The sequence below is a fragment of the Rhineura floridana genome, chromosome 6, assembly GCF_030035675.1.
Source record: "Rhineura floridana isolate rRhiFlo1 chromosome 6, rRhiFlo1.hap2, whole genome shotgun sequence".
NCBI classification, from domain to species: domain Eukaryota; kingdom Metazoa; phylum Chordata; class Lepidosauria; order Squamata; family Rhineuridae; genus Rhineura; species Rhineura floridana.
Genome location: NC_084485.1, coordinates 146,306,762 through 147,457,166, shown reverse-complemented (window position 1 = coordinate 147,457,166; position 1,150,405 = coordinate 146,306,762). Strand labels below are relative to the sequence as shown.

At 41.9% G+C, this 1,150,405-nt stretch overlaps 7 protein-coding genes, 2 long non-coding RNA genes and 2 pseudogenes across 23 annotated transcripts; 5 read left to right on the top strand and 6 right to left on the bottom strand.

Annotated features, from left to right (window-relative positions):
• Window positions 1–29,283: 29,283 nt before the first annotated feature.
• On the top strand, window positions 29,284–95,564 carry PRG4 (proteoglycan 4). 5 transcript variants are annotated; one of them, XM_061634016.1, is made up of 15 exons: window positions 29,284–29,391; window positions 52,183–52,277; window positions 56,498–56,620; window positions 58,137–58,217; window positions 59,400–59,519; window positions 64,996–65,232; window positions 66,944–67,084; window positions 68,109–74,879; window positions 75,021–75,323; window positions 83,270–83,356; window positions 83,895–84,034; window positions 89,800–89,956; window positions 90,531–90,740; window positions 91,005–91,130; window positions 94,094–95,564. In XM_061634016.1, the coding sequence occupies exons 1-15, from the start codon at window positions 29,378–29,380 to the stop codon at window positions 94,186–94,188; spliced, it is 8,700 nt and encodes a 2,899-aa protein (XP_061490000.1). In that variant the 5' UTR covers window positions 29,284–29,377; the 3' UTR covers window positions 94,189–95,564. The 5 variants fall into 5 exon arrangements, with proteins under 5 accessions (XP_061490000.1, XP_061490001.1, XP_061489999.1 ...); XM_061634017.1 differs by having other exon boundaries at window positions 52,179–52,277; XM_061634015.1 differs by lacking the exon at window positions 29,284–29,391 and adding an exon at window positions 34,261–34,303 and having other exon boundaries at window positions 52,179–52,277.
• Window positions 78,629–80,499, top strand: LOC133386474 (tigger transposable element-derived protein 1-like; annotated as a pseudogene).
• Window positions 94,220–169,895, bottom strand: TPR (translocated promoter region, nuclear basket protein). 4 transcript variants are annotated; one of them, XM_061634023.1, is made up of 50 exons: window positions 169,592–169,895; window positions 167,117–167,221; window positions 165,866–165,939; window positions 165,137–165,233; window positions 161,898–162,001; window positions 161,047–161,304; window positions 160,485–160,565; window positions 159,096–159,183; window positions 158,238–158,378; window positions 156,145–156,236; window positions 153,984–154,181; window positions 152,307–152,414; window positions 150,736–150,962; window positions 149,460–149,623; window positions 147,202–147,344; window positions 146,946–147,094; window positions 145,481–145,643; window positions 144,894–145,028; window positions 143,183–143,323; window positions 140,732–140,900; window positions 137,002–137,168; window positions 135,883–136,035; window positions 134,920–135,036; window positions 133,872–134,075; window positions 133,563–133,747; window positions 132,663–132,810; window positions 131,771–131,908; window positions 131,198–131,329; window positions 128,278–128,408; window positions 120,033–120,243; window positions 118,854–119,000; window positions 118,209–118,407; window positions 116,817–117,022; window positions 116,344–116,405; window positions 115,110–115,318; window positions 113,961–114,233; window positions 113,558–113,706; window positions 111,953–112,036; window positions 104,748–104,939; window positions 103,757–103,891; window positions 103,336–103,426; window positions 102,899–103,071; window positions 101,503–101,571; window positions 100,886–100,980; window positions 100,194–100,297; window positions 99,441–99,536; window positions 98,191–98,347; window positions 96,055–96,173; window positions 95,315–95,413; window positions 94,220–94,436 (listed from the first exon to the last, which is right to left on the bottom strand). In XM_061634023.1, the coding sequence occupies exons 1-50, from the start codon at window positions 169,740–169,742 to the stop codon at window positions 94,381–94,383; spliced, it is 7,089 nt and encodes a 2,362-aa protein (XP_061490007.1). In that variant the 5' UTR covers window positions 169,743–169,895; the 3' UTR covers window positions 94,220–94,380. The 4 variants fall into 4 exon arrangements, with proteins under 4 accessions (XP_061490007.1, XP_061490006.1, XP_061490005.1 ...); XM_061634022.1 differs by having other exon boundaries at window positions 102,899–103,077; window positions 165,137–165,227; XM_061634021.1 differs by having other exon boundaries at window positions 102,899–103,077; window positions 169,592–169,894.
• On the bottom strand, window positions 120,316–125,344 carry LOC133386473 (uncharacterized). The gene is made up of 4 exons (XM_061630132.1): window positions 124,184–125,344; window positions 123,805–123,904; window positions 121,131–123,045; window positions 120,316–121,031 (listed from the first exon to the last, which is right to left on the bottom strand). Exons 1-4 carry the CDS (start codon window positions 125,342–125,344, stop codon window positions 121,010–121,012), a joined length of 3,198 nt encoding a protein of 1,065 aa, XP_061486116.1. The 3' UTR covers window positions 120,316–121,009.
• Window positions 169,896–170,266: 371 nt separating the features above from the next.
• On the top strand, window positions 170,267–196,527 carry ODR4 (odr-4 GPCR localization factor homolog). 2 transcript variants are annotated; one of them, XM_061634025.1, is made up of 14 exons: window positions 170,268–170,705; window positions 171,166–171,285; window positions 172,292–172,423; window positions 174,346–174,441; window positions 176,636–176,742; window positions 178,140–178,176; window positions 178,605–178,745; window positions 180,411–180,506; window positions 182,368–182,436; window positions 183,454–183,582; window positions 186,950–187,040; window positions 188,612–188,797; window positions 193,144–193,236; window positions 196,156–196,527. In XM_061634025.1, the coding sequence occupies exons 2-14, from the start codon at window positions 171,187–171,189 to the stop codon at window positions 196,221–196,223; spliced, it is 1,344 nt and encodes a 447-aa protein (XP_061490009.1). In that variant the 5' UTR covers window positions 170,268–170,705; window positions 171,166–171,186; the 3' UTR covers window positions 196,224–196,527. The 2 variants fall into 2 exon arrangements, with proteins under 2 accessions (XP_061490010.1, XP_061490009.1); XM_061634026.1 differs by lacking the exons at window positions 193,144–193,236; window positions 196,156–196,527 and adding an exon at window positions 193,018–193,117 and having other exon boundaries at window positions 170,267–170,705.
• A 13,663-nt stretch (window positions 196,528–210,190) lies between these two features.
• On the bottom strand, window positions 210,191–215,692 carry PDC (phosducin). The gene is made up of 3 exons (XM_061630574.1): window positions 215,629–215,692; window positions 214,873–215,036; window positions 210,191–210,804 (listed from the first exon to the last, which is right to left on the bottom strand). Exons 1-3 carry the CDS (start codon window positions 215,690–215,692, stop codon window positions 210,277–210,279), a joined length of 756 nt encoding a protein of 251 aa, XP_061486558.1. The 3' UTR covers window positions 210,191–210,276.
• Window positions 215,693–306,859: 91,167 nt separating this feature from the next.
• LOC133386805 (uncharacterized) lies at window positions 306,860–310,021 on the bottom strand. The gene is made up of 2 exons (XR_009763301.1): window positions 309,900–310,021; window positions 306,860–307,233 (listed from the first exon to the last, which is right to left on the bottom strand). It is a non-coding gene; the product is annotated as an uncharacterized LOC133386805 (long non-coding RNA).
• Window positions 310,022–402,155: 92,134 nt separating this feature from the next.
• On the bottom strand, window positions 402,156–414,078 carry PTGS2 (prostaglandin-endoperoxide synthase 2). The gene is made up of 10 exons (XM_061634014.1): window positions 413,833–414,078; window positions 411,525–411,641; window positions 411,070–411,213; window positions 410,134–410,277; window positions 409,374–409,555; window positions 408,401–408,484; window positions 407,793–408,039; window positions 407,005–407,291; window positions 405,938–406,085; window positions 402,156–405,042 (listed from the first exon to the last, which is right to left on the bottom strand). Exons 1-10 carry the CDS (start codon window positions 413,882–413,884, stop codon window positions 404,639–404,641), a joined length of 1,809 nt encoding a protein of 602 aa, XP_061489998.1. The 5' UTR covers window positions 413,885–414,078; the 3' UTR covers window positions 402,156–404,638.
• Window positions 414,079–447,723: 33,645 nt separating this feature from the next.
• PLA2G4A (phospholipase A2 group IVA) lies at window positions 447,724–625,281 on the top strand. Of its 6 annotated transcripts, XM_061634011.1 has the most exons (20): window positions 465,348–465,500; window positions 469,374–469,423; window positions 471,789–471,886; window positions 509,429–509,576; window positions 529,490–529,571; window positions 558,268–558,416; window positions 562,938–563,051; window positions 572,561–572,598; window positions 578,742–578,871; window positions 582,698–582,834; window positions 585,437–585,659; window positions 590,415–590,529; window positions 594,877–595,014; window positions 595,769–595,861; window positions 602,753–602,833; window positions 604,497–604,739; window positions 610,392–610,576; window positions 613,095–613,290; window positions 614,580–614,737; window positions 621,943–625,281. In XM_061634011.1, exons 4-20 carry the CDS (start codon window positions 509,544–509,546, stop codon window positions 622,069–622,071), a joined length of 2,244 nt encoding a protein of 747 aa, XP_061489995.1. In that variant the 5' UTR covers window positions 465,348–465,500; window positions 469,374–469,423; window positions 471,789–471,886; window positions 509,429–509,543; the 3' UTR covers window positions 622,072–625,281. The 6 variants fall into 6 exon arrangements, with proteins under 6 accessions (XP_061489996.1, XP_061489995.1, XP_061489994.1 ...); XM_061634012.1 differs by lacking the exons at window positions 465,348–465,500; window positions 469,374–469,423; window positions 471,789–471,886 and adding exons at window positions 447,724–447,798; window positions 453,065–453,192; XM_061634010.1 differs by lacking the exon at window positions 471,789–471,886.
• Window positions 570,817–570,935, bottom strand: LOC133388106 (5S ribosomal RNA; annotated as a pseudogene).
• Window positions 625,282–632,609: 7,328 nt separating the features above from the next.
• LOC133386804 (uncharacterized) lies at window positions 632,610–964,395 on the top strand. Of its 2 annotated transcripts, none has more exons than XR_009763300.1 (4): window positions 632,610–632,734; window positions 746,607–746,702; window positions 790,483–790,536; window positions 963,892–964,395. It is a non-coding gene; the product is annotated as an uncharacterized LOC133386804 (long non-coding RNA). The 2 variants fall into 2 exon arrangements; XR_009763299.1 differs by lacking the exon at window positions 963,892–964,395 and adding an exon at window positions 953,253–953,442.
• The last annotated feature ends 186,010 nt before the right edge of the window (window positions 964,396–1,150,405 follow it).

Sequence of the window (1,150,405 nt, the reverse complement as noted above, 5' to 3'; positions counted from 1 at the left end):
TTGCCAGCGTGTGTATCTCCTTAAATATCAATAAAGGCAGAAAAGCATACATTCATTTAAGTGTAATATCGCAAATACAAAGAAGGCAGGCGTGAAACCGACCAGCAGCCTTTCCTTCCAAGGCGAAAACTCCTTTACAGCCATATTGTGCTTCGTTGCAAAGGGGGAGAGGAGCATACGTAATTTTTTGGCTGACCAATTGGTTGATAGGGGGAGGTTTTAGAGGCGGAGCTTGGAAAAAGCGAAAAGAATGTAGGGGTCTTACCGCTGCGCGTGCGGGTGCAAAAAAGCATTTTTTTTAATTGGGAAAGAGCAAAATAAAAGGCAAAGTGAGGACTATCAGATGACAAACCGAATATGGAAACCGTGGATTATCCCACTCCGTTTGGATAAGTCCTGAGAATGTATCCTTAGAATTAACAACCAGCTTTGGAAGCATCTGGGACCTGTGCAAGGGGAAGGAGGTTTTCAATAAAACAGGGTGGAGAGGTTGCTACCAGTGCACATTTTAACATCACAAATTATGGGCATCAATCCAACCATTTAGTGCACTAGTAGAGGAAAACTAGCAGAATATCTTATTGATACCACTGTATAATCATTTCCAGAGCAGTAGCCATGCTTGTTGATTTTGCTGAAAGAAAAACTAAGCATCTTGTTTCATGTAAAGCCAAACAAAGTGACTGTGATTTTAATGGACTAGAGCAATGGTTCCCAAACCTTTTCCCCCACAGACCACTTAAAAATTGTTGAGGGTCTTGGTGCACCACTTAATGTTTTTTCTGCCTGTCGTAGCAATTATGATGTGCTGTTCTAGGTGGTGTATGATTTTTAATTGTATTTTGATTGCTTCTTTTATTTCTTATATTGTATTTTATAGTATTACAATTTGTGTTCCATAGAAATCAAACTGTAATAAATAAAATATAATATAAGAAATAAAAGAAGCAATAAAATACAATTAAAAATTAACATCAATATTGTATGTGGAGACACCACAGACCACCTGAACGAAGTTCACGGGCCACTGATGGTCCATGGACCACAGTTTGGGAACCTCTGAACTTGAGTGAATCAGATGCATCATGTTCTCTTCAAAGTCCATGAAAGCTTATGTCACATAATAAATGAGTTAGCCTTTAAGGTGCTACAGGATTCTTTGTTATTTTTACTGTATAATCATGGGCATCTAATCATCATTCTTTCTACTAGTGAACTCAGGTGGTTGTGTACCAATAGGATTGGAGCCAAAATAGGCTCATGAAACACGGACCTACCTCACAGGGAGGTAGCAGAGTGCTTGGTGAGCTACAGAGTGCACAAAAGTACAAAGCATTAAACAAAATGAAATGAAAACTCTCCCCGTCCCAAAAAAGTTATTTAAGGAGTGAGCTTGCTTGGCGGCCTAAAGGAGCCACTGAATATTGAGACTACATTGGAAAAGAAAAAGAGAAAATTAGGGTATGGTGGTGGTGGTGAAATCACCTGCTTGAATCCTAGAAGAGGACATGGTTTGCTGACTTTAGAGTTGACAGATCAGAAGCATCCCAAACCCTGAGTTTTCAGGGGCAGGTCCTAGCGATGTCATTAAGCATGATACATTAAGCACTTCAGGTCCAGCTGAAGTGATGGGATCATTCCTTCTCATCTGCTTAGGGAGCCTGGGTAGGGAACATTTAATCTGGCCTACTTGCTTCTGGCAGGAAGGGTTTAACAGCCCTCACGGCAGGCCAGTCACTAGAAGGCCATTGTAGCAAGAAGGAATCCTAGTGTTGTGGAGATGTTAGGAATAAAGATGGATGCCCCTGAAGCAGCAATTCTGATCACACTTACTAAGGACCTCAACAAAACTTACTTCTGAGTAGATATGGTTAGGACTGTGCTGCTGATAAAGCTTGACTACAGATCCTCTGCAAATATATCCATATCCAAGCAGGGTTGGCAATCCCCTGCCTTGAATGCCCTGCCTGCCTTTTAACGTGGCTGCTCCAAATCTCTTTACAGACTTGACCATTCACTGCAGAGAGAGGTTTGAGAAATTAGTAAGAGTTAAGAAGATTCTCTACCCTTTCCTGCCTACCTGTGGGGTGCTATAAGCTCACTTTGACAGCCAACCCAATTCCAGTGAGTAATAATTGACAGAGAGAAAACACGCATGATTTGGTCTACCTTCACAGGCAGTAGCTTGGGGAAAAAAGGAATTGAAGCCACACTTCCCAGTATATGAATTCTCTTTTACCACTATTGGGCAAGAAACAAACCATCATGCAAATAACAAGGTGCATCATCAGTGGGTTCAAGGGGGTTGAGATGAGCACATGGAACCAATGCTGTTGCTTCTATGGATGTAAGGGGGTGAGGTCAAAAGTAAATGAAATGCCAAGAGAAGAAGAAAAAGAAAAGACAGTGATGATTTCCTAAATGCAATACTATACCAACCACAACAAGATTCCTATAAGTAAGGCAGAAAACTCAGAATCCCAAAAGCAGTGAGGGTTCCTAACCAAAACTAAAAAAATCCTAGCATCCAGTCAGCCAAAGCCACAGAAATCCCCATGCAGCACAACCTGACCCAGGGATTGCAGTTAGTGCAAAATGTTGTGGCATGATTGCAGACATGACATGAATGAGACCCTATCAGCACATAACACTTCTGCTCTGAAATCTGCACTGGTTGCCAATTAGCTACCAGGCCAAGTTCAAGGCGCTGGTGCGTCTTCAAAGCTGCGACCTGGAGTTTGTGATGTGGCTGGCATGGGTGACAATGAGCCATGGCTCCTCGCAGGACTGGGTGGACTTCAACATGGGCCACTCCAGCTTCATCTCGCACCGCCACCTGGAGCTCACCTTCTACTTCTACCTACGCTGCCTTGGCAAGAACGGCATCCTTGTCGACAGCGGCTTCCAGCGCAGGGGCGACCCGGGCCTCCAGCTGCCCCTGCATCCTTCTGTTTGTCATTTTTGGGATCCCCTGCGAAGCTTGTGAGACTTTGGTGGTGACGTGTGTGTGTTGGACCCTGGGTGAGAGCCAGGGTAGATGGGTGGAGTCCTGGGTAAGAGCCAGGAGGTTGAGAGATGTTGAGTGGAGAAGTGCAAGATAATTAATATTTGTTAATTTGTATAATGCATACATTTGTGGCTTTATTGTATATTTTTATAATATTTGCTGCTGTTCTATCTTATGTACACCGCTTAGAGACCTATATATATATATTAAGCGGTATAGAAATGGCTTAAATAAATAAATAAAGGTGTGCTTTCCATGTTACAGGTGCCACATAGTACTTGTTCTGTTCTTGTAAGAAATCGATCCTTGAGTGTGGCAGCACCTAACTTTGGAACTCCCTGCCTATTGACATTAGGCAGGTGCCTTCATTGTACTCTTTTCGGCACCTGCTAAAAACATTTTTATTTAGGCAAGCCTACCCAGGCTTGCAGACGCTATTACGATTTCTATCTGTTTTTAACTCAGTGTTGGTTTTATTTTTGAATGTTTTTAAATACCTGTCTTTAACTGTTTTTGCCAACAATCTTATTGTTTTAATTCCTGTGAACTGCTTTGAGGTTTTTTACAATATATAAATACAACATATAAATGTTGTAAATAAAAAATATAAATAAAGTTTGGAGTCACTGTGGCCCTGGGGTCTCTTTCCTCTTTTAGGAACAAAGGAATTTACCCTGTACTGAGTCAGGCCATTTGGGACCATCTAGCTCACTACTGATGACATGGACTAGCAATGGCTTTCCAGGATTCCAGGCTAGTCTTTCCCAGAGATTGGATTTTGGACTTTTGGATACAAAATATGTGCCCTATCGATGAGCTACAACCCTTCCCCTGTTTAAAAAAGTATATTTTTAAATTGTTCTTTTTCAATTCACTAATGAATGCACAGCATACCTGGGGCAGATCCACACCATTCATAAAGCACATTCAGCACACATTTGAAATACATGAATCCCACCACAGAACAACGGGAACTGCAGTTTGTTAAGGGTGGTGAGAACTGTAACTATGTGGGGAAAACTACACTTCCCAGGATTCTTTGGGGGAAGTTATGTGCTTAAATGTGAGTTGGATGTGCTCTAAATGTATTGTGTAGATCTACTCTGTAAACTTTGTCTGCATATAAACCATTTTAATTAATGTTTTAAAATAGAAATCAGCTACAAGGTTTCCTGACTGACCATGTGCTGTTCTCCATCTCTCAGCCTAATCTGTCCCTCAGAATGAAAACAACAGAGAGGGACCAGAGTCGGTCACTGCAGAACATTTTTTTAAAAAAAATCAGTATTCGTTTCCTACAAAATAAAAGCAGTGACACCTAAGTAAGCCCTAAGTAAGCCCAGAGCAGGAGCAGGGTGTGTAGTTATACTTCTACATTTCATTGTAGGTCCTGTTTGTAATATGTAATATAGAAAAAGAGAAATAATCCCTGACCCACTCCCCATTGGAAACAACATAAATGTCAGAAGGAAAATATCACAAAGAGAGATACTACAGCTAAATCAATTCTAAGGAGCACCTTACACAAATTTCCATGACCTTCCACCCTTTTTGAGGTGGAAAAATTGGACATACATGTATTGCTTGCTTGTTACCAAGGTGCTCTGCTTTGCCATCATCCTGAGCATACCCCTTAACTCCTTGAGCTCACTAAACTATGGCTTAGCATGACATGCACACATCTACAGATGCACTGGCTTTCTACAAGTAGAAACGAGACAGCAGAACACTGCTGCGGTGGCTTGCGACACCTGGCTCTGGGAGGGCAGAGCTAAGGAGGCCAATGGTGATGATATCATTATCAACAACATAACGGATGAATAATAATAACACATTTGTTCAATAACTCCTAATACATTACTGTACCATTACAATAAAGCAGTATACAACAAAGAGGACACTGCAGAGCTGAAAAAGAATCAGAAAAGGGCAACCACAATGATCAAGGGGATGGAGCGATGCCCCTATGAGGAAAGGTTGCAGCACTTGGGGCTCTTTAGCTTAGAGAAAAGGTGAGGTGACACGATAGAAGTGTATAAAATTATGCATGGCATGGCAAAAGTGGATAGAGAAAAGTTTTTCTACCTCTCTGTCATAACACTAGAATTTGTGGGCATCAAGTAGCTAAGGGGTGCTTAGGCGGATGTCACCAAAGCAGAGCACCTTGGTAACAATACATCCCCCCATTGGAAACAATATAAATATTCTCCATCTCCATCTATTTCTTTCTCTCTCCACAGAATGTGTACAGGCAGGACAATGCCTGTGAACTCTTTGCATGAATTATGCATGTATTAACTATTTTTATATTTTGTAACTACTCTTCTGTTTCTAATAAATGCTACCTCTACTTTCACTCAGGTTGGACTCTAGGATCCGTTGGTATTTCCCCCCATAATTGGTGAGGCAATGTTCTCATGGTGTGCCACAGCTCTAGGTCCAAGATCTTGACAATCATGCCTCCTTTAGTGACATATGTACACTTGCATGTTAATGTATGACATGTGATCAAGGTTGCTTGTACGCTTGGTAAGAGGATGCACATATGTCATCATCACCTATTAGCACCTATATCCAATGTGGGGCTCGCTATCCCAATACATGTACATACTACTGAGACTGCCTGAATCGGCTCATGACTCGTAAAAAAAAAAGAGAGACAAAGTTCATGTAATTTACAAAGTAAATGATCTCTTCCATTGCCAGATGCGCTCAGAGGAAGTTAATCAATGTGTTTCTTCCAAACTTGTTTGTGCAGCTTCTCCTAACAATTATACATTATTAGCCTTACTGGTCAGAGAAGTGTCAAAATGCCTCTACGGAGACATTTGGGGACTAAGTAGAAGTGTTTGGTTAAGTCATCTCACTCACTGATTTGGCCTGAACAGTGATTTTTAATGTACTACAAAATTTAATATTCCATTAAGAAAGGCATAAAGGCATTTATCATGAAAATATCTGGGGAAATCCACAAATGGACCCATATTTATGTTTCCTTTTAAGTAAGCTAGGCATTTCTGAAAAGGTTAGTGGAAAATGATTTTTGCAGGGTATTTTGACATTGATCCATATGCAGGGACTATTAAAAATGTAAATGTTTACTAAAAGGGAACAATTTTTTTCACATATAGATCTGAACTGATTATTCAGTACATAGTTACAGATAATGTGTGCATGTGCTACAGATTAAGTACAATTCTGGTACAAGCAAGTGAGCAAGCAAAAAACAAAAGAAAACAACTAGGAAAAAAAGACTCATGAAAGATATATCAATGCAAAATAAAACTGAATCCTATTTGACTTCATGTTTGCTTTACTTTAAAGAGAGCCAGTGTAGTTTAGTGGTCAGAGTGTCACACTAGGACCCAGGAAACCAGGGTTCAAGTGCTCACTTAACCATGGAGCTAAATCAGTCTCTCTCAGCCTACCCTACTGCACAGGACAGTTGTAAAGATTAAATGAAGAACTCCACCTTCAGCTTTTTGGAAGAAAGGTGGGATGTAAATGTAATTATATCACTGTGCATGGTAGGTCACTACTGGGGCCACTTCACAAGGCAAGAACAAAGAAAGAGATGCGGCTCTGTGCCACAATCACCACCACCACCACTACAACCCACCTTTCACCCTAAGGTCCCAGGATGGGTTACAAACAATGGCACAAATAATACAGTCTAAACGCAAATAAAACCAACATCCCATAGAAAAACAGACCTACATTAACAATTTTCAGGTAGATCACACGAGACCCTACAATGTGCTGTGGCAGATTCTGAGTGCTATTAATGTGGATTAATTAATGTGTTTTCTGTGAAAACAAGACCAGAAGCAGACTGAGCTACAGATCATGAACTGGTCGTATCGAAAATCAGAGTAAAGCTAAGGAAAAACAAAGCAATCATAATGCCAAAATACAATTTAAATAACATCCCAGAAGAATATAAAGATCAAATAAGGAACAAATTTGAGGCTTTAAACCTAGCTGATAGAGAACCAGAAGAACTGTGAAGTCAGAGACATGATCAGGGAAGAATGCAAAAAGACAATACCTCTAGTTAAAAAGAAAGAAAAACCTCAATGGATTGATGAAACTCTTAAAATGAAATAAGGAAAGCAAAAGCAAAAGGAGATAGAAACACAGTCAGAACCCTAAATGCAATGACTAGTACATAGGGACAAAGAAAACTACTACAATAATTATTGTACAGAAATAGAAGAGGACAACGAAAAGGGTAAAACAAGAGCCCTATTCCAAAATATTAGAGAAATTAAAGCGAAATTTAAACCAAGAGTAGGGATGTTGAATAATCAACAGGGGAACACACTGACTGACCGAGATGAAACAAAAGGAAGATGGAAGGAAGCAATACACTGAAGAACTATATATATATAAGAGAGCAAGGATGACAGATTCATTCATGGAGGAACCGTATGATGAAGATCCAGAAATTTTAGAATGTGAGGTGACCCACAGACTGGAAGCGTTCACTATATATCCCAATTCCAAAGAAAGGGGATCCCAGGGAATGCAGTAATTACCAAACTCTCTCTGTGTGTGTGTGTGTGTGTATATACCATACTACTAGCAGAAACCAGTAATGATTTGAAACGAATGCAATTGAAAGTTAAAGAGGAAAGCACAAAAGCAGGACTACAGGTGAACATCAAGAAGACTAAAGTAATAACAGAAGATTTATGTAACTTTAAAGTTGACAATGAGGACATTGAACTTGTCAAGGATTATCAATACCTTGGCACAGTCATTAACCAAAATGGAGACAATAGTGAAGAAATCAGAAGAAGGCTAGGACTGGGGAGGGCAGCTATGAGAGAACTAGAAAAGGTCCTCAAATGCAAAGATGTATCACTGAACACCAAAGTCAGGATCATTCAGACTATGGTATTCCCGATCTCTATGTATGGATGTGAAAGTTGGACAGTGAAAAAAGAGGATAAGAGAAGAATCAATTCATTTGAAATGTGGTGTTGGAGGAGAGCTTTGCAGATACCATGGACTGTGAAAAAGACAAATAGAACAAATTAAACCAGAACTATCATTAGAAGCTAAAATGATAAAACTGAGGTTGTCACACTTTGGACACATCATGAGAAGACATGGTTCACTAGAAAAGACTGGTGTTCTATTGATGTATTATTGATGTTTTATTGATGTATCTTTATATTTGTGCTCTTTTGTAAGCCACCTTGAGGGCCTTTTGGCTGAAAGGCGGGATAGGAATATTAAAATCAAATCAAATCAAATCAAAAGACAATAATGCTGGGATAAACAGAAGGGAGTAGAAAAATAGGAAGGCCAACAAGAGGTGGATTGATTCCATAAAGGAAGCCAGAGACCTGAACTTACAAGCTCTGAACAGGGTGGTTTATGCTGTTGGAGGTCACTGATTCATAGGGTCGCCATAAGTTGTAATCGACTTGCAGGCACATAACAACAATGTGGAAAATTGTCACTGCTTATCCCAATATTATTTATTTATTTATTTATTTATTTATTATATTTCTATACCGCCCCATAGCCGAAGCTCTCTGGGCGGTTCACAACATATAACATCCAATATACAATTTAAAACATATATTAAACTTAAAAATTATACCAAAAATACCTAAACATAATTAAACATATAAACAACTACAAAACTCAGTACTAAAATATTAAATGTAAAATGCATTAAATCGATTGAATATTAAGATGTTAAGATGTAAATATTAAATTGCTAAAATATTTAAAATTATATATATTAAAATGCCTGGGAGAACAGGAAGGTTTTTACCTGGTGCCGAAAAGATAACAATGTTGGCGCCAGGCGTACCTCATCAGGAAGAGAATTCCATAATTCGGGGGCCACCACAGAGAAAGCCTGTTTTCTTGTTGTCACCTTCCGGACTTCTCTCTGGGTAGGCCCCCGAAGGAGGGCCTTTGATGTTGAACACAGTGTACGGGTAGGTTCATATCGGGAGAGGCGTTCCATCAGGTATTGTGGTCCCAAGCCGTGTAAGGCTTTATAAGTCAAAACCAGCACCTTGAATTCAGAGCTTGGAAAAGTTACTTTTTTGAACTACAACTCCCATCAGCCCAATCCAGTGGCCATGCTGGCTGGGGCTGATGGGAGTTGTAGTTCAAAAAAGTAACTTTTCCAAGCTCTGCTTGAATTGAGCTCGGAAGCATATAGGCAGCCAGTGCAAGCAGGCCAGAATCGGTGTTATATGCTCGAATCTCCGAGTCCCTGTTAACAGTCTGGCCGCTGCATTTTGCACAAGCTGCAGCTTCCGAACCGTCTTCAAAGGCAGCCCCACGTAGAGTGCATTGCAGCAGTCCAATTTAGAGGTTACCAGTGCATGGACAACTGAAGCAAGGTTTTCCCTGTCCAGATAGGGGCGTAGTTGGGCCACCAACCGAAGTTGATAGAAAGCACTCCGTGCCACCGAGGCAACCTGTGCCTCCAGTGACAGGGATGGTTCTAAAAGAACTCCCAAACTACGAACCTGCTCCTTCAGGGGGAGTGCAACCCCATCCAGGACAGGTTCTCCCATCTGGTCAGGAGAACCACCCACTAACAGCATCTCAGTCTTATCTGGATTTATTCGCTCGCATCCAGTCCATTACCGCAGCCAGGCATCGGTTCAGCACCTTGACAGCCTCACCTGAAAAGGATGAACAGGAGAAGTAGAGCTGCGTGTCATCAGCATACTGGTGGCAACGCACTCCAAAACTCCTGATGACCGCACCCAGCGGCTTCATGTAGATGTTAAAAAGCATGGGGGATAGTACTGACCCCTGTGGAACTCTGTATTGGAGGACCCAGGGTGCCGAGCAAGACTTCCCAAGCACTACCTTCTGGAGACGACCCGCTAAATAGGAGCAGAACCACTGCCATACAGTACCTCCAACTCCCAAATCAGCGAGTCTCCCCAGAAGGATACCATGGTTGATGGTATCAAAAGCCGCTGAGAGATCAAGGAGAATCAACAGAGTTACATTCCCCCTGTCTTTCTCCCGACAGAGGTCATCATACAGGGCGACCAAGGCCGTCTCCGTGCCAAAACCGGGCCTGAAACCCAATTGAAATGGATCTAGATAATCGGTCTCATCCAAGAGTGCCTGGAGCTGGTCTGCAACCACTCTTTTTAGGACCTTGCCCAGGAATGGGTTAAAATGGTTAATCAGTAGGGTTAAATGGTTATTAGGGTTAAAATGGTTAATCAGTAGGGGGGAGTTTTAATATAGAATCATATTAATCAATGGCCTGAGTGCTTAAGGGGTTTTTTTAGGTTATTTTTTTCTAGTATGTTTCTGAAACAAAAAATGAAAAAGAAGGTATTAAAGATGGCATTTCTTACTAACAATTAATGGCAGCTTCCATGTATTAAATTATAAATTCCCCCATATATCCTTTATATCCATATATCCTCCCATGTATTGCCACCAATATTGGGGTTTTGATGTTATGCAGACTTATTTAAATTTAATTGTTTTCTCAATCAATTAATCAGCCTCAGAGAGATGTTTAATCACCTGAATTTGTCGTGTTCTGTTCTGTCTGGAACAGTTTTACTTGTTTTTATAAGTTGAACTGATTTATCTGTTTTTATAATTGTAAATTATGCTGTTGTAACATGCCTTGGGACCTGCGATGAAGGGTGGGTAAGAACTCTTATAAATATATAACATTTATAAATAAATAAATTACATAAAGAGAACAAATAAGTAGGGCCGTCCACTAAGGAAATATTTTTATTGTGGGAAGATGTTACTTGGGTTTAGCATCTCAGATGTCAAAATGGCATAGGCCAGTCCCTGCGTCAAATGCAAGTATCATCTTGAATTAAAGATCTGAACTCGAGTCTCACAGGGCAAAGTCCTATATTTGTTCCCCGCAGTGGACTCACTATTTAAACACCAATACTTGGAAACTGGGAAATGACTGTGTTGCCGACTCCCCATGCTAACTGTGTCATGGAAAAATAGTATTGACTGCCTGACAACAAGACTCCTCCACAGATGTGCATGATACTCATGATTTCATAAGCGAAAACAAATTATGGCCTGATCCATTTCTAATGAGGTAATGTCTCCCAAGCAGCTTGTCAGCACTCTACCTTCTTTCATTAACATTCTTGCAAAAACATGAAAGTTCAAAAGACAAGAGTTTTGTATTATCTTTCAAAAGAGATGGCAAGGACAGAAGAAGCCCAAGTTACTAATCTCCACTATTATTTTTCTTGCCATAATTACAGTATGACAATTCAGCTAACATAAGGGAATTTGATAACATGCCAGTAATAACAACTTCTGCACTCTTACTTTAAGAACTATCCAGCCGTATGTTTGGCACACAAGAAAAAAAGAGAACTCCAGAACTGCTGCCTCTGAATAAGAGTAATGTTGACCAGAACAGAATGGTTCCAGGCTGCCAGTTCACCTGCTCTGCATGAGTAGACAGCAGCAGCAGCAGAGAAAAAGAGGACCGGTTTCCACCAGCCTTGCCCTTTCCCATTGGGTAAGGCTGTGGAGTGGGCCCAGAGGGAGAGGGCAAACAAATGGGAAGATGACCATCTCAAGTGACCACCAAAACCTGGAGCTGGGACTGTACATAAATAGAGTGACTGGCTAAGGGCCAAACTAGATGCGATGTTAAAAGTATCTTTGTAATGCACAGTGCAGGGTAGGTGTGATGATTATTGGGGGTCATAGAGAGGGAATTTAATCTTTTCTTTCCCTGCTGTGATCCTGAGGAAAATCCCTTCTCTGAGGCTGGAATGTGAATTCCTCATTGAGACCAGTGGGAGAGTTCCTTCCAGTGCAAATAGCGTCTTCAGGGAGTACAACAGGGGAGGAAAGGGTGAAAAAGAAACCCTTTGCATTTGCTGCGATTGTGATAATTATCAGCACCCCCCCTCCACCTGATGCTATCTGCATTTTTCTTTTAAACCAGCACCTTAAATGTAAAGATACATTTAAGGACAAGTCTAGTTTGGACCTGAGACGGTACAGTAACTTCAGCCTTTAACTCAAGCACTTTATCATGACATTCAGAACCATGAATATTGTTCTTTCAGGCAAATTATGAGTGTCTCTGCCTGTAAGCCTCTCCCTTTATCAGATGAAATATGTTGAGCTTGTCTGGCATGGCTCTTTTCTTGTGGCTAGACTGGAATAAAATGTAAGAGTTTCAGAAAGGATGGGAGAGGTTTCTAAATAAATAATTATTCTAGCATTTACTCACTGTCTACAATCTTTGACTCATTCTAAAAAATCAAAATCAAAAGAAAGAAAGAAAAAGAAGCCAAATCCCTAAAAAGTATTTCCTCTAGAGACATTTCAATAAGGTAGAAACCTTGCAATTTTATTAGCAATAGCCAAACAAACTAAAAATACGCTTTTCAGTTGAAAGCCTCTGTGTAAATAATCTAAAGGACAGATCTCCACTACAGATCTCAACAGGAAGTAAGCATGCTTTGAGATGGGGGTGCAATTTGTTGAGATATTGTAAATTAGTAGTTAGCATCAGGAAAATGATGTCACATGCGTGAAAGGAATTATTGATCAATAACAAAAATACCAGTATGCATAATGGGAGAGGGAGTTCTTTCAAACCTCACACTCTGCTAATCAATAAGTGTACATAGTTTTTATAAGCGTTGATATGTCATACATACATTGCACCTTATGACCCCCTGGTGCCAATCCCTGCCCTGGTATCCTCCCCTGAGGGCAGGCTTTTGGCCTAGGCCTCAAAAACTGTTTTCGTCTGTTTTATAAAAAGAGGAAGGGCTTTTTTCCTTTCTGGCCCATGTTTTGACATCTCCTAAGGTACAGGACAAGACACTTAAAAACAGCTTGAGAAAAACATTTTTCAAAACCTCACTCAATATATAATCAGCATATGTAGCTTCTTCATAGAACACACTCTGGCATGTTAGGAATTCCTTTCACTATGTACACTTCTTGATTAGCAGAGTGTGAGGTTCGAAAGAACTCCCTCTCCCATTATGCATACTGGTATTTTTGTTATTGATCAATAAACCTCTGTCTTTTGGAACACAATCTTTGGTCTGGAAAGTTTTTCCTTCAACATATGGATACTCCAAAAAACTTGCATGCATGAGGAACACTGATCCCACATCGGGAAACAACCCAAGACTTTCATTTTGCTCCTTTGCAGGTATGTCATTTTTTAAATGTTTACAAACTTGGTTAGTTGAAGGATTCCCTTTTTTTTGGTATGAAATATGGCCAGTGTTAGAAGTTTCATGAACTCTAATGTTTGATGCTACCTTTTGTTTTTGAGTTGACATGCTACTCACCAATCACAGCTGCACTAAAACCCTGGATACCTGGATACCTCATTTTTTTGTTACCAGGAAAGGCTTAAAAACAAACTTTGTTTAAGAAATCATTTAGGAGATCTAGCCAAAAGAGATGGAAGGATCTGTCAATTTCAGTTCTCTCTGGTTATTTTTTCAGTTTTAAATGCAGTTCTTCACATTTCATAATGAAAATTCTAAAGCATTTTAGAGTTAATTTCTCCTGATAAACACATTCTGTATGCAGTTTTAACTAAGGCACACATTTTTGCAAGCAATTTCTCCTAGCATAATGCATTTGTGTATGTTGTTTTAACTAATATGTTCATTTGTATGCAGAATTTAATTTCCCCTAATATACACATTTTGGTAAAGAGTGGTTGGTTGGAGAACTGCATTGCAACATTTCAATTATCAAATTGTTTCAGAAGGTATAAATGTGAACTGAACTGAATTTATCCTCCATCCCTACTAGACATTTATTGGCTAAAAAGTATGACTCATCTGAGGGTGGCAACTGCCCTCCTTGAACCTCCTGCACATTTTCCTGCAAGCTTCTGAACTCCTTCCAGCTGTGCTAGAAGAGGAAAGGGAAGGGGAGGAATGTGCAAGTCTAAGGCTCATCTGTGCCTACTAACAGCACACTAAACTATGGCTTAGCATGACATGCACACATTCAATGAAATAAGAGAACACAAAAATAAGGAGCCAGAACATTAAGGCATTTTTAAGCAACTAAAAGAGAATTAATTAGGCCTAGCAATGGGGCCTAATTTGACCCACAAGGCCATTTTACCCAAACCATGTTCATCTGCCTCACTCTGATGTGACATCAGGAGTGAGACAGGTAAAGGCATGTCTGCCATCACTTTGAAGTATGTTTGCAAAGGGACTTCAAAGTGATATCTCTCCATGCCCATCAGCTGATCAATACAACTTAGAAATAGACTTCAGATGTGACTTCTCTCAGAACAGATCAGCTGATGGGGGCTGATAGACACCATGTCTGAAGTCTGTTTCTGAGCAGTTTCTGTACAAACAGCTTGGAAACATAAGTGATTGATGCAGATCATCCTTGATGTCCTTTTGAAAGTGGTTTCTCAGTGCCCGTCAGCTGATCAGCATCAAGAGACATCACTGTTCAAGTATGTTTCCAAGCAGCTTGTATTGAAACCACTGGTGAACAGACTTCAAAGGCAAGCCCTTTTCAAGTTGTGACCAGAGGTGTAGTGTCCAGGGTCATAGGGGGGTCACAGACTTGGGACTTTTTTGGGAGCAGAGTCCCAGCCAGGTCCCTGTATATGAGCCAATCAGCATGAAAAGGGAATATGTTTCTCAGCAGCTAACATACAGCCTCCCCTTTGTGCTGATCTTGCTCCTAGGGGCTTCTGTTGTAGTGGAGTGTGGACTTGCGATATGACAGGTAGCAGCTCTATCCAGCAGAGGGAACTGCAGGGAGACTGCCATGGAGATCTGGCGGCTGAGCTCTAGGGTAAAGGTCAGGTGGGAGGAGCCTGAGCAAGCACAGCAGATCTTGTAAGCATTCTCTTAATAAAGCGTTAGTTATAGCAAGCAGGTTTCTGTCCTCTCTCAGCAAAGAAAGCACTATTAAAACATGGTGTCAGAAGTGAATCTACTTTTCTGAAGAAAAGGAGGGCTCAAGCACAGAACTTAATATATGGATCTTCTTCATGCAAGTAGGCATTTGAGGAAAGCAATTATGCACAATCAATGTCAGGCACAACTTGGTGTTGTTTCTCTAATCCCTACTAACCTATGAAGACCTATGTAGAACAAAATAATGTGATGTAATGTTCTATATAAGTATCATGTTCTACATAGATATAGAAGACCTTGTTTGGAATGAAATAAAATTAGGAAGACACCATGAGCAAGACCTTTGCATCATGTTTCATCTTCATGTCAGGAACAATTGCATTGAAATTTTATTGATATAGAACAGGTGTGGGGAACCTTTGGCCCTCCAGATGTTGTTGAACCACAACTCCCAGCAGCCTCAGCAAGCATGGCCAATGGCTGAAATTCAGCAACATCTGGAGGGCCAAAGGTTCCCACACCTGATATAGAACATGATATCTATATAACATATCTACCTACCTATTATGTGTTCCAAGGGTTTTTGAAAACTTTCCAGGAGAAATCACAATTGTTTACTGGGATTAGTTTCTTGATCTTTTGGAGTTATAAAGAACCTGACTGCTTCAGACAGGGAAGATGATAGGGAAGGTCCCCTTCAGATAATGTGAGGTATTTGTTTAGTCTTGTGTGTATGCGACTTTCTGCTATAGGGCGGTCTAGAAATGTAATTAAATAAAATAAATAAAATAAATAAATAATCTACAGTATGTATACTGAGAAAATGTAGCAACATACAATTAATAATCCAGATATGTCTGAGAAGTTTCTAGCAGGTCATTTTGTTGTAAAGCAGTATCAAGGACTTTCAATGCAGCAACTCTTGACGTGAAGTTGGAACAAATGATACTGAGATCCTGCTCATGTACCCAATTTTAAGATAATTCAAAACCAGGTGTTCTATGTCGTCCAGGTGGAAATTGACATCAGTCATCACTTTACTGTGAAGGACAATTAAAGGGAGAGGACTATACTATACAACATAATCTCAGATTCAAATTATAGCTAGCTATTTTATCAGGCTTGATATTAAGTAAAACAAAGGGGAAGGAGAAAATCTGAGAACTGCATGTTTGTGTAAAGAATCATATGGTTATTTGGTTTCCTTGATAATCCAGCAGAGTGATACACTCAGCAGGAAGAATTAGGATTTAGAACATCCTGTGTGACCACACCCTTTTGAAGGTCAAAGATATGATTTACAGCCATTGACCACATGCTGTTGGAAAGTTATTATTATCTGTCTTTTTAGTTTAACAATCTTGAGCTTAGTTTCTTTTGCTTTTGGTTACAAAATACATGCCTGGAACCATAGGTGTGAATGGCAGCTAGGACCTTTCCAGAGTGTTTCTTTGTAGTTAAGAAATAACAGCACTTAACAAGCTACTCTACAGTTGAAATTCCACAGTCCTACAATGCGACTGATACAATTATATCATACATGATCATATTTTGCACCATTTGTCTGTAAAAGCAAACAAAAACCAGTATGCACTGCACTTTTAAAACATATTATCATTTCAAGTAACATCAAAAGTGAATTAAGCTAAAATAGAGAAAGATTTATTTTGAACACTTGTACTTTGAACAATATGATGACAATTCTTACAGTTAAATGGCAGAAAGTTAAGAGTGAGAAGACAAAGGGTTCTACCAGCTCTGATGCAAGAAATGAAGGGGCAAATTAAGTGTGGCAGTGGCAAACGCACATGTTTGAACCTAGATCTGCTCTAATGACAGAAAACAAACAACTAAAGTTACCTCATTTATGAAACAAAAGTTAATGTTAATATTAAAATGTTAGAGTCATTTTTTTCATAAAGCATTCCAGTAGCTTTGCATTCATTCTAGAACGCAAATCTAGAATTGGTAACTGTTCAAATGTAAAAGAGCAGAGAGGGAGCCTCACTGTGAAGGGGGGAAGCCTGTTTGCTCAGTGCTACTAAATCCTAATTGCAGCAACTTTACCTGGCCCCATAGAAGTCAATAGATTGCTGACATTAACTAGATCAGATAATACAGTGCCTCCAGTAGATTTTGCTCCTAATGGGAGCTTTGCACTATTTTGAATGAGGGATGGCATAGTAAGGTGATTAAAAGAAACTGCAGACAAGTCATACACATATCTCCAATATAATAATAATAATAATAATAATAATGGTGTGCTTTACAGCTGTTGTAAAGTGTACATGAAGCATTTTGAACACTATATAGTTGCTAAGTATATTAAATTTTATTTGACTTTGAAAACCCTATATGAACAGATATTCTTTTCTCAGATGTTTTGACTCAGCCCTACTCCAGTGCCAATATAAAACAAGACATCCGCTCTTTGGCTCCTGGCAAATCATGTCTGAGAAATACATTTGTCTTTTTTTTTTTAAGAGCATCACATTGCAATTCTTTTGGGGCTCTTCTGAGGAGCACAGATACTTTTTTTTAACCACCACATACCAGTTCACATACCAGTCCAGTAAATCAGTTCTTGACATCATCATGTGGAAGTTGCCTCACATCCAGTATAAGATTTTAAATAAAGACAAAGAGCATTACATCCCATACATATATGCTTTTGGTAATTTCCTCCCCACCCCCCACTAGAGTCCTGCCAAAAAAGGGGTGTTATTTTTCATAACCATTTCTGGAAATGCTTATTCATCTCAGTCAAAGTGGTGATGGTAGAACTACTACACCACATTAAAATGGAATAAGAAAAACCCTGTCACACATGCTTAACTTTTACTGAGCCTTCTTTACAATCATCGCAGTTTTGGTGCATTTTTTAAAAATATTCTGAGTGCAGGAGAAACCCCAGATGCTTCAAAGTCACATTTCCTTTTCCATGTACAGGTTGCTCTTGCTTAGAATGTACATGTCACAATTTAGAGATTTGCTCCTTTTCTTAGAAAGGGAGTTGCTCTATTCCTTAAAAAAAATAACAAAATGACAAGAGATGCAGGCATAGGGTTCAGATTGGGGGCAGCAGGTGAAGGGGGAGAGAGAGGAAATTCACAAACCCCTCTCCTGACCCCTGCCATCCAAAGTTTAAACAAATGATGGCTCTCCTGTCACCTAAAAAACAAAAAGTACCTCAGGGCACCAGAACCAAAGGTAGGAATGCTGGGCTCACTCTGTGTCTGTAATTCAAGTGCCATGTGGAAGCTTCATCTTCCCTCATCAGTTCCTTCCCTGATATTTTGCCGGCCCCCTCCTGCTTTGTGACATAGTGCAAGTCCTGCTTGCTACAATACCAACTGTAAAAATAAAATGCCAATATTCTGTTAAAGCAGCAATGTTGCAAATTTGACAAACTTAATGTGCTTATTATTGATAATCGATTCCAATGAGCATGGGTTTTCTTCTCACCTATTTTCCTTTTAAATACAGACTTCTTTCTCAGTCCTTGATTTTCTCCTTCCCCCTCTCATTATCTTGCTTAGGGTTAATCCATTGCCCCAGAGCCCCAAATCATATAGTGAGTCAGTGGCAGGAAAAGCAGATCAGACTCTACATTTCCAGCCTAAATCTAAACCATTTCTAACTCAATAACAGATGTGGGGAAAGTTATGGAAAAATGAACTTGTATGTCAGAAGACTATTCATCATCAAAAAAAAAAATGGCAAGGGCACATAAGTGCATTAGAGCTGGCTACAACAGCTAGCTCTTGAATCCCTTCTTTCTGAAAACAGGCCTCACAGACCCTGACAAGACTCCTTCAAACTATGGGACAGCTCCACCAATATTATATATGCATTATATGACAAGAAATTGTTTGCAAAAATGTGTACCTTAGCCAAAACTGCCTATCAAAATATGTTTTCTTTGGAGAAATTCACACTAAAATGCCGGAAAATTTTCATGAGAACTTAAAAAAACCTGCAAATTTATTTATTTATTTATTGTTTGTTTGATATCCCACCCTTCCTCCCAGCAGGAGCCCAGGGCGGCAAACAAAAGCGCTAAAAACACATCAAAACATCATAACAACAACAACAAATTTATTACCGTCATAGACCAAAAAAACAATGTTACATCTGTACAAACATCAGTTGTCGTTAGAAATCGACTTAAGATCCAAAGATTCTAAAAAATGCAAATTAAAAGAAATATCGCCAATTAAGATTAAAATAAGGCAAGATAAAACCTAAAAATTTCATTGTAAAATCTTCAGAAAATTTCAGCAAGTGTTAAAATTTATTATCAAACTAAAAAGACAAACAGGCAAGGCTGCTGAGCTAACAACAGAAAGTGTTGTACTGTATCCCTAAAATTGATATGAGAGTAGGTTTCTCCAACACCTTAGGGTATCTACACCCTATAAACACATGGATCTTATAAAAGTTGAGAAGCTTGTAGGGACTTCCTGCAACAAACAGCAGCAGCACAAAAGCAGGCTACCTTAGCTGATCCATAGGGGTTGCGGTCTGACAAAAGATAATCCACATAACAAATTTCATCTCTATTAGGGAATCTTTGGAGAATTGGGGTAATTGGGACAGTTCCTAAATTACAATAAAATAGACAGTGAAGTAAAACATGGTCAACCGTCTCCACTGTACTATTATCGCAAGGGCATACCCGTTTAGCATTTTCAAGTTTCTTATACCTGCCCTCCAAAAGTGCAGAGGGTAGTATATTAAATTTCGCAATGGTAAACGCCAATCTAAGTTTGGGGACCGTCAAATCAGCCAAATAGCGAGCAGGGGCAAATGGCCTTATATCTAAGTCCAGGGCTAGCTGTGGCACGTGTTAGATGGGATTGTAATTCGATATCATAAATTCTTTGGAAAATGTGAGATTTTGCTTTAGAATAACCCAACGATAAGACCATAGGGAGGGAAAACCCTATAGATTGTAATATAGATGTTAAAGACTTTTTCCATTTGGAACAGAAAACATCAGATAACGTTAGAGGGGCCAACCCCATCAGCATAAACAACAGTTTTAACCACAATTTAATTTTAAGCATCCATATGGGAGCTTTTATTGTAATAACCCCTGCTTCTAAATGAAGGATTGCATTGGGGACACAAGATGGAATGCCAAAAATCGATCTCAGAAATTTCGTCTGTACCGTTTCAAAAGGCGCATAGTTATCATGGGCACCAATTTGCACACCATAAAGTAACTGTGCGACTACTTTGGGCACAAAAATCTGGATAGCAGAGGGGATGTGTTGGCCTCCTTTATTATAATAGAAGGAGAGGAGTGCCCTTGCAGTTCTATGTGCATTGGCAGTAGCATTTTTTCTTTGGACTTGCCACGATACTGAGGAATGAAATATCATCCCAAGGTATCTATAGGTCGTGACCTGCTCTATTGGATAATCATTAATCTGCCATCGATGTTTTAGTCTCCTCCTGGTAAAAACCATGACTTTCGATTTGTCATGGTTAATTTCCAGGAGTTCCTTTTTGCAGTAATTAGCAAGGGCACTCAGCAATCGTTTCAGCCCAATAGGTGTTAAAGAAAGCAAAACCACATCGTCAGCATACATGAGAATCGATATAGGCCTATTACACAAACTAGGATAATGAGTTCCTATAGGTGAAAGAGTTTTGACCAGGGTGTTAATATATAGATTGAACAACAGGGGAGCCAAAACGCATCCCTGTTTGACACCCTTAAAAGTTGGAATTGACCTAGATAGATGTCCAGCTCCATTGTACCTAATACGTAGATGGGTAAATTCTTATAAACAACGTATTAGTGCAAGCAGGCGTCTATCTATATTAGTAGACTCCAATTTCTCCCAAAGTTTGTATCTAGGCACCGAATCGAAAACTGATTTAAAGTTGATAAATGCAGTTCCTCCAGTGGATAATGTATATTTTTCTATTAAGTGCTGTAGGACCAAACCATGGTCCATCGTAGAGCGGCCAGCTCTGAATCCCACCTGCTCTTCAGCCAGGATATTTTCCTGTTCCATCCAGGTTAAAAGCTTCTCACTTAAATGGGTGGCATAAATCTTGCTGATAATGTTTAGCAAACTGATAGGTCTATAGTTAGCCGGGTTCGATCTGATACCCATTTTAAAAATGGGGATGATTATTGCCAAGCCCCAGTCTTTTGGAATGGAAACGTCAGAATTTATACATGTAAATAAGGTAGCTAAAACTGGTGCCCACCAATCCATGTTGGTTTTAAATACCTCCGGTGGAATATTATCCGACCTGGGTGCTTTGCCTGATTTCAGTTTGGCAATTAGGCCGGTAATCCTTGGATCTAGATGCTTTCAGTAAGTTTTGCCAATCTTCTTTTTGAGCTAGAGACATTTTAGCTTTAATTAGATGTTTATAGCGTTTCTTCTCCTCCAACCAGTTTATTAGTAGTTGTGGGGAGTTATTATCCCTATACTCTCTGTACTTTATAATAAGAAGATTCTTCTGGGCTACGCATTCATGATGAAACCAGGGTTTCAATCGAGAAATAGGTCTGGAGGTCTTAATCGCGGGTTTAGAGAATAAGCTCTTTTGAAGAACCTGAATCAGTTGTTGGAGAGTATCAAGAGCGGAATCCGCAGAATTTACAGCAATTAGCGCTTTACGCAATAGAAGAAAGCTTTCAGAATTAAGCAAGTCTTTAAGGTCGGTTTCTAAATAAGCCCACCATCTGATACGTGTTGCTCGCCTTTCAATTTCCCCACCCAGAGTTAGTTCTTGCTCAACATATCTGATTCGGTTGCCACAAGATAAGGTGAGAGCTAGTGGTAAATGATCGCTTTCAGGGCGAATGTCTACTTGACAGAAGGACACACCATGTAGGAGCTCCCGAGAGACTACCAAAAAATCGATAGTGGAAGCTCTAGTACCGGATAGGTAGGTGAATTCTCCCTTAAAATCTCCTACTCGCCCATTTACCGATATCAAACTCAGATTGTTCAATATTTGCATCAGGTAGAGCCCGAGGTAATTGGTGCCTTGATCTTTTGAATGTCTAACTGGGATATCGAAAGTACCCTCAGTCGCTGGCAGAGGTTCTTTAAAATGTGAATAAAGGACTTCATCACTCGGACCTATCCTGGCATTGAAATCTCCCACTAGCATCACCACAGCAGCCGGAAATAAAGCTGTCAACTTGGCGATATACTCCTCAAGTCTCAACATCACAGCCTTCACTGATTTATTTTGTTGGCAGGGGGGTAGATAGACATTTATGAGCAGAATCCAAGCCCACTTGAAATTGATTACTATTGAAGTAGCCAACCCTGCCAGGGGGTCAAGATTGATAATTGATGCACATAATCTGGTAGTAATAAACAGGGTCAGTCCACCCTTGGGGTGTCCACCTTTAGTGCTTGGGGTTGCAGCCAGCACGTAAGACGCATAGCCATTCAGGTGGATTTCCTCACAGGCCCAAGTCTCCTGGAGAAGACAATATCGTATTTTTTAAGATAGCCCAGAAAGAACGGATCGGAAGATTTATTCTTCCAACCAGAAATGTTCCAAGACAGAATTACCAATTGTGTCGTAGGATGCTTGGATAAGTGTCAGGTTGTTACAAAATGAAGAGGTGGAGAGTTCTGCATTATCACTGAGGCAGATGGCAACTCCGTGAAGGGCTCAGTAGAGGTAATTTTCTCTAAGGTTGGGTCGATTATGCTGACATTAGATATTATTGGTTTTGAAGGTTTTAGCCAACAGTTCTTGAAACTGCCAATCTTCTGTGGAGACCCCTCCTCATTCTCATTAAGCCATCTCATATCCGTCCATTAGGGAGTTTCACAGAGAACTGCTCCTGGCTTGGAAGAGGGAAGCAGTTCCTGGTTGTTAAAGGACTGAGGCGTATTCGGAGCCATTAAGTTCATTTCTGCAGAAATCTGGTCAGGGTGGCTAGTTTTAGTGGGTTCGAATAATCCAATAGTGTCGTTCCATAGCTCTATATGGTGGTTAAGGTTCAAAATCTCAGGCTCTGCCCCTATGGTGCTTACTATCTCATTGCAATCCTCCTTCGCAGGAAAAATCTGTCTACTTTCTAAGAGGGTTCTTAACGTATTGAGCCTTGTAATAATTTCAGTTTAGGCTACTGGGGGTAGGAAGGAGAAAGAATTTAGTAGCATTTGCTCCTCTTCAGTGAGAGATAAATGACTCCTTTCGGTTCCCTGCCCCTGTTTGTGACACCAGGGGCTGTAAGTCGGGGGCTTTGGTAGAAGAACAGCAGTCCTCAATTTCAAGATCAATTAGATTTGTTGTCGGGATTTTGTCAATGTCAGTTTTTCCATCTCACCAATTGGAGCGTGAGATAATAACGCTTGAGTGGCGCAATGTTCACAAACATTCTAGATATAAATATACCCCTAGCATGTAGCACATCTCTATTGTCATAGAGTATCTTGGTTTTACACGGCTCGTTAAAAATCACCACCAACCGGGCGGTGACATAGTTGTAAAATAAATATTCAATTTGGAATATATCCTCACTGGTGATTGAAGCTGTGGTAATATCTTCAAGGACTGTTAAAAGATGGGCCTTGTGCTCTTTTTGGGACAACAAACCTATAGGTTTGGGGAAATTCGATAGAACCAATTTATGTTTATCAAGTACCAGGCACCACTTCCGTGTCTTCGGCATTATTCTCAGTTGCAGTCGAGGGGCGAAATAAGACACAGAGACATCAGCTTGGGTTGAACAAGGGCCACTTTATTAAATTACAGCAAACAAAACCCAATTTAAAGTGACCTGCAGAGGGAAACCTAGGTGCGGGAACTGTCTATAAGCAAGTAGCTTGCCACACAGCTCTTGGGCGACCAGCCCCTGCTGGGGCAAGGGCAAGCCCATCTGCTTACCCTTTACCTTGTAGGTGAGTAGGGGGGCCTTCCCACATCATCCCCACCCGGGGCCGTATAACCCCTGGGTAGATGAGGATAAGTTGGCCCCAGAAGCAGCCCATATCCTGCCCTTGAGCCGTAAAGCCCTGACAGACAGGCCTCTGGAACTGCCAATCACCTCCAAAGGTGCCTAAGGGGGCCACCTAGCTGTCCTTACCCATTTCCCTTCCCACACCTTCCCGCACCAGTGCAAGATGCATAGCCCAGTAGGGCACTGACCTGTCAAATACATTCAAGTTAGCCAAATAAGCCAAAACCACCTATTAAACACAACGCCCCCTAACCCAATTTTGTCCCACTCCCATGGTGTGGAGCAGGCAAAAAATCTGCCCGCCAACAAGGGTGGGCAGGATAAAAATTCCTACTCGGCCCCAAAGCAACCCCTAGGCACTGCATAAAAGAGGGAGGGCGGGGTGGGCATCACGCTAGCAAAGAGGAAGGTAGGAGGGGCGGCTGGACTTAAATAAGCCCAAAAGCCCCGCCCCTCCACACTGCACATCGCATGCACCCAATAGGTGCGACGTGCGATGTTGCCCCAAACAAAGATGGAGGCTGCAGCTTCGCCCCCATCTGCAACCATGCCCCGCTCGTCAGCTGCGCGGCGAGTGAGGCATCATTTGCAGTCGAGGGGCAAAATAAGACACAGAGACATCAGCTTGGGTTGAACAAGGACCACTTTATTAAATTACAGCAAACAAAACCCAATTTAAAGTGACCTGCAGAGGGAAACCTAGGTGCAGGAACTGTCTATAAGCAAGTAGCTTGCCACACAGCTCTTGGGCGACCAGCCCCTGCTGGGGCAAGGGCAAGCCCATGTTGCTTACCCCTTACCCCGGCCACACCTTGTAGGTGAGTAGGGGGGCCTTCCCACATCATCCCCACCCAGGGCCGTATAACCCCTGGGTAGATGAGGATAAGTTGGCCCCAGAAGCAGCCCATATCTTGCCCTCGAGCCGTAAAGCCCTGACAGACAGGCCTCCAGAACCGCCAATCACCTCCAAAGGTGCCTAAGGGGGCCACCTAGCTGTCCTTACCCATTTCCCTTCCCACACCTTCCCACCACAAAAGGGGGACAAATCTCTATTTAGTCCCCCTTTACCCCACTGCCGAGAAGCACCTCTCGCAGACACCTCTGCAGGTCTCCCAAATATGTTGTTACCTGCATCTGACAGGTGAACGCCATCGGCCCTATATCATTCACCCTTCTAATGCTGAATGTGGGGATGCGGAATGGCTAACCCCCCATGCCCAAGAAGAGCCAACCGAATCTGCCAGTTAGCCTTCGTTCGCCAAACCCGGCATGGGAGCATGCCCTTAAGTACCTGAGGCCGTTGTAGCCTCTCTGCTGCATGTCACACATGCTTGCCAACTGAGGGTCTTGCCCTGAGTAACCGAGGCCATCGTAGCCTCTCCGCTGCATGTCACACATGCCTGCCAACTGAGGGCCTTGCCCTGAGTAACTGAGGCCGTCATAGCCTTTCCGCTGCATGTCACACATGCCTGCCAACTGAGGGCCTTGCCCTGCGCAACTGAGGCTGTTGTAGCCTCTCCGCTGCATGTCACACATGCTTGCCAACTGAGGGACTTGGCTTTAAGTAACTGAGGCCATCGCAGCCTCTCCGCTGCATGTCACACATGCTTGCCAACTGAGGGACTTGGCTTTAAGTAACAGGCCGTCGCAGCCTCTCCGCTGCATGTCACACATGCTTGCCAACTGAGGGCCTTTCCCTTACGTAACCAAGGCCATCATAGCCTCTCAAGCTGCATGTTGTCCCATGCCTGCCAACTGAGGGACTTGCCCTTAAATAACAGAGGCTGTCATAGCCTCTCCAACTGCATGTCGTCACCTGCCAGCGATCTGTGGGTCTTGCCTCAAGCAACTGAGGTCATTCCTACCCGGGGGAAGGACCACCACTTGTGAAACTGTCTGTACTGAATTATGCTGGAACAAAGTGGGTAGGAGCCTATCGAAACGCATTCCTCTCCGGCCAAGCCACTGTATTGCAGCCCAACTGTGAGCCCATGCTTGATTTCGAGGCCCCCCTGGCTGCCCAGAAGACCATGCTGTGGCCGCCTATTAGGATGCGCGTCTGCTCCGTCCCCGTCCAGCAGCCTGTCAAAATAATTATAACTTGTTAGGCTTCTGAATTCCCAGGCCCTCTAACAGGGGTGAATATAGCCCTTATAAACCTGAGTACCAGCGTCCAACAGCCTGCACCTTTGCCTGGGAAAACCCAAGACCTGCTGCCGTAGAAGCAGCTGTAAAAGCCCACTTTGTGAGCACCCAAAAGTGGTATTTTGTGAGGGGGTCCTCGCTTGCATTGGGGAATAAATATCCTTCTCCAGATCCCCCTGGCCAATGTACGGTCTGCCCCATACATCTCTGGTCCGTCTGAGACCTTCCCAATTGTATATGGGCACAACCCCCCCATCCACGGAGACATCTGATAGCTGGAGGGCACGTCGAGACAGGTCTCACTTGGATCCAGCCATCACCTTACCTATCCTAAAAGCTCCAAAAAAGCCCAGCATAAGGGCTACTGCCTGGAAAGTCTGGCTTCATAGCCGGAGGAGCATACTGTATTCCCACTGGCTCACCATACCCAATAAAATGTCCAGTGAGAAAGGGCGACGGGGATAGGGAAAAAACCACCAGCCTAGCTATGAAGGAAAGTCCCACCAGCTTACCTTGAAGTGCTTGGACTTACAGGCCCCTACTCCTGCCATCCACTGGGAATTTTAGCAGGTGACACAACGGAAAAGGCCATTCTGGCACATAGCCCTTGCCGGCCCAGAATTCCTGAATCGCCCCACCTGCACTGTGGTAGCTGGCGAGCGTGCTGGGGGCAATGGAATCTACGGAAAGTCCAGCGCGTAGTTCACAAGAATAGGCCATCTTTGTACAGCCCCTACAGCATTCCGATAGCTGGTGATCACATTAGGGCAATGGATAGGCTTATGGCCATCTCCGATTGGGGCAGATCCTCCCTACTCCCAGCTGTCAAGGGAATCCCCAGGTACATAGCCATACTATAAGCTGTGACCTCAGGTGCTAACATGCATCCCAAAATCTGCCATAACCCTGAACAGCCAATCACACAGATAGTGCCCCACTACTTCTGGGCCCACATGTCTCCTGATTGCTTCCTCCCAGAAGAATCTGAAGCACTCCATGTAAGAAATATAGCAGTCCATAGGCAATGTTCTGCCGCATAAATGCATAAGGCACCTCTGCCACAAGCGCGCACCAGGTTAAATGAAGTGTAGCGCATGGTACCTAGACTATCAGGTATGAACCACTTACAGCCGAACCCCTTCAATAAGACTGGTGGTGAATCAAGTGTAATTTGCATCTTTACACTCTGTTCCTGGCAAATTACTGCCATAACGAAAACAGATCAAAGATTGTAGGCCATGAAGGCCAGCCTGGAGTTGGAGGCCATGAAGGCCTGCTGGGAGTTGGAGTATGGGACTAGGAAACCAAAAGGAAAACACCATAACACAGACAAACCTTCCCTTAAACCGGGTAGCCAGCAAGCAAAGTTCATAGTACCTTGAGTCTAACCAGGGAGGGACACATGTCCTTGAGCAGCTTATGCTGGGGGCTTCTTCTTACCCCTTTGAAGGGCTCTTGTTTCCTATCTCACTGTTGCATATATCCTTCTGCAAAAGGGAAGGAAATCATTTATGAGTAAGCACACTTTACCAACTACTAGTTCATTGCAGCTAACCCAGTTCCCTTAAAGCAGAGACTTCAGGTAATTGTTATCAAAAATCCCAACAAAATCTGTCTACTTTCTAAGAGGGTTCTTAACGTATTGAGCCTTGTAATAATTTCAGTTTGAGCTACTGGGGATAGGAAGGAGAAAGAATTTAGTAGCATTTGCTCCTCTTCAGTGAAAGATAAATGACTCCTTTCGGTTCCCTGCCCGTTTGTGACACCAGGGGCCGTAAGTCGGGGGCTTTGGTAGAAGAACAGCAGTCCTCAATTTCAAGATCAATTAGATTTGTTGTCGGGATTTTGTCAATGTCAGTTTTTCCATCTCACCAATTGGAGCGTGAGATAATAACGCTTGAGTGGCGCAATGTTCACAAACATTCTAGATATAAATATACCCCTAGCATGTAGCACATCTCTATTGTCATAGAGTATCTTGGTTTTACACGGCTCATTAAAAATCACCACCAACCGGGCGGTGACATAGTTGTAAAATAAATATTCAATTTGGAATATGTCCTCACTGGTGATTGAAGCTGTGGTAATATCTTCAAGGACTGTTAAAGATGGGCCTTGCGCTCTTTTTGGGACAACAAACCTATAGGTCTGGGGAAATTCGATAGAACCAATTTATGTTTATCAAGTACCAGGCGCCACTTCCGTGTCTTCGGCGTTATTCTCAGTTCCGGTGGTTGAAGATCTTGTTGAGCCACCTCGTGTACTGAAAGGTTGGAGCCTGTAATGGGGAGCAGCGCAGGGGTTATGCTGTCCTCGCAGCGTATAATATTAATTTCCCCCTTGCTTTGTTGAGGCTCAATTTGTTTAGATTTGGCTGTATTCTTGATGGCCTTCTTGGTGGACAGCATCACATCCCGCTTTATGGCAGTGTCCAGAAGTTTAAACAACTTTCGAAAGAAGAATTTGTTAGTATTATGCCGAATTTTCGGATGTCTAATGTTTTTACTGTTCTTTAAATGGTTCCTCCGGTTCATTACAGTTTTCCTCTTGGGCAGTTTAGTACCCCTCAGAGATGGATTTTTAATTTGTCCAGGATGTGAGGGGATAGCAGGTGAAAGTGCCTCTGTATTCACATCCTCTTGCATTAGCCCAAATTTTATATGTACTTCCGCCAAAAAAGTTAGTAGTTCATTAGTTTCTGCTAAGAACATTTTGATATGCTCTATGTCTCTGACCATCATACAAGCCCACGGATCAATTAGAGATGCAGTTCCTTTATGTAAAGCAATTGGGTTCTTAAGTACCTCATTATGAACAGACGGATTAGTACTTGATTTAATGTCCCTCCAAGTAAGTTCCGGGGCTTTTGGGGGAACATTGGAACTCAGGCCAGTTTCTTCAACTGCTTCAGTTGGTCCCTCATTCATAGGCAAGTTGACTAAACCTTGCTGATCCATGCATTCTGCTCTAGCTATTTCTTGAGCCAGATTTAAGGAAACCGAAGTGTGACCTTCAGTTTGCAAGCCCCTGAGGTTATCCAATGACCAATCCAGTATTGGGAGTGGATGTTGGGAGTCTTCCCCAGCTTGCTCTTTATCTTCCTTTCTTTCATGCATTCTTTCAATACTCTCCTTAGGAGAATAGAAATGAGTGATTTTTGTCTGCTTAGAGCGTCCCTTCCCAATGGTTAGTTCAAGTGAGGGGACAATCCCCAAGGTCCTACAAACATTTCTAGTAAGCACCATATTTCAGCGCTGTCCCCTTAAGAGTTACTTCAGAGACTAAATTAAAAGCCGTTTCTGCAGCAAACAGCGTAAAATAAAAATAAGTAACCTCTCGTGGATATCCTGCAGCAGCAGCTTGAAGGGTTTACCGACGTTACCGATGTCCAAAGAAAAGTAAGAAAAATTATTCTATTAACTTCCTTAGTGCAGCTTTGAGCATTATTAAGAGTGAAGAAAGCAGTCATCAGCAGGCATTAGCTAGCATAATGAGAGTAAACTCCCAAGGCCAGCAGATGCCTCAAATGAGCATAAAGATATCTCGGGAGTCTCCGGCAGAGATAAAAAAAGATAAAAAATAAATGCTTGGCCTAGAATAATGCTTTACGAGATGGAATGCAGAGCTCCAAACTAAGCGTTCTTCTGGGTCGCCATCTTGCCCCCATCATAAAAACAGACCTTAAAATACATTAAAACAAAACAACTTCAAAAACACTTTTTAAAAAAGCTTTAAAAACATCTTTTAAAAAGGGTTAAAAAACATATTGTTTAAAATAAAAAATATATATTAAAAGCAATTCCAACACAGACACAGACTGGGATAGGTCTCAACTTAAAAGGCTTGTTGAAAGAGAAAAGTGTTCAAAAGGCACCAAAAAGATAACAGAGATGGTGCCTGCCTAATATTTCAGGGGAGGGAATTCCACAGGGTAGGTGCCACCACACTAAAGGTCTGTTTCCTATGTTGTGCAGAATGGACCTCCATTCTGGAGCGCAGAGCACAGTGATCAACTGGGTATATAAGGGATAAGACAGTCTTTCAGGTATCCTGGTCCCAAGCCGTATAGGGCTTTGTACACCAAAACTAGAACCTTGAACTTGGCCCGGTAGCAAATGGGCAGCCAGTGCAATTCTTTCAGCAGCGGGGTGACATGTTGGTGATACCCTGCCCCAGTGAACAGTCCCGCCGCCGCATTTTTCACAAGCTGCCAGGTACTGAAGCCGCTGCCGCCATCTTAGTTGATGGCAGAGATGTGTGCGCGTAGCATGCACGTGTGCCATAAACAAAGATGGCGACGGAGGCTTCATTCCACTTAGGGAAACTGCGGCCGCCATCTTCATTAAGGGCAATGGTAAAGACTAGACAGGTAGGGGGGCCGTGGGAGGGCATGCGGGGGGCCGCACACACACACACACACACACCCCAACTGGGGGGCCAGGGCAAGCTGATGCCCAAGGGCCCCCGCATGCCTGGAGCCAGCCCTGGTCAATGGTATCAAAAGCCGCTGAGAGATCAAGTAAGAGTAACAGGGTTGCACTCCCCCTGTCCTTCTCCCAATAAAGGTCATCCATCAGGGCAACCAAGGCCGATTCAGTCCCATAACCAGGCCTGAACCCAGACTGGGATGGATCAAGATAATCTGTTTCATCCAAGTATACTTGCAACTGCTGTGCCACAACCCTCTCAATCACCTTCCCTAAAAAGGGGGTATTTGCAACAGGTTGGTAGTTGCCACAAACCAATGGGTCCAGGGTGGGCTTTTTCAGGAGCGGTTGGATCACTGCCTATTTCAAGGCGGCTGGGAGCACTCCCTCCAGCAATGATGCGTTGACCACACCCTGGAGCCACTCGGTCAAACCCCCTCAGCAAGCTTTAATAAGCCAAGAAGGGCAAGGGTCGGGAGGACATGTTGTTGGCCACATCATCGCAAGCACCTTGTCTACGTCATCAGGCCGCATCAACTGAAACCGTTCCCACGAAGTTGCAGCAGACTTTGCACTGGACACCTTATTGGGGACCACAGTAGATGTAGATGGGGCATCAAGAGTGCTACGGAGGTGAGCAACTTTACCCTCAAAGTGCCTTGCAAACAATTCACAATGGGCCTCCAAAGGGTCTAAAACTCCATTTTCTGGAGTTGATGTCAACAGACCCCTGACAATACGGAAAAAGCTCCACTGGACGGCTACATGAGGATGCGATGGAGGCAGAGAAGTGGGCCTTCTTTGCTGCCCTCACCACCACACAGTAGACATGGTTATGATGTTTTACGCGTGCCCAATCAGCCTCACAGCACGTCTTTCACCACTTGCGCTCTAGCTGTCATCCAGCCTGTTTCATTGCCCTTAGCTCACTGGTGTACCAAGGTGCAAACCGGGCTCCACAATGTCGGAGAGGGCGCTCAGGGGCAACCATGTTGAGAGCCTGATGCGTCTCACTGTTCCACAGCGTGACAATGTCTTCAACAGGGTCATCTGCTGTATCTACTGGAACTCCCCCAAGGTATTCAGGAATCCTGTGGATTCCATTAGGCTCCAGGAGTGGACCATCTTAATCTGTCCACCACCCCTGCATGGAAGGATCGGAACCATAAGTCTAAACTTCACCAGGAAGTGGTCTGACCATGACAATGGGGTGACATCCACAACCCCCCATCTCGAGACCACCCCTTCCTCCATCTGGAGCAAAAACCAAGTTGCCACTGACAACTTGAGACAACCTATGGTCATCATGGAGGCCATGAAGTCCCGAGCCAGAACACTAAAGGCAGCCTCCACATGGACATTGAAATCACCCAACACTATCGTTGTGGGCTCCTCCAACACCACAGCCCAGACGGCCTCCGCCAGCTCAGTCAGAGAAGCTGCCGGGCAGCAGGATGGACAGTACACCAGTAGCAACCCTAGTTTACTGTCTCCTCAGCCCCACACCAGGTGCAGGCTCTCACAGCCAGCTCCAAGACAGAGTGGTTTCCTGGTGACAGAGATGGAAGTTCTGTAGACCACAGCAACTCTTCCTCCCAGTCCTTGCAGCCTGTGCTGGAGTTGCACCGAGTTTCCAGGTGGGCAAAGTTGGGTCAGATCAACTCCTCCCAGCTCACCCACCCAGGTCTTGGTAACGCACACCAAATCGGCACCTTCATCCACAATCAAATCATGGATGAGAGTGGTCTTATTGTGTACCAATCTGGCGTTAAACAACAACACACACAGGCCAGTGGGCACAGCAGATGAGCAACAAGGAACCCATCCATGGGAGGAGTGGCAGCAAGGAACAAGGTGCAGATAGCCTTGCCCTAATCCTCTATGGCATTTCACCACCTCCCCATGGCTATATTTCCCTCTACCCGTCATCACTGAAATTGTTTCTCAGTACTAATTGCTGTAGAAATGTGGGGAACTGCATTTAAGACTGGAAAAATGAGAAACTGAGAGAACGGAAATTAACAGACCTTTCCATCCCTAGTTGGTGTAGCATTCGTTAGGAATTAAGTCCCTCATTCAAATTTCACCTCAGATATGAAGTTTCTGGCTAAACTAAGGAAACGTCAACCCAGGAGTGTAGTGATGGGGGGCAAATGAGGGCATTGCCCCCCAAAATGTATTCTGCCTCCCCAAATGAAATTTTCCTTCAGTCCCCAAATTTCTAGCATTGCAGTAACTTCACTTGAGCTTTTAGAAATACAGTTTAGGCATCCAAAGAGAGGGGTACGGCAAAGTTACCAAGGAAATACAAAGACAGTGTTGTATTCTGTTAATAAGTTTGAGTTTAGGAAGTTTGTTTTGAGCAGGGCCCAGTAGTTGAGGGGAGGCGCTGGAAGGAGAGGAAAAGGGGGCAAGAGGGATTAGGCCAAGAATGTGACTGGGTGTGATCAATAAAGTTCTCCTTGATAATCCACAGTATCTTTGTCTCGTGGATAAAAGGGGGTAGATTCCAAACACAGCAAATATAAGAGTTAAAAGTGTAAATGAAGTGAACACAAATCTTGATGGATGAGGGAGGGAGTTTGCAAACCTAAGGGTTGCATTTGGAGGAAGGCAAGCCGGGAAGGACAGTATTGTGATGCACTGCAGAGCATCTTTCCCATTGTTGCCAATTTAATAATTTTCCCACTAAAATCTAGTGTTTTTAGGAGCATTTCTGGTGGCAAATTTTACTGTCTAGTGGAAAATCTAGTGGATGTCAAGCATTTTATGGTCAGAATCTGGCAGTTTTTATAAATACTTCAATTTAATTCTCCCCCCTCTGCTATTATATTATATATTTCATGAAACTGTCTAGCCAAAATCTAGACTTTAAAAAAAAACAACACTTTTGGATATATTCTTGTATTTTTCATTGTTTGCATTTCTGTTCCTATTTACAGTCTCCAAAGTGCTACTTGACTATTGTTTCATTTTTGCTGTAAGCCATGGCTAGTTGGCTATCCCTTTGATTGAAAGGATACCAGAGTAATTTACCCAAAACAGCACAATGAGCCAGTTGACAAAGAGAATGATTTTTAGTCAAGTCTCCAGATCCTGTGGTGTGCTTATTTTTTAAAGGTATAAAGACAAGGAGGTTCTTGTCAATTGGCTTACTAAGAAGGAAAATGTGCAGGCAATATTCTACCCAATCAAAGTGCGATGCAGCCTGAGCACCACCAAATGCGACATGAAGATTAGGAACTACAAGCCTTAGAAATAAATGGCCTGAGCATGCACAGACTGCACCTGCCTCTCCAATGAGGAATCTCTTTGTATTTAAATAAGGTGATTCCACAATGTGTATCCTTTGTATAAACAGTACTTCTTATAATCATCACAGGAAGATCTTGCTGGATCAGGCAAAGGCCCATCTAGTCCAGCATTCTGTTCTCAAAGCAGCCAACCAAACACACATACACAGCATTCTTTAAATCTAAAAAGACCAGAAATGTAAAACCTCCACATTTCTCTCAGATCTAAAAGACACACGCATGTTTATATCCACAGTTCCAAACTTAAAAACAACACACCCTTGGTTGCTAGTACTTTTAAATTCTATTATTCACCTTGTTAAGCAATTTCTTGTAATAGCGTTTCACAATAACACAAAAATGTTATCAAACACTGGGTCTAGTGAGTCAAGGTCAGATTCTGGTGGATTTGGAGCGTGGGTCTGATGGGGAAAAAAATCTTATTGATAACAGTGATATCCCCCTCCCCTGTAGCAGCCTCTGTAAATGGTGGGTGCCATTAGTGCATCTGGTGGGTGTGCCTAGGCTTTGGGGCACAAACAGTGCAGCAGCCTAGCCTACTCCAGAGCAGAACATGAGAAGAAGCAGAGGTAAGTGAGCTTGCTCTCCAAAGCCCAGGAAGCCTAATGAGACCTTATTAACTAATATTGTGTGTGCGTGCGATAGAGTTAACAGGTCAGAAGCATCCCAAACCCTAAGATTTCAGGGGTGGGCCCTAGTGATGTTATTAAGCATGATATATTAAGGGTCAACCACAGTTGCTTGGAGCATACGATTCAAACAAAAACGTTTCTCTGATTGGAAATCAAGATAGAAATCTTAGCAAAAAATGGAGCCTTGGTAGGGAACATTTAATCTAGCCTACTTGCTAATATCCAGAAGGATTTAAGTGCCTTCAGGCCAGGCCAGTCACCAGAAGACCATTGCAGGAAGAAAGGAGTCTAGTGTTGTGGAGATGTTAGATGGGAGCACTTAGGTAGAAAGATGGATGCTCAAAGAGGAGTTAAGATGCACATATGAAGCACCAAATAAAATATAAACATTTAATGCACATATATAGTCAAATCAACATAAAATCACTGCTAGAATTCTGCATGTGGTATTGAATCAATATCCAAATCAGATAAAATACAAAAAACATTATATAAAAGCCATAAAATTCTGCAGCTGTAATAAATCAATGCTAATGCAAGATGAGATACAAAAACAAAGTACAGCCAGACACATTTTGACAAAGAGCCTTCTAACTTATTAGGCATACACTATAAAGGGCAAAAGATAAAAAATACGTTGAGATGTTAATTACCAATACTGAGTGTCTCTGGCTTTTTTAAGAAACCAAACAGCTGATTGTTGGAAGAGGATACCATAAACCCACTTACCTTTATACATTACGCTCATTGATAAGGGCTGATACATTGGCAGTTCAAAATGTTAAAATCTCTGCATAAAAAATAATTTAAAATTAGAATTTAAGAAAATGCAATAATAATAATAATAATTAATAAAGCAAAGATTTCAGCATTGGTACATACCATTTTCTCCTGTTGGTATATTTTTAAAAATAGTGACAAGGATTTTTACTAACATTATGCATCCATCCCACTATGGTTTCAGTGCCTTACCAGCCAAGTTATTATAGTCATTACTAGGCCTAAATATGCAGCACAGTTGTGAAATTTACCCCTCCAGCCACTAGGCACATGTCATGCCTCAGCTGGAGTTGCTCAACAATTTAAATTAACCCTTGATAATCCACCAGAGGCACTTCACCATAAAGAAGTTAATAGCATGACAATTAATAACACCTATGATCTAATTAAATATCTTAAGAAAAACAATTCAATGTACATACAAATCACAAAAATGAAACCTCATACTCTACAAAGAACAGATAAAATAATAACCAAAAACAATTATTGCAGCACAGGGGTCCAGTTCAAGCATTTAGTCCATTTGGCACCATTGTCTTCAAAGAAAATATCCAGAAAAATTCCCTTCTTTTCAGTCTTGCTTCAAGTTGTCTTCCTTCTCCTGTAACTTTCTCAAGGATCCAAAATCTTACATTCTTTTCAGTATGTCCACAACTTATATAATTTTTTACCATAAGGGCATGTAATCTATTTTTAATACAACTCTTTTTTCCACTAATTCTCATTTTGATTTTTCTAGTTGTCATTCCTACGTATATAAGATTACAAGGGCATTGTATAGCATATACAACCCCCTTGGTGTTCACTTGTAAAATCCTCTGAGGACATGCCTCTTATTATCCACCTGATTGGTAAACTCTTTAACACAATTAATACAGGTACCACATTGATTACAAAGGAAGTTCCCAGTGACTTTATTTGATGTAATAATTGCACACATTTTTATCCATCCTTTTTTTCATGTCACTATGGACTAAAAGATCTTTCAAGTTAAAAGCACATTTAAATAGAAATAAGGGTTTCTCTTTGCATCTAGGAATGTCAGACAGTAAATCCCAATATTTCAGTATAATTTGTTGGATTTGTCCATTGTACCCATCAAACGTTAAAGGTATTACCATCCTGGTTTCAATCCTATTGTTTTCCTTAGATTTCAACAGCTCCTTCCTTTCTATCTTCCTAGGTTTATATCTTGCTTGTTTCAGGATCTTTTTGGGATATCCCCTTTCTTGCAATTGCTTCATTACTATACTAGCTTGTTTTTCAATGTCTACCAAAGTACTGCAATTTCTTCATAGCCTTAGCATTTGTGAATATGGCAAATTTATTTTGATATATTCAGGGCAGAAACTATCAAACATCAAAAAGGAGTTTGCATCAGTTGGTTTCCTGAATGTATCTGTATATATTGATGTTTTGTTTTTTTATAACTGTTATATCCAGGAAATTTATCCTTGATGCATCATAGTTCAAGTCAAATTTAATGGAATGATGCTTATTGTTTATTTAATCTTTAAATTTCAAAAGGTTTTCCACTGATCCCTCCCAAATTTAAAAAAATCATCCAAATATCTTTCATATGTGCTTATATACTTCAAGAACTCATTATTCACATTCAAGATATATATTTGCCCAAACCAATCCAATCCATAAATAGGTTTGCCACTTTAGGGGCAAATTTACAACCCATAGCCGTTCCAGATACTTGCCAGTAGTATTGAGTTTGAAATAAAAATAATTTTTTCTTTAATGCCACTTCTGCTAAAGAGCAGATAAAACGAGTTGGTGGACTTCTACAATTCTCCCTCCTATTTAGAGTTGATTTAATTACTTCCATAGCTTGTTCCTGGGTATATATAGTGCTGCTACATCCATTGTGACAAGCAAAGTATCCTCCTTCTCCAAGCTGACTGTTTCCAAATATTTTAAAAAATCACCTGTGTCTTTTGTATAAGATTGTATTTGTGGAATGGTTTCAAAACATGGTCCACATATCCAGACATAGGTTCCAGATTTGATCCACATCCTGATATTTTAGGTCTACCTGGCACTGGGACTATCCTTGTATGTATCTTTAGTAGAAGGTAGAATACTGGTACTCTGCCTTCTGCTTCTAATAAAAAGCCATGAGGTTTTTTTTGTCAGTGTAGCCTTCCAATAGGCCCTCATCGACAAGACACTTTGTTGAAAAGCATTTGGCTGCACTTTGCTTTTGTATCTCATCTTGCGTTAGCACTGATTTATTACAGCTGCAGAATTTTATGGCTTTTATATACTATGTTTGGATTTTACCTTACATGGACATTGATTCAATATCACATGCAGAATTCTAGTAGTGAGTTTGTTGATTTAACTATATATGTGCATTAAATGTTTATATTGTATTTGGTGTTTCATATGTGCATTTAACTCATCTTTGAGCATTGTATGTTTTCTGGGCCTGGCAACCAAGAGGTCTTCTGTATCTTCAAAAGTTGGGTAGGGGGAAGGGAGAATTCCACCTTGTGGTTTTTTCCAATACAGTGTTGCAACAACACCTGCACTTGGCTGACTTTCTCTTCTCCTAACGATACAGGATCAGTCTCAGGCCCTGAGCCTGGCAACCCTAGTTCAGACTCACATGTTCAGACAATGGTTCAGATAAATGAGTGTCAATGTTCTGCTAGGGTCCTAAATTAACAATCATTAATTTGGAGAATTTTCCATTCCTGCACTATATTATGCCTCCCACTTCTTCTAGTTCTGCATTCTATTCAGTGAAGAGTTCAGAAATGCGCTTCAAATCTCTTGGAAGTTAGACTTTTTATGTAGTTTATAGGCCACCCCTTAAGAACAACCTAGCCAATGTCTTTTCCTTCCTAGACTTTTTTTTAAAAGGGAGGTGGATGTACGTTTGATGCACATATGTCCCCTACAATCCACCTAACAAGGCGTTCAGTCCATCTGCAGTAGCAAATGATATCATCATAGGATTTCATGTACCATCTCCTTTTTAAAAGGAGCAATTTGTTTTAGCTTGCTGTCACTGAGATGGGAGAATAGGAAGCTCTCATTATCCGTGCCCCTTTTCCTTCAAGTATTTACAGTAGAGATGGGGGACCTGTGGCCCTTCATTGGACTCCAGATTCCATCACCCCCAGCCAGCATGGCCAGGGAGGATGGGAGTTGTAGTTTAGCAACATCTGGAGGACCACAGGTTCACCATCCCTAATTTCCAGGAGGCCTATTGCTATCACAATGGAGGATTGCCCTGGACAGTTGCAAAACCCATTTGTATCAAGAGCAGCATGCTGTGTAAGCCAATATTAACCCTTCCATATTTCCAATATATTATTTTATAATCTACACATATGCACAGTCTTGCACACATACCACAAATTTTCTAGCCACATGTAGATCTATACAGGAAATGAATGGGGCTGCTGCTGCTGCTTTGCTGCTGCTAGGAAGCCATTACTTCCAGGATATTTTTACCCTGAATAAAAAGGAACACTTCTTCCAGTTCTTAGTAGGAAAATGAGGATTTGTTCGTTGTGAGAAGCCACTGGATACTTAAACAGCAAACAAACTTTGGGTGCCCTCTTTTCTGCTGTCTCTACAAGACTATACTAGCAATAATGACTGTGCTTTATGTATGTTTACTTTGTTCATTTCTGACTGCTTAGTTTGTCAATCCAGATTATTTTGTGCTTCCATTTTCCCTACAGTGAAGTAGCTGAGACATCCTATCATGTGCTCAGATGGTTACTGTGGGGTGACAGCCACCTACTTGGATGCAAACGTTAAAACTGAGAGTTACACTCAAATAGAATGGACTATAGAATATTGAATCAAAATGTTTAAGGTTGTTTCTAGACATGGGGGAGGGGGGAATTATTATCCTTTCCTCATTCACTTCTGCGAAGAATCTAAACAATGTCACTGCCAAATAGATATATTCCAGTCTTCTTTGTGTTGTCCTCAGTTATTTTACCCCAGACATGATTTGTGGCATTTCCCCCCCCCCCAATAAAGTGCAACTGCTTCCCCAGCTTGTCCAGTGTAAAAAAAAGTGCTATTGAGACTTTTATTGTGCCTTTAATTAAAAGCTACCTGTTTGCAGCTTCTGGCCCTTTTTATTTCTTCCAGTTCAGTGTCACTGGAGGTTGGTGATAGATTGTTCCTTAATTGCTTCTTAACAGGGTGCTTCTGTTTCCTGTGGTCTTTATTGCTTTTTTCTTTTCACTATAGCAAAAAAGCTTTTTGCAGGCCTAAAAGAGCCTTTCCCTTCAGCCTGTCAGTCACCCAGCAGAGTAAGAGTTTGCTCCCATGCTTTGCCGTCATTCTGCCATGATTGTACAGATTATTTTCCTGATTGCCATTCATGTACAGATTATTTTCTGCACGTGTGCAGATTACCTTGAGTATGCAAATTCTAATTCCCTCTTAATAAGAGAGGATACAGTTGTTCCAGTGGTGATATGCCTGCCCTGTATATGTATTAACATAATAAAATTCTTTGAGCATAAGAACATAAGGTCAGATCTGTTAGATCAGACCAAAGACATATCTAGTCTAGCATCAGTGCAATACCTCAGTGACTGGTATTCAAAGGCATGGTGCTTCTGATCTTAGAAGTAGTATGCAGCCATCATGACTCTTAGCCATTGATGACTCTTAGCCATTGATGAACTTACCATCTATTAATGTGACTAATACCCTTTGAAAGATCATCTAGGGTTGTAGTCAGTGTAGCACTAAGTCACTGGTTCCATCAGTGCAAGACTTTCTCTGTGCGCAACAGAATGTCCTCTACCTCTGCCCACCCTCAGCCACCCCTCAGATTTATCCTTGGGGTTCGTCAACCCTCCAGAGCAGATTTGGAGATGGTGCAGGCAGTGGCATCATGAGGGGTGTGTGGACCGCACCAGGTGACACCATCAGAGGGGGGTGATTCTCAACTTTAATTTTTTAAAAAAATTAAGTTTCTAGGTGGTCCGGTTCTCAAAATATACATAAAAACGTCAGCCGCCCCGTTAAATCTTTTTTTAAACTACTATATAGCACTTTGTAGCTTTAACCCCACCCATTCAGGATTGCAGCCAATCAGTGAAGTGTTTGTTTGACCTGTGGCAGTGTCTAGTAAACCTCATTGCAAGGCCAGAAAATGGTGGTTTACCCCTGTTTATCTGAACATCTCATAAATTGGGTAAGTATATACATTTCAGTTTTTTCCCCTCTTGTGTGTAGGAATCAGATCCTGGGCAGTGTTTTGCAAACCTTCCCAATACTTGCTTTTGTGGGGGTAAAAACATTGCTAATCCCATATCTCCAGAGTAAATCCCATTGAATTCAATAGGATAAGAAATAAAGCCATTTAAAATCCAATAACCATAAAGCAAGAATAAACAGTTGGAAAACAGCCTAAAGAGGCATGATTCTGACTTTTGGGTTGGGTGAATGAAGTTTATTTATTTATTATTTGGTTTATATCCCGCCCTTCCTCCCAGTAGGAGCCCAGGGCGGCAAACAAAAGCACTAAAAGCACTTTAAAACATCATAAAAACAGACTTTAAAATATATTAAAACATCTTTGAAAATATTTTTAAAAGCTTAAAAAAAACATTTTTTTAAAAAAAAGAAAAGGCTTAAAAACATATTAAAAAGCAATTTCAACACAGACTCAGACTTGGATAAGGTCTCAACTTAAAAGAACAAGTTGAAAGAACAAGTTCCTTATCAGTTGAGGCTGTAGTTCTCTGCACACTTCCCATTGAATACATTGGGACTTGCTTCTGAGTAAACAAACATCGGATTGCACTATAAATATATTTACAGATTGTGTAATTCATAAACATATCTGAGAGTCATGTTTATATAAATATTTCTTCATACTGTGTCCCAATAAGTATTTGATTTCACACTATGGTTGTAGATGATTTTTTCCTGTACATTTTAAGTGTGCCCTTCTTCCTGGGGGTGGTCATGGTTCTCCATTGTTTTCATCCTGAGGGGAGGATAGGCTGAGAGATGGTGAGTAGCACATTTAAGGTCTCTTCACCTCCCCCCCCCTTTTTAATTTGTATTTATTTTATATTTCTCCAATATCTTCCCTTGGCTGTTTTTATGTATTTTAAATATTTTTAGATTAAATAAATAGGAAATCATAATTGTGAACCTCCCTAAAAGCAATTGACCTATCCTTATGTTTTGGCAAAGTGATGGTGTGAAGGCATGCTGGTAGAACAAGAGACCATGTCTGAGGCATGTTATAAGGTGTTTGAGGACTTTGTCACACATTACTTTTTGAGACCTGTAGATTCATGTTGGAAAGAACACGTGCACGTTTTGAATGGTGGCTTGGGTGCTGTTTTTTCAGTCTACGCTGCATGCGTAGGGAAGGTGATACATCATCTGGCAGCTAGCTTCATAACGTGAGAATGAAAAACATTTGGATCACCATTCACTTGTTTACTTTTCTCACTATTGACACCACTTCATATATTACTTTTTCATACACAGAAATTTAATCTTTGTATAGGAAAAAGTATTTTGTAAAATGTGAAGGACAGTGGCTGCCCAGTCAGTATAACCACTGTACAAGATCTACTCAGCCACTGTAATTACCTTTTTGTTTTGAGTGCCCTTTTGTCTGGGTCTTGGTTCAGGTGTGTATCCAACTTTGATGTGCTTATGGAAGGGGTGTGCAAGTAGTGCCCCCCCAAGTGTGGAGGCTTGGACAAACATTGTGTTATGGAAAACCAAAGTCTGTGTGAAAGTACATATTTGGAAATGCCATCAGTGTAATCCTAAACACACTTAATAAATAATATTGAACTTGCACGTCACAAAATATATTACGGTCATGTCCATAAGCACCAGGAGGGTAGTCGCCCAGGGGATCTTAGTCCCTCTGCTGTTTGGGGGGCAGGGTCCCTATGTTTCCAAGCATCCTACAGTCAGCATGAAAAGGGAGTGTGTTAGTCACTGAGAAGAGTCTTCTAATAGGTTTCCTTGACTTTCCTGCTGATTGGAGCCACTCAGAGTGAAAGGAAGACTCTTCTCAATTGCTAACGCTCTCCACTTACATGCTGATTGGCTCCTAGAGATGTTTGTTGTTGTGAGAGAATGCATTAACTAAGATCTCATTCTTAATCCAGGAGTAAAAACGGGTGTATGTGGCTGCAACTATTATGAAGGGACTCTGCACTTCTGAATTTTCTACTAAACAACTGATAAATACCTATGTAACTTTGTGTCTGGAGACTTATTATTAAGAATCACTTTCCATAACTGTAATGTCCACACGCATGCATCCCAGACACCTAAATGAGGGGTGAGGGCAGCATAGGGACATAAGCAGATGTCTTATACCGGGGGTTCCCAAAGTTTTCTTCTACATAGACCACTGGAAAATTGCTGAGGGTCTGAAATTTACTATGGGCATATGCAAGATAATTAACTCCCATTAGTGATAAGAGCAAGAATTTGGGCTGTGCGTATGATATTGTAATTTAAAGGTGTAATTTTAATTTTGCTAGTTGTTTATGTCACTACTATTGCCATTACATTCAGTGATATACGGGAATTACTATTTACGAGTAACATTAGTACAAAAAACATTACTAAGGATTCTGTATGGTCTGGTACGGGAGGAGGTCCATGGGGGTGACACCATGAGTTACCGCACCAGGTGACGCCAACCCTAGTGACGCCACTGGGTGCAGGGGAGGAGAGGAATGAAAATAGCGTTGCACTGGCACTAATCCTTGCAGTAGCGCAATTATTTAACTGAATCCTGCCCCAGGTTAGTGGCCATCATCACACATTATGGCAGCAAATTCCCCGGTTTAACTATGCACCCTGTGAAGAACTTCCTTTTGTCTATCCTGAATCTCCCACCATTCAGCTTCATTGGATGACCCTGGGTTGTAGTATTATGGCAGAGGGAGAAAAAAAATGCAGAGCTTGGAAGATTACTTTTAAAAGTAATAAATTACCATTACAATTACATGGACCAAAAAAGTAGTAATGACCGTTACAATTACAATTGCTCTGAAAGTAACTGATTACTTTTTCTCAAAAATAATCACTACAATTACATTTCAGTTACTTTAAAAAAAACACCTACAAGGTGCTGGCCTTGGCTGCTGCACATCTAAGTAGGTTAAAAGAACATTAAAAATAAACACACATATAGAAAGGTAGTAGAATAATTATTTTTATCCATAAGATAGCAACGGTGGTCTCTCCACTGGTAAGGGTGGTGGTGATAGGAGGCAGAGGTCACTACTCAGATCTTTGCACATCAAACCAAGTGCACCCCCCCCACACACACACAGCCAGCAAGCACAATCTCTCTCACTTAACCACCCCCCAGACCCTGCCCTGCCACCAACTAAGGAACACTCACCCAAGCAAACATTTTCCCATGAGATGCAAAAAAGTTAAAATACTGCAAATGCAGCACAGTATCCAGAGAGGGTGGTGGAGGCCACTTTGTGTGCCAAGTCCAAACACAGCATGCATGCATTCTCTCTCTCTCTCTCTCTCTCTCTCTCACTCTCTCACACTCTCTCTCACATTCACACACACACTCTCTCTCACACACACACTCTCTCACACACACTCACACACTCACACACACTGTCTCTCTCACACACACTCACTCACACACACACACACACACAGTGTCATCTTTCACCTCCACAGTTCTTTATCTCCATTCTGTTGCTGCCTCCTTCTCTTCGTTTATCCATGTTCTTGACCTCCGGATCCTTTCCCCCTCCACTCCATTCTTCACCACCACCATCCATTTTTTTAAACAATTGTTTTCTCCACTCCATCCCATCTCACTCTCCACCTCCTCCCTCGTCATCTCCTACCCACCCACGGAGCATGAGGGAAGAGCGACGCTGCACAGAAGCCCAGTTTGAGGCACATGATTTTCATCCACAAATCAGAGGAGCAGAAGACTTTCTCTGTTCCCCCTACCAAGTAATGCCCAAACGTAATGCTGGAAACATTACAGTTACTCCACAAAAGTAATAAAATTACTCCTAGTTCGATTACAATCAAAATGTAAAGGAATTACCCACTCGTTCCTCAAAAAAGTAATGAATTACTTCCAAGCTCTGAAAAAATGTCTCTAGCCACTCTCTCTAAAATTCTCCAGAATTGCATATACTTCTATCAGGTCCCTGCCTTACTCATAGCAACATAGGAAGCTGCCTTATTGTCAGACCATTGGTCCATCTTGCTCAGTCTACACTGTCTACACCAGTGGTTCTTAACCTGTGGTCCATGGACCCATAGGGGGTCTGTGAACCAGGTGCAAAAAATAACAGCTTCCAATGCAATAAAATCATAGAATCATAGAGTTGGAAGGGGCCTTGGCCATCGAGTCCAACCCCCTGCTCACAGCAGGAAATCCACAGCTACAGCATCTCCCACAGATAGCTGTCCAGCCTCTGCTTGAAGACATCCAGCGAAGGGGATCCCACCACCTCCCTAGGCAGTCGGTTCCATTGCCGAACTGCCCTTACTGTCAAGAAGTTCCTTCTAATGTCCAATCTGAATCTACGCTCCTGCAACTTAAAACCATTAGACCTAGTCCTACCCTCTGGGGCAGCAGAGAACAAATCTGTACCCTCCTCTATGTGACAGCCCTTCAGGTACTTAAAGAGTGCAATCATGTCACCCCTCAGCCTTCTCTTCACCAGACTGAACATGCCAAGTTCCTTCAACCTTTCCTCATAAGACTTGTTCTCCATACCGGCTATCATCCTCATCGCCCTCTTCTGAACCCACTCTAACTAGTCTATATCTTTCTTAAAATGAGGCACCCAGAACTGAACGTAGTATTCCAGATGAGGCCTGACTAATGCAGAATATAGTGGGACTATTACTTCCCTCGACCTGGAAACTATAGCTCTGTTCATGCAGCCCAAAACCGTGTTTGCCTTTTTTGCCGCAGCATCACACTGCTGGGTCATGTTCAACTTGCGATCCACTACAATTCCAAGGTCCTTCTCACACGCACTACTGCTAAGCCGGGTATTTCCCATCCTGTACCCGTGCATTTTGTTTTTGTGGCCTAAATGCAGAATCTTGCATTTGTCTTTATTGAATGTCATTTTATTAATTTCAGCCCAATTTCCTAGTCTATCCAGGTCCCTTTGGATTTTATTCCTGTCTTCCATTGTGTTAGCTATCCCTCCCAGTTTCGTATCATCCGCAAGGCTTCCCTCCACCCCGTCATCTAAGTCATTGATAAAAATGTTGAAGAGTATCGGCCCCAGGACAGAGCCCTGTGGCATTCCACTCGAAACTTCCTTCCAGTCCGAAGCAGAGCCACTGATGACCACTCTTTGAGTACGGTTTTCCAACCAGTTGTGAATCCACCTGACAGTATTTCCATCTAGTCCACATTTGACCAGTTTGCTAATCAAAAGGTCGTGGGGGACTTTGTCAAACGCTTTGCTGAAATCTAGATAGATGACATCTACAGCATTTCCACCATCTACTAAGCTAGTGACCCGATCAAAAAAAGAGATGAGATTAGTTTGACAGGATTTTTTCTTGACAAACCCATGCTGGCTCCTACTAATCACAGCATTGTCATCTAGATAGTTGCCAATGGACTCTTTTATTATCTGTTCTAATATCTTTCCCAGTATTGAAGTCAGACTGACCGGCCTATAATTCCCCGGATCTTCTTTTTTTTACCCATTTTAAAGAGTGGGATGACGTTTGCCCATCTCCAATCCTCTGGCACCTCCAGGATTTCTCAAAGATGATGGCAAGAGGTTCTGAGAGTACATCAGCAAGTTCCTTCAATACTCTGGGATGCAGTTCATCAGGCCCTGGAGATTTGAACTCATTTAGGTTAACTACGTATTTCCTGACTATCTCCTTATCAATCTTGAACTGCAATCCCGACCCCTTACTGAGATTGCTACCGATGGAAGGTTGCACACTGTTCCCTTTTTGGGAGAAATACATTTTTTTATTTATCTGTGGGGGTCCATAGCTTTCACTTACCATGAAAACCCTATTCATAGGGTAGCCATAAGTCAGGATCGATTTGAAGGCAGTCCATTTCCATTTTTTAAGGTTAATTTATATTTCTAATTCCTCAAGCTTAAGTGTTATGTTCCAGGGCCAGCCCAAAACGTTTTGCTACCTGAGGTGGAGGACAAGATGGCACCCACTCCTATTCCACTCACAGAAGCTGGGTAAACTGGTAACTATTTCTTTTTTCAACACTGGTGGTGGAACAGCATCCGCCACAGGACGTGGGGGCAGCAGACTGGCTTAGGGGGTGCAAGGCAGGCTGTGTAGTGCACAGAGATCTCTCTTCCAACACCTCACCACTACTTTCTGCATCCTCAGCAACTGCTGCTTGAGGCAGCTTCCTCACTCTGCCTAATGGTAGGGCTGGTCTTGATGTTCCCATCTCTAAAATGGGCAGATGTTTTGTGGACAATTTTCTGCATACTTAATTCCTTGATGACATAATGTACATAATGTGACTTAGCTAACTTTCTTGAATTATCTGAATTATCTGCTCTACAGATCAGGCATTTTTCTGCTTTCCAGTTGTGGCACAGATTGTCTTGATCTGTGGTTGCTGGATATCTTGTGAGAATGGTATTGACCGGTGACAAAGGACTTGCCGCCCTGGGCTCCTGCTGGGAGGAAGGGTGGGATATAAATCAAATACATACATACATACATACATACATGCAATGGATGGAGAAGGAGAAGAGTGTATGTGTGTGTAAGAGAGAAGTCATGCTTAGTTTTAATTTAAATATTATATATGCAGCAAATCTTGACAACAGATTGGGGGGGTAGGGTCCAATCCACATACAAAATCCTGTTGGCACCTCAGAGTAAGCCCTGAGAGCAGGAGCTAGAGTTTGTTCCTTCCCCGAAAGTTTTTTTTAAATTGCATCTGTATTACAGATATAAATTACATATGCAAATTTGTACCATAGGTCGGTGTCCCAAGTTCTTTGAGTATCTAGCAATGCCCCTGGCAAAACAAATCTGAGCATTTGTCAAAACCAATACATCATTACTATAAGAGTGAATAAAATATGTGCAATAACAAGATTTTGTAAAAAGGATACATGTCCACCATGTAAAAAATGCCTTTCATTGCCTTGGAGCAATTGGGGGTATTTTGCCTAATTTTTCCTTGATCAGGAATTTCTATATACAGGTTTTTTTTAACATAGGTATTTCTAACATTTTATCCCCTCCCCCCAATTAAATAAATAAAGAGCTATTGTCCACCAATATTTTAAAATCATACTGTGGATATCATTATAAATGCCTTTTTGCCAGGGATATTTGCATGCTGTAATTCTGTTAGAACACAGTAAACAACAACAAAGAATATGTTATTACACACAGAATTTAGCTTCCTGACCATCTCGACTTTCATTTTAAAAAGCAAGCTGTTAGTCCTTATAGCTGTGAAAGTAGTGCCTGAAAGTAGACAAGCAATACCTTCTGAAATGTCAAAACCAGAGAGATAGTTAGTGTCACCCACTAACAAAAAACTCAATCAATGAGAAACAAAGGGAATCAATTACTAAAAGATCAAACCATAAAACCAAAGGCTATTCACTAATAGGCAAAAAACCTTGTGGTTTAAGAACGTACCTATTGCCTGCAGATATACAGCCATGTGGATTTTTCACATTCTGCAATGTTAGATTGAAAATACCCCCATGCCATCCTGATGCTTCCCATAAGCACATTTCAAAACAAAACTTTACAAAACTTATAGTCCTGAATTCAGAAAGGCTTGCTTAACAACCCTTTAAATGTTCATGGTGATACACAAAACAGTCAGAGAGAATTGAGAGTTCAAAGTGTAAAAAGAGAGAAAAACCAGACCCCTTTTGGACTTTTTTCTTTTGCTTCTGTTTCTGTGAATATGTGAAGTACAGCAACACTTTGCAACACTAAAAAAAAGCTCCAAAAACAATTGTGGAATAATGGCACTGACTGTTCTGCAGAAGAGTTTCCAATGGACATGAGGTGTGTCTCAAGTTTGCACAAGACAAAACAGGGGGAGGTGAAATATATTCTAGCAAAATTCTAGGTGTGGTCTATGATTTTAATTGACCATGCCCACTTTCCTTAAGTAGAGTAGTTTAAGCATAGGAGGCTGAAAACATGCATCTTGGGCAGGCCAAGTTTGTTTTTTCCAACAGCAACATATTGTAATGTCTGATTTTATATCAAATTGAAGTTTCAGATTTAACTGTTAATGTGCCCCAAATAGAAATAGAGCATAACCTCCAGTTTCAAACAAAAAAGGCTATCTTCACCATCATATGACATCGAACAATAAAAAGGCTTTGAAATTAATAAAAATAAATTTGACACAGATTGCTACAATGGATAATGAGAGAAATATAATTTTGTAGTTTAGATTCTCTATAGAAAACAGTAGTAACACAGAAAAGAAGCAAAATAAGAACACCAACAAACATACAAAAATGTAATTCTCCATTTTTGGAGATGGCAGGTGTTGCCACCACTCACCATCTGCTCAGAGGCACATGTTATCAAATTCTTCCAAGCTACATGGGAGGTGGATTGGACTGTGAAAAACTAACCCAAATTGTGAAAGACCAACCCCAAACTTCTTAAATTAATAAAAAATCAGCCAGGCAGTTTTTTAACTTTAAACTGTAGAAAGTGAAGGTCAGAGTATGAGGCAAGGTCAGTAACAAGATTACAGGTACTCAGTGAACATGGCTGATTTTTAATTAATTTCAACAAATTATGAGAACTCTGACAGAAAAAAGTCCAACAGGGGTCTGGTTTTTCCGCCTCTCTTTTTACACTTTGAACTCTCAATTCTCTCTGTTTTGTGTATCGCCATGAAAATTTAGAAGGTTGTTAAGCAGGCGTTTCTGAGTTCAGGACTATAAGTTTTGTAAGGTTTTGTTTTGAAATGAATTTATGGGAAGCATCAGAATGGCATGGGGGTATTTCAATTTAACAACGCAGAATGTGAAAAATCCACTCTGGCTGTATAATAACACCTAAGGGTAGAAACATACTCAACTGTTCTGCCGGTTCCCATGCATCTCCACCTCTCTTGTCTGAAAATGGGGGCAACAAACCCCGCCCTTTTTTACTGTAAAACCTGGTGGGATCAGCTTGAGTATGTTTTTTTTTTAAATCACTTCAAAGAGATTTTGCAACTGATCTGCAGATCAACCTGTTCCCCCTCCAGGTGTAGACAATGGAAATGCTTTGCTGTAGGTGACTAGTGTGCTTACAGTCTAAATATAGGATAGCAAACAGCAACAAAAGATTAAAAAAAATAACACTCATAGCATCATGAAAAGTTTTAAATACTGAATTCCAAGAAGGTCAACAGAAGGCTCATTAACAGATATTATCTTTAACATAATAATAAATGCCTGTAAAAATAAAAGGTTCCGAACGAGTTCAAAATGAAGAGTTCACCTGGTTCTGAAAACACCAAGTGTGCCTGGCAAGCCTGTCTGTGGAGTGCATAACTAGAGAACAGCTACTAAAAAGGACCTCTTCCTGGTGGTTGCCCATTGCATCTTGTTAGGCAGGGCTACCGAAGTCTGGGAGAAGGTGATCCTTTACATAAGGGATGGCAAATTAAGATTTCCCATGGCAGGAATTAGGCTTTAGGGCTCAAAGTAACATCTTTCCTTTCCCCCACAGCTTGCATAATCAGAATAAATTACGAGAATAAATAATCAGAACACATTTATCTAATTTGTACAAGTTGCGGAGATTAGTTTTGTGCGCCCAAAATTCTTGGTTGCCTACGTGTGGATTTTTAGTTTTAGTTTTAAATAGTGCTGAGTATGCACACTCCTGTTGTTAGTATAATTCCTTTAAGTCTGGATGGACAGTGTAAGAAAAACAGGACTTTGCCAAAGCCCAGCAAAATCAATAGGTTGAATTTGAGGAATAGCTTCCCATCCACCCCAGGCTATAGAAGGTAGTAGTCCCTAGTGACTTTAACAGGGGCACAGCACCCCACCAATCAGTGGTGCTCCTTCAGACTCTCCACCCAACGCTGTGATTTTGTGTGTTTCAACTCATATTTCACATTTTTAAAGATCCTCTTTTGTTTAATTTGACATCTTTGATCATAATGATCTGCTACTTCTATTAATGCTAATACCTGGCAGATACATCTCTTCTCTTAGGACAGTTTGTTCGCTTAACTAAAATATTAGAAATGTGTTGACTAATAAGTCTCTTTTTTATAGTTATTTTTCTTAATGGGAGTGTTTTCCAGCTGGTGCTGTCTAGTCTTCTGGGATGATTTCCAACAGATGTGGAAAATTTGCTGTCATGGGTTGTCACAGCTGGTTTTGTCTAACATGTTGCTTAACTAGTTCATCCCAATATATTCTCACCAATACATATATAAGCATGTGAAGAATCACTGCAAACAGACACAGCCATTGGAGGGTAAGTGGAACATCTATGTTCTGCGTGCAGAACTTTGTTCAAAGGGTTCATACCCTTTGAGAACATTCAGGACTAAAATGTTATGTGAGAGCGTAATTTATAAATATAGAATAAATAAGGGTGATATCTAAGTAATAATCAGAGTAGACCTATTGAAATCAATAGACTTAAATTCATTTATTTCAAAAGGGGCAATCTGAGTATGATTGACATTGGCTATCACACTTAACCTCTTTGTTATTATTTTAAAAATATTGGGACTGACAGATGGTTGTATGTGGATCTAGATAGATAGATAGATAGATAGATAGATAGATAGATAGATAGATAGATAGATAGATAGATAGATAGATAGATAGATAGATAGATGTGTGTATATTATTTGAAACAAAGAATGTTGCTGAAAATCCAGAGGACACTGTTGTTAAAAAGAGGGGGAAGAATTGATCTCATGAGTTTGAGACATTGTCCATTTTATAGAGCTGAGTGTGGTTAATGATATATACATAAATTATATATGTTTCATATATTTAAGCTTATATTTTCTGTTTTACTTGCCATCTTCAATCATAAATAATACTAATAATAAAACAGTAGATTTAATAATAATGTTATGTTTTTTAACCTCTTCTCACCCAGAATGTGGGTCCTGAGTTAGATTACATAGATTTAAAAATACACAGCATGCCTAAAACCATACAGAAATGTAAAACACAAAAACTACATAAACAAATCCATAGAATCCTTAAAATCCTTTAAAAATATAAGTATAATGGCATCAATGGTATAAATCATAATATGACATCTACATATATGTAGCACTTGAACAAATCATGTTATAGTCTATGATGTGTTTATCTTGTTCTATGTATTCTTCATGCTTTGCTGATATGAAATATATAATTTATAAGAAATATATCTTCACAGGTCAACATTAAGGTTGCAATCCTATACACACTTACCGGTGGAAAGATCTGTCAGTTTTGCTTCTCTCAGTTTCTTACTTTTCCAATCTTAAATCCAGCTCTCCACGTTACTATAACAATTTGCATTTTTTTTTTTAAAAAAGAAATCCTCATGAAAATTCTTCAGCAATTTAGTGCAAATTTCTCCTAATAAATACATTTGTGTAGGCAGTTTTGACTAATGCATACATTTTCATTTCTCATCATATAGTGAATTTGGCATGTTATTTCCACATATATTCATTTTTATGCACACTTTCCCCTGATATATGCATTTTTGTAAACATTATTTGGTTGGCAAACTGCATCACAAAATTTGAATAAGTGCGAATTTTGAAGGATGTCTGTTTCGGTTCTCATATTGTTTTGGAAAGTGAAATGTAAACTGAATCGAAATCCTTGCCCATCCCTTCCTGGGAGAAAGTCTCATTGAACTTGGTGTAGCTTACTTCAAAGTAGGCATTTATAGGATTGCACAGTGAGTTTATAAATAACATAAACATTGGATATAGTTTTGATGTTATATGCTTGGATGTTAGAATAATAATTGTATGGAGATGATAAAGAAATAAACAATATTTATTTATTTAAAGGCAGGATGCTATCCCTGAAAATTACCATGGCATGGAATATATATTGGATCTCCTTACTTCTGCTTTCAGTGTTTTTGGCACAGCAAGTTTCTGCGCAAGGTATTGTAACATGCCAAGCAAATGCAATGTTGTTTGAGTAGCATGAGATTACCTAGTTAAAGTATGAAGATTTAAAATGAATAAAAATATACCTAGGCAATCCTAATGGCTAGAGCTCATGTTTATGATTAGAAAAGAAATACCGTTCCTCATGGTGATGGATCTTCCTCCCCACTGTAATGTTTGGAAGCACTCACCATGATGTTCTAGAAAATCATTCTTATTTGTATTTATTTTTTACAAAAATTCTGCTGCTTTCCCTTCCATTAGTGCAGGTGTGGGGATCCTTTGGTTCTCCATATGTTGCTGAACTATAACTCCCATCATACCTGGCTACATCTGGAGGGCCAAAAGTTCCCCACACCTGCATTAGTGGGTGATTGGATCACCCTTTTTGTGAGCAGATGTATGCTCACAGAATCTTGGAGTTAAAATACAAAAACACATTTGACATCACATCTACTTTTTAAAAGGTGTTTAAAAATGCAAATAGCATCTTCCCTGGGGTGTGTGTGTGTGTGGTGCTGATCAGGACTGTAGCAAGCTTGAAGGGGGACTATGACTTTTTCATCTCCTCCTTTAGTCCTAAGGAAAATCCTTCTTATGACACTGGCATTTGCTTTGGAGAGAAATCTCACATTGGTACCATTAAGCCAACGAGTTGACTGTAATGTGAAAAAGCAGTATATATTTGCTGTAATTATAAATCAACACATTTTATTACTAGTTTCTGTGATAGTCATAATATATGCATAATACAGAAACTCAGGGTATGATGAAGTTAAAGTTGAGCACTTTTAAGTCCCATTAATGACAAAAATGAAGTATGAGCCTTAACAGTAACTTTGGCTAGATTATGTCTAGTCATCTGGGTAGATCAGTTTCCATTCACTACATTGTAACTATCTAAACTCTTTCTTCTTCTTTTGCCATATTTCATTCAAGTTGGGGAAGATGTGCTGCACGGGGAATTTGTGCATGAGGACAGAAATGAAAGATTGCATGTTATATTAATGTATGCCCAATCTTATGCTTTCAGTGAACTGTAAGAAGTCACTTATCTTTTATGCTTTAGTTATGCTCTCTGCAGGAACTAGAGCACATGTACTCAATGCTTTCACAAAACTGAAACTTTACAAAATAATTATCTGTTTCAAGTCTTGCTTTGAAATGTTATGGCCATATGTGTGACCAATCAGTGTTGTTTGGAAAAGTGTCACTATTGTCTCCCATATTGTAGTCATGTTGTTTCTTGTCTCTGGTTGCATCTAGAAATTCCAGCTCCTTGACTTGAGTAATTTCATTTGGCTTGTCCGTGAAATGTTTGGTCTACCTTCTTCAAAGGGAAGCATGCCTTGGTGCACTGAACAGCACTGAAGTTTAGTCCACTTTCCCACACATGCTCACTTCAGTTGGCTAGAATCACAGCCTCTATCTGATTCTGTACTAGCCCTGAATGTTTATTTCCCAAAACTGTTGTGATCCTAGTAGGATTTCATGCAGGGAGATTGAATATTAAATAGTTGCTCAATCTGGCAGAGGAAAAAAGGAAAATGAAAATATTTTGTCTGGATGGATTATACATGTTTTTTTTGCTCAGGATTGGCCCTGGGAATGGATGCTGGGCTCTTTGAGAGTTTAGTTCCTGGGAACATCTCCTAGCAAATTGTGGATGATCCTTCTTTTTTACAAGTATATTGTCTGTGGGAGTTATGCTGGAGGTGGCAAATGAGGTGCAACTATCCTTGAATTGACTTTAAATGGAAGCTGTATTCTTCCTTTTCATCCTTGTAGGTGCACCTCTAGGCCACTTTCAAATGATCGTAAAACCAGACCAACGTAGGAGCATAGAAATCTCTCTTATACTAAGTCAGAACCTTGGTCCATTTAGCTCCAAATTGGCCACACTGACTGGCAGTGACCTTCCAGGGATTCAGGCAGCTGCCCCCATCCCAACCTGGATATTTTGCATGCAAAGCACATGGTCTACTACTGAGCTGTGGCCTTAACTCCCTTTTTTTAGGGTAGAGGTTAACTAGCATTTTTGCTCCAACCAGAGCAGATGTTAGCTAGTATCATGAAGATAATATTACAGCATAAATGCAATCTACCTCTAGCATATCATAGGCACTGTATGGCAATTGGAATGAACCTACTTTACACAGGAGAACTGTTGTAAAAGTAGAGTGCGTGCCCAACGTTCTATGTGTGCTTGATTCTTTAAGAGCCGATGTGATATAGTAGCTATATCTATTATACAACACAAGCTTTTAAAGAATCAAGCACAGTGTTGGATTGCAGAGTGGAAGGGATGGCACTCATTGCCAGTGGTAGAGCACAGAAAATCCCTAGGTTCAATCACCAGCACCTCCAGGTAGGTCTGGGAAATATTCCTGTCTGAGACCTTAAGGAGCTCCTGCCAGTCAGTGTAGGCAGTACTGAGAAAGATGGGCCAATGGCCTGACTCAGTATAACACAGCTTCCTATGTTCAAGTTTTTGCTTAAGGCCTAACGGATGTGGTTGTTGTAAGGATAAAATCAGACAATCCTATGTATTGGACAATCCTTCCTTGGAGGAAGGGTGGCTGCCTGAAGGACTCAGAACTGTGACTCTACAAATACATGGAATAACGAGTACAGTAGTTACTCCATATATTTGTAGAGTCACAGTTCTGAGTCCTTTAGGTCCAATCAGATAGCAGGGTCATGTTAACCAACACTGAAATGTATTCAGGCACTATGAAGAATGACCATGCTACCACAGTTTTTAGCTGAAGGGTAGTTCACCTGGGCTAAAGTTTCACAAGGACAAAATGGCCTTATTGCCCAAGGAATTGCATGTGTTGTGCAAGCACCAGAGCCAGCTATAATATTCTTGTGGTAATCAAGCCTTTCTATGAGGTAAGCGTTGATCAGGTGCAACATGCAAAATCTACATGAGTCAAAAGAATATATTATTTTATTATATTATATAAAATGCGTGATGGGAGCAAACGTCTACCTTGTATTCTATTACTGAACCCTTCCCTGTTCTTAGTGTTTCAGCTGACTGTGAAGGAGATTTTTTTCAGTCAAGTTAAAGAAAAGAAAGAATCAATTCAATCTCACATCTCCTGAGATCAAATTGATTGGTTACTTGAGTAGAGTGTTTCCAGATAAAACAAAATATCTCCAACATCAGCTCAGTGGTAGAGCATTGGCCTTGCATGCAAAAGGTCCCAGGTTCAATCCCTGGCATCTCCAGGGAGGCCTGGGAGATACTCACTGTCTGAAATCTTGGACAGTCATTGTTAGTCAATGTAGACAATACTGAGCTAGATGGAGCAATGGTCTGGCTCCATATAAAGCAGGGTCCTGTCTTCTATCAGCATTTAACTACATTCAGTTCATCTAAGCTTGTAAGATATATGAAAGTATTCTCCTTTTTTACAAAAAAAGGAATAAATAATAGTATTCCTTTTTTTAAAAAATAGGAGTAAAAAAAAGAGATGAGATTCAAAGTGGCCTGTGTGCAAAGTCGCCCTGTGAGCACAGTAGGATTGCCAAGTTTCTCTTCCAGCTGCAGTCTTTTCATCGGACATTTTCTTCTGTTCTAGAAGTCCCCCCAGTCTTCAAGAGGCTTTTCAGGGGGCACAAGGGGCTTCAATGAAAAGGGGAACTTCTAAAAAAGAGACCTGTTATTCTGTACACAGCCTTCTTGATGGCAGCCTATATTCTTATGTTTTGATCATGCTAACATAATTTTGCCCACTACATGGCCTCATGCAACCATTTCACATCTTACAGAGTGCAATCCATTGATAACTGCTACTCAGTACTTCCGTTCCTGGCATGAGTGTTGCATGGGGTAATTTCCTGACAGAGTTTACTTATGATACTGGTGGGAAAGCTGTGGCCCTTCAGATGTTGTTGGATGACACCTCCCATCAACTCTGAGCATTTGCTATGCTGGCTGGGGCTGATAGGAGTTGGAGTCCAGTAACAATGGGAGGGCCACAGCTTTGCCACCCCTGCCCTTTGACAATGGAAATATCCCTAATGCTTGGAAGAACTCAGTGACTTTGACAGGCATTAGGTTGAAGCTATACAGTTCTACCGATTTTTTTAAAAGGTGAGGGTGAGCTACCACTACCCCCCTCTCCCCAATGCTTTGCCATTCGCTCTTTCCCAGCATATTGTTCTGCTTTGGCAATGTTTACAGAGGTATTGTGTGATTTTAGATCTTTCAAGCTGCACGGGGAGATGTGGGGAAGGGTATTCTAGGAAGCATGACTGCCAGTGTGATAGTAACTGCCATCTCTACATGGAGTGCTGCACAGATTACAAGACAGTCTGCATTGGAGGTAAGTCCTCAACTGCAGTCATTTTTTTTTAAGGCGATTAAGCACTGTTATGTTCCATTAAGACCGTGGTTTTCAAACTGTTTCTTTTGGGAAGCCTGTTGGGGTTTCTCAAGAAGATCCGAAATGGTAGACAAGCTGCCCTGCAAGCAGGGAGGGGTGAACCTGACAATCCTGTTTTTTCTCAGTTACCCGTTTTCCAGTCTGAAATGCAATTCTCCACATTTCCACATTTGTTTGCAAATTTTTTAAAAGTCTTCATGCAAATTCAGCAGCATTTTAGTGTGAATTTCTTCTAATATATACATTTGATGTAATTTTTACCTAATATACATATTTTGCAAGGAATCCTCCCCAACAGAATGCATTTTTATATGGTTTTTTCATTCATTTATGCATTTTTATGCATGCTTTTCCCTAGTAGATGCATTTTTGTACACACTACGTGGCTGGAGCACTGCATTGCAAATTCAGAGAAATGTGCATTTCAAAGGATGGCTGCGTTTTAGTTCATATAGTGGAAATTAGGGAGTTTCACCTTTAAATGTGAATTGAACCAAATCCTGCCCCCTGTCCCTATCTGCAAATCAGCCAGTCTGACCTTACTGATCTTCTCCTGCCATGTGGAGGTGCAGGGAAGTGTTGGGCGCATGTTAGGGGGTGCTATCAGTTTGCGTGTGTGCAAAAAGCAGGCCCAGCAGGCCTGGCCATCAGTCCACAGGAACAGATTGTGCATCCTACAAACCTATGCCAGGCAAACGAATTCCACAGCGAATATGCTGGGGGGCTCCTTACCAGACAAACAAGTTGATGAGGAAATGGGAAAGAATTCCATAATGGTAGAAAGCAGGACCAGCTCTATGATTGAAGGGGTAATGTTGATGGGCCTCCTCAGGCATACCTAGTAGTGTTGGCAGCGGCAGAAGCAGTGCTCTAATGGAGGCTAGGACCTGTCATTTTAGTTTCTCACAATGCCCAGATTGCCCAACATGGTATCACTCCAAAGCATTCTGGGAAATTTGAATGGTGGCTTGCAGACCCAGCCACCTGATGCGAGAGGAGGCCCAGTAGGAAGTTTGTATAGCCACTGCCTTAAGATCCTTCACTTTGATACCTGTTACTCTTGTCTCAGTGTTTTTGATGTTCTTTTTTCTGTCTCTTTCTGTCTGTCTGTCTTTAGTGAATATTGTATTGTGATTTGCAAACTTAGTGTCAGTTCTCCTGGCACAATTTTGAGACGTGCATGAGGTAATTCCTGTGGGTGTTGGTAGAAACATATGTCTTATGAATGACTTCTACATACAATTTGTTCCTGTTTAATACTCCTCAGTGAACCAACGTGCCATTAACTAAACATGATTCAAGTATATCCACTCATGGGAATAAGCTAATAGGAATTATTCAGTTTCTGAAAATCATGTTGTAAAAATTGAGCCTCTCACATTCAAAGAGCTTTAAGCATGACTTTTCAGGTGTCCTGTATTTTTTTAGTACATTATCTAAATTCTAATGCAAACAGGCACATTTGGCCGACTCTTCCCAGCGTTAAATCAACACAAGCAAGCTCTCCGGTTCGTTATATGGGAAGCAATCCAAACAAGTGAGTGTTCCAATATATGTCATATACTTTGTGACAGTGGGCTTTGAAGATGGCCTAATTCAGAATCTATACCCAGACCAGACCACAATGTCTTGTGTGTGTGTTTCACAAGTGCCTATCATTCAAATGGACAAAGAAGTATATAATGTGCCATATTTTACTTGCTGGTTTTTTGCAAACCTCCACCATAAAACCAAAGAATATAGAGATTTGGCATGTAAGTTCTTGCAGTTACATTTGATGGAAAGAAAAATGGAACAATACACTCTTCTCCTGCACGTGTGCACACACAGAAATATGTAAATAATGCACTATAGTATTAATTTTCAAGTGGCATTACATGATGAACAATGACATTCTTGTATTTGTAAGATTGTAGTAACACTGTAAAGTAAGTAAAATTTAATTTTTGTGTCGCCTATCTGGCCGAAGCCACTCTAGGTGACGTACATATTAAAATTAATAAAATACAATATTACTGGGGTAATGAAAATGAGTTCAAAGGGACCACAGCATCAATTCTAAATTATATCCAATGTGCCACAAATTAACATACAAATTTACAAACTTAAATTTTTTACCAACTTAGACAGAGGTCATAAATAAATTCAGAGGACTTTGATTTCTGATGATAGTGATCACTCAGTTTACATCAACATTTTCAGTCTTGAATCCAGTGGTGTCTCTTCAATGACAGAGCATTCTTTGGACTAATGCAGGCTTCCAGCAGTAGAACAGGAAGGGAGGCGATTTTTGCCAGCTGCCCCCCCCCGCAGCCCCTCACACCATCTCCCACACTGTTCTGAAGTGTCTGCCAACCCTCTGGAGCATGCTTAAGGAATCCTTAGCAGGAAGGGGGGAATCAGTAAAACTTCCCTAGGTCCTTCCTGTTCCTCTGATGAAAAACGCAACTGGGTCAAAGTGCCTTCCATAAATGGAGGGATACCTCTGGATACAACCCACCTCACTACATGATCCAGATCAGAGCTTGGAAAAGTTAATTTTTTGAACTACAACTCCCATCAACCCCAGCCAGCATGGCCACTAGATTGGGCTGATGGGAGTTGTAGTTCAAAAAAGTAACTTTTCCAAGCTCTGATCCAGATAGTATCTTAATTAAACTAGATTTCATTACTGAATGCAAAGAAGACAGTGCTAACCTCCTTTCATCATCCTATATAGAACTCTCCTGTCAAGGACGTTGCTCTGAAAGTTTTATAAGAGGGAGACCATGTGATTGTGATGCCAAATGTGAAAAATATGGCAAGTGTTGTTCAGACTACAAACAAGCATGTTTAGTAGGTGAGTGCCCTAACAACTTCAATGTCCTTCAGCTCTTTCCCCACAATTAGTATGTACTTTGAGCCAAGAGATCAACCTTGGGATCTATTTTCAGTGCCAAGATTTACTAGAACTAGAACTCCTATCTTTATCTATGTAATAGCTAGTGTCCAATTTTGGTTTAAAGACAAATAGAATGTGATAAAGAAACAGAAGCTGGAGAACTTTATTTGAGAATGAGCTGAATTCTTGCATTGAAAGGGGGAGCTAGAAACTGGCTGGGTCCTGACCAATGCCATCATATGAAAACAACAGAATTCACAACAGTGCTGAGTACATTATGGGACAGGCTTTATTCTCAATAGCTCCAATTATGGGACAAAGAAAATGGGCTTCATTAACACCCCATCTGAGTCACTGGTGTCAGAAACAGGGGTGTAGTTGTCCAGAGTCATGGGAGGTCATAGACCCCTTACTTTTTTGGGAGTAGGTAGCAGCAGGGTCCCTATGTACAAGCCAATCAGCATGAAATGTTAGCAGAGAAGAGTCTTTTCAATTGGCTAACAACATGCTTGCTTGTCATTTCATGCTGATTGGAGCTAATCAGAGGGAAAGTAGGTGAGTCAATCACTGAGAGGATTCTTCTCAGTAGCAAACACACACACCCCTTTCATGCTGATGGGCTGCTAGGGTAAGTGAGAAGTGAGCTTCATGGCAAAGTACTTTGGTCTCCCAAATCCTAGTCCCACACTTGGCTTCATTTCAGAATTCTTAAAATCAGAAGGTTTGTGGCAACATTTAGTCTCCAGAGAGAGAGAGAGATGGGGTGGGGAGCCTATGCACACAGGAGTTTTATTCTGGTTCTGTAATTGCAGAAGAGACATTGAATCCTGAAGTGGCTATCAGCAGGGCATGCACTTCTGAATTTGCCACTACGGTACTGGTCATAAAGAGCAGGGAGCTGGTTAAGCCTGGAACCCAATGCTATTCCCAAGTGCACCTCTTTGCTTTCGCCCATATAAGTGGCACATAGGAATCTGCCTTATACTGAATCACACAATTGGTCTATCTTGCTCAGTATTGTCTACAGCAGGGGTGACTACACCGTGGCTTTCCAGATGTTGTTAGATTCCAACTTGCACTGGCCCCAGCCAGCGTGGCCAATGGTCAGGGATGATGGGAGCTATAGTCCAACAGCATCTAGAGGGCCATTGGGCTACACTGACTGGCAGTGGCTTTCCAAGGTTTCAGACAGGAGTCTTTCCTAGCTGTACCTGGACATGCCAGGGACTGGACTTGGGATCTTCTGCATGCAAAGCGTGTGCACTGCCACTGAGCTATAACCCTAAAGATTGTCATTGCTTCTCCATCGGAGTAAGTTCAAGACATTGTTGCAGTGAGGACAAAGTGTACAGTCCCCTACTGGCACTGGGTAGTAGAACTATCCTCACTGTCATGGGGTGATGCAGGAAGATGCACCGTATCTCTAAGGGTGGAGACACACTTACTGTTGTGCCAGTTCCAGTGTGTCTCCACCTCTCTTTTCTGAAAATGGGGGCACAAGAATCTCGTCAAACTCCACCTCTTTTTACTCTAAAATCTGGTCAGATCAGCTTCAGCGTTTGTTTTTAATTCAGCTTCAGACAGATTTCACAACTGATTGGTAGATCAACCTGTTGCCCCTCCAGGTGTGGCCAATGAAAACGATTTGCTGTAGGCTCAGGCAGAGACAGTGATTGGCCTAACACTTTGCTGTGGGTGGTCCTGAAAGGTCTCAAGTCTGCAGTGGGGAAGGGAGGTTTGTCCAGCAGAGGGCAGAGTTGCTTCAAAACACACCCAGAAAAACTATTATCGCTGCTTTTGAAGCGACTAGTGTGCCCACAGCCTAAGAGTCTTTGCGATACAGTTTCCCCTCCACATGCATGTCTGCTCCACCCAGTAATGCTGAACATTCAGCAAGTTTTACTATAAAACAATAAAAATAAAACCCAGCAGAGAATCAAGTTTGTGGAGCTCCATTTATTTTAAATTATTTTTATCCTTTAGATGGATGCCTTTATATGGGCACCCAAACCCACATTTACTGCTTCTATGTAATTATACAGTCTGCATTTTCAGCAGACATAGCTCATTTGACTTCAGTAAATTATACCAGGGTAGAATCTGACCACAATACAGGGGTAACAGAGCTGACATGGCAGAATACTGTGGAAAATCTGCCTTATTTGCCCCTAAGGTAGTCTAAAGGGAACAAATGCTCCATGAGTTTCCATTCAACAACAACCAGAAATCTTTCTTTTGAATAAACTCCCATCCCTCTGCCCCCACAAAGGATAATATGGTGGCAGACCATACTCTCAGGACCTAGGCCTCTTGTTCAAACAAATGCAAAGCAGGGAGTTTGGGGGCAATTAGCACTAGAGAAGGCAGGGCCTGGGTGCTTCCCCCACGTGCAACTTTCTCTTGCAATCCCTTCTGCCTGAGCTGCTTTCCCTGCTGTAAAGTTACTGGATGTGGCCAGGGTCACAGAGAAAAAAATGAGTACAGCCCCTCTCAGTCACTCACCTATGTAAATTGCACACATGACGTCCGGGTAAGACGGTAGTAGGTTGCACACATGGCGTCCGGGTCAGTGGTAGTAGGGATGGATAGATCTGTCCAGTTTGGCTCTTTCTGTTTTTCATTTTTCCCATCTTAAATTCAGTTCTCCACATTTCTGCAGCAATTTGCATTTAAAAAAAATCCTCATGGAAATTCATCAGCTCTTTAGTGTGAATTTCTCCCAATAAACACATTTTTGTATACAGTTTTGATTAATGTACAAATTGTTGCAAGCAATTTCCCCTAAAATAATGTATGTTATTTTCATGAATATATTCATTTTTATGCTGACTGTCCCTTGGACTGCCTTCAAGTCGACTCTGACTTATGGCAACCCTATGAATAGGGTTTTCATGGTAAGCAGTATTCAGAGAGGGTTTACCATTGCCTCCCTCTGAGGCTGAGAGGCAGTGACTGGCCCAAGGTCCCCCAGTGAGCTTCATGGCTGTGTGGGGATTCGAACCCTGGGCTCCCAGGTCGTAGTCCAACACCTTTACCACTACTTAATATATGCATTTTTGTAAGTGTTGTTTGGTTAGAGAACTGCATCACAATATTCAGAGCAGTGCAAATGTCAAAGGATGGCTGTGTTTCAGTCCTCATATTGTTTCAGAAAGTGTGATTTAGATAGGTTTGCTTTTAAATGTGAATTGAAACAAATATCTCCCCTATCCTTAAGTGCTTTGCCTGCAAAACGTCCCAGATTCAATCACTAGCATCTCTGGGAAAGATTGGGAAAGACTCCTGCCTAAAACCCTGGAGAGCCACTGATGGTCAGTGTAAACCAGCTTTTATGAAACAAGTGCCCTCCAAGTGTTTGGGACTACAACTCCCATCAGCCCCTGCCAGCATGGTAGGCTCTAAGAGAATTACTACAATAAATGGGATAAGATTTTCTGCCTCCTGAAGATGATAATCTTCCATAACATACTGGGCATACTGCACTGTAAAATAAAAATCTTTTTACTTTTAGCATCTTTCTGAGACTTTGCCTCAATTCTTGGAGGTGCCCTCCTCATTTTTTCCCCTACTCATCTTTTCCCATGTCATAAACATTGTACCTTTTAACACCAACATAACATAGACAGAAATTTGTCTGGCAAATCTTAAAGGAACAGAGCCTTTGGCAGGAAAAAAGTGGCAACCCTAAAGCTGTAGTCTCTCCAAGACAACTTAGTTGGATGTGTCCTGCACAGTACAGCAAACTTGCACAGAGATATATTGGTAATGGCAGGACATTTGTCCAGTTTGGTTCATCATGCCGGAAGCTAGTATATGAATAAATTTGTATTCTCTGGGCACCTTGGACTCCTTTAGGCTAGGTAACTGGCATGTATGTGCTGAGCATGAGCACAATTTGGCTACTCACTAGCAGTGAGACCTGCCCTGGACCTATTGCACCAAGTAGGCATGTCTGTGAACTACCGTTCCAAATTTTCTACATTTTGCTCTGGAGTCCTGCTAAGCTGAGAACATAGTGGGGAATTTTAAAAGAAAGCTCATAGCTGCCTGCTCTTGCTACCAGATAAACCTGCTGTGGGGGCCCACGAGAGAAGGAGGGGCCCCACCAAAGGGCACTTTGCAGAGGTTTCTAAAGTCATAGGAAGGCAGGAGCCCACCCCCTTTATGACTTCTCTCTGGAGAGGGATTTATATTGTCCAGAGCAGAAGGAAATGGAGCATAGCTGTTTTGAATGTACCCTCTAAAATGTTTATTTTTATATAGTGTTGATCTTTTTCTCTTTTTAAAAAATAGTGTTGTTCATATAAGAGAAATTGCAGTTTGTAGCATTAGGGCTAGGATGAAAACATGTTAACACCAAACTGAAATAAACAGGAAACAACTGTTAAGGTCTAAACTAAAGCTGCCAATCATCTGTCTACTTCCTTAAAACCACTGACCAGCACCTAAGAAGATTTCTGCTTCCCACTGTTCTAGACATCCTGTGCCACTGTCTCTGTTCCAATACTGCTAAAACAATTTTTATTAAAAAGAAAACTTTGCTTATTAAAGAGAAATCAGGAGAAATGATTTAATAGCAAACTCCTTGGCTTAGGATCATTTATGGACTCAGATAACCCAAAAGTTGTTCACAGATTTGCAGTACAGTCAATGGCTGAGCCTATCAAAATTAGAATGTGAGTTTACCACTCCTTCTTCACAGTTCTTCTAATGGATGCCTTCCTCAAATATATATACAGTATATTATTATACCTAAATTAGTCTCGGCTAGAGATTAAATTACCCTGTTACGGATTGTATTATTTTAAATAATGGAACTTCTGTAATATTAATGAATTTTATTTGTAATGTTTTATTGTATGTATGGTGTTTTCTGCTTTTAATTTTTGTGAGCAGCTTAGGGATTTTTCTTTTAAAACATGATCTGGTATATCTAAATAAATAAGTAAATATTAAGTATCAAAATGAATATTAGGCCTGAGTCCAACCAGATGTTCCTGCTAGTCCCTGGTGTGCTGGTTCAAAACACCTCAGCTGGAGCCTCATGTCCACCCACTGCTGCTCTGATTGTACTGCATTTATTACCTGAAAGTGTATGATCTTGACACAGCAGTTAATAATAGCAGAGCAATATAAAGGAGTGGGGGTAGAGCTCACCTGCCAACTCAGTTTCAAAATACTGTATTGGGTCTCTGGGTGAGGTGGCAAGGCAGAATGTGGCAAATTAGGAGTAAAGCTGAGGTGAAGCCTAGAGGACTAAAAATGGAACATAAGGCATCTCAAAACTTATGGAAACTAGTTTTGGCAAAAGTAGCCATTTTTTAAAAGCGAGTCTGTTTAACAAACGTTTTGTTTAACATTGTAAACAACAACGCTAAGTTTGATATTAGAAGAGAAAGTTGAAATAAGACACGAGTTTTATGCCTGGTTGCAGTTCGAACTACTCCAGCACCTTTGATGACAAAGACCACCACAACTACTATTACCCCTCTTCCAAGGACCATCACAGCTAAACCATCAACCACAACACCAAAATCAAAGTCAACAACCAAACGTTCTCCCAAACTCAAACCTACATCTAAACTTAAACCTAAACTTAAACCTAACCCCAATCCAAACCCTTCAAAGAAGCAAAAGAAGCAAAAGAAAGTATCTCATGAAATTATGGAAGGTAAGAAAAAGCCTGCAAGATATGGATTTGTTGGAGTTGTGCGTAGATTCATATTTTTTTAATTTGTCACTTAGCTCTATTTATGGTTGTTATGTGAGTCTTGAGAGTGATGGCCACTCTCAAGGGGTGAGGGAGGTGCAGAAAAGAAAAGACAAAGGATGGAGGACAGGACTGTCACTTTTCAAACCTAAAGATATTGGTAGATCATTTTACTGATTTCCAGAGCCCCTTTTATGATCATCCTAACGGTACTACCAGGTGCGACCCCTGAGAAACTGATGCTAAAGTTTAGTTATCTAGAGCTTTATCTATGTAAAGGGTACTCCTCTCTGCCCTGGGTTTTTTTAAAGATTGCATGCAATTTAGAATAAAGAGGTGTGTGTTTGTGTGTTTTAATCATGACCTTTTATCGTTTTTCCATTACTTTACTATATAAAGAACTGGTCTTAATATTACTCTTAGCTTGAAAATAGAAATATTTCTTGCAGATTAGAATAAAGTAGTATAAAAGGAAATCTGGGATATTTATCATGCCAATTATATGTCAAGGCTTTCTGAGTGATTTGTGTGCCCCTACTTTCACATGGCCAGAAAAAAATAACAACAAAAACAATGTTAGGTGTATCCAAGAGATTGGGCATATCCAGTGGGCTTTTTCACTCTCTGAACATAAAACCTCCATATATCATAAATTGTTTCAGAAAGACGCTCAGTTTCAAAAATAGTTTGCCACGGCTGGGGGATATGGGAAGAACTACCATTTTAAGAGACCCAAGTCCAAAGTGTTCTGATATGTATACCACTCTGGGAATTTTTTTTTTAACTGAAGAGAGGATAGATAATTCTATCATAAATACATTTTATTTATATATTATTACTTTTATATTCCACCTTTTTCCTGTTATGGAACCCAAGGCACTGTACACATGGTTCCCAGGCAGTCATCCATCTAGGCACTGACCAGACCTAGACCTGCTTAGCTTCAGTAAAGTGGTGGCCTGAAGTGCCTTCAAATCATACTCTGGGATGAGTAACTAACTGTGTAATTCTTTGGATTCTGGACTATATTTTCACATATAGAGGAAAGTATAATTCCACCAGTGAATTTAATAGTGCAACAAGTGGCCAAGTTTGTGGGCTCACAAATCAACATCTAAGGCTTCTCCAGATTAGGGGCAGGCAACTTCTTCAAGGCCACTGGCCAAGATGAAAATACACCATGAATTTGAGGGCGACAGCTGATTTGCACATTAACATTTGCACTTCATTTTGCAAAATGCTCTAAATATTGTCAGGCTCCTTCAGCTCATAATTTGGACTTTAAAATAATATGGTTTGAAAAAGGCTGTCTCCTGTATTCCAGACATAGTGCACATGGCACAATTGCCCCAACAGAAATCCCTATAGCAAGAGTAGATAACCTTCTTTTTCTGTTGAGGGCTGCATTCCCTCAGAGATAATCTGTCGGGGCTGCATGCCTGTGGTTGGCGGGGCTAGAACCAAAAGTGTGTGTGTGTGTGTGTGTGTGGACTCCTTTTCTCCCCCTCTTTTTCCACCCCTTTCTCTTCATTTCCCATCTTCCTTGCCACACCTGTGTGAAATCAGGATGCCCACCATATGCCCTATAGGGACTGCATCCATGAAGAAATCAGGTCAGAACTGTGTTCTGTACAGTTTTCTCTTAATGCTGACGGTATGTGCTTGACTGTAGAGCATTCTGAAAAGTCCTCCTCATCTTCCTCATCCTCGTCAAAGATTTGGAGAACTATGGCTTCATCAATAAATCCTGGTGATAAGCGCAAGAAAAAGAAAAATGGTAAAAACAATGAGGAATTAGAAGAAGAACGGAAAGGTATGCTCTGTAATAATTTTTAAACATGCACAAAAAAGGGGATAAAAGTAGCAGAACAATGTATGTTATAGTAAAAAAGTAGTCTAATGAATATTTCTTCCTTCTTGAAAAGTAATTTTAAAATCATATACACTAATTCCAGTCTTCAAGAGAAGAGCGTCTCTGAATTCTGTTCAGTGAAATGCTACTCAGAGCAGTACACCCACTGAAATTAATGAATTGAAGTGAATCATGTCAATTAACTCCAGTGGGTCTACTCTGAGTACAACTAGAGCTGAATACCACTCATTGCTTATATACCCAAAACAGCATCACCCACAGAGGAGGTATCAGCAGGTTGGGAGGAACCTCAATGTTTTCAGAATTATAAAAAATATTTTGAGAAAACTCTAAAGAGGACAGCTCCACACCCCAAAACCATCCATTGAGGAATGAGCATGCTCAGTTGCCATGGAATCCTGGCAGGGTTTTTTTGTAGGGGGGCACAGGAAACTGGGGGAATGGAATGACATGGCTGAAACAGGAAACACTCCATACCACAGCATTTTGTTGCAGATCCCACTGTTTATCATAAATGTATATTTTTGTAAGGCACTATAAATAAATTTTATTTTTGTAAGGCAGCTAAGGCTGCAAACATTGATTTCAATGAGAGAGCTGAGCTCTTGTTCAAATCACACCTACTGAAGTTAATAGGACTTAAAAATTCCTTCACATAATGTGCAAAGTACATCACAGTCACCTTCAGAATAGCCCAATGAAGTTTATCATAGTTAGTGAACCTGCTTCTTCCATGTCATAATCCACACTGGCCACTGTCCTACATTGGCCTATACGTGAATGTAAGAAAGAAAGGAAAAGATAAACCTCTAGGCCCATAAGTAAGAGCTTAATTCAATAGCAGTCTGTAAAATCACCATTTAAGATCTATTGAGTCTGAGACAACCATGCTGAAAAGTTTCCAAAGCATGACAAAATGTTTTCACCCAACAGCCCAATATTTAACCTCCTTTTTTTGTTTTAGCCAGAGAATCATCAACGTCGTCATTAAAATCTTTCAAATCCAAAGCAGTGAGAGTGACTTCAGAGGAGGATGGCAGCGGGATAGACAGTGCAGTGACAACAGAAGCTACCACAACTACTACACCTACAGCCACAACAAGGCATCTTACTACCACAACAAAGCTGCCGCCTACCACAACCACAGCAAACCTGACCATGACCACAACGAAGCTGCCTACCACCACAACCACAACGAAGCAGCCTACCACCACGACAAAGCAGCCTACCACCACAACCACGACAAAGCCACCTACCACAACCACGACAAAGCCACCTACCACGACAAGCACGACAAAGCCGCCTACCACGACAACCACGACTAAACCACCTACCACGACAACCACGACAAAGCCACCTACCACAACCACGACAAAGCCGCCTACCACGACAAGCACGACAAAACCGCCTACCACGACAACCACGACAAAACCACCTACCACCACTACCACAACAAAGCCATCTACCACCACGACAAAGCCACCTACGACCACGACCACGGCAAAGCCACCTACGACCACAACAAAGCCACCTACCACCACGACCATAACGAAGTTGCCTTCTACGACTACAAAGCAACCTGACACAGAGACTACAACAGAAGAAAATAAAGGTATTGCAGCAACTCCTTTTTCTGAGGATCTTATTAGCCAAAGCCCATCTCCCCAACCCCCAAAAGTGACCACATCCTTCAGAATTACTACCACAAAACCATTAAGCTTGCCATCTAACACAACTTCTGGTATCAGTGAGGTACTGGTATTGTTTACTGTGTCTAGTGTTACTGTGAACAAAGATACAAGCTCTGCTGCTCTGAAAACCACAATTACTCCATCTAAAGGTATGACAACAATATCCAAAAGAGACACCACTACTGTAGCTATGGAAACAACATCAAGAGCTGATAGAGATTCAACTAATGTAGACAGCCAGGTTGCAACAACAATGGAAAACAATGAAGCAACAGATGAAACTAATAAAAGAGTTATAACTACTGCAAATAAAGAGACTGTAGTAAAAGACATGAATGACACAACTAGAAATGCAGAGACTCTAACAACTGATAAATTTAATGCAGTCAACACTAGCATAATAAACACAGTGACTGTAACAACCGCAGGTAATAAAGATACAACAACACCAGATGAGGCAGACACTGCTATTCCATCTGGAGAGATTGTAACAAGAAGAAAAACCAGGGGAAATTTTACAGGCAGTGAAACTGCAGTAACTACAACTACAAATACTCTGACACTGACAGCTGCAGATAAGGAAACAAAATCTGTGGAAGGAACAGAATCCACTACAATTAGTCAGGAGCCAACTTTAGAAGATAAAAAAGACAGTACTACTGTTGAAGCCAAAGATACTAGTACTTCTGACAGAAAAAAGGTAACTACACTTCTCACAGATGCAACTGCAGCTAATATAAAAGAAGCTAGTATAGGTGATAAAGAAACAACTACAGTCATAAAAGAGACAACTACAGAGAATAAGGCAACAACAACAAACTCAAAAGAGACATCTGTTACCAAAAAAGAGAGTTCTACTACTATCAAAGAAATACTTACTTCTGATGAAATGAAAACTTCAGAAAACAAAAAAGATTCCAGCACAACTGCTTTTTCTGAGAGGATGTCCACTACAGAGCTGGCAACCTTAGATGATGGCTCTGTTTCACCATCAGGTAGAACACCTAGAGATACAGATACACTAGAATTAGGAATTACGTCTTGGGCTGTCAAGGAATCTTATCCAACTCAGAAACCAATTTATGAGCCAGTTATATCAGATAGTCCTCTTGACAAACAAAAGGACCAGTTCTCAACTACTGCAACTTTGTTCACAAATACACCTCAGTTTGAGGGCAATTATAGAAGTGCCAGGACAGAAAAGAGTACTACAGTCACAGAGGCAATAACAACACAGACAGAGCCACCAAGTGACAATCTTGATCACGATGATAAAAATAACAAACCAGAAATTGGTATATCAGTCACAGATGCAGCAATAACACAGACTGATCCAACAAATTACACACCCACCCTTGAAGGAAATGATATAGTTGACAGACCAGAAGAGACAACTATCATGTCAGAAACAGTAATTCAGAGAGATACAAGTGGCACACCTATTCCCAATAGTGATATTAAGGAAGACAAACCAGAACAGACAACTGTTGTAGCTACATTAATAACACAGACTGATCTCTCTAGTGACACAGCAAGCCTTCAAGTTAATGATAAGAATGACAAAGTAGAAAGTAGCACTACAGTAACACAGACTGATCCAGGAGATGCAAATAATCCTGATGGTGTCACTGAGACGACAACAACACAGACTCATCCAGGTGACACAATCAATCTCGATGGTGTTGCTAGAGTCCCAGGGACATCAATAACACAGAGTAATCCAGGTGGTGCAACCAATCCTGATGGAGTTGATAAAAATGACAAACCAGAAGAGACTGTTCTAGTCACAGAGACAACAATAACAAAGACTGATCCAGGTGATGCCACCAAACCAGATGCTATTGATAGAAGCAACAAACCAGAATGGGCATCTACAGTCACAGAAATAACTATAACACAAACTGCTCCCGGTGACACAACCAGTCCTGATTATGTAGATAAAAATGACAAGCCAGAAGGTACTATTACAGATGCAGAGACAATAATAACACAGACTGACCCCCAAAGTGGTACACCCAGCCCTGTCAGTGATGATAAAAGTAACAGGCCAGAAGAGATAACTACAGTCACAGAGACAATAAAAACAGATACTAATCCCCGAAGAGGCACACCCAGCCCTGTCGAGGATGATAAAAGTGACAGGCCAAAAATTACTACTACAGTCACAGAGACAAAAACAATCCCCAAAGTGACCACTACAGTCACAGAGACAATAATAACAGATATTAATCCCCAAAGTGGCACACCGAGCCCTGTCAGTGATGATAAAAGTGACAGGCCAAAAATGACTACTACAGTCACAGAGGCAATAATAACAGATACTAATCCCCAAAGTGGCACACCCAGCCCTGTCAATGATGATAAAAGTGACAGGCCAAAAGTGACCACTACAGTTGCAGAGGCAGTAATAACAGAGACTAATCCCCAAAGTGGCACACCAAGCCCTGTCAGTGATGATAAAAGTGACAGGTCAAAAGTGACTACTACAGTCACAGAGACAAAAACAATCCACAAAGTGACCACTACAGTCACAGAGGCAACAATAACAGATACTAATCCCCAAAGTGGCACACCAAGCCCTGTCAATGATGATAAAAGTGACAGGCCAGAAGTGACCACTGCAGTCACAGAGACAATAATATTACAGACTGATCCCCGAAGTGGCACACTCAGCCCAATTGTTGTTGTCAAAAATGATGGACCTGAAAGAACTGCTACCATCACAGAGACAATGACAACTGATCCCTCAAATGATTCATCTATTCCTGATCATGATGATAAAAATAACAAACCAGAAAGGAGTGCTACAACCACAGAGACTGATCCAGCAAGTGGTACACCCAGCCCTTTCAGCGATGATAAAAGTGACAGGCCAAAAGCGACTACTACAGTCACAGAGACAATAATAACAGAGACTAATCCCCAAAGTGGCACACCCAGCCCTGTTAGAGGTGATAAAAGTGACAGGTCAAAAGTGACTACTACAGTCACAGAGATAAGAACAATCCCCACAGTGACCATTACAGTCACAGAGACAATAATAACAGATACTAATCCCCAAAGTGGCACACCCAGCCCTGTCTATGATTACAAAAGTGACAGACGCAAAGCGATGACTACAGTCCCAGAGACAATGTTAACAGAGACAAATCCCCGAAGTGGCACACCGAGCCCAATCAGCGATGATAAAAGTGACAGGCCAGAAGTGACCACTACAGTCACAGAAACAATAATAACAGATACTAATCCCCAAAGTGGCACACCCAGCCCTGTCAGTGATGATAAAAGTGACAGGCCAGAAGTGACCACTACTGTCACAGAGGCATTAATAACAGAGACTAATCCCCGAAGTGGCACACCAAGCCCCATCAATGATTATAAAAGTGACAGGCCAGAAGTGACCACTACTGTCACAGAGGCATTAATAACAGAGACTAATCCCCGAAGTGGCACACCAAGCCCCATCAATGATTATAAAAGTGACAGGCCAGAAGTGACCACTACAGTCACAGAGGCATTAATAACAGAGACTAATCCCCGAAGTGGCACACCAAGACCTGTCAATAATTATAAAAGTGACAGGCCAGAAGTTACCACTACATTCACAGAGACAATAATAACAGAGACTAACCCCCAAAGTGGCACACTGAGCCCTGTCAGTGACGATAAAAGTGACAGGCCAGAAGTGGCCACTACAGTCACAGAGGAATTGATAACAGAGACTAATCCCCAAAGTGGCGCACCGAGCCCAGTCGAGGATGATAAAACTGACAGGCCAAAAGCAACTACTACAGTTGCAGAGACGATAATAACAGAAACTAATCCCCAAAGTGGCACAACCAGCCCTGTCCATGATGATAAAAGTGACAAACCAGAAATGGTCACTACAGTCACAGAGGAATTAATAACAGATAATAATCCCCAAAGTGGCACACGAAGCCCCATCAATGATTATAAAAGTGACAGGCCAGAAGTGACCACTACAGTCACAGAAGCAATAATAACAGATACTAATCCCCAAAGAGGCACACCAAGCCCTGTCAGTGATGATAAAAGTGACAGGCTAGAGATAACCACTACAGTCACAGAAGCAATAATAACGGAGACTAATCCCCAAAGTGGCACACCGAGCCCAGTCGAGGATGATAACAGTGACAAGCCAAAAGCGACTACTACAGTCACAGAGACAAAAACAATCCACAAAGTGAACACTACAGTCACAGAGACAATAGTAATAGATACTAATCCCCAAAATGGCACAACCAACCCTGTCCATGAGGATAAAAGTGACAAACCAGAAGTGGTCACTACAATAATATCACAGACTGATCCCCCAAGTGGCACACTCAGCCCAATTGTTGTTGACAAAAATGACAGACCTGAAAGAACTACTACCATCCCAGAGATAATGACAACTGATCCCTCAAATGATTCATCTATTTCTGATCATGATGATAAAAATAACAAACCTGAAAAGAGTACTACAACCATAGAGACTGATCCAACAAGTGGTACACCCAGCCCTGTCAGCAATGACAAAAGTGACAGATCAGAAGTGACCACTACATTCACAGAGACAATAATAACAAATCCCCGAAGTGGCACACCCAGCCCTGTCGAGGATGATAAAAGTGACAGGCCAGAAGTGACCACTACAGGCACAGAGACAAAAACAACCCCCAAAGTGACCACTACAGTCACAAAGGCAATAATAACAGATACTAATCCCCAAAGTGGCACACCCAGCCCTGTCGATGATGATAAAAGTGACAGGCCAGAAGTGACCACTACAGTCACAGAGAGAATAATAACAGAGACTAATCCCCAAAGTGGCACACCCAGTTCTGTCGATGATGATAAAAGTGACAGGCCAAAAGCAACCACTACAGTCACAGAGACAATAATAACAGAGACAAATGCTCAAAGTGGCACACCCAGCCCTGTCAGCGATGATAAACGTGATGGGCCAGAAGTGACCACCACAGACACAGAGACAATCATTACAGATACTACTCTCCAAAGTGGCACACCCAACCCTGTCAGTGATGATAAAAGTGACAAACCAGAAGTGATCACCACAGCCACAGAGACAATATCACAGACTGATCCCCCAAGTGGCACACTCAGCCCTGTTGTTGACAAAAGAGATAGACCTGAAAGAACTACTATTGTCACAGAGACAATGACAACTGATCCCTCAAATGATTCATCTATTTCTGATCATGATGATAAAAATAACAAACCAGAAAAGAGTACTACAAACACAGAGACTGATCCTGCAAGTGCTATACCCAGCCCTGTCAGCAACAATAAAAGTGACAGGCCAGAAGTGATCACTACAGTCACAGAGACTAAAACAACAAAGACTAATCCCCAAAGTGGCACACCCAACCCTGTCAGTGATGATAAAAGTGACAAACCAGAAGTGACCACTACAGTCACAGAGACTGATCCAGCAAGTGGTACACCCAGCCCTGTTGCTGATGATAAAAATGACAGACCAGAAATTAGCAGTACAATCACAGAGACAGTAATTACAGAGACTAACCCCAAAAGTGGCACACCTACCTCTGATGTTGATGGTCAAAATTACAGGCCTGAAGTAACTACTACAGTGACAGAGACAATAATAACTGAGGCTAATCCAACTGGTCCTAGTGATGCTGATGAAAGCATTCCTTCAGCAAAGAGTCCAGAGATTCCAGGAAGAACAGCATCACAGCCCAAGGCACCGAATGATCAGCCGACTCCCAGTGGTGATGGGAATGGTAACAGAGCAGATGATACTACAAAAGTAATCAAGACAACATTAATTATACAACCCAGCTCACAAAATGAAACACCAAGTCCCAGCCAAAGTGACAAGCCAGACAAACCAGCTCAAGTCATACAGTCAGCTACCACCATCACAACAGAATCCAAACCACTGAGTGATTCCCCTAATCCTGATGAAAATGACAGGCCAGACAGCATCACTACAGTCACAGAAACAACTGCAACTACCACAACAGAATCACCTAACCCAGATGACAATGATAAAAATGGCAAGTCACAAGTCATCACTAAAATTACATGGATAATAACAACTACTACAACTGCAACCACCTCCCAGTCAAATACAACCAAACATCCAGAAACAACCACATGCGATGTTACAACTAATCAAAAAATTGATCTCGTTTCAGATAGAGAGCTCACCAAGGAAACTCCAACTACCAAGAATAGAAATACTACAATAACACAGATGACTACAACTTCCTTGATAACATCAAAACCTCCTGACATCCCATCCTCGACAGTAGACAAGGCTACACAGTATACCTCCATTTTGCCCACCACACTTACGCCTACGAAAAGAAGACAAGTGATCTATTATCCCACTACAACATACTCTACGATCTCTACAACTAGACTTCCTGAGTGGATTACCAACAAAACCACAGAGTATGTTCGCCCAGAAAATATAGGTACACCCCTATTGTACAAAGGTATATTTACTTTTTTACACTTCTTACTTTTTTATTAATTTTAATAGATTTTATACCATTTGATTTTAGGGTGGTTTCAATCACATTAAAATAGGACATATCAATAACTGACTAAATAATGATGAACATTGCTAGAACTAAGTATAATTATGTAGAGAGTGTAGGGGATGTGTATGGTGTGAGATAATGGGGAGGAAGGAGAGTATGCATAGTTTTCACACCAGGGTGAAGAACCTGTGGCTCTTCAGATGTTGTTTGAACTCCATCTCCCATCAGCTCCAGCCAGGCAGGCATGATGGAGGTTGCAGTCCAGCAAACTTCTGGAGGGCCACAGGTTCCCACCCCTGCTTTATAAATGTGACAAGAGTGTTATTTAGGGAGGATGATAGGAGACTGTGTTTTTCAGACAGCAGACGATTATCTTGAATATATCCAGCAGTAAAACTGTACCTACTGCAGACTTCTGGGTGGTTGGTTTCTCAGCTGTTTAGAAGGATGGTCCTGTGACACTTGTCACATACAACTAGACAAGCCTACGAATGTTGATTTTATTGATTTATTACATTTATATTACATTTATATCTACCTTCCTCCAAGGAGCTCAAGGTGGCATACATGGCTTTCTCTCCCACCCCCAATATTTTTAACCTTATAATTACCTTGTGAGGTAGATGAAGCTGCAAGATCATGACTGGCCTAAAGGTACTCAGTGAGTTTCATATGTGAGTGGATTTGACCCCCAATTTCTCCAGTCCTAGGCTGTGTACACACTGCCATCTTCTCTGCATCCAGTGCACTCCCATGACCTCCTTAATCGTAACTCTATCATGGCTGATGAGGTCTTCTCGCAAATTCCACAACAACAAACTAGAGACGAGCTTGCAGTATCCCCTAATTTGGATGAAGTCAGTAAAGCCATCAATCAAATGAAGAACAACAAAGCTAGTGGACCTGGGATTCCTGCTGAAGTCATTAAAGAAGGTGGGCCTGAATTTACACAACAATTTCATAAGCTCATTGAAAAAATCTGGATGAGGGAGGAGATCCCAGAAGACTTTAGGGACGCCATAATTATCACCCTTTTTAAGAAAAGTGATAGAACAGATTGCGGGAACTATCGAGATATCTCTCTTCTTGCTACCGCAGGTAAAATTCTTGCAAGGATCCTCACAAATCGCCTCCTGCCGATCTCAGAGGATGTCCTCCCTGAATCTCAAAATGGTTTCTTCCCTTCCAGGGGGACAGTGGACATGATCTTCACTGCACGACAGCTTCAAGAAAAATGCCGGGAGCAGAATTGAGCTTTATATATGCGTTTATTAATCTGACTAAGGTCTTTTGACACTGTGAATTGAACCACTCTCTGAACCATCCTTCTGAAACCGGATGCCCTGATAAATTTGTGACTATTTTGCGACTCCTTCATGACAACATGACAGCAACAATTTTGGACAACAATGGCTTTCAGTGCAATCCTTTCAGAGTTGGATCAGGCATAAAAGAGGGGTGTGGCATTGCTCCTACCTTATTTGCTATCTTTATTGCTATGATTCTACACCTTATGGAGAGGAAACTTCCTACTGGTGTGGAAATCATATATCGAACAGATGGAAAGCTTTTTAATCTCAGTGTTCTGAAAGCAAAAAGTAAGGTAATGTCAACCTCTGTTGTAGAACTTCAATATGCCGATGATAATGTAGTCTCCGCACATTCAGAGAAAGATCTTCAAACTATCCTAAATGTCTTTGCAGAAGCATATGGAAAGCTTGGGCTCTCACTTATTATTAAAAAAAACAAAGCGCTTCATCAACAGGTGCGAACTAGTCCCTCTGTAGCACCATAAATCCAGCTTAATGGTGTGATGTTGGAGAACGTTGATCACTTTTCCTATCTCGGCAGCCATCTCTCTGTGAAAGCTGACAGCGATGCTGAAATTCAACATCGTCTGAGCTCTGCGAGTGCTGCATTCTCTCGGATGAAGCGTAGAATGTGCGATCAGGATATTGGCAAGGAGACCAAAATGCTTATTTACAAAGCCACTGTACTACTGACCTTACTGTAAGCCTGTGAAACATGCCACTCCCAACTTCTTGAAAGATTCCAACGCTGCCTCCGGAAAATTCTGCAAATTACTCGGGAAGACAGACGGACTAATGTTAACGTTTTGGAAGAAGCAAAGACTACCAGTGTTGAAACAATGATCCTTCAAGATCAACTTCGCTGGACTGGCCATGTTGTTCGAATGCCTAATCACCGACTTCCAAAGCAGCTAGTTTACTCAACTTAAGGATGGAAAACCGAACATTGGTGGACAGCAAAAGAGGTTTAAAGATGTTCTTAAAGCAAATCTAAAAAAATGTAACATGAACATTGACAACTGGGAAGTCTTGGCCCATGAACGTCCCAAAATAGAGGTCAGCCATTATCAAAGATGCTGTGGACTTTGAAGAAGCACAAATACAGGGCGAACGCAACAAATAAGCTAAGCGGAAGGCACGTCAAACAAATCCTCATTGCGACCATCTTCCATCTGGAAACCTATGTCCTCACTGTGGGAGGCTGTGTGGATCCAGAATTGGCCTCCACAGTCACTTACGGACCCACTGTTAAATACCTTATCTTGGAAGACAATCTTACTCGGCCATGAGTGATCGCCAGTGATGATAATGATACACATGATGTTAGCCATGATCCATATCTAGCTGATATCATGTTATTTTTTTATGAAATACTGCATTTTGATGCACGTTCCCCCAAATCATCTTCAATCCAAATTTAGAAAAAGAACGACCTAGCTGCATTTTAAGTCAGTAATGTATACACAACCCTAGTCTGACACTAACTGCTACAACAGACTGGCTTGATGCCAAACAGTGCATGGCAAGATCAGCTGAAGAACATAGGATTAAATGTCCTATGTTTAAAGTTTTGATTTTATAAAAAGTGATCTAAAGACCTGGATGTTTAAATTTGCTTTTAACTGATTAATGTGAGGCTGATCTGAGCTTTTAAGTGTACAATAGGGCCCCGCTTTTCGGCATTCCGCTTCTCGGCATTCTGCTAATACAGCAGTTTTCAATTATATCCATGTTCATTATGTTTGGTGCTTGTTCTGTTTTTTCGGCGTTTTTTGGCATGACTCACTCAGCAGCTGAGTCCGAGAAGGGCGTCGGGCGCCATTTTATTGTCGGTGATTCAGTCTGTTTACAGCATTTGTGCGCTCTGCATCTCTCTGTATTCTGGCAATTTTCCAAACTTTTAAACTTTTAAAAGGTATTATATATAATATTTTTGAGTTAATTACAATGGCATCTAAGTGTACTACTAGTGATAAAAAAAGGAGTCGCAAGCATCTTACTTTAAATGCCAAGTTAGAAATGATTAAACTAAGTGAGCAAGGCATGTCTATGGCTGAGATAGGCCGTAAGCTAGGTTTGGCTCGCCAAACAGTTAGTACAATTGTGAATGCTAAGGAGAAAGTGTTGAAGGAAATGAAAAGTGCTACACCAGTGAACACTAAAGTTATAAGAAAACGTGATAGCCCTATTGCTGACATGGAAAAACTTTTACTGGTGTGGACTGAAGATCAAACCAGTCACAACGTGCCTTTAAGCCGAGCCATCATCCAGGACAAGGGAGGCCCTAAGTCTCTTCAATGCTATAAAGGCTGAGAGAGGCAAGGAAGCTACTGAGGATAAATTCGAAGCTAGCAGAGGCTGGTTTAATAGGTTTAAGGAAAGAAGGCATCTCCACAACATCAAAGTTCAGGGTGAAGCAGTTAGTGCTGATGCAGAAGCTGCAGAAAGTTATCGGCATGAGCTTTCTAAGATCATCAAAGATGATGGCTATACTAAGCAGCAGATTTTCAACGTGGACGAAACGGCCCTATATTGGAAGAAGATGCCGTCTAGGACTTTTATTGCTAAAGAGGAGAAGACAATGCCTGGCTTCAAAGCTGCAAAAGACAGGCTAACTCTCTTGTTAGGGCCTAATGCAGCTGGTGATTGCAAGTTAAAACCTATGATGATTTATCGAAAATCCTAGGGCCCTAAAGAACTATGCAAAAGCTAGCCTCCCTGTTTATTATAAATCCAATTCAAAAGCTTGGATGACTGGCGATCTTTTCTCAAAATGATTCACGGACTATTTTAATCCTACAGTTGAGGCTTACTGCAAGGAAAAGAAAATTCCTTTTAAGATTTTACTTCTTGCAGACAATGCCCATGGCCATCCTAGAGCTCTATTTGGTTTGTACAAGGCGATAAATGTTATTTTTCTACCTGCAAATACAACTTCATTGCTGCAGCCTATGGACCAAGGTGTAATTGCAGCGTTTAAATCCTATTACCTAAGAAGAACTTTTGCTAAGGTTATAAGTGCCTTAGACAGTGATACAGTACCTGGGCATAGACAAAATAAATGAAAAGCATTTTGGAAAGGCTTTGCGATTTTGGATGGTATAAAAACTATTAGAGATGCATGGGAGGAAGTTAAAGAAACAAGATTGAAAGGTGTTTGGAAGAAGCTAATTCCCACACTTGTGGATGATTGTGAAGGCTTTGAGAATTCAGTGGAGGAAGTCACTACAAATGTTGTGGAAATGGCAAGGGAATTAGAATTGGAAGTCAAGCCTGAGGATGTGGCAGAATTGCTCGTCTCTCATGATGAGACCCTAACAGATGAAAATCTTCTGATTGAAGAGCAAAGAAGGATGTTTCGCAAAGAGGAGTCCCATCCTGATGATAGTCCTGCTGTGCCTAGAGAAATGACAACCAAGGAATTGGAAGAAGCTATCAACTGTATAGAAACGGGGATGGCAGCTTTTGAGAGGATTGATCCAAATTTCGAAAGAAGTTCTAAAGTGAATGCAAGCCTTCTAAATGGTATTGCATGCTATAAAGAAATTCTAAGGGAAAGGAGACGGCCATTCATGAGGCAAAGTTCATTGCTTTCCTACTTTAAGAAAGTACCATCGCAACCTTCGACAGCAACAGCTAGCCTTGACCAATCTTCAACAGCAACAGCAACACAAACCCCTGCAAGAGCTTCATCCAAGTCTCCATCATCAAAACAAATAAGATTAGTTGATGAGTCAGATGATGAAAATGTGCCAGCTCCAGGGGCAACATCGAAGGTTTGCCATGCAATGGAGAGCCAGCTGGCCCCGCAGCCCTAAAGGCTGAAAGGCAATGGTGCCCCCCAGCTGCAACACCAGCTTCATGGAGCGGCTCCTGTCATGCACGCACCAGGCCCTTGGCACCTTGGTGGGTGCCCACCCGTGGCCCTTCCTGCTACTGCCCTTGGTACTCTCGGGCTTGCTGGCCGCTGGCTGCAGGTTGCTGTCCAAGCGCGACATCATTGATCCCTGTGAAGAGAGAGTGCCTTTTCATCCAGACACACTTCCTGACAGACGACGCCAAGCACTTCTCTGCCCAGAGGCTGATCACTGAAGGCTCCTTCGCCTCCTTCATACCCATCACCGGCGGAGTGACTCCCTCCTCACTCGGGCAGCCTTCCCCGAGTTGCTGGAGCTGGATGCAGCGGTGTTGAGAGTCACAGCCCAAGGAAGCTCCTTCGCTAACCTTTGTGCACACAGGAATAACACCTGCATCAGCCCCAACCCACTCCTCAGCGCCATGCAAGGAGACCCAGCAAGGATAGAAGCGCTGCAGCCAACACTCACTTTCCCGGTCTTCCAAGGCCGTATTTTCCTCGGCCCCTTCTTGGGTGGTGAGCGTTTGGGCCCTGGGCATAAATCGGAGCGCTTCTTATGTGCAACCAAAGCAATGCGCCTCACCTATTTCTTGCAGGATGATAATACTCATCGCTGATGCACTCCCTTATTGCTGACAACAAGGTACGGCATGTGTGTACAGTACTGTATATTCATTTTACTTTCTTATCATTTTTTTAGGCCTAGCTCTATTGCGCACTTAATATATGATAGTGTAAACATGTTATTAGGCTTTTGTATGCATTCGCAAGTGGGAAAAAAGGCTATGTTCCAATTTTCAGCAATTTTCACTTTTCGGCAGGGATCTGGAACCTAACCTGCTGTATGAGTGGGGCCCTACTGTAATTTATCTGCTGCTGCTATTTTTGTTTTCTGTTTTATTGTCTTACTATTTACTGCTGGTTTTAGAATGAATTATTATTGTTACTGTGAAATCTGTATTTTATTATTTTAATTTCTTTTAGTATGTGAACCACCTTAAGACAGAGGTATGACCCTGAAAAGTGGTATGCAAAGACACAAACAAGCAAACAAATACTCTGGGTGATATTGTCCTAGAGAATGCTCTGGAGGAATTCTGCACTGACATGACTGGCATGACATTGGTGTTTGCTCCCTGGTGTGGAGTTTTTAAGAGCTATATGGGTTTCTAGAAAAAGTCAATAGATCTTATATTCTAGAATATAGTAGCCCAGGAGTACATTTAGCAGTAATACAACATCAAAAAGCATCCCTATGACTACTTTTGAGTGTTGTGGGATCATTTCCCATGTAGTGTAATGGACTGAGATAGCAGGAGAGAGATAGGTTCAAGTCATTCTGTCTTAGCCTTACTTTACCTCAGAGGATTATTTATTATTTATTTATTTTATTACATTTTTAGACCGCCCTATAGCAATAAGCTCCCAGGGCGGTGTACAGCATAATAAAACAGGTTAAAATACAAGTGGATGTAAATACAATACACAATAAAACATAATTAAAAAATTTCAATTTTAAATTCAAATTTTTAAATTTTTAAAATGCCTGGGCGAAGAGGTAGGTCTTTACCTGGCGCCGAAAAGATAACAAAGAAGGCGCCAGGCGTATCTCATCAGGGAGGGCGTTCCATAGTTCGGGGGCCACCACTGAGAAGGCCCTAGCTCTAGTTATCGTTCTCCGTGCCTCCCTATGCGTTGGGACACGGAGAAGGGCCTTCGACGTCGAGGATTATTGTTGTGAGGATAGAAATGAGTGGGGGCATAGAACTTAGCTTGAGCTTCTTGGAGAAAGGGTGAAATAAAACTTTAATAAATTTGAATGTTACCAGAAATTATTCCTATAAGACCCTATATGCATGTACATATCTACCCCCAGTCCCCCCATCTGTAATATAATAATGGTGAACAATCTCATGCAGGTGAATGGTATAGGAATTTAGCATCATCTGCCAGTAGAATTATCAGTAGCGTAAACTGTATTTTTAAATGGAAAAAGCTTTGATTTTATGGAATATAGTGTACCAAATGATGTCCTTTTAGGTGATATAAATGTTAAGACTAAAGCTTTGAATATTATATATACGGTATCATAGAAGTATAGAACTGTTTTTCCCCGTCAACCATCTAGATTCTAGTCTCTTTCCTGCTCAGTGCAGGGAATGCAGGTAGATCATCCTCAGCAGATAGCTGTTCAGCCTCTTCTTGAAGACCTCCAGTGAAGAAGAGCCAACTACCCCACACCCAAGTAAATTGTTTCATTGTCAAGCTGTTCTTACTGTCAAGACATTTCTCCTAATGTTCAGCTGAAACCTATCTTCCTGTAACTTACGCCTGTTAGATGTAGTCTTGCTTTCTGTCCCTTGATCCTCTTCAGAATTATAAAAATGCCCAATTGCACCAATCTTTCTTCATAGGACTTGTTTCATATGTGTGTATGGTCTGACTGCAGAGCAAATCACTGGATCCTTGTAAACCTTCTAGAAATGGTCAGGGCAAATATTTAGGATAAGAGTGTTAGAAGCCAATTAGTAATGACTCCTTAACCCAAGATCTGGCAATGGCATGTATCTTTGTAAGAATTATGCCTGGAGACAAGTTAAGTTTTAATGCCCAATGAATTTTAGTATCATAAACTCAGCTATGTACCTTTGGTAAACATTGTTTAATAGAGAATCCTTCGCTATATAAAACTTGGATTTTTACCATTAAAATGGCTAATTATTTTGTACCAGATGTACCTCAAGAGATGAATTTATGCAATCGGAAGCCGGCAGAGGGGATTGTCCCTTTACAAAATGGATCATTAGCTGTATTCAGAGGTGAGTGTGCTAAGGAGCTTATGATTTTTGACAAAATATCACAAAATAAAAATACTGACCATGTTGTTAGCAAACAGATGATAAAACATATTTTAAAAAACCTTTTAAAATCTTTAAAAACAATGAATATGCGTGCAGCTACACACACACACACACAATAACTGATGGCTCTTGATGGGTGTGCAGCTATCTCCATCCTCATCCCCATCAAAAAGACACAGCCAGCCAGTACAATGGCACTTAAATGAGCACTGAAATGTATACCCAGCAAGCCTGCCTCCAGTGAGGAATCTTTCTTGCTGGACTGGGACCATTTTGTTTTGATGGCCAAGAAATAAAAATATTTGCTTCTTTGCAGAAAGCAGTCATTGCCACCATCAAATCACCAAAAAACAATTTGTGCAGAATTCCAAAAATCAATGCACCAGGCAACTTGTGGTGATCAGCCTTTCCCCTTCTAGTAAACACCCCTGTATTGGTAAGATTGAGTAATACATTCCTCTTTCTCCATACACCGAACCTCTACTTGATTTTGCAGGTCATTACTACTGGTTGCTGAACGGAACAAGTCCACCATCACCTTTCCCCCGTAAAATCACAGAGGTATGGGGTATCCCCTCTCCCATTGACTCCGTCTTCTCTAGATGTAACTGTGATGGCAAAACCTTCTTTTTTAAGGTGGGTCATTTGATTTCCTTAATGTGCATGCTGGTACATTGACAAGTTAATATTTGTAGATGCTGATTATAACACAGAGATCATCAACGTTGCACCAAAATTAAAACAAAAAACAGAACCTGAAGTTTGCAAACAAATATTTCAATTCTGCATTGCTTATCTTTGCTTATTATGCACCACGTAATTCAAATATTGCTGACCAAACAATTCCTTTTAGGGCTGGATATGTTTTGCAGAATTTGTAAAGTTTTGTTTCTGTGGATGTATTAGTCAGATACTAGAAAGAAGCCTACTTTTTCAATGAGGTGGTTAACTTGTATCTGCACTGTACTACTTCAGACTGTAGGCTGGAACTCATATGATCAAATGTTTCCCTATGCAAAAATAACATAAAATAATGAGTTTCCTTGTCACAGAAAACTAAAACTACCATGTCATGGAGCAAGGTTCTAACCTAACCTCCCCTCTGACATGCCTTCCCTCCAACATAATCTGATCACTGCAAGACAGCTGTCACTTTTGTCTCAAAGTGCTTTCTTAGCTATGCAGATGTCTAGATCTGTGTTCTAGGATACAATCCAAACAATCTGAGTGGATTTAAGAATGCCTAAGGCTGCAGTCCAGTACACACTTACCCAGGTAAGCCCAACTGAACGCAGAGGGACTTACTTCTGGTGAAACAGGCATGGGGCTGTGTTGCAAATGGGTTGGACTGGGACCACTGATACTAAGGCTGATTCCAGGTGACCAGTTTATTAAACATTCATCCTGACTTGTTTGCAGAGTTTGTAGGGAGGCTATACAATGTCAACTGTTTATTCAGCATTCATTCTGACTTGTTTGTGAGGAGGTTATACAACATCACATCAAGCAATTGTTATCCCACATTTTCTAGTGGATTTTCCTGTCACTTTCCTTATTGCAAGAACTGAGTTTTTAATTTTTTATTATAGGAAGTGGGTTTGTTGTGCAGGAGTGCCAAATTCACTTTAATTGTGAATTTGCCGGTGGTCAATTAAATCCTACCCATAAAATAGGAACAGTCTGGAAGCATCTTAGAAATCAGCAAAGGGATGCAACATTTCCTATGTTCACATTTAAATACAATGTGAAGTAAGAAAATTAATGAGCACAAGAAGAGCCACCACCCATTTAAAGACACCTTAATATTTTATTTTCAACCAATTACAGCTACATAAATTTAGATATAAAGTAATAGTTTCAAAGAAAACATATTTTCTTTGTTTTCAGCCTCAGATGATGCACATATATGTCACAGAATGTGCCATCTTAGAAGCAACATCTCCCTTTCTCTAATGCCTCTTCTAAGATGGTGCCCGCCATCTGCAGTTTTTATGAATATTTAAAAACTGCTTGACATTTTAAAAGTGATGCCTGATTAATTGGCAACACTGTTTTACTTAATCACCAGGTTTTCAATTGGCTGATCTACTCCATTTATCAACTAAGTACTGCACTCTTAAGCAAGCTTCATTTACAAACTAAACTCTCAGGCAGAAAGACAGAATGTTTTTGATGTGCACCATTAATATTTCTGAAGAAGAGAAACCACCACAGTGTTTAGGCACCTGGTAAAAACATCTCTCTTAAAAATTAATATGGAAACAGTTTGAAGAACCAGAGTAGTTTCCAAGAACTACCAGACCACTGCACCACACTTCATATTAAATATTTCCTACTGCTCAGCTGGAAGAGTGTTAAAAACAGAAGTGACCCCTGAAATTCCAGCAACTTGTGTTCATTATGCCAAGATTTAATGGTGAGGATTTTGGGGAATGGACAGGACTGGCCCAAGACACTTTGCTGTTACACGCAATCCAAGACATGCTTGCCAAGTTGCTGAGAAGAAACCTCAGGCTGTGTGTGGCTTTCTTGGTGATCCCCCCAAATTTGGCACACCAAGCAGCTCTTTGGGTGGCTTGGGCGATTGGGCACGTCCTGCTTAGAGAGATGGAACCAGGTTAACTTTAAGATTCCTCCATATTTAACTTCTACATGTGTAATTTAAGTATGATTTTTTTTGTTTTTGTTTAAGCCAAATGCGAGAGCCAGTTAGATGTAGCAGACAGTGCGATGTTTTGGACCCAGGTTCAAAACCTCACACAACCCAACCTACCTCACAGGGTGGATTGTGAGGGAATAAAGGAGCAGGGAGAGAACCATGTATATTTCCTTGAGCAATTTGAAGGGAAGGTGGGATGTACAGTAAATAAAAAATAAATGAAGTGCATATTGATATTACATGAGCATGTTCACTTTTGTCTGAAGAATTAACTGTGTTCCAGATAATACTTTTCACAAGATCTTCTGTTTCTTTCACCCTACCCTTATGTTTCCCATATATGTTGCCAGGATTTTAATTTTAATTTGTTGCGTTAAGAAAGAGCATACCCCCCCAATCTCATTAGTAAACCAAACCTGGTGGTTGCTTCAATAGGACAGATTTTGAGTGCCAAATCATAGATGTTTTATTGAAAATATCCTGGGCTTTTTTTAGTTAAGCTAATTCCTTCCCTCTAATCACATAAGCTCATGACCATTAGCATGGTCTGTAAAGGAATTGTCTTATTTATTTTTTAAGTGAAGTGTTAAAATAGGTTTTTATTAAAAAATTGGGTTATATCTCAGGAAAATTAACAAGGCTGCAAACAGGGTCAGCTCTACCATTAGATGGAGCTACTCCCAGATGGGGACTTAATTTGCAAATGGGTCATTGGCAACTTGTTGTATTTTATATATCAGATTTTCCTTGGAAAGGATAAAAATGGGTTAAATGGGGTAGGGTGGGGGAGTACTGGCTGGCATCTGGATGCCAACATCATGTGGATGCTGCAAAAAAAAAGTATGCATGAGGAGCATCCATTCCACATTCCATTCAAAATCAGTTGATTTTGGGTGTCATGAAAGTGCAGCAAATTGTGAAGTTATTTATTGCATTTTTATTGCCAGGGATGGGGGATGAGGAGAGGGAGAGAGAAAATTATAGCCCTCATGGTTTATGAATTTGCTTAAGAACCTATCCAAACCTTTCAAGTGACAGCAAAATGCTCTGAGACTAGAGCAGATCTGAGTTGAAGTTCCAGTTGCCAACAAAGGTACTTCTCTTGTGTGCCTCACATGAATTCCTTTGTCAGAAACCCATAAATCTTATTCCACTTCCTACTCTGCTGTGACATCACTTTGAGAGAAGTACCTAATGATGGTGGCATTACATCAAGAAATTATCATGAGTAGCGTTTCTAAAAACAAACCTGATGTCCATGTACTATACAGAGCATCAACTGATTAAATGTTAGTAAAGTGTTTACAATTTACATTAATTTATGAAGCTTGCTGAACTTACACATTTCAGCTTCCGCCTTCATCAGCTGCCAACATACAAATGCTGTTACCAAGGTGGCAGTATAGAGCTTTGAGGATGGAATGCTCAGAGGGGCTTCATTTGCAGAAGCTGAGTAGTGGTGGTACTGTCCTCCAGGTTCAGACCATGTGGTGCCAATGTAAATATATATCTTGCCCTTCCTCCCAAAAGCAGTCCAGGGCTGAGCCATTGCCTAGAGCTGGTTCAGGAAGATCCAAGATGGTTGGATCCTTTCCATACATATCCTGGAGCATGCAGGCATCCCCCCCTTCTGCTTATACACAAGGATGAAGTAAACTGGGCCTGTGTCTCCACATTACACACTGCCTCACATGCATGGTGAGGGCATCAACAATGTACCTATCTATCCCCAACCACACACAGTAAGTCCTTTGTCGGGTCAGTGATAGGGATAGAAAGATTTGTCAATTTTGGTTCTCAGTTTCTTATTTTTCCAATCTTAAATTCAGTTTTCCACATTTCTGCAGCAATTTCCATTAAAAAAAGTGTTAAGGGTGCAGAGTTGTTAGGAGACCCCTATTAACCTCACAGAGCTACAATTCCCAGTGAAGCAGGACTGTTAACGCATTCTGAGGTGTCCTAAAAATTCTCAGCACCCTTAACAAACTACAGTTCCAAGAATTCTTTGGGGGAAGCCATGACTGTTTAAAGTGGCATAATACTGCTTTAAATGTATAGTACAGATGGGGCCTTACTCTCAGGATGGGACATTCTGTGAGGCAGGGTGCATGTTCTTTTTGCTTGCCAGTTACTTGCTTCTTAAAACTCCTCCTCCTCCCCCCCCCAGGATTCTGGACTACTGAAAGTAAACATGGGTGCAGAATATTGGGTGGGAGAAAGTAGTGTGGGGATGGATTGAGAGGACGAGAGGGTGCCAGGAGAAGAGTTCCCACCTGCTCCTTCTGTATTGCAAAGCAAGATCTCCGGAGGGCACTTGGTAATGGAGAAGTATATGTGCACATACCTTCCCTGGGCTGTTACATAGCTAGAGAAAACTAACTCAGAAAATGGTATTTAAAGGGGCCAATTTCAGCAAGCATTTCCTCCAAGGTGGCATATATTCTTCCCTCTGCACTTTGATCAAGAGATACCACTACTTTTAGCTTCAGGAGGGATAAAAAAATACTTCTCACAACGCATAATAAGTAAGTTTAATGGTGTCCACAGGTCATAACACAAATATGCACAAGAACATTAATTCATCATACATCCAGTGAAATTTAAAATCATTAATACAGCGTACATCCAAAAATTAATAAAAAACCCTCTGGATTCAAAATGTCAAACAGTAGTTACAACACTAATAAAAACGGTCCATATTCTAGGGCAAGTCCTAAAACACACAGTGCATAGTTAAAGTATGGAATCCCCTCCCACAGATGCAGTGATGGCCAACACCTTGAATGGCTCTAAAAGAGTTAGACAAATTCATGGAGGAGTAAGGCTAACCATGGCTATGTTCTGCCTTCACTATCAAAGAAGCAGTATGTCTTTGAATACCAGTTGCTGGGGGACAACTATTGCACTCACGTCTTGCTTGTGGGCTCCTCTTAGGCATCTGGTTGGCCACTGTGAGCAGGATGCTGGATTGGATGGGCCTTTGGCCTGAGCCAGCATGGCCCTTCTTATGTTCTTAAGGCATGGAATGGTGGCCTCTATAGTGAGAAACAGCACAGGGAGTACCCTCTTGTGTACAAGTTTCCACAGACAGTAGTGGAGGCTGGTGTCCATTGGTGCCAGTGGGGCAGAGATCCCAATAGTGGATGGAACCGGAACTAATGAGAACGCTAACTAATGCTTGTTTTGCCCCTAGCCATCTCCCTGCTGAGTTCTACAAGAACAACTCTGAGACTAAGGAGGAGGAAGCTGACAGCCAGGGCCAACCCTTGGGTTACATATAAGTAAGAAGGCAGACAAACAGGGGCTGGCCAAGGTTGGTGGGGCAATGCCACTTCTGACAGCCAGTGAAGGCCTTGCAGTTTTTGACAGCTTTCTGAGCCTAGAGTCTTTAAAAGAAAGTTCTAGTTTTAATATAATTTGTTTTATTGCTGTTATTTCAAATAAATTTGTATGTGCTTTTGTGACTTTAGTCTTGCTCCAAGTCACAATCTGCAGTGGAAAGACAACTAATAAAAAACAAATAAATGTGGATTTTTGTGATGGAATCTACTGGAATGTTGTAAGACTAATTTGCATCTCACGATTTTTTCCTCATGTAGTTAGTTCAATCCCCCCTCCCAGAATTTCTCCAAATAAGAGGATTATTTTGACATTAGCCTGCTGTTATATTTCCACATGAATGGCATTATCACCCAATGAAATATACATTTTACGTTTGACATATTTTCATTCACTTTGTCAGGATTCTCAGTACTGGCGTTTCACCAATGATAAAATGGATATTGGCTATCCCAAGCTGATTATAAAAGGATTTGGAGGACTAAATGGGAAAATTATAGGGGCTCTCTCTGTGGCCAAACACAAGAACAGGCCAGAATCTGTATATTTCTTCAAAAAAGGTAGGATTTTTCTTTAGGGTACCTATCCGGTACATGACAAGCCCTATATACAAGGCAAATAAGGTCCTTGGATATTTTGGCTTGGGTGAATCAATACCGATGTTGAACATTCACAATGTAACTAAATGATAAATTTAATATGCATTGCAGGTCTTGGATTGATTGCTGGAGTTACATTATATCTAGCTTTGTTATCCATCGAAACGAAGAACATTTTTCTCAATTAAATCTACATAAATTTACAAGAGAAAAACAGTTTTGAAGGGGGGGATCATGTTTGGTCTACTTACATTAAAAAGGTAGTGAGTATTACTAACATTATATACAATCCAATGGATTTAAGCTGTAAAAAAAGTAGTATTTTACTGATTGAGTAAATTGCTACCCTAGTTAAGAGTTCAGTTGAGAATGAGACATACTAGTTGTGATGCCAGTGCGGATTTTACAAATTAGCTGTCAATACTTTATTATATACTAACATCACAGTTATTTTTATTTTTTGAAATAACAGTGGAATATATTTTGTTTCTGCCTTATGACCCCAAACAGATTTAATACAATGTTTTTGCTCTAGGTGGCAACGTCCAACAATATACCTACAAACAAGGGGGAGCAAAGAAGTGCAAGAAGAAAGTTGCGATTGTGAACTATCCAGCTTACAAACCAGAAGCTGTGATTAGCATGAGGCGGCGGCGCATTGAACGTTCAGTAAGACCTCATCAAATTTTCCGTACCATCAGAGTCCAACATTACCCAGTTGTTCGGATCAGCCCTCAGCCAACTGGTACGTTCACCACTTCTTACTGTTAATAGTGTACAATCCAGCAGTGAAGCTGCTTAAATAAAAAATTAAACTGTCTGTGTACATGATGGCAGCTCAGCTGTTTCAAAAGAATGGTCTATGGATGCGTTTCCTTCAGCTATGCTATTTCTTTGAATATATTTAAGCTACTTAAAACATTTGTTTCATGTGTTACATGCCCAACAAGATTATGACTTTTCACTTTTTATATCTTCCTAATTTCAAGAGATTATTTTGCTTTTGCAGGAGTCCTGCAGCAGGAAATCAAAGTTGCATCATACTGGAGAGGATTTCCCAAAGAAGTGAATTCTCTTATATCAGTACCAAATGATCAGAAGCAGGATGGTTATGATTACTATGCTTTTTCTAAAGGTAAGCTGCAGCAATATTATCACAACCACCGCTACTCAAATTGGCAAATATTTAAGGCGGCTTTTCACAATCAATTCTGTACTACATTATATGATTTTATTATTTTAAATTGTCCGCTGTTTTTAACCTGTATTTTATGGTTTTAATTTTTCTCATAGTTTAATTCTTTTTTAATAATATACTCTGTATGTTTTAATTGGTGTTGTTTTTAGTTGTAAGCCGCTCTGAGTCCTATTGGAAAAGGGGCGGGGTAGAAATAAAGTTTATTATTATTATTATTATTATTACTTCAGTTCAGATACAAAATGGACACATACTACTTGTTTTCCACTTTAAAATAACTGGAAATGCTAAACCGGACAGGATCAGTGCCCTGTAAAATAAAAAGGTTAAAAAAAAGCATGCACTGCATCTGGATATGAACTTCAAGCCAAAAATTACTTGCTAGAAGCGGTGCTTAAAGTACAATGCATAGCATTGGAAGGAAGCAAATCCCAAACAGCTTGGAGAAGTCTTCCTGAGATTTGGACTGAAGTATCATCAGTATGCAGACAACACTAAGATCCAAGTCTGTTTTCTATGGATTCATTGCAGTGGAACTGTGGAATTTGAAGCCATTTTGGATGGTTGGATGAGGGTGAATAAGCTGAAACTTAATCTAGATAAAACAGAGAGAGAATCCTAGATAGAGTTGTTCAATCTGTCCTCAATTGAATTATATTCCCTCTGAAAGTTCAGGGTTGCAGCTTGGGGGTGCTGTTGGACTCATCGCTGACTGGGGAAGCTCAGGCAGCAATGGTAGTCAGCAGTGCCTTTTACCAGGTTAAACTGGTACAGCAACTGTGACCCTATCCAGACAAGTCTGATCTTGCCTCAGTTGTCCATGCGCTTGTCACACATCCAGTCGGAATTGCTGTAATGCATTTTACATAGGGCTTTGCTTTAATGTTTTTAAAGATGTTTTATTTTAATATGTTTTAAAGTATTTTGTTTTTAAGATGTTTTAGAGTGTTTTAGAGTGTTTTTAGAGTTTTTTTGTTTGCTGCCCTGGGCTCCTTCGAGGAGGAAGGGCAGGCTATAAATTTAATAAATAAATAATAAATAAAGACTGTTCAGAAGCTTTAATTGATACAGAACACAGCCACCTGATTATTGGCAGGGGACAGTGAGCCAGAGCATGTTACCCTGATTTTGTTTCAGTAACACTAGTTATTAATGCCTTCTGGGCCCAATTCAGAGTGCTGGTTATTACCTTTAAATATCGCAAATATTAATGCTTAGTAAATAATTTGCACTTGGGGAAAGGTGGCAGTATAAACTTCCCAAGAAATTTATTAACAATGTTAAGACTATTAACATTACCTAAATTGAAGACTACATAAAAATAATTATCACCTAACTCAGAGCCTGGCAGTGTTATTGCATGTCCAATGATATGTTGAGCCTTTACTAGAATAGAAATTCCCTTTGAAGTCATTTTGATTATCAGTTGTTCTTCTGATACACTGTTGCAAGTCTTGTAATTTACTGAAGAACCACCCTATAATGTGCAGAACAAACCTCCTGATCAGATGGTATCTGCAGGAGGCCCTCACCTGCAGAGTGCAGTGATCAACTGGGTATATAAGGGAGAAGACGGTCTTTCAGGTATCCTGGTCCCAACCTGTATAGGGCTTTGTACACCAAAACTAGAACCTTGAACTCTCCCTGGTAGCAAATGGGAAGCCAGTGCAATTCTTTCAGCAGCAGGGTGACATGTTGGCAATACCCTGCCCCAGTGAGCAGTCTTGCTGCCGCATTTTGCACCAGCTGCAGCTTCCGGACCAATCTCAAGGGCAGCCCCACATAGAGAGCATTACAGTAGTCCAGAAACGGCCACAGCTGTCTTATCAGCTGAAGCTGGTAAAAGGCACTCCTAGCCACAGAGGTCATCTGGGCCTCTAGCAACAAAGATGGATCAAGGAGCACCCCCAGACTACGGACCTGCTCTTTCAGAGGCAGTATGACCCCATCCAAAGCAGGCAACTGACCAATTATCCGAACTCGGGAACCACCAATCCACAGCACCTCCGTCTTGCTAGGATTCAGACTCAGTTTATTGGCCCTCATCCAGCCCACCACCAAGTCCAGGCAGCAGTTCAGGGCTTGCACGGCCTCTCCTGATTCAGATGTTATGGAGAAATAGAGCTGGGTATCGTTAGCATACTGCTGACACCTGGCCCCAAAGCTCCTGATGACTGCTCCCAAGGGCTTCATATAGATGTTAAACAGCATGGGGGACAAGATGGTACCCTACGGCACCCCACAGCACAACTGCCAGGGGACCGAAAGACAGTCACCCAATGCTGTTCTCTGAGAGCGACCTTGGAGATAGGATCAGAACCACTGTAAAACAGTTCCTCCAATACCCATCTCACCAAGTCGGTTCAGAAGGATACCAAGGTCAATGGTATAAAAAGCCGCTGAGAGATCAAGTAAGAATAACAGGGTCGCACTCCCCCTGTCCTTCTCCCGATAAAGGTCATCCTTCAGGGCAGCCAAGGCCGATTCAGTCCCATAACCAGGCCTGAACCCAGACTGAGATGGGTCAAGATAACTTGTTTCATCCAAGAGTACTTGCAATTGCTGCACCACAACCCTCTCATTCACCTTCCCTAAAAAGGGGGTATTTGCAACCGGTCGGTAGTTGTCACAAACCAATGGGTCCAGGGTGGGCTTTTTCAGGAGTGTACCCAAAGAACCAAGAAGGCTGGTGCCACCTGATTTAAGGCTATAATACTAACCACACTTGAATTCAGTAGGACTGACTTCTGAGGAAATGTGCCACAGAATCAATCTGCGAGTCATTCTGAGGTCTTTGCAAAGGACACTGTAGGATAGTGGGCAATAGGGTTTCAGATAAGTCACGTTTTCCTACTTCTGGGACTTTATGAGATCATATCTACATTTTCTGTCTCTTTCAGATCAATACTACAATGTGGACATGGGCAGCAGAATAGCAAGACCAGTCACGCTGCAGACTGTGTCCAATGCATGGTACAAGTGCCCAGTAGACTGACTTGGAAACTCAAAGAGCTGAAAGAAATGTCAACTGTCAATTTCTCTAGTTTTTATTAATAAAAGACAATGAAATGTTCATACACCAATCCAAATTCAAAATTAAAAAACTGCTTTAAGCTTGGCAGCCATGACACTAATACAGGATAAGAGCAGACTAGACAGTACACACTGTTTAGCATTTGTACATAACTTAGTTAATATTGCCTCTGTTCAGGCCTCCTCTGCCACCCATGGCATGAGTTATACCTGTAAGGATAAAGAAGAGTGTTAATATATTTTTGCGCCAATTAACTACTATTAGCTGTTTGCTACATTACATATCACTGTTACAGAATTCATTGGAAGCCCCTACCACTACCAGCCTTTCGGGAGATTAATTCCACCATTTTATGCAGGATAGCATAGCCAGAAGCATTAATAGGACAGCATGCTTAATTTGGTATGCAGAGTTTCCTTTCCATTACACCCATTTTAACCAATTCAAAAACAGCAGGCTGTGCTGGAAATACCTTCTGGTTCATTTCAGTTATAATAACTAGACTGTCACGCAGCCCAGGTACACCCTGGCCCATGAGAGGAAGTGAGACTGGGTTGGAGTATAGCAGGGAAGAGCAAACTAGAGGGGGACCCTCTGTTTGGCCAGGTATCCCTTCTTCCCAAGAGCCATGGTGTAACTGGGCCTCATAACAATGAATTACTGGAAATTAATGCAATTCCAGAGATCAGTGCTTCTGACAAGATCTTTAATTCTTTTTTTCCAAGTATGAGCTTTGACATTAGGGTTTTTTTTAAAAAAGTTTTAAGTTCTGCTGATGAGTTACTTGTATTTATTTTTTGTTGGCTACTGCAACTCACATCACTTTATAACATCATCAGATCATCTTTAAATTACATTATTTTCTTTTTCAGCTGAACAAGAACATAGGCTGACATATATTATAAAGTCTTTGTAGTAAAGAGTCCTACATTATTCAGTGTCCCTAAGCCCCATGCATGCTTTGGTAGCTGCAATACTATTCAATACATACATACTTCATTTTTCTTAACGGCAAGTAAGGAAACTTATTTGGGATCATATAAAGTTTAACCCAGACTTGCTAGTGCTAGCACTAAAGGACACCTACCCCTCTGTCTGTTAAACTGACGACCACGAACTCCAGTTCTTAAGGTTGGTGGCTGAAGTCTAACTCGCCGGAAAGGCTTGGGATGATTACTGCTTGTGTCTGAAAAGGAAACAGCACGGGGGAAAAAAAAAGTATGGCCATGATTGTAGTTTGACTTGTGATGCTAGAAAGTATAGTCATGGCTGATCTTCAATATGCAAGCTGTTATTTTGATTTCTGTACTACAAACCTGTGAGGGCAAATAAAATCTCTAACTGGAAAAAATAATTGACTTCCAACCTTTTACATGCTGCTATCTAGTTAAAACCAAAATGTTAGTATCAAGTGGCAACACACACAGGTTCCTGTACTGAGAGGTTTGCTGAAAAGTCATGGAAAACAAAAAAACTCCTGTTGTTGCTCAATATGTTAAAATGTGTTATTTTGGTCAAACGTATGGAGGACTGAGAATCTAGGTCTTTCTACTCAGATATTTAGATCTTTTAAGCTGCAAGGATTTTTCGGGGACCCCTTTCTTTCTATCACTTAGACTTGATGAATGTCCTCCTTCCCAAAATTGAACATACCATAATCTCTCCTCCATGGATGCAGACAAAATGGTAATAGGGAAATATGAAGATCTTCTAACTGAAAAGAACAAACCTTGGAGCTTAATTATGTTAACTTGGCAGCCCCGGAGCAATGAAATGTCAACAGTACTTCAAATTTATTATCCACGGCACTGACAGAAGTAACTGTACCTGCAGATGAACTAGAAGGAGGATCTTGACTGGTAGAAGGGAGATCTGACTCATCAGGAGCTTGAGATGATTCTTCTTCTTGCTGGCTATCTATTTCTAGACCAACCTCTGAAGTAATTCTAAAGGATAGGGAAGACATACAGAACTATGGTGAAATGAATTTTTTAGGCAAAACATCAAAATGTCACAGGGATGCTAAGTTATCAAAGTTCACTGTTTACAGCAAGAGGTCATCCTCCTATCCCATCTACAAAATTCTTCCCATAGTTAAAGTTTAAACATGACTAAAAACAGAAGTGAACGCTGTTTCTATCTCTTAGTTATAAAAGATACTAACTGCGACTCTGAAAGCACTTGGTTAAATCCTTATGCTCCCACAATGGTATAAGATGCAAATGAAATCCACATCTTGAAATTCAGTATCTAAGTACTATTTACATGGGGGGGGGGGGATGCGAGAGCCAGACAGAGGACATGGGCACAAGACTGAGACAGACAGGGTGCAGGCGAGACAGAGACTGGATGTGTGCCAGAGCATGGGTGCACACTAGTGTGTGCATGCATGAAAGTTTGTGTGAGTACATTGTGAAGGGAGGACCTTAGGACACCATCTGCACAGGGGCTCATGACATTAAGAATCAAATCTATACAGCCTCACCCTTTCATTTTCATACCCAAATCCTGCTCATTCTAGAGTTTGACAGAATGTTGGGAACTGTGGCATTCCAGTTTTCAATGGGAAGAGTGAAGATTTCAGTGTGTGTGGCTGGAATCACAGCAGCAATTAAAGGCCTGCTCTTAGATATATTCAACTTTAAATCATGAAAACATTCTATTACTGCCTTTCTGCAGCCACATACGTGTTCAGTTACTTTGCTGGTCTTGGAGATATCTACGGTGTTCAAGACAGATTACACCCGAGCAAAACATAGCTATGTGTCACTCTAGAAAATATTTTTGTTTCCAAAGAAAAGCTCTATTAAATCCATCTGGGCATGAAAGCTTGGCAGTGAAATTATTAAGTGCACTGATCAACAGCAACACTGAAGACAAAACATTATCAATAAAGAAAGCAGCGTCTGCTGCCAACTATCAGCTATAGCCAATGTTAAAAGGAGTAACGTGATGTTTTGTAAAAGCACACTACCAACTGCTCACTATTACTGCTAAATAGTTTACTTGCACTTCTCAATTTGAGCCACTGATAAGTTTTGATACCTCCAACACCAAATGATATCCAAATCTAAGCTAGATCAGTTTGAAGGCCATTTCTGACTCCAAGTGGACTTCAACTTTTGAAAAAAAGATGTTTTTAAAAGATGTTTTGTTTTCATATGTTTTAAAGTCTATTTTTAAGATGCGTTAGAGTGTTTTTAGTGTGTGCGTTTGCTGCCCTGGGCTCCAGGATATAAATTTAATAAATAACAATAAAAAACCTTAAGAATCACACCCTGCAGCCATTAAGGAATATAAGACAGATGGGAACAAGTTTCTTTCTAGCCCTGGCAATTCCATTTAACAACTGCAGCCTGAAAGCAGATCAAATATGAAGGTAAAACATACTTTTTATGAACTGATCTTTCTGTTCCCTCATGGGAGGAAAAAGATAACACACTTTGCATATAGCACTTTTAGAGTGTTCAACATTTTTTACCCACATTATTTCAGGAACCCTTACAACAGCTAGTTGGGCTTTTAGCCCAGCTCTCCCAGGTCCTAATTTGACACTCCAGCCTAGTCAATAAACCACACTGCTCTCTAGGATACAGAGTATACCGATGTTAAGACTATATTGGAAACCTGGAGATATGGACTGTTATAATCTTTGTAACTTAGAAAGTAGGTATATTCTTGGGCTTAATTTCTTCCCTTCCTTTTCTTCCCCCATGTGTATTCCAAATCTGCTCAGGAGGGTTGGGGGAACCCCTAGAACAGAATCAAAGTGTGCGCGAGGGGAAGCGGGGGAGTCCCACTGGAAAACCTTGTGTCGATAGGACCCTGACTTAGTGCTATGTTGGATACAACCCTTTGAAAGACAACGGATGGATCTGAACAAAGCCATTTTAATAAGATTATATAAAAGCCAGACGTGACTATGCGGGGTCTAGTCTTAACTAATTGAATGGCTGAGCTTACCCTTCTGACTCTGCCTCTACAAAAACTTCATCACCATCATCACCTGTTCCAGATTCTGAAGTAGTTGATAAGTTACCAGTGGATGTTGTAACCATTGGGACTGACTGGGAAGCATGTTCTGAAGCATCAGCAGTGGAACTTTCCGTAAACACAGACACTTGAAACAAAGAATAGCAAAAGCAGAGAATAAGCTATAACCATGTAAGAATTCTATGATAACCCCCTAATGCCCACCCTACAAGCAGGAATCCCAAGATTTTGAACATGGGAAATAAACAGTTGCTTTGAAATGAATTAAATATGCATTTACACAGACGCATACATTAAATTACATGCTGTGTTTCAAAACTAGTACACTTCAGGTTTTTACAGGCCTGAACAACTTACAACAAAGCCTGCCAACAGTCTGTCATGCATGGACGCCTGCTGAGGGCCTGTTTTTACTGCCTTCTTGATGACTGAGAACATAGGGTGGCTGTGAAGCATCTGTTAAGCCACAGCACATGGCTGGAGGGCTGTTTGGTTTTGGGTGTTGCACATGTGGCTTCGCAGAACTTTATGCACTGGGGGGATTTATGGGATAATGTACAGAAACAAATAATATGAGAGAAAGATATCGGGAGGTGGGGAGAGACAAGAGTCTCAGAAAAGACTGGAGGTTTTGATCCTTGGAAATTTCTCAAGATGTTGTCCTTGCATCCAAGCATGTGGTCATAAACTGTCAGCACATTTCCAGATTCTTCTCAGTTACCACAAATTGTGTTTGTTTTCAAAAAAATTACCCTAGTGCTAAGGGGGTAAGGAAGGACTTCTCATTCAAGACTGTTTGACATACTTTACATCTGGTGTAGGCAATATGATGTTCTCCAGATGTACAATTCCCAAGATCCCTGACCACTGGGCATGCTAGTGGACACAAGTGAGAATCCAACACCTGGGGGGACATGACACTGGCTATCCCTGCTTTACATTGTGACTGCTGCAATATGAATTCTTTGCTTCTCTGCTTATAACTGATTTCTTGCTAAAGATTGCTGGCCCTGAGTACTGCATGTAAGTCACTCTTTGGAGAAGTTGCAAGAGTACCTATTTAGATTTCTCAAATAAACAGCTACAGTTTAATTTTTTTATCAGTTTTCCGATACAGATGCATTTCTGGGAACACATCTCAACAAGGGGGTACCCAGAGAAACAATTATTACAAGCTCAAACTATAAAACTGAGATATTAGGGGAATTTCCAAAACTCACCAGGTGCTGCAACCTGCAGTGGAGTTGTTGGGACACTACGACCTCCTGATTCTTCTTCGTGGGCAAGGAAAAGTGGTGTTTCATACATTCCTAACCCTACAAGCAATTTTGGGAGAAGTTAATTTGAGAGAGCTTCAGGAGCAGAATATCTAGCTGCCAAAGCAATGAATTCTCCAAACCAGTTTGATTTTTATATGGTACTGGCTAGGAACCTCACAACTAGTTCTTTGCACCTTCAGTACAGTTTCAAATACAACCCCTATGTAGGATGCCAAAAAATTACCTTTTATTCCTCAATATTTTTCTTAATGGTTATATAAAGGAATGTAGTAGTAAAATAGTCAAGAGTTACTTACAAAAGTTAAATTCTATCCTATCAGTACATTAATGGAAAGATTTATATGGCCCTTTAACTGAAACTGGATTTAAAAGAATAGGGAACGCAAGATGAAACTAATCTAACCTATTTGATTTTGCTAAGGGAAAAATCAGCAATATGGTAGACTGGTATCTCTTTAATGCATTCAGTCCAATATACTAATCAAAATACACCAAGTGAAGTAGCATTTTTGAAACTTTATAATTTTTATTTTATTTTTGATAAAAACAATCGTTTTGTTTTTAAGAGAGGCCAAACACTATTTTGCCTGGAACAGCATCAGGAAGTCATCCTATTTGAGCTGTTTCCAATTACTTTTGTTTTGAAAACCCCACTGAATATAAAAACAGAAAGACATGGCTGAGTATTTGTACCTCCTTGTGATGCAAGTTGGCCAAGATCTGACTGGCCGGAGGTTTGTGGCATATCTTCAGGAGGTCCAAACCGGAACCTAGGAACTCCAGCCACCTGAGGGGAGCTAGAAGAAGGGTTGTAGTCAGTTTATAAGTCACTAGTAATTTCTCATCAGTATGACAGCTGGGGAAGAAAATGAACAAACAATGTAGCTGCATACCAATGACTGGCTGGAACTAAAAGCCTATTGTATATGGATCCCCCCCATAGGGGAAGGTTAACATATGCTGACTGAAGAAACCAAGTCTGCATATTCTGCAAAAGAGAGGAGAGATGCCTAGAATTTTAAAATACTTGAAGGATATTTTTATCCACTGAGGTGAATTCATACAGCAGTTATTTCAAAACTGCACAGAGGTTAAATATTTGCTGTGAAAACAGTTTGCAAACGGAGGAAAGTTGCCTATGGATATTTTGAGGAAGAACGCTTTTGATACAAGATATTCTGTTGGAGAGAGAAAGACAGACTACCTGACCTCCTATAGGCTTCAGGCTCCTAGCCTTTTATTTTGAACTGTTTTAGTGACTTGTAAAAGATAGTTGGAGACTACAGTCTGGAAATTGTTGTTCTTTTAATTTCATTACATGGGCTTAGTATTGCTGCACCATTGAAGATGCAATCCTTCAGTGTCACAGCTCAAAATCTACTTACTGAATTGCTTCTGCAAAACCATCTGTACGATGAGGTACCACCAATGTTGGGGTGCTTGGAACAGTCCTGTCCTCATCATCAAAAAAGTGTTGCTGCTATAGAGAACATTAAAATGACAAATCAGCACGATGGCTATTCCAATTGTTACACATTTTAATAACAACTATCACCTATAGTAACTTGCTCAATGGAATAAAAATTATATTTATATATTTGCCCATTCCATATTTAGAGCTATATCAGAAACAAAGAACTTAGATGGAAAGCACTTTCAAGGACACTCTTCCCAAGGGAAGGCATAAGGCTTGGCTTACGTTTCTCTATTATCATCCTCTCTATTGTACAAACACACATCCCGTTTCCAGCATTTGCTTTGGGGCATTTGCTGAATTCCTCATTGATTTTTTTAGTCATACCAATACAAGGAAAAATGGGATTATTAATTTGAATAATGGGCACACCTGCTCTGTTCGGAATAAAAGGCTACAGAACAACTACACATTTCCCTCTACAATGCTCCTGGCAATAAAGCAAAGTGCCCACAACACAATCTTAATGCACTGAAGCGTCAACAGATTCACAACCAAAATAGAATGTTTAGAAACAGTACTGCTTACCATGCCACCTATGCCAGGGGTTAGCTGAAGTCCACGACCTACAGACTGCCTCCGTGTCATCTGGATTCTCTATATGTTAAAGACAATTTTAAATGCTTTAACACACATGTAAGTGGAGAAGCTCAGGCCAACTGATCAAATCCATCCCAAGTCCTTTCACAACTGGCTCCTTAAAAATCCTGTGACAACCCCCTTAAATTGAGCATACTGAAGGCACTATGTATATAAAAATAAACAGGAGTGGCAGAACAGAACTGTTTGTCACCATAGTCCATGGAAAGCGGCATGTTTTATTTTCCCTTTCATTCCTAAAGACCCTCTTTCTCCTAGAAATACAGATGCATTTGGAAGGAGAAACTGGGACTCCTGAGCATGTGACTACAACTGTGTGTGCAGATGAATTTTGGTACAGCCCACTGGGCTCTAGCCACGTAGTGTGGCTTCAGTTAGGGTGGGGCAGAGATACTCCCTCAATCTGAGCCAGCAATGGCAATATCTTCAGGGCTAAACTGCAGCAATAGCAGCAGAAGTTACCTGCTCTCCTTTTCCAACAAATGCTTTTATTAATAGCAACAATCCTGAACAGTTATGATTGTCCACTTAATATAACCAATTGTCTTGAACAAGTATTAACATCAATTTTAAAAATGCTAGTTAGAAATTTAGTACCACATGAGGTTTGCTCTTGCTACTTTGAAGAAGATGCTATGAGGTTTCTTGACTGTCTTGTTCTTACCTGCCACAGAAAGCATGTTTTATTGGGGGGGGGGGTCCCCCTACTTAACCACTTTCAATCTAGTTAAAGACCCAAAACACTGAAAGTTTCACAGATAAGGGAAACTGAATGAATGCAGGAGAAAGTTGTGTCCTTAACAGGGAGCAGAAAGAGCATCCTGGTAGAACCCTCTGCATAATCTCTTCAAAGAACCTGCCTCCTAGTGGACAGAATCACTGAATGGACTACTCTTCCACTCTTCCTCCCAAAGGAGTCAAGTTGGCAAACAAGGTGTCGAGCAGCAGCAAACCACAATTAAAAATAAATCTAAACCAGTGGTTACCAAACCTTTTCCCCCATGGACCACTTGAAAAATGTCAATGGTCTTGGTGAACTACTTAATGGTTTTTTTGCTTGCTGTAGCAACTGCAATGCGCTGTGCTAGGTGGTGTATATAATGTCAAAACACACACCTACCACTACATTCCTGAACACTTGCGGTGCTCTTCCTGTACAAAACTACCCACTGATTTAAGGACAAAACCAAACTTATCCAGGTATTGCAATTCAGAATTGCCACAGATACTTATATTCCAGTTGAAAAGGAGTCACCTAAGAGCAATTTAACAAATGCACAGGATTAAAAACTTTTAAAGGCCGCTTTCAAAGTGGTTTCCACACCTGTACTGGTGGTCCCAGCTCCTGTGGTGGAGCAGGAATAGCGTGAATAGTCAGTCGTGGAGGCAATGGGTGGGGCCGAGGTGGACGTGGCACCTGTCTCTCTGAAGCAGATGTTGGCTGCTGTTCCCTTGGGCTTTCCTGAGAGAATGTAGACTCTGCTGCACCTGTGCTCCCTTCACCTTACGATAAAGAAATCTACATTTAGACACGGCTATTTGTAACCCTAAAATCCAAAGCCAACAATTTCCAGCCCTGTTAATTCCTACTCATCAGTTCTCTGCAATGAACTTCATTTCAATACATTATCAGCAGAACAAAAACTGCGAAAAAGTTTTTTTTGGTCAGAGTAGAATTAAAACAGGACATATTGTTTCCTTTCCTCCTGCTCGCCCCCCCCCCAAAAAGAACATGTAGCAAAACTGCAAAATTAGCTATACCACAATTCTGAGAGTCAGCTGCTCTCTGGCTGCTTTCACCTCCAGCAACGCTCTCTTCAGTTTCTGTACTGGGATCCATTCCATCAGCCCCCTAAAACAGGCAAACAGAAGATCTGACAACTTTGTTATTATTTCTTCTAAGACTTTAAAATCCTTTTTAACCTCACAAACTATCTGCTGTGCTTTAAACCAACTGGCTAGATACAATCTACATTCCAGTTCACATGAATAACTCTAATCTTCCACTCACTTTGAGGAATATTTTCTCCTCGGGATCAAACCAGATGTACTTATCCACCAAGGAAGGCTTTATAATCATTTTTAGTTTTATACATTTTTAATTAAAAAACCCCAAACTGTCTTCATAACAGAAAACCAATAGATTCAGTTATCACCAAACATAACTTAAGTCTGTTTTTACCTCAGCATCATCTGCTTCGTATCCATCGTTACCATCAACACTCCCAGTGCCTTCATTGCTATCTTCACCTTCATCTCCCATTCCTGTGTCTTCATCATCATCGTCGTCGTCATCTTCCTCCTCATCTTCATATTCCTAAGAAACCATGATTATTTCAGAAAAGCATGGGGATCAGACAGACCAATTTTGATTTTGCTTAGAATCTTCTTTGAGATTTGTAAGATTTACTGCAAATAATAATAAAAACTGCAAAAATGGTTGCCTGGGTGAAACGATTATTATTATTATTAAATGTATATCGCACTCTTCCTCCCGAAGGAGTCCTAGGCAGCAAATAAAGCAATTTAACAACAACAAAATTGTAAAAACATTCTAAACAGTTGCATTAAAAAAAACATTCATTCATCCACTGATACCTGGATTGCCAATTTGCTTTTTGTGTGAAAAGTGGGAGGGGGCATGATGAATAAATATGATTGGGTGGTTGGGTATGTGTGTGTGTACAAAATCTTGAAGTGTCTCAGTCAAATTCACACATTTTAATTATGGCATCAACAATGCAGCAGCCATAACTCACTCAACCTACACAGCTGTAAAACTCTGACTCTTACGTACTGATATCAATCAAGATCTAAATTATTTCGAAACTATGTCCCAATCAGGTATTAAATGCTTAATACTTAGTAAAATGCTGAATATTATCTATAGATACACAACCATACTTTTCTTGGTGTGCATCATGAAAGCTAGGGTTGAAGATGAACTGTCTTAGTGGTCTCAGAAACGTAAAAGATTTGTTTGTTGATCTAAGATGAGCAAGACACTTAGAGAGTAAATGCAAAAAACCCACAACTAGTATTAAATGCTGAGTGCGTACAGATAAGAAAAGCCTCAGACTGTAAACCCAAGGAACCTATGTGCATTAAACAAGTAGTAACTTATTCAGTGTAGAAATGCCTTTTTTTGTTTTAGAAAAAACAAGTATACATACTTCTGCTTCCCCATCATTTTCCTCATCCTCATCCTCTTCATCATCACTGTCAATGACAATGACGTCATCTCTCTTGCCCTGGCCATCCTGGGATGATGCAGTATTCTGCTGATCTGATTGAAGATCTATAGGGAGGGACTGAGAGGTTTCCTCACTATCTTCCATGGGAGTATATTCCCCTTGCGTTACACCCTTTAAGTCAAGAGAAAGATAAAAACACTAATGGATTAAGCCAAGAAAACACCAACAGGTATTTTGGGTTGGTCTTACCGTGAAACGGTCCTCTGTGCATGTCAAAGATGATCTCAGGTGGGTAGCTAGTTCCATCTAGCAGTTGAAGGCAGAAAGAGCGCTGTTCAATTTTGCAGGGACTTCCTGATCTCCATGGCTACTTGCTACAGTTCTTTGATGACAAGCCAACAAGACAAGTAAATGACATAACAGCAACAACAAAGATCTGAAGGAAAACAGACAGCAATCACACATTCTCTGCTAAAGGGAAAACACTGAAGCAGTGATGGCAGACCAGCACCCCCCTAGGGAGTGGCCCTGAGATCATCTTTGACATGCACAGAGAAGACTGTTTCATGGTAAGACCAAATATCTCTTCTCTTGTGTGTGGAAAGATGATCTCAAGTGGGACATACCGAAGTTGACCCACTTAGGGTGGAAAATTAGCTGGGCTGTAGGACCTTAGTGTTCTGAGAGGCAGCCTCAGTGGATGCATAAGTATTTATTTTGTAATGCTTGATAAACGTGTTAGGACTAGCCCATGTAGCCACCCTGCAGATCTCCCGAAGAGAAGCACTGCAGGAAAATACGGCTGCTGTGGCTGCCACCCTGGTAGAATGGGCTATTATCTTGGCCAGTCAAACCAACCTCAGGAAAGTGTATGCCAAGGTGATACATGCTTTAATCCATCTGGCTAGCATTGAGGTGGAAACCTTCCCTAAAGAAGCTGGGTGAAAAGACACAAACAGGCTGTTTGGTAGAAACATTTTGTTTTGGAAATATATAGTTTTAGGGCTCTTCGCACATCCAGTGAGTGCCAAGCCTTCTCTGTGGGATGAACTGGGGAAGGACAGAAAGAAGGTTGCGCAAGCTCTTGCTGACTGTGAAAGTTAGACAACACTTTAGGACAAAATGAAGGGACAGTGCAGAGAACGACCCTATCCTTATGAAAAACACAGTAACGTTTATCGACGGACAAAGCATTCAACTCAGACACTCTTTGGGCTGAAGTAATGGCCACAAGGAACAAAACATTAAAGGACAATAGACAAAGAAAAACTTTACTAAGTGGTTTAAAAGGTGTTTTTTGAAGGGTAGTTAACACTTTGTGCAGGTCCCAAGTTGGATAGCAGTGCTGTGTAGGCAGTGCACATAGAAAATGCTTAATGAAGGGATAGGATCCCAGTGGATTCTCTGGGGATCTAGACAGAATTGCGGACAGAGCTGAAGCCTGATGCCTCAAGGTGTTAGGTCTGAGCCCCAAGGATAAACCATCTTGTAGGAAAGACACGGCTTCATTGATGCCCACCTTCCTAGGAAGTATCTTCTTCTGTGACCAAACAGATAAGGCCTTCCATGTACCCTTGTATATCTAAATGGTGGATGGACGTCGAGATGCCATCACGGTCTCCACCACTGGAGGCAGAATGCCCTTCCTTAGCAAACGTCGCCTCTCAACTTCCAAACTTGAAGAGCCGGCCACCCTGGATCTGGGTGGTATAGTTGCCCTTGCGATAGCACATCTTTCCTGAGGGGTATCTTCTAAGGAGGATCGACTGATAATTTGAGGAGTTCCATGAACCAGGGTCTCCTTGGCCAAAACAGGGCTACCAGTAGAACTGTTGCCCTCTCGGCTTGGATCTTCTGGATTAGCCTGGGGACGATTGTAACTGGAGGAAAGGCATACAACTGACCTGGAGGCCACGGGGACGTTAGAGCATCTGTTCCTTCCGCCATTGGAGTTGCATATCTGGTGAAGAATCTTTTCACCTGGCAACTGAGTTAAGTGGCGAACAGGTCCACTTTGACTGTCCCGAAGCAAGCCGAAATCTCCTGAAAAGCCATCAGGTGAAGCTTTCATTATCCTTGATGGACTTGCTCCTGACTCAACCAGTCTGCTGGTTCATTGCCCTCCCCTCTCAGGTACTCTGCCTGGAGTGAGTCCAGATGAATCTCCGCCAATTGGAACAGGTATGAGGCTTCCTGTTAGAACTGAACCGAGCATGTGCCACCCTGATGGTTCATGTGTGCTTTGGTGGTTACGTTGTCTGTTCTGATGAGCACCGCCTCCAACTGTCTTGATCCCACGAAATGCCTTAACACCAGAAGGATTGCACACAGCGTATCTTGTTTATTCTGTCCTATGCCAACACTGTAATTCCTCATTTCGAGTATATTGTGGCCCTGAGATGAATGATGCAATGGGACAGAAACAACTGACTCCTGGTGTGGTTGATTAGAAAGCCGTGGTCTTTCAGACAGGCTAGGGTGACATGCAGATCTTCCCAAGACTTCTGTAGCGATGGGGACCAAATTTAAAAACTCATCCAGATAGGAATACACATGAACCCCCTGCATCCTGAGGTGTGCCGCCAAGGCAACCACAATCTTTGTGAATACCCTGGGGGCAGAAGACAGCCTGAATGGCATGGCCCTGTACTGGAAGTTGTCTTTCTCCACCCACAAACCTGAGGTAGCGTCTGTGGGGCTGAAATATAGGTACATGTAGATAAGCCTCCTTTAAATCAATTGAGGCAAGGAAGTTTCTCTATCTCAGTGAGTCCATGATTGCCATCAAGTTGTCCATGCGAAATCTGCGGTGACATACTTGTTCAGAGTCTTCAGGTCAAATACCGCTCTGAACGAACCGTCTTTCTTTGTGACTGTAAAGAATAGTGAGTAGTTTCCCAAAAATCTGTCCCCTGGAGGAACTGGTTCTATAGCTGCAATTTGCAACAGGTGAGAGATTGCTTGTTGAATCCTTGCCCTTTTGTCTGGAGATGTCGATACGGGGGATGGTACAAACCTCAGAAGTGGTGGGGATGTGAATCCCAGATGAAGTCCATGCTGTATGATATGCAGGACCCATCGATCCAATATCTCCCTCCACTGATGAGCAAACCGCAGGAGGCAACCTCCCACCTAAGTGGTGCTGGTATCAGAACTGGTGTTTATTGCCTCCCGCCTGGGCTCCAAACCCAAACTTGTTAGAGAACTGCTGCTGGCCCCTGACCTGGTTGCGTTGTCTATTCCAGAAGGGATGGCCGGTGGCCATCATTTGCTCTCCCAGATTGTCTGGAGCTCCGAAAGGGTGAAAGGATCTCCAAAAGGATCCCCTCTTCTTGACTTCTTTTCTTTCGATTCCAGGACTCCTGCCAGGGCGGTGTCTCCAAACAGTTTACCCCCTACGTAGGATTCCAAGGCCAAATTAGAGTGAGCTATAGGGTCAGCCTCCCACTGGCGCAACCAAAGGGTCCTTCTGGTAAAATCATGAGCTGCCAAAGACCTTGCAGAGAACTGCATAGCATCCATAGATGCATCTGCCATGAAGATTAGCACCCAGGCAACTTTGAGTATCAACTCTCACTGGGTCCTGCTGCGGGCCATCCAGCAAGTCTTCCAAACAGAGAAGGGAAGCCCATGCCAACACCGAAGCAGCTGACACCACCGGGATTGATAATGCACTAGCCTCATGGATTCTTCTGAGGTCCTAATCCATTTTGCATTCCGTAGGGTCCTTAAGATGGGCATCCGAGTCCTTTGGGTTCAAGGACTGATTTAGTAAATTCACAATAGGGGCGTCTGCTAGAGGAACTTTTAGCTGATCCATGATCTGTTGCTCCAGCATGTAACATTTGTTAGCTGCAGGTCCCGACTTCTTAAGTTGCAAGGGAACATCAAACCTGGATTAGATCACCTTAGGCGGTAATGACGGAAGTTTAACTACCCTTGACTTGGGTTTTGGATCTGGACACACTGCTGATACTCTAGAATCTGAGGGAACTAGAAGATCCGAAGAATTCAAACTCAGTGCTTCCATCGCCTTGCACAAAAGGGGAAGAAAGTGAGCCTCTTGGAAAATTCAGTTGGTACTAATCTCTTCAGATTCCAAGTCTCCACTCCACCCCTCTTCATCCAGAATGATTAACTCACTGTCTGGATCTACCCCGATCTTCCAACGAATGAGCGGTCTACCATGAGCAGTGGGGTGGGTGATGTGCGGGTAGGTGGGGGTTGTGTGCTTGAAGATGAGCAAGATAGAGTGGAAGATTGAGTCTGTTGTGCCCTTAGGGGAGCTTGGGCAGATGCTCCTGCCACACCAGTGTCCTCTTGAAGATGTTGCGTGGGAACTGAAGAAGAGGAAGTCAGGTCTCTGGCTAGGTCTTCTAAAAGAGATTCCCTCAGTTGTTCTTTCAACTGTTATAGCATCTGAGCTGAAAACTGCAACTGCAGTGGCTGAGCATAACAAGAAGGCTGGTTTTGGGTAGCCCTCCCCGTGGGGGCTTCTTGAAATCCTGAAAAAAACCTATGGGGAAGATCCTGTGGAAAAAATACAATTTAAGGACATAGGTTGTCCCCCTTCCTCCTTAGGCAGAGGTTCCTGGTCTCTTTGTGATCTACAGATGGAGCTGCAAGAATCTTCCAATGCAGCCCCACCCTCATCGCCATCATCATCCAAACTGCTGCACTCCTGCCTATTCCTTGCTGAGGTTGAATCCTGTGAAGCCACCCTGCCCACTAATAAATGTGCCTCAGCAACCTTCTGCCTACTGGTGGAGGGGCGAGCTATCACTGCCTGTCACTGAATTCACCCTCATGGCTGCCTCTGCCGTTTCGCAGACTGGGGCAGGTGGTAGTGGTGCAGATGTTAGGATGGGCCTTGGCAGAAGCGGGAGCAGCTTGATTTTTCGGTTGCCTTTCCCATTGGAAACAACTGACGCTGCGGGGCTTACGGGGGCAGGCAGCAAAGATGGCGGATGGCAGTTCCAGACGGCTCTTCTGAGCTTGCTGGGATCAGCAGCTGCTGGTGGTAGGTGGTATGAGTGGCGGCGGGTGGGGGAAGGGGCTGCAGCGCCTGGCAGTGATGTGATGCTGAGGCCCTTAACACCAAGGCTACTGGGGCTTAATTTGAGGCTGCTGTACCTGGAGAAGCTGAAACAGTGAGCCAGCTAACGCTGAGGTCAGCGCAGTGCTGAGGACGCTAAAGCCACAGGGGCTTAATTGAGGCAGCTGAGTCTGGAGAGGCAGAAAAAGTGAGGCCGCTAACGCAGAGGTTGGTGAAGACTGGTGAGATACGAAAGGGCCCGAGGTAAGTAACATAGCTGCCCTTTGCAAGCAGCTGAAAATGCTGTGGTTTCCTCCTGGCGGGGGAGCGGGGGGAAACGGACTTTTTTTAAAAAAAACAAAACACCCCAACACAAACGGGAAAGAAAAACACTAGTGCCAGATAGGGAAAGAAACGAACATACTAGGAAGGGACACAATGAAGGAATACAGGCCTGAACCAAAGCCAAGCAGAGGGCAGAATCAACCATCTTTGGTGAAGGCAGAAAGAGAACTGCAGCAAGTAGCCACGGAAAGTAGGAAGTCCCTGCAAAATTGAACTGTACTCTTTCTGCCATCAGCCGCTAGGTGGATCTAGCTACTCACCTGAGATCATCTTCCCATGCACAGGAGAAAAACAATTATGTAGAAAAGTCTCCGATGATATATTCCTGTACAGGCAGCTGAAGCCCAGCAAACCTGAGATATACTGCAGCCAGGAATATGCAAGGTGCTATGGCTGTGTTCCGTCTGTTGCTGCAACTGGCTGGAGCAATTAAGGATGTCACAGGTCTGCACACCTTGTCAGGAACGATTGAAGCTCCAACAACGATTCTGGGGAAAGCACAGCAGCAGACTGTAGGTCCCCTGCTATGCCTAGGGTTTGCTGTAGCTCAGAGTGTGGGAGCAGTGAAGGACTATGAAATAGATTTATATCCATTTGCTGTATATTCATATAATGTTAAAAGCCTACGTGACCTCTTGATTCTGAACTAAAATTTCTAGTCTGCCAATCAGCAAGGCTTACAGGAGTTTGTCAGTACTCAGGATCCTTTCATCCTAATCAAAGTTCAGTTTAGCTGGGGATAAGAAGTTTTCTCTCTTGCCGTTTCTTGCAAAAGCAGCAAGAATACTTTACACTGATCAAAGATATATTTGGAGAAGCTGGGTCAGAAAATGCATTGTTCTAGCTTCTTGCTCAAGAGTGTGCTTACTTGTTATTTAGCTATGCTTGTTTCCTGAACTGTAAGAGCCTGTTTGAATTAGGTTAAAGGTTACCTCACCTTTAGGCATTTGAACACAGAGTATGCACTATTGGATGAAGCTCTCTGAATAAACTAACCAAGTATCTGTACCATCTTTAAGTCTGCCTGCACGCTTGCTTTTAAAACAAAACATACTCCTTTTCCAACAAACAGCACAGCAGGTCTGTGGATCCTACTAAGTTAAATGGAAATTATGCCGCATGTATTGTTACATGAAAACATTTATGGTTCAGAATGTGAAGCATTTCAATGACTTCTGCTATTACAGAAGTACAGCTAGATGTTACACATCATTTCAGAATGTCTGACATTGAATTTCTCTTGAGACAATACACAGTGAAGACAAAATAGAATTTTACTATGATGAGTAGCCTCAAGTTTCTTGGGTATTTTTATATCACAGGTGAAACTATGGGTCTGTTGGTTCAACCAATAATGGAAAAAGAATGTGGCACTGCAAATCTCCCCAAAATGAAAAGGACCGCACCCCACAATAATTAGGATTGGATAGGTAGGGACACATTACATTCACAATTAAGTTCTATGGAAACTTTCCTACTGAGTATCACTACGGCGGGGTGCATCTTCCATTAGAAAAACAGAAGTGCTCTCTACTGCTCAGAAATGACCTTTACTACTGAATATAAAAGGCACTGGATGGGCCTGAAGAAGTGTGTCCAACACACTTTTTTTTGCTATCCCTTCTGGCAGCAGATCACTCCAACACTGAAGGTCAGGGACCTTCTGGAGCAATGTCACAAAATGTAAAAGGAAGGGAAACTTGGTAATCCCACCCCAGTCCATGAACATCCCCTTGCTGAATCCTGCCATGACATATGCATGAGATGCAGAAGTGTTCCTCTGGTTAGAGGAAGACTTGCTTACTTCTCCAATGGAATCCTGTGAATCCTGATTGTAGGCTTGAGCTTCTATTTCTCCATCTGTGCTCTCTTCTGCAGTTACTTCCTCCTGAAATATTACGTTAATTCATTACACTAATTTAAGCGACAGATGATGGGGAAATGTTGAGGTCACCTACAATGTATGCCATGAGCATAATGCTCTATTTGGGTCTCTTCAGTATACAGGCAAAAAAATAGTTGCATATCTTGAGTAATTATTCTACAAGAACTAACTCATAATTATTCAGCCTTATCCTAAGATTCACTCTAAAGTCAACTTTTAATTTTATGTAACTATGAAGAGAACAGAAAAAACAATGTGTTGTTAAGAAGAGAAATTTTCACATCTTTTCGTCTACAGTTCATTATTGCACATATGTAACATGTTTCACATTTACACTAAGGCCTGGCTTGACAGGCATGTAGATTGCTCAACCTGCAACTGCTTGATTACCCCCAACATTTGATGTCTGGCCGCTGAATATCTGTCATAATTTAGTGAAAAAAATTACATTTGAGATGACACCAAGTATGACAGGTCTTTGATCTGTGGATCAAAGTAGATGTGAGTTCCACAAATGCAATTCACATACATGTTTTTTGTTATGTAAATAGCAGAGGTAGGAAAGGGCATTGAAGCTTCATGGCTGTGCGGGTAAAAAGGTAAAGGTGTCCCCGCACTTATAGTGCGAGTTGTTTCTGACTCTTAGGGTGACGTCTTGCGACGTTTACAAGGCAGACCGTATATATGGGGTGGGATTGCCAGTTCCTTCCCCGGTCTTTCTTTACTAAACCCCCAGCATATGCCGGGTACTCATTTTACCAACCAAGGATGGATGGAAGGCTGAGTGGACCGCGACCCCTTTTACCGGAGATTCAACTTCCGCCTTCCGTTGGAATTGAACTCCGGTTGTGAGCAGAGCTTCGGCTGCATTACCGCCGCTTACCACTCTGCGCCATGGAGGATGGCTGTGGAAGAGGAATTTAACTCTTCCTCACTGTCAAGATGCCGACCAAAAATCTTGTCTCTTAAGGTTTTATTAGGATTTCTAGTGAAGCCTTCACTGGTGGCAATACAAGTTTGTCTTGAAAAAGGAAACAGCAGCTTTGGAGAGGCAATTTTTGTCAAGCCCATGGCAGGGAGAAAGAGATAAAATTGCCCTTCTCCATCTCCCATTGTCTTTTTCTTCATTTGTTAAGGCTGCTCAGCCTTTCTTATGCATTTGCTATTTGCATAACAAAATGATATGCACAACATCACTTCTATTTCAGCCTGTAATGACTCATAAATATCACGCAAATATCATGGAAGTTTGCACACTAAAAACAAGAAGCCTGCTGTCAAATACCAGCAGAACAGTCCCTAACAAACACTGGCATTGTCGACTTGCATCACTGTGTGTACATCTAGACAACAGAACCTGCCATCAAATTTAACATAGGGCGATACTGCCGGCTTTACCTACCCTGCTCCCCAAATGCTTCAGAGCTTTCTGGGACAGTTTGTATCATCATCAAGTTAAGCCTAGCTGCGATAATCATGGTGGAACACAACTAAATTATTAGTATGATTCTCTTTCTTACAAACCTCTGGTCCAACTCTTTGAACACTTCTTATTTTCTTTGCAAGAGGCATATCAACCATTTCCTCAGGAATTTGTTCTGAGTTTTCAACTGTGCTATCATCTTCTTCCTCCCGTAAGCGTTTGGGTAAAGAAGAACTTGGTGTAGCTGAAACTAAAGGAGAAAATCTAATTAAATTCAAAACACATCTTGCTTAATAAACCAAGAAAGAAATTATTATGGATTTCTTTTACAAGGAGCACTTTGAAGACCACTGTTGGCACTTAAAAATTACTTCTTTTAATTCTAATTTGAAATTATATATTTAAATAAAAACTAACATGTATATAATCGTTTTCCTAGGTCTACAGAACTGTAACTGGCCAGATAATGCTCTTCAGTGTTTTAATTTAGGAAATTAAACCAACCTGTGCCAAATACTGCTGTTGATGTGGAAGGTCTTTCTATTTGTGAACTCTGTACCACCTCCAAAATTGTTGGGGAGGGATCTTGCGTGGCTGGTTCTACCTGAGGATGGCTCTGCTGAGTGGGCTGCACAAAAGCTGTAGCTTGAGTTTGCTGCTGAACTGTTAAGATGGGCTGAGAGAGAGATGTCTGGACATTGGGGCTTGTTGAGCGCACAGACCCACTTGTGCTTCCAAACACTGGAACGTGTTCAACTGGTCCTTCTGATTGCATAGCTGAAACAAAGTTGTTATAACAGCTAGTTCCATTCACATGATTAATGTTCAAGAGTTTTGAAAACGAGAAAGCTTTAGCTATGACCCAGAAAAAGGGCACTATGCATCTCTGAAAGATATTCCCCCTCACTCCCTTTACATAAAGTGTTGTGAACCCCCCCCACACAACAAGCGGTCCACTGTCCAAACAGCAGAGATATCTGTCTGTCTAATCAAGACAAACCCACTAAATATAACTCAAGAGTAGAAACTAACCCTTCCTTCTATCCCAGCCTTGAGCAATTTATCACAACTGCCCAACCAGCCAATCGTGCATATTTTACCTGCACTGAAGTTAATCTGCATACCGCTTAACAAACATGGCAATCCTATTACACTCCTACTCGAACATTATTATTTTCTAATTGTTCTGGCCAACTGCAGAAAAACAGACATAGGAATTTCGCCTTTTTCTTCCTGACTTTCTTATCCTTTCAAATCTTTAAAATTGCATTCAAACTGATTTTTGCAACTATACCTGAAGTTTTAGAAAGTGACAGAGATGCGAGTACCAAGGATAAACAAAATCCTTGATTTAAGGATATCCTGAGCACCAGGGATAGGTAACATGTGCAGCCCACACTAAGGCACTTGACATTCTTGTCTTCATGGTCTCAAATCCCAACCTCAAGTGTCATATAAGTTTCCCTACTTCTAAGAAATCAGTGGCCTCACTAATCATATGGTACAGTACAGGAGGGCAACAGGTGATCAACCAGTTTGGTTTTGATGCTGTGACATACATAGTCCGAGAAATTATCACTTATTCATTTTAAAATAAATATTTACTATTTGGCATTTGGACGTATGTGATGTGCCCTTTGATCAAAAACTTACCTTCCTGAGTTTCCACCTGTGTTGTTGGCATAACTGTGGCTGTTGGTGTAGTTGTAGGATTTGTTACCGTAGCAGGAGTAACCATTGGACGGATACTGGCCCTTGGAGTCGATTTGTTCCCAGCTATTGCAGCAGCTGTCACTTTGCTTGGAGTCGACACAACAGGAGTGGGTTTGATGTTGGCTGTTGGTGGATCTGAAGTACTAGCACTAGAAATAAGCCAAAATTGTATACGTTAGATATTATTTTAAGAATATAAAAATAACTATAATGCAACCAGTCTTTACTAGAGGGATGTCCAGAACAGAGGTGCCCTCAATGACATGAACATAAGAAGATTAAGACTGGGAAATAAAAAAAACCTGTAGTAAAGACAGGTAACACCTTCATTAAATATTTTTTAAAAGGAATCCAGGAAGATCTGGGAAATTACAGATCTGTCAGTCCAAATTCAGTCCCAGGGAAACTGGTGGAAAACCTTATTAAAGCTGGTATAGAAGAACAAGTTGAAGAGTAATCTGCACAGCTTAGGAAAAGGGACCACAGCCTTTTTGGAAATAAGTGTTTTTATGATGCGAGCCAAAATCCCCCTGAACTTTGGCTCAGCTTGTATCTACATTCAGTCCCAATTTGAGCTATCTCTGTTTACTTCATTCCAACTTCCCTTTTAGCAGGAAAGAGGTGGGCTGCTCTTCAGTCTCTTGATAAGCCTAAAACTTTACCAACCGGATGCTTTCAGAGCAAAAATCCCTGGGAACTGTAGTTTGTTAGGGTTTCTGTGCCACTACTTAGAGAATGAGGGCAAGCAGCTGCAGGGACAGCGGTGGAGGAGCAGAGTATAATTCAGAACAGGCTCATTCTCTGAGGTTTCAGAGAACTCTCAGAAAAACAACACAAGCCTTCTCTGTATATTCTTTGAAAAAGTTCAGAAAGAACAACCCCATTCTGAACTGAGATTGGGGGTTTCATTTGTCTTTAGTATATTTCCTTATGTTGGCTTCTTAGTACAAAGAGATGTCTTTAGATAAAAAAGAAATTGTAGACAACAGATTGGGCACACACACCGGGGGAGGGGTGTCAATTATTTTAGCTATGTGCCTTTACTTTGATGAGACAGTAATTACAAAATGGGGGCATTTTTTTTCTAAACTATGACAGAGTTTCTGCTCTGAACAAGGAAAAGGTTATAAAGTAAGGATCAACAGGCATACAAAGAAAGAAAACAAGAACTCACATTCCTCTGTCACCTGCAGCAGGGGTTGATTTAAGGGTAATCTGTCTCTGCTGCTCCGGAGCCTAATGGATAAAACACTTCAGTAAGCTGCAGAAGAAATTTCAGGACAAGTGTACGCACGAAATAGCATTTAGGTCTTGCATTCTACTGAATTATTATCAGGATATATGTGTCTGTGTTTTTATTACAGGTTTATCAGTGCAGGCAGGCAGGACAGCACTTTACTTGTTTATACATATCTTAATGCAGGATACAGCATGGGCTCAAGCCAGTTTTAGTCAATTCAAATTGAGAAGATGAATTCTGCCTTCTGAAACAATGCATGCATTCAATGAGAGGGGTATACAATGTCAGGAGGGTGAAAAAATACAACAGGATTTTCAGCAGTGACAACCAATCTAGTAGCAGCTTTAGCAGCTGGGAATTTGATATCCAACTACAAGGCTAAAGCTGCACACACTGTCTGCCTCTACCTTATTGGCAGATTCTGCTGGCTCGTCTCGCTGTTCATGATGCCTCTCTTGCTGCTCTCGTAGTTCTCTCTCTAGGCGGCAAATGCGGCCTTCATACTGCGATTTAAGTGCACTCATCCGCACTTCTAACTCCGTTTTCTGCTCTTCTAGCGTACTGGTCTTTTGCTTCCATTCTTCATTTTCTTTTGTCAACTGTTCTTTTACACCTGAATTAAATAACAGAAAGGCAAGTCTCATCACTGTGAACCTGCTTACCAAGGCACTCGACATTAAGTCTGGAAACAGATTTTTCAGGAAGAACTCCTCCCATGCACTCCAACCCTGTCCCATAATAACCAACACTTCTTTTTAACACATGCAAATACCCAAGGGCTACATTCTGAGGGGACTGGGATCAAACTGTACCCCCCCCCTTTCATCCAGTGTCCGTATCTTGGATATTGTATACGCACAGGGGCCTACACGTGCAGCTGCAAACCATGCAATCAGAACGCCACAGAAATCGGAGTACATAGCTTGCACGGCTCAGCCAACATGTGTTGAGCTCTATATATATACTTTTTTATTATTATATTTCCGTATGGTTTATGGATGCTTCGTATTTTTAAATCTATGTAATCCGCTTTGGGTCTGCATTCCGGGTGAGAGGCGGACAACCAGAATACATTTATTATTACTATATGTAGATGCCTATGTTAAAGGAATACTGGTACTTATCACAAGTGCTCCTGTAATGGGTTCCAGCCCTGAGGTGAGGGCCAACTCGAATCTTCAGTCTCTGGGACAAGAGTGCCTCCTAGTTCTGGTCCTGTCTCTACTAAGAGAGCAGAGCCTACAAATAGCTCTGGCCTACTGAGTAAACTGACACAGACTCTTTTATCTTCTCCTTCTTTCAGAACATAGTCTTCTGTCAGGCCTATTAGCCCTGCTGTGAGGATGGGATTTCAGTTCTCCTTCTACTGTGAAAGACTGCAGTGTCCAATGCACAGATATCAGATCGGCTTGTGTGCTGGCACAATTCCAGATCCCCTCACCACATGTAGCTCTTGAGCATCTGGATAAGGCTAAGCCATGTTTACAACAACCAAAAAGTGAGCTATGATTAGAGATGTGAAGGCCTGGAAAAAATTGCACACACACATGGTTTCCCCTTAAATTAATTTTTTTCTGGGCCTTCACATCCCTAGTTATAATGTTGCATGTGTGTGTCTGCACCCTACCCCTACCCCAATTTTCACAGTCAATTCATCAATCTGATGAAGTGGGCTCTTGCTTATGAAAGCCTGTGTGTTCATCAAGGAGTTGGAACCTCATGGCATCCTAAAAAACCTTGTGACTGTTAATAGACTAAACATGGCCACTCTTTCGGAACGTAATTGTGAGGCAAATCACCTGCTAATTGTGCAATCCTCTGTTTGGCAGCCAGAAGGGTCTTCTTAGTCTTCTCCTCCTTCTCAGCAACCTGTTGCCTGAGCTGCTCTTCCTGTGTTGTTTTTTCCTGTAAATCTTGAAGAAGGTGGGAAGCTTCGAACTGCAACTGGGTTACCTGTTCCTGAAGATTTTTCACTTCAATGTCCTTCTCACCTAGAGTCTACAGAAAGCAAGACATCGAATTTTTAAGTTTACAAAATTATTTTCAATAGCTGGGGTTTTAGTGCAATAGTATGAGTTTCTCACATGAAGAGACTAGACAATTCAAGGGTTGTAAGATATTTTTTTAAGATAAAATATTTTATCATTAATATTTTGTCAAGGTAGTTTCTTCCTGTGGTAAGATATATTCTAAGACATTTATAAACTAACTTCTAAGGCACCATTTCACCACTACTTACATTTATATCAAGCAGCTCAGGACAGCCTACCTGGGGATATCCTATTTTATCTTTGAGGCAGGTTAAGCTGAAAGAGCATGACTGGGCCAAATTTAGAGATTTGAACTTGTCCTCCCACTATACAAGCACAACATCCTGCTTCGTCATTCATTCAATTTTGGCATTGACTATAGGCATATATGGACCTCACAAAAGTCTCTCTTACCTTTTGTAAGTTTTCAATCTGCCCCTCCAAGGATTTTATCTTCGTTTCAGCTTGGCTTAGAGCCTCCTTCATCTCTTGAATTTCCTTGTCTGAAACATGTTGCTCTTGCTGTTCTACAAAAGACTGAGTTGATGCTTCTGCAATGACCTAAAATTTTGGACAGCAATGTAAACATTTGTGTTACAGAATGGTATCAGTATTATGCATGCTGTGGACCCCTTGTGGCACTCTTACAGTCTCCCACATTAAGGCTATGGAGGTGAACTGCAACACAACAGTCCAAAGCATAGTAAACGGAGTGTCTCTGCTCCTTTTAGAGGGGCATCAAGCATTACAAAGCCCTCCATCAGGGCTGGTTCTAAAGGGTGGCCAGGTGGGGCACTGGCCCGATGGCCCCTGGAGCTACAGGGCCCCTCAGCCGCCCTGGAGGTTTCCTTAAGATACTGAAGCCCCTGCCGCCATCTTAGTTGACGGCAGAGATGCGCACGCACAGCACACACGCGTGCCATCAACAAAGATGGCAGTGGAGACGTCATCCCCTTAAGGAAACCTCGGCCGCCATCTTCGTTAAGGGCAATGGTAAAAGACAGCAGACAGGTGGGGGGCATGGGGGGCATGTGCGTGCATGGGCATGCATGTGCACACACACACCGGGGGCCAGGGCAAGCTGATGCCCAAGAGCCCTGGCATTCCTGGAGCCGGCCCTGTCCTCCATGCAAACTAACTATTCAGAAGGATGAATATTCACTGGGGGGCAGGGAAGTGCTAGGCTATCTCTTGGCCTTAGGGAATCAGTACTATCAGGCCACTGTCAGTGAGCTGTGACCAGAAGGAGAAGAAGGGGAACACGTGCATAGTAGCAAAAGAAGATGGGGCCTCCGAGCAATAATCATCAGGCTGAAAGCTCTTAAAGGAGTCAGAAAGATGTTACCAACATGCAGCACTGTGAAACAATGCTTTAGTTTCCAAGTATTTATATAGGTTTTTTAGTAACTGAAAATTAAGCCAGACTGAATTTCAGTGTTTACTTTTTCTTATGCAGACATGAATATCAGACAGCATTGTTAAAATATGTACTCTTGTTAAGAGTAACTCTGTGTTTCAACTTGATAACTAGCAGTCTTAAAAAACTGATAAAGTAGTGCTGCTCAATTTTAAGTATCAGAAGTGAAAGCCTACCTTGTCATGTTGTGCTTTCAGCTCTTCATACTGAGTCTTGTATCTACGCCCAATTTTCTTGACCTGTGTTATTGTTTTAACTTTCTCTTGGATGTCAGCCACTTTCATTTCTAAATCCTTTTGAAGGGCTTCCTTTTCAGCTTTTGTTTTTGTCAAATCTTCTCGGAGGGTCTGGACCAGATTCTGACTTGTCATCAGTGATGCATTTGCCCTTAACACAATTTGAAATAACTTTCAACACAACAGAAACCATAGAAGCTATGTTCTGCATACTTCTGTCTTTTATTCTGGGGAAAATGGACCATTGGTCTCACCTGAAGGGTGATTTTCATATGAGTACGGCCATCACTGCGGGTTATAGCTCCACCTATTGTGCGAAGGCAAGAATGTTTTTGAAGTCAAGACTAGGGGCGTCAGGCCCCTCCCACTCTCCAGTTCATTCGCAGTGAGTCTAAAGAGAAATATATAAAAATACAAAAACAAGGCCAACAGGCCTGCCAGCAGTAAAATGACACAATAACATTCATAATAACGTGACTCCAATATAGCGAGAGAACAGAACTAGCAGTCTTGACTTCACTAGAAAATTTAAAAATATAATAGCGTAACAGTAATATATAACACATTAGAAAATGTCTAGTCATCCTCCAACTGGGAGGGTCATGATGGCCATACTCATATGAAAATCACCCTTCAGGTGAGACCAATGGTCCATTTTCCATATGAGTCCTGCCATCACTGCGGGATGTACCAAAGCAGCCCATACAGGGAGGGACCACCCACATGCTAATCCTCATTAAGAACCTGTTGCAACACTCATCTGCCAAAAGAGGAGTCAGCAGAGGCATAGCAATCTATTTTATAATGCCTTATAAATGAGTGTGGGGTAGACCAAACGGCAGCCCTGCAAATATCAGCAACAGGAGCGTTGGTAGCAAAAGCAGCCGTAGTAGCCACTGACCTGGTTGAATGAGCAGTTATGCTAGCTGGCACTGGAAGCTTAAGAGATTCGTAAGCTAAGGCAATACATGCCCGCAACCAGCGGGATAAGGTGGAATTAGCTACTTTACACCCCATAGACCTTGGATTAAAGGATACAAATAGAGACTCAGTTCGTCGTATATCCTGGGTCCGAGACAGGTAGGTCTTGAGAGCCCTCCGAACATCCAACGAATGCCAAGCCTCCTCGAGAGGATGGGAAGGATTCGGACAAAATGAAGGAAGAACAATGTCCTGGTTGCAGTGGAAAACTGAATCGACCTTGGGACGGAAGGCTCAGTCTTCAGTACAACAGAGTCCTTGTGGAAGACACAGAGATGGCGAGCAGAAGACAATGCGCCCAGTTCCGAAACTCTTCTCGCAGAGGTGACTGCGATCAGGAACAAGACCTTGAAGGACAGCAGACGTAGAGGCACAGTCCTGATAGGTTCAAACGGAGGACATTGCAAAGCCTGCAGAACCTTTGACAAACTCCATGAGGGAAACCGATGGACAACAGCCGGGGATCGTAGAGCAACACCCCTCAGAAAGCGTTTGATGAACAGATGTGAGGCAATAGTCGCACCAGAAGAAGACACTGAAAGAATAGACGACAAAGTCGAGGCATGTCGACGTAAGGTGTTAGGTCTAAGTCCCATCATAAAGCCACTATGGAGATATTGCAGCACCTGTTGCATGGTGGCCTGGGAAGGATCGTGGTGGTGGGACTGGCACCACTTGGAGAAAGCTACCCAAGTATGTTGATAAATACGAGTGGTAGATGGTCTTCTTGAGGCCAAGATAATATCAATAACAGCGTCAGACAGGCCAGCCAACCTCAAATGTCCCCGTTCAAAAGCCACGCTGTTAGATTGAGCCAAGTGGGGTCCTGATGCCATATTGGACCCTGGGATAGAAGGTCTGGCCTGACTGGTAGTGGCCAAGGATCCATCACTGACATTGTAAGAAGATCCGAGAACCACGGTCGGCGTGGCCAATATGGTGCTATCAGAACCAGCCGTGCCCTCTCGCTCCGCGCCTTCCTCAAGATTTTGGCTAACAGTGGTATTGGAGGGAAGGCGTACAAAAGACCGTCTGGCCATGGTATTGACAGAGCATCCACTGCTTCCGCTGTTGTGTCCAGGTATCAGGCAAAGTACCTGGGAAGCTGGCAATTGCGACTGGAAGCAAACAGGTCGATTGAGAAGGTGCCGAACCGACACTGAAGATGATGGAAAACGGTTGGATGAAGCTTCCATTCTCCCGGAAAAACCTGTTGTCTGCTGAGCCAGTCTGCTGTCACATTCCAAATCCCTCTGAGATGTTCTGCTTTCAGGGATTGTAGATGTTGTTCTGCCCAGACGAAGATGAGGAAGGCTAGGTCCTGCAGAGGGCGGGACCTGGTGCCCCCCTGTGTGTTCAAATGTGATTTTACACACGTGTTGTCCGTTCGAATGATAACATGGTCCAAAGGGAACAGAGACTGAAAATGAAGTAGAGCTAAGTGGACAGCCTTTAGCTCCAGCCAATTGATGCTCTGAGTCTGCTCTGCGGTGGACCAAACCCCCTGAACATACTGGGAGTTGCAGTGGGCTCCCCAGCCGATGAGACTGGCATCTGTGGTGACAACAGTTCTGCGGGGTTCTCTGAACGGAGTGCCCTTGGAAAGATGTTGGACCCTCGTCCACCAGCGGAATGAAAGGCGCAGTGCGGGGCTCAAGGGAACTTTGCGATGATTGGAGCTGGCAATGTCCTGTTGAAAAGGCAACAAAGCCCACTGAAGGTGACGAGTGTGGGCTCGAGCCCATGGCACAATATGGATGGTAGAGATGAACATTCCGAGTGCCCTGGCTAGAAGCATGACATCTGTGAATGTTTGTTGCATCAAGGACCTTGCGATGTTTGTGATGGCAGTGATGCGATCTGGAGACAGGAACACCATTGCCTGCAGGGTGTCCAACGTCGCCCCTAGATGTAGTAGGCATTGGGTTGGGTGAAGATGGCTTTTGTCGAAGTTGACAAGCCAGCCGTAGGCCTGCAAGACATTGAGGGTGAGCGTTATATGACGATGAGCCAGCTCCTCAGAACTTGCCCGTATTAACAGATCGTCCAGATATGGGTAGAGATGGACCCCCTGAATCCGGAGATAAGCCACTAAGATGAGTAGCACTTTGGTAAATACTCTCGGGGCAGAGGAGAGGCCGAACGGCATCGCTCTATATTGGAAGTGCTGGGGGCCAAAAGCAAACCAAAGGAATTTTCTGTGGGCTATGCAAATGGGCACATGGAGATACGCTTCCTTTAGGTCGATAGAAGCCAGGAAGTCTTCTTCGTGCAGGCTTTCCGTAATGGAGTGGAGGGATTCCATTTTGAACCTGCGATATGTTACAAAACGGTTGACGAACTTGAGGTCCAATACCGCCCTCCATGACAAATCTCATTTTGGCACAGCAAATAGGAGGGAGTACACCCCTTCCGACCTCTCTGTTGTAGGGACTGGCTCTATCACCACTATGTCCAAGAGGTGATGTATAGCTGTCTGCATGATGCCATGCCTGTCTGGCACCCTGGGACAGGGAGAGGGATGGAACTTGCCTGGTGGGATCGCCCAAAACTCTATTGCATAGCCGTAATAAAAAAGGTCCCTGATCCAGGCGACCTTAGTCAGACGCAGCCAATGGTCTCCAAACATAAGCAGTCTGCCCCCAACCGGTAGTACATTAGAACTGTTTGTTCTGGCGAGACCCTCCCGTATATGAGGACGATGAAGTACCTCTGCGCCCTTGGTACTGACCTCTGCCCTGGAAACGTCTGTTCCAGGCTCCCCGGAAGGGACGGGTGTTATAGGATCGGAAGTCGCGGTCTCGTCCTCCTGGCCGCGTTCCTCGAAAGGGCTGGTTCGTGCAGAAAGAGGGGAAGTGCCTGAAAGGCTGGTGCTCAACATTTTTGACAGTGTCCAAAACCGATTTTCGAGCGTCCTTCGGATCGACAAGCACTGCCTTTAGGGCATCGTCGCCGAAGAGTAAAGATCCAGAGTAAGGTGCCCTGGAGAGATTGACTCTGGCTGTGGAATCAGCTTGCCAGTGACGAAGCCAAAGGGTTCGCCGAGCGACTATCTGAGCCGTCATGGCTCGTGCTCCCAGTTGATTGGCGTCCAAGGTGGCATCAGCTACAAACGCCGCTGTCTCGCACAACTTTATTAGTGACCTTCTCATCGACGCAGGATCAGGATTAGGATCCTCTAGAAGATCATCCAGCCACATCATTGCTGCCCTGGAGAAAATAGAAGCCGATGCGGAGGCACGCATGGAGAAAGCGGTGGCCTCATGATTCTTGCGTAGAGCGAAGTCTAACCTCCGCTCAGTAGCATACTTTAGTTGGGATTCCCCTTCCCGTGGCAAAAGAGAGCGAGAAACAAGACTAGTAATAGGCTCGTCTATGCCGGGAACGGCCAGTTTGTTGGTAAAGTCAGGAGCCAGAGAGTAAAGCTTGTCCACAAGATTCTTGAAGCGGCGAGCTTGCAAGGGATGAGCCCATTCGTCGGCGGCCAGTTTTGCGATGGGATCTGGCACCGGGAGGTAATGTTCTACTGGTGCAGGTGATTTCAGAACCCTGGCCCCTTTAATAGCTGGAGTGGTAGTTGCAGGTGGAATAGCTTGGAGACCAAGCGTGCTAACTACCCTGCGAACAAGAGGCTGATAGTCGGAGGCATTGAACAAGCGGTACGAGGTATCCTCCTCATGTTCCGAATAATCACTCCATTCGTCACCTTCGTCTTGTTCAACGAAGGGTGACTCCGCCCCACACGAGAAGTCATCAATACCTCTGCCTCTGGCAGTATTATAAGGATTTGGGGAGCAAGATGAATTTGCCTCATTATATACATATTGGTTCGTACTGTGCTGAGGTATGGCAGGGACCTGTGGTGACTGCGTTTGTAAAAATGACAACATGCCTTGTAACTGTGAAAGGAACTCATGAGACAGCTGCAGCCCCGGTGCCGCAGATGGAGGCCCTTGAGTAGTTGGCGCCGTGGACTGTGACATCGGATAAGCCCTGGGCGGCAACATTGGAGGAGGCTGGCTAGTTGTTGGCTGTGCAGGAAAACCCGCAAATTCCTCTTCGTCAGAGGAAGCAGCAGGAGAATGAAATACGTCTGATAACTGTTCCTGGACTGCTCTAGTGTGGGTTGGAGCAGAGGCATAGCGTGGGCGTTTGGGTTTGCTGTGGCTGGGAAGGTGTTTAGTCTTGGCTGCAGCTTTGACATGCTTAGTCTTAGTTGTCTTAGATGGTTGTAGCTTGGCTGTCTGAGGCATCTCTGGCTGTTCCGCCATCTTATATTCTCTATGGGTTTCAGTACACGGCCACAGAGGGGGCAGAATGTACAGATCAAAGAACTCGTGCACAATCTCAGCAGTCTTGGTGCACGGACGGATGAATGTATAAATCAAAAAGTCTATTGCCCAGCCACAGCCTTGATAATCCGGACGCAAACGTGCAGCATCCGAGAGAAACAGGAGCAGTAGTTGTGGAGACTAGCGCATGTAGAACTGTGGATTCTTATCCGCAGCACACATACAGGGCTAGACTCACTTTTATTATTAGTACTGAGGTGAACAGAAAGAGCGGGAAAAAGTTGGTAAAAATGGCGCCCGCAATGAGCGGGTAAACAATGCAATCAAAAATGGCGGCTACAACGAAGGAGCAATGGTGGCTCTGAGGGTCTGAAAAGCGTGCTGCAGCCGCGAGGAAAAAAGAAGTCACGGCTGGAAAAGGCAGACAGGCAAGACTTGGTCAGGGAAGCAGAGCGGCCGGGGAAGGACCGTAGCGGCTGAGGGGGTAATAGGGAATAAGCTACAGCTGCTGACTGAAAACCCGTCGCGGCAAGGCTTTAAAGCCGCAGAGCGAGGCAGGGAGGTCGAGTAGCCCGGGGGGGGGGAGCCGCAGCTGCAGGCTCCCAGCCGAAAAGGGGCAGAGAGGGGAAAAAACCGCTGCCGATCGAGACGGGCAGCAACGCAGCCGGTCTGGGACTAAAGCAAAGATAGCCGCTAAGCAGGCTCCTGAGAGAAGGGCAGGGAGCTGCTGCCGCAAGCTCCCGCCTGAAAAAACGAAAGAGCCGCAGCCGCGGTCTTTACAGAGCCGAGTCAAGAATCTGGAAAAAATAACTTGTCCCGTACAAGGGAGAGAGCTGCAGCCGCAAGCTCTTGCCGGAAAAAGGTAAAAAACCGCAGCCGTGGTCTGTTAAAGAGCCATAAGGCTCCAACCTGGGGAAAAAGAAATTAGCCTGGGAAGGGAGAGCCCCCGCAAGGAAATCCCCCAGGGATAAGGACAAAGACAATGTTAAACACGAGACAGAGGGGAGGAAAGAACGTGGGAAACACACATAAACAGACCTCCACACCCTGTCAGACAATACACAGAAAAAGTACAAAAACTTAGCTAGAAGCTACGCTATCTGAATTTGAAACTTGTTCGTACGAAGGCAAGAATGAACTGGAGAGTGGGAGGGGCCTGACGCCCCTAGTCTTGACTTCAAAAACATTCTTGCCTTCGCACGATAGGTGGAGCTATAACCCGCAGTGATGGCCAGACTCATATGGAAAATGTGAACTGAACAGTTTAAAAGAAAGCTCTGAGAATAAATATTATTATTTATTAATATCATCAGTTTCACTGGTTAGTAGCTATGAATACACATATGAGTAAGTTATGTAAAATACTGATTGGTTCAAACTGCATCCTATAAAAGTTACAATTATAAAGATAATTTTCATGTTTTATGCTGGCAGTTCTCAAACTGGTCTCTAGCTTCAACCACAGGAGAGGTTACAGACTACACATGAAGACTACAGGTGCATTTCACATAAATCAAAGGAGCAAACCAATCTCTTAGTGGCTGCATATAACTGTTATGGCCATGTTTGTAAAATCCTGCATGTAAACTCCCTTACATAGTTAATGCATTGTTTGACTGGTAGCAGTCTCTAATACATTGGATATAAATCTGTCCAGACGTTTTTCCCAACTCTGCTATCCAAGTTCATTTAACAAGAAATGCTGGGGACTGAACTTGGGACCTTATGCACACAAAGCATGTGCTCTTCTTCACTAAGTTGCCTAAGTTTATTTATTTATTTTTATTTATTTATTACATTTATATACTGCCCCATAGCCGAAGCTCTCTGGGCAGTTTACAGCAATTAAAAACAAATATACAAATTTTAAAACACAAAAACAATTTAAAAACACAATTAATTTTTTTTTAAAAAACGATTTAAAAACACATGCTAAAATGCCTGGGAGAAGAAGAAAGTCTTGACCTGGCGCCAAAAAGATAACAGTGTTGGCACCAGGCACACCTCGTCACGGAGATCATTCCATAATTTGGGGGCCACAACTGAGAAGGACCTCTCCCTTGTTGCCACCCTCCCAGCTTCCCTCCAAGTAGGCACCTGGAGGAGGGCCTTAGATGTTGAGCATAGTGTACGGGTGGGTTCGTGTCAGGAGAGGCGTTCCATCAGGCATTGCGGTCCTAAGCCATGTAAGGCTTTATAGGTTAAAACCAGCACCTTGAATCAAGCTCGGAAAAATACAGGCAGCCAATGCAAGCGGGCCAGAATTGGTTTTATATGTTCGAACCGTCTGATCCCTGTTACCAATCTGGCTGCTGCATTTTGCACAAGCTGCAGTTTCCGAACTGTCTTCAAGGGCAGCCCCACGTACAGCGCATTGCAGTAATCTAACTCGGAGGTTACCAGAGCATGGACAACTGAAGCCAGGTTATCCCTGTCCAGATAGGGGCGTAGCTGGGCCACCAACCGAAGTTGGTAGAAGGCACTCCGTGCCACTGAGGCTACCTGAGCCTCAAGTGATAGTAAGTAGGCCAGGTATGTGCCATTTTCATCCCTTTCAAATATAACCTTGAATCACTAAGGTTTTCTAAAAAGCTGGAAATGCTGGGGATTGAATCTGAGACCTTAAACTTGGAAAATATATGTTCTACCATAGACAAAGGGCCCATGCTTATGGTGTGGCCATAGCTCTGTTTAGGCAAGGGCTACCAGGGGAACAGAATCCACAACCCCAGGGATAAAGGCAGAGCAAATTTACCAGGATTAAAGTTGTAAAGACACAAGGACAGGAGTCCACATTATCTGCTGAACAAGACTTGATATTTACATGAAGGGATAAAACATATTGCTTCTACCATCAAGCATACAACTGTCTTCAATGCTTCCCAGAATGTAAGACATTCTTTATAATTTACCTTGCGATTTCTGCTTTAAGCCTGCCTATTTCTTCACTCATCTGCTGTATGCGTTTGCTGTTCACCTCCTTCTCTGAAAGAAGCTTCCGATACTCTTCAACATCTGTATCTTTTTGTTGGCTCAATAAATGCTGGAAGAAGAAATTTACCCATCTTGATAATTACAATTTATGTATTTTGTTTATTTCATATATTTATATGCCACTTATACCAGAACAGTCTCTAAGTGGTTTATAAAAAAGAAAATACAATTTCTTGTTATATGCCTTCAAGTTGATTACAACTTATGGCGACTCTATGAATTAGCGACCTCCAATAGAATCTGTTATAAACCACCCTGTTCAGATCTTGTAAGTTCAGGTCTGTGGCTTCCTTTATGGAATCAATCCATCTTGTTTGGTCTTCCTCTTTTTCTACTCCCTTCTGTTTTTCCCAGCATTATCTCACTGGGTGACCTGGGGTCAGTCACTGCCTCTCAGCCTCAGAGGAAGCCAAAGGTAAACCCCCTTAGAATACTGCTTACCATGAAAACCCTATTCATAGGGTCGCCATAAGTTGGAATCGACTTGAAGGGAGTAGATTGTCTTTTCTAGCGTATCATGTCTTCTCATTATGTGTCCAAAGTAGGATAACCTCAGTTTCATCATTTTAGCTTCTAGTGATAGTTCTGGTTTAATTTGTTCTAACACCCAATTATTGGTTTTTTTCGCAGTCCATGGAATGCACAAAGCTCTCCTCCAACACCACATTTCAAATGAGTTGATTTTTCTCTTATCCACTTTTTTCACTATCCAACTTTCATATCCACACATAGAGATTGGGAATACCATGGTCTGAATGATCCTGACTTTAGTGTTCAGCGATGCATCTTTGCATTTGAAGACCTTTTCTAGTTCTCTCACAGCTGTCCTTCCCAGTCCTAGCCTTTTGACTTCTCGACTATTGTCTCCATTTTGGTTAATGACTGTGCCAGGGTATTGAAAATCCTTGACAAGTTCAATGTCGTTGTTGTCAACTTCTGTTGTAAATCTTCTGTTGTCATAATAATACAAACATACATATCTACACACACACACACACAATGAAACGAAAAGGTAACACCAAATTTTAAAAAAATCACAAAACAAAAAACCAGGAACACCTTCTGAAAACGTCTTAAGTTTCAGGACCACCTCCTAGCCATAACTTCCTGAACAGGAGCACGATCCCTTCCCTCTTCACCCTCCCTCCTGCCAAGGCTCACAATATGCAGCATTCCCCCAACTCATACATACCACACCCAATTCTGTCTCAAATCTACTCTCAATTTCCCTATTCAAAAGGTACCTACAGTAAGAAGGCTAAATTTCAATTGACAGCCCAAGTGTGTTTCTAACTGTTGCAGAACATAAAAGGTGCAATATCGGCAAAGCCAGCCCCCTTGCCAGTGATTGCACATGGTCGAGGGTTCCTGCTTTCTCCCTTCCTGTGTCTACATAGAGTCCTTGTATGTCAAATGTTAGTTCACCTAAGCTCACAGGTTATCAACAGCAGTCATCTAGTGCAGGCGGAGGAGACCCCACTCAAGAGCTCTTGAGACTTGGGAGGTACCAGAAATGTTGTATTTGGGAGTCAGACTTCAGACAGAAGAACAGTCTTTAACATATATGCTATTTATTCATATTTTGCACACTACAAGTAATAAAAATGCATTCTGGGTGGCCTTAGCCATCATTGCAGAAACTGAAAAATAGAAATCTGTATCAGCATGAAAGAAATTGCTTGATATCAATTTAACGTCAAAGTACAAGACTCTGAAGGCACATCTTAGTTAAAACAAGTTACAATAGATGAAGGACTGAGTTAAACTCTAAGTCATATCGCAGAGCCAAAGTTACAAAGTACACACGTCATGATACATCACCCATCAGATGTTATGAATGGAATAGATGGTTCTCTCCTGCTTTCTTCGATCCCCCACCTCAGCAGAGCTGAGGGGTCCTGAGTGCTATAAAACCTAGCTTTTTATATACTTCTTTATCTAATGGAAGGTGTGTTCCCTGGCCTTATCTGACTTTTTGCTACTTCTCATCAAGCTCTCATGAGGTCATTAACCAGACGCTCCTGGTGAGTCTAGTTAGCATCAACTAGTTAGCATAACTTCACCATAGAAAGATTTTCTCTTACATTATTTTGACAGTTAACATGACGCATTGGCTGTCTTCCAAGACATTTTATCTCTATGTCTGTTCCAGTTATTTTCATAGGGAAATTACAGCTTTAAGTCAGGAGACAGAGGAAAAAGGGGTGGTAGTTTTAAACTACTCCTTTTCATACTATTAAGCCCTTTGCATGAAGCAGACTTATAAGCTATTTCAGCAAATCTTAAGCATACATAAATGATTTCAGCACATTATATGCATATTTTAAGCCATTATCTGGGCTGTCCCATTACAGGTGATTCTAATCAAGTATTCACTGATTTAAACCATAACGTTTGAGCAATTTCAAAAGCTGTTTGCCTTGTAGCACAGGATGCTGCTCTTGAAAAACACAGGACAAGACTGCAGTTGAGTGCTACACAAAGGGACCCCATTCACACCAAGAAAAAAGGGAACACTCATGGCTACTGGCACATACCCCATGCTCATCTTTCTGTGAACACACACAATGTTTAACCTATTTCTGATTTCCCTCCTCAAGCCTTTCCTGTAAAGCCTTAAATGCTTTTCTTCCTAACTCTTACTCCTTAGTATCTAAGCAAATACACAATTGTATTTGATCAAAATCTTAGACCATAATTATAGCCTTATTCTGCTTTCCCCCCCTTTTCTTGTTCTTCTATAACATCTTTGGTTAGGGACCCCTTAATTTTACGCTGTAGAAATGTCATGTTGAGACACTGCAAAAGCAATAGTCCTAGAATCCAAGATGAGCTCACCTGGGTCCGGGCTTTCCAGCGTTTGACATCTTCTTCCAAAAGCTTCTTCTCTGCCTGGAGCATCCCACTCTTCTCGCTCAGCTCAGCATTAGACTCTTGCAAAGGCAAAATATCAGCTTCCAGCTTACGCACCTGAACCCATAATTGTTGAGAAGTTACTCTCAGTGACTTTGTTCCCCAGTATAGTCACAATCCTTATATGCAAACGTTAACATTTTGTCTTAGTGAACAAATAGCTCCTTGCTTTGGAACCTTCCAAAGTCTAAAATTATTCTAGTTTGTAAATTATGAGTTCCATGACACAGCAGCAGCTAGATGTATATTTTAACCAGTCTCTAATTTCCCATTTTGTTCAAGTATAACTTCCTTATGTCAGCCAACAACTGGATCTCATTAATTCCCAATATCTTGAAAGAACAAGCCTATCATTTTTATATGGTAAGAGAGCACCAATGTTTTAGAGCTCTGATATAAGTAATATCAATTTGTGATTTTCATTGTATCTGACAACATTGATATAAGTTTGGTTATTGTTTCAGGCTTCTGAAAGCTAGATTTAAAATGCATACTGACCTTTGCCTGCATTTGCTGAAGTTCCTGTTCCAGTCTCTCTTTCTCTTCCCTCAGCATCTTATTGGTTTCGATCAAAACATTCATGGTCTCAGTCTTCTTCATTAGTTCTTCATGCTGAGCAATTGTTTTTGCTGTCACCTAACGCAAAAGTAAAATCCAAATATTCATGAAAATATCTGTTTTCAGTAAGATGCAACCTGCATAGGGTGACATTCAACGAAATGCTTCTGCTAGTGCAAACACTGTAATGGAACTTCCCCTTTCTGTCCCTGTGCACCCACCTGTTCCCTCTCCAAATCTGCTCCAGAGGGTTGGGGAAAACTCAGAACAGATTTAGGAGGCCTGTGGGGAAGGGAGGGAGTTCATTCGCACAGCCCAAACTCCTTGTGCTAGTGAAGCACTTCATTAGATCCCACAGAACTCTTTCTGCTGCAGAACCCTTGTGCACTGTCAGATTCTGCTGCCTGTGATCTAGAGAGCACAGTCAGTTCACATGAAATTCACACGGAGCAGCAGCCAGGCCTATTGGGCTTTATTGTTGTCCCATATGAAGTGAGGGTGCGTGGCAGGAGAAGAGATGGGCAAGCTGTCTTCCAGGGAAGCTTGGTCACCCATTACCAATCTTCTCAGAGGAATCTCATTGTCCTCCAAAACAACTCAATCTAAGTGTTTATCTTCACTTAATTACAAACAGATGTTTTGCATTGGCACTCAACTCAAATTCTTTCTACTTAACAATAGTAATGTTTCTGAAAGCAAGCCAGTGATGTTGCCCAGATATTACCAATAATGTTAGCAGTATTCTCAATAAACTACTAATATGATGGAATGTTTCTAGGATGACTCTTAGAGTCTATACAAATGAAAACATGCCAGTTAACTGCATACATACCTGCACCTTCTCTCTCTCTGCATTCAGACTCTCCTGCAACTGCTGAAGCTCCCTTTCCAAATGTTCCACCCTCTGGCGGTAGCGTAAACACTCCACTTGAGCCACCTCAAACCTAGTTTCTGCAATCTCCTTTTCTCTGCGTATAAACCTGTAATGAAGCTTTACTTGAGATTAAATGCTTCAATAATTTTTTTTGTTAGTCCACAAAGCTAAAAATTGCTGAATAGTAAAATGAAGCTAGAAAACAGGACCCCTAGCTGATAGATATTAAGACTTGTTTTGGGCAAACGCAGACGTAATGTGGAATCATTGTTTACAAACTGGGAATAGGTTGTCTGATTGTGTTATCTGTCCTGGGTTACCAGCGCATGTATGCGATGCTAACCTTGGTTAAGGTTTAAACCAGGTTTCTGAATGGGAGTTTAGGAGCATCCTTCATCAACCAGCTATGGTCACACATAATACCCAAGCAAGGTAAAGGACACACAGGGTAGGGATCAGAGTATAAGAAAAAAACGAGCCTACAATCTTGCCACTCCTTCTTAATCCTTAGAATATGGTTTTCTTAACTGCTCTGGTCATAAGATGTTTTCATTTTGTTAAATCCATTCAAAATACTGAGCATGTCACACATCCCTTTGAAATTGAAACAATGTAGTTGCAAGTCCCATTAGAAATGATCCTGAAACAAGGTACATCAGAAATGGCTAATGTTGTATCCTCCAGATGTTGTGGACTATAGTTCCCATCATCCCTGACCACTGGCCTTGCTTTCTGGGGTGTTGCAGTCCATAATATCTGCAGGGCACCCTGTTGGCTATCCCTGGGGTACATTACCATACCATGCAAAATAAACTGAATATAAGAATACATCAGATCAATACACTAAATACAGCATACCTGAGAATTTCCACTATCTGCTCTTGAGATTTTCCTTCTTCACCGAGAGACACGTTTAATGCACCTGGCACGCCTTCCTTCACTGAAGACATCATCTTGTCGCTTAGAGTTTCCAGCTGTTCATGCAACAGTCTGTTTTGTTTTTCCAAGTCTTCGCAGCGAGACGAAAGCTGAGAAGCTTCGTCCTTTAAGAAAGTATCAAAGCTGGTCACCACAGCTTTTTGAAAAACAAACATAAAACTTTCACATTCGAGGACTACGCACATTTGTAAAACCTGGAATGGGTCACCGGAATCAGAAAAAAAATACCTTTAACATTCTCTCTTGCTCTTCCCATGAAGCTTTGCTCTCTCGCAATGCAGATTCTGCTTTCTGGACTACATCCTCCAGTTGCTGCTTTACGGTGGAATTCTTAGCAACTTGATCTTTGGCAGCCTGTAAAGCTTCAACATCAGACGCGTGAAGCATCAGCTCCCGTTCGTATTTATTTTGGGCTTCTGCGGCTATTTTGGCCTGTAAAACACACAGCTATCAATGGTTCTGAACCTTTAAGAAGCTCATATAGCTTTATTTCCTTCGAAAATTCCCCGCCCACCCTCAGAATTATAGGCTTATATTTGATGGCTAACAGTGCTGTTTAAAGAGGTGCCAGTACTTGTACCTTGGCACACGTGCTGTGGGTGCAAACAAAGAGGTGCCGGTCCATATCACTCACTCACACACACACACACACACACACACCCACACACACCACACACACCACACCACACACACCACACCCCCCCACACACACAGAGCCCTTGTGCCTCATTATGTGCAGAAGTATCAGTGGGAAAAACAAAACCCATACCATTTCCAATAGTCATGCTAGTTCCCCTAAAATTTAGGATAAGAGTGTTTTCCACCACTGGATTCTAGTTTAGACAGATTTATTTTTGTAACGGGATCCCACTTAAGTTTACATGCAAGTTCCCAAGCAATATAACATTACAGTGTCATTCTAACAGAAAGAAATACAATGCTGAGGGTTCCCATTTTTGATGATTATACACCAACATGACACAATAAAGCAAACATCCAATTAGGCTAGTACAAAAGCAGTGCTTCAGTGCACAAACATCACTTGGACATTTATGACAAACATTGCCATGCAAAAGCAATTGAATATAAAATGATTAATATCAACATCCTCCTCCTCATCTATTACCCACCCTTCACCCAAAGGTCCCAGGGCAGGTTAAAACAATTTTAGAACATGATATTAAAAACAATTTTAAAACAACCTAAAATCCCTAAACAAGGTGGGTCCTAAAAACAATCCTAGACCTTTGGCTAGATAGAACTTGCAAAAACGTACTTGTTCTTGGCAGTCCCGTTTAGCTTGTTGCTCATTGGTAAGTGCTGTACTTGCTCTCTGAAGAGCTTCCTGGACTTCAGACTTCAGACTGGAGAGGTTCTTCTTCAGCTCAGAAAGCTAGTCATGAAATATCAAGAATCAAACAATCGAGGCTGTTTGACGACCATTACGTTTTAAAGTTACACTTGATTGGTACGCTAAACAACCAAAGCTTAAATAATTATATATATCCTGGATTTGACTTAATTCAAGGCCACTATATCTGCAGGACTACAACTCTTCTCCAATTAAATAGCCTTAGGGTAGATTCTTATAATCATCCTTTTCATCTGAATGAAACAACCAACGTCCTAACTGACTGGGTGTTTTTCATCCAACAGTCTAGTTTTTTATTTCCAGGTCTGGATTCAGTACTAATCACTTAATTGTTTTACAGGAATTTTGTTGTAGTAAAATCTTGTTATAATATTGATATGTAACGGAAGCATTCTACAGAAAGCCCTCACACAATTTTCAGTGTTCTAATTCCATTAAAAACAGACAGTAAAGTGCCATGTACACCTTTTTAATTGCCACTGGCTCAGTAATTCTGGCTCTGCCAAAACGAGTTCAATGCAATATGCGTAGCAGACAATCAGAAGGTGAGCAACAAGCAGAAATCTCTAGGTCAGGCAACTAACTTTGTATGCCCAATAAGGTTTTGGTTTTGAGTGTTTAGAAAAGGAGCCCTGATACATGCCCTCTATGTCACATGGGAAGCAAATTTTGAAACGGAGAGGAGTTGCACAAGCAAATTTTAAAAGGCATGGAGGTCTGCTGTTCACAACGTTAAAAATGCAGACACACTAGACATACTCAAGCCCTTGCATGAATCTGAAGCAGCTCTTTGAAGCCTAACTATGTTCTTTCGCTAGCTAAAGTGAAAGGAAAAATGCATGGTGGTGAACATTCATGCTTCTATACCTGTTGTTCCATGTTCTCTATAGCTTTACGTTTCTCATCCTGAAGCTCCTGTTTTTCCTTCTCTGCTTCCATCAATTTCTTTTCTAGTTGGGACTGATACTCAGAGGACTCCTTTAAGCGGGCTTCCACAGCTGCACGAACTTCTTCGGTCACCTGCACAATCAACTCAACTTTAAATACAATATGCTTAAGCAGTGCAAAGCACAAAAGAGATCTGCTCATATTCCATCACTTTCCTTGAGAGTGGGAAGTATGCTTGAGCGGTGGTATCTGAAATACAAGCCAATGCACAAATTCTCCCAAATGACTCTAACTTTTCATTTTAAAGAGGAAAAATTATTCTAGTCTAACAGAATAAAGGACAAGTTATTATCTTGGGAAACTTACTCTAAGGATAAGGCATGTCTGAGATATTTTTGAGCCAGTTCTCTAAGAAATGACTATAAAACCAGGACGCTCAAGTTGGATGGGGGAAGCAACCTACACTATCATTTGATTGTACTGATTAAGGCAGAAGTGGGGTACTTTAGCCCCACAAGCCTAATTAAGTCAGGTAGTAGTCCTAATTTGGCCTGTGAGCATGGGCTTCCACAGGAATTTTTCAGGGGGAAGGAAGGCAACTTAAAACACTGAAAGTGGGGAGTAGAGTAGTTTCTCACACACAAAAAGTGCACGTAGATGTTGCCTCATTTCTCAGGTTCTACAAATGTTGGAAAACTACTTTTAAAAAGGAAAGCTGGGAATCTGAGGATTATAGGTCATCCAGGGGGGCAACTGAGCCCCTTGCTTCCTGCTGTGCATGCCTATAAGGCTGTTTTCCCCTAGCCGTGCCACATGCCCTACACCTGACATCATATACGATGGGGCCAGGTCTAATTTGTCTAGGAAGAGACTCAATTGGTGCACCAGCTGAAGAGTACATTGGTCAACACTGCCACCTGGGCATCCAGGAGCAGCCCTGGATCCAGAAGTACTCCCAAGTTGATACTCAAGGGTTGTTTTTTCCCCCTCCTGCCATAAGTTGTGATGAGAAAACTACAGGCATATTATGGGTTGTGTCATGAAAATACAGCTTCATGACTAAGTTATATATAGCAGGTGATATTAATAGTCTATTACCTGCTTCTCTTTGTTAAGGGATTCTTCAAGGTTTACAACCATAGCTCGATATTGTTCCACGTTACTTGTGGCAGTCTTCAGCCTTTCCTTCAAATCGTTAACTTGCTCCTCAGACTGCCTCAATCGACTTATGAGATCATCCACATTCTCACTTGTGCTTGGCTGGCCTAAAAATGTACATATAGTACCATTACATTAAATGAGGTTTTATGGAATACCACGTGCATGTTCTGTCTTCAGGTACATTCATTTGGGTACAGACGGACACAAAAAGCTTCAAATTTTTCACTCACCCCATCCAATCAAGGTAACCTATCCATTAGTAACTAAAAGGCAATGCCTACCAAAGGAGCATTAATATGTACTTCATAACTACATGCTTCTAGATGTACTAGCTATATATATTTGAAGCTCTACAGCAAAATCCTGCAGTCCCTCCAGGACACAGAATTTTTTTTTGACCACATTAGATGTAAAGGGGCTTTTTAAATTGTTCAGGAAGAATCAACTGAAGGGACTATACTATGAGAAGGCTGCTATTTTGAAGCACATATTATTTATAAAATTTCAATGTAAAATTCTCAAAACAAAGTTTAAAATATGTAGATTGTTGAATCTGTATCCTGAAGTAGATGGGGTTTTTTTGCACATTATTCTCACTGGGATGAATTTAGACTAGACCTCATATAAAACCAGTGTGAAAAGTTACTCTCATGACTAACAAGTCCTACTGAAATCAATGGGACCTAGTGCAGCTAACTTACAGAGCAATCCCAACCCAAGATCTGTCAGGATGAACAGAGTTTGGAACAGGTGGATCTCTGGCTAATGCCAGCTTAACTCTGGCAAGTCCCCCAAAGGAGTGTTCCGGGGGAGTGACAGGAGCAGGGTGGAGAAGGGGTAGGCTTACCTCATTCCAAACTTCATTTAGCTCAGTCACATGACCTAGCAATCCAGCAGAAAATTACACTGGCAAAACGGGTGATGTAAGTCAAATTCTATTTTGAAGGCTTGTTTTCTCTCTGCCCACTTGGGCTGGCTCCATAGCCCCACTTCTGAACAGAGTTTGATATGGGTAAGTTACACTGGCACAATTTACACTGGCTTCCTACAGTCTTGATTGCTCTGCCAGTCTGGGTCCAACCATGTTTTTGCTGCCATATATGTGCTTGTGTGTGTATTTTATATCACATACACCCTTAATAAATAAAAACAATCTAGTATCTCAAAGAAATAATTGGGCCAAGATATAATTAAATGAAATAAGATGTTATTCAAATTCATTCTTAATTTGTGGGCACATTGAATTCCACTATACTGATTTTAACAAAAAAAGAGGCTGTTTTCCATGTTTTATCATCATCATCTATTACCCTCCCTTCAGCAAAAGTACCAGGGCAGGTTACATCAATTTTAAAATACAACATTAAAAACAATTTAAAAACAGCCTAAAATCCCGAAGTAGGGAGAGTCCTAAAATTACATGCCTCAGATGTCAAATGCCAGGGTAAAGAGCTGTGTCTTCAGCATCCTCCTAAAACTTTACAGCAAAGTTGCCAGACATACTGCAGTGGGGAAGGAGTTCCATAGCTTAGGGGATGCCGCAGAGAATGCCCTCTCCTGAGCCACCCCTTCAAGCTTCCAAGGATGGTGGAACCACCCAAAGAGCCCCCTCTGGTGATCTCAACACCCAAGAGGGTCTATAGGGAAGGAGATGATCTTTCAGATATTTGGAACTTAAGTTGTTTAGGGCTGGAAACGCTAACGTGAGCACCTTGAGCTGTGCCCAGAGATGAACTGGCAACCAACACAGCTGTTTTAAAACAGAGGTTAGATGAGATCTAAAGAAACCCCAGCCAGTAATCTCGCTGCTGCATTTAGGCAAATTGAAGTTTCCAAGTTGTCTTCAAGGGCAGCCCAACATGCAGAGTATTGCAATAACTCAATCTAAAAGTTGCCAGAGCATGGAGTACTGTGGCCAATTCGTATGTGTCCCAAAGGGGCCAAAGCTGGCAAACCAGTCGGAGTCACCAAAGCTTCCGGTGACAAAGTTGGGTCCAGGAGTATCCTCAGGCTGTGAACCTATTCCTTTCAGGGGAGTGTAACCCCATCCAGAACAGGCTGTCTCCCTACCTCCCGGACATGAGAATTCTAGACACACAACACCTGTCTTTTCAAGATTCAGCCTCATTTTACTGGCCCACATCCAGCCTATCACCACCTCTAAGCACTGGTCCAGCACCTCAACTGCCTTTCTCAATTCAGATGACACAGAAAGACAGAACTGGGTGTCATCTACATATTGATGACACCTCACTTCAAATCTCCCGATGACAGCTCCCAGTGGCTCCATATTGATGTTAAACAGTGGTATGAGAGACAAGATGGAACCCTGCAGAACACCACAGGACAGCTCTCATGGCGCCAAACAGTAGCTTCCCATAACTACTTTTTTGAAATGGCCCTGGAGTAGGGTTGCCAGGCTCAGGGCCTGAGACTGATCCTGTATCTTTAGGAGAAGAGAAAGTCAGCCAAGTGCAGGTGTTCTTGCAACACTGTAATGGGAAAAACCACAACTTTTAAAGATACAGAAGACCTCTTGGTTGACAGGCCCGGCCTCCAAGAGGTCTTCTGTATCTTTAAAAGTTGTGCAGGGGGAAGGGAGAATTCCACCTTGTGGTTTTTCTCATTACAGTGTTGCAAGAACACCTGCACTTGGCTGACTTTCTCTTCTCCTAAAGATACAGGATCAGTCTCAGGCCCTGAACCTGGCAACCCTACCGGGGAGGTATGAGCAGAACCACTGAAGCACACTGCCCCCAACCTCCACCTCCCTGAGATGCTCTGGAAGGATACCGTGGTCAACAGTATCAAAAACTGCCCACAGATCAAGGAGAACGAGCAGGGTCACACTCACCCTATCTCTCTCCTGACAGATGTCATCAACATGATGGCTAAGGCAGTTTCAGTGCCATGGCCAGGTCTAAAGCTAGAATGGAATGGGTCCAAGCAATCAGTTTCCTCCAAACATGCTTGAAGCTGGATTGCAATCACCTTCTCGACCACTTTGCCCAAAAAGGGGATATTTGCTGCTGGGCAACAGCAATAGCTGTTGCTGTTAAGCAACTTTTAGGTCCAGGGAGGTCGTCTCAAGGAGGGGGCACACCATTGCCTCCTTCAGGCAGATGGTACCTCCCCTTTCTTCAGTGAAGCATTAATGACTCCCTGGACCCACACAGTCAACCCTCTATGACTAGCTTTAAGAAGCCAAGATGGTCAAGGGGGCAGGTGGTTGGCCACACCTCTTTAAGTAGCTTGTCCACATACTCAGGCTGCAATCATTTAAACTGATCCAGTACGGATGGAACAGAGTGCTCTGGACACCTCCATTGGACTTGCTCTAACTGTGGCAATCCAACTCTGTCTGAATATGATTGATTTTATCCCTAAAGTGCTTCCCAAAGTTATTGCAGCAGTCCTCCGAGGTTGTGAGAGCAATGCTATCTTGACCAGATGACGAAAAACCCCTGACCACTCAGAAAGCTCTGGTGGATGGCTACTTGCGGACGCAACAGTGGAAGAGAAGTAGGCTTTCTTCACTGCTACATGGTAGGTACAACAGCACAACCTTACCTGTGTTTGGTCCTATTCAGACCGAGATTTACGCCACTTGGATTTACATACACTGGATACAGGTTCAAACTGGCAAACGTTTATTTTTTTTTCTTACCTTGACCAGGAGCTCTTTGTGTTGACTGGGAAGCTAACTGGGCCTCCATATTGTGAAGCTGCTGTTTCATTGTTGCAATATCTTTTTGGGCGTTCTTCAGCAATTCCTTTGTACTAGCATGAAGATTCATTTCCGTCGCAAGTTGTCTTTTAGCATCCAGTAAATGAATCTGAAAAGGAACAGGGACACCTTACTTCAAAAGCCAAAGAAACTAAAACATAGCTCAACTGGAACCATAACGACCTTGGAACAGAACTGTTTACCTCAACCTTAATCAAGCCTGAAGTTTTTTTTTTTTAAAAAGCAACACCCATTTAATTGTAAAATATTTGTAAAAGTCTCGTTTTAATTGCTAAACATAAAACCTATGGAACAAATAAGAAAGCTTCACTTATCAAGCTTCCTGCTTAACTGCTGAAACCAACCATCCCGTCCTGCTTATGACATTTAGAAGACTAGACAGTGCTTGTGACAGAGCAGGGGTTGGGAGAATTTTTGGCTGAGCAGGCTAGACTTTTATCTCCCCATGCCTGGTCAGCAATAACAGGTGGGTGGGGGCTACCCACCTGTCAATCATCTGATGTTAGGTGACTGATAGGTGGGCAGTCCTGCCCACATGTCAAAGTTGACTCATGGGGGTGAGGGGAGGGGTCTGATTCACCAGCGCACTCCCCACAGGGAACATGCTGGTGAAGCAGCACCCAGCAGGATTGAACCCTCTGCTCTTCAGCTGATGAACAGGGAGTGCAATCCTGCTGGTTAAAGGGGTCCACATCTACTGTAGTCCCCAATGAGGTATCCAGTGCAACATCTGCTCCAGCTTCATGGGAATGGTTTCAGTTGATGCGGCCTGATGATGTTGACAAGGTGTTTGTGATGATGCAGCCAGCAACATGTCCTCTCGACCCTTCCCTTCTTGGCTTATTAAAGCTTGCGAAGGGGGTTTGGCCGAGTGGATTCAGGGTGTGGTCAATGCATCATTGTGGGAGGGAGTTGTTCCAGCCGCCCTAAAATAGGCGGTGATCCGACCGCTCCTGAAAAAGCCCCACCCTGGACCCATCGGTCTGCAACAATTACTGATCGGTTGCAAATACCCCCTTCTTAGGGACGGTGATTGAGAGGTTGTGGCACAGCAATTGCAAGCGCTCTCGGAAGAAACAGATTATCTTGACCCATCTCAGTCTGGGTTCAGGCCTGGTTATTGGAGTGAATTGGTCACCCTGATGGATGACCTTTATTGGGAGAAGGACAGGGGGAGTGCAACCCTGTTGCTCTTACTTGATCTCTCAGTGGCTTTTGATACCATTGACCATGGTATCCTTCTGGGCTGACTTGGTGAGATGGGATTGGAGGAACTGTTTTACAGTGGTTCTGATCCTATCTCCAAGGTCGTTTTCAGAGAATAGCATTGGGCGATTGTCTTTTGGCCCCCTGGCAGTTGTGCTGTGGGGTGCCGCAAGGTACCATCTTGTCCCCCATGCTGTTTAACATCTATATGAAGCCCTTGGGAGCTGTCATCAGGAGATTTAGGCGAGGTGTCAGCAGTATGCTGATGATACCCAGCTCTATTTCTCTGTAATATTTGAATCAGGAAAGGTCGTGGAAGCCCTGGCCTGGACTCAGTGGTGGGCTGGATGAGGGCCAATAAACTGAGACTGAATTCTAGCAAGATGGAGGCACTGTGGGTTGGTGGTTCCCAACTTCGGATAACTGGTCAGTTGCCTGCTTTGGATGGGGTTGTACTCCCTCTGAAAGAGCAGGTCCATAGTCTGGGGGTGCTCCTGGATCCAACTTTATCACTAGAGGCCCAGGTGACCTCTGTGGCTAGGAGTGCCTTTTACCAGCTTTGGCTGGTAAGACAGCTGTGGCCGTTTCTGGACTGGGATGGCCTGACCACTGTTGTCCACACACTGGTAACCTCCAGGCTCCATTACTGTAATGTGCTGTATGTGGGGCTGCCCTTGAGGTTGGTCCGGAAGTTACAGGTGGTGCAAAATGCAGCAGTGAGAGTGCTCACCAGGGCAGGGTATTGCCAACATGTCACCCTGCTGCTGAAAGAATTGCACTGCCTGCCCATTTGCTACCAGGCAAAGTTCAAGATTCTAATCTTGGTGTACAAAGCCCTATACAGGTTGGGACCAGGATACCTGAAAGATTGTCTTACTGCTTTTATACTCAATCGATCACTGCACTCTGCAGGTGAGGGCCTCCTGCAGATACCACCTTATCAACAGGTCTGTTCGGCACAAAATAGGAAACAGACCTTTAGTGTTGTGGCACCTACCCTGTGGAATTCCCTCCCCTTGAATATTAGGCAGGCACCATCTCTGTTATCTTTTTGGGGCCTGGAGTCAGAAATTAATCAAGACGGATTTGTTCATTTGTTCAAATGTCATCAATATAGCAGAAGTGTTAGATGAATGACTTGTTTCTTTCATTTCCAATACTTACATCTTGATTTTTGGTAAGTGCATGCCTTTGCTCCACCTCATTTTCTAGTTTTTTCTTCAGTTGGGATATTTCACGTTCTAACTTCTCTATCTGGTTATTAAGCCTCTGTTGAGTTTCTGTCTCAGCCCTTTCCAATATCACCTAGTAAGAACAAGAGATATTAACATGGAACATCTTTGCTGAATGATGCTGAACAGAAAGTTGGACTAACTGTGAAGTGTCCTTCTGGACAGTGGAGAGTGCAGCAGACAGGAACAGGTTAACTCCTCTTGGAGGCAGAGTCAGCTATATAATAAAAGTTTAGTTGGTGGCTGGATAGAAGAAGGAGACCTTCTCCCACTCTCCAGTTTGTGACACAGCCGTAAATAATCAAGTACTGAGCCATCGGCCACTCCACCTACGTGAACTTGAACTTGAACAGTGGACAGAATAAGAACAAACATTAACAAATCAGCAGACAGTGCCAGGAAGGGACGTAGGAAGCCCTTACTACTCTACCTAGAGGGTGAGCAACCAGTGGTTGCCTGAGGGTGTCCAGAGAGGTGCCTTCCCCACTCTAAAGCCTAGCTTTTGCTCCAGGATGGGGCTGTCTACTCCACTCTCCGCTGACCAGAAAGACACTTCACTGTAAGTCCAACTTTCCATTGTCAGTCAGTGCAGGAGTGGAGCAGACAGGAATGGGATGTACCTGAGCAGTGACACCCCCCCACATCCCTGGGTGGGAACAAACCTGGGCTACCACCCTCTGAAGAACCCTTCTGCCGAAAGCAGCTTTGGCAGAAGCAAACTTATCCACCTTGTAGTGCTTGATGAAGGTGGATGAGTGAGCCCAGGTTGCGGTGTTGCAGATTTCCTCCAGCGGGGCATTCTTGTGGAATGCTGCTGTGGTCGCAGCCTCTCTGAGTGCGCAGTGATCCCTGGAGGGGGGGGGCTCTCCTTTGTCCTGATAGGCCTTAACCACGCAATCCTTTACCCAGTGGCTGATGGTGGACCTGGATACCGTTAACCCCTGCACATCCTGTTTAAAAGACACGACTAGGACCTCAGACCACCTGAATGGTTCTGTACAGTCCAGGTAGATCCAAAGAGCCCACCTGACATCTCCTTACGACTGCAGAAGGGTGTTCCGATAAAGGACAGCAGGGGGAGGCACATCCTGGCCTCAGCTGCGCCCTGGTGCTTCCCTCGCCTCCTCAGAAAATAATCCCTCTCTTCCTCCCTCAAATCTGCCTATTCACTTAGGGCGGGAAGTGAAAGGAGACACAGAAGTCTATGTGCTGCAACAGCAGTTGACGAAGATAAACTCTCTGAAAAGAGCAGAGAAAAATAACTAAACTCTTCCTGAATTGCTTGTGAGGAGCCAGGAGGAATAGGTTGACTCTGTTGCCCACTGAAGGCAGAGTCCAGAGCGGGAGAAGGTTTCCTCTTACTTCCGGCTGGCCACCAACTAACCTTTTTTTAATACTGCTGACTCTGCCTCCAGGAGGAGTTAACCCATTCCTGTCTGCTCCACTCCTCCGCTGACCAAGAAAGGAAGTGAGCTCCAAAATATTTCTGCAAAGCCCTCAGAATCTGTTTATTTGCACAAAGTAATCATAAGTATTATGGATATATATACAAGAGGAACTTCTCATTGTCCCTGAACAGGTTTTCCTCCATTAACACCCTTTGTTGCGACTAAAAATCCACAGTAAAGAGGACACAAACATACCTGAATAGATTGCAGGTTAGTAAGCAGCAGATTTTGTCCCCTTTGTTCTGCTATTAAAGATTCTTTTTGCTGAGTCAGACGAACCTCTGCCATTTTCAAAATATCCTTTTCTTTTTTCAAATTCTCTGCTCTCACCTTTGAAAAGAGATTACATTTGATTATGTGGTAAATCAGTCCAGATACAATTAAGTGTTGAAATCTAAATTCACATTAGTTTTCAGTCAGTACATAAAACCAGAACAAACTAGATCACTTTTGCTTAGCTGGGCTCATGCTTTCCTGATAAACAAAAAATAAGTTAACACCCAGCTCTATGAAGGAAGACAAGCTTATGATTCTAGAATGTCAAAAGCTTCCCATTATTATAATCTTTTATGAGGTTATATTTCTTTCCCATTCCCGTTGTGTAGCCTACATATTGTGGAGCTCATGGCTGACTAGGGAATGAGGACGTGGGGTCTTCTAATTCAAAAATTCTGTGCACTACAGCAAACTGTCTCTCGTTAAACAAGAATGTACTGATTAGAAGTGTAATTATGAAATAAATTGGAATAATTCAATCATGCAGAATACAGTGTACTACTTACCTCAGCCACCACTAGTTTTTCATTAGCGCCTCTCAGCTCTTGAGTCATAGTGTTGATTATCTGTTCTTGTTTTTGAGTGGTTGCTGAAAGCTTCTGGATTCTCTCATGTAATGATGTTATCTCTCGCCGATATCCCTCCACATTATCCTGCAGCATCTCGTAACTTCACAAGGAATATAAGGAAGATTGTGTTTTAACCAAACTGGTATTACAAATTCAAGAGAGGAAAATCCTAACAAAAAACATTAACTAAAATCTATAGGAAATACATTGGAAAAATGTTGGACAGGCTTTGCTGTGGCTGATTTAGCATAACCTTACTGACTAGTCATTGCAAACCATGGATTTCATTTTTAAGCTTTTTAAAGCTTAAAATATTTATTATCTGTCTTCCAGATTGTGAAGAATATTTTTAAACTAACCATGGTTACGTAAAACAATAGTGCACAAGTACTGTCAACCATGATTACCTCAAAAAAGGGAGGAGGGCATGACCCTGTACAGTACTCCCATGCCCTAACCTTAGTTAGAGCATGCAACGTTAGGCCTGTGCTGTTCCTTGAAGTAATTTGTCCAATTTACTGCAAGAATTTACTTCACAGAACTTCAGGTTTCAGGGAACAGACTGCAACCCTCTTATTAGAAGTAACAGAGAAATATCAATAATTGAAGATATGCAGAAGATTACTACTAGCAGAAATCAGTAATGATTTGAAACAAATGCTGATGAAAATTAAAGAGGAAAGCACAAAAGCAGGACTACAGCTGAACATCAAAAGGACTAAATGACAACAGAAGATTTATATAACTTTAAAGTTGACAATGAGGACATTGAACTTGTCAAAGATTATCAATACCTTGGCACAGTCATTAACCAAAATGGAGACAATAGTCAAGAAATCAGAAGAAGGCTAGGACTGGGGAGGGCAGCTATGAGAGAACCAGAAAAGGTCCTCAAATGCAAAGATGTATCGCTGAATCATTCAGGATCATTCAGACCATGGTATTTCCGATCTCTATGTATGGATGTGAAAAGAAAGATCAACTCATTTGAAATGTGGTGTTGGAGGAGAGCTTTGCGCATACCATGGACTGCGAAAAAGACAAATAATTGGGTGTTAGAACAAATTAAACCAGAACTATCAGTAGAAGGTAAAATGATGAAACTGAGGTTATCATACTTTGGACACAATGAGAAGACATGGTTCATTAGAAAAGATAATAATGCTGGGAAAAATAGAAGGGAATAGAAAAAGGGGAGGGCCAAACAACGGATGGATTGATTCCACAAAGGAAGCCACAGAGCTGACCTTACAAGATCTGAACAGGGTGGTTTATGACAGAGGCTCTTGGAGGTCGCTGATTCATAGGGTCGCCCTAAGTCGCAGTCGACTTGGAGGCACATAACAACATGCTGCATGAATAGTACAGGAACCTTTTATTAGATTCATAAATATTGTCTCACCGCTTAGAAGCAAATTCAAGTTGGGTGGAAATCTTGGTATTCTGTGACCTCAAGTCTGTAACCCGTTCTTGAAGCTTCTCATTTTGTTCATTCAGCAGTTTGTCATTCTCTGCCTTTTCTTTCTTGTAGCTCTCAAAAAATTCCTGCAGCTGTGAGTGTTAGCAAATATGTATGAAGGTAAATACAAGGCTAAGTAGAAAAAGGTGTTCCTTTTGTAAGGGGGAGGAAAATGTGTTGGAGAAAGACCAGCTGGTACCTGCTTAAGGGCAGCCTTTGCTTCTGCTGCTTCAGTTGATTCTGTCACTGGTACAGGAGCTGGAGTTGACATGGCCTGAGGTGTTCCTGACAGACGCTTCGGTGTTACTGCCAGAGACATTTCTTCAGGCAAGATGCTTGGAGCTGTATACAACAGAAAAGCAACATTCCCAAATCAGAGAGAAGAAATCAAAGGAGCCATTATTTAATTCTTACCTTTCTGCAACTACCCTTCCTTTAAGGAGCTCAGGGCACTGCCTACTCCTCATTTTATGCTCACTACCCTGTGAAGTAAGTTTGGCTGAGAGTTGTGAGACTGGCTGAAGGTCACCCAGAGATCTTCATGGGTGGAGAGGGATTTGAACCTGGGTCTCCCTAGTTCTATTCAGACACTGAACCCAGTACACCATACTGGTTCTCATTCACATGCATGGGTTACACTTTTGTTAAGGATAAATTGAACTTTCATTTTGCAGTAAAACTATAGTTCACTTGTCCTATCTAAACCAGCTTGGGCTTTATGGGACATAGAACCAAAGTGGCCTTTATTTGACTTTTGATATAAAATGTCGGTTTATTTCCTGGTGACCTGACCCTTACCTATATTCCAGTGGCTCGCATAATAAAAGCCGGTTTAAGCTGGAAACTTCCCTACTATGCATTCCTTTAACACATTCATGCTGATGACCTCGCTTATTGTTACTAATGTACCTCGCATAGAAATGTCAAGTGCTGCTCCTATGCCCCTCCTATCCTTGACTTGTAATACTCCTTTGATATGTAAGCAGAATAATATCATGTCTGTCTCCAGTTTAGGGGGCGCCCGGTTGCAGCTGAGCCTCCCCTCAATAGTTGTCTTTGTCTGCTCCTGCATAGTGCTTATCTCAAGGACATGCGAAATATGCAGACATAGAGTCTAAGAGATAGTCTTGATGTTTCCACTTTGTCTTTTCCCCTGTACCCCTTTACCTCCTTACATATGCCCCAAAGCTATGATAGTTAGCAATTGCTTCTTTTGTATTTTATGACGTGAACCTGATACTGTAAACTTCGGGGTAAGCCTATATAAACTCTTGAACTCCAATAAACGAGGTTCCCATGCTGATCTGCTTCGGCTGTAAGTATTGGGTCCCCTTTGCAAAGGTTTTGTCTCGTGTTACTTGATCTCTGATAGTGGGTTTCATTTGCACTCAGCTCCGCACTCTTCCCGGGTGTAATAAGAGAGTTGGGGTGACAGGGCGGCTTGCGTGTTGGGTTTGGACCTAACACTTTCCTATAGTGACATTTTTGTGGGCTCTGGAATTCTGCTTTAGAAATCCCAACATCTATTATCAAAGTTCACATTTTTATTTACACTTATGTCTCACATTTTGATCCAACGACGTCCTAGACAGCTTACAGTATATTACAACCAACCACTTCTCCAGCTAACAGCAAAGGCTAATGTCTCCTCCCTCACTTCTGTTATGCCAGGGCACTTCCAATAACTGGAGCATATTTATTATGCAAATTGGACAAATCCGCATAAACATGCATGCTGTGTTCATTTGCACACAGCTGTCCAACTTACTTTGGGGAGTTTCCAGTTTTGTTTGTGAAGGGCCACAAAGGGAAGATTAGAAAGACAAGGAATGCGAGTCGCAGAGAGAGACTGTCAGTTCTGGTGAGGATTTCTAGCCAGAGAGCCCCTACTTCCTCTCTCCCTGCCGCAGATGACTCTGCTCCAAAAATCTAGCACAACCGAGGAAGAACGCAGCTGCCATCACTCCGGCTAATGTCCTTAAAAGTTGGCACTGCTTGAAGTATAGTTATAATCTTCTCAGCCTTACTGTCTTTTGCTCCTATTTTCAGTTGTGTTACACATCTGGGCCCAATTCTTGCAGTCTCTCAGAAAATGCTCAGCTAAAGCTTTCCACTATTTTTTTAAAAAAAGTCCTATGTACGAATGAATGCATGGATCAAAAGTAAACTTGTTTTCACAATGGGCTGAATTTAGGCTGTAGCTGAAAAGGCTAACGGTGTACATTTCAGAATATGTAATAAAAAAAGCTAAGATTGCACCTGTGCTGTTCCTCGACAGAACTTCAGCAATTTGCTCCAATCATAAAATGTTAGCCCAAAACATGGTTAAGGCAAACTTTTGGGACATTTGCCATACTACACCTCCATTTCTCACTGTACGCAACAACAGCAACAACAGCCTAAATCCTGCTTTCCTCACAGCATAGAGATACATTTGCATTATTGATCTGACCCTACCTTGCAATGGAATGGCAACTCCAGTGGTCTGTGACAGCAAGATACGATACATGTCACGCTGACGAACTATGGAGTCTACAAGCTGCATCTGGTGGTGCCGTGACTCACGCAACTTTTCCAGCTCATTGATAGCCTCACCAAGTTGACTCTGCAGCTCAGAAATCCTGCCATGGAGAGAAAACAATTTTTTAAAAAAGTAAAAACATTTAAGTAGCCAAAGAGGATTTTAAGAAGTCTTGTGAGGTCTGACAGACAGAATACTGAACAAGAGTCTTGAATTCCAAGAGCCAGTTATGAGCTAGTTCCCCTCTTTATTACAAATGTTCTTACGAAGATTGCCAAGCCACACAGAATACCCTTACAATTTTCATTAATATCCAGACTTCTAGCTTCTCTTGCATTCTTTTCTTGTTATGTTCCTGAGGAGTATCCTCAAGATTTCCTCAGATATTGCTTCAAATGAAATTCTGTGGCAACTCTAGGTATAAGGGAAGATGACACTGTCAGATTGAGGAGCTTTTAAGAACAAAAGCTCAAAGCTTAACGTAGATGCAGAAAATGGCAAGGAAGCAGCAGAAGGCCAAAAAATGGATGGTAAAGTTAGTGAAAAATCCAAATCACTAGTATCTGCTGAGTTGAAAGAACTACAGCATATGTTTTAAGTTAGGATGTAATAACATTTCAGAGAATATTTCAGATATATCTACTTCAGAGTAAGTTATAGAGAGCACAAAGATAAAAAGCAATTTGTTGTACATACATTCATATTTTGCCACTAAAATTAGACAGGATAATTCAAACCCTGGCAGAACCACCACTGCAGCTGCAGTCCTTTTGTTCATGTCAGCTGGAAGGCTTGGTGCTGGTGTGGAGCTTGTGCCCATATTGGGCCGATGCCTCACGGGATGGCAGTGGGGCCAGCTCAGGATCCAGCAGATCCTGGGCTGGCTCAGCCATTCCCTATCCCTGCAATGCCCCGCTTTGGGGGCTTTCCAGGGGCTACCACTGGCAGGAATCTCACCAATGGTATTTCTGCCCACCTGCACATTTGGCAGGGGGATGGGAAGCTCCACACCGGCTGAGTGATGCTGGTGTCATTCCGCAGGCAGAAGCTAGTAGGACTGACAGACAGACCTCCTCCCAATCCAAACGCCTCCCAGTCTGGCATAGAAGAGGTTTGGATTGCAGCCTTAAAACAAACATTTCTTATAATACTACTTTCTATTTACAACAAAACATGTGAACAGAATTTTATTTCTGTCAGAGGAGAACATACTTTGATGAAGTGGTTTCCTGTTCCTCTTTCTCTTTTGCTTCACCCAGCTCCCGAAGAGCCACTAAGAGGCGCTGATTTTGCTGTTGAAGTTCCTCAATGTTCCTGTAGGAGACCAGGTGCTGACTTATTACTTCAGAAGAGCTGCTGATGTCAGCAGAGCTCACTTCTTCATCACGGATAACATGATTGCCACGGGCTTCCTCAAGTTCCATCAAAAGCACTCTTATCTTTAAAAAGGAAAAGAGATGATTCATACACCAGAACTAAAACTTCCGCAACTACGCTGTAAGAACCTAGGTTCTTAAAACGGATGCATGCAAATACACCTAGGCCTTTCATTATTCCAATCCTGCAGGATATTATTAGCCTTTGATCACACAATTACAGAATCTCCAAATTTTATTCAAATTTCAGATGCATCAGTTTAGCACATTTGTGTTGTATATGCTTTTTGAAGATAATTTAAGGGACATTTCAATTCTGTTTTTAAATAGGTAAACTGTTTAGGCATGTATTCAGAGGTTACAGAAGAAAAGGCAAGAAAGATTCAGTGAGTTCTCCCCCTCAAAGGAGAGACATGCAACTATACAGTGAAGGATTCTGGGTGTTCCCTATCCTCAGCTTTGTATTCTATATTCCACTCTATAGCAAAAAGGAACAAAACAGTTTGTCCAACCATTACGGCAATGAGCATTTAATGGCAAGACAGCTTTTTATTTGTTTTGACCCTGTTTTACGCAAAGAAAAGACTTCTCAGGTAGATACTTTTAAAAAAAGATGTCAGATAAAATACTACTTTGTTGGCATGTCTCTTATTTAAGCTGCCCTTTTGATGCAATTCACCCTCCTCTCCTGCAGGAGGAGGCAGCACACAAGAAGGAACCTGCAGGGAAAAGCAAAGACAAACACTGCATTCCCCATCCCGCCCCTACCAGAGTGAAATGTTAAAAGGCTCTCATTTACTTTTATGCAAGAAGTCATAAAAGCAGTTATTCTGGTTTTATAATGCAATTTGGTTTTATAGGTGCATAGTTTTATTATGGGATAATACAGGTTATATATATTTTGAAATAAATTAGTACAGGGCTGCAAATGTCTTGATTGCCTAAACATTATATTAAAGCTGCAACCTTAAATGTGCATACTGAGAATTAATTCTGACTGAAATCATTAACACTTAATGCCAAACAAGACATTTGGCAGAGGTCAGGGTCTCTGTTGAAACATCTAAAATGTTACATGGAGGGCATGATTTGGAAATATTTGCCCATGTAGTGCTTGTTCCCTGCACTTCCCTCTTCCAGACAATTTCTTCAGTTGGTTATCCCAGACATTTATCTGCTGCAGCTGAGAGAAAAGCAGAAGGGGAATTAAGGAGACAAGCAGGAAAAGGCTAAGTACGCCATCCACCATTTCTTCCTTCCCTCCCCCTCCCCCTCCGAGATCCTGAGCTGAGGCTCAGAATCCCAAGACCCTGGCCTTTGACAAAATGTTTACTTTCACTCTTACTTCCACGCGAAACTGCTGATCAGGTTCAAGGCTTACACAATTAAGCTGTCCGAAAAGCTAACCTGTTGTGAAAGATCTTTGACTTGGATTTCAAGCCTCTGGTTCTCTCTTTCAAGCAAAGAAGCTCGCTTGTTCGCTTTATCAGCGTCTTCTTGCAAGCGCTGAATTTCCTGTAAGCCAAGTTCAACATACTTTTTAAATAGCAGGAATAATAAAAGGTCTAAAGAAAAACTTCAGAGAATGGAAATGCAAACGTATCGAACAGGCTTTCCCCAAGTTACACTAAAACTACTAAATCCTTATAGCTTTATTATTACAGTAGGTGAGTAAGTGTCGACTTAAAAAAATGTGAAACAGTTGAGGCTCAAAAGGCAGACATCCAGAATTTCAACTGTGGCTCAGGCAAGCCATACAAATTTGTATGACCGGTTGCATAGACAAAACAATCTCTGTCAGCTTTCTACAAATACAGTTGTACAACACATTCAACCAATGTGTATTAATTAGTGAAATCTGTAATTCTTATTTACCATTTGTAGATCACTTTTCACAAAATAAAATAAGTTTAAAACAATTCACAAAACCAATAAACTAACAACAGCTGACCAAACAAGGGAAAGAGCAACCAAAGGAACAATGAAAAGAAGCAGGCTATCCTCAATGCCAGAATGGAAAAAGCCCGACACAGCCCAGATAAAAAAGGTATTCTATAGTTCCAGGAAAACAGCCAGCATGCTCTGGAGGACAATCTGACTTACAAGTAACTGGGAACATGAAGTTGAATCTCCTCAGCTGATCATGGATAGTGCAGAGGCCCAAATGGGAACGGGTGCTCCCCAATACATTATTCCTCAATCCAAGCAAGCCAATACTGATATGGTCAATAAAGAAACCCTTCCCCCCATATCATCTCACTTGTGACAAATCAATGACCGATTTTGAAGGGTCCTACATCCAAACCAAAAGGAGTCGACCTGCACAATCAGCTAAATCATGTCATGAAGCTCTTGAAAGACTATACCACTACAGACTGCAGGTTACACGCTTCAGCGCTCCTTCATATAAAACTCACTGGGTTTTATGCTGCTCCAACAGAGTTCCACTAATGCAACAAGACTTTCATTTCCTCTCTCCCCCCCCCAATCCTTCCCCAAAATCTTCTCTGGAGGGTTCTCCAACCTTCCACAGCTGATTCTCAGGGAAAGGGGGAGAAGAGGAGGTTCCGTTGTGGGCACAAAGTCCCATGCACCAGCGCAGCTGCAGTGCTGACATGACTCACTGGTCATAGGAAACTAGCCTAGCAGGGAAAACAATAAGCGAGAACCCTGGCATGTTACTTTCAATGTGCATGAAGTTTAGAAATGTGTGTGTGTGTGTGCATATATGTGTGTGTGTATATAGGGGGAAAGTATTTAAATATGTAATCTTCACCTACAGTCAGTTCAAAAAGTGCACCATGAAATTTTGTTCTTGAAGCTCAGCTGTAGTATACACAACTGTAGTTCTCTGCTCCCATTTTATTGGTGAATTGTGGGGATAAACAGCAGTTTAATATTTATAAATTGTCCACTGAATTTAGATTTGAAACCAGAAGTTACTGATAAATTCTAAAACATTCTCCAGAGGGTAGTTGTGTGTGAAAGAAACCTCTTTAGTTAAAAAACTATCCAACATAATTTGATGCACTTATAAAGGACACTGTGTTTTGAATTTGAATTTCAATTCAGTTTTATACCAACCTTCATAGCTTGCTCAAGTTTAGCAGAAAGACTTGCTACAGCTTTTTGCGACCGTTCATATTCTTCACGTTGACGCTTCAAAATAGGTGCTTTGGCTTCTACTTCCTGAACTATTTCATCCAAGTACTTATTAATCCTCTTATTCTCTAATTTTTCCAGCAGCAGCTGATCCTGTGCTTCTACGTATGCATTGTAAAGCTGTGTTGAAAGACCAAACCACACAAACAAACCTATCAAACATCATATCTAAAAAACACAGAAAGCAATTTATCCACACACTTTCTAGACTCATAACCATTATGTATCCTGTTTCCAGTATGTGAATAATCTCCATTTTACCATGACATTTAAGGGATTTGCCTCGGAATCACCTCTAACAACGTCATCTTGTAAACTTGGCCTAGCAGGTCTCCCCATTTGATCCATGTTTTGATGAAGCTGCACCAACCCACTCTATACCTGACCATACTTGACATCAGGTGTGAGGAGGATAAGGACAAGGCTTCAAAGGAACAATTGGGATTTTAAAGTAAGCTCCCGATTTTTTCTTTCCTGAAGCAAACTGACCATCAGATTCAGTGGAAACTGCTTCTTCCTCTCAGCATTGTTCCTGAAATCTTCTATTTCACAGGTTTAAAGGAGCAGCAAGCAGCTGCTTTCAAAGGGCTTTGCAAGCTGCTACGTGCTGCACAGGGAGTTTTCCACTGAATGGAAACCACTTCCTACTCCTTGGGCAAGGCATGAAGCTGGTTCCAAAGGGCTTTCAAACAGCCCAACATTGTGCTTTGAAGTCCCAACAATTGGTGCTTCTAAGTTTGCCATCACCTGACATCAGGTGATTGACAGGGGGCAGCCCTGCCGACTTGTCATGTTTGGCCCAGTGATAGGCCAGAAACAAAGCAGAGAGGAATGGAGGCTGGAAGGTTTTCCTAGCATCGGTGAATCACTTGCCTATCAAAAGGAAAATATATCAGGGGTGTGTAGTGAACTGCACTGCAGAAAGCAGCTAAGTAGGAACTACAGCAGCAGCAGCCTAATAATGCATCTTTATAGATAGTACCAATACCTCTTGCTCAGGGAGAGGCAGAATCAGAGAAGTCAGACAGGAATGGCAAGATGCACAGAGGGCACAGCAAGAGTGAGAAGTCCCTTCACACTCTCAAGCAGCCCCCCCCCACAAGATAGTCTTCAACAGAGGCATTTTCAATGCCCTCTCCAGCATACTTCTCAAATCAAAACAGTTTGCTAGCTGCTGTGTGTGCAGTACCACTTATGGACACCTACCTAGTGCTAGTGAATCAACATCACATGGGGGAAAGTGGATCCCTTTCCGTCCCCCCTCCCCACCAAAAAATTAACAAAGGTGCTTAGCATAAAAAACCATGGGCCTATTAAGTCTGCAATTTGGCAGGCTTCTTACCTCCAGGACTTCTCTCATGTCTGCTCTCATGTCTGCTATTTTCAAACCAATTCCCCGCAAAACAGTAAGAGAAATGAAATTCTTCCTTTTTCCTTCAGCCTAAAACTGTAAAACCTTCCCCCTTGTGGGAAAACAACTACAGCCATCCTTCTGAAATTTGGCAGGATTCACACCCTCGGAAAGTCTACTATGCCTGCAAATTTCTTCAAACTGTGCCACAAAAAGTTATAGAAATCTTTAAAACATTAAACTTGCCTAGCCCAAAAACTCTCAGCCTGCTTGCCTGAAATTTGCCTGGCAATAGCTGATGTCTCAGTTCCAAATAGCAAATAGGGAGACAAGGGATAAAGCCTCCTATTTTCCAAAGCAGACTTGGACCCTGAGTCAAATAAGGCAGCCTCCAAAGCACTTCAGACCAAGAACTGAATCGGGATCCAAACTGAATCTTGTGGTCAGTGCACTCCCCTAAAACAACTCTGTGACAAAAGGGCAATTTTCACAGGAGTCCATGCCATTCACTTGCCATAAATTAAAATTTCCAGTGGGGAGTACTCACTGGAATATATGTTAGTAAATGCTACTGAAATCAAAATTTAAGTTTACCTTAAATACCAAATGGATGAACTTTGTGCAGCATGATATTCATTCAGTTTAAATTATCCCAGTGGATATGGCTACAGATAAACAATGATCCATGAACTAGTAAGCACTGTTGTACCACCTACATTAATTCATTCCTACCTCAGTTAATTTCATGCCAGGCTTTACCACCTTTGCTACTGCAGCAGCTGTAGGAGACATAGATGCCAGCTCCTCCTCTGAAAGGATGGCCCCTAGAAAAGAGAGCCAAAAACATGTCAAAATGTGTGGTTTTAAAAAATGAACAAATCAAACAAAGGCTTCCAACTACATGTACATATTTAAATTGATGGAGTTTAATTAAGTGCACTGACAAAACAGCTCAAGTATTCAAATACTTCCAATTTCTTAACTATGCGCTAGAGTTTTGTTTAGTCTGGTTTATTTATTTATTTTATTTATTTAATTTATATCCTGCCCTTTCTCCCAGTAGGAGCCCAGGGTGGCAACCAAAGCACTAAAAACACTTTGACACCTCATAAAAATAGACTTTAAAATATATTAAAACACAACCACCATTAAAAACATATTAGAACAAAACATCTATAAAAACATTTTTAAAAAAGCTTTAAAAACATCTATTTTTTAAAAAAGGTTTAAAAACATATTAAAAAGCAATTCCAACACAGACGCAGACTGGGATAGGCCCCAACATGAAAGGTTTGTTGCAAGAGGAAGGTCTTCAGTAGGCGACAAAAAGATAACAAAGATGACGCCTGTCTAATATTTAAGGGGAGAGAATTCCAAGGAGTAGGTGCCACTACACTGAAGGTCCGTTTCCTATGTTGTGCAGAACGGACCTCCTGATAAGATGGTATCTGCAGGAGGCCCTCACCTGCAAAGCACAGTGATCGACCGGGTGTATAAGGGAAAGATGGTCTGTCAGGTATCCTGGTCCCAAGCTGTATAGAGCTTTGTATACCAAAACTAGAACCTTGAACTTAGCCCAGTACCTAATAAGTAGCCAGTGCAGTTCTTTCAGTAGTGGGGTGACATGTTGGAGATACCCTGCCCCAGTGAGCAGTCTCACCGCCACATTTTGCACTAGCTGCAGCTTCCGGATCAACCTCAAGGGTAGCCCCACATACAGTGCATTACAGTAATCCAACTTGGAGGTTACCAGTGCATGGACAACAGTGGTCAGGCTATTCCGGTCCAGAAATGACTGCAGCTATCTTACCAGCCGATGCTGGACCTCTAGCAACAAAAATGGATCCAAAAGCACCCCCCAGGCTACGACCCCATCCAAAGCAGGCAATTGACCAATTATCCGAACTAGGGAACCACCAACCCACAGCGTCTCTGTCTTGCTAGGATTCAGACTCAGTTTATTGGCCCTCATCCAGCCCACCACCAAGTCCAGGCACTGGTCCAGGGCTTGCATGGCCTCTCCCGATTCAGATGTTACAGAGAAATAGAGCTGAGTATCATCAGCATACTCCTGACACCTCACCCCAAATCTCCTGATGACTGCTCCCAATGGCTTCATATAGATGTTAAACAGCATGGGGGACAAGACGGTACCCTGCGGCACCCCACAGCACAACTGCCAGGGGGCCAAAAGACAATCGCCCAATGCTATTCTCTGAGAGCGACCCTGGAGATAGGATTGGAACCACTGTAAAACAGTGCCTCCAATACCCATCTCACCAAGTCGGTCCAGAAGGATACCGTGGTCAATGGTATCAAAAGCCACTGAGAGATCAAGTAAGAGCAACAGGGTTGCACTCCCCCTGTCCTTCTCCTAATAAAGGTCATCCATCAGGGCGACCAAGGCCAATTCACTCCCATAACCAGGCCTGAACCCAGACTGGGATGGATCAAGACAATCTGTCTCCAAGAGTACTTGCAATTGGTGCGCCACAACCCTCTCAATCGCCTTCCCTAAGAAGGGAAGCCTTCTTAGGTTCTAAGCCTTTAAGGAAATTGCAAACTAAAGTGAATACAGAAAAACAAAAATAAAGCAAAGAAGGAAATTGCTCTAGAAAACCATAGCTATATCCTACAAGTGATATTTGAGGAGGTGGTAAAAATTATACTATTCTGTTTCATGCACTCAAGGGAACACAAAAATAACTGCTTTTCAGAGGAGTTATAGATAGGTTTTTGAAGTACGAGAACTGTACAAACTACTGTAGTGAGTTAATGCTGACATGCCACAGTTTACAAGGTCTACTCCCTAGGTATTACCAGACCTTTACGCTTGGTGGCTGAAACCAAATCGTTTGCATTGTCCAACTCTTTCTCCAGCTTGCTAATCTTTTCCTTCAGTTCTTTTTCTATTGCAGCCTTTGATTGCTCCATCTCAGCCAAACGATCCTGCGCTTCTTTGTTAGCTGAGAATGAGAGAGGGAAAAAAACACACACTGCTGAGAGCTGAAATACCCTCTTTAGTAATATAGCTTGCATAATCAGTGAGCTAGGAAGATTTGGAAGATCTAAGCCAGGATCCAAAGAACTAAAGGGATTTGCATTTCTTAAATAGCAGCCTTCACCCCTACCCCATCCAACCTCTTTTGAAGCTAAAGAAAAGTGTCAAAGGCAGGCACGTGGAATGGAGGTTAACGGATGAACTAGCTAATGTTTTTTTTATCTGCCAGATATATTTGTGTGTTATTTGCTGCTGGTGTGTTTTATTGGGTTTTTAAAAATACCATTTTATTACCGTTTTACATTAAGTTGTCAGCCAATCTGAAGACTGCATAGAGCGGGGGGGGGGGGACCTTTGGGCCTCCAGATGTTGCTGAACTACAACTCCCATCATCCTTGTTTGTTGGGACACTTGGGAGTTGTAGTTCAGCAACATCTGGAGGGAAAAGAGGCTCTCCCCACACACACCTGCTATAGAGATATTTTATGGTGGGATACAAATCTTAAAACGAAAAGGGTAAAGAATTCTACCAGGTATGCCTAAACCTTTCAGTACACCTAAAGCGCTCTTTGGATTCCAGTCCTAGCCTTGATTTTTTTTTCAAATGCTAATGCTGTACTAAACAAGATAAGAGACACAAGTAAGTTACTAAAAACATGGTTCTCAATAGTTTGTTCCTTACCTTCACCTGCCTCCTTCAGAAGTTTGTGCAGCTCCTCTACAGCTTGAGTCAACTCATTGCTTTTCGCTTCCAAGTCATCAGCAGCACTCTAAATGCAACATATTTTAATTGAAGGACAATGTAATCAAATCTAGCAGCAAAAATATGCAGTGCTTTTTAAAGCCTCAAGAAGTGGCGAGAGGGTGGGCTGGCTGTCATAAGAGTACTGTAGGTAACTGGAAGGGAGTGTTTAAAAGAGTGCAAAATCTTACCTTTAGCTACCAAAGCCTAACCTAGACTCCTCTGTTAAACATACTAAAAAAGAACAGGTATCATACATTTCAAGCTTCTGCCAACTATACTGCTGAAAGTACCAATTCTATGAAAGTGGTTAGACTAACTGGGTAATTTGTGATGTGGCCCAACAAATTTATCACCAAGCAGCATTCCCTTCCCCCCCAGATTAGAACATTTCAGGAAAATCAATGAATAACAGGTCACCTAAACTGGTAACCATTTCCTTCAACCTTCTCTCCCCCATGAGACTCTTACCTTTAATTCTGTGCTTTGTGTTGCATCTCATATGAGAACACACATTCTAACAGTTTAGAAAATATACTAAGTCTCCATTGTCCAGCTAGCTACAGGTATGGCTAACTGAATCATTTCAAAATCAAAATGAGATGAGGCCAGTGCCTATCCCAACATTTCCCAATCTCTCAACCATAGTTAAGGATTAGAAGCATCCTGTAGGTTCATGCAGTCCTGCCCAAATTTCTACCTCTTTTCAGCATTATCAAATTAACATCACATTGGTACAAAGCTAATACTAATCACAGTTAGCTTTACACCAGAATCTGAAACCAGATATTTGGTTTGCAGTGCTTAATATTATTAACAACATTTTTATGAAAGCACTGTGCAAAAATTATACTAAAAAGAACAAACTTGGCTTGCAGGTTTACAGCATCAAGCTTATGAAACTAACAATGGATAGTTAGTATTCCATGTGCACCAAGGTTAGTCATGGCTAATGTGGCAAAGGGAATGGAAGGGAAATTCACATAGAGAGAAGGGAGAGTGAGTTAGGGAGACATCAGCACCTCAACTCTGAAATGGTTCTGAATGCACACACTTTCTGGTAAAAAAAACAAGTGTTATTATCTTCATGATACTTTTGTCATCATCTTAGAACACAATTACCCATGCTCATGTTTTCATACGTAGTCACTAACCAAAAGGTTAATATCTAGAAGTTATATATTCAACAGCGCATTAATAGCTTTAGTCTTCACATGTCCTATGACAAGTTCACATTTAGCAATAATTACAAGCAGAGTATAAGGACTTACAAGTGCATATTTATAAGCCCAAAATCTAAACTTTCGAAGCTATTATTAAAAACCATACCTTGTACAAATTAGATAACTTGATGTGGGCATTTAGTTCATTGTGGAATCTCTCTTCCATACTAGCTTGCTGTTCTTTTGCCTGTTGAATTAATACATTTATATAGTTAACATACAAAAAAGTTTTAAGAATGAAACCCTCATTACAATGCAACTGTAGTTTGGTACTAAAAAGTCATCATGAAAAAATGATTACATTGACAGTGTAAAATCCTCACTTTTAGTATACCAAGTTGATTTCAAAACTGACTTTGAACCAGAACATTTAGTTCCATAATTATGCTACTGAGTGTTTCCCAAATGTTGAAGTATTTGGACTGAAATGCCGTGATTAATATTTTGGCCAGATTTCACTACATTTCTCTTAAGTAGCTATTCCAGCAAGATACTGAAAGGAATTCCCATTTGAGTATGCATGCGTGCTTCCCCAGATCTAAGTCTTACTAAAGTTTACAACCATATGGGAAGTCCTGCGCTTTACAGGATACAGGTAAGAATGAGAGGGAAGATATTGGCATGAGGCTGTCAACAATGGAAGCTAAAGCCAAGGAAATTGTATTTACCTCCTTCAGTTTCATTAAAAGATCTTCCACGTGTTTCTGTAGATTTTCATTAGATTGTTTTAGCCCACTGACTTGCTCTTCCAGTCTGGAAACTTCCTCTTTCTTGTTCTCCAAGCTACACTTAAGCTCCAAGATTTCACTTCCTTTTTCCCGAGCAAGAACCAGGAGTTCATCTGTTTTTGCTTTCAACTCTGTATTCAGCCAAGTGTTCTGATTCTGTAACAGTTCCTTTTCTTGCTCCCACCTTTGCTCACGATACTATGAAATAAGATGACATATTATATGACAATCCATTCAACTCACAGTTAAAGGAAAGGAGTGCCCTCCGGAGCACACACACTCTGTTTGACAACACAAGTTGTTAAGAAAAGCTCTTGGGCAATTCATACCAAACATGCATGTGTAAGAATTCCTGTCATATTGTTAACAAGGGGACGGAGGCTCAAAGTCAGCTGCACTAACCACCCAGTCCTACGCATGTTTGCTCAAAAGTAAGTCCCACTGCATTCAGCGAGACTTCCTCTGAAGTGCATATAGGATTGCAGTCTTAAGCTAAATAAACCACAACAAATCATGGTTTATCACCATTTCATTACTAATCCTGAACTATTTAGTTATCTGTCCACCATCTGTAGGTAAGCATCCCAGATTGCTTGAACCCTCATAAATAAGACCATATCATGTATATGAGAATACCTGAGTAGCTATTCCAAGAGATTACTGACAGCTTTTTATTGAGAGAGATAATACAAGGCCCTTGAAAATGGATAGTGAAAATTATAGGCAATATGTTATCTTATTTCTACAATTCTATAAAAGGTCTGGGCACTAGCAAGGCTTTCAGTACTCACCTTTACAGAAAGGGCTGATGTCTGAAGCTCATCCAGCTTCAACTGTAGCTCTACTTTTGCAGTATTTGCTCCTGTAAGTTTCTCATTCAGATGTTTAACATCCTCTAGAAAAACAAAAACAAAATGCAGAGACTATTTTAAAATTTTTGATGCCCATTATGACAGTGGACATTAAATCAAATTTACTGTAATAAGAACACACTTATCTTTTGCAATCTTTACGCGTTTTACTGTCCCCTGGTTGCAATTCTCAAGACACAACAAGTTCAGTATAGTACAAAAACATCCTAAAAATTGGGCGGTGGAGCCCTTCTCTGCTTCATGGCTAAGGTGGAGGTTCAATTGATGGGGACTTGAGAAAGGGCCTTCTCAGCGGTCTTACACAAGCTATGGAGTTCTTTTGTCCAATGAAGCTTTATTGGTCCCATCTCTTGCTGTGTATCACTGGATGGCAAAAACTTCTTTATTCCAGGTTTTTGTTATATCAAGTACATAGTTTTTATCTATTTTTTGTATATGCTGAATGTGTCTGCTCTATCATATTTGTTGTCTTTTCTAGGTGCTTGGACAGGTTCGTGCGACCACTTCGGTACTGGATCCTTGCCCCTCTTGGCTAATTAAAACTAGCAAGGAAGGAACAGTTGGCTGGGCCAAGGAAGTGATTAATGCCTCTTTACGAGAGAGAGTGGTCCCTGGCTGTCTGAAAGAGGCGGCAGTGAGACCACTCCTGAAAAAACCTTCCTTGGACCCAGAGGATGTCAGCAGCTACAGACCAGTAGCCAATGTTCCATTCCTGGGCAAGATCCTGGAACGTGTGGTTGCTGATCAGCTCCAGGCGCTATTGGATGAAACCGATTATCTAGATCCATTTCAATCGGGGTTCAGGCCTGGTTTTGGCACTGAGACTGCCTTGGTCGCCCTGTTTGATGACCTATGTCGGGAGAGAGACAGAGGGAGTGTAACTCTGTTGATTCTCCTTGACCTCTCAGCGGCTTTTGATACCATCGACCATGATATCCTTCTGGAAAGGCTTGCGGAGTTGGGAGTTGGAGGCACTGCTTGGCAGTGGTTCCGCTCCTACTTAGCGGGTCGTCTCCAGAAGATAGTGCTTGGGGAACATTGCTCGACACCGTGGGTTCTCCAATGTGGGGTCCCGCAGGGTTCGGTTCTGTCTCCCATGCTTTTTAACATTTATATGAAGCCGCTGGGGGCGGTCATCAGGAGTTTTGGAGTGCGTTGTCATCAGTATGCTGATGACACGCAGCTCTACTTCTCCTTTACATCTTCTTCAGGTGAGGCAGTTGACGTGCTGAACCGTTGCCTGGCTGCGACAATGGACTGGATGAGAACTAACAAACTGAGACTCAATCCTGACAAGACTGAGATGCTGTTGGTGGATGGTTTCTCTGATCGGATGGTGGATATATACCCTGTCCTGGATGGGGTTACACTCCCCCTAAAGGAACAGGTGCGTAGTCTGGGAGTCACTCTTCCCTCACACTTGAGGCTCATGTAGCCTCGGTGGCCCGGAATGCGTTCTACCAACTTCGGTTGGTAGCCCAGCTACGTCCCTATCTGAATAAGGAGGACCTCTCATCAGTGGTACATGCTATGGTAACCTCGCATCTGGACTACTGCAATGCGCTTTACGTAGGGCTACCTTTGAAGACGATTCGGAAGCTACAGCTAGTGCAAAATGCGGCGGCCAGACTGCTAACAAGAACTAAGCGGTCTGAGCATATAACACCTGTGCTAGCCCGTTTGCACTGGCTTCCAATATGCTTCCGGGCCAGATTCAAAGTGTTGGTACTTACCTATAAAGCCTTATACGGCATGGGACCACGATATCTGTCGGAACGCCTCTCCCGATATGAACCGGCCCGTACACTACGGTCTACTACGAAGGCCCTCCTCCGGGTTCCGACTCATAGGGAAGCCCGGAGAGTGGTGACAAGATCTAGGGCCTTCTCAGTGGTGGCCCCCGAACTATGGAATGGTCTTCCCGAGGAGGTGCGCCTGGCGCCGACACTATCATCTTTTCGGCGCCAGGTTAAAACCTTTCTCTTCTCTGAGGCATTTTAATTCCTGTTAATTCTAAATTATTATATTTTGATTTTAGACTGTACAGTTTTTTGTACAGTTTTGTATTGTGATATACTGTATTGTGTTATTTTTACTGTATTTTTAATGTTCATCGCCCAGAGAGCTGTTGCTAGTCAGGCGGTATATAAGCTTAATAAAATAAATAAATAAATAAATAAATTCTAGCTGTTTTAATTCTCTTTAAATGTTGCAAGCAGCCGCATACACTAGCAGGGCAGGGTATAAAGTTTCAAATAAATAAATGGATGATCCATTCTACCAGAGTCCCTAGCAAAATTCTCATTGACTACATCCCTGGGTGAGCAACCTCAGACTACTGATTCTTGAGAATTAAAGTGAGCCCGTGTGAGTATCACTTCGGTAGAACAAGCCAGCTGGTTGCTATATAACACAGAGGGAAGGTGTCTCCCTCACAAGCCTCATCTCATCACTGCGCACATGGAGATGTTTTCACCATGTCTGTGAGGCAACACAGGCTTGAAACACCTGATCTTGTCTCTGATCTATGCAGAAATCAGCTCAACAGATTAGTGCTCACAGGGAGGCACCATTTATGCATACCAGCATCTCTGAGCAGGTGATGTCAAAAAGGCTTCTGAGATTTCTATTATGGCCATGACACGCTCTCAAGCTGCTGCCCATAAAGAAGTCAGGGTAGACAAGTACACTAATAGCATCTCTAAATGAACCCCATCGGTGCTCAAGCTCATGTAGAAGTGCAGGTGATGTGTGTGTCCACCCTGACGTCTTTGATGACATTGCCTTGAAGGCTACCAAAAATCACTGCAGGAAACTCACCTAGTATCACTTTTTAACACAGAAAATTCAAATCAATAATTAACACCAAAAGAAAGCTGTGGTCCATAAGCAGTCAATGTTGCTAACTTTACTTGTAGAATTGGCTACTTTTGGGTGCAGCTTTAGGGTTTTTTTGTTAAGCACTGAAATTCAAATCAATACACAATTTGCCCTTCACATTCTGCGAGAATAAAACACCTTATTCACTGTTGCTTCATTTTTTAAAAAATTCCCACTGCTAGTTTCCCCTCTGTGCCATGAGATTCTTAACAGATGCCACTGAAGGATTGAGGGAGCCTATCAGCAAGGCCTTTTTGTCCATATCGTCAAATGTTTACCATTTAAGTGCTCCAGCTCCTGAGCTCTCCGTTCACTTGTTCGAACCAAATCTCGCTTTTCTGCTTCCAATTCTTCTTTTGCTCTAGTGAGCTGATTCTTACAACAAAACAAAAGGGGTACTTTAAAGTTACAGCAGTACACTAAAAATGTTGTATTAAGAGCTGGCAATTCAACTGATTTTAAGACACATTAATCAGCACGTCAAGTAATACGGAAACACAATTGTGGGAAAATCTTCACCGTGACTCTACACCCTCTGATTTTGTGTTATGTCATGCCCCCCATGGTAGCCATTTTGTTACTGGGCCCATATCACGTTCAAAATTTGAGATGTGTATATTGATCCAAAAAGGTTGGCGATCCCTGATGTAAAATGTCACCATCCCAATGTCAAGTGGCAAAAAATAACACAGAAAGCAAAAAGCTGCACTTTAACTTAGAAAACTGAACATGTTACCTTGGCCTTTCAGTGTTATTCTTTTGTTTTGTCTGGATACCAAATAAAAATATTTAATTTTATATGAAAAATAAAGCAAACTGATTGTTATAGTGATCAATTAAAACCAATGCTCTCAAAATTCACTAGCCTTGGCAATCAAGGCTTGTAAGAAAGAAAACCTTATTTTCACCAACAGCACGGCTCTCATAACGCCAATCTTTTTTTTAAATAACACTGACAATGAATTCTGAAAGCTTCCAATCATCTGCATCATTGATGGTGTCTGTACCTGTATAGCTGCACTGTGATCCTGAGCAGCTTCCAGTTCTCTGTTTCTCGCAGTCAGCAACTTCAACTGCTCATCTGGAGGGGGGGGGGCAAAATGAAGGAGATTTTCAATTTTATATTTACAGAAATTCATCTGTCAGAAATGCTAAATATCTTTTTTCTTCAATGAGAGAGTAAAATGATTTGGCCTCAGAAGCTTAACCCTGAGTGATGCTTGGGTCTAACACCGACCAGGACCAGCCACCTGACGTGTTTCTAGCACAGATAAGAAAGAATGTAGAATTCTCAGCAGGGTCACCTCCACTATGACATTCCCCTTGTAGGCTTGCTTAAGTGCAAGTCTTAGCACCATCTAGAAGCTACATTCCTGTATGCATTGACTTCCAGAGGTAGGCTTCAGGGTTGTGTGTGTATTGCTGGACACATTAACACCATCCTGAGTTTGTTCCTGTACAGTAGGGCCCCACTCATACGGCAGGTTAGGTTTCAGACCCCCGCCAGAAAGTGAAAACCACCGAAAACCGGATCAGCTGTAGCGCTGGGGTCTGGAACCTAACCCGCTGATCGCACCTGAGGAGGAGAAGATCAGATCTTCCCCTCCTCGGGCACAATCAGCTTGACAGGGAGTCTGATCGCGCCAGAAGAGGAGAACACTACAGCTGATCTTCCCCTCCTCCGGCGCGATCAGCTCAAGGGGGAGTCTGATTGCAACAGAAGAGATCGGCTGTAGCAAGCTACAGCTGATCTTCCCCTCCTCCAGAGCGATCAGCTGGAGTGCGCGAGTCTGACCACCCCCGAGGAGGAGAAGATCAGCTCAAGCGGGGGAGTCTGATTGCGCCAGAAGAGAAGATTAGCTGTAGCACGCTACAGCTGATCTTCCCCTCCTCCAGCCCGATCAGCTGGAGTGCGGGGAGCTCCAGTCCCCCCTCCAGCTGATTGCCCGCTGGCGCCGTATTAACGGAACGCTGAAAAGCGGGGTGCCGAGAAGCAGGGCACTACTGTACTTATTTTTAGAGTTTGGTTTTATGAGTCTGTCTTTTTAATTCTTAAGGAGACATATTCAAATGAATAAATAATATAATAATGTTTACCTTTAGAGTGAAAGACCATAAAAAAGATTAGTGTGAAACAAACCTATTTTTCACCGGAAAACTGAATAACCTTTACTTGTTCCAATATACATTTTAAAACATCATCAAATAAATACACCTAACAGTATTTAGCAACCAACTTAATATACAGCGATACTCACTGACTTTGTCGAGCTCCTGCCGAAGATTCTGATGTTCCTGCGTCTCATTCACAAGTCTTTCCTGACTCTGAGCCAATCGTTTCTCTACTTCAAAATACTGTTGCTCTGCAAAACACCCATTAACACTACTTCAAAGTTTGCCCTTTCGTGGAACTATACCAGTCAAGGTGTGCCACTCACAAAGAACTGTTTTGTGAACTGCAGAGAACCTCTTGAAAAACACATACATATCAGATATGAAATAATTTTATTTGTTAATTTACCCTATTAGTCCCCAAACAACTAGTTATTTGATCCAACCACTGGAGATTTTTGAAGCTTCATTGAAATGGTGCGGCGGCAGCAAAGAAAACCAGGTTTGCTAGAGAAAAGTTTCTGTAAGGGTTCACTCTTGACTACATCCTCTACCCTGCTGTCCAACCAAAGGCAACTACTATACTCCCTACATTATTATTATTTTTTTAAGCAAAATATACAAAACACCTGGCTCTAGAGTCTGAAATCATTCTCCCCCAATCTGGTGCCTTCCAGTTGTTTTGGACTACAATTCCCATCAGCCCCTAATCAGGACAGCCAATGGTTAGGAAAGATAGCAGTTAGGAAATGGGAAAACATCTGAAAGGCACCACGTTGTAGAAGACTGCTCTAAAATATTATCAGCTCACCTACAGTTCTTCCTTACATCTTCACATTAGGTAGGGACCACTTCAGGTAGGGAGAAAGTGATTGGTTAGGACTCTACTAACCTTGCAGAGCAATCCTTTGCATGCTTACTCAGAGGTTAGCCCCATTATGTTCAGTAAGTGTGCACAGAACTGCAGCCTAGATTGATTGCAATAAAATGTTAAAAGAGAAGCAAAGGTCATAGCAGCCTTTGTTTATATGAGCAGAAAAATGTGGCAACAAAATTCAAGTGTAACATTATTTTTAAAAAACCCACAAGAAAAAAATAATTATTTCAAATATGGGCAAGCATTCACTAAACTGATAATCTGTATGAGCCCTGAAATCTATATATCTGGACGTAAATGCAGTTGTATTAAAAGGAACAGCATTATCCCTATTATAACAAAGCAGTTTGTAAATTACGGTCAATAATGCCTGTTTCCCCAGAGTAGCCTATTTCTACATTACATCACCAAAGTTTCATAAAATATATCAAAGAACTGTAATGTTATCCCACTCTACATGTTTCTCTTAATTCTATAGACAATATCTAGCCATTAATATCTGAAATTCCACAGAAGTACATAATTACATATAGTATACAGCAATGTGTAAGGTGGAATAACATAGCAGCTTTACTTTCATATAAATCTTGTTCAGAAGTATCTTGAACTGTTCTACCTATACACAGCAGCTTAATACATCCATTTTGTGAATTACAAATAGTGGTTTTTGTTTTCTTTTAAAAAATGTATTTAGTGGTTTTGTTTTCTGAAGACAGGACTGCACGTCCAAATGAGCCTTTTCTTCAGTTTCATAAACAACTATTTAAAAAAAGATTAGGCTTTGAGAAGCAACAAGCAACAGTTAAGAAAAAGAACAGTAAGTTGTTTTATAGGAGGACACAACATCCAGGTGTTTTGTCGTATCTACTATGAAAATTAAAATGGATGTGTAAGACAATAAATAGATACAATGACCTTTAGGCACTTACAGTGCAATACTAACCATGCCTCCTCAGAAATAAGTCTTATAGAATTAATTGGACTTACTCCCAGGTAAGTGGGGTTACAACTACAGCACCAGTGACCCCTTTCTGCTAAATATGGTGTGACTAGATACTCGAAATAACAAATAGCAAAGTCTGTTGCAGCAAAAAAGAAAGTCTTGGGGCAAAAGCATATAGACAAACAAGCGTATGGCATCATAAGCTTTCAGTGTTGCCAATGAGGCATCAAACATCTTGATGCTCTACTCCGAGGGTTCCCAACCTGTGATCCACAGATCACTAGTAGTCCACAAACTTCATTAAGGTGGTCTTCATTAAGGGTGTCTGTGGATTTGAAGTTGAAGACAGGAGATGGCAGATCCGTTACATTAAATATTCATATTGATTTGTAATTACAAGACAATGAAATACAATATATAAGAAATAAAAAGCAATAAAAAGACGATTAAAATCATACAGCATCCACCACAGTACATTACGATTGCTACAACAGGAAGACAAATCATCAAGTGGTCCTCCAAATTTCAAGTGATCCGTGGTGGCAAAAAAGTCTGGGAACCACTGATCTACTCCTTTAGCCCCCACAAACTTCGACAAATGGCTGGAGCATCTACATATCCACCAAATTAAAACGTGTTCGTCTGAATCCATCCTAGCTCAGCGACCCTCCCGACTTTCACCCGCTCCACTCCTTTACATCTCTTTTTTTTTTAAATGACTGCCTCGCAAAAGATCCAACCAGGGTCCAACCCCGCCTTCATCAGTTCCCCACCACGGGAAGCCCACTTGACTTCACTCACCGCTGTCCACCTTGTAGCGCTCATGCTTGGTGCGAAGCCCCTCAATCTCGCTCTGCTGGTCGGCCAGGAACCGCTCCAGCTTCCCCAGCACGGCTTTCGGCAACTTGGCCACTTCGGCCCGTTCCAGGACCTGCTGCAGCACCGCCGCCATCTCGGGCAGGCTGCCGGAGGAGGAAAAACCCCGTGCGCCGCCACTTATCCCGCTTTAGGCCAGGGAAGGGCGGAAGGGAGGGAAAAGGAAACGGGAGATTGGATTGAATTGCAGAAATGCGTAAAAGGTAAATGCTGGAAAGCGCACGCGCAAAGCGGGAAGATGAGAAAACAACAAGCACCACTTCCGGAGTTCTTCAACTATAGAGATAAAAAGTTAAGACTTTCACGTTGCCGTTTGCTTTGCAATGCCTTGTGGCAAAGGTGGGCACGCTGCTGCCCAGGCAAAACCTGCTCCTACTGGGAGGAAGAGCGCCATATAAATCTAATCAATCAATAAATAAATGCCCACATTCCTTCCTAGGCGCAACTGTCACTTTCACCCCGCAAGAGAGAAAAAGGAAAGCATCAAAAGTAGCTATGAAGTTCTCACCCCAGGCAAGGGAATTGTCAGTCTATCTCTTTTTAATGCTTGTTTAAACACTAGCCGAAAGTTTTTTTATCTCTATGGTGGAAATGTTTTCCGCGCCATCAGGCGCTTCGGGTACTAGGTAGTGGGCGTCCTATTGAGTGTGGCATATTTTCTTTAACGTTTTCCTATGTGTCCGTTTTAGAAGGAGAAATGGAATGGAATTTTTTTTACCTGGGTGGTTTAAGGGGGCTTGCCTTCACAAGGTAAGGAACAGGAGCGGTAGAAAGGAATATAAAGGACAAAAAGGGGAAAGGTTGGTACTGTAGTTATATTTTGGCCACACTCAAGATGATGAATCTAAAATGCAGATTTTGCATTGTGTCGTTCTGTCTCGGATCTATATGCTTCGGTTACGTCATTGAAGTGTGCCCTATTTGGGAGGAGAGCTGCGGCGCTCAGAGATGACGTGTGTCGGGACACATCAGTCTGTGCAAAGCGAAGTTGCTGGCTGATGGGTTTGGCGGGGAGACACGGTAAAGCAGCCTTGAGGAGGTGAGAGTGACGGTGCTTCAAAGCGGGGGGAAACATTTGGGCTGTAGTTTTCTGTAAAAGAGGCTGTATTGGTTTGAATAAAAGTGGAAGGGTAACCTTACCAAGATATCACTTCGGAAAGAAACGTTGATGGGACTGAGGCGGCATCCCCACCAAGTTTGATGCTCTCCATATGTTTTGGACAGCAGTTCCAGTTAGTACAGGCAATAGTCAGGGGTTATGGCAATTGTAGTCTTAAGACATATAGAGGGCGCCAGGTTAGGGAAGATTGGCTGAGGTGGGAGGGAAAAGGCAAAGGGACTATGAGCCTGTATCCAGCTTGGTCTTTTCTAATGAAATGTGACCTATCGTAAGAGTGTGTGCTGTAGAATATGCGTGCTCAGCTTAGAAACTTACTTTCTGTTTGTTTGTTTGTTTGTTTTATTTCCAGTGTTCAGTATTTTGCCCTTTGTTTTTACAGGGCTATTAAATATTTGCAACAATGGGAAGAAGCTACTTTGTAGAAGAAGCTGTTGGACAATATCTATTGGACCTTGCCACCAAGTCAAAGACACTTATCACTGGCCTTTTGGTAGGGCAGGTAAGTGTCCTATTGTTTTTCAATGTACTAAGGGGCACCTCACCCACCCCACACAACTGTTTTCTCTATGATTGTAGGAGAAGACTCTTCTCTGACAATAAATACTCATGGAGTTTTAATAACACCTAAAGTTACTACTGAGCATTTCAGTTGGTCATTAATAATGCAGTCCGATGCAAATTTTCTCAGATGTAAGTTCCACCATGTTCAGTGGTAACTATAATTAAGATTGCATCCTAAAAGTTCAATAGAAGAGTCTCTCCTGTACGTGCCTCATGGAAATGAATGGACAACACAGGTGAATTTCCTGCTGGAACCTGCTGTTTAGGAGCTGTTCTACTGATTCATTTTGAGATTGCTTGTGTATTTAGAATGGGCTCTTCTTGCAATATCAGAGAGTAGTTGTTTTCTTACATGATAGTAATAGCTTAGATTATTTAATTTACTGCTTTATTATATTATTCTTGTATGTTAGTAGCAGTGTGTTGAAAAGGAAATGATTTGAAAACAAAGTCTGTTTTGGCTGTTTGGGTTTTATTAATCTTGTGAAACACTAATGCCTTTTAGTTGCTACTATGTTTCTCGGAGAGGGACACCAGACTGTGTGTACAATGATGGCTAAGTGTGAAGGGGTCAGTTAGGAAAACTACTTGCAGTTTGATCCTATGCAAAGACTGAATTAGGCATGCCTAAATCCATTGTTTTAACCTTCTAGCAATGCTACAGATCTATGAAGATAATTCAGATAACACTAATGTGCCAGTGAATAGTAGCCAGATTTGTAGATTGCAGGGCACAGCGATGGATTGCAATGGTTGGATGCAGTATTGAACTTCTGAAGAATGCTTGTTGTATTTTTTATTTTTAGCTTTCTGAGTTAGAAGAATAAATATCTTCAAAAAAATTTCCTCTGTTGTGGGTAAATGAGTTGTTTTAAAAGTGCTGAAGGTTGAATTTGGATTGTTTCTCTTTGTCTAGAGCTTCTTTCTTTCTTTCCTATGTCTAGTGCTCCCAGCAAAGAGACTACATTGTCCTAGCTATTCGAACACCTCCAAAAGAGGAAAGTAAAAGCAATACAATTCACCGATCAGATTTGTCTAATATTGATGAGGAATGGACAACAGCACACGCCAATCAGGTCATGCACATTCAGTTGTTGTAATTGCTTTGGCTTTGAAAAGTAATATTTTTCTAGTAATCCTGTTCCACTTTTATATAGATTACTGGTTTTTAAGCTACTGCACACTACTGTTTTTTGGTGGGGTTCTTTGGTAGTTCATTTGCTTAAACGGCAAATGTTCACAAAGGCTATAACATAATACATGACCGTGATAGCTGTACACTAAGCTGAATCCCCCTTTTCATCCTGACTTCTGATATTTCAGTTCCTGGCATCTTCCTCCACTTTCTCATGTCTGTATTAATGTAGGTGTGTAGCCATCTGAGAAGTGGCCACAGCAGTACAGTACCAAGAATGCTTTTGGCCCTAATTGTTAAACAGTCATAACAAATGCATTGGATAGGCAACTTGTTAATAATTATAGCTGAAATATTTCATAACTTGGAGGGCTATTGAAAAATGTTTTTACTTGCTTAACTATAAATTCCTGTTTTAAGGAAGGCATGAGGTATATGTGCTTGTTTCATTTGTAGCCTATCCTCTTGGATAGGTTAGGTGGAGAGACAGATGTGGCTGAGGCCATCCTGAGGAGCAATTTCAGACTGGATTTCCCTGTTTTATGCCCCGGATGCTGGCTGCTATGCCGCATTAGTATTTAATAGGTCCATAGTCTCGGGGTGCTCCTGGATCCATCTTTGTCACTAGAGGCCCAGGTGACCTCCGTGGCTAGGAGTGCGTTTTACTAGCTTCGGCTGGTAAGACAACTGCGGACTGGGATAGCCTGACCACTGTTGTCCACGCACTGGTAACCTCCAGGCTGGATTACTGTAATGTGCTTTATGTGGGACTGCCCTTGAGGTTGGTCTGGAAGCTGCAAAATGCAGCAGCGAGACTGCTCACTGGGGCAGGGTATCGCCAACATGTCACTCCGCTGCTGAAAGAATTGCACTGGCTGCCCATTTGCTACCAGGCCAAGTTCAAGGTTCTAGTTTTTGTGTACAAAGCCCTATACAGCTTGAGACCAGAATACCTGAAAGACCGTCTTCTCCCTTATATACCCAGTCAATCACTGCGCTCTGCAGGTGAGGGCCTCCTGCAGATACCATCTTATCAGGAGGTCCTTTCTGCACAACATAGGAAACGGACCTTTAGTGTGGCAGCACTACCTTGTGGAATTTGTTCCCCTTAAATATTAGGCAGGCGCCATCTTTGTTATCTTTTCAGCGCCTTTTGAAGACTTTCCTCTTTCAACAAGCCTTTTAAGTTGAAACCTATCCCAGCCTGCGTCTGTGTTGGAATTGCTTTTAATATATATTTTTTAAAACAATATGTTTTTAAACCCTTTTTAAAAGATGTTCTTAAAGCTTTTTTTATAAAAAAAATGTTTTTAAAGGTGTTTTGTTTTAATGTATTTTAAGGTCTGTTTTTATGATTTGATGTGTTTTTAGCGCTTTTGTTTGCTGCCCTGGGCTCCTACTGGGAGGGTGGGATATAAATCAAATAATAGATAAATAAATAAATAAAATAATATTTCCTTTATGATTGTGGAAGTGTGGCATAGCACTGTAAGTAATGAAGAGGGGGGAAAACATAATCTACAACTGAAGAAAGTCTCAGATATTGACAGGATCTCTATAGGCAGCAAAATCCTGCTTGAGTGGAGTCTTGCAGTTAGGGCCTGTCCTTGGCAGCTGCACAGATGAGAGGCAGTATTCCTTGAATAGCAAGAGAAAGTCACTATCCTCACCCAAAACGTCATGTTGATGTTCTCATGAGCTTGGTAGATGCTACAGAAATGTTGACTTTTATCTGCTACGTTTCTCTAAAATGGTTGCTGCCACATGTTGAACTCCCATCGTTCCTTGAAATGTTTTGTTATACGTGTTTAGAAACTGCAATTGAATAACAATGATGTTATTTGTGTTGGTTTTACTTGGTAGGTGTCAAGAATGCTTCCTGGAGGACTGCTAGTCCTTGGTGTTTTTACTGTTGCAGTCCCAGAGCTGTCAAAAGAAATCCAAAATACACTACGGAAGGTAAATGATACAAATAACCTTCCTAGTATCTCTCTAGAACAGGGGTGGGAAACATGTGGCCCTCCAGATAGTTGTTGCACTCCAACTCTTATCAACCTCAGCCAGCTGATGGTCAAGGATAATGGGAGCTGTGGTCCTGCAAAAGCTGGAAGTCTACCAATTCCTCATCTCTATCCAAGAGGATACTACTTGAGTAGCAGTTTGTGTTTGCAGCTTTTGTTGGTTTTATTTCTTTCTTAAACGTAGTGCCAAAGGTGATTAACAACAACATAAAAATATATCTAATCAAACTACAAAGTCACAATAGTAGTATAGAAACAATACAGCAAAGAAAATAGATAAAATCAGTTTGATAAAACAGTTTAGAAAAACAAAGCAGTAGCCAACAGGAAGAATTCAAAGCCTCACAACAGGATAAAAATGCTTGCCTTGGCAGGCAAAATGAAATTGCTTGTGTAATGAAGTCCCCAATGAAGGCACTAGATAGGCTTCTCCCAGGAAGAGAATTCCAGCTCCTGGTGCAATCACCAAAAATTCCCCTTATAGAAGCCTCTGCTACTAGCAAACAGAGAGAGAGGCCTCCCTTTACATATCTGCCTGGGCTTTAAGATTTTATCAGAGAAGGTGGTCCTTCATGTACCCTGGATCTAAGGTGATTAGGAGATAGAGAGAAAGGGGGTATTTATTTTCTTACTCTAATTCCAGTGGTTCTCCAAAATCCATTCTGCTACCACCATTCAATCGAAAGTATTCCCTCTGAACCCTTAACTTAACAATGACCCAGTAACTATGGAGTACAGGTGTGGTACAAAGCCAGTCAGGTACAGATATTATGTTTAACAAAGGTATTTACCTTTATTTGTTACAGGATTACTAAGTACACAAGCTGATTTGTTTACTTTAAATCTGTAAATGAGTATATGTTTCGATGATTTGTTGCTTTAAGTACCAACAGTTTATATTCAGCTATCAATGTTACACTAAGATAGCTTTAAGAAAGGGTTAGTTACCCTATCAAAACCCTTTAGCCATATTGCCATTTTATTCTGTCCACCCCAGTTAAGCCTCACCAACTCTGTCACTGAGGACTCTGCTAGAAGTCTTTTTCTAACGCTTTACTGTCCTGTTGAAGTGCAGATTTGGCTTGCTGTACTGCTCTGGAAATCTTCCCTCTGATACTCCTACCAGTCACTAGAGACCAGCATTCCAAGCTACTTCTCAGTTCTCCCAAGTGCTGGAGACATGTTCTTATCTTGTCTCTTCAGCCTAAGCCAAGTGATTCAGCTAACTCCACCCAGTCTTCAGCCACCAAGCCATGCCACTTGCCTCTCAGTTCTTCCTTCTTCTTTCCTGATTCTCTTCCTTTGCTGTCTTCTTCTTTTGGGTGACTGTGAACACCAAGCTCCAATTCTTCAATCAGCTCACCATTAATTCAACTTCCCCCTGCTGACCAGCACCCAGCCACTATGTACACTTGTTCTGGCCCCCGTAATCCAGCCCCAGCTAATCACACTGTCTAACTGGGAATTCTAAACCTGCACCTACGAACTGAAATATGTGTACCCTCTATTTTTCTTTTGAGTACTAAGAATTCTAACTCATAGGTGCTAGTTAAGGCCCACACAACAGTTAAGCTAACTTACGCTCCAGTGGGCACCAGGATACCCCCAAGTGGGCACATACATCACAATGTACATTCCAATAGAAATGTCAGAATATAGCGCACAATATGCATTAAAATGTAACTCAAACAAACGGGATTTCTTCAGTCTTCCCCAACCTGACACCCTTCAGATGTTGCTGGACTCCAACTCCCATTGTTGCTGGCCATGGTGGCTGGGGCCAATGGAAGTTGGAGTCCAGCAACATCTGAAGGGTACCAAGCTGAGGAAGGCTGCTGTACATGGTGACATTATTACACATGTTTATTTATTTATTTGATTTATGACCTGCCCTTCCTTCCAGCAGGAGCCCAGGGCAGCAGTAGGGGGCTCCTGAAAAGTAACGACAAAAATCTTAAACTCAGGAACATTAGTGCTTCCTGTACCCAAGCTTTCATTGAATTGCTTGCGATTAGAAACTTTCTGCCTTGGGAATGACATTCTGCTTTTGACTTTGGCAGTTATAGCTTGAGGTACCCCTATTTTTTATGGAAATCAACCTTAACTGTGTTCTTACTCTCTCCCATTCCAAGCTTGTTTTTTCAGTAGAAAAGTCTGTAGCTAGGAAGAGGTTGTGGAGCTTCTCGGAAGAAGATGTGCCAGACAGAGTGGCTCTTCATTTTTGTTCTGCTACAAAGAAGTATCCTTTTACAAAAAATGAGATTAAGGCCTCCAGTTTAATGTGTAAAAGAGGACTTGTCTATGCTGTCATGTGCCTTAATTAGATAACATGCTGCAATCTTGTGCGCACCTCCCTGCGAATAAGCCTCATTAAACATAGTTGATCTTGTAGTAAACCTGCATAGGTTTGCAGACGTGGTCTGTTTCTTATCCATGCTCAGTGGTAAAGCCAGCCCTGCTAATGAGTACGCATCAAAACCTGAACAGAAACCCAACATCAAGATTCACCAATTTGATTTCTAAAAATAAGTATTTGTACATTTATGGGTTTAGCTGGATGTTCAAGATGTGGACTGTAAAATATGGGAAGACTGAGCAGTTGGGCTGTAATCCAAATCTCTGTTCCCACCCACCTCCAGGCTGGTGCCACTGCCGCATCAGCACCAAACATGGCGGGGGAGGGGGTGGAAGGGGAGCAGGCAGGCCATTGCATCAGCCTGGAGCAGAAACAATTATTGGTCCCATATCAGGCCCCGTGCTGTTGTGTGACAGCACTGAAACCAGCTCAGGGTGCAATGGAACCTGGGCCAGCTCAGCCCCTTCCTTGGAATGTCTACGTCTGTGTTGGAATTGCTTTTTAATATGTTCTTAAACCTTTTAAAAATGTTTTTAATCATAGAAGATGTTTTGAAAGCTTTTTTAAGAAACGTTTTTAAATATGTTTTTGTTTTCATGTATTTTAAAGTTTGTTTTTATGATGTTTTTAGTGCTTTTGTTTGCCGCCCTAGGCTCCTGCCGGGAGGAAGGGCGGGATATAAATCAAATAATAAATAAATAAAATGTCCCATTCAGGGGCTTTCTTCTGGCTGTTACTAGTGGGGATCTTGACAGCAGCCCTCCCACTTGCACATTCAGCAGTTAGCAGGAGGATGACTTAGCTAGGAGAGTTGGGCAGGGGGACACCACTCTTTCCAACCCACCCACCTCTCAGCCTGGCATAGTGGTGGATGGGTGGGTTTGATGGCTGTGCGGGTATGGTTAAATAATTTGAGTCATTTGCTTTTAAAATTTATTTTGCATAGCTCTATCACGCTTTGCTGGGTTAGAGGGCCTGGGTGCTTTAAATCCACTAGGACCCTTCTCTGACCAATGTGGCATATTCCTCTAAAAAAAGTGTTTGGTTGATCATATAGAGATTGCAACATTTCCTGCTAATTCTAAGTTACATTCTAGGATACTTAGTCATTCTCCTGCTGGTGCTGCCACGGCAAAAGTTATGGGCATATATACTTGAGGGACAACTGGGAATATGGATACTGCCCTGTTAAAGGAACAGTTGGAAAATGATTTATTTTCACAAGTATGTCTTATAATATTCTTTAAGCACATTTAGTTATTATTTCTCAATTTAGAACGAACACTTTGTCGCACTTATGATGTACAAGATCCAAAGGTAAGTTGTGTGTTTGTAGGCGAGAAGAGAATGTTGTTAACTTTTGGTGGGGAACTTTTTTGCAAGCACCACTTCAGGTGGATGGAATATTCGCTAAAGCTGTTGCTGTATCCCTTAAGCAAACTCCCATGGACTTTAGGGGAGCTTGCTCAAGACAATTTGTTGGTAGAACTGGCCCTTTTCTCTCTCTCAGGTCTTAAAAACTTGTGCAAAATATTTAACCTCAGATGCAGCAATAAAGCTGCCTTAGACTGCAATCCTGTGTACATTGAAAGTTAGTCTTATTTGGACATACTTCTGGATAAACCTGTATAGATTGTTTCAACTCGGCAAGAAACTGTGAAGAAATGGCTTATCTTGTATTCTTTCTTTTTGTTACCTTAATAATTTAGTCTCTCCTTCTCTTCTCTCCACCACCCTCATTTAAGAGTGTTGCCAAGCCAGCAGACTGGAAATATCAGCATGGCCTCTCCACTTCATGGCTGTCTTTAGAATGCACAATTAATGCTAATATACACATCCCACTACCAGAGACCTTGGCCAGCCACGACCTAGAGAAAAATACAAGGGTAACTGAGGAATTGCTATGCATTCATTTCTGTCAACTTGTACTAATACTTATAAATTAAGCTTGTGTGTGTGTATTGGACAGAATGAAGTATATAGCTCTTTTGATTTCTACCTTTGCTCCATTAGCTTCCTGCTTCCTGAGCCTCTGCCCCTTAAGCCACTTTTCTCTATCTCCAGTAAACTTTCCCCCAAATCACCTTCTTTGTCGGAGCCAATTCCAAATTATCATAGTATTACCACTTTACTTTGATCTGTTGCCAGTACATCCTATCTGTCATTATCTTGGTCCTGTTTTGCTTCTTATGAGGGATCAACTTAATTTTCTGCTCTGTACAGTGCCCAAATTCTACTCTTGATTTGAGTTAGCAAAGTCAGGAATAGGAAGAAATAATATTTATTATCGAAGAGTAACCTCCTGGCATTTAAATCAAGGACTTTTAACCTGTTCAGCACTCTCTTTGCGGAGTATAAAATGAGAAGTGAGCATGGAAGCCATTCTATCTAATTTTGTTGTTTAACGCTATTCATGGTATCTATAGTGAATAGTGTCTATGTTCCATAGAGGTTTCAGTTGTTCTATGCCCTTGATGTTGACCATAATTCAGGTGTGAATCTCTCTTAGTGGCAAATAACTATGGTTTTAAATGCTGCAGTTTTGGAAAGTAGGATTGTTAAACTGTGAGTAATGGTCACATCAGTAGCGTGTTACTAGAAGCAATTGCTTTACTTACCCACTAATACATGGGTAGCCAATGTGGTGCTCTCCTGATGTTGCTGGAATACAATTCCCATCATCCCCCTCTACTAGCCATGTCGGCTGGGACTGATAGGAGTCGGAGTCCAACAACAACTGGAGGGCACCGTTTTGGCTACACCCGCACTAATACATAGAGAACACCATCAGTTTTGCTATACTTGGGCTATAACTTTAGAGCAGTGATGACTAACCTGAGTTTGGGAAGATAATCTGGCACCCAAAGTACATTTTTCTGCTTCATCAATTTTGGCAGCAGTAGCAGCAAAAGGAAAAAAAATAGACAAAAGCATTGGGGTGAGTGGAGCCTAGTGTCCTGATGGGGATGATAATCGTTCCCTCCTCAGTTACCAGTTCAATTCTTTTGAATAGAGAGGAGGTGACAACCCCCTTCCTCAGCTGATTTGTACAGATCAACTGCAGGGTATGTGTGTGTCTGGTTGTGAGAGAGTGTGAGGTGACCACACACGCTGCTGTCACGTGGCCCCCAGAGTGTTGGCTACAGTGAATATAGCCCTTGGGCCAAAAACGGTTGCGCCCCCCCTCCCCATTTTAAAGAGTATGTCAGGTGTTGATATAAGCATTCTGTAGATGTGTTTACATATGAGATTTTACTTATATTTTGGAATTTAGAATCAAGAAATGAGGAGTAATCCACCATTATGGGGCCTAATTTAAGCAGCCCTGAACTCCTTGGAGGAATGGCAGGATACAAATGTGATGATTAAATTTAGGGCTTCTGACAAACGAACAGTCCTCTATTGTTTTGGCTTCCACGATTGCTTAAATATATACTTCAGGGTTTAGCCTGCATTGAACAGAAAAGTTGTAGAATGTTCAGCAAGACCATTTCATTCAGCAAGCCTGCCTCGTTCAACATGCCTCCTTTTCTTTTGATTCTGCTTTAAAGAATGGATTAGCACGATGGGCCAAACAGATAGAGGAAGCTGTCTTTTTGATCAATGGTCAAGTTAAAGAAGAAGATGCTGACTTGTTGGAAGGGCAGGTAAGTGCTGAACAACATAGACTTAATGCTGGTGTAGATCACAATGTCTAGACAGGTATAGTGTCAGTGTGACACTGTTTTAAGTTTTTTATCTTTATGTTTTAAGTTCTTTTATTCTCACTTTCTTATATATGTATGCACATATATACCGTATATTCCGGCGTATAAGACGACTTTTTAACCCAGGAAAATCTTTTCAAAAGTCGGGGGTCGTCTTATACGCCAGGTGCTGAAAAAGAGCGGGAAAATTAAGTAAAAAAAAAAGCTGCAGCGGGAGTGGAAGCAGTTGCAGCCGCCGTCCAGAGAGACCGTCGCGGCGAGGAAGGCAACGCAGCGAGGCTCAAGAAGTTACTGCCGTGAGGAGGGAAGCCTCGGCAGAGCCTGAGATGAAATTGACTAGAAACGGAGTTACTGCCGTGAGGAGGGACGCCTCGGCAGAGCCTGAGACGAATTGACTCAAAACGGCCAGATACAGGAGGGAGAAGCCACAAAAGGCTCCTGGGGAGAACTTGGGCAAACTCTATATTTTAACTGGAAAAGTTGGGGGTCGTCTTATATGCCCAGTCGTCTTATACGCCGGAATATATGGTACATGTATATATGTTTCTGTGTGTATGCATAATGCATTTTATATATTTTAATTTTAATTTACTGTAATGTTTTGTGTTTTTATTGTGTATTTTATTATATATGTATGTGATTTTATTGTAGCCTCCCTGAGTGCCCTATTGTAGGGTAGAAGGGCGGGATAGAAATATTTTAAATAAATAAATATACGTTTTCACTGATCAGGTTTGTATAGCTTGAGTTGTTGCCTACAGCTTTATGTTGGAGATAATAATGCTGTTGCAGAAAAGATGGCCAGATGAGTCTTTAAATGCTGAAGCTATGTGCCTCCTCTGATCAAGCAATATCTTATCAGTGTAATTGTATTCACACTGTAGTTAGCTGGTCATCTATAATGTTTTGCCAGTTGGTGAGGAGAACTTTACATCATGTCTGCTCAGGAATTACCTGATCAAGAAATTTGGAAAAGAGCAAATAGCACATTTGTGTTCGCAGAATGTTACAGAAAACTGGCTTACCAAATATGCGCCGTGATAGATTACACTTGGTAATTTGTAATCTATGTTCAGCCATTGAAAGTGTTCATGTATCTCCAGGAGTTAAGAGCCATAGCTCAGTAGCAGATCTCATACTTTGTGTGCAGATGGTCCCAGGTTCAGTCCTTGGCATAGCTGACAGATGGGAGAGACCCCATCTGAAACCCTGGAGAGCCACTGCCAGTCAGTGTAGACAATACTGAGCTAAATAGACCAATGCTCTGAATAGGTCTGAAGTAGTGTCTTGTGGAGGGAAGGGAAATGTTCCACTAGGGCGACACGTTCGGAATTATATTGCATTATAAATGACTGGCCATTAAATTTTGTCTGTCTTTAAAACCCACTTCTCCACCAGATTCCTTTTTAAGCTATTCCATTTAGTGGTTATACTATCAAACATCATTTTGACAGGCCTAATTCTATGTGTTTCTTTTCTGAAACTCCACTGCTTATGCTTTGGGCGTTTACTTATTCATATGTATGTTAAGTAAGTCCCAAGTAGCCACCGTAGTCTTTAACTGCTTCAAACTTAGCCCAGGGGTAGAAATTGGGGTTTCGCTTACTTTTTCAAACCAATTGAAAATTGAAGGCTGTTAGGAGAAAACATGCAGCAATTTTACTTCTTTTTCAAAATATATCCCACATTTGTGTTGTAAAATCCACCACACAAAACTATCAAAATATACAAATTTTATTTTAGGATACAAAACAATGAATTCTCTTCTCAGCTATTTGCTATGCTTTAATTATTCCTACAGAAAAAGTTTACAAGAGGAAACATGCCATCAGCTACTCAGAGCCTTGATGTTAGAGTTTTAATGCAGTTGGTAAGTAAATTCATCAGCACAGTGGTAAAAAGAGTGATGTGTGAAGTCCCTTGTTCAGCTCTCACCTCCTCCTTGAATTCACGAGGTGACCTTAAGTAAGCTATTGTTTTTTGGCCTCAGTCCCTCTTCCATGGCAAAAACAGTAAAGCTCCAATACAGGACAGGTTGCTTCTTGGATACTGATTTCGCTATCTACAGGAAACTTATTTGAGCTTGATGTTTCAGAGCTTAGTGGGTAAGAGATGGAAGCTGGCAAATCCCCTAAATTGTGGAGTTTCTAATAGAGATATGGAATGTAGTACTTAACACTTATATAGCCACTGTCTCTCAGCATCAGCACTGAATGCTAAAAGAGCTATACAAGTGTTAGTATTACATTCTGCATCTCCCTTAGTAATACCACACTGTTAAGTTGTGAAACCTACACTAAAAGTTGCTATAGGTTGCCAGCCTCTAGCAAGTTGCAAGTCAAACCCATTAGGGTCCATGCAGCTGTTCCAAGAGACCAGATAGAAAAGTTGAGTGCCTTTTACTCACTGGCTTCAGTTTAATCCTCAAAAGATTAAGATGGCTGGGAAGCAGGGCATTTAATTTTGACAAGCTGTTTTTAACTGAGAATGAAACTGATTTTGTGAGTATTAAATTGCAATTCATACTACCAGTAAACATTTTAAGTATGTTGTGCATGTATGCTGGTCTCCTACTGAGTTTCCTTGCCAGTTCTTCCCCCAAATGCTAATCAATAGTACTTTCAGGATAACAGCAACATCTGTCACTCTTTGTACAGAGATGAAAGGGAAAAAACCAGCAATATGAACACTAGAAAACACAGTATTTTAATGTTGCAAAAGGACATATTAAATACATTTTGATGAGAGAAGATAATTGCTAGCAGCATGTAAGACAGCTTGAGAACTCTAAAATTGTAAACTCTGCTGGAAATGTAAAAATGACTCAGAATTGGCTGTGTAATAATGAAAGCTAGCGTGCTTGAGACTTCTTTGTGTTTTCTTTCAGTCACGAAATTCAAACTCCAGGTCCACAGCAACAGTCCAGATCTGCAGTGGTTCCATAAATCTTAAAGGTGCTTTAAAATGCAAAGCTTACGTCCATAATAACAAGCCCAGAATTAAAGATGCTGTTAAGGTACTTTTGCTGCCCATTAGTCTACTAATGGATTTGGACTTAATTCTTTACCCCCAGATATCTTAGCAAGCAAGCAAGCAGTATTGTGTTTTTAATAACCAGCCACCATAAAATTTCAGTGAGGAAGTCCTCTAACAATTTGGCTTCATGCTGAGCATTACTTCAGAATAAGATTACACACAATAAAAGAGTTATGAAAAGCAATACCATACAAATGAATACAATGGAACAGTCTAGATAATATGTGCTACTGTTACATACAGTGCAGAAGGAAAATTCCTATCTAGAAATTTCACAAGTATATCCTTTCCTAGATTTATTTACAGTTTAACAGCTTTTTCAAAACCATCACAACAGATTTTGCTGTTCTGGGTGTGACATATCTACTTTGATCAGATAGCTAATACAATAATTTCTCATAATTGGATTTCCTTCTGAATTTTAACAATAATGGTAAAATTGTGTTTAGGTCATAGTTCCATGTAGATTTTACGCTCCAGTAAAAGATTTGCAAGATCCTTCACAGCTAATGAATTGCACCTTAACACTCTAAGGGATGTTGCTTGACCATCCAGTGTGATCTGCCAGGAAAAGCACATTTAACCAAGGTTGTGAAAAGGCATCCCTTATCCCTTGGTGCTGAAAATATTGAGGGAGCCTGTACAGGAACAATCACAATGCTGAGGCAGATGGTGGTTAACATGCAGTTGATGTAAATATGTCACTTTTCCACACAGGCCTATAATTGTCAATGAAAAATGCTGCCAAATATCACCAAACATCTATATCTGTGGTTCTCAAACTTTGTTTCTCATGGACCCACTTGAAAATTGCTGAGGAACTTGACTAACCATTTAATTATACAGACACGAGAGTGGCTGTATATTATAGCCAGCGTGGATTTTTCACATACACAATCTTAAATTGAAAATACCCCCCATGCCATTCTGATACTTCCCATAAACTAATTTCAAAACAAAACGTTACAAAACGTATAGTCCTGAACTCAGAAACACTTGCTTAACAACCCTCTAGGTTTTAATGGTGATACACAAAACAGTCAGAGAGAATAGAGAGTTCAACGTCTAAAAAGAGAGAGAAAAAATCCAGAGCCCTTTTGGACTTTTTTCTGTCAGAGTTCTCATAATCTGTTGAAATTCATTAAAAATCAGCCATGTTCACAGAGGACCTGTAATTCTATTACTGACGTTGCCCCATACTCTGACCTTCATCTTCTGCGGTTTGAAAGCTAAAAAATGCCAGGCTGATTTTTAATTAAGAAATTTTGCATTGAACTGATGTTGGGCACGCTCTGTAAGAACCAAATGTCTGTGTTCTAAAGGCAGACTCACAGCTGCTCGGCTTGCCTAATCGGGGCCACACCCGACTTTGGTTTCACTTGAGACAGTCATGGCTTCCCCCAAAGAAAGCTGGGAAGTGTAGTTTGTGAAGGGTGCTGAGAGGTGATTCCTATTCCACTGACAGAGCTCCAGTGGCCAGAGTGGTTTAACAGTCAGCCACTCTCATTGAAGGTCCGTGAGGGGAACAGGGCATCTCCAAGCAACTCTAAGCACCCTTCACTAACTACACTTCCCAGGATTCTTTGAGAGAAGCAATGACTGTCCAAAGTGAACTAAACACCTGGTGTGGATGTGGCCAGGGACAGCTTCGGTTTAAATTTGGGTGGGAGGCTACATGTGCCTGCTGTAGAATAAAAAGGTGAGGGAAATGCTGAAATACTGTTCACAAAGTTTTCCTTTTGAAAAGGAAAGGGTTTTCCCCTCTGCCCAGTGCCCACCCACCCAATCTCCTTCCCACTACCTCCTACCCTCCCCGCCCCTCCCCTGGGTCAGTGTTGGACTATGTCCTGAGAGACCGGGGTTCGAATCCCCACACAACCATTAAGCTCACTGGGCGACCTTGGGCCAGTCACAGCCTCTCAGCCTCAGAGGAAGGCAATGGTAAACCACCTCTGAATACCGTTTACCATGAAAACCCTATTCATAGGGTTGTCATAAGTTGGGGTCGACTTGAAGGCAGTCCATTTCCATTTTCAAACATGATTGCACAGAAATAAATCCCATTGGACTCAAAAAGTATGCAAATGATCAAACCCATCCTCCCTCCTATCCCCTCCTTCTTGCCCCTTCCCTCCCCCTTCCTTTTCCCCTTCCTCCCAATCCCCTCCTTCCCCCTCCCTTTCCTCCTCCCCATGGTCTTAAGCATGATTGCACGGAAGTAAATGCCATTGAACTCTATAAGCATGCAAACGATCAAACCTGCCCTCCCCTCCCCCTTCCTTTGCCCCACTCCAATCAGCTCCTTTCCCTTCCCTCCATCTCCTCCCTTTGGTCAATTTTACCTATCCTAACCATGTTTGCATAGGAGTAAATCCAGTTGAACTCAGTAAGCCTGCAAATGATCAGACTTGCCTTTCCTTCCCCCCTCCTCTCCCTTCCTTCTCCCCTCCCCTCTTCCTTCTTCCTCCTCCCCGCCCACTCCAGCCCTCCCTCCCTCCCCCCCAGTCAGTATTACCTATCCTAAGCATGATTGCACGGGAGTAAATCCCACTGAACTCAGTAAACATGCAAATGATCAAACCTGTCCTTCTCCTCCCCATCCCCTGTGGTCAGTTTCACCTATCCTAAGCATGATTCCAGGGAAGTACATCCCACTGAACTCAATAAGCATGCAGATAATCTATTCTCAGCAAGCTTGCACAGGATCCCATTTCTTACCTCCCGGATTAAAAAGCAGAGAAATTCACTAATAGGCAAAAAACCTTGCAGTTTAAGAACGTAGCTATAGCCCACAGATATTTCTATCAAACTTTAAAAAGCAGGGAAATTGGGCGGCTATAGTGAATGCATCAGGGGAGCAGGAGACCTGACCTCCTCTCAGAGATATTGTACTGCCCTACAAATTTGTCAAAATGCAAACACCATTTGGGTTGGTCTTTCACAGTCCAATCCACTTGCTGTGTAGCTTCCTGCCTGTGTCTCCAGCCTCTGCAAGTGAGGGTCCTAAGGGTGGTTCACTTGCAATATTTGCATACTCTGTCGAGCAGCCACAATAATCCTCTGTTGAAGGGACTATAATCATGCAGCATTTGCAACATATTCACCAGCAGTCAGTCTCAATTCTGTGATTCTTTGGCTTTCTAAAAGATGCTCTGTCACAAGACTATATCATGCTTTCTTTGGTCCTCCACGCAGAGCTGAACTAGCAGATCAGCTCTGAAGGCAGGCTGAGCTTTCATGTATTGCGGGCTTAGACTTTATTAATTCCCTGAGTTGTTGCCAAGTGGAAGGAGGCTACTAGCTGCAAATGCTAGAATGTTTTTGTATCTTTGTTCTTGCCTTTGCAGGCCTTGAAGAGAGACATAATAAACACTCTCTCTCATCGTTGTGAAATATTATTTGAAGATCTGCTTATCAGTGAAACACCAGGAAAGAAAAGTAAGGGGGGGGGAGAGAAATCGTGCAACTATATCTTTTTTTTTTTAAAGTGTACTTTTGACTCTAAATTTGGACTTTCAAAATACTTCTGAGTGGAAGGATGTGTTCATTAATTAGTGAAAATAAGGCTGGAGTCATGTAAGTTCATGTGTTTGACTATTGCATGAGAAGATTATTACATGGGAGCTGCTGTCTATGTTGATCTAGTAATAGCCAATTTTCTTCAAGCAAATTATGCTGGCTAGTTTCTCACTATTTTGTGTATGTGTGTTTGCCTGAACTGAATGCAAACATAGACAACTGCTTGCAACTTAATCTAATGCATATGGCTTGGATGCCTCTGCCTCACAGAAATTGTAATATTAATTGCCTGCAATTTTTAGTTGCCTCTTTAGGTGGCATGGGTTGTCTACATATGTGCAATGTGCACATAATATGTGCCAACTAAGTTTGCCTTAGAATCAAAACAACTTGTTCAGGATCATTTCTTCTTCTAAATATTACATGCTCCTCAAGTTAGCTTTTTCATCATATTTTAGCAAATCCAAATTTTCCAAACTACAGTAACAGATAAGTGTAAATGTATTGCATTAAAAAACTCATTGCCTAGAAAAATGGGGGTGGGGGAGAGGTTATTTGGGGCAATGTTCTTTCCCCTTCTGTCCAGGAGGCTGTTTGAGGCCAACTTATACATCCTTGCTACATTTTTGGTGGCAGCTTCCCACTTCCCCCAGCAAGCTGCTCCTTCTCCTGAACATTACTTGGCCTTGGTATCAAAAGCAGGTGAGGGTATGTCATTGGGTTATATCCAGTGTTGGTCATACTCAGAGTAGGCTTACTGAAATCAGTGGACAGATCAATTAACTTCAGTGGGTGTATTCTGAGTAGAACTTGGTTGGATACAACACATTCTGTAAAAAAAATCTCTTCCCCACCCCAAAAATAAACCTAACTTGGAAGGCAAGGCAAATGAGTTCAGCAAGCTTACAGGCTAAAAGAATTTGTGCATCTTTACTGAGGAATGATATTTTCAGCCATTCTGAGTGATCAGTTTGTGTAGTGCAGGGTAAAAAACTTGAGAGCCCCTTGGTCCAACCGTACCACTGCTAGTCCTTATTACCAGACAATCCCTCAGGAGAGGGTTAGAACATATATACGCAATGTCAGCTCTACCTGCAGTGTTGGTGCCATCCTTGTATTGGACATTTCATTTCTCACATTTGATACTTCACCAAGTAATCCAAAGGCTTCTTGCAACATCTCTCGGTGCAGTTATAAAATATATGCAGTAAAATCAAAATACAATGATAAAATTGGATGCTGACATCTTGGGATTACATAATTAGGACGTGGGGCACACCTATACAAAGATAGTCCTGGTGCTGCATGAACATTGGTGCCATCTTTGTTTAGGGATTGTCCAGTGATAAGGAATCGGTATAATACCACTGATACCCTCCAAACACCATACATGTACACATGGTGGAGTGCATGCCGGTGATCCTAATGTCCCTTAATGGTACTTAATACAGGCTTTCCTTCTCCCCCACTCCTTTTATTTTTTGTTCTAGACTCTGAAAGGGAGTATCACGCCTTGCCTTGCAGAGTGTTTGCCCCCATTGCTGAGTCCAATGTGTTGCTGTGTGATTATAAGTTTGGTGATGAGACAGCTAGGGAAATCCAAGAGCATTTTCTTGAGATGCTGGATCAAGCTGTTCAAACAGAGGATATACAAACAGCTGAGGAAATGAATACAGGTAAATATAGCTACTGTTAAGAGCCAGATTGCACTCTACCAGGAATTACTGAAAAGCTGAACCTGTAGAACAAGCAGAGCTTAACTCCTGATTCATAAAATGTATAGTACGTCAGACTTGAAACTCGCTTGGACCTCAAGATGGTTTCAAACACACTGATACTTTCTGGATTCCCAGAGACTTTGAATACAAAGGAAATTACTGTGTTATGTTTAGGTATTGTATGTCCAGCTGTCATGTAAATATTCATTCTTCTTTAATCCAAAAAAAAAATGGAAGCCTCAGCAAGTGATGTTCAGAGAGAATTTCTAGTTTTCTGACTAAGTGCAGAGATTAAGAAACGTTACCAGGCACTTCTTTTTTAAAAAATAATGTAAACATAATAGAATACTTACGTTTAGAGTTTCGTTGTTTTGCATTGACCTATGACAGAACCACCCACATGGCCTGGCTGCCATGTTTCTAGCTACTGGGTTCTTTAGATCAATTTGGATGAGAGTGAAAAGCTTCAGCTAGACCTTCTCTCCCACTGTTATATCTAACTAAGGACCAAACTAGATGTAAAGATCTACATCTAGATCCACAGTGGAATCTTCCAACACCTATCTTTTGCAAAAAGAAATGTTGTGGGACCTCCAGTTTACATCCAGGCTGTAGTACAGGTAGAAGGGGGCTGCTGATCTCCCTCCCGTTATACACACACATTCGTGTTGCAGCTCCAATCAAAATTATACCTAAGTAGTATGTTTTCCCTTCTAATATCACTTTGGGGAGAATGATTTGGATTAGGACCACAGCACGGGGAAAGGGTTAGTATTACACTCCCCTCTCTCCTGGTGTCATGGCACCTGCCCAAATCAGGTTTCTATGGGGCTGTTTTCAGCAAAAAAAACATGTTCAAGATCCAGTTTTCTGTGAAAAGGAGATTCCCAACTGGATCTGTGAAAAGACTTGCTTTCTTTGTTTGAAATGCTGAAAAATGTGTGGCTATGATCTTGGCCTGAGAGCGAGCAGGTAAAAGGAAAGGAAGAAGGCGACACAACAGCTAAGCTGAATTTTAGGAACTCAGAGGATGGAATTGCCACATTTCAAACAACCTAATGTAGATTATGTTCTTAGCTAAATCCCAGCTTTTAGCATCAAATCTATTGAGTAGATAAACACAAATAAGATTTTAGTGAGGGTCATCTCCTGTACTTGTTTATTATCTAGGTGAAGATCTAATGAACTCAAGTGATGGGTGCTATAACCCTACAGAGTTGTGTAGCTGTGATTTACATTAGAGTAGCTTCTGTTACTACAGTTGAGATGCCATTCAAGCAAAGCAAGCAGGACTAGTCTATTCTGTAGTGCTGGGCAATTGCATCCCACAAAATTGGGATTTCTAAAAGAGTTTGGGGTGGAGGTAGATTCTCACAACACTTGTTTGCCAATTTGGAATTTCATTTTTTATATTAGCTGTTTGTTAGGGCATTAGAAATAAAAAGGTGTAAAGTATTGAGCAAGTTAAAATAATATCACATTAATATAGTGGGCTTAAAATGTATCAACAAAAAGAATTAGGATAACATGATTGTGTTTCAGCCAGATTTGAAAAGCAAAATTTGAAAATGTTCAAAATTTTAGAAGGATGAATTGTAAAACCTTACAGAATTCTGTAAGTGTCCTAATCTTTGTTTTGGGTCTGCTGGTTCGTATTGTATGTCAAATGCATACGATTGCATAAGGGACGCTTCCATGGTGACTAAAAGATTGTAAGAACAGTATGTAAGTAGGCCATGCTGTCTTTCCCCAACCTATTCCTAATATATCCTTTGCCCATCCACTTTTCTTCCCCAGAAACAGTTTGCTAAGTAACTGAGAAGTGTTTCCTAACCAGAGCTTGGAAAAGTTACTTTTTTGAACTACAACTCCCATCAGCCCCAGCAGGCTGGGGCTGATGGGAGTTGTAGTTCAAAAAGGTAACTTTTCCAAGCTCTGTTCCTAACACAGTAGTATTACTGGTGTAGCAGCATACTACGGTCCTTTTCAGCAGCCTGCAGTGCCAGAGCAGTGTCATAAATTATGATGCTGTGATGGTCCTGCAGCACTTCTTGACTTACTTTGATGTGTTTTTTTACTAATGCATTTATCCATAGCATTTTGGTCTTATTAGAAATATACTGCGGTGCATGTTTTAAACCAATAATAAAACATTAATTGGACTTTGATTTTCCAGGTGGAAAGCATGGTACCCCAGATTGAAGCATATAACAAATAAATTTTGGGTGCAGTAAACAGACTTTTCTTAGGAGGGGGGGAAGCCATTGGGTCTTCCTGTATTTTGTATACTCCCTTCACTGGGGGAATGTAAATGTTCTTGAAAAAAATATTTCTTTTACATTCTCTAAGAGAAGCTGTAATGTATAATGTGCACACTCTCCAAGGGGATGGTACCCGGAAGGCAAAAGATTACTTAGTGATATAAGAGGAGGAGGAAAATCCCACATTGTCATCTTCTACACGGAGATTCTTGTACTTCTTGCATATATATACTTTTAAAAGGCCTTTTTCCATGTAAAAACGTAAGGGAGACCTTGTCCCAAGAACATCACCTTAAATCTTAGCTTAAAAATAGTTGTTGGTATTTTAGTCCATAGAAATCCAAGAGAGCCCAGGTTGATCTTCCAATAGTCACAGTACTGTCAATGCATCTCTCTTCTGCGACTAAGCATTTTCCCCAGTTCTGACCAATTTTAGCCATGAAATGGTAACTTTTGTTAAGTAAAACTGACTTGTAAAATCTATTAATTAGGTTTTGCATTTGCAGAGTTATGGGCTGCTTAATTACAGAATTAGGGTCTGATGATCAAATTTGGCTACTATTTTGGGCAGAGGAGAATGTGGAGTTTTTACTGCTCACTTCTGAAGAACGTTGTGATAGTGGGCTGTATCCAACAAAGTTGTCCCATTAATGCAAAGACCTCCACTTGCACGACAGAACTTCTGTCCATCTCCTCACCCTGCATTCCCTCGCCCCAATCTGACCTAACTTCATTGGATACAACTCACTGTTTTGAACTTGGATATTCCAGGAGACTCTGCTTTAATGAACAAAAATGACACCACATCCGTTTCCTTGATTCATTATACATTGTAATGCAATTATTTTCACTGGTTGCTAAGGTGAAATGCCATCAGCTTTGTACCACATTCATTTGGTGTGAGGCAGCCAAAAGGAATCACATTATGGAATATTGTTTGAAGAGTTGACTTGCTTTTAATGACTCATTGGGGTGGGGGAGATTGAACTGTTTAATCTGACTATAAATACACAGTCATCACAAATGAATGGCATCGCTTGCCAGTTTGATCAGTCCACATCTCATTTGTATCTGCTCCTAGAACTGGTAGTAATATGGAGTACAATTACCACAAGAGTGTAACTACTGGAAGAGCAAGAGGGTCAGCATGCACTGTCCTGGTATGAAGCCCATTCCTGCAGTTGCTTGATAGGAAGGCTTGTTATGTGTGCCAGAGGCTAATTGCTTAAGTAAGAGCAACTGCTCAAACCTTTATTGGAAACCTGATTGTAGTTCTTAAACCCTTTTCGATATGCACCCGTGTTGATGTGGTTGCTACTGCCGCCTCCATTGTTTGGATCTATGTAAAAGCTTCTGCCCACGTGGTTGTTTGTTTATTAAATTAATATCCTGCCCTTCCTTCCAGTAGCAAAAGCACTAAAAACACTCTAAAGCATCATAGAAACAGACTTTAAAATATATAAAAACAAAACATCTTTAAAAACTTTTTTTTTAACTAAAAAAATTATCTGCATTAGTAAGCCACACAATGTGCCCTCCCCAAGGGCCAATGTGTTGCTTATGTGGTGTACTAAATGCCATCAAAATAACTGATTGGGTAGAAACGTTTACACAGCCTGAATTGGGAGGAGTCAAGGACATCTGCCTACATGTAAAGGGGGTTTACTAATCTGTGCATGTTTTGTCTGTTCTACATATTATACATTAATTCACTTCCAAATGATTCAACTTCTGGGAGCCCCAAGCATTTTTTATCTTTTATTATGCATTTTAATTATTGCAGTCGAGTTCACATTTGTGCCTTGAAGCCTCATTTCAGTGGCTGTGGTGTGTAAATAAGGCCTATGGCAGTATATATCCTGTATTCAGCCTACACTATGCAAATGAACTTTGCATGCATATCCTTGCTTTTTGCAGCTGAGTTTCTGATATGGAGGCTTATCAATGAATTTTGACACAGATGTGGGCAAGGAGAAAGAAACCTGAGTGAGAATGAAATTAGGGTAAATACAAAGACTTTTTGTATCTTCCTTATTAATCCAGTTGAAGTAACCCCACCAAAGGAATTCCAGGATGATGTGCAACAGAAGCGGTTGACAAAAGAAACACTTCTATTGAAATTTCATCAAAACATAGGTATGTAGGTTCCAGCAATTGCTCTTTCACTTTTGGAAGTAATAATTTCATTTATGGGTACGATCAACAACATTTTTTAAAAACTATCCCTCCTTTTGTAAGTCTTTCATTGGTAAAAGGTAAAGTGGGGGCAAGTAGAATAGGATCTCCAAGCTGAATTTGAGATTTCTAAGAGCAGAGGGATTGGGGTGATACAGTGGTGCCTTTCATGAAACCTTTGTTCTATAATCTTCCAGAATAGTGATTGAGGAAAAATCACCAGGTATTAGAAAAATAGATTGGGATCATCAGATTCATGCAAGCAAAGATGTGAAAGGAGAAATCTGTGCAGTTTATAGTACATCCTAAATGAGCATCTCTACAATGCATCTTGTTAATCTTTCAAATTAGGAAGATCATTTTGATGTCTAATTGGGAGTAAAGAACTGAAGAATGGGATGACAGGGCCCTTCTAGAGCAGAGATACAACCTGTTTTGCCAATGTCATTTGCATTTATTTTGCCATTACTTCAGTATACTGCATACCAGCCTAAAAGAATTTATAATTATTTGTTATATTAGCCAAATTCAAATGCTGCTTGTGTTAGCAGGAACATTTGTTTAATTATTACCTTTCCTTCAAAAGAAAAAACTTAGCCAAGACTGCAATCCTGTATCTATTTACTTGGGAGTAAGTTTCATGGAAATCAGTGGTACTTACTTCTGAGAAGATATGCTTGGGAATGTGCTGTAAAATTCCTAAAAAGCAATCCCATGATGAGCTAGTTTTTCCCCTAGTGTTGCACCATACGTTCCATTGCATTTTTGTGATGTTCTTCTGTTCTGTTCTGTTGTGCCTGCTGTCTTCTAAGAGACTCATGTTGGGTATAAGTGTTTCATCCACAAAAAGAAGGTGGGGGACTGTCTGCTATTGCCTCCCAGCCCAATGGTCTAGTTCTGCAAGCTGGGCATAAACACGGTGACTCATAGGCCACATTTGCACATAATGCTATGCTATAAAATGTGGTTTACTACACCATATTGTGCATGACCTGCATATTGGTGCATGCACTGAGCGCTCCCATTTCATTTTTCTTTTCATGAGAACAGGTAAATATACCGCAAAGAAGGCTTAGTGTCTTAACTCGGGGCAATGGTTTGTTTCACTCTTAAAAACCATTTTCACTAGCCAGCCTGAAACCATGTTTTGTTGTTGGCTTAGCTGTTGTGGACTGTTAGTCAAAACCAGCCACAATCCTGGGTTCAGGCATCATGCTAATCTAAACCTTTTATGGTTTGTTTACCTGTTCTAATGAAAGGAGTAGCAAAGTGGGAGTGCTCAGACTGTATGCTTCAGCACACAGCTCCTGTATAGCATGGCTTAATAAAATGTCTTTTAGAGCTTAGTGTTACATACAAATGTGGCAGTTGGATGTTGTCTAAAGGATCCCAGCACAAGGATATAGCTGAATTCCTTGTACTGATCCCTATCAGTCCATAGTCCAGCTCTGGTGCAGCAGTAGCTGCTTTTGCAGGATGCAGAAGGCCATGAGGTGACCTCAACTCCCCAGCAGAGCACTTCAGCTTTCTTGTTAATCTCTCAAAATGTTTTATTTGCTCCAGTTGCTAATGAAGGAAACTTCTTTATCTACACCAGTGCAAATTATGTTTTGTTGTGCTATAGTTAAAGAACAGCATTCTTATCCCAGGATGCAGAGTCACATGAGCAGTTTTCCAAAGATCAGTCTTCCCGTGATGCTTAGTCAGCCACTTTTGAAACTTTGGAGCCGCTTCAGATATGGAACAAGGGTGGGGTGGGGTGGGAGAACAAACTGCTAGACAATATCTTGATATAGCCCTTTGGATGCTGGCAGGGTTTAAATTAAGCTATGGACATGGGGGAGTGACTAGAGAAAACAAACGGTTAAAGCATAAATGAAGTGTAAATCTATAGACTTCCATCTTTCCCATTCTTTCTCATTTGCTGCCCCTTGTAATATTTGATGTCTGTGTGTGTTTAATAATGTGCGATGTCTGAAATATGATTAGCCACCCTGAGTCCAGAATGATAGAATGAGTTATCCAGGTAAATATTTTATAACAGTAAATATTTTATCTCAGAAGCCCAGGGTAGGAAAATGTTGGAGGGGAGATAGATGATTTGGGGAGGAGAGATTCCTAAGTGTACAAAAAGAAAGTGTTGTAGGCCTTGTCACACATCTGGTAAACTGTTCCCAACTAACAGTGAAGCAACAGGATTGCACTTGCCCTGCCCTTGGCCTGCCTTGCCTCATGTGTTGCATGCAATGTGTAAATGATGTGTATCAATTACAGTTGATGTCAACACCTTTTATAGTATCTATGAGTCAGCTCTAAAGGTCCTGGTTCTGCATTTTGTAGTAATTTTAATGGGTCTGAATCTGGAGTGGTTCCAACCCAGGTCCAGCCAATTCTCTCCTTTTCCTAGTCAGGAAAGATCTGGTGAGCCTCACTCTATATTTCTAGATTTTATTGAACAGTTCCAGTACGAACTGTCAGTTTGGATTACCTCTCTTGCTGCATATTCAACTATATTGTGTGGGACATACCACACGCTGTCTCTCCTTCCAGTCCTGCTAGGTGAGGTTTATGTATTTATCAGGCCCACACAAATTGGACTCTATGCCTTAACTGTCAGTTTACGTTGCATCCAACACACTCAAGCAAGGTGGGGCCTGGTGTTGATTGGTATGATTGTGCTTCATGTCGATTCTGCATGTTTTGTTGAATAAAATAGAAATAACTCTCTGAACCCCTTGTCATATATTTTGAGTGTTGTTGGTGAACTAGTATATTTTACTTCAAGGATTCTCATTGTTCATCTGTTTTCCATGCCTTGCTTTTTAGCAGTCGGGTTCTCCTTTTCACATACTGAATTTGTGTTTCCTTTCTCATTTTTAGGAGTGGTGATAGCAGTGGCTGTCGCAATATCTGCAGCAGCCTTCTCCTTTAACTACTTCAGTGACTAGTCTTCAAATATTAAAAACCATCCTGAAAACTCGAGCCACCACAGACATCCTCAAAAGAACTCCCAAAACTGACTGCTTTAACAACCTAATGTGTCACTCAGCAATACCAATTAGCTATTCTAAATAATGATCATTTCTGCATGCAGTAATGCAGGCGGAATCTTTTGTTTTAAGAGAAGGGAAAACAAACGCTGTCAATTGACAGACAATTTTTGTAATATAACAATACTTTTCCGAATTCAAGATGAATTTGTCAAATGTCTACTTAACTTTCCTCTTACTAATTAAAAGGACCATTGTTAAAGGTGTTACTTCTGTTTTTCAAAAAATGTTGAAGCTGTGTGAGATTATGTGAAGTTAGTTTCTTTAAATTACCTGATACTACAGATGTTTTCTTTACAAATAGCTGAACAGTCATTAGTTCTCTCCTTCCTGCTATTACAGTGAGCATCCCTAGAGGGTCTAGGGTCACATCCTTGCATGGGCAACCTTCTGGGGGACCTCATGGCAGTGGTGCGTTGGGACCAGATGCAAAAGCGGGCAGAAAAAATGATATGACTCTCGCCTGTATACAGTAGGCTGCATTCTAGCTATACATATTCCTGCTAGGTAAAAGTACTTGAGGAGAACATGGGGTAAGGCCTGGGGAGGGTCTAGACTCTACAGGGCCATCTATGAACCTTAGACCTCGTCTAAGGCATGTGTGACAGGTGGAAGGTCACATTCCCCATTTGCAATCTGGGAAGGGAGGTTGAAAGACCACCCCAAACATCTTGATAAAATAAACAGTGTTTATTAGAAATGGGAAAAGGAATACTTTTCTAGCATATAAATGCAATGGTGTACTCTTTTTTTGGAGCGATGAACCAGCACTGCAGTCACTTTTCTCTTACCAAGTCCCCACGCTGTTGCAGGCTGCTAGAGCCCTTGCTCCTTACAGCTGTTCTGTCCCATGTCACTGGTGAAGACAGACCACAGCCATTCCAAGAACGTGAGCACAGTCTCCCATTAGTAGGTGTTCACAAACACAGCAGTTTCTTTTCCCAAGATTTTCGCTCTCCCAAGATTCCAAATCCCTTAGCAATAGTTGCCAAGATTTGCCAAGAATCATCAGCCCTCACTTGTTGCAATTCTACTTATTCCCTGTTTTCCTGTGGCAAGTGGTCTTATGAAACCCATTAAACAACATAACATAAACAACGTAAACAGATATGCTATAGACGTAAACTGGTTTATTTGCTCTTCCCAGGGAATACTCCAGGTCTGTTAGGAAGAAAATTCTCAGCACCTTCATCAATTGCGGTTATCTGACATAAGAATGCTAAGTCATAGCAATTAAACTATTATAAAGCCAATTTATATTTGTAGAGTTAACTTATAATTGGCTTTATAAGTCTGTGGATTTGTAAACAGTATAATGATAGAAGTGGTCCAGTGGACATAGTGTTCTTGGACTTTCAAAAATCTCTACAAGGTACCTCACCAAAGACTCATGAGTAAGCTTAGCAGTCATGGAATAAGAGGAGAGGTCCTCTTGTGAACAGGAGCTGGCTAGGAAACAAAGTAGAGAGCAGGAATAACTGGACAGTTCTCCCAGTGGAGGGATGTAGAAAGTGGAGTCCTCCAAGGATCAGTACTTGGGTCTGTGCTTTTTAACTTGCTCAAATGATCTAGAGTTAGGGGTAAGCAGTAAGGTAGCCAAGTTTGCTGATAATACTGAATTATTCAGGGTTGTTAAAACAAAAAGGGATTGTGAAGAGCTCCAAAAGGACCTCTTCAGACTGTGTGACTGGGTGGTAAAATGGCAAATGCAATTCAATGTAAACAAGTGTAAAGTTATGCATATTGGAGCAAAAAATATTAATTTCATGTACAGTAGGGCCCCTCTTATACAGCGGGTTCCGTTCCGGACCCCCGCCATAAAGCAGAAACCGCCGTAAAGTGGAACCCCATTGACTTTAATGGGCCACGTTGCGCGAAAATGACACGAAAACGGCGCAAAACTTTGCAAAACCGCGCAAAAGAGAAAAAAATAGCTTTTAAATTAAAAACAAAAGTCGCTGCATCAGCGGAATGCCTTAAAGCGGAACGCCATAAAGCGGGACCCTACTGGCAGTGACTGACCAGGAATGAGACCGTGGACTTGAAGTGGATAGTTCAATGAAGATGTTGACCCAGTGTGCAGCAGCTATTAAAAAGGCAAATTCCATGCTAGGGATCGTTTGGAAAGGTACTGAAAATAAAAGTGCCAATATCATAATGCCGTTGTATAAATCTATGGTGCGGCCGCATTTGGAATAATGCGTACAGTTCTGGTTGCCTCACCTCAAAAAGGATATTGTAGAATTGGAAAAGGTTCAGAAAAGGACAACCAAAATCATGAAGAGAATGGAGCGACTCCCCTATGAAGAAAAGTTGCAGCATTTGGGACTTTTTAGTTTAGAGAAAAAGTGAGTCAGAGGTGATATAGAAATGCATAAAATTATGCATAGCATGGAGAAAGTGGCTAGAGAAAAGTTCTTCTGTCATAACACTAGAACTCATGGACATCCAATGAAGCTGAATGTTGGAAGATTCAGGACAGACAAAAGAAAGTATTTCACACAGTGCATAGTTGATCTATGGAATTCACTCCCACAAGAGGCAGTGATGACCATCAACTTTGATGGCTTTAAAAGAAGATTAGACAAATTCACGGAGGAAAGGCTGTCAGTGGCTACTAGCTGTGATTGCTATGGCTCTCCACAGTCGGAGGCAGTATGCTTCCAGTTGCTAGAAACTGCAGGAGAGGAGAGTGCTCTTCGCACTCAGGTCCTGCTTGCAGGTTTCCCATGGGCAACTGGTTGGCCACTGCTGGACTAGATGGGCCACTGGCCTGATCCAGCAAGCTGTTCTTATGTTCTTAGTATTTTGTATAAATTTCTCAGCATTTGAAAATGTCCAGTCCTGTCCCTAGGCAATTTGGCCCTTTTCCCCTTTACCTTTGATACGTAAACCTCATTACTCCCATATACACTGGGAGGAAAGCAAAACAATGTTGGGTGTTGTGTTGTCATTTAGTGATCCACATATCTAGGTCTGTTTTGTGAGTGAGAACTGCAATTGTCACTTGGCCCTCTGGCTTGTAGAAACGTCCATGGTACGATCACTCTTCTTCCAGCGTGCAGCAGAAAAATGTCTATAAGATATCATCTTCAAGGGATTCTGAATTTATAGGATGATAATGCATGTTAGGTGGGTGATATATGTGTGTGTTGACAGGAAGCCTCAGAAGTAATTATGTCTTACAATGCTATTTTAGGAAACTAGCAGTTAAAAGCAAACGGGGGAAAGCCCAAGAATGCAGTGGTTGAAGCCATCAAAGGCGTATTCATCAGGGGAGTGTCCTCTTGAGGGAAGGCTCAGTTTATAACACTGCCTCCACCCTTGAATTGTGTCTGCCAGGCTTCATATGTAATATTAAGTTAGGACTTGATTTGAATTTTATCCAGCTGTTTAATTCTCAGGCAATTAATGATCTCCTTCCCCCTCCATTCTCTCACATATAAAGCCCACCATGTGGGGTTGGCTGTATAAAGACCAATAGCATGAATAATATTGTGCCTAATAGGATTTATGGTAGCTCTTAGCACATGCACTTGGAAATGGACATTGAGAAAGTTAGATAAACCAGGTGTTTCACCCCAGGCTGCCATAACACATAACTGAAGTTTGGTGGAGTCCAGTTGACTTCCCCCTTCTTTTATTAATAAAGGGCAGGAAAGGCCTAGTCCTTCTTTCTGTGTATATATGCATGTGCGCTGTAGGGTAAAGTGAATAAGACACCTGTCAGAAGTGTGTCTTGAGGGAACCCCATGGAGAAGATGGGTGGGGTAGAAGAAAGAACAAGACCTTGCCTGACTCATCTGGGTAGACTTAATTGGGAAAGTGTTGCTATCAATGGTAGAGGAGGGGTTTCCCTACCTTACTTGACAATATAACTGCCCACTCAGCTGCTCAAGCAAGTTGCCACCCTTATGATTCAAAAGAAATGCAGACCTATTCAAATAATTTGCTAGGTTTGAAACTTATTCAGTTGTAGGCATTGGAACCAAAGCTCTTTAAAGCCCTGGGCTCCTATGGGGAGGAAAAAATGGAAATGGACTGCCTTCTAGTCGATCCCGACTTATGGCTACCCTATGAACAGGGTTTTCATGGTAAGGGGTATTCAGAGGGGGTTTACCATTGCCTCCCTGTGAGGCTAGTGCTGACCAGCTGGCTAGGGCCTGCTCAGCTTGCCACAGCTGCACAAGCCGGCCCCTTTCTTGTCCGCAACAGCCAGCTGGGGGGCAACTGGGCTCCTTGGGACTATGCAGCTTGCCCACAGCTGCACAGGGGGCAGGGCACGTAACCCTTGAGCCACTCACTATGGGGGTGATCTTTAGGTGGCCCTTGACACCCAGGAGACATGAGCAGGGATTTGAATTCACAGACTCTGGACTCCCAGCCAGGCTCTCCTCCCCACTGTGCTATACCAGCCACTATGGGGAGGAAGGGGGGTATAAATCCAATAAATAAATAAAGTTTTTGTTAAACTGCATGCAATTTAACTTCTGTTTGGGGGATGATTAGGATTAACAACCTTTTGGTTTTACAAATACTACCCCCTTCCCTAGCGATGCCACAGGGCAAGGGCAGAGTCCAGGTGAATTGTGGCAGATGGGGTGACACCTTGTGGCTGAGGGTGGAGCAGAGATGGAATACAACAAGGCTGCATTCAGATGGGTTTATTGCCTTATTTTTCATTATTATAATGCTGGTCCTTCTGTCTTGATTTCTAATGTTCCTTTCGCACTGTTTTAACATAACCTGTTGTGTTGTGGAACTGTTCCCCCCCATCAATATAGTATCATGTCATGCTAAATTACAGTGACACAAATGAGTGTGGTGTGACACAATAGCTGATGTCATCAGACATGTCTCCTTCCCACACTTTATGTGCATGTGTGCTTCTGTATGCTGGAATACTGCCCCAAATTGTGTTACATAAGCAATAGTGGTATAATCATGAGAAAAATAAAACGCCAAACTCACATGATTTTCTGGATTTATGGGGTGCAAATTGATTTTTTTCTGAAAGCAATTAACGTGGAAATGAGCACTAAACTTCCACTTGATTCCATTAACCAGAAGTGGCTTTCACATAAAATGTGAAAATGAACAGGTAAGGAAATGTCAGGAAAACAGAACAAGATCTGACTTCCGGGAAGGGTGACTTCGCTTGTGCCTGCTTTTGGGACGGGCTCCCGCCTCAAAAGAAGCTTATTCAGATATAAATCAGCCAGAACATTTTTTTTTTTTGACTGATGAAATTTCTCCCGGGCAGGGACAAACGTAGAGATCAACCTCAAAAGCCTGTTTTTGTTGGGAGGACTGGATTTCATTAATTTATGAGATAAGGTCCAGCCAACAATGCCGGACGGACTTTCTAACAAGCTCTATCTGTTTAAGCGATACGTTTATCTTTTCTTTAAAGAGAGAACGGACTAACAGGCAAGCACCCTTCTTTCTATTATTTTTTTTACTTGGTTTAAATTGTTACAGCAAAAGGAGATTTGTCAGATTGATCGGCTTTGGACAAATTCTGGGTGAGCTATAACTCTTCTCTGTTATTCACGAAATTAACAGCTTATCTCTGTTTCTGTCGCAAAAAGCTGTCCTGGAAGTGCATTCTAAAGATAATAAACAGAAGAGGGATTTCTATTCCTGATTTCTATTCCGAGGAATATTATATTGTCTGGGACTATTCTCTTTTTGGTCTATTTTATTTTGACGAATCTGCTTCTTCACGACGCCACTAACTGTTTTGATGCTGGGAACTAAATTTGTTTTGCATTCTTGAACATAGAGAGATAAGGCAGGTTGCTCTGTTTATACTGTGATGTCATCAAGCCTGGAATATTAACCCAATTGTTGCTGAAATAAGAAGTGGTTCTTCTTTATTTTTGTTTTGCTTTGTTTTCGTGGTTTTAAAAATGGCAATCAAGAAAGTGGCTGAGAATCTGGAAGTAACTATGTTTCAGAAAATAATGGATGAGATTGAGATAACGAAACAAACCCTGCGACAGGGTAGTAAGGAGCTGAAAATTGAACTGAGCAAAATGACGCAGGAGCTTAAAGAAATAGGGGATCCTGTGAGAGAGGAGAATGAGATCAGAGATGAGAAAAGAAAAAATAAAGGGAAGATACAAGCCCTGGAGATTGGAACAAATGTGGAATTGGAAAAAGATCTGGAGTTTATGGATTTTAGAAATAAAATCTACTGTTTGGAATTTAATGTTATCTCTGAAGAAATTAATGAAGATATTAGAGATAAAGTTATCAATGGCTTGGATAATCTTCTGGACTGGAATGATGTGATGGAGCTTGATATAGAGAAAATCTATGGAATTAACTGCAGCCATGTGACAATGGAAAAACTCTTAAGAGATGAGCCAGTGCATTTTGTAAAAAAGAAGAACACAGATATGACTTTACAACAGTATTTCAGCAACTTATTCAGAATGGATGGCAAGAAAATATTTGGGATAGAGGAAATTCCCATCAGACTCTTATTATATGACTATGGCTACAACAGCAAGATTATTATGGAATACTGATAATGGAAGATTGGACACTGAAATTACTGGACTTAACAGGACTATTGAAGATGGAAGATGGAATTAATAGGGATAATGGAATAATGGCTATTGAAATTATTGGACCTAACAGATTCTGATGAGATGGATTAATCGAAATGTTTATTTGGACTATGGTTATGACAATAAGATTATTATAATTATTAATGAGATGGATTAATTGACATGTTTATTTGGAGAAAAATTGATAGATATATTTCTTAAAGAATTGAAACCTCTCTTTGACTTTTTGTGGAAAGAATAAAGTAATGTTTATGAGATTTGATGATTAATTAAGATAACTACTGGAGGAAAGTGATTTTATAATATGATTTAAGAGACAGGATTGTTATATATTGTAGACCTATAACTGATTTGATCTGTGACAAATGGGAAGTCAACATTTTATTTTTTTTTGTTTAATCATTTTTGTTTTGTTTTTTGTCTTTGAATGTTTTATGATTTTGTTTTCTATGTTTTATGAAAATTTGAATAAAAATTATTGTAAAAAAAAAAAGGAAAACAGAACAAGATCTGTCACATTCTGGGTGGTCACAAGGTGGAACATGACAAGTGATGGAACTGAAATAAATTCACTAATAGGCAAAAAACCTTGCGGTTTAAGAACATACCTATAGCCCACAGATATTTCTCTCAAACCTTAAAAAGCAGGGAAATTGGGCAGCTGTAGCGAGTGCAATCTGCTCAGTTGGGGAGGCCCCCCCCAGAACCGGTGACGGGGGCACAGGACACATAGAGAGATTAGAGGGCAGAGGAAGCCCCATTGTGCAGGTGGAAGTCCCTGCACTAATGGGACAATATTGTTGAATATAACTCTGATGAGGTGTGCAAAGGCAAATTGGGGAGGTTGCTGAGTGGGTGAAATTGCCTGTTTTCCAGATGTCACCATCTATTAAAGGCTGCCCCTATTTGGCATTCAACAGATCCTTGTAGTGTAACCTTGTACATGTAATCCAGATGGTTAAAGGAATAGTAAAAAGGCGGGTTTTTCCATTTTTTCAGTACAGTACATGCTTATAGATGAAAAGGGGATTTTAGACTACATTACTGATGGTGCCCAGCAATCTAGGATGATATTTTATCTACATTAAGTAAGAGCAGCACAATAGTGTGATAGGTTTCTGAGGCTGAAACGGAAGATATAAGAAAACAATATACTGAAGAATTTTTTATTTTGTTGTGCTGCTCAGTTTATGATAAAATGAGGCAATTAATTTGGTTAGAACAGCAGAAAAACCAAACTCTTCAGACCTTCACATGCAAAATGCAAAGGACTGAGGCTGCAGCTGGCAGAGATGGGGGTATTGGGTGTGTGGCCTCCCTCCTTCCTCTGAGAACACATGGAGGGAATACCTGAACACATGGGCACAGTCCTTTCTAGATGTGCTTCATTGTGGGGGAGCAGGGATATACAGAATCTTACATGCAGGGATTTATAATAATGTCTTTAAATCCTTCTTAACTTTCCTGCAGAAATCCTGATTCATGCTTTGATCAAAGCTTTAATGTTGATCGGCTGCTACCTTGGAGAGTGGTAATATGTGGACATTTGGTTGGCGCCATGTGGGTGCTGCCTCCTGACCATTTTTAGTTTTCCCTGAGAAGTCATGCTTAAGCATGCTTGGCCTGCCATCTCAGTTCTTTTTTTTTTTGTATAACCAGGTATACTTGGATCTCCTGAAACTGCTTTTTTTTTTTTAGGGAAGGGTGGGATGGGCTTAAGTGATCTTTGTGTTTCATACCTCTTAACTTCCAAACCAGAGTCCCGCATCAATATAGCCCTTAACAGACACAGTTAACAACGCCAATCTAATCCTGCTCGCTGGGTGGTGTCTATAAAGTGTCTGTATGGGATTTTGTTTCTGTAGAGGTTCAGATGTACTCCTTGTATATGGGGTATGTTCTGGGACTCAAGTTCATACTGGTCCCCTTCTCATTAATACTCCAGGTATTGATCCTAACAAACCTCATAACTTGACTATTTCCATTTAACATATGGGAAACTGAGGCCAGGAGATAGTCAATCTAATAGTTCCATGTTTGATCTGGGAGATGAAGAACTCAGTAGATAATAATCTAAAGTGCAGAGCATTGTTCCATCAAAAAGGCAACAAATGGTGGTAATATCAATATCCATGATCAATGCTAAATGAATTAATGGCCAAAATGCCTATATCCTAACAGTTCAGTCACCTTTATCAACTCCAATACTGGTTGAAGGTCTGCAGCAGCAACAGCAGCAAATTACTACATTTTATTTCTAGTAGAACTAGCCTTCCAAAATGTTATGCTCATGCGTTATGACTAGCATAATGTATGGAAAACTTGCAGAATATTACTGCTTGCCTCTTGGTTAATACTGAGATGTGTGAACATATTGAACTAGTGCTGCAGTGAGCTGAGCCCAATGTTTTTAGCCTGTGATCTGCATGCACAAACCATCTCTTCTTATGCTGTTCACATTCAACATGCCTGACCTGAATGCTACACAACATCAGATGCAAGAAGCAGACTCTTTATTGTGACTACCAGACTTTCTTGCGAATACCCTGAGGCTGTGAGGTTACCTCTTTGGTGAAGTCCAGAGCTTCTCTTCTGTTTCTGCTTTCTATGTGGCATGTAAAATTTACCTAATGCAGAAAGTGGCTGCTATTTATTAGGTAGTTTATTGACAGTGTGTTTAATAGCCACTTGGAGTACTGGAAGAATGAGATATGCAAGTGGTGCATTTTTGAGATTACAGAACTGTGAGCCATAGTTTAAATTATGATCTGGAATTGATTCTATTAATTGGAGAGGACTTTGTTGTTTCTGCAGACAGAGAGATGAAAATGTCAGATGAAAGACCAGCCCTATCAGGCTCTTCCTGTCCCTCAGCTGTCATCTAGAAGCAGCCTTTTTCCTTCAGGCTACAGCAGAAAGCCTTTTTGAGCATACTCCCCACACAGATAAAAATTGTGTTGAGGGGGACAATGGGGACTAGCTGCTTCCAGGATCACTGCCAGATTTCAGTGGACCTTCAGCATAATGTTGCCAGAGCCCCTGGCCAGTACCATCCTGGACCTCTGCTGGGCACTACTGCAACCCTTTGCCCCCCCAGTACTGTTGCAGAAGGTGCAACCATCGCCAGCCATACTACTCCTCTCCCCGAGTCCAGTCATGTCTCCCTGATGGGTGCACAGCAGCGGCCCTTTGGAATTCTCTCCCCTTAAATATTAGACAGGCACTGTCTCCTTTGTCTTTTCAGTGCCTATCTACTTGAAAACCTTCCTCTTTCAACGGGCCTTTCAACAAGACGTCTTTATCCCAGTCTGCATCAGTATTGGAATTATTTTAAAGATGTTTTGTAAGTGTTTTGTTTTAAATATATATTTTAGGATGCTTTTATTGTTTTATCACTTGTTGTTTGCCACCTTAGGCTCCTTTTGAGATATAAATGTGAACAAGAAGATTTAAACTGATGCTTGGCTGATCCATGATGACTGCCTGCCTTCTTAGATTGCCCAAAATGCAACGATCAACACTGACATTCAGTATCGCATTTTGGGCAATGTAGATGACAGCCAGCCACTGCCAACCAAGAATTGGCTTGCCTCTCTTTTCAAAGCACTGCCACCAGTCAGGGAAATGTCCAAAGGGACAGGAGACACAAGTGACAGGTAGCAGTAGCACCAGCAGCATCAAGGGCCTGATGGAGGCAATGAGGGTGGCAGCAGCAATGCTAAACAGGAGCACTGGTGGGGGTGGCAATGGGCCCTTCTGAGCCCTGGGGCTGGCAGCAGGTGCCTCATTGTGCTGACCCCTGATGCCAGCCCTCCCGACTTGGCACCCCTGCACCCCTGCAAGCTCCACATGAGGGCAGTCATGTATGTAATGGGGAGCTGCATATAGGCATCTCCCTGTGGTATACAGCTTGGAACCCTCATTGTGCAGGAGGAGTCTATGCAGAGGAAATCAGGCTTCCTTCTACAGATGTGCCCCCAAATGCGGGGACGGGTTCAACAGGTGGGGTCCTGATTCATTCATTCATTCACTGGCGATCACTCATGGCTGAGTAAGATTGTCTTCCAGGGTAAGGTCTTTAACAGTAATTTGTAAGTGACTGTGGAGGCCAATTCTCGATCCACACAGCCTCCCACAGTGAGGACATAGGTTTCCAGATGGAAGATGGTCACGATGAGGATTTGTTTGACGTGCCTTCCGCTTAGCTCGTTTGTCCCTTTCGCCCTGTACTCGTGCTTCTTCAAAGTCCATAGCACCTTTGATAATGGCCGACCTCCAATTGGGACACTCATGGGCCAAGGCTTCCCAGTTCTCTATGCTTATGTTACATTTTTTTAGATTCGCTTTGAGAGCATCTTTAAACCTCTTTTGCTGTCCACCCATATTCCGTTTTCCATCCTTAAATTGGGAGTAAAGTAGCTGCTTTGGAAGATGGTGATCAGGCATTTGAACAACATGGCCGGTCCAGCGAAGTTGATGTTGGAGGATCATTGTTTCAACACTGATGGTCTTTGCTTCTTCCAATACGCTAACATTAGTCCGCCTATCTTCCCAAGCAATTTGCAAGTAATTTGCAAGTAATTGAGTAATCTCCCCCTCAACACAATTGTTAAACGCATGAAGGGAACACCCAAGCAGGTCTAGAGGGAGAGATGGGACTTAGGATGCACTCTATTGGTTCTGCTGTTGGCACCTCATTTCACTGAGTAGTTTCCATTCAGGTTGATTATCTTAAGAATGTTGTTGCTTTAAGAACTGTTGCCAGAACTTGCTAGCTTTTTTCTCTTCCTTCAACATCCTTTTTTTCTTTTGAGTTTTGGAGTGCCCTTCAGAAGTTGTTGGGCTCCAGCTCCCAAACTTCCTGACCTCTGGACACCTTGGCTGGGAATGATGGGAGCTGGAGTCCAACAACATATTGAGGGGATCATGTTGGCTAAATATAATGGGGTGGGGTTTCTAATTCTGACCAGTTTTCAATAAGTCATTTGTCATCTTGTTGACACACTATGGTATGAACTGGTGTTCTGTTACATCTGTTAAATCACAACAATATTTTGACTGCCCACAATAGCTCTTAAATAAATGCAACAAGCCTATTGTTTGCTTGTTCTTCAACAACGAAATGTTAAATCCTCCTGATGTGTTGTTTTAATAAGATATCCCCCCCTTTAAAAGGTGCTTTTTAGTATCCTTTATTAATTACGTAACCACAAAATATAAAGGGTCAATAATTTACACTGGTGAGCAAACACATTTTAATATAGCATGCAACATTACCCAATCATATTTAATAAAGAAATGTGTTAAAATATATTTGTAATTCTTTTTACCTTTTGTAGCAAACACCTGTTATAATTTCACAATTCTTAAAAGGTGAGCTAAAATATATTAGTTTTGTATGGTGTGCAAATATGATCTATTTGATTAGCAGTATTACATTATAATTTCCAACCAGCTCTAGCTCAATATGCAGTTCATATGGCTCTTCAGGCAAACTTTTCCTATTTAGAGTATTATCATGTGTGTGTGGGGGGGGTTGTATAGAGAATTGCTTTTAACTTATTTTATAGTTTTATTGTGGTTCAACTGGAAGTTACTTCAGGAACTTTGACTATAAATGGCATAAAATTATTTAAACAAACAAAACATTTAGACAAAGGACCAGTTTGGACATAGTTTCCCCCCCCCCAATTATTTTAGACTTTGGAAAATTAGACTTTGGAAAATTTGAATGCTCAGCTGGAGATATCTTGAAGCTTAATTTTCAGAGTCACCTGCCTATTATGTCTAGCAGAGTCCTGTCTCAATGTTTTTAGCTATCTTTCAGTTGTATGCTATTTAATGGTTGCAGTGCTTATGTTCTCTTGCTCTTTTGTGCATAATAGAGTGCCAATGCCTTTAGTTTGGAAGAATGTTTTTACAATCCCCCATGTGTTGGCACTCATCTGATGCAATTCATTATTATTCCCATTTTACAGATCTATTTCTGAAACTAGCAAGATAGGTCTATTTCAAATTTCCTTATCTCCAACTGCCAGTCTGCTGAATGTCTACATAAGTTGAATTTAGTGCCGCCCTGGATTTAAGACCAATTTTTACAATATCTTATATGAAAATTATGAATTAGTTAGATGAATAACTGAAATACCCGAAAATGCATCTCCACTTTACATTATTATGCCAACGTCATTCATTCACAAGAATGGACACTTAGATCAATGGAAGTAAACCAAGGGCATCCAGAGTTAGGCAGCAAGTGTCCATGTCCTGTTCTGATCCATAGCTAGTTGAGACTAAGTTGCCATAAATATGCAGTGATCACCAGGTAAGTCTTCCTCGTCCCTGCTGAATGCCTCACATCTCTAAAACAGCTCATTTAATCAAAACTTTCTCACTACTCTCCAGTTTGCTGATTGTTAGGGCATATCCAGCAGCTTTGCCCAAGTGCCTCTGTAGGCTTAGTCTGAGCCACTTCCATGTCCACTGGACCAGCTGCTCATTGTGAGACTTAAGCAATTCTGTCTTCTATACCCTCTCCCCCCACCATCCTGAAGATCATCATAACTACACAATCAAGAGCCAATCCACATTGCTCTCTGACAGCCTTCCACTCTGCAAATCTTCATTCTGCTGAAGGGAGTTCTACATCTGTTGACATTATATTCACTTTCTAAGAAGCTCTTCCTGTCCTAACCTGTTTGTTTTTCTCGAAATGAAAATAAAAGGAAAAACAAAACAAGAGATAGAACTGAGTCCTGAAGATTTAAAGGTTATAGTTGGAAACTCCTTGTAAAAATCAAGCTAAGCCCTGTGTGTGCATACATATACCTCTTATTAATTTTACAACTGTCTGCACTTTTCCTATAAGCAATTATGAATGGCAGCATCTGACGCCTCTGAAGCTGGAGATCGTGAGCAGGAAATGTTCTGCTTGTGGCCTTTACGAAGGGATCTGTTTGGCCACTGTGAGAACAGAATGCTATTCTGGGCTCCTACTGGGAGGAAGGGTGGGATATAAATCTAATGCATAAATAAATAAATACACAAATAAATAAATATTCTAGATGGGCCTTTAGTTCAATTGAGCAGGCCTTTTCTTATCTTCTTATTATGTATGTTATTTAGGCTGCAATCCCATATACATTTACCCAGGAGGAAATTCTATTGAACAATATGGCTTACTTCTGAGTAAACATTTATAGGATTGCATTGTCAGTTTCACACACTGCCAGTTAAATATGCATTCTGCTTGCATTCAGTGCATAAGGGCATATAACATCTGCTTAATGAACATGAGTCCAGCTGAGATCCAATTGCAATATGTACTGTCTGAAGAAGCATAGGAAATGCTGAAGTATTAGATTTCTTGTCAGCTATTCAACCTCTTGCTCATTCAAGCTGCCATTCTCATGTGCTGGAATCTCCTTCTCTGGTAGTAACCCATACTCATTTAGGAATGCCTCCACATCCACAGCAAAAAACTCTTCATTGAACTGTTCAGTTACACTAATGAAATTGCTTACAAGCTCCCCACCTTTGTACACAAGAAGTGTTGGGAGCACATCAGTGGAGAAACGGTCTTCAGCCCCGGTGTTTGCAGCCTTGATCTTGCAGAATTTCACTGTGGAGTATTCAGCAGCAAGACAAGTCAAGCTGCTGTTGAGTGCCTCACAGCCCTTGATGCCATCTTCATAGATGTGGACAATGACTGTGGTGGTTTTCCATTCCTTCTCAACAGCTTCCAGGAACTGTTCCCGGTTCTGCAGCTCTGAAAGATAACCATATTTAGGCCCAAAGCTTAGCCGCTGGTGCATGTCCTGCATACAGCGTTTGCGGTATTTCTGTAGACAGCTTTCATCTTCTTTCTCCTCATTAATTAGCTCATACTCCTGCACGCTCATCTGAAAACATGTGCAAGAATAAGTTGATTATTACCGAATATAGTGGATCAGTCAACAAGCACAACTGAAAGACTTCATGCAACCTCATGAAACATCGGGATTTTTTTAAAACTAAAGGATAAGAGAGGAGCATTTGGACTCCATGTCTTGAACCTTTAATGATATTTTCTTCAATGTGTATCTGTGATCGTCCAAATTTTTCTGAATGAATCAGACTATCTAGATCCTTTTCAATCAGGTAATGGGACAGAGACTGCCTTGGTCACCCTGCTTGATGACCTATGCCAGGCATCAGACAGGGGGAGTGCATCCCTGTTGGTGCTGCTGGACGTCTTGATGGCCTTTGATACCATCGCCCATGGTATTCTTCTGCGCCGTCTAGCTGGGATGGGATTGGGAGGCACTGTTTTACGGTGGCTCCGGTCCTGCCTCATGGGCAGGACCCAGAAAGTGGTGCTGGAAGACTACTGCTCAACCCCCTGGCCATTGGCCTATGGGGTACCCCAGGGTTCCATTCTGTCTCCCATGCTCTTTAACATTTATATGAAACTGCTGGGAGAGGTCATCAGGAGAATTGAATTACAATGTTGTCAATATGCTGATGACACTCAACTCTGTCTCTCCCTACTGCCTGATTGCAGGGAGGGAGTGTTCATCCTAAACTGGTGCCTGGAGGCTGTGAAGGGCTGGATGTGGGCTAACAAACTGACACTTAATCCAGACAAGATGGAAGTGTTGCTGGTCAAGGGGAAAACTGCACCAGGGATAGGGTTGCACTCCCCTTGAAGGAGCAGGTCCTCAGTTTGGGAGTCCTCTTGGATCCTGCCCTGCTGCTTGAACATCAGGTGACTGCGGTAGCCAGGAGTGCTTTTGGCCAACTCAAACTGGTTTACCAGCTGCACCCATTCCTGGAAGCAGTTGACTTGGCCACAGTGACACATGCATTGGTGACATTGAGGCTTGATTACTATAACACACTCTATGTGGGGCTGCCTTTGAAAATGGTTTGGAAATTACAATTGGTTCAAAATGCAGCAGCCAGAATGTTAACTGGAGCACGGTGCAAGGGAGCATATCACCCCTGTGCTTTATCGACTCCACTGGCTCCCAATTTGTTTCTGGGCCCAATTCAAAGTACTGGTTCTGACCTTTAAAGCCCTAAACGGCCTTGGACCAATATACCTGAGGGACCGCTTATCCCTATATGTACCTGCCCGGGATTTAAGATCATCTGCCTCTGGTCTCCTCTGCATACTTGGAATGAAAGATGTTAGACTGACAGGCACGCAAGAGAGAGCCTTTTCAGCTGTGGCCCCCAAGCTCCACTTACTTGGGAGTAAGCCCCATTGAATTCAATAGGAATTACGTCTAAGTAGCCTTGGTTAGGAATGTGCTGTAAATAAGCACATCAATAAAGAAAGCAGGGCAGGCAAATAAATACAGAAGCCTTAGGATACACAGATGGATTAATTGTCACAGTTTATGACTGTGGAGAGAAATGTTTGAAACCCTTGTCTTGTGGGAGTATGAATGCCCTTGAAGAAGCAGATTGTTTTCTCTTGAGTGATATTAATGTCTATATAACACACAAGTTGCTCTGTTTGCTCTAGTAGCGAGAACTGATTAGAAAAAGAAACTAGATCAGATTGCTGGAAACTGCTGTGGAGAGACAGTGATCTAATCTGAATTAAGATTTGCTTCTTATGTATCCCTGCTATGGTGCAGGGTTTGGGATTTTAAACATTTGCACTGCTGTTTTGATCTACTGCAGTATGCATTTGTCATGGTCTTTGCCTAAAACAATAAATTGGATTAAATTGGATAGATGAAGATGTCAGCGTGAGCCGGCTTTTTTTCAGCACAGTTTCGTTTTGTGAATGCTTTGACCTATGTCTAAATTGTTACTCACTGTGATGTTCCTGTAGGTTAAGCATCTGTAAATATGGTAAGTGCAGGTCTATTAGGTGATGTATGGTAATTGACTGAGAGAGAAAGGGGGAGTACATGGATGATGATTGGCTGAGTGGCTGGCTGGCTGAAGGTATAAATGGAGGTTTGTGAGTGACGAGGGGAGAGAAGTTGTTGAGTGGGTTGGAGTGAGGTCATTTGGTGAGGGTTGGTTGGCAGAGTTCTGAGGGAAGTTTGGATTGTATTTGGCTGATATTTAAAGAGTATATATATGAACAGAAACATAAAGAGTGACCATACATGAAACCATACGCTTGTGAAACATTCCTAAAGTAATCTTGTTATTTCCTGTTGTTAGTAAATAAATACTTATTTGGTTTACCAAAGGCCTGATCCTTGGCTGGGGGAATATACAGACCAGAAGGGGAGGGCAAGGTAATTACCAAGGCTGAACAGAAACTGTATCTAATGGTGGCAGCGGTGAAGGGAGATATTGTAACAAGTCAAGTATCCAGAGCAACCCAGAGTTGTATGCTTTATATATAAAGATACAAGGGGGTTGGGAACAGTATAGGCACACAGTCACAAAGTAACAAGCTATAGAGAGGCTTAGGCAAAGTCTCTGGGAGTATTGGTTACAGGAAGTGACTGGTGGTGCTGCCTAGCAGTGGGATCTAGTGAGATCTGTGCTAGAGTGGAGTGAGAAACCATATAAAGGACGGTCCTGACTGGTGGTGTCCCTGGTGGTGCCCAGTGAAAGGCAGTAGCCACAAGCAGGTGGGAACCTGACAGGGAGAACCAGGGAAGGACGTCACACTCACCAAGTCACCATAAAGGAAAAACAATCACAGATTAGTTACACCAGGACATATATTTATTTAGTCATTTATTTGTTCGTTAAAACATTTCTATACCATCTTCTATATCAAGCTTGAGGCAGTTTCAACACGGTAATGCTGTAACATTATAGGGTTGTTACCTTTTAGTATTTGACTTGATATTTATGTTCCTCCTCAGGGTCTCCAGGGCTAGGAGGGTGAAAAGCCAAAGAGGGAAAGGTATTTTTCACAGGGGCCATTCCCTACCTGATGCTAGGCGAATACAGACAACCACTTCCATGTGCGCAACAAAACTGGATGAGGGTCCCAAGGCTGTACAGGCTAACTTCAGCCCTCGTTGTGCCCAGCAGCAGCAGGTGTCGCCATGGCCTCCCACTGTCCATGCATTTGGAATGCATGAGAAGTGGCTCTAAATACATACTGACCCGCAACACAAGGGGATATACCAAAAGGGCCAAGATCCTCTCTTCCATGGAGGATCTTTATAATGGTTTGGCACGCACATGGAGTCTCTTCTCATGCACACTGAACATGCGGATGGTAGCAGCATGGCTGCTGTCATGAGTCCCTAGAACAGTCTTGGAGCAGTGAGGACGAAGAGGAGCAGACAGACTGGAACTTGGGGGGGGTAGTGACTTGCATTCAGAGGGGGTTGAGGTTGAAGGCTTCAGTGCTGCTGATAGTAACAGCTCCCGTCGCGTAGCTCCTATTACAACAGATGAGGCGCTGCGCAATCAGGAAGCTGCCTCTTCACCTTCCCTTCACCACACTTCCTCAGTCACCCTGCTGCTGCCGCCATGCACCTCTTCTCCTGAGGACCACCACCTTGCTGAAGTGGCTCTGCCATCCTCATCTCAGACATGCAGGCTACTGTGCTGGCAGGGTCAAAGGGTTCCCACTGGCCCACTGAGGGAGAGTGCTCATGTGAGTGCACGCTGCCATCTGTGACATCTTCCTCACACTAGAATGAGCCTGCCCACACTTAAGGGTTGAAAGGAGGCATGTCTAATTGCTACGACAATGTCTTAGCACTGTGTAGTCGTGCCTAGTTATGCCCTGTAGAGATGATGAATCCTGTGTAACCGTTAAGCTGGTTCATGCAGCGCTCTGAACTGAAGTTTTCCATTAAACCTATTAAAGAAAAGCATGTCCACATCTGACTTCGATGGGTTTGGGAAGGACAGCTGCTCAGTGCATTAAAGGCAGGAGGTGGGGCTAGCCTGCAACATCCCCATCCTCATGTATCCCATGAACATGTGGAGAGGTTTTCTGATCTCCCCAATGAATCACTCGAATCCTGTATCTCCCTGCCCCTTCATACCTTGCGACTGAATCGTTCTCTGGAGTCTTTAACGTCTCTACTATGAGGGCGATGGGGTGAAGACATTTGTCTGATGAGAATCTCTTTCTTGCTTAGAGGAAGGGCATCTCTGTCTTTACCTTCTAATTTAAACTTTCTCCAGTCATTGATCACCCCTTTAGGTCCTAGGAGAAGAAAAGGTTGTTACTTCATGTTCTTTGTTTGCCAAGTCTCTTGATGCTCAGGGCAGAGACTCAAGGGGTGGAGCCTACTGAAAGCAACAGTTCAAAGTACACAGCAATCAATATTTTATGCTGAAAAAGCAACACCCAGTATAAAAAACTGCATTTAGAAATACATTAAATATAGGTCGTAACATACACAGTCATATACAGCATAAAGGTAAAGGTAAAGGTGTCCCCGCACTTGTAGTGCGAGTCGTTTCCGACTCTTAGGGTGACGTCTTGCAACGTTTACTAGGCAGACCGTATATATGGGGTGGGATTGCCAGTTCCTTCCCCGGCCTTTCTTTACCCCCCAGCATACGCCGGGTACTCATTTTACCGACCAAGGATGGATGGAAGGCTGAGTGGACCTAGACCCCTTTTACCGGAGATTCGACTTCCTCCTTCCGTTGGAATCGAACTGCGGCCGTGACCAGAGCTTCGGCTGCATTACCGCCGCTTACCACTCTGCACCACAGAGGGTCTACTGCTACTGCTACTGTAGCTATGCATTATTAAGCAAGGGGTACATAACAGACTATGGCTTTCTTACCTGTACGTGTAGACTCTGGTGCTTCAAAATCATCTTCCAAACTGAGCCCTGTTTGCTCTTCCATTGCTGTGACTGGACTGGCAGACACTAGCAGGATCAAAGAAGAAAATGACAAATACATAGACAGATGAGCTGCAGGCTTCTAGAGTCCACTAATACAGCTTGTTAGCTAATTCTGCCCTTAAGCTTATGCAATTATAATGAATACAGGTTATATCCAGTGTCAGTTTGGTTCCTACTGGGGTCTGCTAGGCCTGCATATGGCAGTTATGGTAGGTGAATGTGCAGAATACAGCAGCCATGATGAATCAAAACGGGTAACACTTGTGCTTAGTCTGTGTCATTTCTGAGTGCAAACTGCTTGGATTTCTGAAAGCATTGTCACTGCTGCCAACCAGAAAAATGTGAAACTTTAGCAATCTGATAGGGCGTTTAAGTACACAGCTGGGTGAAGACAAAACAAAAGAGCAAGCATAACATATTTGTTTGCCAGGACAGTGTTGAACTGAGTCAAAGTTGCCTGCATGGAAAATGACTGATGCAGGGGTCTCAGTTGCTCCTCTTTGTCCCCTGCCCAGATGGATTATAGTCTATGTATGATTATGTCCGCCCACACTCACTGCAATTAATGTAAATTCATTGGATAATTCCTACCTCCTGATCCAGTTTGCTCATTGGTATAAAAACTGTATTTGAATTTTGAGTTAGTTAGATCTTCTTGGGGTGAAGGTGGGGAAGTGTCTGTGGATTACCTTTTCTTTTTTTTTTGCTGCTAAATGCTCTGCCCTCCTTTTGCATGCTTTGCATCCCACAACCAGTCAGGATTCATAATCAAAAAACAAAACTAAAAAAATTCTCACAGCCAGTCAGTTAATGCAGAATGCTGCAGCATGATTGCTGACATGAGTGAGATCCTAAAAGTAAATGTACTGCCTTCAAGTCGATTCCGACTTATGGTGACTCTATGAATAGGGTTTTCATGAGGGTGAGAAGCAGTGACTGGCCCAAGGTCACCCAGTGAGCTTCATGGCTATGTGGGGATTCGAACCCTGGTCTCCCAGGTCGTAGTCCAACACCTTAACCACTACACCACACTTTAATTGCTGCTGTTCCCAATCTAATGCCTGTGAAGGTAGACCAAACCATGTGTGTTTTCTCTCTATTACTTACTAGAATTGGGTTGGCTGTCAAAATGAGTTTATAGCAGCCCACAGAGCAGGCAGGAAAGAGTATAAAATCTTCTTAACTCTTACTCATTTCTCAAACTTCTCTCTGTAGTGAAGGGTTAAGTCTGTAAAGAGGTTTGGAGCAGCCACATTAAAAAGCTGGCAGGGCATTGCCAACCTGCTTTGATATGGATATCATTGCAAAGGATCCCTAGTTAAGCCTTATGAACAGCACAATCCTAACAATATCTGCTCAGAAATAAGTCCTGTTGAGTTCTATGGGGCTTAGTCCCTTAGTAAGCGTGTTTAGAACTGCAGCCTTCAGGGGCATCCATCTTTACTCCTGAGTGCTCCCACCTAACATCTCCACAACACTAGGCTTTTTTCCTACAATGGCCATCTGGTGACTGGCCTGGCCTGAGGGCACTTAAACCCTTCTTGCCAGAAGCAAGTAGGCTAGATCAGATGTTCTTTACTCAGACTCTAAGCAGGTGAGAAGGAATGATCCAGTCACTTCAGCTGGGAACACCCTCATTTAGCTAAGATTTCTATCTTAATTTCCAATCAGCGAATTTTTTTGTTTGAGTGGTGTGCTGCAAGCAACTGTGGTTGATGCTTAATGTATCATGCTTAATGACATCACTAGGGCCCAACCATGATACCACTAGGGCATGCCTCCATGATATCATTAGTGCCTATCCCCTATGACATCACTAGGGCATGCCCCTGAAATCTCAGGGTTTGGGATGTTTCTGTCCTGGCAACCCTACTTTTTATTCTTCATTCATTTCATTATCAATCATTAGCTGGCTTAAATATATATTTTTAAGTTTTTAAATTATTTTTTATTTCACATCATCTTTCCTATAACATCATTAAGTTTATGCAAGTATATATATCACGTTGCTTTAACATATTTCTTAAATTATGGGCACTGCTGTAGTTTCAAATATTATCTTTGTTTTATTTTCTGTCTCATAATACAACTAAGGTTTGTACATCAATAAATTGGTGTGTTCATTTTAGTTACAGTTTTGTGTTTTTTCTGTGGTCTTCCTTATTCCACTGGGTTGCTGCTAAGCAAACTGAAACAAGATTGAAAGTAGGATTGAATGATGCATAGACCAGAAATTTTGGGCTGATCTATATCCAGTGCAGCATTCCTGCTTGCGCAATGGGAGTTCTCCCCTCCTCCTCTGTGCCCCCTAAATGTGTTCTGGGTTTTCTCCATCCCTTCAGAACAAGTTTTGGGAGGATGAAAGGTACACACTGGGAGGGGGGGAAGTCACACTGAGCAATTGAAAATCTTTGCACTGGTGGGATGCTTACTTAGCTCACCTTTCCTATTAACACCTCATAAAGAAAAAAACAATATATCCAGTTTTTAAAAAAGATTATTAAAAGGAATCTAGCAAGAATCTTGCTATAGACTGTGTAGAATGTGATTAAAAGACACAGGGTCCAGACCCGGTGCAAATGGGTGGCCAGGTTGAGCATGGGCCCAATGGCTCCTGAGGCTCAAAAGGGCCCCTGCAGCTCAGAAAAAGGCCCTCCTAAATCAATAGGCTGGAGCTGGGAGGGTGGAGTTCCACAATCCGTGCCAGCACCAGGTTGTAGGGTGTGAGTTGCGGCCTGAGGTAAGAGGTTGGCACCTCCACCATCATCTTGGGTGATGGGAGGCATGCACACACAGTGCACTAGCATGCTGACAATGACACGGGAGGCAGGGCAGCTGGGCCTATTTAAGTCTGCACCGGGTGTTGGGGGGCATCAGATCCTGTGTCAAGGGCCCCCTGAAGTATGATGTACTAAGTACTAGACCATCATACACTTCATATATTCCATACTATTCTGATCTATGTTATATACACACAATCCTCTGCTTGCAGCCATCTATAGGTACAGGGAAGAGGGAGGTCAGTGCAATATCTGGTGCTTTCCCACCACTCTCCACAGCACTTAGTGGCATTTCATAAGTTACAGAAAAAACGGTCTCATGTATTTCAACCATGAGTTGACCTCATGTAGTGTATATGCCTCCAGGAGTCACAGTGTCCATGTTTTTCAGAAATGCGTGAACGTTCTACATACATTGTGTTCAGCCTGCAAAGTAGGAGCCTGTTCTTTCCTACAACATTGTATGATCCTTTGATTTGACATGCAGGTAGTACTGTGGTCCTAATTGATTGTATAGCTAGATTGTGGGCCAACCTAAGTCTTCAAAAATAAAGATAAAATGGAGGTTTTGGAAACAAGAATAGCACCTCCTAGGCAGACATGTGTTGGAGCATTCAAAATACTAATATACACAACCTGAATTTATTGAAATGTCCCTTTGAGTTCAAAAAGCATCTTATTACTGAAAAGTGTATTACCTTAAGCGGTCATAGTGAATGAACCACAAGCTGCTGATGCTGAGTGACTCTTTCTCTGCTCCATGACATAATTGGCTAAAACACAGAGCTCACAGCAGATTCAGGATCCCACCCTTGGCATTGTAGGAGGAGATGGAAGAGTCTGTTCACATTGGGAAGCTTCAGTGTCTTGCTTTTTTACTCCTTCCCATTCATTCTAGTTTAAAGGTGAAATGTGAAGCAAGCAAGTACTCAGGTGCTGTTTCAGATGGTGTACGTGTGCGGGGGGAGAGGGTTTCAGTAAGGGATTGAGGGGAGGAATACTATAGACACCCTACAAGAATTAATACTGTATTATCAAAATTGGAATGAATGGATGTCCTTGTTGAAGCACCCCTGCTTTTGTACCACTGAATAATAAACATGCCATTGTTATATAACCATAGTTCCTCAGGGGCCAACTAGACCTAACAAGCCCTCTCTCCCCTGCTGATGGCCATGTGTCCTAGTTTACAGAGGACATTCCTCTACTTGACCTCTTTGAAGGACTGTGTGGTCCAAGTCTGATTTAAAGATAAAGAACTGTAAGATGGGAGAACCATAGCCTTGAAGCTGCCCATCAACTCCAGATCATACCTGGATAGCAGACTAAGCAGGCACACAAATCCCCTGGACACACTATTCCCTGCTATGGGGAGATGTATTCGGTTTCTATTTAAATTATAGTAATTCTTTCTCAAATTGCATCCATAGGTATAAATCAGCATATGAAAATTTTATACAAATCTGTGCCCCCATTTTTGGTGATGTGAAAGTGACGTCCCTACTCCACTCCAACCTCAGGCCAGCTCATCACTGGTATTAGAGGTGGACTGAACAAAAATAATCTCTAGTGATCCTAAAACTGTTTGGGGGACTTCTTTGGTGCATGGATCTAAAAGTGGGGAGATACGGACACTCTTGCTATGTTTGAAAGATAAATTCTTTGATTCGGATTTTCCTCTGTTTGGCCTCCAGATGTATATAAAAATATTCCAAGGAAGCAAAATTGCCCAATTAAGTGATATTTTTAGCAGCAGCAGTGGCAAGTGTGAACAGGGAAAATTGGCTGCTATCAAAAGAGGCACATATCTTTCAGCTTTATATGACTGCACACCATAAGCAAAAGGTTTAACATTAATTACAGAAATGTATTTTATTATTTCCTGGAATATTTCAAGGCCTGGGGGACTATAGGGCAACCGGAGTAAGGAAAGGGGTATAGTTCAGTGGCAGAGCAGCTGCTTTGCATGCAGAAGGTCCCAGCTTTAATCCCTGGCATCTCCAGGTAGGGCTGAGAGAAACCCCTTGCCTGAAACCCTGGAGAGTGGCTGCCAGTCAGTGTGGATGTTACTGGGCTAAATGGGTCAGTGGTCGGACACAGGGCAAGGCAGCTTCTTATGTTGCTTGTATCTTTTTACCCTTTTCAAATATCTGGGCTTGTAAGATCACTAAGCAGAACAGAGGATTCAGAATTCTCTTCTACCTCCGCACAACATTTGAAAAGTAGGAAGATTGTGGTACTGTGTTTTAATAGAAATTCTATTCATTTATGTTGGTGGCTGGGTGTCATTTAGGGAAGGTAGATGCTCCATTGCACCCACTCCCATTTCAGACCACATATGATGTGATTCATTTCACAGGCACTTTTGTATACCTATAATGTATACACTGAGGCCCAAAGTAGACATCATGAGGTATAGATGGCTCCTACTGGTGCAGAATGCGGCGGCTCGGTTGCTTACAAACAGCCGCCGCCGTGATCACATCACGCCAGTATTATTTCACCTACATTGGCTGCCAGTTGTTTTCCGGGCCCAATTCAAGGTGTTGGTATTAACCTTTAAATCCCTATACGGTCTCGGCCCAGTTTATCTGAAGGAGCGCCTCCAGTACCACAAATTAAGCCGCCCGACCAGATCACCCACACAGGGCCTTCTCTCAGTCCCACCAACGAAAACAGCTAGGTTGGTAGGGACTAGAGAGAGGGCATTTTCAGTGGCGGCCCCCACTCTCTGGAACTCCCTCCCATTCGATCTTCGCCATGCCCCTTCCCTGGATATATTTCGCCGGGCATTAAAAACTTGGCTTTTTGGACAGGCCTTCAGGAATTCCGGGGAGGGCTAACTTTTTTGGGATATTTTATTATCTATTGATCGCCCTAACTGATTTTATGCTGCTGTGATTAATGATCGTTCTGATTTTATTGTATTTTATCTGTATTGTATTGTAATTTACTGAATTTTAGTTTGTACGTCGCCTACAGTGGCTTCGGCCAGATAGGCGACACAAAAATTAAATTTATTATTATTATTATTATTATTATTACAGATCTGACCAAGTCAGACCGAGTAACTTCTAGTAAAAAAAAAAGCTGATTGCGCTGTCTGCACTTCATTGATCTGCCAGGACAACGTAGCCTGATATATCACATCATATACAGTCTGTTACTTAAATGTTATTAGGGAAACAAAGGCTGCACAGACTCCATGTCTGCAACCTTTGGGCCCCACAGCAATTTACGGATGACACGGTGTGTTCATGCAAACAAGGTTTTTGCAGCATCCATAAAACATCATCCTCAGCATGTAATCCAGATTTACCATTTCTGTGGGGGATTTTACTTACCTGATTTTCTGTGGAAATGACAAATCAGGATTAAATGGGAAAATAATATCAGGCAGAATTTTGATGAGGACATTGTCTTATGGATGCTGTGAAAAACTTGCATGCACTGAGTACTCAATAAACTGCCTTGTAGAATTGCCCAAAGGTTAGAGACCTGGGTTACGTGAATGGCCATGCATTCCCCATAATGTCTGTCCTGGATCAATGCATACCCAAAGCACAAATCCTTTACTTTCAAAAAGCTATAAAAACAAAAACTTAAATCCTCTTAAAATTAAATGTATCCATATGAAGGCACACTAAGTGAAATCGGAAATGGTGTCCCTGATTAGTTTGTCATTTGATAATTCGGTAGTCTATGTTAACAGTTGGTTTTTGTCTCATGATCTAACTGTCACTGAGAACAGCAACCAGGGAGAGTGCATTACAGACCTTGTAGTGGTTAGTGGGCTTGCATGTTCCAATGAACCCTATGAGCGATGCCGTTGGGAGTCATGTACTCCCAGCAGGGTCACCCATGGTGGTAAGATCAAGTGAGAGGAACCAGACAAAGAATGATCCAAGAATGTCCTCAGTGGCAGAACAGATGGAGGATAACAATGTGTGTGTTACTACGGTGTGAAGGTGGATGAAGGCTGCAGCAGATAAAATACTTCCAATCATCATGGTATCCATGCCATTGGATCAAAGCCTTTTTCTGTCAAGATTGTGTGTTGATCATTGTGCACTGATCGCCTCACATAAAACAAATTCACTCACAGGCGTCTTTCAACCAAACCAAACCAAAAGTCCCATTGCGATTGGCAAATGGTGACGGGGCAGGACTGTGAAATCCGGAAGCCCCTAGTCATGGACCGGCACATGGGTGGTGGATACAGACTCAGTTGTCCTGGCTCAATGACCGAGGCAGTTGAATAGTTCAGCAGCTATATCCACGACTGAGCAGTCCTATTCAGGATCCACTTTACTCACCCCGTATGGGGAGGGGGCTAGAAAAGGTGCCCTAAACATAGTCTGCCTCCTCTCTCTCTCTGACTGGATTAGCGCATCCAGTGGAGTCACCACTCAGCGGTCTCAAAAGACAATTAAATTTTGGAACATGAAATATACGGACATTGCTGGACAATACAGACAGTGAACATCCTGAATGCAGGACTGCCACCATTGTGAGGGAGTTGAGATGTTTTAATAGTGACATAGCAGCACTCCAAGAAACTCGAAGAGCAGGAGAAGGACAATGGTAGTTGAGCTTAGCTGAACCAATAGGCTGAGCAAATGAAACACTGGTATGTGCCAGGTAGTCATGTGGAGGCAGCACATGTTACATCCTCCTGTGCTACTTGTCAACAGAAAGAGACCACCGTCCAGAACGCTCACAAGTGGTTTTATGGGCCTGTTCAAAACTGTATTCTGCAAATTTCTTTCAAATCTGCAAATTGATTGGTTCGTTACTAGTTCATAGATTGGTATCCCATGTAAGATAAATTCTGACAAAAGGGGGCACTACACAGAAAAATAATGTAGAAATTATGCGCAGCATTGCAATTTAAACCTGTGCAGACAAAAAGGAAAATTTTGGTTTCAAAAAACCTCAAGTTTTGCCTTTGGTGCTCATGCATATTAGAAAACTTGGATTAACTCCTCATTAAATAGTGCTTGGTAGATCATTAGGAATTGAGTCACCTCAGAAAGTCAAGACTTATGCACCTTCTGACAACTATGATGAACTAGTTATGTTACACATTTGTCCAAAACTACTGTCAGTCTTTCAGGTGCAGTTCTACAGGTGTACCCTGCCATTCTATCCAGTGCAGGTGGCAAGGAAAGAGCCTCATGGATACATGCAAACCACACCTGCAGAACAGTTGACCCAAGCAGCAGAGAGGTACCACCACCAATCTCCAAACCAGAGGAGATTGATTTGCGGCTGATGAAACAGCTGAGGACATGCCAGGACAACTGAGGAAAGCTTTGACTCAGGCTCAATTGCCCAGGTAAGGGCTGCAGGAGAGATCCCTGAGCATCGAGAGGACGACTCCAGCCCTGAAGAGCAGGCGTCAAGACTGGCCGATATTTTTGCAGCTGCACACCTTGGATGAGAGTTGTGAAAATAATAACTCTGTTTCCTCTTACCCACTTTTCTCCCGCACAACTTAAGGCCACGGAAAGAAAGATCAACTGAAGTGACAAAGGGGGGTAGTGGGTGAACTACCAAGCTGCTGGACTATTTGTAAAGCTGCGGAGACTGTGTTATTCCTATGACTTATTTTCCCTTCTCTAGTTCCTTTCTTTTCTTTCTTATAGACATTTAGAGTGCTCATACAGTGGCCGCCCTTCCTCCCAGAATTTCAAGAACGAGTGATAGCATTTTCCACCACTTGTATCTATAACTCATCCATTCATTGGCTATTACTCGTGGCCGAGTAAGATTGTCTTCCAAGATAATGTCTTTAACCGTGGGTCCGTAAGCGACTGTGGAGGCCAATTCTCGATCCATACAGCCTTCCACAGTGAGTACATAGATTTCCAGATGGAAGACAGTCGCGATGAGGATTTGCTTGACGTGCCTTCTGCTTAGCTCGTCTGTCCCTTTCACCCTGTACTCATGCTTCTTCAAAGTCCATAGCACCTTTGATAATAGCCAACCTCCAATTGGGACGCTCGTGGGCCAAAGCTTCCCAGGTCACAATGCTCATGTTACATTTTTGTAGATTAGCTTTAAGAACAACTTTAAACCTCTTTTGCTGTCCACCGATATTCCGTTTTCCATCCTTAAGTTGGGAGTAAAGTAGCTGCTTTGGAAGACGGTGATCAGGCATTCGAACAACATGGCCAGTCCAGCAAAGTCGATGTTGAAGGATCACTGGTAGTCTTTGCTTCTTCCAAAATGCTAACATTAGTCTGTCTGTCTTCCCAAGTAATTTTCCGGAGGCAGCGTTAGTGGAATCTTTCAAGAAGTTGGGAGTGGCGTTTATAAATGGTCCATGTTTCACAGGTGTACAGTAAGGTTGGTAGTACAATGGCTTTGTAAATAAGCATTTTGGTCTCCTTGTGAATATCCCGATCCTCCAACACTCTACGCAGCTTGATTCGGGAGAATGCAGCACTCACAGAGCTCAGATGATGAATTTCAGCTTTGATGTCAGGTTTTACAGAGAGATGGCTGCCAAGATAGGAAAAGTGATCAACGTTCTCCAACATCACACCATTAAGCTGGATTTATGGTGCTACAGAGGGACTAGTTTGTACCTGTTGATGAAGCACTTTTTTTTTAATATTAAGTGAGAGCCCAAGCTTTCCATATGCTTCTGCAAAGACATTTAGGATAGTTTGAAGAACTTTCTTGAATGTGCGGAGACTACATTAACACCAGCATATTGAAGTTCTATGACAGAGGTTGTAATTACCTTACTTTTTGCTTTCAGCCTATTGAGATTAAAAAAACTTTCCATCTGTTCGATATGTGATTTCCACATGAGTAGGAAGTTTCCCTTCAATAAGGTATAGAATCATAGCAATGAAGATACCAAATAAGGTTGGAGCAATGACATATCCCTGTTTTACACCTGATCCTACTCTGAATGAATCACTCTGAAAGCCATTGTTATCCAAAATTGTTGCTGTCATGTTGTCATGAAGGAGTTGGAAAATATTCACAAATTTATCAGGGCATCCACTTTTCAGAAGGATGGTCCAGAGAGCAGTTCGATTCACAGTATCAAAGGCCTTAGTCAGTTCAATAAAAGCCATATATAAAGGTTGATTCTGCTCCCGGCATTTTTCTTGAAGCTGTCGTGCAGTGAAGATCATGTCCACTGTCCCCCTGGAAGGGCAGAAACCATTTTGGGATTCAGGGAGGATATCTTCTGAGATAGGTAGGAGGCAATTTGCGAGGATCCTTGCAAGGATTTTACCTGCGGTAGCAAGAAGCTTCTGCTTGCAGCCTCAAGCCGGTACTGTTTTAAACTTTATGCTTTTCCTACACAGAAAGAAAACTGCTTTTCCTACACATGTCCCGTCCCCCTTCCCCAGAAAATCTCATGCAATTTATAGCAATTTATGGGGCATATGTATACTTGGTCAGAGTAATGGGCTGCATGCATATGCAGTGTATCACCAGGGCTTCTTGGTGAAAGAAAAGTGGGTTATAAAATAGATTAGACAGATAACTTCCTATAGAGACTGAAAACTTCAGACCGCTGCAGCAGTGCTGGCCATGGGTTGTGGACATTCTTCTCTTTTTCAATTATTTCCAGGTTTCTACCACAGGCACCTTTCTCTGCTGCCTCTCCTAGCTGATCATGGTAGGGATGGGTGAGAAAGTCGATTCAGTTCACATTTCAAGCCAAATGTATCAATTTCACACTTTCCAAAACAATATGAGAACTGAAACAGCCATCCTTTGAAATTGACACTTATTAGAATTTTGCAATGCAGTTCACCAACCAATGTTCACAAAAATGCATGTTAGGGGAAAGTGCATAAAAATGAATATATGAGTGAAAATAAATACAAAAATGCATTATATGACAAGAAATGGCTTGCAAAATGTGTACATTGGTCAAAACTGTCTACAAAAATGGGTTTATTAGGAGAAATTAGCACAAAAATGTTGGAGAATTTTCTTGAGGACTTTTTTAAAAAAAATCACATTGAGGACTTTTTTTAAAAAAAAATGAACTGTGGAAAACTGAATTTAGGTTTGGAAAAATGAGAAATTGAGAGAACCAAAAGTGACAAAACTTTCCACCCTTACCTTGCAGGTAGGATGGCCATGTGTCCTACTTTACAAAAGACAAGCCTCTGTTTGATGGGCTAGGAGGCTAGCAATGCAGAGGCCATGGAGGCAGCAGGGCCTGAAGGGAGTGTAGGTGTTATAACATTGTCTGCAGTGTAAACTAATAGCCAATAATTTTGTGCAATAATATTCCAAAACTCTGAGTCTGACTTGTTTGCCGCCTTATCCTAAGCCTGATTGTGAGTGAAGGAGAGAGAACTACCACCATGGGAAAGCTAGAAACATGTGGCTAAGTGCCAGTGTGAACACAAAGTAAAAGTGAATGAAGGGCCACCTGGCAGTCCTTAACCTTAGATGAAGCTTCTTTTTGTTGACCTTTCTCTAGTCGGCCATAGCAATACTCATGTAGCCCCTGGACTTAATGAGTCTGCCATCATTTACTTGCACTACCTCAACCTGATTGGCTAGCCTCACCTTTGCTTCATATACCAATGTTCTTTTCCTCCTCAAGGGAGTTGCTTCTCTGACTTTTGCTTTAGTTAGAATAGTAGAGTTGGAAGGGGCCTATAAGGCCTATAAAACCTTTGCATTTTCACTAGAGCTTGTATGCTCGCTGCTCGAGTTCTATGCACTTTGAAATAGCCTTAGTCACTTCTGCATCATCTTGACTTCTGCTGTTAGTTGCTCCTATCTTAACAGCATCAAGCCTCAGCTTGTCCCTGAGAACTATCCAGCACTCTTATTATATTATATATTATTATATTATATTATTGTCTGCCAGCTATCCTGGCTCTGAGCCATATTCCTGTTTTGACCATTGCAAGTCTCTTCTGTTCAAGGCCCTTGATTGTCATCTTGGAGATGTTACTAAACACCACAATGGATATGGTATGTGACACTGGTTTAGGTTTGTAACATTAATTACAAACATCTGTATTCTCAAGAGCCAGTGACCTGGGAACTTGAAGCATTTTTTGCTGCATAAATTGGTTCCCTCACATTTAGTCTCCTTCTCTGTGTCAAGGCTAGCTGCTGCCTCCCACCTGTCAATCAGCTGATGCAATTATGACATCACATAATTGAAAGGTGGGTTGTTTTGCCCATCTGTCAAAATCACTTGCACAAGGTTCCCCAAGCACCTGAGAGCCAGTTGGCTGGTGGGCACTTAGGAACCGCAGCGCAAGGGGTCCTGCTAGCCCTGTGCCCTCTTGGGAAGAGCAGATCCCAGGACTTCTTTCTCCCCTCCCTGGGGGAAAGAAACCTGCATTTTACAGGTTTTCTTTCACACCGTGCACTTGCTTCCTGAGCAGAATTTAACCCCTGCTTGACAGCTGATGAGTGGGGTTTAAATCCTGTTCAGGAAACAGGTGTGCAGAACCAAAGAAAGCCTAAAAATGCAGGCTTCTTTCTCCACTTTGCAAAGTGGCAGCAGCACAGTGACAGGGAAAGGGAACATTCATTCCCTGCTGCTGCTGCGGCAGCTGCTGTGGCTGCTGCAGCAGGAAGTGCAAGAAAGCTTGGAAAATGTAGACTTCTTTCTTTGGCTGTGCACACCTGTTCCCTGAGCATAATATAATCCATGCTCATCAGCTGACGGTTAGGGCTAAAATCATGATATGTTGGCTAGAGGTGTCTGTTCTCTCCTGGAAACAGATACTTCTAGCCAATGGGGAATCAAACCCCATCTTCCCACCAATCAGAGGATGTCACAAGTTATATCAGCTGATTGATGTGTTACTGCCTGGACAGTTGGCTGTGGTTTGGGGAAAATGTCCTCACAGGCCAAATTGGACCCCCTGGTGGGCCAAGATTGGCCTGGTGGCCAGAGGTTCCCAACCCCCTGGCCTAGGAAAATGGCCCCAAGCAAACACTCTAGAATACAGGATTCTACATGCCACCACCAAACGTCTTAATGTGAGTTAAGTAGCAAACTCTAAACTGCTTGTTTCTGTAGATGGTGAATGAATGATGCAGTTTGGTGATCTTAGTGATCTTAGTAAACCCAGCACCAAAGGCAACCATAGCAATCGCATATACAAAATCTTTCCCTTTTCTGAAAACTGCTTGCTATTCCATAGTGTCCTGTCATCTCTGAAAATGTTGCAAGATGTGATGGCATAAGAATCCATACCAGATTAAAGGAGGTCATGTCACAGAAAGAAGATAAATAACCCTGGGATGGCTGACATAGAATACTGTCAGCTTCACTTTAATTCACTTGGGTTAATAAGAGGGTTAGTGGATTTACTCAATTTATCCTCTTTAGTAGAATTAAGGTAGTTCTTTATTTGGAATGATAGCAACATTTTAAATAGGTGCAGGTCAAAATTTCTCAAGTCATTAAAAGTTATGTCAGGTTTGCCAACAATGTTGAAAGTGATTATTTTGGCATCAGATTAACAGCAACAGCAACAACACAGAAACTCCAGCTTCGGCAGCCTGGCAATATTAATTGGCTTATTATCCCAGTTAACTTTGTGTCTCTCCACCATTGTAACATGATATGCAAATAGATGCCTTGTTAATTAGTTCAGCGTTTTTCAAACTCAGTTCTCAGAACCCTGGGATTTCTTGGAAGCATGTCAGTGATTCCTTATGGATTGTATAAGAATCAAAACTTAATTTAAAAAACAAGAGCAGTAACATCAATGTGTAATGGTAATGTGTAATGGTGGCAACTCTTCCACTGACCTGCACATTTTCACTAGAATATTGGCACCATTCCTGAACACATAATGGCTAGATCCAAATAGTCTATGGGTGGTGTTCTTCCTCTTCCCTCTGCAGCCCCCTGCACCCAGAAAAATCTGCTCTGGAGAATTAGGGGACCTTCCAGAATAGTGTAGGAGATGGAATTCAGGGGGCAGCAGAGGAAAGGAAGATAGGGGACAATTGCCTGTCCTTCCCACAGAAGCTTCTGAATCAAAGGCCTTGCTGTGCACAGAAGGATACTGTTGGATCCAATCAATTGGCCTCATTCAGACTTATGACAAACCAAGATATAACATTATGAGAATGAGCCTAGCCCTGGATTCACCCCCTCCCTTCTGGCATGTCTGGGAGAAGGGATTTGAAGCTTTTGCTTCCACTTTAGATTAACCACAACTTGTTGCAATGTCTGAACCTGGATAAATTGTGGTTAGTCTTAATTATGGTTAGCTGTGAAATAAACCAACTCCAAGCCACAGATTATGAAGATGGTTTGATTTAAAGTAACCATTATTAAGATTAACCAAAGTCTAGGGTTTGTACATAATGCTAAACTGTGGTTAATTGAAATCACAATTGAACGCTTCTAATTTCTTACCTGTGGCCACAGCGGAGGAGGAGAAGGGAGGGGCAGTGGCACAAGAGCCGAATGTACATGTACATGACAATCAACCATATTTATCATTAGGTCTGCTACATATTCCAGTAAGGTTGAATTTTGACACAGTGCTACCAAATGTGAATTAAATTAGCATCATCAGACACCATTAGATCCCCAGGAAATAATTAGGAGACTTAATACATTTTACTTTCAAATTAAGACAGACTGAAGCATAATGCCCTGTTTGTGACTCACTCTGAGCAGAAAAATAGTATAGAAATGTTGAGATAAACAAATATGAAATATTTTCTCCTGGATTTACATCTATCAAAACTTATTTTAGATAACAACCTTTTGGTTTTTATTCTTTTAAAAACAGAGAGCACCCTGTTTCCACTTGGATTATACAAAATATTATAATTATAAGGGCTTTAGCTACAAACAACAAAGACACTTTTATTTCACTTTGAAATAACATTTTGAGATGAGATCACCACCTGTCCATGCACTCAGTCATGGAAGCTAAATAAGGCTTTTTTGGTCCAAAATCAAAAATCTATGTTACATATTACTGGACCATTTTTAAAATCAAATAATAACAAAGGCAATACTTTCTTATCAAAATGTGAGATCAAAAGGGAAAATATAATGTAAAAATGCAAAAAAAGAAAATAAGAATGAAAGAGAAGCATTTAAATAGATTTGATAAGGCATGTCAAATCATAAAAGGGTAATAACAAATCACAATAATTATTGGGCCTCAAAATCTATATTTTTTTTACACACACACACCCTTACTGTATGGTTCTATGGTTTTTAAATTCTGTTTTGATATTTCTTCTCTCTTCTTTTCCTTTTTTTTTTTTTTGCATTTTTCCCTTTGCCAAGCAATCCTATACTGTACTCACATTCCGCCAGGTCTGAAGAGATGCTGCTGCTATATACCAGCAGAATGGCCACTGAATCCAGTGAGTGCTCAGCCTGGGAGGGGAGACAAAGACACAACAAAAGCAATAATATAAAAATGGCTGAAAATCAACAGCTATAAACGCTCCCAGCACCTTGGAAACACCACTAGTGCCCACCAATCAGGGGTTGTGCTGGTGATGACTAACCATGCTACCCATATATAGAGGGAGCCAACGAACTCACAATGGTTGAGACATGTCTGTTGCACATCCTCACACATACCACGCAGGATGACACCACAATCCCCCCAGCACCATCATGCCTAGTGGCACAGCCAGAAACAGCCCCAGTATTGCCAGGATGCAGATGCCCCTAGAAGCAGGGGTTCACATCTCCTTGAGCTCTTCACCATTACTGCTTTAGAGCATAACACATGAAGGGAAGGAAGGAGAAGACAATACAGTACAGCACCCATATAGTTCCCTGGGCAGGGAGCCCTCCTGGGATAAGGGTTCAAGACCCACCTAGGGAGAGAGACCATTTTGCCAAGCAGCCAAGGGATGGGTCGGGACCCCCAACAAGGTTTGCCATAGACACATACTGACAGCAAAATTTTTCTGTGGTTCACTGCTGTGGTTTCAATCTGATTCCCCCTCCCCCAACTCAATGGCTATTCGCCCTTAAAATGTGCATTAAATGTAAAAATGAATTTAATGTCACGTCTGGTTTGGCCTTCATTCTCTTTCTTTTTGCCTGTTAGAAATGCCTAGTTAAAACTTTGATACTGTGTTTCTGGAGTTGCCATTCTTTAGGGTTTTGCTCCCTCCCCCAGATTCTAGCAGTTAAATGTCTATGTTGCTCCTTGTGTTCATCTTTTATTTAATTGATATGCATCTAAGTTCAGCACATGAACACTTCAGCATGCAGTGCACAGTCTGCCATTTCCAACAATACAGCTGCTGATATATTCCAGCAATTACATTTTTTCCCAAAAGAACAAATACTGCCCCGGCTTTTAAATCCGTGGAAGGCAGACTATTGCAGTATAGATGAATACAGAATAACAGAGTCTTCAGCAATGTATAATAACAATGGTTTGGGCAAGGGGATCTTTGATATAAAAAGGGGATATTACAAACAGTTCTTGTTTGCATCTGTGAAATGCTGAAGGGAAACCTTATGGCAAATGTAGTGGGGGCAGAAAAGAGGGGTTAGCTTGGGCCTTCTGACCTTCCTGCTGTCTCTGTGTTTGGGAAGGCCTTGGAGGGAAGAGAGTTGAAAAGGAGGAGGAGTAAGGAGTAGGCCAGCCAATAAACCTTTCCTTGATAAACCTGTCCTTGTTCCTTGCTTGCCACCTGGGCTGTTATCTACAAAGGAAGAACAGGGTTGTGCCCTTAGTGACCAACATAAACATTTGCTTTTTGGTTAAAAAAAAGTAGGTGCTAGTAGTCATAACTTATACCATAATAAAAGAGTTGTGGGTACTAGCGCAAGATGGCAGCCATGGGCAGCAAAAAAAGAAGTGCCAGTACTCTGTACTGGTGAACATTGTTTTAAAAAAGAGTACAATATATACATACATTGTGAGTCATATGGGATATTCTTAGGTTTGCCAGGTTCAATCCCTGAGACTGATCCTGTATCTTTAGGAGAAGAGAAAGTCAGCCAAGTGCAGGTGTTCTTGCAACAATGTAATGGGATAAACCACAAGGTGGAATTCTTCCTTCCCCCTGCACAATTTTTAAAGATACAAAAGACCTCTTGGAGGCTGGGCCTGGCAACCAAGAAGTCTTTTGTATCTTTAAAAGTTGTGCAGGGGGGAGGGAGAATTCCACCTTGTGGTTTATCCCATTACATTGTTGCAAGAACACCTGCACTTGGCTGACTTTCTCTTCTCCTAAAGATACAGGATCAGTCTGAGGGATTGAACCTGGCAAACCTAGATATTCTACTTGTATCAAAAGTTGGGGTTTCTGTGCACCCTCCACCCAGATTTATGTTTATTTTTAAACACTGAGAGTTAAAATGAATCGAAGACTGCATTGTGCTTACATTGAATGGAAAACTGCAGGACTTAAATTCTAGCTCAAGGACATATGTTTCCCTTTTAATTAATTCCAAAATTAATCTTGTTTTCTAAATTTAGTCATAAGAAAGACACAAGAATAGTCCCAGAGGGCATGGGTTAAATGAGGTCTTATAGAGTCAACTGATTACATAGTTTTGAACACCTTTGAGGGCAGGTAAAGAAGTAAGTTAAAGTTCCAAGATGTCTTTTTAAAAAAATGTTGGACAATTCTTTGACAAAAAGTAGGGCATCTAATTATCTTAAGTTGATAACTAGGGTATAGTGAATGCCATCTCAAATATTTTTCAGAATCGGAGTGTTTTAATAATGATTTTTATACACCACATTCAAACCTTGCGTTTATTTCAGGATCTGGAAATGTTGATCCCAAAGGCAATTTCTGGAAGCCAAACATTGTGTGTGTGGAGGTTTGAACATCTCCCTTCCTCTGCATCATAGACCAGATTTCAATAATGGAAGTTGTCATTCTTTATTTCTTATCAATTTTTCACAGTTATTCTGCAAAGAGATAGCTATTAGGTTCTCAAACATTAATCATGTCGTCTTTTCAGATGATGGTACTGCTCTTTGTTGCATTGTATTGGGTCACAAGCAGCAACAGTGATTCTTCTGGGGGTCATTTTCCTGAAGACAGATACAAATATTCCCAGAGACCTGAAAGTGGTCAGGGGAGGGGGTGATATCATTGTACATCCGCGCACACTCATCCCATTGTCATCTCTGTTCATTGGTTCTACAGGTTTTTGTGGTTGCTTCAAAAACCTACAAAACTAGTTTACACAGAGAAGGCAATAGAATAAAATAATGCATATGTACACATTCATACAATCTTATATGTTACAGTGAATAATGTTGTGTATTTTTAATGCTCTCACTTGGATGCTGTCAATACCCGATAAACTTTGGGACTGTCCAATAACAGAGATTTATTTTCCCAGTTTTTGACATATACCAGTGAATACTGTCAGAAATATTAAGGTGACTGCTAACATTCACCAAATTTGTCTGGGATTTTCAAAATTCACTTGTGGATTTAGATCTCCAGCAAATCTCAGACATTCACTGACATCTGTATACATATGGATACAAATTCCAAAATTTTAAATTGGAGATTAAAGGAGTTATAACTGGGAAGAAGCAAAGATATGAACCCAAAGCACTTAAATTCTAGGGTTAATCTGTCACTGACCTAACTGGAGCAGGATCAGATATTTCATCCGAGGCAAGTTCTTAATTACTGCATACAGTGGAGGACCATATGCTGCCTTTAATAGCTGTTACTGGTATTTTTGAACCGTTCAAGGTAACATTAGTAGCACTGTCATAACAAATATAAACTAGGCTACAGTAAGTCAGGTTTGTTATAAATATAAGACAAATAAAGGAAAAAACTTTTTATAATATCAAAATCATTTTATATCAATGGCTCACCAGGTCAAAAACTGTATTTTAAAATGGGATGGCATTTACAAGTGTGCTATGTCTGCAAAGTGAACAGTGCGTTAAATCCAAAGGTGCGTTGTGCAAGTAGAAAGGCACTTTGGCTGGTGCATGACCTCCCTGAATTCTGTCAAAAAAACCCCCGCTCCTGCTGCAGTTCTCTGTGTCTGATCCTGTCCCATTCTGAAGGATTTCCTTATCCTCAAGAGTAAACTTTCAGAAAGCATAAGGGACTGCAGTGAAGAGGAGGGGAGGGGGAAGCCCTATTGCATGTGCCATTTCACTCACATTTTTATGGACCCTACCCTGTTGGATTAGGACCTGGAAGACCAGGGTTCAAATCCCCACTCAGCCACAAACCTCACTGGATAACTTATGGGCTGTCATAGTCTCACAGCCTAACCTACTTCACTGGGTTATTGTGAGGATAAAATGGAGAAAGGAGAACCAGGTACACTACCTCAGTTTCTTGGAGGAAAGGTGAAATACAAATGTAATAGTAAATATATTTAATGATCTATTTTATACTAACTGGGTAGAGCCAGGGAAGAACTTACTAGAATGGGACATAAGGTTGTATTCAACTACATCCTCCTTAGAGTAGACCCATTGACATTAATGAACCTAAGTTAGTCATGTCTATTAACTTAAATAGGTCTACAATGGGTAGGATTAGCATTGAATACCACCCAGAAGCAGGATGGGAAATGGCAGAATAAAGGCTTGGGCAGAATTTTCTGGGTCAGGGTAAAACTAGGGTAGAGTCTAGGAACTTACACATATCCTAAATTTAAGGGGGGAAATAACTTAGTCTTTTTTAAAGCTAATAATTCCACCTTAATTTATAATGTATATCTTGTTACAGCCCATAATACACAAATATTTGAAAATATTTTCCAAAGATGTATTTAACTTGGTGGTAAGTAAGTATGATGTCATAAACAAGCTCTAGTATTGATGTTTCTAACACTTTAGCAACCTAAGATGCAATCCTAAACATGCTTAGGAACACAGGAAGTTGCTTTATCCCAAGCAGACCATTGGTCCATGTAGTTCAGTGCTGCCTATATCGATTGGCCTCTCCAGGATTTCAGAGAGGGAGTCTTTCCCAGCCCTACTTGGAGATGTCAGGGATTGAACCTGGGACCTTCTGCATGCAAAGCATATGCGCTCTCTCTGCCCTTCCCCAAAGGAAACTTACTTGAGCGAAAGCCCTGCTGAATACAGTGGGACTTACTTCCAAAGTTAACAAGCACAGGATTGCACTGCTGGTTCTTAACATATTGGTAAATTTGGCATCCTAAGCGCACCTACTGGGATGATACACTTACTAAGAAATTGCTTTCACTGAAAAATATGACTAGATGTGTTTTGTGAACACGGATGACAGGTTTGGTGTGGGTGTTTGTGGGTATGTGTGAAGTGGCACTTAAGCTTCCTTTAAGTGACTGGATTTTATGTCCATCATCTTTTATCCTATGCAAACACAATAAAAACAAGCAATAGCTTGCTCCTAGATTCAGTAAAAACAATTTAAAAAATTGTAAATACCTTAGGGTGGGGAAAAGCCTTTTTCTTCCTTGTTAAGAAACTCTATACAAATTATGTAGATTTAAAGTAGTGTACAAATAAATAAAAGCAACAATATAAAGAGAGCTACCTTGTAAGCTCAGGTGCTCAGTTCCATATTTGCTGGTGTAACTTGAGTGGTTGAAGCGGAGGCAAATGTGAGTTCCTGGCTGCCTTGCACTTCAGGATAGATAGATCTCAGGAGGAGATTTATGCTTCAGGATCATGATGACCCTAACAGAAATAGCACTGGACAGGTAAGAGGATTACTATAAAGGAATTAGTGGATTCTGTTAATTAGCCTGGACCAATGAAATGTCGGACTTCCCAAGGGTTTAAAGGATTTAATACGTAGATATAATTGGGAAAGGAAAAAAAGAGCTAGCCATAGTTCCAGATGACACCCCAGTATTGTGGTTAGTGCTTCCCTACACTGGAAAGGCCCCACTAGGAGGAAAAATTAGAGGGGGAAACCCCAGGTGTTTGGAGAAAGGTTTAAAACCAGCCCATCGCATTTCAGATTAATCCTTCTTTGGAGTCACATTTAAAGGAGCAATTCTCATTAAGTGCATGAGTTTGACTATAGTGATGTTTCTTCTTTTTTCCTACCCTAAACTGCCCAAAATAGTCATATGGACAACTGGCAGCAAATGAAGTGTTGTCCCCACTATTATCTCTAAGAAAAGGAGCTAAGCATATCTTCCCAATTGCACCAATATTTAGTTAGTTGAGCACTGTTTTCTCATTCAGAGTAAAAGTCACTGTCATGTGCTGCATTTGTACTTACTATTGCAGCTTAACATCAACTACACCAGGGTCTGGCACCAAAACTCTTTGTTTCTGTTTTGTCATATATATATATATAAACAAATATTTTGACTTTTTCTCCTTTAGTTAGCTTATGCTATGTGCAATCCTGCACTGTATATATTCCAGCTACAGGAAAGGTCAGCCATAAACATCACCTTTTGAACCAGGGGAGGACATGTCCTCATTACTGGTTTGCAAGATTTGTTTGCAGCATTATAATAAACTGCTGTAGAGAGTTGTTGCTCTTTTCAGCCATGTACAGATTTCATCTCATTTTTACCATAAGACCTCAATTCTTTTTATATAGTCACTGAAGATGATGCAGATTGGAGGAATATTGAGGTATCCTGTGTATGGAATTTTGGCAATAAAAGTTCCTGTTCAGTGTATTCCATGATATGCCACCAGCTACATGCTTGTTTTACAGCAAAATTTGTCTCCTGACCGCAGCCTGCAGTTTGTGGCAACCTGACTCTATTTGGTGAACTTTTGCTTTCATTTTGAATTTTTTACTGTGATCAGTTTGCTAGTAAAATGGTTCTGTGCAGGGATCTATCTATTAACAATTCAACTTGCTGCACATTTTACTGTGTATTCTTCCTAGTGAGCTGCATTGCTGTTTTCAGAGCTTAACCCAACTTTCTGAAACATGTAATTTAATCCAGGCAATGCTTATTATAAACAGTGTATATATTAAGTTAGCCCTTGAATGCATTCCTTTGGGCTCCTTGTGCTTTGTGATGGAAAAAATGAGTGGTACATTAATGTGAGATCAAAACCTGCCATGAGTTGCTAAAGGAAATATCTTGAGTTCTGCCTTGCCACCTTTGTGAATTTATCTATTCCAGAGTTGAATTCACAACCCAGTTCTTTAGAAATCCCATGGGATAAATGAAATATATTGCCTCATGATGTGGCAAATACAGTTGTGTGCATTTTCCTTTGTGCATAAAGACCATTATGTCTCCTAGATGGCATGCCTGCCAGCAGGGACTGCTCTTTTCCTTTGAGAAGCAATGTTCAGAGTAGATTATAAAAAATCACTTGACTTAGGGTCTCTTTGCGAGCCAGTGTGGTATAGTGGTTAAGGTGATGGACTACGACCTGGGAGACTAGGGTTTGAATCCCCACACAGCCATGAAGCTCACTGGGTGACCTTGGGCCAGTCACTGCCTCTCAGCCCCAGAGGAAGGCAATGGTAAACTACCTCTGAATACCGCTTACCATGAAAACCCTATTCATAGGGTTGCCATAAGTCGGAATCGACTTGATGGCGTCCACTTACTTACTTAAGGGTCTCTTCATATCCAATGCACTCTATGTGGGGCTGTCCTTGGCAGCCCTTGGAAGCCCTAGTGGGTACAAAATGAGGTGGCCAGATTGCTGATGGCAGCATATGGTCGACAACATGTGACACCACTTTTCAAACATCTGCACTGGATGCCCATCTGCTACCGAGCAAGGTTCCAGGTCCTTGTATTCATTTACAAAGCCCTAGACAACTTAGGTTCAAGATATATAAGGGACCACCTGAACCCTTATATACCTGTTCAATCACTGAGATCTTCTGTAGGAACAGCTTTGGTTGTTCCCTGAGTTGGGGAGGCTCATTTAACATTGACACAAAATCGAGCCTTCAGTGTTATCGGCCCTTTTCTGTGGAATGTTCTGCCAACAGAGATTCAGCAGGCACTTTCTGTTTTAACTTCTAAGCACCTGCTGAAAACCTTTGTTTTGCCAGGCTTCATTCATTGGCTATCACTCGTGGCCGAGTAAGATTGTCTTCCAGGGTAAGTTCTTTAACAGTGGGTCCGTAAGTGACTGTGGAGGCTGTGATGCCCCTGTATTTATAATACTGTAAATATGGTAAGTGTGGGTTTATTAGAGTATATATGGTAAGTAGACTGAGTGAGAGGGGGGAGTACATAGGCTGGAATGCTGGAGAATGTTGTATTATGATTGGCTGAGCGTTTGAGGGTCTGAAGGTATAAATGAGAGGATGACAGTTGAGAGAGGGGTGGTTGGTTTTAGAGTTGGAGAGAGTTCTGTTGGTGGGAGTTCTGAGGGAAGTTGGAGTTGGTTTTGTGGGTTGGATTGGATTAGGCTGGTAGTGAGGCAGATTATTGACAACTAGAAACGTAAAGAGAAACGCATCTGATGAAACCATATGCTTGTTAACTATACCTTTAAGTAATCTTGTTATTCCTGTGTATATAAATAAATATTTCTTGGTTTATCTAACACCTGATCCTTGGCTGGGTTTACACAGACCAGAAGGGTGGCAGGGTTTATACCAAGGTTGGGAAACAGTATCAATGGTGGCAGCGGTGAAGAGATAGTGTAACATCATCAGGTATCCAGAGCAACCCAGGGCTGTATTCTTTATAGGCACAAAGATACAGGGAGGTTGTGGCCTGCAAGTGCACCCAGACACAAAGTATCAATAGGCCAGGAGGAGACTAAGGCACAGTCTCAAGGCAATATGGAATTACAGGGAGTGACTGGTGCTGCTGCCTAGCAGTGGGATCTTGAGAGATCTTTGCTAGAGCCAGTGAGAACCATTTAAAGACCAGGATCCAGAGGTGGGACCGTGACAAGTCGGTGACCACAGGCGGGATCCTAGTAGGTGGCGCCTGAGGTGGGATCCTGCAGGAAGGGTCCTGACAGAGGCCAATTCTCGATCCACACAGCCTCCCACAGTGAGGACATAGATTTCCAGATGGAAGGTGATCACGATGAGGATTTGCTTGATGTGCCTTCCGCTTAGCTCGTCTGTCCCTTTTGCCTTGTACTCGTGCTTCTTCAAAGTCCATAGCACCTTTGATAATAGCCAACCTCCAATTGGGACGCTCATGGGCCAAGGCTTCCTAGTTCTCAATGCTCATGTTACATTTTTTTAGATTCGCTTTGAGAGCATCTTTAAACCTCTTTTGCTGTCCACCGATATTCCATTTTCCATCCTTAAGTTGGGAGTAAAGTAGCTGCTTTGGAAGACGGTGATCAGGCATTCGAACAACATGGCCAGTCCAGCGAAGTTGATGTTGGAGGATCATTGTTTCAACACTGGTGGTCTTTGCTTCTTCCAATATGCTAACATTAGTCTGTCTGTCTTCCCAAGTAATTTTCCGGAGGCAGCGTTTGTGGAATCTTTCAAGAAGTTGGGAGTGGTGTTTATAGATGGTCCATGTTTCACAGGCGTACAGTAAGGTCAGTAGTACAATGGCTTTGTATATAAGCATTTTGGTCTCCCTGCGAATATCCTGATCCTCGAACACTCTACGCTTCATTCGGGAGAATGCGGCACTCACAGAGCTCAGACGATGCTGAATTTCAGTGTTGATGTCAGCTTTTACAGAGAGATGGCTGCCAAGATAAGAAAAGTGATCGTCATTCTCCAGTGTTGCACCATTAAGCTGGATTGATGGCGTTATAGAGGGATTGGTTCGCACTTGCTGATGAAGCACTTTGGTTTTTTTGATGTTAAGTGAGAGCCCAAGCTTTCCATATGCTTCTGCAAAGACATTTAGGATAGTTTGAAGATACAGTCTGAATGTGCGGAGACTACATTATCATCGGCATATATATATATTTTTTCAATTAATTTTTATTCTAATTTTCAAAACCAAAATAATACAAAAAGAAAACAACACAAATCAATAACTAATACAATACAAAAAAAATACATATATATAAAAATATTGACTTCCGATTTGTCATAGTTCAGCTATAAATCTATAATATATAACAAACCTATCTCTTAATAGATTATAAAATCACCTTCCTCCAGCGGTTATCTTAGTTGGTTTCAAATCTCATTAACATCATATCATTTTAATATTCCACAAAAAGTCAAAGAGAAGTTTCCAATCCTTGAGATATATATCAATCAATTTTTTTCTAAATAAACATGCCAATTAATCCAGCTCATCAAATCTACTAAATCCAGTAATTTCAAAACACTATAATTCAACTATAAATCTATAATATGTAACAGACCTATCTCTTAATAGATTATAAAATCACCTTCCTCCAACAGTTATCTTAGTTGGTTTCAAATCTCATTAACATCATATCATTTTAATCTTCCACAAAAAGTCAAAGAGAAGTTTCCAATCCTTGAGATATATGTCAATCAATTTTTTTTTCTAAATAAACATGCCAATTAATCCAACTCATCAAATCTACTAAGTCCAGTGATTTTAAATCGCTCTTCTGTCATTATCCATATTGGGTCCATCTTCCATCTTCCATCTTTACGCACCCAAAAATCTTGCTGTCATAGTCATATAATAAAAGTCTGATAGGAATTTCCTCCATCACAGATATTTTCTTGCCATCAAATCCAAACGTATCACTGAAGTATTGTTGCAAAGCCGCATCTCTGTTCCTCTTTTCCACATGATACACTAGTACATCTCTTGAAGGTTTTTCCATTGACACAAGACAGGGATTAATTCTGTTAACTTTCTCCATTTCAAGTTCCATCAGATCCTTCCAGTCCAAGAATTTTTTTGAACCGATAATATCTTTATCTCCAATCTCTTCAATTCCTTCAGGGACAGCGCTGAATTCCAAACTGTAATATTTGTCTCCAGGATCCATCACAGCCAGGAAATCCAAATCTTTTTTCATGTCCATAATTAAGCCAGTCTCCATAGTTTGAACCTTGCCTTTAATTTCTCTTTCATCTTTTTTTTGTTTTCCAGATCTATCTTTATTCTCCTTTCTCATAGAATCCTGAGTTTCTTTCAGCTCCTGTCTCATTTCATAAAATTCAATTCTCCACGCTTGTCTATTATTTCTCAGTTCTTGTTTTATTGAGTTAATCCCATTCATTATTTTCTGAAACATGTCTAGAGATAAAGTCCCTTCTTGTACATCCATGGTCTTCTTAATTGTCATTCTTAAAGCCAAAGGAACAAAACTCCTTCAATTTTCAATGTCCCAAACAAAGAGCAGCTTATTTCTTTAACCAGTTACAAAGGAGTTAATTTTTCCAACAAACTAACGTCACACGCTAGACAGCCCTTATCTCTTATCTGCCTGAAAGTGTAAGAACAGCTTTAGTTCACAGCGTCGAAATAGCTAGTAGCAGAGAGAATGAGCAGATTCGTCAAAAAAAAAGTAGATCAGGAAAAATAGTCCCAGCCATAGATCAAAAAGATTTCTTATCTCCTCCAATCAGAAATCTCTCGCCCGTTGTAATCTTTAGAATGCCATTTTCCATGTCAGCTTTTTGCAATAATAAAAAAAAAAAGATAAGCTATTTATATTTTCTTCCCCCCTAGCTCCGCGAACAAAAAAAGGAAAGTCTTACCTCACCTAGGTTATCTCAATTGCTGTTACTTTGACAAATCTCTTTAGCTGTATAGATAAGAAAATGATGAATGTAGACAGGAGGATGTTTGCCTGTTAATCCGTATAAAAAAAAACGGGTCACTTATCCAGCTGAGCTAGCATAAAAATCCTCGCTCTGTCTGAGCTGCTGGAAGACAGACAATTCTGACGAATTCCAGACTCCAACAATCAAAACAAAGCTAATGTGGGAAATCTCACGTTTCTTCTTTAACCGGAAGAAATTATTCCCAGTCAGAAAAGAGCCTTCTGACTGAATTTAAACTGGATAAGTTTCATCCAAGACGGGAGCCCGTCTCAGAGGCTGCACAGGCGTAGGGATCCTCCTGGGAAGTCATCATCGGCATATTGAAGTTCTAAAACAGAGGTTGTAATTACCTTAGTTTTTGCTTTCAGCCTACTTACACGGGCAATTAAGAACATGCTCTTTTTTGCAAAAAGTGAGCTTTGTCTTTACTGTATTTTTAATGGGTTTTTTAATTCGATGGTTGTTGTTTTAAACATGTAAACCAGTTTGATGTTTTTAACAAAACGGCAGTATACAAATATTTTTATAAATAAATAAATAATATGGTATAGGTAGGAATGGGAGAATCTGTCAGTTTAGATTTCTCTCAGTTCCTCATTTTTCCAAACTTAAGTTTCCACACCAATTTGCAATTGAAAAAGAAGTCCTCATGGAAATTCACCAGCGTTTTAGTGCAAATGTCTCCCAATATACACATTTATCTATGCACTTTTGCCTGATATACACAATTTTTCAAAGCAATTTTCCTTAATATAAAGCATTTTGTATGTTATTTTCACAAATATATGCATTTTTATGCACTCGTTATTCCACTGTACACATTTTTGTACACGTTCCTTGGCTGGAGAACTGCATTGCAAAAATCAGACAGGTGCAAATTTCAAAGGATGGCTGTGTTTCAATTTGCGTATTGTTCCAGAAAGTGCAAATTAGGTTTGCCTTTAAATGAGGTCTGAATCAAATTTCTTCCCCATCCCTAGGCATAGGTAAAGACAGGTCCCTGTATGACAGCCAGTGGTGTAAGTAGGCTGGTCTGGACATGTCTTACACTCCATTAGCAAGCTTAGAATACCAATATAACATGCTATATGCTTTTATCAGTGGTGGTGACATTTGAAATGGAAATGCATATTTGGGAGACATGGCTGGCTAAAGCCATGGGAGATACATGTACACTTTCACATGTGTGAATGCTATGCAGTATGTGGAGTACTTTGAAAGTCTGGTAGTTCCGGCAAAATAGATCTAGAGGTGTTTTTTTTACATTTGCAATCTGCCACCACCAATCAAAGTATTAGCTCTGGCATGCACTTAACAATAATCATAATTTGTTCTGAATCAACTAAAAACCTTAAGAGAATTCTTAGACTGCCACAAGTGAATAAGTGCAAGGGAAATAGGTGGGCACATCTTGATAAAGCTGGTTATAGTACATGAGTAAAAGTACACAGCTTTATAAAATGTTACAGCAAAGATGTGTTTTGATGCTCACCCTGAATATTTTGCTCAAGCTTCTTCAGCTACAGGCAACTGAAATACATTCGAGCTGAAGGAATTTCACTAGATCACTGACTTGCAGCACACTGTACAAAGTTCTTTTGCAAAACGTCATGTTGAATAATAACATACTTTACTGCCTCAATGGGCTAGCCCTGCTTTCAGCATGTACAGTCAAAGTATCCCAAGAAGATCATGGTGTCAATTTGCCAATTAGTGACATTTTTATCAAGCTCTCAGCTTAGAAGTGGGTGCATGTATTTAAAAAAAGGAAAAAGAAAAAATAGTTGGGTGCAAGTATAATGGTCCTATCATTGGAAGATATATATATTTTAAAAAAATAATTATTGACATACTTTCACTTCCCCAGTTCTTTCTGTTTTGAAAACTGTATCCTTTTCTAATGACTATTGGTTGGATAACTTATAGATATCTTCTGAAAATCTGCGTTCAGCCAGCATTTATGGACAAAAGGGGGCACTCTTACACAAGTGAGCTCTTTATATATTCAAACAAGGGCTGTGCCAAAAGAACTCACTTTGTGTGAAATTTTCAGCCACATTCCATTTCAGTGATCTTTTTTTAATTATTGGCAGCAAACAGAATCAGGAAAAAAGACAAATACATACAGTTTACAGAATACAGAATACAATTAATTCCCACCCCCAGCCTGAAAAATATTTCTGCCCCCTCTCCCAAAACATGAGAGTTTCAAACTGAAAATTGAAACTAGAAAATACTTGGCTTAGCTCTAATTTAAAACATTTCTTGAGGTTATCTGGTATAGAGAGCAAACATCATTTGTAGCTGGTTTTAATTTGCAACTAAACTGGAACCAAGTAATTTCAGACAAGGTAGTAACTAGATGTTACTGTTGTTACCTGCTGTTGTGCACCTGTTAGGATTCCATACATCATTTGTTGCTTTTCATTAATGCATCTACAGCAGAAGTGAGATGTCAAATGGATAGAGCAGTGTGCTTGGAGTTCTGGATTCTAGATAGGGTCAGAATAGCCCTGCTGGATCAAGCCAAACGCCCATTTAGTTCAACATTAAGTTCTCACAGTAGCCAACCAGATGCCTATGGGAAGCCCATAAGCAGGGGGTTAGCATAACAGCACTCTCCCCACTTCTGATTCCCAGCAACTGGTATTCAGAGGCTGATAGCTTCCAATAGTGGAGGTAGAGCATAACCATCATGGCTAGTAGCCATTAAAAGTATGTGAAACCATTACAATGGCAATTCACAAAGCTGTATGGATGGTAAGCTTATTCACACATGTAGAGGAATAAAAATTGTTATCTCAGCTCAGGCGAGGAATAATAGAGTGAAACTTCTTCATAAATTGTCATTCAGTGGGTTCACACTGGAGTTTCCTTTTGAAGTTTTCTTGTTTAAGGATGGTCACATTAACTCCAGTGCCAAAGTATAGTGGGAGATTAAAAGGCTGAAATACAAGTAGGTCTGGGTGAATCATTTGGATTTTCTCAGGTTACCATTTTTCTCATCTTCCGTTCTCTACATTTCTACATCATTTTGCAGTTTTTTTAAAAAAATGTCCTCATGACTGTACCAACACGCACGCGCCAACAGAAATGTCATCAGAATTTTAGTGTGAATTTTTTACTATCTACATTTTTGTGTGTACTTTTGCCTAATATACATATTTTTGCAAAGCAGCTTTCCTTAATAAAGCATATTTGTACCCATTACTTGGCTGGAGAACTGCATTGCAAAATCCGGAGAAGTTCTAATTTCAAAGTATGGCTATGTTTTGGTTTGCTTATTGTTTTGGATTAGATAGGTTCACCTTTAAATGCAAACTGAATTGAATCCCCCCCGTCCCAATCACAACTGATCAAGAGGATACAGTGTGTAGGTTGTACTTAGTTCCTTCGAATTAAAAAGGTAAAGGTGTCCCCGCACTTGTAGTGCAAGTCGTTTCCGACTCTTGGGGTGATGTCTTGTGACATTTACTAGGCAGACCGTATATATGGGGTGGGATAGCCAGTTCCTTCCCCGGCCTTTCTTTACCCCCCAGCATATGCTGGGTACTCATTTTACCGACCACGGATGGATGGAAGGCTGAGTGGACCTTGACCCCTTTTACCGGAGATTCAACTTCTTCCGTTGGAATCGGACTCCGGCCGTGAGCAGAGCTTCAGCTGCGTTACTGCTGCTTACCACTCTGCGCCACGGAGGGTCTATTTCCTTCGAATTAGGTCATAAAAAATGTAGAATATCTTAGTGGCAGCCAATCTGTCTGACTGCCACAGAGAGAGAGGTGGGAAGTACCCACTCACCAAGAAACCAGCTCCATTTGGCTTCTCCATTCCCTCAGTCTATTTGCATTCAAGCTAGTCCTTATAAGAAGTTTGTAATGTTGAACTACACATTATGCTGAATAATGCCCATGGGAACCTCCCCAGTAACCCTCAAAGTCAGAGTACGTTCTTTGTCTCACCTCAGGGAAAACAGTTACATCTGTAAGATTAAAACTGGATCTTTTTACTTAAAATCAGCCATTACTAAGTACAGCAGACTCACAACTCTGGAAGGCCACTTAACTTCCTGGGCCTAGATATGTTAACTCTTTTGTGGCTTTCCCCCCCTCAATGCAGTGGTTACTAATTAAAAAGGTTGTTTACTCCAACAGGGATTTCACCCCGGTCACAGCTAGGAACCAAAGGAAATCCCTGTAATTAATTAAAGAAAAACATCACACATAGCTGCATACTATGCAGTCAGAGTAATGCATTTGGCTCAAAGTTTCCTCTTCATTCCTAATTTTTATCCATTTTCCTTTTCACATCACACCTTTTGGACTGTAAGTCTGAGGGTGCCACAGTCTTGCTTGTTATTGATCTCATCTAAGCCCCTCTCGGAGGCTTTTTGTCTGAAGAGCAGGGTACAAACATTTTTTAAAGGCACAAAATAAGGGTTGGAGCCCAGTCAGTTGGTCAGTTTCAAAAGATAAAAATACTTTGACTATTTGGTGCCTGGGATATTGGACTGAAAAACTAGGCAAGTTTCATGTGACAGGAATATTATTTAAACAGAAAACCAAAGTTAAAAATGTACCTAACTACAGACAAAATAATAAGCTGTGGGAAATGTGTGCAATGAGCAAAGCAGACATATAACAGGAGCTTTCCTTCCACGCCAGGAAGTGATTAAGATCCAAAGTCTTCAGGAGTGCATGTAACAGAAGTGGGGTGGGAGGAGGAATTAGCAATACACACAGGTATTTTAAACAGGATCATATGATTTCTTTAGGAACCGGGAAAGAATCTCCAGTCGCTTGCTAACATCTGTCTCACTTGCACCATGGAAGAATTTCTTTATCTCCACCCTTTCCCTCTTCAGCACCATAAACTGAGGCTACCTCTGTCCTTGAATGTCTCCAGTGTATATTAACTCTGAGTTAGCTGGCTCTGTACACACAGAATGGCCCCACCTGCATGATACATTTAAGATACATACTTAACCAGTCATGGCTTCCCCCAAAGAACCTTGTAGTTTGTTAAGGTTGTTGAAAGTTGTTGGGAGACTCCCATTCCCCTCACAGAGATACAATTTTCAAAGTAGTTTAACATCCAATCCCTCTTCCCAGGGAACTCTGGGAAATGAATACATTTCAATGTGTTATTTCCCAAGTATGTGAGATTATAGATACGCCAAGAAGCACTTAGTCTGCAAGAGGTGTACAGTCTCCCTCATGCTTAAACAACGTGTGGAACTAAACCGCCATCTCACATTATGAGATTCTCCAAGCCCTCTACAGGAAAAAAGTGAGAATGTGCAATGAAAGATAAGATGAAAACCCCTAAAAATGAGGAAAGGTCATTGAGTTTGAAACCAGACTTGAAAACTAAAACAAAGTTATGTGCAGTCAGTGACTCAACAGATGCTATGCCAGTCAAAATGAGGCTGTGATGACAAGTCTTTGATGATAAAATTGGCTGGGAATATCCACCCAACCATATTTTATGCTCAGACATCAAATTATTATACAGAGTGTCAGCATCATCTGATAACAAATAACATTGAGCATGAAAGCTATTTCATAACTTCCAACATTATGGAAGGAGGCTAAGCAAAAGGATTACTTTACTTGTTTTACAAGCTTTTATGAAAGGCAGAACATATGTTGCTCTTTGATGTTTATTGTGAACATACTTTGATTCAGATATTCCTTAGATCATTTTTCTGATTTTTTAAAATGAAAATAAAATGTGCTTCTAGTTTCAAACTCCCCCAAAATGGCTGATTCAATTTATTTAACTTCAAATACAGCCACTAAATATCTGTTTCATTTTGCTGCTATTTTATTTGTTTCATTTTTGCATTTTGGAGAGGTAGAGTATAAGTTGCTTAAAAGCAAATCGTGCTTCAATATATCTGGGACCATGCTTTGAGGAATGAAGCCCCCTCAGCACAATTCTAGCAATAAAGAAGCAACACACGTGTCACAGTTACAGCCTTTATTGAACATCAGGAATGCAGTATAAAAGAAACATGTCTGGGGTTGCCAACCAGTCATCCAAGCAGGGCTCCTGCGCCTTTGCTAGCTGAATGACAGCTGGTACCAGGTGTACTATTTATCTCTCATGGTCCCATTGTGCCTGTTGCACAATTATCTATCATGGAGATTGCAAAAGTATAGGAACCAGTCTGGAACATCTAGGCTGGCAACCCACAGGGGAACAGCAGCATGAGGGAAGGGGAGAGAAATTTGGCTTGGTTTGCATTTTAACACAGACCTACTTAATTCACATTTACTAAAACAAGAGGTGGACCAAATTGCAGCTATCTGTTAAAATCCACACTTCTCCAAATTTTGCCATGCAGTTCTCCAACCAAATACTGCGTAAAAAAATGTGTATATAAGGGGGAAGCGTGCGGAAAAATGCATATATTCATGGAAGTATCATACAAAGATGCATTATAATGGGAGAAACTTGCTATGTAGATATAGACACAGATATAGATATATTAGCAGAACTGCATACAAAATGTGTACTTCAGAAGAAATAAAAACTAAAATGCTGATGAATTTTTGTGAGGACTTTAAAAATAATAATCGCGAACTGCTATGGAAATGTGGAGAACTTAACTTTTTTTCATAAATATTTTAATTGATTTTACAAATGTAGAAATACATGATATAATACCCCAAACTCAAGAGATATACAGTACAGCTTTCCACTACTACAAGACTGAATTATATCCACTCATGAACTTAAGTTCATAACCATGAACACAACCCCCTCTAAGCCGCTCTCCCTCTAAGGCAATGGCAAAATCCAAAGACATACATCACTTATCGTAAACCAAAATAAAGGTCAAGGATATGTATAGATGTGGAATAGGAAAATGTAAAGCTTGCAACTGCAGTAGTACCATAAAAATCATATATATGACCCAAAACCAATTACCTTCATGCATTGCAAATCTGGGCATACTGGGGCAATGGATCCTAACCATCTTTTTTTTTTTATTAACATACACAGCAAAAGGATACCATATCTGAATAAATTTATACTTTTTAGCAATCCCTTGTGCCACCCTATGTTTTCCTGTAAGTTTCTCCATGAAGACAAGAAACCATACCTTCTGGTACCAGTAACGGAAAATTGCACCCTTAGGGTTTCTCCAGTATCTGGCTATCCACGAGCTAGAGGAAGCCCCAGCTGATGAAGCGTCAAGGCGAGTTAAGCAGCAGAGCGAGTTCGGCAGCAGGGCGAGTTCGGCAGCAGGGCGAGGAGGCCAGGGCCCCCCACTCTGCCCGTCTGTTCCCTGACCTCAACTAAACTGCAGTCTCCAACCCATTGATGTAATAAACCTTAAACAAAACTATGCAGGTAAGAAACCAGCAGGGGTGTGGGGGCTTTCCAGTGTTTTGCACTGCCTGCAGCATGTACGACTATCTGCCTGTTGGACAGAAGTCGTGGGTATGCTCTCGGTGCAATGAGCTCCTGGCTCTCCGGGAACGACTTAATTTCCTTGAGGCCAAGGTGGCGGACCTGGAAAAGCTGAGAGAGGCAGAGAGGTGTGTGGAGGAGGCCTTCAGGGACGTTATAGCTGTGTCCCACTCCAACGATGATAGCTCTCCTGCTATCATGGACAACGATGGTCTCGGGGAAGGAGAGCATCCAGCTGAGGAAGAGGGAAACGATCCCTTAGAAGGGACCCATTCCTTGGGGGATGAGCAGCTATCCTCTCGTGCCGAGGATATATCTCCAGGGGGTGGAGGGATCCTTGTAGTGGGTGATTCGATCATTAGGAACATAGACAGTGGGGTGTGTGATGGGCGTGTAGACCGCAAGGTGTTTTGCCTGCCTGGTGCGAAGGTTGCGGATATCGCCCGTCGTTTAGATAGTTTGGTAGACAGTGCTGGGAAGGAGTCAGTGGTCGTGGTGCACGTTGGCACCAACGACATGGGGAAATGCAGCCGTGAGGTCCTGGAAGCAAAATTTAGGTTGCTAGGTAGGATGCTGAAAGCCAGGACCTCCAAGGTGGCTTTCTCTGAAATGCTACCGGTTCCACGTGCAGGCCCAGCCAGACAGGCCCAGCTTCACAGTCTCAATGTGTGGATGAGACGATGGTGTCGGGTGGAAGGGTTTGGATTTGTTAGGCACTGGGGAACATTTTGGCACAAGCCGGGCCTGTACAAAAGGGACGGGCTCCACTTGAACCAGAATGGAACCAGACTGCTGGCACTTAAAATTAAAAAGGTGGCAGAGCAGCTTTTAAACTGACTGAGGGGGGAAACCCGACAGGAGCTGAGAAAGGTCCGGTTCGGAATAAACCTCCCCTCTGGGATAAAAACCAAAGAAATGATGAAATTTTAAAAGGGGTAGGCCTAGAAGTAGGCATTGTGAGAGCAGGGGCACAGGATATAAATTCAGAAGAGCAAAATTACCACAGGCCTAACCACAAGTGCCAAAGACACTCGAAGAGAGACACTGCTTACAAGTGCCTGTACGCTAATGCTAGGAGCCTCCGAACCAAGATGGGAGAACTGGAGTGCTTGGTCTTAGAGGAGAGCATTGATATAGTGAGCATAACGGAGACCTGGTGGAATGGAGAAAACCAGTGGGATATGGTTATCCCTGGATATAAACTATATCGGAAGGACAGGGAAGGACGTATTGGTGGCGGAGTCGCTCTATACGTGAAAGAAGGCATTGAATCCAGCAAGCTCGAAACCCCCAAAGAGGCAGACTCCTCCACAGAATCGTTGTGGGTGGTGATACCATGCCCCAGGAGGGACTTAATACTGGGAACGATCTATCGTCCCCCTGATCAAAATGCTCAGGGAGACCTTGAGATGAGATATGAAATTGAGGAAGCATCCAAACTAGGAAATGTGGTAGTAATGGGTGACTTCAACTACCCGGACATAGACTGGCTGCATATGTGTTCCAGTCATGACAAAGAAGCAAAGTTTCTAGATATTCTAAATGACTATTCCCTAGACCAGTTGGTCATGGAACCGACCAGAGGGACGGCAACCCTGGACTTAATCCTCAGTGGGGACCGGGACCTGGTGCGAGATGTAAGTGTTGTTGAACCGATTGGGAGCAGTGACCACAGTGCTATTAAATTAAACATACATGTAACTGGCCAATTGCCAAGAAAATCCAACACGGTCACATTTGACTTCAAAAGAGGAAACTTCACAAAAATGAGGGGATTGGTAAAAAGAAAGCTGAAAAACAAAGTCCAGAGGGTCACATCACTTGAAAATGCTTGGAAGTTGTTTAAAAACACTATATTAGAAGCTCAACTGGAGTGCATACCGCAGATCAGAAAAGGTACCGCCAGGGCCAAGAAGATGCCAGCATGGTTAACGAGCAAAGTCAAGGAAGCTCTTAGAGGCAAAAAGTCTTCCTTCAAAAAATGGAAGTCTTGTCCGAATGAAGAAAATAAAAAAGAACACAAACTCTGGCAAAAGAAATGCAAGAAGACAATAAGGGATGCTAAAAAAGAATTTGAGGAGCACATTGCTAAGAACATAAAAACCAACAACAAAAAATTCTATAAATACATTCAAAGCAGGAGACCATCTAGGGAGACGATTGGACCCTTGGATGATAAGGGAGTCAAAGGTGTCCTAAAGAACGATAAGGAGATTGCAGAGAAGCTAAATGAATTCTTTGCATCTGTCTTCACAGTGGAAGATATAGGGCAGATCCCTGAACCTGAACTAACATTTGCAGGAAGGGATTCTGAGGAACTGAGACAAATAGTGGTAACGAGAGAGGAAGTTCTAAGCTTAATGGACAATATAAAAACTGACAAATCACCGGGCCCGGATGGCATCCACCCAAGAGTTCTCAAAGAACTCAAATGTGAAATTGCTGATCTGCTAACTAAAATATGTAACTTGTCCCTCAGGTCCTCCTCCGTGCCTGAGGACTGGAAAGTGGCAAATGTAACGCCAATCTTCAAAAAGGGATCCAGAGGGGATCCCAGAAATTACAGGCCAGTTAGCTTAACTTCTGTCCCTGGAAAACTGGTAGAAAGTATGATTAAAGCTAGATTAACTAAGCACATAGAAGAACAAGCCTTGCTGAAGCAGAGCCAGCATGGCTTCTGCAAGGGAAAGTCCTGTCTCAGTAACCTATTAGAATTCTTTGAGAGTGTCAACAAGCATATAGATAGAGGTGATCCAGTGGACATAGTGTACTTAGACTTTCAAAAAGCATTTGACAAGGTACCTCACCAAAGGCTTCTGAGGAAGCTTAGCAGTCATGGAATAAGAGGAGAGGTCCTCTTGTGGATAAGAAATTGGTTAAGAAGCAGAAAGCAGAGAGTAGGAATAAACGGACAGTTCTCCCAATGGAGGGCTGTAGAAAGTGGAGTCCCTCAAGGATCGGTATTGGGACCTGTACTTTTCAACTTGTTCATTAATGACCTAGAATTAGGAGTGAGCAGTGAAGTGGCCAAGTTTGCTGACGACACTAAATTGTTCAGGGTTGTTAAAACAAAAAGGGATTGTGAAGAGCTCCAAAAAGACCTCTCCAAACTGAGTGAATGGGCGGAAAAATGGCAAATGCAATTCAATATAAACAAGTGTAAAATTATGCATATTGGAGCAAAAAATCTTAATTTCACATATACGCTCATGGGGTCTGAACTGGCGGTGACCGACCAGGAGAGAGACCTCGGGGTTGTAGTGGACAGCACGATGAAAATGTCGACCCAGTGTGCGGCAGCTGTGAAAAAGGCAAATTCCATGCTAGCGATAATTAGGAAAGGTATTGAAAATAAAACAGCCGATATCATAATGCCGTTGTATAAATCTATGGTGCGGCCCCATTTGGAATACTGTGTACAGTTCTGGTCGCCTCATCTCAAAAAGGATATTATAGAGTTGGAAAAGGTTCAGAAGAGGGCAACCAGAATGATCAAGGGGATGGAGCGACTCCCGTACGAGGAAAGGTTGCAGCATTTGGGGCTTTTTAGTTTAGAGAAAAGGCGGGTCAGAGGAGACATGATAGAAGTGTATAAAATTATGCATGGCATTGAGAAAGTGGATAGAGAAAAGTTCTTCTCCCTCTCTCATAATACTAGAACTCGTGGACATTCAAAGAAGCTGAATGTTGGAAGATTCAGGACAGACAAAAGGAAGTACTTCTTTACTCAGCGCATAGTTAAACTATGGAATTTGCTCCCACAAGATGCAGTAATGGCCACCAGCTTGGATGGCTTTAAAAGAAGATTAGACAAATTCATGGAGGACAGGGCTATCAATGGCTACTAGCCATGATGGCTGTGCTCTGCCACCCTAGTCAGAGGCAGCATGCTTCTGAAAACCAGTTGCCGGAAGCCTCAGGAGGGGAGAGTGTTCTTGCACTCGGGTCCTGCTTGCGGGCTTCCCCCAGGCACCTGGATGGCCACTGTGAGAACAGGATGCTGGACTAGATGGGCCACTGGCCTGATCCAGCAGGCTCTTCTTATGTTCTTATGTTCTTATGTAAGCCTTGTCACCATTAGGAGATGCCCTATCATTGGTTTATTAGTCAGATTTTCATTAGCATCTATAAAGCACTTAAGAATAGCTAGTTGTGGGGTCCTATCCAGCACTTTTGAAGTTATGAGTTGAATTTCATCAAAATTTAAATTCCAAAAGATTTGAACCTGAGCACAAGACCACCACATATGGCGGTAAGTGCCAGCTGTTGCACAACCCCTCAAGCATCTACGAGAAAGAGTATGACACATTCTGGATATGCACATCAGGTTGAGATGCCACCTGTGTGTAATTTTAAGTATCGTCTGCCTTATTTGATTAGATGATGTGGACACTAGTGATTTATTCCAAAATTTGATCTCGTCTTCCTCCTCTATTTCCACAGACCTTCCCATAATGGTTTGTCCCATCAATTTCCCCCCACCAGAATCTAATATATATAATTTTAAAATTATCCCCTTTTCCTTGTCCCTTGAAGCCAGAATTATTTTTTAAAATGTTAAGTTTGATGTGGCCTGACCTTCAATTTGCATGCCCATAAGGAAGTCACGAATTTTCCTCCATTGTAACCACTGCAATTTATGACCACCAAGAGCCAAGCAGAATTCCGTGCTGTTATTGGTTTGTTACTTAAATAGAAGTCTCTGTGGCAAAACAAACAAACCATCTTTTCTCTCATATTGCTTCCAAAGGAAGTACCTATTTTTGTTAAAGAACTGATGAAAGAATAATGGAGTGAGAGGACAGGGGCTGGTCAATTATTGGTGTCCCCATTTCTTTTGACACTTGAGCAATACACCTGTGAAAGGATTCTGCTCTATTTTCTTTATTATTTGTCTTGTGATATTCCTAAAAAACCATTTTTTAAAAAAAGAAAATGGGTAGAGGTTCTCAGCATGAGAACTGCAGATTCTAAGAGTACAAGTAGACTCATGATCCAAACTGGGTTGAGCCACCCTGATAGAATCGAGTGAGTCTGGTTTAGAATCCAAGTTCTGCAGATTTCCTCTCCTTTCCTACTTTCTGCACACACAAAACAAGCGTATCAAGGAGAAGGCTCACCACTACCGCTTCAAAACTATAAATCCTTTGTAGTTCTAATAAGCAATTTGCTTAAGCTCCAGCTGTGAAATTTTGTGGCATATCATATAAGAAAAAGGGAGTGGGGATTGCAAAGCATAGAGCACTTTCAGGGAGCAAGCCTACCTACTTGGGGGAGAAGGGATGGGGGCAGAGATCTGGGGCAAGTAGGGCAGGAAGTGGTGGGGTTGGTAGTTTATTCTCTTTTGTTTTGTTGTTTGTTTTTTTGCCCTTCCAATGGGAGGGAATTAACTTGCACCACTTCTAAGGAGCTTTTTGGAGGAGTGCCAGGGAAACAGGTAGCCATAGTGTCCTGCAGATCTACAACCTTGTGAGCTACTTTGAGGGCCTTTTGGCCAAAAGGCGGCATAGAAATAGAATTCATAAATAATAAATAAATAAATAATAAATAAGGCTCCAAGCAGGATGCTATTAATAGTGATGTTTTCCAACTGAACCCATCTGGAGAATTGAATTTAAGATTGGGAAAATAAGGAATTGAGATAAATTGAAATTGAAATATCGATCCCTAGCAAGCACGGCTGCTAGTCAGGTATTGAGCCTCCTTGGTCTGCTCCACATATCTAGGCTGTGATCCTGTAAGGCAAATGTGCTTTAAAGTAAGCTAGTGTAAAGTGATGTACAATGGGACAAATTTTCTTAATTTCACATATAGGCTCATGGGGTCTGAACTGGCAGTGACTGACCAGGAATGAGATCTTGGGGGCATAGTGGATAGCTTGATGAAGATGTCGTTCCAGTGCGTGGAGGCTGTGAAAAATGCAAATTCCATGCTAGGGATCATTAGGAAAGGGATTGACAATAAGACTAAAAATATCATGATGCCATTATACAAATCTAAGATCAGACCACACTTGGAATAACAGGTACATTTTTGGTTGCCACACATCAGAAAGGATATTATAGAGCTGGAAAAGGTTCAGGAAAGGGCAACCAAAACGATTACAAGGTTGGAGTGACTCTCCTAGGAAGAAAGGTTTGGGACTTTTTAGTTTAGAAAAAAGGTATGTAAAATTATGCATGGTGTGGAGAAAGTGGATAGGGGGAGGTTTTTTCCCTCCTGCTCTCATAATACTAGCTGAACGTTAGAAGATGCAGGACAGACAAAAGAAGTACTTCACACAGTGCATAGTTAAAGTGTAGAATTTGCTCACATAAGAATTAGTGATGGCCACCAACTTGAATTTCTTTAAAAGAGGATTAGACTTATTCATGGAGGATAAGGCTATCAATGGCTTCCTCCACTATGGAAGGCAGAATGCCTCTGAACGCTAGTTGCTGGAATTACAAGTGAGGAGAGGGCTACTGAAGTCCTGTTCTGTTTGTGGGCATCCCCATAGGCACTAGGTTGGTCATTATAAGAACAGGATTCAGGACTTAATGGGCCTTTGTCCTGATCCAGCAAGGCTCCTCTTATGTTCATATATGACAATTGCAATTAGCCACAGAATAATTCAGTATTTGATACAAAAAAGTTTTATTTTTGCTGCAGTTTGATCGCAAGCATGCACCCTAGAAATCCAGATATGTACCCTTGAACAAAGGTTATGTAGTAGAAGCAACATGAATAATAATCAATCCGCACCCAGGTAGATTTTCTTGTTTGAAATCATTTCATCCTTGTACAGGTGCCTTTGATAGTTCTACACAGTCCCTTACATACCAAAGTACACCACTTTTTCTCAATGGATTTAAAAGCTATTTACAGTTCAATATTATTTGCACATGACTCTGTAATCAGAATCCTTCCTTATTCTGTATGTGCTATTTGTCCCGTGCTGCTGAATGTATGTCTATATTCTATAACACAGGCAGGAAGGAGACCAAGCTGAAAAAAAGTGTGGGTGTGTATGTGTGTGTGTGACAGAGAGAGAGAGAGAATGTGGTGTGTGTGTGTGTGACAGAGAATAAGGTTTGTATGTATGTGAGAATCTAGTGCATGTGTGGTGGGTGTGAAATAGAAAGAATGTAGTGTGTGTGTGTGTGCATGAACGAATGGTTTGTATGTGTGTTTTGGTCCTAACTGCTTTGGGAATTCAAGCTTTGCAGGAAGAAAAGCACCCCCCCTCTTAGATGGTAAGTAGGGTTGCCAGGTCTCTGGTTTTCACCTGGAGAGTCCAGAGTTTTGTTGTCCTCTCCGGGTCTCCGGTTGACTCACCTCAATCTCGGGACTCTCAGCTTTCATATATATAAAAAATTAAGTCTCTAGGTGGTCTGGTTCAAGAGATATACACCAAAACATCAGCCACCTCCCTGCAAATTTCTGTTAAATGAGCTCATAGCTGGCTGCTCTAACCCTGCTCTTTCACGTATGTAGCCAGTAAGTGAAGTCAGGGTTGTGATTAACAAGGAATTTATTGACCTCCAGGCAATAGGTACAACCCATTGCAAGTTCAGAAAACTTGTTTTTTCCCTACTTGTCTGAAGATTTCATAAACTGAGTAAGCTAAAGCTCCTTTTTCTCTTGCATGCAGGAAATCTAAATGCCATTACAATGTCTCATGCTTTTCTAATTATGATGAGTCAATTAAGTTTACATTTTCCTGGGCTGTTGAAGAGGGCAGTTTATTTGTTGTAATTCGTAGCCTGTTTTGAAAACTGTCCCAGTACAAAGCTATAATCCTATACTCACTTTTCTGGCAGTAAACCTGCAATGTTAGTCACATATTGGAAGTAAAGCCCATTGAATTTAATAGGACTTACTTCTGAGTAGACATGGTTAGGATTGTGCTGTAAATCAATGGGACTTTTGAGTGAACATAGCAAAAGATTGTGTTTGTGTTGTAAATCTTTCTCTTCTCCTCCAGTGCTATTTTTAAAGCAATTGGGGAGGGCTTACCTAGGTGTCACTGCATTTATTTGGTAGCAAACTAATACTGATTTTATTTTTATTTTTTTAAAGTCTGCAATGGCCAACTGGTTTTGACAATAAACTATTATATAAGGTGTATGTATTTTACATCTCCAGTGTGTGTGTATATGGAGTCTTTCCAACATCTCTGTGTGGTAGGGTTGCCGACTGGAAACCAAGGCAGCTCACAAGAAGAAATAAATCGCCTTAAAAACCAATAACCATGAAAACAAGTATAAAACAGTTGCAAAACAGCTTAAAGTAGCATGATTCTGAATCTTGGCTTGGGTGAGTGAAGTTCCTTATCACTTGAGGCTGCAGTTCCCTGCACGCTTCCCTGTTTGAGTAAGCCATAATGAATACATTGGGACTTGCTTCTGAGTAAACATGCATAGGATTGCACTACAGTATACATATCTTTACAAGTTGTGTAAATAAACTTATTTGACAGTCATGCTTATATAAATATTTCTTCATACCATGTCCCGATAAGTATCTGATTTCACACAATGGTTGTACAGTATTACTTCTGCATTTTTAGTGTGCCCTTTTTCCTTGGGGTGTTAATGGTTGCACTCTGTTGTTTTCACCCTGAGGGGCAGATTAGGCTGAGAGATGGTGAGTAGCCCATGGTTACCCACTTCATAGCTCATTTCCATTTTAAAAAAATAATTAGAATGATTTACATGCAGGCAAAGCTTATTTAGTTTGTTGTTGTTGTTATGTTCCTTCAAGTCGATTACGACTTATGGCGACCCTATGAATCAGTGACCTCCAAGAGCATCTGTCATGAACCACCCTGTTCAGATCTTGTAATTTCAGGTCTGTGGCTTCCTTTATGGAATCAATCCATCTCTTATTTGGCCTTCCTCTTTTTCTACTACTTTCTGTTTTTCCCAGCATTATTGTCTTTTCTAGTGAATCAGGTCTTCTCGTTATGTGTCCAAAGTATGATATCCTCAGTTTCATCATTTTAGCTTCTAGTGACAGTTCTGGTTTAATTTGTTCTAACACTCAATTATTTGTCTTTTTCGCAGTCCATGGTTTGCACAAAGCTCTCCTCCAACACCACATTTCAAATGAGCTGATTTTTCTCTCATCTGCCCTTTTCACTGTTCAACTTTCACATCCATACATAGAGATCGGGAATACATCCATACATAGAGATCTGAATAATCCTGACTTTAGTGTTCAGTGAGACCTCTTTGCATTTGAGGACCTTTTATAGTTCTTTCATAGCTGCCCTCCCCAGTCCTAGTCTTCTGATTTCTTGACTATTGTCTCCATTTTGGTTAATGACTGTGCTGAAGTATTGATAATCCTTGACAAGTTCAAAGTCCTCATTGTCAACTTTAAAGTTACATAAATCTTCTGTTGTCATTACTTTTGTCTTTTTGACATTCAGCTGTAGTCCTGCTTTTGTGCTTTCCTCTTTAACTTTCATCAGCATTCATTTCAAATCATTACTGGCCTCTGCTAGTAGTATGGTATCGTCTGCATATCTTAAATTATTGATATTTCTCCCTCCAATTTTCACACCTTCATCTTGGTCCAATCCAGCTTTCTGTATGATATGTTCTGCGTATAGATTAAACAAATAGGGTGATAAAATACACCCCTGTCTCACATCCTTTCCGATTAGGAACCAATCGGTTTCTGCATATTCTGTCCTTACAGTAGCCTCTTGTCCAGAGTATAGGTTGCTCATCAGGACAATCAGATGCTGTGGAACCCTCATTCCTTTTAAAGCATTCCATAGTTTTTCAAGTTCTACATAGTCAAAGGCTTTACTGTAATCTATAAAGCACAGGGCGATTTCCTTCTGAAATTCCTTGGCCCGTTCCATTATCCAACGTATGCTTGTGATATGATCTCTGGTGCCTCTTCCCTTTCTAAATCCAGCTTGGACGTCTGGCATTGCTTGCTCCATATATGGTAAGAGCCTTTGTTGTAGAATCTTGAGCATTACTCTGCTTGCATGGGATATTAAGGCAATAGTTCGATAATTACTGCATTCCCTGGGATCCCCTTTCTTTGGAATTGGAATATATATTGAACGCTTCCAGTCTGTGGGCCATTGTTTAGTTTTCAATGTTTCTTGACAAATTTTTATCAAAATTTGGACTGATTCAATCTCCGTAGCTTGTAGCAACTCTATTGGTATGCCATCTGTTCCTGGTGATTTGTTTCTTCCAAGTATTTTAAGAGCAGCTTTCATCTCACATTCTAAAATTTCTGGTTCTTCACCATACAGTTCCTCCATGAATGAATCTGACATCCTGGCATCTCTTTTATAGAGTTCTTCAGTGTATTGCTTCCATCTTCCTTTTATTTCATCTCGGTCAGTCAGTGTGTTCCCCTGTTGATTATTCAGCATCCCTACTCTTGGTTTAAATTTCCCTTTAATTTCTCTAATCTTTTGGAATAGGGCTCTTGTTCTTCCCTTTTTGTTGTCCTATTTCTATACAATAACTATAGTTCTTTTTGTCCCTACATACTAGTTGCTGTATTGTTGCATTTAGGGTTCTGACTGTGTTTCTATCTCATTTTGCTTTTGCTTTTCTTCTCTCTTTTAACCATTTTAACAGTTTCTTCAGTCATCCATTGAGGTCTTTCTCTCTTGTTATGATCTCTTAGCTGCCTGCTCTAACCCAGCCCTTTCAGGTTTGTAGCCAATAAGTGAAGTCAGGGTTGTGATTGACAAGGGATTTATGGGCCTCCAGGCAGTACCTAGACTTCATTGCAAAAGTAGGAAAGTGTTGTTTTTTCCTGTTTATCTGAAAATCTCATAAATTGAGTAAGTATATACCTTTCAGCAGTACCAAAAGTCTTTATTTCTGTTGTATGTAGGAGTCCAACAAGTTTATATTTTCCTGGGCTGTTGAAGGTGGCACTGTTTTGAAAACTTTCCCACTATGAAGCTTTAGTCCAATACTTGCTCTTCTGGGAGTAAAGCCGCAATGTTAATCCCACATACCCAGAGTAAACCCCACTGAATTCAGTAGGACCTACTTTTGAGTAGACACGGTTAGGATTGTGCTGTAAATTAATGGGACTTTTGAGTGAGCATAGCGAAGGATTGTGCTTGTGTTGTAAATCTTTCTCTCCCCCTCGAGTCCTATTTTTAAAGTAATTAGGCAGGTCTTAAATAGGTATCACTGCTTTTATTATGCAGGAAACTAATACTGATGTGTTTTTTAAAATGTTCTGCAATGACCAACTCATTTTGACAATAAACTATTATATGGGGTCTATGTAATTTTACATCTCCAGTGTGTGTGTGTGTGTGTAGTCTTCCCAACAACCCTGTGAGGTAGGATTGCCAATTGGAAACCAAGGCAGCTCACAACAAGAAATAAATCCCTTTAAAATCCAGTAACCATAAAAAGTATAAACAGTTGCAAAACAGCTTAAAGTAGCATGATTCTGAATTTTGGGTTGGGTGAGTGTTCCTTATCACTTGAGGCTGCAGTTCAGTGCACACTTGCCTGTTTTAGTAAGTCCCATTGAATACATTGGGACTTGCTTCTGAGTAAACAATCAGGATTGCACTACAAATATCTTTACAGGTTGTGTAAATAATAAACATCTTTGACAGTCATGCTTATATAAATATTTCTTCATAGTATGTCCCAATAAGTATTTGATTTCACACAATGGTTGTAAATTATTACTTCCTCTACATTTTAAGTGTGCCTTCTTCCTTGGAGTGGTCATGGTTCCCCTCTGCTGTTTTCATCCTGAGGGGCAGATTAGGCTGAGAGGTGGTGAGTAGCCCATGGTCATCCACATCCAACTTGCATTGGCCTGCCCCTGTGACATCTGTACAACCTGCCCCCATGACATCACTGGGGCCCACCTCTGAAATCTCAGGGTTTGGGATGCTTTACTCACATGGTTGCCAGGTCAGAAACATCCCAGACCCTGAGATTTTGGGGATAGGCTCCAATGAGGGGTGGGGCCTGAGTGATGTCACAAGGATGGGCCCAAGTGATGTCATTAAGCATGATACCCTAAGCATCAACCACAGTTGCTTGGTGCATACAGTTCAACAAAAACATTTCTCTGACTGGAAATTAAGACTTGTCTCTCACCCAGGAAGATTCTCTTCCACTCCCCACTACAGGCTCTCACCCTGGTTGGGTCAAGTGGCTTTGTCCTGCACTCACCCTCTACTAGGTTTGCCAGTTCAGAAGCATCTCAAAACAAAAACATTTCTCTGATTGGAAAATAAGATAGAAATCTCAGCTAAATGATGAAGCCTGGGTAGGGAACATTTAATGTAGCCAACTTGCTTCTAGCAAGATGTCCTGCCCAGAGCCTGACACAGGAGATGGAGGCGAGACTGGCAATAATTCTTGCTTTATTAGAGTCATGGTTACATCAAAAGCAGTGCATTTCATAGACCTAACTAGGCTGATGCTAACTATGCTAACTAAGCATTCTCTGCAGTGTGTGGAGTAAATTGACTCAGCACCTCAACTAGGGGGGTGCTACCTTAAGTAGGGAAGTTCTTCGCTCATAATCTCCAACTCCTGCTTGGTTCCACCCTCTGACTGTCCCTCTTCTCGCATCGTCTCATGCGGGGCGAGGGGGGCAAGCCTCTGCCTGCTCATTGGACAGTAGGTGCTGGCTCGCCTTCAAGAGGCAGGCAGCAAGTTGGCGGGGAAACATTTGAAGGTCCAGGTGTGGAGTCCTGGGGGGGTTGGAGTTAGTGCACACATGAGATTGCTCCCCAATGGCTCTGGCAGAGTGCTTGCAGGTGGCAAGGCACCTTCAGGTGGAGCAGGGTCTAGATCACCCAGGAGATTGTCCAGGGAGACTGGAGGGCTGCTAACACTTCCCCCTTCCTCAAAGCTCTCAGAAGTCTCATCCTCTCCCACTCTCCCTCATGCACTTGGGGTAGCTGGGTCTCAACACAAGAAGAGTTTAAGTGTCCTCAGGCCAGGCTGGTCACCAGAAGGCCATTGTAGAAAGAAAGCAGCCTAGTATTGTGGAGATGTTAGATGGGAGCACTCAGGAGTAAAGATGGATGCCTCCAAAGGCTGCAATTCTAGACACACTTACTAAGGGACTAAGCCCCATAGAAATCCATAGGACTCACTTCTCAGTAGATACAGTTTGGATTGTGTTGTTGGTAAAGCTTGACCAGGGATCCTCTACAAAGATATCCATATCCAAGCAGGGTTGGCAAACTCCTGCCTGGAATGACCTGCCCCTTCATTTTAACATGGCTGTTCCAAACTTCTTTACAGATTTGACCCTTCACTTCAGAGAGAGGTCTGAGAAATGAGTAGGAGTAAGAAGATTCTCTACTCTTTTCTGTCTCACTGTGGGCTGCTATAAACTCACTTTGACAGCCAACACAATTCCAGTGAATAACAAGCAACAGAAAGAAAACACACATGGTTTGGTCTACCTTCATATGCAGCAGCTTGGGAACAACAACAATTGCAGCCACGCTGCCCAGTATGTGAATTCTCTTTTACCACTATTGGGCAAGAAACAAACCTGTTGCGCAGCGTTTGAATGCAGAAACAGTTGACCGATCACCACAGAGTCCAGACTGGTTTAGTAATGCTTTATTGCTCCAGAAGACAAACACATGTAGCACAATTCCATTCCTCTGTGCTATCCAACAACGTAACACCCCCCCCCCTCAACAGTTCTTTGCTTCTGGGTTATATGGCCTTGGGCTTTTAATCACCGGCTGATAGCCAGCAGCTGCTGCCTGCTGTAAGCTGCATACAATTAACCCCTCGATGTCTTTTAGGAAAACCCTGACCGGTAAATGCCAACAGTCCCCACCTATTCCTTAAAGACACATTTGTTTTTTGTTTGTTTTTTTATCAAGGTACGGATTATATACAGGTTCGTTTATGGCATATCAAGCATACCCAGCATAGTGACCATTCTGCTGTATTTTTCTTCACAGACTGGTTTGGTCATTATATCCGCCAACATGTCATTTGTGTTGCAGTATATCAATGTTATGAACCCTTGCTGTATGCACTCCCTGATATGATGGTATCTAACACTGATATGTTTTGTACACTTGGTATTTGCCTCTGACAGTGCTAGTCTTATCTTATTGAACACATGCAAGCAGCAACGTGTCCCCTTCAGTTCTCTCCGGATTCATTCCCTCTATCATTTGAAACCGAACAACAGACTCCTCTGGTGTCCATGTGTTTTCTTTTGTTTGCACGTTATTGCCAGAGCTTGGAAAGGTTACTTTTTTGAACTACAGCTCCCATCAGCCCAATCCAGTGGCTATGCTGGCTGGGGATGATGGGAGTTGTAGTTTAAAAAAGTAACTTTTCCAAGCTCTGGTTATTGCATACTTGGAATCTTTCAGGAGGTCTGCCCTTGTTTACCCTTTCAGACCTTCTGACTGTTACTTGGGGATTTTCTATTACTGGTTCACCTATGGGTTGCAAAGTAACCTCCTTTTCCTCTTGTTTTGTTTCTGGGGTCTGTCCTCCTATCCCCTCCATTCCTACACCAGTGTTTGTGTTTGTTTCATTTGCTTCATGTGCGTTTCCCAGTTCCACTTGTACACTGGTTTTCCAGTCTTGTTCCTGGGCTCTCACACTCCTGCTTAGACTCACTTTTCTTTGACCTGGTAGCCAGACGCGATAATATGCATGTTGGAACCCGAGCATGACTCCCTTTTGTGCCCTGGGAACCAGCTTTCCTGTTCGTTTTCCCTTTGGTACATGCACCCAACACTGAGCTCCAAACCGAAGAATGTGCTGTAGTCTGGGCTTCTCACCATGCAAATTTTCATAAGGTGACATGTGTATGGCTCTATGGTATAACCTATTTTGTATGTATGTAGCATACAGCATACATTCACCCCAAAAAGAGTGTGGCAAGTCTGTGTCGTTCAGCATAGCCCTGATGCCATCCTGCAACGCTCTATTTTTCCTTCCTGCAAAATCGTTTTGGTGAGGAGAAAATGGGGCCGTCAGTGCATGTTCTATTCCTTCTGTGCTTAAGTACCGCTCAAACGACTGGCTAGTGAACTTTCCCCCTTGATCAGAATGAATTTGTCGTATACATGTACTGTGTTGTCTTTCAACCCTGTTTATGAATTGTTTCAGCTTTCCTTCAGCTTCCTTCTTGGCTTTCAGTAAATACACGGTACAAAAACGAGTATGTTCATCTACTATGACCAGGACATAGCGGGCTCCACCCTGGGACCTTTGGAATGGGCCTGCGAGATCTACATGCACTATTTGATATGGCCTGGTGGTATGGCTCTCCACTTCCTTACTTATGGGAGCCACGGTAGCTTTGGTTTCTTTACAGATCTCACAGTCTACGTAATGTGTGCATTCTTTAAAGATTAGATCTTTACTGTTACTGGGTGTTTTCATCAGTGTGCTGAAACTAGCATGCCCTAGTTTCCTGTGCCATAAATGTATACATCCATCATGGGGCCTTTGATTGCCTATCATCTTTGCATGTTTGGTATGTCTTAGCAGTACATAAAAGAAAGAGTGCCTTAGCAACCCCTTAATGCATACCTTGTTCCTTTTGCTTATTTCACATTTCCCTTTGTCAAACGTTACAGTATATCCCATGGCATTCATCTGAGCTACAGATAGAATATTACTTCCCAATTGAGGGACAAACAGTACATTGGTTATAACAGTGTTCAACCTCACATATTTCCATTGTACCCCTTCCCATTACCTGCCTGTGTGTGCCATCAGCTAGCACCACCTCTTCTGTTGTGGAAAGTATAGTTTGGAACAAATGTTTACTGTTCACCATGCAATGCGTTGCACCTGAGTCAACTACAAAAGAAGTGCAATCTGTGTCCATTTCGCCTTCATCAGCTCGCACCACCTGCACGTGCGACTCTTTACTTCCTTGTTTCTTCATTACACAGTGCTTTTGTAGGTGTTGTCGCGAACCACAAATATAGCAGGCCTTTAGTCCAAAAACCCTTGTACTCACTTCCGTCTTCTCATATCTTCTTTCTCTCCTGCCTGTTGTTTCTGTTGCTTGCTCTCTCTCTTCTGCTTCCTTCCGTCTCTCCCATTCCTGTAGCAGCTTTCCTGATACATACTCGACCGTGAGGTTGTCATCTGGCATGGCTTCCAACGAACTGATCACCGGATCCCAGGAAGCATTCAATGAAGACAGAATAATATATACTTGTTGCAACTGCGTGTGAATCACATCCTGTTCTTGCAACTCTGCAAGGTGTTTTTTAATTGTTAGCAAATGTTCTGCCATTGTGTCAGCACCAGCCAGCCTCATTTGGTACAGCTTACGTGCTAGATGAATTTTACTGCTGGCTGTCTTTCTTACGTGCACCTCATTTAACGCGGTCCATATAAGCCTCGCTGTCGGCTTATCCCATATATGCAGTAACTGGGAATCACCTACAGCCAAAATGAGAAACGACCTTGCTCTTTCTTCCAATCGAAGCCATGGAGCCAGCAGTGGGTCGGATGGGGGGTCGTTCACCACCACCTGCCATAAATCCTCCTTCGTTAGAAAAGCCTGCATTCTCAATCACCAACTCGAGTAGTTAGTGTCTGTCAGGTGTTCAAGCGGCATTCCAGCCGAAAGCGAAACTGCCATCCTTAGCCTGTTTTCTCCTTGACTCCAACTAGCTTCTGCTGGATACCCGGTTTGCTTCGGCACTCTGGCAGTCTGGGCGATCTGGGCAAAAGTGTGGGAGGCACTGCTTGGCGGTGGCTCTGCTCCTATCTCGGGAATCGTCTCCAGAAGGTGATGCTGGGGGAACATTACTCGAGTCCCTGGGTACTCCAATATGGGGTCCCGCAGGGTTCAGTTCTGTCCCCCATGCTTTTTAATATCTATATGAAGCCGCTGGGTGAGGTCATCAGGAGTTTTGGAGTGCATTTCCAGCAATATGCTGATGATACGCAGCTCTACTACTCCTTTTCATCTTCATCAGGTGAGGCTGTTGATGTACTAGACCGCTGCCTGGCCGCGATAATGGGCTGGATGAGAGCTAATAAACTGAAACTCAATCCTAACAAGACTGAGATGCTGTTGGTGGGAGGGCCCTCTGCCCAGATGGTTGACGTTCGACCTGCCCTAGATGGGGTTACACTCCCCCTAAAGGAGCAGGTACGTAGTTTGGGGGTCTTATTAGATCCGCTCCTGTCACTTGAGGCTCAGGTAGCCTCGGTGGCACGGAATGCATTCTACCAGCTTCGGCTGGTAGCCCAACTATGACCCTATCTGGACAGGGAGAATCTCACCTCAGTTATCCATGCTATGGTAACCTCTAGATTGGACTACTGTAATGCACTCTACGTGGGGCTACCTGTGAAGACGGTTCGGAAACTTCAGCTAGTGCAAAATGCTGCGGCCAGAGTTCTCACTGGGACAAAGAAATTTGACCATATAACACCTGTCCTGGCGCAGCTGCACTGGCTACCGATATGTTTCCGGGCCAGATTCAAAGTGTCGGTTCTTACCTATAAAGCCCTAAACGGCATCGGACCGCAATACCTGGTGGAACGCCTCTCTCGCTATGTACCTACCCGTTCACTACGCTCGACGTCGAAGGCCCTTCTCCGGGTCCCAACTCATAAAGAGGCCCGGAGATCAACAACTAGATCCAGGGCCTTCTCAGTGGTGGCCCCCGAACTATGGAATGCCCTCCCAGATGAGATACGCCTGGCGCCTTCTCTGTTATCTTTTCGGCGCCAGGTAAAAACCTACCTTTTTGCGCAGGCATTTTAAACATTTTAAATTTAATATTTTAAACCTAATATGGATCTTAATTATAAACTCAGTGGCAACTCTATTTCAGATTTTTATCATGTTTAATGTTTTTATAATTGTACTATATTTTTCACACTTGCTCATATTTTAATTGTGATTTTATTTGTTGTACAGCGCCCTGAGAGCTTCCTGCTATAGGGCGGTCTAAAAATGTAATTAAATAAATAAATAAATAAATAAATCTGGGCAATCTGGGCCCATAACCCCTGTTGCGCAGCGTTTGAATGCAGAAACAGTTGACCGATCACCACAGAGTCCAGACTGGTTTAGTAATGCTTTATTGCTCCAGAAGACAAACATATGTAGCACAATTCCATTCCTCTGTGCTATCCAACAATGTAACACCCCCCACACTCAACAGTTCTTTGCTTCTGGGTTATATGGCCTTGGGCTGTTAATCACTGGCTGATAGCCAGCAGCTGCTGCCTGCTGTAAGCTGCATACAATTAACCCCTTGTTGTCTTTTAGGAAAACCCTGACCAACAAGGTGCATCATCAGTGGGTTTAAGGGAGTTGAGCGAAGCACATGTAATCACTGTTGTTGCTTCTATGGATGAAAGAGAGTGAGGATAAAGGTAAATGAAATGCAAATAGAAAAACAAAAACAAAACACAGTGATGACTTCCTAAATGCAATACAGTACGAACCACAACAAGATTCCTATTAGTAAGGCAGAAAACTCAGCATCCCACAACCAGTCAAGACACCTAACCAAAAATCCAAACTAAAACAATCCTGGCAGCCAGTTAGCCAAGGTCACAGAAAATCCCATGCAGCACAACCTACCAGGGGGCTGCAGTTAGTGCAGAATGCTGTGGCACAATTGCTGACATGAGTGAGACCCTATCAGCGCATAATACTTCTGCTCTGAAATCTGCACTGGTTGCTGATCTGCTACCAGGCCAAGTTCAAGGTGTGCTTTCCATGTTACGGGTTGCACATAGCACTTGTTCTGCTCTTGTCAGTCCTTTAGTCCTTAAGTCCTTAATCATTCCTTTAGTGTGGCAGCACCTATGCTTTGGAACTCCCTGCCTATTGACATTAGCAAGTGTCTTCATTGTACTCTTTTTGGCACCTGCTAAAAGCATTTTTGTTGAGGCAAGTCTACCCAGGCATGGAGAAGCTATTATGTTTTTATCTATTTTTAACTCATTGTTGGTTTTATTAATTTGAATATTTTTAAATACCTGTCTAAGTGTTTTTGCCAATTTTTTAAAAATTCTTTCTGTAATCTGAGATTTTTTGCAATAAAGTGGTATATAAATGTTGCAATACAATACATAAATAAATTTTGGAGTCACTGTGGCCCTTGGGTCTCTTTCCACTTTTAGGAACAAAGAGATCTGCCTTATACAGACTCACGTCATTTAGTACCATCTACCTCAGTACTGATGACATGGACTAGCATTGACTGTCCAGGATTCCAGGCAACAGTCTTTTCCAGAAACTGAATTTTGGACCTTGGCATGCAAAGCATATGCCCTACCACTGAGTTACAACCCTTCCCATTTAAAAATATATATTTTAGAATTGTTCTTTTCAATTCACTAATGAATGCACATCATACATAGTGCAGAGCCACCCCATTCATTTAAAGCATATTCAACACATATTTGAAGCACATGAATCACACCACAGAATCATGGGAACTGTAGTTTGTTAAGGGTGGTAGGAACAATAACTGTGAGTTGGAAACTACACTTCCAAGGATTCTTTAGGGGAAGTCATGTGCTTTAAATGCAAGTTGGATGTGCTTCAAACCTATTGTGTGGATCTACTTAATAAGCCCCCTCTAGGATGCACACCTTAACATGGTGATGGGGTTTGAGAGTGTTGAAGAGGCTGAGACCAATGCCATCAGGAGCCTAGACCAAGAGGCTAGACTCCTAGCAGGGGCACCCAAGGCAGAATGGTCAAAGCTGAGACACCAGACTAAGATGCATCCAAACTCAGAGGAAGGCAATGGTAAACCACCTCTGAATACCTCTTACCATGAAAAGCCTATGAACAGAGTATCCAAAATGCAACACGAGATAGTGCTGGAAGATGAGACCCCCAGGTCAGAAGGCACTCACTGAGCTACTGGGGAAGAACAAAGGACAACTACGAGTAGTGCAGTGACTAATGATGAAACTGGGTCAAAGTCGAAAGGAAGCCCAGAGGCTGATGTGCAAAGATGTGAAAGGAGAATCTGGAGTTGTACGACGCACACAATAGGACCATGGAACATGAGAAGCATGAACCAGGGAAAAGTTAGAAATTGTGAAGCAAGAAATGGAATGTATCAATATTACAATACTTGGTGTGAATGAATTAAAATGGACGGGAAGGGGACATTTTCAATCAGGCAACTACAAAATATTTTATGCAGGAAATGAGAAATTAAGAAGAAATGGGGTTGCTTTAATAGCGAGAAGTGATGTAGTAAAAGCAATTAAGAGCTACAACGCAAGGTCTGAGTGAAAGATATCAATGAGATTAAATGGGAAACCTATTAACATAACCATCATCCAAGTCTATGCTCCAATGGCAAATGCAGAAGAAGAGGAGTTGGAGAGATTTTACGCAGAAGTACAGGAGGAAATTGATCACACACCAAAACAAGATGTGCTGATAATCATGGGGGACTGGAATGCAAAAGTAGAGAACAGAGAAGAATTAGGAATTGTGGGGAAATGGGGCTTAGGAGACAGAAATGAAGCAGGAGAAAGACTTATTGAATTCTATGAAGCCAATAATTTATTTCTTGCGAACACATTTTTTGAGCAACCGAAAAGATGACTGTACACGTGGGCATCACCTAATGGTCAATATAGGAATCAAATTGATTATATAATTGGTAGCAGAAGATGGAGAAGTTCCATACTTTCTGCAAAAACAAGACCAGGAGCAGACTGCGGTACAGATCATGAACTGGTTGTATCGAAAATCAGAGTAAAGCTAAAGAAGAACAACAAAGCAATTATAATGCCAAAATACAATGTAAATAACATCCCAGAAGAATATAAAGATCAAATAAGGAACAGATTTGAGGCTTTAAACTTAGTTGACAGAGAACCAGAAGAACTATGGAGTGAAGTCAGAGACATGATCAGGGAAGAATGCAAAAAGCAATGCCTCTTTCCCTGCTTTTTCAAGTTTGATAGAAATATCTGTTGACTATAGGTGCATTCTTAAACCTCAAGGTTTTTTGCCTATTAGTGAATTAGCTTTGGAACATGTTGACCTATTTACTGAAGAATACAGGAGAAAGGAACCTAGGGAGGGGCAAATCTGATAATTTCAGTTTCTTATTTTTCCAGTCTGAGGATCAGTTCCCCTTTCCACATCAGTTTGAAACTTTTTTAAGTCCTCATGAAAATTCATCAGTATTTTAGTGTGAATGTTTCCTAATATACACATTTTTGTATTCTGTGTTGACTAATATATACATTTTACAAAGCATACTTCCCTAATACTTATATTTTCCTCAATATAGTGCATTTTTCACTAAAAATTTTTATGCATGCTTTACCTTAGAATCTGCATTTTCAACACATCACTCAGCTAGAGAAGTGCATTCCAAATCTGGAGAATGCGAATTTCAAAGGATGGGTGTTAGCATTTCAGAATGTGTGAATTAGGTAGATTCACCTTTATTTATTTATAAAATTATATCCTGCCTTTCCTCTGAAAGGACCTCAGTTTAATTGCTATCTGAATTGAATTCCTCTCCCATTCCTAGTATATTTGTTTTTAATGTTTTTAGTTACTGTAAACTGCTCAGAGAGCTTCGGCTATGGGACGGTATACAAATACAATAAATAAATAAATCTCTGCTGTTATAAATCTCCTTTCCTTTCCTTTTCCAGAGTTCATGCTTTCTTCAATTTCTTAACTTTTTAACAAACTCCATATTCTGTTGTTTATATCTTCAGCTGAAAGTGGGGATCTGAGAATTTTGAGTAAGTAGTTTGGGGACTGCAAGTTGCCAGCTGATTCCTGCAACAAATCCTGCAACGAATCCTGTATTGATGACTTTTAGATTGGCATGCACTAATAGAGGTACAGCATCCTGTGTGAGTAAAGAAGGGCAAGCCCATCTAGCTATCACCATGACACAAAGTGAGGCAGTTGCCCCAGACAGTAGATTTTGAGTGTGCCACTGGTGAGCAGGAAGATTTTTTAAGATTTTAATCTTAATTTTAATTTTTGCTGTATGTGTAATTTCTGCCACATTGTCAAAATGACTTGGGCCCTCCATGAGAGGACAAATACCATTCTCTCAACATGTTCAGCACTATATATTGGGCATTTAAGTCAGTTGTAGCAGAAATGCTTCTACAATGCTTCACAACTCACGAGTGACTCATTCTGAGCCCCACCCTTGTATCACCCATGCCATGCCTAGTGTTTGCCCAACATTATGCTATGTTTAGATCTGCACTGGCCTGCTATGTACACTGGATCTGTTAACAGCGTGGGTGCTGTGCCGTAGGCTATGCTGTCAAGATGAGACTTTGATCTTTGCATTCCATCCTGACCACTTTCTGGTTGATGCAACTATGATTTGGCTTTAAGCACTTGATGTATTATTTTATCATGACACCTCAAATACTTATAGAACTGTTCATAATTTCCTTTGTTCTTTAGAGCCCCGTAAAAATAATACAGACAAACCTCAGAAAACTAGTGCAGTTATTTTATTTCTCATGAGTCATGACTGATATATATATTTCACATTCATTAAATTGTGAAGATATTGTCAGATGTTAGCAAAATGGTCACACAAGGGAGAGTAGCTGCTGCCGTTTTAGACAGCCAGACTCTGCATCGACAGGACTATATAACTGTGCTACACGAACTGGAACTTTAAGAATTTGTGCTTGAGCTTGCTTCTTCTTCCTTCTCCCACCCATTTCTTTTTCTTCATGTGTCATGTCTCTTAAAATTGTGAGGCTGAGGGCAGGGACTGTCTTAGCACTGATATTTGTAACCCTTGTATGCAGCAGTGGCTGGTGGGGTGGAGCAAGTTTGCTTACTGGGCTTCCCAATGCAGAGGTCACTGCTGATAACCAAGAAGCAGAGGGGTGATCTGGCAGGGGGAGGCTAGCGTGCTGTGGACGTGACAGTGGGAATGTTGGGTTGACTCTGCTGCTGCCCTCCTAATGTGCCAACCTCCCTGCAACTTCACTCCTCCCTCCCCTCTCAGGTGAGCAGGTGAGCAACTCTGCTCCACCCTGCTCTGCCCTGCAGGCTGCTACTGTCTGTATGGAGATGCTCATGCAGTTGTCCACAGAACACACCACAGTTTACACCACAAATAGAAATGAGCAATTTATCTGCACAACCTGTGCAAACCTGTTCAATGAGCATTGTGTACCCTTGTGTTATCAAAGGGTGCTTCCAATTTAATGCTGAAGAGCTGAAAGAAGATGAGAAACTGCCCATTAGCCAGATAGATTAATAAAATAATAAAGGCGAGGCATCCTTCACTAATCCGTTATGATTTCTCAAACTAGGATGTTACTTTGGGGCATTGATTTTGTTTGTTTTATCTTTTTGCGTGCAGAAGAGACATTGTTCAAAACTCATCCTTCTAGGTCACCATTGACATCTTGTCAAAAACTGTTTGCTCATCCCAGTACCTCTGTCATCACTGTAACACAGACACATGTTATTCTGCACCTGTTGGTTTTTAACTCTAATCTGCTAATGCTAAAAGTCAAAGAGAATGTGTTGCATATAATGTTCAGATGAATAAGGGCACGGTGTTCAGGAGGAAGTATGTCATTACTGGGGCTATTCCACCATACATTTGAGGGTTGATATTAATTTTCATATGTCACATTGATGGGGAAAATACTTCCATTCAATATTTCTATATTGACTTTCAACTCAAAATTTTCAGGGGAGTTTATAATAACTATTAAAAGGGTAGTGCTAAGAATAATCACAGGAGGGGGAAATACGTCAATCGTTTAAAAAGTGGGAAAATAAAAGGGTCTTTGCCTGGCATCTAAAAGATATTAGTGAAGGCACCAGGTGAATCTACAGGGGAGATTCCCCCCCCCTAATAACAGATGTTAGTATGGTTCAGATATTGACAGATACAATAAAGGCCTACCCAGGAAGGAGTGATGCATAAACTCAGAATTGTGAGTTCCTTACATGTCAGAGATGGCTAAGCTGAAAGCCAGCTCTGTAATTAGGGTAGGACAAACGGGTCACCCCCTAGATGTTTCTTGCCCCTCATGATTTTTTTTGTTGAAAATTATTTTAATTTGTGACAAGACAGACAATGACAAACTCCATTTAAAGAATTATATCTTGTTTAAGGACAGGAGCGATTTAAGAATTGGACCCTCTGAAAAATTCAGTTAATAAGGTAGGGTAAATGCACATCAAAAGCCTTATCAGGAAGAGCTCCCAAAAGTCTGCTCACTTAAGACTTTCTTTGACTGAGGATGGATTTTTCTTGATCACAATCAACCTATAACTACTTAAATGATCCTGAAAAAACAGCCTATATAGTAACATGACCTTTGAAAAGTTAAATATTAGAACTTGGTATTATGGGCTAGAGTTAGACTCCACCTCCTGGACTTTCCTTTGCTCTGCTTTTCAGTTTCACTTGTGTTCTCTACCCAGTCAGCAATAAAGAAGCATGTTTATTTGCCTGTTGTAAAAAGTAAGAGTTTGTTTATTCTGCAGTTATTATGATGAGTAGAGCAGAATTGGGTGCTTATTGCTAAAGGGTGAAATAAAAAGATAACTTAAAGTGATCTGAAAAAAAAATCTACCCAAAGTTACTCTTTACTCTTTTAAAGCACTCACACTACTCACAATCATAGTGCCTATTTTTTCTTCTTGTTCTTGATGGCAAAGGATGAAAACAACCCTAGATAAATAGAAACACTGCTGTGCATACTACATTTAGCTAGATAGCTGGCTGGTGGCTGACCACCTAGACTGTAACTCAGGCCTAGTTTCTGATCTTCCCAATCTGTGAAGCTCAGCGTGAGGCCTTTTCAGAGTTTTTGGGTAGAAAAATCAGCCAAGCAACCAGAAATAAATAAATAAACCCAATTGCTTTCCACAGTTTCCAATCTCTTAGTTAGTCCTTTATATAGCAACCAATTAAAATGTTTCCCCTTGATTATCCAACAGGAAGGAAATGTAAAGGTCAGGAACAAGACTAGAAGGAGGGACCCTCAAGAAGGAGATAATACCTTTTAGTGCCACCATGTTCATTGTATCCTTAACATACTTTTTTTCTTACAAAACAAAAAATATGCCAGATTTAATTCCTGATGTCATACTAAATTTTCTGTTAACTTGACCTTTACATAGCCCATTATGTAAGTTAACACATTCTGCATGGAGGAAGAGTGAGGGGGAAGTTCACTGCCTTTCCCGTGTCCTGGCCTGGTCCTCAAATCCTCTCCACCAGTGAATGGGGAGAATGGCTGGTGCTATGCACCCCCCTAAATGCTCCACCTAGAAATGTGGCTGCCCCACCTAACAAGGGAGGTTGTCTACAGGGCTGCTCAAAGCTATTCTTCTGATGTATATGCTTGTTTTCAAGAGGGGGCAATTTCCAAGGCTGAATTCAAACAGTGAGCTGCTTTCTCTGTATTAATTAATTGCAAGCCATACCGATTTGCAATTGTTTTGGTGAATGTTTTCAATGCTGTCGAAAGTTACTTTACAGTTTCCAACAGATTTCCAGTAGCCCTATTGGCTGTTTGGTTGTGCTGCCCACACATACATTTACTCCGAATTAGCTTCACTTGCCTTCAGTAACTTCATCACATGGTCAAATCTGAGTGCCTGCATAGCACTGACATGAGCTAGTTCACTTGTGTGATTTCTAATTGTCTGTGATCACCCATATGACTTATTTAGCAAGGATTGCCCTGATGCTTTTAATTGCCCTTATTTGACTTTAGTGATGTCATCTCATGGCCCAAACTGAGTTGTTAGGTAGCACTGTGAAATCAGCCTGTTTACCATGTAAACCCTGACTGGCTGGAATCACTTCTGTGTTTAATCCAAGATGGAAAAAGAAGCATCCAAGATGGAAAAAGAAGCATCCAAGATGGAAAACATGCCTTTGAAGGGAATAGTAAAAAAAAAAAAAGGCGATATTCACATATCTAAAGGGAGGAGTGGAATTTCTGCCTCATTGAAGTTGCTATTTTAAATTCCAAAAGTGAGCTGGAAAGCGTGTGGTGAAGCTATCATTTTAAATGTTGGCTCAACTCTCAGTTGTTGAGCTTAGTGTAGGAAGTCAGGCTGCATTAGCATTGGGATGTTGCAGTGCCAGCTTGATTACCAATGTGGTTTGACAAGCTACCTGAACATTACCTTAAGGGTAGCTTTTTGTTGCTGCTAAGTTCTATGCTTCTTGTGCCCTTTCTTTGACCTCTCTAAAACTATTCCAGGACTTCATTCAAAACTGTAATAATAGCAAATCCCCATCCACCATAGCAGAATAAATAAACCATTAATATGTTTGAATGGAACATTTTTCAGCGGCCTTCTCTGGTTTCTTCTTGTTCTCTTGAGGAAGAGATTAAAAATGTCTATCATGTACAATTGCTAGGTTATAGTTTGTATACATGCATTTGTGCATGGTGATCTAATATAAATATATAAGGCTAGGTAAGCAAAGGTCAAAGTCAGAGCACAAAACTTCCTCCCCCCCCAAAGGAAACACTCTGTAGTTCACAGAAACCCTAATGAGAACTGGGCAGAGTTTTAGGTTCAAGCACAGTTTAAAAATATAAAATCTAATTACTAGATAAGTCACAAAATAGGCTGGATATCTCTTTATGTGCTGAGACTCACACCATAAGAAAGGCGTTGCTGGTGTTAGACCTCAAATGTGCTGACTGAAATAAAATCCAACAAACCGCACTTGGAACCTCAGCATTTATAATGTTTAATACCAAACATACTTTCCTATGGCTGTTGTCCACTCTACATTTGAGCAGAAAAAGCAATTACTTATATCACATATTTGTACAGTCATCTCTATGTGGTTTGTCTGCGCCAAAATGATGCATCATTTGGAAAGTCTGTTTTAGCCCTGGTCATTTGACCATTCAAACTGTATTTCGTCAAATATGGTTAACCATTAATTTAGTAGAACTGAAATTAGCATAAAAGACTTGTGCTAATTACAAATATGCAAGTCACTTAACTACTATGAAACAATTAAATTAAATGCAAAACTATTGTGGTCAATTAATATTATACATGGGATACCTAAAGGCCACATCCTGGTGGAAAAGAAGACTGCTGGTATACTAACTGTATGCCCTGTAGTAGGAAAAAGCAGTGCCTCCAGGCAGACTACAACTTTTGCCATCACCCAATAAGTGCTTGCCGATCATCAGCTAAGAGGTTCTGAAACAGGGAAGGGGCATTTACCATAACTCATCAATCTCTCAGGCTCCTCAATCCCACTGTTGACAGCTAAAACTATCAAGTGCCTTATTGCGAAACAAAGAACAGCATTCACCTGTGCACCTGTGCACAACCAGGCTTGCATCATGCTTTTAGTTTGCCTTTCTTGGTCCCAGAAGTGGCCTCTCTTTAAGAGAATTCTGCCACACTCATGTCCACAGCACTGGCCAAAGAGGCCACAGGAGTCTCCCCAGTTAACAGGGATTTCACAAGATTGGATTGGTTGAGGGTAACCAGGTCTGTACCCTGTTTTCCAAGTGTGCACCTCCCCTCAGCCACAACACTCCCAATTTTGTAGAAGAATGGGGAAGAGTGTAGCACCAGAAATGAGTTTAAATATGTTAGTCTATTTTCTTAGATTTTTGCATGGCAAAGGGTGAAAGTTCTAGAGACCTGAATATGACAGATATTAATATGTTCCTTTAATGTGTTGGGGGCTGGATCAAAAGAAAGGCAGTAACTGTTTCTTGTAAAACACTTAAGAGGGGTGTTTTTTACAATCAAGTGGAATATAAATTTTGTTAAATAAAATAAAATAAATAAAAGAATTATCCTCTCAGTTTACAATGCTACAAGAAACTCACCACAGAGACAAAGGGGAAGGACTCTTAAAGCAAGCTGGGTTTGGCCAGCATTACTGTTTGGAGCCAGATCCTCAAAGGTCAGTGGTGCTGCTATAATCTTTGCTGCATCGACCCATTTTCAATGCAAAAAGATAGTCAGGGATCCCCAAGGTAGGTGTTTCTCCTAGTTGGGCAATTAGACCCACAAGCTTAGACCTTTGCAGCAGCAAATGAAGGCCAGAAGGAATTTATGTTTATGTTTAAAATCATTTTTTAGAAACACAACAATCTGACCAACAGGGAAAGTCATACTGGGTGGAGATTTTAACTGGTTTCTGGGTGAAAACATAGACAAAAAAGTAATGAACTGCAAGGAAAAGAAGGAAGAGTGCAACCCTCAAAACAAGGGATATTCCCAGATTAGGAAATTTTGGGAGTCCAGACAACTAAAGGATGCTTGGAGAGTTCTTAATCCAAGGGAATGTAACTCCTCTTCCTATTCGCTAGGCATGCAGTACACACATCTACTGACTACTTCGTAGTATCTAGTAACTTCCTCCACTAGGTAATCAAAGTCAGGTAGTATTACAACATCAGACCATGCCCTTATTTCTCTTTCCTTTACACCCCCTAATTCACAGTCACATATGTGACTCTGGAGACTAGAGCCTTCCTGTTACAAAGGCATCACAGCTTGCAAACTATTCAGGAAGCCCTGTCAATCTATTTCAAGGAAAACCACCACAGGACTGATAAAAAAGGAAGCTATTATATGTTGGGTTTGTATAAAGGAAGCATTTGAAGGTAAAAGGAAATGAGAAACTCAACATAAAAACCTAAGAGAGGATTTTTTAAAAAAACCCTTAAAATTTCAGTTTAAAGAGAAGAGAATTGGCTATGCTAGAAATCAATAAAATTAGGGGGAAATTGCTTCAGCAAACATATTATACGCATTAAAATAAGTGTTCTAAATTCTTGGCAGCCAGGTTAAGAAGGAAAAGAGCCAAGAAGAAAATCATGGCTATGAAATCCATGACAGGAGACAAGCTCCATACAGCCCAAGAGATTAGCCAACAATGTGATTTTTTTTTACTAATATTTACAGCTCACAGAAGCTGTTTGAAGAGGCCACACAAAAATCATGTTATGATTAAGAAATCATAACATCCAGGCAAACGCAGAGGAACAGAGGCTTTTAAAAAATTAAGGAGCCAGTGTAGAGGAGCTCAAGAATGTCATTCAAAAATTCAGAAATTGTCAGTCTCCAGGCCTGGCCCCAGATGGGTGGAATCCAGTTTCTGTTGAGGAAGCCTTAGGGCTTATCCACATGGGAGCATAACTTTGTGCTAAAGATGCTGTTTTTATCTCCATTTTCTGTTTGCACCGTCTACAGTAAGGGATCAATGCCAGCTGCAAACATGGTGTTTTCTAGTCACACTAGAGGGGAAGCATCAATCACACAGTTTCCTAAAGACCACACCCTCTAATTTAACATTCCCACACGCTCTTGTTACCTGGCAACTGAGCATGCTCAGTCTGTTCTCCCAGTAAGTTTCATTAAAAACAATAACCCGGAAGTGTGATTATTTGTATTTTCACTAGTACAATACAGCTGAAATATTAATCTTTGTTTGAGCAGGATTATCCAAGGATTGTGTTAGTACAATATGTTTTTAACCCTTTTTATTTAACATGTTTTTAAAGCTTTTTTTAAATAATGTTTTTTTAAGTTGTTTTGTTTTAATGTAATTTAAGGTCTGTTGTTATGATGTTTTAAAGAGTTTTTACTGCTTTTGTTTGCCGCCCTGGGCTCCTGCTTGGAGGAAGGGCGGGATATAAATAAAATAAATAAATAAACTCAGATAACACTCCCCTAATCCAGATAACAACTCCATGGAGCAATTGTGAGGTTATTTTAGCATTATTGATACCTGCAGGTATATACTGATCCCCTTTGGTGTAGAAACAGTGTAATGTGGCAGAATGATTAACTTGAATTTTCTGGGAGGCAAAAGATCTAGGAGTAACCCCCAAAGTAGAATTCCAACACACAGACACAGACTGGGATAGGTCTTAACTTAAAAGGCTTGTTGAAAGAGAAAAGTCTTCAATAGGTGCTGAAAAGATAACAGAGATGGCGCCTGCCTAATATTTAAGGGGAGGGAATTCCACAGGGTAAGTGCCACAACACTAAAGGTCCGTTTCCTATGTTGTGCAGAAAGGACCTCCTGATAAGATGGTATCTGCAGGAAGCCCTCACTTGCAGAGCACAGTGATCGACTGGGTATATAAGGGTAAGACGGTCTTTCAGGTATCCTGGTCCCAAGCTGTATAGGGCTTTGTACACTAGAACTAGAACCTTAAACGTGGCCCGGTAGCAAATGGGTAGCCAGTGCAATTCTTTCAGCAGCGGGGTGACATGTTGGTGATACCCTGCCCCAGTGAGCAGTCTCGCCACCACATTTGCACCAGCTGCAACTTCCGGACCAACCTCAACCCCACATAGAGCACATTACAGTAATCCAGCCTGGAGGTTATCAGTGTGTGGACAACAGTAGTCAGGCTATCCTGGTCCAGAAACGGCCGCAGCTATCTTATCAGCCGAAGCTGGTAAAAGGCACTCATAGCCACTGAGGTCAACTGGGCCTCTAGCAACAAAGATGGATCCAGGAGCACCCCTAGACTACGAACCTGCTCTTTCAGACGGAGTACGACCCCATCCAAAGCAGACAACCGACCAATCACACACAGTTAAACAATGTTCAGGTCAAATTCTTACATGCTCTTCTCCGGATTCCAATATACATCCCCAATGCAGTTGTAGTACTGGAAACTGGAGAATGCCCACTTGCGATAAAAGCTTGGTTAGCAGCCTTAAAGTTTTGGCTCAAGAACTTTATTTTCAAAATGGGAACAGGGCTGCTAGTATTCTTATCAGGGGATACTTACCATAGTCACTGGACAAATTTGTTGCCCCAAAAGTTGCCTGTATTCAACTGTCACCCTCTTTTCTCCTTCAGCTGGGATATGATAATCCGTTTGCATCAATAAAACACAAAACCTGGGATATTGCCTTTCAAATTCTTCTAGCCTGCTCACATACAACCTGTTCATCTTGTGCTTTGGGTATTTTGTATTCTGATCCTTTTCATTTAGCTGCTTACTGTGAGAACCTGTATGTAACTAAATATTGCAGAGCTTCCACTCTGGCCAGATTTAATGTTCTTCCTTCTCACATGCTATGTGGCAGGTTTGCAGGCACCCCTGTTCCCTTAAGGTATGCCCCTGTAATCAGGATGTAGAATCCATTTAACATATCTTTCTGCTTTGTAGTTTTTATGCTGGGGTTTGGCAGCATACAGTCAGTCAGTTATTGGCCAATTTTACCTGGAAGGTCAGTTCAATTTTATGTTAGTTATTTAATGGAAAACAAAACATGAAGGGTATTATTGAGAGTTGCGTTGCTCAGTTTCTGTCAACAGCAGCAAGGACAAGACAACAGCTTACAACCTGAAATTGCAAGGATCACCTGTAAGGATTATTGTAGCTTATATAACTGCTATTGTCTTATTCATGTGAATGTTTGTGCTTTTATTGAGATTGTAAAGTACCATATGATTTTACTTAGTTAACAGACTGAAGGTACATATTCCACAGATCAGTCAGGTTTCCTACTAAGCAGATACCCATTCAGAAGACTCCTAAATATTATCCACCACTGCAAAGAAAATAAAGGCCCCCTTAGACTTTTAACTTTAGATGCCTTCAAGGCTTTTGATTGTGCAGAATGGGGGTTTCTCCCATATACTGTTGCCTGTCTTCCACCATGGAAGTCAAGAGACCATGTACAAATGGCTCCCAACCAATCACCAGTCCAGGCACTGACCAGAGCCAGACCTGCTTAGCTTCTGCAAGGTGGTGGCCTCATGTGTCTTTGGACCATACCCTGGGACTGCTGATGAACTTTCTAAAGTTAGGCTTATGTTTTGAAACGTTTTCCTTGATGTGGAGATATGTAGTATGTTGGAGAAAGGATGGCAGCCAACCCCTGATTGCTGTGTGACCCACTAACAACAACAGGCTTCCCAGAAAGAAAACATGAAAGATACATGAAAACATAGTTCCCATTGTATTACGTTTGTTGATGCTGATGAAACAAGGAGAAGTAAACCACATATATGGAATTTATTTAACTTCTGTTTACAAAGACCTAGAGAGCTAGTGTGGTGTAGTGGTTAAGGTGCTGGACTATGACCTGGGAGACCAGGGTTCAAATCCCCACACAGCCATGAAGCTCACTGGGTGACCTTGGGCTAGTCACTGCTTCTCAGCCTCAGAGGGAGGCAATGGTAAACCCCCTCTAAATATTGCTTACCATGAAAACCTTATTCATAGGGTAGCCATAAGTCAGAATCGGCTTGAAGGCAGTCCATTTCCAAAGATGACCTAGTGTTTAAAGTGATATTAGCCTCTTTTAAGCAAGAGTATGCCTTTCATGTTACAGTCGTTAATTCTGATTTCCCACCCATTGTTTCTTTTCTGTTTATAAATGAAATACAAGGAACAAAATATACAAAGAGAAAAGTAAAAATATAAATGGGTCCCATATTGCAGTTTGGACTTAAAGGTGGGTCTCTGGTCTGAGGAGAGATTGGGGATTCCAAACTTCATGTTAAAGAGAGAATTGGCCAGTGTGACTTCTCCCTAGTCTCCCTGTGCTGCATTGGTGGGGGCAGGTGTATCTGCTAATTTACTTTCCATTATGTCACTAAATAAGGACATACAAATCCACAAGGCTAAGTAGTAGCAGCTTAAGGAAACACATTTTTTCCTCTGGGCAGTAATTAGAAAGAAGGAGAATTGTTAAAGCTATCATTTCAGAAAGTCTGGCTGACTCCAGAACATTTCCAAAGCTTCTAAAAATGTCAGAGCTCATTTTAAGGGAAGAAAAGCTCTTCATGAGTTGCCTGACTAAAGTCTCGTACTAGTCAGCCGACACGTCATACATACAGTGTTTTATATCTTTATATTTATAGTGTCTTTAAATATATGTAATTCCCAAAGCAGTTAATCATAATCCACTGTAGTTTTTGTCTTCCATTTAACTGATTCATTCTTTTGGGAAGTATTTCCTTCTCAGTTTCTGGGGGGGGAAATATCAAAGGTCGTAAAAAATTTCCTCTCACCCCAGCTATTTGACTAAATTTTTCTTGGAATAAGTGGTTTCCTTTCCCAAATCTTGTAACTGGAAACAGTTATCGGTAGTCAAACGTTTAGAGTTCTTGTTTCTGTGCATCATACAAAGAGGCAGATTTATACAAATCACCTAAGCTACTGAACTGTGTTTTGTGTTTTTTTGTTCTCTAAGAAGTATTTATAACATACTTGGGAGAGCCAATTTTCCCATTTATCTTGGATAGCATTTTAAAGTAACAGTGCTTTCCCACTGCTCAGTTGAAATAATGGAGTACTACCCGTCATGAGACAATGTGAGTTGAAAAAGGAACACCAGTGAATAGGCAAAAAGGCCATGGCTCTAGAGTTGGGTGCAAGGTTTGGGTGGATGAACAACAGCAGAGTATTGTGATGGAAATATGGATACAGACTGGACTGCACTGATGAGGTAATATGGAAGTGAAAATTAGTAGGCAAGTATTAAGTGCTCACTTACTGTTCCTACAAACCATCCCATCCTTCATGACAATAGAGGGCCTAGCTCAGTGACAGAACCCAGGATATGCATGCAGATGGCCCTAGGTTCAGTCTTTAATATTTCTTGTTAAGAGCATCTTGGGCAGCTGGGCTGGACCCTCCTCCCTGCAATTCTGTCTCCACTTATCTGGGAATCAGCTCCATTGAACTGAATGAGAGTTTCATCTGATACACATACAGTATAGGCTTCCTCTGTTAGGCAGCGGTTGCCAGTTTGATAAGAATGGGCTAGAAGGTCTGACTCAGTACAAGGGAGCTCCAAAAGTTCATACATATTCACTATACAGTGGGGTTTCTTAACACGCAGAATGGATATTTCCTTCATTCTTTGCGGTATGAAGCAACAGAGGAGGCCAGGAATTCCAGCAGTAAGGGCCTGGCTGGTTTGCTTTGGGGAATAGAACAAGGAGGTGCAATCACCCTCAGGCAAGTCACTTTGCATTACAGGACCTAACTAGCTTCTTGAAGGACAAGCAGTTTTCACAAATTATAACCAAATCATAAACTAATCATTAAACACAGCTTCAATCTTAAGTACATTACTTGAACATTAACTCCACAGAACTCACTAGAATTTACTTCAATGGAAAAAGGGTTTTGATGGAACCATTAACGCGAAATAGATTGTTTCTTTTCCAGAAATATAACATGTAGAACAAAGCTCTCTCTGCCTCTGAAATATACTTTGCCCTCTTTGTGCTACACACACAAAGATATGCTCTGTCTGAAATTAAAGGGTTCTATGCACTTTTCTGGGTGGGGCTGTGAGACATTTTGACAACCTTCTCTATTAGATGTGTCCTTTGAACAATCCTTGGCTCTTAAACTTCCAATATTCCAAGAACCATGAAAAACATTCCTGGATTAGAACCTGTCTGATGTGATTCAGGCAGCACACAAGCATAGCAGCTAAGAATCAGAACAGAAGAACACCACACATAGCAAGGACAAAAAGTCATCTAATCACAGGAGCAACACACAAAAAATCAGAAACAGTTTGAGATCTAAACACAGACAGCCCTTGCTGGATAGCAGACCACCACAAATTAAGAAACTCAAGCAAAGATACTATGACAGCAACAGTCTGTGTCTGCAACTGAAGGTTTTTAAACCTGAGCCTTCAATGCCCCACCCAGAACACAGCTGCAAGCCATCAATGTTGTTTGCAGATTTGATCTACTTGTAAGGAGGAGCTTATTCATGAGTATACTCCTGAGAAGTCCTTATTCCTCAGGTGGGCACTTAGGTGTATTGTGGCCAGCTGAACCTGCAGCATTAGGTGCCTGCACTCCTTAAGAGCAGGTTCCTCTGATTCTGAGAAGCGACTACCTGTGTCTTGAGAGGAAGGTTGCATAGCCATTTCTCCTGAGAGCTCCAGATCCCCCTGGTCTGCCTGATAGTCCCTTGACACTGCTTCTCTGTGATGTATCACTCTGGAAGCTCTAAGTCATCTTCCAAAGAGGATTCTTCCAGCAAGGACATGACTCTGGGACCTACATATTAAGCATCTCATATCCAACTGTGGCCCCCTTTAAGGTGAACACCTTAACTTGGTGAGGGGCTTTGAGAGTGTTGAAGAAGCAGAGAGCAATGCTGTCTAGGGTTGCCAGGCTCAGGTCTGGCCTCCAAGAAGTCTTCTGTATCTTTAAAGGTTGTGCAGGGGGAAGGGAGAATTCCACCTTGTGATTTTTCCCATTACAGTGTTGCAAGAACACCTGCACTTGGCTGACTTTCTCTTCTTCTAAAGATACAGGATCAGTCTCTGGCCCTGAACCTGGCAACCCTAATGCCGTCAGGAGTCTAGACCAAGAGACTAGACTCCTAGCAGGTGCACCCAAGGTGTAATGGTCAAAGCTGAGACACCAGGCTAAGATGCATCCAGACTCAGAGGAAGGCACTAGTAAACCACCTCTGAATACCTCTTATAATGAAAACCCTATGAACAGAGCATCCAGAATGCAACGTGAGATGGTGCTGGAAGATGAGACCCCCAGGCTACTGGGGAAGAACAAAGGACGAGTAGCACTGTGACTAATGACACAGCTGGGTCAAAGCCGAAAGGAAGCCCAGAGGCTGATGCGCACAGATGCAAAAGAAGAGTCTGGAGTTGTACAAAGCACACAATAGGAACATGGAACATGAGAAGCATGAACCAGGAAAAGTTAGAAATTGTCAAGCAAGAAATGGAACATATCAACATTACAATACTTGGTGTGAGTGAATTAAAATGGATGGGAAGGGGACATTTTCAATCAGGCAACTACAAAATATTTTAAGCAGGGAATGAGAAATTAAGAAGAAATGGGGTTGTTTTAATAGCGATAAGTGATGTAGCAAAAGCAATTAGGAGCTACAATGCGAGGTCTGAGTGAATGATATCAATGAGATTAAATGGGAAACCTATTAACATAACCATCATCCAAGTCTATGCTCCAATGGCAAATGCAGAAGAAGAGGAATTGGAGAGATTTTACGCAGAAGTACAGGAGGAAATTGATCACACACCAAAACAAGATGTGCTGATAATCATGGGGGACTGGAATGCAATAGTAGAGAACAGAGAAGAATTAGGAATTGTGGGGAAATGGGGCTTAGGAGACAGAAATGAAGCAGGAGAAAGACTTATTGAATTCTGCGAAGCCAATAATTTATTTCTTGCGAGCACATTTTTTGAGAAACCGAAAAGACAACTGTACACGTAGACATCACCAGATGGTCAATATAGGAATCAAATTGATTATATAATTGGTAGCAGAAGATGGAGAAGTTCCATACTTTCTGCAAAAACAAGACCAGGAGCAGACTGTGGTACAGATCATGAACTGATAATATAAAAAATCAGAAAAACAAAGCCATTATAATGCCAAAATACAATGTAAATAACATCCCAGAAGAATATAAAGATCAAATAAGGAACAGATTTGAAGCTATACACTTAGTTGACAGAGAACCAGAAGAACTATGAAGTCAGAGACATTATCAGAGAAGAATGCAAAAGACAATACCTCTAGTTAAAAAGACTGAAGAAACTCTTAAAATGGTTAAAGAGAGAAGGAAAGCAAAAGCAAAAGGATATAGGAACACGGTTAGAACCCTAATGCAACAATACGACGACTAGTACGTAGGGACAAAGAGAACTATTACAAGAGTTAGTGTATACAAATAGAACAGGACAACAAAAAGGATAGAACCAGAGCCCTATTCCAAAAGATTAGAGAAATTAAAGGGAAATTTAAATCAAGAGTAGGGATGCTGAATAACCAACAGGGGAGCACACTGACTGACAGAGAAAAAATAAAAGGAAGATGGAAGCAATACACTGAAGAACTCTATAAAAGAAATGACAGGATAACAGATTCATTCATGGAGGAACTGTATGAGGAAGAACCAGAAGTTTTAGAATGTGAGGTGAAAGCTGCTCTTAAAATACTTGGAAGAAACAAATCACAATGAACAGATGGCATACCAACTGAGTTGCTACAAGCTACTGAGACTGAATCAGAAATATGGAAAATTAAACAATGGCCCACAGACTGAAAGCGTTCCATATATATCCCAATTGCAAAGAAAGGGGATCCCAGGGAATGCAGTAATTATCAAACTATTGCCTTAATATCCCATGCAAGTAAAGATTCTACAACAAAGGCTCTTACCATATATGGAGGGAGAAATGCTAGACATCCAAGCTGCATTTAGAAAGGGAAGAGGCACCAGAGATCATATTGCAAACATATGTTGGATAATGGAATGGACCAAGGAATTTCAGAAGAAAATCACCCTGTGCTTTATAGATTACAGCAAAGCCTTTGACTGTGTAGATCATGAAAAACTATGGAATGTTTTAAAAGAAATGGGGGTGCCACAGCATCTGATTGTCCTGATGCGCAGCCTATACTCTGGACAAGAGGCTACTGTAAGGACAGAATATGGAGAAACTGATTGGTTCCCCATTGGAAAGCGTGTGAGACGGGTGTATTTTATCACCCTATTTGTTTAATCTATACACAGAACATATATGGAAAGCTGGATTGGACCAAGATGAAGGAGGTGTGAAAATTGGAGGGAGAAATATCAATAAATTAAGATATGCAGATGATACCATACTACTAGCAGAAACCAGTAATGATGTGAAATGAATGCTGATGAAAGTTAAAGAGGAAAGCACAAAAGCAGGACTATAGCTGAACATCAAGAAAACTAAAGTAATGACAACAGAAGATTTATGTAACTTTAAAGTTGGCAATGAGGACTTTGAACTTGTCAAGGATTATCAGTACCTTGGCACGGTCATTAACCAAAATGGAGACAATACTCAAGAAATCAGAAGAAGGCTACGACTGGGGAGGGCAGCTATGAGAGAACTAGAAAAGGTCCTCAAATGCAAAGATGTATCATTGAACACTGAAGTCAGGATCATTCAGACCATGGTATTCCCAATCTCTTTGTGTGGATGTGAACGTTGAACAGTGAAAAAAGTGGGTAAGAGAAAAATCAGCTCATTTGAAATGTGGTGCTGGAGGAGAGCTTTGTGCATACCATGGACTGCGAAAAAGACAAATAATTGGGTGTCAGAACAAATTAAACCAGAACTATCACTAGAAGCTAAAATGATGAGGTTATCATACTTTGGACACATCATGAGAAGACACTAGAAAAGACGATAATGCTGGGAAAAACAGAAGGGAGTAGAAAAAGAGGAAGGCCAAACAAGAGATGGATTGATTCCATAAAGGAAGCCACAGACCTGAACTTACAAGATCTGAACAGGGTGGTTCATGACAGATGCTCTTGGAGGTCACTGATTCATAGGGTCGCCATAAGTTGTAATCGACTTGCAGGCACATAACAACAACGTTTGATTTATATCCTGCCCTTCCTCCCAGCAGGAGCCTAGGGTGGCAAACAAAAGCACTAAAAACACTTTAAAACATCATAAAAACAAATTTTAAAATACATTAAAACAATACATCTTTAAAACATTTTTTTTAAAAGCTTTCAAGACACCTTTAAAAAAAAGGTTAAAAACATATTGTTAAAAAAAAGAGTTTAAAAACATATTAAAAAGCAATTCCAACACAGATGCAGACTGGGACAAGGTCTCTACCTAAAAGGCTTATTGAAAGAGGAACTTGTTCAATAAGCACCGAAAAGATAACAGAGATGGCATCTGTCTAATATTTAGGGGTAGGAAGTTCCACAGGGTAGGTGAAACCACACTAATAGTCCATTTCCTATGTTGTACAGAACAGATCTCCTGATAAGATGGTATCTGTAGGAGGCCCTCACCTGCAGAGTGCAGTGATCGACTGGGCATATAAGGGATAAGACGGTCTTTCAGGTATCCTGGTCCCAAGCTGTGTAAGGCTTTGTACACAAAAACTAGAACCTTGAACTTGGCCTGGTAGCAAATGGGCAGCCAGTGCAATTCTTTCAGCAACGGGGTGACATGTTGGCGATACCCTGCCCCAGTGAGCACTCTCGCTGCCGCATTTTGCACCAGCTGCAGCTTCCAGACCAACCTCAAGGGCAGCCCCACATAGAGCGCATTACAGTAATCCAGCCTGGAGATTACCAGTGCGTAGACAACTGTGGTCAGGCTATCCCGGTCCAGAAACGGCCACAGCTATCGTACTAGCCGAAGCTGGTAAGAGGCACTCCTAGCCACTGAGGTCACTTGGGTCTCTAGTGAGAAAGATGGATCCAGGAGCACCCCCAGACTACAGACCTGCTATTTCAGAGGGAGTATGACCCCATCCAAAGCAGGGAACTGACCAATGATAAGAACATAAGAACAGTGGCCCATCTAGTCCAGCATCCTGTTCTCACAGTGGCCAACCAGGTGCCTGGGGGAAGCCCGCAAGCAGGACCCGAGTGCAAGAACACTCTCCCCTCCCAAGGCTTCCGGCAACTGGTTTTCAGAAGCATGCTGCCTCTGACTAGGGTGGCAGAGCACAGCCATTATGGCTAGTAGCCATTGATAGCCCTGTCCTCCATGAATTTGTCTAATCTTCTTTTAAAGCCATCCAAGCTGGTGGCCATTACTGCATCTTGTGGGAGCAAATTCCATAGTTTAACTATGCGCTGAGTAAAGAAGTACTTCCTTTTGTCTGTCATGAATCTTCCAACATTGAGCTTCTTTGAATGTCCACAAGTTCTAGTATTATGAAAGAGGGAGAAGAACTTTTCTCTATCCACTTTCTCAATGCCATGCATAATTTTATACACTTCTATCATGTCTCCTCTGACCCGCCTTTTCTCTAAACTAAAAAGCCCCAAATGCTGCAACCTTTCCTCATAAGGGAGTCGCTCCATCCCCTTGATCATTCTGGTTGCCCTCCTCTGAACCTTTTCCAACTCTATAATATCCTTTTTGAGATGAGGCGACCAGAACTGTACACAGTATTCCAACTGCGGCCGCACCATAGATTTATACAACGGCATTATGATATCGGCTGTTTTATTTTCAATACCTTTCCTAATTATCGCTAGCATGGAATTTGCCTTTTTCACAGCTGCCGCACACTGGGTCGACATTTTCATCGTGCTGTCCACTACAATCCCGAGGTCTCTCTCCTGGTCGGTCACCGCCAGTTCAGACCCCATGAGCGTATATGTGAAATTCAGATTTTTTGCTCCAATATGCATAATTTTACACTTGTTTATATTGAATTGCATTTGCCATTTTTCCGCCCATTCACTCAGTCTGGAGAGGTCTTTTTGGAGCTCTTCGCAATCCCTTTTTGTTTTAACAACCCTGAACAATTTAGTGTCGTCAGCAAACTTGGCCACTTCACTGCTCACTCCTAATTCTAGGTCATTAATGAACAAGTTGAAAAGTACAGGTCCCAATACCGATCCTTGAGGGACTCCACTTTCTACAGCCCTCCATTGGGAGAACTGTCCGTTTATTCCTACTCTCTGCTTTCTGTTTCTCAACCAATTCCTTATCCACAAGAGGACCTCTCCTCTTATTCCATGACTGCTAAGCTTCCTCAGAAGTCTTTGGTGAGGTACCTTGTCAAAAGCTTTTTGAAAGTCTAACTACACTATGTCCACTGGATCACCTCTATCTATATGCTTGTTGACACTCTCAAAGAATTCTAATAGGTTACTGAGACAGGACTTTCCCTTGCAGAAGCCATGCTGGCTCTGCTTCAGTAAAGCTTGTTCTTCTATGTGCTTAGTTAATCTAGCTTTAATAATACTTTCTACCAGTTTTCCAGGGACAGAAGTTAAGCTAACTGGCCTGTAATTTCTGGGATCCCCTCTGGATCCCTTTTTGAAGATTGGTGTTACATTTGCCACTTTCCAGTCCTCAGGCACGGAGGAGGACCCGAGGAACAAGTTACATATTTTAGTTAGCAGATCAGCAATTTCACATTTGAGTTCTTTGAGAACTCTTGGGTGGATGCCATCCGGGCCCGGTGATTTGTCAGTTTTTATATTATCCATTAAGCCTAGAACTTCCTCTCTCGTTACCACTATTTGCCTCAGTTCCTCAGAATCCCTTCCTGCAAATGTTAGTTCAGGTTCAGGGATCTGCCCTATATCTTCCACTGTGAAGACAGATGCAAAGAATTCATTTAGCTTCTCTGCAATCTCCTTATCGTTCTTTAGTACACCTTTGACTCCCTTATCATCCAAGGGTCCAATCGCCTCCCTAGATGGTCTCCTGCTTGGAATGTATTTATAGAATTTTTTGTTGTTGGTTTTTATGTTCTTAGCAATGTGCTCCTCAAATTCTTTTTTAGCATCCCTTATTGTCTTCTTGCATTTCTTTTGCCAGAGTTTGTGTTCTTTTTTATTTTCTTCATTTGGACAAGACTTCCATTTTCTGAAGGAAGACTTTTTGCCTCTAAGAGCTTCCTTGACTTTGCTTGTTAACCATGCTGGCATCTTCTTGGCCCTGGCGGTACCTTTTCTGATCTGCGGTATGCACTCCAGTTGAGCTTCTAATATAGTGTTTTTAAACAACTTCCAAGCATTTTCGAGTGATGTGACCTTGTGACCTTTGTTTTTCAGCTTTCTTTTTACCAATCCCCTCATTTTTGTGAAGTTTCCTCTTTTGAAGTCAAATGTGACCGTGTTGGATGTTCTAGGCAATTGGCCATTTACATGTATGTTTAATTTAATAGCACTGTGGCCACTGCTCCCAATCGGTTCAACAACACTTACATCTCGTACCAGGTCCCGGTCCCCACTGAGGATTAAGTCCAGGGTTGCCGTCCCTCTGGTCGGTTCCATGACCAACTGGTCTAGGGCATAGTCATTTAGAATATCTAGAAACTTTGCTTCTTTGTCATGACTGGAACACATATGCAGCCAGTCTATGTCCGGGTAGTTGAAGTCACCCATTACTACCACATTTCCTAGTTTGGATGCTTCCTCAATTTCATATCCAATTTCATATTGGCCATTTACATGTATGTTTAATATAATAGCACAATTATCTTTACTCAGGAACCACCAACCCATAGTGTCTTGCTAGGATTCAGAGTCAGTTTATTGGCCCTCATCCAGCCCACTACCGAGTCCAGGCAGCGGTCCAGGGCTTGCACAGACCCTCCGGATTCAGACGTTATGGAGAAATAGAGCTGGGTATTAGCATACTGCTGACACTTTGCCCCAAATCTCCTGATGACTGCTCCCAAGGGCTTCATATAGATGTTAAACAGCATGGGGGTCAAGATGGTACCCTGTGGCACCCCACAGCACAATTTGTTGGCAGAACGTTTATGGAGAGGCTATATGATATTATTAAGCATTCATTCTGAATTGTTTGTGGGTAGGTTATACAATTTGTATCAAGCAATTATTATCCCACACTTTCCAGTGCATTTTCCTGTGATTGTTCTTATTGCAAAAAGTCTGGGTTGTGTTTTTTTTTTGGAAACAGGTTTGTTGTGCAAGAGCACCAAATCCACTTGAATTGTGCAACCTGATTTTTCTGGTATGTGCTTGAATTGAATCCCACCTGCAAAATAGCAATAGTCTGGAAGAACCCACTGAGTTCAGATATATCAAGGATCTCTTGGTGAAATTAATCTTAATCTGAAGTGAAAGTTTCCAGTCTCCTCCTCTGCAGTGTGAGAGGAGAGGGGAACATGTGTATCTGAGGCTTGGTGTAGCTCATTCCCTGTTACATTAGAACCAAGCTTAAGTGTGTTGTGTCTCTATTTTCATCCAGTTCTTGAAAGATAGGATAGCCCTTAATGAAACCACAAGTCCCACCTTCTGGCTCCTTTAATTTTAGGTCAAATCAGTAGGTAAGGCAGGGCAAGGGTAACTAAACTTTGGCTCTCCAAATGCTGCTGTACTACACCTCCCATTATCCCAGACTATTGGCCATGCTGGAGTCCAAGAACACCTGGAGGATCACAGTCACCCCTGACCTAAGGGAACTGTCACAAAAGGTAAGGAGGCCAGGCCTGATGTAGCACCACTTTAAACATTTTTTCATCAGTAAAATATTGGAGGGTATGCTGTTCATTCTTCTGCCTTGTGGACTGGACCATCTTCCTTGGTTGTGGACCTTCCATTGCTTTTCTGAGTACACTTGTTCACCTAGCACAGCTCACTACCATGACTGACATCCTGCGTTCTCCCTTACATCTGACTCAAAATTATGCATGCCTTCTATGCTAGCCAAAAATCATGACATAAATCAAGCTTTTCAGACATCAAAGTTGTATTATGCAACCTGTAATTTCTCTAAATTGTTTTGCAGCCATGAATACTGGTAGGTAGATGTACTTTCTTATCCAACCTAATGCCCAATTTTGACTACGGTCTTTAATTACAGATTTACATGCACAGTGCATCAGTTAATTAATTCCTTTGGGGAATTCCAGCGAGGTGGTAGAAGCTACAAAACATTATAACTCCTCTTAAATACTTGGTTATGAAATATATAACAAGTGGGGCCCTGCAACAAAACGAAAAAGGGACATGGAGGAAATGATTAGACAAGATGTTCTTTTTGGAAACCTTGAACTTCCATTTCTAAAACTTTAATGTAGGTGCTTTCAGCTAATTTGCCCACATCCCAGACATATTTTATAAAATTAGCCAGAGGCTTTCTTTTATCAAATATTTATCTAGTTCTCATATTATAGCTAAGTAATCGGCATACCCCAGATAAGTCTGTCTCTGGTATTATTATTTTTTATTCTTTGCATTTATTTATCTTGTGTGCTCAGCACAGCAGGTTCTTTAACACTAGTCTTACCATAACACTGGATTTTGTACTGAGTACTTAGTACAAAACAAACTAAAAAATCATTGTACAATCTCATACAACATTTGCTTCAACAAGAGCAACTAGGAACACCTTTCAAAAACCAAATTTTGAAACTGCTCAGTGGAATAATGAGCAAATGCAGCATTTAATCACTCTATTCATGACACTGTTGATAGTGCAGAAGCAAATCTGAGAGGAAAAAGCCCATTTGGATTCTCATTCAAATATGAATTTGCTAGATTTCTGGAAGGAAAAAAAAATCCAAACCCTGAATTTTTAAGCTAGTTCCTATGTTTTATATATATATTTTCAGCTGTTATGGTAAATATCTGACACTGGTGAACTATATGTTAGCTTTCAAATTTGGGGCATTGGCATTTTTTTTAAATACTGATATACAATTAGCTAGACTTGTATGGCACCATTTGCCAAAAGCCAAAGGTAAGCACTGATTTTAAACTGGAGGCAGTTGTCCATGTTAAGGCTGCACTCTTGTACATACTTACCTAGGAGTAAGTCTCATTGAACATAATAGGACTTACTTCTGAGGAGACATGCATAGAATTGTGCTATGCATCTGTTCAACTAAATTCTTAGGGTTGAAATCAATGTAGCGCTAACTTGCTGGAGCCATTCTCCCCCTTTCCTGCCCCTGAATGCCCCCTAAATGTGTTCTGGATTCCCCCCCCCAAATCTCTGGAGCAGTTTGGGGATGGCACAGGGCACATGCAGGTGGAGGAAGGAGGCAGTCCTATTGTACTAACACAATTATTTAGTTGAATACCACCCATAGTTCTGAGTTATGCCAAAGAGTTTGTGAAATATATATAAAATTCCTGCTCCCAGGGTGTCTCGCATCTATTTTTATGTTTTTATTTTTAGCTCTGGTTCTATATCTGTTTCTGATACCATCAAACTCAGCTTAGCATTTCAGCAGTAAGAGGATTCAATATGAAAGAAAGGATTATTTTATCTCACAATGGTGGTCAGGACAAACGTTTGATACCTTTGTTATACTGAGAATGACTTGTAAATAACATACAGTCCAATTCTGTGATTTGTTTACTTGGAAGTCCCAATGAATTCAACAATGCTTATTTCCCAGTATGTAGTGCTAAGTTTGCGGGTATACATGTAACCCCACTTTCCCTATCAGCAATCCCATGCGGAAAGTACTATGGGATCTCAGTTCAAACACATGTAGCATGGATAAGGATGTGCTAGAACTCCTCCCAATTTGGATTTGGTATCACATTTCCCATTAAAACGTCACTTATTCTCTATCATTGCAGTTCAGATTTTTATACAGTGATTTTCTGCAGCTATTTTTGAACACTGCTTTTTTTTAAAAAAAATCTGCCTCTAAAATATCAATATTAAGAATGATAATTTTATCGATATTTCATTTGTCAACATTTCCTTTATAGATATTAATATTTTTGGGGAGGGAAAATGTATTGGTAAAAGCAGTAGAATGAACTCAAATCAATACCAGTCTGTTAGGCCAACAGGATGCTTTTGAAGTGGCACTAGCCAATAAATCTCATCCCTAAGCATGGATGAGAAGAATACCAGCCCCCCAACTTGTGTGCAGTTGGCCTCCAGCTAACCAGCTCCATTTTTCCTGAAAGGAGAAACAACCAGCAGGCAACCTGATAGGGGGGAAATGCTAGCATTTCTAATAGGAAAAGGGAAAGAGGAGAGGAAGCAGGAGGAACAACTTAGATGGGTATACAATTTAAAGTAAGTCTCTGAACAACAACATAGGAGGAGGTGGAGCCTAATAATTGAGTTAGACATGACCAATGAGCATTTCCTCAGACTTGTCACTGGCTACACAGTCCTGGGATGCAAGCATACACCTCAGGTTCTGTCACACACACTGATGCTGCTGCTGCTGCTTAAATACTGCTGTGTGAGAACAGAAAATTCTAGCTGCTAGCTCCGCCACAGTCTTTCCTGGGTGGTTCCTTTTTGCTCGCTCTCTCTGTATTCTCCACAGCCTCTCTTTCCTCTCCCCTGTCTTCATCTCCCCTCAGTCTCTCTTCCAATCTCTTCAGACCAAGCCCTTCAATCCCCCCCCACAGCTCCTAAGGGCTAAATATGGCTGTGTTTGGGACATTTCACAGGAGGCTACACTGCACAGCATTACATAGGTATAAATCAGGCCTTCACAACTTGTGGCCTACTAAGCCAGGGGTAGCCAACATGGTGCCCTCCAGATGTTGTTGTACTCCAACTCCCATCAGCCCTAGCCAGCATTAATGTAGGGATACCAGATCTCTGGCTTTCAGCTGGAGACACTGGCAACTGAGGGCCCTTTCCGGTCAAATCACCCCAAATACCTGGATCTCCGGCTTTCCAGACTCCCGCCCAGCCACGCATGTGTGCTTCATGCATACACCGAAAGCTCCAGCCGCCCCTTCCCAGGAGAGCCATCCCCACTCTCTACTTGCTGCGAAGGGGTCTGGGCAGGCCACTGCCTCCCTGCCTGCATGCTCACTCACTCAGCAACCAGCCGCTGCTGCCGCATCCCTCCCTTCCTGGTCCCGCCTCACCCTGCCCCCTCCTCCTGTTCGGCACCCAACACCAGACTTTAGCCTGGGACTCCCTTGCACAAGAAGCAGCGTGCAGCTGTGACAGCAGGCGGAGGATCGCCTGGGCAGTATGTGGGCAGGTGGGCGGCTGTGCCATGCAGGGCTCCCCCTGGGTGGCGGTGGTGGCAGCAGCAGCGGGCCTTGAAGCCAGGTGGCAGCGGTGGCTGGGCGGCTGACAGGATGCAGCCGGGGCTGGGTGCAGGCAGGTGGCATCCCCCCCACCTAAGGGCCACCCTGCCCGCAAGCTGCTCTGCATGTTCAGCCTCTTGCTTTGCCTCACCTACGTCTGCTACAGCCTTTCATACTGACACATCTGTTTAGAAGCAGCCACACTAGTAATGACAAAATCTGCAAAGATAGCATGGTAAAGTCCATACAGCACAATATAACTTTATATGAAACAAAATTTTAGGCTCAAATTGCTTTGCTGTCACAGGCCTATTAGTTCCAGTAAAATGTCAAGTGCATTTTAATAGATAGCACTTTTAGTTTACACATAGCATTATACTGAGCAAAGAACCAAAATTAAACCCCAAATAAGTTTTAGGCTAGGTTCTTATTGAATTATTTTTCCATACGCTTATTTAATTAATAAATAAATATGCAACTCATCCAGATCAAATTCCAGAAAATCAAGCTCATGTTGATTCCATTTTTAGATAACTACCTGTTAATACTAACTAGTAATTGTAATCAAGTAATAATGAGATGGTAGAGATTCCTCTACTAAATGTTTATTTTATCTATTTATTATTTGATTTATATCCCACCCTTCCTCCCAGCAGGAGCCCAGGGCGGCATGTTCATTTCAGGTTGGAGCTCTTTATTGTGTGCGGTTGTATATGTTTATGATACATCTTCGTGCTTGCTTCCCTCCTGATCCCCCTTCCAACCCATGGGACACTGGCAGTCATGCAAGGAAGTCCCTGGATTTTACTGTTCTGCTGATGAATGCAAGGTGAATGGCTAATAAAACCACTTTTATCCAGGATTTAATCCTGGATGAGTGTGCTGACATTGTGTGTATTACTTAAACCTGGCTAAATGACCAGGGTGGAGTGGGACTTTCCCAACTCTGCCCCCCAGGTTTTGTGGCATTGCAGCAGCCCAGATTCAGGGGATGGGGAGGTGGTATTGCAATTGTCTGTAGGGAATCTATCTCCCCTGTCAGGTATCCTGTCTCTAACTCCTCTGGCTTTGAGTGTGTGTGCCTGGCGTTGGCTCAGGGTGACAGATTTGGGACTCTGTTGGTGTACCGTCCACCCCGCTGCCCAACAGTCTCCCTCCCTGAGCTGGTGGAGCTGGTCTCGACGTTGGTGTTGCGGTTTCCCAGGCTGATAGTCCTGGGTGATTTCAACATACATGCTGAGGTTAATCTCATAGGGCGAGCTCAGGACTTCTTGGCTGCAATGACAACCATGGGGCTGTCCTTAATTTCTTCTGGACTAACTCATGTGGCAGGACACGCACTCGACCTTGTGTTCTGTTCGGGACAGGAAGCTGGGGATCTGAGGGTGGAGGGTTTCTCGGTGACTGTTGTCATGGTCAGATCACCATCTGATTAGGTTTAGGTTTAGACTTTGTGCCCTGGATAACCCTTGCAGGAGTGATGGGCCGATTAAGATGGTCCACCCCCGGAGACTTATGGATCCTGATGGTTTCCTGAGAGCTCTAGGAGATGTTCCCAGCATGGCTGGCACTACTGCCGAAGCCCTGGTGAACCTCTGGAATACAGAGGTGACCTGGGCGGTGGACACTGTAGCTCCAAAGTACCCTCTCCCACCAGGAAAGGCCCATAATACACCTTGGATACTCAAACATTGGGCCTGATGAAATGGCAGGGACGACGGCTAGAACGACAATGACCGAACACTGGTTAGAGCTCATTTTCGAGCCTACCATGTGGTAGTGCTGGTGGCGAAAAAAGCTTACTTCTCTGCCACCATTGCATCTGCCCAGTGCCGTCCAGTGATGCTTTTTTGGGTGGCCCGGGGTCTTTTGGGATCTGGCCCGACAGCAGACTCGGAACCTTCAGTTGCTGACTGTGAAATGTTTGCGAAGCACTTCGCAGATAAAATTGCTCGCATTTGGATTGACCTGGACTCCTCGTTAATTACAGTTGTGCCAGATGTCCCTGTTGCTCCCTCTGGTCATTTTTCTATGGATACTTTCCAGCTTGTAAAGCCTGAGGATGTGGACAGGATTCTGGGAGAAATGAGGGCCACTACCTGCTCACTTGATCCTTGCCCATCCTGGCTAATTAAATCCACCAGATAGGGAGTGGCTGGTTGGTTGACATATCTGATTAACCCCTCCCTAAGGGAAGGCTCTATGCCAACATTGTTGAAGGAGGCTGTGATTAGACCTTTGTTAAAAAAGCCTTCACTAGATCCTGAGGATCTTCATAACTTCCGGCCAGTCTCTAATCTCCCCTTTCTTGGCAAGGTGATTGAGAGGGTGGTGGCAGCTCAACTCCAAATTTTCCTGGATGAATCGGGTTATCTAGACCCTTTTCAATCAGGCTTCAGGCCGGGTCATGGGACAGAGACTGCCCTGGTTGCCCTGCTTGATGACCTACGCCTGGCATTGGACAGGGGTAGTGCATCCATGTCGGTGCTGCTGGACCTCTCCATCATGGTATCCTTCTGAGCTGTCTCGCTGGGATGGGCCTAGGAGGCACTGTTCTACAGTGGCTCCATTCCTACCTAATGGACAGGACCCAGAAAGTGGTGCTGGGAGACTACTGCTCAACCCCCTGGCCATTGGCCTACAGGGTACCTCAGGGTTCCTTTCTGTCTCCCATGCTCTTTAACATTTATATGAAACCACTGGGAGAAGTCATCCGGAGATTTGGAGTGCAATGTCATCAATATACTGATGACACTCAACTCTATCTCTCCCTTCCATCTGATGGCAAGGTGGGACTGCTCATCCTAAACCGGTGCCTGGAGGCTGTGAAGGGCTGGATGTGAACAGACAAACTGAAACTTAATCCAGACAAGACGGGAGTGTTGCTGGCCAAGGGAAAAACTGCCCCAGGAATAGGGTTGCAACCTGTTCTGGATGGGGTTGCACTCCCCTTGACAGAGCAGGTCCGCAGTCTGGGAGTTCTTCTGGATCCTGCCCTGCTGCTGGAATATCAGGTGGCTGCAGTAGCCAGGGGTGCTTTTGGTCATCTCAAAATGGTTTACCAGCTGCATCCGTTCCTGGAAGCAGCTGACTTGGCCACGGTGACATGTGCATTGGTGACATCGAGGCTTGATTACTGTAACACACCTTACATGGGGCTGCCCTTGAAAACGATTCAGAAACTACAGTTGGTCCAAAATGCAGCAGCCAGAATGTTAACTGGAGCACAGCGTAGGGAGCATATCACCCCTGTGCTTTATCGACTCCACTGGCTCCCAATTTGTTTCCGAGCCCAATTCAAAGTGCTGGTTTTGACCTTTAAAGCCCTAAATGGCCTTGGACCAGTATACTTAAGGGACCGCTTACGCCCATATCTTCCTAGCCTGGATTTAGGATCATCTACCTCTTGTCTCCTCTGCGTGCCTGGAATGAAAGAAGTTAGATTGTCAGGCACGCAGGAGAGAGCCTTTTCAATTGTGGCTCCCAGACTTTGGAATTCCCTGCCCCAAGAAGCCCATTTTGCTCCCTCCCTGATGGTCTTCCGGAAACTTGTAAAAATGATTTTGTTCCGGAGAGCCTTTGGTTGGGACTGATGTGTCAGCCTGACACTGTTTAAAGTTTTTTATCTTTTATTTTTATCTTTTAAGTTCTTTTATTCTCACCTTCTTATATGTGTATGCACATATATACGTTTTATGTTTGTATGTGTATGCATAATGCATTTTATTTATGTATGTGCATAATGCATTTTATGTATTTTAATAGTATTTTATACATTTTAATTTACTGTAATTTTTAATGTTTTATTGTCTATTTTATTATATATGTGTGCGATTTTATTGTAGCCGCCCTGAGTGCCCTATTGTAGGGTAGAAGGGCGGGATAGAAATATTTTAAACAAACAAATAAATAATTTTTATATAATATAAATAGGAGTGTCCAACTGACTTCAGTGGGACCTACTTCCGACTAATGATGCATAGGGTTGGGATATAACTATTCTGCTGCCCTGGGCTCCTACTGGGAGGAAGGGCTGGATATAAATAAATATTCTACAACAAGTACTATGCCTTTGTTGTTGTTATCATCACCATCATTTATTTATATAGTGCCATCAGATATAGCACTGAACATAAAATATAACAATAAAATCAAGTCCCTGCCCCAAAAGGCTTACAATCTAAATAAAATAGAATGTGGACAACAAAGGAAGAGGACAAAGCGAGGACTTCAAATACACACACAAATCACAGCAAATAAAAAACCTAAGTTGAAATTCCAAAGTCCCTTTGAAGTGGTGTTTTGTTTTTGTAACTTAATCCACTATATGTTTTACTTTTAAACTGCTTCTATTTTCAATATTTATTATGCAGGTAGTAAATCACACATTAGGACTCTTATGCTGAAAGGCCTGCGTCCATCCGGGTTGACAAGAAATGAGTTTACAGCTCTGCATTTAGCAGCTTACAAGGTAAGTTGGTTTCAAATTAAAAAATTGTATTAATCATCTCATTCTTTCTCTCCTCCTCTGCCTTCCTGTCTCTTTGGCAGTGCTATGGCAGCGAGCCAGGTGTCAGGAGCACTGGAAATTAAAGTTGTCTCAGTGCTGTGGGTGTTTGGCTTACTGCTGCAGCAGCTCTGGGGCAGCGGAAGGGAAACCTCCCTCTCTTCCTCCCTCTTGCTGTTTTTGAAGCAGAAATGGGAACGTAGAGTGACTGGGGTGGGGAGGGGTTGAGACAAGCATGTTCTACCTCCACTGCTGGATGCAGTATGCTTCTGAATGCCAGTTGCTGGAAACTGCAGGAGGAGAGAGTGCTATTGCACTGAGGACCTCATTGCGGACTTCCCACTGGCATCTGGTTGGCAACTGTGAGACCAGGATGCTAGGCTAGATGGACCATTGGTCTGATGATCCAGGAGGGTCTTCTTGTGGCCTTAAGGAGAGAGGAGTTGATTTCTTCTGTGTCTCAGACTACAGTCTGGACTAGAGAACGTGTGGGAGGGTTGTAATGCTTGTTTCATATTTATTTATTGCATTTGTATACCACCCCATAGCCGAAGCTCTCTGGGTGGTTTACAATAATTAAAAACATTAAAAACAAATATACAAATTTAAAAGCACATCTTTTAAAAAGCAATTTAAAAACACATGCTAAAATGCCTGGGAGAAGAGTGAAAGTCTTGACCTGGCACTGAAAATATAACAGTGTTGGCACCAGGTGCACCTCATCAGGAAGATCATTCCATAATTTGGGGTCCACCACTGAGAAGGCCCTCTCCCTCGTTGCCAGACTCCCAGCTTCCCTCCGAGTAGGCACCCGCAGGAGGGCCTTTGATGTGGAGCGTAGTGTATGGGTGGGTTCGTGTCGGGAGAGGCATTCCATCAGGTATTGTGGTCCCAAGCCATGTAAGGCTTTATAGGTTAAAACCAGCACCTTGAATCGAGCTCGGAAACATACAGGCAGCCAATGCAAGCGGGCCAGAATCAGTTTTATATGTTCAAACTGTCTGGTCCCTGTTACCAATCTGGCCGCTGCATTTTGCACAAGCTGCAGCTTCCAAACCATCTTCAAAGGCAGCCCCACGTAGAGTGCATTGCTGTAATCTAACTTGGAGGTTACCAGAGCATAGACAACTGAAGGCAGGTTATCCCTGTCCAGATAGGGGCGTAGCTGGGCCACCAATCGAAGTTATTAGAAGGCACTCCGTGCCACTGAGGCTACCTGAGCCTCAAGTGACAGAGATGGTTCTAGAAGAACCCCCAAGCTATGAATCTGCTCCTTCAGGAGGGGTGCAACCCCATCCCGGGCAGGTAGGACATCCACCATCCGGTCAGAAGAACCACCCACTAACAGCATCTCAGTCTTGTCTGAATTGAGCCTCAGTTTATTAGCTCTCATCCAGTCCATTGTCACAGCCAGGCACTGGTTCAGCACATTGACAGCCTCACCTGAAGAAGATGAAAAGGAGAAATAGAGCTGCATGTCATCAGCATACTGATGGCAATGCACTCCAAAGCTCCGGATGACAGAACCCAACAGTTTCATGTAGAAATGGTTGAACAGCATGGGGGACAGAACTGACCCCTGTGGAACCCCATACTGGAGAGTTCAGGGTGCCGAGCAATGTTCCCCAAGCACCACCTTCTGGAGCCGACCCACCAAGTAGGAGCAGAACCACTGCCATGCAGTCCCTCCCACTCCCAACTCAGTCAGTCTTCCCAGAAGGATACCATGGTCGATGGTATTGAAAGCTGCTGAGAGATCAAGGAGAATCAACAGAGTCACACTTCCCCTGTCTCTCTCCTGACAGAGGTCATCATACAGGGCAGCCAAGGCTGTTTCCGTGCCAAAACCAGGCCTGAAACCTGACTGAAATGGATCCAGATAATCAGTCTCATCCAAGAGTGTCTGGAGCTGGCCTGCCACCACCTTGCCCAGGAATGGAACATTTGCTACTGGCCTATAGTAATTAAGATTTTCTGGGTCCAGGGAGAGTCTCTTCAGGAGTGGTCTCACTACCGCCTCTTTCAGGCAGCCAGGGACCACCCCCTCTCGCAGAGAGGCATTAATCATTTCCCCGGCCCAGCCAGCTGTTCCATCCCTGCTAGCTTTTATTAGCCAAGAAGGGCAAGGATCCAGCACAGATGTGGTTGCACGAACCTGTCTAAGCACTTTGTCAACATCCTCAAGCTGTACCAACTGAAACTCATCCAAGAAATCGGGACAAGGCTGTGCTCTGGATACCTCGCTTGATTCACCTGCTAGAACACTGGAGTCTAAGTCTTGGCGGATGCTAAAGATTTTATCCTGGAAGTGCCTAGCATATTTGAAGCAAACATTATCAGCTGCCAGAATTTATAATGCAAGCCTGGAATGTAACAAACATTTTAACTTCTATTCATAACTGACACAATCAACACACATGTATTTTTAACCTAGGTATCTGTATTTGAGTCCAAAAAGTATTGGAAAAGTGGCCTTAATGAGCTATACATGACAAGCTCCTGGCCTTCCATTTTTCACTATTGGAAATGGATGTATCAGATAAATAGAAGATGTACAACATTTTTTTGCAATTATTTTCAATGTTGCAGCTATTTCATTCATTTATTTGTTTTTTGATCTCATGGCCCGGTTCTTGTCTACGTTTCGAGTTACGATCCAATCCACCCTGAAGCAAGTAGACAAAGAAAGGAAGGATAGCAACAGGGAGAAATCATGGGAACCAAGAGCCACAAGTACATCTGTTTCTCAAGCAGGAGTTTTAAAAGTAACCTGGAAGTATTTACTGGCAGCCAGGGTCAGTAGGGGACACTGAATAAAGATGGGGAAGGGACTCAATAAGAAGTACATAAGAGATATTTGACAGATTATTCTTTAAAATGATTATGTCAGTGTTTATACAGATTGGTCAATGTACCTTGTGTTTAAGAGTGCTTAGTAAATTTCAAGAGATGCTGTGGCACACCTCTGAGATCATGCAGCATGGAGCAGCAAAATGCCTCTCGCCTGCGCTGTCAAGGTACCATGTTTTGCCTTGACACCCAATGCTAGACAAATACAAAGCGCTGCTCGAAGAAAAGGAAAGAGCAATCTTGCCCCATCCGCTTTTTAAAAAAGTTGTACACTTTACAACTTAAAGTGTACAATAGGGTCCATTTCTGGATTCGCCAAATTTTGCTTCTGTTCCACCCTCAGACAAAATCCCACGGAGCACCATCCTTTGGATTTGCTGTGGGCAAGCAGCAGCAGCCACAAGGAAAAGCTCACCCGCGTTGCTTGATTTTTAGCTTTAAAAAAAAAAAGTTTTTACTCCTCTTACTTGTGAAGGTATAAAGAAAAACACACAGGAAATATTTTAACCAGTCATTTGCTAAACAATTTCTGAACAAAATTATTTCCAGTGTTCCAGTCAAGGAATATAAATGTGTTGGTTTTATTGACAAGCTCTAGGTTCTTAGGTTTTTTTAAATATATAAATGTGTTTATTCACATTAAATAACTTTACACAGATTAGACTGTTTTTAGGTTCTGGCCATTGAATGTTCTCCATTGATTCATTCTGGCACATACAGTATGTAACCTTAGGCCTTCTCTCTGTATATCTTCTGGATCTGGGCCTGGTCGAACCCTCAAATCACACCCAGCTATCAGAATTTTGACCAAGAGCTGGCAGCTATTCAATTGTGCCATCTTAAGTGACCAGCTGATTTCCTTGAATTAGTGTATCACTCCCATTAATACTACTCGTGGAATTGATCCAGAAGTATCATGAAGTTAGCCAACTTCCATTCTGTGTTAATGCCACATTTGATATGTACTGCGCCTCTTGTATGAAATCTTAATGTTAGTGTTATTGGAAGATGTCAATGGGGAACCCTTATTTACTTATTTAACTCCAGTAGATGGTGCTGACTGATCATAGCAGTTCATCTGGTTAAACATGGGATATGTAGAAAGAATATGAATTCCATGCAACATTTGAATTAACGGTTATATCTGACAAATAATGCTGTGTCCATGTGTCTTTTCGGCAAGTAGTAAAGACTTCCCTCTTTCAGGAAGCCTTCTAAGTGGAGATGTTAACTCAGTCAGTATCTGTACTGGATTTGAAATTGTTTTATATATTTATTCATATTATTTTATAAAAGTATTTATATACCATCAGTTCCTACAATATAACATAGTGGTTTACAGCAGCATATACATATATATGTATATGTTTTAACTGTTTTTCTATTTGCAATGTTTGTAAATATTTTTCTATATGCAATTGTTTTACATATGGTTTATTGTATTGTGAAATTGCTTCAAGATGCTTCATAGGAAGTGATTCATAAATGAAATAATAATTATTTAATTAATAATAGCTTTATTGAACCCTCACTTATGATTAGTGTGAAACTGAAAGTCAACATAAAAGACCAATGATAGACTGTTAGAGCTGCCACAAACACTGAATAAAAAAGTCTAACCATCTCTATAATGAACCACAATGAAGTCAAGTATTGTATTATTAGATGTCATGGGTCATATTTGTGTTGTTAACTTGCTGTGACAATGGGTTGTACTCAGAGTAGACCAACTGAAATTAATTGAGCTAAGTCCATTAATTTCAATGGGTCTACACTGAGTAGGACTAGCACTGGATACAACCTAATATTCTGTTATTTTACTATGTACTTTTTGCTTGGTGTCATCAGTTTGCTAGGAGCATTAGAAAATGCTTACCATCTAAGCAGAGTTAATGTTAACAATGAGAAATTTGAATGCCAATTATTTGCATTCATGTCGTCCTGACCCTCCTCAGAACATGGCCCCTGTTGCACTTTATTTGGCGGTTACAATCCAGGCAAGTTTTTGCTATGGTACTGAGTTAAATGAGAGATTTGAAAGCTTGACAACAGAAAGAAAGAGGCAGTTTGAGGTGTTAAAAGCTTGGTTTAGGACTTAAAGGTGGGAACACAACCAGCATGTCTCTGTCTCTGTGAATGGGAAACTATTGTTCACAAAGAAATGTGCCTTACAGAGCAATCCAACTCAGGAGAAGCTGGCATAAGTGGTGTTGGAGCAACAAAAGCTGGTGTAGAGTTCTGCCACATTCAGTTGCCATTCAGGAGCCTCTGGGATGGTTGTATGCTGGCTGAGCTGGAAGCTGTGTGCAGGGACCCGAAAGTAAAAGTCTGCTCCCCCAAATACCCCTACTGAGAAGTAAGTCCTCTCCATTGACTTCTATTGTAGTTATTTTCTTATACCAACCTTTTTCCTGGCATAAGCTTTGCCTGAATTGGGACCTGCAGGAGCGCTCCAAACACGAGTTGGATGGGGCCTAAGTCCTCTCACCTCAGCTACAGCCCCAGAATGCCCCTTTTGGGGGACTTATGCTGGTCTTGGCTGAGCCCGGCTGAGAGACCTACACTGGCATAGCCTGGCTGAGCTGGGACCCCGCCAGCTTAGCCAGAGATCTGCCACATCCAACTCCCCTCAGCCTGCATAAATATGAGTTGGATTGTGCCCTTAGGGAAGGCCTACCGCTGCTAGTTAGTGGGTCTGAATATCTTTATATTATTTACCAAGGCTTGAAACCCTGTCTTGTCACTAAGAAGACCAATTTCTGTGTGTTTTGTGTGATTTCAAACATTTCCTAGAACTTTTTAAAAATCAGACATCTCAGCTAGCATTTGGATGCTCAAAGAGCTACCTGTTTCAGGTTCAGGGTTAAATTAGCAAAGGATGGAAACATTTCAGTGATGTTTTAGGTTGATGACGTTTTTTTCTGCCACCTGTACCCAACTCATTAAGATGGTGGCAGGCTATACATCTAAATAAACAAGTGGGATTTCCAAAACATGTTGCAGTAGATGGTGCTCCTGTTCAGTTTTCCAGCCAGTCAGCATGCCTTGCCTTCTTTCAGGATACTCCGTTCCATTCCTGCCTGCCCCCAGTTTTCCCCAACATCCCCAACGTTCTGTCCTCACTCATACTCATTAGGTTGTTTCAGAGGGTACTGTCCTTTAGTCCCCCTTCAAAAAAAGGACTGTATGTCTGCAAACCTTGGGGTTCCCCAAATGAAACCAAATAAATTATTAATTGTCTTTAGTTGAAAGGGGTTACTCTATTTAAGACATAAAACTGGGGTCATGAAGAGTGAGGGTTTGACCTTAGCCTTGATTTTAGGTAGATTGTCTGATTGTTTTTGCTATGAGTGTTGTCCAGCCTGTGACAAACTGACTGGAAGCCTGCCCCTATCCCACGCATTTCCAGCAGACTCAGCTCTTCATCTCATGAGCACAGTTGAGCTGCTGAAGGTAAAAGTGGTGATGCAAAGGAAACAGATGAGACCAGTTTCCTCGTTTTCCTTTGTCAGCAACTGAACTCTTGATAGCACTCTTTTTTGAGGCTGTTTATTCAGAGATCTGATGTGTGTATTTGTTCATTCCTTAGGCCACTGGTGAAAGTCTTAACTCTTCCTCATGCTGAAGTCTGAAGGCAGTCAAACAGTGATTCCCAATTTGTGAGGGAGGCACATGAATATGCTGTCAGAGGGGTCGAAGCGAGCCTTTGACAATTAATGTCAAAATGAGTCTATGCCCCTTGAATTGAAGAGATGTTATGCAGCATCTGCTCGCTCTCTGACACTATATGAACAGACGTGACATGGTCCCTATGAAGACAATCTTGTTGCATCTTTACAACCTCCCTTGCTCAGAATTATGTCACTGTCCATATATTGTTGGAGGGAGGATCAACATTGCATGAGTCCTATGGAAAAAAGTAAAAGGGGATGGAGAAGAAATTCATTTTTTTCATATCTTAATGAGATACTAAACCAATATGTGAACCAAACCACAGCTATCGTTTGAAATTTTCACTTCCCCAAATTTTGCAATGCTGTTTTCCAAACAATGTGTACAAAAATGCATATATTAAATATGCATAAATGCATATATTACTGAAAATAATATACAAAATGTGTTATATTTGGGAAAATTACAAAAATGTGTATATTAGGAGAAATTTGCTGTAGACTGCTGACAAATTTTAATTGCTGTGGAAATGTGCAGAACTGAATTTAAGACTGGAAAAATGAGAAACTGAGAGAAACTAAATTTGATAGATTCATCCATCTCTAAAGTAGCCTGCTGTAGGGATGGGCTTCATTGTTTAGTTCCAATCCACTTGGATTCTGAGAGTTCAGCTGTTGTTCCCAATCCACCCTTTTTTTTGTTCCTGTTTGCTTTCGCAATTGCTGATCCACTGATTTCTTTAAATGAAAAAATATTTTTTAAATAAAAATGCTTATGATGTTCCACATGGTTTTCTTCCCTATTTACATTTCAGCAGATAATGGCCCACTGAGTCTGTCTCTTGCCTCAGGCTAACTTATGTGCTGGTAAATGATCCCCCCCTTTCACTATTCTTGTTGGCAGTACTTTTGATTTTTACTATTGAAAAGTCAACCAGCACTGCTTATTTTAACTTATTTTTTATTACTAAATTTTAATCTTAAAACAATTAAAGTAACAGATACCAATTTTACCAAAAATTGCAATTTATTTATTTTGTGCATTTATAGAATAGAAATAGCGAGGGCTATATGTTTTGAAAGCAGAAAGTAATATTGCTACTGCTATGATTTTGTCACTGTTATTTTATATTTGAAAATCACTTATTTCTTCTTTAATTAAAAGTGTGTATTTAAATAATAAATTTTAACCCTGCAAATGTTATGCTTGTATGATCTCTTGAATTCCTTTATCAGTAGCAGCAGCTCCACTACCTTGTATTTTTAAAAAATTCCTTACAAGATCCTAAAGAAATCTGAGAAGTAACAAAACAAAGAAAAAATTGGAGGGGGGTTAATGGGTGTAAATGGTGTTCGTTATCACCTAGACATCCATAAAGAATGCAACTTAGAGGACAGACAATTATGAAGATAATAACATAAAACTTTTTTTAAAAAAAAATCCATGCTGTTGACAGCCGCGACCTGCCACAAGAAACCAGTGCCAGTCCAAAAAGACAGCAGACTGTCAGATTAAGTTGAAATCCAGTACTAAGTCCAATTTAGCAGATCTCCCCCATCCCCAGCCTGCACTAAAATACAGGAGAATTTAGAAGCATTGCTATAATGGGCATCTGTAGGAATTTTGCCAGGGAGGGGCAAAGTAAAACACTGAAAGGGGAGAATAGGATAATTTCCCACCAAACAAATGTGAATAATTGTGCCAATACATTTTGCCTCATATCTCAGATTCTACAAATGCCCCTTTGCCTCCCTCCGCAGACACCCATGATCACCATTGCTCAGAAAGCACAGCTCTGCCATGATGGACTTAGCAAAGGTGAGGACAGGGTGCTGGGAGACAATATAGTTATGCATCAGATTTAGCATGGAGGGATTTATTAGTGCAGAGTGACATGTCCCTCCGATACAGGGCAAAAAATACTATTACTGGCTACTGTCAAAAGTTGGGGAAACACTGTGACAGATAAACAGCTTGTCATGAATGAGTAAACTAAAATCAGTAAGCTGTATGAGTCACACTACATGAGATGAAAAACTGTCCCAAATTTGTATTCAGGAAAAGACATTTCATTGAGTAAAATCTTGTGCCTCTTAACACAACTGCCTTGTTACATCCATGTGTTCCTTCCAAGTATTCTGACAGCCCACTTCCTGTTTTTCTAGCGATTCCACCAGGCACAGTCCCAGCTGGGATGGAGGCAAGTGGATAGAAAATAGCCTGCTGTGAATTAAAAGCCAACAAATGAAACAACCTGCCTCAAGCTGTTTTCCTACGCAGATCTTGCTACTTGCGCAGTGTACTCACATGAGCAATTGTACCTTCAAGTGAGTTGCTGCTGGACAGTCACTAAACTCATTCTAGATTGAGACACCAAGGGCACAATCCTCCTCTCAAGAACCACTGGCAGAAAAGCAATAGGATATGGAGGAAGGCTTGCTATGCCATTGCAACACCAGTTACATCACTACCATGAAATATATACTGTTGCGTTGACAGATATGTCAGTGCAGCTACCTTGATATGAGGGAATATCAGCTATGTAGTCTAAAATGCACTGGTGGAAAGGCCATAATGGGGCAAAGTTGTGGGTGGGATAGGGGAAGGACACACACCAAATTCGATATTCGCACCTTCATAGATACCACAGCTTTATTAAATGGAACTTACATCTGAGTAGACGTGTGCAGGATTGTAAATGCGGGCTGTGGCTTACATGTAATGATGACAATTATATATATAATAAATATTATTATTATCCTTAAAAATTTATATCTCACCCTTCCTCCCAAAGGAAACCCAGGGTAGCAAACAAATGATAAAGCTCTAAAAATATCTTAAAAAACAAAATATCTTTAAAAATATTTTCAGTACAGATGCAGATTGGGATAAGATACTTACTTAAAAGGCTTGTTGTGAAAGGAGGTCTTCGAGTAAGTGCCGGAAAGTCAATAGAAATGGAATGACTCACTCAAGGGCAAGAGTCAACATTACAGTGGAGATGCATTAAAAGATGTGTCTCTTAAAATGTTTTGCAACTAGCAGCTGCTGTGGAGAAAGATAATCATATTCCCCCAGCACCTGTTGGAAGAAGGGGGATTTCTCTTCCAGCTGCTGTTTCCAAAAAGTTTAAAGAGGCAGAGATACATTCACACATCATTGTTGATCTTTCTAATTTGACCCTAAGGGGTAGAGAAATAACATATTTTTCTAGCGTGGTAAATGTGCTATTAGAGGGAAACCATTGACTGTGGTGTTATATTCATTCCACTATCTATTGTCATTGAGGTAGAGAATCAGATAAATGGAATCTTTTAAAAAAAGGTAAAGGTGTCCCCGCACTTATAGTGTGAGTCATTTCCGACTCTTAGGGTGATGTCTTGCGATGTTTACTAGGCAGACCGTATATATGGGGTGGGATTGCCAGTTCCTTCCCCGGCCTTTCTTTACCCCCCAGCATATGCCGAGTACTCATTTTACTGACCACGGATGGATGGAAGGCTGAGTGGACCTCGACCCCTTTTACCGGAGATTCAACTTCCTCCTTCTGTTGGAATCGAACTCCAGCCGTGAGCAGAGCTTTGGCTGCGTTACTGCCGCTTAGCACTCTGCACCACGGAGGTGAGCCCTAGAAAAGTCAATTTCTGTAACTGAAGATTGTCACAATGACACATTAGATTGCTGGACAGAACTGGAACTAATTCAGGAACTAAAGCCACCCTTAAGTTTAGGTTTTTGGGTAAAAACAGTTTCCTTTTGAACTGAAGTAATATAGGGAAGTTGGAAGTAGAATGCTTTTCTAGTCACGATAACTTTCTGTTTGGACTTTCTTCACTTATGTAAGACCTTGCTTATTTTGTTAAATGATTCAGTCTTACAAACATGATGAAACGATTCCAGGGAGGAGGCCAAAAGGGAAGTGTCTTGTGTTAATGTAGATGAATTCAAGACTGCACGTCTTGCATGAATTCAAGACTGCATTTGATTTACAGTGTTTCATTTAATTCTTGTCCTAGGTACGGAGAGGAAATACAGTTCTCAGTTTATGTACTCATCACTGCCCACAGGGAAAGCAAAGCTTTGTTTAAAAGAAAAAGTCTAGATAGTTTTAATTCATACTCTCTAAAGAAATCATAAAAAGGTTGGTGACTCCGTTTTGAGTGCTAGGAATGGAGAATACTGCCCTACTTGGATTCTAAAGTAGGCTCACCTGATGCGATCCAGGTGGATTATGACCCAGATTGGGTCAATGGCCCACTACAGAATCCACAGTCTGGTGGATTCTGTTACAAGATGATCTGAGGATTGCACACAGCCTCCACTCCCCTCCTCTTTAAAAACTTCTGAAATAGTGTAGTGAGTCATATGCTACCTGCTTAGGCTGTGAGCACCTGGAAATGCTCTTTCAGAAGTTTTAAGGGGAGGAAATGGGGGTTGGAGGCAGTATTTATTTATTTATTACATTTGTATACCGCCCCATACCTGAAGCTCTCTGGGTGGTGTAATCCTAAAACCACCTTGTAAGCTTTTTGTAAGCCGCCCTGAGTGCCCTATTATAGGGTAGAAGGGCGGGATAGAAATATTTTAAAATAAATAAATAAAATAAATAATATATGTTTCCAGCTGGATTTTTAAGGATTTTTCATTTTAAAAATCCACCTGGTAATGGGCAGGACCAACATTGTTCCATCCCTTCTGACAACTGGGATGAATTAGACTTTAATGGGTCTATCCATCGTTACTGATTTCAAAATATCCCATTGTTATTTATTATTTTAATGAAGTCTTTGTATCTGAATAATTTGTTCTTTCTCCAGATTCTAAATTCTGATCAGGATTTAAAATCCAGTACAGATTTTAAGGGAGATTATCTGTGCTCAATAATAATTTACTGTATAATGGTTCCATATCTTTAACCTATGAATAATAAAAATGTTATTTTTACTGATTTTTTACAGAGTTTGTCCACTTGGTATTATCCACCCAAAGTAATTTATGTAATGGGGTTCTTAACAAATATCTCTCCAACTGTGATACACAGGAACCAGGATCTAAGAAACAAATAAAGGAAACTATGGTTAGACAACTCCAAAACCTCATGGTTCAGTGTGGTAAAGAATTTGGTAACATGTGCCTCTGAGGATATGGTGAGTGGTGGCAACACCTACAATCAGCCCAAATAACAGAAACAAGATATGTGCTGTGCTGATCTTGTTTTAGCTGGGAGGGGGCAACAGAGGGTCATTAAAAAACAAGGTTTTTTGCCTCTTAGTGAATTTCTCTGCTAGAATGGATCGATCATTTGCATGCTTATTGAGTTCAGTGGGATTTACTCCCCTGCAGTCATGTTTAGGATAGGTGAAACTGACCACAGGGGATGGGGAGGGCAGGAGGAGGAAGAGGAGGAGGGAGGGGAGGAAAGGCAGAGGGGAGGATTGGGAAGGGAGCAGGCAGGAGGGGGAGGGTAGGAGAAGGACAGGTTTGATCATTTGCATGCTTATTGAGTTCAGTGGGATTTACTCCTGTGCAATCATGCTTAGGATAAGTAAAACTGACCAGGGGGAGGGAGAGAGGGCTGGAGTGGGCAGGGGAGGAGGAAGAAGGAAGAGGGGAGGGGAAGAGGAAGGGAGAGGGGAGGGGAAGGAGGAGAAAGCCAGGTCTGATCATTTGCATGCTTATTGAGCTCAGTGGGATTTACTCCTATGCAGTCATGGTTAGGTTAGGAAAAACTGACCATGGGGAGGGGGGAAGGAGGGGATTGGAGGGGATTGGAGGGGGCAAAGGAAGGGGATAGAAGGCAGGAGAATGGAGGGTGAGTTTGATCAGTTGCATACTTTTTGAGTTCAATGGGATAATTAGGAAAGGTATTGTCAGGCCCAGGATGTGACTCAGGAACCAGACCAGCGGTTGTAGTTAATTCGTGTTTTATTAGGGTAATGTCCAAACAAAGACTGCGTTTTCTCATGAAGCAATACAGGGATACAGGTCCTGCAGCATTGGGAGAAAGTTGACAGAGCAAGGGACTTCTTCCCACCTGTTCTTTAAGAAGGGGCCAAACGGGCGCACAATCTTTCGCTCCTCCTTAACTGCCCCTCAGGTACTGCCCGCCTTCCTCCCCTTCTCTCCTGTCTTTTCAGCTGTCTGCGTGTGCATGGTGAGGGGGGAAGCATCACCCCCTCCTCTTCTGAAGTTTCCGATTCCAGGATGGGGGATAGGGGAGGGGCTGATGGTAAACTGTCTCCCCGCTTTTCTGCTGTGAGCAGCCCTCCCTCTTTCCCCTCTTGCTCTGAGCCTGAAAGAGGGGGAGGCGTGAGAATGTCCAGGGAGGGCTCAGGCTCCCCGTTGCTAAGTGACCTTATCACTGGCAGTTCCTCTGTTTCGTCTTCGCTCCAAAGGGGGGAAGTTCCTCCCCCTTCCCTCTGCCATCCATCCGAATACTCTTCTCCCAACTCTCCGGGATCCAGCTCCCCGGGATTGGGACCCCAGCTCTGCCTTCCGACACCATCCCCCCTCCCAGGCTGTGCCCCCCTCCCCTTGTCTGGCTTGGGACGGTGGGGAAAACGTTGATGGAAAAGTTTTACCAATTCTGGAGCATGCACATCAGCTGCATCTTTCCATGATCTGTCAGCCACCCCATAGCCTTTCCAGTGAATCAAGTACTGCAGCTTGTGGCGTCTGATCCTGGAATCTAAGATCTCCTCAACTTCAAACTCAAGCTGCTCATTTACCAGGAGTGGAGCTCCGGGAGGTTCCTCCGGCCGTAACTCACTGGGAGGGGCGGCTTTCGTTAAGAGGGATAGATGGAACACAGGATGTATTTTAAACGTGTCAGGCAGCTTCAGTCGGTACGCCACGGGATTGATTTGAGTTTCTATTTCGAAAGGACCCACCCTCTTGTCATGTAATTTTCTACATTTGCTCGGCATCTGGAGGAAGCGGGTGGACAGCCATACCTGGTCTCCCGGTTGAAGGGGGGGCCCCTCCTTCCTGTGCAGGTCAGCAACTCGCTTGTACTCCGTTTTGGCTTCGTTTAACTGCTGTTTCAGTGTCTGTTGCGTCGCTTGCAATTCCTTAAGGAAGTTCTCAGCTGCCAGTACCAGCATTCCTTCTGAGCTGCTTGGAAAGACTTTAGGATGGAATCCATAATTAGCGAAGAACGGGGTTTGTTGAGTGCTGGAGTGCAGAGAATTGTTGTAGGCGAACTCTGCAAAATGCAAATATGATACCCAGTCAGTCTGTTGATAGGACACATAACTTCGTAAATATCTTTCCAAAACGGCGTTCAAGCGTTCCGTCTGCCCATCTGTCTGGGGGTGATGGGCGGAGGAGAGTTTTAATTCCGTCTGCAACTGTTTCCACATTGCTCTCCAAAATTTGGCTGTGAACTGAGTTCCTCGGTCTGAGACTACGCTGTTTGGCAATCCATGCAGCCGGTAGACTTCTTTTATGAATAACTTGGCCGTTTCTTTAGCCTCTAAGGCCCCTGCACAAGGAAGAAAGTGTGCCATTTTGGTAAGTAGATCCACCACTACTAAGATGGCTGTCATTCCTTGGGACTTGGGTAGATCAGTTATAAAATCCATGGAGAGGTCCTTCCAGGGTTCGTGTGGGACAGGCAACGGTTGTAACAGTCCTGCTGGTGTCCCTGTTTGTGTTTTTGTCCGCAGACAGACAGAGCAGGACTTTACATAACTCTCAATATCCCGACGCATTTTAGGCTACCAGATGTCCTTGGCCACGTTCTGAATGGTCTTGTAAATCCCAAAGTGTCCCGCTGTGATGGAATCATGACACTGGCGTAGGATTCTGAGCCTTAATTCCCCTTCTGGCACATATCTGGCGGTTTTGAACCATAACAGTCCATTTCTCCAGTGAAAGGTTACTTCTGAGTCTTGACCTTGTCCCGTCTCCTGCTGATATTTTAGCATGTCTGCATCTTCTTGTTGTGCCTTTTTGAGTTCCTCTTCCCATGAAGGCTGGCATACTCCCAACGTTAATTTTTCTGGCGGGATTACGTACTGAGGCTGGTCCTCGGATTCACTTTCTTTGTATTGTGGCTGTCTGGATAAGGCATCCGCTCTCTGGTTTTTGGCTTGGGCATGGTAAGTAATCTGGAAGTTAAACCTAGTGAAGAACTGGGACCATCTTATCTGTCTCTGGTTCAGCTTTCTGGCTGTTTGGAGGCTTTCAAGATTCTTGTGGTCGGAGCGCACTTCAATTCGATGAGAGGCCCCCTCTAGGTATTGTTTCCAGTTTTCAAAAGAGTCCTTGATGGCCAGCAGCATCTTCTCCCAAAGTGTGTAGTTCTTCTCTGCAGGCTTTAACTTCCGAGAGAAGTACGCACAGGGGTGCAGCTCCTTCCCTTCTTGGTCTAATTGTAGCAGGACCCCCCCGATGGCAAAATCTGAAGCATCTGCTTCCACTACGAAAGGGTGGTTCGGATCAGCAAAGCGCAGAATGGGCTCAGTAGCAAACCTTCTCTTCAGCTCCTCAAAGGCCTCGGTGGCGTTCTCTGTCCATTGAAACTTCTTCTTCCCCCTTAAACAGTCAGTCAGAGGAGCTGTTAATTTGGAAAACCCTGGAATGAACTTTCTGTAATAATTGGCAAACCCCAAAAACCGTTGTACATCCTTTTTGGTGACAGGTTGGCCCCAGTCCAATATGCAGCTTACTTTCCCTGGGTCCATCTCCACGCCTTCTGCTGAGATTCGATATCCAAGGAAGTCTAGAGACTTGAGGTCAAATCCACATTTCTCTAATTTAGTATACAGGTGATTTTCTCTCAGTCTCTTCAACACCGTCTTCACATGCTGGTCGTGGTCTTCCTGGTTCTTTGAGAACACCAGGATATCATCTAAGTAACAGATTACATACGTGTCCAACAAGTCTCTAAACACGTCGTTCATGAATTTTTGAAAAATTCCTGGACTTCCACAAAGCCCGAACGGCATGACCAGGTATTCATACTGTCCGTAAGCGGTCAAGAATCCTGTTTTCCATTCATCTCCCTCCTTCATTCTGATCAGATTGTACGCTCCTCTCAAATCCAACTTCGTGAAGATTTTTGCAGAGCGCAGTCGGTCCAGCAACTCTGAGATCAGGGGCAGCGGGTAGCTGTTGGGGATGGTGATCTGGTTCAATGCGCGATAGTCATTACAGGGTCTGAGTTCCCCCCCTTCTTTTTCACAAACAATAGTGGCGCTCCAGCAGGGGATTGTGAGGGGCGTATGAATCCTCGCCTCAGGTTTTTATCCAGGAATTCCTTCAGGGCCTCCCTCTCATTCTATGTGAGAGAGTAGATTCTCCCTGATGGGATGCTGGCTCCTGGCACTAGATCAATCACACAGTCGTAAGGGCAGAGGGGGGGTAAAGTCTCTGCCTCTTTTTCATCAAACACATCTTTGAATTCTTCATACTTTGGCGGCAGGGTCACTTGCTCGATCTCTTGCACTGCCCCCGCTAAGGTGTTCTTGATTCCTTCAGGTTGACAGTTCTCCTGGCAATACTGTGAGGTGAACCACACCACCGTCTCCTTCCAACTTATTTTGGGTTCATGCTTTGCTAGCCAGGGCATTCCCAGAATCACCTCAAAGTTTGAGAGATCTGACACGTATAGCGAAATGAACTCTTTGTGCCCAGGGATTTGAAGTTTCACTTCCTCCGTGGCTTGTGTCACCCCTCCTGACTTCAGGGGTCTCCCATCGATAGTCTCCACAGCTAGGGGAGAGTCCAGTTTCCACCGGGAAATTCCATGACACTTGACTAACTTTGCATCAATAAAATTTGTGGAGGCTCCACTGTCAATTAAGGCAGTGGAATTAAACACCACTCCTCTGGAAGTTGTAATCCGAATAGGCAAGACCAACACCCCCTTTGAGGGAGGTTGGATTGTTGGGGGGCCTTTATACAATGCTGCCCCCAGTCCACCGGCCTGCACGTGGACTGGGTGTTCTAGTTTCCCGATGGCTCAGCTTTCCCCCCTTTCAGTCCACAGTCTCTGGCCACGTGGCCCGGCTTTGAACAATAAAAGCATAAACGTTCTCGACGTTGTCTTTCCTTTTCTTCTTCTGACAATCTTGGCCTAGCCCCTCCCTGTCCCTCAGTTGCATTACCTGCCATCCCTGCAGAGGGAAGGGTCTTGCTGCGGGATGCCGAGGCTGAGTATCTCGGGACCTCCTGCTTCCTTTCCAGGCGCCTTCCTTCCATCCGGTGATCTATCTGTAGGCATAGCTGGATGAGCCCTGGTAGGTCAGCGGGGGGGGGAGGTCCTGGCCAACTCATCCAGGATTTCAGCATTTAATCCACTCCGGTACATAAACATCAGGGCGGCGTCATTGTAACCAGTTTCCTGGGACAGAATTTTAAAAGCGTTAGTGTACTCGGAAACAGTCCCTTTAGCTTGCTTCAGAGCGCCTAGTTGCCGCGCTACTGTTTCAGCTCTTTGCGGGTCTTGGAACATCTTGGTCATCTCCTGTATAAATCCTCTGTACCTTCTTAAGACAGTATCCTTTCTCACGAGATATGGAGTCACCCATTTTGCAGCTTCTCCCTCCAGGAGGCTAATCACGAAGGCCACTTTAGCCCCATCGTCTGGAAATTCCGTGTGCCTGACATCCAGATATAACTCACATTGAGCCACGAAAGTTGCCAACTGATCACTTTGTCCCGCGTATTTTGGGGGCAATCCAATGGGAACCTTTACTACGGCAGCTGGAGGGGCTGTTTGCATCTGGTCTATCGTGGCCTTCAAGGTTTGATTATCCGTCTTCAGCGCCTTGACTGCTGCTAGCAGGGCTTGAACATCCGTCTGCAAATCAGCTACCTTAGTCCTCAAGAGTTTCACTTCTTCCGTCTCAGAAGTGGGGTTCGTCCCCCCCGCTGCTCCCTTTGACATCTTGTCCCAGTCAAGTGAAGAGAGCGTTGAGGGTGATTTAGGTGGCTTTGTCAAGCTGTCAGGCCCAGGATGTGACTCAGGAACCAGACCAGCGGTTGTAGTTAATTCGTGTTTTATTAGGGTAATGTCCAAACAAAGACTGCATTTTCTCATGAAGCAATACAGGGATACAGGTCCTGCGGCATTGGGAGAAAGTTGACAGAGCAAGGGACTTCTTCCCGCCTGTTCTTTAAGAAGGGGCCAAACAGGCGCGCAATCTTTCGCTCCTCCTTAACTGCCCCTCAGGTACTTCCCGCCTTCCCCCCCTTCTCTCCTGTCTTTTCAGCTGTCTGCGTGTGCGTGGTGAGGGGGGAAGCATCACCCCCTCCTCTTCTGAAGTTTCCGATTCCAGGATGGGGGATAGGGGAGGGGCTGATGGTAAACTGCCTCCCTGCTTTTCTGCTGTGAGCAGCCCTCCCTCTTCCCCCTCTTGCTCTGAGCCTGGAAGAGGGGGAGGCGTGAGAATGTCCAGGGAGGGCTCAGGCTCCCCGTTGCTAAGCGACCTTATCACTGGCAGTTCCTCTGTTTCGTCTTCGCTCCAAAGGGGGGAAGTTCCTCCCCCTTCCCTCTGCCATCCATCCAAATACTCTTCTCCCAACTCTCCGGGATCCAGCTCCCCGGGATTGGGACCCCAGCTCTGCCTTCCGACAGGTATTGAAAATAAAACAGCCAATATCATAATGCCGTTGTATAAATCTATGGTGCGGCCGCATTTGGAATACTGTGTACAGTTCTGGTCACCTCATCTCAAAAAGGATATTATAGAGTTGGAAAAGGTTCAGAAGAGGGCAACCAGAATGATCAAGGGGATGGAGCGACTCCCTTATGAGGAAAGGTTGCAGCATTTGGGGCTTTTTAGTTTAGAGAAAAGGCGGGTCAGAGGAGACATGATAGAAGTGTATAAAATTATGCATGGCATTGAGAAAGTGGATAGAGAAAAGTTTTTCTCCCTCTCTCATAATTGATTGGAGAACTGCACTGCAAAATTGGGATGTGAGAAATTCAAAGGATGGCTGTGTTTTAGTTCCCATGTGAATTTGATAGATTCAGCTTTAAATGTGAACTGAATCGCATTTCTCCCCCAGGCACATTCAAGCTAACAGAAAGTACAAAGATGCTACTGGATTTTTTCATGATCACAGCCATCCTGTAATAATTGCTTAAGTGATCCTGAATGAAAGAGCCCTAGTAACATGACCCTTGAAGAGTTAAATATGAGAACTTTGTACTATGGGTTAGAGTTAAACTCCACCCCTTGGGCTTTCTTTTGCTCTGTTTCAGTTTCATTTGTGTTGTCTACTAGCCAGCAATAAAGAATCATGTTTGCCTGCAGTAAGAGTTTGTTTATTCTGCAATTAAAATGAGCAGAGTAGGATTGGGTGCTTATTTCTAGAGGGTGAAATAAAGAGGTAACTTCAAGTCATCTGAAAAAAATAGGTACTATAAGTAACCCTTTACTCATAGTGGCTATTTTTTGTTGTTTTTCTTGAGTACTTGATGGCAGAGAATAAAAACAGCCCTAGAGGAATAGAAATATTGCTGTGTATACTAATGTTCGCTAGCTTACTGGCTGGCCACCAGGTCTGGGGCCAGCGGGTGGCCAGGTTGGTCACTGGCTGAGGGCCCCTGTGCCCCAGAAAGGCTGCTGAAGGGCCCTTCCTTAGGCTGGGAGAGTGGAGCTCCTGCTGTGTGATCCATACCAGCATTGGGTCATGGGGCCCAGTGACCCGATGCCACTGTGGATCAGGAATTCCACCTTCCCAGGAAACACCCCCATACAGGAAATGTGGACTTAAATACGCCTGCCCATCCCACCTACCTCCCACATTGTTGCATCAGTGTGCTAGCATGCTGTGCACGCATACCTACCATTACCCAGGATAATGGCAGAGTGTCCTTAAGGAGTTGACTGTCTGCATAAGGAGGGGGTGCTGGGGAGCATGACTGCACAAGCCTGGGGCAGTCTGGTGCCAAAGGGCCCAGTTATGCCTGATGCCAGCCCTGCTGGCCACCTAGGCTGTAACTCAGGCCTAATTTTTTATTTTCCCAATGTGTGCAGCTCAGCATGAGGCTTTTTCAGGGTTTTGGGGCGCAACAATCAACCCAGCTATCAGTAAAAAAAAACAACCAACTGCTTTCCACAGTTATTTTCCAGTTGCTTAGTTAGTCCTTTATATAGCAGCCAGTTAAAAGGTTTCCTCTTGATTGTCCAACAGGAAGCAAAATCTAAAGGTCAGGAACCAAGACTAGAAGGAGGGACTGTTGAGGAGAACAGACACACCCTAAAGTATTTATTTTCTCTCTGCCCTTCCCTAAACATGTAGCATGGACAAGTTTGTTTTTCAGGTGAATCTAAAAAAACAAAAATAGAATATCAGAAAAGCATGCAAAATATCTACCAGAAAAGCCTGAAATAACATATTTGTTTTTTTAAAACCCTAGTTCAAAATGGAATGTATACTAATTTGTGGCACACTTACCCTTATGTTTCTTAGCCTTTGGGTTCAATGTTTCCTTCCTTTCCCCCACCTTTTCCTGCATCAGTGGGTTATACCCTAAAAAAGTTAATGGTACTGTAACTGGGTTTACTTGGAGGGGCCACTGGACATTTTGCTGTTTTTTCATTCATTATCATTTGCATTTCAAGTTAGAGAAAACTATGATGATGAGGCACCTATCTACATGTCTGCCCCATTCACTGTCTTTTACCACTGGCTTGTTTCCTTCTGATGTAGCCCATAAAAGGAGAGAGAGACTATGATGAATTGATAGGTTTATAAGCTTTGAGTGTGTGTGTTGTGTAGTACCTTGAGAATGCCTAGTTTGGTATGTTCCCACCATGGCCTTTAAGATTTGATGATGTGGCCTTCTGTGTTCCCTCATTACCTCATGAGATCAGTAGCAGGACCCTTAGTAGCGGGAATCGGCACTGTTGTATTGATTTATTGTGTTTGAGTGATTGTTTCAGCTTTATTATTGTACTTGCTAATTTTGTATGCTTATAAATCTCTGGGTATATATATCATATAGAAAGGTGACTAATAATTCTATTTCATAAAATCCACACACCCCTGGATTACGCACAATCTCTTCTCAAGCAGAAGCCTTTAAAACTGATGGATGTTGCATACATTAACTCATCACTGGATAGAGAACAGGTTGTGCGAACAAGCCATTTACATGGGCCATACACTCCCAGTGAATTTTGGGAAATATGGCATTAAAATGAGTATTTTCAAGTACGTAGAAAAAGGGATATGAGTGTTTTGTATTCAGATATAGCCAATCTGTGACAAAAGCTTGCATAAAAATATTTTGTATTGTGTTGGACAACTACAGCATTCAAATTCTATCATCTTCAGATTTAAAAAAACAGAAGGTTTTAGATTTAATAGCAACAAGAAAGTTTATAAAAGCTTTTTTGTAGTACTGTACAGAAATGGGGAGCAAGGAAACACACACCCCTGGATGATGGAATCTAGATTTTTCTTGGATCTTTACAAACAATGAAAAATAATACTTTCATTTCCATCTTTGTAGTTGCTTCCCACAGAAGATGGAAACTAGCAAACTAGGAAAAAAACAAATTGACATAGTTACCTAATTTTAAAACTTGGAGCTGTTTTAAATGCAAAATTATTTCGATTTCACTCTATGTGTTTTCATGTACTCTAAGGTTGCATTCTGTGTGAATGCAGTAACCTCTCACAGAATGTTGACCTTGAGCTGAAAAATATTCTTCATCCCATGTGTACTGTTTTAATTAACAGAGGCAATGCACATTTACCAGCTTGTTACAGGTAGAAATTCAATGGGTTGAGATTTTCTAGCCATGTGCAAAATGATGCAGTGATGGGGAAAGCTTTTTTTTATTTATTAATGGTGCCCCAGCTGTTACAAACACCAAGCCTCTTTCAAGATAATAAGAGGCAACCCTAATCTTTCTTGCTATGTACATCAGTGTCTTGGTATGAGAATTAGGTCACACAACAAAGTTTGTCTCCACTCTGCTGCAAATGCTAGTCAACAATTTGTTGCACAAGCTGCACCTATGACACTTCTATGAGGCAGCCACTTATGGCATAAACTTTGTTCAAGAAGAGTGTTACTCCCTGCTCATGCTTGCCTTAATTATTTCTAAGATTTGCAAATTATTGTTGGGGATTCTTTGGGGAAAAGTTAGCCACTTTCTGACTCACAGTCCCATCTATTATTAGAAATAAAGTTGTTAGTACTTTTATACATCTGGAGTTTCTAAAGAGGTATTTGAAATCACTCCACATGAAGACACACCTCTTTACACTGGCCTTTTATACCTGAGATATATATTTTCAGGACCCATCCTGTTCCTGTGACTGTAATTTGTTTTAAACTGTTTTTAATATTTAATTTTAAATTGCTGTAACCTGCCCTGGGACCTTATGGTGAAGAATGGGTAAGAAATCAAAATTAACAACAATGTCCAGTTTGGTGGAGAAATCTTATTGTCTCCAGCTTAGTGGGAGATGGTTGAGAGAATGAGGTTAAGGCTAGTGGGAAGGCAGAGATGAAAGGGCATTCTCAACCAATGGGGCAGGGACCTTTCCCAGCAAACCTGTGTGCATTATCTTTTCTCTTTGAATGCCAGCAGCACCTTCAGGACTAACTCCTGTTAGACTCCTCAACATTCATGAGGTTAGGGCAGTAGCTCTGGAACATGGTGTCAACTTTCAAGGGAAACAGGTTTGCCATTGACAAGAATCTTATTCCCCTTCTGATCAGCAGGGTCATTCCCTGAGAGAGTGGAAGTACCTTCAATAGAACAAAGCTCATAGGGTCAAAGCCATAATGGATTCACTTAATGCAAGGGTGGTTAATCTGTAACCTGTATCCAGTCCTCTAAAAGTTTTTTTTCTGTTTCCCCATGTTCCACATGTTTTTTTAAAAAAATATTGTTTTTGACTGCTGTTAGGGGTCTCCCACTGTAACACCAACAAGTTTTTTGTGGTCACTCCCAAGATGCTTTCCATTTTATTTTTATTTATTCATTACTGATTGCTTCCTTAGATACCCCACTGTGATGCCAAAGGTTTTTGTATAACACTCCCTCCCAAATTTGTCCATTAAAAAAAACAAAACTACTATATATTCTGGAAAGTTGTTTGTCTCTATCTGATCTCTATGTATTTGAACACAGCTTAAGATATTGTAAGCAAATTTTGCATGATGGCTGCTGAGATCAAGTAGCAGGTCGCTGTCTATATTTGAGTACAATTGGACACCATTTTAAATCAAGATGGTAGAGTGAACTGTTTAAAACTGCACTGATGTTTTTGTTTGCTTCTTAAAATTCCTAAACAACACCAGGCACTTTTAGTGTGTCTCTGTGTGTGAATATATATCTGTCCATTCCCGTGGATGCCCTCTGATTCTGTGACGCCAAAAGGTTTTTGTGACCCTGCCAAATTTGTTCGTTAATTTTTTCATGGCCACACTTCAACCACATCCACTTTAACATGTGGCCCCCAGAGCACTGAACATTAATCAATTGCTCCAAAACAATATTGGCTACCACTGACTAACAGAATAATGAGCAATTTTGCAACTCATATTTAGAATCATACAGTGCAGACTTTTGGATCCCCCTGTATTCATCTGAAAGGGCACTTATGAGCGAGCAGACTGCTCATTAGGTTATTGAAACTTTTTAAAAAGAGTGCTTGAGCTGACCATTTTTATTCTGAAGAAAAAGCAAGCATGAGACCCTGATCTGGAACATATTCAGCAGCCCAAATGCCCCTTCCTAGTTACTATTTGCCCCCCAAAGTGCTGTTTTTATTCAGAAAGCAAAAATAATGAACACTGAAGGACTGACTAGCTAGCCCCCCTCCTTCCTATCAGGCAAAAAAAAAAAACTCCTTTCAGTTTGGCAGTAAGTGGTGTGAAATAATCCACAGTGCTTGTGTGTGGTCTGTAAACCTCAGTACTCAAAGTACAGGTTTTATCAAATGCATTAGATCATGCTCTTTTCTTCAGGATTATATCTGCAGTTTCACCACAGAAAGTAAAGGGGAATACAAAATTCCAAATCATAACTAAAAAGCCAAAGGAATTGTGTTTCCACTTGAGGATTTACTATTGTAACTGTCATTGAGATTGCCAATGGAGTGTTGACAACAGGTGTTTCTTTTAACTCATCAGGTTTTCCCCAGAAAGATTCAACCAGATTCAATGGTGGGGGGGAGGGAGGGGGAATACAGGCTAGCATTTTGATAAAAATGACATTGTGCAGATGCTGCAGCTTGCATGCATGAGAAGCATCAACGCCACAGTAAACACCTTTCCTGAAACACCTAAAGAATGGGCCTCTAGTCGTAATAAAATACATTTTTTTAAAAAAAATAATACTTATATACAGTAGGGCCCCGCTTACCGGCGCTTTGCTTCCTGGCATTCTGCTAATGCGGTGGCTTTCATTCCCCATTTTAAAGCCGCTTTTGCAGCATTTTGTGGCATTTTCGCACGATGCGCCCCATTATACTCAATGGGGTTCAGCTTTACGGCAATTTCCGCTTTACAGCGGGGGTCCGGAATGGAACCTGCTGTATAAGCGGGGCCCGCCTGTACTACTTTATAGCCCCAAGGGTCTTTCAAAGTCACTTGCAAAAGATTCTCAAAATAAAATCACACATAAATTTAGTACAAAATAAACATTACACAGTCTCCTTGTGGACCCAGGTTGATTCAGGCAGCATTTCCTGGTCTTGTCCTTTCTCTTTGCTGGTATCATACCAGGAAACAGCTCCTTCTGGGATGCTGTGAGTCTGAGTAACTGGAATTCATGCAGCCCATGACTAGAGATGTAAAATTTCCAGAAATGTTGAAGCCATGGAAAAAAAACCCATTTTTTCGGGGGGGGGGTGTTTCCAGAAAAAATGCAAACTTTCAGAAAAATTGAAAAAAATGCAATATTAGCACTTTTTACAGATTGAAAGTCACTTTGTTACTTCAGGAACATAAAATGTAATTATGTCCAGGTTTGGCATAAAATTATCACATTTGGTATATTAAAATGCATTTTATTAAAACAATTATTACAAATTAAATGTACTTTTTAAAATTTTCACTTTTTTGTGGTAACAAATGGATCTAACAAGATCCTGAACTGTAAGGAACACCTGAACTGTAATGAACCTCTTTCATTTTGCCAGTTTATGAGGAGTAGGCAAAAAACAATTTAAAAACACACAGAAGAAACCAACATTAATAACAAAGAAAATTATTTATGTCTCTGCTAGTCCTCCACAGTGTCAAGCAGACATAAAGCATCCATTCCCATAAAAAGAACTGAGAAAAAGGGGGGGACCAAGATTCAATGAAAACATTTTATTCATCATGCTAAAACAAAACATTCCATAATCCATTTTTTTCTTCATTTTTTTTCAATTTTTCCAATTGATTGGAAAAAAACCAAAAACGGCTTTGGAAAAAAATGGAAAAAAGCCATTTTTTTCTGATTTTTTCCATTTTTTCCCCGGACCTTCACATCTCTACCCATGACAGAAGTTTTCTTCCCCAGTCAACATCTCCCATTGTTCTCTGAGGCAAGGGGTGGAGCTGAGCAGCTGAAACATATTCAGCTTCCATAGAGCTACCACTGATATCTTGTGAGTAGGGCTGGAGAAGAATATCAATTAATTTTGCATTTAAATGTGAATCTATCCAATTTGCACGTCCTCAAACAATAGGAGAAACAAAAGACAGCCATTATTCAAAAATTACCTTTCTACAAATTTTGCAAAACTCCAACACTCCAACCAGTGTTTCCAGAAACACATATATTAGGGAGAAGTGTGCATAAACATGAATATATTTGTGAAATGCATTATGTTAGGGGAAATTGCTTGCAACCATGTGTACATAAGTCAAAGCTAGGTACATAAATGTATTTACTTAGGATAAATTAACACTAAAATGCTGATAAATGTTCTTGAGGATTTTTTAAAAATTGCTGCAGAAATATGGAGAACAATTTATGACTAGAAAAATGAGAAACTGAAAGGAACAAAATTGACAGATCTGCTTATCCCTACCTGAGAGGCAAGGAGTTGGGACCCACTCAGACCATGATAGAAACAGACTTCCCTTTTACGGTTTGACATTTCCCTAAGGCCCAAACTACATAAGATACTAGCAGAACTATGTCTTTAAATGTGGATTTGACCCAGTTGCATATAAGGGGCAATATGGAGAGGGGGTTGATTTAAATGCATGGGTGAAAGTTAATTAAGCCTCACATTTCCCACTATGTATCTCCTAGCATCTGTTCCCGCAAGCAATTTTCTCCCAGTCAGGAGAAGAGTTGGTGACACCTCTGGAGCATTCGGGTCATAACTGCACACATACAATAAACTTCAGGGGAAAGCCAAAAGCCAACAAGGAAGAATCTTCTACTTTCTTGGATGTGACCTAAGCCCATTATAGAAGGCTAAGTGAATGCATTTTGGTAACCAGCAATCTCTTCCAGCAATCTTCATGATGTAGAGAATGTCTGTAGCGAGCCCACACATGTGCACAGGGCTCTTTACACAGTGGCAGCTGATGTCCACTGGAGCTGGTAGGGCTGCTAGGGAGTCACAGGGGTGTGGCCAATAAGTCATACGGAGGTGGCCAATAAGTCACAGAGGCATGGCCAGTTCTGTTTTTCTTTACAGCCTTCTCCCTTGCAAAGATACTGTGGACACTGAAGTATTGCAGTTTTACAAACAGCACCTAACTAAACTGAAAAGTGTCTTTCTTGGGTTCAAAAGGGCTCCGTAATATCACAGCTGCCTCTCTGCTGGGAGAAAGGTTGTGTGGCCACCACCTGTTCCAATTCTATACCTGAATCTGGACACTTAAACATTTGCAGTTATATAAATATTTAACACATACGTGTCATTCCTTGTTTCAGAATTGTGGCCACATTTTCTAAAGTGGGTTCATGCCAAAGAAAATGGACATTACTTAGAAGTAAGCCCCATTGAATCCCATGGGGATTGCTCCCTCTGTACAAGATTGCAGCCTGAATATGTTAATCTTAAAGATGTCACACAGGACTATAAACAAGGACACCCATTCTTTGGGAAAATATTATTCCCTTCCCCCAATATTCACTTCTATGACTTTTTTCAGAATATGGAATAGAGGGATATTATATGGACAAGGACCTGGGAGATCAGAGGTAAAACCATCAATCAGCCAATAAGGTCACTGTGTGACATTGGGCCAGTCACTGTCTCTCAGCCTAACCTATCTCCCAGGGTTGTTGTGAGGACAACATGGGGAAAAGGAGACCCATGAATGCCACCTTGAGCTTCTTGGAGGAAAGGTGGAATGGAAAGAAAGTCAAGAATGATAAATAATGATGATCAAAAGTCTATCTCCAGCCTGCCTGTCCCTGATTTTGAACTGGAGGTGTTTATATGTGGCCAAGTTTGGAATCATGAAAACCCCCCACTAAAAATCAAAGAAAAAATAATCTGGGACACAACCACACCGAATTCTCATTTGAACAATCTTTCTTCTTAATAGCATTTTAAATTTGCTGAAGTGTTTTATAGTTTTTATCCTCAAAACAAACCTGTAAAGTAGATTGTAGTGCAACTGTAATAAAACAACAAAAAGAATAGTACTAGCACCTTAAAGACTAACATTTTTATTATGGCAAAAGCTTTCTTAGGCTACAGTCCACTTTATCCGATGCATCATTCTTGGCAATCCATGAAAGTTTATGTAATAATACCTTTGCTGGCCTTTAAAGTGCTACTGGACTATTGTTTTGTATCTGCTACCCTGTTGATTGAAAGCATACCACAGTAATATACCTCATACCATAGAATAACCCTGTGGCAGAGAGGAGGAAGTTTATATTAGTTCTCTAGATCTTCTGGTGGGTTAGCATTAAAAGTGTAAAGACAAAGTTTGTGCCAGTTGTGCCAGAAGGAAATTGTGTAGTCATGATTAGGAATTATGAGCTCCAGAAATAAATGGCATGAGCATGCACAAAGTCCACCTCTCTCACAAATGAGAAATCTTTGTTCGTATTTAATAAGAAGACTCCACAACATCCTTTGTTGGCCAAAAAGAAATACGTTCCAGAATGCTTTTGAAGAAGTTGCTGGGGATCATGAGGAGGGTAGCGCTATTGGACTCAATAGCCTGTTTGTGGGCTTCCCACGAGCAACAGGCTGGCCACTGTGAAAAGAGAGTGCAGGACTAGATATGCCTTTGTCTGATCTTATGTTTTTATGTTCAGAAAGCAAAAACACAAAGAAAGGTATTGATAGTGGCTGCGTTCTGCTTGTACTTTCTCCCACTGCAGATTCTCCCAAGTTCAATCTTAACCACTTTCTGAAAGCATTGTAAAAATCTCTTTGGGATCAACCTTGAGGCTCAGAGTTAAGGCAGGAAAAATTGGGATAACAATCAATGTGATTTAATTTATAGTCTGGTTTTTTTTCTGTTTTATTTTGTCAGCCTACCCAAACATTCAAGGTAGGGCAGGCTAAAAATCTCCCCTCAGTCTCAGCATAAGACTTTTTGATTCCAGCAGCTTTGAATGAGGCTAAACTGCTGCAGATTGACAGTTTTAAAAAATAATAATTTAAGTCCTCCCAGGACTTCTGCATCCATGAAACAAAAAATATATACGTTTTTTTTAAAAAATACAAACAAGAGATTCACAATGGGTCCAGTGGCGTTCACTCACACCAAAAGGCAGTGAAAGAAAAAAATTGCAAGGCTGCTTAGGGAGCATGCACCTAGCTGGGTAGATTTAGCCTTCAAGGAAACAGCTTTGAGCAGGCTCAGAACCAATGGCTGATTCCGATATAGGCTAGTGCTGCCACATGGGGCTGTTTTTGAAGAGGTCCAGACTTCTCCTTAATTTGCTGTAGTGGCTGTGTTCGATAGCCCTCATAACAACATATGGAATGGAAGCCTTCCATGTAGGGCTGAAAAGCATGCAATCCCAATAATGAAATATGTATCACGTGGTTTTTCCATAATTCAGAGAAAATGGCTCCACATGCCTCTGTAATTTCGAGGAAGTACAATATGTGCATGGGACAGGAAACAGTGTGCGGCTTTGAGAAGTGGGGGCGGGGATTTTTAAAAAATTGCTTGATATTCTCATTCAAATCAATGTGCCCCAGTAGCCCTAGCAGTAGGGTTGCCAGCTCTCCGGTTTTTGCCATGAGACATTGGATTTTGGGGGTCCTCTCCAGGTGAGTCACCTCAATCTGCGGACTCAGCTTTCATTTTTCAAAAAAATAAAGTTTCTAGGTGGTTCAAGAGATACACAACAAAACAGCAGCTCTCACCGCAACTTCTGTTACATAAGCTCAGAGCTGGGTGCGCTAACCCCGTCGTTTCAGGTTTGTAGCCAATAAGTGAAGTCAGGGTTGTGATTGACAAGGGATTTGTTAGCCTCCATGCAATAGCTTCAACCTATTGTAAGTCCAGAAAACTGATGTTTTTTCCTGCTTGTCTGAAAATCTCATAAACTGAGTAAGCTAAAGTCTCTTTCTCTCTTGTGTGCAGGAGATCTAAATGCCATTACAATGTGTTATGCTTTTGTAGTTATGAGGAGTCAAACAAGTTAAAATTTTCCTGGGCTGTTGAAGACGGCAGTGTTTTGAAAACCTACCCAACATGAAGCTTTAATCCTATTCTTGCTTTTCTGGGAGTAAACCTGCAATGCTAATCCCACATACTGGGAGAAAACCCCATTGAATTCCATAGGACTTACTTTTGAGTGGACATGGTTAGGATTGTGCTGTAAATTAATGGGACTTTTACGTGAACATAGCAAAAGACTGTTTGTGTTGTTAATCTTTCTCTCCCCTCTAATCCCATTTTATAAAACAATTAGGCATGGTTTACTTAGGTGTCACTGCTTTTCTTATGTAGGAAAGTAATACTGATTTTTTTTAAAAAAAAAACATTCTGTAATTACTAACTGGTTTTGACAATAAACTATTATATGGGGTGTATGTATTTTACATCTCCAGTGTGTGTGTACATGGAGTCTTTCCAACATCCCTATTTGGTAGGGTTGCCTATTGGAAACCAAGGTCACAACAAGAAATAAATCCTTTTAAAATCCAATAACCATAAAAACAAGTAAAACAGTTGCAAAACAGCTTAAAGTGGCATGATTTTGAATTTTGGGTTAGGTGAGTGAAGTTCCTTATCACCTAAGGTTGCAGTCCTGTGCGAGTGGGCAGGCAGTTCCCTCCCTGCAATCTGTGGCAGGGAGCCTGCTGCTGAAAGGAGTGCTGCTCCCCCATGATAATGAGGGGCCCCTTAGGGGCCCCTGTGGGCCACAGGGCCCTCAGCCAGGGCCCCACCTGGCCGCCCTTTGAAGCCGGCTCTGAACTTTATAGCTCATTTCCATTTTAAAAATTAATTAAAATGATTTACATGCAGGCAAAGTTTATGAAGTAGATCCACATGATACATTTAAAGTGCCTGATTTCCCCTACAGAATCCTGGGAAGTGTAGTTTCTCCCTTACAGTTATCTTCCCATCACTTTTAACAAACTACAGTTCCCATGATTCTATGGTGGGATTTATGTTAAAAGCCATGTTAAAAGGAAGGGGCAGGGCATTCCAGGCAGAGAGTTGGCAACCCTGCTTGGATATGGATATCTTTGCAGAGGATCCCTAGTAAAACTTTATCAGCAGCACAATCCAAACCATATCTACTCAGAAGTAAGTCCCACTGAATTCTATGGGGCTTAGTCCCTTAGTAAGAGTGTTTAGAATTGCAGCCTTCAAGGGCATCCATCTTTACTCCTGAGTACTCCCATCTAACATCTCCATACCACTAGGCTCCTTTCTTCCTACAATGGCCTTCTGGTGCCTGGCCTGGCCTGAGGGCACTTAAACACTTCTTGCCAGAAGCAAGTAGGCTACATTAAATGTTTCCTACCCAGGCTTCCTAAGCAGGTGAGAAGGAATGATCCTATCACTTCAGCTGAACTTGGGAACACCATCTTTCAGCTAAGATCTCTAACTTAACTTCCAATCAGAGAAATGTTTTTGTTTGAATGGTATGCTCCAAGCAACTGTGGTTGATGCTTACTGTATCATGCTTAGTGACATCACTAGGGCCAGCCCCTGAAATCTCAGGGTTTGGGATGCTTCTGACCTGGCAACCCTACCTAGTGGCCAACCTCCACTTTATCACCACAATGCCATTCTCCCCCACTTGAATTTAGTTAGCTTTTCTAAAACAGATGAAAATGGCTCCCTAGCTGCCTCAATCCAGCAACAGTTTATTATCAAGTCAGGTAAACATTCATATAATTTTTCTGTTATTCAGTGGGTTATGCAGCCTTTATAGCAGAGATTATAGAAACTGTTTTTTACGGCCTGCTTTAGATTTATGTCCTCCACACTCATTGCAGATGTATTGGATACCTTATTTAGATTACTCTTTCTTCCTACAAAATGTAGAACTCCTGTTTTGAAATTACAACTCCTATTTGTTCACTGACATGAATGGGGTCCTCCATACTCATAATATTTGTAAAGCTGAACTAATGAGAAGTTGTAAATGGACAATTGGACTGGTATCTGTACTTAAATTCTATCTCAGTGGTTGGTCCTGGGCATGTGCCTCATAACCTCTCCCGATATGAACCTGCCCGTACACTATGCTCTACATCGAAGGCCCTCCTCCGAGTTCTGTCTCATAGGGAGGCTCGGAGGGTGGTGACAAGATCTAGGGCCTTCTCAGTGGTGGCCCCCGAATTGTGGAACAGTCCGAAGAGGTGCGTATGGCGCTGACATTGTTGTCCTTTCGGCGCCAGGTTAAGACCTTCCTCTTTGCTATGGCATTTTAATATGTAACTTGTTTTAGTTTTAAATTTTGTTGTAATTGTTTCTGATTTCTTGTTTTTACATATGTTTATGCTGTATTTTATTATGAGATTTTGAGATGTTTTTGTATTTTTATATTTTGTTGTACATCGCCCAGAGAGCTAATGCTAGTCGGGCGGTATAAAAATCTAATAAAATAAATAAAAATAAAATAAAACTCAGCTTTGGTGTCCCATCCGAGATAACATCCCACATCACAGAGGTGCTGTAGGGGAAAACATTGATATAAAATAATAACAGTGAAACTCTTCAAATATAAAAATAGATATATAAATTACCATTCCTAATAAATATCTAGATTTGAAATGCAAGCCTCACAACATTCATCTGAAATCGTTTTGTTAAAAGGAACACACTCTAATGACCCTAGTTAACATTTATATGATGCTATCCATTATTACATTTAGTTGTAATCCTTTCAACAAACCCATAAGGTAAGTGTCCCATATTATTATCTTCCATATTACAGATGAGGAGACGAGGCTGAGAGATAGTGGCTTGTCGAATGCCACTTTGGTCACATCCATATCATACATTTAAAATACATGGCTTCCACCAAAGAATCCTGGGAATTGCAGTTTGTTAACAAGAATCTTGGGTCTGTGGGGGATAAACCACAGTTCCCAGGATTCTAGGGGAGGGCCATGTGCTTTAAATGTGTGATGTAGATGTGACCCTAATCATTCATGGGAGAGTCGAGATTTGAAGCAGGTGCTTCCTGATTAGTAGTTTCCTGTGCAAGCCTGTGCATCTCTACTCAGATAAAAGTTTTTTTGAATTCAGCAGGACTTACTTCCAGGTAAGTGGGTACAGAATTGCAGCCCCTGTCTCTTAGCCGTTACATTACACAGCCATTGACATCATAGTGAGTGTTTCCTATTGACTTTTGTGGGATCAAGATTACACTACAAATTGTATTCCCATTGCCTCATATTTATAAAAAGTAGGTGTGTAAGCAAAAAAATTGTTAGTGGTTTCCCAAGAATGGAAATGAACATGTCATGATAGCACTTCCTTCAAAATCTTATGTATACCTTTTCCCCAGTGTGGTATGAATTGCGTGTAATGCTTTATCCACCATTATCCCTTCTATAGTGACTCACGGGAAACAAAACAAAACCCACCAATGATTTCACATTATAAGAAAATTGTATTGTAAAAGAAAAGGAAGTTTTTATTGTTCCTTCTTAGACATTTCCCTCAGTATCCTCAAAAACAAGAATATGATCCAAAGCCAGCTAAAGTTAATTTTAAAAAGATAACCTGATCTGTCTTAAATGGAATTTGAAATCCATCCAGACTGGGACTGAAAATGTGACCATCAGTCCAAATACAAAATATCATGCTGAGAAGCACTTACTTAATGGGCAAAACATAGTGGGCATTTTAAAAAAGCACTGGGTTGTATCCAACAGAGTGCTAGGTCAAAGTCCTGTCAGTGCAAGTATTACTGCTAGTGCAACAGGATTTCCCCCTCTCCTTTTCCCGCACACCCCCTAAATCTGGTCTCAGAGTTCTCCCAACTCTCTGGAACAGATTTGGGGAAGGGGTGGGGCATGTAGGGGGGAAAGTCCCATTGCACTAGTGGTAACCCTTATACTGATGGGATGAGTTAGTTGTATACCTCCCACTAATTTCCTGATTTTTTTTTAATGAACTCTGTTGTGGGCTCACTATATTTTCCTTAGGCTGTCACTCATGCTTTCCTTCTTAGGTGCAGGGTACTGTTAGGTGTAGCAAATGCTGGATTTTAGGGGAACTTTGTACACCTGTGAGGAGAGGTTCATTTCCTTAGTTATCACACATTGTTCACAAGCACCCCAGTCTCAGGCCCCAGTCACATACACCAGGTGTGTATGTGCTGCAGTAGGAGCCCTGGCCTGGCACAAAAACTGAGGGATCAACAACGGGTCCTCAGTTTGAGTCCCACAAAGGGAGGGGCTCCCACACACAAACATGGCCGAACCAATCAGGAGAAGTGCTGCAAGGGCCTATAGCCTATTTGGTTTACCAATCCAAACTCATCCCATCCTGCTAGTTCACCTGATAGGCCATCCCTGCTGGACAGCATCCCAAGAGCCCTCTCCCTCTCCCAGGTTATCCCACCTCTCATTGAGTGCCTCAGTACACTTTCTGCAATATCTCAAAAAAGCATTAATATTTTTTTGTTAGGAGAGTAACAAAATGCAAAAATGAATGCAATATAGAGGCAAAAAAAGAGAAACCATTCATATTCTATTTATTCAAAGACCTAATTTATAAATTATTTGATCAATGTAAGTAGAGAAAAAGTATATACACTGTCCTGCATTCATGGGTGGCCCTATTAATCTAGTAATAAATAGAATAAATAACAGTGCAACCCTAGGCATATCTATTCAGAAGTAAATCCCATTGAATTCAGTTAGACTGACTCCCTGGTGAGTGTGTATATAGAGGATTACAACCCAAATAATTCCAGATCATAATAAAGCGCATCCATTTTTAAATAAAGTTATTATCATAGCTTTTTTTGCTTGATTGTTTATAACATGTAAGTTTAATCTTGGTTGCCACATCCCATATTCTAGAAAAACAAATCAGATAAGGAATGGAGCATATTTATTTTCCAGTACAGAGATTTTTGCAGAAGTAAGAAGTTAGTTATTTATTGGGTTCCTATACCATCCTCCACTCATAGGAGCCCAGGGAAGTGTATCATATGCCATATATCTCAATTATTGATGATTTCTAGTTTAAATTATTTCAATAAACCTTCAATAAAATTTGATACATGTTTGTGAAAATACACATTTTTGAAATAATCTTTATAAAAATCTTAGGTGTACACTTAAAAAAGCACAATGTGTGATGGCCTCGAGTTTTTGACAGAGCTGTTAGCCATATGATAGGCTGGCAACCCTTGATCCTCTTAGCCAAGCTATAGAACTCCTTCTTGTTCTTAAGCAGTCCTTTCATGTAAGCAAGAGCATTATGTACAGCCTGTGCTTTGGTTGTCTGGTACAAGGAAAGTATTTTGTGCCAAGAACGGGAAGTTAAGATAAAAAAGGGCCCAGTATGTACTCCCCACCAAAAACATTCCAAGAGGGTGGTGAAACTTTTATTTTGGCTTTTGCCTGGCTTAACTGCTGAGGAGGGTTCAATAGATTTAGGGAATACTCATTTGCTTCAGCTTGGGGGTATGAATATCTGAGGAACTGTATTAAGCCTATATATGCATATTTGTAACTACAAGGGTGAAGAATGCCATCCAGAGGAGACCCCCATATAGGGATGGGTGAGAAATTTAATTCTGTTCCCATTCAACGCCAAATCTGTCAAATCCGCACTTTCCGAAACTATGAGAATCAGACCACAGTTGCCCTATGAAATTTCCACTTATATGAATTTTGCAGTGCAGTTCTCCACCCAAATGATGTTTACAAAAGTGCATATATTAGGAGAAAGGGTGCATAAAAATGTATATAGTAAAAATACACAATGCATTATTTTAGGAAAAATTGCTTGCAAAAATGTGTACATTCATTACATACAAAAATGTGTTTATTCGGAGAAATTTGCACCAAAATATGTAAGAATTCTCATGCAGATTTTTTTTAAAAAAAGCACAAATTGCTGCAGAAATACAGAGCTCTGGATTTAATATTGGAAAAATGAGAAACAGATAGAACTGAAATTGACAGATCCTTCCATCACTACCATACCTTACGAAGATAAAGTTTTGGATGAACCAACTAGCTGCAGTTGGCACTGTTATCACTGAACATTGGTCTAATGAACAACTGCTTTAGGACAGCCCCTTCTTCATTCTTAACAATCAAAGTAGCAGTTGGGAGCATATATGGACTAGCCTTGCTGTTCCAGCTCTGTTCCCTGCTGCCATATAAGCAGGACTAATTGGAGGGGAGTGGGGAGACATTTGCCTTGGGCTTTGAGCTTAAAGGTGGCCTCACATTTAGCGAGCTTGGAAACGTTACTTTTTTAAACTACAACTCCCATCAGCCTCAGCGCATGGCCACTGGATTGGGCTGATGGGAGCTGTAGTTCAAAAAAGTAACTCTTCCAAGCTCTGAGATTTAGACACTTCATTTTTGGCATTTGATAAGGTTTTTTTGTGTGTGCATTGGACCAAAATGTGATACATCCTCTCAGCTTATAGCTTCAAACTATGGCAAAAGACATAATTTTTTTTGGTTAACAGATTTAGATTTTGTTATAGTAAAGAGTTTAAAATATTCATAAATAATAATATATATGCTCTGACACAATATAGCACAATGAATGGGTCCTCTTGGATCAGCTGCTTATATAAACAAACCACTCACTCTTTTGGTGGCTCATTTTGTTTTCGTGTGTTGTCATTTTTATGTCATGGCTTGGGCTCTCAAAAGCAAGAAGTAGCTCAGGCCTCTCTAGACCTCTGAGAGGGCCTGCATATAAGTGCACTTTTCATGACTGACGCAATGCAAGTGTGTTTTGTTCTTCTGAATCTAAGCTTCGGTCCACAATGTCTTTCCATCGCTGGAATGAAGCATCCTGTTCATTGGAACTGTATGATACAACAAATACAGAGCTACTACTGAAAAGAGCAGCTCTGTGACAAGTTCTCCCCCTCCTCATACATAATGTGTGATGAAGCTTACCCATGTTCTGACTTCACAGATGGGTCTGAGAAATGTTATGATGCCACAATATGGATAAATTTTACTAAATGTCACATGGGGAATTTGGTAACAGGCTGCCCTTTCTAGTGGCAGCTCTGGATTTATCTTGATATATAGTTCTGTCCTCATTCTTCACTTTTCTAAACTAAAACAAACCCTTTTGGTCTTTCCTCAGAGGACATACTCTATAGACTGAAATTTTGTTGTACTTCATTGGATACTTTGGGTTCTGCACCCTCTCCCGCTTGTTTAAACTTTTCTTCAACTGTGGTAACCAGAAATGAATTCAGTTCTATACTAAAGATCTGATGAGTGCTGAGGTCAGTGGAGGGATTACTTTCCATATTTTTTGAAATTCCTCAAGTCATGCAACCCAGTGTATTATTAACTGTCTTTTGCAATGACACTAAAGTGCAGACTCAGTTTATCATAATCTATGACTCCCAAGGTGTTCTCTGCATTCTGCATGCTAGATGGAATACCCTAAGTAGTGCATGATTTTGTACTTTTCTTCATTGGTATACAATTTTATAGTTCTATTCACGAATAGGCAAAAAACCTTGCGGTTTAAGAACGTACCTATAGCCCACAGATATTTCTATCAAACTTTAAAAAGCAGGGGAATTGGGCAGCTATAGTAAATGCACCAGGGGAGCAGGAGACCTGACCGCCTCTCTGAGATATTGTACTGTCCTACAAATTGTCAAAATGGAAACACAATTTGGGTTGGTCTTTAACAGTCTAATCCACTTGTTGTGTAGCTTGGAAGAATTTGGTCACATGTGCCTCTGAGCATATGGTGAGTGGTGGCAATACCGGCCATCTCCAAAGATGGAGAATTACATTTTTGTATATTTGTTGGTGTTCTTCTTACTTTGCTTCATTCCTGTGTTACTATTGTTTCTACAGAGAATCTAATCTAGAAAATTTTATTTCTCTCATTCATCCTAGAAACCTGTGTCAAATTTATTTTCATTAATATCAAAATCTTTTTATTGATCAATGTCACATGTTGGAGAAGACAGCCTTTTGTGTTTCAAACTGGAGGTTATGTTCTATTTCTATTTTGGGTGCATTAACAGTTGAATCTGAAACTGTAGTTTGATGTAAAATCAGACTGATTACAATATGTTGCTACTTCAGGAATGACTCTACTATTGGAAAAAACAAACTTAGCCTGCCCAAGATGCATGTTTTCAGCCTGCTATGTAAACCACTTCATTTAAGGCAAGGTGGGCATGGTCAATTAAAAACAGAGCACACCCATAATTTTACTAGAATATATTTCACCTCGCACTGTTTTATCTTGTGCAAACTGAGACACTCCTCATGTCCACTGGAGACTATTCTGCAGAATAGTCAGTGCCATTATCCCACAATTATTTTTGGAATTTTTTAGTGTAAATTTTACAAAGTGTTGCTGTACTTCACATATTCACAGAAACAGAAGCAAAAGAAAATGATTTCCTTTAGGAAACTAAAATTGCAAAGGAAATCAGACATATTTAAAGTGACCATCTGAACTATGTCAACTGTCTTAATAATGTTGCTTCCTCCCTGCTAAAACAAGATCAGCACAGCACATGTCTTGTTTCTCTTATTTGGGCTGATTGCAGGTGTTGCCACCACTCACCATAGGCTCAGAGGCACATGTTACCAAGCCCTGAGATTTCAAGGGCGGACCCTAGTTATATCACAGGGGTGGGCCCTACTGATGTCATTAAGCATGATACTGTACGTTAAGCATCAACCACAGTTGATTGGAGCATACCACTCAAACAAGTACCCTCAGGCTAGTCCAGTCACCAGAAGGCCATTGTGCGAAAAGGGAGCCTAGTATTGTGGAGAAGTTAATGGAAGTACTCAGGAGTAAAGATGGATGCCCTTGAAGGCTGCAATTCTAAACACTCTTACATAGAACTCAACAGGACTTACTTCTGAGTAGATATGGTTAGGATGGTGTTGTTGGTAAGGCTTGACTAGGGATCCTCTGCAAAGATATCCAAATCAAAGCAGCATTGACAACCTCTTGCTTGGAATGCCTTGCCCCTTCCTTTTAACATGGCTGCTCCAAACTTCCTTGCAGACTTGACCCTTCACTTCAGAGAGGGGTTTGAGAAATGAGTAAGAGTTAAGGAGATTTGCTGCCCTTTTCTGCCTATCCTGTGGGTTGCTATAAACTCACTTTGTGTTGAGCCTCGGCTCTCCCTGAAGGAGCAGGGAGGGGACAGGCATGAGTTTCAGGCGCCTCAGCTGCCAGAAGGCGCAGAAGGCCCAGGAGTTGTTGAGTCTGCTCGGGACCTTGGGGGGACAGTGAGCCTGAACTCCAGCCAGTTCCCACGGGTGGCGCAAACTCTGAAGAGGAGAGTGCGCCACCTCCAGTTGTTCCCGAGGACCCGTCAGGGGATGCCCCAGAGATCGTGCCAACTCCTCTCTTGCCAAGCAGTTCCCAGGACGCTTCCAGCGTGATGCCCCCTCCTGACCTTGAGCCTGCAGCCCAAGAGCAGGTGTCTTCCAATGAGCCATTGGAAACATGCCCCCCTTTGCCTCGTGCCCGCCGCCACGAGAAACAGACAGGGCAGAGACAGGACTTGTGAAGGAGTCAGAGATTACGATAGACAACGTTCCCTACTTAAGCTGGCAGCTCACAGAGGGGAGTCGCTGAGTCAATTTCCTTTACACGCCGCAGAGCATGTCTAGAGTGCAGATCGGGATTTCTAGTGAGTAAGGCAGGTTTCTATATGAAGCGCAATGTCTTTGATGTATCCATTACTTTAATAAAGCAAGAATTAATTGCACCCTCGTCTCCGTCTCATGGTTCCTGCTCTGGATGGGACAGTTTGACAGCCACCACAATTCCAGTGAGGAATAATTGACAGAGAAAAAGCACATGTGGTTTGGTCTATCTTCACAGGCAGTAGCTTGGGAACAACAGCAGTTGAAGTCACACTTCCCAGTATGTGAATTCTCTTTTACCACTATTGGGCAAGAAACAAACCATCAGGCAAGCAACAAGGTGCATCATCAGTAGGTTTAAGGGGGTTGAGCTGAGCACATGCAACTACAGTTGTTGCTTCTATGATTCTAAGGCAGTGAAGTCAGAGGTAAATGAAATCCAAATAGAAAAAGAAAAGGACAGTGATGATTTCCTAAATGCAATACTATACCAACCACAACAAGATTCCTATGAGTAAGTCAGAAAACTCAGCATCCCACAACCAGTCAGGTTTTATAACCAAAACGAAAAAAATCCTGGCAGCCAGTCAGCTACAGTCACAGAAATCTCCATGCAGCACAACCTGACCCAGGGGCTGCAGTTAGTGCAGAATGCTGTGGCATGATTGCTGACATGACTGAGACCCTATCAGCACATAATACCTCTGCTCTGAAATCTGCACTAGTTGCCGATTTGCTATGAGGCCAAGTTCAAGGTGTGCTTTTCATGACAGGTTCCACATAGTACTTGTTCTATTTTTGTAAGAAATGGATCCTTTAGGGTGCCAGCACCTATGCTTTGGAACTTCCTGCCTATTGACATTAGACAGACACCTTCATTGTACCCTTTTTGGCAACTGCTAAAACACTTTTGTTTAGGCAAGTCTACCCAGGCATGTAGAAGCTATTATGTTTTTTATCTGTTTTTAACTCATTGCTGGTTTTATTAGTTTGAATGCTTTTAAATACCTGTCTTTAACTGTTTTTACCAATAATTTAATTCATTCTGTAAACCGCTTTGAGGTTTTATACAATGAAGTGGTATATAAATGTTGTAAATAAAATACATAAATTTTGGTGTCACTGTGGCCCTTGAGTCTGTTTCCACTTTTAGGAACAAAGGAATCTGCCTTATACCAACTCAGGTCATTTGGTACCATCTACCTCAGTACTGGTGTCATGGACTAGCATTGGCTCTCCAGGATTCCAGGCAATAGTCTTTTCCAGAAATTGAATTTTGGACCTTTGCATGCAAAGCATGTGCCTTCCCACTGAGCTATAGTTCTTCCCCTGTTTAAAAAAGTATCTTTTAAAATTGTTCTTTTCAATTCACTAATGAACGCACAGCACGCCTAGGGCAGATCCGCACCATTCATTTAAAGCACATTTAACCCACATTTGAAGCACATGATTCCCATCACAGAATCATGGGAACTCTAGTTTGTTAAGGGTAGTGGGAATTGTAACTGTGAGGGGGAAACTACATTTCCCAGGATTCTTTGGGGGAAGTTATGTGCTTTAAATGCAAGCTGAACGTGCTTTAAATGTATTGTGTGAATCTACCTAATAAACTTTGCCTGCATGTAAATCATTTAAATTAATATTTTTTTAATGGAAATGCGCTATGAAGTTTACTGGGTGACCATGGGCTACTCACAATCTCTCAGCCTAATCTTCCACTCAGAGTAAAAACAAGAGGAGGGAACCATGACTACCCCAAGGAAGAACGGCACAATTAAATGTAGAGGAAATACTAATGTACAATCGTAGTGTGAAATCAGATACTTATTGGGACACAGTATGAAGAAATATTTATATAAGCATGACTGTCAAAGATGTTTATTATTTACACAACCTGTAAAGATATTTGTAGTGAAATCCCATTCATGTTTACTTAGAATCAGGCCCCAATGTATTCAGTTGGGCTTACTCAAACAGGGTAGCATGCACAAGACTGTAACCTCAAGTGATAAGGAACTTCATTCACCCAACCCAAAATTCAGAATCATGCCACTTTAAGCTGTTTTGCAACTGTTTCATACTTGTTTTCTGCTTATTGGATTTTAAATGGATTTAGTTCTTGTTGTGGGCTTCCTTGGTTTCCAACCCTACATCACAGGTTTGTTGGAAATATTCCATATACACACACACTGGAGATGTAACAATACATACACCCCATATAATAGTTTATTGTCAAAACCAGTTGGTCATTGCAGAACTTTTTTTAAAAAAATCAGTATTAGTTTCCTACAAACTAAAAGCAGTGACACCTATGTAAGCCCTGCCTAATTGCTTTAAAAATAGGATTGGAGGGAGAGAGAAAGATTTACAACACAAACACAATCCTTTGCTATGTTCCCTCAAAAGTCCCATTCATTTATAGCACAATCCTAACCATGTCCCCTCTAAAGTAAGTCCTACTGAATTCAATGGGGTTTATTCCTGGTATGTGGGATTAGCATTGCAGGTTTACTCCCAGAAAAGCAAGTATAGGATTAAAGCTTCATATTAGGAAGGTTTTCAAAACAGGCTATGAATTAAACAAACCGCCCTCTTCAACAGCCCAGGAAAACAAGGTGCATGTACACTTCCTTTAAATTTCTGTTGAAAAATTATTTGAAAGATAAAATTTATGATATGCTATTTTTGCAAGTAATTAAAAAAACCTCGCATGTACACTTTTGTTATAACTGAAATTGTTTACAATGAACAATTGCCTAAGAAGATTGTGCTGTGGTTTTTTTGTGCTACATCTCCTGACCTGCACACAGAGAGAAAGCTAGAAACCAGAAAAAGGCAACACTTTTCTGGCCTTGCAAGGGGTTCTAGCTATTGCATGGAGGTCAAGAAATCCCTTGTCAATAACAACCATGACTTCATTTATTGGCTACAAATCTGAAAGAGTGGGGTTAAAAGCAGCAAGCTATGAGCTCATTTAACAGAAGTTGCTAGGGGTGTGGCTGACGTTTTGTGTATATCTCTTGAACCAGATTTACCTAGAAACTTACTTTTTTAAAAAATGAAAGCTGAGAGTCTAGAGATTGGGGTGGCTCACCTGGAGACCCAGACAGGACCCCAGAAATCCAGAGTCTCCGGGTGAAAACTGGAGTCCCGGCAACCCTAGTGGGAACTGAGCCTTTACAATCTATGGCGTATGAAATGGCATAGATCTGACATATTGTTACATCCCTTTGTGATCAATTTTATGGTCTCAGAAAGAGCAGGGCCAGCTCCAGGTTTCTGGGGGCTCTGAATGGTTTTTGTCCACAAACCACACTCCTTCCTCTTGGCCCCACCCCTTTAAAATAAAACAAATCTTGAACAATATGGCAACCGCTATTGTCAATGAAAATAATACGTTTTAAACTTTTGAAATGATGAGTGCCATTTCTTCATCACTGAATGGATACACCACTCCCAACATCTTAAAATTAACTTCCTTTTTTGGAGATAAAAATGTAACATTTGTGTACAGGCAAAGTATGCAAATTAATAGTATTTTATATTATAACAACAACCATAAGTTTGATCTGTCAGCAGGGTTGGGTTGGGGCTAGTGAGGGGCCCTACTGTGTTACTGGGCCCTTAGGCAATGCCCCATCTAATCCACTGCTGAAGCCGGCCCTGGTACAAGGTAAGTTGATTTCATGAGCGTGTGTGATTATGGCTTATACCTTGGATGTTCCTGATTACCCTTCCTCCCCTTCCTCCAAAGCAAACTGGATGTTTAGCAAAGGAAAAAGATGAAGACATCTGCAATGGAAAATTTGACTGCTGTAGCATAACCACTTCCTTCCTCACTTTTACCACAGTTGCCTGTTTCCTTTACTTAGGATAGGTTAAGTAAAGGAGCTACAATTCTGCAAATTCAAATCTTCTTGAATATGGTATGCAAGAAAATTGCAGTAATCATAGGGAGAATTATCTTCTTACCCCTACTTTTCAATGCTAATGAACAGTATCCAAATTTATTTATGGAGCGTGCACATGGTACTGCTCTATAGACAAGGAACAGGGAACAATAAAATAAATCAAACACATATGTGGGTGAAAATAGGCCACAGCTTTATTAATTATAGCAAGGTAAGTGGGGTTGGCATGGCATTGAGGGTAAGATCTGTACTGATTTAAACAGCAATCCTACAGTTTGATACCTATCCCAGCACATCCCCTGAGGAGTGCCCTTGTGAGTTGACCAGCAAAAAGGACTCACTGTGGTGCAGGCCATGCATCTGGAATTCTGCTGGCAACCTGAGGTGCATGACATCTGACCTGGCGCACCCGAGCTCAGGCTGAGAACTGAGCTCCACCCTGTACCACATATGAGGGTCCCTCTATGGGTCAGATCCTGTCCAATGTTATTTCCACAACTAGAATGGGTGCATAGCAGATGACTCAACATCAGTCCCACCTACCACTGCAACCAATTTAGCATGCTGGAATTTAAATCTTCAAGCCAAAGATCATAGCCAGCCTCTGAGAGATGTACTCCATGAGGGCGGAAAAGCTCCACTTCATCATTATGGTGGATTGATGGACAACTAGGCCGCCCATGGATGTGACAAAATGTGCCAGCGCCTTGTTGACTTTCCACTGGGTGTTGTTGAACCTAGACGGCTCCCTTGTACTCTTCCAGCAGTACTTCTGCAACCATCCTGACCAAGGGTCTTCTTTGGAAATACTTCCACCGGTCAGCCTTTACCGCCAGCTCCAGGTTGAGGCCCTTTTGGGTGCACAACATCATCTTTGCCTGAGTGTATGATCAAAAGATCAAGACAGCCATCATGCCCAGTTTGCTTCTCAACCACTGGCTTCTATTTTTCCCATCTTATGCCACGTCTAGCCATCCACAGCATCCAAGCTGCTGATTGTAGGCCTAGATGTAACCCCCAGAGTGTGCTTCTCACATGCTGATACACCCAGTGAATGATGTTGTACTCACATATCTACACCAGTTTTTGGCTGGAAGAAACAAATTAGACTTGAGGAATATGATGGGTGGATATACCTTTTAAATACCCTGGATTGCCAGCATCGCATGGTGGTCCTGGCTGCTGACATTTCTGCCCCAATCCTGATAGAGTGAATACCATACTTGCCAGGGGGTAGGCCCAAATTGGATAGGCACAACCTCGAGACACCTGCAAACTGTTGTCTGGTTAATTGTGGGGAGTCTTGGTGAATGAAAAATTGCCCCCATGTAGTCCGTTGTACCTTCTGATAAACTTGAATGTCCTACAAAGGACATGGGCCACTTGCCAGAGTAGCCCTCAGGAAAATGGTGGTATCTCTGGCCTTCTGATCCATCTTATAATAGCAGAGTATTATATTAATACCATCCTTGTTGATGGATACATCCTGCCAGCATAGGACCCAGTCTGACTTGGCACCCATAGTTGCTGCTGTGAATTCATTCATCTGGAGAACACAAAAAAAGACAATGACCCACTCGGAGCATGTTTATTAGTAACCCTGAGAACCGCCTGGTTGTCGCACCAAAATTGCACTTTACTGTTCTTGAAATACTCCTTCCAAATGAAGAGAGCCACCAAAATGTGGAAGAACTCCAGGAAAGGAAGGTCCCAGGTGACCCACTTGGTTCACCACAAAAGTATAACACAAAAGCCATGTTACCCAAGGCATCAGACTTAACGTGGAGCTTGTCACCCACCTCCAGCCTGTTCTGCAAAAACAAACCCTGTTATAAGTGGAAAGAAAGGTCAGCTAGACCTTCAGCTCCTGTTTTATGGCCTTAGATATGTGCATATGATGATGTGGGAATGGCACCCCTGACATGGCATGTTCCAACCTGGTATAGAAAGATCTACCTAGTGTGACTACCCTGCGAGCAAAATTGAGGTGGCCCAACAGAACCTGCATGTCCCTGAGCCTGCACTTCTGTCTGCATGGCATTTGATGGATTAAGTCCCTAAGAACTGATAGCTTGTCTGTAGGAAGATGGGAAATGGCTAACACAGAGTCTAATTGGATCCCTAAATAAATTAATTTGTTAGTGAGCCCTTCCATTTTTTCATGTGCCAAGGAATCCCAAGTTGATTGCCAGGGTCTGGAAAGCATCGAGAAACTCCTGAGGTAGAGGGGTTTGCAAATGGGAAATGATTGAGATAGTGTGTAACTTGAAGGAAGCCCATCTTGCAACATACTACCTATTTGAGGAAGGAACTAAATACCTCCAACGCAGCACATGAGTTAGAGCAGCCCAGAAGCATGGCCTCATCCCCACAATGTCATTAAATTATCACAACAAAGAGGGTTCCCAGAAACTGCTGACATCATCCTAGTCTCTCACTCTAGGCTTCTTTTTATGGGCAGCAGCAAGGTGGATGGAGCTTCCTCAGGCTGCCCACAGCTACATCCCACTCAACAGTCAGCTGCACTGCACAGACCCAGTTCCAGGATGCAGCATGTTTAATGTGGTGTATTTTCTAGAGGGGCCCAAGGATGGCAAACAGGACACCTGTCCACTCACAGTTCTTTCTCTAGCTTTTGCACGCTCCTCCTCCTCTTCCAGCTGCTATATTGTAGGGGTAGGATAGGGTGGTTAATTGCTTTCCCACCCCATGGGAGATCTGTATTGATATGATAATCCATGTTTGCCTCTTTGGACGTTCTTGCTGTACTTTGCAATAAGAATCAAGACGAATTTTTGATGTTTTAAGATACCTTTTTAAAAACAGTATTATCCCCTTTGTTACTTGTGAGATGTGACAATAAACTGACTTGAGGGGGCATTGGACACATCTCTACCACCTCCAGTTGCCCCTTCCCCTACTACCCACACATTAGCATAGATGTCTGAGGTGGGAAAGCCTATGTACATGGATGTATTAGGACTTTGGCTGTGTACACATTACTAACTTAAAATGCAACGAGGCTGTTTTTCTCTGCTGCGCTTCAAAGTGCATTTCCAATATTGTGACACATCAGCACGGTTTGATCTGTATCAAAGTCACTGTTATGTTTCCATGCCAGTGGGCGGAGATGTGGTGGGGATGTCTTAACCCAATGTGCTATCCCTGGCTAATTTCCCCACCCCTCCAGCCTCGTCTTCTGGAATCCTCTTTGTGTGGCTGTCATCTGTGTAAGCTCACCGGTTTTTCAAATTTAAATTTAATTTTTAATTTTTTAATTCCCCCCCCCCGCCCCGGATGTGACTTTACCACAATTGCTCAATTCTGGAAAAGGCCTCCTTTCTAATTACCGTTGAAATTTCCCTCTTCCCATGGTGTACACACCAGGACTAAAGCATGAATTTATTTATTTATTTATTTATTTGGCTTAAGTACTCAAATTGGATCAAAGCTAGATTTGGGGAAAACACATCTCAAAACATAGTATTGCATGAACAGGATTGTTGCGTGTTGTGGCTAACACTGTGTATACCTGGCCTCCCAAACCAGTGGTGGGAGCACACTGGACGCTCAGTAACTGGGAGTGTGAATAGTAATAGTAATAATAGATGCAGACCTCTTCCCCAGTTCCTGGAAACATTGAATAATGATCTGCATCACATACGTGCTATTAGATGCAATTAGCTTTAATGCACCTTTAACTGGCATGAAGATAGTGATGGGGAAACTTTGGGGGGTCCTTGGGTTGTGCGTGTCAAACTGACCTTGGAGGAGAGACTTCTTAGTGTGTGCATTATTTGAGGCAAACTGTCTAGCTAGCAAACCTTCAAACTGCTAAGTGGTATTCCCCCTCACAATTTAAAGAGGTGCTGATAAAATTGGGCTCAGAGAAATTAAGGCCTGGGGGTGTGCATTCCCTGATCACAGTTCTCCTTTCTTTGGACACTAGCCCACTTACTTCCCTTCCGTCTAACATCCAGCTCTGGGAGGTGAGGACTTGTGCCTGCAGGCTGCTCTCTGGTGCCAGTGTTCACTGATAACATGAGGGTAGCACAAGATCAGTCCTGGATTTCTGCTGGGCTTGGGAGAACATAACTTTTTTTTTTTTAAGGATGTTCATATACACCTTAGAAATCTCTCCTATTTTCAGGGGTACCCTCCAGCCTTTTCCTTCATTTATCTAAAGGAGCGCCTACAACGCCACCAATCATGCCGCCTGACAAGATCGGCCACACAAGGCCTTCTCTCAGTCCCGCCAACCAAAGCAGCTAGGTTGGCGGGCACTAGAGAGAAGGCCTTTTCAGTGGCGGCCCCCACCCTCTGGAACTCCCTCCCACAAGATCTTCGGCACATCTCTTCCCTGAATATGTTCCACAAGGCCTTAAAGACCTGGCTTTTTCAGCAGGCTTTCGGGACTTCTGGGGAGACTTAATATTCTTCTGTTTTAAATGCCTCCTATTATGTATTGTTTGCTCTTATAATTTATATATTTCACTGTATTTTTATATTGTATTCTGCAATATTTATTGTATGTACGTCGCCTAGAGTGGCCATTGGCCAGATAGGCGACACATAAATTAAATGTATTATTATTATTATTTTCATTTTGGTGGCCAGTATATGTCTATAAGAGATATCTACTCTTTACAAAGTGGAGGAGTGATCCTGATCTTGCCATGATGGAACAACCCTTCCCTCCATGCCCACACATACACACACACTCGAAAGAAAAGCAACTAATATGGTCAGTGTTATCTGAATGACTTGTTGCGCTTTTTGTAACATTTCCCCTTTATCTGATCCAAGATTCTGATACAGCTTGCAGCAACACACAAAACACCACTATTTAGAACAGTGTGTTCATGTAAAACAAAACATTTGTTCTACTCCATTAAAACATAGCAAACGTGAAGAGAGAACTAGCGTTTTGTGCTGCTTAGAGCAAATATGTGTACTATATACCTTTTTTACTTCCTCCAAATAGCTCAGCCTTTTGACAGAAATAAACCTTTTATTGACTGATTGCTGTTTTCTAATGTATAGGTGGTTGTTGACTCTCATCCAGATCTAAAATGCTTTTTTGTCCCCTAAAATGCTTTTTTGGGGGGGAGTGAGGGAGTTAGCAGGGGTCTCTGCCATGGCTGGGCTGTGGGGCTGATAGGTAAAACAAGCTACAATTGCCAGGGGGCAATGTCAAATGGATGCACATCACCATCAGCATATATGTCAAAGTCAATACAGAACACTCAGGCAGAGCTAGAGGAAGGCAAATGGTACCCCTGTCTTATGTTGTATAGCAGAAGTTGCCAACCTGTCATCCATAGGCACCACAGTGCCCCAAAAGGATTTTAGTCGTGCCTCAAGCAGGTAGCCCAGAATCTGAGCTTTCATGTTTTAAAAAAGTAAGTCTCTAGGCATCATAGAAAGAAAATTACAGAGCAAAATGTACAGGTACCATTCTTAGCAATTTATGCAAAATGAGCTAGCCTGGCTTCTCCTACCTGTCAATATTATTAGCCAATGAGTGAAGTCAGAGTGTGATTGATAAATGAGTTGTTTAGACATCAGGCAGTAATGGAGGCCCCTCATTAAGGGCAGGTGGGGCATTGCCCATCCTAACCACCCTAAACCTCCAAACCTATAGTCTAGTCCCTTCTCTGTCCTTTATGTTCATATTGAATACATCACCTATAGCCCAGTGCCATTTCTCTGTTCCTTACATTCATATTCAATACAGTACCTCACATTTAGCGATACTCTGTACTTGTTTATGTCCATCTTCGGTTCTGACCAATCACCTCTGGATAGCACAGCCAATCACAGTCACTGCTATGGTCCCACCCCTGTTTCCAGGGGTAAAATTCTAGTAGGAGTGGCTTAGGGAGGGCAGGAGTCCCCTCAGTACCTCCATTTTGATGTTATTTTCCATAGAATAAGCTCTAATCGATCAGGAGGAGTCCCTCAGAAATGGATTGGCAGGGCCCAGGGTGTAGTTATCCAGGGTCTCAGGGGGTCTTAGTCCCCTTCATTTTGGGGGAGCAGGGTCCCAGCAGGGTCCCTATGTCTCCAGCACCCTATGAACCAATCAGCATGAAAAGGGAGTGTGTTGCCACTAAGAAGAGACTTCTAATTTGCTTCCTTGTCCTTTCCTGCTGATTGGAGCCAATAGAGTGAAAGGAGATGAGCCAGCCACTGAGACTACTCTTCTCAGTAGCTAACACTCTCTCTTTTCATGCTTATTGGCTCCTAGTTCTTGTATTATAGACATCTGTTGTTGTGGGAGAAGGCATTAACAAGGATCTCATTCTCAATCCAGCAGCAAAAAATGGGGAGTGATGTGGCTGTGATTATCATGAAGGAACCATGCATTTCTGAATATGCTTCTACATTACTGTGCATTGGAAGTTCCATAGCATTAGGGCAGGACTATGACGAGCCTCCCCAAAGCATTCCAATCTGAGCCAATCAGATGCATGCATTTGCAATCTACATTGGCTCCTCTCTGAGTTTGTGTTGCTACTCCCTCACTTTTGCAAGAAGCAGGCTAAAGCACCAGGAAGCACAATTCTTTCTCTGCAGGCAGCTACTGAAAGCAGCAACAAAATTAGTTCAATTCAGTATTTGATTGTGCAGAGTGGGTAGGTGGGTTGGTGAATGTTGCTCAATGGGGAACAAGGGAAAAAACTTCAGAGTGGCGAGGGGGAGGGGTATGCTTTGGTCCTCATGGACCTTTTGCTGACTATTGGAAAGGGAGGGAGATGAGGAGGAAGAGGATGGCAGTGGGAGAGGGTGGTAGGCCTTGGCCTTGGTCCTGATGGTTTTTTTGCTGACTATTGGAGGGGGAGGGGGAGGAAGGGAAAGCAGAACCCAGATGGATTGCTCAGTGTGCATGTGGGGGGGATGATTGATGTTTTGCATCTAACCAGATGTAGCTTGAAAGAAATGAGTGGCCACTGTGTTGTCTGTGTGCATGTGTGTAGGCAGGCAGGCAGAGAGAGTTGTTTCAAAGAGTTTCTAGTGTTGTTTATGGCTGAGTGGAGATCTTCCAGATCCTAGCCCAATTCTCTAACCATTGCGTTTATATATATATATATAAATGCTCATTTTGTTTTACCGATAATTTTATTGGCTTTTGTGGACCCCTTCTAAACCATGGCGCAGAGTGGTAAGCGGCGGTAACGCAGCTGAAGCTCTGCTCACTGCTGGAGTTCGATTCCAACAGAAGGAGGAAGTCAAATATCCGGTAAAAGGGGTCGAGGTCCACTCAGCCTTCCATCCATCCGTGGCTGGTAAAATGAGTACCCGGCATACGCTGGGGGGTAAAGAAAGGCCGGGGATGGAACTGGCAATCCCACCCCATATATACGGTCTGCCTAGTAAATGTCTCAAGACATCACCCTAAGAGTCGGAAACGACTGGCACTATAAGTGCGGGGACACCTTTACCTTTTTCTAAACCAAAGTAAGGCACTTTTCAGTTTCTTTAGGTTCTGTTGTTGTAAAACTGCAATGTTTAAGCACCCCCAATATCTTTCAGTGCAGGAGGTTGGGAAGAAAACCAGACCTTGGCCACACCCCTGTGACCTTTTTGACCATGCCCCTGTGACCTCATAGCGGCCCCACCAGTTTTAGAGGGCATCAGCCAACACTGCTGGGCAGTAGGAATGCAACAACATTAAGTTAAATAACTAATAATTTGCTGCCATTTCACGACACCCAAAATTAGAGATGTGATGGCCTGGGGAGAAAGGAAAAACTAGGGGAAAACCCATGTCCTCCCACTTTTCCCCAATGCCTTTGTTTTTGTTTTTCCCCCCAAATTGGAAATTTTTGGATTTTGAAATATTTCCTTTTAGAATGATGAATATAATGTTGAAGACAAGGTGTTCATATTTTTGTTCCCCGCCAAATGATTTCTACAAACTATGTAACAGGATAAACTATGTATAACATCAGATCATTACAATTCCTGAACAGTGAGGACAAACAAGTCCTGAGTTGTACACTGAGATGAAACCACAAGATGCATTTCTGCCTCTAGAGCAAGGGTTCCCAAACTGGTCTGTGGACCACCAGTGATCCACAAGGTTTATTCATGTGGTCTATGGCATGTCTGTCAATTTGCGGTTGAAAATGGAAGACAGCACATCCATCCTATTAATTATTCATATTGATTTTAATAGTATTTTATTGCTTCTTTTATTTCTTATATTGTATTTCATTGAATTACAATTTGAATTCTATGGAATATAATAAAATACAATATAATGTGTGTAAGAAATAAAAGAAGCAATGAAAATACAATTCAAAAATCATACAGTACCTAGCACAGCACATTACAATTTCTACAACAGATAGAAGACTCTCAGCAATTTTCAAGTGGGGAAAACAGTGTGGGAACCACTGATCTAAAGGCCAGTGCCGTTGTCACAAGAGAAGAAAGAAGTGTCTTTGCTTGTGGGCTTCCTCTTGTTGACATGATGGGTGGATCTGTTTCTGTCACGTGACACAGGCTGCTTTCACACATGGGGCTAATAGCACTAGTATAATGAATTAAAAAGGTAGCGCTTCTGTCCCGATTTCTAAAATCCCTTTCACGCTGCAGTAGCTCTTGCGGTAAGGAACAGTAATTTTTCAGCTGATATAGCCGCATTTTGCGCAACTGTCTTTCACATAGCTTGTTTTCATCCCTCACCCATGCACACTGTTCCCCACTGTGTAGGAGGTCTAAGATCTTGTCCTGTCACCATGCAAGCCCTCTCCCTTTAGGATCTGACTTTTTAAATTGTTTTAGTTGTATCAAGATGGGTGTGTGTGGGAAATGCTGCTGCTATCTGCACCGATGCCAACATTCGTCAGGCAAAAAAAACCCAACAACCCTGTGCGACTAAAGGGCGGGAATGCACTACATGCTGGGATGCCTTTCACGTGAGCCGCAGCAGCTAGGGAAACACTCCCGTGATCTTCCGGGTTCCCAGCCTTGCTAATGGATTATTTCTGGTATCATTTATTGAGGAAAATAGTGCTACCCTTGCACTACATTCCACCAGAATTCCGGAGCTACCGGAAGCTCAAATATAATGTGCAAATTGCCAGGTTAGAAATCATCAGAATAGCGGAATAAAGTGCAGTGTGAAAGCACCCTAAGCCTCAAATGATTGGGAGCGGGAGAAGGTACAGAGCAACACAACAGAGCAGACAGCACAAACTGATAGCGATAACTTAGAGAATGAGACTGATTCAATTTACTGAGTCTTGGTTCCCACATTTCCTTTGCTCTTTTTATGGAAATATATGGTTTATGTCTGCTTGATACTGTGGAGGATTGGAGGAGACATAATAATTTTCAGAATGCATAAGTTCAAATCCGATTAAAACTACCCAGACAAAAGCAATTCTTATAATTAACATAATCAGAAGACGGCAGAAGCACACTAAAAATAAGCAAGCTCCAGAAAATTTAGTGGCGGTAGGGACATTCCTTAAGGTAACTTTTACTCAGAGCATTTTTGGGATTTCAGAGTTAAAACCAGCACCTTGAAATTATACTCATGAAACAAACTGACAATCAATTAGGTCTGTGGTTCCCAACTTTTATGAGTACGGGAGTCCCTTTTAACCTCAAAACTTTCTGCGGCCCCACGTGCTAATTGTTCTAATTTTAGTCTGTTACTTGAAAAAATACATAATGAAGGTTAAACAATGTCACTTTTTATTCATCGCAAAAACAAATATGATGATGATATTTATTACCTGCCCTTCACCAGAAGGTCCCACGGCAGGTGATAGCAATATAAACAACTTTTAATACATTTTGAAGGAAATGAAAGAAAGAAGATAAAAGTAAACCACCCAGAGTGATAAACAGCCTGGTTGATGCCAGGGCATTTGGACTCTGGTTTTAAGCTGAGCTTGGAAAAGTTACTTTTTTTGAACTACAACTCCCATCAGCCCCAGCCAGCATGGCCACTGGATTTGACTGATGGGAGTTGTTGTTCAAAAAAGTAACTTTTCCAAGCTCTGGTTTTAAGTATTCCACCTGTGCATAATGATGCCTTCTCTTCAGCACTCTGCTCAGGAAGCTCCATATGATAATAATAATAATATGTCTTACAGACAGAATGTCAACAGGTGAAGCTTTCCCCATAATTGTATTTCCATACTAGAAAAGGAGCCCTGCTCTCCCCAATGCCAACCCTAAACCATGCAAAGAACTCAAGAGTAAAAAGATATCTTAAATTATTTTTAAAGTATTTAAAATGAACATATACAACTGTATGAAAACAAACTCAAAGCCTTCATACTCAGCAACAAAATACACTGAGCACATGCAATTTCACATTTTTAAAACTTACTTTACCCATATTGCTCACTTACTGCCTTTGGTCAGCCACTAAATCTCGGCCTAAGCTACCTCTTGGCTTTTGTGAAAATACAGACGGCAGAATTAAAATAGCTGCAAAAGGAGACTGGCTGCAGTCCTAATGCCACTTACTTGGGAGTAAGCTGCATTGAATTCTATAGGACTTCCTTCTGAGTAGACCTTGTTAGGATTTCAGCCTAAGTTCTTGTATTATAGACACAAATTTTTACGTCCTTTAACCAGAATGATGCATCTATGTACTATAAAGGCTCATGTGCTCCCGCCAAGTAGAACAATTTTGGCACTGAAACAGCCTTGGTCGGCCTGTATGATGACCTTTGTCGGGAGAGGGACAGGGGGAGTGTGACTCTGTTGATTCTCCTTGATCTCTCAGCGGCTTTTGATACCATCGACCATGGTATCCTTCTGGGAAGACTCATGGAGTTGGGAGTTGGGGGTACTGCTTGGCAGTGGCTCCGCTCCTACTTGGTGGGTCGTCGCCAGAAGGTAGTGCTTGGGGAACATTGCTTGACACCGTGGACTCTCCATTGTGGAGTCCCGCAGGGATCGGTACTGTCCCCCATGCTTTTTAACATCTGCATGAAGCTGCTGGGTGTGGTCATCAGGAGTTTTGGGGTGCGTTGTCATCAGTACGCTGATGACACGCAACTCTACTTCTCCTTTTCATCCTCTTCAGGTGAGGCTGTTAACGTGCTAAACCGTTGCCTGGCCGCGATAATGGACTGGATGGGAGCGAACAAACTGAAGCTCAATCCAGACAGGACCGAGACGCTGCTGGTGAGTGCCTTCACTGCCCAGATGGTGGATGTTCAACCTGTTCTTGATGGGGTTACACTCCCCTTGAAGGAACAGGTTCGTAGCTTGGGAGTTCTTTTCGATCCTTCCTTGTCTCTCGAGGCCCAGGTGGCCTCGGTGGCACGGAATGCTTTTTACCATCTTCGATTGGTAGCCCAGCTACGTCCCTATCTGGACAATGACGACCTCGCCTCAGTTGTTCATGCTCTGGTAACTTCTAGATTGGACTACTGCAATGCGCTCTACGTTGGGCTGCCCTTGAAGACAGTTCGGAAACTACAGTTAGTCCAGAATGCAGCGGCCAGATTATTGACGCGGACCAGAAGGCCCGCCCATATAACACCTGTTCTGGCCCGTCTACACTGGCTTCCTATTTGTTTCCGGGCTAAATTCAAAGTGCTGGTTTTGACCTATAAAGCGCTACACGGCATGGGACCGCAATATCTGGTGGAACGCCTCTCCCAATACGAACCTACCCGTACACTGAGCTCAACATCTAAGGCCCTCCTCCGAGTACCATCCCATCGAGAAGCTTGGAGGGTAATGACTAGAACTAGGGCCTTTTCAGTGGTGGCCCCCGAACTGTGGAATACTCTCCCTGATGAGGTGCGCCTGGCGCCAACGCTGTTATCTTTTCGGCGCCAGGTGAAAACTTTTTTATACTCCCAGGCATTTTAAACTGTATCTTCAAGTGTATTTTATAGTTGTATTTTAACAGTATTTCATTATTGTCGTATTTTGATGTAGTTTGGTTCTTTGCTTGTTTGTTCTGTTTTTTGATTCTGTTATATCTATTGTATTTATATATTGTGCTTGTTTTATTTCTGATGTACACCGCCCAGAGAGCCTTTTTGGCTTAGGGCGGTATATAAATTAAATAAAATAAATAAATAAATAAAAGTTTCAACAGAATCTTAGGCTTCAATCAAATACATGTCTACTCAGAAGTAAGCTCCATTGGGTTCAATGGGACTTTTCCCAGGTAAGTGTGTATTGGATTATAGCCTTTGTCTGGTCTGATTATTGCAGTTTGATTTACTTGGGAGTAAGCCCAATTAAGTATGAAGAAACTTCCTTCTGAGTAGACATGAATACATTGTACTATAAGTTAACTATGCAGTGAATTTTTAATGAGTGCCCAGGTGTGCATTTGTAGGGGGATGCTCTGGGCCTCTATTCTGTGACTTTTTTGGCAGGGGGCCGCCTCCCAGGGTCCCTCTGCATCTACAGCTAGAGCCAGTCAGCTCTGTTGATCTTCCGTCACTACTGTTGACAAAAGAGAGGGGGGAGAGACAGCCCAGCTGGCTTCTTCTCTTGATGCACTCACTCTCCAGTGCTGTGCTGCTTAGCCCTCTGTGGGGTGGGAACTGACTGTGCTGTCTGCAAGGAAGAAAGGAAAGGTAGAAGTGGCTGAATGTGCAGTTGGTGGTGTACAGACCAGCCATTAATTAATTTTTTTAATTAAATAATTTTTCTCTTGCATCTTTGCAACCCCCCGGGGTTACTTTACTACCCCCCCTGGGGATCTCAACCCCCAGGTTGGGAACCACTGAGTTAGATCATAAAGAATCAATGTTGCGTGTGCTCTGAGCTTATCTTCAGACAGAAGGTGGACTGCTGCATTCTGGATCAAGTGAAGCAGGCCAAGGATAGCCTTACCTACACTATATTACAGCAATCAAGTTGAGAAAATACTAGAGCATGAAGGAAAACAGCCAAATTCTTTCACTGTGAATTTGCAGTTGCAAATCAGCTGAAGCTGAAAAAATGCACTCCAGCTGTCAGCTGGTTAAAAAATTTAAATATTTTAATTACTTTTAAAAACTGCTTCTGTTGATACTTTTAATATTTTTGTAAACGTCTTAGAGGTTTTATTACATTCAAGCAGTTTACAAATTTTGTTAAACAAAAGAAATAAAAGCAACTGTGGATCCCAGATAAATCCTAAACTGTAATATTGTTCCTTAAAGGGGAGAGAGTGGCCCCATTGAACAGTCACGTCCCTCATATCCAGATTAGTGGATATCTTTGGTTGCTTCCAGGTGACCTATTTACTGAGCATTCATCCTGATTTGTTTACACAAAGTTTTCAGGGAGGTTTTACAGTGTTGGCCTTTTATTGGGCATTCATTCCGATTTGTTTGCAAGGAGGTTATATGATGTTGTATCACGCAATTGTTATCCCACACTTCCCAATACATTTCCACAACACTTTCCTTACCAAAAAAGTCTGATTTGTTTGTTGCACAGACAATTATTCACTTTAATTGCACAATCTGCTGGTATGCGCTTGAATGCCATCTGCAAAACAGTGACAGTCTCGGAGCACCCCGTGTCTTATCTAGATGGAGCTTTGACCCATCTTCAACATCTTTGTCTTATCTGCATGGAGCTTCAGCGCATTCATCCTTATCCAGTCTATTATAGACCTCAGGCAGTCATTCACTGAGGACACAACTGCACAAGTAGATGTCAGGCTATCCTGATGCCAAGAAAAAACAGAAATAAAGCTGGGTGTGATCAGCATACATATGATACCATGCTCCATATCCTTGAATTGTGCCTAGGGTGAAAAAGGCAAAAATAATTAAAAAAGGGGGGGAGATGTATGGTTCACTAGAAACCACTTGCGGTGGAACTTTAGATATTGTGTATTTGTTTCTGTAAGTTCTTTTCTTTTGTTACCTCCAGAGTTGAAACTAGTAGGATTGTGGGGCTTCAAGACAACCTGGTCAAACTTGTTTCACTTTAACTAAGGTGAGTGATGTTCTTTTACTGTGAAAGAATGGAAAGCCACGCATGACTCCCTACCATATCTGATTAGCTTTGTCATTCATGAACTATTCCCTTGGAATTTTAAATAGCTGTTGTTCATTGGTCAAGAAAGCTGATAGTGGTTGGTTGCATGTAGATATTCAAACAGGACAGAGCAGATAATAGGACCACCCACTTCTGTACAAGGGAAACCCACAGTTGCAGTCTATTGCCTAACTTTGGTTTAGGTCTGGTGCTTACATCACTCTCTGTTTTCTGACAAAGGAGTAAACAGAAATAAAGGCACGTCATCATGAACTGTCACGGAATAGGTCAAAGGATGATTGGAAACATTGACCTTTTAAGGTCACAGTGATTTTTATTTTTAGTATTCACAGAATTCTAGTCTCTTTGTGAAGAGTCTAGAATTCAAATGACCTCACAAACTTTGAAATTCACCAACATTTCCAGTTTTGCCATTTAGATTTCAAACATGAAATTAGAATGGGGGATTTTACCTGAATATTGAAATTAGAGTACTTTTGACTTGTCTTTATGATTTGATTATTTTGATTTTGGCAGGTATCAAATAAATCCCATAAACTGTCAAATACCATTGCATGGAAACTATCAAATTTAGTATGATTCCAAATTCTATTTGATACTGACTTATCTTTTAAATACTAAACACCATTGCAGGCTGACTGATACATAAACAAAACTTGTGAGTATTTGATACAAAAATCTGTGATGGTGAATTTTGAGGAAAAAATCACCTCATCTGTACTTCTGAGGAATATGGGCCCAACTAGAAGTGTGTGCTTTTTATAACCAAATAGTCTAGCACATGTTTGTTAAATGGAGTACATGGATGAAGGGAGTGAAACTTGAGCATGTATAGCTGCCTTGAAACAATTCTCTCCCAGCCAGCTCCAATAGCAGAAGTGAGCTGGGCTGAGGGGGAAAAAAGTGAAAGGAAGATAAAATGGGTGGGGGTGGGGAAGTGGGTTTTAATGTTTTAGTGTTGGACTACAACCTGGGAGACCAGGATTTGAATCCCCACATAGCCATGAAGCTCACTGGGTGACTTTGGGCCAGTCACTGCCTCTCAGCCTCATGAAAACCCTATTCATAGGGTCGCCATAAGTCAGAATCGACTTGAAGGCAGTACATTTACATTTAGATATCCTCCTCTTTGCTTTATAGTAAAATGGGCCTGTGTATATTTATTAACCCCCTCTAGGTTGCACACCTTAACATGGTGAGGGGGTTTGAGAGTGTTGAAGAACCTGGGAACAATACCGTCAGGAGTCTAGACCAAGAGGCTAAACTCCTAGCAGGGGCACCCAAGGCGGAATGGTCAAAGCTGAGACACCAGACTAAGATGTATTCAAACTCAGAATTCACCTCTGAATACCTCTTACCACGAAAACAACAACAACATTGAACTTGTCAAGGATTAACAATACCTTGGCACGGTCATTAACTAAAATGGAGACAATAGTCAAGAAATCAGAAGAAGGCTAGGACTGGGGAAGGCAGCTATGAAAGAACTAGAAAAGGTCCTCAAATGCAAAGATGTATCACTGAACACTAAAGTCAGGATCATTCAGATCATTGTATTCCCAATTTCTATGTATGGATGTGAAAGTTGGACAGTGAAAAAAGTGGATAAGAGAAAGATAAACTCATTTGAAATGTGGTGTTGGAGGAGAGCTCTGCCCATACCATGGATTGCGAAAAAGACAATAATTGGGTGTTAGAACAAATTAAACCAGGACTGTCACTAGAAGCTAAAATGATGAAACTGAGGCTGTCATACTTTGGACACATGATGAGAAGATATGATTCACTAGAAAAAACAATAATGCTGGGAAAAACAGAAGAGAGTAGAAAAAGAGGAAGGCGAAACAAGAGATGGGTTGATTCCATAAAGGAAGCTACATACCTGAACTTACAAGATCTGAACAGGGCGGTTCATGACAGATGTTGTTGGAGGTCACTGATTCATAGGGTCATCATAAGTCATAATCGGCCTGAAGGCACATAACAACAACAAAATTATGGGCTAGAGTTAGACTCCACCACATGAACTTTCCTTTGCTCTGCTTTTCACATAACAACATAACAACAAAATATTTATTAAGCATGTGCACACCAAGTGTGGCCCTATGTCATTGAACACAGTTTAGCTAGTGCAAATTGTGACATGATGTGAGCTCTCTTCAGGCCTTCAGCCTGGACACATGAGGACACAAAAGTGTGTAAAGGAATGGGGGCACACATAGCTCTATTTCTCCATAGCATCTGAATCAGGTGTGACTGTGCAAGCCCTGGACCAGTGTCTAGATACAGTAGTGGGCTGAATGAGGGCCAGTAAACTGATCTTGAATCCTGACAAGATGAAGGTTCTGTGGGTGTTTCCCATGTTCAGGAGACAGGCCAATTACCTAAAAGAGCAGGTATGGAGCCTGAGGGTGCTCGTTGCTCCACCTTTGTCTGTTAAAGCTCAGGTGACCTTGGTGGCTAGGATTTTACCAGCTTTAGCTGCTGTGTCAGCCATGATCATTCCTGGACCAACATAGCACGGCCACAGAGATCCACACATTGGTAACTTCATAATTATTGTAATGTGCTGTATGTTAGACTACATTTAATAGTGGTCCAGAAATTTCTACTAGTGCAGAATGTGACGGCACGACTGCTGACTGGAAGTAGTTAGTTATACAGCCACTCTTGTGGCTGCATAGTCAACAGCATGTGACACCATTGTTGAAGGATCTGACTGTCAATATGCACCTGGCACAAATTTAAGCTACTATTGTTGGCATACAAAACCAAAAACGACTTGGCACCAGACTACCTGAGGGATTGCCTTTCTCCATGCATTCCTGTGCATTCCTCAAGATTGGCGGAGGTGAAATTTTTTGCCTATGTATATTAGGCAGGCACCATCTGTGTCTATTTTAAAGGCACCAACTTTAAATGTTCTTATTTACTCTTCTCAGACAAATGACCCAATCTTTATGTTTATCTGATTATTATTTTTTTGCTGGTTTGAACTCTTGATATTATTTTATGTTCTGCTGATCTTATTTTGTACATGGCCTAGATAATATTTTTTTCCTTGATTCATGGTATATCAATTTATAAAATAAGTAAATGATAAATAAACAACATTGCCAGGTATGCCCCCTTCACCTCAACCTTTGCATGCTTAGTGCAAAGGTCTGAAGGGCACTTGTAAGCATGTTTGCCTGAACACACCTACAAGCCTCCTCGCAATCAGGAATGCTGCCTCATCATGGTTCCTGATCACAAAGAAGCTTGTAAGGATATTCAGGCAAATTTGTCCACAAGTCCCCTTAAGACCTTTATGCAAAGACTGGGGGCAAGACAGTGCCAGGCCATCTGGAGACAATGGACAAAGGCCTGACACACACATCCCCATCCTTCTACACACTTTTGCCCTCATGTGTCAGGCTGAATATCTGAGGAGGCCTATCATTGCTGGTGTTTGTATACAAATATTAATGCACCAAGGGAAAATCAACCTGTCTCTAACTAGATATAAATGCTTGTGATTTTGTTCTGATATTGTCAAACTCATCTCACTCCTCTGTTCCATGTTCCTTCCCTTGTGTGTTATGTTTGTTAGTTGATTTTTTAAATTAAGTTTAAGGGCAGAGACTTTGTCTATTTTCATTTATGCCCAGCCCCTGTCAGTAGCATTGTGTATTTAATTTTAATTGCTGTGAGCCTCTTTGGAGACAATTTTTGCTTGAAAAGCAGAGTAAAAATATAATAAATAGACATAGCATTACATTATTGCTTGTCCTAGAGCTGAGAAGCAGAAGGCCTCCTCTCTTGAGTTTTGCAAGTGGTGCTGATTCTTTCAGCTCCAACCTGTGATTCACCCTGCAATGGGTAAACAAATCAGAGGTTAGAATTACATCAGTGGTGGTTATCTCTGGGGAAACAGACTCTATGAAAGTATTCTGGAATGTTTACATGATCTTTCCAGCCATGCACACCCTTCAGTGGCTACAGTTCAAAGAAGTCGTGGGGAGAGGGGTCAAGAGAGAGAAAAGACTCAATGGGCTGTGGAAAATGGATTCTTAGGATGCAATCCTAACGCAAGGTGAGGTGGGAATAGTAGTCTGCTCATGTGTCTCATCCAGTGCCCAGCCAAATTCATGCTGGCTGAGTGGCAATGAGACCAGAGGAACAATAGGAGGGAAATAAATCGAATAAATTACAGTAGCTCCCAGGCTGGTGTCATTTTTCCTCTGGTTTGGAGGCATGCCAATGTCCTGGGAAGGCATTGGATAATTTGAATGCAAGCCTTCCTGAAGTTCACCACAGCAGAACACAAAATTGCCCTGGCATGGCCCCTTTTTGGGCCTACAAACATTGGCCCTCCAATACCAGTAGTAAAAGGGCTGCAAAAGTTTCCACAATGATTAGGGAGGGAGAGAGAAACTTATATTGATTTCATTCTCCAAGATAAGAGCTCTCTCTCTCTCTCTCTCTCTCTCTCTCTCTCTGTCCTCAGGAAGGCAGATCTGAAGCTACCTGTAGGCTGCCCTCCCAGGGACCATACGACCACAGCGTAATTGGCTTAATTTTGAATTTTAATTTATTATTGAAACAATAATATAAGCAGACAAAATCATAATGAAAAAATTTGAACTAACACTGTAAGTCTTTCAAATACTAACATAATAGTCAAATCTATTAGGTTGGCATTAGAATAATGCCTTTGAACTGGTATTTTGTTCTTGACATAATTTTCCTGCTGATATAAAAATGACCAATTTTGATGTCATGATGTATAAACATGTCACCCATTTGCTTTTTGATCTCACATTTTTAGATTTAATAAGAAACTGTTTCCATTCTAGTCGCAGTAGGAGCTGTAATTAGCCTGTTCCAAATCCCCCTGAACATAATTGTAAAGTAAGCTATAAATAACAAGCCTGATGATTATATCTTTATAAGAAATACCTTGAGAGCATTTGTTGAATCTTGTAAGGTGAGTCCAAAGAACGCAAAAAACAAAGCAAAAACCAAAATACTACTGCACCAATAAAAATGGCATGATAAATTACACTAATTGCTACATTAGGAACTTTTTTGAATTAGAAAGTATTTTTAGAACACTTTGAGGAAGGATTTTTTTCCTACCTACTCCAGTCTAACTTGTGCATACTCTGTTCAGATTTTTCTTTTTATCATTTCTATTAATATCTAGCAGTAATCCAGCCAAGGTTAGACATTCTAAACTGTTGATTTCAGTTGCACTTCAAAGAGCACAACTTTGGATGGATTATGGCTACAAACTTTAAACGATTTTGACTACAGTCCTAAAGCTTCGGGGTGAGGTGTGGAAACTGAAGGCATTTCATCCATCTTATCTATCACCCTACCCAGCCCTAGTGAATAGAGTGGAAGTGAGGATAAAAGAGTGCTCTTGCTCTCCTTCATCCTTCTCAATTTTTTGTGTGTGGTATTCATCACTAGTCCTACTCAGAGTACCCCCGTTAAAGTTAATGGGCATGACTAATTTAGGTTCATTCATTCCTGTGGGATTACTCTGAGTAGGACTTAGTTGAATGTAACCCTTTAAAAATAAGGGAAGGGAAAAAACAGAAAGAAAACAATTCCTGAGGTGACATAGTTTTTCTTCTGGTGTGAGTGCATGTCAGGGGACTGGGGAGGCAATAGATCCTTTGGATCTGTAGTCTCTCCTGGTCCTCTCCTTACATGCCCCCAAACCATCTCTGACACATTCCCTGTACAGGTCTACTGATGTTGGTAGGGCAAGACCCATATAAGTTTCCATGCCAGTGGGGAGAGGAAATCCTCCCAGGGGCATTTGGATTTCAGGGTGAATCAACAGACTTTAGTTGATTAATCCTTGGAGAACAATTTTAATTAATAGTTGAAACTTATTATTTATCTGTTTTTTAAAATATATTGCTTAATATATTTTTTTAAAAAAGCAGTTTACATAGAAACAGTTTTTAAAATGGAATTTGATACGATATCCTAAAAACTAGATAAAAAACAAGCAAAGCAAAACTATGTATCACAATAAAACTGAACAGTATCAAAACAGAGAATTAAAAATTAAGAGTCCGAGTCCAGGAAAGCTTGAGTAAACATGTATTACAGAGACATTTAAAGGTCATAACTGTCTCTGCCTCCTGTATTACCCAAAGGAAGATGGGTGCTATCATTGCAAAGGCCCACTGACAATTCATTAGTCATGGAACAACCAGAAGGCCTCCTTGGAAGATAGTAAAGATCGTCTTGATCTGTACCGGGGGAAATGTTTTACAAAAAAAATCCTCATGAAAATTCATCAACATTTAGTGTGAATTTCTCCTAATGAACACCTTTTTGTATGCAGTTTTGACTAATGATCACATTTTTGCAAGCAATTCCTTCTGATGAAATTATTTTTTGTATATTATTTTCATTTATTTTCACTCATGTAGTCATTTTTATGCACACTTTCATCTACTATATGCATTTTTGTAAATATTGATTGGTTGGAGAACTGCATCACAAAATCTGGATAAGTGCAAATGTTGAAGGATGCCTGTGCTTCAGTTCTCATATCGTTTCAGAAAGTGTGAATTTGATAAATTCGGCTTTAAATTTGAACGGATCAAATTTCTCCCCATCCCTATCTATTAGGTATCCGGATCCCAAGTCAGTTAGGCTCAGTGGAGTTGTGAATTAAGAACACAGTTTCCTATTTTTTTGAGCCTCTTGAGTACTATTGGAATAGGAAATAGGGAAAATTATTGAAGATAGCCCTGCCCTCTAGCAAGGTATCTTTTAACTAGCGGTATCTTTAATATAGTAAATATTTAAACGGCAAATAATTGTTTTTGTTTGCATTTGGTGCATTTTTTAACATAGGGAGATACAGGTGTTTCTTTATGTACATACTTGCTGTGAGAAAAGTATTGATGTGGGTATTACTGAGAGGAATGAAAAAAAAGCAGAGGGAAAGGTGCTTTCAGAATAAACCTGCTTTGTCCCAGATCCATAGGACTCAATTTCCTATGGAGGGGATTTGGGTGCTTAAGGGACTAAATTGAGGTTTGCTCACAAATAAACCAACCTACTTTCTGATTTGTGGGGGTGGGGAACAACGTAGCTTATTCCCAATTTGGAGAAAAGGAGCTTAGATTATTTCTTATTTTAGGAGACAAAGCATGGCTTCTTTCTTAGCCAATTTGATGTAAGTGGTGATGTTGGGGACTTACTCATCAATAGTCTAGTCTCAATTTGGCAGACATTTGCAGGTCTTAAACTAGACAGCATTTTTTTCAACCACTGACATTTGTAGAAATGAAGAAGACAAAGAAAAAAACATATTTTTTAGACTTATAATGTGATAATCACTGCATATTTATTATGAAAAGCAATTTTCCTATCCTTTACTTCTATGATGACAGTGTGAGGCAAACATGGGTGGGTTCTCAAATATTTTCTTTACAGACAAAATGGTCTCCAGCTGCTGTATTTTACGGCAAAGTAGAAAGGAACATCACTATTTGCATACATTTTAATGTCTGGGATTAATACATGTTTACAGTTGTAAAAGTCAGTTGAATTATCCAGCAATGAACACGTACTGACACTTGAAACAAAAAGGAAAATGTTGCTCAGATGGCTCCCGATGAGCATTCACTATAAAATTCTTTCCAGAGTGGGGAATGACTTCAACCATGCTAACATAGAGGTCATTCTCTTTCCTCCTGCCCCCTCCCCCAGTACTGTAGATCATGGAGTCTCTGCTTCACTTCTTCCTACTTTGCTGTACAGCCCTCTATCTATAATGTTTTGCTTTTATTTGTCTTTTCTCAGAATTGTTTTAATTTATTTTACCTATTTGGGGAATAACTGGGAAATGTGTTCATTTTTTAAAATACATACATACATACATATATACATACTGTAAAATTATCCCACACCAAAATGAATGTGGCTCAGTAGTATAGGACATGTTTGACATATAGAAGGTTTGAACTTCAACCCCTAGCATCTATAGGTAGGGCTGAGAACAATTCCTTTTTGAAACTGTGAAGAGTTGCTGCCACTCAGTAAAAACTAGGGGTGGGAAACCTGTGGCCCTCCAGATGTTGATTGACTACACCACCCATCATTCCCGGCTACTGGCCATGCTTTTGGAGCTGGTAGGAGTTGGAGTCCAACAGCATCTAGAGGGTTATCATGGGTTCCCCATCCCTAGATAATATTGAACTAGATTGACCTCTGTTAAAGCATGTCAAACCATAATATAGGTATGTGCCAACCCAGCACTACTATGGTTGCCCTCTTCTTCTTCTTCTCTGGCCTGACTCCTGTACCTTTAACAACAGCCCGTTTTGTAGAAATTAAGCAGGTGAATCTTTTCCTGACGTGAAAAAGGTTGGGGAACACTTGCAAAATTTCAGCATCTCAGGCTCCTGTTAGAGGCACATGAGAAGAACCAGCACAATGTGGCAACAGTATGTATCCCTCAGTCCTGCTAAACTGGCCTCAGGTTGTTTTTGGAATTGTTTAGTTATACTGTATAGAAAAGCCAGGTGAGTTTGTTTCAGAGATGCAATTTATGGAGGGCAAGGAGAGTGTTGCCCCTGCTGTGTTTCAGATTGTATTTCCCCAGCTTGCTGGTTCTGCATTGTTATAGACAGTTAAGTGGACCTAGCATGTGTTTTTAAATCATTTTTTAAAAATTTTAAATTGTGTTTTTAAATTGTTTTTTGTGTTTTAAAATGGATATATTTGTTTTTAATGTTTTTAATTGCTGTAAACCGCCCAGAGAGCTTTGGCTATGGGGTGGAATAATAATAATAATAATAATAATAATAATAATAATAATAATAATAATAATGTACTGAGCATGGATCCAAAGGTGCAAATCCGTTTATTTACTGAAAAGAATGGCTGACAGTCCAGCCTAATGCAGATTCTAAAGGCAAGTATTGGGGTCCAGTTGCTCCATTAAGGTCCATCACCACTAGCTGGCCTGCAGACAGCAGTGTTCAGCAGGGATGGGGGACAGCCTGGTAGCCATGCTGAGTAGAGCTGTGGGCCATGCAACTGACCTAACTACCCCATTGTCTTTTGCTACCCCTGCCTCCAAGATGGCTACTAAAAGTAAAAAGCTAAAAACAGCAATGAAACAAATCCTAAAGACACAGATGGCAGCACCCATTACATCATTTTAGTTTAAACATGGCTTTCTATACTTGAATTCTAATAGTGATGCTGAGCCTGTCTGATGAGCTTCTCCAGATAGCTGGTTGTAAAGTTGTGGTGCCACCACTAAGAAAACCTTGCTCTGAATCCCACAGTATTTTACATCAGTCAAAAATGGACCCAAAAGCAAGGCCTCCAAAGTTGGCAACTATGTTTCCATTCTGCCAGTTTTATGATAGTTTGCTGAGAGAGGCAGATATGGGAGATAATTCTTGTTGTCATCTGTTCAGGTACTGTATGAGGCTAAATTTTGAGCTTAATTGCACAAATGAAGAGATAATGATCAATACAGCTGTTTCAGTTGCTTCAGTTAGATAATGACTTAATAATGAGCTTTCCCTACATCAAAGCAGGTTGCATAATAGCCTGCAGGCTGGCAGTTGACAAGAAGTTTCAGTTTGAAACAGGCTGCAGCTGGTTGTCATCCTAGGTATTCTCCCCCCCCCTTCTAGTAGAAATGCAACATAGTGCATATATGTATTGTGCAAATTTGGTATGTAGTGTGTGGCTTGCCCCACTGCTTTTTTAAAATAACTTTGTAACGATTTTATGTATCATAGGCAGCAACATAACTAATACAGCAACAACACCTGTTTGCATGCAGTTTGAGTTCCTACTTTCTAGTTGTGGCAATTTTAGTCTTAATTCTTTTTGCCCATCATTGCCCACCTGGTCATGGCATTGAGATGCTAGACTTTGCTCCTAGTCCAACCCATGTATGCACAACACTGTCTCTATTTTCATCTGTGAAATGTTGAAGGGTGTTCACCTTTCCTCTATGGAGCTCAAGGAGGTCTACAATAGGTGGTTGCCCACCTGGGTATTAACCAGACCCAGAACTTCTTTGCTCCCGCAATGTTGCTGCATTATGTATTGTCAGATGACACCTATTAGATGCTAGTACCAGCAGCTTTAAAAAGTAACTAATGAATTGATCAGTAGTTGATCATGACATCATGCAAAGTATCTTAGTAACTTGCAGTGCGAATCTATGCATGTCTACTCAGAAGTAAGTCCAATAGGATTTGTTCCCAGGTAAATATGCATAGGATTGCAATCTTAATGTTAAAGAATCAAAACAGAAATAAGACTTAGCCTGTAGAATGTTCACCAGCTATAACCTGAGATGAGAAAAATCGAATGCAGACATTCTAATAGAATAAAGTGCTTTGAAACACATAATTGAATCCACTGTTGGAATATGTTGCATAGAGGGAATAGAAAAGGAGCTTAATTCTACATGTTCCTGTTCACAGGGTGGTGTATGTATGTATATGCGTGCATATTAGTAGTTGTTCATTGTTGTGATCCCCACCTTGGACAGCAACTCTGACTCAATCAAATGAGATGTGGCCAGCTAGGTTATAATGACCAATTAAAGGTCCCACCAAGAGCCCCCTGAGCAGGTATTACTGAGACCACAACACTGACCCTGAGACCCCTGAGGAACCAGCCACTGCCTCCCCTGGTGCCCCTGCCTGGATCTTTGCTGGGTCACCACCAGCACAGGCAAGAAAGAGGAGGGAAATAATGGAAAGTAGATGCAGAGCTAGACTCCAGGTCAGAAGGCTGGCTTTTTAAGCTCACCAGAGAAGACGCAGGTCTGAAAGTGGTGATCTGGAACCTTCCGGATTGAGGTTTCATCTGTTCTCACACTTGGCTCTCCACCCTTCTTCCCATGTTTGGTTGTAAACTCCTTCTCATTATCTTTCCTCTTTCAACAAGCCTTTTAAGTTGAGTCCTATCCCAGTCTGCGTCTGTGTTAGAATTGCTGATTAATGTGATTTTTTTTAATAATATGTTTTTAACCCTTTAAAATATTTTAAAACTTTTTAAAAAATGTTTTCTATGTTTTGTTTTAATGTATTTTAAGGTCTGTTTTTATGATGTTTTAATGTGTTTTTAGCATTTCTGTTTGCTGCCCTGGGCTCCTGCTGGGAGGAAGATATAAATCAAATAAATAAATAAATAAATTATGATACTCATCTAGGCCCCCATTGAACTGGTTAAATGAGGATGGAGATGTGCATCACTATCTTGGGTCACTAATTGTTATTCATAACTAATTGTGCCTGCCTATAGATGGACAGCTGTCCTTTGCCCTCTGATATAATGTCTCTTGTATTCTGGAGGGTGACAGCAAATCCATGAGTCCATAATTCACAGTACATGCAGTGTTGATGCATGTATATTAGTCTTTTACACAACAGACTCAAAGTGTGGGTGACAGACACATGCTATGTCTTGAAATAGTCATCTACATGTGTTTGAATACCCCAACTCAATTGGATTCCCAAATACCTCTACACTAATGGCATTTTAAGAAAGAGATACACACATGTAATGTTGCTGATACTTTATATCTTTGCTGCAGGGAACAGTGGTGTCAAAATAAATGTTTTCCATGTGAGGTATGCATAACTTGCTCTGCAATGCACTATAAGGATATGGTCCATCAGTTTTGCAGATTGATACATCCTGATGGCCTATGTAACAGAAGATGCCCAGCACCTTCACTGATCTCTTATTTACCCACAGAGATGAGAAAACTGTTTCAGGAAACTCTATGCCAAATAATGCTTCTTTCACAATCCATGATCAATTACTTGAGCATTTTACTTCTTTTCCCAATTTTTTTTCATTCTTTTTTTAAAACTAGCCTCATTACTTTAAAATAGTGCCGTGGTGTAATTATGCAGCAGGAATGGACTCTGGAATGCTTGATTAATGGGTCTTGTATTCCGCTTTTTGCAACTTGTGCAGATTACAAACTTGTAACCTGTTGAATTAATGATTGGCAATGTTGACGTCAATTGCTGCTGGGGAGAGGGGGAATCCAGCCAAGAAATGTACTGATTCATGCACTAATCATGACTTGAGAAAATAAGAGGGGAACCAAAGTGTGTAAGGCAGCAACATCCCTTCCTTGAGCTGAAACTTGTCTGGGGCAGATCTAATTAGTGAACTTCACATTCCAACAAAATGTAATCCAAACAATCCACGGTAAGCAAGCAAACAATACGGGTTTCTTAAACTGACATGGACACTATAAACTGTGCATTGTTGGTTCCTGTTCTTTGTCTTGGGCTCAGCCTTCCAAAGACCATACCAGGGGGAGTGTACCTTTTAACAATCCACAAGAAGACTCTCATGCAATCTTTTACTAAAACAGCTATATTTAGCCTCTGAGCAATAGGAAACGGCCTTGTACCAAATCGGACCATTACTCCACCTAGGTACTATTTTTCTACACTGATTGGCAGTGGCTCTACAGGATTTCAAGAGTCTTTCCCAGCCCTACCTAGCCAGGGATTGAACCTAAGACCTTTTGTATAGCATGTGCTCTACCACTGAGCTATAGCCCCACTCCCATAGCATCGGAAGCTGCCTCATACTTAGTCAGACCATTGGTCTTCCCATGACTGTTCTACAATCATTTCCTTAATGTCATGTAAATGAACAAATGCTGACCTGCTTTCACTCAATGGAACACATTGCCTACAAAAATAATATTCATTTACTGAAATCTCAGTTTGATTTCCTGGCATCCTTCTGCAGCAAGAGCTAACACCCCTTTGGTGAGCAAAACAGAGGATCTCAGATGGAGGGTAAGTGCCACACTAAAAACTACATATCATTAATTATGCTTTGTTTTGCATACAGGATGTGGCTACCCTGGTTTACATACTGCTGCCCTTTAAGAAACTAATCCAGGTCAGTTCCTTCAAAATACTACCTCTGTGGGGACATATTCTAGAGACACATTCAAAACAGAAGTGTTCTGTAAATGGTCCCATTCCAAAAGTCATAGTTTATTTATTTATTTATTTATTTAATTTAATTTATATACCGCCCTAAGCCCGAAGGCTCTGAGATAACAGTGTTGTGCCACCAAAAAAGGGGGGGAAGAACCTCATTGATTAAGTTTATTGTGTCTTCCTCCTATTTGAAGTTGAATGTAGCCCATGTCTAGTATTTAGGAAGAGGTCTGGAGCACATTTTTAAGGAAGCAAATGCTTTTCTCTAAAGGAATGATTAGATTCAGTAGTATGAGAACGGCTCCATGCAGAGCAGCTTCACTAGAGGACAGTATAGTTCCTACCTCCCCCAACATATTATCTCAGAATTTGGCTGTAGCTGTTGTTATTAATACAGGCTAGAATGTGCCCAGCAAGTGCTCCTGCACCTCACACTGAAGTATTCAGTCGCCTTCTCTCTAGTTCCAACTACACATGTGACTTTTGCTCTGGGCGCAGTCTAGTGCACACGGAGAACAGCTCACTGAGAGCAGTCTAGTGCTGGGGTGGGTAGAAGGTGGAGCGGGATCTACTGATCGTTCTCTGGGTGTTTTGCAGGAGATTAGGACAGGTTTCTGTCTCCCAGTTGTTTAACAACTGCAGCAATGTTCCCACCTCAACTGTAAAATGTAAAAATGTAAATTTAATTTTTAGGTCGCCTATCTGGCCGAAGCCACTCTAGGCAACGTACATATTAAATTACAATAAAATACAATAAAATACAATAATTACAATAAAATACAATATAATCAGCAGTAACAAAAATAACAACATGTGCAGTACACAACAACGGGCATTCAGTATGTAATTAGCCCATCCCGGCTGCTGGGCTGCTGAAATGAAGACAGCAAACCTGGAATGGACTTTCGTGTGAAAGGAGTATGAGCTCAGTTCAGTTCTGATACTGAAACCAAATTCCTAAGCTCAGAATGTGCCCAGAGGCACCCTGTATTTTAATTCTTACTGTATGTCCTTTGTACCTGGCTCTAGATGATAGATCCTGAGGTGTGAGTGAAAGATCCAACAAGCCTGAAGTCTGCCCACCCTTTTGGTGTACACTGAGGAGGTGATGCAACATGGTGGTGGGGATGGCTATACTGTAATGGAAGCACATGCTGCAAGAAGCGTGACTGTGTCCTTTGTGTTAATGTTTGTCTACTGTCATGGCTCCTGGCCAACCATTCTTTGGTTAGGGAAATTGCTTGTTAATAGCCCAGGGTAATTGGCAATGTATTCTCAATGGGAACTACTGGTTGAGAGGTATCTGGAGATCTCTCTTAAGTGTCAGAGACGGAGACAAAGGGTGCTTTCAAATGGGTAATTATTGTGGAAGCAGTGCTGGTTACGCTGGCATATTTTTCCACACAACATTGACAGGTGAGTGAGAATTCCCCCCTTTACCGTTTCCTCAAAAAAACCCATTTCCAATATATTCAAAAGGTCTGTTGCCAATAATATGTTTGCGATTTCTGAATGACCGGTTTGTGATATTCAGTCTGTGTCTGGAAGCACCCAGAGACAGAGAGAGTGAACTGCAAGCTAATGTCACCTTCTGAAGAGCTATTTAAGGTAGTGGATTTGCGACCTGATTGGAGTGTATGTACTGCTTGCTTCCATGTATTCTCTATTTGTAAACAAGCCAAACATTACAAAAATGGCATCACTCTCCAGTGATCTTTCCTCCAAAGCAGGGGTAGCGAAACTTCTTCAGTCTGAGGGCCACGCTGACCCATGGCCAACCATTAGGGGGCTCATATCATGTTAAAGTGTGCATGGCTGAAGTGTGAAAGTGAGTGTGGTGAGAACTGCAGTTCACGAGGCTGCCTTCCAAAAGACTTTCCTCTCAGCTGTTCTACTCTATTTTAAAATGTTTTTATCATTCATGATTCATTATTAAATTAAGTTTTTAACTATGATTTTTTTTGTTAAAAAGGAAAATTTGTGGAGGGGGCACACAAAATCTTTTGGCATTATAGAACATGTTAGTTTTTTAATGAAATAAAGCACAAAAAGCCTTTTGGCATTCTACCATCACAGCAGGTGATTCTTTCTATTCACTAAATATTTGCCTAAAGTGTATCTTGAATTTTTTTTTAATGCTGGACATCTTGAGGCATTAAAATTATTCAGCAGCAGTATCTACTGAAGGCCAGACCAGGCGTTAGTATGGAATTCTGAAAAGCCAATGCTCCAGGTACTTCCTTTTTAATGGCACAATAAACCCAACAGAATATTTCCTATTGAATAATAATAATTAAAATACTAAATGACAAAATGAAAATATGGATGAAGTGGGGGCACTGTCAACACAGGTAACATTAATTTTGAAAAGTGGCAGAGATTTGTAGACTTTATTGAGGAAGGCATTATTCTTTTCATACAGCTATTTAAATACCACAGTGTGATATTTGTGTCCATAAGTTACACATTAATAGTTGAGAACTGATCACCTCCCTGATATTTTTTAACAGTTACAGAATTCTACACATGAGTAGTTTTAATGAATGAAGCCTATAGTGATAAATGCTTAGCTGACGCAAGCTCATGTAACTCCATTAAGTTTCCATGCAAATATTTCCAACAATGTTTTCTAGGAGCCAGGATGGGGGGATGGAGCCATGGGGACCTGAGCATACCTGTTCTTGTTGGTGCATTCTGGTTTTTCATCCACACATGAAGTCTTCTTGTCAGGCAGTGGTTAACTAAGAGGTGTCAGAAAGCTCCAGCTTAACTGCAAGTCGCTAATGACAGCAACCCAGGTGCCAGTGGCAGACCCAATTTTTTTAGGCAGTATTGAGTGTCTAAGTTTTGCATCCCTGCCACTATTTTACAGATTCTTTCTTTTAAAACAGTGGCTTTTTTTTTGTCTGAGGGCCACTTTCACCTTTAGCCAGCACTGTGGGGGCCACATACCCGTCGTAGATATGATCACTCTACACTCTGACACTCACAGTCTTGCATGCACACATGAACACACGTAGAGAGAGAGCAAACACACATACAAGACACAGCACATGCACACAGCTTCCCTCAGCTGATCCATGCAGATAAACTGAGGGATGTGTAATCTGATGGCAGGGAATTATTTGCATCCCTGTGAGGGTGATGGGAGGCTCAGTTTAAACCTGTGTGTGCTTTACCCCCCTGCTGCTACCAAAATAGGTGCCATCTGGTGTGTGTGTATGTGTGTGTAGATCAGGCCCCAGAGTTGAGACTTAGCCATCACTGTCTTGGTTTAATATCACACACATGCCTCCTCCCCTCTTCTGCTTTTCCTCCTCCTCCCCATCATGCATGATGTTTGAAAATTTTTCTGTTTGATAGCAACACATTCCTTTTGTTGTACTTTCCAAACCTGGCAAACTATGATTTGCACAAACTACAATTTGCCTGAAAACTATGGTTTGCACAAACTACAGTTTGTCTGAAAACTAGGATTGTAATTTACAGTTTGATCCTATCCTCTTCTCCATCCCTTTCCAGCTGCTGTAGCACATTTGACAATAATGGCTGAGTACACTGCTGTCAAGTCAAACCACACTGCCATACCAACAAAGGCCTGGATCAGCTTGTGATGCCAGCATAACACATCTGGAATCATGGCACTCAATCCTACTCAGTTAATTACCAGCACAGTAGTTTATAGAATAAAGCAAACATAAAAAATCTTCACCTTGAGTGCATTGGCCAAGTTAATTGATTCCCACAGACACTTCAGCATGTGATAGACTTTTAGAAAGACTGTCCATGTTGACTCTTAGTCATCCATGTTACAGTCATCTGCCACTATGCACATGTTTGGCTTTTGGAACATGCCAAGAAGTGCAGTTTTCTGAAGTTTCGCAATTTGCCCAAGTCAAATCCAAGTCAAATTACTCTAATAGATGCAATTTGGGCTGCTTTTACACCACACTTTATTCTGTTACCCTGATGATTTCTTACCTGGTAATTTGCACATTATATTTGATCTCTCACACGACATATAAGCTAGCTTCGGAATTCTAGTGGAATGTAGTGCAAGTTTAGCGCAAATGTTCATGATAAGTGAAACCAGAAATAATCCGTTAGCCAAGCTGGGAACCCAGAAAAAAGTGGACGTTTTTTGCTAGCTGTAGCTGCTCATATGACAGGCATCCCAGCATGCAGTGCATTCCCACCCTTTAGTCATGCGGGGTTTTTTTGCATGACAAAAATTGTACCGGTATTCCGGCATTGGTGTATGTAGCGGTAGCATTTCCAACACACACCCCTGTGTCAATACAACTAAAATAATTTAAAAAGTCAGATCCTAAAGAGAGGGGGTTTCCATGGCGATGGGACGAGAACTTAGACCTCCTACACAGTGGGGAACAGTATAATGGGTGAGGGACAAAAGCCAAGTGAAAGACAGTTGCACAAAATGCCAATATATTGGCTGAAAAAGCTGCTGTTCCTTAACGCAAAAGGTACTGCAGTGTGAAAGGAATTTTAGAAATCAGGACAGATGTTAAACTATCCGTTAAACTAATCGTTAAACTAACACAATCAGCCCCATGTGTGAAAGCAGCTTTTTACTCATGTTTGCCTAATATATACAGTTTTATAAGCAATTTCCTTACTATAATGCATTTTTGTATTTTATTTTCTCTAATGCATGCATTTTTGTGCAGTTTCTCCTAATATATACATTTTTGGCTAGAAAACTAATCTGCAAAATTCACAGAAGTGCAAATGTCAAAGGATAGCTGCCTGTTTGCATATTGGTTCGGGAAGTGTAAACCAGACTGGTTCACTTTACCCAAATTTATCCATCATCCTTATATTAGTGCCCCACCTAAGTGGTTTCTGCTAGTCACAACTCGAATATTGCCCATTTCTGGGGTAAATAAGGAAAGGCAAATAGGGAACAGCAGCATGGAGACACAGGTATAGAGCATTCCCTGTCTGTGCTGTGTGCCTATTCCATAAATGACAGTTTCTACCAGAGACTGGAACACGGCTAACTGTTACTCTTACTTCTGTGTGTGCAATTTCCTTGTCACATGCTACTTGTGGCCTGACACCAACATATGAAAGACTCCTCTGTGGCTATTATGCCCCCAGATTACTATTAGAATAGTCCTTGAGTCATGTTTGATATAATAGTGGTGGTCTAGGAGAGACAAAGCCTCACAGCCATATATAGCAACCAAATACATTCTTTTTAACATTGCTAATGCTTGCTCATGCTTTGAAGATTCATAATGCAAAGTTAAACTGATATCATCTTGGTTGATGTTGTAGTAAAGTACCTGTTCAAATCACGTAGAAAAAGGGTATGTAAAGGAATTTGAGATGAATATTTGCAGGTTGCTGTCATACCATAAACCACAAATGTTACAGTTTCCCTCTGATATCTATATTGTATTGTGCTTATGGTGGCAACGCCTCTTGCCTCATTTGTTGCCTTCATTTGTTGATGGACTCATGTGGTTTGAAGTCTGGCAGCACATTGAAGACTAACAAGGGGCCCCAGGATGCAGGTTTGCCAAGAGACAGGGAACACAGAAGTAAGGAGGTGAAAAGAAAGATGCAGAGTAGGGAATTACCGAAAGAGGAGGGGAAAGAAAAAATACATGAAGAAGCTGGAATGAAACCTGAAGAAAAGGGCAGGCAGAGGAGACAAGGAAATGAAGCAAAGTTTCTGGTCAGCAAGTACCATATCTGTATAATGGAAATAAGAGTGATGTATCTCAGTCTTGAGGTGCCACCAGAATCTCTGATGTCTGCTTACTGCAAGAAATTAAGAGTGGAACAGAGCCACTGGCAAAGGGGGCAGTCCTGTGTTGAGTTCCCCCTCATAACATATAGAGCTGTTCATAGGAACATAGGAAGCCACCTTATATCAAGTCAGGCCAAGGGTCCATCTAGCTCAGTATTGCACAATTGTCGGCAACAGCTTTCCAGGATTTCAGAGAGGGAGTTTTTCCCAGCCCTCCTGGATATTCCAGGGATTGAACCTGGGACCTTCTGTCTGCAAAGTAGATTCTGTCCCACTGAGCTGTCAGCCTTCCAGTAATGGCCCAGCAGAATTTTTGATTTGCCAAGCTAGATGCAACCCATCAATCATGTATGGTGGGGCTCAATATTCTTGTCTGGCCCTGCAAAATCATGGAGTTGTCAAGCATCTGGGAAGTTACAGTGCATGACTAGTAGGCTATGTTTCACGTGGTGAGTTCAAATTCAGCAGGCCTGGTCTAGTACAACTTATCTCATCTTTTAACATCATGATACTGGGTGTTTCCCTACTTTCACTCGCAGTAGCCGGTACACACAGTGTAATGATGTCAGTACATGGGATATGCTGTACTAAATGTTACAGGGGTGGGGGATTTGATATGGGTTTGCCTGTGTTGTTCGTAATATTTACTTCTGCTCTAACATTTAAGAAACCATAACATATTCATTTTTAGGTTTCAAATATACTGGCCCCTGCCATATAAGGAAGTTTCATGCAAAGGAAATGTGAATCTCTTCCTACCTCAACAAGAAAAGAGAAGCTCTTACAAAATGATGACAGGCAGGGTGGAGAAAGCCTGGTGTTAGAGACTGGGGTGAATTGGCTGACCCAAGCATATATCTAACCCTTCTAGGTTTGGTGGAGTGAATGGTAATAGATGATGGGAGAAATGGAGAGCTAAGCAACCCAAGCAACAAATTCAAATAAAAAAAAAAACATAATCTTGCCTGGGATTCCTATAACGGTAAGGCCATATATACTTACCTGATAGCTGTGGGGAAGGGCCATAACTCGGTTGTGGAACATCTTGTTTGCATGCAGAAAGTCCAAGTTCAATCCCTGGCATTTTGAGGTACGGCTGAGAGAGAAATCTGCCTGAAACTCTGGTGAGCTGTTGCCAGTCAGTGTGAACAATACTGTGCTAAATGGATGAATGGTCTGACTCAATATAAGGCAGCTTCCTGTTTTCCTAAGATCCTCATCTGAGGTCCTATTCCAAATGCCCCTTCCAAATTAACTGAATTGGGTGGCTACTAGGGAGAGGGTCTTTTCAATGGTGGCACCTTCATTGTGGAACAGCCTCCTCAGAGAGGCTCTGCTGTCGCCATCCTTATGGTATTTTTGGCACCAGATGAAGACTATTTTTATTCATCTATGGTTGTATCCAATGCTACTTAAAGTAGACCCACTGAAATTAATGAATATAACTAATGTAGGTCCATTAATTTCAGTGGGTCTTCTCTGAGTAAAACCTAACTGGTTACAACCCCCAGGATTTTTTTTACTTGTGTTTTTAATGTGAACGTCTGGCAGAGATATTTTTAATGCTGCTTGTGTTACAAGATATTGTATTTTTAATATTGTATTTTATCATTTTAATTTTTGTGAGCCACCTTGCAAATTTGTGTTGTTGGGTGGTGTGTCGTTCCTGTGTCTCTTGGATTACCACCTCCTGAGTCCCAAACACCTGGATCAGGAAATTCTCAAGAAGTCCGCCTCAGCCTGGGTCAGCTATGCCCTCTGAACCACAAACTTGAGCCCCACCACCTTTTCCTCAAAAGGTGACCACTGGTATAATCTGTCTGTAAAATTGGTATAGGAGTAGGTACAGAATAGGAGTGTTGTATGGTAGCACTCTTGATCAAACTAACATGGGGTTTTGAATCAAACAAATAAACTATATTATATACAAGAAGTTAAGTGTGATAGTAAATGAATAAGTTGTTATTGTCCCTATCTTACCTACCTATCTTACCCCACTAATCCCAATGAAATCCTCTCCCAAATCCACAGCCTTTCTCACTACCTGTTCTCTTCTTGATCTCTAATGCTATCCCACTCTAACAGTCAAACCCCAATGGTCTTTCTCTTTAAACTCCCCTTGAAATTCTCACTCACACACCCTCTCTCACTTGTCAGTCATGCCTCATATGCATCTGCTAACATTCTGTTAATACTTTCTTACCTGAACACAATTTCAAAACAGTTTTAAACCTATAAATAATTCTCTTTTCATTACAGGTGGTCATACAAATATAGTAAGTATAAGTAAATAAGTAAATGAAGTCCTCAGTCATGCAAAATACTTAATGCAATACACTTGTAAACAAATTCAGAACCACCTAGTCAAACATAGCCTACCAGTCCTGGAAATGGTTTGTGCACCTTAGGAACAGGAATAGTTTGTGATCTATTCAAATGTTGAGTATATTTTGCATACCCTATTTGAACTTATTAAGCTGCCATATGGAGTCAGATCATCAGTCCAAGTATCACTTTTTCTAATAGGCACCAGGTCGCCAAGGTTTCAGTCTTATAATTAAGCCATCTTTGTTCAAAGGAGTCAAATTTTATGAACTCCTATTTTAGAGTTGTATCCAATATAGCACTAAGTTAGAGCCCCATCAGTGCAAGGATAACTGCTAGCACAATGGGTTTTTTCGCCTCCATTCTCCCTCTGTGCCTCCTAAATGTGTTCTAGGAGTTTCCTCAGCCCTCTAGAGTAGATTTGGGGAGGACACAGGGTGTGTGTGGAGGGAGGAGAGGGGGAAAGTCCTGTTATGCCAGCAGTAATCCTTGCACTGATGGGACAAGTTAGTTGAATATCACTATTAATTATTGGTCTGAAAGGGAGAGATGCATTCCTCCCTTGAAACATAAATGTTATATCTTTGAAACATAAACAACATATACTTATTTGTGACAAATTCTGGTGACTTCCCTGAATGGTACACTGTCATGTACAAAAATCATATGACAATCTGCTTTGCCACATGTACACCTATTTGGAAGCCTCTTCAATCACACCTTATATGAGGGGCAGGGAACCTGTGGCCCTCTATGTATTCTTGGACTTGGGCTACAACTCCCATTATCCTTGACCAATGGCCATGCTGGCTGGGGCTGATGGAAGTTAAGAGTCCAACAACATCTGGAGGTTTCCATCTCAGGGTGCTTTCACACATGGGGCTAATAGCGCTAGTTTTCCAGATTAAAAAGGTAGCACTTCGTTCCATATTTTAAAAATCCCTTTCACACTGCAGTACCTGTTATACCGGCATTTTGCGCAACAGTCGTTCACACAGAGCAGTTTTTCTCTCCCCCCCCCCCAATTCAGCCTCACGTGACACCGGATGAGCAGGTTTGAGGCCTGTTCTTCCGGTGCTTGGGGGCGTTGAATGAGGCGCAATCGCAAATGCGATCAGCTGAGAGGAGCAGCAGCACAGTAGCAGAGGCTCTGCAGCACAGGCTCCTCTCTCAGGAGCAGCTGGGATCGGCTGGGAGGCACGACGAGGGCCGTTGGTAAGGGCAGGAATGCACTGCATGCTGGAAGGGCTGTTGGTAAGGGCGGGAACGCACTGCATGCTAGGATGGCTGTCACGTGAGCAGCAGCAGTTAGCGCAAAACTCCCATGATCTTCCGTGTCCCCGGCCTTGCTATCAGAATTTTTGAGTTATCATTTATTGCAGAATTTAGCGCTAAACTTCCACTACATTCTACCAGAATTCCAGAGCTACCCGTTATGTCATGTGTAAGCTCAAATTTTATGTGCAAATTAATAGGAAATAAATAGTCAGAATAATGGAATAAAGTGCAGTGTGAAAGCACCCTCAGCCTTACATTTAATGGAAGTACTTCCTTTCAGATCAAAACCATGGTTTGATCATTATGTGCAAAAACATGTGCGTTTTGTATGCACTGTGCAAGACAGCTTACTTATCAGCATGTAGTTTCCTGTGCAATGGAAGCATATCAATTATAGCCATTTAGAATTACTGTATGATTGATGGCTTTCATGCTTCTGTATACTTAATGTGCCAACACCAAGGATAGGGATGGTGGAAAAATTTGATTCAGTTCACATTTAAAACCAAATCCATCAAATTTCCACTTTCTGAAACAACATGAAGCCATCCTTCAAAATTTATCTGTATTTGCAGTGCAGTTCTCCAACCAATGTTGACAAAAATGCATATGTTAGGGGAAAGTGTGCATAAATATAAATATATTAGTGAAAATAACTTACAAAAATGCATTATGAGGAGACATTGCTTGCAAAAATGTGTGCATACAAACTGCATACAAAAGTGTGTTTATTAGGATAAATTTGCACTAAAGTGCTGGAGAATTTTCATATACAACTTTTTTTAAAAAAGAAAACCACAAATTGCTGCAAAAATGCAGAGAACTGGGTTTAAAATGGAAAGAATGAGAAAGGAGAGAACTGAAATTGACAGATCTTTCAATTTCTAGTCAAGGATAGAGGGAATGGGGACAGAGACAGTGCACACAGCCCTTATGCCTTCTACATGTTTATAGTTTAATAATGCCTGAAGAGGACTAGTGACAGAACTAAACCTTGGGATTTAAAGAGTGCAACTGAGCTATATAACAGCAAAACACAGCAAGCCCCGTGATACCCATGTGAAGGGAAGCCCACCTATGTGTCTCTCTCAGTGAAGCTCATGGTGAGTCTAGCATGATTTAGGGGACATAGGAAACTGCCTTATGCTGGTCTGTCTAGCTCAGTATTGCCTACACTGATTGGCAGTGGCTGTCTAGACAGAAATCTTTCTCAGCCCTATTTGGAGATGCTGGGGATTGAACCTGGACCTACTGCATGCAAAGCAGGTGCCTTACCTCTTAGCTTCAGGACTTGATTGACTGCACCCTCCCAGAGCTTGGAAAAGTTACTTTTTTGAACTACAACTCCCATCAGCCCCAGCCAGCATGTGCTGGCTGGGGCTGATGGGAGTTGTAGTTCAAAAAAGTAACTTTTCCAAGCTCTGCGACCCTCCGCACCCCTCCAACAAGCCCAGTCATCTCTGCTATTGATACTTGCTCCCTTGCTGAGGTGACCCTTGTTCTCTTGCAAGGAAAGGGAGGTGGGAGGATGGTCCACTGGCAATCCTTGGAACCACTGGCAATCCTTGTTAGCTAATCATGGACACATGCCCCAGAAATGCTAGCATCCTCTGAACCTTTCCACATCGTGTGTGCAGTTTGTTTCAATCTCTCTCGGAAAGCAACAGGGCATGACACTGTGGTGCACACTACTTTTCCCCCATAAATCTTTGCAAGACGAAAGTCATATCTGAAGTGGCCCCAGGTTTGCAATGCCAGTGCAAAACCCCTTATGTTCCAACTAATGATTTCTTGAAAATATGTTCAGTTATTAATTTACATCAAAAAGGTTCTCAACATGTGGAATGTGGAGTTGTTGAAATAGGAGAAGTCTCAAAGTAGTTGCTAGGATGGAATTCAGAATGTAAACAAAGCAGGAATCTCCCTTGGAAGAGAAATATGCTTTGACAAATAAAGTCAAGCACATTATGGAAAGGGGGTGAGGGTGGGGGACCACTTTACCACCCTGCCCTGGGATAAAGTGGGAATGAACTCTGGATAGATGATAGATAAATCAACAAAATGTCTGTTCTCAAATAAGGTATGCTTTTGTTTGCTTTGTTATTTCTTAACATTTTAAAATGGTGTGGAGTACAATCTTATACATGTCTACTTAGAATTAAGTTTAGACTATTGTAATGCACTCCTCATGGGACTACCCTTGTAGATGGTCTGGAAGCTGCAACACATGCAGAATACAGCCACCAGAATGTTGAGCGAAGTGGAGAATCTTAACCACATAACATTGGTTTTATGAGATCTGCATTGGTTGCCTGTACACTACCGAGCCCAATTCAAGGTATGGCTGTTGACATATGCAGTGCTAGACTACTTGGGACTCAAATACTTGAAGGACTGCCTCTCCCAATACCAACCTACTCAAGCTCTGAGATCTGCTTGACTTGAGACAGGACCTTTTCTGTGGTGGCACCTCAGCTATGGAACTCTCTACTGTCAGAAATATGGCTGACGCTAACTTTGTATGGGTTTTGGCACCAGCTGAAGATATATCTCTTCACCAAGGTCATTGAGGCTTGTTCTGTATTGCACATTTGTAACTGAGGTTCTGGTTTGGTATAGATTTTAGTTTTGGTTTTCATTTGTTATACTGTGTTTTATAGATTTAATGATGTTTTTATGCATGTAAATTGCTCTGGGATCATTTATAATTAAGGGCAGAATAGAAATTAATTAAGTAAATGTCCCATTGAGTTCAACGAAGCTGTCTCCCATGGAAGTGGGTAGTACAGGATTGCAGGCTAAGTGTTTATTTATATTGAATAACCCTGGAATATATATGTATGTATCCCCAAAAGCTTTCAACTGAGCCTGCAAACCTGAGCACACTTGGCAATACACTTTCTTAGAAGAAAATGTCACTGAAGGAAAAAACATTCATAAGATTGGTCTGTCGATCTACCTTTTAAAAAATGTAGTATGAGTGTCTGAGGAATGTCTTAGCTACAGGCTTGAAAAAATTATGCTTTTGAGATGGTAACCTTGTTGATGGCACTGCTATGAGGCTGTAAAGCATGTAAAGGTTATATATATTTGCTATAATCCTGAAGTCCTTCTCTGGATGGTGACACAAATTCTGTGCTCAGAACAGCAATCAATACAATATCATGCCCATATATTCATATGGCCCTCTTTTAATTCTGAACTGAATGTTTGAAACATTGTGGAGTTTAATATTTGGGGGGGGATGCATGTAGTAGAAGAGTGATTGTAAAAATAGGCTTGTGGGCGAAATATGTCTTGAGGGGTATATGGATAAGGAGAAATATATTTGAAAAGTGGCCAGTATGGTACAGAAGCTCCACATTGATAATATCTCATGGTTTGAGCTGAGATTTGCAGGAAGGCAGATGCTGAACCAAATGCAATACCTAGTGTAGAACTGAAGAAATCCAACATGATTTTGACTCTTGTATTCCAAAGAAATAAAGATCTTTTGGGCCTCTTCATGCATTACCTCAGTGGTGTGGAAGCTTCTCCCACATGACTTTTTCCTGTGCCCCAATTGTAACATTTGGAAGCCAACCACATGGCTCCTTTCCACTCAGTTGTCACCATTCTGTGTGGAAGGGTCTGCATGACTGGCTCCACCCACATGGTTCTGGCCCTTCAAACATACTTTAGTGGTATGGGAAGAACCCATGGGAAGGCAGGTCCTGCACACCTATGGTGATGTATGAAAAAGCCCTTACTTACCCTAGGGTATTAAGAAACAGGAATTATTCATTGTAATTAAGAAAGGAATTTTTAACAGCCATGTAAATGGCTAATGGATTGAGCCCTTACATAGGAGTAAAAAAAAGAAATTGTCCAAAGGAAATACAAGACATCTCTTTGCTTGGGTGACTTTACTACTAGACTGAACAAACCATGAAGGTTATACAAACTGGTACAATCCTCCCTCTGTGGGAGGATGAAGCATGTGACATAATCCATCTCTTCCTAATTTCTGAATCCACAGAAAATTTGGAAATCCATGGAACCTTGCAATTCAGATTCCTCCAAACTTCTGGAATGCATTCCAGAGTCTCTTATTTCAGATTTTGTCTACCCAGTTCTTCTGGTGTACATGCAGAACCTAAAGAGAGTGGTCAGTCCAGAAGCTTCAGCAATGTTGTATGCAACTGGGAGTTTACACAGAGGTCTGTACTTATGTCATCATGTCAGTGCAGGAGGCACCGCAGCCTCTATCTGGCAAATTTATCATAGGCAGACATTTAGCCTTCTGTCAGCTTCCTTTGTAAAAATGGAATTTGACAGTCCTCTCATTAGCATTGTGGGAAATTGCAAATGTTCCTGACCTGCAGCACTGCTGTTAATATGTGTATCATAGTTTATTATTATTATTATTATTATTATTATTATTATTAGTAGTAGTAGTAGTAGTAGTAGTAGTAGTAGTAGTAGTAGTACCTACCCTTCACCCAAAGGTCCCAGGGCGGGTTACAATCTAGGTATAACCTAAAAACTTGGAACATGCTGAACACCAGATTTGGTGGACTACAAACCCTTTACTGAAATTACTGGTTTAAAGCATGAAATTTTCCTTAACAAAATTAAATGATTTTAAATATCATACAATTTTTTGGGAGGGGGTTATTTACATATTGTTGTGAATTTGCTATCTGCTTTCTCAGTATGTGTCTAGGATTCATCAAAAGGGTGTTAATGTTAATGGACCAGAATGACTGGTTCATGCCCCTCAATAGTCAATGGCCAAGTGGTGGCAGCCACACCTGTTGTTAGGGAAATTGCATGTAATTAGTCCAAGATGGCCAGGGAGATGTTTCCTAATGGGACTCAATGTCTAGGAAATAGTTGGAGATTTCTCAAAAATGTAAGGAGAGGCTAAGGCAGAGATTAGGATAGATGTTGTTGGACTCAACTCCCACCAGCATCAGGAAGCATGGTCTAGTCAGGGATGATAGGAGTTGTAGTTCCACAACATCTGTAGGGCCACTGGTTTTCTATCCCTGGGCAAGGGGCAATGTGATTCATCCTCCACCCTCCTCCAACTCTGTGGAAATTGCCATTTGAAACTGAAATGCAAATACAGAAATACAGAATGGGACTGGAGCAGAAGCATAGAGAGAAGAAAGAGTGAGTTGGAAGCATCTTGTGGGGTAGGTACCACTCTCAGAGGATGTGATTTGGGGGAGTGGATTTTACTGCCTGTTAGGAATGCTATGCCATGTGTTTTACTTGAATATATGCAAATAAACATCATAATATGAAAACACCATAAATCTCCAGTGATCTCTCCTAGGAACCTCTCACTGCTCAAGGATGTGGCAATTATTAAACAATATAATTATTTTTGTCATTAGCATTTATTAGTGTTATAGGCTGCAATCCAATACATGCCTCCTCAGAAGTAAGCTCTATTGGGTTCAATGGAACTTACTCCCAGGTAAGTATGTACTGGATTGCAGCCATAGTGTCTGATCCTTTAGTTGAAACATTTTCACATTTTTGTTGAAACACTGTCACATTTATCTCTGTTATCAGGAGTTGACCTCCATTAAATTAATTGCCCCTTAATTATTAAAAATGAAAATTCATATAATTATTTATCTGCTAAATGATTTTGCATCAACTAATGGTCCTTGAAGTAGTGGACCAATTAACAGTATTTGATAAATGGATCAAAAGGATAAGTGGATCCAGTGAATACATTAATTGCTCTACCACCATCTTCCCCTTAAATCAGAGGAAGTCTGCTCCCCCACGCCCGTTTGCTGAAAAAACTTCCTAGAGAGAAGATAGGCAGAGGTCTCATCCAGTAACTTCAAACAAATACAGTGAACCTGTGGCCCTTCAGTTGTTGTTGGACAAGAGCTCCCATCATCTCTCGCCATTGGCCACATTGGCTGGTACTGAAGTCCATCATCTGGAGGGCCACAAGTTCACCTTTCATTCTTGGTGTAAAACATACTTTTTCATATATGATAATGAGACGTATATACAAGTTCTTTGCCTGAAAGTTTTACAACTGAAAATTGGTAGCTATTGCATTTCTAGTTTGCACAGCTTACAAAGAGTTAATATTTTATATTTTTGCTGTTTTTATGTCATGGACCTATGGATCAAATTGTTAATTAATACAATTTTCCTTTCATTCATGGAAGAACTAGAATTTTATTAGCAGAGCATCATATAATTATTTTGTCTTAATTGATTACTCATTTCCAGATACTTAGCAACTCTCCCTTATGTTTATTTATTTATTTATTATTTGATTTATATCCCACCCTTCCTCCCAGCAGGAGCCCAGGGCGGCAAACAGAAGCGCTAAAAACACATCAAAACATCATAAAAACAGACCTTAAATTACACCAAAACAAAACATCTTTAAAAACATTTTTTTAAAAAAGCTTTTAAAACATCTTTTAAAAAGGGTTAAAAACAATATTGTTTTAAAAATATATTAAAAAGCAATTCCAACACAGATACAGACTGTTGCTAAATAGACTATGTTGCTAAACAGAGGAAATTAGGGTTGCCCCAGTAACAGAAAACAAAGCAAACACCGTTCTTAATTGCATGGTAGAACCAGAAGCAAAAGAATTGCTTCTTAATAGGGTGGTTAAAACAAAAAGAGTTTGCAAAGAACTTGAAAAGGATATCTCTAAACTGGGTGAATGGGCAGTGAAATGCTAAACGGAAACATGGGGGGGAAGACAATATTGAACCAGCAAACAGCTTCGCTGTAATAAATACCTGTCGCCCTTCTGCCTCTCGAGAACTGCCGTCCCCGCTAACACCACCTCCTCTTTCTTTGTGGTGTCGATAATGATAATGTTGTTTCTATTTAATTTAATTTTTGTATCTTGTATTGTTTATATTGTATATTACTGTATTTTTATACCTGTGTTTATTTTTCTTGTAAGCCGCCTTGAAGACCAAAGGGTATAAATAAAATTTAATAATAATAATTCAATGAAAGCAATGTTAAGGTGATGCACATTGGAGCAAAAAATTCTAAATTTCACATATACACTCATGGGGTCTTAACTGGTGGTGAGTGACCAGGAAGGCGACCTTGGGGTCATAGTGGAGAGCTTGATGAAGATGTCAACTCAGTATGTGGCAACAGTGAAAAAAAGGCAAATTACATGCTAGGAGCCGTTAGGAAAGAAATGGAAAAAACCCCTGTAATAATCATATTTATCTGCTGAGACAAAAAAAGCCCCACAAGCAGTTCTACTCCACTCTGGCAGAAAAAAATGCAGCAAAAACCAACGAACAGAAAATATTTGCTGCCCTTTCAGGAAACTCGCAAACCAACTGCCTGAGGTGGCTGCCTCACTTTGCTTAATAATGTGCAGGGACAGTTCCAGTTGCACCTTTACAGATGAACGTATTTATTATGGCATAGGCATGTGTGTCAGCAGCAGTTGGAAGATTAGGACGTTTCTGGAAGCAAAAAGGAAAGGCATTTAGGGCCAAACTAGAGCTAACATATCTGGGGTTGGGGGAGAGAGATTGGGACCACTGGGTCAGAGGAGGGTGGTGTTAGTGTTAATCCTTTCTTACCATGCTGTTGTTCCCCTGAAGATCACTACTTCCCTGTTTGTTGCAAGAGGGATCATACTGGGTCATACCATTGTTACACCATTATTACATTTAGGAGAGAACATTTCCCTACTATTTTTTATGGCATATATGTGTTTCTGGGTGGGTGGGGGGAATGTGTCCTCCTGGCATTCTCACTCTGTTAAATGCCCTGCTGCAATGCTCCTAAGGGTTTGTGGAGCAATTTGTTTTATTGAGGGCCAGAATCCTGCAGTGGACCAAGATCCCGCATCCAAAGGGACCACTGGCAAGTTCCATGGCCAACTGGGCTATTCCCTATACCATCCTATACCCCTTGCTTCTGTGGTCATGGTGGGCGGAAGGGCAGATTTGCTCCCAAGGTCCCATGTGAAATTCTTGCAGGGCGAGTGCTGTGTAACTCATTCAGCGATAAGGTATCAAACTGAAGTCATTTTTTCACTTTTGCAAGTCGTTGCTAGGAACGCCGCTTCCTTTGTGGTAGTGAGAAAGGGTGGCGCGTTAACGGCACATTCAAAAGAATGTAAGAAGTACAATAAAATGAAGAAAATGAATGGGTGTAAAAAATGATTAGCCAGCAGGACAGGTCTGAACAAAGAAGGAAGGCACACCTACGCTCATGTCTATTGATGTCTAAAATAAGGAGATACGCCTGGTTACCAGTAAGGGGAAAACGCTTCAAACATCAGCATAGGAAAACAAACAGAACACTTCTGGTCTAGGCTGGATATTGATTTCCTCCTAGTTCAATAAGGAGGGCTTGGGAGAAGGTGTGGAAAAGCACAAGCTTTGCATGCAAAAGGTTCCAGGTTCAGCCTCCCGTTAAAGGGATCTCATGTAGAGTTTCATTACATGACTTGCTATCCTAGAGAGCTGCTGCCAGTCAGAGCAGACAAACTGGATTAGTTGGATGAATGGTTTGGCTCAATATAAAGCAGCCTCATGTGTGCAGATAGGTATTTTTTTAATAAATAGATTTCTTTTGTTTTGCTTTTCTCCAGGTGCATGATTTAATGATATGAAGCAAAGTATGAATATGCAGAGTAGGCAGGGTACAGTTGATCAGTCAACACAAGGCTAGCGGCCTCTTGTGCATCCTACACAAGTTCTATAGTGTACCTGCTTCCCCCTCTGCTGTGGTCAGGTAGGATCCGCACGGTCATGTGCAAGGAGTCAGTGGCATGGCACAGCTGAGCACCACACCAGCACCATTCTAGCTCCCATGAGGTGCAATGGCATGGGATGCAGCTTTGTTAAGTTTTTATTATTTTATTAAGTCCCCTTTCAGTTATGTTTTCTGAACAGAGGGTAATGGGGGGCAACAGCTGCCAAGCGGCAGGGGCAACTTAGAAATGCAAACCCTCTGGGCAGCAGTTACCTACAACACTATGGTATAGTTCTGGTATTGTGCATACATCACCAAGTGGTCATATATAATTCATCACAGGAATGCTGTTTTTGCAGCACTGCAGCTTGCATGAGGTTGCATGCACATGTCAGTTTGGATTCCTGAAGAAGACTTCAATGTGGTGGCAAACCCAGATTTACTACCAAGTATTCACTCCGTGGTACAGAGTGGTAAGCGGCGGTAATGCAGCTGAAGCTCTGCTCACCGCCGGAGTTCGATTCCAATGGAAGGAGGAAGTCGAATCTCCGGTAAAAGGGGTCGAGGTCCACTCAGCCTTCCATCCATCCGTGGTCGGTAAAATGAGTACCCTGCATATGCTGGGGGGTAAAGAAAGGCCGGGGAAGGAACTGGCAATCCCACCCCACATATACGGTCTGCCTAGTAAATGTCTCAAGACGTCACCCTAAGAGTCGGAAACGTCTTGCACTATAAGTGCAGGGACACCTTTACCTTTTTATTCACTCAACAGGATGCAGTAGACTCCCAGCTCCTTAGTGAGTTTTATCAATGTGAACAATTTTTTTGCAAACATACTTGTTGCATTCACACAACATATTTTTAGGTGTTACAGGAAACAACTAAGATGTGTACCAAAAATGGAATTTGTGAGGGCCAAACTAGAGGTGGTATGGTAGATCTTTGCAGATTCTACAAATCTAGATCTACTATGTGTTTTTTTTTTAAAAGCAGCAAGGAGGGGGTTAAATTGGGCCTGAAGTGCTGGGGTGGAGTCTTAAATCATATTCCCTTGCCATTTTTTCTTGATTGAAATGGTCCCCTTCCGTGAAGCAACTTTGTGCTCTGCATGGCAAACTTGCAGGCATCATACAACAGCAGCTTCAAGGGGCAATTTCAATTGGGAAATGGCAGTAGTGGAAAAGGATTACATCTTCCTTCTCCCAGATCTGATCCTCCTCAAAAGGCTGCTTTGATCATTTTTAAAAAGTAAAGATCCTACTCGCAGTCTTCCGTGCCACATCTGACCCTGACGTAGCCCTTATAGTCCCTGGATAGAGCATTAAATGGTCATCTGTTTGTTTCCAGGCAGATACAATTCATGTTGGTGAATAAAGCCAACTGATTACATGAATCCAACAGAAAGGTAAAAGGTAGCCTTTCTTTAACTGCTGCACTAAATGTGCAGTCATTCCTTTTGCAGTGGCCAAAAGAGAGACTACTGCGCCACATGAGTCAGTGGTCTCGCCCAGTATGACAATAAAGGAAAAACTTGGCATGCAGTTTCCCCATAGGCAATGTAACAATTATGTACTTGAGTTTACAATCTGGCTTTGAAGTACTGGACTATTCTTTGGCTTTGTGATAAACCACTTTCTCATAGCACAATAGATCTTCGTCATCGAACAATGCCCTCACCCCCATGCTCACACAGCATCTGAGGTGCCATGGTACCCAGTGTGTAATATGAATGCAAATATTTTACAGATTGCTACTGTGCTTCTTTGTTTATTTGGAGACAGATACAATTCTGAGGTGCCATGGTACCCAGTGTGTAATATGAATGCAAATATGTTACAGATTGCTACTGTGTTTGCCCATTGCATCATCCCAGACTTGCCTATGCTCAAAGAGAAGGAAGATCCCTTCTGTCATTTAGCAGCGTCATTCAGAGGATGCACGCAGAGGAGCCCAGCCCAAATTCAAGGGAGCAAATTCAAAACTGGGCTCTTTGTGTAGCATCTGTTTAAGGATACATACACATGACATTTTACTCTAGAATCAATGGGAACTGAGTTCTTGTTTTTTGTACGTAGTCCACACACAGTCTAGACCTGTTGTGTATTTTTGGGCCCTGAACGTTTACTGACAATCTGGTTTCATTTTGAAAATAAAAACTCAGTGCAGATTGATTCTGCATTACCCCACCCACAGTGTGTCTGTTCAAAAACAGATGTAGGTGATCCCACCTACTCACTGACATAGTGAGTGGGCATATACCGATATTGCAAAGGGAGGGTGTAACGAAACCACTCGATGGGAACTGCTATTAATTGTGTTATGGGTTTGAATGCCTGGGAGTATGAGTGATGTAAGACTGCCAGGTGGGAGGGTGTGTGTGAATGAGAGTTCTAAGGGAGGTTTGAATAAAAAGACACTTGCTTTTGACAGTTTTGTTGTTGTTGGGATTTGAAGTGGAAGGAGGGAGGTTGCGTTGTGGGCTGGGTGGAAAAGGGTGGATTACATATTCATTAGAGGGGGGTAGGACCGTAGGGAAGATAGGGACTATACATCAATATACTGTTTAACATCTTGATTTGATTGATTGATTTTAATATTTCTACCCCGCCTTCCGGCCAAAAGGCCCTCAAGGCGGCTTACAAAAAATATAAAAATACACCAATAAAACATCAATAATATATCAATCTTGCATTTTAATAACATTATTTTGTTCATTTAAATTCCAGCATGTCTGCCTGGTCATGTGGTCCTATTCAGTTCCTATACCTACATCCTATTGTGCTAACATGGTACACCAGTGATCACCTTTTGGGTGGGAGAAAAGGTTGAAGGGCTGAAGTTTATGGTGCAGAGAACATATCTGACCCAGGCTGAGGCAAGTGTCCTGCTGGGTGGGGGTTTCCTGAACCAAGCATAAAGTGCCAGGAGACATAATCCCTGGTGAAGGGCGGGTTCGTGCCAGAAGGTTTTCATATCAAGTAACACCCTCTCCCCCCAAAAAATCTGGATGGCAGAATCTACAATCAATCTAGTTAGAAAGTTGAACATTGAGGATGAGCATGAACAATTCTGTATTAAGAAAAACTACATTTTTTGTGCTACAAATGGGAAGTTTGTAACACACAGCCATAATTATAGCAAATTGTTATGATTACAGCAAACATAGCTAGTGTTGGCCATAGTCATTATCTAGAACAGGGCATCTCTTTAGGGATCATCTCTTTTGCTGCAGCATGAGATATAAGGGATTTTAGTTTCCCATTTCTGCCATGATGCTCTAAAAATGTGTTAATTAGGGATTTTAGAAAGACCAATAACCTTCTTCATGACACACCTTTTAATACAAATGAGTGTCTTTGTGTTGCAGAAGAGTATTTCCTTTATTTATCTTCCGGAAAAACTCTCCACATGAAAAATGGGGAAGTAAATATCAAGAAAGGAGCATTATGGTGTGCCTTTTGCAATTTAGCTTCCTGAATCAAGAAGTGAATTTATGCACAATCATCACCTCCTACACTTTTCTGCATCCGTTCTTTGTGAGTTGAGTGTGCAGGGTTCTGTTCACGTTCAGACTAAAAAACGCACAGAGAAATGTAGAGACAAATGTTCTGTTGCTGTGGAGAACCAGGGAGGAATCAGTCAATAACAGGCAAATGGCATGTGGGAGTGGCCTGGAGAAAGGAATGAATAGATGAATAAACAGCTGTCATCTGCTGAGCCAGGTCTTGGGGTGGAGCACACAATGGGCCAGTTAGACCAGGGCAGGGAAACTTCAGATTCAGGGGCCATATATCACTTTTTTTCATTTATTTATTTAGAAGTTTTGAAAAACATATATATTCATCAACAATCTAAACAATACTACTTTACCCCCCCCTCTTCCCACCTATGCAACATCTTCCATTTTCCATTGATATACACAGTTATAAAGTCTAGAGAATGTTAACTTAGCCATAGTTTTTTAAAAGGAGTTGGTACTTGACCCGTTCTTTCATCTTTTGCAGAGAAGAATATGAAGGGCCACCAGTCCTCTTCAAAAGCCTCTTTGTTTTTTCTCTTTCCTTTTGCTAATCTTAATTTGATAGTCAATTTTTCTAATAGGGCAATTTCCCACACCTTTAGATGCCATCTGTCCAACGTGAGACCTTCCAGAGTTTTCCAGACCCGTGCAATCACCGTTCTGGCAGCCACCAACAAGAAGCCAACCAATTTTTAATAACGTAAATTCTGATTTCCCTCTGTAAAAATGTTTAGTAAAGCCAGTTCTGCTGCAAAGATTTTTTGACCAGTTACTCTTTGAATTTCTGTATGTATGCGAGACCAAAATTTGGCTATGTTATCACATTCCCACCACATATGCATAAACGAGCCATGTTCCCCACATTCACGCCAGCAGGAGGGGTCCCCCGAATTAGTGATTCATGCTAAACGTGCAGGAGTCATGTACCATTTTTGAACAATTTTTAAAGCCATTTCCCTGAAATAAATAAAGGCCACTGATTTAAATGGGAATTTTAACCACATGCCCGTCCAGATCTCATTTTCTATTTTACAACTCAATTCAGTTCCCCATATTTCTTTAAGTATTTGATTACTGCCCATATCCTTTCCCAATAAAAACTTGTATAAGGAGGAGTCTAGACCTTTTTCAGTATTGCCTGCATTCAGTATTAATTTTTCTCCTTGTTAGTTCTTTTGTTCCGAGTTATAATGTAATTTTTCCTTATAAAAGTACTGATTTGGTACCATGTCAACCAAGAAATGCCCATATCCCTCAACTTCCTGTGCCAGGTATCTCGAGGTATGGGATTATTGTTCACATAAAAATCCTTTAATCTAAAAATATTTTTAATTAACTCTTTATCATCTATTAATCTTTCTTTCTTATAGAAATCTGGATGATTACAGAGAGGAATCAAGGGAGAAAGACCTGGTAAAAACAGCTCCTTTCTATACCAGTGTCATTGCTGTATGTTCTAATTTTATACTTATTTTTACTTCTCTTTTAATATATGGTGGCCCTTTAGGATTATTACGACATAATAGATATCTTTCAATTTGGACCCAATGTCTTTCTGTTTTAAGATCTAAAAATGAAATCATATGCCTAATCCGATAGGCCTCATAGTATAAAAGGAAATTAGGGATTCCCCATCCTCCCTCTTGATTCCCTCTGTACCTAAGGTTTTTGGCGGTTGTTTTTTTTGAAGCATATATAAATTGTTCTAATTTCCTTTGCCAAAATATTATCTTACTCTTTCTTATTTGAGTGGGTGAAACATAAAACAAATATGTGAATTTTGGAAGCAACATCATCTTTACTAGTGTTATTCTGCTGGAAAGGGACAACTTCAGTTTACTCCATACTGAAATATACGCTTCCATATAGGAACATAATTTATTATGTATGATTTTTTTCCAGTTTTTGGATACTGTTCCCCTAAATATCTAAAGGAGGTTTGTACTAGCGGAACTCCCAGCTTTTGAGAGAAATATAGCTGGTGGTTTGGTGGTATATTGATACAAAGGAAATCTGATTTTTAAAAATTTATTGTTAATCCTGTTGCCTCCCCAAACATTTGTAATTCTTTTTGAATATGCGGTAAAGCTTCTATAGGGTTTGTTACCATGAGTATGATATCAACTGGACATAAACTTATTAAATGCTCTTCCTTCTCCACCTGAACTCCATGAATTTCCCTGTTAGTTTTGAGCCTGTTGGCTAAAAAATCCATCACTAAGGTAAATAATAGAGGGGATAATGGGCACCCTTGTTTAGTCCCTGCTTTAACCTGTATCTGCCTTGATTTGGTTCCATTAAATTTTATTATAGCTGTTGATTGTGTATATATGCTTTCCATAACTTTGATATATTAAGGGCCAAATTTAAAATTCTCTAATGATTTTAATAAAAAATTCCAGTTGATGCTATCAAAGGCCTTATAAATGTCTAAAGCCAATAAAGCAATGGGAATCATTTATTTTACTCAATTTCATTATACTAAACAAACGTCTCACTGGATCTGCTATGTATCTACCCAGAATAAATCCATATTGGTCTGGATGAACTAATTTGGAGATGACCAGTTTTAGATGATTTGCCATGACCGATGCAAAGATCTTATAATCCATATTTAAAAGTGATAATGGCCCATATGAGTCTGGGGAGGTTGGTGTTTTGCCTGGTTTCAATAACAAGGTTATATGTGCAGTACTCCATGGCGGGGGCATACAAGCGCCTGTTAGAATTGTGTTAAATAGCCTTGTAAGATGTGGGATCAGTGTATCTTTATATAGTTTATAGAAATTTCCTGTGAACCCATCAGGGCCAGGAGCTTTGTTTACTTTAAGAGCCATAATGGTCGCTTTAACTTCTTCTTCTGAAATCAGTGCATCGAGACTTTATCTCTCTGAAACAGATAGTTGTTGGCATGAGAGTCCCTAGCTGGTATTCCCTTAGCTGTTGTTCCCACACAATGGGCCAGTTGGACCAGGGCGGGGAAAGCTCAGACTCAGGGGCCATATGCTGCTTTCTAGGTCCATCTGGCTGTTCAGGCTCTCCCTGGGCCATTCCCCCTCACCGGGCCGCGTTCCTCATCAGTCCTGCTCCGCACTCTGCTTGAGTGTTTTTGCCTGGCTAGAATGTATCCTTGAACTTGCTTACCTGCATGGAGGATGGAGACAGGTAGGTGTATTGAAATCTCTGGTTTTTGCATGCCTGGGTTGTTGCTACCTGCTGCAGTGTAGCAACCCTGCTGGAAAGCTGGAACTGCCACTATGATTGAAATAGGCAGGGAACATGGTATTTGAAACGATGGACCCTGAAATGCTAGGGAAAGGCTGAAAACCAACTCCCTGGCCATTTGTGGGTTCCATTTGACCCTTTTGACAAACTTACTGACTACATTTGGTTTTTATAAAAGAGGTTAAGAACAACCCTCCTGGGTCAGACCAATCTACTGCAGCATTCTGCTGTCACAGTGCCAACCAGATGCCTATGGGAAGCCCACAAGCAGGACATGTGCACAACAGCACTCTCTCCACCTGCAGTTCCCAGCAACTCATATTCAGAGGCATACCACCTCTGATAGTGGAGGTGGAACATAGCCATGATGGGTACTAGCCATTGTTTATCCTCTATGAATTTGTCTAATCCACTTTTAAAGCCATCCAAGTTGGTGGCCATCGCTACCTCTTGCAACCAACACAAGAGCTCAGTCCCATTACTTCAGAAGTCCTCTCTACTGAGGATTTAGCATAGCTTTAGCGTAAATAAGACCGAGAGAGGCCTAACAAGTTGCTTAGTAGGAATATTTTTATGCTGATATTTGAGAGCAGTATTAAAAGAGCCCCAAAGAATCAGAAAGGATGTATTCCCTGACTCATTGGAAGCTGCTTCCAGAAGCTTCTTGGTAGTTCAGACCAGGCCACCAACCCAAGCCTTTTTTTCCCCAATGGGAGGCCAACCAGCTGCCTTTGGAAACTAAGAAGCAGGGCATAGTAGCAATAGCTAGTCCCTGTTTGTCAGTCATGCTTGTAAGATAAGCCTATTTTCCATAAATATCTCTAATCCCTTTTTAGCTGTCTAAGCTAATGGCTTCCAGCCCATCCATTAGTGCAAGGATGGGGAACATGGATGCCTGGAGGGCATTTTTAAAATGTTTTTAATGTTGTTTTAATGTATTTTAAGGTCTGTTTCTTTGATGTTTTAAAGTGTTTTTAGCGTTTCTGTTTGCCACCCTGGGCTCCTGCTGGGAGGAAGGGTGGGATATAAATCAAATAATAAATAAATAAAATAAATAAAGGCAAGTGTGTGGCTGGCCCTTCAGATGAGTGCCTAGATTCCCAGCTTTTTTTTTTTTTTAAGTAAGTTTCTAGCATTTGTGGGACTCAAGACATCAGGCAAAACACATTGGTACTGGTCTCCTCAGTTTTGGGAGAAATTAGGCTGCACATGCTTTTTAGTGTTTTTAGCCAATGAATGAAGTCATACCAATGACTGGCATTAGCAAAGCAGATCTAGTCAATTATACAGAGAGAGGCTGAAGGGACACACACATTAACTAGGCTCTAGACAAGATTTTTATTTTGTTTTATGCTGGTCTTGCCTGGTGGAAGAAGTATTGCTGCTCCATAGAAAGCCGGTCTGATATCCAGGATGTTAGCACCAGTGGCGTCACTAGGGTTGGTGTCACCCAGTGCGGGGCCTGACGGCCGCACTGGCTGTCTGCCGGGATGCCCCGATCGGTGGCTCTGAGCTGGCGGCAGGCTGGCAAGGATGTTCCCCCGAGCCCCGCCCAGCCCCAGCCCACCGTGGGGAGGGGCTCGCCCACCCACTTGCCCGGATCCTGCCACATCGGGGCACGAAGGGAGCCGGCGGGCAGGCATCGGCCACGGGCGGAGCCTCCTCCCGACAGATCTCCTCCTCCTCCTCCTGGGACCGTTTCCCCTTCACACGTCCCTTGCTTCCTCTCTGGTCTGGGCTCTGGGTGCCTTTGCGTGGGTTTCGTGCACTCCTGGGTCCTGCGCCAGCCAGATGGGAGCCCCCACGGCGGCTCTAGGTGTCATCCCTCTCATGGTGTCACCCGGGTGCGGTCCGCACCTCCCGCACCCGCCTAGCGATGCCTCTGGTTAGTACAGCTGTGATGGGCAAGTAGTATGTCAACTCAAACACATGTTCATGATCTTCCTAGGGCAGGTCTTATTTCATAAAAATAATCTAATTGTTCCCCCTATTAACTTTGTACATTTTAAAAATTACTCTGCTAACATAGATAATCATAACTATGTCCCTATTGCTGAGAGAACTTGACTTACACCAATTCTGCAAAGTTAACCCAGTGTTGTTAGACCCATTGTGCTAGAAGGGGGAGCTGGAGTAGTGTACGATATCCCTAAAGTTTAATCCACTGTTGTTATCCTGGTGCATTGGTTTTAAAAAATTATTTTTGTGGGGATATAGTTGGGGTTTGTGTGTGAAGCTGATTATAGACTTAAGGGCAACAGAGAGTAAAGTGAAGTAAACAGAGAGAGTAAACAGAGAGAGGGAAAAAATGGGAGTTTCAGCAATGAGTGAGATGTTTTATGCCAGGTCTACCTACTGAGGAACAGCAGAGGGGTAGACCTAAAATACCAGTTTCTCAGAGGCTAGTTCTGTAGTGTATTGGTCCTCCTCGCTTGCCACACTAAGAACTGCCTAAATCTGTGCTTTTAGTTGCTGTTCCGCATCACAAGCACTACTAGTCCGTTGCGTGGCTTTCCCTCCACAAACCCTTTGTATTGAAGTTCTTGTTAGGTATGCATCCTGTGTGCGGACTTCCCCACTGTATTTTTCAATCTCTACCTAGCCAAGAGATGGTAGACCTGTTCTGAGGCTACTTATGTATGCTTATTTGGAGTGTTTGTCTGCAGGATTTCTTTCATTTGTATGTGTATACCCATGGTGGATCAGGCCCAGTGGCTGGATGTGGTTATCCAGGCCTATCCGACCTTCAGGATTGTCTCCTATTATACCCATCCCCAGACCACACCCCTGAGTAACCTTGTTCCACAAACGTTATTTATTTGATTTATATCCTCCCAGTGTGGTGTAGTGGTTAAGGTGTTGGACTATGACCTGGGAGACCAGGGTTCAAATCCCCACACAGCCATGAAGCTCATTGGGTGACCTTGGGCGAGTCACTGCCTCTCAACCTCAGAGGAAGGCAATGGTAAACCCCCACTGAATACCACTTACCACAGAAACCCTATTCATAGGGTTGCCATAAGTCGGAATCGACTTGAAGGCAGTCCATCATCATCCCACCCTTCCTCCCAGAAGGAGTCCAGGGCAGCAAACAGAAGCGCTAAAAACCTGTACACCACCCAGAGAGATTCAGCTATGGGGCAGTATATAAATAAATAAATAAAAACACTTTAAAAATCATAAAAACAGACCTTAAAATACATTAAAAAATCCAACATTAAAAACTTTTTTTAAAAGGGTTAAAAACATTAATAAAGAAACATATTAAGCAACTCTAACACAGACGCAGACTGGGATGGGTCTCAACTTAAAAGGCTTGTTGAAAGAGGAAAGTCTTCAAAAGGTGCCGAAAAGATAGCAGAGATGGCGCCTGCCTAATATTTAAGGGGAGGGAATTCCACAGGGTAGGTGCCGCCACATTAAAGGTCCATTTCCTATATTGTGAGGAACGAACCTCCTGATCAGATGGTATCTGCAGGAGTTCCTTACCTGCAGAGCGCAGTGATCGACTGGGTATATAAGGGGTAAGACAGTCTTTCAGGTATCCTGGCCCCAAGCTGTATAGGGCTTCTTACACCAAAACTAGAACCTTGAACTTGGCCCGGTAGTAAATGGGCAGCCAGTGCAATTCTTTCAGCAGCAGGGTGACAAGTTGGCAATACCCTGCCCCAGTGAGCAATCTCGCCACTGCATTTTGCACCAGCTGCAGCTTCCGGACCAATGTAGAGCTCATTACAGTGATCCACCCAGAGGTTACCAGTGCGTGGACAACAGTGGTCAGGCTATCCCGGTCCAGAAATGGCCACAGCTGTTTTCCCAGCTGCAGCTGGTAAAAGGCACTCCTAGCCATGGAGGTCACCTGGGCCACTAGTGACAAAGATCCAGGAGAACCCCCAGGCTACAGACCTGCTCTTTCAGAGGGAGTACAACCCCATCAAAAGCAGGCAACTGACCAATTATCCGAAGTTGGGAACCACTAGGCCACAGTGCCTCCATCTTGCTAGGATTCAGACTCAGTTTACTGGCCCTCATCCAGCCCACCACCAAGTCCAGGCAGCGGTTCAGGGCTTGCATGGCCTCTCCTGATTCAGATATTACAGAGAAATAGAGCTGGGTATCATCAGCACACTGCTGACACCTCGCCTCAAAGCTCCTGATGACTTCTTCCAAGGGCTTCATATAGATGTTAAACAGCATGGGGGACAAGATGGCACCCTGTGGCACCCCACAGCACAACTGCCAGGGGGCCAAAAGACAGTCACCCAATGCTATTCTCTGAGAGCGACCCTGGAGATAGGATTGGAACCACTGTAAAACAGTGCCTCCAATACCCATCTCACCAAGCCGGCCCAGAAGGATACCATGGTCAGTGGTATCAAAAGCCACTGAGAGATCAAGTAAGAATAACAGGGTCACACTCCGCCTGTCCTTCTCCTGATAAAGGTCATCCATCAGGGTGACCACGGCCGATTCAGTCCCATAACCAGGCCTGAACCCAGACTGGGATGGGTCAAGATAATCTGTTTCATCCAAGAGTACTTGCAATTGCTGCACCACAACCCTCTCAATCACCTTCTCTAAAAAGGGGGTATTTGCAACCGGTCGGTAGTTTTCACAAACCAATGGTTCCAGGGTGGGCATTTTCAAGAGTGGTTGGATCACTGTCTCCTTCAGGTGGCTGGAACCACTCCCTTCTGCAATGAAGCATTGACCACACCCTGGATCCACTCAGTCAGACCCCCTTGGCAAGCTTTAATAAGCCAAGAAGGGCAAGGGTTGAGAGGACACGTTGCTGGCCGCAGCATCGCAAGCACCTTGTCCATGTCATCAGGCCGCATCTACTGAAACCGTTCCCAAGAAGTTGCAGCAGATGTTGCACTGGACACCTCATTGGGGACTATAGTAGATGTGGAGGGAGCATCAAGACTGCTACGGAGGCAAGCAACTTTAAAGTGCCTTGCAAAGAATTCATAGGGGGCCTCCGAAGGGTCTAAAACTCCATTTCCTGGAGTTGATGTCAACAGATCCCTGACAATACGGAAAAGCTCCACTAGACAGCTACTTGAGAATGTGATGGAGGCAGAGAAGTGGGCCACCTTCGCTGCCCTCACCGCCACACAGTAGGCATGGTTGAGTTGTTTTCTCATGCTCGATCAGCCTCACAGCATGTTTTTCGCCACTTGTGCTCTAGCCGTTGTCCAGTCTGTTTCATTGCCCTTAGCTCACTGCTGTACCAAGGTGCAAGCCAGGGTCCATAATGCCAGAGAGGGCGCTCGGGGGCAACTGTGTAAAGAGCCTGACATGCCTCGCTGTTCCACAGTGTGACAAGGGCTTCAACAGGGTCACCTGCTCTATCTACTAGGAACTCCCCCAGGGCATTCACGAATCCTGTGGATTCCATTAGTCTCCAGGGGCAGACCATTTTAATCTGTCCACCAACCCTGCAGGGAAGAATCAGAGCCATAAGTTTAAACTTCACCAGGAAGTGATCTGATCATGCCAATGGGGTGACATCCACCCCCCATATTTCCAGAGCACCCCTTCCTCCATCTGGAGCAAAAACCAAGTCAAGGGTGTGCCCTGCTCTATGCATTGGGCAAGTGACAACTTGAGACAGCCCCATGGTCGTCATGGAGGCCATGAAGTCCCAAGTCCGAACACTAGAGATAGCCTCAGCATGCACATTGAAATCACCCAGCACTATCGTTCTGGGCTCCTCCAACACCACAGCAGAGACGACCTCTGCCAGCTTGGTCAGAAAGGCTGCTGGACAGCAGAGTGGATGATACACAAGCAGCAATTCTAGTTTGCTGTCTCCTCGGACTGACACGAGGTGCAGGCCCTCCCAGCCAGCTCCGAGACAGAGTGGTTTCCTGGTGACAGAGATGAAAGTTCTGTAGACCACAGCAACTCCTCCTCCCTGTCCCTGCAGCCTGTCCTGGTGTTGCACTGAGTATCCAGGTGGGCAAAGTTGGATCAGATCAACTTCTCCAAGCTCACCCACCCAGGTCTCGGTAATGCACACCAAATCGGCACTTTTGTCCATAATCAAATCATGGATGACAGTGGTCTTATTGTCTACCGATCTGGCATTGAACAACAACACACACAGGCCAGTGGGCACAGCCAATGAGCAACGAGGAACCCATCCATGAGAGGAGTGGCAGCAAGGAACAAGGCGCAGATACCCTTGCCCTTGTCTTCTGTGGTAATTCACCACCTCCCCATGGCTATATTTCCCTCTACCCGTGATCACTGAAATTGGGGTGGCATCACCCATGCTTCTCTGTACTAAGACTCCTGCTAAACACCTGATATGAACCCAACACAAGCCCACCAGCAAAACCTGCTGGAGCAAATTATCCCAGTAGACCTCTGCAATGATTGGGGACAGTCATACCCATTCAAACTTTTCCCCACAGGGCCCATCTACCTCCCCTCCTGTCTCACACGCAGGGAGGGCCAGTCTTCTGCCAGTTACAGACTCTCACTCTGAAGGGATTTCGTGACTTTCTCTTATCATTCAGTTCACTGCACAGGCTCCTACCCTGTGCAGGAAGTACACATGCACCACACACCCTCCCCACCACCAATCTCTAGATAGGTTTAACAGAAAACAAATTTTAAAAAGGTAATAGAAGGGGGGTAGCGCCCTCATGACTCCCTAAAGGGCTCCCCAAGGGGCAATGCCCTCTGGTGTCTCCCCTTTGGTGGCAACCCCACCTGCAGCAGATCCGCCGCCCAAGGGCAGCTGGGCTTTTATGCCTCCTGACCCAGCCAGCAGCTGTTGCAAGAGGCTGCAAGATTAACTGCAGCCTCTCTCTGGAGGAACGGTCAGGCAGGAGGTCCAAGTCCTTGCAGCACTTACCAGGGACTTCAGCTGTGTTGAGAGACAGCAACCCAAAGGAGCAAGCAGCAAGCATCCAGATGCTCAGATACTCACTCCCAGGGCAGGTCTTCTTCAGTCCCCTAGAGCTGCAGCTGTTCAATACAAGTGTGTTTGCCTGGCTGGCATGTGCCCTTAAATTGCAACACCTTTTAGCTGCCTGGACAGAAGTTGTAACGAATTGTGCATACACAGAAATCTGACTTCTGCATGTTTGGAATGGTATTTGAGCCCCAGATGTTTGCCCATGAGAGTGCGCACTACTTCATCTTAAAAAAAGGTTCCATATGCCTGTACTAGTGAATTTGATGTTAATTATGCACTGCTATGAGATTTTTAAAATGCAGACAACACCAAATGCTTAGCTTTAAATAATTTATTTCAACAATCTTAGCATTCTGCTAACATGGAATGTAAAAATAGATTTTTAAAATTACACACATATCGTAATAAATAAGGCCACAATCCAGGGAACTTACTTAAATCCCCTTGAAGTTAACAGACATACAAATGTGACTAACGTTCTCTGGATTGGGGTCACAGCAAACATTTTTGTCCCGTGCATATTCAGCAATAATCCAAATACCCAACCAGAGCCAGCAGGCTGAGATAAATATTACTTTAAAAAAATGGAAATATTACAGGAACAAAATGAGACCACTTGATGCATGTCCACTGAACGCAATGCAGAGGAAGATGCGATTCCACAGACTGGCATCTTACAGTGAACTATGGCTAATTAGCACATATACAGAGCACTTACAAGCAATGTACTTTTTGAAAAAAATGACAGGCTCAGACAACTGGCTCGCAATCTAGTAACAAGAGACATAAAAGAGGAGATGACACTGACTAGGATGGGAAGATCTTTGGGGGCAGTTCAGTTAACACTACGTACAGGGCTATCCTAGTGTCAAAGAGAAAGGGAACTTAAAAGAGAGAAGTGGTGAGTATAATAAACAGTACAAACCTAAAAGTTGCTTCATCTATGTCAAAGAACCAAAAGGAATGCAATGGAATTTTCTCAGAGCAAAAAGGTCACATGTCACCAGATGTTCTCCTCATGGGGCTTTCTCAAAAGAGTTCCCTGGTGACTAGTGCCCTCTGTCCACATTTCCTTAGGTTATACCAAGACTTTCTTTTCCCACAATTTCTTCCCACTTTAATTCTTTGGCCTACAGAGAATCTTTACATCAATCACCAAAGTACAAATACCAGATGGCTTTTCAGGCAAGAGGGACAGTAATATACTGGTTTCAGTACCTTACTATTAATGACATTTTTCTTAAATCTTTCATATTGCTTAACACCTACAATAGAGGAATAAGGCTCTATTTTTTGAGTTACCAGACTGCTAAGAGAAATTATGATCTCATTCAAATGCCTTGAAAGTGTGAAACTAACAACATCCAATCTATTGACCTGAGTGCATCTTAGTTTATTTTAGGAATTATATCTGTTAGCCATCTTGAAAGGTGGGATAGACATTTTTGAAAACAAACAATATTAAATGTAGTGTCAGTGTCTAAAATTTGAAATTACCTTTGTATATATTAAGTGCAATGTTAGAGATTCTGGTCCCTACAGTAGTATTCCATATGTAAAATCATACTGACTTCAGTAACAGTTGCGAAGCCTATATGGCATCTAGAACTCACACTTCTCACCCGTGGGAAATGTGTCATCAGCACCATGCATGTTACAAAGGAAGTTTAAAAAAGGAAGCACAAAACCCTCACTACTTCCTCTATATAGTTTCTAACAACTGAAATTGCTTTAGGGTTCAGAAAGTGACCATTTCAAATTGCATGGTTAAAAGAGAATTATTTTAGTGTTATTCTAAAGGCTACAGGTTGTCCACCCTTGTTTGAGCCTCTGCAAAGACAATTAAGATGATATGGACCCAATCTTTACAGCTGAAAACTAATAACTTGGAGAACAGGTTCTTTCTAGATACCTTTCATTAATTAAAAAAGAGCCCTACAATATGAAGTTATGTTTGGAGCATTAAACCCCCAAGAGTAAAGTTTCACCTTCCAGTCACCTATTATCTTGATGGATTACCTAGAGCTAGGAAAAAAGTCCTAGGAAACTTGTCATTGAAAAACAATTGACATTCTGCAGAGACGACTAGCTCCTATACATTTCAATGGGAATTGGATGTGAACAGTTTCACTGGGTCATGTCTTATATAGCCATGGGACAATATACTGTGGTCCCCCCCCCCAGAATAAGAAGAAACTATTTATGAAATACAAGGGAAGTGCAGAAAATGAAGATTAGCCAATTTGTAAAACCTTATGCTGTGTCACACAGGAGAGGTAGTGAGGAATAATTTTCCATTTTTCAACTGTGCATCAGTGCTCTCTTTCAGATTAAGTATTTTTGCATCCTATTGAGTACAATAGGACTAAAAATGCTTAACTGTGGTTAGATAACTTTGATTTTTGTTCCCCATTCATTGGTAAGCTACTACTGAAAATATTTCAGTGTAAGGACAGTTTTCATGACAGATTTAGAGCACTTCCAAGCTCTCAGATAATGGCACCTAGCATGGGTTCATATTTAGGATATTTCTTGTCAAGTTTGAGACAGAGCTATTGCTTACATTCAAGTTTAAGCAGCAAATCTAATGCCCTTATCCATTTTGGAATACAGCTTTCTGGTACAGAAGATATTCTTAAAAACCGAGGGATCCTGTCCTGCAAATCTAAGCAGAACTTCCCTTTAAGTCAGGCATCCTGTGTTAGATGCCAAGGCACAGAAACATCCATGGTGTTTTGTCTGAACTATAAATAATAATATTATAGATATATAAATAAATAAATATGCAAATAGTTTTCTCTACAGTTCAGCAGACTGCTCTTTTAGTAGTACGGCTGGGCCAATCTCGTCTATTGCTGTGCTGGAGGTGCTGATATTATTTGTTGCTGCTGTTTCTGGGTTTATGACGTGGAAAGCCACAAGAGGACAGCCTTCCACGTTGTTGCAAATGAGGCTTTGGATGGAGGCTGTCTTCACTATGTCAAAGCCCACTTTGCCCCCAAAAGTGCTTGGTTTCCAGTACTCTGGTGAGCAGATAGCATTTCCCATGAGACCTTTCAAGGAGAATGGTGCCCCGAGTTCTATCATGGTCTCACCAAAGATAGCTCCAGGACGTGGTTTTTCTACAAGAAGGGCTGGGTACAGCTCCATAGCATCGATATCTCCATAGAGCTCTTCAAGTTCTGCAGCCATTTCTTTTTCTCCTGCAACAAAAACAGGAGAAACAGTTGTAAACAGGAAGCTTCCAATGCTTGCAGTGTGGGGAGTTTGATAATTTACAACTATCCCTGTTTTGTATAAGATTGTAAACCATTAAGCGATTTTTCTGTGAAACTCCTGAGAATAAGAGGAGGCGCCTTATACAAGATGACAGGGAGAGACAGACTTATTGCTGCTGCAGCTGCTGCCCTGTAAGTGTAGTAGTACAGTGGGAGAGACCCAAACTGTGCAATCGTGGAGAAAGATTATATCAGCAAGAAAAAGTCAATGCACTAAGAATGAATGAATCGCATTACAAGCCTGCAGAAAACATTATGGCGACACAAAGTTTCCTTAAGGGAAAAAACCCTTTGCCATCTAGAAGCTTCACCCACAGACCCAGTATTCATCCCTCAGAAGAAGCTGTCTCCCTTTTGACCTTTTCTCATTGCAGCTGGCAATGACAGTGAAGAATCTTGACAAGAGAGAGTGCAACTATTAAATCTCAAGCAAAAGACAATGTAACTTTTCTGCAAGAACTCAACATTTTGTTTAAAAAATATGTTCTTGATATTCGTTTGTTTCAAGTTGTATTGTCTGAATTTTAGATTTTGATTTTAAAAATTTTGAGAGCCACCTTGAGGGTCTTCTGGGATGAGAAGCAATATAGAACTAAACTATTAAGCTAGCCTAACCCAACCCAATTGGACCACCATCTAACTTTTTGCTGCCTATGATAGTTGTTCCTATGGTCTTCTCCAGACCTGGTAATTGCAGTCCCTTCACTGGAGATACCGGGAATTGGGCATGATATTTCCACATGCAAAGTAGAGTTGCTACCTCTAAACTACACAACCCTGCCCACAAAACCCTTTTATATAAGTAGAGGCCAGGTCTTACCTGTAAGCTCTTCAAATGACTGAAAAGGCTTCAGCAGGAAGTGCTTCCGGTACTCATTCAAGGATCGGTACCTCATCTGCCGGCTCTGATCAATGGAGGCTTTAGCTACTTTTTGCACTGCAGCAGGGACGTTCCTACCCCCAGCTACCTGTTACCAAAGAAAATAAGTAGCATGAGCAATGGAGTTTCAATGCTGCATATGTTGCCACAAGGATGGAGTGGTGTTAAGCAATAATCTTCCAACTACTGCCACTTTGGTACCAAAGAAAAATAACTACAAGACAGGAAAGGCCTGTTGGCAGGAATGCGAACTTTTGGAGTTTCCCTTCTGTCTGGCAGAATGGAGAAGTAGACTGCTTTCTGCTCAGAAAACAAAGTTGACTGGATTAAATTTAGCTACTTCAGATGGATCTGTATGTTTTCATTGAGGCGTTCAACAGAGGTTTAGTACTCACTACAAGGGTGGGGGAAAAGGAGGAAGAAGACTAGGTTAATATTCTTCTCCCCAACCTCTAGTTTTCTATGTGGAAGGAACTTTTTTTTTAAAAAAAAATAACAAACCATTCCATCATATGAGCCCCCACCTATGATCTGAAATGATGTAGTGCAGAAGCAGGTATATTATCAGTGATAAAAGTTACTTTTCTGCAGATACATGTAGAGAAACACTTTTACTGATCACATTCCTAATATAAGCAATTGTGCATTAGTTATATATCAACTGATCGTTTGAAACTTCGGACCCCCTTGAAATCAAATAGACTTCAAGGACTGGCTTCCCATGTCATGATTTCCAATGTGAAACTGCTCATGCTAGTCACTCCTCTGTCTGAAAATACAACAAAGGGAGATCAATACAGGCAGCTACCACAGAGAAAGCTCCAGGGCAGTGCAAAACATTTGTTTTGCAAATCTCAAAAGACCCCTTTCTGTGACAATTCTTCCAGTGTTTCAAGCATTTTCAGACACTGGAGTGACTTACAAGATAGCTGTACTCTGTTGCCTCAAGATGGAGGATACACAATTTTTTAGCAGGTTGAAGAGTCGATAAAAAAAAATAGGCTTACCCTTCCAGCCCTTTGCTTGGAGAATGATTGCACCATGTGGGAAAGGCCATGTTCCAACATGATGGAGTTGTTATAGATGAATTGCTGGTAAGTGTACTCTTGGTCTTGAATTTGAAAAGTATCAGGAAGAAGAGGATGCCAGTGGTAAAGGGTGTTGAACTCTGCTGCTATTCTGTTCTGATACTGGAATCGCTGGTTGAAGAGCAGCTCTGGATCAAACTTCAGCTTGAAGTGGTAGCCACTCAAGTGCTGTACATAGTCTTCAATCACAATCTTGATGGTCTCTCCTGTTTTTGGGAGGGGAAGACGTCAGTCTCTCTCTCTTGTTTCTTAAACAATATTGAATGCCTACCCAAATGTGCCTCTTATAGCGGGCAAACCAAAAGTGAAACTCATCACTAATGAAATTCCATGCACCCATTTCAGAGTCACAACAACATATAGGAATACAACTATAGCCTTACTGGATCAGACCAAGGAACCATCTTGTTTAGCATTACATTTCCAACACTGGCCAACTGAATGCCTCTGGGCAAAAGGGTGATAAGCCATACTTTGTCTTTTTCCCTCATAAACATTCAGTATCCATAATATGCATTGCCTCTTAAACATGTGGATTTTTCTACTTAACCATCATTGCCGACAGATGCTGTTAAATGTATTCCCCATGATTTTTGTCTAAACCATTATTAAAGCAATCTTAGCAAGTTGCTGTCATCACATGTAGTGGCAGCAAAATTTCATATAGCAATTATAGTGTGTTAAAAGTGACAATTTTTCAAGATTACCTATCAAGATCAGCCTGGTAGTTTGGAATAGTTGTTCATCATCCCATTCTGGGTGCTCTCCCTTAAGAATGTCACAGACTCGATTGTGTTCCCGGAGCCATAATGTGGCATACATCATCAGCCCTGGAACCAAACCAAAGACCTCCTGCCCTACAGAAAATTGCAGGTGCTCAGGAATATGAGGTGGATATATCATTTCTGCCTGAGTTTCTTTCACAGTGGGTGGGTACATCTCTCCACCAATCATCTGTAATTAAAAAAAAAAGTAAGAATGCAACACATATACCAAGTTCTATAATACTAAATTTCAGCCTAAGGTTATAAACCAGTGCAAAGTTAACAAGATTAAACTTGTCACTTTCCAATGAATTTCTAGTTCAAGTTGGATTGTGATCTAGATGCACATTCACTATTATTTAAGTAGTTATCTAGTAAAAAAACAGGGTGCCAGGTGCTATTACACAAAATAGTGCCTAGGGACCTTCCCTGCATCAGAGAGAACATTGAATCATTTTTTCCAGGTACACTGTGCAAAGATATTAACATAATGATCCCCCTTCTCTCCCTCTCAACACACTGCAGGAACTTCCAAGGGAGCCCAAACTAACCTGAAATTTCAGCTTTCCATCCTTAAGCAACCTGAGTTTCAGCTGCCTATCCAGAGTCTCTCCATAGATATGACTTAGATCAACCTGTTCAAATAATAATAAGAACATGAAAGTTTAATTTTAACTTGACAGAAAAATCAGTAGATTCTGAATAAGCCCTTGAAAAATAGAACATAGCTTAACTATACTGGCTGCCACCTAGAGAATACACTTTACAAGTGTCCAGTAAAATTACTCATCTTTTAAATGTTCAAGAGAAGCATATGGAACAGTGGGGGTACAACAGAACAGAGACTTGTTCTCTGCCCATTCAAAGCAGTAGGACTCCAACAGCCCACACTTCCTCAAAGTATCTGGACACATTCCAAACAAAGTTAAGCACTATGAAACCAAGAAAGGCTTCCATTTTGGCTGGATTATATCTTTAAAATACCTGGTCTATGAAAACTGGATTGAATATTCAAGATTTCAGATAGCTAACTATGCTTAAAAAGAGGACCTAATGTTCTTTGCTTTCAATTAAAAAAAGTTATTTCTCAAAGAAACACACTGATGAAATTTTGAAATAAAAAATCTTTGGAGTCTTTAACTGCCAAAAGATGTTTGAAAGCAATATACTAATTGCACTCAAATGACAACTTCAACAAAGCCAGTCAGACAAAAGCTCTTCTGTTTGACTCATCATCAAGATGAGTACTAGCAAAATATTTTCTATAAATCACAAAGGATGGAATTGCTACAGATTTTAGGGACTGACTACATAATGCCACATGCCCCTCCAATGGATGCAAGGGCACTAGGAATTATGGGATCAGGTCCTGTGGCGATTTCAGAGAAACGTGCTCTACAGTGTGCCTATCACAATATTTATGCAACTCCCTCGTGCACTGGAAGATATTTCTCTCACCACAAAGTTGGTAAAAGTCTTGTTTGCAATAACTAATCAGGCCAAGTCATAGTTCTTCAGTCTTACCCCATGCCCAAGGCCTTTTGTGAAAGCTGGCCCTTTGTGGTGATCTGTCTTGAAATACTGGTGGGTGAAGTGCTGAGCAAAGAATGAGAACATGACATTTGTGCCTTGGGGGTCAGGAATAAATTTTCTCCTCAGTAGAAATTTCTCCACAATGAGCTTGGAATCTGGAAGCTCCTTCTTGCCTGGAACGTAGAGTAATCATTTAATGTGTGACACTTGTAGGCATTGGAAAGAGAACAGTCACAGCATTTTCCTTTTTCACAGGAAGTGAACAATAAAAAGTATGCTAAACGGCAGTATTATATACAATGTTGATAGTTCCTTTGTAGAGTAGAGTAAGTATAATTCTTAAATAATACAGTGGATATAGTCCTCTTGGTTTAAACCAGTTAGTTATTAGTTTGGTTGCCAAGATATACACCTTGCTGGCAGATTTAGATCCACTAAACGCCTCTCTTTTCTTCTTTGACAGAGCAAAGCAAGCCTCTTCAGTGGGAGGTTTTTTGTTGTAACAAACACTCAATATGTTTTTCTTCTTCAGACAAGCTTTCTAATGCTGAAGCCCTATTCAGGCATTCACTCAACATGATTAACAATTGCACTAGGGGGGGGACCAGGGTTGCCCCCACTGGCTCTGTACTCTGCATCACATCCCACTGGCACCCTTTCCCCTACACTGTCAGTTTGAGGGAAATGGCTGCAGAAGGGGAATAATATTTCCTTCAATCTTAGTAACATGCACAAAGGTTTTCTCCCTTACCTTTCACACCCGTAGGGGTGGGGCAGTTGTGGTCTACTGGCGGAAGAGCTCTGGTATAGTAGGAAAGGTTTGAATAGGCTTCCCAGCTTTTGTAACCATAATGGCCATTATACGTTGGCGGGCTCTCTATTAAATGGGACCTTGCTAGAAGAAGGGGTTGGGGGAGAAAAACAAGAGAATATGTTCATGTTAAACAATCATACAACTGTGATCTGAACAGGGAGATATTTTCCAATAGACAGTCTGATTTCACAGGCAATGTAAACCCTACCAAGTAACAATCTGATAACGACAAGGCAGTATTCAGGAGGGATGTGGAATGCTGAAAGCCACTCTCAATTTTACCCTCTTTGCATTTGTATCTTTTGGGCCAGATCAACTTAAAAAATTCTTACACTGAAATCTTCCCCCATTCATGTATCAGTGTAAACTCCCCATGGCTTTTCTGAAATAATCATGATCACTGTAGTTTAATGAGGGTGCTCAGAACTCTTTGACAGAGATCCCCAACTCCCCTCACAAAACTACAATGGCCATAGAGAGAAAATTACCATTAAACCAATTTTAAGTTTGTGCTGTAGACTTAAGAGCAGTTTGTCCTTTCGCCATCATCTTCAACAAGAGGCACATTGCATCCAAGGTATTATAAAGAAGAAATTGAAATAGCCATTGCTTTGTCTAATGCCATTTATTAGAAAGTTTATTGAACAGAAATTAGTTATTGCATTAGTCTGAAAAGTATGACGACGACAACTATTGTAGCCAACATACAGTACTGCAGTTTGAAGTGCTCCAATACAAATTGGCCTCTTAAGATTAAGTCTCCAATCTTATTCATCTGGGAGTAAGCCCCACTGAACTCAGCGAGACTGACTTCTGTGCAGATGTGTATAGGATTGTGCTATAAGAGTAGTATTAAGAAATATGGATACTTACACATCAGTACGTATCTCATGATGGTACTGTGGAGAAAAGGGATGTTGTTGATTACATCCCAGACTCCTTTGAAGTGAGTGAGTATGTAGTGGACTGTGGTTGGAGCAGGTTTCAGTGTCACTCTCAGCCAAGTAAAAAATTCCGCTGTATGGAACAAAACAATGAAAATTAGGAAAAATATCCATAGACATTTTACAAATAGGAGCTTAAGAAAAGTAGACAGAAATTAGCCTTACAGTGAGTGAGACCATTGCTCTATACAATCAGTACTATCTACACTGACTGGTAGCCGTCCTCCAAAATTTCAGACAGAAGTCTTTCCCAGTCCTACCTGGAGATGCTAGTGGCTGAACCTGGGAACTTCTATGTGCAAAGCCACATGCTCGTCATGTCACTAAACTATGGCTTTTCTCCTAAATGTTAGTTATGCAAATATAGCTTTCTGAAATACGTACGTGTAGTGCAGTTTTCCCCATAATAACCAGTCCGTGTGCAGTCACATTCATATCGGTCAAATCCTGTTGTCATGCACACTCCTCTGTTTTGGCATGGATTTGAACAGCAAGGATTAACTAAAAGAGAATCAAGAGATATGCCATTAAAGGGAGATCTGGAGTTCTGTTAAGACCCACGGACATGAACTCACCAGTGCTGATTAATTAAATCCCTATACATTGTCACTTGATACCATCAGGTTATATTCACTCTCAGATTATGTTCACCCTTTCTAGTTTGTTGCTGCATCCTGCACATGCTGTTACGATATAGTTGCAGGAGGATGGAGAGGCAGCAGTGGGCACTTCCTTTGCCAGCAGCATTCTAACAGCTGCACACATTAGAAAAATATTTGCTGCATGTGCCTTCCCTTCTTTTCCATTTCCCCCCATTTCAGCACAATAATTTCCTCAATTATTTCCCTTTCTATTGCTTTCTGCCTATTTTCCTCTTCCGTTGCCTCTTTCCTGGCCTCCTCACTCCTGTTTCTTTCTCCCCCTTGCCTACCTCTCCTTTCTAATCTTCCTTTTCTCTTTACATCATGAGTGGACACATATGTGTGTGGGGGGTGGGGGATATGTAGAACAACCTTAAATAAGATTGCAAGTGTGCATAGGACTGAAGCCTTAGAAAATAAGAGAGGAATTGGTGCATCAGTGGTGCAGCACGTCTTTCAAAAATCTTGCCCTGTCAGAGGGTGCCTTGCGCTTTGCAGTAGCCAGCAAATGTTTTGGGCTGGCACTACCCTACTGATTTGAGTGAAATTTCAAGTATATTTTCTTGGGTAGATAGCACCCCAATCCTAAAAAATTGTTCTAATTTCATCTGCCTGCAACATCACTATTAACACCCCTGCAACGTTGCTAGAAATGTTTCTGTCTTCCATAGCACTGCAGTAGGTGTTGTGTTTGCCGACACACTAACAGTCAAAAGTCTTCCAAAATTAACTTTTAGTGGGAGAAAAAAATGTCGTTGAAATTGATGTGGAGAGATCTATTATGGGCAAAGATGAAAGAGGAAGTGATAGCATTTTCCATACAAATCTTAAAAGACGAATTTCAGTAATCAAAATATTTAAATCCGTGGACAATAGTCTCTGTTATGTATTATAATTATACCTATAACATGCTAGCAGAATCATTTCATCCTGTTCTGGAGCTAAGGCTGCAATTGTATTCCAGCTTATCCAGAAGCAAGCCCCATTGGGGCTTGCTTCTCTAAGTAGACAAGCATCAGCTTGTGTCTAAGAAAGTCCACCTGAAAGAGAATGTAATGATTTCAGCCGCTTTTAATCTGATGCTGTCATTTCCTTAGACTTTGTTACCCCAATACATGTATAGCATTTGAAGCTTGCATCACCATCTCTCAAAGTTTCAGAGTATTAGTGACATTACAGTCCCTCTATCACCTCTGGTGTTGGTCTAAAAGTTTATGACCTCTTAAATGGATAATTAGCAACATGCACTTCTAAAATCACTAGAAATCATTGACACACTTTTAACTCTGCAGCATGGATTGTCCACATACAAATAACATACAAATATATGGATGTTAAAGAGTGTGTTGAAACATACAGTAGTTTAACGTGAAAAAGAAAATAGTCCTTATGTTTCCCCCCTTTTACATACACGACATATGATGTACAGAAAAAAAGCTGCTATTAGCACCAGTATCAAATGCTTTCAAAACTTTTTGCTCCTCTCCTCATATATTCTTTCCCTCCTAAAGCGGAGATCAACCAGAGATGCTAAAGAAAGGGCAGAAGTTTGGATATAATTTTTATTTACTGCTTCATTCATCTGTTCAGAATGAGTGCACAAGAGGCAGAAAGTAAAAGCATCTACTGGTATTTCTTTTACATTTACCTTTCATCAGTGCAAATGAACTCTAATTCGGAGAACATAAGGGTTCAGGAGACAATGCTAGAACCATTTTTCTGCAGATAAAACCCATTCATAGATCAATTCATTCATGCTCTCACAAGCAGAACAAGGCTTTTTCTGTAGAGTCCCTTCTTCAAAAGTGTCAGTCTCTCGTTACAAGCTGCCTTCTCCCCTACATTTCATTTACTTAACCTGTCCTTAAAAAACCTTTTGGCGATAGCTGTGTCAGAAATCCTCCAGTTTCATCGGACTTTTAGAACAACCTCTCATTTCAGGATTTAACATTTCCAAGCGCGAGCAAAACGTATGTATTCCAAGCGCATATATTCTTTTTAAAAAAAACCCCATCCGCTGAATGATCACCACAACCAAGCATCACACTAACCTGCTTGGCTGATAGCCAAGAAAGAAAACAGAACAACGCAGGGAACAATCATTTTCCAACTTCGAGCAGGAAGTAGCAGGCGTAGCAGCTTCTGGTACTTAGTAAATTATTATATAAATAATAAATTATGATATAAATATAATTTCCTACGGCGTTTCCACACAATGCCTTTTACCAGTGGTTTAGCCCTGCAGAATAAGTAACTTCTCCTCTTGATGCTAACTCCAAGTCTGGATGAGGGCCAGCCGACCGTCTGCCTTTATTGCCGCTGGTGACTCACCTTCAATTACGCTCCGGAAGCAAGCAGGCTCCGCCCCTTATTCATACGCAAAGTAAAGGCGGCCGGTTGGAGGGAAATGTTGCTTAAGGAAATATTTGGGGCTAGCATTTCTCTCCCAGGTAGTAGTTTCCATAAATCCCCCGCCTCCGGCAGACAATCCCTCTCCGCACCGTTCCCCCCCTTTTTCTATGACAAATGTCGAAATACGTTGAATTGGGAATAATTCAACGGACCCGCACCCATACGCTTTCGATTTCAGCGTGCTGAGATGATGTGCTTTAAATAGAGGTCGGTAAATATGATAGGTATTCGTATAATAGATGAATTAGCCGACTTCTTGGTGAGGATCTCAAGTCTGTTGAGGATCACTGTAAAGGGGGGGGGAGGCTTCGACAAGTTTTTTGTGGTTTAGTCTGCGTGCCTGATTTGGTTGGTTGGCGATCACTCGTGGCCGAGTAAGACTCTTCCAAGATAATTTGGTTGGAAGATGCCTGTGCATGAATTTGTTTTATGTGGGGAGATCGGTGCACGACGATCAACACACAATCTTGACAGAAAAAGACTTTGATCCAATGGCATGGGTACCACGTCTTTTATCTGCTTGCAGCCTTCACATCCGTTGTAACATACACTTTGTTATCCTCCGCCTGTTCTGCCGTTGAGGACATTCTTGGATCGCTCTTTGTCTCGTCAAACCCATTTCCAGGTTTTGTTAGTTAGTTAAAGTAGATCCGACAAGCCTTGAAGTCTGCCCACCCTGAGCTAGCCCGTAATAAGAAAGAACTCGGCTGGAAAACTAGTCGGAGGTATCAGTACTGTGCAAAGGGCACAAATAGCCTGACTTGGTAGCTTTCTACTTTCATATTTCATTTTTACACAAAAAGAAGCACATACCAGAGAGAAACAAATCACGTCCCAGGCTTCTGTTATGTTGCTGTTGCTTAAAGCATATTTCTCCCAGCCCGGCTCCAATAATATGAGTTGGGAGGGGGGAGCAGAGATTAGATATCCATAGCTGCATGTGCTTGTTGTGTGTCTGATTTTTTTTTAAGGATCTACTTAATACCCACACTAGCTGATATGTAGACAGTGACATCCCCTCAAAATTTCATAAAGGGTAGCCACGTTGGACCTAAAACATCAAAAACAAAGTCTTGTGGCGCCTTAAAAACTAGCAACTTTATTCTGGCTTTTGTGAACTAGAGTCAACACCATGCATGTGATAAAGTGACCTTCAGTTGGCAGGTATAAAACTGAGGGTTTTTTTTATAAGGGTTAGTTCAACAGTTTCATGCTGGAGTGTTCCTTTGTTCAAGAATGTGAATTCATGGACAAAATAACTTCAAAGGGAAATTCAAGTGTGAATGAATTTACCACAAAGTTCATTTATATCATCTGTGGCTTGAATCAAGATAACAGATTTTTATCCCATTACATGTGTTAATTAGCTTACTAGCACCAAGATGTTTGTGTTATTACCCACACTGTTTAGTGTGAATGGTCACTGTACATATATTTAAGCTTTTATGCAATTATCTCAGTCTATATATTTTGCATTTCATTTTCTTTCATCCTCACTTTTAACATATTTTTCTCTTTTGTATATATGTATATATATGTGTGTATATATCTGGTATTGCAGGATAACACTTCATGCATCTGATGAAGTGGACTCCAGTCCATGAAAGCTTATGCCATAGTACAGAGTTCCCAAACTGTGGTCCATGGACCACCAGCTCTGTGGCATGTCCACATTAAATATTCATGTTGACTTTTTAATCTTGTTTGTTATATCGTATTTTATTGCGTTACAAGCTGAATGCTATGGAATGCAAATTGAAATACAATAAAATATAAGAAATAAAAGCAGCAGTATAAATACAATTAAAAAGCACCTAGCACAGTGCGCTGCAATTGTTATAATTAAGTGGTCTGCCAAGACCCTCAGCAATTTTCAAGTGATCTATGGGGGAAAAGATTTGGGAACCACTGCCATAATGAATATGTTAGTTTTTTTGGTGCTTTTTAAAATAACCTTTTAAAAAAAAATCTCACAAGTCAGGGAGTAAATATATAACAGGGTGCTGGCGCAGCTCATGCTACAGCTCAGTGGAATTTCCAAGGCACACTTTAACTTTGGAACCTGGGCAGGGGCTGTGCTCTTCTGAATTTACAGGGAGGGTTCTGCCAGTTGCTTTGGGAACTTAGAGAACATACATATACATTTTTTTATTGCAGTGTGCCTCTAGTTTTAATCCAGAAAAAACGTAGCCCAAATATTGAGTGTTTGGAAAACACCAATGTCAGAAGGCTAAAACTTACCCAAAATTCTACCGCTCTATGACAAGGTAGTCCATGAATCTCTGGATGTAATCCTATATTTGTGATCCAGTGGTTAATGGGCTCCAGAGTTCAGCAGAAGCCCCACTATGCCAATGGAACAGCCATCGCCATGATAGATACACTGGCAGAAGACAAGCCACTGGTGGAGATGCAGGAGGAACAGTTGAAACAGGGTGGAGTTTGGAGTGGGGCACAGGGGAGGAGCACACTTATGCAGTATAATATATTCCTCCAATCCACATTCACACGAACAGTTCAACTTACACCAGCTCTGGAGCTGGCACAAAAAATTCTCAACTCAGTGATTTCAATGAGAGGAGGAGAAAAAAAACCCTTCCCTGCAACAGTGACTGTCCTGCCCTCACATCACCACAACAGAGCAGAAGATGTTGTGCAAGAACACCCAATTATAGCATGCCACCACCAGTATATAAACTTTACACAGGAAGAGCATAATTCATGATAGTGAGTGTAGCATTAGACCAGCGTTACCCAACCTTTTTCGACCCAACGCCCCTTTGCAAAAAATTTCTGTGCCCAACACCCCCCTCAGATTAAGTATATGCCAATGCTTCCTATTCTTCCCTTAAAATATGAGTAATGCATAAAAGGTATTTTCAATGATTATTACTGATCATTTTTATCATGCCTTTTTATTGCACTTAGATTACACATTGAATTCTTAGTATGATTTATTAATATACATACATAGTTAAAAGTCCACACAGTATGAACCAAGAGAATACACTGTGTTACTTAACAACAAACTCATTCAGTTTACCGGCATTGTTTCGTTAAACAAGTTCATTTAAACATCACAGAAACAACAGGTAGCGAGTGTGTCCCATTCCTGAAGAAAACCAGTGAATAACTGACTGTCTGTGTCACCCGTTTGCACACGGCACTCATCCGTTGGAAGAATGCGCCCTCCACCAATACGCCCATCTTATCAAATACTCTCTCGTGATTGGTTCCAACATCCCTCAAGACAGCATCAGAACATTACCTTGTGCCAGGGCATGGCTAATATCCCCATTCCTTGATATGACACTGGCCGCTGTTCAGAATTTCTTCAACTTAAATGCTTCAACTGTCGCAACAGACCACCAAATGTCAATGCCCCCTAATGAACCCCAAGGCCCCCTAAAGTTTGTAGTCACACCAATGCTCCCCTGAAAGGCTGTAGCCCCCCAGGGGGGCCCTACGGCCCATGTTGGGAATTGCTGCATTAGACCATAACTCCATGGGCCCATGTTGTGCGCGCTTAGAGCTCACATGGGGGAACTGTGGTGACAGAAACCAGGGAGAAAAGACACTTCGCATACAAAGAAGTGCTTTGCGCAAAACAAATGGAAGGGAGGGGAAACACATGCTGCACAACTGCTGTGACTATCTCCCATGTGTACCCCTCTACTTTTGCAATATGTGTCTTGTCTGAACTTTATTACTTGTGTCCCCCCATAACAGGGAGCTGAATCTCCCACATGCAGGGGCAGTGCCCTCCTCCAAACAAGGAGCTCACCCCCCCAAATATACTTTGCCCCTCTCCAGTTTTTTTTTTTCTGGTGCCGCTACTGCCCACATGCATCCTCACATGCAGGTAAGCTCTCTGTTGTCATGTAGCAGATCAGATAGCCACTACACATTGTGTTTCAATAGAACCTCTAAGGCAGAAGCGTACACACAGTCACTCTAGTCTCTCTTTTCCTGCTGTGGTGGTGGGGAAGGAGGCTTAGAGGCTGAGCACTGACTCTGTGAACCCTCAGATGGCACCAATCACTCTTCTCTCTCTCTCTCACCTCTTCATAAACACCTATTGTGCATTCAAGCAGGGGCTGGGTGGGCTGGGGCATGGGTGTCTGCTTTCCAGGAAAGGGAGATGGAGGGAGGTCAGAGTAAATACTCCAGATAAATATATACTTTGCTGTTAACTTTTGTTTTTGGGTTGACACACTATTCCCAAATCATAGCTACGCTCCTAGCTGGGCGGATGGGCAGGATATAAATGAAATAATAAATAAATAAATCCTGAATACCTAAATTGTTTTTATGGGGCAGCAATGACTTCTTCACTGGGGAAGAAAAGCCTTAAAAACAAACCATGAGTGTAGCCAATGGGTGTTTCACTCTAGCCATCTCTTTGTCTAATTGGCTATATCTGCTTTCTTAATTGTTTAGTTATTCTGGGCAGGAATAAATGTCAGCCATCGCTGTGACTTAATTCATTGGCTAAACACACTGAAAGATGGGAGCAGGCTAGTTTCTCACAAAACAAATTAGAATAGTGCCTGGACATTTTGTCTCATAATAACTCAGGTTCTACGAATGCTAGCAACATTTTTTTAATGAAAACTGAGAATCTGGGGATGATGGTTCATCTGGGGGGAGACCATTTTCTTTGCCCCCCCACTGGGAACACCCATAGGCAGGGAACGTGATGGGTTCATGGACATTGGCGGCTCCTCTCTGTTCACTCCAGTTCCCCGACAATGAGGGGGAAGACCTCTCACGATACCCAAGTGGGATGGGTGGTGCCATCAGGCAGCCCTGTAGCTAGCCTTCCTTGTTAGGTGGGACAGCCACATTTCTAGGTGACGACTGGGGGGGGGGAGGCACATAGCACCAGCCAATCCCCCTCCCACTAGTGGAGAGGATGTGATAGCCAGTTCAGGGGAAGGGAAAGTCAATGACCTTCCCTACTCTCCTCCATCCAGAGAGTGTGAAATTACATGGATGAAGTTTAATCTGTTGAATTTTCTCACCCATTTTTGAGAGATCCCCAGGAATACTAGACTCAAAAGCTTACTTCATCTATAACTACAGCTCTCTTTTACCTGTGGTCTATCTCAATGTTCTGATTCTTCGTGAACTGAACTACTTTGGTAACGACAGTAAACTCCTGAGCTTGGTTTTGATGCTGCATTGAAAATGGAAATGGACTGCCTTCAAGTCGATCCCGACTTATGGCGACCCTATGAATAGGGTGTTCATGGTAAGCGGTATTCAGAGGTGGTTTAGCACTGCCTTCCTCTGAGGCTGAGAGGCAGTGACTGGCCCAAGGTCACCCAGTGAGCTTCATGGCTGTGTGGGGATTCGAACCCTGGTCTCCCAGGTCCAGCACTGTAACCACTACACCACACTGGCTCTCACGATGCTGCATTAGGTATCTCCATTTTAGATTCACCCCAAACCCAAATTTATTTATGCTACAAGTTAGGAAACGGCAGAGAGAAAATAAATACTATAGGGTGTATTTGTAAACTGTTTGAGAGTCCCTCCTTCAAGTCTTGTTCTTGACCTTTAGATTTTCCTTTCTGTTGGACAATCAAGGAAAAACTTTTTAACTGGCTGCTTTATAAAGGACTAACTAAGGAATTGGAAAGTACTTGTGGAAAACAACAGGTTTGGTTGTGGGTTTTTTTACTGTTTGCTGGGTTGATTTTTCTGTCCAGAAACCCTGATTGGGAAAATCAGAAATTAGGCCTAAGTTACAGGCTGGGTAGCAGCCACCTAACTGTAGTGTACACAGCTATATTCCTATTCCTCTAGGGCTGTTTTCACCCTTTGCCATCAAGTATTCAAGAAAAACAAGAAAAAATAGTCACTATGATGATGAGTATAGTGAGTGCTTTAAAAGAGGAAAGGGTAACTTAGGGTAGCCATATGACTTTAAATTATCTCTTTATTTCACCCTTTAGCAATAAGCACCCAATCCTGTTTTGCTCATCATCATAACTGCAAACTCTTACTTCTTATGGCAGGCAAACAAACATGTTTCTTTATTACTGGCTGGGTAGAGAACACAACTGAAACTGAAAAGCAAAGCAAAGTCCAAGTGGTGGAGTCTAACTCTAGCCCATAATACCAAGATCTAATATTTTCCAAGGGTCATGTTACTATATAGGCTGTTTTTGTCAGGATCACTTATGTAGTTATAGGGTGATTGTGATTATGAAAAATCCACGCTTACCCAGGGAAAATCCTGAGCAAGGAGACTTTGGGCAGCTCTTCCAGATGAAGCTTTTGTTGTGCACTCACCCTGCCCTATTCACTTAATTTTTATTCAAATTTTTCAAAAGACAAACAAAACAAAGTAAAAAAACATAACAATACAACAAAAAAAAATAAAAATAAAATAGTTGACTTCCGATTTGTCGCAGATCAGCTATGAGTATATAATATACATCAAACCTGTCCCTTAATATATACATACAGGATCACTTTTCTCCATAGGCTATCTTAGTTAATCGTTAAATCCCAATATCATCATTTTATTTTGATCTTTCAACAAAAAGTCTAAGAGAGGCTTCCATTCCTTAAGAAATGTGTCTGTCGATTTTTCTCTAAGTAGACATGTCAATTTATCCATCTCTACTAAGTCCATTAATTTCAATAGCCATTCTTCCGTTGTTGGTGTTGATTCCATTTTCCACTTTTGTGCATATAATAATCTTGCTGCCGTAATCATATATAATATTATTCTTCCATATTTCTTTTCTATTTGTTTATCCATAAAACCCAATAAAAAAATTCTGGTTTTGACTGAATATTTATCTTTAGAATTTTTTGCATCATCCTACCTATCTGTGCCCAAAATGATTTTGCCTTTTTACACAGCCACCACATATGATAAAATGATCCTTCTTGTTGTTTACATTTCCAACAAACATTAGAAACATTACTATACATTTTTGACAACTTTTCTGGAGTCATGTACCAACGGTACATCATTTTATAGAAATTTTCTTTAAGATTATAGCATAATGTAAATCTCAAGCCTTTTTTCCACATATTTTCCCATTGATCCATTTGTATGTTATAACCAAAATTTTTTGCCCACTTTACCATACACTCTTTTACTTGTTCTTCTTCCATATCCATTTTCAGTAAGAGTTTATACATTTTCGCAATTGTGTTTTCATCATTTGTACACAAACCTCCATTTTTATATCTTTCAAACAATTGTAAATAGGCAATCCATTGAGAACTATATCCTTCCTTTATCAGTTGTTCTCTCTCTTTCATTATATATTCTCCATGTACATTTTCTAATAGTTCTTGATAAGTTAACCATTTCTCTTTTCCAGCCATTTCTCTTCTGTAAAACGCTTCTTGACTTGAGACACATAATGGTATTTTCGAATAGAACCTTGGTTTATATCTATTCCATATTTTCAACAGAGGACGTCTTATAAAATGATTATTAAAGTCTACATTTACTTTTACTTTGTCATACCATAGATATCCATGCCATCCCCACTTCAGGTTATGGCCCTCCAAATCCAATAGTCTTTTATTCCTCAATAAAATCCATTCCTTTATCCAGACTAAACAGCAGGCAGCAAAATAATAAAGTCTCAGATTTGGTAATCCCAGTCCTCCTCTTTCTTTGGCGTCTTGTAGTAATTTAAATTTAACTCTTGGTTTTTTTCCTTGCCATACAAATTTAGAGATATCTTTTTGCCATTGTTTAAAAGGTAAATCAGAGGATATTACAGGTATTGTTTGAAACAAAAACATCATTCTCGGTAATACATTCATTTTTATCACAGATATTCTACCCATTAATGACAATTGTAGTTTATCCCATTTTAGCAGATCTTTCTTAATCTCTGTCCATAATTTTTCATAATTATTATGAAACAACTTTGAATTTTTATTTGTCATAATGATACCTAAATATTTCAACTTTTTCTCTATTGTAAAATCTGTCTTGTCCATTAACTCTTTCTGTTCCCTTAAAGTTAAATTTTTCACCAACATCTTTGTTTTTTGATTGTTGATCTTAAATCCTGCTAACGGTCCAAATTCTTTTAATTTGTCCATCAATACATTAATTCCTTCCAAAGGGTTTTCTAGTACAATTATCAAATCATCAGCAAATGCTCTCAGTTTATATTCTTCTTTTTTTATCTTTAATCCCGAAATCCTTTTATCTCGCCTTATATCTCTAAGCAGCACTTCTAAAACCAGAATAAATAGAAGGGGAGATAATGGACATCCCTGTCTTGTACCCTTTTGTATTTCACATGAATCCGTTAAATCTCCATTAACAATTATCTGAGCCTTCTGAGATGTATAAATCGATCTAATCCATTTTATAAAATTGTCTCCAAAATCCATTTGCTCCAAAACCTGAAACATAAATTTCCAGTTCAAATTATCAAATGCTTTCTCAGCATCTAAGAAAATCAAAGCTGCTTGTTTATCATTTCGTTGTTCTAAATATTCCAACACATTCAAGACATTCCTGACGTTATCACGTAATTGTCTTTTAGGTAAAAACCCCGATTGATCTTCCTGGATAAATTGTTGCAATATTATTTTCATTCTTTCTGCCAAGATCATTGTAAAAATTTTATAGTCATTATTCAATAGAGATATTGGCCGATAATTTTTTGTTTTAGTTAAATCTTGCTCCTCTTTAGGTATTAATGTTATGTTAGCATTTTTCCAACTATCCGGTATCTTTCCCTCTTGCAAAATAGAATTCATTGTATACTGTAAAGGTAGCAAGAGTTCTTCCTCCAAACATTTATAGTACATTGCAGATAACCCATCTGGTCCTGGCGCCTTTCCTGATTTAATTTTGTTTATAGCTTCAGATATCTCTCTTGACGTGATAGGGCCATTAATAGCTTGTCTCTGGAAGTCTGTAATTTTAGGCAAATTCTGTTTAGATATATACTCTTCTATTTTTTCAGATGGGATTTCCTGACACTTGTACAATGTTGAATAATATTGATGAAAAATCTTTTTGATTTTTACATTATCTGTCAGCATCTCATCTCCTTCTTGTATCTTTAAAATAATATTTTTTGACGTTCTTTTCTTAATTTATATGCTAACCATTTCCCCGGTTTATTTGCAAATTCAAAAGTCCTTTGTTTAGCAAAATTTAGTTTCCTTTCAATTTCTCTAACTGTCAGCATTGATACTTGATTCTGTAACATTTTAATTTGATTTACAATAGAAGCTTTAGTTGGATTCTTTTTCAATTCTTCCTCTTTTTGTTTTATTTCTTCCAAAATTAATTGCATTTTCTGTTGTTTCTTTTTTTTTAATTCAGAGTTACATTTAATAAAATATCCCCTCATAAATGCCTTACTTGTATCCCAAACAACATTTTCATTTGTTCCTTTATGTAAATTATGTTCAAAAAACTCTTTTAATTTCTTCTTACATTCTTGTACTACTTTGTCATTCTGTAATAAAGATTCATTTAGTCTCCATCTAAATCCAAGATTTTTTTTTTTTTAAAGTTAATATCACAGGATTGTGGTCCGAAAAAGTTTTTGGTAATATATCCATTTTAACAATATCTTTCACTAGATTTTTAGACATCCAAATCATATCAATCCTCGAGAATGTTTTATGTCTTTCTGAAAAATAAGTAAATTCCTTTGCGTTATCATTTATATATCTCCAGGTATCCACCAATTCTAAATTTTCCATCAGTTCAAAGCAAATCTTCGGTAATTTACCCTGTGTCTCTTTAATATTTTTTTCAGAAAGTCTATCAATTTTTGGTAAGATTACCCCATTCCAATCACCCATGACACACCAATGATCATATGAAAACTCTGACAATTTTTCCATAAGTCCTGTGTAAAACCTTGTTTTATCTTCATTGGGGGCATAAATACCCACTATCAAAATTTTTATGCCCTGTAAAGTAATTTCAACCCCCACAAATCTACCACTATCATCCAGTAATATCAATTTAGGAAGCAATTGTGGGTTAATGTAAAGAACAACTCCATTTTTTTTTTGATCCAGCTGAAATAAATTGTTCACCCAAATTTTTACAAATCAAATATTTGGAATCTTTCTTCTTAATATGAGTTTCTTGTAAACAAATTATATCCAATTTTAATTTTTTCAAATAATGAAACACTTTCTTTCTCTTCTGCGCGGTGTTGGCTCCATTTATATTCCAAGTTAGAAATTTGTAATCCATCTTTAAGCGTGTATTTTAAAATGTACCTGATGCTCCCTTTAATCCATCATCTTCCTTCCCCTCCTCTGCATGTTCCTGTTGACTTTGTTTCCCAGGAATTGTATCCATATCTTTGAGTTTATCTTCTTCCATGTCTTTTGAAGCTTTTCTCAAGAAATCCCTTGCTTTTTGAACAGTATTCAATCGATATTTCTGTTGTCTGAATGTAAAAATCACTCCTTCTGGAACATCCCATCTAAACTGAATTTTGCATTGCTTAAGTTTTTTCTGTAAAGAAAGCATATTCTTTTCTCTTACGTAAAAGTCTAATAGGAATTTCTTTCATCACCAGTATTTCCTTACCATCAATTTTAAAGGTATTGTTGAAGTGTTGTTGTAATACCATATCTCTGGTCGTCTTTTTTATAAAGTGAACAAGCACATCTCTTGGAATTTTTTTCATTGTTGCATATCTGGAATTAATTCTATAAACTTTATCTATTTCAAATTTCATCCGATCTTCATTCAAATCCAGAAATTTTACTAAAGCATTAACAATTTTATCTCTGATGTCTTCACCTGTTTCCTCAGGGATTGCACGGAATCTCAAACAATGTTCTTTATTTCTCATTCAATCACAGCCATGTAGTCCAATTTTTTTTCTAATTCCAGATTTAATATATCTGTTCTATTCTCCAAGATTTGTACCTTTTCTTTAGTATTTTTTGCATCCTCCTTTATTTGCCCAATTGTCCCTTTAATCTCATCCACTTGTGTTTTAATATAGTCTTTTATATCTATCAATTCAGTTTTCATTTCCTGTTTTATATCACTAATCCCTTCCATTATTTTTTGAAACATATCTGGGGGTATAGCCCCTTCCTGTGGATCAATTGAACCTCTTCGCTCCTGAGCCTTAGCTGCTTTTCTAGTTGTCATTCTAAAGAAGCCTTTAATTTCTGATATTAACCACTGTTCCAAAACCTAGAGGCAGTCTATTTCTTTTTTTTCCCTCCACCAACAAAAGAGTTAATATTCCAGGCCTGTTATTATAGTCCGGCCAGCACAGTTCTTATCTACGTCCAGGAATGCAAAACAATTCTGGTTCACAACACCAAGCGATTAGTAACATATACGAACAGCAGATTCGTCCAAAAAGAAATAATCCAAGGAGAAAAATAGTCCAAAATATATTTCCATCAAATAATAACTACCTCTCATCCGTTTTTAATCTTTAAAACTCCAAATTCAGGCCAGCTTTTTGTCGTAAAAATATATATATATAAATTGTTTACATTTTATTTCTTCCTTAATTATATTTAAATGAGAAAAAGTATGACTCACCCAGGTTTCTCAGTTGCTGATTCGTAAACAAATCCCTTTTATTGTAGTAATTTAAGCCAAATGATAAGATTTAGACAGAAGGAGGCTCGCTGGTTAAGAACGTTTTTAGGAAGAAAAAAAAACGCTTCGCTTTTTTTTTTAGTACAGCATGTTGGAAGTCCTGACTCCGTCTTCAGCCGATCGGTATGCCTTCTTATCTCAGGGAATTCCTGATCAATTCCAGCAGCCGACAGCTCAACAAAGTCCTGTGGAAAATCTGATCGGTTCACCTATACCTTGGAGAACATTTAAGCCAGTCAAAGTTTCCTCTTGGCTGGCTTTTAAACTGAAATAAGCTTCCTCTGAGGCAGAGATCTCTCAGAGACAATCACCAGCTGGGCACTCACTTCCGGGAAGTCCCTATTCACTTAATTTTTCAGAGGGTCCTATTCTTAAATTGCTCCTGCTCTTAAAACAAGCTATCATTCTTTAAATGGAGATTGTCATTGTCTGTCATGGCACAAATTAAAAAAGATAAGTAAAAAAAAATCCAGTGGGAGGGGCACAGCTCTGGAGAGGCAACGCCCTCATCACCCCCCCCTTCTGGCTACAGGGCTGCCACCAGGGATTATGGAGCAATCAGTTATGGTATGTATGGGGCAATGAGTCCTGCAGAGATACTATACTACACCAGGGCTGACTTATCACTGTAAACAGCATCATCCTAATTATAATGTGCTGCAAGCAGAAAGCAGTAATGAACAAAGTGCAACACAAAGAATTTAGAAGCAATCTAAAAGGAACATGAAGAATTTAGAACCACATAAGTTGATCATTTCAAACAGAAAAAACAGGACCAATATTTTCCTGAAATAAATACATAAATAATAGCTGAAGCAAAGATGTTTTCACTAAACATTTTTAGGGCCATTATACACATCGAAATCAAGCATGTGTTACAGCCTCCCAAGACGACCATCTGAGAATGCAGGTGGAAACATATCTCAGGGCAATTTATATATCAATAAAACAACAGTAATCAAATCTACAATAAACAACACTTAAGCAGCAACTAAAACACTTTTATTTACAGTTAAAAGCCAACAAATATTAAAAGCCTGAGGATTTTTTTAGTTTAAACAAGTCTTCACCTGGCACCTAAAGGATCTCAGCATTGACGCCATGAGAGCCCCTCCTGGGAGACAGTATTCTACAAATAGGACACCATAACATAGAAAATCCTCTCCCAGGTTTCCATCTATCTTATCCCCCCCTTCCCCCAGCATTTGAAGAGAAGTAACGTGAACAGAGTGACCATGCATATAGACTTTATGGAGTCTAATATACTCTAATGCTGACTACTAAAGAAATAATGCTCTGTCAACATTTTCTCTAGAAATAATGAACATCTTTATTTGGAAATATTTAATCTTACTTGGAAATATTGTCATAAATAGACTTACTTCCCTGTAAATGTATTTGAAGACTGGATGCTACGAGTTTTCAGACACATTACTGCGCGGCTATAATGGGCCACAAAATCTGCAGAGCCTCGTAACACAATCAAACATCACTGATATATAACAGGTGCTGGGAGAGGGGAGAGAAGAGACACTCAACATGCCATTTTTCGTGGAGCAGTCTGGTAATTTTGGACTCTGGATTTGATGGTTTTACCTGGGGTTGGGCTCTCTTTAGATGGCAATGTGTGTTACTGCTCATTTCAAAATGTGGCAAGGCAGCCCTCTTCATTCTGCTGAGTGGAGCCTGGACTTCAGAGTATTCCTTTTATTCTTCCAGATACCGAAACAGGGTTGGATCCTTACCTTTGTTTCTGCATATTATATATCTCTGTGCTGAACATTTGCAATATTATAGTATCAGACAAATCTTCAAAAGTTCCATGATGCCACTTAGGCATCCAATCTCCCTTTACACTTGAAGTGAAATTTTCCACTTTACTGTCATGATGGGAGTGTGTACTAGCACGTAGAGATAAGAGTGGTGTGTGGGAAGAGTTATGAACTGTTTCAAATGTCTCACCTGTATCTAACTGTCTGCAGGGCACAGATCCTGTCTCAAAGGAATGCCTTTGCTGATGCAGCCTCTTGAGCGGCAGCTCTCTCTAGACCTCCATTTCCCTATTATCACCTTCAGGCTTCCCTTCTCCCTCCCACTCCTCCCCTTCCCTCTCTGACCTTGGTGTTGCTCAGTTCACTGCGCCTGAAGCTGAGCATAACGCATGGCACTCTTCTGGCTGCTTTCTTCTGATAATATGTGGCGTTCCTCTGATGGATGCCCCGTCCTCCCAGCCTCTTTGTTTTTCTCTCTTGCACAGGCTACCCACTCTGTGGGCCGCCTGTGCAAAGGAGGGATACAGTTGGAATTGTAAAAAGTATGGAGTTGGAGAAAGTATATTTTGCACCCAAAATTACACCTCTTTTGGCTCAGGTGGCAGCCGCCTGCCTCACATGCCAGCGTTTCAATCCTGGATGACCGGTTCATACAATTCTGGCCTCCAGTCCACCGGCGCCAGGTCTTTTTCAACATCTCCAAATTGATTTCATAGATTTGCCTCACAAACAACGCTGGTATCACATCCTGGTTATAATCTGCCATTTTTCAGGATGGATTGAGGATTACTATACACATAAGGCAGATGCCATTACAGTAGCAAAGGCTCTGATACAGCATGTCTTACCTCATTTTGGCTTTCCTATGGAAATAGATTCTGATCAGGGGCCGCACTTTGGTGGCCCAAATAATTCAAAAACTAAGCTGGATGTTGGGTATAGATTGGAAATTACATACCCCTTATCATCCACAATCTTCTGGAATCGTGGAGAGCAATTAGCCAAATTGTCATATGATTCTGGCCTTCCCTGGCCAGAAGTACTGCCTATAGCTCTCTCTTTTTTTTCAATTAATTTTTATTCAGATTTTCAAAACCAAAACAATACAAAAAAAAAAACAGATCAATACAATAAAAAAAGGAAAAAAAGAATAAAAACTATTGACTTCTGATTTGTCGTAGTTCAGCTATAAGTCTATAATATATAACAAGCCTGTCTCTTAATAGATTATAAAATCACCTTCCTCCAGCGGTTATCTTAGTTGGTATCAAATCTCATTAACATCATATCATTTTATTCTTCCACAAAAAGTCAAAGAGAAGTTTCCAATCCTTGAGATATATGTCCATCAATTTTTTTTTCTAGATAAACATGTCAATTAATCCAACTCATCAAGTCTATTAAGTCCAGTAATTTCAAATCGCTCTTCTTCCATTATCCATGTTGGTTCCATCTTCTTCCATCTTTACGCACCCAATAATCTTGCTGTCATAGTCATATAATAAGAGTCTGATAGCAATTTCCTTTATCACAGATATTTCTTTGCCATCAATTCCGAACGTATCACTGAAATATTGTTGCAAAGCCGCATCTCTGTTCCTCTTTTTTACAGAATACACTAGCACATCTCTTGAAGGTTTTTCCATTGACACAAAACAGGAATTAATTCTGTTAACTTTCTCCATTTCAAGTTCCATCAAATCCTTCCAGTCCAGGAATTTTTTCAAACCGATAATATCTTTACCTCCAATCTCTTCATCAATTCCTTCAGGGACAGCGCTGAGTTCCAAACCATAATATTTGTCTCCAGGATCCATCACAGCCAGGAAATCCAAATCTTTTTCCAAGTCCATATTTAATCCAATCTCCATAGTTTGAACCTTGCCTTTAATTTTTCTTTCATCCTTTTTTGGTTTTCCAGATCTATCTTTATTCTCCTTTCTCATAGAATCCTGAATTTCTTTCAGCTCCTGTCTCATTTCGTCAAATTCAATTCTCAACGCTTGTCTATTAATTCTCAGTTCTTGTTTTATTGACTTAATCCCATTCATTATTTTCTGAAACATATCTAAAGATAAAGTCCCTTCTTGTACATGCATGATCTTCTTAATTGTCATTCTTAAAACCAAAGGAACAAAACTCCTTCAATTTTCAATGTCCCAAGCAAAGAGCAGTTTATTTCTTTATCCAGTTACAAAGGAGTTAATCTTTCAAACCAACTGACGTCACACTCTAGACAGTACGGATTTCCTTATCTCTTATATGCCCAGAAGTGCAAAAACAACTTTAGTTCACAGCATCCAAATAACTAGTTGCAGAAGGAATGAGCAGATTCGTCAAAAAAAAAAAAGACCGGAAAAAATAGTCCCAGACATATATTACACAGAAGTCTTATAAATCAAAAAATTACCCAATCAGAAACCCCTCATCCGTTGTAATCTTTATAATGCTGATTTATATGCCAGCTTTTTGCAATAAAAAAAGATAGGCTATTTTTATTTTCTTCCCCCTTAGTTCCGTGAGTAAAAGAGAAGGTTTTGACTCACCCAGGTTTTCTTAATTGCTGGTTCCTTGACAAATCTCTTTAACTGTATAGATAACAAAATAATGAGCATAGACAGGAGGATGCTTGCCTGTTAATCCGTTTTTCTTTGGAAAAAAAAACGGCTCACCTATTCAGCTGAGCTAGTTAGAAATCCTAGCTCCGTCCGAGCTGTTGGAAGACCTTCTTTCACAGACAATTCTAATGAATTCCAGTCTCCAACAAACACAACAAAGCTGTGTGGGAAATCTCACGTTTCTTCCTTATCTGGAAGAAATTATCCCCAGTCAAAAAAGCCCTTTTGACTGGATTTTAAACTGAAAAAGTTCCATCCAAGACGGGAGCCCGTCTCAGAGGCAGCACAGGTGGAGGGATCCTCCTGGGAAGTCCTGCCTATAGCTCTCATGAATCTTCGATCCTCTTCAAATCAAAAGCATGGTCTAACCCCCTATGAAATACTATTTGGCTGCCCCATGAAGATACACCGAATATGTGACCCCTTCTCTTTGGAGTCAGTGGCCAAAGGACAGGAGGATTTGTTAAAATATTTTGTAATTTTGTCTGCTTCTCTTAAGAAGGCTTAAAAGTGAGCGGAAGCTGCCCAGAAGGACCCTGGAGAGGAACCTAAACACAATCTACAACCGGGGGAGTGGATCCTGATTCGTGAGTTTCGGAGGAAACATTGCCTAGCGCCTTGTTGGAATAGGCCTTTCCAGATACTTCTAGTGACCACAACAGTGATCCGAGTTGCTGAGAGGAAGACGTGGATCTACGCCTCCCACTGCAAATGTGCAGGACCCCCGGCGAGCTCCAGCCTGTATGAGTTCCCCAGGTTTACTATTCCACAGCTTCATCTTTATGAGGACCCCGTGACAAGTCGTTGGGAGATTGACAACAAAACCAAAGACTGCTCCTGGGATGAGCAAGCTAAATAGACTCCCAATGTAAGGACACTCAGGTGTGGTGTCGCTCTTTCGGGCAACCTAAGGCACTGACCTTGGAGCTTGCTGAATGGGCTCAGGTATCTGAACACCCCCTGGAGACATTTGGTCCTTCAGAAACTGCGCTATGGGAGCTAGGATTAAATTCCATAGCCCCACAATAATTGAGATACGGATATAGTTGGTTACTTCCTTGTCACATACCCTCAGAAAATTTGGGAGGCAAATTGGGGATCCCATCCCCTGACTATATGCCAACATTTGCATCATAAGCAACAAGGGCTCCTGGATTTCTATGGTATCCCAGCACCCTTTGAGATTTGGAAAATGGAATGTTACCAGAATGGTATCCAATGTAATCTCTGTTTATACAAAGGGAGGAAACCGATGGATAGACCTTGGGGGAACTTCGGCCCCTCATGGGGCTGGCCAATCAAGATACACCCTGAGGACGACTTTCCCATATGTGTCACACTAAATGGCACTAATTGGCTAGGCCAGATTCGGAATCTGAGCTTCAACTTAACTGATGGCCTCCTGAATTATAAGGGTAAAAATAAGGCTATTGGAAATATCACCTCTTGCTTAACGAATACCAAAGCTGTTATAAGGACTCATAGCCTTAATGTTAATCAAACTATATATTTCAACACTAATGCAGATACGCTGAACGGTTCCTTTACTAACCTCACCTGTAATCTTACCCAAAGGCAGGTGATTCCTGATACTATCCTTTCTGCCATGCATCTCAGCTGGCTGTGCCAAAACTCTGAAATTTGGGGCCCCAGTCAAGCCAACATGACCTGGTATTCTGAGGTGAAGGCCAATTGTAAGCATTTTACTATCAATTATACTCAGCTTTATGAAAACCATTTCAAAACCTATGGATATGACATTACCTCACTTCTCCGATGGATGCAGATACGAAGGTTTTGGAATCTTGCCTTAATTACTGAAGGGTTATATTGGTTGTGTGGAGAGAAAGCCTACAAGGTCCTGCCCCTCGATGCTGGAGGAACTTGTTCAATAGGGTGGAGGATGCCTATGTGACGCCCTTCCCTGGCTCTCCCTGTCAGGTTCCTACCTGCTCGTGGTTACTGCCTGTCACTAGGCACCACCAGGGACTCCACCAGTCCGGACTGTCCTTTTTTATGGTTTCTCTCCCCGCTCTAGCACAGATCTCAACAGATCCCCCTGCTAGGCAGCAATACCAGTCACGTCCTATAACCAGTATTCCCAGAGACTCTGCCTGAGTCTCTCTATCAGGTTACCTCTGTGACTGAGTGCTAAAGCTGTCCCCAGTCCCTTTGATCTTTATATATAAAGCATATGATCCTGGTTTGCTCTGAATACTTGTGGTGTTATATTCTTCCCTTCACCGCTGCCACCAATTGTTACAGTTTCCCTTCAGCCTTGGTAAGCACCTTGCCCTCCCTTCTGGTCTGTATAACCCCAGCCAAGGATCAGGCCTTCGGTAAACCAAATATAGTTTTTATTAAATAACAGAGATAACAAGATTACTTTATAAAGGGACATAAGCATATGGTTTCATCTATTTCTGGTACTTGTCTTAGTATTAATCCGAACTCCACACTCTCCTCACATCCACCAACTCTCCACACAATCTCCTCTCAAAAACCCACCAAAACAACCCACTCACGTCCACCCAGATTTAACTGTCATCCTTCCATTTATACTCTCAGCCATTCTAAACACTCAGCCAATCATCCAGCATTCTACTGCCCATTCACTCCCCCCTCCTCTTTCACTCCACCTACCACATATCTTCTATACAAGCAGCACTTACCATATATACATTAATACAGGAACATCACATTTCCCCCCCCCTAAAATAACGGCATAGTATTATTCCTGTTCCAGGATTCATACGCCGCGTTAACAAATAAAACAAGTCTCTCTGGGGAAAATGTCTTTCTTTGTTCCTCTGTCTGGTCACGTCACTGCAGTCCCAGCCACCTGCCTTGACAGTCCATCGGCCAATACATTGTCCTTGCCTTTGATGAACTGGAAGTCCACTTGATAGTCTTGTAGGGCCCAGGACCACCTCTGCGGCATAGTATTATGGTTTTTCATAGTCTGTAACCATAACATTTCTTTGGTTTTTATCCCAGGGGGGAGGTTTATTCCGAACCGGACCTTTCTCAGCTCCTGTCGGGTTTCCCCCCTCAGTCAGTTTAAAAGCTGCTCTGCTACCTTTTTAATTTTAAGTGCCAGCAGTCTGGTTCCATTCTGGTTCAAGTGGAGCCCGTCCCTTTTGTACAGGCCCGGCTTGTCCCAAAATGTTCCCCAGTGCCTAACAAATCTAAACCCTTCCACCCGACACCATCGTCTCATCCACGCATTGAGACTGCAAAGCTGGGCCTGTCTGGCTGGTCCTGCGCGTGGAACCAGTAGCATTTCAGAGAAAGCCACCTTGGAGGTCCTGGCTTTCAGCAACCTACCTAGCAACCTAAATTTTGCTTCCAGGACCTCACGGCTGCATTTCCCCATGTCGTTGGTGCCAACGTGCACCACGACCACTGACTCCTCCCCAGCACTGTCTACCAAACTATCTAAACGACGGGCGATATCCGCAACCTTCGCACCAGGCAGGCAAAACACCTTGCGGTCTACACGCCCATCACACACCCCACTGTCTATGTTCCTAATGATCGAATCACCCACTACAAGGATCCCTCCACCCCCTGGAGATATATCCTCGGCACGAGAGAATAGCTGCTCATCCCCCAAGGAATGGGTCCCTTCTAAGGGATCGTTTCCCTCTTCCTCAGCTGGATGCTCTCCTTCCCCGAGACCATCGTTCTCCATGATAGCAGGAGAGCTATCATCGCTGGAGTGGGACACAGCTATAACGTCCCTGAAGGCCTCCTCCACACACCTCTCTGCCTCTCTCAGCTTTTCCAGGTCAGCCACCTTGGCCTCAAGGAAATGAAGTCATTCCCGGAGAGCCAGGAGCTCATTGCACCGAGAGCACACCCACGACTTCTGTCCAACAGGCAGATAGTCGTACATGCTGCAGGCTGTGCAAAACACTGGAAAGCCCCACACGCCTGCTGGCTTCTTACCTGCATAGTTTTGTTTGAGGTTTATTACGTCAATAGGTTGGAGACTGTGGTTTAGTTGAGGTCAGGGAACAGAAGGGCAGAGTGGGGGGCCCTGGCCTCCTCGCCCTGCTGCCGAACTCGCTCTGCTGCTTAACTCGCCTTGACACTTTGTCAGCTGGGGCCTTGACACTTTGTCAGCTGGGGCTCCCTCTAGCTCGTGGAGCAGCCACGATTCTGGAGATTCTGGAGCCAACTGTGGATCCACCTGATAGTTGTTCCATCCAGCCCACATTTAGCTAGCTTGCTAATCAGAATATCATGAGGCACTTTGTCAAAAGCTTTGCTGAAGTCGTGATATATTACATCCACAGCATTCCCACAGTCTATAAGGGAGGTTACCCGGTCAAAAAATGAGATAAGATTAGTTTGGCAGGATTTGTTCTTCATAAATCTGTGTTGGCTCCTAGTAATCACTGCATTGTTTTCAAGGTGCTTACAGATTGACTGATTTATAATCCGCTCCAGAGTTTTTCCAGGGATTGATGTTACGCTGACTGGTCTGTAGTTCCCCAGTTCCTCCTTTTTGCCCTTTGTGAAGATAGGGACAACATTAGCTTCCCTCCAGTCATCCGGCACTTCACCAGTCCTCCACAATTTTGCAAAGATAATAGACAGCGGTTCTGAGAGTTCTTCAACCAGTTCCTTCAATACTCTAGGATGCAGTTTATCGGACCCTGCCGATTTGAACTCATCCAAAGTGATTAGGTATTCCTTGACCGTTCGTCTGTCAACCTCAGGCTCCAATCCTGCCTCTTCTACTTCATGTTTCCCGGGTGGTGGTGGTCATAGACCCTTTTTTGGGAGAAGACTGAGCCAAAGTAGGAATTGAGCAATTCTGCCTTTTCTTTGTCATCTGTTATCATTTTGCCTTCCTCATTGAGTGGCTGTGCCACCATTTCTTTTCTCTGTCTTTTACTATGGATGTACCTGAATAAAGCTTTTTTTGTTGCTTTTAGCATCCCTTGCTAACCTCAGCTCATTCTCAGCTTTAGCCTTCCTGACACCATCCCTGCAATTCTGTGATACCTGCCTGTACTCTTCCTTTGTGGTCTGGCCTTCTTTCCCCTTCCTTTTTTTTTTTTTTCAATAATTTTTATTCAGATTTTCATAAAACATACAAGACAAAATCATAAAACATTCAAAGACAAAAAACAAAATCAAAAATAGTTAAACAAAAAGAAAAAAAGAAAAGAAGAAAAAAAAAAATAAAAAATAAAGAGTAAAATATTGACTTCCCATTTGTCAAAGATCAAATCAGTTATAAGTCTATAATATATAGCAATCCTGTCTCTTAAGTCATATTATAAAATCACTTTCCTCCAGTAGTTATCTTACTTAATCATCAAATCTCATAAACATTACTTTATTCTTTCCACAAAAAGTCAAAGAGAGGTTTCAATTCTTTAAGAAATATATCTATCAATTTTTTTTTCCAGATAAGCATATCGATTAATCCATCTCATTACTAATTATGATAATCTTATTGTCATAACCATAGTCAAAATAAACATTTCAATTAATCCATCACATCAGAATCTGTTAGGTTCAGTAATTTCAGTAGCCATTGTTCTATTATCTCTATTAGTTCCATTTTCCATCTTCCATCTTCAGTAGTCTTGTTAAGTCCAGTAATTTCAATATCCAATCTTCCATTATCAGTATTCCATAATAATCTTGCTGTCAAAGCCATAGTCATATAATAAGAGTCTGATGGGAATTACCTCTATCCCAAATATTTTCTTGCCATCCATTCTGAATAAGTTGCTGAAATACTGCTGTAAAATCATATCTCTGTTCTTTTTTTCAAAATACACTGGGTCATCTCTTAAAAGTTTTTCCATTGTCACATGGCTGCAGTTAATTCCATAGATTTTCTCTATATTGGGCTCCATCACATCATTCCAGTCCAGAAGATAATCCATGCCATTGATAACTTTATCTCTAGAATCTTCATTAATTTCTTCAGAGATAACATTGAGTTCCAAACAATAGATTTTATTTCTAAAGTCCATAGACTCCAAATCTTGTTCCTGTTCCACGTTTGTTCCAATCTCCGGGATCTCCTCTCTCACAGGGACCCCTATTCCAGTCTCCAGGGTCTCCTCTCTCACAGGGACCCCTATTCCAATCTCCGGGGTCTCCTCTCTCACAGGGACCCCTTCCAGGGTCACCTCTCTCACAGGGACCCTTATATCTTTAATCTCCTGCTTCATTTTACTCAATTCAATTTTCGTTATCTCAATCTCATTCATTATTCTCTGAAACATAGTTATTTCCAGATTCTCAGCCACTTTCTTAATTGCCATTTTAAAAGAAAAATATAGGAAAACCACTTCTTATTTCAGCAACAATTGGGTTAATACTCCAAACTTGGTGACATCACAGTATAAACAGAGCAGACAGCCTTATCTCTCCAATAGTTAAGTAAACAAAATGCAGTTCCCAGGATCGAAGCAATTAATGGCAATCGTCAAGAAACAGATTCGTCAAAATAAAATAGACCAAAAAGAGAGTAGTCTCAAAACAGTATAATATTTTTCAAAATAAAAATCTGGAATAGAAATCCCTCTTCTGTGTGTATCTTTAGAATGCAAATCCAGGACAGCTTTTTGCAACAAAAACAGAGATAAGCTATTAATTAGTGCGTAGCAGAGAGAAGTTACGGCTCCCCAGTGAGATGTCAAAAACCGATCAATCTGGCAAATCTCTTTTAAACAGCAACAATTTAAGTCAAGTAAAAGAAAAATATAGAAAGAAGGGTGCTTGCCTGTTAGTGCGTTCTCTCTTAGAAGATAAGATGAACGTTCGCTTTAACAGATAGAGCTTGCTGTTGAAAATCCGTCCCACCTTCGTCGGCTGGACCTCGTCCCATAAATTAATGAGATCTGGTCGTCCCAACAAAAATAGGCTTTGAGGTTAATCTCTTCGTTTCTCCCTACCCGGGAGAAGTTTAATCAGTCAAAAAAAAAGAAAAAACTGACTGATATATCTGAATAAGCTTCTTTTGAGGCAGGAGCCCGTCTCAAAAGCAGGCACAGGCTAAGTCACCCTTCCCGGAAGTCGCCTTCTTTCCCCTTCCTGTATGTGTCTTTTTTTTTGTTTTCAAGTCATCTCTAAGCTTTTTGTGAAGCCACATCGGCTTCTTCTGCTGTCTTCAGTCTTTTTTCCTTGTTGGAATTGCTTGCAATTGTGCTTTTAGAATTTCCTTTTGTAGAAACTCCCACCCATCTTGGGCTACTTTTCTCATTAGGTTTGCTTGCCATGGGACCTTACTTATCATTGCTCTGAGTTTATTAAAATTGGCTTTCCTGTAGTCCGGGGTGCGCATATGGCTACTCTCAGCTTTTGCTTCTGTTAAAATCAAGAATTCAAGTATGGTGTGGTCACTTTCCCCCAGAGTTCCCATAACTGCCACTTCATCCACCAAATCATCTCTATTGGTTAGAATGAAGTCCAGGATAGCTGATCATGTGGTTGAACAATGGAATTTGCTGCCACAAAATGTAGTAATAGCCATCAACTTGCGTGGCTTTAAAAGGGGGTTAAACACATTCATGGAGGAGAATACAGATATCAATGGCTACTAGCTGTACACTCTCTCCAGTATCAGAAGCCTCATGTCTCTGCTACTGGGAAGTGTAAGTATGGAGAGTGCTGTTGCAGTGATGTCTCTCTTACGGGCTTCCCACAGCCAGCTCGTTGGCAACTGTAAGAAAAGGATAATGAACCAGATGGATCTTTGGTCTGATCCTGCAGGGCTCATCTTAAACATGTGCATATTTCTCTCCAAAGAAATAAGTGAGACATAGGTTCATAGATTTGGCTGTTATCATGCCCTATATTGATATCAGACAAGGGCTCCTGCTGGGAGGAAGGGTGGGATATAAATCAAATAATAAATAAATAAATAAATAAATAAATAAATAATAAAAAATATCTCCCAAAGTCTAAAATAATTGAACTACTCATGTCTGTGAATTACAAGTTGTAACTTTTATCTCTATTTAATGGGCTTAATCTGTTTCTTTTCCTAGTGTCTTTGGTGTGTGTTAAATGTTTAAGTCAAATAAAATCATTTTTAAACATCCTCAATCCTCTTGTGCTACTGTACTTCCCCCCCTCCTGGTTATACTAAGCAACGTAAGAGGATGTTATTATCTTTATGAAGCAGAGGAAATTGTTTCAAAAGGTTCTTTCATAATAATTTAGATCAACAAAACTTCTGAAAATTTTGGCACACTACCAAGCAATGTTTGTTAAGCTTCCTTGCTATGGATTACATCAGTGGTTCCCAAACTTTTGTTCCCAATGACCACTTGAAAATTGCTAATGGTCTTGACAGACCACATAATGATTTTTCTACCTGTTGTAGCAATTGTAATGCACTATGCTAGATGCTATCTGATTTTTTATAGCTTCTTTCGTTTCTTATATTGTATTTTATTTTACAATTTGCATACCACAGAATTCAAATTGTACACAGTAAAATAAAATATAAAAAAGAAAAGAAAGAATAGAAATGCCACTAAAATCAATATGAATATTTAATTCAGACATGCTGTGGAGCACCCGAATCAAGCTCAAGGAGCACAGTTTGGGAACACCCATATCACATAGTTCTAGACAAAAATTGAAGGTAGGTGTGTTGGTCTATTAGGAAAAAAAAAAAGGAAGAGGAATCATGATAGAATCAAGTGAAATGCCACAAAGCAGTATGCAAGCTTTTGAACTCATCAGAACACCCGTTCAGGCTGGTGGGGAGAGAGTGAGTGTTGATGGGTATGATAGAAAAGCCACAGGCTGGTGTCAACTCCAGAATCTAATATCATTGCCACTCACTTCTTCTCTTCTCTCCCTACTCTTTTCTGGTGAAGTAATATCCAGTCTGAAGAATTCTGGTGAATTTGGAAGCTTGGCCCTAATAAAGAAAATATGTGCCTGTTGTTTTTCAACTAATTTAAGCGGCAATCGTATACCCACTTACCTGGGAGTGTCTCACTAAGCTTAATGGGATTTTCTTCTGAGTAGGCATGCATGAGATTGGACTGTAAAGAATGCAAATATTCAGCAGATGATTTAGTCTTCGGTTAAATGCCCACATAATTCACAGGCTGCTATAAGGTCTTCATTCTTGGAAGAGATGCATCGGATTTGTGGTTTAGAAAAATATCCTGCTTCTGTTTTTAATTCTACTTCAGTTGTATTCAACTAAAGGCCACTTTACAATCGCAATATTACCCATAGAAGACACTTTTGTTACCAGTTTAATTCAATATCTTTAACACATTCTCTTCCCTTGGCTCTCTGTTCCACAGCAGTGTCTTATGCTGCAATATCCCAGAACCCCTCTCTCTGTTAAACGTCCTGTGTTTTCACAGTGCATGCTCTCTCTGCGTGCATTAATTCCACAGGTAATCTCTGCAGTACAAGGCTTACTGCTTTCCCTGTACTTTGTGTACTGAGGGAGTCTCAGGTGCCAGCAGGCCATGCAATGGGTGCAACTTCCTTATACAGCAGGCAGGGCCACTGACAGAGTGATACCCATGTACCAGGCCTCAAGCCAGCTGGGGGCCTTAACTCTTAGCTTTTTTATTTTTAAAGTCAATTGGACATCTGTCAAGTTAGAAAGTAAAACTTGGAGGCAATATTCTAAGGCTTATTAGAGGCAGATACAGAAAACCTGTGTTGCTAAGATTGCTTAATTACTGTTGCTAAGCAATTGAATTGAGGAATGCTGACCAGCCCCACCTAAGACTCAGGAGGGGAGCCTTCTAGAACAGCAGGAAAAAAACAGTAGAGGCTCATAGTAGTTGCTGCTAGCCTGATGCTGGACAGAGAAGGATAGTCTGTCTGTGTACTATTGGGATATGTTTGTTTAAGCACTTTTATCCGTGTCCACGTTATGTCATTCACTCCTCAGGTATGCTGCCTTTACAGCGTAAAACACAATTGTCTAGCTTTGGTGTGCTTCACTTGACAGGAACTCCCTTGAAACAAATGAATCTTCCTTCCCACTGTGTGAAAATGTCCCGCGTAGAGCCACTACTGAACAGAAATATGAAATACAAAATCAATAAGCAACCATAATATCTAATACTGTACAGTTGCGGCAGTTTAAAATTCCCGTAGACTGTACCGTAACACAAGGATACTTTTTGGTTTATTATTTTCTTTATTTAACAAAATTTATATACTGCTTGATTGTAAAGACCTGTAAGTGGTTTACAAAAAATAGTAAACGTATCCATAAAACAGTTAAAAAGAAATACTTTAAAGTATTTAAAACAAATGGAATAGCTACTAACTAAAAAAATTGAAACACGTCAACATCTGTGTGTCTGGATAGGCTTGCCTAAACAAAAAAAAAAGTAAGCAGGCACCAAAATGAATACAGTACTGCCAAGATGCCTGCCTGATGTCAATAGGTAGGGAGTTCCAAGGAGGAAGTGCCACATAAAAAGAATGATTTGTTACAAACTTGGAACAAATACTACGTGGCATGTGTCACAGTGCCTGTTCCATTGTCAAAGTTGGCAAAATGTTGTGTGTGTTGCTATGTTGTGAAACTGGGCATGTTTAGAGTATTTGCTGTTGTTATTATTGTATATTTATATCATGCTTTTCCTCCCAGGAGCTCAGGTTGTGTGTATTATCCTTCCCTCCCTCCCTTTTATCTTTGCAACGGTCCTGTGAGGTAGGCTAGGGTAAGTTAAAAAGCAACTTTATTTTTTGTTATTTTGCTGTAAATGTCAGGACAATGAAGTGTTGCCACTAAAGCAAGTAGAGGGACTGCCTTTCTGACTTTGTACATGTTTATTTTTTTTATATGATCTGTGAATGACTATATCTTGCTTTTCCTCCCAGATGCTCTAGGTTGTGTACATGATCCTTCCTTGCCCCCTCTTTTATTTTTGCAACAGTCCTATGAGGTAGGTGTCCCGTCCAGAGCTGGAACCACGAGTCTGAGATGCGGGTGCAATTAAATCTCGTTTTATTAAAGTAATGGATACATCAAAGGCATTACTCTTCATAGAAAAACCTACACTAACTCACTTAGAGTCCCTAACTACACTCTAGACATGCTGTGCGGTGAATAAAGGAAGTTGACTCAGCAACTCCCCACTGTGAGCTGCAAGCTTAAGTAGGGAACGTTTTCGAGGGTAATTTCTGACTCCTTTGCAAGTCCTGTCTCTGCCCTGTCTGTTTCTCACGGCGGCAGGAGCGAGGTGAAGGGGGGCGTGTTTCCAACGGATCATCGGAGGACACCTGCTCCTGGGTAGCAGACTCGAGGTCAGGAGGCTGCGTCATGCTGGCGGCATCCTGAGAACTGCTTGGCAAGGGAGGAGTTGGCACATTCTCCTGAGCTTCCCCCAACAGCTCCTCTACGACAACTGGAGGCGGCTTGCTCTCCTCTTCTGAGATCACGCTATCAGTGGGAATTGGCTCAAATTCAGGCTCACTTCCCCTCCCAAGGTCCTGCTCAGACTCAACAAGTCCTGGGTCTTCCGCACCTTCTGACAGCTGAGGAGCCTGCAAGTCATGCCTCCCCCCTCCCCGCTCTTCCAGGGAGAGCTGAGGCTCAACAGTAGGCTAGGCTAAGTTAATATATGTACATAAGCAGCAGTTTCTGTCAATAGATTTCAGGGGGAGGGATGTAGAGTGCCCAATCCACATACAGTGCACCAGGCCCAGGAAATCCTGTTGACATCCCTGGCAGCAGGCTGGATAAACAGCTGCCTGCTTTTACCAAGCACATCTGAAGAGAGAGGAGAAGCAGTGCAGATGTAGAAATACCAGACATTCTCCCATGCTTACCTCCACTATTGGTGTTTTCATAAAGAAAGGGGAATAGGCTGCAAGTAATTGGTATCTGAAATTCCTTTCAGGGGTCACCTTTTTTAGGGAGATGACTACAATAGGTACGCAGGCCTCTTCTAGATTTACCTTCCATTTCTTTGCTGCATTCACAGTTATTTTTAAAGAAAGAAAAGTCTAATTTGGCCAAAATCACTTAGGGAGTGATAATATCAGAATAACCTGTCTTCGGTTAAAATAGTGCATAGATTTAGCAGTAAAATCTCTTGGAAATGTAGGGTGATATCTAACTAAATCTTACTCAGAGCAGACCCAATGAAATTAATGGACTTACATTTCCATTGATTTCAACCGGTCTACTCCAAATATGACTTCTATATTGGATACTGTGTTGTTTTACTTAAGATTACTTGACTTGTGATTACAAACAAAACAGTTTATTATTTTGTAATAAATGTAGAACACTGCTGAGCATAAGACTTCCCACAAAGGCCTTGCTCCCTTGAGCTCCATCACTCCGTGATCTGCTTTCAACCAATCCTGACTAGCAACATTTCCTCTACAGTTCTTAAAGAGACAATTAACTATTCCCACATCTCCCTTTTTCAAACAAAACAAAAATATAGTAATGTTACATTGAAACACAAACACTAGCATTGTGCTCAGTAAGTTTTTCTGGTGCTCGGCGTAATCTGTTTGATCTGCGTGGTGCTACTCCAGTTTCCTCTGTCGCTATCTCAGGATCTAATTCTTTTCCAGTGTACCACTGTTTGAAGGCAGCTGGTTCATGTCTTGTTGCTGATTACAGGTCCTGTCTTCTGGCCCTGGAACAAGCTGCAGATGTCTGCAACTCATATGATCGTGGAGCTACCTCCCACAAAAGACGTGCCTTCTGACTCCACGAGTCACCATCATGTATACAAACTGTGTCATTGGGTTTCAGTGGCTGTAAAGCCCTAGACCCCTCATCATAGTACATTTTCTGTTGCAGTTTACTCATGCTTCGATATTTGCAGAGATCAGTAACACCCTTATGACTATCCTTCACCAAGCCAGGCAGTCTAGTTCTCAGCTTTCTGCTAAATAAAATCTCAGCAGGTGACAGATCATGTACCAAAGGTGCTGATCAATAGTTCAGAAGAGGCAAATGTGGGTCTTCACCTGAAGCAGTAGCTTTCTTAAATAATCTTTTTATGACCTTCACCCCATTTTCCACCAGCCCTTTAGACTGAGGGTATCCTGGGCTTGATGTGACATGCCTGAAACCATAGTCCTTTCCAAATTTCTTGAACTCATATCCTGAAAACTGAGGGCCATGATCTGACAGGACCAGATGTGGAAACCCATGTCTTGAAAAATCGATTTAATGCACTATATACCTGTGGTGCTGTAATACCTTCTAACAATGCCACCTCTGGGTAATGTGAAAAATAATTTACAACTAACAAATAGTCTCTACCTGCCATGGTAAACAAATCAATTCCCACTTTATACCATGTCTCCTTTATGACTTCCCCCATCCACATGGGCTCTTTTTATTCTTGCGCTGATACGTTTTCCATGTATTACATTTGTGGAATTGTTGTTGTTATGTGCCTTCAAGTTGATTACGACTTATGACAATCCTATGAATCAGCAACCTCCAACAGCATCTGTTGTGAACCACCCTGTTCAGATCTTGTAAGTTCACGTGTGTAGCTTCCTTTATGGAATCAATCCATCTCTTTTTTGCCCTTCCTCTTTTTCTACTCCCTTCTGTTTTTCCCACCATTATGATCTTTTCTAGTGAATCATGTCTTCTCATTATGTGTCCAAAGTATGATAGGCTCAGTTTCATCATTTTAGCTTCTAGTGACAGTTCTGGTTTAATTTGTTCTAACACCCAATTATTTGTCTTTTTTTGCAGTCCATGATATGTGCATAGCTCTCCTCCAACACCACATTTCAAATGAGTTGATTTTTTCTCTTATCTGCTTTTTTCACTGTCCACTTTCACATCCATACATAGAGATTGGGAATACCATGGTCTGAATGATCCTGACTTTGGTGTTCAGTGGTACATCTTTGCATTTGAGGACCTTTTCTAGTTCTCTCATAGCTGCCCTCCCCAGTCCTAGCCTTCTTCTGATTTCTTGACTATTGTCTCCATTTTGGTTAATGACTGTGCCGAGGTATTGATAATCTTTGACAAGTTCAATGTCCTCATTGTCAACTTTAATGTTACATGAATCTTCTGTTGTCATTACCTTAGTCTTTTTGATGTTCAGCTGTAGTCCTGTTTTTGTGCTTTCCTCTTTAACTTTCATCAGCATTCGTTTCAAATTGTTGCTGGTTTCTGCTAAGAGTATCATATCACCTGCATATCTCAAATACCAATTATATTATCAGTTTGATTCCTATATTGACCATTTGGTGATGTCCACGTGTACAGTTGTCTTTTTGGGGGTTTAGCGATTTTTTTTCAGTTTTGGATTTTGGTTAGGAATCCTGACTGGTTGTGAGATGCTAAGTTTTCTGCCTTACGCATAGGAATTTTGTTGCTGTTGGTATGGTATTGCATTTAGGAAATCATCACTGTCTTTTTTTTTCTTTTTCAGTTTGCATTTCATTTACCTTTAACCTCACTCCCTTGTATCCACAGAAGCAAGAACGGTGGTTCCATGCGCTCAGCTCAATCCCCTTAAACCCACTGATGATGTACCTTGTTGGTTGCATGATGATTTGTTTCCTGTGCAATAGTGGTAAAAGAGAATTCATATACTAGGAAATGTGGATGCAATTGTTGTTGTTCCCAAGCTGCTGCCTATGAAGGTAGATCAACCCATGTGTGTTTTCTCTCTGTCAGTTATTACTCACTGGAATTTGGTTGCCTGTCAAAGTAAGTTTATAGAAGCCCACAAGGTAGACAGAAAAGGGTAGAGAATCTTCTTACTCTTATTTGTTTCTCAGACCTCTTTCAGAAGTCAAGGGTCAAGTCTGTAAAGAAGTTTGGAGCAGCCATGTTAAAAGATAGGGGCAAGGCATTTCAGGCAAGGGGTTGCCAACCCTGCTTGGATATGGATATCTTTGCAGAGGATCCCTAGTCACGCTTTACCAACAGCACAATCCAAACCTTATCTACTCAGAAGTGAGTCCTATTGAGTTCTATGGGGCTTAGGAAGTGTGTTTAGAATTGCAGCCTTGAGGGGCATCCACCTTTACTCCTGAGTGCTCCTATCTAACATCTCCACAACACTAGGCTCCTTTCTTCCTACAGTGGCCTTCTGGTGACTGGCCTGGCCTGAGAGCACTTAAATCCTTTTTGCCAGAAGCAGCTAGGTAGAGATTAAATGTTCCTTACCCAGGCTCTATCTTTTAGCTAAGATTTCTATGTTAATTTCCAATCAGAGAAATGTTTTTGTTTGAATTGTATGCTCCAAGCAACAGTGGTTGACGCTTAATGTATCATGCTTAATGATATCACTAAGGCCCACCCCATGACATCACTAAGCCCTGCCCCTGTGACATCACTAGGGCTCGCCCCTGAAATCTCAGGCTTTGGGATGCTTCTGACCTGGCAATTCTGTCCTTTGAGTCCATGAGTGATACTATGCAGTTTGTCTTTGTTTTTTTCATGCAGAAATTATTTTCTACGTTTTAGCCACATATTTGTTGTGCAGATGACTCAGCTACTGAAATATCTGCTAAATCCCCTGCTTATGCAACAACCTTAACTATAGTCATTGAAAAGAATGCCTGGTTTTAACTATATTGTGAGCTAATATGGAACTGAATTTAACGTCTTATTGTTTACGGAGTGTAAAGTTACAGTTAGACAATATACTTGGTAGTTCTGTTTTTCCAATATTAGATCCAGTCAGACCAAGAGCTAATTCGCACCATGGGAGAACTTGATGAATCACACATTCACCCAATGGACTTTGCAAGTAAGAGCTATAATCCAGTGCTACATCAATTGTTTCGCATGTGGAAGATTCTGAATTCAGTCCCTGGCATGACCAGTTAAAAAGGATCTTGGGAAATAAGACTGAGAAAGATCTCTGCCTAAATCCTTGGAGAGCTGCTTCCAGTCAAGAGGATAAGGTAAGACAGACCATGAATCTCTAAGGAAGTCTGGAACAAGCTCTCATGTCTGTATTGTCCTACCAAATGATCAGGAGAATTTTTACTAAACATCGGGTATATATATAGTTTTTAAAATCCTAATTAGCATCCATCCCTTGGATCGCATGAATCAGCAGCATGCACGGTTGAATGTTGGCATGGAGCAGCCACTGCCTACGTGAGGCCATGTGCACGGGAGAGGCAAGGGATAGGGGCCCATTGATGATGTGTGTATGCCAGGGCTAAAGCATTGTGTTTGAGGTGATATGAATGTTCCATCTTGAATCAGTTCTATGGTGAAAAGTATGGAAATTGTCAGTGGTTAGTGCTACTTTATGTTGATTACTATGATGCAATAAACATTTCCTTGAGTTGGCCAGTATTTTTCCCTATGTCCTGTAAATGTTTAGCATTTGATCCCACCCCTTTTTCTGGCAAAACTCATACTGCAACCATAATTTATTGTTTCCGATAGTTTTGGCTTCCAGCTATTTACATTCATTATGTGCTAAATACCACCAGAGAGTGAAACGTGAATAATAGTGCTAATTGTCCTTCGCTAATCTAGTGGAACAACAAAATGTTAAACATGTACACATTTCCGCAGGAAGCCCATAAAGATTTAGAATTTCCAAGTGAAGTTACAGTGTTTATGAGGAGTTGCTTTGTGTATAGTTATGGCACAATTCAGTCAAACGGAGGATTCCATATTTCTGAATGAGAACGTGTAGCACTCTTCTGCTGGTTTAACCTTTGTAACTTCTATTATTCCTTTCCTTGAGGATAGATATTAGGGAAAGTAAAGCAAGCTAACCAGTCATAATGGGAAATCCTTAAATGCCCACTTGAGAAAAATAGTTATTGCAAAAGTTTAAAGAACTGGGATACAATCTCTTTACATAGTTTTCATTTAGGTGATAGACTTTTGTTCAAACACAGCACGGTTGTGCTTCTCCTGTCCATCATGGACCATTATTCTCCTACCTGTTGATAGCAGCTGGTATGTTCATAGACTGTCTTCAGCTGTCACTCAGTGGAGGCAACTTGGATTTGTTACACAGACAATAGGCTGCCATTTTTATTTTTATTTTTATTATTATTATTATTATTATTATTAGTCGCCCATCTGGCTGGTTGTCCAGCCACTCTGGGCGACGTACAAGTAAAATACATTAAACAATAAAATGTTAAAATATTAGAACCCAATAATAAAAATTATTATTTTTCAATGTGTGTGTGAGGAGGGAGCAGTTTCAATGTATGTAGGTATGTGCATGTGAAAATTTGTAGCAAAGTCCAAAGGTCTTCTCTTCAACATCTACAAGAGAAAGTTACAAAAAAGTAGTGTATTTTAAGAGCATTTGTTGTGGTTACTTGCAGGGCCGGCTCCAGGAATCCTGGGGCCCTTGGGCATCAACCTGCCTCGGGCCCCTCTGCTCCCCTTCCGTGATCTGTGGTACGAGCCGCACCGCGGATCGCAAGACAACAGCTTCTGAGCCACCTGCTGCCGCTGCTGCCCGCCACCTGCTTCACCTACGTTTCTCTGCTGTTCCTTGCGGCTGCACGCACTGCGTGCACAAGGTTGCCATCAATCAAGATGGTGGCCGAGGTTTCCGTAAGGGACTGAAGCCTCTGCCGCTTCTAAAACCGCAAGGGCTTTTTTTGCCTATTAGTGAATTTCCCTGCTTTTTAATCCGGGAGGTAAGAAATGGGATCCTGTGCAAGTTTGCTGAGAATGGATTGATCATTTGCATGCTTATTGAGTTCAGTGGGATTTAGACCCCAGCAATTATTCTTAGGATAGGTGAAACTGGCCACAGGGGATGCGGAAGGGAGGAGGAGGAGGAGGGAGGGGAGGAAAGGCAGAGGGGAGGACTGGAATGGGAGCAGGCAGGAGGTGGGAGGGGAGAAGGACAGATTTGATCATTTGCATGTTTATTGAGTTCAGTGCGATTTACCCCATGCAATCATGCTTAGGATCGGTAAAGCTGACAAGGGGGGAGGGAAGGAGGGCTGAAGTGGGCAGGGGAGGAGGAAGAAAGAAGAGGGGAGGGGAGGAGGAAGGGAGAGGAAAGGGGAAGGAGGGGAAAGGCAAGTCTGATCATTTGCATGATTATTGAGTTCAATCGGATTTGCTGCTATGCAATCATGATTAGGATAGGTAAAACTGACCATGGGGGAGGAGGGGGAAGGAGCATACTGGAGGTGGGCAACAGAAGGGGGGAGGGCAGGTTTGATCATTTGCATGCTTATAGAGTTCAATGGTATTTACTTCCGTGCAATCATGCTTAAGATAAGTAAAACGGACCATGGGAAGAAGAGGAAGGGGAGGGGGAAGAGGGGGAAGGGGGTTTGGAAGGGAAGGGGGTGGGGGAGGAGGGGGGAAGGAGGGGATTGGAAGGGAAGGGGGAGGGAGGGGTGAGGGAAGAGGGAGGGGATAGGAGGGAGGAGAAGGGAGGGTGAGTTTGATCATTTGCATACATTTTGAGTTAAATGGGTTTATTTTCTGCGCAAATGTTTGAAAATGGAAATGGACTGCCTTCAAGTCGACTGGATTAAATGGTATTCAGAGGTAGTTGTACCACTGCCTTCCTCTGAGGCTGAGAGGCAGTGACTGGCCCAAGGTCACCCAGTGAGCTTCATGGCTATGTGGAGATTTGAACCCTGGCCTCCCAGGTCATACTCCAACAATGACCTGGGGGAGGGGGAGGGAGGGGGGAGGAGTGGAAGTTGGATCGGTGGGCACTGGGCAGAAGGGAAGACCCTTTCCTTTCCAAAAGGAAAACATTGTGAACAGTATAATTGCTTTTCAGGGTTTCCCCCACCTTTTTTTTACAGAAGGCACATGTAGCCTCCCACCCAAATTTAAAACAAAGCTTTCCCTGGCCACATCCACACCAGGCCTCTATTACACTTTGGACAATATGGCTTCTCTCAAAGAATCCTGGGAAGTGTAGTTAGTGAAGGGTGCTGAGAGTTGCTAGGAGATGCTGTGTTCCCCTCACAAACCTTCAATCAGAGTGGCTGACTGTTAAACCATTCTCTCAGGGGAATAGGAGTCTCCTTTCAGCACCCTTCACAAACTACACTTCCCAGGTTTCTTTGAGGGAAGCCATGATTGTCTCAAGGGAAATCAAAGACTGGTGTGGGTGTGGCTCCCTGATTAGCCAAGTCAGGCAGCTGGGAGTCTGCCTTTTAGAACACTGACAGTTGGTTCTTACTGAGCATGTGCCGTATTATCATTGGCTTCAAGCAAAAATTTCTTAAATTAATTAAAATCAGCCAGGCATTTTTTAAACTTTTAAACTGCAGAAGATGAAGGTCAGAATATGGGGGCAAGGTCAGTATTAGGATTACAGGTACTCTGTGAACATGGCTGATTTTTAATTAATTTCAACGGATTAGGAGAACTCTGACAGTAAAAAGTCAAAAAGGGCTCTGGGTTTTTCCCCTCTCTTTTTAGACTTTGAACTCTCGATTCTCTCTGACTGTTTTGTGTTTCGCCATGAAATTGAGAGGGTTGTTAAGCAAGCGTTCCTGAGTTCAGGACTGTAAGTTTGGTAAGGTTTTATATTGAAATGAGCTTATGGGAAGCATCAGAATGTCATGGGGATGTTTTCAATTTAACATTGCAGAATGTGAAAAATCCATGCTGGCCATAGTATACAGCCATTCTCGTGGCTGTATAATAATAGTAACTGAAATTTAAAACTTAACAAAACTGAAGTTGCCTTTTCATAAGGCAGACTTTGTTAAGTAAATGTATTGAAGACCTTAAGCTGCAAAGTGGTTAGAGTGTTGGACCCTCACTCAACCATGAAACTCACTGAGTGATCTTGGGCCAGTCACTGTGTCTCAGCCTAATCTGCCTCACAGGGTTGTAGTGAGGATAAAACGGAGAGGGGCAGAACAAAGTGTGCCACCTTGAGCTCCTTGGAGGAAAGGTGGGTTGCAAATGCAATAAATAAAATAATAAATAATATTTCTGGTATGTAGGTGTACTTATCAATAAAAGTGAACAGCAATGTTGGGAGACTCTGGAAATCTCTGGCCCAAATAAAAACATTAGCCATATGAATCAGGAAATTGCAAGAAAAATTAGATGTGTTTTAAGGAATGTCAATTATTGAATTATTATAGAAGCCAATGTCCAGGTGGTCTTAACACTTTTCATGTATTTTGGGAGCCACTGGCATAGCATTCTTTTTCTTTTTTAAAAACACAAATGTCTGTAAACAGGAATTGGATCCTGGTCACAGATTTTTGCACTCTAAGACAATATTTTCCACATGTATTTTTCTGACAAAGAAAAATAATTGTATCACAAAAGGCCCTAGATAGCTGTGGACAATTGAAGGATTTTCCTTTGAGTTGGCACTAGAGGGTGCACTGTGTTTAGGACATTAGTTAATAAATCAAAAATGTAAAGACAGCTTGAGTCCTTATCATCTCAGCCACACCCTACCTCTCCCTTCCTCTCCCTTCCCATCAGTGAATTCTCAAGGAAAGCCATATTTTTCTCATACTGAAGCTGATCTTCATAATTTTGCTGTTAAAATTTGGTGAAAACTATGTGATCCAAGAAAATAGTTTCTGCATAGCCTTTACAAAAGCTAACTTTCAGTAAAGATATGATTTATTTTACTCACTCTTGTCAGCATCTTCATTGCCAAGCCCAGCCATATTCTATACCTATATACTCTTATCAACCACAGACTGGTATATTTATTTTTGGTGTGTTAGTACATTTCACATGGAATTGGATTGTGTGATAGGCACTTGCCTTTGCTTTGAATTGTTCATCTAGTGTTTGCAGATCTCATTAGTAATCCCCCTATTGGGATCAGGACCCTGGCAAGTACCTCAATGTGCTATCCTTTGGAACTGGCCATGATGAGGAAAGTACAGTAGGGCCCCGCTTTACAGAGATTCGCTTTACAGAGATTCGCTAATACAGCGGTCTCAATTAGATGCAATTAGATGAAAGCCCCACTTATACAGCTCTTGTTCCGCTTTTACAGCATTTTCTGGGCATCATGCACTATTCTATTCAATGGGTTCCGCTTTACAGCTGTTTTTGCTTTACAGCGGGGGTCCGGAACGTAACCTGCCGTATGAGTGGGGCCCTACTGTACCTAGAAACACAGTAATGGTTTACATATAGCAGTGAGCAATGAGTTATTTTCTGTCTCTGATTAAAATTCAGAGAAGAATTCAGGAGCTGTAATGCCTGGCTTGTAAGGTATAACCAATCACTGAGGTTCACATTCCAAATCAATTACAAACTTTGGTGTCATCGCCAGTTTCCATCCCAACCCATTCACAGGAACAATGAGTAAATAGCAGTAATTAACACAGAAACTCCAACCTCCATATTTTCTGGCACTTGTCCCTGGTAAATAAGTTTGCTTCTATTTTGTCTTTTGGAGAAACTGTGGGGATGCCATTTAAAAATATTGCCAATGTTAGTTCCTAACGTTGCACTTTCTCAAGTTTCAGCACTGTCCCGGAGGTCTGTAGCTCAGAAGTTAAATTCTGAGTGTGGAATGTGCACATCTTGATACTAGTGCACACATGCATATAGATGAGTCCACGTACGCGCGGCTCAAAATGCCAGTGGACTGCTTCCCTCTACCCTCCATTACATAACCCTCTGGCCTGGTAGTAAATGTAACAATTTAAGGATCTAACTACATGTTATATTAATTGTGTGGCTTTATTCCTAGGCATTATGGGTGCAATCTCCTTAAGGACTGCAGCATATGGGGAAGGAGGCTTTAATCCTTCCCTCCAGCTACAATCCCAACAAAAATCCCCCCTGCACTCTGCAGTTAGCATTAGGAAAAAAACCCCTGCCATTGGTGTCCATTGCTACAAGTCACACAAAGTAACATGTAGTGAGGCTCTCAGTTGCCCCTGTTCAATCATAAATACAATCAGATCTGGAGTGAGATTAAACATTCTTAGAGTTTTTTGTTTTGTTTAAAGGAAACTGTTACGATCAGTTTATTAACACCCTCTCGTTCAGAAACCAGTGCAAGATAGCCTATGATCGAGAATGTGCATGATCCAGCTGGTGTTAAGCACTTTTCAGTTTCTAATGAAAAAAGTTAAGCTGTCTTCAATGTAAATTGGCAGGGCTTGTGAGTGCCTAACTGAGGCTGGAAGTACATTCTGCCAAATAAATACAACATTCAGCATGAACAGCCTTCAGCAGCATGTCGTAGTGGGAGGCAGTAACTCAGGCAAGGATCATTGGTGTGAAAACTGGGGCATCACAAATACATGACAAGAGCGTCCCTATTTTAATCTCTGGAATGTGGGAGGGTATGTTAAAAATGAAACAAAACAGATACCATTAACATACATTTAATGTAAAGTTTTTCTGTGTTTACTCCACCTTGGTTGCCAAATGTCAGTCCTAAAACAAAGGCTTTATGTTTCCTGCAGGCAGTATTCAATCACAGACAGGGTTCCTTTTGCTGAAGGCACTTCAGCAAATATGGGCAGCCATCATCTGTGGCACATGGATGGTGCAGTAACGAAGGCAAGGAATCATAGTAGTGATGGTACAAAGGAGAAAAGAAATATAGCAAATCATGAGAATCCCATTATCACTTTTGATCTGGCCCTCAAAACTGCATATGAGTACAGATCAGCCAACACCAATAAAATATTTGGAGGTTGATGAAGCATATCAGGCATGAGTATGAACAATTTGGCTGACTGCTAAGGGAGGGCAATTCAACATCACTTTGATAAATAGTTGGAATTTGTAAACTTTAAATGTGAAAGGTCCTTATCAGAGTGGAACAAACCCGGAATTAATTACAGTTATTTTAAATAAGAAACTATGCAAACTAAATAACAATTTGAAATAATTCTATTGTAAGTCAGTGGGGAGCTCTTACTTGCTGGTAGGGGTATTCACGAGAGCTGCCTTTTTCTTTTCTGTTCTTCCTCTCAGCTCCTGGCTGAGCCAACATTCAGCCAGCTCAGCAGCTCCTGAATGGCAAATGGATGCCACAGAGCTTCCCACCAGCTCGTCCTCCACCGGCACCCCTTCTGCTGGCTTCCCATGAGTTGGATTGCTGTGTAAGTTACAGACAAATTTTTTTCCTGTTTCCTTCAGAGAGGGAGGGGGGGTGCGAGGGTGTGATGTGATGCTAAGCTTAGCTTGCTGATGCCACATATACCACTGAGCTGCATATACATACACCACAATGCAAGCTGATGTCAATATACAGCCCAGCCCAGTAGCCACCCTTCCTTGTTAGGTGGGGCAGAAACTGTTCTTAGCCTAACACCCCTCACAAGATGGCTCTAAGGGTAAAATGGGATGAACTGCCCCAGAAATCATATAGAAATGTTTTAACTAGGTAATATAGCTAGTTGCAGGGCCAGGCCTACCATGAGTCAGCTGCCTCAGGTGGCAAATATTAAGCGATGGGGGAGTGGACGGAGCTGTGTGTGTTCCATGGCCTGCCCTGGACTCCCTAAGCTAGCTTGCTGTTCACAGATGCAACGGAGGATGCTGCCCCATTGGCACCATTGTAGATTAAAGTGCCTGTGTGGCAGCTTTTGTACATGGTGGCAGCAGGTTCGGGGATGCTGTTTTTTTCTTTGTCTCAGGCAACAAAATGTCTTGGGCCAGCCCTGGCTAGTTGGTGATACAATAATAACGGTTGCTTCATAGTACACACCTTTAGGCTGTTTTCTGAAGTCTTTCTAAATTAAACAGTATATAATTTTGCAGAACACATCACATTTCCAAGACCACAAACAAGCCACACAAGTTTGAGATCCTGACTTATGTCTGATCTTGAATAAAATAGCTAAAATGCAGAAAAGGTGGAGCATAGCGGCGAAGAGAACAAGCTAAAAATAGGGACATCTGTTCAAATGTTGCTTTAGGCAACTCACTTTCTGTCAGCCTCAGTCCCTGCTACTGGCTTACTTTTACAGGGTTGTTGGAAGAATTACACCTAGATAATGCACATGCAGCATGTTGAACACTTGAAAACATTATACAAATGTCAAATATTCCCTCTGTTGCTCATATTCAGGCATATGTCCTGTTGCTTTTATTGCTAAAAAAGCACAACCCATGCATAAGAGAGTTATCATCAGACTCTGGAGGTCCCCAAGATTTGACAAGGTACAAGATCTTTTTAGGAAAAAAACCATAAACAGGAAGGGGGGCACTGAGAATGATTAGTGGCCACAAGATGCAGCCAGTCTATTTCTGGGTGGTGGGAACATCATGGGGTGGAGGGAGGGATGGAGATTATGGAGGAAGGCATGACTGACTGACTGGAACAGTGAACAGAAGCATTCACATTACAAGGTTTTATTATTACAAGTGTTAAATATTATTATTAAAGTTTGTAACTGCCTTCTCTCTCTAAGTGGGAGTGTGGGTTAGAATTTGGCCCTTGAAGCTGCATTTCACATATGTGCACATTTTAAATCTACTCCTGTTAGATGTGCCAGAAGTGACTCAAATTTGCAAATGGCTCAGTGGGAGTCCCAGGCAGTGAGAGAGGGGGTAGGAAGGCCAGCACTGTCCGGAAACACTTAAGTGTCTCCTCACACTTAATTATCTCAATGCACTTCCCTCTGGTTGTGTTGTCTAAAGAAAGCGTTTTATGTCTCATTTTAATAACTTTGCTCTCCAGCTTCTGCTAGTCCATAGGCTGTATGTTGAGCATGTGAGATACTCTGGGCAGTATAATGTTTTGCCTCCTTCTCAAAAGCAGGATTCCACATTTGCTTTTTTTCCTAATATGCAAAAGATGCTTGTATAAGCAGTATTTCACTTCATCTACCTCAGGGTTTCATGGAATGCATTACATTCCCAAGGAGGTATTTTCAAATTGTATAGGAAATGGAGACAAAAAGAGGAAATCACCCTGTCAGCTCTTGAAATAAAATATTCTGGTTGCTGAACAGATTTCCCGGCAGAGCCCTCGCCCCCACAAAATTATTAATATAAGGCAAGGATGGGGAACCTTTTTCCTATGAAGGGCTGTTGACCCCAAGGAAAACTCAAGCTGGAGCTGAATTGAACTTTTACCTTTATTAGCTCCCAGATTCCAGCACTTGGTAGCCTTAAGGTGAGCATTCAGTTCTTCACACCCCCTAGTTACATCATTGGGGTTCCCACATCCCTGAGGCCCCTAATTACATTACTGGAGCTTAGTTAGCCTATGGGAGACCCATTTAGCTAAGGTAGTGACCAACATACATACACAACCAACCTGTGGGCCTTCCTGATAGACAGACAAGTGAAGAGGCAAGTAGATAGTGGGCTGAGGTAGGAAGTGTTGGTGCAAAATGTATGACTGCTGCCATCCCAATAGTAGGCATGGTGACTGCACCAACCCGACCTGGAAGCCAAGCTGGCCTGGCTGCTCTGTCAACCATGATTAGAAGCCACTGGCTGGTCAGAACGCTCTCTGCTTTCCCCTTCTAGGCCACCAGCATTACTGGCCACTGGTCCTCAGTGAAAGGCTGAGAAAAGGAATGAGCTGCTAAGTCAGCCAGCCAGCCATCTCCTCATCACTACTACTGAGGACTGTGAAACTTTGCTCTGAGAAGACAGAGGGCACTACAGTTATTTTAAATGTTGCACATGCACACAGCTTCCAGTCCTCACTCAATCCAGCATTCAAGAATGCATGAAAGCACAAAATAAAAAGTGGTGGTTTTGTTATGTTTAAGTTGCAGGGTATTGTTTTCCTAACATTCCTGTTAAGGCTTTCGGGCAGCAATTTCCTCCAAGCGGGTATCCTATTTCTTCCCCCATTAAGCTTTCCTTTTGCAGTGGTCATTCTACATTCCATGCTACTGAGTATGCTCAGTCCTCCTAGAGATGTTGAGTCCTTTTAGTTTATTTAAATATATGTTTTGTATTTCTGCAAGCATGCTGATACTACCTCTTATTTCACAGTGACCCTGATTTGGCTACAATCCTAATGGCACTCACCATTTGAATTCACTATTGGAAGGAGTGATTAATGGGAAGCGATAACTGGAGTGGGATAAAATGGGCTTCCACTTTTTTTAAAAATAGCAGTAGACTGGCAACTCTAAGGTCTTAACTATGATCAAGTGCAGGTTTGTACAACTAGCAACCCACCAAGGCAAGGACAACTCACCAATCATGCAGACCAGGGCTGGATTTACATACAAGCTAAACAAGCTACAGTTTAGGGCCTCACATTATGAGTGGCCTTGCGTAGGAAAGAAAGAAAGAAAGACATTTACAACATTGCCACTGGGAAACCATAAACATCATACAAAATGAAGATAATTTTTGGTAGGTAATGAATATCATTGTTGTGGCTTGCTTGCAGACAACAGTAAACAGTAAACAATTCTATAGAACGCCGTACACATGCGGCCTTTTGGATTCTTACAGAAAACAGCCCGTGTGTATATATAAATTATATTATATCTGATTTATATATTATAACCTTATATTATATTGTTTAATTGTTATGTGTTTGACAAACTTCTAAATAAAGAATGTGCACACATATAACTTGCATTTTTAATACCTATATTACACGACTATCAAATTCCGTTTAATTGTACAGCCTGTATTTTACATTTAAAATTTTTATTATTTGTTGAAGAGGGAAGGGCCTCACTCATGTTATAGCTTAGGGCCACAACAAGTTTAAATCCGGTCCTGATGTAGAGCACCCCACCATGGAGCTCGGTCTGCACATTTTGCTGCCTGCCCAAGACTTTAAAAATGAAGATTGATGTGGGAATTCTGTTGTAAAGCTCTTGGGAGGCCACAAAATATGGGGATCTGCAGTTGCAATGGTTTGTCACAAGCTGTGCAGGTGTAGTGAAGAGAGTTCTGATCTAGGTTTGGCACATGCTGTAGACAAAAAAGAAAAAGGGGGAAAAAAAGCTTCCAGTCATTTTAATTAAGAATGCATCTATTTAGGAAGCAAAATAAGGTGTGCTGTTATTCTTTAACTGTAATACAAGCACCAGGAAAGCCAAACAGAATATTCTGAGAACTAATGACCTGTGTTGTAATTAATAAAGTGCTGCAGGTCTCCATGTGTTGTTTCCTGTGGACAAAAGTGACTTTCCATATCAAGTCTCACTGTTGTTTTACTTACAAAATAGAAGCCATAAAAAATTAGTACTGTGCCAAAACCTGTCTTCCATTTTTTCCCAAAACTTTTCTTCATTGCAGAAGAGGCTTCTATTTTTCTGCCTTTCCCGGGGCACCTAGTATTTCTGTAGAATCCCTCTATAATTTTTGTGGCTGCAGGGTTCAGCTTCCTTTTGTTGCTGTGTGTGTTTTTCTTTCCACTAAACATTTCTCCAGTGCTCTTCAGCCTCCTTCTCTGCCTGCACTTTCTGATCTGAAAAAGCTTCATAGGAGAAGTTCTCTATGTTTCCTCCTGAGCTTTAACTGAAGTATGGGAAGCCAGGTGGGCTGGCTATGAGGGCCTGAGACTGGTGCACTGAATTTAAAAATACCACACTTGGGGGGAAAAAAAAAAGAACAATCAGGTGCATAGCAGGTAGCCTCCTCACTTTCCTATGCATACAGGAAAGCCCAGCTGAAGACGTCATGGTTTCCCCCCAGAAACTTGGAGACCCCAGAAGGCTGCAGAGTACAAAACAGATAGATGATTGATACAATAAAATAACGGATATTGTGAAACACCCCTTGGCCACCTTGAAAGTATGGCAAGCACACACACAAATATTCATGTACCCCACTGATAGGAATTTCACTGAAATTTTCTCTCCTGTTTGATTATTATGTGACACCTGTAACAGTGCCAGTTTCACACATTGAAGTGGTTGAGTATGGGGTAAGGTGATCCCAGAAGTAAACTGGTCCCAAGCTGTTAAGGGCTTTATATACCAAGAGTAACACCTTGAACTTGGCCCAGTAACAAATTGGCAACCAGTGCAGATCTCTGAGCAGAGGTGTTATATGCTGACAGGCTCTCACTCTTGTCAGCAACTGTGCTGTAGCATTCTGCACTAACTACTGTTTCCAGATGAAGTGCAAGGGAAGTCCCACATAGAGTGCATTGCAGTAATCCAGTCCTGATGTCACCACTGCCTGAACTACTGTAGTCAGTCTCTCTGGTCCAGGTATGGTCATACCTGCTGTACCAGGCACAGCTGGTGAAAGGTGCTTCTAGCCGCTGAGGCTCTCTGGGCCTCCAGTAACAAAGCTGGATCTAGAAGCACGCCCCGACTGCGTTGCTGTCCCTTCATCCAGGATAGGCAATTGATTAATTTCTTGGACAACTTAGGTTGGTAATGTACTGGCAGCCAGTGCAGAACTTTCAGCATGCTGTAATACGCTGATGTGGAGCTACTCCAGTCAAAAGCCAGGTCACAACATTTGGCGCTACCTGCGGTTTCCAAGCCAGCCTTAAGGATAGCCCCATGTAGAGTGCATTGCAGTAGTCCAGTCTAGAGATTACCAAGGCCTGCACTACTGTGGCCAAGCTATTCTTGTCCAAGAATGTCTGTAGCTGGTACACCAGCTGAAGGTTGAAGAAAGCACACTTAGCTATTGATGACACCTGTGCCAACAGGGATAGACCTACTAGTACTCCCAAGCTATGTTCCTGCCCTTTCATGGAGAGTGCAGCCTTGCCAAAACCAGGCCTCCTGGCAAATTTCCAAACTTGGGAATCACTCACCTGCAGGGCTTGTGTTTTACTAGGATTCAGATTCAATTTATTGGCCCTCATCCAACCCTTCAGACATTGGTCCAGGAATTGCACGGCCTCACCTGAATAAGATGTGATGGAGAACTGGAGCTGAGGGTCACCACTTCTTGGAAATTTCCATGCAAGATGATTCCAGATTCCCAGCTAGTTCCAGTACTGAACTGCTTCCATACTATGTTCTCTCCAGCACAGTGCTGGGAAACCTTTTCAAGCCTAAGGATCCCATCCTCTAGTGGCCAGCCTTTTGGGGCAGGGCATGCCAGCAGTGGGTCCAAAATAAAAGTAAACAGGGGCAGAGCTAGCAGTGGGCAAGACCACTCCACTGCCTTGCACATACACAACACACACAACACACACACATACAGCACACTTCTCTCTCCCTTCCCTTTCTTTCATTGTGTTTTCTTTGTGTGCAGCGAGCAGGGAGGAATCGTTTGGGGATTTCTGAGCAGTGGTGAAGAGGCAGAGGCTTCTGATCGAACAGGCTTCCCTAGCCTTTTCCAAGGGGTGGAGCTTCAGGCATGAGACCGAGGTTTGCCAGGTCCTTGGCAAGTTGCATAGGGAGGCCCTGGTAGGCTGGATCCAGCCCATGGACTGCAGGTTCCCCACTGCAATTCTAGGGCTTGACCTAAGAACATAAGAACATAAGAAGAGCCTGCTGGATCAGGCCAGTGGCCCATCTAGTCCAGCATCCTGTTCTCACAGTGGCCAACCAGGTGCCTGGGGGAAGCCCGCAAGCAGGACCCGAGTGCAAGAACACTCTCCCCTCCTGAGGCTTCCGGCAACTGGTTTTAAGAAGCATGCTGCCTCTGACTAGGGTGGCAGAGCACAGCCATCATGGCTAGTAGCCATTGATAGCCCTGTCCTCCATGAATTTGTCTAATCTTCTTTTAAGGCCATCCAAGCTGGTGGCCATTACTGCATCTTGTGGGAGCAAATTCCATAGTTTGACTATGCGTTGAGTAAAGAAGTACTTCCTTTTGTCTGTCCTGAATCTTCCAACATTCAGCTTCTTTGAATGTCCACGAGTTCTAGTATTATGAGAGAGGGAGAAAAACTTTTCTTTATCCACTTTCTCAATGCCATGCATAATTTTATACATTTCTATCATGTTTCCTCTGACCCGCCTTTTCTCTAAACTAAAAAGCCCCAAATGCTGCAACCTTTCCTCGTAAGGGAGTCGCTCCATCCCCTTGATCATTCTAGTTGCCCTCTTCTGAACCTTTTCCAACTCTATAATATCCTTTTTGAGATGAGGCGACCAGAACTGTACACAGTATTCCAAATGCGGCCGCATCATAGATTTATACAACGGCATTATGATATCGGCTGTTTTATTTTCAATACCTTTCCTAATTATCCCTAGCATGGAATTTGCCTTTTTCACAGCTGCCGCACACTGGGTCCACATTTCCATCGTGCTGTCCACTACAACCCCAAGGTCTCTCTCCTGGTCGGTCACCGCCAGTTCAGACCCCATGAGCGTATATGTGAAATTCAGTTTTTTTGCTCCAATATGCATAATTTTACACTTGTTTATATTGAATTGCATTTGCCATTTTCCTGCCCATTCACTCAGTTTGGAGAGGTCTTTTTGGAGCTCTTCGCAATCCCTTTTTGTTTTAACAACCCTGAACAATTTAGTGTCGTCAGCAAACTTGGCCACTTCACTGCTCACTCCTAATTCTAGGTCATTAATGAACAAGTTGAAAAGTACAGGTCCCAATACCGATCCTTGAGGGACTCCACTTTCTACAGCCCTCCATTGGGAGAACTGTCCGTTTATTCCTACTCTGTGCTTTCTGCTTCTCAACCAATTCCTTATCCACAAGAGGACCTCTCCTCTTATTCCATGACTGCTAAGCTTCCTCAGAAGTCTTTGGTGAGGTACCTTGTCAAATGCTTTTTGAAAGTCTAAGTACACTATGTCCACTGGATCACCTCTATCTATATGCTTGTTGACACTCTCAAAGAATTCTAACAGGTTACTGAGACAGGACTTTCCCTTGCAGAAGCCATGCTGGCTCTGCTTCAGCAAGGCTTGTTCTTCTATGTGCTTAGTTAATCTAGCTTTAATAATACTTTCTACCAGTTTTCCAGGGACAGAAGTTAAGCTAACTGGCCTGTAATTTCCGGGATCCCCTCTGGATCCCTTTTTGAATATTGGCGTTACATTTGCCACTTTCCAGTCCTCAGGCATGGAGGACGACCTGAGGGGCAAGTTATATATTTTAGTTAGCAGATCAGCAATTTCACATTTGAGTTCTTTAAGAACTCTCAGGTGGATGCCATCCAGGCCTGGTGATTTGTCAGTTTTTATATTGTCCATTAAGCCTAGAACTTCCTCTCTCGTTACTTTATTTATTTATTTATTTAATTAAGCTTATATACCGCCCGACTAGCAACAGCTCTCTGGGCGGTGAACATTAAAAATACAATAAAAATAACACAAAACTGTACACAAAACTGTACAGTCTAAAATCAAAATATAATAATTTACAATTAACAGGAATTAAAATGCCTCAGAGAAGAGAAAGGTTTTAACCTGGCGCCGAAAAGATGATAGTGTCGGCGCCAAGCGCACCTCCTCGGGGAGACCATTCCATAGTTCGGGGGCCACCACTGAGAAGGCCCTAGATCTTGTCACCACTCTCCGGGCTTCCCTATGAGTCGGAACCCGGAGGAGGGCCTTCGTAGTAGACCGTAGTGTATGGGCCGGTTCATATCGGGAGAGGCGTTCCGACAGATATCGTGGTCCCGCGCCGTATAAGGCTTTATAGGTAAGTACCAACACTTTGAATCTGGCCCGGAAGCGTATTGGAAGCCAGTGCAAATGGGCTAGCACAGGTGTTATAGGCTCAGACCGCTTAGTTCTTGTTAGCAGTCTGGCTGCCGCATTTTGCACTAGCTGTAGCTTCCGAATCGTCTTCAAAGGTAGCCCTACGTAAAGCGCATTGCAGTAGTCCAGACGCGAGGTTACCATAGCATGTACCACTGATGAGAGGTCCTCCTTACTCAGATAGGGACGTAGCTGGGCTACCAACCGAAGTTGGTAGAACGCATTCCGGGCCACCGAGGCTACATGAGCCTCAAGTGTGAGGGAAGAGTCTAAGATGACTCCCAGACTACGCACCTGTTCCTTTAGGGGAAGTGTAACCCCATCCAGGACAGGGTATATATCCACCATCCGATCAGAGAAACCATCCACCAACAGCATCTCAGTCTTGTCAGGATTGAGTCTCAGTTTGTTAGTTCTCATCCAGTCCATTGTCGCAGCCAGGCAACGGTTCAGCACGTCGACTGCCTCACCTGAAGAAGATGTGAAGGAGAAGTAGAGCTGTGTGTCATCAGCATACTGATGACAACGCACTCCAAAACTCCTGATGACCGCCCCCAGCGGCTTCATATAAATGTTAAAAAGCATGGGAGACAGAACCGAACCCTGCGGGACCCCACATTGGAGAAACCCACGGTGTCGAGCAATCTTCCCCAATCACTATCTTCTGGAGACGACCCGCTAAGTAGGAGCGGAACCACTGCCAAGCAGTGCCTCCAACTCCCAATTCCGCAAGCCTCTCCAGAAGGATACCATGGTCAATGGTATCAAAAGCCGCTGAGAGGTCAAGGAGAATCAACAGAGTTACACTCCCTCTGTCTCTCTCCCGACATAGGTCATCAAACAGGGCGACCAAGGCAGTCTCAGTGCCAAAACCAGGCCTGAACCCCGATTGAAATGGATCTAGATAATCGGTTTCATCCAATAGCGCCTGGAGCTGGTCAGCAACCACACGTTCCAGGATCTTGCCCAGGAACGGAACATTGGCTACTGGTCTGTAGCTGCTGACATCCTCTGGGTCCAAGGAAGGTTTTTTCAGGAGTGGTCTCACTGCCGCCTCTTTCAGACAGCCAGGGACCACTCCCTCTCGTAAAGAGGCATTAATCACTTCCTTGGCCCAGCCAACTGTTCCTTGGCCCAGCCAACTGTTACCACTATTTGTCTCAGTTCCTCAGAATCCCTTCCTGCAAATGTTAGACCTAGATCTACATTCAGTTGCTTAAAACCATTATTTCTTATTTTTTACTGATTGGATAGCTTGAAGAATTGTTCTGTCTTTTAGCTTTTCAATTTAACAATGCTCAACATATTTTGAACTCTCTTTTTACTAACCTGAAGGTAAGTAATTTCTCAAGCTTTTCCTTACATTAGGGTTTAGGGGGCTGTAACATAGAAGCAAGGGTTAGTTTGTAGCTAGTGTTGGGTGTAAGTGTAGTAAACTAGATTCAATTTCCTCCTCAAGTATTGGGTCAGGTGGACCTGGGCAGATATCCAAACAGTAGAATGACATGTACAATAAGTACTGAAATAGCTGAAGTTACAGATCGGGAGTGCCGTTGGATTGTGATACTCTTCCCTTGGCGGTCCTCTTGCAGGTGGTACCTTGCTGTAGTGATGAGGATTCTGTAAGCAGCAATGGATTCTTTTAGCCACTTATGCATCGTCAAAAAAGAGGACAAAAGGAGACACGGTTTTGCATAAAATGTGTATATTCTAATTTATGTACAAATACAAATTTGGAAATAATTACTATAATTGAAATAGTGATATAATACATCTCACAAAGTAGGGAAGGTTGTGATATCTGTGCCTACCTGTTCAGTCTGCTGTCCAGGAGACAACTGTTGATGTGTAACTTCAAGACCCCTGGTCTCCCTTCTTATGCGTCTTTGGGTTGTATTCAACCAAATTCTACACAGAGCAGACCCACTGACATGAATGAACCTAAGTTATTATGTCTGTTAACTTCAGTGGGTGTACTCTGAGTAGGCCTAACATTGAACAGCACCCTATATCTTTAAATGGGTGTAGGGACTTTAGTCCTTCAAATAGAAGATGTCCTTTGGCATCCTTCAGTAGAGGACCGTCCTCTATAAAGTAGGACATATGGCCTCCCTTTTCTTTTAGAAGTGCATTTTTGGAACTGTGTTATTGCCAAATGTTATTTTCTTACAGAGATCTCATTCCATCTGGTGGGGATCGCAGCTGCTTTTAACTTATTACAGCCTACGGATTGTGCATAACTATGCAAATCCACACTCCCCATAAGAAATGGAGCATTCCTTGTGCGGGGTGGGGGAAAACCCCAGTAGAATGACTAGAAACGCTATTCCTCATCTTCGTTTTCTGTTAGGTACATCTTTGTGTTCCTGTGTCGAAGCCTATTCTCCTGTGCAGCCCGAGCAGATCTCATTGCTGCTTATTCCCAAATTAATGACAGCATCCTAACCGTTTAGCTCCAGCCTTTCCCAACCTTTGTGTCTCCAGATGTTCATGGACTACAATTCCCATCATTCCTGACCATTGGCCATGCTGGATGGGGATGATGGGAATTGTAGTCCAGCAACATCTGGGGCCCCAAAGGCTGGAAAAGGAAGCTGAACTGTGCCCAGTGGGGCTTAATCCCTAGTCTCTGTGCACACGACACCACCTTTGCAGTGCAATCCTGAAGGGCCAAACTTAGACATATTGCAGAACGTCCGCGAAGAGCGGGCAGGGTGATTCCGATCGGGGGCTAAGGTCTGCGTCTGTGTTAGTATTGCTTTTAATATGTCTTTTAATATCTTTAACCCTTGTTTAAAAAAATGTTTTTAAAGGTTTTTTTAAAAATGTTTTTAACATTGTTTTGTTTTTAATGTATTTTAAGGTCTTTTTATGATGTTTTAAAGTGTTTTTAGTGTCTGTTTGCCACCGTGGGCTCCTGCTGGAAGGAAAGGCGGGGTATAAATAAAATAATAAAAATAAATAAATTAATTAAACACTCCCCTGGCCCGGCTGTTCTTTTCACTTAAAACGTCTCTCCTCCCTGCTTTTTGCTCTTACACCTTTGATTGATTTATTACATTTATACCCCACTTTTCCTCCAAGGAGCTCAAGGTGGTGTACAAACACGGTCCTCCCCCTCCTACTGTTATCCTCACAACAACCCTGTGAGCAGAGCTTGGAAAAGTTATTTTTTTGAACTACAACTCCCATCAGACCAATCCAGTGGCCATGCTGGCTGGGCCTAACGGGAGTTGTAGTTAAAAAAAATAACTTTTCCAAGCTCTGCCTATGAGGTAGGTTAGGCTGAGAGACCGTGACCAGCCCAGAGTCACCAGTGAGCTTCATGGAGTCAAACACCCGCAGTCAAATAGGCTGTAGCCGCCTGCTCACTCACTTTAGATTGAAGCGGGGCTTACTTCCGAAAAAGAAAAGAGCGGGGCTGCTTCACTGGCTCAAAAAGTGAGACGAGAGCGCGAGTAATTGCTCAGATGTGGTAACACGGGCACATCCGAGGCGCTGCGCGTCTGCTGTTCAACTGGCCCTCATTAAAGACTCGCTTGGGAGACTTTCCTTCGTCAGTTCTTCGTCCGTCACTCAACGCATGACGTTAGCAAATGGGGGACGGGAGTCGGGGCTCTTGATATTAACTTTCTAAGCCGCCTTAAAGAAACCAGACCAGCTGACTCCCGAGGCTCCGCCTACTCCTCTCCGCGCACGAATGGCAACTCTTTCAGTCCAGCCCGCCTGGGAAAGGGAGGGTGAGGAATCCCTCAAGAAAAGTCCTGTTTTAGAAAGGGAAGATCGCGGGATGTGCGAGCCCCGGAGGCTTTCTGACTTATAGCGCTGCAACTGTAAGCTGCCAATTTTGGGAGGGAGGCGAGGGCTTTATGTGAAAGATAACTTGGAGTGGGGTTCTTTGCAAGGTGATGGATCCGAACTGGTGACTGTATTAGCTAAGGAAATAGGGAAGCCGTTTGCTCGGTCTCTACTTGGAAAAGAGATTTTAAAAAAGAAAGTAAGAAAGAAAATAAAATCACTTCGACTTGCAATGTTGAAACAAAACTGTTATTCAGACGTATTGGGCGGATTGTGAATTTACCGGGCTGTTTGTAAAACTAGATGAGATGCTTGGGTAGCCAGCTGCAAAGCAGAATAGCCAGCATGACATTGCCTTGAAAGTTACGAAATTTTGATTTGTTTGTTGTACCCCTTACGTTGCATGGGTGAGAAAAAATTGCATGTACTGATCTTTCCGCTCTTAGGGACCAAAAGCGCAGGAGCCCGCCCTCCACATTATGGGGTTAATCATCCCGTTTTGTTGTTTCCACGTGCTTTTGTGGTCGAGTGTGTAAAGTGTTTGAGTAGATCCTGCCTTCGTGATTGATTTACTATGTGAATGCAAGTCTTTGCATGATGGTCCCAGTTCCTCCATCTGTAAAATGGGAAGAAATTTGTGTAATTTTTCTGTAACTGATATGACATGAAATAGGTTGAAATAACGACTGAGTAGAAGCCCATTTTGCCACAGTCCTCAGAACACAGGCAGTGAAATGTTTGACAACACAGAAACGTTTTATCAAATGAGCTGGGAGCTTCTTCAGTTGCTCTGCACCGCTTCCGAATGCAAAAAGGAGAGCCAGGATTTTGAGCCGGGGATTAAAAGGATTCCCTGCAGGGATACTTTTCTGTCACTGAGGCTGCATTGCTGTGCATGCTTAACAGCAGCAGGGAGTAAACCCTGTTGAATACAATAGGAGGCTTCTGAATATATACGTAAGGGATTGAAGTGTGAAAGCACTGTGGATGTGTGTACAGATTGATATCCATTTCTGTTTACTCAAGCATCAACGTAATTTGTAGATTGCTTGTGTGTTATTTTCCTCAGTTTATCCGTGACCCTGATGTACTACATTCCAGACTTTACTTATTTCTCCTTCCAGCTCTTGATCTAAACTGCATGTAATCTAATATTAATATTTGTAGTTGTGGGTATGGTAGGAAATGTTCAGCTTGTATTTTAGGAATACAGTGCTCTAAAACTGACAGCAGTAATGTTGAAGAGAAACTAGGGTAATGCCTAAGGCCTCAATGTTGAAAATAGATCTTAAAGATATGTTCAGAGCAGGGCTAAATCTAAGCGATACAGTCTTAGAGCCTAATGTCTTTACCAGGCCCATCCAAAATATCAGTATATTTTAAATTAATAAATTTGTTTTCATTTTCATTTCACCAGGCTTCTTTTTGGTACGTTGTTCCTTCCCCCACCCATTTTATCCTCACAAGCCCTGTGAAATAGGTTAGGCTGAGAGAGAGAAATTGACTCAAGATGGGCAGCTTCAAAGCTGAGTGGGGATTTGTCAAGCAGTCTAACGCAGGGGTGGACAAAAGGTAGATCTACTGGTAGATCTGTAAGTGATTTACAAAAGATCAGCAAGTGTTCCTGACTCCCAATAATTTAACAATACCAAGTAAAATTGGTATTAAGCTTAAAATAATCTGCCATGATTAGCTTTGTGCTAATCGCTTATCTCACCAGACTCTTATTGTACCTCACCTCAGTGTGATTTGTGAATATTAATTAGTTGCCTTTGGCCAGTTATTTCTGCAGTTCTGTTGGCCAGTTTTAGACTTTTGTGTTTAAATACCTGATCTGCATATATGTTTATTTATTTTTTATATTTATATACCAAGGAGCTCAAAGTGGTGTACATGGATAGTTTCCCCCTTTCCATTTCATCCTTACAACAACCCTGTGAAGCAGGTTAGGCTGAGAGACAGTGACTGGCCCAAGGTCACTCAGTGGGCTTCATAGCAGAATGAGGATTCGAACTCTGGTCTCCTAGGTCCTAGTCTAACACTCTAACCATTACACCACACTGGCTGCCCAGCCTGTATGTCTTCTGGGATGCAGTAGATAACTGGCTCCATCCCCTAAGCCACTGTTCTGCACCTGGCCCTGGTTGAGAGACACTGGAGTTCTAGCAAAAACACAAAGTAGGCCCCGCAAGCCTGAAATCTACCGACCACTGCTCTAACCACTACACCACATTTGTATTAGTACCACCTTTATGCTAATTACTTATTTAAGGGCACGCCTATCGTTAATGCATAGGGGGGTGCTGGAATAATGAATGGAATTAACAACTGTATGCTTAATTCCGGGATGAGGAACCTGTAGTCCTCCAGCCACTCTTCGATTACAGCTTCCATCATCCCAGACCATTGGCGATACTGGCTGGCACTGATGGGAGCTGGAATCGAATGACATTTAGAGGACCACAGGTTCTCTGTCCTGGCTTAGTTTTTCTATTGTTAACAATTTATTGTCTTCTCTTACTGTAATGACGTTGAGACTGTGGTTAACTTATAAATAAAAACAAGTAGTGTTGGAACTTTGTGATTGCTTGGAAGCCCTGCCCCTCAATCTCAAATAGTTGCTGGTGGCTTAATAATGAGGACGGTCTGTAGGCACTCTGGGGCAGTTTGTTCTCCAGGTGCAGACAAAAAATTGCCCTACTTAATGTAGTGGTGATGACCACTAATGTAGATGTCTTGTAAAGAAAAGACTGGACAAATTTGAGTCGGATAGGTTTGCCAAGAGCTATTAGTCCTGGCAGCTAAATAGAACCTCTCTGTTGAGAGGCAGTATATCTCTACAGAGCAGATGCTGGGGGCAAATAACAGAGGAACATTGTTACCTTCATGACCTGCTTGTGATCTTCTTGGAGGCCAGCATATGCTGTGCTAGATGGACTTTTGGTCTGATCCCCCAGGATTCTTGTATGGCAAGTATTGGGGCCTTTGCCAGACTGGAGTGGAGGACACTCTGTTGACTGGGATGATCCTCCCTCTGGGAGTGACAAGCAGGGTCCTTGCCAATCTTCTGCCTCTTCTCCAGGGGGGAGGAGTCATTCCTATCACCAGACTGTCTGTGGGTTAGGCAGGATGTGGGTCTGGGTTGCTCTGCAGCCCTTCCAGTGGTGTAGTGAGGTCCTCCTCTCCAGGGCTGTGGAGTTGGTACGTCAAACCTTCGACTCCGACTCCTCTATTTTTCTACTGTCCAACTCCGACTCCTTCATAAATGGCAAATGTATATTATTTATTTATTTAATTTATTATTTGATTTATATCCCGCCCTTCTTCCCAACAGGAGCCCAGGGCGGCAAACAGAAACGCTAAAAACACTTTTAAGACATCATAAAAAGACCTTAAAATACATTAAAACAAAAAAATTAAATTATTAATTTTATTTTGAAGTCTGAGTCGGTACGTTTCTACCGACTTTGACTCCACCCAAAATTGCTTCCGACTCCACAACTCCGACTCCACAGCCCTGCTCCTCTCCAGTGTGTTTGATGATGATGATGTGTGTGTGTTTCCTTTCCCAAATTGCCTGACTCCCCCGGGATTTCGTTCTGCAGAGAGGATTCTGGATGTCTGACCCCAAAGTCCTGCCCTGACAGCCCTGCTGAAACAGATCATGGGCAAATTATGTACAAATGAAGCATGAGTATGTGGATCTAATACAGCTCCTTCCGGCAGTGACCAACCCACATGAACATTAAAAAGGGGAGAAGGGGGGCACTTACCTGTGGGATGGGTGGACCCTTGTAGAATTGAGAATTGGAGACATGATTTCTTTCAGAGAGTTGAAGATGGTATGCTAAAGACATTGTTCCCTGTAGAGTTTACTCATATCCCGTTATCGTCTTTTCTTCTCACAGGTTTTTGCAGTGCTTCAAAAATCTGCAAATCCTGTGAACTTTGATGCAAGGTGAGAGTCGGACAAAAAAAGTGTGTTCACTATGCAAAATGATGCTTTTGTCATACCACCTTCAGGTTTCTTAGGGTCGAATGAGATGTTATGTGTTCCACCGCTATGTTTCTCTGATAATGCTAGTGGAGAGCATGGGGTGGGTGTGGGATTTGAAGGGGAGGACTGGCGTGCAGAAGGGGGAATTTAATCCTTCCTCCACCTGCCAATTCTCCCTTACAGATGTTTTAAATGGAATTTTCCTCGAGGAGAGCTTTGTGGGTACCATGGACTGCAAAAAAGACAAATAATTGGGTGTTAGGTCAAACTAAACCAGAACTATCACTAGAAGCTAAAATGATGAAACTGAGGCTATCATACTTTGGACACATAATGAGAAGACATGATTCACTAGAAAAGGCAATAATGCTGGGAAAAACAGAAAGGAGTAGAAAAAGAGGAAGACTAAACAAGATATGGATTGATTCCACAAAAGAAGCCGCAGACCTGAACTTACAAGATCTGAACAGAGTGGTTAATGACAGGTGCTATTGGAGGTCACTGATTCATAAAAAGGTAAAGGTGTCCCTGCACTTGTAGTGCGAGTTGTTTCCGACTCTTAGGGTGACGTCTTGCGACGTTTACTAGGCAGACCGTATATATGGGGTGGGATTGCCAGTTCCATCCCTGGCCTTTCTTTACCCCCCCAGCATATGCCAGGTACTCATTTTACCGACCACGGATGGATGGAAGGCTGAGTGGACCTCAATCCCTTTTACCAGAGATTCGACTTCCTCCTTTAGTTGGAATCGAACTCCGGCTGTGAGCAGAGCTTCGGCTGCGTTACCGCCGCGTACCACTCTGCGCCACGACTTGAAGGCACATAGCATACACACACAATTGACGTAGAAGGAAGTAAGCATGCCCATCCACCCATATGCGATACCTCTTTGCTGAGAACATTGATTTCTTCCAAATTGTTATCTACCTCTACCCTGAGAGTCAATATAAAGTTCTTTCTTGTAGATGATCTTCCGCCATGGAGGTAACTCCTTTAGGGTACAGAATTCTTTTAAATAATGGTGAACAAAACTGCATTCCTGATAGTCAGAGGAAGTGACAGATCAAGCCTAATTGCTTTTTTGGCAGAATCCTGCTTTGAATGCATGAGGCTCCACTTATAAAGAGATTATATCTCATTCTTAACTGGATTAGAAACTTGTTGCTGGCAGAATTGTCAGGGCAGTGCTAGAATGGGCATGGGGGTGTCTGGATGGAAAGGCATACCTACATTACACAGCTGGTTTGACAGGTATTCCCACTTCCTATGAAACCCTTGGAAGGGTAGTTCTGTGAGGTGGTGTTCCTAGGGATCAGTACAAAGCAGTGTCTTATAGCTTAGTAGACTTCAACAGATGAGATCCACAAATTGCTTAAACCTCTTTGTTTCCCCCTTGTTTGGTACAAGCAGTGGTGGCTAGCTCCCATTGGAGTGGTGCGCTGGAAGGCAGCGAGGCCAACAGTAGAAGGAGGCAAGGCCAATGACAGGCAGGGTCAGCTAATTCTACTTTTGTCCCCATCTGCCTGCTGAGTTCTCCCAGGGCGCTGAGCTTAAGGAGGAGGAAGCTGACCTCAGTGGCAGCCCCTGGGCTGGATATAAGAAAGAAGGCAGATAGGTGGGGATTGGCTGAGGATGGAATGAGGTTGGCTCGGCAATGCCCCTTTTGCCCTAATGGGCCAGCCTCCACTGAACATACAGGTATACTGACATAGATTTATTGTCTGGGCTAAATTGCACACATTTTCCTAAAGGCATAGTGCACAGCTATGTCTGTTGCTTTTTTTCTTTAATTACAGGTGCAGGAGGGGATTGTCATTGGACCCACCACACATGGGAAGTACAAGTGTTTTACTAAGCCTCATAGCCATGCAGAAGGTACTTTTTGCCCAGATTGTGTCTGGGGAGGGATGGGATAAATCAGCCCAACCCCCCTGTCCTACGGTCCCAATGACAGTCACCCCGTCCCCCTGTGCCCGTAATTAAATAAAGGAAAAAACAGATGTAGCTGCTTGTTATGCAGATTAAAGTTAGCATCGAGTTCAGTTGTTCAGTTATGTTCAATTTATGTGGGTCAGTGTCAATCTACCCCTCCCCTGGTCTACTCTCTTTTGAGGACAGTTCAACAGGACAATACAATAGTTCAGTAGCAAAGTGGGGTAGACAACTTATACTAGTATTTAAAATGCATTTAACTTAATTCAGTAAAATCCTTTTAAAAAAGAAAAAGGCCAGGCTTGACAATTTGTGGGTACATTTTTTAAAACATGATTTATGTTGAACGAAAATCTATAAAAAAAGAATATTGATAACTCTTAATTTTCTTAGAGGGATTTCTTTCAGTCGCCTGACCTGAATCAGCCCTTCCACCATTGACTTGGAACATTTTATTGTGAAACAGAGAAGCAACAGGGCCATTCTATTACGTAAGAATCTTACAACATTTCCTGCTGTGAAAAAAAAAATTGTGAGGGAGAGAAAGCTCTCAGCAGCAACTCTTGATGTTTTCTCAAGGATACCTGGTAGTATATCTTAAAGCAGTAGTTTCCAAGCTTTGAACTCCCTCCATGAAATTACTATGCCTTCTGGAATTGCCTTCTCTGATAAGTGTGGGAGGGTACAACTACATTAGAGAATTACAGAAGTATAGGAAGCCAGCGGTATTTAACTCCAGTGTAAATTACAGTTATTCCAAACTAAGGATGAATAATCTGTAAATTTCATTTCTCTCAGTTCCTCATTTTTCTAATATTAAATTCGGTTGTCCACATTTCTGCAACAATTTGCAATGTTTTTTTTTAAAAATCCTATTGAAAATTCTTCATTTTAGTGCAGATTTCTGCTAATAAATACATTTGTGTAGGCAGTTTTGACTAATTATGCATTTTGTGCAAGCAATTTATGCCAGTGTAAGGTATTTTTGTATGTCATTTTCACCAATATATTCATTTTGTGCACACTTTCACCTAATATATGCATTTTTTAAAAAAACATTGCTTGGTTAGAGAACAGCATTGCAAAATTTAGGTAAGTGTAAATTTCAAAGGATGGATGTGGTTTGGTTCTCATATGATTTCGGAAAGTGTAAATTTGATAGATTCAGCTTTAAATGTAAACTGAATTGAATTTCTTGCCCATCCCTATTCCAGACTCCCTCAGAAGCGTGTCTACTTCTGGCTGAGCTAGCCTAAGTCTAACAGAGAAAAGAAGCCTTTTTTAAAAAAAGGTTTAACTTATACCACCCTTTTTGCCATGTGAGTTCCAGTGGGTTGCCAGATTACGTGTTTGACCTGAAGGAGGTTTTGAATAGGCATAAGTCTCACTTTACCCCGTTCTGTCATGCCCCCAGAATGCACCCTGTTTTGGCCTTACTCTGGCCTAAGTTCCACTGGCTAAGCCCCAGCAGAGCCCCAGCTCAGTTGGGACAGCCCAGGATCCACCTATTCCAAACTCGCTCATCAATTCCGAATCCATGGGGAACAGGCTCATGCAGCTGAACCAAACAGGATTGAACCCCTTGCCCATCAGCTGAAGTCATTGACCCCTTGGGGTGACATCTCCTGATTGATACGTGAACATGATTTTGAAAAAATGGCATCACAGGGCAAACTGGAACCCCTGGCAGGCCAAGGCTGGCCCGTAAGCTGGAGATTCCCCACCACTGTTTTAGGGTTTAAAATGCATTTCATTTCATTCAGCGAAAGAAAAAGAAGAAGAAAATAGAAGCTGCAGCTGCTTTGATCATTAGTAATGTACTTTAGAATGAACACTTAGCAGTAGCCCCAAGTTATAATAACTTGTTTCAACACAGCTATCTTATTTTCCCTAGCGTATCTATTATTATCCTTGATTGTTTTATTAATCAAATGAATTCTATTTTTATCCAGATTTACCAGTCAGGATTAGTGCATGCCAATAAGCCTGAGGAGCTAAAAGCATCAATTTCAGAAGAAAGGGTGCTGTGGGACAGTTCACTCTTGGCATACTCTGTTTAAAACAGGATTTATTTTATCAAAATAATAATAATATTATAATGTTATATAAATATCACATACAAAATGATTCCACCCGCCTCCAGGACCGGTTCAGTTTTCTTTCATTTCGTGGAAGGAGACTGTGTGAAGTGAGGAACTATTTCTATCAGTGGAAGCTCCCCACACATTTTGGAGCCCTTCGTATTCAAATTCAGAGATGGTTTATGTTAGAGATTCTTTTTCTCAAGCATCAAAGTTTCTAGCTGCAATTTAAAGACATAAAGATACAAGGGTGTGAACGACAGCCTCACATGTGCTCAGAGTTTTGTTTGAGTTACTATAGCAGCTTTAACAGTCAAAGAAACAAGCCACTTTTGCGACTGAATAGTGGCTTGCTTCTTTAGTGGTAGGGGTGAAAAATGGCAAGGAAAGCTTTCATTTTCAAAGTTCTCACATGCACATCTAGTTTCTCTGGGCTTTACATGTCATTTTATAGGCCCGTTTGCTCTTAATGCTTTGAAAACCAAACTAGCAGGAGGCTCGGTTCAGAACTGGGTGGTAGGTAGGTAGGGGGAGTTTGTCCTTTTGTTCTGTCTTGCGGTTCTCGTACGCCTCTCCCAACAAGAAGCTGCTGTTTGCATTGGGAGGAAAGCTTCCATTAATGTTTAAAGCATGTTGCTGTTTGTTGAATTTGTATCCCTATTTTCCAACAAATGATGCCCATGGTGGCTAACAAGAGTAAAGCAATAGAAATATAGCAAAATACAATCGCCTAGCAATCATGCAACATTTTAAAACATAAGAACAAGGCACATGGCACATCCATAAAAACAGCCAATTAAGTAAGTTTCAACGTATATGTACATCAGTTGATGGATCAAAGGTTTGCCTAAATAAAAATGTCTTTGCCCACCAGTGGAAGGTCATTGGAGATGCAGCTAGCCATGTATCCTTTGGCATTTTAGGTTGTATGGAGTGAGTTAAAGATGATAATTGTACCACACATTCTGTTTATCACCCATCTTCAGCTGATGCTTGGTAAAAATATCTTTATTGGGATGATAAGGCTGAGTATCTGGTCAGGACAAATCCTGGAACCCAAATTGAATTGAGCAAATCCTGGATTTTTCTGGAGTGGGACAAGGTAGCACTGTATCACCCTGGGTCAGGTCTACCCAGTGAAAACTGGGACTGTGGCAATCAGGTGGCACGGGGAGCAGAGGGAAAAGGAGATGGTGTGGGCAGGGACTCTCTCCTGCAATATCTTCTTTTCCTTGCTGCTGACTGCATGCTTAATTAGGATTTAAAACCCCAATTAAACATTAGGGCTGTGCAAAGCCCCTGATTTGGTTTGAGGCCCAGATTGCTCTGGCCCAGATCAGAGCCTGATCAGGATCACTGAATCTGGCCCCAATTAGCATCCCTTAAGTCTTCCTTTTGGAGAGCCAGTGTGGTGTAGTGGTTAAGGTGCTGGACTACGACCTGGGAGACCAGGGTTCGAATCCCCACACAGCCATGAAGCGGGCTGGGTGACCTTGGGCCAGTCACTGCCTCTCAGCCTCATGAAAACCCTATTCCTAGGGTCACCATAAGTCAGAATCGACTTGAAGGCAGTACATTTACATTTTTTTAAAGTCTTCATTTTAAGGATGTCAATACTCTTTGGTTCTTCGTGAAGGCCAACACACTTGTTTGTTTATGACACTGTGTTGAGCCCCAGCTCTCCCAGGGGAATCAGGGTGGGGAGCCGGTCAAGTCCCAGCCTCCTCAGATAGGGCAGGGGGAGCAATCAGAGGTAGATGAGTCTTTCGAGGACAATGAGGGAGGGGGAGTAGCTGACTGCCTGCCAGTTCCCACAGACAGTTCTCCCGCCGAAGCAGACATTGCTCCCCCACAGACGCCTCAACAGAGCCGGATGACTGAGCGAGCGTGCCGGCTCCACCCTCTCAGGATTCCCAGCCTGGCACTTCAGATGCTTTCCTGCCTCCTGAGACATCTGTTGAGCCTGTACTGTCAGATGAGCCGGCGGAGGCTTGCCCCCCTTCGCCTTGCACGAGGTGTCGAGAGAAGGTGGGGCTTCGCAGGAGTCAGAGATTGCGAGCGAAGACCTTCCCTACTTAAGGCGGCGCCCCCCTGACCCAGTTGCTGAGTCAACTTTCTTCACATGCTGCAGAGTAAGCCTAGGTAGCTTAGTTAGGGAATGTAGTGAGTTAGCACAGTTAAGTCTATGAAACGCATTGCCTTTGATGTTACTCTAATAAAACAGGAATTAATTCCAGCCTTGCCTCCGTTTCCGACTCTCACTCTGGGCAGGACACACTGTGAAATCAATTACATGCACAAGATATATTAAGGCTTTTTTCAGGGATGAATCCTGTAGGAAAGAGCAAATATAATTTGACATACCCTTGGATGTGCCAGTGAATTGTACATTTGGCTTGAACTTGTGTTCAGATTCTAATTATGGGCCAGTTCATAGATTATACAGAGGTTAACTTGAGTTTGCTACTCCATGTGTTTGGATTTTTAATGTAATTTTTATTGCTGTAGTTCTGTTATTTTGTGTTGCTGTTTTAACAGTTGATTGAACAGGATATTTTAAATAATCAATGCACGGTTTTATCTTTGTTGCTAGCGATCTTGAGCTCTTTAGAAGAAAGGCGAGGAAATGTTTTAAATAAATGCGGTGTTATCTAAGTTGTAGACCATTGAAATAATAGTTTACATGAGTTATGATTAACTGAAGTCCACTGATTTCAATAGGTCTGTTTTTGAGTTTGATTTATTTATTTCTTATATTTATACCCCACCTTTCTTTCATCATAGAACCCAAGGCGGCATACATGTAGTCCCCAGACAGTCTCCCATCCAGGCGCTGCCCAGACCCAGACCTGCATAGCTTCAGCAAGGTGGTGCCATCATGTGCTTTCAGACCATAGCTGGGAGCTTAGTTGGATCCCACCCATAATAAATATCTGCTCAGTGGAGAGCTGCAGCCACTGCAAGGGGGCCACAATATGTTGTGCTGCTTTTGCTTTGAGCTGGAAGCATATGCTAAGGTCTTTGTTCTTTGTTTGCAAATATTTGCATCCATACGCAAAGCAAGCAGTTCAACATAACTCGATTTTCCTAGCCAGAGCTCATGCAATTATGTCCAGGGTGTTGGTTCCTCACAGTAATAAATTACAGCTTCATGAAAATCGACTTTCTGAGTGTGACACTCGTCTGTGCCTGCCTGACTTGCTCCTGTGGCACAATGGGATGTATTGCCGTGGAACTCATGCAGCTTATCTGGGAAAGGGGAAGTACACAACTAGCCTCATGAGGAGCACCAAAGTATACAGCATGCCTCCAGCCTGTCTTAAACAATGGTAGCTCAGCAGATCATCTGGCCTCCTTTAGGCTTGTTGCTCAGCCATTAACCTTATCTCTTTATGCATGTGTGACAGCCATACATAGGCCTGCAGCTGCTGTTGCTTCTCAGCTATCCTGTAGTTGACAAAATTGGTTCTGCCACACTAATTGGTCTGTGCCTGCATCACCTTCCACAAGGCCTAGAGCTGAGTGACTTATGTCCATGCCCTCACCTTTTGGCAATTTTTCAAAGGCAGGATGAATTATGTTAACATTTCAAAAGGGGGCATACCATTTAGCAGCAGCAGTAGTAGAAATAGTGGTTTCTTCTTTTAAAAAAATATTTTGGCCACCTCTGCAAGCCTCTTGGTGGCCACCTTGATTTTTTCCTACAATGCATGGTCAGAAAAATGCTGCATCAGGATGCAGTGTTTTTCCTGGGCGTTGTGGAGGGGAAAAATGGCAGCTTCCATTGGCAATCATCAATATTTCCTCCCACAATGCCGTAGGAATCATGCTGTCATGATGTAGCTAGCGCTGTTCCATGGGGCATTGTGGGTGTTTTTGTGGGGAAAGGCAATGGGTCTACTGCGAGGAACTGTGACCACTTGTGATTGCAAAATGTTTTAATAAGGTCACATCCACACCAAAGCAGCGCCCGCCTTCCCCCCGCTGCTGCCTAATGCCAGGCGCCGCTTTGCGCTTTCCGTGTCGCTCGTCCAGGCTGAGTTCTCCGGTGCAACATGCCTTTCTCTCCAGGGAGCCGACCGTTCCCTCCTGGGCTGCCTCCGCGCTCCGCTTACAGCAAAGCCGCACTGGGCGGAGTCCTCAGTCCCACCCCAGGGCGGCTGCAAGTCCGGATCAGGAAGCGGGATGGGGCGCGGTGGCGGGTCCGAGGCGGGCCGCAGAGCCCAGCGGCTAGCTCGCAGCGGCATCTCGCTGGTGGTCCTGGGCCACTTGACCTTGGTGCTGGGGGCCATCGTCCACGGTGCTCTCTTGCACCACGTGGCCTGGCCCGCGCACACCATCACCTTGGAGTACGCCATGGCTAATGTCGTTGCGGTGGCTTCTGGGCTCTTGAGCATTGCTGCCGGCGTCCTGGCGATCCTGGTGTCCCGGAGCTTCTCCCACCGTTACCTGGACACAGCCCTGGTCCTCTGGCTTCCTTCCTTGTTGATGGCAGCAGTGGAAGCCGGTTTGTCTGCCTGGTGTTGCATAGCCTCCCTCTCTCTCTGTGGAATTGGCCCCTCTTCAGCCTCCTACAAAGTGGCCCTGCTTCAGGCAGCTGCCCCACAGGAGGTGGCTGCCGAGGAAGGCTCTGAGGGGGAGCCTCACCACCAGCCTCTCGTTGAAATGGACGAGGAAGAGTGCTGCCTTTGAGAGTGGAGGGAAGAGAGTGACCCACTTTTGCTGCTAGACTGTCCTTCATGTTCTTGCACGGACAGATGGGCTTGTGTTCAAGGTGCAGAGCTGGCCAGGCAGGAATCTCTCCCATATTGTTTTTTTTTTAAAGTGTTTTTAAATTTGTATATTTGTTTTTAATGTTTTTAATTGTAAACCGCCCAGAGAGCTTCGGCTATGGGGCGGTATACAAATGTAAATAATAATAATAATAATATATTTAAAGTGCATTTAACACTTTAGAGTAGAAAGGGAAAGAAAAATACTCCGTGTGAATGAATGGCTACGAAGGTGGTGCCGACATGAGAGATTTGGATTCTGGGACCACGGGCTATGCTTCCTGGAAGATGGATTGCTGGCAAGTGATGGGTTGCATCTCACAAGGGTTGGGAAGAATGTTTTTGGCCAGAGCATGGAGAAGTTCATCAGGAGGGCTTTAAACTGAATCCTAAGGGGGAGGAAAACGTAAACTTGGTGGTAACCACTGACAAAGGCTTGTGCACAGTAACGGGAAAAGAGATCGGCTGTAATAGGGACCAGTAACAGTCATCAGAAAAATGTAGTAAGGAAGCCAAGCTATAAATTGCAATACGCAGACCATGGGAAACAAGCAGGACGAACTTGAACTCTTAATATAGGAAGTTAATTACGACTTGATAGGTATAACTGAAACTTGGTGGGATGACTCCCATGGCTGGAATACAGCAATTGAAGGATGTAACTTGTTCAAAAAGAACAGAAGGAATAAAAAAGGAGGTGGAGTTGCGCTATATGTTAAAAATATATATCCCCGCACAGAAATACAGGAAGATGAGCTTGAGTATCTGGATTAAAATTAATGGGGCAAGTAATAAAAGGAATGTGGTGCTTAGAGTCTATTACCAACCACCCAATCAAGGAGAAGACGAGAACATAACTTTTGACAAGCAAACTGCCAATGTTTTGAGCAGGCATGATGTAGTAGTAATGGGGGATTTCAATTATCCCGATATCTGTTGGGAGACAAATTCTGCCAAACACGGCCCTTCCAAGAAATTTCTGACTTGTGTTGGGGATAACTTTCTGCTACAGAAAGTGGAGGAAGCAACCAGAGGATCTGCTGTCCTTGACTTGATTCTAACCAATAGAGATGATTTGGTGGATGAAATGGCAGTTACGGGAACTCTGGGGGAAAGTGACCACACCATACTTGAATTCTTGATTTTAACAGAAGCAAAAGCTGAGAGAAGCCATACGTGCACCCTGGACTTCAGGAAAGCTGATTTTAATAAACTCAGAACAATTGTAAGTACGGTTCCATGGCAAGCCACCCTAATGAGAAAAGGAGTCCAAGATGGGTGGGAGTTTCTAAAAAAGGAAATTCTAAAAGCGCAATGGCAAGCAATTCCAGCAAGGAAAAAAGTGGGGAAACAACAGAACAAGCCAATGTAGCTTCACAAAAAGCTAAGAGATGACCTGAAAACAAAAAAGGACACATACAGGAAGTGGAAAGAAGGCCAGGCCACAAAGGAAGAGTACAGGCAGGTATCATGGAATTGCCGGGATGGTGTCAGGAAGGCTAAAACTGAGAATGAGCTGAGGCTAGTGAGGGATGCTAAAAGCAACAGAAAAGCTTTCTTCAGGTATGTCCATAGTAAAAGACAGAAAAGAAATGATGGCACAGCTACTCAATAAGGATGGCAAAATGATAGGTGACAAAGAAAAGAAAGAAGTGCTCAATTCCTACTCTGGCTCAATCTTCTCCCAAAAAAGGGTCTATGACCCTCCTGGGAAACATGAAGTAGAAGGGGCAGGATTGGAGTTTGAGATTGATAGACAAATGGTCAAGGAATATCTAATCACTTTGAACGAGCTCAAATTGGCAGGACCCGATAAACTGCATCCTATTGAAGGAACTGGCTGAAGAACTCTCAGAACTGCTGTCTATTATCTTTGCGAAATCATGGAGGACTAGTGAAGTGCTGGATGACTGGAGGAGAGCTAATGTTGTCCCTATCTTCACAAAGGGCAAGAAGGAGGAACTGGGGAACTACAGACCAGTCAGCCTAACATCAATCCCTGGGAAAACTCTGGAGCAGATTATAAATCAGTCAGTCTGTAAGCACCTTGAAAACAATGCAATGATTACTAGGAGCCAACACAGATTTATGAAGAACAAATCCTGCCAAACTAATCTTATCTCATTTTTTGACCAGGCAATCTCCCTTGTAGACTGAGGGAATGCTGTGGACATAATATATCTCGACTTCAGCAAAGCTTTTGACAAAGTGCCCCATGATATTCTTAGCAAGCTAGCTAAATGTGGGCTGGATGGAACAGCAATCAAGTGAATCCACAGCTGGCTCCAGAATTGTACTCAAAGAGTGCTTATCAATGGTTCCTTCTCAAACTGGGCAGAAGTAACGAGTGGGGTACCACAGGGCTCGGTCCTGGGCCCAGTGGTCTTCAACATTTTTATTAACGACTTGGATGAGGAGGTACAGAGCATGCTTATCAAATTTGCAGATGATACAAAATTGGCGGGCATAGCTAATACCATGGAAGACAGAAAGAAAATTCAAAGGGACCTTGATAGGTTGGAGCATTGGACTGAAAACAACAGAATGAAATTCAACAGGGATAAACCCAAAGTTCTACACTTAGGAAAAAGAAACCAAATGCACAGTTATAAGATGGGGAATACTTGGCTCAGCCATACGACATGTGAGAAGGATCTTGAATTGTCGTTGATCACAAGCTGAATATGAGCCAACAGTGTGATGTGGCTGCAAAAAAGGCGAATGCTATATTAGGCTGCATTAACAGAAGTATAGTTTCCAAATTGCATGAAGTATTAGTTCCCCTCTATTCAGCACTGGTTAGGCCTCATCTTGAGTACTGCATCCAGTTTTGGTCTCCGCACTTCAAGAAGGATGCAGACAAACTGGAACAGGTTCAGAGAAGGGCAAGAAGGATGATCAGGGGACTGGAAGCAAAGCCCTATGAGGAGAGACTGAAAGAACTGGGGATGTTTAGCCTGGAGAAGAGAAGACTGAGGGGGAGATATGATAGCACTCTTCAAGTACATGAAAGGTTGTTACATAGAGGAGGGCTGGGAACTCTTCTCGATCATCCCAGAGTGCAGGACACGGAATAATGGGCTCAAGTTGCAGGAAGCCAGATTTTGACTGGACATCAGGAAATACTTCCTAACTGTTAGAGCGATATGACAATGGAATCAATTACCTAGAGAGGTAGTGGACTCTCTGATACTGGAGGCATTCAAGAGGCAGCTGGACAACCATCTGTCGGGAATGCTTTGATTTGGATTCCTGCATTGAGCAGGGGGTTGGACTTGATGGCCTTATAGGCCCCTTCCAACTCTGCTATTCTATGAAAGCACATGGCTTTCCCAAAAGAGTCCTGGGAACTGTAGTTTTCCCTGCACAGAGCTACAATTCCAGAACTCTTAAACAACAGTTTCCAGGCTTCTTTGGAGGGGGGCGGGGGAAGCCGTTTGCTTTAGATGTATGGTGTGAAAAAGAAATGAAACCAGTGCTGCTGACATGATAATCCTTTCAAGATGTTCAAATAGTTCAGTCTTCCTGAAATTGTTCCCTAGTTTCCCCTCAAATTTCACCCACCCCATTTTCAAACCAAAGGTTCCCCTGCCTTACATGCATGTTTCCCCCGGCATGCATTTTACAGCAAACAGCATCTACATCTCTAATGGCAAGCAAAATAAGCTTGCAAAGAGCTGTTACTGTTTCAAATGCATGTTCTTCCTCTTCTAAAGCGTTAAAACTGCTAGCATGCACTAGGAAACCCATTAAAGAAAGGGAGAGAAATATACAGCTGCTCTATGTAATCGTTTTCTTCATTCATTCTTTTATTTATTTTCGCACCCAGTCTCTTACAATTCACCTTGGAGTGATAGAATTTGAAATATTTGCTGTAACGCAGATCAGAAAAGTAGGAAATCAGGCTTAGTCTGCATGCTGCTTGCCTCTCTTTTGGTTTTATTTAGAACTCCTGCTAAGTCCATGTAGCAAAGATAAGAGAGTTAGTTCCACCTCCCCAAACCACTTTTTCAGAGTGACTTGGCCAGCTTCCTGTATCTCTCCACACTACAGAATTTGTTCTAATTGCCCAAACTTTAATGCAGGTTTTAGCCTCATGTTGTCAGCTCATTCACTTGAGAAGAGGAAAGGGACACTTGCCAAAGCGGAAAGGGGCAGTCAGTCACCTCAGTGTCCTTGACAAGTGCTTTTGTGAATTGCTGTTGATGGCTTGTGACAATTCTGAGCCACTGTGATTTGTGTTGCATTTCTCCTGGCTTGGGTGAGGGCTGAAGAAATGACTAAAGTCAGAGGAAGAAGTGTGAGTTTTACAGCTGATGGGTAAGAAGCTGACTTTGAGGGTCAGTGAGGGTGTGCTGCCCTGCCGCCTAACTAGGAACTAGTCAACATAAACAATAGCGGGTTTTACATTGAAAGAACATGTCGGGTTGTGTAGTCCTGTCTTTCATGACCATGTGCACACAGGATGTGCCCTGTTGGCTGCATGCTTGATGGCCATGAGAAAGCGCCCTATAAGTACACATGCACTTGTATGTCTGTGTAGGGCCCTTTGACTTCCTTTATGGAATCAATCCATCTCTTTGGTCTTTCTCTTTTTCTACTCCCTTCTGCTCTTCCCAGCATTATTGTCTTTTCTAGTGAATCATATCTTCTCATGATGTGTCCAAAGTATGATAACCTCAGTTTGATCATTTTAGCTTCTAGTGACAGTTCTGGTTTAATTTGTTCTAACACCCAATTATTTGTCTTTTTCGCAGTCCATGATATGCGCAAAGCTCTCCTCCAATACCACATTTCAAATGAGTTGATTTTTCTCGTATCTGCTTTTTTCACTGTCCAACTTTCACATCCATGAATAGAGATCGGGAATACCATGGTCTGAATGATCCTGACTTTAGTGTTCAGTGATACATCTTTCCATTTGAGGACCTTTTCTACTTCTTTCATAGCTGCCTTCCCCAGTCCTAGCCGCCTTCTCATTGTCTCCCTTTTGGTTAATGACTGTGCCAAGGTATTGATAATCCTTGACAAATTCAATCCTCGTTGTCAACTTTAATGTTACATAAATCTTCTGTTGTCATTACTTTAGTCTTCTTGACATTCAGCTGTAGTCCTGCTTTTGTGCTTTCCTCTTTAACTTTCATCAGCATTCGTTTCAAATCATTACTGGTTTCTGCTAGTAATATGGTGTTGATATTTCTCCCTCCAATTTTCACACCTCCTTCATCTTGATCCAATCCTGCTTTCCATATGACATGTTCTGCACATAGATTAAATAAATACAGTGATAAAATACACCCCTGTCTCACACCCTTTCCAATGGGGAACCCATCGGTTTCTCCATATTCTGTCCTTGCAGTAGCCTCTTGTCCAGAGTATAGGTTGTGCATCAGGACAATCAGATGCTGCAGCACCCCCATTTCTTTTAAAGCATTCCATATTTTTCATGATCTACACAATCAAAGGCTTTGCTGTAATCTATAATCTGTAAGCACAGGGTGATTTCCTTCTGAAATTCCTTGGTCCATTCCATTATCCAACATATGTTTGTGATATGATCTCTGGTGCCTCTTCCCTTTGTAAATCCAGCTTGGATGTCTGGCATTTCTCGCTCCATATATGCTAAGAGCCTTTGTTGTAGAATCTTGAGCATTGCATGGGACATCAGGCAATAGTTTGATAATTACTGCATTCCCTGAGGTCCCCTTTCTTTGGAATTGGGATGTATATTGAATGCTTCCAGTTTAGTTTTTGCGATTTTCTCTGCTCAGGTTTACTTTAATTCTTTAGCTTTAATTGGCTTCTTAACCAACAAGATGGGCAGGTCTTAGGTAAATTAAAATATACTGAGCACAGTAAGATTTAAATCTTTTTTTCAGCTTGAAACATGGCTTTATAAAGAAGCTTCTTAGACATTTTTGTTGTAGAATGCATTGAGAAGTATGAGGCGAATGCCAACAATTTCCATTTTCAAAAATTGACAGGTATTGGTCAGGTTTAAATGCATGAAAATCTGTGTGTGTGTAAAAGGTGTAGTATTTTAAGATTTCATCTAGAGTGCCAAAATGCTACAGGCCGTCCCTGGGGATTTATTAACAGGCCTGGGTTTCTATCAGGGTGTTGAATGGTTTGCCCTGTGGCTCCTCATTTCCTCTTGCTGAAGTAAGCAATAAACACTGCGTAGGGCTGATGATACAAGCAGCCACGGGCAAGTTGAAGCCAGCCCTGCTATATTTCTTGGAGATTTTTGTGGCAACAATAAGCCTTTGTTGACTTCATCTTTTATCCAAATAAATGAAAGAGTGAATGGTGGTAACCCTATTCCAGCAGGTCCTCCTGCCCTGTATAATCCAATGTGTCTAGGATCATTCTTGTCTGCTGGATGACCAGAGGGATGTGTCATTCTGTTTCTGAATTACGCAGTATGAACCCTTTCCCTACAAAGTGTAATAATGATTCAACCTTGAGGTTAAAACTTGCGTCTGTGTGGTAGGGTGGGGAAGCCCCTTTTCACCATTTGTCATATATTTTCATGCTGAGTATTTCCTAGCACTCTGTGATTACTGAGAGGAATAATTGAAGCCATCCTAGTTTGCACGTTTTAAAAACCAGGTGGCAGCAGCAGCAGATAACCTTCGCTTTCTTTCTATCTTTCTTTCTTTCTATCTTTCTTTCTTTCTTTCTTTCTTTCTTTCTTTCTTTCTTTCTTTCTTTCTTTCTTTCTTTCTTTCTTTCTTTCTTTCTTTCTTTCTTTCTTTCTTTCTTTCTTTCTTTCTTTCTTTCTTTCTTTCTTCCTTCCTTCCTTCCTTCCTTCCTTCCTTCCTTCCTTCCTTCCTTTCTTTCTTTCTTTCTTTCTTTCTTTCTTTCTTTCTTTCTTTCTTTCTTTCTTTCTTTCTTTCTTTCTTTCTTCCTTCCTTTCTTTCTTTCTTTCTTTCTTCCTTTCTTTCTTTCTTTCTTTCTTGAGGAGTGCAGATGTGAGAGGGATCTGATTCAAGTTTTTACACGTTTCATAAAGTTAACAGTTGTGAACTTGAGAAAACAGAGTGCTATAGTTTGTGGACTAGAGAAATGAAACGATGCTGGTTTTAACAAAATGTTGGGAGTTGGATCTGTCCCATCCTGAGAATTAGTATGTGGATGTGATGGTATATGGACTTGGATGAGAATAAGGTTGAGAGACCCAATTTGAGTTATGTCGGAGAGCTTGGTCATGCTGTTTTTTTTATTCCCCCCACCCCACTTTGAATAACCAGCTTCTATGCCTATTATAAACAGCATTTTGAAAGTCCTTTCTGAAAGTGAATTGCTTTCGAAAACAATTTGCATGAGGTTTGTGGAAGCTGCTGTCCAAGAAATGCATACCCAGAGTCCTGTTGGGTGTGAGGAAATGGTTGCTCAGTTCTCTGTATCCTAGCCAGCATCATGGGCTGTTCTGTTACTCTTGTAAAATTTACTAGCTGCTTATGTGTCATTTCTGTGTAGAAAAGCTGATAAAAATTGTCATAACTCTTCTCAGATTTGAATGGATCGCCATGTTTTACCATAGGGCGGCCATATGCAAAGGAAGGTAGGAATTACATATCTTTAAAAGCTCTGGTATGTTCAGATTGGAGTGCAGGGGATAGAAAAACTGCAGTTGTCAAAAATCCCTCCTCTTTTACATTTTGTCACTCTGCTATACCATTAGTGTTTTCAGGGAAGGCACAGAAAGTAAAATGTGTCTAGTTGGAGGTCTGTCTAGTCAGGGGATCTATTTCATAGAGTGACCCAAGATCTGATTCATCAGAGGAAAGCACTTTGAAACCTTCTCAAAGTATGTAATTGTGCAATACTCTGTCCAGGAGAATGTGAGAAATCTGGGTTTATTATTGACCCCCTCAGGTGGTTATCAGCTATTGTTCAAAGTCATCAGTTGTGGTTGTGTCAACCAGTCAGACTGGTTAGATTACATTCCCAGATGAAGACAAGTAGCCTTAAAGGTAATTTGGATTTTTTTTTTTTAAAAAAAGGCTTTAAACAGGCCTGGACAACATGTGGCCCACTAAACCAAATACCAACTGTATATTGTGGCCTGTCAGGTGTTTGACACCCCCACTTCCATTCAACTGCTGAGGAGGTTGTATGGAAGGGGATATTCTCTGAGATAGTCAGTACCCAAGGTTGTTAGGGCTTTAAGGTCCAAAGCAGCACTCAGCCTCGAAACATCTTGGTAGCCAGTACAGATTTTTCAAAATAGGTAATAAATGAGTATGCTGACTCAAACCTACCAACAGTTGAGCGTTTTGTGCTAGCAGGACTTCTCCAACATTTTTCAAAGGCAACCCTCAGTGGCGTCACGAGGGGGGTGCGGGGGGTGCGGACCGCACCAGGTGACACCATCAGAGGGGGGTGATTCTCAGCTTTAATTAAAAAAAAATTAAGTTTCTAGGTGGTCCGGTTCTCGAGATATACATAAAAACGTCAGCCCACCTGTTAAATCTTTTTTTAAACTACTGTATAGCACTTCGTAGCTTTAACCCCTCCCGTTCAGGATTGCAGCCAATCAGTGAAGTGTTTGTTTGATCTGTGACAGTGTCTAGTAAACCTCATTTCAAGGCCAGAAAATGGTGGTTTCCCCCCGTTTATCTGAAAATCTCATAAATTGGGTAAGTATATACATTTCAGTTTTTTCCCCTCTTGTGTGTAGGAGTCAGATCCTGGGCAGTGTTTTGAAAACCTTCCCAATACTTACTTTTGAGTAGACATGGTTATGAATGTGCTGAAAATCAATGGGACTTTGGAGTGAATGTAAAAAATAATTGTGTTTGTGTTCTCTTTCTGTCCCCCCCCCGTCCTATTTTAAAGCAAGTAGGCAGGGCTTACTTAGGTATTACAGTTCTTATTTTGTAGGAAACTAATACTGATTTTTCTGCAATGACCAACTGGTTTGACAATAAACTATTATATGGGCTGTATGTATTTATACATCTGCAGTGTGTGTGTGTGTAGTCTTTCCAACAACCCTGTGAGGTAGGGTTGGAAACCAGGCAGCCCACAACAAGAAATAAAGCCATTTAAAATCCAATAACCATAAAGCAAGAATAAACAGTTGGAAAACAACCTAAAGAGGCATGATTCTGAATTTTGGGTTGGGTGAATGAAGTTTATTTATTTATTATTTGATTTATATCCCACCATTCCTCCCAGTAGGAGCCCAGGGTGGCAAACAAAAGCACTAAAAGCACTTTAAAACTTCATAAAAACAGACTTTAAAATATATTAAAACATCTTTGAAAATATTTTTTAAAAGCTTTAAAAAAACATATTTTTTTAAAAAAAGAAAAGGCTTAAAAACATATTAAAAAGCAATTCCAACACAGACTCAGACTGGGATAAGGTCTCAACTTAAAAGAACAAGTTGAAAGAACAAGTTCCTTATCACTTGAGGCTGTAGTTCTCTGCACGCTTCCGAGTTTGAGTAAGCCCCATTGAATACATTGGGACTTGCTTCTGAGTAAACAAACATCGGATTGCACTGTAAATATATTTACAGATTGTGTAATTCATAAACATATTTGACAGTCATGTTTATATAAATATTTCTTCATACTGTGTCCCAATAAGTATTTGATTTCACACTATGGTTGTAGACGATTTTTTCCTGTACATTTTAAGTGTGCCCTTCTTCCTGGGGGTGGTCATGGTTCTCCATTGTTTTCATCCTGAGTGGAGGATAGGCTGAGAGATGGTGAGTAGCACATTTAAGGTCTCTTCACCTCCCCCCCTTTTTAATTTGAATTTATTTTATATTTCTCCAATATCTTCCCCTGGCTGTTTTTATGTATTTTAAATATTTTTAGATTAAATAAATAGGAAATCATAATTGTGAACCTCCCTAAAAGCAATTTAGCTATCCTTATGTTTTGGCAAAGTGATGGTGTGAAGGCATGCTGGTAGAACAAGAGACCATGTCTGAGGCATGTTATAAGGTGTTTGAGGACTTTGTCACACATTACTTTTTGAGACCTGTAGATTAATGTCTGAAAGAACACGTGCACGTATTGAATGGTGGCTTGGGTGCTGTTTTTTCAGTCTACGCTGCAGCTAGCTTCATAACGTGAGAATGAAAAACATTTGGATCACCATTCACTTGTTTACTTTTCTCACTGTTGAGACCACTTCATATATTACTTTTTCATACACAGAAATTTAATCTTTGTATAGGAAAAAGTATTTTGTAAAATGTGAAGGACAATGGCTGCCCAGTCAGTATAACCACTGTACAAGATCTACTCAGCCACTGTAGTTACCTTTTTGTTTTGAGTGCCCTTTTGTCTGGGTCTTGGTTCAGGTGTGTATCCAACTTTGATGTGCTTATGGAAGGGGTGTGCAAGTAGTGCCCCCCCCAAGTGTGGAGGCTTGGACAAACATTGTGTTATGGAAAACCAAAGTCTGTGTGAAAGTACATATTTGGGAATGCCATCAGTGTAATCCTAAGCACACTTAATAAATAATGTCGAACTTGCACGTCACAAAATATATTACGGTCATGTCCATAAGCACCAGGAGGGTAGTCGCCCAGGGGATCTTAGTCCCTCTGCTGTTTTGGGAGCAGGGTCCCTATGTTTCCAAGCATCCTACAGTCAGCATGAAAAGGGAGTGTGTTAGTCACTGACAAGAGTCTTCTAATATGCTTCCTTGCCTTTCCTGCTGATTGGAGCCAATCAGAGTGAAAGGAGGTGAGTCAGCCACTGAGAAGACTCTTCTCAATTGCTAACGCTCTCCACTTACATGCTGATTGGCTCCTCGAGATGTTTGTTGTTGTGAGAGAATGCATTAACAAAGATCTCATTCTTAATCCAGGAGTAAAAAAGGGTGTATGTGGCTGCAACTATCATGAAGGGACTCTGCACTTCTGAATTTTCTACTAAACAACTGATAAATACCTATGTAACTTTGTGTCTGGAGACTTATTATTAAGAATCACTTTCCATAACTGTAAGGAGGTATGTCCACACGCATGCATCCCAGACACCTAAATGAGGGGTGAGAGCAGCATAGGGACATAAGCAGATGTCTTATACCGGGGGTTCCCAAAGTTTTCTTCTACATAGACCACTGGAAAATTGCTGAGGGTCTGAAAGTATCTGAAAATCTACTATGGGCATATGCAAGATAATTAACTCCCATTAGTGATAAGAGCAAGAATTTGGGCTGTGCATATGATATTGTAATTTAAAGGTGTAATTTTAATTTTGCTAGTTGTTTATGTCACTACTATTGCCATTACATTCAGTGATATACGGGAATTACGATTTATGAGTAACATTAGTACAAAAAACATTACTAAGGATTCTGTATGGTCTGGTACGGGAGGAGGTCCATGGGGGTGACACCATGAGTTACCGCACCAGGTGACACCAACCCTAGTGACGCCACTGGCAACCCTATATAGAGCATGGTGCTGAATCACCATAACACGAACAATGGTGGTCAAGTTTCTATGATTCCAAAGCAAGCGTAGTTGGCATTTCAGCTTCAGGCCACAATTGTGAGCCTTGCAGTCCAAGCTGTGAACCTGATCTTTACAGAGAAGTGTGACCCCATTCAATCCAGACACATCCCCAGCCAGCTGGTCTATTGAGTGGTTTACTATCATTAATTCTGTTTTATCTGGATTGAGCTTCAGTATATTCACCCTCATCTATTATCTCACTTCCGGAAGTACTTCATAATGTTAAGTATCTTTTGTGTTCTTCCAGTTGAGAATTTTTCATGGTCTCAAAATGGTCTCAAAGTGACTTTTTTTTAAAAAAAAGCATACAGTACCAAATTTAAAATACATCAGAAAATAAAACATTAGCTAAAAGTACTCATCCTGCAATAACATAAAAAGGTAACATCCTACCTCACCCAACTAACAGGTGAACACCAATTAAGAGCAAAATGCTTGGGAGAATAAGAACATCTTCACCTGGTGCCTAAAGGTTGATAGCAAAGGTGCTAGTCACTCTTCTCTGGGGAGAGCATTCCACAGTCGGGGAGCCATCCCTGAAAAGGCCCAATCTTATGTTGCCACCTGCTGTACCGCCTTCAGACTGGGCCCATAAAGACGGGCCTTCTCATCATGGAATGATGGAATACTACATCATCGTGGAGTGCACCCTTTTCAGATCAAGTGTGAACATTCATGGTGCCTAAAAAAATAAGTGTTGTTATGTGCAGTTAGTATAAAACTGCCGGAGTACGGTCTGGAGTGGAAGGCACTAATCCCAAAAGATCTGCTGTTGTTGCTTATATGCTTCTGAGCTGAATTTAAGGTGCTGGTGCTGACCAATAAAACCCCAAATGGCTTGGAACCAAAGTATCTCCCAGACTGTGTCCTTAGATCTAGAGGTGAGGCCCTTTTCATTGTCCTACTACTGGGGAGGTAGATGGAGCAGGGGGTGATGTGGGATAGGACATTCTCCATGATTGTGCCTCGATTATGGAATGCCCTCTTCCTGAAAGCACAACTTATGCTAATGCTTTTGGTGTTAAGGTGCCAGGTAAAAGACCTGTCCATGAGCAGCCATGGGTGCCTTTGTGCACATTTTATGACAGATCTTTCTGGATGTGTTATTTTTTCCCGGTCTTTACTGTTGGACTTGTTCTATGTTTTTAACTGTAAATCCATCTTGGGATCATATGATGAAGGGCAGGCTACAAAATAATTCTTAAATAAATAAATAGGCATCAGTGGAGACCAGTCCATATTTACAACATTGCCTTCTTCTGGATGTTTGATAGAGCCCTACTCTGAACACTTTTTTGAAGCAATGTAAGGGTCAAGTTTTGCTAGTTTAGCAGCGTGGCTAGCGCCCCCATGCACTCCATGGTGATTGGTTCCCAAATTGTTCCATCCTGCCTTAAATAGATCAACAGCACTTCCCAATGGCTGTAATAATGCAGCGAGCCAGAGTGGTGTAATGGTTGGACTACGAGCTGGGAGACCAGGGTTTGAATTCCCACTCAGTCCTGAAGCTCACTGGATGACCTTGGGCCAATCACTGTCTTTCAGCCTAACCTGCCTCACAGGGTTGTTGTGAGGATAACATGGAGAAGGGAGAATCATGTACACCACTTTGAGTTCCTTGAAGAAAAGTTGGGATTAAATAAATACAGCCTTAGCACATGGACAGATGCTTTCATACATAAACAGAACTCTGGGTGGGGGTGAGGAAGCAAGCACGGTAGAGCAATATGACAGCGATAACTGTCCTGCAAAGGCAAAATGTAGATAATGCCATCAAGCTCTTGCTTGATTACTTCAACTGAGAATATAAGTTAGTGTTGCAGGGAGAGGAAGGACATGGTTTGTGGTCCCTTAATGCGTTTACTATTTTTAACACGATTGCCTGTTTTGAGTTTCTAGCTTAGGGTGGAATACTTCAAATAATACAAGTAAATATTTCCATGGGTTTAGATTATTATTGAGAAGTTGCCAAACAGTTGTAATAATACTTCACAATAAATGACTACTATAAAGGGCATTCCCTTTATTGTTTACCTTTCCCACCGACATATATTTCCTTTCCAACCATATAGACATCATTTAGAATATTCATATGTTTAATACTACCTAATGGGAATAAGACTAGCTTATTTTTTAATTACGGATTCTGGCCAAGGGCATCACATCATACTCAATAAAACCAAAAATATATCTTCAAAGTAATGTCCGTGTTGAGTCACAATGAACAGAAGTTCTGAACGATGCATGACGTACAAAGGCGTTCCTGCTATTGTCTTTGGTCAAGCTCTGCTGTGAGGAGAAAAACATTTAGTCTTGTTATGGCTAATTATCCCTACCCTAACACTTTTGAACTACAGTTTTGCAACTATTGTTTATATTCTCATAGCAACCCTGTGAGATGTCACTGCAGTTCCCACTTCACAGAAGGGGAGAGAGGTCAATCCTAGGGGGAGGAATTTGGGGCCTGCTGAGTGCACTCTGTGGCCCATTGGTTCTGCACAATTGAATAAATTCAACTAGTGTCTGCTTAATTGTCACCTAGTTTGGTCCCCAAGGTGACACTCACACCCAAGGTGACACTCGCACTCAAGGTGTGAGTGTGAAACATAACACTAATCCAGTTGTTAAGAATTAATTGTGATTTTGCAGTGCTCAAAATGCCCATCTTTATGACATACAGGGGAAAATAGAGAGGTCTATATGTTGCATGACTCATGGGAGTACAGTACGTCTGCACACTCTCTGTAAGCTTTCTGCATATGTATTTTGTGTGTAGGTATATACTTGGGCAACCCTCTGGTGCCCCATGTTTCTCGAGGGGAAGCAGGTTTTCTTCCTTCGCTAATAGTTGTCCCGATTGTATCCTGTGTAGATTGCCTTATAAGATAATGGGAACAATTGAGGAGAGCAAACACTATTCCATCTGCAGGTTCATATGCTGGAGTATGATGCCAGAGTAGGGGCAGGCAAACTTTAGCTTTGTGGGATCTACTTTGTCTTATACTGGATCCTGAGATCCATCAACTTGAGCCTAGTGCGAAAGACATAGACATAGGATCTTGAGCCCAGGATTTTGTTTTGAGTCCCAAAACTGAATGGCAGTCACAGCCTTTCCACACACAGTTGCACTCCTGATTACTGCAAGCTTTTTTTTCATTTCAGCGGTAGAGTTTAGGGCAGAGCAGGGGAGGCATTTTGTTGCTGCCAACTGAAAATCAGAAATTCTTGCTGATATGATGCAAATCATCTAGTGATATATCTTCCACCCGCCCCTGTCTATGATGCAGAGTTGGTGTTGCAATGATAAGAGATGAAGCTATGAATCAAGTCATCCTTGGTTAAACTCTCTCCTCTGCCATGAACTCAGTAGGTGGCCTTAAGCAAACCATCTCTCTAAGACTCATGTGTGATAAGGGAATAGTACATTATTGACCTTCTGTACTTGGTTGCTTGTAAGGTTTACTAAGCTGCTGCAGGTGAACATAGGACCATACAGTAAGAACCTAAGAAGAACCCTGCGGGGTCAGACTAAAGCCTGCCCTTTTGTCTGTCATGAATATCATGCCATTCAGCTTCATGGATATTCAGTATATAAAACACTTAGATTTTGTACTGCCATGAGGATTGTATACTTCAGCAATTACATGTGATACCATGCCTGGAGGAATGTTATTCAGGCATTGGACTTCCTTTCAGTCTGATGGTGCTCAAGTACAATAAAAGTTGTTTTCTTGTCGATTTAATCTATTCTTCATCCTGGAGAGACCTGATGTGGTCTTCTACTTCTGATGTCACTACATCACCTTTAAAGATCTTTGCAGTTCTACTTATTCCAACATTTGTAACCTCCATTTTGGACTATCTCCAATCTTTTGACCTTTTGCTTTGCCAAGGAAGTGCCCAGCTAAACACCCCACTGTTTCTGTAAAGCTCTTGGTTAACCCCACCATCTTCAAACCCAACCAAGTCTTAAGTATATGCGTAACCAAATACAACTCCCCTGTCTTTCTGTCCCTTGAAGAAAACCAGTGGGACCCTAAAACTCTTCATGATCCACTCCTGCCCTGTTGCACTTCTGGCACTTGGTGAAGGCTTGTTTATTTCCGCATGCATTTTAAGTAAGATTCCCTACTTTCCTTGATTTTATGGTTAATTTTAACTGATTTGATCTCTGTTGTAGCTCTTCTGTAACCTCACTGTACACCGCTTAGAAACTACAGTGTTAAGAGGTATATTAATTGTTGAAATAAATAAATAAAATAAATAATAAATATCTAGGATACAGCAAATCACATTTGAAGCATCCTCTTTAGATCCACAGAGGATGTTCCCACTCCAGCTGACAGGAAATATCAAAAGGGGAATTTGGCCCCATTCACACCTCTTCTCTTGCCTTGCCGGCTGTTGGCAAGTGTTAGTGATCAAATTCCCTTTGTGTACCGATGAATCTCAGGGATGCAGAGGAGAGCTGGCTTTCCTTGATTTGCTGATCCCCTTTCTACCTGGCAAGCCCTCCCACGCATCTCCGGAGAGAAAAAGAGTATGTTTTCTTTATCTCTTTCCCTTAAATGCATTTTGTGAATTGCCTAGGACGACTCAGGCTGCTTTGTATGTCAGCTGAAGACACTTTGTAACTTGCTTAGTCTGCCTTCCACAGTTAGCAAATATATGCCTTTTCTTTTCATGCAGGTTCTTATGTTCTCCACTCCACTCTCTTATACTGATTGATATAAATCTGTTATTTTGACTTGAACCCTGAAGATTATTTCATTTTTGTCTAGCCATAGAATCTGTCTTACCCAGGGCTGGATTATCCATTAGGCTTAGTAGGCTGAAGCCTAGGGGCCCGAAGCTCTTGGGGGCCCGTGGGGCACTGGCCCGAGGGCCCCTTGAGCTACAGAGGGCCCTCCACTCTCCTTCCGCAATCCGCAGAAGCAGGACAGGAGCTCTGGATCGCGGGACAAGAGCTTCCGAACCGCCTGCCATCCCCCCACTTCACTTACCTTTTCTCCGCTGTTTTTATGGTTTGCCATCAATCAAGATGGCGGCCAAGGTTTCCCTAGGGGGCTGAAGCCCCTGCCACCATCTTGGTTGATGATGATGATGATGATAATAATAATAATAATAATAATGAACTTTATTTCTACCCCGCCCTTTTTCCAATAATAATAATAGGACTCAGAGCGGCTTACAACTAAAAACAACACCAATTAAAACATACAGAAGTATACTATTAAAAAAGAATTAAACTATGAGAAAAATTAAAACCATAAAATATAGGTTAAAAACAGCGGACAATTTAAAATAATAAAATCATATAATGTAGTCACCAGACCTATGACGCTTAATCCTGGTTGTTCTCTATCCCAAATGCCCGTTGAAATAAAACAGTCTTTACTTGTTGCCGGAAAGACGGCAGGGAGGGAGCTGATTGCACCTCACTCGGAAGGGAGTTCCACAGCCTAGGGGCGGCCACCGAAAAAGCCCTATCTCGTGTCCGCGTCATATGTGCTTGCGAAGGTGTGGGGAACACAAGAAGGGCCTCACCTGAAGATCTCAAATCCCGGACAGGTTCATGTAGGGAGATACGCATGCGTGCCTAAGAGGAGAAGGGCCCCCCAAACACCAATCAGCCTAGGGGCCCTCCTCAGCTTAATCCAGCCCTGGTTTTACCTGGTTGCCTAGCCAGTTCACCCATGCTCAAAGTCTAAAGTTTCAAGGAGAGGTGCTAGGAATTGTAGAATGGATTCTGGCTGCCTCTAAACATGGTGAGAGTTGCTGAGAGTCTCTCCCCTTTCCCCCTCCCCCAAATTTCAAATCACAGCTCTGGATCTCTTTTCTGGCAAGACCCAGGAAGTTTTAAAAGGAAAAGTGGTGGAAGTAAAACTGAAGAGCAAATGACCCAAAGAGCACTTTACAGACTTTCTTACTTTACAGGAGGGTGTAAGTTCATGCGTTCACTCTGTACAACATGTCACTGCATTTGCACATTCTCTCTTGTCCTCCTCTCCTTCTCTTGCAACTGTCAAATTTTATATTGCAGTCTTCTTGGGAGTATCACCATATATCTTGCCATGGTATAAATAAATCATACTATATAGGGAATTGTCAAAGGAAGAAAAACTGTTGCTGCGGGGGGTGTCAACTCTGTGAATGACGGCCAAATGCAGGAGCCATTTTATTATGAATACATAAAAGGATGAAATGGGTGGCCCCAGGAACTGGAGTCCTGAAATGAAATTCAACATTACGAAACATGTAAGGCCATGTCTTCTGGCTGAACAAACAGTTTTGTTATCAGATAGGGACTGACGGATGGGGAAAGAGATCTTGGGAACTGGTTGATATTAACCATCAAGTTTGTTTGCTGATTTGCCTGGAGGAAGTTTGACTTGGAGCCACCTCTCTGGAATACATCAGCTCTTTATCTGTAGCATGCTAGCTGGGATTGTGGCTATTGGTGCATAGGTAGATGACCCTCCCATAAAATGGAGTCAGATTAAATGGTCTTTGTGCTGCTTTCATCTATGTGAATATATGGTGCATCCACATGGGAACAATGTCATAGAAATGGAATGGGCCAAGCATATAAAAAGTTTACAGAGGATACTGAGAACTTCATGTGTATAAAGCACTTTTTCATCTGAATATGGCTGTGAAATAAGTACAAGATCATCCACTGATGAAGCTAGCTTGTAATAAAAGTAGCATTTGCTTAACCACTTGACACTAGCCAAAAGATTATCTGGAGTTCCCAGTATGTGCATCGGGGGGGGATGTTCTCCCTCAATTAATCATAATCCCCAGATTCTTAGCTTTCATTTTAAAATAAAGACTAAGTTTCTAGCATTTATAGAACCTGAGTTATGAAGTAACTAGACACCATTTGTATTATTTTTTGGAGGAACTAGCCTGCTCCCCCTTTTCCATGTTTTATTTTGCCCCCCCCCGGTTATGTGGACTCAGTTGTCCCCAACTTCACTTGGATTAATGTATTTTCAATGTATACATGTTACAGATATAAATTAAAAAGGAATAGCCAGAGTAAAGGAATTGGAAGGATCTAACCAAGGGATGGCCAGTTCAGAGTAGCTTGAAGTACATTTTGACACATATGCTGACCCCCTTAATGAGTTGTCAGACTTCATACTGAAGTTGGTGACATCTAGCAGCAAGGCTTCATATCAGTGGAACACATGCTCTGGTCTACCTGAGATATTACAAACAAGAGACAAAAGAGAGGCCCAACATTCCAGGACCGGTGAGTGAGAAATCTCTCCTGGGCGGAGCTCCTAGAACACTGTCCCTCCAACGTCTGTGTTTGAGTGCTAATGTCACCCAAATTATCTCACCCTACAGACAATGTTGCCAGTTGGCTCTGCTGCTGTTGGAGGGGAGGATCAGTCCAACCTCTGCTCTTTACCCCACCTTGTTTATTTATTTATCGTTTATTAGATTTATATCCTGCCCTTCTTCCCAGTAGGAGCCCAGGGCAGCAAACAAAAACACTAAAAACACTCTAAAACATCATAATAACAGACTTTAAAATATATTAAAACAAAAATCTTTAAAAACATTTTTTAAAAAAGTGTTAAAAACATCTTAAGAAGCAATTCCAACACAGGTGGAGACTGGGAGAAGGTCTTAAAAGGCTTGTTGACAGAGGAAGATCTTCAGTAGGCACCGAAAAGATAACAGGGATGGTGCCTGTCTAATATTTAAGGGGAGGGAATTCCAAAGGGTGGGTGCCACTACCCTGAAGGCCCGTTTCCTATGTTGTGCGGAATGGACCTCCTGATGAGATGGTATCTGCAGGAAGCCCTCACCTGCAGAGCGCAGTGATTGACTGGGCATATTATTATTTATTCTTATTCAATTTATTTATATACCGCATTTTCCACATATACATATGTGCTCAAAGTGGTTCACACAAACAGTCCAAATGCTGAAGCACAAACCATAAGAAAAAGTATAATCACTAAAACATTAAGAAAAAATAGACAACAAGGTATAAACGAGCATAAAGCTCAACAACAAAGCCAAAGCAAAAATATTTAAAAATTAACCCCCAAGCTGATACAAAAATCTCTTCCATCCCCTCGATCCCCATAGCTCAACCCAAAGGGCCAGAAAGTCTTCTGAAAGAAGCTGCATTTGAAGGTTTCCAGGGCTGGAGGATGGGGCAAAGCAGGTGGAAACAGCCCTCCCTGATGACAGAGTCTCTTTCCCTTCATAGGGATAAGATGGTCTTTCAGGTATCCTAGTCTCAAACTGTATAGGGCTTTGTACACAAAAACTAGGATCTTGAACTTAGCCCGGTAGCTAATAGGTAGCCAGTGCAATTCTTTCATCAGTGGGGTGACATGTTGGTGATACCCTGTCCCAGTGAGCAGTCTTGCAGCCGGATTTTGCACCAGCTGCAGCTTCAGGACCAACCTCAAGGGTAGCCCCACATACAGTAATCCAGCCTGGAGGTTACCAGTGCATGGACATCAGTGGTTAGGCTATTCAGGTCCGGAAATGGCTGTGGCTGTCTTACCAACTGAAGCTGGTAAAAGGCACTCCTAGCCACTGAGGTCACCTGGGTCACCTGAGGTCAGATGGATGCAGGAGCACCCCCAGACTACGGACCTGCTCTTTCAGAGGGAGTATGACCCCATCCAAAGCAGGCAACTGACCAATTATCCGAATGCGGGAACCACCAAGCCACAGTGTCTCTGTCTTGTTAGGATGCGGACTCAGTTTATTGGCCCTCATCCAGCCCACATAAGAACATAAGAACATAAGAAGAGCCTGCTGGATCAGGCCAGTGGCCCATCTAGTCCAGTATCCTGTTCTCACAGTGGCCAACCAGGTGCCTGGGGGAAGCCCGCAAGCAGGACCCGAGTGCAAGAACACTCTCCCCTCCTGAGGCTTCTGGCAACTGGTTTTCAGAAGCATGCTGCCTCTGACTAGGGTGGCAGAGCACAGCCATCACAGCTAGTAGCCATTGATAGCCCTGTCCTCCATGAATTTGTCTAATCTTCTTTTAAAGCCATCCAAGCTGGTGGCCATTACTGCATCTTGTGGGAGCAAATTCCATAGTTTAACTATGTGCTGAGTAAAGAAGTACTTCCTTTTGTCTGTCCTGAATCTTCCAACATTCAGCTTCTTTGAATGTCCACGAGTTCTAGTATTATGAGAGAGGGAGAAGAACTTTTTGCTATCCACTTTCTCAATGCCATGCATAATTTTATACACTTCTATCATGTCTCCTCTGACCCGCCTGTTCTCTAAACTAAAAAGCCCCAAATGCTGCAACCTTTCCTCATAAGGGAGTCGCTCCATCCCCTTGATCATTCTGGTTGCCCTCTTCTGAACCTTTTCCAACTCTATAATATCCTTTTTGAGATGAGGCGACCAGAACTGTACACAGTATTCCAAATGCGGCCGCACCATAGATTTATACAACGGCATTATGATATCGGCTGTTTTATTTTCAATACCTTTCCTAATTATCGCTAGCATGGAATTTGCCTTTTTCACAGCTGCCGCACACTGGGTCGACATTTTCATTGTGCTGTCCACTACAACCCTGAGGTCTCTCTTCTGGTCGGTCACCGCCAGTTCAGATCCCATGAGCGTATATGTGAAATTAAGATTTTTTGCTCCAATATGCATAATTTTACACTTGTTTATATTGAATTGCATTTGCCATTTTTCCGCCCATTCACTCAGTTTGGAGACGTCTTTTTGGAGCTCTTCACCACAGAGTCCAGACAGTGGTCCAGGGCTTGCACGGCCTCTCCTATTTCAGATGTTACAGAGAAATAGAGCTGTGTATTGTCAGCATACTGCTGACACCTTGCCCCAAATCTCCTGATGACTGCTCCCAAGGGCTTCATATAGATTTTAAACAGCATGGGGGACAAGATGGTACCCTGCGGCACCCCACAGCACAACTGCCAGGGGGCTGAAAGACAATTGCCCAATGCTATTCTCTGAGAACGACCCTGGGGATAGGATCGGAACCACTGTAAAACAGTTCCTCCAATACCCATCTCAACAAGTTGGCCCAGAAGGATGCCATGGTCAATGGTATCAAAAGCTGCAGAGAGATCAAGTAAGAATAACAGTCGCACTCCCCCTGTCCTTCTCCCAATAAAGGTCATCCATCAGGGCGACCAAGGCCAATTCAGTCCCATAACCAGGCCTGAACCCAGACTGGGATGGGTCAAGATAATCTATTTCATGCAAGAGTACTTGCAATTGCTGTGCCACAACCCACTCAATCACCTTCCCTAAAAAGGGGGTATTTGCAACTGGTCGGTAGTTGTCACAAACCAATGGGTCCAGGGTGGGCTTTTTCAGGAGCGGTTGGATCACTGTCTCTTTCATGGTGGCTGGAGCCACTCCCTCCCACAATGATGTGTTGACCACACCCTGAATCCACTCGGTCAAACCCCTTTGGCCGATTTTAATAAGCCAAGAACGGCAAGGGTCAAGAGGATATTTTGCTGGCTGCATTGTTGCATGCACCTTGTTCACATCATCAGGCCACATCAACTGAAACGATTCCCAAGAAGTTGCAGCAGACATTTCACTGTACACCTCATTGGGTACTACAGTAGATGAGGGGCATCAAGATTGCTATGGGGGCAAGCAACTTTACCTTCATAGTGCCCTGCAAATAATTTACAATGGGTCTGCAAAGGGTCTAAAACTCCATTTGCTGGAGTTGATGTCAACAGACCCCTGACAATACGGAAAAGCTCCACCTAATGGCTACTTGAGGATGCGATGATGGCAGAGAAGTGGGCCTTCTTTGCTGACCTCACAACCACACAGCAGGCACAGTTATGATGTCTTACTTGTGCCCGATCAGCCACACAGCAAGTCTTTCACCACTTGTGCTCTAGCCGTCGTCCAGCCTGTTTCATTCTCCTTAGCTCAGTGGTGTACCAAGATGCAACTTGGCTCAACAATGCTGGAGAGGGCGCTCGGGGGCAACGGTGTCAAGAACCTGACACTCCTCACTGTTCCACAGCGTGATAAGGGCTTCAACAGGGTCACCTGCTCTATCTAGTGGGAACTCCCCCAGGGCATTCAGGAATCCTGTGGATTCCATTAGTTTCCATGGGTGGACCATATTAATCTGTCCACCACCCCTCCAGGGGATGATCAGAGCCATAAGTCTGCACTTCATCAGGAAGTGATCTGACCATGACAGTGGGGTAACATCCACCCCCTATCTCCAGATCGCCCCTTCTTCCATTTCAAACAAAACCAAGTTGAGGGTGTGCCCTGCCCTGTGCGTTGGACCAGTGACATCTTGAGACAGCCCCATGGTCGTCATGGAGGCCATGAAGTCCCGAGCTTGAACACTGGAGGCAGCCTCAGCATGGACATTGAAATCACCCAGGACTATTGTTCCGGGGTCTTCCAATACCACACCCGAGACGACCTCTGCTAGCTTGGTCAGAGAAGCCGCTGGGCAACAGGATGGACAGTACACCACCACCAGCTCTAGTTTACTGTCTCCTTGGCCAAACACCAGCCAGCTCCAAGACAGAGTGGTTTCCTGGTGACAGGGATGGAAGTTCTGTAGATCACAGCAACTCCTCCCCCCATCCCTGCAGCCTGTGCCGGTGTTGCACTGAGTATCCAGTTGGGCAAAGCTGGGTCAGATCAACTCCTCCCAGCTCACCCACCCAGGTCTTGGTAATGCACACCAAATTGGCACCTTCATCCACAGTCAAATCATGGGTTCGTGTGGTCTTATCGTGTACTGATTAAACAACAGCACACACATGCAAGTGGGCACAGCAGACGAGCAATGAGGAACCCTTGTCTGTGAGAGGAGTGGCAGCAAGGAACAAGGTGTAGCTGGCCTTGTCTTCGACTTCTATGATAGCTCCCCACCTCCCCATGGGTATACCTCCCTCTGCCCATGGTAACTGAAATAGGGGTGGCATCACCCATGTTCCTCTTTACTAAGACTCCTCCTAAATACCTGATATGAACCCAACAGGAGCCCACCAACAAAACCAGTTATCCCAGAGAATTGGGGACAGTCAGACCCATTCAATATCTTTCACACAGAGCACATCTGCTCCCCTCCCGTCTCACACTCAGGGAGGGCCAAACTTCTGCCAGTCGCACTCTGAAGGCATCTGGCGACTTTTTCCTGTCGTTCAGTTCACTGGACAGGCTCTCTCACCTTGTGCAGGAAATACATATGCACCATACGACCTCCCCACTATCAATCTCCCCTAGATTGGTTAAAAGAAATAGAAGGGGGAAGCACCCTCACCCTTGGAACTCCCTAAGGGAATCCGCAAGGGTCAACCCCCTTTGGTGTTGCCCCTTTGGTGGTGACCTCGCCAGTCGCAGACGCGCCACCCAAGGACTGTGAGGCTTTTATGCCCCCTGACCCAGCCAAGAGCTGACGCAAGAGGCTCCACGATTTACTGCACCCTCTCTCTGGAGTTATGGTCAGGCAGGGGGTCCCAGTCCTTGCAGTCAAGAGACAGCAACCCAGAGGAGCGAGCAAGCAAGCACCCAGATGCTCAGATACTCACTCCCAGGGCAGGTCTTCTCTAGTCCCCCAGTGCTTCAGCTGTTCCCCATGTAAATGGGCCAATTTCCATTTGCTAGGGAAAGACCAATGTGAGGAAGGGGAAAGCTATGTTCTTCTCACTCTTTTACAGATTGCAGTACAAAGGGAATGATGAAGCTCCTGATCCGATTCCTTAGCCATGCTGATCAAATTCTCAATAGCATTTCAGCCATAGCTGATGGGAGAATGTAACTCGGAATTTATTTCATTTTATTTATTTAACAATGTTTATATACCACTTGATTGTGTGAAAAACCTCTAAGCGGTTTACAAAAAAAATTAAAATAATCAAGACATTTAAACAAGTAATTAAAACATTAAAAATGATTAAAAACAAAAGTAGACTAAAAAGTAGAATTAAACAGTATCAAACTAAGCAGTAGAATTGATAAAAAATGTTTTCTATAAGCTGGGACGAGGAACGTGTGGCCTTCCAAATGCTGTTGGACTACAGGTCCCCATTCCCCCCCCAACCATACTGGGTGGGGATGATAGGTATTGGTCCAAAAGTATCTGGGGAGGGGCAGAGGTTCCCCACTCTGTTGTAAATCAAGGAGCAAGAGATAAATGTAATAATAAATAAACAATTTAATTTTTAAAAAATTTCAGTAGATATTGCAAGCATCAACAAGTACCATTTTATTGACGCTGTTACCTGCCTTGTAAAAAAGAAAGGCAGGATATAAATTGAATAAGTAAATAGTAAAACAAATATTTAATGGTAAGTATGTGGATTATTTGTTTTTCGTATGGCTTGGTTAATATTTTTCTCATCTTTATGGTGAAACTGTGGGGAACCCTTTTTTTTTTTTTTTACCATGCCTTACAACACAATCCTGTGGAAATAAGTCCCACTGTTCAGTGGGATTTGCTATGTAGCATGTGTGTTTTAGAATTGCAGCTGTAATTAAAATTTGGTAGGGCTTCCCTGCCACCTGTGCAGCTGTGGGCAAGCTGCATAGTCCCAAGGAGCCTGGTTGCCCCCCAGCTGGCAGCTGCGGGCAAGGAAGGGGCTGGCTTGTGCAGCTGTGGCAAGCTGAGCAGGCCCTGGCCAGCTGAGGAGGACCAGCCTCAGCGGGAGACACTGGTAAACCCCCTCTGAATACAGCTTACCGTTAAAACCCTATTCATAGGGTCGCCATAAGTCGGGATCAACTTGAAGGCAGTCTATTTCCATAAGCACAGCTATGATAACACACATGAAGTGCTTTGATAACTTCCTTAGATTTGAGGTTTAATTATTATAGGCCAGGTGACCATCACTTATTCTAACGGGTGATAGTTGTGTGTGATTCATGGGCAGGCAGCATCCTAACACCAGGAAGTATAGTCTTGAACAAAGCTGAATATGTCAAGGCTGGAAGAGTCTATACCATTCCAGGCTATTTTCTATTTCATTTACAAACACAATGCAAAAACTGAAGATAGGTGTAAAAACAATGCAAAATAAACATTTAAGGGAGATATCTTTTCATCCAGCTGGAAAGACTTGTTGAAATGGAAATGTCTTCAGTTGTTTATGGAGAGCCAGCGTGGTATAGTGGTTAAGGTGTTGGACTACGACCTGGGAGACTAGGGTTCGAATCCCCACACAGCCATGAAGCTCACTGGGTGACCTTGGGCCAGTCACTGTCTCTCTGCCTCAGAGGGAGGCAATGGGAAACCCCCTCTGAATACCACTTACCATGAAATCCCTATTCGTAGGTCGCCATAAGTCAGGATTGACTTGAAGGCAGCCCATTTCCATTTTTTCCAGAATCTAGGTAAAATTGCTGGGGAGGGTGAACAGATGGGACATAGGGGGTGGGGTCATAAGCCATTATCTCTAGTACCTGGAAATGTGGTAGAGATGCTAGAATCCATTTGGATGGCATAATATCATGATCCATTTTGTGTGGGTTTTGACGTTTCCTGAAATGTGTTATTATAATTTTGCATCTTGCCTTACGGCTGACACGGAAGGTGTCTGCTTGTTCCCCTTAACCTTTCCATTATTGTTTTAACTTATGACTCTTTGCAACATCACCAAACAAAGTATTTGCTGTTTAAAAACACCAGGAAGTAAAAACCATTGTATGATGTACCACTATTTGTGTTTGCTGTAATAATAAAAGTTTCAAAAGCATGGAAATACGAAGCTGCAGGGAGCAGCACTGTTGAAACCCAATGTAAAGTGGCAGGGAGTTGTCCTAGGAACAGATTCCCTCTGGTTCAGACCAGGGATTTTTTAAAGGAAAATTTAGAACTGCCCAGTGGTATGTGATTATAATTCACACGCAAAGAACTTGTGCATTTTCCTTGAATGTGCATATATGCTTTCCTGCTCAGAGTCACATTCCATATTTAGAAGGCTACACAGAGTGGGAGAAAATCCTCGGAACTGGGAACGTGTGGGACTTGACTTGCAAGGAGAGCTTGTTTCTATCTAGAGTAAAGAGAGATCTTGGGAGAGTTGAGATCTCATACTTCCTAAGTGTCTCTTTGAGGTCAGTATGTGGCTGACACGTAGATCTTCTCCTGTCACAGCTTCGCAAATTCAGTAATTTTGTGCTTTGATGATACTTTCAGACACAAATGTTTCATGTAGCTTTGTCCCAATAAGGTTCCTGTTAAGAATGTTATATTGGATGTTTCTGGCATCACTGCCCTTACCACACGTTGACAACTTCACATGACTTATCAGGAAAAAGCTCTCTGTGTTCTAGAATAGAGGTTCCCAACGTGGGGGCTGGGAACTAATCCAGAGGGAGTTGTAAATAATGATTATTTTTAAAAAAGTGTTTACTCTGTAGATGGTGTCTGCTCCCACTGACGCTGGGGATGGCACCCCTGCTTGCTCAGAACTAGAGGGGAGGACTTTTGTTGAAGCGCCAGAGCATCTCTCAGATGCGCCGAGGACAGGCGGTTGCCTATAAAACATGTGGCAGACGCTGAAGGAGGCTGAGAGTGGAGCTACCAGGAAAAAGAGGGGGTCACTACCACTGACTCCCATCTCCTCCCCACTGCCACTGCTGATGACCCCCCCCCTTGCTCAGAAGAGAGGGGAGCACTTTTGCAGAAAGAAGCGAGGCTGCTTGCTTCCTTCCTTCCTTGCTGGCAGCCAGCCTATCTGCCTTTCTTCACTCCTGCTTTGCTGCCACCTCCTTTAAAAAATTATTCTTATTAGCGTTGTTGCCCAGATCTTGCCTCTAGCCAGCCTGACAAAGCTCGTGACACACTCGCTCCCCATCTGCCAGCATCCCACTCTTCCTACTACACTTCCCCATCTCTATCTCTAAGATGCTGTGGCATTTGAGGGCGTCCCCCCTCCCATGTGCCTGAATGCATGCATGCCCTAGGGCACCCAAGCCACAGCATTAGTTCTGATGATCATCCCAAGGCCTAACAGCACTAGTCGCCCCTCCTCAATCTATCCACCCTATTGTCTTCACGATCTAGCATCTCTACCACCACCACTATGCTGCTTTTTGATTTTTTTTTTTTAAAAAAAGCTCAGCAGGGTAGCTCAGGCTGGGGTCCAGGCATTGCAGCTGAAATTTATTTATTATTGCATTAACATTCCTCTTTTCCTCCAAGGAGCTCAAGGTGGTGCACATGGCTCTCCCCTTTTCCATTTCATCCTTACACCAACCCTGTGAGACATGTCAGGCTAAAAGACTGTGACTGGTCTAAGGTCACCCAGTGGGCTTCATGGCTGAGTGAGGATTTGAATCTGGGTTCAAGTCCAACGCTGTATCCAACTGGTGTTGGAAAACAGGACTGTACATTTTCAGACTCTCTCCCTCTCTTCCCCCCCCTCTCTCTCTGTGATACCAATTTGATTGGACTCTTGCATTAAGAAAAAAAGCAACATCTCTCTGCAAATAGATGATTAACACATCAGGGAGGTTCTTATGCAGCTCATGATCCTGTGTGTGTTTTGGGAGCTCCTGGGTTGTGTGTGTATGTTTAAGCCAATGCTAGTTCATGTCATCAGTACTGAGTAGATGGTACCAACTGGCCTGAGTTGGTGTAAGGCAGATTCCTTTGTAAAAGTAGAAAGAGACTCAAGGGCCACAAAATTTATTTATGTATTATATAAAAGCTTTAAATAAAACACTATTGTAAAACCTCAAAGCAGTTTACAGAATGAATTAAAACAATATAATTATTGGCAAAAATATTTAGAGACAGGTATTTAAAAAATTCAAAATAATAAAACCAACAATGAGTTAAAAACAGATAAAAAACACAATAGCTTCTACATGCCTGGGTAGGCTTTCCTAAGCAAACATGCTTTTAGCAGGTGCTGAAAAGAGTTCAATGAAGGTGTCTGCCTAATGTCAATAGGCAAGGAGTTCCAAAGTGTAGGTGTTGCCACACTAAAGGACTGATTTCTTACAAGAGCAGAACAAGTACTATGTGGCACCCGTAACATGGAAAGCACACTTTATACTTGGTCTGGTAGCAAATCAGCAACCACTGCAGATTTCAGAGCAAAGGTATTATGTGCTGATAGGATCATGTCAGCAATCGTGCCACAGCTTTCTGCACTAACTTCAGCCTCTGGGTCAGGTTGTGCTGCATGGGGATGTTGTGACCCTGACTGGCTGCCAGGATTTTTTTAGTTTTGGTTTTTGGTTAGGAATCCTGACTGGTTGTGGGATGATGAGTTTTCTGACTTACTCATAGGAATTTTGCTGTGGTTGGTATGGTAGTGCGTTTAGGAATCATTACTGTCTTTTGTTTTTCTTTTTCTATTTGCATTTTATTTACCTTTAACTTTACTCCGTTACATCCATAGAAGCAACAACAGTGGTTCCATGTGCTCAGCTCAACCCCCTGAAAATGCACCTTGTTGGTTGTATGGCTGTTTGTTTCTTGCCCAATAGTGGTAAAAAAGAATTCACATACTGGGAAGTGTGGCTGCAATTGTTGTTTTTCCCAAGCTGCTGCCTGTGAAGGTAGACCAAACCATGTGTGTTTTCTCTGTGTCAGTTATTACTCACTGGAATTGGGTTGGCTGTCAAAGTGATTTTATAGCAGCCCACAGGGTAGGCAGAAAAGAATAGAGAATCTTCTTACTCTTACTCATTTCTCAGATCTCTTTCTGAAATGAAGGGTCAAATCTGTAAAGAAGTTTGGTGCAGCCATGTTAAAAGGTAGGGGCAGGGCATTCCACACAGGGGGTTGGCAACCCTGCTTGGATATGGATATCTTTGCAGAGGATCCCTAGTCAAGCTTTACCAACAGCACAATCCAAACCTTATCTACTCAGAAATAAGTCCTATTGAGTTCTATGGGGTTTAGTCCCTTAGTAAGTGTGTTTAGAATTGCAGCCTTCAGGGGCATCCACCTCTACTCCTGAGGGCTCCCATCTAACATCTCCCCAACATCAGGCTCCTTTCTTTCTACAATGGCCTTCTGGGGCCTGGCCTGAGGGCACTTAAACCCTTCTTGCCAGAAGGAAGTATTTATTTATTTATTGCATTTGTATACCGCCCCATAGCCGAAGTAGGCTAGATTTAATGTTCCCTACCCAGGATCCATCTATTAGCTAAGATTTCTATCTTAATTTCCAATCAGAGAAATGTTTTTGTTTGAATTGTATGCTCCAAGCAGCTGTGGTTGATGCTTAACGTATCATGCTTAATGACTTTGCTTGGGCCTGCCCCCATCATATCTCTCGGGCCTGCCTCCTAGACATCACTCGGGCCCACTCCTGAAATCTCAGGGTTTAGGATGTTTCTGACCTGGGAGTATCATTTGAACTCTCATGGCACACGCTTTTGTGTTTGCTGTAGCAACTTTGCAGAACAAAGAGTGCTGAATCCTTGTACCAAACTTTGTAGCCAAAGTTATATCTTCTGTATGCTGTTAGATCACATCTCCCATCAGTCCCAGCAAGCACGGCCAATTGTCAGAGATGATGGGAGTTGTACTCCAACATCTGGAGGGGACAATGTTGGCTACCCTTGCCTTGTACTGTTAAAAAAGCAAAAGGAAATATCACTAAAAATAATCTTAAATGCAAAATATCCTTTTCAAATCTTATGTGTTTGGGCCCCAAGGCCCGTCCTCAGAGGACTACAAAATTATACAAAACCATTTAAAAATAATTTTTAAAAATCCTTCTTAGTAAGCACGGTTAGGTTTACAGCCTGAATTCCATAAATTTGAGGAAGTGGACATAATTGCCAGAAGGCTCTTTCCTGATTAGTTGAACTAAAGCTTGAATTGTGCAAAGCCTCCTTCCAAGGAAGAGAGGAAAATGAGGCATTGGAACGGAAGCCCAGCCTGGCTTTTAAACTAGCAACCTGAAAGATAGCAGGTCAGGATCCAGCTTCTGAGCCCAACTCTTGACAGAGGAAGGAACTGCAGGGTGACGAACCACACACTATCAAAGAAGTTTCTTCAGACTGTTAAGCTGGAGGAGCTGGGGTGTACTCTCTGATGGTTTTAAAGACTTTTGGGTAGGGATAAGATCCGTGCGCCAGTGCTGGTTCCGGTTCGAAAGCATTCTCTTGATCTAACAGGCCAATGTTGATTCGAGTTTGTTTTTTGTCAGCTAGCTGTTGCTTCTACTGATCCATTTCTTTCTCTTGCAAAATAATTGATGTTAATATCAATATTTTTAAAGGAAATAAGAATTTTAAAGGAAATATCAATCAATGAAAAGGGATATCAATAAAATTATTAATATCAATTTTTAGAGGCACATTTTTTTTTAAAAAAAATCTGTTTTTGAAAGTAGCTGTGGAAAATTGCTACATAAAAATCCAATCCACAACAATAGAGAATAAACGAATTAATGGAATATTTGGTACCAAAACCGAATTGGGCAGAATTGTAGCACATCCCTACCTCTGAGTTAGGGTTGTTTGCTAGTCTGAATGAGTAATCTCTTGCTCTTACCCCTCCTTTACTGGCTGTGGACTGTTTTTTGCCTTGTTCCTTCAGTGCCTTTTCTGTCTTCCCCTAAACCCAAAAGCAATTTGGTTTGGCACAGGAGGACTTTTTTGGAGGGGGGGGTATGGGGGTATGATATTTATCTAGATATGTGTTGCAGAATGTAAAAAGGTTTTTTTTTTGCTTGTTTTATTATACAGCCCTTAGAAGACTGCTTGAATTCAAGTTGGAGGCAGACCAGTGTGAAAGAAGATTACATCAGCAGACAATAACATCACTCATCCTCTGTCCCAGGCTCAACTTACTGAAACCAAAATGACCAGTATAGATCCTTATCAGCAAATTATGGTAAATTGGTTTCCATTGCCTTGGAAAAAGTGCAACAAGTTGTTGCTGTTTTGCAACAGATTATTTTAATGAGGCTTGCCAAGTTAGCAACTGTGTATGTAAACATTTTGCAATGTGAATTTTGGGTGAACTATGAACAATCTGAAAAAAAATGATGAAAATGTATTTTAAGGATATTGAGAAAGGGGAAAAAATACCTCAGCTGGCCACCGTTTGCATATTTCTGAAGATAAGGTATAGAAAGAACTCTGTAAAAAGAAAGCTGATAAGTCAAGAAAGACAAATTCTGTACTAGAGTGTAACTAGGTAACCAAAACTTTAATTGCAAATTAAAATGATTAGTTGGTGAGCTGACAGTAAGCAAAGACTTCAGGGTACTGGAAGAGCATCTTGCTGTTATGTTTCAGGAATACGCTTTCTCAGATTTTCTGCGAATGAGACTTGTGAGTCTTGTATTGAAAACTAGCAAATGACCTTCCTTCAGGCAATAAAACCTAAGACAGATGAAGTTGATGGGGCTCAGTTGCAATAAATGGGTGCAGTTCAGATTTAGAGAAGTAAAATCTCTGGAAATTTTGAAACCATGGAAGAATAGCCTGTGGCAGAAGTGTAAATTCTGGGGAAAACTGAAATATATGCTGAACTTACTTACTGGATCATTTGTAACTTAAAATATAAAATTGTACTAGTTGCCATATTTATGAAATTTAAAGTATAAATGGCTTAGTTTTGTGCAAGCAAAATTGCAAATATACCCAGCACTTGAGAAAAAAATTAATGTTAAAAACAATAAATAAATACATTTTGTGATAAACAAAGAAAGTGCATTACTGCAGACACTTTCACCTGGGAAGGACATGAAATGTGGAAATGCTTCCACATGTTAGAAGATCGGTGTACCATTTTGCTGAGGTGGGAAAAACCTAATTAATAATATTATACATGCACATCTGACATAGACCTTGAAGAGTTTATACAGAATATTGGTGGTGAATCCTCTATCTCAGACCTGTTTACAGAGTGATTTGTTCAGAATGTATCAGAGCGACAGAAATTAAATTATGAATTACACAAAACATAATAGTATGAAGCTAATTAAATCATGAATTACATAAAACGTGATAGTATGAAACTATATGGGCTGAACTTTGCAAAACACTGCTTTATATTGCACTCAAAATAAACAGAAAATCTGACCTTTCAGTGATTTCATAGGAGCTTCTTTCAAGCTCCCCCAAAATTTCTGGAAAAATTGGAAAAAAACTTGGGTGGGTGGGAATGGAAACACCCCTTTTTCTTATAAATGTCTGTGTTTTTATTCTGGGCCTTTACAGCTCTATATGGCTGAGACATAATTTTTCAGTCAGAGATCAGGAAACTGCACTTCAGCTTGTGAGGAATGCCCACTGAGTAATCAGTTGGTTAAAAAAAAATCTTTAAAGAAATAAGTTGGTAGCCCTTTGTGGAATACCTATGGATCTCCCTTTGTCCTTTATTCAGTGGGATGGAAGAGGGAACTCAGCAAATTAATTATTGTTTATGCATTACTAATTTTGAGTTAAGGCTTTTAACGAAATTGTTTGGTTGACTTTTGTCTGCTTGGATTATGGGCAAATACTTTTTTACACCCTCTGATGCAGATGTACTTTTACTGAAATTACCATGTGGGATCTTACTCCCACCAGATCTATAGGAAGATATTTCATGGAGTCACAGAATAGTAGAATTGGAAGGGTCCTATAAAGCCATCGAGTCCAACCCCCTGTTAAATGCAGGAATCCAAGATAAATTATGTTATATTATGTTGTGTTAAATTTATTTATACCCTGCCTTTTGGCCAAAGGCCCTCAAGGGAGCTTACAAGGAAAAATAAACACAGATATAAAAATACATCAATAAAAATACATCAATAAAAATACATCAATAAAAACAATACAGTTTACAGAGATTAAAGTAAATAACAAATAACATAAATTTAAGGGAAAAAATGTCCAGGAAAGGCTCTCCGTCTCGCCTGAGCCCTCAGCCATTCCAAGGGGTGGCACACCAGTCCGAGACGGCAACGGCTTGCAGCTCAGGCCAGGAATAGTGTGGCTTGGCTCTGGGGGGCCTCTGTCTGCACTCTGGCTGGTGATGGCGTACTGTATCCGCTGACCGGCAGCTGGTGTTGCATCCCTGGAAGAGCTGCTGCTGCTGCTGCTGCTGCCTTCGCCACCACCGGCCTTGCCTGCATGCCTGAGACCGAGCCAAGGCCGCTGCAGGGCCGGAGAGAGGAGGGGGTGTGTTTCGCGGGGAACGGTGTCGGCGGGCCTGCTGGTGCCGGCAGCACTGCTGGTGGCGCTGGCAGCGGGGCTCTTGCTGCCGCTGGGGGTGCTGTTGCTGGGGCCCCGACTCCCGCTGTGGGGCTCCAGGGCCCCCCTGGCTGCGAGTTCTTCCTCTGACAAGTGGCTTTCCAGCTGTCTCTTGAATGTCTCCCAGTCTGGAGTGCCCACCACCTTGTTAGGTAATTGGTTCTATTGTCATACCGCTCTAATTTCCTGATGTTCAGCCGAAATCTGGCTTCCTGTAACTTGAGCCCATTATTCTGTGTCCTGAACTGTGGGATGTTCGAGAAGAGATCCTCGCCCTCTGTTTGACAACCTTTCACATACTTGAAGTGTGCTATCATATCTCCCCTCAGTCTTCTCTTCTCAAGGCTAAACATGCCCAGTTCTTTCAGTCTGTCCTCACAGGGCTTTGTTTCCAGGACCCTGATCATCCTTGTTGCCCTCCTTTGAACCTGTTCCAGTTTGTCTGCATCCTTCTTAAAGCGCAGTGTCCAGAACTGGGTGCAGTATTCAAGATGAGGCCTAATCAGTGCCAAATAGAGGGAAACTAGTACTTCATGTGATTTGGAAATTATACTTCTGTTAATGCAGCCTAAAGTAGCATTTGTTAGCTCATATTCAGCTTGTGATTAACCACAATTCCAAGATCCTTCTCGCATGTAGCATTGCTGAGCCAAGTATCCTCCATTTTCTAACTGTGCATTTGTTTCTTTTTCCTAGATGTAGAACTTTGCACTTATCCCTGTTAAATTTCACTTTGTTGTTTTCAGCCCAATGCTTCAGCTTATCAAAATCACTTTAAATTTTGTTCCTGTCTTCCAGGGTATTAGCTGTCCTTCCCAATTTTGTATTATCTGCAAGTTTGATAAGCATTCCCTACACCTTCTCATCGAAGTCATTAATAAAAACGTTGAGGAGCACTGGGCCCAGGACTGAGCCCTGCAGTATGCCACTCATTAGCTCCTACTACTTTGAGAAAGAACCATTGATAAGCACTCTTTGAGTCGGATTCTGGAGCCAACTGTGGATCCACCTGATAGTTGTTCTATCCAGCCCACATTTAGCTAGCTTGCTAATCAGAATATCATGGGACACTTTGTCAAAAGCTTTGCTGAAGTCGTGATATATTATGTCCATAGCATTATCACAGTCTACCAGGGAGGCTGCCTGATCAAAAAATGATATAAGATTAGTCTGGGGGGTTTGTTCTTGACAAATTGATGTTGGTTTCTAGTAATCATTGCATTGTTTTCAAGGTGCTTACAGAATCACCACTTTATAATTTGCCCCAGAATTTTCCCAGGGATTGATGTCAGGCTGACTGGTCTGTAGTTCCCCAGTTCCTCCTTTTTGCTCTTTTGATGATAGGGACATTAGCCCTCCTTCATTCATCCAGCACTTCAGTCATCCTCCATGATTTTGCAAAGATAATAGATAGTGGTTCCAAGAGTTCTTCAACCAGTTTCTTCATTACTCTAGGATGCAGTTCATCGGGCCCTGCAGATTTGAACTTATTCAAAGTGATTAGTTATTCCTTGACCATTTGTTTATCAATCTCAAGCTGCAATCCTGCCCCTTCAACTTGTCCTTCACGTTTGCCAGGAGCGTCATAGACTGATAAGACTGAGTCAAAGTAGGAATTGAGCATTTCATTCCTTTCTTTGTCATCTGTTATCGTTTTGCCATCCTCACTGAGTAGCTGAACCCCCATTTATTTCTTCTGTCTTTTACTGTGAATGTACCTGAAGAAAGCTTTTTTGTTGCTTTTAGCATCCCTGGCAAACCTCAGCTTATTTTCAGCTTTAGCCTGTCTGATGCCATTCCTGCAATTCCGTGCTACCTGTCGGTACTCTTCCTTTGTGGCCTGGCCTTGCACTGGGACCTTCCACTTCCTCTATGTGTCCTTTTTTGTTTTCAGGTCATCTCTTAAGCTTTTCATGAAGCCACATCAGCTTCTTCTGCTGTCTTCAGTCTTTTTTCCTTGTTGGAATTGTTTGCCATTGTGCTTTTAGAATTTCCTTTTGCAGAAACTCCCGCCCATCTTGGGCTACTTTTCTCATTAGGGTTGCTTACCATGGGACCTTACTTATCATTGTTCCGAGTTTATTAAAATTGGCTTTCCTGTAGTCCAGGATACACAAGTGGCTACACTGAGCTTTTGCTTTCTTTAAAATCAAGAAATCAAGTATAACATGATCATTTCCCCCCAGAGTTCCCGTAACTACCCCTTCATCCACAAAGGCTGCAATCCATTACATGTATACTTAGAAGTAAGCTCCATTGGGTTCAATGGGACTTAATTCCAGGTAAGTGTGTACTGGATTGCAGCCTGTCATCTCCATTGGTTAGAATCAAGTCAAGGAAAGCTGATTTTCTAGTTCAGTGGTTCCCAAATTATGGTCTGTGGACCACCAGTAGTCCGCAAACATCATTCAGGTAGTCTGCGACATGTCCACATTAAATATTTATATTGATTTTAGTTGCATTTTTATTCTTATATTTTATTTTATTGCGTTGCAGTTTGAATCCAATGGAATGCAAATTGTAATACAGTAAATTACAATATAAGAAATAAAAGAAGCAATCAAAATACAATTTAAAATCAGACAAATCTAGCACAGTTGCTGCAATTGCTACAACAGGTAGAAGAATCATTAAGTGGTCTGACAAGACCATCAGCAATTTTCATGTGGTCCATGAGGAAAAAGTTTGGGAACCCCTGCTCTAGTTCCTTTCCCCACTTTTTGTAGGAGAAAGTTATCAGCGGTAGCTGATCATCAGCTTTCTGTGCCGGGAAATCCCCTAGACCGTTCAGGAACACATCAGGTTCCATCAGTCTCTGAGGGCGGGTCATCATAGTGAATTCAGATTCTCTGGAACTCGCCGGCAGCAGGAAAAGCAGCATGGGTAGCTACCAGTTTATTCATCATAATGCTGAACTAGTGTGCTGCTAAAAATACCCTTCTGTGTTTCCTCGAAATGATCCTTTATCTGCTCTGTGGCTTTGGGTTTCCCTCCTCATACAGTCACATCCTTTTAAGTAAGTCTGCTACACAGTGTCTAAAAGCACGTATTTCTCCACTCAGGAGCTTTACTGACGGCAGTGTAATGTGTGTGATTTGGAGTAAGGAATGGAAGGAGAATATGATCGTATTAGGAGTTTATCCTGTTGCAGGTTATCATGTAGCAATTGTGCATAACTTGTATCATGCCTGTAAGAGGTTGAGATAAGCTGGTACTGCCACCTCCTGGATGATTGTCCCCCTTGGTATGTAATAATATATGAATATTTGAAATATTTACAACCTGATCAAACATGTTTAAATCAGCACTTTCTACTCTACTGCGGTGACTGCATCCATGTAGCAGAAAGGGAAGATACATAATTGATTAAAAAATAACTGAGACATAATATGATAAAAAGTACAACCATGGTGAAGTACAGTTCTGGTCACCTCAGTCAAACTGCACCAAAGGGCAGAAACTTCAGCTACCAGTCCTGTCACACATATAGTATACGCAGTTGGGGAAAGGGGCATAAGGACAACAAGGGAATCTTTTTTTTTAAAGGCTTCAGAAATTTTATCCTGTTCTCTGTATACAAAGGACTTGGTTTACCAATCTATCAGCTCAACTGAGAGATCAGCTCCTTTTGGCTCCTCCCTCCCTCAGTTGTCACCTGTCACCATCCATTCCAATTGGCTGCAGTGAAGAAGAGATGGACTTTAGGGCCACTTAATTGGCTTTGCTGAGAAACCAGCTGTGATTGGCTCCTCCTCTCCCTGAACGGTTTCAATTCAAGCTATTCATTATGAGAACTTTGCAACTTTAAGAACTGGTGCCTGAGTTTGCTTGTTACCTCTTCCCTCCCCATACTCTTTTCCTCTTGTGTTTTGTCTTTTAGATTGTGAGCCTGTGGTCAGGGATGTCTTGTTTGTTGTTATCTAAGCAACACTAGGAACCTTTTTAGTTATCTTTTAAAAAATGTATAAATAAATGTAACCATTCTATTACACAAACGTTTTAGAAGGGTGGGTGGGTTTTCCTCACCCTTTCTAGGCATGCAGAAGTGTAGGATCCAAATTCACCTAGGTCAAGGTAAAGAACCAAGGGGTGTATGGATAAGTGAATTCAGGCTGGAAGAATATGATCTTGTGGCAACTCAAACACACCCCTTTCCTCTCACTCAGCAACTGCTGTCTGGAAAGACTAGGGAAAAGTTATTTTCAGTTTCAGAGTAATGTTGAGGTCTCTTCGTTTATCCTTTGGGAGTGTAATTTTGCACAGTAACTGGAAGGAAACTGACAGTTAACATGCTGCAGAACCTGTACTTATCTAAATCTTGCTTGCAACTCCTTTGGCATGTATGATGAATTTACAGAAGCATATGCTACGCTTCTAGAACAGTAACCACCTTTTGTGCTCATTGTAATGGCTAAAGAGTAGTAAATGGATGCAATTTCCTCTGTCTTTCCATATGTGCTTACGGGTTGGGTCTGGGGCCATGCAAAGTGCCAGATTCACGGTAACTTCTGAAGCCCTGCCAGCTTCTTCTGGCCAGGGTGGAAGAAGGGGACAATTTCTTTCTTTTCTTTTTTCTTTTGCTGTGCCAGAAGTGTGGGTCAGTGGGGGATCTCTGGATCCAGTGACTGAAAAACTTCTGGTCTCTTGCCTCCAAATGGCTTGGGACTTCTGCCGTGGTGGAGTTCTCCCAGGAGCCCTAGTGGAGAGGCAACTATGTGTCATCCTAGCCCCCTCCGCCAAGCATTAACGTGTTTGTGCGTGCATGCGTGTGAGAGAGTGGGGATCGGGTTAGGATTGCACTCTAACGGTAGCTTTTTAAAAAATGTTCATGAGTCCCTAATAAGATAAGCTGGAGCAGTATGTACTGGAGGTTGGGACCAAAGGGCAGTTTAGGAATTCTGCTTGTGTACTGCCCACCCTGCTGCACAGCAGACTCCCTGACTAAGGTGCTCGAGGTGGTCTCGGCTGTGCGGTTGTTTACCCCAAATTTATTAGTTTTGGGGGATTTCAACGTGCATGCTGAGGCCGCTCTCACTGGAGCCCCTCGGGATTTCATTGAAACCATGACTTTGTGGGAACTGCACCTAAGTAATATAGGTCCCACCCACGTAGCCGGCCATACTATTGACCTTGTGTTTGTCTCGGGAGAGAAGGGAAGTGATCTGAAAATGGGGACTGTCTTCTCTAGCCCTGTGTCATGGTCAGATCACTACCTGGTGAATATGGATCTCTCACTGCCGCATACCCTCCACAGGGGACAAGGACCTATTAGGATGGTCCGCCCCAGACGCCTGATGGAGTCCAAAGGTTTCCTGAATGCGCTGGGTGACTTGGAGCTGACTGAAGGACACCCGGTCGAAACCCTGGTGATGGAGTGGAACAAGGAGATCACTAGGGCAATAGACCGGGTGGCACCAAAACGTCCTCTCCCCCTGAATAGAACTCAGACTGCACCCTGGTATACACCACGGTTACGCGGTCTGAGACAGGAAGTGAGACGACTAGAACGCCGATGGCGGAAGTCGTGCGCTGAAGGCGATCGGACACTGGTTAGAGCGGCAATAGCGTCCTAACAGCGGGCAACAAAGGCAGCAAGGAGGCAATTTTTTGCTGCCTCTATTGCGTCGGCAGAGTGTTGTCCCAGGAGGTTGTTCCAAGTGGTCCGAAGCCTGGTCGGTCCAGCTGCGCAGGAACCTATGGAACACTCAAAAGCCTCCTGTGACACATTTGTAAAACACTTTGCCGATAAAATCGAGCGCCTAAAGGGCAAGATTCCGTGCGTCGTGGTTACAAGTAGTGGTCCAGAGGCGGCCAGTTGCAGTCCAGTCTGCTGGGATCGGTTTCAGCCTCTTCTCTCTGATGAAGTGGACAAGGTGCTCTCTACTGTGAAACCAACCACTTGCTTGCTTGATCCTTGCCCTTCATGGCTCGTTATGAGCTGTAAAGAGAGACTGGGCAAAGGGATCAAGGCAATGGTAAATGCATCCTTGGAGGAGGGTGCAATGCCATTAGCCCTCAAGGAGGCAGTGATAAGCCCTATTTTGAAAAAGCCCTCCTTGGATCCCCAAGATATAAACAACTTCCGCCCAGTCTCCAATTTACCATTCTTGGGCAAGGTGATTGAGTGTGTGGTGGCTAAACAGTTACAGACACACTTGGAGGAAGCAGATTATTTAGATCCTTTCCAATCGGGCTTCAGGACTGGACATGGAACTGAAACAGCCTTGGTTGCTCTGGTGGATGATATGAGGAGGGCGTTGGATAGGGGAGAACATACTTTCCTCGTCCTCCTGGATCTCTCAGCGGCTTTCGATACCGTCGACCACGGTATCCTGTTAAATCGCTTGGAGGGATTGGTAATAGGAGGCACTGTTTTACGGTGGTTCCGTTCCTATCTCTCCAACAGATATCAACGGGTAGCGTTGGGGGATGAGGTTTCAGACCCTTGGCCCCTTAATTGTTGTGTTTCACAGGGTTCTATCCTTGCCCCCATGCTATTCAACATTTATATGAAACCGCTGGGAGCCATCATCAGGAGTTTTGGGCTGCAGTGTCACCAATATGCGGATGACACGCAGCTCTATCTCTCATTTAAATCCTCACCAGAGTTGGCTGTGGAAACCTTGTCCAATTGCCTGGAGTCCATAAGTGGATGGATGGGAGAGAACAGGCTGAAGCTGAACCCCGACAAGACCGAGGTGTTACTGGTGGGAGATAAGAGAAGGTTGGGAAATTTAGACTTGGTGCTTAATGGGGTGAGATTGCCCCTAAAGGACCAGGTCTGCAGCCTGGGGGTCATTTTGGACTCCCAGCTGTCCATGGAGGCCCAGGTCTCTGCAGTAAGCCGGGCAGCCTGGTACCAACTTCATCTGGTACAGAGGCTGCGACCCTACCTTCCTATACATCTGCTCCCACGAGTGATACATGCCCTGGTCTCCTCTCGATTAGACTACTGTAATGCGCTCTACGTGGGGTTACCCTTGAAGACGGTCCGGAAACTGCAGCTGGTACAGAATGTGGCGGCACGCTTAATAAAGCAGAGCCGTCACCGGGACCATATCACCCCAGTGTTGATGGAGTTACACTGGTTGCCAGTTGTATACTGGGCCCAATTCAAGGTGTTGGTATTAACCTTTAAAACCCTATACGGTTTTGGCCCAGCTTATTTGAAGGAACGCCTCCAGTATCACCAAATATGCCGCCAAACAAGATCAGCCTCACAAGACCTTCTCTCGGTCCCACCGGTAAAAACAGCTAGGCTGGTGCGGACCAGAGAGAGGGCTTTTTCGATCGTGGCCCCCACCCTCTGGAACTTGCTTCCTTTTGACCTCCGACATGCCTCCTCCCTGATGGCTTTTCGCCGAGCCTTAAAGACCTGGCTATTCAGGCAGGCCTATGGGATCTCTGGGGTGGGTTAGGCTATTATGCTGTATTATTGAAGGATGGTTTAGATGAACTGATGTTAATATTTTGATTGTTGTATGCATATGTTTTATATTGTATTTTATATTGTGTAAGTCGCCCAGAGTGTCCGTTAAGTCGGACAGATGGGCAACTAACAAATAAAATTTTATTATTATTATAATAGGGATAAATATTTATAGCAGACCAAAAGAATAAGCTGAAAATAAGCAGTCTGAGGAAAAGGAAGCCCCTGCCAGGTGGAGAGGTGATATGATTAAAATGAGAAGCAGAATTGTCATGGAAGGCTTGGGGGATACAGAAGGATTGGAAGCTTGGTTATACTGAGTCAGACAGTTGGTCCATCTATTTTTGACCCTGTCTGGCAGCGGCAGCAGTTTTTCTCAGCCCTGTCTGGAAACACCGATTGAATTTGGGAGCTTCTGCATTCAATGCATGTGCTCATCCACGGTGCTACAGCCCTTCCTCTTACCAGTGCGCACCGGTTGGGAAGCTAGACAAGAACGTTGAACCTGGAAGTCTTCCAGATAACTCATTTGCATTGGGTGATGATGTGGCGTTGCTGCCCCTCTTACAAGATAGCTCAGGCAAAGTCTGAGTAGCTTTTGATACTGTTGACTGTGGTGTCCTTCTGGAACGTCTCCTGGAGGTGGGGGTTGGGGGCACTGTGCTTCAGTGGTTTCGCTCATACCGCCAACACTGATTCCAAAAAGTAGTTATGGGAGGCTACTGTTCAGCACCATGGGAGATATTCTGTGGTGCTCTGCAGGGGTTCACCTTGTCCCCCATGCTATTTGACATCGGTATGAAGCCACTGGGAGCTGTCATCAGGTGATTTGGAGTGAGGTGCCATCAATATGCAGATGACACCAAGCTCTACCTCTCTATTCCATCTGAATCAGAGGCTGTTGAGGTGTTGAACCAATGCTTGGAGGCAGTGATAGACTGGATGTGGGCCAATAAATTAAGGCTGAATCCTGAAAAAACAGAAGTGTTCTGTGGTCAGAGTTTTCATGTCCAGGAGGTGGGAAGATGGCCTGTTCTGGATGGGGTTGCTCTTTCCTTGAAGGAGCAGGTCCACAGCCTGGGGGTACTTCTTGATCCAACACTGTCACTGGAGGTTCAGGTGGTCTCAAAGGCTAGGAGTGTCTTTTTCCAGCTCTGGTTGGTTTGCCAGCCTCTTTTGGACAGAGAAGACTTGGCCACATGCTCTGGTAAGTTCCAGACTGGATTATTGCAGTGTGCTCTATGTGGGGCTGCCCTTGAAGATGACTCAGAGACTTCAGCTGGTCCACAATGCAGCCGCCAGATTACTGGCTGGGGTGCCCTGTAGAACTCATATAACCCCTATTTTAAAACAGCTGCATTGGCTGCCAGTTTGTTTCTGGGCTCAGTTCAAGGTACTCACATTAGTATTTGGGACCTAAGTCATTTAGGGTTGTAAATATCTGAAAGACTGCCTCCTACCCTACAGACCCCCTCTGGTGTTGAGATCAGCAGAGGAAGCCCTTTTGAAAGTTCTGCTACTCTCAGAAGTTTGGGTGGTGGTGGCCTGGGAGAGGGCATTTGCTGTGGAACTCCGTCCCCACCGAGGTGCATCTGGCAACTTCATTGTACAACTTTTGGTGAATGCTGAAGATGAGCCTCTTAACCCTGGCCTTTGACACCTGAGATGTATATTTTTAGGACCCAACCTTTTTTCCATGACATTGTTTTGATTGTTTTCAACTGTTTTTAAGTATACGTTTTTAAATTGTTGTAACCTGCTGTTTTGCCAAAGGTAGTTTTGCCAGAGGCAAGAAAATTGGGACCTTAAAAACTATGAAACACACTTGTGAAGAAAGAAAATTTAGTGCTTTATTGAAGCAAAGCTGTTGTTTTTTGGCTGCCAGGCACTAAAGCACTCAAAGCAGCTAATGATAAGCATAGATCTTATCTTACAGTCTCCCTTTTCCTGTTGGAAGCCTCAGACAGCAACAGTGAAACAATCCCCTTTATGGTTCCGTTTGGATTTACACTGCGCCTTGCTTCAGGCCCGTGTTGAGGCTTATCTTCCCAGATCTAGGGCCCTTTATTTATACCAAAAAGAGCCCCTGGGAGGGGGCACAGGTGGCACCTATACCTGTGAGATTTTTATCTTTCCTAGTGGCCAGTTTACTTGAATCTCATGCCTCTGCCCTTTGTTTATCCCTCAGTGGTCTTGGATTTGTGCTAGCCAGGGCTGGAAATACAGCTGTGAAGCTCATTCCCAGCCCCTGTCAGCATATGTGATGAGCTCATCCACTGTCTGTTTTGGCTAATTTTGGCTAATTTCCCCAGCTTTTTGTCAACATATGCAGAGTGAGAAAGCCTGCCAATTGAGCTTACTATCCTAAACAGAGCTTCACAGATTACTATACCATGCAAGCAACCCGAGAAAGCAACAAACAACCCTAAAGATCAGTAAAAATGGGTGTGAGACAAGAATATGGAACAGGGGGAATGGGGCATGCCACTCTAAACCTCCTTGGTACACCTAGATGTCTTGCGGATCTATTTGCCCATGCACCTGCTCTGGGATCTTTGGGTGAAGAGCAGGAAATAAATGATGGTAATTATGATAATTGCATCCCAGTATTTTCTTTGCAGTCTATACTGCTGTCTCTGTGTCACTGTTTGCTGGAGCATAGTGAGGATTCGGGGTAATGTGGCAAAAGTTGTAAAACGTGCAGAATGACTGGAATCCTACCGGCATAAATTGGCTTGCATTGTTGGTCACAAGTTCTTCTGGAAAGCCAAAATAAACAAAGGTGTTCTTCAGCTTTGTAACAATGCTATGGTGGGTAATGTCAGGCAAGGGAGATGCACCTTGAATCGTACTCTCCAACAACCAAATAGTGCTGGCCTCTCAATTCACACAGTTAAGCTGCAAGCCTTTTCCAAGATTTGTTGGTAAGGTGTAGTGGTTAACAGTTCCTTCAGTTCGACTGTGTCTGCAAAATACTTTCTAGTAATCTCTGAAAGATTAAAAACCTAAGAACATAAGTGGAACATGCTGGATTAGACCAACAGCCCATCTAATCCAGCATCTTGTGTTCACAGTGGCCAACCAGATGCTTATGATGAGCCTGCAAGCAAAACCTGAGTGCAATAGCACCCTTCCCACCTGCGATTCCCAGCACCTGGTATTCAGAGGCTTATTGCCTCAGACAGTGGAAGTAGAACATAGCCGTCATAGCTAGTAGCTATTGATAGCTTTATCCTCCATGAATTTTTCTAATCCTCTTTTAAAGCCGTCCAAGTTGGTGGCCATCACTGCCTCCTGTGATTCTGCGTGAAGAAGTACTTTCTTTTGTCTATCCTGAATCGTCCAACATTCAGCTTCTTTCAACATCCACAAGTTCTAGTGTTATGAAAAAGGAAGAAAAACCTTTCTCTATCCACTTTCTCTGGCTGCTTCCACACATGGAGCTGATTGAGTTAATGCAGAGCTTGGAAAAGTTACTTTTTTGAACCACAACTCCCATCAGCCCAATCCAGTAGCCATGTTGGCTGGGGCTGATGGGAGTTGTAGTTCAAAAAAGTAACTTTTCCAAGCTCTGAGTTAATGTCTTAAAAAGGTAGTGCTTCTGTTCCGATTTCTAAAATCCCTTTCACGCTGCAGGACCTGTTACGTTGAGGAACAGCAGTTTTTTCACCAGATATACTGGCATTTCACGCAATGGTCTTTCAGACGGCTGCAGCGAATTTCTTGTTTTCGTCCCTCACTCATTATACACATGTGTATTGTTCCCCACTGCGTAGGAGGTCTAAGATCTCATCCCGTCACCATGCAAGTCCTCTCCTTTTAGCATCTGACTTTTAAAATTATTTTAGTTGTATCGACACAGGGGTGTGTGTAGGAAATGGTGCTGCTATCTGTGCTAATGCCAGAATATCAGTACAATTTTCGTCAGGCAAAACAACAACAACTGCGTGACTAAAGGATGGGAATGCACTGCATGCTGGGATGCCTGTCATGTGAGTGGCTGCAGCTTGCAAAAAACTCCCACAATTTTCCAGGTCCCCAGTCTTGCTAACAGATTATTTCTGGTTCATTTATCATGGAAATTAGCCCTAAACTTGCACTACATTCCACTAGAATTCCGGAGCTAGCTTGTGCATCGTGTGAAAGATCAAATATAATGCGCAAATTACCAGGTAAGAAATTGTCAAGAATAACGGAATAAAGTGCAGTGTGAAAGCTGCCAAGTATAAACTTATTTGAAATGTGGTGTTGGAGGAGAACTTTGTAGATACCACAGACTGCGAAAAAGACAAATAATTGAGTGTTGCATCAAATTAAACCAGAACTGTCACTAGAAGCTAAAATGATGAAACTGAGGTTATCATACTTTGGACTCATAATGAGAAGACATGATTCACTAGAAAAGACAATAATGCTAGGAAAAACAAAAGGAGTAGAAAAGGAGGAAGGCCAAATAAGAGATGGATTGATTCCATAAAAGAAGCCACAGACCTGAACTTACAAGATCTGAACAGGGTGGGTTATAACAGATGCTGTTGGAGATGGCTGATTCTTAGGGTTGCCATAAGTCGAAATTGACTTGAAGGCACATAACAACAAGAGTTCTGGAGGAGAATTCAAATCATCATCCTTTCTGAACTATGCAGTTGTAGAACACTCCATCTAGCCCCCAGCTGCTTGTATGAGTGCTAAATATTGTGGGCTTGTTGTCATCATTAGACTGGGAAATTGGAGATCACGCCCTTTATCTTTGTGAAGGCAGTCTCCTGATCTGATTTCCAAAACTGGGATATAGTGGATTTTTGTAATAGGTTTGGTGGCTGTGTTTCTGTTGAGATGTCTTGCAAATGTCAACTTAGATAGTGCACTATTCCTGGACAGTGTTTCAATGCCATATTGTTAGTTGATGTTTTCAGCCCCTGTTTATTTTCCAGGGAGAATTGGTGTCTGCAAAATATGGAGCATATGAAAATTTGCCATCCATTGCTGTAGTTACTTGTACCATATCACAGCAAAATACCCTTATTTTGAATGCTTCCTGCACTGTGTTCTTTTAGCTGGGCAAACTCCTGTAATGTTGTTGAACCTTTCCACATCTTGCATCTGGAGTCTGAAAGGGTGCCCCACTGTAGAATGCTTTAAAAATGTCTAGCTGCTTTCTCTGGGCTTCATTTTGTGTTACTTTTGCAGTGATAAGAGAAGTGAATTTGTGTTCCCCCCAAAACCCACAAAATGGCTGATGTAACCATTTCTAATGTTTTGTGAAGTTGAGTTTGCCTTCTCCAAGTTGCTCTTTGTTTGGGGGATTTGATCAGCTCTGATGGCCTTGTCATCTCTATCACTAACACCAAGCTGCATTCTTTCATAGAGCCATTTGTCTAGAATCCCAAGTGTTAATCTATGTCTAAAGTGCTCATCTTTTTTTTTAATCCTCATTGTTCATTCAAGGTCATAACGAATGACTCAATAGTTTCTCCGGGCTTTTGAGCAATTTGATAGAAGTAGGGCTCTCTGGTAAGCCACATTCATCTTGAGGATGTGTCGAACTTGGCCAGAGCAGTCTCAGTTTATAGCTGCGCTTATGACCCTCAGCTCCTCTCCTCAGTTTTCAATATGAGGATAATAATAGTAGCTTGCCTTGGAAAATAGTTATAAGGATTCCTGAAAAAAGGCATGTAAAGGGTTTTGAAAGCTTTATACAGTACTATGTGAACACTAAACACATAGTATTATATACTGAGCATAATACATTTATAAGTATAATAAGTATTCCTGAGAGAAGGCCAAGGAGAAAAAGCCCAGACCTGGGATCATATCACCACCAACTCGAGAAGGACACATCAGTGCCCTGAGAGAAAACTGTTAGAGCAACTCCATCTGCATCTTCCCTGGAGCTGCTTAAGACCTGAGGGAAGGCAGAAGCTGTGGAGCCCAAGCCAGGGAACTGTCTTGGGCTCCATGGCAGAAAGGCAGTATAATAAATGCAATATTTATTATTTACATTATATCCTGCCCTTCCTCCCAGTAGGAGCCCTGGGAGGCAAACAAAAACACTAAAAACACTCTAAAACATCATAAAAACGCTTTAAAATATATTAAAACAAAACATCTTTAAAAACATTTTTAAAAAAGCTTTAAAAACATCTTAAAAAGCAATTCCAACACAGATGCAGACTGAGATAAGGCCTCTACTTAAAAGGCTTGTTGAAAGAGGAAGGACTTCAGTAGGTGCTGAAAAGTAACAGAAATGGCGCCTGTCTAATATTTAAAGGGAGGGAATTCCGAAGGGTAGCTGCAACAACTCTAAAGGTCTACTTCCTATGTTGTGTAGCACGAACCTCCTGATAAGGTGGTATCTGCAGGAGGCCCTCACCTGCAGAGCGCAGTGATTGACTGGGTATGTAAGAGGATACTTTCAGGTATCCTGGTCTCAAGCTACAATAGGGCTTTGTACACCAAAACCAGAACCTTGAGCTTTCCCCGGTAGCTAATGGGCAGCCAGTGCAATTCTTTCAGCAGCGGGGTGACATGTTGGCAACACCCTGCCCCAGTGAGCAGTCTCGCTGCTGCATTTTGCACCAGCTGCAGCTTCCAGACCAACCTCAAGGGCAGCCCCTCATAGAGCGCATTATAGTAATCCAGCCTAGAGGTTACCAGTGCATGGACAATAATGGTCAGGCAATCAATATGATTGAATAATTAATTAATTGTCATCTTAGTTCTCTCTGACCTTTTGAAAAGAAGGAAATGTACTTTTATGAAGGAAGATGTTGATAAAAAAACCTTCTCTTTTCCTAAATGTCTACTCAACGTTCCTTGCCACTGCCAAAGAGGTAAAAGGAAAATGGCATCATTTAACATTCTTGTTGTAGACTCTATAGGAATGATGAGAGAAAACTTTGGCGTTTCCCAGGAGGCCTAGAAAGATGAAGAGCAGCTTACTTTACCAAACAAGCTTGGTGGTTCTTTCTTACCATTCAGTGGTTGCAATGTCAGAAAGAAGTACCCCCATGGCCAATATTTTTGGCTCGCCATGCTCCAACTGAGAGCCATATCTATCTCAAGACATCTGTGGCATGGCGATGGCTTAAAGGAAAAACAACTCTTAGAGGTAGAAACCCCTTTAAATTTGAGGGCTATGTTCCTTCACAGGCAATCTTCTGGGGGCTACCCGCTGCTGGTGGATGGGGTAAGAGGCAAAAAGTGGACAGGGCCAGAGGCACAAGTGGGCAGAGCAACAGGTGCGACACTTGCCTTTTGTACAGTAGATGACGTGCTAGCAACACAAAAGTCAGTGGATTCTATATCCTCCATTCAGGCAAGCAAAAGGTATTATCAAGGTTGAAGAACACATCTGAGCCACACAGAAGCATACAAGGCACAACCTGGTAAGGGATCATGCCCTGGGTGAATTCTGAGAGCCAGAGAGGGAGAGCTGCAGGGCTGCATTTGGGCCTTGGCCTTGAGATTCCCTACCCCTGTTATAAAAGGTTGTCTGCCTACTGCCCAGAGATGATTCTTATTTTCCAGAGGCAAACAAACAAGGTGCTTTTACGAGCCAGTATTATGCGTTGACAATTAATAAACTAATATTCTGACAATAAAGTCAAGTTTAGGGCTACCACTGTATCATTAAAACCCAGCCTAGTTTAGTGTGTGAAGTGTAAAAGCCATTTGGATCAATAATGTCTGAAACCGTGACTGGGCTATAGACCTGGATTAATGGCAGGCAAATGCCACTAGCAATAAGCTGGGCAGACACTGTAGACAAACAAAGAATTTCGAACCAGCATTTCTTCTAAATTGTTTGCATATGGTCCTCAAACATGTCTCACTTGAACCAGTCTTCTGATAAAATGGTTCCTGGGCTGGATGTTAAAACCCCCCGATAGTGCTGAGTGTCTGTAGTATGTTGGTCACAGATACTCCAGATCTGTGAAGAATCTCTCAACTGCTGGTTAATCCTACCGAACTGCAGGATATAACTTGCCAGGGTCCAAGGAGGAATCTCCCAACACAATTCTTTGAAACCTGGTTATTAAATAATGCTGATGGCATAAAACTGAACTTGCCACTGCTAAATCTCAAAGTTAGACCAGTGGGATAATGTGACTCACTATGTCAAAAGCCACTAAGAGGCCTGGAAGAAGGAGCAGTAGAAGTCAATTTCCTTTCCAGACACGGGCTGTCTACCAGGGCTAGTGCCAAAGCTATCTGGGAGTCTTTTTAGACTCTTCCCTCTCACTTGAGGCTCAAGTAGCCTCGGTGGTTAGGAATGCGTTTTACCAACTTCGGTTGGTAGCCCAGCTACGTCCCTATTTGAGTAAAGAGGACCTTACATCAGTGGTACATGCTCTGGTAACCTCACGTTTGGATTACTGTAATGCGCTTTACGTAGGGCTACCTTTGAAGACAGTTCGGAAGCTACAACTAGTGCAAAATGCGGCGGCCAGATTGCTGACAAGGACCAAGCGGTCCGAGCATATAACACCTGTTCTGGCCAGCTTGCACTGGTTGCCAATATGTTTCCGGGCTAGATTCAAAGTGTTGGTATTAACCTATAAAGCCTTATACGGTGCGGGACCACGATACCTTGCGGAACGCCTCTTCCGATATGAACCGGCCCGTGCACTACGTTCTGCTACGAAGGCCCTCCTCCGGGTTCCAACTCACAGGGAGGCCCGGAGGGTGATGACAAGATCTAGGGCCTTCTCAGTGGTGGCCCCCGAACTATGGAACAGTCTCCCTGAGGAAGTACGCCTGGCGCCGACTCTGCTTTCCTTCCGGCGCCAGGTCAAAACCTTCCTATTCTCTGAAGCATTTTAAGTTACATTGATCTAATTTTAAAAATGTTTATTGTATTGTTGATTGTATTTTAATATTATTTTGTTATTCATTGTATTTTTATACTATTTTATGTTCACCGCCCAGAGAGCTATCGCTAGTCGGGCGGTATATAAATTTAATAAATAAATAAATAAATAAATAAATCTTGAGGGCACTATGAGTGGAATCTAAAAGAACAGGTTTTCTGGGGGTTTTCTTAGGCTGTTGGCACTAATTATCTGACAGAGCACAATTTACTGGTTGGACCAATAGAAGGCTGCCTATCTGGTAGCTATATGCATTTGCAAGGCGGAGGAAGTTCATATCTTTAAAGAAGGAATGCAACTATTCACTCTTTTGCTTGGCCACTGGTAGTCTAGAAAAGGTCCAGAATCATTTGTAGCATTCTGGATTTCTCTAGCAGATATGCAACGGTTTTTGGGCAGATGAGTCAACGGCCTGGATTGCATGTCACAATAAGCCAAACAGTGGCTCACTGGGACTGTGCAAATGTGCAGGCTCCCAGAGATGAGCTTGCAGCCGCTTACCTCTTCTGCAGTAATTTTTATACCTTGGCTACAGCTCATGCTCATTACACACTAAGCCAAATGACAGGGGAGGAGCAAAGCAGCCGTGAGCTCTTCTCCAGGAGTCCACACATTTTCATGGTCCCGGTAAGCCGTAGTTTGCCTTATCATGATGTGTGAATCAGGCCAGTGTGGAAAGAGTTAAGTGAAGGTAGAAAGTTAGAAAATAACTGCTCTAATGTATGTAAGCATTCTGAATGTAGACCCATTTTTACATTTACATAGGTATATTATATCTGTTGTGAAATATAGTCGTTAGGTATAATTGTACCTTTCCGTGGGAGGGAATTACAAGCACAGAGTAAATAAAGGCACCTGTAAAATAACGTTTGGCTTCCCCAGCCGCCGCTGTCCTTTTGTTGACTAATGCAGTGTCTGAAGAGTACCAGCGCTTAGAGGGGAAGAGTGTTAAATCATTGAAACTAAAATTAAAAACACAAGTGTGTGTGTGTGTGTGTGTGTGTGTGTGTGGAACAAGCATTTGTGTAGGAGTGGTTGCAGTCAGTTACGCTCAGTGTAGTCTGAACATTCAGTAAAGCTGAAGACAGATATACTTCTGACTCAAGATGCTGTGTCTTCCAGTAGGTGCTTCATTTGCTTTTGGAGAAACAAACTTGGGAATATTTTAGACAAATTGGAAATTGGTTGGAGAGAGTTGTTTGATTGATTTGCTCTGTGGCATTTATTTCCTTCTTAACCAACTGCTCTTTTGGCATTCAGGTGGAACACCAGTACTCGCACACATTTACTGTGACAGTTAAACAAGCCAAGAATGTCACCAAAGGGTCTTTTGGAGATATGCGTGAGTATCACTTTACTTATTTATTTATTTATTTATTTATTTATTTATCTATCATATTTATTTATTTATTTATCATACTTATATACTGCCCCATAGCTGAAGCTCTCTGGGCAGTTTACAATAAGTAAGAACATTAAAAACAAATACACAGATTTAAAAACACATCTTTTAAAAACAATTTAAAACACAATTTAAAACACAATTTAAAACTTTAACTTCGTTGGGGTCTGTGGGTAGTTTTGCACTGTGGTCTGTGGGATTTTTTTTTTTTTTTCGTATATGTCCCCAGTAACATGTGCTAGATTCTTACCATAGGAAAAAAAGTCTGATCTTAAAGAAAACTTGCAATTTTTCTCTGGCTTTTAACTTATTATCAGTCACTTATAGTCAGCCAGCAGGTTTTTTAACATTTTTGTTGGCTGAATTTTAAAAACGGCAGACTTACCTTTTTATTTTATGCTTCCAAATAGCAACAAAGGTGAATGAGTGTGTTTGCTAACTTTGGCAACTACAGTTACGCTTCTGAGACGGATTTAGAAGGAGCTTCAGCGCATAGCCTACTTACAACACAGAGGTTAGCTGTGGTTGAGAAAGAGGGGGAAATTCTGCTGAGTCACAGGGCAAAATAGAAAGTAAAGTCAGGGACCAAAAGTGGACTTTTTGTTTCAAAGGCAATATAGTATGCACTTTTAGAACAGCGGCAGCCACTGTTGTGCCCTTTAGATGTTTTGGGCTATAGCTCCCATCACCCCTGGCTATTGGCGATGCTGACTGAGACTGGCTAGCCTGGTTTAGAAATGAATGCATGATAGTTGAATAAATCAGTTTGGGTCTCTTTCTTATGCATTCCCATCCATGCTCAACAATATTAGGGGCTATTACAAAGCATGGACACTGAAGTTTCAAAATTCTCTTGGCACATGTTTCTTAATTTTACTACTGAGGAATTTTCAAAAGTAATGGTGTGTGAGAGAGACCTGTCGGGGGTGGGAATTATATCCCACCCAGTACCCTGTAAATATGTTGTTTGTTTCTCAACCATTGCCTAGCTGAGCTTGAACACCTTCTCCACATATATATTGACATCATAAACATACAGTGTTTTGGAATTACAATACAACCAGAATTTTACGCCATATTTTGTGGGTTTGGATGGTGTGCATATATAATATATATATTGCTTATGTATTCTTCATGAATTATAATATTCTCATGTGGCACAAAGCATTTTGAGAGAGTCTCACCTTATGAGAGAGTCTCTTATCCTACAGGTTACGCACAGGGGCAAGTTTGTTTCTCACATTGAGGCCAGTGACACTGTGCCAAGCAGGTGTTGAGGCATTTGCATTTTCCTCTTCAATAAAGAGAGAAAAGTGGTCTTCTAAAGATTCTTGATTGAGACTTGCCATTAAGTCTTGGCTACCTATTGAAGTGAGAGTGCTGCTTGCCTGCAAAGATTTGCAGATGTAATTGGGGTCTCAGTAACCCCAAAAGCTGGATTAGTAAATTTGTGCAATGTACTGTGATGAACAGTGATATCTTTATAAGGCTTATAGCCTTATAAAAGACCCACCACTAAGGTCTCTTCCCACGACAGGTGCTGCTGGGGCATTTTGTCAGGAGGTAAGGAGAACTGGGACGGTTTGATAGCTACCCCTGGTCCGCCCTGTTGCTGAGCAGCTCATTTGCCTTAGCTTGTTATCACCTGCTGCAACCCCCCCCCCCACGGAGGAAATGGAGAAAGCTGGAAACAGGCACTTATCAGACTGATTGCCCATAGCCTTATAAAGGATACACCACCAACCCATGTTGGGCCACCCAGACAGGGATGACCCTGAATGGTGAGACACCAAAGGGAATCTTCCCTTTGGGTTGCTCCTTCAGGGAGTAATGAGGGCGTGGGCACTACCTTCTTCAGTCTTTGAAATAATGGGTCACTCCTGAATGGAGACAGGAGTGGCAGAGTATGTGTGGTGTATGTTTCCAACTTGGTTTCTTGATGAAAGGTGGAGTGATGAGGGGAACAGCCACTTGGGTGAGAGCTTAGATTAGTTGTTTTTTTCTGGTTACACCAGCCTTTCCCAACTAGTGGGCCACCAGATGTTGTTGGACCACAATTCCCATCTTTCCTGACCATTGGCAATGCTGGCTGAGGCTGATGGGAGTTGTGGTCCAACAACATCTGGTGGCCCACTAGGGAAAGGTTGGGTTACACACTTGAATAATTAGGAAGCAGTTGTGGTGCGAGCACAGGATATGTGCAGTGGAATGTCTTGGAGTAAGTGTGGTGGTGAGGAGTATGGGCATCTTATTGCAAGTTGCCTTGGGGGGCGCGGGAGGAATGGTATGGTGATGATAGGGGTCATCAGGCAGGCACCGAAAATAGTTCAGTGAAGGTGCCTGCCTGATGTCAGTAGGTAGAAAGTTCCAAAGAGTAAGTGCTGCCATGCTAAAAGATCAATTTCTTACAAGATGGGTTGTACTACCTCTGAAGGAACAGGTAGGCAGGCTAGAGGTGCTCTTGGAACCATGTTTGTCCATGGAGGCCCAGGTGACCTCCATGGCAAAGTGTGTCTTACCAGCTTCGGCTAGTTGACCAACTGCACGCTGTCCTGGTTGGGGATATCTTGTTCACTGTGATTCATGTGTTGGTAGCCTCATGTGTTGACTATTGTAATGCATTCTATGTGGGGGTTCATTTATGGCTGATCTGGAGGCTGGGACTGGTGCAGAAAGCCATGGCTTGGATAATGAGTAGTGCCCTGTATGGGGTGCATATCATGCTAATGATAAGGAATCCTCGCGGGCTGCCTGTTCACTACTGAACCAGTTTTAAGGTCTTGCTACTAAACAACTCTAGAACGGGTTACTTGACAGACTGACTTCCCCTCATAGTGCAGTAAAGGCATTAAGATCATTCGTTTATTGCTTATGACTGTGGTTTGACTATATTTTGTTTTATTTTTGTAACTATTAGAATGAATCGTGTAATTTTTTGACGTTGTAAGTCGCCTTGAGCATGGCTCAGCTGTGGAAAGGTGGTATGCAAATTAATGGTGATGATCATGATGATGATCATGATGATGATGAAGATCATCAAATGGAATATGATGAGTTGTGCAGTGATCTGGAGATTATCAGCTTGTGGTAACATGGAGGTGGGCTTTTTCACTGTGTTGACACGTGTTGCTCTCCCTGCTCAAATCCGAGCGGCCCCATGAGCACTGGCATTCCATCAGCCTTTGAAGACCACCTGTTTAGACGAGCATGTCCTCATCTCCTGAACTGAACCTCGTGTTTTAATTGCTGTTTTACCTGTTTTAATGGGCTTGTTTTATTGGACGCTTATTTTAATGGTTTGATGGAATTGTTTTATTATGTATTTTAATTACATGTGTTTTTTTTGTAATTTGTTTTATGATTGTAAACTGCTTAGAAGCTACTTTGGCAACTAAGTGGTATATTAATTAAAAATATCTGTGATGAAAAGACCAGCTTTGTTGGACCACAAGGAAGGTTCTGACTGGAAAAGAAATGTTTTAAAAAATTAGGTTTGTAAAAGGGCTTTTGTAAACCTGTCGGGTACTATTGACCTCTGAGTCTGTTTGCAACAAAGTTAAGGGAAGCAAATGATTTGTCTATTGTGAAAACAGACAAAATAATGTTTTTGCACTCTCTATGTTCCTTTTTCACATGAAATGGACAGAACACGTTCTGGGCTAAGTATCGTATCACTTTTGGTGTCATACTTGGAAGGGCAAGTGTGACAGATGGGAACTAACTGGCTTCTGGTATGTGTGTGTGTGGGCACCGATTTATCTAAGAGAAGCACATAATTTTACCCATTATAGGCAAATGGTATATCCTGCCCCTTGCCCTGCCACGGGATGACCAGGTCTCCACTGGCAGAGCTCCCACAGAGGGGTGCACAATATATTTTTGTGCATGGAACACACAGAGTCACACACAGAGTGCTCCTTCCATGAGTTCTTTCGATATATAAGCTCTTCTTCTGCTCCCCACAACCCATCTTAACGATGGGCAATTCTTTCTAATATGAATACATCCTTTCCTATTTTATCCTCTGAACATCTCTGTGCAAGGTAGTGATTTGCCCAAGGCTTCTGTAATCCAAGTCCAACATTCCCCCCCCCCCCCCAGTGATGATGAACATTTTTGGTCAATGTGCCATTAGTGAAGACCATACCAGGAGGCAGTATAGTATGCATACAACGCATATTTAGTCTCCTATACCTTGGGTTAGTTTTGTCTTTACTGTAGACTGAGCTTAGTACCAGGCAGCAGTACTTCATGGGAGAGGTAGGTGGAGTGCAGTGCTGACTTTGTGCCACGGCATGCCTATGAGCACTCATGCTTCACTACAGGAATCCCACACACTCCGGCCACTGTGCCACTTATGGCATTAGTGTCACAGGTAGGCTACCCACATTATATCAATTTCTTTCCAGTGACCCTTAAATTTGGAGGCATTTGTTTTAAATAGATGACTCTTCATTTTATGACTGAGGTGGGATTTGAACTCATGTCTTTCAGATTAAAGTTTTGTCCTCGTCACTTTGGTATGAATGACTAGCTTTTTCAGTGCTTTTGATGTTAAATGGAAATTATCAAAGCAAGTTTAATATATTATGCAGATGACACAAGGCTGACTAATATATACAACGGTCTGACTTTGAAAATGTGGGGTGACTGTGGGATGATTGCAGACTATCTGGATTTTTAGCAAGATTGTCTAAAATAAGTTTTATATCTGTGACATGGAACTGCTTACAGCCTAGGATTTCAAATCACGGGGGTAGCCTCTTTATGGAATTATAGGATATCTGGACGGTGGGGGCAGGGAAGGGAGAGACATGGTTTGAGAGAGAGAAAGAAAATCCTAAGGCAGGTGGAACTTTTTCCTTGCCATCAGTGAAGGTGAGGATGGGTCAAATGCCCACAGCAACTGGCAGAGGACTCTCACTAATCCACATTGAATATGTTGGTGCTAGTGGGAGATTCTCCCCAAAGCAAATACCAGCTTCAGAAAAGTGATTTTTCTCAGGATTTCAGCAAGGTACGAAAGAGTTAAATTTCCCCTCTGCATCTGCTGTGATCCAAATAACTATCAAAATTTGCATTAAAAAAAATCTGCACCTTAAATGAAAAGATGCATTTAATGTCATGTATAGCTTGGCCAATAGTTTGTGCTGGGCTAAGATGCCCCGGAGGTAGTGCAAGTTCCAGAAGTTTGATGAGGATAGAATGACTACAAAAAAGGAGTTTTCATGTTTACTAGTTGTTTTAGTGAGAAGGAGGGAGCGATGTTTTGGCATCCGTTATGCAATATATTTTACTTTTCCTTCTTAATATGCAAGCCACACTCCAAAACAGGTATGGCTAATTTCTGTATCTTTGAAGACCATTCAGCTGTCAAGAGAGTGGTCTAGGAACTGGAAATATACTTTGCTATTAAAAAAAGAAAATATTCCTATATAAGTGCCTAGGCTCTATAATTAGGTTGATGCCATCTAACACTTCGGACTGACTTCAAGGTGTTGCTGTATGGCTTAAGTTACCATCAACTAATAAAAAAGTGACTTCAAGATTTTGTCAGGAATTCTCTCAGCCCATGACTGGGAATCCATGAACAAATCTTGGCTTCTAGGTTGGAGTAAAACAAACCAGGAGCGCTGGGTCAGATGTAACACTAGCCCACCTGCTTTGTGGTTGGTGTCCCCAATAGAGGAAGGGAGAAGCAAAGCAGGCACTATCACTATCGCTTGTGCACAGACTAATGTGCTTAATCTTGGTTAATGAGAGTAACCCTGTTACTTTCTACATGTTTCAGAGTACATGTTGAATTCTGAAAGGAAGTGGCATTTTTATTCTTTTTAAAAAATAACAATGTCACATCAGGTTATGGCTCTAATTCAAGGTTCAACCTGCAATCTCTCTCTGCCCCAGTTCACAGTAACTTTTAAAAAGTTGGGAAAATGATCAAGCAGCTCTTCTGTTATTGCGGCCTATTGCCGAAATAAAACACAAACACCATTCATTGGGTTAAATCATGGGCCACTTTATTAAACAGAATCAATTAGAATAATGAACCTGCAGAGGGGAAATCAAGTGCGGGAGCATTCTGATGATCCAGGCAAAGCCTGCTTGCAGCCATAGGGCAACCAGACCCTTGCCTGAGCCCGGGGCTGCCCTGTGCCAGACCCCAGCTCATGCCACACCATGACGATGTGTAGGGGGCCCAACCTGCATCACCGCCCCCCGGAGCCCTGAAACTCCGAGCAGGTGAGGCACGTTGGCCCCAAAGGCGGCCCGTGTTCTGCCCCCGGGCCGTATAGCCCTGAGCTGCAGGCTCCCGGACTGCCAATCACCCCCAAAGGTGCCTAAAGGTGTCACCTAGCTGCCCTTTCCCTTTTAACCTTTCCCCTGCACTTCCTTGACCAGTGACCATTAACATGTTAAGCCAAAACAGACCAATCAGCCTATTGACCCCAAAGGCACCCGTGCTAACCCTTGACCCTTCCCCCCAACCACAGTGTGAAGTAGGCAAAAGAAACCTGTCAGCAAAGTGAGGCAGGCCGGCCAAAAATTCCTAGTCGGCCCCGTAGCGACCAAATGAATCACACTGCAGCAGAGGGAGGGTTGGGCGGGTGCCGCCAAAATTCAAAGGAGGGCGGGAGGCTGGCAGAGCGGCCTTAAATGGCCTTCAGCAGCCCCACCTCCTATTGCGTGTCACGCAGGCACGCTAGCGCGCTGCGTGCACACCCACATCCCCCACGATGGCAGCCTAGGCTTCGGCTGCGACCGCAAACTCGCCCCTTAGCCCGGCAGGTACCGGGCACGGAACGGGATTGCGGCCTATTGCCAAAATAAAACACAAACACCATTCATTGGGTTAAATCATGGGCCACTTTATTAAATGGAATCAATTAGAATAATGAACCTGCAGAGGGGAAATCAAGTGCAGGAGCATTCTGATGATCCAGGCAAAGCCTGCTTGCAGCCACAGGGCAACCAGACCCTTGCCTGAGCCCGGGGCTGCCCTGTGCCAGACCCCAGCTCAAGCCACACCCTGAAGATGTGTAGGGGGTCCAACCCTCATCACCGCCCCCCGGAGCCCTGAAACTCCGAGCGGATGAGCCACGTTGGCCCCAAAGGCGGCCCGTGTTCTGCCCCCAGGCCGTATAGCCCTGAGCTGCAGGCCCCCGGACTGCCAATCACCCCCAAAGGTGCCTAAAGGTGTCACCTAGCTGCCCTTTCCCTTTTAATCTTTCCCCCGCACTTCCTTGCCACAAAAGGGGGACAAGCCTCTGCTTAGTCTCCCTTTACCCCACACCCGATAAGAATCTTGTGCAGTCCGTCAAGAAGATGCCATCATTGCCTCACAACTGCATGTCCTCACATGCCTGCCACTGAGGGCCTTGCCCTCCAGCAGATGACCAGAGGCTATTGTAGCCTCAACTGCATGTCCTCACATGCCTGCCACTGAGGGCCTTGCCCTTGAGTAACCAAGGTCATTCCCACCCAGGGGAATGACCACCACCTGCGGGACCTTCCGCACTCAACTCTGCTGGAACAACATGGGTAGGACACCCAGCCACCAAAACGTAGCCCACCATCAGAGGCCCAGCTGTGAACCAATGTGCGTTTGCGGCCCCAAGGCCAGCCTATGAGATCATGCCATGGCTGCAGAGTCGGCTGCGCATCTGCTCCATCCCCATCCAGCAACCTGCCAAAAAACAGAAAGAATCATGAACAGTTGGGTCCTGGACCTTCAGACTCGCCCCAGGGGTGAATGTACTCCATGTGCTCCATAATTCCACCTTCCAACAGCCTACATCTGCATATACCAAACCAAATAGACCGCCCCAGGTAGGCAATTCCCCTGCCGGGTATGCAGCCCCAGTTCCATAGGAGCATGTCCCCCAAAATCCCATGTGTCTGCTCCCAGGCTCTGCAACGCTAGACCGAAACTTTATGAGGGGAGGTCCCTCCCCCTGAGTATCAGGCAACTGGGCCTGTAGCTACAGGCCAAGAAACACTATGACACCCTCACGGGACAAGTGTCCAGTCCTGGGGCAGGATAAAATAATGGTGAGCCTCTTGTGCCCCTGGTCTGCCTGGAAACAAACCTCGGACAGCAGGATGGCTCGTAGGGAAGTCTGACCTGGACCCAAACACTCCCGCCCTCCATCCAGAAGGCTCCAAAATTAAGTGTGAGGGCCGCTGCACACAACTGCTGGTCACAGGGCACCTCCCTGACCAACAATCCCTGGCGGGTCAGGTGAACACGGAGGATGAGGATAAGGGGTACGGTGGTGTGCATGGGCCAGCCGGACAGCACATGACGTATCCCAAGCCGTCTGGATGGTCCCAAAGGCCAGCCTACCTTGCAACATGCTGATGGACGGGCTTTGCTCCTACCATCCATGATGAATTCCTGCGCGTGATTCATAGGAATAGGCCACACTTTGTCTAGCCCCTGCCAGCCCCTAACTCCCAGAAATCACCTCCTGCCCTCTGATAGCTGGTGAGCATCCTGGAGCAACAGATACGCATATGGTCATATCTGACTCCCCTCCCCCATCACCCAGTGTGTGGTATGGGACTAGCAGTTCTCCCCCCCCCAGAGTCGGTCCCTCCTCTAACTAAAAACACCATTGACACACTGCCGGAAAGGGGGGGCCACGCTGCAGGTTGGCGCATAAGGCAGCCAAAAAACAAAAACAAAACAAACCCTGAAGCTGTGGTAAGGCTGTGACATCCCTGTTATGGCACCATAAACCCCACCGTAGAAGGCCCCCAACACCTGAAGCGCAGAAATCCAACACTTTCCCAGCCCTGACAACTCCAGGATCTTGATCTGCAACAGTTCAAGCCCTTTTCCCGGGCAGCCTGCAGCCCTGGGTCAAAGAGTCAATCTTAATACCCTGGAAGGTGAACCCTGGGGCCAGATCCTCCATTTTCCCTGCTGCCAAAGGAACCCCCCCCGTTCATAGCCACGCCATAAATGGTGCCATCAGGTGCTAACATGCACCCAAAGTCTGCCCTACCCGTGAACCGTAAATCATGAAAATAGTGCCCCACTGCTTCAGAGCCCCCTCGTCTCCTGACTGTCCCTTCCAAGAAGGAGCTGAAGTGCTCCATACAAGAATACAGCAGCCCATAGGTAATGCTCTGCTGCCTAGTCGACCTAAAAGGCAAAACTCAACAGCTGGCAATGCAGGCAGATTAGCTGCCACACTTGCCCCTAAGGTACCTCTGCCACAGGCGCGCACCATATGGAATGCAGTGTAGTGCACTGTGCATAGTCTATCTGGCATGAAGCCATTACTGACTGACCCCACTTGTATGATGGATGATGAATCAGGTAGACTCCGCCCACTGCCACATTGGGCCCTATGGGGGGGCATTGTGAGAGCAGAGGTAGAGGATGATGGGAAGGGGCCAATAACCCTGCCCAACTGTATGTCTTTATCAATAGTCCCCTGGACCAGTGCGTCTGTACCTAAGACTGATTTAAGATTGCCGGCCATAAGGGCAAGCCGGGGGCCACAGTATAGGATCCAGAAGAACCGCCTAATAAAGAAAAAACCGCATCATAAATTGAGTCTCCCCATATACTGGGCAGTCTGCCAGCAAGGTCCATAGCACCTCGAGCTTAGCTGGAAAGGGACACTTTCCTTGAGCAGTCTCTGCTATCCTTCTGGCTTGTTTTTGTGACTTCAGTTGCGGGTTCATATTCAGCAGTTATTAGATGGCATGGAGCTGAGCAATGTCATCCTCCAATGTCTGCAGATCAAACGACTCCCAAAAGCACAGGACTAGTGGCCTGCAAAAAGGTGGCTACCTCATCCACAGCCAGTTTGCAAACTAGCTAAAGAGAAGATGCAAGCAAATGTGCAACCTGTACATGATTACTGAAAAGAATTTCATTATGTTTAAATAATTTACTCAAAGAAATATGACTTGGACCAATTCTATGCATTCTTATTTATGAGAAAATCCCACCGAGTGGCCTTAAATGGCCTTCAGCAGCCCTGCCTCCTATTGCGTGTCACGCAGGCGCGCCAGCGTGTTGCGTGCACACACACATCCCCCACGATGGTGGCCTAGGCTTCGGCTGCGGCTGCAAATTCGCCCCTTAGCCCGGCAGGTACCGGGCGCGGAACGGGATAAGTCACAGGCAGAGGATGCTAACCCTAGGGAAATACTTAGCTTTCAATATGAAGGGGTGGGTACGCCTAATAGTGAAACCTTTCTACTTTATCAATCCTCTGGGCCTTATTCTTTCTGATTGGTATCTAATCAGCCCTAATCTGAACCATAAAAAGGTGATAGAAATTTACTCTCTTTTTTTTTTTACAATAATTTTTATTCAAATTTTCATAAAACATACAAAACAAAATCATAAAACATTCAAAGACAAAAAACAAAACAAAACAAAAATGATTAAACAAAAAAATAAAATGTTGACTTCCCATTTGTCGCAGATCAAATCAGTTGTAGGTCTACAATATATAACAATCCTGTCTCTTAAATTATATTATAAAACCACTTTCCTCCAGTAGTTATCTTAATTAATCATCAAATCTCATAAACATTACTTTATTCTTTCCACAAAAAGTCAAAGAGAGGTTTCAATTCTTTAAGAAATATATCTATCAATTTTTCTCCAAATAAACATGTCGATTAATCCATCTCGTTAATAATTATAATAATCTTATTGTCATAACCATAGTCCAAATAAACATATTGATTAATCCATCTCATCAAAATCTGTTAGGTCCAATAATTTCAATAGCCATTATTCCATTATCCATATTAATTCCATCTTCCATCTTCAATAGTCCTGTTAAGTCCAGTAATTTCAGTGTCCAATCTTCCATTATCAGTATTCCATAATAATCTTGCTGTCATAGCCATAGTCATATAATAAGAGTCTGATGGGAATTTCCTCTATCCCAAATATTTTCTTGCCATCAATTCTGAATAAGTTGCTGAAATATTGTTGTAAAGTCATATCTGTGTTCTTCTTTTTTACAAAATGCACTGGCTCATCTCTTGAGAGTTTTTCCATTGTCACATGGCTGCAGTTAATTCCATAGATTTTCTCTATATCAAGCTCCATCACGTCAATCCAGTCCAGAAGATTATCCAAGCCATTGATAACTTTATCTCTAATATCTTCATTAATTTCTTCAGAGATAACGTTAAATTCCAAACAGTAGATTTTATTTCTAATATCCATAAACTCCAGATCTTTTTCCAATTCCACATTTGTTCCAATCTCCAGGGCTTGTATCTTCCCTTTATTTTTTCTTTTCTCATCTCTGATCTCATTCTCCTCTCTCACAGGATCCCCTATTTCTTTAAGCTCCTGCGTCATTTTGCTCAGTTCAATTTTCAGCTCCTTACTGCCCTGTCGCAGGGTTTGTTTCGTTATCTCAATCTCATCCATTATTTTCTGAAACATAATTACTTCCAGATTCTCAGCCACTTTCTTGATTGCCATTTTTAAAACCACCAAAACAAAACAAAACAAAAATAAAGAAGAACCACTTCTTATTTCAGCAACAATTGGGTTAATATTCCAGGCTTGATGACATCACAGTATAAACAGAGCAGCCTGCCTTATCTCTCTATGTTCAAGAACACAAAACAAATTTAGTTCCCAGCATCAAAACAGTTAGTGGCGTCGTGAAGAAGCAGATTCGTCAAAATAAAATAGACCAAAAAGAGAATAGTCCCAGACAATATAATGTTCCTCGGAATAGAAATCCCTCTTCTGTTTATATCTTTAGAATGCACTTCCAGGACAGCTTTTTGCAATAGAAACAGAGATAAGCTGTTAATTTCGTGAATAACAGAGCTATAACTCTTATAGCTCACCCAGAAGTTCTTTAAAGCTGATTCATTTGACAAATCTCTTTTTGCTGCAACAATTTAAACCAAGTAAAAAAAATAATAGAAAGAAGGGTGCTTGCCTGTTAGTCCGTTTTCTCTTTGAAGAAAAGATAAACGTATCGCATTAATCAGATAGAGCTTGTTCGGAAGTCCGTCCGGCATTGCTGGCTGGACCTTTTCTCATAAATTAATGAAATCCAGTCCTCCCAACAAAAACAGGCTTTTGAGGTTGATCTCTACGTTTCTCCCTGCCCGGGAGAAATTTCATCAGTCAAAAAAAAATGTTCTGACTGATTTATATCTGAATAAGCTTCTTTTGAGGCGGGAGCCCGTCTCAAAAGCAGGCACAAGCGAAGTCACCCTTCCCGGAAGTCCGACAGAAATTTACTCTCAAAACTATTGATCTGCGAGTCATGTAGATATCCTGGCAAAGCTGTGAGCCAAGCAATATGCTGTTTAAAGGTTGAGTTATCAGCTGAGGGAGTTTTTCCTGAAAAGTGAATAGGATTTAGAACTAGCTACTCTACATCAGATAACTGTTTTGTATTGGTGTAATTAATAAATAACTACAAGTGGTTCATGACAGATGTTCTTGGAGGTCACTGATTCATAGGGTCGCCATAAGTCGTAGTTGACTTGGAGGCACATAACAATAACAAACAAGTTTGAAATAATAACTTTGAGAGCCAGTGTGGCGTAGTGGTTAGAGTGTTGGACTACAACCTGGGAGACCAGGGTTCGAATCCCCACACAGCCATGAAGCTCACTAGGTGACATTGGGCCAATCACTGCCTCCCAGCCTCAGAGGAAGGCAAAGTTAAACCACCTCTGAATAATGCTTACCATGAAAACCCTGTTCATAGGGTCGCCATAAGTCGGAGTCAATTTGAAGGCAATCCATTTCCATTTTCCTTTGCAGACGTCATCTCCCTAAGAGGCAATATTGGTAGAGGGGGCTGCGGGATCATGCCTTCAGCCTTGCCCCTGAGATCATGTGAATTCTCTGGGCCTGTTGCATGGTTAAAGAAAACTGCAGTGCAGAATCAATGAATTATGTATTCATGTGATTCTGATTTTCTAGGGTTCTCGGTTGTGTGGGGACCACCTCCCCACAGACACTCAAGGCTCCCTGCTGAAGTTAATTTTAATCATGCAAGGGGGCTGGAGAATTCACATGATCTCATAAGCAGAGCTAAATATATATCCCCAGTTCTGCTCGGCCCATGTTGCTTCTTAAGGGGATAATGCCTGAAGAGGACTCCATTGAAAAGTGTGACCTATGTGATGCTTTTGTTGATTTGAAAGCTATTTTAAATACAGCTTAATAGGGAGAAATTGTGGGAGGTGTTCTCCAAAACCAAATTTCTGTTGATCACAGGTTACTGGCACTGATTGATATCTTGCATTCAGATGTCATTGTGAAGATCAGAAATGCTCCCATAGGGAGCTGACAAATGGTGTTCCCATTATGGAAGGTGAAGCAAGGTTGTATCCTTGTCCATTTTGTAATATTTTATGCCCGTTGTATCATTTCTGAATTAAACAATTAAACAGTTGCTCACCTGTTGTTGGTAAAAGAAATGAGTTTTACTTGAAGTTGCTGACATGGTATTCTGCATCATACTTAGGATTGTTTTGTTGCTCTTTAGCTGCCCTGGGCCATTACTGTCACAAAAATATTTAAATCATAAATTACAATAAGATCAAAGAAGTCATGGTTGTACTTAAATTTACATCGCATCTATGACCTATTGATTTCTGTAGAATCAAGCAGGTCAAATCCTATCCATTATCTGGGGCTGTTATTCTCCAGATAGGAAGTTGGGAAAAACACTTGGATTAGTCTCCAGTATACTGAAATGTTGGTTGTTTAAACAGGGAAGGCAAGCTGCACCAATCTGAAGTTATATGCTAAGATAGGCCCCCAAAACCTGGCACTTTCATACAGCAACAAAACTGGAATTCTTTCAGAACAAAATCCTAAAATAAATTCTGGGACAGTCCTTATTATGTTGAGAACAGAGACATGAATGCTGCTGGTAGCGATGAGTCTTCAATCCCTCTCCCTCCACACCAAAATATCTTCTTTTTTCAGCTTCTGGCTTGAATTAATCAATATACCGGAAACCAGGCCGCCAAAGCTCTTTTTATTTATTTATTTATTTGTTTGACTTATATCCCACCCTTCCTCCCAGCAGGAGCCCAGGGCAGCAAACAAAAGCACTAAAAACTTTAAAACACATTAAAACAAAACATCTTTAAAAATGTTTGTTAAAAAAAACTTTCAAAACATCTTCTAAGATTAAAAACATTTAAAAAAAGAAGGTTTAAGAACATATTAAAAAGCAATTCCAACACAGACGCAGACTGGGATAGGTCTCAACTTAAAAGGCTTGTTGAAAGAGGAAGGTCTTCAATAGGTGCTGAAAAGATAACGGAGATGGCGCCTGTCTAATATTCAAGGGGAGGGAATTCCACAGAGTAGGTGCCGCCACATTAAAGGTCCGTTTCCTATGTTGTGCAGAATGGACCTCCAGATAAGATGGTGTCTGCAGGAGGCCCTCACCTGCAGAGTGCAGTGATTGACTGGGTATATAAGGGATAAGACGCTGTTCTAGGTGTCCTGGTCTCAAGCTGTATAGGGCTTTGTACACCAAAACTAGAACCTTGAACTTGTCCCGGTAGCAAATGGGCAGCCAGTGCAATTCTTTCAGCAGCGGGGTGACATGTTGATGATACCCTGCCTCAATGAGCAGTTTCACTACTGCAATTATCTGAACTCGGGAACCACCAGCCCACAACGCCTCCGTCTTGCTAGGATTCAGAGTCAGTTTATTGGCCCTCATCCAGCCCACCACCGAGTCCAGGCAGCAATCCAGGGCTTGCACGGCCTCTCTCAATTCAGATGTTATGGAGAAATAGAGCTGGATATCGTCAGCATACTGCTGACACCTCGCCTCAAATCTCCTGATGACCACTCCCAAGAGTTTCATATAGATGTTAAACAGCATGGGGGACAAGATGGTACCCTGCGGCACCCCACGGCACAGCTGCCAGGGAGCAGAAAGACAGTTACCCAATGCTCTTCTCTGAAAATGACCCTGGAGATAGGATTAGAACCACTGTAAATCAGTGCCTTCAATACCCATCTCACCAAGTTGGCCCAGAAAGATACCATGGTCAATGGTATCAAAAGCCGCTGTGAGATCAAGTAAGAATAACAGAGTTTAAGTCCCTCTGTCCTTCTCCCGATAAAGGTCATCCATGAGGACAACCAAGGCCAATTGAGTCCCATAACCAGGCCTGAACCCAGCCTGGAATGGATCAAGATAATCTGTTTCAATCAAGAGTACTTGCAGTTGCTGTGCTACAACCCTCTCAATCACCTTCCCTAAGAAGGGGGTATTTGCTGTTGGCCTGTGGCTATCTGTGTGTCTCACAGAAAGAGGTTCTTGTGAGGAAAAGGGAAACCTGAAGAAAAAGGGTTAACCAGAGCAAGAGAGAATGCCAGGTCTGTCAATGCCAGCAGCTGGTTGGCAAGGGCAACAGCTCTGATAAGAGCAGGACTCGCAGCAGCTCTGGTGTGGGGGAATGTTGTATGGAATGAGAACTGTGTTTGAGAAGCTTAATGTCAGTAAAAGACTCTTACAAAGTACTTTGCCTGGCCTGGATTATTTCTGTTCGGAACTGCTTCAGAGCCGACTCTCTGGACCGTGCCAACACACGCACCAACTAGGGTTATGGGCCCAGCTTATGGTCCAAAGTAAGAGGTTCTGGTGCTGTTCTGATCCATTGCTGAAGAGAAAGGAAGCAGCAAAAGAGAGGCAAGTAAAAGAGTGAGCAACATGGCGATAAACCTGTCATCCGGGATGCCGATGGAGAGATTGAATGCAGTTAATTACGCCAGTTGGAAATGGAGAATGAAAGCAGTTCTGGTCAAAGAAGATTTATATGACGTGGTGGAAAATCCCCCTCCGGCCGCTCCATCAGCAGCGTGGACGAAGAAAGACGAGAAAGCGAAAACGTTTATTACTCTAGGGCTGTCTGATACTCAACTGCTACACGTAAGGAATGAGCCGACTGCCCATCAAATGTGGGAAACGTTAAAGGCTGCTCATGTGCAGCAAACAGCAGGGAGCCGGCTGTGTTTAGCGCGGAAACTTTATCAGATGCGTTTTACTGATGAAGTGACTATGAGTGAGCATCTTGCTGAATTTCGTCGATTGTTTGCAGATCTTCAAGATAGAGGAGTGAATCACAGTGACATTCAAATGGTTTATATCATTTTATCATCATTTGATCAACAATGGGACAGTTTGGTGACAAGTATGGAAACATTACCTGATGGGACTTTAAATTTGGACTTTGTAGAGCAAAAACTGCAACAGGAATGGAACAGAAGACAAGAGAGTAAAAGGACTGAGTTCAAAGAGGCTGAAGCTGCACAACAGAAGTATCCAAGAAACAGGCAAGAAAATAAAATATGTTATTTTTGTGGGTCCCGGGGACACATACAAAAACATTGAGTAAGAAAAGAAGAAACAGGGACTATGGATGGCAGAAAGCAAGTGTGAACTTTATTACTGAGGAGGACAATAAAACACTTAGCTCTAAATGGCTTCTGGATAGCGGGGCGTCAAATTGCCTGATTACTGATGCAAGTTTGTTTTACACTTCAAAGCCTGTTCAAGAGAAGATTTATCTAGCCGATGGATCGACACGGGATGCGATTGCCAGGGGCACTATCAGGTTGAGTAATCTTAAAACAATAGTAACAGATGTACTTTTAGTTCCTAATCTAAAATGTAATATTCTTTCAGTAAGAAAACTAACTCAACTTGGTTGTAAAGTGTATTTTGAAAGAAATAGATGCATTGTGCAGAAAGGCAATGAAATATGTATGCAGGGGATATTGCAGGATTCACTGTTTTATGTCAATACGCCCACTTATATACATGCCACAAAGGATGCAAACATAAGGCAGGTACATGACATAAACAAAGCACAGCCTGCTGTGAAGGAATGTTCTGTAGCAAAACAGTCCCATGTAGAAATCTTAGCCTCAATTAATACACAGGGAACACAGAGGGATCCCTCTAATTTGGCTGATATTGCTCTGTTACCACTGGCTGAGCAAGAGAAGTGGAAGGCAGCGATGGAAGAAGAACTGAATGCCATAACGAAAAACAAAACCTGGTCACTGTACACTACCAGCGGGGAAAAAGGCTGTGGGTTGTAGATGGATATTTAAGAGAAAGACAAATAGTGCAGGTATAGTTACGAGACACAGAGCTCGCTTAGTGGCCAAGGGCTACACACAGATTTATGGCACCGACTATGATAATGTGTTCGCGCCTGTAGTGAAGTTTGAATCAATCAGGATGTTACTTAAAATTGCTGCAATGAATCAAATGCAGGTATTTCACTACGATATTAGCACTGCTTTTCTTCATGGAGTGTTAACAGAAGACATTTACATGGAACAGCCAGCAGGGTTCGTTGAAACACCGGGTTTAGTTTGTAAGTTACATAAATCATTATATGGCTTGCGCCAAAGTGCGCGATGCTGGAATCTACGATTGGATGAAGTGTTAAAGGATATGGGCTTTACCAGATGTGTTGCTGATACATGTGTGTATGTGAAAAACATAAATGGCAAGAAAACATATTGTGCTATTTATGTTGATGGCATTTTATATATTTGCTCAGAAGAATCAGAAGAAAGACAGTTTTTTGACAGTCTACAACAACAAGTAGATACAAAGCGCCTGGGGCCAGTTAGTCACTATCTAGGAACAGAAATCATACGCACTGCAGATGGTGGTTTTGCTTTAATACAGACGGGGAAAATAGATTGTCTGCTAGAGACGTGTGGCATGAGTGAATGCAATCCAGTAAGTACACCAATGACAGTTTCATTCCAGCAAGAAGAATGCAACATAGCATATGAAAAGCCAGAGTTCTACAGACACATTATAGGGAAACTGCAATTCCTTGTAAAAGTATCTTGACCAGACATATGCAATGCAGTAGGCATATTGTGTAGGAAAGTAGAAAAGCCATCAGAACATGATTGGCTGGGTGTCAAAAGAGTGCTAAGATACCTGAAAGGCACAAGAACAAAGGGATTAATACTGTCAGCGCAAAAACAAGGTGGCATGGACTGCTATGTAGATGCAGATCATGCTGGAGACCTAGCCAGTCGAAAATCTACAACAGGCATTGTAATTAGATTACACGGTTCAGTACTGGATTGGTGCAGCAGAAATCAGGCTATTGTAGCAACATCCAGTGCTGAGGCTGAATATGTGGGCCTGTCTGTTGCCTGTAACGAAATACAGTGGTTTACACAACTTGCTCAGGAAGTGCATGTGAATACTGTCTTGCCCATAACAGTATTCGAGGATAACCAGACCTGTATTGCATTAGCAACACCGGAAGCTAATACAAAAAGGATTAAGCATATCAGTGTTAGATATTTCCATATTCGCGATTGCATACATCAGGGAGTCATCAAGCTACAATATTGTGACACAAAACATATGTTGGCAGACATAATGACGAAACCACTCAGTGATGATAAATACCAATCTCTAGTACAGATGCTCAACGTGCGAAACATAAATGAATTTGAGAAAAATAAAGTCAACAGAAATGCTGTATAAATTGTCTGAATAAAGAAACAAAACAAGAATTGAAATGGAAATAGAGACTGTATCAAAGTAATAAGAAACAAAATGATATGTATATATATATGTGTATTGAAATTGTATTGTAAAAATGAAATAAGATAAATGTATTTTGCTTTCTGTGAGTCACAGGTGGGGGCTGTTGGCCTGTGGCTATCTGTGTGTCTCACAGAAAGAGGTTCTTGTGAGGAAAAGGGAAACCTGAAGAAAAAGGGTTAACCAGAGCAAGAGAGAATGCCAGGTCTGTCAAGGCCAGCAGCTGGTTGGCAAGGGCAACAGCTCTGATAAGAGCAGGACTCGCAGCAGCTCTGGTGTGGGGGAATGTTGTATGGAATGAGAACTGTGTTTGAGAAGCTTAATGTCAGTAAAAGACTCTTACAAAGTACTTTGCCTGGCCTGGATTATTTCTGTTCGGAACTGCTTCAGAGCCGACTCTCTGGACCGTGCCAACACACGCACCAACATTTGCGACCAGTTGGTAGTTGTCACAAACCAATGGGTCCAGGGTGGGCTTTTTTTAGGAGTGGTCGGATCACCGCCTCTTTCAAAGCGGCTGGGACTACTCCCTCTCACAATGATGCATTGACCACACCCTGGATCCACTTGGTCAGACCCCCTTGGCAAGCTTTAATAAGCCAAGAAGGGCAACGGTCGAGAGGACATGTTGCTGGCCGCATCAACGCAAGCACCTTATCTATGTAATCAGGCTGCATCAATTGAAACCGTTCCCAAGAAGCTGCAGCAGACATTGCACTGGACACCTCATTGGGGACTACAGTAGATGTGGATGGGGCGTCAAGACTGTATGGAGGCGAGCAACTCCATTCTCAAAGTGCCTTGCAAACAATTCACAGTGGGCTTCCAAAGGGTCTAAAACATTTGCTGGAGTTGATGTCAACAGACCCAACAATACGGAAAAGCTCAACTGGATGGCTACTTGAGGATGTGATGGAGGCAGAGAAGTCGGCCTTCTTCGCTGCCCTCATTGCCACATAATAGGCATGGTTATGAAGTTTTACTCGTGCCCGACCAGCCGCACAGCATGTCTTTCATCACTTGTGCTCTGGCCATTGTCCAGCCTGTTTCATGACCCTTAGCTCACTGGTGTACCAAGGTGCAACCTGGGCCCCACAATGATGGAGAGGATGCTCAGGAGCAACCATGTCAAGAGCGTGACGCACCTCGCTGTTTCATAACGTGACAAGGGCTTCAACAGGGTCACCTGCTCTATCTAGTGGGAACTCCCCCAGGGCATTCAGGAATCCTGTGGATTCCATTTGTCTCCAGGGGCGGACCATCTTCATCTGTCCACCACCCCTGCAGGGAAGGATCGGAGCCATAAGTCTAAACTTCACCAGGAGGTAGTCTGACCATGACAATGGGGTGACATCCACCCCCCTATCTATAGACCACCCCATTCTCCATCTGGAGCAGAAACCAAGTCAAGGGTGTGCCCTGCCCTATGCATTGGGCAAGTGACAACTTGAGACAGCCTCATGGTCGTCATGGAGGCCTTGGTCCCGAGCCGGAACACTAGAGGCAGCATGGACATTGAAATCATCCAACACTATTGTTCTGGGCTCCACAGCCGAGATGGCTGTGATGTTCCTATATTAATGTATATATGGTAAATGTTGGTTGTTTAGAAGATACATGGTAAGTGGAGTGAAAGAGGGGGAGAGTGAGAGTGGAATCTGGGGGGGAGAAGAGAACTGAGTGGGTTGCTTGGTGGGGTTTAGAGAGTTGTTTGCCAGGAGGGAGGTGGAGTTCGGATTAGTATTGAGTAAAACCATATGCTTATGTGCCTTAAGAAGAAATCTTGTTAATCTTGTTAGCTTTGTTATCTGTAATAAATACTTAATTTGGTTTACCAAAGGCCTGATCCTTGGCTGGGGTTTCACAGACCAGAAGGGAGGGTAAGGTAATGACCAAGGCTGAAGGGGAACTGTAAGAAATGGTGGCAGCGGTGAAGAGAATAACAATACCAGTATTCAGAGTCTCTGGGAATACTAGTATTGGGACGTTACTGGTGGTTGCCTAGCAAGGGGATCTGTTGAGATCTGTGCTAGAGCGGGGAGAGAAACCATAAGAGAGAGCGGTCCGGACTGGTGGAGTCCCTGGTGGTGCCTAGTGACAGGCAGTAGCCACGCGCAGGTAGGAATCTGACAGGGAGAGCCAGGGAAGGACGCATCACATGTGGTGGCAGTAGCGGTGGGATACGAACAACAGAGAATCCAGATACGAACCAAAGAGAGTCCCAAAGACACGTGGTGACAAAGGAGACTATGTCACAGGTGTTGGCTGTAGCAGTGAGATACGAATACTACACAATCCCTAATAGTTGTGTGGCAAACAGAAATAACAAAACAAGATTACTTGTGAGAGTGACTGGCAAAGAGTGTGTGGCAAAGCGTGAGTGAACTCAAACACCATGGCTGAATACATAAAAATGAAAAGAGAGGAGCTGGTGGAGAAGTGCATAACATTCAATTTACCTCACGAGGGTAAAGGGGTAGATGAATTGAGGGTAGCACTTATAGGATTTGCTACTGCCCAGCAAAAACAACCGGTCACGGAAGAGACCCCAGAAGGATATTTAAGCAATCCTGCTTATATAGAGTACTTGAGAGAGAAGTTGAAGATGGAAACTGAGAGATTGAGGATGGAAGGTGCAGAGAAGGAAAAACAGAGAGAGTTGGAAGCTGAGAGATTGAGGATGGAGGCTGAGGAAAAAGACAAGCAGAGGGAGTTGGAAACTGAGAGATTGAGGATGGAAACTGAGAGAATGAGAGTGGATGCGGAGATACAAGGGGAAAGATTAAAATTGGAAAGAGAGAAGTTTCATTCTGATGAAACAAGAAAGGACAGAGATGGAGCAAAAATAAAAATTACTCCAAAGGACTTTGCTGTCTATGAGCCTGGTCAAGATCCTCAAATTTACCTCAGCACCTTTGAAAAAGCAGCTCAGTTGTGGGGGCTACCTGAAGATAAATACATGCAGTATTTATCAAACCTGATTAAAGGGGAATTGGCTGAGGTATACCAATATTTCCCCTCAGACAGGCCCGTCACCTATGCTGAATTCAAAGAAGCAGTGTTTAAATGATTCAGACTGGGGCCTGATTATTTTAGAAAGCTTTTCAGAAACTGCCAGATACAGACAGGGAGGTCTTTCGTGGAGCTGGGGGCAAAACTGATGGACATATTTGGGAAATGGCTGACAAGTGCAAAAGCTCAGTCTGTGGAGGAGGTGAAAAACCTCATGATATTGGATCAATTATACCATCAGTTACCACCAGAAATAAGGCTCCTGGTCAAAGACCGTTCCCCTACATCAGTGCAGGAGGCCGCCGAGATGGCGGATCACTTCGCCTCCAACAGAACTGGCTGGGTGGGGAAAACATCAAGAGATTTTAAACCCAGACCATATAATGCTGGCAGAAGGGATGTGGTACCACAGCGAGTGAGTCCTCCATTAAAATCTGAAGGGCACAGGACACCCCCGAGTGGATCTGTGTACCCTAAAAGTGAGGAGAAATTATGCTACAAATGTGGTAGACCGGGGCACCTACGTTTTCAATGTGAGGTTGCCAACCCCATTAGTAATCCTGCTCAGACAAGGGCAGTGAAAACAGAGCCCAAGGCTTTAGAAGCAGCGAAAAAGGTTCAGTTCTGCCAGATAAACTGGACAGAAGTAACAGACCTTGATTCAAGTCTGAGAGAGGAAGTGAGTGTACAAGGGGCAAATGATTGGGCATTGCTTGATACTGGTGCTGCTCAGACATTACTGAGGCCAGATTTAATAAAATCTGAGGTAATATTACCTCAGGAAACTGTGACTATCCAAGGAGTGAGGGGTCAACCAGAAAGTTTGCCTGTGGCCCTGGTGGATATGACTTGGAGAGGCTGAGAGGGCCGATATAAAGTAGGCATTAATGCCCAGCAACAAGAACCAGTAATACTGGGAAGGGATGTAATCGGCACCCAAGGAAAGATCTATGTAGTGACCAGACAGCAAATTGGCAGAGAAAAAGAAGCCATATTAAGGGGGGCTGAAACAAACAGGGTGGAATCTGTTAACCAGCCTCAGGTCACCATAGCAACCACTAGCAGGCCTGCTGAAGGAGACAAACTATATCAAGTGGTCTCTGATAATGATGAGGCAGATCAATTCAGGGAAGAGCTACAAAAAGATATAAGTTTGAAGCAGATAAAGGAACAAGCTCTGACCCAACAGATTCCTTTCACTGACAAACTGAGGAATCAAGTTGTGTGTGAGAATGGGATTTTATATCGACTGTGGATGCCTGCTGAGAGAAAGGATGAATGTGAACCAGTGAAGCAATTGATAGTACCTAGCAAATACAGAACCAGATTGCTAGAGGTAGCCCACGATGTCCCATGTGCAGGACATCTGGGAATAAAAAAGACCAAGAGGAGATTGGCTGCACACTATTATTGGCCAAACATCTCCAAAGATGTAAAACAACATTGTCTATCTTGTGGAATATGCCAAAAGGTGGGAAAAAGTGGAGTAAAGACTAAGGCACCCTTAAAGCCCCTTCCTATAATTGGACAACCCTTTTATAGAGTGGGAATAGATTTGGTGGGCCCTTTTTCCAAACCCACAAGGCATGGCAAGAAATATCTATTGGTGGTGGTGGATTTTGCCACCAGGTACCCAGACGCAGAAGCACTAAGATCCGTGGAAGCCCCTGTAGTGGCAGAGGCTTTATTAAAAATCTTTATGAGGCTGGGTTTCCCTCATGAAGTGCTGACGGATCAAGGCAGTGTATTCATGGGAGAAGTGATGCAATGTATGTGGAAATGTTGTGGTCTAAAACATCTAAAGACCACTACTTACCATCCCGCCACTAATGGGTTAACAGAGAGATTCAATGGCGTTTTGAAGGGCATGATCAGAAGCTATGTTCAAGATCACCCACAAGACTGGGATGAACGGTTGGAATGCTTCTTATTTGCATACAGAGAAGTCCCTCAGGAGTCAACAGGCTTCTCACCCTTTGAACTCATGTTCACTAGAAAAGTGAGGGGACCTTTGGAACTATTAAAAAATTCATGGGAAGGAACCCTGGGAGAGTACAAAACTTCTGTAGTAGATTTTGTATTGGAATTCCGCAATAAATTAACATCAATGATGGAGGTGGTGGAAAAGAATTTGAGTCAAGCACAGGAGAAGCAAAGTTACTGGTATGACAGAACAGCCAGGGAACGTGTGTATGATGTGGGAGATATGGTTATGGCGTTCATACCCAGGAAACATGACAAATTACAGGCTAACTGGGAAGGACCATATACCATCAGAGAAAGGCTTGACACAGTGACGTATGTAATTACCACAGACCAATTAAACAAAAGCAAAGTGGTTCATGTAAATATGTTGAAGCCTTACCATACCAGGGATGCACAGGTGTTGCAAGTTACCTTATTCCCTGAGGGAAGTGGGCCTGAAGCAAAGACAAAGGAGGGGTAGATCAAGTGGAATGGTCAGAGGAGGTGAAGGAGGAAGTAAAGGAGGAGATTCTGAGAGTTTTGAAAACCTATAGGAATCTCTTTAGCAACAAACCTGGCCGAACCAGTATAGTTATACATTCCATTGATACTGGAGATCATGCCCCAATCAGATCTGTTCCGTACCGTGTGAATGGGAAAGTTTTGAATGAGATCAAAAAGGAGGTGGAAGATATGCTGGAATTAGGAGTGATCAGGGAATCCATCAGTCCCTGGGCCTCAAGTATTGTCCTGGTTCCGAAAAAAGATGGAACGACAAGGTTTTGCATTGATTATCGGCTAATCAATAAAATCACGGTCCCAGATGCGTATCCTATGCCTAGGGTAGACGCAGTGTTAGAGTTATTGGGGGCAGCAACCATTATCTCTACACTAGATCTCTGTAAAGGATTTTGGCAAATGGAACTAGACGAGCAATCCAGAGCCAAAACTGCCTTCAGTACACCAGATGGGTTATATGAGTTTGTGACCTTACCCATGGGACTAAGGAACTCACCAAGTTCATTTCAGAGGCTAATCAATACTGTGTTGCAAGGCATGTCAGATTTTGCAGTGGCCTATATCGATGACGTGGCCATTGTTAGCAAGTCGGTGCCTGAGCATGTCCAACACCTGACAACAGTATTGGAGGCCTTAAGAAAAGCAGGCCTCACAATAAAAGCTAAGAAATGCCAGTTTGGACTAAAGGAAGTAATCTATTTAGGACATAAGGTGGGGAGTGGGAAAATCACCCCCTTATGGAGCAAGGTGGAGGCAATACAAGCGTGGCCGATCCCCTTAACCAAAAAACAAGTAAGGACATTTCTGGGTGTGGCTGGGTTTTATAGGAAGTTTGTGAGAAATTTTGGGGAAATAGCAACCCCCTTGCATGAATTAACAAAGAAGAAGTGTTCTGAGTATGGTATGGACGGATGAATGTCAGAAGGCTTTTGATCTACTGAAGCAAGCCTTGTGCCAAGGACCCATATTAATAGCACCAGACTATGAGAAACCATTCATCGTGGCTACAGATGCGTCGGACCTGGCGCTGGGAGTCGTCTTGCTACAGGAGAGAGAAGGCACCAGACATCCAGTGGCGTACCTGAGTCGCAAGCTGACGCCGAGGGAGAAAAACTATTCGTCGGTCCAGAAGGAGTGCCTGGCGGTCGTGTGGGGACTGAACAAGTTGCGCCCATACGTGTGGGGACGAAGATTCACAGTGACTACGGATCATCGGGCCTTGTTATGGTTGCAGACTATGAAAAACCATAACACTATGCTGCAGAGGTGGTCCTGGGCCGTACAGGACTATCAAGTGGACTTCCAGTTCATAAAAGGCAAGGACAATGTACTGGCCGATGGACTTTCCAGGCAAGTGGCTGGGACTGCAGTGACGTGACCAGACAGAGAAACAAAGAAAGATATTTTCCCCATTGAGACTTTTATTTGTTAATGCGACGTATAAATCCTGGAACAGGAATAATACTTTGCTGTTGTTTAAGGGGGGGGGGGAATGTGATGTTCCTATATTAATGTATATATGGTAAGTGTTGTTGTTTTAGAAGATACATGGTAAGTGGAGTGAAAGAGGAGGGGGAGTGAATGGGCAGTAGAATGCGAGATGATTGGCTGAGTGTTTAAAATGGCTGAATGTATAAAAGGAAGAGTGAGAGTGGAATCTGGGGGGGAGAAGAGAACTGAGTGGGTTCCTTGGTGGGGTTTAGAGAGTTGTTTGCCAGGAGGGAGGTGGAGTTCGGATTAGTATTGAGTAAAACCATATGCTTATGTGCCTTAAGAAGAAATCTTGTTAATCTTGTTAGCTTTGTTATCTGTAATAAATACTTAATTTGGTTTACCAAAGGCCTGATCCTTGGCTGGGGTTTCACAGACCAGAAGGGAGGGTAAGGTAATGACCAAGGCTGAAGGGGAACTGTAAGAAATGGTGGCAGCGGTGAAGAGAATAACAATACCAGTATTTAGAGTCTCTGGGAATACTAGTATTGGGACGTTACTGGTGGTTGCCTAGCAGGGGGATCTGTTGAGATCTGTGCTAGAGCGGGGAGAGAAACCATAAGAGAGAGCGGTCCGGACTGGTGGAGTCCCTGGTGGTGCCTAGTGACAGGCAGTAGCCACGCGCAGGTAGGAATCTGACAGGGAGAGCCAGGGAAGGACGCCTCACAATGGCCTCTACCAGCTCGGTCAGAGATGCTGCCAGGCACCAGGGTGCACAGTACAGCAGCAGCAACCCTAGTTTACTGTCTCCTTGGTCCGACACCAGGTGCAGGCCCTCACACCCTTCCTGGTGACAGAGATGGAAGTTCTGTAGACCACAACAACTCCTTTCCCCTGTCCCTGCAGCCTGTGCTGGTGTTGCACTGAGTATCCAGGTGGGCAAAGCTGGGTCAGATCAACTCCTCCCAGGCCCCCCACCCAAGTTTCGGTAATGCACACCAAATTGGCACCTTCATGCATGATCAAATCATGGATGAGAGTGGTCTTACTGTGTACCGATCTGTTGTTAAACAACAACACTCACAGGCCAATGGGCACAGCAGAAGAGCAACGAGGAACCCATCCATGAGAGGAGTGGCATCAAGGAACAAGGCGCAGATAGCCTTGCTCTTGTCTTCTATGGTAATTCACCATCTCCCCATGGCTATATTTCCCTCTACCCATGATCATTGAAATTTGGGTGGCATCACCCATGCTTCTCTGTACTAAGACTCCTAAACATTTGATATGAACCCTTTTTTGTACGAACTGTCAGTTCAGCACTTGGCCCCTTTAATTCAGTCACTTGATCCAATTATATGGTTTTTCCGGGAAGTATTTTAGTGGAGTGAAGCAAAAGACTGCTAAGGTGGAATTCAGAGATATTTTTATACAATGATGCTTGTCTCCACTAATAAATATAAAATCAAGCACTCTGGCATGCAATGATAAAATGTTATCACAGTCTGGAAAACTACTTAAATTTATTTGTCTAAATTTGATTTATGGAGAGACCTAACATTACTGACATTCCAACCAATGCCCTTGACAATTTAATATGGCTGGTACTGTAAAGGTCCTTCTATTTTTACTTTTATAGAGATGGTAATAGCAGAAGACACTTTCACTTTACTTCTTTCACTGTGTTATTTGTGGGAATTCTCAGAATAGCTCTTTAAATCCAGTTCTGCGTGATTGAGAATGCTGGTCTTATCCATAGAAAATATAATTTCTTTTGGCCAGTGTTAAAGAATATTAGTTCTGTGGCCATCGATTCCCTGGCAGCCATGAAGCAAAAAAAAGAAAAAAAGTTTTCACTTCCATACTGTGGATTGTAATTGGGGTGCTTGCCGTTGAAGGTCATTAGTGAAGAAATTGCACAGCTGTTTTATAAACTGCCTTGGGCTGCTTTGTATGTATTTTTAGACTTTTAATTGGCTGATCCATTTTACCTTGCTCATCTTACTTCTTGTTTTGCTATGGCCCTTGGCTAAAACAAGGCAAGCAATCCTATGATCCCACCGTGCTGGTGACTTGCTTATCTAGCACAGCATTAGCCCTTTTCACATGTCCTTCCCATCCAGAAGGCGTGTGTTGAAAGAGGGCTTTGGGCCATGCATTTGACCCCGCCTCCAAGTTGTGCTGCCCTTCCTGCGCCCACTCTTGCTGTGTTCAGCATGTCTGTATTGGGGAGCCTTCTCTGTGAGAAGGCTTCCCATCTGATTTAGAACACTGGGCAATCAGAATTCTAAATTCTCCGCATATAGAGAAGGTTCCCAACTACAAATATGCTGAACGTGACCATAGCAATGGTGAGGCTCAAGCCACAACCCCAAGTTCACTTTCAATACACTTGTCATCTGCACATACACCCCTTAGCCCCCTTTCAGCTGCTTGCCCTCTACACACGACTATCATGTAAAGAGGGCTATTGGTGTAAATTAGTGCGTTCCTTGCACACAAAACGTCTTTATTTACTTACTACTTCCATATAGCTACCTGACACCATAAGTTCTCTGAGCAGCTTAAAATAATATCAGAATCCTGAACTCCTTCATGATGGTGTGAGAAAGGTGGAAGGAGGTGGGGGACAGTGATGTTTTTTCCCTCCACGGAGTTCAATAGAAGAGAAATAACTTATTTTATCGGTGTAACGTGCTATAGTAGGTAGGTGCTCAGAGAAGGCTTTGAGGGAGCGAAGGATAAATGTTGCGTCTAGTCCTTCCATGCTGCCCTGTTCTGGCCCCTCTACTGGCAATTGAGATTTATCAGCATTGCATTTTGTCAGTCTGTGCTTAAAATTCTGCCAGAGTAGGGCTACTCTTGGAGGTGTATTCACCAGTGGAGGTGCTTCTTCTAAATCTTAAATCTGGGACACAGGGCTGTGTCCTTGACTTGTTGTCTTACGTGGAAAATGGCAATAGTTCACTCCAGGATTTCATGTGTCTGTGCAGAACCAATGCTCACAGCAGAATAGTTTGTTACAGTTCTTTTGAGAGCAACTGACTGGCCATTTGATATACCTCCAAGTTGTTGAAGAGGGTGTCATTGATACCTGTGTGTCTTTTATTTTGTTACAGTTGATACTCCTGACCCTTATGTGGAGCTGTTCATCCCAACAGCCCCAGACAGCAGACAGAGAACAAAACACATCAATAACAATGTGAACCCTGAGTGGAATGAAACCTTCGAAATAATTCTGGACCCCAACCAGGAAAATGTTTTGGAGGTACCAACACAAATTGTATTGGCATGGGGGTGGCTTATGCTTTTTGCTGCTTCTTCTTTCTGTCTGTCTGCCTATGTATCTTTGCTATTTAGACTTACCCCAGGAAAACTGTACAGTAGGGCCCCACTCATACAGCAGGTTAGGTTCCAGACTCCTGCCAAAAAGCGAAAACCACCGAAATGCAGATCAGCTATAGCGCATAGGGGTCTGGAACCTAACCCACTGATCACACCAGAGGAGGAGAAGATCAGAACTTCCCCTCCTCGGGCACAATCACCTCGAGCGAGAGTCTGATCATTCCAGAAGAGAAGATCAGCTGTAGCACACTACAGCTGATCTTCCTGTCCTCGGGTGCGATCAGCTGGAGTGCGGGAGTCTGACTGCCCCTGAGGAGAAGATCAGCTATAGCATGCTACAGCTGATCTTCCCCTCCTCCGGTTCGATCAGGTCGAGTGGGGGAGTCTGATCACGCACCAGAAGAGGAGATCAGCTGTAGCACACTACAGTTGACCTTCCCCTCCTCCGGCACAATCAGCTGGAGTGCGGGAGTCTGACCGCCCTTGAGGAGGAGAAGTCTGATCACGCACCAGAAGAGGAGATCAGCTATAGCACGCTACAGCTGATCTTCCTTTCCTCCGGCGCAATCAGCTTGAGCAGTGGAGTCTGATCGCACCAGAAGAGGAGAAGCTGATCTTCCCCTCCTCCGGCGCGATCAGCTGAAGTGCAGGGAGCTCCAGCCCCCCCTCCAGCTGATCGATTACTGGCGCTGTATTAGCGGAACGCCGAAAAGTGGGGCGCCGAGAAGCGGGGCCCTACTGTAGTGTAGTATTCAAAATAATTTATACAAGTTTGCATACTTTAATATTATTGTTGTTCGTTAATTTTATACCCCACCCATCCTCCTTTAAGTCAGTTCATGTTTCTGCTGAATTGGCAAAGTGGTGTCAGGAAGAATTGCGTCACTTAGGGAGGCAGAATTAGGAGTGCCTGATTGTGGCTTTGACCCACTGTCTGCAGAACTCTGAAGCTTCTTGTCCACACTGTCTGTGGATTTCTAGATATGGATTTCCTGCGTTTAGGACATTGCAAAAAATATAACTAGACCAAGGCATTTCCTACAGAGGTAGGAAACCTATGTTTGGGCTGTACCACATCAGATTGCAGATGAGAGCTCACGTGATGAAATGCTTCCATCGTGTATGGTGTGGATATTGAGGGAGTTTGTTTGTATGGATCAGGATGTGAACCATCATTGGCAGGTCTAAAGTGATATAACCCATGCACAGGTTTACCACCTCAGTGAGCATAAGAAGGGAGAGCAACCTGGGGGCTTCCTGAGCAGTTTGAAGGAGTTAGCTGGGGGTTCCAGGAGAGAGTCCTTAGGTAACTAGCTCCCTCTCCTTGTTCCCCATTTGTAAAATGACCTTAATGATGAGGATAAGCAAGATAAAGAAACCTTGTGAGGCAGAGGTTCCACAGCTCAATAGGACTAAGCCCTTGAGTCTTTTTAAAATGCTACAGCTGGAACACATGAAACAATAGTAAGTGATCTGCTCTGAGAGTATAACTGAGTGCTCTTCTTTTCACTCACTACTATGTAAATGCATCCAGTCACAACATTATCTAGGATATTATGAGGAGTAGCAAGGAACCTGCAGAAGCTAGACTTTAGTGCTTGCGGTCCAAGGAAATCCAGTACTCTCGTGCATGGTATCGCTGTTTTTTGAGTTTGTTACGTGTGTTAACTTCATGCATGCTGACAAATTTTAAGTCACTTCAGTGTGTATGTAAGGTCTAAATTGGTGCTCTCAGTCCAATAATATCCTATTTTACTTCTCTTTACTTCTCTTAGTACACAGTATGTTGACTTCCCCTTATTCTTGGAGACTGGGGAGAAATTAGAAATGATGATTCATTTATTTTCTTAAGAGGCTAGATCACCCATTTCCATTGAGTCATTCACTTGTTACAGCTATGGTCAAGTGAAGCAATTTCCTGCTAAGTCAGACAGTTTCTAAAACGAGTATTAGAAACCTGCTTTTATTTTATGAGCCTTTCCTTGCTTTTTAATTTGGTGTCATAAAGTTATTAGAAAATATGCTATTTTGTGAGCCGGTTCTCGATCTATAATGGCCAGAGGCAGTTTGCACTATGCAGTACAATTTAAATAAAGCTGTGTGTCAAAATTGCTGATGTTTCTGTTTCATGATTGGTCATTTAGGGGATTGGCCACCTCCCCATTGAAAAGGACTTAACTTTTGAGTAGACATGTATAAGATTCCACAGTGTAATACATTTGCTTAAAATTAACATGCTAAGCTGGTTGTGGAAACACACAACAAACAGCCTGAAAGCTGACACTAAAGAACTGGTAATGGTCTATAGGCTGGACAAGAGAGTATATATCTGAAAATAATGCAGTTTCTGGTGCAAGAGTGCCTTTTCCTTAATATCAAATTTCTAGATGTATGCAATACTTAATTTAGTTTATAATTAAATGCTTAGAAATGTATCATTTTACAGGCCTTTTCTACTTAAATTCTCTTTTTCAAGTAATTATACCAATGGCATCTATGTACTACCTAGTGATGAGGGAAATTCAAAACTGAGGAAGTTTGCAATAGAGATTCACCCAGTTCAGAAAAATTCACTCGGTCCATTGTGAACCTGGCCCAGGCACCATTAAATTTGGATCCATTTTGAAATGGACTTTGCCTTGACTGCTTGCCAGCCTTCCCTGCCAGACCTCTTTGCCTCCAGCCCCATTCCCAAGCAAAGAAGCCTGGCCTTTGAGAAGGGATAGAAGGAGACCAGCAGCAAGAAGAACTTAATAGAGACGGGCAAAGCCTTTCTGACCTCTCTATAATTGGAAATGATATTTCTGAGCATGTGTGCCAGGAATCATGGAATTTATACTTTCCTTTGCATCCTGAATTTAATTGCTATTTTATTTCTCCTGTCTCTCTAGCACAGCCTTTCCGAACCAGTGTGCCTCCAGATGTTCTTGGACCACAACTCCCATCAGCCTCAGCAAGCATTGCCAATGGTCAGGAAAGATGGGAATTGTGGTCCAAGAACATCTGGAGGCACACTGGTTGGGAAAGGCTGCTCTAGCATATGGATCAGACTGAAGGGGGAATTAAGTTACCACTTCAGCGTGTGTCACTACAGCATAATTACACGAAGTACTGCAAAATTATATGGTCATCAAAATTATATACATATGCAGAGTCTCCCATGATGTTCACCTGCCTTTGAGCCACTTACCGATGCCACATCTTCGTTTTTATGCCATGTGATAATAAGCATAGGGAAATAATTCAGGTGATGGCTAAAGATCTCCATCTTTATAATGTTGGGATGTCACACCAAGAATGACAGCTGGTTCACATATGTGAGTTAATCATTTTAGTGACTGCAGCTGCAGCACCAAGTGGTATGTATGAACGAATTCTTAGAGATCAAACATAGCAGATAGGATTTTCATATCACCTCAAAATACACTAATTTTTCAAGGGAATCAAGTCTCACAAGTCACAAACGTGAAGTTAACGATTCAACTGAATAAAAATCATGTAGTGATGATTTATCTTTGAAGTGGCTGTGAGATGCATGTTTTGATCCCAGAATCTCTTCTATAGTTCATGCTTTGTCCTTGCATGTGACTGTTCTGATACAATGTTGTATCTCTTCAGGCACTTTATGGCCACTAATTCAAGGAGAACCTGATGCCCTTTTGCCTACTCCTGTGATTTTAGTGGTGATGAAGCCTCAGTGAGCATGTTTCTATTAGATTTGAAGATTTTATTTCCTACCTCCATGTTCAACTTGGTGCTGAGCTTGGAGTTTTTTCTGCTTAATTTTTGTTTTTTCTATATTAATGTTTTTTCTATATTGATATTTTTAGATTTTTAAAATGGTCTTAATCATGCCTTTGGAATGAGGTGCACAAATTTGAAGATGTCCTAGGCTCCTAGTAAGATACTTTTAAAAATACTATAAGAATAATATAGGTGATTGGTGTATAAGGCCTGTTCATTCTGTGGACATCAGATAACTATGGTAGTGGTCAAAGGGGTGAGACTACAAAATGTACATAAAAAATGACCAAAAACAAAGAAAAAAAACCCTGAGCTATATCCAGTTTAATTACTCAGTGCAATTCCTGTGCCATCTCTGACAGAGGTACTACCTGCTTGAAATAGATGTTGGCTTTATTTTATTTATTTATTGATTTGATTTATATCCCGCCCTTCCTCCCAGCAGGAGCCCAGGGTGGCATTAATGTTGTTTTGATATCATGAGTTGAAAGAAGTTAGTAAAATGGTGTTCTCAAAACTGTGATACAGTAAGCTCCCTCTCAAGTGGCTCAGACATGAACTCATTTCTGAATGTCAGTCTGAATATAGACTGAGAGGCTAAGCTATGACTTTGTTTACATTGTTTACATAAGTTGTGGGATGGATTAAAACTACAGGCAAAGATGTGGTGTTTTTTGTTTAAAAAGTTTGTCTTTTGTAGATCACTCTTATGGATGCAAATTATGTGATGGATGAGACAATTGGTACTGCAAAATTTCACATATCATCTTTGAAGGTGGGAGAGAAGAAAGAAGTCTCATTCATAATCAATAAAGTAAGTTCAAAATTCTACTGGTAGAATATCAGTTCCATTGATGTCAGTGGCACAACTGGCAATGTGCAGCATTATGAAGGGCTAAGAATGTATTTATATGTGTATTAAAATATTTCTAATCTGCCCTGACCCATAGGTCCCAGGGCGGAAATACATAAACTTCCAAGTCAAATTTAGCAATAAAACTAAAACCAGTATAAATCAACAAAAATACAAAATTAAAAATACAAGTTAAAAGACATCAGTTGCAAGTAAAACATAAAGAATTTATGAACTCAATTAATATAAAGTAGCAGCTCTTTTGTACAATGGATCCCAGGTAGCCTTCTCAAACAGTGATATCATTTCTAACAGTGATGGAATTAGGTATGATGTGAAGTATGCTATAAAGCAAGGACCTTGCTAATGACAATTGCAGAGTTGTGGTGGACATCTTGAGAACCTTCTGGTTCCAAGTTTTCTAGAAAGTGGTGAATTATTATAACATGTATTGGAGTATTGTATGCCCATAATCAATTTATAGCGGCTTCACTGTCACAGCCGTTATCTCAAAGTCGAAATGGAATTATCCTGAAGTCTAATTCATATAGCTGTGGGTGCAGAAGCAGTCTGTGGTGGGCCATTCATGTGAAATCAAAAGTCATGAAGTTCACCATGGACAAATTTCTAGTATCCACTTGCAAGTCCAGCGTTTTTAGGATTTGTGCTCTGGTGTCAAAAGCAGATCAGCGTGCAGTTTGTTGAATGACAACAGTCTTCTCCTAACAAGCTTGCTACCAGCTGAAGCTAGCATGGATTTTTCCTCTCACAGTGCCATGCTGTGATTAGTATTTCAAATTGAACTATTAAAAGTGTCCCTGTGAAGCTCTTCATATAATCATATAATCATATAATCATATAATCATGGCATCACTTGTCATGGGAATAATGGACAGCTTATCAGCTATGGAGAGTGTCTAATACTAGACACATGCTCAGAATGAGTAGCAGAATGAAGTAGTGATTCATCCCATGACAGGTTTCAGGTAAGGCAAAGGTGAAGTGTGGGCAGAAAGGCATATGACAGGTGGAGGCCCTCAGAATACAGTTTAGTTCATAAGCCTCCCAAGTGCATTGACGCCAGAACTGATTTTTTCATTTCACTTTGATGTTGATGGGGTGGGCTTGCACTCAGATACTGCAATTATCAAACTGCTTAATCCCTGAATGTATAATACATTTTAAAGAAATTACTCAATGAGTTAGTGCCATGAGGGTCATGGCTTTGGTTTATTCTAGTTAGCTGCCGTAGGTTTGCTGTGGCTGATGAAACAGTTGTTTTGCCCCTAAGAGAGAAGAAAAATCATCTCTGGATGTAAGCATGAATTCAAGTATCTTTCTCTCCAGCATTTTAGATCATAGCATCTTTGGCAACATCAACATGATCAGTTTAAGTTATGACCACAAAGAAAGAGGAAGAAATATCAAAATGCTGAGAAAAATGTACTACTTAGGAAAGCCCAACACAAAATACAGCACTAAAACACAAGTACTTAATATATCACAAATTGATCTTAGGAAAATATTTTGTAAATACATAAAAAAGTCTGCACAGATCTCTAATAGCAGAAATGCTTAAATTTTTAACGGCAACTACAAGAGGAAAACTGAATACCTACAGATATATGTATTATAAAATGAATTTAGGAATCATAAGCCAAGTAGTTCCAACATCCTACCAGCTTCAAATGAACCTAAGGGCCACCACCCATGTGGTCATTGTGTTTACTGTAGATCAATGGTTCTCAAACCTTTTTGGTTCGCGGCGCACTGTAAACCATATAAACATTTTCTGGCGCACTTCGTGTACAAAATTAAAAATATATTAATATATTTTAAACTATGAATAAAAATAACAATAATAATATGCTTTCATAATATTCGCGACACACTTAGCCACCTCTTGTGGCGCACCAGTGTGCCCCGGCGCACTGTTTGAGAGTCACTGCTGTAGATTCACATGCAAGATGACAGAGTTTGAAAATTCTGTCAACTGCAAAAGATACATTTTGAAACACTTTTCTGCCTGCAGTACTGCTTGTGTTATTTAAGCCATTCAATGTAGCTGTAAAAAAATATATGTGGGAAAAACATCCAGAAATACTAAGAAACACATGGGGGAACATCTCAGCAATATCAGAAATAAGAGATCAAAGGCCCCTTTGGTTGAGCATTTTATGCAATGTAATCATTCTCTTTTGGAGTTCAAGTTTTGGGGTTTAGAAAAATTAAATATGGAAAATAATAATGTTTTGCTGATACAGTAGGACCCCGCTTACCGGCGTTCTGCTGATGCGGCGGCTTTCAATTCGGGGAAATTCCCCGTTTTAAAGCCGATTTTGCTACATTTTCGCGTCATTTTCGTGTGACGCGTCCCATTATAGTCAATGGGTTCTGCTTTACGGCGATTTCCACTTTACGGCTGGGGCCTGGTCCCTAACCCGCCGTATAAGCGGGGCCCTACTGTAAAGAGATGGCATGGATACTAGCACTAAAAGCCTCTGACCCCTGGTGGGCTTAATGGGGAGCTGGAATTTCCCCCCCTTGTGTAGTTTCTAACAATTGCAGATGATCTTTATTCTTTGTTCATGGTCACACGCAGTCCCATGATGGCAAACTGGAATTGTAATACATATATCTATAGGTATTTAGTTTTCCTCTTGCCATTAAAAATTTAAGCATTTTTGGTATTAGAGAGCGCTGTAGACTATTTTATGTAAGTATTTATAAAATATTTTCCTAGCATCAGTTAGTGATGTATTACTTGTGTTTTAATGCTGTATTTTGTGTTGTGATTTATAATTGTCCATTTATATGTATAAAAGTAGTCTTTTGTATAGCCCCTGATGAAGGCCCAATATACTAGAGGCCGAAACGCATTGGGCTTTCCCAAGTAATACATTTTTCTCAGCATTCTGGGATTTTTTCCTCTTTCTTTGTGGTTCTTCGAATGCTGACCATTTTTTATTTCCAGTATAAGTTAAGGGCATTAGTTTGAATGCAAAACTCTCATTCAGCTGAAGATTGTACATGTGACTTTCAGTGTCTCTCTGTTTACCATCCAAATAAACCAGGCACAATAGTAACTTACCTTATGGAGCTGTCGTGATTTACTTGTGTGATAAGGCAGTGTTACTAATGATGCCTTTCAAAAGGTGGCTTTCTCTGAAATGCTACTTGTTTCACATGCAGGGCAAGCCAGACAGGCACAGCTTTGTAGTTTCAATGCGTGGATGAGACGCTGGTTTCGGGAGGAGGGGTTTGGATTTGTTAGGCACTAGGAAACATTTTGAGAGAGCCAGTGTGGTGTAGTGGTTAAGGTGTTGGACTACGACCTGGGAGACCAGGGTTTGAATCCCCACATAGCCATGAAGCACACTGGGTAACCTTGGGCCAGTCACTGCCTCTCAGCCTCATGAAAACCCTATTCATAGGGTCGCCATAAGTTGGAATCGACTTGAAGGCAGTACATTTACATTTAGGAAACATTTTGGGACAAGCCAGGCCTGTACAAAAGGGATGGGCTCTACTTGAACCAGAATGGAACCAAATTGCTGGCACTTAAAATAAAAAAGTGGCAGAGCAGCTTTTAAACTGATTGAGGGGGAAAACCCGACAGGAGCTGAGAAGGGTCTGGTTTGGAATAAACCTCCCATCTGTAAAACAGACAAAAAAAAGGATGAAAATTTAAATGGGGTAGGCCTAGAACTAGGCATTGTGAGAGCAGGGGCATAGGATATCACTTCAGAAAGGCAAAATTACCACAGGCCAAACCCAAAGTGCCAAAGACACTTGAAGAGAGACACTGCGTACAAGTGTCTGTACGCTAATGCTAGAAGCCTCCAAACCAAGATGGGAGAACTGGAGTGATCGGTCTTAGAGCAGAACATTAATATATTAAGCTTAATGGAAACCTGGTGGAGTAGAGAAAACCAGTGGGACACAGTTATCCCTGGATATAAACTATATTGGAAGGATAGGGAAGGACATATTGGAGGTGGTGTTGCTATATATATGAAAGAAGGAATTGAATCCAGCAAGCTAGAAATCCCAAAAGAGGCAGACTCTGGGGTGTGATGATACCGCACCCCAAGAGGAACTTAGTTCAAAATACTCAAGGAGATCTTGAGATGAGATATGAAATTGAGAAAGCATCCAAACTAGGAAATGTGGTAATGGGTGACTTCAAGTATCCTGACATAGACATATGTGTTCCAGTCACAACAAAGAAGCAAAATTTATAGATACCCTAAATGACTGTGCCCTAGAAGAGATGGCCATGGAACCTACCAGAGGGACGGTGACCCTGAATTTAATCTTAAGTGGGGCCCAGGTCCTGATGCAAGATGTAAGTGTTGTCAAACGGACTGGGAAGAGTGACCATAGTGCCATGAAATTAAACATACATGTAAATAGCCGATTGCCAAGAAAATCCAACACGGTCACATTTGACTTCAAAAGAGGAAACTTTAAGAAAAACACACGAGGGGATTGGTAAAGAGAAAGCTGAAAAACCAATGCTTGGGAGTTGTTTAAAAACACAATAAGAGAAGCTCAACTGGAGTGTATACTGCAGATCAGGAAAGGTACCACCAGGGCCGAGAGGATGCCAGTGTGGTAAATGAGCAGTGTCAAAGAAGCTATTAGAGGCAAGAAGTCTTCCTTCAAAAAATGGAAATCTTGTTCAAATGGGGAAAATAAAAGGAACACAAACTCTTGCAAAAAAAATGCAAGAAGACAATAAGGGATGCTAAAAAAAGATTTTGAGGAGCACATTGATAACATAAAAACCAACAAAAAAATCTTTAAATACACTCAAACAGGTGACCATCTAGGGAGGCGATCGGGCCCTTGGATGATAAAGGAGTCAAAGATGTACTAAAGAAGGATGATTGCAGGAAAGCTAAATGAATTTTTTGCATCTGTCTTCACAATGGACGATATAGGGCAGATCCCTGAATCTGAACTAACTTTTGCAGGAAGGAACTGAGGCAAACGGTGGTGACGAGAGATGAAGTTATAGGCTTAAAAAACAAAGTAAAAATTGATAAATCGCTAGGTCCAGATGGCATCCACCTGAGAGTTCTCAAAGAACTCACATGTGAAATTGTTGATCTAACAAAAATTTGTAACTTGTCCCTCAGATCTGCCTCCATACCTGAGGACTGGAAAGTGGCCAATGTAATGCCAATCTTTAAAAGGGTTTCAGGGACGATCGCAGAAATTACAGGCCGGTTAGCTTAACGTCTGTCCCAGGAAAACTGGTAGGAAACTATTAAATATAGATTAACCAAGCATATAGAAGAATGAGCCTTGCAAGGGAAAGTCCTGTCTCATTAACGTATTAGAATTCTTTGAGAGTGTCAACAAGCATATAGATAGAGGTGATCCAGTGGACATAGTGTACTTAGACTTTCAAAAAGCTTTCGACAAGATACCTCACCAAAGACTCCTAAATAAGCTTAGCAGTCATGGAATAAGAGCAGAGGTCCTTATGTGGGTCATGAATTGGTTAAGTAGCAGGAAGCAGAGAGTAGGAATAAATGGACAGTTCTTCCAATGGAGGGCTGTAGAATGTGGAGTCCCCCAAGGATCAGTATTGGGACCGTGCTTTTTAACATGTTTATAAATGACATAGAATTAGGGGTGAGCTTTGACATGACCAAGTTTGCTGATGGTACTAAATTGTTCAGGGTTGTCAAAACAAAAAGGGATTGAAAAGAGCTCCAAAAGGACCTCTCCAAATTGAGTGAATTGGGGGCAGTAAAATAGCAAATGCATTTCAAGGTAAACAAGTGTCAAGTTACATTATAGGAACCAGAAAATCTTAATTTCACATGTACACTCATGGGATCTGAACTGCAAGTGACTGACTAGGAATGAGACCTTGGGGTCGTAGTGGATAGCTTGATGAAGATGTTGACCCAATGTGCAGCAGCTGTAAAAAAGGTAAATTCCATGCTAGGGATCATTAGGAAAGGTATTGAAAATAAAACTGCTGATATCATAATGCCATGGTATAAATATATGCTGCAGCCGCATTTGGAATACTGTGTACAGTTCTGGTTGCCTCACCTCAAAAAGGATATTGTAAAGTTGGAAAAGGTTCAGACAAGGGCAATCAGAATGATCAAGGGGATGGAGTGACTCCCCTATGAGGAAAGGTTGCAGCATTTGGGGTTTTTAGTTTAGAAAAAAGGCAACATGATGGAAGTGTATAAAATTATGGCATGGAGAAAGTGGATAAAGAAAAGTTTTTCTCCCTCTCACATAACACTAGAACTTATGGATATTCAATGAAGTTGAATGTTGGAAGAATCAGGACAGACAAAAGAAAGTACTTCTTCACACAATGCATAGTTAAAACTATGGAATTTGCTCCCAGAAGAAGCAGTGATGGCCATCAACTTAAATAGGTTTAAAAGAGGATTAGATAAACTCATGGAGGATAAGGCTATCAATGGCTACTAGCCATGATGGCTGTGATCTGCCACCATACTCAGAGGCAATATGCTTCTGAAAACCACTTGGCAGAAGCCTCAGGAGGGGAGAGTGTTCTTGCACTCAGGTCCTGCTTACAGGTTTCCCATGCACATCTGGTTTGCCACTGTGAGAACAGGATGCTGGACTAAATGGGGCACTGACCTGATCCAGCAGGCTCTTATGATCTTATGTTTTTATGTGCTGATCCATAGGAAAGGAGTGTGGTATGCATCAAAAATGAATAAAATTAGATCCTTGTTGCAGTTCCTTGGTAATGCAAAATACAATAAAAACATTGCAGGCATTAAAAACAAATTAATTTTAAAATCCTGAGAAAATTTAAAATGTTTTGGCCTACTTCCAACACAGTGTTGGTACCAGGCAAGCTTCCATAGGGAGGGAATTCTACAAATGAGAAATCACCACTGGCTGGACTCTCTCTCTGGTTGCTAACCACCTCATCTCAAATGACCCAGAGGAGAACCTCCAAAGATGACCTTAATAAAATTGCATGTTGATATGGGAGCAGGCGGTCTTTTAGAATGCCAATGAAAGAGAACAGCAGATACTTATTTTTGCACACAGCACCCTCAATATACACGGTCCTTTATGGGATTGTGCCTGCCACCCAGGAAGAAATCATTGATCTAGGGCCAGGCTACTTGTTGTGCTTTCTGCCTGGCTCTCCCAAGAATTCTAGAGGCAGCCTGTGCACAGACAAAGAAAGCCAGAGGGGATCTAAACCAAGCACCCAGGGTGTGAAGAGTTGCTGGCTGCTCTTTTTTCCCCTTTTTAATCCATGGTTTATAGTAGTAGTATACAGCAGGGCCCCGCTTACCGGCGCTTCACATTCTGGCGTTCTGCTAATGTGGCGGTGGAAAATTCCCCATTTTAATGCCGTTTTTGCGATTTTGTGGCATTTATGCATGACGCGCCCCATTATAATCAATGGGGTTCCGCTTTACGGCAATTTCCACTTTACGGCGGGGGCCTGGTCCCTAACCCGCCGTATAAGCGGGGCCCTACTGTAGTTGAATACGGTCACAGACCAAACAGATGGTTTGTCTCCACATATCTCTTTCCTTAGTGCTAAACATTTCCAAGGAATTGGGATAAAGGTTGTTGTTGTTATATGCCTTCAAGCTGATTATGACTTATGGCGACCCTATGAATCTTTTTTGGATATATTCATAGTTTTCATAGTAAGAGGTATTCAGAGGTGGTTTACCATTGCCTTCCTCTAAGCCTCTGGCACCCGGTATTCCCAGGTGGTCTCCCATCCAGGTACTAACCAGGCCTGGCCCTGCTTATCTTCCGAGATCAGACTAGATTGGGCATGTTCAGGGTAGTATGGTCATAGACTTGGGAGGAGGGAGCTGGGGAAAATTAGTCATAAAGGGGAGAGAGAAGTGGATGGGGCCACCCCAAGACATTCTGCTGCTTAAGTTGGGGCATGAAATGACCCAAGTCAAAGTGAATAGTTCCCAAGGCTAGTCAAGTTATTTTGGCATCTTAAGGCACATGTGCTTCTTCTCCTCCTTGGCAGTAAAATAATAATAATTATTAAATAAATAATAATTTGCTGCCTCTTCATTACACCCAGAATTGGGTGCCTGGGGCAGCAACCTTAATTTGCCAACAGCCAAGTTTATGTAGAGATACGCAAAGGGGGGAAAATCCAGCAAGGAGCAACTCCATCTCTATACATTTGCCTGCCATCCCTTCAGTTTTCTCTGCCTGTTCAAAGGAGAGACTTCAGAATTCTCAACAGGCAGCTGAGTTGAGCTGCCTGTCTTCTCAGGCTACTTAAGAAAGACCTGTGTGCCCCAAGGGAAGTTATAAGTAAGGAAGCCTAGGGCAGAGTTCACATGCCATCAGCTCATGATTACATCCCTCTTACATCCATCCCTATGTAAGAAGGCAGCTATTTCCATCCTGACTTGTCTGCATCACAATCAGCACGGTTTCCATTCCGCTGCAGTTTGGTTTCCACCCTGTAAGACATTTATTTGTCTCACTATCTGCTATTTAATGTAATTTATGTCAGTTATTAATTTAACTAATTAATTAATGACAATTATTTGCACACCATTCATTTCAATGCAAAGGAAACACAAGTTATATGGAGGAAGGATATCATTTGTGGACTGAAAACAACAACAGTGAATACTGATTGGTATTTGCTGGATTGATTTCCCTTCCAGACGCTGGATGAACAAGTGAACACTGGCAATTTCCATTTCTTTTTCTGTTGGAATTTTCCAACATCTCTACTCTGGACAGACCCATCAGTCAGCCTGAGAAAAATCTATATTTTGGACTATTTGTTGTAGTATTCTGAAACTGTAAATTGCCTTGAGAGTCTTGGCAGAAAGGTGGTATATAAATGCAGTAAACAAATAATCAGGCAAGGGCAAAAACATGGTGCAGGTTAATGCTGCTATATCTACACTGATAGATACTATAACATGCAGCAGCTAAGGATAGTCCTGAAAGTTAGAAGGCCATTGCACCACATTATTGTTTTAGAAGCAGGCAGCAGTAAGGTGCATCGATGGCATTGGCATCTCTGTGGCTTACTGGGAGGGAGAGGGGAAGGGGCAAGGCAGTGGGGAGGTTGGTGCTGCGCGTGCGCACGCACACACACACACACACACACAAAAGCAAAAGCCTGGTGTGCACATGTGTGTTATATATTAGTTAACGTACAACTTCAGTCTGATTCTTTATAGAAAACTTGCTTATGAACTTCCTGGAATCATTTGTCTAACTGCTGAGGATAGACTTTTTGGTCTCATCCTGTGAGGTGGTTCTTATCTTATGCTGTAACAATCTTACGTTCTGTATCCATTGTGAAAGTTTCCATTATTCCTTTGTTTATAATTGAATTGTTGAGTAAGATAAGACTGTTGTGATAATTAATCTGTAATGAGAGTCCATGATTTTTTTTCACACAATATGATGCTATTGTAACATTTCTTGTTTAGATAATTGAAGTTATTTTGGAGGTCTCTCTTGAAGTTTGGTAAGTAATTTTGATTCACTGGGAAAAGAAATTTAGGAAATAATTACAGAAGCACTAGGGTTTTGAGAGTAGGTTACGATTTGTAATGTTAAGTGTGAAGATCTAACTGATGGAATAAGTTAGGGTTGAAAATACCAGCTAGGAGGTGGGCATGATCCAACCAAAGTCCCATTAATCTCTAGAGAAAATATTTAACATTTGCCTAATTCTCCCATTTATTTAAACTAAGGGGACTCAAATGTATTCCATTTCAGCTACATAACACCCAATATTTGCAGTATCCTATAATAAAACTATTGCTTCTACAAAAATCAGTGTTGCAGGATTTTTAGACATAATTTTTAGAAAGTCTGGAAATCTGCTTGACTATAGCAATGCACTAGAACACAGAATATGGCATCTAATGTCCTATACAGAGTTTAAAGAGCAAATTTCCAGTCTTCATGTTGAAAGAGAAAATACAGAAAACATGGTTATCATTTTTTCTACTTAACGGCAGACAACACAATTAAACACAGTTAAATTGGCTTGGCCCATTGATTGTAATAGGATTAAGCAAGCTTAACTGTGTTAGATTCTGTTGAGAAAATAAAGTCTAAATGAAGGTTGCTGCTCCACGAGCTAGAGGGAGCCCCAGCTGACGAAGCGTCAAGGCCCCAGCTGACGAAGCGTCAAGGCCCCAGCTGACAAAGCGTTAAGGCGAGTTAAGCAGCAGAGCGAGTTCGGCAGCAGGGCGAGGAGGCCAGGGGCCCCCACTCTGCCCATCTATTCCCTGACCTCAACTAAACCACAGTTTCTAACCCATTGACGTAATAAACATTAAACAAAACTATGCAGGTAAGAAGCCAGCAGGGGTGTGGGGGCTTTCCAGTGTTTTGCACCGCCTGCAGCACGTACGACTATCTGCCTGTTGGACAGAAGTCGTGGGTGTGCCCTCGGTGCAATGAGCTCCTGGCTCTCCGGGAACGACTTCATTTCCTTGAGGCCAAGGTGGCGGACCTGGAAAAGCTGAGAGAGGCAGAGAGGTGTGTGGAAGGGGCCTTCAGGGACGTTATAGCTGTGTCCCACTCCAACGATGATAGCTCTTCTGCTATCATGGAGAACGACGGTCTCAGGGAAGGAGAGCATCCAGCTGAGGAAGAGGGAAACGATCCCTTAGAAGGGACCCATTCCTTGGGGGATGAGCAGCTATCCTCTCGTGCCGAGGATATATCTCCAGGGGGTGGAGGGATCCTTGTAGTGGGTGATTCGATCATTAGGAACATAGACAGTGGGGTGTGTGATGGGCGTTTAGACCGCAAGGTGTTTTGCCTGCCTGGTGCGAAGGTTGCGGATATCGCCCGTCATTTAGATAGTTTGGTAGACAGTGCTGGGGAGGAGTCAGTGGTCGTGGTGCACGTTGGCACCAACGACATGGGGAAATGCAGCCGTGAGGTCCTGGAAGCAAAATTTAGGTTGCTAGGTAGGATGCTGAAAGCCAGGACCTCCAAGGTGGCTTTCTCTGAAATGCTACCGGTTCCACACGCAGGACCAGCCAGACAGGCCCAGCTTTGCAGTCTCAATGCGTGGATGAGACGATGGTGTTGGGTGGAAGGGTTCGGATTTGTTAGGCACTGAGGAACATTTTGGGACAAGCCAGGCCTGTACAAAAGGGACGGGCTCCACTTGAACCAGAATGGAACCAGACTGCTGGCACTTAAAATTAAAAAGGTGGCAGAGCAGCTTTTAAACTGACTGAGGGGGGAAACCCGACAGGAGCTGAGGAAGGTCCGGTTCGGAATAAACCTCCCCCCTGGGATAAAGACCAAAGAAATGATGAAATTTTAAATGGGGTAGGCCTAGAAGTAGGCATTGTGAGAGCAGGGGCACAGGATATAAATTCAGAAGAGCAAAATTACCACAGGCCAAACCACAAGTGCCAAAGACACTTGAAGAGAGACACTGCTTACAAGTGCCTGTACGCTAATGCTAGGACCCTCCGAACCAAGATGGGAGAACTGGAGTGCTTGGTCTTAGAGGAGAGCATTGATATAGTGAGCATAACGGAGACCTGGTGGAATGGAGAAAACCAGTGGAATATGGTTATCCCTGGATATAAACTATATCAGAAGGACAGGGCAGGACGTATTGGTGGCGGAGTTGCTCTATACGTGAAAGAAGGCATTGAATCCAGCAAGCTCGAAACCCCAAAAGAGGCGGACTCCTCCACAGAATCGTTGTGGGTGGTGATACCATGCCCCAGGAGGGATTTACTTCTGGGAACGATCTATCGTCCCCCTGATCAAAATGCTCAGGGAGACCTTGAGATGAGATATGAAATTGAGGAAGCATCCAAACTAGGAAATGTGGTAGTAATGGGTGACTTCAACTACCCAGACATAGACTGGCCGCATATGTGTTCCAGTCATGACAAAGAAGCAAAATTTCTAGATATTCTAAATGACTATTCCCTAGACCAGTTGGTCATGGAACCGACCAGAGGGACGGCAACCCTGGACTTAATCCTCAGTGGGGACCAGGACCTGGTGCGAGATGTAAGTGTTGTTGAACCGATTGGGAGCAGTGACCATAGTGCTATTAAATTAAACATACATGTAAATGACCAATTGCCAAGAAAATCCAACACGGTCACATTTGACTTCAAAAGAGGAAACTTCACAAAAATGAGGGGATTGGTAAAAAGAAAGCTGAAAAACAAAGTCCAGAGGGTCACATCACTCGAAAATGCTTGGAAGTTGTTTAAAAACACTATATTAGAAGCTCAACTGGAGTACATACCGCAGATCAGAAAAGGTACCGCCAGGGCCAAGAAGATGCCAGCATGGTTAACGAGCAAAGTCAAGGAAGCTCTTAGAGGCAAAAATCTTCCTTCAGAAAATGGGAGTCTTGTCCGAATGAAGAAAATAAAAAAGAACACAAACTCTGGCAAAAGAAATGCAAGAAGACAATAAGGGATGCTAAAACAGAATTTGAGGAGCACATTGCTAAGAACATAAAAACCAACAACAAAAAATTCTATAAATACATTCAAAGCAGGAGACCATCTAGGGAGGCGATTGGACCCTTGGATGATAAGGGAGTCAAAGGTGTACTAAAGAACGATAAGGAGATTGCAGAGAAGCTAAATGAATTCTTTGCATCTGTCTTCACAGTGGAAGATATAGGGCAGATCTCTGAACCTGAACTAACATTTGCAGGAAGGGATTCTGAGGAACTGAGACAAATAGTGGTAACGAGAGAGGAAGTTCTAAGCTTAATGGACAATATAAAAACTGACAAATCACCGGGCCCGGATGGTATCCACCCGAGAGTTCTCAAAGAACTCAAATGTGAAATTGCTGATCTGCTAACTAAAATATGTAACTTGTCCCTCGGGTCCTCTTCCGTGCCTGAGGACTGGAAAGTGGCAAATGTAACGCCAATCTTCAAAAAGGGATCCAGAGGGGATCCCGGAAATTACAGGCCAGTTAGCTTAACTTCTGTCCCTGGAAAACTGGTAGAACGTATTATTAAAGCTAGATTAACTAAGCACATAGAAGAACAAGCCTTGCTGAAGCAGAGCCAGCACGGCTTCTGCAAGGGAAAGTCCTGTCTCAGTAACCTATTAGAATTCTTTGAGAGTGTCAACAAGCATATAGATAGAGGTGATCCAGTGGACATAGTGTAGTTAGACTTTCAAAAAGCTTTTGACAAGGTACCTCACCAAAGACTTCTGAGGAAGCTTAGCAGTCATGGAATGAGAGGAGAGGTCCTCTTGTGGATAAGGAATTGGTTGAGAAACAGAAAGCAGAGAGTAGGAATAAACGGACAGTTCTCCCAATGGAGGGCTGTAGAAAGTGGAGTCCCTCAAGGATCGGTATTGGGACCTGTACTTCTCAACTTGTTCATTAATGACCTAGAATTAGGAGTGAGCAGTGAAATGGCCAAGTTTGCTGACGACACTAAATTGTTCAGGGTTGTTTAAACAAAAAGGGATTGTGAAGAGCTCCAAAAAGACTTCTCCAAACTGAGTGAATGGGCGGAAAAATGGCAAATGCAATTTATTATAAACAAGTGTAAAATTATGCATATTGGAGCAAAAAATCTGAATTTCACATATAGGCTCATGGGGTCTGAACTGGCGGTGACCGACCAGGAGACAGACCTCGGGGTTGTAGTGGACAGCACGATGAAAATGTCGACCCAGTGTGCGGCAGCTGTGAAAAAGGCAAATTCCATGCTTGGGATAATTAGGAAAGGTATTGAAAATAAAACAGCCGATATCATAATGACGTTGTATAAATCTATGGTGCGGCCGCATTTGGAATACTGTGTACAGTTCTGGTCGCCTCATCTCAAAAAGGGTATTATAGAGTTGGAAAAGGTTCAGAAGAGGGCAACCAGAATGATCAAGGGGATGGAGCGACTCCCTTATGAGGAAAGGTTGCAGCATTTGGGGCTTTTTAGTTTAGAGTAAAGGTGAGTCAGAGGAGACATGATAGAAGTGTATAAAATTATGCATGGCATTGAGAAAGTGGATAGAGAGAAGTTCTTCTCTATTTCTCATAATACTAGAACTCGTGGACATTCAAAGAAGCTGAATGTTGGAAGATTCAGGACAGACAAAAGGAAGTACTTCTTTACTCAGCGCATAGTTAAACTATGGAATTTGCTCCCACAAGATGCAGTAATGGCCACCAGCTTGGATGGCTTTAAAAGAAGATTAGACAAATTCATGGAGGACAGGGCTATCAGTGGCTACTAGCCATGATGGCTGTGTTCTGCCACCCTAGTTAGAGGCAGTATGCTTCTCAAAACCAGTTGTCGGAAGCCTCAGGAGGGGAGAGTGTTCTTGCACTCGGGTCCTGCTTGCGGGCTTCCCCCAGGCACCTGGTTGGCCACTGTGAGAACAGGATGCTGGACTAGATGGGGCACTGGCCTGATCCAGCAGGCTCTTCTTATGTTCTTATGTTCCTGCTCATCGCAGAGTAGAATATAACAACTGTCACTCACACCCCATATAATAATTTATAATAGTTTGCACTCCTATCTCTTTGCCTTTACCCATTCTCATCCGTTTTATGTGAGTGCCAGTCCTTTTTCAATGCTTTGCAAAAAGGTAGTGACATTCTTTAAAAAATTAGAAAACACATTGATACAGAATTTCAAAATCTGTACAATAACCCTCCAAAGCCCAAAATGCATTCCTGAAATACAAACCATATTTGTCTATGGAGTTGGTTACAATCTTTCTTTTACAAAGCAAAGAAAAAGAAAAAGGAGACGGTGGCAGCGGCAACAATAATTGGTTGCCTCAGCTTCAGTTGGTGGTGGAGCTACAATAAGCAATAGCCTGGTGGCATTCCTCATTACAAGCAGAACTGCCCAATGGGAGCCACGCTGTGTCATAATGTGGTATCATTTCCAGAGGCATTCTTGTTTTTTTAAAAAAAAAGTGGAGGGAAAGATGGTTGATTCCACAGGTTGCAACTTTGTTCCCATTGTCCCTTTCTTACCATAGAACGATATTACAATATTGTCCAATCTCAAAGACTGCAAAAAACTTTAGTGGTCATCCCCTCCTTCTGTCCCAAAAGTGACAACAATGGCTAGGCTAGATATTTTGGCCCAGAGCTAGTACAGTAGCGCTCTGCTTACCGGTGTTCCGTTTTCCAGCGTTCCGCTGATGTGGCAACTTTCAATGAGGGGAAATTCCCCGTTTTAAGGCCGTTTTTGCTCTTTTGCAACATTTTTGTGTCATTTTCACACGACGTGCCCCTTTATTTTCAATGGGTTTCGCTTTACGGCGTTTTCTGCTTTACGGCAGCAGTCCGGAACGGAACCTGCCGTATGAGCGGGGCTCGCCTGTACAACTTTGTTTAAAAGAAATGGCATTGCATAAGAACAGCAAGTCTTGGTGCCATTATTTTCAGCACGGTCCTCGCAGGAGGATTTCTCAGTGGATTGTTTCTGTTGCTCAAGTTGAGTCACAGTGAATGGCATCCATGTTTGAGCATGACACAAATAGTGCTTATGACTTAAGCCTCTGTGTTTTCATTTATGGCATGTGCAAATATTTCAGGACTTTGCTTATTCATGGAGAAAACTAGACTGTTTCATGTTTTTTTATTTTATGACATAAAGTGTGTTTGTTTTTTGCCCAGTTCTTCAACAGACCTCCGTTTCAGCATGGCCCTGTGCGATGAAGAGAAGGCTTTCCGACAGCAGCGGAAGGCTAGAGTAATGCACCATCTGAACAGTTTCCTGGGGACAGACTTAACCTCCACCCGTGATGTAAGTTTGGAAGGCTCATGTCAGTAGCCAAGACGGTTGTTGTCTTCAGAATCATATTCCTAATTTATTGTTTAAATACTCATAGAACAACTAAGTTCAGCGATAAAAATACTAAATAGATGAGCTCAGAATATTAAAATGCTAACAGTCTGGCATCTGCTAATTAGATTTTGTTGCTGTTTGAGCACAGGATCTCATCTCTGTTCCTACTCTCATAGTTCTGCAGTTTCTTGTTTCAATGCTCTTTTATCATTACTTCTTTTTTTGTCTCTGCCGGCAAAATCTGGAGTAGATGTTAGGATTTGTTTTCTGGAAGTTGTTGTAGATTTTGGACTTTGGATTTTGATTTGAATCTTCATTTTAAACAATTATACTGTTCCCCTCTTTTTTCTTTTCTTTTAGGCCTAGGAAACTGAGAATCTTAGTATAGATGGCATGAAATCTAACATAGGATCAAACCTCTTGTATAAAACTGAATAAATGATTTTAAATCCCTGCCACGCACAGAAGTGCAAAAAGGGCTGTGGAAATTGAAGAGAAGCAAGTGTCTGAGATGATCAGGTTGATAAGCTTGAATCAGAAGCTGAACTGTAGTCAGTGATGTACCAGAAGGAAGAACATTGGCATTTTGTTGTTATTTATAAGCACTGTAAATGAGCAAGTTGCTTTACAAAGCAACATAAGGTGGAACAGGCACATATGTCTATCTAACTTACAATACAAAGCTTGCAATGTAATTTTGACAGCAGGGAGGGCAACAAAGGAAAGGAAGGGTGAGGCAAGAATCAACAGGAAAAAGGAAGAATGGGAGAGCAAGGATAATGTGGGAAAATGTAGTTAAGTGCTTATTTATTTATAAGATGTCTTACCCGCCCTTTATAGTTAGGCGCCAGGATAGGTTACAGCAATATAACCATATTTTTTTCAAAGTAAGTAAAACAGTTTATATACAATTATAAAAACAATGAAAACAAGTCCAAGCAAAAACAGCACAGTACAGATTAAATAAAACAGAAGAGGTGGGTCCCACAAAAATACTGGGGTAAAGAAGTGCATCCTCAGCATATTACAGAAGCTGTATAAGCAAGACGCTAGACACACCTGTTAGGCAGGCTTTGTTTCAGTTGTGGATGAAGACTAAGGAGTAAAACTAAAAGCTTTCTGGAAAGCATGGCTTGTGAGGAGGCCTTTGAACAAAGAGACACTGAAGAGGCGTCACATAATAGTTCTTAGAGGGGATTCCTCTACAGGCATAAAAGGTCACAAAGGACCTTGGGAGAGTAATTTAAGGAAGCTTCCTATTTTCTGTTTTCTGTCCTTTAAATAGTTACCAATCCATAAGAAGACCTTGACTTTTTGTTCTATGACTGCTCACTTTACTTAGGAGCCTTTACTGAGAGCTGCTTGTCAGAGAGACAGGACTTACCGTTACAGAAGCCATGTTGATTCTTCTTCAGCAAGACCTGTTCTTAATAATTTTATATTTAATAATGCTTTCTACCAGTTTACTCCCAACAGACAGTAAATGAACTGGCATGTAATTTCCTGGATTTCCCTGGGATCTCTTATTAAAAATTGGTGTTACATTGCTTTTTAGACCTCTGGTACAAAGAGGCATCTTAGAAATAGGATACACGTTTTTGTTAGAAGATCAGTTTTGCATTTGAATTCCTTACTCCCTCATATGAGCTAGCAATAATACAAAGCGATACAATCAAGATACAGATCATGTCTTCCTTTGCTCTTTGAGAGAACAAAATTATACTTGAAAATATGCCCCATGAAACTAGTTGAAATCTTAATAAACATGGATTGGATCAGATTGTAGGGTTGATATTTATTTATTTATTTATTTATAATTTGGTTTATATCCCACCCTTCCTCCTAGTAGGAGCCCAGGGCAGAAACCAGTAGGAACTCAGGGCGGATACAGAGACTTAAAGCTCCTTACACATGCCACTACCTATTTTAGCATCAGCCAAGAGTGGATTTCTGCTCCTAAGAATACTCATTTGGTGTCATTTGTATCCACAAATGTCATAATATACAAATGCTGTTACCAAGGTGGCAGTTATAGAGCTTTGAGGATGGAATGCTCAGAGGGGCTTCATTTGCAGAAGCTAAGTGATGCTGGTACTGTCCTCCAGGTTCAGGCCATGTGGTGCCAATGTGTCCAGAGAGTATGTCCAAAAATTCTCCCTTTTAGTCAATGCTGCTGGATCTGTTGGCATCTCTATAGCTGTAATGGAAAAATCCAACAGGCTGTGGTCCTCGGTGCTGAATTTTTTTGCAACTGGTTGCTCCACTTTTTTTTGTCAAGATTGGTTTCTGAAGTGTGTGCATAGGTCAGTTGTAGTTTTTCCTATGTGTTGGATATAACATTCTTTTTTTTTTTGCATTCGATGACATAAATTATATTGCAGGACCTGCAGGTGATGGTTCTGTTTAATGTAATATGTTCTGCCCATCCTAGTGCTTTTGAAAAAAGAGTGTGAGAGTGTGTGTGTGTGTGTGTGTGTGTGTTTCTCTCTCTCTCTCTCTCTCTCTCTCTCTCTCTCTCATCTATTTTATCAATCTATCTAGACTGGAGCTGAGAAAAATAGTTTCTCACTGGGCCACAATCTTTCTAGGTAACTCAGAGGAGATTTTATTGCTTCTAGCTGATCCAGAAACAAGGGCTGCTTTCCCACTGCACTTTATTTTGTTATTCTGATAATTTCTTACCTGGTAATCACATTATATTTGATCTTTCACATGACATACAAGCTAGTTCTGAAATTCTAGTGGAATATAGTGTAAGTTTAGCTCTCATTTCTGTGATAAATAATACCATAAATAATCCATTTGCAAACTTGGGAACCTGGAAAATCGCTAACTACAACTGCTCATGTGACAGACATCCCAGCATGCAGTGTGTTCCCACCCTTTAGCCATGTGGGGTTTTTTTTTGCCTGATGAAAATTATACCAGTATTCCGGCGTAGGCATGGATAGCAGCAGCATTTCCCACACACACCCCTGTGTCTATACAACTAACATTAAAAAAAGTCAGACGCTAAGAAGAGAGAGGTTGCATGGCAATGGAACAAGATCTTAGACCTCCTACACAGCGGAGAACTGCAGTGTGCATGTGTATAATGGGTGAGGGACAAAACAAGACACTGTTCTTTGCAGCCATGTGAAAGACACTTGCACAAAATGCTGGTATATCAGCTGAAAAAGCTACTGTTCCTTAACGCAACAGGTATTGCAGTGTGAAAGGAATGTTAGAAACCAGGACAGAAGCGCTACCATTTAAATCCAATAAGCCCGTGTCTGAATGCAGACTAGGTCAGAAGAGATTAATATGTCTGAATGTTCATAAATAATGTAGGGGAAGGGGTTAACTGCACGTTATATGCTGACATATGTACAGTGATCTGATCTCTTTCTTTGTTTAACTGCTTCAGTATAAGGAATGTGGAATGGCAAGGTGGCAGGAGAGGGAGGGGACACTTAACCTACTGTTTGCTTGCTCTAAATCCCCTCCAAACAGCTTATGTCCCCAAGAGATTTAAATGCATATTTGCTCTTGAAATTGTGTTTTCAAACCCTGGAAGTGGGGGCAAAGCCACATTGTGATCTGGAGTGGGAGAACAGTAGACTGAAAAAGGATAAAGCACCCCCTCTCCTCCGCTGTTTCTCTTATCTAAATTTCCTTCTCTTGTGGGGGCTTCTTTTTTATTTATTTTTTAATAAAGGCATTGTTACACATCTGAGTATATAGCATGTTGTTTGCCCCTAGCAGTGAAGGTTTTTTAATCCACCCTTATTTTATGTTTGCCCAGGTACCAGTGATTGCGATCTTGGGGTCTGGTGGTGGGTTTCGTGCCACAGTAGGGTTTGCTGGGGTGATGAAAGCACTGTATGAATCTGGAATTTTAGACTGTGCAACATATGTCGCTGGCTTGTCTGGATCCACATGGTATGTTTTTTTTGTGTCATCTTAATTTTCTTATATAGTAACTTTCCTCAAATTTCATTCTTTCTCTTTTTTTAAAATAATTTTTATTCAAATTTTTCAAAAGACAAACAAAACAAAGTAAAAAAACATAACAATACAACAAAAAAAATAAAAATAAAATAGTTGACTTCCGATTTGTCGCAGATCAGCTATGAGTATATAATATACATCAAACCTGTCCCTTAATATATACATACAGGATCACTTTTCTCCATAGGCTATCTTAGTTAATCGTCAAATCCCAATATCATCATTTTATTTTATTTTAAAATAAAAAAAATAAAAATTTCATTCTTTCTCGATGTGTGTATTTGTTTGGTGCAAAAAGGTGCAATAGTTTTGAACAAGAACTACCTGGCTTCCTTGTCTGCTGGTTTTGTTATTCAGGTTGCAGGAATGCAGAAGCAAGTCCACTTTCAGTTCATAGTCGTAGGAGTGTCTGGCTTGTGCTTCTTGCTCCTTCCAGTGCTTTGATTCTATGATTCTAAAATGCTTTTAGAATCAATGAAATCTTGCAACATAGGTTTTTCAAATTACACTTTCTGATGAAACTGAAACCTACAAAACTAAGTTTGCCCCAATTCCTGTATTTTATAGTATATGGTTTTGCCTACCAGCTTGAATCATCCAGAGGATGCAGCTAAAATTTCAGATTTTTCTCTTAGTTCTAAAACATCTTAAACAACTGCAGAAAATGCTTTCAAAAGTTCTGCTTAGTAACTGTAAAAGCACTTTGTTGTTGCCATTGCATTCATTTTGCTGGGATCTCTTCAGTAAATATAGATATGATGAGTATGGATTAGGGATGGTTGCTCATATATATTGAGAAAGATTGCTGTAGGTTTTGAGGGGCAGGTTTCCATAAGCAAAGCAGCGATGAGAAAAAAAGGCCCCAACTCCTCCCCCCTCACTACTAGATTTGTCCTTGTCACTGGAATTTAGCTTAAGTTAAACAGCAACAGCACATTACCTGTTGACCCAGCTTTATGTTATGCTAAGCCAAATCTTAGCTTAGTGCAAATGTGCAGACACCTGGAGATGAGGTTACAATGAGGAAAGAGCTTAACCATGAGCCTCAGTGCAAACAACATGCTAAGATGAACCTTGGCTTAGTGCAGCATGGCAGCAAAAAGATCTGGGGAAGAGAAAAGCAACTGTGAGGTTCTCCCCAGGGCTTGCACATCTGTGCTAAGCCCAGGGTTGGTTTAGTGTGATGTGTGAACCAATGTTTTGTCTGCAATTGGACATAACACTAAATACCGGTTTAATGTTACAAGAAAGATCCTAGCTTTTTTGAGGTTCACAACCTCTGCTCTCTTCCTCTGGTTACAGCTGCAAGGAAAGTGGAAGCTTCCACTTTCATTTTCAATTAACCACCATTTGATCTTACCCTAAACTGTGGTTAATCATAACTAAGGTTAATGAAAACAAAATTGGTTCATGAAGTAAGGTTGGCATTTTCCCACTAATTATAGTTAAGATTAACCACATAATCATGTGCATAGCATGGCAAGGTGCAAATCATCAAAAATACATAACTGGAGGAGCCACAGCTCAGTGGAATGTCCTACGTTCAATCGCTGGATCCTCCTCCTCCTCATTATTATTATTTAGTTTTTTTAAAAATAAAAAATAAGGTGCTGGTACTCATATATTAAGACCCTCCGTGGCGCAGAGCAGTAAGCAGTGGTAACGCAGCTGAAGCTCTGCTCACGGCCGGAGTTCAATTCCAACGGAAGGAGGAAGTCGAATCTCCGGTAAAAAGGGTCGAGGTCCACTCAGCCTTCCATCTATCCGTGGTCAGTAAAATGAGTACCCAGCATATGCTGGGGGGTAAAGAAAGGCTGGGGAAGGAACTGGCAATCCCACCCCATATATACGGTCTGCCTAGTAAACGTCGCAAGATGTCACCCTAAGAGTCGGAAACGACTCGCACTTTAAGTGTGGGGACACCTTTACCTTTACCTTTCATGTGTGCCAGTACAAAATGCCTGCCACGGACAGCAAAAAAATGAGTGCCGGTACTCCGTTCCATTGAGTACTATCACAAAAAAAGCCCTGTTAACAACCAAAAACAGTTAAACACAAAGTGGGCACCCATGGCAGAGACCTATTCATCCAGCTGGAAAAGCTTGTTTGAAAGAAAAAAAATGTCTTCAGTTGTTTCTGGAAAGTGCAGATAGTGGGCATCTGTTGAATCTCAACAGGAATGTTGTTCCATAGAACAGGGGCAGCCACGCTGAAAGCTCTGCTCCCAGTTACTATGGAACAGGCTTGTGATATCAATTAAAATGGTCCAGTAGCAAGTGTCCTTTGTCGAAGACCTTTGAGAGGCACTGCCAGTCATAGTAGACAAGACTGTGCTAGATGGACATATTGTCTTACTGGTAGAAGGCAATTTCCCATGTTCTCAGTGAAAAAGCTGAACAGTTTTCAGCATAAAACATAGACACATTGTGTGTTATCATTTCAGTCCCGCATACACACACATGTTGAGGATCTTGTGAATGTCATGGGACTAAATTATATTTACTGAGAAACTTTTTATTTTTTAATCTTACAGGTATATGTCAACATTGTTCTCTCATCCAGATTTCCCAGTAAAAGGACCAAAGGAAATAAACAAAGAGTTGAGAAATAGCGTCAGTCACAATCCATTAAAGCTGCTTACTCCTCAGAAAGTCAAGCGATACATTGAAGCATTATGGAAAAAGAAGAGGTCTGGGCAGCCTGTTACATTTACAGATATCTTTGGAATGTTGATTGGAGAAACACTCGTCCAAAATGTAAGTTTCTATTCAGATGACTTTGAAAGCTGTGGAAATAAATCCTAGAGAGAGAGATGAGCAATACTGTAGTGCTGTCAAAAATCCTATGGTAGCTACGTCTAATAGATTGCTTTTGTTTTGCATCAGTAAATCTGTCTGTGGTTTGGAACTGTGATTTCAAGTATTGTATTATCAGTTTTTCCTTGATTCTGTCTCGCAAGAGCGTGGACTGAATGACTGAGTGAACCATCATCATCCATGTTTCACTTTTCCCTCTGTTAGGCAAACTCATGGTTATTCCAGATGAATTTTAGTGGCGATGAAGAGGACTTAAAATCTAAAAACACTGACATTTATGGCTTGTGTAACACAGTCTCTGCAGCTTACATAGACTGTTGCATAATGTTAGTTGTTTCCTTATGGAATTCCATATGGGCAGATTAACAGTTTGTCAGAGGACGGGTGGAGTGCTCTGTCTATGCCCAGTATAGACATCCAGCAGGCTGCTAGAGGAGAGAAGCCTCCTTCTCTGCACCTAGCTTAGAAAATACAGTGCTCTACCTTCTTTAGTCAGCCCCTGCAAGCGTATAAGAAGTGTTTGCAAGCTAGTAACATTTGGGGGCTTTTTTACAGGGTTAATTTAAAGTAGAAAGGTACTCAAATACCATAAAAAAGAGACCTGCAGAGATATCTTGAGTTCACTCTGTTTCAGTCTGTGTCAAATTTATCTAATAAGAACCATTGGTCTTCACAGAACTACAAACAATCACGTTTTCAGTCCTCTTATGTTCCTGTTAACTACAGTGACTAGTTGCAGGTATAACGCTTAACCAAGCTTAGTGCTAATCATGATGCATTGCCTAAATTCCAATTCAGATCTTTGATATACTGTGAAAACATAGCATAGTTTGCTAAGCTAACCTCACCTGCAGTAGGTGTGCATAGAGTTATGCCAATGAGACCATGGCTATTTATTTATTTATTTATTTAATTTAATTTATATACCGCCCTAAGCCCGAAGGCTCTCTGGGCGGTGTATAAAAAGATAAAAAACAAGCAATATATAAATACAATAAATACAATAAATCAAGAAAACAAAACAAACAATAAAAGAACCAAACAACATCCAAAAATACAAATAATGATGAAAATACCATTAAAACACACATTAAAATGCCTGGGAGTATAAAAAGGTTTTCACCTGGTGCCGAAAAGATAGTAGCGTCGGCGCCAGGCGCACCTCATCGGGAAGGCTGTTCCACAGTTCGGGGCCACCACAGAAAAGGCCCTGGTTCTAGTCACCACCCTCCGAGCTTCTCGATGGGATGGCACTCGGAGGAGTGCCTTAGATGTTGAGCGCAGTGTCCGGGTAGGTTCATATTGGGAGAGGCGGTCCACCAGGTATTGCGGTCCCATGCCGTGTAGGGCTTTATAGGTCAAAACCAGCACTTTGAATCTAGCCCGGAAACAAACAGGAAGCCAGTGCAGACGGGCCAGAACAGGTGTTATATGAGCGGACCTTCTGGTCCGCGTCAGCAATCTGGCCGCTGCATTCTGGACTAGTTGTAGTTTCCGAACAGTCTTCAAGGGCAGCCCAACATAGAGCGCATTGCAGTAGTCCAGTCTAGAAGTTACCAGAGCATGAACAACTGAGGCGAGGTCGTCACTGTCCAGATAGGGACGTAGCTGGGCTACCAGGCGAAGATGGTAGAAAGCATTCCGTGTCACCGAGGCCACTTGGGCCTCAAGTGACAAGGAAGGATCAAAAAGAACCCCCAAGCTACGCACCTGTTCCTTCAAGGGGAGTGTAACCCCATCAAGAACAGGATAAACATCCTCCATCTGGGCAGAGAAGGCACTTTACAACAGCGTCTCGGTCTTGTCTGGATTGAGCTTCAGTCTGTTAGCTCCCATCCAGTCCATTATCGCGGCCAGGCAGCGGTTTAGCACGTTAACAGCCTCACCTGAAGAGGATGAAAAGGAGAAATAGAGCTGCGTGTCATCAGCGTACTGATGGCAACACACCCCAAAACTCCTGATGACCGCACCCAGCGGCTTCATGTAGATGTTGAAAAGCATGGGGGACAGTACCGATCCCTGCGGGACTCCACAATGGAGAGTCCAGGGCATCGAGCAGTGTTCCCCAAGCACTACCTTCTGGTGGCGACCCACCAAGTAGGAGCGGAGCCACTGCCAAGCAGTACCCCCAACTCCCAACTCCATGAGTCTTCCCAGAAGGATACCATGGTCGATGGTATCAAAAGCAGCTGAGAGATCAAGGAGAATCAACAGAGTCACACTCCCCCTGTCCCTCTCCCGACAAAGGTCATCATACAGGGCGACCAAGGCTGTTTCGGTGCCAAAACCGGGCCTGAAACCGGATTGAAATGGATCAAGATAATCAGTGTCATCCAAGAGCCCCTGGAGCTGGCCGGCAACCACCCGTTCTAGCACCTTGCCCAGGAACCTTCGCCACAGGTCTATAATTGTTCAGGTTATCTGGGTCCAAAGAGGGTTTCTTCAGGAGCGGTCTCACAACCGCCTCTTTTAGGCAGTCAGGGACCACTCCCTCTCTCAGAGAGGCGTTTATTATCTCCTTGGCCCAGCCAGCGGTTCCGGTCCTGCCAGCTTTCACCAGCCAAGAGGGGCAAGGGTCCAGCACAGATGTGGTCGCCTGCACCAGTCCAAGGATCTTGTCAACATCCTCAAGCTGTGCAAACTGAAACTCATCCAATAAACAAGGACAAGACCGTGTTCTGGATGCTTCATTAGATCCCACTGCCATAATATTGGAGTCTAAGTCCCGGCGAATGCATGCAATCTTATCCTGGAAGTGCCTTGTGAACTCATCACAGCGGGCTACAGATGAATCTATGATGTCCCGAGGGCCAGAATGTAAAAGCCCTCGTACGATTTTAAAGAGCTCTGCCGGGCGGGAGAGAGATGCCTTAATTGTGGCAGCAAAATATCTCTTTTTTGCTGCCCTCACCGCTACTATATACCGCTTAGAAGAGGCTAGAGAGGTTGGAGAGGCCAGGGCGTCTTCCTGAACTCTCTACGAACAGGTGGGGCCAAACACACCCTGCTATTTTGTCTATTGTAATGATAGATAATCACTCTTTTTCCTTAACATCATCACAAATGGTATTGGAGTCAATAAGAGCCCACTCCCCCCCCCAAAGGAGTTTACCAAACCCCTTTGCAACCTGAATGGTTTAAATATTATATTTTCCAGTTGGAACCTTCCTTTTTACTGTTCCTTTTCATCAAAGCTATCATTTTGTGAAAAACTGGCTTTTAGATTCACTGAGACCACAGTTGTATCTGCAAATGTGTATAAGCATCCAGCACTCTCATATAAGCAGCTGGCCAGGCTTAATGGCAACTCTCAGTCAAAGACCTTTAGATGACCACTTTTCTCTGTTCATGGAGTTATATTATGACTTTGAGGGTTGTCCTTGACATTTTCATGGCATAATGTCACTGACTGCCTTCAAAAGAATCAATAAAGTCCACATATTTGATTATGAGCTTCAACATTGATCTCCCAGCGTGTGAGGGAAGCTGGCGCCTCTGTGTGACCTAATGGGATGTATTTATCAAGAGTCTCCAACCGTGTTTGTGTCATATGAGAATGCTACTATTGATGAACAATTAGTGCCACTCCAAGGGAGATTTCCAGTGAGGCAGTACATGCCATCAGAAGCCACAAAGTATGGCGTAAAATTCTGGTTGTGCTGCAGTTCCAAAACATCATATGTTTGTGATGCAAACATTTATGAGGAGAAGAAAGGTGCCCCAACAACGGAATTCTGCTTGGTGCAGAACCTTATGAGTTCTTGGCACTGGATGAAGACTTTTTTTATTGCCCTTGGCCTTTTAGTTTTGGTTATGTTATTGCCATGGAATGTTTTATGATGATCTGATGTATGATTGTTGTTTTAATGTGAGATGGGAAGCCTGTGGCCCTTGAGATGATGTTGCAATCCAACTCCCAACCAGCATGACCAATGGTCAGGAATGATGGGTGCTGTAGTCCAGCAATGTCTGGGGGGGGGTCACAGGTTCCCCATCCCTGTTTTTAATGTTTTACTTTTGATTTAATCAATTATTTCTATTTTGCTAAAGGATTTTAAAACCATCTTTCTGGGCACATTGCCCTCACAAGGTAAAAGCCATAACAAAATGTAATATTACATAAAACCATGACTAAACCTTCACTCCTCTCCTTAAGCAAGGGCATTAACAGTTAATCAACACAGTAGTTAATTAAAAGCTAATTGAAGTAAAAACTTAGTAAGAACGTTCTCAAGGAATAACATGATTGGAACGTATGTATATCCTGGTGGACAGAATTCTACATATTCTGTTTTCTAGCTTCTTGTTGTTTATAAATTGTTTTACAATTGATTCTCGGCCAAGCATTTGAGAAGAGGGTAGGCTTGGCTTTGTTTGAGTTTATCAGTTCACAGTTTTTCTGTAAGTAATTCTCGTGTCATTTGCCTTCTTGAATGATTTTACAAAAGCTATCAGGTACTAGCTGGATCTCCAAATTTATTTATTTATTTATTTCATTAAGCTTATAGACCGCCCCATAGCCGAAGCTCTCTGGGCGGTTCACAAGACAAGAAATAGCAAAGTACAAGACATGTATCAATATAAAACATATAAAAAGTTAAAAATTATTAAAAATTAAAACAATGTCAGCGTATACTAAACATAATTAATTAAATCTAAATCTGTAAATTCTGTCTCCTCTCTTTTTTCCTATAGAGAATGGACACCACTTTGTCAGATATGAAAGAGAAAGTCAACAAAGCACAGGCTGCTCTGCCACTCTTCACATGCCTCCATGTTAAACCTGATGTATCAGAACTGATGTTTGCCGGTAAGTGTTATCACCTTAATTTACATTAAGCTATGCTATGTCTAGCAAGTGTGTTAATATCCACACCTGCATAGAAACAAACCATTTTTTTTTGCTTCTGGAAATGTTTTTATATATTTTGAGTCACCTAGACCCATATGAACAGATTACCTGACACTCTGGGGCAGTGTGGTATTCATGTACCTTCCTATGCATGCAGGCATTATCCCACTGATAAATGGTGGCTAGAACTAGATTTCAAGAGCGCTTTTCTGCAGACAGGTGAGATTGTTAGAGGTTCTTAAGAAATTCTCCCACCTGAATTTCCCTCCAGATTTTGAGACTCCAGATTACCTAGTCTTGCTTCTGGAGCAGGCCAATGTGTTAGCAATCTACCCTTTTTTCATCTTTTTAAAAAAATTCTGGACTTTGTGTTAACAAACTACACCTTGATTATTTTTCTGCATGTTCCATTTGGAAGTTTAGGCAGAGGGGGAGAACCTCATGCCCCTGGGCCAAATGTGGCCATTCGGTCCTCTTTATCTGGCCTTACTGACCCTATTCCACACTCTCCTTGAATGGTTTTGGTTGGCTGGAATGCATGCTTGAATTGTGAAACCTGTTTTGTATACACAATAGTAAGAATAGTCAATTGCTTCACCCACTCTTGCCACTGGCCCCACCCATCCATTTTTATTTTTATTTTGCCTCTGACCCTGCCCAGCCCTGGCTTGTTGTCCCCAGAACATTGGCCATGAGGGAATGTGGCTTTGTTCTCAAAGTCAATTAGACTAAACAGTGTGTCTTGGAAGAGAAGTAATTAGTTCTCCTTTAATGATCTAATCTGTGAATTTTTGGGATAAATCTTGTGTTCCTTCTTGGTAGTTTAGTTTAAAAAACATTGTTTTAAAAACCAATGGTTCAAGATATCAGCCAGCTGAGAACAGTTTTCACAATTTTGGTTCTTTGAGTTCCCATCGTCCATAATACTTTTATTCCGAGTGGGCACTAATCATGCCTAGAACGGCAAGTAATTATTATGAGCCAGACATAATTTAGATTATTTTTGGAAAGCTTTTATGGAGTCACAGAGTTTCAAATGGAAACACATGAACTATTGACTAGAACAAAACAAACTCTACAATGGTATCTGTTGGAGCAATTGGATGCAGGAGAGAGCTTTGGCTAGACTTGGTCACAGACCTGTTTTCACTATTAATTCATAGGTATTTTTTTCCTTATCCCACTCTGTGTAAGTGGCATATATAATTTGCTGAAGGGCTTCCCATAAAAGCATTGTAAACCATTGGAAGAGCGCAGAAAAAGATGAAAAAGGAGGTGTAAGTAGTTGAGGATAGTTGAGAAAATTAGCAGTATCTGCTTGCTAGTGCAAGCAAGAATCTCGCTGAAAATGTTTGAGAGTGGCGAGAAAGGAGGGAGGGAGCACCATTTTAGCTCTAAGCAGGCATAGTACATAGTTTGTTTTCCTTGACCATGCTTTAACCGATACCTCTGAATTTCTTCCTATTGCTTAAGGAATGGTCACAAATTGGCCATTTTGAAGTGAGTTTGCAAACCATGGTTCGTGGTAATTCTGTACAGATTAACTGTGGTTAACTTTTGTTAAGACAGTTTCCTCGCATCTCCAGGCTTTCTGGTTGGGAGGTGATACCCCTGCTAGTCTCTCCCTGTATATGCTTTCTGGGGGAATGGCTTATCTAAGCAAGCTGAAGTATGCTTTGCTTATATGTTTGGGGTCTTACCCAGGATTAAAACCATGACCTTTGATTAAGCCTTACACCTGCATTACAGTCACTAGGAGGATATACATATGTGAAAGGAAAATTCTTACATTCCAACCTCCACAGTTTCTTATTCTGGTACTGATACCAACAATGGTTGTCACAATAAGATGCCTAAGTTGACAGTGATTTTGAATAAAAAATGGATCATCTTGCATAATTACCTGCATGTACTCTCTGTGTTGTATGGTACACAGTATTGGAAAGGGTTTCATTGTGCCTCTTGTGGCTGGTTGTGCTTACCTGCTTTACAATTTGAAAGCCACTGCTTGAATCCATAAGAACTTGCACAGGTTAAGTGTTGCTCTTTCTGCATTGCAACTCACTCTGCAAGATGCTTCTTTCTTAAAACTTCAACTGACACAAGCTGGATTCTGGCCCTACATGAAGAATGCCAAAGGAATGTTTCAGCTACCTTCATGCAGAAGCAGAGCTTGGAAAAGTTACTTTTTTGAACTACAACCCCCATCAGCCCCAACCAATATGGCCACTGGATTGGGCTGATGGGAGTTGTAGTTCAAAAAAGTAACTTTTCCAAGCTCTGTAGAAGCCATAATACTTGTAAACTGTTCCCCATTCAGGAAAAGCCTAGCTGACCAAGAGTCTCCACATTTGCAAAGCAAATACTTCTGGATGGAAGGAAGCATTTTTCAGTGGCCTCCATGGGATGATGTAACACTTCAGCTACCAGAGGGATAGCCCTGGTAGTCTGTTGCAGCAAAAACAAGGCTAACTGATTTATTATGGTGTAAAGCATCAGTGCACTAGAGCCCATTTCATCAGATCCAAATATCTTCATTTAGCGGGTTGAATATTTCAGTTTCCCAAGATACTCTTGCTAACCAAACATTCACCATTTGCCCTTCCCCACTCAGTCCTCAAAGACAGACTCTAGTGTGAAATTTGTGGACTAGAAATTCTACTTATTTTGGACTCATGTTTGGAGCCAGGATTGACTTTAACAGGTATTAAATTAATTAGCATACTGAAGCTAGAAAGATTGTGTTATTACCAATTATTGCTGTTGTGAATGGTCACTGTAATTATCTTGCCTATGTTTAGAGAAACATCACAGACTCTATCTCTTGCATTTTATGGCCCATAGCATTACTGTGTATTCTCTCTCTCTTTCTGTGTTACATAAATAATATGTACTTCAACTGAATATAATGCTTTATGCATCTGAATAGGCTATAGTCCATGAAAGCTTGTGCTACACAACAGCTGTTGTTGTTTTTAAGGTGCCTTAAGACTGTTCAAAGACCCTTGAAAGGTGTGAGATAATGGCTGCAGGCAACAGAACATTGGTTATAAAATTGTTTTGTCCAGATAAACACATTCACGTGATTCTCATTAATGAACATATTCAATGAAGTGTTGCCTCCAATTTAGTTTATTTTTATGTTGGGTTTTCTTTCTTCGAGAGTGCATGTATAATGGCATCTGAATCAAGTGTAAGATGTTCAGTCTTTTTTACTTGTTGGTTTTTGTAATGACTGTTAGGCAGCTGTACTTCTGAAGCATTTCTCCACCCCCATCTTTCAAAAAGATCCAAGTCATCTGTAAGTGTTTTCATATTATGGACACAATCCAGAGTCCATCAAAGGCATAGCAATTAGAAACAGAGGATTCCCATAAGCCAAAAAGAGCTCTTGTTTTTCCACCCACCTCCTCTTCTTACACAGACAGCAAAAGTGGCCATTGGAGGAATGAGAGGTTTATGTATGCCTCTTGTATCCCCACCCAGCCCTTCTCACTTGATCAGCGCAGGTAACTCTTGCTCAAAGGCTGACTAGTATCAAAGTAAGAGAGAGGGCTGGATGAAGATAAGGAAAGCTTACATCAATCTCCAGTTCCTCTAATGAGGAACCTGTAGCCCTCCACGTGTTGCTGAACTATGATCAGGCTGGCTGTCGCTGATAGAAGGTGGATTTCAGTAACATTGAGAGGACCACAGCTTCTCTGCCTCTCCTTAGTTGCTCCCTTAGTTGCCTGTGCTCTCGTGTGTGTATTGTCAGAGTTGGATCATGGGCAGCAATCTGAGGTAAGGTCGGAGCTCTGGGACAAGCCAATAGACAGGGCTGAAGAACAAACCAGATTTAGGGGCAAGCCAGAAGGCAGGACTGAAAAAGAAGCAAGCATACCTGAGTTCAGGAATACCTTCTTACTCAAACAAAGCTCAGCTGGGAAAAAAAAACCCTGTACACCCCTTCCTGCCCAGAAAGATTCATGGGTCAGCCTGGGAGGGCGCAGTCAGTCCAGAAGGTTCTTCACAGAGAGAGCTGCCACCTGGAGTTCAGTGGTTCACCACATGGGGAAAGTAGCCACACAAAGATTCCAGCAGCTCCTGAGATTCTTTGAGAGGCTGCAGTTATACACACAACCACATAGAGCAGTGATTAGCAGTTCCTGACATATGAGAAGGTGGGCGGGTAGGAAATCAGGATTCCATTGAGCCTTGGGAGTCCTTTGCACACATGTCCTCTTCCTTCAGTATATGAAATCCTTCCTAATGGTTTTCTCTGTGCTAACCAGTGCCCTTTTTATTTTTTATTATTATTTACAGATTGGGTGGAATTCAGTCCCTATGAGATTGGGATGGCTAAATATGGTACCTTCATGGCTCCTAATTTGTTTGGCAGTAAATTTTTTATGGGAACAGTAGTGAAAAAATATAAAGAGAACCCCTTGCATTTCTTAATGGGTAAGTAACTGAGTAAATTTTGTCAGAAAATGAATAATAACCAAGCATCTGTCGGTAATTTGAGTTCCAGTTCTGTATTTTAGTGGGGGGTTTCCCCCTAGAATTTTTCTAGTGTTTTCCCCCCCCCCGGACAAACTATGGCAAAACAGTAGGAAATCTGTAGAAAAGATAATCCAGTGCTATCCCCACATAATAGAATGGAGGGGGGGTCAGTTAAAGCTTTAGAGGCTGGGTTGCAACTTTTTGGAATTGATTGTGTTCAATCTAGTAGTCTCATTGGAATTAATAGACTTAAGTTAGTCATGTTCATTAATTTCACTGGATCTGCTCTGAGTATTACTTAGGAAGATGCAATTGTGTATCAGAACTGTGGCCAAAAATAACTACTTGTCTTAACTCCTGGGGATATTTTGTATAGATAGGGGAGCAGTAAGACCACTTGGTTGATGAAAAAAAAAGCTTTCTGTGGGTTTCAGCAACAAGAGAAGGATGACTAGCATCATGTGTGGGTTGTCTTTGACTTCCCCAGTCTAATGGATGAAGCCTAGTGTCTCAAAAGTGTCAACAGGAAGTTTCTGTAGTGTAAAGCTTGACCTCTGATTCTTCAAGCATGTAGCTGCGTTGCACTCATGATGATTGCCCCTCTCATTTATCCCATTCCTGACATCTAGTCTAGTGCAATATTAGGTGCTTTTAAATTAATAAATATTATCGTTGTTTATAATAAACATTAAATAAGATTTCAATTTTTCAGGTGTTTGGGGAAGTGCATTTGCTATATTATTCAACAGAGTCCTTGGAGTTTCCAATTCTCAAAATAAAGGACCCACAATGGAAGAAGAACTAGGTAATGCCATAATAAACATAATATCCTGCAAGAACCACTCTTACATTTTGCATATCCTGTGGTCATTTTTGGCTTTAATTCTAAGGTTGGAACCAGCACTGAGCTGAGCCTGTAAACTCATTGCCAAGTATTGCATCTCTTTAAGATTGCTGTCATATGGCCACTGTGGCCAATGTCTGTCAGCAGTTTGGTTGCTGTGTAGAGTATATTGCAGTAACCCACCTTAGAGGTTACAAGGACGTGTATCCTGATGGCTGGCCAGGTCCTCCTTTCCCAATAAAAGGCACAGCTAGCCCACAAGACAGTTCTTTAAAAAGGCCAGAGATGCACCTGAACATCAAGAAACATAGGTGGATCCAGGAGCACAAGCTGTTCCTTTAGCTGTAGTGAGGCTCTTTCCAGAACAATTCTAATATTTGTTATGTTTATTTCCACCTAGGAGCTCAAGGTGGCATGCCTGGTTCTCCCCCATCCCATTTTATCCTCTGACTTCCTTCAGATGGAAGCTTTGTAGCTCCTGCAGAAAGTTAATCTCTCAGTGGCTACTAGTTATGAGACCTATAGGCAACCTTCATGTTTAGAGGAATGATAATGATAATGGTGATGATGATGATAACAATAAATTGTATTTATTTGCAAAGAACAGGTATGACAGGTCCCTACCTCAAATATGCTAATGTTTATGTTATGGTGCCATAGCCCTATACTACAATAATGCACTATCTATAGCCAGTGTGGTGTAGGGGTTTGTGTGTTGGATTATGATCTGGGAGACCAGAGTTCAAATCCCCACATAGCCATGAACCTCCCTGGGTGACCTTGGGCCAGTCACTGCCTCTCAGCCTCAGAGGAAGGCAATGGTAAACCCCCTCTGAATACCGCTTGCCATGAACACCCTATTCTTAGGGTCGCCATAAGTTGCAATCAACTTGAAGGCAGTTTCATAGCCACTTCCTGGCCATTGCTATTTTGGCAAGATTTAAGGGCAGCGGTGGAGGAAACGTTTTTTTTAAAAAAACTGTACAAATAAATAAATTATGGTGTTGTAGCACTATACCTCTCTTTCATTAGTACAGATCACTAGAAAGGGTTAAAGACTAAAAATAATGGGTCATAAAATTATGCTTTTTGCAAAGATTATATATATATATATTTTTTACAATAATTTTTATTCAAATTTTCATAAAACATAGAAAACAAAATCATAAAACATTCAAAGACAAAAAACAAAACAAAACAAAAATGATTAAACAAAAAAAAATAAAATGTTGACTTCCCATTTGTCACAGATCAAATCAGTTATAGGTCTACAATATATAACAATCCTGTCTCTTAAATCATATTATAAAATCACTTTCCTCCAGTAGTTATCTTAATTAATCATCAAATCTCATAAACATTACTTTATTCTTTCCACAAAAAGTCAAAGAGAGGTTTCAATTATTTAAGAAATATATCTATCAATTTTTCTCCAAATAAACATGTCAATTAATCCATCTCGTTAATAATTATAATAATCTTATTGTCATAACCATAGTCCAAATAAACATTTCGATTAATCCATCTCATCAGAATCTGTTAGGTCCAATAATTTCAATAGCCATTATTCCATTATCCCTATTAGTTCCATCTTCCTTCTTCAATAGTCCTGTTAAGTCCAGTAATTTCAGTGTCCAATCTTCCATTATCAGTATTCCATAATAATCTTGCTGTTGTAGCCATAGTCATATAATAAGAGTCTGATGGGAATTTCCTCTATCCCAAATATTTTCTTGCCATCCATTCTGAATAAGTTGCTGAAATACTGTGTTCTTCTTTTTTACAAAATGCACTGGCTCATCTCTTAAGAGTTTTTCCATTGTCACATGGCTGCAGTTAATTCCATAGATTTTCTCTATATCAAGCTCCATCACGTCATTCCAGTCCAGAAGATTATCCAAGCCATTGATAACTTTATCTCTAATATCTTCATTAATTTCTTCAGAGATAACGTTAAATTCCAAACAGTAGATTTTATTTCTAAAATCCATAAACTCCAGATCTTTTTCCAATTCCACATTTGTTCCAATCTCCAGGGCTTGTATCTTCCCTTTATTTTTTCTTTTCTCATCTCTGATCTCATTCTCCTCTCTCACAGGATCCCCTATTTCTTTAAGCTCCTGCGTCATTTTGCTCAGTTCAATTTTCAGCTCCTTACTACCCTGTCGCAGGGTTTGTTTCGTTATCTCAATCTCATCCATTATTTTCTGAAACATAATTACTTCCAGATTCTCAGCCACTTTCTTGATTGCCATTTTTAAAACCACGAAAACAAAGCAAAACAAAAATAAAAAAGAGCCACTTCTTATTTCAGCAACAATTGGGTTAATATTCCAGGCTTGATGACATCACAGTATAAACAGAGCAACCTGCCTTATCTCTCTATGTTCAAGAATGCAAAACAAATTTAGTTCCCAGCATCAAAACAGTTAGTGGCGTCGTGAAGAAGCAGATTCGTCAAAATAAAATAGACCAAAAAGAGAATAGTCCCAGACAATATAATATTCCTCGGAATAGAAATCAGGAATAGAAATCCCTCTTCTGTTTATTATCTTTAGAATGCACTTCCAGGACAGCTTTTTGCGACAGAAACAGAGATAAGCTGTTAATTTCGTGAATAACAGAGAAGAGCTATATCTCACCCAGAAGTTGTCCAAAGCCGATCAATCTGACAAATCTCCTTTCGCTGCAACAATTTAAACGAAGTAAAAAAAATAATAGAAAGAAGGGTGCTTGCCTGTTAGTCCGTTCTCTCTTTAAAGAAAAGATAAACGTATCGCTTAAGCAGATAGAGCTTGTTAGGAAGTCCGTCCGGCATTGTTGGCTGGACCTTATCTCATAAATTAATGAAATCCAGTCCTCCCAACAAAAACAGGCTTTTGAGGTTGATCTCTACGTTTCTCCCTGCCCGGGAGAAATTTCATCAGTCAAAAAAAAAATGTTCTGACTGATTTATATCTGAATAAGCTTCTTTTGAGGCGGGAACCCGTCCCAAAAGCAGGCACAAGCGAAGTCACCCTTCCCGGAAGTCCGCTTTTTGCAAAGATTATAGTGAACAGTTATTGCTGAACTGGAATTTGTTCACCAGCATGACATGTTACTGCCCATGTCAAAAGCCTGCCACTTCTAAAGAGACAAGTGCAGTGCTAAAGGCTTCTACAGCTGTGGAGATTGTGGTACTCTTCTGTTGTCCTGGAAAATGTGATCTGAGAAAATACTGAAAAACACAGAGAAAATACAGGATGGCAATGACTGGATGGCAATAATGGTGTGTGGACACCCCATAAAAAGAGAAAAAGAATGAAGTATGGCAATTCTAAACTAAATCCCTTGTTGGAAGCACCCCTGACTCCATTGAAATCAATAGTTATAAACCTTATTTCAAAGGCACTGAAATTGGACCTCAAATTTGTAAAAAAAGCCAATTGCAAAAACAAATAAGCACACTTCAGTCCATTGAGTTCATTGGGCTTAGGCATGCCTAATTCTTTTGTTGGATTATAGCCAAGGAACTACAAAAATCCTGGATATTTCCTTTATAGGGGTTGGGTTTTTTTTTAATTTTGGTCCTGTCTCTCATTCCGTCATTCCCCTTAAATGTCTGTTGCTTTGCCTTTACTATTGTAAAGGTACGATGGCATTGAAAATGGTCTGAGGAGTGTTTGAGTAACTGTGAATCTGGGAAAATCACATGGAAAATACAGTGCCTTATTTATTTATTATTTATTATTTCAATTTATTATTTCAATTTATATTGCAAAACTAATCAGACCCCTGACCAATGCTCTCGTATTACTGAATTACAAATGGTACATTGTAAATTTGTTCTGTGTGATATTTTATTTTGAAACACTGAAACTCAGAATCATTTGTTTTATGTTGGGAAATGTTTGTAAGAAACATAAAACACTGAAACATATTGCTTGCATAAGTATTCAGCCTCCACACATTAATAGTTGGTAGAGCCACCTTTCACTGCAATAACAGCTTTAAGACTTTTGAAATACGTATGTACCAGCTTTGCACAGTGTTGGAGGGATTTTGGCTGATTCTTCTTGGCAGATTCACTCCAGGTCGTTCAGGTTGGTTGGACGTCGTGGATGGCAATTTTCAAAGAGCACCACAGATTCTCAATGGGATTGAGATCAGGACTTTGACTGGGCCACTGTAGGACATTCATCTTTTTGTTCTTGAGCCATATCAGGGTTGCTTTGGCCTTGTGCTTGGGATCATTGTCCTGCTGAAAAGTGAATTTCCTCCCAAGCTTCAGTTTTTTAGTGGACTGAAGCAGGTTCTCTCGCAGTATTTCCCTGTATTTTGCTCCACCCATTCTTCCTTCAATTTTAACAAGATGCCCAGTCCCTGCCGATGAGAAGCATCCCCACAGCATGATGCTGCTGCCACCATATTTCACTGTAGGAATGGTGTGTGTTGAGGCATGGGCAGTGTTAGGTTTGTGCCACACATAGTGCTTTGAGTTTTGGCCAGAAAGCTCTATCTTAATCTCATCTGACTACAAAACCTTTTCCCACATCGTACCTGGGCACTCTCATACTTTCTGGCAAACTCCAGACATGCTTTCAGATGGTACTTTTTGAGTAACGGCTTCTTTCTTGCCACCCTCTTATACAAGCCAGTGTTATGCAGAGCTCTTGATAAGGTTGACTGGTGCACCATTACTCCACTCCCAGGCACTGAACGCTGTAGCCCCTTCAAAGTGATTGTTGGCCTCTCTGTGGCTTTTCTCACAAGTCTCCTTCTTGTTTGAGTGCTGAGTTTTGAGGGACGGCCTTTTCTTGGCAGTGCCTGGGTGGTGTGATGCAGCTTCCATTTCCTGATCATTATTCTGTACCCTTTTCCTAATCTACACATTTGTATTACATTATCTCTCACTTCTGTAGAATGTTCTTTGGTCTTCATTTCCCTTCAGATCCATAGCCCGACCAGTGATCCTTCAACAGTAGGGTTTTTATCCTGATAATGTGACGGCAACTTTAATGGTTCACAGGTGGAGGCCAATGGTAAGGTAACTGTGTCCTCGATAGGGCAATTTATTTCATCTGTGTAAACTGAGAGCTTCCACAGTACAGGGGTTGAATATTTATGCAAGCAACATGTTTCAGTTTTTTATGTTTCTTACAAACATTTCCCAGCATAAAACCAATGCCACCTTACAATAATTGATTTTGAGTTTCAGTGTTTCAAAATAAAATATTGTACAGAACGAAATTACAATGTACCATTTGTAATTCAGTAATATGAGAGCATTGGTCATGGGTCTGATTACTTTTGCAAGGTACTGTATGTAAATCTGCCATGACATAACCCTGATATTGATAACAGAGACAGCCACGCAGATGTAAATTACTTGAGGGCATGACTCCAGTAAAAGTCATTGTAATCAAATACAGTTTTGAGGAACCTATCTGTTTATTTTCTGAAATGCAAACCCCTCCCAATTTAAACACTGTTTTGTGAGGTAAAAGAACTATTGAAAATTAAACCTACCCAATCTGAGACAGTTTCATAATGAAATGTTGAGATAACGTAGCAAGAGTTGTAAGACAAGCTGAGATGTTTCTAGTGCGAGTGAAAAGCAATTTCCCATTTCGGCCATACATTCTGGTTACATAAACTGTGGTTTATGAACCTGCTCGTGACAGTTGAGGTGACACACTGCTTATCTATGATTCTATCTGCTCCCATCCCTGCCATGTGCTGACATCACTGCTTCATTTGGCTTGGTTTAAAGCACAGTTTCCCATTACATACTAAATGGGAAACTCTGGTTTATTATCTGTTAATTAACTAACCAGAATATTAACACAGGATCAGATGTCAGTACAATATGCCACTTCATCTATCAAAGGGGATGCTGCTGTGGGAAGGATCCAAACCCAGAGGTAGAGTTTCAGAAACCCTTCCTTGCTGCTTTGAGCTTGGTCCATATGTTACCTCAGCAATGTGGTTGCTCTCTCCATGGCTGGCTTCTTGTTGCCAAGGTGAGATATAAAACCTTCTTATGTTGCAGCCCACATTGCATCTTCTATCAGCAGTACCTACAAAAGGGCAAAAGACTGTTGTGATGCAGCCTTGCTACACATGTGGAAGTTTTGATATGTTACGGTGGTAATGTGGGAGCCAGACATGGAATGGCTTTGTGGCAGCAGCCACACCACTTAGGCAATGTAGAACAGAGCCTTGGTGTGGTTCTAATGGGCAGGTTTGAAGACTTCAGCAACAGGGATGGGTCAAGAAGAGATTGAGATGGGAGTCTTTGCATATTGGCTCTTTTGTAACAGCTGCTTTTGCTGCTAATAGCATGATACTTAGGCAATATATGCTTCCATAACTGCCTCTCTCTCTTCCAATCCCTCTGTTGCCAAATATGCAGATAGAAAGCCCTTTGAGTAAAAGGGGATAATAAACAAAATGGTCTCTCTATCACCGTGGAATCATACAAAGCAAGGCAATCCTAAACTACTAATTTATATTTGTGTTAATCTGAAAAGTCAAAAGGTTGAGTATTAGGTTGGCTAGTTTCATATAATGCCAGTTAGCCATGATTTTTCTACTCAGGTTTAAATTAGTGTTCTTCTCTGATTGTATATTTTAAAGTGAGAAAAACATAAGGAAGCCCCATATCTTTACGACCCTTTGTGCTAAGTGTTCGGTTGGCTTTTAGGGATATGGAAAATCCTTTGGAATAAAATAATAAATAATCTAAAGCTAACTTTATGACAGTGTTACTGCCTCCTTCCAAACACTTGCATACCACCTGAAGTTGCTATTCTCTCTATGTTCCTATTCACCATTTGAAGTACCAAAGTATTTTTTGGCTTCTTTCCACAGAAAATATCAGGTCGCAGCACTTTCCACAGAAAATATCAGGTAGCGATTCAGATAGCGATGATGAGTCACAGGGACCAAAAGGTAAGAATGGTCACCAAATGTGACACTACCTAGAAATATTTTTATTGATGTGTCCCACTAAAACAAGACTATTAAAAAGGAAGACTTCAGGTCATATGTTATTAAGAAGTAGCAAAAGGAATAGGCCGCTTTTTGATGAAGTGCTTCGTGAAGATGGGAAAAGTGTGTGTGTTTTGGGTGTTAAGATGAAATGTGGGCTCCTTTTCCATGGCAGGGAGGAAGGCTACTGATGGGGGGGGGCTCTGCTGTGGAGGAGCCCTAACCTCTGCCGTATTGGGCAGTAGCTACCATAGGGCCTGGAAATGGGCTTCCAGTTGTCGGGGTAGATCAGCCAAGGATCTACTGGATCCTAAGCCAATCCATAGCCAGGTGAGGGGCCAAAACTGGCCCCTCTACTGTGCCAGCGTAGAGCTGGTGCAGCCAAACACCTCTCCACCTTATATTCTGACTGACAGAAGCTGGTAGAGCTTTGGATGTGGCAGTATCCGCGCTGCTCTGGTTGTCCCCTGGGCCAGGTTAGGATTGTTCTTTGTCACCCTGGGCTCTTTCTGGAAGGGGGGATATAAATTTAATAAATAATAATAATATTGGGTTTAAGGCAAAGGTGAGGTTTGAATCAGGGACTTCCTGATACTTAGCTCAGTCTTCTTAGCTGCTCTGTCACACCAAAACCATACTCAAGAACATTTCAGCTGAGTTGGGTTTTCAATCAGATTGATATTGAACTTGTGATACACTACCACAAGAGATTAGAGACAGTTTGATTAGTTTTTTTCTCTAAGCAACAGACAGGCTTACATAGTTTTGCAGATACTGAGCTGTGAACCAGAAAACTCCAGCCCCAGAACTCTGCTTAAGCTATGAAGGAAATAAGATTGTCTAATATAGGTCCCTACAGTGAGAAGGCAGTGTGAGATGTTGTATTGGCTACATCTAGTGTAAATGTCAGGAATCTGGCCGTCTGTTTTAGCTAAGTTGTCAGAGTAATGTTATGGAAAAACCCAGTCCCAGATCTGGATTCAAGTATGGCTGCCTATGATCTTAGTTTTACTCCACTATAAAGTTGATTCATTGAGAAAAGGTGCAAGCAGATCTATGTGACCTATCAGAGAAAGCTCAGAGAAAGCTCTTAGAAAGCGACAAGCTTAACAGGCAATCAGTGGAAGTGATGAAAGATTTGGCATCCTGACTGAGGAGTGGATCTGGCCCTTTGCTTTCTGAGCCAGTCAAGGCTCAGGAGAGATTTTAATCTTCCCTGGCATTTATTCATGTGTCTAGGATATACTTTGATATGTAAAATGTCAGGCCATTCAGGTCTATGAAAGTATCCTTTCTTTATATTGTAAATCAATGTAACCCCACCTCATAGATAGCCTCTCAGAGTGTAGCGTGTGTTGCTCTCACAGAATAAGGAACAAGAAGAAAGGTAAAGGATACTGCCGACTGCCTTTTGAAATAGTAGAAGTCACTTTGTGAATTACATGTTTTTGTGGAGGCTTTTCTGTTTGGTATTAGGTTCATCAGAAAAATTGCCTGAGTCCACAGGCTTTTATTTCACTTTCTGTGACGGTGGTAGTTTCATTAAAACTTTAATTCAAGAAGAGCTGTTTTGGCTTGTTACATTATGTGCTGATGTTCTTTTTGGCTGATCTTCTCCGTACAGGCACAGAAAACCCGGATGCTCAAGAGGAACATGAACAGAGCAGCCAAGAAAGCTGGGTGCAGCGTATGTTTATGGCTCTGGTGGGCGACAGTGCCCTTTTCACCACCCGAGAAGGGCGTGCGGGCAAAGTACATAATTTTATGCTGGGCTTGAATCTCAACACGTACTATCCATATTCCCCATTGGCTGGCCTTGGTACACAAGAATCTGTTGAGGAAGATGAAATGGATACTGCGGTGGCAGGTCAGTACACGTACTTCCTTCATTCTGCTGCCCCTCCCATGAAGGAGACTGATCATGTGAACCGCAAATGTTAAATGCAGCACAACCCTATGCATGTTTATTCAGAAGGAAGTGTCACTTTTGGTGAGACTGGCTTCCAAATAAGTTGGCATAGTCACAGCTTTCGTTTAATGAGAGTGCCTGTAATTAGGTTCCTTTATTATAGGGGCGGGGAACCTTTTCCAGCTGGTGGACCAGATCCATGTGGACAAAGTTAAAGTGTCAGCAAACCCTGCTTTTGGCAGGGAGGTGCATCTTTACTGCCTGAGCGAACAAGTGACATATATGGTGTCAGGCATAGGGCAGGTGGGGAGAACAGCCTCTCAGGCCAAATTATGAGCCCTGTTGGGCCTAATTACGTCTGCAGGCCAGATGTTTCCTTACTGCTGTTTTATCAGCAGGGCCCTGTTCACACATTACATTCAACAAGTATACAATCTGTACCTGGGTACAACAAACAGTTGAGCTGTACACTTGCACAGTTATTCACATGTATTATTTGAGTGTACAGTTTATGTACCTGCAGTTAAAAATCTCATATTATCCTATTGATGCTTAGAACCAGGATCTCTAAGTAGCAATTATTCCTTATTTTAAAAGTCATTAGGTAAAATGGAATTGCTTGTCATCATGGGATTATAAATTATGTTTAACAGTGCAATCTTAAATGTGTCTACTCAAAAGTAAGCCCCACTGAGTTCAGTGGGACATACTCTTAGGTGAGTATAGAACTGCAGCTTAAACATTCAAATAACACAAAAACATCTAGAAAAGCATTTGTTAATACAAATGCCTCTTTCGAGTGGCTGTCTCATCATTTCCATCTGTGCTCTGCTAAATATTTTTTATCTGCTTATAGGTGTTTATAAATATCTAATCCTAATATTTGCAGAAAGAATAAAAGTGGACATCTATCTTAAACAGTAGAATGTTGAAAAATGGTAGAGGGAAGTTATTGGGTGACAGTTTTAAGTTTTGAGTAGATCTTTATACAACTTTACAGCTACACATCATGTCATAGGAGGACAATATGTGCTTTTGGGTGGCCTGTTGGTTGTCCAGTTCTGGTCCATTGGTACCACCCAGACTTTCTTTCTTTCTTGGTTTAGACAAGGAGTGCACTTTCAGTGGTATCAGTTTGCATGTCTTTTTCTAGGGTTGGTTCATGTGTGTCTACACCTCTTGGTATTTGCAACACCGAACAATGACTTGCAAGTGTGAGTGGGCCAGGACAGGTCTTGTACCACAGACAGAACTTTCATATCACCTTGTCCTTAATGCTTTGTAATGGAGCTTGTTCGTCTGGTGTAGAGTCATCACAAGGCATCAACAGATGTGCATGTGATCTTGACTGATAACCTGTCTGTGGAAATTAGATCTATGGTTGCTTGATTATAAAAGGAAGTCATCTCGTCATAATGCTGCTATCACATGAAGGGTATGAATGTCTGCTAATCCTTTTGAAAGAGGCTGGCCCCTTCTCTGTTTGTCAATCCGGCTATAAAATCTTTTGGCTGATCAGAATATCCTCTTCCCTCTTATGCAAAGGAAAAACCAAGAAAAACACTGTGACTCCTCTCATTTCTTTGTAATCCCTTTTTGGACAACAATCTCAAAAGTGTTAACACTATTTTATTTTTGGAACATCAACTACTGGAAATGACAAGGTCCTTGGATACAGCTGATTCTGGGCTAATTTCTGCATCTGAAACTTAAGAACATAAGAAGAGCCTGCTGGATCAGGCCAGTGGCCCATCTAGTCCAGCATCCTGTTCTCACAGTGGCCAACCAGGTGCCTGGGGGAAGCCCGCAAGCAGGACCCGAGTGCAAGAACACTCTCCCCTCCTGAGGCTTCTGACAACTGGTTTTCAGAAGCATGCTGCCTCTGACTAGGGTGGCACAGCACAGCCATCATGGCTAGTAGCCATTGATAGCCCTGTCCTCCATGAATTTGTCTAATCTTCTTTTAAAGCCATCCAAGCTGGTGGCCATTACTGCATCTTGTGGGAGCAAATTCCATAGTTTAACTATGCGCTGAGTAAAGAAGTACTTCCTTTTGTCTGTCCTGAATCTTCCAACATTCAGCTTCTTTGAATGTCCACGAGTTCTAGTATTATGAGAGAGGGAGAAGAACTTTTCTCTATCCACTTTCTCAATGCCATGCATAATTTTATACACTTCTGTCACGTCTCCTCTGACCCGCCTTTTCTCTAAACTAAAAAGCCCCAAATGCTGCAACCTTTCCTCGTAAGGAGTCGCTCCATCCCCTTGATCATTCTGGTTGCCCTCTTCTGAACCTTTTCCAACTCTATAATATCCTTTTTGAGATGAGGCGACCAGAACTGTACACAGTATTCCAAATGCGGCCGCACCATAGATTTATACAACGGCATTATGATATCAGCTGCTTTATTTTCAATACCTTTCCTAATTATCGCTAGCATGGAATTTGCCTTTTTCACAGCTGCCGCACACTGGGTCCACATTTCCATCGTGCTGTCCACTACAACCCCGAGGTCTCTCTCCTGGTTGGTCACCGCCAGTTCAGACCCCATGAGCGTATATGTGAAATTAAGATTTTTTGCTCCAATATGCATAATTTTACACTTGTTTATATTGAATTGCATTTGCCATTTTTCCGCCCATTCACTCAGTTTGGAGCGGTCTTTTTGGAGTTCTTCGCAATCCCTTTTTGTTTTAACAACCCTGAACAACTGCCTCCCCTGTGCCAATTTAGTTAAAAGTTAAAGCAGACGGAACTATTCTGCATTAAGTATGGCTGTGCTGAAAGTTCTCAAAATAGTTTCCCTCTGTGACTTTCCTTAAACTCACCCTTGAAGAGACAGCAAGCAATTGAACCATTAGGGGAAAACTTCTCTCATATCCTTTGTTTCTTTAGTTCAGTGTCCTTGGAAAAAAGTAAATAATGTTTCTGGCAACTGCACTGTACATGTTTAAGCAGCATGTTGTGACAAGAAGCATCTGGAAATAAGATGTGAGACTAAGATGGAATAATCCTAACCCAAAGTCTGGTTTTGTATGCCAAAATAGTAATTGCACCAGAGAACACAGTATGACTTATAAATAAGTATGACTTAGGAAGATGCGGTTAGTTGAGCCTTAACCTGGAAGAAGAAAAAATAAGCTGTAGCATTAGAGAATGTTGATCAGGATTTTCATTTTAAGCTGTTCAGAGAACTTCATGTTATGGGGCAACATACAAATGCTGTAAATAAATAAATTCAGTACAGGATCTCTGTGACATGACAAGATTTCTTCTAATTAGTATAAAAATACCTATACTTTGCTCAAAGGAATGCTAAGGTACTCCTTCAGAAACACCATGCAGCTCCTTACATTGATTATAAAATATACCTAAACTTATTACTATACATTTACTGTACAGAGGCCTGGCTCGAATGATCTTTCAAGGCTTCATAAACCACAGAGAAATAAAAACATGGTGATCTGTTATGGACAGTCATTCAAGGCTTCATTCACCATGGTTTATACAGCCAGGAATGAACTCCTCCGTTGCCCCTCCTCTCTTTATCTTGTGTGCCACTTAAGAGCTTTTTCGTTTCTGGTTTGTAATAAGCCAGAGGTTCCTGTTATGTTGAACTGAGGGACTCTGGGTTAATGTCAGTTAATACCCCAGGATCTGATCCTGCCAGTGCTTCAGACTAACAGAACTTATTATCTTTCTCTGCTACTGGGTCTACTTTTTAAAAAATAACAAGAACCTAAACTTACAATAGACAGTATTGGCAGTAATATGTAGCTTTATTATTTAATGTATTTGTTGCTTATTCTAAGTCATAAATATTTAAGAGGAGCTAAAAATAAAGTATAATTGAGTAATACCCCATCCCTCAACTGCTTTAAAATAATTTCTTGACTGTTTCTATTCTAAATTCCTCAACAATCATCTTGTTTGTTGCCTAAAATGTACTGTGAATTTTAGTTAACTCCTAAATTTCATACTATTGTAATACAAATGCCTTTTAAAAGAAATGTGTGTACCCAAGCCAATGTGTGTGATTCCGTTGAGTTAAATTCCAGGTTTTTTGTTTGTTTACAGGGTGGACTTGGGGAATTTGTCATCTTGGTTTCTGTTCTCCATCTGCAAAATGGGAACAGTACTAACCAGGTTTCTTGGCAAGTTGATTGACATAAAGAAATACTTGTATGCCCTGTCGCAACAAGCAAACACAGAATGAAACACAGAAGCCCATTGGTTTTAATGTATTTAAGCATGCTTAGCCCATGTCTTCACCATGTGGTATAATGGAAATCTAAATACGGTTTTTCAAAGATATTTACAATGTTAAACAAATTATCATTCTACTCATAGGTATAGTTCAATTTTTGCTATTTATGAAATGCAATGGGATTTCATCAAGCAGACCTTTGAGACTGACAGTGTTTTGTCCCAATGCTCCAATGTGCTGGTAACATACATAAAGTAGTGCACTTGCATGAAACATGTGCATTTTTAAAAGTTAGCAGTCATATTTGTATGCTGTCCCTCTCTAATGATCCTATAATGGCATACATGGGGTTTTATTATCACAAGAACACTGTGAGGCGTTACAGGCTGAGAAATACTGGCTGGCCAAAGTTCATTGCCAAGCCAGGATTTGAACTCTGGTCTTCCTAGCACAAGTGCAGTACTCTTGCTACTATTCTACACAGGCTCTCATTAGCAAAGATACCCTAATACTTTAATGGAGCAGAGATATTTTTACAGCATCTGGAATTCTGTTGTGCTTGTTTGAGAGCCAGTGTGGTGTAGTGGTTAGAGTGTCGACTGGGACCTGGGAGACCAGGGTTCAAATCCCCGCTTGGCTATAAAGCTCACTGGATGGCCTTGGGCCAGTCATTGCTTTTCAGCCTAACCTACCTCACAGAGTTGTTGTGAGGATAAAATCAGGAGGGGGAGGGTCATGTTTGTACCCCACCTTGAGCTCCTTGAGGAAAGGTGGGATATAAATGTAATAAACAGAATAAGAAAAATACAAGTAACAAACAAGAATGAAACAAATCTTTAACCCTATGGATATTCTACTTCTGTAGTAGTCAGAGGCAGCATGCTTCTGAAAACCAGTTGCCGGAAGCCTCAGGAGGGGAGAGTGTTCTTGCACTCGGGTCCTGCTTGCGGGCTTCCCCCAGGCACCTGGTTGGCCACTGTGAGAACAGGATGCTGGCCTAGATGGGCCACTGGCCTGATCCAGCAGGCTCTTCTTATGTTCTTATGTAGTTTAGATAATGAGAGGAAAGGATTTCTGATGAATATATAGAGCACATATGTATAACCAGGTTGGACATAATGAGGGAGATGAAAGGCAAGAATATGTGAAACTAAAGCTTGCTGATGTATTACCAAATGATGATTTGGTATTACATGTCAACCATCTAATACAAACCACATTGGGCTCATCATGGTGAAAACATAGACTAGTTACAGTATTTGCTTAACATCAGACAATAGCTTAGATACATTTAAATTACTTAAATTCATTTAAATTAGCATTTCAAGTATATTTTATATATATGAAATCTGTTTTGATTATATTCATTAACAACTGAAAACATTTGTCTCACTGTTACTAGATCCTGATGAGTTTGTCAGGATAGATGAGCCGTTGGATGTAAAGAGCAAAAAGATTCACATTGTGGATAGTGGACTTACATTTAACCTGCCATATCCACTTATCTTAAGATCACAACGAGGGGTTGATCTTATAATCTCATTTGATTTTTCTGCACGTCCCAGTGATTCCAGTCCTCCTTTTAAGGTGAGTAATCCAGACCAAGGTCATGCATGGGCCTGGATTAAATGCATACGTATAATTTTAGTTTTGAAGTCACTTCTGGAAGCATTATATATATTTATTGCTAAATAAAATATGTGATAAAAAGACTGGGGACCGGGGGAATGACTGGCCTATACTGGACATTTGCTGCATAAATTGAAAAAAAAGTATCTTGCCTACCAAAAATATATATATCCCTTGATAGATTTGCCAGCTGTGGGGAGCCTCCAGCCCACATTACATCTGACAGCCATCTGAATTTGGCCCGCAAGGTCATTTTAGGCAAACCAAGCCCACCTGTTGCTCATCTTAGCACTGTAGGTGTTTAGTGCTAAGATCAGAGATAGCCCTCTGCCTGCTATTAAAGCACAGGCCACATTTCTCTTATCTCCACTTTTAGTTATATTTTTCCTGTGGTTTGATCTTTAAATCACCTGATGTGATATGATGTCAGGTGACTGACAGGTGTGCAGCCCACTCACCCAGAGGGTGGGCCAGTTTCAGATCCAGACCTCCCACCAGATCCACTTCTCCACTCCTGGCTTACATGTATATGTTGTAGATCTGAGGTATAGTCAAAAGTACTAGATACTGTTACATATTATATTTGCCCATTTTACACACCTTTCATGAGCTTAAAAGTGAAAAGAATATGTTATTTTTTTCATAAGTTTAGAGCAGTTGTGACAAATCAGTGGCCCTCCAGATGTTGAACTCTTCTGACTTTTAAGGTGGTGCAATGGAGGTACAATATAATTAAAACGAAACATAAACCCAATGCAAACATAATGCTCCCAATCCCATAATAGTGATTACGACTTCAGGAAAGCCTCAGATCTCCCTCCCTCCCCTCCCCTCCCCTCCAGATCTACATGGTGCAGCATTAAGCCTGTACTAATGGTCATGCTAATCATGGTTAGCTGAAGCAATGACAACCATGGTTAGAAATGAGGTTGAAAACTGGTTTGCATCAATTATGATTAATAATAATATTGGTATAGATGTAATGCTGCACCATAATCAGTTTTCATAATGGAACTGGGGAAATTCAAATGTGGGAGGGGAAGAGAGAGAGAAACAAGTGTGCCTATCAATAGGATGCTCCCAGTCTCCAAAGCACTGGGCCACATTGTATTCACACAAGGTTTAATACTCCATGAAACACAAGTGCTCTCAATTGATACTTGTCTCCTCTATTTCTTCTTCTCCTCATATTGTTGGATTCTTCTCAAGTCCTTCATGAATCTTGCTTGGAAGGCACAGAGGGATGAGAAAAAGTGGAGGTGTATCATTTACAGTTCTTTTACTTCCAACAATGGAGATGTGGATTCTTATTGAATTTACTATGCAACAGTCTAGCCTCTTAACATCTTCAAGACAGCATAAGGAAGATCTCACTTAATACTTTTAAGATAGCGGGTGATGTAAAGATGACACAACAGACTCTTAAAACAAATGGCATGGCCTTTATGAACATGGGAAGAATGTCAAAACTGGGAAGTAAGCCATAAGTTTCTATATAATTTCCAGCACTTGCAGAGCAGTTGCTTTCATGATGCAGGGGCATTTCTCTTATACCTGTTTTTATTTTATAAAGTTCTACTCTTTTTCAGTCAGTAACAGCCTCAGCTGCTTTTGAGATTTTTCACAGTTGCAGCCAAGCTAAGCTCAGTGACAGTTTTCCTAAAGACCCAGTTAGGCTCTTAATATTGCACTAATACTAAAAAGTTGGCATTGTGGTATGCAAAGTCAGATATCTTCTGCTAAATTCCTGGAGTTAGTTTCTTCTAGTCTTGATGTTACTGTGGGAAAAGGATAAAACAATCTCTCTGCTGTTGGGTTTTGAAGAATGAAGTAGACTAGTATCTCACAGTTTTTGGCAGTTTGCCATAAAGAACCTGTGAGAGACCATCCAATATTGTAAGAAGCATCCATTACCTACTACCTCATTTCCATCAATCCCTTTCCACAGAGGAAGTGCTATATAAGAACTTTTTCAGACAGAAGGCATGTTTTGTAATGATGATGAGTTGGATCCAACTAAGTCATTGTGCAAGCGGAATGACTTCCACTCAACACAGTGGAACTTCTCTCTTTACTGTCTCTGCATGTTCCCTGCAACCCCCCAAATCTGTTCTGGGTGTCCCTCCAACCCTCAGGAGCAGATTTGGGTGGTGTGAGCAGAGGAGAGGATGGGGAAATCATTCCATTCACGCAATGACTGTTGGGTTCAGCCGATGTGTGAACAAAAGGGGAGGGAATGCACTTGACATGGAGCTGCCTTTCTTGGTGTCAATGCAACAAAGCACATAATCCTGCCAGGCAAGCATGTGGACTAGACCATTATCTTGCTGCCACCATACTTATGCATTACTGTCATGTTTTTTATCTCCATTCTGCATAAGTGAGGTGACCACAAATGTCATTTCTGTTGGTCCCAACTTTCTTTTTAATTATATCCGTTTTTGTGTCAAAATATAAACCTTTGGTTTCTTCCTAGGAAATCTTACTTGCTGAAAAATGGGCCAAAATGAACAACCTTCCTTTCCCCAAAATAGACCCGTACGTTTTTGATCGTGAAGGCTTAAAGGAGTGCTATGTCTTCAAGCCCAAGAATCCTGCTTCTGACATAGACTGCCCAACAATTATTCACTTTGTTTTAGCCAATATAAATTTCAGAGACTACAAAGCACCAGGTCAGTAGGTAAAAAACTAAAAAAAAATAACCCTGTGTCATCTAAACAGCTACATCTTTCTACATGTGTCTTTCCTCTTAATTATGTGCATGTTTTTTGAATACCGGTGTACATGCTTTTGTCCTATCTGCTAGAGGTCTCTGCTTCTTACAGAAGCAGAGAAAGGGTGAAAGGAGCTGTTTTGTAGCTGCTGGAACTCATTGAAAAAAATACCTCTTTAATGGACAGTGAAGTTCAAATGCCCTCATACATAAATAAGAAACTGTTCATTATCACCTATTTGTTTAAATCAGAAGTTTCCAAACTATGGTCCTTTGACCACTGTGGCTCACAAGCGGTATTCAAATGGTCCACAGAAAAGTTGTGGAACAGTTAAGAGTAGCTGTATTTGGCCCAGGGCTTGATTTTTTTTCTTCAAATGGTAGAGATTGACACCCGATTATAGAACAGGCTAGCAAGACCTTCTGCTAGGGACTGTGATTTTCATAAAATGGTTCTGGGGCAGCTGCCTAATTTCCCCCCCAAAAAATTCAAGTTAAAAGTGCTCTTCTAGTAGCCTGGCCTATGGCCCTTGATTTTCACACTACTGCACTGGCTTTGATGAAGATGCCACTGTTGAAGAATTTTTAAAATTAAAAGATGAGTTATAAATGTGTTTTCATTGGTAGAACAATTAATCTGTCAAGAAGACTCCAAAATGGTCTGTAGGAAATCCCCCTGCAGGTTTATTTATTTGTGGCTGGCTCCATCTCGAATGCGCTAGACAAGTAACAAAATTAAAAACATCCAGCAAAACAATAATAAGCTGCCATCATATTCATTGACATTTCCTTGCCTTTCTTGATCTAAACTCGAATCTGATCTAATTCCAGTCGAAGCATTGGGTGGTATCCAACAAAGTAGTTCTGTTAGCATAAGAATTTCCATTTGAGCAATGGAACTTCATCTCGCATCCCCTTGCACCCCCAGAACAGATTTAGGAGGCGCATAGGGAGAGAGGGAGGGGAGAGTTAGAGGAAGTTGTGTTTCACAGCCAGAAGTCCTTGCGTTACTGGAACTACTTAGGACACTGCATAGTTGTTAGAATTGTCAATATAAACTGTTCTTTAAAAGAGTAATGAAAGGGAGGGAAGGGGGTGGGGGAGACAGTGCCTTGCCCCTATGAGCTTGCAAGATAAATTCTAATTTGTACAAACATACTACTACTAAATAGACATTAAACTGTTCTAGGTACATCTACTATACAGTTTGCCCTGTGAAATGCTGATTTCTTTGTGGTCTGCTTATAGGTGTTCCAAGGGAAACTCTGGAAGAAAAAGACTTTGCTGACTTTGATATTTTTGATGATCCTGATACACCGTTCTCCACCTTCAACTTCCAATATTCAAATGAGGCTTTCAATAGACTGCATGATCTAATGGAGTTCAATACTCTCAACAATTTAGATGTATGTATGATGTACAAATTTCTTAGTTGCTTCGAGGAAGTGAAGTGATGATTCTTAATGACTTTTGCATCCTCTGTTTACAGACTTTTATAGTTGCGGTACCACATCCCTCTGAAGTCTGTTTATGCTTAACGAATGCTTTTAGTTAAAAGCTCTGATTTTTTGTTTTTTTCATTTGTATTTCACAAAGGAAACACTGCCAATTAACATGATACAAAAATTGCCTGTAAAAGGAGGAGCCGATACACTTCTAACAGTATGATTGTATCTTTGTTATCCGTGAAGAGTTCACGGAATGTGTTGTTCTGTATAATTGGATGCATTCTGCAAACAGATTTGGGTGCAGCGGATAACTGTGAGGCTTCTATGTGGCAGCCCCATGTAGAGCAGCTGAAAGGCCAACAGTGGGTATGGTTGTCCATACCCTGACCAACCAGTACAGCAGCCAAATGGGACTGACCTGAAAGAAAAAGATGACATCTGATTGTATGGAAGACAGCCCTGTTATGAAAGAAAAATAATGTTATTTAAAAAAGAGATGGGAGACAAAACTAAATTAGAATGTGAGGGCTGACAATACTTTCTGCTACCATGGAGCCCTGGTAGCAGAAGGGCAGAGTGGAGGCACAAGCCCTCGTTGTGCTGGGTAGTTTGTTAGGCTGCTGGGAAACATGCTTGCTGCAGCTCTGATTCATCCCGAGTAGTGTGGCAATCACACTACAGAGCATGGGGGAGGTTTGGGAGGGGAGAAACTTTTAAATTTTCCAGTCGAGGTGGTGGTAGTGCTGTAATACTAAACACACACATGTACACAATATTTTGTTGCAGGTCCCCATTTGTACATTTTTATATATAATATGTACAGTAGGGCCCCGCTTACCGGCGTTCCGTTTTGCAGCGTTCTGCTGATGCGGCAGCTTTCAGTTAGGGGAAATTCCCTGTTTCAAAGCCACTTTTGCGGCATTTTGCAACATTTTTGCGCGACGCGGCCCATTATAGTCAATGGGTTCCACTTTACGGCAATTTCTGTTTTATGGCGGGGGCCTGGTCCCTAACCCGCCGTATAAGCGGGGCCCTACTGTATATTATTTTATATTTCTGTGGTGTCATTCCCTCCTTTCGCTGACCAGTGCTTCCCAATAATTCTAACATTTTCTTTTTTTTTTTTCAATAATTTTTATTCAGATTTTCATAAAACATACAAGACAAAATCATAAAACATTCAAAGACAAAAAACAAAATCAAAAATAGTTAAACAAAAAGAAAAAAAGAAAAAAAAAAAAAACAAAAATAAAAAATAAAGAGTAAAATATTGACTTCCCATTTGTCAAAGATCAAATCAGTTATAAGTCTATAATATATAACAATCCTGTCTCTTAAGTCATATTATAAAATCACTTTCCTCCAGTAGTTATCTTACTTAATCATCAAATCTCATAAACATTACTTTATTCTTTCCACAAAAAGTCAAAGAGAGGTTTCAATTCTTTAAGAAATATATCTATCAATTTTTTTTTCCAGATAAGCATATCGATTAATCCATCTCATTACTAATTATGATAATCTTATTGTCATAACCATAGTCAAAATAAACATTTCAATTAATCCATCACATCAGAATCTGTTAGTTTCAGTAATTTCAGTAGCCATTGTTCTATTATCTCTAGTAATTCCATTTTCCATCTTCCATCTTCAGTAGTCTTGTTAAGTCCAGTAATTTCAATATCCAATCTTCCATTATCAGTATTCCATAATAATCTTGCTGTCAAAGCCATAGTCATATAGTAAGAGTCTGATGGGAATTACCTCTATCCCAAATATTTTCTTGCCATCCATTCTGAATAGGTTGCTGAAATACTGCTGTAAAATCATATCTCTGTTCTTTTTTTCAAAATACACTGGGTCATCTCTTAAAAGTTTTTCCATTGTCACATGGCTGCAGTTAAGTCCATAGATTTTCTCTATATTGGGCTCCATCACATCATTCCAGTCCAGAAGATAGTCCATGCCATTGATAACTTTATCTCTAGAATCTTCATTAATTTCTTCAGAGATAACATTGAGTTCCAAACAATAGATTTTATTTCTAAAGTCCATAGACTCCAAATCTTGTTCCTGTTCCACGTTTGTTCCAATCTCCGGGATCTCCTCTCTCACAGGGACCCCTATTCCAGTCTCCAGGGTCTCCTCTCTCACAGGGACCCCTGTTCCAATCTCCGGGGTCTCCTCTCTCACAGGGACCCCTTCCAGGGTCACCTCTCTCACAGGGACCCTTATATCTTTAATCTCCTGCTTCATTTTACTCAATTCAATTTTCATTATCTCAATCTCATCCATTATTTTCTGAAACATAGTTATTTCCAGATTCTCAGCCACTTTCTTAATTGCCATTTTAAAAGAAAAATATAGGAAAACCACTTCTTATTTCAGCAACAATTGGGTTAATACTCCAAACTTGGTGACATCACAGTATAAACAGAGCAGACAGCCTTATCTCTCCAATAGTTAAGTAAACAAAATGCAGTTCCCAGGATCGAAACAATTAATGGCAATCGTCAAGAAACAGATTCGTCAAAATAAAATAGACCAAAAAGAGAGTAGTCTCAAAACAGTATAATATTTTTCAAAATAAAAATCTGGAATAGAAATCCCTCTTCTGTGTATATCTTTAGAATGCAAATCCAGGACAGCTTTTTGCAACAAAAACAGAGATAAGCTATTAATTAGTGCGTAGCAGAGAGAAGTTACGGCTCCCCAGTGAGATGTCAAAAACCGATCAATCTGGCAAATCTCTTTTAAACAGCAACAATTTAAGTCAAGTAAAAGAAAAATATAGAAAGAAGGGTGCTTGCCTGTTAGTGCGTTCTCTCTTAGAAGATAAGATGAACGTTCGCTTTAACAGATAGAGCTTGCTGTTGAAAATCCGTCCCACCTTCGTCGGCTGGACCTCGTCCCATAAATTAATGAGATCTGGTCGTCCCAACAAAAATAGGCTTTGAGGTTAATCTCTTCGTTTCTCCCTACCCGGGAGAAGTTTAATCAGTCAAAAAAAAAAGAAAAAACTGACTGATATATCTGAATAAGCTTCTTTTGAGGCAGGAGCCCGTCTCAAAAGCAGGCACAGGCTAAGTCACCCTTCCCGGAAGTCAATAATTCTAACATTTTCAAACAAAAAAAATATATTATCCACAACAGAAACAACTTGACATATACGTCAACATTTTCAGAGCTTAATTACCTTTTTGAAAGCAAAATAAATACCCTTACTGGAAAGGGGTCGTGTTAGCTAAGATGGGAGAAGAATCAAGCTTATGTGTCATGCTGTTGTTACATTATACTACAATGTAACTGTGCATGTTACTTGGAAATGTCTGCCAAAGTATAGCCCACATATACAGGCAAGCTACAGGCTGATGATTTCTTCAGCTAGTTGGGAAGGGAGGCATCGTTTTTCTTTTTCAGCACTAGTGAGCACCTTTTTCTCTGCAGCCAGTGGGGGACTTAGAGGGGAAGAAATAAAGAAAAAAAAGTTCTGCATTGAGGATATTGCCTGCTTTGATTGTTATTGGTTGTTAAGCCCAGGAATTTGAGAGCTTCAACAAATAGGTGAATGTGTAAGATCGTTTTTCCTTCCTTGCATCTGTGTAAATGCTGGGTAAACAAGATGTTGAAACTAAAGATGCTTTATATTGAGAGGGAAGCTTAGCAGAATATTTTTGGAATGAGAAAGATTTAAATTGATGCATTTTGGTTCTCCTGCCAAAAATAAGCTATTTAGGCCAGAATTTGTCTTTGGTGTTGATGGCATTAAAAAAAACCCCACATCTGCACTGCTTCCAACATCCGAGACTGTAACAGTGAGGCAACAGAATCCATAGGAAGGACATGGGTATTAGAAAACATGGGCCATGTAGATATTCCAAGGGGTCCCTTATAATGCTTTGGCTCTTGGAGGCCACAAGTGTAGTCATTCAGCTGGTCTACAGGGTGCAGACTTCCCTAAATTTTGCCCAGTGGGACTTTGCTTTTTTTTTACTTGGCCATGTAAGTCAAAGCCAGATCTAAGATCTGCTATCCTAGAGTGTTCTAAAGCAGAACACATTAATAAATCAGTACACAATATTTATTTATGGAACAATCACAAGAAGTAGCCACATGGCACTATCGATTGGGAGTAGGGGGCGCTGCTCTGCAGTGGTTTCACTCTTACCTTCATGGCCATTTCCAGAGGGTAGCAATGGGGACCTGTTACTTGACACCAATGGAACTGTAGTGGCCTGCAGGGCTTGGTCTTGTACCTCTTTCGCTTCTAGAAGTGAACAAACCATCTGTTCTGAATGGAGTTGTTTTCTCTTGGAGACATCAGTACATAGTGTGGGGATACTGTTTCATCCAACCTTGTCACTTGAGGCTCAAGTGGCTTTAGTGTCTAGGCCTCCCCCCCTTCCCCAGCTGATTCCTCAGCTATGACCTTTCCTGATCAGAACAACTTGTCTGCAGTCATTCATGCTCTGGTAACCTCCAGACTGGGCAATTGTAATGCAATCTATATGGGACTTTCCTTCATGATAGTTCAGGTACTGCAACTGGTGCAGAATGCAGCAGCCAAGGTATTGGTGAGCCCTACTGGCTGGGTATGTATTACACCAAGTCTGAAGGACCTGCACTGGTTGCTGAGCTCAATTCAAGGTACTTACATTGGCATGTAAATGTACTGCCCTCAAGTCGATTGCGACTTATGGCGACCCTATGAATAGGGTTTTCATGAGGCTGAGAGGCAGTGACTGGCCCAAGGTCACCCAGTGCACTTCATGGCTATGTGGGGATTCGAACCCTGGTCTCCCAGGTTGTAGTCCAACACCTTAATCACTACACCACACTGGCTCTCATAGAACACTCTAAATAATTTGAGCTTAGATACCAGAAGGAGCGCATTCTCCTATATAGATCTGTAGAGGAGGCCCTGCTGGTGGTTCTGCCACCCTGTGAAGTTGGCACAGTGCAGTGTGAGTGCAAAGGTGGAGCCAATGCGGTGCTTCCACCCAGTTTTTGTTAACAATAATCTATCAGTACAGGTTCCTGCACATGGAGCTGTGTGTGTTATAGTTACATCTTCCCTGTTCTATAGACTTTTAGGCAACATGTGTTTACAGTATTATTTTAATCGTGTGGGTATGATGTGCTTCTTTAGGTATCTTAGAAAGGCCAAGATTTGCTCCCCTGCCTTTCATCAGGCCCCTTATTCTGTACCAGAACTGCTGCCTCCATTGTTATTACTGCTCTGTAATTGCATTATTCCCAGAAAGCCATTTTCCTGAGACTAGGATATGAGATGAAAAACATATTATGACTACTTAGGCCTAGTGCAGTGGTCCCATGAATTCAAAGAGCAGACTGGCCCTGAGTGCTTCTACACTTTCCTTTACGGAGTTACTCTATATATGGTGAATTACTTATCTAGAATATTAAAATTAATTGTTCAGGGTGGGGGAATAATAAATATGGTTGTGGTCCAGTTAAGAGAGGAAGGAGAAATATTTAAGGTCTCCTTAACCATATTAATACATAATAGCACAACAAATATTTAATGTACTTCTGTTATGATGTCATAGGACTTAAATGTTTGACTTCCTGAATTACACTACAGCTATGGCATTGTGATGCAAAAGATGAAAATTTAATATTGGATGTATATTTTTGCTAGCACCTTAATTGAAGGAAAGGGGGGGTCCTGCTGCAGATGCCCAAATGGACAGTTAGAATGTGATCAAAGCCCGCCACCTACTGGCCAAACTTCATTTTTTATTCCCAATGTAAAAAAACAAAGAAGGCTCAAACTATGACAGTTGCATAAATAGCAAGAGAGACATTCCACGTTTCAATGGATAACATTTTAATATGAAATAGCAATATTAGACTATTCTGTTGCACGTTTTTTTCTGTTGCATACAATCAGTGGTGGTTTGTGAGGTGTGTGTGAGGAGAAACTGACATCCTCCCATTTGCGGCGCCACACTCATCGGGAAGAGGATAGGGCAGGACAAGGTGGTTGTGGGAGCTGTGGGTTGGCGGTGGCAGCCCCAAAAGGGCGCCTTCAATGCCACTTCCAACCCATAACTCCCCCATTCATCACCTTCCTGGCAAGAGGAGAAAGGTAGGGGTTGGCCGGGAGGTGGTGCTGGATGGTGTGGCAAGTAAATGTGGGGGAGGGGAGCAAATTTATGCACCCCTATGCCCATCGCTTGAGGCAGTTGCCTCATTTTGTCTAATGATAGAGTTTGCCCTGAACCTTACCCCATATAATACAGAATAAAACAGTCAGATTTATGTTGGCAGCCCACCCAGAATCTAAATCTTTTAGTGCTTCATAGAACACTAGTGGAGGTTTCAGGAGAGTAGGAATGGGGGGGAAATGTGCACATTTTCCTTCCTCCCTTTCTGAAAACTCCCTATTTTAAGGTTCCTGTGCCAGATTGCTGGAGTCTTGAACAGAAGCGCTCCTGTTCGGAGACAGGGTTACACTGCAAAATTGTGTGTCCTCATGTGTATGTATAATTGTTTTATTTAAAATATGTTTTACCCCACCTTTCCTCAAACGTTCCAAGTGGTGAACAAATTCAATTTTTAAAAAGCAGATAAAAATGACAAGAACTAAAAACAGGCATAGCTGTATGATGTTGTGCCTGAATAGCTGTCCTCCGTAATGGGGTAGCCTTTACTGCTACATGGCGTCAGAGCCTGATTACTTACTTGTGAGGAGTGGTCAGCTTGTAAGGCTGCTGTCTGGGGAATAATGGAGTCCTATGAACTGGCTGTCTGCCAGAGGACAATAATTTGAGGCTAGCATTCAGGTTTGGATAAAACTGACTTTATTACATTTAAATAATTTCTATTGATATAATTGTATATGAGGTGTACTAATCCATCTGTCATTTGAAGAAAGACTTATGGTTCATGTTTATTACCTGCTTTTATTGATTGTGTGATGAAGATAAAATAGGCAATAGCATCTGCATCTGATGACCTTCAACTGTAATAGTTTGTTCCTTCCGCAACATGTTTACAAGCTTCGAAAATTGGTCTTAGTAAGCCGCCACTTCATATCCACTTTAAAATGAGGTGCCTACCGGAAGAGGGAACAGCTGGAGACATTCTACATCAAGCAGTAGTATTGAATATAATGTTGTTTTGCTTCTGTTTTGCAGATAATCAAGCAAGCACTAGCAGACAGCATTGAGTACAGAAGACAGAACCCATCGCGCTGCTCAGTATCCCTCAGCAGTGTTGAGGCAAGGAGGTACTTCAACAAGCCTCAGAGCAATAACCATACATAGGGAGAACACATTGCAGACTTCCTTATGTGGAACAGAGTGTAACTCGATTGGTCAAACAGCCTTTATGATGAAGAAAGTAACTTCTGGTTTGAACAGTACCCAAAATACAATGTTTAAAAAGTTCCCTGTGGTTTATAGACTTTTTAAATAATGTTGTCTTATGGTCATGATAATGTTACAAATCACCCGTCCAGGTAGCTTATGTTGCTACACAAACATGTCGCAGTCAGTGCTAGAAAATATTAATACCATCGTCTGGTGATGAATTCGTGCTAAAATGTTATATCCAAAGCTGTGATTCACTTTTACATCAGCATCATTGGGAATATAAGCGGCTTGTTAAAATGTTACTGTTTTATGTTTATTACACTGATCTTTTATGTTGCTGAATATTGTCTGTTATTCCTTAACTTGGTTGGTAAAAGGGCTAGATTCTTCTCCTTCCTTTTTCCATGCAACCCAATGCCATTGTTGCAATGTGTACAAGATTTCTTTTTATCTAATTAGTGTTTCAAAGCCATGCAACTGAGGCATCAGTCATGCGTACTCACAATGAAACACTTGCTGCTGAAAGCCTTTTTGCACTATTGCCAGGATCCTTTGAAGAGTTATCCAAATTGTTGTGCCGTTACCACTTGGAATATTGTAAGGAGATACAATGCTGGTATTGGGCTGGAGCAGCATGATATGCATTCTGGCAGTGTCATGGAGTCCTTTGTCATGCTGAAGAAGTTTTCAGTAGCAACTGCAGGTATATATAACATGGACTCCAATGAGGTTTTACTGTAGCAAATTCTGTCAGTTAGGGGAAATTTTACTTACGATGACTTTATCATATAAAGGTTCTTAATGATCTGTCTGAGTTCAACCATGGTCTTTTTAATTAATTTGATTTTACTGTCAGCATTTCAGCTAATGGCCAATAATTTTGTTAGCCTTCAAGGTGAAACAGGACTGTTAAATTTAAATCTAAAAATATATATATATTGTCTCATAAGCTTCCATGGCCAGAAGTCCCTTTGTCAGATGCATAAAGTAGCCACCTTTAAATATGTGTAGATATGTATATATAGATATGTGTAACCAGTGTACAGAGAGAAGACACTTTCATGAGGCCAAAAGGCCAAAATATCAGTATGTAGAACATATATGAAACCATATGAATTGGCCTTTATTGGAGATTGTAAGGTGTTTTGTGGAGTTCCTCAAAAAGTGGGGCTTACATTTTTAAAGAATGAAGATCAAATAAACCCAGAATCCTATCAAATGAACAAAGATTCAGATTTTCTGAATGTGATCTCATGGCAACTAGGGGTAGCAAAATTAATGTAAGTCAGGGGTGGGGAAACCTCAGGACCACAACCTGAATGTGGCTCTCCAGGCCTTTTTATATGTTCCTCGGGACACTCTCCCCAAGCCACCTCCCTCCCACTGGCCCTGCTCAAGCACTTTTACCTACCCGGAATATGTTTTTGAACTGTAATATTTTAGAGTCAGTAAAATGATAAAAGTCCCCATCAAAGGAGTTTCTTTGGGGGGGGGCATCTTAATCCTGTACATTTAAACCAGTTTTAAATGTGCATAACAGTCAAAGACTCCCAACCAAGTAACTCTGGGGATTATGGTGCTATGAAGACAGTGAGTATGGCATAGTGGTTAGCAGCACCGGTTCTAAAGGGCGGCCAGGTTGGGCACTGGCCCGACGGCCCCTGGAGCTACATGGGGCTCCTCAACCGCCCTTCTGCTCCCCTTCTGTGATCCGCAGGCTCCCCATGTCTCCCCATGTCTCCCCACTTACCTGTCTGCTGTCTTTTACCGTTGCATGCCATCAACAAAGATGGCGGTGGAGGCTTCATCCCCTTAGGGAAACCGCGGCCGCCATCTTGGTTAAGGGCAATAGTAAAAGACAGGAGACAGGTAGGTGGGCATGGGGTGCACGCACACACACATGTACGCGAATGCAACTCACGCGAACGCGCACGCATGCACATGCCAGGGCCTAGGGCAAGCTGGTGCCCAAGGGCCCTGGCATTCCTGGAGCCGGCCCTGGTGGTTAGAGAGTTGGATGAGGACCTGGGAGACCAGGGTTCAAATCTCCACTTAGCATGAAGCTCACTGAGAGACATTGGGCCAGTCACTGCCTCTCAACCTAGTCTACCTGACGTGTTGTTGTGGGGATTAACCTAGGAGGAGAAGAACCATGTATGGCACCTTGAGTAGGAAAGGTGGCATATAAATACAATAAATAAATAAATGCATAAATTAATAAATAGTAAGAGATAAGTTTCTCAATGTCTTCACAAATATAATTCCCAGAGTTCTTTGGGGTAAGTCATAACCATTCAACTGCTTTCAAACCATTAATTCTCTAGCTGCCATAGAGCCAACTTTGTTAATGTCAACCTTCTAATTTTAAATCTAGATCCAGAAAACAAAATGCTTTACGCCTTCCACAGCTGGAAGTCATATAAACCCTTATAATGCTTCTATGATTCTTTGATGATGGATGACTTCTGGTCCTTCCTTTTGGGAGCAATTTTGATAACAACCTGTCTTCTATTAAATTCTGTTATGTCAGAATTTTTGAAGCATTGTCTCTTGGGTTTTTAGCTCTGGTCCCAACTTTCCAATTGCCTGCTTCATTTCATCCAAAACTATATAAATAATAATTACTATAATGAGCAAAAACAGTTTTCACAATGAATGAGCAGGAACTAAACTAAATATATGTTCCCATCTGCAGTAAATTTTTTCAACATCTCACTTTTCAAAGAGATTAATGCTTATCCAATGGTAGCTTCATCAATTATGAATTATTATTCCATTTTTAATTGTCCAAAATATATGAAACCTAGAAGAACCCATTACAATTGCTTTCCTTTTTATTAACTATTGCAGCCGCCACCCAGAAATGTATGTATAATACTAAGGAATTAATAAAAGCCTTATCGTTGATTGATCAGTTTTATGTTAGTTTTAATTAGTACATGTTGAAAACTAAGAAAGGAAACAAATACAAGTTATTTTACACTGATGTGTTTTAAAAATATTTGCAGTGAAACAGGAAGAAGCTGGTATTACCATATTTTTAAATATATCTTTTAAAATGTTTTTTACATAAAGCAATAGTACTGGCTTATTCAGCTTGACATAGAAAGAAATTTTGTGTGCATATTTTCTGATTCTTAGAGAATATCTTCTGGATATGTTGTCAGATGCCAATATTTGTTATTGTAGTATCGCTACTGAGTACTTAAAACAATAAAATATGAGATTTAGTGTATTTCATTTCCCTCAAAATTTGTGGGTTTTATTGTCAGTCATGAGGCTCCCGTGAAACCATGGTTTGCAAATCAAGAGATGGCCTTGAAGATGTGTGCCTTAGACCCTCCCCATTTCTCCAGAGTGATTTCACCTTTCCTTCCCATGGTGTCTTGCACTACATCTGCATTGACACAAAAAATCAATACAAATTAGGCTCCATTTTAACTATGCTGCGCAAACCAAACCATGGCTTAAATCTCTGCTTTACAAGGGAAATGCAGTTTGCATTGATACCCAGGGAATGAGTAGGTAGCATCTTGCTGCATCTACAGATACAGCTATGATCACCTAAAAGTGATTTCCTGAACAGTGGTTGTTCTGAATGGGAGCCTGGTCACAGTGATGGACTGGAAGAGGGTAAAAAAACCCTGAAGCCCAGTCCAGATAAGATGGAGATGTTGTTGGGCTTGCCTTCCCAAACTAGTGTTCAACCTGTTATGTCAGAGGTTGCACTCTCTCAGAAAGAACATATGTGTTCTCCTAGATCCACTTCTGTCACTTGATAATAATCAGAGGTGGTTAGGTGGGTGGCTACCAGAAAGAGAGCCATTTCCATGGTGGGACCCTGACCATGGATTCCCTTATCCAGTGAGGTGCACCTGTAACCCACTTTATATTTAATGCCCTGGGCAAAAGCCTTTCTTTTAATCCTTAAACCCAGTTTGGGTTTTATGTAGTTGCTTTGTGTTAATGTTTTTAATTAATTCATTTGTTGTGCAAGACCTTCCAGTCAACTGTAATTGTGCAACTTGAATTTGCTGGTATGTGACTGAATCCCATCCAAAAATAGGGACAATCTCAAAGTACCTTTGAAAGCCAAAGTGACCGCTATAGAAACATACATAACGGGGTTTTGAGGCAAAAATTAAGGGACGTGTGTTTCTCTAAGCTTGAAGACCACACTGTTCCCTTCTTCTTGTTGCAACTTTGATGGGGGGAAAGGATCTAATAAAAAGTTAAGAGAGATGGAGAGCTGCCACCCCTTTGTGCCTCTTCCTGTGTCATCCATGTAAACATTCCAAGATTAATGTCTCATAATGTCTAGTTGGACCCCTTAATGATGATTTCCCCCTCATTCCAGTATCCACCTGAAGATGTCCGATGGTGGAAATTTCTTGGGAAAGCCGTTATGGCTTTCATTTTAGCAGTAATGAAGACTACAGGCAATTGAAGCTGATACTATTTTACAGACTAATGGGATTTAAACTTGGTTGTTTTCTGAGGCATTTGGGCTCATGTTAATGTGAAAGAAATATCCTTTGTTCCAGATTTTTAAATTGACAACATGATCCAACAATGGCTTATAATGATTAACTTAAATTGCAAATAACTTCATTGTGACTATATTTTGCTAGATTTAATTCAAATATTAAGTTTGGTCTTCCCTAATAATGTACAATAGCTTTTGTTTGTTCAATTCTAAGGTATCTCTACCCTTCCTACAATATTCTCAAAATTGTATCCATATTCAAGCTTATGTGCAACTGTCCATAAATTTTAATACATTTTAAGCTGGGTTAATACTTAGCCAATACATCTTTTATCTGTTGACAGTTCCAATTACCTATTCATTAAAATGCTGTTAATCTGTACAAATATGTAGTAATTGTACATCAGAGTTACAGATAGATAAATCAGCATAAATACCAAATAACACAGCAGTTGTTGGTCATGGCTGGTGTTGACTCATCCTGGAAAAGGGTGTTTTAAAGCTGACCCAGGTTACATAAACAAGTTCCCCCTGGTAGATGCGAGTAGACATTTCCGAAAGCTCTTATAATTCACCCCTTGTTCTTGTTTTTTAAATTGCACAACAGCCAGATTTTTAATCTGATGATTCAGCAGACAGAAATTTGGCCTTTCTCACGCTAAGGAGTAGAAAAGACAGTAAATCATAGAAATTCCACATACGTTAGAAAACAAAGTGTAACTATGTGACTAATTCACAGAGTACTTTTGGAATGTGGAAATGATATTACTGAATGTTATGGTACCCACCCCAGGTGGGGTTAAGTGAGGTGGAGAACACAGTTCTGGCCTTGCAAGAGCCTCCAAGTTCCCTTGATCCACTTTTTATTGTGCTGTTGCATGCATGGTCTCACCTCATTGTTGGTGTCTGACCAGTAGTGCAGTGGCAAATTCAAAGTGCAGGGTCCCTTCATGTTAATCACTGCCTTGTCCCCTCAATGTTTTCTTTTTTTTTGCTGTGGGATTGAGAATGAGATCCTCAATAATACCTAGGAACTAATAAGCATGAAAGAGAAGAGTGTTAGTTACTGAGAAGAGTCTCCTCAGTGTTTGATTCACCTCCTTTCATTCTGTTTGGCTCCAATCTGCAGGAAAGAACAAGGAAGCATATTAAAGTCTCTTTCAGTGGCTAACATACTTCCCTTTCATGCTGATTGGCTGGTAGGATGCTGAATACATAGGGACCCTGCTGGGACCCTGATCCCAAAAAAGTAAAGGGTCTAAGACCCCCCAAGACCCTGCATGACTATACCCTTGTGTCTGACTGATCTTAGGTTAGTGCTGCATCTGGGAGTGCCCCTAAGGTTGCTACCTGCCTCTATTACATGTGTTGCTATAAACCTTTTGGATACATTTGCAAATTGGAAAATCTGTCATGGGGTGCCATGCACACACTGTAATTACAGATGCATGTATGCATGTGCCACAAATTCAACCACACATGCAACGAATGACTCCAGGAAACTTCCTGCAGTTAGGAAGGTAAGAGCTAATCCTCTCCAAACCCCTTCTGGCAGAGCTTCTTTCTGCTTCCTGGGGCTCAATCTCACAGGTCTTCTGGTTCTGGCCTGCTGCTGGCCTTCTCCACTACTCACTCAGGAATTATATCTCACTTAAGGCCTCACCTCACCCCATTCCTACATCTTTCCTTGTGGTAACTGCCACAGAAAATTATTCTCCAGTGGCACCTTGCCTGGAAATCTTAGGTGGTGTTCACTTACTACTTTGAACCGTTTCCAAGTTCTTTCTATGACAAGAACAGGCTATCTTCTCGGATACAGAATTCCACCTTAAAGCCTTCCTTCTCTCCTTAGAACAAACTCTGAAAGTGGGGCGACTTGACCTGGGCCAATCATCAGCCTGCCTGACCAATCTTATCTCTGTTAGTGCTCATACATAAAGATTTTACCTTACTATGACTGGTTTAGACTCCCTTACAGTTGGGCTGCAGGCCTAGCTAATAAGCAGGCCCTCCCAGGGATACATTGTACAGCCAGCTTAAGCCCCAAATTAGCATCTATTCGCTTTCAAACATAACTATGTAAAGTATTTACTTCATTGTTGCTGGGGAGAGGTTCCACTATGATACAGTTACATGTTGAGATTCAGTGTCATGTTATACTCGGATATAACATTTCCTGTTTTTATGAAAACTTTAAACAAGATACCAAGAATTCTGGTGAGCAGAATCCTGATGAGCAATGTGGCAAGGTCAGGGCTAGGGACCAATGGTACACACAGGCAGTGAGGCGGGGGGGGGTGCTTACTTTATCATGGTTCTTATAAACAAAGCTGTCGGAGAGAAAGAGTGGGTAGCATACATTTTCCCAAAGGGGAGGGGACACTTCAGGGCCACCATGTTTATCAACTGACTCTTGTACATCATAATTCCTGTCCTCACAATGACGTTAAAAATCTGCAGGGTATTTGTCACCATGGAAAGCAAGATTATGTGTAACTGTTTTGTATTAAATTATGTGCGTGAGAGCAGTTAACAGAGCTCTAAAGCAGAGCAGGGAGTTGATGTGAGAAATCACAGGACAGTGATACAGTAAAAAACAGCAACACCCTCAACAACTGTGGCCTTAGTAAAGTAGTTGGAACGTTTAGATGTAAATTGTGTGGTGGCGGGGGATATGTGATATCTGGTCAGCATCAAAAGTCAGTCTACAAGCTTGTAATAGACTCTACTGAATGTATCCCACTATTCCAGGTTTTTGTTATGTTACAGAAATGTTTAACTCTTAGCTTACTTTCTTGGCTTTCATGACCTTATAGAGGTCAATGATCGTGCCTAGGAAGCTGGAACAGCTTGGCTGTGGGAAGTGGACCGGGGTGGGGGAAGTGGTGGTAAAAAGAAAGGGGGGTTGCTGGGCGTCAGGGAAAAATAGCAAGCATCCAATAACCCCAAATTGCAAGGCAGAGTGCATGAGCAGCAGTAGGGCTGTTCCTTCAGAAGAGTCTCCTTTTCTGTCCAGAATACACAAACCCATGTTCTGAACCTTTCCTGCCCCTTTGGATAAGAGTAGTCATATGGAATGTGTAAATGTCAGGGAACTACACCTTTCTGGGCTCTCGTGGTTCCTCCAACTAGACATGACTGGAGTAGGTTTGCTGTGTCACTTGAGGTCTGTACCTCAAGTCTGTATGCTGAGAGTTAGGGGTGGAGCCTGGTAACATTTGGCAAGGAACATCACCTGGTGGAGCAAATGGCGGTGTCTAGCTATGCCTGGTGACTTAGAAGTAGAGCCTGATAGACATGAGGACAGACAGAGTGCTTAAAACCAAGTAGAAAGTAGTCTGCCCCTTGGGTTTGGCACCTAATGATGATATTTTACTGCTGCCTGTGGGAAGACCCTGAGAAGGAGGCAAACGGCAAGATCCTTTACAAGTCTATGCAGAAGAAAGTCCAACTGAGTACAGTGGGGCTTTCCCCCTTAGATATGTAGGTTTAGAATACAGTCAAGTCCCTGAAACTTGACTCAGACCTGGAGAACCTATATCAGAGCAGCGTGAATTGCTGCAACAGCACAGGGGCTGAAAATATACTGAAATGATTCACCCCAGCAGTTTAAAATGTTTAACTTCTAATGATGTATGACAGATGGGTGTCGTGTATTTTTAATATCTATCTGCCTTTTGTGTTTTAAACTTTTTTTCCTGGTTTTATTGTACTGTTGTGAGTTTGGGGGTTGGAATGGATGATCCCTGTGAGTCCCCTTCCAGCCTCTGATTTGGAATCCTGTGCCTTGGGGTGAGAGGCTGGCTCTGCTGGCCAGATGAATTTCTTATGTTAAGCTAATAGAGTGGCCAGTTTGCTAATGGGTCTTTCAGGTGCCCAGCAACTGGTGAATGGGCCAGGACGATCCTGTGAGTTTGGAGGGCAAGAGTCACTGGGAGGGTTACCTGCCTCTGTTTGGGCCCATGTTTCACACTGGAAATGGCGAGGGAGAACTGAGATATCTTTCCACCAACCTGGGTGGGCTAGGCCAGCTAGTCCTGAAGAAGATGCCCCCAGATAAAGATTTGTGGCAGGACTTTGATTTGGAGTTTGGGGCAGGAGATGAAGTGGACTGGCTTAAAGACTTTTCCCAGAGCAGAGAGTGGTAGGAAAATGGCTACAGTCTGCCATGCGTTGATGAGGAAACAAATATGTTCCTGGAGATGAGTCCCAAGACCCTGCAGGCAGCAGCAGGGATCAGCTTGGACTGGGAACTCCATGAATCCCCAAGACAAAGGGCCATGTGGGCAACCGCATGGTTTGGGGGTGGTGGTTATGCATATGGGGCTGTGTACTGATCTGCTGCAGGAATTCTTCTGATGGTATTGCCTTTTGAAATGCTGTTGATTTGTACTTTTTGCATGCTTGTGGGGATATGAGCTATTTAATGATTTTTTAGAAAGTATGTGGATAGGTTTTTGCAATAAGGTTTTAATTTTTGTGTCTGTTAGACTGTGGGTGTATGTACAACTGTTTGAGGGCTGCTGTGCTGCAGTAGCACAAGGCAGGACAAAAGAGCTCCAGTACTGAGGCTGTAATATTGCTTAAACATGTCGGGAACTCAGTATATTGGCCACGGCCAAGTTATGAGGATTGAGTAAGCTGTTTGGATGCAGAACTGTGACTGGGGGCTCCAAGAAAGAAGAGGAAGCCTAAAGAGAGAGCAGTTATTTGAAAACTTGCTGTAAAGGAATCGATTGTTTTTGTACTTGTGTGGAAATGAGACTGCAATATGACTATGCTTTTAATGATGCATATTTCAATGTCTTACTAACCTGTACCTGTTATTTCTTTGTAGGAAAAGCTGTTATTCTGTTGTTTGCAGGTCTGGGACAGACCTTTTCAGGGAAGGGGGTAGTGCTGTGAATTTGGGGGTTGGAATGGATGATCCCTGTGTGTCCCCTTCCAGCCTCTGATTTGGAATCCTGTGCCTTGGGGTGAGAGGCTGGCTCTGCTGGCCAGATGAGTTTCTTTTGTTATGCTAATAGAGTGGCCAGTTTGCTAATGGGTGTTTCAGGTGCCCAGCAACTGGTGAATGGGCCAGGAAGATCCTTTTGTCACTGAAACTCTTCTGGAGAGCCTTCCCCCCCTCCTGGTGGCTAGCAGAGGTTTGTGCTTTGAGTGTGTTTAGAGTTGTCTCTGAGAAAGGCTGGGAACTGGAGGCAGGCAGAGAGACTGCCAATCTGCACCATTGCTTTAGGATGCCTCCTGTAACCCTGATGGAAAAGCTGGGTATTGGAGTGCTGATGCCTTGAATCCCTCCATCCTAAGCTCAGGCTGGAATGTATGTAAATAAACAAACCATATTTCATAAAGACATCACAGTCTCCACTGACCTTCTTCCCAAAGGAACAAACCCTGGACAAGCGCAGGGACCACTCGAATCTCACAGCTCAGAGATTGGGGAGGTGCGCAACAGTACATTGCTTGTGTAGAAGGTGTTAATGAATGAATGATGACGATGTTTCTGACAGTGGAGGTAAACGTGCAGTACATTTAGTCATTTAAATAAAGCAACATTTGTTCAGTTGGTTAAATAAGAAGGGATATAATTGCCCTGAGTAGTATTGTTTCCTTGAGAGACTTTAAACTATAACTCTTGATTGCTCACCATTTTACAGTAGCCTTAACCTGCTCCATTCGTTCCCAGCAATCTTAGCTCAGCAGCATTCTCAACTAGACTCAAGAGTTATTGCTGTTTCTGACAGAGAAATCCCACCTTTTGCCTGATTCCCTCTCTCTTTAAGGCAGGAATCCCATGCCCACGTTGGGAGGAAGTCCTATTGAATGCAGTAGGATTTACTTGCAAATAAACATGCATAGGTTTTGCTGTTAGTTGCCTACCTGTGCTAGATCCTTCACTAGGCCTGGATTGCTTCTCCAAATCAGCAATGTGAGCTTTGCAGCTAATTAGGTGCTCCCTGATCCCAGTTGTTGCCATTTCCCCAATTACAGAATCATCTCTCCTCCCAGGAGCAGAAGGCCTGTGCAGCAATTTCACTGAACAGACACTTTTGACAAAACAGATAAGCAAAGTACTCCTCGGTGGCTATCAACAGGCAAGCAAAGACAGCTCAACAAACCCTTGAGGTAAGAGAGAGGCGTTGCTAAGAAGCTGCTTTAGTTGTGACACAGAATATACTGTAAATAACAGTAATGTACAATATACTATAAATGGAAGTGACAGCAATTCACTGCTGATGAATAATTAGCTTACAGCAGGTAAAATTCCTTGGGTTCTCTAGAATTGTCAAAAATATTAGGGCTTGAAAAATGAGAAATGACTCAGGCAGTGTCATTAGGAGTACATCCAGGGCTGAATCCCCTGTTCCATGAGCCTCAGTCTGTCCACAGTCCACCTGTGAGTCACATTTCTCTTTCTGGTCCTCGGAGCTCCTTAGCTGGCTATGGTGGTGTCGGCTGGAGTAGTGCCCCTAGGACAAAGAACCCTGGGAAATGTCAGGAACCAGGAGAAAATCACATTTCCTAGGGCCCCAGTTGCCTGGCTTCCTGCCTTAGGCTGAGTAAACTGAGAGCGAATGAAAGGGAGGATTATAAATTGGATTATATATCTTGGATTATAAATTGAACTAGAGAGGAACTCTGGTGTCAGAATGTTGACTTTGGATGGAAGTAGTCATTGTGAGTCACTAACATTTGTATTTCAAGTCAGGAAATTACAGAATTCAGTAACGTCAGATTCCTGTTTCAACTTTTAAATACTCTCACATACTTTTTGTGGAAGTAGTGCTTCATTCTTGTCTCAGCCATTTTATTGAGCCAAGAGGTGCTGGTAGCTGCAAAATTGATAGTCAACAAAAAAAAAGGGAAAGAAGAAGTGGCAGTGGTGTGGCTGGGTTTCAGAAAGATAGAGCAATGACCTCAAAAAATCATGAGGGTGCTGACTATCTCTGCATAAGCTCATTCTCAACAACATTCAGAAACAGGAAAGGAAAGGAAAATTATATCCTGTCTGGAATCTCCTGCTAGAAGAAAAGAATATTATACTTTGCTTCACGGTAAAGTCTTCATTTATTGTCATTGAGAGGATGGTGATTGGATTGCATAGTAGTTCAGCAGTAGGTTTGCCAACTCTCAGGATTTTACTTAGGGAAGCCTTTTCCAACTTAGTCCAGCAACATCTAGAGGAAACCAACAAGCTCCCATCATAGCTGACCATTGGGAATGCTGGCTGGGGCTGATGGGAGTTGTAATCCAAAACATCTGGAAGGTACCAGGTTGGGAAAAGCTAGTTTTAGGGTATAAGTATAAGAAGTAAATAAACTTATTTGTCTATGGTTGGATCACCAACAGCAGTAAAAAATAAAGAGGGGAGGCCAAGACATCTTCCAACCCATTTTCCCTTGTTGCATTCTTGCTTGAGGGTTGGTTGCTGCACTTCCTGTAGTTGTCAGAGCAGCTCCTCTTTCTTTTAAAAGAAAGCAATGTGACTTGCACCCAACCACACAATGCCTCTGAACACTTTAGGCAGCTGAAGACAGGATGGAACTTCAATTGCAAATTTTTGGAACGGACATTGAAATTTGAAAACTGAATGACATAAATATGAATTAACTTTAAAAAATCCCCAAAGGGTTTTGTTTACTAAAAAAAAAAATTATATAGGTAATTTTAAATCAAAAAAAGAAAAACAAACAAACATCATTTCCCCTAAGTGCACATCCCTACTAGGAACAGGTCCAAACAGAACTTGTCTCCTTTGCCGGCTCAGACATGTAGTCACATGTAAGGCCCCATCAATGACAACCTTTAAGTGGGCTCTAATGTCCCATCTGTTTCAACTGCCTTCTCCTAATTTAGAATTTTATTGGACTGCTATACTTATGCTGTTGTTGTAGTTTATCATTATTTATTTGATTTTATTGCTTTTAGGGGGTTGAATGTTATTGCTGGTTCTTGTTCATTGCATTTTTTTACTGTGCTCAGTGGATTGTATCCAATGTGTGCCTTACTCAGAGTAACACTATTTAAATTAAGGACATGACAGACTTAGGTTCATTAATTTCAATGGATCTACTCTGAATAAAACTTAGATGCATACAACCCTATGGTTTTAAATTTGTTATTGATTTCATATTGTGAAAATTCTTACTGTGAATTTATATGTTGGGAACCATCTTGGATGGGCCCATATATATATATTTTTAGCAATCATTTAAATGAGTTTGCACACCTGTGCCGTCCCTTTTGCCAGGCACAGGTGTGGAAAATTTTCCTCAGGATTGGAGCTGATAAGCATGGTGAGTGAGTCTTGCAATTACAAACTTGGGTATTGAAGGAACTGCTGACATGTGGTTAGCGTGTTTCACATAGTGACTGTAGTGTATAAAGTGGCCAGAAATGCTTCAAATCATATTATTGACATAAACACAACTACTTATGATTTAAACCCTGAAGCCTTAGTGTTCTGATGACTATTGATTTCTAAAGCAGAAACAAACTGCAGCAGAAGTGAAGTTGTGGACATGTCTATACTAAAGACATATAAATGTCTGACTGTATACCAGTTAAACTACAGACGCTTCTCCCAGAACATTTCTGGGAGTTGTAGTGTGGTGAGCATGAGGAGGATTTTCTAGCCCTTCATTGATCAGCGGTTCCCTGAGTGAGGGAATGACTTTTTCTACACACTTTACTTCTGTGTGGGAAAATTATACACAACCATCATGTTTGAACAATGCACATAGTATGTTTTGCAGTGCACACATGAGTTGGAAAGCGAAGCCATAGGCAGTTCCATTTTTCCTCTCTCTCACCGTGTGAATCTGTCTGTCTACAGACAAACATGAAAATTGATATACGTACATGTGGTTCGCAAATGACAGTATACATGCATCACATGTGATTCCTCATCAGGTTGAGAGGGGGTAATGTAATGTGTGAAGCAGCCCTGAAAGTATCAAGTAAATCACAATGATAGCTGAAGGTGACTTTGTACATGGGGTTTGTTCTAAAGGGCTAGCAAGAGAAATATCGTAAATGGCTGCTGACTTGGATGCACCAAGCTTTCTTTCGAAGCTGAATAATTCAACTTGGTTGTAAAGAGTCACTGCGGGGGAAGCTGAATTTATTTTCCTCTTTGTTGGGTTTTGTGCTTGATCCGAATTTTGCTGCCAAATAGATCAGTCTAACCTTCAAAGTTTTAGAATTGTTATAATGTTAAATTGAGTGGAGCAGTTTATGACTAGTTTTACGAGAAGACCATTCTTCTTGCTAGTTTCCAGGGCTAGATTAGAAAATGTATGGAAGTAGTATGGTCTATACTAACTTATTCTGAGGTCCCTGAAGAGGCAGATCAAGAACATGGTGCCATATGGGTAAGGATGAATGTTTTCAGGATCATGGGGAGTAAGGAGGTGTATGACTCAGAGAGAGATGGAAATGTGATAGTGTACTAATGGCACCACTAAGACCTTGAATGGGAGTGTCTCATAAGGGAACTCTTGTGGGATTTCCTATCCAAGGCAGTTCCGGGGCTAGGGTAGGTCACCGGAAACATTTAACAAGTGTGTCTAATGGAGATAAATATGGAGAAGTGTGCTGCTCAGCCTCATTATGAGAATACACTGACAGGGATCAGTATAATTGTCAGTCCTGATGATATGGTGTGTGAAGTGGCCTGCGATGATTTGCCTCCAGGTAGGCTAGTAAATAAAAAGTTTTTTAAAAGAGGCGAGAAAAGAACTCTCAGCAAAGCAGTCAGTTCACCTGATAAGAGAAATCACACTCTTTAAAAAGGAGCCATATCCAGCTCCTTCTAGTGGGCTGAAAGCCTGCAAGGGGCATAGTCCTCTAACTTTCATTGCCTTGACCAAACAGATGGCTGCTGTATATAAAGCAATGCCAGTGTAACAGAAACCTAATCCCCGCAGTGGCAGTTCTGGAGAGGCCTGCATCACTGCTATAAGTAGGAGAAGAAGCAGATCGTTCCCCTTGCTCTCTAGACCTATCCAGTGTTTGCTGGGTACTAGTTTCCTGTCCCTTATGTTTACTCTCTTATTCCATTTACAACAAGGTTGTAAAACCCTATGCAGGTCATCATGGAAGCCCAGTTATAGGACTCTGTGACAGGTTGCTCCAAGGAGCAATACAGCATTGTGCCGTGTCTGTTGGAGAAACCATAGCAGTTCATCCCTGCGATACCATCTGCAGGGGACAAGAGGCCCCTCATCATGAAGATGGACACCATCCTGACATGGGGCTTAGACTCCTTGCACACTAAAAGAAATAGCATCCTTTAATGTTGAATAATCTTGGCACAAATCATGGCTCAAGGGAGACTTATGATGCAGCCTTTCAATGACTTTTTAACAATCTCTGATTTCCACTCACCGACGATTCCTGTTCTAGTTCTCATGAGGGTTTGAAATAAACAGAACTGAATATATGCAGGAAAGTTCATATCCCTCGGCTGGTCCAAATCTTGATACAATGTCCTGTCTAATTTTGTACATATCGCAAGTGATGTTCTCAAGGGAATAGCTGAGCCAGTCCAACAGCAAAATGCCAGAAGGAAACTGATGCAGTAGACAAATGAGAAACATGGCTATTCACATTTCTTGTTAGCAGACACTAACAATTGGTGAAGATCCATGAAGGACAAGACCATAATGAATTGAGGCAAGTGAGACAAAAAGTAATCAAGTAGATGTCTGGACTGGGAGACGATACAGACTTGTAAAGTCTATCAAATATTTTTTATATATTTTTTATTTTTAAATGTGAATAATTGCAAACTGAGAATGTTGTTTTCTTAAGTCTGAAACAAACACATTTGGGGTAAGGCTTTTTTGTTGACAAATCTAATTATAATGTAGTCAAAACAAAATCAATGTTCTTCGCCATCCGTTCATTTTGGCTCTAAACACAGCTGTGACTTTTGCGTATTGCAGTGATTTTCAAACTGCCTACAGTAAAGGTCCCTTCTGGCATATCTGCGAGAGTGCAAGGCTTGAATCATCAGGGACTTCAGAAGTGGACCCAGGAGGAATCTCATTGTCTATGCCCCCAGGGTAGTTTGCCAGAGAAAGGGGCTGCCAGTCTGTGTCTGCCTGTCTGTGGCATTTCAGAGCTACAGATGGCTCAGAGGGTGACACTGCTGTTAGGTCAACATTTTTAGCCCAGCTTTCTTTGGCAATTCTTGGGGGTGGGGGTGGTGATAATAAAATACCCTGGAAGACTGAGAGGTGGGGAGGTAATGTTTTTGATGTGGGAGGGGTTTGCCTTACTTTAGTCAAATTTTGAGTTGGCTAAGGGTATTTCTTCCTTTAGCACTTAAAAAAAAGGTTGTGGTTGCTTGTTGCAGCCTTGTGGCTCTCTGTAACCTCCCATCCCCACAACATTTCCTAGAATGCTCATAAAAATGTCACTCCATCATGATTTTGCTCACCTTTCTGAAAGTAGCTGAAAATCCCCCCTCTCTTTTGTGGGGGGAAACAGTCCTGAAAAGGTGGGAGGAGATTACAACTATTAACACAGCAGCAATGAGGTGTCACAAATAAAATTACTGTTTCTAGTCCAGTTTCTCATCAGAGCAACATCAATGAGGGAGATTGCACATGCCTGCCTACCAGCCTTGACACAAGGAACCCCCTCCCTCTATCTTTATGGAACTTCCATGCTTTGTAGAGTTTTCTGTGAATGTTCTTGGGTGCATACTGGGCTCATATGAGGGGTGGCCAAGGTGGGCTTCACTGTGGCCTGCTGTGTACTAAGATTTGTCCTAAAACATACCCAATGATACCGTTCCACTGCACAAAGTTTGTTGGGGACGACGACAAACTGTCTCTTGGGGATGTATATCTGCCATTATTAACCTACCCGTTGAGGGTCCCCTGGTAAGCTTCCAAATAGCACTAGGGTTCAGGTCAGTTCAGGAAGATGCCTACCATTTTACATTTCCTATAGTGCCCCAGAGCAACACTTCATCAGACATTGTGGGGAATTTAGAATGATGGGTGGGCTTGCTGCCTCCTGCTCCAGGTCACAGTCCTACTGCTGCTTCTGCTGTAAGGCCATGGGTGGCGCAGACATTGGGAGGGGGACACCAAGTGGCCCTTTTCAGGATGAGGGTTTGGAACTTGGAGCAAGCCCTGCTAGGGTTCCCTGGAATGCAGCAGGATATATAGTATTATGAACTTGTGCTTTTACAATGATACAAAAGAAGGTCTAAATTTGTGCCACATCCTGACAGTGATCAGCCCTGGTATATGTTTTTAACACTAAGGTTTCACCCTGGAACATATGAAATAAGAGTAAACAAAAGTGTCTAAGTTGGGACAGATGCAGAAGCTTTCCTTCTTTACTGAGCAACTATAGAAAGTCCACATGCACCAGGGATTTGGGGGGTGGACTTTCCAGTCACAGCATGCTGGTTTCAGACAGACTAGATCTCTGTCATCTCTTCTTTCTTTCTATTAATTAATTAATTAATTGCATTTATACCCTGCCTTTCTTTTCATGATAGAAACCCAATGCAGCTTACATCTGGTTCCCAGGTGGTCTCCCATCCAGGCACTGACCAGACCTGACCCTGCTTAGCTTCAGCAGGAGCTGGCCTTATGTGCCTTCAGACCATAGCCTGGGAATAGAAATTAAACACTGTACATTAGTACGAAGAGTAAGAGCACAACCCTCTCCATATTTTTTCAGAAACAGGTCCCACTGATTTCAGTGAGGCTTACTCTTTATTTAAGGATTGCAACCTAGATCGCAGAGTATATAGTTGCTCTAATTATGCTCCTTCCCACAGGGACTTTGTCAGGTAGTTTACATTTCTGCTTGTAATACAGGTTTGTCATTAAAATGAGAATCCTAAGAATTTAAGCTGTGACCAGTCAAGTAGAAAATAGAGGAAATTTTTAGGTACTACAGAATTGATTTTACATTCTATTCATACAGTAACCTCAGAAGAAGAAACAAGAGAACAAGGGTGTTTTTAAAAGGATGCCAAAGGAAAGTTATAGTACAACCTACACTGAATATTGGCACAGGATATAAACCATGATCATTCAGAGTCAATCCTGAAGCTTTACTCTAGTTTCTGTTCCAGCAGAGGTCTGGCATCCGTAAAGGCATGATCAAGGACAGTCTCAGAGCAAACTCCCATCTACCATTAGAAGCTACATTCAGTAGAAATTTGCCCATGTTCATTTTGATGATTTGAAGTACCATGCATATGGAATCCTTTAAATTATCCTGTTGATATAGGTCCCACCCCATCCCTAAGCTGTGGGAACCTCTAGGCAGCTTTTATAGATCCATTTACCTTTAGTGAAAAGAGTGTTAGAATTCTTATCATTTACAAATATGAGAGCCAGTGTGGTGTAGTGGTTAAGGTGTTGGATTATGACCTGGGAGACAAGGGTTCGAATCCACACACAGCCATGAAGCTCACTGCCCAGTCACTGCCTCTCAGCCTCAGAGGAAGGCAATGGTAAACCCCCTCTGAATACCTCTTAGTATGAAAACCCTATTCATAGGGTCGCCATAAGTCGGAATTGACTTGAAGGCAGTCCAAACAACAACAAACAAATATGCATCTTGCGCACATACTGAAGATGCCTATTGTGAACAGCAAGCACCGGCTATATTAGATTAGGGGAAACATAAAGTCTAAGTATCTAATCTCATCACACAGTTGTGAAGGAATTGGAGTTGACTATCCTGGACTGCTTGTGTATATTATGGGAATGTATGTCTTTCTTGTGTCTTGCTGTATCTTATATGGGGATATATGTTTTTATTTATTTGTTCCTCAGGGATTATAGGGTTAACCTGTCCAGATCACTTGGTCTGGCTGCTCACACAACTGGCCCAGGCACACAAATATAAAGACTGGGAAACTGCCAGTCCATATGCGAGTAAAGTTCACATCTACCTGGTGCATTCATGACTTCCTATGATCTACTGGGGTGAGGCATATCATTGATAAGGACAGTCTTCATCAAGGAGTAGCAGTTCTGGAGTTTGTTTAGATCAAGGTGGGTCTGTTTAGACTAGGGCAAGTGGATGGCATTAACCAATTTTAATTTGTTTTTGCTCCAACGGGCAATATACTGATTTTCTGTATTTTGTTCTGGATTGCATATCTTTCCCCAAGTATCTTAGCAAACTCTTCATTTGTCCATGAATCTGGTATGGCCTTTTTTATTTTCACCATCCACATCTAAAGCTGTAATATTTATGCTGCCTCAAGAGGCTTCAGAGAGACCCCAGAGAAATTTGCAAGTCTGTCTGATAAGGGGTGGCCTTGTGAAAGTATTTTAATCCTGATCTAGTGGCTGCAAGCTCTTAAAGGGGGTAACGGTGGCCTGAGCAGAGGGGTACACTCTGTTGTGGCTGGATCTCTCTTCCTCAGGGGCCCAGAGTGGCTGGGTGGTGGCTGTCACAACAAAGGTATCAACACACAGCATGCCAAAAATTCCTTTGCCAAAACTTTTTCAGCCCCTTGAGTCCGATGAGGTAAATATTCTCAGTTCTCAGTTCATTTCCCCTTCTTCTGGAAGCTGTAATTTGTGGATTTATCATAGCTATGCTGACCTCTCCTAATCAGATTTGGAGGAGTTGCAAATCTCTCCTGCTTCTCATATTCCACCAGCATCAGTTACGTGTTGCTCTTCTCATGTACACGATAGCACCACCCTAAATAAATTTTGACAACTGCTGTAGAACCTCATTCCTGTTCTTGAAAAATCTTGGGTTTGTTACATTGGTAATTCTGCTTCTGATCCATCTTTTTTGATCCTAAAATTTGGCTATCCGAGACTCTGAACTCTTCTAAACCAGATCCTATACAACTCTCCTTCTTCCCTGGATCTTTGCCATGGGCCTCATTCTTGTGTTCCATAACTGTATTTCAGTTTACATTTTTTAACTTAAATATTGGGGGAGAGAGCTTGGAAACTGGGATTAACCTAACACCACAGAAACCAATATTAATATTGCTTTTCTTTAAAGACTAGGTTGTGTTTGTTTGTTTTTTCATTTGTCCTGTTCATAACAAATACAATTAAAATTCAAAGTAAAGTTATGGTAAGAAATGTTTACAGTGGATTGATGGTAAATGAAATGGGGGAAAGTCAATCCAGAGTAGTGCATTTCAATTTATAATGACAGAAGATGAATGCTTAATGTAAATAGATTCTCTGATTCATTATAACTAATAGGCCAACATTCATTCCAGTATTTGATGAGAAAGAGAAATTCTTTTTGGATTTAATAAACATAAATTGCTTTGGTCATCAGTTTGAGTTCAGTTTTCTGTTACAGAAAAGGGAAAAGTAGAAGAGTCATTAATCATCTCTGTGATACACAATTCCTTCAGTTTTTAAGAAATAACCAACATTTTAATTTTAAAACACACTAAGTAAGGGATTATTGCTGTATAAAAATTAGGCTACTCTTCCAGAGGGCATGTATTGTGTAGGGCAGATTGTCCTTCTAAGGTTCAAGACAATGTTGGGACTCCGTGAGCCTTTGAATGAACAGCGTTACAAAGCAAGCCTCTAACAGCCATCTCTAACAAAGGGTGGAACAGGTCAGAAAGTTGCGATTTAGAGCATGTACACTGCATGATAATGTGCATTCCATGGTTGATGCAAGTGCCTTTTGTGGTGCTGTACACGCATCATTCCCATGTCTTCCCTGTCCCACATTATTTGTTGATCTTAAACACATTATGCTGGAATGGTTATAATCAGTTTTGTGCTAGGAATGTGCTCCTCAAGCGTTGTACACAGAGAGCATTTTTCAGGCCACATCCTATTGGGGAAGACCTGTTGATACTGTATTTTTATTTATTTTATTTATTGAATTTATTAGTCGCCCATCTGGCTGGCTGTCCAGCCATTCTGGGCGACGTACAAAATAGGCATACAATACCTAGACATTAAAAATCTAAAAACAATGAAGATAAAATCTAGCCAACCCCAAAAGCCTGCCTGAAGAGCCAGGTCTTCAAGGCTTGGTGGAAACTCATCATGGAAGGGGCATGGCGGAGATAATTTGGGAGGGAGTTCCACGGGGTGGGGGCCACAACTGAAAAAGCCCTCTCTCTAGTCCTCACCAGTTTGGCTGTTTTGACTGATGGGATGGAGAAAAGGTCTTTTGAGGCTGATCTTGTTGGGTGGCATAGCTGCACAGTAGGGCTGTGCCACTCACCACCACCACCCTATGTTTAACTTGGCTATGAATGAAATTGGCAAAATAGGAAGCAATACAGCAACTCAGCTACCTCTATATACCGATCTATATCCCTGTGTATCAATATATCAACACACCATTTTCCAGTCCCTCTGTTTTGAAAGACTGAAAAATCTATTTTTTTTTTAAAAAAAGGTCTGTGGAAACACCAGTTGAGGGGAGGGGAGTTTGAAAACACACCCACCTGTTTGTGCAGACAACACAAATATTAGCTGCCACTTTAGATGACATTATTGTGTGACGGTATGTACAATTGCAAACCGCTATGGAAAAAGCACACTGAAAAAATGACCCCTGTGCATTTCAAAGGCTGTGTGTACACAGAGTTGATTATGAGCTGGTGCCAAAAACAAACTTAAATTTTGCAGGGATTGTTACAAAATAGCAGCAGATTTTTAGGTGAGCAATCCAGGTTATTTGAGTTCTGGGACAGAGATATTGCAAAATGTGACTTTCTTTGCAAAACGTTCACATAAAGCTAGCCCCCTCGGGTTATGGCTAATGATACCCCATCTTGTTTGGAGTCCTTCTGTTTCTTTAGCGCAAAGACCACGGGTAAGAGATTGAAAGTAGGCCACAAGCTTGCACACTCCCTCCCACTCTCACCTTTAACACCCATTCCCATCCCAATGTTAACAGATGCTAACCATGGTAATGCAGGGCAGAAGAGAGCATGCTTTCCCTGTGCCAACAAACCATGGTTTGTTGGAGGGGCCCTGCTATACCTGAAATGGGCCATATTATATTCAGGATCAGAGTGATACAGCTGAGGAGTAGTCTTTAGAATCAGCATGGATTTTTTTTATTAACACAGCCTTGGTCTTTTTATGACTTTAATACTGTTATTGCCCTGCTTCTGTTTTTTTTTTTAGCTTCCTCAGGCCTCAAAGCATTCCAGAGTCCAAGCACATTTGTTTAGTTTATTCCCAGTTATCTGTGGCTAAGCAAGTATATCAAAATGACAGTCTGCTTGTCTCCTGAGCCTACCTTGCTAGCATAGTTGATTTTTATTTGAGAAAGTCATTTCTGGTTTGTTCCCCAAGGGAAAATATTTGTAGAAACGTTAATGAGGGTTTTTCTTATCTTTAGGAAGTATGGGTGTAAGTGTTTAGTCACGTTCATGGGCTTCTGTGACGAGTGTCAAAAGAACACTGAAAATGGATGTTTGAAATTGTGTGGGAGATTAATCCATAATACCATTTCCCCTTTTTGGACTTCAAATGCTTGAATAAGGAAAAATAGACCATCAGAGGGGAGATCAATAGCAAAATGAATTGCCTAAACAGTGACATAGGGTTTAAAAACATCTGTATCTTGGTTCAAGAAGTGAATTAAAGGGGGGATTAGTTCTCCAATGAAAAATAATTGCAAGGGGATATATAGAGGCTACAGGATAGTATTTTGAAGCTTCACATACTGTCTCCCAGAAAACTGAGGACTGATTCCAGGTTTGAGGTGGCCTTCAGCAATGTACTTACTGGTGTTTTTTCATCCCAGTGCCCCCCCATGCCAGAGGGTAGTCCCTCCTCCTGTATGTCACTAGATGGCCTGGCCAACCCCATTCGATTCAGACACACTGGTGTGTTTTTCTCCATTGTGTTACATAAAATTCTAAGCTCAGAGCATTTCATAGCACAGTTTACGGAGCACATAGGTCTCTGCCACTCTGCACAGCATTGCTAGGCATGGCTACCCAAGCAAAGACATTGTCACATCAACCTGACACACCCTCTGAGGCCATGTAAGTAGGCTCGGTGGGCTCACTGCTTGTGCAGGAACTGTCTCCCAGATTGGGACTGGGCAAACAAATGGGCACTCCTTTGCAGGGGGGAAGGCTCAGTCTGTTTGTGCCTGTGTAACTGCTGGTGTGGCCTTGGCAACAGGGGTGGAGACAGCTCTTCCAGGTCCTCCTCCCTCACTTAAGGTCTTGCCTCCAACTCCTCTGCTCTTGCAGCTGGGGCTGGCTGTCACTCAGGAGGTGGCAGAGGGGTTTGGGCAGTCTGGAGGTACAGTAGACAGAGGCTCTTTAATTGGCTGCATCTCTTCAGTCGTGGCAGAAGCCTCTGGGATGGGCTGTGACTAACTGCTGCTCTCTTTTCCAGTCTCAGACCACTCCCTTGATAACCCACTGGGCCCCTCCCCTGGATCCCCACCCGTATCTTCCTCTTGCCAGCTTTGCCAGGAGTTCTCAGTGGGGCTCGTGACACTAGATGGGAGTGGGTGAGGCCCACTGGAAGAAGATGATGGTTGTGGCGGCGGCGGCAGCAATGGTATACCTTTGATGACCTGAGCATCAGGTGGATATCATTATAATTGCCCACAATGCATTGGAGTGACGTACCACCGGGGGAGGATTACTTGTGGTTCTCAGTACAGGGGCAGGGAAAGCAGTTGGGGCAGCCCAAGGATGGCACCTCCTGATCTGTGGGTTACACCTAGTTTATGGGATCAGCAGAACAAAGTGGTAATGCTTCTCTTGAACTTGGCTGTGCGTGTATGTGTGTGTATGTATAGAGGGCTTTCCTGTTTGAATGCTCCCTTGTACAATAAATTCTTGCATGTTAGGGAGAAGAGTCCAGCCTTAGTTTTTCCTATTTTTCTATGTACATGGAGTCTTTTTGGTGGGGGAACCAGGCTGATGGGAGTTGTAGTTCAAAAAAGTAACTTTTCCAAGCTCTGGAACATTCAGTCCAATGACTTGCAGCCTAAAATGGTACAACCCAGGAAAAGCTTTATCACTTCATTCTACTGATAGCACAATGTGGGCATTAGTTTTTATATTGAAGCGCAATCTTGGCAGTAAAGAACTCAGCCACATGACAGAGACAATCAAGTGATCCGTTCTGGCTGCAGGTGGTGGTGGAGGCAGCGTATTTCAATGCTTCCTTGAATGAAACACAGTCCATGAGTGGTGGCGTGTCAAACCTCCAGTCTCCATAGAATCCATTAGACAACACCCAACAGTTAGGGTTCAGGGTATGCAATTTATTTGTTCACTGGCTTGTTCCTTCACAAGTTGGGCAGATAGTCACACAGATTCTCCTTTTTTCAGATTGGTAAACATAGCATGCCCCCTGTTTTATCACAGTGGGATGCAGCTTTACTTGTTCCTTCCCTCTTTGGGGGCAGGGCTTCTAGGTGAGACTTTCCCCCTCGAGGGGTACTCTCCTTGGATACCAGTTGTGCTGCTTTTCTGAGGATTCCTGCTTGTGCTTCTTCCCACGGAGATCTAAGTTACTCCTGTTGTCCCTTCTAGGATGCCATGTCCTCCATTCAGGGAATGGTAGACCAGCTCCTTTCACTATAGGATAATAGCTGGTGATAGAGAGCAAGCTCAGTCTCCCTGCCACCACACTGCTGGTGAGAAAGGATAATTCCTGGCTCTCCTTTACAGACCAGCATCCCCCTGGACCAGCCTCTTCTCTCTTCCAGTGACAAGATTTCTTTTCAGCTTCCAAGGTAAGGAGTAACTGGGACCGATCCTTGCAAGCTCTCTCCCACTCTCCCCACTCCCCAGCTAAGTCCTCCTCCTCCTTGCAGGGGAATGGTGTGGCCTGCCCCTGCTGCTACTGTATTCCTGCCTAGCCTGCCTGGCTGCCCAGCCCCTTCTCTTCTCTGCTTGCCTTACCACCTTCACTGCTGGAGGCCTGCCTTTGTTTCTCTGTGCCTTGCCTGGACTGCTAGCTCAGACTCCAGTTCCAACTCACTTTCTGAGTCACCTCTGCTGGCTTCCATTTCTCTAACTTCTGCCTTTCATAGAAACCATTTAAGGTGTTTTTCTGCCTCTGCCAGCCCTATGCCTCCTTCGTCTCTTGTGCTGCTGCTTATCCTGGTGATCTGACCAGTTAGCAGACAAACAACACATCCCAATGATGTCATCTCCATGTGTTGCTACTTACTCCCACCCTGATGCAGGGCTTTTTAGTGATGGAGGGTGAGTGGCCACCTGTCGTGATCCCCTGTGGCCTCTTATACCCCATATAAAAAAAATCCCAGCAATAGAAAACTAGAGTGGTAGGGAGAAGGGCTGTAGCATAGCCTTCTCCCTATCACAGTGGTTGACTGTGGTCAGGAAAGCATTCTGTATCAAGGGGGACTCATGAAAAGGCCTATCAATTTCAGTTCGCTTGGTTTCTCATTTTCCAGTCTAAAATTCAGTTCTGCAACAATTTATGATTTTTTTAAAAGCCTCATGAAAATTCTCCAGCATTATGTGCAAATTTATCATAATAAACACATTTTTGTAGGTAGTTTTTACCAATGCACACACTTTTGCAAGCCATTTCTCATCATATAATGCAATTTTGCATGTTATTTTCACTCATATAGTCATTTTTATGCACACTGGCCCCTAACGTATGCATTTTTGCAAGCACTGGATGGCTAAGTGGATTGCAAAATTCAGGTAAGTGCAAATTTCAAAAGATGGCTGTGTTTCGGTTCTCATATTGTTTTGGAAAGCACGAATTGGATCGATTCGGCTTGAAATGCGAACTGAATCAAAATTCTCACCCATCCCTAATATAAAGTGGAGCTCTTGCTGGATTCTACCACTTCAGACTTTTGTAAGTTATGATCTGTAGGATGGAATATGAAGAATAGTGTGTCATGCCCGCCCGACCCTCAGGGTCCCGGGATCATGCATCAGGCTCAGACCCCCACCCTTAGGGAAATGAGACTGGAACCAAAAAGCTATTACTTCACCCTTGCCAAGGCTGTGTACGCTCACAACAACCCTGCAAGGTAGAATGTAGGCTGCCACCACCCCTGTATACTGGTCCACTCAGAGCCAGGGGATCTCTGAGCCCAGAAGGTATATAAAACCAAGGTCCTAAAAGGCAAGAGTCACAGTTACACTCCTTGCCAGGCACCTCTGGTTTAACACTTAAAATCCAAGCTTTTAACTTCTTAACCCTCTTTGGTAGTGAGTGACTGAGATTGGGTCAAAACACTGAATTCAGAATCACCCCTTCTCTCAAATGAACACACCAGGTTAAATAGAAGTAGCTTTATTAAAATATATAAGTGCACATACCATATAGCAGCAAGTAATCCTTTAAGACCATTCACCCAACAGGGGTTTAGGTTCTTACAAGAGAATTCATACACACAACAAGAAAATAACAAACTATCTCACCTAACTACTTACATACGAGGTAGTTGGTTGCGTGGCACCTCTCCTAAGAGAGATGGATGTTCAACATAAAGCAATGGAACCAGACCTAGGTTGCCTTCCCATAAGCAACCCCAGGAACCATAAGGCAGAAAAGGTTTGGAACTCTGGTGCCAGTCAGCATAGGCAGAGAACAGAGAACAAAGGCTATAGGTCCCTAGCCCTATACTTAAGGGAAAAGGATCCTAACGGTCCAAGATTAATTGACCAATCAGGAATTGACTGATGTAACTTTCTTCTCGATGTTTCTCACATTTTCGCGCCTTCAGGCCCCCCTCCCAACGGTGTTTTCCAACTGCATAGGCCAAGAATGACCTTGGGTGCCAGGCACTTGCTAATCAGCAAAGATAACCAGGTGCAGCTTGTTAAGGCGTCTTCTAACCGTCTTCAGCTGGAAAATGAAACTTAACTTTACAAATTAGCAAAGGCTTGTCTTTTCTAACTGTAACCATCTCCCAGAGTCCCTTACTGGAGCCAAAGTATTGTTATCAGATTTTTAATAACTCATGACCATTACAGGTTCATGACACGCCCCTTTTTGGGAAGATGATGTCAGAACTCTGGATAGTTCTGCGTCATCGCCACAGCAACCAGGGATAACAGAACAATAAAAAAAATTCCACCAACATTGCACTATATACAGCATATATTTAAAAAAAAAGAAAAAAAAAAGAACAAGTTAATACATTTTTAAGCAAGTGAGCTACTTCTTGACTTATGCCTTCTTAATATATACTAAATTGCAAAGTAACAGCAAAAGGAAAAAAAATTAAGGGACCCCTAAAACACCCCCCCAAAAAAGACTTTATTAAAAAATAAAGAGATAGAATAAAAAATGGGGTGATCCAAAAGCGGGTCCGAGTTCAAAAAGGTCATAAGCCATGAAATCTTATAAAAGTCCATAAAACATGTTAAAAGCGTAAAAGAGTAAAACAAGGTCTAAAAACAGTCCAGAGGTCATCAGAGCCGGGAAATCAGTCCGTGGAATGGGCATGAATCAAATGTCAGTCAACTGGAACAGGTAACCGAGATAAAGCATCTTCAGCAACCTCCAAAGCAGGAGTGCAAGTCAAAACCAGGTGTTTCCTAGAAAAATATTGCTTCATCATATTCACATGGTATACTTTAGGTTTCTTATGGGATTTAGGGTCAATTAACAGATAATTGGTGTCACTCAACTGGGCCTTGACAATCAAAGGGCCTTCCCAGGCCACCGATAACTTATTGTCTACTTGGGCCTTTAGTACCAAAACTTCTGACCCCTCAACAAAGTGTCTTTCTTTAGCTTGAGCATCATAATGGGCTTTCTGCTGTTGTTGAGCCTCCCCCAAATTCTCATGAGCGACAGCCAAAACATCTCTTAAAATATTCTGTAACTTCTGGAGGTAAGTTACTACCGACACAGGCATAGCTTCCAACCTTCCTTCCCACTCATTCTTGAGTAATGACAAAGGCCCCACCAGATCCCTTCCAAAACTAGCTGGTTGGGGCTATAGCCCAAGCTGGCAGAGGGAGTAGCCCTATAGGCGAACATCAGGAAAGGTAAAGCTACATCCCACTCTCTAGGATGTTCTAACACATACGCCCTTAACATTTTATTAATAGTGGCGTTCATTTTCTCACATAACCCATTCGAGGAATGGTGACCAGCAGTCGTAATGTGATGTTCCATGCCAGCAAGTTCCCAAAGTTTTTTAGTTAACTTGGCCACAAAACTCGGCCCTCGGTCTGACAGAATAGTCTTGGGAAACCCCCAACGCGAAAATAACTCCAACAGGGTTTTAGCAATGACTGGGGCAGTGATGGATCTCAAAGGAATAGCTTCAGCAAATCTCGTGGCAAAGTCAATCACAGTCAAAATAAATCTTCTCCCAGTCTTAGTTGGATTAACCGGGCCAATCACATCCACAGCCACTTGAGCAAAAGGTTCTGCCACAATCTGGGACACTTGTAAGGGTGCCTTGGGGTGATCACGCGCATACCCAAGTTGTTGACAAATATCACAGGATTTTACATATTCTTTAACAGTCTTAGCCACTGAGGGCCAATAAAAATGCTGGGTAACAGAAAACAAAGTCCGTTTCACACCCAGGTGCCCCGCAGTCACAACATCATGGGCCAGCCGCAATACATCCAGGCGAAAAGGTTTTGGCACAACTAATTGTCTGACTGGTTGCCAGTCCGTAGAATTCCCCCCAGGTACATGTTCTCGATAAAGCAAGCCTTTGTCCCAATAAAATCTCACTTTCACAGTCTCTGATAAGGCAGGAGGGCTTCTCTCGGCCTCTTCTCTGCAGTTTTGCAAACTCTCATCCTTCAATAAAGCTGCCTTAAAGGCTTGAGAGCTGGCTGCCGGTAATTTACATTCCTCTGTCTCCCCCACACTGGGTTGCAAGGAGTTTTTTCCCTGTTGTTCGGGCAGGGTCCCAGCTCTCCCCTCGGCAGCCCTCTCTTCCTCGCCATCCAGAGGCCATTTCCCCACACAGTCTTCTATAGGTTGTGACAAAGTTTGAGACCTGGTAAGAGCGTTTATTTCCGCTTCACGTACAGTCTCTTGATGACTTAGGAACAACAAATCAACTCCTATTAAAACATCCCATAAATGGTCATCCGAATGAACTATAACTCTATGGCGTCCAGTCCAGCCTCTGTATGAAAGCACCACCTCAGCTACGGGCACTTGCACTGTCTGTTGTCCATACGCTGTGACAGCCACTTGTAACTCTGGAACATATTGCTCCGGCTTGACCAGCCGCTCCGCAATACTGGTAATTTCTGAGCCTGAATCTATTCGCCCCTTGACCTTAATACAGTTAACATATATGGGTTCGGAAAACTGCGTTTGAACCCATTCTTTACATTCCAATGAAAGGGGTCCTGGGGAGTCTTTCTCTGGAAACAAACTGTTCTTTACTCCTCCCTCTCTGTCCCCTGACACAGTTTGTACAACACTCACCGGCAGGGCTCTGACTACAGATCCATGAGGAGTCTCAGGACAGTCTTGTGAATTTGAGGCAGAAAATACAAAGTCCGATTCCGCTCCTTCATTCTCCTCTGCTGACGACCAAGAAGAAAGTTCAGGGAGTTCTGCTCCAGGGGACGCTAAGTCTTTTACACGCGCAACTGGAGCAACCCTTGGATTCTTCCTCCCAGCAGGGTTGGGCTTAAGCAAGGTTTCAGAACAGGAATTAGCCTTATGTCCGATTTCCCCACATTTAAAGCAAATTATTTCTCCACGGGGCTTCTCTTGCAATGCAGCCTCGGGCCGGGCGGAAGGCACTTTGAAGTAGCCAGCAGGCCCCCCTTTCTCTCCCTTCGCCGGTTGCCCTGGTTTCTGCATACCTGCAGTCTCTCGCCCCGGCGGTTTCACAGGAACGTACTCCGGTCTCCGAAACAAAGTATACTTTTCTCCAGCTCTGTTTTTAAACATACGATCTGCTAGCATGCCTGCTTCAGTCAGAGAACGGGGCTGCTGGTCTCTGACCAGAGCCATCAAATCTCGAGGGAGGCGTCTGTAAAACAGTTCTTTAGCAAACAGATCTAAAACCTCCTCTCGGGTTACAGCCTCGGCTGTGTCTGCCCAACGTTCCACGTTCCTGCCCATCCGTGCAGAAAAAGCTGAGAAGCTTTCCCGAGGCTTCTTTTGATCTGCCTCTAAGTGCCGAAAACAATCCTCTGATGTTAACGCAAAGTGAGACTTGGCCAAAGCATAAAAGTAGTCAAAATCATCTGCATACTCCAGTGGCAAAGAGTTCAACAGTTCTCTCAACTCGCCTTCAGCATTAATGCGTAAAGCACTCATCCAGTACTTTTTAGGCACACCTTGATCTCTACAAGAGTGAGCAAAAACTTGGAAGAAGGTAAAGATGTCATCTGTCTCACGAAAGGTCGGAAAAGATTTTTTATGGAGGTCTGGTCTTCCTCCTCGCGGTTGTTGCATCTCACGAGCAAAGCTTTCCCTACTCCGGCGATCTTCCTCCATAGCCTTGAACTGCAGGGACAACAGCTTCATTTGCTTAGCCAGGTAGCGCTGCATGCTCCTAGGCAGCTCTTCCTCATCCAAATCTGATTCCTCCTCATCTTCGCTATCCTCAGTTTGCTTAGACACGAACTCCTTGTCATCCACAGAAGGCTGAGGTATAAACGACAGAGCAGCAGTGCCTTCTTCCAGCTGAACAAGCTGACTAGGCAACGCAGTGTCTGCCAGGAGCACATCCTCGGCTCCATTCTTTTGAGATCTAGTTTTTATCTTTTGCGACATTCTGCACTAACCTTACTACCCAAAGTAACAAACAATTGTGTCAGAAGTCTCTTTAAAATTTACAACTTGCTGCAATGCACTTATCTCACACAGCGTGTTCACTTAAGAGCAGGAATGGCTTCGATCCCACCGCTATCACCATGCCATGCCCGCCCGACCCTCAGGGTCCCGGGATCATGCATCAGGCTCAGACCCCCACCCTTAGGGAAATGAGACTGGAACCAAAAAGCTATTACTTCACCCTTGCCAAGGCTGTGTACGCTCACAACAACCCTGCAAGGTAGAATGTAGGCTGCCACCACCCCTGTATACTGGTCCACTCAGAGCCAGGGGATCTCTGAGCCCAGAAGGTATATAAAACCAAGGTCCTAAAAGGCAAGAGTCACAGTTACACTCCTTGCCAGGCACCTCTGGTTTAACACTTAAAATCCAAGCTTTTAACTTCTTAACCCTCTTTGGTAGTGAGTGACTGAGATTGGGTCAAAACACTGAATTCAGAATCACCCCTTCTCTCAAATGAACACACCAGGTTAAATAGAAGTAGCTTTATTAAAATATATAAGTGCACATACCATATAGCAGCAAGTAATCCTTTAAGACCATTCACCCAACAGGGGTTTAGGTTCTTACAAGAGAATTCATACACACAACAAGAAAATAACAAACTATCTCACCTAACTACTTACATACGAGGTAGTTGGTTGCGTTGCACCTCTCCTAAGAGAGATGGATGTTCAACATAAAGCAATGGAACCAGACCTAGGTTGCCTTCCCATAAGCAACCCCAGGAACCATAAGGCAGAAAAGGTTTGGAACTCTGGTGCCAGTCAGCATAGGCAGAGAACAGAGAACAAAGGCTATAGGTCCCTAGCCCTATACTTAAGGGAAAAGGATCCTAACGGTCCAAGATTAATTGACCAATCAGGAATTGACTGATGTAACTTTCTTCTCGATGTTTCTCACATTTTCGCGCCTTCAGGCCCCCCTCCCAACGGTGTTTTCCAACTGCATAGGCCAAGAATGACCTTGGGTGCCAGGCACTTGCTAATCAGCAAAGATAACCAGGTGCAGCTTGTTAAGGCGTCTTCTAACCGTCTTCAGCTGGAAAATGAAACTTAACTTTACAAATTAGCAAAGGCTTGTCTTTTCTAACTGTAACCATCTCCCAGAGTCCCTTACTGGAGCCAAAGTATTGTTATCAGATTTTTAATAACTCATGACCATTACAGGTTCATGACATAGTGAACAGTGGTAGAATAGGAAATGGTGATACCCATGCTTGTCACAAATATCTGGGCTGGTATTTATATCCTCTGCTGGTCGATACTTGACAGTCATATCTAGTAACTTAAAAAGGAATATGGGATGTAATAATAATATTTTAATCACCTTTTTACATTAGTTTCACAGTGATTTATTATATTTTCAGTGCATTGGTAGTATTTATTATTTGCAAGACTTTTCTGTTTATATCATGCCACCAGTGTGCATGGAACTTGATGGAGTACCAAAGAACAGGTTCATGCCCTGAGGATCTTAACATCTAAAATTTAACCCAGGGGAAACGGGGAAAGTGGAAGCAGGGGAATACAGGGAAGCAACATGTGGTTGATTCAGTTCTACATGCTTGGGCTTAGCTGCAGGCTGAGTTACAGTAGGGCATTGAAACTAGAAGGTTGTGCCAAAATCTTCATGGAAAAGGTGGGATTTTGAGAGGAATTTTAAGGAATTAAGAGATGGAACATCACTCAGATGTTGTGGGAGGCAGCTCTAACCATTTGGTGCAGTAAGGGAGGAAGGGGGTGCCTTTTCTAATTACAATTCCATTGTACTTATTTAACAGTTTATTAATTGCAAACTGCAAATGATCTTGTGGCACCTTAAATATTAACAGATTTATTGTGACTTACTCTTTTTTGGGCTACAGCCCTCTTCATCAGATGCACAAAGTGTTATCTTCAGTTGGCAGTTACACACATGCATGCGCGCATGCACAGAAGCACACAATCTGCCGACTGAGAATAACATAATGCATCTGATGAGGTGGGCTCTAGTCCACAAAAGCTTCTGCCACAATAAATCTGCTGGTGTATAAGATGCCACAAGACTCTCTTGTTTTTGCTGCAACAGATAGGGCCACCTCTTTGGAATGTTTTGATCTACAGATTTTATTTTACATATTTTAATAAAATACCTTGAATGGGGAGGGCTATAGCTCAGTGGTAAAAGTGCATGCTTTGAATGCAGAATTCCTCAGGTTTAGTCACCAGCATTTCAGTTTAAGGATGTCGGGAACAAGGCCTGGAAAAGACCTTGGGTGTTAGAGCTTGGAAGTAACTAGTTACAAGTAACGAATTACTTGTAATTTATTACTTTTTTGAGTAACGAGTGGGTAACTTCATTACATTTTGCTGGTAATAGAACGAGTAGCAACTTCATTACTTTTGAGGAGTAATTGTAATGTTTCCAGCATTACTTTTGTGCATTACTTGGGGGGAGCAGGGGAAGTCTTCTGCTCCTCTGATTTGTGAATAAAAATCATGTGCTTCAAATTGGGCTTCTGTGCAGCGTTGTTCTTCCTTCATGCTCTGTGGGTGCTTAGGAGGCGACGAGGGAGGAGGTGGAGAGCGAGACGACGTGGAGAAAACAATTGTTTAAAAATTGACAGGAGTGGAAGGAGAAAAGAGCTGGAGGCAATATATATATACAAAAATATGTGTGTTGGGGTATCATCATTGCTGGGGGTGGAGTGAGGGGATGTGAGATTCTGTTATGCCATTCTGTTAATCTTACAGATAAAAAAAGATTATTTTACTACCCTCTGTTTGTGTGTGCTTATTTTTAATGTTGTTTTAGGCTACTTAGATGTGCAGCAGCCAAGGCCAGCAGCTTGTAGGCAATTGTTTTTGAAAAAAGTAACTAAAATGTAATTGTAGCAATTACTTTTGAGTAAAAGTAAAGTAATCAGTTACTTTCAGAGCAATTGTAATTGTAACTGTAATTACTACTTTTTGGGGGCCATGTAACTGTAACTGTAATTTATTACTTTTTAAAAGTAATCTTCCAAGCTCTGGTGTTAGTACATGTTACAGTAGATAATCCTGGGTTAGCTACATCAATGGTCTGACTCAATATGAGGCAACTTCACATTTTCTGGGATCCAGAAGAATTAACTATCCTGTTTTCTTTTGTTAAATTTATATCTAGGGGGGCCAACAACAATAAATACGCATTAAAAATAACTAGCCCATATAATAATTGAGAAAGAACTAATAAACATAAGGCATCAGCTAGTGAAAAGCATATTAAGATTACAACAAGAGAGCTAGAACAAAATAAATCTGCCCAATAGGCTAAGTGTCTTTAAAATAATCATGTTTTTATCTGCTGGCATAAGGATATCAATAAGTGGGCTAGACGCCCCCCTCCCCTGTAGAGAATTCTAGAGTCTGAGATAGTCCTGTCTTGAGCTCCTACCAAATGTACATCAGATGTTGGTAGAACAAAGAGAAGAGTTTCTCCAGATCTTAACACCTGGGCACGCTCATATGATTTCTCAGTCTTTCAGGTAGCCTACTCCCAAACTGTTTAGGAGTTTAAAGATCATAATTGGCATTTTGAATTGTGCCTGGAAACAGATTAGCAGCCAGAGTAGCTGTTGTAATGTAGGAGTTGCATTTTTGCTATTAACTGATGTTGGTCAACAGCATGGCTACAGCATTCTGAACCTGCCTTCAAAGACAGCCTTGCATTGAGCATGTTGCAATAATCTAGATGTAACTAAAATGTGTCACTATGCCCAGATCCAATACCTCTAGAAATGCACTAGTTGGCACACCAGGCTCAGGCTGAGCAAAAGCACTTAGTATTCTACTTAGCATTAAGTAGAGATGCACAGTGCTTTTTTGGGAATGAATGAATGAATGAGGTGTCAGCATTCATCTATTGGTAAAGTGGTGTGGCTGCCAGCACAAAATGACTCCTATTGGCAGCCAAAAAAGAGGTGATGGTGCTCTGTAGTGAGTAGTGCCACAAAAAAAGCCCTAGAAATATATATGTTTCTATACCAATCTTTCCAGGTAGCATTTGGAGATGAGTCTAACATTGCAACTGGGTAATACAACATTTTACCATTTTTGTTTTATTTTTTTTTCATACTAATAGGTCTGAGATAATAATATTTTTGTCTCATTTGTCAACAGGAAGAAAACTAAATCAGTTTGGTAGGACTGCACTTGAATTCAATTAAATAACAGGTCTAATATAACATTAATGGAATGGCATGCGAGATGTTTATTAAGCCAGTTAAATTGAGGTTCCAGGATATTCTAGATGGCTATAAGTGGAAATTTCAAAGAAAGCCACTAGATGTCATTCTAGTCATGCAGAAATCTATTCCTATGTAATTATTATGTTTTGCTTTTAACTTCGTGTGATGGTTTGCCTTAGCTTCAAGTTCTTCCACCCACAACAGCTTCAAAAATAGTAATTGATTTGCTTTTCCATTGTTGGTGCCTTACCTAGAATTCACAAGATTGTAACTTTTTAAGGATATAAGGAACCACAAAAGTCAAGTCCCCTGTAACTCTCACAATTCTGGAAACATATATCCTATTTTTGAGTAGTTGCCAGTTCGCAGATGCCATTCTTGGGGCATTTACCAGTCCCTGATAACTTTATTTCCTGTGTTCTGTTTGTTCACAGAATTGCAGAAAAACTGTACCCAGGCCAGTTGTATAACTTGTTCCCATGTGCAGTAAATATTTCCTAACCAAATATTCTCTTTTTTAGCTGATAAGTCAGCACAGAACATAAGACTCATGGGCATAATTGCAGGAGAGAATAGTAGTTGGAATGGGTGGAAGAAATGTCCCTGAGGGGCTCCATATATAGCTCCCAGTTCAAATATCCAAAGCCTCACATCGCCCACTTCCACCAGCTGTAAATGTATATTTGAAGAACTCTTTCCCTTCCTGTGTGATTTTGGTGCGGTGCCACCCTTTTCTGCTGAATCTTCCATTCTCATGTCAACTCTAAGAGTGATTACAGGAGTTAATAAAGAGTGGTAATTGTGAACTCAGTAACTGCCATTTTTGTAGTAAGTCTGAAATGCTTCTGAACAGGTCCAGCATGAGACATGGTGCTGCCTCTCACTCTCCTCTCCTTACTTTTAAAGAGATTTGCTGCTCCTAGCGTGGTGGCAGTGTTGGTGGACTCTCCACCTTCCCCTTCTCGGCATACTTTAAAAACTTTAAACTTTTCTTTTTAAAAAGAACATCCAGCTGCTGAAGAAACGTTGTGCTGCCATAGGCAGTCTCTCAAACCACTTCATCCAGAATGCCTCACCCTGAGGAAGATGAGGCATGGGGATGGACTGGGTGTACTGGAGAGTCCTGTCAGAGCTGGGCTGCTAGTGGCAGCAGCTGGCTGGCTGGGTGGGTCAGCTAGCAAGGCAAGTGAGTGGGGCTTGGAGGAACAAACTTGCCACCATACTGCCATCAGTCACTTCAGGCAATTGCCTCAGTTTGTCTAATGGAATGTCTGGACCTGCTTCTGAAGTTGGGTGGTGGTTGAATTTAAACTTGTAACAAATACTAATGTCATTTATTATGGACTTAGTTTACCGCATTTTTGTCTCTGCCAGCTCAAACCAACGTTCTATGTTTGACTATTTGTTGCTGTGTTTTAGGCACACAGTAGCCAGGAGGACTTTTCACTAAAAGCCTTAAGGGAATAATGTGGGTGTGACCAATTTCCCTGGGATTTTGCTTGTGGCTTAGAGGGGTTGAAACTTGGTTCAATACTTTGTGATGGGCCAGGACAGAAATCCAATATACAACGGCATGCATACAAATAACTGGTTAGGAAAGTAATACTTGGCTGTTCTTGAAAAGATTTGTAAAATTTATTCTAAATGATTACTGCAGGAGATGGATTCGTTTCTTTGAAACTGAAATAGAATTTCTGTTCTAGGAGCACAGGCCACAAATTCACCTATGCAAATAAAGCTAATACTAGAATGAAAAATGACAAATACAAGTAGACAATGGCCTCAAGTGTGGGAAATACTGGTATCAGGAGGGAAGAGGTGCACAAAACGGAAATGTTGATTCCACTAGGGAAATATATGAGGATGTATTTACATTTTGCAATAGGTTATTTACTGTTATAGTGGTTTTTCCCCCCCAAATCTCCTGGCCTGAGGGAACACTTTCCACATTGACTTGTCTGCTTGTTATGGAATCCTTGCATGCCACAGAGGATTCCTCCCCAAGGGTGCTGTCTGAGTTCCTGCAGCCTACCAACCAGCTTGGCTTTGCTGTTGCTTCAGGCAGATGAAAATGAACCCCATAATATATTTCTCACTGCCTTGCTGCTGCCCGTTGCAGGGGAAGATCTGTAATAGCAAACAAGCTGTCTTTCAAGGAAGCTTATCCATCATTCCTGACCCTCTTGTTAAAGATCTTTGATAAGCTTTCAGAGAGAGGCACCATATCATAAAATTGGTACAGGTCCTGTATTTAAAGCCTGTATTGAAGAAAAGAGTCTTCCAGATTAAAAAAAGAGAGAATGTTTACACTGCAGTAAAGAGATTAGATGTAAACCTCAGTTGCTTCATGTTGTATCTTTTATTCTGTCAAACATCTGAACTCTGTTACCAGGGCTGGCTCCACGTTTGAAAGGATCCTTGGCAAACTGACTTCTGTAGACTCCCTTCTTGCTTAGCCACCTACCACTAGGTGTGAGCCACCACTTAACGTTTTCCACAATGCCCCAGAGCATCTGATGGTTGCATTGCCCTGGGGCAATGTGGGAAATTAAAATGGCAGCATGTAGCTATGGACCAAGGGAAGCCCAGTGCAGACACTGATGCCAGCAGCTGCCTGAGGGTATTGGGTTCTAATAAAGGGTCTGTTTGCTTTCATCTGTTTCCAAGTGTTTCTAATCTGCAAATATTTATTGGACAGGCTTCTCTCACAGAAAGCTGCCTGCCGACCGAGATAATCATTTGAAGCTTTTCCCCCTCAGTGTTCTGCTGACTGAATTGTGGCGGTGGCAACTGAAGAGGGAGACTTTCCAGTGGTTGGTACTTGCATTTAGGATGCCATTCCCAAGGTGGGGTGCCCTTGTTACTGTTTTTTAGTCAGCAGGCAAAAACATCTCTGTTCTTCCAGTTTGTAAAAATGGATAATTGTAATGGTTTTAATTAGAGCAGCTTTTATTTTTATTCTGTTTTGAATGGACTGCTGCTCAGGGGACTGTTGCTTTTTGCCTTATTTTATTTCTAATTTTTATTGCACTTTTATTTATATTACTAGCTTGTTAGCTGCCTTAGGAACATAAATTTCTGTTGAAGGTGAGGGATATAAATAATGTTAGTTAGTGAGTTCCTGTTATTTAACTTTCAGTGTCTTCTGGCATTCCAACAGTGTAATAAATTGTCTTCTCTTTGCCTGTGATCCAAAGTAGAGCAGTCAAATGAAAAAAGAACATTTTGTGAATAATCACCTGTATAATCAAGTGGCTGGTCAACTGAATTTAAATAATTTTATAGCTCACCAAATTTTTTGAGATATTGAAGAAAGTGTCAGAGTTTTTGGAAATGGAGGAAAACGTGAGATTACAATTTCAGCAAACTACCACATATTATTAGAATAAAAGGCCATCTTTAATATTTTCTTGTTCATTTCTGATACACATTAGATGGGGCACCAAATAGCCTGAAAATACATATGTACCCCCTTAACATTGACTCACTACCCTTGATTGATCCACAAAAGCTTTATTTTTTTATCATTAATTTTTATTCAAATTTTCAAAGACAAAAAACACAACAAAACAAAAATAATTAAACAATAAAATAAAATGTTGACTTCCAATTTGTCGCAGATCAGTTATAGGTCTACAATATATAACAATCCTGTCTCTTAAATTATATTATAAAATCACTTTCCTCCAGTAGTTATCTTAATTAATCATCAAATCTCATAAACATTACTTTATTCTTTCCACAAAAAGTCAAAGAGAGGTTTCAATTCCTTGAGAGACATATCTTTCAATTTTTCTCCAAATAAACATGTCGATTAATCCATCTCGTTCAAATCTGTTAGGTCCAATAATTTCAATAGCCATTCTTCCATTATCAATGTTAATTCCATCTTCCATCTTCAATAATCCTATTAAGTCCAGTAATTTCAGTAGCCATTCTTCCATTATCAATAATCCTGTTAAATCCAGTAATTTCAGTAGCCATTCTTCCATTATCAGTATCCCATAATAATCTTGTTGTCATAGCCATAGTCCAAATAAACATATCGATTAATCCATCTCATCAAACCTGTTAGATCCAATAATTTCAATAGCCATTCTTCCATTATCAATATTAATTCCATCTTCCATCTTCAATAGTCCTGTTCAGTCCAGTAATTTCAGTATCCATTCTTCCATTATCAGTATCCCATATTAATCTTGCTGTCATAGCCATAGTCATATAATAAGAGTCTGATGGGAATTTCCTTTATCACAAATATTTCCTTGCCATCAATTCTGAATATGTTGCTGAAATATTGTTGTAAAGTCATATCTCTGTTCTTCTTTTTTACAAAATGCACTGGCTCATCTCTTGAGAATTTTTCTATTGTCACATATCTGTAGTTAATTCCATAGATTTTTTCTATGTCAAGCTCCATCACATCATTCCAGTCCAGAAAATTATCCAAGACATTGATAACTTTATCTCTAGTATCTTCATTAATTTCTTCAGAGACAACGTTGAATTCCAAACAGTAAACTTTGTTTCTAATATCCATAAACTCCAGATCTTTTTCCAATTCCACATTTGTTCCAATCTCCGGGGCTTGTATCTTCCCTTTAATTTTTCTTTTCTCATCTCTAATCTCATCAATCTCCTCTCTCACAAGATCCCCTATTTCTTTAAGCTCCTGCGTCATTTTGCCTAATTCAATTTTCATCTCCTGTCTACCCTGTCTCAGGGTTTGTTTCGTTATCTCAATCTCATCCATTATTTTCTGAAACATAATTTCTTCCATGGTCTCAGCCACTTTCCTGATTGCCATTCTTAAAACCACAAAAAAAAATTATTTCAGCCACAATTGGGTTAATATTCCAGGCTTGATGACATCACAGTGTAGACAGTACAGCCTGCCTTATCTCTTATTTGTTCAGGAATACAAAACAAATTTAGTTCCCAGCTTCAAAACAGTTAGTGGCGTCGTGAACAAGCAGATTTGTCAAAATGAAATAGACCAAAAAGAAAATAGTCCCGGACATATAATACTCCAAAGTTCATAAATCAATTTTTTTTCCCTCCTCGAAATAGAAATCCCTCTTCCGTTTGTATCTTTAGAATGCACTTCCAGGCCAGCTTTTTGCAATAAAAACAAAGATAAGCTTTTTCAATTTCTTTCCTCCTTAATTTCGTGAATAAAAGAGAAGAGTTATAACTCACCCAGAAATTCTTTATAGCTGATTCATTGACAAATCTCTTTTTGCTGCAACGATTTAAACCAAGTGAAAAAGAAAATAGAAAGAAGGATGCTTGCCTGTTAAAGTCTGTTTTTCTTTGAAGAAAAGATAAACGTGTCGCTTAATCAGTTAGAGCTTGTTGGAAGTCCGTCCGGCATTTGCTGGCTGAACCTTCTCTCATAAATTAATGAAATCCAGTCCTCCCAACAAAAACAGGCTTCTGTGGTTAATCTCTACGTTTCTCCCTGCCCGGGACAAAATCTTTACCAGTCAAAAAGAACGTTCTGACTGATTTTAAAACTGAAAAAGCTTCTTCTGAGACAAGAGCTCATCTCAAAAAGCAGGCACAAGCGAAGTCACCCTTCCCGGAAGTCCGATCCACAAAAGCTTTAGCTGATTAATCGACCAGTTAAAGCAACCGTAATTCAAGGACATGATGGACGCATGGCTAAAAGCACCATATGTGCAGCAATCCTTTGTTTTCCTCCACCTCTTGAATAGGCAGACTTTTAAAAAAAATGAACAGCAACTTATCTCTTAGGGACAGTGATCTTTTCCAAAGAAAATGTCAAAGTATGCTTGGCTGTATGTATGGTGCCCTTATTCATGTGTAAGTTGCTCCTCTGAATTGTAGCCTTGAACGTGTGCAGAACCATGTGAAAAGATAGTTAAACCAGAACTCCTGTGGCCCAAGGGGCCATAGGAAACACTGGATTTCCCTTTCTCAGGACAAAGAGAGAACTTTTACCTCTGAGAAAATGCAGTGTCAGACTCCCCCCTTTCCACTATCACAGAAACTTCTGGGGCCCTTGCCATACCAAACTTGGAACTCTGACATCAGGATGGTAGAAAAAGGGGATGGTTTGATATTCTGCCAGGGAGGCGAGAGCCTTGGCTGGGCACTGAATGTAATGGATGAATCACCTTTGGTCCTCCTTCTCCCCAGCCTTAAAATGACTTCCAAAATGTGCACCTATGGATTGACTTCAACTAAATAAAATCCAAGTAATTGCCCATTGATAATCTTCCACTAAAAACAGACAAGCTTAATGGGTATAATGAGTATTATGAAGTCTACCTTTACAAACAAATTAATGAGATTATCCATATATGTTAACAATGAAGTAAGACTGTACATCCACTGAAGAAAGAAAAAAAACCTTTGTAGATCACTTCAAAAAATGAATTCTGTCACGTGCAGTAAGCAATCTTCTGAAAGCAGAACTGTGGAGTATAAAGTATTCTTAGATCTCAATGTTTTTTTGTTCCAGTCAAAAAAAGACATAAAAAACAGGATGGATCCCTTTGATCACATACAGATATTTACCTTTTATTTCAATCAAGAAAGGAAAAAAAGACAATGTAACAATGGCATTGCAGAATAGTTAATCTTTTAAAATTACGATTTCTCTATGACTCTTGACTCTAATATGGTTTTGGTACTATGTGTTCATGGTGAAATGAATTTTCCTGACTTGGTTAATTAAATTTTGAAGTTGCAGCTCTTGAGAGCGAGGGAAAAAGCAAGAGACAGTTTGATGCAAAACACATTTAAGTGTTGGGATGGAAGAATTGACAGAGTTACATTTTTAGAACAGATTTAGGTTCAATAACACTGAATTAGCAAAAACAGCATACTGTCTCATTGATAGTTGTGAAGACGAATACACACACACACAGCTTGCATTGTAAAAGTGCAATCCGTAAGCTACTTAAGCAAAAGGAAGTAGTATGTGAATTGCAGCCTCGGGAGCTTACAGTTTAGGAAGATGTATCCAATCATGAACTATAGTGCAGTGGTTGCCAACCTTTATGAGCATGGGACCCCCTCTATAAGCTGAAATTTTATTGTGACCCCTCCCCCCAGGGAGGCAGGCTGGCTGCCAGGAAGGAAGGGGGAAAGCAGCCTCTCTGTGCAGCCTTGCTTCTTTTTGCTTCACAAAAAGCCCTCTCCTCTCATTCTAAGGAAGGGCGCTGTCAGTAGCGGCAGTGCAAGGAGATGGGAATCAGTGATAGTAATCCCCTCTTCTTCCTGGTAGCTCCACCCTCAGCCTCATTTGGCATCTGCCATGTATTTTATAGGCAGATGCCTGCCCTTGATGCGCCTGAAAGATGCTCTGGCACTTCAGCAAAAGGCCTCCCCTCTCGTTTGGAGCAAGGGGGAGGCGTCAACTGCAGCGGCAGTGGAAAGCAGACAGTGTAGAGGGAGTGAAGACTTTTTTAAAAAATAATAAATAATTCATTTCTTTACTGTTCACAGCCGCCTCTGGATTACTTCGCAGCCCCCCTGGGGATCCCAGCCCCCAGGTTGTGAACCACTGCTATAGTGATTTAAATTTAAAAATATAAAATATAAAAATGCAAATTTGCATTTTTACAAATTTGTACGGCAGTGTCTCAGAGAGGAGGTCAGATCTCCTGCTCCCGTGGTGCATTCGCTATAGTCACCCAATTTCCCTGCTTTTAAAACTTTGATAGAAATATCTGTTCGCTATAGGTACATTCTTAAACTGCAAAGTTTTTTTGTCTGTTAGTGAATAAAATATCAAAGATGGCCTTTCCTTCTAACAAGGAGTTGGCAGCTTGTATTTATTAAATTACATAACATTTCATGCTTCCTTCATCTCAAAAAGGCACTTACATCACTGTTCTGATGGCATGTTCATTTACTGAAATTTAATCAATTGGTTAAGAAGCAAATGACTGATCTATTAAAACTTCTTTAATTGGTCCAATTTCTTGAATTCCTTTATATTACCTAAATAGTTGAAATATAGAATAATTTCCAGTTTACATGTATTAAGAATATTTTTAGGGTGTAATCCTGTACACTTTGTGTGTGCAGAGTAGTATGTGGTGGTACCACATAGGACAGGACAGGCCACCAGGAAAAGTCGGCCTGGAATAACAGTATATGGAGGCTTAGAGGGACTGGGTGCGAAAAGGGGCAGCAGTACTCCTGTACAAACTACATCTGCTGAAATTCCCTTGTCTTCACAATGATTAAAAGTGCAGGAACCCTGACCTCTTTTTCAGTGTCAGCCTACTCAGTAGATTAATCAACTAAATATTTGGTTGATTCATCAATGGGGGAAAAGGTTCATCAATAGGGCTGCTAATTAAGGTCATAACTTTTTCATTCCCTCATATTACTCTTGAATCAAAACAGCCTAAGAGAAATAAATAGAAATAAGACAGATGGTCTTGCCTTTTAATAATGAATGATAGTAATTATTAAAATTGCACATTCTTTCTGTATTTTTAAATTGTATCCATTGACATTTCATTAATATGCAACTTTATTATTTATGGCTTTTTTATACTGGCCTTCTTTCCAAGGGAACCCAGAAAGGCCAACAACAAAGTTGTAAAACAATACAATTGAAAATAAAAGAAAAACACAATTAAAACATTTAAATATAGTCACATCCCTCACCGATAATAATTTCAAGGTTGCTTAGAACAGTATCTTTCTGCTACTAAATGCCATTATTATTATTATTATTTAAAATCAGTTATAGACTGTTTTCCTATCAAGGATCCCAAAGGGGTTTATGGAATAAATTCCCAACACTAAAATGCTAAAAACATAGAAGCATTCAAATGAATGGGGCCAGTACAGAGAAGGCCCATTTCCGTCTTCTCACCAAATGACATGCTGTATAAAACATGACACCACTAACAAGGCCTCTTCTGATGATTTTAAAGTCCTGAGAGGCCTGCATTAATTTAATCTTATAAACTTAAACTTAATATTTAAAGTAAAACAGTTAATGCATCTTCAGATAGGTAGATAATCAGCTAGAGTGGCCACTTGTATATCACCTCAAAAGAGGACAGAGAGTTGTATAAAAAACGAACATGCTAATTAGGGATGGGTCAGAAATTTGATTCAGTCTGCATTTCAAGCCAAATCTATCAAATTCCAAAACAATATGAGAACCAAAACAGATCCACCCTTAGGAATTCACATTCAATCAAATTTGCAATGCAGTTTGCCAACCGAACAATGCTTACAAAAATGCATAAGTGAGGGGAAAGTGTGCATAAAATGAATATATGAGTGAAAGTAACATACAAAAATGCATTATATGAAATGGCTTGCAAAAATGTGTACATTAGTCAACATAGCCTACAAAAATGTATTTATTAGGAGAAATTCCCACTAACACTGAAGAATTTTCATAAAGATTTTTTTAAAAAATATGGAGGAAATATGGAGAACTGAATTTAAGATGGGGAATAGGAGAAATGGAGAAAACCGAAATGGACAGATCTTTCCATCCCTAATGCTAATTTATATGTATAGATGCCAATTTAGAAATAATTACTCTAATTGATACAGAAATTGAAACAGAAATACAATGCATCTCACTCTAGTGAGGAAAACTATGGCCAGATGACTTGCATGCGTGCTCAGTTATCAAGGTACTAACTGCTGATGAGAGACTTAAAGGTCCCTGCTCTTCCTTCTTATGGTTATTTGGACCAAGCAGCCCTTCAGATAGAGAGCTCTTTCAAAATAAGAGCTGTCCTTAGACAGCCTTTGAAATGGAGAATTGTCCTTTATAAAGTAGGACACATAATTATCCTTTGATCCATTAAAAGTTCTTTGATAGACAATCCTTGGTCCATTTCTCATCACAGCCCTGTTTGCTGTGTACGCACACACACACTCCCTGGTAATGAAAGCTGCTGTTTGTCATTTATTTATTTATTTTGTTTTATTATACTTGTATACTGCCCCATCGCCGAAGCTCTCTGGGCGGTTTACAGTAACAAAAACATTAAAACAAATACAATTTAAAACACAATTTAAAAATTTAAACAGTATAAAACACATGCTAAAATGCCTGGGAGAAGAGGAAAGTCTTGACCTGGCGCCGAAAACATAACAGTGTTGGCGCCAGGTGCACTTTGTCATAGACATCATTCCATAATTTGGGGACCACCACTGAGAAGGCCCTCTCCCTTCTTGCCAGCCTCCCAGCTTCCCTTGGAGTAGGCATGTGAATCATCTTATAAAATGAGATGATCTTTTTTTTACCTTAAAGAAAATTAAAAGTAAGAGTTAGTTGCTATAATTTTACACTGATTTTTCTAGTGTGGATAAGTGGGAAAAGCTTAGAAACCACAAGCGGACAATAAACTTTTCATACTATGGAGGATGGGGCTCTTATGACTGCCATGCATGGCTGTATGAAAAAGCCTGCCACTACTATGCATTTTTACTTACACCGCAATTGGTAGCCACAGTTGGCAAAATAAATGTAGTTGCATAGGGGAAGCTTGCATTTCTCAGGATTGTACTTGTTTGCCACACAATAGAATTACTTCCTACACCACCAGGAATGTACCTCTAACTCTAAATCCTTTCACTTTACTGTTGCTGGAGCAACTGAAAATTAAGAGTGTTGGAAGGAAGGTGAGATTTCATTTTAACATGTTGAGAATAATATTCTAGTAGATTAGATGAGATTTATCCCATTTTTATTCTGAATGCTTCTTAGCAGAAAGGCTTTTTCATAGTAGCAAATCTAGAATAGTTATTGTCATTGGCTGTCCTTAAAGATACACTGCAAGAAAGAGATGCTGTGATGAGGTTGTTCCTGAAGCTAGGGAGGGATTCAAGATAAAATAGATCTGAGGAAACACAGGAAATTGCATGTCCTAGGTTATACTCTTCCTCTTCCATGAAGTGAAAAAGCAGATTGACAAAACCAGACTGGTACCCAGGAATAATCTACTCCAGGTTAGACCTAGAAGAGAAAGTGACAGAACACCACTTGTCACCTATAGCTCCCAGCTAAAACAGCTCCAAGGTTTCATCAATGCTCTTCAGCCCATTCTGCATAATGATACATCCCTTTCACAGGGATTTAGCCTGTACTTGCTCACAGACAGCCCTCCCAGCCTAAAACAGTAATTCACCTGCTGCTGCTGCAGCAGCAGCAGCAGCAACAGCAGCAACAGCAGCAACAGCAGCAACAGCAGCAACAGCAGCAACAGCAGCAACAGCAGCAACAACAACAACAACAACATTTTATTTATTAGTCGCCCATCTGTCTGACTTCACGGACACTCTGGCAGACGTACACAATATAAAATACAATATCAACATATTCATAACAATCACAGTATTAATATCATATCATCTAAAAAACCATCCTACACTGATACAGCATAAAACCTAACCCACCCGAGAGATCCCATAGGCCTGCCTGAAAAGCCAGGTCTTCAAGGCGCGGTGAAAGGTCATCAGGGAGGGGGCATGCCGAAGGTCAAAGGGAAGCAAGTTCCAGAGGATGGGGGCCACGATCGAAAAAGCCCTCTCCCTGGTCCGCACCAGCCTAGCTGTTTTCACCGGTGGGACCGAGAGAAGGTCTTGTGAGGCTGATCTCGTTTGGTGGCATATTTGGTGATACTGGAGGCGTTCCTTCAGATAAACTGGGCCGGAACCGTATAGGGTTTTAAAGGTTAATACCAACACCTTGAATTGGGCCCGGTATACAACTGACATAACAGAGGCACAAGCAAAAGGAGCCAGACACTACTGCAAACCTAGATGCCAATTCTGTTTCCATGTCTGCTCTAACAGGCAACATTCTTAGAACACTAGTAGCGGCATGCACAACATCCCAGGTTAGGAATGGGCAAGAAATTGGATTCAGTTTGAATTTCAAGCAGAATCTACCAAATCTGCCCTTTCTGAAACAATATGAGAACCAAAACACATTGATCCTTTGAAATTTGCACTTATCTGAATTTTGCAATGCAGTTTACCAACCAAACATCTTTACAAAAATGCATATATTAGGGGAAAGTGTACGTAAAAATAAATATATGAAAGAAAATAACATTAAAAATACACTATATAATGAGAAATTGCTTACAGAAATGTGTACATTAGTCAAAACTGCCTACAAAATGTGTTTATTGGGAGAAATTCACACTAAAATGGTGGAGAATTTTCATGAATATATATATATATATATTCACTAATAGGCAATAAACCTTGTGGTTTAAGAACGTACCCATAGCCAACAGATATTTCTATCAAACTTTAAAAAGGAGGGAAATTGGGCAGCTGTAGTGAATGCACCAGGGGAGCAGGAGACCAGACCTCCTCTCTGAGATATTGTAAGTAAGTAAGTAAGAACACCAACAAACATACAAAAATGTAATTTTCCATCTTTGTAGATGGCAGGTGCTGCCACCACTCCCCGTATGCTCAGAGGTACGTTACCACATTTTTCCAAGCTACACAGGAAGTGGATTGGACTGTGAAAGACCAACCCAAATTGTGTTTGCATTTTAAAACATTTGTAGGGCAGTCCAGTATCTCAGAGAGGTCAGGTCTCCTGCTCCCCTGGTGCATTCACTATAGCTGCCCAATTTCCCTGCTTTTTAAAGTTTGATAGAAATATCTGTTGGCTATAGGTACATTCTTAAACCACAAGGTTTTTTCCCTATAGGTGAATGTATATAAGCATGACTGTCAAAGGTGTTTATTATTTACACAACCTATAAAGATATTTATAGTGCAATCCTATGCATGTTTACTCAGAAGCAAGTCCCAATGTATTCAATGAGGCTTACTCAAACAGGGAAGCATGCACAGAACTGCAACCTCACCCAACCCAAAATTCAGAATCATGCCACTTTAAGATGTTTTGCAACCATTTTATATTTGTTTTTATGGTTATTGGATTTTAAAGGGATTTATTTCTTGTTGTGAGGTGTGTTGGTTTCCAATCAGCAGCCCTACCTCACAGGGATGTTGGAAAGACTCCATACACACACACTGTAAAACTACATACACCCCAAATAATAGTTTATTGTCAAAACCAGTTGGTCATTGCAGAACATTTTTTAAAAAAAATATAAAATCAGTATTAGTTTCCTATGTAATAAAAGCAGTGACACCTAAATAAGCCCTGCCTAATTGCTTTAAAAAAAAGGATTAGAGGAGAAGAGATTTACAACACAAACACAATCCTTTGCTATGTTCACTCAGAAGTCCCATTAATTTACAGCACAGTCCAGCCATGTCTACTCAAAAGTAAATTCTACTTAATTCAATGGGGTTTACTATGGGTAGGTGGGATTAGCATTGCAGCTTTACCCCAAGAAAAACTTAGAATAAAGGACTAAAGCTTCATATTGGGAAGGTTTTCAAAACACTTCCCTCTTCAACAGTCCTGGAAAATTTAAATTTGTTTGACCTCTCATAATTAGAAAAGCATTAACACACTGCAGTGGCATTAAGATCTCCTACACACAAGAGAGAAAAACTTTTGCTATTGATGAAAACTGTAAACTTACCGAGATGTTCAGACAAGCAGGAAAAAACAGTTTTCTGGCCTTGCCTGGAGGTTAACAAATCCCTTGTCAATCACAATCCTGACTTCACTTATTGGCTACAAACCTGAAAGGGCGGGGTTAGAACAGCCAGCTACAAGCTAATTTAACAGAAGTTGCAGGGGTGGCAGTGGCAGCTGATGTTTTGGTGTATATCTCATGAACCAGACCACCTAGAAACTTAATTTCTTTTTAAATGAAAGCTGAGAGTCTGGAGATTGAGGTGACTCACCTGGAGAGAACCCCCAAATCCAGAGTCTCTGGACAAAAACAGGAGACCTGGTAACCAGAGACCCTAATTCTCTGCCCTACCACCTAGGTTCCTTGATTGCCTGCACAGGGTTGCTCTCAGATATAAAAGGTTCTTTCTGTTGGTCCAAAGCTGCCCCTGTCTCTTCACAAGAAAGAGGACTTCCAGTCCTGATCTGAATAACCTCTGTCATAAACGCTAATGATCACTCTTAAAAAAGAAGTTGAAAGAGAAAAATAAATGTGACTAATAGCCAATGATCAACCAAAGTGGAGAGGAAGAGGGAGAGAGTGTATGTGTGTATGGGGATTCCAGCTAAAGAGGAGAGCTCCATTCCATACACATCATGTAACTTTAATTACATCAGAAAACTCAAAACATATTCCTTCTCACATAACAAGAAAGTAACCCTATGGTTCTCAAATGGAAACTTGAAATAGCGGTAAGCAGATTTCAAACACAGTATGAGATGCAAATAAGTGATTAGTTCTCTTCAGGCTTAAATGGTATGAAGGGGGTGCTGGTGTGAATGCTTCTTCAATGCAGATATCTACTTCCAGATAAAAATGTGATGGACCCTTCACGTGATTCACATTTGAATGGGAGCAATGTGATATATGAGTTACATCTGGACTACAGATTATCAATCTCTTGTGCAGTCACCACAGATGCCACAAGCGGTGATAGTTTGTGGTGCATTTGGACAGAGGCTCACAGGGCTTGCCTAGGCGTGGAATCAGACGTACACTCCTGCCTGTTTCACACAGCTCAGTATACTAAAAAAGGAAAAGGTGTCCCCGCACTTGTAGTGCGAGTCGTTTCTGACTCTTAGGGTGACATCTTGCGATGTTTACTAGGCAGACCATATATATGGGGTGGGATTACCAGTTTCCTTCCCTGGCCTTTCTTTACCCCCCAGCATCATTTTACCGACCACGGATGGATGGAAGGCTGAGTGGACCTCGACCCCTTTTACCGGAGATTCGACTTCCTCCTTCCATTGGAATCGAACTCCGGCCGTGACCAGAGCTTCGGCTGCGTTACCGCCGCTTACCACGCTGCGCCACGGAGGGTCTCTGCTCAGTATAGTAGAGGGGAGAAAAATAACTTGAAGACATGGTGAGGGACTGTATATAAGGATGGGCAAACCTGTCCATTTCAGTTTCTCTCGGTTTCTCATTTTTCCAGTCTTCAGTTCATCACATTTCTAACAAATTTGATGTTTTTTTTAAATCCTCATGAAAATTCATCAGCGCTTTTAGTGTGAATTTCTTTTAATATACACATTTTATATGCAATTTTGCCTAATATTCACATTTTTTGCAAAACATTTTTCTAATACGATACATTTACTTGTATGTTGTTTTCATGACTATATACACTTGTATGCAGACTTTACCCTAGTATATGCATTTTTATAGGCATTACTTGGCTGGAGAACTACATGTCAACATTCGCAAAAGTGCAAATTTTAAAGGATGGTTGAGTTTTAGTTCACGTATTGTTTTGGAAAGTGCAAATTAGATAAGTTTGCTTTTAAATGCAAACTGATCTATACTTTGCTGTATAGCTGTATTTATATGTATATAATGTAGATCAGAGTAGTATCTCATACTTTGGACTTGACTTGCATCAGACTTAGCGGAAGTTTGGTCGCTAGTGGGTTTGACCAATATTCAGTACCAGAATATGGTTCAACCTAAGGGCCACTGGATGCTTTTAATTAGTCCCTTCAGGATTCATTTGTACAACCACCTGCATTGCAGTTTTTAAAAATGCAAAACAGCAGAAATTTGTCTACACCTGTGGTCTGTGTGGCTAAAGCATTGCCTCTGACATCCCTGAATTTTCAGGCAATTTAGTCAGTGGGAGTAGGTGAGCCATAAGTGACATGCTATTTTCAGAGCACATTAATGCACACAATTAATATACAATCAGACATGGGTCAACCAACTGGGTCACACTTGATTTCTCAGTAACACAGTGGGTGGGAACATCTCTGTTTATAGATGTGTATCTCTGACCTTCCTTCCTTCCTTTTGTATTAATCTGAAGAAAATTAATGCTGCCCGTAATGAAAAGCCTGGACATGTCTTTCAGATCATTTGTATACCTGAAAACATAGTGGTTTGGGGGTATTTTTTCTTAAATTGGAATTAAGTCCCTTAGGAGGAATTTCTCTTGTGTTATAGTTGTTGCTTTAAAAACTGTATTAATGTTTTGAGATATCTGGTCCAACAATTTGGATTTTAGCCCAAATTTGAATCTGAACAATAATGGAGCTTCAATACCATGTATCCACAACAAATTTATTGTTTAGCACTAGGGATGGAGAAATCTGCTCTAATTGAATGCAAGCACAGATTCTGCCACTGTTCGCACCTTCACCTTGGACGAGGACTGGATGCCTTTCACACAAATGCTAGTGGCTTTTGTAGATACTGATTTTTTTATTTTTTAAAAAAGGTCAGCAACCTTTACGACATCATTAACGAAATGAGGTCAATTTTAACATTGGGTTTATTCCAACACTTTTATTCCACTAACATTAACTTCTCTGAGTGTCTGTCATGTTGGCAATTAAGTAAATCCAATCAATGAAATGGCTCACAGCATAAATGATCTCAGCAGTAACAGGTTGGGGGAGAAACAGAAATGACAAAAGAAGGATGTTGTTTAGAAGTCTGATGCCTGAAGCAAAATGGCATAATGAATGAGGTGAGGTGAGGTGGGGGGGAACCCCGGGCCCTCACATAATCTGAATGAGAGATGCTGAAGTATAAAAGTTAGTGAAACATTCATCTGTGCTGGTGGACTGATGCAGTATAGATTTCTTGAGTTTTAAAAATTATAATTATTTAATTTATATGCTGCTTAATACCAGATAGGCTTCTAAATAGTTTAATAAATAATAATAATAAATAATAAATAATAAATTTAATTTCTTTGTCGCCTATCTGGCCGATGGCCACTCTAGGCGACGAACAAAATCGTTAAGATACAATTGAAAAATATAGTGATACAATATAGAAACAATACATCTGCAACAACAATATTAAAACTGGGCAGGAGGCATTACAATTATAACAATTAACCCTCCCCGGATACCCCGAAGGCCTGTTGAAAGAGCCAGGTCTTTAAGGCTTTCTGAAATACATTTAGGGAAGAGGTGTGCCGGAGATCTTGTGGGAGGGAGTTCCAAAGAGTGGGGGCCGCCACTGAGAATGCCCTCTCTCTTGTACCCGCCAATCTGGCTGTTTTTGTTGGCGGGATTGAGAGAAGGCCCTGTGTGGCCGATCTTGTCGGGAGGCATAATTGGTGGCGTTGAAGGCGTGAGATAAGCTGGGCCGAAACCGTGTAGGGATTTAAAGGTCAAGACCAACACCTTGAATTGGGCTCGGAAAACAACTGGAAGCCAGTGTAGATCGAACAACACTGGTGTAATGTGATCTCGGCGGCGACTATTCATAAGTAGTCGAGCCGCCGCATTTTGTGTAAGTTGTAATTTCCGGACCGTTTTCAAGGGTAACCCCACGTAGAGCGCATTACAGTAGTCCAAACGAGAGGTGACCAGGGCGTGTACCACTAGTGGGAGCTGATGAACAGGAAGGTAGGGTTGCAGCCTTCGTATGAGGTGTAGTTGGTACCAGGCTGCCCGGCTCACTGCCGAAATCTGAGCCTCCATGGACAGCCTGGAATCAAGCACAACCCCAAGGCTGCGGACCTGGTCCTTTAGGGGTACACTCACCCCATTGAACTTCAGGTCAATATCGCCCAACCTTCTCTTGTCCCCCACAAGTAGTACCTCAGTCTTATCAGGATTCAACTTCAGCTTGTTCCTTCCCATCCATCCACTCACGGATTCCAGGCACTTGGACAAGGTCTCCACAGCCAACTCTGGTGAAGATTTAAACGAGAGATAGAGCTGAGTGTCATCCGCATATTGATGACACTGCAGCCCAAATCTCCTGATGATTGCCCCCAGTGGCTTCATATAGATGTTAAATAGCATGGGAGAGAGGATAGAGCCCTGTGGCACACCACAATTGAGAGGCCAAGGGTCTGATACCTCCTCCCCCAATGCTACCTGTTGGTACCTGTCGGAGAGAAAGGAATGGAACCACTGTAATACAGTGCCTCTAATTCCCAATCCCTCCAGGCAAAGTAGAAGGATACTGTGGTCGACAGTATCAAAAGCCGCTGAGAGATCGAGGAGGACAAGAAAGGTGGATTCTCCCCTATCTAATGCCCTCCTCAAATCATCTACCAGAGCGACCAAGGCTGTTTCAGTTCCGTGACCAGTCCTTACAGTTATGAAAACCAATTACGCAAGGATTAAAATATAAATGTCCATAATATTTAGAGCAGGATTTCAACGCAATGCCAAATAATAAATCTCTACGTGAATACATATTCCTCCACTCTATGAACCAGGATAGGCTATCCTCCATCAACTCAAAGGTATCTACCTGGTACTGGCGATTTAAGCTTGACCCCCACTGCTCTACTTATCTCCTTCAACCAATACCCCTTGTCCTTAGACGGGCGTTTACAGCCCTACGTTTTTTCTCCTTACCAAATGTGGATAGGGAAGGTCGACTAGCCGGTGTCCCTAAGGACCAAAGGAATTGTGTCTGTGGCTCACCCTCGGCGGAAGACCTTCCCCACGTTTTGCTCTACTGCCCAATTTATACTCAGCCCAGAAATAGATTTCTTAGTAAATGGTTAGAAATCCCTCAGCTTGATTCACTTGATGGAAAAATCATTTTTTTAATGTCAGATCATAACTTGGAAGTAACCCACAAAGTAGCTCTTTTTGTAATAGCAGCAAGAAAACTTAGGGTCAATTACATTGCCCTTTGAGATATTACATAGGCAAGTTCTCTTACATGAGATCCCCGCTTAAATGCTTCCCTTTTAAATGTCTCCATTTGATTTTAAAGTATTGTATATGTATTGTTTTAATTTGCGTTGGCCTTTGGTCCTGCAAACAAATCAATAAAGTAAAGTAAATAATTAAAATACAGAGTAAAACAGAGGATAAGTGCATGCTCTTTTAATTCTAGTTAGTAGTCATACACATGAAATTGTGTATCCATCCAGAATGGCTAACAGTGCAATCCTGTACACGTTTACTCAGAACTAATTCCCACTTAGTAACTTGCATTTACTCCCAAGTAAGTCTACATAGGAATGCAGCCTAAATGATTTTTCATTCTACTTGTCCTCACAACATCACATGACTGTTCGTAACACAAGAAAAAAATCTGTTTTTTAGTCCTTGAGGGATGATTACTTTTAGATAATGTATATTATATGATTGAACAAAATCCAAATCAAGGTATGCTTTGGAACTGTTTAGTAAAGACTATCTCCTTTGATACATCAGCATAAATGCATATACAAGCATGAAGCTCAATGTGTGACCTTGATGGTTAAACAAATTAAAGTGTGACATGCTACCTTGAATGATATGTGGTGGCTGGTGGATGCTTAAGAACTAGTGAGTGTGTCACTCACAATCAGATGTATGGGGAACTTGTTCATAGTCTAAGAATTAGGTCAGAAGAACACAAGTTGGAGTTGAAGTAAATTTTCCATGTGTCCCCTTCTCAGTACCACACAATAAACCTATGAGGTAGGCTAGTATGTTCAGTTTCACCATAGCAAAATACTTTAAAAATAATTATGTTCAGCTCATTTCATCATCATCATTGTTGTCCTGGGGGAGGGGACCCCCAGCCATGTTGTTCTGTCCTTTCATCATTCATGTCCCAGACAGACAATAATCCTGTGGGCAGATGGCTACTTGATGGGCTATCAGCTGGCTCATTAATTCGTGAATAGAAAGAATCAGGAAACAGCAGCACCAGAAGTTACAACATTGCAATAACATTAAATTCCACTATTATTTTTAAATTGTTTTAAATTTTTAAATTGTTTTTAAAAGATGTGGTTTTAAATTTGTATATTTGTTTTAATGTTTTTAGTTACTGTAAACTGCCTAGAGAGCTTCGGCTATAGGGCGGTATATAAGTACAATAAATAAATAAATAATATTATAACTCGGTGTGTTGGTAAATATGGAGCTTTGTGGATCACAAATAGCCATGGACTGGGAAATATAAACAGTCTGTCAGATAGCATGTGGGACAAAACTTACGGTGAACTACATCTCTATTCAGCACTCCTGACAACCTCTATAAATAGTTTTGAAGGGGCCCATTCATTCCCATCTGCTTGGTCAGTCATTCCCTGGTTAGGTCCCCATCCTCTCCTTACCAGATAGTTGTCCCTCCAATATATATATTTAAAACAACAACCCCCCTTTTTTTTTACAGAAGGTGTGCTGCTGCTAGAGTGGAGCTCCAGGCAGTCATACCCATCATTTTCACTTCTCGTAGTGTCTCTGGGCCCAGAGCCATTCTGCAGAATTAAACATGGCAGGTCTACAGGCGCTGTGCTCTGGTAGGGACCTTGGACCGTCACCCTGCAGCCTGGGCTCAACTGCTCTTCAGTATTCTTTTCTCTCTCTCTTTCCCCCCGCCCCCACATACAGGCATCCCTGACCTTCTGTGCTGTGAAGCTTCTGCAGAGGCCCTTTTACATTTACAATTTGACCTCAGTCCCCTATAACTAATCTCTGGCCTTTCCCCCCTCAAACTACCTTCTCCTTCATCTGCTTTTCTCTCAGGTTACAATTGCATTCTGTTTGCCTATTCTGTATTCTTCATTCAGCCATCATTCTACTCTGGGCTTCACCATCTTTAGCTTGTTTTCCTCCCAAAGTAACATTTGTTCCCAGGATTTTTGTGAGGATTTAATCCAGCATAATCTGACAATTTTGCTGCAAGACGCTACTGTGCAAGCATTCTGACAGCTTCCCCTTCCCTCATTCAGCTCAGCAATTGGCATGTTAATGAACATTCTGTGACATCACACAAGCTCAGTTAACCCACGCTACAGACTTTGCTGCCACAAGCCCAGTATGCTATAAATAACTGGGTCAAAAGTTGTAGGCCCAATGTACACGTGGAGCCTGCTATGTGGAGACCGCTATAAATGGCTACACATGGTGGCTGTCAGCATGCGGTGCTCAAAATCACCACTTTGTATGGATTTTATTATTCATGTAGTCGCAAGCTATCGGAGAGGGAAGGTTTGCAGTTGTTGAGGGTGACCAGTTGCAAAGGAGAACAGACCTCCGATCCCTTGAAAAGCTGTGTGGAGAAGGGAATTTCAGCTGCTTTTCTCACCTGCACTTGCTAAAATTCCCATCCTACACAACAACAACGGCACAGCAACCTTATCCTTCTCCACCTCTTGTCACACTGACTAGACAGGGAAAAGGCATGGATGCTCTTTATTCACTGCCTCCTCTCCCCTCTCCTGATATTCCTGTACCAGTAGTATGGAAATTATGGAGGCAAAATGCAGGATAACAAAAGTCAATGTATGTACCTGATGGCTGTAACACAGTAGTAGAGCACAGCACACGTTTTGCATGCAAAATGTCCCAGGTCCAACCCCTAGTGTCTCCAGCTGCTGCCAACCAGTGTAGACAATACTGAACTAGATGGACAAATAGTCTGACTGGATAGAAGGCAGCTTCCTATGTCCCTGTATATACACATCAAGGGTTGAAGCCTTAATCCATCCACAGGAAGCTTTAGACAGTTTAAGGTGTCAATAGAGCAGCACTACCTGAAGTACTAGATTAGATTACATGCATCATTTTGTTGCCCAGAAGTAACACAGGGATCTTTTTTAAGGATCATTGGGAATACTACATTGTTCTTTCTTTTTTAAAAAAACTGTTGCTCTTCTTTCCTGTGAGGACTTTAGGATGCTCTGAACATACTGGTATTAAGGAAGCAGCAGTAGGACTTCTCTCAATACTGGGAAGCAGCAGTAGGGTTGAAGAAGAGCCTTGCAGAATCAGAACACAAGTCCATCTAGTCCAGCATCCTGTTCTTACAGTGGCCAAATAGATGATTATTCTCAGGGCTCCCTGTGACGCCCTTCCCTGGCTCTCCCTGTCAGGTTCCTACCTGCTTGTGGCTACTGCCTTTCACTAGGCACCACCAGGGACTCCACCAGTCCGGACTGTCCTTTATATGGTTTCTCTCTCCGCTCTAGCACAGATCTCACTAGATCCCCCTGCTAGGCAGCACCACCAGTCACGCCCTGTAACCAATATTCCCAGAGACTTTGCCTGAGTCTCTCTCTATCTGGTTACTTTTGTGACTGCGTGCATCTGCTGTTCCCAACCCCTTGGTATCTATATAGATTACACATATAACTCTGGGTTGCTCTGGATACTTGTAATGTTATTCTTCTTCTCTTCACCGCTGCCACCATTCGTTACTGTTGCCCTTCAGCCTTGGTAATTACCTTGCCCCCCCTTCTGGTCTGTATATTCCCCAGCCAAGGATCAGGCCTTCGGTAAACCAAAATAGTATTTATTGAATATCAGAAATAACAAGATTACTTTTATAATTCTACATAAGCGTATGGTTTCATCTATTCCTGTGGTACTTGACTTATTATTAATTCGAACTCCCACTCCCTCTTTCTCCACACTCTCCTGACATCCACCACCAAACACCTTCTTCCTCTCACATCCACCAACTAACACCCACCCAGATTTAACTGTCATTCTTCCATTTATACTCCCTGCCATTCAAACGCTCAGCCAATCATCAAGCATTCTACTGCTCATCTACTCCCCCCTCCTCTTTCATTCCACTTACCATGTATCTTCTATACAAACAGCACTTACCATATTTACATTAATACAGGAACATCACACTCCCCACTGCAGAAGAGATGGGAAGTATGCTTCCAAGTTATTTTGGAGGAGGGTCTGCAGTGCTCTCTATTATGTTATCTTGGGGAAGAGACTGCAGCTTTTTTTGTGCGTTCTGCATCTGGGAAGGCTACTGGCAGAGGTACGTGTACTCTGCACTTGGAATTCTTCATGATAGGAACCTAGCTTCTGCTAGCTGTATAAATTATGCAAAATAAGTGATATGCACCTAATTTGTTTTGTGTAATTCTCTGTTTTTTAAAATAAAAATGGCATCTGCATAATTTATTCTGCTACTCTTTGGGAGGGACAAGTGGTGTAAGGCACTGAAGGAGCTATATGGGGTGGGCCATAGCTCATAAGGAATGCATACCTTCCATGCAGAAGGATTTAGGTTCAGTTCCCCACATTTCCAGTTAAAGGGTCTCTGACAGATCTGGGAAATGCTTCTGCATCTCAAGAATAGAGAGCACTGGCATAGATGGATGAATGGTCTGATTTAGAACCTGCAGGCATTCTCCACACTCTTTCAAGCGTATTATGTTTGTAGCCATGAGGACCAGAAACTTGCTTTTCAAAAAGAAAGCAAAAGAAAACAGATTCTTAGGCAGGTGAATGTTAGTCTGTGCTTCCATTTTGCACTTTTTCAGCTCATGTACAAAAGTGTAGCACACACTTAGCCTTGGCTACCAGTTCAAATTCTGTCTTTTGTAACCAATGGAATATATATGAGGGAGCTGGAGATGTAGCTTTTTCCTTTCATTAGTCAATCAGAACTTAAAGTTCAGATTCTAATTTAGTCTGACCTTTCAATCCTTCTGGCTCTTTAGTTTAAGTAATCAGCACTCTCTAACTGCTCCCCTTTCACACTCAGAAGTAGGCAAGTTCTGCTCCCCTTGACCCCAGTCAACTTTATCTACACTCCCTACTTCTCGTTAAAGAGCCTTTATTCTTGAAATAAAAGGTGCCCAATCAGAATGCAATTATAATATCTGATTAAAACATTTAACCAAGCTGATAATCATGATATTTGCAAAATGTATTTTTCTCCCACTGAGCTCCAAAAAATGTCACTACGTCCTTTTAAACAGAGAACTGGTTCCTGACATTAGCCTGTTGAGTGCATATATACTCAAGCTAAATGAAGCATCTGAATAAAATTGGATAACAATCCTTCTGGGAAAGATAGCAGGGAACCATCAGCGAGCTGGGAAAATCTCCCTGGTGTTGCTTCCATTGCCTCACCAGTTTGCCCATGCTCTAAGCTTTCAAGGGACTCTAGCTGCCTTTAACAATAAAGCAAGAGTCTGGAAAAGTGTCCCCTCGTCTCAGATAAAGTCTGAGAGGACAACTATAAGGCTTGAATGATATCTTTCCCACCCGGACCTGGATAGGTTAAAAGGGAAAGTGGTGATGGTGCCACTCAGGTGTAAATACACTAAACAGTGCTTTGCAGCTTGTCCTCCCTTATGGGATTGGTGCCTGTTTTGTTTTTGTTAGAGAACTTACGGAATTTTTGTGGTATCTGCCTATCTGCACATTTTTCATAAATTCAAATGGATAATACTAGTCTTCAAAACAGCATCAATTTCCCCCAAATAAGCAGCACCTGATCGGAGTCCCCACGGCTTCTTCCAGCCAGTTGCACAACCCAGTACTTGTCTTTGCCTTGCTGGCTACTTGGTTTTTCTTCTTTTCTTCTAAAACAGCTAATATGGAGAAGATTAATTCATTGTACCACTGTAAACAACGAATAGGGATGTACATCAGCACCAGATGTATTATTCCAAAACTGATCATTCCAAACACTATTAACCATTTCCTAACAAACTGATTTTCATAACATTTGATTTTCATAACATTTTGATTTCCAGACACAGCATGCAAGTTTAAGAATAATACCTATATCCCAGATCCTATAAACGCATATAGAGTTGGTGCTACTTTCTTCTTCCAATACATGACAACATTTTGCCACTATTAATAAATATATAGCCATCCCAACATCAGCTATATCAACACATCCATCCAAGTAATTGAATAATACCCTTACTAGCTTATTTTGGAATATTGTGTCCTGTAATCTGTTCAATATAATGCAGCACTAATTGCCAAAGGCTTTGGATTTTATCACATCTTCAAAATATATGTATATAATCTGTATGATTAGAACCCCTAGTTGCACAACCCACGTTCTCGCTGAGTATTTTACTGACTGTTTTGTAACTCCTTTTATAAAAACATAGGAGAAGGATGACTAGATCAGACTAAGGGTCTAGTCCAGCCGCTTGTTCACAACAGGAATTGCCAGTGTCAAGGATGGTTGGGTATCTACTGAGAGCCCACAACTCAACTCACTGATAAGAGTCCCCTGAACCTTCTGAAATGAGGATGTAGGCTCACTGATGGAGGAGGCTCATAGAGGGTGTCTTGCCCAATGACCTTCTAAAACCTGAAGTCGATGCTGAGTGGGCTAGATGTTTCAAGGAAGCCCTCAAGCAGGGTATGAAGTCAACAGCCCTCCCACTGTTGTTCCCACCCAGCAACTGGAACTCAGAGATATGCTGCTTCTGAACTTGGAAGTTCCAATTAGCTACCTTGGCTGATAGCCATTGATACATTGATCAGTTTCCCATTCCTCTTAAGAGGCCATTGGAAAAACATCTCCCAAGTGTTTGTGTGTACCATCAATCACCAGCAAGCAATTAAACACAAAAGATGGTCACTTGACAGCTGTTAAAAATGAATGCAGCCTAAAATGGCAGATGAAACCAACAACGTCAAGTAAAATCCATTAAAAGCTTTGGATAATAAGGCAGGCTTTAATCTGACAACAGAAGATGGCCAATGAGATGACTTGATGGATTTTCTTCTAGGAGATATGCCTGGTCTTTTTGAATGATTTGGTGGTATGTAGCCAACCAATATTCTAGCATTTTGATTCTTGGAAGATTTCTAAACATTTGAACATTAGTATAACAAGTATATTAATCCACACACACACAAAAATAGGGAAGCATATTGAAGTTCTTAACCTCCTAAATCCTAATCCCCAACTGAAATGAAGCTCTAAGTATGTGTGTGTAACTACATTTGTTTGCATTTACCCTTTGTTACCCTTGTGCCTTTCCCCTTCACCTCTGTTCTCTCTTTCTGAGCACCCTCTGAGTAAATTAGATTGCATACAGTAGCTCCTTGGAGTAGGGACCTGCCTTTTGTTTATTCTGCTTTGCAAAGCTCTATGCACATTGTCAGTGCCACATAACAACAATGATAATAACAGAATGGTAGTTGGGTTGTGGGGAAAACATTATATATAAAAAATGGACAGAATGTATTTTACATAAAGACACACACACAATTACTATATATACTGTCATATAAGTTAGCAATTGGTAAAGGGCTGCAAGCTAAAAAAACACCTCAGTACATACATGTTATCTACCCACATGATACATATTTCTCTTTAAGTGTTACTGCATCTCTTTTTCTATTAGGCATTACATCAGCATTGCTGCTGTCATGTAATATATTGTCCTGGAGTAGATTAAGAAAAGATTTAAGAAAAAGATCCTCCATGGCGCAGAGTGCTAAGTGGTGGTAACGCAGCCGAAGCTCTGCTCACGGCCGGAGTTCGATTCCAACGGAAGGAGGAAGTCAAATCTCCGGTAAAAGGGGTCAAGGTCCACTCAGCCTTCCATCCATCCGTGGTCTGTAAAATGAGTACCCGGCCTATGCTGGGGGGTAAAGAAAGGCTGGGGAAGGAACTGGCAATCCCACCCCATATATACGGTCTGCCTAGTAAACGTCGCAAGACGTCACCCTAAGAGTCGGAAACGACTCACACTACAAGTGCGGGGACACCTTCACCTTTTTTTTTAGATTAAGAAAGGTATAACATTCCTTGCCATAGGCAAATCATGATGCATCTTCCTCTGTAAAGTCACATGGTAATGAAAGTTTATGCAGCTTTTATTCAAAATAGTGTCCCAATCTGAATACATAGATCGGTGTTATGCCATCAAGATCCTAGAATATTGCATTAAGAGGCACAACACTTCATATTGCTAACCCAGAAAAGACTGCAATTATTGAGTTAGCCAGTGTAGGAATTTTTTTAATATATTTTATAATATGACCCCAGCAGTTTCCAACAGGAAACCTACTACACGGTTTAAAGGTGCATTGGAGTCTTCCCATCATCTGAGCCAAGCAGTCGTAGATCAGACAAGTTCAATGATTTTTATGCTTGATTAAGCTATCAGCTACAACAAAAAGACACGAAACAAAAATCAGCACATATAAAGCTACTTATTCTTATGTGCAGGGCTTTTTGTATGTGTGATAGTACTCACCGGTCTGGAGTACCAGCATTATTTTGCTGCCCATGGCCGCCATATTGTGGTGGCAGCCATGGCACTTTTCTCAAGATAGGAGTACTGGCACCTCATTTTTTTAACAACAAAAAAAGCACTGCTTACATGTAAAGTTCTGTTAGCTTCTGAACACAGGTGATCTCAAATTGCCTCAAGTACAAGTCTGTTCCTCCCTCCTGTTCCTTTCCCTCTTAATTCAGTCACCAATGGCATGTAGGCTGGTCAAGTGCCCTTCATCCAAAAGATGCCTCCAAGTGTTCATCTGGGGCACCAATGCGAGTCTCCCTCCATGCCCACACTGTATGCTACTAAGTTGTGACAAATATAGTAGCCAATTAGCCAGGTTACATATCGCTGCATCCAAAGTAAAGAGCAGTGTGGAGTAGGTGAAAAAAATGTGCTCCAAAGGGGCATGCAGAAAATCCCTATTTATTTAGAGCAACTAGCTAATCCCACACCACTCAAATAGTGGGTGGGTGGGATGCCAAGCTGGACTGAAGAGGCTGTGTTGGGACAATGCCACCCTTATATAGAGGTACCACAAGCTCTTGCTGATTGTCTAGAGCCTGGCCACTGAAGTCTCTCTCTCTCCACTTCCCCACCCCAATCACTTAGGAGAAGAGTCTCATGTGACTTCCTCTGGGCATGAGGTAGGGCAAATCCACTTCATCAAAGATACTGGGAACTGCCTTTTTTTTAGAACTTTCACCTTTTCGGCATTGTTTAGAATGCATGGTCATTTCATGAAATATCAGGACTATCCACAGTTGAAGGCAGTGGATAACTGCCTTGTTATGAATCCAAAAGCTACAACGGCCTATGATCCCACTGAACCAGGATGAGCAAAGATTCCCATGATTCTCTTTCCTTACACTATCAGATAAGTTTCTGTATCACCTACAGTAGTCACAATCAGCATATTCCCAATTACCTCCCAATGAGTACTGAGGCACTGCCAAGTATTGCAGTGTCCCACTCCATAAACCACTAATCTATGCAACACATGTCTGTCTCGGTCTTGAATTTAATCAATTCCTTTCATATCTATGAAAGTTATGTAGGTTAATGACTTGAATGTACAATTTAACCAAAAGATTGTGCTAAAGAATCTCTAGGAAACCTTTGTGTGTGGGGTGGGGGTGGGGGTACTCTACATTGCTTGCTTGGACTGCATATGTAGCAGTGTATGTGTGTGATTTGAAATAACAGACAAATTTTGTATTTATGCTACAGCAATATAAATGTAAACTATTTTTAACAAATAAATAGAGTTTCTGTAAATGGATTAATTAGATATTACCAGCTCAGTGGGATTTCTCAGAGTTAAATGTGATAAACGGAAAGGACATTTTCCTAGAGTTGCATTAAATTTTGCAATTACATTAGGCTCTACTGCTAACCTTTCTTGTCCACTTAAGATGGATGCCAAACAGCAGGAATAAACAGAAGCAATTATGTAGATTGGAAAAGCATAATTCCCATTCAGCATGACGATATTGGGTGTGGTTACATTGGTGTAGCCTTCAACAGAGTTACCCTACGTTATAACTATAATTTACAAACAATGAGGATGGCCCATAACTGAGTCGTGGACCTAAGCTATGTCTTATACATTAAATGTATAACCTGGAGTTCAGTTGTTTGCATTTTCACTTAAATGGGTCTCAGGAATAATCTGTGCCTTAGAAACTGCCAGGGTAGAGTTTTGCAAACTTTTGATACTTGGGACAGAGGTTTTTTTCTTTTTCTTTTAGTGCATGGTATGAAAGAAGTATATATAGAGAAAGATTTTCCTACTTATCTCATACCAGGGTCATCCAATGAAACTGAATGGTGGGAGATTCAGAACAGACAAAAGGAAGTATTTTTTCACACAGTGCATATGGGATTTGCTACTACAAATGTAGAGGAATTAGCCTTATCCTCCATGAATTTGTCAATCAGTGACTACTAGTCATTATGTTTATATACTACCTTTAGGATCAGATCCAGCATGCTCTGAATACTTGTTGCTGAGGAACAATAGCTGCTGCCCTCTTGTCCTCCTTTTGGGCTTCACATAAGTATCTGGTTGGCCACCATGAGAACAAACTGCGGGACTAGGTAGGCACTTAATCTGATCAAGCGAAGTTTTCATGTTCTTAAAATTGGAGGCATCCTTACTCTGTACTTAAAATATACACTTTTCCCCCTCAGTCAGCTCCAGAATAATGGATAATGAATCATTTATCATGCAACTGAAGGGAACCCCATCTAATATTGCTTGTATGTGGCCAGCTATTGTCCTCACCTAGTCACTTTGGGGAGAGTGGGGCTTTCTGGGAAATGGTGATGCTTCACTGATCTGTGTGTTTGTTGGCTTTAGGATGCTCTGGAACAGGAGATCTCAGAGCATTCTTGCTATATCGGGTGGAGTGATATTACTGCCCATTTATTAGCAGAGAGATCAATGCTACATAGGTGGTGGGTATACCCAACATGGCACCTTAGTTTTTCAAGGCATGCTTCAGCCTCTCTTGCAGGACATACTTTGGGGACCACTATAGCAGACAATACAAGACCAATGCCATCTCAGCTCAGTATAATATGACTTTATATGTAAAAATCAAAATAATGTATATATTCTCCAAGGCCTCTAAGTCTGGACAATAATAACTTTTGCAACATACCTATTCTTTCCTACTAGGCCCTCAGCAGTTTACCTACCTGCACTTCTGAGATCACTTGATTGTTGTCTCAGTCTTCTGTAGATCTTTGCAGCATCAGGCCCTACATCCTTGTTTTTATCTTCTATTGTTCTGAGCAGCAAAACACATGCAATTTTAGAAGGGAGCATTGCCTAATTTTTAACACATTCTTGGGAAAACTGCTGTCTTTTTAAATTAAAGACTAGCGACCTAAAATACAGATGACTAGCATTCATACCATACATTTAAAGCACATGGCTTCCCCCAAAGACTCCTGGGAACTGCAGTTTATGTCCCACGGAGCTACAATTCCTAGCACCCTTGACAAACTATAGTTCCCAGGATTCTTTGGGGGAAAGCCATGTGCTTTAAATGTGTGGTGTGTATGCTCTCACACATCCACTAGGTAAGTAAGCTATTGTTTCATCTCTTGGAGACAGCTTACTTGCACTGTGGGTATTAGTCAAGGAAATATGTTAAACCACATTAAACTTGAGATTTCTTCTGGATTTGCGACTGAGAATATCTGGGGGGGGCACTGTACTTAGTAGTCCAAATTGAAATGCATATCATGTGCCTGGGAATCAAGTAAGTCTCTGTTTTATGCCACATGGCTGGAATGTTTTCTCTTCTGCTTCATCACACAATCCTTTTACACCTTGCTTTTTATTTTCTGCATTGCAGAGTGAGCTGAGAGATGGTTATTTATGCTTTGTCTACTGTGCAAAGATATTGATCTATAAAGGCTTCAACTGATGGAAAAGCTAAGCCAAACCATTCTTCCAATTCTGTTTGAATTTTTTCTCCTTTTAAATTTTACAGACTGGGATTGAAATGGTAGTCTGCCATGCCCACATTGGATCATTTCAGGCCCTTCTACCTATAGCCCTTTATACTCCTCAAACACCACTCCTGAGGGTTGGGAGGTCCACTAGAGTGCCATTTTATGTTGCCTAAGGCACAGAATAATGCCTGGTGGTCCTTACAAAAAGAATCCAACATCCACAGTAGGGCAGTCTTTTTCTTAGGACCAACCCAGAGTGTCACAAAATAGTGAGCAAGTTTTTGAGTTCTTCAGAAACTTTCACCAGGCTGGATGTTAAGTAAAATGGGGAGGGGAGAGAGAGAGGAAGGTAGTTTGATGTTAAGGGGATTAAACTTTGTTAGAAGCTAACAGGTTTCAGGTTGCACCAAGGCTGCTGGGACAAAAAATGTGGAATTTGCAATGATTGTTTTTGTCCCATAGTTGCTGGTGCAACCTGAAATCTATGTGTTTAGGAGTGCAACCCGTTATTCCCATTTTGTTTCTGCCCGTATTTTGCTCAACATCCGGCCTGATGAAGGGTTCTGATCTTGCTCACTATCTTGTGCCATTTTGACTGATCTTAATAAAGATGTTGCCCTGCTATAGTTTTGGGATTTAATGTGTGTGAGAGATTGGAGCTCATCCCCAGATTTTATTTGACATCACCTCTCCCACCCTCAACTTCCATTCATGCACACACACCCAAAGAGGGGGGGAATTCCTCAAGGGACAGCTATATCTTTGTTTACAGTTAAATATGTATAAAAGTTGGGATCAGATACCTTGGAATTGGAAAGTATCTGAAAGGGGCACAATCCAACATCTCTCTCTCTCTCTCTCTCTCTCTCTCTCTCTCTCTCTCTCTCACACACACACACACACACACACACACACAAACAGAGCATATTGCACTAACACATTTCTCCACCCAGCCCTAATGAGAAAGTGATGGTCTTGGGACCTTAGTTCCTTACAAAGGGTTCTAAATTCTTGTCCATCAATACAAGTCTTTTACGTGTTTTCAGATCTCTACATTTTTGAAATTAGGAATTATTCCACTGGAGTGGCTATTGCTGGGGCCCTCAATTTGCATAGGCTCTGTCCTATGTGGTTATTGGCTTATCTAACACAAAACCCATGTGAGCTTCCTTGGGGATTATAAACAAAATGAATCTTGGAAGTTTTAGACATGAGAGTTTCAAAATAACTAGTAGATTTAAGAATATAATTTGTTGGACTACAACCTGGGAGACCAGGGATCCAATCCCTGCATAGTCATGAAGCTCACTGGGTGACCTTGGGCCAATCATTGCCTCTCAACCTCAGAGGGAGGCAATGGTAAACCCCCTCTGAATACTGTTTACCATGAAAACCCTATTCATAAGGTCGCCATAAATCGGGATTGGCTTGAAGGCAGTCCATTTCCATTTTTCAATAATGCAGGAATGGTGAACCTCAGGCCCAGAACCAAATATGATCCTTCAGGCCTCTCTATTAGGGTCTTAGGAGTCTCACTAGACCACACCCCTTACCTCTCTGCAGGCCACACCCCAGGCTCTGCTCCACTCATTCCTCACGTGCTTTTTCCTGGCTGGAATGCACCCTTGGACTGTGATAATTTCTCTTATTTGCTTAGATAGAGCTTAGAGAGATGTTTGTGTGATCTAGATATTCCTGAATGTTGTGTGGCTGCAATGTAGCCTACTGTACAAAGGAAAGAGTTCCACCCATTGTTCCACCCATTTTTACCTCTTGCTCCTCTTACGTTTGCCTGTATCTCTGCCCACTACTGCATCTGGGAATGTGAAGGTGTAAAAAATAAAATTATGTTATATATTGGAGGGATCCCTTGCCTTTCTGATGGGGTCAGGCTGAGATATATGCTGCCCTGGGCTCCTGCTGGTGTTGCAAAAATGCTGTCCGTTTCCCTGGTAGGCTGTCTCTGAATTACCACCAAGAACGAGAGTTAGCCAGTCAAGGGTTCAACTAAGTTTTATTCTCGAGAATAGAGACGCTCTTACTATGCTCATGCATCAAAGTGAGTTGTCTGCCATATTACTGAACAGGCCTTGTTTTATACTTTATCTCAATACTACTATGTGGCAATAAAAGTTACAATCAAGCATTTTAACACAGGAAACGAAAGACAAGATGTGCCACTGTTTGGCTATCTGCCCATTACATCTGCATACACATGATAAACCAGAACTTCCAGCTAGTTTCTTTATCCTTAACTCAGTACATTGTAATCAGTTCCCTTAGGTCTTTTGACCTTCGATGTGGCTGTATTCCATTTCTATTATACATTATAACACACTCTGTATTTTCTCAACACTGGGAGGAAGGGCAGGATACAAACAAACAAACAAACAAATAAATAAAATTAAAAAAGCTCAAATCAAAGGGCACAGGGGGAAAAACAAGTCAGAAATGCAGGGTGAGGTCTATTCCCAGAAAGTAGTCCAGATAGATGTGGAGAATGGCTGGTTTGGGGAGCTAGAAAAAAGCTTACAAAGTTAAAGAAACATAGCCTTTATAGGCAGAGGAACAGAAAAGAACAGAGTCTGTGAGCTGCAAGTGGATGTACTTTGCTGTAACATAGGCAAATCTACTGATGGGGAGGGGAGGTTTATGTAAGGATAGGAAAGGGCAAGGAAGAACCAATCCAAGTGGGAGGAAGTGGATCAAAACAAAACTATAAAGCTACTTTGGATTAGAAAGGCCTTTGGTTTACCCCTGAGATACAAAACCAACAGGAAGGTTCTAGTCTATGAAAGCTTATATTGCAAAAAAACCCCACCCATGAGTCTTTCGGTGCCTTAAAGCTTTTTGCTGGCAATGTTGCAAGAAACAAATGAGGCCACACCTCTAGAATTTGTTGAATTAATATACTGGTTCCCTACATTTTTGAGATTAGGAATTATCCCAGTGTGTGGCTGCTACTGGGACATTTAACAGCATAGTTTGACTTAGTAGTATAGGGTAGCATCCTATGTCTGTAACTTGCATCCTGTCATGGCTCACAACCCTGGCAACTGAGCACATAGTCCAAGGTGTTGGAAAATCTGAAGTTGTATAAAGGATCATTGTAATGGATTGCAAGAGAGTTTAAGTTGTAAACAAATTCTAGAAATAGCATATAATATTTCTTAGGGTAGAATTTCCAGCAGCAAGAGTGCAACTGTATGTAAAATATCGAGCAAAGTAGAGTGCTGTTACATTTTTCATTTAGATTACTCCTGCATGCTAATATTCCTGTAGTTCTACCTAAAGATGTTAATATACTTGATTGATTAGATATACTTAGGAAATGTTAAAAGCCTCATGCTGCTGCATATGCTGATCATTTTTAAATTGCCGCACATATATGAGAAATTGTTAATTGATCTCCTTCAGGGCCTGTTCTGTTAGGAATGCAAAAGGTTCTGTGAGCTTATGCTCTTTGCCCCAAGAAGGCTTTCCTCATGATTGATGAAATCAAAAGAAATGCTCTTTCAATGTGCTGGAGTTTTCATTCCCTTCAAACTTACAGAGCTTAAAAAGTTGACTACTGCTACATCTATATATGAGAAAGATGGGTGTGGAACACCCACCTTTCCTCCCTTTTCATTGTAACCCTATTATTAGAGCAGCAGAAGTCTATTATGTTGATGTGGAACAAGGAAGACAATACAGGCATACCCCGCTTAACATCACTTCGGTTAATGTCGCCTCGCTATAACGTGCATGCTCCATATGTCCCCATACCCCGATTAATGTTTGCACGCTTCGCAATAACGTGCACTTTATTGGCATGACGCCACTGCCATCTAGTGGTGATTGTGTGCAGTACCAGTGAAGACAATTGCTTCACTTAAAGTTTATTTTCGCTTAAAGGATACTCTCCAATCCCACTGTGAACGTTAAAGTGGGATATGCCTGTAACTATATTTGCTGTTGGAAAATTTGGTAGGAATAAATTTTGGTAGGAATTGCTCTTGGACAGAATGTGCTCCTAGGCAGGCATCAGGATGAGGCCCTGGTCCTGGCTCCTTTTAAAACACAAGACCTACCATTTCAGTAAACAGATCATGCCTCCCAAGACCAGGTAAATACGCAGAGTGCAATGGGCCTGTTGGGATCATTGAGGTCATGGTGACATCAGCCATAGGAGGTGGCAACCAAACTTCTCTCAGGTAATATTGTCTATTAACTTTTTAAATTGGAAATTGAGCAAGGAAAAGAGAGAATACACAAGGATTTTTTTCTCTGTGAGGCTGTCTGAACTAAATAAAAGGTATGATCAGCTGTTAAATGTGGAAAAAGCTGGATAAGCAAAGGAGATAAGACTATGTTTGTTATACAGTACCTGATGTTGACTTTGCTATTTGGGGGGGGGGGGGTTCCAGGTGAACACCTCCCCCCCCCAGCCTTTTAGTTGCTTTTGGTATGTGTGTTTATCTTACTGGTTTTGGTTTTATATGGTTTTAACATCCATGCTTGGCTGGTTGACAGTTGGTTGTTTTAAATTGTTTCAATTTTAATGGTTGGTCATAGTGAGAACCCTTCAGGCTTGAAGAGCACGATGCAAATAACGCGCTCTACGTGGGGCTGCCTCTGAAGACTGCTCGGAAACTTCAGCTGGTACAACGTGCTGCAGCCAGAATGCTAACTGGGGCTGATTACAGGGACCATGCAACTCCCCTGCTAAAAAAGCTCCACTGGCTGCCAGTTTGTTTCCGGACACAATTCAGAGTGCTGGTGTTGACCTATAAAGCCCTACACGGCTTGGGTCCAGGCTATTTGTCAGACCGCATTGCCCTCTATGTGCCTGCCCGGGCCCTGAGATCTTCAGGAGAGGCCCTTCTTTCAATACCTTCATCCGCAGAAGTACAACTGGTGAGGATATGAGATAGGGCCTTCTCGGTGGCTGCCCCTAGGCTTTGGAATTCCCTCCCTAAGGAGATAAGAATGGCCTCTTCCCTGCAGTCCTTTCATCGACAGGTAAAAACTTTCTTATTTCAGCAAGCCCAAAAGGAGGTCATATTGCTCTTGCTTGTTTATTTTTTAATTATTCTGATTTTATGAGTATAGTTTTTAATATCAGAAACAGTTTAATGCTATTTTAAATTAGAGTTCATTTTTTAATTATATCTGTCTATATTTATTTACTTATGTATTATATGCTTTTAACTTTGGTAGGTTTTAATTGTATCTGTTTTTTATTTGGAAGCCGCCGTGAGTTCCAATTTGGAAAAACGGCGGGGTATAAATAAAGTTAATAAATAAATAAAAATAATAAATAAATAAATATATTAATAAACAGATGAAATAAGTATCGATTACAAGTGGTTGACTTCACAGCAGTGGGGGGAAACCTGCTGCCTGAGTGTAATGGCCCCAGCTATAAACTCATAGTCTATGAGGAGACTTTTTAGTTTGGGCTCCTATTGTCGGAAGGAACACCTCTCAATTAATTATTCTAAAACGGTGGTTGTAGTTTTCGGAAGGAAACCCAAACACCATATTTGGAAATTAAATGATAGGATTATTTAGCAACAACGTCCTTTTAGATATTTGGGCCTCACTTTTGCTGCTACCCTTTCATGGAATTTACATGCCACAGTAACTAACTTAAAGGCCTCTCACCCTATTCATTTGCTCTTACGTTTCTTTAAATTTAAGGGAGGCAGTCTGGTCCCACCTGTTGTGGAGGTGTTTCAAAGGAAGCTTATTCCTATGTTACTTTATGGTGCCAAGATCTGGGGCCATGCGAAGATACCCTGCTTAGAGAAGCTACAAAATGCCTTCATTCGAAGGATTCTGGTACTACCACAAGGCACACCAATCTCCCATTTGAGGTTAGAAATGGGCCTTCATCCTCTAGAAGCTAGGGCCCATGCTGCCCTCGCCTCCTTTTGGTTAAGATTGGTGGCTATGGATGATTCAAGGTTACCTAAGAAATGCTTCCTTGAGCAACTCCAAAACCCTTGGCAAAACAACTGGTTAAGCAGGACCAAATCAATCTTGGCTTATTATGGGATAAGTATTGAATCCCCTCCCTCATATGTATCTTCACGAGCAAAAACATTGCTGAGGGATAGAATATTTTTCTACGCCAAAAGATGGGATCTTCATGCCTCTACTCGGTCCCCCTTTTCGCATTGGTTTCTCATGTATAAAACCTCTTTTAATCTGGAACCCTATTTCTTCTTTCTAGAAGCACCCAGGCTGCGAACTGCATTTACGGCTGTTCAATTTCAAACAATGCCCTCGGCACTTCTCGAGGGGAGATATGGTCATATTCCAATACATCTCCGTTGCTGTATATGTAATTCAGGCGATGTTGAGGACATAGCCCATTATTTGTTGAGCTGCTGTCTTTATAATGACCCGCGGTCAAAGTTCCTATCTCTTATAAGACATCTTCTTGAGAATAGGTCAACCCTAGAACAAGTTTGTGTTCTATTAGCAGGTAATGATATTTTTGTCACTCGGCAAGTGGCTAAGTTTGCCCTCGCTGCAGCGAAAATTAGAAGTAAATCCCGAAAACAGCCCCAGTCTACAGGTTCATCAGTCTCTTAAATTGAATCGGGCTAGGGCGCCTAAGGGAGCAAATAACACTCCTAACTGTCCCGAGCTGCTTCTTGTACTTGGTATTCGTGAAATGCGCTGGTATGTTTGTTTTTAGCAATTTTAAATTTATAGCTGTGTTTTATATATCTTTTACAGCTTGTATTTTGTATTTTGTATTTTGTATTTTGTATTGGTGTATGTTTCATTTTGGTATGCCTTTGCGGTGGCCTTTGGCCTTCAGCAATAAAGTATTCACACACGGAGGGCACTCACTAGTAGGAGTTTGCATTTATCTTTGGAGCCATTCATTTCATTTGGATTTGTTATGAAACAAATGAGTGTCAAGGCATTTGTGCTTTTGTTTCTCATTCATATTTGTATTTTCATTTCTGCCTGCCTAATAGCAGCCAGGTCAGCTAGAGGTTTGAGGGAGGGGGGGCCAGCAGAGGAAACTGACTTTGCAAATGCTCTGTTTTCAACTCAAACACATTCCAGCAAAAATATTGGCATGCTAGAGAACCAGAGGGTCCCACTGGAGCTCTGTGGGGGTGTCCCTCACTGCCTGCTTTCTGGATATAGGAGGACACAAATTGTGACTCTATCACAATCACTATCATTTTGCTGTCGAGTTAAGATGTACTTTGCTCAGGCAGTTCAATTGTTTTAACTATTTTTAAGGCTTTGTAGTAGGTGATTGTTCTCTGCTGCTTTTAGCTGCCTCTATTTTGAGAAATGTGTCATTTGTCTTATTGATTTGGTTATCATTTAATTTATACTGGACCACATTTTGGTATCAATATTGATAAAGGGTGGGCAATAAATTTTTAAATAAAAGAAATAATAAAATATAGGAAATAGGTCTATTCATGGTGCTATGACAGAACTAATCCAATTTTCTTTTTGTGCCAAAGCTGTTCTGTATCAATTTCTTCATCAATGTTATTTCTTATTCTTGCCAAAGAACTAAAAACAGAATTTCCTTTGACAATGTAGACTTGAACAGCGGGAGGCCCATAAATCTCTTAGCAGCTGTGGGACTTTATATACCTTAAGATTAAAAAATGTAGTTTTATCCCAGTGTGATATTGACATTAATAACTAGTCCCGTGTGAGGATTCAAAGCTCCAACAATTCTGTAACTGAAAGCTGTCCAATTGTGCCTAGACTAATGTAACAGTAGAGAGTCATAAATAATAATTTCACTTGAAGTATGGGTAAGGCAGCAAGTGGTCTCTGCTCTTTCAATATCATCTTAGATGGATGTGTAGTGACCAACACAACATTTGTAAGCTTCTTTATATAATATTTTGTGTTTAGCTAATATTATTTGAACTTCAATTAACATTAAACTATTTGTTTGTGAACTGGATTGATCTTCCCTACAAAAACAGTCAAGTATGCCATAAGTAATTTAAATGCTTTTAAAAAAATGTGTTTTAAAAGATCTGACCAACATAACAGTTTTGCAATCTCAAGAATTTATCTGTAGTTTGGATAATTGGATAAAATTGTATTCTCTAAAAGTATGCATTAAAAATTGCATCTCTAGGAATATATGTAAAGAGCTAATGTTTCATGCGCAAGCGTCAAACTTATGGTAATCTTTATTGGAAACTGGAAAAAATGGTGTTCAGGCAAAATGACTTGTGGTCAATGTAACATAGCCAATATAATGTGACAATTCACTGACAGACACCCACAAATAATTGCCTCCAAAGCAAGACCCTGTGCATATGACACTTTACTATGCATTCACAAGTTACAGGTCAGCATCAAGTCAAGGCAGGAAGTTGTAATGCCCACAGAAATTTACACTTGGCTTTGGCAACATCCTGATGATTTGTTTCTTTTCAATCCAACATTTATCATCATTTGCAAGGAAGACAAATGTCATGCAAGTCCCCCTTTTTAAGAAGAGGATTTCATATGAATGATCATCAAACAAATTTTCACGACACATTTTTGCCAACAATTTTTCCTTTCAATGCTTTCAAACTTTTACAGGGTTGTACTGTTTTCTGAGGTGAGGCAAGAGACCTTCAGGCTCCTGAGGTGACTTTTTGTATCTCTAGATGACGCCACCTATTCAGCCTAGCTATGGAGAGCCGATCAGGATGAGCCTGCCTGAAGGGAAGCTGGTAGAAGCTTCTACGTGTTTCAAAGAAAGGAAATGGAGGCCTAATTGAGAAATATCAATTCTATACATTTCTGAATCTCTCTCAAGTTGAAGTTTACTGAAAATTTACCTAAAATCTAATTACTAAATATATTAATATACACTTATATAATATTTATTCTAAAAGCAATAACATATGTCCACCCTCCCCTTATCTGACTAATCTTTCAGATTGTAAGCTTCTTGAGAGCAGAGGCCTGTCTCTTTTTGTAAAACTCTGTTAGATGCCCTACATTAATGGTATGGTACAAATAATAGGCCTAATAATTATTAAATTCTCAAAGAAATAATTATGACAATCCTAAAAACAGAGTTAAAACACGTATGCTGTGTAAGGTGCATGTTGCGGTGTTATGTTAGTCACAAGAACTGTTCCATGCAAAACACACTTCAGGTAATATCTCATTACATTTTCTGAATAGTAACAACCTCAAAGAAGATAATAAAGTTAAAACATATAGATTTTTCTTTTCATTTATTGATGGTGTGTGTGTGTGGGAGTATGTGTTTTTGGGACCAACATAACATGCTCAACCAACATACATTTTATTGTCCTAAGCTCATCTGATTTTGTTCCTAACATAAAATTTCTTAGTTTACCAAACGAGAAAGCAAAACTATCAATACAATACATTAAAGGGTCATTGACCTATTGTCTGTTTTCTTGGAGAGGTCTTTAATTGAAAATTAGGGGGGAAATTGAGTAATTCTGAGTCATCTAGCATGCCACATTTCTGGTTGTTTTACTCATGAGTAAAATGCCATTTTGAAAATCTATTGCTAGATAATAATACTGGAAATTACCTTTAAAATGACACAGAACATGTTAATTATATATGAAAATGAAAAATGGGTCCATAAGTTGACATTTTCATGGAATTATCCTACCCTCCTTTTTCTTATTCTGTCTCAATGATAATCATATTCCCAATTTTTGTGGGACAATGGGAAGAGTGATGAACTCTTAGGTGAGTTATTTGAGATGATTAATGCTGCTGATGTATTTTTACAGACTGTAGTTTTTGGCATGTTGTGTCTTTAATATTTATATTTTACTGGATTTTAACTATACTTCATATGAGATACCTTGAGATGGAAGGGTGGGATGCAAATGCTAAAACTAAATAATAAATGTATTGAAAAGGCACCTGCACAAAAAAACCTGGGCTTGTTTGTATTTGTGAATTGGTTAAAACGCTCAGGAGAAAGGCTGAGGCCTAACTTGACAGGAAGATAATAATTCCTGCACAGAAAACTTCATTAACTTATATTGAAGGATGCTAATGGAATACAAAACAAGTCATACCATTACACACATCATTAAACAGCAATCAAGCTTTAAAACTATGGGAAGCACAAGATAATGGTACTTTAATAATAATGGCACTAAACCAAACAACAAATTCACATCCTTTGAAAAATTTGTCACTGCCCCTGGATCTTAATTCAGATCTCACAACAAAAAATAATATTGATAAGGGTTAGGGAAATACCTTCAGATGGGGGAAAATGAATCCCCCCAACTTACCATCCCAAGCTAGTATTTTTCCTAACTTTCTATCCTTGAGGGAAACGCTTCCATATTGTCTTGCCCTTTAAAGCACTGTTCTTTAACTTTGGGTTCCCAGATGTTGTTGAACTACAATTCCCATCACCTCAGCCAGCTTAGCCAATGGCCAAGGATGATGGGCGTTGTAGTCCAACAACATTTGGGGACCCAAGGTTGAAGAACAGTGCTTTAAAGAATCCCTGTGCATTACAGTGGGCTACATTCTAGGGTTCACACTCACTTCACATATAGCAGGGGTGGCTAACATTACAATATTGGCCAGGCCTATTAGGTCTTTTTCACACCCTGTGTGACCTGGAAGTGCCCCTAGAAGGCACCCAGCTCCCGAATACAAAATACAACTGTATTCTAGCGCTCTAGCCTATAATCTGCTGTGCAGTCAAAGATCTAATCATTAATCTGCACCATTGTGCCCCATCTTGTGCTTTGAATTATTTTCTCAGCAGAACTGTGCATATTGAACAGTATAGTTTCATTAGAAGCAGAAGGACCAGGATGTTGCTAGTATCTAATACCAGGTATGGGCAGAGCTTGGAAGATTACTTTTAAAAAGTAATAAATTACAGTTACAATTACTTGGCCCAAAAAAGTAGTAATTACCGTTACAATTACAATTGCTCTGAAAGTAACTGATTACTTTACTTTTTCTCAAAAGTAATCACTACAATTACATTTCAGTTACTTTTTTAAAAAAAACTCCTACAAGGTGCTGGCCTTGGCTGCTGCACATCTAAGAAGCCTAAAACAATATTAAAAATAAACACACACACACAGGGGGTAGTAGAATAAAAAAATTTATCCATAAGATTAACATAATGGCATAACAGAATCTCACATCCCCCCAAGCAATGATGATACCCCAACTCTTGAAATCAAATTTTACACTTGAAATGCTTTTATAATGTTTCTGTTATGTCTCAAAAGAACAAGATGCTCAAAGAGCATGTCAGACAAGGAATGTCTTTTTACAGTCATTACGTTGCCACCAGTACTGAACAGGCGTTCTACTGCGGCGCTTGAAGGCATGCCTGTGTTGTGCTGCAAAAAACACCGCAGCACACGTGGAAAGCCATGGAGTGATGACACTTCCCTGCTGGGAGACCTCAGGTACCTCACCAGTTCCTCCTCAGCAGTGTCCACTGCTGACTTCTTGCCCTGGGGCAGAAAGTTAAAGAAGTCATCTTCTAAGTCATCTCCTTCCTGGTCTTTATCTGAAGACTGATCACTGTCCTCATTAAGTACACCCATCTTTATTTCAGCTTTCAACAAGGCTTCCATTGTGTATCTAAGAAAGAGAGAGGATATGTTAACACATATATGTTAGGAAACCATCATCTGCTCTTCATTTCCTGATGCTTGTCATGTCCCCTGGTTCAGGGTCCAGCCTGAGCCTGTGGATGATGACATGGAAGGTAGGAAGGTGACCAAGTCACCACACTCATGGGGCAGCACAGCAGACCCTTAAGGATTACCTGCAGCAACCCAAGGTTGTGATGAGGAGCCCCAGGAAGAAAAGGCCCAGCCCCTGCCTACCACCTTAAGCCCTCTGATGCCTCCCTTGAGACAACCTTTCCCTTGGAGTAATCCACCCAAAGGGCTTCCCTAATGTTCTTACTTGTTGGTATGGGTGGTGGCCTGACACGATTCCAGCCAATCTAGTTTGAAGCGAGGGTGTACGCAGGCTGCCAGAAGAAGCAGATCCCTGCCAGATCCCCACCTCTCAAGGGTTGTCTGCTGCTGCTTCAGCATTTTGGGAGGAGGGGTGTCATGCATTGGTTCAGGAAGGCCACGTCTCCTTGCCTTTATCGCTTCTTCAATTGCTCTCAGCTTCTCAGGGTGTGCCCTCTGAGGAAGAAGAACAAAGCATGAATCCAAGAAAAAATGGAAGAGGAACTTCACAATTTAAACATAAATAGACAATGGACACTCTTTGAGGACCAGCATGACAAAGGGTTACCTCAAAATGTTTCTTCACATTGGATGAGGGGGAAACAGCTGATCTCAGATTTTTGATCCTTGGAAGGCAGTAATTGCATCGTACAACAACATTTTTCCCACTCTGGCTCACAAATGTACAAGCTTTCTCAAAGCCAAACCATGGTACTTGCTGTTCTGCAGATGTGGCTGTGGGCAACTGGCACTGCTTCATGCCCTCCTCCTCCTCGTGCACAGGGCCTCCTTTCTGAACCTCACTTTCTAGTTTTGCCTCCTCAGGATCAACAAGCTGTGACTCAAGTGGCCGCACTAACTGACTGCTGCTCTCAGCAGCAAAACCTGCAACAGGCGTCTCTGTAATAAACAAGAGATAATGCTCCTATATGGGTGAACTTCAGCTGTGATGTGCCCCCATCTCTTCCCCATGCTGCAAGATCCCCCAGTCAGAGTGGAAGTAAGCAGGTCGATAGCACAATTAAAAGAGATCCTACTTGCTCACTGAATAACCCTGCCTGGGCCAGTCTAACCTACTATCTCACAGGGTTGTTGTGAGAACAAAATGAGACTAGGGTTCAAATCCCCACATAGCCATGAAGCTCACTGAGTGACCTTGGGCCAGTCACTGCCTCTCAGCCTCATGAAAACCCTATTCATAGGGTCACCATAAGTTGGAATCAACTTGAAGGCGGTACATATATTTTTTATTTTGAATATGATGATGATGATAATAAATATGCAGCATTTCAAATTAATTCTGTATGAGAAGCATTCCATGCCAAGCTTGGAAAACCAAGGATGAGGTATAAAATGTAGACAAAAATACTTTTGACAAAATGCTGTTTATATTTTATATATATGAGCCTGGGTAGGGAACATTTAATCTAGCCTACTTGCTTTCAGCAAGAAGGGTTAAGTGCCTTCAGGCTAGGGCAGTCACCAGAAGGCCACAGCAGAGACAAAGGAGCCTACTGTTGTGGAGATGTTAGATGGGAGCTTTGGGGAGTAAAGATGGAGGCTCCTGAAGGCTGCAATTCTAAACACACTTACTAAGGGATTAAGCCCCATAGAACTCAACAGGACTGACTTCTAAGTAGATATAGTTTGGACTGTGCTGTTGGTAAACCTTGACTAGGGTTCTTCTCCAAAGACATCCATATCCAAGCAGGGTTGGCAACCCCCTGCCTGGAATACCCTGCCCTTATCTTTTAATGTGGCTGCTCCAAATGTTTTTACAGATTTGACCCTTTACTTCAGAAAGAGGTCTGAAAAATGAGTAAGAGTAAGAAGGATCTTTTAAAATTGTTCTTTTCAATTCACTCTTGAATGAACATCATACCTAGGGCAGATCCACACCATTCCTTTAAAGCACATTCAACACCCATTTGAAGCACATGAATCCCACCACAGAATCATGGGAACTGCAGTTTGTTAAGAGTGGTGAGAACTATAACTGTGAGGGGGAAATGACACTTCCCAGAATTCTTTAGGGGAAGTCATGCACTTTAAATGCGAGTTGGATGTGCTTTACACATATTGTGTGAATCCGCTTAATAAATTTTGCCTGCATGTAAATTGTTCTAATTAATTTTTCAAAATGAAAATAAGCTACAAAGTGTAGTGGGTGACCATGGGCTACTCACCATTTCTCAGCCTATCTGCCCCTCAGGATGAAAACAATGGAGAACCATGACTACCCCAAGGCATACTTAAAATGTAAAGGAAGTATTGTACAACCATAGTATGCAATTGGATACTTATAGGGACACAGCATGACAAAACTGGGTGGAAGTAAAAGTTCTACACTTAGGAAAAAGAAACCAAATGCACAGTTATAAGATGGGGGATACTTGGCTCAGCAGTACGACATGCAAGAAGGATCTTGGAATTGTTGTTGATCACAAGCTGAATATGAGCCAACAGTGTGATGTGGCTGCAAAAAAGGCAAATGCTATATCAGGCTGCATTAACAGAAGTATAGTTTCCAAATCATGTGAAGTATTAGTTCCCCTCTATTCAGCACTGGTTAGGCCTCATCTTGAGTGCTGTGTCCAGTTCTGGTCTCTGCACTTCAAGAAGGATGCAGACAAACTGGAACAGGTTCAAAAGAGGGCAACAAGGATGATCAGGGGACTGGAAACAATGCCCTATGAGGAGAGACTGAAGGAACTGGGCATATTTAACCTGGAGAAGAGAAGACTGAGGGGAGATATGATAGCACTCTTCAAGTATTTGAAAGGTTGCCACACAGAGGAGGGCCGGGATCTCTTCTCAATGATCCCAGAGTGCAGGACACAGAATAATGGGCTCAAGTTGCAAGAAGCCAGATTTCGACTGGACATCAGGAAAAGCTTCCTAACTGTTAGAGCCATACAACAATGGAACTAATTACTAGAGAGGTAGTGGGATCTCCGACACTGGAGGCATTCAAGAGGCAGCTGGACAGCCATCTGTCGGGAATGCTTTGATTTGGATTCCTGCATTGAGCAGGGGGTTGGACTTGATGGCCTTATAGGCCCCTTCCAACTCTACTATTCTATGATTCTATGAAAATATTTATATAAGCATGACTATCAAATATGTTTATTTATACAACCTGTAAAGATATTTATAGTGCAATCCTATGTTTGTTTACTCAGAAGCAAGTCCCAATGTATTCAATGGGGCTTACTCAACCAGGGAAAACTGCAGCCTCAAGTGATAAGGAACTTGTTCTTTTAACAAGTCCTTTAAGTTGAGAGCTTATCCCAGTCTGCGTCTGTGTTGAAATTGCTTTTTAATATGTTTTTAATTTTTTTCTTAAAAAAAATGTTTTTAAAGCTTTTAAAAATGTTTTTAAAGATGTTTTGTTTTAATATATTTTAAAGTCTGTTTTTATGATTTTTAAAGTGTTTTTAGTGCTTTTGTTTGCTGCCCTGGGCTCCTACTGGGAGGAAGGGTGGGATATAAATAAAATAATAAAAATAAATAAACTTCATTCATTTTTTTAAAAAAATGAGTATTAGTTTCCTACATAATAAAAACTGTGATAAACCCTGCCTAATTTCTTTAAAAATAGGGTTGGAGGGAGAGAGATTTACAACACAAACACAAGTCTGCACTTTACTCACAATCATGAAAGGGCGGGGTTGCAGCCAGAGCTTTGAAAAGTTACTTTAAACTACAACTCCCATCAGCCCCAGCCAGCATGGCCACTGGATTGGGCTGATGGGAGTTGTAGCTAGAGCATGATCTGTTTAAAAAAAAGTTGTGCAGGGGGGGTTTACATTTTGGTGTATATCTCGGGAATTAGACCACCTAGAAACTTTTTTTTTTTAAAAAAATTGAAGCGGAGAGTCCAGAGAGTAAGGGGTGGTAGCCAGAGAGCCGGAGCCCCCCCCCCAAAACCAGAGACTCCAGCCAAAAATACACACACCGGGGCACACACACACACAAATCATCATCACTCACCTCCACAGCTCTTCGCCATTCTGCCTTCCTTGCCCTGGCTTTTTCCTCCGGCGTCCATTTTTTCCTCTCAGAGTCAGACGCTAGCAGGCTCCCCCTGCCTATTCATCTCTTCTATCGTGCCTCCTAACACAGATCACGAGGGAAGAGACAGTCTGTGCAGAGGTCCAATCAGTGTGAGGCACATGTCTTGTGTTAACCAGTCACAGCCAGGAGCTGACTTCCCCTTGTTCCCGCCCCCAAGTAACGTCCAACCTAACGTGGAAACGTTAAAGTTGAAGCTGAAAAGTAGGGAAATTACTATTCGTTCCGTTACTTGCCAAATGTAATGGAATTACCCACTCGTTATTTAAAATTGTAACGAATTAAAAGTAACTCGTTAAAAATAACGAGTTACTTCCAAGCTCTGGGTATGGGGAACCAGATGTTGCTGAACTACAACTCCCATCAGTCCTAGCGAGTATGGCCAATGGCCTGGGATGATGGAAGTTGTAGTACAGCAATATCTGGAGGGGCAAAGATTCCCCACACCTACCTTATGCAAAACAGTACTATACCATTGACTAAGCACACTTAGGGTGTTTCGACACGGCAGTTTATGGCGGAGCTGGTGCTGTTCATGCCTGGAGGTTTTTCACAACTTCCACACAACTTTGTCCTCATCAAAATGCCATCACGTATTATTTTCCCATTCAATCTGGATTTACCATTTCTATGGGTTTTTTGGTTTGCTTTGCTTTCTGCGTATTGGATTTTCAATGAAAATGATATATCTGGATTAAAGGAAAAATTGTAGGGTATGTGCATTGTGCTGCTCCTCTAGTCAAGGTACAGGAAATAATAAACCAAAAGCCTGGTGTGGGTTGAAAAAGGCCACAACTTTATTGATTACAGCAGGTAAATGGGGTTTGTATGGCACTGGGAACAGGATCAGTATACTTTCAAAAAATATGCCTGTTTGACAACCACTTCAGCATGCCCACTGAGGAGCACCCTTACTAGCTGACCAGAGTAAAATGGGCCCAGTGTGCTGCATACCAGGCATATGAGGTCCTCCTGGCAACCGGGGATGTGGGGCTTCATACCTGGCCCACCTGAAGTCGAACTGGGTCTGAATGCCACTCTAGAACCTCTTATGAGGTTCTCTCCTATGTTAGGGACCCTGCCCAATGCCATTTCCGCAAAGTTAGATTTTTAAAGTGGATGCTATGCAAAACTTGCATGTATGTGTGGCACTGACTTTGCAGTAAACTGCTATGTACAGGCAGTCTTACTAGAAGTTTAAGCCCCAGTGAGCTCATTGCATTGTTAGTTTGTCTTTCCATCACCTTATACTAAAATTATGCACACAGCTCCCATTAAATCAACAAGGATCAGATTGTAAATTTTACAGTAGAATTAATAACTTATCTATGTTTTCTTCTGGCTGTGCAAGCCATTAACATTGCTATAGTCCTATGAAGTGTCTCAATATATTTTTTCTATGTTTTTTAAACCCAAGAACCAATGATTATTTATTCTTTTTTAATTTGCAATTCCTCTTCAGAAAGTCAACAAAGTATATATCTTTTTTGGAAAAAAAAAACTTTTAAAGGTCAGCCCATCCTTGGACTGATGTGACTGTGAGTTGTCCCTGATTTAGTAGCTTTAAGTCACATTAATTCAATTTGTTTGTAATTAGTATGCCTTTTAAAAAAATTCCATCATTCTTGCCAAGGATTCTTGTTAATACCAGTTCAAACTACACCATACCTAGAGTTGTTATTCTTTCTTGTACATTTTTTAACCCAAAGCAGCCTGGTGTGGACAAGCTGACTATGGTGTTCCATGATTTTCTGTTAATGTTTTCTGCTTATATAATAGAGGAAATATGGTAAATTGCTTATATGAGAATGTATATGGTATGTTGACCATGGTATCCTTCTGGACCACCTGGAGAGGTTAGGCATAGGGGGCACTGTACTGCAGTGGTTCCATTCCTTCCTCTCTGGTAGGCACCAGAGAGTGGCATTGGGGAATGAGGTTTCGGACCCTTGGCCTCTCACTTATGGGGTGCCACAGGGCTCCATCCTCTCCCCGATACTATTTAACATCTATATAAAGCCGCTGGGGGCTATCATCAGGAGATCTGGGCTGCAATGTCACCAATATGCTGATGACATGCAGCTCTATCTCTCATTTAAATCTTCACCAAGAGTGGCTGTAGAAACCCTGTCCAAGTGCCTGGAGTCGGTGAGTGGCTGGATGGGAAGGAATAAGCTGAAGCTGAACCCTAACAAAACCGAGGTACTGTTTGTGGGACACAAGGGAAGATTGGGGGATTTGCAGCTGGTGCTCAATGGGGTACAATTGCCCCTGACAGACCAGGTCCGCAGCCTGGGGGTCATTCTTGACTCCCAACTATCCATGGAAGCTCAGGTCTTGGTTGTAAGCTGGGCAGTGCTGTATCAACTCCATCTGATACGGAGGCTGCGCCCCTACCTTCCCAATCATCTGCTCCCATCGGTGGTACATGCCGTGGTCTCCTCTCACCTAGACTACTGTAATGCGCTCTATGTGGGGTTACCCTTGAAAATGGTCTGGAAGTTGCAACTGGTACAGAATGTGGTGGCGCGCCTGACTAAAGGCAGCCGCCAACAAGATCATATCACTCCAGTGCTGAAAATGTTGCACTGGTAACCAGTTGCTTGCCGGGCCCAATTCAAGGTGTTCGTTTTGACCTTTAAATCCCTACACGGTTTCGGCCCAGTCTATCTGAAGGAGCGCCTCCGGCATCATCAACGATGCCGCCCAACAAGATCGGCCAACAAGATTGCTGTATTGCTTCCTATTTTGCCAATTTCATTCATAGCCAAGTTAAACATAGGGTGGTGGTGGTGAGTGGCACAGCCCTACAGTGCAGCTATGCCACCCAACAAGATCAGCCTCAAAAGACCTTTTCTCCATCCCATCAGTCAAAACAGCCAAACTGGTGAGGACTAGAGAGAGGGCTTTTTCAGTTGTGGCCCCCACCCTGTGGAACTCCCTCCCAAATGATCTCCACCATGCCCCTTTTATGATGAGTTTCCGCCGAGCCTTGAAGACCTGGCTCTTTAGGCAGGCTTTTGGGGTGGGCTAGGTTTTACTATTATTGCTTCAGATTTTTAATGTTTAATGTATTTGTACGTTTTATTTTGTACGTCGCCCAGAGTGGCTGGATAACCAGCCAGATGGGCGACTAATAGATAGATAAATAAATAAATAAATAAATGTGGTAAATGTTGGGTTACCAGGTGTCTGGTTTTCAGCCGGACTTTCCAGTTTCTGGGGGTCCCCTCTGGGTCTCCAGCTAACTCACCTTAATCTCCGGACTCTAGCTTCAATTTTTTTTAAAAATTAAGTTTCTAGGTGGTCTGGTTCCCAAGATATACACCAAAACATCAGCTGCCCCCCCACGACTGTTAAATCTCTTAACAGATCTGTATAGCAGCTCCTAGCTCTAACACTGCCCTTTCAGGATTGTAGCCAATAAGCAGAGCTTGGAAAAGTTACTTTTTTTGAACTACAACTCCCATCAGCCCAATCCAGTGGCCATGCTGGCTGGGGCTGATGGGAGTTGTAGTTAAAAAAAAGTAACTTTTCCAAGCTCTGCTGAAGCCAGGTTGTGATTTGTTGACCCAGACTTCATTGCAACGTCAGGAAACGGTGACTTTCAGATCTTTAGTTTGAGTAAGTAAGAATATGGCTTAAAGGTTTTTTTCCTCTTGTGTGCAAGAGTCAGACCCTGGGCTGCTAGAGAGGGCAGTGCTTTGAAAACCTTGGCAATATGAAAGTATTTATTCCAGTACTTGCTTTTCTGGGAGTAAAGCAATGTTAATCCCATGTACCTGGAGTAAACACCATTGAATTCATTAGGACTTACTTTTGAGTAGACATGGTTAGGATTGTACTGTAAATTAATGGGACTTTTGAGTAAACATAAAAAAGAATTGTGTTTGTGTTGTAAATCTTTCCCTCCCTCTCCAATCCTATTTTTAAAGCAATTAGGCAGGGTTTATTTAGGTATCACATTTTTTATTATGTAGGAAACTAATACTGATTTTTTAAAAAATGTTCTGCAATGACCAACTGGTTTGACAACAAACTATTATATAGGGTGTATTTTTACAAGTGTGTGTATGGACTCTTTCCAACAACCCTGTGAGGTAAGGTTGGTGAGTGGAAACCAAGGCAGCTCACAATAAGAAATAAATCCATTTAAAAACCAATAACCATAAAACAAGTATAAACAGTTGCAAAACAGCTTAAAGTGGCATGATTCTGAATTTTGGGTTGGGTGAATGAAGTTTATTTATTTATTTCTATTTATTATTTGATTTATATCCTGTCTTTCCTCTCAGTAGGAGCCCAGGGTGGCAAACAAAAGCACTAAAAACACTTTAAAAATCATAAAAACAGACTTTAAAATATATTAAAACAAAACATCTTTAAAAACATTTTTAAAATCTGTGACTCCAAAATTTATTTATGTATTTTATTTACAACAGTTATATACTGTTTTATTGTAAAAAAAATCTCAAAGCAGTTTACAGAAAGAATTAAAACAATAAAATTATTGGCAAAAACAGTTAAAGATATGTATTGAAAAACATTCAAATAAATAAAACCAACAATGAGTTAAAAACAGATTTAAAAACACAATAGCTTCTACATGCGTAGATAGGCTTGCCTAAACAAAAATGATTTTAGCAGGTGCTGAAAAGAGGTGTCTGCCTAATGTCAATAGGCAAGGAGTTCCAAAATGTAGGTGCTGCCACTTTGTTGTTGTTGTTGTTATGTGCCTTCAAGTCAATTTTGACTTATGGCAACCCTATGAATCAGTGACTTCCAATAGCATCTGTCATGAACCACCCTGCTCAGATCTTGTAAGTTCAGGTCTGTGGCTCCCTTTATGGAATCAATCCATCTCTTGTTTGGTCTTCCTCTTTTTCTACTCCCTTCTGTTTTTCTGTATTGTTTTTTCTAGTGAATCATGTCTTCTCATTATGTGTACAAAGTATGATATGTGTCCAAAGTCGGAGGAAGGCAATAGTAAACCACCTCTGAATACCTCTTACCATGAAAACCCTATGAACAGAATATCCAAAATGCTGCCACTTTACAGGACTAATTTCTTACAAGAATAGAACAAGTACTATGTGGCACCCATAACATGGAAAGCACAGCTTGAACTTTGCCTGGTAGCAAATCAGAAAGAGAAAAAAAAGGGGGGGGAACTCCAAGATGCCAAGAAATGTAGCTGGTAAAAGTATTTCAAATCCGTTTATTAAAAGGAAACAAGCCCAACGCGTTTCGGCCACGTCAAGTTGGCCTTCGTCAGGGGCTAAAAGTTAAAACATACAAATATGTATTCAATGATGCATTCTTATACATTTTCATCATACAATTCAATAGCCATGGTATGGGGAAATTATAACAACCACAATACTCACCGATTACAAGGTATAGCTTAGAAGTTATCTTATAGTTGAACTATATATAGTTGAACTTGTTATAATTTTCCCATACCATGGCTATTGAATTGTATGATGAATATCTGAGCGTTGAATATTTATATTTTGAAGCTTTGACAATTGACAGTGAATCAGGGTCAGTTTGTGAATCAGACAGGGAAAGTTTTGGAGCGGGCAGGGAAAAGTTTGTAAGTTAGAGAGGGCAAGGTTTATGTGACAGGACTCGAGTGGTTTATCTTGGGGCAGTGAAATAGGTTATAGGCATAGTAATTAAGGAACTTGTTAAGTGTATTATATTTGAACTAAACAACAACTAACTGTAACCACATGCTTAAGAACTGAGTTAAAGTAATCTTGTTATTTCTGCAATAAAGTCTGTTTAGCTTTCAAATATGCCTAGTTCTTGGTCAGCTATCAAAAAGGGAACAAGTGTTGGCTAAACATAAAGGTTTTAAAACAATATCAGTGGTGGCAGTGGAGTTTACCTCAGAGAAACAGTAACCAGTTAAGGGAGCAGCCCATAGCTGTGATCTTTTGAAAACGGCATGAAGATACACAGGTTGTGTGTGTGTGTGTGTGTGTGTGTGTGTGAGAGAGAGAGAGAGAGAGAGAGAGGCTTTTCTGTAAACCTGGTTGTTTATAGCAAGGGCTGAGGGAATATAGCAGAGTTCCTACTAGCAGCATTGCTGTAAGAGTGTGATGAGTAAATAAAATATGTCCTCATCTGCTCCACACAGTGTGGCAATGGGTGAGGGCACAACACTGACATCACAATCCAATGCATGTTTACTCAGAAGTACATTCTGCAATGTGCAACAGGGCTTACACCCTTGTCAGTATGTTTAGGATTACAGCCTAAGAATCTGAGTGAAGGGTGAGAGATGGCCACATTTGTCTGTTGCAGCAATGGCTGCTGTTTTCCCCTTTTTCTGCTTCCATCTCATTGGAATCTCTGTAGTCTGCCCTTTCTCTTCTCACAGATCACAGACTTGAGCAGGAGAGACATGATTAGGCACTATGAGCTTCAGAAATAAATGGCATGAGCAGAGTGTACCTGCTTCACCAATAAGGAACCACTTTTTATATTTAATAAGGTGATTCCACAACAGGTATCCTTTGCATAAACATTACATCTTATAATCACAATTGTAGAAGAGCCTGCTGGATCAGGCAAAGGCCCATTTAGTCTAGCATTCTTTCTCACAGTAGCCAACCAGACACACACACATACACACACAATTTTTTAAACCTAAAGAAAAGCGGAAATGCAAAACCCACCATGCTTCTCTCAAACGTAAAGTCACAGGTCTCCCACCCCCAGGCCCAGGCAGCAGCCCTTTCAGCTAGCACAGCCTCTGCCTCCCCCTGCGTGACCTCCACTGCCACCTCTCTTGCCACCATCTCCTTCACTGCTGCCTCATCTTGAGTACTGCATCCAGTTCTGGACAGCACACTTTAAGAAGGATGCAGACAAACTAGAACAGGTTCAGAGGAGCACAGCAAGGTGAGGAGGTACAGAGCATGCTTATCAAATTTGCAGATGATACAAAATTGGGGGGCATATCATGGAAGACAGAAACAAAATTCAAAGGGACCTTGATAGGCTGGAGCATTGGGCTGAAAACAACAGAATGAAATTCAACAGGGATAAATCCAAAGTTCTACACTTAGGAAAAAGAAACCAAATGCACAGTTATAAGATGGGGATACTTTGCTCAGCAGTACAACATGTGAGAAGGATCTTGGAATTGTTGTTGATCACAAGCTGAATATGAGTCAACAGTGTGATGTGGCTGCAAAAAAGACAAATGCTATATTAGGCTGCATTAACAGAAGTATAGTTTCCAAATCGTGTGAAGTACTAGTTCCTCTCTATTCAGCGCTGGTTAGGCCTCATCTTGAATACTGTGTCCAGTTCTGGTCTCTGCACTTCAAGAAGGATGCAGACAAACTGGAACGGGTTCAGAGGAGGGCAACAAAGATGATCAGGGGACTGGAAACAAAGCTCTATGAGGAGAGACTGAAAGAACTGGGCATGTTTAGCCTGGAGAAGAGAAGACTGAGGGGAGATACGATAGCACTCTTCCAGTACTTGAAAGGTTGGCACACAGAGGAGGGCTGGGATCTCTTCTCAGTCATCCCAGAGTGCAGGGCATGGAATAATGGGCCCAAGTTACAGGAAGCCAGATTTTGACTGAACATTAAGAAAAAACTTCCTAACTGTTAAGAGTGGTACAACAATGGAACCAATTACCTAGGGAGGTGGTGGGCTCTCCAACATTGGAGGCATTCAAGAGGCACCTGGACAGCCACCTGTCAGGAATGCTTAAAGTTGGATTCCTGCCTTGAGCAGGGAGTTGGACTTGATAGGCCCCTTCCACCTCTACTTTCTATGATTCTATGAGTCATATAAGTTTATATTTTCCTGGGCTGTTTATTTGTCTAATTCATAGCCTGTTTTGAAAACCTTCCCAACATGAGGATTTAATCCTATGCTCTCTTTTTAGGGAGTAATGGTGCAGTCCTAATCCTATATACCTGGGAGTAAACCCCATTGAATTCAATAGGACTTCCTTCTGAGTAAACATGGTTAGGATTGTGCTGTAAATCAATGGGACTTTTGAGTAAACACAGTATACCATAGGACTGTGTTGTTTATCCTTCTTTCTCCTCATCCCCCAATCCTATTTGTTAAGACAATTAGGCAAGGCTTCTTAGGTGTCACTGCTGTTATTTGGCAGGTAACTACTACTGATTTTAAAAGATGTTCTCCAACAACCATCTGATTTTGACAATAAACTACTATATGGGGTGTACGTATTTTTACATCTCCAGTGTATGTATATGGAATGTTGGATTTTTTTTTAATTTGCTATAAAATATCAGGACTGTAGAATGTTGCAGTTAAAGCAATGGGGTGGAACTGCCTTTGTACATGGTTTGTGAATATGACGTCATATATTTATACCTCACTTTTCTTCCTGGGCTGTACCTCCCTCTTTTATCTTTGCAATAACCCTGCGAGGTAGGTTAGGCTAAGAGTTGGTTCAGGCAAGCTGCACGTGGTTTTTTTGTGTGTATGTGTATTTTTTAGCTGGGTTGGCAATTTTTGTTGTTGGTATTTTGCTGTTAAATGTCAAGACTGTTGACTGTTGCAGTTAAAGGAATGGGGGGGTTGCCTTTGTGAGTGTTCACGTCTCACTTCATGGCTTATGAATATGACATGATATATTTTCATCTCACTTTTCTTCCTGAGTCCTCCCGCCCCCTTTTATCTTTGCAACAACCGTGTAAACTAGGTTAGGCTGGGAGTTAGTTCAGTCAAGCTGTACATGTGTGTGTGTGTATGTTGGCAAGTGTTTAGGGGTGTGTTTTTTTGGTAATTTGCTGTAAAATATCAGGACTGTGCAATGTTGCACTTAAAGCAATGAGGGAGGCTACCTTTGCACATGTTTTCTCCCCATACTGCATGGTCTGTGAATATGACATATTTGCACCTTGCTTTTCTTCCTGGGTCTTGCACTCTTTTATATTTGCAACAGTCCTGTGAACTAGGTTAGGTTGATTCAGTCAACCTGCACAAGCTTTTGAAGCTGCCTCTATCTTCTTTTAATGTTATTTTAATGTTTTAATGTTATTTGATAATTCTGTGATTATGGTCTTTATTTATAACTGTTGTAAAATGCCTTGTGAGGGCAGAAACTCTGAAAGGCAGGTTAAAAATCTGTTAAATACATTCATCTTAAATCAAGACTGTGGATTCAAAATAACTGTTCAGATTGGTTATACATATACATAAGCAGCAGTTCTTGCCAATAGATTGTCGGGAGGTGGGAATGTAGGGCCCGCAATATACATAGTCTGTACTGGGCCCAGGAAATGCAATTGGCATCCCTGAGTGGGAGGAGGTGGCATTGTCATTGCCGGTGGTGGTAGCAGCAGGGACAGCTGGGGCCTGAACCACACTGAACCGGATACATTGGGGGCAAGGGTGAGTGATGGGGGACAGCAGAGAGAGGAGTGAAAGCTGGCCTGGCCTGGCAGTCAAGCATGTGCAGCAGCAGTGTGGGTTTTGCCTATCATGTTCCCCGCAGGGAATGCCCTGGTAAAGCAGCACCCAGCAGGATTGAACTCTTCTGCTCTCTGCAGTGCGGTAGGGCAGCGGGGAGGCGGCACAGCATGGGGCTGGATCCTTGTTGGGCATTCCCCAGATCATGACAGGGAGGCTGCAAACAGCTCTAGAAACTAACCAGTTATATTATCCGTTTATAAATCTCAGCATTTTTTTTAGAATTCCAGAGCAGGTCTGGGTGCTTTCCACTAATTTATTTATATAAAGCATTTTCCACAAATGCATCTGTGCTCAAAGCGCTTCTCATAATAAGCAGTCTAAATACAGTAGTACAATAAGAGTGCATAATGAAAAGTATAATATCACTACAATATAACACTTCAAAAATCCAACAATTAACACTTGATTTTATAATAATAGGAATGTAGGATTGATTTGCTGGAATCAAGTAGAGTACAATGGCTTCCAAACACAAATTCCTCAATAAAATAGAATCTGCTCTGTTGAATTTGCAAGTGAAATGACCGCAACCACTTTCTACAACATGTTAAATTTGGATCTGAAAATATCTGACAGTGAAATGGCTGTGATTCTTTCTAAATTAGGCCCCTAAAGATTAATAAATACTATGTTTCAGATCAAGTTTTAGTTAATAAAAAGTCTTATGTTGCTTCCAGACAGAAAAAAGTTTAGATTGGCAAAATTGTGACAGGAATATCAATAACTAAATAATCCTAGTCTTATTTAATCAGAGAGGTTAATTAGATTTTGCAGTTCTATTAACAGTTCTCCAAGTGTATTTCTATGATTCATTTGAATGGCTTTTTAAAGAAAATGGAGTACTTTTTATTTTTATTTTTATCATTGTGCTTATTTTCCCTCCACCCAAACATTTTTAGACACTTGACTACAGCATATTTTGCTTGAATTGCAAAAGCCACTTTCTTTTCAGTGAGGAGAAAAAGGGATGCCTGCCTAGTAGACCTGAAATTTGTTATTATTATTAGACTTACTGTGATACCTCCCTTAAAGATAATTGATTTTTTTCCTAGTCTTTGCGGCTTCTCAAGGGAAGTTGCCTGTTTTAACAAGGTTTTTCTGGGCTGGGCTGAGGCTGGGGAGACGAAGGAGGGAATCGGCAATAGTATCAACTAAATCAAACTGAATTATTTAGCAAACCTGATCTTCCCCTTTCTTTCCCAGCAGGCAATTGCTAGAGAAAATTATCCTGTTTTTTTTTTTTTTTTACACAGTGTATGTGCATGGAATAGAAACTGCACATCATTTCTGTATGAGATTGATCGTTCCTTTGTAAGCACCTTCCATGCCACTTAATTAAGGAAATTCTTTGACACTTGCCTCAACTAATTACCTGGGCGTTTTTCAGCTGACAGGAAACAGTCACTAGTAAAAGATATGGGCTACTTTGTGTGTCTTTGTGTGCACAGGCTGTGAGTTTAGTTTACATCTGTCAGTGCCTCACCATAGGCAATCGAGCTTGTGGTGAACTCAAGTGCAACTTTCAGCAGGAGCAGGGCCAGAACTGGCTATAGTGTTGGGACAGATCCACAAGAGGGTCAGTAGAGGAGCAAAGTCAATTGTAACCTGGTATCTGAGCTGAAATGTCTGTCCAAAAGATAAGGGGCTGGGATGAACATGCAGATAGGCAGCAGTGGACAGGGAAGCTGGCAGACAGGGAGGGGAACAGGCAGCCCAGTTGGTGACAAAATTGAAAAACTACTGAAAACAAGTAAAAGACTAACTGTGAAGATCCAGAAGTATTTACTGTATAAGTCAGCCCAGGTCAGGAAGAACCAATGGACTGCCAGGGGGGAGGTGGACCTGCAGCTTTGAGATCTTCACAAGAGTCACCAACACACAGGTCAGGTGGTTTCCATGACTGATCCTATGCATGTTCAATACCATAATCAGAGTTTAGAGGTTTGGAAATATTGTTTTCAGGGCATCACTTCAGGTAGTTCACATTGACAGGCGACACAAAAATTAAATTTTACTTACTTACTTACTTACATGTTGCCTCAATTACTGGCTGTTTCTTGGATTAATTTCTGTGCGCCTCCAATTTGTGCTCCACTTTTCTCTATGCTCATGTCCCGGCTGCAACTGCAAATCTCCCACCCTTCCTATCTGAGCCTACTTAGATCCTTCACAACCCAACATTCCATCCTATTGCTGTCTTGGTTCACTCTGTTACAAAGCAGAATTCATTTCACATGAATAAGCAGAGAGAAGTAAAATTCCAGTCTTTTTTCTGTATGTTGCCTTCAGATTACTATTCTTATTACTCTGTGTGTGTGTGTGTGCTTATATTCTTTATAAGGTGGATTTCTTTTCATTTGTAATCTTAATGTAATGTTAAAAATGTGTCCAGACATTTTTGTCTGATGGTCTTTATTAATCGTATGTGCTACCTGTGTGTCTTAAACAATAGATTTCTCTCTCTGCCTGCAAAAGCTCTGCCTCTCTTTGGCGTGGCGATGAAGCACAAGTAAAAGATCAATAGGGTAATGAGATTTTATGCAAACTCTTTAAGGTAACACCCTTGTCTTGCCCTGAGATCAAAGGAGTGTTTGAAGTAGGGACAGTCATTTTGTTAGATGGACCCGGGTATTGGCATACAATTAAAACATGGGAAAAAATAGGGGGGTTTTGAACAGCATAAAATGTTTTTTTTAATTAAAAAAGATGAAATTACACTTTCATACCGTCTGAAATAAACAGGCCAATCAAATTGTAACAGTTAGTGGTGTATATAGTTTCTTGTACTAACTTTTAAAAATATATTTGTCTTGAAATAATATTTAGGCTAATCTATATATCTGTGTAGAAATTCTGAATATTGAAGCGGTATAGGAATACCTGAAATAAAATAAAATAAACATATTCACTCAGACTCAATAATGCGCATCATATACACATAAAAATAATCTAACCTTGCAGCTTCTTTGCTTGCATTGGTACATATTTTAAACTGTGGGACCTTTGGAAACAGCATGAAACCATATTTTTTTCAGGTGGTAGGTGTAAAGGTCCTGTTAAGTTTTCAAAAGTTTCTTTTCCCCAGGGTCTTGGGAAGTATCTCCCTAGCCTCTGGAAAGACCCCTTGTCCCTGTGCTGAGAGTGTTAGAACATGTGTCACTTCATCAAAGAGGGATCTTACTCCCCTTGTCACTGTTTCACCTGTGATTTTTTTTAAAAAGCCCATCCCTAGCCAATTAAGATGGCATGAACCCCCCCCCCCACCCAAAGGCGACAACCTATCAGGGTGACACTGATATCGATGGTGGATGGGGTCAGTTATGTTGCCTGCCTGCCTGAAGAGAACGGATAGCAGCATGCCCCAAGTCTCAATGACCAGATCTTGCAATGGATAGAAGATTCTGTCTTTTATGAAAATTACCTGCTCCTCTTGCAATAGCCAGAACCCCAAGCATTCATGAGCCTTTTGCCATCAACCCAGGCCATCTCTGAAGGAGGCAGGAAGATGCTGTGGTTACATTTGATTAGCAACAGGGGAGAAACTTGTTCAGTTCACAAAGGCAAATGTACTTAATTCACACTTTCTAAAACAATATACGAACCACTTTCATCCTTTGAAATTGGTACTTCTCCAAATTTTGCAGTGCAGTTCTCCTGCCAAGTAATGTGTACAAAAATACATATACTAGGGTAAAGTCTTCATATAAAGGCACATCTTCGTGAAAATAATGTACAAAAATGCATTATGTTCGGGGGATTGCTCTGCAAAATTGTGTATATTAGGAGAAATTCACACAAAAATGCTGATGAATTTTCAGAAAGACTTTTTTAAATTGGAAACTAGTGTGGAAATGTGAACTGAATTTAGGATTGGAAAAATAAGAAAGTGAGAGAAACTGAAATCGACAGATTCAACGATCTATGCTCCCAGCCCTCACAAGCCAACCCCACAAGCATTATTGTGGTTTTTGAAAGCTGCTGTGGGATGAAAATATCAAAAACTATCTCTAGGGGAGGAGGGACCACTAAGTGTCATGGTCCTGCTGAGGGAGGGTGACCTGGTGTTCCTAGAGCAAAACATCACAGTGGAGCACCCTGTGTGACGGAACCGTGAAGCAGACCAGGAGCATCTAGAGTCCTCTGGAGAAATGGCAGTCCAACCTTCCCCTCAAGACACAGGTAGCCCCTTCTTGGAATCAGAGGTGGGCTCAAAGCAGCCATCAAACTCTAGGGAGCACAGGTGCCTAAAGGTGCAGGCTCAGTCAGCTGCCAGATGCTGGAAGCGCCTACCTGAGGAACAAGGATTCTTCAGGAGTAAAAAAGACTTGTGAGCTACTGCTCACGTGCAGACCAAATCTGAAAGCAACATGGATGGCTTGCAGCTGTGTTCTGAGTGGGGCTCTAAAGACTCTGGTTTAAAAGTCTTTGGGTCCAGGCACAGGGTGTTAGAACAACATCTTTGCACCACCATCCTGACTTGGGGGGGGATCCTTGTCACCTAGCTGATATTGGAGTCCCTGTGTTTGGACTTTGGATGGTTTCTGGGCCTTGCTTCTTGTGTTGCCCCTGTGTTTAGGCTCAAGATGGCTTCTTGACCTTGCTTCTTATATTGCCCCTCTGTTTGGACTGTTGTAAGACTGTGATTTTGGGACTGCCCCTGTTAATTTTCAGCTGCTCTGCCTGTGTACCACTTGAAAGAGGACACCAAGCCTTAAAAAGTGGCTCAGGATTCATAATAATTTGATATAAACTAACACATTTTTTTAAAAAATGTCCTTGATGAAAGTACAAGTTTTATATGGCTTTTGTGTTTCTCCCAAGAGCTAGTAGTATATTTTGCCACCATTTATGAGTCAATTTGTCTCTTTGATATAGATCTTTTTGCCTACCCCACTGCCATGAACTCCTTTTAGTTTCTTGTGTGGTGGAACCCGAGGGAACCACAAAATTAAAATCTTAAGACTGCAATCAGAATGAATTAAGGTTTTACTGTTTCCCATATGAAGAATTAATTTATTCTATTTCTTATTCCTGTTACAACCTCTGTCAGGAGAATGAATTATAATATGTGTGCTTGTTCTTTATTGTACAGTGGAAGTCTGTGAAAGCATGACCTTCCTTTAGTATATTGTTCTGGATGAGTTTTCACTCTCAAATCTGTCTTTGTCAAGGTGTTAGCAGAAAAGTCCCAGATAAGTTTGCAAATAATGGTAGGAGCAAAAAAGTGAAGGAATAAAAATAGAGAGTTGGCTTTTAGTTCATGAAGGATTTCAGAAATTTGATAGGTGTTTAATGACTCGGACTCGGGACTGGTCTAAACATTAAACTTACCACCTGATTTTCCCCATTTCCATAGGACATTGTTTGCTTAGAATGCTAATCACAGTGCTAAATGGGCAGTGCTTTTTCCTCTTTACACCACGTCAGCAAAAATGCTGAGGTGAAATCTGAACCAGGGACATCCTGATTCATAGCACTGTTTCTTAGCCACTTGCACACTCTCTGGTATTCAAAACTTTTCCCTCTTTGGTCAGTTCCTCTTGCTACCCATTCCCTTCTCCCTTTCCTCCATAGGGTGACCATTCATCTGAAGTGAGAAGTGCGGCAAGTTAGCACAACATCTCCAGAACACACTGTGGACTTGAGAGTTTGTGTACTCTTGTGTGTTCTTTCTTTCCATCCCCATTTTCTTCGGTGGATTCTTACAAATTAGCATCTGAAGGCCACAGAGTTTCTTTCCAACCTCATTTAGTTACTTTTGCCTTTAGTAATGCTTTCATAATGAGAGCTCCCATGATTCTGGTCCTTGTTCCTTAGGCTAGCTGAGCTGAGTGGGAGTGTTTAATGGCCATTTGAAAATAAAATATGAGCCATAATATAGGATGGCTATTGAATGTGTAATCACCAGCAGGGGACAAGTAAATCCTTACCACAGGCATAGCTGCACAGTCTTATTAAAATACAGCACGTCATTTATAGCCGAGCACTAAAGGTCCTGAATTCTGTGTAAGCTGCCTCCAACTCAGATGAAGTGAATGTGTGTGGTCTCAAAGTGTTCATGTCTGCTGTATCGTTGTTGTATTTAAATAGCAATTAAATGGTTGTCAGTAAACAGAAGGGAAAAGATAATGCAGTGTGAATATTTTTATATCCCACACTAGTGGTCAAACCTGTCCAAGGTACATCTCTTGATCCCATTACTGAACATTTTCATTCGAATACAGTGCAGCTCACTGTCAGCTCTGGATGATCCATATGCTTGTGCTTCAGAGAACCACAGTGGGGTGACATGATCATGAGTAGGTTATCACGAAGTGGCCATAGAATAACAAAAGCATCGAATAGAAGAGTTGGAAGGGGTCTATAAGGCCATCAAGTCCAACCCTCTTCTCAATGCAAGAATCCAACTTAAACCATACTCAACAGGTTCAGCTGCCTCTTGAATGCCTCCAGTGTTGGAGAGCCCACGACCTCCCTAGGTCATTGGTTCCATTTTTATACCACTGTAACAAGTTAGGAAGCTTTTCCTGATGTTCAGTTGAAGTCTGGCTTCCTGTAACTTGAGCCCATTATTCCGTGTCCTGCACACTGGGATGACTGAGAAGACATCCTGGCCCTCCTCTGTGTGACATCCTCTCAAGTACTTGAAGAGCGCTATCATATCTCCCCTCAATCTTCTCTTCTCAAAGCTAAACATGCCTATTACTCCACAGGGGATAATGTCAGCTATCCCAAGGTTGCTGCCAACTTCTTTATTTAGAATCATGCATAAAGGAAGTTTCTGAGTTTCCACAACTAATGGACCTGATATAGTTCTATGGACAACTTATTTGGTTTCCCGGGAAGCTTTTAAACCATTGCCCAAATCCTCCTTTGTATCAATTCTATGTATCAATGGTCCAAATAGCAAAAAAAAATATTTTAGACTTCTGAATAACACTATGTGAGGGCAGAAAATGTTTAAAAGTAACATTTATTTAGGAGAACCAGAATACAAATTAAGATATATTAGGAGGATAAAACAGATCTCCACTAATTTATTGACTAGCTGAAAATGTTAAATGACATCAATCAGGCAAAATATTTGTCCAAGTTCACAGAAATTACAGAATATGCCTCTAGAAAATGAAGTCTTCTCTCCTTCATACTGAAGCAAAAAATGTGTCTATGGAAAGTGTTTCAAACAAACACAGGTATTATCACATACTGATAATTAGAATTTGTCCTTATAAATGGGAACATGTCTGAATCCAATGTGATGTCACATCCCGATGGGATATAGGAAATCAAGGAAATCACACAATGTTTGTTTGCTTCAAGCAGCAATACTCCATATACCAGAGTAAATACAGGCCTAATTTGATCCAGCGTTCTGTCATTTACTTAAGAATCCATCTCAATTAAGTCTTGGGTTCTCATGGAGAAGGCCCCTTGGGATTTATGTGCAAAGTTCAGGAAGGGAAGGGATCTTGCAAGTGGCTTTGGAAGGATATTGGAGGTCCTTTTGCTCTTCTGATAAAAACTGGGGAGGGCCCATTAGATAGTTCAGAAAGAGTTGCTGAATAAGTTTGAACAACACAGCCCTATGCTGCATTCAAACAGCTGTTTATTCTGCTTTGCTGATGTTAATTTACCTGATAATTTCTGCATTTTATTTGATCTTTCATACAGCGTAGGAACCACTGCTGGAAATCTAGCAAAATATAGTGGAAGTTTAGTGCTTATTTCCATGTGTAATTGCTTCCAGGAAAATTGCTTCTGTTTGAGCGATCTCCTTCCTCAATCCCATTAACCCAGAAAATGGTGGGAGTAAAGTGACAAAATTGGGGCATATAATTCTTTCCTGCCATTTTCATGGGGGAATCATGGGGGAGCAGAAGAGCACATATGCAGAAAGGGTGGGGGGTAGTGACATGTCCAATGACATTAATTGTTACATCACACCACGCCCACTGATGTGAATGAAATTTAGCACGACACGGCAGTATATCGGTCAAAAAACCCCCATAAGGCAACAGTACTGCAGTGTGAAAAGAATGTTAGAAATCGGGATAGAAGCACTGCCGTTTTAATCAGTAAAACTAACACAATATATCCCATAAATGTCTGAATGCAGCTGAAGGCAAGTAATCTTTGCATGACTAAAAACCAACATGTAACCAGAGCTTGGAAAAGTTACTTTTTTGAAATACAACTCCCATCAGCCCAATCCAGTGGCCATGCTGGCTGGGGCTGATGGGAGTTGTAGTTCAAAAAAGTAATTTTTCCAAGCTCTGCATGTAACCTACCAAGTACTGATGATGTGTAACCTTTGTTCAAGTCAGTGGACAGTATGAACTGAAGGTAGGCAGTAGCAGCAATAATCCTGCAAGCTTTCAGGATCTGGATTACCATGTCAGCCAGTCCTTCATCCTGATTGTGCCATTGATGAATGCTAGGTCATGCACCATTATCATTCATTCATAACTGGATCATGGATGAGGAGGCTGACCTAGCATTTATTATTGAGACTAGAGAAAATGAGCTGGGTGGACTAGATCTCATTCAGCTTTCTCCCCTTGGATACTTGGTGCACAGAATGTATCACAGAATGGAATGCTGGGTGAAGGGGGAGTTGCCATCACCCATAGGATTGCCATAGGGCATTAATTTTCCTTGCCAGGACACCAGCTTACCTTGGAGCCAGAAGTATGGGTTTGTATGCTGTCCTGCCCAGAGCGTGAATCACGGGACAGAGACGACGCTGGACTTTTTGTTTTATTAGAGTAATGGTTACATCTAAAGCAGTGTGCTTCATAGACCTGTCTATGCTAACTCACTAATGTCTCTGCCTGAGCTACCTAGACATGCTCTGCAGCGTGTGTAATAAGTTGACTCAGCACCCCAATCAGGGAGGTGCCTCCTTAAATAGGAAAGGTAATCTCTGACTCCTCCAAAGTAGCACCTTCTGACTGTCCTGCTTCTCGCGTTGTCTCGCCTGGGGCGAGGGGAGACGATCCTCCGGCTGTACATCTGACAGCACAGGCTCGCTAGGTGCCAACTCGACCTCAGAGGGCGGGGAGCAGATTGGCAGGGAAGCGTTTGAAGTGCCAGGCAGGGAATCCGGGGTGTGTGTGGAGTTGGCGTGCGCTCGAGAGGTCGCTTCCCAATGGCTCTATTGGAGCGCTTGTAGACGGAGTGGGATCTGCGTTGATGGGAGGGCTATCCGTGGGAACTTGCAGGCTGTCAACATCTCCCCCTCTCTCAATGCCCTCGAAAGCCTCCTCCTCCTTTGACAGCTCTCCCTGGTCTACCTGGGGGAGCTGGGGCTCAACAAACCTTCTGCTGAGCTGGAGAGTCAAAGTGGGGATACTGCTGGTGTTCTAGTGTCCACCCACTGCCTGGTAGTCTCCCTCCTCAAGCTGGCAGAGGTGGTCTCTGGAGTGGTATTGGAGGACCCCAGAACATTAGTCCTGGGGGAATTCAGTGTCCATGTCAAGGCCTATCCTATAGGGCCAGATTGAGACTTCATGGCCACCATGACAGCCACAGGGCTGTTTCAGCATATTACTGACCTGATGCATGAAGCAGGGAATACTCTAGAACTAGTTTTTTCTACTGAGTGGTTGGTTGATGTTTTGGGGGCCAGAGTCATTATGACCCCATTGCCATGGACTGACCATTTCCTAGTACAGTTGGGTTGAAGATGACAGTTTCCCTCTGTAGGGGTGGTGGACACTTTAAGATGGTCTGCCTCCCAGAAACTTATAAAATATTATGGACTCCTGAATGCTTTTTGGGGTTTTCCAGCTTGTATGACTGGTGCCCTTCTTAAGGTTCTAGTCTTCCTGTGGCATGGTGAGATAAGAAGAAAGCTCCTTGATATGCAACAAAGCTCCAGAGGACGAAACAGGAAGGAAAACAGCTTGAGTGAAGGACCGACGCTGCAGGCTGGAATGGTATTGTGTTGGGTTTCACTCCTCCCTGCAGGGCTGGTTCCAGAGAATAGCGGTGGAAGGTATTTGCTTGATCCCATGGCAACTGTGGTGTGGGGTCCCACAAGGTTCTATTTTGTTTCCAGTGCTCTTTAATATGTATGTGAAGCCACTGAGAGGAGTCATCAGAGGTCTTGGGGGTGAAGTGTAATAAATATGCAGATAACGCTCAGCTCTATTTCTCCTTATCATACGAAAATCAGGTGAAGCTGTGCAGGTACTGGATCACTGTCTGGAGGCAGTAATGGGCTGGATGTGGGCTAATAAACTGAAAATGAATCCTGATAAGATGGAGGTGCTGTGGATTAGTGCTTCCTGGGTTGAAGAAATAGAAGGACAGCCTGTTCTAGAAGGGGTTGCACTCCCCCTGACAGTTCAGGTACATAATGTGGAGGTATTAATTAATTTGTCTGTCACTGCAGGCCCAAGTGGCCTCAGAAGTGCTGAATGTCTTTTCCCATTTTTCAGTTAATTCAACAGCCATGGCTGCCCTGGAGAGATAGCTTGGCCACAGTGAGCCATGCTCTAGTAACCTCTTGTTTGGATTACTGCAATTTACTCTGTGTGGGGCTGTCTTTGAATATGGTCCAGAGACTACACCTGGAGCAAAATGCAATAGCTAGAGTATTAATGGGCAAGTCTGTGTGGGACCATGTAGCACCAGGCCTTAAAGATTTACACTATCTGTCTTTATGTCACTGGGCCCCATTCAATTGTTAGATTAATTTCATTTTTATATTTGCACCCTGCTTTTCCTTCCAAAAGGAAGCCCAAAGCAGCTAACAATAATGTACCAAAATAAGTACAATAATGTCAAAAACAAGCAAAGCAATTGCATTCATTTGGTTAGACCGGCCTTTGCCATCCTGGTGCCTTCCAGATGTTCTGGGCTGCCATCAGCCCCATCCAGCACAGGGAATTGTAGTCCAAAACATCTGGAAGGCATCAGGTTAGCAAACGCTGGGTTAGACTATTGGTGGAAAATGCTGTCAAACTCTTAAACTGCTATATGTATTGTACCCTCATGTATCCGTCATTTTCTTCATTCTCTGCTACATAAAACCCTGAAAAGCATACAATTTGCCAGAGTGGTTTAACTATCATTTCCTCTTCGCAGAAAACTTCCTCTTCCCAGAGAACCTGGGAATTGTAGCTCTGTGAGGGAAACAGGAGTCTCCTCACAGTTCTCAGCACCTTCACAAACTACACTCCCCAGCATTCTTTGGAGGAAGCCATGACTGTTTAAAGTGGAATAAGAGTGGGATAAATGTCTGGTGTGAATGTGGCCAATGATGTCACGTCTTCCAATACACAGAAAACAAAAAGAGGGGGAAAAGTGAGCATCTTGGATGATGATGATGATTACAGTTCAACAGAAATCTCTAAGTGGTTTATATACCCCAACAAAAGGAATCAGTGTAAGAAATACAATACAAATCTATGTCCAAAACCAACCAATGCTACTCTTTCTATTACTATTAATTCCACATTTTAAATAATGTAATTAAACATTAAATATCTCTGAACAATGTACATACGTAAAACAACTAAGAACCACAAAAGCAAATAATATAAAAACCATCAAAATGCAGCAAGCTACAGGAAAATGTAACGTCATTACAGTATATATCATCATAAAAATCACATTGCAGTAGGAAACACACATCATAGTAATTCACCAAAATCATTCACATTCACCCTACACAGAACAAATCTAAGCATACACCTCCCCTCCCCAGACACAATCGTTCAGCACTCACACTCCCCTTACAACCACCCACATGACTTCGTCCACTCTATTGTCATGTCACTAAAACACACAACTGTTCACCTAAACAATAATCAAGTGCAGGAAAACAAGTCCATTGAATAAAACCATTCAATAGCAACAGAAGAGATAAAACAGCATTCATTTCACCCCATCTCTCACTTGGGGCAATACAAACACCCTCTCCCCCCCCCCAGGGAGATCAAGCCCATCTTCCCCTCATCCTGTAGGGCATCTTGGGCAGGCACCAACACACCTGATGTTCATAATCTCACAGGGAGCATCCCATTTGGTCCGACAAAAATGGATGAAAACCATCTCCATTATAGAAACACACATATTAATACTGAAGTACATAAATCTAGTTATGTAGAGAAAGATAGAATAAAGATCTAGTTTCACAGAAAAAGATGGAACAAAAATCAAACAAAAAGGAAGTTTTATCTCAGGTGCTACAACGGGGTGGGGGGGATTGATGGTGTGGAGTCTCTTGCTCTCTCCCCTTGTAAGCCCCGGCCTTAGCTTCCCTGGCATCTGACTCTCCCTTTATTAGCCTAAGCGCTGTGATTGATGCTGCTGGTGATAGTGCTTAATCAGCAGCTCTAATGTCTGCCCACATAACGCATATCAAGAGTCAAGTACAAGTACTGGAAGAGGAAATTGTTGTTGAGGCTACTTCTTTCGGTGTGCTGGAAGTTGGAACTGACATCCCATCTGTACAAGACCTCCAAGAGCATGATGCTTGGGACCCACAAGGCCACCTTTAAGATTGCTTCCAACTTCTTGGCAGCCATTCTGTTTCTTAGCAGGCACCTAATCTGTGGGCACCTAATCAGGCTCACATTGCCCCTTTTTGCTCTTTTCATTCTGCATTATTCTCCTTGCTCAGTTTCCTCTTTTATTTGGTATGTTGCTGGTTTATAGGGGAGTTGGGACCATGTGCGCTTCTGGCTTGCTCAGTCGTGCTGCAGAGGAGTTGGCAAGCCCCACCAGGGAGCACCCTTTAACATTTTTAATGATTTGGTTCAACTGAGACCTTGGGTGGTCTTCCAAGAGGTTGTATCCAATGCAAAGCATCCTGTTCTGTCCCCCCTCCTCCCTCATTAGTTGATACTTATTAAACTGAAAGCTCACATGCTATAATTACAGAGGCACCCTTACCAATTAAGTCCATTTTAGCTTTGGTTTTGTCAAAACAGGTATATATTATCAGTTGTCTTTCATACTCAAGACAATGTACAATATTGGGTTGCATTTAATGCAGCACAAGGATACTTTTATGCAAGGGTTTTTCCTTCTCCTTGTCCCACTACATTTCTGTGTACCCTGCAAAAAGCCTTTACTGCAGATAGTGAGGCCTTCAGGAAACATCTGGCATGTGGGATGTGGGGGTGCTCAGTGGGAGGAAGTGCTCCAAATCAGGCAGCAGCAGCTGATTCTTCGGTCTTCAAAATGTAGTGTATGGCATGCTTGCACCCACATGGTGCAGAAATGAAAACAGGCCACCTGATGTCATTGTGATGTCCGGTGACTGACAGGTGCGTAGGTGCCCACCTGTCAAACTTGGCATGTGGAGGGTAGGGGAGGAGGGGGGAACTAAGGACTGACTTGGTGGCTAGATCTAGTTGTCTGCCCCTGTTCTAGGCCCTCCTTGCAAATCTCCTGATCCCCAGGAGAGGTTTCCAGAAGTCTGCTGTGGAAAGAGCAGAGTGGGAAATTCTCCTTTTGTGGTCATTATTGTGTGGGGTCACTAAAAGGTATACAGCCTATTACAACCAAGTAATTAAAAATACTTTTGAGCAACTTTTGCCTAACAACATAATTTAACCCCACCCACCCACACATACACAAACACTGCAGTTGCTGCAGTTACCTCAGCGATATCTACCATCTATATGCAAAATGTCAGTTGGCATAATAAAAAAGGAAAAAAACAGTATGCAGGCAGAGATGCATTCCACTTCAGTGGCTGAGTGAGACACAGACTCAGGGCTCATCCAGATGACTGCAAAATGTGTGACACGCGCGCTATGTGTGTTTATTATTTTTCGGTCATCCAAATGACGTCGCACACTGTTACGCATTTTCGCGGGTTAAATCCTCTGCTTGCAATACCGGCAAAAATGTGATGTGCTGTTTGAAATCAGGAATCATCGCTGTGCCACAAAAAAGTGTTTTTTTCCATTGGGAAACAGCGAACAAAAAGGCAAAGTGAGGACTATCAGATGACAAACCGAATATGGAAACCATGGATTATCCCGCTCCGTTTGGATAAGCCCTCGGTCTTTCTTTCACACTTAGGAGAGATCCTAGATTTCTGGTGTCAATTGTCTTCTTCTCACATAACATCATGGAAAAATGCTGATAGGTGGAAAAGCTACTTTTAAAAAAAGAACGAAGGAAGCAATACTGAAGGACATCAAGCGCTGTTTCTTCTTGTAATGTCTCTGCAAAGAAGGGGAGGGGATAATAAAAACAGGATGCATGGATGAGATGAGGGAGGGAGGGATAGAGGGAGAAAACACAATCTGTCTGCAATGGTGTCTGAGAAGCAGTATTGGGGTACTGGAGCAGGGTTTGAGATTTGCATGAGGAAGTCCCTGATTCAAATGTCATGTCTGCCATGAACTCATTTGGTGTCTTTTAGCCAGAACTAGAAGTGCTGGAATATGTGTGGGTGCTTCCCAAAGCCTCCTCCTCCTCCTCCTCTCTTTCTCCTACAATATCTCATAGAGGGAAAATCTGCAGCAGCCCCTCCTTTGTGCTTAGACCCAGATCCATGACCTGCTGAATTACTGCCTAGGACTAGGGCATAGGGATGGAGGAGAAATTTGTTTGGTCTGCATTTTAAAGCAAACTAACCTGATTCACCAGTCCCTAACTTAGCAAAACACCGCAATCAATTAGATTACACACTTCTTCAGATTTTGTAATGTCATTTTGGTTCAAAAAGTGCACACATAAATATGTATCTTACAGGAAAAATGTATTTTTAGGGAAAATGCATTGAAATGCATACACAAATGTGTGTTTTAAGGGAAGAATGCATACAAAATGTGTGCAGTTTAAATGTGACATTTCCATACTTCTTTTTAAAATTGCAAAATGCAGTTTAGAATGGACTTTAGCGCATGCAAAATGACATGGAACAGAAATAGACTGATCTGCCAAAGTTTGGAGAACAGAAAGCCAACACAGTTTAAACCATAACCAAAAGGGTGTGCTGTTCAGATTTCACAGACTGAGGCAACAGACCATTCAAGGATAGAGGTGGAGCTAGGATGGGGGAAGATATAAGGGCTGGGACCAGCTCTGGTGGATAGGCATTTCAGAATGGATCACAAGTAGAGGAGTAATAGAAGCATTATTGGAGGCCTGGACCAGAAGTGTTACAAGCAAAATTATTCTGAACCATCATGTTCCAGTTATGTATACAAAGTTAAATTATTCTGCTATGTATATGAAGCGAATGAGCTTTTATAAGCTGCCTTGGGAGGGCTTAAATAAATAAAAAATAAACAAAACCTGTGATGTCCCACTGTTTATACATAGGTTTCCAGTTTGTCTGTTAGAATATAAACTAGCACAGCTATTTTATGAAGTTATTTCCCCATGCTCCCCACCCCTGAAATATGTTGGTAGTTTTACTGATTTTCAGTAAAGGCAGTTGTGTTTTGAATAATGTTAGTTCCTTTTTTATGCACCTTGCATTTTGATGTTTTTATGAATGCTATCAGTGACTTCTGCTGAGTGATGATGATGTTGATTCATTTATTGATATTTACAGTTGTCCTCAGGGGAAAGAATGATTTTTGCCATAAATTCTCTAGCTAGCACCAGTTGGAATTTCATGTCTTTTGATCCTCTCTTTTGGCCATTACTGGTGCTTCTTTCTTTCTTTCTCTCTCTCTCTCCCTCTCTCTCTCTCTCTCTCTCTCTCTCTCTCTCTTTCTTTCTTTCTTTCTTTCTTTCTTTCTTTCTTTCTTCATAGCCCACAGAAGTAATTGATGATCTGATAAGTTTAACACAAAGTCGAATGTAGTTGTGTGTTGGTGTGCTTAGGGTTAACATATATTTCTGTATAAGAGGCAGGCTCTGAGGATGGATGGGGGAGACAGAAGAATAGTCTCCTGTGGCTTTGAAATTAAGAAGAGTAATGGCTGATTTCTGGGCTGCTGACAGACAGGTGGAAAGGATAGGACTCTTAGCTTCCATTTTTTTAAAAAACAGCAGCTTTTTACCTGCTCTGGAAACAAAACTAGACACTGAAATGTGAGCCCCTCCTCCAATGTCATGGGCAAGACTGGGAGGATGAGAGTGGGTTACAGATGTCACAGAGGGGCTGGGGAAAACATGGCAGAAATGTTTCAAAAATGCTCTGGTAGCAAGTCTAATGGTGCCCATAACCCCCCTTCATCTATGACACAGAGAGAAAGGAATTCTCATTGACACCCAGCCCAGAACTAGCTGCTGAACATATAAAACATAATGAACAGTGTGGAGTCTTCCAGAGAGAGCAAAGTGAAAGTAGTATGTCAGAGTACACTTTTGCCAAGGTCACACAGATTATACAAGAGACAGCAACAGCTTCTCTGCTTCTAGGAGAACCTTTAGCCTTGCAGGAAAAGCTGGAAAGTACTAGAGAATGCTCTCTTATATTTAGGATGGGTGGACATTATTAGCCCATTGTGACAACAGTCTGCTGCTGCCTTTACATACCTGGTTTGTATTATGAGATATGCCTGGCCTGTTTCTGAGATATGCCTAGCCTGTTAGTGTTCTGTATCCTGAATCATGCCTAGAATAGCTGATGCTGTGTTCCTGTACTAACTTCTGGAATAAAGCTTTGTGTAAAACCCAGTCTCTGAGTCCTGAGACTGCTTCTCTGGCTGAGAGACAGGAAATGCAATTTCTGCTAAATGAGCTATCCTGCTGCTCCAAGTCTTGGTCTCTTCAAGGTTTTAGCCACTAGGTGAAGTCAGAGCTGTGACTGATGACTGAGCATCAAATTATCAAAAGCTGTTGTTTTCTCCTCTCTTACTAGTGATTTGTCTCTTTCTAATCTCTGTTTGACCATCCCATACTCCCTAGGGTTTTCTGCAGGTTCTACTACACAGTAAATGTGAATGGGTGTCAAAGAATCCCCCACCCCCACAAAAAAGGCAAATGCAAACTGAACACTTTGCAAAGAGGCTTGCTTGTTGTAAAAATAAAATCAGGAGTATCATGTAGCAATCAAAGCATGGGGGGGATGCCTGCTTTCCTGGCTGTGAGTGTGTTTTTATTTGTTGCGTGTCATCACTCCATTGAATTCAATAGCACTTACTTGTTGTATAGACATGGTTAGAATTGTGCTGTAAATCAACTGAGTACACACATAGGATTGTGTTGTTAATTTCTCTCTCTCTCTCTCTTTCTCTCCCTCCAATCCTATTTTTAACCCATTAGGCAGGGTTTACTTAGGTGTAACTCCTGTTATTTGGCAGGAAACTATTATTGATTTTTCTAAAAAATGTTGTTCAATGACCAACTGATTTTGACAATCAAATTATATGAGGTGTGTGTATTTTCACATCTCAAGTGTGTATGTCTGGTGTCTTTCCAATAATCCCGTGAGGTAGGTTAGGCTGACAGTTGCTTCAGTCAAGCTGCACATGTGTAGAGTATTTGTGTGTGTGTATGTTGGTCAGCTTTTTTCTGTTGGTATTTTGCTGTAAAATATCAGAACTGTGTAATATTGCTGTTAAAGCAATGGGGGGCTGGTATTGTGCATTTTCTCCCCCTCACTGCATAATCTATTAATATTGTTAGAGTTTTTGGTATGCTGTAGCAAAGTGCAGACATAATTGGCCAGTTAAGACTGGTAGTTGGGAGAATAAAGAAGCTTAAGGTTTATTACAACAAAGAGGTAAAATCTTACGTGCTGTAGCACTGTATGGTCTGTACTCAAGCAGCCATTACTAACTAACTGAGAACACACAAGAAGAGAAGGGGAGGAGCAAAGCCTGCAAAAACAACAAATACTTTAGAGGAGGAATCAGCAGAGGCATGAAGAGATGGCCTTTCTGTCTGCCCACCACCTTCAGGTCACTTGTAACATACATTGCTGCTTTACTCCCAACAGATATGACATGATATATTTGTATTTTTCTTTTCTTCCAGGGTCTTCCCTCCCAGTTTTATTTTTGCAACAACCCTTTGAGGTAGGCTAGGCTGAGAGTTGGTTTAGTCAAGTTGCACATGCTTAAGAAAACTTGTGTGTGTGTGTTAAGGTTACCAGGTCAGATATATCCCAAACCCTGAGATTTCAGGGACAGAACCTAGTGATGTCACAGGGGTGTGCCCTAGTGATGTCATTAAGCATGATACATAAAGCATCAACCACAGCTGCTTGGAGCATACAATTCAAACAAAAACATTTATCTGATTGGAAATTAAGATAGAAACCTTAGCTAAAAGATAGAGCCTGGGTAGGGAACATTTAATCTAGCCTACTTGCTTCTGGCAAAAAAGGTTTAAGTGCCCTTAGGCCAGGCCAGTTACCAGAAGGCCATTGTAGGAAGAAAGGAGCCTAGGGTTGTGTAGATGTTGGATGAGAGCACTCGGGAGTAAAGATGGATGCCCCCAAAGGCTGCAATTATAAATATACTTACTAAGGGACTAAGCCCCATAGAACTCAATCGGACATACTTCTGAGTGGATATAGTTTGGATTGTGCTGTTGGTACAGCTTGACTAGGGATCCTCAGCAAATATATCCATATCCAAGCAGGGTTGGCAACACCCTGTCTGGAATGCCCTGTGCTAACCTATTAACATGGCTGCTCCAAACTTCTTTACAGATTTGACCCTTCATTTCAGAAAGAGGGCTGTGAAATGAGTAAGAGTAAGAAGATTTTCTACCCTTTTCTGTCTGCCCAGTGGGCTGCTATAAAATCACTTTGTCAGCCAACCCAATTCCAGTGAGTAATAATTGACAGAGAGAAAACACACATGGTTTGGTCTACCTTCACAGGCAGCAGCTTGGGAAAAACAACAATTGCAGCCACACTTCCCAGTATGTGAATTCTTTTTTACCACTATTGGGCAAGAAACAAACTGTCATGCAACCAACAAGGTGCACCATCAGTGGGTTTAAGGGAGTTGAGCTGAGTGTATGGAACCACTGTTGTTTCTTCTATGGATGTAAGGGAGTGAGGTTAAAGGTAAATGAAATGCAAATAGAAAAAGAAAAACGAAAGACAGTGATGATTTCCTAAATACAATACCATACCAACCACAACAGAAAAGTCAGAAAACTCATCATCCCACAACCAGTCAGGATTCCTAACCAAAAACCAAAACTAAAAAAATCCTGTCAGCCAGTCAGCCAAGGGAACAGAAATCCCTATGCAGCACAACCTGACCCGGGGGCTGCAGTTAGTGCTGAATGCTGTGGCATGATTGCTGACATGAGTGTGACCCTATCAAGACATAATATCTCTGCTCTGAAATCTGCACCGGTTGCTGATTTGCTACCAGGCCAAGTTCAACTTGTTTTCCATGTTAGGGGTGCCGCATAGTACTTGTTCTGCTCTTATAAGAAATCAGTCCTTTGGCAGCACCTATGCTTTGGAACTCACTGCCTATTGACATTAGGCAGATGCCTTCATTGTACTCTTTTCAGCACCTGCTAAACATATTTAGGCCAGCCTACCCAGGCATGTAGAAACTGTTGTGTTTTTTACCTGTTTTTAAGTCAGTGTTGGTTTTATTATTTTGAATGTTTTCAAATACCTGTCTTTAACTGCTTTTGCCAATAATTTCATTGTTTTAATTCCTTCTGTAAACTGCTTTAATATTTTTTACAATAAAGCAGTAGATAAATGTTGTAAACAAACTACATAAATAAATTTTGGAGTCACTGTGGCCCTTGGGTCTCTTTCTACTTGTAGGATCAAAGGAATCTGCCTTATGCTGACTCAGGCCATTTGGTACCATCTAGTTTAATTCTGATGACATGGACTAGCATTGGCTCTCCAGGATTCCAGGCAATAGTTTTTTCCAGAAATTGAATTTTGGACCTTTGCATGCAAAGCATTTGCCCTGCCACTGAGCTACAGTCCTTCCGCTGTTTAAAAAAGTATATTCTAAAATGGTTCACTAATGAATGCACATCATACCTTGGGCAGATCCACAGCATTCATTTAAAACACATTAAACACAGATTTGTAGCACATGAATCCCACCCCAGAATCATGGGAACTGTAGTTTGTTAAGGGTGGTGGGAACAATAACTGTGAGGGGGAAATTCCACTTCCCAGGATTCTTTGTGGAAAGTAGTGTGCCTTAAATGCGAGTTGGATATGCTTTAAATGTATTGTGTGGGTCTACTTCATAAACTTTGCCTGCATGTAAATCATTTTAATTATTGTTTTAAAATGGAAATGAGCTATAAAGTTTACTGGGTAACCAAGGGCTACTCACCATCTCTCCTCCTAACCTGCCCCTCAGGATGAAAACAACAGCGGGGAATCATGACCACCCCAAGGAAAAAGGGCACAATGAAAATGTAAAGGAAATAATCATGTACAACCATAATGTGAAATCAGATACTTATCGGGACATAGTTTGAAGAAATATTTATATAAGCATGACTGTCAAAGATGTTTATTATTTACACAACTTATAAAGATATTTATAGTGCAATCCTATGTTTGTTTACTCAGAAGCAAGTCCCAATGCATTCAATGGGGCTTACTCAAACAGGGAAGCGTGCAGAGAACTGCAACCTCGTGATGAGGAACTTCACTCACCCAACCTAAAATTCAGAATCATGCCACTTTAAGCTTTTTTTTCAACTATTTATACTTGTTTTTATGGTTATTGGATTTAAAAGGAATTTATTTCATATTGTGAGCTCCCTTGGTTTCCAGTTGGCAACCCTACCTCACAGGGTTGTTGGAAAGACTCCATATACACATACACAGAGATGTAAAAATACATACACCCCATATAACAGTTTATTGTCAAAACCAATTGGTCATTGCAGAACAGTTTTTTAAAATAAATTCAGTATTAGTTTCCTAATGAATAAGAGCAGTAATACCTAAGTAAGCCTGGCCTAATCGCTTTAAAAATAGGATTGGGGAGGGAGAGAAAGATTTACAACACAAGCACAATCCTTTGCAATGTTCACTCAAAAGTCCCATTAATTTACAGGAGAATCCTCACCATGTCTACTCAAAAGTAAGTCCTATTGAATTCAATGGGGTACTCTGGATATGTGGGATTAGCATTGCAGTTCTACTCTACCAGAAAAGCAAGTATTGGATTAAAACGTCATACTGGGAAGGTTTTCAAAAACACTGCCCTCTTCAACAGCCCAGGAAAATTTAAACTTGTTTGACTCCTGCACACAAGAGAGAAAAAGACTGAAAGCTATATTGTTTTGTTGTTATGTGCCTACAAATGATTACAACTTATAGCGATCCTATGAATCAGCAACCTCCAACAGGATCAGTGACCTCCAATACCATCTGCCATAAACCAACCTGTTCAGATCTTGTAAGTTCAGGTCTGTGGTTTCCATTATGGAATCAATCCATTTCTTGTTTGGCCTTCCTCTTTTTCTACTCCCTTTCTGGTTTTCCCAGCATTATTGTATTTTCTAGTGAATCATGTCCAAAGTATGATAACCTCAGTTTCATCATTTTAGCTTCTAGTGATAGTTTTGGTTTAACTTGTTCTAACACCCAATTATTTGTCTTTTTCACAGTCCATGGTATCTGCAAAGCTCTCCTCCAACACCACATTTCAAATGAATGGATTTTTCTCTTATCCGCCTTTGTCACTGTCCAACTTTCACATCCATACATAGCGATCAGGAATACCATGGTCTGAATGATCCTGACTTTAGTGTTCAGTGATACATTTTTGTATTTGAGGATCTTTTCTAGTTCTCTCATAGCTGCTCTCCCCAGTCCTAGCCTTCTTCTGATTTATTGACTATTGTCTCCAGTTTGGTTAATGACTGTGATAATCCTTGACAAGTTCAATGTCCTCATTGTCAACTTTAAAGTTACATAAATCTTCTGTTGTCATTACTTTGGTCTTCTTGATGTTCCGCTGTAGTCCTGCTTTTGTGCTTTCCTCTTTAACTTTCATCATCTCGGTGTATAACCGAGACCTGGGTGGGTGAGCAGGGAGGAGTTGCCCTCTCTCAGCTTTGCCCACCTGGGTATACGGTGCAGCACTATGGCAGATCTGAGGGCCGGGGAGGCGGGGTCGCTGTGGTCTATAGGAGTATTTTCTCTCTCACCAGGCATCCTGTCCAGATGACGACTGGTCTAGAGTGTCTCCACCTTGTACTGGGCCAAGGAGACAGACTGGGAATCTTGTTGGTGTACCGCCCACCTTGCTGCCCAACAGCTTCCCTAGCTGAGCTGACAGAGATAGTCTCGGAGGTGTTGTTGAGGTCCCCCAAACTTGTGGTGTTGGGGGATATCAACGTTCATGCCGAGACTGTCTTATCTGGAGTGGCTCAGGACTTCATGGCCTCCATGACAACCATGGGGCTGTCTCAATTTGTTACTGGCCCAACGCATGTGTCGGGTCACACTCTTGATTTGATCTTCGCCACTGGTCATGGAGATGGTGATCTGGAGGTGGGGTATTTTTCATCTACTCCATTGTCATGGACAGATCACCGCCTGCTGAGTTTTAGACTTACGACGACTCTTTCCCTCTGCAAGGGTGGGGGACCTATTAAGTTGGTCCGCTCCCGGAGGCTTATGGATCCTATGGGTTTTCAGAGGGTTCTGGGAGTTTTTCCAGCTGATAGTACTGGCGCTCCTGTCGAGGCCTTGGTCGAACTGTGGAATACAGAGATGGCCCGGGCTATCGACATGATCGCTCCCGCGCGCCCTCTTCGATGCAGAGCTCATACAGCTCCGTGGTATACCCCGGAGCTGAGAGTGATGAAGCAAGAGAGAAGGAGGCTGGAGTGCAGATGGAGACGAACTCCAGATGGATGCAATTATGCTTTGGTAAGTGCCTCTACTAAGTCATACATAAAAGCGGTAAGGGCGGCGAAGAAGTCCTACTTCGCTGCATCTATCAAGACATCTCTCTGCCACCCAGCAGAGCTTTTTAGGGTTGTACGAGGACTCTTACATTCTGGTCCTCAAGATACCATTGAAACATCTGAAGCTTGCTGTAACGACATTGCAGGGCACTTCCAAAATAAAATCGCATGCATCCGTAGAGACCTAGACTCTGATGTTACGACAGATGAATCCATTGAAGTGTCCAGAACACGGTCTTGTCTTTCATTATTGGATGAGTTTCAGTTGGTGCAGCTTGAGGAAGTGGACAAGGTGCTTGGAATGGTGCGGGCGACCACGTCTGCTCTAGATCCTTGTCCATCTTGGCTGGTCAAGGCTAGCAGGACTGGTACCACCGGCTGGGCCAAGGAAGTGATAAATGCCTACTTGAGTGAGGGAGTAGTCCCTAGTAGCCTTAAGGAGGCAGTAGTGAGACCTCTTTTGAAGAAACCTTCCTTAGACCCAGATAACTTGAACAATTATAGACCGGTGGCAAATATCCCCTTTTGGGGCAAGGTTCTGGAGCGTGTGGTTGCCAATCAGCTCCAGGTGCTCTTGGATGAGACCGATTATCTGGATCCGTTTCAATCCGGTTTTAGGCCTGGTTTTGGCACTGAAACAGCCTTGGTCGCCCTGTACGATGACCTCTGTCGGGAGAGGGACAGAGGGAGTGTGACTCTGTTGATTCTCCTTGATCTCTCAGCGGCGTTTGATACCATCGACCATGGTATCCTTCTGGGGAGACTCGCGGAGTTGGGAGTTGGAGGCACTGCTTGGCAGTGGTTCCGCTCCTACTTGGTGGATCGTCGCCAGAAGGTAGTACTTGGGGAACATTGCTCGACACCTTGGACTCTCCATTGTGGAGTCCCTCAGGGGTCGATTTTGTCCCCCATGCTTTTTAACATCTACATGCAGCCTCTGGGTGCCGTCATCAGGAGTTTTGGAGTGCGTTGCCACCAGTACGCTGATGACACGCAGCTCTATTTCTCCTTTTCATCTTCTACAGGTGAGTCTGTGGATGTGCTGAATCATTGCCTGACCGCGATAATGGACTGGATGAGAGCTAATAAACTGAGACTCAATCCAGACAAGACTGAGACACTGTTGGTGAGTGCCTCCCCTGCCCAGATGGTGGCTGTTCATAGTCTGGGAGTTCTTTTCGATCCTTCCTTGTCTCTTGAGGTGCAAGTGGCCTCGGTGGCAAGGAATGCGTTCTATCACCTTCGGTTGGTAGCCCAGCTACGCCCCTATCTGGACAGGGATGACCTCGCCTCAGTTGTTCATGCTCTGATAACTTCTAGGCTGGATTACTGTAATGCGCTCTACGTAGGGCTGCCCTTGAAGACAGTTCGGAAGCTTCAGCTAGTGCAAAACACAGCAGCCAGACTGCTGACGAGGACCAGCCGGTCAGCACATATAACACCTGTTCTGGCCCGTTTGCACTGGCTACCTATTTGTTTCCGAGCCAGATTCAAGGTGCTGATTTTGACCTATAAAGCCTTACACGGCGTGGGACTGCAATATCTTGTGGAACGCCTCTCCCGCTATGAACCTACCCGGTCACTTCGCTCAGCATCTAAGGCCCTCCTCCGGGTACCAACCCATCGAGAAGCCCGGAGGACAGTTACTCGATCTAGGGCCTTTTCTGTAGTGGCCCCCGAACTGTGGAACAGCCTCCCCGAAGAAGTACGTCTGGCGCCTACGCTTCTATCTTTTCGGCGCCAGGTTAAGACCTGGCTATGCTCCCAGGCATTTTAAGCGTTTATGTTATAATTTAAATTTTTTCTTTTTTCTTTTTTTCTTTAGTTGCTGCTTGTGTTTATTGTTTGTTGTCTGATTTTATTGTTGATATTTTGTATTTTAACCTTTTTGTACACTGCCCAGAGAGCCACTCGCTATGGGCGGTCTATAAATGAAACAAATAAATAAATAAATAAATCAGTATTTGTTTCAAATCATTACAGGTTTCTTCTAGTAGTATAGTATCTGCATATCTTAAATTATTGATATTTCTCCCTCCAATTTTCACACCTCTTTCATCTTGGTCCAACACTGCTTTTCATACTATATGTTCTGAGATTTTCAGATTAGCAAGAAAAAACAACAGTTTTCTGGATTTGTAATGGGGTCTAGTTACTGCCTGGAGGTCAACAATTCCCTTGTCAATCACAACCCTGACTTTACGTATTGGCTACAAACCTGAAAGAGCAGGCTTAGAGCAGTCAGCTGCAAGCTCATTTTACAGAAGTTGTGGGGGATAGCAGTTGACATTTTGGTGTATATCCTGTTAACCCATTGACGTAATAAACCTTAAACAAAACTATGCAGGTAAGAAGCCAGCAGGGGTGTGGGGGCTTTCCAGTGTTTTGCACTGCCTGCAGCATGTACGACTATCTGCCTGTTGGACAGAAGTCATGGGTGTGCTCTTGGTGCAATGAGCTCCTGGCTCTCCGGGAACGACTTCATTTCCTTGAGGCCAAGGTGGCGGACCTGGAAAAGCTGAGAGAGGCAGAGAGGTGTGTGGAGGAGGCCTTCAGGGACGTTATAGCTGTGTCCCACTCCAACGATGATAGCTCTCCTGCTGTCATGGAGAATGATGGTCTCGGGGAAGGAGAGCATCCAGCTGAGGAAGAGGGAAACGATCCCTTAGAAGGGACCCATTCCTTGGGGGATGAGCAGCTATCCTCTCATGCCGAGGATATATCTCCAGGGGGTGGAGGGATCCTTGTAGTGGGTGATTCGATCATTAGGAACATAGACAGTGGGGTGTGTGATGGGCGTGTAGACCGCAAGGTGTTTTGCCTGCCTGGTGCGAAGGTTGCGGATATCGCCCGTCGTTTAGATAGTTTGGTAGACAGTGCTGGGAAGGAGTCAGTGGTTGTGGTGCACGTTGGCACCAACGACATGGGGAAATGCAGCCGTGAGGTCCTGGAAGCAAAATTTAGGTTGCTAGGTAGGATGCTGAAAGCCAGGACCTCCAAGGTGGCTTTCTCTGAAATGCTACCAGTTCCACGCGCAGGACCAGCCAGACAGGCCCAGCTTCGCAGTCTCAATGCGTGGATGAGACGATGGTGTCGGGTGGAAGGGTTCGGATTTGTTAGGCACTGGGGAACATTTTGGGACAAGCCGGGCCTGTACAAAAGGGACGGGCTCCACTTGAACCAGAATGGAACCAGACTGCTGGCACTTAAAATTAAAAAGGTAGCAGAGCAGCTTTTAAACTGACTGAGGGGGGAAACCCGACAGGAGCTGAGAAAGGTCCGGTTCGGAATAAATCTCCCCCCTGGGATAAAAACCAAAGAAATGATGAAATTTTAAAAGGGGTAGGCCTAGAAGTAGGCATTGTGAGAGCAGGGGCACAGGATATAAATTCAGAAGAGCAAAATTACCACAGGCCTAACCACAAGTGCCAAAGACACTTGAAGAGAGACACTGCTTACAAGTGCCTGTACACTAATGCTAGGAGCCTCCGAACCAAGATGGGAGAACTGGAGTGCTTGGTCTTAGAGAAGAGCATTGATATAGTGAGCATAACCGAGACCTGGTGGAATGGAGAAAACCAGTGGGATACGGTTATCCCTGGATATAAACTATATCGGAAGGACAGGGAAGGACGTATTGGTGGCAGAGTCGCTCTATACGTGAAAGAAGGCATTGAATCCAGCAAGCTCGAAACCCCAAAAGAGGCGGACTCCTCCACAGAATCGTTGTGGGTGGTGATACCGTGCCCCAGGAGGGACTTAATACTGGGAACGATCTATCGTCCCCCTGATCAAAATGCTCAGGGAGACCTTGAGATGAGATATGAAATTGAGGAAGCATCCAAACTAGGAAATGTGGTAGTAATGGGTGACTTCAACTACCTGGACATAGACTGGCTGCATATGTGTTCCAGTCATGACAAAGAAGCAAAGTTTCTAGATATTCTAAATGACTATTCCCTAGATCAGTTGGTCATGGAACCGACCAGAGGGACGGCAACCCTGGACTTAATCCTCAGTGGGGACCGGGACCTGGTGCGAGATGTAAGTGTTGTTGAACCGATTGGGAGCAGTGACCACAGTGCTATTAAATTAAACATACATGTAAATGGCCAATTGCCAAGAAAATCCAACACGGTCACATTTGACTTCAAAAGAGGAAACTTCACAAAAATGAGGGGATTGGTAAAAAGAAAGCTGAAAAACAAAGTCCAGAGGGTCACATCACTCGAAAATGCTTGGAAGTTGTTTAAAAACACTATATTAGAAGCTCAACTGGAGTGCATACCGCAGATCAGAAAAGGTACCGCCAGGGCCAAGAAGATGCCAGCATGGTTAACAAGCAAAGTCAAGGAAGCTATTAGAGGCAAAAAGTCTTCCTTCAGAAAATGGAAGTCTTGTCCGAATGAAGAAAATAAAAAAGAACACAAACTCTGGCAAAAGAAATGCAAGAAGACAATAAGGGATGCTAAAAAAGAATTTGAGGAGCACATTGCTAAGAACATAAAAACCAACAACAAAAAATTCTATAAATACATTCAAAGCAGGAGACCATCTAGGGAGACAATTGGACCCTTGGATGATAAGGGAGTCAAAGGTGTACTAAAGAACGATAAGGAGATTGCAGAGAAGCTAAATGAATTCTTTGCATCTGTCTTCACAGTGGAAGATATAGGGCAGATCCCTGAACCTGAACTAACATTTGCAGGAAGGGATTCTGAGGAACTAAGACAAATAGTGGTAACGAGAGAGGAAGTTCTAAGCTTAATGGACAATATAAAAACTGACAAATCACTGGGCCCGGATGGCATCCACCCGAGAGTTCTCAAAGAACTCAAATGTGAAATTGCTGATCTGCTAACTAAAATATGTAACTTGTCCCTCGGGTCCTCCTCCGTGCCTGAGGACTGGAAAGTGGCAAATGTAACACCAATCTTCAAAAAGGGATCCAGAGGGGATCCCGGAAATTACAGGCCAGTTAGCTTAACTTCTGTCCCTGGAAAACTGGTAGAAAGTATTATTAAAGCTAGATTAACCAAGCACATAGAAGAACAAGCCTTGCTGAAGCAGAGCCAGCATGGCTTCTGCAAGGGAAAGTCCTGTCTCAGTAACCTATTAGAATTCTTTGAGAGTGTCAACAAGCATATTGATAGAGGTGATCCAGTGGACATGGTGTACTTAGACTTTCAAAAAGCGTTTGACAAGGTACCTCACCAAAGGCTTCTGAGGAAGCTTAGCAGTCATGGAATAAGAGGAGAGGTCCTCTTGTGGATAAGGAATTGGTTAAGAAGCAGAAAGCAGAGAGTAGGAATAAATGGACAGTTCTCCCAATGGAGGGCTGTAGAAAGTGGAGTCCCTCAAGGATCGGTATTGGGACCTGTACTTTTCAACTTGTTCATTAATGACCTAGAATTAGGAGTGAGCAGTGAAGTGGCCAAGTTTGCTGACGACACTAAATTGTTCAGGGTTGTTAAAACAAAAAGGGATTGCGAAGAGCTCCAAAAAGATCTCTCCAAACTGAGTGAATGGGCGGAAAAATGGCAAATGCAATTCAATATAAACAAGTGTAAAATTATGCATATTGGAGCAAAAAATCTTAATTTCACATATACGCTCATGGGGTCTGAACTGGCGGTGACCGACCAGGAGGGAGACCTCGGGGTTGTAGTGGACAGCACGATGAAAATGTCGACCCAGTGTGCGGCAGCTGTGAAAAAGGCAAATTCCATGCTTGGGATAATTAGGAAAGGTATTGAAAATAAAACAGCCGATATCATAATGCCGTTGTATAAATCTATGGTGCGGCCGCATTTGGAATACTGTGTACAGTTCTGGTCGCCTCATCTCAAAAAGGATATTATAGAGTTGGAAAAGGTTCAGAAGAGGGCAACCAGAATGATCAAGGGGATGGAGTGACTCCCTTACGAGGAAAGGTTGCAGCATTTGGGGCTTTTTAGTTTAGAGAAAAGGCGGGTCAGAGGAGACATGATAGAAGTGTATAAAATTATGCATGGCATTGAGAAAGTGGATAGAGAAAAGTGCTTCTCCCTCTCTCATAATACTAGAACTCGTGGACATTCAAAGAAGCTGAATGTTGGAAGATTCAGGACAGACAAAAGGAAGTACTTCTTTACTCAGCGCATAGTTAAACTATGGAATTTGCTCCCACAAGATGCAGTAGTGGCCACCAGCTTGGATGGCTTTAAAAGAAGATTAGACAAATTCATGGAGGACAGGGCTATCAATGGCTACTAGCCGTGATGGCTGTGCTGTGCCACCCTAGTCAGAGGCAGCATGCTTCTGAAAACCAGTTGCCGGAAGCCTCAGGAGGGGAGAGTGTTCTTGCACTCGGGTCCTGCTTGCGGGCTTCCCCCAGGCACCTGGTTGGCCACTGTGAGAACAGGATGCTGGACTAGATGGGCCACTGGCCTGATCCAGCAGGCTCTTCTTATGTTCTTATGTTCTTATGTTCTTATGTTCTTATGTTCTTATGTTCTTATGTTCTTAACCAGACCACCTAGAAACTTTTTTTAAAAAATGAAAGATGAGAGTCCAGAGATTAAGGTGAGTCGCCTGTAGACCTGGAGGGGACCCCAGAAATCTCTGGGCAAAAACTGGAGACCTGGGAACCTTATGTGTGTGTGTGTGAATGTGTGTTATTTTATTTATTTATATTTATTTATTTATTATTTGATTTATATCCCGCCCTTCCTCCCAGCAGGAGCCCAGGGCAGCAAACAAAAGCACTAAAAATACTTTAAAACATCATAAAAACAGAGATTAAAACAACTTTAAAAACTTTTAAAAAAAGCTTTGAAGACTTTTTTTTAAAAAGGTTAAAAACAGATTAAAAAAAAAAAGGTTTAAAAGCATATTAAAAACCAATTCCAACACAGAAAAAGACTGGGATAAGGTCTCAAGTTAAAGGCTTGTTGAAAGAGGAAGACCTTTAATAGGCGCCGAAAAGATAACAAAGATGGCGCCTGTCTAACATGGAAGGGTAGGGAGTTGCTGTTGAGGGGCGAAATAAAACACAGAGACATCAGCTTGGGTTGAACAAGGGCCACTTTATTAAATTACAGCAAACAAAACCCAATTTAAAGTGACCTGCAGAAGGAAACCTAGGTGCGGGAACTGTCTATAAGCAAGTAGCTTGCCATACAGCTCTCGGGCGACCAGCCCCTACTGGGGCAAGGGCAAGCCCATGTTGCTTACCCCTTACCCCGGCCACACCTTGTAGGTGAGTAGGGGGGCCTTCCTACATCATCCCCACCTGGGACCGGATAACCCTTGAGTAGATGAGATAAGTTGGCCCCAGAGGCAGCCCATATCCTGCCCTCGAGCCGGAAAAGCCCTGACAGACAGGCCTCTGGAACCGCCAATCACCTCCAAAGGTGCCTAAGGGGGCCACCTAGCTGACCTTACCTATTTCCTTTCCCGCACCTTCCCATACCAGTGATATAATGATCTGCCCACTAGGGCATTAAACTTTCAATATGTCAAATTAGCCAGATTAGACAAAACCACCTATTGATCACAACGCCCCCTAACCCGATCCCCTCCCACTCCCATAGTGTGGAGCAGGTGAAAAACTTGCCTGCCAACGAGGGTGGGTAGGATAAAAATTCCTACTCGGCCCCGAAGCGACCCCTAGGCACACCATAAAAGAGGGAGGGAGGGATGGGCGTTGCACAAGCAAAGAGGAAGGTAGGAGGGGCAGCTGGGCTTAAATAGGCCTATAAGCTCCACCCCTCTATGCTGCACATCACACGTGCGTAATAGTCGCGATGCGTGACATTGCCCCATTGAAAGATGGAGGCAGCAGCTTCGCCCCCATCTGCAACTATACCTTCCTCATCAGCTGCGCAGCAAGCGAGGCGTCATTTCCACAGTGTAGGTGCCACCACACTAAAGGTCCATTTCCTATGTTGTGCAGAATGAACCTCCTGATAACTTGGTATCTGCAGGAGGCCCTCACCTGCAGAGCACAGTGATCGACTGGATATATAAGGGATAAGATGGTCTTTTAGGTATCTTGGTCCCGAGCTGTATAAGGCTTTGTACACCAAAACTAGAACCTTGAACTTGGCCCGGTAGTAAATGGGCAGCCAGTGCAATTCCTTCAGCAGCGGGATGACATGTTGATGATACCCTGCCCCAGTGAGCAGTCTTGCCACTGCATTTTGCATCAGGGTTGGCAAGCTTTTTGTTGGTATTTACTGTAAAATATCAGGACTGTGGAATGTTGCAGTTAAAGCAATTGGCAGCAGGGGGCTGGCTTTGTGCATGTTTTTTCTTTAGTCTCTGCATGGTCTGTGAATATAACATGATGTATTTGCACTTCTCTTTTCTTCCTGGGTCCTCCCTCCCCCTTTTATCTTTGCAACAATCCTGTGAGGTAGGTTAGGCTGAGAGTGAATGAAAAAATGTTATGAATTAAAAAATAAGGTACTGAAAAACATGTTTCTAGTAATTTATTCAAGATCCTCCGTGGCGCAGAGTGGTAAGCAGTGGTAACGCAGCCGAAGCTCTGCTCACGGCAGGAGTTCGATTCCAATGAAAGGAGGAAGTCGAATCTCTGGTAAAAGGGGTCAAGGTCCACTCAGCCTTCCATCCATCCGTGGTCGGTAAAATGAGTACCTGGCATATGCTGGGTGGTAAAGAAAGGCCGGGGAAGGAACTGGCAATCCCACCCCATATATATGGTCTGCCTAGTAAATGTTGCAAGACATCACCCTAAGAGTTGGAAACGACTCGCACTACAAGTGCGGGGACACCTTCACCTTTACCTTTAGTAATTTATTCATTATATGATTTCATTTGATCTAGTGCTTCTGCTTGGATATTGCTCTTTTTCATAATGATAGTATTGTTAAATCCTGTTCTTATTCAGAAAGAACTTAAGAGTGTTTATTTCCCCGTTTGAAATGTGTGAAAAGGTTTTTAGCTATCTATTAATTTTATTTTATTGTTTAAATGTGCTTTAATAATAATCTGTTATATGCCCTCACCAAGTGATCTACACACATATCTGAACTCGCCTTAAAAAGTACATGGAGTTAGGAGAAAGTGGCAGAACTGTAACAATAGAGTGGAAAATACAGGATTTGTCTACACTGCTAGCTGATCACAGATCAAGACTGCATGGTAGTATATAGCAATGCAAACTTCTATCATTTTAATGCCATTTTTGCTGTCATGGCTTTACCCAACAAATTGTGGAATAATAATTTGATGAAGGCTTTGAGAAGTCTCTTTAGAGACAACTAAAGGAAATTTCAGAGGAACCCCATCACATGTGAAAAGCACATGTGAGGGGTTATGGGCTATGCAAGCTAACTCTTGCCACACACACCCTCCAGCTGCACATTTCATAGCTGCGAGGAGGGGCTGCATATGCATATGGCTGTATGTGCATACTGCCTCCCTCACATGGAAGGATGCTTGGCCCATCATGATCTTCCCTTCCATGGAGGAGGTCTATGTGCAAATGACCCTTAATCATGGTTACCCTACCCATGGCCAGGAGGGAGTGGGGCTAGCCTGCATGGCCATGGACCCTCTTAACCATGCCTTCAACGCATGAGGGAGGTTCATCTTGAACCCCTTTATCGCTCACCAAAGAGTTTCAATTCCTTGAGAAAGAGGACTGACTTAACATATATTACATCCGTGGTGTAGTATGCTCTTAGTCTACAGTTAGATGAAGAGACTTACGGTGTTGGATGCTATCCTTCCAATAGATTGTATATTCAGAGTCCCTACTATTAGGCAAAGAGAAGCAACTGCTTCAGGCAGTGATGGCAGCCCCCTAGCTGTTCCTTCTGACCCTTCTAGCCATTCAGGAACATTGGAGAACTGCATATGCTACATGGCCTGACACAGCCCCCCTAACAAAAGCAAACCAAGAAACCGTAGCCTGCTGCTCTCCAGTGCGCTGAAGGATGCTATCCCATTGCCGCTATTAGAAATGAGTTTCAGATGCCAGTCCAGCTAGCATCTGTACGTGGAATACAGAGGGGGTGTCCTTCGTCTCAGGCAGCAAAATATCTTGGGCTGATGGTGCCTGCTGTCTTTGTTGCACTCTCTCTTCTCAACATGTCACGGTGAAAGTATGCTGGTAATTCAGTCTTTTTTATTATTATGTGCCCAAACTGCCAATAATCAAATAATTTAGATTGGGTTGTCATTTAAAGACCGTTTTTATAACCTACTGGATAGAAAGTAGCTGAGTTAGTATTAATAATGTCTCTGGTAATTTAGATCATATTGTAATTGTTAATTTTAAGGCATATGACTCCTTGGCAGGCTGCAGCTAAGAAATCCTTCCTTTTGAGTTTAATAATTAATAATCCTCAAATGAAATTGTCTTCCCAAAGTCATGAAAGACAATGAGTGGTGATGCTTTGGATATGGTTCAGATAATTTGCCATTGAAATATCAAGAGTCCCATATCGCATAAAGGGGCAGATCCTCAGCTTGTGTACCTCAGCCATGATTCTTAAACATTCATGTAGCAGAGATAAGGGTCAAACTAAACATGAAATTAAATGCAGCTCTTTGCATTTAATATGCAAAGTTTTAAAAATGAAAATAGCATCACATTGGGATGGGGAGGCTGAGCATTAATATGATCACAGCTGAAGCGGGCAATTTAACTCCTTCCTTTCCTGCTGCAGTCCTGAAGAAAATTCCTTCTTTGAAGGTGCTATTTCTGTTGGGAGGTAATCCCCTATTAACATAATTCCTGCACCCGAAACACAAAATAAATCTGAGAAAGACAAAGGGATGCAAGCAGTGCAGACTGAAATCTCAGCAAATGACCACTTTTAAAGGCCTCTTGGCAAATTATACATTTTTATAATGCTGCTTTAATACTTTCTATTTCATTCTTAGTTCCTTTCCTAATAAAATCTGCTTGGATGCAGGGGAAATGTGTGGCCCTCTTTGTAACAAATCCTGTTTGGATGCTTCCCTAACATAAAAGGACTACCTTTTAAAAAGCCACTCAGAACTGACAGTCACTGAAATTTACATGTGCAAAGACACAATAAGGGGGCTTTCAGACTGTTGCTATTTTGTGAATGGAATTCAGTTGCATAACAATAAATTCAGGTTGTGCATTTAAAGTGGATTTGGGCTCTTGTGCAACAAACATGCTTCCCACACCCACTCACACACCCAGACTGTTTGCAGTAAGGAAAATGATGAGGAAAGTGCAAAAAACATATTTGTTTAGGCAAGCCTACCCAGGCACATAGAAGCTATTGTTTTTATCCATTTTTAACTCAGTGTTGGTTTTATTTTGAATGTTTTCAAATACCTGTCTTTAACTGCTTTTGCCAATAATTTCATTGTTTTAATTCCTTCTATAAACTGCTTTGAGGTTTTTACAATAAAGTGGTATATAAATGTTGTAAATAAAATATGTAAATAATTTTTGGAGTCACTGTGGCCTCCGGGTCTCTTTCCTCTTTTAGGAACAAAGGAATCTGCCTTATACCAACTCAGGCCGTTTGGTACCATCTAGCTCAGTACTGGTGACATGGACTAGCATTGGCTCTCCAGGACGCCAGGTAATAGTCTTTTCCAGAAATTTGAATTTTGGACCTTTGCATGCAAAGTATATGCCCTACCACTGAGCTGTAGCTCTTCCCCTATTTAAAAAAGTATGTTTTAAAATTGTCCTCTTCAATTCACTAATGAACGCAGAGCACATCTACAGCAGATCCACACCATTCATTTAAAGCGCATTCAACACACACTTGAAACAAATGAATCCCACACAGAATCATGGGAACTGTAGTTTGTTAAGGGTGGTGGGAACTATAACTGTGAGGGGGAAACAACACTTCCTAGGATTCTTTGGGGGAAGTCGTGTGCTTTAAATGCGAGTTGGATATGCTTTAAATGTATTATGTAGATCCACTTCATAAATCTCACCTGCATGTAAATAATTTTACTTAATTTTAAAAAATTAAATCAGCTACAAAGTTTACTGGATGATCATGGGCTCACCATCTCTCAGACTAATCTGCCCCTCAGAGTGAAAACACAGAGGGGGGGCATGAATACCCCAAGGAAAAAGGGCACACTTAAAATGGGCTCCTACTGGGAGGAAGGGCGGGATATAAATCAAATAATAAATAAAATAAATAAAAATGTAGAGGAAATAATAATGTACAACCATAGTGTGAAATCAGATACTTATCGGGACATAGTATGAAGAAATATTTATATATGCATGAAATATTTATATAAGCATGATTTTAAAGAAATGTATTTCTTATTGTGAGCTCCCTTGGTTTCCAGTTTATAATATGCTATTTTTGCAAGTAATTTTAAAAAACCCTGCGTGTACACTTTTATTATATCTGAAATTGTTTACAGTAAACAATTGCCTGCCAAGGTCCTGATCTGATTCTTTTTATTCTACATCTCCTGACCTGCACGCAGAGAGAAAACTATAAACCAGGGAAAGACAACCGTTTTCTGACCTTGCAATGGGTTCTAGCTGTTGCCTGCAGGTTAACCAATCTCTTGTCAATCACAACCCTGACTTCACTTATTGGCTACAAACCTAAAAGATAGGGGTTGGAGCAGCCAGCTATGTGCACATTTAACAGCAGTTGCAGGGGAGCAGCTGCTAATATTTTGGTGTATATCTCTTGAACCGGACCACCTAGAAACTTAATTATTTTTTAAAAAAATGAAAGCTGAGAGTCCAGAGATTGGGGTGACTCATCCAGAGACCTAGAGAAGACCCCCAAAATCTAGAGTCTCTGGGCCATAACCGGAGACCTGTCAACCCTAGTTGCTCAGGGTGCCTAGCTGAGCTCAGTGGTTGTGTTTTTTAATGTACAGTCTGCAGTGAGCTATGGTGGCAAAAGGCAAGTGTATGTGACCTTTTTTTTCAAGGTCCTACAGCTTTGTTTAGGTATTAACTACAAAAATGATCTTCCTTCGGTTAGCTTTAAAGTATGTTTCTTTCTCAGTTTCCACTTTGATGTCATTTGTGCCAAGTTAAAATCAGTGGAACACAGCTGTACTTTGAGGCATGTTACTGACCGATTAGCACTTCAACTACTATAAACACTATAAGCACGATCTCTCTATAAATAAATGTAAGTCCTCACACTGTCGTCGCATCACAGTGTGACAGTGGGGACAGGGTGAGCTGGTGAGCTATGCAGTGGCCACAGCCTGGGCCTCAGCAGCCATGGCCTGACCGAGAGACCAGTTGGGAGGCTGGTGGTGGCGGCGGTGGCAGTTGCAGGTGCAGCCTGGGCAGAAGACTGAGTGAGAAGCCGGTGGTGGTGGCAGCAGCATGGAGGCTGGGCAGCATGTTTGGCAGACTGTAGGGGGGGGAGGGGGGAGGTTTGGCGACCCAGAGGAAAGGGAGAGAGCTTTGGCTGTCTGGGGGGAGGGGGAGAGCTTCAGCAACCTGTGGGGAGCTTTGGCAACCCGTGGGGGAGGGAAGGGGAGAAAGCTTTGGCAACCTGTGGGAGAGAGGGGAGCTTCAGCAACCCAGAGGGAAGAGGAGCTTTCACAACCCGGGGGAGGGGGGGTTTGGTGACAGTAGACAGGGCTGGGGAGCAGATCTCCTAGTAAATAATAATAAATTAAAGCTGTGAGCCCTAAGAGGTCAGCTGGATACCTTTTTTATTTATAACTTTTCTTGATTATTTTTAAAGAGAAAAATAATGGCGATTCTAAAATAAAGAATGCCAAAAGATAGGAACTGCTACAAAACAAAGCAAGAATTAAAAGTAAAACCAGTGAGGATGGAGGGTTGGAACTCAGGGAGGAGAGCTTGCAGCAGAAGCTATTTTGTGTATGTGCTGAACATAATAAAAAATATAGGCCTACAGCTCCACGACAGTCATCCTCTGAAAGCCACCCACACCACCTGACAGTCTTCGTTGGGATCCCAGAACTGGAGCAGGAGTGCACTTAAAGCATAGCAGCAAATAAGTGCTTGCTTACTCTGGGCCTTTTTCATTTACATTGCAGGGGAATGTCTGGGAGTAGTAGGGTCAGTTACAGTGCTGTGTTTTGCAGTCCTACACAAGCCATTCAACTCGGTAACACTGCAGATCTGCAGAGCTGTCCAAATGGGGAGCAACTGTGGCAATTAACCCCAGGCCCCCACAAAGCAAAGGTGCTTGTGCCTCATTTCCTGTGTGTACCATTGGCCCCTGCCCTGGCTCTGCCATATTGCTCACTAGAATGTATTTATTTATTTATTAAACTTGTATACCGCCCCATAGCCTAAGCTCTCTGGGCAGTTTACAATAACTAAAAACAAATACAATTTAAAATACATCTTTTAAAAAACAATTTAAAACACAATTTAAAAATTTAAAACAGTATAGAACACATGCTAAAATGCCTGGGAGAAGAGGAAAGTCTTGACCTGGCGCCGAAGAGATAACAGTGTTGGCGCCAGGCGCACCTCGTCAGACAGGTCATTCCATAATTTGGGGGCCACCACTGAGAAGGCCCTCTCCCTTGTTGCCATTCTCCGAGCTTCCCTCAGAGTAGGCACCCGGAGGAAGGCCTTTGATCTTGAACGTAGTGTATGGGTGGATTTGTATCGGGAGAGGTGTTCCATCAGGTATTGTATTGTGGTCCCAAGCCATGTAAGGCTTTATAGGTTAATACCAGCACCTTGAATCGAGCTCAGAAACATAAAGGCAGCCACTGCAAGTGGGCCAGAATCTTGGTATTTTGTTTAAAGTTTTCCTAAACAGAAGAAATGGTATATTAGAGTATAAGATGACACTGAATCTCAACATCTAATTGTGACACAATGGGACCTCTCCCTGACCATGTTGAAATAACTATTTTGCTTAGTTTTGTAGGAAACAGAATAGATGCTAATTAGATGCTAAGGTAAACTCTTTCTTTATGTCTGGGCAGCAACAGATATAAGATTGGTCAGGCAGGGTTATGACTGGCCCAGGTCAAGTAGCCCTGGTTACAGAGTTTATTGTAATGAGAGAACACTTTAAGGAGGGATTGTGTAGTGGAGTAGGTGGCCTGTTATGGTCAAAGAATGAATGCCAGGCCCACCAGGGAAAGAGTTTAAGTAGTGAGTGAGTGAGTAAGTGAACACCACCTAAGATTTCCAGGCAAGGTGCCATTGGAGAATAATTTTCTGTGGCACTTACTACAGGGAAAGACATAGGAGTAGTTTGAGGCCAGGCCTTGAGGGAGGAATCTTTTCTGAATGGTGGAGATAGCCAGCAGCAGACCAGAATAAGGTTGCCAGGTCAGAAACATCCCAAACCCTGAAAATTTAGGGATGGGCCCTAGTGATGTCATGAGGGTGGGGACCTAGTGATGTCATGAGGGTGGGGACCTAGTGATGTCATTAAACATGATATGTTAAGCATCAACCATAGTTGCTTGGAGCATACCACTCAAACAAAAACCATCGGATTGGAAATTAAGATAGAAATCTTAGCTAAATGAGGGTGTTCCCAGGTACAGCTGAAGTGACAGGATTGTTCCTTTTTACCTGTTTATTTTATTTTATTTTTTTTTTACAATAATTTTTATTCAAATTTTCATAAAACATAGAAAACAAAATCATAAAACATTCAAAGACAAAAAACAAAACAAAACAAAAATGATTAAACAAAAAAATAAAATAAAATAAAATGTTGACTTCCCATTTGTCACAGATCAAATCAGTTATAGGTCTACAATATATAACAATCCTGTCTCTTAAATCATATTATAAAATCACTTTCCTCCAGTAGTTATCTTAATTAATCATCAAATCTCATAAACATTACTTTATTCTTTCCACAAAAAGTCAAAGAGAGGTTTCAATTCTTTAAGAAATATATCTATCAATTTTTCTCCAAATAAACATGTCAATTAATCCATCTCGTTAATAATTATAATAATCTTATTGTCATAACCATAGTCCAAATAAACATTTCGATTAATCCATCTCATCAGAATCTGTTAGGTCCAATAATTTCACCTGTTTAGGGAGCCTGGGTAGGGAACATTTAATCTAGTTTACTTGCTTCTGGTAAGAAGGGTTTAAGTGTCCTCAGGCCAGGCCAGTCACCAGAAGGCCATTGTAGGAAAAAGGGAGCCTAGCATTGTGGAGATGTTAGATGTGAACACTCAGGAGTAAAGATGGAAGCCCCTGAAGGCTGCAATTCTAATCCCACTTATTAAGGAAATAAGCCACATAGAACTCAACAGGACTTACTTTTGAGCAGATATTGTTAGGATTGTGCTGTTAGTAATGTTTGACTAGGGATCCTCAGCAAAGGTATCAATATCAAAGCAGGGTTGGCAACCCTCTGCCTGGAATGCCCTGCCTGCCTTTTAATGTGGCTGCTGCAAACCTCTTTACAGACTTGACCCTTCACTGCAGAGAGAAGTTTGAGAAATGAGTAAGAGTTAAGAAGATTATGTGCCCTTTCCTTCCTATCCTATGGGCTGGTATAATAATAATAATAATAATAATAATAAAATTTTATTTGTTAGTCGCCCATCTGTCCGAATTAACGGATACTCTGGGCGATGTACAGCAATATAAAATACAATATACAATCAACAAATCAGAACATCAACAATTCATCTAAAACCATCTTTCAATTAATACAGTATAAAAATTAGTCTGCCCCAGAAATCCCATAGGCCTGCCTGAATAGCCAGGTCTTTAAGGCTCGGCGAAAAGCCATCAGGGAGGAGGCATGTCGGAGGTCAAAAGGAAGCAAGTTCCAGAGGGTGGGGGCCACGATCGAAAATGCCCTCTCTCTGGTCCGCACCAGCCTAGCTGTTTTCACCGGTGGGACCGAGAGAAGGTCTTGTGAGGCTGATCTTGTTTGGCGGCATACTTGGTGATACTGGAGGCGTTCCTTCAGATAAACTGGGCCGAAACCATATAGGGTTTTAAAGGTTAGTACCAACACCTTGAATTGGGCCCGGTAAACAACTGGCAACCAGTGTAGATCCGTCAACACTGGGGTGACATGATCCCGGCGACGGCTACGCTTTATCAAGCGTGCTACTGCATTCTGTACCAGCTGCAATTTCCGGACCGTCTTCAAGGGTAACCCCACATAGAGCACATTACAGTAGTCTAATCGAGAGGAGACCAGGGCATGTATCACTCGTGGGAGCAGATGTACAGGAAGGTAGGGTCGCAGCCTCTGTACCAGATGTAGTTGATACCAAGCTGCCTGGCTCACTGCCAAAACCTGAGCCTCCGTGGACAGCTGGGAGTCAAGAATGACCCCCAGGCTGCAGACCTGGTCCTTAAGGGGTAATCTCACCCCATTAAGCACCAAGTCTAAATTTCCCAGCCTTCTCTTATCACCCATGAGCAACACCTCGGTCTTGTCAGGGTTTAGCTTCAGCCTGTTCTCTCCCATCCATCCACTTATGGACTCCAGGCAGTTGGACAAGGTATTCACAGCCAACTCTGGTGAGGACTTAAACGAGAGATAGAGCTGAATGTCATCCGCATATTGGTGACACTGCAGCCCAAAACTCCTGATGATGGCTCCCAGCGATTTCATATAGATGTTGAATAGCATGGGGGAGAAGATAGAACCCTGTGGCACTCCACAAGTGAGAGGCCAAGGGTCTGAGACCTCATCCCCCAATGCTACCCGTTGAAGTCTGCCAGAGAGATAGGAACGGAACCACCGTAAAACAGTGCCCCCTATTCCTAATCCTTCCAGGTGGTTTAAAAGAATACCGTGGTCAACGGTATCGAAAGCCGCTGAGAGATCCAGGAGGACGAGGAACGTGTATTCTCCCCTATCCAATGCCCTCCTCATATCATCCACCAGAGCAACCAAGGCTGTTTCAGTTCCATGTCCAGTCCTGAAGCCCGATTGGAAAGGATCCAAGTAATCTGTTTCCTCCAAGTGTGTCTGTAACTGTTTAGCCACCACTCGCTCAATCACCTTGCCCAAGAATGGTAAATTAGAGACTGAGCGAAAGTTGTTCAACTCTTGGGGATCCAAAGAGGACTTTTTCAAGATGGGCTTTATCACTGCCTCCTTGAGGGCCGATGGCATTGCACCCTCTTCCAAGGACGTATTTACCACTGCCTTGATCCCTTCGCCCAGTCTCTCTTTGCAGCTCATAACGAGCCACGAAGGGCAAGGGTCAAGCAAGCAAGTGGTTGGCTTCACAGTAGAAAACACCTTGTCCACTTCGTCAGAGAGAAGAGGCTGAAACCGATCCCAGCCGACCGGAATGCAACTGGCCGCCTCTGGACCACTACCTGTAACCACGGCGTGTGGAATCATGCTCTTCAGGCGCTCGATTTTATCGGCAAAGTGTTTAGCAAATGTGTCACAGGAGGCTTTGGAATGCTCCATAGGTTCCTGAGCAACTGGACCGACCAGGCTTCGGACCACTTGGAACAACCTCCTGGGACAGCACTCTGCCGATGCAATAGAGGCAGCAAAGAATTGCCTCTTTGCTGCCTTTGTTGCCAGCAAAGAATTGCCTCTTTGCTGCCTTTGTTGCCAGCTGGTAGGCCGCTATCACTGCTCTAACCAGTGTCCGATCGTCTTCAGCGCGAGATTTCCACCACCGGCGTTCTAGTCGTCTCACCTCCTGTCTCAGACCGCATAACCATGGTGTATACCAGGGTGCAGTCTGAGTTCTATTCAGGGGGAGAGGACATTTTGGGGCCACCCGGTCTATCGCCCTAGTGATCTCCCCATTCCACTCCATCACCAGGGTCTCGACCGGGCGTCCTTCAGTCAGCTCCAAATCACCCAGTGCATTCAGGAATCCTTTAGGCTCCATCAGGCGTCTGGGGCGGACCATCCTAATAGGTCCTTGTCCCCTGCGGAGGGTATGCGGCATTGAGAGATCCATATTCACCAGGTAGTGATCTGACCATGACACAGGGCTAGAGAAGACAGTCCCCATTTTCAGATCACTTCCCTTCTCTCCCGAGACAAACACAAGGTCAATAGTATGACCGGCTACATGGGTGGGACCCATATTACTTAGGTGCAGTTCCCATGAAGTCATGGTTTCAATGAAATCCTGAGGGGCTCCAGTGAGAGAGGTCTCGGCGTGCATGTTGAAGTCCCCCAAAACCAATAAGTTTGGGGAGAACAACCGCACAGCCGAGACCCCCTCGAGCACCTCGGTCAGGGAGTCTGCCATGCAGCGGGGTGGGCGGTACACAAGCAGAATCCCTAAACTGCCTTTGGTCCCAACCTCCAGTACATACAATCAACAAACTTGGTCTTGTGGAGAGGAGGTCTGGTGAAAACCAAGGACTCCCGATAGATAACTGCTACACCCCCTCCCCGCCTACCAATCCTCGGCTGCTGTGCGTATCGGAAACCTGCTGGGCACATGGCCTCAAGTATAGGAGCTGAGGCCTCATCTAGCCAGGTCTCCGTAATACACACCAGGTCTGCATTCTCATCCAGGATAAGATCATAGATGAGCGATGTTTTCTGAACTACAGACCTGGCATTACACAACAGCAGTTGAAGGTTGGATGGAGTCTTACAACCCCCAGATATCTTCTGGTTTTGGGCAGGCCCGGAACAGGGGATGGGTATAATGCATCTATCCCTTGTTCTCCTAAACTGGCATGGCCTGCCACCCACACCTCTCCAGGATCTGCCGCCTAGCCTTGTAATACCATGGCTCCCCACCCCTCTCACAGTGCTCCCTTCCAGTCTACACATGTCCCCCTCCCCGTCTGCCGATCAGGCAGGCCCCCCACCCCTAATAAAAATGTTAGAAATTGCCCACGTCTTTCTTGGCCCGAAATAAAGTTGGGTCGGCTCGCCCGCAGTTGCTGGACCTCTTCCTCTTGTCTCCCGTCGCGGCTAGAATGGCCAAAACGCCTTGTTATCCTCCTTGGTCTTGAGTCCTGTTTCGTTATCATGGCCAATGAAGAACACATCAAACCAGTCGTTACTGCCACGGCCCCTCCCCTCTCTCCACTATGGCCAGAATGCCGAGAGCACCACGGGCAGCCTGAACACACCCATTGCGTCACACCCGCCGCCAGCCACTCTCTCGCCCGAACAAAGGCACCCCAAAACTGCCAAAAAACGCCGCCCTCAGAGGCAATCAAGCGGCGGCAGCGGTGGCAGAGAGGCGCGGGCCGCGGCGGATAGCACAGGCCACAACAGCGGTGATGGAAGTGCACCAGCTACAGCGAGGAACACAGGCTGCAGCGGTATAAACTCACTTTGACAGCCAACCCAATTCCAGTGAGTGTCCTGTCCGAACTCGAGGAACTCAGACTCAGACACAGCTGTACTTTTTTTCTTTTATTGAAATAATAGAAAATTTCAGTTCAGAGTGCTTCATGAATCTATGTACAGCTTACTCAGAACTCACCATCCCTCTCTAAATAACTAGGCACAACTTGGTGGCAATAAGACATTGACTCAGCAACTAACCCTTGCCCCTCCCCCAGCTTTGGTAGGGCTGGGCGGGCTCCCTGCTTGCATGTATCCTGAGTCATGGTTGGAAGCATGAATGTAAGTGCTGACTCCTCCCGAGCTGGGTTTGTTTAATCTCCCACCACATCCACCTCCTGGACCTGGGTGAAGGTGGGGCATTGGCTTCAGTCCCATTCTTACCCTCTGTCTGGTAGTGGTGCAGGCACGGGGAGAGGCACCACATCAGGCAGAGGAGTGGGTGGCCAGTCTGGGGGTCTGTCCTGGGAGGTGTTTGGGATGGCTGGTGGTGACCCATCAGGATCCAAAGTGCGGGCTGCTTTGATGTCTCCCCCTTTACTGGGTCTTTCCCTGATGGGAATGTCCCAATCCAAGTCTTCCTCGCCCCCCTCCTGCGTGTCAGTCCACCCCGTGCTTGCATGGCTCATGACAGTGAATAATAATTGACAGAGAGGAAAGACACATGGTTTGGTCTACCTTCACAGGCAGCAATTTGGGAACAACAGCAATTGAAGCCACTCTTCCCAGTATGTGAATTCTCTTTTACCGCTTTTGGGCAAGAAACAAACCATCATGAAGACAACAGGGTTCATCATCAGTGGGTTTAAGAAGGTTGAGCTGAGCACATGGAACCACTGTTATTGCTTTTATGGATGTAAGGTAGAAAGATTAACAACACAAACACTACTCTCTGCTATGTTCACTCAAAAGTCCCATTGATTTACAGCACAATCCTAACCATATCTACTCAAAAGTAAGCCATACTGAATTCAATGGGGTTTACTCCCATGTATGTGGGATTAGCATTTCAGCTTTACTCCCTTAGAGTATTCACTCACTCAACTTCTGATATGCAGACAAACAGAAAAGTAAATCTGTTTTCAAAAGTTTTGCAAGGGGTTCTAGCTCTTGCCTGGAGGCCAGCAAATCTCTTGTCATTCACAATCCTGACTTCACTTATTGGCTAAAACCTGAAAGAGTGGGTTTTGGAGCAGCTGGCTTCTCATAGAAGTTGTGGGGAGGGGAGCTGGTGTAGTAGTAGTAAGTTTATTATGGTCAGTGACCAGAAAGATATATCATACAGACATAGACAGACATAGGTATTACAAAACAGGGTTAACTATACAGTAGCCACGAAAAGTATGCATATACAAGATATTTAGGCAGATGCTACAAGGTGCGGCGGTCCCTGGCTTATAAGTACTTTGCGTAAGTTGATCGCTGCAGCAAAAAATTTTGCGACCTTATATGTAATACGAGAATCTGTGTCTGCAAAAAAATAATGCACATAGGAAGTTACGTCCCTACCCGGCAAATTCTGAAGAAAAGGGGTAATAAATCGTCTGCGGAGATCATTATAAAATATACATTCTAGTAAAACATGGTTTGCGGTCTCAATAGCCCCTGTATCGCATGGGCAATAACGTTCAGCAAGGGGAGTTTTACGGTACCTTCCCTCTAAGAGAGCCGATGGAAGAATATTATATTTGGCCAGTGCGAATGCCTTTCTGAGCCTAGGAGTATGGAGAGAGATTAAATACTGCGCCGGGGAGAAAGGCTTTAAAAGTGGATTAAAAACAAAATTATAGTCAATAAGAGATAAAAGGTGTTGGAATTCCACATCAAAGATTCTCTGCGTAATATCCGCCAAAGCCTTAGATGGTCCGGAGGCTAAAATATTTGGGGGAGAGAAGCCTAGAAGAGCAAGTTTAAGAAATAGAGATTTCTTCCATTTTGACTGGTAAAAGTCCAGCAACACAGGTGGGGCCAATCCAACTGGGGCAAAGATCAATTTGAGCCAATACCTAAATTTGATTATCCATATGCGAGCCTCGATAGTTGGAAGGCCAGCCTCGAGGCGTAGTTTCGCATTGGAAACACAGGAAGCGGTGCCAAAGATGCTCCTAAGAAACTTAGATTGTACAGTTTCTAAGGGAGTATAGGTACCATAGGTACTTGTCTGGGCAGCATATAGCAATTGTGAAATCACTTTAGCGGAGAACACTTGTAGCGCAGATGGCACATATTGGCCACCATTCGTATAGAAGGACAGAAGAGCCTTGGTAGTCCTCTTAGCAATCGCACTAGTATTCACTGCCTGCCGGTGCCAAAGTCCAGAAGAGTGAAGGGTAATTCCCAAACACCTGTACGATGAAACTTGTTCGATGGGAGTGCCATTTACATGCCATTGATGTTGCAGTCTCTTCCTAGTGAAGACTACAACCTTGGATTTGCTGTGATTTATCACCAGCAGATCATTGGTGCAATAAATAGAAAGAGCTCTCAGTAAGCGGCGGAGGCCAGTGCTTGACAGCGATAGAAGGACCGTATCATCAGCATACAGTAATATCGAAGGGGATCTATTTGCTAAGGTGGGGTGATGCGTAGGGCTTTGCATTAGGCTTTTGATTAGGGAATTTATGTAAAGGTTGAAAAGAGTTGGAGCCAAGATGCAGCCCTGTTTGACTCCCTTAAGAGTGGGGATAGGTTTAGTAAGATTACCCGCTTGATTGCATCCGAATCTGGGAGTTTTGATAAAGGCCGCGGATCAAAGCTAATAGGCGTCTATTTATGGAGGTAGATTCAAGTTTGGTCCAGAGTTTGTCTCTTGGGATGGAGTCGAATGCTGCCTTAAAGTCGATGAAGGCGGCATAAAGGGATCCCCCTGGCTTGGCAGAGTATTATTCTATGAGATGTTGTAGCACAAAGACATGATCCAGGGGGGAGCGACCTGCCCTGAAGCCAGCTTGTTCCTCCTCCAAGATATTTTCCTGTTCCATCCAAGACTGAAGCTTGATGTGTTGGTGTATATCTCTTCAACCAGACCACCTAGAAACTTTTTTTAAAAAAAAACTAAGAGTCCAGAGATTAAGGAGACTCACCTGGAGATGACCCCCCAAAACCAGAGTCTCTGGGCAAAAACCAGAGACCTGGCAATCCTACGCCAGAACCAGAAAACCTGTCAGCCTGAGCTCCAGGAAGCAGAAAGGGGGTGTTTGGAATTTAGAGGAAGTACTTGGTAGAAGCATAACCCAATCCCTATTCCCGTATCCCATGTAAGAAAAAATGACGCACATCTATCATTCTGCTTGATTCCAGGGCAAGGAGGAGCTGCAGGCAAGAATTCTTACATGTAGTCCGTGCATGCAATAATTCTCATTTGTGGCCCCCTGCTTTGTACACACCTGCATGGGTTCTTGGAGGAGGCAACAGCAGGGCTCCAATATCAGACCTGTACCTCTCAAACCTTTGGGGGGGGTACTGCAAACCTGACCAGGGGGAAGCCAAAGGCACTCCTTGCCCTAAACACTGTTTATCCTAGGGCTGGCCCTGATTAGCACTCATTAATGTTTGGAGCCAACACCCCAAAACTGCACACCACTCAAGGTGGTAAAAGGAAAATCCCATTAGTAGTATAGATACCCTTCCATCCTCTGTTTTAGCAAGGCCTGTCCCTTGCAAAATTGAGCCTTTAAGAAGAATGTTCAGCTGGAATGGAGGTGATCTCCTTTGCTTTTGCCTCTTCAGTTTCTTCCCCTCTTGACTATTCTGTTCCCACCGGTTTTCTTCTTTTTGTACTCATTTTGCAACAGCTCCAAGAGAACTTGTGGTTTATCAGCATTCATGTTCCCCCACCACAGCCTTCACACATTCTCTGTGATGTCCTAGAGGAAAGAAGGGGCTCAGCCATGCCTTTGTTTTTCCACCACAAGACATATTGTTGTGAGCACCACTGTCTCTGAGTGGTGAGAGACTTCAAGGAATTTCAGCGCTTACACAGGTTTCTGTTTCCTTGGAATGAAGGTGACTGGAGACTTGTGTCTTTATGATATATGGTTTTATTTACACATTTATACATCCTGAGCATAAGATGGAAGGGGCTCACAGCATTAACACTCCAGCAGGTCTTGCCTCCCCATTACGCTTCTAGTGGAGGCTTCCCAAAGCCACAGCCTTGGATTCAGCCCAGAGAGTGAGGCAGCTCCCAGCTCCACATCAGACTAAAACACAAAATCTACTTCCTGCCCCATCCAGGTAAGGAAGGAGGTAATTCCCCTTCCTATGGCAACACATCTGTCCTTGACCAAATCCTTAGACATGCTAATAGGGGCGTGTGGCATTTTTGGCCAGATCTATTAGCTTAATAAAGAAACTAGTTTGACCAGTTCAGCAATCCTTTCTAACGTCACCCCTACTGCTACAGAATTATAGGTTTGGAGGGTACTCACAAACATCATCCAAACCACACATCCCCAATCCTGTAAATAGTTATGGACAACAAACTCTGGTTTGTTTTCTAAAAGTTAGCATGATCTAGCTATTGTAAGATTATTAGGATGCACACACTCTACCAAGGGACAATTTCTTGGTTCATAGCAGATGCCCGAGGAAGAAGCTCCTTCTCGACTCCCCCACTATGAGATAGGTAATCTTTGTGCTTTGGTCCCCGTTTCCTGTCTTGCTTCTCTCTGACTCTCAAGACAATTACCCATGCCACCTTGGCAAGGTGTTATTTTCATTTTGGTACCTTTCTCTAAAGTGAATTTAATTATGTCTTGTCTATCTGGCTTCTAACACCCTCCCATCCCTGATCTGGTATTATCCTTCTTATGCCACTAACATGCTACTCCAGTTTGCTCAGTGTTCCAATTTTCTATCTCCTCTGTAGTTTTAAACAAATAATTGTCAGTCAAATCTGAATGTAGCCCATGTATTTATTCTGTCTTATTTTTGTAATAAACAACATGTATGAGTACTCTGAACTCTGGTTAGTTGCCTCTTTCTGTTTATCCTTTCTGGAAACACCAGTTCTTGCCTTGGTGTGCCATGAATGTATTGGTTAAAGGTGCCGATATATGCTCCTTAGGTATACAAATGTAGCAGAATATGTGGTCCTTACAACTGAAATAGTTGCAAGATATTTTCCTTGTTTACTACTTCTCATGCTTCATCTGCACTTAATTTTTATAGTAAGCTCCTCAGGGCACAGATCTGTCATTTTTTAAAGCACCACTCACCTTGTTGGTACTGTATATCTGAATAATAGACAGTAGCCGTAAGTCACTAATGCTCATTTAAGCAAGCATCTTTTAGCCATCAGTGCCTGTTTTTAAATAGAGAGATTTCATAATAAGCTATGCAAACACACACACACACATAACCCTAGAATAAAGGTTTCCTCCTTACTTGACAGCTTTAACAATATTTGCAAATCCAGCTGTCCACATTTTTTTTTAGTTTATATGCATGCTGCCTAATTGTGCAGAGTGAGTTGCATTGTACAGGGTGTTAGCTGGATTGGGTCTGAAGTGCAGATTTTCACTGGAAGGTCAGTGATACCATCCCTACCTCAGCTTTCTGCTTGCTTTTATGGTAGATGCTGCAAACAGCAAAGGAGCTGAATTCCTACTCAATAGAAAGTGACACAGAGTTTATTAGGATTTATGACTAATGTATTTTGATGAATGTTTGGAAGGTGTTATGGTGTGACTTTTCCATTCCAGGATGCCTTCTATTTCTTTCTTTTTCTTTATCATTTCGCATTCCCCTAGTTACCTGGACAATAATATATGATGCTAATAATCTGTCAACCTCAGATATTTTTAGATTACAAAAAAGAAAAAGTAGTTTACCTGCAAACTATAATTTGGGGAAATGATTTATTGCACTGCTTAAAGTATGCAAGCCACATTTTTTAAATTAAACTTAAAAACAGAGTGAAATTTTAACATTTCTTGTTTCAAGTAATTACAAACAGAGTGCATTTTTAGAGACAGAAGAACAGTTCAACCACCACGTTGTATAAGTAAGAATGACTCACTTTTTATTGCATTGTCCAACCTACCTTTGGAGCTTCGGAGGCCCCTGGGAAATTGTGGCAAGGAGTACTTTTCCTTTCCTTCATCCAACACAAGGTAAAAGAAACTATGATCAGATACAACCAGCATGTGGGCTAACATTACTAAATGGAACTTCCGAAGGAAGGCAACTGGGCCATAGTTAGAAAGGGGGAGACTTGCAAAGTGATGGGCAGAGAATGATGAGGATGCAATAAACTTTGTTGAATAAAGCACACAGAACAATGTTTGGGGGTATAGGGCATCAAAGCACAGGACAATAGGGAGAAAAAAAGGAGGAGAGTGCTAACATTGTAGAGAAGTCTACCATGTTGATAATGCTATAATGTTTATTACTTCTTGGGCACCTAAAAGGGGGGCTATGTCAGTCATACTCAGAGTAGGCTCACTGAAATTAATGAACATGACTAACTTAAGTTCTAGTATCAATGGGTCCACTCCGAATAGAATTTAGTTGGATAAAACCCAAGACTTTGTACATGTACAATAGAAAACTTATAGAAATAATGAAAACAGAACTCCTCTGCCATAGGCTGACAAGCTAAACCAGGGGTGGGGAATATTTTTGGGCCCAAGGGCCACCTTCCTTTCTGGACACAACCTTCCAGGGGCCATATACCTGTCATGGGCATAATCAGAGGCTAAGTGGGCAGAACAATGAATGTAAATGTTTGCCTTTGTACAGTAGGCTACACACATGCATCCCTCCCTCTACCCTCAATCCAATCAAGCAAGAGGCATTATCAGCGTTTAAGGACACAATTTCAGCCAGACAGAAATACTTGAGACTGGTGAGTAATATGGCCTGGGGGAGGGGCAATGGTGGCTGGGAGGGTCTGTGGCCTGGCGAGTGCTCTGGAGGTCAGAGAGAGAAGCCTGGGAGGCCAGATTTGACCCTCAGGCCTGAGGTGCCACACCCTGGGAGAAAAGCAATGGATGAAGAGAGACATTGAATCAAAATTAGGTATTTAGGTTGACTGCTTATGCACCAGCAAAAGAAGATGTAACTTTGCATAAAATGTATATATGTGAAGTTATAGATAAAGGTGCAACTTATAAATTGCTATAATTTAAATTAAAATACAGCCCATCTCACCATAGTGGATAAGACCGCAACCAGCATGCCTACTTAGTCTGCTTCCTTAGTTGTGCTCCTTATGTGGTGGTGGTGGGAATGAGGGTGGGGTATCAATATTTAGTTTGGCTTGTTACTCTGAGATGCCCAAAGCAGAAGTTACTTTAAGAGATCATTTGGCTTTCTTTTTCAGCCTGTGTGTGGGGTAGATGCCACAGTGACCTGTCCTCCTGAACATCTCCTTCCATGGATGTGACAGCCCAGCAGCTGGTGGAAATGTAGCTGAACAGGAGGGGGGTGGTAGAATGGCCAGTATCCAAATGTCTTTATAGAAATCTAAGGTCTGATTGCATCTAGAAAATCTTGATGGACAACTTTAGGGCCCTTTATCTTTAAACCAGATGGTTATGGACCAGAGAGCCCGTCAAATAAAGCTTGGGGGGCGGGGGCGGACCTCTGACTTCTCTTATGTATGTCTTTTTTTTTTTTACTAAATCCCCAAGATTTACCAACCAGAACCAGACACAAAAGAAATACAATTAGAACTAAAGTACAGGCTCCCTCTGAGCATATTCTGAGTGTGGGGTTTTGTTGTCAATACTAGACCTGAACTGAGCTCACAGTCCTATTAACCCAAAAATCCACTCCTTGTTAGCTTTCTTTATTTCAGCAGCGTACTTTAGGTGAAAAGAAGTCATTGTATTGTTGCTGTTGAGTCAGAAGTCCTTGCTGAACTGCTGCAAATCACCCAGGGATCTACTAATAAACCGAGATCTATCTTCTGCCTATCCATGAAATAGAGGACAGCTTCGAATAGAGGCCAGCCCTCTGACACCACTTCAAATAGAGGACTGTGCTCTGTAAAGTAGGTCATATGGCCACCCTCATTAAAATGCTAATCTGTTCTGGAAAAGGTATATGAAAATAGATATGTGCCTTGAGGTGTTTCTTACAGAGAATGAGGAGCTGGGTCCTCTTATCAGTATTTGAAGGCAAGGCATTTCAACAATCAATTGGACGGAGGCCCAAAACATCCTTTGGTTCAACTGAAAAAAATGTTATCAGAGAAACACATATTCTAGAAGAAGTATGAAGAGAAGTGAAAAAGGAAACACAAGCAGAACATTTTCTCTCTCTTCAGTATTTATATTTCTGGGCCACTTTTCTAGCCAAAGCCCTCCAAAGGGATTTATAGAGCAAAAAGTAAATAAAATCCGAAAGGGCAACAAGTGGGGCCCTGCAACAAACTTGTGCCATGTGAAATACTTCTGTTTAGGGTGCCAATCACTACATTTTGGGGGGAGGGGGTTGCCCAGGACAGGGCCTTCTCTGTGGTAGCCTCTAAGCTATGGAACTCCCTCCCCACCAAGGTGCATCTGGCAACTTCATTGTACAACTTTTGGTGAATGCTGAAGAAGCACCTCTTTCCCCTGGCCTTTAACACCTGAGATGTATATTTTCAAGACCCACCCTTTTTTCTGTGATGTTGTTTGGGTTTTTTTAATTATATGTTTTCAAATTGTTGTAACTCTCCCTAACCCTAACCCTAACAATAATAAATTTTCATTCCCCCTTTGGAACTCCCTACTGACATCAGGCAAGTGTCTTTGCTGTACTCTTTTCAGCACTTGCTTGCAACTCAGTTTCCTTCCCTTCCAAACGTCAGTCAGTATTTTGTGGAGCATGCTTTTTCCCCACCATGTAGTTTTCTCCATTGTTGGGGTTTTTTTGGGATGGGGTGGACACACTTGTGTCCAATCCTAGCTAAATTAGCTTTTAGCGTGGCAGCACCTACACTTTGGAACTCCCTATTGACATCAGGCAAGTGTCTTTGCTGTACTCTTTTCAGCACTTGCTTGCAACTCAGTTTCCTTCCCTTCCAAACGTCAGTCAGTATTTTGTGGAGCATGCTTTTTCCCCACCATGTAGTTTTCTCCATTGTTGGGGTTTTTTTGGGATGGGGTGGACACACTTGTGTCCAATCCTAGCTAAATTAGCTTTTAGCGTGGCAGCACCTACACTTTGGAACTCCCTATTGACGTCAGGCAAGTGTCTTTGCTGTACTCTTTTCAGCACTTGCTTGCAACTCAGTTTCCTTCCCTTCCAAACGTCAGTCAGTATTTTGTGGAGCATGCTTTTTCCCCACCATGTAGTTTTCTCCATTGTTGGGGTTTTTTTGGGATGGGGTGGACACACTTGTGTCCAATCCTAGCTAAATTAGCTTTTAGCGTGGCAGCACCTACACTTTGGAACTCCCTATTGACGTCAGGCAAGTGTCTTTGCTGTACTCTTTTCAGCACTTGCTTGCAACTCAGTTTCCTTCCCTTCCAAACGTCAGTCAGTATTTTGTGGAGCATGCTTTTTTCCCACCATGTAGTTTTCTCCATTGTTGGGGTTTTTTTGGGATGGGGTGGACACACTTGTGTCCAATCCTAGCTAAATTAGCTTTTAGCGTGGCAGCACCTACACTTTGGAACTCCCTATTGATGTCAGGCAAGTGTCTTTGCTGTACTCTTTTCAGCACTTGCTTGCAACTCAGTTTCCTTCCCTTCCAAACGTCAGTCAGTATTTTGTGGAGCATGCTTTTTCCCCACCATGTAGTTTTCTCCATTGTTGGGGTTTTTTTGGGATGGGGTGGACACACTTGTGTCCAATCCTAGCTAAATTAGCTTTTAGCGTGGCAGCACCTACACTTTGGAACTCCCTATTGACGTCAGGCAAGTGTCTTTGCTGTACTCTTTTCAGCACTTGCTTGCAACTCAGTTTCCTTCCCTTCCAAACGTCAGTCAGTATTTTGTGGAGCATGCTTTTTCCCCACCATGTAGTTTTCTCCATTGTTGGGGTTTTTTTGGGATGGGGTGGACACACTTGTGTCCAATCCTAGCTAAATTAGCTTTTAGCGTGGCAGCACCTACACTTTGGAACTCCCTATTGACGTCAGGCAAGTGTCTTTGCTGTACTCTTTTCAGCACTTGCTTGCAACTCAGTTTCCTTCCCTTCCAAACGTCAGTCAGTATTTTGTGGAGCATGCTTTTTTCCCACCATGTAGTTTTCTCCATTGTTGGGGTTTTTTTGGGATGGGGTGGACACACTTGTGTCCAATCCTAGCTAAATTAGCTTTTAGCGTGGCAGCACCTACACTTTGGAACTCCCTATTGACGTCAGGCAAGTGTCTTTGCTGTACTCTTTTCAGCACTTGCTTAAAACATTTCTGTTTAGGCAAGCCTATCCAGCCACAGGGCTCGTTCACATGGCAATTTAATGTGAGATTGAGGCTGGCTGCATTCCCTTTTAATTTGCAGCGATCACATGACTTTTTTGGAAAGGGAAGGCGAGCTGCTGCATTTCCCTTTAAATGCAAATCAAACCAATCCACTGAAAATCTGAATAGTAAGGAAAAAACTGCCTCTGCTTCACTGCATCCTGGTCATGTACTCGCCTTATTCCAATGTTTCCTGCTGGGGTGGTGGTGGATCATAACTTGCACATACTCCCCTTTCTCCACCCATTAAACTCCCCATCAACTCCATTTCATTTCCATCTGCTAAGCGGGCCACTTCCGCCGCTCTAGCCTTCCTTTCTGCCCCTTCACTCCCCCCCCAATGTTAATGCAGGTTTGTGGGTGTGCAAAAGGGCAACGTTAATGCCCCCCAAGTGCAAGCAAAATAAACTTCTGGGCTGTTTCATGCTGGGAGGAAAAGAACACAACTTATAGTGCGTGTGCTCTCTCTCTCTCACACACACATGCACACACAGAGAGAGACAGAGAGAGAGAGAGATCTGTCTGCCTGGCAGGAGAGAACCTGATTTCCCCTTCCTTACGTTCTCTGATTTTTAGCTCCCTCTCCCATCCTCATCAGCTGTTGGGCAGGAAAAAAAGGGGCTTTTCAGCCCAAGGAAGCTCAGTTAAAAGCCTCCTCTAAACTTTCTTTGTGTAATATTGCAAAATTGCCGTTGTGGAAATATTATTCATTTAACATTTGATTTTATGTTTTGATTGCAAAATAGTAGATTAAAAAAAACCCAAATGTGAGAGGAATACTCCAGTTCGCTATCAGAAGCAGGGATGAAAGAAGGCTCCCTGTCTCTCTGCCGCCTGCAGAGCTGACCTACTTTGCTTTCACTCCCTCCCTCCAACTTTCATGTCAATTTCCCCCTCTTCGGAGAGGCGTGTAATTGACAAGAAACAATGACACTGACAAAAAAACCCCCTTCCCCTCTTCAGTAGCAAAATTGATACTCTGGAGTGAGTAAACATGTAAGAGATCTCTCTCTGTAGAAGTAGCAATGTGGGGGAGAGAGTGAGAAGGGTAGTTATGACTTCAGGGGAGCCCAGAGTGCATAACAACTAACAACTTCGACTATCTATCTGTCAGGAGGAACCTCTCTATGGTTATCAGTGATGAGCCCTGAGCAGAGGGTAAGCACTGTTGAGGCTTACTTCTGAGTAAATAAGGACCAGGTAGTTGCTTGAGGCTGCAGAAGGCACAAACGCATGCACACACAGACACTTCCACTAACATAAATACTTTGAAAAGGGGTGGTTCCCCCCCTAGCTCTTCCCGCTTTCAGTGTGCAATTGACAATGAACCCCCCCTCCCCTTCTCCATTGGCAATACTCCAGAGGGAATAAACATGCAGATTTGGGGGCGGAGCCACAAGGAAACAGCGATACTACCCTTTCCAGAGGAATGCCATGTGAACTGAAAGTAAAAATAAACGTATTGGAAGCTGGGGAGTGTAAACCTTCCAAAGCTATCGTGATGGAAAAAGGCGTGTATTTACTATGAAATTAAGCTCCCGTGTGAACCAGCCCACATAGAAACGGATAAGTTTCAACCTCTTTTTAGTTTACTGCTCATTTTAATTGTCTTTTAAATGTTTTTAATTACTTTTAAAAACTGTTTTTATTGGTAATTTTAATGTTTCTTGTAAACCACTTTGAGGTTTTGTTACAAGCGAGCATCCAGACAATGAGATTATTTTTTTCTACAGTATATATTCTCTGTCCACTTGTTCCATCCATCCCATTTAATTTTGCCTGCCCACTCAGTTGTCAGTCCTGGCTCCTCACTCATTCAATCTTCTATTCCCCCTTCTCACCCATTTGTCACCCCCCCCCCAATTTCTCATCAAGCTGTTCTAGTGCGTTTTGTTTATGCAGATCTTTTGTACTTGTGAAGACCTCAGGCTGTTTTGGGCTACATAAGCATGGGAAGACTTAAATTCTTATTAGTATATAGCAGTGGTGGGGAATCTGCAGCCCCCAAATGTTGATGGACTACAACTTCAGTTATCCCTGGCTGTTGGCCATGCTAGCTGGAGGCTGATGAGAGCTGTAGCAGAGCATCTGCCCTGCACACAGACGGCTCCAAGTTCAATCCCAGGCAACTCCAGGTAGGGCTGGGAGAAACTCCTGCCTGAAACTCTGGCAAACCACTGCCAGTCAGTGTAGACAGTACTGAGCTAGATGGACAGGCGGTCTGATTCAGCATAAGGCTGTTCCCTAAGTTCCTGTGTTAACATCTGGAGAGCCACCAGGGAGGAGGGAAGATTCATAATTGGGATAGTGTTGTTGGAAAAGCTCTGTCCTGTGTCACTGTGCTTAGGAACATAGGAAGCTGTTGGTCTGTCTGGCACCAGCTCCCCAGGGCGTCAGACAGGGAGCCTCTCCAGGCCCTACCTGGACATGCTGAGGATTGAACCTGAGACCTTCTGCATAAAAGGCTTGTGCTCTATCATTGCCCCTTATGTTATATGCATCATGAAAATAGCACAACAGATTTACTGTCCTATTTGTAGGCATTTCAACCAGTTTGGGGGGAGCAAAATTATTCCCAAGTTTTGGGGAAGCTTATCATTTTGGCAACAATAGCCTTTTTTATTTTGTTCTGCTGCCACCACCAAAAGCAAAGCAAAAAACGCCACGGCTGATGCTGTCTGCTAAGGGCCTCAGGTGGGGAGCATGCTGTTGTGCTCAGGTCTTGTTTGCAAGCTTCCCACAGGCATCTGGTTGGCCACTGTGAGAACAGAATGCTGGACTAGATGGACCTTTGCCCTCTTCTTATGTTCTTTCATTGCTGTCATGGATGATCCCAGCAGATCAGTGCTCATGCAGTGCGCAGATGACTTCACTATGCTTTGTAGCCAGTCACATTAACCGAGGATAAATAAAGTATATTGAGAGTGAGAGAGAAAGACAAATGTGAGTTATTTTGGCTTATCATCACACAATACTCAATTGACATTTTAACATTATTTTAGTGCAGTGTTTCCCCCCTACCAGATCACTTTCCCCACCCTGAGCATATGAAAAGGATCCTTCAGTGTCAGCAGCCTCGCTTTATAGAAGCATTACTATAGCACTGTCTCTGCTTTTGCAGAAATGAACCTATAACTATATCATAAACATTTTATAGAACCAAGATGTAACGAGATCTTCCTTTCTTTATTGGTTGTTAACATGATTGCAGTACTTAATACTACATCAGTGAGCTCAGTCTCAGTCACAGTTCAGTTCTACATATATACCTTTCAACTTTGATGCAAGAGTAATGGTTTCTTATTAAGCTCACTCATAAAAAGTTTTGAAAAGTCATAAGGGACCTTTTTATCTCGCTGGAATATATTTGAAGGTGGATATATTTAAGTGAAAACACAATACAAGGGGGCCATAGTAATTGATGGTCTGAAACATGCTTTCAAATATTACAAAGCACAATGGATTTTTCCCCTTTAAAAACAATACCAATTCTGCTTGAGGTTCAATTTATTGTATTCATATATATCCCAGAGGGTACGTTTGCTCTTGGAAGTAGTTTACAAAATGTCTGTTTCCAACACACATTTTTTCCCTTAAACAGTTTACTTTGCCTTGTGATATCCACAGTATAATTTGACCTCTAAATTTAAGAGAGATTTTCTGATTACATTTTAAAATCACACTGCCACATGTTTTTCATTGGATAATCATTCATGGGGGGCAAGGGGGAAAGGAAATGCACAGCTGAAATGCCTTGGCTTTATAAATGTGCTGTTATCCTACTAAGCTCAATTATAACACAAGGAATTTATTTTTCATATGAACTATGTGTAAAATATTCAGAAAACGTCAAAAAGCTTAATTTAACTCCCATTTTAAAAGTGTGACTGCTACAAAATTCTTTCAGGACTGCATCAGGCAGTGAAAGATACGTAGTGAGTAAAACCTGGGCATGAGTATCAGCACACTGAGCTGAGAGTCAGACTAAACTTGAACCAAGAATCAAACTCAACCTTGATTATTTTCTGAATTGGAAATAAATCTAAAATAAATTCTGATTATGGGTTCAAGGCATGTTATTTACATTGGGTGGGGAAGCTGTGTCCTCAAACCTCCACCAACCCCAGTCAGCATGGACAATGGTCAGGGATGATGGGAGTTACAGTCCAAGAAGATCTGGAGGGCCACAGGTTCTCCATATTTACTTTACATGTTCAAGAGTCATTCTGGTGGGTACTCCTCAACAGAATGGATATTGAGCATGTAAATCTTATATCTGGGAAGACGTTTACATTATAGGGCTGGAAAACAACAGTCAAAACGAAGATGTTAATGAAACATTAATGAGACATTAGAAAAATATTTGCTCATCAGTGTTTTAGTAATGTTTATTTCAGCTGCAACTGAAATTAAAGCTGCAGTCCTACACTTATTTGGGTGTAAGCCTGCTTGAACTAAGTGAGGTTTTACTTCTAAGTAAAACATCCACATGCTTGCGCTGTAAACCCAAGAAGTCTGTCCACCCAAGGAACTGAAACTGAATGAGTTCTGGAGATGAGTAGACTGGCTCTGCAACTTTGGCTTGAACTGGAAGTGACCTGGTATAATTTCAGTCACAGCTGAATGTGAACAGGAAGCAAAAAAAGTTAGTTCTTTGACTCTGTGACACAGAGGGCTGGTTCACACATGAGCCAAGATCCACATTAAAAATGCTCCTTTTTCCTTTGCAATTGATTTTGACAGTTCACATACTTCCGCCCTTGCTTCTCCAGTCTGCTCCTGGTTTTGTTTTCACAAAAAGTATGGAACTTCTCCATCTTCTGCAAGAATTATATAATCAATTTGATTCCTATATTTACCATGTGGTGATGTCCACGTGTACATTCATCTTTTTGGTTGCTCAAAAATGTGTTCACAAGAAACAAATTATTGGCTTCACAGAATTCAATAATCTTTCTCCTGCTTCATTTCTGTCTCCTAAGCCCCATTTCCCCACAATTCCTAGTTCTTCTCTGTTCCTTACTTTTACATTCCAGTCCCCCATGATTATCAGCACATCTTGTTTTGGTGTGTGATCAATTTCTTCCTGTACCTCTGTGTAAAATCTCTCCAATTCTTCTTCTGCATTTGCCATTGGAGCTTAGGCTTGGATGATAGTTATGTTAATAGGTTTCCCATTTAATCTCATTGATATCACTTGCTCAGACCTTGCGTTGTAGCTCCTCATTGCTTTTGCTACATCATTTCTCACTATTAAAGCAACCCTGTTTCTTCTTAAATTCTCATTTCCTGCATAAAATATTTTGTAGTTGACTGATTGAAAATGTCCCATTCCTGTCAATTTTAATTCACTCACACCAAGTATTGTAATGTTTCATTTCTTGCTTGACAATTTCTAACTTTCCCTGGTTCATGCTTCTCACGTTCCATGTTCCTATTGTGTGCTCATACAACTCCAGACTCTCCTTTTGCATCTGTGCACATCAGCCTCTGAGCTTCCTTTCTGCTTTGACCCTGCTGCATCATATTTGTCCGTTGTTTTCCCCCAGTAGCTCATTAAGTGCCTTCTGACCTGGGGGTCTCATCTTCTAGCACTATTTTGTGTTGCATTTTGGATACTCTGTTCACAGGGTTTTCATGGTAAGAGGTATTCAGAGGTGGTTTACCATTGCCTCCTTCTGAGTTTGGATGCATCTTAGCCTGGTGTCTCAGCTTTGACCATTCCGCCTTGGGTGCCCCTGCTAGGAGTCTAGCCTCTTGGTCTAGACTCCTCATGGCATTGGTCTCAGCTTGTTCAACACTCTCAAAACCCCTCACCACGTTAAGGTTGTATATTTCAGAGAAATGTTTGGGATCTGAGCACAAGTTATCTTTCTGTCCTTTGCACATAGATGCATGTTGTTCCCTCATGGATCCCTGACCGTGGAGAGTAGCCCACCCATGACCAGAGTATGACACTTCACTGAGATTTCCACTTTCCAATCCCCCACTGCCACCATAGAATTGAATGGTAGCTATTCATTCATACAGGGGAAAGAAATAGAAAGAACTCTGGGGTTCCAATGAAGTGGACCTAAACCAAGAGGCTGGGGTGAGGGGCAGTATCCCATTATATTACAACCAGTTACAATTGTTCATGAAAGTAATTGAGAACTGAGTTGAACCCCATCTGGTAAACCTCAATCCACCAGCTGCATATCCCTTTTATGGGGTTGGTTTCTTGGTGTGAAGGAAACATGGGTTTTTATGAGTATGGCAATAAGAGAGGTTGGGATCCATCAGGCTATATTATTACATGGGACAAGTCATCCTCCCATGATCCATATGAAAATGTTAATGATCGTCCACATGGCAGTAGTTCAAAGCACTGAAGGGTAATATGTGTCAAAACATTTGGAGAGAGACACCGTGTATGGCATTATATGCTAATGGTAGAAGCTTCCAAGTCAATATGGGTAAGCCAGAGTGCTTGGTCTTAAAGGAGAGCATAGATATGATGGGCATGACAGAAACCTGAGGAATGGAGAAAACTATTGGGACACAGTTATCTCTGGATACAAACTCTGTAGTAGGTGTGGGGAACCTTTGGCCCCCAGATATAGCTGAACTACTATGTCCATAACCCCCTGCAAACATGGCCACTGTTCAGGGATGAGAGTTGTAGTTCAGCAACATCTGGAGGGCCAAAAGGTCCTCATATCTGCCCTATCGGAAAGGCAGGGAAGGTTGTACTGGAGGTGGTGGTGCTCTGTTTGTGAGTCATTGAGTCCAACATGCTAGAAAACTCCAAAGAGCCAAACGTTTCCACAGAATTGCTGTGGGTGGTGATATTGGACCCCAAGAGTAATTTAGTACTGGGGACGTACAATCTTCTCCCTGAGCAGAACACCTGGGGTGATTTTGATCTTGAGAGGAAGATCAAGGAGGCACCCAAAAGAGGAAATGCTGTAGTTATGGATGACTCCGATTGCCCTCACATAGGCTAGGTGTTCCAGTCACAACAAAGTAAAATTTCTATTCACCGTAAATGACTGTGCTCTAGAACAGTTGGTCATAGTGCCAACCAGTGGGGTGGCAACCCTGGACTCAATCTTAAATGGTGCACAGGATCTGGTGTACGATGTAAGTGTTTGGGAACAGTGATCATAGTGCTATCAAATTCATCATATACATATGCAGACAATTGGCAAGATAGCTCAATGCAGTCACATTTGACATCAGGAGAGGAAATTTTCCCAAAATGAAGGAATTGGTAAAAAAGGACTTGAAAGGTAAATTGAAAAGGGTAAAATATATCCAATATGCTTGGGTGTTATTTAAAACCTCGGTAATAGAAGCTCGGCTAGAATGCATACCACAGATCAATAAAGGTACTATCAGTGCCAAGAGAAAAGAAAGAACTTCTTCACACAACATACATTTATGAAATTTGCTGCCACAGTGTGTGATAATAGCCATGAGTTTAGATGGCTTTGAAATTAGATTAGGCAAATTTGTGGAGGGCTTGTCTGTCGGTGGGCATTCGCCATGATAGCTAAATGCAGCCTCCTTGTTCAAAACTAGCACACTTCTGACCACCAGTTGCTGCAGGGCAGGCAGCAAGGGGAGGGGGGTGTTGCCTTCATGCCTTTCTTTGGGCTTTGTAGAACTAAGTAATCTGGCCACCATTGGACACAGGATGCTTGGCTCCATGGTGTGATGGAGCATGATTCTTCTTATGCTTCTCTCCTGACACTGCACAAAAGCATTCCCATTACACCATGTATTGCTTATCGTGTTATGAATGTACATAACTACAGAGTAGTCTATGGGGGTGGGTTGCTTGCTTATAGCAACTTGTAAGGGGCTCACAGTCTAAATAATAAGAATAGGTACAAAAAGAGAGGGGAGATAACAGGAGGGAAAGATTAATATGGGAAGATGCCCCAACGCAATTACATGAATTTAAACTTGTTCATTTGAGTTGGGAATGAAGGTCAAGGCATGGTGTGCTTTTGGTTCCTCCCTCCCTCTGCATATTGGTATTGCATAAAACAGAGCTTTTACTACGGTAGGGGGGGGCGAGAGAGGGCAGCTTGTACATCTTTCTATGGCCAGGCAGTGGAGAAATAGGAACGTTCTGTTTTGGATGATAAAGAGAATCTGGAGCTGCTGCAGCTGCATTCACTTGGGAAAGCATGAGTTTTCTGATGCTTCCCTACTTCTGCCTGTGTTTTGTTCACTTAGCTCAGCCTGCACCTGGAGGTGGTGCCCTAGGCTTGCTGTCCTTCCATCTGTAGCTGTGAGTCCTGAAGACCAATTAAGTCCTTTTTCTCTGAGTACTTTTGCTTGCTGGGGTCCCTCCCTTATTTTATGGTCTTGCTGCAACGTTACTATTTAGCTATATAAGCCTAAAATCCAGTTCTTTGTGGGCATTAAGAGCGTGATCCTGTTGTTTTGTTTTCTTTCAGTGTCCCCATTCTTATTTGCAAATGTTTATATTGGAAAAATCTGAGCCATATTTCTTTTCTCATTCAGCGACCTTCGCTACAATCCCATGCACAGCTATACAGTCCCAATGAAATCAGTGGAGATTAAGAATTCAGCATTTTGTGCTGGGTTGTGACTCTGGTAGCTTTCAGATGATTAGTTTAATGAGCATTCAGCCTAATTTGCTTGTGGAGAGATTAGATGATGTTACCACACATTTTCCAGTGCATTTTCATGTCAATGCAAAAAGCCCGTTCATTTCGGGAAGTGGGTTTGTTTTGCGAGAGCCCCAAATCAGCTTGAACAGCCTCATATTGTGGGATGTGAGTGAATGCCATCCCAAAATAGAGATACACTGGAACTGCCATCTTTTCTTATATAAATCACATGTTGTATGAGGATCCTTATGGCATATATGCGCATCAGAGCATGACTGTTGTAAGTAATATATGTCTGAAGCATCCTCTCTGCTATAAGCAGCAGCATAAAAATACTTTTTTAGCCTTACTGTGCCTGTCAAAATCTAATATATTTCATTAACAGCAATGAAAACTGTAATTACATTAAGAATTGCATCAGGTTAAGTAGTATTTGAAAAAAGAACACTCTTTTTAATCATTCAGTATATATCCTATGTGATATTTCTGGGTTTGAGTCACTTTACTCCATGTATAAAATCAGAAATAATTAGATCAAAAAGTTTGAAAGGTATGATGATAACCCTTTTCCCATAAACTGAGACTATCCATTGCACTCTGAGCGGACCCATATTTGAGAAAGACTTGACATATTTTTCTTTCCTTCATTTACATCCTATCTCACGTACACATTTATTTCAGTTTTATATCACTTCAGCACTAACGTAAATCCTGGGAATTGTAGCTTGCTGATGTACCAAAAGTTTTTGTTTGTTTGTTACAGATGCCTGGAAGAATGGAATGACTGTTAAGCCAATTTTTCTCTAGTGTCTCCATATTAATTTGTACTGTGGGTATGTTCTTAAAATCTTTGTCTGTGATCCAAAGCTCCACATAAGCAAAGGGTTCTTCCTTGTTGGCTGCAAACAGGAATCAACACACAAGATCCTTACTTTTCAATAGTTAATCATGACACCAGGAGGTCCCCAAAGTGTGCACATGGTAGCCCCCTTGAGAAGGTGTATGCATATAGGGGCCCACACTGGTCCCATGCCATGATGTCTGCATACTGTCAGAGGCAGCATGCCTCTGAATATCAGATGCTAGGAATCACATCTTGGGAGAGTGCTGTTGTGCGCAGGTACTGCTTGCAGGCTCCCCATGCGCATCTGGTCGGCCACTATGAGGACAGCATGCTAGCCTAGATGGACCTTGGCCAGATCCAGCAGGGCTCTTCTTATGTTCCTATGTCTGAAGAGGAGCTCTATGCATGAGCAGCTAGACCTACCCAAGGATGGGGGAGAAATCTGACTCAGTTTGCATTTAAAAGTGAACTTATCTAATTTGCACTTTCTGAAAAGGTGGCCATCCTTCAATATTCACACTGCCCCAAATTTTGTAATGCAGTTCTCAAGGAATGTGTACAAAAATGCATATATTAGGGTGAAGTGTGCATAAAATGCATATATTATTTAAAATTACATCCCAAAATGTGCTATATTAGAAAAAAACATTTTGCAAAAATGTGTGTATTAGGAAAAATTCACACTACAATGCTGACGAATTTTCATGAGGACTTTTTTAAAAAAAATAGCAAACTGATGTGGAAATATAGAAAACTGAGAAAACGGAGAAAAAGCAAAATGTACAGGTTCACCCATCCCTAGTCCCACCCCTTGACATCTGCATGTAGAGTAGGGACATCGGAAGAAGAGTACCTATACATGCCTGTATTACAGGGATGGGGAAGCACTGGCCCTCCAGATGTTATTGAACTCTGTCTCAGCCAGGGGGGATGGGAGCTGAAGATCAACAACATCTGGAAGGCTACAATTTCATCATCCCTGATATATTACCAAAATGTGTTAAACCAACACTTCTGCATTTGGGCACCCTCTTGCTCATTCTGCTGAGTAGGGTCCTGGAGTTTGCCCATAAGATCTACACTGATGGCACCTTTGTCTTACAAATATCCAAGGAGTGTTTGTGTTGTCACTGGTGAAAGATTGGAGGGGATGTAAGTTTATTTTAGTAAATCAGAAATTGGAATTTGGAGATAATTTTTAGTTATAAACATTTTTAAAAGCCTAAAAAAGTCATTCCTAACCTGTTCATACGTTTGCTTTTCATCTTTCTCTAGCTGAAAGGACATCCTATAAAATCCTATATGTGATTTAATTTTTCTCATCAGTTGTCTCCAGACTTTTAATTCACTAGGTTATATTCAAATACATTCCCACAATGAGGCAGCATTAATTGTCTAATAGGAAAATATTATAAATTATAGCTGAAATTCTAAAGATATCTGTCTTCTAAAGACTGTCCTTAATTATAGATAGTCTGGCCAGCTAAATGTAAATCATTTCATGACACTTTTTTAAAATGATCCAGCAACACAAATTGCTAAATTGAAAGTCAGAATAGAGTGCATTGATTTCTGAGAATTCTATCTTAACCCCCTTTTATTTAATTAATTTATTTATTAAATTTATATTCTGCCCTTCCTCCCAGTAGGAGCCTTTTTACATTAATGTATAGCCCAAACAGGAAATAGTAGAAATCTAGAAATCTGACAGTTGGTTTTGAAGACGTTCCTGTGTAATCCATGGTACCAATTTTAAGAAGATTCTCTATTTTCATTTTTTTGTCTTTGATGCATAAACTGCCTTCTATTTTTAATGCATTTTGTTCAGCACAATTCTATGCACATTTACTCAGAAGCAATTCCCACTGTATTCAAAAGGGGTTACTCTCTGGCAAGTTTTATGGGATCACAATGCCCAATTCCCCTGCTTTTTAAAGTTTGATAGAAATATCTGTTGGCTATAAATATGTTCTTAAACCACAGTTTTTTTTTGCTTATTAGTGAAGTTATCTGCTTTTTAATCCAGGAGGTAAGAAATGGGATCCTGTGCAAGTTTGCTGAGAATAGATTGATCTTATGGGAAGCATCAGAATATCAATGGGGGGCATTTTCAATTTAACATTGCGGAATGTGAAAAATCCATGCCAACTATAGTATATAGCTACTCTCGTGGCCGTATAATGATAAAATGGGGACTGACATATAGGAAGAAATATCTCTATGGAGATATAGAATAAAGTGTTTGGAATAAAGATAATTAATTTTCTTTAAATATGATAATGAAGGAAAACTGTTACAAAGCTATGACGAGATGGTGTGCAACCCCTGTTACAATAAACTGAATGAATAAGAACTATGCAAAGAACTGTTGGAAGTGCCAACAACAGCAGCAACAGGAGATTCATACCATATTTGGTGGGAATGACCAATATAACAAGAAAAACATAGAAAGAATTCTTTTATCTTTTAAATTATATGGATGATTTCATAAGCTTTCATAAAGAATTGACGTCTTATATGGCTATGATTAGTGGAATACTTTTGCAAAAAAAATGGGAGATTGCAAACACCCCCCTCTATGAAGCACTGGATAGATCAGGGAAGAGGAAACAGTGGCCTTCCAGATGTTGTTGGGACTATAACTCCTATTGTCTGTGACTATTGACCATGCTTTATGGGGCTGTTGTGAGTTGGAGTTCAATAGCATCTGGAGGGCCACAAATTCCCCATCCCTGGGACAGATAAAGGTGGGAGCATGGTTTTATGGCAGAACTGTATATTACAATGAAAGAATGAAATCAAAGATGGGATAAATTCAAAGACAAAAAGTGACCTACAATAGGAAAAATGATACAATTCAAATACAAACATTAAAAAATTAAGAACACAACGAACAGCTAAAACACTGTAAATGATCAAACAGTAATGCTGAATACAGCAATCAAAAACTTCCTCTCCCTCCCGACAACATAAGCATAATGACCATAAAATTACAAATTGAAGAATGCCCCTCCAAAAGCAGCAATGAGATGTGCACAGTCAATTTACATTAAGAACTTAACAGTATTTCAAAAAGCAGACATTCAAAATTACCCTAATGACTGCACTGACATATCAGAGAACAATAACAAACATAAACAAGACAGAGTTATAGAAGAGCGGGCATTTTTATTAACTTTTGGAATAACAAAATCAATGATCACATAGTTCCATTCATATTCCCCTATGAATATATGTTATCCTCTCTTCTTTAAAATATCTACAGTTCCAATCTTACTTTTTACGTGTCAAAATGAAGCAAATAAGTGAGGGGAGGAGACTGTGATGAAACACTTATGATATTTGAACCCATGCATGCGGAAAATCAAAGCCTTTAATTCATTAATAAATAAAATAAAAAGCAGACATTCAAGTATTTATGTCAGGAATGGGAAACCTCTGCTCTTCCAGATGTTTTTGGTCTCCAGCTTCCATCAGGCTCAGTCAGCATGGCCAAAGATCAAGGATAACAGGAGCTGTAGTCCAACAACATCTGGACAGCCACAGGTTCCCTGTTCCTGATTTATGTTATCTGTGTTGTGGTAAGGATGGATGACCTTTTGCTTTTGTATAATATTGGTGCTTGTAGTTTTCCTTATGTCTCTTTATATTATATAAAAATGACAAAACAGAATTGAAACTGAATGATTTCTTTTAAAAGAACTGTATTGTAAGCCACCTTGGGCACCTCCAAGGGAAAGTTGGGGTAAAATATTTTCATATGATATGATAGGCAGTTGTATAAGTTGTAGCTTGTAATGTACTAATAATAGTAATAATCATCCTGATGCTGAATGGAAAAAGAGAGTGGCAAAAAATAAAACTGGGACAAGGCAAGGGAGGATGTCAAAAAAGTGGAATAAAAGGATGAATCACAAGCAGTGTCCTGGCTAATATCAACATGGGCTGTATTCAGGTAAGTCCTGCTCAGAACCTGTTAGTCATGTCTTTTAACTTCAGTGGGTCTGCTCTGAGGAGGAGTGGCACTGAATACTATTCCATTACTATTGTGCCTGTCTGCCAACGCATTCAAGACATATAGTAATTTGCATTTTAGTGAAATTTCTTTGCAAAAACCCATCTTTGAGTTTCAGATATGAAATTGGGAAAATCAATTAGAATGATTAATACATCAAAATCAAACAATTCCCATCTATAATGGCCACCATTGCAGTCTTAATACTGTGAAGTGAAACAAAATGGTAAAAAGCAGAGGCAACTAGGAAATGAAGTCATTAGAGCTGCCAAACCACATCTGGAAATGTAAGCACGAGAATGGTACTAGCTCAGTCACCTTGTACATTTATTTTGTTTCTTTTATTACTTCATATTTAAATACAGAGGTAAATGCGATTTTGCAAGCACGGAGGGCACAAACTGCTTTATTTTGCATTTTGTGGGTTGTGTGTGTTTGTATGCATTGTCATGAACCTGAACCTTGTGCATAACAGATTTTTTTTTTGTACTTACAATATGCTTGATGCGTTATAGAAACACATGATCTCTGAAGCTTACCCAGAAATGTTTTAACAGGTAGTCCTCTGGTATTTAACCTTGAGCAAATAATAAAATGGCAGTTCCCTTGATCAGCAAAGTGGATCAAGCATCTACTTGGTTTATGATGCATATAAAATGACCGGTGGTGGTGAGAATGTGCAGGAATGTGATAAATTGCCTATCATCTCTCTGGGATGGGGATCTTGTAAAAAGACAGCATGGTGTCTTGATGGTGCTTTCTGTTGCCAGCTAAGAGCACACATATGCCTCTGTTGCACTGGCTGCTGCAAAAATTCTTCATTTTGAGTTGAAAGTGTTGAGTTTCAGTGTTGTCCAAAAAAGTACATCAACATTTAAGCTCACCATGTTGAATCTTTGTGCCACGTGATTGACATGACATGGGCATCTGATCCATGTGTCCTAAGGATGGCTGGCCAGTATGCTGGATCAGGTTCCTCAAGTAATTTTATCTGATTCCTCCTGGTGAATTTACCAAATTTTAATTTATTGACGTCCAAGTTTCTTCCTTTTGGTTTTTGAATGGAATATACCGGCTACCTCTGAATGCATGTGTTCGGTTCCCTGCAAAACTCTTTCTGCTAGATGGTACTACATTTCTTATGGACACCTACTGTTTGTGAGAAGGTCAGTTAGTGTATCAAAATAGGTGCCCAACTCTAGAATAATATGCACTAACAGGCAAAAAACCCTCCCACCATTTGAGGTTTCAGGACATACCTTTATCTAACAGATATTTCTATCAAGCTTCAAAAAGCAGGGAAATTGGGCAGCAATAGTGAATGCACCAGAGGAGCAAGAGACCTGATCTCCTCTCTGAGATATTGTACTGCCCTACAAATTGGTCAAAATGTAAAAACAATTTGGGCTGGTCTTTCACAGCCCAATCCACTTCCTGTGTAGCTTGGAAGAATTTGGTAACATGCACCTCTGAGCATATGGTGAGTGGTGGCAACACCTGCCATCTCCAAACATGGAGAATTACATTTTTGTATGTTTGCTGGTGTTCTTATTACTTTGCTTTTACTACTGTTTCTACAGAAAATCTCACCTAAATAATATATATTTCTCTCATTATTCATCCTAGACATTGTGTCAAATTTATTTCTATTAATTTCAAAGCCTTTTTATTGGTCAATGTGTTATGAGGTGTCAAATATTGGGAATTTTTAATCTTTGATTCATCTCAGTGAACCAGAGTTTGAAAAGGCCTGCAACAGCAAAGATTCCTGGGAAACAGCCCCTCTGTGACCTCTGAGTACATATCTTGCAGTGCCTGAAGGTATAGACTTCCTGACTCATGGAAATTTGGGATTTGTCACCCAGTAAGAATAGGTGCTCCTTTCAAATAAAGGAAATGTTTATGATAATCTAGGCCATCACGAGGAAACAGAATAGCTCCTTTCAAACTAGGAGGTGTTGTGCATTTCTAAGCCTCTGGAGAAGACAGGATAAACTCCTGTCAAACAAAGAAACTGTTTTACACAAGGATTATGATAATCTTAACCTTGAGGAATCATCAGGAATCTACAGCAGGAGATCACACCTATTATCTTGGAACTGATCAGGAAATGAGTGGATTCCCACCTTCCTGATCACATTTACTTTGGGTTTACTTTGGGGTCAGTTTAGTTAGGAAAAGGTATAAACCATGAGGAGTGAGAAGGGCAGTTCAGTTCATCTTCTGGGGGGCTGCAACAACTGCTTTTCTTATCAACGCACGCTAGCATCTTTGGGACAATTTCAGAGCTATGGATTTGGGTGAGAACTTTCAGATCTGGCGCTGGTTACAAAGGGTGGAGCTTTTGCTCATTGGGCTAGATACGAAAGTCTCTCTCTCTCAGCTTTAGGCTTGCAGCAACTCTCCAGGAAAGGTATATGCAACTATCTGGGCCCTTTTCTTTCCTTTTTTCTTTCTTTCTGTGTGGGTGAGCTTAATGTGAAAGTGTTTATAGGGCTAGTCTCTTTGCTTTAGTCTATCCAGTGTTGTTGAATGAATGAATGAATAATAGTTAGAAAACTACTCATTGTTAACTGCAATTGTAAACTGCAATATTTTTCCTTGTTCCTTCTCTTAATAAAACCACTCTTTATTTTACTTGCAGTGTATGTGTTATTGAGTTAAGGGTAAAATTATACATGTTCTGGGGGTGACGTGCGGGTAACTCCAGCGAAAGATCCTGCTGCTCTCTTTTGGGGAATTTGGATTTCTAGTGAGCTCTGCTCATGAGGAAGTTCAAGGTCCCTTTGTAACAGCTGGTGGAGAATGGCAGGCAGCAAGGGTGTGCTGGGACTTTAAAATAACGTGTGAAAAGTCCAGCTACCTGGGGTACCGTGTAGTCAGTCCTGAGTGCATGTAAATGTTCTTGGGTGCTTGTGTCTGTATGTTTTCACTCTTTCCTCAAAGGTTAAGGTGGGAAGTAAAAGTGTGGTAATGCAAAGGTTTGAGTATTAAAAAGGTAAAAAGTTTTCCCTGAACAAACGCTATTTTCCTTTTGTTCCCTGTTCCCTTCCTTGACTCACAGAAGTGATCGATGTGTGAATGATTGAGGGCAAACATTCACACTGAAATCGAGCACTTGGGTAAGGATAAATTAATCCATGAGACGCTGGTTCGTTCAGGATTACATTTCTTTGGAAACTGGAGTTGTAGTTTCTAAAGACAGTGTGTTGTTCTTCCCTCCACTTCCGCAAGATCGGGGGTCTTTACAATTGGGATCAGAGCTCCTTAGAAATAGGACCTGATTATGGCCAGTTTGTGAAGACTAGACTTGCCTGGGGAAGATTAAAAATCCTGAGGAAAAGGATCCATCCTGCAGGATTCCCTATTTTTGTACCTGTCCCTTTAATCTGGCTAAAAGTCCTTTAGCTTGCTGGCTTTTTGGCAGAGCTGGTGGCCAACAGCGCTGCTGAGAATCAATCAAGCTGGGGAAACTAGGAAAAAACTTTGCATTACCTAGGAGTGGGTTTTTATCTGGTGTGTTTTCTAAAGGAAAAAAGGGATTGCATAAAGAGTCAGAAAACATGGCAGAAGGTGTAGGATCACCTATGAGTGGGATTAAAAGGTTTTTGAAAAAGCAAGGTGATCTTTCTGCCATTGAGCGATGGATTTCAAAGCAAGGAAATTGTATTTGGGGGGATGACTGCTTTCAGTCTGAGGATCCCTTTCAGGAATTCTCAGGGGCGTTTGACCTGTACTGTCAGGAGTGCAAGCCTTCTAAGTCACAGAAAGGGAGGGCTGAAGTGGGCAGGGGAGGAGGAAGGAAGAGGGGAGAGGGAAGGAGAGGAGAGGGGGGAGGGGAAAGGCAAGTTTGATTATTTGCATGGTTATTGAGCTCAATTGGATTTATTCCTGTGCAATCATACTTAGAATAGGTGAAACTGACCATGGAGGAGGAGGGGGAGGGGACAGGAGAGGGAAGGAAGAAGGGAGGGGAAGGAGGGGGAGGGGATTGGAAAGGGAGGGGAGGGAGGGGTGAAGGAAGGGGAAAAAGGGAGGGGATGGGGGGAGGAGGAGGGAAGGGCAGACTTGATCATTTGCATACTTTTTGAGTTCATTGGGATTTACTCCTATACAGTCATCCTTAGGATAGGTGAAACTGACCTGGGGGAGGGGCAGGGAGGGGGCGAGGGGGAAGGGGGAGAGAAGGGGCGGAAGGTGGGGGGAGAAGGAGGGGGAGGGAAGGAGATTGGGTGGGCAGATGCTGGGCAGAAGGAAAGCCCCTTTCCAAAAGGAAAACATTCTGAACAGTATGGTTTTTCACAGTTTCCATTATCTTTTTATTCTACAGTAGGCACATGTAGTCTCCCATCCAAGTTCAAACCAAAACTGTCCCTTGCCACATCCACACCAGACCTTTAGTTCACTTTAGACGGTCATGGCTTCCCACAAAGAATCCTGGGAGGTGTAGTCTGGGAGGTGTGAAGTGTGCTGAGAGTTGCTAAGAGAAGCCCTATTCCCCTCACAGAGCTACAATCCCCAGAACAGGGGGCTGACTGTTAAACTCCTCTGGCCACTGGAGCTCTGTCAGGGGAATAGGAGTCTCCTAACCATGCTCAGCACCCTTCACAAATGGCATCAGAATGGCATGGGGGATATTTTCAATTTAACATTGCGGAATGCAAAAAATCCATCCTGGCTATATTATACTGCCACTCTTGTGGCTGTATATTTAGGAGTCACTGTCATTATCCAGATAATGTTGCAAGTAGCCATCTCTGATGTATCTCGTTTGGGGGGTCAGCAGTGTTGAGCACCTGATGAGGCCCATGCCTTGGCAGAGGGCTCACTACCATCCTTTGGACCTCCCTGGCCCTGCTGGTGCAGATACACATATGTACACATATAGGACAGGATTGCCATATGGCTCCATAGAGCTCTACCCCTACCACCTGATTTGATACCAGACCCTCATCCACAGGCCCTAGCTTAGATATTGCTCCTACCCCTATGGTGATTCCTTCCTGCAGCTGCAGCTGCTACTATGGGAGGATGGATCTTGTCCTTAGTTTTTCCCCCATATTAGTGTCACTTATAAATGTATATTAAATTTAGTCTGCAAGCAAGTTCTATAAAACCACTGAGGCACAGCTTGACGTTTACAACCTGTGGTACATAATTAGACTTTGCACGGTCTTAAAGCCATTAATATTGATTGGGGGATGTTATTTAGAGACAGGTTTTTATATCATGGTACAAAATGAGGCTTTTAAAATTAATTTCTGCTTCTTCATATTCTTCCTCTATTCACAAAGTGACAATTTTAGACAGGGTATTTCATTTGCCTAAAGGACATTTCAGAAGGATATTATCTTTGTGAAGTGCCTATTTTGATTTGGATTTCTCTCCCTGTTATTTTAGCTCATTGATGAAGCAATTTATAAGATCTGTCATAGCAACTGCCTAACAGATTTAATTATAGAAGAGCAGATTAGATGAATCTGTCTACAAATGGGTTTTCGTTGTGTGCGTGTGCTTTTTAAAAAATAAGAATGTAACATTTCTGAGTCCCATTCAATTAAAACTTAACCTTACAAAGCACCAGTGGGGACTTTTTGCCTAAGACCCCTATTCCTGTAAATAAATGAGAAAAAAACTAGATATGTAGCTGCATGATATTTATCAGGTGAACACCTAGTTTGGCCCTGATTGTTCATCTCTCTCTGTATATATATATTTCATAAAATAAAATAATATTCCCTGCACATAGAACATGTCAGGGAGAAGGCTTAGACTAGAACAGTGGTTCCCAACCTGGGGGCCATGGAGTAATCCAGAGGGGGCCGTGAACAGTAAAGAAATGAATTATTTATTAATTTTTAAAAAAAGTCTTCACTCCCTCGACACTGTCTGCTTTGTACTGCTGCTACAGATGACACCTTCCCCTTGCTCCAAACGAGAGGGGAGGCCTTTTCCTGAAGTGCCAGAGCGTCTTTCAGGTGCACTAAGGGCAGGCATCTGCCTATAAAATACATGGCAGATGCCAAATGAGGCTGAGGGTGGAGCTACCAGGAAGAAGAGGGGATTACTATCACTGATTCCCATCTCCTTGCACTGCCGCTACTGACAGCGCCCTTCCTTAGAATGAGAGGAGAGGGCTTTTTGTGAAGCAAAAAGAAGCAAGGCTGCACAGAGAGGCTGCTTTCCCCCTTCCTTCCTGGCAGCCAGCCTGCCTCCCTGGGGGGAGGGGGTCACAAAAAATGTTCAGCTTATAAAGGGGGTCCCGTGCTCATAAAGGTTGGGAACCACTGGACTAGAACTTTTCTTCTGGACATCTACTTTGCTATGCAGTGGGCACACATTTGAGTTTCAATCTGCACTATGAAGTATGACAGCAGCATAGACATAGGTTTACCTTTCTTAGTAAGAACTAGGCCTACAATCTCAATCCATAATGGAAAGCTTAAAATGGAGAAGGTTTGAGATGCAATTGGCAAAGTACAATTTTAGGTAGCATGTTGCAGTAATATTATTTAAACTTAATGGGGCACAGGAGGAAAATGCTATGCGTGTAATTCCTCAATCACATTACACATGTCAGCAGCAAAACTGAAAATTGTAATGACTTGCAAACCATCTGCTACCTGGCAGATACATAACTAAACCCCAAGTGACGGGGATGTGAAGTGCATCTATGCATTATAACTATCTGCTAAAGTAAGCAAGCTCTTCAGTTCCCCCAGAAGAACGCCTCTTAGGAATGTGTTACATGGCATAGCCAAACTGCAATGGTTTTAAGCTCCATTGATTTCAGTAGGAGCCAATTAAACATACTCTTGACTTTCCCATTGAAATTCTTTGGCTTATGTCTCTTGCCTTTGCCCCCAACTGAAATGAAACTGTGTGTAACTGCATTGGCTTACATGTTTTCTATTTCTCATAACTTCTTTTTCCTTCCTTCTCTCCTCTCCTGAAATGTTGTAGATTATAAGGTACTACTCAGTCAAGGCAGGGACCTATCTTCTTGTTACGTTTCTCTGTAAAGCACCATGGGTGTTGATAGCTCAATATAAATTATCAACATAAATCAATCAATATCAATCAGTGGGTTAGAAAAGTGTTCAATGTTTGCTGCCACATGCCACATGGTTTGTCTTAAAAATGTTTTTCCCTTAAAAATGGCTATCACCCCATGCCCCCATTTCACTAGGGCTGGGCACAGCACCACCATCCACCCCGGATCTGCAATTCTGCCCCCCCAAGATCAGACCAATCTGCCCCAGGGACCATCCACCCTGGTTCTGCCCCCAAAGCAATTGAAGGGCTAATGGTTAATTAGGGTTCTTAAAACTCTAATTAAAAATACTGTTGGGAGGGGGGAGAGGGAAAAAGACACTGCATGTCGTTTCCCCCTCCTAACCAAGAGCATGAGGGTTCCTGTAGGGAAGGCACTTGTGAAGGAATGCCCTGCAGGAGTGAATCCCAACGCCCCCCATCCCAAATACATCTCTGTGGCCCATTCTCAGGGCTCTGTTGCTACAGCAACTGGTTGGGCCTACCTCTACTGTTGTAGCTCCCTGTTTGCTTCTCGCTGACTAGGGCCCAGTGCCTCTGGTGCTACTGGCCTGCTGCAGTCCAAGGATTTGCTTTAGCAATTGGGGCTTGGGAATGTGCCGGGAGGCTTTGGGGTAAGGGGAGAACAGGCTTTTAGCTGCTTCTCCTTCCTCCTGCCTAATGTCTGCCTCACTGCCCCTTGACAGCCTTGGATTGCTTTGGGCTGTGAGGCCCACCCTAAGGCAATCTGGGACTGTCTCCACCTGACTCAGATAAAGCCTGGCTCTCTTTGATTTGGTTTGGGCTTCAGGCTTTGGCCAAATTCAGTGCACAGCCCTACATTTTACTTCCTCATCAACTTGGGTACAATGAACTTTAAAAATAGGGCACATATTAGGGTTGCCAGATCAGAAGAACCCCCAAACCCTGAGATTTCAGGGGCGGGCTCTAGTGATGTCATGGGGCAGGCCCTAGGATGCTTAGAGCATACTACTAAAAAAAAAAAGATGGTGTTCCTAGGTCTAGCTGAAGTGACAGGATCATTCCTTCTCACCTGCTTAGGGCACCTGGGTAGGGAACATTTAATCTAGCCTACTTGTTTCTGACAAGAGGGGTTTAAATGCTCTTAGGCTAGGCCAGTCACCAGAAGACCATTGTAGGAAAAAGGGAGCCTAGAGTTGTGGAGATGTTAGATGGGAGCACTCAGGAGTAAAGATGGATGCCCCTGAAGGCTGCAATTCTAAACACACTTGCTCATAGAATGCAATAGAACTTACTTCTGAGTAGATATTGTAAGGATTGTACTGTTGGTAAGGCTTGACTAGGAATCCTCTGCAAAGATATTGATATCAAAGCAGAGTTGGCAACCCTCTGCCTGGAATGCCCTGCCTGCCTTTTAATGTGGTACTCCAAACGTCTTTACAGACTTCACCTTTCACTGCAGGGAGAGGTTTGAGAAATGAGTAAGAGTTAAGAAAATTCTCTAACCTTTTCTGCCTACCCTGTGGGCTGCTATAAAATCACTTTGACAGCCAACCCAATTCTAGTGAGTAATAATTGACACAGAGAAAACACACATGGTTTGGTCTACCTTCACAGGCAGCAGCTTGGGAACAACAAGAATTGCAGCCACACTTCCCAGTATGTGATTTCTCTTTTACCACTATTGGGCAAGAAACAAACCATCATGCAAACAACAAGGTGCATCATCAGTGGGTTTAAGAGGGTTGAGCTGAGGATGTCGAAACACTTTTGTTGCTTCTATGGATGTAAGGGACTAAGGTCAAAGGTAAATGAAATGCAAACAGAAAAAGAAAAAGAAAAGATAGTGATGATTTCCTAAATGCCATACCACACCAACCACAACAAGATTCCTACGAGTAAGGCAGAAAACTCAGCATCCCACAACTAATCAGGGTTCCTAATCAAAAACCCAAACTAAAAACTTCTGGCAACCTGTCAGCTAAGGTCACAGAAATCTCCATGCAGCACAACTTGACCTGGGGGCTGCAGTTAGTGCAGAATGCTGTGTCATGATTGCTAACATGAGTGAGACCCTATCAGCACATAATATCTCTGCTCTAAAATCTATGCTGGTTGCCAATTTGCTACCAGGCCAAGTTCAAGGTGTGTTTTCCATGTTATGGGTTCCACATAGTACTTGTTCTGCTCTTGTAAAAAATCAGTCCTTTAGTGTGGCAGCACCTACGCGTTGGAACTCCCTGCCTATTGACATTAGGCAGGCGCCTTCATTGTACTCTTTTCAGCACCTGCTAAAAACAGTATTAGGTTCCTATAAAATAAAAGCAGTGACACCTAGGTAAGCTCTACCTAATTACTTTAGAATATATGAGTAGAGAGGGACAGAAAGATTTACAACACAAACACAATCCTTTACTATGTTTACTCAAAAGTCCCATTGATTTACAGCACAATTCTAACCATCTCTATTCAAAAGTAAGTCCTACTGAATTCATAGGGTTTACTCCCGATATGTGGGATTAGCACTGCAGCTTTACTCCTAGAAAAGCAAGTATAGGATTAAAGCTTCATATTGGGAAGGTTTTCAAAACAGGCTATAAATTAGACAAATAAACTGCCCTCTTCAACAGCCCAGAAAAATTTAAACTGGTTTGCCTCCTCATAATTAGAAAAGTATAATACATTGTAATCATAAGCTGAATGTACATTTCTTTTAAATTTCTGTTCTAAAATTATTTGAAAGATAAAATGTGTAATATTTTTGCAACTAATTTACAAAAGCCTGCCTGTACATTTTTATTATAATCATAACTGAAATTGTTTACAATAAGCAATTGCCTACCAAGATCCTGCTGTGATTTTTTGTTCTATATCTTCTGATCTGCACACAGAGAGAAAGGGACTTTTGCTACGGCTGAAAGCTATAAACTTACTCAATTTGTGAGATTTTCAGACAAGCAGGAAAATGTGTGGAGTGGCCCAGCCACCTATAAACAAAGAAAATTAGGAGAGGCACCCCAACCTCGCCATGCAGCGAATAAAACATCAGAATGCTCACAACGTGGAAAAAAAGACCAAGAAGGTGGAGGGTATACTGATGCAGAAAAATGTGCATAGCCATGGTCTGATTCCATACAATCATCTCTGCTGATTTGTCAACAAGGAATCTAAACAAATCTTAAGCCAACATGGAAGGGGCAGCAGACATCATCTGTCCTTTGGGAGGGAGAGAGTGGAGGAGACTAGCAATGACAAAATCAGGGCTTTCTTCAGTTGGACTGCTCCTCACAAGAGGGACAACTTTATATTATATATCATTTATTTCTTGTAGTATTTTAAAATTGTACATCACCTTGAGTGTCTTGGCAGAAAGGCGGTATATAAATAAATAAATAAATGACAACAGCTTTCTGGCCTTGCAATGCATTTTAGGTATTGCCTGGAGGTTAAAAAATCACTTGTTAATTACAACCCTGGCTTCATTTACTGGCTACAAACCTGAAAGGCCAGGGTTATTGCAGCTAGTATGAGCTCATTTAACAGAATTTACGGGGGCAGCAGCTGATGTTTTGATGTATATTACTTGAACCAGACCACCTAGAAACCTATTTTTTAAATGAAAGCTGAGAGTCTGGAGATTGGGGTGACTCTCCTGGAGACCCAGAGAGCACCCCAAAAATCTGGAGTCTTTGGGCAAAATTGGAGGCCTGGCAACCCTAGCACAGATGTTCGAAGTGCACTGATTTAATAGGTATACCATCTACTTTCTCAGTTTGGGCATTTCTCATGCCCAGCATTAGCACCCTTAGACATCTGCTAGGACCACACTGCCTTGGCACGGCCAGCTGGTTCTGATGATAGTACTAGCCACCGTGCCCAGATGGTTAGGTCTGCAAGTCACCATGTTTAATTTCCCACAATCCCTCTGCTGCAGCATCACTTTGGGACATTATGGGAAATTTAAAGTGGTGGCTTGTGTCTACCTGCTGCTGTCACCAGCTGGCTGGAGGGAGCCATCAGAGAGCACTTTGTAGCTGCATGATGTGTATCAGGTGGATGGCAAGGGTCCCAACAAATCTGTGGCCAGTTCTGGGATAGGTTCACACATGGATTCAAGGATGGACCTACCAAGACAAACAGCCAAAATCAATTCAACAGGATCTTGCTCAGAAGTCTTTGTCTCAGTAATTCTTACAAAAGTCAATATAATTGTAATCTCCATATTTCAGATGTGGGACTGAGACTGAGAGAAGCCTAAGACCACCTGTGAGATCATGGTTCAGGTAAGATTTGAATTGGAGATTTTCTGGTTCATAGTTCACACTCTTCACCACTACAGTTGTACCACTTCAAATACTACCATATGGTGTGAAACAATTGCTTAATGTGAGCAACAAGCTTCCACTGATGAAGATGTTGCTGCTTTGTACATGGAAAGGGCTTTCAAAGAAAATGCTCATGCTCAGTCTTATATCATAGATGCAAGGGAAGTTAGCTTATACTGAGTCCTAACATTGGCCTATCTAGCCCAGTATTGTCTACATCAGGAGATCTGTTCTGCACAACATAGGAAATGGACCTTTAGTGTGGCGACACCTACCCTGTGGAACTCCCTCTCCTTAAATATTAGACAGGCACCATCTCTGTTCTCTTTTCAGTGCGTGTTGAAGATATTCCTCTTTCAACAAGCCTTTTAAGTTGAGACCTTATCCCAGTCTGCTTCTGTGTTGGAATGGCTTTTTAATATGCTTTTAAACTTTTTTTTAAACAATATGTTTTTTACCCTTTAAAAAAAAAAAAAAAGTCTTCAGAGCTTTTAAAAAAATGTTTTTAAAGTTGATTTGTTTTAATGTATTTTAATGTCTGTTTTTATGATGTTTTAAAGTTGTTTTAGTGCTTTTGTTTGCCGCCCGGGGCTCCTGCTGGGAGGAAGGGCCGGATATAAATAAATAAATAATAATAATAATAAATACACTGACTGGCAGTGACCAGGGTTTCAGATAGGAATCTTTCCTAGTCCTACTTAGAGATGCTAGTGACTGAGCCTGGGATCTGCATGCAAAGCAAATGCTCTGCCAATGAGCTATGTCTCTTCCCATAGGGCTACCACCATTGTGCAATCTCAGGTGCAGCTCTTGATAGTCTCTTTCTCCTCCTGCCGTGGTCAGGTTAAGAAGCTTTGTTTTTGAAATGGCATAGTGGCTAACAGTGTGTGATGTATGAATCTGCTTCAGATCTCTCACCTCAGCCATGAAATTCCTTAGGAAGCCTTAGGTAATTCACCATTGTGTCATCACCAGCCTCCTTGCTGCATTAAGGGGAATTGCTGTGCATCTAGTTCCTACCCCCACTTAGGGATGGGGGAGAAATTAAATTTAGTATGCATTGAAAGCCAAATCTATCAGATTTGCACTTTGGGAAATACTGCGAGGACTAAAGCACAGCCATCCTTCAAAATTTCCACGTACCCAAATTTTGTGGTGCAGTTCTCTAACCAAACAATGGTTACAAAAATGCAAATATTAGGGGAAAGTGTGCATAAAAATGAATATTTTAGGGAAGATACCATGCAAAAATGCATTGTATTAGGAGAATTTGTTTGCAAAAATGTGTCCATTAGTCAAAACTGCATACAAAAATGTGCTTACTGGGAGAAAATTACACTAAAATGCTGAAGAATTACAGAGCAGAGATGTGGGAAAACACAGGGTGTTGTAATGTTACATAGATGGGGGGGCTGTGTGCCCAGCTGCTTATAGTAGCAACTGCACATCCCTGTTTTGGCCTTCAGGTCATATGCATGAAGCAGTTAAAAACACTTACGTGCTCTATTAATGCCATGGTTTTTATTATTCCATGGTGGAGGTGGAGCTACATTTTTCAAAACTTGTCCATACGCACATGTAATACTGCTTTATATCTGTCCTTTGGAAATGCTATTAACGTGTGTAAAAATTTGTTGTAAGCTGTTTTAAGGATAATTTGATTGAAAAGCGGGATATAAATCTTCTAAATAAATAAACATAATAAAGTAACATCTCTAAAGGGCAACTCTAATGTTGTTTTGTGGAAGGATGTAAGATTCTGGCATTTAAGACAGATATTTAGAACAATAATACATGCCCAAAATGGAATGATGGATTAATCCTAGGGGATTTGAATTACTAATTGCCCAATTCCTAGAGGGAAATATAATAATCTGGCTTTAAAAATAAAAATCACTGACACCTTTTCTTTGCTTTAGATAGATAGATAGATAGTTTTGAAAGCAACAAACAGAACTTCACTCAAGCTTGCTCTGCATCCCTATAAGGATTCCGTTAATCACCTAAAAATATATGAATGTAATTGTGATTAACAAAACAGAGGTTTTTATTGTATTAACAAAACGTTTCAGCTTCCGCCTTCATCAGCTGCTAGCATACAAATGCTATTACCAAGGTGGCAGTTATAGAGCTTTGAGGATGGAATGCTCAGAGGGGCTTCATTTGCAGAAGCTAAGTAGTGCTGGTACTGTCCTCCAGGTTCAGGCCATATGGCGCCAATGTGTCCAGAGAGTATATCCAAAAGTTCTCCCTTTTGGTCAATGCTGCTGGATCTGTTGGCATCTCTATAGCTGTTATAGAAAAGTCCAACAGTCTGTGACCTTCAGTGTTGAAATGTTTTGCAACTGGTAGCTCCACTTTTTTGTTAAGATTGCCAATTTGTGGTTTCTGAAGCGTGTGTGTAGGTCAGTTGTGGTTTTTCCTATGTATTGGATGTGACATCCTTGTCTTTTGCATATGATGACGTATATTATATTGCAGGACCTGCAGGTGATGTTCTCTTTGATGTAATATGTCCTGCCTGTCCTAGTGCTTGTGAAAGTAGCTGTCTCCCTGAGGTACACACAGGCGATACAGCGTTTGGAGTGACAAGGATGAGACCCTGGATTGGTGATAGGTGGCTTAAGCACAGCTCTCACTAACAGTCTGTGCAAATTAGGAGGCTGGCAAAATGCTATAACAGGAGGCCTGCTGATGGCTCTAGCAAGATGTTCAGAGTTAGCCAGCAATGGGTAGCTCTCCCTGATTGCTCAGTGATAGTTAGGAGATGTTGAATGGAAATCTACCACAAATGGAATCCGTTGCTCTCTGCTCTGCTCTCTGTATACATATACAAGACATAACTCAGAAAGGGATGATAATGTAAACATTTTGTGCATTGGAGATAAGCAGTTCTTGAATCAGCAGCATGGTAGTATTAATAAATTTACCGTGTTAGATTTGTCCATATTAGCTGTGCTGAATGGCAGAAAGTTTCATAATGTCATTTTATGGACATGCAAATGGTGAATACATTCAAATTACAGTGTTAGCAAAGTGCTTTACAATTCTGTCTACCATTTCACATCTATAAATGGTGACATAATTTGAACAATTAACTGCTGTTACCTGTTTGTTACCAGACTCTTAAATAAGATGCCTGTAAATGTGCAGAAAGTGGTATTTTTACAGTGCATAAATGTTTGGTAGGTAAAGCAGATATGAATTGAATGATTAGATCATCTTTCTTGCCAGACTGCCACAGCTAAGCTAAGGAAAAAGACCAGAAGCTTATAATTGCCAGGAGATCTGGAGCTTGCACTAGAAATCTCCTAGTCTGAAACTTGGACCTAGCCTAGTGGTTAGGACCTACCTGGAAACTACCTGTGTTCAGTCTTCAGAGTTTTCTTCATTCAACACCAGGCCTGGCAATACTGTTCCTTTGACACTGGTGCTGTGTTTTATTTTTTTTAAATGTTCAAGGTGATATGACTAAGGTTGGATGGATCAATCTGTTTCAAAACCAAGTCAGTTTCTCATCTCTCCATTCATAAGTCTGTGCCATGCCATTTCCACATCAGTCTGCATTTTTTTTAAAAAAATGAACATTTCATATTTACATTTGTATTTAAATGCATATTTTATAAAATGCACATTTATGAATATACTTTATCCCAAGGTATGCATTTCCAAATGTATTTTTGATGGGGAATTTTTATTATATATACAAACATGTATAGCTAATGGAGAATTCAATATACTTAAACAATAAGCAAAATGTATTCTTCTATAAAGCTATAAAGGTTCATAACATTTTAATAGTTTAGTAGGAAGCCAGATCTTTTTCTTCTTGCAGCTGTCCCCCTGACTATGCTGGTTTGTTTGGAACTATTTGTACTCTGAACAATTGATAACACTGAACAAACACTGAACATCCCCTGTACTCTCCAAAACGTAGAAAGGATTGCATTAACTAAAATGCTTAGCTCACTGTGAAAATGTACTTTCATGTGAAGTACTGAACATTGCCAAATTCACTAGAACACCAAATTCACTAGAACACGATGCAGAGAAGTACAGTACCTACAAAGAGAACTACAGTACCGACAAAGCATCAAGGCGAGTTAAGCAGCAGAGCGAAAAGAGGGTAAGTAGCTCCCATTTATTCCATTATTTAATTGAATTAAAACAGCTCAGAGAAATAAGCAATAAGGGCAGCCTAAGGTCACCCTGAGCTAGGAGCCAAATCCTGAAAGAACCTATATCTTAGGAGACAGATCCTAGGAGAAGGAAGCCTATAGAAAGCCAGTGTTCAACACCACCCTAGCAGGAAAGCTTCAGGGGACACTGAAAATAAGGCTAAATTCCAGTCGGAGAGAAGGGGAAAAAGGAAACTCCACCGATACATACAGGGAGAGAGTCAGCTCAGTCCTTGCTAAAAAGGGCAGCTTCAGCCTTCCTGAAACACAACCACAAGCTCTGTTTCCCTAGGTTAAAGAAAGGTCAGGCTGTTTTAGGTGGGAAAACAACAAACACAAAAGACTTGCCTGGAAGGCACAGCCCCTTGCTGAGATTAAAAGCAGCCGAAAGCTTAAACAGCCCCGCCCCTCGCTCAGGAAGGAAGCCTGAGAGAATACTAAAGAGTTAAGCCCCAGCTGATAGCCATCAGCCTCAAGTAACACATCATTGGCTGGCAGCAGTAGCTGGGAGGAACCAGCCACACATATAAAGTCAGAACACCTAGCGAGGGAGCCTGCTCCACGAGCTAGAGGGAGCCCCAGCTGATGAAGCGTCAAGGCGAGTTAAGCAGCAGAGCGAGTTCGGCAGCAGGGCAAGGAGGCCAGGGCCCCCCACTCTGCCCTTCTGTTCCCTGACCTCAACTAAACCACAGTCTCCAACCTATTGACGTAATAAACCTCAAACAAAACTATGCAGGTAAGAAGCCAGCAGGCGTGTGGGGGCTTTCCAGTGTTTTGCACAGCCTGCAGCATGTACGACTATCTGCCTGTTGGACAGCAGTCGTGGGTGTGCTCTCGGTGCAATGAGCTCCTGGCTCTCCGGGAACGACTTCATTTCCTTGAGGCCAAGGTGGCAGACCTGGAAAAGCTGAGAGAGGCAGAGAGGTGTGTGGAGGAGGCCTTCAGGGACGTTATAGCTGTGTCCCACTCCAGCGATGATAGCTCTCCTGCTATCATGGAGAACGATGGTCTCAGGGAAGGAGAGCATCCAGCTGAGGAAGAGGGAAACGATTCCTTAGAAGGGACCCATTCCTTGGGGGATGAGCAGCTATCCTCTCGTGCCGAGGATATATCTCCAGGGGGTGGAGGGATCCTTGTAGTGGGTGATTCGATCATTAGGAACATAGACAGTGGGTTGTGTGATGGGCGTTTAGACCGCAAGGTGTTTTGCCTGCCTGGTGCGAAGGTTGCGGATATCGCCCGTCGTTTAGATAGTTTGGTAGACAGTGCTGGGGAGGAGTCAGTGGTCGTGGTGCACGTTGGCACCAACGACATGGGGAAATGCAGCCGTGAGGTCCTGGAAGCAAAATTTAGGTTGCTAGGTAGGATGCTGAAAGCCAGGACCTCCAAGGTGGCTTTCTCTGAAATGCTACCGGTTCCACGCGCAGGACCAGCCAGACAGGCCCAGCTTTGCAGTTTCAATGCGTGGATGAGACGATGGTGTCGGGTGGAAGGGTTTAGATTTGTTAGGCACTGGGGAACATTTTGGGCAAGCCGGGCCTGTACAAAAGGGACGGGCTCCACTTGAACCAGAATGGAACCAGACTGCTGGCACTTAAAATTAAAAAGGTAGCAGAGCAGCTTTTAAACTGACTGAGGGGGGAAACCCGACAGGAGCTGAGAAAGGTCCGGTTCGGAATAAACCTCCCCCCTGGGATAAAAACCAAAGAAATGATGAAATTTTAAAAGGGGTAGGCCTAGAAGTAGGCATTGTGAGAGCAGGGGCACAGGATATAAATTCAGAAGAGCAAAATTACCACAGGCCAAACCACAAGTGCCAAAGACACTTGAAGAGAGACACTGCTTACAAGTGCCTGTACGCTAATGCTAGGAGCCTCCGAACCAAGATGGGAGAACTGGAGTGCTTGGTCTTAGAGGAGAGCATTGATATAGTGAGCATAACAGAGACCTGGTGGAATGGAGAAAACCAGTGGGATACGGTTATCCCTGGATATAAACTATATCGGAAGGACAGGGCAGGACGTATTGGTGGCGGAGTCGCTCTATACGTGAAAGAAGGCATTGAATCCAGCAAGCTCGAAACCCCTAAAGAGGCAGACTCCTCCACAGAATCGTTGTGGGTGGTGATACCATGCCCCAGGAGGGACTTAATACTGGGAACGATCTATCGTCCCCCTGATCAAAATGCTCAGGGAGACCTGGAGATGAGATATGAAATTGAGGAAGCATCCAAACTAGGAAATGTGGTAGTAATGGGTGACTTCAACTACCCAGAAATAGACTGGCCGCATATGTGTTCCAGTCATGACAAAGAAGCAAAGTTTCTAGATATTCTAAATGACTATTCCCTAGACCAGTTGGTCATGGAACCGACCAGAGGGACGGCAACCCTGGACTTAATCCTCAGTGGGGACCGGGACCTGGTGCGAGATGTAAGTGTTGTTGAACCGATTGGGAGCAGTGACCACAGTGCTATTAAATTAAACATACATGTAACTGGCCAATTGCCAAGAAAATCCAACACGGTCACATTTGACTTCAAAAGAGGAAACTTCACAAAAATGAGGGGATTGGTAAAAAGAAAGCTGAAAAACAAAGTCCAGAGGGTCACATCACTCGAAAATGCTTGGAAGTTGTTTAAAAACACTCTATTAGAAGCTCAACTGGAGTGCATACCGCAGATCAGAAAAGGTACCGCCAGGGCCAAGAAGATGCCAGCATGGTTAACGAGCAAAGTCAAGGAAGCTCTTAGAGGCAAAAAGTCTTCCTTCAGAAAATGGAAGTCTTGTCCGAATGAAGAAAATAAAAAAGAACACAAACTCTGGCAAAAGAAATGCAAGAAGACAATAAGGGATGCTAAAAAAGAATTTGAGGAGCACATTGCTAAGAACATAAAAACCAACAACAAAAATTTCTATAAATACATTCAAAGCAGGAGACCATCTAGGGAGGTGATTGGACCCTTGGATGATAAGGGAGTCAAAGGTGTACTAAAGAACGATAAGGAGATTGCAGAGAAGCTAAATAAATTCTTTGCATCTGTCTTCACAGTGGAAGATATAGGGCAGATCCCTGAACCTGAACTAACATTTGCAGGAAGGGATTCTGAGGAACTGAGACAAATAGTGGTAACGAGAGAGGAAGTTCTAGGCTTAATGGACAATATAAAAACTGACAAATCACCGGGCCTGGATGGCATCCACCCGAGAGTTCTCAAAGAACTCAAATGTGAAATTGCTGATCTGCTAACTAAAATATGTAACTTGTCCCTCGGGTCCTCCTCCGTGCCTGAGGACTGGAAAGTGGCCAATGTAACGCCAATCTTCAAAAAGGGATCCAGAGGGGATCCCGGAAATTACAGGCCAGTTAGCTTAACTTCTGTCCCTGGAAAACTGGTAGAAAGTATTATTAAAGCTAGATTAACTAAGCACATAGAAGAACAAGCCTTGCTGAAGTAGAGCCAGCATGGCTTCTGCAAGGGAAAGTCCTGTCTCAGTAACCTATTAGAATTCTTTGAGAGTGTCAACAAGCATATAGACAGAGGTGATCCAGTGGACATAGTGTACTTAGACTTTCAAAAAGCGTTTGACAAGGTACCTCACCAAAGACTTCTGAGGAAGCTTAGCAGTCATGGAATAAGAGGAGAGGTCCTCTTGTGGATAAGGAATTGGTTAAGAAGCAGAAAGCAGAGAGTAGGAATAAACGGACAGTTCTCCCAATGGAGGGCTGTAGAAAGTGGAGTCCCTCAAGGATCGGTATTGGGACCTGTACTTTTCAACTTGTTCATTAAAGACCTAGAATTAGGAGTGAGCAGTGAAGTGGCCAAGTTTGCTGACGACACTAAATTGTTCAGGGTTGTTAAAACAAAAAGGGATTGCGAAGAGCTCCAAAAAGATCTCTCCAAACTGAGTGAATGGGCGGAAAAATGGCAAATGCAATTCAATATAAACAAGCGTAAAATTATGCACATTGGAGCAAAAAATCTTAATTTCACATATACGCTCATGGGGTCTGAACTGGCGGTGACCAACCAGGAGAGAGACCTCGGGGTTGTAGTGGACAGCACGATGAAAATGTCGACCCAGTGTGCGGCAGCTGTGAAAAAGGCAAATTCCATGCTAGTGATAATTAGGAAAGGTATTGAAAATAAAACAGCCGATATCATAATGCCATTTTATAAATCTATGGTGCGGCCGCATTTGGAATACTGTGTACAGTTCTGGTCGCCTCATCTCAAAAAGAGGATATTATAGAGTTGGAAAAGGTTCAGAAGAGGGCAACCAGAATGATCAAGGGGATGGAGCAACTCCCTTATGAGGAAAGGTTGCAGCATTTGGGGCTTTTTAGTTTAGAGAAAAGGCGGGTCAGAGGAGACATGATAGAAGTGTATAAAATTATGCATGGCATTGAGAAAGTGGATAGAGAAAAGTTCTTCTCCCTCTCTCATAACACTAGAACTCGTGGACATTCAAAGAAGCTGAATGTTGGAAGATTCAGGACAGACAAAAGGAAGTACTTCTTTACTCAGCGCATAGTTAAACTATGGAATTTGCTCCCACAAGATGCAGTAATGGCCACCAGCTTGGACGGCTTTAAAAGAAGATTAGACAAATTCATGGAGGACAGGGCTATCAATGGCTACTAGCCATGATGGCTGTGCTCTGCCACCCTAGTCAGAGGCAGCATGCTTCTGAAAACCAGTTGCTGGAAGCCTCAGGAGGGGAGAGTGTTCTTGCACTCTGGTCCTGCTTGCGGGCTTCCCCCAGGCACCTGGTTGGCCACTGTGAGAACAGGATGCTGGACTAGATGGGCCACTGGCCTGATCCAGCAGGCTCTTCTTATGTTCTTATGTTCTTATGCAATGCCTATGCAAAATGCCTGTGTAATACTGTCATGTCTATGTCATTCTGATGTGTTAAATCCTTATTGATAGATGCTAAAGTCCTTTGTCCTAAAATGTATAAAAACCGCAGGCAGACAGTGCCTCAATGCATTCCCTGTTGGACACTTCCTGGATGTGTTCTGGGTGACTGATCTTGCATTTGTTTGTTTTATATATATTTTTAATAAAGGCCTACCTTTTTGCTCCAAGCCTGTGTCTTCAATTTTATTTAAGGACCCCCAGCAAAGAACCCACAGGAGAAATACAAAATTCTCCAACATTTTATCTTAAAATACACATTTTAAACGGTATTTTGGTATGTTTTTTGAACTAAGAGCTTGCATTGCAAAATTTGGAGAAGACACAAAAATAAAATTCCTCAATTTTATTGTTGCCCACGGCAGGCATCCACTCATCCCACCATTGCCTTTGTTCACAGGTTTGGCATGGTTTTGTTGCACTTCCAAAACATTTCACAAGGGATCGTGGCCCTAGCAGGATCAGTACGAGATGCAGAGAGCTGCTGTCATGCTCTGCAAATTGTTCCATCACTGCAAGGATTTCTGCTTGTACAATAGAACTTTCTCCCCTCTCCCCCTGCATCATCCCCAAATCATCTGAGAACAGATGTAGGGGATGTAAGAGGGAGGAGAAGGTGGATGTTCTGTTTTGCAAACAGAAATCCTTGTGCTGACAGAGTGAGTTACACAGTGCTACATTGGATACAACCTTATGTCTTCAATGTGGAACTCGGGATTGCCTTCTATATCAAAGTTGAAAGAAGAATATCCTATACTATAGCTTTGCACTGCAAAAGCTTTGCAGTGAAGATCATATAATTTTCAGTGATAAAGCATAGGCTGCAACTCCAGATGGTTTCACCAAATTTCAGATGTGGCTATCTGTTATAAAAATCCTTATATTTGCGAAAATAGGATATCCTTTACTGTGGATGGGAGGATACATAATAAGGGCCAGATACTTTTGCTAAGTACCTTAACTGCCAATATATCCCTGAGAGGTTACAGGATTAGGATCACAGTCTAAAGTCCAACACAAGTTTTTAAAACAAAGACACCCGGTACATTTGTTCTAATGGCTCATGTTCATGAATGGCCTACACTAAACAGCATTCACGTTACCTGCACATCACACTCAGCAGTAATAATTTCTATAACCAAACATGATTCCCCATTTAATTAAATGTAACACATTTCATAGTCTTTTTCCTTCTGTTTTATTTAGGCTATTAATTTCTATAATGCTGTAAAATGCGGGAGGAGGAATAGCAGCAACTGGAGGATTCACAAGTGCATTTCTAGAACCAGAGACATTTCCATGCAATTCAGAGCCATAGAAATATGAGGCACAGCTCAGCCCTTCTACATATATAGTAGGCTGTTGATGCATTTAGTGAATTTCCGGCATATATCACACTCTTCTTAGCACCATTTTGTTGGAGCTCATTTGAGGGATGCTTTGTAAATATATGTGCCCTGCTTCATTTCTAGTTTTTTAAAAAAAAATATTTCTCAATGCTTGGGGATGGTTTGCATGCTTACATAGCTGGTGATCCCACTTCTAGACTGAAGGAGCCATCATTGTGCATGCTCCCTTCCATCAAGAGCACATGGGACATAGGCATTCCTTGGAGAGGCTGTATGCATGGAAGGCTAGCTTGTGTGATTCTTTCCCTTCAAAAAGGGAAGACGCAGAGCTTGGAAAAGTTACTTTTTTGAACTACAATTCCCATCAGCCCCAGCCAGCATGGCCACTGGATTGGGCTGATGGGAGTTGTAGTTCAAAAAAGTAACTTTTCCAGGTGCAAATCATGATTCTTCATAAGTGTCAGCTTCTATGTGGAGTTGTACATTATGTTAGGTGGTGGGAGGAAGGGGCATACTTGTACACTTTTGCACTACAGTAAATATAGTTGTTTGGATAAGCATCTGAACCAGCTCGTAATGATTTGCAGGTAAACTGGTTGTATTGGAAATGATTGTGTTTGAAGTAATGGGAGATGAACTGAAACCTCTGTTCAAGGTGTTTTAGTCTGTGATGGCTCATTTGCAGATGTAATTTCTTCTTTTGTAATATGCTTTAATATGTTGTTCACCACTTCGGGGGCCTTTTAGCCAAAAAGTCGTATATAAATAAACTATAAACTAAACTATAAAACTAAACATGTAAACCATCAATGTTGCATTCATTGAGTGGTGAGCATACATGTATCAACAGGGCATGAACCTTTTAAATATCATTAAAGTCAAGTACAGTAGGTTTTTTCCATTCTGTCTCCAATGCATTGCTAGCGAGTTATTAAAGATGCAAGACTACTTAACTCTTTGACATTGTAAACAAGGAAGTTATGGCTACAGAGGTACAGTTGGCTACTGCTGCATTCAGGATCAAGTAGAGCCTCTTCCAAATATGGTTGCCTAGGACTAGGGACAGTGGGTCAGTAGCAATATGGTTAGAAATAGAGAATTAACCTTCCTGAAATGATGGACTGTAGACATTTGTTGTAATGTTTAGTACTGTTTTGTGAAAATCTATGGTGATTAATAAATAAATAAAAATAAATGGTGTGTCTCATTCAACAATGTGGATCCTTGGCATGACAGGTGGAATCTGCTTGTGAGAACATGTCTGTCCATTCAGAGATCCTCATGGACTCTTTCTGTCAGAGAGGAAGAAGAGGCCATGCTTTTAACATTATCGCGTGGCCATAGCTTAGTTGTAGAGTACATGTCTTGCATACATAAGATCTCAGGGACCATGTCTCCCATGAAGAAAACCTGACTGGAGTTTTTGAAGTGCCACTGTGATAAATTAATCCTGGGCTAGATGGGCCAATGGTCTGTGTCACATGAACCCTGTAATGTATTGAAAGCACGCTTGAGCATGTTGTGCCCACTAGCTCCTCCTCCAATGATGAAGCATGTCCCAGCCACTCCTCCTGGCTGCATGTTCTGTGGCGGTGTGAAGGGGTCCTACACATATACTGTTCCTGCATGCAAGTGATTGGCTTAGAACTCCCTCCTCACATGGACAAACTCTCAGCATATACTGATGTATGCACATATGGTCCCTTTGCACTACCACTGAATGTGTAACTGGCAGAGGGCATGGCTAGTATGCATGCCATTGGTTGGGGGTTCAATAAGCCAGTACATCCCCCCCTCATGCTTTTAACTTGTGATGGGGATATTCATTTGAGCTAGCCTTTTGTATCCCCATAGAGAGTTCCACTCCTTGCAACGGTTTCCCCATTCAGTGCAGATTAACTCTACATTTGAGTGAAATGGAAAGCCCTTATGTGCAATAGTGTGTATCATAGCACATATGCTGATCTGGATTGGTGAGTTGCCTGCTGGAAAACAATCCCATCTGGTTTTGTTTTTTCAAGTGAGTGCATTGACACAACTCAAGGACGCTGTAATAGTTCATTTTAAAAATGTGAATAAGGCCACTTTCTTGCTGATAACTATTATTAAGAATTCATATTTTCCATTTTCTTAGTTTGCTTATTTATAAAGGCACTAGCATTTTTAATCATTTTTTAGAATTATAGGACTTTAAAAGAAGTTTTATGCTTGGCAAATGTATGGTGTTCAAGCCATTTTGGCTTTAATTTGATCAATATTTAATGAATTATAATTAGCAGTAGCTCTTAGAGCTTTGCACAGTACAATATATTGGTGCATAATTTTAATCAAGGAAAAAGAGAGACTAAAATATTATGGCTAGAGAATAGCTATAAAATCTATGCTAAAGAAATGTACTGAGATTATTAACTGAATTACCAAAGTCTAATTTAATCATTTTTCTAGCTGTGCTTTTCTTTAAAAAAAGATTACAAAGCTTCATTTATTACTTTCCTTTGTTTAAAAAGCCCAATAATTTGGTGTAAATAATTTATTAAAGCTAATGAATTCTTTAACATCAATGTCCACAGTGTTACAAATGAATACAAACATGTACAGACATGCACACCCACCCTCACATCAAGCAACCATCAATACATACACAGTTCTTTCTTCTGTGTATGCGTTACTTACCCTTATGGTTTTCCAAATGGAAAACCATGCAAGCATAATTGTAATTGTTTAGTCCCTCAGGCAATTCTATCTTTTTAAAAGTATAACTTTATTTCCATGCTGGCAAAAGCATTTCACTAGGTTTTAGTTTCCCCCCTCCCCCAATATAAAAAGTGTATTTTTGCTCTAGTACTATGGCAGATGTATTCTACAAATATGCCATGGTCCTTACTCTCCCCTAACATCAAGTGCTCTGGTCAGTGCTTCCCTTGTGACTGTACTCCTGGGGAGAAATAAGAATGTAAGAAGACCAAAGGCCTATCTAGGCCCACATCTGTGGCCAACAGATGCCTATGAGAACCCCACAAGTAGGACCTAAATGAAACCGAACTCTCCTAACATCCTAACATCTCCTAACATCTGATTCCCAGATTCCCATGCAGAGTAGAGATGGGGAGAAATTCGATTCCGTTCTCATTTAATTCATACTTTCTGAAACACAGCCATCCTTTGAAATTTGCACTTCTTCAGATTTTCCAGTGTAGTTCTTCAGCCAAGTAACGTGTACAAGCATGTACTAAGGTAAAGTGTGCATAAAATTCACACTAGAGTCCTGATGGAAATGTAGAAAACTGAATCTAAGATTGGGAAAAAATGGGAGAAACCAAAATTGACAGATTCGCCCATCCGTAATTCATACTGCCTCCAACAGTGGGAGTCAAAACTTCATTACATCTGACTGGTGATTTTCTGCATTTCCCAATTCACCTCTTAGAAGAAAAATATCAAAACACACTGTGAGGCTGTAACCTTATTCCGGCTTATCTGGGAGTGTGCCCCATTGAACTCAATAACCCATACAGAGTTAGGCTCAAATTAGATGAAATATTATGAATGGAAGTACATTGCAGGGGATTAAAGCCCCTCTATTATCCATGCCAAGATCCCAGTCCTAATCAGGCCTCCATGCCAGCTATTTAGTTTGCAAAAGCCATTCACTCAATTGCTAATTGAATGAATGGTGACATGTGTGGTTTGGCCCTCAATTGGAATAGGTGTGTGTGTGTATCAGTCATCTGGGGCTTTACACTAACTGGTTGCAGTGGAAGCATTTTTATATATGCCACTTACTTTGTTTGCATAACATTATGTCAGTGTTAGGGATAGAATTGTCCCATGAGAAGCACAGAATTCTAAGCTTCCCTCCTCTACCACCCCCAGCTTCACCCACTTTTGCCCTTGTTTTAGCAGGATACTACTGACATAGGAGTTACATCAGTGGCATGATTCACATGTAATGTTAAGCCACACCACAAACTAGCAAATGTGTGGTTTCCTATAGAGAAGATTATGGCCGCCATGCTCCTCCTCTGTGCATCAAAGGGCTAAGGTATTGTCTGGCTTAGTATTATGTCCAAAGGGGCTTGTTGTTTGTCTTCCTCTAGGCAAACAATGAGCTGTAACCAGTGGTTTATTCTTGTTTTACTGCTGGAAGAGTCAAACAATGAGCCCAGGTTTGGAGGTAATACTAAGCCAAATCATGACTTAGCTCTGGTTAGCACAATAGCAGCAGGAAGAGAGGAAGAGTATTGCGGTTATGATCTTCTCTCCAGAAATCCACGTTTGCTTATTCAGCTAAGCAATGGTTTGACTTAATGTTACGTGCAACCTGGGATACTGTATTGTACCACCATGATGCATCCACTACGCTGGTATAATGCTTTGTGCTGTCAAATGAAGGAAATTTGGTAGTAATTCTATCCTTATCCAGCTGGCACAACCTGTGTATAGGACTGCATTGTGGATTTGACAGTTTTTGTCATAAGTTTGTTTTCTATTATGCACCTAAGGTTTCTTCTATTTTCCAGATGTCACTACGTCTTTTGCAGCAGAACAAACTGCTGTGTTGTAATATTATTAATGTATGCCAAGTACAACTTTCTTATCTGACACTATTCATCACATCCCAATTAATCATCTGCCAAAGAACCCAATATCTTATTTCAAGCACACACCAATAACTCCTGGTGAAATTAAATCATCTTTCAGAAATATTTCATCCCTCCAAGCTAATAATTCAATGCAAATGGATTTCTAGAAGGACAACCAGGGTATGTTATGTGATCTTTCCATTAGGTTCTCCATCTTGTTCATTTAAAACCTCCTACTGTATTCTAAATTGACATCTGTTTATACACAGTTTACATCGTTATAACAATAGTACCAAAAAATGGTATTGTGAAGCCAAGCACTGGGGTTGTGCTATCCTGAAATGTGGGTTTGAATTCCAGTTAGCCATGAAGCTAGCTGCGTAGCTTTGGTCAGGTCACTATTGTTTAAGTGTCCACATAGAGTAAAGTTAAAATTATATAACAACAACAACAATAATCCCACCACTCCTCCCAGGAGGAGCCCAGGGTGGCAAACAAAAACATCTTTAAAATATCTTAAAAACAAATCATCTTTAAAAACATCTTAAAAAAAAAAACACTCCTAAAAACAATTCCAACACAGATGCAAATCAATTAACCTCAAGTATAGTGTCTAAATCTTTTTTAGGAGAAAGGGAGAGATAATGGCGTTAGCTGCTCATACTGGGAGAAATTTGAATCCACATCAGTTAAACCCCTATTGAAGATGGGCAGAATACGCCCTCCCATTTTCATGAGACCATTTGTCTACCAAAGTGCCTATGGTAAGCTATATTTAGGGGCAGTGAGGGCAGCAAAAAAAACAATATTTTGCTGCCACTATCAAATCATCAATCTGCCGCCCAGCGGAGCTCTTCACATTAGTCCAGGGGCTATCACCAAGGACATGGTAGAACCATCTGAGGCCCGCTGTAATGAATTTGGTAGGCACTTCCAGGATAAAATCTTTATCATCCGCCAGGACTTAAGATTCTAGCAGGTGAATCAAGCTATCCAGAGCACAGCCTTGTCCCAATTTCTTGGATGAGTTTCAGTTGGTACAGCTTGAGGACATTGACAAGGTGCTTGGACAGGTTCGTGCAACCACTTCTGTGCTGGATCCTTGCCCTTCTTGGCTAATAAAAGCTAGCAGGGATGGAACAGCGGGCTGGGCCAGGGAAGTGATTAATGCCTGTCTGCGAGAGGGGGTGGTCCCTGGCTGCCTGAAAGAGGCGGTAGTGAGACCACTCCTGAAGAGACACTCCCTGGACCCAGAAAATCTTAATAACTATAGGCCAATAGCAAATGTTCCGTTCCTGGGCAAGGTCCTTGAATGAGTGGTGGCAGGCCAGCTCCAGACACTTTTGGATGAGACTGATTATCTTGGCCACTGTGAGAACAGGATGCTGGACTAGATGGGCCACTGGCCTGATCCAGCAGGCTCTTCTTATGTTCTTATGTTCTTATGGATCCATTTCAGTCGGGTTTCAGGCCTGGTTTTGGCACGGAAACAGCTTTGGTCGCCCTGTATGATGACCTCTGTCAGAGAGACAGGGGGAGTGTGACTCTGTTGATTCTCCTTGATCTCTCAGCGGCTTTTGATACCATCAACCATGGTATCCTTCTGGGACAACTGAGTTGGGAGTGGGAAGTACTGCATGGCGGTGGTTCTGCTCCTACTTGGCTGGTTGGCTCCAGAAGGTGGTGCTTGGGGAACATTGCTCGGCACCCTGGACTCTCCAGTATGTGGTTCTTCAGGGGTCAGTTCTGTCCCCCATGCTGTTCAACATCTACATGAAACAGTTAGGTGCGGTCATCTGGACCTTTGGAGTGCGTTGCCATCAGTATGCTGATGACACACAGCTCTATTTCTCCTTTTCAGCTTCTTCAGGTGAGGCTATCAATGTGCTGAACCAGTGCCTGGCTGCGACAATGGACTGGATGAGGGCTAATAAACTGAGGCTCAATCCAGACAAGACTGAGATGCTGCTAGTGGATGGTTCTTCTGACCAGATGGTGGATGTCCAACCTGTCCTGGATGGGTTGCACTCCCCCTGAAGGAGCAGGTTCGTAGCTTAGGAGTTCTCCTAGAACCATCTCTGTCACTTGAGGCTCAGGTAGCCTCGGTGGCACAGAGTGCCTTCTATCAACTTTGGTTGGTGGCCCAGCTACACCCCTATCTGGACAGGGATAACCTGGCTTCAGTTGTCCATGCTCCGGTAACCTCCAAGTTAGATTACTGCAATGCGCTGTACATAGGGTTGCCTTTGAAGACGGTTCAGAAACTGCAGCTTGTGCAAAATGCAGCGGCCAGATTGGTAACAGGGACCAGACGGTCTGAACATATAAAACCGATTCTGGCCCACTTGCATTGGCTGCCTGTATGTTTCTGAGCTCGATTCAAGGTGCTGGTTTTAACCTATAAAGCCTTACATGGCTTAGAACCACAATACCTGTTGAAACGCCTCTCGTGACACAAACCCACCTGTACACTACGCTGAACATCAAAAGCCCTCCCCCCTCTGAGGGAAGCTGGGAGGATGGCAACAAGGAAGAGGGCCTTCTCAATGGTGCCCCCCAAATTATGGAATGATATATTTGATGAGGTGCTCCTGGCACCAACACTGTTATCTTTTCGGCACCAGGTCAAGACTTTCCTCTTCTCCCAGGCATTTTAGCATGTGTTTTTAAATTGCTTTTTAAAAATGTGTTTTTAAATTTGTACATTTGTTTTTAATGTTTTTAATAGTTGTAAACTGCCCAGAGAGCTTCAGCTATGGGGCGGTATACAAATGCAATAAATAAATAAATGAATACCATGAAAATGGTGGTGGTGGTGGGATAGGTTTGATTGCTCTCAGCAGTCTGGCAGCATTATAGGGAAGAATGCCCCATGGTGCTGCATCATGATGGAACATTTTTAGGAGAAAAATATGGCTGCCCAGCAAAAAATGCTCCTGGGGATAATGCTACACCATGAAAGGACAGTTAGTCCCAGGAATGCTGCCTGGGTGCTAAGGGCAAGTCACTGAATATCCTACCCCCTTCCACTTTCATGGGAGATAAATGGTCCTATGTATGTGTCTGCATGTGGGCCAGTTTTAAGTTTCAATAGGGAGAGGATGTTGCTCTGTGTGTGTATGTGTGTGCGCGCGTGTTTAAATTGGCACTGCCCTGGAATATCAAAAATTTCTGCTTGATAAAATGCTGACTCATCAAAAAGAGTTGGATTGACATTAATGAGAGAGTTGAAAGCATTCTTTAAACATCAGCCTTTGTAAACTGTAGAAACATTTCAGGATCAGTTTTAATTTAAATGAGGCTTGCAGCAGATGGTGGAAATGTCAATCAATCTGAGGCAGGTTTTAGATCTACAAGCTAATGAACAATTAGCAAAGATTTGCACAACCTTTCCTCCAAGTGCCATAAAGAAGTAATCAAATAAATAATTAATCAGATTTTCACTAATTATGCTTTCCAAACTGTGTCGTTTATCTGTTCAAATTCACCTTGTATAATTTGTTCTGTACATGTCTGATACATGTAACAGGTCTTGCCACAATATTCACTTTCTCTACCATATTAATGTCAGCCAGGTATGGGTTTATCACCAAAAATACTTAAACTGAGAAAACTAATGTGAAGTCTCTGGGCCCTTTCTTTCTTAATATATATTTATTTATTTAATTTAATTTAATTTAATTTATATACCGCCCTAAGCCCGAAGGCTCTCTGGGCAGTGTACAAAAAGATAAAAAACAAGCAATGTATAAATACAATAAATCAAGAAAACAAAACAAACAAACAATAAAAGAACCAAACAACATCCAAAATACAAATAATGATGAAAAAGCTATTAAAACACACTTTAAAATGCCTGGGAGTATAAAAAGGTTTTCACCTGGCGCCGAAAAGATAGTAGCGTCGGTGCCAGGCGCACCTCATCGGGGAGGCTGTTCCACAGTTCGGGGGCCACCACAGAAAAGGCCCTGGTTCTAGTCACCACCCTCCGAGCTTCTCAATGGGATGGCACTCGGAGGAGGGCCTTAGATGTTGAGCACAGTGTCCGGGTAGGTTCATATTGGGAGAGGCGGTCCACCAGGTATTGCGGTCCCATGCCGTGTAGGGCTTTATAGGTCAAAACCAGCACTTTGAATCTAGCCCGGAAACAAACAGGAAGCCAGTGCAGACGGGCCAGAACAGGTGTTATATGAGCGGACCTTCTGGTCCGCGTCAGCAATCTGGCTGCTGCATTCTGGACTAGTTGTAGTTTCTGAACAGTCTTCAAGGGCAGCCCAACGTAGAGCGCATTGCAGTAGTCCAGTCTAGAAGTTACCAGAGCATGAACAACTGAGGCGAGGTCGTCACTGTCCAGATAGGGACGTAGCTGGGCTACCAGGCGAAGATGGTAGAAAGCATTCCGTGCCACCGAGGCCACCTGGGCCTCAAGTGACAAGGAAGGATCAAAAAGAACCCCCAAGCTACGCACCTGTTCCTTCAAGGGGAGTGTAACCCCATCAAGAACAGGATGAACATCCTCCATCTGGGCAGAGAAGGCACTCACCAACAGCGTCTTGGTCTTGTCTGGATTGAGCTTCAGTCTGTTAGCTCCCATCCAGTCCATTATCGCGGCCAGGCAGCGGTTTAGCACGTTAACACCCTCACCTGAAGAGGATGAAAAGGAGAAATAGAGCTGTGTGTCATCAGCGTACTGATGGCAACGCACCCCAAAACTCCTGATGACCGCACCCAGCGGCTTCATGTAGATGTTGAAAAGTATGGGGGACAGTACCGATCCCTGCGGGACTCCACAATGGAGAGTCCAGGGCATCGAGCAATGTTCCCCAAGCACTACCTTCTGGTGGCGACCCACCAAGTAGGAGCGGAGCCACTGCCAAGCAGTGGGATGTCCAGTCTCCTAATCAATATCAAGGAACATACAAACACAATAACAGCCCTGCTGGACTAGATCAAAAGCCTATTTAGTCCTGTTTTCATGGTGGTCAACCAGATGCTTATGGGAAACCCCCAAGCAGGACATGAGCACAAGAGCACTCACGTAGGAAATACAGGAATCAACTGGCAAAGGCTTATAAGAACTTAGGCTAGAAAATCCAAATCTCACAACACAAAACTCCAGAATAAACAAAAAAAAGTTTATTTGGGGAACCTGAAAAATTACCTATATCAGGAAATATTCTCAAGAACATCAATACTTTCCTAGCCTAGACTTGAAGAGATATACTTGTGTTATTGACTACTAAAGCTACAATGCTTAGGAAATTTGTTTTGTCTAAAAGTGAACGGTACAAGGGTCGGTCTAGTCCCTGTGTGGCATGTGTGCATTAGTGCACCCGATTCCTGCAAAAATTATCTGGAAGTTTCATTGACTGGATTGACCTGGCTGCTGTCTGAGTGCTATTTCCTATCTCCTGGTCCCAGTGGTGAGCCAAAGTACTGACTCTATCAAGATGGAGGTACTGTGAGTGTGTGGCTCTTGAATCTGGATAATTGGTCAACTGCCTACTTTGGATGGGGTTGTACTTGCCCTGAAAGAGCAGTTTCATAGTTTAGGGGTGCTCCCGGATCCATCTTCATTGCCAGAGACCCAGGCGTCCTCAATGGCTAGGGGTGCCTTTTACCAGCTTTGGCTGGTATGATAGCTGCGGCTGTTTCTGGACTAAGATAGTCTGACCACTGTCATCCATGCACAGGTAGCCTCTAGGCTGGATTACTGCAATGCACTCTATGTGGAGCTGCCCTTGAGGTTGGCCTGAATGCTGCAGCTGCTGCAAAATGTGGCAGTTCAACTGCTCACTAGGGCAGGATATTGCCAACATGTTACCTTGCTATCAAAAGAATTGCACTGGCTACCAGTGAACTACTAGGCTACGTTCAAGGTGCTGGTTTTGATATATAAAACCCTCTCACCCCTTATATACCCAATCAACCACTCCTCTCTGCAGATGAGGGCCTCCTGCAGATGCCATCTTCTCAGGAGGTCTATTCCACTAGGAATCAGACCTTTAGTGTTGTGGCACCAGCTCTTTGGAATTGCCTTCCATTCAATAGGTGCTGTTTCTGTTGTCTTTTCAGCACCTGCTGAAGACCTTCCTCTTCCAATTAGTTTTTTCAGTAGAAAGAGGTCCCAGTCTACATCTGTATTGGAATTGTGTTTAAGGTGCTCTTACTGTTTTATAGCATGTTACTTGCCTCCCTGGGCTTCTTTGGGAGTCAGGGTGGGATATCTTAATAAATGAATTATCTGGACCCAATGCACCTTAGGGAGTACCTGCTCTCTCTTTTTAAGATTAGCTGGCAAAGTTCTGCTCTGGATTCCATCATCTTGTACAGTAAAATCCATGATTAGTTGGAACGGGGCTTATTCGGGGATAGTGCTGCAACCTTGAAACAGTGTCCCCTAAGCAAAATGTCTTCATCCCCAGCTGAAGACGTTTCAGTTCTCCAGATCCATTTAAATGCTGCCGCTTTTGCTATTTATCTGTTAGACAACATAATTATATTGTTTAGTTTCATTTGGTGTTTTTTTTTAAAATTACAGATCTCTCTTTTGTCATAGATAGATTATTAGAAAAAGCGCTCTGAACTCTTTGTGGAGAAAGTGGTACACAAATGTAATAGACAGAAGCTGTGCTCAGGCATTTGCCAAAACACATGATGTTGTAAACTAGAGACAGGAATGTGCACGCAAACCCCACCCCACTATCCATAGATGCATGGGCTGCCCTTTAGACCTTCATGCAACAAGCCTGTCTTATCAGGGTTCCTGATGATGGCAATAGTTTCTAAGTGTGTTCAGCTGAATGTGCTTCACCCAGGGATGTTAAAAGCGGGGCTTGCATGTACAGCATTGGATATCCAGGCCAGTGCCTAAACACATATATATTTACCTTTATTACTAGTTTATGCAGTTATTAATTTCTAAGGACAGTTTATTTTAGAAGTATGAATTTTTTAAAAGATTGATTTATATTTGGAACAAAAACGATATAAAAGAACTTCACAGTTATTATTACATAAGGAATGGAAGATGAATACTGACATTAATACATAAGGAATGGAAGATGAACACTGACATGTAAGTGTAGGCATAAGACCCACTCCAGATTTTTATGGAGTATCAGGCAAGAGATCATCATTGGGCCCTTGTTTGCTTCTGCACTGACCACTCCTCCTATAACACACTGATTTGAATTCTCTAATTGATCTTTACAACATCCCTTTGAGGAAGGTCACTGTTATCCTCATATTGCAAGTAAGAGGCTAACACTCACGGAAACATTCATGACTGAGAAGAGCTTAGTAGTAATAATTATAACGGCATGTAGTAGTTGCAACGTCACAACTCACAGTTTTAGGCTGCAATCCTAACCTGGGGTTAGGATTACACTGTTAAATTGTAATCTTCCTATGCACACTTACAACCTGAAACTATGCAGTGAGGTGCACCTAAACCCATTTATTTCAGTGGGCTTAGGTATGCCTATTTCTACACAGTAATGGGCCATTATTTGGAAATAAACCCCGTTAAACTCAGAAAGATTTATTTCTGAGTAAAAATGCATACAATTGCTCTATTAAATACTATATCAGCTCCGGGTAATTTTGCAAGTTGTGTATTAAGAGAAAATAATGAAATTCATTCAAGGGGCATTAGGGGAAAAACTGTTATTCAAAGATTTTTTAAAATATGTATTTTTCCTACACCCCTTTCCTTTTTTAACCCCCTCTCTGCTTCTCCCTTTCCCTCTCCCCCCACAACCACAAAGGGGAAAAACTCCCTTCTTACCCTGGCTGTGTTACAGCCCAATCCAAACCCAAGATGTGCAGGTATGGGAGAATTTGGATTTGCAGGATCTTGGGCTGTCCTTGTTCAGCTAGGGCAATGCCAGCATATGTCCCTCACCCCTGCTGAGCCAAAGATACAATAGCGTAAATCCTCCACCAAGCTCAGACGAGCCTCTGCTAGCTCACCTAGTCAAATGTAAGCAGACATAGTGTACACGGGTGCAAAACCCTCCCCAAAAGGGGTGTTCTGGGGTGGAGTGGGGCAAGGAGAGACTTATACCTATTCCAAACTGTGCTCAGTTCAGTCATGTGACCTAGGACCCAATCCTCAGCTGGCAGTAGCCCCTCCCAGATACTTCCGAATAGAGTTTTGAACACAGGTAACTTACACTGGCGCAAATTAATCTGGAAGTTTTGCTGGTTTCCTGTAGTTAGGATTGCTCTGTTAATGAGGCTACTTCTATCCGGAAGGAAAAGCACAGCGCTGATCCAGACTGGGAACACACCATATGCCTCCCAGTTTTCCCTTTTCTGCCATTTGCACCTTCCTCCATTGTATTGTTTACCTTTGGGGACAAGTGGGACGTTTTGGCGGGAAGCTAGCATCTGCACAGCATCCGCGTCCAAGCGCGGCCGCCATTTTCCTTGTGAGAAGAAACTGGTCCCACAATAAGCAGGCCCTCCTTGTTCAAACCTGGGGAAATGACGGGGTGGAGGTTATCTAGCACAGTGGTTCCCAACCAGTTTCCCCCCCACAGACCACTCAAAAACTGCTGATGGTCGTGGCAGACCACTAATGATTTTTCTTCTTGTTGTAGCAATTGTAATGCACTGTGCCAGATGCTGTATGATTATGCTATTGTATCTTTATTGCTTCTTTTCTTTGTTATATATTGCATTTTCTTGTAATATAATTTGCTTTCCATAGAATTCAATCTGCAATACAATAAAATACAATGTAAGGAACAATAGCAGTAATAAAAATACAATTAAAAATCAATATGACTATTTAAATGCAGACTTGCCAAGGAGCACCTGCATGAAACTCAGGGGCCACTGATGGTCCACGGACCACAGTTTCGGCACCTAGAACAAACTACATTGCTTCCCATAGCTGGCGGCTTGTGCCTCTCCTTCTCTCTCACCTTCAGTTTAGCTGAGGCTCTCTTGTTCCAGTCATTTTGTGAAGCAGAGGCACAATCCCTGGCTCTCTTGCCAGTCCTCTGGGCCACTAAGCTCTGTCCTCAAATTACAAACAGGTGCAAAACTTATAAGAAGCCCTATCATTGGAGAATTACACATAGGATCTTCTACCAGCCAATGGAAGGACAATCCGTCAGAATGACTTTGGGTTTTTGGTGCTGTCTAAATGAGGAAAAGGTAAAAGAAATGCCATGCTTTTTTACACCAAGCATCTGGTTGGGAGTAGGGATGGAAAAATCTGTCAGTTTCAGTTCTCTCCATTTATCATTTTCCCACTCTTAAATTCAGTTCTCCACAGTTCTGCGGCAATGTGTGATTTTTTTTTTTAATATCCTCGTGGAAATTCTACAGCATTTTAGTGCAAATTTCTCCTAACATTTTTGTAGGCAGGTTTGACTAATGCAGAGATTTTTGCAAGCAATTTCACATCATATGATGCATTTTTGTATGTTTTCCCCATAATATATTCATTTTTTTGCCCTAACATGTATTTTTGTAAAGATTGTTTTGCTTGGTGAACTGCACTGCAAAATTTGGATAAATGTAAGGATGGCTGTGTGTCAGTTTCGGAAAGTGCAAATCTGATTTGGCTTGGAATGCGAACCAAATTGAGTGTTTTGCCCATCGCTAGCTGGGAACCCCAGATCTTTTGTCTTCAAAGAAAACATGTTTAAACTGATGTACCTCTGGAATTTTATGTCTGATTTGAATAAAACTCCATCTAATTATCCCATGGACAAATTGTCTTGATTCTATAATGAGAAGAATGCCCGGATGCCAACAGGGTGGGGCACTGTTTCCCCCCTTCACTGTGCCCTTACAATTACTGGAGAAACCCAGAGCTCAGTCGAGACAGATGAATATAATATTTTTGTCCAAGAAAAAAAAATGTAACAAAATATTTGAAAACTACTCTTCTAAGGAAAGAACTCCCACAACTTCAGAGGTACCAAATGGAAGTAAATCTTACAGTTAATTCACCATCTGCTATTGTATCTTTTATCGAATGTGTGAATTATGAATTTGTGCACATAAGTGAGAGGCGCTCAGTTGAATTACCATTACTGCGTCTGTTTTCGAAGTAAGGTTTATGTAATAAATAATGAAGCCAAACACATATTACTCCTTTCTGAGTATGATCAGAGCTGTAATTTAATCCATATGTTTTCATGCAAGTGGCACATTAATTATTGATTGTGCCCAATGAATAAGCTGATTTGCCGAAATTGAAAGGCTCGGCTGCCCTGCTGTGCCGGTTTCCAGGTCCTTGTAAATTTCTGAAGCAGAATTTGGAGGAGACCATCAGCTGGGCATGTGCCAGGATGCCACAATCAGGCTCACATACAGAGTTCAAGGATTCTGCAAAAGGTGTATTTTGTCAGCTATCTGTTCACAACGTGTAAGTGAAACGACGGTTTCTTCCCCCCTCTCTTCACAGCGGTGTAATCTGGGGGAAAGCAGCATGTTGCCTTTTCCCCACGCAGATCTGTTTATAATAGGACTGCCACATATTTATAGAAAACATGTGCCATGTTAAGGCATTCTGCCTGAACAGGAAATCGCAATATGAGTAGGGGAAGTTAGTGTAGAAGCAGGCACCAGCCTCGTCCCAACATCCCTGTGCATGCCAGCTCTGCCTGCTCCTGTGCAAAGGTGTGAAGATGGCTCATAAGTACCTTTAGCTGATTGCACTTCAAAACTTTCTCATTATTAGGGCTGCATTCAGACATGGGGTTTATTGCATTAGTTTTGCTGATTATAATGGTAGTGCTTCTGTCCCGATTTCTAATATTCCTTTCACGGTGCAGTACCTGTTGCCTTATGGCTTTTTGACCGATATACCGCCATGTCACACTAAATTTCATTCACACCAGTGGGCCACAACAATGAATGTCACTGGGCATGTCGCTACTCCCTCACCCTTTCTACACATGGACACTTCTGTTCCCCTGTGATCCCCCCCCCCGCATGAAAATGGCAGGAACGAACTGTATGCTGGTATACCGTCCCGAATTTTGTTACTTTACTCCTGCAATTTTCTGGGTTAATGGGGTTGCAAATGGATTTTTTTCTGGAAGCAATTAACACGGAATGAGTGCTAAACTTCCACTATATTCTGCTGGATTTCCAGAAGCAGCTTTTACGTCATGCGGAAGATAAAATAAAATGTGGAAAATATCAGGTAAGGAAATGTTGGGAAAAGGAAATAAACTGAATGCAGCCTAGCAACCATAACTGGGACCCCTGTGCAATGCTGGAAGGATGGGGGTAGAGCAGAAAGGATGTGGATGGTGTGTGTGTGTAGTGTGTGTGTGCCCATGCTCCCCCTCCTCATTTTAAGCCAATTCATCATTTGAGGTTTACAGTGTAATCCTACACATATCTACTCAGAAGCAAGTCTCATTTAGTTCAATGGGACTTATACCCAAGTACCTTTGTATAGGATTGCAGCCTAAAAGGATTGCTTCCCGGCAATGTGGAAGCCATTGTCTCTGTGCTGCCATTTTTACACTCAATCCACCTGAGCGGTACAGGAGAGTACCTTAGGCATTTTACCAGCCTGCTCTGCTGCTCAAGAATGAACATGATTTAAGCCCCCCCCATTTGTGGCTAACCAAGTATGGGATCCATCCATAAAATGGCCTCCTCCTCTCTGTCAGCCTTCTTTCCTCTCATTCTGTCTTCCTCCTCATCACCCATTCCTTCCACAAAGTAGTTCCCATGCTACCCTAGCCTCACTTTGCCATGCTTGTCTATTGCCACCTGCCATTTCTCGCCCACAGTGCCGTTGCCAATCCCCAAGTTCTCATACATCCTTTTCCTTGTCGCCACGCAGACTGTTACATTCTTGCAATGTCTGTGTTAGCATACCACAAGAGCTCAGTGACTGTGGGCAGAACAGTTCAGCCAATGTTCACTGCACCTGTACACCTGTTCAAACATTCTGCTGTTGGCATGAATATTATACAGCCGCCAAGAGCAACGAAAAGGCTCTTTCCACATAAATCTATGGATTGTCTGGGAAATAACCTGCCCAGTCTAGTGGAAGTGCAATGCTGTGTACTTCGCTGGAGCTAAGTTCCAGTATCAAACCTATTTAATTCATGCCCATTTTATTTTATTGTATATGTGTGGCTTCCTAACAACATATTCCAAACATACAACCTGGCACCATAATTACTGTGACCAAGTGATAGGGTGATATTAGAGGGTGCGTCCAGACTCACTTTCTTGTTGGAGGGATTCAGGTGCATACCACAGCTTTAGGTTTCTGCATTTAAAGTGGATTAAAGGTGCTCTGCCATCCTAGTGCAACAAATCCACATTTTAAAAAAGGTATTTTTGTAGTTTAGAAGTGATGGGGAAAATACATTGAAAGGTGTGGGGTGAATGAAGGACTAACAGTAGACTTGTGAATACCCTGCAAACAACTCAGGATGAATGCAGGGTGTACACATGGGAAAGAAATTTTGTTTCAGTTCACATTTAAAGGTGAACCTAACTAATTGCACTTTCCAAATCAATATGCCTTCCCAAATTCAGCCTTCCTTTGATATTCACTTTTCTGAATATTGCAATGCAGTTTACCAGCCAAGTAATGTGTACAAAAATGCACATATGAGGGTAACGTGAGGATAAAAATACACATATTCATACAAAAATGTGTTATATTAGAGGAAATTGGTTTGCAAAAATGTGTATAAATTGCATACATAAATGTGTATATTAGAAAAAATTTGCACTAAAGTGCCATTTTCATTAGGCTCAATATCTCAAACTGATGTGCAACTATGGAGAAGCAATTTTAAGATTGGGGAAATGAGAAACAGAAAAACCAACACTGAAAGATTTCCGCATCCCCAGGAGGCTGAATGCTCATTGTCAAATAACTGCCCTGTAAAAAATATTGGAACAGATAAGACCAGATGTAATCTAACTTGTGTGCAAGCGTTGTAAAGCAAATCAGGATGAATGCTCAATAAATAGGTTGTCTGGAGGGGTCCAGAATAAAATTGGTCTGCATGACTGTATTTGGAGCCTCAGTATTTTTTGAGAAAATCACAATTCCCAAAGTAAATGTTTTCCTCATGCACTATCAACCCTTTACAATATCTTAAAGGTGAGAACAGGGCAGCTGCCTGTAAACTGACTTTAACAGAGCTATGGGCAGTATTCAACTGACTTTTTGGGCTAGTGTTAGAGTTAGTGCTGGTGAGGTCCCCCCCCCTCTTCTCCCCCTGCACACATCCTGAGCCATCCCCATATATGCTCTGCAGGGTTGGGGAAAACCCCAGAACAGATTGAGGGGGTGCACAGGTGGAGGAGAGGGAGAGACTGTTCCATTACTTGATCTGTCTGTTCTTTCAACTATGTTCCCACTAAGCAACCTCACTGCAAGAAATTTTAAAAGTATTCTGTAATGTGAAGCCACTGGGCTCCTCAATTGGTGTTCAGGTGGCACTTTGGAATATAAAGGGCAGAGTGCAAGTGAGAGACTTTTGCCTTCAAAGTTATGTGTAAATGAATAAACTGTTGAGTATTGAGTTTGCCCTCACCCCCCTGGGGTCAAGGCAATGAAAGTCTGCACTTTGCCAGCTTGAAGTTCTCATTTTATCAAAATGTACTGTTTCTTCAAGAAGAAGAACCCAATTTCTGATCCTTGGAAAACAAATTTCATGGCAAGGCCATAAATAATCATGGGGGAGGGGGAATAATAGCAGCCTAATTTACACCTAGCCTTTCTTTTAATGATTAATGGATACTATTTATGTAAACTGTTTCTTCTACATTCTGGCAGGAAACGAAATTTGAATTGCAAATTTTACAGTGGTATGTTTTTAACGGGTGACCCTTTCCCCAATCACAAATAAAAGAAAACCAATTACATTTGTAATAAAGATGCTAATGCATTGCTTGTTTCTAAGTTGTTTTTTTTCTAGAAACAGCTGTCCTTTGCCCCACCCCCACCCCTCACATAACTCCCCCCTCCCACATTTTGGAATCAAGAAATGCTTTCCTGAAATACTTGAAGACATGCATATACATTTGTTATTGTGAGTATACGTTTCTTATTTAATCAGAAGAGCCATTCTCGACTCTCATACTAAGAAATAGCATTTTTAGTCAAGTGAGTCCATACTGCGTCCAGGTTATGATCTTCCATTTCCCTTATAAAAGAACAGAGGTCCCTCAATCAATATATTTGAATCATGAAAAAGTGCAAAGACATTGCATTGGTCAACTGCAATTGCAGTTGGCACTCAGGGCCAGTTTAATATATGAACCCAGTTGCATGGGAACTGCTATTCTGTGGTTCCTCCCATACTGCATCAGTAATGTATGGAAGAAGGAACCACACAGGTAGTAATCTTTATCCTATGCCATTTCCATGTGCGTCCGCTTACAGGTTCATGTTGTCCAGATTTTTGTTTAGGAAAAATCCTAAACAATTCTGCAGTTTTCCGTATAGAGTACTATACTTGCAGGGTGGGCTGAGGGCTACATCAGGCACTGCCCCAACTACCTCAGTCTGCCCTCAGCCAGCCCCCACCTACCTGCCTTCGTAGACTAAAGGGGTGGCATACCTGTCAGCTTCCTCCTTGTTAGTCACAGTGTTACCCTTGTAGAAATGAGTTACCAAATCATACTGACTTACACACACACCTCAAAAAAGAGAAAGACAACCAGGTGTCATGGGAAAGAGAAAGAGAGGTAACAATCTCTACCGAGGGAGAGACATGGGTGATTAGGTTGCAGGGAGGTCAAAAGGGAGATCTTACCCAGGGATAGCTAACCTTTTTTGGCCCAGGGTCTGTATGCTGCAGGTGGGTGTGGCCAAAATTGGGTGTGGCTACCGCATACTCTCATATGAGCTCATGCACAGACACAGGCAGACACACTTAGCCCCTCTTCCTCAGTTGATGTGTGCAGATCAGGTGAAGAGGGAAGTTATCACCACCTCTCCACTCATCAAATGATCTGTCTGGTGAATAGGAAGGGGGGTGATTTGCATTCCCATCACAGCACTAGGCTCTACCAACCCCAGTGCTGTATCTATTTTTTTAAAAGAAATCCTGCTGCTTCTACCATGATTGCTGGGGTTTGGGCCCTCCAGATGGTGCTGAATTACAATTCCCATCATGCCTGGTCATTGGCCATGCTTCCTAGGGTTGATAGGAGTTGCAGTTTAGCAACTACTGGAGAGCCAAAGATTTCCAACCTCCATTATAGACCGTACACCTGACAAAGTAAGCTTTGTTTGCAAAGGCCTTCTCCACAATGAGTATTTTGAGTGCTACAGGATGCTTTGCTGTTTTTAATACAAGACAGACTCAGCTATGCTCCTGGGGTTTTCATGCATGCTATGCGATAAATCTGGGACCTCACTTTGCACCAAACTCTAGTAATTATTTGACAGTAGTATTGGGGGGGGGACTATTGTAATTGTAACAGGCCCTCATTTCAAGATATTGACTGAGAGACTTATCTGTATATGGGATTCCTTCCAAATCCTCCTTGACTGACTGCCAGTCCATCAAAGCCACCCGAGTAGCGGTGAATTGGCATACACATACAGAAGGTAATTCAGAGACAGTCACTGGTCCTCTGGCAGCTTTGTTTTTATTTCATCCTTCAAGCTTGAGGCAGGAGGAAAGCTGTTGTTTTTTTTTCATATGTACTTCCCAACCCTTGTGTTAAGTTGCATATATAGCGCTGACAAAAGAAGTAAGAGTGTGATGAAGAAATGAGATGTGGTGGGTTGAGCATATCACCCTCCTCCTCCTCACAGCGCACAGATTGAAATCTTGAGCTGAGCCAAATATTCACAGCAAAGTTTACAGCTGTCAAGATGGCATTAACTTAAAATGAAGGTTTGTTGTCACTAAAAAAAAAGTAAATCTCAACACAATCTTGTTTGGAAGCAGTCCAGATTGTTATACATACTCAGATTTTGTTAAGGACCATGCCAGTTCTGATTCTTATCATATGATTGAGGCACCATAAAACTCAGTGCTGGGTAAGAATGTGGCTTGGCCATAGTGGTGGTCAAATTCCAGCATGCAGATCAGTCTAAAGCATCCAATTAAAGGGTAAATACAAGGAATCAGTCCAAAGCAAGAACACGTAGGAAAAACAGAGTTTATGCAACTGTTGATCAACCTGCAGTCAGATTCTTCCTATTCCCTTACAAGAGTCAAACTATATCCCTTGCTGTACATGGTTCTTTGTTGTGTTGCACAATGGGTTTTTGCTTCCTGGTTTCCATATGTGTCTGAAATCATGTTACAGCACTGTTCTTTAACCTTGGGTCCCCAGATGTTGTTGGACTACAACAGGGACTGTCTAAAATTTGGTGCATGTCAACATTCATCAGCAAATTCTGACAAACCCCAGTAAATTTTGTGGGCAGTCCCAGCATAGATATCTTCCCCAGTGTACACATGCAAATGCTGACAACCTGAGTTATTGCGCATTCATATGTGAATATACCAGACACATTTTGGGAATGTCAACATGCACCAAATTTCAGACATTCACTGTGATGTTCAGCATCCACTCTACAACGTCTCTGTTCACTTTGTGCAACTGATTAAGTATTTCCCCACAAAAGCTCATGTTAACAATTATGAATGCTACTACTGGTGTTGGTGCAGCTTATTTAGATGGGTGTGGGGTGGAGTGCGGCAGGATGGTAGTGAGGCTGGGGCTGTGCAGGGCCCCCAGTGAAGCCAATCTGACACTCCTGCCAGCACACCCTCACAAGCACTATCCTGCCCTCCCCCATCTCCATCCAGGTAAGCTTCAACAAAGTTTGTGTCAGAAGGATGGCTCCAAAACTCCATCTCAGCACACAGGCTGCTACTGGCTACTAGGTCTGTCCTAAAGGATAGCATAATCTTAGTCACTTTATTTGCATACATCTTTTCCATGTACATCACACACAGCACAACATACATCAAAGCAATCTTCTCATAAAGTAGACTCTAGCGACCAAGTCTTCCAGTCCAGCAATAGATTCAGAAGCACCTAAGGCTGCAATGCACACTTATTTTGGAGTAAATAAGTCTTATTGGACTTTGTGGAACTTTCCTCTGAATAAAGCTGCATAGGATGCACCGTAGATCTGTCTGGCCTGTTTGCAGTGTTGGCTTGTGACTTCATGTCAGAGGAGCAGTGGAATCCACTCTGGGTTTTAGTCTGAACTTTCAAGGAGTTCAGCCTTGAAAGTTTAGCTGCCACTGCCTGTTTGACTAGGAGAAGTGCAACACAGTCGTTGATAGCTATCAACCTCTTCTCAAGTCACAAGGCCTGCCAACGATGATAATCTGGAATCAGCTTTAGTTGTCTTGCAAGGACCAGATGATCAATACTGAAGCTGCAGAACTGGAGTCAGGGGACAAGGCAGAGGTCTCATTTTTAATATATTATGAAAATGTGACTCATAGTAAAATCTCAGACGGCGCTAATGCCGTAAGCATTAGTTCCATTAATCAGAGGTGGGCAATCTTTCACTTCAGAGAGCCATATACAACAGGGGGGATGGTGGTTGAGCGCTGCATGCCAGTGATGCAGCTAAGGATGGGTGAATCTGTCAATTTCAATTTTTTCAGTTTCTCCGTTTTCCAATCTTAATTGTAGTTCTCCACACTTCCACATCTGTTTGCAATTATTGTTATTGTTGTTAAAGACAGTTCTCATGAAAACTAATTAGCATTTTGGTGTGAATTTTTCCTAATATATATATATTTGTATGAATATTTGCCTAATAGTCACATTTTACAAAACAATTTCCCCTCATATGACATAGTTTTGCATGTTATTTTCACTAACATATGCCTTGTTACATGGCTGGAGAACTGCATTGCAAAATTTGGAGACGTGCAAAATGGGAAAGACGGCAGTGTTTCAGTACTTGTATTGGTTCAGAAAATGCAGATTAGGCAAGTTTGCCTTTAAATTATAACTGAATCTAATTCCGCACCCCCATCCTTCGGTGTGGCCTGGGTTCACACCCGCAGGGCAGTATTCAACTAAATAATTGCGTGATTAGTACTAGTACAATGGGACTTTGGGACTTTCCCCCCCTCTCCCCTCCCCTCCTCTGCCCTGCCCACCTTGCTTCACCCCTAAATCTGCTCTGGATTATTGGGGAAAACCCCAGAACAGATTTAGGGGGTACATGGGGATAATGTTCCACTGTGCAAGGAGAATTCCTTGTGCGGATGGAGCCAGTGACTTAACACTAGTGAATACAACCCACACACCTGTTGAAAGCAGGGATTACAGTGGTGAAAGCCAACATGATACGTGCTTTTAAAGTCTCTCTCTGCTAGAGTGGAAAACGGCAGGCTCCTATCTATCCCAGCGGGGGGGGGGAGCCTTTTCAAAACAGATCATACTGGTGACTGGCAGGCAGCACAATCCTTTCTTTCAAAGCCTCTTTCTGCTGAGGCAGGGAAAGGCAAGACTCATCTCCATCACAGCAGGGAGAAGTTGTGTGCAATTTTACAGAGGAAGGCAGGCACACAGAGATGACTCTCCCAAGGAGCCTTCCTCGTAGGGATGGGATCTGTTGGCTGCTGGTGGTTGAAAGCATTTCATCGACCTAAGAGGCTGATATCAATTCGAGTTCATTCTTTGTCCACACACTGCTGCTTTTGTCAATCCTTTCCCCCCAGTAAATATTAATATCAATATTTCTAAAGGAAATACTGCTATTTTGAAAGGACATCTTGACAAATATAAGGAAAAATAAAAATATCAATATTAATAATATCTTAGACACAGATTTTCTTTAAAAAATCAATTTCTGAAAATAGTCATGGACAATCACTACAAAGAAATCTGATTCACAATGATAGCAAATTAATGGAGAATTTGGTACCAAATCCAAATTGGGCAGAATTCTAACATATCCCTACTTCCTCCCATTGCAGTCACGCTACCCTCATCCTGCCAAACAGGTATTTGACAGGTTGCCTGGAGCACAATTTGCATGGTGCTGTCCCTCCCAGGCATCTAAATTTGACTGCTGGGGATGTAAATACATTGGTGGTAGAGAAGTTTGGGCATCACCTGTGGGCCACATGGAAGGCCTGTAAAGGCCAGATGTTGCCTTTAGGCCATAGGTTGTTTCTATGTGCCATAGACCCACACATACACTTGAATTTGTACATGCTGCACTAAAAATGGTGTCTGTGAGGCACCCAATGGACCTTTGAATGATTTCTTCCTGTTTACAAAGACACCTGGGGAGCTACTAAAATAGTTTATTAAAGCATCTCGTTGGGAGGCTAATGTTGTCAGTTTGCTAATTGAATGGTTAGTGTTGTCGCTTATCATGACTGACAAGCAATTTAAAAGTGCTTCTCAATCTGTTTCAAGAGAGGTCCAAATGAGTGCGGAAAAACCATCCACCTGAAAACCAAGCAGTGTGCGTGCATGCTTAATGCAAGGGCTGATCTTGGCAAAGCAGTCATTCCAAACTATGTGCCAAGTCACGCTACTTAGACTTAAGACAATTGCTAGTGCTGTCCAAGCAAGAAATACATCAAATAACGTAAGTCTTGTGCATGCCTCCTTGTAATCAGCCCTCTTTAAAGTTCAGAAGCAATTAAATGATCCTATCACACCAAAGGGAGAGATGCACCAAAATTACTAGCATTGCCCTGCGAGGGACAAACTATACATGATCTCAAATATGTGATTTCGAATGCCATGTGTTCCCCCCCATGCCAAATAGCAGCTGGGGGAGGGCATGTTTGAGACCAGTTTTCACTGGGACTACATCAGGTTGGAGGAAAGGGTTAAAAACTCTCCTGTATGCCTTGATCCCAATCTCAATCAATGGCTACTATTTGCTACACCCCAACGGCTACTATTTGCAGTAAAACAAATTAAAGTACTAGTTTTGATCTATAAACCTTATGTGACTAAAAAAGAATGTAAATGTACTGCCTTCAAGTCAATTCCGACTTATGGAGACCCTATGAATAGGGTTTTCATGAGGCTGAGAGGCCCAAGGTCACCCAATGAGCTTCATGGCTGTGTGGGGATTCAAACCCTGGTCTCCCAGGTCATAGTCCACTACACCACACTGGCTCTGGACCCCAATATCTCAGGGATATTGCCTCTCCCTGCATGAACCTGTCCAGACCATGTGGTCATCACCAGAAGGTCTTCTCTGTGTACCTCCTCTGGAGGAAACACCTTGGTGGCATTGTTATCAATTATTAGGCTCCAGGCTAAGACATTCCTATTTGCCCAGACTTTGGGCTCTTGATATTGGATCATGCCTTTCTATGATTCTGGCCTCTGCTATGGTATTTATCTTTTGGTGGGGTAGGATTTGACCTTTTTATAGTATTATTGGATGAGCACTTGAGGAATTTTGTTTAATGTTTTCTTCTTTTAATCTGGTTTTTAATTTATTTTAGCTTGTTATATTTTACACTGTTGTAAGTTGCTCTGAGACTTTTTTGTATAAAGCAACAAATAATTGTAAACAACAAGACAATAAACTTTACACATTATTTATATACTGCTTTTTGGTTCAAAGGTCCCAAAGTGGTGAACAAAATATGAATACAAGAGAAAAGTGCAATAAAAATCCAATAAACACTTAAAGCAATATAAAATAGCAAAGTCACCAAATACCCACCAATCACAGCGTGGTTTTACATTCATGAGCTGCATTCACATTCTCACCACGGATGCAGCTTCCCAGGCAGTTCCAGTCTCTTACATAGGACCAAGCCTATCCACAAACGGTTGTCCAGGGGAGCATCCTCACCTTCATTATACCCTGAAGGAAAGACCCAAAGGGGTGACATTCCTTTTCATGTCTCCCCTCTGGGGCTGCCCCACAAGAGATGGTCGACCGGCAGCAACTTGCCGTCAACAGCAGCCTCCAAATAAAAAAATAGGCTTCTCCCCTGGAAAACAACTACAGCTGTTCTTTCTCTTGCTTCTCCCATAGGCTGCTATTCTCCAGGTGCATGGGCTGCCAAAAAGTGCTTGAGAGACTAAAGTCTGGTATCCACCTCCCAGCCAGCAACAGCCCTGTTACCACTACCTGTCTCCTCCCAGAGTCCATAGTTATGTATCATTTGCCTCTGAATAATTACTCTGAGCGTACCTTCTTGTCCTTCAGTAGGACTTCCAAGAAATTAAGTTGGTGAAAACCAGGCTGAGAGTTTAAGTACTTTTGAATCTGGCTTGATTGCACAGGAGAAAAAAGTAAAGGGTTCATATTATACTTTGTTAAATTAATTACTTCAGTAATTAATTTTGTTACTAATTAAAATTAAAACAATTTACTCTTAAAGCCTAAAAAGTGTGTGTGTGTGTTTGTGTATGTGTACAAGCTTACCACCTTTCAGAAGCCTTAAACTGAGTTTTTACCTGCTACAATTTGCAATTGTGGTTCAGTCAAACATCAAAAATCTGGAAGTACCACTTGACTAATGCAGTCAATTATTTACAAAATTGTAAGCAAGTATGGGGAGCTTTTGGCCTTCCAGATGTTGCTGAACTACATTCCCATCAGCCCTAGCAAGCACGGCCACATACTTCTGCACAGTTAGAATCTGACTTTTCTAGATTTCTTCAAATTCTGGTCTGCCATAGTAAATTCAAGTATTTAGGGGTCCAATTTTTTTTAAAAAAAATTGAATAGATTTCATGCAACTAATTATGGGGGAGTGTGGGACACAATTAGTAAGGATGTTTGCAAGGAGTTGAACTTCACTATTATGGATAGTATTTCAGCAGTAAATTCCATGATCCTAGGGAGATTGATATTTTTATTTTGGACTCTTCCAGTTATAGTTCTGGTTAAGCAGTTATGCTCTTGGCAGAAGCTGTTGAATGTTTTTATGTTTGGTTCTAAGCAGGTTTGTATTAGAAAAGATTCATTGTACAGATCATCCAAAGAGGGAGGGTGGTGGGTCCCCAATATATTTTCATAATGATACTATGAAAATAATATCATTTTATTGTGAAGCAAGCCCGATGAGGCATGCTATTTCTGAGGACTCCAATGCTCAAAGGATCAGACTGGAAGATTGTTCTGTCACTAACATACCAATGCATATACTTCCATTTTTGAAGCATCAGTTAGATCTTTAAACTGGATTGAAATGAATACAGAGCAACACTATTTAGGGTCTGGGTCAAGAGGGCCACCTTACTGTCTCCAAAGAGACAAAGTGTTGCTTCTCCCGTTGAAATATCACCCAGCAATTTGGAATGTATATAGGCCGTATAACACTGGGGAGAGGCAAAATGTTGACCTTTATAGGATGATAAAGGTAATAAAACACTGACTTTTCTGAGAATAAACAACCCTTGATGTTGCAAGCTATCAAAAATAAATTGAGAGGAACTTCAGACCTACGTCTGTTAGGTTGTCAACTTCATTCTCTTCTTTCTAGGCCGATGTTTCATGAGCAAGACAACAGAACATTCACACTGATTGAAAGACTACTTTTAGATAGTTTAGATGATCCCTCAGATGATCTCTTCCTTCTATCAGTTGTTACTTGACATGGATCTTGGCCATAATACCAGCATAAAATCTTGGTGGGAAACAAAATTTTCAGACCTCAATATCTGATAAATGGAATTCTCTGTGGAACAAGCCATCTTGTAAATCTATTTTGGCTCGTACAAGACAACTCTCACTAGGAGCTACAGGTCCCAGCACTCTTAATAAAGTACAGTTCCCAAGACTCTTTGGGGAAAACCATGACAATTAAAGTGGTATAATAGTGCTTTAAATGTATAGTGTGTATGTGACCTAAAGAATTGTGCAGCATCAGTGTGTTCTATTGTTTCTTTGATATAATGTAAGGTTGTCTCAATAACATTTCTACAGATCCACATGATATTTTTTGCATCAATGGATTTTTAAAAATCTGACTTCCTTTTTTTGTACTGTGTAATACACCTTGTGTTACAGCTGGTATAGCACAGTGGGGACAAGAGCCTGGCTGGGAGTCCAGAGTCTGTGAGTTCAAATCCCCACTCGTGTCTCCTGGGTGTCAAGGACCAGCGAAAGATCACCCCCACAGTGAGTGGCCTGGGGGTTACATGCCCTGCCACCTGTGAAGACGTGGGCAAGCTGCATAGTCCCAAGGGGCCCACTTACCCCCAGCTGGGAGTTGCGGACAAGGAAGGGGCTAGCTTGTGCAGCTGTGGAAGCTGAGCAGTCCCTAGCCAGGTGGGGAGGACTAGCCTCAGAGGAAGGCAATGGTGAACCTCCTCTGAATACCCCTTACCATGAAATCCCTATTCATAGGGTCGCCATAAGTCGGGATTGACTTGAAGGCTGTCAATTTCCATTTTCAATACACCTTGTGAATTTGCTGTTGAGAAAGCAGACTTTTTGAAACCCAGGTATGTCACAATATAGTTTCATACACATTTTGTTCATTTTAAATTAATAACCAACTGAGTGGTGTATCTATCTGGGGTGGGTTTATGTTGTTAGAACCAGAGGAATATCACTTTTAGATCTGTTGGTACTCCTTCCACAGCATGCATCCCTAGCAACATGTCAGATGGAAATTAAATTTCCAAGAGATGCTGTCCTCTCCCCACTCCCAGTCCAGTTTTTAAGAAGCATAAAAATGTACATTTTGCTGGCATTCTTGACAGTTTGACAGGAACAAACATCTTCACATGCCTTATGACTGGTTTTGAAGTGCAAAATAAATAAATAAGTTCAGATATGATGTCTTGCTCACTTTACACAATATATGTTGGAGAAAACTAATTCCATCTTACAGATCAATCCTAAACTAGGCATTGTTATGGGACCTTCTGGGGTATCATCATGGCGTAACAGGGTAACTGTGTGAACTATGCTGGTATATAAATCGAAATAATAAATAAATAAATAAATGTGTCTAATTCATGTGATGACATTTCCCATGCTGAGTGTCAGGGACCAGGTGTTAGATTCTTTTTTATCAGGTGGTGGAGGCAAGGACTCCAAACTGGAAGGGGGAAGGCATGCAAAGCCATATTCAGAGGTGCTGGCACTGGGTGAACCTGTGGGGTCATCACCCCCTCCCCCTGCCTGAGGATGTGGCACTGCCATCCTCTGATTCAAAGGACTCCATGGTAGAAGACCCTGTAAGACCTAAGCGTCTTCCACTCCGTCACAGTAGGAAGTTACTTGAGAAGGATGGGTCCTTTTAAGTAGAACAACATCTTGCAGCACAGGAGGTGCTAACAACTAGGTGCCACCTGGTGCTATTGCTATGACAGGACTTCATTTCAGCTCACTTCAGAACTCCTGTGTTTCCCAGAGCCTAGCCCTGCATCCCAGCAGAATCCTGCCTCAGCCTTGTCCTACCTTGCCTTGTGTCCAGCTGGGATTTCACCATCCCACACCCTGGATGAGCCTTGTCCCACTGCAGATAGCTTATGTTCATTTGCTTTGTGATTATTTCTGAGACCTTTGTTGTTGATCCCGTTCAGAGATACATGCAGCTATGGAACATAGCCATTAGGAGAATCAAAGTCATGTGGAGTAATTGGGAGTGGAGAGTGCAGAACAATCTGGAGAGAGTTGCAAAATAGTGGGTGCCTACTCTTCAATGGGAGTTGTGTGATCTTGTGCCTCTCCAGATGACCTTTAATTATGCATTCACCCTGGCTTGCTTGCACAAAGTGGAAGTTAGATTATACCTGGTCCTTGTTGACGATTTGCTCTGATTTGTTTGTGGGGTGGTTATATTTCAACAGCATTTGTCCTGCAGTCATCCTGATTTGTTTGCAGGGTGTTTATACATCTTCCCGTTATTCATTTATTCTGCATTTTTCAATGCATTTCCCCTTCACATTCCAAACAGCAAAAAGCCTGATTCTTTTAAAAAGTCAATACGTTGTGCTAGGGCAGCCTTTCCCAACTAGTGGGCCACCAGATGTTGTTGGACCACAATTCCCATCTTTCCTGACCATTGGCAATGCTGGCTGAGGCTGATGGGAGTTGTGGTCCAGCAACATCTGGTGGCCCACTAGTTGAGAAAGGCTGTGCTAGGGTGATATAGCCTTTTAATCCACTTTAACTGTGCATACCTAAAGTTCTAGTCTGGGGCTTGAATCCCTCCTGCAAAATAGTGGCAATCTGGAGGCAACCCCTGATATCTGCAGGACTGTGGGGGAAGGGGCTCTCACCTTGATAAATCAAATAGGTAGATTGCCACCAGGCCTGGCACTAGCAGATGGCCAGGTTGGGCACTGGCTGAGGGGCCCTGTAGCTGGGAGGGTGGAGCTCCCACTCCATGATCCCCACCAGCATCGGGTCACGGGTCGTGGATGGATGGTGGTGTCGATTGCAGAGCAGAAGATGAAGGCAGGGTGTGTTGATACCCCTGCCACCATATTGGGTGGTGGCAGACATGCACACTGATGTGCTGACGCTGTGATGCAAGAGGTGGCATGACTGTGTGTGTTAAAGATTTGGGGTGGGTAGTGGCTTGGGCCTGCAGCAATCTGGTGCTGGCCCTGAGTGCCACTTCCACGTAGGCACTCCTGTTTTCATGGGATGTGAAAAGTATTCACTCCTTGTTTGAGAGAGCATATATGCATGTCCATAAAAGGTTTTATGGACAGAATGCACAAGGATTTAGTTCATAACCTTACAGCATTCCCTGTGAAACATTTCAGGAAAAAATATTGTAAGCTTTACACAAAGGGAAACTTGGCTACACATGCAAAATATGCTTCTCCCCCCATTATCTGCCTCCCTTATATTATTTCTCTGGAGTAGCAGTGAAACTCAAGTCTGCATCTCATTGTTTCATCCTACTTTTTCTTTTTGTGACATCCAGTTAGCACTTCCATTAAAATACTAAATGGTAACCTGATGGCAGAAATCACATGGTGTTATTGAACTTTGTACATAAAAAATGTATGCAATCGTCTCTTAATGAATGTTTCATTTAGATGCTGTTAGATGAATTCCAAAGAATTTGGGGGGGGGGAGAGAGAGACCCAAGGCCTCGGGCAATTGTTACGACCTGATCTCTTCTGTTTTTCTGTGGCTTTAAATGCAACTGGAATAGAGTGTACCTTATATTTCCAAGAAAAGCAGACATTAGGGTTGACAAACAAACACACATTCTCTCTCAATCTCTTCTCCATGTGAAATAGATTAATGCAGATAGAGTTCTTTCCTAATGCTCAGTCTCAAAAGCCAACTTTGAATGTATTATTCATCCTTCACATTCAGGTATTTTGTTCTCATATTCATTGCTTTTCTGCTGTTTTGAATGTTCTGTAGATTATCAGACAAGTATGTTTTCTTAATAAGATTTTTGCCTAGAAGCTAGGTGAGTGCTCAGATCATTCAGCGCTCCACAATCTGATACATGGTCTCAGGCACCTGGGGTACAATCCTGTATGCCCTCTACACTTAAGAGTATGCAATGCTCTTCTATAGCAGCTCTTCCCTTTCCTGCTGAAATGCCTTCGCACCCTGGGCTGCCTATTGTTAGACATGGAACATCATGCCCAGGCTATCCATGTCAAAGAAGGCCCTGATTCTTCCTCATGTCCTCTGGGTACAGAGGACTCCTAGGATAAGCAGGAGCAGGAGCCTTTACTTAGTAAAGAAGAGGCCGGGAGGAGAAGTAGTAGGTGGGTGCTTGAAGGCAAGGCAAAGAAGGCCCTGCCAAAGGATGGCATGGCATCCCTAGCAGAGGGATGCTTTCCAATGACTCTCTCTGTGGGAAGGGGGCATATGGAATTGTGCTCGTGGTACTCACCATTACCTTACAACCATCAGTCTCTTTATCTCTGCCTCCCCCCTGCTATCTCTCTCATTGGTTGCCTTACCCTGTAGAAGACCCCCAAGATGTGCCATTCTTGGGTTTTGCAGATTCCTAGAATGCTTCCTAGAAGGCATATGCACAATTAGCCAGAAGTCAAACCCAATGGGTTTTGTAGGGCTTGCTCTCAAGCAAGCATGTGCAGGATTCTAGCTTTATTGGGTTGGATCCTCGGAATCATTTGCAGAAGGAAGCTTGGGGAATGGGGCTATCTCCAATGCCACTTCCTCAGTGCAGCCCACTGTGGCCCCAAAAAGCCTATCCTGAGGTTCAAGAGGCACTCCAAAATGGTGTGGGATGATGTGTGTGGGGCTGCTGGGGAAGAGAAAAAGTGAATGGAGGTACCTCCTACTTATACAAGGTGTTTCCCCCCCCCACACACACAATTTTGGTAAATTTCCTCCCTCCATTAACCCATCCCACACCATTCCAGGGGGTCCCATAACACTTAGGAGTGGCTTTGGGGTGGGAGGTTCTGCAGTAGGGAGTCAGCACTGGGAAATTACTGTTCCAAAAACCTCTTTTGGCTCATCATTCTCAGAATCCAACCATTTGTCTTTGGCTTCTGTGGAAAATGAGTGGATTGATGAGATGGTGTCATCCAACAATGGTTACAATGAGAGAGTGAAAATGAATCAATGGATATGTGTAGATAAGATGTAATCATATCTATCCATCACAAACAAGCTATTTACTATTAACCCTGAAATTGTTCTATGGATTTCCAGAAATGCATCAAAAAGCTAGCACTGAAATAGCTTAGGGTCTTACTTTGAAAGATCAGGAAATTGACCACAGTTCTAATTATTTGCATCTTTATAAAAACAGGATTCATTGCTTTTACCTGTAGTACTGTTGTGAACAGATTCATTTGACCAAGCAAAGGTTTAATCCACTGTTAAGGATTATAATGGAGTCTACTTGCAACTGCTTCTAACAAATTTTAATTCTCCTTTTTTATTGTGGGTTATTTGTATCCAATGTAGTGCTAAGTCATGGTTCCATGAGTAAAAGGATTTCTGCTTGCACAACAGGACTCCCCCCTCTCCTCCCCCCACATCCCCCCTAAATTTGTTCTAGGGATTCCTCCGACTCCTAGAGCAGATTTGGGGAAGGTGTGAGATGTGTCGGGGGGAGAGGGAGAAAGTCCTATTGCACTAGTCCCAATTCCAGAAGCTTCCCCAAAACTCAGGAGGAACTCTTGGTGGGGTATGGGGGCTGCAGTGGGTAGGGGGAGAAAGCCAACATCAGCTGCCACACCTTTCAAGAGAGGAAGTGCCTCATGCTAAGGCAGGGATGGAAACTTGTGGTCCTCTGGATGTTGCTGTGTTGCAACTCCCATCATCTCTGAGCATTGACTGTGCTGCCTGGGATCATTTGATGAGCTGCTTGTTCCCTACCCCTGCACAAGGACAAAGCCATCATGGGATACAACTCTATAAAACCAATGCCAGTCTGCGATGCAGACACATCCTCAGTGTGAAATAGCATGGAAACTTCCTTCTTTGGAAAATTTGAAGGGTTTTATTGGAGGGAAATATATACAGTCAATTGAGGGAGAGGCTATGTAATTCTCCACTGAAGATGAAAGTGGGATCTTGTAAGTATTTTGCTCAGTTTGCTATTATCTCTCTGCTTTATTCATAATTACTTTCACTTATCAGTGCTGAAAGGCTATTCACTGGTCAGACTTTCTTGCCTACCTTTTGAAAGATGACTTCAGCATTGGCTGCTCTCCAGTTGTGCAGTATCATAGTTGCATTTAATAATAAATTACGTGTTTTGGTTAACAGCTCAGCTCATTTGTTCCTCAGAGTGCCTGCATCTCTTGGATAAATTCCATCCAGTCCTTTGGGCAACTAATATAATGTGACGAGATTGTTTTTACTTTTTCTCAAGGCTAATCCTTTTCCTTTCAAGTTTTGCTGACATTAATCTTTTAAAAAATAATGATAATAATAACTGAAGTGTCTTATGAAATATTCTATTTTTTTATGTTTGGCTGCAACACAACGTTGAAGAGATGCACCAGTTGCTAGATGGTTAAAAGTTGAGAGGGTGGGCCTGAAGAGCTATTAATTTATCCTCTAGGGAAAAGAAAATGCTGGACAATTTTGTACATTAAATGCGTGCTCATAATGTTAAGAGTTCAAAGGATTTTGAAGAGTGGTTTGAAAACCCAGACATTAATTGGCATCAGTGCATGAATTTTTTTTGTTTGGATTAATTCCCATACAGATTTTGAATTTGCACACAGATAGCCAAATGTTAGAACTCAAGTTTTCAGTTTTAAAATTCAAAATTCAGATGCCAGTATTTTTTTTAAAAAAACTTCCAAGTTTCTTTTGGGCAGATTTCATATCAGCTTCCTCTGTATTGCTGCATTTGTATTCATGGGAATATTCGAAACAGGATTATAAAGCAGCAGATTTCTACCAAAATAAGAAGTTACTTGGAGACTGGAGAGATCTTTCAGTTCATTTAAATGTTAATAATTCCCAGAAAGTAACATTTTTAGCCATTTTTGCTGATGAGAGAATGGGAACAATATCTATTGTTGTATGTTCTTCCATTGATGAAATATTATAGGGGAGTACCTGGTTTGCTTTGTTTTAGATGAGAAAGCACTGGAGATTTATGATGTTGTAGGAATGCCTCTTTGCTTCCACTAATGCTCTTGTAAGTAAAGCAAATGTTACAAATTTACAAGAGCATTAGTGGAAGCAAAGAGGCAATCCTACAAGGCAAGGCCATCCTAGGTCAGATCCCAGAAAGACCTCCCCCCCCCCATGATTTAGCTATAGCCAGCCCACAGTACTCTTTCTGCCTTACAGCACAATCCAAAACCAAGATCTGCTGGGATGAGAGAGTTTGGATTTGGCGGAACTTGGGATTTCCTGGCTGAGCCAGGGCTGTGCCAGCATACGTCTCTCATCTCAGCTAAACCAGGGGTACTCTGGCATATGTCCCTCACTCCAGACCAGTAGGCATAATGTAGGCTGGCATAAGTCCCCAAAAGGGGGTGTTCTCGGGGAGAATGGCGCAAGGGCGGACTTACACCTAGGTAAATGTACTGCCTTCAAGTCGATTCTGACTTATGGCGACCGTATGAATAGGGTTTTTTTCATGACCAGGGTTCAAATCCTCACATAGCCATGAAGCTCCCTGGGTGACCTTGGGCCTTACACCTAGGGCTGTGCTCCAAATCAGGCCTATTCAGAGATTTGCGGATCGTGGCCAACTTGGGTTCAGACAACCAAGGATCACTATGGGTTGGACTGGATAACCCAGAGTGATCTGGGGTTGTCAGGGTGTGGGGCATCAAGCAAGGAGACAAGGCAACCATTTGGTGGGAAAACCCTAAAGGAAAGCAGCTTGCAAAACAGCACCATGTAGGATTGCTCCCCTTATCAGCTGTTGAGCAGAGGGACTGATCCTGTGGGGTCCAGGTGCTGCTCTGCAAGGGGGGTTCTGCAGGAAAGCCACTTGTAAACCAGCACCATGCAGAACTGACCCCACACTCAGGGTTGTATGTTTAATCAGGTTTTTTTTTACCCTAATTAAATATTAGTCCCACCCCCAAACATATTCGGGAATGTCTCTGAAGTGGGGTGGCCTGATGTACCTCCTGGATTGGGGCCATGGAGCAGATTGGTGGGCCCCAATCTTCAAAACTCAGGCCCACACTCACCTGCTGGCTCAGTCAGTAGTAGCCCGTCCCAGAGGCTGTCCTGCCATGAGTGGCAATTGACAAAACATCAACCAACCATGGTAGACTTGCTAGCCAGCAGTCACAAGAATATGTACTTGAGTTCTGCTTATTGTCTTGTATCTGTTCACTTGAGGCCCTTGTGTTTACTCATCCCTTTCTTTCTTCCAAATCCTCCTGTATGGCTGCTTGCTGGTTTTAAATAATGTTCACTGTGATATATCTGGGGTCCTTTGGAGAGACACTTTTCTGGCACTCCAGGAGGTCATTAGGAAAGCTGAGATGGGTTTCTATTTTCTCCACCTTTACCACTGGGATTAAATCCACCCCCAAATCCCCAGTTTACTAGATAGAAGAACAGTAGGGCTCTGGTTGGGGAAAGATCCAACTGGGATACTAAGTTACAGTTCTGTCATCTCCCTTAGAAGCTTAGCACATACTTTTGCTATAGCTTGGCTAAAAATATTAAAAAAATTAACCCAAGGTGAGAATAATAGTAAGAATCTACCCAGATCAGAACACACCAGTTTAATTAACGTTTGGTTTGGTAACAAAACACACAGAACATAGAATTGCAACCAAAGAAATAAAAGAGAAAATGTTGCTTCTAGCTTCCACTACTTGCCCTAGATTCATAGCACCAAGAAATCAACTTGGATTCAAAAGCCCTTCTTTCCGTCTTCCTGGCAGGAAATGAATCACAAAATCCAGGAACCATAACTCCTGCAAGCTTCAAACTGAAGACTTCTAATACAAGACTAGGGCTGCAGTCCTACACACAATTACCTGGGAGGGGCTTACTTCTATGACACACAGGATTGCATTACAACTTTTACATTTATAAGGCCTTGCCTGCAAAATTGATAGTGATACATAACTTGCATTTTTTAAAAAAACAACAACCCCAATCCCTTCTAATTTCCCAAAGAAACTCAAGATGGCTAACAAACCAGTAGTATATCTACATCATATATCTACATCAGCAATCTCCAAGCACAAAATCTAAAGCCCTTTAGAACAGGGCTGGCTAACCTTTTTTGGCGTGAGGAGGGGCATCTTTCACCCTTGGCCAGACCTCTAGGAGCCACATGCCAGTGGTGGGTGTGGCCAAAAGCAGGACCCGCCCACATATAGGCAAAAAGGGTCCATGTGGGGCCCCAGACTCTTAGCTTTTTTTTTTTTTTTTTAGTTTCTAACTGCTCTGGATCAAAAGATATACACCAAAATGTTACTTGCTTCCCACAACTTTTGTTAAATGACCTAGCTGGCTGCTCCAATTCCTGCTCTTTAAGGGTTTTAGCCAAAAAGTGATGTAAGAGTTGTAATTGACAAGGGATTTCTTAATCTCCAGGCAATAACTAAAACCCCTTGCAAGTCCTGAAAATAGTTGCCTTTTCCTGCTTGTCTGTGCATATTGGTTAATGGTGTGTATCTGCATATTTCATGAGTTAACTATTACTTTTCAGAAGTAGCATGTGTGCCCACCTGCCCACTTTTCTCGAAGATGGCGGCTGCAGTTTCCCGAAGGTACTGAAGCCCCTGCCGCCATCTTAGTTGATGACAGAGATGAGTGGGCATAGCATGCACACGTGCCATCAATAAAGATGGTGGCGGAGGTGTCATCCCCTTAGGGAAACTGCGACCACCATCTTAGTTAAGGGCAATGGTAAAAGACAGCAGACAGGTAGGTGGGGTGTGGGTGTGTGGGCGCACACACGCCGGGGTCCAGGGCAAGCTGATGCCCAAGGGCCCCAGCATTCCTGGAGCAGGCCCTGGTTGCACTTCACCGGGCTGCCGGCTCCAGCAGACAACAGCCGTTTGCCTTTCCCGGGCCTGGAGGAGAGAAGGGACTTCTGTGGCACCAAGGAAGGGAAGGAGCTGTGCGTGCACCCGCGCCTCTCACTATCCACTCTGCCTGTCTGCTTAAGTGTCGCCAGCAACAGTTTGTATGCAAATGTGTGCAAAGCGACAGATACGTGCAGACAGATGTGGGCACACTGGCACACTGGTGTGTGTAGCCAGAGGCTGAGGAGTAGGTGAGAAAAAGCGGCCAGCCAAGCAGCCGTGAGTCTGGCTTTTAGAACACCGACAGTTGGTTCTTACTGAGCATGCCTGACATTTTCGAGTTCAATGCAAAAATTCTTAATTAAAAATCAGCCAGGCATTTTTTTAACTTTTGAACTGCAGAAGATGAAGGTCAGACTATGGGGCAAGGTCAGTAATATGATTACAGGTACTCTGTGAACATGGCTGATTTTTAATGAATTTCAACAAATTATGAGAACACTGACAGAAAAAAGTCCAAAAGGGATCTGTTTATTCCTTTCTCTTTTTACATTTTGAACTCTCGATTCTCTGGCTGTTTTGTGTATTGCCATGAAAAGTTAGAGGGTTGTTAAGGAAGTGATTCTGAGTTCAGGACTATAGGTTTTGTAAAGTTTTGTTTTAAAATGAGCTTATGGGAAGCATCAGAATAGCAAGGGGGTATTTTCAATTTAACATTGCAGAATGCAAAAAATCCATGCTGACCATAGTATACAGCCACTCTCGTGGCTGTATAATTAGGCCTCCAAAATGTTGGTTAGCCATTCCTGTTTTAGAATATAGGGTAGGGATGAAATAAAACTCAACCAATTGAAGCAACATGCACTTTTTCCCTTAGGAAGGAAAGCATGTTAGGTATGTGGGTGAGATAAACATCAGATATACACTGTTGTTGTTATGTGCCTTCAGGTCGATTATGACTTATGGTGACCCTATAAATCAGTGACCTCCAGGAACACCAAGAGCATCTGTCATGAACCACCCTGTTCAGATCTTGTTAGTTCAGGTCTGTGGCTTCCTTTATGGAATCAATCTATCTCCTGTTTGGCCTTCCTCTTTTTCTACTCCCTTCTGTTTTTCCCAGCATTATTGTCTTTTCTAGTGAATCATGTCTTCTTATTAAGTGTCCAAAGTATGATAACCTCAGTTTCATCATTTTAGCGTCTAGTGATAGTTCTGGTTTAATTTGTTCTAACACCCAATTTTTCCCCCACAGTCCATGGTATGCGCAAAGCTCTCCTCCAACACCGCATTTCAAATGCGTTGATTTTTATCTTATCCGCCTTTTTCACTGTCCAACTTTCACATCCATACATAGAGATCAAGAATACCATGGTCTGAATGATCCTGACTTTGGTATTCAGTGATACATCTTTGCATTTGAGGACCCTTTCTAGTTCTCTCATAGCTGCCCTCCCCAGTCCTAGCCACCTTCTGATTTCTTGACTATTGTCTCCATTTTGGTTAACGACTGTGCCGAGGTATTGATAATCCTTGACAAATTTAGTGTCGTCATTGTCAACTTTAAAGTTACATAAATCTTCTGTTGTCATTACTTTCATCTTCTTGACGTTCAGCTGTAGTCCTGCTTTTGTGCTTTCCTCTTCAATTTTCATCAGCATTCGTTTCAAATCATTACTGGTTTCTGCTAAGTGTATGGTATAGTCCGCATATCTTAAATTATTGATATTTCTCCCTCCAATTTTCACACCTCCTTCATAAAGCTTTTTTAAAAAAAAGATATTAAAGTTATTTATTTATTTATTAAATTTATATCTTTCCCTTCCTCCCAGAGCCCAGGGTGGGAAACAAAACACTAAAAACACTCTAAAACATCATAAAAGCAGACTCTAAAAAATATTAGAACAAAACATCTTTAAAAACATCATTTTTAAAAACATATTAAAAAGCAATTCCAACATGGACACAGACTGGGATAAAGTCTCTACTTAAAAGGCTTGTCGAAAGAGGAAGGTCGTCAGTAATATAAAAATTTAGAACAATCAAAAGCAATACACAACAGCAGACTCCAGAGGGAGCAGAATCAAGGCGAAGGTAAAGATAGGTCAAGGTTTGCTGGGTTTTTTTATTTTTTAGAAAAACCTTTAACCTATGGCAGAAGAGAGGGGGCTAACTGGATCTCTTGAGGCAACTGTTCTGCATCCAGGGTTCTGCAACTGAGTAAGCCCTTTCCTATGTTCCCACCAGCTGTGCTTCAGGCGTTGGTAGTAGCAATGTAAAAGGGCTTCTGGTGAGCTCTGTAGATGGACAGGATCATGAAAGAGGAGATAGTCTTGTAATGATATGTACTTTCTACATCTTAACCAAGTGTGTATCTAACTCCTTATGATGTTTACATATAAGGAGGATATTACTGGCTGTTTCACAATCCAATGCAAATAAAGCACTTAAGCCAATTGGAATTAATGGGTTTAACCTCCGCTTCTGTGTTGGGCTGAGGCCTTTGCATCCTGTCTCTTGCTCTCTTTTTCTTTTTATGAATTTTAGGAGGAATTTATCTACACTTGTTGAGGCAACTTTTTTATTCATGTTTGCTATTTTTGCCAATTTGCTGGCCATATCCCTAATAAATTGCTCCTTTAGGCACACATTCAGTTTCTGCTAATTGCCTGTGTCAGCTTTCAAGAACTGCACCCTGTAGAGACATTTGTGGGTGCCTTTGTGGTTTGGAGGAAGGGGAGGTGGCCTTATGAATTAAAACTCCCCAGCTGCTCTGAAGTCAATTCCCCAGAGTTCCAATCACTTGTCTGTGTTCTGAGCCAGGAGCAAAGAATTTTAATCTCACAACCAATCTAAGAGAAAAAGCCCCTCTGCCAATGAATGAATATTTTAGGAATGGTTTAGCATTAAAGCGATGAGCTAAATGGAAATTTGCCTGTTCAAATAACACCTTGATAGAGAAATGATGGCAAAAAATTGAAGACATGAATAAACCTTGAAAGAAGCAAGAGCAGTTCTCTCCCCTTTGAAAAAGATATCAACTGTAGATTGCTAACAGATTGTCACCTGTCCTTGCTTTTGTTGTCAGTGAACCTCTTGAAATATAATACAAAGAAATGAAGGTGCAAACGTTGCATTTTGAGATGGGAAAACAAATGTCCTACTTGTGCACTAAGGTCTTGCTGTCACCTGAATAAAAATAATGATTTGGTGGAATATCAGGAATTAAATAACATAGTTTGCTTGTTCAGAAAATGTGTCTCTATACATATGTGGAACCTACTTTGGGTACATTTAGGTCTTCTGCTAGGGTAACCTCTTCCCTCTGCAGGCCTCACTCTATTCTGCCAGAAGACAGGCTGCTGTTGGTCTGGTAGAACTGGCCTCCTAAATAGAATGTTTGCCAGAATACACAGGAGCGCAGTGTATGTAACTTTAGGAATATTTGTGTAGATAGAGGTATGCCCTTGTAAGGTACTTGGGAGGGAACAACAGAGGTGGGATTAGAGCTGTTTCCAGAAAAGTTTTTATTTGCAAAGTAAAACTAAAAGGAAATCTAGGAATTAACTATCCAAGGCTGCCCCAGAAAAGGGAAGGGAACAGAAGGAGTGAAGTGGTGGTGAGTCAAAGGAGGATGTGCAGTTATGCTTCAGTGTTTCAGTGAAAAGGAGAGGGGGTTGAGGAAGTAGAGGCTAGAAAGCTGGCAAGAGAGTGAGCAAATGAGAGAGAGAGAGTAGGGAGCAAGTTATACCTCTCCTTCCTTATGATCTGACTAAGAACCGCAACAAAGTGATGTCTATGTGAGGGTCCTTAGTATCATGGTGAATTCAAAAGGAAGGCAGAAAGCACAGACGTTCCTCAGCCATAGGAAGTCTTTCCTGGGCAACGATCTCTGAATGAGGATATGGGCACCCAATGCCAGGAATTCCAGAAGCTGGCTAGGTTGAGTTGATCCCAGTAATGCTACTCTCCTGAAATCAGTTTAGAGCTCTATGTCAGTTGTAATCTTAGAAAACAAATAATATTTAAGACCAGGGTGGTTGTGGAGGGAAAATTTCAAAGTGAAATAAGGGAAGGAGGAATTACTATCAGGGTTAGCTGGACTCCAGGTGGGTGTGTTGATTCTTCACCCTCCTTCCTAGATTGCCCCATGGATGATCCCACCCAATCAGGGATCACACAGTGAATGGGATAGTGATATGATGACATTACCAATCAGGTTTTGTTTTATGATGACATCACTGAGAGCAAGAGAGGGCAATTTAAATGAACAAATGAGTGCTGAAAAATCAAAATGGGAGGTGTTCTGTGGCAGTGCAAAGAATTGTTCACAAAAAGTTGTAAATGTTTTTCAATCCCTATAATATATTTGATCTTTTTGTAAAACAAGGCTAGAGCATGTTTTTAATCAGTGTTTATGACACCTCTTATCATGATAAATTAAACCAAGATAGGGGCCGGACGAGAGCTGGCTTTCTGAAAAGTCCTTTACTCAGAGGTGTTATTGAAAATACCATCTGATATTGATTTGTGAAGGACTTGTAAAGACAGAAATTCTTTGCAAATACTCCCACCTAATGCAGCCATCAATTACAATGGCCTTCTTGCTCAACTTCTCCTGATTGCGGTATAAGTCAGGATTGCTGGGAGCGAAAGTTTCATGACCAAAGAAGGACACACAACTCTTTTCTATTGCTAAAACAATAATTTTTTTTTATCTTGGCTGTTTTACTAACTATGACCTTCCGTAATCTAGTTATTCTTGTTTCCAGTATATGCAAGCAGTGTTTGGATTTCCTCCCCACTTTGCCCCCTTTTCAAATTCTTCCTATTGCACCTGTGTAAACCAGGCCAGACAAATAAACTGGATTCTCTCATGACTGGATGAATATATTTTCATCCACCTCTCTGGAACCCTATTAAATGTCTTACAAATTGAATGTGTATCCAATGTAGCACCAAGTCCTGATCCCATCAGTGCAAGGATTACCACTAGCAGGACAGGACTTCCTCCCCTCATTTTCCCACATGACTCCAAAGTTCCCCCCCAACCCTCTGGATCAGGTTTGGGAAGGATGCGGGGCACATGCAGGGGGAGAAGGGGGAGTCGCATTGCATTGATGGGTCAAGTTAGCTAAATACTGCCCAGTATAGTTTAATCTATATTTCTGTAAATCCATAGTTCTTAAACATGAGAAAGGGTTCTTTGAAACAGGTATAGGCAGTTCCTGTGATGGCTGTGGGATTATTGTGGAAAGCTCTTAGAAGACATCAGCCCAGCTTGTGCTGGCAGGGAGGATAAACAAAGGAAAGAGGAGAAGAACACAAAAAGTATAAAACTAAGTATGATAGGCATTAAATACATAGAATTTCAAAGCGGGAATATATTTCTACTATAAAATAGTGCATAGTGCAAGAATGTACTGCTCTATAGCAAAGCACATAACTGCTAGCGCTGAGGAAATATATCAGTATGCAGGATTGTATTGTACTTTCCGTAACTCAGAATAGTGCTATACACAAAAATGAATGCAATGTGTTGTATGCCCATGACCCTTATACAATCCCGAGAAGGTCATGCGTAACCTTGAAATCCTATGCATGTTTACATTCAGTAAACATCGCTGAATTCAGAGAAACTTGTTCCCAAGTATACCTCTTTTCAGGAGGTCCGTTCTGCACAACATAGGAAATGGACCTTTAGTGTGGCAGCACGTACCCTGTGGAATTCCCTCCCCTTAAATATTAGGCAGGCGCCACCTCTGTTATCTTTTCGGCGCCTATTGAAGACCTTCCTCTTTCAACAAGCCTTTTAAGTTGACACCTATCCCAGTCTGTGTCTGTGTTGGAATTGCTTTTTAATATGTTTTTTAAACCTTTCCCCCCTAAACAATGTGTTTTTTTAACCCTTTTATTTAAGATGTTTTTAAAGCTTTTAAAAAAATGTTTTTAAAGTTGTTTTGTTTGAATGTATTTTAATGTCTGTTTTTATGATGTTTTAAGGTGTTTTTAGTGCTTTTGTTTGTCACCCTGTGCTCCTGCTGGTAGGAAGGGTGGGATATAAATCAAATAATAAATAAATAAAATATATATGGGTACAGGCTAGCAGCCTAATTTTTCCCTTAGTATCTTGTATTCTCAAAATGAGGCTGCTTAGCTTACCCATTTGGCAGAATTGTATTTGTGGACATATAACTATTAAACTGTTCAGTACTTCAGTATTCCATGCAACATTAAGTTTCACTGCAATGTGTGCAAATATTAGCATACAACAGTATTTACATTGCAACAGGTCATGTCATGAGCTCTGTCTTTTAGCACTGACTTTCTTGGAAGAAGATGAACCTTTAAGAGAAGAGTCTTTACATTATCAAATTTATCTGTTGTATAACAATAAATTCCATCAGGGATATCATTTTGGGGAGGGGGAGGGCAGGGCAATTTTTGAAACTGCACATGTGTACTCTTCAGGTTTACCTATGCTTCTGGCAAGCTATTTATTCATTTACTTAGAAAATAATTTTTATTCTGTGACAGACAGGTTTCCTTAAAAGGTTCACAATCAAATGTTAAAAACATAAATGCAACCAAGAAGTAATGCATGCAGGGTCAGCACCAGCCCACTGTGGGCCCTCAGGCATCAGCCTGCCCCAGACCCTTGGGCACCAGCCTGCCGTGGGCCCCTGCCTCCCCCCTTGTGTGTGCATGTGCTTGCACTTAAATACACTTGCTTGCGCCACCTTGTGCGTCAAAGTGCATGCCTGCCATCACCCAAGATGGCGGCAAGGGAGTGTTGTTCTGATGCTGGTGGGGATCACAGAATGGGAGCTCCACCCTCCTGGCTACTGGGGTCCTGGGACAACTACAGGGCCCTCCCCCAATTCCCAGCATGGGCACTTGCTGGTGCCAGGCCTAAATACATAACACAGGGAGCTCGAGATGAACATCAAATAAAATAGAACTCCAAGCAGCTGAAGAAAACACTTAAATGAACCAAAGGCTTGGAGAAAAAGAAATAGAATGCCAAAAAGTCAACAAATAGGGAACCAAAGGGACCTCCCAAGATAGGGAATCTCAATTATCTAGACTCCACAACTGAAAAAGGCCCTGCCCTATGTCCTAGTCAACCAGACTGCTGATGGCCCTCCGTCCCTCCTTCCCTCCTTTTCTAGTTTGGGTCCCCCCCAAGTTTATCTGTCAGAAAGGAGAGGGAGGAAGAGTGATGGGGGAAGAGAGAATGGAGATGAAAACAGTATGAAAATGTGACTAAAAAGCCCACACAACTTGTTTATGTCCAGGCCTTGACTACTGTGTACTCATTACCCAGAATATGATACAAAACGGGTCGAATGGGTATCTCTTTAGTTGGGGGTTGGGGACAGGTTTGTTCCAGGGGCAGCCCTTGACCCATACTTGAATCCGAAATGTCATGTTCATGCAAGGCCTCAATATTTTTAGACTACTGTTATATTTTGTGAGATATCTCCCTTACCGAGAGATACTGTAGCATCATAGCTGAGAGACTAGGCAGCAAACCCAGGAAATCTCTGGTTAACATTCCCCTTCCAGCCATGAGCTTCGTAGGTGTTCTTATCTCTTATCGATCTCTTATCTTTAGCCCCCAATCTGATAAAGTGGTGTAATAATGATGCTAGCATGTCTTATAGGGCTGAAATAACGTGTGTGCAGTGCTGTGAATTAATTCAGTTATGAATGAATTAATATTATTGCACTCTGAAGTCATGCCCTTGAAACATAATTGTGAATTTTCTTTTTCGTGTTTAGTGGTCTTTTTCTGTCTTTCTTTCCCTTTCTCACCATTTGATCAATATAGAAAAACTATATATATGCAAGTTTCACTTCCCCAGCCCCCAAACAGGAGAAAATGTATGTCAGAATCCAGACACTGCCAAAGAAAGGTGCAGTACCTTTATGACCGTGTGGGATTAGTGATCTCTGAATCTAATCTTAAGGCTCTTTAATGGGCTATAATTATCTACAGTGTATCGCTATTGCCCTTTCCTGAGATTGGTTTAAAATTGCCTCTGGAGGCAAGCACTCTTTAATTATCTGATAAGAGCTAAACTTGATACTCTGACTGTTGGGGGTGGGGCACTTTGGAAACACAAAAATAAATACAGGGCAGGACAAACCCCATGCTCTGATACCTTCTCATGGGTCACCTCTTCAGTTACAGATAAAGGTGAGAGAAAATGTCTCTCTGTGCATTTTGGGAGGGGAAATGCAAATGTTTAGAAGCCTTTGTAAAGATACCAGACTATGTCAGCAAAACACTTTCATGGTATGTGGCTTAATAGTTGATAGAGGACAATACAATTCTCTTCAAATGCGCACATAAGAAGACTGTTAAAAACCAGCATGAGAGGAAGGAACAGAGATGCTTTAGAAGTTTGATCTTCACAAATTCTCGGTTAAATTACTAGCTCCGCCCCACCCTTCCAATTTCCCAGTTGGAATGGTATAGCCAGTTCTCAAAATGCAATAATGCAGTTCTCAAGTCTTTCTATCTGCAAATAAATAAATGCATCCATACAAATGTAAAAAAAATGGCGCTGGAGTCTTTCAAATGCATAATACCACATTTTCATTTTTATATTTTTAACGTGTGCACATTTGCAATGGTGTCATATATACAGAGAAGCTTACGCATAATGCACACAATAATTCACAATGACCTTTAGTGTTGTAGGACCCATTTTGTGGAAAACTCTTCCCACTGACATCAGACTTGTGTTGTCAGTTTTGATTTCCAACACATGTAAAAGATCTCTTTTTATGATCAGTCATTCTCCTGTTCTAATTGTTTTAAATTGGATTTATAACATTTGTTCTGTTGTTGGGTGTTGCATGTGCTGTACATCACTTTGAGGTCTTTATGAGTAGTGGTTTTCAAGGTCTGAAAATAAATGAAGATAAATAGATAATAGTGAATCATATATAAAAATACATATTTTGAGAAAAAGTCTTAAATATTCAATGATTAGTAAATGAAGGCAATGGGACAGAATCATGGGTAAACAAAAATGAAAATTAATCAGAATGAAAAAAGACTGATTGGTCCATCCCTGAGAAGATGAGGAGAACTTAGGGTCCCCCACACATCACTAAATTTTTGTCACTTGAGTACTTAAGATGTGATGACATACAGATGAATGAATGCATGCTTTAGCTATCTTGAATTCTTTGGTTGTTGGTTTGTCTGCCCTGCTCCACATCAACTGCCCTATCCCATTAGAAGCCTCTGTGGCTCCTGGAGTAGATTTGGTGTATCTTGAATGCCCCTCTTTTGGTCACCATGGCCCTTCTTCATGACAGAATATATGGATGTATATATATTGGGTGTGTTGGGGAGGGACCCTGATGTGGGCAACCTAGCAGGATCACGGAAAAGGCAACGTCAGGCCTGACAAGGTGGAATCAGGCAGGCAAGATTGAGCAGGTTTCAAGTCAGGGAAAGGAGCCCACTGAAGGGGTGAGGTAAAGCAAGGGGAAACCAAATGAATTGGTCCAAGGACACAGGCAGAGTCAAGCAGCTCCAAAACACAAATGGATGACCAGCCCATCTGCGGTATCCTTCCTGTTTCCTTTATAGAGTATGCTAGGAGGTGGGAGTCAAGTAAATTGTAGGCGTTTGCGCCCTTAGGTGAGCTTGCATTCCATGAGCGGGTGAGATGAGAAGCAGTTCCTCTCATGATGTAGGGCAGTCTTTGCAACGACAGTGTTCATAGCTGCTATTTAATTGGTTTGAAAATACAGTCTGCTGCCGAATGAAATGGTTTCATACAAAGATTTTGTCATTGAAGCTGGATAGTGACCTCCCAAACAGACAGTCTTCTAATTATATGCTATATTTTCCTGTTTGTTGTGAAAGGTTATGCTTGGAAAGGGCAAATGAAGTCTCTTATCGCTCCCAGAGTCAACACAACCTGTTGGCTTATATCTAAATTGTGGAATTATGTGTTTACCGCCTTCTTGTATGCACAATGCTGCAGTGCTTTATATTGACTATGGGCTCTCTGACTGGCTGCCAGTCGTGTGCCTGAGCTAAGGAGAAGAACTAAGGACAAAGTTGTCTGGACACACAATCTAGTGGAAGGGCTACACAGTATGGCCCCATCCATTGATCAGGGACCAAGGGCCACTGGGTGGTTGTACACACCTTGCATCCCAAAAGGAACACCAATGCAATGAGAAGACCAGCTTGGCCAGCAATTGCATAGAAAAGGAGTAGCTGCATACAAGAAGCTTGCTTCATCTGCTCCTGCCAGTAAGAACATTCTGCTCCAATGCTAGTTCTTCTCTTCCCTCCCCATTTATTTCCCCCCTTTGCACCAGATGTATTAGACTGTGTGGCAATGAACAGAGGTTGCCTATCTTTTAACCCCTACAGTGTTCAGAACATTTTTAGTGCTTTACAAGGGAATCTTCCTCCACCTTCTCCTCCTCTTCTTCTTCTTTGAACTGTGATTTGGTGGACCCGGGACAAGTGTTTCTTTTTCTTGATCAGAATTGGTTTACCTGAAGAATAAGCCTTGTTCAGTTGGCCCCAACTGGTGGTAAGGGTTGCAAGTTGCAATACAAAACAAGAGTCAGAAACTGAGGATTTTCTCTACTTGTACCATGAGCAAAACTCAGCCAACTTCAGGAACCTTGAAGAAGGGTCCAAAGGTACAGGACTTATACAGTAATTTTGGGTTAGCAATGGTTTGCAACATTCTCAGACCATAGATTTTCTTAAGATTTCTCATCCTGAGTTTCAGTTTCTTGTTGGCCATGATAGGTGAGCCTGACAGTAACCACTATAAGTATGCTGTGCTAGTAGCCTTAGCTAACTGAAATTAGTGGAAATGTTCCATAGCAAGGGTTTTCTCAAGGTAGAATTCCTAGGAAGTGACACTTAAATTTCCCCCCCCTTTCAGTGGCTTTGTCTGTCAACCTCTGACCATTAGAAAGTATTCTTCTGAATAGCTACTTGCGTTGCAGGAGTAGGAGGTTGCAGTCTGATTCTTTTGGAAAGGTGTCTTATTCACTGATCGCATTCCCTGTCCAAACATGAAATGTTAAAATTTTGCAGAATGCCAAGTTGCTCTCAGCCCTTTTCACTCTACGACTTTTAAAAGGATAGCATCAATCCTTGTCTAAGGAATCAAAGGTCACTTTGTGACTAATCCTTGACCTGGATTAAATCAATGGAAAATCTCATAGCTATCTCATGAGTACAGGATGTAACTGTTAACAACTGAGTGGGTGTATTTATCTCACACAGATGTCCCAAAGGGCAGATCATCCACCTTAATTCTTTCCTATTTTACACTAAGACAATGAACATTTCCATAGTTTGTGTTGGGACAGCCCTGCAGGCCAGCTTAGTGCAAGTGTGTAATGGACAAAGCCTGGGATTAGAAACATGAACAGCCATTTAACCCAGAGATGGGGAACCTGTGGCCCTCCAACACTGTTGGACACCAGCTCCCATCAGCCTCATGCAGCATGGTCAATGATCAGGTGTGATGGGGGTTGTAATATAGTACAGTAGGGCCCCGCTGTACGGCATTCCGCTTTAAGGAGTTCCGCTGATGCAGTGGCTTTCATTTTCAATTTTAAAGGTATTTTTTGCTCTTTTGCGCCGTTTTGCGCCATTTTCGCGCGATGCGGCCCATTATAGTGAATGGGGTTCCGCTTTACGGCGATTTCCACTTTATGGTGGAAGTCCAGAACGGAACCCGCCATATAAGCGGGGCCCGCTGTGATGTTCCTGTATTAGTGTATATATGGTAAGTGCTGTTTGTATCATGGTAAGTGGAATGAAAGAGGAGGGGGGAGTGAATGGGCAGTAAAATGCTGGATGATTGGCTGAGTGTTGAGAATGGCTGACAGTATAAATGGAAGGATGACAGTTAAATCTGGGTGGACGGTGAGTGTGAAGTGGGTTGTTTTGGTAGGTTTTTGAGAGGAGATTGGGTGGAGAGTGTGGAGTTCGGATTAATACTAAGACCAGCACCTCAGGAATAGATGTAACCATATGCTTAAGTGCCTTTATGAAGAAATCTTATTATCTTTGTTATTTAATAAATATATTTGGTTTACCAAAGGCCTGATCCTTGGCTGGGGTTTCACAGACCAGAAGGGAGGGTAAGGCTGAAGGGAAACTATAACAAATGGTGGCAGCAGTGAAGGGGAGAATATAACACCACAAGTATTCAGAGCAAACCAGAATTATCTGCATTGATACAAAGGGAGTGGGACAGCTTGAGCACTCAGTCACAGAGGTAACCTGATAGAGAGACTCAGGCAGAGTCTCTGGAAATACTGGTTATAGGACGTGACTGGTGGTGCTGCCTAGCAGGGGGATCTGTTGAGATCTGTGCTAGAGTGGGGAGAGAAACCATAAAAAAGGACAGTCTGGACTGGTGGAGTCCCTGGTGGTGCCTAGTGACAGGCAGTAACCACGAGCAGGTAGGAACCTGACAGGGAGAGCCAGGGAAGGGTGTCACACCTGCCTGTAACATCTGGAAAGTAACAGTTCCCCATCCCTGATCTAGAGAAAGGAAAAGTCAGAGGAAGAAGAGAGGAGATCTCCAGATGCACAGAAGTATGTTTTATTGAGCCCAGCATGATTTAAATGTAATTCTTATTCAGGGGCACTCTTAGGCACAACAAATGTCTGCCTCTCATTTCAAAACCCTGTGGCAAAATACTTTGGAATTTGTTTGGCCAAAGAGTGCTTCGGAAGAAGAATTCCATTAACAGTCATGGCTTCCCCCAAAGAATCCTGGGAACTGCCATTTCCTAAGGGTGCTGACATCTGTGAGGCGATCTCCAAACAACCTTCAGCACCCTTAACAACCAACAGTTCCCAAGATTTTGGGGGAGATGTTGTGGCTGATAAAGTGGCATAAGAGGAATTTAAATGGATGGTGCATATGTGACCTCTATCTCTGAGTCATAGGGACCTATGAAATGGATCTGGAGCTTATCTGGTCTAATCCAATGGACTTGCTGCCTTTCGTATGATCCCCTTACAAATGATTTAAAAGTAGAATTCACATTATTGTGTGTTATAAGCAGAGATATAGACTGAAAAGGGGGTGGAACACAGTGGATGGTATCCAACTTACTCATTCCATCAGTGCAAGGATTTCCACTTGTGCAACAGGACTTCCCCCTCTCCTGTCTCAGTATGTGTCCCGCACCCTCCCCAGATCTGCTCTGGAGGGTTGGGGGTGAAGCTCTGAACAGATTTAGGGGGCACGTGCAGGGTGGAGAGGGGAGCAGAAATCCTTATGCTGACAGAATAATGCACTGGATACTGCCCAGAGAAAGGGAAAGCCTGCATGCAGGTAAGTGCAGTGTGGCCTGGCTGTAACAGTCTATTCTGCAGGCAGTAATGGAGTGGGAGAAGGAGAATGGACCAGAGAGTTACTTCCACTGTGTCACCATTGCCTCTTCTCCTTGGAAAGTAATGTTTAACTAGGCCCTAAATCTGGACAAAATACATTTCTGGTAGTATTTGTTTTTCAAAGCATACACTGTATGATAAACTGTACACTATTGGATAACATAAACATTCTGGCATTGATAAGTCAATTAATACATGTAGTGGGAACTTTGCCCCAATTAAATCCACAAGTGGTAGTTTTGGACCTCTTGATGAACTGTAATTCAGCAGTTTCACGTTGTAGCCTCCCTTTGAAGTTCCTTTATTCAAGCATGGCCATCTTAAGATCAGTTACAGAGTATCCTGGGAGGCTGAAATGTCACCCCCAACCCCCGTGTTTGGATATTGCCAGTTCTGATGACAGATTTATGTCCATTTAATTTTTTCCATTGAGACTGGCCTTTTTGCCCTATATAGAATGCAGAAGAATATTGGTGGAGATGAGGGCATATATCACATTGGAAAATGAGCAGTGTACTGCAACTGTGAGCAAGGTAAATTCCGTGCTAGGGATCATTAGGAAAGAGATTGAAAAGAAAGCGGCCAATACCATAATGCAAATCATGCAAATCTATTTTGCACCTACAGTTGGAATACTGTGTACAGTTCTGGTTGCCACACCTCAAAAAGAACATTGCAGAGGCGGAAAAGGTTCAGAAAAGGGCAACCAAAATGATGAAGGGGCTGGAGCGACTCCCCCCATGAGAAAAGGTGAATAAAGGAGGACATGACAGAGATGTATAAGATTATGCATGGTGTAATCTCTGTATACTAGAACTCTATAACTCAGCAGCATCCAATGAAGCTGAATGCTGGGAGATTCAACACAGACAAAAGGAAATATTACTTTACACAGTACATAGTTAATGGAATTTGCTCTGACAAGAGGCAGTGATGGATGGCTTTAAAAGAGGATTAGACAAATTCATGGAGGAGAAGGCTATCAGTGGCTACTAAGCATGATGGCCATGTTCTGCCTCAGTTGTCAGTATGTCTCTGCATACCAGTTGCTGGGAATCACAAGTGGAGAGAATACTCCTGCACTCAGAGTCTGCTTGCAAGCTTCCCACAGTATGCTTGATTAGACGGGTCCTTGGCTTGATCCAGCAGAGTTCTTATGTTATAGATGACATTATCAAGCCCTGTAATAATGTTGCCCAAGTAGATATGGAGACAAAATTGGCATCTGTGATGCCACAGGCTTTTGTTACTGCAGGTTGTCCCACATACATCATTGAGCAGTGCAAGTGCAGGCAATTTCAGAACTATACTCTCAAACCAAATTTACGTTATCCCTTCTGTCTTTCATGTATAAGTTCTTTGGCCTCATCTTGTTTCCATGGAACATTTCTCTGAATTAAAAAAAAGTCAGTAGCCTGATCTGTGCAACACCTGTCATTACTTTATAGCAAAGAAAGATAATCTTAATCAATCTTTTTTCCCTGTTGCAAAGAGTGAAGAAAGCGTATTATATGAGGCCCTTTGGGGGGAGGAAAAGGAGGGTTTTCTGGTTCCTTGGTGCAGTCTGACTGTCACCACGTAGCATGTGGTACCCATGAATCAATAATTGCACTTTCTCACTAGTGACAAATTGTGTTTGAAGCTGCTAGTGCTTTTGGCAAGTAGCTTACAGAATGGGACAGCATGTCTTGCTCCCTTCTTGTTTATTAGCTGAACAGTATGAATTCCATTGCAGACTCAACATATTGCCTGTTAAAACCAAGCCTTTGAAATATTTGAATGTGTTTCTAGTTGCTATCTGGTACAGATCACAACAGCTGATCTCCCTTGCACTTATTTCACTTAAAAACACACTTGCCAAGGAATAGTATTTTCCTCTTCCGTGGCATAGAAGCATCCTATTCAGGTAGGTAGGTCCACAAATCATCTCACCAGCATTTCAGTCAACTGAATTTCATTGCTATTGGTGGGATGGAGTGATGCACAGGTACCAATAACACAGCAGCCTAGTTCATACAAATCCTGGCCATCCTGTGAGTGATGTGGGAATTCACAAGGTCTGCCACCACGCTTGTGACCCACCAGTTCAGATGCAGAGATGCCATTTATCAGAATTTGTATATCTTCATGAGGGTTGCTCATGCTGTGGCTGCAGTTGGTCTGCTGGTGGTAGTTAGAAAAAGGTGTGTGGCGAATAAGTTTGGATGACTCAATTTGCAATCCATGTCACTTTTGCAGAGCTTCACTCATAAATTTGTTCCATCCCATTTTCTGCATTAATTTGTGGGTTTTTAAAAATTTGCATGAATATTTATATTTGAATACTCATTTTTCAATTTAAAAAATGTATTCATTTTAGTGTATTTTGAGTTGGAACATTTGGGAAGTGCAAAACCTAGCATTCCAAGTTGTGGATCAAGTCACATCAAATTGGAATTTGCAAATATCAAATTTCTCAAGCATCCCTAGTGACAATCACGCCAACGATGAACAGATCCATGAGTAGACATTCATTCTCAAAAAAAATACCTCTACATGAGCATCGCTGGAATACAAACCTGGATCCAGCTCCTCTTTCCACAGCTCCATATGGGGTACTGGGTGAGGTCATGTTCTGGCCCAATCCCAGGGTGTAGGATGCATCCTGTGTAATGGCCTCTAGACATTGGTGTATTGAAATGGTGGATTGAAGTAAACCACCAGTTTTGGAATGGGTTCTACTTGGGGTGAGACTGTCTGAAATTCAGTGTCAGGGCACACGTATTTATCCATGGAACCTTTCTTTCTGATTTTGCCCATACTGACATTGTAGCCCATTCAGATCCACTGGCATGAGCTGCATGACACAATCCACCCATTACAATCAGCCTCACTGTTCCATCCTATGAACTGTAAAGCATTTAGTGGTCGTGCATGGATGAGCATGGGGGATTTCTGTTTTTAAGCAGCATGTTTCTTTTAACAATGACTTAAAAGTTTACTAAACCTAGCACCTTTATATAATATGCTACAAGTGAGGGAGCAAGCAGGGAATACCATATCAGAGGTGCCTGATAAATGAGATCTGACCCCCATCATCTAAAAATGTAGGTGCCATAAAAAGTCCAGGCACTTTCATTATTTTCAGCACAACAGATAGCTCTGTAATCCATTAACAATGCCTTTAGGAGACTATAAACATAAATATAAAGGCTACCAATATGCACACCCCTAATTTACGGCAATCATTGTAGCCTGGGTAACACAATAGGAAAATGATAGGCGTACTGATGTGATATTTCTCCTTTATACTGATTACCTGGTATGGCAGAATTGGAAGTTATTCTTGTCAGAGGAATGATTGCTGTTATTGGATCCTAAATCAAAGCTCTAACTAATAATGACTAACCTTCCAGCCCTGCTACCAGGCGCTCTGCCGTCTCGCTGCCAAGCGAGTCAGTAAATGTATTCCGTTTACAAATAACCAATATTGCTACATATTTCAGACAATGTACTCGACAACCTAGTGTGCCCAGCAATGAAAAAAGAGAGAGAGGATGCATTACCATTTAACTTTAAAAAATGACCTTTTATCTTGTCAGCAGCTTCCTTTCTGAGCAAACATAAAGTCCATTCAACACTGGAGGTTGTAGCACAGTCACAAATTGGACACTTCATGGCTCAGCATGGAAAAACAACAGAAGCAACAACTCCTGGAGTCCGAAACATATAATTGGGGCAAGTAACCAGCTTTACAAAGCAGACGCAATTCCATTCCTTTTTCTATTTCCTTTAAATGAGTGCCTGACTTTGCTAGACTGAGACTTTGGCCAGTTTTCATACAGTAACACTAAATCTAACATATCCAGATCCTGAGGCCTGTTCTAGACAAACAGCTCATAAGCTGGGATTTTACAGGATTGTTCCACTTCCGGCAGGAGACATGGAGTCACATGACTGAATAATTCACACTGAATAATTTAATGGGGAATCTATGGCCCTCAAGATGTTGTTGGACTCCATCAGTCCCAGCCAGTATGGCCAATGATAGCTGTCCAACAACATCTGGAGGGCAACAGGTCCCTCATGTCTGGTTCACTCACTCACTCACATCTGGAGGGCAACAGGTCCCTCATGTCTGGTTCACTCACTCACTCACATCTGGAGGGCAACAGGTTCCTCATGTCTGAGTCACTCACTCACTCACTCACTCACTCACTCACTCACTCACTCACTCACTCACTCACTCACTCACTCACAGAGAGAGAGAGAGAAAGAGAGAGAGAGAGAGAGAGTCCATGTGTCCGTGTGTGTGTGTCCGTGTCCGTGTGTCCGTGTGTGTGTGTCTGTGTGTGTCCGTCCGTGTGTGTGTGTGTGTCCGTGTGTGTGTGTGTGTGTCCGTGTGTGTGTGTGTCCGGGAAGAGTTTTATTTCATGTTTAACTAGACTGGACCTGAGGCAAGAGGTGGAAGAGATAAAACTACCGATTAGAAGGGACTCCCAGGCTCTCAACAAAGCCTTTTAGATCAGTGTCCATAAATACCTCCCTGTTCTTCTTTCTTGGGAAAAGTAATGGTAATGGAGGTGGTGGTTGGTGCTGTCATAGATGGGTGGAGCTCCCCACCCACCCCTTGCCTCCTTAGTGACAAATAATGTGCAGAAAGTATTTTCCCAGCATAGAAACTGGGACTGTAGACCAAGCCTAGGTCCCCGGGGAGGGGAAAGATACCCCACCACGACTTGTCCCATCACTTTTCTCAAGGTAAGAAGGTGGAGGGGTGAAGGTGGTAGATACAAGGGGGCTTTTTGATTGCTCAGAGTGCTATCAAACCTCTCTGGTTGTTTGGGCTACAACATTTATTTATTTCCTACCCCCCCCCCCAGAAAAGACCTTACAAGGATAAGTTGATTTGTTGAAATATACTGCCACATAGTTGACGGAGCAATGTGAAGCTTTTGATTTAGCTAGCCTGGTTTGACATTCTGGCTCTGATCCTGACATCACTGCAGCCCACACACCCTGCCCTTGACTTCTGCACAGACTCAAAAGTACAAAAAGGGGCAGCTATATATATATACCTGTGTATAGGCAATATCTGGTATCAGAGTCTTGAAGAACCATGGAAGAGTCAGACAGGACCTCAAATGATGGCAGGGTTTGGATAGAAGGTGCTTCCAGGTGACCTATTGAGTATCAATCAATCAATCAATCTTTATTTTTACCCTGCCCTTTTTCCAAAACTGGAACTCAGGGCGGCTTACAAATAAAAACTACACATAGATAAAAAACAAACAAAAATATATAATTAAAATAGAATTAAACTATTCATAACATTAAAACTATAAAACATACACTTAAAATACTAAGACAATTTAAAACTTTAAGAATAGGACCATAGAACGATACAACAGACCTTATGAGGCCCTATCGTAAACATCTTCTAGTCCAAAAGCCTGTCGGAATAAAAACGCCTTTGCCTCCGATGGAAGGATAGCAAGGAAGGGGCCATTCGTGCTTCCCTAGGAAGAGAGTTCCAGAACCTGGGGGCAGCCACCGAGAAGGCCCTATCTCGCGTCCCCACCAATCGCGCTTGCGAAGGTGATGGGACTGAGAGAAGGGCCTCTCCTGAAGATCTCAACACCTGGGCAGGCTCCATCCTGATTTGTTTGTGGGGAAATCAAATGACATTGCATCAAAGCGAGTGTTATCCCACACTGTCCACTGCATTTTCCCCGCGCTTCTCTTATCGCAGAAAGTTTGATCTTTTGGGGAGGCGGCTTTGTTGTGCAGGATCTCCCAATCAACTATAATTGTATTGCTGAATTTCCTGCTGTGTGATTGAATCCCACCCCCAAAAAGTAACAGTCTGGAAGTGCCAAGAGTCTCTATGTTCTGCTTTAGCATTTACATATGTGCATGTAGCCTTGAAAATAAATCCACAGAAGGCACCTAGCCCCCTCTCACCCCAAATTTATCAGCCCACCTGCACATATATTGTCTTTTGTGGCACATTAATGGGCTGGAAAAAAAGGAGGAAACAGAATAAGCTATTCCAGTTTGTAAATGTGTCCATGTCTGGTTACTTAAATTGCTTGCCACAGGCAACTAGGTAAGTGCTTCCCACTCAAGACAACTTCTTGAACAAGAGAAGGGATTAAAATGGGGGAAATAGCAACTTTTGTGCATGTGTGTGTGCGCATATTAATAACAAATTTGAAAGACATCCCTGGCCAACTAGGGCAGTAGTTTACCAGGGATAGGTACCAGAAATTAGCACTGTCCCCAGGAACAAGTGACCATTGGAGCATATGATACAAAATATGCTACACAAGTTGCAGGCATTTATGTAAAATGGTATAGATTACATTGATGTGTGCTCAGCCTTTGGGGATTATTGCTAAAGTATTAGAATTTTTTTTCTTTTACAAAAATACAATTCATACAAAGAGCAGCTAATTTAATTGGACTGGATGATGAACAGGTCTTTCAGGTTTTAAAAATTTCTTGCTTCCAGGGAACCTTTCCCACTTTAGTTTGTCTACTGAAGATCTGTGTGTATTGCAGAGGATTCTTGGGTGTGTTCAACAGCTCATTCTCAGTTCATAGCAGGGGAATGGCCAGGGTGGTCACTCATCGATCACCAAAAATGACGACAAGAGGGAGCTCTGCATAAGATGTGCATATGCTAATTTACATGTATCCACATTTAGAAATAATTATACTTTAAATAGAAATAGAATACATCTCACCATAGTGGAGAAGACTGCAGCCAGAAGAACTATGAGTCTGCACAGGCTGCAATCCATATACTAGGTCTTGATGTCCAACTCCTGGATTTGGACTGGACAGCTCTTGTAAGGGAGGGTTCCTGCAACAAGGGGCTATCCCCTGAGAGTCCTTCATACAGAGGACTGCCCACTATAAAGTAGGACACATAGCCAATCTGGGCCAGGCTCATGGAGTCCAGAGTAAATTGAGAGTGCAGGGGAAGATCAACTATTCATTGTTAGGAATAACTAGGAAAGGAACTGAAAAAGAAACTCTCGGTATTGTAATGCCTTTATACAAATTTATGGTGTGAGTACACTTTGAAAACTGTCTACAGTTTTGTCTTCATATCTCAAATAATATTTTATAGGATGGGGGGGTTAATCTGAATACCATCTTGAGGTACTCTCCAAGCCTGTGTGCTGAATCTAAAGCTAGGACTTTGGGGCCACCCATGAAACCTAACAGGGAGGGGGAGATCTGTTGGTGTATTTTACTTTATGCTCAGCCCCTCTGCGTATGTGTAAATAAAACCGTATGTTACAAAGACACCACGGTCACCAGTGACCTTCATTCCAAGGAAGCCAAACCTGAGGTATGTGTTGGCACCCTTGAGATCTTTCGCCGCTCAGTGTTTGGGATGCATGTAAATAAATATTGTAGAGTTGGAAGAGGTGCAGTAAAAGGGCAATCAAAATGATCAGGGGGCTTAAGAAACTCCCCCATGAGGAAAGGTTGCAATGTTTGGGACTATTTAGCTGGGGGGGGGGAGAAGGCAAATGGGGATATGATGAAGATAGGTATAAAATTGTGCATGTTGTGCAGAAAATGGATAGAGAAGTTTTCCTCCCTCTTTCAAAATACTAGAATACAGAGTCATGTAATGAAGCCGAATGACAAGAGATTTAGGACAGACAAAAGGAAGAACATCTTTGCTTAGCACATTATTAAACTATGGAATTTGCTACCACAAGATATAGCAACGAGTACCAACTTAACTAGCTCTAAGAACAGATCAGGCAAATTCATGGAGGATAATGCTGTCAACAGCTGCTAGTCATGATGTCTATATACTACACCAGGAACAGAAACAGCGTGCCTCTGAATGACAGTCGTTGGGAAACAGTAAGAGACAGGCGCTAGCTTCATGTCCTGCTTGTGGTCTTCCCATAGGCATCTGGTTGGCCACTGTGAGAAAGAGCATGTTGGACTAGATGGGCCACTGGCGTGATCCAGCAAGGCTCTTCTTGTGTTCTTAGTAGTGATGGGTCATCTGTCTTTCAGGGAAGCTGGTCTCCTGTTACTGATCTCCACACCAAGGAATCCTAGGTTCCTCAGAACACACTTTGAGGACCACTGTTCTAAGTCACTGAGACATGCTATTCTGCAGTATTCAGCTTTCAGAGATAGAGGGTGCTGTTCACAAAGAAATTAAACTCTTAGACTTCAATTGTATTATTTTAAGAGATAGAAATCTAGGGAAATGTACAGTAACACTTTACAATAACACATTATGACTCTCCAAATTCTCTTGGGATCAGCAAGTATTATTCTGTGAAAATAGTTCAGAGGCTGTCCATCCCCGTTCTAAAGACAACACTGTGACAACTAGGAACAGTGGCAGAAAGTCGGAAGGATTTGAGAGTTTGCTTCTGCTTCTCCTAGGAATAAATAAAAACTCCATGAGAACACCTTTCTCCCAACATATTGCCACAGGCAGTCTTGATAGTCTGACAGGCATTTCCACACATCTGGATATTTATTATCACATGTAAGGCTACTTCTCTGAGTCCACAGTCCTAGGCAGACTTAGTTGGGAATCAATCTATTGACACTGATGCAACATATTTCAGGATAAACGTAGACTGGGCTGTCAGAATTGGAATCTGTTTGCATTAATCATGCCCAGTACCAGCATGTGGCATGCTCAAGCAAATGCTGGGGCCCCAGGGCGCTGGCAGGGCCCACTGCCACTAATGCTGGGATGCTGCTGCCATCACAGCAGATGTAGCTCAGCTGGGTGGCAGTGGAGACTGAGGTTGGTGTGCTTGTACTGACTGTCAACAACCCCATACATTGGGACAATGATAGTGCCAGAGAGTACAAGTGCACAGGTTAGGAGCCCTGCCCAGCACCGCCACTGGATTGCCCACATAGTCTCTCCTGGCCCCAGTAGGGCCTGGGGGGGTGTCGCTGTTGCAGGGGCATTGAGTGAAACTGCCAGCTCATGGGCCTGCTCTGTATTCACCAGCACCACCATTTGAATTATATTGGCCCTACCATAATGTATGCATAGTGCACCACCACTTTCTCATCAACTAATAAGTGGTGGTGGGATATACCACTGAGGTGCATGGTGCCATGAGAGGAAAACCACTAAGGGTAGCTTGGCCAGCACCCCCAGACCTGGAGCCAAGACTAGCATTAATGCAGAGTCCATTTCCTACCAGCTGAAGTCATAATTCTGTGCTGCAACACCTACTTGTATTTATATGCATAAGATTCCCGGTATGGTCCCTTGGACCCCGTAAAGGGGTATGGACCCCATAAAGGATGTATGTTGCCAGGACTGAAAGAGACTTGTGTTTGAGGCATTGGCAAACCACGGCTAGTCAGAGTTACATTATTATAATGTACCCTACTCTCTTGAAAAAACAAGCCAAGATGGCTAACAATATATCATTAAAATAAACATCAGATAAAGCAAGATGCAAATATTAAGAAATGATTGAGAAGAAATGCAGCACATTAACAGCCAGAAAAGAGTTGACACTACTGGAGTTAGATGCACCATTGGTTTGAATAGGGCATCTTCATATGTCTAGGACTTATTTTAAAGACCAAAGCTGAGCTGGAAAGTAAAGAGGCAATACGAAGACAGTGTTTCTGAATGAGGGCAAACAGCCTGTCCTCACTGGTACAGCTGATGAATTGCAACTAACTCCCACAAATCTGTGGTTTAGGGTTTCCAAACAACAGGCATGGCTTCTACATAGGGTTAAGCCCAAATGTTTCCTGTATAGGTTGATTTTCAGCACTTGTTGCAAACACTTGTTTCACTGCATTAATGCTGTTCTCTTTGACATAATCTCACCTCCCTTTCTACTTTGTCCTTAGCCTCATTTGCCTGCAATGTCATTTAATCCTATTGACCCATGACCTGCTATCCTCATCATAATGTGTGTGTGCACATGCGTGTGTGTGGGTGTGAATTTTTACTTTTGTATCCCACCTTTCATTCAAGGACTTCAAGGCAACACACAGGATACTCCCTCCTTTTACTTTATGTGCACAGCAGCCTTGTGAGGTAGGTGAGGCTGAGAGATAAGGACAGACCCAAGGTCACCAGTTGAGCAGGTCACCCACTGAGCTTCATTGCTGGGTGGGGATATGAACCCGGGTCTCCCCAGTCCTAGGCCATCACTCTAACCACTACATCATGCTGTCTCTTCCCTGGTACTACTGAATTTTTTTCCTGCATTTTTTAACCGTTCTCTATCAATTAATGAAATCAGTAATTCAGATTGAATGCATTATAAAATTATCAAGGGGATGATTTGTGTGTGAGAGACATTCTCATGGGTGGATGCTGCAGGTTTTTGTTGTGCTTACATTAGTTTTCTGTTGACTGAGGGGTATTTTTCTTTCCTTTATTCTACAAGCCATTTCTCTAGTGGGCTGTACTCCACAGCCTTCCAGGCAGGGCCACCAAGAGGGGGGTACAGGAGGCACAAGGGACACTGGTGTACTAGGCTCACAGCTAGCCCTGACACTGAACGTTCACATTTTTAAAAAAGTAAGTCAATCAATGCCCTATAAAGAAAGTTAGGATGCAAAACATGGAGGCAGATGAACCAGCCCAGCTACTCCCACCTTTCAGTGAATGACTACTACACCCACCCACTCCGGGCACCTGGGCACCTGGGAACGGAAAGGCCCCTCTCTTTATATCCTCTCACTCTCTGTTTGAGGTTCTTGCTACCACCAGATAAGGAACTATGTGGTGTAAGGAGGCTGCCCCTTATCAAACAGCCTCCAATTTCCCTAGGGTGTCTCTTTAGCCTCTTGAGTTAGCGTGGTTTAATGGCTTCAGACATGGGTGGTGAAAACAATGAAAGAATTTACTAAAAAAGAAAAATGTGGACTTTAAGCCAAGCAAGAGGGAAAAAATGCAATACCCCCAAATGCCACCACATGTAATGCAGGAATAATTCTAGGAAACCCAGAATATCCAATATAGAACAAATTACAGAAAATCAGTATGTTCCTCTTTAGAGCAAAAACAAATTAAAGCTGGTTAAATGCAATCCCTTTGCCCTAGTTTAAACAGTCCCTAGACTCACCAGGTCCTCAGTAGCATTCCTTGCCTATGAGTAACCCTTTGTTCCTTGAGGCCTTCCTTCCAGGCTCAGCAAACTTCTGCCTGTCTCCCAGGCACCTTATCATAATGAGACCCACTTTGTTTTCCCTAGCTCCAGGATGGCTATTCCTCAATATAAACCTCTCCTTGCCAATCATATGCCTCACCCCAGTAGGTCAAGAAGGATATCATGAATAGTCTAGACTGGGATATGACTTCTACACTAGGGTTGCCAGGTTCCTGGCCTGAGACTGATCCTGTATCTTTAGAAGAGAAAGTCAGCCAAGTGCAGGTGTTCTTGCAACACTGTAATGAGAAAAACCACAAGGTGGAATCCTTCCTTCCCCCTGCACAACTTTTAAAGATACAGAAGACCTCTTGGTTGCCAGGCCAGGCCTCCAAGAGGTCTTCTGTATCTTTAAAAGTTGTGCAGAGAGAATTCCACCTTGTGGTTTTTCCCATTACAGTGTTGCAAGAACACCTGCACTTGGCTGACTTTCTCTTCTCCTAAAGATACAGGATGAGTCTCAGGCCAGGAACCTGGCAACCCTGTTCCACGCGTAGGCAATGACGGTCTCGCTGTCTTGATAGTTGTGCACCCAGGCCAGCTCATGTGATCAGCCAGGCCAGGTAATTTGAGCAGATTAATCCTATAACTTCCTAAACAAACAGACAAGTACAAACATTCATTCTGATATTATACACAGCATTGCATAAAAAGCCATAGTCCATATTAGGGTTGCCAGGTCTCTGGTTTTTGCCTGGAGACTCTGGTTTTGGGGGGTCCTCTCCAGGTCTCTGGGTGAGTCACCCCAATCTCTGGACTCTTAGCATTCATTTTTTTAAAAATTAAGGTTCTAGGTCATCTGGTTCAAGAGATATACACCAAAATGTCAGCTGCCCCCCTCACAAGTTCTGTTAGAAGTTGGCTGCTCTAATCTTTACCCTTTCAGGATTTTAGCCAATAAGTGAAGTCAGGGCTGTGTGCACATGAGTGTATAACTTTCAGCAGCAGCAAATTGCCATTCTATAATAGTAAAGCAGGGAATCTAGCAGGATCTGGGTAGGCATGCTCAGTAAACAATTTCAGTTATAATTATAATAAAAGTGTACATGCATTTTTACCACAAAAGTGTACATGCACATTTTAATCACTTGCAAAAAATAGCATCTTATACATTTTAATTTTCAAATTATTTTGAACAGAAATTTGAAAAGTGTACTTGCTGCAGTTTAGGATGGCATTACAATGTGTTATACCTTTCTAATTATAAGGAGTCAAACAAGTTTAAATTGTCCTGGGCTGTTGAAGAGGGCAGATTATTTGTCTAATTTATAGTTTGTTTTCAAAACTTTCTCAATATGAAGCTTTAATCCTATACTCACTTTTCTGGGAGTAAAGCTGTATTGATAATCTCACATACCTGGGAGTAAACCTCATTGAATTCAGTAGGATTTACTTTTGAGTAGACATGGTTAGGATTGTGCTGTAAATCAGTGGTACTTTTGAGTGAACATAGCAAAGGATTGTGTTGTAAATCTTTCTCTCCCTCTCCAATCCTTTTTAAAAAAGCAATTAGGCAGGGTTCACTTAGGTGTCACTGCTTTTATTTGGTAGGAAACTCATACAGTTTTTTTTAAAAGTTCTGCAATGACCAACTGGTTTTGACAATAAACTGTTATGTCAGGTGTATGTATTTTTACAGCTCTAGTGTGTATATATATGAAATATTTTCAACAACCCTGTGAGGTAGGGTTGGAAACCAAGGCCGCTCACAACAAGAAATAAATCAATTTAAAATCCAATAACCATAAAACAAGTATAAAACAGTTGCAAAACACCTTAAAGTTGCATGATTCTGAATTTTGGTTTGGTCATCTGGGGGACTGGAACTTCTGGGGTGGGATTTTCAGGGTGGGATGTCGGGTGACATCATCAATCAAACTCATAGGGGCAGGGCTTAGCAGTTTCACAGGGATCATAAATCAAACTCAAAGGGGGCAGGGCTTAACAGTTTGACATGAGGTGGTCTACTTATACTACTGTGGTAAAAGAGAATGCACATACTGGGAAATGTGGCTGCAATTCCTGTTGTTCCCAAGCTACTACCTAGGAAATTAGACCAAACCATGTGTCTTTTCTCTCTGTCAGTTATTACTCACTGGAATTGGGTTGGCTCTCAAAGTAAGTTTATAGCAGCCCACAGGGTAGACAGGAAAGGACAGAGAATCTTCTTACTCATTTCTCAAACCTCTTTCTGCAGTGAAGGGTCAAGTCTGTAAAGAAGTTTGGAGTAGCCACGTTGAAAGGCAGACAGGGCATTCTGGGTAGAGGTTTGTCCACCCTGATTTGATATTGATATCTTTGCAGAGGATTCCTAGTCAGGCCTTACCAACAGCACAATCCTAACCATATCTACTTAGAAGTAAGTCCTGTTGAATTCTATGGGGTTTAGGCATTTAGTAAATGTGCTTTGAATTGCAGCCTTCAGGGGCATCCATCTTTACTCCTGAGTGCTCCCATCTAATATCTCCACAACACTAAGTTTCCTTCTTCCTACAATGGCCTTCTGGTGACTGGCCTGGCCTGAGGGCACTTAAACCCTTCTTGCCAGAAGCAAGTAGGCTAGAATAAATGTTCCCTACCCAGGCTGCCTAAGCAGGTGAGAAGGAATGATCCTATCACTTCAGCTGGACCTGCGAACACCCTCATTTGGCTAAACTTTCTATCTTAATTTCCAATCAGATATTTTTTTTGTTTGAGTGGTGTGTTCCAAGCAACTGTGGTTGATGCATAATGTATCATGTTTAATGACATCACCAGGATACGCCCCATGACATCACTAGCGCCCACCCCCATGACATTACTAGGGGCCTCCCCTGAAATCTCAGGGTTTGGGATGCTTCCGACCTGGCAATCCTAGTCCATATCAACAATCCAGGACACCAAAATCCAATTCTTTCACACAATGCTCTTAGCCAATAAATGAAGTCAGAGCTGTGATTGACAAGTGAGTTGTTTGTACATGAGGAGATAGGAAAACCTGTGTCCTAAAGAGCTTCTTTTTACCCTTTCCTTTTAGTTTACTTTCTTTCTATGTAGTTTGCCCTTCCTTTCATCCTATCAACTAGAATGCATCTTTCCTGTGGCTTTTCAGTTCAGCAAGCACAGGCAGCCAGGGAGGCTGCAGAGAACTAGAACAAAATTTTAGTGGAGAGAAAAACATACGCACACAACCCTTGTCTACCTCCCTATGTTAAACTAAGCTCAGAACCCTGCACCACTGGAATTCTACAGAAATTCTGAAGTGCCCATAGAATGAGGCAACCTCGTGTGAGAAATCAAAACTTCATTTCCAAGGAAAGAAACTGCAGAACGTATTTCAGTACAGCACTGCTTAGTACCTTCATGCTGATCTTCTCTCCCCACAAAGAGCTCATGGTACTCTGAGATCAAAGATAAGTGCATGGTGATGATGATGATTTACCCACACTTCACCCTGAGGTCCCAGGGCAGGTTATAACAAGCTTAAGATATGCCATTAAAAACAATTAAAAACTACCTTAAAAACAAGTTAAAATGTTATGTACTGGTGCACCACTTTTGTGCAGGAGAAATTACTTCTCCATCCCCCCTTAATTGTTTCAAAGCTCATTTGTATTAAATGAATTAAATATTGTGGTCTGGAGACTTTATTAGGCTCCAGCGAAGCATTTCCCTATGGTCGAAGATAAAGACACCAAAACCACTTGATGAAATACTCAGCATTCATCTGGGTCTATGTAATTAATATCTTTGGTATATACCCCTCTCATACCTAATGCATGAGTGAAAAAACAATTTGGAAATTCTTAGCTATCAAAACACGGGTGGGGGAGCAGAGTGTTGAATTTCCACAGTGAGGTTTATCCTTGATATTTTTTTAAATGCAATGGGGAAATATATAATGGCTGGGACTTTTAATTGATAGACCATGACACCATTTACAAAACCAAAAGAGACATCAACAGCCTTTTGTTGGAAATCTGTTCTGTTCTAGAAATTGTATTTCTACCAGGGTGCAACAAAGAACTATTCATCATGACTAGACCCCAGGTTGCAAAACAGTCACTCTTTAAAAGGCCTGTTCCATTAATATGACCTTACGGATAAATACTATAAATCCTGATGAGCCAGTAATGGCATTGTGAGTGTAATAAGATGTGTAGCTTTGGGCACAAGTGTAGATCTGTGGGACAGAAATGCACATCGCAGAGTATTAAAAGCCAACATAAAATTGTGAGACTGAATGTTCCCAAGGACTGTACATTTCTGGAGTTGTATCCTCCCTTCAGGAGATGTGAAAGAGACAGGAGCACCTTTCAGGCATGACCCCATAGAAACTGCCCATTACAGGTGGGAAGGTGGGAGGGAGAGAAAGAAGATGTAAAGGCCTCGGGGGACAGTAGTTTTGTCTATATTATAGCTCATTTTAGGAGCCTTAATTAGACCCTGCAGGTCTTAACAACTTCCGCCCAGTCTCTAATCTCCCCTTTTGGGCCAAGGTGAATGAGAAGATAGTGGCTGTTCAGCTCCAGGTTTTCCTGGATGAATCACATTATTTAGACCAGCCTTTCCCAACCAGTGTGCCTCCAGATGTTGTTGGACCACAACTCCCATCAGCCTCAGCCAGCATTGCCAATGGTCAGGAAGATGGGAGATGTGGTCCAACAACATCTGGATGCACACTGGTTGGGAAAGGCTGATTTAGACCCTTTCAATCAGGCTTCAGGCCTGGTCATGGGACAGAGACTGCCTTGGTCAACCTACTAGATGACCTATGCTGGGCATCAGATGGGGGAGTGCATCCCTATGGGAGCCACTGTACCTCTTGGCGGCTTTCAATATCATTGACCATGGCATCCTTCTGGGTCATCTAGCTGGGATGGGATTGGGAGGCACCTTTGTACAGTGGCTCCATTGCTACTGGTGGACAGATCCCAGAAAGTGGTGCTGGGAGAATACTGCTGAACTCCCTGACCACTGGCCTATGGGGTCCTAGGAGCAGGGTTTCATTCTGTCTCCCATGTTCTTTAATATCTATATGAAACTGCTGGGAGAGATCATCCAAAGATCTGGTGTACAATGTCATCAATATGCTGATGACACACAAGTCTTATCTCTCCCTACCATGCTTATTGAGTTAAATGGGATTTACTCCCATGCAGTCATGGTTAGGATAGATGAAACTGACCATGGGGGGCACAGAGAGGGGGAAGGAGAGGAAAGGAAGGGGGGAAGGGGAGAGGGAATGGGAGGGCATGTTTGATCATTTTCATGTTTGTTGAGTTCAGTGGGATTTACTCCTGTGCAATCATGCTTAGGATAGGTGAAACTGATCTGGGGGAGGGGCAGGTAGGGGGAGGGGAGGAAGGGTTGGGCTAGGGAGGAAGGGGAGCAGAGAGGGGGAGGAGTAGTGGATGGGGAGGAAATTGGGTGGGTGGGCACTGGGCAGAGAAAAACCCCTTTCTTTTTCAAAAGGAAAACATTGTTAATAGTATCATTATTTTTGGGGGGTTACCCCCACCACTTTGCTCTACAGCAGACATATGTATACTCCCACCCAAATTTAAACCAAAGCTGTCTCTGGCCATATCCATACCAGCGATTTATTCTACTTTAAACAGTCATGGCTTCCCCCAAAGCATCCTGGGAAGTGGAGTTTGTGAAGGGTGCTGAGAGGTTCTAGGAGATGCTCTATTTCCCTCACAGAGCCACAATCACAAGATGGGAAGAGGGGCTGACTGTTACACCACTCTGGCCACTGGAGCTCTGTCAGGGGAATAGGAGTCTCCAAACAACTCTCAGCACCCTTCACAAACTACACTTCTCAGGATTCTTTGGGGGAAGCCATGCCTGTTTAAAGTGGAATAAATCGCTTGCATGGATATGGCCCCCTGATTGGCTAAACCAAACAGCTGAGTCTGGCTGACAATTGGTTCTTACTGGGCATCCTTGCACTATCATGGACTCCAATGTTAATTTTCTTAAATTAATTAAAAATCAGCCATGCATTTTTAAAACTTTTAAACTGCAGAAGATGATGGTCAGAGTATGGGGCAAGGTCAGTAATAGGATTACAGGTACTCTGTGAACATGGCTTTTACTCATGTTTCAGACTTTAAATTATGGATTCTCTCAGTGTTTTGTGTATCACCCTAAAAACCAGCTTGTTAAGCAAGCATTTCTGAGTTCAGGACTATACGTTTTGTAAGATTTTGTTTTGAAATGAGCTTATGGGAAGCAGCAGAATGACACAGGGGTATTTTCAATTTAACACAGCAGAATGCAAAAAAGCCATGCTGGCTATAGTATACAGCCACTCTTGTAGCTATATAATTAGCAAACCTCTGATGGAATTTCTATCATGCCAGTGTTAAAAAAATAATAATCCACATTTCACATGCAGGCTGGGCTGTAACATTTTAATGATAACTGTTGCATTCTAATGTACAGACAGAAAAATGGAAACACAATTGCCCTGAGCTAGATTGTGCCCAAATGATTTATTTATTTATTTAGGAAAATATTATATAAACCTAAGCAGGGTACAAACAAAAATGTAGATAAAACACAGCTAAAATCCATAAAACATTGAAAAACAAACATGCATAACATTATAATAAAATGAATATAGGTAACTAAATTATATGACCGGGTAGGGTTGCTGAAATAAAAAAAAAGTTTTTAGCAGGTATGTAAAACAATATAGAGAGGGTGCTTGTCTAATGTCAATAGGCAGTGGGTTCCCAAGCGCAGCCACACTAAGAAATTGACTCCTTGATGGTGTCAGTTGTCACTTGGTGAGGAATGCATGGACAGGCATAGGGAAGCTCGGAGGATGATAACAAGAACTAGGGCCTTCTCAGTGGTGGCCCCCGAACTGTGGAATAGTCTTCCCAATGAGGTGCGCTTGGCACCGACATTGTTATCTTTTCGGCGCCAAGTTAAAACCTTCCTCTTTTCTCAGGCATTTTAGTCTATTTTAGTCTTTTAAGTACGTTTAACTGATTTTAGATTTGTGGATGCCTACATACATGTTCCTTGCACCGAATTATTGGATTTTATTGTGTATATTTATATTCCTCTGTTGTACACCGCCCAGAGAGCTATGCTAGTCGGGCGGTATAGAAATTCAACAAATAAATAAATAATAAATAAACATCCTTTTCTTTCTTCTTGTATAACAGCCAACATATGGCTGAAACACAATTGATAAATATTTCAATAAATTAAATTAAATTAAATATGGCTTGAATTATGATTGGCTGTGACAGACATGTAAAGAAAAAAAACACATGAGGCGAATGACTAAAGAGACCATAAAAGTTATTCGCCTGATCTAGCTGAGAGCATAGTTGCATGGCAACAGGCTTTTATTATGTGATTTCCTTGCTGGATTTGTTTATTTGTGATATTTATATTAGGGATGTTTGAAAAAATTGATTTTTGCAACGTTCATACAGTTTTTGGCTGCTGCTGCTGCTAATGATAATAATAATAATAACAAAATACATTTTAAGTGCAATTTTTCATGCAGAATTTTTAGTTTGAAGATTAACGCAGAAAAGGGGTAACAGATGTATCATAGAACATGACGGATTGTATCTAGTGCTAGTCCTACTCCTAGTCAAAGGAAGCCCATTGAAGTCAATAGACATGACTAACTTAGGTTCATTAATTTCAGTGGGTCTTCCCTGAGTAAAACTGAATTGGATACAACCTGATAAGTGGACAACAAATGAAAGGTGTTTAAAAAAAAAAAAAAAAAAAACTGGCATATTTATGAATTGTTCATATGTCCATATCTTATCTCTTTGATCTGTTGTCATTTTGTAACTTTATTGTTTTATTAAAATAAGCAGATATTGAATGTGGATGCTTGAAAGCAGGGCTGGCAAATCTGTGGCCCTCCAGATATGGCTGGACTCCCATAATAACATTTGGAGGGCCACAGGTTCTCAACCTCTATTTTCAAATCGTCCACTCCTATTTCTATTATATTCAGTTACTGCTCCCAGTTGGGCTAATGAGACATGCCTGCTCTTAAATAAATAACCTTCCAGTGCCAGCTAGACTGGGCTTATTTAGCTACAATTGACCCTGCTGGTATTTTATACACACTTGAGGATTGTTGTTGTTATGTGCCTTCAAGTCTATTTCAACTAATGGCGGCCCTATCAATAAGTGACTTCCAATTAGCATCTGTTATAAACCACCCTGTTTGGATCTTGTAAGTTCAGGTCTGTGGCTTCCTTTACGGAATCAATCCATCTATTGTTTGCCCTTCCTCTTTTTCTACTCCCTTCTGTTTGTCCCAGCATTATTGTCTTTTCTAGTGAATCATGTCTTCTCATTATATGTCCAAAGTATGATAACCTCAGTTTCACCATTTAAACTTCTAGTGATAGTTCTGGTTTAATTTGTTCTAACACCCAATTTTTCCCCCACAGTCCATGGTATGCGCAAAGCTCTCCTCCAACACCACATTTCAAATGAGTTGATTTTTCTCTTATCTTCTTTTTTCACTGTCCAACTTTCACATCCATACATAGAGATCAAGAATACCATGCTCTGAATGATCCTGACTTTAGTGTTCAGTGATACATCTTTGCATTTGGGACCTTTTCTAGTTCTCTCATAGCTGCCCTTGCCTGTCCTAGCCTTCTTCTGATTTGTCTCCATTTTGGTTAATGACTGCGCCAAGGTATTGATAATCCTTGACAAGTTCAATGTCCTCATTGTCACCTTTAAAGTTATATAAATCTTCTGTTGTCATTACTTTAGTCTTCTTGACATTCAGCTGTAGTCCTGCTTTTGTGCTTTCCTCTTTAACTTTCATCAGCATTCGTTTCAAATCATTACTGGTTTCTGCTAGCAGTATGGTATCATCTGCATATCTTAAATTATTGATATTTCTCCCTTCAATTTTCACGCCTCCTTCATCTTGGTCCAATCCTGCTTTCCGTATGATATGTTCTGCATATAGATTAAACAAATAGGATGATAAAATACACCCGTCTCATACTCTTTCCTATTGGGAACCAATCGGTTTCTCCATACACTTGAGGATATCTATATCTATATCACACCTTTAAAGGGTGTGAAAGTTGGACATATGGTAACACACCATCTACTGCTAACTGTTAGGGTAACTCTGCAAGATAGTAGGCAGTTGTTATTTTTAAGCAGCAGAATGTGGACTGATTTGGACATAGCAGTGAAGACAGAAATGTTAACTGATGTCTCTGTAATATCTAGTGGTAAAAGAGCTAATCATATTTAAAGAAGTGGTACCTGCAACAAAATGTTGGAGAGTGGCATGCTCCTGTTCATTTTCCCAGTCTGTCAGCCAGTCATGCCTTCCTTCACACAGTGCTATTCTATTACCCCTTTCAGTTGTTTTCCCATTCCTAAAAACCAAAGAGAATGTGTCTCAAAGATGCTGAAAAAATATGGATTTTATTTTGAAAACAGTCAAATGCATTTCAGCCAATTATTGTTCAAAGATCTTTTTCTGACAAAACAGGGGCAACACTTCAATGAATCATATATAATCAGCATTGAAAAACAAATTAAATTAAGTATATACAAATTGCTTATAAGACTATGTATTATACAGCCACAAGAGTGGCTGTATACTATAGCCAGCGGGGATTTTTCACATTCCGCAATGTTAAATTGAAAATACCCCCCATGCCATGCTAATGCTTCCCATAAGCTCATTTCAAAACAAAACCTTACATAATTTATAGTCCTGAACTCAGAAATGCTTGCTTAACAACCCTGTCAATTTTCATGGTGATACACAAAACAGTCAGAGAGAATAGATAGTTCAAAGTGTAAAAAGAGAGAGAAAAACCTCAGAGCCCTTTTGGACTTTTTTCTCTAAGAGTTCTCATAATCTGTTGAAATTCATTAAAAATCAGCCATGTTCACAGAATACCTGTAATCCTAATACTGACGTTGCCCCATACTCTGACCTTCATCTGCTGCAGTTTAAAAGTTTAAAAAATGCCTGGCTGATTTTTAATTAATTTAATAAAGTTTGGCTGGGACCCAATGATAGCGCGGAGCATGCTCAGTAAGAACCAACTGTCAGAGTTCTAAAAGCCTCACAGCTGCTGGGCTTGCCTAATCAGGGGGCCACACCCACACCAGACTTTGATTTCGTGTGAGACAGTCATGGTTTCCCTCAAAGAATCCTGGGAAGTGTAGTTTGTGAAGGGTGCTAAGAGACTCCTATTCCCCTGAGAGAATGGTTTAACAGTCAGCCACTCTGATTGAAGGTCTGTGAGGGGAACAGGGCGTCTCCTAGCAACTCTCAGCACCCTTCACTAACTACACTTCCCAGGATTCTTTGAGAGAAGCCATGACTGTCCAAAGTGAAATAAAGGCCTGGTGTGGATGTGGCCAGGGACAACTTTGGTTTAAATTTGGGTGGGAGGCTACATGTGTCTGCTGTAGAATAAAAAGGTGGGGGAAAGCCTGAAAAAGAATGATTCTGTTTACAATGTTTTCCATTTGGAAAGGAAAGGGGCTTCCTTCTGCCCAGTGCCCACCCACCCAATCTCCTCCCCTCCCACTCCCTGCCCCTTCCCTGGGTCAGTGTTGGACTACGACCTGAGAGACCAGGGTTCGAATCCCCACACAGCCATGAAGCTGACTGGGTGACCTTGGGCCAGTCACTGCCTCTTAGCCTCAGAGGAAGGCAATGGTGAAATCACCTCTGAATACCGTTTACCATGAAAACCCTATTCAAAGGGTCGCAATAGGTGGGGATTGACTTGAAGGCAGTCCATTTTCATTTTCAAACATGATTGCACAGAAATAAATCCCACTGAACTAAAAAAATATGCAAATGATCAAACCCACCCCCTTCTCCTTCCTCCTATCCCCTCCTCTTGCCCCTTCCCTCCCCCTTCCTTTACCCCTCACTCCCCATCCCCTTCCAATCCCCTCTTGCCCCTTCCCCTTCCCCCTCCTCCCCTTCCTCCTCCCCATGGTCAGTTTTAACTATCTTAAACATGATTGCATGGAAGTAAATACCATTGAACTCTATAAGCATGCAAATGATCAAACCTGCCCTCCCCTCCACCTTCCTTTGCCCCCCTCCAGTACGCTCCTTCCCACTCCCCCTCCTCCTCCCCCATGGTCATTGTTTCCTATCCTAACCAAGATTGCATAGGAGTAAATCCCACTGAAAACAAGCATGCAAATGATCAGACCTGCTTTTCCCCTCTCCTCCCCTCTCCCTTCCTCCTCCACTGCCCAGCCCTCCCTCACTCCCCCCCGGTCAGTTTTACCAATCCTAAGCATGATTGCACGGGAGTAAATTGCACTGAATTTAATAAACATGCAAATGTTGAAACCTGTCCTTCTCCTCCCCTCCCCATCCTGTCTGCTCCCTTCCCAGTCCTCCCCTCTGCGTTTCCTCCCCTCCCTCCTCCTCCTCCCCCCCTACCCATCCTCTGTGGTCAGTTTCACCTATCCTAAGCATGATTGCAGGGGAGTAAATCCCATTGAACTCAATAAACATGCAAATGATCCATCAATTCTCAGCAAACTTGGACAGGATCCCATTTCTTACCTCCCGGATTAAAAAGCAGGGAAATTCACTAATAGGCAAAAAACCTTGCGGTTTAAGAACATACCTATAGCCCACAGATATTTCTATCAAACTTTAAAAAGCAAGGAAATTGGGCAGCTATAGTGAATGTACCAGGGGAGCAGGAGACCTGAACTCCTCTCTGAGATATTGGACTGCCCTACAAATTGGTCAAAATGCAAACACCATTTGGGTTGGTCTTCCACAGTCCAATCCACTTCCTGTGTAGCTTAGAAGAATTTGGTAAAATGTGCCTCTGAGTATATGGTGAGTGGTGGCAACACCTGCAATCAGCCCAAATAATAGAAACAAGACATGTGCTGTGCTGACCTTGTTTTAGCAGGGAGGAAGCAACATTATTAAGACAGTTGATATAATTCACATGGTCACTTTGAATATGTCTGATTTCCTTTGCAATTTTAGTGAAGTTTCCTACAGGAAATCATTTTCTTTTGTTTCTATTTCTGTGAACATGTAAAGTACAGCAACTCTTTGCAAAATTTATACTAAAAAACTCCAAACATAATTGTGGAATAATGGCACTGACTTCTTCAGAATAGTCTCCAGTGGACCTCAGGAGTATCTTAATTTGCACAAGATAAAACAGTGGTAGGTGAAATATATTCAACAAAATGCTAGGTGTGCTCTATGTTTTTAATTGACTGTGCCCACCTTGCCTTAAATGAAGTGGTTTAAACATAGCAGGCTGAAAATATGCATCCTCTTTTTTCCAACAGCTAGAGTCATTGCTGAAGTAGCAACATATTGGAATCAGTCTGATTTTTCATCAAACTGCAGGTCCAAATTCCACTGTTAATGCACCCAAAATAGAACATAACCTCCAATTTGAAACACAAAAGGCTGTCTTCACCAACATATGACACTGACCAATAAAAAGGGTTTGAAATTAATAAAAATAAATTTGACACAGATTTCTGGGATGAATAATGAGGGAAATAAATTTTTCTAGTGTAGATTCTCTGTAGAAAGATTAATAACACAGGAAAGAAGCAAAGTAAGAAGAACACCAGCAAACATACAAAAATATAATTTTCTGTCTTTGGAGATGGCAAGTGTTGCCACCACTCACCATATGCTCAGAGGCACATGTTACCAAATTCTTCCAAGCTACACAGGAAGTGGATTAGACTGTGAAAGACCAGTCCAAATGGTGTTTGCATTTTGACCAATTTGTAGGGCAGTCCAATATCTCAGAGAGGAGTTCAGGTCTCCTGCTCCCCTGGTGCATTCACTATAGCTGCCTAATTTCCCTGCTTTTTAAAGTTTGATAGAATAGCTGTGGGCTACAGGTATGTTCTTAAACTGCAAGGTTTTTTGCCTATTAGTGAATACTTATTTGAATTAAAAAAACAGCCTGCAGAAATCTCTGTTAGATATATCTCCCATTCACATTAACTGATGACTGGAATAATCTCTGTTTCTCCCATCCAATCAGTCATCATTCCATGGCTATTGAATATTCTCAATCAACACTGAACTGTTGTGGATGGTCTCCCCATAGGTTTTTTCCCCCTTAAAAGTTTTTTTTCCCTTAAAGATTTTGTTTTTGGACTTTGGCAACCTGTTGGTTTCCTCTGAGCCTATTGATTTCTCCTTGTTGTATGAGTGTGGTGCTGTTTTGGCTACATAAGCAACGCCATTCATGTTTGAATGTCAGAAAATAGAGGCAACCAGTGAGACCTGCAACAGAATGTGGCAGTGTGTGTGCTGCTATTCAGGATTCCAGCCACTCCTTTCCATTTCTCCCCCCCCCCAGTTTTCCAGGTCCCTCCCAACAGTCAGTTAGAATTCTGTGGCCACTCAGCATGCTCAGTCATATTATGCTGTCCCCCCGACTTATACCACCCTTATGTGCATAGATGCTGCCGCTTTAGTTATGTAAATGATGGCACTCACCTTTGAACACTGGAAACAGAGGGAATGACAAGGTCTGTAAAATCTCCTAATCAAGCTATTTCTATTAGGGGTGTGCACCAACTACAAGATTTGATCCAGATTCAATTCAAAGCTTTGTGAAACAATCTGCCTCAGTCTGAAGCAAGTCTACTTTGGGAAAATAACTAAGGCTTCATTTCCCTCCCCCCAATTTGTTACTGGGAAATTTTCTGAAAAGGCTTTGACTTTTTCTCCCCTTTTTAACAGAAATTGATGAAATTTTCAGGCTTCAAAATGGAATTAAAGGACTAAAGAAGTAAGTTGGGCAATGACTGGAAAAGGGTTAGTCCACCAAAGTCTAACAAAAGTCTTTCTAATTCTTGCTACCCCATGTATCAGAGCTTGTGAAAGAGCAAGACACAATGGAAGAAAAGCACAGATCGCATCAACATCCAGTCATAAAGCAACTCCCCACCACCCATATCCTGGCATCTTCCTTAGGCATAGAGACATAAGCTTCACTCTTGCAAAGCTGTCCCTTCTCCTGAAGCACTGGGATTGGAGAGAACTGATAAAATTATCCCATGTGATTACAAACTAGACTGGTCAATCGGGAAGAAGCTTCTTTTACTCGCTCTTGATCTTGCCAACCTGTGACCTACTGGCTGCATGTGGCTGTCAGCCTCCTCTCCTCCAAAGAAAGGTATTCCTCAACCTCTGAGAAGGTTGTTCACCTGTGCTATAAGTATTCCAAATCCATAGACCAGGGCCTAGCTTTCCCTGTGTGGACAGAAACATTTCATCCTGTAGATGGGGGAACACGTTTAAAAGTTACCCAACACCAATAATTTGCCTCCATATAGAAAGCTAACATGTCAGCGGGACAGTTTTTAGCCTAGCATTCTCCTTGACATGCTGGTTTTCTATGTGGAAGTTTGTTTTTTGTATAGAGGAACATTCAGTCTTGTTACCTCCCTGTCCTTCCAACCTGTAGTCTGAAGTGGTACAGCCCAAACACAGTAAGAACTACGCCCAGGATGAAAGAACTGCAGAACTAATCTTGCATGTCTAAAGGGAGTTTGGACATCTGTTTCTCATACAGCAGTCCCCATGCTACTTAACAAATCATTTTGAAACTGAGATAAGTTTCATAATCAGCTGATAATATAACATGAGGCAGTCTGCTGTTCAAAAGGAAGGAAGCCCAATAGTTCACTGGACACAATCAAGTAATGGGATTCACTCAAAGGACTTTTATGAACACAGTGAGGCCTTCATTGTTGATGTGCTCTGAGCCAAATGACTGGTCTATCTGTTTCAGCACCTTTCCAGGGTCTCAGACCTCTTCCAACCATGTTACCCTAAAGATTCTTTTAGCTGGAGATGTTGGCGGTTGAATTTTCTGCATGCAAATCATGTGCTCTGCCGTGGAGCTGTGGCTCCTTCCCTTGTTAGCCTCCTTAGAATCAGTGATGCTTTTAGGGCAGGACTTTGGGGCATAAATCTAGGGCCTTATTCATCAGATCAAGAAGGAAGTCCCCAAATGTAGCAGGTTTAGCTTCAAATTTGAAATGTCATCATATAAAATCAGGTACAATCAGGTTAAAAACAAGGTAATCTAGATAACAATATGTAGAACAGCGCAGAAAACTGCCATAAAATAGCTTCAGTTTGACCATTTAAAGTGAGGGTCCCTTCACGTTAATTAAGTTCAGCATTAAAATTATCGAAGTGTTTCAATGCTTAGACTATTGTGAACAGAAATGGACAAAGTACTGTAGCTGTGTTGTAACTCATAGGGGTGGGTGATTGTCTTACTGTTTGCCCTGAAAGAAGTCGAGGCATTTGGCTGGCAGGATGACTTGTGTACCATCCCATGGTACAGCATTACATCAAAACTTGGTCACTGGTTTTGGTGGCAGCCACACGCTCCTGATAACATAGTTCCAACCTGAGTAAAACACCTATGCATTAAGTTTCTATGAGCAGAGATCTGTCCAGGGTGCTGAAGGGAGACCAGGCAGAAAGATGAGAGCCATTCTTTTTCCTCTTATAAGCACAGAAGAAACAGACACTTCTTATCTCACTACCTCCACCCTGCAGCTCTTTTCTTAATATGCAGCTATTTCCATGATAAAATACCTTATTTCAGGGTTGTTCTGTGGATGAATATGATAAGGTTTGTAATATATTTTTCTACTCTAAAAACAATGGACAATAAGCATTTGTGAATTGAAATACTAGCACCTAACACTGGAAACCTTTTTCAACAGGGAAAAAAGTCACAAGAAGCAAAGAAATTTAACATGGTAATATTGTGCAGTTGCAGAAAGTGAATTTGAAACTCCAAGGGGCATTTATCAACTAATGGAATTTTGGGCAGCCTTATATTCAACTGGAAATCTTGCAATACTTGCCACTGTAAGACCTGTAAGTGTTAAGTATTATCACATGGTATCCATGTTTAGAATAAGTTTTCATAATATGCTAGGGCTCCACTATCTCCAGGGATCCATTCACATGAAAAATGACAGCATCTGAGCCAAACCCTCTGTAGATCCAGACACAGCTTCCGAGCAGTGGTCCCTTTGATTACATTGGTTGGAAAACATTATAGTGCAATAGCAGGAATTGTTGCCAGAAAGTTGTGGCAGTATATCTGTCTGTGTAGCGGGGTGTGTGTGTGTGTGTGTGAGAGAGAGAGAGAGAGAGAGAGAGTGTTATTTTGCACAAACTATTGTTCTCCATTTGAATTCACATCCAGGAACTGTTAAGTGTATTGTGTGGAGCAATTTGATTGCAGCCCTGCTCTGAATATGTTCTTTGTCTGAAGTTAGATTGAACATAACACAAGAACATAAGAAGAGCCTGATGGATCAGGCCAGTGGCCCATCTAGTCCAGCATCTTGCTCACACAGTGGCCAGCCAGATGCCCTCTGGGCAACCATTTCACTGGTTGAAATGAAAGTGAAGGCCTTTCCAGTGAGGAAACTCTCACTATGGAACTGCCTGCCCCAAGAGGCCCTGCTTTACTCTCTCTTTTAGGAATACGATTAACACCTTTTGGGGTAAGTATTTGGGAGCAGAAAGGCCACCTTGTTCCTTAAAGATCCTCTCAGGTATTATGATTGGTAGAGGGGGCTTTCTTGGTGGTTCCACTACCATTCAGAAGTTTGGGGTGACGACCTAGGAAAGGGCATTCTCTGTAGCAGCCCCTGTGGAATGTCTTCTTCAGAGAGATTTAGCACCTCCATTGTATTGCTTTCACCATATGCTGAAGACACTCTTCTTTATCCTAGACTTTGACACCTGGAATATATATATTTTAGGACCCACACTATTCTTCACATTGCAAATTGTTTTAACTGATTTTAAACTTGTATTTTTTACACTGTAAACAGCCCTGGGATCTTATGTTAATAATAATATTAACATAAGAACATAAGAAAAAGCTTTCTGGATCAGGCCAATGGCCAATCTAGTCCAGCATTGTGTTCTCAAACTGACCAGTCAGATGCCTATGGAAAGTCTAAAAGCAGAAGCTGCCTGCAACAGCACTGTCCCCACCTGTGATTCCCAGCATCTGGTATGCAGAGGCATACTGTCTGCAACATTGGATGTAGAACATAGCTATCATAGCTAGTAGCCTTATCCTCCATGAATTTGTCTAATCATCTTTTAAAGCCATCCAAGCTGGTGGCCAACACTGTCTTTGGCGGAATGTAATTCCATAGTTTAACTGTGTTGTGTGAATAAGTACTTTCTTTTGTCTGTCCTGAATCTTCCAACATTCATCTTCATTGGAACGTTCAACCAGTCTGTCCAGTCCAACAAATAATTCAACAGTAGGATTTTTTTTTAACCAAATGTAATTTGTGCTAATTAAAATTCACTTTAAATGTATGTTATGAATGGGCCCCATTCTAACACACACACACTGCTTTCTGTAAGTAGTTGCATTCCTCCCCCTTCCCTTAGCAGATTGTCTGGTTTTTCTCTGTTTTTATCTTAATCAGTTTTGTTGTTGTATTTAGCTCTGTGATGTTGCAATCATTGATTCTGAAGGATTCCTTCAAATTAAATGAATGGGAAAAATCCACCTGTCACTGTGACAGTAAATATTTGAAACTGTCTGCCTGCAGTATTGTTACAATGGGTTGTATCCAACGCTGTCCATGCATGAGGGGAATTGACCTCTTTGTGCACATTGGGACCACTTTCACCTTCCTCTCCTCTGGGGGACCTCCAGAGCAGAGTATGGGCACATGGGGGACTGTGTTACATTGTACTGCCATAGCAGCTGGTACACCCTTTCATAAGGACTTCCTTGTTGGTATAGAAATTCTTATAGGCAATACATTCAGCTATAGTTTTTTTTTAAAATATGTGCTCACAGTAGAGCTTTAGATCTACAGGAGCAATAGAAAATATAGCTTCTATAGTTCCTGGTGGCTCACAGTAGTGTGTAGGGGCTTTGGGGATGAGATCTGCCACCACCGGGGTATGTGTAGGGCAGGGAAATGGAACAGAATGATGGGCATGTTTGTTAGGGAGCAAGGGTGTCTAGGGCTGTCATGCTCACAGTGACATAATTGGGAATGTGATGGGACCTGAACTTCAGAATGGGCTTGATTGTTATTTGCTTTGAAAATAAATGGTTTTAATCAAGCCCATTGTGAATATACATGCAGATCAGTTCCACAGATTAAGTTAACAGAGCAGCCTATGTAAGTTGGGAGAGCTGTTCACATGGAAGCTCCTGCACCAGTTGGACACTACTGTATCTGAGTGGTTAATTTTCACTGTAAAGAGAAATATTTTTATAATTTATAGAACTGACAGCACAGATGAGCAGCTTGACTCTCACTTTATCGGAAAGCAAACAAAACTTTTTTGAAAGAGGTTAGGCTCTTTTGTGTTCTTGTTTGTTCTAATTTTTCTCAGCACCCAACATATTTATTTACATGCAGACTTGAATTATTCAAGAGAAGCATGCAGCTGTACAGCGTGTTGTGTGTTGCAATTATAAAGATGTATTTGTTCCATTTTCCCTGAGAACAGATTCTTCTAGATTGATTCATTCTTATTTCTGCACACCAACATAAAAGCCAATGGTTACAAAAATAAATAAATAATCCAGCCTAGTTTTCTTCAAAATTACTTTAATTACCTTATCTCTGCAAAGGAAATGCAGTTGTACAAAACTGCAATTACAGTTTTGTAACTGTTTTACTAAACAGATCTACGCTAAAACAAAAAGGACTTTGCTTTTTAATTAACATGATGTTTAAAATAGCTTCTTGAGATTTCAGTCCTATAGATACTTACCTAGGAGTAAGTTGCATTGAACTCAGTGGGACTTACTTCTGAGTAGAATGCAAGGACAATATTGAATAGATTTTTATTCTGAAATCCAGTTGAGCAGGGATTTGAACCCTTAAGAACATAAGAACATAAGAAGAGCCTGCTGGATCAGGCCAGTGGCCCATCTAGTCCAGCATCCTGTTCTCACAGTGGCCAACCAGGTTCTTTCTCAGGTCCCAGTCTAACCACTACACCACACTGGCTGTATACGTACTGCATGTTGAGGACCCCCCTACACTCATGCCCCACTCTTCCCTTCATATACATACAAATATACATACAGTCACGTATATTTCCCCCCTATCCATTCAACATCCTACAAGGAAGCTCATTCCAGAGTTAGTTTGGTTGCCTATATTGATTCAGTATGTTGACTTACCTTGAATTGTTTAATCTCTTTCTGCATTTTTGATGACATTTTACTGATTTTTGGTAATCATCTAGAGACTGTGCAGGAGTCAGGAAGATGTTTAAGAGGTGGGGATATTGTGCAATGGAACTGTTTCACTTGCTCCTCTTTTCTTCTGCCAACTATCATTGTCTTGCTTTGGCCCAGATGGTCCCATCTTGCATGAAAATTAGATTTTAATTGATTCTCCTGGAAAAAAAAAGTTTGCCTCATGCAGATGATGTCACGGTCCTGTTATCTAACCCTTAATTACTGATCACTGCCTAAGTGGATGTACTAGTAGAGAAAACAACAACAACAGGATGTCAGGCTATAAAGTTCATTAAGGCAAATCAATTTGCAGCCTTTTTAAAATCACATTAAGGGCTACTCTTGGAGTGAGCTAATGCACTCCTTTTTTTGGAAACAGAAAATCACTATACACATTTACAGGTAAATGTGTGAGATTATTGGTTAAGTATGCTGCAAATCACTTCAAAGCAGACTAGCAAATATCTACTCCCCTCTGGCGAGTAAGAATTGCCTCCAGATGATAAAAGATATGGAAATTTTTTACAAAAGTTCACTGATTCCCCCCCCCCGAGCCATAGATGACTAACATTAGTATATCTGGGTGGGTAGAGTAGTAGACATATCTGTGGGTTAGAAATGTTTGATATAGGAGCAGAAGGCCAATAATCGAAAGCACACTTTTTAAATAAATCAGCTTTAGGTTATTTGACTTTGGTTTCCATATGAATTAGCACTGCTTATTGGGATTGAATCCAGAATAAATTAGTTTCCATGAGGTCCTATTGAAATCAATGGGACAAGTTAGTCATGACTTAAGTGTTACAGGTTCAAAGTGATAGAGTCTAGATACAACTCAGTGTATTTAGCAAGCTCCTTTTGCCAGGTTTCTGCATTTCTAATTTCTTTGTTCCTTTAAATTATTCTTAACTGGAAGGGTGGCCCAAGACCCTCCCAACATTCATTAGATCAAGGAGATTAAGGGTTAACCTATTTCAATGCTGTGCGTTGGCTCTCAAGACAAATCTGAGAACCTCTCTCCTTCCTGTGCCTTTGGCCTAGTGGAATGTTGTAATCTTTCTGCCAAAGTTCCAAGGCAGCAGGTGCTTGGGTTGTTCCCTAGACCCACCTGTGTCTGTGTATGGTTGCAGTAATGTTAGACCTAATATTTGCTGACAGCATCTTTGATGGTGGAGGTTGTGGGAAGAACAGTTTTCACACATGTTGAACAAGGTTTACAAGAACTCTGGCAACTGGTGCACACTGTTTTCTATGCATGATAGATGTGGCATTTTGTCACTCCTCAAATTATAGCAATTGCATTGATGGATCAAGCCAACATCTGTCCATTCAGTCCAGGTTCCTGTTTCCAAACACTCACAATCAATGCATGAAAGAATGACCTTCCACCATTATTTGTCTGCAGCATTGAGCACTGCAGAAGTATACTGCCCCTGAGCACTGTGTTTCTATGTAGTTGTCTAATATCTAGGATAGCCAGTGTGCCCCCCCCAACTTCCATTTGACCACCAACTAAACTCTGGCTAGGGTTGATGGGAGGAGTTGTCCACAACATCTGGAGGGTACCAAGTTGGCTGTCCTGTCATATCTTTGAAAGTCCTGCCATTTCTGATTGTTTCCAGTCTTGAAGAGAACCCTATGCTAGTGTCTAGTGATGCTGTCAGGTCAGGACTTCATGGCAGACATCTAGGGCCCCACTCAGAAGAATGAGCAGTAACCCCTGCCCCCCCAAGCTCGTGATTACTACATGTGTGAGTAAGAGGAGTAATATGCATTACCATCTAAAGAGCCATCTCCCCACGCAGACGGTCAAGTCCAAAGTCTGAAATTACCTAATGTCATCATTGCCCTGTGATCATCACTATATCTATAAATTATGTTGTATGAAGCAGTCCTTTCTTTTGTCTGTCCTGAATCTCTTGCCAGTTCATTCTAGTGGGTGTACCTGTGTTCTAGTGTTATGAGAGAGGGAGAGACAGTTTGTCCTGTGCATTTTCTCCCAAACATCCTTTGTTTTATGAACCAATGCATGGTTGTAGAGAGGGTGTAAGATCAACCCCCACAGCTACATGTGCCAAGTTGCCACATTGTAATGCAACCACCAGCAACCCTGTGTTGTAGTGCCCCAGCTTCACAGAGGGATGACCATGGAGGAATCATATACATCTAACCTGTGATTTCTCTCACAGCAGTATATGGAATTATGTACTGGGGCTGAGCTCAACAGGCTGCCTCCTTAGAGTGCATGCATACATGGACTTGACATCTCATGCATGCACCTTAAGTGGAAATTATTGTTGCTGTTGTTGTCATGTGCCTCCAAGTCAACCGTGACTCACGGCGACCCTATGAATCAGTGACCTCCAAGAGCATCTGTCATGAACCACCCTGTTCAGATCTTGTAAGTTCAGGTCTGTGGCTTCCTTTATGGGATCAATCCATCTCTTGTTTGGCCTTCCTCTTCTTCTACTCCGCTAAACTGAAATGGCCTTCCAAAATTCACCAGCCATTTGCTGATTATGAATTTGGGAAGGTTGTTTCAAAGACCACTTTGGGACATGGTCTTCAGCATCTGAAACTGTGTTATGGGGGACCCTATGGCAGTGGTAGCTTGCACAGGAACATAGGAAACTGCCTTACATTCAGTCAGACCATTGGTCCATATAACCCAATATTGTCTACACCGACTGGGAGCAGTTCTCCAGGATTTTAAAGAGGGTTCTCTCCCAGCCCTACCTAGAGATGCTGGGGGTTGAACCAGGGACTTTCTGCATGCAAATCAGATGTTCTACCACTGAGCTACAGCCCTTCATCCAAAACTTCTTTGCATTTTTCTTATTTTCTTTTAACAGTTTAAAAGCTGATGACTACAGTAAGAACAGATCTCAGGGCTCCACTGCTATGCTTCCTCCCCTAAATCCACACCAGCATAATTCCCAGAGCATTCTGGGAAAGAAACATGGCAGCAGCTCTCAGAGCTCTGCTCCTGATGCCAAAGCCACCAACAGAACTGGCAACTTTTAAACAGCTTGAAGAAAGGGGGATGAGAGGAAGCAGCAACCTTCCCGAAAGCATAGTCCTTGTTTTGTTGGAGTGGGGGAAATGACTTCTCCAAATTGAGTGAACCGCCAATTTGAGGGGAGCCTAGGATAGCCTTTCTGCTGACTTTAACTCAAAATATTCCAGCCTTTACTCAAAAAATGCTCACGGTCAGTCCACAACTCTGGCTTTTCTAATAAAAATAAAATAGAAAATTGGCATCTGACCCAGAAGTAAAAACTAAGCGAACAGAGATGCAGCCAAGTGATCAGTCTTCTGGTTAGCTGACAACCTGTTTCGTAGGCTTGCCATAGAAGGTTACAAGGGTGCCTGAAGGGAAGAGAATGACATCATGCCATCTCTTTGACTTTTCATGACCTGCTTCTGAAGTTCTTTAGAAAGGTGAAAAGAAGGTTCAGTGCTTCTCTGTCTATGGTGGAGTTTAATTATGGCATATTTTTAAATGTAGATCTATGCAATGGCACTTGCTTTCAAATGGGGCACATTACTTTATCAGTGCAGCGAAAGCTGAGAAGCCATCTTCAAACAAACAGGGTAACATCAGCAGGAAAACAAATACCAAATTTACATAACCAAGTTTGCCTTCTGCTCTGAGTCATGAGCGTATTAAACAAGAAGGGATGCAGACCCAGAATTAAGTTCGACTTGAGACAAGTTAAGGAAAGGGCACTGTCACTGTGAATTATACTGGATTGATCTTGATAGACATTGTTCAGATATTCACAAGTGCTGGGTTGTTTCAAAGGGGCAGTCAAAGACATAAGGAAATGTGCAGGTTTGGATCAAAGATGCTGCTCCAAAGTTAAAATTCAGTCTAACAAAGAGATGCATGTCTAGAAGTATTGGGAGGCATTTATTTATTTATTCATTTCCATTTATGAATCACTTCCGATGAAACATCTCAAAGCAACTTAATAATAACATCAACAATAAAACACATATAAAACAATTTCATACAGAAAAGCATATACAAACAATATCACATACAAAAACAATTTCAATTCCGATACAGACTGGAATAAAGCTCTCCACGTAAAAAGCATGTTGAACAAGAAAGATCTTCAATAGGTGATGAAAAGACAATAGAGGTGGTGACTGTCTGATATGTAATGAGGGAATTGCAAAGGGTAGGTGCCGCCACACTTTAGTTGTGTGCCACACCCAATTCCTGCGTTGTAATAAGCAGATGACCTTAGGAGATGGTATCGGCAGGAGACCCTCTCTTGCAGAATGCAGTGATTGGTTGGGTGTATAAGGGGCAAGTTTATCTTATCAACTGATTTATCAGTTGAACTTTAGAGAAGAAAGTAGGTAGAGATACTCGTGGATGGGGATAAAGCCATGGCAGCCAGTGAATGGGCACGGGTGGGCTTCCATCTCCCGGCTTCCAAACATGTTGAGTTGCTGCAATTGACTGAGAGGGAGGGGGGAGATGCAAGGTGCAGGGAGTTTGGTGTGGTGTGGTGTACGGCAGCAGGAGTATCAGATTGACTCTGCCACCATGCTCTACCATGCACCGAGCTCTCCCTCTTAATCAATGGCCCATCTTGTTCAGATGCCAGGAAAACAGCAGTGCCCCACCTGTGCTGCCTCACTGGCAGCTACTGGGCTAAAGTGGATACTTTTAATAATTGTATTTGGATTATATTTTAATTATAGTTAGATTGTTAGTTCTTAAGATCAGAGGCCTGCCTTTTTTTTCTTGCTAATCTAAAATATTGTGAAAACTTATGATACTGCATAAATAGATAGACAGTGCAGGTCCGAGTGAGCGCAGTGACTGAAGTTAATGGCCTGCGGCTGAAGTAAAAGCTATACCATTGATAGGAGTGTGGCTGTGGTTTGAAGGGTTATCTAGGGTATATGGCATAAATGTATTCCTCTCTTGTGCCATCCTCCAACTGCGGGCTGTGGCCCTATTCATTGCTGGCATGTGGTCTTTGACAGATTACTCCCAAGGGAATGCAGCCTTCCCCACACAAAAGGGGGCCCATCTCTGGTTAAGAGGCTCTTCTTGCCAGGGGGTTCAAAATATCATAGAAGATACAATTATCTGTCCACAAAACTGAAACTTAAGGTGGTGGCAGTGGGGGGGGAGTCACTATAGGAATCGGAAACTTAGCAAAACTGTAATGCCATTCTGATTGGCTAAGAGGTTGGATGGGGGAATATTACAAATAGTAAGTGAAGCAGACAAGCAGAAGAAAAGAGTGCTGGAAATCAAATGAAAGAACCCAGGGTAGTGGATGTTGCAGAGGACACAGACTTAAGGACAGAGCTTGGAAAAGTTACTTTTTTTGAACTACAACTCCCATCAGCCCAATCCAGTGGCCATGCTGGCTGGGGCTGATGGGAGTTGTAGTTCAAAAAAGTAACTTTTCCAAGCTCTGCTTGAGGAACAAAAGAAACTGAGCTGAAAGCAAGAAAGCTGGAATCTGCATTGCTCATGGACAAGGATGAGGTGAAAGACACCGCTCTATTGATAGGTGCTGGCTAAAGTAGGGAAATAATCTAGACAACGTTTAGATGCGTGTGTGATTTTCTTTACTATCACATCCTAATTTCTGTTATGGTTAACTGCTTAATTTGTTTTAAATTCAGTGGCATTCCCTAAGAAATATTATTGAAATAATTTTTGAAAGCTTGATTAAAAACCAAGTATATTGCTAGTTTAACTTTTGTCACATCCTTTGATGTTCATCCCACACCTAGTAACTTTGTCATCCTACACGGTATAGTGAGTTGACTGAGCCAGTAACAAAATGACAGAGAATAATGGGCTGTTGTAATGAGAACAGCCAGGAAAAATAAAATCATTCACTTGATAGCAGTGGTGAGGACCACAGGAGGGGCTAAGCTAACTGGTTTGCCAACAGTCCACACCCTGTGCTAACACATCTAAATTCAAATCTCCTCTAAGCCATGAAAGCTCATTGGGTGACCCAGTGCCAGTTATTCTCAGCATATCCTATCTCATAGGATTGTTGTATGGATAAAATTAGGGGTGGTGGGCAGAGCTGCTTGGAGAAAAGATGGGATATAAATGAAATAGACAGAAGGAACAGAAGCCCTATCTTACACTGCATTTGACTACAAAACACTTCAGTTCCTGAATTTGTTGTTAATGTACAAGTTTCATTTTGCTGTGCAGTACAAAGGCTCATAGCAAAGTCATTCTGCATGTGAAAATATAACAGGAGACAGACTTTTGCTTAGGAGTTGGGAGCAAGATCCATTCAATCAAGTAACCCCCCACATGGTGTCTGGTTTTCACCCAGACTCCAGATTTTTGGGGTCCTCTCTGGGTCTCCAGGTGAGTCACCTTAATCTCCAGACTCTCAGCTTTCATTTTTTAAAAAATTTTTCTAGGTGGTCTGGTTCACGAGATGTACACCAAAATGTCACACGCACCCTCAACTTATGTGAAATGTTCTCTTAGTTGGCTGCTCTAACCCCTACCTTTCAGGTTTGTAGCCAATAAGTGATGTCAGAGCTGTGATTGACAAGGAATTTCTGGGCCTCCAGGCAGTACCTAGACTCTATTGCAAAGGTAGAAAATGATTGTTGTTTCCTGTTTATCTGAAAATTGCATAAATTGAGTAAGTATATAGCTTTCAGCAGTACCAAAAGTATTTTTTTCTCTTGTGTGTAGGAGTCAAACAAGTTTAAATTTTCCTGGGCTGTTGATGATGGCAGTGTTTTGAAAACCTTCCATATATGAAGCTTTAATCCAGTACTTGCTTTTCTGGGAATAAAGCTGCAATGCTAACCCCACATGCCCAGAGTAAACCGTATTGAATTCAATAAGATTTACTTTTGAGTAGACATGGTGAGGATTGTGGTGTAAATTCATAGGACTTTTGAGTAAACATAGCAAAGGATTGTGTTTGTGTTGTAAATCTTTCTCTCCCTCTCCAATCCTTTTTTTAAAGCAATTCGGAAGGGTTTTCATAGATATCACTGCGTTTATTATGTAGGAAACTAATACTGATTTTTTTTTTTTAAAAAAAGATGTTCTATAATGTCCAACTCATTTTGACAATAAACTATTATATATAGGCTTGTCAGGTTCCGGGCCTGAGACTGATCCTGTATCTTTAGGAGAAGAGAAAGTCAGCCAAGTGCAGGTGTTCTTGCAACACTATAATGAGAAAAACCACAAGGTGGAATTCTCCCTTCCCCCTGCACAACTTTTAAAGATACAGAAGACTTCTTGGAGGCTGGGCCTGGCATCCAAGAGGTCTTCTGTATCTTTAAAAGTTGTGCAGGGGGAAGGGAGAATTCCACCTTGTGGTTTTGTCATACAGTGTTGCAAGAACACCTGCACTTGGCTGACTTTCTCTTCTCCTAAAGATACAGGATCAGTCTCAGGCCATGAACCTGGCAACCCTAATTATATGGGGTCTATGTATTTTTATATCTCCAGTTTGTCTGTGTATATGGAGTTTTCCCAACAACCCTGTGAGGTAGGATTGCTGATTGGAAACCAAGGAAGCTCACAGTAAGAAATAAATCCCTTTAAAATCCAATAATCATAAAAGTATAAACAGTTGCAAACAGCTTAAAGTGGCATGATTCTGAATTTTGGGTTGGGTGAATGAAGTTCCTTATCACTTGAGGTTGCAGTTCTGTGCACACTTTCCTGTTTGTGTAACCTGCTTCCCTGGTTGGGACTTGCTTCTGAGTAAACAATCAGAGGATTGCACTACAAATATATTTACAGGTTGTGTAAATAATAAACATCTTTGACAGTAGTGCTTACATAAATATTTCTTCATACTATGTCCCAATAAGTATTTGATTTCACACTATGGTTGTACTTCCTCTACATTTTCAGTGTGCCCTTTTTCCTTGGGGTGGTCATGGTTCCCCTCTGTTGTTTTCATCCTGAGGGGCAGATTAGGCTGAGAGATAGTGAGTAGCCCATGGTCATCCAGTAAACTTTATAGCTCATTTCCATTTTAAAAAACTAACTAAAACAATTTACATGCAGGCAAAGTGTATTAAGTAGATCCACACAATACATTTAAAGCACATCCAACTTGCACTTAAAGCGCATGACTTCCCCTAAAGAATCCTTGGAATTGTACTTTCCCCCTCACAGTTATTGTTCCCACCACCATTAACAAAAAAGAGTTCCCATTATTCTGTGGTGGGATTCCTGTGCTTCAAATGTGTGTTTAATGTGCTTCAAATGAATAATGTGGATCTGCTCTAGGTATGCAGTGTATTCATTAGTGGATTAAAAAGAATAATTTTAAACGGTACTTTTTAAACAGGGGAAGGACTGTGGCTCAGTGGCAGGGCACATGCTTTGCATGCAAAGGTCCAAAATTCAATTTCTGGAAAAAACTATTGCCTGGAATCCTGGAGAGCCAATGCTAGTCCATGTCATTAGTACTCAGCTAGATGGCACCAAATGGCCTGAGTCGGAATAAGGCAGATTCCTTTGTTCCTAAAAGTGGAAAGAGACCCGAAGGCAACAGTGAATCCAAAATTTATTCATATATTTTATTTACAACATTTATATACCACTTTATTGTAAAAAATCTCAAAGTGGTTTACAGAAGGAATTAATACAATAAAATTATTGACAAAAACAGAGACAGGTATTTAAAAACATTCAAAATAATAAAACCAACAATGAGTTAAAAACAAATAAAAAACACAATAGCTCCTACATGACTGGGTAGGCTTGCCTAAACAAGAATGTTTGTAGCAGGTGCTGAAAAGAGTACAGTGAAGGTGTCTGCCTAATGTCAATAGGCAGGGAGTTCGAAAAAGTAGGTGCTATCACACTAAAGGACTGATTTCTTACAAGAGCAGAACAAGTACTATGTGGCACCCATAGCATGGAAAGCACACCTTGAACTTGGCCTGGTAGCAAATCAGCAACCAGTGCAGATTTCAGAGCAGAGGTATTATGTCCTGATATGGTCACACTCATGTCAGCAGTTGTGCCATAGCATTCTGCACTACCTGCAGCCCCTGGGTCAGGTTGTGCTGCATGGGGATTTCTGTTCCCTTGGCTGACTGGCTGTCAGGATTTTTTTAGTTTTGGTTTTTGGTGAGGAATCCTGATTGGTTGTGGGATGCTGAGTTTTCTGCCTTATTCATAGGAATTTTGTTGTTGTTGGTATGTTATTGCATTTAGGAAATCATCACTGTCTTTTGTTTTTCTTTTCTATTTGCATTTCATTTATCTTTAACTTCAGTCCCTTTCTTCCATTGAAGAAACAACAGCGGTTCCATGCGCTCAGCTCAACCCCCTTAAATCCACTAACGATGCACCTTGTTGGTTGCATGACAGTTTGTTTCTTACCCAAAACTGGGAAAAGAGAATTCACATACTGTGAATTGTGAGGCTGCAATTGTTGTTGTTCCCAAGCTGCTGTCTATGAAAGCAGATCAATCCATGTGTGTTTTCTCTCTGTCAATTTTTACTCACTGGAATCGGGTTGGCTGTGAAAGTGAGTTTATAGCAACCCACAAGGTAGCCAGAAAGGGTAGAGAATCTTCTTACTCTTATTCATTTCTCAGGCTGTTTCAGAAGTGAAGGGTCAAATCTGTAAAGAAGTTTGGGGCAGCCATGTTAAAAGGTAGGGGCAGGGCATTCCAGGCAGGGGTTGCCTGGTTGGACATGGATATCTTTGCAGAGGATCCCTAGTCAAGCTTTACCAACAGCGCAATCCAAACCATATCTACTCAGAAGTAAGTCCTATTGAGTTCTATGGGGCTTAGTACGTGTGTTTAGAATTACAGCCTTTAAGGGCATCCATCTTTACTCTTGAGTGCTCCCATCTAACATCTTCACAACACTAGGCTCCTTTCTTCCCACAATGGCCTTCTGGTGACTGGGCTGGCTTGAGGGCACTTAAAGTTTTGCCAGAATTAAGTAGGCTAGATTAAATGTTCCCTACCCGGGCTCTGTCTTTTAGCTAAGATTTCTACCTTAATTTTCAATCAGATCAATATTTTTCTTTGAATTTTATGCTCCAACCAACAGTGATTGATCCTTAATGTATCATGCTTAATGACATCACTAGGGCCCACCCCGTGACATCACTAAGGCCTGCCCTATGATATCACTATGGTCCATCCCTGTGACATCACTATGACCTGCCTCTGTGACATCGCTAGGGCCTGCCCCTGAAATCTCAGGCTTTGGCATGCTTCTGACCTGGCAACCCTAGTATCCTGAGGTGGTACAAGCCTGCCAGGGTTGTAGCAAATACCCTCCCTGTGTAATCATCTTTAATTGGTTAATTTCAGGGCAACAACCCATATAATCAGATGCCAAGAAAGAACTGACGAAGCCCCACTCTTGCACATTTTGAGCAGTATCATATTACTTTAAACACTCATGGCTTCCCACAAAGAATCCTGGGAACTGTTAAAAGTGCTGGGAGTTGTCAGGAGAGCCCTATTTCCCTCACAGAGCTACAATTACCAGAGTGGTTTAACAATCAATCCCTCTTCCAAGGTAACTCTGAGAACTGTACATCTGTGAGAGGAATAGGGCTTTCCAAACAACTCTTACCACCCTTAACAAACTATAGTTCCCAGGATTCTTTGGGGGGAAATCATGACTGTTTACAGTGGAATGATACTGCTTTCTATGTATAGTACAGATGGGACCAAGGTAACAGGTGCACATATGTTTGGCTGGAGTAGAGAATATAACAAATGAACAAGTCTTATATCATTTTTTGATCGGGTAACCTCCCTTGTAGACTGTGGGAATGCTGTGGACATAATATACCTCGACTTCAGCAAAGCTTTTGACAAAGTGCCCCATGATATTCTGATTAGCAAACTAGCTAAATGTGGGCTGGATGGAACAACTATCAGGTGGATTCACAGTTGGCTCCAGAATCATACTCAAAGAGTGCTTATCAACGGTTCCTTGATGGAAGTAACGAGTGGGGTACCACAGGGCTCAGTCCTGGGCCCAGTGCTCTTTAACATTTTTATTAACGAGTTGGATGAGGAGGTACAGAGCATGCTTATCAAATTTGCAGATGATACAAAATTGGGGGGCATAGCTAATACTGTGGAAGACAAAGAAAATTCAAAGGGATCTTGATAGGCTGGAGCGTTGGGCTGAAAACAGAATGAAATTCAACAGGGATACATGCAAAGTTCTACACTTAGGAAAAAGAAACCAAATGCACAGTTAGAAGATGGGGGAAACTTGGCTCAGCCATATGACATGTGAGAAGGATCTTGGAATTGTCATTGATCACAAGCTGGATATGAGCCAACAGTGTGATGTGGCTGCAAAAAAGGCAAATGGTATATTAGGCTGCATTAACAGAAGTATAGTTTACAAATCGTGTGACGTATTAGTTCCCCTCTATTCAGCACTGGTTAGGCCTCATCTTGAATACTGCTTCCAGTTCTGGTCTCCGCACTTCAAGAAGGATGCAGACAAACTGGAACAGGTTCAGAGGAGGGCAACAAGGATGATCAAGGGACTGGAAACAAAGCCCTATGAGGAGAGACTGAAAGAACTGGGCATGTTTAGCCTGCAGAAGAGAAGACTGAGGGGAGATTAGATAGCACTCTTCAAGTACATGAAATGTTGTCACATAGAGGAGGGCCGCGATCTCTTCTCAATCATCCCAGAGTGCAGGACACGGAATAATGGGCTCAAGTTGCAGGAAGCCAGATTTCGACTGGACATCAGGATAAACTTCCTAACTGTTAGAGCCATACAACAGTGGAACCAATTACCTAGAGAGGTAGTGGGCTCTCCGACACTGGAGGCATTCAAGAGGCAGCTAGACAGCCATCTGTTGGAAATGCTTTGATTTGGATTCCTGCATTGATCAGGGGGTTGGACTTGATGGCCTTATAGGCCCCTTCCAACTCTATTATTCTATGATTCTATGATTCTAAGTTGAAAACTAAAATACAAATACATAAAGTTGAGCTTTGTGGGAATATAAAACCATAAATATCAAGCAATTGCAGCAGCATGGAACATGAATAGAACACATACCAAAAGGGAAACCATTTTTTATCATAGCAAAAGCAGCCATAATCCTTAATAAAACCCCGAGATGTCACATTCATGCAGGAATTCCTTATTCTGCACTGCTTTCCAAAACTCCCAATTTTGTTGTTGTATATAGCTATATTTTTATTCCTCCATATAGCGGGTAGATTTAACTTACAATATTTTGTTCTCAATCTCTTTTGATGCCAGTGCTGCGCAAATAATGTAGAGAGCTCTAATCTAGAAAAGTCTGTGGAAAAGGCCAAACAAATACATGTATGATCAGAGCTGTCATTTCCATGGGACAAGCTGAGACAACTGCTTCAGCAGGGGAACACAGAAGTGGTAGATTGGTGCCCCCACAGGGCCCCTATTCACTTGCTTTGCCAGCTGCTGGCTACTGCTGCCACCTGCCATAGAACCAGCAAGGCTCCTGTGGGCTTCCCAGAGCACCCACCCCATCATCATCCCTCACTCTGAAGAAATTAATCCTCCTTTAAAAAAGGTATTGTGAGTAAGGTGGCGTGGGAGGATGCCCGTACTACTCTCGCTTCCTGTAGCTGCTAGAAATTCAGTTTTAAAATTACTTAAATGTTTAAAGATACTTTAACTTCTAATTAACTTTAAACGGAATTTCTGTGAAATGGTGCAGGCACTCTGCCATGCCACCTTGCCCACAATGCTTCACTCTGAGGAAGGACCACCTTCCTCAGAGTGAGTCAGAAAAGAAGGGGAGGTAGGAACCTCCAACGTTGTTGCCCCTAATGCAACAGCGAAAGAGTAGAAAGATATAAGGATGGAGGAAAGAGGAGGGGAAGTGGGGGTGGCAATGGTCATGGAAAAGGAGGAAGAGTGGAGGGGTGCAGCAGAGACCCACTTCAGACACCACAGTGTCTTGAGCCATCTTTGCATATGCGGTTCCATAAACTGTTGTATTTTTCTATGCACTGAATATTTTCAACATCTTGCCATTCAGTTATTTCTAATCTAATATAATTGCTATGTATAATTTAGTAAAGACATCAACATGAACTATTGTGATTTTCACGGTGGCTTAGAGCCATTCAAGGTGTCCTCTGATAACCCGTATTTATTTTTGGATGTCAGCAAACAGTCACTCTCAACGTTATTGATCGGCCAAATTAAAATATTAGCTCTTCCTTACGCTGAAATTCGATATACAAGTGGTGACTTGGCTGCTCTTGACAAAGTCACCTCAACATTAGGTCTGCTAGCAATAGGATCATCTCAGATACCTTCTTCATATTTGCTAGGCATTAAGCTGCCTCCCACATCTAAATGTAATAATTTGTAGACAAGCTCTTACAGCTAAGCATTCTATTAGATTTCATGAAGATTTACCATATCCATTAACAAGGATCACGTAAAGCCCTCCTCATTCTCTCTCTCCTACACAGCCAACTGAACCCAGATACTCTCTTATTTGAGCATAATCAGATCCTGCCCCTCCCATCTTTATTAATAGAAAAGGGTTCCAATGTATTCCATTCATTTACTATGCAGCTTACTTATGATACTAAATGTGGTGTAATTGATGCAGTTGTGATGTTCTCAAAATAATGTCATGATTAATTCATCTGTAAACAAATTTGGCATATTTTCATCGACCTGACACAGCAAAATTGAAACTGCTAAATACATGTGCATAACTTATCCTCCCCTCATGTCCTTTAACTGATATTACAGACATCACACTGGGCATTTTTTGGGGGCGGCGGGAGGTTCTATCACTAAACGATGGGATGCAAATCAGCATTTTAAAGACTCAATCCTGTGATTTATTGACATAATGATAAACAAGGCAAATGTGCTACTGTGCAAAATATAGCAAAGCTACAATGAGTTGTGCTCGGTGAGCATCTCTTTCCTTCAGCATTTCCATGTAATGAAATTTACTGTGGGTGAGATCCAACCCTACCCCACCCCTGATGCATGAGGGCTTCTGCTCATAAGGTGGAGGAAGGGGCAACAGTTGTTTCCAAAATCAGACCCTCCTTGCGTCCTATGGGATGCCATTCCAGAAGGCCCACTAAGGGAGCTTTGGGGATCATGAGGGCTGCCTCCACTTTGAAGGGGAAGGCTTTAAGCTCCTCTATGTGAGTAGAGCAGTCAGTCACCCTGGTTTGTATTCCAGTTATTATGCCAGAGAACTTCGGTTTTCAGTCGGTCTCCATAATGTGGTGAATACCAAGTTTCACCACATCGGGATGTATTACGTTTGGCAACTGAACATAAAAAACTCCTGCCCTGACAACAGCTTATGCTACAGAAATCAACAGCTGATTGTTCTGTCTTGGGGATCAGTGTTATGGCCTCCTAATACGTGTGCATATCAAGCATGTTAGAAGCACAACTGCAGAAGCAAGCTGAAAACTCCACAATCCTAAAGTGGATTCAGAAGCACAGTCCACCACAAGAAAATTTGATGATGAAACTCTTATTTTTTTTCTATTTTCTATCCTATTCTTTAATATAAATATTTCAAGGGTGGTTTACAATATACAAGAATAAAACATTACCATGATAAAACGAAGAGAATAAAACAAATAACAGGAATAAGAAAAAACAGATCAAATTACACTAGATAAGGGTCCAGGCGGTAATATCCAGCTTCTTTACTGGTGAGACACAAAGGCCTTTTGCAAGATGAAAGAAAGTCCCAGGGCAGTTGGCAGTTAGACTTTTCTTTCTAGTGGGGACGAGCATTCCTAAAATTGCCCCTTCAGTGACCAATGGATGGGGCCAGGTTGGTTCTCCCCTGAGGAGCAGAAGGTGCAGCACTGGAGTTGCCCTCAGTCTCCTAGTTTTCTTTACTATATTTATTAGTGCATTGGTCCCTTTTATTAATTTTACAAAAGCAAAGTGGCTTCAGCAGAAGGGAATTTAAGGGGGCAAACACCAGTAGAGGAGAGTATCCTCTATCTTGGGAGCTATTTTTTACTGGAAAGGTGGGGCATAAGTTTCCTTAATAAATAAAATAAAATGCTCAGTTGTTTGCATGCATGCCATTTTCCCCTCCAGTTTCCCTTAAGCTTTCCCACCATGAGTTTCAGATAAACGTTTGCCTTTGCACACATGTTTCCTGACCTCCATGGAGGGAGAATGCCCTTTCAGTATGAGTTGATGCTAGTCACCGTTTAGGGGCTGAGTAGGAATTTTTTGGGGGGAAGGTGTGTTTAGCCTCCCCTTTGACATGTTAGCAGGTTTGTACTGAATAAATATATGATGCCAGGTTGCAATCCAAATAGCCTAACAATTCTGCATAAAGAGAAGTGCAGGCAGCCCTTGCTTATGGCTCCACTGGGCCTGTCACCCACTCTGCCTCCCTGACTCCATGGATTGCCAATTGACCAGGAAAAAAGCCAGGGATGGTCTGCATTTACCATCATCTTGATGTGCAGGAACTGGCAGAAGATAAACAATATTGCCTACCAGCCTTTGCAGCCTCAAGCTGCTGTTAAATACACAGCTATAACGCCCTCTTTAAAAGCTGGCAATCCTGCCTACTGGAGCATATAGGATTCTCATGTTGTGCCAGTTGCTGGTGGTGGAGGAAAACAGGTGCATTGTTATTACATGCTAGAGTGCAGTAGGAGACAGACATGATCTCCAAGCTGTAATTAGGAACATGAGAAGCTGCCTTAAACGTAGTCCATCTAGCCTAGTACTGTTTAATGTTCAGCTGAAATTTCTCAAAATAAAAATTTCTGTATTTTTTTTCTCAGTCCCCTGGAAAAAGTGGGCCCCTTTCCAGAATATTCTCTGCCAACTGTTGCGGCAGCCACTGTTCCTCTCTGTCCCCGCAATATCCTGGAAAGATGCTAGGTCAGGGTTATTGTGAATGATGCAAACTGATTGCCAGGTAGCTAGGACAGCTGTTGTTGCCACCACTTGCAGTAGCAGCGCATGTGGAGAATTTTGAGGCATTGCTTGTGCAAAGCTCTAGCCTTGTCTACAGCAGGTGTGGGCAAGATGGTACCTTCCATCATCATTGACCATTGACCAGGTTGGTTGGGGTTGATGCCAGGATTGCTGTCCATCGTCTACAGTGACCTGCAGTGGCTTTCCAGGGTTATAGGTGGGTGTCTTTTTCAGCATTACTTGCAGGGGTGTAGTTGTCCGGAGTCTTGGGGTGTGTGTGTCTCAGACACCTTACTTTTTGGGGAGCAGGGTTCCAGTAGAGTCTATATGTCTTCAGCATCCCACAAGCCAATCAGCATGAAAAGGGAGTATGTTAGCCCCTGAGAAGAGTCTTCTAACATGCTTCCTTGTCTTTTCCTGCCAAATGGAATGAAAGGAGATGAGTCAGCCACTGAGAAGACTCTTCTCAGTAGCCAGTGCTCTCCCCTTTCATGCTGATTAACTCCTTGGATCATCTGTTATTGTGGGAGAAGGCATTAATAAGGATCTCCTTCTGAACCCAGCAGCAAAAAAGCGAGGAAGGGGATGTGGCTGCGACTATCATGAAGGGACCCTGCACTTCTGAATTTGCCACTACACTATTGCATATGTGGAGATACTGGGGATTGAACCTAGAACTTTCTTCCTGTAAAGCAGGTGCTCTATTACTTCCTTTACCCTATCTGTTTTTGTTTTTTGTTTTGCTTAAGCATATCTCCAAATGATTCCTCTGCTGGCTCTTCTAAAAGTTCCCTATTTCATCAGTGTTTTCTTTTTCTTCAGTCTCCCATTTTGAATATTGCAGAACATATGGGGAAATTATGGATTAGATCTAGGAGGAAATTAATTTCAGTCTGTTCTGTGACAAAGATCTGACTAGCTGAGCTCACTAAAATACATTTGTAGTGTGATTGAGACCATAATTATAAACATAGAACTCCAATCAAATATTCTTGGAAGTAAGCAGAAGACATCAGTTTTAATCTGTTGCAGATCCTAAAGGGTGATCTTGTTAATGACTAAAGCTTCTTTGGAAAATGTAGACAATGAATGTATATTGTCATGAAGCAATAATTAGCAGACATATATTCTGTGAACATTTCAGTAAAGATTATAATAAAACAAAGTTCCTAAACTGAACAATTTGTAAATGAAACACAGCCAAACTGTGGTGTTAATCCTATGTACCTGGGAGTAAGCTCCAATCCACATAGTGGGACTTACTTCCAAGTGCTTAATTTTTAAAGAAAATTTATAAACCACTTTAAAAAACACCTCTAAGTGGTGTGCATAAAACAAACTAATTGCCAAAAATATACAGATGAAACTCAGATGATTTAAAAAACAACTGTACATAATAGAATTATGTGTCTGGAAAGGCTTGCTGAAATAAAGTTGTTAGTAGGCATCTAAAACATAATAACGATCCAGAACTCTAGAGTGCAGCCAGTCCCTGCTGATTTGGGATAGTAACTTCAAGCTCTGCTGGGATCAGCTGGGATTTTCTTTTTGCATCATGGCTTGAACTTGAGCTACACTAAAAAAAGAAAATGTTGAGCTCAAGCCATGCTACAAAGGAAAAATTGGTTGCCTGACATCATGGCGATGTCAGGTGACTGACAGGTGGGTGGCCTGGTGAGGGAGCTCAGGATTTAGCCCACCAGGCTCTTCACTAACCCTGATCTAGAACTGTTTTAGTCTGAGCTTAGGGCCTGTTTGGGGACAGAATCAGCCTCGGTCACCCTAATGGATGACTGTCTTTGGGAGAGGGACAGGGTGAGTACAATCCTGTGGATTCTCTTGGATCTCTCAGAGGCTTTTGATACCATTGACCACTGTGCCCTCCTGAACTGTCTCTGAATGTTTAATTCCTGCTTATGGGATTGGTTCCAGAGAGTAGTATTGGGTGGCTGTGCCTTGGTCCTTGGACAGTTAATCTAAGCCATTGGCTGGTTGAGAGCTAATAAACTGTGACTTAATGATGACAAGACAGAGGCCCTATGTATATGTGGTTTCCTGGGTTGTATATCATCTCTAGATGGGGATGCACTCCCTCTGAAAGAGCAGTTGCAATGTTTGGGGATGCTCCTATATCCATTGCTGTCACTAGAGAAATGGGTGGCCTCAGTGTCTCAGAATGCTCATTACTGCCTTTGGTTGGCATGCCAAGTATGTACATACCTGGACAGGGGCAGCCTTTTCATGGTGCCCCACACATTGGTCACCTCATGTTTAGACTACTGTAATGCAGTGTATGCAGGGCTACGGTTGCATCTGATTCGGAAGTTAAAGCTGGTGTAAATGCAGCTGCTAGGGTGCATCGTAGGATGCCCAGCTTCGTAGGATGCCCAGCTTTCTCATGGCATTGAGAAAGTGGATAGAGAAAAGTTCTTCTCCCTCTCTCATAATACTAGAACTCGTGGACATTCAAAGAAGCTGAATGTTGGAAGATTCAGGACAGACAAAAGGAAATACTTCTTTACTCAGCGCATAGTTAAACTATGGAATTTGCTCCCACAAGATGCAGTAATGGCCACCAGCTTGGATGGCTTTAAAAGAAAATTAGACAAATTCATGGAGGTCAGGGCTATTAATGGCTACTAGCCATGATGGCTGTGCTGTGCCACTCTAGTCAGAGGCAGCATGCTTCTGAAAACCAGTTGCCGGAAGCCTCAGGAGGGGAGAGTGTTCTTGCACTCGGGTCCTGCTTGCAGGCTTTCCCCAGGCACCTGGTTGGCCACTGTGAGAACAGGATGCTGGACTAGATGGGCCACTGGCCTGATCCAGCAGGCTCTTCTTATGTTCTTACATTCTTATGTTCTTACGTATATTATACCAGTGCTGAAAAAATGTGACTGGCTGCCTATTACCTAATGAGATAATTTAAAGTTTTTACTGCTGACATTTAAAGACCTAAACAACTGGGCTAAGATACCACCTCCCATGATACAGACCAAGCTGATATTTAAGATCTTCTGAGGAGATGTTCCTGGTCGATCCACGACCAGTGGATTGTCATTTGGTGACAACGTGGAAAACTGCCTTCTCAGTGATAGAGCCCACCCTCTGGAATGCCCTCTCTCAGATAATTTGTAGGGTGGAGACAGTAATGGCTTTTAAATGCCTCTTAAAAACTTACATGAGGATTCCTTTGCTCAGTTTCATCTGTGAGATACAGTTGTGTTTTATTTTTATCTTGTTCTTAGGAAATTTTATTGCTGTGTTTTTATGTAAGCCACTTAGATTTTATTATATTATGCTTCATTGCATATATTGTTGGGCACCACCATGTTATTTTGTATCAATAGGTGGTACATAAATATTTTATATGAATAAATAATAATAAATATTGAGTGGTATTAAATTGTTATTTATAAATCAATAAATAAGGGTAGGCATTATTTGCAGCAGTAAAGACCACCTCTCACCACGATTTAGGCACCTGTAATTATGTAAGGAGACATATAGGAAATGATCCTACTATGAACATTAGTTTTCAGCATCCATCTTAATACTGAGATAGATATTTAAACAACCATCAGCCCTCCTTTTCTGATTCTTCGCTGAAGCCTGATGTTACAAAACTCTGTTAAATCTAAATGCTAGGAATTACAATTACCCAATTTGATCTTGGCATTCTAAAGTGTAACAGCTTTATTTCATGAACAATTCATCAGACTGACAGAGATACTATAATTAAAGAAAGTACTTAATGCATTAGAGGAGGGGTTTTTTTTGTTCGCAACTTATCTATATGCTATATTTTGACATTTCATAATTTGAAATTTGCAGAGCTTTCATCCTCTCTGACAATTCCTTTGCTCAAGTAATCCGAGTGCTACAGACAATGGGAAAACGTCACCAAGTGAATTAAGCTGCTCTTTCTTTTCTTGACACAGTACTAAAATTTGGCCTAATTTATCCAATGTCTCTCTCACTGTTGAGCCTCAAACTGTGGATGTTTTAATTTGCTAGGGGGGAAACACAGCTGGTCTCCTGCCAGCATGGCTTTCCTTATGGATTGGTATTAACAGCTAGATATGGCCAATTTCAAACTTGATATCCAAGCAGAAATTGCCATTGACTTTGGACTACCAGGGTCCAACATGGAGAATATGATGAGTTAACATCAACAAAATGGAGGTGGGGTAGCCATAGCTGCTTCCATTTGTCCTTCTACTGGTCCTTCAGTTTGCCCAACTTCTCTCCCAACCTTAGGAGCACTAGGACAAAGGTAGCCTTTTGAAGGATGGGATGCCTGTGGCCCTCCAGATGTTGTTGGACTACAGCTCCCATCATCCTCGACCACCAGCCATGCTGGATGGGGCTGATGGTCCACAATATCTGGAAGACACTATGTTGAATACATCTCCACTAGCAAGTAGGTGGGGGAGGAGAGTAGACAAAAGGACCAGGAAGAATTGATTGGTTGCAGATGTGTCTACCTCATCCCTTCTTTATTGGTGTCTTTAAAGGAAAACACACAATGCATCTAAAGATACTTGCTTGCGCAAAACATGCAAGGAATTATGACATAAATCTAACTATGCTTAGATAAGATTGAAGAAAATTTTCCAGAGTAGGTTTGTTTATCTCAGAGCTGTCAGAATGTTTCGCTTTGGGCAAAATGGGAGGCCAGCAACATGTCTTCTTGACCCTTGCCCTTCTTGGCTTATTAAAGCTTGCTGAGGAGGTTTGACCGAGTGGCTCCAGGGTGTGGTCAATGCATCATTGCGGGAGGGAGTAGTTCCAGCTGCCCTGAAAGAGGTGGTGATCCAACCGCTCCTGAAAAAGCCCACCCTGGACCCATTGGTTTGTGACAACTACCGACTGGTCGCAAATACCCCCTTCTTAGGGAAGGTGATTGAGAGGGTTGTGGCACAGCAATTGCAAGTACTCTTGGATGAAACAGATTAGCTTGACCCACTCCAGTCTGGGTTCAGGCCTGGTTATGGGACTGAATCTGCCTTGGTCACCCTGATGGATGACCTTTATCGGGAGAAGGAAAGAGGGGTGTGCCCCTGTTATTCTTACTTTGATCTCTCAGTGGCCTTTTAAGTTGAGACCTATCCCAGTCTGTGTCTGTGTTGGAATTGCTTTCTAATATGTTTTTAAACCTTCTTTTTAAAAAATGTTTTTAAACTTTTTTAGATGTTTTGAAAGCTTTTTTTTTTTTTAAAAAAAGTTTTAAAAGATGTTTTGTTTCAATGTGTCTTAAAGTCTGTTTTATGATGTTTTAAAATGTTTTCAGTGCTTTTGTTTGCCGCCCTGGGCTCCTGCTGGGAGGAAAGGCAGGATATAAATCAAATAATCATATAAATAAATAAATAAATCCATGTGGCCAAACTATTATCTCTGAGGCAGTTTGTATTAATACTCTTTCTGAATAATTTAACTTATTATTTAATACATACCATGGACCCATTCAGTTCTGTAAACATAAGTCCTTTTATATTTGCACCCAGGCAATTTAGAGCAGGTAAGCCATTTTTTAAAGAAATAACAAACAAATTTTTTGTTAGTATCTCAAAGCTGGGAAACATCACAAATCAGAAGCATTTACTGCTTTTCTAAAACTTGTGTGCGCTGTTTGCAGAAGATAAACTTTGATATTGATTGATGAAATGTCATACATGCCTGCCTTGTTTATGTTCACATGTTTTATTGAGTTTCCATTGTAAAAAAAAAAATGAGGGACATTAAAAAAACACTTCTTTGAGTACAATACTGTGGTGTTATCTATATAGAAAACATCAGAGCAAACAAGGGCAGATAGAGTTGAAAAGAAACAGAAACAATTTTTCACAGAGGTTTTCTCTTTTTGTGCAGTGAGGGGAGATTCCATAAATATTAGTGGAAAATTTAGGGCTGAGTGAGTGAACAATGTCCATCTACTTTCGCAGCCCCATCTGTGGGCCGCAAAAATGGGAGGGCATTTTTCTCAGGGGTGAGGGTCTAAAGTTGTGAAGGTTCTGAAAGCTGAAAAGGTTAGTGGTAAAAGAGGTGGCGGCGGCAGCATCTCCTCTTTGAACTGTGATAGGAAAGTTGTGGCCCTCTTGATGTTGTTGGACTACAATACCCATCAACCCCAGCTAGCATGGCCAGTGGTCGGGGATGATGGGACTTGTAATCCAGCAACAGCTGGAGGGTCACAGGTTCACCATCCTTGCCTTAGAGTGTCCTAGCCATATTGGGGGCATTTTAGTTTCAATTGAACTGGGAAAGGAAAACATAAGCCCCCCCCTCCTTATGTGCTTTCCTGGTAAAGAGCCGCTTCTCCTCTCCTATAATTCATAAAACTAAAAGGGAAGCTATAACGTTATATTACACTACGCATTAAGTGTAATTTATAGTTTGACCTTCAGTCTTGAAGAACTGATTGCATCCTTCTTCACATGTGTTTTCCAGGGGGCATTTTTTTGTCCATGGTAAGAACCTCCCTCAAGCTGTGTCTTGTGAGAACAGGAACAAAAATATGCTCAGCCATATTCAGTCTGAGTCTGGGGATATAGTTGCCTTAGCTGCCTTATTAGTCAGTTGGGGGAAACAGCTTTGAGTTACATTACAGCCTATCATAAACCAAGCTATAATGGATGGTGTGTGCTAATAAAAAGGAATAATACCAGCAGAACTATATACGGTTGGGCAATGTTGACATTATCTTTTATGCAAATGCAATTAAACTGTCTTCATACTTCCTTGATTCTTGTTTATTTTGTTTTAAGTTGGTTTTTTTTACCTTCAGCATTATTCTATAAAATAGTCTAATATAATTTGCTGAGTTGATCATTGGGAAGACACAGTTGTCAACTGTATTGTAATCAAGAACAGAAAAATAAAATGTGTGTGTGTGTGTGTGTGTGTGAGAGAGAGAGAGAACCAGTCCCAAATCATCATCATCATCATCATCACCACCACCACCCCTCTTTCTCACTTGAATGTTGTCAGCTGCAGAGCTCCAAGCATCTCGTCCACATTCTCAAGCTTCATAAACTGTATTTGATCCTATAAAACCAGACAAAACAGTGCAATACTCAATCAACGGTAATGTTCAAGTCAGCAAGTGATTTTGTCTCCAAAGTATCTTTCAAGATTGTCACAGTGAGCCAGCCAGGATTCCAGCATGGGATTCACTGGAGAAAAAGAAAGCAGTCCCCACACCATTTGAAACAGCTCAACTGGAAGACTTCTGGCAATGGAAGTGACAAAGTAAGGCTGCTTTCACACTGCACTTTATTCTGTTATTCTGACGATTTTTAACCTGGTTATTCGTGAATTATATTTGACGTACAAGCTAGTTTCGGAATTCTAGTGGAATATAGTGTAAGTTTAATGTTAATTTCCGTGATAAATAATACCAGAAATAATCCGTTTGCAAGGCTGAGAACCTGGAAGATTGCAGGAGTTTTGCCTAGCCGCACCCACTCACATAACAGCCTCCCAGCATGCAGTGCATTCCCACCATTTAGGTGCACACTTTTTCTTTGCCTGATGAAAATTGTGCCGGTATTCTGGCATAGACCTGGGTAGCAGCATTCCCTTCCTTCTTTTCCCATACAAACCCCTGTATCCAGACACTAACTCAAGCGGTGAATTATGAGGAAACTACAGTGTGCATGTGTTTAATGGGTGAGGGACGAAAACAAGACGTTCATTTCAGCTGTGTGAAAGACAATAGTGCGAAATGCTGGTATATCCGCTGAAAAAGCTACTGTTCCTGAATGCAACAGGTACTGCGGTGTGAAAGGAATTTTAGAAATCAAGGCAGAAGCTCTACCTTTTTAATCTGTTGGACAAACACAATCAGCCCCATATGTGAAAGCAGCTTAGGCTTTCTTTGCTGCCTTCATTATATGACAGATGCAATCATGCTCTCTGACTTGTGTCTGGTTATCTTTCTAATATCCAGACCATGCTTCTCCCACCCAGAAGCAAAGACTAAATCAAGGTTATGTCCTGCCCTATGTGTTGGGCTGACAGCATGTCATGGAGACCGTGAAGCCCCAAGCCAGCCCTGTCAAGGTGGCCTCAGAGTGAATGTAGAAATATTCCGGGATCAAACTCCTGGGGTTTTCCAACACCACACCTGGGGTCAGGAAGGCTGTTGGGCAGCTGGGTTGGAGGTACACCAACAGCATCCCTAATCTGTCTCTTTGGCCCTGCACCAAATACAGACCCTCATAGTTTGCCACCAGTTGGAGAAGTTTCCTGGTGAGTGAAGGAGTATTCCCATGGACCACAGTGACTCCCCCTCTGAGCCCCCCCAGCCTGACTTGGTGCTGCACCAAGTACCCAGGTGGGCAAAGCTGGGTCAGTTCTATTCTGTCCAGCTTGCCTATCCAGGTCTCAGTAATGCATGCCTGGCTGACTCCTTCATTTGCAATCAGATCACAGCTGAGTGATGTTTTATTGCAAACTGATCTAGGATTCAATAACACCACCACCAGGCTAGAAGTTCCAGGTGCTAGGCCTCCAAGTACCAATAAGGTGGATGAAGGAACAGAGAGATATGGTCCACTGCCATCTAGACCTCATCCCCTTCTGACCATATCCCACTATGTCACGACAGTGACATAGCACCATTTTTTGTATGTATTAATATTGTAATTGGTTTAATTTTTAAAAAACTATCCGGGGGATATGATTGAAGGGTCAGGTTACAGAGCTCACTTTTCATCTGTTGATTATTCTTTGTAACCAATGAGAGGCTGTTCAAATTCTAATAAAAATCTGCACTGTGCATAATTGGCTTTTGTGGTATACTCTCTCATTTTTATGTATTTACATTAAGATTACATTTTTTCCTTTCTCCCTAGATCAAATGTGAGATGAATGAGGTCAGCACATTTGCCAATAGAAAACTATGGAAAATATTAAAATATCTACTTAGTCTCAGCCTTGATGGCACTTGAAGTTTCTTGTAAAGATGTTTTTTGAGGAGAAAAATTGATGCAATTAATCAGCCTCTGATTTGCCACATCAGCAACTCCTTATTTAGACGATGCAGACAAATGCTAACGAAAAGTGCGTCTACCAGATTTTCAAACAGCTAAAGGAAGAGTGGTTTTACTGAGCACAGGCTGCTCTAGTTTGTTCTCTCTGTGTTAAATCAGCCAGGAAGTCAGCTGTTCCTTGAGTGCTGAAGAGATAGAGCTTAGCGGAAGAGTAGCTGCCCACTGGCTTCCATGTTTATGGAGGTATGTGTGCCATGACTCAAATAAACATCCACACTGTACATTTAAAGGACATGGCTTCCCCCAAAGAATCCTGGGAACTGTAGTTTGTTAAGTGTGCTGGGAGTTGTATTAAATGTAAATTAAATGTATTAAACTTTAAATGTATTACATGGATGTGACTGCAAAATTCCAACCCATCAATATACATATTGTGAGGGTTGGTTGCTTGTGGGGTGTGTGTATGTTTGGGGATAATTGATGTGTTTGTGTGTGTTTGGAGGTGCCTATTTGTGTGTGTATATATATGTATTTGGGGGTGCCTGGTGTGTGTCTGTGGGTGTCTGGGATCATAAATTCTAATTCTAACAACAACAATATACTGGAAGTATGGGCATCAATCCTCCATGTAGACTGGAAGTACAGATTCTAGTCCCCATGATCTTATCTGTTTCTGCCTCACTCCTGGCTCCCCTACCAGGTGGGATCTGCTCTTCCATGTATATATAAGGTGACTTGCTCCAAATCTAAGGCAAGACTTCCATTACATAAGTGCTATGGAATTCAACTCTAGTAGCATTCTTTTTAGTGATGTGTGACATCCTCACTCCCTGGCTTGCCTTGAATAACATGAGCATTCCTGTTGAACGTTTGAAAAACTTCAAGGATATTTTTCCAAGTGTTTAACAGGAACACTAAAAGAAAAGCAATACCCAAATGGGTGTCTCACCTGCATGTTCCCCCCTTCCCTAAGCAAAAAAACAAGCACTTACTTGGGGAAAGGGGAGAGGTGGCAGAAAAGACACACCAATACAGAAGCTGTCTAAAACGCTGGAGCGCTGCCAGTGTAGACAATGCTGAACTAGATGGGCCAATGGCCTGACTCAAGATAAGGCAGCTTCCCAGGTTCCTATGAACCAAACAAGCACCCAGAACCAGGCCAGAGAGAAAAGCTGACTTGAACAATAATCCTGTTTGAAGCTGAGGAAAGAAGTGGGCTCCTTTACCTTCAAAACAGCACCCTACCCAGTAGTCTGCTGTTTATAAAGATTCTTTTTAGCAAATGTATAAAGGAGGAAGTGATATATTCCAGTTTGGGGTGTTTATTTCTATTTCAGGGGAAAGTGAGGGATGCAGCAGAGTATATCCGAGGTCTCAATGAGTATCTCTTTTTGTCAGAATCTCTAGCACCTTCAGCAAATAAAGATTTTCCGCAGTGCGTATGCTGTGGCTCAGCAGAGATTTGAATGGTCTCATCAAACTAATGCATCCTGGCGTGTCTCTCACTTTCTAGGTGAAAACAGATGATCACTTATCCCGTGGCTGCTGGTGGTTGTATGTATTATTTCCCCTAACAGCAAATGCAGGTGGATGTGTGAGTGTTGAGCAGTTTGGAAGCAAAATGAGGAGAAAAAAAGACAATGGTTTCTACATGAGCAGAAGACTTCATAAGTACACAGGAGTATATGTTTCTACATTAAAAACGCGACACCCCCAAATGGCGTGGCAAGGACCTGCGAGCTTTCAAGCTGTACATAATGTTGAGATGGTGGGAATGAGGTGTGTATGAAAGAAAACTGGACAAAGGAGAGAAGAACTGACTGGCCAACCGCTATATTCTTAAGGAAGGGAGGTAAAATCAACAGCAACACTCCTCGGTTTGCATGATACAGGGATATTTCAAGAGCAAGGAAAGAAAGAAAAAAAGACATTTCCATTCCCGCTCTCCCGTCAATCCTCTCCTCATGATCTATCTAAATATATAATCTTTTCCTAAGCTGTCATGCCATCATGCTGCATCACACGGGGGCAGGGGGCGGTGGGAGAGTGGCAAGTTAGGCGAGGGTGTGACAGAAGCAAGGGTGGCTGGTGGAGGGGTGGGCAACCAAACAAGCAGGGCAACTGAGTGTTGGGTGAGTGGGGCAAGTGGGTGGCTGAGGGGCAGGGGAGCAAGTGAGGAAGGTGAGTGGGTGGGTGTGGAGCAAGGAGGCAAGTATCCGGGAGAGAGGGTCAGCCACCGGGGGCAAGCAGAAGTGGTAGCAACCGGTTCAGAAGGCAGGTAAAGCTCTTAGGTGGGGAGGCGGCCAAGGCATGCTGTGTGGAGCTGCCTAGTGGTGCCGTTTGTTGAGGGGGGAAGTGGTGGTATGGGGCAGTCGCAGGGGCAGCAGTGCAGCACAGGCACAGGCAAAGATCATTAGTGAGCCCATGACAGCCGGTACATAACAATACCTGGGGGCAGTAGGGGAAATTGTAGGGTTTTTTTTTCTTTGGCAAGGTTAGTGGGGTGCCTGGGGGTGCCTGGGAAGTGTTTGCAAGTGCCTGGGGGAACATTTGCCAGTGTGTGTGCTTCAGAGTCCCTGTGTGTGTGTGCATGTATTTTATTTGTTATTTATTATTATTATTCCTCCCAGTAGAAGCCCAATGTGGCAAGGATATTTTTATTTATTTTATTTGTTTCATTTATAGACCGCCCATAGCGAGTGGCTCTCTGGGCGGTGTACAAAAAGGTTAAAATACAAAATATCAACCATAAAATCAGACAACAAACAATAAACACAAGCAGCAACTCAAGAAAAAAAGAAAAAAGAAAAAATTTAAATGATAACATAAACGCTTAAAATGCCTGGGAGCATAGCCAGAGTCCCTCTATGTGTGTGTGTGTGTTTGGGGATGCCTGATGTGTTTGTGTGTGTTTGGAGGTGCCTCTCTCTGTCTCTCTCTCTGTGTATTTGGGGGTGCCTGGTGTGTATGTGTCTGGGATGTGTGTTTGGAAGTGTCATGGTGGTATACGCCTGGGGGTGCCTGAGGTGTGTGTGTGTTTGGGGGTGAGGGTGATGAGCAAAGCAAGCAAGGGGACAGTCAGGGTTGTCACTAGCAGCCAGTCATAAATCTGAGTCCTCTAGTGCTACATAGCATAGCAGAGGAAGGTGTGGTGGTTGTCTGTTTCCCTTTTTGTCCTCCTGAAATCAAGATGCCTGAAGTGCACTTCAGAGCTTTTGTTCCAGGCTGGCCTGTTGGGGATGGGAATACACATTGCAATATTGTGTATATTAATGTTCCTAACTACCTTTTGTTCAAAAATGCTCCCCAAGGCAGTTTACAATATTAAGATAAATTCAAAATCAAGCATATAGATCGGTTTAAAGCAAGCAGGACTACATAAACAGTATTATGATCAGCTCAGAAATTCAGTATAAATACATCATCATCAATAGTAATTAAAAAAGGCCCTCTGGAATATTTATTTATTTATTGACTTCTGTAATTTATATCCTGGATCTTCGATATAAATTTATGTTTCCAGAGCGACTAACAAAGTAGTAAGAAACAATACAATTTTTTAAAATTGTAAAATAAAACATACAAACTAATGCAACAAATGAAAACAGCAACAGTCTATTCAAGCAGGTGATAAACAAAAAACTGCTCTAAGTTGCTTATTTTAGCAGTGGTTAAAAACCTGAAATGCATTTGTTGTCTGCTGCCTAATTCAAGGATGGGGAACCTGTGGCCCTCCTGATGTTGTTGGACTACAACTTCTGTCATCCTTGACCAATTGTCGTGATGGCTGGACCTGCTGGGAGTTGGTGGCCAACAACATTTGGAGGGCCCCAGGTTCCCCATCCTTGGGCTAAATATCCACAAGAATGCAAGGTGAGCCTTCACAGGGTAGGGTATTCCAAAGGTGAGAGCCACAACTAACAAGGTTGTCTTTCCCATTGCCACTCCCATAGTTCAATCAGCAGGAGCACCCAGAGAAAGGTCTGAGATGATAGTCTCAGTGGGTGGATGGGCTGAAAGGGGAGAAGCAGTCCAAGGTATATCTAGGTCCTAGATAGGTAAAGCCATGTAGGGTTTTAAAGGTAAAGTCCATATCTGAACTGAGCTCAGAAACCTATTAAGAACCAGTATACTTGAGTTCAGGCAAGATATGTTATTTTCGCTCAGTCCTAGCTAGCAGTTCTTTATTGTTTTCTTAAAAGCTGACAAAATATGAGCCAAATGAGCCTCATTGGAGAAGACCATCTTCAAGAAGGATAAAAAGGAAAAGGTGTCCCCACGCTTGTAGTGCGAGTCGTTTCCAACCCTTAGGGTGACGTCTTGCAACGTTTACTAGGCAGCCCGTATATATGGGGTGGGATTGCCAGTTCCTTCCCTGGCCTTTCTTTACCCCCCAGCATATGCCGGGTACTCATTTTACCGACCACGGATGGATGGAAGGCTGAGTGGACCTCGACCTCTTTTACCGGAGATTCGACTTCCTCCTTCCGTTGGAATCGAACTCCGGCCGTGAGCAGAGCTTTCGGCTGCGTTACCGCCACTCACCACTCTGCACCATGGAGGATCTTCAAGAAGGATACCATAGTAGAAAATGTCCTGCTCCTTCTCCAAAGATGAGCTTCTGAAAATTAAGGCACCCACAGCTAGGCCTCATCTGATGGTCTAATAGTCAGGTCAGGGTGGGTAGAATGGTATGTAATATGGAGGAAGGCATTCCTTAACATGGAACTACATGGTGGTTCTAACATCATAGAGAATACATCCTCAGTAGTCCTTGCTTACACAGTGGACTGCGTATCACCACATTCCTGTGAAGGGGGTATGTGAGAATGTTTGTGGTGAAGTGGATTCACTGGATGGCTAGCACTGTGAGCTTAGAGATGCCATATGGGATGTTTGTAACAGCAACCATGCTGCAAGAAATATTTTCCTTCCAATCCTCTGCCTTTCTCAAGAACATAAGCAACACTTTTCAGGCATTGAGAGTAGTTACTTTCATGTGTCCATTTCCTAATTTACATCTTATTCAACAAACAATTTCACACCGATTTTGCATTGGCTTGGTTATTTGCAATCTTAGTATCAGCTATTCTGTGTGATTGTCATTACCTGCCATAATTGTTAAGGCAATGAAACTGTATCACTGTTAAAATGCTACTCTATGTGGCATCCCACCCCCCCTCTGACCATCTGGCAGTAATTCACGTTGAAGGAACATAAAAATTTGCCAAGGTAGCCTTTATTGTCATTGATGCTGAAATTATAGCAGAGCTTAAATTGCCTAGTAGATTTGTTTTTGGTCGCTTTTTTTGATAGCACAAATACAAATAGTCAATCTATACCATTTTAGGGCTTAAACAACACAGCCTGCAGGGCCATACAATTGCAGGAAGGACATGAATTGCCTAGTATACAAGTTTTTAAAATATTTGATGTCATCTGTTGTCAAATTCAGAGAGACTTGCATTTTCCATTTCATTGTCCTGGCCCCGAGGAGCACACCATCTTACCTATATGTCCAGCTTTTGGGCAGTTCTGTTTTGTGCTGACATTCTTTAACTATTCCTTAGACTGCAGCCATCTTTACACAGTTCCTTGGGAGTAAGTCCCTTTGAACTCAATGGATGTACTCCTAAGTGGACATGTATAGGATTACATTGCATATTACTTGCTGCAGTTAAAAATCTTGACTGTTTACAGCATAAGTAAAAATAACTAAGACTAACAACAAAAGGGTATCCAATGTGCCCTTTAGATGTTGCTGGACTAGAACTCCCATCAACTCTGGCCAGCATGGCCAATGGTCAGGGATGATGGGAGTTGGAGTCCAGCAACATGTAGAGGGCATCATGATGACTACCTTTGTATTAAGTCATAATAATATTTTTATTATGCCATAGCAAATGTGTTAGTCTTTAAAGTGCCAGAAGACTCTTTGTTGTTTTTAATGTAACAGATTACCCCCCAAAAAGGAGCATATGTGTTGTATCTGACTAACGGCATAATCGTGAATGTCTATTCAGACCTATTGAATTCAGTGGAGCTTCCACTGAGGTAAGAGGGGTTAGGATTGCAGCCTTAGTCATATTTAGAGTAGACTCATTTGATTTCTGTAGGACCCACTCTGAGAATGACCTACTTGGATAGAACCCTATGTGTTTCTGACACAACCGAGAAGGCCCTCTCTTTAAGCCCCCTTCAGATGTTTGATATGGGAAAATAGGATGATATGGGAAAATAGGATGTAGGAGGTTGGCACTGCTGTTAGGCAAAGTGAAGTGGCCACTGCAGGCAGTAGATGCTAGGGGATGGGGAGTGGTTGTGATGTGACAGAGGACAGAACAGTATGTACCATGTGCCTTACCCTGCACACCATTAACTAGACTTGGGTCCAGTGAAGGAGAACAGACTTTGTGGGCATAGGCTTACTAGTTCAGTCCCTGAACTCTCCAGTTAAGATTCAAGGAGGATATCCAGTTTCAGGGTGGATAAAGCTAGCAGTCGTTACTAGTCATGGTGGCTATATGACCTCCAGTATCAAAGGCAGCATTCCTCTGAATACCAGTTGCTGAAAATCATGAATGGGGAGAGTGCTATTGCACTCAGGATCTGCTTGCAGGCTTCCCACAGTTGGCTGAACTAGATGGGCTTTTATGTGAAGTGTAAAGATCCGGTGCTTTCTTCTTTAGGCGAGAATTGGGAAGTCTTTGCTTGGGCAGGCATTTGTCCCCAAGTCCCCCTTCCTGAGCCAGCACTGTTGGAGGCTTAGTGGGCTGCCTGTGTTAGGCTGCAGGGGTAAGGCATGTCAAAGATCTTTATGTCCATTTCAAAATCTTTCTTAAAGGAGCAGACGTGGAAGCAGAAAATAAAATGTCAGTGGGCACCCCTTTTATTATTCTGCCTTAGAGAGCTGCCTGAATGGGTTGTGTTGTAAGGCACGTCCTGGTGGGAAGTATCCATTTCAGTTCAGGAACTGATGGAACTTAATTTAGAATACCTTTTGCCATTCTCTGTCAGGCAGGTCCAGTCCAATGATCTCAATTAAGATATAATAGAAACTGACAAGGAGCGGGAGAGTTGAAGGAGCCTAGTTCGTGCAATTTCGCTTAGCTCTATATTTTACATATGATGATGCAATTTTATAACGACATTGCTTTACGCCACAATGCATATAAGTTATCCCCCTCCATCACAATGCAACTAATTTTTACATCTTCTTACTCGACGGGGTTTGCACCTCGAGTTAATTTCAAGCTCCTGTTACTCCGAGATGAGTTAGACAAGGAAAGGCGATGACAGAACAGGCATACTAAATTACAGGCATCAAATGTAGAATATGAAAAGTTGCTCGTGCCAAGACATTTATCTCTACCTATTCATTCTGGCAAGCCACAAACATGAAAATATGCCGCTTTATTTTGCCATGGAGCATGCGGACAGACCTTCAAAAAGTAAAAATACGTTATGCTTTTACATTTCCTCTGCACTACCTTGGTATGTCTAGCTGTAAACTTTTGCAAAACAAAAGGACATCTTAATAATACTTCAGTGCTGGCTTTAGAACATCCTATAAAAACTGTTTTGCTGGCTGCATAATCATCATAACTAAAAGTTAAGAATTAAATATTACATGAAAAATATGCTAAGCAAATGCATCTTCTACATTGTTTTAAGTAATATCTGCATTTATGTGCACACCTTACTCTAGTATATGCATTTTTGTATAATTACTTGGCTGAACTGCATTGCATAATTCAGAGATGTGCGAATTTCAAAAGATGTCTGTATTTTGGTTCCTGTATTGTTTCAGAAAGTGCACATTAGGTAGGTTTGCCTTTAAATGCAAACTGAATTGAATTTTAACTCCCATCCCTTGCTAGCTCTGCTGCAATAGGGGCCATTCTTGATTGTTCTGCTGAGTGGCCTCCTGCCCCAAAGTCTGTCATGGCACTGGGCCAGAGGCATAGTACCCTCGCAATTGCAGCTCTGATGAAGAGATTGATCCACTCCCTGGTCTGTCCCATGTTGGCCCACCTGTGCTGGACCCTGCCTCTCCTCCCCTGCACTGACACCTCTACCTCTACACCAGATTCTGATGGATGGTCCACAGACACTTTGGGGGACCAAGAAAGTCCTGAGGAGAGATCGCCACAGCTGGGAAGCAGCCAACAGCTGTAGAAGAAGGCACCAACCTTTTCATTGACCATGAGGCAGCACTCAGTGCATGGGGCCTCTAGTCAATGACTCCCTAGCCATACCATAAAATTCAGTCAGTTGCTCCAGAAAAAAAAATCTGTGGTAAGCAATTTGGTAAGTTATTGTGGGGGTGAAGATGGGATTGATTTTTTTCATAGGTACTCAGAATGTTTAAGCCAAGCACTGCCATACATGTCATACAGGGCTACCAACTGTCCAGAAAAAATAGCCTCACTGGTTATCTGGCTTTTGGACTAGCTGCCAGAAAAGCAAGGGCCAACGCCATCTCCCCCCTTGCTACTTTAAAGACAACTGAAACATAACTTGTCATACAAAGACAACCACCTTTACAACAGTGGGTGATGGTGATAAATGCAATATTGCACACATTTTAGATACAAAAGAATCCCAATGTTACTTTAATACTCCATTAGTATTAAAAGCACCAGATGTGATAAATGTTTATTTTAATAAGGTTTGATAATGGAAGGCCAGTTTACACAGGCGCTAGCAATTTTATGTACAGAGTTCGTGTGCTCAGTCCTTGGGTCGCCTGTGAACTGGTTGATCATTTGGATCATATGATTTGGCCCTACATGCAATCACACAGGACTGGAGTGTAGTAGTGTTGGGAGAAAGAGGTGGAAAGAACAGGAGGGAAGGGGAAGAAATGGGAGAGAAAACAGAGATTATATGGGGGAAGAGAAAGCTGTGTGGTGTAGTGTGCCAAAGGGAAAACCCTCTCTCTCCTTCCATCTGTCATGTTGCTAGCAGGCTGATCAATAGCTGCTTTTGCTCTATGGACTTGTCCATTCTTTGCTTCTTTGCCCTGTTCACCTAGAACTGCTTTGCCTGAATTTTGACTTCAACCTGACTTTATTTTGGATTATCAAATTGCTCCCTCTGACTAAATGTTCCAAATTGGCCTCTTCTGTTGGATATGACCTTTGGCTCACCTAGCTGCAACCACCTACTTTTTAATGTGCAGTCTGAAAGCAGCAGGAAGTTACCTTTTCTTATGCTTTCCACACAATAGATGGTGCCTAACAATTACTTGCTGGAATTACTTACTTACTTGTAGGAATCAGAGAAGGATGATTGATTAGTTACAAAATATTGACAAAAGTTTGATTATTATCAAAAAGCTTTGCTAGGGAAAGATATGTATGGGGATGAAAGATTTTTCCTCTAGGTAGCAAGTGCTAAAGCAAGAGAAGGAATAATTCTTAAGAGACCAGGGGATGTTAATACATCTTCCACAGACAAAATTGTACAGAATCTATTCCACCTCTTTCTCTGTTAATTATTAAATACTAACCTTCTGTATGTGTTTTCTCTTCTTAATTTATTCTGTATTGTAAACACCTGCAGGCCAAGTGTCTAATTTATTCTCTGAAGCTTGGCATATTTTATAGTAGTATGGGAATTGGCTAAAAACACAACATAGATTAATTATACTATTAAAGATCTGCTCACAATAAAATGCATGGTTTTGCATGTCACAGAAGTTTGCTCGAGGCTGAAGGAGGAGACAGGATTTTTTCTCCATAAATAATATTTTATTTTAAAACATTTGCTTGAGGGATTTTTTTTTTGCTATTTAAAATAATTTGAAATAATTAGCAAAGAAAACAAGGGGACTGGTTGTAGTGAGGTTTGCCAAAAGGCACAGAAGAAAACAGAAAACTGCTAGTAGATGAACCCAAACTCAATAAAGGTTAGTTCACATCTGTTCATTACAAGTGAGGAGATGTAAACTTTGGTTAATTTTTTGATAGGACTATACATCTGGATCAAATCTAAAATGAGATTGGTTCAAAATTCACCTCAGGAATCTTTTCTGTGATTTTTGATGCCAAAATTTGATGAAAACATCTTTGAGGTTAATGATGTGTGTTCAATTAGTTGTTTTGGCAGGAGCTTTGCTGTATTCTTCAGTTTAACCAAGGAGAATAAAAGTTGGAAATAACAATAATGTTGAATTGCTTATATTTTTAATTATATGGATAACCTTCAACCAGAATTCTTTCATCATGAGAAATCTAGTGTTTGGGGATTTATTTGTTTTTTTAATAATAAAGTAGGTTGTATTTAATATGCAAAAATGTTATATTGGAGATAAAAAACATATATCTCACTTCATGAATTTATGGTTACTTCTCAATGTATTAATTACTCTACAGATATTCAAAAAGCACTGAAAGCCAAACACTCCCACTCCCACAAGCAAGTTTCATTGAATTCAAGGGTCTTAGCTAGAGTTTGGAAAGTTCATTTTAAATAAGAACTAGTTCTAATTCATGTTCAACTTGTCAAAAAAGAAAGTAATTCCAGATCACATTTGTCCCTTTACAAAACAAACTAGTTTGGTTCATGTTCAGTTTGTAGTTCAATTTAAGTTCATTCAAATGATCCTCAGCAATTTTTTTCCAGTATTGTGTTTCAAGCTGCTGTGCTGAACAATTTACTTTTAAAAAGACCAAGAAAACATCAAAACACATAAACAGTGGAATGGGAAATGTTTGATTTATTTTCCCCAACAATTATGACCTTGAAGCTTTAAAGCCCAGACAATCGAAAGAGTAAAAAACACATGAAAGAGAATGAACTTGAAGATGAACTAGAAATAGATCAAAGTTTCTCCCCCCACACAAACTTAATTTGCATTCAGTTCACTTGGCAATTTTGAGAAATACTTTTAGGTATAGTTCAGAGATTTTTGGACTAATTTGGCAAACTTCATTAGTTCATTCCAAGCACTTAGCCCAGGAAAGTGGGTACAGCCTAAATCCCTTAAAGCTTGCAGCCCTGGTAATAAATGATGGCCACAGCTTCACAGAGCATACCTATGAATCAAGCTTAACTATAATCTTATTCAAGCCCTGGGAAGTGTAATAGAAGCTTCCTGCCTTCTTCCTTTTAGGCTTCCAATTTCTCCTTCTGGTGGGTTAATGCTCACATTTGTGTTGACTCTGAATCTCATCTTCTCCTGCCCTTGCCTCTGTGTGTGTGTGTGTGTCTTTGACCATGTTATCACTCCCTTTTGCAGCATTCCCCATTAAATTATCTTGGTATTTAGGGCAGGGGGAAAGAGCTGTTGAATCATCTTAATGTGACTTAATCTCTAAGAGCAAGGACCTTGGAAGTTAAAGCACAGTCTGGATTCTGATTTTTATGTTAGTTACAGTGGTGTGAATTGGCAGTGGCTGCAGTAAATGTACTGGTGATAACGCTGTGTGAACCCAGATTCTGGAGAGAGGGAATGTGCTTCTTTAAATCTAACCCATAACGTGAATTGAAGAGATCACTATAAGTTGTGAGTGATCCTAAACACAGCAGTGCAAGACATAATACTGGGCTATGGCAGCTTAGGAAAGTGTTCCAGCCATTTAATTATTTCAGGGGGTTTACTGTAAGTCTGTCTCTGATGTCAATTACACCTGTTCAAATCCCTTGATACTGCTGTGATGGAAGAGTTGGATGAATATAAACTACTTTTTAAAGTTAGCACTGGAAGTTGATTCTCTCCCCCGCCCTCTATTAATAGTTTTGAAAACTTCACAATGCTTTACTGTGGTCAATGAAGCAATTCCTGCATGCCATTCTGTTCACCATAGGGTAGAATCTTTACTCTCTTGTCTACTCTGGTCACATATTTCTTGCTACACAGACTCTGGAAATCTAGTGAAGAGAATAAGTAAAAGTGGAATCAGTTGCAAGAGAAAGAGTATGTGCGTACACACACAAACCCACACCCACCCACCCACCCACACCCACACACCCACCCACACCCACACACCCACACACCCACTCCTGTGAATTTGGCTGGTCCAAAATAGGGATGGAAAGATCTACCAGTTTTGGTTCTCTCTGTTTCTCATTTGTTCCTATCTTAAATTCACTTCGCCACATTTCTGCAGAAATTTGCGATCTCCCCTCCAAAAAAATCCTCATGAAAATTCTCTTTATGTTAGTGTGGATTTTTCCTAATAAACAGTTTTGCATGCAGTTGTACACATTTTTGCAAGCCATTTCTCATCATATCATGCATTTTTATGATGTTTTCATTCATATATTAATTTGCATGAGCACTTTCCTCTAACATATGCATTTTTGCAAACATTGCTGGGTTGGAGAACTGCATCACAAAATTCGAATAAGTGCGAATTCCAAAGGATGGCTGTGCTTTGGTTTTCATACTGTTTTGGAAAGTGCAAATTTGAAGGTTTGGGCTTGAAATGCGAACTGAATCAAATTTCTTGCCCATCCCTAATCCTAATGAGTTTTTAACACAACAAAAATGTGGAATGTTTTGTCCAATGAAATTAAAACATAATGGTTTTGAATTAACTATGCACTCATGCTAGGATACCATACTCAATCACTAAGATACTGAGCTGTGGACTAGGGATCCCCCAGTTTCAGTTTTTGTCTTCATCATGAACTCATTAGGCTGCTGTCAACAAACATGATTGGGGCCTCTCTTCAACTGCAGCAGGCCAGGAAAGTATGAAGGGTTTTGTTTCATGCACTCACATGCGAGCACAGAGCGAATATGCCATTGCTACAGCAGCCTGACCACAGTTTACTCTTCTGTCTGTGTCTCCTCCTGTCTCTTCCTCTATCTGTTGGGATTTGCAGTCAGCCTTCATGGTTCCATCATGAGAAAGAGCCACAGTATCCCCCCACTTCTTTTTGTTTAGAGGATTCACCCAACCAACATCTTCCCAGCCAGTATATTCTCACTGCAGTCATCTCACTTCAGTCTATGTGCTCCCCTGTATGACACTGCTTGCTTCTTTTGGATCTGACTGGAGGCCATCCTTTGTGACTGCCCCTGGAATAACCAGCTCCTCTTCATCAACTCAAAGCATGATGATGCCTGCTGGTGATATTGTTTCTATTGGAAGTGGGGCAAGAGTAACTCCTGTTTGGGTTCTTTTGTTTGTATTCTGGAAGGAAGATAGAGTTAGGGTCCTCCAGCCGGCTAGGCTTGCCTACCTTTAAATGTGCTGTTCTCTACCTAACCTCCTCCTGTTGTAAACAGATATGCTCAGGGAAGCTTATCTGCCCCTCCTTCCTTTGTCTTCTTCAATTGTCCGAGGAGAGAGGAGACATCTTTGTCTTTGCTCTCTCTCCTGAGCCATGAGGGCAATACCCAAGTCTGAGCATTGCACCTCCAACTTAGTTAGTTAGTTAGAACTAGGTATGCCTTTCCTATCTACTATGTGTTTCTATAAATAGTGTTTCTTATTTTACTAAGTCTTAAGTCTCAGTGATCTAAATGCAGGGTAAAAGCCTGCTACTTAGGTAAATACACACACTGGCTCACACGCAGCTCGGACCACTGGGGATCTCCACACATATATACATATTTACAGTTTCCAGCTATGAAGTGCCATCAAGTGGGCTTATTGTCATAGTGTGGATGAAGTGCACAGAGATCAATGCAAGTCTATATGTCTCAGCCCCAGAGTCCCCTTTCTTCAATAGGGGGTTGATAATGATATTGGCTTCCCTTTTGAGGCTATTGTGATTTAAAATATTCAGAAATTACTGCCCAAATGTGAATGATGGTAGTAGTGGTGACACACAAGGTAAATTCTGTTAGTTACACATCAGTTCATTAATGGCAGTGAGGAATTCCTACTGGTATGTGAAAAACTTTGCATTTGCTTCTTGGACTATGACCCAATACAGTAGTCTTTAAAATTATTTTTTAATGATAAAGAAATACAAATACAGTCTACCCCCAACCAGAAGGAATCCACCATTTATCCCAGTTGGTTCCTGATCATGAATGCAAATGCATTTGCCAGTTACGTCCAAGCTGCAAATGCACAAGATCATACCCCTTAGTTAGGACAATTTAACCTGAAATGGGGGATGAAGGAGAAATATGAGATCTCACTTTAATACTTTCTAAAAAGTTGCAACTGGAGCCAATGAGAACTTCTTTTAAGTAAGCCTTGTAGCTGCATGGGGGAAGGGGTGATATTCAGGGGGGGGGCTGGGAAGTGAAAAAACCTCCTTGTACATATTCAATGATCCCAGTAGCAATCACTCCCATATCTGTAATTAATTCTAAAAAAATATTTTTTTAGAATGAGAGACATAGCTGTATGCTGTCCATTAAGTGTAATGTGTAGTTTGACCCAAGGCCCCATTGAAACCAATGGGACAATGTAGTTACAACGAATGTTAGTCCTGTTTGATAAGTCACAACTAACTGAAACTGAACTGAGGTGAATATTTCCAACAGAATCAGTTCACACAGTCAGCAAGTCAGAACTGACATAAGATAAAATTTATTAACACATTGGCTATTTTGTAATTACTGAACATGTGTTCTCCATGGGATTTTGTTTCTTTTTAAAGACTGTTTGGAACACATTGAATGTGCTGGACAAGCTACCTGTAACAGATTTCTGTTTCAACTGTACTGTGCTCCGGAATGCAGCCAAGGGTTTGTCTTGTGCATCTAATGTTGAACTTTGGATTTTCTCCCTGCTGTGAGTTCTAATTATTCTATGCTAATTAAGCAACTGAGTCCTGCTATGAAAAATTCTCCCTTTAGAACGATGTGAGCAAAGGTGGATGCATAAATTTTATAACATATGCATAAAAGCATCCATTTTTTTTATTTCCTGGACTAATTTCATGTCCTAACATTCAGCAGAAAGAATTAATGTGACTCTTAATGCCATATCCCACATAATATTCAGTTCTTATTGCTGGCTTCCCACAAAAAAACTATATAAGATATGCACTCTACGTGGGGCTGTCCTTCAAGATGATTTGTTGCAAATGCTGCTATTTGCCTCCTGATTAGAGATCAGGAGGCAGGAGCATTGACTGGTGGTTTGCTTCCAGGTCAGATTGAATATGCTGGTGGATTATTTCTGAAAGCTCTTCAAGGCCATAACTTAGTACATATCTCTCCCCAAACAATACCCAGCAGCTGTTGTGGTCCCTAGGTCATACCTTACTCCTAATGCCATTGTTTCTGAAGGAAAAAAAACAGCTGTGAAGTGACTTCACTGATGTTGCCTGAGGTTCTGGAATGCCCTTCCCGATGAGTTATGAAGCTGTTCTTCTCTCCTTCTGGTCCAGAAAGGATATATAATAATTGTATTCTGGAGGGCCTCTGTTGTTGTGCTGGTGTTACACTTTTCCTGTCTGGTTGCTATCTGTTATAATTTGCTGTCTAAAATGTTACTGTTGGATTTTAATATTTTTTCTATTATTGTGAGTCATCTTGATGGAAAGCATGATCAAATTATCATAATCAAATTATCATTATCAATCATAATCAATCAAATTATTGATTGATTATTATTGAATAATTTTGGAAGTGGTCATTTTTGTTATTTGCAATATTATTTTTTTTACCAGACCCAACTTCCTCTCCCTCAACAAACAGGGAATCCAGTTTTGCCCCTATAATGGACAAGTACCTATCTTCAACAAAGAGAAAATACACAATAAAAAAGAGGACAAAAGCAGTTGCGGTCGATGGGTGAAATAATACGCAGACAACAGCAGCTATGGTTGAATAAAGGGCCACTTTATTAAATTCAAACAAAACTTTAAAGCGACCTGCAGAGGTGAAACCTAAGTGCGGGAACTAACAATAGGCAATCAGATTGCCCTACAGCTCTCGGGCGACCAGCCCCTGCTGGAGCCAAGGGCAAGCCCCTTTTGCTTACCCCTGCCCCGACCACACCTTATAGGTGAGTAGGGAGGCCTTCCTACGTCACCCAGCCCCGGGGCTGTAGAACCCTCGGGTGGATGAGGTAAATTGGCCCCAAAAGCAGCCCATATCCTGTCTTTGGGCCGTAAAACCCGGAGAGACAGGCATCCGGAACCACCCTTCACCTCCACGAGCCAAGAGGGTGTGGCATGGGCTTAAATAGGCCCATTGGCTCCACCCCTTCCATGCAGCACGTCGCGCGTCATCTCGACGCGACGCGCGATGTTGCCCTTACTTCTGATGGCTTCTGCGGCTTCACCCTGGGCCGCAATTGTGCTTGCCGCTCCCCAAGTCTTCTGATAAGCAGAGCTACATATCTGGATGTGCATAAATTTAAAGAAGCATGTTTATTGTTTGCTTGTTTGTTTGTCTGTTAAATTTCTATCCTGCCCTTCTTCCCAGAATGGGACAAAATACTGAAAACATTTTAAAACATGTTTAAAACATCTTTAAAAACATCTTAAAAATAAAACATCTTAAGAACATCTTTTTAATATATATATATAGAAACATCTTAAAAAATAATTCCAACACAGACACAGAGTGGGATAAGGGCTCTAATTAAAAGACTTGTTGAAAGAGAAAGGTCTTCAATAGGACTCAAAAAGATAATAGAGATGGCACCTGTCCAATATTTAAGGGGAGTGAATTCCAAAGAGTAGGTGCTGTAAAGGGGGGCACATATTTTGGGATTTTATTCTCAGATTTATCTCAGTGGACAAGATTATAAGAACCTAGCTTGGTGACCCCTATGATTCAGCCCTCTCATTGGGCCATTTCAGGATGGTCAGAACCAGCTGATCTCAGAAAGTCATATATTGACTCAAGTTAATAAGGCAGGTTCCAGATTCCAGGTTTGCCCAGGAATAATCCCTTAAACTAAACATTAGTCCTTGCCAGATGTAGATTTCAGGTCAATGAAACTCACACAAGGTAAGATGTTACTTCTTAGGCACAGGAATTTACACGTATACGTTTAATCTGGAGACTGTAGGTAAAGTTTTAACTTTATACAGGTAGACAAACAGGACAAAGGAAATCTTTTCATGTACCAGATCACTGACCTGTATACCCACTCCCAATTTATACACAATTCAGTGCAAGCTCTAAACACATTTAAGATTAGGATTTTTGGGAGTCAAATGGCACATGCTGACTCCAACAAACTTCTTGACAAACTCACATTGCTCCCTAAGATCATCTCAACATGCAGCTTGAGACACCAGGCAAGTAACGGGATAAGAATGATATGCTTGGCCATGCGGCAATATGCAGGAGGCAAGAGATAAACTGACTGTTGCTAAGCATATAATTCTTTACTCTGACCTTGTGCCCTGATTGGTAGCATAATGGCAAATTCAGAAGTGCAGGGTTCCTTCATGTTAGTAAAAGCCATGCCACCTCCACCCTTTTTTGCTGCAGGGTTGAGAATTAGATCCTTGTGAATGCCTGCCCCCCGCAACAACAGACACTCTTAGGAGCCAATAAGCAAGGAAGAAGAGGGTGTTAGCTACTCCTTTCATGCAGATTGGCTCCAATCAGCAGGAAAAAATAAGTAAGCATGTTACACGACTCTTCTCAGTGGCTGACACAGTCTGCGTCCGTGTTAGAATTGCTTTTAATATGTCTTTTAATATCTTTAACCCTTTTTAAAAGATGTTCTTAAAGGTTTTTTTAATGTTTTTAATGTTGTTTTGTTTTAATTGTATTTTAAGGTCTTTTTATGATGTTTTAAAGTGTTTTTAATGTTTCTGTTTGCCGCCCTGGGCTCCTGCTGGAAAGAAGGGCGGGGTATAAATAAAATAATAAATAAATAATAAATAAATAAATAACACACTTCCCTTTCATGTGGATTGGCTCATAGCATGCTGGAGATATAAGGACCCTGTTGGGATCCTGCTCCTAAAAACACAAAGAGTCTAAGACTCCCCGAGCCCCCAGATGACTACACCCCTGGCCCTGATTTCCTTCAGGAAAGGTATACCTATACATATCTCCATTGCTTTCTTTCCTTCTCTGGTGTGAATCCATGCCATCTGGAAAGTGATTAGGGACAGGGTTTCTTTTATGCTCTTTAAATCTAAGGAATGAATAATTGTGTTAAGTTAGAAGCTGCTCGCATTTTTATTGTGATTAAAATGCTATATTTTTCCTGTTTCCTCTTTCAATAAACCAACCTTTATTTTGCCTTTTTGTATGCGTTCTTGGGGTTTTGGGTGGATTCACATACACATAAGAGCAATGTGTGGGTTTTAATTCCAGCAAAAGATCCTGCTATGCTCTCGGGGTGTAATTTGGGCCTCTTGTGGGTATTACATATTGGGGGCTCAGAGGTACACCCATAACATTTCCACAACACTAAAGGTTGGCTTCCTATATTGTGTGGAATGGACATCCTGATAAGATGGTATTTTCAGGAGGCCCTCAGCAGTAGAGCGCAGTGATTGACTGGTATGAAAGGGGTAAGATGATATTTCAGGTATGTTTAGAAAGAATGACTGTAATTTAAAGAGAAAAACAATTCATCTCCCCATAATGGGGAAGAGACCTGTGAGCCTGCTCAATCTGCTCTTCAAGTCAGAACTGGTATGGATGGGCAGTTTCAAGGCTTCTGCTCTCCCATCTTAGAGTTCTTTATTTTCAAACTGGACTTGGGCCGAGCAGCCCTTCAAAAAAACTGTCCTCTGATAGTCCATCAAACAGAAGACTGTCCTGTGTAAAGCAAGACACATTGCCACCCTGTTTGCCCACCAATGAGTGGAAGAGATGATGGACCAAGGTAGCCCCCTCCTCTCTCACTTAGATTTGCTGCACTGCAAGCTGGCCAGGACATAAAACTTTAAATCTGAGAAGGCAACAGCAGATAAGGCAACCATTATAGGACTAACGGTTGCCTTGTGGCCCACTGGGTTGGCAGATTTTATTAGCGTAATCTTAACCATGCCTACCTATTGAATTTAATGAGGCTAACTCCCAGGTAAGTGAGGTCAGAAGTGTAACCATAGTCTACATTCAATGAGCGCCTCTCCCAATATGAAACTACCCGTACACTGCGCTCAACATCTAAGGCCCTCCTCCAAGTACCATCCCATCGAAAAGCTCGGAGGGTGGTGACTAGAAATAGGGCCTTTTCGGTTGTGGCTCCCGAACTATGGAATGGTCTCTCCGATGAGGTGCGCCTGGCGCCGACGCTGCTATCTTTTCGGCACCAGGTGAAAACCTTTTTATATTCCCAGGCATTTTAATGCGTATTATTATATGTATTGTTGTATTTTGCTACTGTTTGATTATTTTTGTTTACCTTTGTTGGTTTGATTCTATCGTATTATTGTATTTATATATTCCTGATTGCTTTATTTTATGTACACCGCCCAGAGAGCCCTTGGGCTTAGGGCGGTATATAAATAAAATAAAATAAAATAAATAAATAAATAAATAAATAAAAATGTATGTGTTGTAAGTAGGAATCAATGTATCAGTCAATTTCAAGTAGGAATCAATGTATCGGTCAATTTCAATTTCTCTCAGTTTCTCATTTAAGTTCAATTCTCAACATTTCGATGTTGGTTTGTTATTTTTAAAAAGCTCCTCACTGCCTCAAGGCACTTCTCCTAATATACACATTTTTGTACGCAACTTTGCCTAATATGTACATTCTTGCAAACCATATCTCCCTGGATATAATGCATTTAATATGTTATTTCATCAATATACACATTTTTATGCACACTTCACCCCCATTTTTGCATTTTTGTGCATGTTACTTGTCTGGAGAACTGTACTGCAAAATTCAGAGAATTGCGAATGTTGAAGGATAGCTGCGTTTCAGTTCTTGTCTTGTTTTGGAAAGTGCAAATTAGGTAGGTTCACTTTTAAATGCAAATGAATAGAATTTCTCCCCCATCCCTAGTTGTAAGGTAGCAAACCTTCTCTCAGTACCTCAGGGCACTTAAGTGATCAGGACAGCCTCTGGGTTTATGATCTGACAAACGCAGCAACTGACTACTATTATTTGTTGATAAAGCTTGTGGAGAACAAGCTCAATATTTAATATGGCAAAGAGCCCTGTGAGTTCTGAATACAACTGTGAGCCTTTGAGCAGCAATTTCTCATTTGTTTTAATTATGTGTGCAATATTAGGTACATTTGAATTAGTGTAGGCATACATTTTTTTGTATTATTTGTGATTTAATCTCAAATGGGGAGGGAGGTTAGGAGATTTATTTTATTGTCTTTTATGAAGTTATTTCATTCAAGAATATTTTTCTTTGCAACCCCCCTCTTTAATTTACCTGTTGATTTGCTGATGTTATGATGTTTTTCTATTATCTTTTTTTTTCTTACTTGAATGTTTTTTTTTAAAATTAAGAGAGTGTGAACTCTGAGACAGGATGAGTTCAAACCTTTCCTCAGCTAAGGAGATCATAGGCAAGCTTCTGTTCACTCAGTGTCAGTGCCCCTGGCCATCTGTAATATGGGAATAATGATATTTGCTTTCCTTAAAGAGCCATTGGAGGGATTACTAGAGATTTCAAATATTATCTGGATGCTTTAAATGTGCTGTATGAATGCTACACATTATTATATTTTAAATACTATAATAATAATAATAATAATAATAATAATAATAATAATTAGTGGTTACAGCTTCGGACTGTGACCTGGGAGACCAGGGTTTAAATCCTTGTTCAGCCATGCTCACTGGGTGACCTTGGACCAGTCAATGCTAGAAAAAAGGCAGTTTTGTTTATATATATGGGGGATTCTCTATCATGTGAAAAGCCCCCTCCTCTCTCTCTCTCTCTCTCTCTCTCTCTCTCTGTGTGTGTGTGTGTGTGTGTGTGTGTATGTGTGTGTGTGTGTGTGTGTAAAAGCTTGCAGAGAATGGGGCCACGAGGCATGATCCCGTTTCCCCACCATGTATTCCATCTACACATGAGAAGGCCTGAAAAGGGAATAAGTGATAAGAAATCAAATGAGGTACCTTCTTCTATGAATAAACCCCTTTGGCAAGACAATAGTAGAATTGAGAGGATAAGGAATGGTTGCACAGACCATCACAATGGGCACAAGCTAGCCACGGTTCTTTTGAATCCCAAAGATTTCATTGAGGAAAAATAGAAGCACGTTCTGTTGACTGGAATAAATGTTGGTTGAAAGCAGTTAATTTTGGCTAAAGTGCACTGTCTTATTTTATTTTTGTCCTCTGTGGCACATTTGCTGTGCAGCAATCTCTAATTCCTGGGGATTTAACATAAACCTGATTTGTGATCTCTGTATGGCAAACTTGGAAGCAATGAATTCCCCAGGGTATTGATTTCATTTATTTATTCAATACATATTTTTGACCTTTCTTATCAATGACATTATTTCAAGGGGACATACCAAATTAAAGTGACAGAACTGTAAGACACATCAAGCACTAAAATAAAAAGTGACACAACTGCATGCACGTATTTGCTTGCTTTTTCAGATCTGCCACAGTAACTATGGTTGATTCCATGACCAAAGATTTTGCCTCCACCTCCTGCTCTCCAGTCATAAAGGAACCTACTGGCTGGGTTCCCAAGCACCTCAAGTGCAAGTTGAAATTGATTCCAAGGGCACACAGCAGAGAGAGTTGCTTGTACCACATCAGATCGTGGTACTTCAGAGGGTTCCCTGATCTTCAGGAGTGATTTTTTTCCGGACGGGGGCGGGTAGGTGGGCTATAATGGGGGAAAGGGCAAAAGGTCCCCACCCACCCAGTGTATGTTATGTTTTGGATCCGAGCGACCGAAGACAGTAAAAGTATTTCACATTTTACACTATTTATGGAAGAAATGTATATAACAGAAAAGCAGTAGCAAATGACACAAGAGTCCAAACCAATCTGTCTCCAAATTCTAGTCTGTCTTAAATTAAAATTTCTGTGCATCAAAAGTCAATTCTAAATATTTCCATCATCATTTCAAAAGGAATAGAACTGGAACTTTCTTGTAACAACTCCAGGCAGATGACTGATGTGGTCTGTGCTTGACAAGAGTGTACAGACCATCTTGGATTTTCTGAAAATGCCCCAAATGGAAATGAGATTTATTCACAATCAAAGCTGTCAGTGCCCTCATTAGATGGACCGACACCTCTGAACATGCTACAGTCAATTCTTTCCAGAGCTTGTTCAGAACATTCCTAAAGTGTGGCATTTTCACTGTCTGGTTTGGCAGAATCTTAGCCAACTATTACTAGGACCTGGGTATAAAGCGTAGGCTGAGTTCATGCAGCATTTTATTTTAGAATCAATGGAGACTGAGTACTAGATTTTTTTCTACATAGTCCACACACAATTGAGATCCATTGCATATTTTTTGCCCCTGAAAAGTGCTTCTTGAAAAACTGGTTTTACTCTGAAAATAAAAACTCATTGCAGAATGATTCTGCATTATCCCACAGTGTGCCCATTTGAAGACAGATGTAGGCGGTCCCGGCAATGGACCAAGATAGCAATCACCGCTTCCTTCTTCGTTTACCTGGGGCATGTGCAGGGCAGAAAAGGTGTGTATAATCTAATCAAGGGGAAGGTTTTCAAATGTGTATTGCATAACCACATCCACCGTTGTGGATGGCAGGATCTAGAATCAGTCGAGATTGAAAGCTTGTTGAGGACAAGCATGAATGGTTCGAATTGAGAAAAACTACACTTTTGTGCTACAAATGGGTTAGCATGTATGCAGCCCTAGATTGCTGTGTTGTTGAGGTTCATTTCTCCTGTTTCTTCTCTTTTCCTCCACTGGAAACGGCACAATTGTCCTTGCTACATATAACTGACTCTGATTTTGTGCCAGAGATTGCAAACCTTTCTATACTCAGACCTTTTTGGAAATGCAGTTAGTTATAGTGGTGAAAGTGCTCTTGCATCAAATAAACAGCATTGATCTCTGACACTGGCCAAGTAGATGCTGCTAGAAGCTCACAGGTAGGGTGTGATGGTTTTGAAAACCTGAAAAAAAACTTTATTTTTTGCCACCTGGGTGGGGGGATGACATTTTTATTCAACCCTAGAGACTGTTTTGTCTTGCAGTGTAAGATCAGTATGTTCTACAGAGTCAAACCTGGGTTAAAAGACTTTTAAGTAGGTGACATTCTGAATGGGAATGCTTGAAAAATGAACATTTTGAAGTACTTGTTTCTCTCCACAATAACTGCTATCATTTATTGGAAAGGTCGTGTCCAGTCAAATACCTGCTCTGTTCCTGCAGTGCATGGTTTGCAAAGTGCTAATCATTTTGGCAGGTAATTTTGACTCTTCTGCCAGTGGAAAATCTGGGGTTAATTAAATGTGCTATCTACTGGTTCACTTCTCTAACAAAGAAGCCTGCATTTGTCACAAGTTGGAAACCTGCCAATATTGTCCACTGATCTAAACTCTGTTAGTATCAAGGGGACACTTGTACATGCCAAAGGAAGTACTGTTGCACATACTGAGTGCTATTTTGTCTTGGGTTTTGCTAGCGTGTGATATACGAAGACACTGCAGCTGTCCTAATGGCAAAGCCATCTACTATCTTGGATTTATTTAGGATGGTGAAATGTTAAACAGGTTGTGAAGAGCTCCAGAAGGATTGCACTAAATTGGATGAATGGGTAACAAAATCGTAGATGAAATTAACATTAACAAATACAAAGTGAGGCACATTTGGGCTAAATAATTAAATAATGCTAACTTTGCATATATACGATGGGTTCTGAATTGGCTTTAACTATCCAAGAAAGAGATCTTAAGGCTGCTCTGCAATGCTTATGAAGAACTTCAGCTGTGCGGCAGGGAAAAGGGCAAACTCAGATCTATTTCTCGGCAGAGTGATAAACATATCTGCACTGTACCACTGCAGGTGTGGAGACAATGCTCCTGCATCCAAAAAATAAACTAACATTCCATCCAAATATAAAATATAAATATAAAATACGTACATTGGATCTAAGTTGTTAAGGTTAGCCTTCTCACCAACATTCTAGTTTTCTCTGTGTGTGTCTCTGCGTATTGCAGCATTCAGTCATGTGACCCCCAATCTATCATCTGAAGTGGTTTATCCCAGACACAGGTTTACCTCACAATGAGAATGAGGCCTCAGTGTTGGGCATGATTTGGAAATAGGCATGTAATCAGTCCTTGCCATAAGTTTCCAAACCGCCCAGAGAGCTTCGGCTATGGAGCAGTATATAAATAAACAAACAAATAATCTGCATAAAACTTGCATTTGAGTATGTAATCCTAAGTATATTTTCTCTCAAAATCCATGTTTCTAAACATATTTTCTCTCAAAATAGTGTTTAAAATGTAACTTGATACGTTTTAGAATGGAGAACGATGTTAGAACATTCAGGAAGCATGAATGTTGGTGGATAACTAATTCACGCGCTAGTTTGGGAGGTTCAGCTCAGGTCCAATTGTAAAATTGGCAAAGATATTATTCCTCAAGCATACGTAATTGGAAATAAAACAGTAAAACAGTAAGTATCATAATGCCATTACATAAGCCTTAGGAAACTATTACATTTTTCTGATTCCCCAGCAGTGACAGATGTGGGTAGAAACCATGACCTTAATCAATGGAAGATAAAAATGCAGAATTTGTGGGGTGATGATCTCAGTGATGTAACAGACGTTTCTGTCTGTTGGCGTGTGTGGAAATTGCGTGACCGGTGCATTACAGGTGAGAGCAAGTTGGCCAATAATCCAAGCACAGTCAGATTCACTAGGTTTAAGAGTCCTTTACTTTGGACATTAAGGCATACAAGCATACAAGCAGTTTCACTTTCCCGCACGAACAAGACACCTCCTAACAAGAACGTTTTCCTCCACAAAGCTGCTTCCCCACTGGAACTTCCCCCACACTTCGCTGGCAGAACTGCCCAGCCTTTATTTCCCTTGGTTGCCTTGGCACCAGCAGGTGCTGGCCTTGAGCCCTGCCAAGGCTCTGCAAGGCTCTGCAGGCAGCTTAACCCCTGCTTTGCTCTGCCTTGCTTCAGGCTTGATGGAAACAAAAGTGATAGTCATGCCTATGGGTCAACAGCTCCCACGTTTCCATCAAGACTACATATGATTCAGTTCAATACATTTCAACTTTTACATTTCAATTTCCAGTTACAGTTTTTACAGCATTACATACATTACAAGTTTCAGTTTACAAAGAAATTCCTTTACACTTTAATCACCGAACTTTGGTTGTACACAGGTCAGATATAATGTCTCTGCATCCATGTCAAGTTCCTTGTACACACCCGGGCCGCTGACTATTCCCACTGTAAACCTGTCAGGCGGCTTCCCAATGTTAGCCCTCTCAGAGAGCCTCAAGGGAACTGGAGCATCGGCTCCCACAGTACCACCATTTTGTGCGCTCGTACCTGGCATGGCTTGCTCATATGATGTCAGATCATCAGCCTTTCTTTTCTTTGTTTTATGTTTGCCCCATATTAATTCATTTAAAGCATCTTTTAGTGGAATTTGTGTTTCTTCTGTTTTCACCCCTAGTGTTGGTGCATTGTCTGACCCATTGAGTATAACTGTTTGGTTTTGGTCCCAAGGCTTGTCTGAGACTTTAATGCTTCTGCTCAGTACAACCTGCTGTGTCTGAGGAACCCACACCCTGTAATATGCATTTTGAAAACCCAGCACAAACCCTTCCTGTGCTCTGGGAGCCAGTTTACCATGTCTTTTTCCCTGTGGAATGTGAACCCAGCATCGAGCTCCGAACCGCTCAATGTGTTGCACCTTAGGCTTTCTTCCCATGAGTTTTTCATATGGAGACATCCCAATCGCACTGTGCAACACCCTGTTGTGTATGTAATTCGCATACAAGATGCACTTTCTCCAGAAAGAGCTTGCTAGGCTAGAATCCCCCAACATGGCTCTCATAGATTCCAGAAGCGTCCTATTTTGTCTCTCCGCAATTCCATTACTGAACGGAGAAAATGGAGCCGTGAAGTTTTGTTCTACTCCTTTACTTTCCAGGAATTCATGCAATGCTTTGCCCGTGAATTCCCCCCCTGGTCTGAGCGTATAGCTCTTCAGTAACATTATGCTGTGTTTCAATCCTTTTGATGAACAGACGCAGCTTCTGTTCTGCCTCATCCTTTCTCTTAAGCAAATAAACATGACAGAACCTCGTAAAATCATCAACTACAACCATAAAGTACCTCGCACCTCCACGTGAACTCTGTATTGGCCCTGACAGATCAACATGAATCAGTTGGTATGCAGCTGTTGTAGTGCTTTCTGCTTCTTTCTTAATGGGTGCAACCGTTGCTTTTGCTTTACAAAAGGCATCGCAATCCATCAGTTGCCCACAATCTGTCAGTTTCAAGTATTCGCTATATGTAGGGGTTTTCTTAATAGTTTCATAGTTTGCATGCCCTAATCTCCGGTGCCAATCATGCACACATCCGTGATGTGTCTGTCTCTCAGCATTCAACACAGCACACCCTGCATAATTGCTCTGAATAATGAATTGTGAATCTACAAGACACGCCTGCATGCAGACCTCACCCCCTTTCTGAATGATACATTTCTTTTTGTCAAAATATACAGTACAGCCAATATCCACAAGCTTCTTAACAGAAAGAATATTACTTGCTAATTCAGGTACATACAGAACATCAGTGAGAATCCCCAGCTCATGAATTTTCACAGTACCTCTCGCTAGCACGTTTCTCCGGGATCCATCCGCTAACAAAACAGAGTCTGTCACTGCTTTTGATGTGTGAAATAAACTGGGATCTTTTACGAGACAATGGGATGCTCCACTGTCACACACCCATTGCGTATCAATAGTTCGAGGCTTTACTGCGCTGATACAGTTCACACTTGCTTGCTTCCAGCCTCCGTCTCTGTTTTTTCACCTGACTGCACAGTTCCTTTGGATATGCCCACATGCTCCACAGAAATAACACGATTTCAGCCTCTGCTGCTCCTGGTAGTTTGACTGCTTGCTTCTGACAGCTTCCTTTGACTCAGCTCTTTTCTTTTCTTGTCGTCTCTGCCACTCTTGGTTCAGTTTTTCCTCAACAAAGTCCAAATTTAAACCTCCATCGGGCATTGCCTCCATGGACATCACAAGATTGTTCCAAGACTCATCCAGTGAAGCCAAAACAATGTAGACTTTCTGAAGAATGCTATGTTCAATGCCTCTATCTTCCAATTCAGCAAATAAACATCTGAATTCAGTGAGATGCTCACTCATGCTGCTGTCCTCGGTTAAACGCATCTGGTACAGCCTTCTCGCCAAACACAGTTTGGACCCCGCTGTCTGCTGCACATGTTGGGCTTGCAACACATCCCACATCCTTCTGGCTGAGGGTTCATCTCTCACGTACAGAAGTTGAGAATCAGAGAGTGCTAAAGTAATAAACGCCTGTGCCTTCTCGTCTTTGCGTGTCCAGGCCGCCCGAGGAACCGCCAGTGGGGTGGTGTCAATTACTTCAAACAGGTCTTCTTTGATCAGAAAAGCTCTCATCTGTAGCTTCCAGCTAGCGTAATTAGTTTCTGTAAGACGTTCCATCGGCATGCCTGCAGACATATTAACTGCCATCTCCGCTCACCTCTTCAAGGCACGATCAAGCTGCCTTCCCGGAGCACTGCCTCGGATCCGATCAGCCTCTTTACTCTGCTGTAACGTGCGCCGGATCTGGGCCCATAACCCTGTTGGCGTGTGTGGAAATTGCGTGACCGGTGCATTACAGGTGAGAGCAAGTCGGCCAATAATCCAAGCACAGTCAGATTCACTAGGTTTAAGAGTCCTTTACTTTGGACATTAAGTCATACAAGCATACAAGCAGTTTCACTTTCCCGCACGAACAAGACACCTCCTAACAAGAACATTTTCCTCCACAAAGCTGCTTCCCCACTGGAACTTCCCCCACACTTCGCTGGCAGAACTGCCCAGCCTTTATCTCCCTTGGTTGCCTTGGCACCAGCAGGTGCTGGCCTTGAGCCCTGCCAAGGCTCTGCAAGGCTCTGCAGGCAGCTTAACCCCTGCTTTGCTCTGCCTTGCTTCAGGCTTGATGGGAACACAAGTGATAGTCATGCCTATGGGTCAACACTGTCTTGCATATTAGCAAGTTCCATGGTATACCTTACAACTGTTGCAAAGCAGAGATGCTTTTATATTAAAGAGATCTAGCTGCCCTTTGCTTACTAGCAAAGGACCAGTTTTCAGATGTGACAATGTGTTATATGTGAATTAGGTGTAGGCTCCCAATAGCATTTGTTGCAGTTTAGGCACCCAATTCATTGAGGTTTCTGGCAAGGTGACATTATAAAATGTACTTGAGTAGACTTTCACATTATAAAGTGCACATAAAAGGCAAAACTACTTACTTTACAAAATCTCATAGTATTTCAGGGATGTATGTGAATGAAATCATTTACAAGGAAATGTAACAAATTATCATAGTTTCTATAGTTTCTATATATTTCTATATTTAAGTCTTATCAACTTACAAAATCATATACAGGAGGACAATATCTTCTATGCAGTAATGAACCGCAAGGGATGTCCTACTCAAGCAGATTGACTTAATGAGAGGCTGGCCTGTTTAACAGGAACTTTGTCATAAGCATATATAAAATAGTAACAGGAACCCCTGTTAGACCAGGCCTCCACAACTTAGGGCCCACCAAGTTGAAAGATGTTTGGTTGGGAGGAAATCTCACAACTTGGGGTTTGTTGAAGCAGGACCCATGGCAAAGTCCCTGTGCCACTGCTCAGCAGGGTTAAACCCACACATTTTATGTAGGGTTTTTTTTAAAGAGAGAATTAATAACTAATTAAGGTAATTCTATAGTGACAACTAGCCATGAGAGCTTGAATGGGTCCTTCATCTGCATTCACATACAAAGTAGCTAGGATCTCTGAGATCAAGCTGCTGGGGTCAAACAAGAAGGGATGACAGTCACTGCATTTGACAGATACCCTGCATTTGAGCTCATACAGATATCTGACTGGCTACTTCTACATACAGGTTGCTGGACTAAATAGACCTTGATCTTACACCACAATGTTTCAAGGAAGGAAGGTGGGTCATATGGCAGCAATGTGGTGTATTGTACAAATGGGTGATCCACTAGAAGAGAGAGGTGTTGTTGTTGTTGTTTATTAAATTTCTGTCCCATCCTTCCTCCCAGATTGTGCCCAGGGAAGGAACAAAACAATGAACAAAACATTAAAAACATCTTAAAAACAAAATATCTTATATACAAAACATCTCCAAAAGCAGTTCCAGCACAGTTGTAGAATGGGATAAGGTCTCTACTTAAAAGGTTTATTGAAACAGAAAAGTTTTCAAAAGGTGCCAAAAAGATAACAGAGATGGTGCCTGTCTAATATTGAAGAGGAGGGAATTCCAGAGGGTAGGTGCCACATCACTAAAGGTCCGCTTCCTATGGTGTGCAGAATGGACCTTCTGATAAGATGGTAATTGCAGGAGGCCCTCACCTGCAGAGCATAGTGATCAACTGGGTATATAAGGGGTAAGACGATCTTTCAGGTATTCTGGTCCCAAGCTGCATAGGGCTTTGTACACCAAAATCAGCACATTGAACTTAGCCCTGTAGCTAAGAGTTCTTACTGCTATGGGAATCTTATGCAAGCCAGATACATAATCTAGCTGCCCAAAAACTATATATGGGTAGGAAACCTGTAGCCCTCCAGATGTTGTTAGACTTAAACTCCCAGTAGCCCCAGCTAGCATGGCCAGTAGTCAGGAATGATGGGTGCTGTAGTCCAGCAATGTCTGGAGGGCCACAGGTTCCCCATCCTTGATATATGGGGTGGATACAGATAAAATACAAGTACAACTTATCAGTAGTAGAGCCCATAGCAGGTCTTGAACTGGTCACCTGAGGGATGGCTGACTGGAGATTCAGCCTGGACGCCATCAACAAGCTTGGGCCAATAGAAGTAAATGGAGTGCAGGCTCATCAGCCAAGGAAACTCCCTTGCACCAACAGGCCAGAGCTGTTGGTCAGGTGATACTTCCACCCCTCCATATTCTTCCATACCTAACTTCACTCACATTGGCGCAACAAGGAGGCATACTCTCCATGATTATAACTTACTGCAGCCCAACCTGAAATGGGTGAACATTTTGACAAAATGCAGTTCTTCTCCTGAAGCTAACCTCAAGGTCTTCAGAGCTGCTGACGCCTGAGATCACCTGAAATTTCTTCCTATAGTGCCTGTCTTTCTGGCAAAATTAAACGTGGTGAGTACATTTGGAATGAACTGTGAAACATGGCATAATGAGAATCATGTTTATATTTTTTTAAAAGGCTTCCACCTGAGCCAGCTCTAATTAACAATTGCTTTTCTTAAATCTAAGAGCTTTGATAAAATATGTAAGCAAATGTACTTAAGAACTTCCTTCACAAAATCCTCCACCAACATAACTTACTAACTTTGTATCTATCACATAGCCTCTCATTTCTCCTACTAGTCTCTTAGGCAATGGAAACAACTAAAATTGTAGACTATGTTTTTCCTGGCTGCATTTCAGACCAGTGTTAATAGGTATCTCAAGCCAAGAGATTAATTAGTGCTGAGCATTATATATACAAGTAATCTACAGCCAAGACACATCTTTCTGCTAATTCAAATATCGGGCACACAATTCTATCATGAGATGTAAGATTGAACACAATGCAATGTATCAACACTACTGAACATCTTTAACTTGGATGTGATTCTTAGGGTGCAAATGGAAAGGTTATCCATTGGTCATGATTGCCTAAGCAGGAGAAAAAAATCTTATTTACAGCTGTGGATACATGTCTCACTAAGCAAACAGATATGGATCAATGAAAAAGTGTTGAAGCTGCTCAATATGCTTCATAATTATGTCGAGTTCACAAAAAAGAAAAACAGGTATGGTAGCTAACAGCCTGACAGCATGTATTAGACAGCCACGAGAGTGGCTGTATACTATAGCCAGTGTGGATTTTTCACATTCCGCAATGTTAAATTGAAAATACCACCATGCCATTCTGATGCTTCCCATAAGCTCATTTCAAAGCAAAACCTTACAAAACTTACAGTCCTGAACTCAGAAATGCTTGCTTAACAACCCTCTAAATTTTCATGGCGATAAACAAAACAGTCAGAAAAAATCGAGAGTTCAAATTCTAAAAAGAGAAAGAGAAATACCCAGACTCCTTTTGGACTTTTTTCTCTCAGAATTCTCATAATCTGTTGAAATGCATTAAAAATCAGCCATGTTCACAAAGTACCTGTAATCCTATTACTGACCTTGCCCCATACTTTGACCTTTGTCTAATGAAGTTTAAACGTTAAAAAAATGCCTAGCTGATTTCTAATTAATTTAAGAAATCTTGCATTGAACTCAGTGATAATGTCAAGCATGCTCAGTAAGAACCAACTGTCAGTGTTCTAAAAGCCAGACTCACAGCTGCTGGGCTTCCCTAATCAGAGGGCCACACCCACACCAGACTTTGATTTCATGTGAGACAGTCATGGCTTCCCCCAGAGAATCCTGGGAAATGTAGTTTCTGAAGGGTGCTGAGAGGAGACTCCTATTCCAGGGACACAGCTCCAGTGGCCAGACTGGTTCAACAGTCAGCCGCTCTGACTGAAGGACTGTGAGGGGAACAGGGACTCTCCTAGCAACTCTCAGCACCCTTTGCTAACTACACTTCCCAGGATTCTTTGAGAGAAGCCATGACTGTCCAAAGTGAAATAAAGGTCTGGTGTGAATGTGGCCTGGGACAGCTTTGGTTAAAATTTGGGTGGGAGGCTACATGTGTCTGCTGTAGAATAAAAAGGTGGGAGAAACACTGAAAAGCAACGATACTGTTCACAATGTTTTCCTTTTAGAAAGGAAAGGAGCTTCCCTTCTGCCCAGTGCCCACCCACCCAATCTCCTCCCCTCCCCCTCCTCCTCCCCTCCCTGTCCCTCCCCCAGGTCAGTGATGGACTACCACCTGGGAGACCAGGGTTCGAATTCTGAAGCCCACCGGGTGACCTTGGGCCAGTCACTGCCTCTCAGCCTCAGAGGAAGGCAATGGTAAAATCACCTCTGAATACCGTTTACTATGAAAACCCTATTCATAGGGTCACCATAGGTTGGGATCGACTTGAAGGCAGTCCATTTTCATTTTCAAACATGATTTCACAGAAATAAATTGCATTGAACTCAAAAAGTATGCAACTGATCAAACCCATCCTCCCTTCTCCTCCCCCCTATCCCCTCCCTGTTGCCCCTTCCCTCCCCCTTCCTTTGTCTCTCACTCCCCCTCCCCTCCTTCCTCTTCCTCCTTTCCCCTCCCCTCCCCATCCCTCTCCCCCTCCCCATGGTCAGTTTTACCTCTTTAAGCATGATTGCACAGGGGTGAATACCATTGAACTCAATAAGCATACAGATCAAACCTGTCCTCCCCTGCCCTTTCTTTTCCCCTCCCCTCCAATCTGCTCCTCCCCTCCCCTTCCTTCTACTCCCCTCTCTTTCTCCTTCCCTCTCCTCTGCCTTTCCCCCTGCTCCTCCCCCATGGTCAGTTTTACCTATCCTAACCATGATTACATAGGACTAAATCCCATTGAAGTGAATAAGCATGCAAATGATCAGGCATGACTTTTTCCTCCATCCCCTCTTCTCTCCCTTCCTCCTCCCCTCCCCTCTTCCTCCTTCCCTGCCCACTCCAGCCTTCCCTACCTCCCCCAATCAGTTTCACCTATCCTAAGCATGATTGCAGGGAAGTAAATCCATTCTCAGCAAGCTTGCCCAGGATCCCATTTCTTACCTTCTGAATTAAAAAGCAGAGAAACTCACTAATAGGCAAACAACCTTGAGGTTTAAGAACATACCTATAGCCCACAGATATTTCTATCAAACTTTAAAAAGCAGGGAAATTGGGCAGCTATAATGAATGCACCAGGGGAACAGGACACCTGACCTCCTCTCTGAGATATTGTACTGCCCTACAAATTTGCAAAATGCGAACACAATTTGGGCTGGTCTTCCACAGTCCAATCCACTTGCTGTGTAGCTTGGAAGAATTTGTTAACATATGCCTCTGAGCATATGGTGTGTGGTGGCAACACCTGCAATCAGCCCAAATAACACAAACAAGACATGTGCTGTGCTGATCTTGTTTTAGCATGGAGGAAGCAACTATAATAAGACAGGTCATATACTTGATAGTCACTTTCAAGATGTTTGATTTACTTTGCAATTTTAGTGATGTTTCCTATAGGAAATCATTTTCTTTTGCTTCTGTTTCTGTGAATATGTGAAGTACAGCAACACTTTGCAAAATTTACATTAAAAAACCTGTAAAAATAATTGTGGGATAATGGCACTGACTATTCTGCAGAATAGTCTCCAGTGGACATCAGGAGTATCTCAGTTTGCACAAGATAAAACAGTGGGAGCTGAAATATATTGTAGAAAAAATCTCTGTTTTTAACTGACCGTGCCCACCTTGCCTTAAATGAAGTGGTTTAAACGTAGTAGGCTGAAAACATGTATCTTGGGCAGGTCACATTCGCTTTTTCCAACAGTAGAGTCATTGCTGAAGTAGCAACATATTGTAATCACTCTGGTTTTACATCAAACTGCATTTTCAGATTCAACTGTTAATGCACCCAAAATAGAAATAGAACATAACTTCCAATTTGAAACACAAAAGGCTGTCTTCACCATCATGTGACACTGACCAATAAAAAGCCTTTGAAATTAATAAAAATAAATTTGACACAAGTTTTTAGGATGAATAATGAGGGAAATAAAATTTTCTAGTTTAGATTCTCTGTAGAAACAATAGTAACACAGGGAAAAAGCAAAGTAAGAAGAACACCAACAAACATACAAAAATGTAATTCTCTATCTTTGGCGAAGACAGGTATTGCCACCACTCACATGTGTGCTGAGAGGCACATGTTACCAAATTCTCCCAAGGTACACAGGAAGTGAATTGGACTGTGAAAGACCAACCCAAATTGTGTTTGCATTTTGACCAATTTGTAGGGCAGTCCAATATCTCAGAGAGGAGGTCAGGTCTCCTGCTCCCCTGATGCATTCACTATAGCTGCCCAATTTCCCTGCTTTTTAAAGTTTGATAGAAATAGCTGTGGGCTATAGGTACATTCTTAAATCGCAAGGCTTTTTGCCTATTTGTGAATTATATCAACCTAATCTGAACTTTGCTATAGAACACTGGCTTCCACTTATCTGGAAAACAGTTGTTTGGATCCTAACCTTTATGTGAGCAGAACAGAATCCACATTTGTGGAATGAGTCTTTCCTGTCTCCCTCTTCCTCTGTGGCTCCCCATGTCCTCTCCTCCTCCTCTGCCCCTTGGGAATGGTGTAGGGCAGGGGTGGAGAACCTTTCACAGCCTGAGAGAGCTGCATCCTCTCATGGACAATCTGCTGCAGGCTACATGGCTAAGCAAAAAGTGGGTGGAGGAAATGATGTGACACATTTTCAAACTAGGCTCCATTCTAGCCATGCAAATTTAGAGGTTTCTGTAAATACACACAGAGAAACAGGCACAGGCACAGGCACACACATGCACACTCCAATCTCCATATCTCCAGGCAAGCAAGATGTATCATCACATTTCAAAGATGTATTCCAGCCAGGCCAAATCACTTGCAGAGAGTATGGAGAAGGCAGGAGCCTGAGGTGAGAGTCCAGACAGCCAGACAGAGAGTCCTGGAGGGCTACATTTGGCTCCTGCACATGAGGTTCTCCACCCTGCCATACGGCATGACATGGGGAGCTGCAAGTGGAGGGGGAACAGTCAGCTTCCCTTACATGAATGCAGGAGTAACTTAGGTCCCAAGCCAGTGATACCCAACAGCACCCAACAATAAGAGGCTGGTCAGCACTTTGGACAGTGAATGCTGGGCACTTTTGCTAGCATGTGAAGATCCAAACTGGGGAGGAGGGGAGAATTTTGAGTTGGTTCACATTTAAAGCTGGATCTGTCAAATTTGCACTTTCTGAGACAATACGAGAACAGAAACACAGTCATCCTTCTGAATTTGCACATATACAAATTTTGCAATGCAGTTCTCTAACCAAGCAGTGTTTACAGAACTGGATATTACAGGGGAAAGTGTGTGTAAAAATGAATATATTACTTAAAATTACATATAGAAATGCATTATATTGGGAGAAATTGCATACAAAAATGTATGTATTAATAAAAGTTCACACCATAATGCTGAAGAATTTTCCTGAGGATATTTTGTAAAACATTTTGCCCCCGATTTATGGAACAGTCTCTTTGATGAGGTGCGCCTGGCGCCTACACTTTTATCTTTTCGGCGCCAGGTTAAAACCTTTTTATTCTCCCAGGCATTTTAATTCATTTGTGTTTTTAATCTGTATTAGGTTGTTTACTTGTTTAATAATGTATACTTTGCTGTTTTTGTGATTTTATTGTATTTTATCCATGTTGTGCACCTGAGAGCCCTTGGGCTGTGGGCGGTATATAAATCGAATAAAATAAATAAATAAATAAATAAGAAATGTGGAGAACTGAATTTAAGGTTGGAAAAATGAGAAACTGAGAGAAGCAAAACTGACAGATCCTCCCGCCCCTAATCCCAACCAAGCAAAAATCACATTTGCAGCTGCATGATTCAAACATACATGCCACTTTGAACATATCTGTGTAAATAATGAGGAAATGGTCCACATTTCCTGTGATTATTAGGCAAGTGTAGATGCTGGTCTATTGTCCCTGAAAGATCATACTCCACAATCTATTTTTAAACATTTGGGATTATGTCCCCTTTCTGTCTTGGAAGGTGACTTCTTGAACCCCCCCGTTCCCCCATACTTAAGCTGGCTAGATATTAAAGCTGTTTTGACTAGAATTTGAATGTTTTATGGGAATGTATGTTAAGGATAATGCTGCCAAAACTTGCTCCCCTATTTCCTCTGGACTCAATTTCTCCTATCCTCACCCCACCCCTTATCTGGAATATCTGACTACACCCAAACTGCGTCATGCTTTCTCCAGGGCCTGATTTAATTGTATTTCTTTCTCACTCCTAGCAGGCCACTACCAGGGCACACTGATAGAACTATGTTTATGTCCCTGCAAGAACGCAGATGTTGAGTCTTTGTCCCATGTCTTCTTTGTCTGCCCATACTATTGCGCTGAATGCATCAGATACTTAAATCCAATTCTAAAAAATCTTCCCGGCAGGCCCAAAACCGCACTATTGCAACACCTCCTGGCCGGCCTAGATAAACCAACAACTTTATCTGTTGCAAAGTTCATTTTCGCTGCCCAACTGATACGTATGAAGACCCTTCTCCCTATTATTCCTAAGCTCCGTTTGATATATACATGTTTTATAACTATGGTTTTTATTATCTGTATAATCAATTGTATTGGGTCTATGACCGCACAATAAAATTTGATTGATTGATTGATTGATAATGGGACAATTTGAGAGAAGACAGTAGTGTTTTAAACAGAGATATGCACCAATCACAAGATTTTCTTCAAACTGCAATTTGGCACTTTGGTTGGAATGATGAAGAGGTTCTCCTGATCTCCTCTCAGCTTGGCACCAAAATTATAGAAAAGTGCAAAGCTGATTTGACAAGAGTAAATGTGCGGGCATGTGCCACAGATGCCGAAGGACATAAATGTCCAGCATTTCCCAAGCAAGAACCACTAGCAGAACTAGCAAAGAGCACAGAACAGTCAAGAACAGGATGATGCATTTCTTCAACATGCCTCCTGCAAAACAGTGTGATTGAAGGCCTTGTTAAAATATTTCTGTCTGATTAGAGAAATATTTCTCTCTGACCTGTCAGTCACAAAAGGGGTCTGCTGCCCCACTCTCCCCATCCTGGAGCTTTACTTAGAGGGCAAGCTTGGGGAGAAATGTTTCGGGTTTTGCAGACACAGTATTTGCACAGGAAATAGGAAATAGAACAGCCCTGAATCTTTTTGAATTTGCCCAGCTCAGCTCAGGATTTGGGATTTCTTGCCAGAATCTGATGCGCACCCTGAGTTTCTAGACCTACACTTTCATTTCTCCTCTGGCATGGGTTGTGAGTGTGGGATTCTGGAGTCAAGATGAGAGCTCCTACACTCATACCCTGATCAAATGGCATCAAATATGACATTCAAGACATTAGATCCTTCCCGCTTGGGGTATATTCTGTAATGTGTTATCTTTTTATCTATAGGAGATTAACAGAGGGTCTTCTCAGTGGTGGCCCCCAAATTATGGAATGATCTTTTTGACGAGGTGTGCCGGGCACCAATGCTGTTATCTTTTCAGCGCCAGGTCAAGACTTTCCTCTTCTCCCAGGCATTTTAGCATGTGTTATAAATTGTGTTTTAAATTGTTTTTAAAAGATGTGTTTTTAAATTTGTATATTTGTTTTTAATGTTTTTAGTTATTGTAAACTGCCCAGAGAGCTTTGGCTATGGGGCAGTATATAAATACAATCAATCAATCAATAACAGGGAGCTGGGATTATTCATATAATTAATGTTATGAAAATAAGACATAATTGTTGTCTAACATTAAATGTATTTACCCTGACAAAATAATAACTAGCATTTATATGGAACAGGAGATCTATTTATATAGAACTGGATTTGTTACAGAGTACTCTCTTTGTTCATTGGAGTTGCTTTAAATGTATAGTGTAGATGTGGCCCTTGTCAGTGTATAGTATAAACTGAGTGAGTACCCTAATGCACAGCCCAGAACCCTTTGCAACCCTCAGGGATTATGTGGCAAATGTTCTTCAGAAGGAAATTGGGTGTGAAAAGTGTGTCTCTCAAGGCAGAGAACTTGTAAGGCACTAGTCTGTGTCATTACATTCCTGAAGATATATATATATATATATTAATGGGAATAAAACTGAATTCTGCTTTTTATGGAAATTTCCAAAAGACTGGCCAGTTCACCGGGTTTCTCATCAATGTTGATTAACTAAACAATCAGATAGTCAACTACTGTTGGATGGATTAGGAAGCTTGCATACTTGAGCAAAAGGTCCATTCAAACAAACCTCCATTACTTCTCCCGTAAGGCTTAATCCTGTTTAAATAACACCATGTTGAACACGTCTGCTCATCAACTAGCAGGTATCCCTGTGAGGTTTCTGCAGCTTTAAGCATCATGCATTGCTGTGCAAAGGATTTCCCCCTAAATATTGACTTTTGGGTTTTCAAGGTTACTGATGGCATGCTCATTCTCATTGATCATTCCAAACGTTTCAACAAAGCTCATTAAGAAGATAAATACATTTATCAGCCCAGTCATCTTGCTGATTATATATTTCCTGTTTCACCAGTGACAGATGTACAGCAGCATAAATTCTTTTGTTACATCATTGAATATAGAGAGCCGCTCAAGAGTCTTTCAATTCAGATTTGCCTTTAAAAACAACTGCATTTTAAGGTGCAGAGATGTTGCGTTTTTGTTTCACATTTCTGATGGACCATGCTTGACACTAGCCCAAGAAATGGCCCTTCCAGGAACAAATCCATCTATTTCAGTTTCTCTCTGTTTTTCATTTTTTCCAGTCTTAAATTTGGTTTGCCACATTTTCACAGTCGTCATGAGAAGATATCAGTATTTTTCGTGCGCATTTCTTCTAATATACAATTTTGCCTAATATACATATTTTGTAAGCAATTTTTCCTAATGCATTTGTGTATGTTATTTTCATTTACATACACATTTTTATGCACACTTTCCTCAAATATACATTTTTGTACACATTTTTTGATTGGAGAACCGGATCACAAAACTCAGACAAGTGCAAATTTTGAAGGATCACTGTGCCTCAGTTTGCATATTGTTTTGGGAAGTACAAATTAGGTAGGGCCACATTAAAATATGAAGTGAACCAATTTTCTCCCTTATCTGTAGCCATTCCCTGGCAAACTACCAGACTCCCTCTAATCGGCATAACCTTGTGCAAGTCACAAGAAGAAAGAGAAACTCAAGGCTGCTACCAAGACTCTCAGAACACAGCTGTATCAATGAGCTAGTACTGAAGAACATAATAAGAGCCTGATGGATCAGGCCAGTGGTCCATCTAATCTAGTATCCTGTCCTTACAGTGGCCAACCAGATGCCTATGGAAAGCCCACAAGCAGGATCTGAGTGCAAAAGCACTCTCCCTCCTGCAGTTTCCAGCAACTGAGATTCAGAAGCATACTGCCTCTGGAGGCAGAACGTAGTCATTGTGGCTAGAGCCCATTGATAACCTTATCCTCCATGAATTTGTCTAATCCTCTTTCTAACCCATCCAAGTTGATGAATATATCCCATCATGTAGTTTAACTATGTGCTGTGTGAAGTACTTTCTTTTGTTCCAGTATTCAGATTCATTGGATGTCCATGAGGTCTAGCGTATTATGAGCAGGATAAAAACTTGTCTCTATCCACTTTCTCCATTCCATGCATAATTTTATATATTTCTATGATGTTGCCTCTTATCTGCCTTTTCTCTGAACTAAAAAGCCCCCAATGCTCATAGGGGAGTTGCTCCATCCCTGTGATCATTTGGGTTGTCCTTTTCTGAACCTTTTCCAACTCTACAATATCCTTTCTGAGATGAGGCAACCAGAACTGTACACAGTATTCCAAAAGCAGTTGCACCACAGATTTTTATAATGACATTACTTTATCGGCAGTTTTATTTTCAACAGGGAGAATTTTCCTTTATAAGGCTCAGTTCTGCTGATGTTCAAGCCTTGGGCATACTTGAAAGCAAGAAGCAGTTACCACTACAGCACTAATTATTGTTCCATACTGTTTAAATTGTTTTTCTGCTTTCATATGGCTGTACATCACCCAGATATTTTATTAGAGTGTGGTATGTATACTTTTATTTTAAAAACCTCCCAAAATTAGATGAACAGTAGTGATAGTCAGATCTCCAGAAATCTAAGTGTAAATCCCAGGAAGGCATTTTGAAAGGACCACAAACTACCTGTCTTGTGGATGGACTTAGTGGTGGGGAATGATGGAATGAGGGTTACAGATCCCAGTCTTGAGAGATTAGGAGCCATACACATTGTAGCAGCTCTGCTGCTGCAGTGGACTTTAGTGCATGCAACAGAGCTTCCTGTTCCTCTTGTACAGCCCGAGGATGTGGACAGGATCCTTGGAGAGGTGAGAGCCACCACATGTCTGCTAGACCCCTGCCCTTCCTGGCTCATTAAATGCGCCAGAGAGGGACTGGCTGAGTGGGTGAAGGGAGTGATCAATGCATCCTTACAACAAGACAGAGTTCCAGTGTGCCTAAAGGAGGCAGTTGTAAGGCCTTTGTTGAAAAAGCCATCCCTGGATCCCTCCATAATGGATAATTATCGGCCAGTGTCCAATATCCCATTTTTGGGCAAGGTAATAGAGCGTGTGGTGGCCTCCCAGCTCCAGGGATTCCTGGATGAAACGGAGTATCTAGATCCATTTCAGTCTGGTTTCAGGCCTGGTTATGGGACGGAGATGGCTTTGGTCGCTTTGGTGGACGACCTACGCAGAGAACTGGACAAGGGGAGTGTGTCCCTGTTGGTTCTGCTGGACCTCTCAGCAGCTTTCAATACCATCGACCATGGTATCCTTCTGGGCCGCCTTGCCGGGATGGGACTTGGGGGCACTGTTTTACAGTGGCTCCGTTCCTTCCTGGAGGGACGAACCCAGAAAGTGGTGCTGGGGGATTCCTGTTCGACTCCTTGGCCGTTGGCCTGTGGGGTCCCTCAGGGCTCAGTTTTGTCCCCCATGCTATTTAACATCTACATGAAACCACTGGGAGAGGTTGTCCGGGGGTTTGGGGTTTGGTGCCATCAGTATGCTGATGACACCCAGCTCTACTTCTCCTTTCCACCTAACTCCAAGGAAGCTGTCTTGGTTTTAAACCGGTGTCTGTCATCAGTGGTGGACTGGATGAGGGCTAACAAATTGAAGCTTAATCCAGACAAGACAGAGGTGCTCCTGGTCAGTCGAAAGGCAAATCAGGGAATAGGGATTCAGCCTGTGCTGGATGGGGTTACACTCCCCCTGAAGATGCAGGTTCGCAGTTTGGGTGTGCTCCTGGACTCAGCTTTAAATTTGGAGGCCCAGGTTTCTGCGATGGCCAGGAGTGCTTTTGCACAATTAAGATTAGTGTGCCAACTGCGCCCATTCCTTGAGCCGTCTGATCTGGCCACGGTGACACATGCCTTGGTTACATCCCATTTAGATTACTGTAACACGCTCTACGTGGGGCTGCCTCTGAAGACTGTTTGGAAACTTCAGTTGGTGCAATGTGCTGCAGCCAGAATGTTAACTGGGGCTGGTTACAGGGACCATACGACTCCCCTGTTACAAAAGCTCCACTGGTTGCCACTCTGTTTCCAGACACAATTCGAAGTGCTGGTGATGACCTATAAAGCCCTATATGGCTTAGGTCCAGGCTATCTGTCAGACCGTATCTCCCTATATGAGCCTGCCCGGGCCCTGAGATCCTCAGGAGAGGCCCTTCTCTCAATACCTACGTCCTCACAAGCATGACTAGTGGGGACGCAAGACAGGGCCTTTTCAGTGGCTGCCCCAAGGCTTTGGAACTCCCTTCCTAGGGAAGCAAGAATGGCCCCCTCCTTGCAGTCCTTCCGTCGGCAAGCAAATACTTTTTTATTTCAACAAGCCTTTGGAACTGAAAGCTGTTAAGGACAGGTCTTGAAGGGTGCTGTATTGCTGTTGCCTAATTGTATTATTTTAAACTGAGTTTGAATTATTTTAACTGTATGTATGAATGGTTTTAATACTGTAAATTGTTTAATTTGATTATGTGTGCTTTTATCTGGAAGCCGCTGTGAGTTCCAGTTTTGGAAAAAGGGCGGGGAAAAAATAATGATAATAAATATAAATAAATATAAATAAATTGTGGCCCCTTCACCCCCTGCACACCCTCAAATTCAGCTCTGGAGAGCAGAGATTGGGAGGGCACAGAGAGAGGAAAGGAAACGGAAGTCCCACTGTGCCAGCAGAACTCTGCTGGCACAGTGTTGGATACAACCCAGTGTCAAAAAGAGAGTGAGAAGAGACATATCTTGTCTACCAACTTCATCCCTACGAACAGAGCTTGGAAAAGTTACTTTTTTAAACTACAACTCCCATCAGCCCCAGCCAGCATGGCCACTGGATTGGGCTGATGGGAGTTGTAGTTCAAAAAAGTAACTTTTCCAAGCTCTGCCTACGAACACAGCAATTTATCATATATAGGCTATGCCTATAATGGTTTGGTCTTTTTTGCTGTACAAAGTTTTCTGTATCCTCAAAGCACCCTGAGGATTAGGTTAGACTGAGACACAGTGACTTGTCTAGGGCCACCTGGAGGACTTCATGATTAAGTAGAAATATGTGGAGGCTCCTTCTACATACCACATGAACTCACTGTCTACTGAACCAGAATAGTAACAGGGCAACAATGTATGATTTGAGCCATGACGGTTTCTTTTCCTAACATTAGACCAAGTCAGACCATGGGTCTATATAACTCACTATAATCTACACTGACTGGCAGAGGCTCTCTAGGGTTTCCCACAGGCCTACCTAGAAATGCTGGTAATTCAGCATAGGACCTTCTGCCTGCAAAATATGTGCCTTGTCACTGAGCTATTAATCTTCGACAGTGAATGGAGGGTATCCTGTCCCCACCCAGGGCTATTTCTGTCTTAGGTGACCTCATGCTTCAAAACCAGGGTAGGGGTGGAACACTGCAAGCTCCCAAGGTCATCACTTTGGAAGAATTTGAGTCCTGGGAAGTGACCTTGTGTTCTGTCATCTTCTTTTTCTTCTCTGTTAGCCATTACGATTCAGACTGTATTTTTAAAGTGGCGCATGACTGTTCCTTATGAAACTGGTGAGACCCCCTCCCATGGAAGGATACAAGTCTTGCCTGTGGAGTGATCGGGCGGGGTAACTCAAATCAGTATACCCTCCAGGAAAAAAAACAAACTTCATAGTAAGACCAAAGTTTCTTTCTAAGGTCTTTTTTCCCTCAGTGAAAACACATCACTTCCATTTTAAAACAAATTAGTCTTGTATGTGGCAATTTGGTTTTCATTTCCAGAATGTATTTCAGCAGGTTAAGAATGCTTTCATAAAGCATAAATCTGATTTACAATGTGTGTTCCTGGCAAGGAAATAAGACCCACATTAACAAAAGCATTAATAAAAATGCTGAAATACTTTTGAGACAGAAAACAAAAACTATAAATAAAAGATAATTCCAATTTTTACCATCAAGCCAGTTGCTTAAATAATGAACAGTGCTTTCTTTAAAAAAAACAAAAACATAAATGAGTTAATTCTCTTTGAAGAAAATCATTTCTGGAGAAATGTAATGAGGTATATGAAAATGCAGATATGGGATATTCTATCCTGTAAATCCAATCTAGAAAAGTTTTTTTAAAAAAAGCCTAAAGACATTACTGCAGAAAGTAAGAAATACTGGTGATTGCCCCCCAAATAATATTTTTTCACTTCTCCTGTATGAAATGCAAATCTGTGTTAAGCCAACTAAGGGTTCACACCAAAAGTTAGGTAATTTGAAAAATAAATGTCTGAAAATGTATTATTATTGTTGTTGTTGTTGTTGTTGTTTACCAGCTTTCATTTCAAGATGAAATACCATCATATAGTTTATATCATATTGGTAATCTGACTGGGAGCCAAGATTGGCTATGACTTCCTGATGAGTGCAAAACCAGACTTGTTACTGTGAAATGCTTGAAATGGCCCTTGGGTAGCCAGGAATACCATATCGTTCTAGTTCTAGATATTTATTTCTTGATAGGTTCCAGAAAATGGATCCCCCTTCATTTGCTATCTAAGTACAAGGTGAGGCTTTGCCCCTGGATGAGAGAGAGAATAGCTGCTGAATTTTACTTTAGTTTGTTAAATTTCCTAAATGCTTTCTTCTAAAAAGACTCAAGGTGTTTTGTTGCAAATTAGAATATAGAAAAATAAAGCAATAGAATAATACAAAACAGTAAAAGCAACATTGTAACAACCTCACCAAATGTCAGGGATGATCAAGTAAAGAAAGGCCAGAAAGTGACCATCCCATCCCATCAAATGTCTTGGGGCAGAGGAATGTCTTAACCTGGCATAGTGGGTGGGAGAGGACACTAGTGGAAAAGCCCTCACATTTGTCACCACCCTCAGAAACTCCCTGGGACAGGGTACCCAGAGGAAGACCTCAGATGATGACCTAAGGGTATGGGCAAGTTAATGGGGGGAGAGATGTTCCATCAAGTATTGGTCTCCTGAGTTATATAAGGCTTTAGTGGTTAGAACAAGCATTTTGATTTGGGACCTGAAATGTATAAGCAGCTATTGTAGCTAGGCCAGGGCAGGTATTATATGATCTTCTGAGAAGGCTCATATTGCCAACTGATGTGGGTAGTAGGGGTGAGAAAGCTTGTAAGATGCATTGTAGCCCTATTTAGGTAACCAGTTTCTAATGCCTTCCAAGCTGCAGCACGTATTTTGCCCCCCCCTGCACAGTTTAGAATCCTGGCCGCATAGTAGGGATGGAAAGATCTGTTCATTTCGGTTCTCTCAGTTTCTCCACATTCCTCAGTTTGGTGCTCCACATTTCCGCAGCAATTTGTGAAATGTTTTACAAAAAAATCCTCATGAAAATTCTTCAGCGTTTTAGTGCAAATTTCTCCTCATGAACACATTTTTGAAGGCAGTGACGAATGCACACATTTTTGTAAGCAAATTCTCCCAATATAATGCATTTTGTATGCTAATTTCACTGACATATTCCTTTTGTTCCACACGTTCCCCTAATATATGCAGTTTTGTAAATATTGGTTGGAAGACTGCATCACAAAATTGTGCAAATTTTGAACGATGGCTATGTTTTGGTTCTCATATTGTTTCGGTAAGTGCAAATTTGAGAGATTTGGCTTTAAATGTGAGATGAATTTAATTTCTTCTCCATCCCAAGTCATGCAGGAGCCTACACATGTTCAGACCTTCTCCAACACATCAGTGGTGGTGGTGGGGCTGGACGATGGGATATAATGTTGGGGATAGGCCCTGAAAACATGGCCACACTCTCCCTCTCACATGATTCTAATCATGTGAGGGACTGAACACCTAAGTAAGGTTCTGATGATGTTGGCTGTTAGCTTAGGCTCTGCTTTTTTATAGGAAACAAATCCTGAAATGACTCTGGTTATTCAGGGCATTTCTACTTTACAGAGTTCACTTCTCTGACAGAAACTTATCGCTGCGGGGTGGGTGGGAGAGAGAGCTAAGGGATCTCTAACACAGAATTTTCAAAATGTTAATAAAGTACAAAGTAAAGTACAGGATTCTTTCTTTGGAGGGGATGGGGGAGCAATGGCACTTATTTTTTTTAAGCGCATAGTGTCTTGGTGTCAGGCATGGATATGTGGCTGAATGTGGATGAGCTGGCTGAAGTTGAATCTAAAGAAGAATGGTAGTAATTTACTTATCCTAGTTAGGCTTGGGGTACTTTTGGATTCATTTCTGCGTAGAGTTGTGATGGTGACTGGCGCGTTTTCACCAGCCCAATCTGCAGAGAATAACATGGCTATTTTCATTACATCTAGATCCTGTGATCACCCTTTTTACTTCTCACCTCAAGGCTAGACTACTGTAATGTGTTCCCTGTATCTTTAGTTGTTCTTCAGCTTATAGAGAAAATGGTGGGTGACCTACATCCAAACAATGTCCCAAATTCACACTTTTACCTTCTCCTTTATATGAAAATGGTCCACATTGATTGATGTGAACAACAGTAACACACTCCAGTTGGATACTACATTGTAGGTCTGGTGTCTTCAATGCTGGAAAGACTGTTGTCTGAAATCCTGGAGAGTTGCTGCCAGTCAATACAAACAATATTGAGCTAGATGAGCCAATGGTCTCATGTGGTATAAGGCAGCTTTCTAGATTCCTATGTTATGGATCCCAGAGGAGTAGATGTGTGTGCTCATGCAGTACATCTCACTTCTAAAAGTCTTTGCGCTAAAGACCACATTTCTCCCCCCCCACACCCTTACCCATCATGACGACAGGCATTTTGATAGTTAATGATAATAATCTTCATTAATTTCTCGTGATATAACTGACTGCAGGTTGTTAGGGATGGGGTGGGGATGGACCGTCATTACAGCTAGAAGAATGCCAAAGCAAAAATCCCTGTAATTAAACTAATTTAGCATCTTCTCTTTACTGAGACTGCATGCTGTGCATTTACAGGAGTCTGTGGGAAATACAGCTCAGTGCTTTAGTATAATACACCTGTTTAAAGTGCATTATATTTGTGCCTCCTCGCTTACATTTGCTCATAACGTATAATAATTTTTGAGACCATGATGCATTATTAAATATGATTGGATCAATAGTACAGCTGCCACAGAGCAGTCTGAACATGATACATCATTCTAATAGAACATCAGTACATGAGGTCCTTTTAGTCCTTCAGGTGGATTAAAAAGCTGCATTGTATTTAGAGCACAATTTTCCTTTATGTATTCCAGCGCATGAATCTGAAACGGTCCTCCACATTGTGTAATGAAGAACATAAAAGATGATCACTCGGATCTCTTGGAACCAAGATGTAACTGAACAGTGAAGAGCAAGTTGAAGGAAAAAGAGGAGAGTGACCATTCTTTTTCCTCCTCTCTCCCGAAATACATCGAGAGTTGTGTGTTATGGAAGTAAAGCAAGCCCCTGCATGCAAATTCCTTCTTTAGTTTGACTGAGCAGTCAAGTGGTTTCTGCATGTGCAGTTTCCAGCTGTGTCAAACTTCCATACCCTTCACTGATTATCAAACTGTGTTCTAGGTAGAGATGGAAAATTCTGTCACTTTCGGTTCTTTCAGTTTTTCATTTTTCTAATCTTAAAATTCAGTTCTCCACATTTGTGGATTTTGTTAAAAAAAATCCTCATGTAAATTTTCCAGCATTTTAGTGTGAATTTCTCTTAATAAACAATTTTTGTAGGCAGTTTTGACTAATGTACACATGTTTGCAAGCTCTTTCTTGCCATAGAATGCAAGTGTTATTTTCACTCATATATTCATTTTTATGCACACTTTTCCTTAATATATGCATGTTTGTAAACATTGGCTGGTTGGCAAACTGCATAGCAAAATTCAAATAAGTGCGAATTTCAAAGGATGGTTGTGTTTTGGTTCTCATATTATTTCAGAAATTGCAAATTTGATAGATTTGGCCTCAAATGCAAACTGAATTGAATTTCTTGCCCATCCCTAGTTCCAAGGAGCCGTGAAGGTGCTTAGAACTTTATCAACGTGTCCTCAGTGATGATACATTCATGGTGGTCAAACTTCCCTTTGTGCCTGAAGCAGGAGAAAATGGGTAGGAGGACTCAGTTATGAGACAGTTAGGTCAATTATGCCCACTTGAAAAGAAACAGGATGGTTATAGGTCCACCTAAAAAAAGAGTGGGGTGGCTCTCTATTGCAGTTTAAACTGGCTTCCCTGGAAAATAGTTTTTTAAATAAATAAATAAATAAAATTCCTTCTCCTTCAAAGCTGCAGGAACCTGATGGATGCCTTCTAGGTCACCTCTCAGTTTGGGCAGTACCAGCAGGCTCAATAGGCCCAGTTTCTGTTCTGTGTGATCTGAGTGTACACCATACAATACATCCCAGAATCCTCTGCAACGTACCACACAGCCTATCATATAAGGATCTTTGGCAGACAAGCTGACAAGAAAAGGGTTCCTTCAAGATAGAAAGCTTGACGGCTACCATGCTAATAACATTGGGGGGTGGCATATCACTGTGTCCAGGGCTGTTTTGGTTAACAAAATAAAAGAGGTGCCAGTACTCATACTTTAATAAAAGTTCCAGGGGTCACAGCACAAAATGACTGGCATGGGCAGCAAAAAAAAAGGTGCTGGTAGTCTGCACCGGTGGGTAGTGTAACAAAAAAAGCCCTGTCTGTGTCTATATGTGCAAGCTTTATTGTGCTCTTACCCTATTCATTTTTGCAAGGAATTGTGCCCTATATTTCCAGACAGACTTCAGCATTTCATTGTGCTTCTGAACTGATATGTAAGGTTGTGCTTAAGGGGAGAAGAAGGAGGTTTTGCCAGCTCTCTGCAATGTCCTTTTGATTTCATGTAAAGCTGCAGGTTCCTGCAATAGCAGCCCTTAAGCCTTTCAAATTCTGTTTTCTTCTCAGTTTTAACAGCACTGCCAAAGGCACAGTAGAATGTATATATTATTTTCTTGGATGCATGTGTTAAAGAAGTGCCGAATCTTCTACAACATGCAGAAGGGCCTATCTTTTTGGTGACATAAGATTTAAATTAAGCAGCATTAAACATAATGTAATTACTTTTCTGTAAAAAAAAAACCCCAACATATTCTTCTCATGCCCTTCTTCAGAAGGTCATTTCCTCTGCAGTTTAAATGGACTTGTTCAGATTTTTCTGAGTGGGGATTAAAAGAGTTGTGTTACACTGTGAGAGAATTCTGTAACTAATGCCAGAATGCTTAAGGATCTGTATTTCAACTTGAATGGAGCAGAGTATTGGGGAACAGTCTGCGTCTGTGTTGGAATTGCTTTTTAATATGTTTTTAAACCCTTTTAAAAAAACAATATGTTTTTAACCTTTTTTAAGATTTCAAAGCTTTTTTAAAAAAATTCCAAAGCTTTTAAAAAAAATGTTTTTAAAGATGTTTTGTTTTAATATATTTTAAAGTCTGTTTTCATTATGTTTTAAAGTGTTTTTAGTGCTTTTGTTTGTCGCCCTGGGCTCCTGCTGGGAGGAAGGGCAGGATATAAATCAAATAATAAATGAATAAATAAAACTTCAATTAAAGCAAAGTTGTTTTAAAAACATGAACAGATAGGGGGGAAAGAAAGCTGTCGGGGTTTTTACTTTGCCGTATGACAGAATTTGCATCCATTCTGCACCATTAGGAAGAGGAGACCTTCTATTAGGGTGGCCATGTGTAGGTACTGTCCTTTTGCAGAGGTCAGTCTTCTGTTTGAAGGAGTCTTTTGTTTAAAGGGCTGTCCAGTCCATGTCCAGTTTAAGGATCAAGAGGCAGCCATCTTTTTTCTTTATCTGGTAATGGTGCTACATCATCACACAATCACACTGCTGAGGGCTCTGCTGTTGCGCTGTGGCTTCCTTTTAAAAGAAAATATAGAAAACCATAAAAAGTACATCCCCATGAATTTTATAGAACTTTGGCCTCCTCCCCTAAATGTCCCAGAATCCCTCTCTTCCCCTTTGTTTCTGTTCAAGGGTTTCATGAAGGTGGGTGAGTTCCCCCCCCGTCCTGGTTTATTGTGAACCCGTACACTACGCTCAACATCGAAGACCCTCCTCTGGGTGCCTACTTATAGGGAAGCTCGGAGGGTATCAACAAGAAAAAGGGCCTTTTCAGTGGTGGCCCCCGAATTATGGAACAATCTTCCTGATGAGGTACGCCTGGCGCCAACATTATTATCTTTTTGGCGCCAGGTTAAAACTCTCCTCCCAGGCATTTTAGTATGTGTTAAAATTGTTTTTTAACTTTTTTAAGAATTTAAAAATTTTAAAGATGTTTTAAATTGTCTAAATATGTGGTTTATTGTATTTGATGTATGACTGTTGTGAACCGCCCAGAGAGCTTCGGCTATGGGGCGGTATATAAATTTAATAAAATAAATAAATAAATAAACCCTTTAAAAACTCAGACCCACATTAAACTTCATTTTATTAAACATGAAAATTCTGTTGGCCATCCTTGGTCTTTGGGATGGGGCACGATATAAATACACAAGTAAACAAACACTTAGGAAAGAACCAGTACATTTCAAAATGTGGCTTTTAATGCCAAAGTTATTGTCACAATGTCAATATATTATTTTGTTTGTTGCGAGTTTCACTCTGTTCACTGAGATGCTGGTGCAGCAATTTAATCTCCTCAACAAAGATGTAATTTGTATTTCCTTTCTGTGGATGAGCATCAAACGACCAAGCATGCCTGTAGCTTGTATAGATTTCAGGATGGGACCTTAGGGAGTAAAGGGACGGCTAGGTGCATCCAAATACTGGCCCCAATTAAAAGTAATGGCCAGTGGACACCAATTGGGGAAAGAAGAGGGCTCCATTAAGTCCAGTTCAAACCTCCTCCCATATTTTCAGCTCTGGCTGCATATAATATTTCAGATTAAAATTTCAGAACCAAAATTAAATCCCATTTAACATCCAAAACTTAGAAATTTTGCCAGAATTTTGAATTTCCACAAAATTTCATTTGAGGCCTGTTTAATTGGCCATTTAATGTGTGTCACACGACTTACTACCTGGTTTATGTACTTTGCTGGAAGAGAAGCATAAGTGAAAATGCAATCCTACACGTTTCTACTTAGAAGTAAGTGCCACTGAGTTTAATAGGACATTCCTGGGAAAGCGGTTATAGGATTGCAACAACAATGAATGGATGAAAGGCAGTTTTCTGTGAGGTTTGCTTTACAGGGGTGCGAAGATGAATTCCCTGTTCTGGTTCCCCATTTCTGTTTTAAGTAGATGAGTCATTCAAGTGCCCATGAAGCATAAGGCTATTTAAAGTTATTCCTGACTGCTTTGTCAATAGAGTTTAGAAACTTAGTCTTTGAAAGTCATTTCATGTAATTACTAAGATACGTAACTTTTAGAAATGAGACATTAACTCTGCATTTATGATATTTAATGGCTTTGGTGAATGGACAGCATGCATGTAAATGGGAAATTTTATAAGTAGAACTGAGGGTTACAATACTTCACGTCCTTTTCTACATGACTTTGGGGGAATCTGCATCAAATCAGTTTGAAAGTATGAGTTATAGATTATAAAAATCCAAAGAGCTTGTCCAATAAATAACAATACTAAGAACCTACTTTTCAGTTAATATTTGTAATGGAAGACTATTTTAAAATGTTTGACTTGCAGTGATCTCTGGTTGTTTTTATTTGATTTATTTATAAAGTCTGTAAGTAATTTTTCCAGCTCAGATGTTGGAGTGGTCAAAGCGGTTTACAGATTTTAAAACAAATAATCTGTAAGCAGAATAGAAATCCAAAAATGTAACAGTACCAGAATAAAAGTTATTCTTGTCTAAAAGGCTATTAAAAGAAATCTTGAGAAGATATTCAGCAAATGCTGCCCTGGGCTCCTACTGGTAGGAAGGGTGAGATATAAATAAATAAAAAAATAAATAGACAAAAAAGGGGTCAGATTATGGGATGGACAGATTAAGATGGTCCACCCCCAAAGACTAATGGAATCCACTGGATTCCTGAATGCCCTAGGGGACTTCCCTGTAGATAGAGCAGGCAACCCTGTTGAAACCCTTGTCACGTTGTGGAACGAGATGCATCAGGCTCTTAACACAGTTGCCCCTGAGCATCCCCTCCGGCATTGCGGAGCCCCGTTTGCACCTTGGTACACCAGTGATCTAAGGGCAATGAAATAGGCTGGATGACAGCTAGAGCGCAAGTGCCAAAAGATGTGATGTGAGGCTGATCAGGCACAAGTAAAACATCATAACCATGCCTACCGTGTGGTGGTGAGGGCGACGAAGAAGGCTCACTTCTCCACAACCATCACATCCTCAAGCAGCCATCCAGTAGAGCTTTTCTGTATTCTCAGGGGACTGTTGACATCAACTCCAGGAAATAGCATTTTAGACCCTTAAGCAGCCCATTGTGAATTGTTTGCAAGGCACTTTGAGGGTAAAGTTGCTCACCACTGTAGCAATCTTGATGCCCTTTCCACATCTACTATAGTCCCCAGTGAGCTGTCCAGTGCAACATCTGCTGCAACTTCTTGGGATTGGTTTCAATTGATGCGGCCTGATGGAGAAGGTGCTTGCGACGATGTGGCCAACAATGTGTCCTTTCGACCGTTGCGCTTCTTGGCTTAGTAAAGCTTGCAGATAGGGTATGTGTCATTGTGGGAAGGATTGGTTCCAGCCACCCTGAAAGAGGCAGTGATCTGACTGCTCCTGAAAAAGCCCACCCTGGACCCATTGGTTTGTGACAACTACTGCCCAATTGCAAATAGAAGAGGTGATTTGAGAGGGTTGTGGTGCAGCAATTGCAAGTACTCTTGGATAAAACAGATTATCCATTCCAATCTGGGTTCAGGTCTGGTTTTGGGACTGAATCGGCCTTGATAACCCTGATGGATGACCTGTATTTGGAGAAGGGCAGGGGGAGTGTGACCCTGTTATTCTTACTTGATCTCTCTGAAGTTTTTGATATCATAGACCATGGTATCCTTCTGGGCTGAATTGGTGAGACGGGTATCTGAGGCACTGTTTTACAATGGTTCTGATCCTGTCTCCAGGGTAATTTTCAGAGAACAGCATTTGATGATTGTCTTTTGGCTCCCTGGCAGTTGTGCTGTGGGGTGCCCTTGGGTACCATCTCATCCATGATGCTATTTAACTTCCATATGAAGCCCTTGGGAGTGGTCATCAGGAGATTTGAACTGAGGTGTCAGCAGTATGCTGATGATACCCAGCTCTATTTCTCTGTAATATCTGTATTGGGAGACGCCATGCAAGTCCTGAATCGGTACCTGGACTTGATGGTGGGTAAACTGAATCTGAATCCTAGTAAGATAGAGGGGCTGTGGGTTGGGGTTCCTTAGTTCAGATAACTGGTCAGTTGCCTGCTGTGGATGGGGTCATACATGGTCTGAAAGAGCAGGTTCATAGTATGGGGCTGTTCCTGGATCCATCTTTATCACTAGAGGCCCAGGCAACCTCAGTGCTAGGAGAGCCTGTTACCAGCTTTGGCTGGTAAGCAGCTGTGGCCATTTCTGGATCAGGATAGCTGTTGTCCATGCACTGGTAACCTCCAGGCTGGATTACTGTAATGTGCTCTATGTGGGGCTGCCCTTGAGGTTGGTCCAGTAGCTGCAGCTAGTGCAAAATGTGGTGGCACAACTGCTCTCTGGGGCAGGGTATCGCCAACATGTCATCCTGCTGCTGAAAGAATTGCACTGGCTGCCCATTAGCTACTGGACTAAGTTAAGGTTCTTGTTTTGATGTACAAAGCCCTGTACAGCTTGGGACCAGGATACCTGAAAGCTCATCTTACCCCTTGTTGGAATAGGCAAATGTTGCATGTTCCCTTTAAGGGATATTTGGGGAATATCCCATGTACCTGTTTTACCATGATGTAATTTTCTAATGGGTGGGGTTACTTACCTGACTTCCTCCTCCTTTGTCCTGGGGGATTTTTGAATATTCTGCATTGCTGATCTTCCTACCTTTGAGAGAGAGCGCATGGCACAGATGCTGTCTCTGAGAGCATCAATACTAAACCACTAAAATGAACTGAGACTCCTATTTTCTTTCTTCTAAGCTAGAGCCTATGTTCCTAACATATGAGGTTGTAAGTAAACATTCTTTTCTTTTACCTAAAAGATTGTGTCTGTTGTTGTTTATATAGAGAAAGGTGGGGCTGGTTACATTCTCATTCTGCTGCTTGTGTTTTTATATCTCTGCTAAGAAATAAGACCAACCAAATTAGTTCCTATTTCTCTCTGGTATTTTTATAATACCGAACAGCCCTTATATACCCAGTTGACCATTGCACTCTGCAGGTGAGATCCTCCTGCAGTTACCATCTTGTCAAGAGGTCTGTTCCTCACAATATAGGAAGTGGACCTTTAGCGTAGCGGCACTTACCCTTTGGAATTTCCTCCCCTTAAATATTAGACAGGTGCCATCTCTGTTATCTTTTCGGTGCCTACTGAAGACCTTCCACTTTCAAAAAGCCTTTTAAATAAAGACCTTATCACAGTCTGCATCTGTGTTGGCATTGCTTTATAACGTGTTTAAAGCTTTTTAAAAAAATGTTTTTAAAGATCTTTTGTTTTAAAATGATTTTAAATATGTTTTGTTTTAAAGTCTTTTTTAATGATATTTTAGAGTGTTTTTAGTGTTTTTGTTTGCCGCCCTGGACTCCTACTGGAAGGAATGGCAGGATATAAATTTAACAAATAAAATAAAATAATAAAATAAATAATATTAAATAAACAGTTTGAAGGGGAGGGTGCCACCACAAAGAATCCCTAGCTATGCGCCCTTGAAGGTGAAATCAGCATAAATGCTAGGACAAAAGGCAGAGCTGCAGTTGCTGTTCTCAGAGCAAGTGGAGGTACACAATGAGGTGGGATGTCTTGGAGCCATGCAAGACCCACATGGGCACGGGGTTTGAAGTCAAAACCAGTACCTGAAATTTGCCCGAAGCAACTTGGAAGCTAGTGCAGGCAGACTAGCACTGGCAATCTGTCCTCTTGTAGTCAGGCCTGGGTTTAATTCTGCAAGAACCTCCTATTCCCATATAAAACCTTTCATACTCTTCTCTAAGGAGGCCTTGCTCTTCCCCAACTATATGATATTAAGCAGGTCTCCACTAAGAGCATGTCCTCTTCTGCTGAGATGCTTTGGCTTTTGAGGCCCAGCGAGCTGGATCTTCATCTGCGTTCTAGAGGCAAGATTAAACCTTTTTATTATCCCAGTATGAGAAATCAACTTTTTAAAAAATGGTTTACTTGCTTTTCTTTAAGATATCAGCAGTACTGGAGAAGGGCAAACTTAGTACAAAATTATAACCATAACTAAACCATCAAATCAGAGCAAAGTTAACATTAGTTCATTCACAACCCACCACCTTTTAACTCAAACGGCTTGATGCTCCCCTGCCTCAAAATGTATTTTTACTATCTTCTTCTAAAACAACAAATCTGGCTGATTAGGAAGGAATTCCACAAGAAAGGAACCACCACCCACCCATGCACCCACCCACTCCCACACTGCCCATTGGTGGACCTCATCTCTGGAACTTGAAAGAGACCCTCACACCTTGTTCTCAACTCAGGGAAAAGGTAGAGCAAGAGTATTAAGGGCATGCCATCAAATACCCCACACTTAGGCCATTGTTATTTATTTACTTAGTTGGTATTGTTAATGTGCTCTCATGTTTTGATTATTTGAGACATTTCTGGTCTATGCAAATTCTTTGTGTTTTCATTTGAATTCTATCAGATCAAGCTAGACATTATGTTTTTTTCTGGAACTCCCTACATTTTTTCTTTCTCAAAAAGCAGACTTGAGAGAGGGGGCAACTTGGACCAGACATGTGGTATGGGGAGGGTGAGGGGTCTAATCCTTTGCTGCCAAGTTGATCCTCTGATTTAAATCACTTTTCTAGCTGTCCATGTAGAGTAGCCCTGTGTCCTGTTTTACAGAGGGCAGTCTCGGTTTTGGTATCAAGAAAACCTTGATTGCCTTGATTGATGACCTTTATCAAGAGAGTGACAGGAGAAATGTGACCCTGTTAGTCCTCCTTGACCTCTCAGCAGATTTTGACACCATTGACCATGATGTCCTTCTGGAGTAGATCATGGGGGTGGAAGTTTGTGGTACTGTATTACAGTGGTTCCACTCCTACTGCTGCGTCACTGCCAGAAAATAGTGCTAGGAAAATGTTGTTTGGCTCCATGGCTTTTGGCCTGTGGGGTCCCACAAAGGCCCATTCTGTCTCCTATGATAGTTAACATCTATATGAAACTGTTGGGAGTTGTCATCCAAGGATGTGGAACATGGTGCCATCGGTATGCGGGTGGGACAAAGCTCCATCTCTCCATTCCACTGGAATCAGGAGAGGCTGTGAAAGTGTTGCACTGGTGTCTGAGAGCAATGATGGACCGGATGGGGGCCAATAAAGGTAAAGGTGTCCCCGCACTTGTAGTGCAAGTCGTTTCCGACTCTTAGGGTGACATGTTGCGACGGGGGTGGAATTGCCAGTTCCATCCCCGGCCTTCCTTTACCCCCCAGTGTATGCTGGGTACTCATTTTACCGACCACAGATGGATGGAAGGCTGAGTGGACCTCGACCCCTTTTACTGGAGATTCGACTTCCTCCTTCCGTTGGAATCGAACTCCGGCCGTGAGCAGAGCTTCGGCTGCGTTACCACTGCTTACCACTGGTAAGACAGAAATGCTGTGGGTGACTAGTTCCTGTGTGGATGGTTCCCATGTGGATTTGTGGTTCCTGTGTCTGGGAATTAGCTGTATGATCTGTTCTGGGAAGGCTTATAATCCCTCTGAAGGAACAGGATTGTAGTCTGGGAGTAGTTCTGGATCCCGACTTGTCCCTGGAGTCTCAAGTGGGTTTCTGTAATTAGGAGGACTTATTTATTTATTTATTTATTTTATTTTATTTGTATCCTGCCCTTCCTCCCAGCAGGAGTCCAGGGCGTCAAACAAAGAGCTAAAAACACTTTAAAACATCATAAAAACATATCTTAAAATACATTAAAACAAAACAGCGTTAAAATATTTTTAAGAAACAACTTTAAAAAAGGGTTAAAAGCATTTTTAAAAAACATATCCAGCAATTCTAACACAGATGCAGACTGGGATAGGTCTCAACCTAAAAGGCTTGTTGAAAGAGGAAAGTCTTCAAAAGGCGTCGAAAAGATAGCTGAGACTTATGCTCCACTTAGGTTGATTCACCAGCTACGGCAGTTCCTGCACCAAGATAACCTGGTTCTCCTTGTGTATGCTTTGGTGACCTTCTGCCTGGACTACTGTAATGCACTCGTGAGGTTGCCCTTGAAGTTGCTCTAGAGGCTGTAGCTAGTTCAGGATGCAGCTGCTAGGCTGGTAAGTGGTGCAGCCAGATGGGATCATATCTTATTGGGCCTTAAAGCACTGCACTGGCTGACAATGAGACACCAGTCCCAATTCAAGGTGTTAAAACTAGTATACAACACCCTAAATAGCTTGGGACCAAAGTACTTAAAGGAGCACCTTTCCCAATATCAACCATCTCAGAACCTACAATCAGCAGGTGAGGACTTTGTGGTGCTGTCCCTGGGAGCTGCCTGGTTGGTGTTGACTCATTACAGATCCTTCTCAGTGGCAGTTAAGGAACATTCTTATTTACCCAGACATTTGGTGACTGAACAATACCGTTCTATGCAACTCTAAAATCACTGACTCAGAGAATGTGATTGTTTTTAACCGTTTTTAGAATGTTTTTAATGATATTGTTATTTATATGTTTGCCACTCTGAGCTCATTTGGGAAGAAGGGCAGGATATAAATGGAATTAATAATATAATAATATAATAATTATATTTGAAGGGCTGCCCACTCCAGGTCGGATTTAAAGATAAAGAACCCTAAGAAGGGAGAGCAGAAGAGGCATTGAAGTTACCCATCAACCATGGCACCTGGATAGCAGAATGAACAAGGACCAGGTCATCTGGTCACCGTCTTCCCCATTATAACAAAATGTATTGTATGTCTGTTAAAATTATAATTATAATTTCTAAATTTGTCTATATATGTATAATTAGCATATGTAATTTTTATAAAATAAGCACTTTTGTCCTTTTTTGGTGATGCATAAATGGAACCCTATCTCTGTATATTTAATAGCTTCAGGGACGTAATTTGGATCAGGGCTGCAGTTTTGGAGCAAATCCCTCCCCCCAGCTGTGCTTTTACAAAAAAGCAAGTACATGGGGAGTTTCATTAATTAACTCCCATCCCACCCAACATCTACTTGACCTTCAGATGTTTTTTCCAGGTAGGAATTTCCACATTTGCTTTGAGGCAAAATTTGATGAGCATACCACTGGTGATGGGTGATACACACAGGTACTGGGTTTGCATAGTTCCAGAAGTCACTGTGTTACTTCATCACCATCATCAGCCATTCTCGATGAGTGGCTGTCAGAGTAAAAATCTTATTTACTCCAAGCCATCTTTAAATGCTAATGTGTATCCTACATATTTTTACTCCTGGGTGACTTTACCTTTCCCTCCACCTTCCTGAGTTAATGCAATTTAATTATACACAGACCTTGAATGTCATTTTCTAATCCTTTGTGGTTCATTTGAAAGACTTGTAAAATAAAACTAATTGGTGTGTTCATTAAAGTGTCAGAAATATTTTTGGGTTCAATTAGATAGTACAGCGGTTTCATTCTAAGTGTGCTTCTCACACAATAACTATGTCAGGAGGGTGTAATTAGCAGCCATGTAAATGTACAATTGTCTTACATTTCCCCACTTCTTCATGCATACCTTAATTAAACAGCAAAGTTCTTACTAGCTTATCCATCTGAAAAAAGTGAGGTGAGACACCATGAAATTTTAGAACTGTTGAAATGAAAAATGAAAAGATTGTTGCCCAGTGAAAGCAGCAGCAGATAAATGCAGATGTGAATCATTTGTTATGGAGTGTGCTGATAGATCATGTGAGGCTCAGTGCAGTCACTATTTCACTCCAGTGCCATAATGGGTGATTTTGGGTGTGTGACTTTGAAGAACGGCTGGGATCCAAAGGATTCACACATTGAGGCTTTTCTGCTGGCCCTCTAACTGCAACCCTCGACTCCTCTTGAAAAGCTTCTCATGAGAGCTGGTCAGCCCTCTGGAACTGCATGTAAGGTGGCACTAGAGTAGCAGTGGACAACCTACAGCCCTAGGGCTGCAAGTGGCCTTTCAGTTGATTTCATGTGGTCCTCAACTCAATATCAAAACACTTCTGCAAGTGATCAGTTCAGACCTCTGGCAAGAGCTGTCTGTTCTCCCCTTGGCTGCCTACTGGGTGGACACACACACACAGAGGGGAGTGGCCTCAACTGCTTTTGGCTTTGGCCCTATTCACTGCTGGCTTTGACCCTACCCACCAGCAGCATCTGGCCCCCAAGGGAATGGGGTCCTCAAAAAAGGTTACCCAACATTAGGGGATGTTGTTAGAAGCATGAATTGGCAAACCCCATGTGCTTTCTGCTGATGCGCACAAGTCTGCTTGGTTCACTGGCCATTATCTCTTTGCCTGTGTGTTGTTCAGCCCCAGAACCTTGCATTCCAAGGAATGGCACAACTGTGAACTTAGAGCACAGAACATATAATTAGGGTGTTGTCAGATCATGATGGCACATGGGTTTCCAAATTTGTGGAATCCATGTTCATCACAAAAGAATCATAGTTCCTGTTGAGTGAAGAGAAAAGCATTTTGACAAAGCTAGAATTTCTGTTGCATGTCTGAAGACACAGAGGGGAGAGTAACAGGAGTCTTTCTCATATCTGGAAAATGTGATGCGAAACTTGTTAAATATGGAACATGAATTGTCACTGCCTTCCATGAACTCTTCTAGTTCAGTTGCCATTAATTTCTAGGAGATTGCACTACGGATCATGAAGTTCTCAATTCAAAATCTGACATGAACTCGCTTGGTGGCCTTAGGCAAGCCACTTTCTCTCTCAGCCTCAGTCTACCCATTTGCAATGTGGAAGATAATAATGACTTTTCTTACATGGTTACTTTGAGGATCACAACTGAGGCTCCTTGAAACTGCAATACTAATATTGTCAGGTGGTTAAATAATATTAAGAATTTAGCATCCTTTCTGTTTTTCTACTTTCAACCCCCCAAAAACACTTTTAAATATTAATTGGAACTATACAACCACCTAAACAGAATAAATTCTGCAGATAAGAAACAAAGTATTGCTCTTGAAAAGGGAGGAGCAGGGACAGAATTAACATATCCATGATTCATGTTTTCCTAGACCGACAATGGGAAGAAAGCATAAAAAGAATATTGTGCTTGTGCCCCGCAAGGTCCCTGGCAATTCAAAAAAATATATAATTTCCTTTATTCATATGAACTTGCCAAACAAGCATATACATAAAAGGCCATCTCTGTAAAACATCCCTGTGTGGAAGGATGTGGCAGGAGAGATAAATTTCAATAGGTCATTTTAAATATATATTTGAATGCTGTGTTCATCTTTTCTGCAGCCACTTTGAGCTGTTCTGAAAGCTGTAAAAGGATTTGCAGCTGCTGTGTCTTCCTGGTTTTCAATGGTTTCTTTTTTAAACATTCAGGCTTAAGGATTTATGAACCAGTGATGCTGGGGTTACAGAGGAACAAGAAGAGATCAGGCCATCAAATCCACTGTAGTGTAATGGGTCACAGTCTGATTCTGGGATTATCAAACATCCACAGTCTAAAGACTACACATTAATGCATCAAGTACTGGAGAGATTATGAAGTTTAACATACTATGACAGGATGATAGGGAAGAACTACCTGAGAGAATTAGATCTGGAACAGATTTGAAGCTACTTTGTTTGCTCTTAAAACCCTTCACATCTCTGAAGATGTTTTGTGTGTGAGGGTGGTAGAGGCATCCGTTCCCCCTCAGCTATCTATTCTTACAGTTTGGGGGGGGAGTGTAACTTGAATGAATAGTTAAACTAAATCAATGAGACTGGAATATCATTTTAGAAATGATTCAGAGTTTCCGTATCACCACTAGCATAGGGTTGCCATATTGCCTGGTTAGCTGAGTTATACCCAAATTCTAGCCATGCTACCCAGTGCCCACTTAGCCCATTGGGTAGCCCGGATTCCCAGCTTTCATTTTTAAAAAAAGTCTCTAGCCCTTGTGGATTCAGAGATACAAGGCAAGTTTTCTGCCCAATCATTTTGTGAGAAATCAGCCTATTCCCACTTTCCATTGTTCTTAGCCAATAAGGGACACCACAGCTGTCCTGGGAAAATCAAGAATTTTAGCCTGCCTGCTGCATATGCAGAATCTAGGAAGTTTAGAAAACTGCACATGCTCACTTGATCTAAATGTCCAGCTCCATCTCTTATTCTAGAGATTCTAGCTCACTTTATGGTTGAGTCAGCAAGGAGAAAAAGCCATCATCTCAATTGCTACAGTGTCTCAGGGTACGTGTCTTAAGTGGTGAATGCAATGGGAGTATCTGCCTGCCATCATGGAGGATGGAATAAAGGGGTTTGAATCCACCAAAGGGAGAGCCAGTGTGGCTTAGTGGTTAGAGTGTTGGACTACGGCTTGGGAGACTAGGGTTTGAATCCCCATACAGCCATGAAGCTCCCTGGGTGACCTTGGGCCAATCACTGTCTCTCAGCCTCAGAGGCAGGCAATGGTAAACCACCTCTGAATACCACTTACCATGAAAACCCTATTCATAGGGTCGCCATAAGTCGGAATTGACTTGAATGCAGTCCATCCATCAAATGCTCCTGCCCCAAACAAATACAAATATAAAAGCAAACCTCAGCAATACAGAAAAGACTAAAAAGTATTTTTAATACATATCCTTCTTCAAAATGACTGACAGATATCTCCCCACCAAAGATTACCCTACCTCATTTCTTCTCTGGAAATGGATGGATGGGTGTACACACATACACACGGAATGGAACAATGCATCCCACACTCATTACACTGGGAAAAGTTATTTGCTTACTATGTGGTATTTTTTTCTCTCTTGGTGCTTCATGTTCCTCTTGGTGCAACACTGGAGGCCTTCAAGAGGCAGCTGGACAGTCTCCTGTTGGGTATGCTTTAATTTGGATTCCTGCATTGATCTGTGGTTGGACTCTACGGCCTTATAGGCCCCTTCCAACTCTATGATTCTATGTCTGCCCCCTGGCAGTGCTGAGATCTTTGCCATTCCCACTGCTATGCCAGGTTTTTTGGGGGAAATGCAGGCTGGGGCTTTAGCTCCTTCAGGGGACACCAGCAGCAGTTTTATTCATGGAAAGCAGAAAATGGCTGGGTGGGTAAGGTACATTCCCCTTTCTCACTATCAGTTGCCCTGTCTAACGCTAGCACAACTTGCAGGTCATTGCATTTTCTTTTTTTAATAAGGAGAGGTGCCAGCACGCAAGCCTCCATCAAGTTTCTCCTCTCTTTGAACTGGTATGTGAGAGTCAGTGTACTGAAGACACTTCTTACATGTTTAGACACCATTCTCTTTCTTATTTCATGCAGTACAGGGTAGTGTCCTAGCAGTGGTGAGAGAGGTTCTTGGGTGAGCCTGGGACAAAATAAGCTCTCTGGTGCTCTCTTTCATTTAAGCAGGGATGTGGGTTTGCAGGAAAATTGTTGGATGCCCTAAATAGAGTGTGAACTGATTTAGCTTGTTTATTAGATTCATATTTAGGAAACAACACTTTAAAAGTACCTCATGTTAATTTTATATCCCAACAGCCACAAGCATTTGAACTGAAATATTTGATTAGGAACAAATTAGGATATAAATCCTCTTAATAACTTTCCTCTTTCAAAAAGCCTTTTAAGTTAAGACCTATCCCAGTCTGAGTCTGTGTTGGAATTGCTTTTAATATGTTTTTGTAAAACCTTTCCCCCACGCTAAACAATATTTTTTAACTCTTTTTATTTAAGATGTTTTTAAGGCTTTTTAAAAGAATTTTTTAAAATTGATTTGTTTTAATGTATTTTAAAATCTGTTTTTATGATGTCTTAAAGTGTTTTTAGCTCTCCTGACACTTCACATGTAGGCATATACATATATAGTGCCAAGTAGGGTTGCCAGGTTCATGGCCTGAGACGGATCCTTGTATCTTTAGGAGAAGAGAAAGTCAGCCAAGTGCAGGTGTTCTTGCAACACTATAATGAGAAAAACCATAAGGTGGAATTCTCCCTTCCCCCTGCACAACTTTTAAAGATACAGAAGATGTCTTGGAGGGCGGGCCTGGCAACCAAGAGGTCTTCTGTATCTTTAAAAGTTGTGCAGGGGGAAGGGAGAATTCCACCTTGCGGTTTTCTCATTACAGTGTTGCAAGAACACCTGCACTTGACTTGGCTGACTTTCTCTTCTCCTAAAGATACAGGATCAGTCTCAGGGGATGAACCTGGCAACCCTAATGCCAAGAGATGGGAAATCAAGGAAGTGACATTACATTAGCCTCGTATATAGATACAGCTAGGGCTGGAGCACACATTAAATGCTGAGCCGGCCCTGCCATTAGGCAGAATGAAGCAGCCACTTCAGCCTCAAGCAACTAAGTGTCTCATGCCAGTCCTAATTAAAGGTGACATGGCAATACCAGAGACAGAGTGGCAAAATGAGGAGTGGGGGGCATTTTGGTCCAGCACTTGGGTGTGGAGCCAACACCTGCAATTTATGTAACAAAACTCCTCCCAGCCACTTTCCCCCCTCCATCAGCTGCATCTTGAAATGTGTGTGTGTGTGAAAGTTGCAGCAGAAAAGTGATGGCAGGACAAGGAACAAGCATCCCCTTCCCCCTGCCAGTTCTCCACTCCAAATCATATCTCTTTTCTCTCTCAAACACAGCCATTTGGGTTTTGTTCTACAATGTTGTATGCAATATTTGTTCCACCTTTAGCCTTTTGAGATTCCAAGAGGAACAGCTCTTCTGTGTCAGTTCACTTGTTACACATAATATGCCGTGTAGTGGGAAAACTTGACAGAAATATTTCTCTACCTTTAATTACGTTCTGAGGTGGCTTGGGTGAGTTCAGTAAGAATACTTCAAGTTTGGAGCAGGTTGTTATTCTGAAATGATTGTAGATGTGATAAAAAATGCCCCTTTAGGTCACAGCTTATGTGCCTTTGTCATTCATCTCCCCACCCATGCTTCTTAGGAAGGTGCCTGGCACTATGATTTCTATTTGCAGGTATCATTATGGGCCCTTATGCACTATCCTCTCTCTTCAAGATAAAGGAAGAGGCTGTATCAACATTCACAGGGTTACATGGCAACAGCTGACTGATGGTGCATTCTTTTCTCCTGCCTTCAAGGGAAAGAAATATACTTGCAGGTTTCAACGTGTTATACAGAATTCAAATCCACTTTGGTGAGCATGACTGGAATGAATGTTTTAATACAGTTTTAAAATTGTCTGAGTGACCAAGTAAGCATCTTTAGTTGCTTCATTGTTTAAGGGCTGCAATCCTGAGTATACCTGCTCTAGAGTAAGAACCTGCTCTAAATCCCCCTGAGTAAAGTAAACTCAGAGGGATTTCTTTCCATGCAGACCTGTGTAAGATGACCAAGCTTTCAGTCTAGTTCATGAAACAAGCAAATTGGCTGACTAATATATGAGAGCAGGGAAGCTCCCTCTTGGTTTATGAAATGGCATGCATGATGCCAAACCTCTCTTGGGTTCATGAAATGGGCAGTGGCTTTGAGGTGTTGCTTTATATAACTTGCAGTTAGATGGATGCTAGGGCCTAATTTGAGACAGTTTTTCCAGAGCTCAACCCAAAACCTATTTTCAGCACCAGGAATGTACAAACTCATAGTAAAGAGGAGAATGTGTCTGTACATGTGACAAATTATTTATTTATTATTTATTTATTTATTTATTGTACTTATATACCGCCCCACAGCTGAAGCTCTCTGGGCAGTTTACAGTAACTAAAAACATTAAAACAAATATACAAATTTAAAAACACATCTTTCAAAAACAATTTAAAACACATGCTAAAATGCCTGGGAGAAGAGGAAAGTTTTGACCTGGCGCCGAAAACATAACAGTGTTGGTGCCAGGTGCACCTCATCAAGCTCATCATTCCATAATTTGGGGGCCACCACTGAGAAGGCCCTCTCCCTTGCTGCCAGACTCCCAGCTTCCCTCAGATTAGGCACCCGCAGGAGGGCCTTTGCTCTTGAACGTAGTGTATGGGTGGGTTCATATTGGGAGAGGCGTTCCATCAGGTATTGTGGTCCCAAACCATGTAAGGCTTTATAGGTCAAAACCAGCACCTTGAATCGAGCTCGGAAACATACAGGCAGCCAATGCAAGCGGGCCAGAATCGGTTTTATATGTTTGGACCGTCTGGTCCCTGTTACCAATCTGGCTGCTGCATTTTGCCCAAGCTGCAGTTTCCGAACCATCTTCAAAGGCAGCTCCACGTAGAGTGCATTGCAGTAATCTAATCTGGAGGTTACCAGAGCATGGACAACTGAAGCCAGGTTATCCCTGTCCAGATAGGGACGTAGTTGGGAGACCAACCGAAGTTGGTAGAAGGCACTCTGTGCCACCGAGGCTACCTGAGCCTCAAGTGACAGAGATGGTTCTTGGAGAACCCCCAACACGCACCTTTGGCTAGTGGGTGGACAAAGCCAAATTAGGGGACAGTCTTCCATTAAGCTCACCAATCAACTTGGCATCTCATGGAGCTTGGGTGAGTAGCCTGCAGCACTTGGTCCTGGCTCCCACTGCATTGCTTCCTTCGCCAGAAGCTGTGCTCGAGCCCTAGATGCCAGCATAGGGTGGCATGCATCCTTCTTTACAGAGGAGAGTCCAAGCCCATTTTAAAGATAACGAACCCTAAGAAGGGAGAGCAGGAGCCTCAAAGTTGCCTGTCAAGTTGCCATACGGACAGCAGAGTGAGGAAGACACGATTTATACATTTACATCTATACATATAATAAATTAGCATATCCAACATTTGTGCAAATCTGTTTTGTATCCTTTTTCTTGGTGATGCTTAAGTGGGCACCCTATGCTGGCATCTTCCTAACTAATGTGGACAGCTGTGGCTTGGCTGGCTCACAAGAATGAGTTAGACAGCTGACTATCCCCCTCCCTGATAGTTCATCATTTAGGCAGAGTCCACTGATTGGGTGACACACTAAGAAAAAATTAGGACCACATCCACACCATACATTTAAAGCACATGGCTTCTCCCAAAGAATCCTGGGAACTGTAATTTGTTAAGGGTGCTGGGAATTGTACCTCTGTAAGGGGTAAACTACAATTCTCAGGATTCTTTGGGGGAAGCAATGTGATTAAATCTGCTTTAAATGTATGGTGTGTATGCTTGATAAAGACAGCTTTATAAATAGTTCACTATTTATAAAGCTGTCTTTCACATTCACTTTTTAGCCTCTTTTTTTAAAAAAAGATCCCCCCCCTTGAATTCTAATAAATGTGCTCTTAAATGCTGTGTGTGGGGTAGGTTCTCTCTTTAAATTTCTCCTGGGTGAGCAGCTACTGTTTTTCATCATGACCCCTGTCTGATGCAATCAAAATCTAAAATGACTCCGTCCCACACTTTGATTGAATCCAATCATTCCTGTCAGTGCCTGGGCTTGAACTCTGCATTGCAATCTAAAGGGTCACCTCACTAATTCAGCAAGCCCTTGTCCTGGGTTGGGTAAATATAATGTAATATGATTTGGCCTTAAATGTGAGTTTCAATGCTGGAAACTAGGCTCCTGTGGACGATTGTCTGCTAGTGTTTCGGCCCCAATGGAAAACCTTTCTCCAAAATTAAATGGCATCAAAAACAAACAAGTAACAAAAAGCACCCAACAATGCTTAGTTACAAGTTTTGCATTGTCTGAATTGATATAGAGTAGTCATGATTATAACTAAATTCCAGAATTTTCAGGAATCACTTTGTGGGACTCTTGAGTATGCTGAAATGCTGTCTAGAATATTTTGCCATTACTTATTGAAATAAATTTGAGGTTTTTTAAAATCTGCACAATGTAAAGTTTGAGGTTTGACATCATATGGCTGAGAATTCCCACAGTATATGTTACAACACCTCACCTTCTGAAATTCAAGTTACTATATGACCTTGGGTGAATAATGCATCATTTGTCAAGTGGCAAATTTACAGTGGTGTACGTATATTATTTACTTGTTGGTAACTTGGTCACCTCTGTTTTTTCTGCTAAGTGTGAGTTTCAGCAGAATCCTTCTTGGCTCCAATTGAAACTGAGGGCTTATCCACATGGGATCATTTCTTGATAGCAACTACACTGCTTTTACCATAGTAATAGATTTTCAAGGTCCACACTTCATGTTCAGTGGTAGCTTCAAATCCATTGTTTTCCATTCACAAAAGTGGGAGTTCCTCTGGGAAGGATTAGTGTTGCTGTTTCCTTGTGGCCCCACCCCCTAATTTTGCATTTTTGCTCCCTCTGGTTGCTCAGTTACTGGGCATGTGAAAATATTTTTGACCTGTGCAGTATTTCCACTCCCTCCTGCCCCCCACTGCTTCCTGAAGTTTGGCGGTTGAAAAGAAGATAACTCTTGGGCACCTACTTTCTCTGCTGCCCCTTGCTTTTTTGAGTTAATTTTTCCCTGCTGGAAAAACAAATCAATATACTATCAATATTTTAAATAAAATATTTTCTCAAAATATCAATATTGGTATTTTCTCAAAATATCAATATTTTTGAGGTGATTTTTTTTTAAAAAAATCCATTTTAGATTTTTTTTAGGGAGAAAAATCGGAAACCAGGCACAGAGAGATGTTACTTCAAAATTATCTCTGCCAAGACAGAGAATATGAGAAAGAATGATAAAATTCAGTGGCAATTCCCATCATTTGCTACAAGGAGTGAAGGAAGTTTACTCAGGGAGAAAGGGAGGAAAGAAGGGAGCACTGCAGCAAACGATGAAGGGGGAGGATGGAGCAGTCAGAAGTTGCTGGATAATCCACTGGAAACAAAATGGAATTCATGGGAGAGTGAGTGGGCAAAGAAAGTCGCTGAAAGTGATGATTCACCCGCCCACTAAAAATCATCAAAGCAACCTGTCTGCAAAGATGCGTGGAGTGGAGTGGAGCCGTATTGTTCTAAACTTTTTGTATTATCAGTGGATTGGATTAATACAGATTTACAGGGGGAAAACTGCATGATAGCTTCTGTTTGCCAGTAACATCATATGAACCATGCCAATTAATAGATGTGAATAGCACCAAACACACAGTAAACCACTGTATAGATGAGCCCCGAGGCTATAAATTCTGTACATACTTACCTGAGAGTGAGCCCTGTTGAATCTCTTGCATAGGACTGTACTGTGAATGATTAATTATGAGTGTCACCTGTTGCAACTATTTCTTTAAAGGAGTTTCTAAATTGGCTTGTGCTTTGTGGTATGTGTTGGCAGTTCTAATACGGGAGTGAAGTTGGAGGGCTGCATATTGCCTACCTGTGAACCTTCCAGAAAACCTTCCAGTAGCAGGGATCAACCAGGAGCAAAATCACCCCAGTAAAATCCTGCAGAAAAACACATGGGGATAAGCTGAACAAAAAATCCCAACAGATAAAATAATCTATCAGACACACATGCGAGTGCACCTTCAGACCATAGGATAATATATATACTGGCCCAAAGCATAACTTATTCCCATTGTGGGCAATCAGTTGCATAGAGAAGGCCATCTAAATCAAATAAGTATCACTGAATTGGAAGGAGCATTGTACGAGATCTATCCAGCCTCCTGCTCAATGCAGAAAATCCAGAGATTGGCTGTCCATGCTCTGCCTGAAGAGCTTCACTGATGGAGAGTCCACCAACATTTTAGGTACAGAACATTCAAGACTGGTGATCAGTGCACACTGCACACGGTGGAATGTAATCCTCCAGAACAGTGTGCTGCAAGTGAATAAAGGCCTTAAAGATTGTGATTTTTAAATTTGCCCCTTTGCTTTAGTTTGCCATTCGTCCCATATGATTGGTTGCTGCATGAGCCAGCTTGTCATATTTTAGAACTTTTTAGTTTGTTTGGTGATTTTAAAACAAAATTAATTTGTTTTTTGTTCACAAGGCAATATATATGTCTGGAATCCTTCGTTTTTCTAATAGCCAGATCCATATGATTTACTTTTGTAAAGGTCATCTGCCATGCAGCAGGGTGAGCTCCTTGAGCAGGGAGACAGATGAAGGTAGAAATAGGGGTCTGAATGTAGTAATAAGACTTTTTAGAGTGTTGGCGCTAACCATTTGAACTCTTCTTTAGGCAATAACATGTCTGTCAGAACTGGGCAGAAGCAAATGAGAGAGGCAGAGTCCCAGACTGGAAGAAAATCATAAGGAATGTAATGCTAAGCTATCACTTTTGCATGGTAATAAAAAGTGCTAATTACTTGTTCATAACTAGTATATGCTGGATTTGAGCGATAAGAGCAGCCATTAAATGACTTCTTGCCTATTCCACCCCAGAAGCCTTTCTTCTAAGGTCCATACTGAGGCAATGTTGGTCTTGCATACTTTTAAAAAATCTGGGATCACAGAAGACAGACGTATAGCTCTGGGCTTTTTGCTTTTGCTTTTTGTCAGAAAACAACATAAAAAACAAAATGGCAAGTCTATATGGGATTTGTCAGTTCTTTATAGAAAGTCTATAAAACAACTTTCTCCCCATACTTGGTAGGTGCTCATATTTCACCTCACATCTTTTTATAGCCTAGAGATGTGCTCATTCTCTTTCATTTTAACTCAAATATGCAGTTGCTATGGTGATGCCTATATCATGTAAATGTAATATCTCTAGTAAAGAAGAATGCACTTAACTCACTGAAGTCCACAAGGCAGTGTATCGCATTGTGAAGCACTGAGCCCCTTGCTCAAGGATTTGGAACAAATGGTACAAATTCTTTTGTACTAGTAACTAAATTATCGCTGGAAGTATTGACTGAAATTCTAGCCACTTTAAATTAAAACCTGGGCAAAAGTTCAGTTGTTTTATAGCTGTCTGGTATTCATCTATACTTTTCTGTGAGTGTTAGAGATGGGTGGGGAGTAGATCACTACATTTTTGGATGCATAGGTAGGCATGGACATTGTCATGCCACACCCTGCCTTCTCTGTCAACATTTGGATATGCTTGCACTGATGGTTTAACCTTGTGTGGTAAATCTGCTACCTCGTCTTAGCTGAAGTACTACACACTCTGCCAATTGAAGGGGCTCCATGTGATTCAAGGGAAGCAGCACTGCACCTTCTAGTCCTGCCCTGATGTTGCATGCTTGGCTGGCTTCACCCCAACCTCTGCACGTTGAGTGAAAGTTCAAGGGGAAAATATTTCTGTCTGCTCTCCAAAAATTACTACTTTTACCCCCAAAATCAAAATGGGAAAACATTTGGAGATTGTTTTAAATCTCTTCCTAGAAACAGAAGACACAGAGTAAACCTCCAGATAGTTAACTGGGACACCCAGAGAGCTAAAATGTGTCACGTGCATACACCATTTCAAACTGATTACTACCCACGTCTGAAAGTGATACATTGTGATGCCTGTCAAAATATGGTGTGTTACATTGCTCTCACAATAGGTGTCAGCATTTCGGCACAGAGCGAGCTAAGCAGGACGGTTAGCCACATCTAATCAGACATAAGTCCCAAAACAGGGATTCCTCCCGTATAAGTGGGGTTAGGCTTGCAGCCTTAGCCTGCGGGAGTTCCACTGCCTCTAAAGACAAGAGGGATCTGCAAAACAAAAACTGCAGTGTGGTGTGCCCTTGTTCACTATTCCAGCCAGCCAGCCATGCACTCCTCCACAATATTCCATCCCATTCCTCACCCCATTTTTCATATCCCCTGCCCCTATCCTCTTGGGCTGCATTTAGGGTTCTCTCTCTCTCTCTCTCTCTCTCTCTCTCTCTCTCTCTCTCTCTCTCTCTCTTGCAAGCCTTGGTTCCATGAAGCATGTAGATATCTCCATCTTGTACATTGGTGGTTCCATTTTGGCTACATAAGGATCAGCACTTGGGTAAGGACTTTGCAATGGCACTCATACCCTAAATATCAGAAACAGAAGGATTAACTGGGGGGGCACTTCCAGTAACCAGGAGGAAGATACAGAATTCAAGAACAATCTACTGGGACCATCTGAAACCTCTGACTAAGATGGCAGTTCTGTGCACACTTATTTAAGACATTATAAGGCAATCCTATGCATGTTTACTCAGAAGTAGGGGTGGAGGAGAAAGTTGATTAAATTCCCATTTAAAGGTGAACCTACCTAATCCACACTTTCTGAAACAATATGCAGACTGAAACTTAGCCTGCCTTCAAAATTCACACCTCTCTGAATTTTGTTGTGCAAGTCTCCAGTCAAGTAGTGGGTACAAAAGTGCATATACTAGGGGAACGTGTGCAAAGAAATGAATATATTAGTGAAAATAACATACAAATACATTATATTACGGAAAAATGTTTTGCAAAAATGTGTGTTTTGTTTATTTATTTATTCCTTAACAACATTTATATGCCACTTGATTGCAAGAAGAACCTCTAAGTGTTTTACAAAAAATAGCTTTAAAATTGTCCCTAAAAGACAGAGTTAAAAGACAGGAATTTTAAAAATAAAAATCTACCATAATAAATAATAATAATAATAATAATTTTATTTATTGGTCGCCTATCTGTCCAGGTTAATGGACACTCTAGGCGACTTACAATAAAAAACAATACGTCATATACAATATACAAAATAAAGCACAGTCATAGTCAATTTAAAATCAGTTTCCAATTAAAACATCATAAAACTAACCCTCCCCAATCCCATAGGCCTGCCTGAATAGCCAGGTTTTTAAGGCTCGGCGAAAACCTGTCAGGGAGGGAGTATGTCGAAGATCAAGAGGAAGGGAGTTCCAGAGGGTGGGGGCCACAATCGAGAAAGCCCTCTCTCTGGTCCGCACCAGCCTAGCTATTTTAACCGGTGGGACCGAGAGAAGGTCTTGTGAGGCTGATCTTGTCAGGTGGCATAATTGGTGACTCTGGTGGCGCTCCTTCAGATGAACTGGGCCAAAGCCGTTTAGGGTTTTAAAGGTCAATACCAACACCTTGAATTGGGCCCGGTAGACAACTGGTAGCCAGTGAAGATCCATTAACACTGGAGTGATGTGATCACGGCGACGGCTGTGCTTGATCAAGCGCGCCGCCGCATTCTGTACCAGCTGTAACTTCCGGACCGTTTTCAAGGGTAACCCCACATAGAGCGCATTACAGTAGTCCAAGCGAGAGGAGACCAGGGCATGTATCACTTGTGGGAGCAGATGAACAGGAAGGTAGGGACGCAGCCTTTGTATCAGACGTAATTGATACCAAGCTGCCCAACTCACTGCTGACACCTGAGCCTCCATGGACAGCTGGGAGTCAAGAATGACCCCAAGGCTGCGGACCTGGTCTTTCAGGGGTAATCTCACCCCATTAAGCATCAGGTCTGTAATACCCAGCCTCCCTTTGTCTCCCACAAGCAACACCTCAGTCTTGTCAGGATTCAGCTTCAGCCTGTTCTCTCCCATCCATCCACTTACGGATTCCAGGCACTTGGACATGGTATCTACAGCCAACTCTGGTGAGGACTTAAATGAGAGATAGAGCTGAGTGTCATCCGCATATTGGTGACACTTCAGCCCAAAACTCCTGATGATGGCCCCCAGCGGTTTCACATAGATGTTAAACAGCATGGGAGAGAGGATAGAGCCCTGTGGTACTCCACAATTAAGAGACCAAGGGTCTGAAACCTCATCTCCCAAAGCTACCCTCTGGTGCCTATTTGAGAGTTAGGAATGGAACCACTGTAAAACAGTGCCCCCCATTCCCAATCCCTCAAGGCGATCCAAAAGGATACCGTGGTCAACGGTATTGAAAGCCGCTGAGAGATCTAGGAGGACGAGGAAGGTATACTCCCCCCTATCCAGCGCCCTCCTCATATCATCCACCAGAGCGACCAAGGCTGTTTCAGTTCCATGGCCAGTCCTGAAACCCGATTGGAATGGATCTAAATAATCCATTTCCTCCAAGTGTGTCTGTAACTGTTTGGCCACCACTCGCTCAATCACCTTGAGCTAAAGGCAGAATAAAACACATGTTGACTTCTACATGTCTTGGTTGGCTCACCTGAACAAAAATGTTTATTGTTGTTGTTATGTGCCTTCAAGTCGATTATGACTTTTGGCAACCCTATGAATCAGTGACCTCCAAGAGCATCTGTCATGAACCACCCTGTTCAGATCTTGTAAGTTCAGGTCTGTAGCTTCCTTTATGGAATCAATCCATCTCTTGTTTGGCCTTCCTCTTTTTCTACTCCCTTTTGTTTTCCCAGCATTATTGTCTTTTCTAGTGAATCAGGTCTTCTCATTATATGTCCAAAGTATGATATCCTCAGTTTCACCATTTTAGCTTCTAGTGACAGTTCTGTTTAATTTGTTCTAACACCCAATTATTTGTCTTTTTCGCAGTCCATGTTATGCGCTAAGCTCTTCTGCAACACCACATTTCAAATGAGTTGATTTTTCTCTTATCCGCTTTTTTCACTGTCCAACTTTCACATCCATACATAGAGATTGGGAATGCCATGGTCTGAATGATCCTGACTTTGGTGTTCAGTGATTAGGGAAAATTACGGACAAAAATGTGTCTATTAGGAGAAATTCACACTAAAAGGCTGATGAATTTTCATGAAGACATTTCTTTTTAAAAAATGTAAATTAGTCTGGAAATGCTGAGAACTAAACTTAAGAGAGGAAAAATGAGAAACTATGAGAAATCAGAATCAAGAGATTCTCCCATCCCTATTCAACAGTAAATCCCACTATGCTCAGCGGGGCTTACTCTCAGATAAGTGTTCATAGAATTGCAGCCAAAGTACTATTGAAATTGATGCAGCTTACTCTTGGATTGAAATGTATAGGATTGCCCAAAATTTAGTGAAACTCTGTTATCTCATTTGCTTTCTGGTATGCATTTTTGGGTGGGTTGTTTTACTCCTGTGCACAAGCGTAAAACATCACACCAAAATTATATTGATGCAATCATACATACAATCACATCAAGACTGCTTTTTTTTTTTTTTGCAGTGCTTTCTGAATGTGTATGTAGGCATAGATAACACAGGTGCAAATGATACAAATGAACTGAAGGTATTTGCAGCAAATAGTGAAAGCTTCCATTTCAGAGTTCCTTTTTGAAATTCAATCAAAATCCAGGACTAGAACTCAGGACAATAAAAGAAGGGAACCTGACAAATCTCTTCAGCTCTATACCATCCTCTTATTGCCTTCTTGACCATCCTAGCCCTTAGTCTCCCAGCCCTTCTATGGTCGGCTTGACAAATCACCTCCTCAGCCCAAATGCAGCACACCAACCTTTCTGCCCCACAAGAGGATATTGCCCAACATATTTCAACTGGCTCAAACTAAAGAAGTCACAGTGTCCTTGCACAGCATGGGGCACAAGAAGCCGCTCTTTTGTGGTTATATTTTCTGTTTATCTGAAGTTCTTTTCTTCTAAAAGCCACCCCAAATTAAAAGAAAAGACTGTGTAAAGAAAGCACGCTGAAAATTCTGGTTTCTTTCTTTAGGAACTGAATTATATATAAAAAAGTAAAAATGGCACAACATGAATCATGAAGCAGAAGTCATATGTGACCTAAAGCAAGCAGAAGGGCATTGTGTGTCTGTCAGCAATGATATGTGGACCCCTGGTCTCTCCATGAATCACACATCTGCATTTTGAGCACAGTCATTTTTCAGTTGTTCTGAACACAGAAACCACAAACATGTGGCACGTAAGTCAGGATAAACATTTGCCTTCTTTTTCCTCATTATAGCTTTCCACACTTTTTATAAAGGGGGGATGTTTTTAAAAGACTTGCCCTTTGAGCTGGGCTTGAACCAAAATGTATGTAGCCCAAATTTGCATTCGACCATAGCATTTAAGTCATGTGTTCAGAGGCCTTTTGTTTGATTGTTTGCCACTACTACTACTATGGTAACTCTCACAGAAACAATAGAGGATGCTGCCTTATATACCAAGTGTGACTATCGGTCCATGTAGCTCAGTGTTATCTACACTGACTGGCAGGGGCTTTCCAGAGTTTCAGGGAAGAGTAATTCCCAGTCCTACCTAGAGACACCAGGGATTGAACTTGGGACCTTTTGCATACAGAGAAGAGGGGCTGACTGTTCAACCCTAAACAAATTATGTTCCCAGGATTCTTTGGGGGAAGCCATGATTGTTTAAAGTGGTATGATATTGATTTAAATATATAGTGCAGATGGGCCCAGTGTCAGGGCACAGCCAAGGGGGTACATTCTACTTCTCACCAACAAGCACTGGCTACAAGAGAGAGAGGGACTCAAGAGATTTCTGAACCTCATTTCCCCAGCAACATGACTGATGTTGTTAGGATTGTAGGTTGCTATAGTCCTCTGTAAAGGGTGGAAGGTTATAGAGTGCCTGCCCTGTACAAATTAGACCCTGGTGCTGGCCCAAAACATTTTGCTATCAGCAACACAGCCCAAATGGTGCCTCCCCCACTGCACTTGAGTCATCACTTTAAAAAAGTCTCACTGTGCCATTCAGATATCAATTTCTACCTTCATTTATCTCCACCCTCCCGCCCATTATGGAGCTGACCGAAACTGGTTAGTTCACTCTCTGCTGCATGGCAGCTGTGCCAGACCATCACTCACCCTTGGTAGTAGCGCTGTGGGTGAGCTGGTTTCTTTCTCTGCCATACACTCTGCATAGGCAGCAACTGACTATGACAATACTGATATTACTTCTGGTAGAAGGGCTTGAACTGGGAGCCCTGCAAGTCAGGAACTAATAGCTATATCAACAGATGTGCTGGCCACCAGCGGCATGAATGCAGGAATAGGGACAGGCAGTAGATAGAGCTGATTGCTGTGGAGTTTCTACAGGTTACAGCAGCCTTTCCCAACCGGTGTGCCTCCAGATGTTGTTGGACCACAACTCCCATCAGCCTCAGCCACTGGCTGAGGCTGATGGGAGTTGTGGTCCAACAACATCTGGAGGCACACTGGTTGGGAAAGGCTGGGTTACAGGAAGTCCAAAGTGGTTTATGGGGATGGGGACTAATGATCAGGCATGGAGAACCATAAAATTAAGGATAATTTATCTGTTTATGGTTCTTATATTTAGTGCATGGGCTACTGATCAGGTGGTACTTACTCTCTGACCCCTATGAAAATTTCTAAGACAGGCTTGCTCAGAGGTTTGATCAACAAGAAAGTTTAATTTGGGCTGCTGGCTAAGGACTTGGTCTACACATGTATCTAACAATGCAGTTGGCTTGCAGGAACTCCATTCCTAAAGAAGTCTGCTGATGCTCACCCTTGTTTGCCTTTTAGAGATGTGAAGATATGTTTTATTAGGCAAGCCTTTAAACTCCATTCAAAGCAAAATGTGATTTGGCCTTGATTGATTAAATTACTGGGAAAGTGGGTGCCTAGTTAGCAAGGTAGTAGTCCCAGCTGGATGTTATGTCCTGGAGTTGAGAGGTACAGCTAAGGAGGAGGGACCTTGGAATACTGAAACAAAATAAAATCTAATCATTGGCAATCAAAAAGGCCAGTGACCTGTGAATAGTAACCACCAGCCCTGCCAAGAGAAACCATAGTTCTTCTGACAAGCACCCAAGAACAGGATTCTTAGACGTGTATGCTCCAGAGAGGCTGTAAGAGGCACCTTGCCATTGGCCAGAATAAGGAAGCTGCACTGAGCCATCCTGACTAAACAGTGAGGACTCTTCCAGTTCTCTCCTATCACCTTGTACTTCCTTTTCTTCTTTTATCCCCTCTCCTCTCCAGCTACTGAAATCCACATGATTTCCTTTTCCCATTGCCACTGCCTTCCCAAAGTCTGATAGCAGTAGGTCTTTTTTTTCATGTATCACGGGCACTAAAACCCACTCTTCATCCATTTTCACTTGGTGAAATCTGGAAATGTACCATTACTCCACTATGAGCTCCTTGGAGGAAAAGTGGGATACAAATGCAATAATAAATAAATAAATAATAAATAAAATGTAACTCCCTTATGCTTAACTTCTGCTGTATACCCTTTCTGTTATTTAATGCACAATAGGTTCTAAGAATCTCAGTCCTCTTGGAATTCTATACTCTGTTAATTTAGTAACATAACATGAATACACCTGTAGTGAAGTGCCTTCTATCATGCTTTAATGTATTAAAAGCCTTTGACAGTCTTTGGGAAAAAATGATCTTCGTTTCTTTAATAGGCATTGAACTCACTATCAAACTCATCATGAGATCGATTTAGCATTAAATACAAATCTTACAAGTATTAATGAATTCAATCTGCAAAGCCAGAAATGTATGAGTAGTGAATCATTTTGCCTTTCCCCCTTCAAGACTAGTCTCAGACTAAACACATTGTCCTGGGCACATGGCATGACATACAACTGTTAACCTTCCAAAGATTCCATAGTTGGCCCTGATCTTCCTCATGCTCCAAAGCGTGGGACATTGTTCAAGGTACTGGCTAGGCAAATGGCTTGGCATGTCTCATAATGCATGGTGGCCAGGGATTATTCAGAGAGATTGAAACAGTTATGTCCTATGCTGGTTCCCATATACATGTACAGTTAAGAAATCTAATTACTAAATAATAAATCTCTGAGTGGTGCAAGACTTCTAGGAGCTCCTGTGCTTACCCAGGCCTTGGTTTCCTTGGCAAGAAGGTCAGCAGAGACTGTGGTGTCTTTATGATATATGGTTTATTTGCATATATTCATGGCCTGAGCTTATGGATAGCTACCTGTCAGGTATGCTTTAATTTGAACTCCTGCACTGAGCACTTGATGGCCTTATAGGCCCCTTCCAACTCTACCATTCTATGATTCTATTCTTCTTGTGTTCTTATTTATTTGATTTCTTATGGCATAGGGTATAACTGAGCCTGTGCTTCAACCCTCTGAATAACCCTTAACCAAACCTGATTTATGAGAGATGCCAAGCAATGTGTGAATTAGAATGTAAATAACCATCAGATTTTGCACTTTTCCAAATACTGCATATGAGTGTGTGAGTGTGTTATGTGCTTTCAAGTTGATGACAACTTATGGTGACCCTAGCAGGGTTTTCATGGTAAAAGATATTCAGAGGTGGTTTGCATGAGTACTTGGCTCAAAAACCATCTCACGTTTGATAAAAATATGCATTTTGAGTTAAAATACATTTGGAAACGCCTATATATATACACACATAATTGTGATTAACATATATACAATATATACAATTGTGATTGTAATACCAAAACATTTCAGCTTCCGCCTTCATCAGCTGCTAACATACAAATGCTGTTACCAAGGTGGCAGTTATAGAGCTTTGAGGATGGAATGCTCAGAGGGGCTTCATTTGCAGAAGCTAAGTAGTGCTGGTACTGTCCTCCAGGTTCAGGCCATGTGGTGCCAATGTGTCCAGAGAGTATGTCCAAAAGTTCTTTCTCCCTTTTAGTCAATGCTGCTGGATCTGTTGGCATCTCTATAGCTGTTACAGAAAAGTCCAACAGGCTGTGACCCTCAATGTTGAAATGTTTTGCAACTGGTTGCTCCACTTTTTTTTGTTAAGATTGCCAATTTGTGGTTTCTGAAGCGTGTGCGTAGGTCAGTTGTGCTTTTTTCCTACGTATTGGATATGACATCCTGGTCTTTTGCATTCGATGACATAAATTATATTGCAGGACCTGCAGGTGATGTTCTGTTTGATATAATATGTCCTGCCTGTCCTAGTGCTTGTGAAAGTAGCTGTCTCCCTGAGGTTCACACAGGTGATACAGCATTTGGAGTGACAAGGATGAGACCCTAGATTGGTGATAGGTGGCTTAAGCACAGCTCTCACCAACAGTCTGTGCAAATTAGGAGGTTGGCGAAATGCTATAACAGGAGGTCTGCTGATGGCTCTAGCAAGATGTTCATAGTTGGCCAGCAATGGGTAGCTCTCCCTGATTGCTCGGTGATAGTTAGGAGATGCTGGATGGAAATCTACCACAAATGGAATCCATTGCTCTCTGCTCTTTGACACCTCAGTATGATGGAGGAGGTTTTCTCTGGACAGAATGGAGCATCGGTGGATGTTGCAATTGATAACATGTGGGGGATATCCTCTCAGAAGCAGGTGTTCTTTAAGTTCACTGATCCTTCTCTGGTATTTATCTTCAGTGTTGCAAATAAGTTTGATTCTCAGAGCTAAGCTCTACACAATGTTTTTCTTTATATGCTTAGAATGGCAGGTTTTCCAGTTTAAATAGGTGTGGGCATCAATGGGTTTGCTGTGGAGATCAGTAGCTATTTTGTTGTTTTCAGTGGTGACTTTTGGATATACTCTCTGGACACATTGGCACCACATGGCCTGAACCTGGAGGACAGTACCAGCATCATTTAGCTTCTGCAAATGAAGCCCCTCTGAGCATTATATATATATATATATATATATATATATATATATATATATATATATATATATATATAATTGCAGATTAATGAAGAAATGGGGCATATGAATTTATTCAAAAGTGACACAGACCAGAAATAGATGGTTTTGTCTCTGCTGCCCAAAGTTCTCCCTAGTGATAGTGCTGATCCTCTACATTGCTTTGGAGCATAGATTTGTCACAAATGTAGAATGAGTACTCCTGTCAAAAGATCATGCATACTTCCATGTTGGACATCTATGGGTAAAATGTCTCTAAACTTCCTTTTTTTTGTATCAATATTTTTTATTCAAAGTTTCAAAAAACAAAACAGAACAAAACAAAACAAAACAACAACAACAAAAACAAATTAATAACTAGTACAATAAAATAAAATGTTGACTTCCGATTTGTCACAGATCAGTTATAGATCTATAATATATAACAAACCTGTCTCTTAATATATTACAAAATCACTTTCCTCCAGTAGTTATCTTAATTAATCATCAAATCTCATTAACATTACTTTATTCTTTCCGCAAAAAGTCAAAGAGAGGCTTCCACTCCTTGAGAAATATATCCATCGATTTTTCTCCGAATAAACATGTCAATCCATCTCATCAAGTCTGCTAGGTCCAGTAGTTTCAATAGCCATTCTCAGTGTTAATTCCATCTTTCATCTCCATCCTTGCACCCATAATAATCTTGCTGTCATAGTCATAGTCATATAATAAAAGTCTGATAGGAATTTCTTTCATCATAAATATTTCCTTGCCATCAATTCCGAATGTACCACTGAAATATTGTTGTAAAGCTGCATCTCTGCTCCTCCTTTCCACAGAATGCACCATCACATCTCCCGAGAGTTTTTCCATTGTCACACATCTGGAATTAATTCTGTAAACTTTCTCCATTTCAAGTTCCATCAAATCCTTCCAGTCCAGGAATTTTTTTGAACCGTTGATATCTTTATCTCTAATCTCTTCACCAATTCCTTCAAGGACAGCGCTGAATTCCAAACAGTAATATTTATCTCCAGGATCCATCACAGCCATAAAAATCAAATCTTTTTCCAAGTCCATAGTTGATATATCTATTTCAATCTCCAGGGCTTGAACCTTTCCTTTAATTTTTCTTTCATCTTCTTTTATTTGTCCAGCCATATCTTTGGTCTCATCCACCTCCCCTCTCACAGAATCCTGAATTTCCTTCAGTTCCTGTCTCATTTTGCCAAATTCACTTTTCATCTCTTGTTTACTCTGTCTCAGCTCCTGTCTCACCAGCTTAATCTCATTCATTATTTTCTGAAACATATCTAGATAGAGAACCCCTTCCTGTACATCCAGGGTCTCAGCCACCTTCTTGATTGTCATTCTTAACTATTCCCAAGCAAAGAACAGTTTATTTCTTTTTCCAGTCACAAAGGAGTTAATCCTCCAAGCCTGCAGACATCACCCTCTAGACAGCACAAACCGCCTTATCTCTTATGTGTCCAAAAGTGCAAAATAAATTTGGTTCACAGCATCCAAAAAATTAGTGGCATAAAAAAGTAAGCAGATTCGTCAAAAAAAAAAAGTAAACCAGAAAAATAGTCTCACATGTCATAAAATCAGATTTCCTCTTTAGATTAGTTGCCCCTCATCCGTTTATATCTTTAAAATGCTCAATTCCATGCCAGCTTTTTGCAATAAAAAACAAAGATAGGCTATTTCGATTTTCTTCCTCCTTAATTCCGTGTATATGAGAGAAAGTTATAACTCACCCAGGGATTCTTTGTTGCTGATCCTATAACAAATCTCTTTTACTGTAACGATAACAAAATGATAAGAGTAGATAGAAGGATGCTTGCCTGTTAAATACGTTTTTCTTTAAAGAAAAAAAAAGTCTTGCTTAATCAGTTTGAGCTTGCTTGAAGTTCCCTGGCTCCGTCCGATGTTGCTGGCAGGTCCTTCGTTCCTAATGAATTCAAGTCCCCCAACAAGCACAACAAAGCTTGTGGATAATCTCTTAGTTTCTCCCTTGCCTGGGAGAAAGTTTTACCAGTCAAAAAAAAAAACCTTTTGGCTGGTTTTAAAACTGAAAAAGCTTCCTCTGAGACGAGAGCTCGCCTCAGAGACAGGCACAAGCTAAGCAATCCTTCCCGGAAGTCCCAAAATGTCTCTAAACTTCCAATTTTTTGTGATTTTTAAAAATTCAGTTCTGAACTGTGATCTGTGCCATGTATAAGCAGTCTCACAACCCACCATAGTGAATAGAAGTGCAGGTATGTTAACGGCACAAAATAAGCTCAGGTGCAGGGCCAAAAGTAATTATTCTATAACCCTCCTGAAGTGTTTATTCAATGTGTGTGAGCTCTACCCTTTATGTACATGACTGATGGCAATACTTCATGCAGACATAGTTAATGTAAGGCCCCTAAGAAATGGTTTCCCTGAACAATCCCTTTGTTTTCATTAAATCCACACTTTTCCCACCCTGCTGCCTTGCGACGTAACAGAAATTGCTGTATCTGATGCCCATTAATTGTTGATGCAAAATGATTGGGGGAATGGAAAGAGATGGCTCTGATCATTTGTTCACATATAACCTATGTACAAAGGAAACTGTTCATTTATTCTGTGTTTTCCCATTATGCATCAGCTGCAGCACCTGGAACCAAGCTGAAGAAGCCATTTATCATGGCATGTAATTGCTTTTGCAGTGCATCTGACTCAAACAGTTCATTAGTCTGGTGTTTGGAAAACAAGGACCAAAAAAAAAAGTTGTGATTTTAATATGCCTAAATGTTACAGATTTACTTTCTCGATTATGAAAGATAACATGAAAATGGTATTGAGCTGTTACCTGGGCTGTAAACATGATACCCTACTTAAACAAATGGAGGAATAAATCTCCACAGGGCCAGCAACAACCCCGTGCAGGCATTTCAGCAGAGGCTTCTCTTATATACGCACATATAAGCAGTAGCTGCCAAACTCCCTTCCATATCTGTGGTTTGAAGTATATCCTTTTCCAGTGTCTGTCTTCTGCTGAATGACTGAGATCAGATTTGGGATCTAGTATAGTACACATGATACCTGAGGAAAATTGGGGGGAAACAGAACAAAAGGGAACATCACAAACATGGTATTTATTTTTTTAAAAATAAAACATCTGAAGTATTTGAAGCACCCCAAGAGCTCTATTTGGGCATTTTGCTTGCATGTAAATCTCTATATACAAGCAGGAAGAGTGTGGATGAGCACAGTATTCTCTGCCCTGACTCGCAGAGTTGAAGAGTGGAGACTGCTCTATCCACGCAGCCTCACTGGGTGATATAAAACCCCCACTATCTGGGTGGCCATTGTATAAAATAAGATACTGGGTTAGAGAGATCTTTAGTTGCATACAGCGTGGCTTTCCCCATGTTAAGGGTGGCCCATGGCCCTCCAACTGTTCCTGGAGTACAACTCCATATTGCCTGGAACTGATGGGAGCTGGAATCCAACATCTGGAGAGGCACAGGTTCCTCACTCCTGCCTTGTAGTCATGCTGAAAGAAAAGCCAAGAAAAGTGGATTCGGTACTTAAATGCTTGTCTTTATCTACCCCATGCATTCATTCATGCAGATGTTGTTGGACTCCAGCTCCCATCCATTTATGTATTATTTATTAAATTCACAGCCCACCCTTCTTTCCAAAGCAGCTCAGTATTAGTCCGGTCAGGGATTATGGGAGTTGTAGTCTGGCAACGTCTGGAAGACCACAGGTTCCCCACTGATGTAGGGAGAGCCATGCTAGATATGACTAAAGATCCCTGTACCCTAGACTCACACGGCGGCCACCCAGATATGTCTAGGAACCTGCAAGCAGGGCATGAATGCAGCAGCCCCCCCCTACTACTTTCTTCCAAAAAGCTGCTATTTAGGTGCTCACTGAACCAGGAGACTCTATTTAGCCATCATGGCTAATAGCAGACCTGCCCTCTATGACTTTTTGATGATCCCGTTTCAAGATGGAGGTGTGAAAACTGGAGGGAGAAATATCAATAATTTAAGATATGCAGACGATACCATCCTACTAGCAGAAACCAGTAATGATTTGAAACGCATGCTGATGAAAGTTAAAGAGGAAAGCACAAAAGCGGGACTACAGCTGAATGTCAAGAAGACTAAAGTAATGACAACAGAAGATTTATGTAACTTTACAGTTGACAATGAGGACATTGAACTTGTCAAGGATTATCAATACCTTGGCACAGTCATTAACCAAAATGGATAGTCAAGAAATCAGAAAAAGGCTAGGACTGGGGAGGGCAGCTGTGAGAGAACTAGAAAAGGTCCTCAAATGCAAAGATGTATCACCAAACACCAAACTCAGGATCATTCAGACCATGGTATTCCTGATCTCTGTGTATGGATGTGAACGTTGGACAGTGAAAAAAGCGTATTCGACTTGAAGGCACATAACAACTACAACAAATCTCGTTCCAGTGTGAATTCCATATATTAATTAGATGTTGATGCACCACAAGCTATGCATGTTTTTGTTGGGCATTTAAGAATGACCTTAAAGAGCTAAGCTAAGCATTACTTAGGGATGGTTTGAAGATGAAAATAATTATTTTTAAAAAAGAAGATGCTTCCAGCACCCCCCCCCCCCGTATTATGAGGAAGAAGAATGGCTTCCATAAAGCTTTGGGTGTTTTCTCTAAAATTACTTTCCTTTTCCTCCTCATGAGTTGAGCAGTTGGCATGTTTTGCAAACAGCTCGCTGGCAGTCCTTTTAAAGCTATGCATGTTAGACACTCAAGCATGTCTGACACTTTTGTGGCAGATGGCGCAACTGTCCCGGCATATATTTGCAGGATGCATGTGATAAAACAGACATCTGCAATAGTGCCTTTGGCTGTGTGGATCTTGGCATGAGGGGCTGTGAGGGTACTTGAAAAAATTTTTAGATTCTCATTTGCTTTTTAAAAAGTAGCTTTTAATGATGCTCTATTTAATCCACTTGTATTTGTTTGGGCAAAGACTAACTTAAGAGCCCAGTGGTGAACAATATAACCAGAAAATTTAGTTTCTATGTTCATGTGTATGTTTACATTACATTGAGATTGTAATGCAATATAAATTGTGAGAAACATCTATAGTAATGTGCTAAGCAAGAATAAAATGTAAGCAGAACATGGGAGATTCAGCTTCTCTTGAAGATGTTAAGGTCACCTACAAATAATTGGGGGTTGACCTTTGTGTAGTAGATGGCAGGGCAAATCAATGGGAGGCTTTGTGTGCAGTCAACCTTTCCCAAAGTTGTGACCCACCAATTCCTGAATACAGTAGGGCCCCACTTTTCAGAGGCCTGCTAATACGGTGGTTTTCAATTAGAATAAGGCCCCACTCATACGGTGCTTGTTCCGCTTTTACAGCGCTTTTCTGGCATCGGGCTTTTCGGCGGGTTTTGCTTTTCAGCAGGGGTCTGGAAAGTAACCCGCCGTATGAGTGGGGCCCTACTGTATATGACTGTTAGTTTTGCTGCCTGCTTATGCTGGGAACAGTGAAGCAGGCCACAGTTCAGGGCTGGTGGAATGCATTTGCTCTTGCAGATCATAAGCAGCAAATCTCAATACGTAGGTGAGCTAAAAATGGGAAACTCTGTCAAATAGTCCTGGCTCAAATCAAGCGCAAGGTCATTGGGGGAAAGAAATTATCTTGTTTGCTCCTCTGGATTGGGGACTGGATAATCGTTCTGGATTATGTTACTCTAGGAAGCTGGCTGCCCTATATCAAGTCATACCATTGGGCAAATGAACTCATTGTTGTCTGTTGTAACTGGCAGTAACTCCCCAGGGTTTTAGACAGAGGTCTGAAATAGAAGATGCCATGGATTGAACCTGGGACCTTCTGCATGTAAAGCTGAGCTATGGCCCTTCTGCAAAATGCAAAGGACACCGATATAGCCACCATTATGTTGTTCTAATAAACATATTGTAGAATTGTACATATACCAGCAGATGTTTGGAGGGATAGTGGGCTGGAGGGGGAAAGACCAATGTAATGTGAAAATACAGTGGTATCTGTTTTCTACCCAGAACAGCATTGGCACCCCAGCTTTCTCTGTCCCTGGGTCTTTCTCAAGATAGGATGCAGCTCTCCACACTTCTTGTATAAGAAACCTACCATGTGTGTACGCTCAGTGTGTGTGTGCATGTGTGTAATCTAGCTCCAAAATATTTGTAGCAACGTCTGTTTAACTATATATTTTTAAAAAGCATACCTTGGCTGTGTTTTGTTTGTTAATTGAAATATAGTGAAAAGAGAAAAAGACTGTATAAATAGAAATTAAAAAGATAAAGAATAAAGAGAATTTGATCTAGATATCTTTTTAAATTCACATATCATCTACATCTGACCACCCTGCTGAAAAGTTGCAGGATCAGTGTGTCACTACAGCACACTGGGTGTCGTCAACTGACATTTCATTCATGCGCGGAAGTGTAGTTTATTAGTAAGTGTTCTCATCATTTCATAACCATGAAATCTTATTTTCCTCCCTGAATTTAGAGTTTTGCCTCCTCTTCTGCAGTTTCCTAATTTTGAGGCTAGATGGCAGTAGAACTGTGATGAATCCATATGTTTTGGAGAATCAGCCTGGGGGAAAGAAAAAAGAGCTAGCAATGTCTGCCAGAGGTTTGTAATAATGACAGGAAAAATACCAGAAGTGGAACCTTGGAGAAGTACAAAAATTACTGGCATTTGATTGCATGTGTGAAAAATTATAGGAGGCTCATAGCATATGTGCCTTATATCCCTGGTGCCCATATTGCACATCTTTACAGATGTTTATAGTAGTCAGTACAATGCCTTGCACTTAGCCATGCTAAATAAGCTGAGCAATTAAGAGCATTTATATAATGATATGAATGAGTTTGTTTGGTAGAGAACAGCAGAGGGCTAGCAAACACCTATCAATTAGCATACAATGATAATGGGCCTGGATATGGATTGTAAATATCACAGTGGTCCAGTAATTACTAAGTATCAACTTCACAAAAGGTACAGTGATTTGTTTGCTTTTTGCCTCCCTAATGTTGAAAAGGGATATATAGCACATTTGACATCAAAGACAGAGAGCTCCACAGCCACTGGAAAAATGTAGCATTCGAGCAACTGTGAGATAAAAGGTAAGGGTGATGCCTGCAAATGTAGCTCCTTCCAGTCAGATGTGGTTCTTCCACTTTACCATGGCATAGTCATGGAATGGTACCAGTGCATTTGCTTTCTGCCACTTTGGCCTGAGTTTCTGGAATTTGAAGAGAGAGAGAGAGAGCAACAACTGCAATGTTGTGTGCCTCCACCATATCACATAATGTGGGAACACTACATCTGGACCCAATCCAGGGTGTAGTCTGGATTAATAGTCTCGAATCTTGGGAACAACTGAACAATTAAATTCAGTTACTCTGGATGAATTCTGTGTCAGATTGTTTCAACTCATTGCTAAAGAAAACTTTAGTTGTATGAAGTCACTACTATGAAGGCTCCCCATTAGCTACCAGGCCAAGTTCAAGGTTCTGGTTCTGGTGAACAAAGTCCTACACAGCTTGGGACCAGGATACCTGGAAGATCATCTTACCCCTTATAAACCCAGTTGATCACTGCAGAGTTTAAAGTCTGTTTTCAAGATGTTTTAGGGTGTTTTTAGTGTTTTGCTGCCCTGGGCTTCTTCTGGGAGGAAGAGCAGGATATAATTATTTTTTATTGCTGTCATCATCATCGTCATCAACAAGAACAACAACAATAATATTGGTAAGACATCGCAGGAAAACATTTCCTCTAGCATTTCACATACTAAAATAGTGGCATTCTTGTGTACTGATAATTAAGGATGGACAGATTGGTCTACTTCTGGTCTGTGGCCAGTTTGCTTTGAAACATGAACAAAATCCTTGAGTATCTGTCCTACTCACACCCTATAATATCATCTTTGACAGTACATAGTGAACCTGATGAGCTACAGCAGGAATGGAGAATCCCTTTTGGCCCAAAGGCTGGATTTGAACATGGCCAACCCTTGGTGGACTATATTCATAGGTGGCTATGGACATTTGGGGCAAGCCACAGCCACCCATCCATCACTTACCATCATGTGACATCAGGCACAGGACAGAGAGAGCTGCAGCTGCAAAAAAACAGCTGGGAGCACATTCTAAGGTTCATCTAATCCCAGGTGTATCCAATCCCTGCTGAAAAGGCACCACTTTCAAAGAGTAAAGAATTTAAGATGTGGCTACAATGGAACAACCAGGAGGACACTCTAAGCTTTAGTGTACACTCCTGATTGTTCCTTTGCAGCTGCAGGATTACCTGTCCAGTGTTTGATGTCTGGTAATGGACAGGTGGACATGGCTTGCCCAAAACAGCCTCAGATGCCAGGCCTGCCAGGCCTTTGGACTGGAGGTTCCCCACTAGTGAGGTACAACATATGAAATAGCATTAGATGGTATTGTACACCCTGATCCTATGCATGCTTATTTAGTAAGTCCTACTAAATTTGCTTCCAGGTAACAGTGCATAAGATCACATGCATGCATTATGCATGTATGTTAGCATCAAGATGCATCCATGCCCCACTCAAACAACTACTTTCTAGGCCATAGAGGAGGAGTCCGAAACCTGAAGAATAATAACTCTTATGCACACTAGCAGTGTTTTTATTTTTTTAAAAGCACTATGAAGAGAGCAAAACAGGGACAGTGATTTAAGAGGGAGTATACCAGATAAGGACAGCAAGAATATATGGAAAGAGTATTCACATCACTTGAATTAACATCGCCTGTCTTGTCTTTTTTTAAAAAAGTGTCTCAACTCCCATTGCCCTGTTGATCTTTTGATTGTACTGACCTGCTCTCTTATAGAGCACCTCTGCTTCTTTTTTTCTTTGATTCCAGCTCCGTTGCCTGATTTCTCTCTTCTCTTGTCTCCTCTTCTCCCTCCTGCCCTGTATCTTGCTTCTGCACCTTCCCCCTTTTTTGTGATTCTTAAAAATTCAGTTGTGAATTGTGATCAGGGCTCTGTCTTTTTGTAATGTGCCTAGGAAGTGAAGTGGCCAACTGAATTTGTCCTCATTTTTCTTCTCTCTCTGTCTCTCTCTCTCTCTCCTCCCCCCCCTGCATACTCCTCTTTAGTTTTTAGCTTACAGAAAGAGCTAAAAGAGGGAAAAAATGGAGTCCAGTTTTTAAAGTCCCAGAAGGAGCCCAGGGCAGCATTAATCATGTGTGTGTGTCATAGGGAAGAAGGGTAGGTTTTGATTCAGGTCCCCTCTTCACCAAATAGGTGATCGGCACTGTCAACATTGATTAGGGTCATAATTCTCTGTTGTCTGAAGTGCACACTTGTGTGCTGCAAAAAGTGTTCCTTGAAATTTTAGCCACCATGCTGGATGCATTCAGCACTCTAGGCCCTGAGTGTTTAAGGATGTGCAGTTCTATACCCACATACCTGGGAGTAGGTCCTGCTGAACTCTAGGGGACTTATGAAGAGACAGTTAAAGGCTTACACTATAAATTCAAGAGGACAATAACAAATTGTGTCTCCGGGTTTCAGAAACACTGTGTTAGGGGATGGCCGTGGCTCTAATACATATGAGGAAGGATGGTTATATGTGCAGGTGCTGGATATATGTGGGGAGGTGGGGAGGGTTACCGCAAACAAGGCCTTTTCCCAGTTGTAGGCTGCATCCCACAAGGTGATTTAGGCATAGGAAAATCTTGCTTTTTGTGGCAAAATCATGTGTCACCCTCCTGTTCTGATGATTGGATTTAGTGTTACTTGCATGATTTTTTAAAATATTGAAATCTAAATTGTCCTTTGCTCCTTCAAGGACTGTATTACTCTGCAGCTGAGCCCTCATACATCCAGCTACCAACTGCCATCAGAGGGAGGGGAAGCAGCAGCCCTTCCATTGCGCTTATATCCATCTCCATTACTTGCTGAATTACTGTCTGCTGGACTTCATAATCAAGAACAATACCCTAAGATTGCTTTTTCTTTTCTTTTTACCTCCTTCCTCCCAAACCATTTTCCTTTTGTGTCATGCTTTTTTAGCTTGCAAACCTGAGGTCTGATCCTATGGCTCATCTTTATAAGCTGCCCTGGGAGTTGTTTTTCTTTTTGGCTGACAAGAATGGTAAGAAATGTTATAATTTTCTTTGATCTGACATATAATAAAAACGTAAAGAGTGTCATCATGCAACTGCCATTGGAGGATTTGTAGTGTTGCATCTCAATCCTGGCTTTGCATGAAAACAAAGTGGGGTAGGGGAGCAAAAGAGAAGGCAGGTAGTACAAAGCAGTGGCATGGGAGCGAGAAGGGAGTGACACTGAGAGGGGGAAAGTGGTGGTTTTACACAATGGAAGAGGCTGAATAGATTGGGAAGGGAGGAACGCTGAGGTTTTAAAAAAAGTTTTAATAAGAAGAAATAATAGAGATGTGTACAACACAGAAGCTAGCTCTAAAAAGCTAACACAACAGAGCCTTTCCCAATTCCCTTCTTGCTGTACTCAAACCTTGTTTTAAACCACAACTTTTCCCCTCTCTGTGTCTTTTCCTGTTCACTCTACTCAAACCTCTGCCATTGTTTAAAACTGCATACTTTCCCCAGTGTCTGTCCATCCTTGCTTTGTTCAAGCCTCTGCTATTGTTTTAAACCGCTATTTTAATCTTAGTGTCCTTTCATCCCTGCTTTACTCAAGTTTCTGCCATTGTTTAAAACAGCTAATTCTTTCCTTTTTAGTGGCCCACTTTTTTCACTGTGTTCAAACTTCTCCCTTTTCCATCCCTCAGCTGCCTCTGGTGATAATGATAAAGGATGCAGAACCCTCAAATATTCTATAGTACCTTCACACAATGCATTTCAATCTTGACACCATGGGCTACCTTCAACATGAAGTTCCAGATTCAATGTAGTGATTTAGTAACAAACACTCATATATGTACAATACTAATCAATGGAACATAACCTTCTCTAACTGAACAAGCTAACTGACAGGCTTGCTCTTAAGATTCCGTTCATCTTAAAGATACATATATCATCACGATGTGTCTGTGTGCAAAGGGGGCTGCAGATGGAGGAGGAGGTATGAAAATGGGGTGATCTGGGTACAGGGTGAAGTTCAGAAAAGGAAGGAGGAGGAGGAGGAAGGGGGGGAAGGGGCTGAAGGTGAAAATGGGAATGCAAAGGGGGGTTGCAAAAAAGGAGGGAGCAGGAGGCATGGGAATAGGGGTGAAGATGAAATCGGGGATATGAAGAAGGCTCTAGAATAGGAGGAGGTAGAAGCTTCATCATTGGGCAGAAGGTGAAAGGGTGCTTAGTGCAATGTATGGGAGGAGGAAGATGCAGGAGGTTACCATGGGGGTGGTCTGTGTTCAAGGGCGTTTGCACAAAAGGAGGTGCTGGAGGAGGTATGGACATGGGGATGAAGATGAAAACAGGGGTGCAAAGTGGAACTGAAGGACAGAAGAGATAAGTGGCTTCAGCAATGGGACTGGAAAGGTGAAAAGGGAGCTTAGTAGTTGAATGGGGTGGGAAGGGGAAACTTTAGGGCAGCCTTTCCCAACCTCTGGGTCCCCAGATGTTGCTGGGCGACAACTCCCTTCAGCCCCAGCCAGCATGGGCAATGGACAGGAATGATGTGAGCTGTAGTCCAGCAACTTCTGGGGACCCAACATTTGGGAAGGGCTTCTCTAAGAGTTAATGTGTCGGCGGAGGCAGAGCGGTTGGCAAGCAGAGTGGACAGTGGCACAGCCCCCAGTGTGTTTATGTGCACATTCACGTACACATACACAGTATGTCAGAAAATATTTTCTCATATGTCAAGACAATATGATGAATAAAATTACGGGGATGGGTTTTTAAATTCTTTTTGTTTATTTCACCATATGAATGAATGAATTTTTAAAAAGTATGTGAATTGGCTTCTATTTTCCAATGATCTTGAGACAATTCTTTTCTAAGTGACTTTGACATGTGGTATTATGGATGTAATAAATTCTTAATCTGATTAAGGAAGTATCAAAGAGTTCTAGAATGCTCTACACAACTAATTAATACGCTGCTGGGAAATTAATTAAAAAGTGGTGAGCTCCAATGAGGGATAACACTCATCCTTCACACATTAGCTGTTATATAAATTAATTGGGGAAAGTGTATGCTGGAAAAAATATAGAAGTGACTAATTTTCATATGAGTTTTTAAGGAGAATAAAAAAGGGAAAGAGCAAAGGTGGAACATTTCTGTCAATTAGGCTGCCTAATGCTGGGGAACTATAGAAACTTAAAAGTGCTTCTTCCAATGTGACTTTTTCATCAATGGGAGTTATCTTGAAAGAATTCCCTCATGGAATTATTCCCCATAAGCTATTTCAAGTTCATATTTATTATGGGTTTGCACTTTCCAGTGTTAGCCCAAGACGTTTTGCTGCCTGAGGTGAAGGACAAGATTCCCTCCTTCCGTGTATAGAAGCTAACCAGACTGGCAGTTTCATCTTACATCTGTGCTGACAATGGAATAGTCACTGCACCTGAGGACAGCATGCCAGCTTAGAGGGCTTAAGAGAGAGCACACACAAAAACTCTGTCCTACAACACCTTGCAGCCACTTCCTGTCTCTCAGCTTCTGCCACTTGAGGTGGCCACCTCACTCTGCCTAATGGTAAGGCCGTCTCTGACACATACCTTTCCAAATGTTCTGTACTCCCTGAATCAGAAGTGGTATAGCTTGCAGTGAGAAGTCCAGGTACAGGAACAGCGAATTATGCCTTGGGCCTTTAACAGCTACGTGGCCAGCAAAAATTAAACTGGGTAAGCCTTTTCTAATACAGAAATACAATTATGGAGAAACCATCACCTCACAATTTGTCTAATAAACATCTTATTGCTTGTGTGTGGCCACTGATTTACTTTCAGGCCCTATACATCAGCACGGCAGCTGCTAACATTCTGAATGCTGGGGGGGGGGTAATGTCGAGGATGAACTTTTTATGAACAAAGAAAGTTCAGTTGGGTGAACCTGAACTGAACTAGTTTGTTTTGTAAAATGAAGAACTTGAACAGGAACTAGTTCCCTTTTGGACAGGATGAACTTGAAGTAGAACTAGTATCTTTTAAAAATGAACTTTCCAAGCACTGGCTGGAAGACTGGAACTCTTGAGATGCTGGTGTAGATGACCACTGTCAGTAGTCCACAAGCTTTATGCTAGTGCTAGAGAAAGTTTCTCCATTGTTCTAGAGCTAGAACTTCTACGGCGGATCATGTCTGTTGTTGATGTCTCAGTCCAGATCAATTTTTTTATGGCAAGCATCTCTTTCTCCACCAAAAGACTGCTAATGAAAGGCTTCCCCCCTCTAAGAAACCTCTTTATGGCCTCATAGAAGTTCCCAGCAATTAAGTCACAATAATTAAATACATGATATAAAGAGTTGCATAGAGAAAGGAATTGAGGCCCCCACATTGAATAGTTACATCAAACAATGACTGACAGAACAAGTACATTTTAAGTACAGTGTATGGCTTGTACGCAAAAGATAAAGCCAATTATTCTAGAAGGGGGAAAGCCATGCATACTTATGCCTACATAATTGTTATTCATCAGACACGCACATTGCAAAATACACAGAAAAATCATGCTCTCGCTAATTGCTATCCATGGGTACTTTTTAAAGGTACTTTAAAAAAAAGTCTGCAAGCTGGTATGAGGATTGTATGGGGATCTCCTTTATGACGACAGAATTCAGTGGACCAAATAATGGGGTTCATTGTCTGTAGTAATCTTCTGTTCATTTTCTGATATCTGGAATAGAGTGCAGATTTTGACTTCTAAAGAATCTTTGGCTACTTTATAGAGCACCATTCAGAAAAGGCAGGAGAGGCAGACAGGAAGACCATCTGTACCCTGGCTGTTAGGAGGTATTAAAAAAAGTAACCACTCCAGATGGTCTAAAAACACACTGGGTTGTTTGCAGTTTTATCCAAGAGCAGTCCTTTGAGCTTTGCAGTGGAGCGTCCTGCTCCCTACTGAAAACTCTCCCTGCAATTCCCTCTCCAAAATAGTATACCAGCTGCCATATCATTATCCCAAGATGGTCCTTCTATCAGCAAGTAATCAAGGGTCTGAGCAAGGCTGCAACTACTACATCTGTTGCCTTTTCCCCTCCATCTTCTTGCTGTTACAATCACAACAGCTATAACTTCTTTCAGTGTCTTCTTGTGTTTAATCTCAAGGATCATTTTTAGCAGAGGCTTAATGATAACAATTATGACAATTTCTCTGATGGGCTGCTTCATCCACCAATTACCAATGAAATGTTGAACAACTAATATATATCTTTCTGTAACAATGCTCTCAATAAGCTTTGCATTCTCAACTAAACTAACTTTGGAGAAATGATTATGAGCATTTTCCCACATGGACGCTATCTCTGTGTCTAAAACAAAGTCATCATGTATAGAGCAAATAGTCCTCGTGGTTCTGGAGATAAACTGCTGATTTCTGGGAACCATCATCAAAGTTCATAAGAATTGGGGCATTAACCCCCCAAGCCAACCTGGTTTGCTCTTGTCCCTTTAACTGCAGCTTGATCTGGAAACGTTAACAGGAGATGCTTTTCATGTCATGACATTTTCACCCAACAACTCAGTGGATTAAAATGTTGTTAAAGATGTAGGAGCAGGGAGAAACTTGTCAGAGTGTTGACAACCATAAATGACTGGTGATAAAAAATGAGACTTTCAAAAAAGTTGTAACATGGAATGTATCACAAGCCTTTTTCAGTATGAATATGTGAAGGGGCTTTCATGTACAAGGGGACTAGCTCTACCTCATGGACACAGATGCATGCATTGACCACACATTGGTCAATGTATGATCAGCTTCAGTCGTAAGGGAACTCTCGAGGAACCCCTACACATCTGCAGACATATGTGGTTGTGTTGATTGCCTAATGAGAGCTATTGTATATAGAAAATTATTTCTAGACACTTTTCTCTTATGCAGAGAAGTATTCTCTTAAGGAGCTGTATACAGCGGGGGGAATTATTTTATTTATTTATTTATTTATTTAAGTATTTACATGCCATCCTCTTGAAAAACATCAGGGTGGTATACAACAGAAAAACATTTAAAAACAATACAAACACTCACTACAACGAATCTTTAAGAGATGCCTGGAGGTCAAAAGCAAGGATATCTTCCAGATCTCTGCTGGAAGAGTGTTCCATAGCATGGGACTGGTAACACTAAATGCCTGATTTGTGGTTGAGGCCCCTTGGGCCTCTGTAACATGGGGAACAACAACCAGCACTCCTCCAGATGATCTCAGTGACTGGACTTGGATATAAGGGCTCAAGTTGTCCTTAAGATATCCTGGGCTCAAACTGTTCAGGGCTTTGTACATCAAGACCATTGGACCCTGCGCAGTTATTACTCCTTTGAAATATTCCACAAGGGAAGAACTGTTTGATTAGAGTGTGTGCTGGTGACAGCCATACACTGCTTAACTCGGTGCTGTGAGCTTCCCTTCTCAACAGGCATTGGACGGCCACAGTTTTTGTGCCCAGTTATATTAAAAGGCTTTCTTCTTAAATCCAAATGGGTGTGATTAACTTTCATTTCAAAAAGAATGCCACTGGGGGAAAGGGAAGGTATTTATATATGTAACTGTTGAGAAAGAAACAATTGCCAATACTTCAGAAGTTTACCATTTTTAAAAGCTAATTCAATTGATTTGCAACAGCACATTCGATTATTATGTTCTCCAAAGGCCCCCTTGGAAAGCTGATGAAAGTGTTGCTGGGTTCATGTGTGGTAAATTATTAATAATAAGATGTGCTTTCATCCATGTGGCATAATAGAGTTTGACAGGGAGAAGAGTGCACTTAGAAGGAAATACTTTTTTTAAGATATGGGCTTTTGCTTGGAGTAATACACAGACGAGCTGTAACTGCCAGTAAAATAAAATAGATAAAGTAAAATATATACAAAGTTAGAAAATGATAATTTGTAGGAAACAGTATGCATGGAAGAAAAAGTACAATGTTTCTGACAAAAAAAGTAACACATTTTGCTTTACCTCCTCCATTCAAATCTGGGGATGGCTGAATAGTTTCACCTCCTCCTACACACACATAGAGAAAGACTATTTCTCCAGTCTTACCAAAACTTGGGTCCAAACCTGCCTCAAAATCTTTCTGTATAAAAAAAACCACCATGGCAATTTATGAATCTGCAGATCTCTGCTGCTAATATTATTATTTTATTCTCTGTTTCAGTAAGCCCCATTGAATACATTGGGACTTGCTTCTGAGTAAACAAACATAAGATTGCACTATAAATATCTTTACATAAGTGTGCCCTTCTTCCTTGAGGTGGTCATGGTTCCCCTCTGCTGTTTTCATCCCGAGGGCCAGATAGGCTGAGAGATGGTATATAGCCCATGGTCACCCAGTAAACTTTATAGCTCATTTCCGGTTTGAAAAATTAATTAAAACAATTTACATGCAGGCAAAGTTTATTAAGTAGATCCACACAATGCATTTAAAGCACATCCAACTTGCATTTAAAGTGCATGACTTCCCCTAAAGAATCCTGGGAAGTGTAGTTTCCCCCTCACAGTTATAGTTCTCAACACCTTTAACAAACTACAGTTCCATGATTCTGTGTTGGGATTTATGTGCTTCAAATGTGTGTTGAATGTGCTTTAAATGAATGATATTGATCTGCCCAAGGCACGATGTGCATTCATTAGTGAATTGAAAAGAACAATTTAAAAAGATACTTTTTTAAACAGGGGAAGGGTTGTAGTTCAGTGGTAGGGCACATGCTTTGCATGCAAAGGTCCAAAATTCAATTTCTGGAGAAGATTATTGCCTGGAATCCTGGACAGCCAATGCTAGTCCATGTCACCAGTACTGAGCTAGATGGTACCAAATGGCATGTGTCAGTATAAGGCAGATTCCTTTGTTCCTAAACATGGAAAGAGACTAAAGGGCCACAGTAACCCCAAAATTTATTGATGTATTATTTTTACAACATTTATATACCACTTTATTGTAAAAAATCTCAAAGCGGTTTACAGAAGAAATTAAAACAATAAAATTATTGGCAAAAACAGTTAAAGAGAGGTATTTAAAATATTCAAAATAATAAAACCAACAACAAGTTAAAAACAGATAAAAAACATAATAGCTTCTACATGCCTGGACAGTCTTGCCTAAACAAAAATGATTTTAGCAGGTGCCGAAAAGAGTACAATGAAGCGCTTGCCTAATGTCAATAGGCAGAGAGGTCCAAAGCGTAGGTGCTGCCACACTAAAGGACTGATTTCTTATAAGAGCAGAACAAGTACTATGTGGAACCCATAACATGGAAAGCACACCTTGAACTTGGCCTTGTAGCAAATTGGCAACCACTGAAGATTTCAGAGCAGAGGTATTATGTGCTGATAGGGCATTCGCCACGAACTGCAGCCCCTGGGGGAGGTTGTGCTGCATAGGGATTTCTGTGACCTTGGCTGACTGGCTGCCAGGATTTTTTTAGTTTTTTGTTTTGGTTATGAATCCTAACTGGTTGTAGGATGCTGAGTTTTTTGCATTACTCATAGGAATCTTGTTGTGGTTGATATTGTATTGCTTTTAGGAAATCATCACTGTGTTTTGTTTTTCTTTTCTATTTGCATTTCATTTACCTTTAATCTCACTCCCTTACATCCATAAAAGCAACAACAGTTGTTCCATGAGCTCAGCTCAATCCCCTTAAACCCACTGATGATGCACCTTGTTGGTTGCATAATGGTTTGTTTCTTGCCCAATAGCAGTAAAAGAGAATTCACGTATTTGGAAGTGTGGCTGCAATTGTTGTTGTTCCCATGCTGCTCTCTGTGAAGGTAGACCAAACCACGTGTGTTTTCTCTCTGTCAGTTGTTATTTACTGGAATTGTGTTGGCTGTCAAAGTGAGTTTCAGAGGTCTTTTAAAGTAAGCATGCATTTAAAGTACATTTTCTGTTCTTAGGATTGATCTTAACTGATTTGTCCACTATGTGTGTTTTGTGATCTTATTGTACACTGTATTGTACACTGCTTAGAAACGTTGGTAGTAAGCAGTATATAAAGTATTGAAATAAATCAAACATATTCTTCAGGGGTGCACGTAGGTCCTCTTTAAATGGCAATGTGTATTAATTCACTAACTTCAAAACATGGCAAGCCAGCCTGCTGCATTTGAAGATCTGCTTATTCTGCTAAGTGGGACCTTGGAGTTCTGCCCTATAGTTCTGTCCTGAGTACACCAACTGAGGAGGAGCAGATGCGCAGCTGAGATAGGTGGAGGTAAGTCTGGAGTCTAGAAACACTTTACTGCCCAAACAGCACTCTGGCCTGTGGCTCACTCTGCAAGACAATCGTGCACAATCGCCGGTGTCTTCTAGGTCTAGCAACTCCTGTTATTTGCCCCCTGGCCCAACAGATACCCAGCCTGTGTCAAGTGGCAGTTCCACATCGCAGAAAGAAGTCTAGTGCATAGCAAGAGCAGATTCATTTGACCTATAGAGGATTTGTTCAGTGAAAGATTTAACCGCACCTTTTTGGGGCTGAAAAAAGTATTTCCAAATCTGTCAAGTGAGGCTCCTGTCTCTTAGTGGCAGTCCTTCCTATTCATTGGTTTATCTGATTCAATATCACAAAAACATTTACATCTGTTAAGGATCATTTCAGTTATTAAAAAAAAGATGTTTGAAGGGAAAATATTTCAAAATTAATCTTCTTAATTCACTATTTATGTAAATAAGTTGAAGAGGATCCACAGAGATTTTTGGCAACATCTGCATTTCTGATCATATCTCTGGATACATTTTTCTTCTTTTCTTGAACATCAGAGAAGTGAACCTGAACAAACAACAGGAAAGTTAGATCAGGTTTTCTTTTCTCTTTTGAGGCTACAACCAGAAAAGAATGCAAGGATGTTGGCTTGCCAGGGAATATTTTCTTCTCTCTCTTGAGAACCTTATTACTTCAGGGGGAATCTGTCAGAAGCTGTATGTTAGCAGGGGACAGGCCAGAGCTGGTGTATGAAGGGGCTACCCTTTCTCCCTCTTTCTCCTTCTCTCGTGCCAAATCATTTTTCCCTTTCTCCAACCCAGAAATTGCACCCCCCCCAATCATTATTCACCCAGATCTTGAAGCGGGATGTGTCTCTGAACTTCTGAAGCAAGGGGGCACACAGAGGCGGCTCACTCCCTGCTTCCTCATCCCTCCATGTAGCTGCCTCTCACACCTTATCCCCCTCTCACCATGTAGGCTGCACAATATGCCAACAGCTGTTGGGCTTCTGGGGAAGGGGGTTGTGCCATACTGGCTGTAGGCTCTCTACACGTCTCTGACCAGCGTAATGCAGTGGCAGAAGCAGAGGAGGAGGGGGATGTCCAAGGAATGGAGCAGGACTGAGGAAGAGAGGCTGGAGTTGGATGAAATGGTGCTGCAGGCCAGATCCCATCCCTGAGCTAAGAGATGTATTTTGAAGCAAGCTTATTAGGCTGCAAGCACACAACTCGCTCACAGCAAAGCACTTCCATTGGCCACACCTGGAGGGGCAATGGGTTGATCTGCTGATTGGTTGCAAAATCTGTTTGAAGCAAATTTTAAAAAAAACCCCACTCAAGCTGATCCCACCAGATTTTACAGTACAAAGGGACGGGGTGTGACTAGCATCGTGTGCCCCCGTTTTCAGAAAAGAGAGGTGGAGACACACTGGAACCAGCAGAACAGTGCGTGTGTCTCTGATGCCTCCAAATTAAACTGCTGTTAAAGGCACAGCTGCAGTTGAAATGCCATCAGCCTTACCCTGACCTTCCACTGGGGATATGTATATCTTATCTTGCTTGTAGACGCTGAACAAATCACCTGTTACACACACACATTGATTTGTACCACAGCCTAATGCATGAAACCTCAGAATTCGAAAGTTTGGGCTTTATCCAGATGGCAGCTTCCTGCCTTTCTGGTATCCTAGTGCAGCCTTTAGTGAAAAAAGGAATACAGGGCCAATCTTCTCAGTGGTTGAGATCCTAAGAAGGCTCTTTCCACATTCTCGCATCAATGGGAAAAGGCCCATCAGGTAGATTTTTCTTATCTGCATAGCTCTTAAAACTACAGGAGCCCTCTCTGCAACCAGACCTAGCAAATCTCCTTCCTTTTGTTGGTTTGCCACCTGAGCAGCATAACATAGTGCTACTAAATATAGCTCTGCCACTGCACCTTTAACAGGATAAGGTACAGAAATTAAGCCACTGATTAGCAGTGGGGAAAGCTTGTCAGCTTCATTTCTTCATGCTGGGTGTTTTGTGTATATAAAGCACTTTTAACATTTTGCAAGAGTGCCACTTTTTCAGCCTGACTCTGTGGCTGTGCTTTGAAAGGAAGACTTGATCTGCAGTGATTAGCAGGCAATCAAAGTTTTCTCTCCACTCTGGAAAAAAAAGTCACTTGCTACTTGCCAGACATCAAGCTGCAATTAAAGGCATGGCTACTGAAGCTGGTTTAAAAGCTGGCAATACGGCTGTCTTGGTTTCTGTAACACCTTGTCTTTTCTCCTTAAGCATCCCAAGAGCTACTGAGCCCTGCTTTAGTATTTCTTGATTGTAATGGGCACTGAGGGAACCTTGCACTCAGCTTTATCGTACCTGAACTCTGAACTGCTGTTAACGACAAGCCATTTGTGCAGCTGTTTGCAAACAGCTCTTTTCCTATTTGCTCTCCGCAGTTTTCATCTTGCTAACATACCATGTGTTAATTTTAACTACCCTCTTGAGTCAAAACTTTAATATGATGTAAAATAAATGGTTAGGATTTATCTTACTGTAGTGTCCAATTACCTCTTTTTTTGTGTGCTTTGATTCTGGGCCTGTTTCATGAAGAAAATAATAAATAAATTTAGATGGAAGCCAATTTTAAGGGAGTAAAATTGTTTATGGGACAACAACCTTTCCCTCTGCCTGTAACTTCTCTTCCAATTTTTTTTGTTTTGTTTTAAATTTCTATATAGCCGAAGCTCTCTGGGCGGTTTACAACATAAAAACAAATACAATATATAATATACAATTCATATTCAGTACAATTAAAAGGAAAAACACATCACATTTTAAATAAACATAACTAAACAATAAATCAACAATGTACATGGCATAACTAAATAAATAAACTGAACATAACAGTTATAAAACTATCTAAAACTATTCTCCAATGTGTGGTTTAAATAGAATATTGATTTGCATAGTACACTACAGCTTCCTAAACGATGGTGAATCTTTGCTGCTGATGTTTCAGCAATACTGTTTTGTGTTCTTCACTTCCCTGAGCAATTCCAGGGCAACCTTGTATAGTGTGAGGTCCTTTAGAAGATGGAGTATTCAAGACTGATAATATTTTAATGTACACACATACAAACTGAGGATGCAGGCACCTAGACAGACAAGATTAGTTTTTTAAGTATCTAGATGCAAAAACTTGCTCGTTCTCTCTGTCTCTTTCTCTCTGGCTACAACCAACCATGCAGCTCATGTACATCCAGTCACCATCAATGATCAAAGGCGATCATCTCCAAACAGCAAAATGTACATCTCCTGCATTCATCTCCCTTGGCTCTGTCTTTTATTCCTCTCTCTCCTTTGCTTCCCATATGGAATCTGTTGCCAAGTCACATTACTTCTCCTTGTACAACATTGTGATTAAATAACCTTTCTTCTGAGGACCTTCAGCAAAAACTCTGGTTCATCATTAGTCATCAGCATCCACCTTGATTAGTGCAACCTTCTCTCTGCCTTTCCACTGATATATTTCAACTCTTACTTTTATCTATAACTCAGTCACCCAAACCATTCACCTCTTTCAGCACTTTGGCCATCTGATGCCTCCCCTTCAATCCTTATCTCAGTCTGCTCCTGAATCCTGCTCAGACTCCTTACTCATACTTTCAAAGCCCTCTATGGCCTCACTCCACATAGCCTCTGTAAAGCAGCTTGGGAAATCTGTGGCCCTCCAGATGTTGTTGGACCACAGCAGCCATGAGCCCCAGCTGGCATGGCCAACTTCAGTGGGAGTTGGAATTCAGCAACCTCTGAAGGGCCACAGGTTCTCCGTCCTTGCTGTAAAGGGCCATGCATATTGATGGGGCCTTGATTATTGTCACTCCCTCTAATTGATATTAGTGATGAGTGCTGACAAAAAGGGGGCCACTGAGAAACAAGCGGGAGGTATTGGCATTCTTGAGGGAACCCCAAGAATTGCAGAACAACAACAAAAAGTATTTAAAAAAAACTCTAAGTGGGGGCAGAGGGAAATTGTCCAGTGAGAATTAGATATGCTCAGTAGCCATGAAATGTTGAGTGTTAGTTGGAAAAGAATAATGGAAAACTGGAGAGGGGGATGGAATGGAGTATCCTTAAGGAGGATATGGCTGGCTGGCTGGCATCCTGAAACAGGCACTCATGTTAAGATGATATACTTCAATATTTTGCAATATAACAACAACAACAACAACAACAATAATAATAATAATAATTCCAAAGCCTGGAGAGTAATGTCTTTGCCTGACACAACACAATAGCATTCACATAACAATTCTACTCAATGTTCACTTTAATAGGAAATGCTGCCACTGGTGAATATGATATGCTTGTGCATTGGTTTGTTTTGAAGGGGGAAATGAGAAAATCTATTTTAAGCCATACATTTCCTTTGAATTCTAATAAAGTCATTTAGCATCATACGAATCTCTGTTGCATGTTACACTACATACAGCTCTCTTTCCATTAGCCTGAGCTATTATGATGAGTTCTTGCAGATCTACATTTGCTCAGCTTGAATAAGAGCAATGAGAGCATCTTAAAGAATGATTGTTAAATAAGATGAAGGCAGCTAGTAAATGTTTTGCACAGACAAACCTATGTTTCTCAAGCGGTTTCCTTTGAACCGATCCCTAAAACACATCTGGTCATTTGCCAAAAGGTTTCTTACCAAGGTATACAGATAGGCTCTAGGTGAGCTGGCCATCCGTGTTGCTCACCCAAGCGGTGAGAATTTTCACCACAGTCCTGTACCTGCTCAGACGTCCAGGGAACCAGGGGAACGATAAGAAATTCTGACACTTGGCTGGACAGTACAGGGAAATGATTGTGGATAACAATGATTGTAACATCAGTCATCTGGATTTGATTTTGGTAAAATTCTACTTTCCATTCCAGGAACCAAACTACCTCAGATGGTTGGTATGGACTAGACCCAGATGGCTGGCTTGTCAAATGGCCAGTTATATTCACCAAATGTCAACTTCCCCCCACAACTCTACCTCCTTGTAGTTTGGTTAAGGCAGGCATGGGGAACCTGTGGCCTTCCAGATGTTATTGGTGTCCACATCCCATGAGCCAGTGGTCATGGATGATGGGAGCTGTAGTTCAGTAACATCTGGAGGGCCACAGGTTACATGCACAGATGTCTAATGGATTATTTGGGATAAATAAAATTATATGACTAGAGTGACCAGTGCAAAATCTTTTGATGCATGTGTGTAGAAGACGGGCTGTAGTTCAGTGGTAGAGAATTGCTTTGCATGCAGAAGGCCCAAAGTTCAATCCCAGGCATCTATAAATTGGGCTGGGAAAGATCTTTGTCTGAAATTTAAACCCGGGAAATATAATACTGTGCTAGATGGACCAATTGTCTGATTTGGAATAGCACCTCCCTCCACACACACACACACATGCACACACCTGAGATGAATGCTTGCTTATATCCTGTGTGAAAGTCAAACAAACAGCAGATGAGATAGCAAAGCTGTTCATGTATGTATCACTTTAGATTGCAGATATGGATTATACTGTGGAATGCTTTTCCATCCCATGTATATGTGTGAGGGGTGGGGAAATCCCTGCACAGATAAAAATTAGCATTACAGGGAGAAACTAGGCTAGGATTTTGACTCATTTTCTTTTTTATGCACAAGCATTTATATGTATTTATCTATATCTATTTCTCCTTTTCATCTTCTCCAGGTGAGTCTGTCGGCGTGCTGAACTGATGTCTAGCTGTGACAATGGACTGGATGAGAGCTAACAAACTGAGGCTTAATCCAGACAAGACTGAGATGCTGCTGGTGGGTGGTTCTCCTGACAGGATGGGGGATGTTCGACCTGTTCTGGAGGGGGTTGCACTCCCCCTGAAGGAACAGGTTCGTAGCTTGGGTGTTCTTTTAGATCCATCCCTGTCACTTGAGGCTCAGATAGCCTCGGTGGCACGGGGTGCTTTTTACCAACTTCGGCTGGTGGCCCAGCTACGCCGCTATCTGGACAGAGAGAACCTCACTTCAGTAGTTCATGCGCTGGTAACCTCAAAATTAGATTACTGCAATGCACTCTACGTGGGGCTGCCTATGAAGACGGTTCAGAAACTGCAGCTTGTGCAGAATGCAGCGGCCAGACTGCTCACGGGGACCAGACGGTTCGACCACATAACACCAATTCTGGCCCACTTGCACTGGCTGCCTATTTGTTTCCGGGCCCGGTTCAAAGTGCTGGTTCTGACCTACAAAGCCTTACACGGCACAGGACCACAATACCTGTTGGAACGTCTCCCCCGTTACGAACCTGCCCGTACACTACGATCATCATCAAAGACCCTCCTCCGAGTTCCTACTTATAGGGAAGCTCGGAGGGTGGCAACGCGGAAAAAGGCTTTTTCTGTGGTGGCCCCCGAACTGTGGAACGATCTCCCAGAGGAGATACGCCTGGCGCCAACGTTACTATCTTTCCGGCGCCAGGTTAAAACTTTTCTCTTCACCCAAGCTTTTTAACATGTTTGTATGCACTGATATTGTTTTTAATTTTTTAACATTTTAAACTTTTAATGTGTTTATATTGTTACACGTTTATTGTATTTTTGATGTTTCTTGTCTTGTGAACCGCCCAGAGAGCTTCAGCTATGGGGCGGTCTATAAGTTTAATGAAATAAATAAATAAATAAATAAATATATAAAAAGGCATATTCAGTCACACAATCCCCCACCTGAAGTGTGAAGTGGTACAAGCCAAGGGCAGTTTACTACCTCAGCCACTGTTTGTACGAACTAGGCCATAGTTGGGGCCTTGGTTTGTTATAGATTGGGGAAAGCTTTGGTACTAAACGATTCACAACACAAATGTTTCATTTCTCATGAGGGATTTTTCTGAGAAAATGGGGCAGTCTAAGGATAAACTCGCCAAGTCTACTCAGTTCTTCGATGAAGGAAGGAAGATGAATGACCTTTAATAGTGGTGGGTTTTATACACATTTGTCATTATGAAAGGGTGGATGTGGTTATCCATTGTAAATCATGTCCTTGATTTAAAAAGTTACATTTTTATGATAGCACATCTAAAAATGTCAGGAGTTCTGCAAGCATAGCATACTTTGTCTATAGTTGTCTGAAAGTTATGCTATCAGTTTTACAGCTGTGGCCTCATTGTTAAGTGGAGGCCTGATTCATATGTTCCCTGAGCAGTGTATTGAAAGGAGTATTTAAAGAAACTGATGCATTTACTCCAACTTGTGCTATATCATTATTTATTTATTTATTTATTTATTTCATTTTTAAACCGCCCATAGCGAATAGCTCTCTGGGCGGTGAACAAAACAAGATTAAAATACAATATTACAATAAAATTACAATAAAATCAGCAACAAGTTAAACGAAAAAAAAAATTAAATGAAACACATTGAACATTAAAATGCCTGGGAGTATAGCCAGGTCTTAACCTGGCGCCTAAAAGAAAGTACCGAAGGCGCCAGGCATATCTCCACAGGTAGGCTGTTCCACAGTTCGGGGGCCACTACAGAAAAGGCCCTAGATCTAATAACAATCCTCCGGGCATCCTGATGAGTTGGTACCCGGAGGAGGGCCTTGGATATTGAACGAAGTGAACGGGTAGGTTCATAGCGGGAGAGGCGTTCCACAAGGTATTGTGGTCCCACACCGTGTAAGGCTTTATAGGTCAAAACCAGCACCTTGAATCTGGCTCGGAAACAAATAGGCAGCCAGTGCAGGCGGGCCAGGACAGGTGTTATATGCGCAGACCAGCGGGTCCTCGTTAACAACCTGGCTGCCGCATTTTGCACTAGCTGAAGTTTCCGAACGGTCTTCAAGGGCAGCCCTACGTAGAGTGCATTACAGTAGTCCAGTCTAGAGGTTACCAGAGCGTGAACAACTGAGGCGAGATCGTCACTGTCCAGATAGGGGCGTAGTTGGGCTACTAAGCGAAGATGGTAAAACGCATTCCATGCCACCGAGGCCACTTGAGCCTCAAGTGACAAGGAAGGGTCAAAAAGGACCCCCAAGCTACGAACCTGTTCCTTCAAGGGGAGTGTAACCCCATCTAGAACAGGATGAACATCCACCATCTGGGCAGGTAAAGAGCTCACCAACAGTGTCTCAGTCTTGTCTGGATTAAGTTTCAGTTTATTAGCTCTCATCCAGTCCACTATCGCGGTTAGGCAACGGTTCAGCACATCAACAGCCTCACCTGAAGAAGGTGAAAAGGAGAAGTAGAGTTACGTGTCATCAGCGTACTGATGGCAACGCACTCCAAAACTCCTGATGACTGCACCCAGAGGCTGCATGTAGATGTTAAAGAGCATGGGGGACAAGACCGACCCCTGAGGGACTCCACAATGGAGAGTCCAGGGTGTCGAGCAATGTTCCCCAAGCACTACCTTCTGGCGACGATCCGCTAAGTAGGAGCAGAGCCACTGCCAAGCAGTGCCCCCAACTCCCAACTCCGCGAGCCTCCCCAGAAGGATACCATGGTCGATGGTATCAAACGCCGCTGAGAGATCAAGGAGAATCAACAGGGTCACACTCCCCCTGTCCCTCTCCCGACAAAGGTCATCATACAGGGCGAACAAGGCTGTTTCAGTGCCAAAACCAGGCCTAAAACCGGATTGAAACGGATCCAGATAATCGGTTTCATCCAAGAGCGCCTGGAGCTGGCCGGCGACCACCCGCTCCAGGACCTTGCCCAAAAAAGGGACATTCGCCACCAGTCTATAGTTGTTCAAAATATCTGGGTCCAAAGAAGGTTTCTTTAGAAGAGGTCTCACTACTGCCTCCTTGAGACTACCAGGGACTACTCCCTCTCTCAAGGAGGCGTTTATCACCTCTTTGGCCCAGCCGGTGGTTACAGCCCTGCTGGCCTTCACCAGCCAAGATGGGCAAGGATCAAGGGCAGACGTGGTCGCCCGCACCATTCCAAGCACCTTGTCCACTTCCTCGAGCTGCACCAACTGAAACTCATCCAACAATGAAGGACAAGACCACGCTCTGGACACTTCAATGGAGTCATCTGTCATAACATCAGAGTCTAAGTCCCGACGGATGCAAGCAATCTTATCCTGGAAGTGCTCCGCAAATTCGTTGCAGCGAGCTTCCGATGTTTCCTTAGTATCAGGAGGGCCAGCATTATGCCAGCATTGTTATGGCTATGAGGATTCTTTTGGAGATGTGCCATTTTCAGGGTTTTTTTCTTCAAGGGAAAAACAAAGACTTTGACATTGCAATGGGTTGATTCACAGGGTAGAGCAGCCATGATGAACGAAGTTGGATGACACTTTTGCTCAATTTGTGTCAATAAACAGCTGTGTGAAGGCATAACAAAAATGACAGCATAACATATTTTTGCAGACCAATGCAGTGTTGAACTGTATCAAATGTCCCTGCATGAAAAATCCCTGAAGAAGCAAGGGTCCATTTACTCATTATTTTCCCCTCCCAGACAGATTACAGTAATTCATACTGACATATAATGGGGGTCCACTCACACTCACTGAAATTAATGTAAACTTTATTGGACAAGCCCAGCATCCTGATCTAATTGCTGGTTACATGTACATAGTGGGATCTTAAGACAACTTGAAGTGCCATTCTTTCATATCCCTGGATGTCGAACATAAGAAAAGCAAACTAAAGCTTATACTGCATATAAATTTGCTGCCCCAAATGCAGGAGCATGTTTAGCTTTTCCTGTCCCCTCCGTAACATCTAGGACCACCTGCCAATGTCCTAATGTCATGATCCTCCATGCTTCTCCATCTCCCCTTCCAGAGACAGCCAATGATGAGGAGTAGGGGTGGGGAAATCCAAATCATTGTGACATCAGGACAATAATGTGTTCTAAATCGACTAAATTATAGAAGGGAATCTTTGGAACTAGATATTCTCTTGCCATCTAACATGGCACCTATATATTTAGTGTAATTTCTAGTTTGGCCTTCAGCTCTGAAAATTGGGAGCTCAGCTTCCCATCCCTAGTTTCAGTGACTCAAAATGGAAATGGACTGCCTTCAAGTCGATTCCGATTTATGGTGACCCTATGGTTTTCATGGTCAGCAGTATTCAGAGGTGGTTTCCCATTGCTTCCCTCTGAGGCTGAGAGGCAGTGACTGGCCCAAGGTCACCCAGTGAGCTTCATGGCTGTGTGGGGATTTGAACCCTGGTCTCCCAGGTTATAGTCCAGCACTCTAACCACTACACCACACTGGCTCTCTTCAGTGACTCAACATGTGTAAAATGTGCAAGTAATAAGAATACTGGGTTGGATCCAGATTAAGTTAGTTGACTTTAGTTTCCATGGAAATTAATGGGACTTGCCATGGATATATTACCCATTGATTTCAATGGGACCTAAGTTCAAATAACTTTGTCTGGATCCCACCTATTGTTTCCAAGAAAAAGCCAAATGCATTACCACAGCCCACTCTGACACTTGGAGGACAAGGACCTCTTCACACATGACATGTTTAGATGTATATCTAAACTTATAAAGTGTTAATGTGATGAACAGCTGATTGTCTATCTTTTTGATGTCACCGTTTAATTTATTACCTATTTATAAATTAAAAGTAAAAAAGAGCAGAAAGCCTCAGCCTACAGCCATTAAAAGGGGAAGGGGATGGTTTAAAAGGTGTACATTTCCCCCAACAAACTGATTCCACAGCAAACTTGCAAGGAATCAACTTGCATAATACCATTACAGCAATTAAAAGAGCGGCAGAGAAATTTATTCCAAAGAAGAACTTGCATCGGTATAAATAGTGGAGTAGAGCGTAATTAAATTGTACTTGCAAAAGGTTAATGCTGCCATTTACCTTGTCTTAAGTTTTTAATTTAGATAATTGTGTGGAATTTTGTGATACAACAAAGCCATTTATCTACTCTAATCTTCCCCTGCTTTTATTATACAAGTCTATATATTGCTGGCCTAGCTGCTAAAATGTGCACAAACTAACACAGAGAACATATAGATTACAATATATATGTAGCAGGAATAGGTAAGTGGAAGTCCTAAATGGCTCATATATAGCTCTGGCCAGATTCTATAAACGGCTGCAGTAAGACTGTGGCACCTAAAATCCAGCATGAAGCAGCCTTTAAAGCCTGAGCTTAAGTACAGATACACAAAGAGTTGGCAAACTACTTCACATTCTTCAAAATATTCTGCATGGAAAGGGAGCTCTGTAGCTCAGCGCATATGCATTGCATGAATGTGTCCAAGTTCAACCTCTGGCATCTCTCCAGTGAAAATAAACTCAGGTAGAAGAGCTCAGAAACTCCCATGTGTATGCCCTTGAAAAGCCAATGGCAATTAGAAGAGGCAACATAGGGCTCGAGGCAGACTAATGTCTAAGAGTCAATATAAGGCAGCATGCATGTGGCATAACTCTGTTCCACTAAGGTTGCTCCAGATGCAGTAGATGTAACACAGGGACATGGAACCAGATAGTGTCACCCTCTAGATATTGTTGGACTACAGGACCCATCATCCCTGGCCATTATCTGTGCTGACTAATGAGGCTGCTGGGAGATGGAATTCAACAACATCTGGAGGGTCACAGGCTCTCCACTCCTGGAGTAAGGGCTTGGCAGGAGCTAATAGTGATTTCTGAATCATGATCAACCTGATTGTCCTACAGCCATTGTTCATATGATAAGTGATTTTTTTCAAGAGGCAAATGGAAAAAGCAAAAGATCGCCTACCTTCTTGCTAAGTATTGGATATTTGTTTATTTATGAAAAATGCATTTATACCTGGCAGAACAAAAAGTTTTCTGGCAGATCAGAGCAGTTTACAACAGTAAAAAATCACATCAAAAATATACTTAGAAAAAATAACATGAAACAATATACAATAAGTAACAACACAGCTATTATAGGTAAACATATATAATAGGTTACATCCACCCACCCACCCTAGTTCAGCCAAAGTCTTGACAAGAGAGGTTGATTATAAAAGCCTCTCCAATAGCTCAGTGAAGGGCTAACTCTTCTAACCTATTTGGGAAGAAGTTTCCATAGAAACAAAGTATAAAAATACTGTGTGGCAGACTCATGTCTGAAAGTTGTTTCATGCTGTGCAAGTTTCTTCATTTATATCATTCGCTGTGCTTGAGGAGTGAGGACTGACCCTTCTGTAGCCAAAATGGCACCATTCATGCATAAGAAGTTCACAGAAATAGAAAACAACTTTAGGGGGGAAAAAACCTAAGGGGAAGGGGAAACCAAGAACAGCCTGTTGAGGACTGAGCATGCTTTCTTGTCCTGGAACACTGGGGGTAGAGACCCACTTACTATTCTGCCAGTTCCAGTGCATCTGCACCTGTCTCTTCTAAAAATGGGAGCACACAACGCTAGTCAAACCTCACCCTTTTTTTTACTGTAAATCCTGGTGGGATCAGCTTGAGTGCATTTTTAAAAATTCACTTCAAAGAGATTCCACAACTGATTGACAGATCAACCCATTCCCCTTCCAGGTGCGGCCAACGGAAACACTCTGCTATTGGCAACTAGGGTGCTCACAGCCTGTCAAATGGAAAAGAAAACTGGAAATGGGGGTTGAATGAATGGAAATGTTAGTGAAGAGGGGGACATGACTGCAACAGCCCCAAAGGCTTCAGAACACCATCAATAGTTGGCAGCTGAGGCTAGCTGAGAGAGGAGCTGATGCGGAAAGCCTCTGTCTCTTCCTCCATTATCCTATTCTTCATTTCTCTCCTTCTCTGTCCTTTTCCAAGAGGAATGTACAAAACAGGACATAGGAAGAAGCACATAGATATAAAAAGAGCGGAGAGAACCATCTCATTACCTGAACAAGCCATTTCTTGGTGTACACAGAGAAGCTATTTGTACACATCTCCAGCGGCAGAAGCGAGAGCTGCCCAAAGAGATCAGTGGAAAAATCCAAGATATTAATGTAGCCAGGACTGAAGACCAGTGACCCCCACCCCAAAGGTGGCAGCAAAATGAAGAGTTCCTGCTCTTTCCAACTGACATCTTATTTAATGTGAAACTTTTTTTAAAAAAAAATAGCCCTACTAATGAAAATTGCAAAGCAAAAGCAGTGCATTATCCCCATGCTTCAGGTTGGAAGGGTGTGTGGCTGGGAAAGTGGCCTGCGACAGCCTTGCAATGTAGTTCACATTGCATATTTCAGGTCAGTCTCTGGTTCATTTACAACAACGCCACAGTGTTTTCTATTGCTTGCATCCCCACATGACTTTTATTCCCCCATCCCCCGCAGTGTAGTTCACTATTGTACTCCCATTGCAGGGTGGGAGTTGTACTGAGAGAGAAAGTTGTCTACAGAAGCCCTGCAATGTGATCTATTGTTAATACTGAAGGTCAGAAGTGGGCCTGAGAGGCAGGTTTGTACTCCTAGTTAAAAAAAAACAACCCAAAAACTCTCCATACTTGTCAAGTTTCTACAGAGGTCAATCTACTTAAATTGCCTACTCAGTCCTCCGCGCAGGGCAAATAAAAAAATGCTCAGTTACACACTGAAAAGATCCTCCATGGCGCAGAGTGGTAAGAGGCAGTAACACAGCCAAAAGCTCTGCTCACGGCTGGAGTTCGATTCCAATGGAAGGAGGAAGTCGAATGTCCGGTAAAAGGGGTCGAGGTCCACTCAGCCTTCCGTCCATCCGTGGTCGGTAAAATGAGTACCCGGCATACGCTGGCGGGGTAAAGAAAGGCTGGGGAAGGATCTGGCAAACCCACCCCATATATACGGTCTACCTAGTAAATGTCGCAAGACGTCACCCTAAGAGTCGGAAACGACTCGCACTACAAGTGCGGGGACACCTTTACCTTTACACACTGAAACCTGATCTACTGATCTGCATGCTATCTGCTTGCACTTTTAAATATTCAGAAACAAATACATAAAATTTGCACATGAAATAAATCATAAGTTAGAGCAGGAAATCTGTCCTTGAGGCTAACACATGTTTTTTCAGCTGCCTCGGCCACAGGCTGAGTTGACACATGAACATGGAGGCCACACCATAACATTTTGTTCTGGGACCCTGCTGTGGTAGCATCACTTCAGTCATCTTTCCCTGCTGCCATAGCTAAGCTGTAGACAGCCATGAAACAAAAACCAGGAGCCGCCAGTTGCTCTTGAGCATGTAGTTTTTCTTCTCTCTGTGGGAGAGATTTCCATCAAAGTCTGAGCCATTGCATCTTTCAGAAATGATGTGCACCGTCCCCATCTTGTTTCTTAGATACTTTGAATACATTGTTTCTATTAATACATATCACAGACGGTTATATCGACACATGTTGGATGCATGGAGCAGAAAGGGAGTTTGCTAACATACTACTATAACATGACTGAGAACTGAGCACGTTCAGATAGGTTGTTGTACAAGGCAGATATGAGCATTAAATTGGCCCTGATCCACTGAGCTGACTATTTGTGGAGAAGGGTTTCCTTTCTATGCACTCCATGTGCAAGAGTCTCCTGTTTCGTGGGACAAACGTTGGCATCAAGCAATGGCACAATTCTGCATGCACAACCACATCCTTGCTCCAAGGGCATTGCCATGCTGTTCACTGTGCACTGATGCTCCGTAGACACAGCCACATGTGAGCAGCTAACGGTTGCTGCTATGGTCATTTGTACTGCACAACACAGGATGATGCATCAAGTTACATAAGCTACTTATTTAAGCCTTTAGTTGCTAGACAACAGCAAGCTTATTTTTCTCTTTTCCTAATAAGCCACAGACAAAATAGGAGTAAGTAGCTGAGATGCATAAGAATTCTGACTCCGCTGCTGGACAGTATGTGTGTGTTGACAGAGCCATTTGCCTATGTCTGGAAGTGAACTGCTGTATAGTAACAAAAGGGCTATGCTAGATCCTTTGTTCTTGTTCCCACTGAGAAGGAATGGGCTATAGAGCTGTTTGTGTTGGCTTAAGTAGGAGAAAGTGGCTAAGGTGCATTATAAAAGGGCTATGTTTGGAGCCCTCTGAGAAGCCAACAGAAGCTGAATTATGCTTCTGGGCTACCAGTTCCCAGCCATTGCCATAGATACTCACTGAACAGAATGTACATCAATGCAGCTGTCAACTGCAAAGGAAAACACTCCTGCTGAACACTCAACTCAGCTTTACAGAGATTTGGCCTGTAAAGTGGTACTGGGAAAGGAAAGCAGATATTGTGACCAGGACACAGATTTAGGAGAGACACCTGAAAGTCCTGGGAAGCCCTGGAGGCTGGTAGCATAGGCTAGATGGAGCCCCCAGATCTCAAACCCCATTGACATCACCCCCAGGACTAGAACCTCCTGAAGAGCCCCAACCTCCCCTGAGAGGAGGATTGCAACACACGCAGCTAAACACAACCAAATGGTAATAGAATACAATGCTCCAAGTACAAGGATTGCACCTTCAGACAGAGCTGTCCATGGTCCTGCTGCTGAATTTTAGCTGCTGAGCTTTTGATTGTTTATCTGCCCTCCTCTTGTACAGTTATCTCCTGCTCACAGGACAGGGCAGAAAACCACCATTCACGTTTTAGTCCTCTTATCATTGCTCATATTTCCAAGATACGGGTTTTTTTTCTGAATGGAAGGGTGTAGCTTTCAAAAGGGGAGCACAGTCTGAAGAAAATAAGAGTATAAGAAGAGCCCTGCTGGACCAGACCAAAGCCCCATTTAGTCCAGCATCCTGTTCTCACAGCAGCCAACCAGATGCCTATGGCAAGTCTGCAAGCACTCTCTTAATATCTAGACCAAGATCTAAGTTCATCTGAGATCTTGGGCAGGGTGTGCACAAACACCCACTGCCATATTTCCTGGCAGTTATAAAGGTAAAGGTGTCCCTGCACTTGTAGTGCAAGTCGTTTCCAACTCTTAGGGTGACGTCTTGCGATGTTTACTAGGAAGACCATATATATGGGGTGGGAACTCTTCCCCGGCCTTTCTTTACCCCCCAGAGTATGCCGGGTACTCATTTTATCAACCACAGATGGATGGAAGGCTGAGTGGACCTCGACCCCTTTTACCGGAGATTCGACTTCCTCCTTTCGTTGGAATCGAACTCAGGCCGTGAGCAGAGCTTCGGCTGCGTTACCGCCGCTTACCACTCTGCACACAAAAAACTTCTGGTTTTTGTGTGCATATGAGGAAGGCAGGCCAATGCTACACATGTTTTCTCTGAAAAAAGCCCCACTGAATTCAATGGTACTTCTTTCCAACTAAGCATGCATATGCCTGTCTGAGACTATCCTCACTGTATTCAAATACATGTGTATAGGCATGAATCCCTAAATGAAAGTTGTGTGTGTATAGATATAGAGATAGAAAGTTCTTCCAGACACTGTTCTTTTTTTTGTTGTTGTTGAGAAAGTATTGTCTTCCTGCTGATCAATTCAATAGGAATAGATTGATCAGCAGTATGACATTTCTCACTCATCCTTTAAAACGACTAAACTTGCTTTGTAAATATCAAATGCTTTGGAAACAGGCTGAGACACTCATTCCACATTACCATCCTCTGCAATTGATGTGACCCAGCAGGAGGTATTTCGTTTTCTTCCTGTTTTTCATAAACTTGTAAGAAATCTACATAACAATTCTTCCTTTCAGCATAATCATCTTATAGAGGGATTTTAATTGGTTCTGAAGATACCTTTGTTACATCCACAACCTCTCCATTATTCATGCTGACATGATCTGTGTTACTTTCAAAGCTGGATGCAAATGAAGGAGAAATAGCATTTCTAGCGTTTTATTTCAGTTTGAAAATTCACGCTATAATGCACAGCCAGGAGAAATGTGCAGTGACTATAAGAGATGAAAAAGAGTGGAAGCAGTAGCCTTCCTAAAAAGGGGGGGTGTTGGGGACCAGACCCTAACATAATATTTAGGAGAAAGAAACAGTAATTCTGGGAAATAGTCTTTCTTTTCCTAGAGAGATTCAATAGAAATGCCCATTTTACTACAGCCGTTAACCCACATCTTGCTGTAATCATGGCTTAGTTGCCCATGGTTAGTGATGGGAGATTACCTAAAAAGGGCATCCTCCTAAAATAATATGCATTTTGTATATCAGTGTGAATGCAGATGATTCCATATACATCCTGATGTCCTTTGTAATACATATGCATATTAGATGCACATCTGTATTTGCATCTGATCTGCATATTGGGTTGCTGACTTTTAATCTGACAAAGTAGATATAAGACACTTTTGCCCAAGTAGGATATCAAGGGCCCTACTGCAACATTCATATAATTAAGCTAGACTTTTAAATGATTTTAATTAAATATAAAGGGGCACAGTTTACACAGCACTGCCACAGTTGTGCATATGGGAAGTTTCCAAACAGTCTTCCAAGGCAGCCCCATGTATAGCATGTTACAGCAATCCAAATGAAATGTAAGTAAGGCAAGTGTCACTATAGTCAGATCAAACCAGCCCTAGGTGAATAAAAGCATTGCTGGCACTGCCAAAACCTGGGCATCCAGGTCAAGAATCTCTTATACAACACCCAGAGAGCAGTAACTATTGGGTGTCTAATGCATTTACAAATAACTTAATAAACATTAATAAAATATCTAGGAGTGCCCCCCCAAAAAAATTATGACGATCTTGATGTATGGGAATACCTGCTTCCATTTCCTTTCACTGGCTGTGGCAGGGATGAGGAAATTCAGGCTGGGGACTCAGGACTCTCTGCAGGCCACACCCCCTCACCCAGCCTGCTTTGCTGTTTCCTGTTTCCTGATGTATATGCAGAAAGCAGGAGCACACAATGTTCATGCATTCATTTCCTCACAACAATTACTACCACACAAAGGGAAGTGCAGGATATATTCCTTGGTTCTGCTGACCCAGTCCTGAAGCCTTCTACAGGCTGAAGGGGAAGGTTTGAAGCAAGGAGCTTCCTCTGCATTGGTAGACACTCTACCTGATTTTGAACACTACACTATGGTTGGGGAATCTCACGCATGGGGGGGGTCAAATGCAGCCCTCCAGGCCTCTCCTTGAGTTACTCCTCTCAGCCACACACCTTCTCTCCAGGTCACCCCCTTCTCCAGTGGTGCTTTCCACCCCCATCTCCCTTGAGTGTTTTTGCCTGACTCGAATGCATCCTTGAACTCTGATAATGCCTCTTGCTTGCCCGGATGGAGAGACGTGTGCAAGTTTATTTTTAGTTTATTTTATTTAACAAAATGTATATACTGCTTGATTGTGGAGAACCGGTTTGCAAACAATATTAGCATTATCAGTAAAACAGTTAAAACCAGTCGTTAAAAATATTGTTAAATCAATTTAAACAGTAACAGACTAAAATGATTACAGCACATCAGCATCTATGTGTCTGGATAAGTTTGCTTAAACAGAGCAATTTTAAGCAGGTGCCAAAAAGAATACAGCAAAGGCTCCTGCCTGATATCAATAGGCAGGGAGTTCCAAAGAGTAGGTGCTGCCACACTAAAAGAATGATTTCTTACAAGTGTGAAATGAATATTATGTGGTATCAGTGCCAGTTCCATAGATTGAAGTGCTTGAGTGGGCACATATGGGGTAAGGCGGTCCCACATGTAAACTGGTCCCAAGCTGTTAAGGAATTTATATACCAAGAGTACCACCTTTAACTTGACATGGTAATAAATAGGCAACAAATGCAGATCCCCGAGCAGAGATGTTATATGCTGAGAGGCTCTCACTCCTGTCAGCAATCCGGCTGCAGTGTTCTGCACTAACTTTAGTTTCTGGGTCAAGTGCACGGGAAGCCCCACACAGAGTGCATTGCAGTAATCCACACTTGAAGTCACCAATGCTTCAACTACTTTGGTTAAGCTCTCCCAGTCTAGGAACTGTCATAGTTGTCTCACCAGGCACAGCTTCTAGCTACTGTGACTACCTGGCTTCCAGTGACAGAGCTGGGGCCTGAAGCATCCCTTGAGTGTGTACCTGCCCCTTCAGGGAGAGTGCAATTGACCAATTTCTTGGACAGGGGAACCACTCACCTGCAGTGCTTCCATCTTGCCAGGATTCAAATTCAGCTTATTTTCCTTCATTCCTACCACTGTGTCCAAGCACAGGTCCAAGGCCCACACACCCTCTCCTGATTCAGATGTTATGGACAAATAGAGAAAGTGTCATCAGCAAGTGTGTGTAGAAACTAGCATACTATACAAAATAACAAATATTTACTGCTCCACCCAGACTTGCTTCTGGATCCACCACTGGCATGTGGTCCCTAGAAGATTGATCAGAAGGGAATATGGCCCTCAGATTGAACAAAGGCTCCCCAACCTCTGGGCAATGGTGACTAGTGTGATTTGGGTTACAAATTCCTGTGACATCATCCTATCAGATGTAGCTTCCCAGCAATGGCACCAGAAAAAAATGGGGGGCACACAGAAGGGGCAAAGTATATTTCTAGGTGGGTGAAATAAACTAGGTGGGGGTGAGCTCCTTCTTGAGGGGGCACTTGCCCCCCCTTTGGAGCCACCCGTGTCGCTTCTTAACATCACTGCAAGAATTAAATGGCTGTGGGTGAAGCAGAGAAAAGTGAAAGCAGGGGAGAAGGAAAAGAGCATTGAGAAGAAGAGCATTAAAGCAGGAGGTGCTTTTTGTCAGTCATGAAAATGGAACACAAAATGAGCTAAGTAGTTTTGGCTCAGCCATAGAGAACATATTTGTCACTTTCAAGAAATGCGCTTTGCAGACATGTTAGCATGTATAGTGGAGGAACACTACTCTACACACCGTTAGAGACCTTTTAACCCCTTGTTGTATAATAATTTGTGCCTCTATCCTGAAAGAACTTCCTTAGGCATGTTTAACATAGAAGGGATCCCACGTGTCATTAGTGCTGGAATCAGTTTCATCTGTTGCTTTCCAGTGCCAAAGTTTTGATGCCAAGCAATTAATAGACATAACTACATCAGACAATTAAAATCAACAATAGAGACAACCTGATTAATAGCTTTAAGCAATATGGGGACTCTGAAGAGTTGGCATGCATGCAATATTTATAGTTTATCTTCCTGGAGTAATTTGAGTAATTGATAGTTAGGAAAGAATACTAGCTTACATATGATGAGCTATAAATTAATGGTTGATCTTCTAGAGCAGACAGAAAAGATTATTATCTATGCCTATAAAATGCAGGATAAAATAATGGTACAACTAAATCTTCATGTTGTAAATTCTACCCTCTTTGTCCTCCTTATCTCCCCGGCTTGAGGGATGAAGAAATAATTAATTGCATCTGTGTTTTAGTACATTCCAGGGGTGATGATAGTGACATTCTGCAGTTTATGGGCTGTATCCTGGTTTTTGTTATGTCAACTAATCCTCTTTTGCTATATTGACATTACAACACAAACTCAGACAGTCTGGCTCTGCCCGTTCAAAACAGAATGCAGTTAACACAAAGCACCTTTGCCTGCAAAGTTCAAAATCACAGCAACTTGGAAGAATTCTAATTAAGGAGCATCTCTTCAGACAACACCTCTTTTTATATAATTACAGTTCAAAATTGTCTATGAATCGCATTCACTTATTGAAAATATGGCAAAGATGAACATCCTAGATGGGGGTCTCTCTGAAAAACAGATTGACAATCGCTGTCTTTAGGCATTTGCCAGAACAAGCAACGAGTAAAACTGGGGATGGGGGGCATGGGGCACTCACACAAGCTCCCACCCCCAACATCCCTGGATATGCCGACTGCTCTTCATATCTTTACACAATTAGCATGAAGAGCTGAAGAGCAGCCTGAGCACTCAAAGTGTTGGGGGTGTTCCGATGGATGCCTGAACATTGCTTATGCATCAATAAAATGCTATACACAATTATTTCTAGCAAAGTTCCTATCATTTTGAGGGGTTGGGTGTTTGTCCCACCTCAGATTGTTGTTTTAGTCACACCAAAAGCAGAGGATTCACATGCTCCTGATGCATATAGAATTATGAGGTACCCCAAGATACAGCATTTTTCTTAGTGTGTAGGGTTTCTATGCATGTAGATCTGTTTCTCTACATGAAGAGGGCCTCTCCACATGACTGTGATCACATCAGCTGTGGGAAAAGTGGGACTAGCCAATGGAACCGCTATAGCTTCCTCATGTCTTGGGCAAACTCATGGGGCAGTCGTGTGTACCGCCTAGTATGGTACTTGCATATGGTGGAACATTTGGGACTGGATTTCCAGCTAGATAGGTAGGTAGGTAGAAAAGACAGATATGAACTTCCTATCTTCTGCCACTATATAGTAGCTCAGTGCTGGAAGACATGAAGAATTGCATAGCTAGAGCACAGCACAGGAAGAACAAAATGGCACGAATGATTGTGACTGTGAACATCCCCCGTAGGGTGTGTGCAAAGGGCCTTGTGATGAGGGAGAGGGATTTTCAGCATAGCTTTAAATCTTCTATCATAGTTGGGGACATATTGTCTGCTTTCTCCAATGTTCCAGTTTTGACTCCATTCCAAAGGTTTATGGCACACTAAAGGCCGATGACATACATTAACCTGTGCCACTTTGGGTGTACTAGAATACGATTACTTAGAGAAAGCAAGGCAATCAGGAATAAGTAAGATTAAAAGCCATTCATAGCTCCCTTTTAGATTAAATGCCCACATTTTAAAATCTAGTGCACTGTTTGCCCTTAAACATGTACAATGATGCATCTGAAAAGAGATGTTAAATAAGATTCATCCTAAAGGGAAAAAGCACGTTCTTAAGTTTGGAAGCAGGCATCAGTAATGTGTATTTTGCAAGTGACTTGGGAGCTTTGCCAGGGTTTGAACCAAACACAAACAAAACGTGCTACTTACAGGGCAAACAAGGGGATGGTCCTGCATCCCTATATATGCATGCACTGTGGCACCTCACAATTCTGTTCTAGTAGCAAAAGTGGCTCAGTTGAAATATTTCTTGGATGTTTCATGCATCCCCTACTCATAGAAACAGGTCTAGAAGATAATAGTGATATTCACTCCCCACTTCCCGAAGCAGTTTTAAGGATTTCGCTTCCTTTGGAAGGGGAGATCACTGGCGACTTGTGCTGTTTTTGCAGTGTTTTGGTTAAATGACAAACATGCAGGTTGAACATAGGTGGAAACAAACAGCTTATGCAGCAAATCTGCTGCGCTACATCAGATCCTCAAAGAAGCAGCCCAAAGAACCAAACGCGTCCTCCAGAGCTCAAAGCTAAGTCTGGATGAGACCTAGACTTTGATTAGACCATCCTTAGATGGGAGTGGGGGAAAGGTATGCCACCTACCCCTAGCTCTGATGGATTCCTCCAATTCAGAATACTCAGGGAGGATTCAGCAGTTCCCTGTCTATTGAGAAAACATCCACCAGCTTTTCATCAACCTGGGCATTGAGAAAACATCCACCTGCCAATAGCTCAGCAATTTTCCTGACAATAGTCAAGCCAGCATGGCTACCAGGTTTGACCAGCACTCATAACAAGATTTTGGTCAAGAATGTAAAATATTGCCCGGCATAGATCCTGTGAGCTTCACCAGCACGGATGGGCTGCAGAACAAGGAGGAGGCAGAATGAACTAAAAAGGGGGACTTTATGGGATCCACAGACCGTTCCAGCAGGACTAAATACAGATACAAGGTTGAGGGAGGGCTGTCAACTCACCTGCAAAATAATCCATCAAGATGCACTTTTTTTCTTTGGTCTGGTTGTCAAGCCTCTTCCGCCCCTCAGTACATGGACCAGCCAAAAATGCTGGACCCAGCATGATAAGAGCCAGTGTGATGTAGCGGATAAAGTGTTGGGCTAGGACTTGGAAGACCAGGGTTCAAATCCTCACTTGGCCATGGAGTTCACTGGGTAACCTTGGGCCAGTCACTTTCTCTCACCCTAACCTACCTCACAGGATTGTTGTTATAATAAAGGTGTGTAGGGAGGACCATGGGTGTCACCACAAGGTCCTTGGAGGGACATTAGTGAAATAAAATATATAAGTAAACAGATTGACAATCGCTGTCGTCAGACATTCACCTGAACAAGCGATAAGTAAAACTGAGGCTAGGGCATGGGCACTGACACAAGTCTCTCTCCTAACATCCCTCGATATGCAGACTGCTCTTCAGATCTTGGCACGATTAGCATGAAGGGCTGAAGAGTAGCCTGGGCGCTCAAGGATGTTGGAGATGGGGCTTAGGAACATAGGAAGCTGCCATATACTGACTCAGACCATTGGTCCATCTAGCTCAATATTCTCTACACTGAGCAGCAGTCGCTCTCCAGGGTTTCAGGCAGGGAGTCTCTCTCAGCAGGGATTGAACCTAGACCTTCTGCATGCCAGGCAGACGCTATAATGCTGAGTTATGACCCCTTCCCAAAGATGGAGTACTCTGCACTCCATCTTCTGATCCAGATGACTCCACCTCAAGTCCTCCTGTCCAGATCCCAGCAACTTTGATTTCAGGACTTGGAAATCTTTGGTAGGGAGAAGGCATAAGAGAGAAAAGGCATAGAGGAGCTCTTTCTGAAGGTAGGGGCACTGTATAAAGGAGAGTGATTGATGTGACCCACTTCCTAAATTCAAATCTTTTGGCTACAACAGCACACTATATAAGCCTTCTGTCCTCTCTGTTAATTTGTTTTAAATGTTTGTGGCTCTCGTGTATCGTGCTTGTTGAATATTGTAGAATGCTATCTATGGGAAGCAGGTTGCTCTGTTCAAAAATATTTAAATATTTTAGGCATGTAAGTGATGGTGCACTGAGCTTTGCCAAGGTCCCATTATGTAAAACATGGACTATATTTTCTACAGATTAAATAAGAGCCCCATTCAACCCTGATCTAGAGGGCATGCTGAAAGGAAGCTTTTTTTTAAACAGTGAATAACACAGCTCCCTTTGCATTTTGCTCCCTGCTCAAGCAACATGTTGAAGGAGATGTTAACAATAGGAAAGTGTCCACTTAAGCCCAAGAAGTATATTTTATGTGCGGCTAAACAAAAAACCTGACTTGGAAAAGATCCAAACAAATGTGTAAGCTGAAGATCAAAGTGGATGGAGCAGGTTGTTAGCACAGACACATTTCTGGGATTCAGGGAGGAGCCAGATCCTTTGTTTTCTGGCATCTGTAAACTCAGTGCTTCAATACAGCAAGAACTATGGGAAGCAGGGGGATGCTGCGTCCATGGTAGGGAAGGGGTGTATGTGTTTATTTCCTTCCTATATCACTTTCATAAGTTTTCACCCATAGTTCTGTTCCATTCCATTGCCGCATTACTCTTAATCATTTAAATGCCATCTCAATATATGTATTTGCACAGTATTTTAATATTTAAAGACATGTTTTCTCACACATTATAACTGTGTGTATTTTTTTCCAAAATACCTATTTATGCGTCATAACATCCAGAGAAGTGCAAAATCTGTTGGAGAGATAAATTCTGATCTGCACATAAGTCTTAAGAGATGAAAATCAGGACATTTCACATCTGATATTGGCAAAGATCAATTTTTTTCATGCATCCCCATGCATGGTTCTTTAGGCTGAAAAGCTCAATCCACAAGCCTGGTTTGCATTCACTCTTCCCCTTGCCTTTTGCCACGGCCCCCAAAGAGAAGATTGGCACTATTTCTGGGGCTCCTCTGAATGGGCCTCTTCGGTTGGGGAAATCCGTGCATAGCATCCATTGGCGTGCATGGTTCTTTTTCCACTGAAATGGTTGGAATGCTATAGTCACTGATAAGGATCCGGCAGAGACCGATTCATCCAGCTAAGAAAGCCTGCTGGAATAAAAATGTCTTCAATTTTTTCCCTAGAAAGTGCATATAGTGGGCGGGTGCCTATCGTATTTCAACAGGAATGGTATTCCACAGAACAGGGACAGCCACACTGAAAGCCCTTCTCCAAGTTACTGTGGAATGGGTGTCTGATACCTTTGGAATTTGCAGGAGATCTCCTGCAGTCCATAGTGACCCACTGGGTATATAACGGACAAGGTAGCCATTCTACTCTAAGTAGTTGTTCAGCACCATTTCAGCTTTTAGTCTAGGAGGAACAAAAAAGGAGAGTGACTTTCAAAGGCTTATTCTTGCATAATTTGAAGACTAATTTGCAGAATGGCAGAGTCTTAAGAGCCTTCGTACTGCTTACTTTATAATAACTAACACTTAGGAGCATAAGCGCTGTGTGTACCCCAAACAATGTGATAAATCAGGGTGATATAGGGGAGACACTCACTTTCCCAATTGGTATTTCATAATTAACAAGGGGTGTCAAGGAGGAGCAAGGGAAGTTCAACCTTTCAAGTAGCCTTGTTGTTCCAGAAGCTAAATGCACAACTTTCCCCACTTTCTTTTCTGAAAAATGAAACCAAGCAGACTGGAGAAATGCATAAAGCTTGAAAGGGGATGGAGAGTAGAGCAGAGTTGAGAAGAGAAAAGTTGAGAGATTAGGGGGGATTTTTCATTTGTCCATCTAGCCCAGTACTGTCAACTTTGATAGCAGTCGTATATCATCTGCTATTTGCTCCTTTTAATTTTATAAGCCAGGCATTGGACCCGGGGACCTTCGGCATGCAAAGCATGTGCTGTGCCCTTTCCCCAAGTAGCCTCATCATAATGACCTCATTATAATCAGAGCTATATGTTTACATGAAGAATGCTCAGATGTGTTTTGCAATGCTCCCCCTGCCCCACTCCACCTTCCCTAAATGGCACCCCTGGGTGCTGGTACAAACCTTCTATGCAAATGTTTTTCAAATGATTTCAGGGAATCCTTCCCATTTGGGTTGTTCAGTGTCACGAGGCATCAGCACAAGACAGAGCTCATTGAAATGAGCTGGCTAAGTCTTATTCATTCTATCTCCTTTGATCCACTTTCTGCCTTTTAATAAAGAACTGTTCTACTTGATTATGCTGAATTCTTTAGACATAGTATCCAAGGAAGAGATGGGACATGTGTAACTGTAATCACCAGCTCCAGCTGTCTCTGGAAAAATTAGAAAGGAATGCCTAGCCAGAGGCATATTAGTTACAAGGTGAAGGAATGGGAGGCATGAACACTTAGTTTGTACCATGTTGCCACATGTACCATATAATATAGATGTTTACTTTTGTATGAATGAAATCTTTTAAAAAACAAGTGTCTCTTTGATTTTGTTCTTTGATCTTTTCTTGTGAGTAATTATATTTATTGAATTCTCCAAAATAAGCATCACCATTTCATCAGAGTTCATACAGAAATTCCTGGTTTCACTGCGCAAGAGGCATGATTTAGATGTAAAGAAAGCATTGATTGCCTGGTTGGAAAGGTGTCTCTCTACAGACTTAAAATGGTTTAGTAGCTGTTCCAGTCTGAATACATAAACATAACTATGTGGAAGGACTGTATTTAAAAATAGGATGCTCTTCATCAGAGGATGTTCAGAGTACTTAAATCATTTTAAATAGCTTTTTGATGCCCCTAATTTATACATTTTGATACCTGTAACTTTTGATACCGCAAACAAAACTTCATTTGTTGCTTGGTGTGTGAATATTTAAATTACAGTGAGAAAAGTTAGGCTTCATCCTGTTACACATATACAGTCCTGCTTTGCAAATTGGGAGGATATAGTACAAAACATTGTATCACCTCATATTGTGGGCCTGTTTGATTTAACACAGATGCATTAGAGATAGGAGACTGGCTATGATCGGGAACTGGAAGAAATCTGCAAGTTTTTGCCTCACATAAGTTTCATTGAAAAATAACTGTGTAGGAGGTGAGCTTGTTGAGACCTATCCTTGGTCTGACCTTCTATATCTATAAAAGTAAAACAGCAAAAAAGTAAAAGGGGTGTGCACGGGCTACAGGATTCACCTTGTATCTATATCTGCACATATTTAAACATTCTGATCTGTTTCAAAGTCACTTTGTGTGCTCTCATCTGTTGTGATTTGGTTTCTGAGCCACTTTGTATAAAATGAAGCCCTGTGGTCCCCATTCACTGCAATGGGGTATTCTAAGAACCGCCATGCCTTTTCCCACCCCCTTTTAGCCAAAGTGGATAAAATTTAAAGACACTGGAGCTGCTCTAGAGTGGATTAAGTCAGTCAAATTGCAGACAAATAAGTACAGGGATTTTGTGGGGTGGGGAGGAAAAGAGATTCACTTTCCTCCATAATTCCTTATGAGGGAGGGGGGAAGGAGCAGGGATTTGCCTCTTGTTTTTTCTTATCTTGCAACAATGTGCCTAGCAATGTGTCATCTCAACATTTGCCCTTCTTGGCTTATTAAAGCTTGCTGAGGGGGTATGATTGAATGGATCCAAGGTGTGGTCAACATGTCTTTGAGGGAGTGGTCCCAGCCACCCTGAAAGAGGCAGTGATCCAACCACTCCTGAAAAAGCCCACCCTGGACCCATTGGTTTATGATAATTACCGTCTGGTCGTAAAACCCTCTTCTTAGGGAAGATGAATGAGAGGGTTGTGGCACAGCAATTGCAAGTACTCTTGGATGAAACAGATTATCTTGACCCATTCCAATCTGGGTTCAAGCCTGATTATGAGTCGGAATCAGCCTTGGTTGCCTTGATGGATAACTGTTATCAGGAGAAGGACAGAGGAAGTGAGACTCTGTCATCTGAGTGGCTTTTGATACCATTGATCATGGTATCTTTCTGGGCCAACTTGGTGAAATGGGTATCGGAGGCACTGCTTTACAGTGGTTCTGATCCTATCTCCAGGGTCATTTTCAGAGAATAGCATTGGATGATTGTCTTTCAGCCCCCTGGCAGTTGTGCTGTTGGGTGCTGCAGGGTATCAGCTTCTCCCCAATGCTGTTTAACATTTATATGAAGCCCTTGGGAGTGGTCATCAGGAGATCTGGGGCAAGGTGTCAGCAGTACACTGATAATACCCAGCTCTATTTCTCTGTAACATCTGAATTGGGAGAGGCTGTACAAACCCTGGATCAGTGCCTGAACTTGGTGGTGGGCTGGATGAAGGCCAATAAACTGAGTCTGAATCCTAGCAAGATGGAGACAATGTGGGTTGATGGTTCCTGAGTTCAGTTAATTGGTCAACTACCTGCTTTGGATGGGGTCATACTCCCTCTGAAAGAGCAGGTTCAGTCTGGAGTGCTCCTGGATCCATCTTTGTTGCTAGAGGCCCAGGTGACCTCAGTGACTAGGAGTTCCTTTTACCAGCTTCAGCTGGTGAGACAGCTGTGGCTGTTTCTGGATCAGGATAGCCTGACCACTGTTGTCCATGCACTGGTAATCTCCAGACTAGATTATTGCAGTGCGCTGTATGTGGGGCTGCCCTTGAGGTTGGCCTGGAAGCTGCAGCTGGTGCAAAATGTGGTGGTGGCTCTGCTCATTGGGGCAAGATAGTGCCAACATATCACCCCACTGCTGAAAGAATTGCACTAGCTACCCATTAGCTACCAGACCAAGTTCAAGGTTTTGATTTTGATGTACAAAGCCATATGCAGCTTTGGACCAGGATACCTGAAAGATTATCTTACTTCTTATTTATCACGTCAATCACTGCACTGTGCAGGTAAGGAGGTCTGTTCCGCACAGCATAGGAAGTGAACTTTTAGTGTTGTGGCACTGACACGTTGAAATCCCCCCGGTTAAATATTAGACGGCTGCCATTTCTGTTATCTTTTCAGCTCCTACTGAAGACCTTCCTCTTTCAACAAGCCTTTTAAATAGAGACCTTATCCTGTTGGTCAGTGACGCAGGTTGTGAGACTTACAGATAAGGTTTTTAGCAGAGAGAGAGAAACCTGCGGCAGAAGGGTTAAACTGTGAGAACAGAGTTCCAGACAATCAAGGTCAGTCTGGCTAGCTGAAAGTGTGATAAGCTGGGAACTGGCAGGAACTCGGGTGTGGGGGGAAGAATTGTCAATGGAGGAAGATGTCTCTAATGTCTTTGCCTAGTAAAGACTCTTACATGAAACTTGCCTGGCCTGTCTTATTCCTGTTCTAAACGGCTCTTGGATCCATACCACGTCTCACCTACACACGCAGTGCGCTACAGGGGTTATGGGCCCAGATTATGAGGCGTTGTAGCGGGTTCGAGAACTGGTGAAGTGGCGTTGTTGCAGAGAGAAACAAAGCGCAAGTGAGAGGCAAGTAAGAGTGAGCAACATGGCTGTAAATCTGTCTTCCGGGATGCCGATGGAGAGACTGAATGCTGTAAATTACTCCAGCTGGAAGTGGAGAATGAGAGCAGTTCTGATTAAAGAGGATTTAAATGATGTCGTGGAAAACCCCCCTCCGGCAGCTCCTTCAGCAGCATGGCTGAAGAAAGACGAGAAAGCGAAGGCTTTTATTACTCTGGGGCTATCAGATTCACAACTGTTGCTGGTGAGTAATGAGCCGACGGCTAATCAGATGTGGGAAAAGTTAAGAGCTGCACATGTACAGCAAACTGCGGGAAGCAGGCTGTGTTTGGCACGGAAGCTTTATCAGATGCGTTTTACTGATGATGTGACTATGGAAGAGCATTTGGCTGAATTTCGCAGATTAAATGCTGAGCTGCAAGATCGAGGCGTCCATCATAATGACTTGCAGATGGTTTATCTCCTGTTATCTTCATTTGATCAAAAATGGGACGTGCTGGTTGCTGGTCTTGAAAGTCAACCAGACGGGACTCTATCTTTGGACTTTGTGGAACAGAAACTTCAACAAGAGTGGTGTAGGAGACAAGAAAACAAGAAAATGGACTTAAAAGAGGCTGGGACTGTGTCTGTACAACGGAATCAAAGAAGCAGGGAAGAGACTAAAACATGTTATTTTTGCGGGTCACGTGGGCATATACAGAGACATTGTTTAAAGAAGAGGAATTACAGAGACTTTGAAAGTCAAAGGGCAAGCGTGAACTTTGTTTCTAAGGAGAGCAATAAACTGATTAACTCTAAGTGGCTTCTTGACAGTGGAGCGTCTAATTGCCTAATCACAGACTCTAGTTTATTTTACACTTCAAAGCCGACGCAGGAGAAGCTTTATCTGGCTGACGGATCATCTCAGGACGCAACAGCAAGAGGAACACTGAAGATGGGTAATTTGGGAATTTTAACAGATGTATTATTGATGTCTGGTTTAAAATATAACATTCTATCAGTGAGAAAATTGGCTCAAATAGGTTGTAAAGTTACATTTGAAGGGGATAGATGTTTTGTGAGAAAAGATGGTGAAATATGCATGCAAGGGAAATTACAGAGCAACATGTTTATAGTTGAATGCAAGATTGATAAAGACATGTGTGCTTGGATAGCAGTAAATAAAGAGAAACATGAGAATTGTGTCCATGAATGGCACAGAAAATTAGCACACGGACATTTTCAAAAGATACAAAACATCCCAAAATATAGTCAAGATTTGAAGTTAACACACTGTGAGCATGTGGATGAGTGTGAGGTACGTTATAAAACAAAAATGACTGTGAAGCCAGTAAATAAGAGCTGTGAAAGCACGACTTCAGAACCCTATCAGCTTATACATGTGGATTTAGCTGGTCCTTTTCAGTGCTCAAAAGGTGGAGCAAGGTTTTATTTAGTGATTGTGGATGATTTTTCCAGATTTACACATGTGTTCTTATTGAAAAAGAAAAGTGACGCAGAAGAGAAATTAAAGGCATTCATACAGAAAACAGAGACACAACATGGGGCTGTTATCAAAAATATCAGATCAGATAGAGGAGGAGAATTTACCAGTAATTCATTTCAAACATATTTGGAAAAGAAGGGAATAATTCATAGTCTCACCGCTCCCTTCAGCCCTTCCTCCAACGGCACGGCAGAGAGGAGGAACCGGTCATTGCAGGATTCATTGAGAGCAATGCTAGCAGATGCTGATTTGAATAACACTTATTGGGGTGAATGTATACTGTACACTGTTTATATTCAGAACCGCCTAATGCACAGAACAATAGGCATGTCTCCCTATGAGAAACTGACTGGAAGAAAACCCAGGGTGAAACTCATAGAACGTTTTGGGGCAAAATGCTGGGTACATGTTGCAAAATTAGGCTCAAGAGCACAAGCAGGATGCATTTTGGGATTTCAGAATTCATATTACAGAGTTTGGTTACCTGAGAAACAACAAGTAGTGTTAAGCAGAAACATAAAGGTGATAGATAAACCTTGGAGACACAGCCAAACAGTGATCTTAGAGAGTGAAAACAAACAGGAAGCTGCAGATGTTCCTTTCGGGCAGCAAATTCCATTAAAAACTGCATTAACAGATTTCACTCAGAGTGGCAAACGTACTGTTAAAAGGCTGAGAAGTGAAGACATAACAACACATGATACAGAAATGCCAAGTACTAGTGCTGGTCCAACTAAAGTTGAAAGTGAGGAAGAAATGGAAATAGATAATGTCAGGAAATCAGAGAGAAAAACGAAAGGTCAACCTCCTCAGAGATTTGCATTTAATGTTACACAACAAAATAATGAAACAGATGAAATTCCAGTAGAATGGGGAAAAGAGGGGCCTATAGATAAAGAAACAATGGATCTAATGTGGAAATATTGTGTTGAAGAATGAAATGTAATGTATCATCAAATAAAAGCAAACTTGAATCTGTAAAACTTGTGTAAATAAAGAATAAAGAGAAACTGAACTGAACTGAAACTGTAAATAGAAACTGTAAGAATCCATGTACTGAAATGTATTTGTAATGAAGGTTAATGTTGTAGAAATGTAATAATTGTAACTTGATGTTTTGAACTCTGCAAGTCTCAGGTGGGGGCTGTTGGTCAGTGACGCAGGTTGTGAGACTTACAGATAAGGTTTTTAGCAGAGAGAGAGAAACCTGAAGCAGAAGGGTTAAACTGTGAGAACAGAGTTCCAGACAATCAAGGTCAGTCTGGCTAGCTGAAAGTGTGATAAGCTGGGAACTGGCAGGATCTCGAGTGTGGGGGAAGAATTGTCAATGGAGGAAGATGTCTCTAATGTCTTTGCCTAGTAAAGACTCTTACATGAAACTTGCCTGGCCTGTCTTATTCCTGTTCTAAACGGCTCTTGGATCCATACCACGTCTCACCTACACACGCAGTGCGCTACATATCCCAGTCTGCATCTGTGTTGGAATTGCTTTTTAAGATGTTTTTAAAGCTTTTTTTAAAAAAAGTTTTTTAAAAGATCTTTTGTTTTAATACGTTTTAAAGTCTTTTAATTTTAATATATTTTACAGTTTTTGTTTGCCACCGTGGGTTCCTTCTGTGAGGAAGGGCGAGATATAAATTTTAAAAAATAAATAAAATCTCAAATAATTAAGAGGTGGCTGAGTGGTGTGTATTCTTCCTTGCATATTAAAAACAAATTCAGCTTCACACTGGCCTTTCCTTTCCAGTGTTTCTTTGTGTCATCCAATGAGCCTTACAATGTCAGGCTGTCCAGAATGCTGCCTCTGGAATTCTGGGTTCTTGTTAAGGCAGAGGCATGCAGGATTTAAAAAAAAACTGAAATAAACTTTTTTTTTTTTAAATAACCACCTACTACTGTGCTTTAACTAAAAACAACTGCAGGCAACATTTTGGACAGCTTCACTTCTTGAAAAGCCCATGGACTTAGAGAACCATAGAGATATAGGAAAACATTATTAAAAAGTACAGAAAAGGACAGAAACAACAGAGCAACAGAAGGCTTTGTGAATGATCTGATCCTGCTGAGGGTTATTGACATCATGCTTTTTTTGGGGGGGGGACCCTGAATCCACCCCATTTATTTGCCATTTGGCCTTCACACATAGCTGCTGTACACCTAACATTTCATTTATCCTCCAGGTTTCTAGGAATAAAATAAATGTAGATGTGAACTCCCTGTGTAAGCTTTGCTATGCACAAAGACGTTCTTCTGTTGTTTAATGCCACCTTTAAAGGATAGCTGGTAGCAGTTTGCTCTTCTCTGAAATGGAAACAGAAAGAGAAAGCTCCGACAAGTGAAACTATTGATTTTAATGATATTCAAATCCTCTGAAGTGTGTATAATCACATCCCATAGCCAGGACACACTAGTTACAAACCAACTGCAGATTGTTCACCCTCTCTGCCCTGAGAGTGCGAGTGGAGCATTCCCTTCCTTATATCTCATCTCAGCCACAAACTTACAACAAGGCCTTAGGCAAGCCATTACCTCTTGACATGCCTCACACCACAGCTGTAAAATGAGGATACTAACGCCATCCTACCTTACATGTCTGTTGTATGAATTGCTGAGACAATGCATGTAAAGGGATTTGAATACATGAAGGGTGTTACATAAATGTTTGTTTTTCGTTATTATTATTATTATTATTATTAACATTAAATGTTCTGTTAAAGCTCAGCTGTGACATTTGAATAAGCATTTTCCCAATTCTTATCTAAGAGATTGTCTGATGGCTGCTTTGGTTCTCAGAGGGAAATTATTCTTGCATGCCCACTGTAATTGTTTCTGTCAGGAAAATGGAAACCTTATGGACATTTAGCAGCACAGCTTGGAGAGCATGTAACCTTGGAGATATGTGTAATGGACCTTTGGATAATGGAAATTCTGCAGAGAGCATCTAAAATACTGTGGGGCTGTTCCCTCCCTGCACCCTTGTGATATAGCTACATTCATTCCGGAAGAAAGACTTGCCCTTGGCAAAACAATTTTCTTACATTAATGTTTATCAACAGCACAGGAACAAGGCATCCTTCAGAACTGCTGCACCATACTTGACACAAAAGTGTCTGTCATTCATGCCTGACCGAAGGTTGTGTTAATATAGTATCCTGTCTACTAAAGGGTCATAATAAAATAAATATTAAATATTGGATATAAGATAGTGAAATGACTGTCATTATGATGGGCAGGGAGTGTGTGAAGGAAAGCCTGTGGGGACCCATACACTTGGGAGCAGCAAGATGTATTGCTCCTCCTCATGGGGTTCCTGCTAGCAGAGGTCGGGCAAGGCCTCATCAGGGATAATAGAGCAGTTTTGCCCCCATTGCAAGATTATCCCCAAGGGCAGCATTTTACTTTTCTTCATAGGAATGAATGGCAGTTTAGTAGAGGGATACCACTGGAGTGAGGGATTCAGTCAGCCTCCCTGCTCCTAGTGAGCTCAGTGTAATGTCACCAAATGTTCCATGCAATGTTGTTGTTGTTGTTATTTTAACACACTTTACTGCTCATAGAGCATCCAGAGCTTCTTACCTCAAAAGGAAAATACTGCATAGTTAACAACCTCCTATGGGGTGTGTGTGTTTCAGTCTGAGGACCGCATTACCTCCAGGGACCGTATACCAGTGGTGTGCAGGCCAAATGCAAAAGTGGTCAGAGCCCACTTTGCACAGTAGGTGTAATGGGCCCTGCAGAGCATTCCTGGAGTGATCTGGAAGGGGAAGGGGAGGACTGGGACCCAATAGGAGTGCCTGCTTGTTAGCCCAATCCTGCTCAGAGACACCTTCCTCACCCAAATAGAAAGAGCCTCCCCTAAACCTTCTAAAGGATTCTGGAGGGGTATGTCTAGTTGCTGCAACAATATCTTCGCTTAAGTAGTCATGCTTTGTACTCCTGTATAGGGATGCAGAATCCTAGCTGACATTCCAAATGAAATGTAATGGAGAACACACCAATGAGTCTGAGTCTGAACTTGCCAGTGCTGTGCCCCTGCACCATCCTGGTAAGCAGCAGTGACACCACAGTCATGACAACTGTGACTCTCTGGATGCTCCTGGACTGAGGAAAGAATGTTCTGCTACCAAGAAAAAAGTGACAAGCAATGCTAATTTCAACACTAAGCTTTATATGCAAAACAAAACTGTCTGAAAATGCATGTCAACCGCAAGGTGCTTGCCTCCTCAGAACTACAAAGAAGAGTTCCCAGTCAGGACTCTAGGTGTGACCCAATCCAGAACACCCCAAGATCAGCACTTCCCTTATCACAGATGTTACAGGACTAATGTCTCTCTGACCATGTTCTGACACCCTGCAGTCAAGACAAAAATAGAACGAGTCTTAAGCAACTGATCTCCTGATAGCTGGGGGAAAGTGTTAGAGTCTGGACAGAAGACATCTTTTGGGCAAAATGGGGTGATATGAGAAAGAAATGGAGTGGTGGGGTATCCATTCATTCAGCATGACTTGTCTGATGTAGATCTGTGCCAGACTCTGGCCTCCAATTTTCTGAAAGTTGCCTTCCTGTGTGAACCTAACTAACAGTGCAATCCAATACATGTGTACTCAAAAGTATGCTCCATTGGATTCAATGAGACTTACTCCCAAGGAAGCGTGTATTATATTGCAGCATAAGTTATTTAAGGCTGGGCTTTATGCACAGCAAAGACAATAACTAACATTCCCAGGGTACCTTTGGTTTACCACTGAATAAGCACATTTCCCTCATATGTAGGATTGCAAGATCATAACCCAGAGATCTATGCTGGACTTTTCATTTGGCTTGATGCAGCTCTGAATCTCGCCCCAGTCCTTGCTTTTGTCCAAAGCACTGTACCCAAGTCAGTAGAATGACTGAGGCTGGTAATTCTCATTTTATAAAATTAGCACTGATAAGAGCAGAAGGGGAGGAGGGTTTGTATTTGAGAGGCATAAATTATGCACATTGACCATGTTCCTTACTAGAAATGGTGGAATCATCTTGTACTAGCGAGGGATGCTGTTTAGGAAGCATAGTTTGAGGCCACGTGTAATTATTTGTTTGGAATCTCCTACATTTCTGAACATCTCAGTAGTTCTGTGTATTGAGTGTTTCTTATTATATAATAGGCAGTGTTTAATATTCAGAAACAATGTTCAAAACAAGATTAAAAATCTATGGGTGGGCCTGGTCTGTATTTTGGGTGAAGGCAGAGTTATGTTTCTGACCAAACGCCAACCAATCTGTCTTCCTTTAGTTTCACACTGTGCATTTGAATAAGAAAAAATGAATAAAGGTATGTTATTTTATCATTACAACAACCCTGCGAGCCTGAGAGATAAGTGACTAGTCCAAGGTCAACCACTGAGCTTCATGGCAGAGTGGAGGGTTGAATCTGGCTCTCCCTAGTCCTACGTTCCTAGTTCAACACTCTGTTGTATTAACTGGAATTGCTGTGCATGGAAATGAGATATTGTATTAGCCATTAGTGACCAGTTATCTAATTTTATATTTAATAATTAAAATGATAATACTAGATGGCTATGATTAGCCATCATTGCCGCCCTGGGCTCCTGCCAGGAGGAAGGATGGGATATAAATAAATAAATAAATAAATAAATAAATAAATAATATAGTTGGCCACAACAGCCTCTTGCTATCCCTGTATTGCCATCATGATGAAGGCTGAAGTGTCAACCAGATAAAAAGTAGCCATTTCATACATTGTGTAAAAGAGATCTAGTAGCCCCCACCCCAATCCTGAATATAATATTTATTTACTCTTTGGTTATGGGAATGAGCCTCATCAGTGGTGCAATGGCTGATGATACTGAAATCCTACTGACTCTATGACTATGACCTGCTGATACTATTCCCTTATCTCCTATGATATGTTATTGCTCTGAGTTATGTAGGCACTCACACAGAAGTAATTACTGTGTGGACCATAATTGCTGTAATACTTGGTTATTTAAATCGACATTAGTACCATCAAGGGTATCCCCACAGTATTATACACTAATAGGCAAAAAAACCCTTGCAATTTAAGAACGTACCTATAGCCTACAGACAGTTCTATCAAACTTAAAAAGCAGGTACATTGGGTAGCTGTCTTCACCATCAATTGACATTGATCAATAAAAAGGCTTTGAAATTAATGAAAATAAATTTGACACAGATTTTTAGGATGATGAGAGAGAGATAATCTTGTAGGTTAGATTCTCTGTAGAAACAGTAGTAACAATGGAAAGAAGCAAAGCAAGAACACCAACAAACATACAAAAATGTAATTCTCCATCATTGGAGATGTAGTCCTGATTGTAGGTGTTGCCACCACTCACCATATGTTCAGAGGTACATGTCACCAAAGTCTTCCAAGCTACCAAGGAAGTGGATTGGACTGTGAAAGACCAACCCAAATTGTGTTTGCATTTTCACATATTTGTATGGAGGGAATAGGAAGGAAGAGGAAGGGGGCAGGTTTGATCATTTGCATGCTTTTTAGTTCAGTGGAATTTACTCCTGTACAATCATGATTAGGATAGCTGAAACTGACCTAGGGAAGGGGGAAGGAGGGAGAAGGGGAGGAAGGGGAGGGGTAGGGAGGAAGGGGGAGGGGAGAGGGAGGGGAGGAGTTTGGATGGGTGGGCACTGGGCAGATGAAAAGCCCCTTTCCTTTCCAAAAGGAAAACATTGTGAACAGTATCTTTGTTTTTCAGAGTTTCCCCCAACCTTTTTGCTCTACAGCAGCCAGATGTAGTCTCCCACGCAAATTAAAGCAAAGCTGTCCCTGGCCACATCCACATCAGACCTTTATTTCATTTAGACAGTCATGCCTTCCCCCAAAGAATCCTGGGAACTGTAGTTTGTGAAGGGTGCTGAGAGTTTCCAGGAGAGTCCCTATTCCCCTCACAGAGATACAAACCCAGAAGAGGGCCAGACTGTTAAACCAGTCAGGCCACTGGAGCTCTCTTGGGGGAACAGAAGTCTCCTATCAACTCTCAGCATCATTCACAAAGTACACTTCCCAAGATTCTTTGGGGGAAGCCATTACTGTCTAAAGTAAAATAAAGGTCTGGTGTGGGTGTGTACCCCTGATTAGCCAAGACAAGCAATTGTGAGTTTGGCTTTTAGAACACTAACAGTTGGTTCTTACTGAGCATGCCCAGCACTATAATAGATTTCAATTTTAAATTTCTAAAATTAATTAAAAACCAGCCATGCATTTTAAAAACTTTTAAACTGCAGAAGATGAAGGTCAGAGTATGGGGCAAGGTCAGTAATAGGATTACAGGTACTCTGTGAACATGGCTGATCAATTTCAACAAATTATGAGGCCACTGGCAGAAAAAAGTCCAACGGGTCTGGATTTTTTTCTCTTGTTTTACACTTTGAACTCTCAATGCTCTCTGACTGTTTTGTGTATCACCATGAAAACCTAGAGCAGCCTTTGCCAACCAGTGTGCCTCCAGATGTTGTTGGACCACAACTCCCATCAGCCTCAGCCAGCATTGCCAATGGCTGAGGCTGATGGGAGTTGTGGTCCAACAACATCTGGAGGCACACCGGTTGGGAAAAGCTGACCTAGAGGGTTGTTAAGGAAGCATTTCTGAGTTCAGGACTATAAGTTTTGTAAGGTTTTGTTTTGAAATGAGCTTATGGGAAGCAGCAGAATGGCATGGGGCTATTTTCAATTTAACATTGTGGAATGCAAAAAATCTATGGGGGCTATAGTATACAGTGGCTGTATAATAATGACTATTATAAAACCATCACATAACTGAGGCCTTACAGGGGGCATTATTACACCTGTTTATCTTAAAGCAACTTTTACATTTCAAAAATTCTGTCTCTCTTTGATGTTCTTCCTTCATGCTTCCTGAAATGCATCAGCTTTACTGTTTTCAACAGAAGCATCTCACAAGTTCACTCAAAGCCTGAGCACATACCAATATCAAATCTGGAGAGATAACGTATAGTTTTCTGGCTGTTCTATGGCCCATCCCTCCAGCATTATTTGTATATGGTAACCTGGTGGGTTTGGTATATCCTTGGGCTTTGAGCAGAAGCTAATGCAAAAAGCTGTCCTGCTAGGGAACCATTAGCTATATCCTTCAGCATACACAATATTGTGTCACATGATTGGTTGGCATGGCCCAGAGGTCCTTTGGAATTCAAACTCAGGATCTTCAATCCCTTTGCTTAAGCAAGGCAAATGATTGGCCACAAAGAGTATATCATGCTTAAAGCACTTGAAAACAAACTCCCTGACCAACCTCATCATCACAGGTGATTTGGACAACAGATAAATAACCAGAGCTTGGAAGTAACTAGTTACAAGTAACAAATTACTTGTAATTCATTACTTTTTTGAGTAATGAGTGGGTAATTCCTTTACATTTTGATTGTAATAGAACTAGGAGTAATTTTACTACTTTTGTGGAGTAATTGTAACATTTCTAGAATTACTTTTGGGCATTACTTGGGGGGAGCAGGGGAAGTCTTCTGCTCCTCTGATTTGTGGATGAAAATCATGTGCCTCATATGAGAGAGAGAGAGAGAGAGAGAAAGAGAATGAATACTATGTACTTGGCACACAAAGTGGCCTCCACCACCCTCTCTGGCTACTGTGCTACATTTGCAGTATTTTAACTTTTTTGCATCTCAGGGGAAAATGTTTGCTTGAGTGAGTGTCTCTTAGTTGGTGGCAGAGCAGGGTTTGGGAGGTGGTTTAGTGAGAGAGATTATGCTGACTGGCTGAGGGGAGGGGTTGCACTTGGTTTGACGTGCAAAGATTTGAGTAGTGGCCTCAGCCTCCCTCCCCACCACCCTTACCAGCGGAGAGACCACCATTGCTATCTTATGAATAAAAATAATTATTCTACTACCTCTGTATGTGTTTGTTTATTTTTAATGTTGTTTTAGGCTACTTAGATGTGCAGCAGCCAAGGGCAGCACCTTGTAGGCTTTTTTTAAAGTAACTGAAATGTAACTGTAGTGATTACTTTTGAGAAAAAGTAATCAGTTACTTTCAGAGCAATTGTAATTGTAACGGTAATTACTACTTTTTTGGGCCATGTAACTGTAACTGTAATTTATTACTTTTTAAAAGTAATCTTCCAAGCTCTGTAAATAACGCATGCTATCACTAGGTTGTCACACCAACATTTTACTGTGTGTTTGGCCAACCAATTGACCCATATGTGCAGGGTGATAAAAATTTCTAGGAATGTTAAAACCGTGCTGACAGCTTCCAATACCCACCCTTCAGACTAGCATTTGGCATAACTGGAAATATGTCCCCATACTCATAAGAACATAAGAAGAGTCTGCCTCATCCACCCAATGGTAATTCTACTCAAGCACTCTGTTCTCACAGTGGCCAGCCAGATGCCTATGGGAAGCCTGTAAATAGGGCCCAAGTGATACAGCCCTCTTACCTCCTGTGGTTTCCAGCAACTGGCATTCAGAGGCTTACTATCTCCAACAGGGGAGGTAGAACATAGCCATCAGGATTTGTAGTCATTGATAGCCTTATCCTCCATGAATTTGTCTAATCTTCTTTTAAAGCCATACAAGTTGGTGGGCAACAGAAATCCAGTGACATCCAGGTGGACTTCTAGTATCATGTCTTCTAGTATCATTTGCACAAAGGAGATTTAACTGAACTGTTCCAGGGATCTCTGACAAACCTACCTGTTCTCCCATATTCCACTAGAAACCCCTAAGTGATGGTTCAGAGCATGCAGCTGTTTGTGACGTCCCATCCTACTAACTCCTGCAGATGCACAGTGTGATCGTTTTAGATGCTATTGCTGTGGTTATCATAGCTCTCAATTCTTCTAGCTTCTGTCTAAGCAACCTAGGCAGATGTTCTTGTGTATGAAGCTTGATCTCTAGGAAGGCTAATTTTGGTAGTGGGCCCTGAGTTTTTTCTGGGCATGGGGAACTCCATGCTCCTCAGCCAGTGAACTAAACTAATCCATGAGCCATGCACATTGGTCAGATCTGGTGGCCACAGCAAAAAGGAAATTATCTAAATAATGTGTAACTGAACTGGAGTGTGTTTGGCAACTAACCATTCACTCCAACGTAGTGCTAAATGTTTCAAATGAGGCACATGAAAATGAGTATCCCATTGGCAAAGACCTGTCTATATAACATTTTCATAAAAAAAAAACCCAGCGCATTGAAATCATTGGGATGGGTGTGATGCAGACAGATGATCAACTTTATATTGGACTTAGCCATCAATGCATTCCAAACTTGTAATGGAAGCCTAACTGATAGCAGGAGCATCCCTGAAATTGTCTTATAAGTACTCAATATCATTCAAAGAATGCCCTGAATTGAAGCTTGCCTATTAACTGTTCCAGAGAGCATCTGAAGCTTTCTTAGTCCCCTCTGCTAAATTGTGAATATCTTTCCTTGCTTTCACATCAACTTTCACAATGCTTTCCGTTTTCTATTTTATGCAGCTGTCCCCCACAATTTTGTTTTCTTTTCATAGAGATTGCATTTCCATTAGAAGGTCTGGCTGTGCTAGAAAATGAAGAGAGGAGGACGTGGAGAGAAGGGGAAATGAGAGACGTGAAAATAGGCAGGACATTCACTGAGGATGGGAAGGAGATTAGGAACACAAGAGAAAAAGGAGAGTCCTGCTGGATAAGACCAAACACCCATCTAGTCCAACATTTTGTTCTCACAGAGGCCAACCAGATGCATATGGGAACCACAGGCAGAACATAAGCTCAATAGCACTCTCCTGCTTGTGATCCCCAGCAATTGTTATCCAGAGGTATGCTGCCGCTGATATTGGAAATTCACCAGCATAGAGAGCTCTGATAATGTCAATTGATATATACTACAGAGAGAGAGAGAAAAAAGAACAGAATGTGGCTCACGGTCCATAATTCAACACCTTTGGAAACTACATTTTATTTATTTTTTAAATTACCATTTAATAATTGGGCATGGGTGGCAATACGCACCCAGCAAATAACCACTTCTTCTCTAAACATGTGATATGGGAAGCAAAGCTGTCCCTGTTCTACTTGCCTACATCATTATCATTCAGCGTAGCAGCTTGATTCCTGCAAATTCTTAGCTTCAATTTGTCAGTGTTACCAGCCCTCACGGTTGTAAAGAAAACATTAATTGTTCATAAGCAACAATAGGAAGCTATTATTGTGTGGCATCCCTTTGGTGAGTAGTAGCCAGTTTGTATGCTGGAACCAAACATAAACATTGAACTGCATTAGTGACTGTTGTACTATATTAATGGCAATGGCATTCCCGCCTTGTGCGGGGGCGTGTTTGCTGCCACCCTCATTTTGGAGAAGACTCAGGAAGGTTCTTGAAGGTTTCAAATGAGTCAGGTGTTATCCTTCTACCAATCAGGCGAAGGACAGAGTGGGTGTATATAAGACCGCTCCTCCCTTAGAACTTGCCTTTTTTGCCTCGTGGCACCATCCCTCCCTCCCTCCCTCTTCAGTATGGGCTTTGCTAGTCGCCAAATTGGGGCTGAGTAGGAATTTTTTTTGGAGATCCTGATTTCAGGATCTCTTTGGTTTTGCCTACTCCATACTGCTTGGTTTGACTCAATTGGCCTGCCGGGATGGGTTGTGGTGATCCTGCTATGGCTGGCATGGAATTCGGGCAGGTGAGGTAATTGGGCTTAAAATTGAGGCGGCTGAGGCATTCTGGTAAATGGCACTCCCTAGGGAACCATCAGGGCATAATGTCTGGTGTGGATCTGGGGAGTGTCCTTTGTGGGACCGACTTGCGCATAATGGTGAATGCCTGTACGGCGGGGCCAGGATGTGGAGGCTGGAACCACATACCTGACTCCAACTAGCAAGGAGGGATAATCTTCCCACATCCTTGACTGGTGAGTCACAGTCTCAGGTGACTGACTTGTCTTCCGGACTTGGGGGTCAATTCCCTCACAGTTAGGTGAGCCTCACCTGCCGGAAGTATTTGGAAATTTAATCAATTGACTGAATTGGATTTGAATTGAATTTGACTTATGTGTTATATTTTAATAAATGTAACATTATTCCATATCTGTGTCATGAGTCTTCTTGGGTGTGGTGGCAATAGGTACTGTTGTAATCAACAGGGTTTAATTGGATCACAATTAAATTACTCCATTTCAAATTTAAGGATGAACAATTAGTTGGATTGTGGCACTAAATTTTAGAAAGTTATTTAGCAGCTCTTATGGCTGATACGGACATGTATAAAAATGAAGCCATACAGCAATGTTATACTTTGAATAATGCTGGGAAAAACAGAAGGGAGTAGAAAAAGAGGAAGGCCAAACAAGAGATGGATTGATTCTATAAAGGAAGCCACAGACATGAACTTACAAGATCTGAACAGGGTGGTTCACGACAGATGCTATTGGAGGTCGCTGATTCATAGGGTTGCCATAAGTCATAATCAATTGGAAGGTACATAACAACAACAACAACTATGTTCGAATATGGAAACACATGGATACTGTTCCCATATTGAAATCAATGTAACATCACACCAGGTTAGGTTCAGAATTATACAGCAGTAGCCTGCCTTCTCAGGATGATTACATTTTAAATGTTTTTTCTAGTGCAAAATGATTAGTATTGCACTATAATTATTTTTTCCTAATTAAATGTAATGTGATTAAACTATTTCTTTCTCCTATGCTTCAGAACTGAAGAGATTTTTCTATACAGTAATGACATAATTAATTGAAAAGGCATTTGGCAGCTTTAGTTCTTTTATTTTTTCTCATTTAAATATCTTCCCCCCCCAGTTACTAATGGAGAGGTTTAATTTCACCCAAATGTTTCAGTGGTTAATAAAACTGCCTATGATTTGTTAATTTAAGAGAAATTAGTGGGTGCTTTTGCAATTTTAGAAGTTGCAGAAGAATAAAGTGTATTGTGACTGAATTGGGGGTAATTCCTATTGACTTAAGCTTCATAATTATGGTCAGCAAATGTCTCCTGATATAGATAGATAGATATAAGGGTCTCTCCTACAATATAGCCCTTGAACTAAAAGGCTTCAACTCCCCACACACCCACAAGGGCTATAATCAGAAGTGCACCACCTGAAATGACCACTGAACATATGGAAGGAGGACCACAGCTGCCTCCATTCACCCAGCCAATAACTTCAAAATGTCCCCTAGGTGGCCTCTTGACTACTGCATGGTCTGAATGGGAAGTCTAGGCACAAATTTTATGCATGCATGCAATTGACAACCTGGGACCAACAGGATTGATCCCTACCAAGTTAACCAGAGATGCCATAGAAATTTGGATTTCTGGCAGATTTGTTTCTCTATCCCTACCTGTTTTCCCTTCAAAAGCTCTGGCAGAATGTCACATCATTTGCTGCTTATGTTACGCTTGAGGGGAATCAATGAATGATGCAGTTCCTCAACACTTGTGCTCAATTATCACTGCTTTGTTTATTTATTTATATAACACAATCTATATGCTGCTTGATTGTAGAAAATCTCTAAGTGGTTCACAAAAAACATTAAAATTATCAGTAAAATAGTTAAAACAAGTAATTAAAATATTGTTAAAACAATTGAAACAGAAACAGACTAAAAAGATTAAAATGCATCGACATCTATGTGTCTGGATAGGCTTGCCTAGACAACAAAGTTTTAAGCGGGCACCAAAAAGAAAACAGCAAAGGCTCCTGCCTGATGTCAATAGGCAGGGAGTTCCAAAGAGTAGGTGCTGCCACACTAAAAGAATGATTTCTTACAAGTGCAGAATGAGTATTATGTGGCATCTATAACCACGCCTGTTCCGCAGATCAAAGTGCTCAAGTGGGCACATATGGGTAAGACGCTCATGCAAGTAAACTGGTCCCAAGCTGTTAAGGGCTTTATATACCAATAGTAACACCTTGAACTTGGCCTGTAACAAATTGGCAATGAGTGCTGATCCCTGAGCAGAGGTGTTATATGCTGACAGGCTTTCACTCCTGTCAGCAATCTGGCAGTACTATCAACATGATATGGTGTTGTGCCATCTTTGACAGTGCCATCACCATGATATGGTGTTGTGTGGTTGTACAACAGACACTACACCACATCATCACTCTGTGAGTTTCCTCACCTCCAAAAGTGGTAGTAAGTAAAGCCCTAGTCAGGTGTTCAGGAATGTGATGGGGAATAAAGTGTGGCAGGGGTGTAAGGACACATGCATATACCCATATAGCTATCCCTTCTGGATCCACCCCAAGTTTCCCACATAGAGCGGGGAAGGTCTTAAGGGGGATTCTTTTTGTGTTCAGCTGAATGTGCTAAGAACCCTCCCTGCAATTAGGAATCCTGCACAATCAGGGGGATTCTAAGCACCACCAGCCAAATGTGCAAAGAATCTCCCTACACATACACATGTGAAAGTCAGGGGTGAGCCAGCACAGACAGGGGGCATTGGAGAAAGAACTAGCATGTGCTTGTGATGCCCCTGTAAATGTTGTACAGTAATTAGGGTAAGTGTCGATTTTGTAGGGTAGATGTGGTAAGTAGAGTGAGTGAGAGGGGGGAGTACATGTGTTGGAATGTTGAGGAATGCTGAGTTGTGATTGGCTGAGTGTCTGGGTGGTTGAAGGTATAAATGACAGAATGACAGTTGGAGGTTGTGGGTGGTTCTGGGTTTTGGAGGGGTGGATTTGTGTTTAGGCAGGTAGCGAGGCAGGTTTTAGGACTAAGATATATAACGAGAAGCCTATTATATGTAACCACACGCAAGTTGACTGAACTTATAGTAATCTTGTTTATTCCTTGTGTTATTAAATAAATAGTTTTGGTTTAACATCACGCCTGATCCTTGGCTGAGATATTACAGACCAGAAAGGTGGGCAGAAAAAATACCAAGGCTGGGAACAGTATCAATGGTGGCAGCGGTGAAGGGATCGTGTAACAGCAGCAGGTATCCAAAAGCAACCCAGGCCTGTAATCTTTGAAGGCAGAAAGATACAGGGGAGTTGTGGCCTGTAAGTGCACCCAGACACTACATAGCAATCAGCTAGGAGGAGACTAAAGCACAGTCTCAGGGCTGTGTTGAGTTACAGAGTGTCAGGTGGTGGTGCCTAGCAGTGGGATCATGAGAGACCTGTGCTGGGGCCAGTGTGAGAGATCCATTATGAGACCAGACCCAAAGTAGGGGTCTGACAGTGCTCATGCCCCCTCCTCATTTTATTCTCCCAAGCACTCTTTGAATACAGAATATGTCTTGTGTCCCACACAGAAGTAGGAATGGATGAACTGCAAAATGTCAATGTTTCAAGGAGGCATGATGTAGTAGTAATGGGGGACTTCAATTATCCTGATATCTGTTGGGAGACAAATTCTGCCAAATACCGCTCCTCCAAAAAAATTCTGACTTGTGTTGGAGATAACTTTCTCCTACAGAAAGTGGAGGAAGCAACCAGAGGATCAGCTATCCTGGACTTGATTCTAACCAATAGAGATGATTTGGTGGATGAAGTGGCAGTTACGGGAACTGTGGGGGAAAGTGACCAAACCATACTTGAATTCTTGATTTTAATAGAAGCGAAAGCTGAGAGTAGCCCTATGCGCACCCTGGACTTCAGGAAAACCGATTTTAATAAACTAAGTATGGTTCCATGGCAAGCCACCCTAATGAGAAAGGGAGTCCAAGGTGGGTGGGAGTTTCTAAAAAAGGAAATTCTAAAAGCACAATGGCAAGCAATTCCAACAGCAGAAGAAGCCAATATGGCTTCACAAAAAGCTTAGAGATGACCTGAAAACAAAAAAGGACACATACAGGAAGTGGAAAGAAGGCCAGGCCACAAAGGACTACAGGCAGATATCACGGAATTGCAGGGATGGTGTCAAGAAGGCTGAAGCTGAGAATGAGCTGAGGTTAGCAAGGGATGCTAAAAGCAACAAAAAAAGCTTTCTTCAGGTACATCCATAGTTAAAGACAGAGAAAAGAAATAGTAGCACAGCTACTCACTAAGGATGGCAAAATGACAACAGATGACAAAGAAAAGGCAGAAGTGCTCAATTCCTACTTTGGCTCAGTCTGCTCCCAAAAAAAGGATCTATGACCCTCCTGGGAAACATGACGTAGAAGGGGCAGGATTGGACCTTGAGATTGATAGACAAACGGTCAAGGAATACCTAATCACTTTGAATAAGTTCACATTGGCAGGACCCGATAAACTGCATCCTAGAATATTGAAGGAACTGGTTGAAGAACTCTCAGGACCGCTGTCTATTATCTTTGCGAAATCATGGAGGACTGGTGAAGTGCCGGATGACTGGAGGAGAGCTAATGTTGTCCCTATCTTCATAAAAGGTGAAATGGAGGAACCGAGGAACTACAGACCAGTCAGCCTAACATCAATCCCTGGAAAAACTCTGGAGCAGATGATAAAGCAGTCAATCTGTAAGCACCTTGAAAACAATGCAGTGATTACTAGGAGCCAACATGGATTTATGAAGAACAAATCCTGCCAAACTAATGTTATCTCATTTTTGATTGAGTAACCTCCCTTGTAGACTGTGGGAATGCTATGGACATAATATATCTCGCCTTCAGGAAAGCTTTTCACAACATGCCCCATGATATTCTGATTAGCAAACTAGCTAAATGTGGGCTGGATGGAATAACTATCAGGTGGATCTACAGTTGGCTCGAGAATCGTACTCAAAGAATGCTTATCAATGGTTCCTTCTCAAACTGGGTGGAAGCAATGAGTGGGGTACCACAGGGCTCGGTCCTGGGCCCAGTGCTCTTCAACATTTTTATTAACGACTCAGATGAGGAGGTACAGAGCATGCTTATCAAATTTGCAGATGATACAAAATTGGGGGCACAGCTAATACCGTGGAAGACAGAAACAAAATTCAAACGACCTTGATAGGCTGGAGCATTGGGCTGAAAACAACAGAATGAAATTCAACAGGGATAAATGCAAAGTTCTACACTTAGGAAAAAGAAACCAAATGCACAGATAAGATGGGGGATACTTGGCTCAGCAGTACCACATGTGAGAAGGATCTTGGAATTGTCGTTGATCACAAGCTGAATATGAGCCAACAGTGTGATGTGGCTGCAAAAAAGGCAAATGCTATATTAGGCTGCATTAACAGAAGTATAGTTTCCAAATCGCGTGAAGTATTAGTTCCCGTCTATTCAGCACTGGTTAGGCCTCATCTTGAATACTGTGTCCAGTTCTGGTCTCCGCACATCAAGAAGGATGCAGACAAACTGGAACAGGTTCAGAGGAGGGCAACAAGGATGATCAGGGGACTGGAAACAAAGTCCTATGAGGAGTGACTGAAAGAACTGGGCATGGAGAGGAGAAGACTGAGGGGAGATATGATAGCACTCTTCAAGTACATGAAATGTTGTCACACAGAGGAGGGCCAGGATCTCTTCTCAATCATCCCAGAGTGCAGGACATGGAATAATGGGCTCAAGTTGTAGGAAGCCAGATTTTGACTGAACATCAGGAAAAACTTCCTAACTGTTAGAGCCATATGACAATGGAACCAATGACCTAGAGAGATAGTAGGCTCTCCAACACTGGAGGCATTTAAGATGCAGATGAACAACCATCTGTTGGGAATGCTTTGATTTGGATTCCTGCATTGAGCAGGGGGTTGGACTTGATGGCCTTATAGGCCCTTTCCAACTCTACTATTCTATGCACCTTAGATTGACAAAATTAATTAACCATTTCTCCATGGAAAATGGAAAATTATCCAATTTGCCCAATCTAATTAAATGGGCTCAGAAAAATTACCACCCCTCATTCACTACCAGAAGCCCATCAACGATTAAAAGAGGCAATATACTGTGTTTTGGGGTAAAGGGCTGGCATTCTGGGGTGTGGGAGGGCTGTGAAAATTTGTGGGCAGAGAGCTGGAAGGTGTGGATTTTGATCCAAAGTGGAAAAAAATGGGAGCTTTAGCATGCCTAGGAACCAAAACACCAAGAAAAAGTGGCAAAGACTGACATGATTATATTACCAGCAAAGGTCAGAAGCTTTTCCATATAAATTTTGACTATTTGGTGTGCGCGTTTTGCTAGTTGCTTATGCTGCGCTTGATCTTTAAATACATACAAATTAATTCAAATTAAGTCTGGGGATTGTAAAAGTTTGCATAAATGATTTGGACTAGAGTAAACACCAGTAAAGGTTCCTAATATATTTTAAGACAGGGATTAACTTGAAAAGATCCTTTGTTAGTAATTAATCAATGCTCTGAATCTGAATTTTATATGAAGTTATGTTTTTGAAAGAAAATATGGATTTAAAACTTAGCGTAGTCAGACTTTGATAATAGTAGCTTCTTATAATGCACACAAACACACACATACACAGCTGTGTACATGAATTGAGTAATTAGAATTCACAATTTAAAAAAGTTGTCTTGTTTAAATATGCAGTAATACTGGCTGAATTCTGAAATTGCTATCCTTGTTCTCTTTGTCTAATAGACTAATTTTTTTGTATCCAAAGAAATGAACTGAAAAATGTAGAAATAATTATTACTGCCATGTGTACTGAATTCATAATTGTTTTCTGTACGAGTAAATGTACAGTGAAGTACTTAGGTTTAGGTTTAGGTTTAGATTAGGTTTGTATCCTTTGATTTTTGAGCAGAAATTAGCTATTGGCTATGTGGGTGAAATGAAGGGTACACATTGTTCCTGAAAAATGGTTTGATTGTGAGAATATTAATTTTATTTTAATCTTTTTTATTGCCAATGTCCTGATGGAGACAAAATGGTAGACTACTGCTTCCCATTATATCCAGGATAGGGAACCTATAGCCCTCCAGATATTATTGAACTCCATCTTCCATCTGCTTCAGCCAACTTGACCAATGGTCAGGGATTATGGAAACTGTACTCCACCATCTGAAAGACCACAGGTTCCCCATTCCTGCACGACATTAATGAGCTATTGTGAGCCTTGGGCTCATCTGCTCCCCTTACTCTTCTCTTTTGTAACTGCAAGGAGGAGAACAGAAGTATCCGATTCCACTTTTAAACAAACTTCAGTTTCCCATGGTAAGTAAACTCAGGGAACTGTGATATGCTTAAACTATGAACAAACCAGGATCCTGGCTTCTTCTCACTAACTATTGTGCAAACTTTAAATCATAATTCCCTGGGTTCAGATAGAACAGGTGTGAAGACACTGTGAGGGATAATTTAAATATAACAGTGTTATTTTGTTTTAAACACTTTTTTGGGGGTAAATGGTCAATTGTATGAGGAGATAAACTGAAAGTTCACTTCTGATGGAAGCCAGAAAGGATGCAATGTATGTGGGTTCAGTTGGCAGTCTGCAAGAAGCAGCTAGGCTGTCAACAGTTTCAAAAGAGCAGTTTTGTTTATGTCCTTGTTTGGGTTTTAGTTATGGCAATTAACAGCAGAAGCTAGCTTTTATATGGGGCAGGAAAACTGAAAAGAGTCAAATTGTGATAGGTCATTTAGAGGACATTCTATTCAAAATCATTGGTTCTTAGTTATGCCAGTGAAGAGTCAGAATTCCAGGGAGAATCTAATGATTGATCAGAGGGTTTTGATTGGAGTGAAAGGCAGGCACATCACTAACTGAGATGGAGTGTGTGTATATTATACAGCCACAAGAGTGGCTGTATAGTATAGCCAGTGTGGATTTTTCACATTCCGAAACGTTAAATTGAAAATACTCCCATGCCATTCTGATGATTCCCATAAGCTCAATTCAAAACAAAACCTTACAAAACTTATATTTCTTACAAAACTTATATTCCTAAACTCAGAAATGCTTGCTTAACAACCCTCTAAATTTTCATGGCGATACACAAAACAGTCAGAGAGAATAGAGAGTTCAAAGTGTAAAAAAGAGAGAGAGAAAAACCCAGAGCCCTTTTGGACCTTTTTCTGTCAGAGTTCTCATAATCTGTTGAAATTCATTAAAAATCAGCCATGTTCACAGAGTACCTATAATCCTATTACTGACCTTGCCCCATACTCTTACCTTCATGTTCTGCAGTTTAAAAGTTTAAAAAATGATTGGCTGATTTTTAATTAAAAATGTAAATGTACTGCCTTCAAGTCGATTCCGACTTATGGCGACCCTATGAATAGGGTTTTCATGAGGCTGAGAGGCAGTGACTGGCCAAAGGTCACCCAGTGAGTTTCATGGCTATGTGGGGATTCGAACCCTGGTCTTCCAGGTCATAGTCCAACACCTTAACCAGTATACCACACTGGCTCTCTGATTTTTAATTAATTTTATAAATTTTGCATTGAACTGAATAATAGTGTTGGGCATGGTCAGTAAGAACCAACTGTCAGTGTTCTAAAAGCCAGACTCATAGATGCTGGGCTTGCCTAATCAGGGAGTCACACCCACTCCAGACTTTGATTTCACTTGAGACAGTCATGGTTTCCCTCAAAGAATCCTGGGAAGTGTAGTTTGTGAAGGGTGCTGAGAGGTGATTCCTATTCCACTGACAGACCTCCAGTGGCCAGAATAGTTTAACAGTCAGCCACTCTGACTGAAGCTTTGTGAGGGGAACAGGGCATCTCCTAGCAACTCTCAGCACCCTTCACTAGCTACACTCCCAGGATTCTTTGGGAGAAGCCATGGCTGCCTAAAATGAAATAACCATCTGGTGTGAATGTGGCCAGGGACAGCTTTGGTTTAAATTTGGGTGGGAGGCTTTGTGTGCCTGCTGTAGAATAAAAAAGATAGGGGAAACACTGAAAAGCAATGATACTGTTCACAATGTTTTCCTTAGGGAAAGGGGCTTCCCTTCTGCCCAGTGCCCACCCACCCAATCTCCTCCCCTCCCCCTTCTCCTCCCCTCCCTGCCCCTCCTCTGGGTCAGAGTTGGACTACGCCCTGGGAGACCAGGGTTCGAATCCCCACACAGCCATGAAGCTCATTGGGTGACCTTGGGCCAGTCACTGCCTCTCAGCCTCAGAGGAAGGCTATGGTAAAACCACCTCTGAATACCATTTACCATGAAAACCCTATTCATAGGGTCGCCATAAGTTGGGATCGACTTGAAGGCAGTCCGTTTCCATTTTCAAACATGATTGCACAGAAATAAATCCCATTGCACTCAAAAAGTATGCAACTAATCAACCCAGCCTCCCTTCTCCTCCCTCCTATCCCCTCCCTCTTGCCCCTCCCCTCCCTCTCCTTTCACCTCCCTCCCCATCCTCATCCCCTTCCAATCCCCTCCTTCCCCCTCCTCCCCTTCCTCCTCCCCATGGGCAGTTTTACCTATCTTAAGCATAATTGCACAGGAGTAAATACCATTGAACTCTAAGCATGCAAATGATCAAACTCTTCCAAGCTACGCAGGAAGTGGATTGGACTGAGAAAAGGACATATCCATGGGTAGTTCTCTAGGATAGATTCTGGCCAGAGTGACAATAGCTGATAGTTGGACTGAGGAATGAGGAAGATTTCAGAGAAGGCAACGATGACATCTTTGTGCCTGAGTCCTGGTCTTCAAGCACCTGACCAGAAGGAAGGCTGCAGAGGAAAACTGGAGCAAGCCTGTCAGAGAGATAGCAACAGTTTCAACAGATGGAGCCCAGAGAGAGGGAGCCTCTCAGCTGATGATATCGTATCCTTTCAGTGAGACCCCGGCCAGAGATAAAACTTGGAAGTTAGTAAGGGGTTAAAAAAAAGGGGAATTAGCTGTTAGGTTTGCACAGGGGAGAGAACTAAGTCAAGCATAGCCACTTCTATTGAAGCAATAATATTAGATATAAGGTGAGAGTAGCAGCTTTAAGCAATTATCAGTTCAAGTGTTAAATGGCCTACCCGCAGGTTGTTGTAGTAGCAGCAGTTGTAGTAGTGGCAGTAATATTATTATTATTATTATTATTATTATTATTATTATTATTATTATTATTAGCCTTACTAAGCACAAACATATGAATTTGATCCAAGTCTCTGGGTCTGTTTGTACCAGGACATAGTATTCTGGTGCGATGTGTTGTAAAAGGTGGTTAAAGAAAAAAGTTGACATTAAATTATGGCGACAGTAAAGTAAAAGGATTAGAAAAAGCAGGTATACTTTAACTGTACGAGGCAGGGATCCAATAGGAGTTTATAAATAAATGATAGGCTAGTAAACAACCAGTAGCAGATGGTGTGGTGGGGTGGCACTGCTCACCTGGCTTCCGCGTGGTGGCATCATTGCTGCTTACCAGGACGTAGAGGCAGAGGGACAAGCAAAAGGAGAGTTGGGGGATGGAAATGTAGAGCATCAGATTGACTCTGCTGGTGCATTTGCATCATACCAAGCGTGCCACCACTTTCCTCCTTTACCTCCTGGTAAGCTGAAATAATGTGATTGACCAGAGGTCAGGTGAGTGGTACCGCTCCACCATGCCATCCTACTGCAAAATACTCCAGATCCAGTCCTGTGGACAGCTGGTGGATGAGAAAGTAATACCCCAAAGGGAGGGGATCCTCCACAAAATGGTGGGTGACATAGTAACCCAAACTTGAGCCTAGTAAGTACGGTTCTTTACAATGGAGAAATGTGATTAGTTTAAAACCAGCAATAGATGCTTCTACAAAATAGGATGAGAGGGGAAGGGTGTGTGCAAATCCAAGGTTCATTCATATAGCAAACACTCTGGTTTCCCATACATCTGAACCAGACCATTATTACTCCTAGCTGGTCCCACTTCAGCTCCCCCCAATTAGAGTTCCTTTCTCACATGAGTGCTCTCAAGAATGCTTGAGGAATTCAGTGTTTGTGAATTCCAATACAAACCAATCTGATCATAGGGATGGGATGGAAAATGGAAATGGACTGCCTTCAAGTCGATCTCAACTTATGGAGACCCTATGAATAGGGTTTTCATGGTAAGTGGGGGTTTACCATTGCCTTTCTCTGAGGCTGAGAGGCAGTGACTGGCCCAAGGTCACCCACTGAGCTTCATGGCTGTGAGGGGATTTGAACCCTGGTCTCCTAGGTCGTAGTCCAGCACCTTAACCACTACGCCACACTGGAAAGACCAGTCAATTTCAGTTCTCTCAGTTTTGAATCTTAAATTCATTTCTCTACATTTCTGTGAATTTTTTTAAAAATAATCCTCATGAAAATTCTCCAGCCTTTTAGTGAAAGCTTCTCTTACTAAACACATTTTGGAATGCAGTTTTGACTACTGTGCACATTTTTGCAAGCAATTTCTCTGAATAAATGCATTTTTGTATGTTATTTTATCAATATATTCATTCTTATGCACATTTCCCCCCACTGAATGCATTTTGTAAACATTGTTTGGTTGGTGAACTGCATCACAAAATGTGATAGGTGTGAATGTTGAATGATGGCTGTGTTTTACTTCTCATATTGTTTTGCAAAATGTGAATTTGATAAATTCAGTTTTGAATGTGAACCTAATTGAATTTCTCCCCCATCCCTGCCTGATCTGCGCCTTCGGGGAGAAGGGTATGTGTTGATAGGAACTGAGTTATCCACCACCTTCACTCTTTTCAAATAGTCTGACAATTAAAAAATATATTGGAATGTTTTTAAAAATGAGATCCACATTGTGAGAGAAAATATGTTTAACAATATTTAAATATGTATTCAAATGCAAATATTGTGTGGATTTTTTAAAAAATGCATAGAACAGGAATAGACACATTCATCTCTCAGTGATCCTTTCCAGTGAGGCAGAACCATGGGAATTAATGCACAATTCAAAATGTAGCTAAGTATTGAAAGCTAGAGAATCTTGTATTTCAAACCAGGTAATGATGACCATCAGTGACATCTCTGGCAGCTACCGTAACAATCGTTGCTAACCTTCTGGTCATGTGGCAGCAAGTACAGATATAGCTGATGAATTAACAAGAGGATAATTTCTTAATGGCTTAAATCGTCCTGATCTGATTCCACCTGATTCACCTGTGCCTTATCTCAATTGTCAGCTGCAGTGCGCTCTCGCTCAATCTCTCTCTCTCTCTCTCTCTCTCTCTCTCTCTCTCTGTCAGCACAAGCTTCTTCAAATATGTTCAGCGATTACCTTCTAAAGCTAAATTGGTCAATTCAAGTCAGTTTGAAGGCTATTAAGAATGAGCTTGTTGCTTGGCTTGATTGTTTGCAATAAGATTGCTTAGAAACTTCACAGCACTTTTGTGTTTTTACACTTTAAGCAGGCCATGGAGAATGGGTTTTTTCTTTCAATGCATCTAATCTGTGACTATATTCTAATAGTTTACGTCAAAGAAGTTATAGGAGTGATCAGCAATTAGAGCCAAATTTCCCCTTGTCATAAAAAGTACTAGTTGGTCCTCCTATTGCCAACCCAGAGACAAGAGGCATACATTGCAACGCTGTGTCAGTTGCCAGCAGTTTACTTTAGGGTTTGGCCTCACCACCTTCTGTTCTTCTCTCTTGCAGTGAATTCAGTGTCCTTGTACTGACAAGACTGAAGCAAAAATGAGCCTTTGAGAAACAAGAGGGAGGTGTCAGCTTCACAGAAGGACAAATAATCCATAATCTAAAAGAATCTTTCCTAGGGATGGAGAAGAATGTGTTTAAAATGGATTTATACATGGAATTTGGCGGCTCTGGCTTGACCAGCCTTTGCCTGTATTGGATCATCTCTTGCATCAAGCACTCACTTATGGCTGAGCCACTTGTGCTTTATCTGTTTTGTTTTTGTTAAGCCTGGCATTGTATGCAAATTTATACACAGAAATACATATAATATGTATAAAAGTGTCAAGTCCCATGTGGTACTATATTCACGGAGCATAATTTTATGTGCATTAACACGTCAGTGTTTTTATACAGTTGCATGCATGGTTGTATGTGTCTGCTTATGTGCTAGTTCCTTTAAGAACCTGGATTCTGTGAATAATATGTGAGGATTATGAAACCAAGGAGTGAGATGGGAATTAGAAAAAAAAATGTGCAGATGAATTTGTGATTGAGATTTTCAGAAAATTCCATCCTTAACCAAAACAGCTCAGGAAGGACTAAGGATGATCAGTGGTCACTGGGAGCCAAGGAATGTGGAGCTGCAGGTGGTAAGGGAAACAGAAGAAGGAAAGAGTAAATAGGTTTAAAAAATCTTCCAGAGATTTTCTGTGCTGGCCATGCAGTAGAGACTCACTGGAGGCATTCTTGACTTTTGTGGTATCATCAAAGTATTGTTGAATACAGACTTCTTCTTGCTTGATATCAGAATTAAATATCTTTCCCTGGTGTGTGTGTGTGTGTGTGTGTCTGTCTGGCCACTCTCTTTTATGTTTCTTCTAGTCCTGCCCCAGCAAGAACCAGTAATCAACCATACTTGGAAGGAAGGTTTCATCATCTGTTTCCTACTCTTGGTAGGTTCTGGTTGGGATGCTGTGAGACTATGGTGGACCTTCTATGAGATTATGGAGAATTTGTTCTGGAGCCATTACCTCATGTTGTGAAGAGCTTGTCCTGTGTCTCAGTGGTGCCAGACAGGCGTAGCTTCTACTAGTTCATTCTGAGAGAAAGAGAGAGGGAACAGGAATGGTTTGTTTCAGGGTAAGCTAACAATGATTCACTTTTCCCCACCCTCTGTGTTACTTGTGGACTGATAAAACAAACTGCTCCCTCCCCAAAAAGCAATCATGATATGAAACTGTATGTATAGTTTGAGATTCTTTGTGTGGTGTTTTACCGATGTGCAGGAATGCAGGCACACATCTGTAGAAGACTGTACAAGAAAAATCCTGCTGCAATCTTGTTTACAGTTCAAAGTAATTTTCTTGCAGTGTTTTATCAGTGAGGACATGCACATTGGCATTGTGAGGAGGGTGGGAAAAGCCACAAGGAGTAGCAGCCACAGAGGCCATGGGAGCATAACTTTGTGCTAAAGACACTGTTTTTACCTACATTTTCTGTTTGCACCATCCAAAGTAAGGACTCAATGCCAGCTGCAAACACAGTTTTTTCTATTCATCACTGGATGAAAGTGCAATGGCTGAGCCCCAAATGGGTTCTGTGCCTGCTCTACAATGCCCTCCTCTTGGCCCAGAACACCATGTTTTGGTCACATATGAGTACCTTGTCTCTCTCCAGCACCCTCCAACCTGTTAAAACAGAAACAAAACAATTAACAAGGTGCTCACTAGCACAAATGAGCACTCTTGATAGGCCTCACATAAGCCTAGCAATCACCTGATCACCAGTGCCCCACTTCCTGTATATCAGTGCTACCAAAGCCCAAGTTAGCTGCAGTAGAAGCTGCACCAATCCTATGGAATGAGTGCCAAACTGCCCAGGATCAAGCCTCAAATTTGACAAGGCCTGACTGGTGATGGTCCAAAACTGATACTTAAAGACTGACCATCCTGATGACAAAATAGTGCCCCTCCAAACTTGCCCCTAAGCTGCAAAAATGAGTCCAAGGCCTGGGCACAACTCCTCCACTTAAGAAGAAGCCAAAGTGATGACAGACCCCTGGCCCCTCTGGTCAGTCTTAGGCCTTCACAGCTGGATCTGAATGCTGCTGTCACCTACCGTGACATCACCTACCTTCAGAGCCTGACCAGACTTACCATTTCTAGAAAAGGTAATTAACTCATCCATATAAAAAGCCCCCAAAACCACTGTAACAGCAACAGCATGGGAAAAAAAACTTCCTTATAGCTGGAACGACACAAAGACACCCAAAGCCCATAAAGTGTTTGGTTAAATGAAATAGGAACAGTATGTAGTCCTATTTATTAGCAAAGTATAAATGCAACAGCGGAATTTTGAGAATAACCAGTCCCACACCTCTCAGGCATACTAGTTAATCAAATAACTTATAGAGACAATCTTAGGTAAAAAGAATAAAAGAATATTTGCTCACGGCTTTCATATGGGAAGTTACATCATGGTAAACAAACATATAGAGATATCCCCAATACTGGTTAGAGGGAACATCTCCCTATCTAAGGGGGCGGCATGCAAGCTTGCTTAAACCCAACATAAAGTCCCAACAAAATAGCTGGTGAAATAGAGCAACAGGTGTCTAGCGCAGAAAGATGGATACAGGTCCACCCCTCTAGCATTTTCCTAATTTGAAAATAGCCAGAGGAGTCAGGCACACCCTTAAGCTTGACCAAAAATCCTATACTTGCTAATTTACCCTTGATGGTCTTCACAGAAAGGCTCTGCTGGTGAAGAATCACACAGCATTCAATTAGCTGGTCCAAAGGAATAGGCCAAAGGGGCAGATACCCCTTGTTTAGATGAAAAATGCCAAATTCCCTACCTGATCTTAAATAAGAAATTCTTGTGCTGGTGGCAAAGGATAGCATTATGGCCTTCTCAGCTTCAAACTGCCAAGTTCCCACAGTGGCACAGGCATTAGCTCCAGGTGAAGTCTGGCCAAAGGGGCCAACTCTCGAAAATGTGACATTGGTTGATGGGGAAGAGCACCAGTTATGCTGTTATGCAGGCCAGGAACATGGCAAGCAAGAAAAAGAATATTAAATCTAAGGAGTTGGGTCACAAAAGCGTGCACCAAAACCATCACTCCAGGATTCCTAGAAGTAAGGGAACTGATAACACACGCCATGGCCTGGTTATCACACCAAAAAATGAACCACAGAGTTAACAAAATCATCTGCCCACCGATGAACAGCAAACGCTATAGAGAAGAACTCTAAAAAGGTCAAATCCCTCATGATGCCAGCCACAGCCCAGCTGTTCCAAAAAATGACCTCAAAACCCAGAGCTCCAGAGGCATCAGAGTTAATTGGCAGCTCTGCCACCAATAATAAGGAAAGCCCATTAAACTGATCTAAAAAAAGTGACCAAACTAACAAATCCTCCTTCATATCCCAGGCTATCCTAACCCGATGATGAGGCCTGCTGAGGCCTTTAATCGAATCACAAATCCTACGAAGAAATGCACTGCCAGAAGCTATAACCCTACAAGTGAAATTTAAATGCCTAACCAACTCCTGAAGCTCCCTAACCTTTTTAGCACCCAACATGCTAGCAACCCTGAACTTCAACTCACCCAACTTTGTTGCCAGCAAACGGCAAACCTGTGCCACTAAGTTAAGGTCATTTCCCAAAAAGGTAAGCACAGGTGTTGGGCCTTCAGTTTTTCCCCCTGGCCAACGGCACTCCCAGGTCAGCAGCTACATGCCCAAATGTAGTCATTAGTTGTAAACACTGTGGTCAGCAGGTCCAGCAAAAAGAAAATCATCAAGATAATGAACTACTGCTTAAGAGCCAGCTCGCCTCTTGAGACCCCACTCAAGGAATATACGAAAGCACTCAAAAGCTGAACACAAAATAGAACATACCATGGGCAGTACATTTTTACATACAAGAAGCCCCTGAAAGAAAACCCCAAAAGATCAAAGTCCAAAGGGTAGACTGGCAGGAGACGGAATGCTAATTTGATATCACACTTATCCATGAGAGCACCTAGGCCAAAACTCCACACCATAACAACTGCGCTATCAAAGGAAGTGTAACATACTGAACACAAATGCTTAGGGACAGCATCATTCACCGACTGCGTCTTAGGGTAAGACAGATGATGAATGAGGCAATACTGCCCAGGATCTTTCTTAAGAACAATGCCCAAAGGAGATACCCTCAAAGTGGGCATAGGAGGGTAGTCAAGAGGACCAAAAACTCTAACTTCAGCAATCTCCTTGTCAATTTTCTCCTGTGCAATCATTTCCAGTCCAACTATAGACTTCAAATTCCCAGACAAGTAAGGTTTATACTCCCCAACGACTAGAATCCGGAAGCCATAATGAAAAACTTTCCCCAAATAAACTGCATCAGCACGATTAGAGTAGTGATTCAACAAAGCCCAAAGCCTCTGAACCCTAATTGGGTGGGACCCCTTACCTGGGGGCTGCCCACCAGATTCAGAGTTCTTTCCACGCTGTGCCCCCTGACACTCTGTGGTCTAGGGAAACCCATAAAGAAGTGGGAGCCAGCACAGATGGAACACTCATGCCTGAATTTACAGGGGTTCCTATTACAGAAGGCCTTCACACTTAATTCCCAAAAGAGCAGGAGAGGTTCCTGCCCCATGGACCCACAGGAAGGTGCCACCATAGGAGACTTACCCAGCAAATGCTCGCCATCAGCTCTATCTCCTTGAATAGGTTGGCCACTGTCATATACTGCAGCCACAATTCTGGGTCCTTCCTGTCCCAATTCAAATTCAGATCAACTGCTGCCCATATCCTAAAGGATTCATCATAGGCCAACCATGCTGACCCCATAAGTTCAGTGTGGGCCCTGACAATGATATTCAGGTATTTTACCAAAGCAAAAGCCCACATAGGCTGCTGGTAACGCAATGCCCTAGTGTAAATAAGAAATCCTGCCAGCCCATTGCCCTAAGTCCTGTCAACCTTCTTTTTAAATTTATCATTGTTGCTTTCCTCCTGCTTATTCTGGTCCTTCTGCTCCAGCTTCCAACAGAGCAAGGAGAAGATATCTACATATTCACCTTTCCAAATACTCTCATTGGTTGCCTCTAATAAATGAATCCCCAGAGGAGCAGATGGCTCACCAAATGGAATTGCACCAGCCTGCACAGAAGACAAAGGATCCGGAGTCCCTTGAGCCACCCCTGCAACCTGTGCAGCTGCCTGCATGCCCACAGGGCACCATACCTCCTTACACACATCCCAAACAGGCTGCTGTAATGCAGGAGAAACACTGCACCCATGCATAGCACGCATTCCTCCTGCATAAGCAGCATAAGGCCACCCCAACCTGCAGCCCAAGGCGTACATGCCAGACCACCCAGAAAAGCTCCGAAACTGACCCTAGGGAAAGACTCACCAAACTCACCCCAAACTGGTTGAACAGCAGCCTCGACCTCTGGAATACCCATAGCCACAGGTTCCATTTCAGGTACTGCAGTCTCCAAACTGAGCAGATGAACCTTCCAAGGCAGCTAAATGGTTCAAAACTGCAGTATCACAAATCAACTTTTTATCCTTCTTACCCTGAACCATTTTGGCCTTCTTTTGTCCACCCTCCAAAAGCTGTCATTTCAATTTCTCCAAAGATTCAGTTTCTCCAGAACTGATGCCATATCAGGGCCCTCCTCATTAGATGATGAAGCTCCTGTTGCCCATTAAGCTGTCGCTGAGAGGGACACTTTGGGGCCTTTCCCTTGCCTTTGAGACCACCCTTGCCTTTCTTAAGAGGCATAATAACAACAAAAATGCCCAACAGGCCACCAATCCCACCAGACGTAAGATAGATCTGCTATTTATTATGTTATGTTTGGAAAAGTTTATTACTGCTTAAGTGTAGACAAACTTATATACTGCTCGATTGTAGATAGCCTCCAACAGTAAGAGTAAGATTAGAAGGCCTTGAAAGAAGAATGGCCTACTATACCCCAGATCTGACTCAACCTATCAACCAAAAGGCCCTGCAAAAGTGACCAAACAAAAAGGAAGAAGGCGAGGGAGGCAACAATAGACACTGAGACCCAAAGGCCTATTCAGAACTGCCCAGCTGCCAAAAAGGAGTGGGGAACTCATTAAAATGGCCACTGGCACACAAAAAAAGACCTATTCAAAATGGCTGCCATGACCAAAAAAATGACTCTCTGGGGTCAGGGTCAGGCAGGGGGTCCCAGTCCTTGCAGTACTTAGCAGGGACTTCAGCTGTCTCAAGAGACAGCAATCCAGAGGAGCAAGCAAGCAAGCACCCAAATGCTCAGGTCTTCTCCAGTCCCCCAGTGCGGCAGCTGTTCCCAAGAACCTAAAGAGCAGTTGGGCTTCCACAAAATATGCCAGCTAGATCCCAAAATGACCACTCGGCTAACTCTACCCAAATGGCCATCCCAAAAGGCAGGCCCCAGGCTGAAAAAAGGGGGGCTTACAATCCTCCCCATCCCCAAGACTACCAAGCTCCAACCCCAAGACTCCAAACCTCAGAGGCCTGTAGCAGCCTGTAATGATGTGCTTTACAGCAGATCACTGCCACTCTTCGAATCCTTATTCAAAGCTGCTTATGCGTCCGCAGCCAGATTGCCGCCATGGATGATCAGCAATCTCCCCTTCACAGCCTCACCTGACACCAAAACAGGGGACCCCCACCAAGACCACAAAGGCTTTCCTGACAGAGGCATCCTGCTCTGTCACCACACAAGGCCAGAGAGAGGCTGGGGGAGGGGCAGAGCAGGGATTAAATAGCCACACCCTGCCCTACTCCAGTGCGACACAGCATGCATGGCCATGCTATGGGGGTTCGAAGTCAAGCCACAACTTCCCCTAGTGGCTTCAAAGCCCAGCCACTGACACATCCCTGGGCAATTTTGGATGGGCCATTCTTCCCATCAAACCTGAAGCTTTCTGCAGACACTTTCTTTTTCTTTCTTAAAAAGAAAAAAAAAGGATATTGTCACATGGGTCTGCCACTTTTCAGGGGAAGGAAGTAAACTTTAAAAGGAAAAGGAAAAGCAAAGAGGAAAAAAATTGGTAAGAAGGGGGAAGAGATAGAAATGACATACAACCATTTCAGAATGGCTGTAATCAGGGTAGTCGTTATTACCGTGTCCTCATCAGTTCTAGAACTTGCTGAATAGGCTTCAGGCAATTCAGCTGGAAATGGGGTTGAGAGTTTAACAGACAAATGAGGGACAATGAGAGATACACTGAAGTGCAAGCATTCACGCTGCCTACCAACAAATGTTTCTTGTTTTCTCAAACAAGAAACATGGTTGGTTTAGGCTCTCAGTGATTCCCATATGATCACCTTTGATCCAGGCCATTGTCTCTGTATCACGTTTTACTCGACTATTTTCAAGTAAAACAAATTACACCAATTCTTGCCAGACACCATGGACCGAAAGAACCAGTGAATGACTTACTCATTCACCCATTCAAGTCATCACTAGATTTGTAGTCACCAAATGATGGACATATATAGGTGAACCGACCCTAGAGAGGACCATAATTGGATTGTAGTAGTTTGTCTTGTCAGAGTCAAGTAGAAGCCAGTAGCATGGATAGTCAATGTAGTGCCCTCCAGATGATGTTGGACTACAAATGCCATCAGCTCCAGCCACCTTGGCCAATGGTCATGGATGATGGGTGCTTGAGCCCAACAACATCTGGAGGGCCACAGCTGTAATGGTGCAAGTGAAAAAGTTTACCTCTCATGATAGCATAATAAGATCCTTTTGAACTTTTCAGCACTGTCATTATAAAATCTGAAAATTCTGTTCATCAGATTTTTTTTAAAAAAAAACTATTAATGGAGAATAGGCTTTTTAGAGCTACAGGTAATTTGTTATTGTCATGATCATGATTGGATTCCTCTTTTTCAGGGGAAGAGGTCAAGGACTGAGTCAGAAGGGGAACTGCATACAGGGCCAGCCCCAAAAGCATGCCTGAAAAATGAGCCTGTGGTACCAGTGCCACTCTGGCCCAATGATGTCATAGTGACATCCTCTGCTTCAGAGGACTCCATCATAGAAGGCCCACTTCAAACTGCTCCATCAGAGTAAAAGACTGCTGAGCCCCCTTAACTAAAGAGGCACCTTTCAGTGAAGGTGGAGCTTATAATTGCTTCAAAGCTGCTCCTCCTGCATAAGGCTCAGTCAAAGGCTGACTTAGAAGCTTAATCAACCATATTAGGGAATATAATTACTATTAAAGGATGACTCACTACAACTGAAATTACAACTTCATCAAAGGGGGGATGACAAATCATCTGATATTCAGGCAGAATTGAGTTGTGGGCCTTTTCTGGTCAGCCCAAGACAAGGCTTCACCAATGGAACAAGCAAACCATTCTGCAGTCTTTGTCCAGAGAGGATTGTCTTCAGTTGACACAACTGGAGCAAATTGTGTCAGATATTCTTATTCGCTTACCTTTTGCTTTTTCTCCCTGCTTACCTTTTGAATTTTCCATTCCTTGTGAATGCAAAGGTTGGTCTTATGGTAGCCTTGCATTATTTCTTTAGCTGATACCTGCATAGCATGATACCTGCATAAAATGTTTGTAAGTGGAAATCTCCCAAAAATATGGAACAGAGCCATGAACCTTAACCTCCCCTTTATAGTATCCTAAGGCTCCTTGGCCTTTCTAAATTTAGCTCAGATTCTGACTTTTCAGCATCTGATCCCAACATGGCCTGCATATTCTACCCATCTTTATATTTTTGTTAACTGCAACTGTAAGCATAAAGCTTCTCACAGATTTAGAGCAAAAGCTTTGCTCATGTCAGGCCAGCTTGACCAGGCCTTCAGAGGAAGCTCCAAATTTGCTTTACTGTGCTCTTTAAATAGCAGCTGGTTACTACTTAGGGTTGTGCCAATTCCCTGATAAGAAATGCCACTTGTTTGGAACTCATAGAGTATCCCCCCAAATTCCTCATGTCACATGGTTAATTTGAAGAGAACCCTGTAAAAAAAAGAAACAAAACCTACTCCGAATGTTGCTTTCAGCAAAATTTGGGTAGTAGCTCCAGGGAAGATTTCTTCCTCACTTGAAACTCAGTCATTCTGCATACAGCAAAAGAACCTAGATCTTTTGTGCAGTGATTTATGGGTTTCCAATGTCTAAAAAAATGTTTATCCTATTATTAACTAAAACAAGTATGAATAAAGCTAATATCTTCCCTGTGGATTGGGCTATATCTCTGGAAGATCTGAATCGTATAACCAGATATGTAACTCCTCGGAAACAGAGTTACCAGTTCATTCTAAAAGTAATCTCTCTCAGATACTTCTCTGAACTTGTAAGGATTTATCAGGCTTTATGGACTTCTTGGATAAATGCGCTTTTAGCATGTCCTACAGCTCTGAAGAAAACAGCATTTTCTCTCCCCTCTTTTTTATGAAGTGGGGTAATCTGTTAATATTCCAGGTCACTTCATTTACGTCTTTCATTGCAGAGGCAATTTTGCTCTTTAGCACATGAGCAGAATGAGAATAAATAAATCAATATGAAGCTGTTGAGACGAAAGCATTTTTCGCGTAATGGTGGCTAAATGCAAGGTATCATCATTAAGGATGACAAAGGGGAAAATGGTGGCCCACTATCTACCTGAAGAATGACTGGTTTGTACATTAGGCTAATTTCCTCTGCTGGATTGGAGGAGCTGCTGTGGTTTAATAATTATCAAAGAGAAGTTCTTGGGATGAGGTGGGGAGAGTAGATCTCTCCTATTACTGTTGCCTGACCTTCCTTAAAAGGCTCGTCTTTTTAAAAAAAAAAAAAAACCCACAATGCTGTAGGAAAAAAATATCTAATTCCTAACTGGGTTCTTTCAATGGCCTTGCAAGATGTTGGCAGTTCACAGTACTTCTATATAACAAAAGAGATATTTAAAACATTACTATGCTATTAAGTGAATGGGAAACCATGAGCATTAATAATAGGATCAAGGCTATTAAGAAAAACCTACCCTTGAGAATTTTGCATATCCTCTTTTAGGCATAAATGCCCTGCACATAGGAATGTATGTGAAGATTTGCACATTCCTGCAATGTAAAATCGCAGCCCAATAATAGATGCACATAGAGAAGACTGAGAAATTATTTATTATTCAGAAAATATTTTATTCCCCCATCCCCAATTCAATATGGGGGGGGTGTTTCGACCTGAGCGATGCTTATAAAAGGTTCATTTCACTTTAACTGAATGTAGTGTTGTCCATGTTAAAGACTTTTTGGGTGCAAAAAGAAAAGCTTGGAGTTGGCTTGACTGTCAAACCTACTGTCAAGGTAATAAGATGAGAGAAGGCTTAATGAATAACTTTGTCTCTCACCGTGATGGGCAGTTGCCTTTCTTGTGTGTGTCATTTTACTTCGGAGGTGTTAAAAGTGGAGTGTTCGGAGTAAATCAGCTTGTCACTGTAATTAAATTAAGCACTTCTCATCTGGGTGTGCAGTCAGAGAAACACACCAAAGTGACAGAGATCAAGATTTACTGAAGTCAACCAAGAAACCTAATGCCTTGATCATTAGGTCTGATAATTGATCATTAAGTCTGATAAATCACTTCTTAAGTAATTTGCTGCAATGCAAAGTTTCACGGCAACAAATCTTTCACTGGTGGAGCAAACTCAGATCCCCCCACCACAATTTCCAGGAGAATTTATAAATGAGTGCTTGTAGTTAAGACAGGTTAGACATTTGAACTGAGAATGATAATTCTTAACACGTTCCAAAGTGCTCTGAGTGCATTATTATATAGCCACGAGAGTGACCGTATACTGTAGACAGCACGGATTTTTCACATTCCGCAATGTTAAATTGAAAATACCCCCATGCCATTCTGATGCTTCCCATAAGCTCATTTCAAAACAAAACCTTACAAAACATAGTGCTGAACTCAGAAATGCTTGCTTAACAACCCTCTAAATTTTCATGGCGATACACAAAACAATCAGAGAGAATTGAGAGTTCAAAGAGTGGAAAGAGAGAGAAAACAGACCCCTGTTGGACTTTTTTCTGTCAGTATTCTCATAATCTGTTGAAATTAATTAAAAATCAGCCATGTTCACAGAGGATCGGTAATCCTATTACTGACCTTGCCCCATACTCTGACCTTCATCGTCTGCAGTTTAAAATTAAAAAATGCCCGTTTTTTTTAAAGTAATTTAAGACATTTATCATTAAAATCAATGATAAGCCTGGACATGCTCGGTAAGAACCAACTGTCAGTGTTCTAAAAGCTAGACTCACAGCTGCTGAGCTGGCCTAATCAGACCCATGCCAGACCTTTATTTCACTTGAGACAGCCGTGGCTTCCCCCAAAGAATCCTGGGAAGTGTAGTTTGTGAAGGGTGCTGAGAGGAGACTCCTATTCCCCTGACAGAATTCCAGTGGCCAGAGTGGTTTAACTGTCAGCTGCTCTGACTGAAGCTCTGCGAGGCGAACAGGACATCTCCTAGCAACACTCAGCACCCTTCACTAACTACACTTCCTAGGATTCTTTAGGGGAAGCCATGACTGTCTAAAGTGAAATAAAGGTCTGGTGTGAATGTGGCCAGGGACAGCTTTGCTTTAATTCGGGTGGGAGACTATATGTGCCTGCTGTAAAATAAAAACATGGGGGAAATGCTGAAAAAGAATGATACTGTTCACAATGTTTTCCTTTTGGAAAGGAAAGGGGGTTCCCCTCTGCCCAGTGCCCACCCACCCAATCTCCTCTCCTCCCCCTCCCCTTCCTGCCCCTCCCCCAGATCAGTTTCATCTATTCTAAGCATGATTGCACAGGAGTAAATCCCATTGAACTCAAAAAGCATGCAAATGATCAAACCGGCCTTCCCCTCCTCCTCCTTCCTATCCCCTTCCTCTTGTCTCTCCCCTCCCCCCTCCCCCATGACCAGTTACCTATCTTAACTGTGACTGCATGGGAGTAAATCCCATTGAACTCAATCAGCATGCAAATGATCAAACCTGCCCTCCCCTCCTCCTCCCTCCCATCACCTCCCTTTTGCCCCTTCCCTCCCCCTTCATCCCTCCCCTCCCCTTCCATTTCCCTCCTTCCCCCTCCTCTTCCTATCACTCCCCTCGCCCTTTTCTTCCTCCTTCCTCTCCTCTTCCCCCTCCTCCTCCCCCATGGTCAGTTTTACATATGCTAAGCATGATTGCATGGGAGTAAATCCCATCAAACTCAATTAGCACGCAAATTATCAAACCTGCCCTCCTCCTCCCCTCCCCTCCTCTCCTCTGCCCTTCCTCCCTTCCCTACTCCTCCCCTACCCCTGTTCTTCCTCCTCCTCCCCTCCCCATCCCTTGTGGTCAGTTTCACCTATCCTAAGCATGATTTCAGGGGAGTAAATCCCATTCAACCCAATAAGCATGCAAATGATTGATCCATTCTCAGCATATTTGCACAGGATCCCATTTCTTATCTCCTGGATTAAAAAGCAGAGACATTGACTAATAGGCAAAAAAAAAACCCTTGCGGTTTAAGAATGTACCTATAGCCAACAGATATTTCTATTAAACTTTACAAAGCAGGGAAATTGGGCAGCTATAGTGAATGCACCAGGGGAGCAGGAAACCTGACCTCCTCTCTGAGATATTGGACTGCCCTACAAATTTGTCAAAATGCAAATACAGCTTGGGTTGGTCTTTCACAGTACAATCCACTTCCTGTGTCGCTTGGAAGAATTTGGTAACATGCTTGGAAGAATTTGTTAGCAATTTAAAATATTTTGAAAGAAAACATACATTTAAATATGCATTTTGAGAGCACACACGTTTTAAGTATGCATTTCCCCCACACCCAGAAAGAATAGACACAAGACAGCAACATGGGTTAAAGAGCCACAGCTTTACAGAACATCAGCTCAAGGATCTACGGCAAAGCAGAATTGACTTGGGCCATCCATACAGGAAGCCACACTGGGAAGACAGAACAGAGTCTTCCCTCTATTGGGTAACACTACCCTGTCCCCAATATCTGTACTTTTCTTTGCATGCTTGCCCAGATATGTGCTAAGGGAACTCCTGTTTGTTCTGTCCCTCCCCTGCTGCCTAGTGATTAGAAGGATGGAGCCTCCAGAGCCCAAAGAGTGCTTCCTTTCCTAGCTCACCTCTGAGCCAGCTGGCAATGAGAGGTGGATTAGGAAGTGGACTTTCACCAAGCTGGTGCCTCAGGGTGCTCAGCAGGGCCGCCTATTCAGTTTTACTTCTCTGCCTACCCCTACCTACCTGGTGTGATCAAATAATGAAGCCAATCAGCCAAATCCAAAAGCAACACCCAGCAGTATACATAGGGGTAGGAGTAGGTGGGGGGGGAAGTGATCCCTTGGACACTGTGAAGAATGCCTCCAAAACCCTACTTGGCTCCCCCAAATGGGTAACTGGCTAATCCCATACTCCCATAAAGGGCAGGTGCCATGGTGGATCAAGAGGAATCTGGGGAGGTGGTGCCACCTTTTAAGAAGATCCAGTCAGGTCATATGATATGCCAGTCCCGGACCAATTAATATCCCCATGTGTCCTCCTTCCCCAGCAGAGCAGGATAGGGCAAATCTGCCCCTAAGTAAGTCTGGAGGCATGCACTTCTCAGAGAAAATACAGTCTGAGTCTCAGTGGCATTGGTCTGCATGGCAAGTATTTAAATGTATTTAAATCTATTTTGAGGGATTTTTTTTTTTAAATCAGATTATCCAGAAATTAAATGGAACAGGATAATGGGAAATGCATGTGGAATTGATATGGATCAGAAACAGAAGAAACATGGGAAGTACACCCTGATAGGTTGGGCCTTTCACCTTCACTAGGAATGCACCAGTTGAAATGTGGATATAGAAACTAGGTCTGTGTTTCTACATACTAACCCACTTGTAGAAGAGGAATGGAATTCTTCATACTTATCTTCAATGTGCTACTTTCAATCTAGGTTGATTCTACATTCTGCTGTCCACAAGGGTGGGTGTGGTTACTTGATCCGCATTTGAGCAAAATAGAGCCATGGAGATGAATTCCACAGTCTGGAGGATTTTTTCCCCATCTGTAAACATAATGCCTTTTCTAACATTCAGTTTATTCAGTACCTTCTAAAAATAGTTAACTAAAAACAGCAAAGCAGAGCAGAGCTTGGAAAAGTTACTTTTTTGAACTACAACTCCCATCAGCCCCAGCCAGTGCCATGCTGGCTGGGGCTGATGGAAGTTGTAGTTCAAAAAAGTAACTTTTCCAAGCTCTGATTAGCAGAGACGCACAATGTGTGAAACTCACCATGCCAAGGAAAGCCCCTGCAAGCCAGGTATGGTGGCTCAATAGAGCTTTAAAACCCTCCTGCCTTCCTGGGACTCCACAAAGATGGGAGATTGTCAGAAACACCTGGCAAAAGGCATGGTGGAACAATTTCTTGGATCAGATGTTGTGTAGTACAGACACGCTCACTCCAATCAATCTCTCACTTGTAGGGCCTGTGTCATCTCATTTGGCTGGTCACTCCCATGAAACCTGTTTCTGACAGCCATAGTCTGAATTGCAGTATATCTATGCTACGTACTAGACCAGCCTTTCCCAACCAGTGTGCCTTCAGATGCTGTTGGACCACAACTCCCATCAGCCTCAGCCAGCATTGCCAACGGCCAGGAAAGATGGGAACTGTGGTCCAACAACATCTGGAAGCACACTGGTTGGGAAAGGCTGTACTAGACATATCAGAGCAGGAGTGGGAACCTTTCAGACCAAAGGCCATATTCCCTCCTGGGCAGCTTTCCAGGGGCTGCATGCCAGTAGTGGATGGGACAAGAGGTAAAAGTAGGCAGGATAACAAATGCAAATGTCATCTGTCTGCAGCATCCTAGTTTTACATGCATGTACAAGAACTCTGTCCTCCACCCAGGCATGCAGGAAGTACTATTTGAGTTCAAAGGCTCATTCCAACCAGGCAAAAACATTCAAGGAGGGTACAAAGCAAGGCCGGTGAAGGATGTGGCCTGGGAACAGTCTGAAGGGCTAAAAAGAAAGACCTGGAGGGCTGCATTTGCCCCCCTCCACAGGCCTGAGGTTCTCCACACTTAAGTCAGAGGAAGAGCAATTGGGCTCTTCTTCATGAGCTGTTTATGACATGCTCCAGCCTCACCCCCATGTTCACTTTTGTAATGGTAAAAACTCATGGCAACATTACTTCACCCATTCACTGCATCATGATTACAGCTGATCTTTACTAATTCTAAGTGCTGTTCAGTTACACAGATGCTCTCTCACATACACAACAATGCCAGCTACGATCACCTGGAGGGCTTTACCCATAAGCAATATTCACCGTGTGAAACTGGCAAGGTAAACTGAACTCCTGACAATTCTAGCAGAGCAGAAATGTGTGTGGGGAACTGGCCCCACATAGGCCCCAAAGGGTGAAGCCAGGGGGGATTTTGGGTCTCCCCTGGCATCTCTTCATGATCAACTCCTTGGGCAAACCCAGAACATAGCAAATAAATGTAGCTTGGTACAGAACATGGATGGGCAGTTCTTGTAAACAAGATTGTTTCATTTGTTCTATAGTGGTGATGAAGTGAAGATCTGATTCTCTTAGACAGGGGAAAGAAGACTCCCTTATTTTCTTGTCATAATCATCGGTAAAATAAATATATACGCAATTCCTGGTGCAAAAAAACCCTCCATCATTATCACCATGGCCGACTGTATATGTCAGCATTTCTGTTTATGTCAACTGCATAATCTTTTTAGTTCAATGTTGATATATGTTTGAAATTACCTGCTTTGCCTATAGGTGTTGATGTGCACATTAATCCAATCAGTTATGACAAGTCATAGTGCAACACAGCACCATTAAGGCTCAGTATATTGCTTTCTCCCCAACAATTACTCGGCTCTCTTTATATAACAACAATGTTCTCCCTATACTTGAACACAAATTGCATTAAGGGCTAGGAATGGGTCAAAGCAACTCAGTACATTAGTCACATTTGTTTGGCTGGAGATCTAATGTGTTCCTATGTGCTTTTTGGTGAAGGTCATAAACGAAGAGAATTTGTAACATAGCATGAACTACAGAGGGGCCCCAGTCCGCTTCCCTTTTGTTTCATTTTTTAAAGACTATTAGAAGCCATGGTTTGACTAAAATTTGGGAGGACTCAGGGGATGAGCTAACCCCTGTCCCCTCACCTCCCTCCCATCATTCAAATGCTGTGCAGAATTTGAGGCAGAATGGCAGTACATTTTATAATAATAATAATAATAAAATTTTATTTTTGAGTCGCCTATCTGGGCGAGTCAACGGCCACTCTAGGCGATGTACACCAGGGCAATAAGATAAAATACAATATAAAACAATACAAACCACATTTGATAATGTGATTTGATAATCACCCCCCTTTCAATCCCTCAACAACATTAAAAACTAACCCACCCCAGAGATCCCATAGGCCTGCCTGAATAGCCAGGTTTTCAAGGCTCGGCAGAAACCTATTAAGGAGGGGGCATGGCAAAGATCGAAAGGAAGGGAATTCCAGAGGGTGGGGGCCACAATCGAAAATGCCCTCTCTCTGGTCTGCACCAGCCTTGCTGTTTTAACTGGTGGGACCGAGAGAAGGTCTTGTGTGGCTGATCTTGTCAGGCGGCCTAATTGGTGATGCTGGAGGCGCTCCTTCAGATTTTGAAGAATGAGGTGGGAATGTGAGGTGAAAAGCAAATCCGATTTCCATAAAGCTTCAAACCTGCTCAGGTGTGGCTGAAAATTGTGATGTTTATGCATTCAGCAGATTCATGTGTTCATGTGTTCAAGCTTCTGGGTTGTATCTAGCCATACTCAGGGTTGACCCATTGAAACTAATGGGCATGATTAGGTCCATTAATTTCACTGGGTCTGCTCTGGACAGAATGTAGCTGGATACAACTCTCTGAACAGAACATCAGGCTGAAGGTGTGGATCTGAATGTTTGGATGTGCATCTGAAAAAATAAACTTCCTAGTATGTTGGGGAGAAGAATAGACTTTGAAATGTGGAGGGGAGATGCTATGTTTCTATGTGCAGGGAACCTCTTATGCAAAGGAGCATTCAGCCATGCAACCTGGGGACAAGTGGTGCTTTTGAGTATTGAACGCGAACGCCTTCCAAATACTTTACCTTGTTGTAATCTTTATACAACCCCTGTAAAATATGTTTGTATTTCCCCCCTACATTGTAGTGGGGGTGAAAGAGGGTGGCCTAAGACCACTTAGTCTATGGCAGAAATGAGAGATTCAAACTCAGGATATCTGATTCATACCTTGCAACCTAATCTCATTCAAAAGTAAGTCCCACTGAGTTTAATGAGACTTACTCCCAGCAGGTGAATATGTGTAGTATGCCACCTTAGTTATGCCAGATCTCAGAGACAATGGGGAGCTGGGGGAACATAGAAGCTGCTTTATACCTGGTGAGACTATTTGTCATCTAACCCAATATCATCTGCTTTGACCGGCAGGAGCTCTTCAGGCCTCAGACAAAGAGATCTTTCCCATGATTTGCCAGCCCAGGGGTGGGGAACAGGATCTGGGGGGGCATATCCTGACCTTCCTGACCCCCCCATTAATTTTAATAGGTGGGTGGTTCCTCAAACATTCTTTGTGGGTGTGGCTACCAAGAACCCTACAGAAAAGGAACTTTTTCATTGCCGCCTTCAATTCAAGCTGGCAGTACAAATGAATAGTTGCACTTACAGCATACCCCACTAGCCTTCGTTCCGTAAGCGCCAATGACCTGATCAGCACTTACAATAAGGCAGCTTTGTTTCAGTCATCAGCTGTGCTATGGCATTCCCTATCTGGAACGCCCTAGCATAGCCAGTCCTAGCAGGCTTTCCGTTGGCGCTGATCAACTTTTGGCTCTTATAGGAAGCCTGCTGAGACCAGCTGCACTATAGAGTTTCTGATGGGGAACTCCACTGCGCAGTCAGTTGCTGCAGTCTTGCTGTCACTGCCAATCAACTGATGGGTGATGACAGTAAGATTTCCTTGCCAAGGGACCATCAGGAGCTCTTTAAGGCTTCTGATTGTTTCTTGGCAGCCATATTTCCACCAGCTCCACACCTCACATCATATAAGATGGCAGGTGGGGATGATTTGGAGGAAACGGCCTTGTGGGCCAAGTTGGGACCTATGCTGGGCCTAATTAGGGCCATGAACTGGATGCTCCCCACTACTGTGATCCCTGATCCTTTTAATTGGAGATGCCAGGAATTAAGATACAGGAACCATCTACATCCAAAGTGTGTACTCTGCTGCTCTGGTCTTCTTTGTAATTTGTAGTGTAGAAATGCCCAGACTGGTAACTTATTCCAGGCAAGCCGGTGAGACCATAACTGAGCTGACATTTTGGACTGGGACCATAGTACACCCCACTGTCTTTTTGGATTATAACTTTGTAAATATATGTCAAACACATCCAAGCGATGTCTCTTAACTGTTTTATTGGTATTATTTATAAACCTTATCAATATGGCAAAGGCTAAACCTTACATAGCAGTCTCCTTCTAGCCACAGATTTGCAGCAAGGCTTATCAAAACTTCTTTGAGACTGCAGTCAACAAACAGTTAAGCGTGGCTTTCAGGTGGAATGCAGGCAGGGATGCTCAGAATCTTTGGGATAGCTGACTAAGTAAAAGGTGTATTAAAACTCTCCCAGGGGTCACCCCACAACCATTAGAGACAAACAACCAAGGAAAGCAGCAATAGGTACCTGGTTCAGTTAAACTGCATGTGACATGCTCTGTAGAAACCAAGTCAGAAAGATATGATGTTGCCCAAATATATTCTGATTGTGGGTTCAATGGAAAAAGTGTTCATATTCCGCTCTCTGCCTCCATCTTCTGTAAAGAAGCTCAGCATCATCTATTTCAGTAGATCCAAATTTCCTTCATATCAAAGGGAAACTTTGTTGATAAAGAAATAGGAGGTGTGCAGATGCACAGGCTCAGGATGCCAAATCACAATTGGGACACTCCTCCAATCACAAATGGGAAACCCCACTACAGCCATGAAACAGCATGATGCATTCAGATCACCACTGATGTGGTAGGACTGGAGTGAGTTTAGCCAGGATGCATGACTTTGATGACATTCCCTTCAGATGTCTTCATTTGGTTTGGATTTCCAAATTTAGATATTGGATTCAGAATTTGTTTTGCTTTTCTTGCAGACGTATCTGATAAAGAATGATCTGAATCAGCCAATGCAAACTTGGAGTATATTATTTTATGATATCATTTCCACCTTATCTTATGGTCCAGATCACTCTTAACCACAGAAGCAGGTGTGCGACATTTACAAGGATAGGATTTTCTGAATTGTTGGCTCATATTAGTTAATGTGCATTGTTTTATGTTTAAAGGAAGGGGGTATGGTTCCCAACGAAATGAAAGTCACAGCTAGTTATTTTATCCATGAACCACAATTCATCATCATAGTTCCTTGTTAAAACTGCAGAACAGACTTGCCATCTATCGTGCATACATTGGGTATAGCTAGTGCTTACTGTATCCCCGGTTCAAAGCAAAATCCAGTTAAATATTATTCATCTGCCCAATCTAACTCATGCTAACCAAAGTTCCTCACTTAATTGCTGACCAGCCTGCTATTTCTGTGCAATTGGATTAATTGCAGAACATCTTATGAAACAAATCAGTGCTCTCTCTCCCTCTCTCCCTCTCTCCCTCTCTCTCCTCCTTGTTTATGGATCTACAGTAACTGATTGTAAAACTGTTGCAATATGTGGAACACTTCTTTGCAGCTGCAACTATACCATTTTCATTCCTGGAAATATAAATCAGGGATTTTCACTGCACCATGAATCAAGGTGAGTTTTCTACCTGGCAAGCAATGTTAGCTATGCTGTTTCAAAGAATGTGTCTAGTTGTTTTCTGCTTATACAGAAATTAAGCACTTTTTCCAATCCAGGTCACAAATTCAATCTATTTTGTGGAACCACAAGCCTACCTCCCAAACAGAAATTCCACAATTTTATCTCAGTTTATTGCCAAGATATTGCCTTTTCAAGCTTTGACCTATAAAGTTAGATGTCAAGCACTCAATTATTTCCTCACATCACAAAGTTCTCCCAGGAATTGATTGAATTCTTCTGGAGTGGATTTTTCCCCCAAGACGCACCAAAGTGTCTTATAAAGCTATTTCAGCTAGTGCAGCATTAATATCATGGCATAGCCTCACGATGAGAGGCATCTGACTGTAAAAAACAAACAAGTTAGTTTCCAAGAACAGCTTTATAAAGAGTTCAAAGCAATCTTGGTATAATTTTATTTTAGAAATCTTCCAAATGAACATGCATTAAGGGAGGAAGCTCATAATGTTTAATAGAGATTGGCAACCTTGCTACTAAAGTTTTATACCAGTCAGGAGGTCTCTTACAGTTCAGCTTGAACCTTAAGCAGTTTATCCTAGGTAAGATATTAGAAGGTGTGGTGGTAGGGATGTGTATCTCTTAGGTCTTCCACCTATGTTTGTTTTGTTTGTTTTTTACTCTCCCTCTGCTGCAAAAATGCAAGATGCACAAGACTGTGTAAAAAGCTTATGTTTACCTAAGGAATGCCATAAGAGCTTGCTAGACATCCCCTTATGAGAAAAGCAGGATTAGCATACCCAAAACCATTCCATTGCAGTCCTTTGGTGACAGATTTTACCTGAACACATGATAGCCAATCACAGAATCCATCTTTACATTACATGCGGTCTGATCTTATGCATGTGAACTCAGACACAAGTTCCACCGGGTCCAATATGGCCGATTTCCAAGTAAGTGTATATAGGACTGCAGCATTAGGTTGCAATCCTAAACACACTTGGTAGGGAGTGAGCCACATAGTAGGACTTACTTTTCTGACACCTTTTCTACCCAACCCTGAGTTCAGTGAGGTTTACCCCCACATAAGTGCACTTAGAATTGCAACTTTGTGGCTTAGGAACATAACTGGCCACCCCAAAATGCTGTAGAACTGGCCAGACCTATGACCCACTAAGCCAAACAGAGCCCACGCTTGCAACCCTGTATATGGTGATGTACTAGGGGCTTGATAAGTCTTCCGCTGGAGACTGTAAGAACTGAGAGTTTTAAATACCTGACAGGCTCCAATATATGGTTTGTGTTTGGCTTAGTGAGTCACAAGCTGTTCAGGCTACTCAGCTGGTATGAGCCATAAATTTGGCAGACTGCATTGTCTTCTTCATATATCTCTTACCTTAATAATAATAATAATAATAATAATAATAATAATAAATTTAATCTATATACCGCCCTAAGCCAAAAAGGGCCCAGAGATCTAGGATTAGATCTCACCTTGCTTATCCTTTTTCTCAAGAAATCTGATAGGTCTCTGAAGAAGAGCTAGTAGAGCAGTGATGTCAAACTACTGGACCACATTCCTAATTAAGCCAGCCAGGCCTCTCTATTGCTAGGATCTATGAATTATAATGGTATTTTGTGGAATTAAGCGCGTGCAGTAAACACTAGGCAGTAGTTACACTTCAGCTTGGTAGAAATTACATCGAGAGTGTGGTATAGAAAAAATAACAAACTAAGTTTATTGTAGAAAATGTATTTAGATAGAAGAGACCTACGTCTGACTAGATAGGAGATGCTGCAGAAGGGATGCCTGCTGCATCTGTGCTCCTTCTTAGGGAGCCATGCTGGCAAGGACAAAGGAAGACTAAGATCAGAGAAGGAACAGGAACGGAGATTTGTTTCCTCTGAGGGTATCAGTTTACACCTGGAAGGAAACGTCAGCTTAGATGAGAGTGGACAGAACAGTCTAGGAGTCTAGGAGGACTTCCCTCTACCTCTCTACCCCCCATGTAGCATGTAATCCCCTCCCAGGCGTCAAGATGAGTTGCACTGTCACATTTCCAACACCTATTTGGAATGCAAGACTATTTTGAGCAAACCACGCTCATGTGCTAATAAATTGATGCCATATCATGTCAGGCTCAGGGAAGTTAAAACCTGAGATGGTCACCAAGATCATCAAAAGCTGCTTTGCTTGCTATGACTTTTGCTCTATGGTTCATTAAGGATGGCACATACAGATATAAATAATGGATGGATGGGCTTCTTCTGAACTGAAATCCAGGCCAGGAATATGCTGTTTTTAAAGAATGTCATGCTGGGAGTGAGTCTCAACATTTTTGATCACATGAGTGCAGAAACAGGAATCAGGAAGGTGCATGTACCTGTAACTCTCCTCAGGTGCTCATTCTAGTCCAATTCTGTATCTGTCCCTTTCATACCTCTTGTATGTTAGTGCAGGTTGTCATCCCCCCCAAGCCATTTTAGAACTCCCCTCTTTCACAGGGACAGGAAAGGCAGAAATTCAGCACGTGACAATTATTATGCTGTTCCTGGTTTATTGTAAAGGGTTGATTGCTTTTTATTTAATAGCATTTTATATATTTTATTTCTCTCTCTCTTTTGACAACCCACTTTGCTTTGTCATTGACCCAGCCCAATTTTGTCTCACCCACTTTTGCTTTTTGCCTTGCCCAACATTGGAATGTGACCCTCTGAAGGATGGCCATGTTCAAAACCAGTGCTCAGGCCCAAAGTGGTTTCCCACCCTTTCTGTTCACTTTAGGCATCACAGTTACAGAAATATCTATTTTTACCAGGCCTATACAACTAGTAAAACTATCATGCCAACAGCAGCCTAGCAGTCATGTTTTGTGGCCTGGAAGGTATTCGGCAAACCTTCTGTTTTAGCTGCCTCAGGCAGAAAGCAAAAACAGCAGAGTTGTTGAGATTCTGGTGGGGCATTGCACATCGCTCATACTTTTTTCCCCTCTGAGATCAGAGCAACTTTCATGGTTTTGTCCTATTTTATCCTCACAAACTGAAGGAGAGAGAGAGAGAGAGAGAGAGAGAGACTTATCTGAGGCTATCTACTTAGTTTCATGGCTATGGAGAGATTTGAATCCATGACTTCTGGTCCACTCATTCTGTCTGTTAAGGTGTGTTGATTGGTAGAGCCAAACAAGTTCCACTGCCTCAGTCAAAAGATTCCTTGTAAAGAGAGAGGGTCCAATGCACATAAGGAGTTCTGTTCCCCTGTTCATTTCAATGGCTCTGTTGCAATTGACAAAATAGTGTTGAACATCAGATAGAAGTGAGGCTTGTTGTCAGTGTCAGGGCAGTGAAGTATTAAGTCTTTGAGTGCCCTTCCCTCATTCTTGACTAGCTACAACTCTAACCCATAAAACCTTTTTAAGGCTTGATCTCATTTTGAAAATATTTATTTATTTATTAAATGTAAGCAAACATCTTAAAAATTCTATTGTGTACCTAGCATTTCTGCAGCTTTAGTCATACCTTCTATCAGATTGTGACCTGATCCAAGAAAGAGAGTCACTTCCATTTGTAGATCACAACCTACATGTGTATTGCATGTGGTGGGCCTGCTGGACAGATGCCCACATCCCACAATAAGGACTGTGAGCATGTTTCTTGACATTGGACTGAGGACCACACAAACAATGCCCAACACATGATCAGTAAAATGGCATGCACACACTTATCGGGTTGAACATGTGACGCTTGGAATCCCCACCAGCATTGTACTCACCAGCACTGCATTCAGGTCCTGCTTGCAGGCCTCCTCTAAGCACCTGATTGGCCCCTATGAAAACAGGAAGGTGGACTAGATGGGCCTTTGGCCTGATCCAGCAGGTCTCTTCTTATACTTATATTCTTACATTGTGGCCTGGAACCACACAAACAGTGCCCAACACATGGCCAGCATAGATGGGATGCAGACACAGAGATGAGCATGGAATATATGCAGTCCCCTTAAGCACTGAACAGTGTGGATAGAGATGTGATTTCAGATCCATCTTGTGATGAGGATGTAAATGCCCATCTGATTCTCATTCCACTGAGTGCTGCCACTGCTCATGCTTATCACCAATGGTTGATCAGTCATACCCATGACCTTATTGGGTGTCATTATCTCTGGATCAAGGTCCCGATCCTTCATTCCATCTCAGGGGTCCTTCTGCTCATTGCGGTCTCATTCTTGTGACCAGCTTTTGCTTAATTGTACTTTAAACCACACATGTTTAGATTATTTTTGCTGGCTGGTTGCCAAGATGTAAAATATCAAATAAAAACCTAGACCCACAATCTTTGATGCAGAGAAAACAACAGTTATAACACACATATTTTAATTGCCTCGAGGCAATGTATTGCAAATGACCTGGGGAAATTACAGGTGTCATGTACTAGGTATGGTCTGAGAAGACATTAATTACATGCAGTGGCACAGTAAATTAGTTTATATGCTTTGCTAGGCCCCCAACCTGCCCAAAAGACCAATTGTTCTCTGTATCTATTTACATGGACTGAAGTTTGAAATGTGTATGATAGGTCTCCTTTGTGATGTGAGATATTCATTTGAATGGAGGGTTATGCTGATATAGAATTACAGAACAATCCAACTCATGGGAGGCCAACGGAGGGGGTCCTGTCAGAAAACTCTGTGGCATCCACTCCCTGTTTGCTGGCTGCCAGGCTGGCTAAATGCCAGCTCAGTCGGGAGTCACACATGGAGGCTGGAAAAGCAGAAGTTGGCTCCTGTGAATACCCCTACCAGGAAGTAAGCGCTCCCCATTGACCAATAGGCTTGCAGAAATCTTACCTAGAACAGGATCCCGGGAGCGCTCCAAATGCAAGCAGGATGCCACAGAAGTCCCCCTCCTTGCCTCTTCCTCCACCATGCCCCCAGAACACTCCATTTTCGGGCCTTCCTCCGGCTTTTGCCAGCCGACCATTGTTACGAGGCAGGGCCATGGAGCCTGCTAAACTACAACTCCCACCCCACACCCCCACCTAATGGTATGGCTGGTTATGCTTTCCCACGAGGTTTTGTGCGAAGAGTAACAAGGGCAGAAATTAAGATACAAAACTAAAGCTACAGCATAAATGTTCTGCATAATTGTTATCTTGTCCTTTGGCAAATTTCCCTCACCCACAGTGAATCCCATTGTTTGTTAGGAGCCTTAGTTTTCAGGGTCAGTTAGAGATACACACACACATACACAACATCACCAGACTTTCATACCCTCCTTGGCAGGAGGGGGAGAGAGGAAAAAAGTATTTTAAAACCGAGGCTTGAAGGTAGAAAAAGGAGGGAGGAGAGGAAGAAAGAGAAAGGGGGGCTGAGGAACACCAGAGCTCCGACACACGTGTACTACGCTCTCAAGGAACGCATCAAGGACTGCAGGGACAGAACTGGGGAGACTCTGGGTCTTGGTGCAAAACCTTGAGACCAAGAGATTCCTTCCTAGTTTTGGATCAGAGCTCTTCCACATAGCTTCAGCTGTATTCAACCACCCATTCCGGGCATAGGATAGGTAATATCTCCTACCTTTCACCTCTTATAGTAATAGGGTCCTTTGATTTCTTTAGTTTAAAGTTATGAATGGGTTAGGATATTAATGATTAATGCTGCCATGCACCCAAGTAATTCTGTAATGCTTTCCTACTCTTTCTCTCAATAAAATCAAGCTTTGCTTTATTTTGGTTTGGACCTGCATTTCTTGGGTTAAATATATACACCATTTAAGCACATTTCAGGGCAAAGCGCTTGTTTTTATCCCTAGCAAAAGATCCCCTCCTCTCAAGGAGGTGTGTTTCATGGGACATGAGGGTGGCAAATGCACACACTCAGGTTCCCAAGAGCACATGTCGTAACACCATCCACCAGGCTGGACTTCCCCAGTGGTCCCCTGGCTGAGCTGGCAGAGTCCCAGTGGCCCTGAAACTCAGCCAGGATGAGAGGCTTCTGCTGGCAGAGCCTAGCGGCACTGGGAGACTGTTGGCTCAGCCAGGGGTTCACCACATCCAACTCTAGAACTTTTCCTGATACTTAGGGAATTTTCAAGATTTCACCTTCCTCCTGAAATTGGAATAGTTTTGAAACATCACAGCTGAAATGTTGCTTGGTTTACACAGCTAAGGAGAGAGCTTGTTCATTCACTATATGCAATTAATCTGTGCTAAAGTTAAGCACAAGGAAATAGTTTCAAATTTATTTACTGAAAGGTATCATGAAGGAAGAGGCCACACAGATGATCTAAACAACAACAAGAACTTTACTATAACTAATCATATACAGGGAACAAAGCCCACAGCGTGGTGCTGCTTGTAAGGCAGGCCTGGAACTAAAACTACCACAGCCTTGGGCTGACTCAGCAGTTCCTCAGATGGCAAGCCTGGAGGGCCAATACACTACATTTACAGAAAGATGGAGCTTATTAGGGATGTTTTGGATGATTAATTTCAGAACAATATCCAGTCAGATATTTCTTTTGCTATTTGCAGTTGTAATTGTCCATTCTTCTTATGTTAACTACCTTAAATTATATACTCCAAAATTTGGCTAATAACATTTATTCTTTTATGTAGAAAAAAATATAAACCATTTCATATATAAAAATCATGAAGCAGTTTACATAAAAGAATTATCAATACTACAGAGATAAAAATTAGCAAATAAGCCATTGATAGATATTTCACTCCATGCACATTATTTCATCTGAAGGCTTTAATTCCATCTCTTAGACAGAAATTACTACTTTTGTGGATGTCTTAGTCTTCATAAGGTTAACATAAAACACATTTTAACTGGCTTATTCAGTGGAATAGGGTGGTGGTTGTGGGGAACCTGTGGCCTTCTAGATGTTGTATGACTCCAGTTCCCATCAGCCCCTGCCAGCATGATCAATTATCAGGAATGACAGGTGTTGCAGTCCTACAACATCTGGCTTCCCAACCCTGGAATACTATTTGGATCTCGATAGTTAAACTCAATTTACTTTTGGGAACTTGTCAAAATATGGAGTGTCCAACTTTTAGGAAAATAAATGAAGACATGGGATCTAAACTTGGAGAAGTGACATCCAGAAATGGAATGAGTGAGAAGTTACATCCAAGTTGTGCAGTTTACGTGCTGTGTGTATGGTCCCTATAGGGAGGCATTGTTTATACATATGGTGCATACATATTATTCTGGATGGTTCAGGAGCCCATTAGCAGTCCTATATATCACAATTACCAAACGTATGAATTGAGCCGCTATCAGATAAGATTCACACCCTCAAGTTAGTGGCTAATCATATTGCACACGTTCAGTCCTCATTAAACTGTGGTATGGTTTGGAGGCTAAATGAAGTGCAGAACTAAAGCCTTAAAAATATGAACCAAAATCAGGTGATGGTGAATATTAGTGGGCAATCATTTCAGATTTTGGTCCACCATCTTGTTTTCCTGCTTAATGATGAACAACTATCTACAACATGATTGTGTCCAAGGTCAGATGGTTTTTTGGGGGGGAGTGGATGTTGATCCAGAGCCCGTTGAAAGTTCCCCACTCTCTTGATTGAATTCATTTTTATTAAGCCTTTTCCAGTTTTACTTGCTTTTTTCATAACAGCTTTCTGTATTAACTTTTAGAAGTAAGTTGATATATATCTGCAATTTCCCCCCAAAAGTTTAATAACCTAGTGCAGCATGATCACACATGAAAACTGTAAAGGTCTTAAAAGATCCAAGTCAACCAAAGTGCAGAATGTACCAAAGTAAAATGTACAGATAGGTGAGGTATTGGAATACTTCATTGTCATTAGGAGATAGCTCGAATTCTAAATATCTTTATCTACATATGCTAGGCATTTGGATTTTTTAAAAAATGCATGGTTGTTTTTGATTAAAGATGTATGTTATCATTTTGGTGTTTTAAAGTCACATTTACAAATTAATGCTAGTCATCAGTTCATTTGGATATAAATAAAGTGCCTCAAGGTGGCGCACAATCAAATAATAAAAATGTTGAGAGCATAATGTTCCCACAGTAAGTGGGGGGTGAGGGCAATAACATAATAAAACATCAGTTGAGTTCTGAAATCCTTGGAGGGCATCCCAGGGGCTTTAAGAAGTATTACATCTCCCTCTCTGTGGGCAGAGGGAGAAGCTGAATCTTGGGGAGAGGGATCAGACATTGGATGCCTTCCCCCTGCCACTGTTGAAACCTCTCAACCCTTGCACTAACAATGTCTCAGCTCCAACGTTTATAGGATTGAAAAAGGGTGTGCCAGGTGCAGAATACAAGCATGTGGTTCAGACTCTCCCTACGTCCTCCCTTTAAGATTGCGACCTTAAGATCGCAGTTCTGTACACATTAGTCTTGTAATAAGTCCTACTCAACTAACATAGGGTCCCAGCAAAGTTGACAAATGCTGTACAACTTGCACTTTATCTTGCCAACTTAGCAAACACCTGCTTGTTACAGGAAAGATGGTGAATCCTAAGCTATTCTGAATCAATTGTAAGGACTTTGTCAGAGACTCCTTAATCTTTATTTCTCTCCATTGACTCCAGAACAATAGATTTGTCTTCTCAGCATTAGATGGCAAAGAGGAAGCAGTACAATTCCCAGGCAGCAGACTGGAATTTCAGCTCTGATGTGTAAGCTCATCCTCTCCTTTTAAAGTCTTCTCCAGTTTTAACAATAAGTCCTGTACCTTCCTCAATATAACAAAAGAATGCTGAACTATCTTCTCGATCAAGAGACGCCAAAGATCTGGTAGTGAAAATACATCAGCTGTACCAGTAGCAGAAACATCACCTTTATTACCAGAGGGTGGTGACAGAAAAGATTGCAGCTGTTCTTCTGCTCCCATATAGCCCATATTAGCAGGTAGTTTTGATAATGGGAAGAACTTATCTTCAAGAAATATCTGAAAAGGAGAGTCTGCTGCTCTTTTACATTGTGCGTGCTTCTCTTAAGTCTTTGCTTGTGGTTCTCCCCCAAAGAATTATGCTATTCTGGGTGTTTTTTGTTTGTTTGGGAGGTGTTTGGCAATAGATTCCTTTTGGAGATGCTGAATGCCATCCTTCAGTCCCTTTGTGGAAGTTCATTTCACTCTCCGTCCACTAATAAAGACCCCAGGAAAAGAGCCACAGGATAAGTCCTCTTTGGCTCTTGCCCTTTGGCTCATACGAAGATACTTGACTTTATCTGATGGGGAGGGAAACTTGGGACTCGTTATCTTTCCCATAACAAGTGGATGTTTGTCAAGTTGGCAAACTACAGTTCTTTGAGAGTGTCAACATGCATATTGATAGAGGTGATCCAGTGGGCATAGTGTCCTTGGACTTTCAAAAAGCTTTCGAGAAGGTGCCTCACCAAAGACTCCTGAGTAAGCTTAGCAGTCATTGAATAAGAGGGAAGGTCCTCTCATGGATCAAAAACTAAGAAACAAAAAGTCAGCGAGTAGGAATAAATTGACAGTTCTCCCAGTGTGGGATGTCGAAGGTGGAGTGCCCCAAAGATTGGTATTGGGACCTGTGCTTTGTAACCACTTCATAAACTAGAGTTAGGGGTGAGGAGTAAGATGGCCAAGTCTGCTTATATTAAAATATTCAGGGTAGTTAAAACACACAGGGATTGTGAAGAGCTCCAAAAGGACCTCCCCAAACTGAGTGAATGGGCAGTAAAATGGCCAAATGCAATTCAATGAAATCAAATGTAAAACCTGATGCAGGTTAGAGGGAATTATTTTAATTTCACATATATTCTCATGAGATCTGAACTGTCAGTGACTGACCAGGAATATGATCTTGGGGTCATAGTGGATAGCTTGATGAAGATGATGACCACGTGTGCAACAGCTGGGGAAAAGGCAAATTCCATGCTAGGGATCATTAGGAAAGGTATTGAAAATATAACTGCCAGCATCATAATGCCATTATAGAAATCTAGGACGTAATCGCATTTGGAATGCTGTGTGCAATTCTGGTTGCTTCACCTAAAAAAAAGACATTGTAGAGCTGGAAAAGGTTCAGAAAAGGGCAACCAAAACGATCAAGGGGATGGAGCAACTTATTTTGTACAGTGCTGTTATAGCGTGTGTTTGTTTGTTTGTTTGTTTGTTTGTTTGTTTGTTTTGTTTTGTTTTGGGGCAGGGGGCTTTTGGATGCTTCCCCCCCTTTTTTTTTAGGAATGACGGGTCTGGTTGGGCTTTGGAGGAGGTGATGTTTTGGTAAGTGGCAGCTGTGTTTGGATTCAGTTGCGCAAGTCCGAGGCTGACCAGAGGGGCTGAGGTTTGGTTGTGTGCTGTCTGGGCTTTAGGTTCACTTTGCGGCTTAGAGGTAAGTCTAGAGTGTTGTTATTTTGTCACCAGGATGGTCAGCCTTTGACTAAGTTTCAGTTTTGGTCCATTGTCAGACGGGCCTTGTCACTGTAACCTGACCAGTTTCTGAGATGGGAGGAACAGAAATAGCCATCTTCGAGATTTGTATCAGGAGCAGCAAACACACCTGAGAAGTCGAAGGGATGGACTTTGCACATGGTGCATTGCGTCCAAGACTGTTGTGGCCATGGTTTATTAGGGATCATTTCATCAAATTTTCCCCATATACCATATCTAATCCCAACTGATCTACTCTTATGCTAAGCCAGCAAGGGCTGCTCTGATAATAAGGATGCAATTTCCCAGTATGGACATTATGGAAACTACTACTCACACTACTACTCACATTATAGTAGAGTGTAGTGACCGCTTTCCGCCTTTGAGGGTCTGACTGGAGCTTCTAATTACAGTCATGTTTGAGGTTGGATCCCAACCAGTATGGTACACACTCTTTCCAGATAGTAGCTACATTGGGCCGTGGGAGCTCAGCCATGCAGGCAGTGGGGCACTGGAATTAGGCCATTTAAGGGCCCTCCTTATCCATTGTGCTGAGCATATTGATAATTGTTGTTTCTGTTTTAACAGGTTGGAGGGTGCTGGAGAGAGTCAAGGTACTCATGTGTGGCCACAGATGGAGTGCCAAGAGTAGGGCGTCACAGACCTTGCATGGAACCCAGTTGGGGCTCAGCCATTGCGCGTCGGTCCAGTGGCTGGGTAGATGTGGCATGCTGTGGGAATGCCTCCTGCCAATGCTGTTTGATGCTTCGTTGGTGCAGCACCCTCCACAGGTCGTAGTGATACATTTGGGAGGCAATGACCTGGGAATGTTGAAGGGGAAAGCCCTTGTCATTCAGGCTTGCCTGGACTTTGAGGCCATACACAACAGGTGGCCTGGGACCATGATAGTTTGGTCCGATATTCTCTGGAGGAGACTTTGGAGGGGTGAGAATGATCCCAGAGGCCTGAATAATGCTTGCTGTAAAGTAAATAGGGAAGTCCAGCTCGCCCTTGCTTATCAGCAGGGCGAGGTAATACATCATCCAGAGGTAAGGTGTGAGCGGGCTGATCTTTAGCGGCCAGATGGTGTACATATGTCTGACCTAGGTAATGATCTGTTTCTTTCTGATCTGCAGAGTGTCCTGCATGAAATAATTTGGCGCAGGTGGGGGAAGAGGGACTAAGCTGAGGCTTGTCCTCTTCTGTGGTGGAATTTAACAAGGTAGGCACTCTTTAAGGTGATTGGTGGGTTCTGAGGCCTGCCTTCCAGGTTGTGCGGCCCACTGGCAGGATAAGGCTCACCTTTGGGGCTAACCTGTACCACCCACTCAGAGGTTGTGCAGCCCTGAGCGGGGGTGGATCAGGAAGGCCTCCCTAACCACCCTGCGGGGATGGGGCCTGGAAGAAGAGATTGGGCTTGGCTCATCCCCCTTTTCCCATGGCAGGGTACCCTCGCCCAATGGGGAGAGATATGTGCCACAATGGCTCTGCAGATCATTCTACTATGCAATCAAGCATGTCATTGGCTTCATTCAATAAACGTGGCCCTTGATTTACCCACACCTCACCTTGTCTTGCCTCTTCATTTCCCGGCTATGCGCTGCAACTGCAATTCAATGAAATCAAATGTAAAACCTGATGCAGGTTAGAGGGAATTCTTTTAAATTTCACATATATTCTCATGAGATCTGAACTGTCAGTGACTGACCAGGAATACGATCTTGGGGTCATAGTGGATAGCTTGATGAAGATGATTGCCATGTGTGCAACAGCTGGGGAAAAGGCAAATTCCATGCTAGGGATCATTAGGAAAGGTATTGAAAATATAACTGCCAGCATCATAATGCCATTACAGAAATCTAGGACGTAATCGCGTTTGGAATGCTGTGTGCAATTCTGGTTGCTTCACCTAAGAAAAGATATTGTGGAGCTGGAAAAGGTTCAGAAAAGGGCAACCAAAATGATCAAGGGGATGAAGCAACTCCCCTAAGAAGAAAGGTTGCAGCATTTGGGACTCTTTAGTTTAGAGTAGCCTTCCCAACCTTTGGGTCTCCAGATGTTTCTGGACTACAGTTCCTATAATTCCTGACCCTCGGCTATGCTGGCTGGGGCCGATGGGAGTTGTAGTCCAGCAACATCTGGGAACCTAACATTGGGAAAGGCTGGCTTAAGGAAATTCATGTGAGGAGTGATATGAAAGAAGTGAATAAAATTATGCATGACATGGAGAAAGTGGATAGATAGAAAGTGGAGGGTTTCTCCCTCTTTCATAGCACTAGAACTTGTGGACATCCAGTGAAGCTGAATATTGGACAAACGAAAGTGGAGGCAGTGATGGCACCAACTTGGATGGCTTTAAAAGAGGAAAAGACAAATTTGTGGAGGAGAAGGCTATCAGTGGCTACAAGCGATAATGGCAGAGCTTGGAAAAGTTACTTTTTTGAACTACAACTCCCATCAGCCCCAGCCAGCGCCATGCTGGCTCGGGCTGATGGGAGTTGTAGTTCAAAAAAGTAACTTTTCCAAGCTCTGGATAATGGCTATGCTCTCCCTCCACTGTCGGAGGCAGAATGCTTCTGAATACCAGTTGCTAGAAACCACAGGAGGGGAGAGTGCTGTGGTGCTCAGGTCCTGCTTGCAGGCTTCCTCTAGGCATCCAGTTGGCCACTGTGAGAACAGGATGCTGAACTAGGCCACTGGCTTGTTCAAGCACCAATAGGCTTTTTTTATGTTCTTAACACGGGCACTCCCCCTCCTAACAACCCCCATGTTCCAGTTCATTCACTATATTCATTATCCAGTGACCCAACCTGCCTCTCACAGCTCTATCCAATTAGGATAGAATGTGTTCAAAGCACAATCCAAACTTCAGATTCACTGGGATGAGCGAGCTTGGAATAGGTGAATCTTGGGCTGATCTGGCTGCACCGGAGATATACCAATTCAGGTTCTTCACCCTCACTCAGCCAGGGCTATGTTGGCTCAGGCAGCAGAACGTAAGCTGGTGAAAGTCTCAAAAAGGGGACAGGATGGGGCAAGGAGAAACTTACACCTAAGTACAAATTCTGTTCAGCTCAGTCATGTGACTAGTGATGGCTGGTGCCCATTGAGACTGGGAGGGCAGTTGGCAGAAAGACCAACAGTACATGAAGCCAGAACCAATGATAGCGGGAGCCAGGCCAATGCTAGGAGGAGTCACCTAATTCTAGTTTTGCCCCTGTTCTCCTCCCTGCTGTGTTCTACAAGGGCAACACTGAGACTAAGAAGGAGGAAGCTGGCAGACAGTGTTGCCACCCTCTCAACTGGTTGTAGGGAAGAAGGCAGGCAGGTGGTGGCTGGCTGAGGGCAAACTGAAGTTGGCAGGGCACTGCCCCATTTGCCCTAATGGACCACCCTCCACTGAATGTGACTTAGGCCCCAGTCTTCAAAACTTGGGACCATCTTACCTGCTGGCTTAGCCAGCAGTAGCCTCTCCCACAGGCTCCTGAGTGGAGTTTAGAACATGGGAAATTTACGCTGGGATAAGTTACACCAGCCTAAATTATGCTTCCTTCCTATAGTTAGGATCGCCCTGCAAGAGTGCTGGTAGTGGGCTGCACATCTCCAGAGTTCTTGTCAACATTCTTGGGTTGTACAAACTCAAAAGTATTCAAAGAAACAAGAGGGAATCTCAGCTAAATCTAGACTAATGCCAGTCTAATTATACAGCCACGAGAGTGGCTGTATACTATAGCCAGAGTGGATTTTTCACATTCCACAATGTTAAATTGAAGATACCCCCTTCCCATTCTGATGCTTCCTCTAAGCTCATTTGAAAACAAAACCTTACAAATCGTATAGTCCTGAACTCAGAAACGCTTGCTTAACAACCCTGTAAATTTTCATGGTGATACACAAAACAGTCAGAGAGAATCGAGAGTTCAAAGTCTAAAAAGAGAGGGAAAAACCCCAGATCCCTTTTGGACTTTTTTCTGACAGAATTCTCATAATCTATTGAAATGCATTAAAAATCAGCCATGTTCACAGAGTACCTGTAATCCTGATACTGAACTTGCCCCATACTTTGACCTTCATCTTCTGCAGTTTAAAAGTTAAAAAAAATGCCTGGGTGATTTTTAATTAATTTAAGAAATTTTGGCTTGGATTCAATGATAATGTCTGGCATGCTCAGTAAGAACCAACTGTCAGTGTTCTAAAAGCCTGACTCATAGCTGCTTGGCTTGCCTAATCAGGGAGTCCCACCCACTCCAGACTTTGATTTCACTTGAGACAGTCATGGTTTCCCTCAAAGAATCCTGGGAAGTGTAGTTTGTGAAGGGTGCTGAGAGGTGATTCCTATTCCACTGACAGACCTCCAGTGGCCAGAATAGTTTAACAGTCAGCCACTCTGACTGAAGCTTTGTGAGGGGAACAGGGCATCTCCTAGCAACTCTCAGCACCCTTCACTAGCTACACTCCCAAGATTCTTTGGGAGAAGCCATGGCTGCCTAAAATGAAATAACCATCTGGTGTGAATGTGGCCAGGGACAGCTTTGGCTTAAATTTGGGTGGGAGGCTTTGTGTGCCTGCTGTAGAATAAAAAAGATAGGGGAAACACTGAAAAGCAATGATACTGTTCACAATGTTTTCCTTAGGGAAAGGGGCTTCCCTTCTGCCCAGTGCCCACCCACCCAATCTCCTCCCCTCCCCCTTCTCCTCCCCTCCCTGCCCCTCCTCCGGGTCAGAGTTGGACTACGCCCTGGGAGACCAGGGTTCGAATCCCCACACAGCCATGAAGCTCATTGGGTGACCTTGGGCCAGTCACAGCCTCTCAGCCTCAGAGGAAGGCAATGGTAAAACCACCTCTGAATACCATTTACCATGAAAACCCTATTCATAGGGTCGCCATAAGTTGGGATCGACTTGAAGGCAGTCCGTTTCCATTTTCAAACATGATTGCACAGAAATAAATCCCATTGCACTCAAAAAGTATGCAACTAATCAACCCAGCCTCCCTTCTCCTCCCTCCTATCCCCTCCCTCTTGCCCCTCCCCTCCCTCTCCTTTCACCTCCCTCCCCATCCTCATCCCCTTCCAATCCCCTCCTTCCCTTCCTCCTCCCCATGGGCAGTTTTACCTATCTTAAGCATAATTGCACAGGAGTAAATACCATTGAACTCTAAGCATGCAAATGATCGAACTCTTCCAAGCTACGCAGGAAGTGGATTGGACTGAGAAAAGGACATATCCATGGGTAGTTCTCTAGGATAGATTCTGGCCAGAGTGACAATAGCTGATAGTTGGACTGAGGAATGAGGAAGATTTCAGAGAAGGCAACGATGACATCTTTGTGCCTGAGTCCTGGTCTTCAAGCACCTGACCAGAAGGAAGGCTGCAGAGGAAAACTGGAGCAAGCCTGTCAGAGAGATAGCAACAGTTTCAAGAGATGGAGCCCAGAGAGAGGGAGCCTCTCAGCTGATGATATCGTATCCTTTCAGTGAGACCCCGGCCAGAGATAAAACTTGGAAGTTAGTAAGGGGTGAGAAAAGGGGAATTGGCTGTTAGGTTTGCACAGGGGAGAGAACTAAGTCAAGCATAGCCACTTCTATTGAAGCAATAATATTAGATATAAGGTGAGAGTAGGGTGCTGTTGGTTCAAACTACTTCATATTAACAAAATTAAGTAATGAACCTGTATTTGTGCTTGGGACTTGTTGATTTATTTTATTGATTAGACATTTTAGTATCTGAACCCTCAAATGCAAACAACAGCAACCTGCCCCATGCACTGGTACATCACATTGGTATCACCCACCGTTCCAGGTTCTGCTTGCTATCAGCGTGGTTGCTAGTCCCTTTCTGAAACCTTGGCCACTTCTGTAACCCCCGTCATGTCTTACTCACGGACCCCATCCTCAGTGTTGTATGTGTTAACTACCTCTGACCAACAACTATGTGTTGAGTGTAGATGTCTGCAGTGGGGAGGCCTACACACATGGATGTCTACTCACACAGGCTTCCACATGTTCTGCAACCCTGCAGAGTATGGGCATGCACAGATGCCTGTGTGTATAGAGATGTGTGTGTGGGCTTCCCCACTGCAGCCGTCCATGCTCAATATGTCAGGGATGGGCACCATGATGTTGGGACGGGGACCAATAGGACTATGTACGGCAGAGAAGGGAGGAAGCAGCACTAGCACAGTGTTGAAGAGGTACAAGAATGTGTCAGTTATGTGTTATATATGATAATGATTGATGGTGTGTGGGTAGTATGAACGGATAGTGTATGTGAATGGTAAAGCATGTGGACAATAAAGAGAAAGGACAAAGAGATGGTGCTATCCAAATAAAAACATGTTTGCATTTTTATGTGAGCCTCCACTTGTATTCTTTCAATCCTCCTTACAATTTCAAAGTTTCCTCTCTTGCCTTGAAATGGTTCTTTCCCCATGGATCACCCCTGTCTACATTTGCATAGGGAAATTCATATGAATGCAATGAAGGCTCGTTTCTGTTTTCATGTTTTAAACATGACATATAGAGAAATTAGCAACAGCTGTCATTCCACCTTTTTTGAAGATGTCAGGGTAATGGCATCTTGCAGATCTATGACTGCCTGCGGTTGCCCTTTTTAGGATCACTTAAATAAACATTAGCCATTGTTAAATGTAAAATAAAAACAAGATTGCTGATGAGATAGCCTATTCTGTCTTGTCATCTAGAGCCCCTCTGTAATGCCGACACAGTGTGCCACACTGAAATGCAGAGGGGAAAAGAAAAGAAAGAGTAGTGATGATTTAAAAATTAAGGAACCATACTGTTCCCCAGCAGAGATGCTTAACTGGAGACACGGCACGGCTACTGCTGCTACTTCATTGCCCTCTCTTGGCTGCAAGCTCCGCCATGTAGGGATTCTGAGGGACAGCTTTGCCATTTTATATGGTTCTGGCCCCAATGCAGATTATGGGCCCCTCTGGGTATAATTGCAAACATCAGTTTGCAATTTTATTTTATTTTTTAAAAGAAGTCCTGATGAAAATTTGTCAGCATTTTAGAGCACAAAATATACAGGCTTTTCCTCAGGAAAGCTGCATGTTGTTTCGTGATTAGCGTGCTGCCAAGTTTCCTGTGGCTGTTATGGGGGTTGGTTTGTTCTGTTTTTATGTTATTATATATTCACATTTATGTTTTTAATGTGTTGTTTAAGTCACTTGGGGACTTTTAGGTAACAAGTGACTAACAAGTCTAAGAAAGAAGAAGAGGAGGAAGAAATTGGCCTAATATAATGCATTTTTTGTATATTATTTTCACTTAAGTGTGCATTTCATCTACATTTTCCATTGTGGTGTAGTGGTTAGAGTATTGGACAAAGACCTGGGAGACCAAGGTTCGAATCCCCACTCAGCCGTGATGGTCACTGGGTGACCTTGGGCCAGTCACTGCCTCTCAGCCTAATCTATCTCACAGGGTTGTTGGGAGGATAAAATGGAGAGGGAGGAGAGCTTTGTATACCACCATGAGCTCCTTGGAGGAGAGGTTGGATATAAATGTAGTAGTGGTAGTAATATACACATTTTTGTACACAATGTTTGGTTGGAGGACTGCATCACAAAAGTATAAATTTTGAAGGAGAGCTGCATTTTTATTCACATTTTTTTTAAAGAAAGTGCAAATTAGGTGGTCCACATTAAAATGTGAATAGATCTCAGGCCCCAGGCTATGGTCTGAAGGCACATGAGGCCAGCAATCTGCTGAAGCTAAGCAGAGTTAGGTGTGGTCAGTGCCTGGATGGGAGACTGCCTGGGAACCATTTGTAAGCCTTCTTGGGTTTCTATGATGAAAAGAAAGGCGGGTTATAAATGTAAAAAACAAATAAATAAGCAGATCTGAATCTCTCCCCCACCCCTGCTGCCTACTTGCAGGCAGCTGGACACACACAGGCATTTCATGCAGTTGAGGACTCCCCTTTGCATGGAGTGCCTACACACATTCAGAAGCAGGCACCCCTTTGCAGACGTTGTGCTGAACGTGCATACGTCAAGGGGGCAAAGCTAGTGGTACATATAATGCTGGGGGCACAAAATATCATACAATCCTGCTCCCCTCTTTTCCAGGTGTAGAGGTACATAGACTGAATGTCTGAAAACATCTAAAAGGAGGTTATTTCTTCTCATTCGTCATAACTCCGAAGGTACAGCAGGAATGACCAATGGCTGGTGCAGGGGCCATACTCTGCTCCCGCCCACCCCCGTTCTTCCTGGTTCCGTCTCCATACCAGATTGTACATGTATTTCTTGCACCACTTCTGCCCTGACAGTAACCCCTCCAATATTTTGGGCACCCTTTTATTTCAGTCTGGGAGGGATATGTACCAATTCAGAAGTACTTCTTTATGGAGTACTTTTGGCCCGCACAGTGCTGCTTGCTTCCCATGCAAAGTTGTTCAGGGAACCGTTCTGCCTAAGCCCAAAGCAAGATACACGGGATTGCTTCACATGTAACCTGGCATAAAATTAGAGGCTATCCCAGAGATCCACTCTGGACTAGTTCTTCAGCTGCTGGTAAGGAGTGTGTAACAATAACAGTGATGATGATGATGATGATGTCACCACTGGTCTGGTCCAGCTCACCCTTTCCCCATCCCTGGCAGAACAGAGTGGTATACAGAGTGTTACAGGGCAGTGCAGGAATGTAACTGCATTTGTGCAAAACTTAGGAGCCACTTACGAGGAAAGGTAGAAGTAAGATGGAATGCATCACTAAGAAGAGGGATTCAACCTGTTCTAATCAATGTTTTTGGTTAATCCCTCCACATTGTCTTCCTCTCCATGGTACGCCACCCTTATTATTTTTATTATTGCATCTATATCCCACTTTTCCTCCCAGGAGCTCAAAGTGGCATACATGGTTCTCCCCCTCCTAATTTAATCCCCACAACAACCCTGTGAGGTAGATTAGGCTGAGAGGCAGTGACTGGCCCAAGGTCACCCAGTGTGCTTCATAGCTGAATGGGGATTTGGACCATGGTCTTCCAGGTCCCAGTCCAATACTCTAACCACTACACCACACTTGCTCTCACCCTTCTTAACTGAGGAATGCCAGGGCTCAAACTGACCAGGATGTCACAGTATCTGATATAGGAAACCAATTGATATAGGGTGGCAACATGATTAGACAGACAGACAGACAGACAGACAGACAGACAGACAGACAGACAGATAGATAGATAGATAGATAGATAGATAGATAGATAGATAGATAGATAGATAGATAGACAGATAGATAGACAGATAGATAGATAGATAGATAGATAGATAGATAGATAGATAGATAGATAGATAGATAGATAGATAGATAGATAGATAGATCCTTTCTTTAAACTAGGATGATCACTTGTGCTCTGGTAAAAAAAGAGGGCACAGACTTGCATAATGAGTGCATATACTAATTTATATGAACAGATGATAGTTTAGAAATAATTATTATAATTAAATAGAAACACAATACCTCTCTGTCTGATCAGATGGCCCATGTGCCTGCTTGATCTGCTGTACAGGTGCTAACTGTTGATAGACCCTTAGTCTCATTATTTGTGGTTCTTCATCTTTAAACCAGCCTTGGACCATTTCAAATATTGTTCTCTATGTAGTAAGACATATGACCAACCTGCTTCCAAAGAGTTGCTCCTTTGTATGACCTTGGCATCCTGGCAGCTATGCTGTGAGGTGGGTACCGTCTTATCCCCGGTGCTATTTAACATCTATATGAAGTCATTGGTCGTGCACATTAGAAGATTTGGAGGCAGGTGTCAAGAATATGCTGACATGCTCATCTGTAATATTTGAATCAGGAGAGGCCATGCATGATCTAAGCTGGTTATCCAATGCAGTGATAGGTTGGATGAGGGCCAATAAACTGAGATTTAATCCTGACAACATGGAGACTCTGTGGGTGAGTGGTTCCCATGTCTGGAAACTGGCAAGTTTGTCCGCTCTGGACAGGGTTGCATTCCTTTTTGACAAGGAGAGGCTATGTATTTTTGGGATACTCCTAGATCCTTCACTGTCAATAGAGGCCCCAGTGACCTCTCTGACAAGGAGTGTCTACTCCCAACTTCTGTTGCTCTGTCAACTACATTCCCTTTCCTGGAGAGGGATAGCTTGGCCACTGTGGTTCATGTATTGGTAGCCCAATAGCGTAGTGGCAAATTCAGAAGTGCAGCGTCCCTTCATGTTAGTCACAGCCACCATACACCCCCCCTTTTTTGCTACTGATCGAGAATGAGATCCTTATTAATGCCTTCTCCCACAACAACAGACACTCCAAGGAGCCAATAAACATGAAAGGAGAGAGTGTTAGCTACTGAGAAAAGTCTTCTCAGTAGCTCACTCGCTTCCTTTCACTCTGTTTGGGTCCAGTCAGCAGGAAAGGGCAAGGAAGCAGGTCAGAAGACTCTTCTTGGTGGCTAACATGTGCCCCTTTCATGCTGTTTGGCTCATAGGATGCTGGAGACATAGAGACCCTGCTCTCCTCAAAATAAGGGGTCTAAGACCCCCCAAGACCCCAGATGGCTATACCTCTGTGGTAATCTCACACCTGGAGTACTGTAATTACTGTTGTGATCCATCTTGGGACCTTCTGGTGAAGGGCAGGTCACAAATCCAATAAATAAACAAATAAATATTTATGTGGGGCTACCCTTTCGCTTGGTTCAGAATCTACAGTGCATGGTGCACCCAGCTGCACAAATATTAACTTGTGCTAAAAGAACTGCACTGTCTGCCTCTTACCGCCCAACCCAAGTTCAATGTCTTGTTGTTAACATATACAGCCTTGAACAGCTTGGACTCAGGTTACCTGATAGCCCACCGTCCTCTGTCTAGACCCATTGGATCAATAAGATCATTGGAGGAGGAATTGTTGGTTGTGCCATGACCTGCAGATTGCCATCTGGTGGCAACATGGAAATGGGCTTTCTCCATGGTGGCACCTATCTTCTGGAATGCTGTCTCCCTTGATCCAGGAGGCCCCAACTGTAGCATGTTTTAGATGCTTGTTAAACATATTTATTTATTTTTGTTCAGACATTCCTCAGCTGTTAACGCTGGAACATATTGCTTAGTATTTTTATTTTTTAAGATGGTATTTGTATATACATTTTTTGTTTTAATGTATGTTTTGATATTTTGATTTTTATTACTATAGACTGTGCCAAGATCTCTCTCTCTCTCTCTCTCCCCAGAGGGTGAGAGCTAGAGAAAGTGGAGTAGAAACTGATAAAATAAAAATAAATAAATATTTGGAATGATAGTTTTAATGTCATGAAGCCCAGTCAGACAGTCTGCTTTTTATGGGAGTTGTGTAGAAGTTTTGTCATTAGTGTTTGACCTCTGATTCTCTGGCAAAGATGCCTAGCCAATTAGTGAAATAACAGTTGTGGTAAATGATTGGAAACTGGTTGTAAGGGAATTGCTTTGAAAAAAGTTTTTTGTTAAAAGAACTTTGTTTCATAATTTACTGCATACCCTTTTATGTAAACACAGATGGAGAAGGTTCATAAAAATAACTTAACATTATCCCACAGGATATAAGTTGTGAGAAGCAGGGATGCAAATGATTCCAAGGTACAAAAATTAGTCAAATATGTTGATTCAAGCTCTCTCCTTTCCTCAGACTAAAACACTTACAGGGGTACCCTGTAAATCAAGGGTGGGGAACATTTTCAGCCCAAGGGCCACATGCCCTTCTGAATAATCTTCCAGGGGGCACATGCCAGTGGTGGACAAGGCCACAGGCAAAATTGGGTAGAACAATAAATGTAAAGTTTACCTTTATACAGTAGACTAGTTTTTACACACACACATCCCTTTCTATCCCCTCTCCAGGCAAGCAAGAGGCATTATGAAAGTCCGAGAACACATTCTGCCCAGGAAAAAAACACTCAAGGGACATGCAAAACAGGGCCAGTGAAAGGTGCAGCCTGGGAAGAGTCCCACGGGTGAGATAGAAAATCTAGTAGGTCTTTAAAATAGGGAGATTTCAAGGACTAGAAAATGAGACAGAAACAGAAAATTACCTTAAAATGGGGGGAAAACAGCAGCTCTTTAGTTATTCCTCTTTTTGATGTTCACACAACCCATCTTCAGTCATAGTTCTGACTTACTCATTGGATAGTAACACTACAAGAAGGGAGTGGCCAGTCTGTCACATCTCACAGAAATTGCTCAGAAGAGTGCCTGTAGTCTTTGCTTCATAACTTTCCTCCCGGGAAAGCAAGAGACTTAGCTTTTTTAAAAAAAAAAAGAGGAAAGAAAGTTCACAATCATTTGGCTCGTACGTTCTGAAAGTTCAGTCCCTTCTGCTAGAATCTGGCCTTGTCACCCCTGCCCTAGATACAGTTCAAATTCACACTTTCTGAAACAATATGGGAACCAAAACGCAGCCATACTTTGAAATTCGCACTTATCCAAATTTTGCGATGCAGTTTGCCAACCAAACAATGTACAGAAAAAGACATATATTAGGGGAAAGTGTGCATAAAATGAATATATTATTGAAACTAACATAAAATGTATTATAATAGTGCTTGCAAAAATGTGTACATTACTCAAAACTGCCTACAAAATGTGTTTACTAGGAGAAATTTGCTGGAGAAATTTTAGGAGGATTTTTTTTAAAAAAAATCACAATTTGCTGCAGAAATGTGAAGAACTAAATTTAAGATTAGAAAAAAATGAGAAACTGAGAGAACCAAAATTGGCAGATCCTTCCCTCCCTAATTACAATCACCAAAAATTTAAGGTCCCTATGCTTTTACATGGAGGCATATCCTCCAGTTCACTCCTCTCCATGACCACAGCTCAAACGCCATTCTCAAGATGTTCTAATCCCATGTGCAGTAACCCTGCCAGGATGTCCATGGGGCAAGTGCACTCGCTGTGTCTCTCTCATAATCATTCTTGTTGTCCTCTACAAATTGGACAAGGATGGTGACAAGTGGGCAGAGCTAGCACACTCATTGCTGTAGGCTCCTCCTTTACATGATTACTGTACCTGGCCTTCAGCCACATGAAGAGGACTAAAGATCACAAGCTATCAATGGACTGGAAATCTTGAGATGCCTAGTGGATCATGCTATGTGAAGCACAGAAAGGCCTCACATTGACACCAATGGTCAGGTGCACTACGGTGTGTCTGACACAACACATGCTGATCTGCAAAATGGGGATGAGGAGAAAAAGGTTAATAAATTCTGCATGTGCACGGCTGCATGTGCAGCAAGGGATGAATCTTGCCCAATGTTGTTAGCAAATGATCACTGATAGAGGGATTCTTAATTTGTTGTACTGTGGTAAAATGCTAGAGTCAATCATACCCCTTTTTAAAAAAGTGTCAGTTTTCTGAAAATATAATATCACTTTTGTGCATTTGTGGCAGGGTCTTTTCCAAGACAATAATAAAGATAGATTTTCAAGCCCAGGAAGAATTGCAAAAATTGGGCATCATCAAACCCAATTATATATAGTAAACTTTGCTGCTGAGTTTAATTTTTGTCATACTTACAAAGAAGTCAGCTGGGTAATGTAGTCTAATATGGTCTAATATAAAATAAATAATATCAGAAAAAGGATAATAAAGAACAGAGAACGGAGACTTCTCTAGAATTTTAAAGTATTTACAGCAATAGGCAAACTCCCTTCAGTTTGATTTGTAATTGTCTTGGTATTTACAAGCTTCTCTGTGAATCTGGGACAAGATCATCCATGTCCTGAGAATTCTCTTGCTCGCAAGCAGTGATGGTTCCACATGCATTTGTATTATCATATTTCTCTCCTCCCTCTCTCAAATTGTAATTTGCTTTCACTTGCTCTGCACCCACACTATGCCACCAGCAATGGCAGAGAACTGCTTGGAAACTCAGCTGCCAACCGCTCCCCACTCCAGAACAACAGAGAATTTTAGATGTGGACAAGTGGGATCTGCAACAAAATGTTACAGTGGTTCCCTAGGGTAGATGCCACTGACAGCCTCCTCATGTAGGCTCATACTAGTTTTAGGGGACTCCATAGCTACTAATAGTTTGAATTTATAGAATCATAGAGTTGGAAGGGGCCTATAAGGTTATTGAGTCCAGCACCCTGCTCAATTAGTTGTTGTTGTTGTTGTTTCAAAGGATTACTTACCACTCTCCTTACTGAGCAACCCCTATACCTTAATACCTACAATAATCAATCTTACTTGCCAAATTGTCAGATCTTGGCTGCCAGTTATGGAGATCTTTCCATTCTCTGAGTGGGAGAATATTGCTCACTGGGAGCCAGGCTCAAACAATCACAAAGGTTTAGCTCCCCCATGGAGTAAGGAGAACCTCCCACTCATGGGCCAGCTCACAGTCACAGTCTGAAAAGTGACATTGTACTACTTTAGCATTTTTATCTCAAGGAGCCCATAATAGACTGAATGACAACAGTCCACCGGTAGAGTGAAGTCATGAATGGATGCACAGTGTATCTCTCTTCTCCTTTTGGATAAAATGTAACACCTCTTGTTTTTTCTTTGTTAAAGAAATCTACTTCTGCGTACCATGGGATTACCCTGGATCTGCAGAAACCAAAATTCACTATTAGAAGAAAAAACGGAAGACAAGAACCATAAAGAACATTTGCAAAGAGCAATCAAGAGAAGTTATTGACCCAAACAAAAAGATCGCTAGGCTTGGTGGGCTGGTCACAGAATTCACAGCAATCAACATGAGTTTTGTTGAGAGTAAGCAGAGAACTTTGAAGAATTTCTGGACATATGTCTATAAAGCAGCTTGCTTTGGGTGCGTCATCTGCTTGAATGCTAATAATGCACCTGCAGAAACTTGTTTAACATTACAGGATGAAGAACATTTTTAAATGGTGTTCAGTTCATTATACAGCTGATCATCATGAGCTGGACTCATTCCTATAACAAATGCACTAATTTATTAATCTTGGTGGCACTATTATTTAGTCATCACTTCCGCATCTCACATTTTCTCCAAGAAACTGAGATATGTACTGTTTCCCTATTTTGTCCTCATCAAAGCCCTGTGAAGCAGACTGGATGGAAAAATAGTGGCTGTGCCAAGATAACTCAGTTTGCTTTATGGGTTGCTTGAACCCAGCTAATTGGGCCTCCTGCCTCATTCATGGGAGGTTTTAGGAATTCAGTCTTAAGGGCAAAGTTCTTTGGATAAAAGCATGAAGTTATATCAGTAATTGAGAGCCAGGTGAACTCTCTTAGTAAGAAGTTGCCCCAGATAAGAGAAGGCAGCAGATCTGGAAGCTTTTGGTCAGGCAATGGCAGAGGATTAGCTAGGGTTGCCATATTCCAGTCCCACAAATCCAAGCAGGCTAATTTGCATATTATACACATTATTTTCTAATTATGCAAATTAAGCATATTAATGGTTGCATTGTCTAGTTGTTTTGTTTCAGTGCCTAGTAATTACCACCAAAACCTGGGGGAGGATGTGAGGAATCTTTTTCTTTCTTTCTTACATTTTCAGCCTTAAATGCCTAGACTCTAGTTTCCAACACTATGGAATATTTATTTATTTATTTATTAAGAGGATTTCTATTCTGCCTTCCCACTGTTAAAAACAGAGTTCAGGGCACCTTACAAACAATAAACAGATTACAATCAATATAAAAACATAATAAAAACATAAACATAAAACAAGTCAGGGCAGAGGTATAAAAAGCCAGTAAAACATCAATTAAAAGCAATATTGTGATGAAGAGATTGTCTGTACCAGCAATTAGGAAATCTGAAATGAACACACTACTACAATCTGTAACACAGATAGAAATCAAGATTTCAATATTATCAGTTCAGTGAATAATCTTATCTAATTAGCTTCAAAGTAAGCAGTACCACCATAGACTCCTTTCCAACACCAGACTATACTCCTGGCCTGCCAAGTTTGAAGTACCTGAAGATGCTCAAGTGTATGAAAATGCTGAGCAGTTAATTGAACATCAGCAAATAAATTGGGATGATGTATTCTATCCATAGCATATTTTAATATGCCACTAGAAAGAACAGAATCTTGGTGTGCAGCAGTTGTTGTTGTTGTTGTTATGTGCCTTCAAGTTGATTACGACTTATGGCGACCCTATGAAACAGTGACCTCCAAGAGCATCTGTCATGAACCACCCTCTTCAGATCTTGTAAGTTCAGGACTGTGGCTTCCTTCATGGAATCAATCCATCTCTTGTTTGGCCTTCCTCTTTTTCTACTCCCTTCTGTTTTTCCTAGCATTATTGTCTTTTCTAGTGAATCATGTCTTCTCATTATGTGTCCAAAGTATGATAACCTCAGTTTCATCATTTTAGCTTCTAGTGACAGTTCTGGTGTGCAGCAGAGTTTGCCTGAAATTCAGAGTATTTTGAGCATACATGAAGTCCTGCCAAAAGCTTTTGTAACAGTAGTAGTAGTGGTAAAAATATGTATATACCATGTTTCAACAAAAAAGTTGCAACCCAAAGTGGTTTACATAGCAAAATATGTAATGTTTGAGGTTTGGCTGTATAAAAGAAGAATATTAAAAACCAATCTTTTTCATTTATTTATTTATTACATTTCAGTTTTTAAATAAGGGGAATTTTTCCCAGTCATTGCAAAAACAAGAATTGGGCTCTGAATATGTGAAATAGTAATAACAAAAATGGATCCTCTAAATATGTGTTGAATGAATTCTTCAGCACTCAATTCTAAGCTTGCCTCTACTAATTTGGCATTAGAAATAAGGGATTCCAGTATGCTTCCGTCTTGGCACTTTTTAAGTACCCAGTGCATGCTGAATTCTGTAAGTAACACCAACAAAAGACTGGTTTAAAATAGTTTAATGGAGCCAACCAATAGCATAAATGTGAAAATTGCTAAACAAAAATATGCAGAGCAGAACTCAAAAACATGCTATTCTCCACAGAAATTCTATTTAATTTTGTACAGTAATTTTGACGCTTCCAATATGCCACACAAACATAAACACAACATATCTCCCCAAGCCACCCCAGAACTAGGGTTGCCAGGTTCATGTCCTGAGACTGATCCTGTATCTTTAGGAGAAGAGAAAGTCAGCCAAGTGCAGGTGTTCTTGCAACACTGTAATGGGAAAATCCACAAGGTGGAATTCTCCCTTCCCCCTGCACAACTTTTAAAGATACAGAAGACCTCTTGGTTGCCAGGCCCGGCCTCCCAGAGGTCTTCTGTATCTTTAATAGTTGTGGAGGGAGGAGGGAGAATTTCACCTTGTGGCTTTTCCCATTACAATGTTGCAAGAACACCTGCACTTGACTTGGCTGACTTTCTCTTCTCCTAAAGATACAGGATCAGTTTCAGGCCAAGAACCTGGCAACCCTACACCTCTCTCACTGCTGCTAGGACACTACCTTGTACTATGTGAAATAATAAAGAGAGTAGTGTCTGAGCATGTGAGGAGTGTCTTTAGTACACTGATTCTCACACACCAGTAAAGGGAGACAGGAAACATCTGGAGGCACACTGGTTGGGAAAGGCTGTCGTTGAGTCTGGGAAGCTTCTGGGAGGATGTGCCATTTGGCTGGTGATTGATGGGCCCTTACCTGATGAAGAAGCCCCTGATTGGATAACTGTCTCTGGCCTGTTGCTGGGGATTTTGCCATAAGAATGGGCAGAAAACTCTTAAGTTTTGTTCCTCTTCTGGATCCCATCATGCCTATTTGATGTTGCCCGGTCAGGTTCCATTTTGCCATCAACTATCCTGACTGTTATCTCTCTGAGGAGAGGTGGCTACATAACTGAATGCTTTTATGTATGTATTAGGCTAGGATAAATAGCTTTCTTGTTTTCTATTGTGACTGAACTCTCTATGTTTTACCTTGCCCCTCTTGGGTGTGGATATTAAGGAACCATTTTGCTGCTGTAACTGTGCACCTCTTTTATTCTTTAATAAAATTACTTCTATTTACCAGTGTGTGTTCTTTTCAGGGGAAGGTTGGTTCTGAACCTGGTACCTTGGCCACCGACCACAACTACTGTGTAAATTGGATGTATGTCTCCAGAGCAAGGAGTGCCTGTTTGGCTCTTGTCTCTTTGGAATCCCTGGCAAGTTTTCTGGGCTCTGAGTTTCCCCTTGGCTCAGAGTGGTTAACCACTATAAGGGGTGGTGGCAGTTACCTGCACTGCAGGTCTGTTGTGAGCATGTACAGTCTTGGCAGGGAAGGATATTTTGCCAGGATCAATTGCCCTGGGTGGTGGATTGGCTCCTGGGATGGTGAAGAGTTCCCAGGGACTGGCCCCTTCATCACAGGACCAATGGCAGGCAGAACCAACTAATTCTAGTTTTGTCCCCATGGTTGTCCCTGCTGAATTCTGTAAGAGCAACACAGAAACTAAGAAGGAAAAAATCAATGTCAGCCCCGGAACTGCTGCCCTTTGCCTTTAATCCCTCCCCCCCAAAACCAAAATAGGACAAAAGTTTGGCCCAGTGCTAGAGATTACATATCCCACCACCTGTGGTCATTTCCAAATGCTCGTGGATCTCCATATAAAACATGTATATATGTCTGTGCATGGCTATGAATGCTAAAATTCTACAAGCAGCATTTTCTGCAACATTTCTTAAATAATCAATTTAATTGGATTAGATTTGAAAAATCCAAGGAATACCATTCAAGGAGCTACCAATGTGCAATTGTACAGCACACATTTATTTTATTGTCACTCATACGCAACTAAAGGGCAGGCTGATAGACTCTGAAATTATAAAAGTGAGCCTTTATGTTTAATGGGACCCAAACTCATAATGGAATTTATCTATACATTCCCAAAAGGAGTTTCTTCCACTGTACTTACAAAGAGCTTTAATGAACATTAATGAAAAATTAACAATGAAGGAAGCAAACGGCGTGTGAAATTGGTTTTCTGTACATCTTACTGTTTTAGTAGTTCCGAGATATAGAGAGATAATAATGTCAGGAGATTTTTACAGCCCTTTTGATAACTATGTTTTGTACAACCAGCACTCCATTGTGTAAGGTTAACGACGCCTTCAGCCATATTGTTCGCACATCCAGTAATTAATGCATTGAAGGAGAGCTAAGCAAAGACTCAGATAAAGTGGCTATTTGATATTTGGAAGCAGCTTTGAGGTTATTTGATTGCATTCCCGATGGATACATTTCCACTTCACTACTTGGCTCAAAGCAACATAAGTCCTCTTGTTCCGCCATTTAAGCAGTTGTATGGGAACGCTGCCGACAGTAAGATCTTGTCTGTTAAGCATCAGTATTCTGAGAATTCTTTCAACGGTTCACAGATTCCATGCACCCCTTCTATGTCACGCGCTTGCACTATAAGAAGTAGATGGAATAATATGATGGGTTTATTGAAAGAAGATCAAATGGGCTTTCAACACATAACTGACAATGTTTGAAGTAAGGGGGGGGCCTCAAAGATGACAGCAAAGCAGAGAGGTGCTATGAATGATGTTGGTTAAGTAATGGCATGTCAATGATACTAGAGATGGCTTTCTGCAAAATTGCCAAGAAACCCATTTTCTGATTGGAATATGTAATTACCCCTCTCCCAAAATCAGTGTTGTCCAATAAAAACTATTGATCCCCCCCTGCATTCCTATCTCTGTGTGAAGGGTCTTGTGAGACTTTCATGTAAGATCTTTTACTCAGCAGCAGCCATTGTTGTTGTTGTTGTTATGTGCCTTCAAGTTGATTACGACTTATGGCAACCCTATGAATCAGTGACCTCCAAAAGCATCTGTCATGAACCACCCTCTTCAGATCTTGTAAGTTCAGGACTGTGGCTTCCTTTATGGAATCAATCCATCTCTTGTTTGGCCTTCCTCTTTTTCTACTCCCTTCTGTTTTTCCTAGCATTATTGTCTTTTCTAGTGAATCATGTCTTCTCATGATGTGTCCAAAGTATGATAACCTCAATTTCAACATTTTAGCTTCTAGTGATAGTTCTGGTTTAATTTGTTCTAACACCCAATTATTTGTCTTTTTCGCAGTCCATGGTATGCGCAAAGCTCTCCTCCAGCACCACATTTCAAATGAGTAGATTTTTCTTTTATCCGCCTTTTTCCCTGTCCAACTTTCACATCCATACATAGAGATGGGGAATACCATGGTTTGAATGATCCTGACTTTAGTGTTCAGTGATACATCTTTGCATTTGGGACCTTTTCTAGTTCTCTCATAGCTGCCCTCCCCAGTTCTAGCCTACTTCTGATTTCTTGACTATTGTCTCCATTTTGGTTGATGACTGTGCCGAGGTATTAATAAACCTTGACAAGTTCAATGTCCTCATTGTCAACTTTAAAGTTACATAAATCTTTGGCTGGTGTCCAACAAAATAGTTCCATTCCTGGAAGGACTTCTGGCTGTGCAATGGAACTTCCCTCTGTCTCCTCTCCTCATTCAACTCGTCAGCTCACCCCCAAATCTGTGTTTTATTTAAATGCTGTTTCGAAATGAGCTGGGAAGCCAGCTTTGCGCATTTGTCAATATGAGTCACAAGAAGCCATTTTGTGTCTGGAAAATATAACTCGAGAAGCAGCCTTAAGAATGATAAATACACTGGAAAGCAGAAGTAGATATCTGGACATTTTAATTCACTGAAAAGGGAAGTTTCAAACTTTCAGGACAAAATGAATCTTCTATGGCTTCTCTTCCATTTATCATTGTCTGTTTAATGTCCTTCTTGGGTGCTACACACTAGCAGAAGTACAGTAAATTAATCATGCAGAGAAAGTGTAATCTGCTCTCCTGAGTCTTTCTGGTCAGATTAACACAATCAATATATACTGCATACCATCAAGCTTTTCATATAGATTTTTAGCTCATCCTCGTTTACCTTTGTGGCAAAGCAGAGCTGTCAAGTGGGATCAAAGCAGAACAAAAAGCAGTTCTCTTTCTCTGAGAAATGACCTGTTGGTGTGGACCATGGGAAGGTGGGTTAAAAGGAATTGGAGGCCAATAATTCATGGCCTGCTGTATTGACCATAAACTGCAAAGCTCATCCTGCAGCTGATTATCCTGGTAAAAGTAATACCTCTAAAATATCAAGTTCTTCCTTCACCAGGTCCTTTTGGACAACATAGAAATTATTTGTTTTATTCCAGAAGGCTTTGGGGATACATTGATGGGATAAGATTAACAACTACAACAGGAGTAATACAATAAATAATCATTGGTTGAATCCTGACATGACATTCTACAACTAGAAGGACTCCAATCCAATGGATACTCCCACTGGAGGGAGAGGTGATTTTCACTGATTCCCCCTTCTACCTGCAGCCACCAGGGCTATCTCCCATACTGTTATGTAGGTTCCTCAACCCTCTGGACAGCTTTTCAGGGAGCATAGGCGGCTGCAGGGGGGAGGAGGAATAAGCAAAAATTGCCTCCCTCCACTTGCTCTATGGGAACATCCATGGTTAGCCCGGATCCAACCCAATAGCAATATTTATAGGCTGCTTTTTTTACCACAATAGTCTTCCAATGGGGCTTACCTGTCATATTCTCCAATGTCAATTCTTTAATCCAATCCCAATTAATGCAGAGAGAGAAAAAATACACCCCAAATTTATTCTAACTTGATAAAAGTACTGGAAATGCCATGATCCTGTCCTATCTGACTTCCATAAAACACTGCCAAAGGTCTGCCAAACAAAGATAAGTGATTTATGTGAAATATAAACTGATTAGACTATTAGGAAGTGATCACACTGTTTCTATGCAGGGGCAGGCGGATATCGTGCTGGCATACCTCGTTCACGATGCTGAACCAATTTATGTTGTTCAGACGCAGAGTTAAGCACTGTAATCTACTTAGGCCTGAAAACAGATTGAAGTCTTCATATTCTATATAATTAACATTCCTTTCTCAACAATTAACATATTGGAAGGGGTTAGTTGACTGAGCTCTGCCTGGATTTTGCAGAGCAGTGTTTTGACATTGGATTCTCAAAACTTTATGGCTCTGAATAAAAGTATGACACGCGAAAGTCAATTAGAGTATGCTTCATTTATCTTGTAAAGCACAGTGGAAGGCTCACGGCTGGGAAGGATTAAAAATAGATGGCAGAAGCTAATAAACATTGTGTGCAACCTTGCATTTATCAGCTGTGATGCTGTAGATTTGTGGTACATTCAGAGCTCCTTTGCTGAACAGTTAGGGCAATGGAGAGGTATTATCTGCAATTTAAAGAAATGCATATATTTTATCCTTTCTCTCTGCTGTATTAAAACTTCTGGCTGTTCCATTGCTAGAAGCCAACCTGTGGTTACACATTGTGTTTCTTGAGTTGCCAGGAAAAGGTCAAGAATGTGTGAGAAAGCTGTTCACATTAGCTAGAGGGCTATCAGATTATTTTTGTCTGTATTGTTTTCCTTATTCCCCAATTCTGATGCATAGCAGAGGAAACACTGGAGTCTCTGACAAGGGTAATGCAATAGCCAATGCCAAATCCTCTCGAAATGTGCTCAGATGGCACGAGGCCATTGATTTGAGGGATGGGGTGGGGGAGACATGGAATGAATGAACATACTTCTGAAAAGATCCCCTCAAAAATCAGATTAGTATGACATTTTGCTTTCCCATGTACATGAGGTCTGGATGTATACTCTTGCTTGGTGTCATGCAGCTGGTGTCACATATAAATTGGACTACAGATGGATGTACTTCATATTGGTATATTAATGTTGGCATGGAGCATGGGAAGTGCAGGTGGAGGCAACCTGCTTTCAATATGAAACTGGCCAGATGGAACTCCATATCTGCAGATTTCTGAGGGTGTAATCCAGACTCCCTTTCTACCAGGTTGGTGGAGGTGTCCCTCTGCCCAGCCCTGCTGGCCTCCACTGGTGGAGTAACACCAATATTATTTCACCAACATAGAGCCCCCGTTCCACCCACCAAACATGTGGGTGGCAGAAATACCCCAAACAGGGCATTCCATAGGGGAGGGGTTCAGACAGCCTGGGATCCAGTAGACACTGAGCTGGCCCCATTACCATCGTATGAGGGCACTGAGTGCAATCTAGCCCTTAACACTGCACCAGCTCCAGGCTGGCCCAGCGATTTCCCTGCCCTTTGACCTTTTGCCCTGACTGGCATGAGCAGCAGCACTACAGATGCAGCAGTGACCACACCACTCTATCAAGCCCTGGCAGCAAGAAGCCAAGGTTTGGATTGCCCTCTTTACATGCCTGGTGCCATCTTTACATTGAGTTTATGATGGCAAATAGTAAAATCTATTTAAGTGGACAAGCAGACTCATTGCCTTCTCCCAGTACAAGTGAAAGCATGAACTAGTTTTGATCTATTCTATATTTGATAGAGCTCCCCTATTGTTTTTAAAAGATGTGTTTTAAATTTGTATGTTTGTTTTTGATGTTTTTAGTTGCTGTAAACTGCCCAGAGAGCTTCGGCTATGGGGTGGTATACAAATACAATAAATAAATAAATAAGGGTAAACACCCGCGCCAGACTCCTGGCAGGGGCACCCAAGGCGGAATGGTCAAAGCTGAGACACCAGACTAAGATGCATCCAAACTCAGAGGAAGGCGATGGTAAACCACCTCTGAATACCTCTTACAACGAAAACCCTATGAACAGAGTATCCAAAATGCAACACGAGATAGTGCTGGAAGATGAGACCACCAGGTCAGAAGGCACTCACCAAGCTACTGGGGAAGAACAAAGGACAAGTTCGAGTAGCGCTGTGACTAAGGATGCAGCTGGGTCAAAGCCGAAAGGAAGCCCAGAGGCTGATGAGCACAGATACGAAAGGAGAGTCCGGAGTTGTTCGATGCACACAATAGGAACATGGAATGTGAGAAGCATGAACCAGGGAAAGTTAGAAATTGTCAAGCAAGAAATGGAACGTATCAACATTACAGTACTTGGCGTGAGTGAATTAAAATGGACGGGAATGTGACATTTTCAATCAGGCAACTACAAAATACTTTATGCAGGAAATGAGAAATCAAGAAGAGACGGGGTTGCTTTAATAGTGAGAAGTGATGTAGCAAAAGCAAGTTATGTAGCTACAATGCAAGGTCTGAGTAAGTGATATCAATGAGATTAAACAGGAAACCTATTAACATAACCATCATCCAAGTCTACGCTCCAATCAAACACAGAAGAAGAATTGGAGAGTTTTTACACAGAAGTAAAGGAGGAAATTGATTACACACCAAAACAAGATATGATGATAATCATGGGGGACTGGAATGCAAAAGTAAGGAACAGAGAAGAACTAGGAATTGTGGGGAAATGGGGCTTAGGAGACAGAAATGAAGCAGAAGAAAGACTTATTGAATTCTGTGAAGCCAATAATTTGTTTCTTGCAAACACATTGTTTGAGCAACCGAAAAGACGACTGTACATATGGACATCACCAGATGGTCAATATAGGAATCAAATTGATTATATAATTGGCAACAGAAGATGGAGAAGTTCCATACTTTCTGCAAAAACAAGACCAGGAGCAGACTGCGGTACAGATTATGAACTGGTCGTATCGAAAATCAGAGTAAAGCTAAAGAAGAACAACAAAGAAATCATAATGCCAAAATGCAATGTAAATAGCATCCCAGAAGAATATAAAGATCAAATAAGGAACAGATTTGAGGCTTTAAACTTAGCTAACAGAGAACCAGAAGAACTATGGAGTGAAGTCAGAGACATGATCAGGGAAGAATGCAAAAAGACAATACAGGTGTACCCCGCTATACGGACCTTCACTTTATGGACACTCGCGAGTACGGACATATTTTCCATAAACCATTCCCCTGTTTACGTATCCTCGCTTCGCAAGAATGGACACTTAACAGCATGACGCCACCGCCCGATCAACATAGGGGGCAAGGCTGGTCCATGTGGGTTTGTGTCATTGATTTGCAAAGAGAGACCCCACCTATTGCCCAAAAAGAAAAAAAAGGAAAAAGAGAGAGAGAGAGAGAGAGAGAGAGAGAGAGACCCTACCTCTCTCCTAGCCACTCAACACAACGGAGGAGGAAGAAAACAGAGCTCATAATGGAGGGGGATGATTCACTCCCCTTTTTCTTTTTTCTTTTTTGCTGGAGAAGCACCAGCAAAAGACTTCTTTTTTTAAAAAAAAACCCAAACCAAAACAAAGCAAGGAAAAGAATCCAAGTTGCTATTCGCTTCGCCCCCTCCGTTTTCTCCATCCCCCCTATCTCACTTGGCGTAGCGGCTGGAGCTTAGCGAAGGAGGAGAGGATTGTCAGTTTACATTAGCGTGATTAGCTCTGTGATTAGCCTAGGCCTAAGTGAATACGTACGTAGTATAGGCCTAACTTCTGAAGTGAAGGTAGTGCTTCACTTTAAGTACATTTTCGGTTTACATACTTGCTCTGGACCCATTGCGTACGTTAATGAGGGGTATGCCTGTACCTCTAGTTAAAAAGAGAGAAAGACCTCAATGAATGACTGAAGAAACTCTTCAAATGGTTAAAGAGAGAAGGAAAGCAAAAGAAAAAGGCGATAGAAACACTGTCAGAATCCTAAATGCAACAATACAGCGACTAGTACGTAGAGACAAAGAAAACTATTACAATAGTTATTGTATAGAAATAGAAGAGGACAACAAAAAGGGAAGAACAAGAGCCCTATTCCAAAAGATTAGACAAATGAAAGGGAAATTTAAACCACGAGTAGGGATGTTGAATAATCAACAGGGGAACACAGTGACTGACCAAGATGAAATAAGAGGAAGATGGAAGCAATACACTGAACATCTCTATAAAAGACATGCAAGGATGACAGATTCATTCACGGTGGAACCATATGATGAAGAACCAGAAATTTTAAAATGTGAGGTAAAAGCAGCTCTTAAAATTCTTGGAAGAAACAAATCACCAGGAACAGACAGCATACCAATAGAGTTGCTACAAGCTACTGAGACTGAATCTGTCCAAATTTTGACAATATGGAAAACTAAACAATGGCCCACAGACTGGAAGCGTTCAATATATATCCCAATTCCAAAGAAAGGGGATCCCAGGGAATGCAGTAATTATCGAACTATTGCCTTAATATCCCATGCAAGTAAAGTAATGCTCAAGATTCTACAACAAAGGCTCTTACCATATATGGAGCTAATGGAGAACTTTTTCCTCCTTGGGATCTTTTGCTGGGGGTCCTTGGATAAATTGGAAGACACAGGCTTGGAGTAAAAAGGTAGGTCTTTATTCTTACAAGCATATGCAGGGCCAGCCTCCCAGGAACATCCAGGAAGGACTGCACTGAGGCACTGTGTGCAAGCTCTTTTATAGAGTACAATTACAGCATGTGACAATGATTCCACCAATCTCATCACAGTTCCTCCTTACTACAATTGTTCCAAACCAATCACAAAGCATTAGCTAACTTCAATGGTGATTCCAAGATTCTGTCTATATTATAAATGTTACCATTGTCCTACAGTCTTAAAAGACTAATGAATTTTGGGACTAGTTGGAACACTTACTACTGTGAATATGTTTTCAAGCATACCCAGTACATTCCATATGCCATTGTTGCATTGTTTCTGATCAGTCAGGCTGACCCAGGTACATCTGGAAATATTTTGGACAAGTTCCTTGAGTTAAGTTTGCGAACTTAATTCAGGGTGTTTGTGAATGTATGAGCACCCTCAGTTCTATTCCTTTGCCATAGGGGTTCTTATATCCATATACTTTCTCAGAAATCCCAATTCCTTACTTATAAAATACATAGCTCAAGAGAGGGGATTATTTAAGAAACTTGAGCTTTATCTTGAAGCCACACAGGAAAAAGAGAAGACTGGATAACTCTGGTTAACTAGGATCCTTCAGCCTCAGAAATATAGAGGCAGGCAAGCAGCCCACCCCAGATGTACCCTTTTCTTTATGAAAACACACTTATAAAGTTGTAAAATTAATACACTGGATTGTTTTTAAAATCATTACTAAAATCTCACTATTTCTCTTCATTAAAACATTTGATTATGCGATGAAACTTTTCTCCCTTAGATGGCATTCAAGAATCAAACATTGCCAATCACAGCTTCTTCTCATCATCATCAATCAATCAATCAATCAATCTTTATTGATTATTAAAATTAAAAAGGTGGCAGAGCAGCTTTTAAACTGACTGAGGGGGGAAACCCGACAGGAGCTGAGAAAGGTCCGGTTCGGAATAAACCTCCCCCCTGGGATAAAAACCAAAGTAATGATGAAATTTTAAAAGGGGTAGGCCTAGAAGTAGGCATTGTGAGAGCAGGGGCACAGGATATAAATTCAGAAGAGCAAAATTACCACAGGCCTAACCACAAGTGCCAAAGACACTTGAAGAGAGACACTGCTTACAAGTGCCTGTGCGCTAATGCTAGGAGCCTGCGAACCAAGATGGGAGAACTGGAGTGCTTGGTCTTAGAGGAGAGCATTGATATAGTGAGCATAACCGAGACCTGGTGGAATGGAGAAAACCAGTGGGATACGGTTATCCCTGGATATAAACTATATCGGAAGGACAGGGAAGGATGTATTGGTGGCGGAGTCGCTCTATATGTGAAAGAAGGCATTGAATCCAGCAAGCTGGAAACCCCAAAAGAGGCAGACTCCTCCACAGAATCGTTGTGGGTGGTGATACCGTGCCCCAGGAGGGACTTAATACTGGGAACGATCTATCGTCCCCCTGATCAAAATGCTCAGGGAGACCTGGAGATGAGATATGAAATTGAGGAAGCATCCAAACTAGGAAATGTGGTAGTAATGGGTGACTTCAACCACCCGGACATAGACTGGCTGCATATGTGTTCCAGTCATGACAAAGAAGCAAAGTTTCTAGATATTTTAAATGATTATTCCCTAGACCAGTTGGTCATGGAACCGACCAGAGGGACGGCAACCCTGGACTTAATCCTCAGTGGGGACCGGGACCTGGTGCGAGATGTAAGTGTTGTTGAACCGATTGGGAGCAGTGACCACAGTGCTATTCAATTAAGCATACATGTAACTGGCCAATTGCCAAGAAAATCCAACACGGTCACATTTGACTTCAAAAGAGGAAACTTCACAAAAATGAGGGGATTGGTAAAAAGAAAGCTGAAAAACAAAGTCCAGAGGGTCACATCACTCGAAAATGCTTGGAAGTTGTTTAAAAACACTATATTAGAAGCTCAACTGGAGTGCATACCGCAGATCAGAAAAGGTACCGCCAGGGCCAAGAAGATGCCAGCATGGTTAACGAGCAAAGTCAAGGAAGCTCTTAGAGGCAAAAAGTCTTCCTTCAAAAAATGGAAGTCTTGTCCAAATGAAGAAAATAAAAAAGAACACAAACTCTGGCAAAAGAAATGCAAGAAGACAATAAGGGATGCTAAAAAAGAATTTGAGGAGCACATTGCTAAGAACATAAAAACCAACAACAAAAAATTCTATAAATACATTCAAAGCAGGAGACCATCTAGGGAGACAATTGGACCCTTGGATGATAAGGGAGTCAAAGGTGTACTAAAGAACGATAAGGAGATTGCAGAGAAGCTAAATGAATTCTTTGCATCTGTCTTCACAGTGGAAGATATAGGGCAGATCCCTGAACCTGAACTAACATTTGCAGGAAGGGATTCTGAGGAACTGAGACAAATAGTGGTAACGAGAGAGGAAGTTCTAGGCTTAATGGACAATATAAAAACTGACAAATCACCGGGCCCGGATGGCATCCACCCGAGAGTTCTCAAAGAACTCAAATGTGAAATTGCTGATCTGCTAACTCAAATATGTAACTTGTCCCTCGGGTCCTCCTCCGTGCCTGAGGACTGGAAAGTGGCAAATGTAACGCCAATCTTCAAAAAGGGATCCAGAGGGGATCCCGGAAATTACAGGCCAGTTAGCTTAACTTCTGTCCCTGGAAAACTGGTAGAAAGTATTATTAAAGCTAGATTAACTAAGCACATAGAAGAACAAGCCTTGCTGAAGCAGAGCCAGCATGGCTTCTGCAATGGAAAGTCCTGTCTCAGTAACCTATTAGAATTCTTTGAGAGTGTCAACAAGCATATAGATAGAGGTGATCCAGTGGACATAGTGTACTTAGACTTTCAAAAAGCGTTTGACAAGGTACCTCACCAAAGGCTTCTGAGGAAGCTTAGCAGTCATGGAATAAGAGGAGAGGTCCTCTTGTGGATAAGAAATTGGTTAAGAAGCAGAAAGCAGAGAGTAGGAATAAACGGACAGTTCTCCCAATGGAGGGCTGTAGAAAGTGGAGTCCCTCAAGGATCGGTATTGGGACCTGTACTTTTCAACTTGTTCATTAATGACCTAGAATTAGGAGTGAGCAGTGAAGTGGCCAAGTTTGCTGATGACACTAAATTGTTCAGGGTTGTTAAAACAAAAAGGGATTGCGAAGAGCTCCAGAAAGACCTCTCCAAACTGAGTGAATGGGCGGAAAAATGGCAAATGCAATTCAATATAAACAAGTGTAAAATTATGCATATTGGAGCAAAAAATCTTAATTTCACATATACGCTCATGGGGTCTGAACTGGCGGTGACCGACCAGGAGAGAGACCTCGGGGTTGTAGTGGACAGCACGATGAAAATGTCGACCCAGTGTGCGGCAGCTGTGAAAAAGGCAAATTCCATGCTAGCGATAATTAGGAAAGGTATTGAAAATAAAACAGCCGATATCATAATGCCGTTGTATAAATCTATGGTGCGGCCGCATTTGGAATACTGTGTACAGTTCTGGTCACCTCATCTCAAAAAGGATATTATAGAGTTGGAAAAGGTTCAGAAGAGGGCAACCAGAATGATCAAGGGGATGGAGCGACTCCCTTACAAGGAAAGGTTGCAGCATTTGGGGCTTTTTAGCTTAGAGAAAAGGCGGGTCAGAGGAGACATGATAGAAGTGTATAAAATTATGCATGGCATTGAGAAAGTGGATAGAGAAAAGTTCTTCTCCCTCTCTCATAATACTAGAACTCGTGGACATTCAAAGAAGCTGAATGTTGGAAGATTCAGGACAGACAAAAGGAAGTACTTCTTTACTCAGCGCATAGTTAAACTATGGAATTTGCTCCCACAAGATGCAGTAATGGCCACCAGCTTGGATGGCTTTAAAAGAAGATTAGACAAATTCATGGAGGACAGGGCTATCAATGGCTACTAGCCGTGATGGCTGTGCTCTGCCACCCTAGTCAGAGGCAGCATGCTTCTGAAAACCAGTTGCCGGAAGCCTCAGGAGGGGAGAGTGTTCTTGCACTCGGGTCCTGCTTGCGGGCTTCCCCCAGGCACCTGGTTGGCCACTGTGAGAACAGGATGCTGGACTAGATGGGCCACTGGCCTGATCCAGCAGGCTCTTCTTATGTTCTTATGTTCTTATTGCCTAGCCATAGGCCATTGCAACATGTGCAATAATTGGTCATGTATACACAAATTCAAACATATGGCAAAAGATTTAATAAAACAGATAAATAATTTAAAATTTAAAACCCACTATACTACACTCGGGAATTGAGCTACGTGTGTCGCCCTTATCTTTTGCGCCGCGCAGGCAAAAAGCGCTACCCTATTTGAAATTGCTGGATCTTTATCCTCCAAAAGAGAAACGACTAGCTCCTGCCAAGACCTTCCGGACCTCCCCAAACCCATCAGTTCGCTCAGAAATCTGGCGCGTGGATGAGCGTATAGAGCTTCTTCTCACAATTTAACTGCTCCTTGGTTCCGAACAATAAAGTAATTAATTTTCTGCATCGGGTCATGGCAAAGAAACAGAAGGTCTCTTTGAGCGCTGCTGTTTTGCAACAAATTTTCTTTCTTTCAGATTTGAATTAAATGCTAAGATTCAGGGTTCTCTAGAAGCATGAATCTCAGGGCCCCAATAGGCCTGAAGTTCAATATTTAACTCCTTATGATTATAAAAGAAATGTGTCTTCTTAATATCTATAATTATATATGTGTGGATATATAGAATTCCCTATTAGAGCGAGAAATGCCAGATGTCCAAGCTGGATTTAGAAAGGGAAGAGGCGCCAGAGATCATATCGGAAACATACATTGGATAATGGAACGGAGCAAGGAATTTCAGAAGAAAATCAACTGTGCTTTATAGATTACAGCAAAGCCTTTGACTGTGTAGATCATGAAAAACTATGGAATGCTTTAAAAGAAATGGGGGTGCCACAGCATCTGATTGTCCTGATGCGCAACCTATACTCTGTAAGGACAGAATCATCAGTAGCCCGCTGCAATGAGTTTGCTGAGCACTTTCAGCATAAGATCTTATGCATCCGTTGGGACTTAGACTCCCAATTTATAGCAGTTGATCCTAGTGAGGTGTCCAGAGCACAGTCTTGTCATGTTTTATTGGATGAGTTTCAGTTGGTTCAGCTAAGCTTTTGTCTGGTAACAATAGCGCTTATCTGATAGCTGTCGCTAAGTTTTTATATATAAGTCAGGGTAAACGCTCAGTACTTGGTCATCATCACTCTTCTTAATTGTTATGTTTTAGTATTTTAGTAGTTTTAGTGTATAATTTTAGTAGTCTTAGTGTAATTGATATAAGTGACTAGATTTATTTGTATCTGCCCTATTTTATTTTTTTGACGGGTCATTGACCGTAATAAAATTTGTTGTTGTTGCTGATCGGATGATGGATATATACCCTATCCTGGATGGGGTTACACTCCCCCTAAAGGAGCAGGTTCGTAGCTTGGGAGTCGTTTTAGACTCTTCCCTTTCACTTGAGGCTCAAGTAACCTCGGTGGCTCGGAATGCGTTCTACCAACTCCGGTTGGTAGCCCAGCTACGCCCGTATCTGAGTAAGGAGGACCTTACATCAGTTGTACATGCTCTAGTAACCTCATGTTTGGATTACTGCAATGCGCTCTACGTTGGGCTGCCTCTGAAGACAGTCCAGAAGCTACAGCTAGTGCAAAATGCGGCGGCCAGACTGTTGACAAGGACCAAACGGTCCGAGCCTATAACACCTGTTCTGGCCCACTTGCACTGGCTACCAATATGCTTCCGGGCCAGATTCAAAGTGCTGGTATTGACTTATAAAGCCCTGTACGGCGCAGGACCACGATACTTGTCGGAACGCCTCTCCCGCTATGAACCGGCCCGTACACTACGTTCTGCTACGAAGGCCCTCCTCCAGGTTCCAACTCACACTGAGGCCCGGAGAGCTGTGACAAGATCTAGGGCCTTCTCAGTGGTGGCCCCCGAATTGTGGAATAGTCTCCCCGAGGAGGTCCACTTGGCGCCGACATTGTCATCTTTTCGGTGCCAAGTTAATTTTATTTATTTATTTATTTAATTACATTTCTAGACCGCCCTATAGCAGAAAGCTCTCAGGGCGGTGTACAACAAATAAAATCACAATTAAAATATGAGCAAGTGTGGAAAAAAAATATATATAGTACAATTATAAAACATTAATAAAATTGCCATTGAGATTTAAATTAAGATCATATTAAGTTTAAAATGTTAAATTAAAATATTTAAAAATTTACAAAATTTAAAAAGCCTGGGCGAAAAGGTAAGTTTTTACCTGGCGCCGAAAAGATAACAGAGAAGGCGCCAGGCGTATCTCGTCTGGGAGGGCATTCCATAGTTCGGGGGCCACCACCGAGAAGGCCCTAGATCTAGTTGTTGATCTCCGGGCCTCTTTATGGGTTGGAACCCGGAGAAGGGCCTTCGACGTCGAGCGTAGTGAACGGGTAGGTACATAGTGAGAGAGGCGCTCCATCAGGTATTGCGGTCCGATGCCGTTTAGGGCTTTATAGGTAAGAACCAACACTTTGAATCTGGCCCGGAAACATATCGGTAGCCAGTGCAGCTGCGCCAGGACAGGTGTTATATGGTCAAATTTCTTTGTCCCAGTGAGAACTCTGGCCGCAGCATTTTGCACTAGCTGAAGTTTCCGAACCGTCTTCATAGGTAGCCCCACGTAGAGTGCATTACAGTAGTCCAATCTAGAGGTTACCATAGCATGGATAACTGAGGCAAGATGCTCCTTGCTCAAATAGGGTCGTAGTTGGGCTACCAGCCGGAGCTGGTAGAATGCATTCCGTGCCACCGAGGCTACCTGAGCCTCAAGTGACAGGAGCGGATCTAATAAGACCCCCAAACTACGTACCTGTTCCTTTAGGGGGAGTGTAACCCCATCTAGGACAGGTCGAACATCAACCATCTGGGCAGAGGGTCCTCCCACCAACAGCATCTCAGTCTTGTTAGGATTGAGTTTCAGTTTATTAGCTCTCATCCAGCCCATTATTGCGGCCAGGCAGCGGTCTAGTACATCAACAGCCTCACCTGAGGAAGATGAAAAGGAGTAGTAGAGCTGCGTATCATCAGCATATTGCTGGAAACGCACTCCAAAACTCCTGATGACCTCACCCAGCGGCTTCATATAGATATTAAAAAGCATGGGGGACAGAACTGAACCCTGCGGGACCCCATATTGGAGTACCCAGGGACTCGAGTAATGTTCCCCCAGCATCACCTTCTGGAGACGATTCCCGAGATAGGAGCAGAGCCACCGCCAAGCAGTGCCTCCCACTTCTAAATCCGTAAGTCGCTCCAGAAGGATACCATGGTCGATGGTATCAAACGCCGCTGAGAGATCAAGGAGAACCAACAGAGTTACACTCCCTCTGTCTTTCTCCCGACAGAGGTCATCATACAGGGCGACCAAGGCCGTTTCTGTACCAAACCCCGGCCGAAAGCCCGATTGAAATGGGTCTAGATAATCAGTTTCATCCAAGAGAGCCTGGAGTTGGCGAGCGACCACACGCTCTAGAACCTTGCCCAGGAATGGGACATTTGCTACTGGCCTATAGATGTCCAAATTATCAGGGTCCAAGGAGGATTTTTTTAGGAGCGGTCTCACCACCGCCTGTTTCAGGCAGGGTGGGACCACTCCCTCTCGTAAAGAGGCATTAATCACCTCCTTGGCCCAGCCGGCTGTTCCATTCCTGCTAGCTTTTATTAGCCATGAGGGGCAAGGATCCAGAGCAGAAGTGGTCGCCCGCACCTGTCCAAGCACCTTGTCCACATCCTCGAGCTGTACCAACTGAAACTCATCCAATAAAACAGGACAAGACTGTGCTCTGGATACCTCATTAGGATCAACTGCTACAATAATGGAGTCAAGGTCCCGGCGGACCTCTTTCCCAAAGCATTTTAACTGTACTTTTTAAATTAATATAACTTAATTGGATTTTTGCACTGTATTGTTTTTCTTATTGTATTTATTGTATTTTTCTGCTGTTCACCGCCCAGAGAGCTATCGCTAGTCGGGCGGAATATAAGCCTAATAAATAAATAAATAAATAAATAAATATGGAGAAACCAATTGGTTCCCAGTCGGAAAAGGTGTTTAATCTATACTCAGAACATATGATATGGAAAACGGGATTGGACCAAGATGAAGGAGGTGTGAAAACTGGAGGGAGAAATATCAATAATTTAATATATGCTGATGATACCATACTACTAGCAGAAACCAGTAATGATTTGAAACGGATGCTGATGAAAGTTAAAGAGGAAAGCACAAAAGTAAGACTACAGTTCAACGTGAAAAAGACTAAAGTAATGACAACAGAAGATTTATGTAACTTTAAAGTTGACAACGATGACATTGAACTTGTCAAGGATTATCAATACCTTGGCACAGTCATTAACCAAAATGGAGACAATAGTCAAGAAATCAGAAGAAGGCTAGAACTGGGGAGGGCAGCTGTGAGAGAACTAGAAAAGGTCCTCAAATGCAAAGATGTATCACTGAACACCAAAGTCAGGATCATTCAGACCATGGTATTTCCGATCTCTATGTATGGATGTGAAATTTGGACAGTAAAAAAAGCAGATAAGAGAAAAATCAACTTGTTTGAAATGTGGTGTTGGAGGAGAGCTTTGCGCATACCATGGACTATGAAAAAGACAAATAATTGGGTGTTAGAACAAATTAAACCAGAACTGTCACTAGAAACTAAAATGATGAAACTGAGGTTATCATACTTTGGACACATCATGAGAAGACATGATTTCCTAGAAAAGACGATAATGCTGGGAAAAACAGAAGGGAGTAGAAAAAGAGGAAGGCCAAACAAGAGATGGATTGATTCAACAAAGGAAGCCACAGACCTGAACTTACAAGATCTGAACAAGGTGGTTCATGACAGATGCTCTTGGAGGTCACTGATTCATAGGGTCGCCATAAGTCATAATCGACTTGAAGGCACATAACAACAACAACAACAACAAAGCGTAAATAAAATGGCTTTGGAGACTACATCAAGCCAGCAGGCTGTCATTCTGCCAACTCTGAATTAAGCTATGGAGAACAGGGAAGGTTCCCAGCTCATTAGCAGAGAACACTCTTTGCCCGCAGAAGGTCTGATGTTCAATATCTGGTATCTCTGACGTCAGGTATTATTGCTGAGAAAGACCTCTTCCTGAGACTCTGGAGAGTCACTGTTCCTCAGAGTAGAGCATACTGGGCTAGAGAATAGAGAATAGATGGAGTGATGGTCTGTCTTGGTATAAAATATGGCCATATGAGTGGAATGAATAAGTAGGAGTGAGGGGTCTGCACACTGACAAGAAGATTCATTTTCAGACACTGATTCTGTGCTTTGTAAAGCAACTCAATTGGGGTTGACTGAATTTGGAGACTGCCCAGCTTGGGTCAAGGGTCCGAGTGTACTTCATTCACATCACTCCTTTTTACTATAGGGAAATTTAAAAATTGCTATAATTTTTCTTTAGACAGAAGTGGTTTAATATTTGCAGGCATAATAGGTGAGAGTGGATAACGCCAGCCAAACTACTGGTAAATAGGCATTTGTGCTGGGCATGTATAAATTTTGTATTTTCTAAAATAAGGAATGTCTATAACACTTTCTTTTGAGGCAGAATTAGATGAAATTTGCAGGCCAGTGTCTCCCTTCTGCCCAATTTTTAGAAAGACAGGTTTTTTTACCTGGATGAAAGGGGAAAGAAGAATCTTGCCAGCCCTATGCTCAGGTCTCCCCAGAGCTCCAAACATAGGGCTTGTAACGCCCCTTGTGCTGTGCGTTCCAAGGGCCTGTTAGTCAGATGACTGTCAGAAAATCCACCTTTCAATCTTGTGACATCATAATGACGATGTTATGTGATTGACCGGTAGGCAGCCCTACCCATCTGTTAAATTTGGCCTACTAGGGCCCTAACAGGGATCTGGCCCATGGAGTCAGATAAGTTCCCCACCCTTTGCCTTCTATAGTATCCTTAAAGTTATTACTTTAACTGTTAATAGACACTTGTCTGCCACATTTATTTTGATATTTAGATTGCCACGGAACCACAAAACATTTAAGGGGTCCCTGCTCTGACTCATGCTGCATTGTAGAGATGATGCTTCCCCTCTGACAAGCCCCAAATACCTCCAAAATATCCCACTTCAACTCCAGAGTAAATATTAATCTGAATACAGCCCCTAGTAGAAGCTACTTTAAAGTGTGTGTACCCCCCCCGATAATATAGTATTAAAAACTTTTATTGATTCCCTTAGAGTAGGGCCTTGCCAAAGTGTCACTAAGGGAGCAATACAAACTCAAGATTTGCTGGGATGAACAGGTTAGGACCTGGTGAATCTTTGGCTCAGCCAGCCGAATCCTGGCTCAGACAATGCTATGCCAGTGTAGGTCCCCAAATGTGTTCTTTTGTGTGTGCTTACCTTACTTTCAAGGTGGCCAAAGAGTGTTTGTGAGTATTCTTCCTTTCAGCTGTCTGATGGTTTGTATGGTGCAGCCCTCTTCGGTGTCCACGCTTCCTGAAAAACCCATGATGCCCTTGGCTGGGCTCTCCAGTAAGTCCAGGAAGTTGGGGAGGCTGTCTACAGTGCACCTGACAGCTGTTTTTAAAAAAATGTTTTTACATTTAAAGAGATGGAAAATGGAAATGGACTGCCTTCAAGTTGATCCCGACTTATGGATACCCTGTGAATAGGGCTTTCATGGTAAGTGGTATTCAGAGGGGGTTTACCTACCATTGCCTCCCTGTGAGGCTAGTCCTCCCCAGCTGGAAGGGCCTGTTTAGCTTGCCATATCTGCACAAGCGAGCCCCTTCCTTGTCCGCAACTGCCAGCTGGGGGGCAACTGGGCTCCTTGGGACTATGCAGCTTGCCCATGGCTGCACAGGTAGCAGGGCACATAACCCCTGAGCCACTCACTGTGGGGGTGATCTTTAGGTGGCTCTTGACACCCAGGAGACATGAGCAGGGATTTGAACTCACAGACTCTGGACTCCCAGCCAGGCTCTGCTCCCCACTGTGCTATACCAGCTGTTTCAGAAATCAGCAGAAAGGTTTTGTAAAAGGGTAAAAGGAAGCATTTCTCTTAGAAGTCAGTGAGTGCACCCGTCTCAGCTGCTTGGTAGCCATTCTCCTTGAGTCCTCTCACTTCAGTTAAACTTCATGGGAGGATGTCATGAGGACACTTCTCCAATGGAGATTTTTTAGATGAGGAAACCTTGGCAGCCAGGAAGACTGAAGACCTCCTTGCAGTGATCAGGTAAACTCAGCCCCATGCCACCAAATTTCTCTTTTTGTTGGTTTGTTTTTTGTTACTTCCAAAGTTGATTCACAGAGGAGCTGCTGGCTAAGGAGCAGCGATTGGCAATGCACAGGATGGAATCATGCTGCTTTCCAACTGGTAAGCAGAATGATGCCATCCTGTGCAGGCTGGTTGCACCTACCTGGTCTCAGTTGGGGAGGGGAGAGAAGGATACATAGTGTGTCCTTCTCCTCCCCCTCCCAACCATATTTTTAATTTAAGAAAAACCCTCAATCCTGCCCCCTTAATAGCTTTGGGGATGGATCCAGGGCATGGCAGGTGGTCACCTCTTCAGGACAAGGTGGATTGGCCCTCTCTGTTGCCCAATATTGCATGAGTGGAATGATTTTCATAGACACAATGGAATTTCTCTCTCTCTCTCTCTCTGTCCTCAGTGCATGTGTCCCCCAAATCTGGGTTTTCCTCCAATCCTCTGGAGCAGATTGGGCAGTGCAGAGGGGGGTACAGAAAGACAAGGAGAAGTACCATTGCACTTCCAGAGGATGTTCTACTTGCAAAATGATTTAGTTGGGTTTAACCTTAATAACATATAAAATCAAAAACAAAGTAGTACTGTTGGATGGTATTCAATGCTAATCCTTCTCAGAATAGACCCACTGAAGTTAAAAGACATGACTAAGGTCCATTCATTTCAATAGACCTACTCTGAGTAATAGTTATTGAATACAACCCACTGAAGACTATCATTGGAAAAAATATCTTTGATATTCTACTTAACATGGAATGATGCTGTGTGTTTATTCATATGCCATCAGATATATTTTCATGCCTGATGAGAATTTTCCTCTCCAATACTTGCATCCCATTTGGAGGCATAACTAATTTCCTTAGATTTCTTCCTTAGATAGAATAGTTAAATACACTTGAGATGACACCCACCAAATTTCTAAAAAAAGTTCTAAAGCACTCTGCAAATGAGGCAGAAAACAGAATTCTCTCTCATGGGGGGGGGACTCTTGAGAATGGTTTTGCCAGAGCACTAATATGGAGTCACTCAGAGATGTCTCTGGACCCAGACTTCCAACACACGTTCTGTGGTGATTTCCATCATGCCCAAGTAAGAAGCAGGAGAAAACCAATGGCAAGATGCTAGTGAAGTTGAAGTGAAGATGGGAAAAGGACTACAAGTGCTTAAGTTGTCGACAGCCATGGCAAAAACGTCAAGCCTTTGGTGATCCGGGAAAGGCTTTGAAATACAGTAGATGAGGATAGATTTGAAGATCCAGGAGAGAGCGCGGAGAGCAGAGGCACAAGGCACATAATTGGGAACAGAACAAGAGAATAAAGGGGGCAATACTATAGAGCAGTTGAGCTTGTGTAGTACAGAAGAAAATAAAGGTTGGGAGGTGACATGTAATTGGGACAGAATCCTAAAATCACAGCTTGGAAAAGTTACTTTTTTGAACTACAACTTCCATCAGCCTCAGCCATCATGGCCACTGGATTGGGCTGATGGGAGCTGTAGTTCAAAAAAGTAACTTTTCCAAGCTCTGCCTAAAATCCAGTACTCTGTGTTTGAAGTTGATATGGAAAGGAACAGGTACATGGTGCTGAGATGTAAGAGAGAGTTGCATGATCACAACAGAAGAGAAAAATCATTTTAGCTAAAGCACAATGAGCTCAAAGAAAAAGAGAAAGATGGAAATTGAGAATTAAGTGTGCTGTCATTTATAGCACTGTTCTTCAACCTGGGGTCCCCAGATGTTGTTAGACTACAACTCCCATCATCCTTGGCCTTTGGCTGAGCTGGCTGGGGTTGATGGGAGTTGTAGTCTGACAACATCTGGGGACCCAAGGTGGAAGAGCAGTGAATTCTATAGGATATGAGAGTGGATCAGAGCAGGGATGCAGGGCCGGTTTTAAAGGGCAGCCAGGTTGGGCACTGGCCCAAGGGCCCCAGAGCTACAGGAGCCCCTGAGGGGCCCTCTGCTCCCCTTCTGTGATCCGTGCCCCCCACACCCCCCACTTACCTGTCAGCTGGATTTTTAGCATTGCCCTTAATCAAGATGGCGGCCGCAGCTTCCCTAAGGTACTGCAGCCGCTGCTGCCATCTTAGTTGATGGCAGAGATGTGCGTGTGTAGGACACACGTGTGCCATCAACAAAGATGGCGGTGGAGGCTTCATTCCCCTTAGGGAAACCGTGGCCGCCATCTTCATTAAGGGTAATGGTAAAGACTAGACAGGTAGGGGGCAGTGGGGGGGCATGGGGGGCGTGCACACACACACACACACACCCCAACCGGGGGGCCAGGGCAAGCTGATGCCAAAGGGCCCCCGCATGCCTGGAGCTGGCCCTGCAGGGATGTGATGGTACTTCCCAATCCCAATCCCAGTTCTTTTGTTTTCTAAATATCTAATCTGAAACTTTATCCAAATTATAACCCCATCTTTGATTCTGGTTGCCAGTTTTCTGAACTTTTTCTGTGAGAGAAGAGACTGTAAACTCTGAATATATTTATTTTTTGAAAGAGCATGTTCAAAATGTTGCCTTTCTGACTTATAATGACCTTTCTTGATAATATCATGACACCTTTGTTAAAATATTTTTAACTCAACAGATTTTAATCAGTTGGGTTATTTAATAAAGGGCAAAAAGAGATCTAATTTAACTTTTGATATTAGAATGGAACAGATAATGTCAAAATGACAAATATTCAGCCAGTTTTTTAAATGCTTTATTTCCCCCCCGTTAAAGGTTACAATTTCAATAATGCCACATGTCAACAGAAGAACTGGCATCAATGACAACCTTATTTCAGAGCCACAGTGTGGAGTCCTTAAAGTAACTCTGATTTAGGTGCAGCAGAACATTGAGGGGAAAAGGTAGAAAGCTGGCATGTGTGTGTGTGGTCCAAGCAAGTACTTTTGGAATGGTTACATCACTTAAATAATTTTGTATTCTCACCTGTTTTTCCAGCAGAGGTGAAAAAATCATTACACATGTATTACATGGACAAAGGACAATGAAATCACTACAAGAGCAGTAAGCAACAACCAAATAAAATTGAAACTTCATGTTTTATTTCAACTTCAGGAAGCTATACATTTTCAAAATACAAACTAAAATTGTACCTTTTCAACTTACCCACCTGCAAACCCCCCCAAAAAACTCTTTTTCAACAAGCAGGAAGAAAGGTAACAAGTAAGCAGATTATCCCAATTTCCCTGCACTCTACAAGGTAATGGGATCACTTTACGTAACATTTGTTGCGTGCTTTTCAGAGATAAGCCCCACTGATTTCATTTGGGATTCCTTCCTTCAAATAAGGAAACACAGGAAGGATTGCAGTCAAAAATCACAGATGGATTGCAAAGGAAAAGAAAAAAGGTGTGACAGACAGTCAACACCGAAGCCCCAAGTCACTATCTTCTTCAGAATCTCTTCTCCATCAAATAGAAAGAAACAATGGACCTGCATACTTGAGCTAATAACACAGGAGAATAAGCTGAGGTGCTAAACTTGTCTAGTCCCAAGAAAGGGGCATGATGGTGCCTTAATTCTAGCCTCCTCTTCCCTTTCCTGCAAAGTTTACAGCAAGGGGTCACCAATCTGGCACCCATGGGCACCAGTGTGCCTTCTATTGCACTTGCAAAAGGTACCAAATATCTCTTTTAGAGTCCATGATGTGCGATAGCCTGTTTGTTCTTCCTTCTGTTTATACTGTCTTGGCCTCTCCTACATTAAACACCCACCCTTAAACAGGTTTACATTTCATTGGATGCCAGGTTTGCACATGTACCTTTCTTTCTGTTCTGAACAGAGGAGAGGTGCAAAGAGTTTCTCTCTTTGAATGAGTGTGGCAGTGGCTGATGTAGGTGCCTTTTCCCCATTGATGGGGGACATGCCCATGCCTGTCTTTTTTCTTCCATTTTAGGTGTGGCAGCCATTTTGTGTTATAGCATATCCCCATGCCAGCCATTTTGTAACTGGCACCCATGGCACTTTCTCAAAATTCCCAATATGCCCACTGGCCCAAAAAGGTTGGTCATCCCAAGTCCAGGGCATCCTTACAAATATACATGATGATATTTGTCTTTTATCTGATGGGAGCCCAAGTAAGAGATCCCTTTTAATATATCTCTCTCCTTCCCTAATATCCATGAATTGGACACTAGCTACCGGCATGTCCCAGAGACTTTACCTATATCAGGCTGCCGCCGCCTCTCACGGTGGAGAGCACTGAGAGGGGCTGGACGCAGAGGCAGGCTGGAGCCGGAGACTGGCGGGTTGGGTCTTGCGGCCTGGCCTTGGAAGACGCCGTTGCTGTGATAATCTTTCGGCTCCTGAGGAGTGAGAGGATCCCCTGCGGCAGCTGTCATTTTGCCATGTGGCCTCTGTTTGTTTTGCCTGTTATCAGTCGCGTTTACACCCTGGCTCCTCTGTCTTGGCTTCCTTGAGAACTGCCCTGTTGGTTTTGATTTCGAGGGGCCTGTTGTCCCGCCCCTCTCTTTCTTGGGGTTGCTGGATGTTAAGATCGGGGGAGGATGTTGCTTTACATCTTGCAAATGAACTATTGCCACACTGGTTCTATGCTTACACCAGGAACATCCATCGGTAGTTACACCTCTGGACTATACAGGAGAGAAGCCCTATTATTATTGGAATTTGTTGCTTTTACGTTATTGTTAGTTTTTATTGTTAGTCTCTTAATGTTTTGATGTTTACATGTTCTGCTTTGTATGTCGCTTAGAGTGGCTGACAATTCAGCCAGATAAGCGACTAATAAGTCAAATAAATAAATAAATAAATAAATGAAAAGCGCTAAGCATCCATCTCCATCTGAGGTCAGACACACACAACCCTTTACTGTCTTTTGACTGGACCTTTTAAAACACAACATAAAAACAAGGTGGTTTTTTTATTTGTTTCTTCACTTGCTCTGTGGATTAATGTGCACTGGTGCTAAATGTAAGTATATAAGTTGCTGAATCATCCTCAGACCGTATATCAGTGGAATGTTAGAAATTACTGTTTATTCTTAGTGCAGCCTATTATTTCTCTCATTCACTCTATGTTGTATCACTTAACAAAATACTTGATTTAGAACTCTGAAAGTAGCTAATGTTTTGCTAAATCTCACTCACTTGCTTTACATGCTGCTTTACTTGTCCATGCTCCAAGGTCAGGGAAGGTTTGTAGCTCAATGTTAGGACATCTGCTTTGCATGCAGAAGGTCCCAGGTTCAATCCCTAGCATCTCCTTTAGGGCTGGGAAAGACTCCTGCTTGAAACCCTGGAGAGCCCCTGCGAGTCACTGTAGAGAATACTGAACTAGATGGACCAATGGTCTGATTCAGTATAAGGCAGTTTCCTATGTCTCTATTTTAAGGAGAATTAAAGGCAACCTGCTAGCAGGTCTGCCCCCTCCTCCGGAAGTAAACAACACACATTCGGATTCTATCTTTCCAAATTTAGAAAAGTTAACATGCTGTTGATGGTTGTGACTGATTTAAGAAGGAAACATTGTGGCGACCTTCCCTGGCTCTCTCTGTCAGGTTCCCACCTGCTTGTGGCTACTGCCTTTCACTAGGCACCACCAGGGACACCGCCAGTCAGGATCGTCATTTTTATGTTTTCTCCACTCCGCTCTAGCACAGATCTCACTAGATCCCACTGCTAGGCAACACCACCAGTCATGTCCTGTAACCAATACTCCCAGAGTTTGCCTGAGTCTCTCTATAGCTGGTTACTTTGTGACTGAGTGCTTATGCTGTTCCCAACCCTCTTGTATCTGTCTCTATAAAGCATACAACTCTGGGTTGCTCTGGATACTTGTCTTTGTTACAATATCTCCCTTCACCGCTGCCACCATTAGATAGGGTTTCTGTTCAGCCTTGGTAATTACCTTGCCCTCCCTTCTGATATGTATATTCCCCAGACAAGGATCAGGCCTTTGGTAAACCAAACAAGTATTTATTCAGTAATACCAGGAAATAACAAGATTACTTAGGATTGTTTAACAAGCGTATGGTTTCATTTAGTGTCACTCTTTATGTTTCTGTTCATTTATATACTTTCTAAATATCAGCCAAATATAATCCAAACCTCCCTCAGAACTCTGCCAACCACCCCTCACCAAATGGCCTCACTCCAACCAACTCTACTTCTCCCTCTCCACACAACTCTCATCCTCACATTTATACCTTCAGCCAGCCAGCCACTCAGCCAATCATCATCCAGCATACTTCAGCTTCTAACCCATGTACTCCCCCTTTCTCTCTCAGTCATTTACCATACATCACCTAATAGACCTGCACTTACCATATTTACAGATGCTAACTTACAGGAACATCACAAACATCTCTTAACCAAACATCTCTTACCAAATTCTTCCAAGAATCTACACAGGAAGTGGATTGGACTGTGAAAGAGCAGCCCAAATTGTGTTTGCATTTTGACAAATTTGTAGGGCAGTACAATATCTCAGAGAGGAGGTCAGGTCTCCTGCTCCCCTGGTGCATTCACTATAGCTGCCCAATTTCCCTGCTTTTTAAAGTTTGATAGAAATATATGTGGGCTATAGGTACGTTCTTAAACAGCAAGGTTTTTTGTCTATTAGTGAATCACGTCTTAGCAGGTTTAGCAGAATATGGCTGGCATTATTTCAGTCTGTAAGGGTCTTTTTTAGCTTCCCAACAGAGAGTATCTGGGAATCACTTTCCTGCCAGAAATGATGATCACTCTTAAATTGCATCCCCTCCAGCACAGCCTGATGGTGAGAGTCATGTGGCACCTACTTGACATTTTAAAACCGCATTATTTTATGTTAACAGAGGCTGAAAGCACAAGTTCCCTGTTGCTGCAATGCCTTTGTACCCGACATCTGAGTTTCCTTCTCTGTTACAATATCCGAGACACATTGTTTCACTCTTGTCTTTTCCTGATTGGCCTTCTTTCTCTTTGAGACTTTGCCTTTCTTTCCCACTATGTCATGTCTTGGATTACTGTAATCCTGAAGTTAAGGCGTTTTTGAATTTTTAGAGTGGTGCTTAGTGGTTTAGGCACTTCATAAATAAATAACAGCACAGCCCTAACCATGTCTACTCAGATGTTAGTCCTCCTGAATTCAATGGAGCTTAGATGGGGCAGGGATGGAAAGATCTGTCAATTTAGGTTCTCTCAGTTTCTCGGTTTTCTAATCTTAAATTCAGTTCTCCACATTTCTATAGCAATTTGCCATTTTTTTTTTTAAAAAAACAACCCTCTTGAAAATTCTCCAGCATTTTTGTGCAAATTTCTCCCCATGCAAATTTCTCCTCATGCAAATTTCTCCTCATGCAGTGTTGAGTAATGTACACATTTGTGCAAGCAATTTCTCATCATTTCTGTATGTTATTTTCACTCATATATTAATTTTTATGCACACTGTCCTTGGCAAACTGCATTGCAAAGTTAAAATAAGTGCAAATTGTGAAGGATGGCTGTGTTTCAGAAAGTGCAAATTTGATAGATTCAGCTTGAAAAGCGAACTGGATTGAATTTCTTGCCCAACCCTAACATGGGATTAGGTAAGCAGGGTAGGATTTCAGTCTAAATTTCAGTCTTATAAGGCATGTAGATTTATAGTTTGGGTTCCTAGGTAACATTATATTGATTTACAATTTTGCTACATTTGCTAGTATCTGTTCCCTACTAAATCTTTTTGAATATAACACATTTTATTAAGATCTCTGTCCATGTGAAGCAAGGGACTAGACACTGCCATTTCTGAAATGGAAGACACTGGATGTTAAACTGTTACGACAGGACCTTGAACTTCCTTATGAGCATAGCTCACTAGAAATCCAAGTCCCCTAAAAAAAGCAGCAGGATCTTTTGCTGGAGTTACCCACACGTCACCCCCAGAGTATGTATACACTGAAAGTAAAATAAAGAGTGGTTTTATTAAGAGAAGGAACAAGGGAAAATATTGCAGTATACAATTGCAGTTAACAATGAGCAGCTTTCTAACTATTATTCATTCATTCAACAACACTGGATAGACTAAAGCAAAGAGACTAACCCTATGAACACTTGCACATTAAGCTCACCCATTACAGGAAGAAGAAGAAAAATGAAAGAAAAAGGCCCAGATAGTTGCATATACCTTTCCTGGAGAGTTGCTGCAAGCCTAAAGCTGAGAGAGAGAGACTTTCGTATCTTGCCCAATGAGCAAAAGCTCCACCCTTTGTAACCGGTGCCAGATTTGAAAGTTCTCACCCAAATCCATAGCTCTGAAATTGTCCCAAAGATGCTAGTGTGCGTTGATAAGAAAAGCAGTTGTTGTAGCCCCCCAGAAGAGGAACTGCCTTACCCCTCTCAACCCCTCATGTTTTATAGCTTTTTCTAACTAAACTGACCCCAATGTAAATGTGATCAGGAAGGTGGGAACCCACTCATTTCCTGATAAGTTCCCGGATGATAGGTGTGATCTCCCTGCTGTAGATTCCTGATGATTCCTCAAGGTTAAGATTATCATAATCCTTGTGTAAAACAGTTTCTTTGTTTGACAGGAGTTTATCCTGTCTTCTCCAAAGGCTTAGAAATGCACAACACCTCCTAGTTTGAAAGGAGCTATTCTGTTTCCTCCTGACGGCCTAGATTATCATAAGCATTTCCTTTGTTTGAAAGGAGTGCCTATTCTTACTGGGTGACATTCCCCAGATTTCCAGGAAGTCTATACCTTCAGGCATTGCAAGATATGTACTCAGAGGTCACAGAGAGGCTGTTTCCCAGGAATCTTTGCTGTTGCAGGCCTTTCCAGGTTCTCAGGTTCACTGAGATGAATCAAAGATTAAAAATTCCCCAATATTTGATTCCTCATAACAAAACTCTGTGCCTACTATGAAAGCTCCTCAAGTTCTTCAGTTTTCTTCAGAAATCTATGGTGGTTCCAGTCTATCTAGCACATGGAGGAGCTGAAACAGCTTGTTTCCTCTCCAGAATTTAGCAGAATTCGGATTAGATATATCTTGCTTCACCCAAATTTGAGAGTGGATTGTGGAATCTAGAATGGATTTTGCAATCCATACCAAGCATGTACAGGGAGCCCTAATACATACAGGGCTCTTAAGAACATCAGAATACTCTGCTGGATCAGTACAAAGACTTGTCTAGTCCAGCATTTTGTTCTATCAGATGCCTATGGAAGGCCAAAAGCAGGACACAAGTGCAATGGCACACTCCTACCTGACCATGGAGGTAGCACAGAGCTATCATGAGTAGCCTTTACTCTCTGGATTTGTCTAATCACTTTTTAAAGTCCAAGTTAGAAGCCATCACTACTTCATCTGATAGTGAAAACCATAGTTCCATAGTCATTCCCAGGCCACGCTAGTTTTTCTGTATGCATATGTATTGAGAACTTGGTTGTGCCAAGGAGCCAATGAGTGACCATACTAGTGGTCCTCCTGACCTGTTTCTAGGCTAGACCAGTCCACGTTGATACACTGGACCCCAGCTCTAGCCCCAAAACCATTCTACCACAGTAGCCCTCTGGTGGCTTTTGGCCCAAATTCCAGATGAGCGTGTGTTTTGCCCTCATCTCAACAATTTCCTCCACCCCCATCTTCTGTTCAAGTCTACTTATGCTTTGTTTACAGTCTCTCATTCAAAAGAGCTGGCAATACCTTTTTACATTTTCAAACCATTCCGTGTTATATATTTTGAAGGCAATATATAAAATGTAACTTGATCAGCAAGAAAACTCAAAGCAGACCCCACTGCACTTCATTCATTTTGCTCCTAAATGTGCTATATATGCGAGTGGGCAATTAAAGGAATGGAATGGATATGCATGTTTGCAAAATGTGTGGTATATGTATTTATGAACCTATTCACAAAGACATAATTCAGAGTATACAACTGCAAATAAATATGACCATTCCTATGTGCCCAAGCTGCCTCACTGGAATAAAAATAATTTTAGTAGGATTATATTATATTTCCACATTGTGCTTGGATGGAGCAGCACTTTCTCTTGGGTCTACATTTTCTGTAATGGATAGGTTGGTTGTGCAATAATTTTCTGCACAGCCCTTGTTTTCTTGACAATGTCATAATGTTACCATATTTCCAATGGAAAAAAAATCTATAATTGAAGGAGTGGTGGTGCTGACATTATGAACTTTTTTGGAAAGGGTTTTTTCCCATGCCGATGTCTGCCTTTTCAAAATGACTTGCACAAATCTTTGGACCCTTTTAAATAATTCAGCAAATTTGAGGTATAATAGTCCATTAATTCTCTTACTGGGAAAGCTGAAGTTTTACAGCACCAGAGATCTATCCCATAAAAAGTATATGTAACTTTAAGACTCAAACTTGCTTTATTTTCTGGAAAGCAGTAACTCTGTTAGTAATAGATAAACAATTTTACTTGATGCTCTCATTTTAAGCAAGTTGCAATGTAAGTGTCTCCTACAAAATGCTGTTTTGCTTTCTACTCCTGGTGAATTTTGGTCAGATCCAGAGATTCAGCATCCATATGCATTTCCCAACCCTGTGTTTGTCACTGATATGCAAAATGGGGGTGTGGACAGGGGTGCTTAATCCTTCCTTAACCCACAATTTCCCCCCCTTTGCAAGGAAGGACTGGAAAGGAAAAGCAGTGGGTGGGAGAAATTTAAGTGCCCCTTATGTACAACACTTTCCCCTGCATCAGTGACAAACACAGAGTTGGGAATTCCACATTTGTTGCTGAATACCTAATTACAATACAAATTGATCTATACAGTCAGATTGGACCTGAAATTAAGATCAGAATGCTTATAGGTAAGGAAGGCTGAATCTGTCAATTTCAGTTTCTCTCCATTTCTCTTTTTCCCATCATAAGGCCAGTTCTCCAGATTTTCACATCAGTTTGTGATTTCATTTCTTTTTTTTTAAGTATTCATGAAAACTCAGCAGCATTTCGGTGCGAATTTCTCCTCATATGCACATCTTTGTATGCAGTGCTGCCTAATACACATTTTTTGCAAAGCATCTTTCTCTTATATAATGCATTTATCTGTTCTTTGTCAAATAGGCCTCTTTTGGAACAAATTAGTGTTCTGTTAGCTGGTAGAGATATGTTCCTAACCGGGCAAGTGGCAAATTTTGTCCTTGCCGCAGGTAAAATCAGGTCCAAGTATCAAAAGCAAGTCACACCTTAGGCCCTCCAGTAACTCTGCTGTGAATCTGAGTCTGGAATGACCATTTTAGCTGTAGATCAATCACCGATTCTGTTTTTTAGGATTACCATGGCTATAAAGCCTTTGGTTTTAATGGTTTAATAATTTGTTGTATTGTAATTTTTGTATGTAAATGTGAGTTTGCATTCTGTTGTGGCGGCCAATGGCCATGAGCAATAAAGCTATTCATTCATTCAATGCATTTTTGTATAGTATTTTCATAGTCACTAATATAAGCATTTTATGCACACTTTACTCTAACACGTGCATTTTTGTACACATTCCTTGGCTGAAGAACTGCGTTGCAAAATTCAGAGATGTGCAAAATTTCAAAGGATGGCTGTGTTTCAGTTCTCAGGTTATTTTTGAAGTGTAAATTAGGTCAATTCACCTTTAAAGATGAACTGAAATGAATTTCCCCCCCAGTCCCTACTTATGGGACAAGTGGGATACTTGCAACAAGCTGTGTGTGTGCGTGCGTGTGCGTGTGCGTGTGCGTGTGCGTCAATTAAAGGAAACCATAGAGAAAAGCCGATGTGTAAATGCCTCAGTCTTAAGACTAAGGCAATTGACAGCAATGTAACATCTGTGTCTGATTGGCGCCTGCAATTGCTACAACTACTACCATAGACATTCTAATGAGGCAAAAGTTGTATAAACTCTCCCAATTAGTCGCAGTATCCATTTAGAGGCAATAAACCTCTCCACTACTTTTGTTAACAAGGGTCTGGATACTAGACAACACTACATATTGTTCAGATCTGCAAGCCTTTTTTAAAATAAAACACCTATAACTGGTGTTCTTATTTGGGGTGCCACATTTGTCCAGTCCTGACTTTTTTCCCTAAGTTAAAAACAAAAAGTGAGAGTAGTTCACAGAATGTTAAGTTGATTTAAAATGACAAGTTGCATCAGTGACGGTTCCTAATTAAATATTTGGTCCAAATCACTGAAGGTGTGAGAAGGCTACACATTGGGGGGGAGGTGAGTCTGTGGACCTGCTATGTAGTTTTACCTAAATGTAACCAACAGTATCCATGGTTCACTAGCACAAATTCAGGAGAAAGGTATGGATGTCACCTATATATACACAAAGAACATATGGAAGGAAATATGATATGTATAATATAGGATATTGCTGGGAAAAACAAGGGAGTAGAAAAAGAGGAAGACCAAACAAGAGATGGATTGTTTCCATAAAGGAAGCCACAGACCTGAACTTACAAGATCTAAACAGGGTGGTTCATGACAGATACTCTTGGAGGTCACCAATTCATAGGGTCACCATAAGTTGTAGTCGACTTGGAGGCACATAACAACAACAACAAGGTAATATATGAGAGGCCCATATACAATCCTCCCTCTATTAGAGGAGCCCTGCCTTACAAGTTATCTCACATGAATAGCTGTGGGTTATATACCTTTTTGCCAGGTATTTGAAGAAGATCCTCAGTAGGTAAATGCATGATCCTGCCTGTAGAAGTATCATGTGGAGCTGATAGCGATCAACGTACCATAATACAATAGACATTCTAATGAGGCAAACATTTTATAAAGTTTTATATTAGTGATATGTAATAGTGTTGGTAATAATGCCATCTTTTATTTAAGGAAGGAGGGGGATAGATTATAATAGCATACACAAACTTCTTCCTCGAGGTGCTCAACATGGGGCAATTCCCATTTTATCTTTATTACAATTCTGTGGGGTGGGTTAGACTGAGAGTTAGTGAGTGGCCCACAACCATCAAATACAATTTATGAGTGAGTGAGGATCTGTACTCTTGGGCCTAAGTATAGTACACTGTCACAGGGTTGTTGGAAAGACTCCATATATACACACAAAACTGGACATGTAAAAATACACCCCATATAATAGTTATTGTCAAACCCAGTTGTTCATTGCAGGATATTGTTTTTAAAAAACAAAATCAGTATTTGCTTTCTACAAAATAAAAGCAGTGATACATAAGTAAGCCCTGCCTAATTGCTTTAAAAATAGGATTGGAGGGAAAGAGAAAAATTTACAACACAAACACAATTCTTTGCTATGTTCACTCAAAAGTCCCATTAATTTACAGCACAATCCTAACCATGTCTACTTAAATGTAAATCCTATTGAATTCAATAGGGTTTACTCTGGGTATGTTGGATTAGTATTGCAGCTTTACTCCAAGAAAAGTGAGTATAGCATTAAAGCTTAATATTGGGAAGGTTTTCAAAACACTGCCCGCTTCAACAGCCCAGGAAAATTTAAACTTGTTTGACTGCTGCACACAAGAGAGAAAAAGACTGAAAGCTATATACTTACTCAGTTTATGAAATTTTTACATAAGCAGGAAGAAAAAAAAACAGTTTTCTGATCTTATAATGGGGTCTAGCTACTGTCTTGTCAATCACAACCCTGACTTCACTCATTGGCTACAAACCTGAAAGGGCGGGGTTACAGCAGGCAGCTACAAACTAGGCATGATGGGATCCAGAAGAGGAACAAAACTTAAGAGTTTTCTGCCCATTCTTATGGCAAAATCCCCAGCAACAGGCCAGAGACAGTTATCCGATCAGGGGCTTCTTCATCAGGTAAGGGTCCATCAATCACTGGCCAAACGGCACATCCTCCCAGAAGCTTCCCAGACTCTACGACCTTGATGGAGCCAGCCCTCTACTCATAAGAAGATGTTAGGTTGGGCCTCTCTGATTATCTGCCACTGGGAAATAAAACTGCCAACTCATGGTGCTAATGCAGAGGCCAAATGTTAACCTGTGAAGATCCCACACTGTCAAATGAAACCCCACTATGCCTTGCTACACAACCATCCTGAATGCAGGTTTTCATGACAGGTCATGCTTGCCCCTGGCTCCAACAACCATTGGCTTTTCTGTTGGCCTTATGTGCTACCAGTCTCAGTGGGCACCAGCCACCAGTGGGAGGCAGCAGAGAGTTCTAAACATGCTTTTCTTAACCCCCTCCCCCCCCCAAAACCCCCCTTAGCTGCTGTTTCAAGGGCAACCAACATAGGAACACTGGAACATAGGAAGTAAGACAAACTTTTGGACAATCTAGCTCAGTAGTTTTTACACTGATTGGCCGGGCCTGGCAACCAAGAGGTCTTCTGTATCTTTAAAAGTTGTGCAGGGGGAAGGGAGAATTCCACCTTGTGGTTTTTCCCATTACAGGGTTGCAAGAACACCTGCACTTGGCTGACTTTCTCTTCTCCTAAAGATACAGGATCAGTCTCAGGCCATGAACCTGGCAACCCTACTACAAACTCATTTTACAGACGTTGCAGGGGGGGTGATGTTTCAGTGTATATCTCATAAACCAGACCACCTAGAAACTTAATTTTTTAAAAAATGAAAACTGAGATTCCATAGACTGAGGTGACTCACCTGGAGACCTGGAGAGGACCCCCAAAAGCTGAAGTTTCTGGGAGAAAATCAAAGATCTGGCAACCCTAGTTTCCTGGAACATTTAGGGTGGCCTGACATTACATTCTTGTGTTCAGTCTCATTCTCTGTGGAATTGGTTACCCTAATGAGGAACATTCTACTTTTAAAAAATATTTTTTTATTTATTAAATTTATAATCCACCCTTCCTCCCATTTGGAATCCAGGGCGGCGAACAAGAACACTAAAAACACTCTTACTCCTCTTAAAAACAGACTTTAAAATATATTAAAACAAAACATCTTTAAAAACATATTAAAAGAAAATATATTTAAAAACATCTTTTTTGAAAAGCTTTAAAAGCAATTCCAACACAGACACATACTGGAATAAGGTCTCTACTTAAAAGGCTTGAAAGAGGAGGGTCTTCAGTAGGTGCCAAAAAGATAAGAAATGGTGCCTGTTTAATATTTAAGGGGAGGAAATTCCAAAGTGTCTATGCCACAACACTAAAGGTCCGCTTCCTATGTTGCACAGAGCAGACCTCTTGGTAAGATGGTATCTGCAGGACCTCACCTGCAGAGTGCAGTGGTTGACTGGGTATATAAGGGGTAAGACAATTTTCAGGTATCCTGGTCCCAAGCTGTATAGGGCTTTGTAAACAAAAAACAGAACCTTGAACTTGGCCCGGTAGCAAATGAGCAGCTAAATATCTTAGTAGCATTGACTTTTGGTTGTTTTCCAATATCAGAATCCCAATTTGTAAAAAGTAGTTTCTCAAGATTACTTGTAGAAAGTTAGAAGACTGAAGGGCAGGGAAGGGATGACAAGTATTTGCTGAATAAATTCTGTTCCCCACCACCATCCAGATGCATTGATTTCAAGGGTTACTCACTGCTCTTACAGGAAATGTAAAGCTATATAAATCTAAATTGTATTCAGTGCCAGGTTAGGGCAAAAGATGAGAAACATATTGAGTTTATGCCAGAATGATCTGGACCTTTTTCCATTATGTTGATCCCCCAGAGCAGTGTTTTTTATTTCCAATCTACACTTACATAATCCAGCTAGGTACTTCTGTAAACTGTATTTGTCTGAGGCTAAACTGAGCACATATCCTTGATGGTCTGATCTGAAAGCACTGTCTAAATAATTCAAATGGCTGTCATATAAAGATTCTTGGCTTTGCAACTCATTCTCCCCATTACAACACTCAATCATTGAAGAGGTCAACACAGTCTTTTCCTACATTTCCTTTTCTATAAATCGACAACTGGAAAATAAAGGTAAGGCTACTGCTTTTGGAGATAAGTCAAGGATTTTTAACATCCCCATCGAGGCCTACAAACACCAGGTGCATAAAAAAAGAGGGAGGAGGGTGGGGAGAACCTCAGTAAAAGTGATGGCTAGACACCTTGCCCCATGGCCTGTGTCATTCACAAATTTATTGTCTCCAAGATGGCTCTGGGCAAATGGAGAGCAATAGAATTTGTTTTTACATATATATAAAAAGCCATGAGCCATTGCAGTTGCAATCTCACAAATGCCACAGATCAGAGAGACAAGAAAGAAGGCATTGTGCCAATCTAGCAGTTACCATTTGGTCCGGTGTGATTCTTTGCAGTGGGAGAGGGAGCTGTAAGGTCGAGATTTTATATATAGAAAACCCTTCTTTTATGGGTAGAGCTAATAAGAGGTGGGAAAATAGGGTTAGCACCTCGCAATGCAGATGTAGCCTGTCAAATCTGCTAAAATAGAAGATATTGCAGCTGTGGCTTCTTCCACCCATTCACCCTGCAGTCTTTTTGTCTGCTCCTCCCCAGTTGTCTGTTGCATCTGGGACAGGAAGATGACAGAACCAGGGAAGAAATAGATGGGAGGAGCCATGGTTGCCTTGTTTTACTGGGCTGTGCATTCTTGTGGAATACCAATGGGCCTTTACAAAATCCTATTGGACACTTTTTTGGGCCACTGGAAAGAAATGACAGCTGATATAACACAGTGAGGAAAAGAGCCTGGCTGGGAGTCCAGAGTCTGTGAGTTCAAATCCCTGCCTGTGTCCAGCTAACACAGTGTGTGGCTAAGGGGTTACATGCCCTGCCACCTGTGGGCAAGCTGCAGAGCCCCAAGAAGCCCAGTTGCCCCCCCAGCTGGCAGTTGTGGACAAGGAAGGGGCTGGTTTGTGCAGCTGTGGCAAGCTGAGCAGGCCCTAGCCAGCTGAAGAGGACTAGCCTCAGTGGGACGCAATGGTAACCCCCCTCTGAATACCACTTACCATGAAAACTCTATTCATAGGGTAGCCATAAATCAGGATCGGCTTGAAGGAAAGAAATGTCCATAGATGAAGCGAGGAGGAACTGGTCTCAGAGGATGAGCATTCTCTGAAGGCAATTCATTCCCCACCTGGTCCTTAGGGTGACATTTTATAACTGAAAGCTCTAGATGTATTTTGTCTTTCAGTTCCTTTATTTTGTTTGCTTGTTTGCCATTCTCCAACTCTAATCTGGCCTTCTCTGAGATGATGGCAATAAAGAACTCCATTTCTTTTCTTCTCTGGCATGTAGAGAATTACAGTATAAATCAATCACTGAACCCATTTTGGTTCATTAGCCTTATTTTCTTTGTTACAGCCAATGTATTTGTATAAATTGATCAAAGAGTGCAAACAGAAAGGCAGGGAGGTGATACTGGCACATCAGGCTTAAATGAGGAGTCTCACATTATTATGACATATGATATTCTCCAGTTATAACATGTGTAGATTCAGTTGAGAAAACTCGAATTACAAAATGGAGATATTAGCAGACAAGGAATATCCATTATAGTCTGCAAAAGAATAGAAAAACAGATTTTGGGAATCAAACTAAAATCTATTTGGGTCATTCTTTCACTTCCAATAGAGGTCAGCAAGATCTTTCTGATGTCTCCCAAGTAATGCATGAGGGCAAAGGGCTGATTGATTAATCAATTTACTGTGTTTTTTTAAAAATCTGCAGATTGCACTTGTTCATTTAAATACACCTTGCACAGGAGAAGTCCTCAGTAGTTTGTGCCCAATGGTGGAGGTGCCATTTCAATTGTCCACATCATGGTGAAGGGCAGGTACGAACTGCTACTACAACTAACAACTAACTAACTAAGGCTGTAATTCAACACACACTTACCTGGGAGTACATCCCATTGAACCCAATGGCGTTTACTTCTGAGTAGACATTTATTGGACTGCAGCCTAACTAACAACAACTCTCTCAAGAGCTGCTGGATTCGTGTGCAGCTCCTTTGAGCAGTGAACTACTGAATGATATGAAATTCCTAATGAAGTACCTTCAAATCCTGAATGGACTGTGACCACTCTGGGTGGCTATTCATTTTTGCTGGTCAGGAAGGCATAAAAGAGGGCTTTCTGAGCCCTGTTGGGCAACAAATTCTCTCTGGTGCTGGTACACTCCTGCATCCTTGGTTAGTCTTTGGTCCTGATTTGCACTTTGCTCCTGAGTTATGGTTTTTCTCAACTCCACCTTCTGGCTTGTCCTGTGGATTTGGTTCTAGCGCTGTAGGCTCCTAGCTTACCCCAGGCTCACCCCTGATGCATGGCCCCTGGCTCCACAGCCCAGCCCTGACAGGTACCAAGATGTCTGTTCCTCAGGCTTCTTTTAGACTCATAGTTCTTGATGCTTTATGCTACACTGCATAACAAACCCACAGCACCATGACAGCAAAAGGAGATTATGGAAGTTAGATGCTATTTTTCTTCCATGTGTCGACAACAATCTCAGAGCCTATTAATAAATGAGAGGACAACAAAATTACTATTACATTCGTTACAGCACATTTTGTTAATAGCATTTATCTGCTTTGGGAATGCATGAACCTAATCTGATCATCTATCAAGATATTTACAGAGGGGAACACACTAACAAGTATGGCTGCTATAAACGGACTTAATATCTCCTCCATTTTGACAGGTTGTTAGAGGAAACTAGACAGAATGTCAAAACTGACACTTCTTCTATAACTTATATTAATGTTTTCTCTCTCTTTGAAGACATGGGTCCTCTGTGAGGAAGTTGCTGGATATACAGTATGCAGGTCAATAATGCCAGGCAGATAGCAAAATCCAGTCCTCCTGAACTAGATAGTTGTGTGTCCCAATATTAATTCAATAGCTTCCTTATACTGCTTTGAGTATACATCCTGTTGACATTGGTGGAGAAATGAACATTTGGAACAATGATGGTAGTGGAGTTGTTGCTCTCCCACACGCAGGGCCACTGAGTGGGAGTAAAACGGAAAAGGAAGATGTGTAAGGGTGTATAATGCAAATATAGTTCTTATTTCTGATATGGAAAGGACATCACTGTATTGCTGGTCAACTTATTGATACTATACAATGTGACTACTGTTATAAACAACTAACAGTGCAATCCTAACCATATCTACTCAGAAGTAAGTCCAACTGACTTCAATGGGATTTAAGGCAGTAAGTGAGGTTAGGATTGCAGCATCAATCAGTTTCTGTAATAGGCATGCATACCAAACGGATTCATTTTTTTGGCATTTGGGTGGATGGGGAAATGGGGATGACCTACTGTCTCACCTGAGCAGTTTACATTTCAACAGTTATTAGGAGGTATAGTTATCAAAGGGTAGTCTCAGTTATGGATGTTGGAGTTTTTCATTCAGTCTAATTCACACTTCCTGGATTAATATGAGGGCTGGTTGCAGTTGGCTCAGATTGCACACTACTCTGAATTTTGCAGTTCATTTCTCATCACAATAAAAAAATTCACCCAAACGTGGGTGTTTGGGGGGAAATACATACAAATTAAATGCAGATTTTTTCAGTAGTCTTTAATTTTAAAAATTTGCAGTTTTGCTCAAAATACAAACAATTCATGTATATCCTGTGCATTCCTATACACATTGTAATTCAACTCTCCATCCCTAATGTCTAATCTTCCAGAAGGCAATCCTGACTGAGAGATCCCCAGCCAATTGTCCCCAAACCTGATGTACCTGCAGTCAAGACCAAAATATTGAAATAACCCCACCTCACTGAGTCACTTATGAAAATGCCCTAGGTATCATAGAGCAAATATATCCCCTGTGCTGAAGCTCACCGGTATCTGGCTGGTAGAATTGGACACTGAGGATTTGCTTTCTAGATGAGGGCTGAACTATTTTCAAGCATTGTGTTCTGTATACCTTGTTAAATTTAACAAACCTGACAGTTTAGAAATTATATACCGATGAACACATACAGAGGAATACAACAGGTGAATAAGCTCTTATATGTTTACCACTCCTCCTCTACAAAACAGAGGGCTAAGGTTGCATGAGACTGCCATAACAAATATAATGACCTTCTTAATAATATCCAACATTGTTAATAATATTTGATTCTTTTTATTTCTGTACTCGTGTGCACTTGCAAAATTAGCAATGACAGAACAGATTCTGAAATTGCATGGTTTCTGAAATTGCTGCACAATTAATTATGGTTTTGGTTTCTTATTATTAATGGTGATGCAGAAATAATATAATAACAACAACAATAATAAGATTAGTGTCCCCTAGAATTAATGTCTCATAGAAATTGCCATTAAAAAGTATCTTTTAAATGTGTGAGCTCTTTAAAAAAGAAGGAAACAAATCTTAATAATTGGATATCATCATACTGTTTTTCCAAAGAGCTTGCATACCTAATGGTCTATTTATTATCCAGCTAGCAGTAGTAGTTACATTAAAGTTTTCTTTAAAGAAACCACACTAATTTGCAAGGTACCAGTGCTGAAATAATATGTACTTAAGCACTTGAATTCTCTAACACCCTATTTTTAACCAGCCTTTTGGCATATACTGATAATCATTATATGCAAAATAGAAGTTTGGTCTTTAATAATGGTGGTAAACATTCAGGCGTTTGTTATATTCATATAAAGTTATGTTTAGAAAGCATTTGTCTCTAGTATTCTCTCCAGAATGGGAAATGCTGCAGCTTCAGAACCGTTCATATATGTCCCGTTATAAAGATGTGTTGAAATTATTCTGCATTATATACTTGCACACTCATTGTACAATTAAAGCAGTAATTGGATGCTACATGTGTTGTATAGCAGTCTGCAACTAAATGTACAATGTAAACAATCCGTGCAAACAAGATACCAAGAAAAACAAAACAGAGCAGCACAAATAGCAGCATAAAGCCATCCAAAAACCTTCATGAGGCAGCATAAAATCAAAACCAATATGAAATAGCACTAAAACCCAGCCAGAGGAGGAAACAACAGCAAAATAGCTCAAGGAACTAAAATGCCCCGATATTTTCCTTCTGTGGAAAATGGAAAGGTCTTCACCAGGAGTTGAACAGATCCTAGCTTAGGCTGCAAGCAATACATTTATACTCAGAAGTAAGCGCCATTGGGTTCAATGGGATTTACTCTCAGCTAAGTGTGTATTGGATTGCAGCCTCGGGCACCAGGTGAGCCTCTCTGGGGAGAGCATTCCACAACTGGGACACCATCACCAAAATGAGGCAATCCTTCAGGTTTCCTGGCCCCAAGCCATGTATCGCTTAGAGGTTAAAATCAGCACTTTAAATTGGGCCTAGAAACGGACTGGAAGTCCATGCAGATGATGAAGTACTCATATCATATGCCAATATCCACCAGTCTCCATCAAAAATCTCCCTGCCCTATTCTGGGTCAGCTGGAGTTTCCACACCATCTTCAAAGGCAGGTCCACATATAATGCATTTCAGGTATCTGTCTCGGAGGTTACTAAGGCACTGATCACTCTCATATGGCTATCTCTGTTTAGATATGGTCATAGCTGGTATATCAGCCAAAGCTGATAAAAGGCACTCAGTGTTACTGAGGCCACCTGTAGCTCAAGTGACAAAGTTAGATCTAAAAGTACTCCCAACTACAAACCTGCTCTACAAACATCACTATTCAGAACAGATTGAATACCACATGTTACCAGGCAGATGAACCACCTACAAACAGTCATTCTGTCTTATCTGGATTGTTTATTGACCATCACCCAGTCCATCTCCTTGCTGAAGCACTGGTTCAAGCACTGGTTCAGAATACCCATTGCCTCACCTGCATTCAATGAAAAGAAAAGGTAAAGCTGGGTGTCTTCTCTTTTACATATAATGGTTGTCAGTACATGCCAAAAGGCATGAAAACAGAGAATTTAAGTGCACATATATTTCAGTGCTGGTGGCTTACAAATTAGTGGGTTCACTTTAAAGAAAACTTTAGACCCTATCTCCCTGAAGTGCTAGCTTTCTACTTGTATGGAGGTTTTAGAGGGATACCTAAGGCCTTCCCTATTGTTTCCATGGATACTTCTGCCTTGCCAAACAGTGGCTTCATATATTCGGAACATTTAGACACAAAATGGATATGTGATTTTCACAAGGGCAGGATTTCATATTTTGCACATTGGTTCACTTCCTAGCACAATTCTCCATCATTACAAACAGAGCCGGTACCAGGCATGCTGAGGCCCTTGGGCACTAGCCTGCCCCGGGCCCCGGCACACATTCATGTATGCATGCCCCGCCTACCTACCTTTCCCTTAGTGAATGCTGGTTGCACTGCGGGCGCAAGCCTGCTGTCAACCAAGATGGTGGCCGAGGTTTCCCTAAGGGGTTGATGCCTCTGCCACCATATTGGTTGATAGCATGCATGCATGCTACACGAGCACATCCCTGCCACCAACCAAGATGGAGGCAAAGGCATCGACCTGTTAGGGAAACCTTGGCTGCCATCTTGTTTGATGGCAGGTTTGCACCTGCTGCGCAACCAGCATTTACGTCAAAGGAGAGGTAGGTGGGGCATGCAGGTGGGTGTTGTGATCCTGCGCAGCAGTAGGGGGGTGCCTGGGAGCTCCCTCTCATGATCAGTGGCAGGCTCAGGAGCCAATGCTGCCGCAGACCATTGAAGGGAGTGCTACCCACCCATCCTAAGGAGGGGCCAGGGGCCTCTTGGGACCCAGGGGCCCTCAGCTAGGGCCCAACCTGGCCGCCCTCTGGTACCAGCCCTGATTACTAATAATGCTGTTTTGTGAGGTTTGTTGTGTTTTTGTATTTGATTTTTAGTCATAATGTTCTTTATTTTTCTGTTAATTATGCTGTTTTGAATGTGTTTTATATGTTTGACCTGTATCTGTAATGTTTTCTTTTAATATTTTGTGATGTTTTGTTTAATGTTTTAATCTAGGTTGTGAACCACTTTGAGATTTTTCCCACATTATAAAGTGGTATAGAAATTACTTAAATAAATAAATAAATAAATTCAAATTAAAAGCAGAAACAGAAAAAGGAGTTAAGAAACCTGAAGGAGGGCAAAGAAATGGCAGGAAGTGCTGATCCACTCAGATCTCAGATGGAACTCAGAAAAGGGGAAAATACGAGGGTGGCTCTCTCTGCCTCAGAGTTCACTGAGGGGAAAAAGTAAGTGCTTTAGGAGGGTGGTGCATTCTAAGGAGACTGCAATAGTGGTGGCCAGGCTGCTTTTCTAGAGATGGTTCCTTTTGCTTCTAAGAGGTTATTCAGAGACCGGAAGCAGCGGGAGGACAGCAAACGTAATGATATAACACCTAGATACCGTGAACCCAGTGGTGATCCAAGTGCAGTGGAGTGTGAAGAATGAGAAAGAGGAGAGAGGAACTTTCCATATAAAACAACCTTACTGAGGACTCAGTGATGAGAAGGGTTCCTTAGCTCTTGTAGCGACAGACCCACCAGTGCTACTCTGAAGTAAGAGTGTCCTGGGGCTCTGAGGAACCTCTGGGGGCAGGGGCTGAGCATAGTCAGCAAGGTAAACATAGAGAAATCCTAACATTCATCATCATCCATTGTCATGCAAGTCACACAGAAACATTTCATATCAACATCTTTTCAATATCTGACATTCTTTGGAGCCTTCTGTCAGGTAAGATTTTTTTTCCCCATCTCAAATGCCTGTTGCTTCAACTCAGTAAAAGTTACATGCAGGTTTTGTAAAGAACTGAACTTTTCCATTGTTGCCATGACTTGGTTGC

What these genes read in the sequence shown, in the direction of transcription:
- PRG4 (XM_061634015.1), top strand. An exon ending in ATTAGAAGAAGAACGGAAAG is followed by an intron (nt 67,085 to 68,108) that starts GTATGCTCTGTA and finishes TTTTTGTTTTAG; the next exon opens with CCAGAGAATCATCAACGTCG. An exon ending in GATCAGCCCTCAGCCAACTG is followed by an intron (nt 90,741 to 91,004) that starts GTACGTTCACCA and finishes TTGCTTTTGCAG; the next exon opens with GAGTCCTGCAGCAGGAAATC.
- LOC133386473 (XM_061630132.1), bottom strand. Translation starts at nt 125,344, where the DNA reads ATGGCGGAACAGCCAGAGATGCCTCAGACAGCCAAGCTACAACCATCT. An exon ending in CAGACGTTTCCAGGGCAGAG is followed by an intron (nt 123,046 to 123,804) that starts GTCAGTACCAAG and finishes AATGTCTTGCAG; the next exon opens with GCCTACGGCTGGCTTGTCAA. An exon ending in GACGAACTGAGTCTCTATTT is followed by an intron (nt 121,032 to 121,130) that starts GTATCCTTTAAT and finishes GAATCTCTTAAG; the next exon opens with CTTCCAGTGCCAGCTAGCAT.
- TPR (XM_061634021.1), bottom strand. Translation starts at nt 169,742, where the DNA reads ATGGCGGCGGTGCTGCAGCAGGTCCTGGAACGGGCCGAAGTGGCCAAG. An exon ending in GCAGGAGCTCGACAAAGTCA is followed by an intron (nt 165,940 to 167,116) that starts GTGAGTATCGCT and finishes CCCCCCCTCCAG; the next exon opens with ATGAGCAGTTGAAGTTGCTG. An exon ending in AACTTGAGCAAGCTATGAAG is followed by an intron (nt 152,415 to 153,983) that starts GTTGGTATAAAA and finishes CTTGGCTTACAG; the next exon opens with GAAATTCAGCGCTTGCAAGA.
- ODR4 (XM_061634025.1), top strand. Translation starts at nt 171,187, where the DNA reads ATGGGAAGAAGCTACTTTGTAGAAGAAGCTGTTGGACAATATCTATTG. An exon ending in TCCAAAATACACTACGGAAG is followed by an intron (nt 174,442 to 176,635) that starts GTAAATGATACA and finishes TCCCATTCCAAG; the next exon opens with CTTGTTTTTTCAGTAGAAAA. An exon ending in GAAATTTCATCAAAACATAG is followed by an intron (nt 193,237 to 196,155) that starts GTATGTAGGTTC and finishes TCTCATTTTTAG; the next exon opens with GAGTGGTGATAGCAGTGGCT.
- PDC (XM_061630574.1), bottom strand. Translation starts at nt 215,692, where the DNA reads ATGGAAGAGCAAACAGGGCTCAGTTTGGAAGATGATTTTGAAGCACCA. An exon ending in ACCAGAGTCTACACGTACAG is followed by an intron (nt 215,037 to 215,628) that starts GTAAGAAAGCCA and finishes TTCTTCTCCTAG; the next exon opens with GACCTAAAGGGGTGATCAAT. An exon ending in GAGAACGATTCAGTCGCAAG is followed by an intron (nt 210,805 to 214,872) that starts GTATGAAGGGGC and finishes ACATGTTTTCAG; the next exon opens with ATGAGCGTGCAGGAGTATGA.
- PTGS2 (XM_061634014.1), bottom strand. Translation starts at nt 413,884, where the DNA reads ATGATTGTTCCCTGCGTTGTTCTGTTTTCTTTCTTGGCTATCAGCCAA. An exon ending in TGGGGAAAACTGCACTACAC is followed by an intron (nt 411,214 to 411,524) that starts GTACGTATTTCA and finishes TGTTCCATACAG; the next exon opens with CGGAATTTTTTACTTGGCTG. An exon ending in TACCAGGCTGATCTTGATAG is followed by an intron (nt 407,292 to 407,792) that starts GTAATCTTGAAA and finishes TCCCAAAAACAG; the next exon opens with GAGAGACCATCAAGATTGTG.
- PLA2G4A (XM_061634007.1), top strand. Translation starts at nt 528,791, where the DNA reads ATGACAGGGGAGGAGCAAAGCAGCCGTGAGCTCTTCTCCAGGAGTCCA. An exon ending in ACTTAACCTCCACCCGTGAT is followed by an intron (nt 578,872 to 582,697) that starts GTAAGTTTGGAA and finishes ATGTTTGCCCAG; the next exon opens with GTACCAGTGATTGCGATCTT. An exon ending in CACAATGGAAGAAGAACTAG is followed by an intron (nt 595,862 to 602,752) that starts GTAATGCCATAA and finishes TTCTTTCCACAG; the next exon opens with AAAATATCAGGTCGCAGCAC.